General features: G+C 49.0%; 10 protein-coding genes, 1 long non-coding RNA gene and 2 pseudogenes across 26 annotated transcripts in view; 5 read left to right on the forward strand and 8 right to left on the reverse strand.

Moving 5' to 3' along the window:
* Positions 1–39432: 39432 nt before the first annotated feature.
* Positions 39433–126020, forward strand: SHISAL1 (shisa like 1). The gene is made up of 5 exons (XM_073006620.1): positions 39433–39681; positions 69230–69328; positions 73227–73440; positions 84684–85001; positions 119923–126020. Coding segments are annotated over exons 2-5 (600 nt in total). The 5' UTR covers positions 39433–39681; positions 69230–69261; the 3' UTR covers positions 119924–126020.
* A 40069-nt stretch (positions 126021–166089) lies between these two features.
* Positions 166090–191593, reverse strand: PARVG (parvin gamma). 2 transcript variants are annotated; one of them, XM_073006628.1, is made up of 14 exons: positions 191527–191593; positions 190978–191208; positions 189509–189599; positions 186636–186700; positions 184998–185100; positions 183650–183790; positions 182244–182359; positions 180819–180874; positions 179190–179212; positions 176804–176862; positions 176602–176670; positions 174303–174404; positions 166925–166997; positions 166090–166428 (listed from the first exon to the last, which is right to left on the reverse strand). In XM_073006628.1, exons 3-14 carry the CDS (start codon positions 189585–189587, stop codon positions 166319–166321), a joined length of 996 nt encoding a protein of 331 aa, XP_072862729.1. In that variant the 5' UTR covers positions 189588–189599; positions 190978–191208; positions 191527–191593; the 3' UTR covers positions 166090–166318. The 2 variants fall into 2 exon arrangements, with proteins under 2 accessions (XP_072862729.1, XP_072862728.1); XM_073006627.1 differs by lacking the exon at positions 191527–191593 and having other exon boundaries at positions 190978–191514.
* Positions 191594–205049: 13456 nt separating this feature from the next.
* PARVB (parvin beta) lies at positions 205050–362709 on the reverse strand. Of its 6 annotated transcripts, XM_073006623.1 has the most exons (14): positions 362486–362709; positions 362227–362363; positions 268681–268770; positions 263338–263408; positions 252918–253020; positions 244217–244357; positions 242829–242944; positions 237595–237653; positions 233644–233663; positions 226157–226218; positions 223246–223314; positions 216032–216133; positions 210280–210352; positions 205050–205670 (listed from the first exon to the last, which is right to left on the reverse strand). In XM_073006623.1, the coding sequence occupies exons 2-14, from the start codon at positions 362303–362305 to the stop codon at positions 205594–205596; spliced, it is 1062 nt and encodes a 353-aa protein (XP_072862724.1). In that variant the 5' UTR covers positions 362306–362363; positions 362486–362709; the 3' UTR covers positions 205050–205593. The 6 variants fall into 6 exon arrangements, with proteins under 6 accessions (XP_072862724.1, XP_072862722.1, XP_072862727.1 ...); XM_073006621.1 differs by lacking the exons at positions 362227–362363; positions 362486–362709 and adding an exon at positions 338800–338988; XM_073006626.1 differs by lacking the exons at positions 362227–362363; positions 362486–362709 and adding an exon at positions 338428–338573.
* Positions 362710–365621: 2912 nt separating this feature from the next.
* Positions 365622–407908, reverse strand: SAMM50 (SAMM50 sorting and assembly machinery component). Its single transcript, XM_038007343.2, has 15 exons — positions 407745–407908; positions 399880–399990; positions 398418–398519; positions 394580–394667; positions 389816–389922; positions 389136–389266; positions 388814–388901; positions 386223–386351; positions 385570–385641; positions 384438–384524; positions 380698–380768; positions 378142–378209; positions 372964–373110; positions 371798–371939; positions 365622–365810 (listed from the first exon to the last, which is right to left on the reverse strand). Exons 1-15 carry the CDS (start codon positions 407763–407765, stop codon positions 365765–365767), a joined length of 1410 nt encoding a protein of 469 aa, XP_037863271.1. The 5' UTR covers positions 407766–407908; the 3' UTR covers positions 365622–365764.
* On the reverse strand, positions 399999–407738 carry LOC119627301 (large ribosomal subunit protein eL33 pseudogene; annotated as a pseudogene).
* Positions 407909–413180: 5272 nt separating the features above from the next.
* On the reverse strand, positions 413181–440169 carry PNPLA3 (patatin like domain 3, 1-acylglycerol-3-phosphate O-acyltransferase). Of its 2 annotated transcripts, none has more exons than XM_007976036.3 (9): positions 439830–440167; positions 437127–437359; positions 435372–435437; positions 431638–431847; positions 430096–430156; positions 427497–427718; positions 424333–424465; positions 419222–419326; positions 413181–417876 (listed from the first exon to the last, which is right to left on the reverse strand). In XM_007976036.3, exons 1-9 carry the CDS (start codon positions 440014–440016, stop codon positions 417648–417650), a joined length of 1446 nt encoding a protein of 481 aa, XP_007974227.1. In that variant the 5' UTR covers positions 440017–440167; the 3' UTR covers positions 413181–417647. The 2 variants fall into 2 exon arrangements, with proteins under 2 accessions (XP_007974227.1, XP_072862730.1); XM_073006629.1 differs by lacking the exon at positions 413181–417876 and adding an exon at positions 420105–420202 and having other exon boundaries at positions 419226–419326; positions 439830–440169.
* Positions 440170–467428: 27259 nt separating this feature from the next.
* PNPLA5 (patatin like domain 5, triacylglycerol lipase) lies at positions 467429–481614 on the forward strand. Of its 3 annotated transcripts, none has more exons than XM_007976033.3 (9): positions 467429–467826; positions 468222–468454; positions 469520–469585; positions 469845–470054; positions 471705–471765; positions 472871–473056; positions 475001–475133; positions 477718–477834; positions 478497–481614. In XM_007976033.3, the coding sequence occupies exons 1-9, from the start codon at positions 467634–467636 to the stop codon at positions 478585–478587; spliced, it is 1290 nt and encodes a 429-aa protein (XP_007974224.2). In that variant the 5' UTR covers positions 467429–467633; the 3' UTR covers positions 478588–481614. The 3 variants fall into 3 exon arrangements, with proteins under 3 accessions (XP_007974224.2, XP_072862731.1, XP_072862732.1); XM_073006630.1 differs by having other exon boundaries at positions 478848–481614; XM_073006631.1 differs by lacking the exon at positions 467429–467826 and adding an exon at positions 467834–468039.
* Positions 481615–497410: 15796 nt separating this feature from the next.
* Positions 497411–533841, forward strand: SULT4A1 (sulfotransferase family 4A member 1). 2 transcript variants are annotated; one of them, XR_493812.3, is made up of 8 exons: positions 497490–497701; positions 517993–518123; positions 519860–519940; positions 520869–520995; positions 525067–525161; positions 529726–529864; positions 531251–531377; positions 532777–532882. XR_493812.3 is itself a non-coding variant. In XM_007976032.3 (7 exons), exons 1-7 carry the CDS (start codon positions 497533–497535, stop codon positions 532887–532889), a joined length of 855 nt encoding a protein of 284 aa, XP_007974223.1. In that variant the 5' UTR covers positions 497411–497532; the 3' UTR covers positions 532890–533841. The 2 variants fall into 2 exon arrangements, 1 of the variants encoding a protein (XP_007974223.1); XM_007976032.3 differs by lacking the exon at positions 531251–531377 and having other exon boundaries at positions 497411–497701; positions 532777–533841.
* Positions 533842–546851: 13010 nt separating this feature from the next.
* On the forward strand, positions 546852–862076 carry EFCAB6 (EF-hand calcium binding domain 6). 5 transcript variants are annotated; one of them, XM_007976025.3, is made up of 32 exons: positions 546852–546987; positions 550181–550317; positions 579034–579179; positions 588465–588676; positions 596500–596588; positions 607143–607209; positions 626664–626800; positions 630846–630958; positions 650004–650128; positions 655331–655479; positions 687593–687703; positions 691345–691453; positions 697070–697237; positions 702708–702767; positions 702880–703040; positions 705965–706138; positions 707736–707904; positions 738829–738943; positions 741979–742112; positions 747913–748145; positions 758286–758382; positions 766841–766959; positions 780134–780328; positions 790928–791083; positions 800868–801063; positions 804759–804950; positions 826219–826446; positions 844100–844330; positions 846832–847000; positions 849524–849708; positions 853470–853619; positions 855461–862075. In XM_007976025.3, the coding sequence occupies exons 3-32, from the start codon at positions 579041–579043 to the stop codon at positions 855581–855583; spliced, it is 4506 nt and encodes a 1501-aa protein (XP_007974216.3). In that variant the 5' UTR covers positions 546852–546987; positions 550181–550317; positions 579034–579040; the 3' UTR covers positions 855584–862075. The 5 variants fall into 5 exon arrangements, with proteins under 5 accessions (XP_007974216.3, XP_037863274.2, XP_072862733.1 ...); XM_038007346.2 differs by having other exon boundaries at positions 546886–546987; positions 790913–791083; positions 855461–862076; XM_073006632.1 differs by lacking the exon at positions 550181–550317 and having other exon boundaries at positions 546886–546987; positions 790913–791083; positions 855461–862076.
* On the reverse strand, positions 557711–558308 carry LOC140709170 (non-histone chromosomal protein HMG-17 pseudogene; annotated as a pseudogene).
* On the reverse strand, positions 799609–800859 carry LOC140709077 (uncharacterized). The gene is made up of 2 exons (XR_012089430.1): positions 800504–800859; positions 799609–800236 (listed from the first exon to the last, which is right to left on the reverse strand). It is a non-coding gene; the product is annotated as an uncharacterized lncRNA (long non-coding RNA).
* A 2305-nt stretch (positions 862077–864381) lies between the features above and the next one.
* MPPED1 (metallophosphoesterase domain containing 1) lies at positions 864382–961856 on the reverse strand. Its single transcript, XM_038007349.2, has 7 exons — positions 961666–961856; positions 948240–948541; positions 938370–938551; positions 898599–898824; positions 873388–873503; positions 869487–869600; positions 864382–866756 (listed from the first exon to the last, which is right to left on the reverse strand). The coding sequence occupies exons 2-7, from the start codon at positions 948461–948463 to the stop codon at positions 866638–866640; spliced, it is 981 nt and encodes a 326-aa protein (XP_037863277.1). The 5' UTR covers positions 948464–948541; positions 961666–961856; the 3' UTR covers positions 864382–866637.
* A 68049-nt stretch (positions 961857–1029905) lies between these two features.
* Positions 1029906–1036290, forward strand: part of SCUBE1 (signal peptide, CUB domain and EGF like domain containing 1) — a 143347-nt gene continuing 136962 nt past the window's right edge. For both annotated transcript variants that reach the window (XM_073006635.1, XM_073006636.1), the window contains exons 1-2: positions 1029906–1030123; positions 1033678–1033809. In XM_073006635.1, coding sequence (XP_072862736.1) covers positions 1030036–1030123; positions 1033678–1033809 — 220 coding nt within the window. In that variant the 5' untranslated portion in view covers positions 1029906–1030035. The remainder of the gene's footprint in view (positions 1030124–1033677; positions 1033810–1036290) is intronic.

Raw genomic sequence — 1036290 nt, forward strand, 5'->3', positions numbered from 1 at the left:
TCTACAAAGATCCTGTTTCCAGATGAGATTGCATGCTGGGGTTGTAGGTAGACACAGGCTTTAGGGACAGTAGTCCACCTGGTGCAGGAGCTTTGTGAGTATTTGTAACGGAGCCGACAGAAATGTGCTGCCGCATCAAAACCTACTAGAAAAATGTCGTGCCTTCTGCACGGGGTCCTACAGTGGTCCCCAAGTCTGCTGCTGTGCCCCAAGAACCTGAGCTGTGTCTCTGACCCCATCACTTCCCCAGAGGCCACCCTTGAGGCCCATGTGTGCTGCTGCCCTCACCAGGGGCATCTTCAGCCAGTTCCTGGTCACAGAGCAGCAGGAAATGGATTCCTGGTGTTCGGGGGATCAACAGGTCGTTAAGGCAGCCTGCGACATCTGGTTTGGATGCTGCAGAAATGCCCTAAGTGCTTCCACATCCGATGGGGCCTGGGCTGCCAGGAGACCAGGGCTGGTGGCCAGAGAGAGTCCCCAACGTCTAAGTCTGGGTCCTCAGACCTGGAGACATCACCCCACATAAAACCTTCAAGGGCCTCCTTTCCCTCAGGTGAAGATCAAACACCTCAGCCTGGCCCACGAGGCCCTGCAGGCTCCGGCCTAGCCCCCGATGGGCCAGCAGCTTTTCTGCTCTTGCCATGGGGCACCCTGAGCATCGGTCACTGCCTCAAATGCATGCTGAGGTCTTGCCTCAGCAGTTGAGGGTTCCTGCCCACCCTTGGTCTCAGCCCAAATGTATCCTCTGCCAGGGCCAGGCTAGGTCACCTGTGAGCCGCCCTCCAGGTACCCACTCCTCAGTTTGCAATGGCACGTTATTGGTGATGACCACATTGTAACCCCCACCCGAGGGACATCCCTGTGTGAGGGTCCCTGGTGCTGGCTGGCTTGGACCTGGTCTCCTGCCTGACTCCGCCTTGCACCTTTTCTGTGACATCAGGCAAATCTCCTTTTGTTGAGCCTCAGTTTCTCCTGCTGGCAAAATGGGGTATTAATCCTGGCCTGTCTGCCCCACCTGAAAAGATGGTGATGAGGCCCAAAGTCATCTCCTTGTACTCAAGCATTTAGCAGATAATTGTGGAGCACAATTATCCCCCTGTGAAGGGTTTGTCAGGTACCGACAAAATAGGCAAAAGTTTCTGTTCTCGTGGTTAACGTGGTTAACGTCCTGGGGAGGGAAGGACAGGCCATCAACAACCACATAAGGGGTGATGGTAAGTGCTGAGAGACGTAATAATGGTAGAGCAGGTAAGATGGCCAGGGCGGGATCGCAGGCGGCTGCTCCAGGCAGGGATTAGGGGTCTCCAGGGAAGGTACCACGTGGGTCGTCCCCTGCAGGAGGTGCTCTTGGCAGCCTGCCTGCATAACCACCTTTGGAAATAACATCAAAAGGCTGCAGGTGCAGCGCTCCAGGCAGGGGAACCAGCAAGGGCAAAGTCCTGGAGGCAGGAAGGTTGAGGCCGGCAGAGCAGGCAGACTGCTGTGGGCACAGATGCCGGGCGGGGGCTGGTGGTGAGGTACCAATGCCCTACTGAGTGCTGGCCCACTGCCTTTGCCAGACGTGAGCATCCCAACTCTGCCCGGGTGTCGCCTGCCACCAGCTTTGTGCAAGGCAGCACTGAGGAAGGCTGCTTTCTCCGCCGGCCCCAAGCCCCCTCCTGGGGAGGACAAATTCATTGTCACTACTGGCCCTAGCTGAGCAGTCAGGTCTGCCCCTCCCAGACAAATGAAAGAGCTCTGGCTGCTGCCTAGCCTCCGGGCCCCTCCAAGGCGTGGAAGAATTAATTAGGTTGGAAGCCACTGCCAAATGTACCCACGGGCTGAAAAGACCCGCCACAGTACAAACAAACCCAATCTCTTGCTCTGGGCAGGCGCAGCCTTGGAAATAAAGATGCGCTTAAACCTCGCCTCTCCCAAGAGGGCCCCCGGCCAACACCCAACTATCTTCCTACCATTAGCCAAGGAACATTTGGAGGTTGGGTTCTTACTGATACCCATGGAAGCCAGGCTGAATATAGATCCCACCCTGGAGGAGTCCCCCCACTCCCCTGCGGCTGACCAGGGTCTCCATCAAGGCGCTCACTTCCAGGCAAGAGCTCCGAGGAAGACCTGAGGGTTGGCTGTGGGGCCAGCAGAGCAAGGGTCTGTCCCTCCATCAGCAGGAAGAAGGGAAGTGGCATTGGGTCTAGTGCCTATGATGCTGGGAAAGGTCTGCAGAGTGTGCAGTCAGAGGGGCTGGCTTGGTTGGACTCCCAGGCCTGCTGTGTACCAGGTGGAGGACATTGAACAGCCCATCTCAACTTTCTGGGCTTTGGTTTCCCCATCTGTAAAATGGGCTCCCACCTGCCTCACTGCATTTCCTGGACAGTCAGATGAAACCTAGCAACCTCGTCCAGGGAAGGGACTCCACACCTTCAGGAAGATGTAACTGGTCCCCAGAGCAGGTATCTGTCTGTCACAGTGTGTGGGGACTGTCAGGACTTTATGAAGAAAATTAAAAGTGTTTTGCAGCCAGGCATGATGGCTCACACCTGTAATCCCAGCACTTTGGGAGGCTGAGGCAGGTGGATCACCTGAGATCAGGAGTTTGAGACCAGCCTGGCCAACACGGTGAAACCCTGTCTCTACTAAAAATACACAAAATTAGCTGGGCGTGGCGGCAGGCACCTGTAATTCCAGCTACTTGGGAGGCTGAGACAGGAGAATGGCTTGAACTTAGGAGGAGTGAACCGGGATCACACGATTGTACTCCAGCCCAGGCAATAAAAGTGAAACTCCATCTCAAAAAAAAAAAAAAAAAAAAGGAGAAAAAAGTGTTTTGCAGATTCTTGCTCTGGAATAATAATTATGTATATGTTTTATTAGGCCGTTAACTAAAATATCTATATAAATATCCTGTCATATGTGATGCATAGACACATACACTAAGATATAAAAATAAATTGTGGCGTTCTGGATCCCCTCTCCACCTACGGGCTGGGGAACTCCTTAGCTAAGTTTAAATTACCCCTGGGTCAAAACTGGGGCCGCATTGTTCTCTGTCCTGATCAGTTCCCTGCTGGAATCGTTGCTTCCTCTGCCAGGATCCTGGCTTTTCCTACCAGAGAATGTTGAGGTTCTCTGTCCGTTTCGTTGTGTGTCTTCACCAACCACATTTCCGGGAGACTTGCCACTCCTGAGGGAGTCTGTAAAACACCTGTCCCCAGACCTAAGTTCTTGGGAATGACCCTGTGTCTCTGCATCGGGACACCTCTGCTGCTCCATCAGCCACCCTTTGAGGCCCGTGCTAGAGCTCTGAGCGGGTTTTACAAACTTAAGCTTTTGGTGTAAAGAATAATTTCCAGGCCAGTCTGCACTGAAAGCAATTCTTCCAATGCACAGAAGTCTGGAACACTAATACCCAATACCTAATCCTCAAATCAAATGTTAGTGGCTGTATCAGTTAGTTTTTGCTGTGTGAGAAACCAGCCCAAATCTCTATGGCTTAAAATGAGGGGTTTCTTGAGCTCCTGACTCTGTGGGCTGCCTGAGCCATTTGGGGGCCTGGCTGGGCTGAACTCTTATCTACAGGGTAGTATGCTCTGTGGTCAGCTGGAAGGTTGGTTGGTGATGAAATGATCTTGGGTGGGCTCACTTGTTTGGTGCCTGGCAGATGGTGGCTTGGGGCCTCAGTTTCCCTTTGTGGCCTGTGCAGGAGACTATCTGGGGCTCACTGACTTGGCAGGCTCAATGTTCCCAGTGTACTGAGTGGATGAACCCCAACACACTGGGGCTTTCCAGGCCTCTGTCTGCATCACACCAAAGCTAGTCACATGGGCAGGCCCAGGGTCAGTGTGGGAGGGGACAGCACAGGCCAAGGAGAGGAGGGAGGGCTGTGGCCTTTTTAAGTCTGTGGATAGTATTGCTGCTTTAATGAAGATATGGTTGGGGGAGGTAGGGAAGTGGGAAGGGGACAATTATCACAAGTGGCCGTGGGCTCACTATCTTTGCTGCTTGCTGGTGTTGGGGGGCACATGCTAGCACCAGCCAAAGTGCCATGAAAATCCATCAATTCTACCTCAAGGGGTGTCCAGCACTTGGTGACAAGGCTGCACTGCACAGTGGGGGCCAAAGCAGGTGAAGAGAAGCTGAAGGAGAAATAGGAAGGAGAAGCTGGAGGGTGGGGTCCCAGAATGCCAGAGACCAGTGAGACCTTGAAACCCAGGATGCAGCCCACAGCCTCTTCACAATGGGGAGCTGAGTCACAGATGCCTTCAGGGGAAGCATCTGTGGCCCAACCAGGGCAGCCAAGGGGATGTGGGAGGGTGGGCTCTGTCCTCTGGCTGGCTTTCACTTTCTGTGACCTCAGGCAGGATCCTTGACCCCTCGGGGCTTGGTGGCCTAGTCTGTAAGGTGGGTCTGTTTGCTGTCTTTCCATCCTGGGATTGTGGGAAGATTCAATGAGATAATGTGCGTAAAACACTCAAAACCATGGGTGGCTCACAGAGTGTGCACCTGGCACACAACTGCTGTCACCGTCACAACCAAACCACAGGTTCCGTTGCTTGCCACTTGCAGAGTTCAATTAACAAGAGTGAGGTCTAATACAAAGAAAGTGACTTTTTATTCCTAAGCTAGCTTAGGGGACGAAGTGCAGGCTTCCTGCCTTAAGGGTATTGCTTTACTTTTGGAGAAAAAAGCAGATGCTTTGTAAAGGGGCCCTAACATGAGTGGCACACAGGGAGGAAGTGGGCAGGTGCCGGGGGTGGGTCCTGTGTGCTAGCTTGGTACTTTATCTACCAGGCGGTGGTAAAACTGGTGACTGCTGGCACCTTTGTGGGCAGGACTAGGTTGTAAAAGCGGCTGAAAACTCTCCAGGTGGGAGAGAGTTTTGTTGCAGATATCCTTTGGGTTGTCGATGGACTGTTATCTTTTGAGGCAACCTCTTGGTGGGTGAGAGTTCCACTCTGGAGCGTCTAAGCACATAGCTAGAGGGACTCGGCCTGTAGCAAACATCAGGTGCAGGGGAGCCAAAAGGATATCGTTGCATTTCTAAAGGGATAAGTAGGAAGTAGGGAATAAGGGGAATCAGAGAAAGAGAAAGATAATAAAAAATCACAACTCATTCTATTTTTCTTAGAAAAATGGGGATACTTGGTTAGACTGTTATTACTCATACCCAGGCCTCCCTCTCCCAGCTCCATGATTTTTCCTTGGCCCTGTGTGACAGGTTCTCTGTCTTCGGAATGTGGGGGGGTTTTCTCAGAAAATCTCTCCCACATCTTTCTTGGGATTCTGAAGTTTCAGTGTTTGAGACGAATTCCTTTGAGATCAAAGTTGTCTCCATCTGCAAATGGGGATTCCACCCAATGAATGTGAGGCCTGCAAAGTGCTGCGGGGCTCCTAGCAAGCGCTCCATCCATGCCTGCGGGCTCCTAGCAAGCGCTCCATCCACGCCTATGGGTTCCTAGCAAGCGCTCCATCCACGCCTATGGGTTCCTAGCAAGCGCTCCATCCACGCCTATGGGTTCCTAGCAAGCGCTCCATCCACGCCTATGGGTTCCTAGCAAGCGCTCCATCCACGCCTGCGGGCTCCTAGCAAGCGCTCCATTCACGCCGGCGGGCTCCTAGCAAGCGCTCCATCCACGCCTAGCAAGCGCTCCATCCATGCCGCTGGCATTAGCATCACAGTGGGGTTGGGGGAAATCAACAGACATGCAAGGGTGTCTGCCAGGAAGCAGCACCACAGGCCAGGAAGGGGACCCTCTGGGGCCAGCCTGCCCCATCCAATTCCAGCTCTGCTGTGTGCCTGCTGTGTGACCCTGGGGCATCCTTTAGTCTCTCTGTGCCTTAGTGGCTCCCTCTGGAAAGCGAGCATGATAACAGGCTCCCCTCAAAGGGTGCCTGTGACGATTAAACAAGTTTAACAACCAAACAGCACTTTATTCATTCTTTCTCAATTCCCTACTTCACTCCTGCCTGGCAGACTCACTCTCACCCCTTGCAAGGAACTGCAGCTATTTCACGTCATTTTCCAGGCACTTTGGGTAATGCAAAGTCCAGGCGAGTCTTGTATTAAATTTGAGACTCTTAGAATTTGGAGCTCCCTCCTTCGCCAGCTCAGCTCAGCTCAGCTCCGTGTAGTCCAGGAGTCAGGGGAGGAGGGGTGCATCCAGTTTCTCCTCTGTCCCCTCCCTCTTGCTGGGTGTTGCTCTTGCCCCTCCAGGGCTGGGCCTGCCCAGGGAAGCAAGGAAGGTTTTTTTTGGCAGGGGAGGTGGGGCGCCGGGTCTCCCTGGATAGACAGGGCTGTGAGCTGAGGTTGGGCCTCTTGGGTGGTCCTGGAGACCCTCCCCCATGGGCTCCTGATTGGCGATGCCGCCTCTGCTCCAGCTTCCAGGATCCACCCTTTCTTCTGGGTCCAATTTGGCTGAAAGAACAAGTCCTTTTGTCCCACAGTTCCTAGAATAACCCAGAGCTTGTTCCCAAACCTTAGCGTAAACCCCAAGATGTCCCCAGGGGATACTTGTCAAGCTCTTGGTTGGCTTGCTGACACCCCTCACCCTTCTCCTTAAGCAGCAACCAACTCATGTTGCACCCTTGTACCAATTACAGTCAGGCGCCTTCCTCCAGGCTGACCTCTTAGCTTGGCTTGAGTACGACTGAGCCGTCCCCCCATTTACACCCCAGCCAAGGCTCCACTGACAACCACAGGGGCCGCTGCCTGTGGGGGCTTCTGCTTGAACCCCAGCAGCCATAGGCCCTGGGTTGGCTTCTCCAGCTGACTCAGCAGCCTATCCCCAGTGCCTCCATCCCTGTGCTCCGTCCTCCCACTGTGCTCCCCTCATTTCGGCATTTACCACTCTGAGCTGGAGGTCACTCTTCCCATGCATGTCTTCAAAGGCAGAAACCGTGTCCTGGGCAGGCTCTGGCACAGAGTGGCGGCTCCATAAATAACCAGATGAAGCCTCTGTCCCCCGGGGATGGGGGTGTGTGAACTGGGACATGGCAGTCCCAGGGCCTCTTCCCTGTGCCTGAGGCCCAGCCCCTCCTTCCTCAGGCCAGGGTGAGCCCCCCCAGGAGGAGGTGGGGTCTGGATGGTCCCACCACTGCCATCATAAACACGGCAGGATGGGGTGAGCAGGGGCTGAGGGGAGCCGCTCTGATGATTGACAGGAAGTATCCAGGGTGGACAGGATACCCTGCCTCTGGACCTCGGTATCCTCATCTGTGAAACGGGGGCAGTGAGCCAGGCCGGTTTAAGTCAGGGGACTCTGGGCTCCCTCACACACCCAGCGCTCCTGTGACGAAGTGCGGCCTGTCTCTTGGCCAGCCTGGAGCGGGCGTCTGGCTCGAGTGCTGACTCAAAGTGCATCAGACAAGGATCCAGAGCGGGATTCCCGGAACGCCCTGGAAAAATGCTGGGTACCGTCCAGGCGCCGCCGCCAACCATGTGGAGTCTCTCTCATTCCACAGGGAACCCTTATTACCCTCCGGACTGGTGTTCCTGATCCAGCTGGGCTGGCTCTTCCAGAGGGCTGGGCGCCATCAGGGCTGAGGCTGTGGTGAGCAGAGGGGTGTGCCGGGTGCTCATCGTGGCCTCACGTCCTGGCTGTGAGTCTGGGCTGGTCCGAGAGTACCTGGGGCTCGCCCACACAGGCTGCTGAGCTGGGGGCTCCTCAGCCAGGGACACAGGGCCACAGAGGAAGGAAGGAGCCAGGGTGAGTCACCATGCCCTGAGGGCCCCAAGTCCTAGGGTCAGGTCCTTCATCAGACACTCGTAGCCAGGCACCAGGGGTTGCAGATGGGCCCATGGTCCCCGCCCTCTCTGTCCCCACAAAGCCGGCAGTCCACACAACTGGAAGCCGAGTCTCTGGAATCAGGTCACATCTCTCTCACAGCAACACAAGGCAGCTCCTGGTGGGGAGGGGGGAAGCCCCTTTTACAGATGAGGACACTGGGGCTTGGCAGATCTAGGGGACTGACTGCAGACCCCTCAGCCGGGAAGTAGCAGGGCCACTCGCTCATTCAGTCCTTCAACTACCATGGGCTGAGAGGCAGGACAGCCAGCGGCTGCACACTTGAGCTAGGAACCCAGCAGTGCCAGGGGGTGATTCCTGGCATCCACACGTTCTAGGTGTTTACCTTGGACAAGTCACAGCCCCTCTGGGCTTCAGATTCTTTATCTGTGAAATGGGTCTGACACAGTATTTGCCATGGGCATTGAGCATGGTATAAGCCAGCCCACGTCAAGGGTTCAGGGTGTGGCCAGCACACAGCCAGCAGGTGCCCATGTTTACTGCTACGGTCAACTGGCTGGAGGCTTATGCTGGGTGCTGGGTGCTGGGAAAGGAAGTGAGGGAGACACAAGTCCCTGCCTTTGAGATATTCTTTCACCTTGTCTAAAATATCTAGCTTCTTTAGGAAGAAAAATAAACCAGATCACTTACAGAAAGCATTTCTTGGAGCCAGGCGCTGCTTGGAGGGCCATTCAATAGGCATCAGTCGCCTTCTGCATTTCCCTGGGTGTAGCTTTCAGACCAACTGGGTGTAAGCTACTTTGGACTCCACTGAATGGACCTACCAGGGCTCACTCAACTGCTTGTTCCTCTAAATGGTTTTTCAACCAGGATGGTAGGGCCAAAAGCATCTTCGGAGCTAGAGCGTCCCTAGGAATGGTCCCTAGAGGCAGATGCTGGGCCCTGGCTGTAATTAACCCCTGGCTGTAACTAACCCCAGGCTTAACTAACCCCTGGCTTGACCTCTGGCTGTAACTACCCTCTGGCTGTAACTAACCTCCGACTGTAACTAACCCCCGGATTAACTAACCCCCGGCCGTAAATAACCTCCAGCTGTAACTAACCCCCAGCTGTAAATAACCTCTGGCTGTAACTAACCCCAGGCTGTTACTAACCCCTGGCTGTAACTAACCCCCGGCTTAACTAACCCCAGGCTGTAACCAACCCCTGACTTAACTAACCCCTGGCTGTAAATAACCTCCGGCTGTAAATAACCCCAGGCTGTAACTAACCCCGGCTGTAAATAACCTCCAGCTGTAAATAACCCCAGGCTGTAACTAACCCCTGGCTGTCACTAACTCCCGGCTGTAACTAACCACCGGCTGTAACTAACCCCCGGCTGTAACTAACCACCGGCTGTAACCCCCGGCTGTGCTCCATCAGGGATGGTGGGAGGCATTTTCTTTGAGAGAAACGTTTGGGATCCTCTGGGTGGAGAATCGTCTTTGATGGGCTTGGGGCTGGGAGCCCTGCCTCCTCTAGAACTGAACCCCAGCAGAAGTGCCAGCCAGGGGCCCACGGCGGGTACAGTGCAGGGGGACTCCAGCCTGAGAGGGTCTGCAGTGCAGCTTGTGTTTTGCTCGAGTTGCCATATGCCAAGGCAGCACCGACGGACGGGGCGGCTTCAACAACATAGTCATCTTCTCACCACTCAGGAGGCCAAGGTCCCAGCCGGCTGCTTTCTCCTGAGGCCTCTCTTCCTTGGTGCGTACATGCCAGCTTCTCCCAGTGTCTTTGGCCACCTGATTGTCCCTCTGTGGGTGTCTGTGTCCTAATCTCCTCTTCTTGTAAGGACACCAGTCCTACTGGATTAGGGCCCGCCCCAGTGACCACGTTCTAACTTGATCACCTCTTTAAAGACCCTGTCTCCAGGTCCAGCCACATGTGGAGGTATGGGAGTTGGGATTTCAACACATGAATGTTGGGGATCATAACCGAGCCCATAGCATGGGTGATTCATCACAGTACTAGGATTTAAAGAGCCCGAGTTATTTGAGACTCCAGGATCACTACCCCAGTAACCGCTGTGACAGCACCCTTAGCCGTGCCCTCCTCGGGGGAAGCCAGGTCTGGGGGAGACAGTGACTTGTCCAGGCTCTCACAGTCAGGGCTGAGGCAGGACTGAACCCAGGTCTGGCTCATTCCAGAGCCTGCCGGTGCCAGCCAGGAGCCCAGTGCTGGAAGAAGCTGGGAGGAGACGGAACTTGAGACCTATTTACCTTGGCACCCGCAGTGCCCGCTTGGGCTTGGCACACAGCTGCTGTTCGGAAGTTGTTGGATGAATTCGACAATGACACATTTTGGCACAGTCCTTGCCCTGGGGGCACGCACACCCGTGATGAGAAGGCAGGCTCGCCAGCACACACCCGAACACCAAGGTCACCGAGGCCAGAGCCAGGCCACTTTTCCTTTCTGGTTTGGGCCCTGCCAGCCTCCACACTAGACCAGTGTGGAGCTGACCTTTCCACATCTGCTCTGCAAAGCCAAAGCCAATTCCTAAGCCCTCAGCTGTCCCAGAACTGAGTCATGACAGAAGCTGGTGGGATTCCTCGGGGGACAGATCTGGCCCCCACATGTCCTTGCGTGCCTCCATCCATGCCATCCAGCTCCAGCCCATACCACATCACCCAGAACAACGTAGCCAGCACACGTTTCCACTGGAATGAAGCACTGCCCTGGCCCCGACAACGAATTCCTCACCACTCACGGTCTCCAGCCGGCCTCCAGCTGTAACAGCCTGAGATGGCCCGCAGGGCAGGGAGCTGCAGTAGCAAAGAACATTTGTCTTTATCCGGTTGGAATTTTCTCTCCGAATTACACAGGCTGCCGTGGGCCTACTGTGCGAAGCTCCATTTACAGAAACCCCAGGCCACAGTCTGGGCATGACCTGCTCTCCCCCGGGGATGCCTCTCCCAGCTCAGCACTGTGCTGCCCAACATTCACGCGCCCTGGGTTTCCAGGCCCCTTCCTGCCTCTGAGCCTTTGCCTAAGCTGTTCTCAGTCTCGGAAATCCCTTCCCAGCCCACCCTGCTGCAGTCCCGGCTAGGGCAGGGCAAGGCCCACACGTGAGTCTCCATTGTACTCCTTGCCGGCTGCAAGGCTTCGGTGGGCTGCTGTACCTCTCTGAGCCTCACTTTCTTGGTTTCTTCATCTGTAGAATGGGAATAGGCTTGGGGGAAGCCTGTGTCCTGCGGGCAGTAAGGGGATTGGTAGGAGCCAAGGTGAGAGAGCTTTTGCAAAGCAGGATAGCTTTTTTTATTTTTTATTTTTTGAGGTGGAGTCTCGTTCTGTCGCCAGGCTGGAGTGCAGTGGCACGATCTCGGCTCACTGCAACCTCTGCCTCCTGGATTCAAGAGATTCTCCTGCCTCAGCTTCCCAAGTAGCTGGGACTACAGGCTTGCACCACCACGCCCAGCTAATTTTTATATTTTTAGTAGACACGGGGTTTCACCATGTTGGCCAGGATGGTCTCGATCTCTTGACCTTGTGATCCGCCCACCTCAGCTTCCCAAAGTTCTGGGATTACAGGTGTGAGCCACTGCAACCAGCCAGCAGGATAGCTTTGCAGGTTGCCTCAGCCAGCCTGCCCCTGGCACTTTGCACACATGGCCTTGCAGCCCCGTGGGGAGGATGGTTCCTCTCCGGCTAGCCCTTCAGCATGCCATGGCCAATCCCATGGGATAGAGGTGGGGGTCCTAACTCCTCACCATCATCATCATCCTTGCTAACCCCATGGGCTGGGCTTGGGCCCATGAAACCCTCATGACTCTCCCCAGGGAGTAAGTGTCCTCATTACCTGTTTTCAGGATTAGGAAGCTGAGGTGAGCGAGGGCTGAGTTCACCCCGCCAGGAAGCAGCTGAACTGGGACTCAGCTCTGCAGCTGGGGACTCCCAAGCACCAACCTCACCAAAGTCTGCTGGATCACAGGTGGGGGCCCAGGCAGCACGCATGTCCCCACATGTGTGGTCTACCCCTCATCCAGGGTGCTCATCTTGGGGTCCCTCTGGGCCCAGGCACATTGCTGCCTAATGAAATCTGTGTTCTGTTGGCAAGAAATTGGGGAGATGGCTCCCATTAAGGTGCACACAGTGACAGCGGAGGGTTGGCACTGTCCCTGATGGACGCCCAGAGGATGCCCTCTGGATACCAAGGGGGCCTGAGCCACGCACCCAGCAACACCCAGCCCTGAGCCCTTTGCTGCCCTCACCCTGCCAACCTAATTCAGCATCTCTTTCCTCCCCTGCTGACCCCGAACTTCGGCTGAGAAACTCAGGTCTGTCATACACACTGGGGTCCCCAGACCTCTGGGTCCAGTACCTGCTGGATCCTCAGCGTGCCCCCGTCACCTCCCCCTGGCTCTGGGCATTTGTCCTGGCCCCTCACCACCTCCTGGGAGCTCTGCCACATCCCTGAGAAAACATGGACGTTCACACCGTGACCCACAACCTCCTGCTCCTAAGTGTCTCCCTCTCCACGTGACAGAGCGCCCTCCTTGACCAAACTTTAGCCAGGTGCCTCTGAGCCCCCTTCTGGCACAGGCCTTGACCTTGGCTGGCAAAGAATCCCGCTAAGTCCGTTCAGGGAGAGAATCCCTCACCCTTGATCTCAGACCAAGTTCCTCTCTCCCACTCTTGATAGTTAAGTCTTTGTCCCTTTAGCAAGAATCCCAGTGGGCCCATGTAGCAGGAAGTCCTCTACCCTTGATGTCTAATCCAGTTCTTCTGAGTAATTTTCCATCCACTGACCCCCTCACTCTGCTCCTTGGCCATAAATCTCCAGCTGTCCTTCCTGTCTTCAAGGTTGAGTTCAAACTCTGTCCCCTGTTACAAACATCTTTAGTAAAGTCTTCTTTGTCAGTTTTAAACACAGGTCAGGTGCAATTTTTCTCTTTAACACACACCCCTTAGCCCTCCACCAGCTTAACCATCCCCCTGAAACCACTCAGCCCTGAAATCTCAGTCTATGTCCTGGTTTAGAGCAAGCTTGACATTCAAAGTGATAATTTCACCTCCCCAAGGCGGCTCTCTCAGCTCCCTGCCTCTTCGTTTCTTATCTGTAAAATAGGTACAGAGGATTAAAAGGATGTCAGGCGCCGCACAGAGCCTGGCTCAGAACAGGCACACAGCAAAAGTGTGTTTCTCCCTCCTTCTTTGGCTCTTTTTACAAGAGGCCTTAAACCTGCCAGCAAAGAAGGATTGCACATTGCTGGGATATTCTGTCTTCCAACGGGGAAAACAAAATCCCAGGTGGTGAGCGAGCGGCAACTCTCAGAAACTGTGACATCTGCCCAGCTCCAGCCTCCCCATTTATCCCTCGAGTTCAGTGCTCAAAAGGACAGGCAGGTGGCCAACTGCAGAGACTAAATTGAATGAAAAGAACCAGGATGCCATTGGATGGTCCAGGCTCGGCCGCGGCAGGGTGTGGGCCATCAGCGAGACTGGCTCGGCGTTCTGTTTTCTCTCCAACTGGAACAGCGGGGCAGGGAGCCGTGAAATGTTTCAGATGTTTGTTGGAGTTTCTTTTCTTATCCTCATGCATGTAGCTTTGGGAGCTGGTTGGAATGGAAGCATGACCCGCCTGACTCCCTTGCAGGGGAACCAGTGTCTTTACTTCAGCTGGCTTTGACAGCACAGTCTGGGGACCCTGAGGCTCAACCGATGTGACAACTCTGAGCCTTTCCTGGGGGCAGGCCTCGGTGGCCGGTGAACTCTTGCTCCTTGTTTTTCACTTAAGGAGGCTCAGAGAAGGCAAGGGGCTGGCCCGAGGTCACACAGCAAATAAGCTGGGAGCCCAGAAGCTTGGATTCTCTTCCTTTTATGTTTATTTCAAAAGCCACGTGCTCCAGGAAGCCTTCCTGCACATGCCATCTTATCCCAGGCTGGGCCAGGTGCCCTCTGGACCCCCGAAGTCCCTCAGTTCAGAGCCCTGATCATGCAACATTGCAATTGCTTTAGATGTAGCTGTGTCCTTGGGGCAGACATAGCACTGTGTGGGCACAGAGGCAGCAACAAGTGGTAAATGAATGAATGTCTGCACAAGGCATGCATATCTTTCCCTTATCCTCAAGGTGGCCTCCACCCCTGCACATGGTGGTGAGCAGAGCCCCTGACCACGAGGCTCTTTTATCTCCAGGATGGCCAGCTCAGACCTGGAAACTGACAGCTAATTAAAATAACATGATTCATAATAACAACAATAAAAATAACTATCACATTACTGCCACCACCAGTTATTGAGCATCGCTACAAACCAGGTGCATTTTCTGTCATATTTTATTGAAGGAACGTGACAGCCGTGGGAGGTGGGTATTATTATCCTAATTTTTCAAGTGATCAATTAGAGACTCAGAAGCGACTCCTTATTTGAGGAATGAAGGCTCCACTGGCAAATGAGACAGGTCAGAACAGGGGACGGCACAGGGTGAAGGCTGGAGACTGGCCAGTTTGAGCTTGGCAGTGACATTAGGGCTGTCCTAACAAAGTATTGCAGACCGGGTGGCTTAAGTGATGTAAATGGGCCGAGCACGGTGGCTCACGCCTGGAATCCCAGCACTTTGGGAGGCTGAGGCAGGTGGATCACCTGAGGTCAGGAGCTCGAGACCAGCCTGGCCAACATGGTGAAACCCTGTCTCTACTAAAAATACAAAAAAAGTAGCCAGGTGTGGTGGTGCATGCCTGTCGTCCCAGCTACTTGGGAGGGTGAGGCAGGAGAATCACTTGAACCTGGGAGGCGGAGGTTGCAGTGAGTCAAGATCATGCCACTGCTGCACTCCAGCCTGGGTGATGGAGTGAGATTCCGTCTCAAAAACAAAAAACAAACAAAAAAAATCAATGGAAATGTATTCCTTCACAGTTCTGGAGGCTGGAAGTCCAAGACCAAGGTGTCAGCAGGTTAGTTTTTCTGAGGACTCCAAGGGAAAGGTCTGTTCCAGGCCTCTCTCCTGGTTTCTGGGGTTTGGCTGACAATCTTTGGCATTCTGTGGCTTGTAGATGCATCACCCCAATCTTTGCCTCCCCTTCTTCATGTGGTGTTTTTCTTGTCTTCAAGGTCTGCCCGCCCCACTCTCTTTTCTTTCTTTCCTTCCTTCCTTCTTTTTTTTTTTTTTTTTTTTTTTTTTGACAGGGCCTTGCTCTGTTGCCCCAGCTGGAGTGGAGTGCAGTGGCTGGATCAAGGCTCAATGAAGCCTCAACCTCTTCGGCTCAAGTCATCCTCCCACCTCAGCCTCCCCAGTAGCTGGAACTACAGGCATGCACCACCATGCCCAGCTAATATTTTTACTCTGACTTTTGTAGAGACGAGGGTCTCACTATATTACCCAGGCCGGTCTCAAACTCCTGGACTCAAGTTATCCTCCTGCCTTGGCCTCACGAAGTGCTGAAATTGCAGGCATGATCCATTGCGCCCGGACTCAAATTTCCCCTTTTTATAAGTCATACTGAATTAGGGCACACTCCAGTACGACCTTATCTGAACTAATTATGGCTGCAACAATCCTGTTTCCAAATAAAGTCACATTCTGAGGGTCGGGGGTTTAGGACATCAACATATGAAGGGTGGGGTCACAATTCAGCCCCTAATAGTAAGTTCAAGGCAGTATCCAGGGGGCTACAAGTGAGCTGAACCAGCCACGGAGTCAGCGGGGCCCGGCTAAGCACTACTTGGTACTGGCAATGGGTTCGCTGCTACACAGGGTGCCGATGGGGCCCACTGTGGGCAGCAATGCAAGTGGGGAGGCCAGAAGCTTCTCCGGGAAGTGTTGTCTCAGTGCCCCATTGGAGCAAATGGTTCCACCCCCAGCTAGATCCTCACATCAGAAACCCAGGATGTCCTTGCCCCTCTGCCTTCCTTGGCCCCCAGATTCGAGCCTCCCTCCCCATCTTCTAAAGAACAGAAGCCGTTCACTCCTTGCACATAAGCAAGCACGTGTATAATCTAGCCAATGGCAATGAATGCCTCGGGGTAGAGCCGAGAAGGGGAGTGGGAAGTATCAGGAGGTGAGGGGTGCTTGGAAAACGACCTGTCAGCAGAGGCATGGAGGAAGGCGAGGCAACTCCGGGCATCTCTGGGGACAGCAGAACTCTGGGAGTGACAGCGGCCGGTGCAAAGGCCCCAAAGCAGGAGTGTGTTTGATGTGGCCCCAGAGCAGCAAGGAGGCCAGCGTCCCTCGGGGGAGGAAGACGTGGAGGGAGAACTCGGGAAAGGAGTTCAGAAGCAGGTGGATCATCCCATGCACCTCCTGAGCCAGAACTTGGTCTCTGGTCCAGCTTGTTTCTCATCACTTCCCCATCTGGTGCCAGGAGAAGCCTCCATGTCCAAACGCCAATCCTAGATCACATCCAGGTCCCCAGGCTGGTCCTCCCTGTGCAGTGAGCCTTGCTCCGAAGCCAGCAAGAACAAACAAGCATGATCTTCATTATTGAAGTCACCGTGTAATGCTGTCATAAAACCCGCCTGTAATCCCAGCACTTTGGGAGGCCACGGCAGGTGGATTATGAGGTCAGGAGTTTGAGGCCAGCCTGGCCAACATAGTGAAACCCTGTCTCTACTAAAAATACAAAAAAATTAGCTGGGCATGGTGGCACGCGCCTGTAATCCCAGCTACTTGGGAGGCTGAGGCAGGAGAATTGCTTGAACCCAGGAGGCGGAGGTTGCAATGAACTGAGATCGCACCACTGCACTCCAGCCTGGGTGATAGAGCAAGACTCTCTCTCTCTCTCTCTCTCTCTCTCTCTCTCTCTCTCTCTCTCTCTCTCTCTCTCTCAATCTCTCTCTCTCTCTCACTCTCACACACACACACAAAGTACAGCCATGAAGAAAATCCCCAGAAATAATGAAATAAAAACCATAAGCTCACTACCAAAAGAAAGGCAATTCGCAAAAACTGCAAAGGGGAATCACAGTCTTTCTGAATCTTCCCCTGGCTTCGGCTGAATTGTCACAAAACTTCCTTCTTCCTTAGGCTTTAATGGGCCCATGTAGACCTGTCACTGCGCTTGGCACAGGCTTGGTTTCTGATGGATGAAACAAAGATATAGGCCACCTGCTCATTGGGAGCAGAACCCAACTCCCCACCCGGGATCTGCCCAGTGTTCCCACAGCGTCCTGGGCAGCTGTTGCTCCCGCAGGTGCTGCCCTAACAGCCCATTCATTCATTCATTCATTCATTCATTCATTCATTCAGCAGACTGGTACTGAGGTTCTGGAGGTGCCCAGCCCTGGGACGTAGTAGAGGGTGAGGCAGATGCAGACCCAGCCCTCGTGTTGCTGAAGCTCCAGATCAAAGGGGCATCGGTGACAATGTGGTTGATAGTAAATTGCCCAGATGTTTGGGAGGTGAGGAGCCGTGGCGGGAACAAAACCAAAAAGACCAGGGAAAGGAGAATCAGGATAGGGAGAAAGTGGGGAGGGCAGGTAGAGATCTTGAACCGTGAGGTGGCCAAGGCCTTATAGAAAATTGGTGCTTTAGGAAAGATGTGACGTGGCCGGGCACGGTGGCTCACACCTGTAATCCCAGCACTTTGGGAGGCCAAGTGGGTGGATCACCTGAGGTCAGGAGTTTGAGACCAGCCTGGCCAACATGGTGAAACCCTGTCTCTGCTAAAAATACAAAAATTAGCCAGGCGTGGTGGCAGGCACCTGTAGTCCCAGCTACTCAGGAGGCTGAGGCAGGAGAATTGCTTCAACCCAGGAGGTGGAGGTTGCAGTGAGCTGAGATCATGCCATTGCACTCCAGCCTGGGCCACAGAGCAAGACTCTGAATCAAAAAAACAAAAAATGTAACGGAAGCAAGCCCATTAGCCCAGTGGGTATCTCAGGGCAAGTGTGTTCCAGAAAAAGGGTGAGGAGTGACTTTGGTGAGGTGGGGACTGCAGAGGGGTTGAGCAATGAGCAGGGTCGTGGTTTCCGCGCTTTCAGAAGGGTCCCTTGTGGTGCTTGCTAAGAATAGAGAGGGGGTGGGGAGGTTTTACCCACAGCTCCTCCACACACGTCTTGGCTGTGTGCTTCTGCCATCACCAGATGACCTGAAAGCTTCCCCATGGTTGGGAAGACAGTGCTGGAATAAGGCTTGGAAAGTGTGGGTGCTCTCGCCAGCTCTGCTGCTGACCCACTGGGTGTCCTCGGCCAAGTCCCTCAGCCCCCTGAAGGCTTATACAAATTGTCGGCTGAAATCGCCACCTGGCCAGGCTGTTGTGGGGTCTAGGCGGGAGAGTGCACGGGTGTTTGCTGTAAAATCACAGGTGCTCCCTGAGGTCTAAGGAGCCTTGGGATGAGCCGGCTTGACTCAGAGCGAACTCTCAAAAGGGGACAGATATGCACAGAGCACCTGCCACATGCCACCTGTTAGGAGGCGCAGAAAGTGGGGGCGATTGGGGGCCACCCGGGTTCTCCAAACACAGGAATTTACCTGCAAGCAATAGGTCCCTCGAGCAGCTCCTTCCTCGGGGCTCCTGGCTTGCATCCTTCTCCTCACCCCCCATCCCCTCAATAGCACCCTGGGGCTGGGAAGAGGCACTGCCTAGAAACCTCCACGCTCAACTCATCCTTCCAGAGGCTGCTAGAACACAGGGGTCTCCAGGTCCCTGAGCCTCAGAGCCTGGGGCAGGCAGGAGGAAGGCCGTGGGGCCCACACATCTCACCCCAGTGGACCCAGCAGCAAGCCCCACTGGCCTGGCAGAGACAGAGAAAACTGGGAGCCCTGAAGAGTCACAGGGCTGTGTTGTGTTTCCTCTTCTGCAAGAAAGGAGGGGGTGGGCCAGCTGACCATCAAGGGGAAACTGAGGAAGGGGATGAGGACAGTGAGGGGAGCTGTGTCAGTGCAGTGGATGCAGTGGCCAAAGCAGTCCTCTCTTCAGGCTCAAGTACCCAGGGCACCCAGGCCACGGGTAGTGTGACCAATGAGGACCAAGCCCAGTGGGAGTCCCCTCCCCTCCACTGTGGTCTCCACTAACTGTGACTGGGTGTGGGGCCATCGTGAGGGGGTGCCAGCCCTGGGCCTACTCTTGAAAACCCCAGGAGAGGGGCAGCGGGGACAGATGTCCCTGACACCTCCCTCACTGCCACCCCAGCCTGCCAGACCTGCTTCCTGAAGGAAGCTATGGGAATGGTTCAACTGGAAGCAAATTGGCCACATTGTAAGTCAAGCCAGGCTGTCCAGGGCTTTTCCTGCTTGTAAAATGAACAAGACCTGCAGATCTTGGTCTCTGGGAATCACAAACCTCTCTGAGCTTTGAAAGAACCTAGAATCCTCTCTGCCAAGAGACGCACACACGTGAATGCATGCACATAGTCACACAGAGTGAGTCTTCCTGACCAGAGGGCCTCTGGGGCCCCTTCCGGCTGGGACTCAGTTTCCACTGAGGTTTGTCCTTACCCAATCAGAAACAGAACCACAGGGAGGTGAGGGTGAAGTTGAGCAGTCAGGAACACCTGTCACCAAAATTCCCAGAATTCACCCAAAATGCCATGTCAGCGGGTTCCCGTATGCAGGCAACTAACCCATCATTAAATTCCCCAAGTCTCCGTCAGCCACAGGCTCTCAATGGCCCTCAATGGCCCTCAACCAGTCCTTCAAATTCTTCCCCCGTGATGCGAGCAAAGCCACGTTTGCACTGCGGCCCTGCCATTGGTTTCGCCATCCGGTTCCCCCATCAGGCAGTGACTGCTTCCACCTGCCGTGTTCATTGCCTATTTAACGTCAGTGAGGTGACGGGGGCTGGGGTGTCGACGCTGTGCCTGAGACAAGGTTAAACTGATCACATACATGATGGCACCCCCCACCCCAAGATGAGTCATTGTTTCAGGGGGAGGTTCAGGGCATTTGTGGGACCTGGTGTTTTGTTTTTGAGATGGAGTCTCGCTCTTGTCACCCAGGCTAGAATGCAATGGTGCAATCTCGGCTCACTGCAACCTCCGTCTCCCGGTTTCAAGCGATTCTCCTGTCTCAGCCTCCTGAGTAGCTGGGATTACAGGTGCCCGCCACCACGCCTGGCTAATTTTTTTTTTTTTTTTTGAGATGGAGTCTCGCTCTGTCGCCCAGGCTGGAGTGCAGTGGCGTGATCTCGGCTCACTGCAAGCTCCACCTCCTGGGTTCACACCATTCTCCTGCCTCAGCCTCCTGAGTAGCTGGGACTACAGGTGCCCGCCACCACGTCCAGCGTCCCTTGCCTACTGGGGCAATGGGAGCACAGAAGGGTCCGTGGCAGGAGCCTGGCAGGGTCAGACCTGATTTTCACCTAAAGTCTATATAGAGTATTTCTACTGACAATGATCTAGATAAACAACAGCATCATGAAATCTCAGGGAAAATACTGACCCACGTATATGTGAATCACTGGAATGCATCCAGATTATATTTTATTACCCCTAGGAATGGGGAGCTCCCTACCTGAATGGACAGCCAATTTAGACTGTTTCTCCCAGCTCTGAGAGTTGGGGCCCTTCCAATCCACCCCAAAGATCTGACTGCTGGTCCCAGCCTTGACTGTCAGAGATGCAGAGAACTTGGCCATTTTCTCTCCTCCCCAGCTTGGCTCTGCAGAGGGAATCTATTGTACAAGTCACCACAGCAGCCCATCCCAGGGGGAAGCATAACAGCAACATCAAACACTTCCTGTGTGCTTCAGAAGCTCTCACTATGTGCCATTGACATGCATGTCTCACCCCACGGCACCGTGCCCCAAGGATGGACCATCGTCCCCATTTTACACAGGGGGAAGCAGGCAGAGAGGCAAAGGACTCGACTGGGGTCATAGGCTGGGAGTGCCTGATGGCATTTGTCCTCAGGCTGGCATACTTCAGAGCAGTGCTATGAGCTCTCAGCCACTCCTGCCTCCTCATATGGAAACAGGGGGTGCCAGGGGGAGAGCATGTGCTTGGCAAAGCTGAAGATGAAGACAGGGGCCTGGGGCAAGGGCTGCCATCCTTCAGTCCCCTGGCAGGGGTCAGGATTAGAGTGGGGGCCAGGAGGCAGCCCACATTCTGAAGCAAGAGCCCTGACACTTTCCTCTCTGGGAAACAGAGAAGCAAGGACGAGCAGCTGGCTCAAAGTCACTTGCTAGTAACTGGCAGAGCCAGAGTTCACACGCCTTCCCCTACTCCAGGTGAGACCGCAAGGACGGCAGCCCAGAGTGCCGGCTCAGCACATTTGGAGAGGAAAACTCTCTCCGCCTCTGGCTCCCCTACTCTCCCCAACAGCTGCCAGGGCTCAGCCATGTCCCCACAGATGCCACCAGCAGCTGGCTGCACTGTGGGGGGTGGGGTCCGTTCACTATTCTTAGCTCCTCGGGGCCCAGGTTCTGGGAGACACAAGGTCACCCTCCTGTCCCTGAGAGAGAAGTGGCTTAGACTCAGCTATGCAGATGGAGGACCTGGGCAGCCAGTCTGCCCTGCTCCGAAAGGTGAGGACCCCTCGAGGTCCAGGGAGCAGGCCAGCAGGCAGCTGGTAGGAACTCAGCCCCCAAGGTCCTTTGGCTTGTCCTGTTTGCTGTCATTTAGGCAGATACATGATGCCACCATTTGGTCACCACTCTTCTATGTCACCTGGGGCCGAGCCTGGGGATCCTCTGTGCACTAGCGTGTCCCCGGCACCCAGGCACTGCCCTGCATGGAGGAAGGGCCTCCATAAATATCTGTTGAAAGAAATGATTCATCCATGAAGAAGCCCCAGTCTTATCTTTGAGAAATTCATTGCCTGGTGGGGAAGGCAGACACTGTATTAATCACAATCATAGCCGGGTATTTGTGAAGCGCTCTCTACCTGTCAGCTGTGTTGTCAGCACTTTTCACACCTCATTGAGTCCTCATGACAAGACAACCAGGGGAGGATGAGAACAAGTCTCACCCTCATTTCACAGGTGAGGAGGCTGGGCCAGAGAAGCTAAAGTTTGAACACAGCAGCGGCTCCAGACCTCGGGCTGGAAACCTCCGCGCAGACTCTGGGATGGTGGCTGTGACAGGGGCTGCAGAGGATATGAGGTTTCCCTCGACCCGAGGTGAATGGGCCGAGATGGGGGCTGGCATTTGGGAAGAGGCACCTCGTAGTCATGACCTGGAAGGCTGAAAGAACCTGTTGTTGGGGGAAAACCAGGGCCTCAGGTGTGTCTGCAGCTGCTGGTCATGGGACACACGGCAGACTAGGGCTGGCTGTCCGTGGGGGCTGGGAGCCACAGAAGAGCTTGGGCAGGGAGGTGGCAGGATTAGGTTGCATTTTGGGGCCTAACACAGCGGCTCATGTCTGTAATCCCAGCACTTTGGGAAGCTGAGGCGGGTGGATCACAAGGTCAGGAGATTGAGACCAGCCTGGCCAACATGGTGAAACCCTGTCTCTACTGAAAATACAAAAATTAGCCAGGCGTGGTGGTGCGTGCCTGTAGTCCCAGCTACTTGGAAGGCTGGGGGAGGAGAATCGCTTGAACCTGGGAGGCAGAGGTTGCAGTGAGCTCTGCCTGAGTGACAGAGCAAGACTCCATCTCGCATTTTGGCCAGATCCCTCTGGCTTCCATGTGTAGGGGACAGGGGAGTGGGCTGGGGCAGCTGAGGGGGCCTATGAGGCAAAATCCAGCAGGAGTCAGTGGGATCTGGAATGGATGGTGTTAGACGGCTAGAGCCCTAAGGGGTGGTAGGATGAGGGACCGAGGCAGAGATGGCCATCAAAGGGGGACACCAACTTCCTGGTGTGGGTGTCCAGTGGATGGAAATGTCCCTCCCTGAGGTACAGACAAATAAAACATACTCAGCTCTTATGTCAGCCTCTCACCTGCCCCTCAGGACCTCTCGTCATCCTGTTCCCCGCACGCCTCCCCTCCCAGCCTGCCCAGCTCCCCATCTGTTTCATCATGCATCTGCCCCCATCACAAAATGCACATCCAGCTGTCTGCCTGACTGCCTGCCCATCCACAACACAGACGCCCAAGCTGCCCCCTCTCAATCTACCATGCATCCTCCCATGGAAGGGTTACAAGCATTAAATGGGCTAATTAATAAAGCAAAAGGCTTGGAACAGTGCCTGGTACCTCAGTAAACATTAGCTAGACATAAATTATTACTGCCGTTATTGTTATTGTCTGTTGAAGACCCACCACCCATCGTTCACCCAGTAACCCCCCAAGCCACGCACCCCTTGCCCATCCATCTCACACTCACCACCTTACCCATCTACCCATCTACCCATCAACCCAGCCCGTCCTTCAGTTCTGCACGTAGCCCTCCATCTACCCAACCACTCATTTGTGTAGTCATCCTGCCATAAACTTGTTCACCCATCATCCACCTGCCCATCATCCACCCGCCCATCATCTACTCACCCATCCAGCAGCCCACCCATTTATTTATCCAACCCTCTATCTACCCATTATCTACCCATCTAGCCATCCCACCCATTGACTCACCCACCCACTCACCCATCCATCCATCCACCAATTACCTACCCATCCATCCATCCATCCATCCATCCATCCATCCATCCATCCATTTATCCACCCATCCACCCATCTATCCATTGACCTATTCCCTACCCATCTATCCATCCATCCCCCGGCATCTACCGTCTGTTCACTCATGCCGCATCCATCTACCCATCCACACGTACCCATCTACTGGATGCAAAGTCCTCTGCTCACCCCCTAGGATACAAAGACATGGAAACTTGAATCTGATGCAGGGATTCCTAGTGTCATTGGGAAGGCCAAACCAACACCAAGCAATCACCTATTAAAACGGGCCTCTGCTCTAAAGGCCAGAGGGAAACAGAAAAGCGAGAGGCCAATCTGAGCAGACAAATCAGAGGAGGCTTCCTGAAGGAGGGAGAGCTTTCTAAAGCTCTGATTTCCCAGGGCTTTCCTCAACCTCAGTTCACTCCCCAGGCTTGCAGAAACCAGGTTCCAGCGTGGCTGCACTCCACTCACTGCTCCTCCTCTGCCTCGGTCCTCTCTGCAAAAATTATCCCATTATATTTTCTAAGGACAAGCCGAACTGTTGAGGCAGTGAGCTCATGTGTGGCTTCGTAACAATAATAAACCAGCGCTGCATGCTGAAGGCCTGGAGTCCACCTGTTGGCTCAGGGGAGGGAGGGGGAGAACTGGAAGGGGCCTGGGAGGTGGGAAGAGATGATCCTAATTACACAGTGGAATTAATCACAATACCTTCACCGAAAGGACTTCGCACATCATTATCTGCTGTGGGAAGAGCAGCTTCATTGGGGTGTCAGGAGAATTAATTAAAGTTGGGGATGCATTCAGAGGGTTGGGGATGAAAGGTGCAAGGCAAGTGCCAAATATGCTTATTAATCAAACATCAGTGCCAAGTTGCAGACGTGGCCAGACTGCCCCGGCTGTCCCAGGGGAGCGCAAGGGGCACCAGCCGCTGCCTGCCTCCCAGGCTGGCTCTCCAAGCCCAGGCTTGTTGGAACCACGTATGCAACTTCAGGCATGGAGACCCCCTCTGGGCTGGACCCTGTGGTGGTTTACGCTGGCAACATTGACCCAAGGCAGACCCAAACCTGACTCTCTGGGAGCTCCTGGCAGTGACAGAGGCACAGACAGTGTCACTCCAGCGGGACCAGGGCTGTGATGGGCAGGAAGCACAAAGGAAGCAGGGACCAAGACTGGGGCTCAGAGAAGGCTTCCGCGAAGAGGAGACAAATGTCCTTGGTCCTCAGAGAGAAAAAGGAGCAAGAGAGACGTCCAGGAAAAGGAAACAGAGAGTATAACGGTACCTTCAGAAAAGGTGAGAGGCTATGAAACCTAGGGTGGCCTTTGGCAGAGATGGGGTAAGATGGCAGGTGGAATCCAGACTGTATCCTGAAAGTAGTAAATAGGGAGCCATAGAAGGGTCTTGAGCAGGAGGGTGATGCTGTTGGATGTGGATTTCACACCGATCCTGTGGCTCCATGTGAAGGATGGCTCAGTGGGCCAGAGAATGGAGTCAGAGAGATTGTTGGCTACTGCCTAAGCCCAGGCAGGAGACAGTGAGTCTTGGACCAGATGGCACCAGTGGGTACTGAGAGGGGGTACTAGGAAGAATGACTGAGTATCTAGAGCTAGAGGGCCAAGGGACTCTGCCCAGTGAAGCCAGCTCACCTAGGGACTATGAGCCCCCATTGTCAAGGGCAGAGTCCCATGCAGACCGGTCCCTATGTCTGTGGCACAGACCCATCCTGCTCTGACCACCATACTCCAGGGTCCAGGGCGGGGCCTTGGCCAAGACAGTTTGTGGGTCCTCAGCCCTGTCGACTCCACCCTGGGAGGCACCTGGCAGCCTGCAGCTTCCCATTTTTGCCCACCTACACCCACCCCCCTAGCCCACCTTCCTCACGGCTCCCTCCCTCCTCTCCTGACAGGCCAGGCTCTGCCCCAGGGTCCCCATACTGGCTCAGGAGGACGGGACCTCAGCACTACTGACCAAAGGTGCTAGCCTTTTGTCTTGGGCAAGTCACTTTGCAGCCTAAGTTTCTTTGTTTGTGAGACGGATGTGGTGATGATAGCGCCCACATTACAGCCATTGAGATGTTTCTGAAAGGCACAGAATTGCGCCCAGCACGCGGCTGTGGTTACTGTCATGGATGATGACACCAAGTGCCTAGCAGAGTGCCTTGCACACAGCAGGTGCTTAAGATACAGCAGCAGTGATTGTGGTAAGTGAAATATCAAACTATAGGTACTGACCGCTAGTGGGGGCAGGCGGTAAGGACTGCAAAGCAGAGGCCCTACTGTGTGCCAGGCTTTGTGGTAAGTCAGTTAGTTATATGGCCTCCACTGACCAACTGTCCCAGGTACCTAAAAGGGAGGAACTGTGGGCCCCCTTTCAAAGATGAGGAAATTGAGACTTACAAAAGGAAAGCGTTTTGTCCAAGGGGGCGCAGACAGGAGGCAGACCTGAGTCTGACTGCAAATCTGTAATTTTTGTTGCATTGAAATGAAACATGAAGGTGGCAAGGAGGTTCACTGCACAGGGGCCTTGGACCCTCCATTTTCTCATCAGTAATTGGGGCTCATGCTGCTGGTCCTAGAAGGTTGCTCTAGCAATCCAGGGTTCTGGGGTTCCATCTTTGCAAGTGGTGCTCCCAGATACTCCCATGGTGCCCTGGGGCAGAAGGCAGCCCCTCCTCTCTCTTGGCCTGGGCTCCAGTACCCGGCATCACATTCTGGGGGACCTAGAGCAGGATGTCAGCAAACCTGACCACAGAGGGCCTGGTCCCTCATGGGGCCTGATCCAGGATGGAGAGACTGAGGCAGAGGCAGCTCCTGGACACCAAGATGAAACTTTGCTTTCTCCAACTGAGAAACAATGTTGGCATAAATGATTCTGAACCTGGAAATCCAATCCAGCACAGGCAACGTCTTCCACTGACCAACTGTGTGGCCCTGGACAGGGTACTTAACCTCTCTGATCCTTCCTATCCTCAGCTGTAACAGTGCAAAAATAATCGTGCCTTGCTCATGGTGGGCTGGTAGCACTCATGAGGAAATGTTTGTAAAGGCCCAGGCCTGGCAGGAGGTTTATGAATCCAGGCTCTGGAAGCTGGAGTTTCCTTTCTCCTCTTCCAAAGGAATCAGGGCTTGGCTGGTCCCAATTTGCCTGGGAGCCCTTGGACAGGGTCTGTGGAGTGTCCCAGGCCTGTGACCATGGGAACATCTCCCCTGGCTTCCTCACCCCAGTCTCACCCTCTCTGGCCCTTGGGCATCTCTGTGGATGGTTCTGGTTCATCTCGGATGTTGACTGGTGACCAGGCTGTGGCTGGCAGGTGCCCACACAGGCTTGGGCCAACTGGCCAGGGCCACGGCCCCCACCCTACCGCTCAGCCCCCGGCCGGCCTCCCCACAGCTGGGAGCCTCACAAGAACAGAATTCAGACAGGCGCTGGAACCTGCCGCCAAAGCCTCTTCTTTCCCTGGGCTTTACGGAAACATGAGATTTTGCAATAACAAAGGTTGCTCCATGAGGCCAAGCCAAACAATTTACAAGATTGGGAGAGGCTGCTCAGTGAAATCAAAGAGGCCTGGAATTCCAGCCTGGGCCATGGGGGCCTGAGCTGTTGAATCCCAGATAACCTGCCTCTCGGCGCCTGGACTAAACCAGCCAGAAGCCAGTGCTGTAGGGAGCCTACCAGAGCCTCCCACTGCGAGCTGGAGGGACCGGACCAGCAATGAGCACGGGGCAGGGGCGGAAACCAAGGCCTAGAGAGGCAGGCCCAGGATCAGCTCCCACCCCAGAGCTCTCGACTCTGTTCTTTGTTGCACTGAGGTCAAGAGTAGAGGCTTAGGGCAGGGGCTAGGGAGGGAGAGATCCAAGTTCAAATCTCAGCTGTGCCACTGCCAGCTGTGTGCCCCTGGGCAAGTCCCCTAACCTCTCTGGGCCTGTTTGATTTTGTAATCTGTTAATAGGAAATGCATAGAAGTGACTCCTAGGATGGTTGTGAAGATTCAGGCAAACCATCCGAGTGACAGTGTGAGGCACAGAACCCCCGGTAAGTGGGGGCCCTCGTTCGGCTTCAGTTAAACAGAGTGTTCTGCCAATACTCTGTGCCTAGCCCAGGAAGAGTGACGAGAGAAGGTGCACTCCCTGTCCTCAAGGAGCTGGCAACCTGGTCAGAGAAAAAAGGCAGCTGTTAATCTCAGAGGGGCCATGTGACTCGTGCAGGGCACACAGCTACAAAGTTGAGGCTCCTGTCCGGCCTGGGCTGCCTTGCTCCACCTCGGGGATGTAAAATGACTGGTCTACAGAGCAGAGCCCTCACCCTAGTGCCCCAAGACACAGGCTCTGAGAAGGAGCTTCCCAGCAGTAGCACGAGCATCTGCATCAGGGTCCTCAGATTTCTGCCCAGCTCTGCCCCTCATGAGCTGTGTGACCTCCGGCCCATGACACAACCTCTCTGAGAAGAGGGTAGCACCTGCCTGTACTCCCTGCATGGATACAAGGCATGAGCAGGTGTGGAGGGTGCTCGGGGACTCCCGCACACACCAAAGATCCTGCCTGTCGTCATTGTTGTTATTACTGCATTATTCCGGGGCCTGCTGCAGGGTAGCTGGGGCTCTGTGCAAGTGAGGCTCATCGCTGGGTGCTCAGCTCCACCTGCCAATTGGCACCATCTAAATTCTCGCCGTCCCAGGCTGGGTTTCAGATGGCTGGCGGTAGGATGCAGCGAGCTGTGACAGCCGCCAGCTGCACAGATGCCAAGCCCAGGTTAGACGCACAGCGCTGGGGAACAGGAGTGGATTCTGCCATTCCCCCTGATGAACCTGATGCCACAGAGCTGGGGGGCAGGGCTGAGCATCTGAGCTACGGTGGGGACCTCTCACTTCCCCCTGGACAGAACCTCTGCCTCCTGTGAGCCAGCCCTGGGTTGAGGTCAGCCATCACTGTCCCTGATTTGCAGAGGAGGACACAGGGCAGCAGGAGGTAACCAGTCCACCTGGTCCAGGTCCCCAGCTGCTGTGTGGAGTGCCAGGAGGCAAGCCCAGGACATAGCCACAAAGCCAGAGCCAGGGCCCACATTCACCGGCCCCTCCCTCTGCCCGAGAGCCACTGTTCTAGCCTCACCTCTATCCGCAGCTCCTTGCCTGGGAAACTGTTGACAGCACTGACAAATAGCACCTACTCCATCTTACGATGTAATGTGCATCACGCGCTGAGAACAGCCCGGTGCTACCCGAGCGGGGCTTATCATCAGTGATCGTCTACAGATAAGGAAACAGAGGCCAGGTACAGCCTGCATCCCTGGGGTCTCTTGTGTTTCAGCTTCAGGAAGTGAAGTTGGTGCTCCCCAATCCCCCAGCCCTTCTGGCTCCGCGTCACCCCCTCGCAGCCAATGTCTTCCCGCTGTGCCTGGGCTGCCCGGTGTTCCCTGACCCAGGGGCATCTCCATGCGCCCTGAGCCCTAGGACTCTGGGGGGCAGACAGGTCTGCACAGCTGCCTCTGGAGTCCAGGCATTTCCCTGGGAGCTTGGTCCATTGTGAGACTCAGCTGCCCCTAGCACATAGCAGGGTCCCCGCGGCCAACCTTCTCTAAACTGATGGGGACGATGTCTTTTCTTTCCCACGTTGAATGCCAAACCGCAGGGAGCTCAGACTTCATCCTGAAGGCTACCCATGGAGGGTCTGTAAGCAGAGGAGTGGCAATGTCACAGGCTGCCGCCTGGGGGAACAGTGGAGGATGGGCTGTAAGACTGCACCCCGTTAAAAAGGCGTTAGCACAAGTGGTTGCTGAGGACGTGGGTTTTTCTATTGCTGCAAAACATAACAAACTGCCACAAACTTGGCCTCTTAAAACACCACCCACCTGCTGTTTCATAGTCCTGGAGGCCAGAAGTCTGCGCAGGCTCAGTGGGTTCTCCACTTACGGTCTCACGAGGCTGACCTCAAGGTATCAGCCAGGCCGGGCCCTCGCCTGGAGGCTCCCGGGCTCCTCCGGAGGTGTCGGCAGAATCCAGCTCCTTGTGGCTGTGGGACTGCGGTCCTGTGTCCTTGCTGCTGTTGGCTGGGGGCTCTCAGCTCCTCACCGCCTTGCCCCAAGACCCCTGCGCCCCACTGCCTCATGCCCACGCCTTTCACCCCAGGTCTCTTGGGCCCCAGCTGCTGTCACCAGTCAGAGAAAATGCTCTGCTTTTAAAGGACTCATGTGACGAGGTCAGCCAAGCCAGATCATCTCCTCTTAAGGTCTGATTAGTCACCTTCATGACACCTGCAAAGTTCCTTTCTCAGTGCAATGTAATCACAGGGGAACACTAGGGAGGAGGGTGTGGCTTAGAGCCGGGCCTGCTGCATACACTTTGTTTGCAGACAGAAGCCCCCTCTTGCCTCCTGCCAGGCCTGGAAGAGAAACTTGTGTTTACACTTGTGACCAACAGGGAGGTGGGCAGGCCAGAGAGGAGGAGCTGGCAGACTGTGGAACCCCCAGGAATGAGATGATGGCCTTTGGCAAACCCCACTGCTGGCATCTGTATAGTGCATCTGACCTGCGAGCTTCCCGGACCCTGGCACCCAGCTCACCACTCCTTCCAAATCTGTGGGACCACAGTCAGCTGCGGCAGTGATGCCTGCACACAGAGCAACTACTATGTGCTCAGCCCCAAGCAGTCAAGACTCACGATACAGCAGCCACCAAGATTCAGATTCAGCTCTCGCCCCACAGCCAGCACCCTAACCAGTGGGCAGCCCTGCCTCCCTGTGACCTGTTCCTATAGCCACAGGGAAGCCATGGCTTTGCTGTGACACGAGGCTCCCGTGGTCAGTTAGGAGAGCAGGGAGCAGGGACAGGCAGCCAGCCAGCCCCACCCACTGGCAAAGGCACAAGGGCAGCAGTGACCGAGCCAGCCTCACATCTCAGAGGAGGCCAGGGCTGGGAGGCAGAGGCCTGGCTGTTGGCCAGCTCCTCTTTCCCTCCCAGGGTCCTGGACTGAGTCTCCCCACCTCATGGCCTCCACCTCCTCCCAGGTAAACAGGTGGAGTGAACACAGTGCCCTCCAGGACCCACCAAAGTGCTTCCTCCTGCCTGGAATTGATCGATAAATAACGAAACAGAAGCTCAAAGAGGCAACATCTTGCCCCTGCCTTGTCCACCCTACCCAAGGATCAGAGCAACCACCCAGTCCAGGGCACTGCCCAGCCTGGCCACACCCTTGCTGGAGGACTTTGAGGGGGTAGGGTGCCTCTAAATCTCTCTGAGCCCTCGATTTTGAATTTAGGAAATGGGGGCTGGGGGATTGGAACCCCTTGGAGGAGGAAGGGGCTGGGGGTGGTCCTTGGGAGGGTGGGGGGCTGCTCCCCAAGGAAGTGGGGGAAGGTGAGGGAACATGTTGAGACCAGGGACCAGCTGGTTCCGCCACACCGGAGCCCCCTCCCCCTGCCTGCCGCAGGGTCTTGGCCTCCAAGCACCACCCTCTCAGAAGGGAAAGAGGGCACGATGCCTCGTGTCCCCGACTCCCGATTAAATGGCTGCAATTTTGATGTGGCAGGTGATCTTCTCGGGAAGCCTGGCTTTAAATTTAGCTCCCTCCCCAGCCAGCCCTTTGAAAAGGCTGCTCTCCACTGAGGGAGAGAGCATGAGTCATCGCCAGGCCGCCCGTGAGCAGTCGAGTTTGCGGGGGAGCAGGCCTCCCGAAGGCAGAGAAATAGTAAATAGGGATGGAGGATGAAGCCACGACAGATGTGGGGCGTCGGGTGCGGCCCGGCATGCAGTAGGTGCCCAGAAATGGGGCGGGGGAATGTCTCCCAGGGCAGTCTGCATAGTCACCTGCCCGTGCCTCCTCCAGTGCAGCCGGGAGCAGAGAGGCAGCAGTATTGGTTGAATGGTCGGTGGATGACAGCTTACTTACTTACATGCTCCGTCTCACTGGACTCACACAATAGCCCCGAGCCTATGCCCTCACCTGCCTCAGCAGGCGCCCAGAGGGCAGAAGGCTGAAGAGTGCTCCCCTGCCCGCAAAGATATCTGCATCCTAATCCCTGGAACCTGCCAGTGCTACCGTATAAACGGCAAGCAGGGAATAAAGGACTTTGCAGATGGGGTTGAGCGGAGGATTTTGAGATGGGGGGATTATCCGGGATGATCCGGGTGGGCCCTAATGCAATCACAGGCATCCTTATAACAGGGAGGCAGAGGGAGCCTCTGCCCCGAGGCTGTGGGAAGAGGAGCGCAGGGAGATATAAAGATGCTGCCCTCCAAGACCAGGTGATGTCGCCGCAAGCTGAGGGTGCCACCAGAGGCTGGAAGGGGCCAGGAGGGTCCTCCCCTGGAGCCTCCAGAAAGTGTGGCCCCGCCCACCCCAGGATTTTGGCCCAGGGATACCCATTTGGTTTCAGACTCTGGAAATGTAAAGTTGGTGGTCATCTGACGGGGGCAGCACAGGACACGAGAGAAGTGAATAACATTAGTCATGGTCATACAGCTGGTGAGTGGCCAAGCAGAGATCCAAACCCAAATCCATTCAGTTCCAAAGTCCACACTTTTTCCTGCTCACCCCTCGGCCTCCTGGAAAAGAAGAAGAGACGTTGATGAGACCAAGTACCCATGAAGTGCCAAGCATTGATTTATTTTGGGTTAATCGACAGGACTATTGCCTGTTATGATCTTGTCTCTTGTCTAATCCTCACATTGATGCTTTGAGGTCATTCCCATTATGCAGATGAGAAAACTGAGGCTCAGGGAGGCAAAGTAGTTTCGTCCAAGGTAGGGGAGCCTGTGCTAGAGAGAGAAGGTGAAGGTGCAGGGCTCTGGAAGCACTGCGGAAGGCAGCCCAGCCCAGCACATAGTGGGCCTGTCATGGGGTTTTGAGGAGGCCATGGAGTGACCACCCAGGACAGCCACCGCGGCTTGCAGGTTTGACATGGCTGGAGCTCCGGCACCTGACTGCAGAGGAGGCTGGGCAGGTGCGCTGGGCCACAGGCACAGGAAGAGGGGATGGAGTTTCATCCTGTAGGAGATGGAGTGATGGAGCCTTAACATTTGTGCTGTCACCAACCTGACTTTAAGCTTTAGGGCAGGGACCTTTTCTGGTCTCTGGGTGTCCAGCACTGACCTGGGACAGGCACAGAGCCCCGCCCACTGGCAGGTGAAGGGTGGTAGGGAGGGACAATGAGGGGGAGGGGCTCCACTAAATGATGACGCTTTCCATATGCCCTGAACACACCACACACACACATACACCACACACAAACACTACACACACACCACACATATACACAGAAACACACATTACACACCACACAGACATACACCACACATACACACCACACACAAACACCACACACACTATGCATACACACAGAAACACACACCAAACATACCACACACAGATATACCACACATACACACAGATACACAGACACCACACTTACCATACACACACACCACAAATACACATATACACAAACATCACACATGCACACACACACCACCACCACACATACACGTGGAAAACATGCAGGAACACACTCACCATATGGAGATTCCAGACATGCGCACCCAAAAAAGGGAGATGCCTCATTCCACCACCCCCGCATGCCAACAGCCATCGCACACCCCAGCACACACAGCACACACACCACTCATTCACACCATCCACTCACACCTCACACACACACCATTCACTCACACCCTTACACACACACCCTCACCACTCACATCTCACACACACCCTTACCACTCACATCTCACACACACACACCACTCACACACACAATCACACACACCACTCACATCCTTACACATACATAGACAGCACACAACCCATACACCACACACTACTCACACCTCACACACACACATACACTTGCACCCCCCACACCACTCACACTCTCACCCACTCATATACACACCTACACACATGCCACACCCCCACACTGCTTACACCCTCACAGACACACCACAAACCCCACACACAGCACACACACCCTCACACACACCAACTCATACACACACATCCCCACACTGCTTACGCCCTCACAGACACACCACAGACCCCACACACAGCACACACAGCACTCACACACACCAACTCATGCACACACACCACACCCCCACACTGCTTACACCCTCACAGACACACCACAAACCGCACACACAGCACTCACACCCTCACACACACCAACTCATGCACACACACCACACCCCCACACTGCTTACACCCTCACAGACACACCACAAACCGCACACACAGCACACACACAGCACTCACACCCTCACACACACCAACTCATACACACACACCACATCCCCACACTGCTTACACCCTCACAGACACACCACAGACCCCACACACAGCACACACACCCTCACACACACCAACTCATACACATACACCACACCCCCACACTGCTTACACCCTCACAGACACACCACAGACCCCACACACAGCACACACAGCACTCACACCCTCACACACACCAACTCATACACACACACCACATCCCCACACTGCTTACACCCTCACAGACACACCACAGACCCCACACACAGCACTCACACCCTCACACACACCAACTCATACACACACACCACATCCCCACACTGCTTACACCCTCACAGACACACCACAGACCCCACACACAGCACTCACACCCTCACACACACCAACTCATACACACACATCCCCACACTGCTTACACCCTCACAGACACACCACAGACCCCACACACAGCACGCACAGCACTCACACCCTCACACACACCAACTCATACACACACATCCCCACACTGCTTACACCCTCACAGACACACCACAAACTGCACACACAGCACTCACACCCTCACACACACCAACTCATGCACATACACCACACCCCCACACTGCTTACACCCTCACAGACACACCACAAACCGCACACACAGCACTCACACCCTCACACACACCAACTCATACACACACCACATCCCCACACTGCTTACACCCTCACAGACACACCACAAACCCCACACACAGCACACACAGCACTCACACCCTCACACACACCAACTCATACACACACACCACATCCCCACACTGCTTACACCCTCACAGACACACCACAAACCCCACACACAGCACACACAGCACTCACACCCTCACACACACCAACTCATGCACACACACCACATCCCCACACTGCTTACACCCTCACAGACACACCACAAACCGCACACACACAGCACTCACACCCTCACACCAACTCATACACACACATCCCCACACTGCTTACACCCTCACAGACACACCACAAACCGCACACACAGCACTCACACCCTCACACACACCAACTCATGCACATACACCACACCCCCACACTGCTTACACCCTCACAGACACACCACAAACCCCACACACAGCACACACAGCACTCACACCCTCACACACACCAACTCATACACACACACCACATCCCCACACTGCTTACACCCTCACAGACACACCACAGACCCCACACACAGCACTCACACCCTCACACCAACTCATACACACACATCCCCACACTGCTTACACCCTCACAGACACACCACAAACCGCACACACAGCACTCACACCCTCACACACACCAACTCATGCACATACACCACACCCCCACACTGCTTACACCCTCACAGACACACCACAAACCCCACACACAGCACACACAGCACTCACACCCTCACACACACCAACTCATACACACACACCACATCCCCACACTGCTTACACCCTCACAGACACACCACAAACCCCACACACAGCACACACAGCACTCACACCCTCACACACACCAACTCATGCACATACACCACACCCCCACACTGCTTACACCCTCACAGACACACCACAAACCGCACACACAGCACACACACAGCACTCACACCCTCACACACACCAACTCATACACACACACCACATCCCCACACTGCTTACACCCTCACAGACACACCACAGACCCCACACACAGCACACACAGCACTCACACCCTCACACACACCAACTCATACACACACACCACATCCCCACACTGCTTACACCCTCACAGACACACCACAAACCCCACACACAGCACACACAGCACTCACACCCTCACACACACCAACTCATACACACACACCACATCCCCACACTGCTTACACCCTCACAGACACACCACAGACCCCACACACAGCACTCACACCCTCACACACACCAACTCATACACACACATCCCCACACTGCTTACACCCTCACAGACACACCACAGACCCCACACACAGCACTCACACCCTCACACACACCAACTCATACACACACATCCCCACACTGCTTACACCCTCACAGACACACCACAAACCACACACACAGCACTCACACCCTCACACACACCAACTCATGCACATACACCACACCCCCACACTGCTTACACCCTCACAGACACACCACAAACCGCACACACAGCACTCACACCCTCACACACACCAACTCATGCACATACACCACACCCCCACACTGCTTACACCCTCACAGACACACCACAAACCGCACACACAGCACTCACACCCTCACACACACCAACTCATACACATACACACCACATCCCCACACTGCTTACACCCTCACAGACACACCACAGACCCCACACACAGCACACACACAGCACTCACACCCTCACACACACCAACTCATACACATACACCACACCCCCACACTGCTTACACCCTCACAGACACACCACAGACCCCACACACAGCACACACACCCTCACACACACCAACTCATACACATACACCACACCCCCACACTGCTTACACCCTCACAGACACACCACAGACCCCACACACAGCACACACACAGCACTCACACCCTCACACACACCAACTCATATACACACACACACCACATCCCCACACTGCTTACACCCTCACAGACACACCACAGACCCTACACACAGCACACACACAGCACTCACACCCTCACACACCCTACACACACCACACACCATTCACTCGCACCTTCACACACCCCACACACACCATGAACCACCACAAACACCACTCACACCCTCACATACACAGACACCACACACACACACCACTCATACCCTGAGACACACACATTGACACACATCACTCACATATATATATCATACTCACATATCTTCACACATACACACAACACACCCCACTCACACTTTCATACACATACACATACATAGACATTCACAAACACACCACACACACCACAGACCACAGACTAACCATACCACATACACACAATGCACACGTACAGCACACACAACACAATTTATACTCACATACCACACGACACACAACACATATAACACAACGCTCTTATACACACATACACACACATAGAACACACACACAGCACACACTCTCAACAGTCCTATGTATACTCATAGACATACACATCTCACACATACCACACACACCACACACTATAAACACACATCACACACCTCATATACAGTACCACACAGACACACAACACACACAAGACACATACACCACTCACACACTCATATGCACACACATACAAAACACACACCACTCACACTTATATACACACAGCACACAAAACACCACTCAGATTATTTCATACACACATACATACTCACACATATACCATACACACACCCCACTCATTTAATATGCATTCACAGAGCACACACAGTACATGCACACACCAAACACCACGTACAAATCACACATACAACACACACACCACTCACACAACAAACAGAACACACAACACACACACAGACACCACACACACAACACACCCCATCCCAGCAACACAGGCGGCCTGCTGTGACGCCCGGACACCTCCTCCCCTCGCTCAGCCCGCATCCCTTAAAGCTGAGTGTCCCTGGCGTTGAGAGCCTAAGACACAGTCCCTGCTAGATGACAGGCACCTCTCCAGCGTGACAGCCAAAATCAGATGGGACAGTCTGGTAGGCACCTCCCAGCCCCACCACCACCAGCACCCAGCACTTCCACCTGTTCCATGGCCTCTCTGGGCCTCAGTTTCCTCTGTCCCCCTCTTGGGATATTTGCCAGGTGCCAGGAGAAGTACCTCATGGGCCTAGTCTAATTTAGTCCTTGAGACACCCTGTGCGGGAGGTAGTGCTGTGACCTCTTCAGAAAAGAGAACTGGCGTTCAGGGAGCTTCTGTGCTGTGCCTAAGGCCACCTGGCCAATTAGGGACAAAGTGCTACAAATCCCATGAGCCTTCCCACTGGGCAACAGTGCCTGCCCCTGTGGCCAAGCAGGTGCTGCCTCCCTGAGCCCTTGCTGTGGCCCTGACCTCCCCCTGTTGGGGCATTCATGGGGGCCCCTCTGTCACTCCCATGAGCAGGGCCCACATCAGCTCCTTTGGGGGAGATTCAGTGTCCTGCCTGGGCAGCTGCTCAAGCCAGGTCCACTGAGGACAGGAAGGCATGGACATCTGTGAGACAGGTGGGGAAATCGAGGCACTCCAACAGCACAGGCTTCCTAGCGTGGGCGCCCCGGCACCGTTCCCACTGTCCTGCTGGGTGCCTCGGGCACGAGGCTGAGCCTCCCTCTTATCCTTGAAAGGGGCCCAGGATGTGGCATCAGAAATGCCATCGGGACTCCCAGCCCCATCAACGGGTCATGTACAAGCTGTTGCCAGGCACCTGCCGCTGTCTCTGGTTCCTCCTCAGTAAGGAGAGGGTGCAGTGCTTGCCTTCGGTGCCTTCTCTTGATGTTCACCCAGGTACCTGTGAGGGGCCAAGGCTGAGGGACTGGGCCTGCAGGGTCAGACAGACCTGGGCTTGAGCCCCGATTCTGCCCCGAGCTGACTGTGTGGCTCAGAGCAGGTGTCCTAACCTGAGTCCCAGTGCCTCTGCTGTGAAGTGGGGAGGACGCTGCTCAGCACTGTGGTGAGGAACAAATAAAGCATAAAGAAGACACCAAGTATAAAGGGCTCAGCCCAGTTTCTGGTGCGGTTCCATCAATGTTTAGAAAAGTGAAATGAGGGCCACCATCTCAGGAGACCCAGCTGGGAGAATCTTGGGGCCAGTCCTCCAGAGGCTCCCTTCTTCCTCCTAAAATCAAGAATTGATAAAAGATCTTCGTCTCCATTCTCTCTTGGGGCCCTTGACGAGGCTGCAACCTTCTCCCCACAAGACCTCTTTACAACCGCAGGTCTCCCGGCCAGGGACAGAGGAAGGTGGGGAAACGGGGGCTCACTGGCTTTGAGGCCACAGAAGGGCAAGTACAGCCTTGTCCACAGGTGAGGGGTGAAATGGGGGGCAGACTGGAGCTGGGGGGCTGCTGGGTGGAGCGGGGAGCAGGAGCCGAGGAGGGGACCCCCATGCAGTGGCCCAGGAGGGTCAGGAAGTGGGGCCTTTCCCACAGGAAACCCTGGCAGAGGAGCCTGTCTTATGCGAAGGGTTCTTGGCCCAAGCTGACCGTGACCCTGATCCCCCTGGCCAGGGTGTGGCTGGCGGGAATAACGTGTTCCCCAGACAAAGCAGGTGTGTGTTAGAAGGAGAGGGGAGGACTGAAGAGTAGGAAACTGGGGTGGGAAGAGAAGAGGAAAAGGGAGTGGGAAGGAAGGAGGGAAGGAGGAGGAAGGAACAAAGAAGAGAGGAAGAACGGAGAGGAAGGAAGGAAGAAGGGAGGGAGGGAGGGAGGAAGGAAACCGGGCAGGAAAGCGGGAAGAGGAAAGGGAAAAGTAGAAGGAAGGAAAAGGAGGAGGAAGGCGTGAAAGAACGACGGAAAGGAAGTAAAAAGAGAGAAAGTGAGAAGCCACCGCAAACAGCAGGAGGGGAGAAAGAGCCAGAGGGGGAGAAAAGAGACCGCGAAAGAAAAAAAAATGAGAAGAGGACGCAGAGACAGGGAGAGAGAGAGAGGGAGAGAGAGAGAGAGGAAGGGAGGAGAGAGGAAGGGAGAGAGAGGAGAGCGCAGGACGCGGCGGGTAGGGCGGCGGGAGCTCGGCGAGCCCGGGCGAGGGGGCAGCAGAGGGCGCGGCGCGGAGCGAGCGCCAAAGAGTGAAGTGGGCAGCGGCGGCAGCGGCGGCGGCGGCGGCGGCGGCGAGCGCGGGGCCCGGCGAGCATGAGCGCGGCGGCGGCGGCGGCGGGCGCGGCGCGGGGCTCGGGGCCGGCGGGCGGCCGGGCGGCGCGGGCCGCCGAGTAGCCGCGGGCGGCGACGGGGCATGCGGCCGGCCGCCGGACCCCGAGCCGTACGCGGAGCCGGAGCTCCAGCCCCGGTACCAGCCCCAGCCCCAGCCCCAGCCCCAGCTCCGCGCCGCGCCCGGCGCGCCTAGAAGCGGGCGCCTTCCGAGCGCCGATCCAGGAGCCCGGAGTCCCCGCGTCCCCGCAGCCCCCAGAAGCCGGACAACTGTTGCGGCGGCGGCGGGGGCATCGCGGGGGCGTGGGCAGCCCCCGCACCCCAGCAGGCGGCTCCCGCGGGCGCCGGCTCCCGGCTACGGAGCGAGGAACGAGCGGGCGGCGGGCACGAGGTGAGCTGCGCCCCGGGGCGGGCAGGGCGGGGGCCGCGCGGGGGAGGGGCGCGCGCGGGCCGGGGTCCGAGCGCGGCGTGGAAAGGGGCCGGGGCGGAGCTCTTGGCGGAGGAGAGTCTGGGCGAGTGGGGGGCGGGGTCTGCGGCGCGGGGCTCCGGAGAAGGGGTGATGGGTGGGCGCACTGGAAGAGGCGGGTAAGGGTCATATGACTGGGGTCCGGGGCTCTTTAGAAAGGGGCTGGGGGCGACCGGGGAAGGGTCTGGGGGCAGGAGCCCTACGGGACAGCCGGTGTTCGGCACTGGGGTCCGCGCCGGCGCTCACCAAGGTCGGGGTCGCTGAACCTTGGAGAAGAAGGGGCCAGGTTTCGAAGAGCAGTCCGGGGCGCACCGTGCCGGGACGCGGCGGCCGGGACCGGAATCCGCGTCCGAGGTGGGGACTAGCTTCCGAGAACCGAGTCGGGGAGCGCAGTGAGCTGGGAGCCCCGTGCGGGCTGCACAGGGACTGAGGGCAACGCTGCGGACCCAGAGGGACCTGGGGGTCCCAGCTGGGCAGCTCTGGGGACGGGGAGAAGGACCCCGCCCAAGTGCCTGCTCCTCGGTCCTGGTCCGCCGCGTGGCCCCCGAGGAACCGCTGTTGCCTCCAGGGGCCGAATCAACATTGATCCCGCGCCCAGGTCTGGGGTGGCCCCGGGGCGGCCTCAGAGGCTCATTAGCGCCCGCGGTTGCCATGGCAACGAGACCCCAAGCGTCTCGAGGTTATATTTATTCTAATTATTATTATCATTATTAGTATTAGTATTTGTTACTCAGCCAGAGGGAAAAAGAAAGGAAAAAGCCAGCGCGTCCTGGCACCTACAACTGTTACCTCTTTGGAAAGAGTCAAGAGGATATGGGCGAACAAGGCCGGGTCCATTTCCCCGCTGGGTGCCCCCCACTCTTGCTAGCTGCCCCAGCCTCCCCCCTGGGGCCATCGGACAGGGAAGGGGAGTTATGTAATCTGCGGGAGAGCACCTCTGGGGATGCCTCTTTGTATCTCCCCTACCTCTCTGGGCCTCCTGAGCCTGTTTTAAGTGACTGCACCTGTCACTTAAGGAATCCCAGCCTAGGATGGGAAGAACACAAAGTGCCCCACACAGGGACTCTCTGGGGGTGGCCTCCAGTCCCCTCTCCAGGGCTGTATGACCTTGACCAAGGCTCCTGACGCCTCCCAGCCTGTTTCCTCATCTGGAAGACAGAATGGCAGCCATACCCACCACCAAAGGCTGCTGTGAGCTCACTGTGAGAAGCCCTTGTCGGTTCCCACTAAGCGTTGGTGGCTGTGTGACCCCAGGCAGCTGTCCACATGCCTCTGGACCTCAGCTTCCTAGACTATAAGATGAGGGCCCTGCTGTAGGCATTGTCTAAGGTGTTTTCGGTCAGTAATATCCTGTGCATCTCGCTGCTGGATGGCTGTGCCTGAAATACCATCAAGTTCAGCTCTGTTCAGACCCAGACTGATGAGAATTCCCTCCCTACATCACCCTTTGTTTCCTTGCCTGAGTCTGATTGTCCAAATCTCTCTGGGAATCAGATGGTCCAGGGGTAATCGTTGGGACTTTTCACCTACCGGTAGGCTTCAGCTTCGGTGAGAAATGTCATTCGAAAGCAGAATTCAAATAACCTTCAGGTCCCAGCATCAACCAGGACAATCCCTATGCCGGTCATGGTTGCCTAGAACTGGGGGGTCGCTCCCCATCCCCTGAATCTGTGACTGCTCAGCGCAGAACACCTCTCTGCAAGCACCCCGTCTCTCCAGAGAGGCTGTCTACTGTGCCTGTTCTGGCAAGAGATGACCAGGAAGTTCTGCAACCAGGCAGCCCTGGCCCCTCTTGTGGCTGAAGCTGAAAGCCCCAGGCAAGGGTTCCTGACAGTTTCTTTCTTTAATGTCATCTTCACGCTGCATTCCTGGCTCTGTCTCAGGCATCTGGGAGGTATGGACTGATGAAGAGGAGTGAGGGGAGCAGTTTGGCTTGGAGCTGTGTACACACGCGCACGTGCACGTGTGTGTGTGTGTGTGTCCCATTCTTGCTCTCCTGAGCCACCCAGCCTGGAGCTTATCAGGGCAGGTGGACCAGATGAGAAGGGTAGGGGGCAGGGCCAGTGCTGCTCAGTCAGACCTTTGTAAGTGACAACGAAAGCAAGTGGGACCTGCCCAGGGTGAGACCAGCTGACGGCCACTCCCAGTTACCAGTCATCCATCCATCCATCCCTTCCCTCCCCTTCTTAAGCCAGCTCCCCTAGCCCCCATGCCTGTGCTGAAGGGCCTCGGCTCACCCTTGGCAGCTCTTGAGGAAGCAGAGGAGGAAGTGACCCTGGACAAGCCAGCAGAGCTGGAGGCATGCCTAGGTCAGGTCATGAGGCAGTGGGGAGCTCCTGGGGATCGGGAAGTGCACATGTGGGAGGCACTTGTCCTTTGGAACCTGGGAGGGGTTAGGGCCAGGGGAGCTTGGTCCAGAATGACAGGCATGAATCAGCCAGAGGAAGGGGGAGGAGATGTTCTGGGCAGGGACCCTCTGTGGGCAGAGCTGCAGACACAACAGGGTGGCTGAAGCCTTCTGGACCTGCGGGGCTGGGAGGTGGCTGCAGGCCTGGAGGGCTGGGGGATGGAGCTACCCTGGAGCAGGGCCAGGGCAGGAGACACCACCACCCCCAGCTTGAGTGAGGGTTTGAATAGCAGAGTGGGGCAGGGAGGAGGGAGGGAGGCCAGGTTTGGGCTTAGACAGCTTCTGGGTGGGCTGCCCATGGTTGAGTTGGGCAGAGGGAGAGGCAGTTTTGGCCAAGAAGGTGAATCTGATTTCCAGTTTCCTAGGACAATTGGCCAAGCCCTCTCCAGCCCCACCCCAAAGGCCACACTGCAGGAGGGTTGCCTCATGCCCAGGCCCTTGGCTTCTGGGGTGGGTGGGGGGCGGTGGCATGTGGACACCAGGTCTGGCCACTTCAGCTGTCTGTGTCCACAATACAGGACTTCACCGAACAGGCTCACAGTTGCACCCCGCACAGCACTAGGATTGCACTTGGCAGTGACAGCCCAAAGGCCTGCTCCACGCCAGGTACCATGCTGAGTGCACTCGGAACCCAGCTTCCCACTTAATCCTCATGCCAACCTTGTCAATGGCAACTGTAGGTTCTGTTGTATAGATGAGGAAACTGACCCAGAGAGGCTAATAATACATAACCCCACCAGGACCAGGCTCCCAACCACTACACTATATCGCCCAGTGCGGGGTGGGGATGTAGAGGCTCCTAAGACACAGCACCAGGAGCCATGACGGGGTTGGGGCCCCATAGTCTCACTTCCTACTCATTATCCTGTTTACTTTCCAGTGTTACTGACCCAGAGCCTGGCCCACCTTATGATTAGATGAAAGCTATCACCTCCCTTCTTAGGGATGCTCTGCCTCTATTAACCCAGTCTCAGCTGCTTTAGCTTCTCCCCAGTTGACGCGTATAACAGATTCATAGGATCTTAGAGTGAACTGAGAGCCCCTTCCCCTGCTCCCCCAAAAGGGGCTTCTCTCAGCCCAGCTGCTCTTTCAGAAGTTACTGAAACAATCGTCAACACCTAAGAATAGTGGGACCTCGTTTCCTAAACACTAAACAGGCCGGGTTCTGGACATCTGAGCCAGGATGAGTGAGGAGTGTGACCCGAGGCCCTGTCCATGCTGGTTATGCCCTCCTGGGGCCAGTAGGGGACACCCACTCTGTAGACGCTGGTCTCACTCTGCACAGGGCCTGGCAGGGGGGTGGCCCCATCTTTTCCTCCCTCCCTTTTTGTACCCCTTCCCTCCTTCTTGCCTTCCTCCAGGGTACACATTCCTTGACCCCTAAGCATGAACCCCCTGGGGAGGTGGAGGAGACCCCAAGGTCGTTGAGACCCATCCCCGGGCAGCTTCCAGCCAACCTGTTTAATGAATGACTCTATGAATAAATCATTCTCTAGCCGGGGCTGTGGATGTCCTGCTGGCCCTACTGATGTGCCTTCTGTCCCCCCACTCCAGTTATCATGAGCCCCTCCCTCCTTTTCTTCTTAGCTGTGGCCAGGTCAGAAACATTCATCCTGACTTCCCCAGTCACTGGCTGTCCCCACTCCCCACAAGCCCAGGATTTCTTGTTCAGCACCTCAGGACACAGTACCTCTGAAAGTGCCAGACCAGGCCTAGGCAGGGTCTCTGGCGTATGTGCACGTGTGTGTGTGTGTGTGCGCGCGCGCACCCCACTCTCCACAGCCCTCAAGGGGGTGGGCAGGGCGGTAGACAAAGACAGTGCCAGCAGCAGGCCTGAGCCTCGTGTGCTGTGCTGTGATGGGGAGAGGCCCCAGGAGCTGCTGGTGGAGGGGGTTGAAGCCGATCTGCTTCCCCATATTCAGATGGGGACACTGAGGCTGAGAGAAGGCTGGGACTGCATTCAAGGTCACACAGTGAACTGGGGGTTCTTGAGGGCCAAGGATGTTCAAGCCTATACTGCAGACACGGTGGACATTGTCCAGAGGCCTCGAGGAGCTTTGGGGAGTCGTGGCAGTGTGGGGCAGTACAAACATTCACTAGATGATGAAATTTGCCCTGAAACTCCCCAAGGCACTCCTTTTAGGAAAAGGCTTCAGGATCTTCCCTGCCTGGCCATCCACAGAAGCAGAAGCTGAGATGAAATGTAAATGCCTCTAGTCCTATATTTTCCGACGTCAACCTGAATGGGGCATTTACATTGACAGCCCATGCCCCCCAGCCTGCTCTCCCTCCCCTCGCACCTGGGACACATGCTCCAGTCACCACCCATCTGCCCGCACGCACACCTACCCCAACAGATGTGTGCAAATGCTCCTTCCAGAAATTAAGAAATAATGCATGAGTTTCCCAAATTACACCCATTTAACACTGAATTAAGTTCTGGAAGCTCTTAACAGAGCCCTGGGAGGGAAAAAATTTTTCGTTCACACTTCCCTGGAAAATGAGACAAACCGTGATCTTTGAAAACCTAGCTACATAATCTGATTATTCCTCCCTGGCAAGCCTCAGAGAGGTGCCCAGCAGAGGGAGGGGACGGCCGGCTCTGCCGCGGCGGAGAGATTTGCATTGGGAAATTGGGCTGGGAAAGTTTGTCTCCTGTGCCAGATTCCAAAGCTCCTCGTTGTTGCCTGATGGGCTCAAAATAAAGTGCCGTTTTCTTAGATATTGGCACAAATTAAAAATAAAGGCAAATTCCTTCCATAATCCAGCGCGAGAATTTCCTCTGAGGCTCCCGGAGCTTGTCACGGAAACGATGGTGATTTGCTTTCACTTTGGGTTCCTTTCCTTTGTCGGGAGAATTGTACGTGAGCAGCTGGATTTACAGACCAAAAGAGATGCATTTAGCGTTCATTCATTCCACATTTCTGGAGCGCCTACCGAGTTCTGGACGGGGTGCCAGGCCCAGGGGGCGAGGAGGGGCGATTTGAAACAGGGTCCTTCCCTGGTGAGTTTCGCAGTGTGTCTGTCTCGGGGAGGGGCAGGAGAACTATAGAAAAACCAGCCTCTGAGAGGGGTCAGGGGAGGGCTTCCTGGTAGAAGTAACTTTCAGCTTGGGTCTTGAAAGGTGCGTAGGAGAAGGCAGAGGGGCATTTCAGGAGGAGGAGCGGCTTGAGGAAGGTCTCGGTGTGGGTCTCACATGGATGTGGCTTCTCGTTATGAAGGTTCCTTTTCGACAACCTGACTGGACATGTGGCTTTTTACAAAGCCCTTTCATATCCATTATTTTCCACTGCCCTCGGGTAGCCCAAGGCAGGCCAAGTTTCCCTAAAGGAGAGAGCTGAGCCCAGAGACGGGAAGCAAGGTGGCCAGAGTCACAGCCAGGCGGGGCTCTGAAACCCAAGGCCCTGGATCTCATGGGCTGTGTGCGGGTGGAGAGCAAATAGAGTAAGTTATTCTATAGAAATTCTAAAACTTAGAGAACCACATACATGAATTCCAAAGTCTAGAAAGGCCCCTTTCTCCCTCCACGGGAGCCGAACTCCCTGGCTGCAAGAGGGGCTGGGCTTCAGGACCTGGGTCCCGGCGATGCCCGTGCTGGGGCTGCCGGCTCTGAGCCTCAGTCTCTGCGTCCAGAAAATGTGCTGATGGAGCCTCTCTCTGCCCATTTGCAGGAAGTCTGGCATCGTCCCAAGCCCCAGAAGGCCCAGGTTCAGCCTTCAGCTCAGGGAGAGTCTAGCAGGGTCTTTTTTTCTTTGGAAACGGAGTCTCTCTCTGTCACCCAGGTTGGAGTGCAGTTGCTCCATCTTGGCTCACTGCAACCTCCACCTCCTGGGTTCAAGTGATTCTCTTGCTTCAGCCTCCCCAGTAGTAGCTGGGATTACAGGCGCGCACCACCATGCCCAGCTAATTTTTGTCTTTTTAGTAGAGATGGGGTTTCGCCATGTTGGCCAGGCTGATCTTGAACTCCTGACCTCAGACGACCCACCCACCTTGGCCTCCCAAAGTGCTGGAATTACAGACATGAGCCACTGTGCCCAGCCCTCCAGCAGGGCCTTTGCTGTTTAAATTGTTCAGGCTTCTGGGAGCCAGGCTGGGGTGTGGCAGTGTAGCACCAGCTGGGTGCAACTGCTTGGAATCGGATCCCTAGGACAGAAAGTCCTCTGGGGAATGAGCCATGAAGCTGAGATGAGCCCCATCGTCAGGACAACGGGCCAGAGGGAGGCTCCGGGTGCTGATCCCTGGCAGGCTGCCTGCTTCCCCAAGAGCAGCCTGGAATTCCCGAGGCTATGCGGGGGTTCTGCCCAGACACGTCTCCTCGCTGCTTGCTCCTCACTTTGTGACCTTGGGCAAGTTATATAACCCCTGGAGCCTCAGTTCCCTTACCTGCAAAATGGGTTATTGTGAGACCAGAGAAGATAAACTCATACAAAGGGCTTAATTAGCACAGTGTAAATTCAATACCTTGCCCGCCTCTGTATTCTCACTTTGATACTGTTACCAACTTTGTGTTACTGTGTTAACATTGTTGCAGCCCTTCCATGAAGCAGGCAGGCAGGAACCAAGTCTGCTCATCCCCAGACCCCTAGAGTAGGGACTGCCATGCCTGTGGTTGTTGAATGAATGAGGAAATGAAGCAGGTGAGCAGTTAGACCAGTGGCGGTGTTTCCTACCCAGCACCATGGCAACCGCAGACCATGCAGGTGGGAGCCAGCTTTGGAGCCTGGGTTCCAATCTAGCCCCATCTCTTACCAGTGACCAGTGGGGGCTGCATATTTCCCTCTGAGCCTCAGCATCCTCATTTTCAACATAGGGCTAATAATGATGATAATAACCTGAGTGACTTGAGAGGCTTTGAGGCAGAGATTGTAACATTTGGGACAGCTGGGTTAGTTACATCGATAACCGTTACGTTTTGTAGCTCTGGAGGGACAGTAAGAGTTCAAATCCCAGTCTCCACTCCTCCTGTCTGTGTGGCCTTGGACAGATTACATCACCGCTCAGCCTGTTTTCTCATCTAAAAATTGAGATGGTATCCACCTCTTCAGGATTTAAATGAGTTACTGCAAGGAATGTGGTGCAGACGGGCATATAGTAAGTGCTCAGTAAATATAACTGGTATTATTATCACCACTGCTACATTTAAAAACAGAAACACCCAGGAGGCACAGAAGCGGTGAAGGGTCAGAGAACCTCTCTCTGGAAGGGTGGAGGCCACCTTGTTCCTAGTTTAGCTTGATAGTATCAAGCCCAGGTTTGGCATGCTTTGAACAGGTTTCTGGGAATGAAGTGATGATGGATGGATGGATGGATGGATGGTGGGTAGATGAATGCATAGATGGATGAATGGGTGGATAGATAGATGAATGGGTAGAGGGATGGATGAATGGGTGGGTGAGGTGGGTGGATGGATGGATGGATGGTGGGTGGATGGATGCATGGATGAATGAATGGGTGGATGGATGGATGAATGGGTGGGTGAGGTGGATGGATGGATGGATGGGTGGGTGGATGGATGGATGGATGGATGAATGGGTGGGTGAGGTGGGTGGGTGGATGGATGGATGGATGGATGGTGGGTGGATGGATGCATGGATGAATGAATGGGTGGATGGATGGATGAATGGGTGGGTGAGGTTGATGGATGGATGAGTGGATGGATGGATGGATGGATGAATGGGTGGGTGAGGTGGATGGATGGATGGATGGATGGACGGATGGGTGGATGGACGGATGGACAAATAAATGAATTAGTGAATGAACAAAACTAAGATTAGGGCAACCAAGGAAGAGGCTGAAGTTTGGGGGCAGAGGCTTCCCTTTGAGGATGCGAGCAACAAAGTGGGATACATTGTGTAGCTGGACATGATCTCTCTCTTTGCTGCATGAATCTTTGTTGACTAGGGATGGTGGCCTGAGTCTGGGAGCCCAGGCTGCCTGGTATCCCTCACAATTTGGTTCTGAAGCTGGACAGAGCTGAGTTCAGGCTGTGACTCCGTCAGCTTCAGCATAGGCAAGTTCCTGCCGCTCGGAACCTCTGTTTCCCCCTCCATAATGCGGGGAGAGGACTGGCTTGCAAAGATAACACACTTGAAGGTGGTTTGCAACCTGTAAAGTCAAACTGAAAGTCAAGGGAGGTGTTTGGGCTCCACGCAGTGGGTGACAGGGAGCAGAGGGTGGATTTGGAGCTGGCGGAGCTCATGAAACATCAGCCTGGGCACTCTCTCGTCCCCTCCTGAGGAGACCTGAGGTACAGGGTCGGGGAAGGGGTAGAGGAGGCACTTGGGGCAGTGAGGCAGCACCTCCAACTCATGGACAGATGCAGGCCCAGGGATGGGAGTGCTCTGCCCAAGGCCCTTGGAGCCCCAACCTGATGGGGAGACCCTAACCTGCTCACCACAACCCTATCCTGGGCACTTTGCCAACATCACCTTGTTTAATTCTCGTAACTTTCCGTGAGCAGGGACAGGTTGTTATTCTCACTAGGGGCTCAGAGAGGCAAAGTGAGTTCCCCAAGGGCACAGAGCCACTATGTTGCAAAGCCAGGATTTGGACCTGGTGGCTTCTGTTCTTTCTACTGGGGAGGCTGAATGCTCTTTGTGGTCAGGAGGGGTACTGGTGTGGGAGCTCAGGGTCACCACACTCCTGTGCCCACCCCTCACCATAGTGTGGCTTTGCCCAGCCTCCTGCCTGCCTCGGTTTCCTTCTCTGTAAAATGTGTTCACAGCAGGCCCTCCTGCAGGAGTCTGAACCCAGGAGGGACCGTGCAGAGTGCCCTGATGGGCCCACCCTCTCCACTCCTTAGCTGTTCTTTGACTCCTCTTTGGGGAGGAGAGACACCCAGGGAAGGTGTGGGGCCTGCAGGAGCCACAGAGGAGCCTCACTGGGGTTGCTCCCGCTTCCCTGCATCTTAACAACCAGGGGCTGGTTTCCGCTGCCTGCTGCTTCCTCAGAAGGGGGTGGCTGCAGGCAGGCATGGGCAGGCCACTTGTCCAGTGCATGTCATGGGTTTATTCACTCCTGAGATAGTACGTAGGGCCTGTCCTCACAGGCTCACAGTCTGCAGGGACTCGTGGACACAGTCACCTGTTCTGGTTCCAGACTCAAGCCCTTTGTAAAATAATGCACAGGTGTGGGTGATGACAGAGGATGGGGAGCAATTCTGCTGGTAGGAAAGGGGCTGAGCATCAAGAGGGCCAGGAGGCGACATCCAAGGAGATGGAGTCTAAGATGACCAGGTTGACGAGCAAGGGGAACAGGGACATTTGAGGCAGAGGGAACCATGCATCTAGAGCCTAGAAAATGAGTCTGGGAGACTTCTGGGAGCTCTGAGTGGCTGTTCCGTGGCACTTGTGGAAAGCTGAGCAGAAGCCAAGGCTGGAGGACTCTGGTCGCAGGGGGGTGGGTGGCTGCATGGATGGATGCATGGGTGGATGGATGGATGAATGGGTGGGTGAGGTGTGTGGATGGATGGGAGGGTGGATGGATGGATGGATGAATGGGTGGGTGGGTGGGTGGGTGGATGGATGGATGGATGGATGGATGGATGGATGAATGGGTGGGTGAGGTGGGTGGATGGATGAATGGGTGGATGGATGGGTGGGTGGGTGGATGGATGGATGGGTGGGTGGATGGATGGATGGATGGTTGGATGATGGATGCATGGATGAATGGGTGGATGGACGGGTGGATGGGTGGGTGGATGGATGGATGGATGGATGGATGAATGGGTGGATGAATGGGTAGGTGAAGTGGGTGGATGGATGAATGGGTGGACAGATGGGTGGGTGGGTGGATGGATGGATGGATGGGTGGGTGGATGGATGGATAGATGGATGAATGGGTGAGTGAGGTGGGTGGATGGATGAATGGGTGGATGGACGGGTGGATGGGTAGGTGGATGGATGGATGGATGGATGAATGGGTGGGTGAGGTGTGTGGATGGATGAATGGGTGGATGGATGGGTGGGTAGGTGGATGGATGAATGGATGGATGGATGGATGGATGGGTGAGGTGGGTAGATGGATGAATAGGTGGATGGACAGGTGGATGGGTGGGTGGATGTATGGATGGGTGGATGGATGAATGGGTAGGTGAGGTGGGTGGATGGATGAATGGGAGGATGGACGGGTGGATGGGTAGGTGGATGGATGGATGGATGGATGAATGGGTGGGTGAGGTGTGTGGATGGATGAATGGGTGGATGGATGGGTGGGTAGGTGGATGGATGAATGGATGGATGGATGGATGGATGGATGGATGGGTGAGGTGGGTAGATGGATGAATAGGTGGATGGACAGGTGGATGGGTGGGTGGATGTATGGATGGGTGGATGGATGAATGGGTAGGTGAGGTGGGTGGATGGATGAATGGGTGGATGAATGGGTTGATGGATGAATGAATGGGTGGGTGAAGTGGGTGGATGGGTGGATGGATGGATGGATGGATGGATGGATGGATGGATGGATGAATGGGTGGGTGAGGTGGGTGGATGGATGAATGGGTGGATGGATGGGTGGATGGGCGGGTGGGTGGATGGATGAATGGGTGGATGGGTGGATGGGTGGATGGATGGATGGATGGATGAATGGGTAGGTGAGGTGGATGGATGGATGGATGGATGGATGGATGGATGGATGGATGGATTGATGGGTGGGTGAGGTGGGTGGATGGGTGGGTGAGGTGGGTGGATGGGTGGATGGGTGGGTGGGTGGATGGATGGATGGATGGATGGATGGATGGATGAATGGGTAGGTGAGGTGGGTGGATGAATGGGTGGATGGATGGATGGGTGGGTGGATGGGTGGGTGGGTGGATGGATGGATGGATGGATGGATGGATGGGTGAGTGGGTTAGGTGGCAGGGGCGTTAGTTACTGGATTGCTGGCGAGTTACTGGATTTGGATGTTACCCTGTGGACCTGGATGGCAACTGTGTGACTGGAACACTGCCACTCTCACTGCTGTGCCTGGGGCAGACATTGCTACCGTTAGACATTGCTAATCCACCATCGTGGCAGGACCCTGGATGCCTGAAGTCCCCCGGCAGCCCCAGGCCCATCAGTGTCCAAGATGACACCTGTTTGTCTTGCTGCTGGGAACCACGGGGACGATGATACCCCTTCCCAGTTGCTTGTGTCTTGATTAAGCCCCAAACCCAAAGCACTTTCCCTGTGGGAGAAGAGGGTGGGCTGTGGCCGGCCTCTGGTGGGACTCCACTGCCCCACAGTGCTGGCTAGTTCAGCTCTTCCTGCAAAAGCAAAGCCTTCCCCTCCAGGGATAAGCTCTACCAGGGCCTCCCTAGGCATGAGCACCACCTGGAAGTGCAGCCCTTCCTCCATCGCCTGTAGGTCCACAGGCCAGGGGTCGAGCCCCAGACAGCCTGGACATCAGCTGGAGCCGGGCCAAAGAGGGGGTCACAGGGGAGGGCGGGGTCCTGGCAGAATCTTAGGCAGGACTAGGAGAAGATCAGGAGACGTCTCTCCTGAAATTCAAACAATTGGACAATCTGTTCTGGATTGATTTAGAAGCACTGGAGTGGAAAAAAATTAGAAAATATAGTGTGAAAGCTATTTTCTCTCCCTCTAAGCTCACTTGGGTAGAGGAATGAGCTGGAGTTTATTTGTGGACTGTCCAAGGCCCTGACCAGGGCCTTGCACCTCCTCCCTGCCCCCTGCTCCACTGCCTGGCCCACTTATCCCCAATGCCTGCTGCCTCCTCCTCCATGCCCAGTTCTGGGCTGGCAATAGGGGGTCTCAGAGGGGCAGCATCCCTGTTGGTTCCAGGAACCAACAGCATATAGGAACTCAGACATGGATATGGCTAAGATCGGATGTTTGTGTTCAACAGGCACCCTGAGGGAGGTCCTTCTGTCCCCCTCTCCCACACTGCCAGACAAGGCCTCTCCATGCCAAGGCTGAGGCGTCTCTGCCTAGTTCATTCCTATAACCCCAGGGTCCAGGCCATAGAATCAGGGCTGGCACATAGTAGGTGCTCAGTAAAAGTTTCTTGCCTAAATGATGGAAGGAAGGAAGGGAGGGGGGAAAGAAGGAAGAAAGGAAACTGAGGCTTTAAATGAAGTCACATAGTCTGTTAGAGATGGAGGTGGGATTGGAATCAGATCCATCACCCTCCAGACCCGATTTCCCCCCACCCCCGCTGCCCATCACTGGGGCCAGGAGCTAGGTCTGAGACATTTAGGGGCCTCCCACACCGACGACCCCTTTCTTTCCCCGGCACAGTGCATCTCACTCCTCCTAACACAACTCCTACATTTAATCTTTCACGACTTGAGCCAAATGCTGATTGTTTTAAAATAAGCATGTTCAGTGTGAGGCCAGACCGGAGTGGTGGGAAGGGCAGGAGAGCCGAAAGCCAGAGCCTTCCTTCCACATGGTCTGAATTGTCCCCGAAGGGAGCAGCTCCCCCTCCACTGTGATGTGGGGAGTTTCTGAGGCTGGAGGAGTTCGCCCAGGGGTAGGGTCTGCCAGGACATTGTAAGTGTGGGGACATCTGGCACTGGTGGGAAATGGGACCAGTGGATCCCAGAATGGTCTCTTCTGTTTTTCCCCTATCACTGGGAGAGGGGGCTGTTCCCAGTAATGGGGAAGTGGTTTCATTTTAGGGACTTGCAGCTCCCTTCTCTTTCCCCTTCATTCCCAAGGGCCAGGGCCAAGAGCCCGAGTCCTACAAAGAACTTGGGCTTGAAAACTCAACCAGCTCAGGTCCAAGTCCCAGAATCTCAGCAGCTGTGTGATCTTCAGCAGGTAACGCAACCCTCCGAGGCTCAGTTTTCTCACCTGCAGGCTTGGGCAGTAGCCCCTCCTTTTCTGAACATTGGAGGAGACGATACTTGGGAAACACCCAGGATAGTGCTGAATACATTGGAGGTGCTCAAGGAATGGCCTTTTCCTCCTGTCTCCACCTCATGGGAGGCCAGGGCTTATACACGGTTTCACTCTTACTTTGGTTCTGCCTCCGTGGCCTGGAGTCTTCGTGGGCTACTGCCCTGGGCAGGTTCCCTGGCTGACAATGAGAGGTGAAGCCACAGTACAAGGGGACCCTTTCAGCCCCAAGTGTCTGAGCTTCCATCCTTAGCCACGCTGGGGACTTGTGGGTGGTGCCAGGTATGGCCAGCACTGCAGCCTGGAGGGAGCCCCATGTTGGGATGTCAGAGATCTGGGTGCCAGTTCCAAGTCTGGCACATATGAGCTGTGTGACCCTCTGGGAGTGACAGCCTCTCCGAGTCTCTGTGTCCTCACCTGAGTCATGAACAGCCCTTACCTGCTTCTCAGGGTCACCATGCTGCTCACCTAAAAGAACCTATGTGACAGCATTGAGCAGGCCCCGAGCCTGAGGAGAGGATGGGAGGGCAAAGGGCAGCCCTGGTGACGGACCCCTCCTAACCACCTAGCATGGGCTCCGAGTTTCACATATGTCATCTCATTTAATCCTCACACCACCCAAGTAAAGGGGGTTAGCACCCTACTTCACAGGTAAAGAGAGAGCCTGAGTCATATGTCCAGGATCACAGGGCCAGCTGGGTTCCCTCCCCGAGGCCAGCCTGCATGTTCTGTCCTCTCTCTGGCCATGGCTTTGGCCACCGTCTGCCAGGCCTGAGCCCAGCACCCGCCTGCCCCTGGAATTCTGCACTTGCCATCCCGGTCCTGATTGCTTTCCTGCTGACAAAGCGCTGTCATAAATACTTTTTGATGTTACCTCTCCATTCCCCAGAAATTTTTGAGCTAACACTCCCCCAAAGCAGCAGCACACTAATGAGACTTCCATAATACCGTTTACCCAGATGTCGACCGATGCTACGTAATTTAGCAGTTTTCTCCCCGTTATAAGGGACGTTCCTTTTTGGAAAGCAGGAGGCTTTCTCTTGGAGGCTGGGGCATAGCATCGGGCCTGAAGCGAGGACTCTTCGGGTAGAGGCTTGTCTGCCCTGGACTTCACCGCCCCCCACGGTGAGCTCCTGGAAGGGCTGGACTGGGTTGGGGGGCAGCCAGCCTGAGTGTGGGGCCTTCTCCTGGAGGGACGTTGCTCTGCCCCACAGTCCCTGCTGCCTGTCAAGCCCCTTGGTGTCAGGAGGCTGCAGTGGCAGAGCCCAGCTAGGGGAGGTCAGAGGGTCCCGTGCTCAGCAGACAGGGCAGACACGTTCATTAGCCATCCTGTTGTTTCCAAAGTGCAAACTCAGTATCAGGACGGATCTCTAGTTTGGGGACGACTAAGCAGAGGATTCAGCTGAGGAAGTGGAGCCTGGTGCTCACTCTGCTGTGGGGGGTGACGGAGAGGGCTTGGGGAGTCTGTGTCTGAAGCGGGTACAGTTCTGGGTTCTAAGTCTGGTGTCTGGGGGTCTGCCCTCCTTGCCTCCCCCAACAATGCACCATCCAGTGGTTTATTCTTCCTGGGGATTTGGCCCCCGTGGGAACAGCCCACAGAGCAGGACAGCAAACCTGAGACCAGAGACCACAGGGCCAGGGCAGCTGAGAGGTCCACCTGGCGGCACAGCAGGTTTGGGGTGTCAGGGGCCACAGGTGTGGAGGCAGATGAGGTGGGAGGAGGCTGTTGTCTGTTCACATCTGGGCCTAGGAAAGCTGGAGGGGCCAGAAAGGGTTTGCAAAGGCTCGGCAAGGCGACCGAGAGCCGCTTCCTACCACCTTTGAAAACACCTGTTTCCCTCAATGTCCAGCCATTGCCGCCAGGGAGTCCTCCTGGGCGTGGACTGCCCCGAGTAAGGACAGGCCTGGCTCGGTGCGGGTCGGTGTGGCTGACCGGGCCCTGCTTGTCAGTGCAGCAGCTGATCCATTCGAGAGGTACATCCTTCCATCCTAGCCCGGCTTTTGGAGCTGGATCGCACCCACCCGGCAGCTTCCATGCCAATTACACAGTGTGGGTGGGAGGCTCATTAACCTCCAGAAGTGGAACTGGTCCAGGGAGTGGTGAGGGTGGACAGGGGCCCTCCAGCCGACGATGGGGGGTTAAGTGTGCCAGGTCAGGGGTGGGGGAGCTGGCTCAGCACCATCCCTGTGGTCTCCGCTGCAGCTCTATTTGCATAATTTTGAAGTTGATTGGCCTAAAGGCAACTTTGCTTAATCACAGCTGACAAGTCTCTGGTTGAAACAGCAGCTGCTGCCAATTAGCCGCGTTGGTGCCTTGGTTTGTTATAACTCTCTAGGCAGCAACCCCCAGCTCCCCCTCCTGCCCGCCCCCTAATCTGCTTCAGAAGGAACCGGCGGGACCAGGTAGCTGCCCAGAGAACCTGCTATAGGCTCCAGCCCGGGTCGTCTCAGACTTGCAGGTGCTGGGGAATGGGTTAGCGCACAGCCTCTGATTCAGCCGGAAGGGTGGCGCGAGAGCCTGCATTTCCAACAGCTCCCGGGAGATGCCAGGGTTGCTGGTTTGTGGGCTGTGCTTGGGGTAGCAATGATCTCACCCAGAAGTTTGCAAACTGGGGCTGCCTGTTTGTGTGAATAAAGTTTTATTGGAACACACCATCACTGATTCATGTAGGATTCTCTACAGCTGTTTTTTGTCTACAACTGCAGAGTGAACAAAGACTGGGAGGCTTGCAAAGCTGGCCCAGCAGCTCTTCCTTGAGTGGGCATCAGAACGTCCTGGAAAGCCAGGACAGATGCAGATCCCTTGGCCCCCACCCTGCTTCTGATCCTACAGGTCTGTGCAGCCCTGGTGCAGCCACTTCCGGGGATCTCTTTGTTCGTCTTGGCCTACCCTGGGTACCATCCCCATTAGATAGCTGGGGAAACTGAGGCTCAGAGCGGTCTCTCACTTGTCTGAGGTCCCAAGCTAGTAAGCTCTGGCCAATTCCCAACGCATCCTGCGTCGTTGACCGAAGTCCCTCTCCCCAGGGTGCACCACGTCCCAGCTGGGTTCCCTGGCTTGGTCTGCTCCAAATCTGGATTCCACGTCAGGGCCTGCTATTTGTAACCTTGGGCAAGTCACAGAATGACGTGTCCTGTTGCAGGAGCATGATGTGTGGGAGACCAGGTCTGTCAAGGGCACTGCAGAGAGCACTTGGCCCCTGGGGGTTATTATTGCCCTACTCCACATCGATATGGGTGGTTTACACTGTGTGATGTCTCTCCCTCCCTGCCCCAGACTGCAAATCCTTTGAGGGCCAAGATAGAGACCCATCCTGCCATTGTGGAATCACCTGAGGTCAGGGAACTGCTGCCTGTGAGCCTGTGAAGGAGGCAGCAATTCCCCAGCAGTGGCTCAGGCAGAGCCCTACGTGTTCTTCGTCTCAAGTCATCCTCCCCATGACCTGGAGGGGCCAGGATGGAGGCATGGCACCATCCACAAAGGAAGAAACCAAGCCTCCTCGAGGCAGGTGACCCGCCAGGCAGGTAATGACAGCATAAGAAGCAGCATTGTGATTCTGTGGCCCAGGTGATGTGGGGCCACCAACTCAGTTCAAAACATGGAAATATAGGAGGATATTATATGGCCCGGTATCCTCAGTTTACAGATGGGGAAACTGAAGCACAGAGCATTTATGACTGGTAGGGTCTCAAAGGGACGAGGTGTCTATGGGCTTAATAGGAGGAGGCTGGGAATTCATACCGATTCCCTACTGGAATTGGACAATTCTGGCACCACGCCCAGCAACCTGGGACTGTGAACTGGAAAAAAACGCTGCTGTCTCAGGGACCCCCAGCCAGGACAAAGCAGCTTCTGCAGTCTCCACCCAGGCCCCCGTGTGAGTCTCAGCTGCCCAGAGAGGTGGGCCTCTGTGCAGTGGATGGGGCTGGGGGATACTGTAATCATTGTTTTCCTTTACATATATTTTGAACCTTGATTTTCTATTTTATTTTCTGGACTCCGGGCCGTGGACTCAGGCCCATCTCTCTCCCTGCTTCCTGGTATTCTCCCTCAGTGGTCCTTGCCAAGACGACTTCATTTACTTGTTTGTTTGTTAATAGTATAAGAAACATCCTTGACCCATCCCCCAGCATGAGGGCAGGAGTGTCAGCCTGTGCACCCCCCAGCAGGGCCCACTTCACCCCACATCCCCCTGTATGCCTCGCTATAGCCAGATGTGCTCTCAAAACGTACATTTTATTTACAGTTCTTTTTAGCTTCCTAGAAAGGGTACTATACTGAACTTCCTCTTTGGAGACTTTACTTTCTCTCTAGCCTCGTAGCGCTGAGATGCCCTGTGACGTTCTGTGCAGCCGCAGTGCATTTGGGTAGCTGAAGAGTGTTCTGGTGTTTGGCCATAACATCATGCATTTTCCTATTCATCCACTGGGCCGTCTCCAGGGCTGTCTCCAGGGTTTTCCATAGCGCTGCTGTGAGCTTTCTAGAAGCTGGTCCTCTCAGCCGAGAGGGAATGTTGGTGCTGTTCCTCCCCCACAGTCGCTGAGGCAAGGACCCACCGTGCAAGAGGATGTGGTCACAGTGGCCTCCCTGAGCCTGCACTGGGATTACCCTCCCTCCAGGTGGCCCTCAGCCCAGTCTGCCAGGCAGGCTGGCCTTTGTGCTTCTAACCTCCGTCAAAGGTGAACTTTTAAAATTCCTGCCTCGTAGGGTGATTGCAAGGAGTAAGTGTCATTGGCGGACCCCTGCTTTGCTATGTCATAGGTGTTCCAGATCTGGTGCACAGGAGGTCTGCTTTGAACCATAACAAAATCCACAGGGAAGCCCAGGCTCAGAGAGACAGAGAAATGTGCCCAGGATCACACAGCTGAGAAGTGGCAAGGCCGGGACTTGAACCCATGTTCAGACCCCAAGCTCAGAGCCCTTTTGTTTCTCTGCTGCTATGCTGAGCTCCAGACAAGAGGCAGGAGGGACTTTGTGTGCCTTGTCCCCTTCTGACAGGAACACTCCCCCATCCCCACCCCCACCCCGCTGCCCGACTCATCCTTCAGGTGTCCACGCCAGACCCCCTGGTCTGACTCCCTAGCCAGGCGGCCCAGGGCGAGTTACTGAAACTCTGCACCTCAGTTTCCGCATCTGTAAATTGGGGATAATCGGAGTACCTCCTAATCATGAAGATTAAATAAATACCACCCCCACCCCCGACCCCTACCCCATCAGGCTGCATCAGGCACTCTGGGTGCCCACAGCCCCCTGGTTTCCCATTGTGGCACCCGTCGCTCTGGGCTGCCATTGTCGGGACTGTGGCTAGATAAGGGACACCCAGACCAGTCTGAACTCGCTCTCTGTCCACCGAAAGGAATGGAAAAAAGGAGGTTTATTTCTGGCCTGGCTCAGGATGGGCAGGCTTCCAGGGATGGGTGGGAGGCAGAGGAGGGCTGGCCTCCTTTATGGCTGTGTTTAAATGCCACCCAGAAGCCAGCCAAGGGCGCCGCCGAGGTACCACGATGCATGAAGGCCTGGGGGTGGGAGACGGCCTTGGGCTGGGGGAGTGCCTGGCAGCCAGGAAATGTGGCTGCAGAGGCCAGCCAGGCCCCTGAGCTGAGTCCAGGCAGTCATGGAAGCCACTGATGTGTTTCAAACAGTGGCAGGTGTGGGCACCCCCCGCCCCATTCCTGCCCCATTCTCACCCCATTCCTACTGGCAGGGAGGACCCTCTGCTGCTGGGTGGGGACAGGCCAGGGGTAGGGGGGCAACAGCAGGAAGGTCAGCCAAGCTTGGAGTCAGGCGGGCGCCACACACCCACTGTGAGCTGGTGTGGGGACCGTTTATTTTACCCACACCCCTTGCCGGGCAGTGCTGGCCAGAGGGGCTTGTGCAGTGGTGTCACTAACCTCCGTTGCCCAACAGAGACTGAGGGCCACGGGAAGGAACCCACATGTAGTGTGCCAAGCATCTGCCGAGGTGTGCACCTGGAGCCCCGTGGCCTCGGTGTGAGCCCCAGCTCTGCTGCTTCTAGCTGTGGGATCTCACAGGGAGTGTCTCCAGTTTACTCACCTGTAAAGTGGGGCTCTTGCTGGTGCTCTGAGGATGCACAAGGCAGTGAGACCAGAGCCTGGAGTGCGTGGGGACTGCGGGAGCAGCCGCTGCCATCCTGGGCCTGGGAGGTGGCGGCCCTAGGCCGAGGCGGGAGCTGGACTCCTACAGGGCTGACTCAGCGCCCTGACCCCACTCCCCGCCCCGAGGAGCACACTGAATTCTTGTCAGCACACACACGCCAGCCTGCGCTGGAAAACAGTCTTTTGCCTATACAAGGCCCGACCAAGTTGCTCTCCTTTTATTGGGGTTTAGGGTTGGTGGCAACCAGGAGCCAGGGAAGAGGCCAGCAGCTGCAGGGAGACCGCAGCCAGCGGGGAAGGCTTCTGGTCCCTCAGTCACAGGGCTCGGCAGGTAAGGAGCAGCCTGTGGAGGTTTCCAGGTCCTCGCTGTGCAGGGGCACCTCTGTTCCTTCACGCTGGGCCTGGGGTCCCTGCCCTGGCTAAGCACTCCATCTAAGGGAGAAGCCAGGCAAGGCTGCTAAGTGACTCCCAGTCACCGAAGAATGGGCGGGGCCAAGGTGACAGCTATGCCAGTGGGGTAAGAGGGGAAGCAGGCTCTGATCGAGAGGGGCGGGAGCCCTGCGGGGGTACACAGATGCTGGCGCTGCTACCTACCTGCTGTGTGACTTTGAGCAAGTTGCTGGCTGACTCTGCACCTCAGTGTCCTTGTGTCAAGAGCCTTGCACAGAGAGGGGTTGGAGAGAAGGCCAAAGGCTCGGGGCAGGGTCCAGCATGGCTTGAGAGCTGCAGAAGGCCTAGGGAGTGCTCTCAGGACGCCCTAGTCATGGCCTGGAGGGCGTTTAGTTGGCTTCATGGGGGTGAGGTGGGTCTGTTCCGCCCACTTCGGAGTCCGCAGCCCCAGTCCAGCGTCACACTGGTATGAAATAAGTGAATAGATGAATGAATGAATGAATGAATGAATGAATGCACTGGCCCCTCCCAATACCGCTTCAAGGTGGGTATGTTGTCCCCATTTACAGATTGGGAAACTGAGGCTCAGGGCTTTGGCTTTTCTTCACTCCAGTGAGGAAGGGGTTCTAGGGACCAGGGAGGCGGAGGGAGCTGAAGAGAAACCCAGGGCCACCCCGCCCCCGCCCACCGAGGCAAGCGCCGTGCCTGTCTTTCCTCTTCCTGCCCTGACACTTTAAGTGATTCATTCTTCATGTGATATTTTTGTGTTTCTCCAGTGGGAAAAAAAATGCCTCTGGGATTTCCAGGGGTTGTTTTATCTCCATGGTGCAACCAAATAATTCAGGAGGACAGAGAGAAACAAAGGGTTGTTGAGTTGCAGAAGGCCCACGATTGTCTCAGCCAAGCTGTCCCCTTAATAGGGGAGGAAACTGAGTCTGGCCTGGAGCCCCTCGCCCTGTGACCCAGTGTGGCCCCGAGGAGGACAGTGGGGCATCTAGGGCCCCAGCAGGGTTGGGGTTTCCAGCTAAGCCCCTTTCAGCTGTGTGTTCTTGCTCAAGTCCCCTCTTCGCCAGGCCTCAGCTTCCTCATCTGTAAAATGGGATCACAGCAGTGCCTACTTCCAACATTCAAGAGAGTAGCACACCCAGAGAACTTGATGGGTGCAGAACTGGTCCAGGCCAGGGGCTCAAAAGGGGAAAACATTGGAACAGCTGAGTCTGTAACTTGGACCCAGAGCCCAGCTGGCTGGGGCATGGTGGAGTCAGCGGGGAAAGGTGTCAGTGAGGGACAAGAGCCTTATTGGGGATACACTGTAATGTTTATCCACTGAGGGAAGGATCTGGGGAGATAGGAGAGGTTTCCAGGTTGGTGGTCACCTTTATGCCTTCCCAATTCCAGCACCCAGGCCAGCACCCTTCATGGCAGCGTGCTTCTCCTTGTGGCCCTGACCCTGAGAGTAGCCCCATGGAGCAAGTGGTATACCCGCCTGGTCGGGGCACAGTGGGGGCCCGGGGGGTGTGAGCTGACCCACCTCGGCTGCCTCGGACTCAGGGCGGCCTGTCCCACCAGAGCCCTGGAGTTGGGTTCTAGGCTAAAGTAAGGGGCTTCCACCCAGGGCTGATGGCCCACGGTCACTCCTGGTGGTGGCCGTAAAAGTTGAGGCCCTGTCTCAGCTGAAGGAGATCTCCTGCCTGCATCTCTGCTGTTCCCATCTGGAAGTTTGCTCTTTGCAATAAAACAAACCAGGCCAACGAGTGCTAATGGAGTTCCTACTCTATGGCCAGCAGACATTTATTCAGCACCTACTGTGTGCAAAGCATGGTGGGGCAATGCAGAGGCACAAAATTTCCCACCCTTGAAGAACTCGTACCAGGCAGGGAAGCAATAAACCAACAGATAAGGCAGAGGGAAATCAGGGCCAACTAAAGGAACAGGCAAAGCATGGAAAGAGGAACTGGGGAAATCAGACGTAGACATGGAGTTCAAACACACTTTCATTTGCCAAGGGGCACAGGACCCTCTCTGGTACCTAAACCATCAGCTTTGGGAACAGTGGAGTGGGTAACATCAGATAAGAGCCCCCTTTATGGATCAACTGCTAATGTTCTGGGTGCCTGGTCCTTTCTATCTTTGGTATACCTGCAAGGTGTGGAGCATGGCTCCCGTTTCACAGATGAGGAAACGGAAATCAGTGAAGTAATGTGGCCTAGATCACCCAGCTAGTTAGTGATAAAACTCTGACCCAAGGCCGGGGAGACTCGCTGCAAAGCCTATGTGGTCGCCCCCGGCACCCTGTTTGGAGTTGAGCAGACCTGGGTTCAGATTGCAACCCTGCCACCCTCCAGCTCTGGGCAATCACTTAGTGTCTCTGATCTGTGGTTTGTTTATCTCAGAAATGGAGATGATCATTGCCTATGTTCATTCAACCAGTTAACATGTGTTTATAAAGGGCCTACTATGTGCCAGGCCTGTGCTGCCCACAGAGATGAGCAAAAACGAAATGGTCTCAGCAGGGCTGGGTTCGGGGATGTGACCGCTGCAGGGTTAGCCGTTGGGTCGGCAGGGCTCAGGTCACATTGGCCGTTACTAGGGTGTGAGGTGCTGGCCCTTCTCACTCGCTGTCAGCCGTGGAGCCCAGCACCCCAGCTGCAGGTGAACGGCTGCCTGTCTGTCCTTCTCCAGCCATATACTCCGGCTGCCTCAGTCCTGGCCGGCACAGCGAGGAAGGATGTCCTAGTTCCCTCCTGCTGCTTCCTCCCGCAGGTACGAAGGGGTCACGACGACGCGCTTTGATCTCACTTCATACGCAGGCATGGAGCCTCGCGAAGTGTTTATTCCTGGACTTCGCGTTTCGGAGTGAGATTTCATAACCTCTAAGTGGATGTCCTGAAAACAAAAGTTCACAAAGTCAGGCTTAGGTCTGCACTACCGAGGAAAGACCCTGGAGACTGGGAAGCCTGCGGAGGTGAAACATCCCTGGTGACATATGTGTGCACACGTGTGTGTGTGTGTGTGTGTGTGTGTGTGTGTGTGTGCTGTGTGTGCGTGTGTGTGTGTGTGTGTGTGTGCTGTGTGTGTGCTGTGTGTGTGTGTGTGTGTGTGTGTGTGCTGTGTGTGCTGTGTGTGTGTGTGTGTGTGTGCTGTGTGTGTGTGTGTGTGTGTGTGTGTGCTGTGTGTGCGGTGTGTGCGGTGTGTGTGTGCTGTGTGTGTGTGCTGTGTGTGTGTGTGTGTGTGTGTGCTGTGTGTGTGTGTGTGTGTGTGTGTGTGTGCTGTGTGTGCTGTGTGTGCTGTGTGGAGAGAGGCATGCACACAAGTGCTGCCTGTGGGGGTAAACACTCTTATGAGTCGTGGAGACAGGACACAGGAGCAGACCCCGGGGTTTGAGTCCCCTCTCTGAGGCCCGCATTCTCCATCTGCGTGACAGGGAGACTGAGGGTGCGGCATGGGGCTGGGTGGGAAGGGAACAGATGAGGAACGGGGAGCATTGTGCGCCGTGCTCCGCCCGGGGCTTGGGTGCTCTGCAGCTGCTAGCCCCGTCTCCTTGTCTGTACTTGCTGCCCTTCTGCTGGGCCGCTGCCTACCTGCAGGACTGTTGGTGAGGCCCCAGAGAGCCGTGCCCTGTTGAATTGCTAATCTGTGCTAATGCTACCACTGCTAATCATCATGCCTACATAGAATTACGGATCATTATGTAATCTGTTGTCTGTGACCGCCTCCCCCCAGGCGGTAAGGCTCATGGCAGCAGGAATCCCCCATGCCCAACACTGCTGGTCCACAGTAGAGACTCAGGTGATCCCTGAGTGGCGACCAGGAGAGAAACCACTCCCTGAACAGTGGGGTCAGGAGGGAGGGTAACCGGGGCTGCTTGTGGACGAGGTGGCACTTGAGCCAGGTCCCGTGGGCAGGTTCAGTTTAGACATACAAGGTGGGGGGAAAGGGATGTCCAGGGGCAGGATCATCTGGGCAAAGGCCTGGACTCCTGAGTGCCGCCACCAGCCGCTTCATGCCCAGAATGCTGGGCAAGACCCATCCTCACCACAAGGTCAACCTCCCGCCCCGCACGACAGTAGAGTAGGTGGGACGTGTTTAGGGAACCCGCCATGTGTCCTTTGTTCTCCATCCTGTGGGGTTCAGGCCCGAGCGTCGTCCTCGTTTAAGGAGGGCCGTTCCTGGGGCAGAGGTCCCGGTTCTGCCACCCTCAGCTGCCCATGCTCCGTTCTCCCAGCTCTCTCTCGAGTTAGGACACAAACCGGGCAGGCTTCACAGAGTGCTGCTGCCCCGGGTGAACCCCACCCAGCCCCTGCCCTAGCCTCAAGACAGGCCGAGACCACCCTGGGGAGGGGGGAAGTCAGAGTGTCAGAAGCTCACCTGGGGAGTGGGAGAATCACAGCAGGAGAGCTGCCCTGAGAGATGACCGCCCCAGATGAGCCTCCAGGCTGCGGATTTGGAGAGGGGAAGGGTGCTCCTAGCATAGGGGAACGGCATGAGTAAAGGCCCAGAGGCACCACAGACCCAGAGGGCTGAAGCTCCAGGAACAGGGAGGGCAACAGGGCCACAGGGCCAGGCCACAAGGGGCCTCAGGTGAAAGCGCAGCCTTGAACCCAAGAAGTCAGGTAGGTGATTAGGTGGGTACTTGGGAAAGCTGACTCTAGGGGACATAGGGCTTGGGTTGGTGAAAGAGGCAGAGTCAGAGACCGAAGCAGCAAGAAGCACGTGGCCAGGCCTGTCCAAGGCTTTGATGCCTCTCTTCCTTTAGTTGGTGAATTAGTTGCCGGTGTTCATCCCCATTCTAGGGCTGAGGACACTGAGGCTCAGGTGTCACCCCAGGTCACATGGGATGTGGATACAGAAGGTGGAGCCAGGACTTAGCCCCAGGCAGAGGCCTCGAACCCCAAGTCCTGCTGCCATAGACCCAGGCCTGCAATGGGCTGGAGGTGTGCTTGGTCGTGCCCAAAAGTGGGGTGTGGTGAGCTGAGGAGGGGCTGGTGGGAAGCCCCCAATGCTGTGGGGGGTCTCCAGGCGTCAGGCCAGCGTCCAGGCCTGTGGGAGCCTGAGGTCCCAGCCCCGCCCCTCAGGCCCTCTTGCGTCCCGCCCTGCCGAGCCTGGCTGACACAAAAACAGATCCGTTGCTGTTCCTGGTGGGGTTTAATTCATCTTCCCAGCTCTGTTTCTCTTCACGTGCCCTCCTTCCTTTCCTTCCCCAGCCTCACCAAGTTCGGTGTTTAAAAATAATCCTCAAATCTCCGAACAGCAGTCCCAGGCTGACCCAAGGGGTGGCCCGCAGAGATGCATGCCTGACTCGTGATTCTGGCCGTGGTCAAACGAGCGTTCAGGAACGTCCCACTCTGCCAGTATGTTCTTCCAATTGTGTCAGTTTTGTTGTTGGCCACGGACTACCATCTTAGGCAGTTTACCAATTTTCAGAGAAATAGAACCCGGGAGGATAAGTCTAATCTCTGTGGTAAATGTGCTTTCTCGGGGTCCTCGGGAGGCCTCAGAAGCTTTTTCAGTGCCAGGAGGTAGAGTGAACTTTGCTACTGAGTGGCTGTGTGACCTTGGGCAAGTCACTTCACCTCTCTGAGCCTCAGCTTCCCCCTTCTGAGATGGGAGCTTGGTGATCCACCTCCTCAGGCTGACGTGGGGGTCACCTGAGACAGTGCGGTAAATACCAGGGTTCAGCCTGGCGCACCATGAACTCTGCCAGTGTGAGCCAGCCCAGGTTAGCAGCCCCAGGTTACAGGCAGTGCAGGGCCCCACAGGAGGATAGAGGATGGCGGACGCCCTTCCAGGCCTGTTCTTGGGCTGCCGGAGTGATGTCCCACAGACCTCATTTGTGGGGCCTCTCAGGTGATGGTGCCCAGTGGTGTAACATGCCATCATCATCAGAGCTCACTGAGCTCAGGTCCCCTCCGCACACGCCATCATCATCAGAGCTCCCAGATCCTAGTTCCCTCCACACACACCTTCGTCATCACAGCTCTCCGAGCCCTGGTCCCCTCCGCACACCCATCATCATCACAGCTTTCCGAGCCCAGGTCCCCTCCACACACCCATCGTCATCACAGCTCTCCGAGCCCTGGTCCCCTCCACACAGGTCCCCTCCGCACACCCATCACAGCTCTCCGAGCCCAGGTCCCCTCCACACACCCATCGTCATCACAGCTCCCCGAGCTCAGTTCCCCCTCTGCACACCCCACGGAGGGACCCAAGGTGATGGCTTTGGCCTTGTGAACATCGTGCTATTGAACTCGTGGTCCTGAGGCTGGCTGCCTTGTGGAAGCCTGACTGGGATCACAGCAGCTGGCTGGTCCCCAAGGCCCGGAGAGGTTTCCAAAGTAGCTTTCTGACCTAGCTTGGAATGGGGAGGTTGGCTTCTAAGCTTTGCTGTCTCAGATCATTAGAAATGGAATTTTTACTTAGGTAACTTCTCGTGACGCACAGTGGGTTGTTCTTTCTACTGAGGATTCAGCTTTCAGCTCTGGCCCTGAGCTGCCTCGGGGGCCTGGGGAGTAAGGGCAGCCCCTGCCTCCTCATGCAGAAGCCCCTGACCCCTTCATCCAGAGCTCCCCACACGCCCCTAGGGCTTTTGTCTAGCATACAGACTGCAGCTTTGATTGCACATTGACCCATCTCAGGCCAGACAGGGGGGTTGGGGGCACAGCCAGGCCATGGATGCTGAACAGACCCCCAAGGAAAGCCCAGGCTGGATGTGGGACCAGTGCAACCACAGTGTGCTGTGGCAGGGACACCTGCAGTGTGCAAACCCACATGACCACGGGGTGTGCCTCAGCGCCCAAGGCTGGTGTCCCGCAGGGCTGGAATTCCCACCCCGTCCATGGAACTCCTAAGTCCCAGCCCCCGGCTTCAGGCTGCACACCGTCCTTTCCTAGAACCACATTGTCTCACAGCACATCTGTGTAGTGTGCGTTCATCTCTGGAACCATCCCCCAGGAGCATAAAGGCCTCTCCAGCTGTGGACCCTGGGTCTGGGAAGGCAGAGGTGGGGGTCTGCTCAGCAGATCGGGGGCTGAGGGCCAACCCTGGCCAGGACCCTCATGACCTAGTAGAAGAGGTTCTGGGAAGAATCGCATAACAGGAAACTGCTGGGCACCCTTGCCTGTGCTCCCTGAGGGCAGGGACTCACCTTTTCTGTGTTCCTAGAGCCCATCCCAGGGTCTGACCCCGAGTGCAGGTCAGCAAGTGGGTGTTGAGAGAATGAGTGAATGAATAAATGAATTAACACATGAATGAAGGAAGAGGTGGAAAACTCTAGGCCTCAGCAGCGGAGGGGCAAACTTTTTCCAGCTGATAGAATCATGGCAGGCTTCCTGGAGGAGGTCATACTGGAGCAGCTTTTAAAGTGGTGCAGGATTTGGACTCCTAGGGGTGAAGGGAGGGTACCCCCCAGTGGTGAGCAGCAGCCCCCCAACATCAGCCAGTACACTCAGGGCTTTGTAGGGAGTTGGAGCAGCAGGAGCAGGGGCCAGGCCTGTGGCTGAGGCAGATCCTCCTCATTCACTCAACAAACCTACCAGCTCTTAGAGCTGAGCCCCAGCCACAGAAGTGGGGCAGCCCCACCCTACGAGGGCCAGAGGAGCTGGAGTCTGGGGACCTGTTTCAACTCTCATTGGGCCTTGGCATCCCCATCTGTAGAATGGAGCATGGGAGAGGCATCTCAGAGGTCCCATCACTCTCCACTCCCGCGGCTCATTTTCCAGGGCTGATCCATAGGACTCCACAGGAGAAATCCATTCCTGAGCACTCCCGGATGCTTGACCCGGGCTCATCCTCCCAGGGGGGCCTGAAGGAGGCTGGGAGGAGGCCCAGGCTCAGAGCCATTAAGCAGCTTACAGCCCCCGGGGATGAGCAGAGCAGTGGTGGGAGCAGAGAGACCTGTGGGTAGATGGGAGGGGCCCCTCCCCAGAGGAAGAGATGAGTAAGCTTGAGTAAGCTTAGTGTTAGGGGCCTGCGTTCTAGTGGCATTTTACAATCCTGACAGTCCCTTCCCTTGTTCTGGCAAACCAGACTTCACAAGGTCAGCACCTGACGTCCCAGCTCCCACCACGATGCCCATGCTACAGGGGAGGACACCAAGGCTGCAGAAGCAGGACCCGGGCCAGGACCAGGCCATGAGCACTGTGCGTTTGGCCTTAAGTTTTGTCCCGTCTCCTCACTCCGAAGTCTCCAACCTCTGGGAGGCCTGAGTGGCTTTCCCTTCTGCCTGCCCTGAGCCCTAACTCTGCCCCAAGTAAAGCAGCATTCGGAGCTGCCCTGGGACCCAGGTTGGTGTCCCCTCTGCTCTCCCTGACCAGGCTGTGAGCTCTGGAGGGCAAGGCAGCCGCCGGCTGGCTCCTGGGGCCCAGAGCAGGTGCCAGGACAGTCTGGGCAAGCAGAGGGGCTTGTTTCTTTGGGCTGCGCATTGTCTTCCACCATCTCGTCTTTCAGAAATGTGTGGTCTGATAACAGATCCCTGCACTGTGTATTCAACTCTGAAACCATCCTCCCGGGGGATGGAGGGAGGGCCTCACCTGGCGTGGACAGAATGGAGCGGGCAGGGAGTCTGCTCTGCAGATGGCGGAGGTGGGGCTGGGGGATGGGAGGGTGGCTCAGCCAGGCCAGGAGGTCCTCAGGGTCTCCCACCTGGGTGGGATTCAGGGCTCTCCAGGCCCACCATCCTCACATCAGACCCCGCCCCCAGGTATGCAGGTGAGCTTCCTCGTGTGGACCCAACCCAGCCTTTCCTGGGAGCAGGCTGCACGTGAGAGGCTGTACCCATGAAACACTCACTCCTCATCCCCCTCCCCTGAGCCCCTGGCACCTTCCATTCTGCTTTTGACCCGATGACAAATCCCCTGTGAGTGGGACTCCTCTAGGGACCCTGTGTAGGTGGAATCTTGTGGTCTGTGTTCTTCTGTGCCTCGCCGAGTTCATGAGCATAATTCCCTCTGGGACGCCCCTGCTGTAGCATGTGTCGTAGTTTCCCTCCTTTTTTGGGGAGTAATGTGCATTGTGTGACGGGCCACCCATCCGTCCCCCGATGGGCACATGGGTTGCCTCCACCTTTTGACTAAGGATGCTGCTGGGAACATGGGTGTGTGTATGTATCTGTTCGAGTCCCTGTTTTCTGCGCCTCAGGATATGTACTCAGAAGCTCAGAGCGTTTTAAACATTCATTTGTTTGCGTGTTGTCAGCCTTCCTGAGTAGAACACAGGGGCTCCAGGGAGGAACTGTTTCTATTTCATGCAGTGCTGTGTGCCTCGTGCCTGAGAAGCTGCCTGGCTCCGTGCATACTTGTGGAGGGGTTCATGGAAGTCACCATTAACCCCTCCACCTTAGCGACACAGTGGGGGACCTGGGTCCTGTAAGCTCCTCGAGGTGGCCGAGCCAGGCTGGGCATCCTCAGTCCTGCAACTCTGGCACCTGCCCACCAGCATCTGCCTGCCGGTCATTTCCACCACCTGAGCCATCCGTCCTCCTTTGATTAAGTCTCATTTTGCCATGAAAAGAAAAGGAGGTGACAGTTGGCTTGTGGGGGAAGGTCATTCATTCCAGAAAGGAAATTGGATAGCGGCGTCTCCATCGTCCACACACGGCCTCTACTCCCGACAAACTCGCTCTCCTGCCCACTGCCCGCCTGCCCGTCCCCCGCCGTGGGCAGCAAAGCTGGTGTCAGGCAAGACAGCCTACACCCAGCCTCTCCTGGCTCTCATTAAACAGGCAGCTCTGGACGGATCAATGCAAGCCAAACGATGACCAGTTGTGGCCAGCAGTCCTTGAACGTGCTCGCCGTCCTCTTCTCGTTGCTGTTTTCTGCAGGTAAAACCTCCATGGATGCTGGGGGTGGGGGCGGCATGAGGGGGTGTGGTCTCTTCCTGAGGTTCGTGCTGGCCCATCTGGGGTTCTGGGGACACACAGGGGCTTGCCATTTGTCCTTCACCTTACTGGCACCCCTCTGGCGAGCAGCTAATGTTGGTTGCTGTGTGGCTGGTCTCTGTCTGTCTCTGTCTCTCTGTCTCTGTCTTTCTCTCTGCTCTGCACCGCAGCCCTGGGACTTCCCATGGGAGCTCAGGTGGCTGCCAGCAGCCCTGGGAGAAACCCTGACTCGCATTCTGTCCTTCTCCCCTGCAAGACAAAGTTAGGCAGTGTCCCAGCCATCCCATCTTACAGATGAGGAAACTGAGGCTTGGAGAGGGACCTGACTCACCTGGGACAAGGCAGTTAGCAGATTCCAGCCCAACCAGCCTCCTGGGCTGTCCCTGGGAGCCCAGCTTAGGTCACAGGTGGGCTCCTGCTCTCCCAAGTTCAAGGATGGGCACAAACTAAGTCCTCTGCTCCTCCCAGCTAGAGCTGAGAGCCCCGGTTCAAGGGCAGCCCTGCTCCCCAGCCCAGGCCTGCTCCCAGCAAGGAGCCCCGCCCTGGCTCTCCGGCTTCCTCTCCCTGGGTCTTTCTGTGTCTCTGGGACTCTGTCTCTTGGTGTCTCCTTGTCTATCTCTCTGTCTGTCTCTGTCTCTCTGTGTCTCTGTCTGTCTCTATCTCTCTGTCTCTATCTCTCTCTGTCTCTGTGTGTCTGTCTCTGTATCTCTGTATCTCTCTCTCTCTGTTTCTCTCTGCCTTTGTCTCTGTCTGTCTCTGTCTTTCTGTGTCTCTGTGTGTGTCTCTATCTCTCTGTCTTTGTCTCTGTCTCTCTGTGTCTCTGTGTCTGTCTCTGTCTGCCTCTGTCTTTTTCTGTCTCTTTCTGTCTCTGTCTTTGTGTCTCTGTCTGTCTCTGTCTCTCTGTCTTTCTCTGACTCTGTCTTTCTCTGACTCTGTCTTTCTGTCTCTGTTTCTATCTCTCTGTCTCTGTCACTGTGTCTCTCTCTACCTCCTCATGCCTGCATGCTCTCACAGGGTCACTGACACCGGCCTGGTGGTTTTCAGCCCCTGCCCCTTTGCGGGGGGCAGCTCAGAGGGAGGCTATGAAGGTGTCTGGGGGTGCTTGGCAGGGCTCCCCAAACAGCAAAGCCAAAGCCACACTCAGGCCAGGGGTCTGGGGGCCCCCCAGCTGCTCTCCCCACCCTAGATGCTTTCCCTGCTTTGGCTCACCTGGTCCTCACCGCCCCTGGAGGATGGACCCACTCTGCCCATTTTACAAATGAGGAAGGTGAGATGCTCAGAAGGAAGGTGGCCTCCCTGAGGTCACCCCTTCAGGGGAGGGGCCAGCCGGTGAATGAAGGCGAAGGGGAGGGGCCAGCCGGTGAATGAGGGTGAAGGGGAGGGGCCAGCCGGTGAGTGAGGGCCATCCAGATGCAGGAGTTACGTGGAGCGGTGCACACAGGGGTGCATTCATGGTTGAGGCTTGGGGGCCCAAAATGCAGCTCTCTCCAGGTTCGCTCATGGTTGAGGCTTGGAGGTCCGAAATGCAGCTCTCTCCTTCACATCCCTGCTCTGCTGGGGCCTCCTAACAGGGTGTCCTTCGGCCTGCAGTCACACCGTGCCCCAGAGCAGAAGCCCAAGGATGCTGCCCTTTACTGCCCCTAGTGCCCCTAGTGCACGCACAGCCTCTTTCTCTAGGTGGGGGCTGCGCCTTGCTGTTTATGCTCCCAGGAGCCCCCAACCCCCCTTGGAGACCATGAGTCTTTCATCAGTGAGGGGAGGAGGTGAGAGAGTTCACGATGGCCCAGGCAGCCTCATGCCAGGACTCCCACCCGTTCGTCCTGGCTCCCAGCCCAGGGCTCTGTTGGCTCTGGGGAGGCCTCATCATTACCAAATAACCAAAGCCTGTGGCGCTGACTGCCCAGCCGTGGCCGGGTGAGCTGGGTGCTGGTAATGGGCAGGACCCTTCCACATCCCCTAATCTCACTGAGCCTGCCCTCCCCAGCCCCCCATCTCTGCATATCAGGCTCCTCCCAGTTCCTAGAGGCCCAGCTCAAAGGCCACCTCCTCCATGCTGCCCTACCACTCTCTCCCTTCCCTCCCTGAGTCCTGTGGTAGCCTCACAGGCTGGTCCCACCTGAGCTAGACTTTCTGACCAGCAGCATGAGTGTTCTGGTCCCTCCCCAGATGCCCACACACTGAGCGTGAGCAGGGCCTCCTCACTGACCTGGGCAGTGACCCAGACAGTGTCCGGAACTGGCCAGCTGCCTCTGCCCCTTGCTTCTAGGCCACTGGGTCCCAAACCCAAGGCCATCAGCATCCCCTGGAGGGCTTGCCAGGACAGATGGCGGGGCCTACCCCAGAACTTCTGATGCAGAAGCCCAGGGGCCTGAGAATCTGCATTTCTGACAGTCCCTCCAGGGATGCCCTCGAGGCCAATCAGGGGCCACACTTTGGGAACTGCTGCTCTGAGGCACAGTTTTCTCCTCTGTACGATGGAAATAAATGAGATGGAGTGAGACAGTTGTCTAGTTGGGGCTCCCTTAATAACCTCCACATCCCAGAGGGGGTCTTGTTCTTTCTTAAGGTTGAGGATGAGAAGGGGGCCTGGAGAGCTCCCCTGGCTCCCAAAAAGCTGAGACCTTTCTCTCACAGTGGTCTTGCCCATCTCCACAGAAGAGGGTGCTGTCTTTGGGGGAAGGGGCATGGAATTTCATGTCCCCCACCCCCAGGCAGCCTCAGCACCCCGGTGCATGAAGGCCGCCTGCCCACCTGCCAGCCCAGCCCCGCTGGGACTCCCCTGCAGCAGCCCTGGGTGGGCAGGCGGGGAGCTGTGTGGGCTGCAGTCTAATAACCTCTCAGCAGACACAGAGCTTTCAATGAGCTGGAGGAGCTCCTGCAAAACCACTGCCTTTGTGGTTGAAGGAATGTATTCAGTCAGCAAAGCCCCTTTCAGTGATACAAATTAGATACAACGATCTCTTTTATGAAGATACTAATTAAGCCTGAGACAGTGGGCTCTAGGTTTTTTCCATTGTTATATTTGTTCAGACTTTCAATCCTGTTTATCACCATCGGCAAGACTCGTAAATACCATCCTGGGTTTGCAGTAGCATTGGTGGCTGAGCAGAGGGGTGGGAGGGTTCCAGGCCAGGGCGAAGCTACCACCATGAGGTGGGGGTGACTGAGGCAGGCCCTTGGGGACCTTGGGACCTAGGGTACTAGTTTAGTAGAAACCAAGGAACAGAGGGCCCGCTGTTTTTGACACAAGAGGCACCCAAGAGGTCCTTGCACCTATGCCAGCCACCACCCAGGCCAGCCTGGGCTTAGCAACAGGTCCACCATGGCCCACCTGGGAACAAAGAGCTAGCGATACAAGACTGGAGAGGGCCCCAGACTTTGAATCCAGGTCTGAGTTCCATTCCTGCCCCTCCAACACTTTTCAGCTCGGGCAAGTCACCTATGGTCTCTGAGCCTCAGTTTCTCCATCTGTAAAGTGGGATCTCAAACTGGCTTGGCTGTGTGAGTTAAATGAGATGGGTCTGTGAAGCACACAGTAGTTGCTCAGTTAAGGCTGATTTTCTAATTGAGTGGCTGCTGCATGTCAAGCATGTTCACCAAGGCAGGAGAGCCAGCCCTGCCTTCCAGGACCCCCCCAGTCTGGGTGACACAGAGAGTGTAACCAGGGCTGGGAGGCTGGGGGTAATGGGGACCCGTAGGTGAGGTTCACAGTGGACCACAAAGGCGTCCAGGGAAGGGAAGAAGCAAGCAGGACCCGAGAAGAGGCCAGCCAGTTCCCCTACCTCTTGGCACCCATGGACTGGCAAGGGACCCCTCTGAGCCTGGTGACTCTGTCTTCCAGTCTTGTCTGCACATTTCCGGGTCTGTGAACCGTACACAGACCACAAAGGCCGCTACCACTTCGGCTTCCACTGCCCCCGGCTCTCGGACAACAAGACCTTCATCCTCTGTTGTCACCATAACAACACGGTCTTCAAATACTGCTGCAACGAGACGGAGTTCCAGGCGGTGATGCAGGCAAACCTCACGGCCAGCTCTGAGGGTTACATGCACAAGTGAGTACCACACTGGGGGTGCAACCCCACTGCCTCAGGCTCCAGGCAAGGCAACCTGCCTCCCAAAATCCTGTCCCCTGGGGAGGCAGTCGGGTAACCACTATAAGGTTGGGTGAGCCTGGAAGGAGTCTGGGAGAGTCTTTGAATGACCAGGGCTTTTGGCCCATTGTGCCTTCTAAGCTTCAGCCTTCTCATCTGAGAAATGGACACAGAGGCTGGGCGCAGTGGCTCACACCTATAATCCCAGCACTTTGGGAGAATGAGGTGGGTGGATCACCTGAGGTCAGGAGTTTGAGACCAGCCTGGCCAACATGGTGAAACCCCATCTCTACTAAAAATACAAAAATTAGCTGGGTGTGGTAGCAGGTGCCTGCAATCCCAGCTACTCAGGAGGCTGAGGCAGGAGAATCACTTGAATCCAGGAGGCGGAGGTTGCAGTGAGCAGAGATGGTGCCATTGTACTCCAGCCTGGGTGACAAGAAAAAGAAAAGAAAAGAAAGAGGGAGGGAAGGAGGGAGGGAGGGAGGGAGGGACAGAGAATATTCACTTTGCAGGGTTATCACATAAGCTAAGTGAGGTTAAGGATGTGGAAAGCTTTCAGGTGTAGAAGGCGCCTGGGCCTGTAATCCACTGGGTTCCTTCCTTCATTTTTCATTAATTTAACAAATACTGATTGACACCATTGACCCAGAGATTAATCCCATGCAGTTCTTTTCCTTAAGGTGATTAAAATATGTTTGGATCAGGGGTCTGATGGAGGGGAGCACAGGAGTGGAGAAAGAGAGAGTTTGCTGGTAGAAAAGCAATGAGAACATGCTACGTAGAGTCAAGTAGTTTCAAAACAGCATGCATTTCTCTATTTTGAGTGAAGCTGGCCATCTTTTCACATGCCTGAGAGACATTTGTATTTCTCTTACTGTGAGCTAGCCGTTTATGTCTTTTGTCATTCTTCTATTGAATTTTTGGTCTTTTTCTTATTTATGGGTGCTTTTCACATATGAAAGAAATATGAGTTGCAAACATCTTCCCATCTTCTCTTTGTTGAATGTTTCCATACAAATGTTTCTTCAGTGTGACTTTGACTTTATAATGCTTTTCCTCATGCTTAGTTTTTGTTATGTAATCATATTTTATCATTTTTTTTTCTTTTATGGCTTCTGGCTTTTGCATCATGTTAAGAAAGACTTTTCCTGCTCTGAGGTCATTAAAAATGCCACCATGTTTTCTCCTAATTATTTTACTTTTTAATATTTTGTCTTTAAGTAGTTGAACTATCTAGAATTCACTCTGATGAAAGTGTTAAAGTAGAAATTAAACTTTATTATTCTTTTTTCAAAATGGGTAGCTGGTTATTCCAACACCATTTATTAAATTGGCCATCTCTTTTCCCCCGATATGAAATGCAAACTTACTAAATACCTTAATATACTAAATCTGAGTATTGAGGTAGGGTGTGATATGCACTGGGCTTCTGTTGTTGTGGTTATACACTAGTACCTCACTGTGTTAACCACTGTGACTTTTAATATATTTTAATGTCTTAGTGGGCTCCTGCTGGAACTTCTGTCATACAAACTTTAGAATTAGCTATGTAGTAACCTTACCTCCCCCCCAAAAAATCCAGTTAGTATATTTTATTGAGATTGTATTGAATTTGTAGGTTAATCCAAGGATTGACTTTTTATGATGTTGAACATTTCCATACAAATGTCTTTCCATTTGTTCAAATTTTCTTTCATAGCATTTTAGAGTTTTCTTCATATAGATATTAGACATATTTTGCATTTATTTTGAGTTATTTCTTTTTATGTTGCTATTGGGTCTTTCCTTCCAGTATATCCTCTGAGTATTGTTAAAAGCAATGATTTTGAGATAGGAATTTTGATAAAAGCAATGATTTTGAGATAGGAATTTTGCATTCAGCCACCTTACTGAAATTTCTTATTTTTTTTTTCAGTTGTTTCTCTTAGGTTTCCAATTATTCCACTTGTAAACAATGATAATTTTATTGCCCTACCTTGCCATTTTTGTGCCTCACTTCTTTTTCTTGTCCAATTGTGTTGGCTAGTGCCTCTAAAAGAGTCTTTAGAATTGTCAGGCTTCTTATCTTCTTCTGATTTTAATGTGATGCTTCAAATTATTTTCCCAATAAGCATGAGGCTGAGTTTGGGGGAAGATGTCTTTTTTCATGATAAGGAAAAATCTTTTTGAAAGGGGCGTTTGTTGAAGGGAGGGGGTGGGTTGCGAGTGTGAGCTTCGATCTCTGTCTGATGTTGGGGCTGAAGGACTTTGCCACCGTGCTGCATTCACTCAGGGGGAAGCCGCCTGTTCCAAATCTCCCCACCTCCCACCTAGGCCAGCTCCCCAGCCTTTTCCTTCCTCAAACGCACGGGTGCTTCCCCTGAATCTCTCGCCATCTGCTCAGCCCTTAGAATAATTCTGTGTGTGAAGTCACTCAGCAAGCCCTGTCCATCATATCAGGGCTGGAATCAGGTCTGGGATTTGACCCAAGCCTTGTATAAGACAAGGAACGGATTCCCTGAGAGAGGAGGGTAGTGCCAGGACTGGGGTGAGGACCCTGTCATGCTGCAAGTTCTGGCTGAATGCCAGACAAGGCTTGGCAACACATCCAGACTTCTCCAAGGTCTGGTGACTGGTGTCTGGGATCCTCATTTTGAAGCCCACAAGTTTCTATAATCTGCATATTTGCACAGGATTTCACACGGAACACTCCACTCCAGCAGCGCAGGGGGTCCTGGCGGCTGCTGACGAAGAGTTGGGCTGCAGAATGAAGGCCTTCCCCTGGGGAGAATGGGAGTATTGCGGCTCAGAATTTTAACTTATGTTTTTAATCTTTAGCCCTAGAAAGTGTTTATGGAGCACATAATGTAGCTGAGTCTCTGTGCTCAACCTCATGCCACTGCAGCTACCTGGCAGCCCATCCTCAGCCCATTTTACAGATCAGGAAGGGGAGGCACAGAGTAGTTGAGTCACTTGCCTGATGAAGGCAGTGGTTAGTGGTGGAGCAAGCAGCCAACCCAGATGGTCTGGAATCACTTTAGTCATTCTGGAGCTTCTACCCACAGAGGCAGATCCTACTGAGGAGAGACCACCTGAGCAGGGATCCCAGCACCACTGGCATTTGGGGCCAGGTCATCCTCCATGGGTGGCCCACTCTGTGCATTGTGGGATGTTTAGTAGCATCCCAATGGCCTCCACTGAACCAGTGCACCTCCTCCCCACCACCCCAGTGATAACCGGCAGTGACTCCTGATAGTGCCAAATGTGGGGGCACAGAATCATCTCCAGTTAAGCTGCTGCCCTGGGGAGATCCCAGCCCTTGTCATTCTCCAGCGATCTTCTCGTCACCTTCCCTCTCCATAGCTGTGAGTGTGGAGCCCACACAGAGGAGGACGCAGCTCCTGCTCCTCCCCCAGGCCTCTCCTGTCATAGATGTTCCTGCAGAGGGAGGCGTGGTACTTGATTCTTGAGATCTGACAGTGTTTAAGAAGGTGGGAGCCCCACAGCCTGGAGGAAGGAGCACTTTTGGGCAGAATTCTCTATAGCCCAGTGGAAGAGCAAGGGGAACCAGGGGAGAAACAGCTGGTGAGGGCAGAGGGTCCTGTCTAGCCTGGGGGGTACAGTACATAGACTTTCTTCTGAGGCCATCAAGGGCCCCTGGAGGGTTTTATCTGGCTTTGTGCTGCATGGGCCGTGCCTGAGATAAGGCCCCAGAGGACCTAGGGTGTCTGCAGGAGCAGGACCCATGAGGGTGGCCTAGGCCAGACCTGGACCCCACTGAGGGGAGATCAAGAACTCGGGTGGGCCATGGAAGCCTCTTCCCAGCTGCCCAGTTTCAAGAACCTTGGGGAGAGGACCCAAGCCCAGGGAGCTGAAGTAGGGCCTGGTGTCCAGGTGGGGCTGGACTGGTGGCAGAGGATGACCTGAGGATGAGCGTTGGGGCGCAGGATGCAGGGCTGAAGTCCCGGGTCATTGAATGGGTAGGAGGGGGCCTATGTGTGCAAGGGGACCCAGATAGAGTCCACCTCTGTGCCTGCCCTGTGCTTTGGGGCTCTGGCTACACGATATCACAGGCTCCTCTAGGCAAGACACATATGGTGCCCATTAATCCTCACCATGGGAGGAAGAAGGGGCTGGGGCCCAGGCTGGGGAAGTCACCTGTCCCAGACCACATGGGTGATAACAACTGGTGTCAAGATCTGAGGGGCTCTTGAGCCCTGGTTCTGCCACCCCTTGGTGCATCTAGAAGGCCAGGACTTGTGTGTCATTGGGGACTGCACCAGATCCCAGCTAAGAGGCTGTATGTTCCAGTATCCTAGACAGATTAGCACTCCCCAGCAGCCAGTCTAGATGGACCAGGCCAATGTGACTCCCGGGAGGGGCTTTATGCAGATGTGAGAGCTCCTGGCCCTCCCCCATCGCCCCTCCTCCCCCACCCCCGCCCCTCCACAGCCCTCCCTGCTGGCGAATCAGCCAGAAGGCGGGGCTGGTGACAGGGAAAAGGAGAGCGCTTCTGATGACTTATTTATTTGTATTTTTCTGGAGGAACAGAATGGTTTGTTTTGGTTCTGGCTGCCTGGCAGGAAGGCAGAGCGAGAGGAAGCAGCTTCGCCAAGCCCACCACCACGGCGAGATGCCCGCTTCCAGCCACGTGGGCCATAGAGAGACTGCAGAGAGAGGGGTGGGGCAGAGGCCCGGACATGGTGAGACGCGTACTGCACTCCTTCCCGTGCCAGGGCACCGCCAGACACCAGCAGTGGCGACTCAGGCCCAGGTCCCTGAACGATCTGTGGAAGCCTCTGTGTGGGGGTCGTGGTGGGCCAGGGCGTGCAGGGGATGTGGTCAGTTCTCTCTGGGGACAGGGAAAGTCTATCTGGAGGAGGTGGCTGGGAGTGGCATCTCCCACAATGCATGGGTGTTCCTTCACCAGGCAGGTGGGCCGCAGCGGGTGGGAGGTGGGGAGGGACTCTAGGAAGACAGAACAGTGCACCCAAAGGCCTCAGCATGTGCAGGCATGGACTGTTGTCCCTCCCTTGTCCATGTGTGAAACCTCTGACCCCCAAAGCTTTGCCCTTCCCCAGGGGAAGGAAGTGAATGAACACTTACGAGGACTTCCTCCAACACAAGGGGCCTGACTCACGCTGACACCCTCGATCTGTTATCTGTGAAGGACCTTCCATTAGCCCCGTTCACTAGAGCTGAGGCTCAGAGAGGGTGAAGGTCTGCCTGCAGCCACACAGCACACAGGGGACACAGCAGGGTTTGAGTGAGCCGTATCGGTCATCCTGGGCTTAGTTATGCCGAGGGGAGGAGCACCCTCAAAGGCCCCGGGAGCTTGAGAAGCAAAGGCTTCCTTTTGGCTCATACTCTGGGTCCTTCTTGGGCTCTTGTGGTTCTCTGCGTAAAGCATTCTGTGACAAGGCCAGAGAAGCAGCCCCCATCCGGGGCAGGATGGCCCTGCCGTCGAGGGAGATGGCAGTGGTGAAGCCACACACGTCGTGTCGCTAAGCTTCTGTTCAGAAGTGGCCATAGCATTTTTGCTCATGTTTCATTGGCCAAAGCACGTCAGTTGTCCAAGCCTGTTACCAGTGGGGTGAGGAGAGACAGAGGGATCGACCGTATTGGGAACACCCTCAGCCAGGTGCAGTGGTGTTTTGGTAGTAACAGACTCTGCTTCACCAGGTATATCCGGGCCCAAAGCCCACACACCGCCACTGCACTAGACAACCTCGATCCTGCTGTGTGACCTTGGGCAAGGCACTTTGCCTCTCTAGACCTAGACCTATTAAGCACTCTCTCTGTGTCTTAATCACACGAGTCAGCGTTCCTGGGGTCTGTCTCTCTCCAGGCCCTCGTGTTATCTCAGAGCCTCACAGTGACACCAGGAAGTAGGGGGTCTAGGTATCCCCATTTCGCAGACATTTCAAACTGAGCTTCAGTTTCCCAAAATAACAGAGAGAGAATTTTGCCGAGCTGGGATGTGAATTCACACAGCCTTGACTTCTTGTGCCCACACCTTAGTCGCCAGAGTCATCCACCTTGTCTCATGGACCCGAGGCCACTCCTGCCAATGGGTTCCATACTCCCTTTTTTTTTTTTTTTTTTTTTTTGAGATGGAGTTTCCCTCTTGTTCCCCAGGCTGGAGTGCAATGGCACAATCTCGGCTCACTGCAACCTCCACCTCCCGGGTTCAAGCGAGTGCCCTGCCTCAGCCTCCCAAGTAACTGGGATTACAGGCATGCACCACCACGCCTGGCTAATTTTGTGTTTTTAGTAGAGACGGGGTTTCTCCATATTAGTCAGGCTGGTCTCGAACTCCTGACCTCAGGTGATCCACCTTCCTCGGCCTCCCAAAGTGCTGAGATTACAGGCATGAGCCACTGCACCCAGCAGGCCACACTCCCATTTTTTAGATGAGGCTGGCAGAGGGGCCATCGGCCATCTTCCAGCTGTGCCGACATCTCGTTCTGGCCTGCTGGCCTCAGGAACTCTCCTCCTCCACCCTCAAGTGTGACTGCCTGGTGGGGTGGTGACGGGGACTTCCATCCCCACACTGGCTGCAGCTGCTCTTCCTGCTGACGGATCTGCTCCTGTGCCCCGGGAAGACGTTCAGTGAGATTCCTCCATCAGAGAAGGTTTTGTTTACTGCTTGGGAAACACCAAAAGAATTTGAATCAGTAAATATCCCAAAATACACTGAAAAAATTGCGATCTGCGGCTTTGGCTGCCTTCACATCTTGCTCCATAAAACAGCCTTTGGTTTTTTATCTTCTGCCATTTACAAAACACACACCCACATAACAAAGACCCCTGCATCTGGATGGAATTAATTTCCAGGTCACATATTTTTCATTACATTTATGAAAGTTTTGTAAAGCCCTGAATCTTCCCAGCTGGCTGACCATGGGGAGGGCCAGCCGTGGCAGGCCGGGGGAGTGGTTTCAGCATGGTGCCCATGGCCCGGGTGTCCCCACCTGCCACCTCCAGGGTAGTCACCTCACAAGGGAGGGCGAGTCAGCAAAGGCAACACCTCCTGCAGGCAGTCCCCTCCCTTCCCTGACAGCGAGGATGAGCTGGGAGGGCCGGAGGTCGTGTCATGTGTCAATTCCAGCGAGCTGGCTGCAGAGTCCGGAAGCCCGGCGGTACACACACACACCACACACACACACACGATGACAATGACACACTGATCTGCAGGATGCCCCGAGGAGGGAGGATGGGGACTTGCTCTCAGTTCCTGGTAGAGGGTGGGCCAGGACAAGCGGGCACACCACGCAGGTGCAGGGGACCCCTCTCTGGACATCTGTCCTGGATTCGACCGTGGAATTCCCCCAAGATCAGCTTACTTGAAGTCAGAGGATCCTGGGTCCAGCTCCCAGCGCTGCCACGCACCAGCTGTGTGGCCTTTGGCAAGTGACTTTGCCTCTCTGGGTCTCATTTACTCATGTGTGACGTGGGGATACTAGCTCCTCCCTCATGGCACCATTGCACGGATTCAGAAGCAAAGGGCACTGGTGCATGACAATGGCCAGTGTTTCTGTTAGCTGCCGGCGCACTGACATGCAGCCTATAAACTCCAGGGAAGTTAGTATCAAAGCGGCCACTGTCACCAGCCCATCCTCAGCTCTCAATACGTGTTGGTGTCAGTATTCGCAGCCTAAGGCTGAGTGCTGGGCTCATAAAGACGATTTGAACCCTAACCCCGCCCTCAGGGCCCTCCCAATCTCCAGGGGCAGACAGTCCTACAAAACAACAAAGACAACAGTGTGTTCTGGGAAATCCAGTGGCTTTGAGAATGCAGGGTAGGGGTTGGACTGACACAGGGCATCAAGGAAGGCTTCCTGGAGGAGGTGATATCTGGGCTAAGACAGTGCCAGGGCCAGCTGGGTGTGCAGGAAGTAGGCAGGGGTTCTGGACAGAGGTGCAGCATGGACAAAGGCCTCCAGGCAGGAGTGCTGTTGGGCTGGAGCAGCTTTTCTTTCTTTTTTTTTTTTTTTTTGAGATGGAGTCTCGCTCTGTCACCCAGGCTGGGGTGCAGTGGCGCAATCTCAGCTCACTGCAGGCTCTGCCTCTGGGATTCATGACATTCTCCTGCCTCAGCCTCCCAAGTAACTGGGATTACAGGTGCCCGCCACCATGCCTGGCTACTTTTTTTTGGTATTTTTAGTAGAGATGGGGGTTCACCATGTTAGCCAGGATGGTCTCGATCGCCTGACCTTGTGATCCACCCGCCTCGGCGGTGGGGAAGGACCACCGTTTTAAATGGAAGATTCTCGACTATCAAAAAGCTTGGTTCTTAAAGACATTTTCCAGTGCCTCCCGAGCTGTGGTATCTACAGGCATCACCCTCAGAGAGGCCTGGTCAGTAGGCTCTGGGTCTTCAGTTTGGCAAACCCTCGAGATGTGTCTGTTGCAAGGGGTCCACATTTCAGAACAGCCCACTATTGGGTCCTGCCAACAGATATTTTATTGTCTGTAGCTCTCTGGAGCCCCCACTGCTCAAGGGTGGAGGCTGGCTGAGTGCAAGCTGTCCTGAGTGCAAGCTCAGGAAGGTGTTCCCATCACCAAATCCCAAAGTGCTGGGATTACAGGTGTGAGCCACCGTGCCCGGCCCCTGGAGCAGCTTTTGTACCTGAGAACCTGGGTGGCTGCAGTCAAGGCAGTGCGTTGTAGTGGTTAGGAGCGCAACTCTAGAGCTCAGCTGCTGAGTTCAAATTCTGGTTCTGCCCCTTAATGGCTGTGAGCTGTTAGGCAAGTCTCTTAATTCCACTGAGCCTCAGTTTTCCATCTGTAAAGCAGGGATGACAACGATGAAAAAAACTCCTTCCTCCTGTGGTTGCGTGAGCATTAAAAGGGCTAACGTGGGAAGCAGGTGGGGGAACAAGTGTCCACTGCCACTTCTGGTACTATTATTTCTTGGCCTGGTGGTTCGAGGCCCAGCCTGTGGCCCAGCCACACCCCCAGCTGGTATCCTGGACCCCTTCTGTGGACAGCATCTGCACACAGCTGCCCTGCCTCCCCTTTCCCCGTCTCCTCCCTCAGCCCCCGTGGCTGCTGCCATGGGAACCACTGAAGAAAAAGCTGGCAGTGAGAGCAGTTCTGTGGGGGCTGCAGGAGGGAGGCTGCTGGGGAAAGCAGGAGGGCCTGGGGACTGGAACCAGGCCTACCTCCTCAGACCACGGTCTGCAGGGACATCTACCCTGGGCATGCCTGCGCCAGCATGCTGGATGGGGCCACAGGCCTCTTTTTCCTGGAATTCCTGGAAGGAATTCCATATCCAGATGCCTCCAGGAAAAGCTAGACTCTCTTTAACAGACTCCCTTTAACATAAGGCTGGTGGGGCCTGGCTGTCAGTCATTTACACCTTAGCATGACCGAGCCCATCAGTCTGATGCAGGTTTCATGGCGGTGGGGGCTGGGGGGGGGGCAGGGAGGCAGCAAGGACCCACAGTGATCGGGAGATGTGGGATTACAGCGACAAAGCCCAAGCACCAGCCTGCGGTTGCTCATGGGAAGTGCTCAGGACAGGCAGATGCCTCCCATCCAGAGGTTCCCAGGCACCCGAGCAGCATCTTCAGGCCAAGAGCTTGGCCAAGTGAGGGGAGAGAAGGATTCCAGGCAGAGAGTGAAAGCGAGTTCCCCAGCCCTGGACTCAGCCCTGGTCGGGGCCAGAGGAGTCCAAGGGAAGCAGCCCCCATCTTCCTACAGAGGCCGCTGCTGGCACCCGGGACTGACCTAAGCCTGGGGAGATCTGGAGCCTGGAAGGTGAGACTGGGAGAGGCCTAATGCTCATCTCCTCCAGGCCCAGAGACAGGCAAGGGTTTTCCCACACCACACAGCAAACCAGGCAGAGGAAGAATTAGAACCAGGCCTCTAGGCTCCGGGTTGGCCCATTCCCCCAGCCTCAAACAGGATCTTAAAGGATCTGCTGCCCCCAAGACCCCCATCTGGGTGGGAGCCAGGTGAGTCTCTCCCTAGGGATGTGCAGCGGCGGCGTGTGCAGGCTGGACACTGGCTCCGTTCATACCTCCTCGACACCAGAAGCGCACACCCACCCAAACACATGCCTGCAGCAGGGAGCAGATGGAGGCGGCACCGGAGTGATTAATGGATCGGTGACTTCAGGCAGTCACAGCCCCTGGCACACACTGTTAGGGCTCAGCAGCCCCAGCTGTAGCAGCAAGCCCAGGACACCATCGACCCTGGGCACACAGTGGGGGAGACTCGGACCCCGGCCCTGGGGAAGGGTGTGGAAGACAGATGTGGCTCTGGGTGACAGGACCTGGGTTTGAGGGGAACTCAGGGCTGTGGACCAGAAGACAGGCTTGACCTAGCCGTGTAGGAGGGTCAGGGTGTCCGGAAGACTCCCTGGAGGAAGTGATCTTCGACAAAGGGCCGGTGGGAGGTAGGCAGGGGAGGAAAGGGGCAGGGAAAGAAGGCACAGCCTGTACAAAGGTCGGTTGCTGGGAGTGCAGACCCTCTCTGCGGTGGAGTCAGTGGATGCCGGGAGAGCCAGGCTTCACAGCGGGCTTCCAAACCCAACGGTAACATTGGCCACCTCTGCCTGAGGAAGGCAGAGCAGCCCTCGGTGGGGAAATGTTGGGCAAATGAATAAGAGAAGTGAGGTCATGGGGCCCGGACACCCCCGGCCATGCACAGCCTGGTCGTGTGGAGTGAAGGGAACCCCTGGGGGAGGCTGGGAGGGGGTCTGGAGGGCAGAACCTGATGCCTCTGCCCTTGGTCCAGCAGGATGGGGAGGACCTCCATCCTCACAGCAGGGGTGAGGCAGTGAGAGCATCCCGGGTGTCAGGAACAACGTAGACACAGGTGGGGTGGGGGGCGGTGAGCAGGGGCACCCGCCGGAAGGAGGGAGACGGCAGGCCAAAACAGCACCACGTAAAGGAAGAGGCTATCATGTCCCGGGAGCCCCAGATGCCGGCTCAGAATTCCCCCCAAAGTACCTGATTCTGTGGGACCCAGAGGGATCCCAGCCCAAGGGATGCTCAGGTAGGGACCAGGCAGTGGATTCCAGGGAAGGAGGCGAACAGGGCAGGCAGAGGAGAGGGAGCCAAGGCCTTGCCCTCCAGAGGGGCTCAGTACCCTCCTCCCTGGGACCACAACATAGCCCCCAGGCCACGTTCTCTAATCAGCCCCACTGATGAAGCTGGACCGAGCTGGGCTGCTCCCCTCTCCTCACTCCCTCCCTCTCTGTTTGTTCACAGCAATTACACCGCCTTGTTGGGAGTGTGGATCTATGGCTTTTTCGTGTTGATGCTGCTGGTTCTGGACCTTTTGTATTACTCGGCAATGAACTACGACATCTGCAAGGTCTACCTGGCACGGTGGGGCATCCAGGGACGATGGATGAAACAGGACCCCCGGCGGTGGGGGAACCCTGCTCGGGCCCCTCGGCCAGGGCAGCGGGCCCCACAGCCGCAGCCTCCCCCAGGCCCACTGCCGCAAGCCCCCCAGGCCGTGCACACACTGCGGGGAGATGCTCACAGCCCACCGCTGATGACCTTCCAGAGTTCGTCTGCCTGGTGAGTGGCTGCAATAGAGACCCAGACTGATTTGGGTGATTGTCTTTGGAGCGCTTGGAGAATATGCCGTCATTCTCGCCATAGTGTTTGGCTCATTAGGTACCCGATTGTTTGCTTATCTTGCTGTTTGCCAAGAAAAATTTCAAACTGTCATGGGTAGCCTACAACACATGCCTGGACAGGAGAGTCAAAATGAGAGGTGGAAACAGAGCTTAGAAGCAAAGCTTGCAAGCTCGTTGCGCTTAGAGCCCAGTGTGAGAGATGGAAACACTAAACATTGAGTGGAGTTTTGCGTGTTTCCTAGTTGTCAAGGCAAAGGGGAAAACCGGATGCCTTTCTGAGTTGTAAATCTGGCCAAAGGAAGCAAATCAGTCTGTCCAGGCAGATTTTTCAGCATGAGGTTAGAAAATACAAATGTTACTTGGTTCCTTATACGTACATGCCTTGTGTGGCATGAGGGGTACTAGCGCTGACTCAGGCAGGCTGTTCAGGAAGGAAGGAAGGAAGGAAGGAAGCCAGGGAGGGAGGTGGCGTCTCCAGGGCTGGTCTTGTGGGGTGGCTGTTCCAGGGTTGTGTTCAGATCTGAGCTTGTCCACAGCAATTCCCATTTCCGCCCAGTTCCAGTATGGTGGGAATGGGCCTGACCTAACCCCAGGCGGCCCTGGGTAGTGCAGCATCTAGAGTTGGAAGGGGAGAGGCAGGGTCTGTGTGTTTGGAGCAGGAACTCCCTGGGAGGCTGGCTAGCACCAAGGGCAGGAGCCAGACGGAGGGTCGATTCCCAGGTCAAGGGGTATAGTGAGAGGTTCAGATGCTCTGTGAGGGCTGAGCTGCAGCCATAGGCACACAGGGCTCAGGGCACATCATCCAGGGACATCGTGATACCAAACCCGGGTTGTAAGATCCATCCCAGAATCCCCCTGCTGGAGGGGTGCAGGAGTTTGCCAGACAGTGACCCCTGGGTTCATGTCCAGGAGCTCTGCAGGCAATCTGACCTGGGTCTGAGTCCTGGCTCCGCCATTTACCTGCTCCTTGACTTCAGGCACGAATTTCACCCTCTTAACCTTCCAATCCTCGTGAAGGAGGAGTGGGTAAGACTGCCCCCTCCCAAGGGTTAACTGTGCCCTTACCTGGCACATAGTAGGTCCTCAGTTAACCCTTGCTGCCTCCTCTTTGGAGGCAGCAACGGAGCGAGTTAGTGATCGGTCACATAGCTAGCAGGTAGTGACCTTTTCAATAATGAGTGCCTTAAATAATTAATAAGATATGCATAAATCAGCTTGTGCTTATCGATCGAATAATGACGCCATCCATCATACAGGAGACAAAGACACAGCCCTGTGTGGCTCCGTTTGACAAATGCTGGCTGAGTCCTGGGGCAGGGGTCTGTGCCAGGCTCTGAGGAATGTGGAGGTGATGGGTAGAGAAGCAGCCAACCTCCACCCTTGAGCAGTGGGGACTCCAGGCAGGACGCAACAGTGGGGTGTTCTGAAATGTGAACCCCTTGCAACAGACACATCTTGAGGGTTTGCCAAACTGAAGACCCAGAGCCTACTGACCAGGCCTCTCTGAGGGTGATGCTTGTAGATACCACAGCTTGGGAGGCACTGGAAAGTGTCTATAAGAGCCAAGCTTTTTGATAGCTGAGAATCTTCCGTTTAAAACGGTGGTCCTCCCCCACTCCCACACCTTTTGCGTGCACGTGCATTTGGAATACATAGCTCACACCTCCCCGAACACTTGCCAAGAGGATGGTGGATGTCGTGAGCGCCCTGCACTCAGCACCTGGGGGCTGTTTTCCTGCCTCGGCCTCAGGGCCCTCCGTTTCCTGTGTCACCGTGCTTGCTGCTAACAGCTCCCCCATCTCATACTGCCCAGAACACTTTTGCCTGTCTCAGCAGCGGTTCCCACCCTACCCCTGTTCCATATTGCTTGTCACCAACAAGCGCACATTGTGCACCTGCTGTGTGCCAGGCACTGTGCTATGCCATCAGGATGCAGAGAGCTTGCCAAGCCTGCAGGGATTGCACGGAGCCTGAGTGGGCGGCTGAGCTCCAAGTCCAGGTGGGACACATTTCCTTTGGGAGCTCAGAGGCTCCTCATCTTTCCTGACTGTCCTGAGTGCAAGCTCAGGCAGGTGTTCCCATCACCTTGTGAGTGTGAAAAAGGGTTGTCAGAACCCACAGGGGTGTGGTGCAGGACACGGGACTAACCAGTCCCTGGCTGGCTTCACGGGCGCCGTCCCACTCCTGCTGTGCTCTTTGACCCGCAGCGTGACTCTGCGTGAGGAGCTTCCTTTTTGGGCTTCAGTTTTACCAACTGAGGAACCAAAGCGAGAGGGGATTTGATCTGGAGATCAGGGAGGAGCCTCCTTTTCTGCCACTCCAGGGTCCTCCCGGCTGTGTGACCCAGGACATCTCCAGCATTATAGCTCTGACTGTAACCGGACTAGGTCCCTGGCCCCAGGCGGCCCAGCCTCCATGTGGTGTCCCAGTCAGTGGAACACTGCTTGGCACCCAAACAGGCATTACAAGCGCTCTCTGCAGCTCTTCTCAGTCACATTGGAGAATGTCCACGCAAGGAGTGTGGGCCAGGGAGGTTCTTGAATGCTCATCAGCCCCTGGAAAGGCTTCTCTTCCCCTCACAGCCCTCTCAGGAGCCTCCTGCTGAATGCCGCTGCTCCCCCAAATCTCTCTTCGCTTCTGCTTTCACCTCCAGATGTCTCCTGTGAGCCCAGCCTCTGTGGCTTCTCTCTTTTTCTCCCCTGCCCACCCCAGCTCTTTCTCCTGCGAATGACTCCAGCTTCTCCAGCTCCTCGGGGCCCGCCGTGCAGGGGCGGCAGGAGGAAGACAGCTGCAGACACACCCTCATCCCCTGAGCTCCTGGAGTCTCCTAATGAGGCTCAGCCACTTCTGGGGAGGCTTAGTAGGACCCAAGCAGTGGGTCAAGGACCACCTCAGGGGGGACAGAGGCAGGAGGTCAAGGCAATGCCAGGACAGGGCAGGCAGGCGATGCCAGGGGAGGTGGAGGCAAGGGGCCGCTGTGCTGGGAGCCAGGACTGAGTCAGTGCCCAGGAGTTCCCTGTTCCTGGCTCCCACCCTGGCTGCCGCAGCGGTTCTGATGGGTGCTCTGCAGCGGGAGGGCCCGTGGTTGGCGGGGAGCAGATCCCAGAGCTGGGGCAGAGGAGTAAGCTGGGCGACTGCTGGGTCCAGCCTAAAGGCCCTTGGCTCCCCAGATGAGGCCAGCGCAGTCTCCCCTCTCAGAAACCCCTTGGGTTTGGTGGGTGGGGGGCTCGAGGCAGCCCCCAGGCCACCGCACAGCAGTATTGAAGGGTCTGACGGCAGTGGCTCAGCCCCACGCAGTCCCCACATCTTGGTCCCCACAGACACGCACTCTATCAATCGCTAGAAATGTGATTTTCCTGCCAGCTGGCCGAGCAAACGCCAGGTGCTGCCGAATCGCATGGCCAGGCAGGTGGGGTGTTGTGCCATTCCCCGCCTGTGGGATTTATAACTGAGTTAGGAGCCAGCAGGGGCGTCGAGAGGGGTGCAATGGTCACAAAGCTCAGCCGCCGTCGTTTAATTTCTCGGAGAAGCGGGGCTTTCCTTCCACTTAGTAGATAATGAACTCAGACTGTGAAGTTTCTTGCTCAGATTCTCTGGACTGTCTTCTCCAGTGACCCCAAGACTCTGCCCGTCATTTCCTCCTGAAAGTAGTCAGGACAACCGCTGAGGGCCCAGAGCCCAGTATGACCCAGCAGGCACCCCAGGGACACAGCACCTGCGACAAGGTGCCTTCTTCATCTAACAGTGTCTCCTTCGCACCGCGGAAGTCCCAGGTTTTCCTCCCAGGCGTAGAGAGCCTCTCTAAGCACCTTGGCCCTCCTTGCACAATTGCACACTCAGTTCACAGTGCAGGAGGCAGCACTACCCCCTACACACACACACACACACACTCACACACACTCACACACTCCCGCCTGTATTCAGCCCGGCCTGGCCCTCCCACCAATCCCTGACCTGACCTCACTCTCTGGACTTTCATCCACCTGCCAGACTCCCCGCCCTTGTCAGTTGTGCAATGGTGTGCAGCTCCCACGGCCAGAACTGCAGCCCGACTCAGGGCCCCAGCACATGTTAGCTGCTCAGCAAATCCCGTGCAAGGGATGCAGCAGGAGCATCAGCACTGGGGGTCCGGGACAGGGTCTGGGCTGAGCCCTCTCTCTCCTCAGGTGGTGGGCGCTGGTCCCCTCACACTGACAGCCCAGGTCTCACTTCTGCACTGCCAGGACCCCCCTCAGGCTAAAGGAGCAAGCAGTAGACGGGCCAACGAGAGGAGCTGCTATGCCCCCGGGGTTAAGCCGGGCCCAAGAACGTCGCCACATTCCTGCCACATGCTGTGCTGTCTTCATCACTGCGGCTGTGGCCGGGGTCCTGGGAGGTGCCGCTATCATGGTCGTGATGGTCATTATTGTTGCTGTCTCAAATCCAGGGCACAGGCAGCAGCTCCCAGTCAGACACACCCACCTGGCCCCACCAGCACCACACAACCTGCCTGCCCCAAGCCTCCTCAGCCGGAGCCTCAGTGTCCCCATCTGTAAATTGGGCAAGGCTGGCCTCGCAGTGTAGTTGTGAGGACCTGATGAGGGGCCGACACCCTCCTAGGACCCCCAGCTCCACTCCCCATTGTCCTCACCTTCCTCCCTCCCCCATCCATCCACATTCCCATCTCTGAGAGAGGGCCTCGGCTGCCTCCGAGCCTGCTCCCCAGCCCTTGGTGGCCTGACCCTGCCTCCCCACCTGAGCGGCCCCCTCCTGAAGCCTCAGGCTGCTGTTCACCACCCTGGAAGACCTGCAGGGCCCAGAAGAGAGTGCTGGGAACCATGCTTAGTGCTTGACTTTAGACACTGCCCCCCTTGGTATTTCCATGGACTCTTGTAACTCCCACCCTGAGGATTGGGCTCAGCAGGATGCATCATCACCTTGTATGGATGAGTGAACTTGAGCCCAGGGAGGGTCAGTGACTTGCTCAAGGCCACACAGTAGATCCATGGGTTTCATCCAGGGTTTCCCCAGCCCATGTCAGATCCTGAGCCAACTGCCACCTGGCCCCTGCCTATCTCAGAGCCTGCGCCCACACTGCCCATGCCTTCCAACCCAGCCTCGACCCCTCAAATCCCTCACTGATTCATACCTCCTTGCTTTTGACTCAATTCTCTTCACAGTGTGCTCTGTCCCACACCTCCCTGGGGAACTTCTATTCATCTTCAAAACCCACCCTGAGGTCTAGGGGCTTGGGTGGAGATGGGGGATGGGGAGTGACCTGAGGAGAGGAGGCTGCCCAGCCCCAGCCCTCCCAGCCCCGAAGCCCTTCCAGGCTGTCAGAGTTCAGGGAAAAATTCCCAACTTGGCTCAAGGGGATCATGTGTGCATCTCAGATCTTAAGAGGCATCCAAATCCCCTAGGTCTTGTTGGGTTTGCAAAATCTGATGCCTAATGATGGGGTAGGCCTGGGATTCTGTATTTATAGCAAGTTCCTGGGAGATGCTGATGCTGCCTGTGGGGCATGCAGGGACAGGGCAGAGTGGTCATTAGAGCCTGAGTGCCTCTACAGCATTGGCTCCATCTCCCTGGGCCCTGGGGACCTCAGGCCACCTGGAGAGAAGGGAGCCCAGCAGGGATGGGGAGATGTCCAGAGTTCCTCTCCATCCATTGGCCTCTGCCCACCAGCAAAGCCCCAGTACCACCTTTTCTCACCTCACTCTGCCTGCTCCTAGAACCCCTCAAGCTCTTTGCAAAACTCATTCATCCTCCCCGTGAGGTCCTAGAGTTCACCCAACCCCAGAACCTTCTCCTGCTGAAACTCAAGCATCGTGTTCTTCCCAGCTCTGCACAGAGTCCTTGGTGTGTGGTTTCTGCAGGGAGGGTGCCAGCCAACAGCAAGAAATTCCAGAAAATGAGGAGACTGAAAAGGGAGATGACCAAATATCTTCTTTCCTTGGTGTAACGTCGAATACCAAGGAGGCTTCCGTGATTGGAATTCAGAAGACAGTTGATGTCCTGAGTGGGGATGGAGTTGCAGCTCCTTGGGGGTTCCAGCTGGATCAGGAAACTGGGCTGTTCCCTCCAGTTCCTGTCTTTTCCCAACTGGGGCCCGAGAGGGCGCGTGTTCCCTCCTTTACTGGCTCTCTAGGCTGCTTTCCATTTGTTTGGACAGCTTGGCTGAAACCCTGGAGGATGTCCATTCATCAGTGTCACTCCGCGGCGGTGGGTACCATGGGCAGCAGGCGGGGGGTGACAGAAAGGCTCAGAACCAGTGACTCCACCTGCTGTGTGTCCTCGGACAAGTTGCCGGCCCTCCCTGAGTCTCAGTGCCTGCCCTGGACAGTGATGGTGATGAGAGTACTGAGGGAACACAGTGGGACTGCAGGGAATCTCCTCCTCCTGCCCACGCCCTGGTGCCCAACTGTGCAGACTCCCCGGAGTGCAGGCTACAGTCCCAGACGCTAGGAACCCTCCTTAAGCCGAGGCCTATGCTGCTCCTCCCGCCGCATCCTAGACGTGGCTGACTGTGGCCCAGCTGGGATCCACATCACCACGACCCATGGAGGCCCCTGAGGTGCACCAGGACCCCTGTGGCAGCTGCAGTTTCTCCTCACCTCTTCTCCTGGGGAACACAACTGCTTGACCCCTTTCTGCACCCCCAAAGGTTTGGGGGGCATTAAAATCCATGGAGAGGCCCGGCCGCCCTGAGCCAGTGCACAGGCTGTCCCTGGGGCCTGCGGTCCTGTGGCTTTTCTTTATTTCCCTGCCTTATTACCTACCTCCTCCTCCTCAGCACTCCCCCAAGGGACAGTCACAGTTTCCTCTGTTTTTCTGCTTCATTTTCCACCATAAAGGTGCCCCTGCTTGCTGGAGGACTGTATTAATCAGGGTTCTCTAGAGGCACCGAACTAATAGGAGCTATGGAAACGGGAGTTTATTAAGTAGTAGTAACTCACACGATCACAAAGTCCCACAGTAGGCTGTCTGCGGGCTGAGCAGGAAGGAAGCCAGTCTGAGTCCTAAAGCTGAAGAACTTGGTTGGAGTCTGATGTTCGAGGGCAGGAAGCATCCAGCACAGGAGAAAGATGGAGGCTGGGAGGCTAGGCCAGTCTCACCTTTTCACATTTTTCTGCCTGCTTTATATTCAGGCCACGCCGGCAGCTGATTAGATGGTGTCCACCCAGATGAAGGGTGGGTCTGCCTTCCCCAGCCCACTGACTCAGATGTGAACCCCATTTGACAACACCTCACAGACACACCCAGGATCAATACTTTGCATCTTTCAATCCAATCAAGTTGACACTCGGTATTAACCATCGCAAGGACACTGCCAGTGTGGGAACCAAGTGACCTCACCACCATCCGCAGGGCTCCGCGTCCTCCAGCCTGGCCGGTCATCAGAGCAGTGTTGTCATCCTGCACATAAAATGGTGTGTCTTGGGTTTTTAATTCAACATTATGTCCCATCGAGCCTCCCGTGTGGTGGAAAAGTGTTCATAACCACCACTGCAATGGCTGTGCTAATTGTCCAAGGAAACAATGGCCCATAATTCAGTGACTCACTTCTGCCTCAGGCCATGGGGATTTCTAATTTTCTACCCTGAAATGGTTCTCCTTTAGCCTCTGTGAGCACGCCTCTGTCTCATGCTCAGGGTCCTTCAGCCTCCAGGAAGAGAGGGTTTCCAGCTCTCCAGCACTCCCTGGAACCTGCCATAGGGATTCCCTCCACATCCCTGCCTAGGAGGTGTGGCCCAATGATCCCACACTCACTCACCCTCTAGGAAGCTGGCCTCTGAATAGCCCCACCTGCCATGAAGCTGTTTTGATTTGTTTTGTTTGGAGGCAGAGTAGTTGAGTTAGGAGCAAAGGCTCTTGGAGGCAAACAGAACTGGGTTCAAATCCCAGCTCCCCTGTTTTGAGGTACCTAGAGGGCCTCCAGCAGGTAGCTTACCCCTCCTTACCAGGACAGTGGGTGACAGAACTGGCCTCTCAGGTTTTGTCTGCTTAAATGAGAGGAAACACGGAAAGGCCCTGGCATGGAGCAGCTGCTCTGCAAATGCTCGGGTCCTTTCCCAGGAGCCTTCCCCACTGTTCACGGCTGTGTCCAAGACAGTGCTCAGATGTCCCAGGATTCGCAGTCCACCAGACTAAGCACTGGTCAGCCAGGGGGAGGAGCAGCTAACACAAAGAAAGGGTTTCAGTGGATGAATAGGAGTTCACCAAAGTGGGGAAAGGGGATCCCAGCAGAGAGAGCAGTATAGGCATAGCCTCGGAGGAGGGAGAGACTGAGGGGAACTGGGGAGCCCCAGGTCCTCTGCACTGCAGGGTCCTGGATCCTGGCCCCTCATGGCTGCCCTTCTTGCTCCTCTTTGCAGCTCCAACCTTATCTCCCCGATCTTAGATACAAGGGCTCCTCCCTTTAACTTCTCTCTCATCTCCACCCATCCCCTGGGGACCCCACCCGGACCCACAGCTCCAATCCTGTCCACCTTCCAGTCTTTCTCCCTGGTCTCTCTCCCCTGAATCCAGATCTGCTGTCATTGCACAGCCTGAGTCCTCAAGGGCAGCTCTTGGATGTCCCATAGACGTTGGGGGGGACCAGCACATCCATGTCCCCGCTGCCTCCCAGCATCTCCTTGGCTCCTCCCTTTCTTTCCCGCTTCACGTGTTCCATCAGCAATACCTTGAAAATGAAGCCAGAATCTGCCCCACACCCACCCCTCCACTGAGATCAGCCCTCCTTGTCCGTCTTCTCTGGCCAGGATGGAGGCAGCCACCTCCGCATGTCTCCCTGATACCAGCCTTTGTCCCCGACAGCAGCAGGGTGATCTTTTAAAAACATTAAGTCAAGACCCACTGATGGCCTCCTTCACACTTAGGAATCAAAATGCTTTCCTTGGCCAACAACGTGATCTGACCCCACCCCACCCCACTGTCCCTCAGTCCTCATCTCCCCACACTGGCACTTGCTGTAGCCACACCTGCTGTTCCCTCCACCCAGACCTCTCCCCTCCCAGACACCAGCAGGGCTCACTCCTCCCTTCCACAGCCCCTGCTCAGAGTCACCCGATCAGAGGGGCCTTCCCTGGCCAAGGTTTACAAAATAGAAGCAGCCACCTCCGCCAATCACTCTGTCCCTTTGTCCTCCTTTACGGTCTCATCATGTGCATTGCCGCCTGACATCACGTTGGCTTTGTGGCTTTGTGCCTGTCTCCTCCGCTGGATGGAAAACCCAGGAGAGTTGGGACTGGTGTTTCTTGTGCTCAGCTGTGACCCCAACACATAGAACAGGGCCTGGCACATAGTAGGTGCTCAATACATCCATGTTGCATGAATGAATCTTCCTGCCCCGTGCCTTGTGCACAGAAGGCACCTAGACAGTGTCAAATCAGTGAACTGCTTTATTACTGTTAGTAACCGTAGCTCCCATGTATTGAGGACTTACTGAGCTAAGCAGCTGCAACCAATTGTGCCATTTAGCCTCCCCAGCTGCACTGCAGCTTGGCCATCCCGAGCCTCATTTTATGAAGGAGACACCAAGGCTCGGAGAGAGATTCCTGGGAACTGCACGGCAGCTGAGCCAGAATTGGAACCCAGGTCTGGTGGACTCCAAAGCCCACATCCTTGTACTGGGAAGAGCAACGTCTCTGCCTTTGCGTCACTCCCTGTGAGAGCTAACACTGAGATGACGCCACCCCGTGCTGGCTGCCTAGCTGCTCTGTGGTTGTGGGTTCTCTGTGCAAGGCAGGTCTCACCCATCCCCGGGGCAGGACCTCAGGGATCCCCCAAAGCACCTGAGATCTGGCCTGCAGGTGTCAGTGAAACAAATCCTGTCTGCTGTGGGCCCAGGAGCCTCCCGAAACTCAGCCTGGCTTCTGATCCGCCATCGGCCCCTTCGCGGGCTGCCAGGCAGGGGTTTAAACGAGGCAATGGTGCCAGCTTGGTGTGTGCTCTGTTGGGGTGCGTGGTTGGTTTTGTTTGCTTTCGGGGTTCGTCTTTTCCCCTGCACCATTTGTGAAGGTCTTTCCCAGCCCTGGGAATCTTTCCGGAGGCGGCAGGTGTGCTCATCTTTTCCACCTGGCAGCTCCCCACCCTCCTCTGCAAACCACTCCCCACCAGAGGAGGGCCCGGCGCAACAGAAGGTAAAGACGCCACACCCACGCTTAGTTCTAATACAAGTTGACTTCGAAAACCTCCTAGCTGTGCTCTGGCAAACCCGCAGAGGGGTGAGCTGCGTAGTCTTCGAATCAGAGCTGAGTTCAGATCCTGTCTACGGGCCAGTGGGCAACTGCAGGTAAGCCACTAGCTCCCCTGAGCCTCAGTGTTCCCATCAGTACAATGGACACAAGTGACCTTAGGTTTCGAGATGATTGTTAGGACTGGAACAGAGCCTGGTCTGTGGCATGTGCCTCAGGAAATGCTAACTGTGATTCATGTTGCAACTATTATTTGAAGAGTAAAAAAAATAGGGGGGAAAAAAGGCGCTCGGGTTCCCACTCACTCACAGCTATAACTGCTTTGCATTTTCCTCCCTTCTAATGCACACCTACTTTTGCGCGTCTCTAATAATGGTGTGCCTTCTGATTTTATTCTCCTGTTGAATCAGCAATGACCCTGTGATTTTACCTGACCTTTCTAAATACCATTTGAGCGGCCACACAGTTGTTCGGATTCCACGTGTGGGATTCATGCAGTCATTTCCCTACCGTGGGGCGTTTATACAGCGTATAAGGTTTTTATTAATACGATGACAAATAACACCAATCCCAGCTCTCCTGGGGGCGGGAGGAGGAGACATACTCCAGAAAACAGCAGACACCTTTGTGAGTTTGTGGCTTTTCCCTTTCTGGAATGATTTCCTCCAGATAGATGCCAGGCAGGGAGATTCCTGAGTCCAGGGGGGTGACAGTTTTATGGGTCTCTATTCCAGCGCCAGCCTCATTCCCAAAGGGCTGGTGCAGCGAGGCAGCTTTTGAGGTTATTGGATTCGGGGCTCCCTCTCCAGCATGGGGTGCCCTCATTTTTATACAGTTTGCATTTCTTGAGATGGAGTCTCATTCTATCGCCCAGGCTGGAGTGCAGTGGCGTGATCTTGACTCACTGCAGCCTCCTTCCGCCTCCCAGGTTCAAGTGATTTTCCTGCCTTGGCTTCCCGAGTAGCTGGGATTACAGACACCCACCACCATGCCCGGCTAATTTTTGTGTTTTTAGTGGAGACAGGGTGGGTGGCGGCGGCAGAGGGGAGGTTCACTGTGCCAGCCAGGCTGGTCTCGAACTCCTGACCTCAAGCGATCCATCTGCCCCAGCCTCCCGAAGTGCTGGGACTACAGGTATAAACCACCGCGCCCAGCCTGTTTGCATTTCTTTGGTGGTTTTTGAGATAAAACACCTTTCCTTTCATTTGTTAATTAATTGTATTTCCTCTCTTGTGAGTTGCCCATTTGTTTTACTGCACCCCCAAGACAGTTGAGGTTAAACCATTTTCATAAAGCAACATTTATCCCCCACGTTTCAGTTCCTTGGTGTTCTTGGCCTGTGTACATCCCTCATTCTGTTTACTTAATACATTTTTAATTGACTTGAAATCAAGTCGTATTTGTAGAAAACTCAGATTTGCTCTAAGCAATACCGTCGCTGGTTTAAGAGTTGTATTTTTCCTAATTCTCATTAAAACAAGCAAGTAAACATATCCAGTATGAGATGGGGCTACATCACACTGGCTCAAGAGTGTTCAGGTTGTAGGAATTATGGTAGCCTGTTGTTAAACACAACCACTATTGCAAGTTATATAAACATGCAATTAAATACATTGTGTTAAACACACAGGTAATACATACTCAAAATGTATCACTTCCTAGTTCTTTTGCTACATTTACAGTCATCTGTGCTGGCGAGGTTATTTGCATCTGTTGTGTCTGTATGGTGGAAATCTATCAAGTGGTGGCTACTTGTATCTCTTCCTGTCTTTGATTCAGTGACAGCGCTGGTATTTACACTCGGGAAATTGACAGCATGTGTTACAAATCAGGGTTTTTCTTTCTCTGGAGAATAGGTTGTTAAATGTTTACCAGCTTGCCCCTGCGCATAACGGTTCAAATGCTGGTATATTTACCTCCTCACATAATCTCGCTTGCTCCGGTGGTATGTGAACATTGCTGTGGGAAGCCAATGTCTTTTTTTTTTTTTTTGGAGACAGAGTCTTGCTCTGTTGCCCAGGCTGGAGTACAGTGGTGCTATCTCAGCTCACTGCAACCTCCGCCTCCAGGGTTCAAGCAATTCTCCTGAATTAGCCTCCTGAGTAGCTGGGACTGCGGGCATGTGCCACCACGCCCAGCTAACTTTCTGTATTTTTAGTAGAGACAGAGTTTTGCCACATTGTTCAAGCTGGTCTTGAACTCCTAAGCCCAGGCAATCCGCCTGCCTTGGCCTCCCAAAGTTCTGGGTTTACAGCCAATGTGTTTCTTAAGTGCACATGAAAACAGTGACCTACTGTTTCCAGGGACACCCACAGACAGGCACCCAGGGCAATGATAGCCAGGGCAAGAGGCAAGCTGGTTCTGGGAGGCCAATTCATCGGCCCTTTGCAGCTCCTGGCCCTTCCCCAGGAAAAGGAAGCAGGGCAGATGAGGAGGCAGAAAGACTGGTCTGACCTCTGTGCCACACATCTGGGTCTTTAGTGCCACCAAGGAAATGTCTTGGGCATCCTCTTTGCAAAGCCTGCAACCCTCTCCTTCTCTTTCTCTGGAACAATCCGTGTTCGTTGTATGGATACAGCCCAGACGAGATTAATTTACTCATGTATTCAGCAAGCATTTATTGAGGGTTGGCCGCAGGCCATGCCCCGTGTTAAGTGCTGGGAACAGAAAGACAAAAAAAGCCGGGCCCCTGCCCTTAAAGAACTCTGTCCAGTGATGTGTGGAAAATCCATTCTGACCCTGCCCTGGCTTTGCTTGGAAAAAATCAATGTCTTCAGCCAAAGGGTGAATATTCCTTAGGGAAGGTTTTTGGAAAAGTCATTTTGAAGACGCACTTCTAGAATGCACTAGACCTAACACAGCTCTTTGGAGTTCAGATGGAGATTTTGTGCAGCTGTTGGGAGAAAGGAAACTGCTCCCATTAGGAGCTTGGCAACATGGCACACCTGTTTCTGAGGATGTGCTGCCTGCAGCGGGCATCTTACAAGCCCCCTCCTCGGAGGTGGCTCCTATAATCCTGCCCCGGGAGAGACCCGCACGACTCTAGCCAGCCAGTTTGGAATCTTTAGTTTGGAAGCTTAATTAAAATGCCCTAACGCAGTAACTACTGTGCAAACAAAGATGCCAGCTTGCGTGAGTAATTAACAAAAAGACACTTCCACAAAGGCCCAGGCAGATCTGGGGGCTCGTGAATACGCCTCCAGCTCGGAGGATACTCCTTTATGTTGATTTGACAGGAATTCCACATAATCACCCTCCCGGCTGCAGCAAGAGTAATGTGGAAGGAGCGAGATCGCCCTGCAGAGAGACGTGTGGTTGGGCCAGTGGCAGTAATGTTCCCAAAAAAGCAATTTAGTTCAGGGGCCTTTAATAGGGCTGGCTCCCAGAATAGGCGCTGCAGGGCAGGGCAAGTGGAGAAGGAATTTATCTCCATTGGCCTGGGTCAGGGAGAACCATGGATTCTAGTTTATTTCCCCTGCTATTAAAACCCTGGTCTTAACTGCTAAAATATTTCCTTCCAAGGATAGATGCTTGTTGGCACTGCAAATGTCTCCCAACATGGGCATTTCGGCTCCTGTCAAAATGATGGAAACCAAGGCCCGCCCCTGGGCTGGAGGATGCTTGCTCCCTGCTCCTCCTAAGCACCCTCCAGCTCGGACTTCCTGTAGCTTCTAAGGTGCCCCAGAGGGTGCTGGGGGAGAGGGGGGACTTGTCACCTGATCGCTTCAGCTGTGAGCTCTGGGAGTGAGTCTATCACACCCTGTGTGCTGGGGCCTATGGCTTCAGGAATAGCTGGGTGCTGCAGGTGAGGGCAGGCGGGAACAATGGGCTCTGGGGCTGCCCGGGCTGAGCTTAGACCAGACTCTGTGCTGCCCAGCTGTGTGTCCTTAGGCAAGTTGCATCACCTCTCTGGGCTGTCATGTGGATGTAGGCACAGGGAGTAAATGAGCTCCATCTGGCAAGGGGATCATAGGGATGAAATCAGAGGGGATGTGGGGAGGGCCTAACTCAGCACCCTGCTCATAGGAAGAACCCCCAAAGTCTATCCTCTTTATCTACTCTGAGTGGGGAAAGAGGTCCCTGCTAAGTGTGCCTCCTTCGCCTACCCCTCGTTTGAGGTTGCTCAGGGCTTATTCACAGCTTCTGTAGCCAGACAAGGAAAAGGAGCTACTGTGCTAGGTTGTTCTGTTGCCAGCCTGGTTGCTCTGGGGTCTTTGTGTCTGCTTCCCGGTGGGCTGGCTTGAGCTATCTGAGACTTGGGAGATGGAAGCTGCAGTCACTGGTACTGGTGGTCTCACTGGGCAGAGCCAGGGAAGCACAGCTGTGGGGCTGCCCCGGGGCCCCCAGTGTCCTCACGTTTCCTGTCTGTCTGGCTCTCCTTCCCGACCACCAACCCCAGACTGGCAGACCCTGTGACCCTCCTTGTGGTCTCACGGAGGCAGGATGGGCCTGGCTTCAGCATCCCCGCGAGCTGACCCTGTTCTCTCCCTGCCCAGCACTGCTGAGCGTCCCTTCTCTAAGCCTCCAAGGTCCCTCCTGTTCACTGCCCAGCTCATCCCACAAGTGTGGAAACTCAAGTCCCTATCATAAATGCCCTACTCCATGACAGCCACGGCTGCTGTGTCCCTGCCTGGACTCTGACTGGTACTGTTGTCACTTATGTTTCTAAGGGACATGTCCTTGTCACCCTGCAGGGCCTCAAGCCCAGATGTGTCCCCCGATCAATGTGTACACTTACTGGAGTGTCGCTTACCTCCTTCCCAAAGCCATGATTCAATCCATGGGACATCTCACCACTGATGGCATCCAAGAGGGAGGGAGATTTGGGACTCAAGTCTGCAGGGTGGTTAAGATGGAGACAGTGGTTCCATTTGTTTAAGGGAAACATGGAGCCAGTGAAGTGCGAGGACTTGGTCTGGTGGGGGTTTTGGCGAGAGGCCACTGCCACACAGCTGACAGCAGCCAACCAGCAGGAATGGAGGCAGGGAGGCCTGGGGGGAGGCCATCACTGTGCCTCAGGCAGTGGTTGGGGGGACACACGGCAGTATTTTGGAGGTAGTACAGGCAGGACCCACAAAGGAATTGGATGTTGGAGGGGCACGCTAAGGATGAGGACAACTCAAGGGTCTGATCCAAGAGACGTGTGATGTTGCTGCTGACCAGGAAGGACAGCACTGGAGGGGCAGGGCTGGGCACAGGGGCGTGCATTGTTACCACCATGGGACGCCAGCACCAGGGGAGAGGCGGAGAGGGCAGAGGTGGGTCCTGAGGGGCTAGGACAGGTCACAGGTGAGTAGGAGTCTGTGTGGCATGGGGAGTGTGTGTGTGTGTGTGTTGTGAGTGTCTCTGTGGCTTAGTGTGTGTATATATATTGTGTGTGTCTATGTGACGTGTGTGGTGTCTGTGGCATGGTGTGTATATTGTGGGTCTGTGTGGCATGGTGTGTGAGTATGTGTACACTGCATCTGTGTGACATGGTATATGTGTGTATATATTGTGGATGTCTGTGCGGCATCGTGTGTGGCATGGGGTGTGTGTATGTGTATTGTGAGTGGCTGTGTGGTGTAGTGTGTATATGTTGTGAGGGTCTGTGTGGCATGGTGTGTATGTGATATTGTGTGGGTCTGTGCGGCATCGTGTGTGGCATGGGGTGTGTGTGTATGTGTATTGTGAGTGGCTGTGTGGTGTGGTGTGTATATGTTGTGAGGGTCTGTGTGGCATGGTGTGTATGTGATATTGTGTGGGTCTGTGTGGCATGCTGTATGTATATATTGTGGATGTCTGTGCGGCATCGTGTGTGGCATGGGGTGTGTGTGTATGTGTATTGTGAGGGTCTGTGTGGCATGGTGTGCATGGAGCTGACTGGAGCGTGGAGCTGACTGGGGTATGTTTACTGTCCTGGGCAGTAGAAAGGACGTCAGGGAAGCAGCCCCAGCACCAGGGATGGGCCAGGAGTGCAGAATGCACAGAAGCTGGTCAGGTCAGAGCCCGGGCTGAAGGAAGCACGGAGACGCAAGGGCACCAGGGCCTGTGGGACCAGGAGCCGATGATCAAGGCCACAGTGCACACAGCTCTGGAGGCAAAGGACACATTCATTTCACAAGGATTAAAAAGCATGGGCCAAGTCTGGGACCCAGTCCAGGACTGGGGATACAGAGTGGATCAGTCCCCATCCCTGCCCCCAGGTGCTTACCCACACCCATTCGCCTCACTGGTTTCCCCACCCCAGCCCCTTGGCCAGCTCCTACTCATTCCTCAAAACCTCGCTGAGGTCACGCTCCTTCCTGAGGCCTCTCACCATCCTCGAAAAGACCACTCTCCCTGCTGCCCACTTTCAGCACAGTCAGAGAGCCCCGTGGCCTGTTTCCACTGGACTGGGTGAGGGCAGGACTGGTCTGAGTCTTCTGGGGGGTGCCAGTGCCAGAGCAGAGCCCTGGGCTGGGAGTCCCAGCATCTCGTTCCACTCCCTCACCCACAGACTTGCTGTTTAGCCTCGGGCAGGCCATGGCCCTCCTTGGCCTCGCTTTCCCCTTGTATAAGATGAGGGAAGGGACTGAGGCTTCTAAGCCATCTTTCAGCTGAAAACCTCTTTGACCTTCTATCTGGCTAATGGAAGCGCTGATCGGGGCAAGAATGGATTTGAAAAATGCTTTGAAAAATTCATAGCAGGAGGCAAAGAAGAAAGTCTTTATTTTCATAGAACGGGAGGCAGGAGGAGCTATGGACAGAGGTTGCCGATGAAAAGGACAGCATCTCAGAGCACTTTGTGGCATTTAATGTCTAATGCATCCTCCCATTAAAGCAGTGGCATCAAATATTTACCAAAGCAGCATTAAAAATTAACCTTTACCATGGGGATATATAAAGGCCCTAAGTTCCCCGAGAAGTGTCCGAACGTCAGGAGGGTAAACTGACAGAATGGAAGGCTACAAGTGGGGCGTGAATAATGGAAGCCCCCAAAACTGACACAGCTGCCTGTTGACCCCACTCCCAAAGCCAGGGCAGCCTCCGGTCCTGTCTCTGCAGAGGCTCCCAGCCCTTTGGAGACTCCCACAGGGTCCTGCAGGATAAGGACAGTCCCTCAGCTGGGCATCCACAGCCTTCTATGGCCTGGCCCTGCCTCTCTGGGCAGCTGGGATCTGTAGGATGGAAAGGAATGAGCCTGTCAGAGTTGGAAGACACTAGGGGAGGAAGTGGGGAGTGGTCCAGGCACTGGAAATAGCATGTGTAGAGGCCCTGAGGCAGAGACAGCCGTGCATCCATCCATCAGAAGGGCAGTCAGGTGGCACGAGTGTGGGGGAGGAAAGAATGTGGGAGAAGCCAGGAGGTCTGACTGTGCAGGGCCCTGGTGAGGTGTGGGCTTCTTGGTCCGGGGACGGGGTGTCCTCGAGGAGAGTGGCAGGCTGCATTTGCCTTTGGGAAGGGAGCTGGGAGTCCGCCAGAGAGGTTGCCACTGTCCCACGAACTGCAGCCATGTCTGTGGCTTGGCCGAGGGTCATGGTGGGGAGGGGCCAGCACCAGGGAGTGGAGTCCGTGGGATTGGCCAGGGTCTGCGGTGGGGGGCTGAGAAGGAGGTGGGGGTCCAAGGAAGATGTCTGGGACCCTGGGCTGAGCAGCCTGGGAGATTTTCCAAGACGGGGACCTTGGGGCAGACATGGCTTTGGGCTCAGCAGCATGGAGTGTCTTGAGTTTGAGATGCCCCGAGAGACCACTGCAATGGGCCTGGGGAGGAGCAGCCCCCACCCATGGCAGGAGGAACCCCAGGGCGAATGGGGTCTGGAAGCTGCAAGAGGATCAGGGAAGGCGAGGGGCGTGGGACCTGGCCTCGGATGTGGGCTGCGTGCCCTGCCCTCTGCCTGTCGCTCCTGCGATATCCCCTGCCTGCCATGCCCACATCCCCATCCCAGGTACAATCCGTGGGCTCCAACAACACACCGGGCACCGTCCTGTCTGCCAGGAGCCACTGGGCATAGCTGGCATCAAATAGCTTTGTCATCCCCACCCCACCGCCTGCCTTTTACATAGCTGGGATGCCCGCCAGCTTCTTCCTGAAGGAAGGAAAGTTTCCATGTTTCATTGTTTAGATTATGTGGCGCCCTATAAAGCACAAAATAATTCTCATTGTCTTCAAGCAGGATCTTTATTTTGGTTTTTCCTGGAGACCGGGGGAGCTGACTGGGGTGCAAGGGAGTTTGCAGAGGACGGCCATTTCCCCCGTGCCGCCACCTCGCCAGTGGTATTTTTCTTGCCATTTTGCTGGAAACCTGGGCTCAGAGAGGCCATAGTACCTGTCCAAAGTCAAACAGCCAGGCACAGGCTCTCCCAGAGCACCTACAATGTGCCCTGGCCTCCCAACACACACACACCCCCCAGAGCCCCCAACACACAGCCCCCCAACACACACACCCCACTGCCTCATCCACTCCCCATCCCCATCCATCTGGATGGCCCATCAAGATATTTTGCTGAAGACAAAAATTCCCTCAAGCATCTCCGTGGCCGCACTTTGAATATGTTTTCTCCCGATTCAACAGAACATATATTTCTTGAGTGGTTTCTGTGTGTCAAGCGTTGTTACATGCACTATCTCATGTCCTCACAGAAATCTCCATGTAGCAGACGAATAAACTGAGGCAGGTGGAGATGGTGACTTCGAGCTAAGGCTGAGTGAAGACTGGTGCATCCTGGGGTCCTCTGCCAGGTGCACACTGAAGGGCAAGGCCAGGCCTGAGCCCTCACTTGCCTCCTAATAACTCTCCCCTGAAGCAGAGAAGGGAATGAAGCTGTGATGCAGAGAAGCCTGATCCAGACACCAGCTCACTCTGGGGGAACCCACACATCCCTGAAGGATGGGGCTGGTGCCGGGGAACCCCCAGAGCCACGCTGGCACCAGTAGGAAGAGGAAGCAGGAGGCAGAGGGATGACCTTCCCAGGCAGCCTGGCTCTACAGCAGATTTGCTGGCCTCGGTAAGCAGGGAGCTCCCCATCTTTGGGGTGTGCAAACAGAGGTCAGAGGCTCCTTCTCTGAGGATAGAGTAGAGGGATGTCCAGATGCACAATCTCTAAGATCCTCCCTCTCTCCAAATCTCTAGCTCTGCCCTGAGGCCTTGTATTAGCCAGCTGGTGCTGTGTAACAAGTTACCCCGCAAGCCAGCAGCTTGAAACAGCAAGCATTTAGCCCTTTCTGTGAATCAGAAAGGTGTAAGTCAGGGTGTGGCTTCGCTGGGTCTCCTGGCTTGGGGTCTCTCAGGAGGCTGCAGTCAAAGCGTGGGCTGAGACTGTGGTCATCTCAAGGCTCTGCTGGAGAGGATACACCTCCTAGCTCACGCAGGTGGCTGGTAGCGGGGTCAGGTGTTGGCTGGGGATGTCAGTTGCTCACCAGGTGGGCCTCTCCACAGGGTAGCTCGTGGCATGACAGCTGACCACCCAAAAAGAGGGCTCTGGGAGAGAGACTTCAAGGTGCAGAGCCTGGTGTAACCCACAGTCTTTTTGGAGCCTAACCTTGGAAGGGATATCCCATCCCTGTCACTTCTACTCTATTTGTTACAAGCAAGCCACTTGGCTCCGCCCCCATCCTTTGGTCTCCCTTGGTACCAGAGGAGGGTGTGAGTAGCTGGAGGTGGATTATTTGGAGGCCGTCTTGGGGCTGTGTAGCACAGGCCTTAATGTAGAATCAGAGCAGGGGGCTGTGAGCAGCAGCATTTTACAGACGGGACTGAGGGCAGAAGGGAAAAGTCAACACTGGTGTGTGTGTGTTAAGGTCTCTGGTGTGTGTGTGTGTTAAGGTCTCTGGTGTGTGTGTTGGGGGCTCTGGTGTGTGTGTGTGTTAAGGTCTCGTGTGTCTGTGTGTTGGGGGCTCTGGTGTGTGTGTGTGTGTTAAGGTCTCTGGTGTGTGTGTTGGGGGCTCTGGTGTGTGTGTGTGTTAAGGTCTCTGTGTGTGTGTTGGGGGGCTCTGGTGAGTGTTTTGGGGGCTTTGGTGTGTGTGTGCATGTTGGGGTCTCTGTGTGTTGGGGGATCTGGTGTTTTGGGGGCTCTGGTGTGTGTGTTGGGGTTTCTGGTGTGTGTGTGTTGGGGTCTCTGGTGTGTGTTAAGGTCTCTGGTGTGTGTGTTGGGGACCTCATCCAAGGTCACACAACTTGTGAATTTCTGGGTCCAGTTCAGGTTGGGGCCTGTAGAACTCTGGTTAAACATCTTGGGCCACATTAGAGGCCTCCCATCCCTTGCCCAAGGTGCCCCATCCTGGCAGAGAGCATCCGTCAGAGCGCGGAGGGTGAGCAGGGAGGCAGGCAGGGCTCCAGGGACTTTGCTGCATCTGCATCCACGGACTGACATCCCCTGAGAGTGACCACATCCGTCAGGACACCCCAACTGTGCCCCAAATCCCTGCACATTGGACCCAGCCAGGAAGACAGGTCTGCAGGGGACGAGAAGGTGTGTCCAGCCACCAGAGCTCACACCACACCTGCTCTCTGTCATTTGCTCAGCAAACTCCCACAAAGCTCTCCCATGTGCCAGGCTCTGCCCTGGGCTTGGAGAGAGGCTGCGAAAAGGAACCACCATTGAGAAGATCTGGTACCCAGCAGGCCTCGGGTCTCTTCAGCTCCTCCCTGGGCAGCATGGCCCTGAGCCTCACTTTATCCAACTGTAAAATGGAGTCATCGTCTCTGTTTTCCTCTCAGTGAAGATGCAAGAACTGGGCAATCCCTCGGGTCCACCAGGGCGTTGACAAGGCAGGTGCTGGGGCAGAGCACTCCGCCCAGGAGGCAGAAGATGAAGGTTCCTATCTTGGCCCCAGCCTGGATCTGTGCCCATTGCATTGTGTGGATGCACCACGCTGTGTTTCTCCATCACCTTTCCAGGAAACTTGGGCTGTTTCCACCTTCCAGCCGTTATCAGTAAAGCTGCGTGAACCTTCGCATCCACATCTCCTGGTGAACACACACACCTCTCTTGGGTATTGTGTGACTGTACCGTAGCTGCTGTGATAAACTATCACAAATGCAGTGGCTTAAAACAACACAGATTTAGTCTTGTACAGATCCGGAGGACAGCAGCTGGAAAGGAGACTCACAAACACTGCATGGCAAGGCATCAGCAGCACAGGGCCCTGCTGGAGGCTGCAGGGGTGGATCCATTTCCTTGCCTGCTCCAGTTCCCAGAGGCGCCCACATTCCTCGGCTTGTGGCCCCTTCCAGATGCAAGGACATCTCTCCGACCTCTGCTCCCGTGGCCACATCCCTTCTGCTGACTGAGCCTCCTGCCTTCCTCACTTTGGATCCTGTGATGGTATCAGGCCCAGCCAGTTAATCCAGGCTCATCTCCCTCTCCCAAAACCCTCAACTCTGTCGTGTCAGCAGAGTCTGTTTCTCCATGTTGAGGCAGCGTTCCTTGGGATGGCCATCATGCCTTGAATAAGCTCCTTGATGTCCCTGTACTGTCTGCAGGGACACATTTACAAAGTAGGGTTAATAGCGTCTCCCCATTTCAGGTCCCTGTGGGACTCCCTTAGAAAAATATGTGAAGGCGGCCAGGTGCAGTGGCTCACGCCTGTAATCCCAAGAGGCTGAGGTGAGTGGATCACCTGAGGTCAGGAGTTTGAGACTAGCTTGACCAACATAGTGAAACCCCATCTCTACTAAAAATACAAAAATTAGCCGGGTATCTTGGTGGGCACCTGTAATCCCAACTACTCCGGAGGCTGAGGCAGGAGAATTGTTTGAACTCGGGAGGCGGAGGTTGCAGTGAGCCGAGATCACGCCATTGACTGGAAGACAGAGACTGTCTCAAAAAAAAAAAAAAAGGAAAAGCAAAATACATGAAGGCTCCCAGCCCCACACCCCACGTGCATACAGTCAGCGCCAACTAACAGAAGCTGTTGCCGCTGCTGGAGAACACACTGTTTCCAGTTCACCTGCAGTGAGGCGTGTTGTGCCTCATGACTCCTCTGCTTTTGTCGGCAGGAAGGGTTATTGTCACAGACGTTCGCGTTCTGGAAGCTTTCATTGTTATTCAAATTGCCAGGTGCTCTGTTATCTTCCCACTTAGGTTGCAGGCGCCAGCCCGCCAGCGAGGCCTGCCAGCTGCAGACGCTTCTCACCCCGTGGGCCCTGTTCCCGGTTCCAGGCTCAACTCCTCTCTCAGCAGGGCTACTAGGGTCGGCTCGGCAGCCTGCTGCTCCCCAGCCTGCCCAGGCCACTGCCCTGGATGAGAGGGGCTGGCTTTGTGACCTGTGGTCAGCAGCACAGGCCAAGCTCCACTGCTAGCTAGATATGCAGTCCTGGGCTAGTGACATTGTCTCTCTGAGCCTCAGTTTCCTCATCAGCAAGTTGCAGGGACTAGTGGTCCCCACCCCGGAGGCTGCTGAGAGAACTGAGGCTACACGTGCATGGGAAGTGCTTGGCACACTGCCTGGCGCAGAGGAGATAACAGTACCCTGCAGCCCTAATCTTGCCGCTATGAGAATTAGGAATGATCTTCCATGTCGACTCCCCACAGCCTGGGGATCAGGTCCAGACACCTTCCCCTGGCAGATGAAGGCCTTGTGGCTGCCGCCTCTCCAGACTCAACCCTGCCAGGAGCATCTTGTGCTGCAACAGCCATGCTCCTTGTGATCCCCTGAATGGCCTTGGCTGAGGCTGTTCCCTCCGCCCGGAGTGCCCTGCCCGTTGTCCCAACAAACCTTGTCCAGGGCCCAGCTCTGTGGCTGCTCCCAAGAACGTTTCCCCCAATCCGCACCCTGGCCAGGGCCCCAAGACTGCCAGACACTCGCCCCTGACACAGCATGGGTCTGCTGCTCTTATTTCGGGGTGCTGGTGTGGCTCCCCCACCGGCTTGGAGCTCTCAAGGGCAGGGCCCACACCTGACTCAGTTCTGAGCCCCCAGCACCCAGCACCCAGCCCAGGCCTGGCCAAAGGTGCCACAGTCCCGGCTTATGGAAGGCCTAGTGCGAGGGACCACAAGTTGACACTGAGTGAGGGGAGCGCTGGTGGGCCTGGGGTTCACGGGACTGGCAATGAGGGGCGCGGTGACCTGCAGAGTGCCTAGGAGGACACGGTGAATACCTAAGGCCCAGAGAGGTTAATGACTTACCCAGGGTCACACAGCTTGTGAGGGGCAGAGCTGGGACCTGAACCCAGGCTTGTCTGATGTGAGGCCAGGGTCATCTCTGCCATGGGACTCTACAGTACCGTGTGGTACAGGGTCTTACAAAGGCCTGTGGGAGTCAGACAAGCTGCACAGAAGGTGTGCCCAGTGAGTGAGGTCTTGAAGGACATATAGGAATTTTCGAGGTGGAGATAGGGGAGGGTGTTCCCAGTAGTGTGAAGAGCACACTGGGGCTTTCTGGAAAGAGTCCTCTGGAGTGGAGACCACAAAACTGAAAGCTGTAACAGTTCTGTTGGTAAGAGGCCCTGAGGCCCAGCTAAGCCATCAAAGCTTTACCCTCTAAGAAACTATAAGTAGAATTTTTTTTAAGTCATTGATTTTGAAGTATTTCATTTTCTGCAAGAGAATCCATACAGTGTGTGTATATATATATTTTTTATACCTCATGTATATATATATATGAAGTATAAAAAGTAATGAAGCAAACACCACGTCCTCACCAATGGCATGAGAAATGGGGCCGCGTCCATGCCATAGCAGCCCTCAGCATGCCCCGGTACACCCCTTCCCTCCCGGGTCCACCCGCCTGAGTTTTGTGCTTGTCATCCCCAAACAGAGATGTGTCCCCGGGGAGTGACCGAAGCCACTTTGCCCTCTAGGGAAACCGCTCTGGGGAATGCAAAGACTGCCATGCAGGGGTAACCATCGGGAGGCCTCGGCCAAAGTCAGGGGTGACGCTGCCCGCACCCCAGAGTGGACAACCTCTTTTCCACGTCAGCCTGCAGCAGCAAAAAGGAGTGAGGAGGGGCATGGCTGTTGCCACCCTTATCCCAGAAGGGCCACCACGGGCCAGGAAGGCCAGACTGTGGCCCACAGGCAAGCGTTTGGCTCTGCGTTGTAAAAGTTTTCCAGGTAACTGAGCAGCTTAAAAGGGAATGGCCTGTAAAGGAGTGAGCTTACCGTTCCTGCAGAAACCAAGCAAAGGCCTCGACCATCACCTGGACCTCCTCTCCAAGCCTCCTCTGACTTTCTGTCCCTCTTCCCTCAGTCCCTGGGCTCCCTCCGTCCCAACCTTTACCAGCCTAATGGCACTGTCCATACCTGCAGACAGAGTCTCCAAGGCCAGAGACTGAATTGTCACCAGGTCCTGGGCTGAGAATGAGTCCGTGTCACATTCTTACCTTCCTGTGCAGCATGGAGGTTGGAGATGGGCTCTCAAGTGAGGCCATAACCGAACACATGTCCAGCCTCTTGCAGAATCCGAATGAACAGAGAGGGGTCTGGTAGAAAGTGACTTTATTCCAGAGCTCGGTTAAGCGGAAACAGTACAGGCTCCTGACTTAAGGGAATCGCTTCAGCTTTTGGGGAGGAAAGTGGGGTCTTTAAAGGGGAACTTGGTGTGAAAGGCATGCAGGGGAGGGGGGTGAGGAGGCGCAGGGTCCACCTGACTTGCTTTATGTCTTCTCAGTCGGGTTGTCTGGAGGGCGCCATGGTGGACAGAGCTAGGCTATAAACTGACTGTCGTCTTGAGGCAATCTCCTGGTGGGGGAGGATCCCAGAGGGTGCCTGGTTTGGTTCAACATTTTGTCCTGAGAATTTCTAAGCAAATCGAACTGTAGTTAGATATGCTTGCAGTGCAGGGAGCGCCTGGTGGAGGAGAGGTAAATGTTATAATTGCATTCCTGAAGAGCTAAGAGGTGAACACACAGGGAAAAAGAAGAAAAGTAAAGATAAACTCTAGGAAAATTGGACACTAGGTTTCAAGCCCCCCTAAGCTGAAATTCTGACATTGTGGTCCAGCCACCACAAAGATCAGCAGAACCTTGGGTCATCTCCCCTATTTTGGCACATATACTTCTATTAATGCAACCCAAAGTCCTTTTCCATCTCAGCTCCCCTTGGCATGTGAGAATGTCTGTCCGTCCCCACACACAGCCATGCCGTGCACAAGCCCAGGGGCAGGAAGTGCTTCTTGGAACTCTTTTGTACAACCGAGGGCTCCACCCAGGAAGCAGCCCCTACCCTGCTGTTTCCCAGCTCCCCTGGGCCTCTGGCTGTTTCTTTTCTTTTTAAATAATTTTTATTTTAATTTTTTAAATTTATTATTTTTCTGAAATGGAATCTTGCTCTGTTGCCCATGCTGGAGTGCAGTGGCACAATCTCAACTCATTGCAACCTCCTCCTCCCAGGTTCAAGTGATTCTCCTGCCTCAGCCTCCTGAGTAGCGGGATTATAGGTATGTGCCACTGCACCCGGCTAATTTTTTGTATTTTTAGTAGAGACAGGGTTTCACCATGTTCAAGCTGGTCTCGAACTCTTGACCTCGTGATCTGCCCGCCTCAGCCTCCCAAAGTGCTGGGATTACAGGCGTGAGTCACCGCACCTGGCCTGCTTCTGGCCGTTTCTACCATGTGGCCACCCTGTTGCAACTTTCCACCTAAGAACGTAGTGGGGCAGGTGAGGACACACTTCCCTTTTTCACGAGCCTTGTGTGATGTTCTCAGCTTTTCAGCCTCGTAGTCGAGTCAGCCAGGCTTCATCCTGGTTTCCAAACCTTGGGTCCAGAATGTTGAGCTGGTCACACCTCCTGGTCCATAGCTCCCACATCAGTGGCTGTGATGGGCCCCTTACTGTACCTACCCCCCGTCCCCCGACCCTCTATGCCTACTCCATCCACCCCACTCTTTTGTCTTAATTGAGTGTGATGCCCAAGTTATGCACAATGCTGGGAACATGTGTTTTCACTTTTCATGTATAGTATTTCTTACCTTTGACCCAACATTTTGTGTGCAAGACCTATGCATTCTGTCACAGGGGCTCTTGCATCCTCACTTCTGAGAACTGTATGGAAGACTGTGTAGACACCATGGGATACTATGCAGCCATAAAAAAGAACAAGATCATGTCCTTTGCAGGGACATGTATGGAGCTGGAAGCCATTACTCTTAGCAAACTAACCCAGGAACAGAAAACCCAATACCACATGCTGTCACTTATAAGTGGGAGCTAAATGATGAGAACACCTGGATAGATAGAGGGGAATGACACACACTGGGGCCCACTGGAGGGCAGAAGGTGGGAAGAGGGAGAGGACCAGGAAAAATAACTAATGGGTACTAGGTTTCATGTCTGGGTGATGAAATAATCTGTACAACAAACCCCCAGGACACACATGTAGTGTCACAAACCTGCACGTCCTGCACGTATACCCCTGAACTTAAAAGATTTTTGTTTTTGAGATGGTCTCGCTCTGCCACCCAGACTGGAGTGCAGTGGCACGATCTCAGCTCATTGCAACCTCTACCCCCAGGACTCGAGTGATTCTCCTGCCTCAGCCTCCCAAGTAGCTGGGACTACAGGTGCCCATCACCATGCCTGGCTAAGTTTTGTATTTATTTATTTACAGAGTTTCATTCTTGTTGCCCAGGCTGGAGTGCAATGGCATGATCTCAGCTCACTGCAACCTCTACCTCCTGGGTTCAAGCAATTCTCCTGCCTCAGCCTCCCGAGTAGGTGGGATTACAGGTGCATGCCACCACGCCCGGCTTATTTTTGTGTTTTTGGTAGAGATGGGATTTCACCATGTTGGTCAGGGTGGTTTCGAACTCCTGACCTGTTGATCCGCCTGCCTCGGCCTCCCAAAATGCTGGGATTATAGGTGTGAGCCACTGTGCCCGGCCTTAAACGTGTTTTAAGAAGCAGCTCATGCTAATGCAGTTCCCTAGGAAGGTGACGGGTAGACCCTGAAGACCAGCTCCAGAACTTCTTGGGGAAGTACATGCAGAGAGAGGTTGCCGGATCATCTGCAGAGCACGGTGGCGAGTCCCCTTCGTGGGCGTTCACTTACCTTTCAAATCATCTGATCTCCTAAGTTTGGCTGATTTGGTGGATTTAAAGTGACATCTCACTATCTTACAAATTTTGTTATCTAGGTAATGAATATATATTTTTTAAAGCAGTTTTAGATTTATGGAAAAATTGAGTGGAAAGTACAGAAATTGCCCAGGGGAGGAAGGTGGGAATTCGAGACTAAAGTTCAGGGCAGAGGGCTCAGCGTGTAAGTGGCATTAATGCCACAAATCATGAATCTCGATGACCAACGCCCAGGGAAGCAGAGCAGAGCATGGGAGGTGGCTGAGGACAGCTGCCCGAGCCTTCCTGGTCTCTGCGTGGCTCTCCATTGTGCGGGAGCTGTTGGTTTTGACCTGGCATCCTGCTGATGGACACTTCACTGATCCTAATCTGCTGCTGTGACCCACCTTTCTGTGATGAATGTGCTTGTACCTATGTTGCCCTTGTGTGCACGTCTGTAGGATAATCGTTACGTGAGACCTGCTGGCTCAGAGGACGTGGGCACCTGTACTACAGGCATCTGTCAAATTGCCTTCCACAGAAATGACCCCAGCGTCCCCCCGACCAGCAGTGAAGCAGAAACTCAAACCAACACACGCGCCGGGTGCTCAGCACTTTTGATCTGTGTCAGGGTGGCAAGTGAAGGAATGTGGATGTTCCCTTTTGTCTGCACTTTGAAATCCTCTCTCATTATGGCTTTAATTTGCATTTCTCTTATTTTAGACTTTGGATTTGCTATTTGACAGTTTCTCTCTTTCTTCTTGGCAATTGGTCTGTTTAGATTCTCCCTTCCCGGATCCTTTGGGTAATTTCTCTTTTCTTGGAAATTGATCCATTTCTTGGAGGCTTCCTGATTTCTGTCGAGTTGAGCAGGCAGTCGCCTTTGTTCTTCTGTTTGTTCAGTTCATCTTAATTGAGTGCCGACCCTGTGCCAGGCATCGTTATTGGCCTGGGGGATACAGTTATGGGCCAAAAGCAGCAAAAAGCCTGCTTTTATGGAGACTGCAGACAATTTTTAAAATGTGTATGTGAGATGTATGAACTTTTAGACAGTGATAATGCGTTTGAGATAGAGGATAATTTTAAACAGATGGCCAAGGGGCTCACTAAAAAGGTGACTTAAAGGAGATCAGGGATTAGCTTTATCTGGGAGAAGAGACAGGAGCATGCTGGTACAGATGGTGTATTAGTCAGTGTGCTCCAGAGAAACAGAACTAATCACATATAGACACACGTGAAGACACGTGCTGTAGGGAATTGGCTCCTGCAGCTATGCAGGTTGAGGATTCCAAAGGTCTGCAATTAGCAAGTTGGAGACCCAGAAGAACTCATGATGTGAGTTCCAGTGTGAGTTGAGGATCTGAGACCCAGGAGAGCCAATGGTGTGAGTTCCAGTTTGATTTGAGGGTCTGAGACCCAGGAGAGCCGATGGTGTGAGTTCCAGTGTGAGTTGAGGGTCTGAGACCCAGGAGAGCCAATGGTGTGAGTTCCAGTGTGAGTTGAGGGTCTGAGACCCAGGAGAGCCAATGGTGTGAGTTGAGGGCCTGAGACCCAGGAGAGCCAATGGTGTGAATTTCAGTCCCAGCCTGAGTCTAAAGGAGTTGTTGGTTCTGTTAGGCCTCCAGTGGGTTGAATGAGGCCACCTACACAGAGAAGGACACTGTCTTCCTTCATCTGCCAGGTCACATGTTCATCTCATCATGAAACACCTTCACGACACACCCAGAAAAATGTCTCACCAAATATCAGGGCACCCTGTGGCCCAGTCAAATTGACACAAAACAAACCATTACCATTGGAATGGAGAGAGTGCAAAGGAAAAGAGTGAGGAATAGGACAGGGAGGTCATGGAGTGGGAAGGGCTTTAGCTTCTGCTCTGAGTGAATCTGGGGAACCACTGAGGGTTTTGAGGAAAGGGGTGGGGTAATTGGACTTTGGTTTTCACAGGGCTCCTCTGGCTGCTGTGTTGAGAGCAGATGGAAGGCGCTGACCAGCGCAGAGACCACTGCAAGAATCCTGCCAGCGTGGACCACAGTAGGAGTGGTGGAGGCAGGAGGAAGTGAAAGGAAGGGCCAACGGGATTTGCTCCTGGGTTAGATATGGAGTGTGAGAGGAAGAGAGGGGTCAAAGATGACTCCAGCCCTCTGATGAGAGCAACTGGCAGGATGGAGTTGTATTTCCTGAGGTCAGGAAAATTGTGGGAAAAGCTGGATGGGGGAGGAAGGTTGGGATTTTAGTTTGGGGAATATTAAGTTTGAAGTGTCTATTAAATATCCATTTGGTGACACTGATTAGACATGTTGGCCATCAGAATGGAGTTTAGGTGAGAGTTTGAGGCTCTAAAGTCATCATCATATTTCCAGGCTGGGTTATAGTGTGAGACTCTGACTCTGTCTCAGAAAAAAAAAAAAAAAAAAAAATAGGCATCAACATATAGTGTTTAAATCCTTGAGAGGAGGTGAGATCCATGAGTGAGTAGAAAGAGTGGAGAAGAGGAGGTTGGGAAGATGTGGGTGAACCAACAGTGGGAGGAGGAGGAGGACCAGGAGAAGGGGACTGCAGTGTCCTGGAAGCAGGTGGAGTGATCACTTGAGTCAGTGCTGCTGGGAGGATTAGTGAAAGGGGGACTGATAATTGACCACTGGGTTTATTAACATGGAGGTCTTTGGTGACCTTGACAAGGGCAAATTCTGCAGAGAAGTTGGAAGAAAAGCCTGTTGGGAGGGTTAAGGGATGGTGAGAAGTGAAGCTGAAGAGCAAAAGTGCAGAGAATCCTTCCAAGCAGTCACCTCCACCTTCTGTGTATTATATCTCCTGCTTCATTAGATTCCCCAGCAGTGAACATGTCTGTTTTTCAAAAAACAAGTAGTTGGGGCCAGAGATGGTTACTCATGCCTGTAATTCTAGCATTTTGGGAGGCCAAGGCAGGAGGATTGCTTGAGGCCAGGAGATCAAGATCAGCCTGGGCAACACAGCAAGATGCCATCCCTAAAAAATATTTTTTTAAATTAGCTGAGTGTAGTGGTGCACACGTGTAGTCTTAGCTACACAGGAGGCTGGTGCAGGGGGATCGCTTGAGCCCAGGAGTTTGAGGTTGCAGTGAACTATGATTGCATCATTGTACTCCAGCTAGGGTGACAGAGCAAGAGCCTGTCTCTAAATTTTTTTTTTTTTTAATTTAAAAAAAAATGGAGTTATTTGAGTTCCTTTCTTTTGCTGTTAACTCCATTTCTGTTTTCATTTATTTATTGTATGTCTTTCTTAGGTTTATTTTTTCTAACTTTTTGAGTTGGGCAATTCATGCTTTCTCATTTATTAATAAGATCAGTGTTTTAAGGCTATATATGTTCCTCTTAACATTGGCTTTGGCTGCATCCCACAGGTCCATAAATATATTTTTTTGTTATTGTCTAGATATTCTGCAGTTTTTGTTTTTTGTTCTTTTTAACTCAAGGTTACTTTTAAGTGTTTATAGACCTCTTGGTGGCAAAGTTTGGTTTGGTCTGTGGTTTCATTAGTATTTTCGAATTCTAGTATATTGTTATCAGAGAACGTTGTCTTCTATTTTTTGGAATTTACTTTCTTTGTGGCCTGATAGTCACTTTTTGTGTATGCACTTTCAAGAGCATTTGAATAGAATGAAGGTAGACTGTGTTTTACACACACACACACAGTTATTAGATTATTTGGCTCCCTCTCTCCTTACTTTTGTTTTTGCCAACTGCATATGGAATGGTTTGAGACAGGTGAATTAAAATGCACTAGGCCAGGCGTGGTGGCTCATGCCTGTAATCCCAGCACTTTGGGGGGCCGAAGTGGGTGGATCACCCAAGGTCAGGAGTTCGAGACCAGACTGGCCAACATGGTGAAATCCCATTTCTACTAAAAATACAAAAAAAAAAAAAAAAAAAAAAATTAGCCAAGCATAGTGGTGAGCACCTGTTATCCCAGCTACTCAGGAGGCTGAGGCAGGAGAATCGCTTGAACCCAAGAGGCGGAGGTTGTACTGAGCTGAGATCATACCATTGCACTCCAGCCTGGGCAACAGTGAGACTCTGTCTCAACAAAAAAAAGGTGCTAATGCTAGCATACTCTGCTTTTTCTCCCTAAATTTCCAGTTTTGCTCTGTGAATATTGAGGCTATGCTATTTGGTACATGAACATTCATTACTATTAGATCTTCATGATGACTGTCATTCTTCACCCTCACACAGTGCCCTTCTTTTTTCTCATTCAATTTTTTTTTGCCCTGACTTCAGCTTTGTCTGATATTATGACCCCTGATTTATCTTCATTTGCATTTGTGTGTTATGCTTCTACTCATCCTGTTTTAAAATTATGGTAAAATGCACGTAACATTTATCATTTTAACCTTTTTTAAAGTATACAGTTCAGGGGTATTAAGTACTTCTCACTGTAGTACAACCATCTGCAGAACTTTGTAAAAATTATCTGCCCATCTTTTTTTTTTTTTTTTTTTTGAGATGGAATCTGTCTGTCACTCAGGCTGGAGTGCAATGGCATAATCTTGGCTCACTGCAACTTCCGCCTCACGGGTTTAAGCGATTCTCCTGCCTCAGCCTCCTGAGTAGCTGGGACTGCAGGCACCCACCACCACACCTGGCTAATTTTTTTGTATTTTTAGTAGAGATGGGATTTCATCATGTTGGCCAGGCTGGTCTTGAACTCCTGACCTCATGATCTATCTGCCTCCCAAAGTGCTGAGATTACAGATGTAAGCCACTATGCCCGGTCCTGCCCATCCTTTTTGATGAAACCTTGCTGAATCATTCTACCTTCAGTACCCTTGTTTGTGATCCAGTCTTTTTTATTTTTTACCAAGTGTGTATGGCTCATTAACATTTACTGATATGGCAGATGCATTTGGTCTTAGTTCTGTCATCATTGTTTGATAGGCTTTCTGCTTTTATAGTTTTGTGGGGGTTGTCAGTTTTCTCCATATGGTCTCTGTTGTCTTTGTTTTATTTTCTGTGTGTATGTCTTCTGATAATTTGGAAAGCTGCATTTTTGATCCCATGGTTATATTCAATCCTTTTATTTCTCTAGACAACATTTATTTTCTCCCTACTGTAAACAATATCAAAATTAGAATATTTCTACTTTCCTTCCTCTTGTCTCCCTTCCATGAAGTTATTTTAGTTGATTATATTTTTTTCTGTTTACCTCGATGCCTCTAATTTTAAACTTCTAAGCAATTCTTTAGACTCCCAACTATATATGAATATGACATAGTTTACTTATATTACCTCCATCCCTCCTACTTTTTGTTAATTTCTCTGTTTTGTTTCATTCTTCTCTGTGATGGTCATAATCTTTAGATTGGCTGCAATAGTCCTGCAGTTATACAAATTCCACGCTCATTGCTGGCCCTCTTGGCAGTGCTCCATTTATACCTTGACCCTGATTTCTCTTCATTGACCTTTGTTATGCTTCTGCTCATCCTTTTTATGAATTCTGGTAAAATACACATAACGTTTACCATTTTAACCATTTTTAAGTCTACAGTTCAGGGGCATTAAGTACCTTCTCACTGTAGGGCAACTGATATGGTTTGGCTGTGTCCCCACCCAAATCTCATCTTGAATTGTAAATCCCACAATTCCCATGTGTCACAGGAGGAACCCGGTGGGAGGTAATTGAATCATGGGGGCAGGTCTTTCCTGTGCTGTTCTCATGATAGTGAATAAATCTCATGAGATCTGATGGCTTTACACATGGGAATTTTCCTGCACAAGCTCGCTGTCTCTCCCGTTGCCTGCCACCATCCACTAAAGGTGTGACTTGCTCCTCCTTGCCTTTTGCCATGATTGTGAGGCCTCCCCAGCCATGTGGAACTGTAAGTCCAGTTAAACCTCTTTCTTTTGTAAATTGCCCAATCTCGGGTATGTCTTTATCAGCAGCATGAAAATGGATTAATACAGCAGCCATCACCGCCATCCATTCACAGAACTTTTAAAAATCATCTGCCCATCCTTTTATGTTAAACCTTTCTGAATCATTCTTGATTTGCCTAAGGGTGTCCTTAACTTTTTAAAGAAAGGGTCATGGAAACTAGAATTCAAAAATATGTCCAACACGTTTTTCTGTTGACTTTATACTTGAAAGATGGTTCATTGGGCTTTAAATTATTGGTTCATTCATTTATTTGATAAATATTTATTAAGCCCCCTACAGTATGCCAGTTACTGTTCTAGACCCTGGCAATGCAGTGATGTGTAAAACACACAATCACCTTAACCCTCTTGTAGCTAACTTTCTATTTGGGGAAGACAAACAATAAGCTATTCAAGTAAGTACAACAGGTGGTATGTTGGATAGAGGTGTGTGCTGTGGAGAAAAACAAAGTGGGTGATGGAGAGTACCTGACTTTGTTCTGTGAAGCAGAGGAGATGACCCCACGGAATATCTCACCCTTAGCCCCTGTGCACATTCCCACTGATGTGTAAAGAGTGGAGAGTACGTTCTGCCTCTTGGTGTATCACTCACTCTGGGGAAGTGGGCTTTCCTGGCTTTGTCAGAGTCACTCCCTTGACTTCTCTGTTTGCCCAAAAACCATGTACTTAAGAACTGTCACCAGATGCAATTTATGCAAGTAAAAGAAATTCAACTGCAGCGGTGTGGAGGGGGCAGTCCAGGGTTTCCACCAGAACCAAGTTTCTCCCTGCTTTCTACCCCACCTGTGTTAGTGAGCATCCTTTATTCTCATGCATGCAAGATAGTTCATCTTCCCATAGATTCATGTCCCCTTCCCAATAGACTCCCACTTACACAGCATTGGCCAGACTGGGTCATGTGACCACCCCTGCTTGCAAGGGAGTCTGGAAAGGTAAGTATCTGTGGCTGGGAAATTGGTCTTACAACAGACACAGGGCAGTGGTGTTCATGCTGCCTGCCATAGATGGAGTTTGCATTTCTTTTCCTTGTTGTCTGGTTTGCAACTTGACTCTGCCAGTCAAAGCTGTAAGTGCCCTGCAGACCTGTTTCCACACTGTAGATCTTGTTCCACTGGTCTCCTGGCTCTTCCCTATTCCAGGAGCACCTTGGTCTCTTCTCTATAGCTTTGTATGACATGGTCATATATTAGTGTCATTCCAAAATACATATATGAATGGAATCTGTATCTGTGTTTAATATTTAGTTTGTTATAGCAAGGGTGACCATATAATTTATCATCCAAATCAGAATACTTTTGAGGGTAAAAGGGGAACAACATTAAAAATTGTGTCAGAATAAGTGTTAACTGAGACTGTCCCAAGCCATGACATATAATTACCCTAGTAATTGCTGAGGTCAATGCACATTGTTCCATTTTATAAATTGATTTGATGTCTTATAGGTTATTATACCTCTATGTCTGCACTCTCCATTCTACTAATTAACTTGTTGATTCTGTTACATTTTCTAGTAAGTTATCCACAGTTAACTGTAATTTTGGTTCTTCTATTCCAGTCCTATTCTATGCTTATTTTTCTTGTCTTATTGCATGGGCCAGAGCTCTAGTACTATATGGAGCTATAATGATAGCAGATGTTTTTTTTTCTTGCTTCCAATCTTAAAGTCACATGGTTCACAATGTTCAGAAGACAAAACCCACGTGCTCAGAGGAAACCTGGCTTCTTCTGGCACTGAGACCATAGAGAAATGTCCCCAGTGAGTCCCCATGGAGGAGACACCATGTGATACTTTTTTTCCTTGTATTTCTTCCAGAAAACCCTTTTGCTGTGCCTCAGGATGGGGGAGATGAGATCTGAAGCACCCAGTGCAGCCTCCGAGAAGAACAACTTCTACAGAGATGCCAGGGACAGCCGAGGTAGCGGCGGTGGCAGAGGAAGAAATGCTGCCTGTGCCCAAAACCCTCTTCCGTGGACTTCTAAGATTAGGAGCAAACTCAGGGGTAGGGGCTGGGGGTGCCGGGGAAGGGATTCTGAGCCACCTGTCCGCAAGCAATAGTCCCATTTTGGGCTGGTGGCTTCTGAGAGGTGACTCATTGTGGACTCAGGATGACCAAGACAAAGCAACTCTGGCTGATTCCAGCCGGGAGGATTGAGGTCTGTGAGTTATACCCATGGTTGAAAACCGAAGCTTCCCTTGCCCCTGCTCCCTCCAAATAGCGGCCCCTTGGGGCTATTTGTGTCAGAATATTGGATGTGCGCGTGTGTGTGTGCGCGTGTGTGATTTGGGATGTTCTTTTTGTTTGCTTGGTTGGTTTTTATTGGGGCTTCCCCCTCAAGTTCTCTGATGGGCACGGGTCACCCTCTAGCTGGGGGGTTCTGGTCAGTGTCAATGTCCAGGCCGCAAGCTTCTTGCTACAGCACAGGGTACAGCCCCTCTGTGTCTCGGGGGGCACTGGGGATTTGAAAATGCCAGTAGGGTTGGTTCTTACAGAATTCATTCCTGTAACAATAGTAATACTAAGGGACGCATCTCAGGCTGACCACAGGTCAGGTACCAAGTTGAGTGTTTTCATGCACTCTCTCTCTTACCACCTGGGAGGCAGGTATGATTAACCCCTTGCAGAAAAAGCTCACAGTGGAGAAGGGGTGCCCAGGGCCATGTGGCCAGGAGGAGACCAACCCCTCGTTTGGTCTCAGGGGTGCAGGAACCCAAAGTCCAGGCTCCAACTCCCTGGACATGACGTGCTCCCCAGCCAGGGCACACCCTGCACAATGCCAGGAGCATCTCCTTGATGCCTCCACAGGCCATCTCCCTGAGTTCTCCGCCATCACCGCCTGGAGCGCTGATCCGCTCAGCACATTCTGGCTAAGCACCTGCTGTGTGCCAGGTCCCGTGCTGGGCAGTGATGGGGACGAAAGATGAGTCAGACCTTATCTCTGCCCCTGGGGAGCCTCCCATCTGGTGGGAGAGACAGACACAGGGATCTTTGCTGGACAGGGTAACGAGGCTACAGAAACCCAAAGAGGAGGGTTCTAGAAATCCATCCACTTTCAAGTGGGACTTCCACGTAAACCTAGATGCCCAAAATATCCACCCACAGAGCTAATCACCTCCACTCCTGCCCCGTTGCACCTATGAGATGGCATCACCTAAATGATCACAAACATCTCCAAAGGCCACGCTGCCAGTGTAGATACACACATTCCATGGGCGTTAGTGGTCCCAGACCTCCCTCAGATCTTAGCTCGGGAGGCCCTGCTCAATAAACATGTGTGTCCTCTGATCCAGTTTCCTCATTTCATCAGACCTAGTGTTCTCACACTGACCACCCATCCATTCACCAGACACGACAGTGAACAAGGCAGGTCCCTGCTCACTGTGCTTGCTTTCTAGCTGGGGCAAGACAGCGAAGAAGGAAGGTGGCAAGGGCAGTGAGTGCTCTGCTGGGAACTCAGTTCGAGGGACACGTGAGTGAGACACTTGCGGACTTGGGGTGGTCTGGAAAGACCTTCTTGAGCAGATGATTGAAGCCCGGATTTGAATGACACACAGGAGCCAGTAATGGGCATTAAAGATAGGAAAAGAGCATTTCAGACAGAAGGAATGGCTAGTTCAAAGGCCCTGAAGCAGCCATAGTCTTGGTGGTTTCAAGGAAGCATAAGAAAGCCAGGTGGCTGGGACCCAGAGGAGATGAGGGCGGGCGAGCATGCCCAACTCTGGGCTCCGCTATGAGTCAAGCTGTGCAAACAATGCCCTGCCTTTGGAAAAGCAGAACAAGCTTGCTAGGGCATAAAGCATCCCCCATTCTGCCTGGCTCTCCATCCTCTCAACAGCCCCGTGAAGAAGGGGCTCTCCCCATTTTATGGATGAGAAGACAGACTAAGCCAGGTCAAGTGGCTTGCCCAGGGTCACACAGGTCCGCTGTGGAAGACCCAGGCCCCTGGCTTCAGTCTTTGGGTTCACCTGTCTCCTCCAGGCAGTGCTGGCAGCGGTATGCCAGGCCTACAGCTTGGCAGAGGCAAAGTGCGAGAACCTCTGCTTGGGGTCTCAATTGGAGAAAGGCATGGCTTCCTCTCCCCTGATGTGAGCCATCCCAGGGCCATGTTGCCATAAGGGGGTGCACAGCCTGTCCCATGTGCAGTGCCTCGGAAGGCAGAGGAAGCTTTGGGGTGAGGGGCCCAAGACCCAGATTCTGACATCAGCTCTGCCACTGCGAACAAACAGCGTGACCTCAGGCAAGGTCTGTTACCTCAGTTTCCCCATCGGTAAGAGGAAGGAGTCAGATGGGTATTTAAGGGGTTTGCAGCCCTCGTGTCCTGCTGTCCTGGATGATGCTCTACAGGTGCTTCCTCCGCCAAAAAGGAACTGGTGGCCTTGCCTCCCTCTCCTAGACACCTGGGGTCAGAGGTCACTGCCAAATAGCTAGAGCTGGGGTTCACCTAAGCATCCCTTGAGATTTACAACCTTCTAGGAGGACATTCCTCCTGAAAGAGGTCTTTTCAGGAATAACTGAAAAACTCATGGGGTTTGTGGTCCTACTGCTCTGCCAAGTCCCTCTTGGGCAGCTGGGCTGAGGACTGGAACATTCTGTGGCAAGCAGGAGGTCTCAGCAGAGATCACCACGACTCAGCACACCTGGTATAGATAGCCTGCGGCAAAGGCAGGTACAGACAGCCACAGCACCCTCCTTCCCACAGGTCACCCCCACGAGTCACTTAACCTCTCAGAGCCTCTGCTTCTTACCTGTCAAGTGTGTGAGATGGGGTGCCAGGGGGTCACGGTACTTGCTGTCTCACGGAGGAGGTGAGAACGGTGTGCACGCGGGTATGAACACTCGGTGTAGAAAGCAGGTGTGGGTATTCAATCCCCCAGTGGTGTCAAGGGCTCCTCAAAACACTGTGGGTCCCCAGGTCATTGTGATAAACACTGTCCCCATCCTACTGTGCTTGTGGCTGGCAGGTCCTTCAATGAGTAGAGTGTCCCTGAGAACAAGATGGATGCAGGGTAGTGACAAGTTCAAGCATAGATTTCTAGAGTTATCGTTTTGTAGCAACTCCTCAACCTGAATTTTTAAGCTGCCTACTTTTACTTTTTACTGTGAGCTTCTGTCCATAACCATGTAATTTGTAATAATAATACATAAAGAAAAACACGAGAGAAAGGAGGACAAGATGTCCACAGAGGAATCTGCATTCGAGGCTGCTTTGCAGAAATACCGCATTTGTAAGGACTGTTTCCCACTGGGAACTGTGTGATTCATGAGCAGTTTTATGCTTTCCCCCTCGTCTGTGTACGGTGTGATTGTTGTGTGTTTCGGAATCTCTATTCAGAACCAATAGCTGGTAGCGCCTGCTGCCTCGCTGCCCTCACATTAGCCTCTGAACATGCCCTGCACCTAGAGAAGCAGCCTGCTCACCTGCCTCGCCTGGCCCCTCCAGTTGCCAGGTCAGCACCTGACCATGACCATTGCTGATGTGCAACGGGCCTTAATTGAAAACACACACACACAAGTACACAATGCACACATGCATACATGCACATGAATACATGTGTGCACAACCAGCTGTGCATGCACACACATGCATGGACACGTGCACATGCACACACACAGGTGATTTCACAGGTAGATCTGGTCCCTCTTGCTGTCTCCAGTGTTCTAGAAAGCAGCTAGTAGGCAGCTGACAGTGTTCCCAGGGTGGGTGGCATCTCCCCTCATCATCACAAAGATTCAGTCAAATTTGGCCCAGAGCTGAAGAGAAGGACTTGGGACTGTCCGAGAAAACACAACCAGGAATTGGGGTTAACAGGATTCTTTGGCCAGGAGATGGTTCGCAGTTCACCATCAACCCAAAAGCTCTCTTCAGGTCATGTCAAACAGACCCGGGCTGTGGGTGTGGCTGAGCCTGGCACTGACTCGCCCACAGGCCACTGTCCAGGTGAGGTCAGGATTCTAGCCTGGTGTGGCCACACCCTTTACATCCCTCCAGCCGCTGTCCCCACCCAGGCCCCTCCGATGGCTTGGCTGCCTTCACAATCACCATGTCTATTAGAGACTCTGCCATTATTTTAATTTTTCAACTTGGCTGAACTGGTCCCCATCAACAGGAAGAGCCTTCAGAAGTGAATTTACAGATTTCCCACATGTTTGAAATTAACATAACAGGAACTCAGGAGGCAGAGCTTGCAGAGAGTTGAGATCGCACCAGTCCACTCCAGCCTGGGCATGAGTGAGACTCTGTCTAGGTAGGTAGGTAGGTAAGAAGGAAGGAAGGAATAACAGACCTGGATGGAGTTATTGCGAACATGTCTTATCAATGTTGAAGGGCCACCCATCCCTATAGGGACACATCCACGTGGGTGGTTTTGTCTGCTGTGAAAATCTAGGGTTAGAATCATGGAAGCAAACTGCAGGGATTCTTAATCATCCTGCTCACGTGGTGGGCATCAGAGGGTGTCTGCCTGGCCCCCATAGCATCAGGACAGTCGGACAGGCCATGAGTGGATGGCACTCTGATCACTGCCCTTTGCAGTCCAGGAATATATCACTGGGCTGGGGCCATGCCCTGTGCCCTCCGGAAGACAAACCTGTGCACTTTCTATGTGCCAGATGCCATGCATAGTGCCCTAGTTCCTGTAGCACCAACACATCCCACACTGGTGCTTAAGTGCATGCAAACAACTTTGGGGGTTGTGGCCCGAAAAGCTCAAATGTTAAAGTTAAGCAATCAGGCGAACTAGAAGAGGTCAGGACCCTCCTAGAAAACCCATTCGATGACACGCATCTCCCTCACCTATTCAGCAGATACTTGCCGAGCGCCTGCCGCTTGCCTGGCCCCAGACCCAGGGCCCATCTGGGAGCCATTCCTGCTATAGCTGGGACCACCTGTGAAATGACTAGTTGTGCCTAACAGACATGCTTAGATTCACAAAATGAAATCAGAACACTTACCTGTCCTACCCATGAAAGTGACCTTGGAGGTATCATTGCCCCCACCACCCCAGTTTCTAGTCCAAGCTCCTGGCCAACAGCTGGTGCTAGATAGGTGCTTGATGAATGAGTAGGTTTGACTATTAGTTACTCTGTACCTAAAACTCCTATCTTCACATCAAAGCCCTGGCAGATTTGCCCTTGACAGACTGAAATCCAGGGCTGCTGCAGGGTTCACCTCCAGGAGGCACCATTCATGATACCGTCCCATAAATGGTAATGGGCTCCCAGGGATGCTGTTTATATAGACTGCACTGAGAATGGTGACCCTTGGGTTTGTACAATGAGGCACCCTGTTGAATGACCCTAAACCAGCCTCCAAAATGTGCAGGATCCCACATTGGTCAGCACCAACCCTGAGCACAAGATCAAAAACTGTAGATGACATGGCCACCCTGGCCACAACTGGGACCAAGCTGGTGGCCCGAGAGAGCCTCTTTTTGGAATTGCACATCAGTTTCTCATACCCAGTTTCTTCCTATTTTTCCCCATTTCCCATTTTAAAGCTAGTGGCATACATCACAGTCAAATAACCAAGTGTCAGTGTCTGGACGATGTGCAGTAACGAGGTGGGGGCTGCAAGGGTGAGGGGCTCAGTCACCTTAACAAGGCAGGAAACCTCCCACAAAAGGCAGATGTGTCCTCCCCAGGGCCAGCCGGACAAGGGCATGCAGCGGCAGGGGTGGGGGATGGAAATATTTTCTCTCCTGTAAACTGACTTCATGTGAGCAGGCATGGGGTCTCTCTGAGAGCTGATAACTGGGAAAACCAAAAACCAATAATATTCCTAATAATAATACTAGAATGTAACAATAATAATGTGTTTTTCACTGACCGCTGTTGCTCTGCTTTTGTCTTTATATACAGTAGTTTTTATAACAATGTCCCTAGGTTTTAATAAAGGAGTGTCATGTCAACTGTTCCCTAGATTGATGTTTCTTTCGGTGTTTCAAAATGCACTCAAGGGAACCTGTGCCCACATAATTTGTCACTCTGTTGGGGAGGGTGGAGGACCAGGAGCTGGGGTCCCAGCCAAGGTGGGGAGCTGGGCACGCGAGTCCATCCTGAACACTCAATGCCAATGGCAGGTGGACACCACCTCCAAAGGGGCAAGGGCAAGGTCAGAGAGGAGTGCCAGGGCCCTGAATCTGGCACTAGCACCCAACAAGACAGAGCTGAAAGCACACTGGGGATCAGGGGGCAAGGCTGATCACTGCAGACGGCATGCCATCAGTGGCCCCTGGTGTGACATGCCAGGTGCCTCTTGTTGGTCATCTCATTGGCAAGGGGACAGAGTAACCTCCTTTATTGAGCACCGTGCCCTGAAAAGCCACCATCCCTCACGCTGGGACCGTGTGTCCCTCACACTGGACACGGAGTCGATTCTGGCCCCACTCGCCAGCAGGAGTGAGGACGCAGGAGAAGGGACAGGCTGCACCATGGAGAAAAGCGGCACCAGGCCTTGCAGCCCAGTCCTACTTCACCTGGGGCCCAGAGGCCCCCAACACCTGAAATCCAATGATGAGGATGCCAGACTGCTGGCACCCCCAGACAATGGAGGGTGGCAAATACTATTTTCTTACAGAGAGGTCTCATCAGATGCTTCAAAATACTTCTGCCAACAGTTTATCAAATATATCTTTCCTGGCACACAATCAGAGGTCACCAGGTACACAAGGCAGCAACGTAAAGAAGCAATGGAGGCACAGGGATTAGGAGCCAGGCAGAGAGGCTACTACAAGCCCGGGAGCAGTCAGACGCATGTCTTCACACAGCCGTACTTACTGAGCTCCAAATACATAAAATCACATCTGAAACCCACAAAAAAAGATACAGGACATTTTTCAAAGAGCCGATTAGAAACTGTAGAAATTTTTTAAAAAGTACATAATAACCCAAATTAAGGTCTCAGTAAATGAGTTGAAAAGCAGATTACGTAAGACAGTGTGGTATTGGCAAAAGAACAGACAATGAACAGAATAGACAGCCCAGAAATAGACCCACATAAAATAGTCAACTGATCTTTGACAAAGGCGCAAAAGCGATAGAATGGAGGAAAAAAATAGTCTTTTCAACAAATGGTGCTGGAACAACTGGACATTCACGTGGAAAAGTACAAATCTGGACACAGACTTTACACTCCACAAAATTAACTCAAAATGGAGCATAGACCTAAGTGAAACAAACAAAAACAAACAAACAAAAAACAACTGTAGAACTCCTAGAAGATAATGTAGGAGAAAATCTAGATGACCTTGGTTTGGCAATGACTTTTTAGATGCAACACCAAAGACACGATCTATGAAAGAATTGACAAGTTGGACTTCATTAAAATTAAACCTTTCTGCTCTGTGAAATACTATCAAGAGAATGAAAAGCCAAGCCAAAGAACGAGAGAAAAATATTTGCAAAAAGACATCCGATAAAGGATCGTTAGCCAAAATATACAAAGAATTCTTAAAACGCAACCATAAGACAACAGAGCCAGGCACAGTGGCTTGCACCTGTCATTCCAGCTATTTGGGAGGCTGAGGCGGGAGGGTCACTTCAGCCCAGAAGTTCAAGACCAGCCTGGTAGCTACAGTGAGACCCTGTCTCAAAAAAGAAAAAGAAAACAAGCCGGGCACAGTGGCTCACGCCTGTAATCCCAGTACTTTGGGAAGCTGAGGCGGGTGGATCACCTGAGGCCAGGAGTTCGAGACCAGTCTGACCAACATGGTGAAACCCCATCTCTACTGAGAAAAAAAAAAAAAAAAAAAAAATTAGCCAGGCATGGTGGTGCATGCCTGCACTACCAGCTACTTGGGAGGCTGAGGCAGGAGAATCACCTGAACCCAGGAGACAGAGGTTGCAGTATGCCGAGATTGTGCCACTGCACTCCAGCCTGGGTGACAGAGCGAGACTCTGTCTCAAAAAAAAAAAAAGAAAAAGAAAAAAGAAAAGGAAAGCAGAGGAAAGGAAAGGAGAGGAAAGGAAAAGAAAGGAAAAAGAAAAAAGGAAAGGAAAGGAAAAAGGAAAGGAAAGGAAAAAGGAAAAAGGAAAGGAAAACAAACAACGTGATTAAGAAATGAGCCAAAGACCTTAAGAGGCGCCTCACCAAAGAAGATACACAGGCAGAAAATAAGCATCTGAAAAGATACTCCACCTCATACGTCATCAGAAATGCAAATTAAAACAATGAGATACTATGACATACCTATTAGAATGGCCAAACTCCGGCACACCAACACCACCAAATGCTGATGAGAACGTGGAGAAACAGGAGCTCTCATTCACTGCTGTAGGAATGCTTTGGAAGACGGTTTGGCAGTTTCTCACAAAACAAAACGTATTTTTACCATCCGACCCGGCATTCACACTTCCTGGTATTTACCCAAAGGAGTTGACAACTTATGTCCACACAAAACCTGCACACGGGTGTTTATAGCTTTATTCATAATTGCTGAAACTTGGAAGAAACCAAGATGTCCGTCCGTGGGTGGATAAACTGTGGTACATCCAGACAATACAAGATTATGCAATGAAGAAATGAGGGATCAAGCCATTAAAAGACATGGAGGAAACACAGATGCATATTACTAAGTGAAAGAAGCCAATCTGAAATTGTGATTTTCCCACAAGGAAATTCCTTGTGGACGAAGGACAGACAGAACTCAAAGTCCTCCTTCTGCACACATGAGACAAATGCATGTCTGATTTGCTTCCTCTGACCTAGTGTTTCACTAAGCCAAACTAAGGCAGAAGTGGCTACTACTCTACGCCATCCCACTTGCAGATTGTGTTTTTGGTGAAAGGCTGGCTGATCAGAGACTCAAAAGAATGCAAACATTTGTCTCTTACCTACCTATGACCCAGAAGTCCTTTCCCCCACTTTGAGTTGTCCCGCCTTTCTGGGCCGAACCAATGTACACCTTACACATACTGATTGTAATGTCTCATGTCTCCCTAAAATGTATAAAACCAAGCTGTGCCCCAGCCACCTTGGATACATGTTGTGAGGATCTCCTGAAGTTGTGTCATGGATGTGTCCTTAATCTTGGCAAAATGATCTTTCTAAATTGATGGAGATCTGTCTCAGACACTTTTGGGTTCACACCAGTATGCTGAAAACTACAGAACGCTGCTTAAAAAAAGGAAAAAAAAAAACAATAAATAAGTAAACAAATTATTTTTTTAAAGAGAAAACACTGAAGGAAACCAAAGGAAATCTAAATAAATGAAGAGATTGACATATTCATAGATTGAAACACTCAACAAAGTAAAGATGTCAATTCTCCTCAAATCAGATTGATGTCAATTATCTCCAATTCCTGCCAAAATCCCAGGAAGAATTTTTTGCAGACGGACAAAATGATTCTAAAATTTATACAGAAATGCAAAGGACAAGTAAGATAATTTTGAAACAGAATAAAGTGGGAGAAATGGGAGTGATCACTCAACCCAATTTTACTACTTACGTAGCTATAGCAGCCAAGACTGCGTGGTTTTGGTTAGAAGGACAGACACACAGATGAATGGAATAGAATAGAGAACTTAAACAGACCCACACATATTTGCCAAATTGGTTTTTGACTAAGGTGCAAAAGCAGTTTGATAAGGGAAAGATAGGCTTTCCAACAAATGGTGCTGGAGCAATTGGACATTCATAGGAAAAAGATAAAAGAAAATAGACCCTTGAGGTAAGTACCTAAGTCTTATATACTAAGTAAAAATAATATTAAAGTACAATATAAATTTGAATGTTAAAAATGTAAAACTATAAAACTTTGGGAAAATATTCTTTAAAATAAAAATTGATTAATTGGACTTAATCACAGTTAAAATATTTTGCTCTGTGAGAGACCCTGTTAAAGGGAGGAACAGACAAGCTACAGACTAAAAAAAAAAAATCTCAAACCACATATCCAACAAAGGACTAGTAGCTAGACACACAAAAAAAAACACTCAAAAGTAAACAGTAAAAGACAAAAACAATCAAAGTAGACACAAAGAGACATTTTACTAAAGAGGACATACAAAGGGCAAATAATTTTGATGAAGTCCAATTTATCTATTTTTTATATTGTTGCTTGTGCCTTTGGTTTCATATCTAAGAAACCATTGCCTAATCCAGTCATGAAGAATTACCCATATGTTCTCTTCTTAGAACATTATAGTTTTAGTTCTTACATTTAGGTCTTTGATCCACTTTGAGTTAATTTTGTATATGGTGAGGTAGAGGTCCAACTTCATTCTTTTTCATGTGGATATCCAATTGTCTCAGTACAATTTGTAATTGTTCTGGCACCACTATCAAAACCAACTGATTATAAATGTGAGGGTTATTTTTGTACTCTAAATTCTGTTCCTTTGATCAATATGCCTATTCTTATGCCAGTACCATTCTCTTTATTAGCATAGCTTTGTTGTAAGTTTTAAAACTGGGGAGTATGAGTCTTCAAACTTTGTTCTTCTTTTTCAAGAATATTTTGGCTAATATGGGTCTCTTGCATTTCCATAGGAATGTTAGGATCAGCTTGTCAATTTTTGACAATAAGGTAGATAGGATTTCGAGAGGGACTTTGTTGAATTTATAGATCAATTTGGTGAGCACTGTCACATTAATATTAGGTATTCCAATCCATGAACATAAGATGTCTTTTTATTTATTTAGACCTTTTAAAATTTCTTTCAAGAATGTTTTGCAGTTTTCAGGATATAAGTTTTATACTTTTTTGTTAAATAGAGACAGCAAATAAGTACATAAAACAATATTTAACATCATTAATCATTAGGCAGATGAATATTAAAACCACAAGGTAGTATCACTACACACCTGTCAGAATAGCAAACATAAAAAAGCTTACTGGTGGGAGTATAAAATGTTACAGCCACTCTAAAAAACAGTTTAGTAGTTTCTTTAAAAACTGAACATGCAACTACCATCTAACCCAACAACAGCACTCTTGCACATTTCTTCCATTTAAATTAAACTGATATTCATACAAAAACCTGTAAATAACTGTTTATAGCAACTTTATTTATGACAGAGATAAAATGATGAAAAACATGTGGGAAAAATCCACATGTACTTCAACTGGAGAATGGTTCAACAAATGGTAGTATATTCATAACATGGACTACTATGCAACAATAAAAAGTGACTATTGATACATGCAAAAATCTGGATGAAGCTCTAGATATTATGCTATGTGAAAAAGCCAAACACCAAAAGTGACATATGGTATTTATATAATACTCTTAAAATGATGCAATTATAAAAATGCATAACATATTAATATTAATGATTTTCAGGGATTAAGGAGGGGGTGGAGCAGGAGAGAAGTGGGTGTGGCTATCAAAGAGCCACAGGAGGGATCCTTGTGATGGAAATGCTCTGTGTCTTCAGTGTATTGATGTCAACATTCTGGTTGTGATATTGTAATGTAGTTTTGCAAGATGCTGCCATTGGAGGAAACCAAGTAAAAAAATGTCTCTGTACTACTTCATAAAATTGCATGTGTATATGCAATTATCTCAGAATAAAAAGGTTCAATTTTAAAAATCAGATTAGATGCAACTGGAGAGAGAATTAATCAACCCGAAGATATGTCACAAGAAAACATCCAGAATGAAGAGCAGGGAGATAAAAGGATGAAAAACACAGGAAAGTACTTAGCAGCCATAGGAGATATGTAACTGAAAAATAATTGTTCCAGTAGGCAAGGTGAAAGGGATTGGAGAGAAATACTATTTGAAGAGATAAAAGGCTAAGAATTTTCTACAACTACTGAAAGACATCAAGCCACAAGTTCAAGAAGTTCTACTAAACTGAAGTTCTACTAAACTGAAGACAAACAGAAAACCTTAAAAGCAGTCAGAAAAAGGGTGAGGGTGGAGATTAACTTCAATGAAGCACAATTAGACTTGCAAACTACAATAGAAGTACTGGAAACTAGAGGACAATATAATATTATTTTATACTATTATATCAAACAGTATATATGTTAAAAGAAACTGCCAAACTAGAATTCTAAAACTAACAAAAATATCTTTCGAGAGTGAAGGTAAAATAAGATTTCTTAGAAAAGATTAAAACTTTTAAAATATATAACTAACAACGAATAGACCCCAACTTTAAAAAATATAACAAAGTGTCTTCTTTAGGCAGTAAAACAAATGATCTCAGGCAGAGGTTGATGATACAGAAAGGAATAAAGAGCAACAGGTAGGATATATCTGGGCAAATCTAAATAAAGAATGGCTGATTTGATGGTTGTAATAATATCTCGTGGATTTTAAAATATACAGAAATAAAATACATGACGACTGCAGAGAACACAGGAGGGGTATAAATTAAGCTAAAGTATTGTTAGGTCCTTGGATTGTCCAGGAATACCAAACAATATTTATAATATTTTGTTAAGGATGCACTTTGTAATCTCTAGGGTAACCGTTGCAATAACAGTAAAAGAAAATATAACTTCCAAGCTAATATAAAGGAAAACATGGAATGACAAAATGCACTTATCCAAAAGAAAACAAAAATTGAGAAGAATATAAAACAGGTGGGACCAGAAAAAAATCACATAACTAAAATATTTAAAACTAAATATTTTAGTAATTACATCAAATATAGGTGAATGAAATGCACCACTTAAAACACAAAGATTATCAGATTGGATTTTAGAAAAAACCAAAAACGCCAACTAGATGTTATTTATAAAAGACATTTACAACCTTAGGACATAGAAAATAAGTGCAAGTAAAAGGATGGGAAAAGATACACTATGCAAGCACTAACTTAAACAATAAACAGAAAAACTGGTGTATCTGTAATAATATTAAAGATGAGAAGTATTAGCAAAGATATAGAATAACATTTCATAATGATAAAAGCCAATACTACAAGAAAATATAACTATCTTAAATTGGTAAGCACCTACTGACACAAAACCTCAAAATATATATAGCAAAACTGATAGAACTATCAGTAGCAGACAAAATCAAAATTATACTGGGAAATTTTAACATACCTCTCTCTATAACAGGTCAATCAGACGAAAAATAAGTAAGAATATGAAGAACTGAATGTGATTAAGAAACCTTACCTAATGGAGATATCTAGAGCAATGCATTCAACACATACAAATACACATTTTCCTCATGCAGACACAGAAATTTTACAAAAAGTTACCATATACTGTATAATTAAGCAAGTATCAGTGAACTTCAAAGGACTTCATTTGACCACAATGCCATTAAGATAGAAATCTATTTTATATATATATATGAATTTTCTAGTATATTTCTCACAGTTCTGAAGGCTGGGAAGTCCAAGATCAAGGCACTGGCAGATGTGGAGTCTGGGGAAGACTCACTGTCTCCAAGATAGCGCCTTGCTGCTGTGTTCTCTGGGGATGAATGCTGTTTTCCAAACATATGGGGATTTTCTAGCATACACACACACACACACATTAGAAAAAATATACATATCTAGTGTGTGTGTATATATTAGAAAATTCCTATAGTTCCATATATATACTAGAAAAAATATATATTATACATAAAATCTCTAGTATATATATTATATATACTAGATATATATCATATATATTATGTATATATATATCATTCTATTACAGCAGCCCAAAAGGACTAAAAAGGAAATTGTTATGAAAAAATCATATCCAAAGCATTTGAAAATATATATGTTATATATACTAGATATAGTATATATTATATATGTACTAGAGATTTTATGTATATATATACATATACACACTAATACCCCGTCTGTACTAAAAATATATTTAAAAAGCCGGGCATAGTGGTGTAATTTCGGTTTCTCAGGAGGCTGAGGCATGAGACTCACTTGAACCTGGGAAGCAAAGGTGGCAGTGGGCCAAGATTGTGCCATTGCACTCCAGCCTGGGTGACAGAACGAGACTCTGTCTCAAAGAAAAAATAATAATAATAAAATAATAAATTTTAAAAAAAAATATATATATATATATAAATATAAAACACATAAAAATTCCCATACATTTGAAAAACAAGAAATATAAATAGGCTAAGGTCAAAGAACTAATCATAATGAAAATCAGAATACATGTGAGTATAAGGGAATTGTTACATATTAAAACTTATATGATTCAGATAAATAAGTCCTTAAAAGAAAATTCAAGTTTAAGAGCATATCTTGGTAAAGAAATCAAAGAACATCTAAATTAATGAAGAGACGTACCATGTTCATGAGTTGGAAGACAACACAGTAAATGTGTCAGTTTTCCCCAAGTTGATACACAAGTTTAACTGACTGAAAACTAATGTCAGTCATACTCTTCACCAATTAAAAATAGAACAGTCGGCTGGGCATGGTGGCTCATGCCTATAATCCCAGCACTTTGGGAGGCCGAGGTGGACGTATCATGAGGTCAGGAGTTCAAGACCAGCCTGACAAATATGGTGAAACCCCGTCTCTACAAAAAATACAAAAAATTGGCTGGGTGTAGTGGCACACAACTGTAATCCCAGCTACTTGGGAGGCTGAGGCAAGAGAATCGCTTGAACCCAAGAGAAAACACCACATGTCCTTACTCATAAATGGGAGTTGAACAATGAGAACACATAGACACAGGCAGGGGAACATCACACACCAGGGCCTGTCGTGGGATGGGGGGCAAGGGGAGGGATAGCATTAGGACAAATACCTAATGCATGCAGGGCTTTAAAACCTAGATGACAGGTTGATGGGTGCAACAAACCACCATGGCACACGTATACCTATGTAACAAACCTGCACGTTCTGTACGTGTATCCCAGAACTTAAAATAAAAGTAAAAAGAAAAAAAGAAAACCCCAGGTCCTACAAATTCAACCAAACATTTAAGGAAGAGATCATGCCAATCATAAGGTCTTCTAGAAACCATGCCAATCATATACAAGCTCTTCCAGAGAATAGAAAAGGAATAGAAAATGAATATTAAAGAGCATAACATGGCCTCAATTCATTTTGAGACTAGAATTACCCTGATACTAAAACCTGACAAAGTCAGTCTCACTTATCAGCATAGACGCAAAAATACCAATTAAAAGACAATAAACAGAATTCAGCATGACCTAACCATGAACAGAAATGTCAGTGCATTAGTACATTCTCACACTACTATAAGACATACTTAAGACTGGGTAACTTATAAAGAAAAGAGGTTTAATGACTCACTGGTCCGCATGACTGGTGAGACCTCAGAAAACTTACAATCATGGCAGAAGGCACCTCTTCACAGGGTGGCACATGGTGGCACATACCCATAATCCCAGCTACTCAGGAGGCTGAGGCAGGAGAATTGCTTGAACCCAGTAGCAGAGGTTGCAGTGAACCACATTGCCCTCCAGCCTGGGCAACAAGAGCGAAACTCGGTCTCAACTGAGAGCAGAAAAGAAAGCAGCATAATGGAGGCAGCCCCTTATAAAACCATCAGATCTCCTGAGAACTCACCCACTCTCACGAGAACAGCATGGGGAAACCACCCCAGTGATTCAATGATCTCCACCTGGTCCCACCCTTGACACCTGGGGATTATTACAATTCAAGGTGAGATTTGGGTGAGGACACAGCGCCAAACTATATCAATCAGGTTGCTTTGACACCAGAAAACAATAAATATAATTAGGAGAATTAGCATTTGTTCTTTAATAGAAAAATATGTGATCATTTCAAGAGATACAAAAAAATTGTAAAGTTCAACAACCATTCAAGATAAAAACACCTAGGCAAGCTAGGAGTCCAAGGTGTGGGGAAAAGAAAGAGAGACCAGCCTGTTACTGTGTCTATATAGAAAGAAGTAGACATAAGAGACTCCATTTTGTTCTGTATTTGAGATGCTGTTAATCTGTGACCCTACCCCCAACCTTGTCCTTGCAAGAGACATGTGCTGTGGTGACTCAAGGTTTAATGTTTTGGGCTGTGCAGGATGTGTCTTTGTTAAACAAGTGCCTGAAGGCAGCTTGCTGGTTAAAAGTCATCACCATTCTCTTAATTTCAACTACCCAGGGACATGTACACGGCCAAAGGTGGCAGGGACCTCTGCCTAGGAAAGCTAGGTATTGTCCAAGGTTTCTCCCCATGTGATAGGCTGAAACAATGCTGCTAAAAGGTTTATGGAGATGTTTGCATATGCATCTCAAGGCACAGCATTTTCCTTTAAACTTATTCATGTCACAGAGGTTTTTGTTCATATGTCTTACTACTGATTTCCTCCCTACAATGATCCTATTGTCCTGCCACTCCCTTATCTTTAAGATGGTAAAGATAATGATCAATAAATACTAAGGGAACTCAGAGACCGGTGCTGGGTCCTCTGTATGCTGAGTGCCGGTCCCCTGGGCCCACTTTTCCTTTCTCTATACTTTGTCTCTGTGTCTCATTTCTTTTCTCAAGTCTCTCGTTCCACCTAACGAGAAACACCCACAGGTGTGGAGGGGCAGGCCACCCCTTCACAAGGGAACTTTCTTTTAACAGACACTAGATAGCCACAAAAAATTACAGAAAACATCTTACTTGCCTCAGTTCTCCAAATATGGAAAGCTTTTCTTTCCTGTAAAAAGCAAGCCCATGGTCCCAGCTGTCATCCCTGCTACCCAACATTGACTGTGAAGTCCCAAGTAGTACAGCAAGACACAGACAAGAAACAAAAGGTGTAAGGATCAAAAAGGAAGAAATACTCAAACATCACCTTTCACAGATGATATGATTGTATAGGTAAAAAAACTAAAATAATCTAATATAAATTATTCCCAGTAGCTAAACATTAAGAAATATGTAATCTCAGCAGTTTGGAAGGCTGAGGCAGGCGGATCACCTGAGGTCATGAGTTTGAGACCAGCCTGACCAACATGGAGAAACCCTATCTCTACTAAAAATACAAAATTAGCCAGGCGTGGTGGTGCGTGCCTGTAATCCCAGCTACTCGGGAGGCTGAGGCAGGAGAATCACTTGAACCTGGGAGGCAGAGGTTGCGGTGAGGCACATTGCACTTCAGCCTGGGGAACAATAGTGAAGCTCCAGCTCAAAAAATATAAAATAAAATTAAATTAAATTAAAGAGAGAGAGAGAGAGAGAAAGCAGTATGTTATCTCATTCATGCAAAATCTAATGTGGGTTGGTGAAAACCCCTTTAGTTCTAGGCATCCTTCATGCTGTCCACCATCACCTCACTGGTGGCCTCCAAGGTCACCACGACGAAAGACAGAGTGTTAGGGAAACATATCAACTTTTAAACTTTGGCCCAGAAGTGATACATGACACTTCCACTCACATTTCATTCGCTAGAGCTAGGCACGTGGCCCCACCTAACTACCAGGAAGTAGGAAGTGTAATCTTCCTGCATGCCCCTCTGGTTATTGTTTTTCCCATATGTAGAACATACTCTCACTTTCTCAAGACAGAAAACCCCACTTGAAATTGTCAGCAAATCCAGCTTGAAAGTGAGGGTCTTCTTAGGCTAGGCACAGCAGCTCACATCTGTAATCCCAACACTTTGGGAGACCAAGGTGGGTGGATCACCTGAGGTCAGGAATTTGAGACCAGCCTGACCAGTATGGTGAAACCCCATCTCTTAAAAAAAATAATAAATAATAATAATAATAATAAAACAGAAAGAAATTGAGGGTCTTCAAGTGAACTGCCTAGTGCTCTCCAACAGGTCTATACCTGCTTCTTCTTGGTGTGGAGATTTCTAAACTAGAAGAGACACACTCCTTTCCTCCTATACAGACCCAATATTCAATGATGGAGTAGGGTTAGGACAACTGCAATAAACACTTTTACTTTTAAATGGAGAGAAAGACGACAGGTAGGGGTAACAATTCTGAAATCCTTCTGAGTAGACATTGTCAAAGCTCCTACCCTCGTTAGAGAAGGTTTCTTCATTAAGCTTCTCTAGGAAGAAGTCCCTTGTTCCTTGTTCTCCCTGGCCCTTTTGTCATTCCATCACCCTCCTTGGCCACATCTCAAATGGACATGGAAGAATATGCTGTGTTTGGACTGTGAAACTCAGCTGCTGTTGGCCCATGGAAAACTGGGGAGCCATAGCTTGTTTTAAGTCACGAATAGTCTGAGACTTTTTTAGTTCAAACTGTGGGTTTCTTTTGTAATACAACATCCTTAAAATCTTAGTCTGCTTTTGATTTGTTTCCAAAGAGTTCCCTGTAACATAATTCACCCGAAAGTTATTTTTGAGATGTATATCTCAACTTATTTACCTTTTTTGCTCCCCCATCTCTCTCACACACAATATCATGGCACTTACCTTGAGTCTATCTGGATCTTTTTAATCTGCCTTTTGCCCGGAGGTAGTTTGGGCCTTTGTGGCTCAGTGGTGTTGTCAATCCTGTATCAAATTAGTTGGCATCTGGAAGCAGTCGGCTTTTTGATTTTGCTAAGCCCTAATTTTGTGGAATTTCTCTATTTCCTTTTTTGCTGCTCACAAACTAGCCACTTATTTCTTGTAAGACTTTGTTGAATAAAGTCAACAGCCAAGATATGCTTGCAATAGACTTCCTTCTTAGCCTTCTTAATGCAAGTATGCCATTTAACAAGTGTGTTACCATGAATAGTACAGATTGCCATGCCCCAGCCTCCAGTATCAGTGTCCTTGGCACACACCACCAGGCACCAAGCTAATGCTGTATATTTTGGCTTTTTGATACAGCAGCACCAATGATTAGTCAGGACAGAATAGGCTACGCTGAGGTAAAAAACAAAGGGTTGTTTATCGTTCACACAAAGATGATGCAATCAGGCAAAGCTCCAGGGAAGAAACTCTCCTCCATAAAGTGACGCAGGGATCCAACTGCTTTCATCTTGTGTCTCCATAATTTCAACACAGAGCCTCCCTGCAGTGAATGTCATGGAAAGGGAAACAGAATAAAGGAGGCACTCTTCATGACTTCATTCCAGAAATAGTGTTATATATTAACTTCCTAAAATCCCCCAAATTAAAACATACTACAAAAACACTATGACCAAATCAATATGTCATTGGCACAAGAATGACAGATTAGAATATAAAATATATGTGAGTACATATAATAATTTAATATAACAGAAGTAGCATTTCAATACAGTGGGGAATTATTATTTAATACATAATTATTTTGTTTTTCACTAAACCACAAATATTTAACTGTCATAACAGGCTACTTATCCAGAAAAAAATAAAATTGGACTCCTGTTTTAGCCATATATGAAAATAAGATTTATGTTAAAGGCTTAAATAGAACAATAAAAATTCAGCAAGAAATTCTGAAGGGTTATATTAACACTCTCAACAAAGGGACAGTTTCCTAACCAAGACCAGATACCTGGAAGCTATAGAAGAAATGATAAACATTTGGTAATGCAAAAATTAATTTTTATATGACAAAAGATGATGTAAAGTCAATATATAATTGAGATTTGGAACACAGAGCCACTTGTAAGGCTGAAATTTAATATACAGAGAACATGCACAAATTGACAGGAAGGGAATAAACAACCCAACAGAAAAAGAAAACCAAGAGGCAAGTCACAGAAGGAAGCCAAATGTCACCCAATATATGAAAAGACTTTCAGACTTACGGGGATGCAGAGGGGAGCCAGCTGAAATAATGAGATACCACTTTACGCCTATCAGACAGGCAAAAAACAAACCCACAAATCTATTGTTGGCAGCTGTGTGAGAAAAGGGTAGTCTTATGCACTGCTGCTAGAAATAAGAATTTTAACTTCTGTTGAAAGCAATCTGAAAATATCTATTAAAATTAAAAATGCACATACCCTTGGAACCCAGCATGAGTAAAATGGAATTCCATGGTAGAATAGAAACAAAATGATGCTTATCAACAGAGGAAGACTTGGAGGCGTGCTACAGGGGAAAAATGCATATACACACATATATCATATATACACATATATCTATCATATATATACACACGTCTACTTTTATTATAAAATTTATTAACACTAAAAGATTTGTGACACAAAGTTTACAAATAATAAGATATATGATACTGTTTTATAAAATGTATATATTCAACTGATTCTCACAGAATGTTTTCTGATTTTTGCCAAAGTCTTGTGTCTGCAGCCAACTGAGAGTTGCAACCAATACACAAATATAACATAATGTTACCCACAGACAACTCAGTCAACCTGGAAGAAAACCTTCCAGGGGGTTGTCACTGAGGGTTTCACTGGGTCCTCATCCCAGGGTAGTGAAGATTTTGTGCCACATGATCAAGGGCTTGGATCATTGTGGTCTTTTGTGTTTCCAAAGACAATTACCACAGTATTTCCCTTACCACATGCACTGTTGTGATATTATCTTGCCACTTCCATCGAAAGGTGAATGTTGTATCTCCTCCCCGTGAATCTGAGCTGACCCTGTCATCATTGTGATCAATAGAATATGGCAGAAATGACGCAGCTCCAGCCTTTGCCTCTTGGAGTGCTTCTTCTTAGAACTCAGTCACCATGCTGTGAGGAAGCCCAAGTAGCCACGTGGAGAGGTCAACATAGAGGAGAGTTCAGGTCCCCTCCTGATAGGCCCAGCTGAGCTCCCAGCTTGCAGCCAGCATCAACCCCCAGCCATGTGAGGGAGGTCATGTTGAACCCTGCAGCCATCCCAGTATCCCAACACCATGTGAAGCAGAAACACCACAAGTGCAACCCACAGCCTTGTCATAATAAATGGTTGTTGGTAACTCGAACTAAGTTTTAGAGTGGTTTGTTATACGGCAATAGATAACCTGAACAACTGTCCAAATGAGGACTTGGTTTAAAAATGTATTTTAATGATATGAACAAATACATACATATATTATGCTTAAATGCCAAAATGTGTTACCATCTGTATAGTTTGCTTTTCCTGGCAGTCTTTTTGGTTCTGTTTTCCTATTTTGCTTGGTTTCCTTTTCTCCTTCCCACACATCACATCCTATGCCCCCAAATCAAGTTGATTCTGGATACTTATGCAAGTATTTATTAATGTGTACAGACACATATAAAGAGGGTTTTATTGGGAGGGGGGATCACTGTGTTATAAAAACGACTCCGTGGTTCTATATTTTGCTTTCTTATTTGACGATTCTTTGTGAAAATTCCTCCAAATCCCCTATGGAGTTCCAATTCATTCTTTTAAATAGTTGCATAAAATTCCACAGCATGGCCATTCCATATTAATCAACCATTCTCAGGGGTGTGCTGGAGCCAGCACATACTGGCTGGTGAAAGCCTACTGTTAATTTTTCAGGAATTTTGTGAGTCAGTTGTTAAATGCAGTCAATAAAAAAATTAAATTACACAAACTTCCAATTAAGTACATTTTATTAAAAACAAAGGTAATGCATATTCAGAGTAATCACGTCCTAATTATCTTACCTCATTTTGCTATTATTGATGCTCCTAGGGTGACTTACATTTATTACAAAATACTATATAATGGCATGCTTCTGTGCATCTCTCTCCAAGACTGCTCAGGGGCGTCATATAGGTAGTTTAAAATTGGCCTTGATGGAACTACATACATCATGGGAATTGGCAAACAATGCACATCAGGGCCAAATTGATTGTTGTGTTGATTGTCTAGACTTAAGCAAGTGATGGAGAAAATGTTAATGATGCAAATTCAGCTTTAAAGTGTGTCACGTCTGTAGCTATTGTATTGTGGAGCAAGGACAGGTGAGGAGTTTGAATTTTTAAATAAGTTGGTTGACAGGGGTTGCATGGAGAAGGCAAGCACAGCGGTAAAGGAGGTGAGGGAGTGAGCCCAGCAAATATCTGAGACAAGAGCATCTGAGCAGAAGGAACTGTAAGTGCAAAGGCCCTGAGGCAGGTGTGTGCCTGGCAGGTTGGAGGAATGGGAAGGGGGACAGTGTGGCTGGAGCCCAGTGAACAGGAGAAAGTGAAGAGGTGGTGGAATGCAGAAGGAGCAATAGGAGGGGATGTTAGAGAAGGTCCAGGGAGCCAGTCAAATTATCTGGGGCTTTGCAGAATCTGGGAAGGATGCTGGCTTGCATTTCAGGTGAAAAGGAGAAGCCTTGGCAAGGTTTGAGCAGAGGAGCAGCATAATCTGGCTACCCTGTAAAGGCTTCTTCTGACTGCAGTGCTGAGAACAGATTTACAGAGGCAAGGATGAAAGTGGCTTGCACTAGGATGGAAAAGGAGTGGGGTGGAGAGAAGTCATCAGATCCCGGATGCACTGGGGCCATGGAATGACAATTTCCTGACAGATTGGATGTAGAGTGCAGGAGAAAAAGGAAGCATGGATAAACACAGGCTCCTGGCCCAAGTCACGGGGAAGACAGGGCAGCCACCAACCCAGACAGGGAGGTGGGAGGAGATGAGGAGTTCAGCGTTGGACGTGTTAAATGTGAGCAGAAGTGTCTTTGACATCCACACTGAAAACCTAGTTGGAGGTCAGGAGTCAGGACAGAGGTCCAGGCTGGAGGTGTACATGGGAGTCATTGGCATCTGGAGGGCGTTTAAAACCCCGAGGCAGGATGAGATTAGTAAGGGAATGAGACGGTAATAAAATAAGACACAGTAAGGACTGAGCTCCAGAACTCCCCAACACGTTCAAGGTCAAGGACACAAAATAGAGCCAGCAAGGGAGTGAGGAGGAACTACCAGAGACGTGGGAGCGAGGCTGACAGCAGCAGAATCCTGGCAGCCAGGTGAGGAGAGGGCAGCAAGGAGGAGAGAGACCAGCCAGCAGAGTCAGACTGAGTGGGTGGCTCAGGCAGCCAACATCTGCCAGCCGACCCTGGGTTTTGGGTTGGGGGTCACTGCTGACTTCATTAAAGCCTCAGGGAATCCACAGGGTCAAGAGTGTGCTGGAGGGGGGTGTTCAAGAAAGATGGGAGGAGTTTCGTTCCTTCAAAGAGCTTTGCTATCCAGAGGGGGAAAGAAACATGGAAGTGGCTAGGTGCCGTGGCTCACGCCTGTAATCCCAACACAGGCAGATCACCTGAGGTCAGGAGTTTGAGAGCAGCCTGGACAACATGGTGAAACCCCATCTCTACTAAAAATACAAAAATAGCCGGGCGTGGTGGCACATGCCTGTAATTCCAGCTACTCGGGAGGCTGGGGCAGGAGAATCGCTTGAACCCAGGAGGCTGAAGTTGCAGTGAGCTGAGATCGTGCCACTGCACTCCCGCCTGGGCTACAGAGCGAGACTCCATTTAAAAAAAAAACAAAAACAAAACAAAACCAAAAAAACATGAAAGTGGAGGGCAGGAGTAGAGATCAAGACTGTTTTTGAAGACGGAGGAACAATCAGGGTACAGTGACTCTCGCCTGTAAACCTAGCACTTTGGGAGGCTGAGGCGTGAAGGATTGCTTGAGACCAGGAGTTTGAGACCAGTCTGGTCAACCTAAGGAGACCCCAGTTTCTACAAAAATTGTAAAAATTAGCCAGTGTGGTGTTGCATGCCTGTAGTCCCAGGAATTCCAGGCAGTGGTGAGCTGTGATCGGACCACTGTACTCCAGCCTGGGCAACAAAGTGAGACCCCATCTCAAAAAATAAAATAAAATAAAAAGATGGAGAAACAGCGGATGCATGAATGCTGATGCTAGGATTGGAGCACCTGTGGCAGGGCACAAAACAGACGGACTGCTCCCTGGGGAAGCCCGGGCTTTGATGGGGCCCCTTCCAGTCCATGGCACATGTTTAGCTCTTCCCCCCCGCCTCCCCGCACACCCATCCCCAGAGGAGAGCGAGCCCTGTGCCTGGCTCAGATGTGGCCCCGTTGGGAGCGGCACATGTTCTTTTAAAAGAACATCCCAACTGCAGTTGGACGTCCCACTTTCCCATGAATCACCCCAGAAAATAACTGAGCAGCTGGCAAATATTCAAGCCAAACCCCCAGTGCGGGAGGCAGCAAGACGTGACATGAACAAGGAGTGTGAAGGATGAGCCTGAGAGGCAGGGACAGACGGGCTCTTGTTAGAAATATCTATTTGTGGCTCCCCAGTCTAATTTCTGAATATGATAACGAATAAATATTGGCCTTTCCTTCCAAAGTCTTTTCTATCTGGGTGGCTCAGCCAAATAGATGCTGCCACCTTTTGTTTTCTAGAACTGTTGAGAGACTGGGGCTCAGAGAGAAGAAAGGCATCCCCCAGGGTCTCAGGGCAAGATGGTAGCAGGGAAGGGGACACTGAATGGTCAGAGACCCTGAGAAGGATCTGTGTTTGCCCTAAGCTTGAACAATACCTCCTGTGTTTGTCTCTCTAATGCACCCTCTGAGTGTCATCCAACTACTGCTTAAATACCACCAATGACAGGGAACTCACTACCACCAAGTGGTCCATGCCATCGTTAGTCGCTTCAGAATGTCAGAAAGTTCCTTTATTTGACAAACTTCTTTCTTGAATTCCTGTAATGTGTTGAGCACTTTTCTAGACATGGGATGTCGTGAACTGGTCCCTTCAGGGTCCCTGCCGTCAGTGGAGAAACAAACAGGAACCTACACCCAGCAGCGCAGGGAAGAGGGGGAGGAGATTCCAGCTCCTGCTTATGCAGTGCGGAGGACACAAGGCCACAGGAGAGGGCGATGGGGCTTTTCGCATTAGTTGACATTGAATAGTGTCAACTAAGCTGACAGCTGGGTGACAGGAAGGAGCTCTATGTGTGGGTACAAGTGACAGCAGCATTCTTAACAGAGGGACGGGACTCGGGAGGGAATTCCCAGAGGTGGGCAGGCACCTTTGACATTCTCGCTGGGGAAGAGTCAGTCCCAGGATCAAAAACTGGAGGGCCGGACACGGCGGCTCATGCCTGTAATCCCAGCACGTTGGGAGGCCAAAGCGGGTGGGTGGATCACTTGGGGTCAGGAGTTCAAGACAAGCCTGGTCAATATAGGGAAACCCCGTCTCTACTAAAAACACAAAAATTAGCCAGGCATGGTGGCGCATGCCTGTAATCCCAGCTACTCGGAAGGCTGAGGCACAAGAATTGCTTGAACCTGGGAGGTGGAGGTTGCAGTGAATGGAGATCATGCCATTGCACTCCAGCCTGGGCAACACAGTGAGACTCCGTCTAAAACAACAAACAAAAACAAACAAAAAAACTGGAATAAGGCAACTGGGCACTTGGTCGCAGGGTACAGGCCACCTGTCTAGGTGTGCATCACCCTTGAGCAGCCTCTCCCCCAGGTCACCTCCCCACCTTCCCCACCCCCACCGACTGTAGGTCTTGTGGCCTTCCCGTCTGCTCTGAGTGGTGCCGGGAGGAGAGTCTGGGTGGGCTTGGGATCAAAGAGGGCAGAAACGTTGAGGACGCTTTTGAGGTCACAGTGCCCCACTACTATGGTTTGAATATTGGTGCCCTTCAAAACTTATGTAAAACGTAATTGCCAATTTGGCAGTGTTGAGAAGTGGAGCCTTTAGAGGTGATTGGATCATGAGGGTTCTGCCTTTGTGAATGAAAGGTTAATCCATTCACAGATTAGTAGTTTAGTAGATTAATGGGCTAACGGATTAATGGGTTATGACAAGAGTGGCATTAGTGGCTTTACACAAGAAGGGAGAGAGATCTGAGCCAGCACGCTGAGCCCCTCACCATGTTGATGCCCTGTGCCACCTTGGGACTCTTGCAGAGAGTCCCCACCAGCAAGAAGGTCCTCACCAGATGCGGTGCCTTGACCTTGGACTTTTCACCCTCCGTACCTGTAAGAAGTAATTTGCTTTTCCTTATAAAAAACCCAGTTTCAGGTATTATAAGCAACAAAAAATGGACTAAGACACCCACAGAGAAGGGGCTGTGTTGGGGCACCGGGTCTGGCTGCTCCCACACCTGTGGAGGCCCTGAGGCCCCAGGCTTATTGTGCTTGCCAGACTATGAGGCAGCTCGTCCTGGGACCAAGGCCCCTCTGGCTCCCTCCCCTCAGCCATTGGCCCCCCTCTGCTGGGGACCTGTGCCAGCTTTCCTCACCCGGGGGGCAGCCCTGCAGAGACCTCATGAAGGAAAACTCTATCCCTCCTGGGCCTTCTCTGAGGTTGCAGTGAGCTGCACAGTGTTCCCAAAATGACGCGTCTGCATCCTAACCCCAGGAGCTGTGAACGTGACCTTATTCGGATATGGGGCTTTTGCAGATGTGATTAAGACAAAGCTCGACCTAAATCTACTGACTGGCATCCTCATGAGAGAAAAGAGAGGGAGGTTTGAGACACTCAGACACAGAAGGCACCCAGAGGGAAGGCCACGTGACATTGCAGGCAGAGAGGGGAGGGATGCGGCCACAAGCCAAGGAATGCACAGAGCTTCCAGGACCCACTGGAGGCTGGGCAAGAGGGGCGTGGAGCAGACTCACCCTCAGAGCCTCCAGAAGGAACCAACCCTGCCGACACCTAGATTTCGGATGCTGGGCTCCAGAACTGTGAGAGAAGACATTGCTGTTGATTTAGGCCACTCAGTTTGTGGTCATGTTATGGTAACCCTGAGCTAACTCACAGAAGGATCAAAACCACTCAGGTGAGGGGCACTCCATAAATATGAGTGGGATGCACAGATGAGAGGCTGGTCCTGGAGTGGGGTACCCCCACCTCATACTTTCTTTCCTTTAACACTGCAAGGTCACGGCCACTCTCAGCATCTGGCTCCAGTTCCTGAATCCCGCCCTGGCCCCGGGGCATCCCATTGAACTCCCCCCTCCCCGCCCCACACCGCCTCCACCCCGCCCCGCTCAGCCAGGCTGTGGCTGTGAGCTGGTGGCTCTGGGCTCCTGAATGAGTGTGCAGGAACTCAAATAATACTTGCAAACTGCCAGGAGCGGCCTTGATGCAAACGCATCGGTGCGCCTCCACCTCCACAGCAAGTGACCCCAGTGAGATGTGTCCTCGAATGGAGGGTAGTTTTGCTTGAAGCTAATGTTTCTTATATGTAATTTTATTCTTATCGATAGAAGCAGCTTGTAAAATGTGTAGCTACGTGTGTTTAAAGGCTTTTACACTGTGTAAAATTTTTCCTAAAATTAGATTCACAAATCAGGGGGTGGGGGAAGTCTTTTGTGAGACGCGTCCCCGCTCCAGCTGGTCACGGTGCCTGCCGCTCCGGCCTCTCCCCATGCCTGCCAGGGTGGAGCTCCCTGCTGGCGCCTGGAAGAGAAAAGGCCCAGGACCTTCCCAGTGCCCCCCTCCCGGCTCCCTCCGGACAGGCCACATTGTCCTAGGAGTTGCTCTGAGACAGAAGCTGTGCCCTTAGGAAAGCTGCATTCGAAACATGTTCTGTCTTCACTCAAGAGAGGATCTGAGCTGCCTGCCCAGCAGGGAACAGCTCTGCACAGCCAGCTGCTCACACAGCCTGCATGAGGTCCCATCCCCTGCTGGGTCATCCATCATTTGCTTTCCACGGCCCCCTCTCCTTGGTGGTCCTCGGCTCTCACATCTCAAACCCCACAAGGCTCTTGAGGCCACAGTGGCCCACTGATCCCCTTAAAAACTCATGTGAAACTTAATCGCCAATTTGGCAGTGTTGAGAGGTGGAGCCTTTTTTTCTTTTCTTTTCTTTTTTTTTTTTTTTTTTTTGAGATGGAGTTTCGCTCTTGTTGCCCAGGCTGGAGTGCAGTGGCGCCATCTTGGCTCACCAAAACTTCTGCCTCCCAGGTTCAAGCAATTCTCCTGTTTCAGCCTCCTGAGTAGCTGGGATTACAGGTGTGCGCCACCATGCCTGGCTAATTTTGTATATTTTTAGTAGAGGCGGAGTTTCTCCGTGTTGGTCAGGCTGGTCTCAAACTCCCCAACCTCAGGTGATCCGTGCCCGGCCAAGAGAAGTGGAGCCTTTAACAGGTGATTGGGGCCGGGTGCAGTGGCGCATGCCTGTAATCCTTGCACTCTGGGAGGCCAAGGCGGTGGATCACTTGAGGATAGAAGTTCAAAGCCAGCCTGGCCAACATGGCGAAACTCCGTCTCTACTAAAAATACAAAACAATTAGCCAGGTGTGGTGGCAGACGCCTGTAATCCCAGCTAGTTGGAGGCCGAAGCAGGAGAATTGCTTAAACCAGGGAAGCGGAGGTTGCAGTGAGCTGAGATCACGCCATTGCACTCCAGCCTGGGTGACAGAGCAAGACTACATCTCAAAAAAAAAAAAAAAAAAAGAAGTGATTGGATCACGAGGGTTCTGCCCTCGTAAATGGGTTAATCCATTCACAGATTAGAAGCTTAATAGATGAATGGGCTAATGAATTAATGGGTTATGACAAGAGTGGCACTAGTGGCTTTATACAAGAAGGAAGAGAGCCCCTCACCATGCGATGCCCTGTACCACCTCGGGACTCTGCAGAGGCGAAGGCAGCTGTGACTGCCTCCATCACAAAGCACGGTGAGGCCAGGGAGTATGACCACTCCTGGGACACTCAGAGCCTGGCTCTCACACCCTGAGAAGCCCAAGGCACACAGGGAGGCCACTTGTGCCCCCTTGCTCCATTGGCAGCGCCAGCCAAGTCCACCTGGGACCCGAGGTGGGAGTGAACCACTGCCCCAGGATGAGTGCAGCCCCAGAATCCAGTCACCTCCTGCCTGTCCAGCCTTCCCACCTGAGATCCCAGAAACGGGAGGGGAGCTGAGACCCCCGCCAGCCCCTGGCCAGATTCCTCAACCACAGAGGCCAGGAACATAGCAAGACCCAAAACCATGGTTCTCTCATGCATGGAGGTTTATCAGGCAGCTGGAGGAAACTGGAAGGCAGGAAAGACGGGAAGCTGTTATGGTTGGCATCAGAATCCTCACCCCCACAATGAGGAAGCCTCCCTGGTACAGTGGCCACGCAGGGAAAGCATGAGCAGGGGTTTGAACACGGCCGTCCGCGCGCAGCTGCTACCTTGCTAGAGGGCAGCTTGGGTGATTAGACCTGCAGGATCCCCCAACTGTGGGAAGGCAGGTCAGGTCTGGAGCAGGAACTTGGGGGGCTCCACTGGAAAGAAGTTGCCGAGTGTCCCAGCCCTGGGGGTCTCAGAGCACAGCTTTTCTGGAGCAACCCCATTTCAATAGCTCCGGGTCCAGGTCCAGGCATTACAGGGTGCAAAACTTCTACCATTTGTCATTTTAACTAAAGAAACACAAAGATATTTTCCTCTTACCAGGTGTATAGAAACTACACCATGTGGGCCAGGCGCGGTGGCTCACACCTGTAATCCCAGCACTTTGGGAGGCCGAGGCAGGCGGATCACCTGAGGTCAGGAATTCAAGCCCAGCCTGGCCAACATGGTGAAACCCCATCTCCACTAAAAATACAAAAATTAGCCAGGTGTAATTTTTTAGCGGCGGGAAAAAATTAGCAGCGGGAGCTTGTAATCCCAGCTACACAGGAGGCTGAGGCAGGAGAATCGCTTGAACCCAGGAGGCGAAGGTCACAGTGATTCGAGACCAGGCCACTGCACGTGCATGACTGGGGCCCTCCCAGTACCTTGGAACCTGCCGTGTGAGGGAGGGAGGAGCTCTGAGGTTTCCCCAGCTCCTAGGAAGTCCACTCTGCTCTTTAGGGATCCTGCCCCTTGCTCCGGAAACCATCACCACATCACACCTGGCCCACTGTCACAGCACCACAGAACCCTGTTGTCAGCTGCTGCTCCCAGGGAAATGCAGCCAGAGATGTGTGTGTGTTGCGGGTGGTCGGGGGGACGGTTGCTTCTGAGAAGCCCAGAACAGGGAGGGTGATGCCCTGGAATCTCCAGGTCGGAGCCTCCTGCCCTAAAAGGAAGGGGGAGAACGAAGCTGTGAGTGGGGAAAGGCCTTGCCCCCTCAGAGTCAGTCTGCCTGTACTCCCCAGATGAGTTAGACGTGTGATTAGGTTTGAGCGGCATCATGAGCATAGCATGATCAACGCTTTCTATGCGACCCAGGGACTCTGGTCTTACCCTTGGTCCCGATGACATCCTACCTGTCCCCAGGAGCTCCTAAATGGTGAATGGACATCAGCTGATGGGCCCTGTCTGACCACCACAGCCCAGATTTTGACAACCAGAGCAGACAGGACAGGGCATAGGGTCTGTGCCCAAGGTGGCCTGAACAAGGCACCTGGCCCAGGATGCGGAACCCAACCCATTAGGAGCACCCCATTCTCCCCTGCACATTGGAGGCCGGAACCCTGTGCAGACTCCCCAGAAGGTGGTTCCTCCCTCTGCTGACACCCCTCTCTATGGGGATTCACTGCCTCTAAGGCCATGGATGCCATTCTTGCCCATTAGAAAGCTCTGTCTGGCCAGGCACAGTAGTTCACACCTGTAGTCCCAGCACTTCAGGAGGCTGAGGCAGGAGGATCACTTGAGGCCAGGGGTTCGAGACCAACCTGGACAACATAGTATATCCCCACCTCTAAAAAAATAAAAAAATTAGCTGGGCATGGTAGCACATGCCTGTTGTCCCAGCTACTCGGGAGGCGGCGGTGAGAGGATTGCTTGAGCCCAGGAGGTTGAGGCTGCAGTGAACCATGATCTCACCACTGCACTCCAGCCTGAAAAACAGAGCAAGACCCTGTCAAAAAAAAAAAAAAAAAAAAAATCCACTCTGCCTGATGCTAATGTAGAACCTGCCTGCTGCGTCGGGTCAGCTGGGGCCTCTGCCTCCCGCAGGTGAGCCCACAGGGAAGCTGAGTCTCTGTCTCAGGCTGTGGGCTCCCTCACACCCGTTTCTTGCCTCCCTCAGCCCCTGGGGCTCAGGCCGTTTCCTTCTTCCAGAACAGCTACCCCAGCCCACTCTGCCCTCCAGCAGAGTCAGGACCAGCTCTTCCAGAAGATTCCATCTCCCAGTACACCCCACACTAATTGTGTCCTTGAGAAGAAAGCACCAAAGCCTTTTCTGGCTGGTGTATACAGTTGTCCCTCAGTATCCTGGGGATTGGTTCCAGGACCCCCCGAGGATACTAAAATCCACAAATGCTCAAGTCGTTGATATAAAATGACCTAGTATTTGCATATAACCTACATACATCCTCCCGTGTACTTATACATCATCTCTAGATTACTTATAATCCTGATACAATGTAAATGCTATGTAAACAGTATACTGTATTTTTAAATTTGTATTATTATTATTTTTTGTGTGTGTGGAGACAGAGTCTCACTCTGTCACCAGGCTGGAGTGCAGTGGCATGATCTTGGCTCACTGCAACCTCCGCCTCCTGAGTTCAAGTGATTCTCCTGCCTCAGCCTCCCAAGTAGCTGGAATTACAGGCATGCCGCACCATACCCGGCTAATTTTTGTATTTTTAGTAGAGACAGGGTTTCATCATGTTGGCCAGGTTGGTCTCAAACTCCTGACCTCAAGTGATCCACCTGCCTCGGCTTCCCCAAATGCTGGGATTACAGGCATGAGCCACCGCGCCCTGCCTTTCTTCTGAATATTCTTGATCCAAGGTTGTTGAATCTGAAGATGTGGAACCCGCAGATATTGAAGGCTGACTGTACCAACGTGATGGAGACTATCTATAGATAAATTCAACCCCTCCCCCACTGTCTGGCTGGTTCAGGGGCGGGGCTGGGCTGGGAGACAGAGTGAGGCACGGGGAGGGCTTTCCTGAATGGAGGAGGATGGTGGAAGAGCAGATGCCTCCATATGGGGACTGGAAATGGAGAGGGAGGATTTTAAAGATACTTTTTGCTGCTTATTAAAAATCTACTATATGCTACCAGAGAATGCTTCTATTTTCCACAGTATGGCAGACTTAATCGCTGAACAAGAGTCCCACTGCAAAGCAACGGAAAATATAATGTATATGTATATATGTATATGAATGCATTTTATATGTGCATATATACAGAGAGATCTATAATGTATGTGTTAAAATGCACTACACTGAGCAAGAACAAGGAAAACACAAACCAGAGAACTACAAGTGAAAGTGAAATCCCAAGAGGTGAGCAGTTGCCAAAGCTGGCTTTGCCTGGGGGACCTCGGCCACGCCTGGTTACCTGATCTTCCTTTGTCGTGACCACATATGGCCCTGGGCATGGGAGGAAAGCCAGGGTCCACCCAGCAAGGGAAATCAGGAAACCCGGCGGGGTACAGTGGCTCACACCTGTAATCCCAGCACTTTGGGAGGCCAAGGTAGGCAGATCACTTGAGGTCAGGAGTTCGAATCCAGCCTGACCAACATGGTGAAACTCATCTCTACTAAAACACAACAATTAGCTGGGCGTGGTGGTGGGCGCCTGTAGTCCCAGCTACTCAGGAGGCTGAGGCAGGAAAGTCACTTGAACCCAGGAGGTGGAAGTTGCAGTGAGCCGAGATCGCACCACTGCACTCCAGCCTGGGCGACAGAGTGAGACTCTGTCTCAAAAAACGATCAGGAAACCCCACATAAAGCTGGTATCCCCCAAAGGACTGTGCTGTCACTATTGGAATAAGATGGGGAAGGAGGGGCTGAAGAAAGGGAAAGCAAGGATACTGGTCTATATCAATCTTGGACATGAGTAAAAAATGAATAAAAACCTCCCCTAAAGAGTCACAACCACAAGCCAGATGGGCTCAGCCAGGGCTCATAACCACAGCCGTAATATGGGTTTTATACTAGCTGTGTGGACCCCAAATCCTTAGGCTAGGATTTTCATATAAAAGAGCCAAATCGGAGTGACCCTACACACCCGGCAGAAGCAGATATGAATAATCTCTGGTGGTTCCCATTTTCAACCTACGCCTTGAAGAATTCTCCACAATTAATTTGAAAGGACCACAATCAAAACCCACAAAGACCCACAAGGGAAAAAGCACCATGAGCAAGCATCAAGGTAAACAACAGACAGCACAGTGAAGCTGCAAAGATTTGGATATTAGCGTCATCAGACACAGAACAGAACATAAAGATAATCCATAGAAAGAATTAAAGGAAGGGTTCAAAAATACAAATAATATGAATAAAGAACAGACTACAAAAAGGCCAAGATATTTTGAAAAAGAAGCAAATAAAACTTCTAGAAAGGAAAAAAGAAATCTAATTGAAATAAAATGAACGATTAAATAGAGTTGATGCAGCTGTTTTAGTCAAGTGCTATAGTGTTTGTACACTGCTGCTGTAACAAACACCAAATGAGTAGGAGTTCAAATATTTCTTTCTCATATACAGTTCAGAATGAGTGTTCCTGACTGGCACGCAGCTCTCCTCCCAGGGTGACTCTGTCTGTGGCTCCAGCATCTCAGCACATGGCTTCCAATCTCACCAGGCTTGTCAGCATCACCAGAGCATCAGGGAATATCAGAGTATCAGGTCATGCAGGGGACCGGGTTTGAGGACCAGGCTCAGTAATGTTGTGTTTCACTTGATTCACATTTTATTGACTAGAACTCATTTATATGACCACGCTGGATTGCAAATAAGGCGGGGCATGCAGTCCAGCTGCATGCCCAGCAGGAAGAGGACATGGGCTTGGTGAGTGGCCAGGCCATCTGGGCCATGGCTGCTGAAGAAAGGTAGAGACTCCAGTCAGTGCTAGCCATGGCCATTGTTTAGCTGATAGCACTTTTCAAAACCCTGCCCACCATTATTGCAGTTCATCCTTAAGATGGATTCCCATCCTGGAGGTTGAACTAAGCAGGCAGGATCGTTCCATTTTACAGATGAGGAAACTCAGGCTCAAAAGGGGCAGGGACCAGTCCAAAACTACACAGCTGCTAAGGGGCCCAGTAAGACTGGACTTCCCATATCACACTCCTGCCTCTTACTCCAGACAGCTGGAGAAAGGAGACAGATCATGGAGCCATAGGTTCTCCATTTGCCCCTGTGTTTTCAGCTGAGCTGGTGAGCCTACCAGCCCAGCACAGGGGCCGAGAAGATGGGCTCAAGTCAGAGCTGAGCCCAGCTTGAACACTGGTATCCTGGGGTGCTGGGGTGGCCAGCTGGGTGGGCTGCAAGTTGAAGCAGCAGGTCTAGATCTGACTCACCCAGGAGAGTTAAGAGGTCATGTTAGTGGGTCAGTCCATGAGTATTTACCCAGGGCTAGGTGCTGCTGTGGGTCTCCAACAAGCAAAGCCTAGAAGCTAAGACACAAAATCCAGGTGAGACTCACCTGATGAGCTGGTCTTTTAGTGCCTAACTCTGAGTGCCAGAGGCGTGCCAGGCCTCTAACCTCACGTACCTCATGTCACTGCATCCTCACCCGGACCTATGGAGGAGGGACTTCCAGCACTGTTTCTGTGCCTGTAGGGATGATGACTGTGATGGTGATGATGATGGTAGTGATGATGATGATGATGTGATGGTGATGATAGTGACAATAGTGGTGATGGTGACAAAGATGATGGTAGTGATAGTGATGATGCAGTGGTTATGATGGTGATGGTGTAATGGTGGTGATGATGGTGATGATGATGTGATGGTGATGACAGTGACAATGATGATAATGATGGAGGTGATGACAATGTGATGGTGATGATGGTGACAGTGGAGGTGATGATGAGGATGATGACGGTGATGATGAGATGTAATGGTGATGATGGTGACAGTGGTAGTGATGGTGATGATGTAATGGTGATGGTGACAGTGGAGGTGATGATGGTGATAATGATGGAGGTGATGACAATGTGATGGTGATGATGGTGACAGTGGAGGTGATGATGAGGATGATGGTGACGACGGTGACGGTGGTGATGGTGATGTAATGGTGATGATGATGACAGTGGAGCTGATGATGAGGATGATGACGACGATGATGATGATGATGATGTGATGGTGATGATGGTGATAATGATGGAGGTGATGGAGGTGATGATGATGTGATGGTGATAATGATGAAGGTGATGAAGGTGATGGAGGTGATGACAATGTGATGGTGATGATGGTGACAGTGGAGGTGATGATGAGGATGATGGTGACGATGGTGACGGTGGTGATGGTGATGATGTAATGGTGATGATGACAGTGGAGCTGATGATGATGATGATGATGTGATGGTGATGATGGTGACAGTGGAGGTGATGATGGTGATAATGATGGAGGTGATGATGATGTGACGGTGATAATGATGAAGGTGATGAAGGTGATAATGTGATGGTGATGATGGTGACAGTGGAGGTGATGATGAGGATGATGACGGTGATGATGAGATGTAATGGTGATGATGGTGACAGTGGAGGTGATGATGGTGATAACGATGGAGGTGATGATGATGTGATAGTGATGATGGTGACAGTGGTGGTGATGGTGGTGATGACACCGATGATGTCATGACATTTATTGAATGTTATGTGTCCAGCAAACTTCAAGCTCTCCAGATACTCAACTTTTTTAATAGCCTTATAAAGAATAGGTTCCTTTTGCCTCCATTTGACATAGAAGGAAACTGAGGCTTAGGGAGGTAAGTGATTGCCTGGGGTCACAGAGTGAGGTGAGGATGTGCCCAGGATTCACACCCCAGGGTCTAATTCAAGCATCACACTCTAAGCACTGCACCACCCAGCCCCTTCCACCCTGGGCCACACCTCTCCTGGGACAGAGCCTCGGTCTGAGCACTCTCTTTATACCCAGCTCTGTGCCCTGGGCCTGCACACAGTAGGTGGAGAAGTTCTCTTACAAATGATGTGTGCACTGTGATTTTGCACATTTGTAAAAACCCACCTACATATTAATGCATCACCTTTCTAGGTAATAATAAACAAACCCATATGAAATGCTTGTGGATAAATAAATGACTTCATGCAATTGTTGGCCAACCCAGCTCCATTGGCTGACTCTTCTTGGAAGAATCATTTCTGGGACATCTTCATCATCTACTTTCTTACCAGCCAGGCTCCTCAGCCCAGTCCCCCATTGACCTAGGGGCCCAGGACATTCCCTGGGCTACACCCCCAGGGGGTGGGGACCCCATGTGTCTCTAGGTCCAGGATGCCCCTCTGCTCACCACTGCCCAAGTCTTACAAGGAAAGAAGGCTGGTGGGGCAGGGATGGGGGTTGGGATGGCATTGGCAGCTTTGATCCATTGCCAGAAGATATGGGGGCAGGAACACACTTTTCTCTAGACAAGCTGTTCGCTTACCAGCTGACTTTGGTAAAAAGAAAAAAAAAATTCCTAGCTCCATCTGTTCCCAGAGAGGAGCTGGTGTGAGTCCTGGGGCTTCCTGCAGCTCAGGCGGCCAGACCCAGTTTCAGACTCCAAGACAGCTGCCCTCTGGATTATTTTGGGAAGCAGCTCAACTCCGAGGCACCCCAGCCTTCGAGGCATTTCCCTTCACTTCGAAGCTGTTTGCACACCCAGCCCAAGCTGCCAGCTCCTTCTCTGGCCCTGGACGCCTTCCTGTTCAGCTTGCTATAATTATCCTGCTTCCAACTTCTGCTGCAACTTCGACTGGAGTCAGATTTCTTGGGATGGAGGAAGAGAGAAAAAGAGTGAAGGCCATGGATAGTGAAATAACGGGAGGAAAGGGTTCCCTGCTCCTGCCTCGTCTCAGTCTTCTTTGTGGGAACCACTTCTTCCACCCACCCACAGGCACCTGGGACCCCCAGGCATCCACCTTGTCCCACGGTGCACCCTCTTCCCCACTCTCTTCTCAAATAACGTCCCCACTCCATTTCTGAATGACAACTTCCTGGGGCAGGCGGGATGAGGGCATCTTGGGCAGAGAGAACAGCATCAGAAAGACTTGGAAAGATCACAGAGGTGTCAGGGATATAACTGGAAGCAGTGTGGAAAGGTTGAGGCAGGGAAGGAGACAGAACACAGTGAGCAGGAGGACCACAAAGCCAGCAGCACCAGAGCACCCAGAGTTCAGAAGCTGCCTGGAGGCTGGGACCTGGGAAGGTTAGAGCAGGATGGTAGTGAGACTGGGTTCCCAGGACAAAAACACTCTGGCTGCTGGTGCAGAAGTGAACTCAGAGGGACAAGAAAAGGAGGCCAGCTGGAAAGTTCCAGAGTGAGGATTAGGGAATGGGGCAAGTTCTGACTTGGATGAGGTGAGCTTGGGGTGAGTACCCCAGGCAGAGCTATGCCCTGGGAAGTTCAAAATGTGGATTAGGTCAGAAAGTAGAACAGTGGTTGTCCGGGGCTGGGGGAGGAGGATAGGGGTAGTTATTGTTTAATGGATGCAGAGTTTCAGTGTTGCAAGATGAAAAGAGTCTTGTGGATGGAGGGTGGTGACAGTTGCATAATAATAGGAATGTACTTAATACTGCTGAATATGCTTAAAAATGGTAAGATGGTACATTTTGTGTTATGTGTATTTTACCACACACAAAAAATAAAAGAAAAAAGAAAGAAATGTGGGTCTGGAGCTCAGGGCTAGCGCTGCAGTGGAGACTGGAGAGTGACCCTTAGGGAGAAGGGACAGGAATTTTAGAAGCAGAAGGCATCGCCAGGAAAGCTGTTCGGAGTGGGAAGGACCAATACTGAATTTATTTCTGTAGGTACACAAGCTCACTAACATATAACCAACACTACACAAAATGATCAAGAAAGTCTTTTAGGCAGGAAGAAAATAATACCAAATGGAAAACGAAACAATGAGCGCCAGGAATAATAAGTATGTGGGTAAATATAAAAGACTTTCTTCTCAATTAAAAAAAACACTCTTTAAAAGGCAATCGATGTGGTTGGACACCATGGCTCACTGGGAGGCCAAGGCAAATGGATCACTTGAGGCCAGGAGGTGGAGACCAGCCTGGACAACATAGGAGACCCCATCTCTACAAAAAAAAAAAAAAAGTCCAAAAAAGTTAACCAAGTGTGGTGGTGCATGCCTGTAGCCCCAGTAACTCAGGAGGCTGAGGTGGGAGAATCAGTTGAGCCTGGGAGGTTGAGGCTGCAGTGAGTACTGCAGTCTGGGTGACAGAGGGAGACCCTATCTCAAAAGGAGACAATTGACATTTTTAAGCAAAAGTAATATATTGTGAAATTTATTCTACAGAAATGAGACACATGATAATAGGACACAGAAGAGTGAAGTGGAAAAAATATTACTTAAAGGTAGACTGTAATAAGTTAAGACGTTATAATAGATTAAAAGGTGGCCTCCAAAAAGATGTGTCCACATGCTAATGCCCAGAACCTGTGAATGTTAGCTTCTTTGGAAAAAAGGTTTTTGCAGATATAATTAAATTAAGGATCTTGAGATTAGATAATCGTGGATTATCTGGTTGGGTCCTAAATCCCATGACAAGTGCCCTTATAAGAGATACACAGAGGAGGGATAGAGAGAAAAAGGAGAAAGAAGCAAAGTGACTGTGGAGGTAGATATTAAAGCGATGCACCCACAAGCCCAGAGATGCTGGTAGCCACCAGAAGCTTGAAGAGGCAAGGAACAGCTTTCTCTCTAGAGCCTCCAGAGGGAATGTGGCCCTTCCAACACCTTAATTTCAGACATCTGGCCTCCAGAATTGTGGGAGAATAAATTTCTACTGTTTTAAGCCAAGAAGTTTGTGGTAATTCGTTATAGCAACCACAGGACATGAATGCAGATGTGTAAAGTCTAGAGCAACCACTAGGAAAAGAAAGTAAATACAGCTGGTAAGCCAATAATGAAAATAAATTCACACAGCTAAAAAGTTCTCAATCCAAAAGAAATAAAACATATGAACAAGGCAAATAGTAAGATAGCATTAATAATTCCATTAAATGTAAATAGGACTAGAGGTACCTTGAATAGTCAAATTCACAGAGACAGAAAGTAGAATAGTGGTTACCATGGACTGAGGGAGGGGAGAATGGAGAATTAGTATTTCCTGGGTGCAGAGTCTCAGTTTGGGTTGATGAAAAAGTTCTGGAGATGAACCTACAAAGAACTCAAACAAATTTACAAGAAAAAAACAAACAACCCCATCAAAAAGTGGACAAAGGATATGAACAGACATTTCTCAAAAGAAGACATTCATACAGCCAACAGACACATGAAAAAATGCTCATCATCACTGGCCATCAGAGAAATGCAAATCAAAACCACAATGAGATACCATCTCACACCAGTTAGAATGGCAATCATTAAAAAGTCAGGAAACAACAGGTGCTGGATAGGATGTGGGGAAATACGAACACTTTTACACTGTTGGGGGATTGTAAACTAGTTCAACCATTGTGGAAAACAGTATGGCAATTCCTCAAGGATCCAGAACTAGAAATACCATATGACCCAGCCATCCCATTACTGCATATATATCCAAAGGATTACAAATCATGCTGCTATAAAGACACATGCACACATATGTTTATTGCAGCACTATTCACAATAGCAAAGACTTGGAATCAACCCAAATGTTCATCAGTGACAGACTGGATTAAGAAAATGTGGCACATATACACCATGGAATACTATGCAGCCATAAAAAAGGATGAGTTCGTGTCCTTTGTAGGGACATGGATGCAGCTGGAAACCATCATTCTCAGCAAACTATCGCAAGAACAGAAAAACCAAACACCACATGTTCTCACTCATAGGTGGGAATTGAACAATGAGACCACTTGGACACGGGAAGGGGAACATCACACACCAGGGTCTATTATGGGGAGGGGTAGCAGGGAGGGATTGCACTGGGAGTTATACCTCATGTAAATGACGAGTTGATGGGTGCTGACGAGTTGATGGGTGCAGCACACCAACACGGCACATGTATACATATGTAACAAACCTGCACGTTGTGCACATGTACCCTAGAACTTAAAGTATAATAAAAAATTAAATAAATAAAAATAAAACTGGTTCAATCAGAACTGCAAGGGAGGAAAAAAAATTAAAAGTTCTAGAGATGGATGGAGGTGATGGTTGCACAACAGTATGAATGTACTTAATGCCACTGAATTGTACACTTAAAATGACTAAAATGGTTAACATTATGCTAGGTATATTTTGCCACAATAAAAAATGTAAACCCTCTAATTAAAAGGCAGAGGTTTTGTATAAAAAGACACAGTTATTTGTGTCTATAAGAAACCTACTTTAAATAGACTCGGTTTAAAAGCATAGAAAAAGATATACCATGCTAATACTAACAGATTGAGTGGCTATATTAATATCAGACAAAGCAGATTTCAGAGTAAGAGATATTACAAGGGATAAAGGAGACAAAAGGACACTATAATCTTATATGAGTTATGAAACAAAAATTGATGGCATTGAAAGGGGAAATAGAGAAATATACAGTTACAGTTGAAGATTTTAACACTTCTCTCTTAGTAATTGATAGAAGTAGTAGAGAGAAAATTAGTAAGGATATAAAAGATCTGAAGAACATAATCAACCAACTGACATTTACGAAACATTTTGTCCAACAACAGCAGAGCACACATTCTTTTTCAAGTGCATACAGAATATTTACCAAGATAGACCATAATCCAGTACATAAAACAAGTCATAATACATTTTAAATTATTTAAATCATACAAAGTATGTTCTCTGACCACAACAAAACCTAGTGCCAAAAGATAGCTGGAAAAAAAATTCCAAAATATTTGGAAATTATACACTTCTAAATAACCCATGAGTGAAAGAAGAAGTCACATTTGAAATTAGAAGATATTCTGAACTTCATGAAGGTGAAAACACAACATATTAGTATTTGTGGGATGCAGCTAAAGCTGTTCTTAGAACAAAAATTCCAGCATTAAATGTTTATATAAAAGAAGAATGTTCTCAAATCAATGATCTTAGCTCCCCAATATATTTAAGATGTCAGTTTTCCCCAATTTGATCTAAAGAACACAATTCCAGTCAAAATTTCAGCAGGCTTTTGTGCAGAAAATGACAAACTGACTCTAAATTTTATGTAGAAACCAAAAGAATTAAAAAGACCTAGAAGAACCAAAATAATTTTTGAAATGAACAAAATTGGAGGACTTATTTTTGTATTTTTAGTAGAGACATAGTTTCACCATGTTGGCCAGGCTGGTCTCAAACTCCTGACCTCAGGTGATCCACCTGGATTGAGTGAAACTCCATCTCAAAAAAAAAAAAAAAAAAAAATTGGAGGACTTATACTACCTGCTTTCAAGACTTGTTATAAACCTCCAGTAATCACGACACTATAGTATTGGCATAAAAATACACATATCTACATAAAGATGTAGATTGTGTAGATCAACAGAACAGAATAACACATAATAGAGAGTCCAGAAATTGACCTAAATATATATGGCAAATTGATTTTCTACAAAAGTGCCAATGTGATTTGATGGGGAAAGGAAAATCTTTACATGAATAGTACTGGAACAATTATGCATTTATATATATACACATATATGTATATATGTATACACATACACAGGCAAGAAAAGAAAATTTTAAAAATGACCTATTACCTCACCCCATATACAAAGATTAACTCAAGATGGATCATAGACCTGAATATAGGAGCTCAAATTATAAAACTTCTAGATTAAAAAAAAAAGGCAAATGATTTGAACAGACACTTTACCAAAGATATACAGATGGAAACATACATGAAAAGACATTGTTATGGACTAAATGTCTGTGTACCCCCAAAATTTACATGTTGAACCTCTAACTCCCAGTGTAGTAGTATTTGGAGGTGGGGCCTCTGGGAAGTGATTAGGGTCAGATCAGATCACGAGGATGGAGCCTCATGATGGGATTCACTTTCTTACAAGAGGAAGAAACACCAGAGCACTCTGATGCTCTTGTTCTTTTCTCTCTCCTCTTCTCTCTCTCTCTCCCCTTCTCTCTCTCTCTCTCTCTTCCCTTGACCTTGTAAGGACGGAGAGAAGGAAGTCATCTGTGTGCCAGGAAGAGAGCCTCACCAGGAGCCAAATCTGCCAGCACCTTGATCTTGAACTTACCAGCCTTCAGAACTGTGAGGAATACATCTCTATGGTATTCTTCAGCCCAAGTTGACTAACACACATACTCAGTACTATTAATCATTAGGGAAATAAATTTAAAACTACAATGTGATACCATTGTACCCTCCAGAATGGCTAAAATGGAAAAGATGGACAGTACCAAGTGTTGGCGAGGATGTGGAGCAACTAGAACTCTCATACATTGCTGGTGGAAATGTGAATGGCACATTTACTTTGGAAAACAGTTGGCAGTCTTTTGTTTTTTTTTTTTTTGAAGCAAAGTCTTGCTCTGTTGCCCAGGCTTAAGTGCAGTGCTGCTATCTCAGCTCATTGCAACTTTACCTCACAGGTTCAAGAGTTTTTATCTGCCTCAGCCTCCCAAGTAGCTGGGATTACAGGTGTGCACATCTGGCTAATTTTTGTATTTTTAGTAGAGATGGTGTTTCACCATGTTGGCCAGGCGGGTCTTGAATTCCTGACCTTAGGTGATCTGCCCACCTCAGCCTCCCAAAGTGCTGGGATTATAGACATGCACCACCCCACTCAGCCTAGTTGGCAGTTTCTTATACAGTAAAATATACACTAATATGACCCAGCCACATCAGTCTTAGGTACTTACTTGGGAAAAATGAAAACATAGGTCCTACGCCGAGACTTAAACATGAATACCAATGCCACTCATAAAAACTAAAACCCCAAAAGAACCCCAAAGGGCCATCAACTGGCAAATGCATACACAAATTGCTGTGTACCCATATAATGGTGCTGTACTAGGGACATGGGTGGTTGATAAAAGAAACAATGGAGATCCTCTCAATAGCATTATGCTAAGTGAAAGAAATCAGACACAAAAAGCAACACACCATAGGATACAGTTTATAAGAAATTCTAGACAAGGCTAAATGATGGTGACAGAAAACAGATGAGTGGTCCCCAGGGCCAGGGGCTGGGAGAAGGGGACTGGCTGCAGACAGGTGCAGAAACTTGCGTGGTGATGGGAATGTCCCACGTCTGGATAACGATGGTGGCGGTTACATTGACTGCATGCATTTGTGAAAACTCATCAAACTGCACACTTCAAACGGGGAAGTTATTCCTCAATAAAGCTACAGAAATTAAATAAGTCACTTTTTTTTTTTTTTTAATTGCTGTCAAATAGAACAAGAGTGAGGACGTAGAACAGCCAGGCAGAGCCAGCCTGCAGCGGGTAGGGCCCGAGCAAGTGAGAACGCAAAGACCCCAAGAAGTGGGGCTGGATTTCAGGCTTTCGGGATGAAGCCAGCTATGAGAGGTTGAGCCTGTGTCCCCAGAAGCTCAAGGAGAGGACCTGAGGTGCTGGAGGGGGCATCTCAATGGAGGGGGCACCGGAGCAGGTGGAAGGAGCTGGGCTCCAGGTACCTGGTGTGGGAGGATGCACGTTTCCCAGAGGCAGCTGGGGTAGGGTGGGTATCCATGAAGGGGTGCATCTGAGTGCTCGCATGGAACCCGCTTATGGGCTTGGGTTTGCCCTGTGAACTGGGAGCTGAGAGGGGCAGGCAGATGGGAGGCTAGGTGAAGGGAAGACCCCTCAAGGCCTCCTCACACCCAGACACCAGCTCTCAGTGACCTGGCGCCACATCCCTGGCTCCCATCTTGCTCTCCCGAAGGACATCTGCCCAGGTGCCCCCAGTGGGTGTCAGTGATGACCTATCCCCTAACCCCCCTCTAAAGCCCCTCCCCAAGGCCACAGCTGTCAAACTGTGAAAACCCCAGACCCAAAGGCCTCTTCAGGCTCCAAGACGGAGCAGCAGCCTGGGGCAGTGGTTGCCCTCCCCACCAGCCTCACCCCTCCCTGCCAGTCCCACCCCTCCCCACCAACCTCACTCCTCCCCACCAGCCGCACCCCTCCCTGCCAGTCCCACCCCTCCCCACCAACCTCACCCCTCCCCACCAGCCTCACCCCTCCCTGCCAGTCCCACCCCTCCCCACCAACCTCACTCCTCCCCACCAGCCTCAGCCCCCTTGCCAGCTTCACCCCTCCCCACCAACCTCACTCCTCCCCACCAGCCTCAGCCCCCCTGCCAGCTTCACCCCTCCCTGGCAGCCTCACCCCTCCCCACCAGCCCACCCCTCCCCACCAGCCTCACCCCTCCCCACCAGCCTCACCCCTCCCCACCAGCCTCACCCCTCCCCTCCAGTCCCAGCCCTCCCCACCAATCTCACTCCTCCCCACCAGCCTCAGCCCCCCTGCCAGGCCACCCCTCCCCACCAACCTCACTCCTCCCCACCAGCCTCACCCCTCCCTGCCAGTCCCACCCCTCCCCACCAACCTCACTCCTCCCCACCAGCCTCAGCCCCCCTGCCAGCCTCACCCCTCCCTGGCAGCCTCACCCCTCCCCACCAGCCCACCCCTCCCCACCAGCCTCACCCCTCCCCACCAGCCCACCCCTCCCCGCCAGTCCCACCCCTCCCCACCAACCTCACTCCTCCCCACCAGCCTCAGCCCCCCTGCCAGCTTCACCCCTCCCCACCAACCTCACTCCTCCCCACCAGCCTCAGCCCCCCTGCCAGCTTCACCCCTCCCTGGCAGCCTCACCCCTCCCCACCAGCCCACCCCTCCCCACCAGCCTCACCCCTCCCCACCAGCCTCACCCCTCCCCTCCAGTCCCAGCCCTCCCCACCAATCTCACTCCTCCCCACCAGCCTCAGCCCCCCTGCCAGGCCACCCCTCCCCACCAACCTCACTCCTCCCCACCAGCCTCACCCCTCCCTGCCAGTCCCACCCCTCCCCACCAACCTCACTCCTCCCCACCAGCCTCAGCCCCCCTGCCAGCCTCACCCCTCCCTGGCAGCCTCACCCCTCCCCACCAGCCCACCCCTCCCCACCAGCCTCACCCCTCCCCACCAGCCTCACCCCTCCCCGCCAGCCCACCCCTCCCCGCCAGTCCCACCCCTCCCCACCAACCTCACTCCTCCCCACCAGCCTCACCCCTCCCTGCCAGTCCCACCCCTCCCCACCAACCTCACTCCTCCCCACCAGCCTCACCCCTCCCCGGCAGCCTCACCCCTCCCCACCAGCCTCACCCCTCCCCTCCAGTCCCAGCCCTCCCCACCAATCTCACTCCTCCCCACCAGCCTCAGCCCCCCTGCCAGCCCACCCCTCCCCACCAACCTCACTCCTCCCCACCAGCCTCACCCCTCCCTGCCAGTCCCACCCCTCCCCACCAACCTCACTCCTCCCCACCAGCCTCAGCCCCCCTGCCAGCCTCACCCCTCCCTGGCAGCCTCACCCCTCCCCACCAGCCCCACCCCTCCCCACCAGCCTCACCCCTCCCTACCAGCCCACCCCTCCCCACCAGCCTCACTCCTCCCCACCAGCCCACCCCTCCCCACCAGCCTCACCCCTCCCCACCAGCCTCACCCCTCCCCACCAGCCCACCCCTCCCTGCCAATCCCACCCCTCCCCACCAACCTCACTCCTCCCCACCAGCCTCAGCCCCCCTGCCAGCCTCACCCCTCCCTGGCAGCCTCACCCCTCCTCACCAGCCCACCCCTCCCAACCAGCCTCACCCCTCCCCTCCAGTCCCAGCCCTCCCCACCAGCCTCACCCCTCCCCACCAGCCCACCCCTCCCCACCAGCCTCACCCCTCCCCTCCAGCCTCAGCCCTCCCCGCCAGCCTCAGTCCTCCCCGCCAGCCTCAGCCCCCCCCGCCAGCCTCCTCCCCTGCTCCCATCAGCCATCAGCTCAGCCCCACTCCGGAAGCCCTGGACCAACTATGTGCAATTCTCCCACGCAACTCTTATGTGCAGAAAACGCCAAGTCTCACTGGAGCGAGTGGGAAACCACAGCTCCCGAGGATAGACTGGAGACAACCTGAACCCACCAACCAACCGCGAAGATCGTTTCTTTGTGACTTTTGGGCAAAACCCACGAGAGCAGCTGCAGGGCTCAGCCCGGCCTGTGCTGCTTTAACAGTCACTGAATCCACTTCTCCTGGTGGGTGGGAGCGCGGCTATGGAACCATGCGGGCTCCTGCCTTGGAGGGTGACTCTGGGGCCCATCATCCCAAGTGAGAAGCAGGCCAGTGTGGGGACCTGGGCTGGAAAGGCTAGGGTCTGGGGCTGTGGGCCCTGTCCCTGCGAGCCTCCAGCCCTGAGTGATGCCACCTCTCTGGGCTGTCACTAGCCTGGGCCCAGAGGCTGATGTGACCCACACTCACCCCACGGGAGGGAGGCTGTGGGTTTAAGGGCCCTCCGCAGGGCCCTGGCAAGTTCCCAGAATCCTTCCCAGAAATACTTTTATTAAAATAAACTGAGCAAGGCCAGGCAGCTCAAGATGATCTACACAAGGGGGTTCAGAGATAACCTGATGATGGAGACAGGAGACAGGGTGGGAGGGAAGCGGGTCACGAATGCACAGGAAACAGCGGGACTGTGGGAGGACCCCCTGCGGCCTCGGGCCCTCCAGCCGAGCTGACAGGCAGGCTCTGGGCTTTGGGGGCAGTGAGGGTCAATTCAGGGCTCCACGGGGCGTACTGTCCCTGTGTGCTTTCTGCGCGTGCTTGCAGAACAGGCCATAGAGCACCCGCAGTGTGCTCTTGGCATCCTTGTTCACGATGTCTGTGGACCAAAGGAGGGCAGGGCAGCCGGTCAGGCCTGGGTGGCAGTGACCGACCATCTCAGTGTGCCCTGCACTGAGGGCTTTCCTGGCATTCAGGATTTCAGTACTAACACCAGGAGAATCCCTGGAAACCAGGACAGCTGGTTGCCCCAGGCCTGAGTCCCATGCCCGCTGCGTGACCTGCCTCCTCCTCCTGGCCAGTCCTCCCCTGAACCTTCCCATGGTGCCTCCAACACAGCAACTCCTCAAGGTCTGGCTTCTCTGGACAGCCTGTCCCCAGAGACTTTGGTCTCCCCCACGCCAGGACCTCCCCCCCTGGGGCTGCAGGACCCCCTCCCAGGAAACCTTGGCAAGCACCCGTTCTCCACCCCTGCCAGGCAAGAGGACTCTGACAACGCATGCTCATCCCCCAACGCCCTGCACCCTGTTCTGTGGCTTTCGCATGAGGCGGCCACCCAAGGCTGGCCACCATGTGGGCATCTGCCATGCACTCACCTTCAGGGCTGACGGGACAGCTGAGCAGGCCCTCATCCTTCAGCAGCTCCAGCGCCAGGGTGACGTTGTGCAGCTATGATGACAAGGCCCTGTCAGATGTGGGCACAAGCAGCAGCCCCAGGCCAGGCCCTGGGTCCCAAGTGCCAAGCCCTTCCTGTTGTCTACGATGTCCATCATGAGCCCAAATTCCCTACAGCCCCCAAGGATGGGGAGCTCACTCCGTCACACAAACAATCCATGCCTCATTCCTCAGCCACTCACAGTCCCCACTCTGAGCAGGTGCTATACCACACTAGGAACACACATGCATCTAGGGGCCACTGCCATTGAAAAAGACAATCACCAAAGAGGATACCCAGTAGGGATCAGAGAAGGCTTCCTGGTGGAGGTGATGCCTGGTTGTGAGTCCTGCCAGGCAGGGAGAACTACCCAGGGAAAGGAGCAAGGGCCTGGGGTGGCAGAGCCCCTTTGAGAACAGCTGTTTCCCAGGGCAAAGCACAGTGAAGAAATCGGAGGAACCAAGGGGCTCACTGGAGCTCACGAGACAGAAAGTGCTCAAACCAGGTGTGTCCACTCCAATGCCCACAGGAAGCAGACTGGAGACTGGAGTGGTTCCCACCCAGGTGGCTGTCCTTTCCGCCACCGCTTGCCTGGGGTGCAGTCTCAGAGATGGCCCCCTTTAGAGGTAGAGGGTGCCTGAGCATCAGTCAGGTCCCCCAGGGGTTCATTGCTCAGTTTGGTCCCTACCTGGGGCCTCCTTTTGCTCATCTGCAAAGTAGGCTTACCACAGTTCCCCTGTGCCTTGCTGTAGAATATGGTGAGAGCGCAGGAACCCTGCCGGCCCTCCTGCAGTGGGTCCCCTCCCTTCCCATTCTAGCTTCTCCCTTGGGCCTCATCTACAACCAGAGTAGGTCCCAGCCGTTTGCCTTAGGGCAGCAGCCTGGTGTGGGTGAAGGGGGACGAACTCCTGGTTCACTGTGACCTCAAACAGGTCCTCCCTTCTGCCTTAGCCACCAGTAGATCCACTAGAGGGGCTAGACATCCCAGCCCACGGGTCAGCCGTGCCTGGTCCCGTTCCCTCCCTATCTGCCTGGCCACAGCAGTCCCACCAGAGCAGGGCAGTTCCTATGACAACCCAGCCAGGGGCCAAGAAGCCAGGTTGGCTGAGCGTTGGATGAGCAAGGCCAGGCAAGACTCATCCAGAATGCCAGCCTGGCCCAGGCCACCCTCAGCCATCTCCTGGAGGGCCCGAGCAAGAGGACTCTTGGGATCTAGCTTGGATGTCTGTGCACTGCCACCCACCCCTGCCACTAAGTGTCTGACCTCAGACAAGTCACACATCCTGGCTGGGCCTCAGCTGCCTCATCTGTGCCATGCGGATGATGCATCTGTCTGCCTGCCTCTCCAAGGCTGCCATGTGCGTTCAATGTGATGACGGACACAGAATTGAAGCCATAAAGCAAGATTTGAAGGGGAGGATGATGAAGGCACAGGAGCCGGAAGTGGGTTAGCAGAGTCCTTCTCCACTTGGGGACACAAAGATGGAGGGCGGGTCCCAGATAGAAAGGAGTGTATGAGGAGGGTGCCCAGCAGCAGCAGCAAGCCCGCTCCTCTACAGTCAGCCAACAAGAAGAAACGGGCCAGGCACGGTGGCTCATTCCTGTAATCCCAGCACTTTGAGGCCAAAGTGGGCAGATCACCTGAGGTCAGGAGTTCAAGACCAGCCTGGCCAACATGGTGAAACCCTGTCTCTACTAAAAAATACAAAAATTAGCTGGGTGTGGTGGCACATGCCTATAATCCCAGCTACTTGGGAGGCTGAGGCAGGAGAATTGCTTGAACCCAGGAGGTGGAGGTTGCAGTGAGCCGAGATTGCACCATCGCACTCCAGCCTGGGAGACAGAGTGAAACAAAGGCTATCACACGGAGCCAATGCTGCAGCACGCTGCAGGTGCCAATGCGGGGTGAAGCTCTGAGGCTGTCCAGACCAAGATGGACGGGAAGCTCTGAGTGGACAGACCAGAGCATCACCGGAAGTTCCCATCACTGTGTCCCCAGTTCTTCCTCCTAGCCTGGAATATTCTGGGAAACTAGGGTTGCAATTGTTGCTATTGCTCACATTCTCATTATGAATATTATTTGCAGTTACATGGAGAGTACATGTCGGAGGGAGAACAAGACCCTGAGGAACCTGAGGTTCTAGATTCCACACTGTGCTCTCCTGCCTCAAAGTCCCGCCTTTGATATACTCAGTGAGTCAGAATCTCCCAAACTGTAATCTAGGATGGACAGGAAACGGGATATCTGTGGCCAAACATTTTTAGAAACTGATGGATTAAATAAAATAATATGGAAGTCCTTCACTGCAGGACTTATCAGAACCTTGAACGTGTTAGTGGGTCTCATGAACCTTCAAGACTAGACATGTTTCCCCAAGTTATTTATTCACAGAACCCATTTGTCACAGAGCACCTCCTGGGACCAATGCTTTCGAATCACTTTGTTCATTCACTTATTTAAAAAATACTTGTCATCTACTATGTACTAGCCACGCAACTAGTGCCCAAAACAGACCAGACCCCCGCCCTCATGGAGCTTATGCTTTGGGAGCTGCTGTCAACACTGAAAATTATGACATCTGCTTCTGTTTGTCACATTCCTCCTCAATGACACTGAATCCGAACAAAAGATCATCTCCCAGAAGAGCCGACCCTGACTGCAGGGCTATCTCCCGATGCTCTGTCCGGAGATTTTTCTTCCATGTGCGGTTTGAGATGAAGATAAAACCACCACCTTCCACAGAGCCGAGAGAAGGTTACAACCCGGGAGGATGCATGCAAATCCTCCTGGGGAAGAATAATTTAATGTGGAAGGACGCCAAGGATTCCTGGCTCCAGGGATTTGATTTCTGGGAGCAAATGATCCTCTCTCCCCCCGTCCTTAACTTCCGTGCCCATAACCAATGACTGTCTCACATAAACACCATCCGCAAAGAGGGTCTGAGAATGAGAAATCCAATCTCAGGAGGCTACTCTGCCAAGATAACAACTCCACAGGGGCCCACCTTCAGCAAGGGCTGTGTTCCCGCCCTCCGCAGCTGACGACCTCTCCGCACTTCGATTACACATTCCTGCAGCAGAGATTGCCCACAATATGCTGTAAAAATTCATTCTTGGGGTCTGAGCTAAGAGGCTGCTGCTCTTCCCCCACATCTAATCTGACTCATATTCAGAAGTAGGTTCTGAAATCAGTGGATTCAGCAAAGCGGCTGCACACAGCAACATGGAAGTCTGCACATTTGTTCCCGTCTTGTAACTGGGGCTTGGATGGTGCAACAGATTGAGCAGAGGCCTTGCAGCCCAGGGGTGCCCCAGAGCGGCTCCGAGCTGGGTTCCGAGCCCCAGGCCCTCAGCCCACAGGTGGTCCCGCCTGCCCCCTTCCTCCACCTTCTCTCCTCACTGCTCACATTTCAGTGCCTTGCCTTCCCGAGGCAGGCTCAGAACCCAGTCTCAGCCTTGGCTTCAACCCCACTGAGCCCTGGCACCTTCCATCTCCCAGGGGCTCACGCTGGCTTCACAGGAGGGAAACAGGGAGGTCCCTAACTCACTGTGTGCTCTGGGCCAGGCTTCTGTGCCTCTCTGAACTGTTTCCTCTGTGGAAATGGGGATGGGAAGAGTTCCTAACTCCAAGACCCAACATGAGGACTTGCTAGCACATTTGTCCACACTGCCTGTGGGAGATCCCACCATCGGCCCAATTCTGTGCCCACACACTTTAGCAGGGCTGTCCCACGTCACTGCCAAGGCCACAGGGCCTGCTCCAATGGAAGTGGCAGCCTGCCCATTCCAAGCCAGGGCCTCATGCCTTCTGTCTGGTCTCTCGTGTGTCTGCCATTGCCAGGAGGAAAGCGTGCCCGGGCCAGCTGCTGGTCCCAGGAGGAACATGGCAGGCTGTGGCACAGAGCCGAGCCACCCAGCCACGGCAGCCTGATCCCCATCCAGTCCTCAGAGGAGTGACAAAGTCTAACTGAGCCTCCAGCAGCTAAACTCAGTCGACCTGCCGGTCCGTGGGAAGAAATGAGCGTGGTTTTCAGCCCCTAGGTTTTCGGGTGGTTTGTTAAGCAGCACATCTGTGGCAACGGCTGGCCGATGCGGCTCCTCCGAATGGAAGAACCTAGGAAGCAGTGGCCACTCTGCCTGCCATGACCACCAGGACCATAGACACTGGCTGCCCCGGCCTCGCTGCTCTGACCCAGCATCCAGCTCTTGGGAACCACGTCCAGAGCACCTGGCCTCCAGGGAAGATGGAGGCCACACCCACTCAAGATGCATCCCCGTGGGGGCGAGGGACATGGCAGGCTGTGGGCGGTAGGCTGTCCTGGCATGAGGCTGCTGCTGAGCAGCTGGGTAGTCCTGGGTAAGCCTCTCGGGCTCTGGGCTCCTCTCTGTAAAATGGAGATGTAACTCTGCCCCGCCCTCACAGGGGCATGGAGGTAGGATGGGGGAGAGGGCCAGGAGAGGCAAAGTGCAGGGAGCCAACCCCAAGGGAGTGTGGACTATGGTTCAGGGCCCCACAGAGCACTGAGGGACTGCAGAGGAGCTGAGAAGGTGGGCAGAGCTGGCCGCCCGCCCGGGGAAGCAGGTGGGAAGCAAAGCCGGGGTAGGCTGGGCTGAGAGCACAGGCTGTGTGGATGCGAGGGAATGGGGGAGGCCCAGGCCCTGGAGAGCTGGAAGCGGGCCAGAGGTCATGTGGCTGTAGCTGGGAGTCGGCAGGAAGGGAGGAGGGGACGTGGCCGGGGAGGCAGATGGGGCTTGGCAGTTGGGTGGTCCACTTAAAGCAGGGGAGAGGCATAGGGTGGGTGTCCAGGAAGGGTTGAGGGGAGGGGCCCAGAAGAAGAGTCCAGGTAGAGAGGGAGTCTGGTAGGGGCCCAGGGGGGAGCTCACCTGCTACTGGGCCCCAGATAGGCCAAGAGGCCTGATCCAGTGCCAGGGACGCCCTGGGCATGTGAAAGGGATGGAAGCCTTTGTCTCTCTCAGAAACAGCCCCAAAGGCTGGCCCTGGGACTGGGCATGTGGCCCTGCCTCCTGCTTCATCTCTTCAGAAAAAGCTACTGCTGCAGAGAGATAAAGAGGTCCTCCTGCCCCGGGCCACGGGAACCCCAGCATGGATGGAGGTAAGCTGGCTGCCCAGGATCCTGGGCATGCCACCAGCCACCAACACTCCAGCCTGTCCACTGGGATGCACGCCTCCAATGTCACCTCCTGTGAGAGGCAAGGCTGGGGATACTAGGGACCACATGTCCCTCAATGCTTACTCCTCGATGGTTCTCCAAACTCTTTCTTACTACCTGTGTGGCCTGAGTGGGGGGCAGGCATTGTCAGCCCATTTTCAGAGACAGAAAACCTGAGGTCCAGGCAGGCAGGGAGCTGGTGGTGAAAAACACAAGACTCAGGCCTCTTGCCTGGCAGTGACCCAGGGTAAGCCTTGGCCCCCCGTGGACCTCTGTTTCCTTATTTGGAAAGTAGTAAAATCCCTTCTCATGGGCCAGGCCTACCGGGTAGGAAGGGCGCTCCTGACAGGGGAGCAGCCTGTGCCAAAGCCCAGAGGTGGGAGAGCCCAGGGAGCTCGAGGAAGTGGCAGCACACACAACAGGGGCCTGGTGGGGGCGGAGGCAGGACTAGCCAGCGGGCACTGAAGGCTGTACCTGGGGAAGAGGTGGTGGGAGCTGCATCTTCACAGGCTCACCTGCCCTCCCACCTCACCTCCATCACTCTCTCCGTCCCTCTTCCTCAGGTCAAGCCGCAGCCCTCGTGCCTGGATGCAGGCAGCCAGCTCCCAACCAGTCCACCAGCCTCTAGGGTCCACGTGGGAACTGCTGAGCCCCGCAGGTCAGGCCCCACCCTTCCAGCCCCTCTAGCCAGAGTGAAGCACCGACACCTCCCTGACCCATTCCTGTTCTTGCCCCACTCTGAGCCTTTGTTGACACTATTCCCTCCCCTCTGCGAGCCCTTCCTCGGTAACTGTGCAAACCAATCCCCAACCAACCTCCCAGCTCACATCTGATGCAATGCCCTTCTTGACTCCTTGGGATTATTCTAACCCCTCATTGTTCCAGGTCCCTCCTCTGACCCAGGCATCTGAACCAACACATTTTGCTGTGGCCCTGCAAGACCACATGTCACTAGGAGAACAGTGGGCATAGACTGAGAGGTCCCTGAAAGCAGGAGCTCTGCTGGATCATCTTAACATCCCATACAGCTCAGGGCCTGGCACTAAACAGGCCCTCAGGGAATGAGGGAACAGACATGTGGGTAGGGGATGGGTGCGTGAGCAGGTAGGTGGGTGGATGGGCAGGCAGGTGTACGGGTAGATTGGGTGGACCAATAAACAGAACAGGAAGATGGACTGAAGGACAGACAGATGGATGCATGAAAGGACAAGCAGGTAAATGGACAGGTAGGCAAGTGGATGGATGAATGTATGGATGGTCAGACAGACATATAGATAAACTTCCTATGGGTGGGTAGACAGGCAGGCAGGTGGGTGGACGGATGGATGGATGGACTAGGTAGATGAATAAACAGGAAGATAGGTGCATGGACAAGCAGGTGGGTGGATGGATAGGTGGGCAGTTAAATGGATGTGTGCATAGATGGTGGGTGGCTCAGTAGGTGAACAGAAGGGCTAATAGGTGGACGGGTAGGTGGATAATAGGTAGATGGGGATAGATAGATAGGTAGATGATGGATAGAGAGATGGATGGGTGGGTGGGTGGGTGGGTGGATGGATGGATGAGTGGGTGGGTGGGTGAATGGATGGATGGATGGGTGGGTGGGTGGATAGATGGGTGGGTGGGTGGGTAGACGGGTGGATAGATGGGTGGGTAGGTGGATGAATGGATGGTTGGTTGGTTGGGTGGGTGGGTGGGTGGATAGATGGGTGGGTGGGTGGATGGATGGATGGATGAATGGATGGATGGATGGATGGATGAATGGATTGATGGATGGATGGATGGATGGATGGATGGATGAATGGATGGTTGGTTGGTTGGTTGGTTGGGTGCGTGGGTGGGTGGGTGGGTGGATGGATGGATGGATGAATGGATGGATGGATGGATGGATGGATGGATGGATGGATGGATGGATGGATAGGAGAATGGATGAATGGATGGATGGATGGATGGATGAATGGATTGATGGATGGATGGATGGATGGATGGATGGATGGATGGATGGATGGGCGGGCAGACAGAGAGACAAACAAACTTCCCCTACACCCTTCACTTCACCTGGAAGTGAATGAACAGACTGGTCATGTCAATCCTGTATATCTCTTCACCCAGAGGTAGACCATCAAGAAAAATCTTTGGAAAACTTACCATTTCCGCAGGAGAGCTGGGAGTGAGGTAGAATTCCTTTAAGTGCAGGAAGAAGCCTTCAAGTTGTCCAATCAGCAGGAGTAAGATGACCCCATCTGCAAACTACAAAGGTAGGAACTGAAGACTGTCATATGGAAGAAGTCTGGGGAAGCCCACTCTTGTCTTTTACAGGCTGTGTGGCCCTAAGGAAGTCGTACAAGTTCTCTGAGCCTCTGGTTCCTTGGTGAGAAGTGGGGAAGACATTCCTGACCTCACAGGGTTGCAGGTAAAAAGCAGTTTCAGGCTGCCTGGTACACAGTACCTGCTCAGTGAAAAGAGTGCTTTCTAAACTTACTGCAGAATAGCTCATGTCAGTTTTTAAACAGCACACTGTTTCACAAGCTACAGAAACACAGGGGAAAACAGAGTTAAGTGTAAAATTATTCCATCAGAAAAGGCAAAGAGCAGCACACCGGGCTCATCTCGCCGGCTGCCACATTAATATTTCTGCCTGTTCTGTCTGTATGTTCAGAGATAAAGCTGTCGTCCCTGCCACCAGCATATCATATGTTAATATAATCGTATTGAGTCTCTTCAAAGATACAAAACACAGGATGGGATATTGGAAGAAACTGCCATTTGAAGCCCTTAATGGAATTTCCTCATATTAAGCCTGTTTCGATGTTATTAGTTTGGGCCTGAAATCTTTTCTGCCGCTATTCCTTGGTAATACAACTGGAATGCAAGGGACTTCCTTACCCCGTTTTATTGAACAGTCTCTAAATACCACCTTTGCACATGCCATGAGTCTCTAAAACCCATTATTTTACCAAGGGAGAGATAAAGATGGAACAGGTAGAATGTAAATCTCAGAAATCATAATCATCCTGTTTATACCCACATGAAATATAATAAAACTACAAATCTCTCATTTATTTCATACCGGCAGCATGCCAGGTAATATATCAAACATGTGGGGCTCACCAGCTCACGTATCACTCACAACTCTACCAAGTTGCTGTCTTGTACCCACTTTATAAGAAGAGCCTGAGGTTCAGAGAAGTCCAGTAACTCACCCAAGGTCACACAGCAAATGTGGAGGGGTCTCTGCAGAGCCCAGGGCCCATAAGTGGTGAAGGCAGGAGGGAAATGTGTGTCTGGCTGCAGAGCCTGGTACTTCCACCCTGCCATGCTGCCACACCATATCACACACACACTTCTCACGTGGCCACTGTATGAGGTGGTTATAAGCACAAACTCTGGCCCCAGCTGCCTGGGTTCAAATCCCAGGTCCACTACTTATCACTGTGTGACCTTAGACAAGTTAATTAACCTCTCTGTGCCTTAACATCCTCCTCTGTAAGTGGGGTAGTATCGTTCCCACTTTAGAGGATTATGGGGAGGATTCAATGAGCTAACATGGAAAGCATTTTGCCTGCGGACTGGCACATAGTGAGGGCTTTATTGGTTTTAGGGACTAGGCATGGGAGTACATTAACCCCTCCCTCCCCAGCCAATGCCCATCCACAGTCTCTCTGAGAGATCAGCAGCTCTGGCTACCAGCTTCATGAGCCAACTGGTCCATCTGGGACCAGACTCCCTCCCCACCCCAGACCCCAGCACAACCCAGGTGGCCAGATGCCTATGTCATGTCCCATTGAGGCCACTGGCATCCAGCAGACTCCATGCCCACTCTGCAGGCCCTGGGGTTGGCAGCTGCTCTGCTCCTCTGTACCCCCTGCTCCCCCCTGCAGTGTGGGAAGCCTACGGGGACACAGCTTCACTGTGGAAAGCCACAGCCCGCGGTGGGTGCTGACCCCCGGAGATTCCGCTCCTGCTCCTGGGAAAATTCGGCTTCAGTCAGCTGGGGGGGGCTGGGCTCCTCAGGGTGCCTGTGAGAGACACGGAGCCTGCAGACGGCGGGGCTGCGCTGTCACCTACGCCTGGCACATGGCGCAAATCTAATAAATTCTGTTTGGGCGAACACAACCACGCAGGGAAGACTCATGTGCTTCAAGTCTTGGCATCAGCTAGTCTAAGATTAATTATAAAATAAAATTATAACAATGAGAAGCAGTGACGGCCGAGGTGACTCCAGCTTTGTGAAGTGTTCCCACACCCCCAACCCCGGGATCCTACCGTGTCCCTGGTGGCCAGTGCTGCCTGCCAGCAACAGTCCCACTGGGGAGGGAGACCTTAAGCCTCCAAGAGGTGACACGACCCCCACCACACAGCAGGTTCCCAAGGCCTTCAGAACCCTCTGTCCTTCCTACAGCCAGTGGCCCTGCCCTGCCTGGGGACGCCGCAGTTCAGTCCCTACCTGGGTGTCCAGATTCTGCACAGACAGGCCCAGGCGGTCCAGCTTCTGGTTGACAAAGTTCACGATGGCCTAACCAGGGAAGAACACGGGCCTAGCACGCAGCAGGTGTGATGCAAGGACCCGTGATTCCCTCCTACAGCGCAGGTGGGCGGTGGGTGGGGTGGGCGGCCCGAGAGCTGCTGAGAGCTTTGATCTCTCCTACCTCTTTCACTGCGTTCACTTTCTCCGGAGCCAGCTTAAATAATTCATCAAAGACGTCCTCTGCAGACACAGATCCAATAAACACCTCATTACGATGCTATTATCTTTGTGCCAAACAGGGAATTTTTTTTCACAAAAGTTTCTTAGAATAACCAGTCCAGAGGGAGCTGTCGTTTTAGATCATGGTTCTCAAATAAAATAAACCTGGATTTGAGTCACTGCTCTCCTGGCCGTGTGGCCCAGGGGGAGTCACCTTCTCTCTCTGTGCCTCCCTAGCTGGGGTTGTTGCAGAGAGGGAATTCGATAGCAGATAACACACCTGGCCCCGCGGCATAGTGACCGGGCACACAGTAGGACTTCATAAACAGCTGCTCTTCCTGCAGCCGACACCTGTTACTGCGTCGGCACAGCTGCAGCCCTTTATCTACCAGCTGGCCCTCCCTCCTCCCAGGGCCCTGCTCCACTCCCCAGGGCCACGGGAGCTGCTACAGGTGGGTGATCAGGGTCCATGAGTCTCCTCCCCTTGGTTTTAAATTGGCTGAGTGAGGGCTCCTCCCTGCTGCCTCCCCCCACCCCCAAGAGTGTCTGAACCCGCTGCCTGCAAAAGGCCAGCTCTTGCAGCAACTCATTCACTCCCTTGGGGTCTGGGAACAGCGGCTCAGGCCCTGGGGTCCAGTCTCGGGCGCCTCATGTCCTCAGGCTAATGCCCTTTGTGCACAAGCTGGATTCCTGCTATTTGCAGCTAACACACCTCCCATGGGGACACTGGTCCTTGGGCACCAAATACACAGACTGGCCTGAGTTTGCTGTGGCTTCTGCCACTCAGCAGCTGTGTGACTCTAAGCAAGTCACAGCACCCCTCTCTGTTTCAGTTCCCTTGTTAGTGAAGGGGGGAAAGTGGCACCAAATAGCATCATGCACGTTAAAATGCCCTCTGAAATCAATAAACATGGTGGAAACATCAGTGGTCAGGGAAATTGGGTTTCTTCACCCTGTGACACCCACTTCTCGTGCTGCCCCATGCCCAAAATACTGCTCCCTGGGCAACCCCTCACGTCCTCAGGCTGCCCCTCCTGCTACATACACAGATCCCCAGCCAGCCCTCCTTGCCCCTCCCTTCTCCTTTCTCCCCAAACTCAGCCTCCCTCAGCCCCCAATCTCAGAAGCTCCTGGCAGGTTATTATCTCTACCTCTGCAGGTGAAGTGCCCTTCATAGCATCCCTGCCCACATAGCTATGTGTCTAAGTGGGGAGGGTACAGGGAGGAAAAATAGTGTTAGGATGGATGGATATGGGTGAATAGATAGGTGGTTGGATGGGTACATAGATGAATGGATGGATGAATAGGTGGATAAGTGGATAGATGAATGGATGGATGGATAGGTGCATGGGTGGGTGGGTGGGTGGATGGATGGATAGGTGCATGGGTGGGTGGGTGGGTGGATGGATGGATAGGTGCATGGGTGGGTGGGTGGGTGGATGGATGGATAGGTGCATGGGTGGGTGGGTGGGTGGATGGATGGATAGGTGCATGGGTGGGTGGGTGGGTGGATGGATGGATAGGTGCATGGGTGGATAGATGATGGATGGGTAGATGGATGGATGAATGGAAGCATGAATGGATGGATGGAGGGATGGATAAATGGATGGGTGGGTAAGTGGATAGATGAATGGAAGAATGGGCTGATGGATGCATGGATGGATGAATGGATGGATGGATAGGTGAGTAGGTGGATAGGTGGGTGAGTATATAGATGAATAGAAGAAAGGATGGATCCTTAGATGGATAAATGGATGAATGGATGAGTGGGTGAAGAGCTGGTCAGACCACTGACAAAGGAATGGATGCATGAAAGAAGTAGCAACTAGATCAATCCACTGATTGGTGAACAGCTCCGTCAGAAGAGTAGATGCCACATTATTGCCCACTCACTATTGAGCACTGCCCACATGCTGAACACACTCACAAATTATCTCCTTTAACCCTCACTGCCAGTTTAAACGGTGAGTGCCCTTTTATAGATGAGGAAACTGAGGCATGGACAAGTTAAGGTACTTGCCCAAACTTAAGTGGCTAATGAGTGGGAAAACTGGTGTTTGAGCACAGACCACTGACTCCAGAGCCCACACATTTAACAGACTCCACCATCACCGCCTATGTGAATTATAAATCTCTCTCCCCACAGGAATGGTATAATGAGAAAGAGCAGCCAGCTCCGTGATGGACAGACAGAAAGAGGGACAAATGAATAAGAATGAGGCTTGAGATACAAACAGCACGCGACGGGCAAATGAGAGAATGCTCAGCAATTAACCCTCCATCAAGACTCGTCTGCTTTAACAGGTATCAGATAGGAACAGATTTTCAAAAATGAAGAAAGTACTCACTCGGAGGCTGGTCCTTGTCTGTGCTGTGCAGGGGGTGGAAAAAGCAAACAAATGGTTAAAAAAAACCCTGCAAACCTACAATGTCTCAATATGACAAGCATCAGTGCTGGCAAGCTTGCAAAGAAACCGGCATGCTGTGGTTTTCCCGGCAGCTTTGTAGGTAGGGCAGATAGCAGAGAAGGTCTCTGTGGGAAGCAAAGGACAGAAACAGGTTCGTGCCCTTCCCTGAGGCCTCCACACCTATAGCGACATTAGGATTTTGCTGGTTTTGTGGTTCCTGTTTTGTTCTGAGGGAGACACATCACACATGTCTTTAAGTGCACAAGTCGTAAGATTACAGCTTGTGCGTTTCACACACACACACTTGTGTGATCATCCCCACTTACATGCTGCAGACCCTCCCAGCACCCCCCGCCCCCCCACCGTGTTCTCCCTTTCATCCCCTCCCCCCCTACACTGACCACAGCTGCGATTTCTCTTGCCATCTATTGGTTTTGCCTGTCCTGGAAGTTCATGAAAATGAAACCATACCATGTGTTCTCTTTTGGGTCTGGCTTCTTTCACCCCATTTTTATTGTTTTTGAACAATTTTTCTTTGTTTTTTTTTTTTTTTTTTTTTTTTGGTCAGGTTTTTAGATCCACCCCTACCCCATAGAAGAGAAGTTCTGTAGGTCCAGGGCAGGCCAAGTCTCTCTAACCACAGCCCTCCAGAAGAGAGCTGGGCCCCTCGGGGCAGAGCCCAGCAGCCTGGGACAGAGACCTGGGCTCAGCACAGAGGCCAAGGCTGCCAGGAGGGACAGACGCCGTGTGCTGTCCACACAGCTCCAGCAGCAGTCAAGCCTTCAGAGGATGGCAGCCCCCCCTGGCCAGCAACTTGGCTGCATCCCTGGGAGAGATCGTGAGTCAGCGTCACATGGAAGCCAGCAAAGGTGGACCTGCTGGCAGCTGTGCAGCCCCTAGGGCCCAGCCCTCTCCAGGCCCCACCTGTTCTGCTCCACGGGGAAGAGGATGGCCAGCCCCAGGGGGCAGGGAGCAGGATGGCCACACCCCTGGTGGACAGGGAACAGGATGGCCACACCCCTGGTGGACAGGGAACAGGATGGCCACACCCTTGGTGGACAGGGAGCAGGATGGCCAGCCCCAGGGGGCAGGGAGCGGGATGGCCAGCCCCAGTGGATAGTGAACAAGATGGTCATGTCCCAGTAGGTGGGGAGCAGGTGGCCATGCCCCAGTGAGCAGGGAGCAGGATGGCCACACCCCCCAGCGGGTGGGGAGTAAGACGGCCAGCCCCTGGCCATTCAGGGGCCTCTAAGACTCTTACAGCTTTGCAGGGAAAGAGGAACATCCTGCTCACACTAGAGAGACAGATTCACTGGCCCCTGTGCCCCAAACCCAGGGCCCCCCACCCTAGAGAACAAAGCAGGGTGGCTGGGAGGGGCCAGGCAGGGACCTGATTGGAGGCTGGAATGAAAGGGGTCCTGTGTGCTACCGTGGAACACAGGTAGAGAAAAAGCCACAGAGTGTGAGGGCCCTTCCCACAAAGGTTGGGCAGATCTGCCCGGGCCCCGCCCTGCCCCCGTCCACTGCTGTGAGCCCCAGCCCCATCCATGGGCCCTCGTCCTCCCTCACCTGTATTCAGTGAGCTGTTCCACCGACTTCTCTGACTTCAGACCACTCTTGGTGCTCTAAGAAAAATAAAGGGGAAGGAAATTAAATAATCTGGAAAACTCTGGGGCCCAAAGCAGCCCCAGTGTCCCGTTTGCTCTGCATCATCTCTCCTCAGGACAGCCTCCTGGCTTAATTGTCTTTCTTCCCCAGGAGTCTTGAGGTTGGGGATGTGTCTGCCTCACTCCCCGAGGCATCCCCAGAGTCTCACGGCGGGAGGAGGGCCGTATCAGAGCATGTGGCTATGAACAAATGAATGGTGAAGGAGTGAATCAATAAAGTCACCTCTGATTTATGTTGGCAGTATAGACCAAGCCACACAACTGCTTGGTAGGGAATTATAATCAATGGTTTTTAAAAACAGTAGAAGGCCAGGTGTGGTGGCTCATGCCTGTAACCCCAGCACTTTAGGAGATGAAGACAGGTGGATGGCTTGAGCTCAGGAGTTCGAGACCAGCCTGGGTAAAAGGGTGAAACCCCATCTCTACCAAAAATACAAAAAATTAGCCAGGCACAGTGTCTCACACCTGTAGTCCCAGCTACTTGGGAGGCTGAGGTGGGAGGATCACTTGAGCCAGGGAGGTGGAGGTTGCAGTGACCCGAGATTATGCCACTGCACTCCAGCCTAAGCAATAGAGCAAGACGTCATCTCAAAAAAAAAAAAAAAGTAGAAATGACTCTGACTAGGTTTAGCCAAACTTGGCTTATTCTCTTGGGGCAAGTCAGAGGTAAGCCCTCAGACACGAAGCCCCTCTGCATGAGGAACCCAAGGCTGGGGTGGGGCAGGGGAGTCATGGGAAGCAAAGAGCAGGTGGGGCCCCCTATTATGATTCTCAGAGTCTGTCTGGAGAGGGAAGCGTGGATTCTTGAGTATTAACTGCAGCACAGGCAAGCCACACGCTAGACAGAACATCTGAGGGTGGGGAAACCTGGGAAGGCTTCCTGAAAGAGAACGGGACACTGTCACATTCATCAGTGGTCTAACAAGAGACAGCACCCTCATGGTGAGAGTAGTAGTTTTGCCTCAGGGGTGTGAAGGCTCCCTGTGGCTATGAACAGACGGCCACACATGGCTCAGGGATATGGCCTGACAACCCCTGGCCTTAGCCTCTGCCAACCAGATGCCCTCTGCTGAGGTCAAGTGAAGCTGGCCGGCCATGGACCTCCTCATGTCCCCAGGCCTCTGCCAGCCCCACTGGACTCTTACCAGCCTGTCCCCAGCTCCAGACAGCACCCCTTGGCCGTCCTGGCCGGATTCTATTTCACAGGGTTCCCTGAAACTCACCCTGGGTGAGCCCCGCCCCAGCCAACTCCACCCACGCAGGGTAGGCAATGGCGACCCAAAACGTTCAACTTCTGCTTACAAATCCCTGGGGGCCCAGCTGCTACCTCAATGGTGATGACCTCCACCTGGACGTTGGTTGGGAGGGACAGGTTGGGCTGGAAGCGCTTGGCCAGGGCCACAAGGAGGTGCAGGGTGGACAGCAGGTCCTTGTTGAAGATGGCTGGGAAGAGAGTGGAGATAGGTCAGAGCCCAGGGGGCCGCCAAAACGTGCAGCCAAATGCAGCCTTCCTCATTGTCAGAACAACCATCTGCAGATGAAGGAGGTGTGTCCAGCCTTCTGCAGAGCAGAGATCTGGAGATACATGTTCAGAACCTAAAAATCATCACACTTCACCCCGTCATCCCTCTTCTTAGAATATAGCCCAGGAGTATGATCTACCTTGTGGAAGGAGCTCTAGACACAAAGATGTTCACTGCAGCACCGTTTACAATTGGAAACAACCAAGTGACCTCTGGGAAGGCACTGGCTGAACGATCATTAGGTTTCAGCTCAATGTGACTTAATTCAAGGTTGATTTCATCAACATCAGTTACTGATTGTGAGACCTCACAGGTTGCGAATGCAGGCGCACGTGACCCAACAAAACCTGGGTTTGAAAACTGACTCTGTTAAACCCTCACCGCCCAACCTTGGAGAAGCTGCTTAACTTCTTTCAGCCTCAGTTTCCTCACCTGGGATGGGGGTTGAGGGGATAGAGAGAATTGAAGGGGAAGAAATCTATACCAAACTGTGAACCAGGTGGGGTAGGGAATTTTAGGTGCTTGGCACACTCTTTTGTTTTTTGGTGTTTTTTTGATACGGAGTCTTCCTCTTATAGCCCAGGCTGGAGTGCAATGGTGCTATCTCAGCTCACTGCAACCTCCGCCTCCCAGGTTCAAGCAATTCTCCTGCCTCAGCCTCCTGAGTAGCTGGGATTACAGGCACCTGCCACCACGCCCAGTTAATTTTTATTTTTAGTAGAGATGGGGTTTCATCATGTTGACCAGGCTGATCTCGAACTCCTGAGACCTAAGGTGATCCGCCCACCTCGGCCTCCCAAAGTGCTGGGATTACAGGCGTTAGCCACCGTGCCCAGCCAGGCACACTCGTTTTTTGTACAAGCAGGACCTGCAGATATTCCAATACTTTAACGAAATGAGAGTGAGGATGGGCTGACCACGGTGCTTGGAACTCAGCAGTGACTGTCATTCTCCATGAGACCGTTTGCCATCCTTGGGCTGCACTTTGCTGCAGCAACACCCTCCAGGGCACAGACACGTGCTGGGCTGTTGGCTGCTCTGCCAGATGCCTGACTGTGGCTGCCCGAGGCTTCTACCTCCTTCCTGACTCCCAGTTGTACCCCTGCTGGGAGGAGGATGAGCACGCTTTCCTGGTGGGTGAGAAGCCTGGAGCAGAAGGACCCCAGCGGCCCCACACTCCCCCGGGGTGGCCAGGTTGCAGCCCACATACTCTCCACGCTCCACTTGGCTTGCCGCTCCTCCAGCTGCAGACTCCGGTTCACGGCCTCCAGCACCACTGTGAGCTTGTGCTTCTGGCTTGCGGCTGTCAGGGCGATGTCCTCTGCTTCCAGCTTGAGTGCCGCCAGCCTCTCTGGAGGCAGGAGAGGGTGGTGAGGGCCCCTGGCTGGGGGCAGCTCAGAGAGCACCTGGGGACCCTTCAGGAGGCTGAGCCTGCCTGGTGCTTCAGAGAACATGGGTCTGGAGAGCTCATTCTTGGTGTTGGACCCTGGGCCACACCTACAGCCTCAACCAGGTATGCCCTCCAGCTCTCAGGAATTGGTGGGGTATGCAGGCCACATGATGTGAGCAAGTCTCAGCCCCCTGAGCTGGTCGAGACAGCCCACCTCACCTTGATCAGCCTGTGCCTGCAGCCCTTGCTCTTCTGCACAGCTGTGTCTACTTCATCTCTGCAGGGCAGTGTGGCCTTGTGGTTAAAGCCTACACTCCTAGGCTTCTATCCTGAACCCCCTGCTTCTCTAACTGTGAGACCTTGGACAAATTATGAGCGTTTCAGAGGCTCCCTTTCGTCATCTGTTAAATGGGGATAGTAACAGCACAGGGCTGTTCTGACGATGAACTGCGCCTGCTACGTGGGACATGCCGGGAAGTGCTAGCCACATGAGTGGCATTGTGCAGCCCATCTCCAAAGAGCTCGGCGAACAATGCGGAGGCTGGCCCCAGGCGAAGTGCTGAGGACATGGAATCGGGCCTATCCGTGGCCTCCAAGACCACAGTTGTGTGCAGAAGAGATGCGTAGACCAGACATGACCACACAAGGGCAAAGGGAGAGGGTAACTCTGGGGCTTGTGGGGACACTTGCCCGGGGCCAGGAGGAGGCCCTGAGAATGCACACCCCCAGCAAAGCCCCTTGGAGCTTTCCAGACTGAGGAGGAACATGGAGGCAGGAGCCCAGTCCTGTCCCCAGCCACCCAGGACTGCCCGTTTTCTCTCCAGCAGCCTGGGACAGCCCGAGGGCAGGGACCATGGGTTCTTTTACCTCCCAGCACCTCAAAACAGTAGGCACTCAATAAGTGTTGGAGAGGCAGTGTGGTGTGGTGGAAAGGTCACCAACCCAGGTGTCAGAGCCCCAGCCTGAGCCCCAGCTCGGCCCCCTCACTCATGGGCCATGGACAGCGCCTCCATCTCCCCAGCCCAGGCCCACCTAGAAAGTGAGACAGGTGTGCCTAAACCCGGGGTCATTGCGGGGACAGAGGGAGAGAGCCCAGCTGTAGGGCCTGGAGGGGCCAGGTCAGGAGGATGGGGCCAAGGCCCAGGCAGCCCCAGAAACAGCCACTTACGGAATAGGTGGTGCAGGATGAGCCCGTCGAACATGTCCTCCTCCAGGCTGCGGACCACAATGTGCTCGGGGAGGAGAGTGGTGTTGATCCACTCCATCAGCACCTGCAGGCCCCAAGGGGACAACTTTTGGGGGGATGGGGGCTTCTCACCTGGCCCTACACTTGGCTTGGAACGCCTGCCAACTCCTACCCATCTTTCAAGACCTGGTCAAATGTCACCTCCACTGGGAAGCCCTCCTTGATCTCCCAGGCTCAGTTAGGGGCCTGCTCTGGGTTACTGCAGACTCCCTGCTTCTCTTCATCACAAACCTGAGCAGCGTGGGGCTGTCATTATCATGTGTGAGGTTTTAGTACCAGGAAGTGGGGTACTACCATAGCAAATACCTGGAAATGGGGAAATGGCTTGGGGAATGGAAAGAATTGGACAATGAACACTCGATAGAAAAAGCCTAGATTGCCCTGAAGAGACGGTCAGTAGAAACATGGATTTTTTTTTTTTTTTTTTTTTTTTTTTTTTTTTTTTTGAGACAGTGTCTCGCTCTGTCGCCCAGGCTGGAGTGCAGTGGCCGATCTCAGCTCACTGCAAGCTCCGCCTCCCGGGTTCAGCCATTCTCCTGCCTCAGCCTCCCGAGTAGCTGGGACTACAGGCGCCGCCACCTCGCCCGGCTAGTTTTTTTGTATTTTTAGTAGAGACGGGGTTTCACCGTGTTAGCCAGGATGGTCTCGATCTCCTGATCTCCTGATCCAACTGCCTCGGCCTCCCAAAGTGCTGGGATTACAGGCGTGAGCCACCGCGCCCGGCCTGCAGAAATACGGATGTTAAAGGTGCTCCATCCCAGCCTGAGCTGGGATGACGTGTCAGCACCCCTCCAGGTCTTCCATGCAAAACCACGGATGGTGTCCCCAGTGCCAGGCACAGGGCTGGGCCAGGTGTGCTGGTCAAAGTTGGGAAAGGTGGATGGATGGAGGGAATAGGAAGGATGATGGAAAATGGCCCAGAAAGCCTCTGGGTAGGGAAGATGGTGTAGGCCAGGAGGCTTCCCTGGAGGAGGCAACAGAGAGGCCATGTGGAGACTGAAGACATAGAGGCTGAGGGAAACAGAGGCCTGGAGCCCACCTGTGCCCAGCTGGTCCAGTGGCCATAGCAGCAGACCCATGACCAAGGAGAGAACTGAGCACGGGTGACCCAGGCCCACCGCCACCACCTCACCAGTTCTCCTACACCTTGGGCAGCCAAGCTGGGGAGGAACACCGGCTTAGGGGCTGGCAGCTCGTGTCAAACCACAGCTCCGTAATGGGCAGCTGCATGCCCCTGACAGATCAGGTCACCTGTCTAAGCCTCGTTGTCTGTCCTGTCCCCAGGATATAGGGGACAATAGATTCCCCTCAAATCCCATGAGGTTGCTGGGATGGTGTCTGTGAAGGCACACAGTTGGTGCTCAATAGATGTTTGTTCATGCAGGCTCTGTGGGTGACTTGCTCCATTCAACAGGCCTCCCAGGGGTCTTCGGGGGTTGCCACACCCCAGCCTGAGGTCAAGGAATGGGGGCGGCCTGCTGTCCCCGCCCCGTGGAGGCCGTTGCCTGGTCTGCCAAGAAGAGGCACCCAGGGAAGTCAGGGCTGTGGACGCTGCTGTACCTTCTGCAGTTCTTCAAATTTAGGGTCCTTCCGGGAAGTGGGTGGCAGGTATCTCTTCTTTCCTCCTGGAAGCAGAGTGGGTATGACAAGCGCGTGGGGACCCTGTGGGGTGCTTGGCCACGCTCCCTGCAGGTCACCCACAGAGTCTGGCACCACGGCCCCAGGGGCACTGGCCTTGCCACTTCCGCCCCAGTGTGCTTTCCCTCATTTCCCTCACAAACACCAGCTCATCCTCAGACACTGCGGCATTTATACTTTGAGACATAAACTCGGAAGTTATTTCTTGATTACTTGACATTCAAAGTTAACTGGGCATACTATGTTTTATCTGGCAACCCTACCTATTTAGGTCAAGTGAAACCCCAGCCAGAGAGGGGAGGAGGTGCCCAGGCTCACCAGGCTCTAAGGGGCAAAGGTGGGACTTACCCCAGGTCTGCCAGGCCCCTCCACGGCCCCTCTCGTAGTCAGACTCCCTGGGGCAGCCCTTAGAGGCCCAGCAGCTCCTCTTCCCCAAGGCCATGGCCAGCATCTGCCCATATTTTAGACTCACAGAACCCACAAAATGTCAGGGCCGAGAAGGACCTCTGAGACCAACTAGTTCCAACGTACATGGGGGGAAACTGAGTCAGCAGTGGGGACTGTCTTGCCTAAATTCACAAAATGCATTGTCTCTCATGTGACTCCAATAAAGGCTTTTCCTAGACATTCGGAAAATCTTCAAGTACTACCCAACCCCGTGTCTTCTGATGAATGGGAAGGCAACAGCATCATGGGTTGATGTGCCCAGCACAGGGCAGGCTCTCAGCAAATGCTTGGGCGAGTGAGCAGGTGAGTGAATGAACAAATGAATGAATGAATGAATATGGTGCTGTCCCTTCCTGGAGCAGACTTCCTGCCACTTGAATCGTCTAATATCCCAGCTCTGCTTGACAGAACTTTAAGTATCTTAAATCAATTGTAAAACAAAAAATTCATTTTTTTTTTTTTTTATAGTAACTAAGTCCTACTATCCTAACTCAGCAACTTTCCTCAGGACACTTTTTTTTTTTTGAGATGGAGTCTTGCTCTGTCGCCCAGGCTGGAGTACAATGGCCGGATCTCAGCTCACTGCAAGCTCTGCCTCCCGGGTTCACGCCATTCTCCTGCTTCAGCCTCCCGAGTAGCTGGCACTACAGGCGCCCGCCAAGTTTTTTGTATTTTTTAGTAGGACGGGGTTTCACCATGTTAGCCAGGATGGTCTTGATCTCCTGACCTCGTGATCCACCCATCTCGGCCTCCCAAAGTGCTGGGATTACAGGCTTGAGCCACCGCGCCCAGTCTCCTCAGGACACTTTCTAATCTTCAATGGTTTAAACACAGAATACCAGACGGTGAAGAAGCCAGCCAGGTGACTCTGGACCAAGCTTGTCCCCTCTGGGGTCTCACCTGCCGCACCAGGGACCCTATTGGCCCTGGAGTTCTCGCTCCATAACACCTATTTAAAAGGTGGCATTCAGGCCGGGCGCGGCGGCTCATGCCTGTAATCCCAGCACTTTTGAGAGGTCGAAGCAGGTGGATCACTTGAGGTCAGGAGTTTGAGGCCAGCATGGTAAAACCCCATCACTACTAAAAATACAAAAATTAGCCAGGTGTGGTGGCAGGTGCCTATAATCCCAGCTACTTGGGAGGCTGAGGCAGGAGAATCTCTTGAACCTGGGAGGTGGAGGCTGCAGTGAGCCAAGATCGTGGCACTGCACTCCAACCTGGGCAACACAACGAGATTTCTGTCTCAAGAAAAAAATAAATAAAAATTAAAAGGCGGTATTCACAGGAGCTGGAGAAAGCTGCATTCTGTTCCCTTCCCTTAAATTATTTCACACATTTTCTTTGTCAGCACATTTATGTTTTTGTGGTTACATGAATTCCAATGAGTTCACCTAAAGCCCTTCCCCCTGGGCCATCTGGTTGCTTCCTGCTGCGCTGTTGTTCGTTTCTTTCAGAGAACACAGGGAGGGTGACAGCTCTGGGCACCTGCACCTGTCCTTCTTTTGAGCCATCTCCTAGAAAGGAGGTTTCAGGGACTGTGGCCAACCCCCCAAAGAGCTCATGACACAGAGCTTTGCTGAAAGGGTGACCCACACTTGTTGAATTGCTCCATCCTATGCTCACCCCACTTTTGAAAGAGACCCACACGTGTGAGGGGAGCACATCAGGAGCCCCACACTCTGCAAAGCATCGCTGCCTGGTGGGCATCGCTGTGGGGTGGGCATCGCTGCCTGGTGGGCATCGCTGTGGGGTGGGCATCGCTGCCTGGTGGGCATCGCTTGGGGTGGGCATCGCTGCCTGGTGGGCATCGCTTGGGGTGGGCATCGCTGCCTGGTGGGCATCGCTGTGGGGTGGGCATCGCTGCCTGGTGGGCATCGCTGTGTGGTGCATGTGGAACCCCAGTTCTGGGACCACCCTCCTTGGGCTCAGAACCCAGCTCCACCACTTGCTAAGAGGTTCCTGTTGCTGTGGCACGTTATCCCTTGTGCCTCAGTTTCCTCATCTGTATAAAGTAGGCAATGACGCCCACCCTTGGGAATAAACGAGTTGCTATAGGTAAGAGGTGCTGGTGTAGCAGAGGCACACAGAAGGCTCCCAGGACAAGAGCAATTGGTATTCACCATCGTAATCCACACCGTCTCTCACCTGGAGAGAAGAGGTTCTAGCTCTGCAGAAGGTTCCAGGAGGAGGAGTTGGGTCAACCATAAAGCAGAAGGCGGAGGCAGGGGTGAGCAGAATTGGGCACTCAGCTGACAGCTGGGAAGGCACTGCATGTCCCAGGCATGGCCAGGCTCGCTCTTGCCATGCAGACCCTCACCCTCCGCCCTCAGACCCACGTGGGCACACACCTTGTGAGAGCATCTCCTCCGCTGGGGGCTCCACCCCTTTGGGGAGCTGCAGCAGGTCGTACAAGGACTCCAGCTCCATCACCTCCCAATCCTGTACAGAGGAGGCGGGAGAGGACGTCATGGTCTGAGAAACCCCAAATTCACTGAGCCCCTCATTTCCTCTAGACCTGGAGGCAGAGAAGGAGGGTAGGAGCCGGGCTCCAGGGGCACATCATCATGCCAGCCTAGGCGGGGGGTACGGGCCCTGTGAGAAAGAGCCCTTGAACCAACCCTTGCGGGGTGACGGGGTAGAAAAAGGCCCAGAAGCTGAGGGCGGACACAGCCAAGCAGACTTGGTGGGGAAGTGGTCCTTCCTCAGGCAGGTGCAGAGCGGCTGCTCACCACGCTCTTGCAGCCCCCAGCCCTCTACCCAGTGACCCCCACCGCACCCCAGTCAGGACAAAGCAGGTACAGCTCGCTCCTCAGAGCTTGTCAGCTTGAGCTCAAGGGAAACCTCCCCGGTCGGCCTGTGTGGGGCTGGCTGAGGTGGATGTGTGGAATGGTGACATCTCCCATCCCATAAACCGGAAGGGCCAGGGTTGACAGAGGCACTGTTCATCTTCCTCGTCCTCATTACGGGCAGAAGACTGGGCTCGCCACATGCCTGGGACAGGGGCAGACCCAGAGGCCAGCCCAGCCCTCCTTCCGGTTCCCCTGGCTCACTTCCTCTCCCGCAAAGGCTTCGCCAGCTCAGCTGGCGCCTTTTGGCCTCCCTCCTCCTCCCTCTTCAGCCCCTGGGTCTTCTCAGTGTTTTCAAACTCAATCAGACATTGGGGTGGGGGATCACACGGCAGAAGTTGGTGGCCAGAGCAGGGAGCCCCCAGAGCTGTGGGAGACGGAGGCATTCATTCGACCGGACAGCCAGCCTGGGGTGGGGGATGCCAGACTCCATCCTGCCCTGTACCGTGGAGGTGGTGGGGAACCCAACTGACTCCCAGCCGCTTAATCCCCAAGCTGAGGGCCATGGTCAGAGAAGACGAAAGCACCCGGCCTGGGTATCAGGAAGCCTGTGTCCCAGGCCAGCTCCTCCTCACTTGGGCTGTGTGACGTTGGGCAAACCCCCTGCCCTCTCTGGTCCTGGATGCAAGCTTACAAGGAGGGCCTGGACTCAATGCTGCCCAAAGGGATCAGCAGCCTGGGCAAGCCCCTTCCTGGCCCCAGGGCCTCAGTTTCTTCACCTGGAGACGGAGTGGTTGGCTGAAGTTCAGGGACAGTAACTCCTCCGTAGAACAGGGCGGGAGGACTCCGAGCAGCCTCCGAGCAGGGGCAGCGGGAGGGGCCGTGGGGACTCAAGGTCCCGCTTTACCGAGTCCCTTCCCCAGGTGGCCTCGGCTGGGACTGCACTCTGGGATCCTTCCCAGGTGGTGTCTGGGCCCCTCCCTCCATGACCCCCAGCACCCAAGTGTGGTGGCCCCGATGTCAGAACTCACCCAACCGCTTTCTCCACGAAGGAGAACGAAGGCCTACTGGGTGCAAAGTGTGGTCCCTGGGTTCCGAATGAAAGCAGGTTCCGGGTTCTTCTGGGGGCTTTGGGGACCAGGCCAGGAGGCAGGAGCCCCGCCGTTCACTTCCTCCAGGGCCCGCTCAGCCGGCAGGAGCTTCCTCCTCTCTGAAGTAGGGCCCAAAGGGGCGGATGCCGTGAAAGTGAAGCTGCCACAAACCTACAGAAAGTTCTGCCCGGAGTCCCAGCGCTCGCCGTGCCGCCTGGGCCCCAGGGGTTCTGCAGGCCACTTAAACTCAATGCTTCTATTTCTCTCCCTCTCCACGCCTTCCCTAAATCACGGCAGTTTCCCCGCAGGCTGTTCACCTCCAAAATGGCAGCTACTTAGGCCAGAGCCTGGGGTCGACCGCCACAACCCACCACCAGCACCCTGTCAGCCTGGCCACCACGCTCCATCCCGCACCGCCGTCCTGCCACCTCCACACCCCGCCCTGGGCCAGGTGTGTTCCTTTCCGGGGACCACACAGGAGCCTCCTACCTGGACTCTGAGCTGCAGCCTTCCCCACGCCCCCTGCCTGCCCCTGAGCTGAGTCTCCCACAAGCCCTCGGAGGAGTGAGTCACTTCCTGTCCCCACTCACTCAAACCCACCAACGGTGCCCAATAGCTCTTAAAATAAAATCCAGGCTGTGCAGCCCAGCCCATGAGCCCCAGCATGAGTAAGCTGCCAGCCACACCTGCGTCTTCATCCCCCAACCTCTCTCCTGGCTACAGCGACCACCTGCCTCCCTGCCTTGGTATCTTCACATGTCCTGTTCCCTCCACCTAGAAGCCCCTGCCCCAGTTTTCACGTGGCTGAGTCTCTATCCTTCACACCTGCTTAAATGCCTCCTCCTCTGGGAAGCCTTCCCTGACTGCCCTTCCTGAAGTAGGTCCTCCCTATAATTCTTTACCATGGGCCCTGGAGCTTTCCTTCACGGCACTTAAACCCATAGCATTATTGGCTCAGCTGGTCGGTCAGCTGGTGTGTGACGCCCGCCTCCCCACCAGACCTCTGCTCCTCAGGAGCTGCTATGGTCTCTCTCAATCACGGTTACATACCCGTGTCTAGAACAATGCTTGGCACGAAGCGGGCTCAGCGAATAAATATTGATGGTTGTTGTTGCCGAGGGGATCCGGAAGGCTTTCCAGAGGAGAATGGGGCCTTGACGGTTGCATAGGAGTTTGCAGCAAAAGAAGGGGTGAGAACGTGGCAGGTGGAGAAAACAGCGTATGCAAAGGCGTAGAAGGGTTCGAGAAGGAGAGGTCTCAGCACAGCAGATAGTCAGAGAAACACTTCAGACCCGAGCTGGTCTCTCAAGCTGGAATCTTCACCATCTGGGCTGAAATGGTGTTTCCCTAGCAACAGGTGACTGGGAAGCTATCCACCCTTTCTGACAGGTTAGGCAGAAAGTGGCTAAATGAGGTGGGCTGCAGGTGTAAGGAGTGTGTGAGAGCAGGAAAGTAGGGTTGTTTACGAGAAGTTAATATAAAAATGACAAAACTTAGTACTGGTATTGTTGCTAATATTTATGGAGTCATTGCTGATGAACCAAACATAATTTTAAGGGCTCTCATTTTACTGGAAACTTCCTTGTGAGGTGAGTACAATCATCACCCCCATATTACAGAGGAAGAAACTGAGGTACATGCTTCAGTCCCTGCCATTCTGATGTGCCCGTGCTAGACTGGGGCTTGTGGCAGGTGGGGCGAGGAGCCACCATGCAGGACCTATTTTGCTGGGGTGTGTGTAGCAGGCTCAGCCCAGCTCTGGACCCAGTGGTTCTGGTGGTGGCTTCTGACTCTGGATCACAGCCATGTAGGTGTAGCAGCCCCAGTCCCAGCAGCAAAGAGACGGTGCTTTCCCATGTGCTAACGGAAGACTGTTTAATAAAGGGACAGCTGGGGCAGGGTTAAAGGAACCCAGAAGAAACGGTGCTGCAACCCAGGCTAGCAATATGGGGGAGCTGTTACTTCTTTAAAACCTAGACGGCAAAGGAGGGAGTGGGTGGCAGAGTCCAGGAACAGAATCACTAAAGCTCTAAGAGGGGCCTCAGGATAGGAGCTGTGGCCTTTGGTAGAGGGACACAGCCAGCTCATGGTGACCCAGCAGAAGGGCACAGCTGGGCGAATCAATGACCAGGCCTCACTCTCCTCCCTCTTGCCACGGCCTCCCCTGGCCACATCCAGCCAGAAGCCAGAGAAAAGAAGTCCCCTGCTGTGGTCCATAGATGTCAGGAAAGAAAATGGTGGGGAGTGGATCTGCAGAGGTGAACCTAAAGCATTCAACCCAGAAAGCATGCTTCTAGGGCCAGCCTCACTCGGCAGCTTCCTGCAGGAGCCAGCTCTGCAGTATTCTTCCACGAGTCCTTGCTGGAGGCGCTGCCTCCAGCCTTCCAATGGCTTAAGAATCACACAGTTTCCTGTATTAGATTCCTTTCTCCTCCAAACAACTGAAGAGGCCCTAATCATCGGCAACGGAATCCCAATTAACCTGGGATTTGTTACCAGAAACAACTGCAGGCAACACGACCTCCAGGATGGGAACTGGGATTGGTTACTTGTTCTGGCTGATTTAAAGGCAGTGAGGACCTAGTAACTGTTAGAGAATGGAGTTCTAATAGATCGTAGCCTGTGATGGCAAAATAATTACCTGTCATCACTCAGAACTAAGTACCTATTAAATTGCGGCTTTGGCAGAGTTGTGGCTTCCATATGCAATACAAGCACAGGTTATCTAAGGACTGTGGGTTGAGCTTGTTATCATCACACCAAAGACTTTAAAGCAAGAAAAGGACAGTCCCAGGGCTTTACATTCTCAGCTCAAGGTATGTTCAGAATACAGGGAGTTCTCTGATAGCCCTCAAAGCATCTCTTATCTCTTGGGGCTGCAGCGCTGATGTAAAAATCGATGCGGAATCTAATCCTGTATAGGGTAGAGTTACAACATACTAAATCCACAACTCACCGAGCCTCCTGTGTGTACAGTGTTGTTTAGGGGAAGAGAGGGACTCTAAGAATTGGAAGAGTAACATGGAGATAAGTCCAAGCACCCCAAACCCCAATTAAGAGAAAGGCATGGATAGAAGGGAATTATTCCAGTCTTTTTTATTTCAGAGACACAGTATGAAATATACCTGTGTGTATATACCTAACACTACTGAACTGTATACTTAAAAATAGTTAAGACAGTAAATTTTATGTTACATGTATTTTTAACCACAATGAAAACTTTCAAAAAATTAATAAAATAAAAATAAATAAATTGCAGGGATCATATCACTTTAGGGATGATATCTTGAAATACTTCAGAAGGCTTCTCCAAAAACAAATACATTCACCTGCACAACACAGCACCATTATGACGCCTAAGAAAATTAGCATTGATAGATGGTTTTCTAATATTTCATCCACATTCAAATTTCACCAAGGCTTCAAAAAATGTCTATTACAGCTGTATTTTTTTTTTTTTTTTTTTTTTTACTCCAAGATCCATTCAGGGATCACATATCACATGTGGTCGCATTTGGTTTTCATGTCTCTTTAGAGCCCTTCAATCTAGAACAATCTTCCACGACACTAACATTTTTTAAACATCAGGTCAGTTGTCCTGTAGAATCTCCCACCTCTGTCATTTGCTGGACTGCTTCTGTGGACTGATTTTCCTCCCAATTGTGGGTCACATTTTCCTGCTTCTTTATATGTATAAAAGTGTTTTATTGAATGCTAGACATTAAATGTTTATGTTGTTGGGTGCTGAATTTTGTTGTATTTCTTTAAGAAGTGTTGGAATTTTTCTGGCAGAAATATTCTTTTGATGTCTGGTTTTTAATAAGCGTCATCTCCTCAAGCTCTGATCTTTGTCTCCTTGAATCAGTGAGACCGGGCACTTACTGGGTCCCCCTGACTATGGCACAGTCCAGGAATTATGTCCAAGCAGAAAGCCAAGGCCAGGGTAGGGCTCACCTCATTCGCCACCCTTTTCTTGGGGATCACAGATCTGACTCGCCTCTTTTTTTTTCTTTTCTTTTTGAGACAGAGTCTTGCTGTGCCGCCCAGGCTGGAGTGCAGTGGCGCGATCTCCGCTCACTGCAAGCTCCACCTCCCGGGTTCATGCCATTCTCCTGCCTCAGCCTCCCGAGTAGCTGGGACTACAGGCACCCGCCACCGCGCCCGGCTAATTTTTTTGTATTTTTAGTAGAGACGGGGTTTCACTATGTTAGCCAGGATGGTCTCGATCTCCTGACCTCGTGATCCGCCCACCTCGGCCTCCCAAAGTGCTGGGATTACAGGCGACTTGCCTCTTAATATTTTACTTTTATATAGTTTCAAACTCACAGAAAAGCTGCAGGAAAGTACAAAGAGTTCCTATGTCTCTTAGTCCGTTTTCATGCTGCTAAAACAGACACACCCAAGACTGGGTAATTTATAAAGAAAGGTAGTTTAATGGACTCACAGTTCCACCATGGCTGGGGAGGCCTCACAATCATGGTGGAAGTTGAAGGGGGAGTAAAGGCATGTCCAATGTCTGAAGTAACTGTTTCCTACGTTTTGTGGAGGTTTCTAGTTATTCCTGACGGAAAGGTAGCTCCAAAAGTGAAAATTCTTTCCTCATAAACATTGATTGATTACAAAGAAGAATTACATTTTTTAGTGTACAAACTTGATAAACACTATATTAACTAATATATATTTTTTAAAAATAGAAACAGTGTTTCACTCTGTCACCCAGACTGGAGTACAGTGGTGTCATCAAGACTCGCTGCAGCTTTGAACTCCTGGGCTTAAGTGATCCTCCCCACTCAGCCTCCCGGGTAGCTGGGACCACAGACGTGTGCTCACATGCTAAGTAATCAAAATTAACATCATAAGAAATTAGACCAATGGAATACTATGCAGCCATAAAAAAGGATGAGTTCATGTCCTTTGTAGGGACGTGGATGAAGCTGGAAACCATCATTCTGAGCAAACTATCGCAAGGACAGAAAACCAAACACCCCCTGTTCTCACTCATAGGTGGGAATTGAACAATGAGAACACATAGACACAGGAAGGGGAACATCACACACTGGGGTCTGTCATGGGGTGTAGGGAGGGGGGAGGGATAGCATTAGGAGATATACCTAATGTAAATGATGAGTTGATGGGTGCAGCACACCAACATGGCACATGTATACATATGTAACAAACCTGCATATTGTACACATGTACCCTAGAACTTAAATTTAAAAAAAAAAGAAAGAAATTAGACCAATCAACATGACATGTCTCCTGGTAACGATGCACTGAGAAGAACACATCACTTCTGCCAAAAATGCATAACCTGGATTTAATCACAAGGAAAATACTAGACCAACCCAAGCTGCAACACATTCTGGAACATAACTGGCTTGCATTCTCCAGAGTCAAGGTTATGAAACATAAGGAAAGACCGAAGGGCCAATCCAGACTACAGGAGGCTGGAGAGATAGGACAACTCACTCAATGCCATGTCCTGCCTCTTATTTTGGTATAAAGGACATCATTGAGACAATTGGGAAAAAACATAATTAAGGCTTGTAGATTAGACAATGCCATTGTATCAATGTTATTTCCTGATTATGACACATACTGAGATTATGGAAGAGAATGACTTTACTTTTAGGAAGCATACACTGATGTATTTAGAGGTGAAGAGGATATAGTGCCTACAACTTACCCTCAAAGATTCAGAAAATGTATCTATCACCAGGTAAATGTGTGTGTCTAAAGAAATATATATATATCATTATTATTATATCAAGAGAGAGGCAGACAGACAGGCAAGGATAGGCAGAGAGTAAAGAGGATAAAGTAAAAATGTTAACATTCATGAGTCTCCAGGTAAACATAGTGATATGGCTTGGCTGTGTCCCCACCCAAATCTCATCTTGAATTGCAGCTCCCATAATCCCCACGTGTCATGGGAGGGACCTGGTGGGAGATAATTGACTCATGGGGGTGGGGTTTTCCATGCTGTTCTCATGATGATGAATAAGTCTCATGAGATCTGATGGTTTTATAAAGGACAGTTCCCCTAAACACACTGTCTTGCCTGCCGCCATGTAAGACATGCCTTTGCTCCTCCTTCGCCTTCCGCCATCATTGTGAGGCCTCTCCAGCCATGTGGAATGGTGAGTCCATTAAACCTTTTTCCTTTAAAACTACCCAGTCTTGGGTATCTCTCTTTTGGCAGCGTGAGAATGGATTAATACACATAGGAAGTCTTTGTAGTATTCCTGCAACTTTTCTGCAAGTTTGAAACTATCTAAAAGGAAAATGTTAAAAGAAAAAAAAGCCTTTGCTCTCATCCTAGTTTAATATCACTCTAAGTGCATGAATTAAAAAACAGTCCAATGTGTTATACTCCACATTGCTCCTTCAGATGCTTGAAGTATCCAAAATGTGGATGCTGTTTGTGCCTCTGTCCTTTTGACACGTCCCCATCATTCCTTGAGTACCGTTGGCCCTTCCATGTCCTTGGTTGCACATTCATGGATTTAACCAACCATGAATTAAAAATATCAAGAAACAATGGCATCTGTACCAGACACATGCAGATTTTTTCTCCTTGTCATTATTCCCTAAGTGATACAGTGTAACAACTATTTACATAGCATTTACATTGTATTAGGTATCAAAAGTAATTTAGAGCTGGTTTAAAGTATGCAGGAGGATGTGCATAGGTTATATGCAAATACTGTGCCGTTTGATATCAGGGACTTGAGTATCTTCAGATTTTGGTATCCTCCAGGGTCCCGGATTCACTCCACAGAGGACACCAGGGATAACTGTGCTTCCCTGCTTTCTGAAACAGTGTTTCAGGCTCACCTTGGCAATACTTTTTTTAAGAATGGGATTGTGGAAGGAAATCTAGCACTACATTCCGAAGCCATCTAGAACATCAGAACCCTGTGTGGATGTTTTGAAAACACACCAAACATCCACAAAGGTGTTGGATACTTTAAGGTGACGGTCTGTCTTAAGAAGTGACAAAAGCTGTCCGGTGTGACCATGAACCAGCTGTTGGGACCAGCCACATAACCACCTAAATCCGAGGGGCTGGGGACTGGAAGAATATGGGGCCTTTGCCCCAATTCCCTGGTGTCAGAGACCTCCCTACCCGCCTCTATGCATACATGCAGTCCTCTGCTGCGTCTTCATCCCAGACCTGCCCCCAGCTGCATTTCCTCATCGGCCTCGATGTGTTGTCCCCCTGCTGCTCCACTCTCTCCCGGTCCTTGTGCCCTAGCACACCCCCACCGCCCCATGCCCAACACCTCAGCGACACACAGCAGGCTCCCAAAACGCACTGACCAAATGAACGTTCCAGGGTCCTACTGTGTTGGACACAGGGATTCTCTGCCCCCTGCCCCAGGGCAAAGCCTCACCCTGGTGAAGATGATGATGATGTATTAAATCAAATTTAAACCCCAAAGAGCAGGTTTCCACCGAAAACCTCACTAATTCCGAGCTGCCCAACCCCAGGGCACTGTCCTTGCAGAAGGAACAGAGATTCCCGTGCCTGCAGTGGCTGGGAGTTCCTGCCTGGGTAAGGATGAACAGAGGTGACCTCAGAAGGTCCCTTCCTTCTCGAGATTCTCAGATTCTGCCAGTTCTGCCACATCTGAGGGCAAGTGGCAGTGGAATGTCAGTTCCCCAGAGACTGGCCACCAGGAAAGGAGGGGCCCTGACCTAAGCAGAGAGCCCCTTCCCCACCACAGCCCCCTGGGGAGGTGACAACTGAATTGGGGTATCTTTCTGGGGGCATGCAGCTCATGCCAGTGCATCAGCCTGACAGAATGGGACAGAAGCAATTTTTGTTTTGTTTTGTTTTGTTTTTGAGACTGAGTTTCCCTCTTGTTGCCTAGGCTGGAGTGCAACGGCACAATCTCAGCTCACTGCAACCTCCGCCTCCTGGGTTCAAGCGATTCTCTTGCCTCAGCCTCCCTAGTAGCTGGGATTACAGGCACCTGCCACCACGCCTGGCGAATTTTTTAATTTTTAGTAGAGATGGGGTTTCACCATGTTAGCCAGGCTGGTCTTGAACTTCGGACCTCAGGCGATTCGCCTGCCTCAGTCTCCCAAAGTACTGGGGTTTCAGGCATGAGCCACTGTGCCCAGACTGCAGTTATATTTGAGAACAACAAGTGAGAAAGGTGGGAGCATCAGGTCAGTCTAAGAGCATCTTCAGAATCGTCCTATGTCACCTACACTTTTCTTTTTTGTTTTTGAGGCAGAGTCTCACTCTGTTACCCAGGCTGGAGTGCAGTGGGGTGACCTCGGCTCACTGCAACCTCCGCCTCCCGGGTTCAAGCGATTCTCATGCATTAGACTCCCGAGTAGCTGGGATTACAGGTGTGTGCCACCATGCCCAGCTAATTTTTATTTTTTTGTGGGTTTGTTTGTTTTTAGTGGAGACAAGGTTTTGTCATGTTGGCCAGGCTGGTCTTGAACTCCTAGCCTCAAGTGATCCACCCCAAAGTGCTGGGAGTACAGGCATGAGTCAGAGCCCACCACGCTCAGCCCAAAACCAATTTTTGTAATAGACAAAGAATTAAAGCCACCTGGGTTAGTCCCTACTCCAGCCCACCTGAAGCACCCAGGTCCTGTTCCTTCTCAAAGACTGGCTTCCACCGCACCGTCTCCAGGCTTCGGCTGTCCCTCTCCAGGCAGGTAACCACTCCCCTGCCCCACCCGCACCCCTCCTTTCTGGGCGTTGCCTCTCACTCCACCGGCTCAAGGACAGGGGACACTCTTCTCACTGGCCACTTGCCCCAGCTTTGGACAAACCAGACCCTTAGTAAATGACGGCTGAACAGAACCAATTGGAAGATCTCCAAAAGGTTCTGCACCATTGCTGGCCTCAAAGACTCGGCATCTCAGTGGACAATATTTTATCCCCATCAATAGTAACAGTTGAGTCCTACCCAATAAAAGCACAGGTGAAGACAGGCCGGCTCAAGGACCTGGCACTCTGCTGCAGGGCTTCCCAACCTCAGTACAGTGCACATGGGGGCCAGGTGACTCTTTGCTGGGGAGAAGGGAGCCTGTCCCGTGCACTGCGGGACGTTAAGCAGTAACCTGGACCCCACCAGCTACCTGCCCAGAACGCCTCCTCCCGAGCTGTGACAACCCAAACTATCTCCAGACATTGCCAAAGATCCCCCAAGGGGCAGAACCTCCCTCTCCGCTGAGGATAGCTGACTTTGAAGGAAGGAGGTTGACTTTGTCCTTCAGAACCCTCAGCTGGAAGGTGTGGGCTACTTTGCTCCCTGCAGTCACGGTCACACAGGGACAAAGGTGGACACAAACCCAGGCACTTCTCCAAAGCCCAGATTCCTTCCATCTATAGTTTATAATTGTTAGTTTTTTCTTTTTTTTTTTTTTAATAGTATGGCTGCCTTTGTCTCCAGGCTACCCATCCTGGAATAGTCACAATTTTATCATCATTTCATAAAGTTTGACACGCCTAGGCCGGGCGCGGTGGCTCAAGCCTGTAATCCCAGCACTTTGGGAGGCCGAGACGGGCGGATCACGAGGTCAGGAGATCGAGACCATCCTGGCTAACACGGTGAAACCCCGTCTCTACTAAAAAATACAAAAAACTAGCCGGGCGTGGTGGCGGCGCCTGTAGTCCCAGCTACTCGGGAGGCTGAGGCAGGAGAATGGCGTGAACCCGGGAGGCGGAGCTTGCAGTGAGCTGAGATCCGGCCACTGCACTCCAGCCTGGGCGACAGAGCCAGACTCCGTCTCAAAAAAAAAAAAAAAAAAAAAAAAAAAAAAAAAAAAAAAATTTGACACGCCTGAAGCCTGGTATGACCTGTGCCGAGGAGGGTTTACGGCAGGGCCAGCACGGAGGGCAGGCCACCATCTCTGTCACACAGGGGTCCTTTGCCTTGCAGAGTCAAGAGCGGTCAATTACTGGTCAGCATGCAAGGCCCTGTGACGTCACAGCATGAAGAGTAAGGAGACCACCTCCCCGTGTTCATGCAGCCTGTGCCCCTGGCCGCTAGCTTTGTGCGTGTATGGTCTGGACCCAGGCAGAGGGGCAGATGAGCCTCTGTTACTCACCTGTAGCTGTGACTCTGCTGCCCTTTTCTCCTTGTGGTGCCAGCAGAAGCTTGGGGTTCCCAAAGTCCCATCCCCCACAAAGGGCTGTGAACCGGCTCTTCCCCCAGCTCCTGTTCAACTGGAAGGCCCCGGGAAGCAGGGCTGGGTGGAGTCACAAGGCCCTGGCACCTGTTACTTGGCTGGCACCACCCATGAATGCTAAATGCATGAAAGATAAAAACAGCAGCCAAACAAAGACGGTGGACAGGCCCATGCTCATGAGTTCTTTATTGGAATAAATAAGAGCATACTGTGACGCCACGTGGCATTGTCCTAACCGCATCTCCGGCTTAAGAAGTGTTTGCCTAGTGTTGCAGCAAGCTCCCAAAAAGCACTTGCTTCCTGCGGTCAGCCAGGTGGGCCTGACCAACAGCATGGCCAGGGTTTTCGTGGGTTTTATTTAATGTCCAGGAATCTAAAGTAAACATTGCTTAAAACAATTAAGAAGACAGTAAAATACTGGCACACAAAACAGGGGGAAAGGATTCAGTCGCTTTAAAATAAAATTGCTCTTTGTCACCTCCAATTAGGACACCACGGCCCAGCGGGGCTCTGGGCTCAGTGCTTGCATAACACTGTGTGGGTGTCAAAGGGGAACTGAAGCTGCGGGAGGCTCCCCTAGCTGGTGTGGGTTGAGAGACACGTCACGCGGAGAAGGAGAATCAGCAAATACCTTCCTGCCCTTGTCCGAGCGTCCACTCGGGCCTTGCAGACCTGAGACCCCCTTGTACTGGGATGTTTGTCCCTATGGGTGGACATACACGGCCTTGCTTTCACTTAGTTCCTATGGACCAGGGTTCCTCTTCAAAGAACCATTCACTGAAAAGGTGGTGCTGGGAGGAGGAAGGGTCCCAGAACTTCTCTGAACTAAGAACCAAGAGCAGCAGCAGACAGGGCATCTCACACCCAAGCCTCATGTCCCAGCAGCCATTCATCCCGAGCCTAGAGGAATCGAGTTCACCCTAAATTCTGCCTTGGAACCAGCCCCTTGAGGCATCTGTCCAGGCCATGCTATGATTTCAGACTCAAACTGATGGTGAATGGAGAAAAATGAGAGGAGTCAAGCCTAATGGGACCCTCCCCAGGTATGCAAAAGGCACACCTACACCTTTGAACCAACTGGAAAAGAGTGTGGACAAAAGATCACATCCAAGTCGGGTGTCGTGGCGTGCACCTGCGGTTCCAGGGACTCGGGATGCAGAAGCAGGGGATCACCTGAGCCCAGGAGTTCAAGGCTGTAGTCTGCTACATGTGTGTCTGTGAATGACCACTGCACTCCAGCCTGGGCAACGCAGCAAGCCCTTATCTCAAAATTAAAAAAAAATCCCATCCTTTGCTGGAATCATGGCCTTTAAGGGTACCTGTTGTGAAACATGAGGCCTGTGTAGCTTCCCTACAGATCTTATGATTCCTTTTACTGTTCAACTTGAAACCCAGAAGAGTGTGACATGGACACAAGGATGGGCATGTGTTTACCAGATGGGGGCTGCCAGGACCTCCCCGGGAAGGTGAAGCCCCCTCCCAGAGTAACTGGCCTCTCCCCTCTGATGACACAGAATGGGCTGGGATTGCTCATTTTGGCTGAAAATTGTAGCTCTGTTTTTTTTGTTTTGTTTTGTTTTGTTTTTTTGAGACGGACTCTCACTCTGTCACCCAGGCTGGAGTGCAGTGGCATGATCTCAGCTCACTGCAACCTCTGCCTCCCGGCTTCATTCCATTCTCCTGCCTCAGCCTCCCGAGTAGCTGGGACTACAGGCATGCACCACCACGCCCAGCTAATTTTTGTATTTTAATAGACACGGGGTTTCACCATGTTGGCCAGGCTGGTCTCAAACTTCTGACCCCAAGTGATCCACCTGCCTCAGCCTTCCAAAGTGCTAGGATTACAGGCGTGAGCCACTGCGCCTGGCCAAGCTCTGTTCTTTTCAAATCTCAAACCCCAGGAAGGCACAACGCCCTCTCCAGGCCCACGTGGGAGCAGGGCAAGGCCGGGCCGCTCCACCCGCTCCAGGGGGCCGTGATCCTGTCCGTGCCACGCAGGCAGCACAGAATGTTCCAGTCCCAGGTTTTTGTCAGTGTGGCTCTTTAATGTCACTGCATCCCGCAGGAGACACCGTAATGCTGTTTTAATTATTTCTTTCCCCCACTGGGAAATCACCTCCATCAAAATGGCTATTCTGAAACCATCCCCAGCCTAGCAACAGCCGGAACTGAGGGGGAATATTAAACTGTTTTCTAAAACTTCAGTGTTGGCATTCGATTTCATATTAAAACTTACTCCACAGCTCTGATCTGCGGCAGGAAGACAAAAAGCTAACAGGATCAGAAAGGCCAGGCTCACTACAGAGAATGCTGAGAGATGCCAAGGAAGGCGGCCGCTTTGCTGCAGGTGCACCCCAGGGGGTCAGTGGGTCATAACCCTGGGAAGGAGCTGGGGAGGGGGGCGCCACAGCGAGGGAGCCACTGCGACCAGAGGCCAGCCCAGAAAGCATGGCCGATGGGATCCCCAATTCTCTGCAGAGCTGGGGTGAGCGAGGGGGTGAACAGCTCATAACTGAGTGAGCAGCGACTCTTTTTATAGGATACTCTAAAGGGAGATGCTCTCAGGGCTACAGGGAGAGTGAGATGAACACTTCATATCCTCCCGTTACAAGGGGAATTATGTCCCCCGCCTCCAAATCCACATGCTGAAGTCCTAACCCCAGTCCCTCTGATGTGATGGTATTTGGAGATAGGGTCTTTATGGAGGTAATCAAGATAAATGAGGTCATATAAGTGCGCCCTAATCCAATCGGACCGCAGCCCTTCTAAGAAGAGGGGGTCGGGCTGGGCATGGCCACTAGTGCCTATAATCCCAGCACTTTGGGAGGCTGAGGTGGGTGGGTCGCTCAAACCCAGGAGTTTGAGACCAGCCTGGGCTGTCTCTACAAAAAATACAAAAATTAGATGGGCCTAGTGGTATGCACTTGTAGTCCCAGCTACTTGGGAGGCTGAGGTGGGAGGATCAATTAAGCCTGGGAGATCAAGGCTGCTGCAGTGAGCTGAGGTGGCACCACTTTACTCCTGGGTGACAGACTGAGACCTTATCTCCAAAAACAATAAAAATAAAAATAAAACGCTGGGCATGGGCACGGTGGCTCACACCTGTAATCCCAGCACTTTGGGAGGCTGAAGTGGGCGAATCACAAGGTCAGGAGATTGAGACCAGCCTGGCCAACATGGTGAAACCCCATCTCTACCAAAAATACAAAAATTAGATGGGCCTAGCGGTATGCACTTGTGGTCCCAGCTACTTGGGAGGCGGAGGCAGGAGAATGGCTTGAATCTGGGAGGCAGAGGTTGCAGTGAGCCAAGATCACGCCACTGCACTCCAGCCTGGTGACAGAGCAAGACTCCGTCTCAAAACTAAATAAATAAATAAAATAAAAGAGGCAGTGAGGACACAGACACACAGAGGGGAGGCCATGTGAAGACACTGGGGGAAGCCGGCACCTACAAGCCAAGGCAAAAGGCCCGAGGATGTAACTCTCTGATGTCTCAGCCACTCACCTGCGGCACTTTACTACACAGAGCCAGCGAACCAATGCACCCCCTCATTTTAAAGTTTCCGAAGACACATTCGTTCCCAAAAAGGGCCTCTGAAGGGGAAAGCTGGGGTGCAAGCTGTCTCAAGCAGCACAATTAGAGCCATCTCCAGACCCAGCCCCTCAACCACAGCAAGAAATTAAGAAATCCCCAGCTAACAGCTCCTTTCAATGCCTGTGGGAGCCGGGCCATCCTGAGTCTTAGATGTTCATGCGAAAGCTACCTTAAAACAACAACGAGTGGCCAAGAAGCCATAGGAATGTGGGTGGAGGACACTCATATCACATCTAAGCTTCTGGGACTTTAAAGTTTTTCAAACTGCAAAATCCTTTTATTAAATAGGCATCACTTCGAAGGAGAGCCCAGCCCAGGAGATCCCCGGTGAATCGTCAAGCCCGGGTCCTCGGGGAGCTGGCGTTCCTGCTGAGCTGATGTTGTACTTCTGAAGGCCTGTGACCGCTAATTGCACCATCAGGTGGAACGCAGGGTGCTCTCAACTAGCTGTGGGTTGGGCTTCAGGCTTTTTTCCATCTTTCGGCCAAGGCAGACAATAACGGACTCATCATCCCACGCAACTGAGTGACGCGAGGCCTCAAACGCAAGCACGGGTGTTTAGAATCCTGCATTTTCAAAGGCTCTTGCCCACTGGGAATTACATGGAAAGAAGATTAAGAACAACCAGCAAAAGAGGCAGGGGGTGGTGCGGGCGTGAGGTAGGGGTGGGGTGGAGACGACAGTCAACACAGTTTGGACCAGAAGCCCATGGCACCTGGCTCCCTGGAAAGGCACAGGGCACAGATAGATGTTGCCTTTCTTGCTGGGATACTCCTGCCACCGTCCACAGCTCCCCCGTCACTCCACGTTCTTGTACTTGGTGAAGAGGTTATAAAGAACCCTCAGGGTGGATTTGAGGTCCAAGTTCACCACGTCTGCAGAAGAAAACAGAGAAACCTCAGAGGCCCTGCCATCCTCCTGTCATTGCAGTAGGTACTCTCAGAAGCCATGTCTCCAGCATGACACCAGCTGCCGCGTCCACATAGAGTGCTTCCCCTTAAAGACCTGCCACCACCACATCCAGGACGCTCTGAGCAGCGCCTCCCCAGACACACCGGTTGTGTGAGAGCTCTGGGGTGACAAGAACAGAGACACTTCCACAGCCCATCCTGGATCGGCATCAGGACGTGTCTAAGGACCGGTTGGGGGACATGGCTAATGACACTTACTGGGACCAAAAAGCCCAGTAACACTTAATGGACCTGACGGCTCCCTCTGGGGTCCTGGAAGTCTTGGGCCACTTTCTTTGGGTGGACAAGAACCTTCCTGGGAATCAGACACCTTGTTCATTTCACTTGCTCTGTGACCTCTAAGTGACTTCCGTGATTTGGGGCTCAGACTCTCCATCTGTAAAATGGGCCTGAATCAGATAATGCTCGAGGCCCTTTGAGTCCTGACTCCCTGTGATCCAAAAGCAGCCACAGGATGACCTTGTGCTTTAGCCCTGATCACAAGAGCAAGAAACAACATGTTACTGAGAGAGCAGGTGGGATGGATGCTAAGAATCAGCAACTGTCCTTGTCACCAGGCGTGGAGTTTCTCAACTTGCACACCCTCATCAGAGCCCGCACAGCCTCCTTTCCTTCCCTCTCATTTTACAAACAGGACCAAGACTCACTGTGGAGAAATGAGTTGCCCACAAGTGTGCTGTCAGAGCAAAAGCAGGGCTGAACTCGGCTCGGTGGGCTTGGGAACACACCCAGGGCTCTGTCGGGGATCCCAGGGTCTCCCCCTGGCCTGAAGGGTCCACCCCAGCTCCCAACAGCCCAGTGGAGGCAGGGGAGGGAGGATGGCAGCCACAGAGTTGGAGGTGGCCAAGGCGAGGGGGGCAGCAGGGACAGAGCAGCTCCCAGGGGTGGGGACCGTCACTCCCTGGCCCCCTGAGTCCACTCCCATGGTGGACTCACAGGGAGACCAGAGCAGCAGCCTGGCACCGATGCCCCCACTCAACAGCCCCCAGGTCTGAGCTCTGAGAACTTCGAGACAGCCTCGCTGGACAAACAGAACTCAACCCTCACACCCCTGCCAGACCCTGCTAACCATGGCCACCCCTTAGCACCTGTGCCCAGGGATAGGCATCCCCTTCTGTGACCCGTGAACCTCAGTCCCTCTGTGCTCCCCAAACACCCACCCCACCATCCAGCTCCGGCACTCAGCTCTGTGAATTTCGAGCAAGCCACAAGCCTTTCTCCCAGGCAAGGGGCCTCCTTAAGGGCAGGGTCGGGGACCCCACTGGCATCTCCGCCAGGTCCCCGCAAGGGGGTAGGGGGCCAGGATGCACATCGGAGCTGGGGCCCTGGGGAACCAGGTGTGGGCCTGGCTCTTCAGACCCGCCCACATGCAGAGGGCATGAGACTGCTCTGCTTCCTCCCACTGGGGACCAACAGGGCAGTCTCAGGCCCGCAGGGGAGGAGGTCACAGCCACTGCCTCCCTCTCCACCAGCCCTGGGTACCCAGGTAAGTCTGCCTAGCTTGGAGGAGGGCGTCAGGGAGACCACAGCCACTGTGCTGCAGTCTCCATGTCATTCTCATCTCTGTTACCTCCTGATTCTTGCTCCCCAGATGGTTTTGAATGAAGAAGGAAAAATCTCTCATCCATTGCATCAGCCACAAAATAAAGAGGCCCAGGGACCCCGTCTCATGAATCTCTGCGGCTTGGCCCCTGCCCAGTGCTGGCCCAGTGAAGGTGCTAATGAGCACTGCAGACCAGCTCTGTCCCCTGCCTGGGCTGGACAGAGGCCCTGGGACACCTGAGGGACCCTGCCTGGGAGGCTGCAGAACCTGCTATTTGCCCCGGGCCGGTGGCACCTCTGCCTCTGGCCTGGTTTCCACGTGTCCGTGGTGGGTTCCCTGACGTGCTGTCCAGCGGCAGATGAGTAGGAAACACATCCAGGCTCGGGGCAAACCCCCTGCTCGGAGACCGGCCTGTCAGAGGATATCCCGGCCTCTGGACGGGCTCCTGCCTCACTCCTCAAAAAGGGGACAAAGGGCTGGGCGCGATGGCTCACACCTGTAATCCCAGCACTTTGCGAGGCCGAGGCAGGTGGATCACCTGAGGTCGGGAGTTCAAGACCAGCCTGGCCAACATGGTGAAACACCATTTCTACTAAAAATACAAAAATTAGCCAGGCATGGTGGTGGGTGCCTGTAATCCCAGCTACTCGGGAAGCTGAGGCAAGAGAATTGCTTGAACCCGGGAGGAGGAGATTGCAGTGAGCTGGGATCGTGCTATTGCACTCCAGCCTGGGTAACAAAGCAAGACTGTCCCAGAAAAAAAAAAAAAAGGTCGGAGGTTTGGGGAGGACAAAGAACCAGGGCTTTCTCAGCAGCTTGGAGGCCAAGGGCCACCAGGGGTTCTTCTGAGGGTATGGGGGAGCAGCCCATGCTGCAGATAGGGCCCAGGCTTTAGGCTATAGGAAACCAAAGGAAGCCCCAGCCAAGCCCACAGCGGACATGAGCAAGGATTTCTTCTCCCTGACAGTGTGCAACCCACCAGACACTAACGCTGAGCTAGCAGCCACCATCAGCAGGGACCTGGCGTGTTCTGTGGGCAGGACCCTCTTCCACTGCTCAGAGGAGCAGCTCACTTGAGCCAAATAGGTGCTCAGGGGCAGTCAGGCTCAGCAGCACGTGGGTGGCACTGCCCGGGAGCCCTGCTGGAAAGTTACAGAGCAGAGTTGAACACTGAAGGCTCTGACAAGTCCTGTGTGATGCACGCCCCCAGCGACCCCATGAGACGCATGGAGGCAGGTGCCGTCGTCACTCCCCTGCACAGATGAGGAGGCGGCCCTGGCACAGAAAGGCAAAGTAACCTGTCTGAAGACGCACAGCTGGGGAGAGGCAAAGCAGCATCCCTCGGGCCCCTGGCCGCTCCCTCATGCCCCTGCCTCGCAGCAACAAAAGGGCTGAGGGGCAGCAGCAACAAGGAGTCCCAGAGACCCAGGCCGGGCTGGCCTCTACAGGCAGCAGCTTGCCACACTCCCTGCTGGACGCGTTCTTGGATCCAGTGCTGTCGAGCAGTTTCCAGGCCAGGCACTGTTCTCAGCACCGGCATGCAGCGGACAAAGCCCTGCTCTCTTGAGGCTTCCATTCTAGTGGGGAGGGAGGGACAATAAAGAATAAACAAGGCCAGGCACGGGGCTTGTGCCTGTAATGGGAGGCAGGCGAATCGCTTGAGCCCAGAAGTTCGAGACCAGTCTGGGCAACATCGTGAGACCTTGTCTTTACAAAAAAGAAAAGTTAAAAAATTAGCCGGGCATGGTGGTATGCACCTTAGTCCCAGCTACTCGAGAGGCTGAGGTGGGAGGATGGTATGAACCCCAGAGGCAGAGGTTGCAGTGAGCTGTGATCACACCACTGCACTCCAGCCTGGGTGACAGAGTGAGACCCTGTCTCAAAACAAAAAAAGAATAAACAGCCACACACAATGAGACAGGAGGGTGTGAAACTGTCCTGTGAAACCCTGAGAGGAGGATGAACAGGCAGGAAGGGACCGGCCAGGAGCCTTCTGCGTGGACTGGCAGGAGGCAGAGGCTGCGGTGGGTGGATGGAAGGGACAAGATCCATTTTCTGGCTATTCTGGAAACTCTACAAAGCCCGCCATTGAGCAGATGCTGGCAAGAGGTGCAGGAAGCATCGCAGACCCCCAACTCATACACCGCCATGGGGGACTCAGGAGAGGGAGCAGGGCTAGGTAGGGGGCCATGGTCAAAGGGGGGCCCACGGGCACTAACCCACAGTGTCTGAGTTCTGTGGGCTTCTCCTGCATGGCAAAGGTTTTGATGGAGGCAAAGAGATGTCTTCATACAGGACTTGTCACAGCCTTTAATATTCAACTCTGCCCTGTAGCTTTCCAGCAGGGTTCACAGGGAGTGCCACCCACGTTCTGCGGAGCCTGGCTGTCCCCAAGCACCTATGAAGAAGCCTTCCCAGGAATTCTGATGCTCACTCAGGTGAGAGGGTGCTCTTATAGGTAACGTGGCACAGGAGCCAGGTGGGGGCAGGGAAGTGACCGCCACCCCCAGCTCTGCTAGCCTTCTGCCTCCAGCTCCAACCCACGCAGAGCAGGAGCGTGCCAAGTCTCTGCTCCCAGGCACTGCCTTCGGCTGAGCGTCAGGGGACCTCCACCCCAACAGTCATTAAATTTGAGTAAGCCTTTAATATCTTCTCAGGGCACAAAGCTGCATTTCCAGCCTGAGTGGCCAGCCAGAGACACACTTAATCCTGAGGTCCGTGGGCAGAGGCCACGCCCTTCAAAGTCAAGTGGTTATTAAAGGACCGGTGCTGCCAGCTCTACCAGCGAGGCCCTCCTGGTTCCCAAAATGAGGAGATTGAGGAGTTGAGGTTGGTAGACCCTTGCCCCAGAGCCGGAGACGTGGGGCCCATCTGAGGAACAACACGCCAGCCTTCCAGCCACTTCTAGGACCCGCTTTTCTTCCCCTCCATGTGCAGCCCTCCCAGGGGAACCTGAGCCAGGGGCATTACCTTCAGGACGAGCCTTGGGTTTCTTGAGGCCTCCGTCCAGCATCAGCTCAAAGGCGAAGGACACATTATGGACCTGCCAAGGAAGCGGGTGGGTCAGCGTTGGGATCCAACAGTCGTTCCCACCCACTGCCCACTGCTGGAGGACAGCCAGCATGGACAGGACCAAGCCTCTGCAACACTGACGTCCACAAGGACCCAGTGAGCCTGGGGCAGGCCACAGGGTGGGCAGAGACGGGTGAGCAAGTCTGCAGAGGGCCACATGCACTCACTAGGCGGTTCTCACCCCTCACACTGGTGATCTGGGCTGAGAGATGGAAGGATGAGGTGCCCGGCCTGCTCTCGAGGGCTCACGGCCACCAAGAGCCTGCTCTGCCCCAGATGCCAGCCACAGTGACCCCATTTTATCTATTTATTTACTTACTTTTTTTGAGACAGGGTCTAGAGCACAGGCTAGTGCACAGTGGCGAGATCTCGGCTCACTGTAATCTCTGCCTCCCAGGCTCAAGCCATCTTCCCGCCTCAGCTTCCCCAGTAGTTGGGACTATAAGCACGCATCACTGTGCCCAGCTAATTTTTGCATTATTTTTACTTTTTTTAGAGACAGGTTTTGTCATGTTGGCCAGGCTAGTCTCTAACTCTTGGACTCAAGTGATCCATCCGCCTCAGCCTCCCAAAGTGCTGGGATTACAGGCGTGAGCCACCGCGCCTGGCCCACAGTGACCCCATTTTACAGACAGGGAAACCGAGGCCCAGAGAGGATGAGTCCCGTGCAGAGGCACGCAGGCCTGGGCACTGCCACAGGAAGGGCTGTAAAGACCTGCACGTGAGGTTGTGTCTCTCTGCAGGATGAGGTGCCTTCACGGGAGGGAGGCCCCAGCACTGAGTAGGGACAGCGGGCCGGTCAGAACGGAAGTCAGATCGATGGTGGCTGCAAGCATCAGCCTGCGGGACCTTGGTCCTGTTAGAGCTACAGAAAGGCGGCCCCCTCCCCCTGACCATGACTTCCCCTGAAATTAAAGGGTCTATTACTCCTCAGCCCCCAAGTGTACTTGAAGCTTTTATTCTCCTAATGATGGCTGAATAGGTTTAAAATAAGAGCCTTCTGGGCTGTGTTTAAAGACCACTCAGAGGGATGTAGGCGATGAACTAGGTTATATCCAGCCACCCACCTGCCGCAAGACAAGGCTGATGGGAGGAGGGGACATCAAACCATCAAACAGCAAACACACACAGATGTCATAGTGCAAGGGACTTCAGGGCTCTTAGTAATCAAATATCCTGGCTGGGCACGGTGGCTCACACCTGTAGTCCCAGCACTTTGGGAGGCCGAGGCAGGTGGATCAGTTGAGGTCAGGCATTCGAGACCAGCCTGATCAATGTGGTGAAACTCCGTCTCTACTAAAAATACAAAAATTAGCCAGGCTTGGTGGTGCGCACCTGTAATCCCAGCTATTTGGGTGGCTGAGGCACGAGAATTGCTTGAACCCGGGAGGCAGAGGTTGCAGTGAGCTGAGATCGCGCCACTGCATTCCAGCATGGGCGACAGAGCAAGACTCTGTCTCAAAACCAGACAAAAAATTCTTTCAACAATCATATTTTCATGATTTTGAGGTCAATGAATCAGAAACATGAACAATTTTACTTGCAATGTAATTTAATGATTAACCTGGAAAAAGAGGCTTCCCTAGGTTAATCAAATGCACAGCACTGGAAAACAGCTTTGGAAAAGCTTCCACAGCACACGCAGCCTGTGCTCGGGAAGCAGAGGGGCGAATGATGTGCCAGCGCCAACCGCAAGACGGTCTGGCTAGTCACGGGGTCAGTGGGGAAGACACAGCCTAGCAGGAGGGCAGGTCATGTCCACCCATGGGCGGGGGCGCAGCAGACTGAGACCCTGCTCCAGAGGCCAGCTCAGAAACTGCCAATGGGAACACCGGGCAACATGGCAGACACCCCAACCCTGCAGGACAGCCTGCCTGGAGATGGGGGAGTGCTGCACCAGGGCTGAGCCTGAGGATGGCCAAACACTGGCAACAGGGGAGGAGTGTGAATGGCCCGTGTGGAAGGTGCAGAACACAGCTTCCCTAAGGAGAGAGCAGGGAGCGACCTGCGGGTGCTGGGCACCCACCATGGGGTCGGTGTATTTGGTACAGGCTCCCTTTCCCCTCCCGGCCCTGTGCGAGGTGGGTATCATCTTCTTTCACAGAGGAGGGCTTTGGGCTGAGATGGGCTAGGACATCGGTGCCCTAAAAAGGCACGGGGTGGCCAGATGCAATGGCTCATGCCTGTAATCCCAGCACCTTGGGAGGCTGAGGCGGGTGGATCACGAGGTCTGGAGTTCAAGACCAGCCTGGCCAACATGGTAAAACCCTGTCTCTATTAAAAGTACAACAATTAGCCAGGCATGGTGGTGTGTGCCTGTAATCCCAGCTACTCAGGAGGCTGAGGCAGAAGAACCGCTTGAACCCAGGAGGTGGGGGTGGCAGTGAGCTGAGATCGTACCACTGCACTCCACTCTGGACAGAGTCCAGAGTGAGACCCTGTCTCAAAAAAAAAAAAAAGGCACAGGGCTCAAAGGCATGGAACCAGGACTGAAACAGAATCTATGCCTGTTCTCCAAGAGCCTCCCACCTCCACTCCCCTAGCAACACAGGTTCCTGTAGCTGACCACTGTCCATATCATCAAATGAGCTCACACACACATATCCACATGCACACATGCACACTCAAACACACAACAGGCTTGACCCCAAATTGAGATGGAGACAGGATAGCAAAGAGGGAGAACAGTGAGAAAAGATTTTTCTTTTAAGAAAAGATTCTTCTCCATTGTAAAAGTCAGCACCAATTTGGACTGGTCTTTTTATATGTCTCTCCCGTGCACCTCTTAAGCCTGAGGAATCCTCTTCCGCGCAGAGGGAGTGGATGCTTAGGAGGAGCTGGGGATGAGATGCGTGACACGCAGAGACACTCAGAGACAGCTGGACAGGGTGATCGGGTGATGAGGTGGTCACCGCTGCCCCATGAGAGAACAGTTTAAGGGGAAAGCAAAGTCCCTTCCAAGCCTCACTGCTCTGCAGCCACTCGGCCCCACAGTGACTGGTTTCGAAGTAAGATTTTCCTTCTGCTTTCTTCTCAGGCTGAGGAAATGCCAGGCAGGAAATTGCCACCTTCCCATGCCTGTTATCTCTCAGGGCCATGCCTCCGCCCCCAGCCCTCTTTCATGCCCGGCAGAGAAGTGTGAGCCCAGGCCCCTGGATACCCAGCATGCAGCTCCTGGTGAGGCCTGGGGACCGCTCACCCCAGCCGTGACTGCAGTGGGAGCCCCCAAGGCCCAGCGGAGACCAGGCCATATACACACCTGATTTGAGCCAGCCACATGGGCAGAAATCCTTTCTCTCTGTAATTCAAAAGGTTTTAGTCAACCTGGCCAGGTGAGGAAAGAATAGAGCGTTCTGGAATAGGAGTCGACCCTCCTGGCTCTGCCCTTGCTGGCCGTGCAACCCTGGGCTGGTCTCTAAGCCTTCCCGAGATTCCCTGTCCTCGTCCAGTAATGCTGACGGGGAAGCAACTCGTGTCTTCTAGGAGCGATCTCCAAGTCTTCAGGATACACCTCACTCCACAGAGACAGGGAACCTGCAGAGTCTCCCAAAATGATGACTGATGGGTGCAAGGTGCTCAGCATGTGGCCACTGCAGAGTAAGACTCAAACAGTGGCTTTGCAACAAAAAACCGAAGGCCACACTCATGCGTCTGAGGTAGCTCACGGGCCATGAGCGTACAGGCCCTGAGCTGTCCAGTGTGGTATTTTTTAAATCCAATGCAATTGTTTAAAACCATAAGTCATCACTACCCTCAGGGACAGCGGCTCACAATGCATCTCTGGTTTTGCTCACTGAACCTCAGTCTCTCCTCCAAAAATATGGAGCAGCTGTAAGGATTCCCAGAGCCAGAGCAAACGCACCTTGGGGTCTCAGCTCACAGGAGACATTAGCAGGGGATGTCACCAACGTCCCATCTGCAAGCAGTTTTGAGCACACGGGTGCTGGGCCCAGCCTGAAGTGGGTGAGTCCTCCACAGCAGGGGTTGTGAGGACTACAAGGTAGATAATAAATACTATGGGCTCACGAAGACTTGGCCAGCAGCTGCCAGGAGGAGAAAGGGAGAAAAGGCTGGGGCTGGAGGAGGAACTACTGACATCCTCCCATCCTCCGAAGGAGAGTGCTCCAGCCGCCTGCAGAGCCAGGCCACCACCCCAGGCTCCCTTTCTCCTGAGTGAACAGGATGAACGGTGTGCTGCGTGCTATACCTGAAAATAGCCTTCCCTTCCTCGCTCCGATTCAGAGGGGAAGGCGGATGACTCAAGCCTCCTCAAGCCTCGCAGGCCAGGACAGCAATTGTCAAAGACTTTCATCCCAGTTTCAAAGGGAAGAAGGCCAGAGCCCAGGAGATGATGCCTCTGACATTTGTACAAAGCCTTGTCTTGGAAAGAAACCAGCTCTAGGTCTCCTGGCTAAACTCACTGTTCTCGCCAGTGTTCTTATTAATTTGAACAAAGAAAAAAGATCTCTCCAAAACAACGTGTCTGCAACCAGCCACGTCGGGGCCTGGAAACGCATGCGCTTCTTCGCTGGATGGTCTGCCCTTTCATTTCCAGGATGACAGCACAGGCACCCACGTTTCCTGGTGAGTTCTGCACAACTCTGCTCATTCCCTCTGCACTCCTTCTTGCTCTCTCGCTCTCTCTCTCTCTCTCACTCTCTCTCTCTCGATTCAACATGGACTCCATGTGCCAAGACCTCTCTAATCTGTCCTGATTCCATCTCAGCATGCAAGGCAGGAACAACATTTGGCCACAAGCAAACAGACTGCAATGTGCCAGAAGTGGGCAGATTGATAAACACTGGCCCCATTTCTGCTATTTCTCTGGCTGCCGCCACCAGCTTACATTGTCTGCCTCCCTGACTCATGGGTCTAACACTTCGGGAAAATAAAATGACAGATGCCCATGAATCCAAAGCAACATAGACCATCCATGGCCAAGTTTTTAAAGGCAATGCACTAAACACTGCTGTGAGAGGCTTGACTGCGGGAAGCCCTGGACAGAGGGCAGACAGCAGGGAGGGGCCCGCGCACAAGGGCAGGGACAGCAGGACCGGGTGGCATGGGCCAGCCCAGATTGAAAGGAATGACCCAAATGACCCTATTAGAGAAATTTTTCTAAGAAAACAATCCACAGGAATGGAAAAAAAAATCTATATCAAAAAGATGCTCTGTTGTTTCTGTAGGGAAAAAAAATAGAAACACGTTCAAGTTGACTGCCCAAGAATGGGGAACGGGAAGACGCTGGTAACAGAGCCATCCTTGGAACTTTGCGCTACCACGGGAGATGGTATTTGGGAAGCTTGGGAAGCAGCAGAGAAAACCACAGGTGCCGGAGCTGCGGCAGAACGGGGGAAGGGCTTACAACTCTACCGAGATGTGATCATTTTTTAATTATTAAAAAATACACGGTCCCATGAAAAAGACTCCAAAGAAAATGTGGCAAACAAAACTCGGATGCATTGTGGATGGCTGATGGGCTTCTTGTTTCTTTTGCTGAGCGTTACACCTAATTGCAATATCACTTGTGCAATCTTTACTTTTTGAAGAATGCAGCCAGGCTGCAGAAAGAGCTGCTGGGATAGTCCATGCTCTGTATTTCAATGAGCATTTCTTGAACTACTACCAGGGACGGAGACCAGGCACATACCTTCTGATCGAAGCTTTCCGGAGTCAGGTAGAAGTTGTGGAGAGGAACAAAATAGTCTTCCAGAAGGCCCATGAGCAGAACCAGGTACACGCCGTCTGCAAACTGCAGAGAACGACTCGTGATGTTTCCGGGCAGGGTGAGGAGTTGGCAAATGCTTTGCACGAACTCAAGGAGGGCATATTTTTTTCTCCTGAGACAGGGTCTCACTCTGTCGCCCAGGCTGCAGTGCACTGATGCAATCAAGGCTCCCTGCAGCCTCGACCTCCCAGGCTCGGGTGATCCTCCCTGAGGCGATTCTCCCACCTCAGCCTCCCAAGTAGCTGGGACTACAGGCACACACCATCGCACCCAGTTAATTTTTGTATTTTTTGTAGAGACAGGGTTTCGCCATGTTGCCCAGGTTGGTCTCCAATTCCTGGGCTCAAGTGATCTGCTGGCCTCCGCCTCCCAAAGTACTGGGATTACAGGTGCGAGCCACTGCACCCAGCTGGAAATATTTTCTAGTAAAGCAATTCATCCCTCCTCTCACTTTAGGCAGGAGAATCTGGAATCAAGTGAAGGCCTGAATGTGAAGTCTTTTGAGACCTGGCTCCTAATCTAGAAAAAAGCAAAAGGAGAGGGGGGCTCTCACACATGGGGCACTGCAAAGACCAAAAATGACGAGTGTGTGGAGCTGAGTGCAGCTGCCTGGCTAGGACCGTGCCTCTGGAACCGTCCCCCACTGCTGACCCCAGGGATAGTACTGACTCCCATCACTCAGGGCTGTTGTGAAGACACAGCGAGATAGCAGGCAGGGAGCACCAGGCACACGTGAGTGCTCCATCAGCATCAGCTGCTGGAAAGATTCATTCAAATCTGGAGGGTGCAGAGCCGGGACCTGGTGGCCCTCACCACTCTGTCTTGCGGCAAAGACCACAGTGAGTGCGGCCCCAGCCTCCAGGGATCTAGAGCTGCTTTCAACATGGTAGCCAATGGCCTCATGCCGCTATTTAAATTAAAATGTTTTTGTCTGAATGTTGCTTTTTTTTTTTTGAGATGGAGTCTCACTCTGTCGCCCAGGCTTCAGTGCAGTGGCGTGATCTCGGCTCACTGCAAGCTCCGCCTCCCGGGTTTATGCCATTCTCCTGCCTCAGCCTCCCTCCCGAGTAGCTGGGATTACAGGCGCCCACCATCACGCCCGGCTAATTTTTTTGTATTTTTAGTAGAGACGGGGTTTCACCGTGTTAGCCAGGATGGTCTCGATCTCCTGACCTTGAGATCCGCCCACCTTGGCCTCCCAAAGTGCTGGGATTACAGGTGTGAGCCACCGCGCCCAGCCGCTAACTTATTTTTTATTGTGATAAAATATACATAAGCTGAAACGTACCATCTTAACAATGTGTGAGTGCACAGGTCAGTAGCATTAAGTACATCCTCACTGTTGGACCACCCTCACCACTGCCCATCTCCAGAACTTCTTCATGTTCCCAAAGTGAGATGCTGTCCCCCAATTCTCTATTCTACCCTCCCCCAGCCCCTGAGAACCACCAATCCATCTGCTCTCCGTCTCTATGAATTTGACTCCTCTGGGTATCTCACGTAAGTGGAAGCACATATCCATTTGTCTTCTCATGTCTCGCTTATGCTGACCTTTCTCTTTAATTTAAATTGTGGTAAAATATACCATAACATTTACCATCTCAACTACTTTTAAGTGTCCAGTTCAATCATGTTAGGTGCATTCACATTATTGTATAAACAATCTCCAGAATTCTTAAATTTGAATTTTTAAAACAATTAATTAAAATTAAAAATTTTGGCCGGGCGCGGTGGCTCAAGCCTGTAATCCCAGCACTTTGGGAGGCCGAGATGGGCGGATCACGAGGTCAGGAGATCGAGACCATCCTGGCTAACACGGTGAAACCCCGTCTCTACTAAAAATACAAAAAACTAGCCGGGCGAGGTGGCGGGCGCCTGTAGTCCCAGCTACTCCGGAGGCTGAGGCAGGAGAATGGCGAGAACCCAGGAGGCGGAGCTTGCAGTGAGCTGAGATCCGGCCACTGCACTCCAGTCCGGGCTACAGAGCAAGACTCCGTCTCAAATAAATAAATAAATAAATAAATAAATAAATAAATAAATAAAATTAAAAATTTCCAGGCGAGGTGGCTCACGCCTATAATCCTAGCACTTTGGGTGGCTGAGGTGGGTGGATCATGAGGTCAGGAATTCAAGACCAGCCTGACCAACATGGTGAAACCCTGTCTCTACTAAAATACAAAAATTAGCAGGTGTGGTGGCGCATGTCTGTAATCCCAGTTACTCGGGAGGTTGAGGCAGGAGAATCGCTTGAACCTGGGAGGTGGAGGCTGCAGTGAGCCAAGATCGTGCCATTGCACTCCAGCCTGGGCAACAGGAGCAAAATTTCATCTCAAAAAATAAATAAAAATAAATAAATAAATAAAATAAAATAAAGATGAGAAGTCAAAATCACAAACATCCAATATCAGAAGCCCTGACCTTTAGCAGGGGGAGCTGCAGCTAGAGCTGTAAAGCATAAAGCAAGTGCCAGCAGGCAACAGTCCCTCAAGGGACTCAGGACAGGGTCTGGGCCCTGAATTCAACGCACTGTCAGTTGATGGGTAAATGGTACTTGGCCTCCATGTCACACGCCCTCGGCCTTCCACACCACGAAGCAGCCAGCCACTCCTCTCATTAAGGAGATCAGATGGGCTTGAATAATTCTTTTAAGTGTGTCTCCACACGGAAGCTTCATGCCCACAGCACCCTGGTCAAGTGTGCTGGCATTTTCCCAGCAGAACAACACTGAGCCGGGATGCCCGCATCTCCGTGGACTCACTTCCAGGGAACGGAAGCTGCCGCGTGAATGAAGGCACCAACTCACACCTCTCCCCAGGAGGTCTGGGGTGGCCACGCCGCTGTACCCACAGGCCCTGAGCCTGCTGAGTCTTTTCTTCTTTCCGTGGTGTCTCCTCACTGTCCCAGCACACGGGGTCACAGGAAGGAGGGAGGACGGCCACACAGAGAGGGCAGGGCCAGGGGGCCCAGCTGCGAGCGGTGACCCTCCACTTTCACAAGCGCCCAGGGCAGTGCCCTCACTCAGCAACCTGCTGTGTAGCTCAGCAGGGAGCAGAATCCCCCACGGAGGCCCCGAGGCCCCGCCACCACCTCCTCATCCGCAGTGCTAAGCCCTGCCGAGCCCTGCCCACTGGATCTCAGCGCGCTGTCTCACCCGATCCTCACACTGCCCATCGCCTCCAGTTTAATCCTGTGGACAGAAGCTCAGGGAGGCTGAGGAGCTCACTCACCACCACAACGCTGTCCACAACAGAAGAATGGTTTGGAAAAGGAGGGAAAACACACACACACACCACACACACACACCACACACACACACACACACCACACACACACACCACACACACACACCACACACACACACCACACACACTACATAAACCTCACACACACACACACCACACAGACTACATAAACCACACACACACACATCACACCAAACTCTGTAAACCACACACATACACACACACACACAGACTGCATAAACCACACACACCACACACAGACTACGTAACCACACACACACACATCACACCAGACTACGTAAACCACACACACACACAGACTGCATAAACCACACACACACCAGACTACATAAACCACACACACACACCAGACTATGTAAAACACACATATACACACACACCACACAAACTACATAAACCACACATACACACACACATCACACCAAACTCTGTAAACCACACACATACACACACACACACAGACTGCATAAACCACACACACCACACACAGACTACGTAACCACACACACACATCACACCAGACTACGTAAACCACACACACACACCCCACACAGACTACATAAACCACACACACACACACACACACCACACCAAACTCTGTAAACCACACATATACACACACACACACATCACACCAAACTCTGTAAACCACACACATACACACACACACACAGACTGCATAAACCACACACACCACACACAGACTACATAACCACACACACACACATCACACCAGACTACGTAAACCACACACATAACACACACATACAGACTGCATAAACCACACACACACCAGACTACATAAACCACACACACACATACCATACAGACTACAAAAACCACACACACACACACCAGACTATGTAAAACACACATATACACACACACCACACAGACTACATAAACCACACACACCAGACTACATAAACCACACACACACACCAGACTACATAAACCACACACGCACACACACACACCACACAGACTACATAAACCTCACACACACACACACCCACACACAAACAGAAATTGAAGAAATTAAACCAGGGCCTCTTCGACTCCCAGGGCATCAAGACGTTAATGATTTACAGTCTTCATAAATGATATACGGTATTTATAAAAATACCCAAAATCGTTTGCAACAAAACAAAACAAAACAAAAATCCCTGCATTTCTGTGGCCAGTGTCCTTTTCTGGTGGGCCAGTGGTTAAATGTACTTTTAAGACTCTATATGGTGTGATTAATAGGGGAAAAAATGAAGATATTGAGTAAATAAAAATAAATACAAATTTAATTTTAAAGTCTCAATGTAAGAGGCTCAGCTGCTAATACTGATGTGCAGACACCCCTGAGAAGGGCTGTGGGGACAGCCAGTATGGATGTGGAGGAGCAGTGCCCTTCACACGCCCCGTGCTAGTACCAGGGGCCCCCACACAGCAAATCTTCCTGGGCCTTCAAAGGGTGCGGTACAGGCTTCGTTCTAATGACTCCACTTCTAGGCTTTTATCCCAAGGAAGCAGGCACGAGCACAGACAGCCTGCACAAAGATGCTCTCTGCACTGCTATTTACAGGAGCAGAAAAACATCCAGTCGTGAGGCACTGGTTTAATGAGGTGCAGTGCAGCCTTCCCGCTGATGAGATACACTTCCCATTAAAAGTGACAAAATATAGATAAACCAATAGATTGAGCAAGGGAAAAAGGATCAGACAGAAACACACACACACACACACACACACACACACACACACTCTCTCTCTCTCTCTCTCTCTCTTACACCAAAAGATGCCCACAATGTATTTAGTGACACAAAACACATTACAGAACAGTGGACAGTAAGATCCACATTATTTAGAAAAATACATTTGTGCATAGAAAATGTGGCTCACCCCTGTAATCCCAACACTTTGGGAGGCCGAGGCAGGCAGATCACTAGGTCAGGAGTGTGAGACCAGCCTGACCAACATAGTGAAACCCGTTTGTACTAAAAAATACAAAAAAATTAGCCGGGCACGGTGGTGCACACCCGTAGTCCCAGCTACTCAGGAGGCTGAGGCAGGAGAACTGCTTGAACCCAGGAGGTGGAGGTTGCAGTGAACTGAGATTGTGCCACTGCACTCCAGCCTGGGCAACAGAGCGAGACTCTGTCTCAAAAGAAAGAAAGAAAAAGAAAATATCTAGAAAAATACACATCCAACCATGAACTGCAGTTAGCTGCCCCTGGAGAGTCTGAAGGGGGAGGTCCCAGAAAAGGAAAAAGGAGGATTTTTACTTTTTACCTCAGCTGGTTCTGGGGTGCTAACATTTCAAACAGAAAATAATCTGAGGCTAAATGTGCAACATTTGCAAAGTGCCGAAAATAATAAATGTGTTGGCCAATGACACACAAATAAATATACACATTAAAAACAGACCATGATGCCTTTACATACAGACCCACGCTGTCCATGCCTCCCTGTACGTGTTAAGAAAAGGCCCGAACAAAACCCTCTGTGCAGTCATCTCCAGGTGACGGGATTACACGTGATTTTTATTTGTTTTGCTTATCTGCGTTTTCAGACATTTCTACAATGAACCTGAATTACTTTTTTAATTAGAAAAGCAAATGAAAAAAGTTAAAGAAAGAGAAGGGAATGAATGCATTCGCCCTGGGGTTTAAGAAGGATCAGCTGTGCATTAGGGATGTCTGTACCAAGAGCTCAAAAACCTCCACATTCAAGCACCCCACTAATCCTGGGAAAATTATATTTTGTCTTTAATGCTCGCGGAGTGCCCAAAAACATAATTTAACGATGCTCCTTTAGCTTTGAGTGGTGGTTGGGGCTGGGGGAGTAGACTTGATATACTTATTGCAGAAGAAATGTGTTGTACATATTACCAGGGGGACATTTGCTAGGTCCTGGCCACAGTGTGACAGCAGCACTGAGCAGAGGATAAAGGCGCCAGCACGTTCTAGATGGAGGAACTGAGTGTGCAAAGGCCCTGTGGTGGGCTGGGGTAGAGCCCTGGAGGGTGTTACGGGTTGAGTAACACCATCCAGGTGTTTTGGGGTTTTGCGTCTCCCAAAACAAGATACAGTGGTTGGGAGGCTGAGGCAGGTAGATCACGAGGTCAAGAGATCGAGACCATCCTGGCCAATGTGGTGAAACCCCGTCTCTACTAAAAATACAAAAATTAGCTGGGCACGATGGGATGCACCGGTATTCCCAGCTACTCGGGAGGCTGAGGCAGGAAAATCGCTGGAACCCGGGAGGTGGAGGTTGCAGTGGGCCAAGATCACACCAGTGCACTCCAGCCTGGGTGACAGAGCAAGACTCTGTCTCAAAAAAATACAGTAGAACCCTAATCACCAGGACCTCTGAGTGTGACCATATCTGGAAACAGGGTTTACACAGATGTGGTCAGGGTGGGATGAAGTCATGGGCGGGCTCTAATCCAGCATGACCACGTCCTGATAAAAGGGGGACATTTGGACACAGAGACACACGCACAAGGACAACACCACGTGAAGATGAAGGCAGAGAAGGGAGTGATGTATGTACAAGCCAAGGAATGCTAAAGATCCCAGCAAAACCCCAGAAGCTGGGAGGGAGGCCAGGAACAGCTCCTCCTCACAGCCGTGGAGGGAATCCACCCAGGCCCCACCTTGATTTCAGCCGCTTGGTTTGTAGCGCTGTGTGGCGGCAGCCCCAGGAAAGGAAGACAGAGGGGCCGAGAAGGCTACGGTGGTTATTTCTGCCGGCACCATTGGGGGGAATTCCTTGTGAGAGGAACAAAATGGCGCCAGCTTTGTTCACGCGCCCCACCTGGGATCAAAACGCTGACTGAAAACGGCGGCGGACAAAGGATCCTTCAAGCCAAAGCAGCGCATACCTGGGTCTCCAGTTCCGTCACCTCCAAATTCAGCTTGTTCAGGTGCTTGTTCACAAAAGTGATGAGAGACTGCCAAGAACAAAAGAGACACAGGAGCCGTGAACGGCCCGCGTGCAGGTCCCATCTGGAGGGGCAGGCTTGACATTTGCCAGCCCCGGCTCTGGGAAATGCTTTCATCATCTCCTGTTTGCTAAAATAAAAAGCCCATGTTTCAAACGCAACATCCCGACAATAGCCCCGAGTTTTCATGGCATAATGCCCACATCTATCCTGGCTACGCATGTCTCTGTTCACCAACCCATGCACACATAAGCCAATCTGTGCACGTGTGCCATATTTAACAATCACACTGGAGAGCACTCCCTGCTCTTAAGAAAGATGAAACTGCCAGGGGAGGAGCATTACATTTGCAAATGTATCTTAGATGTGACCTGGAATGGTAAACGGCACTCAGAAGACTGAGCGGAAGTGCTGCCTCCAGCCACACCTACTGAATTTCTTTTTTTTTTTTTGAGACAGAGTTTCGCTCTTGTTGCCCAGGCTGGAGTGCAATGACGCAATCTCAGCTCACTGCAACCTTCTCCTCCCCGGTTCAAGTGATTCTCTTGCCTCAGCCTCCCAAGTAGCTGGGATTACAGGCCCTTGTCACCAAGCCCGGCTAATTTTGTATATTTAGTAGAAATGGGGTTTCTCCATGCTGGTCAGGCTAGTCTTGAACTCTAGACCTCAGGTGATCTGCCCACCTTGGCCTCCCAAAGTGCTGAAATTACAAGCGTAAGCCACCGCACCCAGCCCGCCTATCAATTTGCAATACATGGGGAGATCCACCCAGGGTGATCTCTCTGGGCTGTGGGAATTTTCTGAGCCCTATTATGTAGGTACCAAGGGGCACTGGCTTCTCTCTGGCACAGGCTTAAAAACTGTCACCTGTAATTCCTCAGTGACCAAACCCAACTTTGATGGAAAGTCAATACTACCCACCACTGCTCATGATATGATTTCTTACCCATTCTGCTCAAATTTACTGAGCAGCTACTATGTGCCCGGCATGCTGCTTGGTACTAAGGACACAAACACAGTCAGACAGCTCCACCCCCGGCCCCCGCCAAAGGGCCTGTAATTCTCCATATGCATGTCGTGGTGGGATGGAGACATCAAGAGATACGGTACTGCAGGGAAACACGAAATGCAGGGGAGATTTCATGAGCCACAGAGGAGATGTGTGCGGACCCCCGTTAAGACCATGGAGAGGGAGCATTGGAGCTGGACCTGAGGGTGGGCCAGTGAAAGGTGAGAGTGAGCCGAGTGGGTACCCAGGCACATCTGCAAACCCTTTGGGGTCTTCAGGCTGTGGCTGGATGTGGGTGGGATGGGAAGGAGTAGGAGGGGACGACCCAGGGAGAAACCTGCAGAGGTGGGCAGGGACTCCTGACTTCATTCTGGGGCACAGAGAGCCACAAACACCTAAACTTGCAATGTGGAGGTGAGGAAAGCTATCAGGCAAGTCAAAGGATTCTGTCTTCCTCCTTGCTGGTGGCTCCAGTGCCGAAAATGTGTCTTTCTCAGAATGAATTAACACGGTATCCACTGACAGATGAAAGCAACCTCAGGCCACACCATTCTCAATGCTACCAGTGACCATACGCTGCAGGCTAAGCCCATGCACAGACAGAATCCCAGTTTATCCTCACAGGGACCTGAGAGGTGGGTAACATCTCTGTCCCCACTTGCAAGATGGGGAAACTGAGGCTGGGGGGCATAATTTTGCCCCTCACCAGAGGTCACACAGCTGATAAGTCGGGAGCTGGATTTGATTCACTCCCTGAACCGGTCGTGTCAGGATCCTTGGGGGCCACATGTGATGGGGTGGAGATGGGGGACTCTGAGGCTCCTAGCATATCCCTCACCACCCAAGAGTGCTAAGAAGGCTTCGTCCCAGAACAACCGTTAGCACGGTTCCAACAGCCTTTTGCAAAATGCTTCCAAGAACGAATGATCTCGTGATCCAACCCCAGGCCAACATTTTCCAAAAGAGGGTTCCACAGAAATACAAGGCATCCTACCCCAAAACTGATAGATAAATAAAGCCCACTCTCAACAAACAATTTTGGAAAATGCTTCCTACCAAGCTCCCTCTTGGAGAAGTACAGTATACGTCAGCCTATGAAAGGTTCTGACAAGTCCTGCACTAAGAAAGCCATTTGGGTGAGGTGTCCTAGACAAAGGAGAACTCTCTCGCCTGCACCATGGGTAGAAATGAGCGCTCCTCCGACGTCATGGGAAGGAGGGAAGCAGCCTCCTGAATGGGATGCCTGTAGGCACTCGGATAAGTTAATGAGCAGCCAGTGGGCCCCAGTTCCTTTTGAGGGGAACAAGCCTCCCTGGCAGATCCCCCAGAAACTGATCACTCCCACCCCCAACTCCAGAGCCTTGGAGATTTTTCCACCCACAGATTGACCAGCAGGCTGCCTGGGCTAGTGAGGGCCCGTTCTCTGTCTGGAGGGAAACGGGCCAAATCCATGAATGGCACGGCTCAGCCGCACAGGCCTGCGTGTTTACTGGGCAGGCTGTGGATGGTAACGAGGCCAGCAAGAGCAGCAGGCTGACATGCTTAAAAACATTTCCACATTGAAGAAAGGCCTCGAGTCAGAAAGAACTGCTGGCTGGGTAATTCACTTAACAGAACTGGAGAGGGCGGGCAGGAAGATACCCAGGGAGCAGCGATGTTGAGTTAAAAGGCGCTAATTTTATGCACTGTGGTTACGTTTTTGACTGTAATTACATTTCAATCCATGTGGCAAACATTTCTGAGATTCCAAACATTTTCCCACCTTCTTCCCAGCAGGCATTTGTGCTGTCAAAAAGCTGTGAGCCATGGGAGAGCACATCCAACATCCCACCAATAGCTCACCTTCTTCACCACGCTGAGCTTATCCGGGGCGTGGTCGAACAGCGTGTCGAAGGCATCCCGCTCTGAGGACATGCAAAGAGAGACACGAAGGAGTGTTTATGGAAACCCGCGGTGCTGCCCTAATCCCGGGCCATCCGGGGACCTGCCAGCTTCTGATCCCTCAGGGGGTTCAGTCTCAACTCCCACACCTGCCTAGAATTCTTCCAATCCCTACCAGAACGAAAGGGCTGACCCTGATGATCTGTCCCGGCCAAACCAAGGCCAGCAAGCGTGCTTCGGAACAACCAGAGCAGCGTGGACTAGAGGCTGCAGAGGGTCCCTTCCACCCGCTTTTTACCTTTTCATATGAAACACATAGACGGCACCTGGCATCTGCACCCGCCACGTCCCAGGACTTGAGGTGTTCTGAATTCTCCCTGTTCCCTTGTCTACTGGCAAATGTCGCCTGTGAATCCGATCACTTTCCCCGTGACGCCTCACTGCCCCTCGCCTGGGAGCAGCTGCAGCCTCCTACTCCACTCCTGGCCCCTGAGCCCTTCTCCCCAGCAGGCAGAGTGAACCCTTCCAAGTGCAAACAGGATCATTTGGTTCCCCCTCCATTCCCACCACAACTAAACCTCTCCAACTGCTTCTTAGCATGCTTAGAATAAAATCCATCCTCTCTCCTGCGAGCCATGGGACACTCTGATAAAATCCATCCTTTCTCCCACGGGCCATGGGACACTCAGGCTCAGCATCATCCTCCTACACACACCCTCCCTGACTTCACCTCACCAACCAGCCTCCCAGCTGCTCCTGCTGACACTGGTGCACACCTGCCTCAGAGCCTTTGCACCTGCTGCTGTGGAGGGAGGGTCCCACGGGGGCATATGGGACAGAGACTTGGACCCCAAGCAGAAGGCTGAGGCCTCCAGGTAGACACAGAGCTGTGGGGCATCACTGCTGGGGCAGAAGAGATGGGGAGGAGGGCATTTGGAAGTGACTCGGGGCCCCCTAACTTCCATCCTTCAGGTTCCCGGAGGCAGAGCATGTTCAGAGGACCAAGCCCGGCAGAGAGACCCTCTGTCACCAGCCAGGCTGGTAACTTTCATCCTCCAGGTTCCCGGGGGCAGAGCATGCTCAGAAGCCCGAGCCCATAGGAAGGACCCTCTGTTACCAGCCAGGCTGGGGCCCCAACCCAAGGAGCAGCGCTGGGGAGCTGCAGAGCCCAGCTTGACAGGAAGAGGGTGGGGTAGGAAGCTCCTCCTGCCCATCTAGGGGGTGGCCTAGGGGGACCTCCTCAGGGACTGCCCTGGCCTAGGAGAGAGACAAAGAGAGCCCAGAAAGAGAAGAAAGGGGTTAGGCCCAAGTAAGCCAGAGGCCGGGGGAGAGAAGCCGGCCAGGCCTCCTCGCAGAGGAAGCATGCTGACCCTTCCTCCCAGGCTGGGCCCAGGAGGCAGCTCACACCCCCCTGCCCAGCCCAGCCCAGGTAGCCTCTGCCTTGGCCTTCTGGAGGTGGTGAGAAATGAAGTGGAAAGGAGAGAAGGAAAGCGTATGTGTACACATGCGTGTACATGTGTGTGCATGTGTGTACATGTGTGAGCATGAGTGTGCATGTGCGTGTTTGGGGGGAGGGGAGGGAAGTTTTCTTCACCGAAAGACCGACACTGACCAAAACGCCCCTGCCTCTGGACACACGCCAGCTTCCTAGTGCAGCAGCTGTAAATTATTTTCATAATCATCTAAGTCAGAGTACACTCAGTAAGACAGTCTGCTAAGGAGCAAAAAAAAAAAAAGTGAAATCTTTACAAAGCAGTACGCAAACTATAAATGCAGCTTAAGAAAAACCCCAGGAGCAGAAGAGTGCCTGACGTCAGCCGGGGTATATTTAGCTGGGCCACCGCTGGGCTGGCAGAGTCAAGCCACTTAGGGAGGCATCGGTGCTGCAGAGGCCTCTCCGCCGGCTGCTGCGCCCCTGGACCCGGGGGACTGGCATCACGTCACACGGTCCACATGGCAGGGAGGGGCCGGGGGCTCTGAAAATGGGCACTGGGGACCCAGGGCACAGGACCCAGGGCATTTGGAAGGGACCTAGGGTCCCCAACTTCCATCCTCCAGGTTCCTGGGGGCAGAGCATGCTCAGAAGCTCGAGTCCAGCGGAGGGACCCTCTGTTACCAGCCAGGCTGGGACCCCAACCCAAGCAGCAGCCCCAGGAGCTGCGGGGCCCAGCTTGACAGGAAGAGGGTGGGGTAGGAAGCTCCTCCCACTTGTCTAGGGGTACCCAGGGGCCTCCCCAGGGACCACCCTGACCTGGGAGAGAGAGAGAGACAGAGAAAGCATACTGCACTGCTGTGATGTGCTTGGCCTTGGGAACGAAAATAGATCCTATTTTGTTCTAGCTGCCCGACTTCACACCCCATGCCTTTGGGCAAATCCTTCCCTCTCCAAGCCCATTTCTTTGTCTGTAAAGGCGGCATTGTGACAGCCCCTGCCTCGCCCTTGGTGTGGAACTAAGTGGGGCAGTGAGTAGAGGCAGGAGCACGGAGCCTGGCAGGAGCATTGTCGGCCCTCAGTCCTTACAGCTCCCTCTTGTCCTGCCCCCCAGAGCTTCCGCAGGCTCTGGGGACATCACAGGGATAAACAAGGAGGGGCCCCGCTCTTGGAAGAGGCACAGACTCGGGGGAGGGCCGGGAGAGAGAGTAAACTATGGTAGTGCAACCCTGTTAGGGTCAGAAAAGAGGAATCCAGACGGGGTCAACCAACCTGAGCATGCCAGGGCTGCCCAGGTTCAACCTGCAGGAATGCTCAGCTTGGTCCCTGTAATGTTTTCATTTGAGTCAACAGTTTTTATTTGTTTTGTTTGTTTTGGTCTTGGTTTTTGCTCTTTGAGACAGAGTCTCACTCTGTCACCCAGGCTGGAGTGCACTGGCACGATCTTGGCTCACTGCAATCTCCACCTCCCGGGTTCAAGCAATTCTCTTGCCTCAACCTCCTGAATAGCTGGGACTACAGGCATGCATAAAAATTTTTGTTTTTAGTAGAGACGGGGTTTTGCCATGTTGGTAAGGCTGGTCTTGAACTCCTGACCACAAGTTATCCACCTGCCTCAGCCTCCCAAAGTGCTGGGACTACAGGTGTGAGCCATGGTCCCTGGCCAGAGTCAACAGTTCTTAAATGGGAAGGTCTGTGCAAAAGTTCTGAACTTCTGGCTTCTCTTGAAGAACTGGAGTCTGTGACAACAGGGAACCTGCACTCCCACCTGGCAGCAATGAGCTGCCCCTGGGGATGGGGGTGTGGACTCTCTAGTTTGCCCCAGACCCCACCACTCCCCACTGCCACCCCAGGGTGAAGGGGCAGCTGATGCTATCATTGTATAATCTAGCTACTCTCCTCTTTTATATTATCAACCTGGTCCCTGGAGGCACCCGAGTCTGGGACCCACGAACCAAGGGCTGGGGGACCTGAGGAAGGCTTCACAAAGCAGCCTGGGTCCAAACCAGGCTTGCTGGGGCAAGAGGAGGAGGAAAGGCGTTTCACCAAGGGAGCAGCAGGCACAAGGAGACATGCCAGAAAGCCCAGAGCAGGATCAAGAGCCAGGTGGCCTGTGAGAGGGGTTAACAGGGGCTGTGGCCTGCAATGTGGGAGTTGTGGAGGGCACAGTCAGGAGCCAGGGCTGATGGGACGGAGCCAGAGTTTTTGGAACAAGCCCTGTTAGCAGAAATGGGAGAGATTTGAAGGGGTATTACTAGGAATTATATAATGAGGGGGAAGAGGGTGAGGAAGGAACATCCCCCTCTTTCCCCTCATGCCTCAGGTAGGGCCTCCAGCCCAGGGCAGACCCAGAAGGGGGAAGGGCAGACCCTGGAAGGGGAAGGGCGTCCATGGAGAAGCTGCACCAGCTCACCTGTTGCCATGGAGACCAGGCCGCAACCTCCCCAGCTCCCCCTGGGACTCGTTTCTGTGGAGAGAAGCCTCCTCACCCACCTCGGCCAGGACAGTGATGCTGTCAGGAAGCAGCAAGGACCCGTAGAGCCACCTCCCTCGCTGGAATGATGGGGAGTGGGCAGAACGGAGCCCCCATCCCTCCCTGGCTCAGGGTGCTCATGGGGAAACTGAGGCCCAGAAGACCGCTCCTGGCAAAGCCCAGCCTTCCAGAAGCTCCTAGAACATCTGGCACCTGCTGTGTGCAGACTGTGGCCAGGGCTGGCTGCTCTGGTCAGGGGTGGGGTGCACCCTGAGGAAAGGTCAGCTCTGGCCCACAGAGCACCTCTCGGTTAAGGAGCCATGTGTGAAAGGAGAAAGGCAGGGGCTGTGGGCGCCCCTGAAAGTTTGCCGGCACCAGTATCTGCCAGACACCTGTAGGCTTCGTTGTGTAAACAGTGGCGCAGGGCAGAGGAGCCAGGCCTTCCCCATGAGCAGAGTCTCGCTGCTTGGTGCATCACATGAGAACAGAAAGAACTAAGGCAGGGGTCGGGAGGAGAGCCAGTGGAGGCCAGTTTGGGGCAGTGGAGTCAGAGAGGGCCTGCCTGATTAGTGACATTTGAACCAAGAGTTGACAGAACTGCAAGAGTGAGCCATGGGGTAATCTAGAAGGAGAGCATTCAGGCAAAGGTTGCTGGGGGAGAGAGCGCCCTGGGGTGCTCTCAGGGGCTGAAGGAGGTGAGTGGCATAGCAGGGAAGCCAAGACAAGGCGTGCTGCTGCCCCCACAGGAGCGGGTGCCAGGCCAGATGCCCTGCTGTGCCTGAGGGTGCCAGGCTGGGTAACCAGGAGACTTCAGAACCTGCGTCAGCAGAAGCAGCAAGGCCGGGGGTGGAACTAATTGCCTGTCACTGACTAATAGCCTGTTTGCATTTTCTCAAGCACAGCTTCACAAAGCCTACAAAGTAACAAGAACAACTCCATCGGCCTCTTGCACAAATTGGTCTTGCGATTCCACAGTCCTCCCATCCCTGGAGTGGCAGCTGGGTGCACTTTTCACACGTGACACCTGGCTCTTACCGAGGGAGCCACTGCCCTGCACACCAGACCTGAAAGCTCATTCCTGGGGCGGCAGGGGCTTTGGGGCCAGGATTCTGGGCCCTCAGGCCACAGGGTGCTACACACAGCCTGAGGCCCATGTGCTCCCAACTGAACTGACCAGACTGTCTTTTCCCTAAACCTCCAACGAGGCCCGAACCAAGCACAAAAGTGACAGCGCCACAAAAACCAAAAAGGCTCAAAAATGCTTGAGGGACCCAGTCTCTTCTTTTTTTTTTTTTTAGACGGAGTCTCGCTTTATCACTCAGGCTGGAGTGCAGTGGCGTGATCCAGGCTCACTGCGACCTCCACCTCCTGGGTTCAAGCGATTGTCTTGCCTCAGCCTCCACAGTAACTGGGACTACAGGTGCCCGCCACCATGCCCAGCTAATTTTTTTGTATTTTTAGTAGAGATGGGGTTTCACCATGTTAGCCAGGATGGTCTCGATCTCCTGACCGCATGATCCATCCACCTGGGCTTCCCAAAGTGCTGAGATTACAGGCATGAGCCACCACACCCGGCCCTCTCCTCATCTTTAGGCCTCTACAATTCCAAAGGGGTTCTGAGCCTCGTCCAGGAAGAAAGGGTGGAGAGGAGGTGACAGAATGGGGCACTGCGCCCCCAAAGTGCACCTCTACCTAGATGCAGGATGGGGAGATGCCTCGTCCTGGCCCCATGAGCTGTGACCCCACTGTGGTTTCGCCTCCCTCAGCAACTATATACAGGACCACAGGACATTTCTCTTTCTCTTTCTGCATTTGTTTTTTAATAATAGGGACATTTTTAAAGAGCTGGAATTATCCTTTTAAAAAAAACAAAAAACAAACAAACAAAAAACAGTGAAGGCCTGTGAATGTTCTCAGCACAGCTTAAGGTCTAGCAAAGAAAGCCGAGGGGACACACACTGGCTGCCTCTTCTCAATTCGAGCCCCGCAGGATCTGAGCCCCTTCCTCTCTCCATAGGCGTGATGGTTAATACTGAGCGTCAACTGGATTGGACTGAAGGATGCAAGGTGTGGTCCCTCGGTGTGTCTGAGAGGGTATTGCCAAAGGAGATTAACATTTGAGTCAGTGGACTGGGAAAGGCAGACCCACCCTTAATCTAGGTGGGCACCATCTAATCGGCTGCCAGCACAGCCAGAATAAAAAGCAGGCAGAAGAACGTGAAAAGACTAGACTGGCTTAGCCTCCCAGCCTCCATCTTTCTCCCATGCTGGACGTTTCCTGCCCTCAAACATCAAACTCTAAGTTCTTCAGCTTTGGGACTCAGACTGGCTTCCCTGCTCCTCAGCTTGCAGAAGGCCTATTGTGGGACCTTGTGATCGTGTGAGTTAATACCTTTAGTAAACTCCCCTTTGTATATATCTATCCTATTAGTTCTGTCCCTCTAGAGAATCTTAATACAACAGATAAGCAGCAATGGCATCCTAGCTGGTCCCCATAACTTTGAGGTTACAGAGCCCTATGACCGAGCTGGCCCAGCCCTCGTTCTATAGAACTCAGGGGGTGACACTCCCACCCCAAGGGTCCCAAAAAGACAGACATCAGCTCCGGGCTGGCAGGCTGGAGAGGCAGGTGGGAAACTTCTGTTTGGTTTCCATTTTTCCTTGTAAGAGCTGTTCTCCCCTCCCTGCTCACTGGAGAACATGGTATTTGGGGGTCAAGAGGTTTCTCTTTTTGAAATGCTTCCCAAAGCACTGAGCCTGGCCAGGCTGAGGGCCGGGGTATCCTAGCTCTGAGGGTTGAAACATTGCCATCCCTCACTGAGATAACGATGAGGTCTCAGGCTTTAACGGGGGAAGGCAGAGTAATTGCCTCTCTCTTTGGGAATAGCCACTGAAAACCAACACTAATAAAACTACCCCACATAAAGGGCTGTCCCCTGGCCAAGCAGGGCACTCACCTGTGATCTCACCCAATCCTCACAGCAGCTCCTGCCTGGGGAGAGCCTTTCATACTCCCATTTCTCAGATGAGGAGCAGAGAGGAAGGGACAGGCCACAGGCCACCAGCCAGGACTGAGCCCCAGCTGCCCGACTCTAAGGAAGTCTTCTAAACCAGTGGTTTCCAGGAGGAAATAACACATATGGAAGGACATCCACAGAGCTGAGCCATTCTCTTCCAACCAGCTAATGACGCTGTGCTGGCCGCCTCTCCTCCCTCCCTTTTACCCTCAACCACTCTTGCACTAGCCCCTGACAGTTCCAGCCAGTGTTACATCCCAGGCCCCTCCCGCTCCCCTAGCTGGTCACCCAGCCTTCCACCCCACTCCTCCTAGCACCACCCAGCCACTCTCAGCTCTGAGAAACAAGCCCGTTATACGGAAAGGCGGCAGAGGGCTGTGAACTTTCCCTAGGATTCCAGAACTATGGGGGCAGTAAGACCCACCCAGTTTCCCACTCCCCCCAGATGACCACGTATACTCTCTGGAAGCTTCCTGGGGCAGCCCTAACACGCCTCCGTCTCCCCACTTTCCCTAGGGTTACTTACCGAACCGGCCCATCATCATCCTGCAAACAAGAACACAGAGAGAGCCGTGAGACGGGTCACTCAGAACGCAGTTTCACAACCAGCACATGGAGGATGAGGGACAGAGCCAGCCAGAAAGCTGGGCCCTCGGCCGGGCGCGGTGGCTCAAGCCTGTAATCCCAGCACTTTGGGAGGCCGAGACGGGTGGATCACGAGGTCAGGAGATCGAGACCATCCTGGCTGACACGGTGAAACCCCGTCTCTACTAAAAAATACAAAAAACTAGCTGGGCGAGGTGGCGGGCGCCTGTAGTCCCAGCTACTCGGGAGGCTGAGGCAGGAGAATGGCGTGAACCCGGTTGGCGGAGCTTGCAGTGAGCTGAGATCTGGCCACTGCACTCCAGCCTGGGCCTCAGAGCGAGACTCCGTCTCAAAAAAAAAAAAAAAAAAAAAAAAAAAAAAGAAAGCTGGGCCCTCACTGCCCAGGTAAAGGCCTACTGATAAGAATGCAAGTCACATTGTGCTACGTTCCAGCCCACTCTAATGATAAACGAGAGGTGCTTGTGTGGATTATTAACGTTTGTACAAAATCAGCAGCCAATCACCATCTCTATTTGCACATTGACCACTCTATTAATGTTGTTTGGAGGGGAGGTACTTAAATCAGACAGTGGTTAATACGAAGATTTCAGCAGACAACAAGTCTTCCAGCAGCCATGGAATGCTCAAAACACAGGCTGGGCCAGGCACAGTGGCTCACGCCTGTAATCCCAGCACTCTGGGAGACAGAAGTGGGTCGATCACTTGAGGTCAAGAGTTCGAGACCAGCCTGGCCAAAATGGCGAAACCCCATCTCTGCTAAAAATGCAAAAATTAGCCGGGCGTGGTGGCAGGCAGCTGTAATCCCAGCTACTTGGGAGGCTGAGTCAGGAGAATCACTTGAACCCAGGAGGTAGAGGTTGCAGTGAGCAGAGATTGCGCAAGTGCACTCCAGCCTGGGCAACAAGAGTGAAACTCTGTCTCAAAAAACAAACAGACAAAACAACAACAAAAAAATGCAAGACTGGAGACCAGCCTGGCCAAAGTGGCAAAACCTCCTCTAAGAAAAATACAAATAAATTAGCTGGGTGTCATGGCATGCGCTGTAGTCCCAGCTATTTGGGTGCTAAGGTGAGAGGATCGCTAGAGCCTGGGAGGTCAAGGCTGTACTGAGCTGGGATCGCATCACTGCACTCCAGCCTGGGCAATGGAGCAAGACCCTGTCTCAAATAAACAAACAAACAAACACACAAGGTTGCAGGTTACTCATGTTTCCAGGAGTAAACACAATGTACTTGCAGGACTTTTGGAACTAAAGGATCCTGGGGAACCATAAGGCCGGGCCCTGATCTCAGGCAGGCGGCAGTGGAAGCAATGAGGGAGACGGGAGTGGTGAGCAGCTTCTCCTCAAAGATTCCCAGTGAGTGAGTGCACAGATCCTTTCCATGCACTCCTTCCCGAGAGGGAAGAAAGTCTTTATTTTGTTCTCAAATTTCTCTAGGCTCAAGTCCTTTGGCTCCATCTTATATAATAAGCACTTACTTGAGCACCTACCATGTGCAGGCTGTGCAGATACAGTAATTAATATCCCCTGGAGATAAACACTATGTGGCCCTGCCCTCAAGATGCCTGGGAGTGAAAGACCTGGTAAGCCAATATTTCAATGTTGGTCACATGTGTCCAGAGGCAACGGGAACTAACAGGAAGTCAAGCACTCCTGCTTGGCAGACAGGAGGGCTTCCTGGAAGGGGTGACCTCATAGCCACCTCTTGAAAGAGAAAGGGGAACACTGAGACTGGATGGGAGATGGCAATGCTGCCTTAGGAAACTGAAAGTGGATCTTTGGGCTGCTGGTTTTCAGCAGACATTCGATGATTCAAATGTTCCGTCAGAGCCTCTGCAGCCATGGGGAGGGGAAGGAACAGGAGACCAGGATGGGATAACCAGCCCTGAGGAAAACCCACCTGGGGCATCAGCCTGGAGAGGTGACCCAGCCTCTCCTCTATCCCGGCCCTGGCTGGCAGAGGGATGCTGACTCAGGCTAGAAAATCCCAACTCCCTTCCTTACTGCTCAGTGCTGTCTGGTATCTGATTGAGGTGGCTTCCACTGGAATCTCCCCTGCCCTGACTTTGGGGTGCTCCCCTCCTCCTGGAAATTCCCTTAGGGTCCTAAGGCACGTCCCCTGTGTTGGACTGTGCATGCCTGTGTTGGACTGTGCATGCCTGTGGATGCATCCTTTCTCATCAGCAGGATGGGTCACCCTGGAGGAGAGAAACTGCACTCAGCCTACCTCTCAGTGTTTCTGTTGACCCAGCAGGGAGGCGGGCATGCAGCGGGCCCTCGGTGCCACTTACCACTGGTGAATAGCTGAGGCCATTCTCCCACCCACTTGCTCATTCTCTGTCTCTGGACCATTCTAGTTTTATGGCAGGGGCCCCAGCTCCTCTGTGCTATCCTCATATGGGACCCCCTCACCTAGAGGGGGACTCCTATCACAGCATGCCCACCACCCAACAATGTGCACAGGCCATTCCTGCACAAGGAGGCAGAGTCTGTTTCCTGCAGCTTGATCCAGGATGACCCGTGACTCACTTTGACTCACAGAATTGAGGATATAGGTATGGAGGTCCAAGACAAGGCCTCAAAGGGCCTGCAGCTGCATTCTCACTCTCTCAGGACTCTGAGGGCACCCTGGGAAGATGCCCAGCTCTGTGAGGAGGAAAGAGACCCAGGGGAGGCCAACACCAACCACCAGAGGTAGGGGGAGCCCATCTTGCCTCCCCAGCCCCCAACCAGCCTTCAGGTGTCTGCATCATATCAGCAACCCCAGGCGAGACTAGCTGAACAACCACCCAGCTGAGCCCAGCCTACATTGCTGACCCACAGAATTGTGAGCAGCAAATGAAACAGATGTTGTTTTAAGCCACTCGGCTTTGGGGGTGACTTGTTACACAACAATAAACAACTAAGACACCAGCCCAATCCCAGTTCCTCGTGAGCAGCCCTTCTCCTACTGCTGAATAGGCAGAGCTGCTGCCAAAGGCCTACTGTGCTGGGCACAGAACCACATTCTCATCCTCCCCTCCTCCAGCTCTCCCTGTTCCCTTCACGGGCCTGGGGCAGACTTGGAGGCCTCTTCATGGGCCTCTGCACATGCGTCAGCCTGCACTCCACTGTCCTATCATCTTGCCTGACAGCTTGCAAGCCACGAGTGGTTTCCTGTGTCAGTTACGATTTTTGAAATACCATCCATGAATTCACAACACAGTAATTAATCACTCTGTGAACTTAGCTGATGGATTAGCTGAGACAATCAATTTTTAAATGTTCTCTTTCATCTGAAACAGGTTTAGTCAAGAGGCACAAATGCAGTGAATTCTAAAGATTCTTAGCAGGTTATCACAAGGAGTCCTTAAAACCACATACCACAGATACTGTTTGATTTGCTATTTTCAATAGATTTGAAGACTTTTAGACTTCTGAACACCTGCCCTCTGGCTTTCTCTAGGAGATAAGAGATGGCTTAGTAGTGTCTGTCAAAGGAAAGTTCTGGTTTAAACATGCAACTCTTGCCTCTGACGGCGCTAATGTAGATGGATAAATGAACCGAGACAATGGGTCTCTCTAATCATCCTGAACTCTCTCTGCCTGCCCCACCTTGCAATGTTCTTAAAGCTCACCTTTTAAGATAAGGAATGAAAAAATTCAAAGGTTGTGGAAGGTAACTCAGTTCTAATGTTAAAAACTCTGAAGAAAGTGTGCAGAGGGAGGAGAGCTGGGGTGGGAACCAGCATGAGAATCACATGCTACAGTGAAGGGGCGTGGAGTGGAAGCAGCCCCACATGTGCCGGCGTCCCTGGCTGAAGTGGCAGCCTGGGGCCCTGCTCACTCGGGGCAGCAGGGCCTGGAAGGGCAAGGCAGGGGTCCACTTACTCTGTGGTTGTGGTCAGCTCCTCCGAGATGTGGCTGGAATGCAGCAGGCCTTCCCGCTTCTGAAAACCCCAAAATAAACACACAAAATCAGGCAGTGGAGAGATGAGGAAGGACGCACTGACAGGGCAGATGAAGCTGCGGTGTCAGAGATCATCTTAGAAAACAGCAACAGGAGAAGGAGGGGTGGTATTGAACATGCATGCCAGGCCTGGGTGAGTGCACAGCAGTGGACCCTGCGCAGGGTGCCTTTCAGCAGCCACAACCTGTCCCCCTCCTCCTCCCACCCTCTGGTCTCCACATGGCCCTGAGGGTTGGCATTTGTGTGGGTCTCAGGAGAAACACCCCAGGTCAGGTTTCCCCAAAGGGATTCTCTATGCTTTGCAGCCAGGAGAGGTGAGGCATGCAACTGGAAGGAACATAATTAACAGGGAACATCCCCTGCAATCATGTGTGTACACAGGACTGAAGAGGGTGCCCCAAAGTTTGTATCTACCACAAATTTCAGAATGTGATCTCACTTGGAAATAAGGGTCTTTGCAGATACTGGCTCAGATGAGGTCATCATGGATTATAGTGAGTCCCATCTTAATCCAATATGGCTCACATTCTTATTAGAAGAGGAAATATACACAGAAACAGACAGAGCGAAGAGGCCGTATGATGACAGAGGCAGAGACTAGAGAGAAATGTGGCCACAAGCCAAGAACACCAAGGACTGATGGCCACCACCAGAAGCTGGAGGAGGCAGGAAGATCCCTCCCCAGAGGAGAAGATGTGAAGGACATCCTACCCTGACAACGTCTTGATTTCAGACTTCTGGCCTCCATAATTGCGAGAGAATAAATGGCTGCTGTTTTAAGCCACCTGGTTTGTGGTACTTTTCTGCCCTAGGAAACTGATACAGTATATGTCACACTTTTCCCAGAGCGTGGCAGGTATCAAAAAGCAATGATGGCCAGAGCAGTGGCTCACGGCTGTAATCCCAGCACTTTGGGAGGCCGAGGCAGGCAGATCACAAGGTCAAGAGATCGAGACCATCCTGGCCAACACGCTGAAACCCCGTTTCTACTAAAAATACAAAAATTAGCTGGGCGTGGTGGTGCGCGCCTGTAATCCCAGCTACTTGGGAGACTGAGGCAGGAGAATCGCTTGAACCCAGGAGGCGGAGGTTGCAGTGAGCTGAGATTGTGCCACTGCATCCAACTTGGGTGACAGAGTGAGATTCTGTCTCAAAAAAAAAAAAAGGAAAAGAAGTGATGGTAGTGAGGGAGGCATGGCAGTGGTGATGGTAGGGGTGGCAGCCCACCTGTCACGGGAGCTCCAGGTGGAGTCTGGGTGGCTGATGCAACCACCACTGAATCCCTCAAGGGACCGGGAACTCACTTCCCACTGGGCCAGCCCACAGGGGACACCATCAAGATCTGAGCTTCCATCCCTTTCCTGAGTTTGACCCCCAGGGAATACTCAGGGTTGGTGCTTGTAATTGAACAACAGTGTGGGTGACGCTTATCCCGATTCTCAGGAGTGCCTGCCAAGGAAGGTCCAGAGACACTGTGTTCACCTAGTCACGGATCAAACGGCCTGAGGCACCCACCGGGTGCTGGGCCCAGGTCTAGGATTGGAGACATGAAGTTGGATGTTTCACAGGTTTGTAGTAAAATCTCGGTTTTATGGGGGAAACATTGCAGCTCAGCAAAGGCAAGTGATCAGCCTAAAGCCACGTGGCCAGGCAGTAAATAAGGTCCTTTGCCTCCTTCCTTCCAGCCTGGAAATGCCACATCCCTTACACCAACCACTCCATCTGGGGTTAGATAAGGGGTCGGCTGAGCAAGCTCAGAGGCCACAACCACTCCATCTGGGGTTAGATAAGGGGTCCGCTGAGCAAGCTCAGAGGCCACAACCACTCCATCTGGGGTTAGATAAGGGGTCGGCTGAGCAAGCTCAGAGACCACAACCACTCCATCTGGGGTTAGATAAGGGGTCGGCTGAGCAAGCTCAGAGGCCACAACCACTCCATCTGGGGTTAGATAAGGGGTCCGCTGAGCAAGCTCAGAGGCCACAACCACTCCATCTGGGGTTGGATAAGGGGTCCGCTGAGCAAGCTCAGAGGCCACAACCACTCCATCTGGGGTTAGATAAGGGGTCGGCTGAGCAAGCTCAGAGGCCACAACCACTCCATCTGGGGTTAGATAAGGGGTCCGCTGAGCAAGCTCAGAGGCCACAACCACTCCATCTGGGGTTAGATAAGGGGTCGGCTGAGCAAGCTCAGAGGCCACAACCACTCCATCTGGGGTTAGATAAGGGGTCGGCTGAGCAAGCTCAGAGGCCACAACCACTCCATCTGGGGTTGGATAAGGGGTCCGCTGAGCAAGCTCAGAGGCCACAACCACTCCATCTGGGGTTAGATAAGGGGTCGGCTGAGCAAGCTCAGAGGCCACAACCACTCCATCTGGGGTTAGATAAGGGGTCCGCTGAGCAAGCTCAGAGGCCACAACCGCTCCATCTGGGGTTAGATAAGGGGTCCGCTGAGCAAGCTCAGAGGCCACAACCACTCCATCTGGGGTTAGATAAGGGGTCGGCTGAGCAAGCTCAGAGGCCACAACCACTCCATCTGGGGTTAGATAAGGGGTCCGCTGAGCAAGCTCAGAGGCCACAACCACTCCATCTGGGGTTAGATAAGGGGTCCGCTGAGCAAGCTCAGAGGCCACAACCGCTCCATCTGGGGTTAGATAAGGGGTCCGCTGAGCAAGCTCAGAGGCCACAACCGCTCCATCTGGGGTTAGATAAGGGGTCGGCTGAGCAAGCTCAGAGGCCACAACCGCTCCATCTGGGGTTAGATAAGGGGTCCGCTGAGCAAGCTCAGAGGCCACAACCGCTCCATCTGGGGTTAGATAAGGGGTCGGCTGAGCAAGCTCAGAGGCCACAACCGCTCCATCTGGGGTTAGATAAGGGGTCCGCTGAGCAAGCTCAGAGGCCACAACCACTCCATCTGGGGTTAGATAAGGGGTCCGCTGAGCAAGCTCAGAGGCCACAACCACTCCATCTGGGGTTAGATAAGGGGTCGGCTGAGCAAGCTCAGAGGCCACAACCACTCCATCTGGGGTTAGATAAGGGGTCCGCTGAGCAAGCTCAGAGGCCACAACCACTCCATCTGGGGTTAGATAAGGGGTCCGCTGAGCAAGCTCAGAGGCCACAACCACTCCATCTGGGGTTAGATAAGGGGTCGGCTGAGCAAGCTCAGAGGCCACAACCACTCCATCTGGGGTTAGATAAGGGGTCCGCTGAGCAAGCTCAGAGGCCACAACCACTCCATCTGGGGTTAGATAAGGGGTCCGCTGAGCAAGCTCAGAGGCCACAACCACTCCATCTGGGGTTAGATAAGGGGTCGGCTGAGCAAGCTCAGAGGCCACAACCACTCCATCTGGGGTTAGATAAGGGGTCCGCTGAGCAAGCTCAGAGGCCACAACCACTCCATCTGGGGTTAGATAAGGGGTCGGCTGAGCAAGCTCAGAGGCCACAACCACTCCATCTGGGGTTAGATAAGGGGTCCGCTGAGCAAGCTCAGAGGCCAGGGGGCTGCAGAGAAGAAAGAAGGCGGCTCTAAGGTCTGGGGAGTAATGGCGCCCAGTTCACAGGACCCCCTGCTCCCGTTTCATTCTCCTTTGGTCATGGTCCAAACAACACTTCTCTAACCCGTTATGGCAGGAAGCACCAGCAAGTGCTTGCCTGGTTCAAACTTTCTGCAAACCCCAAAGATTATCTTGGACTCAGGTGCAAGCCTGAAAGGAAATACTCCGGTTTCTGAGCCTGCACAGGGCTCCTGGGGCCCCGAGCTGACGTAGGTGGGCTCGGGAACCATATCCACATGTGTCCTAGGGAAGCCTTTTCAGGCCGGCTGCCTGCGAACCAGTGGCCAAGACAAGGGGCCATAGGAATGGCCCCCCAGGTCCCGAGTCACCACCACCAGCCACAAACATCCTCCTTAGGAAGGAAACATGGAGACATGGCAGGTGGCCCTCGCCTGATGCCAGAGAGGAGCATTCCCGTCCAGTCAAGACTGAGCTCCCAGGGTAACGGAGGGGTCAGAATGGGTTCAGAAAACACAGTGGCAGCCAGGTCCTCCCGGACCACAGAGACCACAGGACCGAGAAGTTTAAAAACCAGAGGAAAGTGGAGCCGGATGTCTCAAGTTAAATAAACACGGAGGCATCCAAGGTTCTGAGTGCAACCTTAATTCTGGCAGCAGTGGTCGCCCCCGCAGACCCCAGGCGTGTGTTCCTCCTTTAGTGGCTCGGCAGCCTATGTTGAGTGCTTAGAGGATAGTAGGCGCTCCGTGCACGTTTACTGAGGGAAACTGCACACACGAACCCTAGACAGCGACTGTCCACTTAAATGTAAGGGAAACAAAGCCAGGCATGGCTGCTCCCACCTATACCAGCACTTTGGGAGGCTGAGATGGGAGGATCACTTGAGCCCAGGACTTCGAGACCAGCCTGGGCAACACAGTGAGTCCCTGTCTCTACAAAAATTTAAAATTAGTCAGGCATGGTGGCATGTGCCTGTAGTCCTAGCTACCTGAGAGGCTGAGATGGGAGGATCACTTGAACCCAAGAGGCTGAGGCTGCAGTGAACCGTGACTGCACCACGGTACTCCAGCCTGGGCAACAGAGTGAAACCCTTTCTCCAAACATAAAATAAAATAAAAAATAAATGTGAGGGAAACAGCAAGAGAAAGGTAACTCTACTTCACCCTCTGTAAGAAGGACCTGGGTTCTGGTTCCATTTCTCCAAGTGAATCAAGAGAAATGAACCCAAAAAAAGAGATGACGGGGCATGATGAATAATCCACGGCGAATGCAAAGCGGCTTTAATTTGGGTGTCTGTTTCATCCTGCGGGGCCAACCTCCTCCAATGAGTAATAAGCACATTCAAGGGGATTGAATTCCAACCAGTTGGCTTTGGAGAGAAATGAATGTTCTTTTCAAAAATGTGGAAAATTAAACCTCAACACCCTCCTGCCTCTGCTTCTGCCTCTCATCAAATCAATGCCATTGTTCCCGTTCCAATCATTTATCTCGGAGCCAGGGTGAGACACACATTTTGTCAAAAGGGAAAAATAGAAGGTAGCCTCCTGGGGGGAAAAAAGGAGGGGGAGGGCAGGAAAACTGCAGGAGGAAGAAGACGTTGCCTCTCTGGCGGAGTTACGGGCAGGCCGACCGCTCGGTTATACTCACCCGCACGACCACCACCTGCACCGTTACATGCTCAGGAAGGCGGATGGGGGCCCTGAAGTGCATGGCCAGAGAGACCAGCAGGTGGAGGATGGCCACCAGGTTCTTCCCATGAATTGCTGCGGGAGGGAGGAGGAAAGGAGATGCTTTAGATCGGGTGACACAGGAACCCGAGCCCACGTGCAGAAGGCAACAGAGACACAGCATCTAAATGAGACCCCAGCAAGGCAAGGACGGAGCGAAGTGTGGACAAGTAAAGAGAGTTGATGAGCAACCTGGTGAAGTCATTTCTGGTTTCAATGTCTCCTCTCCTGTTGGCCTAAGGTGACTTGTGCAGACACTTTTAGAAGCACAATGGTTTTAAAAGCAATAAATTGGGCAGTGACGAGGGGAAGGAACACGATAGTAAAATTAGCACAGAAGGGAAAAGATAATGGAAAGCAGGTCACGGCCACTTAACCATCACAAGGATGTGCGTTATCATCTCTGGCACTAAAAAAGGGCTCCCTCTACACAACGAACCATCCCAACAAGGGTAGGCTGCCAAGGGCAGAGGCTGCTCTGGGGACATTAGCCATTCGCCCCCGCCTTGCCTGAGTCTGTCCCCTCTCCCCCTCGGCATGCAGACTCAGGTTTGGTCACCATCACCACTTCTCCTCCACAGGGTTTTACAGTTTACGAGGCACCTGATTCCCCACCCACGGACCCAGCAACCCACGAGACAGCCTGGGTCTGCCCAAGGTCTCGATGCGAAGAAACCAGGTGCAGGGCCAGGCTCCAGGGTCTCCTGCCCACCGCTGAGAGCCCAGCTCACCAAAACACAGAGACCTCTGGCCCTGCACAGAGAGCCCTGAAGCCACACCCTGACAGCCTTGCTTCAAGGGGAAGGAGGTGGGGAAGGAGTGGGCAGCACCAAGGAGAACTTTCTCCTGGTTTAGTCTTTCACCTTCTGGGTTCATGTCTTGGCTGAAAATACCATGATGTCACATCTCCTAATGCCAGGGTCATAGGCAAACAGCCCACTAGGTGTTGCTGCCACCGGTATTTGGGGTTAAGTCCCAACAAGAACCCCCCAAGGCTGCTTCTCTCTCAAAGTCCCTCTGAGTCACCCGTCCATAAACATTGCCTCTCTCCTCTGCAGTGTGGGGAGGATGGAGAATCGTGGCCTGACCAGGTACCTTTTCTAGGAGCTCCCTAACCCTTCTCCTGTTCTTCTCCCCTGCAATGCCCTACCTCTTAAGGCGCAGGGAGATGAACCCAATTCTAAGATGCAAGGCCAGATGGGATGATGATGAATGTGGATGACAAATGTGGATGACAAATGTGGATGACGAATGTCGAGAGGACGGGCTCCCTCCAGACACTCCCTCCCCCCGCGGTGTGGAACTCACAGTCCACGCTCCACCGGAGCGCCCAGCCGCGGGGCCGCAGCAGGTCATGTACTGCTTCCAACACCGTCTGCAGCTTCTGTTTCTGCCCTATTTCGGACTGTGTCACCTCAGCCACATTCAGCTTGCATCCTGCCAGTTTTTCTGCAATGAGAAGGACAAGAGGAGAGGGTCAGAAAAAGCTGGAAGGGCCAGGCATGGTGGCTCATGCCTGTAATCCCAGCACTTTGAGAGGCCGAGGTGGGTGAATCACTTCAGGCCAGGAGTTTGAGACCAGCCTGGCCAATATGGTGAAATCCCGTCTCTGCTAAAAATACAAAAATTAGCCAGGCATGGTGGTACATGCCTATAATCCCAGCTACTCAGGAGGCTGAGGCAGAAGAAGTGCTTGAGCCCGGGAGGTGGAGGTTGCAGTGAGCCAAGATCACATCATTGCACCCAAGCCTGGGCAACCTGAGTGAGACCCTGCCTCAGAAAGAGAGAGAGAGAGAGAGAGGGAGGAAGGAGAGAGAGAGGAAGGAAGAAAGGAAGGTAGGAAGGAAGGGAGGGAGGGAGGGAGGGAGGGAGGGAGGGAGGGGAGAGAGAAAGAGAGAGAGAGAGAAAGGAAGGAAGGGAGGAAGGAAGAAAGGAAGGAAGGGAGGGAGGGAGGGAGGGAGGGAGGGAGGGAGGAAGGAAGGAAGGAAGGAAGGAAGGAGAGAAAGAGAAGAAAGAGAAGACAAAGAAGAAAAAGAAGAGAACAAAGAGAAGAAAGAAAGAGAGAAAGAGGAAGGAAGGAAGGAAGGAAGGAAGGAAGGCAGGCAAAGTGAAAAGAGAGAGATGCTGAAGGAACTCAGAACCACCAGGACTGACCCTGGCCTCAAGGAGGTCCCCGAAGTGGGACAAGTTACCACGTGGCCAAGGGGGCATCTTGAGATGTTGAACCATGGAACTCTGAGCTTTCAGGTCACTAATCTTCCTTAGAGAATGACTCCAGATTGAAAAGGGAAGAAGAGTTAAGGATAAAACTGTGGGTGTTACACTAGGGAACATTCTATGCATACAAAATGGAAAAAACATAATTCAAGATGCAATTGAGAGGCAAAGAGTTTACCTAGGAAGAACGAGAGAGGGGGTCAGGAGGTGAGAAGACCGTCCGTGTGGGTCCCAGAAGGGAGAGGACTGATAAAGATAATTTTTTAAAAGGTCTTAGAAGCTGCCTCTGCCTCCCCACACACCTGAGGCTCCCATTCTTGTTTCTCTAACATTCTGACACCACAATAGGAAGTTAGATTAGATATTCACAGAACTGGCGATGATTTTATTACCGAGAATGAACAGGAAGCAATCTGGAGGAGCACAGACAAGAACTGTCACATTTCGTCAAGATTCAATTACTGAGGCTGAGTTCCAGCCGAGCCTGCACCTCCTTCAATTTCCCTTTTGTTAGCAGTAGGTACTGGCAGGTGCCGGCCACCAGCGCCCCACCCCATGCCTGCTACAGGGTTACACGGCAGGAAGGACCCCCAGTTTCCCTGCTAGTCTTCAATTCTAAGACTCCAGTGTTTACCGACAGATCCCCTCTGCAAAACAACAAAAGCGACGTCACAGAGCATCGTGAGATGGTTCACTGGGAGGGTGACAGCAAGCAGCACAGAGCCTTCAATACACAGCTGCTGTTGGTGACGCAGGCATTGACGGGCGATCATGAAAGCAATCAAGTCCAGGCTGGTCACAAATGGGGTTTCTGTTTTGCAGGTGATTCCCAGCACAAAGTTCTGTTGAAAGCATTTTAGCCAGAGGCCCCTATATCTTCAGTGTTATCTCCCCAGCAGCCTCCCCTCCCTCAATTAGAAAACAAACCGCTATGGTATCCTTTTCAGGATAATAAAATTCTAGAGCAAGGCCTGCTGGGCTCGGAAAACCCCTTCAATCCTTCGTTTGTTGGCTCACAGATAGGGACTGAACACCTACTATGGGACAGGCACTATCCTAGGTGCTGGATATGGCACAGATAACAGAGGTTCCTAGTGGGGAGATAGATACTTGTAAATAACATCAGATTGAGCGGCAGTGACTGCAAGAGAAAAAACAAAGCAGCCCAACAAAACGCATCCTGCAGGGGAGTGGAAATGATTCCCGCTTATTCATCTTATTTCCCTCCATCTGGATCTCACAGTTCCTCGCTGAGTCATCCACAGCTGTCTGTCTGAATTTGCGCCCTGGAAGTAGACAGCAAGTAGGTCCCACAGGTGTTCAACAACCACAGACAGGGCAGAGCAGGGCAGCTTGGAGAAGGAAGGAGAGAGGATTATACGGAACTGGGTAGTCCGAGAGTCTCACCCACCAGGGAGATGGGGAGCCTGACGCGCCCCCGTTGCACCTGCCACCATCCGGCCCCGCAGACTGAGCATGGCCACGTCACCCAGGGTGGAGAAAGAGGAGTCGGCAGAGGAGCGGAGGACACTGGATTCATTTGCCTGGGCTGCTGCAACGAAGCATGCCACAGACCATGCGGCTTAAACAACGGAGATTTATGTCACAGCTCTGGAGGCCAGAAGTCCAAGATCGAGGCACCGGTAGGGTGGACCCATCTGAGGCCCCTCTCCCGGCTTGTAGACAGCTGCCGTCTTCTTCCTGTGTCCTCACTCGGTCTCCCTCTGTGCACGTCTGTGTCCCAATCTCCTCTTTTTATAGGAACCCTAGACATATTGGATTAGGGCCCACCCACTCGTATAGCCTCATTTTACCTTCATCACTTTTTTTTGTTTTTTGAGATGGAGTTTCACTCTCGTCACCCAGGCTGGAGTGCAACGGCACCATCTCAGCGCATTGCAACCTCCGCCTCCCAGGTTCAAGCGATTCTCCTGCCTCAGCCTCCCAAGTAGCTGGGATTACAGGTGTGTGCCACCACACCCAGGTAATTTTCGTATTTTTAGTAGAGGCGGGGTTTTGCCATGTTGATCAGGCTGGTCTCGAATTACTGACCTCAAGTGATCCACCCACCTCAGCCTCCCAAAGTGCTGGGATTACAGGTGTGAGTCACCATGCCTATCCTATTACCTCTATAAATACAGTCACGTTCCGAAGTTCAACCTGTAGGTCTGGCTGGTAGCAGGGACAGCGGGGGCCTGCCAGGCTACCCATCTCTCCTAGTGAGCGAAGCTCTCATACCTTGCAATGTGCCTGTATTTAAAGAGGCAATTAAGGTAAAATGAGGTCACATGGGTGGGCCCCGCATGTAGGACTTGAACATAGGAATTTGGCGGTGGAAACAGCAGGCAACAGAGACCAAAGAGACTGGCCATGCCTGGGTGCTGCCTTAGGCTGGGTCTTGGGTGACTCCTGTGCAGCAGAGAATATGGCACATGATCACCTGCATCATCAGACATCACTGTGCCCACTGGCAGGGGCTGCAGGAGCAGCTCAGGGCTCCATCGTGGCCAGGACTCCTATCTTCCTAGCACAGAAAGAGAGAAACTTGGGGAGGATTCTCCCACATAGCAGGTGACCCAGAGTGATGGCCACATGTGGGGTTGAGTACACATGTGAGGAAGAACCTCACCTTCACAAGGAGAGGGTGTGCCTATGAGTGAGCAGCAGGATGACAGTCAGGAGCTCCCGCAGCACGGGCACCTCACTCTGACCATATGCAGTCTACTTTGAGGGCTGCACTGCAAACACAGGGGAGCTACACCCCCAGAAACCTGGCATGTGGCAGAGTACCCAGGAGTTGCTTTCAGAATCTTCTCTCAAGAAGAGGGACTCAGCTGGGTGTAGTGGCTCATGCCTGTGATCCCTACACTTTGGGAGGCCAAGGTGGGAGGATCGTTTGAACCCAGTTCAAGACTAGCCTGGGCAACATGGCAAAACCCTAGCTCTACAGAAAATACAAAAATTATCTGGGCATGGTGGTATGCATCTGTGGTCCCATCTACCTGGGGAAGCTGAGGTGGGAAGATCATCCAAGCCTAGGGGGTCAAGGCTGCAGTGAGCTGTGATCACACCACTGCACTCCAGCCTGGGCAACAGAGTGAGACACTATCTGAAGAGAAAAAAAAAAAAAAGAAGAGGGACTCCTCTGGGGTCCTGCTGGTTCACTCTGGGTAATTTCTACACAGCCAAACTAGAGGTCTGTTCTCTTTCCTCCTCTCACTCCCTCTCACCTCCTAGAAACACCTCCTTTACCCCTCCCAAATGCAACACTCCTCTGGCTCCCCCTCCCTTGTGACTGACCCCTGTCAGACTCCTTTGCCAGAACTTCCTCTTCCTGACCACTAATGGCTGACAGCCCAGGCCCAGTCCTCAGACCTCTTCTCTACTCCAGATGCACAGAAGTTGGCTTTGACCTTGGTATTTAGCTAAAATCTCCTATTTGGTTTGGGCTTCTGCCCTTGGAAAGCCAAAGAGCTGAATGCCTACATCGGTGTCATTCCTGGCATCCTGGAGCTCAAGGATCAGGTGATCACATCAGTAGTATCACATCAAGAGTATATCACATCAATAGTATATTATGTTTTTTCAGTGTAACAACATTCACAAAACCAGACAAGACATTCTGACGCTCTGTTACTATCTGAATATTCTCGTCCATTGTTCTTTTTTCATTAAAAAAAAGTGCTATTAATATGTCAAACCACTTGACACTCAGAGATTTTAGAATTGCCTTCTCAAGTGCTTATGCCATTATTCAAACAAGATGGAACAGCAGCTACTCCACAAGAAAAAGGCTGCTTGAACCAAAGGAAGCCTCATGTTATACTTTATGGATAACACAACCGAGGTAGCAGGACTCATGGACAATCACAGCAACTCCAGAGTAAGTGCTGCATTTGCCAGTGCTAACTGAAGAGGGAACCAAAAGGATGTGTCTTGAGAGGGGAGGATGCGGCTTTAAAGATGCCCCTGTAATTCTACTCCATAGAAGGCACTGGCATGGTTTACAGGCAACCATGGCTGAGATGCAGATGCAAATTCAGAGCCTGTCCTGAGATTCTGAGGGCCAGTTCCATAGCCAGGCTGCCAGACACAAGGCTTGCGGACATACTGTTTCAACTCATCGGGTGGGAGAAGCCACAGGTGCAGGCAAAAGAATCAGAAATGAAAAATGAAAGTGAACACAACATTCAAGTTTGCTTCTGAAAATACTAGAAAGTATCTGCTTCAGGCAGGGAGCAAAGTACCAATTGGAGGGACTGCTTCAACAGAGGGCCAACACCAGCAACAGCCAAATCTTCACATCCAAGATCTCCAGGATGGTCCACGGGGAGACCCTTCCACCAGGATGGGGCTTGTCTGTGGGAGTGACCCTCCAGGACGGCCCACGGGAGACACTTCCACCAGGATGGGGCTTGTCTGTGGGAGTGACCCTCCAGGATGGCCCATGGGGTGACCCTTCCACCAGGATGGGGCTTGTCTGTGCAGTCCATCAAAGCAGGGAGGTTGAGCAGAAAAGTAAAACCCCAGACAGAGGATCTGCTGACCCCACCAATGCTGGGGATGACATGGGTGGAATCTCTTGCTGACCTTGAAGAGGTATGCTATCCCACGTACACGGGGATACTGAGTTCTTGAGGCCACTGTCATAGGCATTTGGGGACCCTGAAAACATATCAGAGCTCTATGAGAACCGAAAGACTGTTCAGCAAATAGCTGATCCCTTCCAGAGTTTGTGGATGGCACTGAGGACCAAAAATCCAAACAATACTCATTTATCTGTCCCCGTTTCATTTCCCACAAGAGGATCCCACAATCTTTATAGGTAATGAAACTGCAGGAATTTTTTCATTGACTTAATCAACAAATGTTTATCATGCGTCAGTCACCCAGGGGACTTGGGGTGGATGGGGTACCCAGCAGGGAGTCAGACACTCCTTATTTCTGCTCTTGGCATTTATTTATCTGTTTAAAAAACAACAGTAATAACAACTCCCGCTTATTGATGACAGACCTGTGCCAGGCACTGTGCCAGGGGCTCCACACATGTAATTTCAGCAGGCAGCTTGGATGGTTTCCAGTGGACAGACATGAAAAGGAGCTACTATGGCCAGGCACAGTGGCTCATGCCTGTAAACCCCACACTTTGGGAGGCCGAGGTGAGTGGACTGCTTGAGCTCAGGAGTTCAAGACCAGCCTGGGCAACATGGCAAAGCCTCATACCTATAAAAAATACAAAAAATTAGTCAGGCATGGCGGCATGCACCTGTACTCCCAGCTACTCAGGCGGCTAAGGTGGAAGAATCACCTGAGCCTGGGAAGTGGATGCTGCAGTGAGCCATGATTGTACCACCGCACTCCAGGTCAGCCAATGGAGTGAGACTCTGTCTCAAAAAGAAAAGGAGCTGCAGCAACCACAGCCTCACTCCCTTCCTCTCTCTCCCTCTCAAAATTATGCATCTCAAAGGCATAGTTCTCTGTCCCTGAACCCTTCCTGAACAGGATGTTACCCCCACCACTGTGCTAAAACGGCTCTCATCTGGGCCACCAATGACCCATCAGGTGCCAAATCTAATGGTCAATACATTTGAGTGATGCAGAGAAATTGGAGTGTTGCAGGAGCAAGGGAGCCATTTTTTAATGGAAATATTACATCACGTCTGCACACTGAACAGTCCAGGGAAGACAGAAAGTGGCTACAGGAAAGATCAACCAAGGCACAACAGACCTGGGAAGCCCAGAGGTGAGAGGTGAAGCCTCTCCGAATTTGGTAAATCCTTCCTCTACAGTGGTCAGCTCAAGGAAGCAACTCATTACACTTGAGGCCAACAATTCTAGTTTCTTCAACATCTGAACGAGGATATTCCCACAATATTATTGGTGAAAGAAAAATACTAGAAATGACAAAAATGCCCCACATAGGAGACTGGGTGAGTAAACTAAGGAACATCCACACAGTGGAGTACAATGCAGCCATAAAGAAAAAGAAAGGTGGTCTCCACATGGAAGGCTTCCTAGAACACATCACTAAGTGAAACAAGCAAGGTGTGTAAAAGAATGTATAAAATACACCACCTTTTATGCCAGGAACAAAAGGGAAATGAGTAGTTGTGTGTATAGACATTTTTGTAAAGAAACATATGAAGGATAAAATCAGAATCCATTGAAAATTGTTACCTGGGAGTGTATAGTGGAGTGTATAGTGGAAGAGAAAGCAGTGAGATCTCTCTCTCTCTCTCTGTCTCTCTCTCGAGACAGGGTCTCACGCTGTTGCCTAGGCTGGAATGCAGTGGTATAATCATGGCTCACTGCAGCTTCAACTTCCCAGGCTCAAGTGATCCTCCTGCCTCAGCCTCCTGAGCAGTTGGGAATACAGGTGCACATCACTACGTCTGGTAATTTGTAGAGACGAGGTCCTACTGTGTTGTCCAGGCTTGTCTCAAACTCTTGGGCTCAAGTGATCCTCCTGGCTCAGCCCCTCAAGGTGCTGGGATGATAGGCTGAGCCACCACACCTGGCTAGGACCTTTCAAGGTATGTCATTTTCATAGTTTTTTGTTTTTTTTTTTTTTTTTTTTTTTTTTTTTTTTTGAGACGGAGTCTCGCTCTGCCGCCCAGGCTGGAGTGCAGTGGCCGGATCTCAGCTCACTGCAAGCTCCGCCTCCCGGGTTCACGCCATTCTCCTGCCTCAGCCTCCCGAGGAGCTGGGACTACAGGCGCCGCCACCTCACCCGGCTAGTTTTTTGTATTTTTTAGTAGAGACGGGGTTTCACCGTGTTAGCCAGGATGGTCTCGATCTCCTGACCTCGTGATCCACCCGTCTCGGCCTCCCAAAGTGCTGGGATTACAGGCTTGAGCCACCGCATAGTTTTGACTTGTGAAGCATGTAAATGCTTTACATTTTTAAAAGTAATATTAATAAAATTAAGTGTAAACATATGCCAGGCACCGTGAGAACCCACTATGAGTCTGAGAATTCCTCTCATTCATCATCTGCGAACTCTGCTCTTCCGTTCTTTGCCTAGAAACTCCTGCTTGTTCTCCTGCGTGAGCTGCAAGGCTGCCCCGCCCCCAGGCCAGGCCAGGGTCCTCTCCTCAGAACCTGCGGCATCTCCGAAGGCCCTCATCACAACCAACCTGAACAGTAACTATTTGAAAATATTTGTCTTTTCAGACAGACTGTAAGATCCTGAGGATAGGGACCACGTCTGTTTCAAAGATCACTGTATCCGTGGCACCCAGCACTCGGGACTCATCGAATATCTGATGAATAAATAACCGCTTTGTCTGGCCATCAATCCATGTGTCAGTCAGTCCCGGGAAGATCACTAACCTGCCCTCGCCCAGCAAACGCAGACACTAGAGCCCGCCCCTGGTGAGGGAACGTGAGCTATCGCGTATTTGGCGACACATTCACTCACAGAATATCGCTGGGGACCCGCTTCCCTCCCGCTACCTCCCATCCTGAGCTGAAGGAGCTCAAGATGAAAGCGGGTAGCAGGGACACAAAGTGGGTCTGAGCCCCAACAGAATGGGAGCCGCAGGCAGTTCTGGAAGCTGTCCCCAACCTGCTGCCGCCCCATGGCTGGGTGTTCTGTAGAAACGGCAAGGAGAGAGAGGACCCTGAAGCCACAGTCCAGGGCCCGAGGGCACCACCTGGGAAGGGCACACTGCAGCTTCTGGTGTCCTCCTAGGACCTGTGGACCATGTCACTACGCAGAGAATCCTGGCCCAGCCCAGGGCTGCTACAGGGAGATGGGGGTGGGACAGAGTTGTCCCTGCTGTGGACTCACCCAAGAGCTTCTGCAGCACCTGGCCGTCGTACAGGTCTTCCTCCAGCTGCTTCACAATGATCCTCTCCTCCACCAGCACGTCATTAATCCAGTCGAGGAGGACCTGCAGGAGACGCAGGCGTTACGGCCTCACTCCGCCAGTGCTACGGGGATGAGGCAGTGACCAGGGAAAGTGCAGACACAGAGACTGCACAGATCTGCAGCCACCAACAGGACCAGAACAAGCACAGGAACAGAGCGTGTCCAGCTCTGGGACCACCACCAGGACCAGAGCAAGCCCAGGGACAGAGCGTGTCCAGCTCTGGGACCACCACCAGGACCAGAGCAAGCTCAGGGACAGAGGGTGCCCAGCTCTGGGACGACCACCAGGACCAGAGCAAGCCCAGGGACAGAGGGTGCCCAGCACTGCAGCTGCCAGAAGCAGAGCAAGTGGAGGGACAGAGGTTGCACGGTTCTGTGGCCACCAGGACCAGAGCAAACACAGAGACAGAGGTTACACAGCTCTGGGGCCACCACCAGTACCAGAGCAAGCACAGGGACAGAGGCTGCACCACTCTGTAGCTACCACAAGGACCAGAGCAAGCTCAGGGACAGAGGGTGCCCAGCTCTGGGGCCAGGCTGCGCAACTCTGCAGCCACCACAAGGACCAGAACAAGCACAGGGACAGAGGCTGCACAGCACTGCAGCTGCCAGAACCAGAGCAAGTGCAGGGACAGAGGTTGCACAGTTCTGTGGCCACCAGGACCAGAGCAAACGCAGAGACAGGCTGCACAGCTCTGGGGCCGCCACCAAGTCGAGTTAGCACAAGGACAGAGGCTGCACAACTCTGCAGCCACTAGGACCAGAGCATCTGGCGTTCACCTTGGTATGGGTGGGGGACCAAATGATTCAGTATTGGTAATACTGCACTCTCCTCACCCCAAGAGAGTCAAGGTGACCTACAAGATGTCCATTCCTCCCTGGTCACCCTAAGCCTCAACCCACCCTAACCCAGAACAGCAAAGGGGATTTATGCATCATTACTGACAGGCTTGGTGTGCCCACCCTCAGCTGCATTTTGTATACATCCTTATTGAGATAGAATTCTCACTCCACACAATTCATCCTTTAAAAGTGTGTGATTCGATGGCTTCTAGGATATTCACAAAATTGTGCAACCATCACTACGATCCATTTTAGAACATTTTCAACCCTCCAAAGAAACCGAGGCCCATTAGCAGCCACTCTCCCCGTCTCCCTCCCACACCCCCTCATAGCCATGAATCCACTTCCCCTCTCCATGGATTTGGCTTTCTGGACATTTCATATAAACAGGAGCAGATGATGTGTGCCCTTTCGTGTCTGGCTTCTATCACTGAGTGTGTTTTCGAGGTTCATCCATGTTACAGCATGTTTCCGTCCTTCTTTCATATTCCATCTCATTGGAGACCACATTTTGTTTCTCCATCCCTTGGTTGACGGTTATTTTGGTTATCACCCCTTTTTAGGTACCGTGAGTGGTGCTGACATGAACGTTCAGGTACAAATCTCTTTGTGGATGTGAGTTTCATTTTTCCAGGCCAGCCTTCCTCTTAAACCTTTTTGCAACAGATTTTCTATTCAGTTCACTGGGTGATACGCTTTAGAAGAAGATTGCTTCCATTGTGAAAGTACCTATGGAAAGATAGGACTCCCGCCGAACACAATTCCACCTGGCCAGTCCTGCTTCCGACACGTCTATTCCACAAAATAAAATGGACTCGATCGATGGCACGGAGTGCGTGATTTTCCTGTGCAAGGGAAACTAACGCAAAGATCTAATTGGTCCCAGTAACCTCTCGGAAATGGGAGTTTATGGCCCCTCTCAGAGATGAACAAAAGGACACAAGTCCAAAATATACCGTCCCCTGTCACTCAGAAACAGCTGCAACCTGCGACATTGGCCATAAGGCAAATTTCTGTGAAGCACACTCTATTTTCCCAGTAACACAAAAATATCAAACCTGACACACAAGCCCACAAGGAACAGAGGTAAAAATAAATTAAAGGGCGGTTTGCAGGGAGAGGTGCATGGCCCTGTGGCATTCTGGTCTTGTCAACGCCACCTCTGAAGGTCAGGGGCACAGCACCAGACACCCTGCTTCCACCCTGGGCCATCTCTGCGAGGCGGCTGGCAGGGCAACGGAGAGCACTGGCCTGGGACTCCCAGGGATGCACCTGAACCCCCTCAGTTCCCATGGCCTCCCCCGACCCCCCATGGCCCACAGACCCCCACACTCACTGGCTTCCTGCCCTCCTCTTTCACCCTCTGCAGCCTCCCTTGGGGGATCCTCCCTGACTCCCCCAACCCTCACATGGCACGTTCCTGAGGGCCCTGAACAGTTCCCCTTCTCCCTCCCCACTCTCTTCTGAGGCCAGTTTATGCCCTCCTGCAACTTCCAGTGCTGTCCCTAACCCAGGACCCCCTAAGCACAGGGCCCACCTCCCCATGCTCCTCCCACGGGAGGGTGGGGGGGTTCCGTGAGCGTCTCTAACAAGACTCTAACAGGACCACACCCCAGGCGTGCTCCTTTCCAGGGAAGGCAGGCAGGAAAGCAGGAAGGCAGGCAGGCAGGCAGGCAGGACACCTGAGGAAAGAGCACTGGAGGCAGAGGGGACAGCCAGGAGGAGCCCTGCCAGTGAGCTGAGCACAGGGAACTAACAGTGACAGGGATGGGGGGAGGGGGACAGGGCCGACCTTGGACTCTCCCCCAGGCTGTAAGCCGGGGGAGGGGGGCGTGAAACCGCTTGGGTCAGGGTATTCCCCCCAGACCAAGAGACCTGGAGTGCCACCCAGGGTGGCTCTTGAAGACTGACCCAGCCACTGACCCCGAGCCAACTCCCCCAGCCACAGAATCCAGGCCCCTGCGTCTATGCCCCGCGCCCGGGAACCTGCTCTGGCCATTTAGTGAGATTTTATGGGTTTGTTTTTTGTTTTGTTGTTTGTTTGTTTGTTTTCAAAGTGTGTCATTTAAATTTGAGAGGGAACACTAAGTTTACAGACACACGGAGCAGCAATCCTAACTACGCTTTTTGGTCTTCGAAGCCCTCCTCTGCCTGTTTCCACTCTCTCACCACCCTGATTTCCACCATGGGTTCCCCATGATCCTCCCAGCTCCCCGGCTGACCTCCTTCCCACCTGCAGCCTCCCAGGCCATAGACCTCTTCCCTCCACCAACCACCCAGCCCTTGACAGCCAGGTAAGGCCAGTGACAGTGCCTCTTCCACCTCCTCAGACCACCCAGCAAAGCCTAAGCCCGAGAGATGCCGTAAATACTAGATAAGTGACTACTCGTCATATTCTGCGTGTCTTTTATAATTTTTGGCTAATGGCTTTAAAATGGGTTTGCCTGGTACAGAGGCTCACACCTGCAATCCTAGCACTTTGGGAGGCTGAAGCGGGAGGATTGTTTGAGCCCAGGAGTTTGAGACTACCCCGGGCAACAAAGTGAGACTCCGTCTTTACAAAAAAAAAATATTTAAATTAGCCAGGTGTGGCAGTGCACACCTGTTGTCCCAGCTACTCGGGGGTCTGAGGCAGAAGGATTGCTTGAGCCTGGGAGGAAGCTGCAGTGAGCTGTGATGGGGACGCTGCACTCCAGCCCGGGTGACAGAGCAAGACCCTGTCTCAAAAAAAAAAAAAAAAAAAAAAGAAAGTTTTACAGGCAGAATTTTAAAACACCCCCTAAAATCCCGACCCACTGGTGCACACGCCTGTGTAAATACAGCATGGCATGAATACGTAGGGTCTGCATTAAGACCCAGCTCCACCAGCGTTTTAACTGTGTGACCTTGAGTCACTCACTTAACCTCTCTGGACCTCAGAGTCTTCATTCAGAAAGGAAAATAAGTCAACCCCTAGCCCTGTGCACACTATATGACCCAGTAACTCCAGCTTTAATTTCTCCGAAGGTACTAAGCCAAATGTGGCCCCAGACGCTTACTAGCTCTGGAATGATTCCACATTTGTATAAGAAAAATGAAAAACACAGAGAAGTCTGAAGAGACATATATGAAAAAAAAAAACAGCCCTGCCTTCTGGTGGATTTTTCCGTCTTCCAGGTTTTCAGCAGCATATATTACTTTGGCAGTTCAAAAAGATAATAAGTATCATTTTTACAAATTAATCACTCTCCAGATGGCTTCTCAAGAACTTGACAAGCAGGTCTCAAATGCATATAGAGGCTGGGTGCGGTGGCTCACGCCTGTAATCCCAGCACTTTGGGATGCCGAGGCTGGTGGATCACTTGAGGTCTGGAGATTGAGACTAGCCTGGCCCACACGGTGAAACCCTGTCTCTACTAAAAACATAAAAATCAGCCAGGCATGGTGGTGTGTGCAATTCCAGCTACTCTAGAGGCTGAGGCAGGAGAATCGCTGGAACCTGGGAGGCAGAGGTTGCAGTGAGTTGAGATTGCACCACTGCACTCCAGCCTGAGCAACAGAGCAAGACTCCATCTAAAAATAATAATAATAATGATAATAATAATAATAATAAAATGCACATGTAAATTCAAGGGACTCTGGGATTGCCAAAACAATCTGTAAAAGATGAACAAAACTGGAGGACCCCACTCCACCGTTTCAAACCTGACTACAAAGCTCCAGTCATCAAAACTGTGGGACTGACATCGAGGTAGACACAGACCCATGGAACAGAAAGAGGCGTCCAAGATAAATCTCACATCACAGTCAACTGATATTAACAAGGATACCAGGACAATTCAGTGGGGAGAAGCTAGTCCTGTTTCCTGCCTTAGCCTTCTTCGGAGCATGCAGGCCACGTGATCTCATTTTCACTCATCAGGTCTGTCTTCCCAGCTGGCCTGGCAGCTCCTCCCAGGCGGCGCCTGTGTTTTGTTCAATGCCATATTCCCCGTGGCTAAAGCAGGCACAGACCCACAGAAGGGGCTCAAACCGCAGAACCATCTATGGACTTTCTAGAAAGGTCTCCTAGGCATGCAGACATTTGGTTCCACAGGCTGCTGTACTCAGAGCTCAGTCTGGTTAGGAAACACACAAGAGACAATGTAGCTGCTCTACAGAAAACTGAAAAAAGAAAAAAAAAAATCACATCTGGATCTCGAACCCAGTCCAAGACTAAACCTAAAAATAACAAACAGAAAGATTAAAATCAAATTCCACGCAGCAGGCCACGGCAGTCCGCTCTGGGAAGCAAAAACCATTCACAGCCCAATTCCATCGCCACCCCGAGGAGGTACAACTTATTCCTGGATACCACAGCTCATGCTGCTGCTGTACTTCCCAGGCCATCCATCTTAATCCGCTGTGTCACAAAAGACTTTTTAAAGATAGCACTAGTCATTATTTTTAGGGACGCACTCATTTGCCAACCCTGCATCCTGCGGGCAGATGTCTAGGATGTGCATTAATTGTGCTCGTGCACACCACTCCATCACGCACGTCTTATGAGATTTTGCTTTAACCAGAATTAAAAAAAAAAAAAAATACTTTTCCTTTAGATCCTTCTGAATTATAATCAGGATCTGCAGCCTGTCTCCCCCAGAGCTATGACAGTTACGTTTTAATTACTTCCAAAAGGAGTCGGACGAGGGCTGATTTCAACAGGCAGGGGGAGACGCGGCCTGGTGGGGGCCGGGGGCACAGGAGGGCACCTCTGTGTGGCTCCAACAGCACTAATTTCTGCCCAGAGGATGGTTTTCATGCAGTTGATTTTCTTCACAGAGACAAAGGGAGGAAGAAAACAGAACTTAAAGACCAGGAAGGGTCTTGTCCAATCAACCGGGGAATGAGATGTGAAATCTGCTCTTGCGGGGAGACACACCCCCAGATGAGATGTAGTCGGCCTGCTTTCAACCAGTCTGCTTAAGGAGTTCTGTGTGGTTTTTTCCTGACATCCAACATGTCATTCCAACAGTAACTCTCCGCTTATCTGATACCAACAGGGTGTCCTACAATTCAGTCTGATTCTAACACTAACTACCTGGAGTTGACCCCACAGGCTAAGAGCTCAGTCCCACCAAACGGACTTCATTTCAGACACCAGCTGCAGATGGGGCTACCAGGCTCCTCTTCCCGCTGATTACAAATCAGGGCTCCTTACCTCAGGTTCAGTGATTTGCCAGAATGCACAGAGCTCAGAAAAGCATTTTACTTAGGATTACCAACTTACTATAAAGGTTAGAACTCAGGCACAGCAGGCCCAGCGCGGTGGCTCATGCCTGTAATCCCAGTATTTTGGGAGGCTGAGGCGGGCAGATTGCCTGAGCTCAGGAGTTCGCAACCATCCAGGGCAATACGGTGAAACCCCATCTCTACTAAAATACAAAAAACTAGCCGGGCGTGGTGGCGGGCACCTGTAATCCCACCTACTTGGGAGGCTGAGGCAGGAGAATCACTTGAACCTGGGAGGCAGAGGTTGCAGTGAACTGAGATCGCACCGCTGCACTGTAGCCTGGCCGACAGTGTGAGACTCCGTCTCAAAAAAAAAAAAAAGAACTCAGGGACAGCGTAATTAATAGGAAACGCTTCATGGGACAGCGTTTTTGGGGAGGGGAGGGGCTTCCATGCCCTCTCCCTGCGTGTCCCCCTCCCAGCACCTCCATGTGTGTTCCCCAGCTCTGAAGCTCTCTGAATCCCACTGTTGATGGGTTTTGTGGAGGATTCATTATGTAGGCGACTGATTACATCATTGGCTACTGGCGATTTGATTCACTCTCCAGCCCCTCTCCACCCCTCCCAGAGGCTGGGGGTGGGTAGGACTGACAGCCCCACCCCTCTAATCCTGTGCTTGGTTACTCTGGGGCCAGCCCCCACCCTGAGTCACCTCATTAGCATAAACCCAGGTCTCATTATGAAAAACAAAAGACGTTTCTATCACTCAGGAAATCGCAAAGGTTTTAGGTGCTGCGTGCTAGGAATCTGCATCAGGACCCGGAGGCTAAGGCCAGGTCTAGGTTTCTCTTTATACCGCAACTGTATAGGGTTCCCTTGTCTATTCATTCTGGAAAGCATAAGAATAGCCACTCCCCGCCTTTTTTTTTTTTTGAGACGGAGTCTCGCTCTGTCGCCCAGGCTGGAGTGCAGCAGTGCAATCTCCGCTCACTGCAAGCTCGGCCTCCCGGGTTTACGTCATTCTCCTGCCTCAGCCTTCCGAGTAGCTGAGACTACAGGTGCCTGCCACCATGCCTGGCTAATTTTTTGTATTTTTAGTAGAGATGGGGTTTCACTGTGTTAGCCAGGATGGTCTCGATCTCCTGACCTCGTGATCTGCCCGCCTCAGCCTCCCAAAGTGCTGGGATTACAGGCATGAGCCACCGCGCCCTGCCGCCCCTCCCTCTTTTAAGAATCACTAAAAATTTAAAGTATCTCATCTATAAACCTCTAGTTGCCTGGGCAGCAGTCACCGTTCACCCATAAGAAATTCAGGTCGCTGCTGGAGAAGGTTAGAGAAAATACACAAGAAGAAACACCAGCAAAGAAGGCTTTCGGGTAAGTCTTCCAGGCTCCTGCACCCACTTCCAAACCGGCACTGCCCGTCTGTCCATTCACCTCCCTCCCGGGCTGCCCTGTTAACACTCATGTTCCTGGCACTGCCCTGACAGTGCTAACGGGCGATCAACTGTATGATCTAACATTATCCTGACAATGACACTTTGAGGTTGTCAGGTTGGTGCTATTAGCCTCCCACTTTAATCTGAGTTGGGATTTGAATCCAGGAAGCTGACCCCAGAGCCGACCTTCACCCCTTAACAGTAAAATACATGAGTATAATCAAGGCTCAGAGACAATTTCTGAATGACTGGCCTCATTCTCAGTGCCTGGCTTAGTCAGAGCTAAGGACTTTTTTAAACAGGAGCAGAGGGCAGCTCACAATATTTTATACTGCGACAGTCCCAAGGCAGCAGAGGTCAGAGTGGGTATCTACAGGAGAAGACAGGACAGGCAATCAAGACAAGTGGAAAAAAAGTGCAGATGACAGAGAACAGAGAAAGAGAAAACGAGAGGGCCAGCCAGGTGTCCTTGGAAATGTCCCCCGTTTCCAAGAGGGACATTCAAGACTGCAATGTGGCCACAAGCAATGGCCACACCACCATATCCAGTGGGTCAGAATGTCGGCCAGACCTGTTTGTTCCCTGACCTGCTCAGGCCTGCATACGGTCCGTGCTTTGCACTAACAACGTCTGCTTCAGGACCGAATGCCTCCGAGGAACCATTGGGAGGTGGCCTCTACTAAGGCCTACTTAGATGTAATCCACTAGCATTAGATCATCACAGTCCACAGCACACAAAGGATGCTCTGGAATGCAGAGAGAATCACGCAGGTAATGTGGATGGAGGTATTCTGTCTGCACCATCCAGAATGGCCATCTCCTCCCAAGGCGAGCACCTGGGACCACCTACATCAGCATCCAATCCACAGGTTGACCCCAACCCTCACCTCCTCTTCCCAGAGCCTCCTCCCTGCCATCTCACAGGTTTGGGGTGGAGCAAAAAACAGCCACAACTGGCTGGGCACAGTGGTTCACGCCTGTAATCCCAGCATTTTGGGAGGCCACGGCAGGCAGTTCACTTGAGGTCAGGAGTTTGAGACCAGCCTGGCCAACATGGTGAAGCCCTTTCTCTACTAAAAATACAAAAAATTAGCTGGGCGTCGTGGTGCATGCGTATAATCCCATCTACTTGGGAGGCTGAGGCAGGAGACTCACTTTAGCCTGGGAGGCAGAGGTTGCAATAAGCTGAGATCGTGCCACTGCACTCCAGCCTAGGTGATAGAGTAACAGAGTAAGACCCTATCTCAAAACACCACCACAAAACAACAGCAACAACAACAAAAAGCAACCACGTCTGTCTTGTCTCTAAGCCGCAGGCCATCTTGGGAGATCCTGGTGTGAACCTCATGTTGGTGTTGCTGACACAAACCCCCATCGGTTCTCTCACTGTCCATCAAGGATGAACTTCGTCGACATTCTTCTGTTCAAAATAACAAAGTGGGTATTCAGAGGGAAAAAATAAAACAAATTAAGTAATTTATTAAGAGCCAACACCTTTGGGTGGACCCTAAAACTGACATTTGGAATGGTTTATTTTTGGTTTTTTGTTTTGTTTCGTTTTGTTTTTTTGTGAGACGGAGTTTTGCTCTTGGTGCCCAGGCTGTAGGGCAGTGGCAAGATGTCAGCTCACTGCAACCTCTGCCTCTCAGGTTCAAGCCATTCTCCTGCCTCAGTCTCCAGAGTAGCTGGGATTACAGGTGCCCGCCACCACGCCCGGCGCATTTTTTGTATTTTTAGTAGAGACAGGGTTTCACCATGTTGACCAGGCTGGTCTCGAACTCCTCACCTCAGGTGATCCACCCACCTTGGCCTCCCAAAGTGCTGGGATTACAGGCATGAGCCACTGTGCCTGGCCTCAACGTAAATTTTAAAAGAATATAACTTGCAAGCCATTTTACTTATTCTGAATGAGCCCTCATGAAAACGCAGCTGTACAGCCCAGTGTCAGGTCCATTGCGGTGGTGAAGGTGGAGTAGCTTTTTAAAAAGCACTTTTAATAGAAAAATGTCTGTTTCTGGCAGACACTGTCACCATCTGCATTTTCAAGAATCCCGGGGTGCCCAAGCTGGCCGTGGGCTGTGGAAGTCAAGTGTCTGGGTCTGCCACAGCCGTCTGCCCAAGAGCCCACCCTGGGTTCACCAGGGTCAGGCGGAGCCCACAGCCTCTCCTCTTCAGGAGATTCCCTCTCAAGCCCTACTATGGTTTAGATCAGAGCAACCAAAACTGCAATCTGTACTTGGACCCACACAAGCACTGCCTCACGGCAAGCAGGAGCCACGCTGGAGAAGGACAGCCGCTGCCCCAGAAGGCCAGCGCCACGGGCCCCTTCCCTCACTGTTCCCTGACCTCTGGGAGCGGGGCAGCCGGGTTCCCTGCCCAGCTGGGATTCACGCCTCTAGACATGGTGGAAACTGACCGTCCACTCAGCGCAGGCATCGACATCAGATGGCTCCTCGGCAGGAGTGGCCAGAGGGGTCACCCTCCTGCTTTTCAGGGTTAAATCTGAATCTAGACCCCACCAGGCTCCAGACAGAGTTCCAACTCCATCTGTAAGGTACGACACTAGCTCTCGCCAGCACTCACTCCTAATCCTAAAATCCCCTCCTGTCAGGCTCTGTCCAGCCAAGAGTTCACAAGCCTGGTTGTTAGAGCCCCAGCCCAGCAGAGCACATGGGAGGCGCTCGGCACTGCAGGCTGGATCCCCCCTGCCATCCTCTTCTGCCAACACGTCTGCCCACCTTCTCACGCAGCACCAACGTCCCTTTCAGGAGCCCCGGGTTTAGCTCCCTTTGTCCACGAGAGCCCTGAACCCCAAAGCCAAGGCCTCACCCTAAGAGGAAGATTCCAACCAAGATGGAGCTTCTTACCTTGACCAGTTCCTTGAACTTGGGGTCTTCCTTGGACGTGGGGTCGATCATCGTGCGCTCCTCGTTCTCCTCTGCCAGGGACAAAAGGAAGTCACGGTCAGCGATTGTGGGGGTAGCAGGGACATGGGGAGCCGGGGGAGGCCGACTCATCTCTGACAAATGGAGAAGCAGAGAACCCAGCACTAGGGGAGGGTGACTGTGAGGAACTGCCTTCTGGAAGGTGGATGGGGCCTCCTCCTGCCTTCCCCTCTTCCGGAAGGGGATGAAGTCAAACTCCATTGTTCTGCCTGACCTCGCCCCTCCCAGACTCCACCAGCAGCCGGTCCAAACCATTTCCACGTTTCAGGAGAAATAAGGAAAGAGCGGCATTTACAGGGCATGAGATGCATCCCCCAGCCGGGATCCAGTATGTGAGACAGCTTCAGGCACCAGGTAGTTCCCTGTGGCCACTAATTATAAATACATAGGAAGAGTTGGGATGGTTATAATGAGATGGAAAATGTTTGGTACATTCAGTGGAAAACAATCAATATGCAATGTTGTATGAAAATAACATGCAGAAAAAATACTGAGAAATAAATAGCAAAAAAAAGGGGTGGTGGATGAGGTTTAACAGTGAAATGTGCTCATCCTCATCCTCTTTCTATTTCTCTACCTGTTTGCTTTCCCTCCATGTTTCAGCCTGGATCCCACAGACACCAGGCAGCTAGCCCAGCCCGTCATGGAGGACAGTGCCGTGGAGATGGTGCAGAGGCGGGACTGTGGAGGAGGCACCCACAGAAGCCAGGCGTGCTCCATAGCAGAAATGCCCAGCGCCACATAGAAGCCAGCGGGCGCCAAGCATCTCTGAACACACTCAGGGAAGGGCAAGGGGGTCTCAGGCTGCCCACACTGTCCAGCTCCGGGACCTGCACAGAGCATGGGGCGGGTGAGGCCCAGGGTCCACTCACCGGGAGGCTCCACACCACGCCTCTCTCTTAAAGAGGAAAAAAGGCACAAGAGAGGCTTCAGGCAGAAGCCAGGTACCCCCCAGGACATATAAGTGGAGACGGCCAGGACACAGTAGAGACCAGGGTCCCAGAGCCCAGACAGGCTCCCATGGGGCTGGGGACACTGACCATGTCGGTCAGAATGAAAACAGCTTTGAAGCTGGGCATAGTGGCTCACACCTGTAATCCCAGCACTTTGGGAGGTTGAGGAGGGAGGATGGTTTGAGCCCAGGAGTTCCAGACCAACCTGAGCTACATAGTGAAATCTCTGTCTCTATTTTTAAAAATATATAAAATAAAATAAAATAAAATAAAATAAAATAAAATAAAATACGAAAGAAAGAAAGAAAATGGCTTTGAGTGAAACTTTGCTGCTGATACAGATGTGATGCAGCTTCCCGGCAGCAGAGTGTAAACTGACAACGTGGAGAAACTATTTTTGAAGTCATACAGATCTGATGCCTGAGAAGGACACTCCAGGTAATGTGCAGGGAGCACTCGGGAGTCCTGACGATGTCTTCTGCGAAGGCCTCCACAGCCTCCCACTCCTGCTGGGATCAAGGCCAGCGTCCTCCATGCGGCCTCCAGGGCCCCTCTCCAGCCTCATTTCCTGCCCTCCTGGTGCAATCTGCTCCAGCCCGTCTGGCCTTCCTCCTTGAAGCCTCACTGCCGCCTGTCCTGAGCCGTGGCACCTGCTCCCGCTGTCCGACACTCTCTCCCTGACCCGTTTCCTTCACCCTTCAGATCTCAGCTCCCCAGCTCAGATCCTTCAGCCCAAACGCCAAATCTTCCAAGCTCTCCTGTCCCAAAGGACTTGGTGTGCCTGTGTGACCCACGTCTGAGACCCCCTTTGGGCCACCTATCTCAGGTGGGCAAGGAGGAGGACCAGGCCGTGCATCCACACGTGTATGGGAGGGGGTGCAGGACGGAGAGCAAGCAGGTCACTACCCAATCCCAGCCTTCAGAGAGGCCATTTCTGGGAACAGCCCCTTTAACCCACACTAAAAATCTAAGCATTGCCCTATCTAGCGTGTCCTCACACCTAGCTCTCGCTGAACTGAGAAGCAAGATTTGGGCCCGCCCAGCTCATGTGGCCCCCACAGGGAACTCGCAGCAAGTGCTGCCCAGCCCAGGGGGTGCCAGGGGGTCAGACGTGGGCTCAGAATCTTCAGCAGGTCCGGGTCCACACAGGCTGGGTGGGCCTGGATCGGGCTTCTCTCCACTTCAGTCAGAGGAGAAGCAGCGCCCAGAGGCTGGGCGGGGATGGTATCTCTGTGCCAGTGTTTTGTGGCAACCAAGCCCCTGCCCTCCCCACCTTGTGCATCACAGCAGAGCATCCATCAGCTGCAATAAAATGTGCCCAAGGACGGAGACCTGTCCTGCTCACCTCTGATGAGGGCCACCATCTTCACTGAGAGGGTCTAGAGCAGGGGGAGCAGCCCAGCTCTGGGGGCAAAACGCCCGGGGTTCAAAACTTTGGCACTTACTAGTGATCTCTGATAGTAGATCTGTGCCTCAGTTTCCCCATCTGTACAATGGGGATAATGATACAGCCCACCTCACAGGGTCACTGAAGGGACTCAGGAGCAGAAGCATTCACAGTGGACCCCCAATATTCGCTACAATGATGACATCTATGAGCCCAAAGGATATGAAATACACAAAGACGACTTCAGAAAGAGTCAGGTGCTGTGCAAATATTCAGTGAGTGAGTTCAGTTATTATTATTTTTTGAGACAGGGTCTAACTCTGTTGCCCAGGCTAGAGTGCAGTGATATGATCTTGGCTCACTGTAGCCTCAACCTCTTCAGACTCAGGCAATCCTCCCACCTCAGCCTCCTGAGTAGCTGGGACTATAGGTGTGTGCCACCAAGCCTGGCTAATTATTTATTTATTTTATTTTTTGAGATGGAATTTCACTCTTGTTGCCCAGGCTGGAGTGCAATGGTGGGACCTCGGCTCACTACAACCTCCGCCTCCCGGGTTCAAGCAATTCTCCTGCCTTAGCCTCCCAAGTAGCTAGGATTTTAGGCATTTGCCACCACACTCAGCTAATTTTTGTATTTTTAGTAGACAGGGTTTCACCATGTTGGCCAGTCTGGTCTCGAACTCCTGAGCTCAGGTGATCCATCTGCCTCAGCCTCCCAAAGTGCTGGGATTACCGGCGTGAGCCACTACACCCAATTTTTGCATTTTTTAGTAGAGACAGGGTTTTGCCATGTTGGCCAGGCTGGTCTCGAACTCCTGAGCTCAGGTGATCCACCCGCCATGGCCTCCCAAAGTGCTGAGATTACAGGCCTGAGCCACTGCGCCTGATGGGGCTGCTGTCTTCTAACTGGAGGGAGAGGAAGCCCAGTGGACCCCAGTGTGACCTCAGGTAGCATCACCAGCTCTGGCTTCGGGTCGGCTGGCGGCTGAACTTGCATTGGCATTTCTTCTCCATAAGCTCTTGCTGGCCTGGCCTTGTCACAGAAACCACAAAAAAGGGATGAACTGGGACTTCCCTTTGAACCAGGGTTTGGAAATAAGCGGAATGTTCCACAATCGTCTTCCAGATCAGCTGGATCCCAAAACACACTTTAAGGAAAATGTGTCTTAGCTGTTACCCATTACATCAGGCGGTGAGCGCAGGGGCCTGGGCCACTTGGCACGGCCCACCCTGTAAGCCCAGGCTGCGGGCAGCTGTGGCTGGCCCAAAGGGAGGAAGCATATTAATCATGTTTTGCAACTTCTTTTTTTCTTTTTTTTCACTGAGTTGTCTTGCTTTGTCACCCAGGTTGGAGTGCAGTGGTACAATCTCAGCTCACTGCAACATCCCCCTCCCGGGTTCAAGCGATTCTCCTGCCTCAGCCTCCAGAGTAGCTGGGACTACAGGCTAACCACACCCGGCTAATTTTTGTATTCTTAGGAGAGACGTGGTTTCGCCATGTTGGCCAGGCTGATCTCAAACTCCTGACCTCAAGTGATCCGCTCACTGTGGCCTTCCAAAGTGCTGGGATTGCAGGCGTGAGCCTCAGCGCCCGGCCTGTTTTCTGTATTTTCTGGTGTGTGGCATCTTGGGGCCGTGCTGACTGGAGAGACTGCACCTCCAGGGCGAGCTAATTCCTAGAGATGGTAACCCACCCTCTCGGAGCACACCTTTCACATGTAAACCTGCTCAGAGCCTGAGCCCCAGAGCCCAGAGCCCCCAGCCATCTCTTTTCTTGGGCTCTCACAGGGCTCCTACACTCCCAGTCAATATCCTCACCCTAATCTCCCCTGGCTCTGGGGACATGCCACGCCATGCCATACCACGCCACGCCACGCCACGTGGTGTGGAAGAAGGAGAGTCTTCTTCCTGAGAAGACTCAGGACAGCTCCTGCACCCCAAAGCCCACCGGTATAACTCCAACAAGCCAGGTCTAGGCCCGTTCACCCAGCCCTGCCCACTGCTTCAGAGAAAACCACAGTAAGGGTATCGGGGCCGGACACAGTGGCTCATACCTATAGTCCCTGCACTTTGGGAAACCGAGACAGGAGGATTGCTTGAGCCCAGGAGTTGGAGACCAGCCTGAGCAACATGGCAAGACCCCATCTCTACAAAAAATTTAAAAAGTTAGGTGGGCATGGTGGCACACACCTGTAGTCGCAGCTACTCAGGAGGCTAAGGCAGGAGGATCACTTGAACCTGGAAGGTCAAGGCTGCCATGAGCTGTGATCATATCACTGCACTCCAGCTTGGGCGACAGAGTGAGACTCTATCTCAAAAAATACACACATAAAATATAAAATAAAGGATTGGCCCTGCTCCTTCTGCCTCTGCCTGACACTGGTGCTTTCCATGTGGCCTTCCATGGCGTGGTATGGTGTGGTGTGGTGTGGTATGGCGTGTTGTGGTATGGTGTGGCACGGTGTGGCATGGTGTGGTGTGGCATGGTGTGGTGTGGCGTAGCATGGTATGGCATGGCGTGGCATGGTATGGCATGGCGTGGCATGGCGTGGCATGGCGTGGCGTGGCGTGGCATGGCAAGGTGTGGCATGGTGTGGCCCTGAGTGGCCTGCTACACCTCCTTTCAGAACTATGAGTTTAACAAACTATCTTTTCAACTCAGTCTTCTCCTGATCTGCTGGCTTCACCACCTGAATAATAAAACTTACGTTTTAAGACTGGGGCAGAAACCCTCAAAGAAGGACTTGCTTTTCCCAATGGACTTTTCTAAACATGACCTTGAGCTAAGAACTTAGACTCCCAAATGCCCCCAGCATCTGATCAAGAGGCCAGATCTATCAGGCTCCTCATTGGCCTCCCCAAGACCAACTTAGTGCCACAGAAGCTCAATTGTCTCAGGGCAGGGAGCGGAGGAACGCCCCGTACCGAGCTGGGTGTCTTCAGGGTGAACATCTGCCAGGGCGGGGGACATCGGTGAGTTGATGGCATTCTTGCCTTCTTCCTGCAGGTCACTCACTGTTGGGCAAAAGGAAAGAAAAATCAGGTTAGTATACACGGAGTGCCGTGGCCTCACATGTTGGCTGTGGACGCAGAGAGAAATCAATTCCTGTTTTTTCAGAATTTAACAAACATTCCTAAAAGGCCTGTTGTCCAGAAAGAGTCGGAGGGAAAAATGCTCCGAACCAAGAATACATTCTGAAGTTCCTCCCCACCCCAAGTATTTCCCAGGTCTCGCTGAGCTCTGCCAGTCTGTTTTCACTGCTCTTTGAAACTCATAACTAGGACACCAAAGCTTCCAGATGTTTCCAGATCTGACCAAGGCCGCTGAGGCAGACAAAGCATGGACCACAGCGATGGGGCATGAACGTTCCACCAACTGCCCTTCCTCTGCTGGGGGGCTGCATCCTGAACCATGGACTCAAGATGCTAATCCCCTCCGGTCATGCATACAGGTGAATCTGGAGTTTAAAGTGGGGTCACTGGTGATGGCCACGTTCACAGGGACAGAAATATGATGGAACATCCAGGTCAGGACTGCTGGAACATGCAACAGAATCTAATAAAGAGAGCCAGAGGCTCCAAGTCAGAAACACCATGGCCTCCCGTCTCAAGGGAGTGCTGAACAGTTACAGGGTCTGGAACGCCCAGTGATTAGGGACAACCCCAGAACCAGAAACGATGCCTCATCGCCCTGCACCAGGGACACCCTCCAGGCCTTTCAGCCGTATCCACCAGGGAGGAACACCCACCCACACAGACGCCAGGCACCAAAACCCTTGCTTCTGTGATGTCACACTTTTTCCACAGTCACAGCCTCAGCTCCAACTGCATGTGGGACTCCAGGTTCCAGCCCCAAGATGCGTCCATGGTGCCGGGTGGAGGTAGGGCCCTGGCCGCTTTCATGGCTCTGGTGGAGGGCCGCTGGGGAGCAGTCCCTGATCACATGCCGCAAAAGTACCCAGGCCAGTGTGCCCAGAGCTGTACCTCCTTCTCCATGAAACGGGTTCAGAAGTAAAACCGTATTTCCTCTTTTAACACCAGAGTCACCTCGAACCTTGAACACCTCCAGCTCTGGACACCCAGCCTACACAGTGGCAGGCAACGGAGCAGCAAGTGGTGTGGCATGATGGCTCTGGAGCAGCAGGCCAGCGGGGCCCCACCCGTGCTGGCCGTGAGACCCCAGGTACATCCCACTCACCTCTCTGCACATCTCTCCATGTGGCATTTATAGGTAATACTGCAAAAATGCCAGGGCCTTTGGAAGGGCTGAACGTAACCATAAATGTCAAGCGTCCAGCCCAGAGCATGGCACGCAATGGGCTCTCAGGACACACCTGTGGACCCAGCTTTCAGGATGACACAACCTCCATCCTCATAAGGACAATGGCAGCGGGGCCCCAGGATACCAGCTCCTCTCATGTCAGCAAAGGTCCTGATACTCAGCTTCTGAAAAAGCGGACCCTCTTTTACTCCGTGTCCATAGCTGCGCTACTCAAAATAGCCCCAAAGTGGAAATAACCCAGGCCGGGTGCGGAGGCTCACACTTGTAATCCCAGCACTTTGGGAGGCTGAGGCGGGCGGATCACGAGGTCAAAGAGATTGATATCATCCTGGCCAACATGGTGATACCTTGTCTCTACTAAAAATACAAAAATTAGCTGGGCGTGGTGGCGCACACCTGTAGTCCCAGCTACTCAGGAGGCTGTGGTGGGAGAATTGCTTGAACCTGGGAGGCAGAGGTTACAGTGAGCCAAGATCACACCACTGCACTTCAGCCTGGTGACAGAGCGAAACTCTCTATCAAAAAAAAAAAAAAAAAAAAAAAAAAAGTGGAAATTAACCCATGTTTCCGCACATGGAATTTATAGGTAACACTGCAAAAATGCCAGGGTCTTTGGAAGGGCTAAATGTAACCAAACCATGAACGTCGAGTCCCCAGCCCAGAGCGTGGCACCTGATGGTCTCTCGGGATGCGGCCGTAGACCCAGCTTCTAGGACAACACAACCTCCCTCCCTCATAAAGACAATGGCAGCGGGGCCCCAGGATGCCAGTTACCCACTCCCCCCAAAGTAATATTTTGCATTTTAAACAGGTAACTTATCCTGGAGGACTGCCTGATGCAGGAGTGTCAGAGCCTAGGTACAGGTTGGGGTTAGGAAGTGTTTTGATTAGAGGGAGGTTTCGGGCACGGCTGCAGTCACTGAGTCTTGGCATTTGAGAATACCAGACGAATGAGTAAGCAAAACGTGGTCCGTGTATACCACGGAATATTATCCAGCCTTAAAAAGGAAGGATGTTCGAACCAGGCTACTGCATGGGTGAACCTTGAGAATGTTATGCTCAGTGAAATAAGCCAGACACAGAAAGTCAAACACCGTACAATTCCATCCATAGGAGGTCCCTCAAGTAGGTAAATGCACAGAGGAGAAAGCAGTCTGGTGGCTGCTGGGGGTAGGGGGAGGTGGCAAATAGAGAGGGAGTGTTGAATGACAGCAGAGTTTCAGTTTGGAAAGATGAAAGAGTTCTGTGGGTGGGTGGTGATGGCTGCACGATGAGAACGCACTTAATACCAGTGAACTCTGCTCTTGAAAACGGCTAAGATGGTAAAGTTTATGTTATGTCTATTTTACAACAAATTTTTTAAATAGCAAAAAAAAAAAAAAAAAAAAAAAAGGCAGGCCCTCTCCAGGTAACCCACATTCCAGCCACAAGCCAGCCTGGCTGCTGGCACACACTGTCCTCCACCCACAGCCAGCATCCTAAGGGAAGACCCGGGCACCACTCATCGCTGAAGTTCCAAAATCCTTAGCATAACTCTGCACCAGCAGTGGACAAATGTTAAATACCTTCACGGGGAAATGATACAGGCACAGAGCTTTGAGATTCCCTCTGCCCCCCTTCCCTGAAAATACTCCAGAAGATCCCCCACAGGTCACCCAGATCAGCTGAGAAAACAGGGACCAAATTTCAGCAATTATTTGTACCATGTGACTAGTTACAAGCAGAGTTGTAACCAGCAGAGTCTTAAAAGGCAGAAAGGAAACACGGAAAAGTGATTTTTCACAGGAATCCTTGGGAATATGATAGCCCTGGAGTACAGGGGGTCCGGCTGGAAGTTCCATGTCCTGGCTGGCATCACAGGAAGACACGACAGGTGCAGGGAGGTCCCGTCCAGCACAGCTGCCTGCAGTGCTCACGCTGATGGTAGAGGAAGAACAAAAGACCCAGTTTCCCTACGTGTGGAGGATCATACAGGTGGTCTACGCCCATGAGTCCTCTTGGCAAGGCCCGAGAGCTGGCACTGCACCCACGTGCCTGAGCCTGAGGGGTGGGGAGGGAGACCTCGGGGCAAGTGGTCAACGCTTCCAGGCAGCCCTGCTCACCTGATTTCAAAAACACAGAGAGGGAGGAGGAGAGGAGCCGCATTTTGAAAGCCTAGAAATTGGGTCACATGAAAACAGAGATTTCCACGCCGCCCTTGAACATCAAAGATGACATTAAACAGGGCCAGGGATTTTGTGACCTTAATAAATGAGAAACGCGCTCACAAACACTGCCCAGGGCCTGTTCAGCAGCGCATTCTGAAGGGGCTGGTTATGCACGATGGCCTGAGGGAAGCAAAGGCTTCGGGGGCCAGAAGGAGGGGGCACAGGCTGGCAGAGCCCTCGGTTGGCAGAAGGAGCCCAAGCCTGTGGCCATAGAGCCCCAGTCCAAATCTCGCATTGCCACTTGCTGGTGTGTGGTCTTGGGGAAGTCCCCTCACCTCACTAAGCCTCAGTTTCCCCATCTGTAACATGGGGTGGTGGGAGTACCGGCCTCACAGGAAATTCCTCACATTTCCTGAGGAATTAGGGGAATCGTGAGCACCCACACATGGCCCACAAACCACTTCCCGCAAGTGGGAGAGGCAGCTGTGGATGTACAGGGTTTCTGTGATTAGGCTCCAAGAGAGGCACAAACTGGGGGAAGAGTGACCACAAGGCAGGCAAGGTCCCCCATTCCACAGAGAAGCATGGAGGGATCCCTGGAGGAGGCAGCAATTGAACTGGCCTTGAAAGATGGCCAGGCTAAGGAAAGGGCCTTCTGAGCTCTGTGCAGAGTGCAGTGGGGACAAACCAGAGCCAGCATGTCCAAAGCTGAACCCCATGAAGGTTTGAGGGATGCCCTTCTGGGCCTTGCTACATTTTGCAGCCTGGGTCCCCTGAAGGACACAGCTCCTTTGCAGAGGAGCTTTCAGCCTGGATCTGATCATCATCTTCAGAAGATCGGTCTGATTTTTGGAAGGAGGGGCTGCTCTCACACTCTTGGCTTCCCCCGCCCCCAACCCTTGCCGCCTGAACGGTGCCAGTTTAGTGGCTTTCAGTGAATCTCAGGAATGTTTTGGTTTTTAAAGTACCGTCCACTTGCCAGAAAGACAAACCCTTCAAAGATATGAAGTGCCGGCTGTCTTCAGTCACAGAGAAAGGTCTGCTGGCCTGGGTGTGCTGGCACAGGCACGCTGGCACAGGCATGCTGGCATGCATTCTCTCAGTGTCTGGAGGGTGTGGAGGGTGTGGGCTTCCAAGGGACTGGGGCTTGATTTCATGAGATGGGTGATTAAGGAAAAAAGACCGTCTTGTGCTTGTTTTCCTAAGTGTCTGCACTGTTCTGAGAAGAATGTCTCTGTCCCCACGAATCCAGCAGCCAGCCACGAGGGAGCCGCTGCCAACTCCTTCCCACTGCAACAGAGTTCACCTGCAGCACCGCGCTCTGTGGCCTGCACGGGCAGCCAGGTAGGAAGAGAGAGACAGGAGAGCATTTGACAGGATGAGGGCCCCCTGGCACACTGTCTCTGGAGACGGGCACTCCTCGCTCAGCCTGGGATGGCAGAGTGGGAAGTGCGGGCTGCAGTCACCAGATCTGAGTTTTCAAGAAAAGCTGGAAATACGGGGTTTGGTGTGGAATCTCCCCATTTATAAATGTGAGTCATTAATTCAAATTCTGTGGGCCAGCCAGAGGGCAAACCACCTCGGATTACAGGACACACACGTCCAACCCATATTGCTGACTGTCCATGGGAAAGGGGAGGGCACCACTAATGTTTCCTGAACACCTACTATGTGCAGGCTACCTTCCATGCCAGCCATCCACTTTGTCTGTAAGGGAAGCCGGGTGCGGTGGCTCACGTCTGTAATTCCAGCACTCTGGGAGGCCGAGGTGGGTGAATTACCTGAGGTCAGGAGTTTGAGACCAGCCTGGCCAACATGATGAAACGCTGTCTCTACCAAAAATACAAAAGTTAGCCAGGCGTGGCGGCGGGCGCCTGCAATCCCAGCTACTTGGGCAGCTGAGGCACGAGAATCGCTTGAACCTGGGAGGTGGAGGTTGCAGTGAGCCGAGGCTGTGCCACTTCACTACAGCCTGGCAACAGAGCAAGACTCCGACTGTCTCAAAAATAATAATAATAATAATAATAATAATAAATAAACGAGTCTGTGAGGGAGTGGCTGGTCCTGTGCTGTTAGATGTGAAGCCCCAGAGTCAGGACTAAAGCCAGTTCTACCTGATCTTGCACCTCACTGTGCCCTACTAAATCCTACCTATCTTCAACCTCATCTTACTGGCCACCTCCTCCAAGAAGCCCTCCTGGGTGTTCCCCTCTCCCCAGCTCAAGCCACACAGCCATGTAACTATCTCCTTCCTGAATTTCCCTTCCTGCCAGTGCCAACCCAGTTCCTGCACATAGTAGGCCTTTTAATATATTCAAGGAGCAGCACAACAGAGGGCTTAGAACCCCAGAGCCAGGCTGCTGGTTTTGGAGCCCAGCTTGACCACTGACAAGGTGTGTGATCTTGGGCAAGCTACTTGACAGCTCTGTATGCCTCAGTTTCCATCTGTGAAGTGGGGCCTAACACACCTCAGAGAGATCACAAAGATTCAAGGAGACACGCACTCGGCACAGTCACTGGCACGCAGCAACCCCTCGGGAGGCATCAGCTTTGAGTGGCTGTAATGGTGGAGAATGTGCTGCTTCCAAAGCCTCCACCCAAAGATTGGGCAAGGTTTAAAAAAAAAACACCATCGCTCCTGATTTGGAATTATAAGAACATAAAAGGAAAGAAAGAGAATCAAACACTAAAAGCATGTCATAAAAACCCTGCCATTTATACCTCAGGCCAAACGCGAAGGTTCCATCTTTGATTTTTTTTTTTTAATCTTCTTCTTTGTATGGTTGTATTTATTTATGCCCAGGCTCTTTCCCAAAAAAAAAAAAAAAAAAAAAAAGGATTTTCAGGCAGCTTTTTTCCCCCTTTTGATATTATTAGGAAAACAACTTTGAAAGCAGGCTGGTTTAAAGAACAAGGTTACCTTAACGGAGAGAAGAAATCTGAAAACGCCAAGGCTGATCAGCTTCGTGCTCCACCAGGGGAACCAGGGCAGGACACGGGGGGATGGCGAGGCACCCCTGCAACGATGGGCCCAACAGCCTCACCAGGGGCTTGCCTGGAGGGTCTGGCCCAGACACAAAGGCCCAAGGGAGGCTAAGCCACAGGCCCTGGGGGGCCGGAGCAATGGCATCTCCATTTTCTGACACTTTTCTAAGCATGTCATTTCAACACAGCAGAGCTGCTTTGCCACCTATGGGGATTTTCTACACCATCCATGCAATTCCTGGTTTTCACAGAGCACAAAAGATCAGGGGGAGAAATTTCAGAGGGCCCCGTCTGAACCAGGATCAAAGAGAAAACCCCAACAAAAACAGCCATTCTCCATCCCTGCATATCTAAAAGAACTTGAAAATGGCAGGAAAGCCGCTTCAATTTTAAAACACTTAACCAGCCCCTTTCAAGCCCTACCCACTTCTAGTTACAACTGATCCTGCTCAAAGAAGCAGAGTGGTCTGTGGAGCTCGCGGGAGGATACAGGAGGAGAAAGAAAGGTGCGGCTCCGTGCCAATTCACGCCACTGGCTCCTCTTCCCGGCAGGGGAGGGGGCACTGGGATCCTTCGCTCGTGCTTAAGAGGAACCCAAAGACATCTCTGTTAAATGAGGTTTCCCAGGCCTCCGCCAGGAGATGACAGCTTTCTATGAATTTTCCAACTTCCATCTGTACTCAGAGGGGTGTGGTTCCTTCGCAGAAGCTGTAATTTATCAGAATAATTAAATTCATCAGGCACGAAGGTCTTCTTAACAGAGCAGTTCTTCTAAAAATAAGTCCAGTTGTACTTCGGTGAAGATCTCACAGCTCAGTGGAGTTAAAATAAGACCTAAGTAAAATCTAAATAAGAATAAAAATATCATCGGCCTCGGCAGCTGGGAGGAGGTGCTATTGGGCAGTCTTTTCTGACATCCAGAAAGAAGGTGAGTGGAAGGAGCCGTGGATCATAATTCAAAGGGCTGAGCTGTTGCTGGCATATCACACGTGCAAAGGCCTTGAAATGTGAGGCCTGGCCCTCCCCAGGAGGTTACGAACTCCAAGTCTAATCTCCAACTGTTTTGGGATTACAAATCAGAGGAATAACAAAATGTCTTGCCTAGGGTAAAAGCAGCAGAGGCTAACGGTGCCAGAGCGCAGCTGCTCCTCCTGGCCCGGATATGGAAAGAGGAAAAGGACTTCCAGTGATCCATGGAGCACAACGTACATGAAAGTGCTTCTTGACCTTTCAAGTGGCAGATGTAGTTTGTTTTCACTGAGAAATGGATGTGGGCCTTGTCATGCGGGACGCCGGCCCAGAATAATGAGCTCGGTGTATTTACGTACATTTAACTCACTGTCATCTCCAAGTCAAGGATGAGTTTCTGAACGGTGCTGACAAGACCAGAGGAGTAAGAAGGCCCCAACTGTGGCCAAAACCAGAAGGATCGCTCAGCTTGAACGTCTGATTTATGGGACTTGTTCTGCTGGAGCCAAAGGTTCCAGCCCATTTCTCAAGATGAAATAAGTTCAGAAGCTAAAAGAAATGTGTGAACATTTCAATCAGGTAAAAAGCCAAAGAGGGTCAACAGGTGGTGCAGATTCCATATCAAGAGCACACAGCTGAAGCCCTGTCCTATTCAGGTGGCAGCAATCCTTGGGCATGACAGCCTGCTGATCTAGCAAATACTGGTGGCTCGATGCCAAAGGGCTGGCCACGGGGCTGGGCAGGCCCTGCCCTTGCCCTGTGGAGAGTCTGCATGTAGCCGAGGGAAGATGTATCCTGGTCACTTCCACCCAGCAGCCGACCTTGCACCTGGCACAGAAGGCTCGCGAAGGATTCAATGCACAATTAATTAAGTGCAATACACAGCACGGTGTTGAGATTTTTTAAAAAAGCAAAAGCAGGCTGGGTCAGGTGCAGTGACTCACACCTATAATCCCAGCACTCTGGGGGGCTGAGGTGGGTGGATGGCTTGAGCTCCGGAGTTCGAGACCAGCCTGGGCAACAAGGCAAAACCACATCTCTACACAAAATACAAAAATTAGCCAGGAGTGGTGGCATGAATCTGTAGTCCCAGCTACCCAGGAGGCTGGGAAGAGAGCTTGAAGCCAAGAAGTGGAAGTTGCAGTGAGCCAAGATCACACCACTGCACTCCAGCCTGGGTGACAGAGCCAGATCCTGTCTCAAAAAATTAAAAAAAAAAAAAAAAAAACCATATTGCAGAACAATACGGCAAAGGCTGGGTGTGGTGGTGCACATCTGTGGTCCCAGCTACTTGGAGCTGGGGTGGGAGGATCACTCGAGCCCAGGGGTTCGAGTCTGGCCTGGGCAACATGGTGAGACACTTCAAAATAGATACAGCATGATATTTATGTAAAAAATACAACTAGAAAACTCAGCACTATGTATTTCTATGTGTATGTATCAAAATTCACAGAAAAAGGAATGAAAGGACACGCTCCAGAATGACAAGAGCAGAATTACTGCTACAAGGGCCCAGTGGCTGAAAGTAAGGAGGAAACAGAGGGAGCCTTTGCCACCAGACTGTGTTCTTGTGCTCCTTTTGAAATAAAAATAAAGCTACAAGAATGGAAAATAAACAGATGCCCTGGCAGGGTTATGTACAGGGTGCAGTGGGGGCCCTAAAGGAAGTGGCAGCCAATTCTACAGGGAAGGACACAAACTGGGTTCAACCAAAGAAATGGCTCTGAGACCCAGAAGGAGCCTCGGGTCTTTCCTGGCAGCACTGGCAGCCTCAGGGGACACAGTGAGCTACTATGAGGGAGGGAGGAAGCTGGGGAGGGAAAGCCCTGCACGGTCTCACCCCTACAGATGACTACGGAATAATAACCGGACTCTGAGACTACGGGTGATAGCAAAGACCCTGGCATGAGTGTCTGTGCCAAGAACACAGAGGAAAGAATCAAGATGCCAGACCTAGGGGCACCCTTGGCAGACTCATGCCCTATTCTTGGGATGGTCAGTGGGGCTCTCTCACCAGGACGGCCACCTTGGCCCCTGCAGGCCCTGCCCGAAACTCTTCCCACCCCAGCCCAGCCTCTCCCCTTCTAGAGGTGACTGTTCTGGACACCATTGCTTTTCTTCCCCAGCATCCATTGATCCCTTCAGGCAAACAAGACTCAGCCTCCCTCAGAGAGAGCTGCCCCTCCTGCCACTATGCTCGGGCCTTGTAGTTCAGCTCTGGGGTGGAGCAGGCATCCCAGGACAAAGCCGGCAGGCACACTGGCCTCCCAGGAACACAGTCAGGGATGGGCATGGCCCAGTTAGAGCTAATGAGCTGCACTGATTCTTTACCAGGAATAGAGAATGAGACAGGCACTCTTTCCCACTGGCCTTGACCCAGAAAGGATGCGGGTTGAAGCCATCCCATCATCTTACCACCATACAGAGCCTGGAGATGAAGGCACCAGATTGAAAGAGCTCAGGGAAGGAGAGAACAGAATCTAGGATCTAGCAACACCTTCTATGTGCTGGATCAAGCCTTACCTGAGGCCATCCAACCCCATGGACCATTCTATCAAATGCAACAGTGAATTCTGTTTTGCTTTCAAGCCATTTTGAGTTGGGCTTTCTGTCCTTTGCGAACTGAGAGAGTCCTGTCTGATGCAGAAATCCTTCCAATACATAAAGCTGGCATGGGTCACACTCAGTTGCGGTACACCCCACAGCTCCCACCAGCTCGAGGGTAAAACGTAAACCCTTCATACTGGTGCCCAGTGACTCTTAATGAGTGGACCTCTCCTCTCATCAATCCAGTTGCAGCTCCCATGCTTCCACCCTCATCGTCTGATGAGGCTATTCCAGGCTACTTCTGTAGGTCATATCTCTGCCCTTCTGCCTCGACTGTCCTCATAACCTAAAATATCCTTCACTTTAGATCAGCTGGCTCCACCCATTTCCCAGCTGTCTGGAAAGCACTCTCTGCACATCCCCTATCCCTGGGTGCAGTTCGAACCCCTCCCCTGGGTTCCCACAGCTCCCATGCACATGACAAGGACAAACCCTATTCCCCGATCATATGATTGTGGGTGTGCTCACCTCCCTGCACACCCCCGACCTTGCAAGGAGTGCACAGGGGCCAGGTCCCATTTCATGACCATGGCCTCGCATCCTGCATAAAACCTGGCACGTGGATAACGGCTCTGTCAATATCTGTGGAGTGAATGAATGAATGAATGAACACAAATGCTAAGCTTATGTAGGCCAAATGGAGCTACATAGATAATTGCTGCAAGAGAAAGTCAGGGAACTGAAACGGACGGCTCTCGCACAGCATCCCACCTCCAGCCACTTAATTGGGTGGAAAAAGAGGGTTTCCATTAAGGTTTCCATTAGCCTGGCAGTCATGGGTCACCAGGAACCCAACTGCCCTGATGTGGCCACGCAGAGGCTGATGGGCTCAGGAGGAAGGAGTGCACCCGCAATTAGGGACTTGCTAGTACAAGCGGCCCCGGAGCTGACATCCCCCCAACCTCACCTCCTGGGGTGTGCATTTCGACCAGCCACCTGCTGCAGGAATCCAAAATACAGACCACCGAGATGGAAGGAGCCCATCTGGCTCAGGGAAACTAGGTCTTCTGAATACCAAAAGTTGCTTACATAGAAATGTAAAAAAAAAGCTCCGAAGCCCATGTTAAACAGATGATTCCCTTGGCCCAGAAACACAGTCGTCCCTTCCCCTTTGTCCCTGGGGTGATCAGGAAACTGTCAGAACCACAGAAAAATACACTGTCTGTGGGAAGGAGAATAGGAAGAAAGACTTCTAGGTGCATGATAAAATGTCAGCTTTACCATCTAACCCACCCGGGCAAGAAACTGGGGCACAGAGGGGCTGGTGGGCTTCTCGTCTATAAAGGAGGGCACAGGCTTTAGAGACAAGTGACAATCTGATTGGTTTCTCAGACTGAAAGCCACGTGGGTCAGCTTCTTCAATTTCCCCCTCCAGTTATATCAGGTGGAATCCTCAGAGGCCGCCACAGGGGCTAGACCTATGAGAGCCGGATCCTCAGAGGCCGCCACAGGGGCTAGACCTATGAGAGCCGGAGCATCTGCACCAGCTTCTGCCGGGTCTCAGGGCTCCTGACCTTTGCCCTTTCCCAGCCCACCCCACAGTGTCTCGAGACTTCGCTCCCAGAACACAGCCTCGTCAAGTCACTCCTCTGCTCACAGACCACTCCAGTCTTCCCCTGACTCCAAAAATACAAGTGCAACCCCTCCCCCACACATCACATGTTGTCTGCCCCCTGGCCTGGCTGACCTTTCTAGCACCTTCTTCTGCTCCTTCCAACTTAACCCTGCCTCCTGCCTTCCCCAGAACAGCTAGGGGCCACCCTGCCTTCGCTCACACTGTGACCTCCTCCCTAGCAGCACATTCTGCAACCTCTGCAAGAGGAACCAACACCTGGTACCTTCAGGGTCCGCCACAAACATCCCCTCTACCATGCCCCTTCCAGAAGCCACCTGCCCCTCCTCCAGACCCCCCAGCCCAGGGTCAGCACTGCTCCAGATAGAAGATCAGAGGGAATAGAGGCTTTGGAGGTTCCCAGCAGAAAGGCCACGTGACCTTGGCCACGCACTTCAACTCCTGAAATCCTTTACAGTCTTTTCAGCAGAGGGTCAGTGACCGGCCCCGATCATAAGGCTGTCGTGACAATGAACTTAATAAGGTGGTGAGTGCTGAGAAGTCGTTAACTGGTAAACATCAGGCCTCTCTTCTCTCTTTGTCCCCATCCTCAGCACCTGTGCTGGATTCCAGTGTGGTGTGATTTAGGGTCATCCACTCAACAAGGGCTGGCCTGAGTGGAACCGAGGCCAGCATGAGTCCCGCGTTATCCGCCAGTGTGTTTATCTGCCAATGTGGAGCCCTGGGCAGCCTCGCTGAGCCTCGGCTGGGCCATGTTGGGGGCCACATGCCCCCAGGTCAGCAACTGTCTGAGAATCTAGAGATGAAACCCACCTCACCACAACCCGGGCAGGATGTGATCTCGATGAACCTGAACTGACAGCTCAGGCATCACCACAAACGGTTGTGTACGGTCCATGGGCATTTAAAGCTGACACTAATTAGGCTGAATGATTATGTAACAGAATCCAACTCCACACAAACATCAGATGGCTGCGGGACGGTGTGGGTGGCACAGCCTGACCCCCTGGCGCCGATTCCAAACAGTGCAAAGGGCTCCCAAAGTCCACAGGCACGAGCCAGGGTCAGAACCAGGAAAACCACACCAACGACGGGCCACCCAGGGGGTGGAAGCCGCGGAGCCTGCAGGGGACTCAGAAGCGACCCGCTAGGGACTCGAGTGACACTGGAATGCAGCCGTGTGGCAGAGGGCAGGACGCAGAGCAGGCCTAGCTCAGGCCATCGGGCTGCTCCCTGGGGACCTTGGCAGCAGGCTCAGGGCACCATCCCTTAGACCTGAAGTCACTTCTCCCCAGGTGGCTTCTCAGAATGGCTTAGCACAGCGGCCACTGGCTCGAGGGCTGTGTGAAGGGGTCAGAACCCCCACCCTCTGTCTTCCTCAGCCTGGTGATTTAAGGTGCTCACGGAAAGTAGCCAGGGATGTGTTAATTGCTTGACCATTTTGGAAACAGCTGTGTCCCATAAGCCTCCTCCCTCCTTGAGTCTCTGTGTCTCCTCTTTATCCCAAAGAACACCTGAAAAGGTGACTTCTTGATCCTGCCACTGCCCCTAAAATACAAAAAGTTGCTTAAGTATAAACACAAAAAAAGTTCCGAAGCCCATGTTAAACAGATGATTCCCTTGGCCCAGAAACACGGTCTTTTCTTCGCCTTTGTCCCCGGGGTGATCAGAAAAGTGTTAGAACCACAGAAAAATGAATCCTCTGTGGGAAGGAGAATAGGAAGAAAGACTTCAAGGTGCACAGCAAAATGTCAGGTTGACCATCTAACCCACCTGGGCGAGAAACCGGGGCATGGAGGGAACGGTAAGCTTCTCATCTACAAAGGAGGATACATGCTTTAGAGACAAGTGATGATCTGACTGGTTTCTCAGACTGAAAGCCACGTGAGTCAGCTTTTTGTTGTTGTTGTTGACGATGATGATGATGATGAGACAGAGTCTTGCTCTGTCGCCCAGAGTGCAGTGGCTCCACCTTGGCTCACTGCAACCTCCACCCACCTCCCAGATTCAAGTGATTCTCCTGCCTCAGCCTCCTGAGTAGTGGGGATTACAAGCGTACACGGTCACACCCGGCTAATTTTTGTATTTTTAGTAGAGACGAGGTTTCACCATGTTGGCCAGGCTGATCTTGATCTCCTGATTTCAAGTGATCCACCTGCCTTGGCCTCCTAAAGTGCTGGGATTACAGGCACCAGCCACCGCACCCGGCCAACTTAATTCCTCCCTTCAATTGCCACCCTTCAGTAGCACTGGAACCTACCACCCAACGCCCCCATCTTACAGTGAACAAATAGTAGGACACACATCCCCAAAGCCAGCTTCCCCCGCCCCCTAAAAGAGCTATCCCGTTTGCCCACCATTTTCTTGGCCCCTCACCCTCAACTCCAGTGCCCAGCAGCCACCACCTCCTGACCATTCTCAACCTAATCCCTTAGCAAGTCCTCTGCCTCTGTGATTTTCAGAGGCTGCGTCTGTCACATTTCTGCCAACCCGTCATGCTGGCTTTCAGGGGGTACTTCCAAATGATTTCAGTCACTGGTCATGAAATCTGTCACTAGTTAATAATAAGGAGAAAAGAGCCTCGAGGCAGTAGAAGGTGGGGGCGGGGTGTGAAGCCCAAAAGAAACAATTCTCAGAAGACGATGCCAACCCTTCCCCTGGCGTGTGCCACTGTCACCACCCCTCCGAGCCCAGCCATTTGCCAGCAAGCTGCACAGCGAGCCCCACCGAGCGGGGGACAATGGAACCCGCTGCTCGCTTCCAGCAGCAGACGAGCCTCATGAGACTGCCAGGCTCTTAGAGAAATGCACTTCATAAAGGGAACAGAAACAGCCATGCAGAAGCTAAGTCTGGGGAAGCACATTCACTGATTCCCGAGTTGTGAAACTCGTATTCATTAATCTGATTGGTAATGTCCCAATGTATCCAGGGAAGTCCAAAGCATTGTCTGCTGAGAAAATAAGAAGATTAAATCATTAAGTCATTAGAAAAAAAAAATAGGCTCTACTGTGCACCTGCCGTAGAAACGGGGACGTGGGAAAGGCCAGAAGGACGGTGCCCTCTAGCGGCTGTCTCCCCTGCAGAAGCGAAACAGACCTGGCCATGAAAGCTTCCCCCAACAGGAGGACCCGGCCTGCTTCGGAGACAGGCCCCTTCTAAAAGCAGGTGGCTTTGGGGAGTGCTGGAAGCCATCGCCCTCTGGTTCTGGCAGCTCAGTTCCCCCCCGAGATACTCAAAGAACCACAGTGGCACTGCCTTGGGCCCCAGTGGACACAGACAGCTCTACCCATCAGGAACAGATGCAATGCCCACAGCAGCAAAGGAGAAAGGTCTCCACAGCCCATAGGGGTCCCCACACCCCTGCTGGAGACTGAGCCTTTGGAGGAACAGCCGCAAACGAGGGCCAGAGGGCTGACGGCAGGTGGAGAGTCCCTCCGTGACCCCACAAAGCAGGTCAGGTTCCCCACCCCCCACACCCATTCCCAATCCTCTCCTTTTGAGGCACTATTGGTCTAAGGCACATCTGTGCATCTGTGCTACAGGATTTGCATCTACAGCGCTCTGAAAGGACAGATGCGTGGCCTGCTCTGTCTCCCCCGCTCCCAACATGATGCCTGGACTGAGGCAGGTGCTCTGTGAACACTCAGTGAATTCATGAACGAATGAATCAGGGTTTTGGGACTCTACCATTCTCTCTACTGCAGTGTCTCTTATAAAAACTCAAAGGACATACTTTCCACTCCATCTGTCACCACCTCTATGGAAGGCTGGATCGTGGTCCCTGCAAAGGTGTCCACATCCAGTGACAGGAACCTGTGACTTGACGTGGCAAGAGGGGGCCTTTGCAGATGTGATTAGATAAGGACCTTGGGGCGGGAGATTAGCTTGGATTATGCAGGGGGCCCAATGTGATTGACAGGGTCCTTACAAGAGGAAGCAGGAGGGCCAGAGCTAGAGGAGGCGTGATAAAGGGAGGCAGAGAAAGATCAGGAGATGCTATGCCGACGGCTTTGAAGACAGAGGAAGAGGCCACGCACTAAGGAACACAGGTGCCTCTTCAAGTTGGAAAGGCAAGCAACGGGGTTCTCCCCTGGAGCCTCTGGAAGGAACCGGCCCTGCTGCCACCTTGATGTTAGGACTCCTGACCTCCAGAGCTGTAAAATAATAGATTTGTGTTGGTTTAAGCTACTGGATTTGTGGTATTTGGTCACAACAGCCCTAAATAAATTAACAGCCTCAAGAGAGCCCCAGCAACTCCGCGTCATTTCAAAAGGCCTGGAACATTCTCTGCACCAGTTTTACCGAGCCCTGCTCCACACCGGGTGCTTCATGGCACAAGGGTTACTGAAACTGACATGGCTTTGTTCACACAAGCAGAATGAATATTGAACAAGCACAGAGAATGCATCTAACCAACACTGTGGATAAAATCACAACTGGCCCCAAGGCTGCTGCAGGCCACTCTCCTGTGACACCAAGGTCTGAGGAGGTTGGTTCCTTATTAGCAAATCTGGAACAATGTTTGTTTGTTTGTTTGTTTGTTTGTTTGTTTTGAGAAGGACTCTCGCTCTGTCCCCCAGGTTGGAGTGCGGTGGCATAATCTCAGCTCACTTCAACCGCCACATCCTGGTTTCAAGCAATCCTCCTGCCTCAGCCTCCCAAGTAGCTGTGATTACAGGTGCCCACCACCACACCTGGCTAATTTTTGTATCTTTAGTAAAGACAGAGTTACACCATGTTGACCAGGCTGGTCTCGAACTCATGACCTCAAGTGATCCACCCACCTCGGCCTCCCAAAGTGCAATGTATTGTTTTCAATGTGCAAAAACAATTGGACGGCCACAGTCAGCAAGACCTGAAGTCAGTTCTCCACGGGCGGCTTCTCAGAATGGCTTAGCACAGCAGCCACTGGCTAAAGGGCTGAGTGTGGAGTCAGATCCCCTCACCCTTTGTCCTCCTCAGCCTGCGGATTTAATGGGTTCACAGGAAGTAGCTAGGGATGTGCTAACTGCTTGACCTTTTTGGACACAGCTATGTCCCACAAGCCTCACTGCTCCTTGAGCCTGTGTCTCCTCTTTGTCCCCAAGGACATGTGACACAGATGGCTTCTCGATCCTGCTACTGTCCCTCCAAGTACTGGCCTACCAGGTTCTCAGGCAGGAGCCTGGGCATTTTCAAATACAAGCATGGTGCACTAGCTCTTCTGCATGGACGTCATTCGAGTCACTAAAAACAGTAAGTATCAGCCGAGAGGTCAGCACCATCAGCCTCCTGGACCAAGCACACCCACCTGTGGCGGACCAAGCACCAGGAGCACACCAGCAGGCTGGCAAAGAAGAGGACACATGTCGCAGGAATAGTGAGCGCTCGGTGAATTCATGAACGACTGAATCAGGGTTTGAGGACTCTACCATTCTCTCTACTGCAGTGTCTCTTGTAAAAACTCACAGGGGCCAGGCACAGTGGCTCACGCCTGTTATGCCAGCACTTTGGGAGGCGTGCCATCGCCCTTCAAAATGCCCTTCAAAATGCACCACACACACAGCTGCACGTGGCCTTGAAGAGCTGTGCATTTGTGGAAACCTTCCTGCTGTGTGCGGGCTGGGCTCTGTACCTCACCAGAACCCCTGGACTGCAGCCTCCAGAGGGAAGAGCCTGTCTCTAGGCCAGACAGAGGAGAGGAGAATGGGCTTGTGGCAGGGGAGACTGGGGCCACTGGGGGGACCGGGCTTACAAGACAGAGGACTGGAAAGAGGACACAGGATGTGTCCTGTGGCTGCCTTTTTACCATTCCTGGAGGTGACGGTCTCTACAAGGACAGGCATCCGCCAACCCAGCTGCCGTGGAGTCCCGGACTCAGCTGTCATGGGGCCCCCAACCCAGCTGCTATGGAGCCACTCTTTCCAAGAGGGCCACCTCATGCAGAAACTCACAACAGGCCCAGCGTTGAGGGGCTGAGCGCTCTGGCCTCCGCAGACCAGCCCTGGGTTGAGGCAGGCGGTCCTCCTTCCGGACACTCCCAAGTCCCGGCCCCACCCGCCCCCTTCGGCATCCTCTCCTGCTTTGTGCTCCAGGTCCCCTGCCCCATGGCCATCCGTGTAGACAATGCACAGGCCTAGGCTGGGTGCAGTCAGAGTGCTCCAACCTCAGAGCAGAGACCTGGGCTCTGATCCCAGCTCGACTGCTACATCCCAACTCCACAGCGCCTGGACTGTGCATCTGCAGCAAAGAGCAGCGGATCCTCTGGGAGGCAAACAGGCAACAAACAGATCCATCCAGACAATGGAGAAAGAGCCACTCAGAACTAAGAAGAAACGCACCGTCAACTGTGAAAAGGCGTGGAGGAAACTTAAATGCATCTCACTGAGTGAAAAACCAGTCGGAAAAGGCTACAGACAGTGTGATCCCAACTACACGACCCTGTGGGGCCGGCAAAACTACGGAGACAGTGAAAGGAGCGGAGGCTGCCAGGAGAGACAGGGAGACCGGGATGAGCAGGTGGGGCATGGGATCTCAGGGCAGTAACACTGCCCTGGATGATGCTACCATGGGGGTTCCTGCCCTTACACAATGTCCAACGCCAAGAGGGGCCCCTCATGGAAACTGGGGACTCTGGGTGGTCCCGATGTGGCCATGCGGGTCTATCAGGTGCCACAGATGCACCCTCTTGTGCAGACGTTGATAGACGGGGAGGGTGTGCGTGGTGGGGCTATGCAGTCATGGGAAATCTCTTCACCTTCCACTCAATTCTGCTGTGAATTTAAAAGTGCTCTTAAAATAGTCTAGTTAAAAGATTGTTTAAAAGAGCAGCAGGGGTGTCCCTTCAGGGTCATGGTGCATCCATACGTGAACATGTGTGCATATGAGTGAGTGTAGGCAAGCATGCATGCGTGTGCGTGTTTCTATGTGTTCCAGGCAGGCATCCATGTCCCCAGGGCCCAGAGCCTTCCCTTCCTTCACCCGCTGCTTCCGGGGAGCCTCTCAGCTCAGCAGATCTCAGCTGGGGACGATTCCTCCACCCCCACACTGGGAGGGTATGTAGCAGCGTCTCCAGACACGCTGGGTCGTCACAACTGACATCTCGTGTGTAGAGGCCAGGGACGCCCCTAGACACCCCGCAATGCCCAGGGGAGCTCCACAGCCAAGAATCCTCAGTGCTGAGGTTGGGAAGCCCTATCCCCACCGACTCAGGAGTCTCAGGAGCTCCCGGAGTCCGCCAGGCTCCTCCATCCTCTGCTTCCTCACCTAGTGCAGACATGAGATGGGGTGGAGGGAAGGGCCCAAGGGCAGGGGGCGACTCCATTGTCCTGGCTGTTGCACTGCATGCCGGCATACCACACAGCCAGGCTCTAACTCCCCCCCACGCCCACACTGGCCTGGCCTGGGACTGCCGTGGGCAGCTGGGAGGCTGGGGGAAGGCAGTGAGCATTGTCTAATGTTCCCCACCCCATTCCCCTCCTCTCCTCAGGGATGGTGGGGATCCTCTTCGGCTAATTCTGCCCCACAGCCCAGGCTCAGCCTGCCCTGGTCCTCACTCCCAGGGCTGTGAAAAGCTCAGCAGCTTGCCCGAGGCCCTGGCCTCCCCCCTAGGGTTGCCATGGAAACAGGGCACCCTCCCTCCCCAAGGAAGCATCCGAGGATGGCAGGCAGGGAAGCCACTGGGCTCTGGCCGGGTGCGATCTCCAGATACCAGTGACAGCGGGGCCATGCAGGGATGGCCAGACCAGTCAAGCATGTAGCCAGCATCCTGTGTGGCCTGGATAGCTGCTGCCAGGAGGCGTCACTAGCCAGAGCCCAGGGGACATAGTGCTAAGGCAAGGGTCTCCTGTCAGCATTGCTCACCCAGCCCATCGTGCAGGCAACAGAACCTAGCAGGGGCTCAGAAATGCCAGGGCTCACTGGCATGGCAGGCTTCTGCCCATGCCCCCATCTCTCTGCTGGGAGCCTCGGTCAGCCTCAGAGAACTACTCCTCTGGCTTCCAGAGACCCCTTCCAGGACCCCCACTCACACACCCCTGGCTCCTGCCCTGGACTCTGTTATCTTATGTTTTCATAAACTGTCTTCAACCTGAACAGAGGCTCCCAAGTAAGAGTCCTCGTCTCCATCCTCAGAGCCTGGCCGGCAGCCTGCCCCACGGCGGGTCCTCTGTAGGTGTCCACCAAATGGCTGCACAAAATACACACCATAATCACACCTCCTCCAGCACTGCAGACTAAAGGAGGGAGTGTAAAAATGCCAACCATGATCGCTCATCCGTTTTGAGGATCTCCTGTGTACAGGCCAGCCGCCGAGTCCGCCGGAGACCCAGCTGGGAAAAGCAGGTGGCCCCAGAGCTGGTCCCAGAACTGCTGCTTGGTCTACCTGCTTCTCCCTTTCTGAGGGAAATGCTTCTGGGGTCTCCTCTGCTTTCTCCAAGCAATGAATGCTTCTGCTCAAGTACACCTCAAAATTCAAAGGGGGGCAAGCAGGCCCTTCCTCCTCAGCTACACAGAAATTTCTGCATCTGAAGAAAATCAGGACAGTGACATCTTTCATCTCTCGGTTCCCTTTATTTGCCATTGGTATTTGAGAGCTTTAAGAGCCAGGAGCTACAAAAGCAGGTAGGGACATATTCACTCACTTCTTTTTTTTTTGAGACTGACTCTCACTCTGTCGCCCAGGCTGGAGTGCAATGGCGTGACCTCCACTCACTGCAACCTCCGCCTCTTGGGTTCAAGTGATTCTCCTGCCTTAGCCTCCCAAGGAGCTGGGATTACAGGCATGTGCCGCCACACCCAGCTAATTTTTGTATTTTTAATAGAGACGGGTTTCGCCATGTTGGCCAGGCTGGCTGGTCTTGAACCCCTGATCTCAGGTGATCCGCCCACCTCAGCCTCCCAAAGTGCTAGCGTTATAGGTGTGAGCCATTGTGCCCAGCCCACTTCTAACTTTAAATTTCCTCCACTTAAAGAAGTCTGGCTTTTTATACAATTACTCTAGTATAATTTGATAAGATTGGGCCTAGTTTGCATCTGTTTATTCACTTATTCAACAACTGCTTAGTGACATCCACTGTGGTCAGGCCTGGCACGGGGCACTGGGTAGGCCACAGGGGGACTCAGACACAGGCCCTGCTCTGAGGGCTCCAGCACCCAGGAGACAAATAAGGGAGGTATGTGAGAAGGCTGGGGGCTCAGGAGGGAGTGTGGTAGTCCAGGGAGGCTTCCTGGAGGAGGTAGTCTTGGAGCTGAGTCTTGAAGGAGTTTGCCCTGTAGGGTGAAGAGAGAGAGGTCCAGTCCTTTATCCCCACACCCCAAGTAGACAGGGGACTTATTCATGACAGAAGCTTGTCCCATTGCTCTGGGCTGTCCTATAGCAGGAAGATGTGTAATAAGGCACAAAAATAAAGGGTGACTCTGGGCTGGGCGCGGTGGCTCATGCCTGCAATCCCAGCACTTTGGGAAGCTGAGGAGGGTGAATCACTTGAGGTCAGGAGTTCGAGACTAGCCTGGCCAACATGGTGAAACCTCCATCTCTATTAAAAATACAAAAATTAGCCAGGCATGGTGGTGTGCACTTGTAATCGCAGCTACTCATGAGGCTGAGGCACGAGAATCACTTGAACTCAGGAGGTGGAGGTTGTGGTGAGCCGCGATCATGCCACTACACTCCAGCCTGGGCGACAGGGCGAGACTCTATCTGAAAAAAATCAAACAAACGAAAAAGAGTGACTCTGAAGTCCTGAGGGCAAACTGTGGGCTCTTCCTTCTCCAGTCCCCTTCCCTTGTCCTATCTGATGCCCAACTTGAAATTCACCAACCCAAAAGGGTGGTGAGAGAGGACCTGGGAGGTGGGGACAGAGACTCGGGGACTGAGCTCCACAGGGCACGGAAGCTATCTTTCGGGGGCCTCATGATGAGCTCGCTCAACCTCCCAACAGCCCAGAAAGGGGGACAGGGGAAGGAAAGTTCTACAGATCAGGGAACTGTGGCTCAGGCAGCAAGGACTTGCCAAGGAAAAGCAGCTCCACATGACATTCACATTGCAACTGACTCCGTTCAATTACAAAGTCCTTTCCACCAAACAACAGACATGGGACAGTCACAGGCATTTGAGAAACCTTCAAAGGTTCTCATGGTCTTAGATCCCGTTGGTAGAGAGCGAGTGAGGGAGGGAGGGAGGGAGGGAAGGAGGGCGTTAGAATCCAAGCCAGCGACTGGCAGAGATGCAGAAGAGGCCGCCCAGCTGCATCTCCCTTCCTGGGTCCTGGCTTTGGGCCGGGCGTGGACGCCTGCAGGGGTCCTCAGCGATCAGGGATATGGGTTACCCTGATTATCGCCATTTTACTGACAAGGAAAATAGAGCTTGGGAAAGTCAAGGTCCCACAACTAGTAAAACATAGAGCTAGGATGTGATTCCTCCCTGTCTTAGTTAAGAATTCAATATAAACATCCACCACTAATGAGCCCAGTCATGACTTCCAGGTCCTCAACTGCAACAGAGGACACAAAGTTTGGAGGGAGGTGACAAACTCACTGGGTGAGGACAGGGATTCCAGTTAGGGCCTCCAGGAGCATAGGTGGTGGTTGGGAGGTTATCAATAGGCCACGGGGAGCAGGGTGGAGGATGGGCGGCCCACAATGGAGGTGGTGATCCCAATGAGGTCCTCAAGCATTCAGAGCCTGGGGACCCCTTTTCTAGAAGAAAACTTAGCAGACCTCCTCCTCTCATGGGTGGCTGTACTTTCAGACAGAGAAAACATATTCAGCATAGCTCTTCTAGCTTTTTAATTCATTTGCATTTTAGGAAGCCCAGTGGAACCTGAGCAAAGGAACCTGAAGAAGCAGAGGATATATGAGCAGGACACCTATTTGGCCTTCATCAGTATCTCCCAAAGTGAGTCCCGCAGTGTAGACGCTCACAGGTCTCACATGAATCAAGCAAAAGTCAAGGAGGTGGAGTCGTGAGGTGAAGGGAAGCTAAGCTGTTGTCTTTTCCTGCCGGACTTCTCAGAGCCTTGACTATGCTAATGTACTGTGAGATTCTCCAAGGGGAGGGGACAGAGCGCTCAGTATCTGCTCCCCCACACCCCACGCTGGCCCCAGGATGCTCTCTGGTAAATGTTGCTGGAGTGATCCTGGGCTCCAAGACCCCTTTCACAGTGACTCCTGCTCCACGAGGCCAAGGTTTCGGGGCGGGGGGTTCCTGGTCTAGGGTCTAGGGCAGGGGGCCTGTGACTACTAGCAGCCACTGACTTCGAATAAGCCTGGCAAGGCTCTAGCCTCAAGGGTTAAAATCTGACATACCCGAGTGAAGAGAATCTGGCACCTTGGTTAGAAACAGCAAGGTGAGCAAAGTCCCGCACAGGCCCCAGGAGGCGCGGGCAGGGTCTGCGCTCCTCCAGCCATCAAGCCCCATTGTTCCCATCCCACCGGGCACCGTGCAGGAAGAGGCACTCTGTGCGCAATCGCCTTTTTGCCTTTTATTGCAAGGTCTATTGTCCCTGGAGAGCCTCAGATAATGTGAGCTAAGAGATGCCCAGCATTCGATTTCCTTATGCCCCTCCTTCCACCTCTGGTTTCTCCTCTAGAAATATCCCCGCACATCTACAGAAAGCCTATGAAAAAGATGCAGAAGATCAAAGGCAAAAGTCAGCATGGGAGCTCCTCCAGGAAACAGCTCCTATCGTCTTCATCTGCGTCCCGGGCACAGCGTCCCTCTCCTTAAGGATACCCAGGCAGAGCTCAGAAAAAAATGTGCATTATTTATTCCACCAGAGGGGGAAGCAGCATTTACCGGGAGTTCGCTTGGTATCAGAAACACAGGAGAATGTGAATAACCATCATCTTACTGGGTCCCCCAGCAGGGCCCAGGGAGGCAGCCTTCAAGCAGAGGTTGAGAGCACTGACTAGGCAGCCAGTTGGTTACACTCCTGACTCCCGTTCCAATCTGCTGTGTGACCTTGGGCAGGTTACTTAACCTCTCTGGGCTTCAGATTACTCAACTGTAAAAGAAAAGTTTTTAGGAGGATAGCACCGAGCAAAGCACGTTAAGGAGCCGGGATAGTCCCTAGGACACAGAAAGCGCAGGACACATCAGCTCTACTGTTGTTCCCATTTTACAGGAGAAAAATCGAACTGGGGCAGCTGGGCCGACCGTCACGATGGGCGCTAATAACAGCAGAGCTGGGCTCACTCCCAGGCATGCCCAATGCAAAGCACCTTCTACTGCCTCTGCCTCCCAAAGACAAGACAGAATATCCGGTGGTGACCGGGAGAAAGCCAGACACTGGCCACGATCGGCCACTGAGAGGGGAAACACAGAACCGAAGACACCTAAAGAGAAACCCATGGTCAGGCATGGTGGCTCACGCCTGTAATCCCAGCATTTTGGGGGGCCGAGGTGGGTGGATCACCTGAGGTCAGAAGTTCAAGACCAGCCTGGCCAATATGACGAAACCCCATCTCTCCTAAAAATACAAAAATTAGCCAGGCGTGGTGGCGGGCACCTGTAATCTCAGCTACTCGGGAGGCTGAGGCAGGAGGATCGCTTGAACTCAGGAGGCAGAGGTTGCAGTGAGCCAAGATTGTGCCATTGCACTCCAGCCTAGGTGACAAGAGCGAGACTCCATCTCAGAAAAAAGAGAGAGAGAGACCCACAGTATCAGGTACCCCTACAAAAAAGAAAATCTTAATTGCAACATGTCCCTGAGAATGTTCCAAATCCCATTCTTCTGGGCCCAAAGATCTACTCGCCCCAGCGGAGTGCTGGAAGCTTCACTCCATAAGTCAGACCCTCATCCCTCTGGGGCCGCAGTGAGACAACCTGGACCCCGTTCCCCATCGTCCTAACACCAACGTCCCCATCACCCTCCTGGGAAAAGTCAAGCGGCCACCTAGGGTCCGTTCTTGCAAAACAAAATTCTGCCATAAAGCAGAAAAGAAAAGAAGGGCTGGCCTGGGTTTAGCTCCTGCTGAAAACGATAAGAAAGCAAACAGAACTTACTGGCGAGGAGGGTGCAGCTGGCGGCGGCTCTGCAGACCAGCACAACCGGCGGGCGTCGGAGGGCAGGCAGGGCACACACCTCGTTCATATAGGGATGTGGCAGGGGCACCACTATGACTTGCACTTCAAGGGAAAGCCTCTTCAGGGAGCCTTTGAGGAAGGTCACAGAGGGTCAGGCTGTGGGAGGACCGGGCTGTTTCCAGCGATAGCTCCTTGCTGACCACAGACCACTATTTCTGTCTTGACTCCCAACGGCCTCATGGGCCACAGCGACTGCTCCCCAGGAAAATCCCCACACACAAAGAAGGAAGGAAGGGCACGCCCAGGCCCCTGGGGTGACTGAAGACGCAGATGGCTCAGAGGAAAACTGAACGACAGACCTTGGCCTCCCATCGCCTTTGCTCTCTGGCCCCTGAGACAGGAGAGGTGATCGGAGGTCTGCAAGCTAGCACAGAGCTGGGTCTCCTCTGCCTGACCCCCAGCAAGAGGTGGCACCACCGTGGGCACGTGCCACCCCGGCTGCATCTCCCGTGTGCCGACTATGCCGGGAGGACCACACGCTAACACACGGAACACTTGCCACCCCGTTTCCACGACAACAGAAATCAAATATCGGACACAGAAAGCAGAAGCTGAGGCCGCCCCAACACGGAAGCGGCAGGCGGCTTTCGGGAGCGCTCACTTCCCCAAAGGAAAGTCCTCGAATGAGGGGAGAAGCAGGACTCGCATGATACCCACCTTGCCTGGCAACTTGCTCCCCCTTTCCTCGGCCTGCACCCTCTCCTGGTTTATAACACCAGGCCCAGCCCCTCCCTACCAGGTGACACAGGCGGGCTCCCCGTCTGGCCTGGGTTCCTCGCCGGTAAAAAGGGGTTATTAACAATGAGTAGCTTCACCCGCTACTGTGGGAATCCATGAATTTCAGTGGTTCCTGGCATCCAGGAAGCACGATTAGCTTTTATTTATTCCAATTACCAGTCCCCCAACTCCCCGTGGAAGCTCCTTCCCGAGGCTGGCTTCCTGGAGATGTTGCTCAATGAACTGACAATTCCCAGCTCTGCTGAAGCAGGAAGCGGTGAGGCCCACAGGAGGCCCATGTCCCGACCTAGCAGGTGCTCCAGGCGGGGGCTCTGGGGCAGGCAGCGGACTGGCACATGCATGGCCCACTACCAGGAGCACTAGTGCCCCTCTCCCATTCGAGGCCAGGATCAGCAGTGAGGGCTCACCCGCCGGTCACCCCCATCCCCCACCACTCCACTCCCATGGCACAAACCAGGCTTTATCCAGAGTCAAAACCAGGACTTGAGGCAGCAAGAAAAAGACACCCAATGCTGATGCGAGTCCCCAACACTGATGCGGGTCCCCAACACTGATCCAAGTCCCCAACGCTGATGCGGTCCCCAACACTGATGCGGTCCCCAACACTGATCCAAGTCCCCAACGCTGATGTGAGTCCCCAACACCGATGCGGGTCCCCAACACTGATCCAAGTCCCCAATGCTGATGCGATCCCCAACACTGATGCGGTCCTCAACAATGATGCGAGTCCCCAACACCAATGCAGGTCCCCAACGCTGATCCAAGTCCCCAGTGCTGATACGGTCCCCAACTCTGATGCAACTCTGGTTGCAAACCCCAACTCTGGTTTTGGTTTAACAGTTTTCCTGCTGGGAGACTTGATGCAAGGCCAGGACAACAAACAGCACTTCGTGGCCCAGGAGATGCCGCGACAGCCAAGTGAGGACATCATGAGGGCACAGACAGGAAGGCCCTCGCCAGCCCAGTGCTCCATGGAAAGGGCCTTTCCAGCTGCCCAGTGTCCAGTGCCACCCACAAAGGAAGGCTGGGGCAAGAGAGGGTCTTCCCTACATGTGTGTATCTAGTGAGCTGGCCAAGGAGATGCCTGGGACTGGTGCTCAACCCCTTGGGGGAGGAAGCAGAAATAACAGAGGGTCAGTTAGGAAAGGAAATGTGACTAGCTTTTGAAAGGAAAATAACTATGCACTTGAAAAATCATAAAAGGATCAGCAGCCTAGTATCACATCTTAGAGTCAGGTTTAGACCACTTCAGTGTAATGCAACTAACTAACATTTCATCCATTCACCATGTATGCATCGATTGCCTCCTACCTGCCAGGCAAGGGGATTTCACAAGGTGAGCAAGGCAGCCAAGACCCAGCTCCTGACATGCCATTTTCAGAATAAATTAAGGGGACCTGGCACAGTAGCTCATACCTGTAATCCCAGCACTTTGGGAAGCCAAGGCAGGAGGACTGCTTGAGCCCAGGAGTTGGAGACCAGCCTAAGCAACATAGTGAGACCCTGTCTCTACAAAAACTTAGCCAGATACAATGACACACACCTGTAGTTCCAGTTACTCAGGAGGCTGAGGCAGGAGGACACTTGAGCCTAGGATCATTCCACTGCACTCTAGCCTGGGCAACAGAGTGAGACCCGGTCTAAGAAGAAGAAAAAGAAAGAAGAAGAAAGATGAAAGATGAAAGACGGAAGAAGAGGAAGAGGAGGAGGAGGAGAAATAATTAAGGGACTGATGTCATCATTTCATTTGATTCTCATCAAGGCCCCATAAGGCAAGCAAGGAAGAATCCTTATGATCATCCCTATCTAACAGATGAGGAAACAGAGGCGGTGAGGGGTCAACAGGCGGCCGAAGGTCATATACAGGGTGTATATCAGGATCTCAACTCAGATGTGTGTCGTGCACCTACTGTGTGCCAGGCATCACTCAAGCCTGGGGTGCCAAGGTGAGAAAGACTACGGCCCTGCCTTCAAGGTAGCAAAGTGAGATAAAAGTCAATACATGCATAAATACAAGGTATGGGGATAATGGGTGGGGAGGCACCCCTTGTTAAGTTAATTAAGACTGAGCCAAATGTAAGTTACAACTTTATAGGCAGGTTAGATCCTTTTCAATATAACCCATTAAAAGCCAGAAAAGTACAGATTTGACCTTTTTGCTAAAATATTTCTGCCTGAGCTCCAAGGGGCTCACAGGGAGACAGGCCCTTCAGTAGCCCCTCTACTCTGCTTCTGTTTGAATCCATCTGGGGCCCTTCACTGGCTGTCACAAACATGCTACACTCTAAAATCAAAGCATTCAGTTGAAAGACAAAGTATTTCAGAAAAAGAATAACTTGGATGGTGACTTTTAAGATGTGGTAGATTCCGCCATAGCCACCTGCCTGGTACACAGTAGGCGCTCATAGATGTTTGCTGTAGCGCCATTCTCATTTCTTTTGGGCAGTTTTAAGAAAGAGCAAGGCTTCCTTTAAAAAGAAGTAGGAGACTACTGGATATCTACCCAAGGGAAAAGAAGTCATCAGACAAAAAAGATACTTCACACGCATGTTTACAGCAGCACAATTCACAATTGCAAATACGTGAAACCAATCAAATGCCCATCAGTCAATGAGTGGATAAATTATATTTATATTTTATACTCACACACACACACACACACACACACACACACACCCTGGAATACTACTCAGCCATAAAAAGAAACAAAATAATGGTATTTGCAGTAACCAGGATGGAACTGGAGACCATTATTCTAAGTGAAGTAACTCAAGGATGTTCTCACTCATAAGTGGGAGCTAAGCTAAGAGGATATAAAGGCAGAAGAATGATACAATGGACTTTGGGGACTCAGGGAAAGGGTAGGAGGAGGGTGAGGGATAAAAGACTACACATTGGGTACAGTGTACACTGCTCGGGTGATGGGTGCACCAAAATCTCAGAAATCACCACTAAAGAGTTTATTCATGTAACCAAACACCACCTGTTCCCCCAAAAACCTATTGAAATAAGCCATAAATAAATAAGAAAGAGGTAGGAGGCTGGGCGTAGTGGCTTACACCTGCATCTCAGCACTTTGGGAGGCCAAGGTAGGAGGATCGCCTGAGCCCAGGAGTTTGAGACCAGCTTGGGCAACATAGAGAGACCCAGTCTCTTAAAAAACAGAAAATAAATAAGATGAGGGAGAAGGTAATAAAATATAATCTTCCCGGACAGACTTCTCCTTCTGAGAACCCCCACCCAGGAGCAGCCCTCAGCAACACTATGGCACCACCCTGATCCATCTGGGAAGATGAAGCAGATAAATGAAGGGTCCTCACAAAACCCCACAACTAGTCAGTGGGCACTAGGGGCCCAGTGGGAGAAAGCCCAGGTTCCAGGGTCTCAGTGGGGCACACGGGGCAGGCTGGGCTGGCCCCACATAGGCTCTGAATGGCCCAACGCCATTCAAAGTAAAACCCAAAGAAATGACATTTTCCTTTCTCCACAAAAACCCTGTATATTTCCTCTTGGTTTCATACAATCAACCAAACCTGGGGATCAATGGAAAGAACTTGCAAAGGCCCATCTAGCTCTGAGAACCCTCATCCTAGAACTATCTGGATTAATGTTCTGTTGTTGTTGTTAGACAGGGTCTCACTCTGTCACCGAGGCTGAAGTGCATTAGTGCTATCACAGCTCACTGTGGCCTCGACCTCCCGGGCTCAAGTGATCCTCCCACCTCAGCCTCCTGAGTAGCTGAGACAACAGGTGCATGCCATTATATCCAACTATTTTTTGTTTGTTTGTTTGTTTGTATGGTTGGTCGGTTGGAGTTTTTTGTTTTTGTTTTTGTTTTTTGCTTTTTGTTTTGAGAGACAGGGGTATCACTTTGTTGCCCAGGTGATCTCCATATCCTGGGCTCAAGCAATCCTCCAGCCTCTGCCTTCCAAAGTGCTGGGATTATAGGTATGGACCACGTATAATTACCTGGAGTAATGTCATAAAGCCAACGACCTCTCCTAGGCCCACAGGTGAGAACTGCCCTTTCTTCAAGGTCACGTCCTCTGGCCTCCAAGGGCCTCCCGGTCTGAAGCATCAGAACTTGAACACTGACCCCAGCCTCTGGGGAACTCGGCCAGGCCCTTCAACAAACACGAGTCCACACACATTCCCTGCTCTGACCTCCTTTCTGCTTTCCCAACATTGCCTCCACCTGGGCATGGCGCATGCCTGTGTTATTCCTCTCCACAAAACACGTGGAAAGGAAAAGGGATCCAAGGCCCCACAGCCACACTTCCACACAGCTGGGTTTCGGTGTGACTATAACCAGGCGATACGGCTGGCTGCACCGAGGGCTGGTGGTCTCAGCAGGAAGGAAGACTGGCTGGCGTGGCCAGCGTCACACATGGGGTCCCTGGGCATCTTAACGGAGAGGGATATTCCACTCCCCAGTCCCCAGCACCACCCCAACACCAGTCCTCTGCCCTTGCATGGCAGGGCATGAGAGGGGTGAGGGAGCCACTGCCCACACAGAAACCGAGGAGGAAAGTGATCCCAGGCCTCTGGTATCAAAGGCAGCACCGCACCCCATCCACGGAACACCTGGCCCCGAGAATGGGAAGCCGGGGAGGCCTGTGACACGGAATGTGGCAACAGAGAGCACATCGGCTCGGCTGGGGATCCCAGCTGGCCTGGTCACTGAGAGCTTCTCACATGCCCTGGAGGAGGTCACCTCCTGACTCATCTGTACCAGGAGCAGCTGCCTGATCCCCTGGAGCACAGACCATGCCCTCTGTGAGTGCGGACCCCCAGCACTGAGCCAGCCACGAGGAGTGAATGAACTGGACAACCACACACACCCTGGGGATCACTGTGCCCGAGAAATCACTCCCCAACCCCACTAACCCCACACCCTCCCTGTGAGGTACCCTCTAAACCACACGCTGAGGACAGAGACCACAGGACACACGGCAAGTGCTTGTGAAATAATAAGAAATATTCATATTGGGCCAGGCGCAGTGACTCACGCCTGTAATCCCAGCACTTTGGGAGGCCGAGGCACTCGAGGTCAGGAGTTTGAGACCAGCCTGGCCAACATAGTGAAACCCCATCTCTAATAAAAATACAAAAATTAGCCCAACATGACGGTGCACGCCTGTAGTCCCAGCTACTAAGGAGGCTGAGGCAGGAGAATCGCTTGAACCCGGGAGGTGGAGGCTGTAGTGAGCTGAGATCATGCCACTGCACTCCAGCCTGGGTGATAGACCGAGACTCCATCTCAAAAAAAAAAAAAAAGAAATATTCAGATTGATCTCTGCCACCAGTCCCTGGCACACAGCTCCTAAGAACCTTATCATTTCCAGCTGCCAGGAGAATCTTTTGTTCGAATATTTGGTCTTTGACCCTGGTTCCTGACACAAAGCTCCTAATCCCTTGGAATTTCCGGGAAGATAAAAGGATCTTTTATTCTAATGAGGTGACTCTTGGAGGCTCCTGGGTGGGGGCTAAGCACCAGAAACACCCAGACACGATTAGAAGCCTGGAGCTTTCAGCTCCACCCCCCACCCCACCCTCCAGAAAGGGGAGAGGGGCTGGAGATCGACCTAATAATCAGACATGCCTACATGATGAAGCCTCCGTAAAAATCCCTGAACTACAGGGTACAGAGAGCTTCCGGGTGGGTGAACACCTCCAGGTGCCAAGAGGGTGACGCACCCCAACTCCAGGGCAACAGAAGCTCCTGCACTCGGGGCCCTCTGAGGCCTCATCCTGTGTGCCTCCTCCTCTGCTGCTCACCTGCACCCTTACCATCTCCTTTATAACGGACCAGGGAGCACAAGTGCAGTGTTTCCCTGAGTTCTTTTTTTTTTTTTTTTTTTTTTTTTTCCAGACAGAGTTTTGCTCTTGTTGCTCAGGCTGGAGTGCAGTGGTGCGATCTCAGCTCACTGCAACCACCGCCTCCCAGGTTCAAGCAATTCTCCTGCCTCAGCCTCCCGAGTAGCTGGGATTACAGGTGCCCACCACCACGCCCAACCAATTTTTGTGTTTTTAGTAGAGACAGGGTTTCACCATGTTGGCCAGGTTGGTCTTGAACTCCTGACCTCAAGTAATCCGTCTGCCTTGGCGTCCCAAAGTGCTGGGGTTACAGGCGTGAGCCACCGCGCCTGGTCCATTTCCGAGTTCTGAGTCCCAGCAAATTAATCAAAACCGAGCAAGCAGTCATGGGGACCCTGCTTTAGGGCTCAGTCTTGTGGGGCTGAGCCCTCACCTGTGGGGTCTGAGGCTCTCCCCAGGTCGATGGTGTCAGAATTGAACTGAACTGCAGGATACCCAGCTGGTGTCTGCTGCAGAACTGCCAGGTGCGGCAGGGGCATCCCTGCACCTCTGGTGTCAGAAGTCTTATCCTGGGCAGTATGTGAGCAGAGGGAAGGAACAGTTTGTGGGTTCCTCCTACAGGGCTTGACAAATGTCAAAGTACAGTCAGTCACCTTGATTCATGGATTCTGTATGTGTAAATGTACCTACTCACTAAAATTTGTAACCCCAGAATCAATACCGTTGGCCTACATTCATTCACGGACACACACACAGAAGCAAAGAATCTGGCCGGGCACAGTGGCTCACACCTGTAACTTTAGCACTTTGGGAGGCTGAGGCGGGTGAATCGCCTGAGGTCAGGAGTTCGAGACCAGCCTGACCAATGTGGTGAAACCCCGTCTCTACTAAAGGTACAAAACTTAGCAGGGCATGGTGGCGTGCACCTGTAGTCTCAGCTACTCGGGAGGCTGAGGCTGGAGAATTGCTTGAACCCAGGAGGCAGAGGTTGCAGTGAGCCAAGATTGTACCACTGCACTCCAGCCTGGGTAACAGAGTGACACTCCACTCAAAAAAAAAAAAAAAAAGAATCTGAGTTGCCAGATGTGTCCCCACCTGAGGTCAAACACAGGGCACCCTGCCTTCTTGTCTGAGCTCTCGCATCATAAACAAGTGTCCATTTCATGGTCTATTTAACGCCATGGTTTTCACATGTTTCTGCTTTTTGTTGGTGACTTCACTGTTTTGTTTTGTTTTTGAGATGAAGTCTTGCTCTGTTGCCCAGGCTGGAGTGCAGTGACGCGACTTTGGCTCACTGCAACCTCTGCCTCCCGGGTTCAAGCAATTTTCCAGCCTCAACCTCCTGGATAGCTGGGATTACAGGTGCACATCACCACACCTGGCTGATTTTTTTGTATTTCTAGTAGAGACTGGGTTTCCTCACATTAGCCAGGCTGGTCTCGAACTCTGGACCTCAGGTGATCTGCCTGCCTCAGCCTCCCAAAGTGCTGGGATTACAGGCATGAGTCACCGTCCCGGCCAACTACGCTGTTTAAAATGGGTCCCCACACGTGGTGAGGAGTACTCCTAGCGTTCCCAAGTGCAAGAAGGCTGAGGTGTGCCTTGCAGAGAACGCACACGTCAGAGAAGCTCCGTTCAGGCTGGAATTATACTGCTATTGGCAGTGAGCTTGATGTTAATCAATCAACAATATATTTTAAATAATGTGTCTTTAAAAAGAAACATATATAAGAAAAAGTTATGTAATGATCTGTTGCTGAAAATGTGATCAGAGGCTCACAGGAACCTAGCCCTGTACTGTCCTAGGAGCGATGGCTTAGTATTAGCTAACTCAGTGTTTGTGGCAACTTTATAGACCAAAACCACCATGAATAACGAGAACTGGCTGAGTTTAAGAAGGAATGAACTGAACGCAACACCCCACTCCAGCCGACTGATTAAACCTCTTTCCATCCCGCTTATTTCCCTTCTTGAGCAACATCAAACTATGAGACATCTTCTTGGCCAGTACCCAAAGAACCCAGGTGTATTCCACCTTTTCCCCAGATATTAATGCCTAATGTAGCTGGGTTACTAGATAACATTTATCCCGTTAAGTCCCACCAGGTGTAACTCACCCTAAGCTCTGGTTGCCCCACTACCTGAACTGACACACCAGGATTTTTAGAACCTCAAAGCTCCCAGCTTCCAGCATCTTTCCACTAGCAAGTTCTTCTGGCTCAGTCTCCCTTTCTGCTGCTCAAACATTTAAAAGTTTCCTGTTGAAAATGGTTCCCTTGCCTCAGATCTTGGGACTAAAGATGGTCCTGTGACAATCAGTCATGAAATTTCCTTTTTTTTTTTTTTTTTTTTTTTGAGAAGGAGTCTCTCTGTTGCCCAGACTGGAGTGCAGTGGCACCATCTCGGCTCATTGCAACCTCCACCTCCTGGGTTCAAGGTTCAAGTGATTCTCCTGCCTCAGCCTCCCAAGTAGCTGGGATTACAGGCAGCTGCCACCACACCTGGCTAATGTTTTGTACGTTTAGTAGAGATGGGGTTTTGCCATGTTGGCCAGGCTGGTCTCAAACTCCTGACCTCAGGTGATCTGCCTGCCTTGGCCTTCCAAAGCGCTAGGATGACAGACACGAGCCCCCATGCCTGGCCTCAGCCATAAAATTCTGATACAAAAAGTCACCTTGCATTACGGAGTGCCCTTTCCACCTTCCCACAACAAAGGAAAGAACATTTCTCCCGATAGCAAGCAGAGAAAGCATCATGGTAGAGAAACTGCCGCCTGGGTACCTCACATCCCCTTTCCATGATGCAAACACGCCCCACCACAGATGACAAGTGCTGTTTAAAACCAAATGACAGCAGGCTTTGCAAGTGTTTAATAACACATCTTCTGTGCCTGTCAAACAAGCCAAGTGAGACTTTTTAAAGGAAAAGGTGTACAGCATCTTTTTCATTAAGCGGAGACAATCTACACCACGTACGTGACACCCGAATGGACACCCAACATTCACGTTTTGTGGCAACAGGCATCTCTTCTCCCCTGTGAATGAGCTCGGGATACCACACTGGCGCCTTCTACTTCCCGAGGCTGACAGAGTAGGATTTATTCAAAAGGAGTATATGTCAGAAAAAGTGCTGTTTACCTTACGGCTGACAAATGGAACAGGATGAAATGACTCAGCAGAAGTCAACCTAAAAGGGCTCGTCAGTGTAAGCTGTGGGCACTGTGCAAACACAAGCCTCATGGTATTTTATTAATCCAAAGAGAAGAACAAGTCCTCCTCCCCTTTCCCTAGAACAGTGTAATAATCAGCCACGGGGCCGGGCACGGATGCTCATGCCTGTAACCCCAGCACTTCGGGAGGCCAAGGTGGGTGGATCATTTGATGCCAGGAGTTCGAGACCAGCCTGGCCAACATGGTGAAACCCCATCTCTACTAAACATACAAGAATTAGACGGGCGTGGTGGCAGATGTCTGTAATGCCAGCTACTCGGGAGGCTGAGGCAGGAGAATCGCTTAAATGTGAGAGGCGGAGGTTGTAGTGCACCGAGATCGTGCCACTGCACTCCAGCCTGGGCAACAGACCAAGACTCCCTCTCAAAAAAAAAAAAAAAAAAAAAAAAAGGCCACAGGGTGTGCAGAGCTGAGAGGATACAATCAACTCTGCTTCTATTTCCCCCCCCCCATCACACCCTCATCTATGAAAGTAATAACAAGAAGAACGACTGAGTGACCAAAACTAGTGGGTTTTAGTCACTGAGTACCAGGTACTGTGGGTTAAACGGTGTCCCATCCAAAATCCACATCCGATGGGCACAGTGGCTCATGCCTGTAATCCCAGCACTTTGGGAGGCCGAGGCGGGTGGATCACTTGAGGCCAGGAGTTCAAGACCAGCCTGGCCAATATGGTGAAACCCTGTCTCTACTAAACACACAAAAATTAGCTGGGCGTGGTGGCAGATGTCGGTAATGCTGAGGCAGGAGAATCGCTTAAACCTGGGAGGTGGAGGTTGTAGTGAGCTGAGATTGTGCCATGCACTCCAGCCTGAGTGACAGAGCAAGACTCCGGCTCAAAAAAAAAAAAAAAAAAGCCATGGGGTGTGCAGAATTGAGATGATATAATCAGCTGTGCTTCTATTTCCCCCTCATCACACCCTTATCTGTGGAAGTAAAAACAAGAAGAGTGACCATAACTAGTGGGTTTTAGTCACTAACTGAGCACCAGGTACTGTGGGTTGAATGGTGTCCCATCCAAAACCCACGTCCGATGGGCACAGTGGCTCACGCCGGTATCCCAACACTTTGGGAGGCCTAGGCAGGTGGATTGCCTGAGCTCAGGGGTTCAAGACTACCCTGGGCAACATGGTGAAACCCCATCTTTAAGAAAAATATAAAAATTAGCTGGGCTTGGTGATGGGCACCTGTAATCCCAGCTACTCGGGAGGCTGAGGCAAGAGAATCGCTTGAACCTTGGAGGTGGAGGTTGCAGTGAGCCAAGATCGTGCCATTGCACTCCAGCCTGGGCTACAGAGTGAGACTCCATCTCAAAAAAAAAAAAAAAATCCACATCCACCTGGAACTGGACAACTACAGAATGTGCCTTATTTGGAAACAGGGTCTTTGCAGATGTAAATCAAGTTCAGATGAGGTCATACTGGACTGCAGTGGGCCCAGCTGGTGTCCATATGGGAGAGAGAAATTTGGATGTTGGCATGCAGAGAGAAGACCAGAGGAAGACACAGAGGGGCATGCAGGGAGGACGCCTGTGACAACGGAGGCTGACTGGAGTGACACAGCCACAAATGAGGATATGCCAGGACTGCCCACCATCCCCAGAAGCCAGGAGAGTCAGGAAGGATCCCTCCCTGGAGCCTTCAGATGGAGCGAGGTCTCGTCGACACCTTGATCTTGGACTTCTGGCCTCCAGAGCTCAGAGAGAATAAACTGCTCTGTCAGCCAGCCAGTGTGGGGTACTCTGTCATGTCAGGCCTAGGAAACTAATGCAGATTTTGTATCATCTCATTTATTATTTTCAAGAGCCCAGTTAGGCAGATACCTTCCTTTCCTCCACTGGACAGGGGAGGCGATCAAGGTTCAGGGAGGTTATGTCCCTTCCCAGGGTACACCCCAGACAGGAAAGCAGGCAGGAGGATGAAGCCAGGTCTAGCGGCTCTCAGCCCCACCCCTCTCAAAGAGCCCAGGCTTCCAGCAAAGTTCATGCCACATTGCGAGGCTCCTGGTCCCTGTTCAAGCTGTCCAACCTCCCCTCAAGGCAAGCATGAACCCATAGGGCTTCCCAGGACCTAAGCTGTGGGATTGGGGCTCCAGCTCCCTCTCTATCCTCTCCCTCCTCTCCCACTCCCCTCCCCCACCAAGCGGAGGTCTGGTGCTAGACTGACTCCTCTCTCAGTCCCACAGGTGCCAAGTGCTGAGACACCGGGCCCCCTGCACGTCGGGCATGACATAAACCGCGAACTGCAAGTGGACATCCTGCTGTATCCACTGGTCTCCTAAGGCGAGCTAAGGCAGGCCTCCCCCGAGACCCAGTCCACCCACAGTGCTGACAAACTCAGGCTTCAAAGTCACCCCTGCCAAGTCACAAGGGCCCCCTTGGACAGCTCCTGGGACACCGCGTCCCAGCTCTTCTCGGGCCTTGCTCTTGGGTGAAATCCAGCATGAGCCTCTTCCCCCATTTTTGGATTTTTTGCAAGCACGGAGATGCTTTTTAGAAGCTTTATTGCTCTACTGTCACTTCGTTAGTTCCAGAACCAAATAATCCCATTATATATGACTTGATTGGTTCATAAAATTATCATTCATTCTAACAAATATTTATGGAGCGTGCCACGTGTGCTATGCTTGGTACATTACATTTAAAAAAAAATAATTTACTTAACTAATGATCACAAGTCCCCTAATTTAATTTACTCTTAAATGTGTTTAATTTTCCCACAAATGGAACAACACGCTTCTAAACGGAGCATTTTTGTCAGGTTGAGACAAGCAGCAAAAAAAAAAAAAAAAAAAAAAAAATGAGAAAAGGAGAAACTATCAGCAGGAAAGCCATAGAACAAGAACATCCCGGTTTGGCCCCCAGCTCGGCCCCGAGCCTCGAACCCCCGGGCACGGAGCAAGTGCCATTTCCGGATGTTTCATACAGTCACCCTCACCACCTATCATCATTACCTGATCGAGAAAACTGGGGCACAAAGGCCAGATGAGGTGGCTCACACTTAATCTCAGCACTTTGGGAAGCTGAGGCAGGAGGATCACTTGAGCCCAGGAGTTCGAGGCCACCCTGGGCAACACAGTGAAACCCCATCTCAACAAATAATTTAAAAATTAGCCAGGTGAGGCTGTGCACACCTGTCGTCCCAGCTACTCAGGAGGCTGAGGTGGGAGGCTTGCTTAAGCCCACAGGGTGAAGGCTGTAGTGAGCCACGATTGCACCACTGTACTCCAGCCTGGGTGACAGAGGGAGACCCTGTCTCAAAAACAGAGACAAAACGAAAACAAAACAAACAAACGAACAACCATCTGTGGCACAGAGAGGTAGAGTAACTTGTCTGATCAGGTTCAGCAGGTAGGAAATGGCGCAGGCAGAATTCGAACCCAGGCAACGCTGCATCTGCGTGTGTGCCCTTCACCCGCCTGCTCTCTGCCTCTTAATTAAAATTCAGCAGGAGGAAATCCACATGCAACTCAGGCATGAAATCACCCCTCCTAGGTGACAAAGGGACGGTGCTCCCCGCAGCCACACAGCGGAGGCAGCGGTGCCCCGAGTAAATGGGGCTGTGCCCCAAAGCTGGGTTACTGCGTAAACTCGAGTCACAGGAGAGCACGCACAGCGGGGCTCTGGTCACGTCGGTCAAAGTCAGGCAAAACTGAAGAATGTGAAGGACAGAGGTGCACGCGTGTGCAAAACACAAGGAAAGACAAGTAAGTGGGGCAGGGCCTGCTGACAAGCTGCCAGGACTGGGCAAGGAGCTGCCTGGTACTTGGCTAACCATTATTCTGGGAGTGCCTGTAAAGATGAGGTTAGCATTCGAATCAGTAGACTGGGTACAATGGATGGCTCTCCCCGGTGTGGATAGGCCTCGGCCAATCCATTTGAGACCTGAATAGACCAAAAGGCAGGGTAAGGGGATTCACTCAGCTGGGACGTGGGTCTCCTCCCGCACTTGGGCTGACACACTGGCCCTCCTGGGTCTCCAAATTGAAGATCTTGGGATTTCTCAGCCTTGTAACCACATGAGCCAATAACTTAGAATCAATCAATCTCTTCAAATATATACATATATGTGTATGTATATATATATATATATATATATAGAGAGAGAGAGAGAGAGAGAGAGAGAGAGATGGATAGAGACAGACAGACAGGCTGGGAGCAGTGGCTCATGCCTGCAATCCCAGCACTTTGGGACGCCGGGGCAGGCAGATCACAAGGTCAGGAGATCGGGACCATCCTGGCCAATATGATGAAACCCTGTCTCTAATAAAAACACAAAAATTAGCTGGGAATGGAGGCCAGTGCCTGTAATCTCAGCTACTCAGGAGGCTCAGGCAGGAGAATCGGTTGAACCAAGGAGTCAGAGGTTGCAGTGAGCCGAGATCACGCCACTCCAGCCTGGCAACAGAGCGAGAGTCTGTCTCAAAAAAAAAAAAAAAAAAAAAAAAGACAGAGAGAGCTACATATCCCCCATCGGTTCTGTTTCTCCAGAGAACTCTGACTCATACACATGCTAAAGGCAACATTCAGGACGGCACTAGTCACCTCTGGTGGGGAGAGAGGGACACAGGAGGTACGGGGCATACGGTTCAAGGAACAAGCAATGTTATTTCTTAAGCTGGATAGCAGAACCATGAGTACTTCTTTAAAATTAGTCTGTAAACTATACATATGTATACTTTTTTGTATGTGTAATGTATTTCCCAGTATCTTTTTTTTTCATTCTTTTAATTGTAGTAAGGTACATTTAACATAAAATTTCTCACTTTAACCTTTTTTTTTTTTTAAAAAAAGAGATGGAGTTTCACTCTTGTCGCCCAGGCTGGAGTGCAATGGCGCGACCTCGGCTCACGGCAACTCTGCCTCCTGGGTTCAAGTGATTCTCCTGCCTCAGCCTCCCAAGCAGCTGAGATTACAGGCACCCACCACCACACCCAGCTAATTTTTGTAGTTTTAGTAGAGATGGGATTTCGCCAGGCTGGTCTCAAACTCCTGACCTCAGGTGATCTGCCCACCTTGGCCTCCCAAAGTGCTGGGATGACAGGTGTGAGCCACCACACCTGGCTCCTTTAACCATTTTTAAGTGTACGGTTCAGTGGGACTAAGGACGTTCACTGGTATGCCACCATCACTGTTATCATCCGCCAAACTCTTTTCTTCTTGCAAGGTAGAAACACTAACTCCCAGTTCCCTCCCCGCCCAGCCCGCTCCCCCCACCCCCAGCCTCACCGCTCCTGACAACTGCCACTCCACTTCCTGTCTCCATGAGTTTAACTCCTCTAGCTGAGGAGCCCACGCCGTAATCTGAGCACTGTGGGAGGCCGAGGTGGGAGGACTGCTTGAGGCCAGGAGTTCGAGACCAGTCTGGGCAACAGAGCAAGACCTTGTGTTTACAAAAGAATTTAAAAATTAGCCAAGCATTGTGGTGCACAGCTGTAGTGCCTGCTACTAGGGAGGCTGAGGTGGGAGGATCTCTTGAGCCCGAGAGGTGAGGTTGCAGTGAGCCAAGATGGCATCACTGTACTCCAGCCCCATCTCAAAAATAATAATAATAAAAAAAGATGTTGGGGCACTTTAGGCCTCAGAAAACAGAATCTCTCTAACCTTCTTCTGCCCTCTTTTCACCTGCCCAAGGCAGGACTCTCATCAGCTTGTAATGAGATCCTCCCTCCAGACAGGGGCCTGCCCCACCCCTTGGAGGAAGGAAGGCTGCACAGACAGGTCTTGTGGGCCTCCCCAGTCCATGTGTTAGTGTTAGATCACACCCGTGCTGTCCAACCCCATTTCTACATGGCTGTCAATCATGTGCACCAATGAGGCTCCATGAAAGGCCCAGGAGGGCAGGAATCAGGAAGCTTCCGGAGAGCGGACACTTGGTTTTCGGAAAGTGGCACCCCCGGAGAGGGCATGGAAGCTCCGTGCCCCTTCCCCTACACCTCACCCTATGCACCTCTTCATCTGTATCCTTTGTAACATCCTTCACAATAAACCAGGAAACATAAGGAAATGTGTCCCTGAGTTCTGTGAGTCACCCTAGCAAATTAACTGAATCCAAAGATGGGGCTGTGGGAACCCTGACTTGCAGCTGACTGTTCAGAGTCTTGGGGGACTGAGCCCTCACCCTGGGGGATCTGATGTCATCTCCAGGTAGGTGGAGCCAGAACTGAACTGAATTGAATTGGAACACACCCAGCTGGTGTCCGCCACTTGGTGCAGGAAAAACCCACACATTTGGTCACTAGAGTCTGTTAATTGTTGCTGTGTCGCTGTGAGCAGAGGACAAACGGTCTGGGCTTTCCCAGGCATCCCCACTGCCCGCACGGTGCCCTAACACCCATTCAGGGCAGCGCTGTGAAAGTCACAGGGAACAGCAACTAAATCCTTTAAACGGCCATCACTGAGAACTTCTAGAAAATGTAACATCAGGCCAGGTGCGGTGGCTCACACCTGTAATCCCAGCACTTTGGGAGGCCAAGGCAGGCAGATCACGAGGGCAGGAGTTCGAGACCATTCTTGGCCAACATGGTAAAATGCTGTCTCCACTAAAAATATAAAAAAATTAGCTGGGCGTGGTGGTGCACACCTGTAGTCTCAGCTGCTTGGGAGGCTGAGGCAGGAGAATTGCTTGAACCCAGGATGCAGAGGATGCTGTGAGCCGAGATGGCATCACTGCACTCTAGCCTGGGAGACAGAGCAAGACTCCATCTCAAAAAAAAAGTGTAACATCATACAAAGATGTGTGTGTGTCATTTAAATTGTTGGTTTAAACCAGGGAATGGCAAACTGTAGCCAGTGAGCAAACCTGGCCCGCCACCTGTCTTTTTGGGATTTTTGGGTTTTTGGGGGTTTTGTTGTTGTTGTTGTTTGTTTGTTTTCGAGATAGGATCTTGCTCTGTCTCCCAGGCTGGGGTGCAGTGGCACAACATGGTTCACTGTAGCCTCGACCTCCTGAGCTCAAGGGATCTTCCCACCTCAGCCTCCCAAGTAGCTGAGACTACAGGTGCGCACCACCACACCCAACTAATTTTTGTATTTGTTGTAGAGATAGGGTCTCGCCATGCTGCTCAGGCTGGTCTTGAACTCCCGGGCTCAAGCAATCCGCCTGCCGCAGCCTCCCAAAGTGCTGGGATTACAGGCATGAACCACCACACCTGGCCCACCACCTACTTTTGTAGCTTGGCGGGGACGCAGCCACGGCTATGTTAATGAATTGTCTTTTGTAGCTTCCCGGGGACGCAGCCACACTATGTTAATGAACTGTCTATAGGGGCTTTCATGCTTCCATGGCAGAGTTGATTCATTCCTACAGAGGCAGGTGGCTCACAGAGCTGGAAATATTCTTTGGATCTTTACAGAAAGGATCACAATTGCTCAGCGAAGAGCATTCAGATACAATGTTTTGACATTTCCAGTGGGTGGGAAGTTAGCATTGGGGTGATATCAGGAACACAAGTATGTTCAGCATTCCCAGAATCAGGTGAGGAAAGCAGACCTGGGCTTGCTTTCTCCCGGTGCTGTCCAGCCACAATTTATGCAGGTCCAGCCCTGCCTGCCTGTGTTTGGCATTCACACTGCCTCTCAGGGTGACGGACTCTCATGTTGCACTTCTAGTTTAATTCTTTTAACTTGATTTCCAACTGTGACCTTCAAGTTTCACTCACAGCCCTTACTGGCAGGAGAACCGCCAAGGCAATTAGAGTATCAAAGGCCAGATGGTGACTGTATTCGCGTCCTGTGGCCACCGTGACAAAGTACCGCAAACCGGCAGCTTAAAACAACAGACATCGATTCTCTCCCAATTCTGGAGGCCAGAAGTCTGAGATCAAGGTGTCTGCAAGGCCGTGCTCTCACTGAAGCCTCCAAGGGAGGATCCGTCCTGGCCTCTTCCCAGTTTCTGGTGGTGGCCGTCGGTCCTCGGTGCATCTTGGCTTGTGGCAGTATCTCTCCAGTCTCTGTCCAGTCTCTGCATCCCGTGCCTGTCTCTGTGTCCTGCCGCCTCTTCCCGTAAGGGTCCCAGTCACTTTGAATTAGGGGCCCACCCTACTTCAGAAGGGCCTTATCTTAAGCGCATCCACAAAGACCCTATTTCCAAATGAGGTGACGGTCCCAAGAGCTGGGGACTAGGACTTGGACATACCTTTTAGGGGAACACAAACCCCTAACAGAGACCTTCACTCAGTCTCCTCCTGTGGTCCCTTCCTGCACTTCCGCACAATCCTCTCCCCTGATTGACACAAACCAAGTGCTTTCTGGCACCCGCCTCACTGGTTACGTGCAGTGCCGACGACAGGAAGGGCTCCTTCCAGCAGAAGGGATGGGGTGGTTATCCCCGTCCTTGTCCTGCTGTTGCTAAGCGGGTCACCAGCACAGCCTTGCCCACCCAACACTATCACCTGCTTGTCTCTCCACAGAGACATGGTCAGAGCTGGGACTGAAGGGCTTCACTGAGGCCAGCCAGGTGCCAGCCACAGAGTCACAGGCTACCTACAGCGGCAGCGTGGCCAGCCGAACAGTCCCCACCTCGTTATCAATCCCTCCGCGCCTACAAACAGATGGGGTGACATGACAGCTCTGCAGGGCTCCCCCTCTCCCTTCATAAGAATTACTGATATTTTTCAGCTGGGAATTTGCAGCTGCAGAGCACAGGTCTTTGATGGCATGGCACCTGTCAAATGAGACCTTTTCCAGGAGCTGGCGGTAGGATTTTTACGGCTGCCTAGCTACGCTGTCACGGGAGATCTCTGCTTCTTCCCCCGCGGCTGTTACTCAGCACAGATGCTGCTCTGCAGCCCGCAGTAGTGAGGGAGTCTCAGGCCGCCTGGGACTCTCTTAGGAGATGAGACAACAGGAATCAGGCGCCCAGTGCCTGAAAGGGGTGTCCCTGTGGCACAGACAGAAATACACACCCAGCTCAGCCCCAGACTCCGGCTTCCGTGCTCACATCCCCACCCACTCTTCTCCTCCTTCAAGCCCCTGGTGACGGGCTGTGTGCCCTAACTTCATACCTGCACTTTCTCCTGGGTTATTGTATTTAATTCCTCAAATAATACTGCAAGACAGGTAAGGGAGGCGTTGCCATAGGCCCCATGGTTCAGAGACAATGTGGCTGGGCTGAGCTCAAGGTCGCTGAGCTAACAGGGGACAAGTGACCCCAGTCCTGTCTCTCTAACCGATATTGCTACCCCACCAGTCTGCAACACACAGAACCTTGAAGAGTGCAGGACTGGCCGGGCGCGGTGGCTCACACCTGTAATCGCAGCACTTTGGGAGGCTGAGGCAGGAGCATCACCTGAAGTCAGGAATTTGAGACCAGCCTGACCAACATGGAGAAACCCCATCTCTACCCAAAATACAAAATTAGCCGGGCGTGGTGGCACAGGTCTGTAATCCCAGCTACTCGGGAGACTGAGGCAGGAAAATTGCTTGAACCCAGGGGGCAGAGGTTGCAGTGAGCCGAGATTGCACCATTGCACTCCAGCCTGGGCAACAAGAGCAAAACTCGAACTCAAAAAAAAAAAAAAAAAAAAAGGCACAGGACATGGCCGGAAGGGGTCACCTGTTGGAATGTCTTGTTTACGAACAGTTTAAGAGGGAAAGAGGACTGCAAACATACCTCAAACCTGTGGTGTAGAATCTCTGTCACAGATCAGCGGCAGGCAAACTACAGCTTGGGAAGCTGAATCCGGCCTATGGCCTGTTTCTGTAAATAAAGCTTTATTGGAACACAGCCACACCCATTTGTGTGTGTGCGTGTGTGTGTGTGTGTGTGTGTTTGTGTATGTGTATATATATGTTTTTTTGGTTTTTTTTTTTTTTTGAGACAGAATCTCGCTCTGTCTCCCAGGCTGGAGTCCAGTGGCATGATCTCAGTTCACTGCAACCTCCACCTCTAGGGTTTAAGCGATTCTCCTGCCTCAGCTTCCCAAGTAGCTGGGACTATAGGCACCTGCCCTGCCACCACACCCAGCTAATTTTTGTATTTTTAGAAGAGATGGGGTCCCACCATGTTGGCCAGGCTGGTCTCAAACTCCTGACCTCAAGTGATCCGCCCGCCTCAGGCTCCCAAAGTGCTGGGATTACAAGCATGAGCCACTGCGCCCGGTCCGGGTATGTATTTTCTGTGGCCGTGTGCACGCTATACCAGCAGAGCTGAGTAACTGCAACAGAGACTGTATGTCCCACAAAGGCTCAAACGTTTCCTATCTGGCCCTTTGCAGTAAAAGTTTGCCCACCCTTGCTGTAGATAACCACTGAGAAACAAACAAAGGAATGCGCACCTTAAGATAGCCACGTATCTGAAGAAGTGTGAAGGCAGCGGCAGCGGGACGGGAGAGCCACCAATGAGACTCCATCCTCCTGATTAGGAGCCGGGAGAGGAGGCTGTTTCATCTGATGGCAGGAAGAACTAAGTACGGCTGGGGAAACCCTCCCTGGACTGTGTCACCAGAAGCCAGTGAGTGACAGCGAATCCAGGTGCAAGCACATTTCCGCGGCCTTCCGTGCCCACAGTATGGAAGTGTAGGTAAAACAGAAACCCCAAACTCAAGTAGGCACGGGGCTTACTCATGGTGCAACATGAAGACACTCCCCACCGGAACCACACAGAGCCTGAGGCCCAGGCCGGGACTGCTTTGGCGATAAAACTTACTCACTCCATGTCCTGGATGGCTGAGCCCCCACACGGCCCGTTCTCGGGCAGAGGTCTCCTGCTTTAACAGGAAGAAAGCCCCAGTTTGAGTTTGATTTCCAGCCAGCATCTCCAGGGCTGTTGCAGCCTCTAGGGTTCCTTGCAACATGCTCAGAAACAGGGCTTCAAAATGGATCACTCCAGCAACAGAGGAAAATAAAAACCAATCAATGGGGCCGCGCTGGCGGTGGGGGCCGCTTCCTCCGTGGGCCTTTTATCGCTGGAGGAATCCGATCGACCTCGAGCCGCAGCCTGCACGCACTGCATCCTCCGCACACATTTTCACTCCGCAGATATTTTTATGCCCGTGAAAAAGAGTGGAGCAAATCCAAATTTAATCAGACAGGAGCTAAACTTGAGAAACGGACCTCCGATTCTTGTCTAGGGTCTGAAGTGAGAAAGCGGGCGGGGAGGAGAAAATGGGTCCCTAGCTTTGCCGATTGTCTGTCCCGTGCACAATGGATATTGTTCATTCTGATACCAGCACACACAGCAGCTCGAAGAAGGCTTGTGCCCAGAGGTGTCTTCAGTGAGAGGTGCACTCAGCCAGAGACCCGGTTTCTCACCCCCTCTCAGGGCCTCAGTTTCCTCATCTGTAAAATGAGACTCCTTTTCATCTCATTTTACAGGGGAAGTGGCACAGGACAGGGGGCACCAGCCCTGGAGCCGGAAAGCCTGGACCTGCAGCCTGGATCCGAGGCCATGTGGTTGGAAGGACTCCATGCTTCTGTTCCTTCCCCTGCAAAATGGAGTGAAATAGGCCAGGCATGGTGGCTCACACCTGTAATCCCAGAACTTTAAGAGGCCAAGGCAGACAAATCATCTGAGATCAGTAATTTGAGACCAGCCTGGCCAACATGGTGAAATTCCACCTGTACTAAAAATATAAAAATTAGCCAGGCATGGTGGCAGGCGCCTGTAATCCCAGCTATTCAGGAGGTTGAGGCAGAAGAATCACTGGAACCCGAGAGGTGGAGGTTGCAGTGAGCCGAGATTGCGCTACTGCACTCCAGCCTAGGCGACCGAGCGAGACTCCATCTCAAAAGAAACAAAAATTAGAGTGAAATTATTACTCTCAGATGGTTCATGGTCCCCAAAAAGATGTGTCCATGTAGTCATGAGTGCTCTCCAAACAATTAATGCCAGGAATTATTTCAATTACAGAAATAACAAAGCTGAATGATTTGCTCAACGAGACAAGTGCTTTCAGTCTCATTCTGTACCAGGCTTTCAGGCCCCAGTGAAAAAGTATCGAGAAGATGTCAGTCTCACCTCTCCCACGGGCCTTCCGGGAAGCTCAGCTCCACATTCTGCACGCTCCTCTGTGTCTGCACATCTGTTCTGCCTGCCTAAACACCCCATCCTCTCCAACCGCAAAGCTGTCCCATCTCACCCACTGGTCCTCTGGGGAGTGGCCAAGCACACCTTACTGATGGCTGGAGACAGGATGGGGCTGGGGGTTCCCACACCATCCAGCCCCACAATCGGTCTTCCCTGGGGCTGACTCAGGGGAGTGGGAGGGGAGGCACCCTCAACCCCCAAGACGCTGAAGGGATGTGAGGCCAATCCCCTTCGTCCACCAATACACACACACAAGTAGCCCTGGGTCAGGGCTCCCTGAGATTACGGGTTCTTCTATGGGGAATGATGTCCCTCTTTCCCCCCAAAAAAGATATGTTGGAGTTCTAACCCCTAGAAGCTCCTGGCCTCCATAACTGTGAGAGAATCCCTTTCTGCCTTTTTTCTTTTTTTTTTTTTTTGAGATGGAGTCTGGCTCAGTTGCCCAGGCTAGAGTGCAGTCGTACAATTTCAGCTCACAGCAACCTCCGCCTCCCAGGTTCAAGCGATTCTCCTTCCTCAGCCTCCCAAATAGGTGGGATGACAGGCGCCTGCCACCATGCCTGGCTAATTTTTGTATTTTTAGTAGAGATGGGGTTTCGCCATGTTGACCAGGCTGGCCTCGAACTCCTGACCTCAAGTGATCTGCCTGCCTCGGCCTCCCAAAGAGCCACCCAGCATTTGGTGTCTTCGTGCAACAGCCCTGGGAGACGAACATGGCGACCTAAGCCAATACGTGTTTTGCTTAAAATAATGCAGCTGAGTTTCCATTTTCTTAGAAAAAAGCCTGGCACCTCCTTCCTCTCCCTTTCTTGCTCCCTCTTCACCTTCCACTATGAGGAGAAGCCCCTGCGGCCTCCCCAGAACCAGATACCAGTGCCATGTACAGCCTGCAGAAACAGGAGCCAAACAAACGTCTTTTCTTTAGGAGTTACCCAGCCTGGGGTTCCTTTATAGCAACACAAAACAGACTCAGATGGGGCACAGGCTGCCTGTGGATCCCTGCTCCCCCATCGATAGGCCTGGTGGCCCCAGGACAAAACACCTCTCTTCACCTCTGCCAGTGGGAGAAGGAAGACAAACTGTAGCTCCAGCCCCCGGGTCATCCCCACCCCCTGCACACCCACCCAGCCAGTTCTCAACTCTTCATGCACGCCCCCGCTTAATCCTCTAAACCATCTTGAGATTAGGCTGCTGCTCTCCCGGCACTGATAAGGACCTCGGCAGAGGCTCCAGTCAGCCGACTCTGGCCTCAGCCTCCAAGTTCCCATCTCCCGCCACCCCACGCTGTGCTGAACCTTGAACACAAAGACACTGGTAAGAACACCCCAAGGTCTGGGATTCTGCCAGAACCTCTTCTGGAGTGACCACATCACTCCAGTCAACACTATGAAAGTAATCAGCCCCTTGAATCAAGTATGTCCAGGGCCTGCGTGGGGAGATAATGCGTCATCCAGGCCGGTCTGCCAAGGCTTAACGATTGTCAACGGGCAGTGTTCTCTGTGCCAGACCCAGACCTCTATCAGACATGCCAAGTAACCACAGGAGAGCCAACTGTAGGCCCCCTCAGGGAACATGGGCTCTTTCCTGCTCCTGCAGTCAGCTCCTACCTCGTAGGCCAAGCCCAGCAGAGGTGCATCTCTCTGTCAGAGACTGGTGGTCAGTGATATCCCACGATAAGGGTGAGGTGCCAGGTCCTCTGACATGGATGGCCAACCTCAGGACACACCTCCTAGCAGCAAGGAGCAGCTCTGTTGTGCTAAGGGCCCTACTCCAGATCAGCACACTCCTGACCTCCTGCAAGAAAAGTGGCCAGAACTAGGCAAGTGGGTGACACAGACACCCTGCAGTGCAAGACAAGGCTGCAGCCGGGCTCAGCGACCACTGGCAAGGACAACAATCCTACTGACAACAGCATCCAAAAGCATAAACCACCCAGGGGTAAATCTGCCCAGAGAGGTAAGAGACATGTACCCTGAAAATCACAAAACATTGCTCAAGGAAATTAAAGAAAACATAAGGAAGTGGAAAGACATCCTATGTTCATGGACTGGAAGACTTCGTGTTGTTAAAGATGCTACCCAAAGCAATTCTCAAATTCAGTACAATTCCTCCCAAAATTCCAATGGTGGCTTGTTGCAGAAACAGAAAAGCATACCCTAAAACTCACAGGGAATCTCAAGGGATCCCAAATAGCCAACAGAAGGCTGAAGAACAAAGTAGAAAGTGTCATATGTTTGCCAATTTTAAAACATACTGCAAAGCTACAGTGATAGAGACAGTGTGGTATTAGCACAAAGACAGACCTGTTGATCAACAGAATAGAATTGAAAGCCCAGACATAAATCTGTTGATGATCAACTGATTTTCAGCAAAGGTGCCAAGATCGTTCAGTGGAGCATCAACAGTGCACAACAAGATGGAGACAAGAGTGATGGGAGGGTCCCAGCCCACTAGTGCCAGGCGGGCAAGGCCAGTCTCTCAAGCAGGACCACTCCCTGGATCTCCAACCCCCAGCCCCATACCTACTCTCAAGGGGAGCTCAATAATCACCTTGAATGAATGACTGCATGCCTGGAAGACTGGGCGATCAATGAATAACTGAATGAGTAAACAGGAGTTGAAGCCCCAGGGTAACACATGAGATACCAGATTAAACATGATTCCTCAAAAGAAGCTGGGCTCCTCAACACTCACCAACGCATTTTCCTCCTTACATCTCTCTTAGCAACATTTTAAAACTATCATCTTGACTCCGTGGGTCATAAAATTCATTTAGGAAGCTGTGACTACCACATTTCTTTCTTTCCTTTTCTTTTTTTTTTTTTTTTTTTTTTGTTAGACAGAGAGTCTCTCTTTGTCACCCAGGCTGGAGTGCAGTGGTGCAATCATAGCTCACTGCAGCCACAAACTCCTGGGCTCAAGCGATCCTCCCACCTCAAACACCCCTGCCCCTGCCCCAAGTGGCTGGGACCACAGGCAACACAACGCCAGGCTAATTTTATTTTTCGTAGAGATAGGGTCTTGCTATGTTGACCAGGCTGGTCTCAAACCACTGGGCTCAAGCAATCCCCCTGCCTCGGCCTCCCAAAGTACTGAGATTGCCTGGACAGCACGTTTCTTTAATGAAATGAAAGAACAGTAGAGTAGCAAACATCAGCATGCTTATAGGAAGATACCATTTCATGAAACTTTTATTTATGGATATAGGTAAATGCATGTTTGAACTGGAGTTTTTATGAAAATATATTTCTTACCATGGATCCAAAATAAAAAGAGAGTTTAAAAGCTGCTGTCTCAGGCCAGGCACAGTGGCTCATGCCTGTAATCCCAGCACTTTGGGAGGCCAAGGCGGGCGGATCACTTGAGGTCAGGAGTTTGAGACCCACCTGGCCAACACGGTGAAACTCCGTCTCTACTAAAAATACAAAAATTGGCCGGGCGTGGTGGCATATGCCTGTAGTCCAAGCTACTCTGGAGGCTGAGGCATGAAAATCACTTGAACCCAGGAGGCAGAGGTTGCAGTGAGCCAAGGATCGCTCCATTGCACTCCAGCCTGGGCGACAGAGCGAGGCTCCATCTTAAAAATACAAAACAACACAAAAATTGCTGCTGTCTCAGTTCAGAGGTTTTTGACCATTTGTTGGCCCCCTAAGAATCTGATCAAAGTCTCCTACCAAAGTAGTAAGATCAGGCAAAACAGTGCACACAATTTCTGGGGTTCCCTATTCTCACTTGCCCAATGAGGACATATTATCATACCTACCTCAAAAGCATCATAGCCTTGATAAGACAATCTGCATACAGCACCAAGCCCAGCCCCTGGCCAGTGTGAGATCTTGATATGTGACAGCTGCCACCACTGCAGGGGAAATGAACAGGGAGATGAAGAGGAGGAAGAAGACTGAAAATTCCATGTCTGTCCTGGATCCACCCACCCTCACCCCAAGTTGAAAGATCCCACCTTGGAAACACTCAAGGAATCCCGACTGGAGAAAAACATCTCACCAGCTCTGAGCACTGCCTTTCAGTACCCCGCTATTTTTTTTTTTTTTTTTACCAGTTTTATTGAGACAGAATTCACATTCCATACAATTTGCCCTTTTAAAGTGTACAATTCGGCCGGCTGCGGTGGCTCACACCTGTAATCCCAGCACTTTGGGAGGCCAAGGCGGGCGGATCACTGGGTCAGGAGATCGAGACCATCCTGGCCAACATGGTGAAATCCCATCTCTACTAAAAATACAAAAAATTAGCCAGGCGTGGTGGCGGGCGCCTGTAGTCCCAGCTACTCAGGAGGCTGAGCAGGAGGATGGCGTGAACCCAGGAGGCGGAGCTTGCAGTGAGCTGAGATGGCACCACTATACTCCAGCCTGGGTGACGGAGCGAGACTCCGTCTCAAAAATAAAAATAAAGTATACAATTCAATGACTGTTAGTATATTCACAGAGTTGTGTAACCATCACCATTGTCAATGTAAGAACATTTTCATCACCCCCAAAAGAATCCCTGTACCCATGAGGGGTCACGGTACCTTCCCCAGGCTTTGGGAACCACTAATCTTACTCTCTGTCTCTATCAATTTGCCTGTTCTAGATATTCAAATAAATGGATTCACACAGTATTTATCCTTTTGCAAATGGTTTCTGTCACTGAGCTTGTTTTCCAGGCTCATCCACGTTGTAGGAGGGATCCATCTGTCATTCCTTTTCGTTGCTGAATAGTATTCTATTGTACGCATGGAGCATATTTCGCTTATCCACTCATCCGTTAATGGACATCTGGGTTGGGTCCACTCCATGGCAACCACAGAGTGCTCCGGTAAACCTTAAACAGATACACGTCTCCTTCAGTAACAACACTCGTTCTCTGGTTCTGACCAAGCCAGCTAAGTATTTACACAAAGGATACTTTTTTTTTTTCCCAGCAGATCTTCTACATGAGAAAATCAAGAGCTATAACAAAGCAGGGCTCTAGGAAAGAAAAACTAAATAATAATTGTAGAAACATGTTCTTGCAATGAGGCCCAAGCAAAGAAACAAAATAAAATAGAAACAATGCCCAGCGGCACCCAGTAAGATTGAAATTCTCCGTGCGCTGCTCCAACAAAATTTCAACTCATTAAAATCTCATTATACTAATAATATGTTTTCCAGATAAATTTAACTAAAACACTCCCTTCCCCTAACAAAGTGCAGACATTCTCAGCAGCAGCAGTGTAGGACGTGTGAAGATGTGGGCCAGTTCCCAGGGTAGCGTGTCTTCTCGTCCCATCTCTGCAAATGACTACGGCCAGGACCGCATCACAAGTGACAGCTTACTGGGGAGATGAGCCTCTACAGTTCTGAAGCCCCAGACCCTTCATTTTGGAGTCTCGCTCTATTGTCCAGGCTGGAGTGAAGTGGCTCAATCTCCGCTCACCGCAACCTCCGCCCCGCCCCCAGTTCAAGCGATTCTCCTGCCTCAGTCTCCTGAGCAGCTGGGATTACAGGTACCCACCATGATGCCCAGTTAATTTTTGTATTTTCAGTAGAGACAGGGTTTCGCTCTGTTGGCCAGGCTGGTCTTGAACTCCTGACCTCAGGCAATCCATCCACCTCGGCCTCCCAAAGTGCTGGGATTACAGACGTGAGACACTGTGCCCGGCCTAGATTTTCTTAAATGAAAGCAATTCTCCCAATATGTCATATGGCTTCACTGTATGTTTATTATTTTGTCTGCTCACCACCAACCCAGTCCCTGGTCTCTTCTCTTCCCAGACCTCTTCTCCACCTGATGGATAAAGTGGGGGAGTAGCCGTGGTGGCAATAAGAATGAAGATGAGATGCCAGTGAGAACAAAGGATGACACCTATGTAGGGTATTTATTTATTAATTTATTTATTTATTTTTCCAGGCAGGGTCTCGCTCTGTCACCCAGACTGGAATGCAGTGATGTAATCTCGACTCACTGCAGTATTAACCTTCCATGCTCAAGCCATCCTCCCCCTCAGCCTCCCTGAGACCACAGGCATGGGCCACCATGTCTGGCTATTTTTTTCTATTTTTTGGTAGAGATGGGGTCTCACTATGTAGCCTAGGCTGGTCTCAGACTCCTGGGCTCAAGCAATCCTCCTGCCTTAGCCTCCCAAAGTGCTGAGATTACAGGCGTGAACCACTGTGCCTGGCCTGTAGGGCTTCCACTATGTATCAGGGCCAGTCATTTCCTCCAGTACTTCATTATTAAACGTTTCAAACACATAGAAACATGTAAAGAACTTTATTTTATTTTATTTTTTGAGAGGGAGTCTTGCTCTGTCACCCAAGCTGGAGTGCAGTGGCGTGATCCTGGCTCACTGAAACCTCCACCTCCCGGGTTCAAGCGATTCTCCTGCCTTAGCCTCCCGAGTAGCTGGGACTATAGGCACATGTCACTGTGCTCAGCTAATTTTTTGTATTTTTGTAGAGATGGAGTTTCACCATGTTGGCCAGATTGGTCTCGAACTCCCGACCTCAAGTGATGCACCCGCCTCGGCCTCCCAAAGTGCTGGGATTACAAGTGTGGGCCCCCACTCCCAGCCAAGTAAAGTTTAAAGTGAACACCTGTATACCCACAGTCTACAGTCCACCACTCACCTTTTTCTATACTTGTTTGATTCCACATCCATCCATCCCTCTCTCTATCCTGAAATCCATCAGCATTCATTTCCAGTTGCTGCTGGAAATAATTCCCACAAACTTTGGGACTTCAAATGACACAAATTTCTATCTTGTGGTTCCAGATGTCAGGAGTCCAAAATGGGTCTCACTGGCTAAAATCAAGGTGTCAGCAGGGCTGCATTCCTTCTAGAAGCTCCAGGAGAAAATTAATTTCCTGGCTTTTCCGGCTTTTAGAGGCTGCCCACATTCCTTGGCTGCTGGCCCCACATCACTGCAACTTCCACCTCCATCATCACTTGTCTCTGACTCTGACCCTCCTGCCTCCCTCTCATAAGGGCCCTGGTAATCACACTGGGCCCACTCAAATAATCCAGGCTAATCCCATCTAAAGGTTCTTAACTCAATCACACCTGCAAATTCCCTTTGATCACATAAGAGAACATATTCTCAGGTTCCAGGTATTGGCATATAGACATTTTTGGGACTATTACTCCGTCTACCATACCATCTCTTTTAAACGCATTTCAAAGTAACTTGCAGACATCAGTACTTTTCCCTCCAAGCACACACATCACTAACTAGAGTTCAGTATTTATCTATAGTTCTTTCATTTCTTTGGAGTTAAAATGTATATGCCATGAAATGCACAAATTTAAAGGCACACTCAAAAAGTTTTGATAAATGCTGCACCTGTGTATCACAAACCACTCTCACCGTAAAGAATATTTTCATAACAACAGAAAATTCCCTCCTGCTCCTCCCCAAGCAACTCCTGCCCACAGCCCCAGGGGCAACCACCATAGATTAGCTTTGTCTGTTGTAGAACATCGTAAAAATGAAATTAGCTGGGCGTAGTGGTACACACCTGTGGTCCTAGCTACTCGGGAGGCTGAGGCAGAAGGATCACTCGAGGCCAGGAGTTCGAGGCTGCGGTGAGCTATGATTGCACCACTGCACTTCAGCCTGAACATCAGAGTGAGGGCTCATCTTTGAAAAAAAAATGAAATGAAATGAAATCACAGTGTATACTCTTTTGGTCTGTCTTGGTTGCTCAGCATAGTGGTTTTCAGAGTCTCAGGTGATTTCCTGTACCGGCACCTTGTTCCTTGACACTGCCCAGGAGCATTCCATCCTGTCAATTACTGCTGTCTGTGTATCCATTCACCTACTGATGGCCCCCAAGCTGTTTCCAAGGGCCAGCTGCTATGAATGAAGCTGCTATGAACATTCCTGTACAAGCCGTCTTCTTATAGATTCCTACTTTTTTTTTTTTTTTTTTAACATTCTTGTACAGTCTTCTTATAAATTCCTTGTTTTTTTTTTTTTTTTTTTGACAGAGTCTCGCTCTGTTGCTTAGGCTGGAGTGCAGTGGCATGATCTCGGCTCCCACTGCAACCTCCACCTCACCAGGTTCAAGCAATTCTCCTGCCTCAGCCTCCTGAGTGGCTGGGATTACAGGCATGCACCACCATGCCCAGCTAATTTTTATATTTTTAGGTTTCGCCATGTTGGCCAGACTGGTTTGGAACTCCTGACCTCACGTGATCCGCCTGCCTTGGCCTCTCAGAGTGCTGGGATTACAGGAGTGAGCCACTGTGTCTGGCCATAGATTCCTACTTCTGTTGAGCAAATCCATCTAAGATTTACTGGAATTGCTGGGTCACAGGAAGGATGGTTATTTGGTTGTAAAAGAAACTACCAAGCTGATTTCCTCAGTGGCCACACCACTGCACATCCCTCCAGCTTGTGTGAGTAGCAACTGTCCTATTTTCACCACGTCTTCCAGCCTTTCCCATGGGTCTGCAGGGCCTTCCCCATGCTTCTCATGTGCATTTCCCAGGTGGCTGGTGACGGGGAACACTTTTCCAGATGCATACTGGCTATTTGTCAATCTTCTTTGGTGACATGTCTGTTCAAACCTTTTATCTATCTAGTCTTTTACTGCGTCGACTGTGGGTTTTTCTTTGTTTGTTTGTTTGTTTGAGATGGAGTCTCGCTCTGTCACCCAGGCTGGAGTGCAGTGGCGTAATCTTGGCTCACTGCAAGCTCTGCCTCCCGGGTTCGCACCATTCTCCTGCCTCAGCCTCTGAGTAGCTGGGACTACAGTGCGGGCGCCAGCCACCACGCCCGGCTAATTTTTTTGTATATTTAGTAGAGATGGGGTTTCACCGTGTTAGCCAAGATGGTCTTGATCTCCTGACCTCGTGATCCGCCCGCCTCGGCCTCCCAAAGTGCTGGGTTGACAGGCATAAGCCACTGCATCCAGTCGGCTGTGTTTTTAATCTTGAGTTGTAGGAGTTCTTTCCGTCTCCTGGACCCCAGTCTTTTAGCAAACATATGTTTTGCAAACATTTCCTCCCACTCAATGGCTTGACCAGGTCCAGCCTTTTTGTTTTTTATTTTTTGGTTTTTGAGATGGAGTCTCACTCTGTCACCCAGACTAGAGTGCAGGGGTGCGATCTCAGCTCACTGCAACCTCCGCCTCTCGGGTTCAAGAGATTCTCCTGCCTCAGCCTCCTGAGTAGCTAGGATTACAGGAGCGCTCCATCACGACCAGCTAATTTTTGTATTTTTTAGTAGAGGTGGGGTTTTGCCATGTTGGCCAAACTGGTCTCGAACTCCTGACTTCAAGTGATTCACCAGCCTCGGCCTTCCAAAGTGCTGGGATTACAGGTGTGAGCCACCGTGCCCAGCCCCAGGTCCAGTTTTAAGTACATTTCCTTTAATAACTCACTCAATTGTCTAATGACCCTATGAGTTAAGTACGCTTTACAGAAGAAGAAACTGAGGCACAGGGTGGGGAAGTACCTTCCCCATGGTCACAGCTCCAGGGCCCAGAAAGATCAGTTCAAGCCCATGCAGTCTGGCCTCAAGAGCAGTCACCCTAACCACTACACCAGACTGCCTCTTGCTTGCTGGGCAAATACACAAAGATCACTGTAAATGGTCATCACTATCTCCCAGCGAAAAGGGAATACACCACACCCCAGGAAGACAGGAACCACGCCAACAATCCGAAACGGAATGTAGGGACGTGATGGTGCCAGTGGGCAAAGAGGGGCCCCCACCCTACTGGAGGCGCGACATTTAAGTCAACAGGGCAGAGAGTTGCCAGAGCAGAGAGAACAGCGGGCATGAGGGCTTTGAGCCAAGGAAGATCATGGGACCTACAGAAAGTGAACGAAGACCCCGTGGCCAGGCCAAGGGAGAAGAGCTGGGAGCTGGAGCTGTGCCGGGCTGGGCTGGACTGGACAGGCGCTGGGTGGCTGGCGAGTATCTGGACTTGGTCCTGGAGCAGCATGAAGCCACTAGAGTTCTGTCTTCTTTCTATAAACACCAACAAGTTCATTCAGCACAAAAAGGATCTAATTTGTCTCCTCTGGTGCATCTTCCTAACGCTGGGGCTGAGTGCAGCCTAAATGCCAGGAATGATATCAGCTTACTAGGAGCCAGCTGGGAAGATGACTCCCCTCTGAATCATTCTTCCAGTTCAGCAGGGTCAGTGGCAATGAAGAGCCACACCACCTGGAGTTAAATCTCACCTGCTGGCAGGATGACCTCGAGCCTCTCTGAGCCTGTGTTTGCCCACCTACAAAATGGGAATAACCACATAATACCGACTTCCCAGCTTGGTGTGAGGAGTAAACAAGGGAATAATGCAGGAAGCGTCTAGCACAGCGCCTGGGACATCAGCAGGACCCGAGTCTTAGCGACAGTGTGATCATTATAGACTCCATTCTGATCTGTTTTCGTTTTTTCGGGACAGGGTCTCAGTCCATCACCCAGGCTGGAGTGCAGTGGTGCCATCTCAGCTCACCACAACCTCCACCTCCCAGGCTCAAGCAATCCTCCCACCTCAGCCTCCCGAGTAGCTGGGACTACAGGCACAAGCCACCATGCCTGGCTAATTTTTGTATTTTTGGTAGAGACAAGGTTTCACCATGTTGGCCAGGCTGGGACTACAGGCAGGTGCCACCATGCTCAGCTGTTTTTTCTTTTTTTGTTGTTGTTGTTGTTTTGTTTTGTAGAGACAAGGTCTCACTATATTGCCCAGGCTAGTCTCAAACTCCTGGGTTCAAGCGATCCTCCTGCCTTGGCCTCCCAAAGTACTGGGATTATAAGCATTTGTTTTTGTTTTTAATCTTCTTTTAACTTTTACCCTCACTTCTCAGATTATCTTTATTATTATTTTGATACAGGGACTCACTCTGTCACACAGCTGGAGTGCAATGGCGCAATCATGGTTCACTGCAGCCTTGATCTCCTGAGCTCAAGCGAGCCTCCCACCTCAGCCTCCCAAGTAGCTGGGACCACAAATGTGCGCCACCATGCCCGATTTTTTTTTTAATTTTTAATAAAAATGGGTTATCTCTATGTTGCCCAGGCTGGTCTTGAACTCCTGAGCTCAAGTGATCCTCCCATCTCAGCCTCCCAGAGTACCGGGATTATGGGCATGAGCCACCACACTCCTTCTATTAAACTTATATATACCAAGAATAAACTCATTTAGATTTTACTTTGAAAGACATTACAGTTGACTCTTGAAAAACACAGGTTTGAATTATATGAGTCCACTTATATACAGATTTTTTCCAATAAACAGGCAGGAAAATTTTTTGGAGATTTGTGACAATTTGAAAAAACCACAAACCACGTAGCCCAGAAATATTTTTAAAAATTAAGAAAAAGTTAGATACATGACAAATGCATAAAATATATGTAGATACTAGTCTATTTTATTTGCCACCATATAATACATATAAATCTCTATAAAAAGTTAAAATGTATCAAAACTTACACACACAAACACAGACTGTGTTCACAGTTGAGAGAAAGGTAAACAAATGTAAAGATGCAGTACCTATGTATTTATTTTATTGTATTTATTTTTCTTTTTTTCTTTTTTGTTTTTTTGAGACAGAGTCTCATTCTGTCACCCAGGCTGGAGTGCAGTGGCGTGATTTTGGCTCACTGCAACCTCTGCCTCCTGGGTTCACGTGATTCTCCTGCCTCAGCCTCCCAAGTAGCTGCAACTACAGGTGCCCACCACCATATCTTTAGTAGAGGCAAGGTTTCATCATGTGGGCCGCGCTGGTGTCGAACTCCTGACCTTAAGTGATCCACCCGCCTCGGCCTCCCAAAGTGCTGGGATTACAGGTGTGAGGCACCGCGCCCGGCCAAGATGCAGTATTTAACAATAACTGCATACAATTAACTGCAGTCCATACCACACCACTGTAATAGTAGCCACCTCCTATTGCTATTGCATTGCTTAAAACATTGCATTGCTTAGAATATTACTTGATGTTAATTATCTCCACTTGAGCAGTTCACCGCTCCAGTAAATTGCATATCATAGTAAAAAAAAAAAAAAAAAAAAAAAGTGATCTCTTTGGGTTCTCACATATTTTTCATCATGTTTAGTGCAATACCGTAAACCTGGAATAACACCATGGGACCCACACAGAGAGCCACTTGTGATGCTGGAAATGCTCCCAAGAAGCAGAGAAAAGCCTTGGCGGCCGGGCACAGTAACTCACACTTGTAATCCCAGCACTTTGGGAGGCCGAGGCGGGTGGATCACAAGGTCAGGAGATTGAGACCATCCTGGCTAATATGGTGAAACCCCATTTCTACTAAAAATACAAAAAAATTAGTCGGGCATGGTGGCACACGCCCGTAATCCCAGCTACTCGGGAGGCTGAGGCAGGAGAATCGCTTGAACCCGGGAGGTGGAGGCTGCAGTGAGCCGAGATCGCACCACTGCACTCCAGCCTGGGCAACACAGCCAGGCTCCATCTCAAATTAAAAAAGAAAAAGAAAAGAAAAAAAGAAAAGCCTGACATTCCAAGAAGCTGAATAGCCTGAGATGTTGTATGATAGGGTGAGGTCTGCAGCTGCAGTTGCTGGCCATTTCAGAGCATTCATCTTGTAAACACACATTGTAAACGTGCGGCATCAATAAACACAGCACAGGACTACAAATGCATTTTCTCTTCCTTATGATTTTCTTAATAACATTTTCTTTCCTCAGGCTCACTTTATAGTAAGAATACAGTACATAATGCATAGAACATACAAAATGTTGTTAATTGTTTACGTTATCAGCAAGGCTTCCAGTCAACAGCAGGCTATCAGCAGTTAAGTTTTGTGGGAGTCAAAAGTTACACATGGTGGCCGGGCGCAGTGGCTCAGGCCTGTAACCCCAGCACTTTGGGAGGCCGAGGCGGGAGGATCACCTGAGGTCAGGAGTTTGAGACCAGCCTGGCCAACATGGTGAAACCCTGTCTCTACTAATAATGCAAAAATTAGCTGGGCGTGGTGGTGCATGCCTGTAATCCCACATACTCAGGAAGCTGAGGCAGGAGAATCACTTGAACCTGGGAGGCAGTGGTTGCAGCGAGCCGAGATCGCACCACTGCACTCCAGCCTAGGTGACAAGAGCGAAACTCCGTCTCAAAACACAAAAAAACGTTACACGTGGATTTCCGACTGCATGGGGGGTCAGTGCCTCTTAACCCTGTGCTGCTCAAGGGTCAATTCTATTAATTTTGAAACAAAAAGAAAAAAGACAGGGATGAAGACACTTCAAATTAAGCTTTGGGCCAGATGTTTCTTAAGAGCTGGCCATGGTGGTGTGCACCTGTTGTCTCAGCTACTCGGGAGGCTAAGGCAGAAGGATCCCTTGAGGCCAGGAGTTCAAGGCTACAGTGTCTGATGATCTGGCCTGTGAACAGCCACTGCACTCCAGCCTGGGCAACACAGTAAGACCCCCATCTCAAACATATATATATGTACAAAGACCCTCATCTCAAACATATATATATGTATAAAGACCCCCATCTCAAATATATATATGTATAAAGATCCCCATCTCAAACATCTATATATGTATAAAGACCACCATCTCAAACATATATATGTATAAAGACCCCATCTCAAATATATATTCATAAAGAATATATGTATAAAGAATATATATTCATAAAGAATATATGTATAAAGAATATATATTCTTTATAATTATAACTGCGGTTTCAGTAAAAGAATGCAGACACAATGCAATCAATTCTAGAAGTATTCTTTATATTCTTTATATATTCTTTATACATATATTCTTTATTTTTATTTGTATATTCATATATATATACATTCCATTTATAGCAAAAATAAATTCTGAACACCATATGTGCATGAGGCCCCACCCCAGACCTCCCCCTTTCTCCAGCCTTGTCAGGGGCACTCTATCCACATGTGTTAAGTGGGGCCTGGTCACTTCTAGTTCCCTGGAGTCTGGAGTAACTTGAGAAGCAGAAAACAACAAGGGCAGACAGGGCTCTGCTGAGACAGCTGCTTCCGGGAGTGTCTGGATTTGAGCAAGCAACGTACGCAGGCCCTAGGAATGCTAAAATTTTCACCCCCTCTTTAACTTTTTAATAGCTTAACATTCAAGGCTAGATTCTGTGAAATTGTAACTTTTCAAATGAAAACAAGTATAATAATGCATGACTTTGTAAGAGAACGAGCAAAGAAATTCCTAAGAGGGCGTTGCTTGGGGAAATCAACATTACCGACCGCCTGTGGGTAGCCGGCAGGGAAAGGTTCAAAGGCCAAAACCAAGCTCATCATTTCAAATGGCAAAGCTTAAAGGAGCATGCCTCCAACTACTAACAGGCAAGCATAAAGAACTCCCACTCAGAGTCTACCAAATGTTCTCTGATACCATAGGCTGGTGAGGAAGCAAGAATGCCTCCTGGTGCCCATCTGAGTTGCCCTCACATTCTGGGTACAAGGAATTCCAGCTCGGAAACACCTGCTTCTCCGCACACGCAAAGCGGGTTACTCAGCCAAGTATACCTCAAAAGAGTATTGGGGGCTGGGAGTGGTGGCTCATGCCTGTAATCCCGGCACTTTGGGAGGCCGAGGCGGGCGGGTCAGTTGAGGTCAGGAGTTTGAGACCAGCCTGGCCAACATGATGAAATCCTGTCTTTACTAAAAATATAAAAAATTGGCTGGATGTGCTCACTTGAACCCAGAAGGTAGAGGTTGCAGTGAGCCGAGATCATGCCACTGCAGTCCAGCCTAGGCAACAGAGCAGGACTCTGTCTCAAAAAAAAAAAAAAAAAATCTAGTATTGGGGATGCTTCCTAGTCATAGATGGCAAGGGGAAGAGTTAAGATACCAACATTCTCCTTGCAATATCTTAAAGGATTTGCACAACTTTTGTTACCAACAGCCAACTAGCTGTTGCGTGACACTCAATGGGAACAAAGCAGCCAGTGCTGCTGAAATGAGCCAGCATTAGAGCTGGAAAAGGCTTCATTTCTGGGGATGAGGGATGATAGACACACAGCAACTAACCCTCCAAACACACTGCTAGTCTGGCTGGCTGGTCCCAGCATTCTTTTTCCCTAAGCCCAGACTCAGCCGAAGAATCCTTCTCGGCCCGGCGCGGTGGCTCACACCTGTAATCCCAGCACTTTGGGAGGCAGAGGCGGGCGGATCACCAAGGTCAGGAGATCGAGACCATGGTGAAACCCCGTCTCTACTAAAAATAGAAAAAATTAGCCGGGCGCAGTGGCGGGCGCCTGTAGTCCCAGCTACTCGGGAGGCTGAGGCAGGAGAATGGCATGAACCCGGGAGGCGGAGCTTGCAGTGAGCCGAGATTGTGCCACTGCACTCCAGCCTGGGTGACAGAGCGAGACTCCGTCTCAAAAAAAAAAAAAAAAGAATCCTTCTCAACACAGGGTTAGGCAGTCATCCTAAACTGAGCTGACCTGCCACTTCTGCTTTACCACATCCCAGCTCTGGAGTCTGGAGTCTGTGTCAATGCCTCCAGTCATCCACATTCATCCATAACAAATTCTGATTGAGCGCTCACTCAATTGCTGATAAGGCTTCACTTCCTCACACGGCAAGTGCTGCTTTGCTCCACAAGGGACCATAAGGAAGACAGGCTTAGAGAGAAGCAGCAACAGATCTGGCACAAGGAGGCGGGCTGCGCCACCCCGCCGGGCATTCTCTGAACCAGGGCAAGCTCAGCAGCTCAGAAACACAGAGCTGGGATCTGCCCACACTTTCCCATATTAGAAATGTTGACATGGGCCCCCAAGCGTTAACACACATAGCCTCAAAGGGTGTGTTCAGTCCCCACAGCCCAGACACTCTTAGTCAGAACGTCAGAGGAGGTAAAAGACTCCGCTGGTTTCCCAGGGCTGATCAAGTTACTCCCCAGATGCTGGGAGCCCTCGAGACTGGACAAGACCAAAACTGCCACTCATTCCATCTTTTCTTGTAACCAGGGGGAAGGCTCTCATTTGAATATGTCAGCCTGAGGTATCACAATGATGCAAAGCCACAGAACACTTCTAGGATTGATTGCACTGTGTCTGCATTCTTTTATCAAGAGAGCAATTAGTATGGAGAAGCAGATTACCACCACTGAGCCAACATATGCTTACAATGTCCTCCAAAGCTTATTAATCTGCTTTGCAGCCTCTACATGATGTAATAAATAGCAAATATATTAGGAGATAAACCAATTTGTCACCTGAAACCTAAAGTGTAACATGTACAGCTAAGGCAGAGCATTTTCATAGGGTATATCTTTTATGTGATGGAACCATGTATTTGAAAAGAAGAAAATGGCTAGGTAAAGGTGCCTGCCCTGTGCCAACCACGGCAGTGAGGAATCAGTCCAACGGAGCACTTAAAATCCATATTCGCAGCAGGGATGAACCCACTTACATCCAATAAACACCCCTTAATTATTCTGATGACTGGACAGGGAGCGCGAGGGTAAGCAACTTCAGGATGTGCAATCAATATTAAATCCACAGCGGTGGGGCAGGAATCAAGGCAGAGCCCCTTTGATGAGTGTGGGGTTGCCAAGGTGATCTGACTCTGCAGGAGGTTTATAACCAACGTGCTGGGAGAATCACTGAGAACCTGCCCTTCCTCCCCAAGCCCTGAAAGGCAGGGAAGAGTCATCACTTGTGGCCAAGCAGTGCCTTTACCTTTTCTACAGAAGCAGAGTTTCCGAGAGCTCTTAATAGGCCTTCAAGGAAAAAAAAAAAAAAAAAAAAAACCCACATGGTGCAGGTCGACTTTGCTGCCCCAGACAACAGAATGCATGGGCAGAACATACAATGAGAAATGTAGGGTTTGAAGATTAGAGTCAGAATAATAATCAAAGGAAATGTAGCTGAGCCACCCACTTCCTCTCAGCTCAAGAGAAAAGAGGCCCTCACTGGAAAATGGTCTCCAGGGAGTTCCACCCACCTCCCCGAGGAGTGTCTCCTGTGCAGGCGCTGGGCAGCGTCACGGTGACCTCACTGTGCCTTTCCTTCTCAGACCAACAGCTGTCCATCCCCAAACGGTGGCAGCCTCTGCTCGAAGGAGGTCTGCATTTAGAGAAAGGGGTGTGGAACTGTCTTTCTCTTCGTTGGCAGGGTCTGTAAAGAGCCTCACGACACAACAGCTCTAAATAGGACCTCCACCATCCCCCCTTCCCCATAGAAACCACGGTGACCATGGCCCTGGTCCCTCACCTGCCAAATCCCCCAACTTCGGACCAGCCACTCCCCCTTTGCGTTGGCTAGGAGGCCCGCTGGCCTTCCCGACACGCCACAGCCACCGTTCTACCAGCCCTGACACCATCAGAGGGGTCACGTGAGCACAGAGGGCCTAGAAATGAGAAGTCTGAAAAATCGTCCAAAAGAAACCACACTCCCTGCAAATCCTTTCCCACCCCTCCCACAAACAAGGATCTGGGTCCTCTTTCATTTGTGAAGGTCAGCATCGGAGGGGCTGGAGTCGGCTAGAAAACAGTGTGGAAATCACAGACACGCCTGCATCCACCCACGCCACCTCCTCAGGGCATGGCCTCTGTACCACGCCACATTCCTGCCTGTCTGCCTGCCTCCCCGCCGTTCCCCCATTCTGTCCATTCCCCACTCCCTGAAGCCCCACTGAAATCGGCCACCCCTGCCAAACCCCAGCACGGGTTCCAAGCTCCCGTGCTTGCAGGACACCAGGGCTGCTGCTTACCTCTCAGGTCCCCAATCAGGGTTGGCCACAGCCCACAAGCTACACCGTGGCTCAGCCACTGGGAGCCTTCCTGGGGGTCTCCTTAGGGGCCCCTTCCCCGTCGCTGGGCTGATTTCCAGCCATCCTAGACACTCAGCCAGGACCACTTCCTCCAGGGAGGCCCAAAACCCCAAGTCTGGGTGGTAAGACTCCCGTGGATCAGTCCCCGCATATGCCTGCCCCTCAAACCATCCTGAGTGGGGCCTGAGCCACAGCTCACCTCCCTTCACTGGTGCATCTTAGTGTTTGGGGTCAACCCAACGTCTACATAACTGATGGCTCTGTGTAAAAGATGGATACCCTGAAGGAAATTATCAGTTGCTGGTTTAGGGCCTTGAGATTTCTCTCCTAAAGGTTATTTAAAGTCCACAAAGAAACTTAATACTTTCAACCTTCAGTTCAATGTCGCAGCCACCTAGTGATTTCTATCTTTCTTTTTTCTCTCTCTCTCTTTTTGAGATGGAGTCTCACTCTGTCGCCCAGGCTGGAGTGCAACGGCATGATCTCAGCTCACTCCTCCCGGGTTCAAGTGATTCTCCTGCCTCAGCCTCCTGAGTAGCTGGGATTACAGGCGTGCACCACCATGCCCGGCTAATTTTTGCATTTTTAGTAGAGATGGGGTTTCACCACGTTGGCCAGGCTGGTCTCAAACTCCTGACCTCAGGTGATCTGCCCACTTCAGCATCCCAAAGTGCTGGAATTACAGGCATGAGACACAGCGCCCGGCTAATTTTTGTATTTTTAGTAGAGACAGGGTTTCCCCATGTTGGCCAGGCCAGTCTCAAACTCCTAACCTCAGGTGATCCACCTGCCTCAGCCTCCCAAAGTGCTGGGATTATGTGTCTGGCCTAGTGATTTCTTTAGATCTAGTTGATGAGGTGTCAATATCTTGCTCATTAATCACTATTTCTACATCAAATGCTTAGAAGATATCAGGATCAAGAGAAGGGAAAGACAAGCCGCTGGCTGGGAGAGAAAATATTTGCAAAACACATGACTTGTATCCAAAATATATGAAGAACTCTTCCAACTCAACAGTAAGGAAACAAACAAGCAGATTTAAAAATAGGCCAAGGCCGGGCACTGTGGCTCACGCATGTAATCCCAGCACTTTGGGAGGCCGAGGCAGGTGGATCTCCTGAGCCCAGGAGTTTGAGACCAGCCTGGGCAACATAGTAAGACCTCATCTCTACAAAAAATACAAAAATTAGCTGGGCATGGTGGTATGTGCCTGTAGTCCCAACTACTCCAGAGGCTGAGGCATGAGGATCACTTGAGCCCCAGAAGGTTGAGACTGCAGTGAGCCAGGATTGTGCCACTGCACTCCAGCCTGGGCTACAGTGAGACCCTGTCTCAAAAATAAAATAAAAATAAAAATAAATAAAATACAAACGAGCCAATGACCTTAACAGACACTTCACCGAAAAAGATACACAGATGGCAAATAAACATCTGAAGAGATGCTCCACTTCATACATCATCAGGGAAATGCAAATTGAAACAGCAACGAGACACCACGATACACCTGTCAGAACTCCAAAATCCAGAACACTGACACCGCCAAATGCTGGCGAGGGTGCGGAGCGGCAGGAACTCTCGTTCGCCGCCGGCGAATAAAAGTGGCACAGCCACCTTGGAAGACAGTTTGGTGGTTTCTTCCCAAACGAGACACGCTCTTACCATACGATCCAGCCATCGAGCTCAAATGAAGTAAAACCTTAGCTACACACAAAAACCCACACGCGGAGGTACACAGCAGCTTTATTCATAACTGCCAGAACTTGGGAGCAACCAAGATGTCCTCCAGCAGGTGAATGGATCAACCAACTGGCACATTCAGACAACAGATTATTATTCAGTCTAAAAAGGAATGAGCCACCAAGCCATGAGACGACATGGAAGGGCCCTCAATGTACATGACTGAGTGGAAGAAGCCAATCTGGAAGCGCTACTGTATGCTGTATGATCACAACCATATGACAATCTAGAAAAGGCAAAAATATGGATATAGTAAAAAAAACAAACAGACAAAAAAAATGATCCGTGGTTGCCAGGGGTTTGGGGAAGTGGAGGGACACACAGGCAACAGAGAGAGGATTCTGGGGTCAGTGACACTCCTCCAGAGGCGACTGTAATGGTGGGTCCATGTCACTCTACATCCATCCAGAAACACAGAATGTCCAACGGCAAGAGCGATCCCTAATGTAAACTATGAGCTTGCGGAAACAATGATGCCTCCATGTTGGCTCATGACTCTACCACACAGCCTGGGGGCACTGATGGAGGTGAGAAGGGATAGGTGGGGACACTTTGTATTCTTTGCTGGATTTCACTGTAAACCTGAAACTGCTTTAAAAATATACGTAAATATATATGTGAATATATATATACATACACACACACACATATATATATTTGATACAGAGTCTCGCTCTGTTGCCCAGGCTGCAGTGCAGTGACGCAATCTCGGTTCACTGCAACCTCCGCCTCCCAGGTTCAAGCGATTCTCCTGCCTCAGCCTCCCATGTAGCTGGGATTACAGGTGCGTGCCACCACGCCTGGCTAATTTTTGGAATTTTAGTAGACATGGGGTTTCACCATGTTGACCAGGCTGGTCTCGAACTCCCGACCTCAGGTGATCCACCCACCTCGGCCTCCCAGAGTGCTGGGATTACAGGCATGAGCCACCTCGCCTGGCCCACACATATTTTTTTAAGGTAATCAGGGGATAGAAACTTCCTGAATGTGTTGCTCATAAAAGAGGGACAGAACCTCCAGACTGGCTGCTCTGGCCCCGCTGGCTTCAGCTCTCTCTGAGAAACCTGACCCTGGCCACTGGGCAGTGGCACTTGAGGTCCAGGGCCTAGCACAGCACGGAACAGGCCTCTTGTGGCAAATGTGTGGAGCACTCCACCCGACGTCTTCCATGTAGGGCCTCACTGGCCGGGGCGGGCCATCCGCCTCTGAGGATTTCCAGCAGCAGCTGGGCTGTCCCTGACCCCCGTCCTGGCCCTGCGGAGCCTCCCATCCCATGGTCACAGTGGGGAACCCTGTGTGCTGTTGGGGGCTCTTCCCTCCACACAGGCTCCTCTAAGCCCCAGGAAAGCTGAACCCAGGTTTGAAACACGCTGTCCTTTCATGTCCCCAGAGCTTCTGTGGGGAGCCCTGGGGGTTTCCGGCGTTCCTCTCCATTTTGCGAATGCCTACAGTTAATCACAGTTCCCTTTTTTGACCCGGGACACACCTCCCATGGCGCATCAGCCTTATTAATCACACCCGCTGTGAAGCTCATTCTCAGACACTTCCTGCACGGCTTCCTCCAAACCCCAGGGCCCCACATTTCCTAACCCCCTCTCCTCTGGAACAAGCCAGGTCACTCATCCCAACCATCCCTCTCAAAAGTCCCTCTGTGCCTTGTCACACCCCTGCCTGAAGCTGGAACCTCACTGATGAACCCGCCCCCTCCCCCAGCTTCTCCCTCCTCCCTTAGAGTCTTCAACTCAGGAACACAACGGAGCCACATCCGCTCTCCCGAATCCAGCCTCAACTTTCTAACAAAGGAGGAAATGAAGCCGATGGTGCAGCAGGCAGGGTCGTGGAAACCTCCCAAGCACCCAGGCACTCTCTGGTAGGCAACCAAGCATAGCTCTGATGGCCTAAAGTCAGGGTCAGGGGCTTCTCTCACCCTGGAGTGGCCAGAAGCACATGTTGCCAAGGCAAACGGGCTTGCAGAATTACCGGCAACTCTCAATTATTCAAGGCCTCATTATTCGGTCTTCCTGGCTCCTCCACTTCCCAGGAGACCACACAGAAGCCGCTAACCCCTTCCCAATCCAGCCTGTCCCTCAATTCCTGCGCCTGGATCCAAGGAGGGTTTGTGGCCCTCTGTTTGCCAGGCACCCCAACCCTGAGAACCGAGGCAGGGCGCCCAGCTCACCCCCAGCAAAAGCAGCATCAGCAGTGCCTGGTGTCCTGCTCCTCCTCCTGCCTCCACGCCCGTTCTACTCAGCACAAGATGCTTCCTGCTACTGGAATTCTTGGTGCATTTGAATTAAACCAGGCTGGGCCTGAATTTTCTAGGCACACATCAATTCATACAGGCAAGGAGGAGAAGCACTGTGTACTCTGGAATTTGGGCCCCGTCCACTACTTTGGGTGTGTGTTCTTCCTATTCCGAGAGCGTAAACGGCACCTAAAAAAAGCTGTAATAGCCCAGAACATTCCGGTTCCTTGCCGTTCTATGAAAGACTTTCCTCTGGTTCCTTCTGGCCTCCACTCAAGTGTCCCCTCCTCAGAGGCCTCCCCTGGCTCCGATCGCCCTGTTCTATGTGCTCTGGGGCATGTCATCACAGCACTACTTGTCTTATTCATTCCTTGTTCCACGAAAGCAAGCACCCCGCCCCCACTCTTTTCTTCCTAGGGTCCCAGCAGCACCTGGCCCGTGGCAGGCGCACCCCAGGCTGTGGGCTGAACTGTGAGGGGAGTGTCACTTGCGTCTATAATTGTTGCAAGCCATAAAGAGGAACCGAAATGATTTCTGGTGAGGGTGCTGATGACTGCATGGAAGAACAGCAGGGATGACAGACAGAAGGGTGACAGTCACTAATCATGTCATTTAGAAGAGGTGACAAACACCGACTAATACAAGCCACAGTGGGTCGTCCAGTGTAAGGCTTGAGAGAAGAGTGGCCTCTCCACCAGGAGACCCACTGAAGGGGACAAGACCCTGCCCTCCTGGAACAGGATCACGGGTGGGAAGACACGCATCCCCTGGGGGCGCAGGCGTCCCTGGCAGAAAATGGCTGGGGAACCAAGCGTTCCCTGCACCGTACACAAAACCTGGGGAGCAGGTGCATGGGGGCACACACAGGCCTAGAGGCAAATCTGTCACATGTGTTCCCAGAGCACACACACCCCTAGGAATACAAGAGTCCCAGGGAAGAAATGAATGGGGGACCTGCATCCCGGGGTACACTAATCCCTGGAGGCACAGGAAGAGTTCCCAGGGATATGTCAGGCCCAGGTGGTTTAAGAAAACCGTACTGCATACCCACTAAGGGAGGGCTCCTTCCCGGGTACCCACCTGAGGCCGGCCTTTCTCCATCTGCCTTTCCACAGCAGCTCCTCACCTCCATTCTTTGTAAGCTCCCCGCACCTCTCACCAATCTGAAATCTCACTCTGGGGCACGGTCCCAGAGGCAGAACCTCCCCACCCAAGCAGAAAATTCAAGAATGTATCTCCCAGGAGGCCCTGGGCAAGCGGTACACTTAAAGACATCAGACTATACCCTGCAACTCTCAAATTCTTTAAAACGTACGAGGTTGCTAGTGTTTCGTGAGCACATGCCATAAAAACTTTAAAAAAATTTTTTTTGTTTAATGCGATCTCTGCAACCCTTGCTCGCAGGCCTCCCAGGCCTCAGACCTGCACGCCCCGAATCCCGCACCCTGCAGGGCGCCCGCGCAACAACCAGTAGCGGGTCCCCCAGGCCGTGCCTGCCCAGCGTACCCTGCACACGTGAGTGTCACTGCTCATGGAATGAACGGTCACACCGCGCGACTGGCATGCCGCTGGCCCAGGGAAGAGCTAAACACCCGGCGGCCGGAGCAGGCGCGGGCCCTGCACGGTGGCCCGAGGTCCCCGCCGCGCAGGCGCCCGCACGCGCGTTTGGCAGACTCCTGAAGCCACCGCGGCCCCATGCGCCAGGTCCCGGCCGGTGCTTACAGGTCTTGGGTCAAAGGCTTGGCCTATCCCGAAGGTCGCGCAGCCGCGGGGGCGGGCAGGGGGCGGGCGGGGGCTGCCCCGTAGGGCGCTGGGGGCCCAGGGCGGGCGCGGCCCGGCAGGTCCCCAGGGGGTCGGCGGGCGCGGGCGCGCACTCACCCTCGCGCGCCCTCCGCTTCCTGGCCAGGGTGCCGCCCAGCTTGCCCAGGAACGACTCGTCCTTCTTCATCCTGCGGGGCCGCGGGGTGGGCGAGCGCGGCACGGAGGACATGGGCCGCGCGTGGGGCCGGCGGCTGGCGCAGCGCGTGTGGAGCCGCCCGGTCGCCCCGGGGAGTGGCCGAGGGCGCGGCCCCACCGCGGGTCCCCGCCCCGCCCCGCCCCCGCCCCCGGCCTGGAGCGCGGCCCCGGCGGCCCGGATGCCCGAGGCCTGCTGGTCCCAGGCGGAGCCGTCCCCGTCCCGCGCCGCTGCTCACGCTCAGACAAGGGGTGTGGGGCCACCCCGGGAGCGGCGCAGCCTTTTCCCCACGCTTTGGAGCCCTGGGCTCTGCTCGGCTCCGCTAGTGGTGCGGGATCCAGGGGGCAGGGCGACAGACACCATTGCCACGTGGGTGCGTCCTCAGGACGTCCTGAAAGTCGGAGAGAATCAAGTCACACGAACGTGGCCGGTCTGTTGTAGAGCTTCTGCCAAGAGCCAGGCCCAGGGCAGGGGAAGCCCTTCTGAACTGGGAATTGTCCCTACCCACGGGAAGCTTAGAGGATGGAGGGCGATGCGGGGGACAGGTCATTGGCCTGACCTCCAAGGGGAGCTCCAGGAGTTGTTTCTGGAAGAGGCGACAGGGAGGCCCCAGGAAATGGCTTGCAGGACGGTACCATGAGGTCAGCAGAAAAGCAAGCCCTGGGGACAGTGTGGGGTGCCAGGGAGGGGGAGAGGAGGGGAGGCAGGCCTCGCAGGTGTTGGAAGCAGAGGAAAAGGCTTCATCCCGAGGGAGGCCAAGCAAGGCGGTTTTTTTTTTTTTTTTTTTAGACAAAGTCTTGCTCTGTTGCCCAGGCTGGAGTGCAGTGGCACAATCTCGGCTCGCTGCAACCTCCACCTCTTGGGTTCAGGCGATTCTCCTGTCTCAGCCTCCCGAGTAGCTGGGATTACAGGTGTAATCCCAATTTAGTAGATTACAGGTGTGAGCCACCATGCCCAGCCTAGATATCCAGGCAGGGCTTTGAGCTGTGATGTCACAGGCGTTGCCTCTGGCTGATGGCTGCTCAGCAGGTGCTGGAGATGGAGAAGGCACAGGCAGGGGGACCGTGACTTAGGAGAGAAGCAAACAGATTTCTGAGATGCTCACAGCCAGAAGCCCCAGTCTTGAAGAAGTAGGAGGAGTAGGCCAGGTGCAGTGGCTCACACCTGTAATCCCAACATTTTGGGAGGCCTAAGCAGGCAGATCACCTGAGGTCAGGAGTTCAAGACCAGCCTGGCCAACATGGTGAAACCCCATCTCTACTAAAAATACAAAAATGAGCGAGGCATGGTGGTGGGCACCTGTAATCCCTGCTACTTGGGAGGCTGAGACACGAGGATCGCTTGAACCCAGGAGGCAGAGGTTGCAGTGGGCAGAGATCATGCCACTGCACTCCAGCCTGGGCGACAGAGCGAGACTCTGTCTCAAACAAAATAAAAAATGAAGAAGGAGGAGTGAAGGTTGGGTGTCCTGCCAGGCCGTTGTGGGTCACTCAGCAGAGACAGGTGCTAGCAGAGGGCGGCGCCTGTGGAGAAGAGGGTTCAGCTCTGGGTGTGTGGGTTGAGATGGTTTTTCTGTCTCCCTTTGTGCTGGCTGGCCCCCAGTCCCCCCAATGCAGTAAATGCTTCTGTTGGCCGAGTTGGTGCCAGGCCCAGTCCTCAGTCAGGGGCGTGAAGACCAAGGGCACAGAGTTTTGTCCTCCAGGAGTTTGTGGTCAAGAAGAACATGGTCACAGGACACAGTGGCCATGTAGTGTGGCCAGCATGGGGGAGGGACAGGGACCGTGTGGATGGGGTGGGGGGAAAAGTGCTGTGGGTGGGCAGAGGCGGCTTGCAGGGTAGGGACATTGGACCTGGAACAAGGATCAAATGCCCTTTTCCTTTCAATAAAGGAAGAGAAGACCCACCAGGCAGAAGAGACAGGGAGAGGACACTGCGGTGTCCTGGGGCTGCCAGCACAAAGTTCCACAAGCTGGAGGGCTCAGAACAACAGAAATGTCTTCTCTCACTGTTATTTCTGGAGAGAAATAACAAGGTCGTTGCGAATTATGAGCCAGGCACGATGGAGGAAAACCGATTGATAAATATCATCATCTCATAAGGGTCTTTGCGGATGATCAAGTGAAGATGAATCACCAGAGCGGGCTGCAATCCAAGATGACCATGTCCTTGTAACACCCCTGTGTACTGAGGATTAGGATTTCATCAGGAGGCCAGAAACCCAAATCAAGGTATAGGCCGGGTTCATTTCTGTTTGGAGTCTGCGCGGGCAAATCTGTTCCCTGCGTCTCTCCGGGCTCCTGGGGTTTGCCAGCAAATCTTCCGTGTTCCTCGGCCTGTAGAAGCGTTGCCCCGTCTCTGCCTCCATCTCTACTAGGCTGCGTGTGTGTGTGTGTGAGTCCAGACTTCACAAGGACACAGTTATGTTGGATTAGAGCCCATCCTGGTGATTCATCTTCACTTGATCATCTGCAAAGACCCTTGTGAGATGATGATATTTATATATTGGTTTTCCTCCACCATGCCTGGTTCATAATTCCCATCACCCTGGTGATTTCCTCAGTGACTAAAACAATGAGCATATCTTTTGTTACAGTATTTGGCCTTTCTTCCTTGGTTCCTGAAGCAGTGTGGAAACAGCTTCAGAGCAATAAAGGGGAAAGACAGTCCTGTGTTACCATGCTGGGGCCTTGGAAGCAGGCTTCAGGTGCAGCTTCTCTCTCCTTTCTGACCTTCTTTCTCCTTCCCTCCTTTCACCTGCTCCATTTTCTTCCCAAGGCAGGCCATAGAAAATGAAAATATAGGCCAGGCACGGTGGCTCATGCCTGTAATCCCAGCACTTTCGGAGGCCGAGGTGGGTGGATCAAGAAGTCAGGAGATCGAGACCATCCTGGCTTAACACGGTGAAACCCCGTCTCTACTAAAAAATACAAGAAAAAATTAGCCGGGCATGATGGTGGGCGCCTGTAGTCCCAGCTACTCAGGAGGCCGAAGCAGGAGAATGGCATGAACCTGGGAGGAGGAGCTTGCAGTGAGCTGAGTTCACGCCACTGCACTCCAGCCTGGGCAACAGAGCAAGACTCTGTCTCAATCAATCAATCAATCAATAAAATTTAAAAAAGAAAATGAAAATATACTCGAATCCAGCCGGGCGCGGTGGCTCAAGCCTGTAATCCCGGCACTTTGGGAGGCCGAGATGGGCGGATCACAAGGTCAGGAAATCAAGACCATCCTGGCTAACATGGTGAAACCCCGTCTCTACTGAAAAATACAAAAAACTAGCCGGGCGTGGTGGCGGGCGCCTGTAGTCCCAGCTACTCGGGAGGCTGAGGCAGGAGAATGGTGTGAACCCGGGAGGCGGAGCTTACAGTGAGCCGAGATCGCACCACTGCACTCCAGCCTGAGCGACAGAGTGAGACTCGGTCTCAAAAAGAAAAAAAAAAAAAAAAAAAAAAAAAAAAAAGGACAGAGTTGGAGAAGCTTCCAAATAGCTAAACACATGGAGGTTCCTGAGGGTGGTACACCAAGGGAGGGCAAGGAAGCTCGATGCCCCTCCTCCATCCTTGCCCTGCAAGTCTTTTCCTCTGGTGTTCATCAGAAGACTTTGTAACACTCTTTGTAATCATCCAGGAAACGTCAGTGTTGCCCTGAGTTCTGTGAGCCGCTCCAGCTAATCAAACCTGAGGCGCATGAGAACCCCAGTCAGAAGCACAGGTAGAAAAACCTGGGGCTTGTGATTGGCATCAGAAGTGGGGACAGGTGGCTGGATACAATGGCTCGGGCCTGAGAGCCCAGCACTTTGGGAGGCTGAGGCCGGAGAATCACCTGAAGCTAAGAATTTGAAACCAGCCTGGGCAATATGGCAAGACCCCCTCGGTACAAAATAAAACATTAGCTGGGTGTGATGGCACGTGCTTGTGGTCCCAGCTACTCAGGAGGCTGAGGTAGGAGGATCACTTGAGCCCAGGAGGTCGAGGTTGCAGTGAGCCATAATCATGCCACTGTACTTCAGCCCGGGCAACAGAACCAGACCCTGCCTCAAAAAAAAAAAAAAAAAAAAAAGAGTGATAGTCTTGTGGGACTGAGCCCTCACCCTGTGGGATCTTGTGCTGTCTGCAGATGGACAGTGCTGGAATTGAACTGGACTGGGGGACACCCAGCTGGCGCCGCTGCAGAACTGAGTTCCCACTTGCTGGCGGGGAGAAATCCTCAGCCTGTTCATCACAGGAGTCCTCTGTGTTGACTCTTGCGGTGTGAGAGAAGAGGAAAGGCAGTTTGACTTTTCCATACAACCCTATCTCCAAATAATGTCCTGGTCACAGTACTGGGGATTAGGAGTTCAGCATCTTTTTGGGGGTGCTATGCATTGGATATTTGACTCCCCCAAACCCCATACTGAAATTCAATCCTGTGTTGGAGGGAGGGCCTGGGGGGGTGTGTGGGTCCTGGGGGGGATCCCTCATGGATGATTTTGTGCCATCCTCATAATAACGAGTGAGTTTTCGCTCTGTTAGCTCCCTTGAGAGCTGGTCATCCCCCTCCTTTCTTGCTTCCTCTCTTGCCCTGTAATCTCTGCATGTGGCTCCACCACTCCTTCTGCCAGGAGGAGAAGCAGCCTGCGGCCCTCACCAGTGCAATGCTGTGCCATGCTGCTTGTGCCGCCTCCAGAGCCGTAGGCAAGGAAACCTCCTTTCTTTATTAATTACCAGCTTCGGCCAGGCGCGGTGGCTCATGCCTATAATCCCAGCACTTTGAGAGGCCGAGGCCGGCAGTTCACCTGAGGTCAGGGGTTTGAGGCTAGACTGGCCAGCATGGTGAAACCCTGTCTCTACTAAAACTACAAAAATTAGCTGGGTGTCATGATGCATGCCTGTAATCCCAGCTACTCGGGAGGCTGAGGCAGGAGAATTGCCTGAACCCAGCAGGTGGAGGTTGCAGTGAGCCGAGATCACGCCATTGCATTCCAGCCTGGGCAACAGAGCGAGACTCCATCTCAAAAATAAAAAATAAAAATAGGCCAGTCACGGTGGCTCATGCCTGTAATCCCAGCACTTTGGGAGGCCAAGGAGGGCAGATCATCTGAGGTCAGGAGTTCAAGACCAGCCTGGCCAACATGGTGAAACCCTGTTTCTACTAAAACTACAAAAATTAGCCAGGTGTGGTGCCTGTAATCCCAGCTACAGGGGAGGCTGAGGCAGGAGAATCGCTTGAACCCGGGAGGCGGAGGTTGCAGTGAGCCGAGATCATGCCATTGCACTCTAGCCTGGGGGACAAGAGTGAGACTTTGTCTCTAAATAAATAAATGATAAAAATAAAAAATTACCAGCTCCAGGCATTCCTTTATAGCAACGCAAACGGACTAAGATGGGGCAGCGCACACGTCAACCCATCACTGTGGCAAGCCTGTCTATGTGGCCTGAGCGCCTGGGTGAGGAGAATGGGGAGAATGGGGGTGATGGAAAGGACGGCCCTCCAGCACCCAGATCAGGAGTCAGCACTTAGTCTTGTGCAAGGAAGGAGGTGGCCATTGAGAGAGTTGACCCAGTGTGGAGGATGGAGCGAGGAAACCCCAGAGCCAGAGACCAGTTCGACAAAAGGGGTGCTGAGGCTACACCCAGGCAGCGGCACAGGGAAGGAGGGGGATAGAGAGGAATGAACATTTGGAGTTGGGAGCCCCAAGACCTGGAGAATGACTGGATTCCACGTTAGGGAAGTAAAAGGTGGAAGATCTCACAGGGTTCTTACTCATGTGGCCTGCCTTGGATGTCACTAACCAGCAGGGAAGACACAGAAACATCGAGCATGTGGTTAGTTTTTTGTTTGTTTGTTTGTTTGAGACGGAGTCTAGCTCTGTCGCTCAGGCTGGAGTGCAATGGCAGGATCTCTGCTCACTGCAACCTCTGCCTCCCGGGTTCAAGCGATTCTCCTGCCTCAGCCTCCTGAGTAGCTGGGATTACAGGCACGCACCATCATGCCCAGCTAATTTTTGTATTTTTAGTGGAGACAGGGTTTCACCATGTTGGCCAGGCTGGTCTCAAACTCCTGACCTCAGGTGATCTCAGCCTCCCAAAGCGCTGGGATTATAGGTGTGAGCCACTGCGCCCAGCCGAGAATGTGGTTGTTGACAGCTCAGTGGGATTGTGACACAGCAGGGCTGAGCAGAGATCCGGGTGCTCTCTGGATCCTGGGGTGAGACTGTCATCTAGGGCAGGGGTCTCTGGCCTCTTTGAGAATCTGGTGCATGGGACGGACCCTCTAGTCTGGAGAAGCACAAACAATGTCACGTGTGACATGTGACATGCAACATCATTCTGAAACAATAGCCTGCTTCGGAAGGCCCCCTGACACCCCCACTGCCCTTGGCACCCCACGAACCCCCAGTGAAGAGCCTCTAACCAGGAGAGAGCACGGGGAGAAGAAACACCAACTGGGAGAGAAAATGGACAAGAGCCATCCTCATGGGGGATGTGAACGGGCAAAAGCCGAGGTCCAGAGGCTGAAGACACAGAGATGCATCTGTGGGGGGTCTGGTGAGTGCCCAGGAAATAAAGGATTTTTGAAGCTTTCATCAGTGGTTCCAGCTTGCCAGTGAACACAAAGAATTTACAATTTTCATTTGGTTATTGCTAATTTGAACATGGCAGAGACAGTTTGAATGTGCCGTTACAGCGTGAAAGAACAGTGGCCCCATATTTCAAGCAGAACGACGACCAAGTGGTGCTTAGTTGTAAGAGGAATTGGCCTGGGCTTTGCACTGCTGGAGGGTTCCTGGCATTTTATAGACCTAATTTGTATACAAATGGAATCCTATGTTAAATGCAAGTGGGGTACTCACTACTAAGAAATCCCATGTAAATAGTGCCTTCTTGGTAAAGTTTATCATTGTTCCCTTCCCCGGGATGAGTGATGCCTTTCGCATTCTCAGACCAAAAGCACTGCATTCATTAACTCAATTTTCCTTGCACCTCTTTGTCTAGAGACTAAGTTCTGATTTATTTTTTATTGAACACTACTATGAAAAATTAATTTATGGTTAGGGTGGATTACCTCTCACGTCTCAAACGGGGAAGTTGACCGGGCACGGTGGCTCACACCTGTAATCCCAGCACTTTGGGAGGCTGAGGTGGGCGGATTACCAGAGGTCAGGAGTTTGAGACCAGCGGGGCCAACATGGAGAAACCCCATCTCTACTAAAAATACAAAATTAGCTGGACATGGTGGTGCACACCTGTAATCCTAGCAACTTGGGAAGCTGAGGCAGGAAAATCACTTGAACCCAGGAGGCAGAGGCTGCAGTGAGCTAAGATCATGCCATTGCACTCCAGCCTGGGCAATAAGAGTGAAACTCCATCTCAAAAAAAAAAAAAAAAAAGAAAGAAATTAAATGGGGAAGTAAAAACAGCCACAGGTTGAATATCCCTAATGAAATGCTTTTCAGGCTGCTCTTTATTAGAAAAAAATAATTTTGAGGACTGCTTTTTGTTAGAAGAGAGACCTTGTCAAGGACTCTTTTACCCTCACTATCTGTCTAAATAATTTCTTTCTATCTCCTGTATCATTATTAAATGCAGGTTAGAACTTTTTTTTTTTTTTAATTATTGTGTCTAGGCCAGGCGCAGTGGCTCACGCCTGTAATCCCAGCAGTTTGGGAGGCCAAGGCGGGCCGATCATTTGAGGCCAGGAATTTGAAGCCAGCCTGGCCAACATGGCGAAACCCCGTCTCTACTAAAAATACAAAAATTAGCCGGGCATAGTGGTGAGCGCCTATAAGCCCAGCTACTCAGAATGCTGAGGGAGGAGAGTTGCTTGAACCCAGAGGGTGGAGGTTGCAGTGAGCCGAGATTGCACCACTTCACTCCAGCCTGGGCAACAGAGTGAGACTCAGTCTCAAAAAAAAAAAAAAAAAAAAAATTGTTGTGTCTGTCGTAATGGGTTTTTTGTCTTGTGTGTGCTACAGACGACAATCAAGGACTGGCTCGATGGCTGTGGACTAAGCTGTATTTCTTTTCAAGGTGAGAAGAAGGAAGGACAATGATCAAACCCCCAAAACTTTCCTCCTTCCTGACCTGGCTCCTGTGGAATTTACATAACTGGCTTTCTCTCTGGGGTAATCTCACTAAAACTACTTTCCAAATTGCTTTGCAGAGCAGCAAACATAAATATTAACTTCAAGGTTGGAAAGTGCTGCTTTTTAATAAAAAGAGAGAATTTAACAAGATGCAGAAATATGAACGTAACTCCTTCTCCATCAATGCCGTCTTTGCTTCTTAATATGCTCCCCACATACACCTCGTGCCAGGGCTCTGCATACATTGTACATTTGGAGAATAATTATGAAAATCAGATTACACACAGCTGCCCCTATTAAAGAAAACCATTTGGTTTGCTTTGAACTGTGGCTTCTGAAGAGGCCAGTTCCGTATAATCTTAATTAAGCACAAGGAGCAAACATTTCCTGAGCTCATACGGTTCGCACTCTGTGCCCCGTGCTGGGGCCTGCACTGTGTGGTCTCGGTCAACCTCTGTTACCTACACTCTTGCCATGGAGAGTCTGGGTCTGTAGAAAGAGGGACCGGAGTCCAGTGTGTTTGAACAAACACAAATGTTGTTTCTCTGTGTATAGTATCCAAACACACGACCCTTGAACAACACAGGTTGGAATTGTGCGAGTCCACTTACATGTGGATCTTTTTCTTTTCTTTTCTTTTTCAAATAGAGATGGAGGTCTTGCTATGTTGCCCAGGTTGGTCTTAAGCTGCTGGCCTCAAGCTATCCACCCACATCGGCCTCCCAGAGTGCTGGGAAAATCTTTTTCAATAGAAGTTACACCGAGCTAGGCATGGTGGCTTACACCTGTAATCCCAGCACGTTGGGAGGCCGAGGTGGACAGATCACATGAGGTCAGGAGTTCGAGACCAGCCTGGCCAACATGGCAAAACCCCATCCCCACTAAAAAAAAAAAAAAGTAGCCAGGCATGGTGGTGCACGCCTCAGGAGGCTGAGGCAGAAGAATTGCTTGAGCCCAGGAGGCAGAGGTTGCAGCAAACCAAAATCACACCACTGCACTCCAGCCTGGGTGACAGAGTGAGACTCCGCCTCAAAACAAAACAAAACACACAAAAAAGTTACACCTAGTGTCTGCCTCTCCTACCTCCCCTTCCACCTCCTCTATCTCTTTCACCTCTGCTGCCCCTGAGACCAACCCCTCCTCTTCCTCCTCCTCCTCAGCCTACTCAATATGAAGATGAGGATGAAGACCTTGATGATGATCCACCTTCCCTTAATGAAGAGTAAAATACATGTTCTCTTCCTGATGATTTTCTTGGAACATTTTCTTTCCTCTAGCTGGCTGTATATCATAAGAATATAATGTGTTCATCGACCATTTGTCCTTGGTAAGGCTTCCAGCCAACAGTAGGCTATTAGTAGTTAAGTTCTGGAGGAATCAAAAGTTATACATGGCCAGATGCGGTGGCTCACACCTGTAATCCCAGTGCTCTGGGAGGCCGAGGCAGGAGGATTGTTTGAGGCCAGGAGTTTGAGGCCAGCCTAGGCAACATGGTAAGACCTCGTCTCTACAAAACAGTAAGAAAAATTAGCCAGTGATGCTGGTGCACACCTGTACAGTCCCAGTTACTCAGGAGGCTGAGGCAGGAAGATCAATTGAGCCCAGGAGTTCAAGGCTACAGTGAGCTGTGATCGCACCACTGCTCTCCAGCCTGGATGATGAGCAAAACCTTGTCTCTAAAAAAAAAAGAAAAAGAGGCCGGGCGCGGTGGCTCACGCCTGTAATCCCAGCAGTTTGGGAGGCCAAGGCGGGCGGATCACGAGGTCAGGAGATCGAGACCATCTTGGCTAACACGGTGAAACCCCGTCTCTACTAAAAATACAAAAAATTAGCCGGGAATGGTGGCGGGTGCCTGTAATTCCAGCTACTCGGGAGGCTGAGGCAGGAGAATGGCATGAACCCGGGAGGCAGAGCTTGCAGTGAACCAAGATCGTGCCACTGCACTCTAGCTTGGGCGACAGAGGGAGACTCCATCTCAAAAAAAAAAGAAAAAAAAAAAAAAAAGAAGTTATGTGTGAATTTTTGACTATGTGAGGGGTTGGCACCCCTAACCCCTGCATGGCTCAAGGGTCCAATCTATAGAAACTCTATTAAAATAGAAAATTCAGTATGGTAGCCTGAAAAGCATGAGGAACTTTTACTTGACTCTCGCCTGTTGGTAATGTCATAACAACTTCAGCACAGGCAAACCAAACAGGCTTAAAAGCAAGGAGGCAGGAAAATGGATAGACCAAGTGGAAGATGCACACAGTAGAATAGAACTGGACCTGGCGCGGTAGCTCACGCCTGTAATCCCAGCACTTCGGGAGGCCAAAGCGGGCAGATCACTTGAGGTCAGGAGTTCAAGACCAGCCTGGCCAACATGGCGAAACCCCATCTCTACCAAAAATACAAAAATTAGCTGGGCGTGGTGGTGGACGCCTGTAATCTCAGCTACTCGGGAGGCTGAGGCAGAAGAATCGCTTGAACCTGGGAGGCGGAGGTTGCAGTGAGCCAAGATCATGCCACTGTACTCCAGCCTGGACAACAGAGTGAGACTCCATACAAAAAAAAAACAACAATATAATGTATCTCCAAAACATTAATGTTGAATGAAAGAGGCCAGACAGATGCAAAAGAGCACAGACTGTGTGAATCCACTTATTTGAAGTTGAAGCGCAGGCAACCTCTCTTCTGTGTTGACAGTGGCTTTGCCGGGGTGGTGAGGGGCACGGAGAATTTCCCCTGCATATGGGTACCAGCAGGCTGGCTGGGTGATGTGCAGCCTGATCTGGTGGTAGTCACACAGTGTGCACAAACGTGAAAAGTCATCAGACTGTACACTGAAACGTGTGCATTTCCCTCTATTTAAATTAGACTTCAATAAAGTCTCGGGGAAAAGAAAGTCAATATGTGATACCCCTGGATGGGATAATTTGAATTCTTTATGTGTGTGAGTTTCCTTCTGGATAACATGACAACACTCTAAGTGCTTAAAGAAGGTCTTAAAAGCTGCAAGCGGCCAGGCACGGTGGCTCACACGTGTAATCCCAGTGCTTTGGGAGGCCGAGGCAGGCGGATCACCTGAAGTCAGGAGTTTGAGATCAGCCTGGCCAACATGGCGAAAACCTGTATCTACTAAAACTACTAAAAAATTAACCAGACATGTGGCAGGTGCCTGTAGTCTCAGCTACTTGGGAGGCTGAGGCACGAGAATCGCCTGAACCCGGGAGGTGGAGGTTGCAGTGAGATGACATCACGCAACTGCACTCCAGCCTGGGTGACAGAGCAAGACTCCATCTCAAAAAAATTAAAAAAAAAATTTTAAATAAATAAAGCTGCAAGCTTTCTTTCACTTCTCTTTAATAGAACTAAAAAGAAGTTGATATTTCTCAAAATAAATAAATAAATAAAAACCGCCTGTAGCTCTTTGGGAGAGAAAAGGGAGCCCATTCCAGGGAATACTAAGACTGTGAAACGTCGTCTTGTGTTGCTCATTTTCAAACCTCCAAGCAATTTTAGGCGAATTAGAAGTGTGTAGGGAAGTGATGGAAACATTTAATTGATGCATGATGGAGAAAATGCCTTATTTCCCCCAGGTTATACTTTTGAGGCAATCTTACTGCACTTTGGGGTAGGATTTCCAAGCACGCTGTAACTATAATATCTGAACTAGCGTTTTGAAACGGTGTTATTTAATCAGTCTGCTAATTTAGTGATCTGGCAAGAGAGTAACCTGCGATGTTCACAGTCAATGCTAAGAGCATGAGGAGATGACCAAACTTGCCTGGAATTTTAAAACTGTGATGGAAACACTTCTGCCCATCCCACATGTGAGCAGAACATGAATCACCGACTGCACTGATCAACGGTCTTTCACTCAAATGATTTTGGAAGCATCAGCAAACTCTGAGACAAGGGAAGTTGGATTTTCATTTATTAGCAGCTCCTCTGAGTTCTCTTTTTGCATACCAGGCAAAGTAAACCACATATGCGCTTTGTTCCCCTAAACATTTTATAGATGAGGAAGGAATAAATAGCATGGTACCAAGTTACTGGTTCTAGTCTTCCACGGGGCAAAACTGGGAAAGTCCCCCAAAGATTATGCCCCCTTTAAAAAAGACTCCCCTCTGACCAGCTATGAGAAAATGGGGGATGAGGAAGCTCCTTGAAACATGCCAGGACCTCTTAGGTGGGTGGGAGAACAAAGGCCAGGCCTATTAGACATTCACACCTTGGTCAGAATTTCTTTTGCCATTTATTTGCCATCCAGGTATCACCTGCTTGCAAAATGAAAGGTTTCTATTTTCTCCTCGCACCCAATCTGAGAGCAGTGAGGGGATGAGAGCAGTGTTTTGGGTGAAGGAGACAATGACGATGGGGGTAGGGGGAACTGAAATGTAGGGCTTTGGGGGAGGGAGCTTGCCCCAGGATGCTGGAGCTAAGGATATGGCGGCCGCAGAACATCATGAGAACATCGCTGTGGCCAGGAAGGACACAGTGGTCTAGGGTAGGGTGGGGTGTGTGAGGGGCTAGACAAGACTCTGTCGCAAGGATTTTTTTTTTTTTTTTTGAGACAGCATCTCACTCTGTCGCCCAGGCTGGAGTGCAGTGGTGTGATCTTGGCTCACTACAACCTCTGCTTCCCAGGTTCAAGCACTAGCAGGGTTGCAGTTTTCTTGCCTCAGCCTCCCGAGTACCTGGGATTACAGGCACGCACCACCACGCCTGGCTAGCTTTTGTATTTTTAGTAGAAACAGGGTTTCACCAGGTTGGCCAGGCTGGTCTCAAACTCCTGACCTCAAGTGATCCACCTGCCTCAGCCTCCCAAAGCGCTGGGATTACAGGCGTGGGCCGCCGCGCCCAGCTACAAGGACTCCATTTTGCTACTGTAGCTTGAAAGCAGCCACGGATGATGTGTAAGCAGGTCACGTGCGTGTGGCACCCACCTTCATCCCAGTGCTTAGGGAGGCTGAAGCAGGAGGATCACTCAAGCCCTGGAGTTCGAGAACAACCTGGGCAACACAGCAAGACTTCATCTCTATGAAAAATATTTTTAAAAAATTAGTCGCAGGCATGGTGTCTAATTCCAATACAACTTTTTTTTTTTTTTAGAACACAGAAATGTGACATAATTTTCATGTCGTAAAACTTCTTGATTTTTTTGGTCCCAAACATTTAAAATGTAAACTCATCCTTCACTCGCAGGCCATACAAAATCAGACGCTAGGCAGATTTGGGAGCAGAGAGCAGCCAAAAGTCAATTTTATTTACTGCACGTTTTTACCTGAAAGTCCTAAGAGTGGTGATGCTGATGGTACCATTAAAAACCAATGTTTGAAAACAACAGTGATTCAGAATCTGTTGCTCTGAACTCGAAGGGAGCTTCATTAGAAATACATCAGCATGCTGGGCGTGGTGGGTCACGCTTGTAATCCCAGCACTTTGGGAGGCTGAGGCGGGCGGATCACAAGGTCAGGAGATCGAGACCATCCTGGTTAACACAGTGAAACCTCGTCTCTACTAAAAATACAAAAAATTAGCCGGGCGTGGTGGGGGGCACCTGTAGTCCCAGCTACTCAGGAGGCTGAGGCAGGAGAATGGCGTGAACCCAGGAGGCAGAGCTTGCAGTGAGCTGAGATCCCACCACTGCACTCCAGCCTGGGCGACAGAGCGAGACTCTGTCTCAAAAAAAAAAAAAAAAAAAGGGGGGAAATACATCAGCACAGTACTTCCAAAAGTGGGTCGGTAGCAGCTCCACTTCTCATCATTTATTCCATGAAAGTTTCTGCACAGTTATACAAAGGCATGAGCACACTGCGGGACTGCTTGTCGTACGGGGGAATGGGGACCACCGAAATGTGCCTGTTTGATTAGACAAATTACAGGAGAGTGCAGCCCCACCATGGAACATTGTGAGACACCCTGGCAAGGGAAAGGGCAGAGTGATCTTAGTGGGACGTGGTGCCATTCATCCCATGGTGTTAAGCAGAAAAGCAACTTGTGCTTTCTGCTTTGCACACTCAGGGATTCATTCATTCCACAAACACTGAATGCCAGTTTATGCATTAGGGGTGATTCCAGGCCAGGGGGTGCACTCATGAACAAGATGAACAAGACCTCCTCTGTGGAGAGCTTACATTCTAATGTCGAGGGCATTACATTTGCAATTTTAAAGATTCATATGGGGATGGGTGCAGTGGTCATGCCTGTAATCCCAGCACGTTAGGAGGCTAAGGCGGGTGGATCACGAGGTCAGAAGTTCAAGATCAGCCTGGCCAAGATGGTGAAACCTTGTCTCTACTAAAAATACAAAAAATTAGCCTGTCGTGGAGGTGGGCGCCTATAATCCCAGCTACTCGGGAGGCTGAGGCAGAGAACTGCTTGAACCCAGGAGGCGGAGGTTGCAGTGAGCTGAGATCACACCGCTGCACTCCAGCCTGGGCAACAGAGCAAGACTCTATCTCAAAAAAAAAAAAAAAGACTCACATGCACACATATGTATGCATATATGAGCATGTATGTGTGTATATATAGGTTTTTACATATGTAATGTTTATTATATATATATAAGAGGGTTTTTAAAGGGTTAAATAATGGTTTATATATTAACAAGACAGTTTATATAATAGGTTTTAAAACCCATTTTATATATATATGTAATATACATTACATATATCATGTATATTATATATTACATACATATGTGTGTATATATAGGTTTTTACATATACATATATAAAGCTTTACAGCTAACTGCCACTTTACCTTAATACTTTGTCAATAGGGAATTGCTGATTTGAACTCTGTATCTGTCAGTACAAAAAAATAACCAGTTGATGTTATTTAGAGCAAACAGAACTGATTTCAAAACTGATTAGAACACATTTTGATTGAGAAAATGAATACTCAGACAGGCACTATCATCAGTTAAAAGCTCAATCTGACATAAAAGGGATAGAAATTTTCATTACTTGGGTGTGGAGAGGTGGGGTTTTCCTTTTGATTCAGCTCAAGGAAATCAGTGCAAATCAGCCTTAGGTACCCTGCCTCCAGAACCCATTCTCCTGCCTCAGCACCACTGCACTCCAGCCTGGGTGACACAGCAAGACCTTGTCTCTGAAAAAAATTAAAGAAAAGAAAGAGAAAAGCATGTAACAGGAACTACAGTATGCTATCATTTGTGTAAAAAGAAAAAAAAAAATAGCCAGGCACGGTACCTCACACGTGTAATCTCAACACTTTGGGAGTCCAAGACAGTAGGATTGCTTGAGCCCAGGAGTTTGAGAACAGCCTAGGCAATATAGCAACACCCTGTCTCTACAAAAAAAAAAAAAAAAAAAAGAAAGAAAGAAAAAATTAGCTGGCCATGGTGGCACACACCTATAGTCCCAGTTACTTGGGAGGCTGAAGCAGGAGGATTGCTTAAGTCCAAGAGGTTGAAGCTGCAGTGAGCTGTGATTGCACCACTGCACTCCAGCCTGGGCGACAGAGTGAAACCCTGTCTCAAAAGTAAATAAATAAAACTATAAAATAAAAAAGTTTTTTTAAAATCATTGATTTTTAAAGAGCTGTTGTATTTTTCCCACCTTTATTGCAAAATAAAGATTTTCTGTTTTCAAAGCTCATAAGAAGGTTGGTCAGGAGTCTGTTGAGTACACAGCACCGTCCCTGAGAACCTTTGAAATCAATCATCCATTTTTAGAATCTTTTTGGAACAAGGGCTCCTAATTCTCCTTAAAATGTACTTCAGGTACATTAACCCTATTACCTGTTCTGGCTTAGCCCAGAACACAAAAGCAGTGCATGCTCACAAAGGGGACGTTGTGTTGCGGGACAATCAAAGACTGGAGAGACTGAAAAGGTTCAGGAGAGTTGATTAAATGAAGGTGATCAGCAGCTCAGCCGGACATACGTCCAGAAAGTTTGAGCCCCGAACAAAGGGCTTTTTCTACTTTTAAACATCTGAAGGCAGGAACTACGTGAGGCGGGAAGCGAGTTACAGAAGCAAGAAACAAAGACAGCATCACAACATTTCTTATATCTCGAGAGACACATGTCTTGCAACCTAGACTTATCGGTTTTGTGACCCTGCAGCCATGCTAGGGAGGTAAGCAGGAACTCGCTGGGCCTGTAATAAACCTTGAGGAATGTGGAGTTGGGGAGTATAGATAAGGTCCACTGTCCAGAGAGAAGACAGGCTGTTAATATTCTCTTTTAACTTGAGTGTAAGGGGGGGTCACACTTTGCAGTAACTTTAACAGGATTTTAAAATTTCTATTACTACTACTGTTAGGTTATAGTTGATTTTATTAATTCCTTCTTCAGTTGCAGGGAGCCCAAAAGGGTCCTCACTGACTTCGTGCGCCACCTGGAGCGCCTGCTCCCGCCCCAGCACCTCTGCTGGCAGGGGGTACCCAGGCTCCCTTTTCTGTGCCCATGGCTCCCTTTTCTGTGCCCTTTTCTTCTACTTCGTGTCTGCTGTGATGTCTTTGGCAAACATCTAGTTTGATTGTTTTTTTCTTACTCAAGCTCAGAAAAGGTGGAACTTATTTTCTCTGACCAGAGAATGACATGCAGACGGATACACCCCTCTCCATCCTGTTCTAGAGGCTTCCACTCCAAGAGTGGGGAAGGGCCAGCACCTGGCAAAGTTCTCCAAACAGAACCAGGGGCTCCCTGGAGAAGGGGGGTGGCCAGCCCTGCAGAAGCCAGGCCCAGCAGTGGCGACTACAGGTCATTTGGAATGACTGCAGGGAAGGGGACATCGGGGGCAAGGGATGGGCAGACACAGGAGGCTGCGGGGCCTCTGGGGCTAAAGAGGAGGGTAAACCTGACTGCAGTTGCCAGAAGAGCCACCCGTACCACAGCCTGCACCTGGCCCAACGTCCGTGCTGGAGGAACGAATAAGCAAACAAAGGAAGTGAGAATCCAAAGCCGGCTCCGACTCCTTTCCACCCCAAGACAGGGTTTCCTGCTCCCCAGCCCCGGAAGAGTGGTTTTCAGACAGACAGGAAAGGCTAGGACCCCTGGCTGGGAGTGTGGGAATGGAAAGAAAGGGTCAGATTCCAGGGAGTCCAGTCCTGGCGTGGCTGCCGCAGCTCGTTGTAACAGGGCTTAACCTCTCTGGGTTAACGTTTGGTGATGAATCCTACTTAGCCTTTACCAGATACAGAACATCCCAGGAAATTCCATCGCACTTGATTTCTGCAGTTCCTCCCAATGAGAGTAGCATGTCACCTTTCATCCCCAAGGCTGCACCACAGTCTCTTTATGATGTATTTCCAGCAGTAGCTCTGCCCGCTCAGTATTTCAGGGAAATTACGTTTAGATGAGCAGTAATTTCTGGCTATGATAATAAGATCAAAGCAATTGTATTTGGGTCTCTGACTCAATACGGGAAGGTCACCTTCTATTTCACAGTGACGGATGGATCCAGGCTGGCTATTATCTCAACCCTGCGAAGTCAGAATATTTTAATTGACCGACACATCTATCTAGTGACAAATGTAGGGAATGCTTCATCCATTAGAAACTGATTGATTGAAAAGCACGGGGGAAGTACAGGGAAGAAAGACTGTAATTTTCACAGTTGGTCAAACTTCATAGCATGTCCTTGCTTTTCAAAACTGATGACTATTTTTCTAACAAGATAATGCTGAATCTCCTTTTGCATGAACGTTTGTTGCTCTTAAAAGTTATCTAATGATTTGGCAAAGGAATCCAGTAATTTACTTGTCAGGAAGACGCCACGTATAAAGCTACGACTCTGGCACCGAGACAAGTGTGTCCGTGATTACCATTCGCCCCACTTTCCGGCAAAGCATTGTTCCTTCTTGAAAACAGGCCAGCTGGTTTGACCCCAGGAAGGCACGACTGAGACAGCCTCCCACGGTTCACTACTCAAACTGAAATCTGTATGTGTCAATGTAAAAACGGGCGTCACGTTTAATGCAGAATTTAATGCCAGTCTTTGCTCTTTACAGCGTTCTCCTGTGTTCAGTCACACAGGAAAGATATGCATTTCTCCCTCCTACTAGAACCCACCAGGATGGGCAGATTCTTACCCAACCCACGGAGGGCAGAGACCACGTACCCACCTCTGCCCCTCCACCAACACCCACTGCCCCCTCCTGCCACTTCTGAGTTCCTAGCATGTGCCAGGCACTTCGCTTTTGTTTCTCTCGATACTGATAGGCTCGACGACCCCATTTCACAAAGGATCTGTGGCAGGGAGGTGAAGGAGAGTGCTTAAGTCCCAGCTTAGCCCTTATGGATATTCTCACAATTACTCTATTGCAAATCACAGAATACTACCTGGGGAGGACCCCGAGAGCTGAAAAAATTAGCTTTGGATAATGATAGATCAGTGGTTCCCAAAGTGTGGTCTGCAGCCCCCTAGAGATCCTGAGACTCCTCCAGGGAGTCCATCAGGCTAAAACTATATTTATAATAATGCAAAGACGTTACTTAGTTACTTGGTTCACTGGGTTGACATTTGCACTCACGATGTAAAAGCAGCTGTGGGTGAAAGTGCCTGCACCCTGGCAGAGAATGGCAGAGGCAACAAACCCCTATGGTCATTGTATCCTTCACCACTGCGCTTGGGGAGGGAAACACAAATGCCAGTTTCACTCATGAATGAAGCAGCAAAATGCTCCATGTCGTTACATCTCAGCCCTTTTACCCTGTGTTCAAACGTCCTAAGCAGAGAGCACTTTTGCTGCTCGCAGGGGCTCGTATGTCTCAAGGAAAGCCCTGGGTGGTTGGGTCCAGGCCTGAATTGCCGCTGTGTTCATGGAACATTGTTTTTGCCTGGAAGAGCGACTAACAAACTATGGTGATTCAGACTTGGGTATCTGGCAGGTACTTCCTTGGAAATGGACGAAGTGAGCTTCAAAGAAGACAATTGAGTGTTTGCTGCCAGTGGTAAAATGCAGGCTTCAAGGGAAAACTGAAATTTTTGGAAACTTGGATCCACCATCATTAGCTTGGCAGCTTCCCAATACAGAGTCCCTAATTTCTTCTTTTTTTTTTTTTTGAGATGGAGTCTTGCCCTGTCGCCCAGGCTGGAGTGCAGTGGTGCGATCTGGGCTCAATGCAAGCTCCGCCTCCTGGGTTCACGCCATTCTCCTGCCTCAGCCTCCCGAGTAGCTGGGACTACAGGTGCCCACCACCACGCCTGGCTAATTTTTTGTATTTTTAGTAGAGACGAGGTTTCACTGTGTTAGTCAGGATAGTCTCGATCTCCTGATGTCGTGATTCGCCAGCCTCAGCCTCCCAAAGTGCTGGAATTACAGGCGTGAGCCACCGCGCCTGGCCAGAGTCCCTAACTTCTAATGGTCCCACTTACGATGTATTGACTTTACAACAGTGTGAAATGGTGGCAATTTCTACATCACGTACAGTATTCAACAAACTGCACAAGATCTTCAACACTTTCTTATAAAATAAGCTTTGTTTTAGATGCTTTTTCACAACTGTAGGCTAATGTAAGTGTTCTGAGCATGTTCCAGGGAGGCTGGGCTAAGCCATGATGTCCAGTAGGTAGGTGTACTTAATGCATTTTCAGTTTACAATATTTTTGAATTACAACGGGTTTATCAAATGTAAGTCAAGGAGCATCTGTACTTAGATTTTCCCGATCCAATGGGTGCTGATATTAATGAATGTGATCTTTTATTTTGCATAATGAAGACATGTTGACATTTGGAAGATTTGCATAATTCAGGGAACCAGTATTTTGCAAATGACTAGAGTATGATGTTACAAAAGCATGCCTGGGTAAAGGATCCAATCACAGTGCCAGGTAGACCAGGGGATCTTAATGGAACAGAGTGTGAAAAAGCCATAGACGAGGTTTCAGATTCCACACTGCAACTAACCTTTCAAAACCGTTCATTAGTTGAGTTTTGGTGAAGTATCAAAGAATGTTCACAGTTATCTGAAAAGGCTACTAAAATACTCTCTTTTCCAAATACGTATCTATGTGAAGACAGATTTTCTTTATATGCGTCAATCAAACAACTTCAAATGCAATAAACTGAACGCAGAAGCACATGCAAGAATCCCTCTGGTTTTGAAGACAGATATTAAAAGACCTGCAAAACTGCAAACTAAACCCATTTTTCTCGCTCAATTTTTTATTGGGGAAATACGTTTTTCATAAGATGTTATTTAAGTTAGCATGCGGTGAGTTTGGTTTTTGTTTGTTTGTTTTTTGAGACAGAGTTTTGCTCTTGTTGCCCAGGCTGGAGTGCAATGGCACGATCTCAGCTCACTGCAACTTCCGCCTCCCACATTCAAGTGATTCTCTTGCCTCAGCCTCCTGAGTAGCTGGGATTACAGCCGTGCACCACCAGGCCCAGCTAATTTTTTGTATTTTTAGTAGAGATGGGGTTTCACCATGTTGGCCAGGCTAGTCTCGAACTCCTGACCTCAGGTGATCCGCCCACCTCGGCTTCCCAAAGTGATAGGATTATAGGCATGAGCCACAGCGTCAAGCCGAGCCTGTTTATTTTTAAATAAAGTTTAAATTTCTCAGCTTTAATTTCTAATATGGTGAGGATTCATATCACCTTTATAAACAAAGCTCCTTGGGGGTCCCTCAATATTTTTGACAGTGCTAAGAGTTCTGGGGCCAGCTAGTTTGAGAACTGCTGTTATACATACGCATCTGATGAGTCAGTAAAAACATTAAAAAGGAGGCAAAGGAATTATATCTATTATATATCATATATGATATAATGATATATATATTAATATATTACATAATATACTATATAGTATATATTACATATTATATATAGTATATTATTAGTATATTAATATATACTATACTATATATACTATATATACTATAATATATAATATATACTATACTATATAAAGTATATTAATGTACTTTATATAATTAATATACTTTATATAATATATACTTTATATAAAATATACTATGTATAGTTATATACTATATAGTATATTATATAATATAGTATATATTATATAATACATATTATATAATATAGTATATATTATATAATACATATTATATATTATATAATATACATAGTATTTTATATATACATAGTATATATAATATTAATATATACATAGTATATAATATATTATATATTATATAATATACATTATATAATATATAATACATATATAATATATATAATATAGATAGTATATCTATTAATAATACTATATATTATATTATATATTATATTTTTTGTGTGTTCTTTTTTGAGATGGAGTCTCGCTCTGTTGCCCAGGCTGGAGTGCAGTGGTGTGATCTTGGCTCACTGCAAGCTCCGCCTCCTGGGTTCATGCCATTCTCCTGCCTCTGCCTCCCAAGTAGCTGGGACTACAGGTGCCTACCACCATGCCCAGCTAATTTTTTGTATTTTTAGTAGAAATGGGGTTTCATCATGTTAGCCAGGATGGTCTCGATCTCCCGACCTTGTGATCTGCCCACCTCAGCCTCCCAAAGTGCTGGTATTACAGGTGTGAGCCACCGCACCCAGCCAGGAATTATTTATATGTAGTTTTTATTACTGAGTTTTGAATGTTGGGTGCTGAAGACAAGCTTTAAAAAGCCGTCCCTATCCCAGCACTTTGGGAGGCCGAGGTGGGAGGATCACCTGAGATCAGGATTTTGAGACAGCCTGACCAACATGGAAAAACCCAGTCTCTATTAAAAAAATACAAAATTAGCTGGGCATGGTGGTGCATGCCTGTAATGCCAGCTACTTGGGAGGCTGAAGCAGGAGAATCGCTTAAACCTGGGAGGCGGAGGTTGCGGTGAACTGAGATTGTGCTATTACACTCCAGCATAGGCAGTAAGAGTGAATCTCCGTCTCAAAAAAAAAAAAAAAAAAAAGCCATTGTTGTGAAGGTCATCGGCTATCTTCATATTTGTAAATGGGCACTGATGGCTCAAGAGAAAATTTCAGAGACAGCATCATAACTGGTTTCAAAACATGCCACATCTCAAACCACTCAGGCAGAAGAGAAGATGCCTGCTCTCTGAGTAACTGCTGAGGACTCTTAATTAAAAGTGGCTCTAGGCTGGGCACGGTGGCACACGCCTGTAATCCCAGCACTTTGGGAGGCTGAGGCAAGTGGATCACTTGAGGTCAGGAGTTCAAAACCAGCCTGGCCAACATGGTGAAACCCCGTCTCTACTAAAAATACAAAAATTAGCCTGGCATGGTGGTGCATGCCTGTAATCCCAGCTACTGGGGAGGCTGAGGCAGGAGAATCACTTAAATCCAGGAGGTGGAGGTTGCAGTGAGACAAGATCGAGCCACTGCACTCCAGCCTGGGCGACAGAGCGAGACTCTGTCTCAAAAATAAAAAAATAGTTCTAATGATGACAACCTGAAAATCCAAGTGAACAATTAGGATACAATAAAAATGGCATAAACCAATCTTTCCAAAATCATATTATTTTATACAGCTGCTGTTAAACATGTGATGCTTAATAAATAAGACATTAGTCTATTCCATCTATATTTCCAAAGGTTATTTACTCAGGTTGGCCACTCTCCTCCACCTGGCTTTTCTTCATTGGGACCACAGGGGATTTTGCCTCATATTCACAGTGGCCCAGGATTTGAACCCACATGAGAATTTGCTCAAGGTCATACAGCTGGTCAACCACAGGGCTGGGATTCACCTCCAGTCTGAATCACCACCAAGGAACCACTGTTCAACTCCTTGTACATGTCCCCAGACAGGCAAAACAACCAATCTCTGGTGTTAGAAATCATCTAGCCTTTATTTTGGGGGTAGAAAGCCCTAGAAAGCTCATGAGTGCCATCATCTATTGCTGAATACACCAAAATCTTCTCCTTTGATAGAAGAAAAACCTGAGGAAAGTAGTGACTGGATTTGGTAAATAGCCCCAACAGGGAAAGAGCCAGGGCCCCTGACCTGGGGCTCACTGCTAGTCCCTACCTTCTTTCTTTTTTTTTTTGAGAGAGGGTCTTGCTCTGTCGCCCTGGCTGGAGTGCAGTGGTGCAATCACGGCTCACTGCAGCCTTAGTCTCCTGGGCTCAAGTGGTCCTCCCACCTAAGTCTCCCGAGTAGCTGGGACCACAGGTGCACGCCACCATGCCCAGTTGTTCTTTTTTTTCTGTAGAGATGGGGTTTCACTACGTTGTGCAGAGTAGTCTCAAATTCCTGGGCTCAAGCAACAGTCCTCCCTCCTTAGCCTCCCAAAGTGCTAGGATTACAGGCATGAACCACTGCACCCAGCCCTCATCCACTTTCTGACAGTTTTCCCCCGAAAACTTACCTCCTCCTTGAACACATTCAGATGTTTCCACTCCTGATCTGTCTGAACCAGGGAGAAGTGAACCAGCCAGAGATGCCATGAGTGCCTGGGAGCACAGCCCTCAGCTGCAGGGATGCCCACGTCTCAGCTCCAGCCTCCTGCCGCAGGTAGGAATGAACATTTTTTGTTCGTCAGATCCAGTTTCTCAAGAAGTCTCAATTTGGACTTCTGAATACAACCTGATTTTAACAATGCTCGTTTTATTTAAATCACAGCTCACCAGTTTTTGTTCTCCAGACTAAGGAATCCCCTTTTCTCTCCTCTTTGGTGATCTTTAAACATATGGTGCATTTGTGCACATCTGACTGTCCCAGAGGTAAATTTATCTGGTCTTTAAAACGGGAGAATTCAGAAATTAAAGTGAGTTCTTAGCCTAAGGAGCTGCAGGAGACGGGGGGGACATCTAAGTGTAGGGCCTTTGCGGGAGTCAGCCTCCGTGAAAATGTGGCCTGATGGCAGCTCCTCACCAGGTGACTGTCCTTTGTCCTAGTAACGCTGGCATTTGGCAGAACAGTCTGCTCCCTCACTGGGTCATAAGACTTGTAAACAGCAGCCAGGTACACAAGAGCCTTGTGGCCCCGTGTGACAGGCCACACCACGAATTAAACCGTTTGTAAAAGGTCATAGTGTGTGTACCGAGAGCACCCCAAATTCATGATAACAGAGGAGTGATCCATCACAGCTGTTCTTCCAGAAGCATCGTGAAGATTAGGTTCACTAAAATCGATCTCCTTGTTACAAATGGAAGACGACCGAGCCAGGAGGCTTCCAGCACGGACCCAGCGGCGTCCTCCAGCAGAAGCAGCCAGCTGGTTTCATGGCCCGTCCCTTGCGAGTAAAGCAAGAGGTTAATTAAACAAATACCCAGCTCTCTTCCAGTCCAGAGCATTGAGGTATTTAGAGAAGAAATGGAGTAACATTAAGATACAAAGAATCACCGAGCCAAGGGAGGATTTCATGGGGATTTTGTGAGGCTTTCCATCTCTCTGCTCTGAGCTCTCTAAAATAGCAGCTATAAAATTTCTTCCCACAATGAACGTGCCTTATTTTTGGTCTTTCGTGGAAAGCACTTTACAAAGTGCCTTTGGCTTCACGCTCTAGTCTACCCACTTACCACCCTCTGAGGATGAACAGAACCTGCATTTTCACCCAGGACCTCCCCTGTTTTCACTTCACCTGTGGAGGAGCAGCCCACGGACAGAGTCCACCTGCCAATTAAACACGCTGCAGCCGCACGGGAGACAGCTGGCCCTGGTGAGCTTTAATTAAGGAGCTGGCTGCAGCGACCTGGGGTACCCCGGACTTGCTTGATTAAACAGGTACCTTTTCACCGGCGACCCTTTCACTGGGTTCTCCACCGACGTAGTAGACGATTTCTCGAAGATCATAGTGCTGAGTCTGTATTATTCAGATTTCACTGGTCTAAGTTGATGGTCTGAACATGACAGTGTTGAAACATGGGTTTCTGATTTTGTCAAACACATAAACGTGAAACTGTAAAGAATAAATCATTTAAGGGGAAAAAAGTATATTTTCCCATGTTCCTATTACGTTTTTTTTTGAGACAGAGTCTCGCTCTGTCGCCCAGGTTGGAGTGCAGCGGCGCGATCTCGGCTCACTGCAACCTCCGCCTCTTGGGTTCAAGTGATTCTCCTGCCTCAGCCTCCCAAGGAGCTGGGACTACAGGCACCTGCCACCACGCCCAGCTAATTTTTCTATTTTTAGTAGAAGTAGGGTTTCACCATGTTGGCCAAGCTTGTCTTGAACTACTGGCCTCAAATGATCTACCCACCTCGGCCTCCCAAAGTGCTGTGATTCCAGGCGCGAGCCACCATGCCCAGGCAAAACTGTTTCTTTTTATATATTCTCTGCAAAATCCCTGCAGCTTCTGCAGGCAGTGAGGGCGAGACAGTCTTGGGACATCTGAGAGTGTGGCCCAGAATAACATGGGTCCTCGGACTGAGGCCCAAATCTTCAGGTCACTTGACAAACACATAAACAAGTTACAGGGAGGACTGAAAGTGCCAGGGACTCAGCCCCAGCTCAGAGAGACAAAAAATCAGAAAGCAAAGCACGTGAGAAGGCCTGCAGGGCATCACCTGCAACACTAGACGTTTCCACATGGCACGGTTTCAGTTCAAACAAGGTTTAACTTTCTTCAAAAACTTTATGTGTGACCAATTTATTTATTTATTTATTTATTTTTGAGATGGCGTCTCACTCTGTGGCCAGGCTGGAGTGCAGTGGCGCCATCTCGGCTCATTGCAACCTCTGGCTCCCTGGTTCAAGCGATTCTCCTGCCTCGGCCTCCTGAGTAGCTGGGATTACACCACGCCCAGCTAATTTCTGTATTTTTTAGTAGAGATGGGGTTTCACCATGTTGGCCAGGATGGTCTTGATCTCCTGACCTCGTGATCCGCCCACCTCGGCCTCCCAAAGTGCCGGGATTACAGGCGTGAGCCACCGCGCCCGGCTATGTGTGACCAATTTAAGACTATCCCCCAAATATTAGAGAGATACTAGTTGTGTAAGGCAGAAGAACGTCCCACATCCCTACCCAGCCGAAGATGCACACTTCCTCATCCCTGGATCATGTGAACGTGACGGTAATGTGAGAAGGGGGAGCTAAGGCTGCAGATGGAATTAAGGATGTTCATCTGCTGACCTAGAAATAAGAACCCTGGATTCCCCGGGCGGGTCCAAGGTCACCACAAGGGTCCTTCAAAGACAGCAGGGATGCAGAGGTAAGAGGGAGAGATGGGGGATGCCACGTGGCTGGCTTTAAAGATGGAGGTGACGTTGGCCAAGGAATGCAGTGCCTCTAACTGCTGGCGAAGGAGGGGGATTCCCCCTTAGCACCTCCAGGAGGATGCAGCCCAGCAAGACCCATTCTGGGCTCTGATCTCCAGACTACAAGAGGATTGATGTGTGTTGTTTTAAGTCCCCAGGTTTGTGGTAACTTAGAGCAGCCCCAGAAAACGCACGCACACTCATTCATGCTGCCATTCATCTGCAGACACCAGGTTCCCTCTTTGCCTCAGTGTCCCTAATGTTACACTGTTCAGATAGTTCTCCCTTGCCACTCACACATTCAAATGGCTCGAGCACTGTGGCTCCAAGCACCTGCTGCCGTGGGCCTCTTCTGACACCAGCTGGTGCCCTGAGGGGAGTGCGCCCTCCCCGTAACAGCAGGGCCAAGTTTCCTCTGGGGCCAAGCTCCCTCCTGCTGCCTGGCTCTGAACACATCACATCTGGTACATGGGAACCAAACACAGAGACTCGCAGACACTGGGCAGGTGTGTGTGAGAACACGGGTGGTCCCGGGGAAAGCAAACCACATCCATGCTTCCTCGAAGTGTGTCTTTAACATTTATTGACAGGGTTTCCCACAGGGTCTGCAGTCAAAGAATCGCTGAGCCACGTTTCCTCGAGAGACGGTGCGTGGCATGGGCGCCTTGCTGCTGCCCCGGTCCCAAAGCTTCTCCTGTAGGGTTGTCGGCTACAGGAACCTTATCCCAGCTCCAAACTGGACGCCATCACATATCCTAAAAAAAAAAAAAAAAAGGGGGGGGAGAGATCAGATGCGGTGGCCGCTCCGCCAGCCCTGCCATCTTCACGACTCAGTGAGCATGCGCCCCTCAGAAGGCGCCACCTCCGCTTCCTCCTCCTCCTGCCGCCTTCCTGCCTGGCTGCCGGCCTCACCCTCACCGGCCCCGGCTGCTTCCTCCTTTGCTGGTTAAGAACCTTCACCAGCTGGTTAAGCCCTTGGAGAATGGAAAAGGAAAAGAAGGAGAGACCCAAATCCTCCTGCACTGCTCCCTCCTCACCTCCTTCACGTTCCCCTCTCCTGACGGGAGGACAGAGGGCCAATGAGAGGAGGAGCAGGGAGGGAAGGAGCAGGAAGGACAAGGTGGGTAGAGTGAGAATGGGGGAGAGGCAGGTAGACAGAACTTAAGGTCTGCCCAGCCCCCAGAAGGTCCTGGGGCTTAGGAAGCCAGCAGTACCCACAGCCCTACAGGGGTTTAGCCTGACCACCTCTTAGACCTGCTCCTGAGCCCAGGAAGGAAGGATGCGAAGGTCACATTGGTTGCCATATCTGTTATGAGCTGACCCTTTGCAGGTGTGGCTCCACTCCTTCTTACGGTGGTAAGAACCTGCTGACAAACCACCAGGCCCATTTTCAGAGAGGAGCAAATAGGCTCGTCACACAGCTGAGAAGTGGCAGGGCAGGACTCCGGACCCAGCTCAGGGGCGCACCCACAGGCCTCGCTCCTTCCAACACACGGCCTGCCTCAGCCTGGCTGAGGACGCACAGCTGGGGGGCAGTCTGTCACTCTGACAGCACGCCTGCAGCAGCTCTGTCCGCCTGGAGCCTGTGCACGGGGCAAGGCCAATGATGCCCATTTGGGACAAGGTGGGCCTAACTTAGGGACCTCAACTTCCAGGGAAAATGATATTCAGAATCCCACACAGCTGCTGCCAGGGCCAGGGAACACAGCCTTTTTGCAAGCTGTGGGCGATTTCTAGAAAAGACTGGCCAACAATAACGGCTCCTTTATTCACATTCCCGTGCCCTCGCCCAAGCTGAGGATTTGCAGCACGTGAGCACTGGCAGCGAGTCTTCCTTTTTCAACCTGACTCTGAGCAAGAAGACACAATATCTGATCCGTGAAGAGATTCAACACAGATACTCATGAATGTTGCACTGGCCTCCTGCAGGATGAAGGGTGCTTAATAACCAACCCCAGCAGTGCAGTCCTCTCACCAGAAGCCAGGCCTGCGGCCCCTTTGTGATTACAGTAAGCCACACCCATGGCCTTAAACCACCACAATACACATCAAAGCCTGGGCTGCATTTGTACCATTTAGTTGTGTTCAGATCTGTTTTTATATTGTACACTCTTGGCTCCTTCAAACTAGTCTATACCTACATTTGCTACTGACAAAAATGTCTGAACATAAGCTATGAGCTAAAAAGGAAGTCAAGCTCTTGGCATATACAATTCAGAAAACAAGCAAGCATTCCAATAAAGGCCCGTTCACTCTAAATACAAACAGATTCAACAACTTCACAAGCATCGGTTTATGCTCAGAGACCACATAAACATGTCACAGAACAAAACACCCACTGCGAACATGCAAAGCAGTGCTGCGAAGTTCCACGAGACCAGGGCAAGCCAGCCTTGCCATCCTCCAGAGACAGCCACAAACATCCACCTTCTGCTGGGCGTCCTCTCCCTCCCCTATGGCCGCTGTCTTGGTGCAGGGCTCCCAGTCATCTCCCACCTTCTTCTCACTCAGAACTGCCGGTGCCAGCACGGGGTCTTGGAGTCTGATGTTCAAAGGTTTCTGAAGAACTTGGAATCTGAGGCTGAAGGCCAGGAAGCACCCAGCACGGGGTCTTTAGGAAGGTCATGCCAACAGCACCCTCAGCACCTTGCACCCCATCTCCCACCACATGGCAGGAGCCTCTCCACCGGGCTCTCACTTCCAACACCAGGTGCTGCTCTAGTCATGGGGACCTTGGCAGTGAACAAGACAGATGAAGTCCTGAGCTCAAAGACCCTGGCACGTACCCAAGGGGGTAAAGGCCAGTGGGGCTGGAAGGCAGAGGCGTGAGAGCTCAGGGCCTGGGCCTCCCCACACCCCTTTCTGTTCCCATAGGATGCGGTTCTGCCCGGCGCCCGCTGACACTGCACACCTGCACAGCTTTGCTCCTGCCTTTGTTAGCCGGGAGCACTGTCCCAGCGTGTCTTCTGCAAGCACCTGGCTGGCTGTCCTCCAAGAAGATTCAGCTCAGGTATCCGCTCCAGGGGGCCCTCTCGGTGCCCTCCCCAACAACCGAGATGATCCACTTTCTTGTCTTCGCGCTGCTAACTGTGAGCTGCTCTCCTAGGCGAGCCTGCCTGATTCAGCCCTGCATCTCCAGAGACTGAACGCCTAAGACACGCACTGACAAACGCTGTTAGATCCCAGGCACAGTGGGGCCACAAATCACTTGTGGCATAACATTTAGCAAACATCTCAAAACTGTTTCCTTCTTTATGAATGTCTGAAGTCCTATTTACAGTGTGCCCGCCTCAGTTATGCGAGAAACCTGTGGATAATTTCTACACACACGATGCCCCACCTGCCAGCTACCTAATTTTAGAAATGAAGATCAAACCTGGCAACCTCACTCCAACTTTACGAGATTCCAATATTGATGACCGACTTCAAACGGGGCCTCACACCGAGCGAAAATGTCTTCCACACTCGGGGTGCCGGGCTGACCCGTTCGGAGCTCACTGTCCTTAATAAACATCTGCTGAACAGCTGCCACCTGGCCTGGGGGCAGAGGCGCTTCCTTACAGCCTGGTCTTTACATGTCACATGCTTAGTATGCTACTTCCTCCCAGAAGAAACTGTATTTTGAAATTAATCTCTGAAACGTATTTTTTAGATTTAACCTGAAGAGACAGAAGTAAAGCTGAAAGGTAAATGTAACCACTTTATATGAAAATTATTCCAGAAAGGGTCAATTCAGCAGAGCGCCTAAAAGCCGCGTTGACTTCTCAGGGCACACTGACCCCCAGTGGCTACAAAGAGCACTGCAATGGTGGTGACGGCAGCGCGCTGCTCAGACCCTCCCTGCCGGAGACGTGCACAGTGGCGGAGACGTGCACAGTGGCGGGTCCCAGAGCAGGAGGGCGTGTGTCAGAGAGCGGTATTGAAAGCTTCCCTGGCTCCAACGCCCCTCGAGCCCCGGGCCTGCAAAGTCAACCACTCAAAACCACCCACTTAAGCCAGGTGTTGGCGCAGCAGCGTCACAGTGCCTCTGGGGCTACCTGCAAGGATGCAAATGAGCAAGCCCAACACTCCGTGGGCACAGGGAATAAGGGCTTCGTAGAAAGAAACCTGCAAAACCAGCCTGGTCTGCTGAAGACGGTAACGGCCTGGAGTTACCTAATAACGCAGAGTCTTGCTCTAGAAAAAGGTGCCCATTTTTTCACTTTATTATCTCCAAAATCAGGGTACATCATCCCATCTACAGCTTGTCACAAACTGCCTGTCAGGTGGTGGCTGCACCGAGATGATGTGGAGCGGGAGGGGCAACACCTCCCACAGGAACCCTTATGTGAGGCGCTGGCCACGCCGGGTGTATCAGCAGCAGAGCAGCCCAGGAAAAATCACCACTTCCCAACCACAGGCCAGGCGGTGCGCCTGCAGTAACTCACCGAGTTCTCCAAACTGCAACAGTCACCATCATTATTGTCCATCCTCTGGGCATGACAATGGACACCCAGAGAGGTTTCGTGACTCATCCCGGGCCGCACAGCCACACAGAGTGGCCAAGCTGGGCCCCAAGCCGGGGTACCTGGGCTCCCAGGCACACACGCATGCAGCCTGTGTGACTACACCCTTTCCAGCTCGGGCTCTGTGTGGAGAACAGGTGAGGCGTGGAGGAGAGTGGGAGCAGCCACCGCCATCTCTGAAGGCACTGGAAGGCCTTGTCATCACTAGGGAGCCGCAGCAGCCTGGCAGCCCCTGCCGTGTCCCCAGATGCAGAGCAGATGCTGAACAGCCTTCTGGCAAGAGCGTAAAGAGCAGATTCCACTAAAGCAATAACCGTAAAGGACCTGAATGACAGATGCAGACTGCACCTGAGAGGCGATGCTCAGAAACACTTGCGAATGCGGCTCCCCTTTACAAAGCACCACCCCCTAGGTGCTGGTGCGGAAGACAGGGCGAGTAAAAATGATACAGCATTTCCTTCAACTAGCACAAACTACATTTAAAACTGAGTTAAGGCTCCAACAGCACCACCATTTGGTGGCAACATAAAGGTAGACACGAGAATGAAGAGAAAAAACAGAGGCTGGGGTGCTGTGAATGCATAAACAAAAATAAGAGGCAGTATGAACACTGTTGTGGACTGAACGTTCACGTCCCCCCAAGATTCACATGCTGAAGTCCTAACGCCGACAGGATGGTGTTGATACCCAGAGGCAGGCCTGTGGGAGGTGCTGAGGTGCAGACGAGGCCATGAAGATGAGGCCCTCGTGCTGGAATTAGCGGCAGCATAAGAAGAGGCATCGGGGCACTGGCCTGCACTCTTCCTCCTCTGAGTGCGGACACAGTGGCAAGGCTGCCATCTGCGAGCCGGGAAGAAAGCCCACCAGCAACCAATCTGCCAGCACCCTGATCCTGGACTTCCCAACCTCCAGAACGGGCAGAATATGAACATCTGTTGTTTAAGTCACCCGTAAATACTCCATGGTATTTTGCGATGGCAGCCTGAGCTGACTGCCATACACTCTAATGAAAGCACATCTGGATCTCTTAAAATGTACACAAAGCAGCTGCGTGCGGCGGCTCATACCTGTAATCCCAGGACTTTGGGAGGCCAATGCAGGCAGATGGCTTGAGCCCAGGAATTCGAGACCAGCCTGGGCGGGCAATGTGGTAAAACCCTATCTCTACAAAAAATACAAAAATTAGCCTGGCGTGTAGTCCCAGCTACTTGGGAGGCTTAGGCAGGAGGATCCCAAGTGACCTGCACTTGAGCCCAGGAGGTCAAGGCTGCAGCGAGCCATGATCAGGCCACTGCACTCCAGCCTGGGTGACAGAGAAAGACCCAGTCTCAAAACAAACAAACAAACAAACAAACAAACAAACAAAAAACATGCCGGGCTTGGTGCCTCACGCCTGTAATCCCAGCACTTTGGGAGGCCGAGGCAGGCAGATCACGAGGTCAGAAGTCTGACATCATGCTGACCAACATGGTGAAACCCCGTCTCTACTAAAAATACAAAAACTTAGCCGGGCGTGGTGGTGCATGTCTCTAATCTCAACTACGCAGGAGGCTGAGGCGGGAGAATCACTTGAACCTGGGAGGCAGAGGCTGCAGTGAGCCAAGATCATGCCATTGCACTCCAGCCTGGGTGACAGAACGAGAGTCCGTCTCAAAAAAAAAAAAAACTTTTTACACAATGCATGTAAGAAATAGAATGTGTTTCTATAACTGTTTAAATAGCCCTATACCATATTCACCCATGGAACATTTAGTGAATCTTTCCTCAATAAAATAAGGGGTGGAGAAAAGCCAAGAAGGTGGGTTCCTCCACTGCAGAGAGGGGTTCTCAAGATTGACTCCTCTGTGGTCAGGAACAAAGCTTCACTCACCCTAACTTTCCTAGAGTCCCTGGCCTGCAAAGTCAACCATTCAGAACACTGCCTTCTGTTTTCAGCACACAGGAACCGTGTCACCTGCCAATCCCTCCAGCCGGACCCTCGCAGGGGCTCCCCCTCCCCCGGAACAACAAGCTCAAAGCGCCTGAGGGGGCGGGTGGGAGCGCTTCACACTTGCTCCTCCAAACTGGATGAAGAAAAACCCACTGGGGGAAAATACATGTGTTTTCATTATTTTGCTATTTCATTTCTCTTAAAATCTTGAAGCTTAAAAGTCACTGATGAAATTAACCATGTCCAAAACAAAATAAAATTACTGGAGAGTGGGATGTGATTGTGGAAAATAATTCCCAACACGTACCTGTCGCCCGTCTGTACTCCCATGGGGATGCAGTAATTAAGTTCCAACCGAGCGATGTTGCCAAGCCTGAGGACGATCCCAGCCCCGTACGACCAGCGGATGCACTCAGCCAGCTTACGAATGTGAGCTTTGGGGCCCTCCCCTGACAAAAGAAAGCCATGTGAGCAACAGTGCATGCCCGTCCTTCCAAGCTCTCCCAGCTCTCCCACACAAACCCTGGCTCCCCACTGCTGGGCCCTGCCGTTGTTTTTAAAGCCAGGCCTACAGATTAAGGAGGATGCATGAAGTGAGATTAGGACCCACGGCAAGAGAGGACTTGGAACCATACTTACTCACAGCCAGAACAAGCCACGCCCTCTCAATTCTTTGGGCCTGGCATATTCTGCTGCCTCTGCTTAGAACGACTCTTCCCCATCCCCTGACCACCTGGGAAGCCCCACTCTGAGTCTCAGCTTGGAGACTTCCATGCCTTCTAGGAAGCTTTCCAGGCACCCCTAGCACCCAGGCATCTGCTGGGAGTCTCTTCTGGACCTGAGCTGCCGGAGGAAGGCACCCAATCCTACTCAGCTCTGTGGCCATCATGACTTGTGTATTAAATAAACAGATTTTTTTTCATAAGGGCATTAGATGATTATTTTTCTTGTATGCTTCATTCGCTCAACCAACCATTTAATGCTGGGCACTATATTAGGTGTTGTAAGAATTTGTTTCAAGTATGGCACAGTCTCTAGCCTTAATGACTATGTAATCTAAAAAGACAGACACGGCCTGGTGCGGTGGCTCACGCCTGTAATCCCAACACTTTGGGAATCCAAGGCGGGGTGGATCACGAGGTCAAGAGATCGAGACCATCCTGGCCAACATGGTGAAACCTCGTCTCTACTAAATACAAAAAATTAGCCGGGCATGGTGGCACGTGCCTGTAGTCCCAGCTACTCGGGAGGCTGAGGCAAGAGAATCACTTGAACCCAGAAGGTGGAGGTTGCAGTGAGCCGAGATTGCGCCATTGCACTCCAGCCTGGCCACAGAGCAAGACTCCACCTCAAAAAAAAAAAAAAAAAAAAAAAGACAGACACCTCTTTGTAGACAGACACCTCTTTGTATACTGTGCCTTTAAACATGAAAACAACTGTACTACAATGGTTCCTGAATAGCCCAAGTTTTACCATAGTTGAGGTTGCAGAGGTTTCCTGCGTTGAGAAAGAAGTGTGTTCGGAAAAGTTCTCCAAAACCGCCCTGGCCTGGCCGGAACGGTAACGGGGTGTAGAGGTGCAGGCCGCCAGCCCAGTACGCTTCTCCACCTAGGTAGTCTCCTAAGCAAGGGAGGGGTGCAGAACAAAAACAAGGTCCGGCAAGGTTAAAATCGCGTGAACTTCCCACAGTTTACAGAAGCAAGATTTCTGTCCCGTACACAACGCCACACAGTGCTTGAGTCTGCAAGCAGCTGTTCTTCTCATTCCTGCTACTGATGGCCTCATTTTAAATAAACTTTCTTTTTCTCCTGGTTTGTTTCGGACCTTGATTTAACTGAGGAGGCAAACAAAGCCAATGTCGTTGTGGAAGGAATGCGCTCTGTCATTCATCGGATCTGTGAAATGCTTTGAAGAAGTGAGTTTCATGACAATGACTTTATCCACAAATGTAGGTGACCAAATCGCTTCCACTTGCAAATGAAATGCATTATTTTGCCAAATTTTCGAGACCGCAATATAGACACAAAATGCAGAAAGTGCCTCTGCAGTGTGTGGAGACAGCTGCACACAATTAATCAAAAGGCAGAGACTGCCTGCCGCCCACTGCACAGCGAGACCGGCTCTGGCTCCAGGTCTCCAGAGAAGAGATGATTCTCAACGGTTCATGACCACTGGGATTTACGTTACTTTGGCCAAAATTTAAGCCTATCCACTGAGAGCATGTATTTGCATATTTCTAAACATGCTCCTGTCCATTCCCTTTTAAACTATAAAGCAACAGAAAACCTCCAACACAAAGGTTTATACTTTGTTGCAAAATACGATTTATAAAAGTGTCTTAGTCTCCTGCAATACAAAATGACAGACCATGAAATGGGAAAATACTGAGGTCTTCAAGATTAACTTCAAGGAATGAACTGTTGATTCATTTAAAGACTTCAGTTCCTCACAATCCAGAGGAAGAAGGAAAAAAAAGATACCAACATCTCCTTAATCCCTTTCAAGACTAGAGCTCTGAAGAGAACAAAGAATGAACAAATTACAGGAGAACAACCTTGTTTTATTGTTTCCCAGAAACCGCTCCTTCTCTCTTTTCTCAAATAACTGATTTTATTCTGATCATAAAAATTAAATATACTCGTTGTAGAACATCTGATCAACATAAAGAGAAAAAAATGAAAGTATTTTAATTTCTACCATTCAGAGATAAACAGCTAACATCCTAATGTCCTTTCTTCCAGTGGATTATAATGTAAATGTAAAATCAAATAAGCCAGCCAATAAAATGTGGCTCATTTTATACATATATATATACACGCACAGTTTCTAGTCCTACTTTTTTTCAGTTTTAATATATTGTAAACACTTTCTCCTAATGCTTTCTCTTCCTTGAAAATAGGATCTTTATGCCTGAATAACAACATAGATGGACCAATATTTAATGATCTATTTCTCTTCTATTGTCATACTGGTTGCTAACTCCTTTATCATGGACGTTAACCTATGACGAGTTTCCTGGCATACACACGTATTTTGTTAAGCTTTTATTGTGTATACATATAGCAAAGTATACACATCCTCAGTGTACAGCTCAATGAATTTCTGTATGTGAGACACACCTGCCCAGCGAGCACCAGGACCAAGAAACCAAGCACACCCCACACGCAGGCCTTGCCCTCCGTGCTAACCACCACCTGCCACCTGCGCCACATGCAGCCACTGCCCCATCCTCTCACAGCAAAGGCCACCTCACTTGCCTCCAAGCTTCATACACGGGATCTTCCAGGAGGCATTCCTCTGGATCCAGCCTTTCCCCCCAACATGTTTCTGAGACTTGCTCATTCCATCATTCAGTTGGTGGCTATAACTTGTTCTTCCTCATTACAGTGGAAGATACCACTAACTATCTGACTGTTTCCTACTGTGGATGGGCATTTCAGTTTCCAGTTCCCAGCTGGGGCTACCATGAATAGTATTATTAACAATTCTAGCACATACATATTTTAGGGCTCTTGATACATCAAACTGCTTTCAGAAAAAAATTATAGCAATTTACATCCTTGCCCACAGAGTGTGGCCAACCACACGGAGGTGGTGAGTGGAACACCAGCGTGCTTTACTTCTCAGGTAGGTAAAGGCTCAGCTCTCATAGACTCGGTATATCACACTTGCTTATAATAAACAAATGAAATAAAACCATCAAAAACTTCCGTTCCTTTTCTTAAAAATTACACTCTAATGAAGCACTCTAAATACAAGTGAAAAGAAATAATCTATACTTTGGACAAAAATGCATGCTGAGTGCAGTCGTTGCATATAATGACATAAAAATGGAAGCAACAAAGGTGTTGAAAATTTTAACAAATCCTAGGCGCAGTGGTTCAGGTCTCTAATCCCAGCATTTTGGGAGGCCGAGGCGGGCAGATCACCTGAGGTCAGGAGTTCAAGACCAGCCTGGCCAACATGGTGAAACCCCGTCTCTATTCAAAAATACAAAAATTAGCCAGTCGTGGTGGCTGGTTAATTTAGCTACTTGGAAGGTTGAGGCAGGCGGAATCGCTTGAACCTGGGAGGTAGAGGTTGCAGTCAGCTGAGATTGCACCACTGCATTCCAGCCTGGGCGATAGGGCGAGACTCCCTCTCAAAAAAAAAAAAATTTAAGAAAATCAGGGGAGAATGTTTAAGTGTGGAATGGTGTTTTAAAGTTTCCATAGCATGTGGAGATACCTCGATGGATGTTGCATGTCAGAGACAGTTCCAGGGCTGTAAATGAGACAACCTTCCCAGAAAGCACAATAAAGCCCTAAAAACACTAAAAATCCTTGGATCTGGCAACTTCACATCTAGAATTTCATATTAATGTAAAACTTGGCCACGTATGGTGGCTCACGCCTGTAATCCCAGCACTTTGGCAGGCCAAGATGGGCAAATTACGAGGTCAGGAGTTTGAGACCAGCCTGGCCAACATGGTGAAACCCCGTTTCTACTAAAAAAATACAAAAAAATTAGCCGGGCGTGGTGGCAGGCACCTGTAATCACAGCTACTCAGGAGGCTGAAGCAGGAGAATTGCTTGAACCTGGGAGGCAGAGCTTGCAGTGAGCCGAGATCGCGCCACTGAACTCTAGCCTGGGCGACAAAGTGAGACTCCATCTCAAAAAAAAAAGAAAGAAAAAAACACACAAACTCAATGTCCAAAGCTTGGGATTTGGTCTTTAAAAAGATAATAGTGTGTCATAAGACAAAACACGCCTCCATTAAGATGATAAACTTTCTCTCTCTCATTCCTCACGGGGGAAATGCAAAAGGGCTCGGCCACTCTGGAAGCTCGCCTGGCAGCTCCTTACGAAGGAAAGGCATGCTCTTAACATGTGACTGAACAACTGCACTCCCCGGCATTTACCCAGCTGATGTGACACCTTTTGTCCGGAGAAGCTGTCCACAATAACCTGCACACACACGTTTATAGAAGCTTTACTCATCACTGCCAAACACTAGAAGCAACCAAGCTGTCCTTCAGCAGCTGCATGGATAAACAAATTGTGATACCTCCAGACAAAGGAATATTATTCAGCAATAAGAAGAAACAAGCTATCGGGTCCCAGAAAGACATGGAGGGACCTTAAGTGCATATTACTACAGAAAAGAAGACAACTTGAAAAGGCTACAAACTGTATGATCCCAACTCCCAAACTGTCTGCAAAGGGCAAAACTCCATGGACGGTTCAAAGACCTGTCGGTTCCAGGGGTCTGGTGGGAGGGATGAAGGGAGCCCAGGATTTTTAGGGCGGTGAAGCCACTTTGTGTGATCCCGGAATGGTGAACGCAGGACATCATGCATTTGTCAAAGCCTACAGAAGGTACAACACTAAGAGTGAACCCTCATGTAAACTGCGGCCTTGAGTTAATAAGGTATCATATTGCTTCACCAATCCTAACCAGTGAAGCATCCTAACACAAGGTGCTAATCAGAAAGGAAGCTATGCGGGTTACACAGGAACACTGTACTTTTTGCCCAACTTTTCTGTAAACCTAAAACTGCTCTAAGAAATTAAGCCTATTAACTAAAATGTAATTATAATATGTCAATAATATGAAATATGTAGCTGTTAAAAATGGCATTTACTCTCATAAAAATATACTGTTATATTGTTATGAGAGGTGGTGAGAAAATGAGTTTAAAAATAATACATAGGGGCCGGGCGCAGTGGCTCACTCCTGTAATCCCAACACTTTGGGAGGCCAAGGCAGGCGGATCACGAGGTCAGGAGTTCAAGATGAGTCTGGCCAACACAGTGAAACCCCGTCTCGACTAAAAAATACACAAAAAGTTAGCTGGGCATGGTGGTGGGCACCTGTAATCGCAGTTACTTAGGGGGCTGAGGCAGGAGAATTGCATGAACCTAGAAGGCAGAGGTTGCAGGGAGCCAAGATTGTGCCACTGCACTCCAGCCTGGGTGACAGAGCGAGACTCCATCTCAAAATAATAATAATAACAACAATAATAATAATAATAATATGTAGGGGCCAGGCACGGTGGCTCATTCCTATAATCCCAGTACTTTGGGAGGCTGAGGCAGGTGGATCACAAGGTCAGGAGTTTGAGACCAGCCTGGCCAATATGGTAAAACCCCATCTCTACTAAAAATACAAAAATTAGCTGGACGTGGTGGTGGGCACCTGTAATCCCAGCTACTTGGGAGGCTGAGGCCAGAGAATCGTTTGAACCCAGGAGGTGGAGCTTGCAGTGAGCCGAGATCACGCCATTGCACTCCAGCCTGGGCAACAGAGCGAGACTCCATCTCTAAAATAAAATAATAATAATAATAATTTGTAAACAAAACAAAAGGAAGAGTAGGAAGCACATGTCAAACCTGCAGGGAACAGACAACAACATGTTTATCCATGTTCTCTCTGGGCAGGATTGCGGGTCATCTTCATAGAGTTTTTGCTTCGATATATTTTCTCATTTTCCTACAATTATCTCAATAAATGTTCTACACCTGCTACATGATAAATTCTGTGGTAGGTGCTAATTCCACCACCGTGAAAGAGGAACGTCTATTATTGCCAGAAGCTAATAACAGGTACATGGTTTCCGAGGTGAGATGTGAGCCCTTCTAGCCTTGGCACCACGACGGGCAAGGACAGACCTTCACTCTGTGGCCCGATGCTGTGCATGCTGAATCCGCGGACGCTGGTTGGTCCCCCGAGGTAAAACCTAGGACAAAACGGCACAGGTCAGAGGAAAGTCATGAGGTGAGAAACGACATGACACACGGAATGCGCAGTGCAGGAAGCACACGTCTGACTCACATGTGGTACTGGATTATTGACAGCATTTTCACAGGCAAACCCTTTGAGAAAGACCAGGAGGTGTACACTACAGGAGAATTTCATAAAAATCTCAACCCCTAAGGAGACGCTGCAAACTTTGGAGATGCAGGTGAGACACAAGACGCAAAGAAAGACACTAGGAAAGAGGGGCAGGGCAAACAGTCCGTCACAAAGGAACCATCGCTGTCTGTGAGGATTCATGGCGCAGTTCCTTTTCACGGCAGGCCTCCTACTGGCTCTCAGTGTGATATTAAGCGAAGAAGAGCAGGATACAAATTATTTAATAGTATAATCCCAATATTACAAAAAGGGGGGCTATAATACTAGAAACAGACCAAAAAAGAATTCTTGTTAGGTTTATAATTTTTAAATATGAGCTTCTCTTGTTCCCTAACGAACTGGATTAACACACTCTCACCAACCATATCTGAATAATATGAAAAGCATGAATTAAAAATTAATTACACAAAAACCCATCCACTTTCTGAAAAATTGAACAGCATATTAGAACCCGATTTTAGATCATGATAATTACTAAAAAATGAATTTAAATGACAACAGAAATTCTGTGTAATCTTTCCAGCCAAGAGGCAGCCAAGGACACAACCCCAGCAGGTGCCCTCAGAGCCCTCTGACCCTTGAGGCCGCGGGAGGCTAAGAACACCCCGCAGGTCTGAAACAGCACAAAGGGAACAGGACGGGGCTTTTTCTGGTTTTCCTACCACATAAAAGCCTTTATGAATTTTTTCATCTTAATTTGAGTTTTAAAACCTATAAATGTGTTTTTACTACTTGGGATTTATAAGCAAGGCTTTTCTGAATACCCCATCAATATGAATTGCAAAAACAAACAGCAAGCTTCATTTTTAAAGAAATGATAAATCAGGCCAGGCGTGGTGGCTCGCGCCTGTAATCCCAGCATTTTGGGAGGCTGAGGTGGGCAGATCACCTGAGGTCAGGGGTTAGAGACCAGCCTAGCCAATATGGTAAAACCTCGTCTCTACTAAAAATACAAAAATTAGCTGGGTGTGGCGCTGGGTGCCTATAGTTCCAGCTACTTGGGAGGCTGCGGCAGGAGAATAGCTTGAACCCAGGAGGCGGAGGTTGTAGTAAGTCGAGATCGTGCCACTGACTCCCGCCTGGGCGACAGAGCAAGACTCTGTCTCAAAAAAAATACATAAATAAAATAAAAAAGAAATGATAAATCACACATTTGAATTCAAATGATCCACGATGCACATAACATAACGAGTGAAACGGTTCTGCCTGCTGCATCCCGGGCTCCAGGGTGCCCCAAGCTCCGGGGTGCCCACTGTCACTGTTTTGGTGGCTGGCTTCCCAGGCCCTTGGTGCTACACCTGCATGCATCCTGCAAAGGGATCCACTAAACATATTCATGCGCAAAATGTCAACTTATGAACACATATCTCCTTATTTTTAATAACTACATAGATCTGGAATGGTTGTGCTAGAATGTCATCATTTCCCTACTGGGGAACTTACATAAGGCAGTTTCAAATTCTTTGCTACTTATCAGCAACGCTACAGTGGACATCCTTCTACACATAAATCTTTACACACTTAGAAAAGTACTTTGTCAATTAGATTCATGGAGTTTTGTGAAACTGTTAGGATCCGGAGTTTATAAATCTAAAATTGTTCTACCTCCAAACCACCATCCAAAAAGGCTGTACCAGTACATTTTAACTAATGCAGGGTTGAAAAAAAAGGTTTTCGCCCTAGAGGACAATGATTAGTATTTCGAAGCAACAAGTACAAGTTCATACCCTGCTGGCAGGGGTATAAATTGCTGTAAGCTTCCTAAAAGCAGTACCCAGCAATACTACGAGTTCTACTTTGAGGGAGTAATTCCACAGAAAATAAAATAAACAACAAATTATCTTAAAAGCTATTATTCAGTGTTATTTATAAAAATCACAAATTAAAAACAAATGAAATATCAAAAAATACACGGTAGGCTAAAAAGTTATGGTATATGCAAATAATGAAACATATGCCACTACAATGCTGCTTATAAAGAATTTCTCATCACTTGGTGAGTGATTTCTCTAACTTCTTTAAGTGTTTCCCCATTTTTGCATTTCTGCAATGGGTATAAACTGTGTTCCTTCATAATCAAAAAGGAACAATACATTTTTTAATATAACAAAGTAACTTCCCCAACAAAAGCAAAAAGTATTAAGTATGAGGTATACCTGATACTTTGAAATTAGCTTAAATATAAATACTAAAGTAAAATTTGAAATACTATGCTCTCCTAAATAAACTTCTCTAAAATCTCTTATAAAAAACAACCGAAAAGATCCAAAGGAAAATATGTGCAAATTATCCATTCATTGATGAGTACTCACCTATCAGCAATACTTGATGGCTTATCACCAATGGGCACCAACATTCCACCCCAGAGAGACGCTGAAAAAACCTGTTCAAATAGAGACAAACAGCTGTTTTCTCCCAGCATTCCTTTCACTCCAGGGAACTAGCAAACTGGCCGCACACTGAACGCCCGTGGCGTGCAGAGCTCCGTGCCAGGGTGCAAGGGCCGCAGGAGAACACCTGGCTTGTTCTGTTGCAGAGCTACACTTCGAAGGGCCATGTGGATTCTATCAAAACATGTAATTCCAAAGTCCAAATCAAGACACACCAAAGGCGAGCAGGGCCTGGCTTCCATTCGGACACAGGGCAGGCCCCTGCTCTTCGACGAGAAGTGACGCCCAGAAGCATGAGCCAAGGCCTCACAGAGGACGGAGCGAGGCCCCCTGCACCTGCTCAGGCCTCTTTGCTGTGGCCTCAAAATGTGACAGGATTCAAGGTACACAGCATTTTAGGCTGAAAGAAGGTACTGGCAGCAAGGCTCCCCCAATGCAGAGACGCGCTCCCAGCCCCGCTCTCAGGGACAGAGCTCTGTCTCTCACAGGGCAGGAGGCAGTAGCCAGTCTCATCTTCACGCCACAAAACCTTCTCAACAATGTCCTCAACCAGGTGGAGGCTCTCCTGCTCCCCTGCACCCTATGTTTTCAGGTGGCTGGCCAAGCCTCATGTGCTGTCTGCATTGCAAACGCCTACATCCCTCCAAGCTGCTCAGAAATGGCTTTCTCAAAAGCTTCTGTAGGAAGGACAAGCTTCTGTCCCCACAGCAGCTGGCATTTTCTTCTCAGCCCGGTGTCCAGACTCTGCTCAGAAGGCTCCAGGCCTTCCCTCTCATGTAGAGTGGAAGCAAGAGCCCACACCCGGCCTCCAAGGCCCTCCTGCTGCTACTGCTCTTGGAATTCGTGCTCCTGCCCCAAGTGTCCCACTGTCCCACACTTGCTCCCTCACCGTGCTCTGGGCTGTGCTCAGGGGTTGCCTTACTAGCCACCCTCCCTGACCATCCTGACTAGACGGCATCCCCTTCTGGTCACTTTCTACCGCTTAATTCTGCCTTATTTTTCTTCACAACACTTGTCACCACCTCCTCAATTATATACAAAGATATTAGCTTATAGGTTTCTCTGCTCAAGAATGGAAGTTCCTTGAGAGCAGGAATTGGGTTTTGTTCACTGATATATTCTTAGTGTCTGGGCAGTGCCTGGCAGCCAGCATACATGTGTTGGACGGGTGGGTGGGTGGGTGGGTGAATGGATGGATGGATGAATGGATGGATAGATGGACGGATGAGTGGATGGATGGATGGATGGATGGATGGATGGATGGATGGATGGATGGGTGGATGGGTGGGTGGGTGGATGGATGAGTGGATGGGTGGGTGGGTGGATGGATGGATGGATGGATGGATGGATGGATGAGTGGATGGGTGGGTGGGTGGGTGGATGGATGAGTGGATGGGTGGGTGGGTGGGTGGGTGGATGGATGGATGGATGGACAAATGGATGGACAGATGGATGGATGAGTGGATGGGTGGGTGGGTGGATGAGTGGATGGATGGATGGATGGATGGATGGATGGATGGATGGATGGATGGATAAATGGGTGGGTGGATGGATGGATGGATAGGTGGGTGGGTGAGTGGATGGATGGATGGATGGATGGACGGATGGACGGATGGGTAAATGGGTGGGTGGATGGATGGGCACTACCACAGGATAAGCACAGGAGCTACGGGCATAGTGGAGGAGCCCCCACTTCCATCTGGGAGGTTGACGAAGGCTTGCAAGAGACACAGCTATACCAAAGTCTTAAAGGCAGGGAGTGGGAGGCCAAGGGAACATCTGAATAAAAGAGAGTTACGGCCAGCGGCAGACAGAGTAAATACAAGTGCCTGGGAGTCAGAGCAAGCCAAGGCCTTCTGGGAAACAAAAAGTATTTCGACAGAGTGGAAGCATAAGACACGCACAGTGATGAAGGATCAAGGGCTACAGGCACCTTAACAGCATAAGCCATTTGTGTAGGAAAGCGATATAGTAAGGCTTGTGTTTCAGAAACACTAACACGTCCACAGTGTGCAGAAGGGGAAGGGGAAGGCAGGGAGTGGGACAGGAGCAGAGACGACTCAGAACGTGACCTCGGTTCAGCGCGGATGGGCAGTGCTGAGGGGAGGAGAGGCAGGGCCCAGTGGGTGGCAGGTGGCTGAGGGGAGGACTGAGAGCAGATAGGGAGTTAAGTTCAAGGGCAGCCAGGTGCACTGTGCGGGTCAGTGGATGGAGAGCCCAGGCGTGGGTACAGATCTGGGGGGAAGGCAATGAGCTCTGTTGATGTGAGGTGTCTGTAAGGCAGGGGTTGAGACAGCCAGGACCACTTGAGTCTGGGCCCAGGAAGGAGAGCAGGAGAACCAGAGTTGCTGCGCACAGGCAGCAGCTGCAGCCACAGAGCTGGAGGAGACCATCCTGGAGAGGAGCAGGGTGGGGAGCTGGCTACAGGGATCTAGGGGCAAACCATGCCTATGAGGCAGAAAGGGCCCTGAGAAGAGAAAACTGGGGAGCGGGAGAGCACGGCAATGATGAGTCAAGAAAACAAGAGAGAGAAAGTGAGAACAGGCGAGCAGGCGACAGCATCCAGTGCCGCAGAAGGGATCAACATGGGCTCACCGCGCCGGACCATAAGGAGGCCTGTGGTGGCCTCTGAAGTGGCAGGGGCAGAGGAAGGCAGGAGCCAAGCTCAAAGTGCACAGTCAAGGGCTAAACCGGGGCAGTGACAAATTATTTTATAATGAGCTCTCTAGAAACAGTCACATGCACCATTTCATTAAAACTCAATCCTTGCCCCCAAGTTTTAAGGAAGATTAGGACCCAGGCAGCAACGGCAGGGCAGAGCTGCCCCCAGCCACTGGGTACTGGGAAGACGTGAGAAACATGCCAGGTGTCCTCCCAGCCTGGGGCTCCTCTGGCGAGACCAGAATCCAGTCACTTACTCCTAACTCCTGAGTGAATCAGGAGAAAGTGACCCAATAGGACTCAAGATTTAAAAAAAAAAAAATTTCTGAAAGCACCCAGAGCCCTGTAGACCCAGCAAAGTGAAGACTCAGAAGGTCCAGGGAACAGCATTTCAAGGGCAAGAGACACTCCTCTGTCCTCCAGTCACCCCTCCTCCGAGGCCCTGAGATGATAAATGGTGAAGGGCTCTCTCAAGGTCCTATGTGTAACGATTAGCAGAGGTTCCTTTTTTTTTTTTTGAGAAGGAGTCTTGCTCTGCCACCCAGTCTAGAGTGTAGTGGCGCGATCTTGGCTCACTGCAAGCTCCACCTCCGGGGTTCACGCCATTCTCCTGCCTCAGCCTCCCAAGCAGCTGGGGATACAGGTGACCGCCACCACGCCCAGTTAATTTTTTGTATTTTTAGTAGAGACGGGTTTCACCATGTTAGCCAGGACGGTCTCGATCTCCTGACCTCGTGATCTGCCCGCCTCAGCCTCCCAAAGTGCTGGGATCACAGGCGTGAGCCACCGCACCTGGCCATCAGAGGTTACTTTTAAAAGAAAATAATTATCGCTTCTCCCCAGACTGCCTGCAAATCTGGCTAAACTGGAAACATCAAAGGTTAGGCATCACCGCTTAGGCTTCCACTCTGTGCTTTAGATATTCAGGAGCTAAGATTCTGCGGTAAGATCCCCAAAGTAAGGGCTGACAGTGCAGGTGCCAGCACCCATTAGATACTCACCGAATCAAATATGAGTTGCTTGTTCAACTGAAGTTCAAAATCTTCTTTGATGAAGCTCACATCCCCGCCAGTGTAGCCTGCCAGTTCCTGCAGGGAAAGAGCGCTCAGGTCGAAGGCAGCGAACGGACTTATTACAGGAGCTACAGAACCATGTTTTTGCATCAGGATTTAATTTTGCTGTTTTGTATTTTTTTAAAAGGCAATAGAAAGTTCTGTCCCCCAGAAGCCACATCCTAATTGCGGCAGACAGCAACAGTGGACGGACTGGGATGGAGGATCCGCAGATCCAAGCAGTGCCGAGGCCACTCCCTGGCTGTGTGCGGGGGGCACTGGCAACCCAAGTGTCTGAACACAGAGCTCAGCACAGGCTGCTTGGCTCGCTGGCTTCATCAGCGTTTGGGGAAAAACTCAGCTGACCTTTCGCAATGTGAGCTATTTTGTATAAAAACCTGATTTCTAGTTGCTCCTCTGAAACTGAAGGTCAGGCACCCCTGGGCTTTTGCCCTGCTTGACAACACCTAACTACCACTGGCCAGAGTGAGGGTAGCTGCTCGGGGAAGCCTCAAGGTTCAGTGCAGCCCCCGCTGCCCTCACTCTCAAGCCACCAAGGTGGGCTCTTCACTGTGCCTGCACCTTGTAGGTACCTTATGTAAAGAACTATGCCCCCGCCTCCAACAAGAGGGCAACCCAAAGACGGACTAACAGCTTGCCTCCAACACCAGCAGAGAAGAACACTCCTCTAAGGTGGTGAAGACCATTCCTCCAGCACCTCCTGCTGCCATGATGCACCTGCTCTGCAGCCGTTGAGGGATGATCCCTGCCTTCGGGCACTCTCTCCCGGGTAACACCAAGCCACAGCCCTCCTCCTGGCCTATTACAGGCCCTCATCAAGAATGCCACAGCCTTACCCCTACCTTGGGTTCTGTGAAGGCACAAGACTGAACTGCAGGGGATAGGGAACAATTCCCGGGGTCGAAGCCCTGAGAGTGGAGCTGGCGACCCTCACAAGCGATACTGCATGTGCGATTACTCTGTGGGACCGCCCACCCCCAGGGCCACCCAGTCCACCAGGACTTTAGTGTCCAAAGCTGGCTCCCCTCCCACTGCGGGGTCACAGGTGAAACAACACTACCTGGTTAACTTTCAGCAAAGCACCTCTTCTTGGTAAGATGGAAGAATTCCGAGAATCGATGACCATGGCGTGCTGAAAGAAATTTGAAGTGGGGTATTTTCACTTCCAGCAGTTCTATCAGACAACCATGAGCACTCACAGCACGCGGGCCACCACGCTAGCACTCTACAACTATCACGCCATTCCATGTTCACAGAGCCCTTGGAGGAAGTGAGGGTGACCGTCCCTATCTTACATAGGAGGGCACCGAGACGTCCACACTGAGACTTGAGCTTCAACTGAATAAACGACTCCTGCTCACTACGTGGAGATGAACACCCGCCACTGGGTTCATTGAACACCTGCCACTGGGTTCATTCTCTCAAGGAGCTCAACGCCCTGGCCTCAGTCAGCTCAACCAGGTTCCTCCTTTTTGAAAGCTGAAATTCCACAGTCAGCTCTGAAGCACACCTCTTCCTGTTACCACTGACATTGTTTGGAAAGGACAACACGAGGCAGGACACCACAAGCCCTCGGGAAGCAGGGGCCGCCACTGTGGACACCCCACCTGGGCGACGCTTCTCAATCAGCCCTGATATTGGCAAAGACTTTTTCCAATGCATAGCATGGTTCCATCAACAAAATTATTTACTCCAACTAAGAGACACTGTTACCGAAAGAGATGATTTCAGTGAATGTCCGCTTTCTTTTCGAACAGCAAATGACGCCGTCCTGGAGAGGCAGCCCAGTTCTCGCCACACGCCTTCCCACTTGACGGTGTGGCTGGTCTTCCATATGGGAAACTGCAACACAGAAATTAGACATCTTTCTGGACCACATGTACTTAGAAAGTTGTTGCAAATCATTTTTTGGAATGAGGCATCATGAAACAATGAACTAAATACCTAAAATAATTTTTTTTAAATGATGAGAGAGGGAGAAGGGGAAGAAGAGAAGAGGAAGAGAAAACCAGAGGGAAGAAGGGCAAAGGAAGAAAGGGGGAAAGTTGTGAACGGAACCAAAGGCAGTACGGCTCTAAGTAGCAGGACTGTACCCCAGGTGGGGGACAGGGCTGGTCTGAGGGCTGCAGGCAGCTGTTTCATCGACAGGCACCATCTCTTTCCCACTTCTTTGTAAGGAGTAAGACATCTAAGACAATCTGATGGCACACATCCCACCTGGTCCACCTGAACCTGTCTGAAGCCAGGGCTCGCCACCCCACACTCCCCAGGGGGCGTCCCATGCTGGGCACTCTCTAGCCCTCAGGCTTGCAATTGAACTCCAGGCCACTGGGTGAGTGGGGCCTCCATCCCACCCTCATGGTGAGAGGCACCCACCTCAGCACCCACAGGACACCGTGCCACGCACTGGGGACCTGGTACAGGAGGGGCAGCCTGCACAGCTGCCATCTCTACACTTAGGGCCACCTAGGATTCAGGCACTTTCCCAAATGCCTGTGGGAGGTGTAGAGCTTCCTAAATCATTTCTTCATTCCTTAGAAGGCCTGACATGGGCTCCAAGGATACTACTCAGTATGATCTGGTCTGTACCTCCAGGAGCTCAGTTTCAGGGCTGTCTGTGACAAGGTCTCTGCCCTCCCCTTTCCTCCTCCACTCTACCTGCACCCACCCCAGGGCTGAGACTACACTTTGGTGTCTTTCATCTCTGCTATTCCTTGTGAAAAAATAAGGTATTTCTACTCTAAAAATCTGCTCTTTAAAAAGGCTTAGAAAGAGATGAAGCACGACACCAGGGAGAAGGGTGGCTAAGCTCCCAGGAGCCTGAGCACTGCGGGCACACACAGGCACCTGGAGACCTGCTGGAGCACAGCGGGCTGCAGAGAGCAGCGTGTGCCCCGGACGTCCCCTCCACGGCCCCACCAGAGGGCATCTAACGACGGTATCGAAACAGAAGGGTGTCGAGGGCTGTTCCCTTCCAGACAAGAAAATCTGGAGAGAAGGAAATGAAACTGCAAATGTGCCCAGATTCTCCCGTCTCCATCTCGAACCTGGAGTCTACCTGGCCCGCCTCTGCATGCTCCAAGTTCTCATGGCCTTGGTCTGCAAGGACCAGAGGCGCAGGGCACTAACGCACCTCAAGCACCTACACTGCGCCACTGGCCGCATCAGGAGCTTTACCACGCCGCTGGTACAAGCCTCACAATGGCCTAGGGCCGCGCACTCCTGTCCTTCATTTCACAGACAGTCATTTGCCTGAGGTCGCACAGCCCTAAGGCAGACCGGGGAGTCCAAGCTCCGGCGATCGCCCCCAGGGCTTCTGTTTGGGTTCTTGGAAGGAGAGCAGGCTCAAAGCTTCCCGGGCCCCACACCCTGTGAGTCGGACTTGGCAGCTCAAGGTGGGACCCATGAATGTGCATTTCTAGCAAGCCCACGGCTGAGGCCGATGCTGCTGGTCTGAAGACCACACGTGGGGACTGACTCTTACGTAGTATTCTATCTCAGGGCTCTCCGCATGAACCAAAGCCCAGAACAAAAGGAGTCAGGAACAGTGGAAAAAGGAAGGGAAAAAAAGAGCAGGTTATCATAAAGCCCCAAAAAGGCCAAATGGTATGAACTCCAATGGTGGTATTTAATCATACCTTTCTAGGTGTAAACTTAGGTGTGAACCAAAAATGAAACCTTCCAGACCAGGAGCAGTGACTCACGCCTGTAATCCCAGCACTTTGGGAGGCTGAGATGGGCAGATCACTTGAGGTCGGGAGTTCGAGACCAGCCTGGCTAACATAATGAAACCTGCATCTCTACTAAACATACAAAAATTAGCAGGACATAGTGGTGCACACCTGTAGTCCCAGCTACTTGGGAGGCGGAGGCAGGAGAATCACTTGAACCCGGGAGGTAGAGGTTGCAATGAGCTGAGATCGTGCCATTGTACTCCAGCCTGGACAAGAGCAGTAAACCTCTGTCTCCAAAAAAAAAAAAAAAAAAAAGACACCTTCCAGTGATCTGACCAACTCTGCTGACTATGAGAAACTTTCGGTCTCCACACATATGGGGAAGGACAACCAATGGTGGCTCAGGTAGTCAGAACCAGGTTAAGGAGCTGCTAACATTGGCATCAGCCACTCTTGGGCTCCTGGCAGCCTGTACTCGGCTAGAGAAGAGGCACCTGGCCAGGAGATAGCTGGTGCGGAAGGCAGAGGGCCTGTGCTCTCCACGCTGCCCTCTTGCTGCCTTTGGGAATCAATGAAAAAGGCACCCTGTTTCCCCCCAAGCCCAGAGGGAAGGACTGAAATGCTACTCACACTGTACTCAGCTGACATTCCTCTGTCCGTCTCCCGCAGTGAGCTCCAAGGGAACTGTCCAGTAACTTTATATAAGTTTACAGAGAAACTAGGAGACAATGGGATAGAGCTTTAAAAACTGAAACAGTGATTAGAACTTGCACACATTTAAATCAACAGATTTAACACTACGCCCATGGGGCTCATCTTCAAGAGGAAATCTACAGCATGTGGTCACTGCAGAAGTGGCAGCTGATTCTGTCACGGTTCTTTTCACAAATAAGCCATCTATTTGAACTTTCCTATCAGGCCAGTGTACTCAATGATCTGTTGGGCTTCCTACTTTCTTTCGAAGTTTCCGGGCCGGGGTTTGAAGAAGGACAGGCCATAGGAAGTTTCTTTTGTTCCATAGGAAAACTGAAAGGTCACCTTCTCTGCACGACCAAGAAGATTAGGGAGCTTGAGGCCAAGTACCTAGGAGGAAAAAAAAAAAAAAGAAAAGAAAAAAACAAAACATAGTAGTGGTCTAAATTGAAGGAATGAGAACTTTGGATAAAGACTATGCTAGCAAAGGGACTTTTGTAAAAACAGAAGGAAAATGCCAACTACAGATCTAGTCTTTCATTTGTAATCACTTTCATTCTTTAAAACATGCCGCTGCTGAGTGCTCACATCCTGCATTCAAACCTGATTAATGCGAGGGACAAGCTAACCTTGCCACCTGTGAAGCTCAAGAATGTTAAGTTCTACAGATTTACAGTTTAAAGGAATTTGAACGAGAGACGATTAACATGAACATTCTCCAAATCATTCCTAATTACTGACGTTAACGTTGTTATCAAACAACGCAAAACATATTAGCACCAATTCTAGGGTGACTAAAGAGAAACCACAAATAACAACAGATTAAGGTAAATGAGATGACAGAATTTTGAAACGATTATCAGCTTTTAGAATGCAGTCATAGTGTCAAAGTTCCCAATCAAAGTTCCAACATAAGAAAATAAAAAGCCTGCAGCATACCATACTGCCTTCATTGTTTCCAACCATGGTGTTATAGCTGCCGGTTAATCTCCTTAATTCAGTTACCTCAAAGGTAACGTCTAACCCATTTGGAAGTGCATCATCACCTAAATAAAAAATATTAAACAATAAGACAGCCAGGATGTTATCTTACTTTGGGTTCCCATTGCTAAAAAAGACAAAAAGCTATCTGAAGGTTCATTCTATTTTACAATCTTCTTTGGAAAATAGTATCATCATGAGAATGTTTAAAAGAAAGCTCCCACACAAAATCAAAATATTGCACACCTCTACACCAAAAAATAATGTTTCTAGTTTCTCTGGTAGAATATATCAAAAAACAGGGCTGTGCATGGCAACTCAGGCCTGTAATCACAGTGCTTTGGGAGGATGAGGTGAGAGGATCACTTTCAGGCCAGGAGTTCAAGACCAGCCCCAGCAACATACCAAGACCCTGTCTCTAAAAAAATGTTAAAAAATTAGCCAGATGTGGCGGCGAGCACCTGTAGTCTCAACTATTTGGGAGGCTGAGGTGAGAAGATCACTTGAGCTCAGCAGTTGGAGGCTGCAGTGAGCTATGACTGCTACTGCACTCTAGCCCAGATGACAGGGCGAGAACCTGTCTCTAAAAAAAAAAAAAATCTACCTTTGCTACAAGGAGATAACTATAAGTAGCATTATTCACTTAAGCACACTTAAGCAAACAATATTTGCTAAAGGAATCTGTTCTGCCATTACAGAGGTCCTTGAAAATATTTGGGGTCTCACTCCAACTGACATGAAAATGTGGAACTCGCATGACAATAGGGATGTCAGTAACCTTCAAAGATAAACGTGAGATTGTTTACTGTGTTACTGTGTGTAAGAGGCACGTCTGTCCTCCCCCGCACCAGGTGTGATTTGGGTCTGAGCTGGAAGCAAGCACCTCATGGCCCACCATGGCACTGGGGTGCCTTGTGCGGAGCGGGCTGGGCGCCGTAGGAGTGCGTGGCCTCTCACAGGAGGGAAAGGTGACTCTTGCCTTTCACACAGTAGGGGTGCTCAGCCCTGGCTGGACATCTAGATGCATCTGGGCAACTGTCAAAATATGAAGATGCCCAGGCACCGCTCTAAGAAGTCAGGTCCAACAGGTCTACGACGGAGCCTCAGTACCGTCTTTTCCTTTTTTTTGAGATGCAGCTTCGTTCCATCACCCAGGATGGAGTACAGAGGGCTGATCTCAGCTCACCGCAACCTCTACCTCCCGGCCTCAAGCAATTCTCCTGCCTCAGCCTCCCGAGTAGCTGGATGACAGGCACCTGCTGCCACACCCGGCTAATATTTTTTGTTTGTTTAGTAGAGACGGGGTTTCGCCATGTTGGCCAGGCTGGTCTCGAACTCCTGACCTTGTGATCTGCCCGCCTTGGCCTCTGAAAGTGCTGGGATCACAGGCATGAGCCCCTGCGCCTGGCACCATCTTTTCTTTCTTTCTCTCTTTTTTTTTTTTAAATTTTTTATTTAGTGGACTTTATTTCTTAGAGCAGCTCTAGGCGCACAGAAAGATAAAGAATTGGGGCCAGCAACGGTGGGTTGGGGGGAAAAAAAGATAAAGCAAAAAGCACAGAGTTTCCGTGAACCTCTCCTTACTCTGACACACACTAACACCTCGCATGTGTGGTTGTCACAAATGATAAACCAATACTCACACCAGTTATTGACTCAAGTCCAGAGCTGACATTAGGGGTCACACGTGCTGCTGCCTGTTACAGTGGCACGGACCCACCATCACAGTCCACACGGAGGAGCTTCCCTGCCTTAAGCCATCTAAGCTCCTGCATGTTATCCTAACATGCAGCCTAAGTGGAGAGCCTCCGCAGAGGTGGACCAGCTGACCACCTACAAGGGCATGTTTACAACAGGGACAGGAGAGAGCGAAAAACAAATGCCTCCAACAAAACTCGTCCCTGGAAAAGCATCCGAGGTAGTGGGTCGGGTCTTGGGCACCGGAAGTGTCTCACTCACTTGTTTGCCCTGGGCAAGTTACTTAAGCTTCTCTGAGCCTTGGTTTCACTAGCTGGAAAATACAGGTTGAGTATTCCAAATCCAAAACTTTTTGAGCACTGACATGACACTTAAAGGAAATGCTCACTGGGGCATTTTGGATTTCGGATTTAGCGGTTGGGAATGTTCACAGGTACAATGCAAATATTCCAAAATCCAAAAAAATCCAAAATGCAAAACACTTCTGGTCCCAAACATTTCAGATAAGGGATACTCAAGCTGTATTTTTTTTTAAAATCATAATGACACTTCACCAGGGTTCTGTGAGGATCTAATGGTTACATGCATATAACCGCTTCCTGCAGGGCCGCGCGAGTACTACTGTTAGTACTCCAGGACTCTGAGGTGCGAAGAGGTTGTCTCCCGCTATCTCTTCCCTTTCACTAGTCCAGTAGTTCCCCAGCTTGAGCACACATCGGAACCACACAGCTGGCTCATTTGCCACAGGCCGCTGGCCTCACCCTCATCCCCACCCCCAGAGTTCCTTCTTCGGTGGCATCACATTTCCAACAGGTGACAGTAGCACAGCTGGTCCAGGCCCACACTCTGAGAACCCCTGGTTTTTGTTTGTTTTTGTTTTGAGACAGAGTCTCGCTGTGTCACCAGGCTGGAGTGCAGTGGCGCAATCTCAGCTCACTGCAACCTCTGCCTCCCGAGTGCAAGTGATTTTCCTGCCTCAGCCTCCCGAGTAGCTGGGATTACAGGCGCGCGCCACTACGCCCAGCTAATTTTTGTATTTTTAGTAGAGACAGGGTTTCCGTATCTTGGCCAGGCTGGTCTTGAACTCCTGACCTCGTGATCTACTTGCCTCGGCCTCCAGAAGTGCTGGAATTACAGGCATGAGCCACACGCCTGGCCTGAGAACCCCTGTTTTAATGGTAATTGAATCCTTGATTTTTAGCAGAGTACCTAGCCACCCAGGCTTTACTTCCCAGCCTCCCTTGCACCTAGGTGTGGCCAAGTGATTAAGTCCTGGCCAATGGGATGAGAGCAGTGCCGTGTACAACACCTAGGACGGGTGCTTAAAGGGAGGGATAAGCCCTTTCAACCTCCTGTGCTCCTCCCCGATGCTGGAATGAGGACACGGTGCTCAGCCACCAGAGGGACTCAGGGACCCTAGGGATGACAAAGCAACAAGATACCATGGGAGAAACTACACCAGCCCAGGGTGACCTCAGGGAATGAAGGACCACACCAGCCCAAAGAGACCTCAGGAAACCACACTAGCCCAAGGTGACTTCAGAGAGCAAGGCACCACACTGGCCCAAGTGACCCTAGGGAACCACGGGAAACCACGCCAGCCCAAGGTGACCTCAGGGAACGTAGCATCACACCAGCCCTTGGCAGTCTCCCAGCTGTGTGGAGAGATGGAGACTTCTCTTTTTTCTAAGCCACTGTTCTTTGAGGTCTCTGTTAGTGTTGGCTGAAACTATATTCCAAATAATGAAAATGTCCTTAGTTTATCTAGCACCTTATCTTCTGCAAGCATGTTCCTATATTGTCTTATCTAGGCCTTCTCAAAATTACCCCCCATTCAATTCTGAAGAGTTTACTTATTCACAGATTCATTCCAAATATTTATTTTTCAACAATGTCTGCTGAATTCAGACTAAAGTGGGAACTCTACCGTGCCGTGTTAGGCTCACCATGGTCTGGGCTCCTGACGGCTTTTCTTCCTCGTCTTCTGGCACTCCATTCCCCTGACCTGCACTCCAGCTCTTCCTACACTTGTGGTCCACCCAGTGAGCCACTCTCCCTCTGGTGTGGGCCTGGTAAATGCCACCCCTGTCCCCAGAACCCTCTTCACTCCACCTCACTACCAGTCCTTCTCCCCAGACTCACTCAGCCCTTCTCCCCATACTCGCTTAGATGCATCTTCTAGGTCTCAGCTCAGACATCGCCCCTTTGGGGACAACCTCTCTGATCCCCTTCTAATGCCCTGGCCAGGTGAAGCTGTTTCCTCCTTCAGCCTCTTACAGCACAGCATAGCGACTGTGCTGCCATCACTTACTGGTCTGCCCCCAACCTAGCCCCACTGACCGAAGCCCCTTCAGGAGACCATGCCCTGTGTGCTGCTATGACCGAAGCCCGGCAGGAGGAGACCATGCCCCGCGTGCTGCTGTGTCTCGCTCTGGGGCCTGCACAGGGCCGGCCTCCACGCAGGTGCTCACTAGCCAAAGAAGAAATGTTGAGAAACATGCCCAGTATCACACAGCAACAAGAAAATGACCAAAAACTAAAATGGAAATTGGATTCCCTCCTCTTTTTTAAAGCACATGCCGAGATGAAGTCTGCACAGTGCTGTGCTGCGCTATATGAACAAAGCCTGGCACCCTGCTTCAGAGTCACTCTCAGGCCCCCGGGCAGTACAGGGGTTTACAGAACAGTATCCTCAAAGTTCACCATTCCTCCCCGGCCTCATACAAAAATCCAGGCCCGCACCTGTAATCCCAGCTACTCAGGAGGCTGAGGCAGGAAGATCACTTGAATACAAGAGATCCAGACCAGCCTGGGCAATAGAGCAAGACCCCTCCCCAAAAACAAACAAAAAATCCAGCCCCTTCACTGAGACTGCTAACTCAAGGACTACCTGTTTGATCAGCTTTCAGGTTGTACACAGCAGGGAGGGGTGCTCTGCTGCCCAGATCTGCATCTGGCCACAGAAACAGCTTTTCTGTGATGGACAGAAAGGGAATTATAAAGATACTACACCACAATTTGTACCTTGACATGTGTCAATCAAAACATCCACTTGTCTAAAAATTCCAAGACGAAGCAATTTTTCACGGGCTTCGTGAGATTTCCGCATTACCTATAAAATGCAGAAAAAAGCAGGTAATATATTCTTCTAAGACACAGAAACAGAAAACGGCAGCCACATGGCGAGGCTGGTAGTTTACCATTTGGTGCTAAGTCAGATCACTGAGCAGAGAGTACCACCAAGACCCGCCACACGACAGAAGGGAAAAGCCCCCCAGGGGCAACAAAAATGCCCATTCACAAGTGCAAAACCAAGCCTCGGCCTCAGGAGTGTGCATCGCATAATCCCCTTCATATAAACCACAAAATTAATGCAGAAGAAAGACACGTGTGTGTGCATGCCTTTTCATTTCTTTTTTTCAGATCTCCCTTTGAGGAAGAAATGCACACTTTTTTGTGGTGTTTCAATTTTCTATTCATTTCTTTATTTTCTTTTTTTTTCTTTTTTCCTGTTTTTCTTTTTTTTGAGATGGAGTTTCGCTCTGCCGCCCAGGCTGTAGTACAAAGGTGCGATCTCAGCTCACTGCAAGCTCTGCCTCCCAGGTTCAAGCCATTCTCCTGCCTCAACCTTCTGAGTAGCTGGGATTGCAGGCACATACTACCACACCAAGCTAATATTTTTTGTATGTTTAGTAGACACAGGATTTCACCACGTTGGCCAGGCAGGTCTCGAACTCCTGACCTCAGGTGATCCACCTGCCTCGGCCTCCCAAAGTGCTGGGATTACAGGCGTGAGCCACCATGCCCGGCCTTTCTAACCATCTCTGACCGCTGTTAGAAATGTTCAACTTTGCGTCCTTTCTTCATCGTGAACAGCAGTTCCTTCCAATGCACAGAGCCCATTCTTGTTGGAAGGACAGGTAGAAGGAAGGTAAGGCAGGCGAGTGCTGAGGACGCAGGGAAGGAAAGACCCTCATGTGATAAGGAAAGATGAGACTCCACCCTGCAGGTGAAAGGGAGTCACCATAGAACTGTCAGCAGGAGACAGAAGGGATCACATTTCCTGGTGAGAAAGAAAGGATCACACGGACGAATTCGGAATTCTGCCCCGATGGGAGAAGCCTGACGGATGCAGGGGGTGCTCTGGCAGCAGCTTCAGGGGCTGGGGTGAAGGCAGGCCCAGTGTGGGCCATGGCACTGGAGGGGAGGACAGACCCCGGAGACATTTCATAGGCAGGGGCCAGAGGACACCGCCACTGCCTAGGTAGAGCACATGAGAAGAACAAAGAGGCTACTAAAACTGCAGCTCGAGGCTTAGCACTGGGCTAAGGCTGAACACCATTAGAGAAGTCAGGAATAGAGATAGGAAGACAGTCAGGGCAGACAGATGGAAAAGAGACAACTTCAGATCTCAGCCCCATGGAGCTGGAGACAGCTGTGGCAATGCCATGAGGAAATGTTTAGTCGGCAGTTGCATAGTCAGGGCTACAGCTCAACACAGAGGAGCTAGCTAGAAATAGAGCACGGGGAGCCCTCTACATTCAGGCTGTAACTGAAACTTGGGATGTGGATGAGATCATACAGGAGACTGATCCTTGTGGAAAAGCAACACTTAAGGAAGCTCACAGGGAAAAGAAGCCGACAATGGAGCCTGCGAATGACTGTGATGAGATGGAAAGCAACCTGGGAAAATGGTCACCAAAGCCCGGGGAAGAGCAAAGCGCAAGGAAGATGAGGGACAGACACATTCAAAAGGCAAATAACAAAGCAGGACAGACACATTCAGCAGAGGCTACAAAGCAATCATTTCTTCAATATGCAAAGAGCTCTCACAAATAAACAAAAGCCGAGCAATCCAGTGGAAGACAGAAGATGCCAGGTTAATTCACGAGAGAGATATGAATGACCAATAAAGAGAAAAAAAAAATGCTGAGTCTCATTCATAATTAAACAAATGCAATTTAAAACAATGAGATGGTATTTTTCTTCTAACAAGATGGCAAGAATTTAAAAATTGCGATAACACCCAATTTTGGGAAAGAGACGGTCTCACGGACTACTGTAAGAGAGCAGACTTGTGCAGCCTCTTTGCAGAGCCATATGGCTACATCAGGGAACACTGCAGAGTGCACACACTTTGACCCAGGAATCCCACTTCTAGGAATTTATCCTAAAACACACTGTCAATATACACAAAGACACACTAAGATGTTTAGTACAGCATTGTTTGTAAGACTGAAAATTAATTTAAATGCCCATCAATGGAAAACTATTTATAATAAAATATAGAGGGCCAGGTGAGGTGGCTTATGCTGTAATCCCAGCACTTTGGAAGGCCAAGTTGGGAGGACCACTTGTGCCAGGAGTTCGAGATCAGCCTGGACAACATGGCAAAACCCTGTCTCTACAAAAAAATTTTTTAAATTAGCTAGGCATGGTGATGTGTGCCTGCAGTCCTGGCTACTCAGGAGGCTGAGGTGGGAGGATTGCTTGAATCCAAGAGGTTGAGGCTGCAGCCAGCTGTATTCACACCACTGGACTCCAGCCTGAGCAAGACTTGTACCAGAGCAAGACCCCTGTCTCAGAAAAAAAAAGTTAGAAAGTGTGTACAACGAGGCACCACACGGCCAACAGATTGGTATGTACTGATGTGAAAAGATCTCCATAATTTATGTCAGAAAAGAAAAAAATGTAGAGAATGGCATTACCGTTTAAGGAACACACATGTTTATACACTTGTACAATATATCTAAGAAACTGTTAGCCACATTACCTCTGGAGAGGGGACTGGGATTGGCCAGGGTAGGGAAATGTGTCCTTTTCATTTCAATACCCTTCTGTACCATTTGATTTTCTATGCTTCCTTCTTACTGTGCTTACATGTTACTTTAATTTTTTAAAAATATAAATCTGGCCAGGCACGGTAGCTCACGCCTGTAATCCCAGTATTTTGGCAGGCCGAGGCAGGTGGATCACTTGAGGCCAGGAGTTGAAGACCAGCCTGGCCAACATGGCAAAACTCCATCTCTACTGAAAATACAACAAAATTAGCCAGGTGTGGTGGCGTGGACCTGTAATCCCAGCTACTTGGAAGACTGAGGTGCAAGAATCCTTTGAACCTGGGAGGCAGAGGTTTCAGTGAGCTGAGATCGTGCCACTGCACTCCAGCCTGGGCAACAGAGCAAGACTCTATCTCAAAAAAAAAAAAAAAAAAAAAAAAAGTTTCTTTTTTTTTTCTTAAGTGGGAGTGGTCCACAGTGCCAAACACTGCTGAAAGGCCAAGTAAAGTGAAGACTGAAAGGAGCCAGCTGGACCTGGCCACAAAGAAGTTGCTGGTGACCTCTGTCCGGGCATGTTCAATGCGGTCCCAAGGGCAGAAAGGCAGAGGGAACCCACAGTGGAGATGAGAAAGGGGCTACAGTGCAGGAAGGAGAGTGCTCCACAGACAGAGCCAGGGCCCTGAGGAGACAGGGAGTGTGTCCCAGATGAGCGCCCACCCCACAAGGTCAGCAAGGGAGAGTGCGCTCTCAGGAACTCAGCACGGTGCCTGGGAACGGCTGTGCACAAACCCCATCGGCTCCCATCACGGCGCTGGGAGAGCTGCGAGGAACGCAAGAGGACAGACACTTCCTTCTCCAGGATAAGAGCCAGGAGGAAACGGCAAATGCAAACACTTGGAGTCTGTAGGAGGCAACGCAGGAACTCAGGGGGTTCAGCTTGGGGGTGCCAAGGCTCCCTGTGGAGTAAGAGGCAGATCGGCACAGAGGCCGGGGGCAGAGGGTGCTCTGTGGTTTCACATAGGGAGGTTTATAAGTTCCTCAGAAGAGACTGGGAAAGCACACCACGTAGAGACCACACCTACCTCAATTAGGTTTTTGGCCTTGAAAACATCTCCAATTTCACAAATGATGATATCATCTTTAGTCCTTCCAAGTCCATCAAAATGAACATGCTGAACAACCACCTAAAAGTCACACAGGGACAGTATTAGGTATGACACAAGGCAAAGAGATTAGGTGTCAAGACTAAAGACAATGTCAAGGTTTAATTAACGTCAAGGTTTTCTTCAAGTTTAATAACCCACACTTCTTACTTCTGGACTTTACCATCTTTCACATCTTTTCAAAAAACTGGTCACTGTGACTTCCCCTTTGCTGGGTCTGTACTTTCTGTGAACAAGAGCTACAAATTCTCTCAGCCAGATGACCCAGGACCAGGTGAGCCCTAAACCCAGGCAGGCCACAGACAACCCCTCTGTCCTTCCCCACACACACCCTGAGCACTGGCCTGTGAATGAATGCTGGTTGTGACCCCTGACTTAATAACTGTGCACGGAAAAATTAGCCAGGTGTGGTGGCGCACACCTGTAGTCCCAGCTACTTGGGAGGCTGAGGCAGGAGAACAGTTGAACCCAAGGGGCAGAGGTTGCAATGAGCCAGGATTGCACCACTGCACTCCAGCCTGGGTGACAGAGTGAGACTTCATCTCAAAAAATATTAAAAAATTTAAAAAAAAAAAAACAAGGCTGGGCGCGGTGGCTCAGGCCTGTAATCCCAGCACTTTGGGAGGCCGAGACGGGCAGATCACGAGGTCAGATTATCGAGACCATCCTGGCTAACACGGTAAAACCCCGTCTCTACTAAAAAATACAAAAAACTAGCCGGGCGAGGTGGCGGGTGCCTGTAGTCCCAGCTACTCGGGAGGCTGAGGCAGGAGAATGGCGTGAACCCAGGAAGCGGAGCTTGCAGTGAGCTGAGATCACGCCACTGCACTCCAGCCTGGGCAACAGAACGAGACTCCGTCTCAAAAAAAAAAAAAAAACAAAACAAAACTGTATGCATCTTCTAAAGACCCTGCAGGGATTTCAGAAAGGCACAATAAATGCTGACTCAAATTGGCCCTCGCCTCTCAGTCTCACTAGAGAGCAAACTCTTCAAGAACTGGAAAAGTGTATTTAAATTTCAAAGTTAAAAAACTTAGGAAAAGCTTCATTTGAGACCCACAGTCTTTTTTCTGGGAGTAGGGAATGGAAATATAAATTTAAGTATAGCTTGAGTTTGTCCTTGAAATATTTTTGTTTTTTTCCATAAACACAAAAGTATGTTTGTCTAAACCTCCCACATAAAAATCACCAAGGAAAAGCTACTTCTTTAAAAATAGGAACTGTTTTTCTAAGAGTCATCAGTCTTTCTAGCTGTAGGTGGTACAAACTCTTCTTTGATAAAGGCACGGAAACAGGTTAATTCCTTTGCATCTCCCTAGTGGTTTATGGAAGTGAATGTTTCTACTAACAATTACATCAAGACCTTCAACAGAAAACTCACATCTTTGTTTTCAAGAATTTCCTGTTTAGCTTCAGGTTCAACTTCAACAAATTCAGCTTCTTCTCCTAATCCTCCAAAATCAGGTCCACTTGATGGAAGAGGCTCCAAACTCTGACAGACAGGGAGACGCCACAGATAAATGACTCTGTCACATATACACACACTTACCTTTGAGTTGTGTCTTTAGACACAATTTTTGTGTCCAGAATTTGTGTCCAGAAAATTCAGTAGTTGTTTCCTTCAAGTAGAGGCAGGGGCAGGATAGGGACCAGGGAGGACAAAGGTGCTGTCAGCTATTGCTAATGAGCAAGTTCTTGGCTTGGTGGTTAACTCACTGGTGGTCACTAAATAAAAGATAGAAACTAACTAACAGGAAAGGGCAGGGGTAGTGCGGTGGCTCATGCCTGTAATCCCAGCACTCTGGAGGCCAAGGAGAAAGGATCACTTGAGGCTAGGAGTTTGAGACCAGCCTGGGCAACACAGCAAGACCCCATCTCTGAAAAAAAAAAAAATAACCAAAAGGGTCATGCACAAATCCATGATGACATGTCATGAACGAAGGATTATGATCAACCTAATTCTGGACACCTGAGGCCCAGTGGAAGTTTAAAAATCATTAAAAAATAAAATGCCACAAAGACATTTACCAGGGGGAAAAAAAAAAAGGAAAATAATTTGCTCTCCTGTTGTTATAGAAAGCACCCTAATTTTTGTGATTAAAATTGTATAGATTTTAGGATCGCTATATTGACAAACCAAATCACTAAGAAAACATTTTATGTAGACCCTGCCAGGTTTTTTCATTTTGGAAAGTCTCATTCACATTAAAGGGAACTGCATATGCTCATAAATTGGACTCGAAAGCAGTCTCTTTCTACAATCTAAATTGATATTACCTCAAAATATTAAAGCAACTTCTGAATAAGCATTCCATAGGCTGTGTCTCGTCTAATATTTCCAGGAAGACATTATATCTATCTATCTATCTATCTATCTAGACAGTCTCCGACTTACAATGCTTCAACTTACAGTTTTTTGCCTTTACAATGATGTGAAAGCCGCATGCATTCAGTAGGAACTGCACTCCGAGCACCTACACAGCCATTCTGATTTTCACTTATAGTACTCACGAAACCCCATGAGACCTTCAATACTTTATTAGAAAATAAGGCTTTGTGTTAGACGATTTTACCCAACTGTAGGCTAATGTAAGTGTTCTGAGCACGTTTAAAGTAGGCTAGGCTAAGCTATGATGTTCTGTAGGATATGTGTATTAGATGCGTTTTCAACTTACATTTCAACTTACGATGGGTTTACTGGGGTGTAGTTGAGAAACATCTACATAAACATAATATTACACACACACACACACACACACACACGTAATCACTTCAGCCTAGGAGTTTGAGACCAACCTGGGCAACATAGGACACTTCATCTCTACTAAAAATAGTAATAATAGTAAAAATAAGAAATAAAGAAAGGTCAAGTATGGTGGCTCACACCTGTAATCCCAGCACTTTGAGAGGCCCAGACAGGAGGACTGTTTGAGCCCAAGAGTTCAAGATCACCCTGGGCAACACAATGAAGTCTCATCTCCATTTTAAAATAACAGGCCGGGCACAGTGGCTCACACCTGTAATCCCAGAACTTTGGGAGGCTGAGGCGGACAGATCACCTGAGGTCAGGAGTTCGAGACCAGCCTGGCCAACACAGTGAAACTCCATCTCTACTAAAAAAATACAAAACTTAGCCAGGTGTGGTGGTGTGTGCCTGTAATCCCAACTACTTGGAAGGGTGAGGCAGGAGAATCGCTTGAACCCAGGAGGCAGAGGTTGCAGTGAGCTAAGATCACTCCACTGTACTCTAGCCTAGGCGACAGAGCAAGACTCCGTCTCAAAAATAAAAATACTTATGTATACACTGTATTAACATATACTTACGGCCGGGCGCGGTGGCTCAAGCCTGTAATCCCAGCACTTTGGGAGGCTGAGACGGGCGGATCACGAGGTCAGGAGATCGAGACCATCCTGGCTAACACGGTGAAACCCCGTCTCTACTAAAAATACAAAAAACTAGCCGGGCGAGGTGGCGGGCGCCTGTAGTCCCAGCTACTCCGGAGGCTGAGGCAGGAGAATGGCGTAAACCCGGAAGGCGGAGCTTGCAGTGAGCTGAGATCCGGCCACTGCAGTCCAGCCCAGGCTACAGAGCAAGACTCCGTCTCAAAAAAAAAAAAAAAAAAAACACAAAAAACATATACTTACATATTTAACATACACTATTTATTCAATTCTTATTTGTTCCTATGTTTGCTTGACTATAAGTCTCTGGGACGCTTGCTTAACCCCACGGGGATTCCCAGTCACCTCTTACAGATGGACACAGGTCTAGTGTGGCACCAGGCGATTGTTACAAATAGGCAAGTTTGGAGAAAACTACGTGAACCAATATCTATTTCCTTGCTCCAAGAATTCTCTACAATTAGGCACTTTTAAAGTGTGTGTTTAACATCTGCAAATGTGGAGCGGTGGGGCCTCTGGGCCACTATCCACTTTTCCTTGGAAAGGTAACTGACCTGCCAGTATCATATTCCCTTTCCCATCCCTGCCATAAAAGCCTCTGATGGTCCTCAAAAGTACCTAGAGGAACAGCATCCAACTAGATTCCTTAGCAGGGCACAAGGAACTCCGCCATAAGGCCTGCATCTGCTACTCCGGTTTCCATCTCCACCACCTGCTCCACCCACACATTGAGGCTTTTGCATATCTTGCCCCCCTTCCAGAATAAGTTGCCCCTATGAAGCTTCAAGATCCACCTTAATGTCATCTTCTGTAAGCCATTCCTGGCTTCTTGAGGAAGAATCGTCCCTCTCTCACAGGGACACCTCTTGATATTTGAAGTCTGTGACAGGTACCCTTTCTGTTTCTTTTTTTCTTTTGAGACAGAGTCTTGCTCTGTGGCCCAGGCTGGAGCGCAATGGCGCGATCTCGGCTCACTGCAACCTCCACCTCCCGTGTTCAAGCCATTCTCCTGTCTCAGTCTCCCAGCTAGCTGGGATTACAGGTGCGTCCCTCTACACCTGGCTAATTTTTGTATTTTTAGTAGAAACAGGGTTTCACCATGTTGGCCAGGCTGGTCTTGAACTCCTAACCTCAGGGTGATCCACTCCCCTCGGCCTCCCAAAGTGCTGGGATTACAGGTGTGAACCACTGCACCCGGCCTTTTCTTATTTTCACCTGTCCTGGCACCTCGGAAGTACTCAATAAATATTTGTGGAATGGGGAATGAACGACTTTTCCATTCTTTCATTTAACAAGTAAGTACTGAAAGCCCACTGTGTGCTGGGTGCTGGGTTCACAGCAGTGACCAAGACCAGGTCCTTGTGGGTGAGGAAGATAATGTTAGGCAAAGAACGGATAATTTCCTATCATTATCTTCATTTTTGTTGTGCAATATTTTCAAACTGGAATTATATTTCTCAAAAATATGAACAAAGTAGATTATGTGTACATACTCATCTGAATCTGAACGCTTAGCAAAAATGCTTTATCTGGGCAAAGGTTTATATCCCATTACGCTGAAAAAATTCCACTGCACTTCCTAAAATCTCCAAGCACGAAACAAGGTTCACCGAAGATCTGCCAGGCCCATCTGTATCCTTTAATCTAAAATCCAGACTTTAAGAGATGACGTCTTTGAGGTTTCAGTTACAACCTCTTACACCTATTCATACATCTTAAGTCTATTTTTCTATTATCTCTAAACGCTAAAGTCATTATAGGATTAATACCCTGTAAATATACTTTAATCAAAATATTAGTAGCTATGTTACTAATAGAGATTCATTCGTTTCCCAAATATTAAGATCCCACTATGTAACAAGCACTTATAAGAACCTCATCCTCATAGAATTTACATCCCATAAATTCTATGCCTAGAAGAATAGGCACAGGGTGAGTGTTTGGTAAAATGCACTAAAATAAATATTTGGGCCAGGCACAGTAGCTCATGTCTGTAATCCTAGCACTTGCACTCTGGGAGGCCCAGGTGGGAGGATCACTTGAGCCCAGGAGTTTGAGACCAGCCTGGGCAACATAGGGAGACCCTGCTTCTATTGAAAAGTGTGTATGTGTGTACGTGTGTGTGTGTGTGTAATATAAAAAAATAAAATAAATATTTGGATGTAGCCTTTAACCTTGAAGCAGATCAGTCTACCAGTCAGTCAGTAAGTTGTATTGAGCACGATGTACAAAGCAGTGGGTATGGGACATGAAATAAATTGAATGAGTTATGAACAGCATCTTTAAAGCGAGATAGACTAGAATCCAATAGAAAATATAACAACAGGCTGGGTGCAGTGGCTCACGCCTGAAATCCCAGCTCTTTGGACGGCTGAGGCGGGCAGATCACCTGAGGTCAGGAGTCCAGGACCAGCCTGGCCAACATGGCGAAACCCCATCTCAAGTAAAAATTAAAAAACTAGCTGGGTGTGGTGGCACGTGCCCGTAATCCTAGCTACTTGCTGGGGGCTGAGGTAGGAGAATCACTGGAACCCAGGAGGTAGAGGTTGCAGTGAGTCAAGATCGCGCCACTGCACTCCATCCTGGGACACAGAGCAAGACTCCATCTCAAAAAAAAAGAAAAAGAAAAGAAAAGAAAGAAAGAAAACGGAAACTATAACAATACATAACACATATTAATAAGTATGATTGCACAAAATTTTGTTTGATATAAGCATGAGTACTAGGTGGTAAATGGCAAATGCTTTCTTACTGTGAGTCTTGATCAAAAAGTTTGAAAGACACTGGCTAGTGGGATGAAAAGGTCAAATAAAAAAACTGAAAACATTTTTTCTCAATACACTCATCAAAGGAACACCAATTTTAATGTAAAAAGAGCTCCATAGGCCCAGTGCAGTGGCTCATGCCTATAATCCTAGCACTTTGGGAGGCCAAGGAGGGTGGATCACGAGGTCAGGAGATTGAGACCATCCTGGCCAACATGGCAAAACCCCGTCTCTACTAAAAATACAATTAGCTGAGTGTGGTGGCACACGCCTGTAGTCCCAGTTACTCGGGAGGCTGAGGCAGGAGAATCACTTGAACCTGGGAGGCAGAGGTTGCAGTGAGCCGAGATGATGCCACTGTACTCCAGGCTGGGCGACAGAGCAAGACTCCATCTCAAAAAAAAAAAAAAAAAAAAGAGCTCCATAAAGGCAGATACTTTTTTCCCTGTATCCCTAGCACCTATCATAGTACTAGGCACATAGCAGGCCATCAATAAATATGAGCTGAATAAATAATGAGTGATTACTTTGCTCAAGATGCCACAGGGGATGCAAGCCAAGAAGATGCAGTTCCTACCATCACATCTAGAAATTTAGGATTGAAAGATAAGACGAAAATGCAAACAAACCCAAAAGAAGGCAAAATGTAAATGGCACCAAAGGAAATGGCATGGAAAGGTAGAAGCCCATCCAAATGCATGAGAGATAAAGAGCTTTCAGAACGGAGTTCTAAAAGATGGGAATATTTTGATGCTGAATATGGGTGACGGGAAGGGGAGCGGAATGCAATAGTGTGGTCCAAATGAAGCCATTCTTACAGGGCTAACAAGAATTCTGGACAGAAATGTAGTTATAATTGACTGGGTGCAGCGGCTCACGCCTGTAATCTCAGCACTTTGGGAGGCCGAGGCAGGTGGATCACCAAAGGTCGGGAGTTCGAGACCAGCCTAGCCAACATGGTGAAACCCCCTCTCTATTAAAAATACAAAAATTAGCCAGGTGTGGTGGCAGGCGCCTATAATCCCAGCTACATGGAAGGCTGAGGCAGGCGAATCACTTGAACCTGGGAGGCAGAGGTTGCAGTGAGCGGAGATCACACCATTGCACTCCAGCCTGGGCAACACAGTGAGACTGCATCTCAAAAAAAATGTAGTTATAATTAACCATTAATCAGGTTGCCTTTTTTTTTTTTCAAGAGCACAAATCCACATTGATTTACTGACATTTCATTAGTTTAAATCCTTGAGGGGTACAGCATTACTCAGATTCTGTGTCCAATAGCCTTAGCAGGAAGATTGCTTCAGAATTTGGCACGGATCATGCCCCTGTTTCCGTGGGCCCAAGTTACCTTTTCCCAGATTACTCTGGCTTTGTTTGGTTTGCTGCCAGGAGTCACTATGTTGCTCTTTGCTTTGCATACATGAGCATATCTCTTGCCCACATAGAATCCTGTTTCATCTCAGGCATAAATACCTGCAATTTTAAGAAGAGCTATGTGCTCCCTTTGGTTCCAGAGACTCTGCTTATAGCCAGCAAAAATGGCCTTGGACCACAGCCTTCCAGACATATTTCCTTTCAGAAGTCCTGTTCCCAGCAGGCCTCCACAGGAGCCAAGATGGCAGGAAGAGTTCAGGTTGCACTTTGACCTACTTCCTTGTAACCAAAAATCACAGACACTATTTGCATCCCCATTGATTTTAGATAGGATTTCTAAAATCAGAATTATAAGGCTTTTGCTTAAGAGTTGCTTTACATGTTTTTCAGATCTTGAATTCCAGCAAAACTGATGCTGCCAACCAGTTTGAAGACTCCTCCCCGCAAAAGAGGAATAGAATCAGCATGAGAAGTTTCCTCATCTCCCTGTCCCATAACTTCACCCTGCACTCTTCCATCAATCAAGGATCTCCACACTTCAGCAAAAACACTAGGTCCAACCTCCTGAAGGAGATGGATTCGAGGTTTCCTCTGTTTTCCCATCTCCTCGTTCAGCGGCCCTGCAACTGAAACTCTCTGCTGCAACCCAGTGTCTCAGTGTATTGACGCACCCAGCACACTGAGCAACAGACCTATTACAGTTACACAAAGAGATGTCAGAAGAGAAATGGTGTTTGATCTGAATGGAAGACATATAAAGGGAAATTAAGTCCAATTGTGGATGCCAGGCTGCGACTTCTGTGCTAAATTTTTTTGGAAGTTAATGGGGAACTACTAAAAACATCCATGTAGGTCAAGTCAAACAATCCAAGCTGTAGTCGAAAAGTAGTGTTGGGGCTGAGACTCAGGAAATCTGAGGTTTTAGGCCATTTGGAAGCAGTAACTATGTGACCTTGGAGAAGTTAAGTCATTATCTGGCCCTTATTTAAGATTAGAATAAACGAGAGGAGTTTCGCAACCAGTACAGTTAGGCAGGCGCCAGGCACCCAAGTACTCACATGCATTGGCTTTTAATTCACTCTAAAGCCAGGCGAGGCAGGTATTATTACTACCTCCACTTCAAAACAGGAAGCAAGTATTCACATGCATTGTCTTTTAATTCACTCTTAAAGCCAGGCGAGGTAGGTATTATTACTACCTCCACTTCAAAACAGGAAGCAAGGCAGGGAGCGGTTCCGTCTTTTGCACGTTAAACAGGAGAAAAGAGGACCCCTAGCGAGGTTTGAGTTAGAAGACTTCAAAGGATTCTTGTTGCTGTAGGAGTCTACAACGGCTCCAGCAGCGGCTGAGCGGGGAAAAGCTGGAAGTGACCAGTAAAAACAGAAAACTTAAAATCATGCAAAGAAAGAGCACATTCACTGCGGTCTAAGACATCACAGAAAGTTCGCAAGTCCTTTGGGCCACCGACTCGCTGAGTGACCTTGAGCAAGTCTCGTCCCTCCTGAGTATCAGGTTCCCGCTCGAAGGTCTGAGAGACTCGCTGGCCCGAGGCGAGATCTTTTCGGCCTCCTCCACCCAGCCCGGAACCCTCGGCGCCCTCTCTCCCGGGGAACCCTGGGCGCAGCCACGACAGCGTCTCCCAGCGGCGCCCGTCTGCCCTGCTGGCCCAGAGGCCTCGCAGTCCGCGGGTTGCTGGGCCTCTTACCCGGGCGTGCACAGTCCCCATGGTTCCCTCTCCAGCCGCCGCCTTGCAGAGCTGCCCGGGCGGGACCGACCGTCTGCTGCTGAGGGCAGAAGGCGCGTCCGCGGTGGCGGAGCTGCAGGTCAAGGCAACTCCCACAAGCCCCCGGACGCGGAGCACTGGGGACGGCCATGATGTCCCGCCTTCTCCCCGCCCCCTAGCTAGCGGTTCCTTCGCTCATTGGTCCTTATGAGCCTGTGACCCGGATGTTCACACGGACGCGGAGGACGTCTTGACTGCGCAAACGAAGAGCGTTCACTGACATCCGCGAAGCTGCTGTCGCTTGGAGTGTGCGGGAAGGGCACGTGGAGGGTGCGTGGAGGGTTCGGGGAGGACGCGTGGAGGGCGCGGTGAATGTGGGTCTGCGAGAGGGTCCGCTGGGAGGCTGGCGTCTGGCGTTGGCGCCTGAAAGAGATCAGGCCAGCTGTTGGGTGTCACGGGAGTTCTGCTGCTGTTAGCCCTCCTGGCACCCCGACCCGAGGGTGCTGCGCTTGTCCCCACGCGCCGGTGAAGCCCCGAGGCTCAGCGGGGAGACCCCGGGTCCGGCCACCCCCAGCCTGCAGTAGTCGGGTCTCACCGGCATCTGCTACACAAACCCGGATTGGTTCCCTGGCTCCTTTCCTTCAAGTCATTGGAACCCCCACTCAGAATCGTCAAAATGAAGACGATGGTCGTGTTTCCTTCTCGGGGTTCCTTAAAAGGGCCTACTGTGAGAGACGGAAAGCAAAGCTCCCGGCACAGGGTCGGGCACACGGTGGGCACTAGATCATGACCGTTATTCATTCACCTGCAGCCAGTAATTATGGGCGAGGGTCCTCTGGGTGCTTACATGATAACCAGTCATATCGGTGAAGAAGACGGCCATGGGCTTAGGTTTTGGTGGCAAAACAGCTCCCCTGCCCCCAAAAAGAAAAGAGAATAGAAAAGAAAAAGGTATAATAAATATCAGCCACACGTTGTGATAAGTATATTGAAAGAAACAAATAAGAGACAGAATAGGAAAAGAGGAAGCTTCAGTATCATGTCATGTTGCCACTCCCTCCTGATAACAGAAGCATCTTTTCTTCTCTCCCCTTACTCCCTCCCAGAAACCCTGACACCCTTTCCATTTAAATAGCAGCACCCTAGGCCTCCAACATCCCTGAGATAAATATTCGAGTCCACATGCCCCTTCTTGCCTGAAAAGAGACAGAACCTAGCACCAGCCAGGCCCCTGCCCTTCCCTCATTCTGCCAGTTCCCTGATCCTCAATTTCCTTATCTGTAAAATGGGAATGATAGCCTAAGGCATAAGGTCCGAGGACTTCATGAGATCAAAGGTGGGACCTGGCACACTGTAAACATCGAATCAACCAGATTTTCTTTGCCCAAACAACCCTCTTTTCTTACACTTTCTTCCTCGTTACTCTTCTGAGTATGCCACTTGTAAAGGATAAGCCATGAAGTTGCCCTACAGAGTGCAAGATAGTTGCAGTATTTGAGAGCCTATTGTGTGTGAGGCCCTGGAGGATGGCAGAGGGCACAGGAGGAAAACAAAGTCGCATGCTTTACCCTCAAACAAAGGGCTGTCTGTGATAGTTACAATGTATATATTAAAGGCTATCTGTGATAGTTACAATGTATATATTAAAGGCTACCTGTGATAGTTACAATGTAGATGTTAAAGGCTACCTGTGATAGTTACAATGTAGATGTTAAAGGCTACCTGTGATAGTTACAATGTAGATGTCAAAGGCTACCTGTGGTAGTTACAATGTAGATGTTAAAGGCTATCTGTGGTAGTTACAATGTATATAATATATTAAAGGCTGTCTGTGGTATTACAATGTATATATTAAAGGCTGTGATAGTTACAATGTATATATTAAAGGATGTGGTAGTTACAATGTATGTGTTAAAGGCTGTGAGAGTTACAATGGATATATTAAAGGCGTGGTAGTTACAATGTACAAATATGTTAAAGGCTACCTGTGGTAGTTACAATGTATATGTTAAAGGCTACCTGTGATAGTTACAATGTATATGTTAAAAGCTATCTGTGGTAGTTACAATGTATATGTTAAAGGCTACCTGTGATAGTTGCACTGTATATGTTAAAGTCTATCTGTGATAGTTACAATGTATATAATATATTAAAGGCTGTCTGTGGTAGTTACAATGTATATATTAAAGGCTATCTGTGATAGTTACAACGTATATAATATATTAAAGGATGTGGGAGTTACAATGTACATAATATGTTAAAGGCTGTGGTAGTTACAATGTACATAATATATTAAAGTCTGTGATGTTATAATGTATATATTAAAGGCTGTCTGTAATGGTTATAATGTATATAATATATTGAAGGCTGTGATGGTTATAATGTATATATTAAAGGCTGTCTGTGATAGTTATAATGTATATATTAAAGGCTGTGGTAGTTACAATGTATATAATATATGAAAAGCTGTGATAGTTACAATGTATATAATATATGAAAGGCTGTGGTAGTTACAATGTATATTAAAGGTTGTAGTAGTTACAATGTATATAATATATGAAAGGCTGTGGTAGTTACAATGTATATTAAAGGCTGTGATGGTTACAATGTATATATGAAAGGCTGTGGTAGTTACAATGTATATTAAAGGCTGTGATAGTTACAATGTATATATGAAAGGCTGTGGTAGTTACAATGTATAATATAGTAAAGGCTGTGATGGTTACAATGTATATATTAAAGACTGATGGTTACAAGGTATATATTAAAGGCTGTGATAGTTACAATGTATATAATATATTAAAAGCTAAAAGCTGTGGTAGTTATAATGTATATAATACAGTAAAGGCTGTCTGTGATGGTTATAATATATATAATATATTGAAGACTGTGATAGTTAAAAACGTGTATATTAAAGGCTGTCTGTGATGGTTACAATGCATACAATATATTAAAGACTGAGAAGTCCGACAGTGCATATACTGGTTTCCTTCTCTTTAACCCAGTCTTTATTGAATTTATTGGGTCATATAGATTTTTGGCTTTGGAGATTTTTCTGTGGCCTTTGGCAGTGCTATTCAACAGTATTTCTTGCGCTCCTCTTTTGGGCACAAGAGGATTGCATCTCCCTGCTCCCATCCATGTGACTTGCTTTGGTCAACATATTGTGAGCAGAAGAGCTATGTGTCACTCTGGATGAGAACCTTTAAGAACCATATTTCTCTCACCATGCCATGGCAATCAGAGATCCCCCAATGGTGGGGCAGCTACAGCCTGGGTCTGGGAGTGAAGCTCAGCCACGTCTCCTGGACATACAGCACGAATGAGAAATAAACCTTTTGGGTTTTGCTCATTAATGCAGCATAACCCAGCCTATCCTATATGATAATACCAGCTAGAAACATCTTCAAGGAACCCAGCATCCCAGAAAACCTGGTTTACAAAGTGCTAATGTCATCCAATCAGAAGTAGAAGCACAGTTTAGTGACTAAGCTAGTTTCCTTAATAATAGTTTTCCTGGCTGAGTGCAATGGCTCATACTTATAATCTCAGCACTTTGGGAGGCCGAGGCAGGAGGATTGCTTGAACCCAGGAGTTCAACATCCGCTTAGGAAACAGACTGCATTGCTACAAAAAAAAATTTACAAAAAAAAAAAAGCTGGCCGGGCGCGGTGGCTCAAGCCTGTAATCCCAGCACTTTGGGAGGCCGAGACGGGCGGATCACGAGGTCAGGAGATCGAGACCATCCTGGCTAACCCGGTGAAACCCCGTCTCTACTAAAAAAATACAAAAAACTAGCCGGGCGAGGTGGCGGGCGCCTGTAGTCCCAGCTACTCGGGAGGCTGAGGCAGGAGAATGGCGTGAACCCGGGAGGCGGAGCTTGCAGTGAGCAGAGATCCGGCCACTGCACTCCAGCCTGGGCGACAGAGCGAGACTCCATCTCAAAAAAAAAAAAAAAAAAAAAAAAAGCTGGGCATAGTAGCATGCACCTGTAGTCCCAGCTACTCCAGAGGCTGAAGCAAGAGGATTGCCTGAGTCCAGGAGTTCAAAATCAGCCTGGAAAATAGTGATACCCCATCTCTACCCCCCAAAAAAATTAATTAATTAATTAGCTTTTCATTTATTTAATTAAAACCTCCTCAGGAAGCTGAAGCAGGAGGATTGCTTGAGCCCAGGAGGCAAAGGCTGCAGTGAGCTGTGATTGTGCCACTGCACTGCAGCCTGAGCAACAAAGCAAGACCTTGCCTCGAAAAACAATAAATAAAAACCACCCCAAATTTAATCGGCCTTGGGGAGGGAAGACTGGATCTTCCCACTGGAGTCATCCACCTATTAGTTTGGGACACCCGTTGGGGTGCCCTTGTTCGTCACCTTCCCAGGGGCTGAGCGCCCTGAGGTGAGGGGCTCATCTCATTGCCTCTATCACCCAGCACCGGACCTCTGAGGAGTGAAGGTGAATCAGTGAGAGGAGCCTGGAAGGGCATTCCCCGGGTGGAGGTCCCCTCAGGGAGCAGGGTGACTCGGGGAAGAAGCTCTGAGCTGCTGGTGGGACTGCAGGAGCTAGAGAGGGTGTGCTGGGAGGGAGTCTGGAGGCAGAGGAAGGCGCTGGGTTTGTGGCGGGGCCTCAGCTTGCCCAGCAGCAACGTGGGTCCACCCAGGAAGCAGGATGACTCCGGGGAGAGGCTCTGAGCTGCTGGCAGGGCTTGGAGGCACAGGAAGGTGCTGGGGGTGTGGCGGGGCCTCAGCTTGCCCAGCAGGAACCTGGAGAGCAGATGAGCCCAAGGCTGAAAACAGACCTCGGCCCCCAGAGGGAAGCTGTTGCAGCAACCCAGGTAGAAAGTACCAGGGCTGACCCTGGCAGCAGTGGGCTGGGGACAAGAGACCAGATTCCAGAGATGACAGCGGAGGCAGCACTGGGACCAGCTGGAGTTGGGGTGAGGGGGTCTCCCAGAGTCCCCAGCTCCAGGCTTGGGTGGCTTGGGAGCTGCAGAGCTGAGGTGCTGTGAGCTGGAGGGCTTGATGTTGAGGGGTTGCTGGTGTTGAGTGGAGCCAGAAGGTGGGTAGGTGGCCCTGAATCCCATCAGAGTCAGAGACTGAGGACCCAGGTCCTCAGGGGGAGCACAGCCTTCCCAGAGATGGCTGTGCACATTCAGCACAGTGGCTGTGGCTGGGCCTTGGTGACAAGTGACAAGCTCGGTGTCCAGGATGGAGACGGGGTGCCTGAGAGTCTGGGTTTGAGGAAGCAGGGGGATTCTAGGAGGGTTTGGTCCACAGTGCCCTGGAAAGAGCCCCTGGACTGCGACAGGGCCGTCCAAGGAGTGAGGCCGTAACCCCCTAGGGAGGACTGTCCTAGAGGAGCTTGGCTGTGAGGGAGGCAGCGCATATGGGGGCTCCTTGGAAAGGACAGAGACGGGGAGAGTCCTTTAAGAATCACATTTATTAGGAGTTATTTTCTCATGCTGAAAGTAATGCATACTGTTCACCATAGAAACTTGGGCAACACACACAAGCACGACAAATAAAATAGAATTACAAATAACAGCCTAATGATAACTGCCATAAGGGTTTTGATATATATCTTTATAGTCTTTTTTTTTTTTTTTTTTTTTTGAGATGGAACCTCACTGCATCTCGGGTCGCTGCAACCTCCGCCTCCCAGGTTTAAGTGATTCTCCCGCCTTAGCCTCCCTAATTGCTGGGATTACAGGTGCCCACCACCATGCCCAGCTCATTTTTGTATTTTTTAGTAGAGATGGGGTTTCACCCAGGCTAGTCTCGAACTCCTGACTTCAAGTGATCCGCACCCCTCAGCCTCCCAAAGTGCTGGGACTACAGGCATGAGCTACCGTGCCCAGCCCTCTTTCAGTTTTTTTATATACACACACAGATACATATATACACCTACACACTTTTTTTTTAAACAAAATCAGACTCATACTCTGCAGTTAAGTTTTGCTGTTTACAAAATGAAGAATGTTGGACCAGGCACGGCAGCTCACACCTGTAATCCTAGCACTTTGGGAGGCCAAGGCAGGAGGATCACTTGAGCCCAGGAATTGGAGACCAGTCTGGGCAACATGGCAAGACCCTGTCTCTACAAAAAAAAACTAGCTGGGTGTGGTAGCGTACACCTGTGGCTCCAGCTACTTGGGAGACTGAGGTGGGAAGATGGCTTGACCCCAGGAAGTTGAGGCTGCAGTGAGCTATGATTGCACCATTGCACTCTAGCCTGGATGACAGAGCGAGACCCTGCCTCAAAAAAAAAAAAGAAAAAAGAAAAGAAAAAAGAATGTTGCTCCCTGACATGTAATATACTACATACTGATTAGTCCTGAGGGTGGATTCCAAAGCATAGTTGTGCCATAAATTAGAGGGAAGGCTTTATTTGATAAGAATAAATAAGAATGCATTCGTAGGCTGATAAGAAATTTCCAGGCCGGGCGCGGTGGCTCAAGCCTGTAATCCCAGCACTTTGGGAGGCCGAGGCGGGTGGATCACGAGGTCAGGAGATCGAGACCATCCTGGCTAACATGGTGAAACCCCGTCTCTACTAAAAATACAAAAAACTAGCCGGGCGTGGTGGCGGGCGCCTGTAGTCCCAGCTACTCGGAGGCTGAGGCGGGAGAATGGCGTGAACCCGGGAGGCGGAGCTTGCAGTGAGCCGAGATTGCGCCACTGCACTCCAGCCTGGGCGACACAGCGAGACTCCGTCTAAAAAAAAAAAAAAAAAAAAAAAATTTCCAGAGGTGGTTCAGGAAGAGAGGGAGGCCTAAGCAAAGGGTACCCTCTGGAGGGGCAGAGAAGGCGGGATTGGGTAGCATCTAGGCACAGGTGGGGCGGAAGACCTTGGCCATTTCTATAAGAGTATTACACTTCCTGATTTCCTTATCTTGGTACACATTTGGAAAAAAACAAATGCTCATTTTAAGAAGGCGGGGGTCCAGGCATGGTGGTTCACACCTGTAATCCCAGCACTTTGGGAGGCTAAGGCAGGAAGATTGCTTAAGCCGATGAGTTCAAGATCAGCATGGGTAACATAGCAAGGCCCTGTTTCTACTAAAAATAATTTTAGTAATAAAAAAATAAGAAAGAAGATTGCATTTTTTTTTTTTTTTTTGGAGACAGAATCTCACTTTGTCACCCAGGCTGGAGTGCAGTGGCACGATCTTGGCTCACTGCAACCACCGCCTCCCGGGTTCAAGCGATTCTCCTGCCTCAGCCAACCCAGTAGCTGGGATTACAGGCACCTGGCACCATGCCTGGCGAATTTTTGTGTTTTTAGTAGAGATGGAGTTTCACCATGTTGGCCAGGCTGGTCCCGAACTCCTGACCTCAGGTGATCTGCCCACCTCGGTCTCTCAAAGTGCTGGGATTACTGGCATGAGCCACTGTGCCCAGCCTGAATAATTTTTAAAAGCAGAAAGAAAATAAGTCCCATGGTATCCCATCAGCCATTTTTTTTTCCTGATAACAATCACAACACCCACGTATACACTTGTGCATACGGAAATATATTGGTTATTAGAAAATACTGTTGGCTGGGCGTGGAGATCGCGCCACTGCATTCCAGCCTGGGCCACAAGAGTGAAACTCCATCTCAAAAAAAAAAAGAAAAGAAAAGAAAATACTGTTAAGTTTAGTTACATCTGCTAATGACTGAAGATGTGGTGCTAACAGAACACCACCTATTGGGAAACTTGGGAAAAGAAACTTGTAACTTTTTTTTTTGAGACGGAGTCGCTGTCGCCCAGGCTGGAGTGCAGTGGCACGATCTCGGCTCACTGCAAGCTCCGCCTCCCGGCTTCATGCCATTCTCCTGCCTCAGCCTCCCAAGTAGCTGGGACTACAGGTACCCACCATCCCACCCAGCTAATTTTTTGTATTTTTAGTAGAGACGGGGTTTAACTGTGTTAGTCAGGATGGTCTCGATCTCCTGACCTCGTGATCCGCCCACCTCAGCCTCCCAAAGTGCTGGGATTACAGGCGTGAGCCACCGCGCCTGGTCAGAAACTTGTAACTTTCTTTTCCAACATTACAAGTGTGGGTCCATCACAAGGAGGCCATGAGGATGCCAGGTGCAGGCTCCTCCACCCCATTCCAGCTCCACAGGGGACAGTGTCTTGCTCTGACACCCAGTGGGGTTGGGGGTGGAAGACCCCAGCACTCACCAGACCTGAGCTCACTGATGGAGCAAGCACTGAACAGAGACCCTGGGAACTCACTCAGCCCTCAAGATGTAAGAAGGCAGGTTCAAATCCCGGAACTCCTGCCCCGAAGGGGGCTTCTATGCACTAGGCAACACGTCATTATTTTCACAAGTAGCCTCTTTTCTCAAAGAATTCACAATCTCATTAAGAGAACATGCCCACATAGAGTTTGTCCCTAGAACCCGTTTCCTGTAAAGGGTCTGTCTTCTCAGTCAAGTGCTTTTGTCTGAACTTGCTGGTTCTTCCCCTCCAGGGCACTTCCTTACACAATACGGGTGAGGGTTGTAACTTTCTTTTCCAACATTTAACAGTTTCAGCATACCATTATTTTTCTTGTATGAACTATACTCAAATGCATAAACAGAAAAATATACACACGTTTCACCTTCAGTCATATTACACGGAGCTTGCTAATCAATTATCACACCTGGGGAATAGGTGAGTTCTGGTCTCAAGGGCTTGTCTCCATCAAGGTTGGCAGAGTAGGGAGGACAGAGAGAGGTTGGGGTGATGAGAGAATGAGAAGATGCGAAGAGAAAAAAGAACATAGATCAGAAGCGTGTGGAAAATCAGCCAGGTTCAAGTTGTGGGCTGCGGTGGAGAGGAGGCAGAAGCTCCTGCTGTGTTTGGCTCCTGCCTGGGGGGCTGAGGTGACCATCCTGCACACCAGATTTTTGGGTTTTTTCAATTTTTATTTCTTGAGTCAGAGTTTCGCTCGTGTTGCCCAGGCTGGAGTGCAATGGCTCAATCTCGGTTCACTGCAACCTCCGCCTTCTGGGTTCAAGCGATTCTCCTGCCTCAGCCTCCCGAATAGCTGGGATTATGGGCACACACCACCAGGCCCAGCTAATTTTTAGTAGAGACGGGGTTTTGCCACGTTGGCCAGACTGGTCCTGAACTCCTGACGTCAGGTGATCTGCCCACCTTGGCCTCCCAAAGTGCTGGGATTGCAGGCGTGTGTCACAGCGCCCGGCTGAATTTCTTTTTCTTTTTTAAGGCTTATTCTATTAACATCTCACTGATTCATATAATACAAAATTCAACAGATAACAACTCTTCCTTACATTTTTATATAAAGCTCTTTAAACATTATTTTAGTTAGGTGAAAAAGATGCTCTAAAATGTAAATCGGTTATCATCTTGGTACCCCCCACCCCCATGGAGAGGTTTTTAGTTGTCAAGGTTATTCTATTTGCAGGCCACCTGACAGGCAGTATCCTCCTTGGGAACCAAGTGCACCCCTTCCCACGGCGTGGGGAGGTGGGATCCTGCTATTCTCTTCCTTCCACCCCACAAGATCACACATAGGCCAGCCCACCCCCCACCACAATGCCCCCACCCATCCAAACACTAGTCATTCTAAGAACCTCACACTGGAACAGTCTGACCATTAATAGGACCATGAAACAGTCAGTAAGGGACCCTCTGCGCTAGGCTTCCTGGTGTCATTTCCCAACCAGCTGAACTAACGCATGCTGACAAATTAGACTTAAGTGCTGGAATGCTGCACAGACCAAAGATTGCTTCCTAGCTTTTCATAAAACCAACTCAGCTCAGAGGCTGGGATCCTCCACGTCACAGGCAGGGGTCACTACACGGCAATGCGGAGGTAGCTGCACAAAGATGGGAAGCTTTAGCACCTCTGAAAGAATCTCCTAGACTCGCCTCCTCAAATGACTCACAAACTCTTCTCCAGTGAAAAACTGGGAAAGGTGGAGAGCCCCTCAGCACCAGCAGGTACTTTATTGCCCCAGAAGAAGTTCAGGCTGGACCTGAGCACAGACCGTGGGGTGGCCTCTGCTTTGCCCTCTGCAGGACAGTCCTCGGGGGAGCAGGGAGTCCAGCAGTCCCAGTCCTGCTCCAGTTTGCATGGGGAGGCCTGTTCGCTGTTCACTGGCATTTGGGACCTGAAACACATGGAGAAAGTTGGCTTAGCGGCCATTCCCACTGCTATTGTGTGCAGTCTGGGCTACGATGGACCCACACTGCCGGCCAGTCGAGGCACCATCACACACACTCTGGGAATGCAGCCACAGCCAGAGACACAGCTTCTTCCAGTCCTCAGTGATGGGCTGATGTCACCATCTAGGTCTTCCAAGCCTGTGGCCCTCCCAGCTACCTGGACCCCTCCCACTGGTGGACCCCTCCCATAGGTGTTGCCCACCAGTGAATCCCTGAAGGGGCCTATCGGTTTCCTCCACACAAACCTGCTTGCCCCCCAGGGTGTCCTACCATCCCCTGGCACCACTGACCACCAGTCACCAGGGCTGCCCCTACTCCTCGGGCTTGGAACCAACACCTCCTCCTGTCCGAGAGCCTAAGAAAGCCTCTCAGTCTACAGATCATCCCTGCCTGGGCCCTGCTGCCTGCTGCCAGCCGGGGCCCAGGATCCGTCCTCTACTTGGCCACTACTGCCCTCTTCCCTAGCCAATCAGATCTTCGCATTCCCCTACTTTTAAATCCTTCTGTGTCTACCAATAACAACAATAGCAAAAGAGGCCATACCTCCTGATGCCCAGCATGTGCCAAATACCATGCTATGGGCTCTCAGAAGCTCATGGAAACCCAGTGAGGGAACAGCGATTGCCCCTGTTGGCCAAGTGAGGAAACTAAGGCCTATGATTTTCAGGATAACGCCCAACCCTGGTAACAGGAGCCAGGCCCTGAGCTCCCGCTCGGTTTTCAGAGTTCAGGAAGTAGCGGCATCCCCTGGGGCCTGTCGATGCAGACTGCTGGGCTTCACCCCAGAGACTGTGACTCAGTACAACAGAGGGTGGAGGACAGGCAGCTTGCATTCCCAGGCACCCAGCCACATGCTCCAAGGAGCTCTGCTAGCCCTGCCCCTTCAGGGCCCCACCTCCTTCCTGTGCCATGGGCACCAGAGCTCCTTCCCGCAGGCACCACAGTGCCATCTGACACTCCCAGGCCCTCACCCTGGCCACTATGTCTGAAGCACCTTTCCCTACTTATCTTCAGCCTCTCTGCTCCTCCACCATCAATGTTGCACTCAAAGAGACTCATCCGACGGGAAGGCTTCCCAGGCCCCGGTGCAGGTTGGCCTGGGTGACAGCTCTCAGCAGGTGCACTGGGACCTCTGACTGATTCAGCCGCCCCCCATGAGACAGTGTCCCCAAACCCAAGGGCAAGCTCCTTGCTTGACGTTCAGCCAGCTATTTCCAGAATGTCATGTGAGGCCTCATCAGATGAGAGAGGTGCCCGCCTGGCCCACACACCCACAGCCAAAGTATTTACCTGGAGGCGGGAAGCAGACACATCAGCGCTCGAGTGAAGACCTGTGAGGTCACCCACTGCAGCCACTGGACATCGTCGGGCATATCCGGAAGCCATGTCACCAGTCTGCAGAGATAAGACCAAGTACACAAACACACACATAGGCAGACAGAACAGCTTACAACACCACCCTTTGTTTACAAAAGCCGCCAACATCATCTCCAATCTGATGACTTCCCAGCAGGTGAATCTGGGATGAGAGGACAAGGATGAGCCCATCTGAAATCTCTAAAGCAAAATGAGGCCACTTCTGGTTCAAGAAAGCTCAAAGGACTTACACTGAAATAAAGGAAAACAAACAAACAAACAAACAAAAAAACACCTTGGCTTTTCAGGGCTCTTCCCAGCTTGGAGAGGAGCTGAGGCCCATGGCAGCTGCTGCAAGGGCTCTCATGGTCAAGACCGTCCCCTGCCTCACGGTTTGCTGTGCTTGGTCACATGTGAGCCCAGCAGGGGCACCATGGAGAGGTGTGGTCACTACCTCCTCTAGACTTTGCATCCCCCAGACACACAAAGGACCCCCACCTCAGGGTCTCTGATAAATGCCTGAACACAGACATCCCCCTGCCAGCAGTAGTGGGGTGGGGAGGAGGAGGCTGATCCTGGGGAGTGGAGAAGGAATCTAGGAAGGCCAGTGGGAAAATGGAGCTGGCTTTTGAAGGAGGGACTGGGCATTAAAAGATTAATCAGGGCCAGGCGTGGTGGCTCACACCTGTAATCCCAGCACTTTGGGAGGCCAAGGCAGGCAGATCATGAGGTCAGAAGTTCAAGATCAGCCTGGCCAACATGCCAAACCCCACCTCTATTAAAATTAGAAAAACGAGCCAGGTGTGGTGGCACACACCTGTAATCCCAGCTACTCCAGAGACTGAGGCAGGAGAATCTCTTGAGCCCAGGAGGTGGAGGTTGCAGTGAGCTGAGATCGCGACATCGCACTCCAGCCTGGAGGACACAGCAAGACTTCGTCTCAAAAAAAAAAAAAAAAAAAAAAGGCTGTACGCGGTAGCTCACGCCTGTAATCCCAGCACTTTGAGAGGCCAAGATGGGCAGATCATGAGGTCGGGAGATCGAGACTATCCTGGCTAACACGGTGAAACCCCGTCTCTACTAACAAATACAAAAAAATTCACTGGGTGTGGTGGCAGGCGCCCATAGTCCCAGCTACTCGGGAGGCTAAGGCAGGAGAATGGCGTGAACCCGGGAGACAGAGCTTGCAGTGAGCCAAGATTGCGCCATTGCACTCCAGCCTGGACAACAGAGTGAGACTCAGTCTAAAAAAAAAAAAAAAGGATCAAAGGACATGCCAGACTAATTTGCTAAAAACAAAGTAAACACCCACACAAATCTACGTGTAAGGACATGAGTGAAATAAATGCTCAGGACGTCAGCATGCAACCACCTCGTGTTTCCCATGGTGTGGCACAAAGAAAATCCCCGAGAACAAGCGCGGCCTTACAAGAAGTAATAAATCTGCAAGAGCAATGAGGAAGGAGCAGGGGCTCACCAATGAGCAAGATATTTCAACAGGTTACTGGACTCCAGGCAGAAGGGGAGGGGGCTGGCGATGAAACAGGCCGAGCACGGGGAGCCAGTGTTTACCACCAGGGCAAAATCCGACAGCTCAACCACCTCCAGGGAAAGGAAGGGCTTCTAGGAAAGCAGTAGCATCCCCAGATAGACATCCTTCCAGCAGCCTGCCTGTCACTGTCTGGGAGCTCTGCCAGGTGATGCACCTACCCTTTTCACCCTGAGCTCCAAGTCCTCTGTTGCTATATGGGAAAAACCCCAACAAGCACATGCTGAGAATAAGTAGCATAAAAAAGATGAAGAAACAGAAAAACTAGCCCAAGAAGAAATGGAGAAGGGATGATCCGGAGAACAGCAAATATTCCAAGAGAATGTTACATCCATAAAACAAGAACAGAATGCTAAGTAAAAAGAACAAGCAGAGAACAAGAGAGTACTCTTGGAGATTAAATTATATTTGCTGTAAGTAAAAACTGTAGGATAGGACTAGAAGACAAAATTTGAGGAAATCTGTCAGAGCAGAGGCAAAAAGACAAAGAGTGATAAAAAATATGGCAAAGAGAGAAAGTCAGACACGGAGACAGGAATCCAACCCAGGAAGTCAAACATCTTCCTAATAAGAGCCCTAGGAAGAGGAAGAAAAAGTCTGGGCAACATAGTAAGATCCTGTCTTACAAAATTTTTTTAAAAAATTTGTTGGGTGTGGTGACGTGTGCTTATTTATAGTCCCAGCTACTTATGACGTTGAGGCGGGAAGATCACTTGAGCCTGGGAGGTTCAGGCTGCAGTGAACCATGATCATGTCACTGCATTCCAGCCTGGGCACCAGAGTAAGACCCTGTCTCAAAAGAAAAAAAAAAAAAAAAGGAAAAGAAAAGAAAAGAAAAGGAAAAAAGCAAATGGAAGGTAAGGAAAAACAGAAATAAGAATAGAAGATAATTTCGCAGAGCTGGAGAAGGCTTTGACTGAAGGGGTCCCCAGTACTTGTCCAGCTGAATAAATGAAATAAGGACTTATACCAAGACATATGACATTTCAGATTATAAGGGATAGAAAGTCCTAAGAGCACCTACCTGCGAAGAAGTGAGAATGTGACTGTCTCAGTCCCAGGCTTCTCACTAACCAATATTCTGAGAGGAAATGATTTTCAACCTGCAATTCTAGACATGGCCAACCTATCACTGAGATGGGATAGAAAAAAAGCACGTTTACCAACATACACAAAGTCAAATGTTTACTGCCCTGGGAGTTTACTAGAGGCTCTGCTCCAGAATAACCAGGGAAAAGCCAAGAAAAATGAAGCTATGGATCCATGGATGGCACAGTGGCCCCAAGAGGGGAGATGGCAGGATACAACTGTGTGGTGGACAGCCTAGGACACACCCAGATGGAGGTGGGGCACGGAAGACCTAGGAGTGGTCCAGGGACAAACGGCAAGAACGGAACTTCCCAATGATCTTAAAAAGAAACTGGGGATGGGCTGGCTCATTGCCTCCCTTTCAGAAGCATTTCGGCAGGAATCAGAATCCTAACCCTTGAAGAACACAGAATCTGAGGTTATTTTAACAGCTCAGGTGTTAAACTGCCAAGTCCAGGGCCACGTCCACAGGAGACTCAGCAGCCTCTTCGTAGTAGACAGGTCAGCACTCACACCTCCTCACACCTTCAGGCTCTTTGTTCCCCCTTCCCTGGACTCCCTGCAGGCGCATACAGCCCCATTCCTGATGCCTATATTAGCTCAATTTTTTTCTTTCAGTCAGATCAGGGTAATTTTTTTTCAATCAAGTGCCCTCCATTGTCAGACAACCCACCGAGGTCGGTTTTCCTATCCATATATTGCAGATGAAACCACTGAGTCTCAGAGAAATCAAGTAACTTGCTTGAGGTCACACAGCTTAGAAATTGCAGTGCCCTGGTCTAAAGCCCATACCTTTTATCTGTCTCTAATTTTACTATCATCATTATTACCTGAAAATAGAAATCAACGTCACTAGCTGGATGCTTACTATGGGATGGGTACTCCTGCACTGTGACTCAGTAACGAGACTGAGTCACCCGACCACCCTCTGCTCCAGGTGATCTCTCTAGATGGGAAGCTGAAGTGCAGAGAGGTGGCTTCAGTCGTCCGGAGTCACACAGCTGTGGTAAACAGTGCAGCCAGAATTTGAAGAAGGGCAGTCTGACTGCTGAGCCAAGCTCCGACCATTCTGCTCTCCCCCCTTTCAGAGGAAGCCCAATCAGAGGAAACCCAATCAGAGAAAGCCCAATCAGAGGAAGCCCAATCAGAGGAAACCCAATCAGAGGAAACCCAATCAGAGGAAGCCCAGTCAGAGGAAGCCCAGTCAGAGGAAGCCCAGTCAGAGGAAGCCCAATCAGAGGAAGCCCAATCAATAAGTTCTAGGAGCATCACACTGTGTTCTCCTAACTGCTGGCTCTGAATCATATATGCCTAGAACGAAAGATGGAATAATTCCCTATGTTCTCCTACTTTCATGTGATTTGATTTTTTTTTTTTTTTTTTTTTTTTTTGAGTCAGAGTCTTGCTCTGTAGACCAGGCTGGAGTGTAGTGGCATGATCTCAGCTCACTGCAACCTCCGCCTCCCAGGTCCCAGTTCAAGCAATCTCCTGCCTTAGCCTCCCGAGTAGCTGGGATTACAGGCACACACCACCATGCCCAGCTAATTTTTGTATTTTTAGTAGAGACGAGGTTTCACCATGTTAGCCAGGCTGGTCTTGAACTCCTGACCTCATTATCCACCCACCTCAGCCTCCCAAAGTGCTGGGATTACAGGTGTGAGCCACCGCGCCCGGCCATGACTTGATTTGTTATTTTATTCATTTCATTACATTTCATTTTATTTTGAGATAGGGTTTCTCTCCTGTCACCCAGGCTGCAGTGCAGTGGTACAGTCTTGTCTCATTACAACCTCTGCCTCCCAGGCTCAAGCGATTCTCCTGCCTCAGTCTCCCAAGTAGCTGGGAGTACAGGCACGTGCCACCATGCTCTGCTAATTTTTGTATTTTTAGGAGAGATGGCGTTTCACCATGTTGGCCCAGCTGGTCTCAAACTCCTGACCTCATGTGATCCACCCATCTTGGCCTCCCAAAATGCTGGGATTACTGCCGTGAGCCACCACGCCAGCCTTCATGTGATTTTAAATGGAAATAGCTCAGAGAGGCAGCAAGGATCCTGCTTCCAGGTCTGACCCTTCTACTAGGCATCTCTGTGACCTCAGAGCGGTGACCCCAAGCCCTCCGGGCCCGTTTCCTCAGGCAATCACAGGAGACTGGACCAGCTGCTATGTGAGGCCACTGACAACTCCAGGAGTTCCCACAGGGAGTTTCTGGGCTTGCACTGAGTTACAGGTGCATGTGTGACTTGAGGGCAGGCAGGCAACGTTCAGGGGCATTGCATATAGACTGTGAGCTGTGATCTGCTGCACGACAATCCAGGCCCCAGACTACGTGCCACCATCATCTGTCATCCTGTTTCATCCTCATATCAACCCTGTGAGGAAGACACAGGGCCACCTAAAATGCTCACCTCTGGACAATCGCAATGGCAGACTCCACAGGCAGGGTACAGGGCAGCATCACATAAGACATTATCCTAATGGGTAGCAAGTTGCAAATCTTGCTTATGTATCCACCTTTGTCTTTCATTGCTTTGCTCACTGCTGAAAAAGACAATTTGGAGCTATTATCTCCCACCAGTGTGAAAAACCAAACCACTTTACTCTGTTGGTGCTTAGCATTTCCATGAAATACGCCCGTCCTGGCAGCCAAAGGGTCGGAGGCACTCACAGAAGAGACGGGGTGGGGTTTGCCAGGCTGCTCTTTTCTTTTTCTTTTTTAGACAGAGCCTTGCTCTTGTTGTCCCGGCTGGAGTGCAGTGGCGTGATCTCGGCTCACCACAACCTCTGCCTCCAGGGTTCAAGCGATTCTTCTGCCTCAGTCTCCCAAGTAGCTGAGATTACAGGCGCCTGCCATCATGCCCAGCTAATTTTTTGTGTTTTTAGTAGAGATGGGGTTTCACCATGTTGGCCAGGCTGGTCTCGAACTCCTGACCTCAGGTGATCCACCCACCTCAGCCTCCCAAAGTGCTAGGATTACAGGTGTGAGCCACTGCGCCCGACCCAGGCTGCTCCCTTCACAGCAAGGGCAGTGTGAAGCTGAAGCAGGGCACACAGCTCAGAACAGCCCTGAGAGTGCTTACAGGACATAGGGTCCCCACTCCCAGCTCCTTTAAATTGACAAATATGTTTGAAAGTCACCATTCCAGAAAGCCTGCTTTTATTTTCCTTGAAAAGACATGTCCATTTCCAATATCATAGCTGAAATTATATAGAAAATGGTGTGTAAGTCATGAGGCAAAGCATCATCTTGTATTAAGAAATCTGAATATACCCCACAGCAAATAATCTGCACAGAAAGAGCTACAGCAGGCTGGGCCTGGTGGCTCATGCCTGTAATCCCAGCACTTTGGGAGGCCAAAGTCAGTGGATCACTTGAGGTCAGGAGTTTGAGACCAGCCTGGCCAACATGGCGAAACTCTGTCTCTACTAAAAACACAAAAATTAGCCAGGCCTGGTGGTGTATGCCTGTAATCCCAGCAACTCAGGTAGCTGAGGCATGAGGATCATTTGAACCTGGGAGGTAGAGGCTCCGGTGAGCCAAGATCACACGACTGCATACTCCAGCCTGGGCGACAGAGCAAGACTCTGTCTCAAAAAACAAAACCAAACAAAAAACAGCTACATCAAACGTCACAGCATCTGTGTTCTCCTAGGAACTTCTCAGGCACCACCAGCTTTACAAGCTGGTCCTTGACCCTCTGCTGGATTCCAGAGCTTTCTTCCTGGAGCCTCAGTCTTTTATTCCCTCTCTTTAATGACCTCGTGGTGCCTCAAATCATATTAATCTGGTGATATGGTTTGGATCTGTGTCCCTGCCCACACCTCATGTGGAACTGTACTTCCCAGTGTTGGAGGCGGGGCCTGGTGGGAGGTAATTGGATTGTGGGGACCGATTTCCCCACTGGTGCTGTTCTCTTGATAGTGAGTGCGTTCTCGTGAGATCTGGTTTTTAAAAGCATATGGCACCTTCTCTCTATTTCCCTCTCTCTCTCACTCCTGCTCCAGCCATGGGATGTGCATGTTTCCCCTTTGCCTTCTGCCATGATTGTTAAGTTTCCTGCGGCCTTCTCAGAAGCTGAGCAGATGCCAGCACCATGCTTCCTGTCAAGCCTGTGCAACTGTGAGCCAATTCAACCTCCTTCTTTATGAGTTACCCAGTCTCGGGGATTTCTTTATAGCAATGCGAGAACAACCTAACGCACCTGGGCAGCTGCTGTCTCCCATCTCCTAGGGTGTTGGTACCTCAAGAACCAGGAGCTATGTCTGACTCATTTTTTAATTTCTCCAAATGCCTGACTCCATAGCTGGTTTGTGGGTTCCTCTGTCTTACTTAGTCCGTGTTCAGGCTACTCTAACAAAATGCCACCAACTGAGTGGCTTATAAAACAACAAACATCGATTTTTCAGAGTTCTAGAGGCTGCGAGGTCCCAGATCAAGGGGCAGCAGACGTGTTGGTGTCTGGTGAGGGTCTGCTTCTTCATAGTCACCACCTTCTGTGTCCTCATATGGTAGAAGGGACAGGGACGTCTCTTGGGTCTCTTCAATAAGGGCAACAATCCCATTCATGACAGCCCTTTCCTCATGACTAGTTTCCTCCCAAAGGCCCCACCTCTTAAGACCATCATCTTGGGGGTTAGGATTTCAACAGATAAATTCTGCGGGGGACACAATCATTTGGACCATAGCACTGTCTGTCCATTCAATATTTGATGACATTATAAAATACAGCACCATTCTATGGAGGTTCAAAATTGTGGGTTTAGGGGAAGGGAGAAATTAAGAGCAGCCTCAAGAAAGGAGCCTTGAGACGGCCGGGTGCGGTGGCTCAAGCCTGTAATCCCAGCACTTTGGGAGGCCGAGACGGGCGGATCACGAGGTCAGGAGATCGTGACCATCCTGGCTAACCCGGTGAAACCCCGTCTCTACTAAAAAATACAAAAAAAACTAGCCGGGCGTGGTGGCGGGCGCCTGTAGTCCCAGCTACTCGGAAGGCTGAGGCAGGAGAATGGCGTGAACCCGGGAGGCAGAGCTTGCAGTGAGCCAAGATCGCGCCACTGCACTCCAGCCTGGGCGACAGAGCGAGACTCCGTCTCAAAAAAAAAAAAAAAAAAAGAAAGGAGCCTTGAGATGGCTGGACAGGTGGAGGGTGGCAACCGGAAAGGAGCTCCAAGTAATGGGCCAAGTCCCAGAGGCAGGACACCCATCCTTGGGGCTCATGAAATCCAGGTTGGCAGGAGCTCAGGTGCCATGTTGGAGAGATAGGGTTGGGAAGCGGTAGAGAGGGCCCAGCTGTTGCAGGAGGAGCCTGTATGGAGAACCCCAAGGGGCTCAGCTGGAGCTTGTTTTCCTCCTGGTCATGACCCCATGGGGAGACTTGGCAAGGTGCCAGGATTGGGGGGCTGTGCTGGGAGTGATAGCAGCAGACCAGGCTGTACACATGGAAGGAGATGTTCCCGACAGCCTGTCCTGGTCACCTCGCCCTATCGCTCCCATGTGGCAGGACCATCTTCCTCCATAACACGCAAGAAAGAAAACAAGGTGCTGCCCGTGCCCAGCCTGATGAGGGGGTACCTGTAGCGAGCTCAGGCGAGAGGGTGTCCAGGATGCTCTCATCCCAGGGCAGGATGCTGAGACGCAGGTGGTCTAGCAGCTCGTCTCCGTCCAGCCTCATAGCCAAGGCAGCCGGCTCCGGGGAAGAATCCAGACTTGTGTTTTCCCAGCCGGGCGCAGCGACCTCAGAATCCATCCCTTCTGAGGATGACTTCAGACCCCGCTGGGGCCTGTTGCAGATGCCTGTGAAGGGCAGGGAAAACAAGCCCATCAGGTGAATGTGGGGAGTGGTGATCATTACCCACCCGTCCACCGAACTGCAGGGAGGCAGGCAGCTGGCCTGTTATTAGCCAAATGCAAGGGGAAGAGGAGAAGTGAGGAGAATGAGCGCAGGTGTTTGTCGCCCGGAGAAAGGAGTGTAGGGCTTTAAAGCAGGACACATGTGAGCTTGGCTCCTGCTAGCTGTGTGGGCTCCATCTCCACGTCTGGATTCATGAGGTGCAAAGGCGAGGGTTACTGTTCATTTATAACAACTGAACCACTGGTTACACCTGCCTCCCAGGCCCTGAGCTAGGTGCTTCACTATCAGACCTTACATCAACCATTACCATCATCTCCATTTTTCAGCTGAGAAATCAGGAGCACAGAGGTTAAGAGACTTGTCTAAAGCCACGCAGCCAGTACATAGCAGAGCCGGGATTTGAAGCCGGGCCTGACGTCAAAGAGGGTACTCTTCCATCACACGGCCTCGGAAGAAGCACCCAGCAAGCGAGGATTGGGCACCAGTATGTGCCAGGCCCTGTCCTGGGTGCTGGAACTCAGCCACCAGCACCAGTGAGTGGCCCCTGCTCTTACAGCTTTGGCACACTGGGCCGGGGGAGAGGAGCTTCAGACAACCACAGCTGCACCTGGCCCAATTCTGGCTTCCAACCTCAGGTTGAAAAGACCAGGGGCTGCTCCTCAATGCCTAAGCCTTGCTCCCCAAGATAACCTCACATTCATGCTTGCCCTGGCTCTTTCCAGGCCCTATCAGATGCCCTCCTTACCCTCTGAGATATCATTTTATCTTAGGAATGTTGCCAGGTTCTCAGGGAGATGTTGCTTCCAGCATCTCTGGCACACCAGCTTGTCCTGCCAAACTGGTTCCCTCCTAATGTCTCAACCCTCAACCCATGGGCGCAGCTCCTCATCTCCCCTTTGCGCAACTGCTAAGCCAGAAGCCAGGACTACGCTCTTTTGTCTTCTTCTCCCCAAATGTCCCATCGGTCAGTTCCAAGTCCTAGTCCCCTGGACTGCTTCAAATTGGTTTCCTCCTCATGACCGTCACAGCCCTGATCCTGGTGGAGCCTCCGGCTGCCTCACTGGCCTCCTAGATGCTGGTCTCTCCCTTCCTGTCCCGCAGCCAGGGGGCTTCCGAAGCCCTCCTCTGATCCTCTCACTCCCACTGCAGCAGCCCTTAATGGCTCCCTACGGCTGTGGGATGCAATCCCCTGTATCCAAAAGGCTCAGCCTGCCCTCCTGTCCCATTTTTCACCATTCCTGACCCCCTCTTCTCCAGCCATCTCTTAGTGTCCCCACCCCCACTCCTCCAGCCATCTCTTAGTGTCCCCATCCCCACCCCTCCAGCTGCACAGGCCTTCATGCCATCCTCTCTGTGTCCTGCAGGCCTCACATTCATGGCCGCCGGGCCTAAGGCTCTCCTCCTTATCCCCAAAGTCTTCATGTGGATTCATGCCCTCCGAGAGGTCCTTCTTCCCTTGGGCCTTGGAGATCCATCCTGCATGAGCCTCCAGCATCCTGTGTCTTCTCCTTGACACCTGTGCCTTGTCGTTGGCACCTGTACTTTCCCACTGACACAGCATCACCCTTCTGCTTACTTATCTGCTCACTTCTCTCACAAGGCTGGCAAGGGCCACACCTCTGTGTTCACTGCAGTATCCCTAGCGCACAGCAATGAACACTTTCTGAGCAGATAAATACACGTGTGTCCTTACAAATGCAGTCACCTTGGTCTTGGCCAATGACAAATTCACAAGAACAATGTATCAGCCAACTCTTAGTATTAAAGAAAAACAGCTCCCAACACATCTTTTTGCTTCCACTCTAATATTTCTAGAGCAGAGCTCCCCCAGCCCCGACAAGCCAGGATGACTTGAAGGCAGAAATTCGCTCTGGGAAGAACAAACTGGTCTAGTGGGCTTGGACCCACACCTGACTGGAGATGAGAAATCTGATTGCTTCATTTGGGGTCCAGGCGCAGAACTCTTTAACTTCAGAAACTAAAGGATCACAAGAGGTCGAGCTGGAAAGAAAAACTGCCTTCAGATAAGGGGACCCTGTGGAGGGAGAGGGCCCTGGAGTCATGATATCCCAGTTCAGATCTCGGCTCTGCCCCTCAGGGAGGGGTGAGTGCTGCTTGGCTCTCCTCTCCAAGCTTCTGTTTGCCCATCTGTAAAATGGGACCAAGATTTCCTATCTCCCGGGCTCATGAGTAGGTTGCACAACACAGGGAAGGCGCTGGGCACTAAGTGTTAGAACTAAGGCAAATCTCAGTCTTTACCAAGACTGCTAGTAAATACTCGTCAAAAGGGCACGTCTGATCCTCCCAGCCCATACATACCCTTCTCTTCCAAGAACCTGAATGCGTCCAAATATCCTCGAAGGCATATCTCTCCCAGCACCTGTAAGCAAAGCAAGCAAGGGGACTACAGCGGGGAGACACCAAGCACCATTTATTTAAGCATCACTGGACGACCGCAGAGGGCACTAAAGAATCGTGCAAGCTCTGAGTCTGCTGGCTGGGGGGACTGAGCCACCTGGAGGCTGAGCAAAGGGCTCTGTGCTCCCAGGAGACAGTTCCCTGCAGGTCTTGGCTGGAATGTCACCCCTCCACAGAGACTTTGCAGGCATCCCAGCAGGCAGGAGCTTTTTTTTTTTTGAGACGGAGTCTTGCTGTTGCCCAGGCGCTGGAGTACAGTGGCGCGATCTCACTGCAACCTCCGCTTCCGAGGTTCAAGCCATTTTCCTCCCTCAGCCTCCCTAGTAGCTGGGATTACAGGTGCCCGCCACCATGCCCGGTTAATTTTTGTATTTTTCATAGAGACGGGGTTTCACCATGTTGGCCAGGCTGGTCTCAAACTCCTGACCTCAAGTGATCCGCCTGCCTCAGCCTCCCAAAGTGCTGAGATTACAGGTGTGAGCCACTGCACCAGGCAGGAGCTTGTTTCTTGGGCTTCCTTGGTCCCGGAATAAGCCTCCACCCTAACAAATTTTGCAGCCTGTCCCAATTGTCACTAGGACAATAACAGCTATCTCCTCTACTCATCTGCTTATAAAGCACACAGGAAAACCAATCCTGTTAGACAACCTTCCCCTCTCCCTTGGACTATGGGCATGCATTGCATTGCATAGCCTTCCTTCTTTCTCTCCAGGAGCACCAAAGGTTGCTGTACATGGTCTGCAAATTTCTTACTATGGTAGAGTGGTAAGGCAAACTAAAACAACCACAATCAAAAAAGGTTAAACTACCGAATGCAGTTGTTCTTGACCATGTTTCCAAATAAGAATCATCTTAGTGGCTGGGTACAGTGGCTCATACCTGTAATCCCAATACTTTGGGAGGCTGGGGTGGGAGGATCGCTTGAGGCCAGGAGTGTGAGACCAGCCTGGGCAACACGCTACAAAAATTTTAAAACTTAGCCAGCTGTGGTGGTACATGCCTGTGGGTCCTAGCTACTCAGGAGGCTGAGGTGGGAGGATGGCTTGAACCCAGGAGTTTGAGGCTTCAGTGAGCTATGATTGCACCACTGCACTCCAGCCTGAGTGACAGAGCAAAACTTTGTCTTAAAAAGAAAAAAAAAAAATCTTTATAACTAAAGAAATAAAAAATCCTAATGCCTGTGCTGCACCCCCCTGACTATATAACCACAGCCTGGGAAGTGGATCTGAGTTTTAGGGCTGGGTATATGTTCCCAGGTGAATCCCATAATCGGGGTGGTGCCTCACCTGAGCTTCTGGGACACGTGCCTTTTATTTCCATTAACCATCAATGACAAGGTCTATTTCTGTTTGATTGTGCAGAGAGCAACTGGCTGCTCCTGGCAATCAGGGAGGCAAAGAAGAAGAGCCCCCCAGAACACCTGCCCCCTCACTGCCAACTCACCTTGAGATCCGGGGGGACAAACGCTCTCGAGAGAAGGTAGAGGTTCCCTGTGCAGAGGCGTAGGCTGAGCTTGGTGATGTCCACGTGAAGAAAGTTCGTGGACTTGACTTTAGGGCAGATGTCGTACTCCCCATAGAAGGGCGACACGGTGATGGTTGTTTTGGCATCAATGAAGGGTACGTTGTCACTCGCTCCTCCATCCACATATCGCTTTTAAAGAAGGGAAAAAAGGACTGGCACTGTCTGATGCTCTGGGTTAGTGCTTAACTGCTTAACAAGCTTTCACATGTGGGCAGAGCTTCTCAGAGCCACAAACAGGGTGACATGGAGGGAGGACATTGGCTTTGGAATCACTCCTGTGACAAATCCTTACTGAGCATTCCTGTGCTGGGACAGGCTCTACTCTGGCTCTCAGGGTTGCTGTCTACTGTTGTACAGTGTGTGCACTGCACAAAAGTGCCTGGCAAAGAGGCAGATGGAGACTGGAGTCCATGTTGTGTTGGCCAAGTCCTAGGGCCAGATGGGCACCTATAGGAGTGCCCATGTAATGTACCTAAGGGGGCCATATGAACGAGGGGGTGCTCTGCACTGGGGGCAGAGTGTGATAGAAACCCAAAGGGGAAAGATGGTCATGGATTCAAATCCAGCCCCCTTTGCTGCTTGCAAGGAGGATACACAAATCTGGGACAAGACCTTTAACCCATAAGCCTGTCTCCCTCCACGTTTGACAATTAGAACCAAGACCTGGAGGGACTTTTGAGACACACATGAAACAATGAACCTGGGACCTCAGAAAATGTCCTCTAAGCCATAACACAGCAGCATTTTGGATAAATCATTCTAAGGGTGAGTTTTCCTTCATCTATATCCTTAAACCACCTTATTGCCCATAGCTCACCTGGGGCAGGCAGCTTTTGCTACAATTTGGATAGAGCCTGCACCTGTGAAACTTGTGTCTCCAATGATTTCCAGCCGCAGCTGTCACAGCCAGACACCAGAGCCAGCCATCAGATGCCCAGAGAAAGGCCTCCAAAAGATTCCAGCCGGGAGGCTCTCCCCAGCCCGCCCTTCCACACCGAGGAATTTCAGAGCAGAGTTTGGCCTAAAACAGGTCCAGGAGGGAATCAGACATGTTCAGCCACACCTTCGCCATCAAGATTCTTGCCTGGAGTCCAGAAATGATCAGGAGTTTGCACAGCAACATTTCCAAAATCGTAGCCACACAACATCTAGGGCAGATGTAGCAAGGCATCAAAAACCTCACTAGCAGCCAGGCATGGTGGCTCACACCTGTAATCCCAGCACTTTGGAAGGCTGAGGCACGTGGATCACTTGAGGTCAGGAGTTCGAGAACAGCCTGGGCAACATGGTGAAACCCCATCTCTACTAAAAATACAAAAATTAGGTGGGCATGGGGGTGCCTGCTTGTAATCTCAGCTGCTCAGGAGGCTGAGGCATGAGAATCGCTTGAACCCAGGAGCCGAGGGTTGCAGTGAGCTGAGATCACACCACTGCGCTCCAGGCCTACACGATAGAGTGAGACTCTGTCTAAAACACAAACAAAAACCTCACTAGCATAAAGGTACACAGAATGAAATGCCAGGAATCTGGAGTGAAGGCCAAGGAGGAAGGCAACTGGTGGATCATTTTCATTCAAGGGGTAGTCTGAAGCCCAAATATTCTCCTGCCATGTAGAACTTTTCCATGCATTTTGAACTTTATAGTAATGTTTTGAATTCAGGAGCTCCAGCGGTGCGATTGATTAGCACGTGGTATGTACACAGTAATGTTTTGAATTTGCTTGCATTGCATTTCAAGAATAATGGGTTCTAATTGTCAGCAGGATTCCTATGAGCGCACTCAACGGGTGATGATGCAGCATCCCGGGCCTCTATGCACCAGATGCCAGTGGCACTCCCCCAGTTTTGACAACCCAAACTGTCTTCTGATGTGGCCAGACATCCCCAGTGGGGGTTTGGGCAGGATGCAAGACTAGCAAGTGAGCTGGCACAGACCCAGTGCCTAGTCCAGAGCCTGCAGAACAAACACTCCCGCTTTGGCTTCTCCATCCCCCTGGCATGGCTCAGAAACTGGCATGGCCAATGCACATATTCACTGAACTCAGCCAAATCTGAACACTGCCAGCAGCTTCTGACCAAAGCCATGGGCTGAAAAGGACAGAGTAGGATCCAGAGGGCTTGAAACTCTCCACCAGGAAGGAAAGCCAGAACCGTGCACTAGGGAGCCAGAGGGCATCACTACGATGCTGCTGGGTGTGCTCCTACTGAGTTCTGGGAAAGACGAAATACCCACATAAAGCCACAGCAAAACAAGGGGTTGGGGTCCTGCTGATGCCCAACCACGTTGTGGCAACGTCGGAAATCCAAAACGTGCTTTGGTCACTCAGTGGCGGGGCACTCCAGTGGCTCTGTGGACCACTATCCCGGACCCCAAACTACAGAGAATGAGAAGAGCCGCCCTGCAGTGAACCAAGACATGCCCTGTTCTGATGGAGGAGCAGAGAGTGACCTGGGCGCAAGCTCCCTGGCCGTGCTCCTTGGGCAAGTATGACTCTCAAGTTCCCCACAGCCACGTGGGATGAATAATCACATCTCCCCTCAGTTGTGGGGACCCTATAAGATAGCGCACAGGAGCACGTGGCCTGCAATGGGAGGCTCCCAATGGAAGTCCCTCTGCCTCGTGGCTCTGCCGGTGCTAACATACAGGACTGCATCAGAGGTTCTGCTGCTGCTCTTGTGGGTTCAAAACTGACCCTAAAGGGCTAGTATTTTATAGCCTAAACTTCCTCCTGTGCATCACAAAGTGGCCAAACAAAACAAAGCACAAATCTAGGTTAGACCAGGCTTACAGATTTTTGTTGCTGTTTAGAACATATATGACTGTTGGCCGGGCGCGGTGGCTCACGCCTGTAATCTCAGCACTTTGGGGGGCCGAGGCGGGCAGATCACCTGAGGTCAAGAGTTGGAGACCAGCCTGGCCAATATGATGAAACCCTGTCTCTGCTAAAAACAAAAAAATTAGCTGGGCGTGATGGCAGGCACCTGTAATCCCAGCTACTCGGGAGGCTGAGGCAGGAGAATTGCTTGAACCTGGGAGGTGGAGGTTGCAATGAGCCAAGATCGCACCACTGCACTCCAGCCTAGGCGATAGAGCCAGACTCCATTTCAAAAAACAGAAATATATATATATTTTTTTATATAAAAAAATTTTATTTAAAAAATTATTTTTTGTTTATTTTTTACATAAAAAATACATATATATATGACTGTTATAGTTCCCCCTAAAAGTAAAGCTCCACCTTCCAGGGGTAACAGATTGTTCAACGTCATATACTTTTATTTATTTATTTATTTTCTTTGAGATGGAAGTGCTGGGATTACAGACATGAGCCACCGTGCCCGGCCAACATCACATAGTTTAACTAGGTCACAGAGAAGCTACCTGATGCTTACGGTGCAGATTAAGTGAACCAGCCAGTTTACCTTACAGATAGCCAGACAATTAATTACACATGAAGTAAGTTTTGTTGCCCAGGTAGCCTGGAAGTAGGGTCAGCTGTGGCTACTCTGGCTGAAAGGCAGCGAGGCACGGGGCTCCACCACCAGACAGATCCTGAGGTGCCTGACACTAGCGCCTTGCAGGCGGGAGATGTGTGAGCACGCTTTAGAGAGAAAGCCCCCAGGACTCAGCACTAGCAGAGAAAGCTGACTTACCACGCCTCTGAAGGAAGGAGGGATAAGGCCACTGTAGAAAGGGATAAAGCAGGAACATATCAAGGCCTGTGAAAGCAAAGGAGAGAGAAGTTATAGGCAAGAGAACCCTTTTAATTTTCGTGATCCTTCATAAGCCTTCTCCAAGTGAGCAGGGCAACAAACCTGAAAAAGCCCTTTGCACAGAGTAGGTTAATCCATGGATTGAAAGAACGGGGAACCAACATACACCCTCGGACTTCAGGCCTGTGGGTCTCATCTGTTGCATAAGCCCCTTAACAACACTGTCAGTGAACTTTAACTTCCTCTCCTTGCTCCCCACGGGAGTCACACTGGGTCACCACAGACACCACCAAGGGTTGTTGACTCACAGACTGAAAGTCATTTGATCAGTGCTGTTCAAATGCCGGTATTCATTAGAACCACCCGAGAGTTTGTGGAACCAGAGATTCTGTTTCCCTCCCCAGAATTCGCAAGCAGCAGGTCCGGGGCGGGGCCTGAGGATCTGCCATTCCAATGAGCTCCCAGGAGCTGCTGCTCTACTGGTCTCAGGATCACACTTTGCGAAGCACCATGCTACAGAGCAGTCAGCAGGCACGACGCTGATTCACTGGGAGAACAGACCCACGTGGGAATAGACAAGTGCTGGCTGTTTAGAGAAAGCTCCTGCAAACAAGGTTAAACAGAGGATGAAACTGGCTGCTGGTTAGATGCGCCAGGCTGCTGTCTTCCACAGACCTGTTAAGTAAAATGGAGTCCTTCATCCAAGGAGCACTTATGAAAGCATCAGCCAAATTTAATGGTGTTTTGGTATTGCAAATTATCTTCTCTCTGCTAGACCCTGAGGATACAGGCAAATAAGGCACGTTCCCACACTCGTGGGGTTTCCATTGAGAAAGCATCTTCATTATGGAAGATGCATAGAGAAAGCTCGGGAGAGGCACGCCTGCAGGACAGGTTCCTTGGACTGGGAGGTCATGAGCCAAGTGTTGAAGGAAAGAGAGGAATTATTTGAAATTGTAATTGCCAGGCTGAGGTGGGCAGATTACTTGGGTGCAGGAGTTTGGGACCAGCCTGGCAACAGGGCAAAACCCTGTCTCTACAAAAAGTACAAACATTAGCAGGGTGTGGTGGCCTGTGCCTGTAGTCCCAGCTACTCGAGAGGTTGTGATTGCGCCACTGCACTCCGACCTGGGAGACAGAGCAAGACCCTGCACCGTGCCCGCACCCCCTGCCCCCACAAAAAAAGAGAAAAAAAGTGAAGAAAAGAAACTGCCCTGGAACATTCAGGGTTGACAAATATTATGGACCAAATCACTGGAGACATACAGAGTTTATATCATTCCAGCACAGGGGGCCTACAACTGCCTGTGTTGCTTCCAAAACAAAAGTCTTTTTTTTTTTTTTTTTTTTTTTTTTTTTTTTTTTTTTTTTGAGACAGCATCTCACTGTCACCTGGGCTGGAGTACAGTGGCATGATCATGACTTACTGCAACCTCCACCTCCCAGACTCAAGCAATTCTCCTGCCTCAGCCTCCCTAGCAGCTGGGACTACGGGCCCACACCACCATGCCCAGCTAATTTTTCTGTATTTTTTGTAGAGATTGGGTTTCATCATGTTGGTCTCAAACTGCTGGGCTCAAGCAACCCACCCGCTTCGGCCTCCCAAAGCGCTGGGATGACAGGCATGAGCCACCGCACCCATCTGAAAACGGCTTTTCTCACTTGACATAACATCCAGATAAGCAAACTGCTTACATCCACGACTTCATCTTTGGACTGAAAGTCAGACACCAGAACGTTTTCCCCATCAGACACTCTGGTGAGTGAGACGCATATTTTGCCAGAGATGAGCTGGTGGACATTGGCCGGGAGGTATTTGTAGAGATCCTGTCGGAGGAACTTGCCTATGTTGAAGGATGGATGGAAGATACCAATGTTGCGACTCCTGGCCTTCCGGACAAGATCTGAGAGGACCTGCAGAGTCTGCTCTGGGGACAGGAGACAAATACATAAGAGAACGTACCACACTGGGATGGCAATACTTTTGGCAAGGCCAGAAACCAGACAGCAAGGATGCCACCAACCTTTGTCTAGACCAGTACTGTCTACTATGGTAGCCACGTGTGGCTATCACGCCCTTGAAATGTGGCTCATCCGAACTGAGATGTGTAAGATACAAGCTGGATTTCAGCGGCTTAGTATGAAGTATCTCATTAGTACATTTTTATATTGAACAGATGTGAAAATGATATTATTTTGGATATATTGGGCTCGGTGAAATTAATTCTACCTGTGTCTTTTACTTTATTCAACATGGCTTCCAGTATATTCCTACCAGACAGTGCTGCTGTAGGCCTCAGCCACAGGAATGAATCTCTCACTTCCAGAAGCCCAGGTGAGCAGGCCTCACCTCAATGCCCCACGAAGTCAGAGGCCAGGAACATATCAGCATCAGAGCTTTGGCGTAGATGGCCTTAATGCTGTTAGGTGCAGGAGATGTGACCTCACTTACTGGCTACTCTCCTGGCATGCAAGACCACCCCCCCCAGCCCGATCCCTGGCCAGCCATAAATCTTGGGAAGCACAGGGACAGGCATGCTCCAGCCTGTCCTGACCCAAATCTGATCTTGATTCACAGCTCTCCTTCCCTGAGCTGATTCTCCAAGCATGGCCAGAGGGGTGGAATTGCACGTGGCTGGGCAGGTTCTGCCTGTCCCTTCTGCCAAGTTAGCCTCAGCTCAGATGCACTGAGGAGCTGTGTCCAGGATGCAGCCTTTGGGACATGCTTAGCAGTCCCCAAGTGCACAGCCCCCTGTGAGACAGGGTTAAAGCGGGAACCTGGAACCCTGGAACACAGGGAGTGGCTCCTGCCAACATCTCCAGATCCACCTTCCAGGGACTTGGTGGTTCCTGAGCCTCCCTGTGTCCTGCCAGGGAAAGCCCCAGGCTGCGCCTGTCCTCTGCCCAGGAAGGAATCCCTTCTATACCAGAGTGAGTGTATTTTAGGCTCCTGGGATCACTGCATTTGAATTCTGTCCCAGTGTAAACATTTGTCCATGTGGGTGTCCACAGGCCACCTTGGGATACAAAAGCTGACTTTTATTGTTGCTAAACCCCAGGGTGTGCAAATGGTCATGTGGCCAGTCTAATCCTCCTGGAGGCCACACTTCCTGCCCTTTGCTCCTCTCCCCATGGCTTAGGGGAAGGCAGACAGTCAGGACTGTCTAATCCCTAATCCCCACCTCCCAGTCAGCCCAGGGGCTGCTCACTGCTCTTACCCAATGGCAGGGCTTCCTCTACCAGCACGGGCTTGCTCACCACTGAACAGTCACTCCCTGCTGGCTCTGGCAGGCAGGGCAAAGAGTCCATTGTTAAGGAAGCCCAAATAAAACGGGGCTGATGGGGGCATGATCTCCTGCCTGGAGACCTCTGGTGTCAACAGCTCCACAATGCTACTTGCCCCAGCCCCTGCCCACTGGCTCACAACCCCCTCCCCACCTCCAGGACTGTGGCAGGCAAATTCCCGGGAAGGATACCACACCCTAGTAGTTCAGGCTACTGAGAAACAAACCCTCCGTCTGCACCCCCACCACACACACACACACAGGTACCCACATGGACAAATGTTTCATTAGGACAAGATTCAAATGCACAGGATCTCACTTCCAGGAGTACTGAGCTGGAGAGGGGAGGGTGGGCCTAGGTCAGTGGAGACTAGAGAAGAGGATGGGATTGGGCGGTGTCCAGGGATGCACTCCAGCCCCCAGGAAGGGTCCCAAACACTGGAGGAGGTGGAAACAACTTTCCTCTTTCAAGGTACCCCCCTCACCAGACTCCAGTTAGCCTGTCCTGGAGGATGCCCAGGGTCGCCCTTCTGGGAGGCTGCCCAGTCCCTAGAAGGCTGGGCTGTGACCTAAAGAGAGCGCAGGCGCGGGGTGTCTTGAGTCCCTCAATCCCCGGAGGGAAGGAACCCACCCTGGGGCACCGGCCAAAGCCCCACTCTTGGTCCGGCCCAGGGAAAATCGGCCCCCCAGCAGCTCAGCCCGCCCAGCACCTCCCGAGAGGACACCGGGGACCTGGAGTCCGCAGGGGCCAGCACGACCCTCCGCCCCAGGTCCTGCTCCCTACTCCCCGTCACTCCGAGACGTCCCGACTCTCAATCCGGAGGCAAGGGGCTCCCTTCATGCACTGGCTCCTGATGCGGGTACGGGTAGGGACGCGCGAGAGCCCCAGGCTTCGGCCCGGACCTCTCGGGGTTCCAACGCCCCCTTCCCGCGCCCAGGGAACAGCGCCACCGCAGGAAGCTTCTGCCCCAGAGGGGACCCTCGGGATGCACCCTGCCGTGTCCGCGTCTGGTGCCCGCTCCTCTTGGCGCCCCGCGACCCCTGGGGACCCCCTGCGGGTTCTTAGGGGGCACCCCCTCCGCACGCCGAGCCCAGGTGGCGGCCCCAGACGCACCCAGCGGGATCCCGGAGAGGACGCCGACGCAGTGCAACGCCCCGGCCGAGGCGCCGAACAACATGCGCGCGTCGCGGAGGAGGTGCGGGGCGTGCTCGCTCAGGCAGCGGGTCGCCCCGACGTGATAGAAGCCCAGGAAGCCGCAGCCTGCGAAGGACAAGCTCCAGCCGCGCTCGGCGTCGTACATGGCGGGGCGGGGGCGGGAGCGCGGATGCGGATCGGGGTCGGGATCGGGGATCGGCTCGGGTCCTGATCCGCAGCAGCTCCGCCGGGCGCCCGCAAGCGCTCGTGACCCGGCCGCCGCGTCTCCGCCCGGGCGTTCCACGCGCGACGTCCGCCCCGCCTCCCTCGGACCATGCAAATAAGCCGGAGGGAGGCCCAATGAGCGGGCAGGACGCCCTCCCGGGCGGGGCTTGGAGGGGGAAGGGGGCGGGGACAGGGTCTGGGAGGGGGATGGGGGCGGGGACGGGGTCTGGGAGGGGGATGGGGGCGGGGACGGAGTCTTGGAGGGGAATGCAGCGGGGACGGGGGGCTGGGAAGGGGGATTGGGTACGGAGGCTGGGAGGGCGATGGGGGAGGATCTGTGCGGGGGTCCAGCCTGGGAGCTCCCCCCAGCGACTCGAGAGAAAGCATTTTTCCAAAATTCTAAGACACTGCATGTCCTGGAGAGAAACGGCTTCCTACTGTTTTCTTTGTCATACATTAAGTCGGCGGGGGCGGTGAGAGGGGAGTCACAGTTGGTGCCCACTTGATCCTTAACATCCCTTTGACACTTTATCACGTCCCTTTTGACCCGGGGAGAGCCAGCCTAAAGCAGGCACCACCACCTGAAGTCTACTGACTGCGTTGCTGCAGTCTTTCTGTATGAGTGCCTTCAAGTGCTGGGGATTTTTTTATTGAATGACAGTAACAGGAAGTGTCCATTTCAAAGTTTCCTTTGTAAGTAAAAAATGTGAATGACGGGTTCTGGGTCGGGGCCCTGTAGGAACTGGGCAGTGGGGAGTGGTTTGGGAAACTGAGGCCTAGATGATTCCTGGTGCTCTATCTTAGTCCATTCAAATGCGAAAACGAAATACTGTAATCGGAGGGGCTTACAAACAAGAGATTTATTTCTCTCTTTGTTTTTCCTGCCATGCTGGAGTGCAATGGCAGGATCTTGGCCCACTGCAGCCTCTGCCTCCCAGGTTCAAGCAATTCTCCTGCCTCAGCCTCCCGAGTAGCTGGGATTACAAGCATGCGCCACCACGCCTGACTAGTTTTTTGTGTTTTTAGTAGAGATGGGGTTTCACCATGTTGGCCAGGCTAGTCTAGAACTCCTGACCTCAAGTGATCGCCCACCTCAGCCTCCCAAAATGCTGGGATTACAGGGGTGAGCCACTTCACCTGGCATATTTCTGTCTTACAGTTCTGGAGGCTGGAAAGCCCAAGTTCAAGATGCCAGCAGATTCGGTCCCTGGTGAGAGGCATGGCTCATAGAAGGTGCCATCTTGCCACATCCTCACCTCTGGGCCTCTTTGATAAGGGCACCAATCCCATTCATGAGGGTGCCACCTTCTCATCAAATCACCTTCCAAAGGCCCCCGCCTCCAAAGACCATCACCTTAAGGGGTAGGACTTCAACAGATGACCTTTAGTGGGGACACAAACATTTGGATAGTAGCATGCCCTTAAGAGATGCCTAGGAGGCCCCTTGACCTTGAGCTACCCCTGGCACTGGGTGGAGCAAGCCCACAGCAGTCCATGGGGAGAAGTTAGACCTTGGTCTAGAGCTCCTCACTGGAGGACCCAGGTCTGCCAGGCCATACTGACCCCAACTGGAGTGGACTAGGAAGCCCTCCCCCTCTCCCTGAGACCTGGAGGAATGCTGAGAGCTTTGGGGTCAGGCCTCCGCCCTCTCTGTGGCTCAGTGTCCTCAATGGCAGAGTGACTGGTAGTGACATTGCTGTTAGGATTCCAAATGTCACCTGAGAAGCACCTGGACTGGTTGGGTGGTTCATGTTCACCTGAGCTTCCCCAGTCTGCTGCATTCCTTGCTTTTGCCATGCCTGGAGGGGTAGGAGAGCTGGGAGCAGGGCTGCCTCCTGTCTCTGGGCAGGAATTCCAGGGCATGGGAGCTTCAGGTCATAGTGAATACCTGGGCTGACTGCCTCATCACATAGACACTTTGTAGATGGAGGCCCAGAGCAAGGCAGGGTCAGGTCATAAGTCCTGGGGAAAGTCGGGAGAGCTGGGAACCAGACAGGGGTCCTACCCGTTCCTGACATGTTGGCTTTGCTGGAGGGGGGCATTACCTACAGTCCTGCCCTAACTGCCCTCCAACTCCACCTCACACTCCGGGCTGCAGCAGAACTGAGGCTTCTGGGTTGAAGAACTGAGACTTCTGGCTGGGACAGCTGGGGTCAGAATCTCTAGCCTCCTGTACCCACCCATCCCTCCTGCATTGCATGACCAGACTTAGGACTAATGACAGGAAGGCCAGGCCCTGGCACAGGAATTTGAGACTGTGACTGAAGGCCCGAAATTTAGTCACCCTGCCACCAGCCACAGGCATTTGTATCCTGTCCACTGGCACTCATTCTTGGCCAGTCACACTGGACATCTGTCATCCCCAGTGTGACCCAGATGTGGGCAGGACAGGAGCAGGGCTGAGGACTCACCCCCTCTTTATCACTGCATGTAGACAGCAGCTGGGGGCCCTCCCCACTTTCCAGAGAAAAAGAGAGAACCCGGCTGGGCAAGGGTTTCATGGTCCAACTCTCTGAGCCCCTTATCCAGCCTCCAGTGGGACAGGCACATGATATCATGGTTGAGACTGCAAATTTTGGCATCAGACAGCCAATGCACAAGCCTTGCAAGCATCATTTCATCTCTCAGAGCTTCAGTTTTTATATCTGTACCATGGGGGAGAAAGCAGTTGTGTGAGGGGCGTTGTGAAGTTAAATGTGATGAACAGAAAGCACCCAGCACAGTGCCTGGCAGTGCTGCCTTTATCCCTGATCCCATCTGTCTCTCTCTCTCTCTCTCTCTCAGTCCCTGTCTCTGTGTCTCCCACTCTCACTGCTACACATAGCCCCATCTGCAATCGGGATCCAGCTCTTGACTGCCAGCGCAGAGTTACAAACATTGCTTATCTTGAACTCAGTGTTCAGGCCCCAGGGAGACTTCTTTATATCTCTTGAACTATTCCCTCAGAAGAAAAGTGACTGCCTTGCCCATGGTACAAAGAGTTATGGCTGTGCTCTGCTCACATCAGACATAGACACTACTTGGAAGAATGGAGAGGACTGGTGGCTGAGGCACTTTGGAAGTAGGAAAAGTGAATTCATGTGTCAAATCATCGTCAGATGGCATGGATGCTTGCATAAGGAAGTGCTATTTTCCAGGAGTTGTAAATGTCCATTTCCTTGTGGTCTTCAAATTCCAGTTCCCGGTACTCGTGATATGATGTGGGATTGATTGGCAACATCTATAAGTGAACACTAAGAACCATTTTCCTTTTTTTTTTTTTTTTTTTTTGAGACAGAGTCTCACTCTGTCGCCCAGGCTGGAGTGCAGTGGCACGATCTCGGCTCACTGCAACCCCCGTCTCCTGGGTTCAAGCGATTCTCCTGCCTCAGCCTCCCCAGCAGCTGGGATTACAGGCATGTGCCACCATGTCTGGCTAATTTTGTATTTTTAGTAGAGATGGGGTTTCACCATGTTGGCCAGGCTGGTCTTGAACCCCTGACCTCAGGTGATCCTCCTGCCTCGGCCTCCAAAGTGTTAGGATTACAGGCGTGAACCACTGCACCCATCCAGTACCACTTTTTAATATCAGACTTTGGGAGACCCTGTCTCAGATAAAAACAAAAAATTCATGCATTAGAGAAGCTCCTTCAGGCATGAGTTCTAGTGCTGTTTGCTGTGGGTTCAAGGTTAATGAATCAACAATATACAGGTTATCGGCCGGGCAGAGTAGCTCACGCCTGGAATCCCAGCACGTTGGGAGGCCAAGGCGGATGGATCACCTGAGACCAGGAGGAGTTCGAGACCAGCCTGGCCAACATGGTGAAACCCTATCTCTACAAAATAACAAAAACTGGCTGGGCATGATGCCTGTAATCCCCGCTACTTGGGAGGCTGGGGCGAGAGAACCACTTGAACCCAGGAGGCAGAGTTTGCGGTGAGCAGAGATCACACCATTGTACTCCAGCCTGGCCGACAGTTACACTCTGTCTCAAACAAACAAGCAAACAAAAAACAAAACAGGTTATCAATGAAGGTGTCTTTAACCAGGAACACACATAAAACAAGGTTATGTATCCATCAGTTGACAAAAATGTGCCCAGAGCCTGAATGGAACCTAACCCCATCCGTCCCCTAGGAGCAATGACTCAGTCTTGGCTGATCCAGTGTCTGTGGAGACTTTATAAATGTAACCACCATGAATCACAAGAATTGATGGTACGTCACCCCAACATTCACGAAGGGGAGCAAGGAGGTGCTTGAACTCTAGTGTCTATTTCCTCTCTAAAGCTGACAATACAGATCATTGCCACCCCGACCATGCCAGCTCTGTGTGGGCACACTGCGTCCAGACAGTGTCAGCCTGACCTCTTCTCCCTGCACCGCTGGCAAAATGAGAGCTGGCCTCCCTCACCCAGTTACCAAACCCAGCACCATGAGGACTGACTCTGTGGGAGGTTTCAGCTTCTCTGCCAAACTGCCAGACACCTCGATCCATTCACAGAGACATTTCTGCCAATGGGAGAACTGGCTAATTCCAGCCATGGGCAAAAAGGGGATAGAAACCAGATTCAGGGTAGGGGACAGAACGTATGTGAGAGCAGCCCTTTGCCTGCTGCTGTCCTCCTCCCCGTGCCCCAGGCTGCACCTGGACCTTTCACCTCCACACACCTTGCCCAACATTTCCCAGCCCACGCTGGCAGCAACAGGCGGGGAACACTGATGGGCCCAGCGCCCGCCTTGCCTCACCTCTGCACCTCCATCCTTGGCCCGGTGTCCTGGCTCTGGCTGCAATGCACTCTCTTTTTTCCTTTTAAAATTGTGGTAAAATATATATGACATAAAATTTGCCATTTTAACCATTTTAAATGTATAGTTCAGTTGCATTAAGTACATTCGCATCGTGTGCAAACATCAGCAGCATCCATCCCTACAACTTTCTTATCTTTCCAAACTGCAACAACCCCTGTTAAACACTAACTCCCCATGCCCCTTCGCCTAGCGCCTGGCAACCACCGTCCCATCTCTATGAATCTGACTACTGTAGGGGCCCCCATGAGTGGAATCATACAGCATTTGTCCTTTTGTGTCTGGTTTACTTCTCGGAGCATCATGTCCTCAAGGTTCACCCATGTTTTATCAGGGGTCAGAATTTCCTTCCTTTTTAGGGTTGAATAATATTCTGCTGTATGTATGGACCTTGTTGGGTCCATCCATTCATGTGGTTCCTTCTTGCATCTGTGAACGAATTCTCCCCCAGCTCAATCCAGGCCTCAGGTCCCCACTCACTGGCACTGGTCCTTGTGGCTGGGATGCTTCTCAGATTGGCTGTGTCCACAGAATAAAACCCAGGGAGTCTCCTGTCCTACACACCTTCCCTCCAACTGTCCTGGTTCTGGGGGAAGAGAATTGCTCACATTAGCAGGGCATGGTGAAGTCAGATGGATACTCCCTGACACACACCAGAGGTCACATTGCTAGGGCCCAGCATCCTCCCGTCTGTCAATGATGATGGACTCTCCCCTGCCCAGGCGGCATGGTCCCCAGTAGGCACTGCCTTTTTCATCCCCCACAGGATACTCCACACAGACATTGTCCTTTAGCTAGCCCGGGTGATGGAGTCAGTACTGGCCAATGCCTGGACTCCATGCCTTCCATCCACCATGGGATGAGGGCCATCTCTAGGTCCAGAGCATCTGTGGCCACAGAGCTGGGTTTAGCAGCCACAGTGGCTGTGCCTGGCCAGCACTTCTGCTGAGTCCTTCCCATGGTTTACTCTAATAGAGTCTGCTGCCCCTGGCTGTCTTCCTGGATGTGCTGTGGTCACGACCAGGTTAACACAGCCAGAACCAAACTCAGTATCTTACAACCTCCCGGACAACTTGCTCCTGCTTTTTCTGGAATATCTGGAGCCTCCCTACCCCACTTTAGCAGCCTTGCTCAAAAGTCTTGAGTCTGAGTTCACCCATGTGGAGTGAGTGGAGATGGGTTTGGGGGAAGAGGGACAAGGGAGGAGGCTATGGAGATGGCGCCCATGGGACCAGCAAGTCGTCACAGGGGGAAAGGCCCTACAGGGGCCATGTTGGGGCTGTAAGATCCTCTGGATGTCTCCTGAGCAGAGTGGATCACGGAGTCAAGGAAACTGAGGGTCAGCAGGGCAGCTGACCACAGGGCCAAACATGGCAGGAAGCTGGAAGTCTCTCTGACACCCGCTGAAACCCGGTAGTGCTGGGCACGTGGATGACTGAGAGGGGAGAGGGAGAGCATCAACTTCCTTTTTTTTGAGAAGAAATCTCGCTGTGTCGCCCAGGCTGGAGTACAGTGGCACAATCTTGGCTCACTGCAACCTCTGCCTCACCAGGTTCAAGCAATTCTCCTGTCTCAACCTTCCAAGTAGCTGGGATTACAGGTATGCACCACCCACCTGGCTAATTTTTGTATTTTTTGTAGAGATGCGGTTTCATTGTGTTGACCAGGTTGGTCTCGAACTCCTGATCTGCCTGCGTCCTCGGCCTCCCAGAGAGCTGGGATTACAGGCGTGAGCCACCACACCCAGCTAGGAGAGCATCACTTTCTTTCTCCAACCTTCAACTCTGCCATTTTCCCCATCTTAGTGACCCCTCCCCATGTCCTTAAGTCAGTAACCTAAGCACCCTCTTTGGTCCACCTCATTCTCTCCCACCCCACATCCAACCTGACATCAGGCCATAGTGACCAACCTCCTAAAGACCCTCCAAACATTTGCTTCTCTCCGCCTCCTCTGCCACTATCCTCATCTGGATCGGGCCTCCAGGAATTTTGCTCCTGGCCCCCAAAACCTCTGGAAAAAAACAGTGTATTCCTTTGTGCATTTAAAAATCAACATTACAGGGGAGCAGGTCAGGCGCAGTGGCTCATGCCTATCATCCCAGCACTTTGGGAAGCCAATGTGGGTGGATTGCTTGAGGTCAGGAGTTTGAGACCAACTTGGCCAACATGGTGAAACCCATTCTGTACTAAAAATACAAAAAGTAGCTGGGTGTGGTGGCATGCGCCTGCAGTCACAGCTACTGGGGAGGTTGAGACAGGAGAATGACTTGAACCCAGGAGGCAGAGGTTGCAGTGAGCTGAGATTATACCACTGCACTCCAGCCTGGGTGGCAGAGCAAGACTACCATCTCCAAAAAATTAAATAAATAAATATACAAAACTTTCATTGGCAGGGTGTGGTGGCTCATGCCTGTAATCCCAGAACTTTGGGAGGCCAAAGTGGGTGAATCACTTGAGGTCAGGAGTTTGAGACCAGCCTGGCCAATACGGTGAAACCCTATCTCTACTAAAAACACAAAAATTAGCCAAGCATGGTGGCCACAGCTGTAATCCTAGCTACTTGGGAGGTTGAGGCAGGAGGATCGTTTGAACCTGGGAGGCAGAGGTTGCAGTGAGCTGAGATTGTGCCACTACATTTCAACCTGGGCTACACAGTGAGACTCTATCTCAAAAAAAAAAAAAAAAAAAAAAAAAAATAGGGGAGGAAAAAGATAATTTTCTTCTATGCATCTATCTTTGTCCATTGTGTGCTGCTGTAATTTATGAAGAATTGGGTAATTTATAAAGAACAAAAATGTGTTTCTCACAGTCTGGATGCTGGAAAGTCTGGGATCAAGGCACTAGCATCTGGTGCCTGGTGAAGGCCCTCTTGCTGTGTCCTCACACGGACCAAGGCACCAGCATCTGGTGTCTGGCAAGGGCCCTCTTGCTGTGTCCTCACACGGACCAAGGCACCAGCATCTGGTGTCTGGTGAGGGCCTTCTTGCTGTGTCCTCACACGGACCAAGGCACCAGCATCTGGTGTCTGGCGAGGGCCCTCTTGCTGTGTCCTCACACGGACCAAGGCACCAGCATCTGGTGTCTGGTGAGGGCCTTCTTGCTGTGTCCTCACACTGCAGAAGATGGAAGTGGGAAGGGGGAGTGGGAGGAACACTGTATCCTCACACGGTGTAAGATTGAAAGTGAACAAACCACTCCCTCGACCTCTTTTTATAGCAACACTAATCCATCCATGAGGCTCCACCCTCAAGACCTAAACACCCCTATTAGGCCCCACCTCCCAATACCATTGCTTTGGGGATTAAGTTTCCACATGAGTTTTGGAGGGACCAAAACCATTCGAACCATAGCACTATCTTAGGTTCCTTGGCTGGGGCCCTGTAGTTTGGACTGATGAAATTTAGATTCACAAGAGAAAAACATACCAGTTTATTTACTGTAAGTTTTCCATGAGTCGGGAGCCTTCATAAGGAAATAAAGACCCAAAGACACACATAAGCTGAGTGTTCTGATGCCAGGTTTGATGTAGGTTGGAGAGGCGTGGGAAACTCAGTGGACAAAGGGGTCTGAGCCAAGGGTGGGAAATGGGAAAGCTTAGCAAGACTGTTGGTTTGATTCCTTTGACATCATTCCATCTTCAGAGGTGAGGGTGCCCCTTCCCTCTGGGCATAGGAAAGGCCCCTCTCACTGGAGGATCTATGGCTTCAGGGGAGAAGGAGGAAGTCAGGGAGTTCTTCCTGCACCTGCTGTTTCTCAAATTCCTTCAGCTCAACATATTCAACATGCCCAGGTGCTATATTTTGGGGTTGTGTTTTCTGAACACTGTCAATATCTCATTTTTTTTCTTTTCTTTTCTTTTTTATTAGAGATGAGGTCTCACTATGTTGCCTAATCTGGTCTTGAACTCCCGGGCTCAAGTGATCCTTTCACCTCAGCCTCCCAAAGCATTGGGATTACAGGCATGAGCCACTGCCTCCAACCTAAAATTTTTCTTTGTGAGTGTAAGTGTAAATAGTTGCAAAGAATGCAGGTTCGTGTGTGTGTGTGTGTATATGTGTAAACTCAATCGCTCTTTTAAATATATTATATGTTAAATATTCCCCAGTAATTTGAAACTTACTGTATACATTTAAAAATATACAAGCTCATCTTCAACAGTAAAAATGTTCTCATCACTCTTTTTTTTTTTTGTCCTTGAACTCATTTTGCCATCCACTTCTATTACAGAATTTTATAAATTTTTTATGCTTGAAAGGCTTTTAGAGATCGTGGCCCTATAACAAAACTAAATAGAAAAATTTAAATGTTTCTGTGATCAAAAGGTTCTGTTAAAACATTTATTCCTGCTGGACTGAGTTATCATCACAAATATTCTCAATACACAAACATTACTTATTTACTAGAATGAAACAGAACTCGGTATTAATTCTATTTATAACTTTTTTTTTTTGAGACGGAGTCTGGCTCTGCCACCCAGGCTGGAGTGCAGTGCAGTGGCATGATCTCGGCTCACTGCAAGCTCCGCCTCCCGGGTTCACGCTTATAACTTAATTTTTATAAGGCAAATGCTAAGAAGCCACTCACATGAAAAAAAAAAAAAAAAAGAGTGGGAATGATAGTTTGTCATAGCAGGGTCACTCCTTTATCCAAAAACGACATAGAAATCTGTCTAGAAAAATTATGATGATGATGATTTACTTATTTATTTAGACAAGATCTCACTCTGTTGCCCAGGCTGGACTGCAGTGCTGTGATCCCAGCTCACGTCAGCCTCAACCTCCTGGGCTCAAGAGATCCTCCCACCCCAGCATCCCAAGTAGCTGGGACCACAGGTGCGTGCCACCATCCCTGACTAATTTTTAAACATTTTGTAGTGACAGGATCTTGCCATGTTGCCCAGGCTGGTCTTGAACTCCTGGGCTCAAGTGATACTCAAATGGCCAGATTTTTAATGATTTATCAGCTGCAAACTCATTTAGGGTCTCACTCAGCTTTGTGGAAGGTAAAGCATTAGAAGTCCCTTAAGTTGCAAAAGGATTTGTTATTCAGGCAACAGAGTCCAACACAACTCCGGTGCCTCCATTGTCCTTTTGTTTTGCACCTAAATGGCCACTTCCCTAGCCCATCCCAGCCCCACATTCCCCTGGCAAGGCCTTTCTTCTGAGTGGTGGAGAAAAGGGACAATGTTGAAGGATGGGGAGAAAGAGAACAGACCGCGGGTCTCCTACAGACGCAGGGTCTCAGGGGGACGGTTTTAGGAAAGAACTCGGGAAACAACTCCCTTAACATTACCTGTGCCTCTGCACCCCTTGGAAAATCCTACATAAACCCAGAGGCATGTGTTCCTCTGCTGCAAGGCCACTGTCCCTGGCAGGTGTCATTTCTTACAGGTTACTACAGTAACCTCTTAATGAGTTTCCTTGCCTCGAGCTTGCCCACCTCCAACCTGGCCCCTGTGTAATTGATTACCATGCAAGGCGCAAGGCGAATATTGTCCCTCCCTACTCCTTTTTCCTCTCAAGGTGAAAAGGTCTTTGAGGCCCCTAAGCCCTGCCCGCACCTGAGACCCAGGTTCCCCCATTTCTGGGTTCTGTAACTTCCCAGGGCCTCAGGTTGTCACCAAATTGCCATTTCTTCAGGGAAGATACCCTGCTGGCTCAGTTCCAATTAAAACTCTTTTGGTCCCTGAACTTTTCTTTCACGGCACTCATTCATTGGATTCAGATAAAATATGTGAGTAATTGCTTTCTCTGGCTGACTCTCTGCCTGGCTGTAAGCTCCAGGAGAGTGAAGACCATGTCTGTCTTGCTCAGTACAGAGTCCTCAACTTCTATCCCTGAATCTAGTCCACAGTAGCTCTCAACAGGCGATGAATGAATGAGTGAACACTAAAGTGATACCCTTTCCAGGTCAGGTGTGGTGGCTCACGCCTGTCATCCCAGCACTTTGGGAGGTCGAGGTAGGTGGATCACAAGGTCAGGAGATCGAGACCATCCTGGTCAACATAGTGAAACTCCGTCTCTACTAAAAATACAAAAATTAGCTGGGCGTGGTGGCATGCGCCTGTAGTCCCAGCTACTCGGGAGGCTGAGACAGGAGAATCGCTTGAACCAGGGAGTCGGAGGTTGCAGTGAGCCGAGATCATACCACTGCACTCCAGCCTGGTGACAGAGAGAGACTGTCTTAAAAAATATATATATATATATATGTGTGTGTGTGTGTGTGTGTGTGTATGTATGTGTGTGTGTGTGTGTGTGTGTGTATATATATATATATGGATTGTGGGAAAAAAATAAAAGACAACAAATGAACAAAATAGTTCTCCAGAGAATTTTGCAAGGTTCCATGGCATTGCTCATGCGAATAAGTGAAGAGTGAAGAAGCTGGGCTTGTGGGTTGTGAAGAAGGGGCTCTGGAGGTGGAACTGGTAGCAGGAGGACCACATAGCGGGTACTGCAGGAGCCCAGAGAGGTGGCAGCTTGGACTAGTGGGGCAGAGCTGGAGATGGGGAGAAGTGGATGGAGTTGAGGCTGTGTTATGCCATTTGCAAGCCCGTAAAAAAATACCTGAGATTTGGCCGGGCACAGTGACTCACGCCTGTGATCCCAGCACTTTGGGAGACCAAGGCAGTGGATCACCTGAGGTCAGGAGTTGGAGACCAGCCTGGCCAACATGGAGAAACCCTGTCTCTACTAAAGACTGTCAGGGCATTGGCTCTGTTTCCTGTGAAGGGGAGGAGGGAGAGGAGCAGAAGTTTGAGGGAGAGATGGGGTCATTAGAGGGATTTTTAAAAGGTGGAGGCATTAAAGTGGGTTTGTATGCAGATGGGGAGACCAGGGAGGAATGGGGAGAGCTAGGAGGGACCAGGAGACCAGAGAGAGATGAAGAGCTGGATTACGCAAAAGATAAACAGCTCTTGCTGGCTCCAGTCTTTAGGGAAGAGGAGCACAGTGGGAGGAGGAACGTGCCCAAGGGCTAGCACGGAGGCCAGGAAGCAATCATCCATTGTGACTGAGAGGGCTGAGGCCTGGGTATAAACACAGAGGCCTGTTTTAAACAAGAGATGAGATTGTATCTGTTTTCTCTGTAAAGCATGGCATAAGGTCACCAGGTCAGCAGATGAAGAGGAGGGTGCTGGCGACATAGGGAGGGTGGAGAAGGTGAAAGGAGAAAGGGCAGATTTACCCAAGAAGTGTGGTGGGGTTGTCCACCAGCGCTGAGGGGCCCCATGAGATCAGTGGTCACACACTGAAGGAGAGCCCACAGGGTTGTGTTATTTTCTTCAGCAGCTTCCACCTGTTCTCAAGACAGCATGGGATACTTGGAAGGGGCTAGGATTTTTTGCAGGTAGCATGACTGAGGGAAAGAGGGATGGAAGAGTTGAAGGTGTTTGCAGGGGAAAGGGTGTCATGGGGGGCTATGAATGTAAGCTGAGGAAGGAGGGAGGGGAGGCTTTTGGGGGCTGTGAGTTGTAGGAGTCCTGTAAGGCCAGTGACTTGGGGTGTCAGAGAGGCTGGAGCATCTGTGGTGAAGGGCTCACAGTTTGGGTATAAAGATGATTTTAAAGTGAAAACATTTGAAATCTTACCAGAACATGGAACCTTCCATATTTCCTCACTGAAGTTCCAAACTTCTCCCAGCCCTGCCATGCTTTGTTAAGCTGGTATATAAATCTTAACCTGTGGGTGTTCACTACCGAGTAACTCCTTTGTGCATATGTAGATAAACTTTGTCTTTTCTCCTGCTCATCTGTCTATTGTCAGTTAATTTGTAGACCCTTGATTATAGAACCTAAATGGATAGGGGAAAAGTTTTCCTGTAGAGGAAGAGCTGGGGGTCCTTGGAGGGAGGATGGTAATGAGATCCTGGGGGCAGAGGAGTTACTGGTGGTGACCAAGTGAAGGTATGGGTGGGAGTGGGTGGGTTGGAGGGCAAGGTCATCTAAGAACTCAAGGCCTGAGGGGCTGGGATGTGGATGCTGAGGTCTCCATGAATGGGGACAGGAAAGGGATGGAAAGAAAGGCAAGGAACCAGGGGATGAGGTCACCAAAGGATGTTGTCAACCACAGGGACAGGTGTGGATGGTGCGGTGGGCATGTGACTCAAAGCAGGGGGTGGGTTGCAGGAGGAGGGAAGGGGGCAGTCTGGAAGCAGAGGAGAGGGGCAAGGAGGACGCCTACAGGAGAGATCCCAGTGGTGAAGCAGCTTCCTGGCAGAAGGGCTGCAGAAGCAGAGATTGTGGGGCAGGGGGTTGTTAATGATGCTGGTGGGAGAGTCAGGGCTGGAGGGGGCTCAGCAGGCGTAGAGGATTGGCAGGGGCATGGGGGCAGGGGCACCATGCTCCTCAGACTTGCCAGGAAGGGGATGGGACGATGGCTCTTTTGCAGGTTTTCTAGAGGCCAAAGGGAGGGAGTCCTTGGTCTGGGGCTGGGCTTCTCTTGAAGGAGCAGGAGCATCTGCTGAGGGGAGGGGCCTGGAGCACTACTGACCATCCATTGAAGGCCACCACTCAACCCTCTCCCTTCCCTTCCTTTCCCTTCCCTTCTCTTCCTCTTCCTTCCTTCCTCCCTCCCTCCCTCCCTCTTTTTCCCTTTCCCTTCCTTCCTCCCTCCCTTCCTCCCTCCATTCCTTCCTTCCCTCCCTCCCTCTCTCCCTCCCTTCCTCCCTCTCTCCTTCCTTCTTTCCTTCCTTCCTTCCTTCCTTCCCTCTTCCTCTCTTTATTTCTAATGGAGATGAAGCCTCACCATCTTTCCCAGGCTGGTCTTGAACTCCTGGGCTCAAATAATCCTCCCACCTTGGCCTCCCAAAGTGCTGGGATTACATGTGTGAGCCACTGCGCCTGGCCCACACATCTGTCTGTCAAGGTGCTCCTTGGAAGCACCAGCCAACCTCAGGTTGGCAGTGTTTTGAGGCCAGGCTTCTCACGGGAAGCCTGTGAGTGCTGCATGGTCAGCTGGCAGCAACGGGGTGGGACTTGTCCTTCTGAGAGGCGTAAACACATCAAGGGACTGAAGTGACAAGAGGAGTCAACTAGTGCATCTCCATCTTTTCCCCAAGAAGGAAGGGACACTTCACTATGTTTCTGATGTCAGGGGCTTGGTGGAGAGGCAGGTGTGTGACTGAAGGTCCCTGTCACCTTCGGGGGAGGATGCAGGTTTGGAGCAATGTGGGGATGATGGTCCCCAGATAATCCACTGGGGAAATGGGGGAGAGACGGAGGTGGTCCAGCTGGAAGACTACAACACCAGCAGGCACTCACGGCGAGAGGGAGGGTGGCTGGACCGTGGAGCAAAGACCGATTCAGGATTGAGGAGGGAGAATTGGTGGGAGGTGGCCACCAGCCAAGGGTGAGTGAGAAGGCATCAAGAGCCTCTCTCAACCAGGCACAGTGGTTCACACCTGGAATCTCAGCACTTTGGGAGGTGGAGGCAGGTGGATCACTGGAGATCAGGAGTTCGAGACCAGCCTGTCCAACATGGTGAAATCCCATCTGTACCAAAAATACAAAAGTTAGCCAGGCCTGGTGACAGGTGCTTGTAATCACTGCTACTTGGGAGGTTGAGGCAGGAGAATCACTTGAACCCTGGAGGTGGAGGTTGCAGTGAGCTGAAACCGTGCTACTGCACTCCAGCCTGGGTGACAGAACAAGACTGTGTCACAAAAAAAAAAAAAAAAAAGGCCCCTCTCAGGTGTCTGTCCTGGCAGGGTGACAGGTCCTCGTGGGCTTGATGACAAGGTGATGGCAGGGTGACAAGGCCCTGGTTCCTGCTCCCACTCCTTAGCTGTCCTTATCTGTCCTGTGGCCTCCTCTACCTGCTCACTGGGCCACCAGGCCACACTATGGCTTTTCCAGCACCCTGGCCAATGCCAGGCTTGGCACCCCCCCCCCCCACCACCACCTGGAAGCCCTGTCTCTTGGCAACCCAGGCTCCAGGGGTGGTCTGTCCATACAGCCCTTGGCCGGTTACCTGGAGTGCCCCCCACCCAGCCCACCCCTACCCATGATGGGTACCCAGAGGGTGCTGGAGGCAACACTCCCAGGCAACCTTCTCCCCGGCTTGTTGCTGTCTCTGGGCCCTGAGAGGGCTCTGCGCTCAGTCCCTGTCCCCTCCTCCTTGTCTTCCAAGCCAGGAAGCTTTATTTTCCCCCTCCAGGAGGATGGAGTCCAGGCTTCGTGAGGTGCTCCTATCTGAGCCCAGGTTCCCTGAGGGGCCTAGTGGCTTCCAGGCCCCTGTGCAGGGGAGTATGGCGGCACACAGAAAGGAAAGTGCGATTCTGGAACCACAGGGTAAGTGTGACTGGAGTGTTTCTGAGCCCCCTGTTCTGATCCTGACACTGACATTTCCTGGCTGCTGGGCCCTGGGTTATTTACGCAAACGTTCTGAGTCTCAGCTCCCTGTTAAGCGGGTGTGAAATGCCTGCCACTCAGCAGGGGTGTCGAGGGTTAAGCGCTCTCTGGGGCCGAGTCCTCAGAAGGCACCAGGAGTTGGTGGCTTGGTTATTGTCATGACTGGCAGCCGGAGGTAGAGCAGCCTGCTGTGGAAAACAGACAGTCACCATCCCCACGTCCTGGGTTGTGATGGCCACCGCTGTGCCCAGCACCCTTGGCACATCCCTCATCTCGTCCTCACAATTGCTCAAAGAGAAGTGGCCCTGAACACCTCCGTTTCACGGATGGGGAGACTGCAGTGCTGTCTTAGTCGGTCTGCTGCTGCTATCACAGAAAACCTGAGATCGAATCATTTATAAAGAAAAGGGATTTATTTAGCTTACGGTTCTGGAGGCTGGCAAGTTCAAGATTGAGGGGCCACATCAAGTGAGGGATGTCTGGCTGTGTCGTAACATGGCACAGGGAGAGGAAGGGAGAGCGAGACAGGTCGGACCCTCAGGATAATGGCTGGAGTGCAATGGCGCCATCTCAGCTTGCTGCAACCTCCACCTTCCAGGTTCAAGTGATTCTTCTGCCTCAGCCTCCTAAGTAGCTGGGATTACAGGCACCTGCTGCCATGCCTGGCTAATTCTATTGTATTTGTAGTTGGGTCAGGGTTTTGCCATGTCAGCCAGACTGGTCTCAAACTCCTGACCTCAGGTGATTCGCCCAGCTTGGCCTCCCAAAGTGCTAGGATTACAGGTGTGAGCCACCACGCCCAGTCCTCATTATCTCTTAAAGGATCCATGTCTTAATACTGACACAATGGCAATTCAATTTCAACCTGAGCTTTGGAGGGGACACGGTAGGCACAGGCACGGCCGGGTCAAGGGACTTGCTCAAGGTCTCTGACCTTGTCAGTGACCGAACTGAGATTAGAAACACGTCTGTCAGTTTGCAAAGCCCATGCTGACTGCCTGGCAACACGGTCACCCAAGACAGGCAAGGAGAGGGCTTCTGGGGCCAGGGGAGGGAGACAGCCCACCCAGAGCCCTTGTGCAATGCTGTCCAGCACAACAGGACCTCCCGAAAAGGACACGTGGCAGCCTGGGGCACAGACTGAGCCACTCTGCCTGCCAGTTCCCAGCTGGGTTAACTTGGGCAAGTTGCTTCACCTCCCTGGGCCTCAGTATGAAATGCAGATTAACCCAAAAGCACCTCCCCTCCTGAGCTGTCAGGAGATAATCAGCTAAGATCAGAAAGTTACTTCACCTCTGCCGGGCGCCGTGGCTCATGCCTGTAATCCCAGCACTTTGGGAGGTCAAGGTGGGCAGATCATGAGGTCAGGAGATAGAGACCATCCTGGCCAGCATAGTGAAACCCCATCTCTACTAAACACACACACACACACACACACACACACACACACACACAAATTAGCCAGGCATGGTGGTGGGTGCCTGTGGTCCCAGCTACTTGGGAGGTTGAGGCAGGAGAATCGCTTGAACCCGGGAGGCGGAGGTTGCAGTGAGCCGAGATCGCACCACTGCACTCTAGCCTGGTGACAGAGCAAGACTCTGTCTCAAAAAAAAAAAAAAAGAAAAAAAGAGTTACTTCATCTCACGGTGCCTCTATTTCCCAATCTGTAAAGCAGGGCTGACGGCATTGGTTTGCTGCAAGGACTGAAGAAATTAACCCGGGTAAAGTGCTTCCAGGGGTTCCTGGGACATTACGCACTCAATCTGCATCAGCCATCACCTCTCCAGCCTGGCCCCCTCCTCCTTATCACTCCCCCACACCAGGTCCTGCTTCCTTGAACAGCCAATCTGCTCTAACATCTTTGTTTCTGCTGCTTCTGCTGCCTGGCAGAGGCCCTAGCCCCAGATCTCCTATTTGTCATTTAGGTCCCAGCTTCAAACACACCACCTCCAAGAAGCCTTCTTCACCATGAAATACAGAGTAGCTCCCTCTCCATGACTCCTCTGCTACAGATTTTCTCACCAGCTGACCCATCTCTTGCCGACTTTTATTTAATTCTCTTCTTTTCATTTCATTTTGTTCGGTTTCCCATGAGAGCAGTGGTCAGTCTGGATCTCAGTTGCATTCCCAGAACCCAGAATGACCCTGAGCAGCTCTCCCAGGCCACGTAAGTCCTCAGTTCGCCAAAAGGCCAGCTCCCAGCTTCACACCCATCAGTGGGCTGGCAACAGCTTCCCAGGGCTGTGGGAAGCCGCCCTCAACCCCGATCACAAGGAGAGCCTCTGACCTGAGGCAGTGGTTGCTCCCGGCTTTGTGGCCTGGCTGGCTGGTGTCCTGGCATTTAGAGCACCATGGGCTGGAGGAACGGCTCTCAGACTTGGCAGCATCCTGGAACTGGCTGCCTGCAGTCCTGGACTGGTCAGAGGAGGAGGCTGGCAGAAGTTCAAAGAGGTCAGGAGACATTTGGACTTGAATGTGGGGAAAGGGGTTTGGGTGCCCAGGTCCTGGAGTGAGTGGGGTGGGAGCCATGACTCAGAGCAAGTGCTGTGCAAGGTTCTGTGGCATCAGCTCCTGCGAGGGTGCAGGGCTGGATCAATACCAACCTGTCAAGGTGAGCTGCATCAGGCCCTGGGACTTTGCTGCCTCTGTCTACAATGTCACAGACGCCTCGCCTAGTCCGTAGCTTGCTCTAGGGCTGGCCCAGCCACCTGGCCCTATGCCCTCGGGCATCAGGGAAAACCTGCATGGTGGACAGGGCACAGGGGAGATGAGGTCCTACCACTCCTGGGGATGGAGGCAGTGAGAGGAGGAGGAGGAACTGGGAGTCTCCATGTTACCTCAGCTGAGCAGTTTCCCTGCACCTCAGTTTCCCCACCTGTTAGCTGGTGGCTGATCTGGGGCCTCCTGGGCACACCCGGCCCCACCCTTCACTCCTTGTCCTTATCTCATGAAGTTGACGGCAGTGCCCAGCTCCAGCATCCAGGGCCTTTGGTGCTCGCCCACGCCTGTGGCTGTTCTGCGCCCGCCCCCAGCACTGCACTTACCACCCGGCTCCTGCAGTACCGTCCACCCCACAGTTCCTGCCTTGCCCATCTCTGCTGGAACCCACTTAAAAATTATTTTTGATATTAAACAAACCTATTTTAAAATGTTAATATCAGGACCAGGCACGGTGGCTCACACCTGTAATCCCAGCACTTTGGAAGGCCAAGGCAGGCCGATCACCTGAGGTCAGGAGTTCAAGACCAGCCTGGCCAACATGGCGAAACCCCCTCTCTACTAAAAATACAAAAATTAGCTAGGCGTGGTGGCACACGCCTGTAGTCCCAGCTACTTGGGAGGCTAAGGCAGAAGAATCGCTTGAATCCAGGTGGCAGAGGCTGCAGTGAGCTGAGATTGTGCCACTGCACTCCAGCCTGGGTGACAGAGCAAGACTCTGTCCCCTGCTGACCTCGCCAAAAAAAAAAAAAAAAAATTAGCCAGGCATGGTGGTGCGAGCCTGCAACCCCAGCTGAGCAAAGAGAATGACTTGAATCCGGGAGGTGGAGGTTGCAGTGAGCCAAGATCACGCCACTGCACTCCAGCCTGGGTGACAGAGTGAGACTCCATTTCAAAAAAAAAAAAAAAAAAAAAAATTAAAATTAACATTAAAAATAAATAAATAAATAAAAATGCTAATATCAGGAAATCTTGGCAAAGGGTAGCCATGAACTCTGTACTATTCTCACAACTTTGCTGAAAATGGGAGATTATATCAAAATGAAAAGCACCCGGGCAGGTGCTCTACCTGGGAAGAAAATGGCGTGGGTAGAAGGACTCTCAAAAAAGAAAAGGTGGAGTCCAGGAGTTTAGGAGGCAGAGGAGAGGCTTGGAGAGAATGAACTAGAGCCACGTGGCTGGTGAGAGGCAGGGTCTCGCTCCCTTGCCCAGGCTGGAGTCCCAGGAGTGGCCCTTCCCCACCTGGCTGTGGCCCCTCATCCTTGTGCCTCTGCTGTCCGGGGAACAGGCCACGATGCACATGACCCCTAGTGCCTCCTGGAGGCCACCATGCAAGCATCAGCCCTCAGTCCCTATCACCAAACCATGGATGCCTGGTCACCCTTCCCTGCTTGGTGGTACCGAGCACCCGCCTTCCCAGACCTGCCCTCAGAAAACCCTGGGTTAGTGGAGGTTGGGTAGTGCCCTGGGCCTCAGTCAGGAGCCAGCGCTGCCCTATGTCCCTCCCCCAACAGGGGCCATTTCAACCTCCACACCCTCCCCTCACTCTCCAGGGTTGCAGGGCAAACACGTGCGTGCCCATTGTCTGACTGGGCAGAGCAGCAGGCCCTGAGGCCCCTGGTTGATTTTGTGCACCAGTCAAACTGGCGATTAGCACCTGTTTCCCAGATTGGAGGAGGGAGCTTTTCTGGGGCTGGGACTGAATCCACTTACCTAAAATTCCCCAGACTTTAGCCAGGCTCCACATTGTGACAAGAATTTAAAAAGATTAAGTGGTAATTAGCACGTACCAGGGACCCTGCTCAGTGTCTTACAGACACCAGTCATCCTTTTCAATCCGAAAGATTGATGAGGGCCGTCCTGCCACGTCTCCACTTGCAGAGGGGAAACTGAGGCGTGTGACACCCAGAGGTCTGTGAGTGATCAGTGAGCGTGGCCAGGCCCCAAACATGACGTGCTCAGACTGCTGTTCTACTGAGTGGAGTAATGGGGCGCTGAGGCAGGTGCTCTACCTGGGGAGAAAACGTCGGGGCAGAGCGACTCACGGAAAGGAAAAGGTGGAGTCCAGGAGGCAGGGGAGGGGGCTTGGAGGGGACAAGCTAGAACCATGTGACTGGTGGGGAGGGGCTTTTTTTTGTTGTTGTTGTTGTTTCCAAGATGGAGTCTTGCTTTGTTGCCCAGGTAGGAGTGCAGGATTGCAATCACGGCTCACTGCAGCCTCGAACTCCTGGGACCAGGCAATCCTTCCGCCTCAGCCTTTCAAGCAGCTGGGACCACAGGTGTGCACCTGGTTAATTTTTACTTTTGTAGAGATGGGGTCTCGCTTTATTGCCCAGACTGGTCTGGAACTCCTATTCTTGAGAATTTTCCCTATATTCATAAGGAATATTGGTTTTTAACTTTCTTTTTTTCTAATATCTTTGTCTGGTTTTGGTATTAGAGTAATACTGGCCTCATACGATGTGTTGGGAAATGTTCCTTCTTGCTCTATTTTTCATAAGAGTTTATGAAGGATTCATTGAATTTTTCTTTCTTTTTCTTTCTCTGGGGAGCGGTATGGTCTCGCTCTGTCACCCAGGCTGAAGAGCAGTGGTGAGATCTCAGCTCACTGCGACCTCTGCTTCCTGGTTCAAATGATTCTCCTGCCTCAGCCTCCTGAGTAGCTGGGATTACAGGTGCGCAACACCATGCCTGGCTAATTTTTGTATTTTTAGTAGAGATGAGGTTTCGCCATGTTGGCCGGCTGGTCTTGAACTCCTGACCTCAGATGATCCGCCCACCTCGGCCTCCCAAAGGGAAGGGAGTATAGACATGAGCCACCATGCCCAGCCCAAGGCTTATTTTTTAAGCTTTAAAAAATTGTTATGACATTCACCTGGTCAAGTACATTGATGGTGAATGCAATCACTTTCACATAGGGAAGATTTTTTGCGAGTGAACAACCATGTAATCAGATCAACCTACAAGCATTTCCAGCATCCAGGAAGCCCCCAGGCCCCTCCCAGTCACCTCTCCCTGTAGCAGGGAGTTTGGGAGACCGAGAATGTCAGTGCAGGGCCCTAGGATGGACCCACCTGCTGCCTCCTATTGCCTTGAAGAACCTGCAAGGGGCCTCCAGTGCTCTGTGGAGGCAAACCCCACTTCCTTTTGGAGACACTTCTGTGCAAGGCTGGCTTCAGCGTGGCCCAGTACGTTTGGTTATGTTTGCTTTGGATTTAGGGAGGTGTCATAGAATTAGCATTGTTTCCACGAATGAGAAGCCCAGAGGACTGGATAATATGACAAAGGACCAGGTGGACCAGGTGCATCTTCCTTGACACCAGCTCGCCCACAACTGTCCTGTGGATGGCCAGGTCAGGCAGACGCAGAGAGGGTAGGAGACTTGCTGAGGGTCACACAGCCAGCAAGCCTGAACTCCTGACATCTTCCCTTGCAGGCTCCTGCCCTTTCTTCTACCTTCCAAGCCACCCCAGAAGGGAGCCCGCCTTGGCCAGGCTGGTGGTTCCGGGGCAGCTGCCCTGAGAAGATGCTGCTGCTGGGGAAGGCCGTGCTTCCAGACTCTTTCTGCTACACTTGCCACCAGCCCCATCATTCTGGTGATGCCACCAGCCAGGATCGTATTCCCATTTGATGTTGACTAGTCATCTTCCCTGAGCTCTGTGTTGCCTGCTGTCTCCGGGGGGCCTCAGACACCCCACGCCAAAATGCAAGACCCGATTCCTGAAGTACCAAGTACACAGAAACCCAGCCTGGCTCCAGGCCTTATGCTTCCTCCCGCAGCCCCGCACCACCTGCCCTCACTGCCATGCCTGCTCCCTCCTGCTGGCTGGCTTCTCACGCCTCCCTACTCCTCCCTGCCTGGTGCCTTTGCTCAGACTCTTCCCTCTGTGCCCATCCCCCTTTCTCCCTGTGGTGAACCTTTGATCAACCTCCAAGGCCCTGCTCAAATCCTACTTTTTCTCCAAAACCTCTGGAACACGTCCCCACTGAACTCCCAGCCCCTGAACTCCTCCCTCCCTGAACTCACACTGGTGGTCCTCTGCTCCAGGGAGCCTCAGCCTGCCTCCGGCACAGTCACATCTATGGGTGAAGTGTTCCCGGCTGTGCCTGCTGTGACCTGGTTCCCTCCTGGAGCAGAGTCAGCCATGGTTTCTAATCGCCCCCTGCAGCTGGGGCTGGGTCCTGCCCACAATGGAGACAGCCTGGGGTACCTGCCCCCAGGTGAGTGAGTCTGTGCAGGCCCACGATCTCTGAGGCAAGGATGCTGCCCCCGGTGTGGGATCAGCAAGGCCCGGTACCACCCACCTCTGTGGGAAGGGAGGCTGGGCTGGTCTGTCCCAGGAGTGCCTTCTGCACCCAGTGCCTACGGGTAAGCTGTCCTTCACTCCCGGGTCAAGGAAGGGGTGGGTGTGAAGCTAAGAGAAGCAGATCTCCCACCTTTTCCTCCGAAAATGACCCACCCAGGCCGTGGGCTGGGCATTCAGTCCACAAACATTGTGCTACGCTTCTTCCAGGCACATTTGGAGGACCTGGCCCTCAAGGAGCTCACATGAGAAAGCATTGATACATGCCATGTGATTAAAACAGTAACACAGGGGCGGGCGCAGTGGCTCATGCCGGTAATCCCAGCACTTTGGGAGGCAGAGGTGGGCAGATCACCTGAGGCCAGGAGTTCGAGACCAGCCTGAGCAACATGGTGAAACTCCATCTCTACCAAAAATACAACAATTAACCAGGCGTGGTGGTGTGTGCGTGTAGTCCCAGCTACTTGGGAGGCTGAGGCAGGATAATTGCTTGAACCTGGGAGGTGGTGGTTGCAGTGAGCCGAGATTGTGCCACTGCACTCCAGCCTGGGTGACAGAGTGAGACTCTGTCTCAAAATTAAATAAATAAATAACATAGTGGTTGCCATTGATTGTGTGCCACTTGATTACAACAATCACAGTAGTAGCCATTGTTTGTGTGCTTATCCAGGGCCGGGCGCTATTCCAAACACGTTACTTGCATTAGCTCTAATCCTTACGGGTCTTATGGAGTAAGTAGTGTTATTATCTCCACTTGATGGATGAGAAAACTGAGGCAAAGATCAGTTAAATTAGCCAGAGTCACCAGCCAAGACATGCTGGAGCCAGAATTGGATCCCAGACAGCCCTAATCACTACAAACCCAAGTGCTTGGGGCTCCATGGTTTTAAAAACACTTTCCAATTGATTGGTCAGGGGAGGGGGGAGGAGGTGGGATGTTCGAGCAGAGGCTGTAGTGGTAGGTGAGGCTTGGAGAGCGGGTGAGCCAGGGCAAGGCGCAGTGCTGCTGGCTGGAGCGTGGGGATGGTTGCTACAGGTGAGGGAATGTTCCAGGTGGGAGCTTCCATGGCAAGGCTGAAGGTATGTAGTCATGGGGCAGAGGCATGGGGAGACGCGTTGGGGCCTTCGGGAAGGCTTAGGAGCAGCCTCATCCAGGGAGAGAGGTGGAGAGAAGACTTGAGTGACAGCACGGGGTCAGGACGAGGACGTGCCCAACCTCGGTGGCTTCCCTTTTCCTGGGTCCTAGGTTGCCCCCATGCCCAGATCTGCCTGCAGCGTATTCAGTGGGAACTGAGTGGGCACCTGCCTGCATGGGACCAGTCACCCGGCAGGGCACAGAGATAGACACTGTCTATCACACTTGCGCCCTCCAGGGCTTTCCCAGGGCTCTATACTGCCCCTCATCTGGAATCCCCCTCCTCTGCAGACTCCATGCTAATCCCATGGGTCCCCTATAGAATCCTGGGCATGCCTGGCACATTCCCACCTCTATGCCTTGGCTTTCAAATACCCTCCTCCAATCTCTGCCTCCTCAATTCCTCCCTTCAAGGCGCTGCCTAAACTCCTCCTCCAGGCCACTTTCCCTGACCTGCCTCCAGTGATCACCCTCAGAATTCCTGCAGCCTGGGTGCCCTTTCAGGGATGAGGGCAGTGAGGGAAGGTCTGGGGTCCCACTCAAGGGGGCATAATGTAGGGAACAGACTGGCTCCAGGGCCAGCGTGGGCTTCCCCCAGAGACTGGCAGGACCCTGAATGGCAGCTCAATGTCACAGCCCACAAGGCTCCAGCTGAATGTCTCTCCCTCCAAGGGAGGGACCCGCTTGTCCCTCAAACTCCATTTGTCAAGAATAAGTCCACTCTGGCTGTCTCACGGGCAAAGCCTCTGAGCCAGCGGTCCCAGCCTTTTGATCAACATTCCACAGGAAATTTTTCTCCTTGGCTAATGGGGGTGGGTCTTGGGTGTGCTCCAATTCCAGTGCCTACCTCCTATGGAGATGAATCAGCAGGCAGGCACCCCTCCACCTCCAAAGACCCACAGCCTGCCTGCTTCCTCTTGTGTTAATCTGGACAATTTACTCCTTTCACAAACCCTATGGTGCACCAGGCTCCGTACTGGGCACCGGCTATGCAGAGGAGAGTCTGCGTTCTAGGTCAACAGAATGCTTTGTGCACACAGGGGTAAATTTTTTTTTCTAGTACTTGTGACCGATCAATTGCTTACCATTTCCCAAGTGTTCCTGAATTCACAGCAGCTCTCAGTCAGAAGTTTCTCAGTCAATGGATGTCAACATGACAACTGTCAAATGGCACCCCTGGGGCATTCTTGAAACGGTTGGTATGGGCTGATGTAGTTCAATTTCCCTGACTTACAGGTGGGGGAACCAGAACCCAGACCAAGGTAGTGACTTGCCCCAGGCCTCCTGGCAGAGTCCAGGATCCACGTACTCTGGAGTCTGGGGTCCAGGGTGGAGATTAAATCCTGGTGCGTTAGAAGCCAGGTGCAGCCACCAGGATACAGAGAGGAGCTATAGGTAAATAGGGAGCAGGTTTGCCTGCTACCAAGGTCTAGGCTATGCCAACCACCTCTTCCTTCTCCTCCTTTTCCTCTCCTTCCTCTTTCTTCTCTGAAGGCCATGTCACTTGTTGACCTCCTTATGTGTTTAAACCACAGCGTCTCCCCAGAAACAAAGATTTCCAGATAACTGTCCTCCGCTGCTCCCCACCACACTGGTGGTCCTCCTCGCTGATGGCCAAGACAACCTGGCCTGCTGGGCTCTTAAAGATTCTGGCCCCAGGCCAGGCGCAGTGACTCACGCCTATAATCCCAGCACTTTGGGAGGCTGAGGCAGGTGGATCACCTGAGGTCAGGAGTTCAAGACCAGCCTGGCCAACATGGTGAAATCCTGTCTCTACTGAAAATACAAAATTAGCCGGACATGGTGGTGTGCGCCTGTGGTCCCAGCTACTCAGGAGGCTTAGGCAGGAGAATCGCTTGAACCCGGGAGGCGGAGGTTGCAGTGAACTGAGATCACGCGATTGTACTCCAGCCTGGGCAACAAAGCAAGACTCCATCTCAAAAATAAAAAATAAAAAATAAAAAGATCTGGGTTCCAGCTTCAGTAGGGTTCCTCTTCTCTCCCCTCCTGCTCTGGTTTTTCCTCTGACATCTCGTATCACCACCGATGGATCCTGTTTCAGCATCTCCTTCTTTTCCTATCTGTCAATGTGGGTCAGTCAGATTTTCCCAGGGGTCGGTCCTGCCCTTTCTTTCCCTTTTTCTCTTTCATTTGGATATAATTTCACGCTTGCTGAGAAGTTGCAAGAATGGTGCAAAACAAACAAACAAACAAACAAACAAACAGATACTCATAATCCCTTTGCCCACATTCTCCAATCATTACCATTTTGCCATATTTGCTTTCTCCCTGTGGATATACACATATAGATAGCTATAGATACAAAGAGATTTTTTTTTCTTAATTATTTGTGACGAGTTTGTAGATATCATGCCTCTTCGCTCCTCAATGGATCAGTGTATTTCCTAAGAGTGAGGGCTTTTCTTACATAATCACAGTACTTTTTCTTTTTTTTTTTTGAGACAGAGTCTCACTGCATGGCTCAGGCTGGTCTTGAACTCCTGGCCTCAAGTGATCTGCCTGCCTTGGACTCCCAAAGTGCTGGGATTACAAGTGTGAGCCACCACGTCTGGCCGGATGCAGCACTATAATTTAATTCACAGCTCATATTTCAATGTTGCCAATTGTCCCAATAATGTTATTTGTGGCTTGTTCTCTTCACCACCCCTGCCATCCCCAGCTGGGGTTGAACATAGCACGTGTATTCTGTTACGTTGTGGTGTCTCTTCAGTCTCCTTTAATCTGCCTTACTTTGTCTTTCGTGATCTTAACTTTTTATTTTTTCGAGAGTACAGACAGGCAAGTTACTGGGTAGAATGTCCCCTAATTTACATTTATATTCCCTCATAATTATATTTGGTTATGCATGTTTGTCAAGAATACTACAGAGGTCGTGTTTATTAATTCCATATTGCTGCGGTAACAAATTACCACAAATTTAGTGGCTTAGAACAACACACATTTGTTATCTTACAGTTTGGGAGGTCAGAAGCCCAAAATGGGTTTCACTGGGCTAAAATCAGCAGAACTGCGTTCCTTCTGGAGGCTCAGGGGGAGAACCCATTTCCTCGCCTTTTAGAGACATTTCGTGTTCCCTGGTATGTGGCCCCTTCTCCGTCTCCAAAGACAGCACAGTAACATCTCTAATCTTTCTCCAAGTCCCAGACCCTCTGACAGTCTGTGGAAGGCCCCACTGTGTTTCCCTCACCCATTCCCCTCGCGGGGGTCGTCTATGACCACCACCCTGGCAATATCACCAACAGCCGTGTCTTCTGGGTCACCCTTGTGGATCTGTTGGAGGGTTTCTCGTGGGTACTTAATTTCATCTGCTGCCCCGCTTGATTTCCAGAACAACTGTCCAGGTGACAGAGTTGTGGGTGAGTTCTCTCAGAGACTCTTCCTGGCTGCAGGAGTGCCTTGGCCTCTCCAGCATTCAGAATCCACCCCCTGCCACAGGCCAGTACACTGGTCCCTACTCACACACTTGGGGGGCTGGGGGCTGCTGCCAGCCAGGGTCCCACTGTCTCGGCTGGAGGGCCCACCCTAGGGCTGGACAGTTGCTGGTGACTCTGTGTTTGAGGTTTGGAGGTGCAGGGTTCCATGAGAGCAGAAAGGCCTCTGTAGGTCCTCACATCCAGGTCTCCTCACATTGGGCTGAAAAAGTGCTGCCCGGAGAGAGCCAGGAGGCTGGGAAAACCCACATCGATGGAAGCTGGGGCTGGCCCCAAGACCTCCCTTTCCCCTAGGTCCCTCCCTGGAACCAGCACAGCTGCAGACTTAAGCCTGGTTTGACCCCAAAGACCAGATGTCCTGAGTCCGACTCTGCCACTTCCTGGCTGTCACCATCCTGGGCTGCGCCTCAGTTGCCTCATTTGCCTAATGAGGACTGGAATAACATCTGCCCAGACTACCAGAGACCAGGCAAGATTTGGCCCCACTCCCCTGCCGCGTCACTCAGAAATCTACGACCCGATGCGGATCCGGGGCGGGCGCCTGGGGGCAGCGCCAGCGTATACACAGCGCGCGGGCACTTCTGGGGCACAACTGGCGCACACCTGGATTGGGGGCTGATCGCCACCCGGGGACTTCATTGGCTGGGGCTCAGGTGACGCAACCCGGAGGTGGCGCAGGGAGCACCAGCCCCAGCCTGCCTCCCTCCAGAGCCCACATTTGGGCCCAGCCCCGTCTAGGGCTGCATCCCGACCCCATCCCCGGTCACGGAGTGACCCTTCCTCGTCCGGATTATCCCGCCCGGTCCACCCGCCATGGGCTTCTTAGAGGAGGAGGGCAGCTGGAACCTGTCCTTCGCGGGCGCCGGCTACCTGGGTCTCTACCACGTGGGCGCCACCGAGTGCCTGCGCCAGCGCGCCCCGCGCCTCCTCCAGGGCGCCCGCCGCATCTACGGTTCCTCGTCTGGGGCGCTCAACGCAGTCAGCCTGGTCTGCGGCAAGTCGGTCGGTGAGTCCCGGACTGCGGGGGCGAAAAGGGGCGGGGACACCTTAACGGAAGGGAATTGAGCCCAGAGACGCCGGCGCCTGGCGCTGTGCTCTGCGCCCTCTACCCTCGGCACGGCCCCATTTAATCCCATGAGAACCCCTAGGGCTGGGGACTAGGTGACCCCCATTTGCAGAAGAGGGATCGTGGCTCTGAGCCAGAAACTCTGTTTTCCAGGTAGGCTGGGGCAAAAAGTGAAAAGGTGAACGGATCATTTGAATCCGGGGCCGAGCCCAGAAATTCTGAGCTGGAATGGGGAGAACCCCGCTCCCATTGCACCTAGAAGGGGCTGTGGGGCTGTGGAGGGGCTCGCAGGACCCCTGGGCGCTGAGGTCTCCGTTTCCCTGCACCCCCTGCAGACTTCTGCTGCTCCCACCTCCTGGGCATGGTTAAGCAGGTGGAGCGGCTGAGCCTAAGCATCCTGCACCCGGCCTACGCGCCCATCGAGCACATCAAGCGGCAGCTGCAGGACACTCTGCCCCCCGACGCCCACGTCCTGGCCTCCCAGCGTCTGGGCATCTCGCTCACCCGCTGGCCCGACGGCCGCAACTTCCTGGCCACTGACTTCGCCACCCGTGATGAGCTCATCCAGGTGGGCTGGGCGGGACCCAAGGCCTGGCTGGTGGGCGGCAGGCGGGCGGGCTCCATCTAGTCCAGAGTGACATCCAGGTACTTCCCCGGCAGACGTTTCTGCAGGGGCGGAAGGAGGGAGGGAGGGCGGACCTGTTGGTAGCTGAGGAAACTGAGGCTCAGAGAGGGTCGGCAGGGTGGGTCTGGAGACCTCCCAGGTTGCTGCACACAGAAGAGTCTGGCTGGGGCCAGTCACTGTTCTAGGCACTGTGACTGTAACAGGGAGCAAAACAGACAGAAACTCTTGCCTCCCTGGGGCTTCTATGCGCATTGGTGGGGTGGGGGGCAGGTGGTATCAATAATGAACTCATCTCCAAGTAAGGAGGTCAGGAACAATCCAGTATTGAAATGGAATAGGATGAATAGGATGTCTAAAAAGGAGGCTTCACATAGACCCTGACACTATTGACATTTGCCAAAAGTGTGCATGCTCAAGTGCAGGCACAGTGTGGCAACCAAAAGTGTCTCTGACATTGTTAGTGTCCTGTGGGGGAGAAAGTCACTCCTAGTTGAGAACCACCAACCTAGAGCTTACAAACTTTTGAATATAGGACTTTGTCTCATGGAAGCCTTGGAAGCATCCCAACTCTGTCTGGGAGGTGCAGAACCCATCCTGGCTTTGACCAGATGGAGAGGCAGGTGACAGTTTTGTTCCACAGATTGATAACAGTGAGGGCAGCTGATGTGTACTGAGCACCTACTATGTGCCAGGTCCCATCCCAACTGCTACACAGGCAAGGATTCTGGGCCACTCTTTGGGGTCCCCATCTGGCTTCCTCAGGAGCTTGCACCTGACCTCCTTCCCTGCACACCCACAGAAAGAGGAGGTGGGTGTCGAGACAGAGGTGCTCCAATCCCTGCTTCCCTTGGAGAGGTTAGTGGGAGGTGATGCCTCAGCTCCTTCATCTGGACATGGGACTGATGACACCTCCTTTGCAGGCTGTTGGGATTAGAAACCGTGCACAGGGGAGGTTCTGAATACAAGGAGCAGGTACAGTTGTATTCCCGCTGACTCTTCTCTTCCTAGGCCTTGGTCTGCACCTTATACTTGCCTTTCTACTGCGGGCTGATCCCCCCCGAGTTCAGAGGGGAGGTGAGTGCACTTTGGAACCCTGCTCTGTGCTCTGGGCAGCCTGGGGTGCACACTGTGGAGAGGTGCTCGGGTGGAGGCAACCAGCACTCCCTGAGCACTTACTGTGTGCCAGGCCCTCCCCCTGCTCCTAGGGGGCATTCAGCCTCCTGGGCTGGAGTGGTCCTGTGACTCAGGGACAGCTGGAGGGTCACTGGCTGCAGCCAGTGTGGGAGGCCCTCTGAGAGGGCAGCACCACCCACCTGCCCCCCACAAATTGCAGCGCTACATCGATGGGGCTCTGAGCAACAACTTGCCCTTTGCGGACTGCCCCTCCACCATCACGGTGTCCCCCTTCCATGGGACAGTGGACATCTGCCCCCAGAGCACCTCCCCCAACCTGCATGAGCTGAACGCCTTCAACGCCAGCTTCCAAATCTCCACCGAGAACTTCTTCCTGGGGTTCATAAGCCTCATACCCCCCAGCCTCGAGGTAGGTCTGGCCCCGTGATGGTGTTAGAGGCTTGGCCATGGTCAAGGGTCCCGTGAGTCAGACTTTGTGTGCTCCTAACCCACACTGCCCCCTGGGCCTCAAGGCAGTTACAACTTATGTCCCCAGTCTCAAAGCCAAACACCTGAATCCTAATGGGGTTCAGTTGTGTCTACTGTTCTTGCTGCACTGAGCCAGTGATGAGTGAGGACTGGCACCAGGTCATTGGGACACACTCACGCCAACTCTGCTCAGCTGGCCTTTGAGCAGGGCCTTTGCCTGTGCTCCTCTGGGCCAGGGTCTGTAGGCAGGTATCGCTATCATTTCCATTTCTCAGGGGAGGATACTATGGCTGAGAGAGGTTAAGCAACTTGTTCAAAGTCACACAGCCTGGAAGCAGCAAAACCAGGATTCGACCTTCAGTTGGCTCAGGCCCATGCTCTTGACCACTGTCCTTGACTGTGGCCAAATTGACCAACCGCTGTGGAGGCAAGGCACAAATGCAAAGAAAAAAACAAAGGAAGGGATTTTTACCCCTTGGTATTCCTGGAAAATAGATAATTTGACAACTATTGAAATACACTCCTCCTGGCCGGGCGCGGTGGCTCAACGCCTATAATCCCAGCACTTTGGGAGGCCGAGGCTGGCAGATCACTTAAGGTCAAGAGTTTGAGACCAGCCTGGCCAACATGGTGAAACTCCATCTCTACTAAAAATACAAAAATTAGCTGGACATGGTGTCACATGCCTGTAATTCCAGGTACTTAGGAAGCTGAAGCAGCACAATTGCTTGAACCTGGGAGGTGGAGGTTGCAGTGAGCCGAGATCGTGCCATTACACTATAGCCTGGGTGACAGAGTGAGACTCCATCTCAAAAACAAAAAGGAAAAAAAGAAAAAGAAAGAAAGAAACACACACACACACACACACACACACACACACACACACTCCTCTGCCCCAACCACATCCTGGCTCTTCCCTGTCCCTTCTACCTCTCAGGTTTGTGTAGTGCTTTCTAAGTCACGAGACAAGGTCATGTTCATTTACTCTGGTACTCCCCACACCCCTGGGTGGGCAGGAAACCCCAGCCGCATTTTCTAGATAAGGAAGCTGAGGCACTCAGAGAGTTGGCACTGCCATGCTGAAATCTCACAGCAAGGGTGTGAGGGAGACAGCACCCTTTGCCACTAGTGGGGCTTTAATCAGACAGGCAGGTGGGGCTCCTGGTTCCTCAGCCCACCTCAGTCTTGTCCTGGGGGTGAACATCAAAGGGGCAAAGGGAACCCCCATCCACTGCCCTACAAGGGGCCAAAGTCCCAGCCATCCCAGGCCTTGTTATCCCATTTTCCAGAGGCAGAAACTGAGGCAAGAGAGGGGAAAGGCTGGGGCAAGAGCAGCCAGGGTGTCTCAGAGGGGAGATGCAATGGGCCTGCAGGGACAGAACTAGCCAAGCAGATCTACCTGCAGGCCTCTGGCCCCTCCTGCCCAGTGCTAAGGTCCACAGGGGTCCCTGAGCCCAGCCGAATGATCACTTGGGGAGAATAGGCTGGGTTGGGACTATCTCCAGTTAAAGATAAGTCTCTGGCCTGTGACATCTGCTCAATGGGCAGGTCCAGGCCTTGCCCATCCCACCCTTGCCCTGTGTGTTGGCAGGTAGTGGCTGACAACTGCAGACAAGGCTACCTGGATGCTCTGAGGTTCCTGGAGAGACGTGGTAGGCGGCAGTCCCACAGTGGCTGGGGATCGTGTCCCACATGGTGCCAGGTGGACCCTGCCTCTTGGGCCTTTGAGCTGCTAGGGACCTGGACTCACTCACTCTTGTCCTCAGCATCTGCTCTGTGCTGGACCTGAGCTGAGTACTGGGGACTCAGAGAAGAATCACATACAAGTTCCACTGTTGAGCAGCCCGCAGCCTGGTGCGGGGCGACAGACCCAGAGAGAGACAACCCAGGGAGATGGGTGCAGGGATGGTGGGATGCTCAAGGCTGTGGCAGTCCAGAGGAGGCATTGGACTCAGCCTGGGGTTGAGGGTAGGTAAGGAGGGCTTCCTGGAGGCAGTGACAGATAAGCTGGGTTTTGACTAGTTCATTATGAAGACACCGGCAAAGATGAAGATTCCAGCAAAAGAAGAGGGCATTCTAGGCAGAGGGAAAAACAAGAGAGAAGGGACAGAGGCAGGCACCTTGAGGGCACATAACTCAATATGGCAGGAGGTGTGTGTGTGTGTGTGTGTGTGTGTGTTCATGGGGCAGTGGGTGTGCCAGAGAGGTCTGGGCTGGAAAGTCTGAACATCATCCACAGGACAGTGCTCTTCAAACTAGTGGAGTAGACATTCAGATGCAGGCCACCTGGCTCCCGAACTCATGTGCTCAAGTCCTACGTTGCAACCAAAAACACAATCAGGAGGCATTTGCGGAGCGCGTTATATGTGCCCAGATGTGAGCTTAAGCTTTATGTATTTATCTTGTTTAATTCTCAGAGCAACCATATAAGGCAGGTCTTCTTTTCCTTTTTTACAGAGAGGAAAACTGAGGCAAAGGGCATTGGGTCACATAGCTTGCAGGTGGTGGAGCCAGAACTGGAACTCTGGATTGTGTCTTTGGGGTCTGGGCTCTGATGAGCCACTTGAAAGTGGGCAGGCAGTAGGGCAGAGCAGGGCCAGGGGAAGGCAGAAGGGAGTCATCCGGAATAAGCCATGCATCCATCCCCCAGCACAGTGGATCCCCAGAACGGGGTTTGGGCACTGAGGGATATGGGCAGCATGGGGCGCCTTGGGGAGGCTCAGATGCCTGACTTATCCTCTCCCTTCCCTGATCCAGGACTCACCAAGGAGCCGGTGCTATGGACACTGGTGTCTAAGGAACCCCCAGCCCCGGCTGATGGAAACTGGGATGCTGGCTGTGACCAATGCCGGAAGAGGGGCCTGTCTCTCAACTGGAAAGTGCCCCACGTGCAAGTCAAGGACATACCCAACTTTGAGCAGCTCTCGCCAGAGCTGGAGGCTGGTAGGGACTCTTCCTGCATTTGCTCACCTATCAGGGCCCTGCACTCAGGGGATCGGGTTCAGGGACCCTGCCTTGAAGGCACTCGTGGTCTGGAAGAGGACAGGACTCATTTACTGAGCACCTACTAAATGCCCAGTGTGGTACTATGGGCTTTTTACATGTGGCATCATTCATTCCTCCCCACAACCCTGGGCCTAAGCATTATTCGTACCCACTTCACTGATGAGGAAACCAAACCTCAGAGAAAGGAAGGGACTCATCAAGGGCTCAGAGCCTGCAGCTAGGGGATTTGAACCCAAGCCTGTGCCTGCAAAAGCCAGGTCTATGCCCACAGTCCCAGAAAGGGCAGGAGTGTTGACAGACATAGGAGAGGCACACACAGAGGGTTCTGGATTCCCCAGATGAAAATGAACTCATTTCATCCTTCCAACAACCATCTGAGGATAGTACAGAATTGTTCTCATTGTAAAGATGAGGAAACCATAGCACAGAGAAGTTAAGCGACTTGCCCAAGGTCACACAGTACCAAATGACAGAACCAGGGGTTCTACTCAGAACCACTTAGTCTGCTCTCCTGCTCTGTGACTAAATGTCACAACTGCAACAACAGGAAAGTAGAGGGTCCTACAGGCACATGTAATGATGGCGGGGGTGAGTTTGAGCAGCATCTGAGTGAAACTGGAAAGGAGATGTTGGCCAGGCCAAGAGGCAAAAGAGCATTGGGGAGAGGGCCTGGCACACGCAAAGGTCCTGGGGTTGGTGAGGGAGAGCCAAGAGGTCCCTGTGGCTGCAGCATGAGGGGCAGGCAGCAGAGGTGAGCTTGGGAGGCTGGCAGGGTGGGCAAGTGTCCTCGAAAGCTGTGGGAGAAGGGAGTGAGGTGGATGGGAGGGGGTGGTGGACCCAAAGAGGCTGAAGGTGTGGGAGGCTTGGAGGAGAGTGATGGTGGTCGAGGCCAGATCAGGGAGAGTGGGGTGGGCAAGGGGACGAGGAGAGGGCCCCTTTTCATGCCGGGAGATCACACGAGGATATGCAGCAAAGGGCGTGGACCTGTGCCCAGCCCCTAAGGTCCAAGCTTGGGATTCTGGAACCCAGCAGTGTTCCTGCAGCCACACGGGGGCACCAGAGAGCTGCCTTGGGTGGAGCACCAACTCCCAGGTGCTGCGCCCTCCCCAGCTCGGGAGGGAATTGTGAATCTCATCTCTAATCCTCACCTGCCTGCCCAGGGAGGAACGTCCTGCCGGGATCCCCAGTTTACAGAGAAGGAAGCTAGGACTCGTCCTCGGACACTCGGCAGGTGGATGTGGAGCAGGGTGTCTGGCCTGTGCTACCTGTGAATCTTCAAATGCCCCGTCTCCAGAGGGCAGCGGCCAGAGTGGACGTGGTGGCCAGAGCTGTGGCCTGGGCTATGTCTGGAAGCTGGGGTTTGGGCTCTGGCTCCGTTCCAGCCCAGATGCTGGTCCCTTCCACTCTGGTCAGGTCAGTGAATAGAGGACCCAAGAAACGGCTGCTGCGGTCACAGCTGTGGCTGTGGTTATTAATAACACTGTCGTGTTACTGTTATTGAGAGAGTATGGTGAGAGCATCTGTCCCAGCCTGGCAGGCCACAGACTTTCCAGAGGGGCAGGAGAGGTAGAAAGAGCTCAGGAGCCTGAGAGTCCTCAAGTCCATCCTGGCCCTGCCACTTCCTGTTGATGGTCCTTAGGCAAGTCACTTCTCCACTCTGAACCTCAGTCTCTTCATCTATGAGAGGGCATACACCACTTGTCTCATGACAATGAAAGTGCATAGCTACCTGCTGGCCCGTGGTGGGGGGTGGCTCCGTGTTGTTTCTTCATCTGCAGAAGGTGGAGGGGGTGCAGTCTCTTACTGTGTGAGATGGGGGCGCTCAGGCTGCCGGTCCACAGACGCCAGGTGGGCAGGGCCATGCCGGGGCTTCTCTTGCAGCACTGAAGAAAGCATGTACGAGGGACCCCAGCCCGTGGGCCCGCTTCTGGCGCTCGGGGCCTGGACAGGTGCTGACATACATGTTGCTACCCTGCACGCTGCCCTTTGAGTACGTCTACTTCCGCAGCAGAAGGTAAGGCTCAGCCAGGGGGCCTGGGAAGGACCTGGCTTGTGGCGGAGACTGGTGCCCATGGCAGGAGGGGCAGCTGGCACACTGGGTGGGCAGGGCTGGGGGGGAGCCCGGCTGCTGTCTCCACACTGTGTGGTGTTGGCTGCATGACTCACAGCCTCGGTGATCTCCTCTGCAAAACGAGACTGGTGGGGAAGGGGCGTGGTGGGTACGACTGGAAGCTGGAGTCCTCCTGGTCTTCCCCCTGGACCCTACACTGTCTCCGTGACCTTTGCCCATTGCTCCGCCCATCAGAATCTCAGGGTGGCTATGTGGCTGGGGCTGGGTCTCTTCAGTCCAGGCTGGTTGTGTGGCTGGGCCCGAGCCTCTTGACCTTTCTGGGCTACAGATTTCTCTTCTCTTCTCTTCTCATTTTTCTTTTCTTTCTTTCTTTCTTTCTTTTTTTTTTTTTTTGACGGAATCTTACTCTATTGCCCAGGCTGGAGTGCAGTGGTGTGATCTCGGCTCACTGCAACCTCTGCCTCCCGGGTTCAAGCAGTTCTCCTGCCTCAGCCTCCTAAGTAGCTGGGCCCGCAGGCGCACACCGCCACACTCAGCTAATTTTTTCATATTTTAGTAGAGACAGGATTTCAGCTTGTTGCGCGGGCTGGTCACGAACTCCTGAGCTCAGGCAATCTGCCCGCCTCGGCCTCCCAGAGTGCTGGGACGACAGGCATGAGCCCACCACTACAGGTTCCTTTTCTGTAAAACAAGCCCCTTCCAAGTCAGGCCGGCTGTGGTTAGGCCCTCAGTAACGTTCTAACTTGCTGGTTAATGTGTCCCTCTGTGTCAGTTGTTCATTCATTCCACTAGCAGTTGCTGAGGATCTCTCAGGGGCCAAGGCCTGGCTGTGGGCCATGGAAGCAGCCTTGACCCAGACCCAGCTCCCGACCTACAAATTATCACACACTCCCCTGTAACTACAGCTCCACCTAGAGGTTTCCTGGGAGAGGCCTACACTAGCTTCAGCTGCACAGCTCAATCTAAGGACTCTCTGGCCAGGGAAGGCTGCCCGGAGGAGATGACTCAGGCTATAATCTGAAGGATGAGTCAGCGTCCACCAGGCAAAGAGGACAAGGAGAATGTTCTAGGCAGATGGAACAGCATGTGCAAAGGTCCAGAGGCAGGAGGTAGAAAGGCCTGTTCGAGGAGCAGGAAGGAAGGCCAGTAAAACTGGAGCCTCAGCTTTACTGCTGTAGAAGACGAGGCAGAGGAGGCTGGTGGGGCAGGTGCACAGAGCTCTGCAGCCGGCTTAGCTAGTCTTTGTCCAGAGAGTGGTGGAAAGGCTGGGAAGGGTTTGAGCAGGGAGGTGGCATGGGGAGATGTGTATTGTTTAAAATTCTCTCTTCTCCGGAAGAAGGTCTGTGACGGTGAGCCACAGGTCTCTGTTGAGTTAATGCATGGGTCAGTCCTGCTGTTTAAATTGCCAGTGGCCCAAAGCCAGGAGAGAGCTTTCTACCAACAGATTCTCCTCACGCTGAGCTGTTTACAGAAACCACGAGTTGAAATCCAAAAGTATAAATGTAAAGTCCAACCTTTTCAGTTAAAAACAAATTCATTGTGTGAGCCCCAAAGGGGAGCCTGCCCAGACCACAGGGAAGTTCACTCTTGGTATTTTTCACAATACATATGTTCAACAACGTAGGTGGCATTAATAGAGGCAGGTGGTCCAGAACAAGGGAGGTGACAGTCCAGCTTATGTCTTGCCATCACACCACACTCTCTGGACTGCATGCTTAGTTTGAACTCTGGTGTAGGGGCCCCTCCAAGGGTGCTGTGGTGCAGGTTGAGGCCCTGCAGTGGCCAGTGTCTGAGGTGCCTGGCCAGAGCTTTCTCAGGCCTGGCCCTATAGGACTGTGGCCTGCAGACAGACTCATGCTGTCTCTCCTCTGTGCTGGGATAAGATGCAGTTCCGAGGACCCTGAATCTGGGGCTGGCTCCATTATGGAGGCAGTGGGGATCCACGGGGACATCTTGAGCAAAAGGGGGCTCTGTCAGCTGTGTTTTTGGAGGGCCAGCAGCTTCTGAGAGGAGAGTGGACGAAGGGGCGTGGGGTGGGAAGGGCAGGGGCTGGCCTGGAGAGAAGAGAGAGAAATGGATGGAGATAAGGAGGACATTAGGAACTACGGGTGAGGTGACTGTCCTAATTTGAGAGGTGAAGAAACGGAGGCCCAGACAGGTTCCCTGACCTGTGCAGGTCACCCAGCTGATGGGCAGGGAAGCGGGGCTGTACCCTCAAGCCAGCCTGACCCCAAAGGCCCACTCTCTCCCTCCCTGCACTTCCCACTTGTTTCCTCGGGAGTCAAGGACCCTAAGGCCTGGCCACCTCTGCCAAGTTCAGAGTCCATTTCGGATCCTTCCAACCCTGCAGGTGCCCCTGTGGCTCTGAGTCACTCTGCAACAGTGGTCGACACTGCTGACACTTCTTCCCCCAACCTGGGCAGCCCTCAGGTGCAGGGGCCCCTGGCTCTGGTCTGTGGGGAGGGTGGGCTCAGTGGGGCCACACCCCAGGCTCACCTGGGCAAAGCGGACCTGCCCCTTCCTCCAGGTTGGTGGCGTGGCTGCCCGATGTGCCAGCGGACTTGTGGTGGATGCAGGACCTGCTGAGGAGCATGGCCCTCGAGGTTTTCTCCAGGACCAAGGCCCAGGTCCTTGGGCCCATCAGGTGAGGTGGGCAGAGGGCGGGGACGGAGAGGGGGTGGCTGTGCTGGGGGGAACGCACCAGCTGCTTCCCTGGACCCTGGGCAGGCTGTCCATGCCATCTGCCTGCCCACCTGCTTACCCGCATCCCTCTGGCCTACTCATGCAGCCACTGGCACATGTGTTGGTCACTGCTGTGCACCCAACCTGTGCTAGACACTCTATGACAGTCACCTTGGTCAGTCCGCATGACCTGCTGGGGGCAGTCACTGGGCCGCCCATGGGACAGGTGCCTCTTGCAGCTTCACCAGTTCCCTGCCAGTCCTCCTGCCATTGTTCCAGACGTCCCCATGTGACCTCAAACGAGGCTGGCCTTGTGTGTGGTCTGGCCTGGTCCCTCTCCTCTCACCGGCCCTCCAGACTTGGGGGGGTCCCCTGCGGCCCTCCCCTATGCACTTGACAGCTATCTGTTTAGCAGGACATCAGTGCAGTTCTCTGGGGAGTGGCCATCCCAAGACCTCCCTGACACTTCCAGCTCAGCCACGTTGAGGGCCACAGGTCCTCCTTCAGAGCAGGGTCTGGGGGAAGAGTGACCTGGGCTCACCATGGCTGCGCCTGCACCCACATGGTTTCACCTACCCTTCCCAAGCCCCAGGCACTTACCCGTGGCTTCTGCTCCCTCCACAGCCCTCCGGACACTGGCGTCCTGGAAACAAGCCCCCTCCAATCCCAGATAGCTCCTTATATGGAGGAGCTCAGGCTCACCCATCAGGCCTGAGGGGGCTGAGCTGGGCCAGCCCAGTGATTGGTGTCCCTTGATTCCTGCTCTGGCCTTTGTCCTGTGTGCCCACATCTGCCCCAGCGGGAAGAGGCCCTGCCAATCTCCATGGAGACCCTGCAGCGTGGAGCCAGTTCCCTGGGGCGCAGCCTGTCAGCATGTCCCCGGTCACTGTGTACCCAGGTCACCTGCCCTACCTCTTGCCCCGTCTCATCAGGGAGAGAAAGGAGGACAGCCGCAGAGACATGTCTTATTTTCAGAATTTCCATGGAGGGCTAGGAGGACAGCATTGCTGCGGAGACGGGCTCCTGTTCTGCCGTGGAGTTGCCCACGGAGCACCTCACAAAAGACGGGGAAAGTGCCTGATGCCCACGTCAGAGACCAGAGGAGCCAATCGAGATGATGGGGTGGGGGTGCTCCCCCCCAGACTCTTTCTCAGTCCTGTAGTGGCCCTTGGGGGTGACCCCCGGGATCTACCCCACTCAGGAAACCTTGACTTCTGACTTCCTATCAGGTCCAGAGGGTGGCAGGCCCTGGCAGGAAGCAGGAGGAGGAGGAGAGGGGGGTCCGGGTCATTTCAGGATCCCAGCGGTGTGTGCTTCTGTTGGGCCCAGTGGCCCTTGCTGCCCCTACAGCCTCATTCCTGCAGGTTTGTGACGTAGCTGTGCCTCTACTTCAGGCAAAGAGGATGCCAAGGACACCAGGCCTCTGGCCTCTCCATGAGTCACTGCTCTCCCCATTGGCAGAGCGGGACCCATGATGTGCCCCTGGCCAGGCCCTACGGAAATGCTCAGTGTCAGTGGAGATGGGGAGGTTGGAGACATGGAGGCGTGAGTGAGAACAGGAAGCAAAGGAATACACGTGGGAACTAAAGAGAAAATGACCAGCCTGGGCAGCATAGTGAGACCCCGTCTCTAAAAAAAAATAATACAAACTTAGCTGGGAATGGTGGTGCATGCCTGTAGTCCTGGCTACTTGGGAGGCTGAGGTTGGAGGATCATTTGAGCCCAGGAGGTCAAGGCTGCAGTGAACCATGATCACGCCACTGCACCCCAGCCCAGGCAACAAAGGGAGCCCCTGTCTCTAAATAAATAAACAAATAAAGAGACAATGAGCCACTCATTCATTCTTTCATTCATTTATTCAGCTTATGCTTAGTGAGCTATAGGCCCTGGGGACATAGCCTTGAAGAAACCTTACATTCTGGTGGGAGTGCGGGAGCCGACACTGAACAGCAAACGGGAAAATGTAAATATGAGATTTTTCTAGGAGCGGTGGGGCCATGAAGAAAACAAAATTGGGTGAGAGTGGGGCAGGGTGGGGGTGAAAGCAACATTGGCCCGGGTGGCCCAGAAAGGCCTTCCTGAGGAGGTGACAGCTGAGCTGAGACTGAGAATGAGAGGCTGGGTTTTGCAGGTGGAGGCAACGGCAGGTGCGAAGGCTCTGGGGTGAGACTGAAGGAGAGAAGGGCCCGCAGTGAGTGGGTGTGGAGGGAGTGGGGCAGGCAGGGGCTAGGTCAGGAGGGCACTGTCGTGGCATGGCGAGGGGTATGGATTTGGGGAGCAAATGTGAGAGAAGGGAGCGAGTGGAGGAAAGGAGGGCCTAGGGCTGCAGTGGGATTGGAAAAGGAGGAGGAAGGGGCAGACGGTGAGCATGCAGGAGGCTGTCCCCTTCCCTCCAGGACCCCCTGGGTCTGAGCAGGCCTCTGCCCCTCTGGTTGTCTCCTGGGTGGGGGCAGGCACGGACGCTGTCCTTGCCTCAGAAAAAGGCTGTCCCACTTGGAGCCAGGTGATCCATGGCTCGCACAACACTGTCTGCAGAGCTGGGATGCTCTATGCACTGTCTCCACCCTCAGAAGCTGGGTTTGGGATTTCCTCCCCTGGTGGAGAGGGGAGACCTGGCCACCTGGGTCACCAGGTGAAGGATTTAGAGGACTTTAGGAATATTCTTGCTCCCTGCCCTTTGTCCGTTGTCACAGACACAGGCCTCCATGTTCACAGGAACTCAGCCTCCCTTGATTACCCCTCCCTTGTCAGTTCCTTACATAGTGGGGACTTTGACCTGTGCTTTGTCTCCATTGCTTTCCTTTGTGACTTAGACCAGGGAAAGATAGTTGGCCCCTCCCACCTTACTCTCCATCACCCTCCGTTGCCAAGCAGGGTGCGGGGAAATGTTTCTGGCTCAGATGGTTGAATATCTCAATTGCTTACAACATTCTGCTCTGAAAACGTCTCTTTGATCTCTATTATTTGTGGTTCATGCGTCAAAGTTATCTGCTGGCAACTTGACAATGGCAGAGACCATTCACCAGCATCCCTGGCAGGACTTCATTGTTTTTAAGCACTTCCCTGGTTTCTATCTTATTTAACTCTTGGATATTTGCTCATGTGGTGTTAAAATCCAACTGCCTGCGGCTTCCCCATGGATCCCAGCTCTGCACCCTGGATCCACAGACTCTGCCTGCCTGGAGAGAGGGGCTAAAGGGTATTGATCTTCTGAGGCCACTCTTCTCCACAGTGAACAGCTCACACCTTACAACCACTCCTCAGGGACATCGCCAATCCAGTGATGCTGTTCAGGGAGCTCCAGTCCCACACCCTGAGTTTGTTCACAACCTTCTGGGAGCATGGAGTCCAGCAGTGCCCCGGAGGTGATATGGCCAGTACTGTTTCTAAATTGTCTTTCAGCTCCCACCTCCTGACCACTGCCTCTATTAATGTAGCCTCAGAATGAATGAGCTTGACCTTGCTTATAGAGCCATCATCTACCATTGGTGTCATGCCCTTCCTGGAGCCTAGAGGTGGCCCAGCTGACAGCCTAGGAACTGACTCAGGTCAGAATCCCCAACTTGTTCCTGACACAGCCCCACATTATGGAGCGGAAAAGGGATCCTGAGCTCTGAATTCAGGCTGACCTGGGTTCGAGTCCCATCTCTACAAGTCAGCATTGATGTGACGCAGGGAAATTCCTCACCTCTCAAGGCCTCAGTCCACTCTTGGATAGAATGGAGATGATAACACATGCCTTATGGAATATTTACTTGATAAAATTAAGTGCTCATGGTCGGGCACAGTGGCTCACGCCTGTAATCCCAGCACTTTGGGAAGCCAAGGCAGGCAGACCACTTGAGGTCAGGAGTACAAGACCAGCTTGGCCAACACAGTGAAACCCCGTCTCTACTAAAACTATAAAAACTAGCCAGGCATGGTGGCGGGTGCCTGTAGTCCCAGCTACTCAGGAGGCTGAGGCACAAGAATTTCTTGAACCCGGGAGGTGGAGGTTGCAGCGGGCTGAGATCGCACCACTGCACTCTAGCCTGGGCAACAGAGTGAGACTCCGTCTAAATAATAAATAAATAAATAAATAAATAAATAAATAAATAAAGTGCTTACTGCAGACTATATCAAATGACCTTGATGACTGCTCAGAAAGGGGCAGTGGGGAGTGAAGGTGTGTTAATTACATTTTACAGCGTGCTGGGCACCAGACTGGGTGTGTCACCCACCAGGGGCCTCCTGTGAGCCTCACATCAGCCCCTGGGTGGTGAGTAGTCCAGGCAAAACACAGAAGAGTTGCCACTGGAGTCCAGACTTGTGCGATGTCAGTGCTCTCTCTGGCCCCTGTATCATGGTCTCCCATCAAGTCTGCTGAAGTTCTGGGTCTTCCACACTCTTCTTTCCCCTGGTATCCCAGCCAGAAACCTCTCTGAGCCCTGGAGCCTTGGCGCAGCTATGGCTCCCATTTGTGGGCCACAATCCTGGGCCAGCTACAAGCCTCTCTGCCTGGCTTTCCGAGCACCAGTTGTGTGCTGGGTGTTTTCTGATGCCTGAGGCAGATCCCTTCCCCAAGGAGCTCCCATGCCTCTAATGCTATCTCCATGGAGATAACAGGTAATGCAACCCTCAAAAGCACACATCACCTTGCAGTTTACAAAGCCCATCATCTAAATCTCACTGCAACCCTGAGAGATAGGCATTATCCTCCCCATTTTATGGGTGAGGAAACTGAAGCTCAGAGACGCAAGTGGCTGATCTGGAAATGCCCAAGTCTGTGCTCCAGGCAGCGGAAAGATCCCGGACGATCACAGCTTCCTTGTGCACCTGCTCTAGGATGCTGAGCAAGTCTTTGCCTCGATCAGCTCCTTAATTTCTTGTCTTGAAAGTCTGGGTTGGACTAGCTGGTTTCTAAAGAGCCCCCAGCTCCTCTCCGAGCCCATAACACATGTAATAAATGCCACCATGTCAGAGGAAGGAGAAATGATTTCAGGAGGGATTAGCCACAGAGGAACTGGTTTCTGAACTGGGTCTTTACAGATACTAGAATTTGGGTTGGTAGGGAGTCATTCTGAAAGGGAAAGTGCAAATGCAAATGTAGGACGGGGGTGACCCATAGTAAATTAAACTGATAAGGAATCTGAGGCTAAGAGAACTGAGGTTCCTTGTCTCCGGTCATATATGCAATGGTGAAGTTTGCATTCAAGCCAACGGCAGGCTGTGCTCCCACTATCTGGATACTAGAATTCTGGGTCAAAATACTGATGCTCAGGACTCTTCTGTAGAGATTCTAATGTAATTAATCTTGACCTAGAACTGTCTTGGCAGAAGTATGCTTGGAGCCTGTGGTTCCTGAGCACTGGTGTCCTTGGGTACCACCCCATTGGTGTGACCACCTGCCTGAGCCAGTGCCCTGCGCTTCAGACTTGCTCCATGTCATCTGTGGGAAGACAGCTGCTATATGCCCATCTGTAGCTGGAATAATGTGATGCTAGGAAGGCGGCCTCTGCCTCAGCCCCACGTCCTGGTGTGCTGCTCTGTTCTCACGCTGCTACGAAGAACTATCTGAGACTGGGTAATTTATAAAGGAAAGACGTTGGCCGGGCGCGGTGGCTCAAGCTTGTAGTCCCAGCACTTTGGGAGGCCGAGACGGGTGGATCACAAGGTCAGGAGATCGAGACCATCCTGGCTAACGCGGTAAAACCCCGTCTCTACTAAAAAAATACAAAAAACTAGCCGGGCGCGGTGGCGGGCACCTGCAGTCCTAGCTACTTGGGAGGCTGAGGCAGGAGAATGGCGTGAACCTGGGAGGCGGAGCTTGCAGTGAGCTGAGATCCGGCCACTGCACTCCAGCCTGGGCGACAGAGTGAGACTCCATCTCAGGAAAAAAAAAAAAAAAAAAGGAAAGAGGTTGGCTGGTTGTGGTGGCTCACACCTATAATCCTGGCACTTTGGGAGACTGAGGGGGGTGGATCACCTGAGGTGAGGAGTTCAAGACCAGCCTGGCCAACATGATGAAATCCTGTCTCTACTTAAAATATAAAAATTAGCTCGGCATGGTGGTGGGCACCTGTAATCCCAGCTACTTGGGAGGCAGAGGCAGGAGACTTGCTTGAACCTGGGAGGCGGAGGTTGCAGTGAGCCGAGATCGCGCCACTGCACCACTCCAGCCTGGGTGACAGAGCAAGTCTCAGTCTAAAAAAAAAAATAGGAAAGATGTTTAATTGACTCACAGTTCTGACAATTCTACAGGGCTGGGGAGCCCTCAAGAAACTTATTACAATCATGGCGGCAGGGGAAGCAAGCATGTCCTTCTTCACACAGCTTCAGGAAGGAGAAGTGTTGAGCAAAAGGGGGAAAAGCCCCTCAGAGAACCATTAGATCTCATGAGAACTCACTCACTATCATGAGACAGCATGGAGGTAACCACTCCCATGATTCAATTACCTCCCACCAGGTACCTCCTATGACATGCGTGGATTATGGGAACTACAAACCAAGTTGAGATTTGGGTGGGGACACAGCCAAACCATATTATTCCACCCCGACCCCTCCCAAATCTCATGTCCTCACATTTCAAAACACAATAATGCCCTCCAAACAGTCCCCCAAAGTCTTAATTCATTCCAATATTAACCCAAAATTCCAAGTGCAAAGCCTTATCTGAGACAGGGCAAGTCTCTTCCGCCTATGAGCCTGTAAAATCAAAATCAAGTTAGTTACTTCCTAGATACAATGGGAGTATAGGCATTGGGTAAATACATGCATTCCAAATGGGAGAAATTGGCCAAAAAAAGGGGGCTCCAGGCCCCATGCAAGTCCAAAATCCAACAGGGCAGTCATTAATCCTTAAAATTCCAAAATGATCTTCTTTGACTCTATGTCTCACATCCAGGGCACACTGATGCAAGAGGTGGCAGCTTTGCATCCCATGGCCTTGGGCAGCTCCACCCCTGTGGCTTTGCAAGGTACAGCCCTGCTCCTTGCTACTTTCATAGGCTGGTGTTGTCTGTGGCTTTTCCAGGCGCACAGTGCAAGCTATAGGTGGATCTACCATACTGGGGTCTGGAGGATGGCGGCCCTCTTCCTACAGCTCCACTAGATAGTGCCCCAGTGGAGATTCTGTGTGGGGGCTCTGACCCCACATTTCCCTACTGTGCTGCCCTAGCAGAGGTTCTCCATGAGGGTTCCACCCCTGCAACAGACTTCTACCTCGACATCCAGGCCTTTCAATACATCCTCTGAAATCTAGGTGGAGGTTCTCAAACCTTAATTCTTAACTTCTGTGCACCAGCAGGCCCAACACCATGTGGAAGCTGCCAAGGTTTGGGGCTTGCACTCTCTGAAGCAATGGCCTGAGCTGTACATTGGCCCCCTTTAGCCACAGCTGGAGTGGCTAGGACTCAGGGCACCAAGTCCCAAGGCTGCACACAGCAGGAGGGCCCTGAACCTGGCCCAGGAAACCATTTTTCCCTCCTAGGCCTCCAGGCCTGTGATGGGAGGGACTGCCACGAAGTTTCCCCATTGTCTTGATGACTAATATTTGGCTCCTCGTTACTTCTGCAAATTTCTGTAGCCAGCTTGAATTTCTCCCCAGAAAATGAGGTTTTTCTATCACATCATCAGGCTGCAAATTTTCTAAACGTTCATGCTCTGCATCCTCTTGAACACTTTGCCGTTTAGAAATTTCTTTCACCAGATACCTTAAATAATCTCTCTCAAGTTCAAAATTCCATAGATCTCTAGGGGAGGGGCAAAATGCCACTATTCTCTTTGCTAAAGCATGGCAAAAGTCACCTTTGCTCCAGTTCCCATGAAGTTTTTCATCTCCATCTGAGACCACTTTAGCATGGATTTCATTGTCCATATCACTATCAGCATTTTGGCCAAAACCATCCAACAAGTCTCTAGGAAGTTTCAAACTTTCCTACATCTTCCTGTCTTCTTCTGGGCTCTCCAAACTTCCAACCTCTGCCTATTACCCAGTTCCAATGCCACTTCCACATTTTTGGGTATCTTTATGGCAGCACCCCACTCTCTGTGGTACCAATTTACTGTATTAGTCTGTTTTCACACTGCTATAAAGAACTGCTCGAGACTGAGCAATTTATAAAGGAAAGAGGTTTAGTTGACTCAATTCTGCAAGGCTGGGGAGGCTTCAGGAAACTTACAACCATGGCAGAAAGGGAAGCAAACACATCCTTCTTTACATGGCAGCAGGAAGGACAAGTGTGGAGCAAAATGGGGAAAACCCCTTATAAAACCATCAGATCTCGTGAAAACTCACTCACTATCATGAGAAGAGCAGTATGGGAGTAACTGCCCCCATGACTCAATTACCTCCCACTGGGTCCCTCCCACGACACTTGGGGATTATGGAAGCTACAATTCAAGATTTGGGTGAGGACATAGCCAAACCTTATCATCTGGTTATACTAGTCATTCCCAGGGAGAGGCCTCAACCCCTCTGAGCATAGCATCCCACCCATAAATCTAATCATGTACACTAACTGGATGTTTGGTGATGTTAGGGAATAACTGTTATTTCTTAGATGTGTTAATGTATTGGGAATATGTTTTCAAAGAGCTCTTATCCCTTGGAGATCCATACTGAAGTATTTATGAATGAAATTATATAATACATGGAGTTTGCTTCAAAACAGTCTGGATATGTGGGAGATGATAAAACATGAAGTGATAATAGTTGACACTGGGTGATGAGTATATAGAAATTCATTGTCATTTGAATGATGTGTAAAAAAACAGAAGTTCATTATACCATTCCCTCTAATTTTGGATATGTTTGACATTTCTATAATCAACAAGTTCTTAATTCTAAAAATTTGATAGTACATACAGATATTTGTTGATGAAGACTCAAACTCTGTAAAATATTTGAGGAGATTTATTCTGTGCCAAATATGAGTGACCAATAGGCTGTGATGCAGCTCTTAGGAGATGCTAAGAACATGTGCCCAATGTGGTTGGGCCACAAGTTGGTTTTATACGTTTTAGTGAGACATAAGGCATTAATCAAGACATGTAAGATGTATATTGGTCAGGAGAGGCAAGACAACTGGAAGCAGCTGGGTGGGGGCTTCCAAGTGAGAGGGTGGATTCAAAGATTTTCTGACTGGCAATTGGTTGAAAGAGTTATTATCAATAAAAAGGAATCTTTTCTTTTTATTATATTTTATAATAGAAGGGATTATCTTGGTTATGGTAAAGGGTTGTGGAGACCAATGTTTTATCATGCAGATGAAGCTTCCAGATAGCAGGCTTCAGAGAGAATAGATTGTAAATGTTTCTTATCAGATTTAAAGAAGCTTTTCTTCCTTCTGAGAACTGGAACAAGACAAGAATGCCCACTCTTACTACTTATCTTCAACATAGTACTGGAAGTCCTAGTCACAGCAATCAGACAAGATAAAGAAATAAAAGGCATCCAAATCAGTAAAGAGGAAGTCAAACTGTTGCTCTTTGCTGATGTTATGATTGTATACCTAGAAAGCCCTAAAGACTCCTCCAAAAATCTCCTAGAACCGATAAAAGAATTCAGCAAAGTTTCCAGATACAAAATTAATCTACACAAATCAGTAGCTCTCCTATACACCAACAGCGAAAAGCTGAGAATCAAATCAATACAATAGCTGCAAAAAAACAAACAAAACAAAACAAAAACAAAACAAAAACAAACTTAGGAATATACCTAACCAAGGAGGTGGAAGACCTCTACAAGGAAAACTACAAAACAATGCTGAAAGGAATCATAGACCACACACGCAAATGGAAACGCATCCCATGCTCGTGGATGGGTAGACTCAATATTGTGAAAATGACCACACTGCCAAAAACCATCCACAAATGCAATGTAATTCCCATCAAAATACCACCATACTTCTTCACAGAACTAGAAAAAACAATTCTAAAATTCATATGGCAACAAAAAAGAGCCCACATAGTCAAATCAAGACTAAGCAAAAAGAACAAATCCGGAGGCATCAGATTATCTGATTTCAAAGTATACTATAAGGCCACAGTCACCCAAACAGCATGGTGCTGGTATAAAAATAGACACATAGACCAGAAGTAAACCCAAATACTTACAGCCAACTGATTTTTGACAAAGCAAACAAAAACGTAAGGTGAGGAAAGGACACCCTATCCAACAATGGTGCTGGGATAATTGGCAAGACACATGTAGGAGAATGAAACCGAATCTCTCACCTTATACAAAAATCAACTCAAGATGGATCAAAGACTTAAATCTAAGACCTGAAACTATAAAAATTCTAGAATGTAACATCAGAGAAACCCTTCTAGATATTGGCTTAGGCAAGGGTTTCATGACTAAGAACCTAAAAACAAATGCAATAAAAACAAAGATAAATAGCTGGGACTTAAACTAAAGAGCTTTTGCATGGCAAAAGGAACAGTGAGCAGAGTAAACAGACAACCTACAGAGTGGGAGAAAATCTTCCCAATCTATTCATCTGACAAAGGAATAACATCCAGAATCTACAATGAACTCAAACAAATTAGCAAGAAAAAAAATCTCATCAAAAAGTGGGCTAAGGACATGAATAGACAAATCTCAAAAGAAGATATACAATGGCAAACAAACATATGAAAAAATGCTCAACATCACTAATGATCAGGGAAATGCAAATCAAAACTGCAATGCAATAGCACCTTACTCCTGCAAGAATGGCCATAATCAAAAAATCAAAAACTAATAGATGTTGGCATGGATGCGGTGAACAGGGAATCCTTCTACACTGCTGGTGGGAATGTGAACTAGCACAACCACTATGGAAAACAGTGTGGAGATTCCTTGAAGAACTAAAAGTAGAACTACCATTTGATCTAGCAATCCCACTACTGGGCGTCTACCCAGAGGAAAAGAAGTCATTATATGAAAAAGATATTTCACATGCATGTTTATAGCAGCACAATTATCAATTGCAAAAATGTGGAACCAACCCAAATGTCCATCAATCAATGAGTGGAACCACTGTGGTGTATATATATGACGGAATGCTACTCAGCCATAAAAATAAATGAATTAATGGTATTTGCAGCAATCTGGATAAAATTGGAGGCTATATTCTAAGATTGGAGGCTATACTCTAAGATTGGAGGCTATATTCAGAAATGGAAAACCAAACATTGTATGTTCTCATTCATAAGTGAGAACTAAGCTATAAGGATGCAAAGGCATAAGAATGAAATAATGGACTTTGGAGACTCAGGGGGAAAGGGTGGGTAGGAGGTGAGGGATAAAATACTACAAATTGGGTGCCGTGTATACAGCTCGGGTGATGAGTGCACCAAAATCTCACAAATCACCACTAAAGAACTTACTCATGTAACCAAACACCACCTGTTCCCCAGCTACCTATGGAAATAAAACATTTTTAACAAACTATAGTCCAATATCACAACCAAGATACTGGCATTGATAGAGCACTTCCATGTGATCTATCAAAAAGGGTCCCTCATGTGTCCTTTTATAGGCACACTCATTTCCCTTCTGCTCCCACCCTCTCCTTAACCCATAACAACCACTCATCTATTCTCCATTTTTGTAATTTTGTTATTTCAAGAATACTGTATAAATGGAAATAATACAGCATGTAACCTTTGGGGCTTATCTTTTTACATTCAGCATGATTCTCTGGAGATTCATCCAGGTTGTTGCATTTATCAATCGTTCATTCCTTCTTTACTGATAAATAGTATTCCATAGTATGGATGTACCATAGTTTGTTTAACCATTCGCTCAGTGAAGGAATATATTAATTCTTTGTTTACAGTTTTTGCTGTTATGAATGAATAAAGCTACTATAAACATTAAAAAAGAATATTTTCTATCAGTGATTCCAAAAGGGAGGAGGATATAATGAGGCATGTCTGATCAGCACTTCCCATCATAGCCTGAAATAGCTTTTTTTTTTTTTTGAGATGGAGTCTCGCTCTGTCGCCTAGGCTGGAGTGCAGTGGCGCAATCTTGGCTCACTGCAAGCTCCACCTCCCGGGTTCACGCCATTCTCCTGTCTCAGCCTCCCAAGTAGCTGGGACCACAGGCGCCCACCGCCACACCCGGCTAATTTTTTGTATTCTTAGTAGAGACGGGGTTTCACTGTGTGAGCCGGGATGGTCTCAATCTCCTGACCTCGTGATCTGCCCGCCTTGGCCTCCAAAAGTGCTGGGATTACAGGCGTTAGCCACCGCACCCGGCCGAAATAGCTTTTCAGGTTAGCTTTGGAATGCCCTTGACCAAGAGGAGGGGGTCTGTTCAGGTGGTTTGGGGGATGGGGGGCTTAGAATTTTATTTTCGGTTTACATACTCTAAAGAAAAAAAAAACTAGTCTAGAAACTGACTGCACCAAAGTTAACCTTTGTTTTTCTTCTGTTTCTGCAGTGTAAACCAAAAATAAAATTCGAAGTTCCCCATCATCTGAACAGGCTCCTTCCTCTCGGCCAACGGCACCCCAAAGCTAAACTGAAAAACTAGTTCAAGCCATGATGGGTAGTGGGTGTCAGACATGACTCATTATGCCCTGCTCCCTTTTGGAATTCAGGAAAAGCCAACCAGCATTTAACATCAATAGAGACCTTAAGTCTGATAAGAAACATTTACAATCTATATTCTTGAAAGCCTGTAATATGGAGTCTTCATCTGCATGATAAAACATTGGTCTCCACAACCCCTTATTGTAACCCAGACATTTTTTTCTATTGATTCCAGGGCTTTAGATCATAACTCTTTCAACCAACTGCCAATCAGAAAATCTTTAAACCTACCTAAGACCTGGAAGCCCTGACCCACCTGCCCATTTCAAGCTGTCCCACCTTTCTAGTTAAAACCAATGTACATCTTACATGTATTGATTGATGCCTATGTCTCCCTAACATGTATAAAAGCAAGCTGTACCATGACCACCTTGGGCACATGTCCTCAGGATCTCTTGAGGCTGTGTCATGGATGTGTCCTTAACCTTGGCAAAATAAACTTTCTAAATTGATTAAGACTTGTCTCGGATTCTTTAGGTTCACAATAGAAATGTCTCTTATTAGAATTCTGATTGCTGGCCAGGTGCAGTGGCTCACATCTGTAATCCCAGCACTTTGGGAGGCTGAGCAGGAGAATCACTTGAGTACAGGAGTTCAAGACCAGCCTGGGTCTTGAACATAGTGAGACCCCTATGAAAAAAAAAAAAAAAAAGAAAGAAAGAAAGAAAGAAAGAAAATTAGCTGCATGTACTGGCATATACCTGTAGTCCCAGCTACTCAGAAGGCTGTGGTGGGATGCCTGCTTGAGTCCAGGAGGGTGAGGCTGCAGTGAGCTATGATTGTGCCATTGCACTTCAGCCTGGGTGACAGAGCGAGACCTTGTTTCAAAATAAAAAGAAAGAAATCTGACTGCCTACATCACAGGTAGAGGACTAGTCCATCTTTAATGCCACCTCCTGGAATGAGACATGGCTGTTTAACTGAACTGATCTATTCTCAGGACTAAAGGCTCACAACAGAAGATTTTAGACCATATAGAGTAACTTCCTCATGTTGCCATGGCATCTCTGAGCATGTTAATGCACTATAATTAGTGTACAGTGAGCAATGAGGATGACCAGAGGTCACTTTCACCACCATCTTTTGTTTTGGTGGGTTTGGGCCAGCTTTTTTTTTTTTTTTTTTGAGACAGAGTCTCGCTCTGTTGCCCAGGCTGGAGTGCAGTGGCACGATCTCGGCTCACTGCAACCTCTGCCTCTTGGGTTCAAGCAATTCTCCTGCCTCGGCCTCCTGAGTAGCTGGGATTACAGGCACACACCATCACATCTGGCTAATTTTTGTATTTTTAGTAGAGACGGGGTTTTACCATGTTGGTCAGACTTGTCTCAAACTCCTGACCTCAGATGATCCACCCTCCTTGGACTCCCAAAGTGCTGGGATTACAGGCATGAGCCACTGGGCCCAGCCCTTTTTTTTTTTTTTTTAATTTTTTAAAATTGAGATGGAATCTCACTCTGCTGCCCAGGCTGGAGTGCAGTGGCGTGACCTTGGCCCACTGTAACCTCTGCCTCCCAGGTTCAAGCAATTCTTGTGCCTCAGCCTCCTATGTAGTTGGGATTACAGGTGTGTGCCACCACATGTGGCTAAGTTTTTATATTTTTAGTAGAGTCGGGGTTTCACCATGTTGGCCAGGCTGGTCTCAGATTCCTGACCTCAAGTGATCCGCCTGCCTTGGCCTCTCAAAGTGCTGGGATTACAGGCATGAGCCACTGTGCCCAGCCTCAAGGACCAGCTTCTTTACTGCATCCTGTTTCATCAGCAAGGTCTTTGTAACTTGCACCTTGTTCTGACCTATTATCTCATTCTGTGACGAAGAATGCCTCGCCCCCTGGGAATGTAGCCCAGTAGGTCTCAGCATTATTTTACCCAGCCCCTATTCAAAAAGTAGCCACGCTGGTTTGAATGCCTCTGACAATATGGGATGATATATTTCAATTTGCACCTATTTATCCAATTTGTCTTTCCCCCTGCTTTCTCTATCTCGATCTAACAGACTCTAACCCAAATCTCTCCAAAGCTATCAGCTTGGCTTCTTTTTTTTTTTTTTTTTTCTGTCACCCAGGCTGGAGTGCAGTGGCAGGATCTTGGCTCACTACAGCTTTGACCTCCCAGGCTCAAACAATCCTCCTGTCTTTGCCTCCTGAGTAGCTGGGCATGTGTGCGCCACCACATCTGGCCAATTTTTCTATTTTGAAAAATATGAGGTTTTGCTATGTTGCCCAGGCTGGTCTCGAACTCCTGGGCCCAAGTGAGCCTCCCACCTCGGCCTCCCAAAGTGCTGTGATTACAGGTTCAAGCCACTGCAACCATCCTAGCTTGGCTTTTGATATGTGAAACTTGTTTGAAGTTTCAAAGTGGGGATTGAATGAAATTAAAATATTTTACCTCAAAGTATATTTCTTTGACATATTTTGAAATGGCTGCCACTTGGTCATCTTGACAGAACTGGCCTTGCAAAGCTACGTTAAGTGGGGAAATTTGTATCTGTAGAGAATTTCCATGAATGCTGCCATATTCCTCCCCTCCTCCAACCTTTCTATTCTTTCCCCAGATCCAAGAGCGATTGGGACTCTCCCACCCTTTACCATCTATTCTCTCCAAGGGAGGCTTCATCCACATAACAAGGACACCTTTGCTAGTCAAGTTTCTTTCCCCCTCTCATAACCTGTTTTACCAGAATCTAAGCCCCTGTTCTTTCTGTAAGCTCAAAATGGTATGTAAGTTTCTGTAACTCATGGGAAGCTGGGTCTTCATTCTGAAGGCTCCCATGCATGCACATTAAATTTGTATGCCTTTTCTCCTATTAAGAAAAAGATAGCATATAGAAACAGGAAAAGATGCCTCAAGATAGAACATAACAAAAGAAAATCAGGGTCATCAGGAGTTGTGGTTACCCAGCGTGCCAGGATGGAAGGGCAGGAGGATGAGTGGGAAGCTGTACGTTCAGCACCGCGGACAGCGACCTCGCTTCCCCGCTGCCTCAGCAGCCTTGGGGATGGATCTCAGAGGGCTGAGATTTGGAGATCTACTGGATGAACCTTACTTAAGAAGAGTCTCTTTAGGATAAAGAGCTATCCAGCCCCCTCTTATGCCCCTTATGCAGCAGTGAGGTTTTCTCTATTCAAAGGCTCAGGCCTTGATGGACATTTTCGGCTCATGAGAAGTTACTGCTTTCTACTTTTTAAGGATATTTTTGTCAAAAAACAATTGGTCATAGATGTTTGGGTATATTTTTGAGCTTTCTATTATATTCCATCTATTTACATTTTATGCTTATGTCAGTTATATATTGTTTTGATTTACAGTGTTAAAGTAACTAGCTTTATAATAAGTCTTGAAATCGGGTAGTGTGAGCCCTCAAACTTTGCTATTCTTTTTCAAAATTCTTTTGCCTATTCTAGATTCTTTATTTTTCTTATTATTTATTTATTTATTTATTTTGAGACAGAGTCTCACTCTGTCTTCCATGCTGGAGAGCAGTGGCACAATCTCGGCTCACTGCAAGCTCCGCCTCCCGGCTTCATGCCATTCTTCTATCTCAGCTTCCCGAGTAGCTGGGACTACAGGTGCCCGCCACCGCGCCTGGATAATTTTTTGTATTTTTAGTAGAGATGGCGTTTCACCGTGTTAGCCAGGATGGTCTCGATCTCCTGACCTCGTGATCCGCCTGCCTCGGCCTCCCAACGTGCTGGGATTACAGGCATTGGTAACGTTTATTTTGATTACCTGGTGGAGGTGGTGTCTTAGGGTTCTCTGGAGAAACAGGACAAATGTATATATGTATATACACACACACACACAAACACACTTACATATATGACCACTAGTTTCATATATGTATATAGAAGGATATATATTATAAGGTATTGGCTCACATGATTGTGGAGACTGAGAATGATTTACCCTCTGCAAGCTGGAGACCCAGGAAAGCTGGTGGTGTAGCATGAAGGCCTGAGAGTAGGAGATCTGCTGCTATAGATGTGATCCAGTTCTGATGGCCTGAGAACCAGGAGCACTGGGGGCAGGAGAAGATTGATGTTCCTGTTGAAGTAGGCAGAGAGCAAATTCAACTTTCCTTTACCTTTTTGTTCCATACAAGCCCTCAACAAATTAACTGCTGCCCACTCATATGGGAAGAACAATTTGCTTTTTTTTTTTAGATAGAGTCTTGTTCTGTCACCCAGGCTGGAGTGCAGTGGCGCGATCTCTGCTCACTGCAACTTCCATCTCCCAGCTTCAAGCGAACCTCCTGCTTCAGCCTTCTGAGTAGCTGGGATTACAGGTGCGCATCATTACTCCCAGTTAACTTTGACCAGACCTCACTTACAAAACAAACTCAAAGATAAATGCAACAATTTCAAGATGGTGACCACAGAGCATGGAATTCCAAAGTGTGGGGCCCTTCTGAGCACAGAACCCTGTGTGGCTCCCCTGGTTGCATATCTGTGAAGCAGGGCCTACATCTATGTCCATGTCTGTACTTCTATCTGTGTCTACATCTTCATGTAACTGCCACTAAGAGCAAGCTATGATGTTTCCGACACTATGGAGGGTAGGTACCCTTGAGTCCGCTCCCAGTCAACCCTCTTTCCATGCCCCAGGTTAAGACTATTCTCACCTCTATCACTATAGATCAGTTTTGCTGGCTTTGACTGTAAATAAATAGAATCATACAACATACCATTTTTTGTGCTTGTCTTAATTTTGTTCATCATTTTGACTATGACATTCTTAGTTACATTCCTTTTTTAAAAAGTTACTGAGTATTCCCTTGTATGGATATATCACGATTTATCTATTCTACTGTCCGGTATGTGGGTTGTTTCCCATTCTTGTCTAACAGGCTCAAACTGTTTCCGATTTGACCTATGGTAATACTTTCACGTGACACCCAGTGTCCTTCCGACCTATTCCCAACATTTTTGAACTTGCAGGAGTTCAAGACTCAACAAAACGTTTTAGGCTCATCTTGTACTTTCCTTGCCCTGGAGTTGGCTTTTTCTCCAAGAAACCCCAGGTTCATTTGGTGAGGGAAGTACTTAGCAAAGATCTGGGCAGGGGGTATGCCTGGTATTATTGAGATATCATTGCCTAAAGGCTTTTTCAGCAAATATAAGAAGTAGGAATGTAAAAGTATCATAAACTCATGTCGATACCTCCGGTTCCAATCCAATACCATAGAATTCTTCCCGGCCTCCTCCCATTCCCCATTTACATCTTCCTTCTCCCACAGTGAGAACCCTCACCTGAAACACCAGGATGTTCATTCATTCGCTCAATCCCTCTAGCTTTTGGCTAGATGCCCTTTCGCCATTGGCCTAATTATTTTGAATAAAGCCTGGGTGCTCGGAATGTCCTCTTTCTTTTTGGAAAGACATCCATAAGCTTCCCAAGTCAGGATTAATTGCTGTTTCCTCTCTCTGTCTGCTGTGTGCACATGGCCTGCACCTCTCAGCCCATGTGTGTGTCTTTGGCGTCAGAATGCAAGTGTCTCACTCTATAGTAAGAAGGAGAGAGTAGGAATAGGTCCTGTCCATCCACTCTGCTCCAGATTCTTGTTGGTGTAAACTCCTTCCATCCTCCTGGCTACAGTACTTAGAGGTAGGACTTATGCTTTTCCTTTACACAGCTGATGATGCTCAGCTGCAGACAATGAGAGCACGACTGTGTTGTTTTCATCTTTGTGCTTCCCCAGTCCCAGGCATGTTAGTAGGTGCTTCATACATGTCTGTTGAGTGCATGACTGGCAAGGGGTTGCACCGAGATCTCTAGAACTCGGTTGCTCTCAAATTATAGTTTACACAAGAAGTGCCTTACTAAATGTATATTTTTGTAATTTTTCTCCATAGGTCTGGGGTCCTGGAATTTACAATCCAACACTCCCCTCCCCTACTCGTGGGATATTAAGAAGCACTTTTTGGCAGGGTGAGGTGGCTCACACCTGTAATCCCAGCACTTTGGGAGGTTGAGGCAGGCGGATCACGAGGTCAGGAGATTGAGACATCCTGGCTAACACGGTGAAACCCCATCTCTACTACTAAAAAAAAAAAAAAAAGAGTCGGGCGTGGTGGTGGGCGCCTGTAGTCCCAGCTATTAGGGAGGCTAAGGCAGGAGAATGGCGTGAACCTAGGAGGTGGAGCTTGCAGTGAGTCGAGATCACACCACTGCACTCCAGCCTGGGCGACAGAGCGAGACTCTGTCTCAAACAAACAAACAAACAAAAAAACCACTTTTTTATTTTTTATTTTTGGCTGGGCAAGGTGGCCCTTTTTTTTTAAAACAAACAAACAAACAAATAAACAAACAAGATCTTGTCCTGTTGCCGACTGGAGTGCAGTGGTACAAGTTCACAGCTCACTGCTTTTTTTGTTTTTGTTTTTTTTTGGTACGTTTGTAGAGATGCGGTTTCACCATTTATCCAGGTTGGTCTCGAACTCTTGACTTCAAGAGATCCGCCAACCTCGGCCTCTCAAAGTGCTGGGATTACAGGCTTGATCCACCGCGACTGGCCAAGAGGCATATTTTTAATACCACTTAACATTTACCTGAAATTATCTTGGTTATTTACCAATGTAAGCTCCAACAGGGCCAGGCTTCTGCTTGCTTCTACCCTGACGCGTGTCGCGGGCCTGGCCCAGTGCCTGGCACAGATCGGGAGCGCGCTAAGCACGTGTTGAATGGACCACTGCCTTCCAGAGCGGGTATCTCATGCGTCTGTGTTGAGCGCTTTCTGAGTGACAGAAGCCATGAGGGCAATGAACGCACACGAGCCTGAGAAGGCTGCGGACCGCGGACCGGGGTCTCTGTCAGCCACGGGAGCGGGTGGGTGACCACGGCCGGGGCGGGGCGGGAGGGCGCTGCTCCGCGGCGCCATGACGTCACGCCCGTGGAGCCCCGCGGCCGCGTGCCGGGCGGCGCCATGACGTCATACCTGCGGAGGGGAGCCTCCGGCGCGCGTCGGGCGGCGCCATGACGTCACGCCTGCGGAGCGGCCGCCGCGCGCCGGTGGGGCGCGGGCGTGTGCGGGGCGCGGGCGCGGGAGCGGGCGCGGGCGCGTGCGGGCTGCGGGCCGGGAGGCGGCGGCGACGGCGGCGGCATGGCGGAGAGCGAGGCCGAGACCCCCAGCACCCCGGGGGAGTTCGAGAGCAAGTACTTCGAGTTCCATGGCGTGCGGCTGCCGCCGTTCTGCCGCGGGAAGATGGAGGAGATCGCCAACTTCCCGGTGCGGCCCAGCGACGTGTGGATCGTCACCTACCCCAAGTCCGGTGAGCCCCGCGCCGACCGCGCCCGCTACACCGTGCCCCGGCCCTGCAGCGCGGCCGCGTAGACGCCGCGCCGCGCCCAAGGCTTCTGCCGGGCCGGGTGGTCGCCCTCGCCCTCGCCCTCGCCGCCGCCGCCGCCGCCCTGCCGGTGCTCAGATCCCTGCGGGCCGTGTGGGGTGGAGTGGGAAGGGGATTGGTTCGCACCTGGGGAAACCAAGGTCAGAGACCTTCGGGGGCGGCCAGTTCCGTGGAGATGGAGCCTATTTGGCCGGCGCTGCAGGAGGATGGGTCCAGGGCCGCCACCCATCCCTCCTGCTCCCTTTACCTGGCTGGCTGTGTGACCTTGGACAGGTCACTGAACCTCTCTGTTCCTGAATCCTGGCCAACCTTTGATGAGTGCAAAGTCCTGGTGTTCACCTGGGAAGGGAGATAACACGGGCGTCAGGGCTTTCAACGTGGAAACGTAACGTCCCTCCTTTCCAGTGTGAGCTCCGGGTGGGGGATGGGACCCGCCCCCGCCTAGAGTGCCTTGCTTGTACATTCTCTTGTTTCAGGGCTGCCTCCATCACCGAGGCAGGACCTGGGGCATTCACATTTACCAGCATTAACTGACGTCACATTCACAGTAACAGCTGTGTGAGCTGGTGGTGGTCATTCCCACTTTACAGTCTAGGCACAGAGGCTCAGAGAGGGGAGAAGGCTGGGCCAAGGTCACCCAGCTGGTGAGTGGCTGACCTGGGAATTAAAGCTAGGCTGGTCTGTCTCCAGACCTGAGGTAGGAGATTGTAAAGTACCCCATATGAGGTTTGTAGGGAAAGGAGGTAGCAGCTTTCCTGTGCTCTAAACATGCCCTAGGGATTCCCTGTTGCCACTGTATTTGAGGCAGACATAGCGTGGTTTACAAGGTGTCTGGCTCTAAGGTCATGCCGGACCAGCAGTCGGGCGGTTTCGGGAAAAGCTGTAGGCTTGGCTGTTGTAGCTGTATGGAGTTCCAGACACCTGAGGGCAGGTCCCTGACATTCTTCTGAGGAAGATTGGAGTAGGGGCTCTCAGTGGAGGATGTTGGTTGGAGAACAGAGCGTTCGAGGGGCTGCTATCTTGAGCACATGCCAGTTGCCGCATGGGGTGGGACCTGGAATGCTTTTGGAATGGCTAAGCATGTCGTTGGCTTCTGTGGCCACTCATTGAGTCCTGTGTGCCAAGGGCTCTACCGCTGTTAATCTGCGAGGGGTTCTCATAGCTTTTTTTCAGAGGCTCAGAGAACGCACAAATGGCTCGGAGTCACGCAGTTGCTGAGGGACAGAGGTCAGGTCTAGCTAGGTCTCCTGGTCCACGGCCAGCCTCTCCCCTGCCCTATGGGTGCTCCGTTGCCCTTGGAAAATCATGAGGGCCCAAGAAGGAGGGCGACCCAGCCTTCTTTCTAGTAGGCTTTAAAATGCTGGAAGTCTCAGCCACTTAGGGATTTTGAGGTTTGTGTCACTTCTCTGAGGCCCCTCCAAGTGGACTTCAGGTAGCCCAGTTCATATTTTCTTTCCCTTTCCTTCCCTCTGCTACTGGGGATGGATTTGTAGCAGGCATCAGTGCTTACACATTAAGAACCTGGCTTCGGAGTTGGAAGTCCTGGGTTTGAATGCAGTTTTGCTGCTTACCAGCAGGGTGACCCTGGGCAGATCATAGAACCCCATTGAGCTGTGGTCTCTAAGGAGGGAGGAGAGACCACCTCGGCCCACTCATGTGTGGCTGTGAGGATGAGCAAAATGGCCGGTGAGAGCCTTTAGCCTAGGTCCAGACACACGCCGGAAAGGCTCATGGTTAATGCTGACTTTTACGCCCTGAACACCTGTTGTGCCCAGATGCTTTGCTAGGTGCTGGGGAGACCGAGAGAGGCCCCATCTATCTGGTGCCTGTCCTTAGTGAGCTCTCAGTCTAATGGGGGAGACATGGTTGGTGCTGGGGTTGGGGCAAGTAGCCAGGACTAACAGCTGCCCCCTTTACCTGCCGTGGCAGGGAACCCACGGGGCTCCTTGGATTTCCAGTGCCCAAGTCTAGGAGATCCTAATGAACTTGCAGGTGGTCAGAGCCGGAAGGGCCTGGTCCCTTGTCAACCCTTTCCCACCCTCTGCTGATGGAGAAACTGGGGTTCACAGGGGTGGTGAGGGCTTTCTGGTGGCTAAGGCAATGATAATGAGATCCTGGCCTTCGATTCCTGTCCAGTATTTTTTCCCACAACCCCGTGCTGCTTGCTGGGATTCTTTTTGTGCTTGTGACATTCTAGCTTACATGGCGGGTTAGCACTGTGCTCTCCAGCGTAGGAGCCTCTGCCCACAGGCGGCTGCTTACATTTAATGAATTAAAATGAAATAAAAGTGGAAATTCATTTCCTCAGTAGCATCACCGTGTTCCAGGTGCTTGGTAGCCACATGGGGCTAGCAGCTGCCGTATTGGGCGGTACAGATATGGAGTGTTTCCATCACAGCTGAAAGTTGTGCTGGACAGCGCCAGGTAAAACCGTGATCCAGGCAGCAGGAGCCCATGGTGTTTTCTGAGAAGGGCCTTTCTGTCGATCACTGACTTTGTCCGTATTCATTCGTACAGCGTATTTGGTCCTGGGATGGTGGCTGTATTAAATCCGATTGTGTCTGTGAAAACATTTTTTCCCTGTGTGGTGTTGGTTTGATGCAATCACTGCCATTGGTTTTGTCCACAGGTTGACTTTAATCAGGTGCTCGTCCCTGAGGAGGCACAGCCCCAAAGTCACAGAGCTTGGGCTTTGAAATACTGTCCCTGGCTCAGCCAGAGCACCCACTGCCCTGATTTTATTTTCCCCCTGGTTCCGGCCAGTCCTGAGGTGTGTGCGCATTCTCACTGATGCAGAGGGAAGCTCCTGGGCCTGGGCTTGGGTGAGCCACCTGGTTTCTTTGAACCTCAGTTTGCTCATTAAAAATGAGAGGATTTGACCAGATTGATTCATTTAAGTCTTACATTTTCAGACAACTCAGGGGTTGAAGCTGAGGGGAGCTGAAGCTGAGGGGAGACTTGGTGTGCAGGTCCCAGGCCAGACGGACGTCCTGGTTTTCTTGGTGTGTGTGTGTCACTGTGCCTGGGAGAGGCAGGCTTAGAAGGGCTGTGCATGAGGTAATGGTGACCTTGTGGCACTTGTGGTGACATGGGGGGAAAGCCAGAATCCTAACACTGAAAAGTTAACTGACGAGCCAGGGTGGCTGTTCTCAGGGCCAGGTAAATGGCTTGGGAATGAGGGTTCTGAAGAGGAGGATCTCAGGAGACTGCATGGAGGAGGAGGCAGGTTGGGTGGATTACCCATTGCAGATGCTGTTTTGCCCTCTACCCCCTGTGATCCTCAGGACAGCCCTGTGCTCTTGTGATTGTTTCCTTTTTACAGATGTGAAAATGAGGGCCCAGGGAGGGCAAAGGGCTGGGGTAGTGTCAGCGCCGAGTGTAGACCCTGGAGAGAAACCACCCACAGGACAGGGTAAGAGAGGCGTGGGGGTGGAAGCTAGCACCTGCCAGTGCTTCCTGGGTTACCAATTTGTTCTGAGATCAGGGAGCATGCGGAGCCCTTTGAGCTTTACCACACAGGGCAGCAAAGTGTTTCACAGCAGTGTGGTGAATTACCTGTGTCCTACGAGGGAATGCAGAGGCCCGAAGAACGGAACGTGTGGTTTTGTACCAGAAGAACCGAGAAGTTCCTCTTTCCCCATCCTTCTCCTCTTGCCCCCTCATCCCTTCCCCTTTGTCTTCCAGCTGTTACACATAATCAGGGGGCTTGACCTGGGGAAGGGGGTGGCAAAGTAAGTGTCGTGGGTCTGCCCAGGGCCTGCCAGAAACTGCCAGGGCCACGTTTCTCCCCATCACTCAACTGGGCTGGGAGGCAAAAGCCTGCAGAATGGCTCTCAGGGTTTGGGAGGAAGAAGGAGATGGGGCTGCTGGGGGCACCACCTCCTGAGTAGTTGGCCCTGCTGGAACAGGAAGAGACCCTGAGTCTGCTTGTCTGAGCTCCAGGGCTCTTGGGATTCCTCCTGTCTCATTCTTCCCAGACAGCAATGACTCCTCCTGCCCCATGCCCTTGTTACTTGCTTCTACAAGGGGGTTCATCTGCCCCCTAAGCAGCTCTCAGATCTTTTGGCTCCCTCAGCACCTGCCACAGTCTTAGGATTCTTCCCCTCTGACCTGCAGTGTTGCAGTGGCCTCTTCCTGAGCCCCGCTTCAGTTCATCCTTCACTCCATAGCTAGAGTGATCTCCTGGAAATACCAGTCTAACTTGGGTACTCCCCACTTAGAGTTCTTTACTGGCTCCCATTGCTGCCAGGCAGCAGTCACCGCCTTAGCCTGCCCTTCTGTGACCTGGACTCCACCTGTTCCACCTCCTTGCTTGCCCCCCACGGGGAACTGTCTGCTCCTCTTGTCTAGTATTTTGCTCCCCTCCCCTCATGTCTCCTTTCCCCCATGTTGCCCTCTGATTACCTGATGACTTCCTATCTTCAAGTCCACTTGTCTGTTAAATGAGGGGCTAAACATTCTTCCTAGGCCTCCCCTGTAGTATCTTTCAGAACTCGAGAGATGATCCTCCTGTGTCTTCTGGCTTGCATAGTTTCTTTTACTTATTTATCTTTACTTTTACTTTTTTGGAGACAGGGTCTGGCTCTGTCACCCAGGCTGGAGTGTTCACTGCAGCCTCAACCCCCTGGGCTCAAGCAGTCCTCCCGCCTCAGCCTCCTGAGTAGCTGGGACCACAGGCATGAGCCACGATTCCCGGCTAATTTTTAAATTTTTTTGTAGGGATGGTGGTCTTGCCATATTGACCAGGTTGGTCTTGAACTCCTGGGCTTTAATAATCCTCCTGCCTTGGCCTCCCAAAGTCTGGGGATTGTGGGTGTGAGCCACCATGCCTGGCCATAGTTCCTTTTGCCTTGGCCTCCCAAAGTGCTGGGATTACAGGTGTGAGTCACTGTGCCTGGCCATAGTTTCTTTTCCTTCCTTCCTTCCTTCCTCCCTCCCTCCCTCCCTCCCTCCCTCCCCCACTCCCCCCTCCCCCCCTTCCTTCCCTCCCTCCCTCCCTCCTTCGAAGGGTCTTACTCTATTGCCCAGGCTAGAGTGCAGTGATGCAGTCATGGCTTACTGCAGCCTCGACCTCCTGGGGTCAAGCAATCCTCCTGCCTCAGCTTCCCAAGTAGCTAGGACTATAGGTGTGCGCTACCACACCTGGCTAATTTTTGTATTTTTGTAGAGATAGGGTCTCACCATGTTGCCTAGGCTGATCTTGGACTCATGGGCTCAAATGATCCTCTTAGCTCAGCCTCCCAAAGTGCTGAGATTACAGGCGTGAGCTGCCGTGCCAGGCCTTGGCTTGTTTAGCTTCTGCTGAAATGTTGGCTTGTTCTTTTTTCCACTGGGTAATGTGCCTGTTTTCCTCTGGCTGCCTTCAATGTTTTCTCTTTGTCTTTGATTTTCAGCACTTTGAATATGATATGTCTAGGGTTTTTGTATGTGTGTGTTAATTCTTCTACTTGGGATTCCTCTAAGCCTCTTGGATCTGTGGTTTGATGCTTTTCATTATTTGGGAAAAATTCTCAGCCATTATCTTAAGAAATACTTCTTTTACCTCATTCTTTCTTCCTTTGAGATTCTAGTTACATATATGTTAGATTGTTTGATGTTGTCCTCCAGCTCTTGGATGTTCTATTCTGTTTTCTTCCCTCTTTTTACTTTCCTTTTTTTTTTTAATTTTTATTTTTTGAGACAAGATCTCACTGTGCTGCTCAGACTGGCCTAGAATTCCTGGGCTTAAGCAGTCCTCCTTCCTCAGCCTCCTGAGTAGCTGCAGGCATGCTACTGCACCTGGCTTCTTTCTTTTTCTCTTTTTGTTCCAGTTTGGGTAACCTCTGTGGACCAATCTGTGGCTAACTGCTTCTTTCTTCTGCTGTGTCAAGTCTGCTGATGAGCTGTCAAAAGCATTCAGTGTTTTTGTTATGTTTTTTCCCTCTACCATTTCCACTTAGAGTTTCCATTTCTCTGCTGAAATAATCCTATCTGTTCCTGGGTGTTGTCCATCTTTTCCTTGGGAACCTTTGACATGTTAATCAGACTTCTCATCAATTCCATGAGTCTGATTCTGTTGATTGCTTTGTCTCTTGACAGGTGTTTTTTTTTTTGTTTTTTGTTTTTTGTTTTTTTGGAATAGTACCTTTTGACTGCTCAACACAGTATATTAGACAGTAGAGACTAAAGTCAGTCATATTTATGCTTGGAAATGAGGCTGGCTTTTAAACTGCTAGGCCGTTAGTATAAGGAATTGAGTTAACCCTGCCTCAACCCTGCCTCGTTGGTCTGGTTTGGGTTTGGGTGTTGATCTGATTACCTTGAGCAATCATTGGTTTCATATTATTGTAGTGTTAGCTTGTGTTCAGTGGAGGGGCTGAGTTTCCAGAGGGTTTTTCTCAGTGTTCCTGCTCCACCTCCAGCTTTTGGTCTTCCTCGTAGGTCTGAACTGTGGAGGAGTTTTGTCTGCACACTCTCACCCCTGTGCCAGTAATAGACTCTGCTGTCATCTGTTACTTTGGTTTAGTAGCTTGGCAGGGAGGGTTTGGGGTTCTCTGGTGTGTGGTCTAGCTGCAGTCTTCTGCAGGATCCATGTTGCTGGGTCTGGGTGCGGCTTTTTCATTGATCCTGTCCTCCTCTGAGTGGCAGCCAAACTCTGCCTGGATGGTAACTCTTGTGCAGGAGTTTCATGTCCTTTCTGTAGTGTTGAGGATCTCTAGTAGTCAGGGCCCAGGTACAGTTTCCTGCCTCTCCCCAAAGGGCAGAGTCTTGGTTTTTCCTTTTGCCTGTCTCCAGCCACATTGGGTCTTCACCAGTGCCCTGGGAGGTGACACAGTTTTCTGCCCCTCTCTCCGTGGCTTAAAGCCTTTTTTCTGTAAGGGAGAAGGGTGCAAGTAGGATGTTTTTCTTTTCCCACAGCCATGGCACTGAGGAACGCTCTCCCCAAAGCATGCTGCCTCCCACTCTTTCTCCTGAGCACCCGGCCCAGGTCTGGAGAAGACCCTGTGTTTGGGTGCCAGCTCTCTGCTCAGTGTAAGATTCTCTGGGTTCTCTGGCTTCAGAGGTTCTGTGCTGTCACATGGGCTCACCTTTGGCTTTTACCAGCGTGGAAACATTTTGCCTGAATTCCTCTTGCCACCTGCATGGGCTGGCTTCCCTTCCTCCAGGGCCCTGTCTCAGGTGAGCTGGTGCTTGCCTCCTGCCGCTCTGAGGAAGGGCCCATCTTGGTTGAGTGAAGCTGGGATCTTGAATTTTATCTGACCTCTCCCTGTTCGTGTGGGGCGGCTCTTTCCAGCATCCTGCATCTAGGGGGAAGGGGCCCTAGTGGTCCCTCCTAGTCTCCGACCACTAGATCGGATAGGTGGGCGTGTGTGTAGCTCCTGGGATGTGGGACAGGATGTTGTACAGTGTGACTGTGTTGTGGTTAGCAGGGAGCGGAGTCCTAGCGTGGGCTTCAGGAGTGAGTGAGAGGAGAATGGAGGGCCCATTGAGAGGTGGAAGCCTCCCTAAAGCATGCTTTGGAGACTTGCTGGCATTTTCGGAAGCTAAACCAGTCATTTTATGGGGGCTGGTGAGCCAGAGGCCCTGGCTTGGGCTTCAGGACTTGGCTTAGCTTGAAATGAGCCAGGCTGTCCTGGGACCTGTTGACCCCACCAGCGGCAGGGGCATTGGACTAGGTGGTTGGCATTCATCCTGCTCAAGCCTCAGAACGACCAGGGAGGAGAGCGGGTTTCCTGTCTTTGTGCCAAGTACTTTGTTTTATCCTCCCCATCCTCACAACTTTGCCATGAAATAGGCCATTTTTTGGGTAAGGAACCAAGGCCCTGAGAAGAAACTGGCCCAGGCCAGCCTGACTCTGTGGGTGGCATCTCCCTGCACTGCCACCTCCTTCCAGTGGGCCTGGCTTTGGGTGGTGCCAGCCCCAGGGTCATGAGTGGGGTCAGTGCTTCGTCTGCTGTCACTGTCCGCACAATTGTCGCTGCTGATGATGCCTGGAGGGTGCTCTGTGGGGAATGACATTGAGTTCATCACTGTCCTCGCCTTCCAGATGAAGAACTCACGTAGAGGGGCAGATCTTGTCCAGTGTCCTGTTGTCTGGAGGCAGCAGATCTGGTTTCCAAATCAGGACTCTCGGATCCAGAGCCCTCATGACTGTCGCCTCTCTTAGGGCTGAGAGCCCAGGCGTGTGAGTGGGTGTGCTTTCGTACTAGAGAGTGGGCCTCTGCTAGTCAGGTGGGAGGTGGTCTCAGAAGGCAAAGGGGGAAGAAGCCAGGGAAGGAGTGACTCTGCGGGAACCTGGGGCTCAGCCTGCCAGGATCCCTTGAGAGACGATGTGAACACAGCTAGGAGTCTTCTCTGGCGTGTGGGGGGCAGGTGCCAACTCTTGTCCCTCGGTGGTTGGGGGTGGCTTAGGGCGTCGGCTCCCTGCACTTCTGGGCCTGCTTCTCTGCGGCCAGGTGGGAAGCAGGCACAGGTGCTTGAAGTCAGAAGCTGTCACCAGCGCTGCAGGTGACCTCTAGGGCAGCTGAGGGGTATGGGTGGGCACTGGTAGGCTCTGCTGGAGGAGGGGACCAGTTATAAAGACTTAGGTCTGAATTTTGATTTTGGGCAAGGCCCTGATTCTTTCCCAGCTGGTCTTGGCCAGACTGTCCCCCGTGTGTGCAGATTGACTGGGGCCCTGCTTCGGGCTGGGCTTGGCGGGGGCAGCTCTGCTCCAGGCACCTCTTTTTCTCCTGGGACTAGCAGGCTAGCCTGGGCCAATGGCCTTCTCTTGGCAGCAGTGGAAGTGCAGAAGAATAAGCAGAGACGTGCAGCGTCTCTGTTGGCCAAGTCGTATGGTCGTGCCCAGAGTCACAGAGCAGGACCTTTATGAGGGGCCGTGAAGTCACACAGCAAAGATGCGCCTGGGGCATGTGTTGTGGTCATTGCCCTGTCTGCCATTGTTGTCCGCACCATCCTCACCACCACTGATGTCTTGAGATGCTGCATGAGGGCAAGCTGGGGCCCTTAATGCCACACGCCAGAGCCTCCTTTCCCCAAAGCTTCTTACAACTGGTTTCTCCCCTCGTCCTGAAGGTCCCATTGCAAAGGCTGTTTTTTTACAAAAGCCTTCCCTGACTTTCTCTCATACAAAGGTGGAGCCTCTTCCCCTTGAGGCAGAGCTTCTGCCTCCTGGGGCGGAGCGTTTCCCCCTGGGGCGGAGCGTTCTCCCCCTGGGCGGAGCGTTTTCCCCCTGGGGCGGAGCTACGCTCTGCGTGCTGTGCCAGCTCTGTCTGAAGGTGCCGCAGTCTCCTGGTAGCCTCTTGGTAGCCTCGGGGTTGTATACCCAGAACAGAAGAGCTAAAGGCCTAGAAGAAGTTCACTTTGAGGAAACTGAGGCCCAGAGGAGCAGTGACTTTCAGGCCTCCCAGAGTTGCTGGCAGAGCTAGGCTGGGAATCTGGGCTCCAGGTTTTCAGAGTCTCATGAGACAGAGGCTGGGGCCAACCCAGGGTTGCCGGAGCTTCCTGGACCAGGCAGGCCTGGCTGTGGAGCCCAGCATGCGGCAGCTGCCTGGCATCACCCCAGCAGGAGGACGGAGTCACGGCCAGGGACTGTGCCTGTTTCTCCTCTGCATCCAGCAGGGGTCTGGCTGTGGACGTGGTCCAGAGTGGGCAGGGGTGGGGTGGGGATGGCTGTAACTCGTTTCCCAGGGTCCCAGGCCTAGAATTGAGCTGCCACTGTCATGGGTGGGGGTCAGTCCCAGCAACTGCCCTGTCTGCCTCACCCTTGCTTGATCGTAGCTAGGAAACGGTCAGAGATTTATCCCGCAAATGAGTACACATGGGACTTGACCCTGTTTTGCTGCTCTCTTGCTGTGTGAGCCTTGGTGCGGTGTGTGTCTAGTGTGTATGGGTGTATGTGTGTGGTGTGTGTGCATGTGATGTGTGTGTGTGGTGTTTGTGGCGCGAGTGTGAGTGCACATGTGCTGTGTCTGGTGTGTATGTGCGTGCTGTGTTTGAAGGAGTGTGTGTGGTATGTGTGTTATGTATGTGGTGTGCGTGAGTATACATATGTGTGTCTGTGTGTCTGATGTGTGTGTAAAGCACTCTGGTTCTGGAGCGAAAGTTTCAGGTGCTGAGTTCACTGCCCACTGGCCTCTGTGGGCCTGGACAGTTCATCCCTGAGCCTGTGTGGTCCTGTGTGAAGCTAGATGGTAATAGCAGCTCCAGTGAGGTATGTGAGACTCAAGGGGGACGTTGTAGTGAGCTCCTGGGTCTCGGTCAGCGTGTCCTCAGCTAGTGCTGTGAGCTGGGCTCCGGAAGTCTTGGCTCCCCATCCAGTTGCCAGCCGTGTGACCAGGAACTCTACTTTTCCTCTTAGAGCTTCCCGTCCTGCTCTGTGTCAAGGGCATTGTCTTGAGAGCTGAGAGACAGTGTGCGGAAGCACAGGGACAAGGACTGACTGCGGCAGGTACTTAACAGACGTCCTTCACCTTTTCCTTTTGGAGGTGGGGAGCATTCTCAGTGTCTGTTGGGGGACAGTTCCCACCCGGATGGGGGCAGGAGCCCCTAGGCCCTCGACTGTTGCCCGGCCCTGATGAGTTGCCCCTTTAAAAGTTCCGCTGTGGGCCGGGCATGGTGGCTCACATTTGTAATCCCAGCACTTTGGGTGGCTGAGGCAGGAGAATTGCTTGAGCCCAGGAGTTCAAGACCGTCTGGGCAACATAGGGAGATCCCCTTCTCTACAAAAACCAACCAACCAACCACACAAACAAAAACTAGTCAGGTGTGGTGGTGTGTGCCTGTGGTTCCAACTACTTAGGAGGCTGAGATGGGAGGATCCCTTGGACCCAGGAGGGTGAGGCTGCAGTGAGCCATGATTGCGCCACTGCACTCCAGCCTGAGCCACAGAGTGAGATCCTGTCTCAAAAAAAAAAAAAAAAAAAAAAAAAAACTCCAGCTGTTGCTGTTTCTCAGGGAGCCGGGGGATTCTGGCATGGCATCCCTGTGGATGTCCTGGGACTCCAGAACCCTGTAGGAGGCTGTGTTTCAGTGGGGCAGACTGAACACACACGCTGGTGTCTGTTTCCTCTTCAAACCTCACTAAAGTGACAGTAAAGGGACAGAACGCTCTGAACTCCCAGAGCAGGAGAGGAGGGTGTGGTGATTGGAAACCCAGAAGATCACAGGCGGGGCTGAGTGCTGGCTCACTGGGCAGGCAGGGAACCTGAATGCTGCAGTTGGGAGGGCGGCCAGGTGGGAACCCATTCCAGCAGCCCAGCCCAGGAAGCCCCTGATGTGGTGTCCATGACACTGGGGATGGAAACCAGAGGCTGTCACTGAGACAGTTTTCCTTTGGGGACCGTAGAGGCTGTGATGTGAGGGTCCTGTGCACAGCTGAAGGCTGGGACACAGGGCATGTGGGAAGTAGGGTCACACACAGGCTGCACACTTGGAGGGTGGGATTACCAGCCCCTCCTCTCCTCAGCTCTTAGGATGCCTGTGACCTGGTTCCAGTCTCCAGGCTGGGGTTGGAGGCACCCTCTTGAGAAATTGACCCCAAAGCAGAGCCCTATACCTATTCATGGAATCTCCCACCGAAGTGACAGGTCCTCAGCTGTGAAAGCACCGAGGCTGCTTCCCCACGCATGTGTGGTCCCCAGGGCTGCCCCCCCCCCGGTCTCTCCCTCACCTGTGAGTGGACTCAAGATCACCAGGTAGCAAGGCTCCAACAGGAAGGATAGAGACCTGCAGAGACAAAACACAAAGCAGAAAAAAGGACTCTGAGAAAGCAAAGACCATGTGAGGAGCAGAAGAAAACCTAAAAACCCAGAATAACGCCACCTCCACTCATAAGTCTTTGCAGTATCCTTTGAGAGTCAAGACATGTGTTGCTTTCACTAAAGGAAGCAGCAGTGAAGACAGGAATAACGAGAGATCATCAAAGACTCCTGGAGATGAAAAGTGTGATGGTGGAGGTTTTAAATGCACAGTTGTGAGGTTTGGGTGGTCAGGCTGAGAAAATAGCCCAGGAAGTAGAATAAAAATTTTTGGGCCGGGCGCGGTGGCTCAAGCCTGTAATCCCAGCACTTTGGGAGGCCGAGACGGGCGGATCACGAGGTCAGGAGATCGAGACCATCCTGGCTAACACGGTGAAACCCCGTCTCTACTAAAAAATACAAAAAACTAGCCGGGCGAGGTGGCGGGCGCCTGTAGTCCCAGCTACTCGGGAGGCTGAGGCCGGAGAATGGCGTGAACCCGGGAGGCGGAGCTTGCAGTGAGCTGAGATCCGGCCACTGCACTCCAGCCTGGGCGACAGAGCTACACTCCGCCTCAAAAAAAAAAAAAAAAAAAAAAAAAAAATTTGCAAAATGGTGACAAACAGGAGCAAAAAGATAAGAAAAATGAAAGTTTAATCTTGGAGTTCCAGAAAGGGAACAGAGTACGGTAGAGAAAATTATTGAAGCCAGAGTTTTCAGAATGTTCAGAGCTCAATAAAAGACACCCCAAGCCCTGCCAACTGGCTGGCCTAGTGAACGAGTAAACTGGGGCGAAGAGAAGATCTCAGAGCTCCCACAGAGAGGAAAATAGGCCCCCAGGATCTCAGCGGCACCACTGGCAGCGAGAAGACTGAACGACGGAAAGCGATCTCCAGCCTGGGCTTCTGTGCACGACCAGACTATCCCTCACGTGGGAGGTGAATATGGATGTTTGCAGTTACCTCAGTCTCACACGCCCGGGAAGCAGCCAGGGCACCTGCAGTTGGGGGCTGTGGAGAAAGGACCAGTGCACCCAAGGTGGGGGGAGGTCTAGGAAGGTCCCATGCAGCCATGCCAGGCCGCTCACTCAGATGAGGAGGGAGAGGCACGGGGCATGTCCCCAAGCAGCAAATGGGATTGAGCGAACACCCCCCCGTGTCTCTGGCCGTGTTGAGGCTTGGAGGCTTGCTAGAGTTGTGGAAAGAGTTATTAATAGCAATACAGAAAATGAAATAAGCAAACTAAGACAGTTACCTACTCTGGGAAAAGTGAAATAGTATACAAAAGAGGAAATGTAATCACTACATGGTGTACTTTGCATTAAACACCAAATTAAGCCTTGAATTAAATCCAAAATCGTGCTGCGACTGAATCGGCAGGAGGGAAGCTTGTGTGTTCGGGAACTTGGCTAAGTCCTCATCTTTCACAGTCAAAACTCATTAGCCCATCTAATATGTACAGATCATAAAATAATATCAGTACACTTTTTGAAAATTTGAGGGTAAAAGGAATCTACCAAAGGTCTCCTTCTGGGGAGTGGGATTAGAGGGGGAGAGAACTGTAGATCTTTGTGCCTTACAGGACTGACTTTTTCAACTAGGTACAAGTGAAGCTGGACATTTCCTGACTCCTTCGCAGGCGGGAGCTGGAGTACACGAGTGCTGGAGTCAGCTGGCTGCTCTGGCGCTGGCAGGGGCGGACTCCACTCACTCAAACCTCCTTCGTTTCACCCTCAAGGGAGGGAGCACGCAGGTGAGCGGGTGCAGGAACAAACTTTGTACCAGCCCCGCAGCGGCCCCTGGGGTTCAGAGGAAGTGTTCCAGTGCTCTTCTAACCCGGCCGTCTGTGGACGGCTGAAGTATTACCAGCTCAGTGGGCCCTCTGCCTTTTCATGTGAGGCAGCTGCCTTCTGCCAGCGAGGGCTAAGGGTCAGTGTGACAGCCTTTTGCGCCCGCACTCGTGGCACCCGAGTTCTTGTCTGGCATCCAGGAGGAATGAGGCTGCATGAACGAATTGAAGATGGTAAATGTGGGGGATTTTATTGCTGATGAAAGTGGCTCTCAGCAGGAAGGGGAGCTGAAAATGGGACGGAGTGGGAAGGTTATCTTCCCCTGGAGTCTGGCCATTCCTGGCCAGACACTCTGAAGCTACACCATCAACCTGTTCCTCTGAAGTCACGCTGTTTCTGTCTGATGTCCAACCGTAGTCTCTGACGTCCAGTTACTTTTTCTCTCTCTGCTGGCTGAGTTCTGGGGTTTTTATAAGCACAGGATTGGGGGTAGGGCGTGGTTTTGGAAAAGATAACATTTGAGCGGGAAAACGGGGATGTAAGTTCTCACTTCAGGCCTTGGTATCAGGCCTTTTGGCTTGAGGGTGGGGCCCCCGCTGGGGACCCGCCCTCTTCTGCCCCATATTTCCCTGCCTCCTGTCCCTGTCAGAGGTGCGACTGGTGAATCCTGTGAGTGAAAATCAAAGGGTTTCAGCCACAGGGTCCTAGTGGTTTCCAGGCCGTTCTGATCAGTTCTGATGCCTTCTGTGATGAGTTCCGGTGGGAATTTTTGATGGGCTCTGTGCCCAGTGTTAAGACAGGCTATTCTCTAGAGTCCTGGGGAGTTCCACCCCAGAACAGCAGTGGCCTCCTGCAGGCCTCGACCCAAGTCCAGGTGTCAGTGTGCACTGCACGCTGCTGCAGGGGGTATTGATCGGTTTGCCACTCAGAAGTGATTGCAGTGGTGTCAGCAGAGGCACTTCTGTGAATTACTGCTTCTAGCCAACTTGCGAAGAGCTGCTGGAGAGCGCGTGTGGCTCGAGTTACTGGCCAACTGGTGGCCCTGCCCTGTTGGCTCCCCTGGTTTCTGTTTGAAAGCTTGACTCTTCCCCGCTCAGGGTGGATCTGCTGGGGCCTGGGCTGGCTTCCAGCTGCCCAGCTGTGATGAGGAAGATTGGTGCCCTCCTGGGTCCCCACCTTGGCAGTGGCGTGTTTGCCCTCACTGCTCTTCAGGGGCCCCAGCGTGGCCACAGCCCCATGCCCCCGTTTGTCCCGCAGCAACATGACTGGCCTCACTAGGACTCCTCCACCTCTCACTCCTGCCTCGGCCCCACCTGGCCCTGTTGGGAAGTGGCTCCAGCTCCAGGCGGGCCCCCACTGCCCAGTGCCTTGTTTCCCTGTCAGTAAAGGTAGTGCTCATGGACCCTCCTGCTCGAGGCCGGTAGAGGGCGCCACTAGAGGGCGCCACTAGAGGGCGCCACAGGGTTGGCTGTGGGCGTTGCTTTGTCTGCTCCAGGTGTGTGGCTTCATCGGTGGGTACCAGGAGGTTCCTGTCCTGTGCTGTGATGAGGGTTGCCAGGTTTGCTGTGAGACTGTGGCGTGTCCTTGCAAGTGAGCAGGTCCTGTTGGTGGTGCCCCATCTTGATTTCAGTTGCTGAGTTGACGTTGGTTTATATTGATTCTCTTTGGGCCTGAGCAGGCCTGATTCTCTTTGTGGCCCTTCTGCACGTCATCTCCTTTGACCCCAGCAGCCCTGTGAAGAAGAGAGGGGCATCACCACCTCCATTTTCTGGAAGGTGGCAGGGATGGTGTCATTCCTGGGACTCCTGGGCCAACCTGGAGCCTGGCACATAGTGAGCCCTCTGCTGAGTGAATAAAAGGCTCGCTGGGTGGGTGGGGGTACCTGCGCTGGGGTCGGAGTGCCAGGCAGGAAGGAGGAGGGCGGTGGCAAGGTGGGTGGAGGGGAGAGCAGCAGAAGAGGATTCTCCCTCAGTCTCCAGAAAGGGGCGCAGCCCTGCCCACACCTCCACTTTGGGACTTCTGGCCTCCAAAAGTGTGCGCTGCGAGAGAACACATTTCTCTTGTTTCAAGCCACCAAGTTTTGGGTGATCTCTGGCAGCACCCTGGGAAACTAAAACAGTGACTAAGACCAGTTCCTTGCCCTCACAGGGCTTGCCCCAGCCAGGCACAGTGTGACAGTGTGCTAGGACAGTGTCCAGGGCTCTGTGGGACCAGGGAAGGGCACCTGATCGAGAGGTGTGTTGTCAGGGAAGGCTTCCTGGGAGCAGCGACCCACAGAGCAAGCCCGAGCTGGCCAGGCAGAGGGCAGCCTGTTGAAGGCCTTGGGCCACTGGGGTGCTGCGCTTGGAAGGGGGTGGGAGGCTGGCCAGAGCAGAGGGGGTCGGTGGAGGGCTGGCAGGGCTCATGCCCATGCCCAAGGGCACCACCAGGAGCATGGAGAGAGACCAGTGGGAGGAGTGCTGGGTGCCACAGCTTGGCATCTGGCAGAGGGCCTTGCAGAGCTAGGACTGTCTGACTCTGAAGCTGGGTTTGATCTTGGGTTCAAAGTGCTTAGAAGTGTGCCTGGAATGAGGTAAGTGACCAGATAGTATAATGACCATTTTTCTTTGATCATGTTATCGCATCTTGCCAGCTGGCTTTATGCCCTAGGATGGCCGGGACCTGTTCCCTGCGTGTTTCCTGGTGTGTTCTCGCTGCCCCTCTCTCCCTGATGCCCGTGTTGACCTCCTGTTGAATTCTCCTGGAAGCGGGAGAAGGTAAGGTTAGGAGGTGTTCAACCAGGAAATGGACGTGGCAGGCTGGAGAGACGGGCCACGGGGACAGGGCCAGGTGGACCTGATGGGTCAAGAGCTTCCTTTGGCTGATCTTCTGGCATAAATATTTAATGGGGGTGAGGATGGGACGTGTGGAACTGAAGTGGCCGATACTGATGTCAGAAGACTTCAATGTGCAGAGAATGTCTGTCTGGGTTGTTGGCCTGTGGGGCTGCAGGGGTGGGGAACGTGAAGAATAGGTGATGAAGATGTCACTGGGAGAGGCCCCTTTCAGGGATGCTGCCCGCAGTCTGATTTCTAAGGACAAAGACCCCCTCACTGCGGCTGTCCTGAGCTGCTGGCTGGATGGTCCTCACGAGGAGGAACAGGCAAGTCAGCCACACTCTGGTTCTGTAACCCTTGGCACATTTTGGCCTTAGGAGCCTCGTCTGCCATGAGGATGGTTGTATTTCCTACTCAGGTTGGTGGGAGAGTCCATGTGCTGAGTTCTTTCTGTGTATTGAAGAGAGCTTGTTTTCCATCACCAAGCCACACTACTTCCTTCCTTCAGTGCCTTTGCCCCAAAGCTCCCTCCTCCAGGAAGTCTTCCTTGATCAACACATCCCCTTCTGATTACTCAGAGTCTATGCAGCACCCAGCGTTTGTTGGTCCACTCAGGAAATATGAGTTGAGCATGGCCACATGCTGGCTCTCCGGGTGCAGCAAAGAACAAGACAAAATAGCCCCTGTCCTTAAGGTGGAGAGGGGAGAGAGCACGCAAAGGAATTTGCAGGCTGTTCCTGGGCAGGTAGATAGCACAGAGGGACCACATGACAGGGCGAGGGGCAGGAGTTAGACCCATAGCTGGTGAGGGAGTCCGTGCTGACTGAGCGGCATCTGAGCAGGCGCAGGGAGGAGTCAGGGAGTGAGGAGGCTCCAGGTAGGGGCACCAATGCCAGCAGCCTGGGGAAGGGCTGGTTGGGCTCAGAGGCAGGAGGGAGGGAGCTCAAGGGAGAGCCAGGTGGTGAGGGAGTGGAACACGGTGAAGGCCTTGCGTTGACTCTGCGGGAGGCAGAGCTGCTCCAGACGGCGGCAGTGGACAGTGGTGGGGTCTGACTTCCATGTTAAAGCCACAGTTTTGGTTACTGGGTTGAAAACAGAGGTAGAATAGTGGTCCTCAACCTTTGTGGCACCAGGGACTGGTTTTGCAGAAGACAGTTTTTCCATGAACCCAGGTGGTGGGGTAATGGGGATGGTTTCATGATGAAACTGCTCCACCTCAGATCGTCGGGATTTAAGTAGATTCTCATGAGGACCACATAGCCCAGATCCCTCGCAGGTGCAGTTCACAATAGAGTTCGTGCTCCTGTGAGAATCTCGTGTTCCCGCTGATCTGACAGGAGGCAGAGCTCAGGCTGTAATGCCTGCCCCCGCACCGCTCGCCTCCTCCTGTGCGTCCCGGTTCCCAACAGGCAGAGTGAGCTGGGTGGCAGCAGAGAGCCAGGGAGGAGCCCTCATGGGAAGCAGCTCAGGTGTGAGGACGCGGTGTCGCAGGGGGAGGGTCAGCTCTGGACACACCAGATGGCAGGGCTGGCGGGGCTAGCTGAGGCAAGGAGAGAGGAGAGGAGCCGGGTGAGCCACAGTGAGGCCACCATGCAGCCCGAGCCCCTGTCAGCTGGAGAGGCTGCTTGCTGAGACAGGCTGCAGGGGCTGCGGAGGAGACAGCCTCAGAAGTTCCCCCCAGAGCTGGCTGGGTCCCGCTGAGGTGCTGGGCAGCGGGTGAGCTGCTGGAGTTCATGGGCATGTGCCCCGGAGGCTGATGTGTGGAGGGGTGGACCTGGGTGTGACCTGGGGGGAGGGGCTGGGGCTGCACTCCGGGCTGTCACCGTGTTCAGGGTGGGAAGATGAGGAGCCAGTGGCAGAAACTGGAGCCGCTGATGTGAAGGGACCACGGTGGGTTAAGCTGTGCCCATTTCCTCTGGGAGGTCAGACAAGGTGATGACTGAGGATCACTGGGGACCTGGAGCTGTTTTGGGGCCTGGGGACAGAGGCTGGAGAAAGCGCAGAGGACCGCCTTTCTCCCCGGGGAGTTACCTTTGGTCCCAGCACACTTCTGGCTGGGTGTCCTGCCTGGCCCTAGGGTCCTCGAATGGGACTCTGCACTCAAGGCACCAGTGCATGCAGTCAGCCCCATGTGTGGTCCAGGCAGGGCCCCGCTTCCTCCTGCCTGCACCAGGTGTGGGGCCGGTCACAGTGCCTGCTGCCCCTGGGCCGTAGCAGGGAAGAGAGGGCCTGTCCCATGTGTCCCAGGGTGCGCACTGCAGGTGATCCTGGCCATCAGAAAAGGCCGACTCGAAGGGGCGGGGGCTCTGAGACAGCTCTGCCTAGGCTGAGGCTGGGAGGAGCATACAGGCCGAGCAGATAGTGCTGTGGTTGGCCCCACCCAGGAGGGTACAGCCTGGACCCCGTGCCAGGTGTGGAGAGCTCATACCTGGGCCTGAGTTTGTGAACAGTGGGAAGCTACGGAAGGGTTTTGGGCTGGAAGCCGTCGAACCTGAGTGTGAAAGGTGCTGTTTGTCCCAGAGGGACAGTTCCCAGACCCAGGCGGGAGGCCTACTAAGCCAGGTGGCTGATTTGTGAGGAGGGAGAATTGGGCAGCATGTCTGTAGTCCAGTGGGCAGGTATGGTCCTGTGAGCGAGTGCCAGGGTATCCTCAGCACACACGAGCTCCTTGTTCCCTGCAGGCCTCTCCTTGCCTTTAATGGCGTGGCACGCTGTGCTTGCCCAGGCTTTTCCCGTTGGCTGCATCTCCCCACAGTCTTAGGAGAGCAGGTTATGCTGACTAGGCCACTGGCAGGTGGAGGTGATTTTTCTCTTTTTAATTGAATTATATCTTACACGTGCACATGAGTTGGAGGAAGGCAGAGAGAGGGAGAGAGGAGGAGAGAGAAGGGGGGGGGAGGGAGAGAGAGAGAGAGACTGAGACTGTATACTAAGGCCTGCTTCTGAGGCTCGGAGTGGTCCAGTCCCCTCACGGGGCTGAGGGGCCATAATGAGCCAGGACCATAGATGAAAACCTGCATGTATGATAATATTGTAGCATATTGTAGCGTGCTTCTATGTAATTCCCACCAGACCTAGTTAATAGCTCTAGACCCTGGAATCGCCTTTGTGCCTTCTCTGAATCAATAACCAACCCAAAATATAACCACTGTTCTCACTTCTGTCACTGTAGTTTAGTTTTGCCCATTCTTGAACCTCATGCCAATGGGACATACAGGATTGTACCCCAGAGTGCCTTGGGGTGGGAGGACTCCATCACATCCTGTCTGTGGGGCTTGGCTGTGCTGTGTCTGCAGTTCATTCTTTTTCATTGCTGTCTAGTATCCCATGGTGATTGTCACAACTTACTCATTCTATTGCTGATGGATATTTGTGTTTCCAAGTGACTTTATGAATGATGTGGCCAAGATTGTTCTAGAACCTGTGTACAGATCGACAAGCACTGGCTTCCCTTGGGTCTCCCCAGGATAGTTCCTGGATCATGGGCTATATATATATAGCTTCAGTAGATACTGGGCAGATGTCATTTCCTCATCTTGGCTAGTGGGTCATTCCCCTGGCCCATCATTCCTGTGTAAACTGCCAAGTTCAGCCTCTGGAGGCCTTGGGCCAAGTCACCCACCCGTACAGCCCCTGAGCCACTTCTGTAACAGGGGTTGGGTTCTATTCTGTTCTGTTCTCCTAACAGCCCTGTGAAGCATCCTGGCCCCTCTGAGAATCAGAGCCGATTGGCCCATGACCCAGCACAGGGGATTTAGGCTGAGACCGTGCGGGGCCCACTCCTCTTCCCCCAGACTCAAGTCGCCCTTCTTGGGCAGCAGGTGTTGACCTGAGCACAGGACCGAGCGCTTGGGCTTCCTCTGAGCACCCCATGCTGGGGCTTCTCCCCTCCAGGCACCAGCTTGCTGCAGGAGGTGGTCTACTTGGTGAGCCAGGGTGCTGACCCCGATGAGATCGGCTTGATGAACATCGACGAGCAGCTCCCAGTCCTGGAGTATCCGCAGCCGGGCCTGGACATCATCAAGGTACCCAGGCCAGTGGCACCTGTCCCAGCACCTCTTTAGGGTATTTCTGCAGTTATACCCTGATGATTGACAGTTGCTCCTGAGGGCTCTGTGGGTTAGGGGAGAGCAGATAGCCCCAGATAGCCGGAGGAGAACCTGGCAGGCCTGAGCTGGCAGTGACCTGGAACCTGATGAGGGTGTGGGTGACACATCAGCGTCTCAAGGAGTCTGGGAGGTGGAAAGGAAGTCAGTGCCTGGGGGTCACGGGGCTGAGGGGCCATTCCGGGGGAGCAGGCCCTGGGCCTCCCCCTTGCTTTCCCCTGGGGACCCTCCTCTGAGGGAGCTGGGTAGGATGCGTTTGCATCAAATATTTTGTATCAAGAATGAAATAAATGTTACTCCAGAGCCCTGGCCCCGTCACCCCTCAGACACACCCAGAGACCCCCCACTCCATCCGCTGCACCTCTTTAGTTCCAGCCTCACACCTGAATGGGCCAGAACTGCAGCCTCCACCATGCCTGCCCCCCTCCCTCTGGAGTAGCATTCTGAAACCCAGCTCTGAGAGTGCCGTCCCGCCCCGTGGCATGGCACAAGACCCCTGTGACCCTCCAGGGCCCCTGTCTGCACCCCAGCCCCTCGGGCCTGAGCAGTCACCTTGTTCTCCTTGTCCGTGCAGAACCATCTGGGTGTCGTTCGGTACTGCTGTGCTGAGGGCCACCGCGTTCAAGACACCGCTCTTGGCCTTGGGGGTGGCAGTGACTGACAGCATCAGGCCTGGCCTCTCAGCCCAGGAAGCCATAGTAGCTAGACAGCGATCAGTGCTGGGAGAGGAGCAGATCAGGAGGGGACCGGCCATCTCCCTTGGGGATGTCTGAGGCAGGTCCTGAAAGAGGAGAGGAGCATAGGGACCGGTGAACAGAGACTGCACAGCATGAGGGGCCTGGCCCTCCAGAGCAATAGGCAAGTCTTGGGGTTTCAGGCAATGGTCCTGGGCTCTTTGGCTTCATGAGGGCTGGGCCCATTCCTAGGGCAACTGGGAAGATTGGCTCTGAGCAGAGGAAGATGGTGCTGACTGGTTTACAGGACCACCCTAGCTGCTGATGGGAAGGCCTGAGGGGCAGGTGGAAGCAGCGAGCGCATCAGGCCAGGTTGCTATGTGGTCTAGCGCCAGCCTGGCAGCACCCACTGGGCCTGGTGCCTCCTGCTGCCTCTGCTGCCCTCTGATACCACTCCAAGCCAGGGCAGTAGCTCCCAGGCCCCCTGAGTGGACCCTGTGGCTGTGGCTATGGTAGGTGGACTCCCCCGGCCGAGGTCAGGGACCCTTGTCTCTACTGCCAGATAGAGACACCCGGCCGAGGTGTGCTCATGTCTCAAACATTTGTCTCAGTTGACAAGGGAGGCTGTCCTGGCTGGGTCCGAGACTGTCTCCGGGAGAGGAGACCAGGGAATGACAGCCTTGCCTCCTGCTCTGACCTCTCCCCGCTCCTGGCCTCGCCTTTCCCTCTGATTCCTATCCTTCTTCCCTGGCCCCCACCCCTTCCCTTGTCCTCTGGTCCCTCTCCCCTTGACCTCACCCCTCCCCCTGGCCTCACTCCTCCCTCTTACCCTGCTGCTCTCCTGGCCCCTCCACTACCCTGTCGTTCCCTCTGATAACCCCACTTACCCTGAACCCCACCCTTTCCTTCCTCCTCTGGCCCCGCTCCTCCCCTTGGTCTCACCCCTTCCTCTGACCTGCCTCTCCCTCTCACTCCTCGTAGGAACTGACCTCCCCCCGCCTCATCAAGAGCCACCTGCCCTACCGCTTTCTGCCCTCCGACCTCCACAATGGGGACTCCAAGGTAAGCTGGCACCCCCTCTGCCTCCCGAGATGAGTCCCCACCAAGAGGAGCCCAAGGCCCCTGCGCAACACACATGCAGGTCCCTGGCACTTACCTGACCTCGGGGGCTGTCTTCCCAAGGACCCCACAGGTGAAGGTCCCTTCTGAGGCCGTCTTGGGTCATGCATCTCTAGCATTTTACCCAAGTTTTTAATGTTGGGTTGGTTTTTACCTCACAATCGAACATGGCTGTGGCCAGCCTAATCCTAGCGTGTGTCTGCTTTGAGCCGAATTCTGTTTGTTTTTCAATTGCATCAAATGCCGAGGCCTGTGGGTTGTTGTGTGTGTGTGTGTGTGTGTGTGGTTTTTTTTTTTTTTTTTTTTTGAGACAGAGCCTTACTCTGTTGCCCAGGCTGGCGTGCAATGACACGATCTTGGCTCACTGCAACCTCTGCCTCCCTGGTTCAAGTGATTCTCCTGCCTCAGCCTCCTGAGTAAGCTGGGATTACCGGCACGCGCCACCACACCCGGCTAATTTTTATATTTTTAGTAGAGACAGGGTTTCACCATGTTGGCCAGGCTGGTCTTGAACTATTGACTTCAGGTGATCTACCTGACTCAGCCCCCCAAAGTGCTGGGATTACAGATGTGAGTCACTGCACCCAGCCGGAGACCGGGATCAGGGTTGCAAGTTTTCTGTCTTCTAGAGGACAAAAATTAAATACTCAAGTAATTATCCTGGCCAGCACTACTGCATGGACAGGGCCCCTTTCTGCTGAAACAGTGAAGCAGCAGCACCAGCGGCTGTGCACATGGGCCCCAACTGGATGTTGGAAGCGAGTGTTGGTTTGTGAGGTGCACCAGCAGGTTCGGGGGGCTGGCCTGTGTTGGGGCAGCCCTGCCTGGGAAGGAAGGAGACATGGACTCACCTCGCTCCTGTCGCCCACAGGTCATCTATATGGCTCGCAACCCCAAGGACCTGGTGGTGTCTTATTATCAGTTCCACCGCTCTCTGCGGACCATGAGCTACCGAGGCACCTTCCAAGAATTCTGCCGGAGGTTTATGAATGATAAGCGTGAGTGTTGCAGCCTGGCGGCATGTTAGAACGGGAGCCGTCTGTTGTCGTGGATGACCTGGCAGGTGCTAGGTGCTTCCCCGGCACGGTCTCCAGTTCTGACAGGGACCACGTAGGTCAGGTCTGCGGTCCACTTTACAGATGAAGACACTGAGGCTGAGGGCGTCATGAACGTGGCTGAGACCGTAGAGCTGGTGTGTGTCAGAGCAGGTCCATCTGACCCCGGAGCCCTTCTCTTATACCACACTGTTGGGGTGTCTGAGAAGTTCCCCAGTTAAAACATCCCTCCTTCCTACCTGGGTTTCAAACAGGGAGAGAATGAAAACAGTAAAAATGGAGGCCCAGGTATCATTGCTGTTAGTGACAGAGACTGGAGTGGAGACTGTAGCTAAGTGTGACAGGCATGGGCCTTTGGCTGGACCTCAGGCACAGGCAAGCCACTGGGGCAGGGGACACTTGTGCCTGCTGGGAGGAGGACAACCGGGCTGAACCTCAGGCACAGGCAAGCCACCGGGACAAGGTTCACTTGTGCCCGCAGGGAGGCAGGGAGGAGGACAGCCGGGCCGAGAGTGCCGGGTGCTGTTCTCTGGCTTCCGTTCCAGCCTCTGCAGAGGAGCGAGGCTGGGTTCCACCCTGCCCTGCACTCAAGGAAGGCAGGACCAGGCCCCTTGTCTCGGTCCCACTCGCTCCCAGTCCTTATTCTCTTGCCCTGCTGGGCCGCCTGTCTCTTGGGAGTGGTGGCAGGAGCTCCTCAGTGCAGTTCTGCTCCTGCCTTCCATGGGGGCCATGGCTCCCCATGGCCAGCCATGGCTTTTGGGGGTCCTGGGACAGAAGTGAGCAGTGTAGGGTGTGCAGGCAGAGGAGCTTTGAAATGTGTCATAAAAGCTGCACTTTAATTAAATCTACACTGAGACTCATCCCTACCCAAGGCTGAAAATACACTTTCTATTTTATTTCCCAACTGAAGTGATGCTGAGCCGCATTGTTCAGTGTGGCTTATCAGGGATTCTATAGGGGGATTGTGTGACAAGATTAGGATGAATCATGTAGCAGAGATCCTGGAACGTAATGCCCCTGAGTTTAAGTGGAACTTAGGGAGTGGACCTGGAGCTGCCGCCAGGCCTGGTGGAAGGGGGCCTCTTGGTGGGGCGGTGCAGGGTGCCACAGGCCAACTCTGTTGCTTGCAGTTTAAAAACCCACGAGGGCCTCAAAACCCTGGAATGATTCTGTTTCCAGCCCTTGAACCTCTGCTTCCACTGTGCCTGCTGAGAAGTGGCCCTGCCTGCAAGGGGCAGGAGAGCCCAGACCTGCACCCCGAAGCCCCCGAGCCTGTTCCAGACCTTCTGTCCAGCTTCTCTTCCCATGGCCTCCCCGCCCTGGCACCTGCCCTTGTGGTCCAGCAGGCATTTGGAGCCACACACTCTTGGACTTCTGAAGCTGTTTCCTAGGGTCCAGCATGGACTCTCCTCTCTGCAGAGCATGGGGACCATGCCCACATTCAGACCAGCACGTGGAAGAGGCTATGGAAGAGGTTACAAACATCTTGCTCAGGCCAGAGCAGTTAACAGTTCTCTTAATATAGGCCTCTCCATGTCGCCACAGTCACAGACCTGTCCTCCACTGGGTGCAAGGTCCCACACACGTGCCTTGGTCCCAGCAAACCCTGTAGACAGGCCCACTCAGCACCCCCGTACTCCACCATCATTGTCAGTCAGTGGGCATGCACATACTGAGGCCTGCTGGACTCCCCTGCCTGATGTCTTGAAGACGTTGGAAACTAATATGCGTGGGAACCCTGAAAGCACACCATGTCTAGACAGGCTGGGCTCAGAGACCGCAGCACAAGGCGATGGCAGGAGGGACCTGCGTAAACAACCGTGCCTGAGGATGGCGACCAACTCCGCAAGGCTGGAGGGCAAAGGGCCCTGGAGGCAGGTGACACCTGCAGTGGGAGGATGCCCCGTGACAGGCACCCTATGACACCTGCAGTGTGAGGACGCTGTGTAGACAGAGTCTCTGTAACGCCTGCAGTGTGAGGACGCTGTGTAGACAGGGTCCCTGTGGCGCCTGCAGTGTGAGGACGCTGTGTAGACAAGGTCCCTCTGGCGCCTGCAGTGAGGACGCTGTGTAGACAGGGTGCCTGTGGCGCCTGCAGTGTGAGGACGCTGTGTAGACAGAGTCTCTGTAACGCCTGCAGTGTGAGGACGCTGTGTAGACAGGGTCCCTGTGATGCCTGCCGTGTGAGGACGCTGTGTAGACAGGGTCCCTGTGATGCCTGCCGTGTGAGGACGCTGTGTAGACAGGGTCCCTCTGGCGCCTGCAGTGTGAGGACGCTGTGTAGACAGGGTGCCTGTGATGCCTGCCGTGTGAGGACGCTGTGTAGACAGGGTCCCTCTGGCGCCTGCAGTGTGAGGACGCTGTGTAGACAGGGTCCCTGTGATGCCTGCCGTGTGAGGACGCTGTGTAGACAGGGTCCCTCTGGCGCCTGCAGTGTGAGGACGCTGTGTAGACAGGGTCCCTGTGATGCCTGCCGTGTGAGGACGCTGTGTAGACAGGGTCCCTCTGGCGCCTGCAGTGTGGCACACGCAGCCTCTGTGTCCATGTCTTCTCTGGGGTGGACAGGGAGGTTTTGTTATTCTTCCTTAATATTCCAGATGGGTGGTTCCCTTCCCTTTCACAAAGCAGCGTGGAGCCCAGGGAAGAGTGTGGAGGGGCCCGGCGTCCTCCCTCCTCTCAGGCATTCTGGCGGGAAGGCCTCTACCCAGCAACCTGCAGCTGGTTCCCGTCCCCACTCCTGCGCCGGGGCCCGGTGCACTTGCTGCTCGCATCAGTGCAGGACCACGTGTGCAGTCCTTCATGCCTTGCTTCTTCCAGGGTCCTCACATTTTCCCCATGCATCTCCATGTCGTGAGGATGTCTGTTTTTGACATCTTGGTGCATTCTTCCTTGGAATGAAGTGGGGTTTGTCTTTACCTTCCATGTTCACCAGGCCATTCGACTCTTCCTTCTGCCCCAGGGGCTCATCTGCTTGGACTTAGCTCCCCTTGACGGGCCTGCAGTCAGGTGGCTTGGGCTGCCCTGTCTGGGCCCCCATGATTACTGACCTGTTGGTGACGTGGGGAAGTCTTCTCTTCTCTGGGACTCAGCTTTATTCCACAGAAAGTGGAGGTTTTGGTGGGGTGTGGGTGCAGCTCCTCCTGGGAATCCTGCAGGCGGCCTGGGGGCAGGGCCCAGCAGAAGAGTTTCTACAGCCAGCGCCCTTCATCCAGCTGGGCTGCTTCCCGCTGCTCAGCGCAGTCAGCCCCCACTGCCCGGTGATCCTTAACTGACGCCTTGCTCTCTGTCATATGGAGGTCCCTTTGGAGGAAACCCTTACAGTGGTGGTCACCGCATGTGGCAGGCAGAGGAAGACCCATAGCTTTTATAAAGAACACTGCAGAGCAGACTGGAGACCCCATGAGCTGGTCCCCGGCTGTGTGCCCCACCGCACACCAGGGGCTCTGAGGCAGCGCGGGCTGCGCAGGAAGTGCAGGGCCAAGGTGTGGGTGCAGGAGTGCTGGCTTCTTGGAGGTCAGGACAGGACTCCCTGCCCGTCTTCAGCTTTCAGTTCCCATGGAGAGTTCCTCGATTTACTGAGGCTACTGCCTGTGGCCCTCTTGCCCAGCAGAGCCCCATGTTCTGGATCTGTCCTACAACTTCCTACACCCCACCCTGTCCCCAGTAGCAAACCCTAGTGGCCCTGTCCCAGTTCCTCTGGACTTTGTTCCAGGCTTCCTGGTGACCACTTGTTAAGGGGATAAAGTAATGGGCACTGTTGCAATCCACTGCCCGGTACCACAGAGACCACCTCAGAGGCTGTCACCCCCACGGTCAGGTCTTCAAGGTGGGAGGGCTGGGATGGCTCAGGACGTGAGTGCTTCGGGGGCCTTTGCCGGACGTGTCTTCAGGGATCACGATGTCCTCATCACGGCTGCTGGGCGGCAGGAGGGCAGCCCTGTGGGGTGGGGACGGCCCTATGTGCATGCTTCTCCTGCCCAGCTGTGTGGCTCACCCTGTCCCCTGTCTCCGCAGTGGGCTATGGCTCCTGGTTTGAGCACGTGCAGGAGTTCTGGGAGCACCGCATGGACTCGAACGTGCTTTTTCTCAAGTATGAAGACATGCATCGGGTGAGTGCTGCCGGAGCAGCTGTCCTTGGGGTGCCTGGCCCTCGCGAGGCTGGCAGCTCCTGATCCGGGGAGCCCTTTACAATACGCATGTGGGAGGAGGAGGAGGCAGCGTCTGAGGAGGGACAGAGGAAGGGGCGGGACGGTTTGTGGACTGGAACGGGGGTTGGGGGTGTGGGGAGCAGCCTGTCAAAGCCTGAGGTGGGGTGCGAGGTTGAGGGACCCAGGAAGGCGGGCGTGGGGAGGGGACTGGGGCTTGGCTTCTCAGGGGGCCTTTGGAGTGCTGTACAGTGGTGGTTGATGGGACATTGAGGAGAGGCCAGTGTCTGCAGTGAGACACGAGGTAGCTAGTAGCTTGGGGAGCCTGGGTCACCACAGGAGAGGCTGGGCATTTTCTAGGTGTTGCGGAGGAGGCAGGCGCTGGGGGAGGGGTTGAAAAGAACTAATGGGACAAGGTCTTAGTCCAGGCAGGGGCAGGAGGGCTTGGGGCTGGAGCCTGGGCAGAGGGGCTTCCAGTGGCAGGACAGGCAGGAGACACCTGTGGCCTGGCCCATGGGAAAGAGGAAAGAGGATGGGGTGCAGGTGTGGACCGTGAGGTTGCTGGAAACCATGTTGGTGTAGGGGACAGACGAGGCCTGGCTGTGGGGCTGCTGGTGCCAATGGCTGACAGACAAGCAGGTTTAGGTTGAGTAGCAGCGGGTGGGAGCTGGGATAGGGAGGAGGTTGGCCGGAGGACAGAGAGGAGAGCTGGGTGTGGGGGAGGGTGAGCCAGTGCTGGGGTTGGAGGTCAGAAGCCCAGGGGCGGGAAGGCCGGCCTTGTGCTTCCCCCACACCTGCAGGAAGACTCCAGACCTGGCTGTGAACAGAGCCACACGCAGTCCCCTGTGGCGCTGGGGCGGGGTGTGTGCCTTGTGACTCTGGGGCAGGGGGTGTGTGCGTTGTGGCCCTGGGGCGGGGTGTGTGCGTTGTGGCCCTGGGGCTGGGTGTGTGCGTTGTGGCCCTGGGGCTGGGTGTGTGCGTTGTGGCCCTGGGGCGGGGTGTGTGCGTTGTGGCTCCGGCGGGGGGTGTTTGCGTTGTGGCCCTGGGGCAGGGTGTGTGCGTTGTGGCTCGGGCGGGGTGTGTGCGTTGTGGTTCTGGGGCAGGGGGTGTGTGTTGTGGTTCTGGGGCAGGGGGGTGTGCGTTGCATTTACTGCAGTTACTCTTGGGTTCCTTTGTGCTCTGGCACCGGGGCCTGTGGTCAGCATGGGCCAGGTCAGCCTTTGCAGGAGCGTGGCCTTTCAGGGCTTGCTCGGTGTGCAGGAGGGACCCCGTCTGCGGGTCTGCTGCTGGCTGGCGCGTGCTGTCGGTTCCCCAAATGGGTCCTCACCGTAGCTCTGTGTCATGGTGAGGAAACAGCGAGGTCATGCGGTGGTCCAAGGTCACACGCACCACGGAGCCGACTGCTGGGTAAGCCTGTCTGACGCTCTGTGGGCCTCCCACCTGTCTGCCTCTTGTCCACACAATTTGACACAGAGCCACATTTAGGGTCCCTGTTCATGCCCAGAGGACGGTGTAGTAGAGAGGAGGATGTGGCCCCAAGCAGGTCGGAACCCTGGTCCTGCCGCTGACCTCTATGAAGCCGTTGGCTGTGGTTTTTTCCTGTGGTGCTGGAGAACAACACGGGTTCTGGACACTGGCTGCTCAGGCCAAAGTCCTGACCCCCCCCCCCCCCCAAGCCTCTGTAAAGTGGGGAGGTGACAGCACCCCCTGTCACTGCATGGCTGGGAGGACTGTGTGAGAATCACCTACGTGTAGGCCTGTCACAGGCCTGCCTTGTGTGTGCCTTTTTGTGGAGGTGTCGTGCACAGTGAGGTGTACTCGGCACACGTGTGGGACTTGACAGCCTTTTACCTGTCACATTCGGGCAGCCACCTTCCAGATCCAGAACATTCCAGCTTCTTGCAGTTGACAGCCCTGCTTCGCAGAGGCCACTGCGCTCTGATCTCCCTCGCCGGAGCTTGGCGTTGCCTCTTCGGAAGCTGTCGCGTGTGAGACTCTCATGTGTTTTGCTCTCTGGCTTCTGTGTAGACGGCGAGGCTCTTCCACCCGCGTGGCGTGGAGCTCCGTTCTTTCCTGTGCTGTGGTCGGTGCTCCATTGCAGCACGAATATGCCACCACTGCTTCACCCATCCAGTGTTGCCGGGCGTGGAGGCCGTTTTCATTTTGGGGTGGTCATGAATAAAGCCTCCGTGGATGTTCTGGAGTCCTAGTGGACGTTGGTGTTTGTGCTTATTGGGCCCATACCCAGGAGTGGAATTTCTGGGGCCCTGGGTGTGCATTTGTCAGCTGGTCACTATTTTGCCACAGTGACATGGCATTGGACATGCACTGCCCAGGGCCAGTGAGGCCCCAACATGAGAAGGTGAATGGGGAAGGTGCCCGCCTGGCCAGCTGCCCACACATCTGAGGGGCGGCTGCTGGGTCAGCAGTTTCTTCCTGGGGCATCATTGTCCTCAGCGATGACGGGCTGAAGTTTTAAGGTCTAAACACACACCTTATTCCAAGCCCTTAAAGGGAGGGTCATCCTTCTCTGCCTTCCAGGCTCCGCAGTGAAAGTGGTGAGACCTGTTGCTTTCAGTCCATCAGGGTCAAGGCCACCAGTCCTACCTGGACCTTTAAGAGCTGCCGGGGTCAGTGCTGGGACTTCATTTTCTACCACAGCCGGTCTGAGTGACGCAGTGGCATCCCTGGGACAGTCAGCATTTTGCCTTCTAATTGGCATGGGTTTATTCTTTTTTTAGGAACCTTGGTAATGGATTGCTTTAATAGAGGTTAAGTCACATTTTTAGGAATTAGTATTGTTTCCATCTTACTCCAGAAGACTACCCCTGAGTGAGCGTGGTTGTCTCCAGGGTGTGAGTCTGTGAGTTCTCACCCTGGGGTTGAGAGGGAGTGCTTCCTGCCAGAGCCCTCACCGCCTGTGCTCCACTGAACCGCAATTCCAGGGGACTTTTCCCACGAGCCGGGGGTGTGGGTCTGTGTGTTCTCACCCCCGGGTTGAGAGGGAGTGCTTCCTGCTGGAGCCCTCACCGCCTGTGCTCCACTGAACCACAATTCCAGGGTGCTTTTCCCACGAGCCGCGCACTGTGCCAGGCACCCCGGGTATATCCCCACTTCATCCTCACAGTCACCTCGACCCAGACACGCTGGCTCTGTGCCATGGTGTGCAGCCTCTTGCTGCGGCCCCGTCGCTAGTTCCAGATGGAGAATGTGCAACTCAGAGTGGTGCAGTGGGCCAGGTCAGTGCCAGCTGACCTGGGCGGTCTGCCTGATTCCCGCCGGGTTTCATAACCAGCAAGTGTCCCGTGACACGTTGCTGGACGTGGCCTGGCAGAAACGCCCCTTCCTCTGAGATGGACGTCACGCCGGCGATGAGCTGCCCCAGGAGGATTCTGCTGACTGCTCCGGCAGGCTGACTTTAAGCTGGCAGTGTCCTTCTTGCAGCGTCTCTTCTGAGAGCCAGGTTTCTTCAGTCTCTCTCCATGGCTACCCTTTTTCTTTGAAATGGAGTTCTTGGCGGCAGGGCAAGGGACAGGGAGCTCTTTATGCCTTGGCTCATTCTCTAATGACTGTTCCTCCGACTCTCAGTGAAGCCCCGCGCCGCGGGTGCACCACACCCTCCCCATGGGTGGTAGCGCGAGGCCGGAATCAGACCCACATTGCTGCTGCAGGGGTCCCCGCACTGTGGGGCCCAGGGAGGAGCTGATGCCCACACCAGTGGTCAGAGAACATTTTCTTTCAAGGTTTCTGAAGTGCTGCATTAAAGAAATTAAATCATCTTTTCACTGTAGGACTTTTCAGAGGCTCTAATGTGGGAATTTGCTCTACAAACCTCCGGAGAGGAAACGGCCTGCAGCGTTTTCCTGATGAGGACCAAGGCACCTCTAGGCGACAGCTCAGGGCTCTGATTGAGGAGGAGCCTCCTTATCGTCTGGGGAGAAAGTGGCAGGGGTGGGGGGCTGGGGAATGGCCCCTCAAGACGTTAGCCACATCAGTGACATGCCGCTGTCAGGTGTGGTAAAATAATGGGGCAGGGTACGGCAGGCATGACGGAATCTCGCCTCTGATGAAGTGGGCTTCCTGCCCAGTGCAGGGCTGTCTGGAGACCAGAAGGGCCTCCCTGCGCTCCCAAGGGCCAGCCCAGAGGCCAGCTGACGGGCAGCAGGAAGGGAAACAGGAGCCCATTAGGCCTTGCTCCTCACAAGAACGATGTTCTGAAATACGTGTTTTACTTCTTGCTGCTGTTAAAAATTAACCACAGCCTCTATGAAGACCTCACGTCTGCATCCCAGTTCCCTGGAGGAGCAGGGTTTGAATTCAGGATCTCCACTTGAGAGCTGAGCACGCTTGGGCAATTCCTTAACCTCTTAGTGTTATTTCCAGACAAGGCTGATGTCAGCCTTGTCATGAGCATTAAGTAAGGAAGGCCACGTGTAAAAAGTCCCCAGTGTGTGCCCAGCTTGGAGTCATGTCCAGTAAAAGGCCCCGCCTCTGATGGGCTGCTCTGCTCTCTGCACTTGTCTTCCAGGACCTGGTGACGATGGTGGAGCAGCTGGCCAGATTCCTGGGGGTGTCCTGTGACAAGACCCAGCTGGAAGCCCTGACAGAGCACTGCCACCAGCTGGTGGACCAGTGCTGCAACGCTGAGGCCCTGCCCGTGGGCCGGGGTATGTGCCCCACCCCGCCTCCCGCCCAGGCGCTCCCCGCCCCAGCCAGGCTGCTTTCTCTGCCTGCTTAGAGAGCCAGGTCTAGCTTGTTGCCCTCCGTGCTCTCCTTTTCCAGCAGTCCGTAGCTGGCCATGGTCTGTGCTCTGTCGGCTGGTGCCTATGGATGGCACAGAGCTCATGGAGTGACGGAGTGCCCTGCCCGCTGGTGTTTGCATTGCCTCCAAGCAAACAGTGTGTGAATGCGAAGAAGTGCGTTTCAGGTTTTGTGGGTGGGATGTTTCTGAGTGGGGGGGTCTACTCCGATGGCCTGAGATCAAACGCCTCACAGAGCAGATCCAGGAGATGGGTTTGGTGCGATGACATTTCAGAGCACAAAGTGTACTAACAGGTTTCTCAGTCTCTAACTGACTCATGGGAGAGTTCAGTGAAGTGAGCGGGAAGTTAGGAGACACCGTTTTTCCTCCTTCACTGAGTGGACGCTGACCGAGCATCTTCTGGGTGCAGGCAGCACACACGGGGCCTAGCTCCACCTCGGGGCGGTGAGCTTAAGCAGACAGTACCAAGCTACGCCGCTGCACAGAGGGAGGCCAGTTCCTGCTCTTGGTGGCAGGTGACAGTGGGCATGAGGCAGCTGGAGATGGGGACAGTGTTCCTGACAGGAATCCTCCCCAGATCCACCTGGGTTGCTCCCCCTGTCCTTAAGGGTGTGTGGCATTTGACCCTGATGGTGGAGAGCCCAGGCTCTTAAATCCCAGGGTGCTGGCCTTGGCCATAGGAGGCCTCCTCTTGGTGAGTATGAACCTTACGGACACTTGGTGTGTTGGGCACTTCCTGGGTTGAGGAGAATGTTTGAGGGGAGGGCCCAGAAATGTGGATGGGTCTTCAGCAGCAGCCCCCATAAAATGGAGTGGGAGATGCCTGGGACGGATGAGAGAAGTGGTGGGCTGCAGCTCAGCTCTGCTGCCCTCTGGGAACGCAACTTAGGTCAGGCCTTGAGCTTCTGCGGCTTTTTGTTCTCTGAAAAGGGGCTGATCATGGCTCAGGGTGGTTCTGAAGGTCAAGCGCAAAGCGCTGTCTCTAAAGGCAGAGCAGTGGACTCCTCAGGAGGAAGTTAACTGAACCACAGTCCCTCTCAACTTCTTTCCTGGCTACATCTTCATAAATATTTATTATTTAACATTTATTTGCTCTTTTTTAGTTTTGCTTTTGCTGTGTGTTGTTATCCTTGGATGTGACCTTCTCCAAAATACCCCTTTTGGTTCATGTGTGTGGCGAAGCAGCGTCGAGAACATACTGTGTGCCCATATGCTCCTTCCCTTGGGTTTGCTTTATCATAGTTTACCTTGGTTTTGCTTTATTTCAGTTCTTTGATTTGTTTTCTTTTAGCACATTGCCTCTTTGCTCGGAAGATCTTCTTGAGTTGGTGAGAATGCAGGGCCGAGTAGCCAGCTGCATTGCTTAGATTTGATTCATGTCACAGCATAAATTGTCTTGATTCCAAATCCTAAACCAGGTGGGTGACTCCTCTGACGAGCTCTCAGCTGTCTCAGCTGAGAAAAATAATCATGGGAAAATATAGTTTGGTTGCTCTAGTAGCTTCTAATTCTGTCCCTTAGGTATCTTCAAAGGGTTACAAGAACAGTTTTTCTTGTTTTTTTTTCCCTCTCCAACACTGATAGATAATTTTTTGTTACCAAAGAGAAAGTCCATGTTACGGTGGGTATTTGAGCTCAGCATTTGCAGTGTTGCAGTTTCACACCTGAGGTCCTGCCTGGACAAGGACCACCGTTAATAACAGAGCTAGTGAAGGACGTTTGCTAGAGACAGAGCTCTGATCTCAGAGATGCTGACAACAGAAAGAATTCTAAACGAGCAGTTCTTTGAAAGCAGGGAGCCAGTACTCGGGTGATGCGCTCACAGTCCCATAACTGGGAAGTTCGGAATCCCCGCTCCAGACATCTTCATAGCCACCGTTGCTATTGGACTAGACCAACCTAAGATTTTATGTTAACAAAGACAGTGGGAGCAACGACTTCTCTTGTCATGTTGAGCTCTCTGTCTTTTGTTTTTCCAAAGCCTTCATAGTGCCTGCAGTTGAGCCCACAGCTCAGCCCTCCATTGTGGCTGCCAGGAAGAGGCCTGGGTTTCTGACCAAGCCTAGGCTCGAGTGGCTGGGGGCTGTGCCCAGACTCATTTTATTGTTGACTCAGGGAATTCTCACTGCAGTGCGTATTTTGCCTCTAGTCTCTAAAGCTAGCTAATACTACCACTATTTTATTCACCTTAAATTTCTCCCCAGGGTTGGCCAGGGCAGGCTCCTTGAAATCTGCATCTTTGGCGCAGCCAAGAGGGCTTCCTACTTGCTGTAAAATTTTCTGCACTGTGGATGGTTTTTTTTCCCTTTCAAATGCTCCCGAAGCCAGTGACGCCTTGGTGGCGCTGTTGAGCTGCGAGTGGATAATGCCGTGGGGAGTGCCAGAGCTGCCTGCGATGCCCAGAGCAGTATACTCCCGCGGCAGATCATACTCACTCCTGGGATGTTTATTAAACACCTGCCACGTGCCAGGTGCCGTTCTAGGTGCTGGGGACTCAGCACCGAACAGGAGTAGAGTCTCTCTGGCGGGCCGCAGCAGGGGGTGCGGAATGGCACCAGGAGGTGGCTGTGGCTCACTGCGCTACAGCCTCAGAGGGAAGCTGCTTCAGGTCACGTTCTGCTGCATCCAATAGTTTCACAAATGTTAGGGGACCCACCTGGTTTGTAGCTCAGACGGCCCTTCCTGCCCCCATAGGCCAAGTTCAAAGGGACCCAGGAATAGATCTGGAATGTTCCAGATCCATTTCCAAGGCTTCCTTTAGTTCAGTAGCTGGCCCGACAGCAAGTGGCCCCAGCAGTTCTCTTGTTTGCATTTCAGGAAGAGTTGGGCTGTGGAAGGACATCTTCACCGTCTCCATGAACGAGAAGTTTGACTTGGTGTATAAACAGAAGATGGGAAAGTGTGACCTCACGTTTGACTTTTATTTATAATAACAGAAGCAACAACCTGCATGCTCACAATACCCAGACACTCTACTAGCCAAAAGCCCTGTATGCATTCATTTATTCCTTGCTGGACAAACTCTGGAAGCAGCGTGTGAAACAGCGGGGGAAGGGAAGAGCGGCGTGAGCGGAGGCAGTGTGATGATTCCCAACCCAAAGCAGCTGTCTCGCCTTCAGAACGTGCAGCCTCTCCATGTCTGATTACAGTCAGTCTCCACATTGCAGTTCCAATGGCCTGGACCATAAGGATAAAGCCTGTAATATATGCAACTAGAATGTCTGCCTTTTCAACCCCGTATTAGTTATTGTATTTTATAGAGCTTTTCACTGGAAATCTACATAAATGTCAGTAAACCAAATAAAAGTTCATTTCCAAGGGGAATCAGGAGCGAGCCACACCCGAATGGTAGAAAGATCTCAGGGTTAACTCTTTATTTTTGTAGTTTTATTATCTAAGGCACAGCCATTCTGTTCTCACTTGGTTCTGAGATAATGGTGAGAACAGAGGATGAGTTGGGTCTGTCGGGGGGAATCTGGACACTTGTTTATTCTGACGGAGTTCACTTCTTCAGAACCTTCCTGAAATAAAGCAGAAACCGGTCACTAGGTCTTCAGAAAGGATGTCCCTCTGCCAGAGACTTCCAGCGGGTGGCTCTAGAGGCCCTATAGAGAGGAGCCCGCGGGGCGTGTGCTGATGGAAGTCTGCTTGGTGAGGCAGGCAGGTGGGAGTCTAACGCAGTCAGGAGCATTTGCATGCAGTGGGTGGAGAGTCGGCCACAAAGGGACCAGTTGCGCTCAGAATTTGAGCTGAATTCCGCAGCCTTACTTTGTTTCCTGAAGTGATAGCCTACTTATGCTCCCAAGCAGATGCTTAATAGTAAATTTCTAAAACCCCCGGGTCTTTATCGTTCAGTTTGTTCTGTGCACCTGAGGCGCTCAGCCGTGGGAGGACCATTTTGCGAGTGTAGCCCTGTTTCACTCGGATCAGGTTGGCACGGCCGCCTGCATGTCTGTCCACCTCGTCCCTCCGTGTATCTGAGGGAGTAAAGGTGAGGTCTTTACTGCTTCACTGCCTAATTTTCTTGCCCAAATTCGCTGAAGCGATGGAGAGACGGGGGCCAGTAGCCAGCCAACCCCGTGGGGACCGGGGTTGTCTGTCATTTATGTGGCTGGGAAGCACCCAAAGTGGTGGTCAGGAGGGTCGCCGCTGTGGAAGGGGTCTCCGTTCTTGGTGCTGCATTTGAAACGGGTGTAGAGAGAAGCTTGTGTTTTCATTTGTAAAGGGGAGAAGCGTGGCCAGGCAGGTGGCACGTGGCATTGCACGGTGGGCTCGGCAGCACCTTGCCTGTGTTTCTGAGGGAGGCTGCTTTCTGTGAAATTTCATTTCTATTTTTCTATTTTTAGTACTGTATGGATGTTACTGAGCACTACACATGATCCTTCTGTGCTTGCTTGCATCTTTAATAAAGACACGTTCCCGGAATTGCGTCAAGCATTTGTGCTTGTCGGGGTAGAGGGGGTCCCTGCAGCGGTGCCTTCGGTGCTTGGGACAATATGACTGTGGGCCCCACTGACACCCCATTCCCTGGGGTTGACAGCAGAGGGAAACAAGTCCCTGTTGCGCTTTGATGAAGCAGAATTCAGACTTTCCAGGGTTCACTTCTCCCCATTATTTCACTCAAATTCAGACTTTCCAGGGGGTCAGTTCCCCCACCATTTCCTCATTCACCTCTGATCACTTCTATAAACGGGGGTGGAGGAGAAAGGGGAAAAGCATGGGAGGATGTGGGTGCACCTGTGGGCCCAGGTGTTGGGACCTCCCAGTCTTTGCCTGGGAGCCTTGTGTTCAGCATTGCACACTGTGGTGCCCGAGGCCGGCCCCTCCAACTGCGCTTCCCCACTGGGAATTCCAAAGTCTGTCTTCCTGATTTCTTGTGGAAGGAAAGTCCAGGGCATTGCTTTCCTTGAGAAAGCTCGAGCCTTCTGGGAAATCATGTTTATTTTCAAATGAACTACCTCTAGGTCTCAGGTGAAATCCTAGAAATTATTTTGGCACCTGGAATTAACACAGACACTGGGTTAATCAAGTATCCAGTCTGCTGTGCCCTAGAGGGCTTGCCCTCTAGTCATTTATTAACCACATCAGTCAAGCAGCCAGGATGCAGTCAGTGCGCCTGGAGTCCAGGCAGCGCCCATTTACCCATGTCCACTCTTCCCTGTGTGGTGGGTGATTCACCTCACTTCATGGTGTCAGTCATTGGGCTGCACCTGCTCCATGCCAGGCACTGTTCCCGGCACTGTGGATGCGGCAGGGGGCAGAGAAAGCCCTGCTTCTGTGGAGTTTGCATTCCAGTGGGGGAGACAGGCGACAGAACCCAAGGTGAGTTCAGGCCCAAGCGTGCTCTAAGGGGATAGGGAACATGCCCGTGGAAGAATGGGGGGGCCTCTGAGGAGATGGTGCTGAGCAGTGGGGGCCTGGCTGCAGCTGGGTGGGCAGTGTGCTGGCAAGCACTCGGTTTTGGAGGGGTGGCCACGAGCCAGCTGGAGGGTCTCACAGGTCATGAGATTTCAGCTTTTGTACTAAGATAGGGAGCCATGGGAGGGCTTACTCAGGAGAACGCCACCTGCTTTGCATTTTTAAAAGCTCTCCTGGCTGCTGTGTGGGTAGACTGCAGGGACAAGAGCGAGGGGACCTTTGTCCCCGGCTGTGAGTTACTCCATCCGCAAAGTGGGGTGGGGACTGTGAGAGCATCTGCAAGGTTCCTTAGGGGTCTGCAGTCACAGGCCTTCATGTGCTGGTTTCTGAGCGTGGTTCCAGCTGTGCTCACCTGGAGCTAAGGCGGGAAAAACAAGCCAAGGCAGAAGGTGCCGTGAGGACTGCCAGGGAGCCAGGGTGAGGAGGAGGGAGCCATCGGGCTGGCAGTTGCCTGGGAGTGCGGGTGGGATTTGAGCTGCGTTCTGAGGGTGAGGGTCACCTGGACAGGCAGGGAACAGGAGAGAGCCCTGGGCAGCCCCCAGCCTAGTCCTTATTTTACACAACAATCCACCAGAGCATTCCTGAATGTCAGAGCCCTCTAAGCGTAAGCCAGTGGTTGCCTGGCATTTTGATTTCACAGACCAATTGAGATTCCAAAAAGTATTTTGGGGACCAACATAGCATTGCCACACACACACACACACACACACACTCTTCTTGCCAAGCAAGACCCTGAGCTCTGAAACGGTAGCCTTCAGCTGCTGCCCGTGCCTGGGCTGGGCACGCCTTGCTGTCCTCCTGGCTCTGACACCAAGTCATTTGGAGTTCACTTGTTTTCACTCCACCCCCCAGCTCTTCATCTGAAAAGGGATCAGCACAGATTCCACGGCTCTCTGACCTGAAGCAGGTATGTCAGTTCCTCCGGTCCAGTGTCACGATTTACACAGTGGTGATCGTCATTGTCCTGCTCACGTCAGAGGATGGTTCTAACAACAGTGACGCTCCTTTGTGAGCATAAATAAAACGAACCTGTGCTGGCCCTGCCCCCGTGCCGGCCAGCCAGGGCTCCAGGGTGGCCAAACTGCAGTTGCCAGCGGATGGTGGGGAGGTGCGTGAGCCCTGCTAGGTGGGCATCCACAATGTCCCCAGCACTGCGGAGAGACCCCCTCAGGGACAGGGGCTGCCACGTGCAGGCCCTGTCGTGGGAGATCTCAGTGGAGGTCGGTTTTTCCCACCTCTCTAGGCCGCGGGGCAGTGGCGTTTGTGGTGGAAGGAGGTAGGCCCTGTCCTGGGAGATCTCAGTGGAGATCGGTTTTTCCCACCTCTCTAGGCCGCGGGGCAGTGGCGTTTGTGGTGGAAGGAGGCAGCCTCAGGTGTCTGGTGGCTCTGCCTGGCCAGCTCTGTTCTCCCATAGAGTTTGGCTCCATTCCTGCTCATTAACAGCCTCTTCCGCTCTTTACTGGACAATGTGCATTTTAAGACAGGGACGGCCCCTGGGTCAGGTGGCCCAGCATGATCCAGCTGAGGAACAGCCTCTGTGACATCCCTGGCAAGGGACATCTTGTCCCTGGTAAGCTCACCAGCTCCTGGGACAGCCCCTCCACTCTGAGCCGCCCTCTGCAGCTGTCACCCCAGCTAGGGCTCTCGGAACCATCACTTCCCTCACTTGAGCCGCCCAGCCCTGCCTCCTGTGCTGGGCGAGTGAGTCCCTCACGCTCCCCAGCGATCCCTGCTTTCCTCACCGCCCCACCTCAGTGTTGTGTGGCTGTCTCCCTTGGAGACAGGGACGTCCTGAGAGTGGGGGCTGTACCATCAGTCTTTTCCTACTGTTCCTGCTTGGCCCATGGAGGCTGCGTCTTCCCAAACAAGACCCAGGCTGGGTTCCTGTCTCCTCACTCTGGCCCCCACTTCCTGCCATTGCCCCCACTTCCTTAGTGACGTTTCTTTACTGCCAGTGGATCAGGTCCCGGTCCTTCCTACAAGTGCAGTCTTGCTCATGGTCTTCCCTATGTCCGGAACATCCTTTTCGAGGTCACTGGCTTTCCAAATCTAGGCGTAGCTGTGTTTCCAGTGCCCTTCCTTCTGCCCTCCTTTCTCTGTCCCATGCCCAGAAATGTGCCCATAGAGCTACTGAGACCCTTCCTTGGTACCCCCATCTCTCCCTCTCTTCCTGCGTCTCTTGGGCATTTAGAAGCACCTGCTCTGCAAGGCCCTGTGCTGAGTCCTGGTGACCTGGCCTTGGTATTCTCCCCCTTCTCATCGAGTTCTCCTCCATTCCATTTCCTCGGGGCTCTGCTCTCGGCAATTGCTCACGTCCTTAAGAAAGGAGGCCTGGCAGGGAGCAGAGGACCTGGGCTCCAAAGTCCCGGCTTTGTCCCTGGCTGACTGCATAACATGGGAACGTCCCCTGCCTTCTCTCAGCCTGTCTCCATATCTGTCATGTGGCCTCCCAGGTTTCCTCTAGTTGTCAGAGTCTCCAGTGGATGGCTAAGTGAGCTTTCCTGGTGTCCCTGGCAGCATGCTGCTTTGCCCGTTTAAACACACACCTCCATAACAAATGGACAAACAAAAGGGGCGGAGCAGACAGTAAGCACCGCAGAGATTCCAAGCGGGGGCTTCAGGGAGACTGCTTAGTGTGAGAAGTAGGCATGAGCCGGGTCTGGAAACGGGGCAGGAGTCAGGGAGGGCACACACCAGGTGGGCAGAAACAGAATACGCCCAAATGAGGACAGAACCCTTCCCTGCCAGGAGTCGGGCGCCAGCTCCAGTGCCGCTCTGCCCCTATTTGTGGGACTGTAGGGAAGTTCCCTTTCATCTCATGATGAAGAGGTCACAGACCAGGTATCCTAAAATTCCACCCAGCAGGAGCATGCTGTGCCTCTTAAGTGTGGTCACATTGTCCAGCAACTCAGCTCCAGAGAGGAGCTGATGGATGTGGGAGATGCCGGCTTTTCAGTCGATGACAGGCCCGGCCGGCAGGAGCAGAGACAGCCCAAGGCAGAAGCACCTGCCACCCAGCGTGGGCCACGGGCACCATCTCCAAAGCGTGCTGAGCCTTTGCCAAATCCACACATCAAACGACAATTTGATTCTCACACTTGGATCCCTGAATGCTAGCTGGCACTGACTGTCTGAGCTGCAGCCCTTAAATCTGTCTCCTCACCACTGAGGAAAGGAGTCTGTGCTCTATTAAAAGCATTTTTTAAAAATCAGAGAATGCTAAATGTGTTTGAAAAATAAAAATCGACCAAAAAATACATTTTATCCCTCTTTAGAGTTGTTATCTTTACATATATTCATGGTGCTGGGCACCAGCTGGGAATGCAAGTCTGAAGATTGCGTGAGCAAGGCCCCTTCTGCAGAAGCAGAGACTGCATCGGAGCCAGCCGGAGACTCTTCCCCAGTCCATGCATCCCCAGACACTGAAGTGAAGGGTTAGGGGCCTTTTCCCTGGGTCTTTCTGTCTCTCAGGTTGACCCTTTACAATCCGTAGTACATGCAGTTCCCAGATGGGTAAAGAATCTCTCAGACCCAGTTGGTGGCCTAGCACCCATCTCACTGCCCGAGAACCACAGCTGTCTGTGCCCTCCATGTCCCAGATATGCACTTCCCGCTGCCTGGGTTGCCATTCCCCGACTTGACCCGGCTTACAGTGATTCAGTGCGGTCGGCACGATCTACTCCAAGACGCCCCTGGGCAGGGTCCAGGCACGATCTACTCCAAGACGCTCCTGGGCAGGGTCCAGACACGATCTACTCCAAGAAGCCCTCTGCCAAGGGTAGGAACTCGGAGCTCCACTTTTGGTTAATATTACACCTCCCTTAACATATCCTGGATACACAGCCATCTGCCCGGAAAGCTTCTTGAGGCTAGGGCCATGTCTCTCTCACTTTCCTTGGCATCAGGAACTTAGCACAGAAGCAGTGCTCCGTGAAGCCTGATGGCTGGAGAATTCCCAGAGTCTGAGGGATCCAGCCTTGCCTTGTCACGTCAGCTGTGTCCAGCTGCCTCCACTGTCTATGCACTTGGAAGGCCCTCTCTGGCCCAGCCACACTGCTCACTCTGAGACCTTGACCTGCACTTCCAACATTCGCTTCCCTAACTGCTAGGGACCATTCGGCCCCTTGGAAAGCCTTCCCCGTAAGTGCTTACTCAGGAAAGAAAACTTGAAAGCAGTTAGCGAATGCAAACCGATATACCATTACGGGGAATCATCACTCTTTCCCAATTCAAGGCTCTAACTCCTGGCACACTTCTAAAGAAAAGAGATACGTGTTTCTGCGTCCCGTCTCGTGATGGGAGTGAGGATATGCCAGTCAGTCCTCCTGTGGGCTAAGGAACTGTCTGGCCTTCTCTTCCTCCACAGAGTCCGGTGTGATAGAGACACAGGATAGAGGCAGCCACCACCCATTGAAAACCAGCCTGTCTGCCGGATCTGGCGACCCCCCTAAGGTCTTTGGTAAAAACTGAGGCCTAGTCGTGTCCAGGATGGCGGTGAGCTGGGATTCATTCACAGCCCAAGGCATGTGGTGGACATGGATTGGCAGCACTTACAGTTTTTACCAAAGACCTCAGGGGGCTCGCCAGATCCGGCGACAGGCTGGTTTTCAATGGGTGGTGGCTGCCTCCATCCTGTGTCTCTATCACACCGGACTCTGCGGAGGAAGAGAAGGCCAGACAGTTCCTTAGCCCACAGGAGGACTGACTGGCATATCCTCACTCCCATCATGAGACGGGACGCAGAAACACGTATCTCTTTTCCTTAGAAGTGTGCCAGGAGTTAGAGCCTTGAATTGGGAAAGAGTGATGATTCCCCGTAATGGTATATCGGTTTCCATTTGCTAACTGCTTTCAAGTTTTCTTTCCTGAGTAGATATTTCTAGCCCCAAGTAGGCCGTGAGCAGAGCCTGTGCCTCATTCATCCCTCTATTCCCATACTGTGCATTCGTTCCTAACAGGTAATCCATAAATGCTTGTTACCTAACTAAAGGCAAATTAAATGCTAAACAGCACTAATGACAAGCTGTTGCAAGATCCCGGCTCTCAGCAAAGAGAATTACTTGTGGTTGTCAGGGGCCTGCCTGTTGCCCAGGTGTAGGGAACATGCAACTATTCCTTCCCAACTGCTTCTCTATTCCAGAGGTGGGGCATTCTTCTAAGATTGCTGCAAAATAATGTTTGGGAGGCAGGTTTCATTAAAATTCTTTTTTGAGACAGAGTCCCACTCTGTCACCCAGGCTGGAGTGCAGTGGCGCAATCTCAGCTCTCTTTAACCTCCACCTCCCAGGTTCAAGCGATTCTCCTGCCTCAGCCTCCTGAGTAGCTGGGATTACAGGCGCCCGCCACCAAGCCTGGCTAATTTTTGTATCTTTAGTCAAGACAGGGTTTCACCATGTTGACCAGGCTGATCTCGAACTCCTGACCTCAGGTGATCTGCCCACCTCGGTCTCCAAAGTGCCGGGATTATAGGCGTGAGCCACCGTACCCAGCCAGGGTTCATTAAAATTCTAAATACCAGTGTTCAACACCACGGAATCTTGTTCAGGAGCAACATAAGTGGATTTTATTCTTGTTTCCATGAAAGGAAACAACCAGTAGCCATTAAAGGAAATTAAGAGCTTAATAGTATATCAGTCCCTTAAAGGGGAATGAGAACATGCCTAGGTGCTTTGCTGAGCCTGTGGAGAGCCACTCTCGGTGGAGCATCCTCAAATAGATCCTCAAATGGCCCCCTGTTTACAAGTCATCATCAATTATTTGTAGTGACAATGTTTAACATGTGCAATTTAGTTTCTGGCTGATTGAACTAAAACGAGCAGCTGCGTCATCTGTCAAGGTAAATATTCGAGAGAGAGAAAGCAGCTATTTTAGTAAAGAAAAAATAACCACAGTAGCTTTTCCAAAAGAGCTACTTATACCTCATTTATTTTTATGTCATATATTTTTTTTTTCCTCCTCAGGACAGCTGAGGAGAGTCCTGTCTCCATTTTATAAGGCTACCAAAAGGACAGCAGTCAGGGAAGCAGATTTTTGAGAGGGAGAGACTCTCCGTTTCCATGTGGACGCGCTACGCATCCCTGCCACGCGCTTGCTCTTCCTCCCTTCTTTATTAATAGACATGGTGGAAAACAGTACTTAACTTCTTCGGGGCTAATCAGCCCCTGCTGTTTCTTTCTCCACATGAAGGCATAAGCTGCATTCATAACATCATCACTGACGCCTGTGAGATAATTACAGGCTTGATCTTACGGCCCAGTCTCTGAGGTGTATAGAATTGTGGTGAAAACCAGCTCCAAGCCCCCAAAACCTGCAAGGTGGGCAGAGGGTGATTGCCACACAGCTCTCCACGATCCCAGAGCTGCTTCTTGAATACTGAGGGACTGAGCCATCTGTTGCAAATAAGTGTAAACATATACTCTCCAACTATTCATGGTTTTCTTTTTCAAGATTCTCATCAAAGGTCTTGAGCAGCAGACTCATGCCATGGGTGTAAATAGTAGAGATGGTAACGGTTCCTTGGGAGGTGAGTTTACTGGCTTCAGTGATGCTGAATGGTATCGAGGAGAAGGTAGGAACCTCACCCCCCAAATCCAGGCTTGAACCTGTTGGAAGTGGACCCACTGCAGGGCACCTATGGGTACCATCAATGTCTTCTGGAAAGTTTTTTTTTTTTTTTTTTTTTCCAGAAAAGAACAACAATCTCCTCCTACAAACTGTTCCTTGGGGCCACTGCCACATTATACAACTCTGGTCTATTCCATCAAAGATCAAACCTTATTGAATAGATTTTAGGGGTTCATCTAGATAATAAACGAGGGAAATTTCAGTTTCTGTAAAAATTAAATCTTCACATGGAGGTGAAACATTTCCTGGAACAAGGGAAACCCTTTGGATTGAAGATGATCTTTAAGGAGAAAAAAAAGAATCACAAAACTTCATGACGGACTGATCTAATCAGTCATTTCAACACATGGAAAAATTGTCCTTCGGTTCAAGGAAATAAGCAAGGGTTTTGAGTTTCTGGGTTCTTGGCTACATTGATCCAGTTGTACACCACTTATGAGTGTGTCACTGGTTTTTTTTTTTTTTTTTTTTTTGAGACAGAGTCTTGCTCTGTTGCCCAGGCTGGAGTGCAGTGGCACAATCTTGGCTCACTGTAACCTCTGCCTCCCTGGTTCAAGCAATTCTCCTGCCTCAGCCTCCGAAGTAACGGAGATTACAGGTGCCCACTACCACACCTAATTTTTGTAGTTTTAGTAGAGATGGGATTTCACTATGTTGGCCAGGCTGATCTCGAACTCCTGACCTCAGATGATTCTCCTGCCACAGCCTCCCTCCCAAAGTGCTGGGATTACAGGCATGAGCCACCGTGCCTGGCCTGCTTCACTGTTGAGAGCAGGCCAGTGCAAAACACATTAAGGTATTCCCCACTAGAATTCCATGTTTGCCCACGCAGTCAGACATTGGCCAGGGTTTATCACCTAAAATTATCCCTCAGGCTCTTTCGAATTGAAGATGCTTCCAGGACTGAGACAATACATTTCTGTTGTCCAAGCCACCTAGTCTGTGGAAATTTGTTACCACAGTCCTATCTAATACAACTCCCTTTCTCAGATTCACTTACTGTGCACGTTTTGCCCCAATTGCTTTATTATTTGCTATCTATCAATACATAATTTTTTCAGAAGCATTTGAAAGTAAGTTACAGGATGTGCATAGTGGCTCATGCCTGTAATCCCAGCACTTTGGGAGGCTAAGGTGGGCAGATCACTTGACATCAGGAGTTCAAGACCAGTCTGGCCAACATGGTGAAACCCTGACTACACTAAAAATAGAAAAATTAGCTGGTCGTGGTGATATGTGCCTATAATCTCACCTCCTCGGGAGGCTGAGGCAGCAGCATCGCTTGAACCCAGGAGGTGGAGGGTACAGTGAGCTGAGATCGCATCACTACTCTCCAGCCTGGGCAACACGGTGAGACTCTGTCTCAAACAAACAAACAAAACAACACCAAAAACCATTAAAAAATGGAATTATCTTTATTTATTTATTTTTTCTAATGTCTTCTTACGATACGATTAGGTGATGCATTCCAGATGAGAATACTACAGAAGTTGCCCTTTTCAACGGAGGTTGTCCTTTACATCTGAGCTACACAATGTCCATGCTCCTTGTTGGCAGTGTTAATTTTTATTATGGTGTCCAAGCATTGTCCATTTTTCTTTTGTTTTATGACTACTTTTTCCCTTGTAAGTAATAAGTGATCTGTGGGACTATCCTTTAAAACAATGCAAATATCCTACTCTGCATCCAAACAACCCTGAGATGAAACACCCATGAATGATCCTCACCTGAATCAATCTTTACTCAGTGGTTGCAACATGATGGTTTTTCAGCTCTAGTCCTCCTGCATGACCCTAGGCCTGCTACTGTCAGCACGTGCCCTCCCTTGTCCTGCATTTATTCTATCTGTCCATCCCTCCTTGGCCTGGACTCATGACTCCTATTGCTTTTACTGTCCTTCATTACTCTGGCCAGCAGGACCCCCATTCAGGCTGGCTTCTGGGCTTTGTGACCACAGTGATCCTAGGGGGAGAAGGAGGTTATAGGATGGTCCCAGTGGCCTTGCAAGCTGTTTTAAACATTTTTATTTTTAGCATAAGAAGGCTTTTAAGGCAAGGTAGCGCAGGGGAACTTGGGAGAGAATTGATGAGATTGCTACCAGGTACATATTCTGGCGTTAGAACCCACAGGACTTGCTGAAGCACTAGATGTCTGGAATGAGGTAGTGATCATTGAGGGATAACAACGAGCCTTCCCAGTTTGAGCGCTGCCTTCAAATAGGTGAGGGCAGGTGCAGTAGCTCACGCCTGTAATCCCAGCACTTTGGGAGGCCGAGGCGGGCAGATCATGAGGTCAGGAGTTCAAGACCAGCCTGGCCAACATGGTGAAACCCCGTCTCTACTAAAAATACAAAAATTAGCTGGGCGTGGTGACTCATGCCTGTAATCCCAGCTACTCGGGAGGCTGAGGCACAGAATTGCTTAAACCCGGGAGGCAGAGGTTGCAGTGAGCCGAGATCGCACCACTGCACTCCAGCCTGGGCGACAGAGCGAGATTCTGTCTCAAAAAAAAAAAAAAAAAAAGAAATAGGTAAGTGAGGGAGGTGAGTGGATCAAGGGTGATGTGGATGGCTTAAGTCTGAATGGTCTCCAGTACATTCCAGTAAAGGGGTCAAGGCTGGTGAGAAGTGTAACAGCAGGACCTACGACAGTGTCAGAGGGGCCCTAACATCCAAAAGCCACACAGAGGAGGGAAGTCACCAGTGGGACCCAAGAATTGAGTAGTTGGTGTGGCATTAGAGAAGCCTGAAGTATTTCAGGCAGAAAGGAGTGATCAGCTGGGCTGAATGCTACTGAGAGGTCAAGTAATGTACGGCCAAGTATAGAAGAAATGTTTGTGAGAACGCCAGTTATCAGGCAATGAGAGTCACGCTTCTGTGAAATTTGGTAACTGAAAGACAGCATGTATAGACAGCTCTACTGAGAAGCAGGTTGAAGAGGAGCAGAGAAATGGGGTGGAAACCAGAAGATCATCTATTTTTTTTAAGATGTGAGATACTAAAGCATGTTCCAAGAAGGAGGGAAAGAGAAAGAGAAAGAATGAGACTCTTGGCTATCAAGAGAGAGGGAATAACCGAAGCCTTTTTGATCTCAGGACCAAACTTTTTGGCCTCAGGATCCATTCACACTCTTAAAAAGTATTGAGGATCCCAAAAAACTTTGATTTATGTTTATATCTATCAATATTTACCATGTTAGAAAATACAATCAATAAAAAATTTATTAACTCATTAAAAATAATAAACCCATTACATGTTACCGTTCTCTAATGAAAAACTATACTTTCCAAAAAAGTGAAAAGAGGGGCAGTTTTCTATTTCTGCAGATCTCTTTAACATCTGGCTTAGTACAAGACCGCTGGATCTCATCTTCTTTTGCGTTCAATTTGTTGCAATAGCACACATCATGTAGCTTCTGGAAAATCCCATATACTTATGAGAGAATAACAATGAAGAAGCAAGGAAAGTCTTAGTGTTATGAAAGTATTTTTTGGCCCCATGGACAGTCTGAAAGGGTCTCAGGATCCCCAGGGATTCCCAGACCACACTTACAGCACTGCCTATAATAAGGAAGGCAAATGGGGAGGGATCCAGGACACAGTTAGAGGGACTGGCCTCTGGGAGAGACCCTCTTTTGGGGCAAGAGCAAAAGAGGGGATGAATGCCAAAGTGATTGTGAAGGAGTATATTCCATTCTTACACATTCCATTTTCTCAATGGGATAAGACCCATGGTCACTGAGTGGGGTGAGGACATAGTGGGTGCGGGAGGTCTGAGACAAGCCATGGGAAAGAATTCTCTTGGTGAACAGGAAAACTAGCTGGCCAGTGAAGTATAGTCAGACTACCCAGCAGGGACCGCATAGTATCCATCTTTGCGGCACACATCAGGGCACCCAGTCTAACTGACCTGCCGCAGCCATGTGTGCAGGGAATTCCAAACTGCACGTCTGCCTGGCTGCTTCTCTCCCACAGTGAGCAGCGCGGCAGGGTGCCTAAAAGCAAGCTCCCTGGGTTCTTACTCTGCTCCTACCCCTGACTGGCAGTGTGTCCTTGAACAAAATGCCCTGTGTGCCTCAGTTTCCTATCCGTAAAATGGGAATAACCACAGCACCTGCCTCACTGGGCTGTTGTGAAGACAAATGAAGATGACAATTACATGTAAAGTACATACCTAGGATGGGTGAGTGCTTGGCATGGAAAGTGCTTCACAGGGTCAGCGACAACAATTACTATCACTCACGCGATTTATGGCGCTTCCACTCGGCCCTCTGTCTTAGTAGTAATTCACTCACTTAGCGAATATTAATGGAATGGATGCCTCCTGTGGGCATGGGCGGAGGCTGAGGCTACAGCCTGAGCAAAGCAGGCGAGCCCCGTCCTCCGGGGCTGTCTCCTCGAGCACACAAACGGACCCAGTGGGACCCGCTACCTGGTGGCACAACAGGAGTCCCCATCAGTGCTCACCCTAACGAAGGCGCAGGATGCGATAGGAGCTTTGCCAACTTTACACCAGCCAATCCTGACCACAGGCCCCAGTGGGCACGCTTAGCCTTTTACAGATGGAGAGTCTGCTTCTCAGAGCAGGGGGCTGACTTCCCCCGGCCACACGGCCCTATGCAGTTCGGTGGGACCGGGCCGACCGCCCAGCTCGCGCTAAAGCCCACGTAACAGAAACCCGCTCCCGTGACGCGAGTCGCCAGGGTTCCCGCTCCTCAGAGAACGGGACTTCCGGCGGAAATTTCTTCCGGTAGCGCAGTCGCGGTACCAACCTGGCCCCGCCCCTTCCCGTTTATCTCGAATTGACCAATCATAGCTCCGCTTCTTGCCAGGCGTGTAGGCTTATTCTCCAATCAGCGACTGCCGTCATCTCTCGGGCAACAGCGTCCTAGAGACGCCGAACGGGCGGCCCCTCTGAAACCCCGCGGCTTGGGGTCCGCGCACGCGGTTGCCGGCCCAGCTAGGCGGAGAATCGAGGAGGGGGCCCCGGTAAGGCTGCATTCGGGGTGGCCACGCGCGTGCGACAGGCCGAGGAGGGGCTGGGCGGGCGGGCAGCTCCGTGGGTCTCACTGCCCCGAGAAGGCCGGCGCTGCTGCCCACTCCCAGGCATGAAGGGGTGGTGATTTGTTTATTCACCCAGCAGGTGTTCAGAGCGCGTCTGCTTGTGCCAGGCACGTTGTAGGCCCTGGGGCCCTGTGGGAAATAGTAGGGCCCCTGTTCCCGGAGCTTACCTGATATGTGGAGAAGAACGATAAACAGCGCTGATGGTGGTGACGTCTTCTTCCCTGCATCTCTGTGAGAATCAACTGGGAAATGTGTGTGGAAATGCCCTAAATCTCACCAGTTTACAACATGACTCGTGCTTCTGATTTCATTTGTGCCCACAGCACTCTTGTGAATATCGTGATTGACTCCCTCCTGTAGACAGACGAGGACTTGAAACCTATGGGGTGAAGGGACTTTTCCAAAGTCACACAACTATCATAGGAAGTTTCTGAGCCACAATTCAAACTCATTTCTGTCTCACGGCAAAATCTCTGCTCTTTTACACTCTTCTCCCTTAGCTTGCACATAATTACCCCTGCCTCCCTCAGAAATTTTGTTTGGAAACACTTTGTGAGGTACACATCTGTATAGGGCTTACTTGAAGGTTGTCCAAATTACCCCTCTCTCTACTCCCTTCCTTTCTCTCCAAATCTTTGCCTTTCAGGATGTCTTGCCCCTGTTAACAGGACTCTTTCTTTTCTTTTCTCTTTTCTTCTTCTTCTCTCTTTCTTTCTCTCTCCTTCCTTCCTTCCTTCCTTCCTTCCTTCCTTCCTTCCTTCCTTCCTTCCTCCCTCCCTCCCTCCCTCCCCTCCCCTCCCCTCCCCTCTCCTCCCCTCTCTTCCCCTCTCCTCTACTCTTTCTTTCCTTCTTCCCCTCCCCTCCCCTCTCCTCTCCTCCCCTCTCCTCTACTCTCCTCCTCCTTTCCTTCCTCCTCTCCCCTCCCCTCTCCTTCCCATCCCCTCCCCTTCCCCTCTGCTCCCCTCCCCTCTCCTCTCCTTTTCTTTCCTGATGGAGTCTTGCTCTGTCACCCAGGCTGGAGTGCAGTGACACGATCCCATCTCACTGCAACCTCCGCCTCCTGAGTTCAAGCGATTATTCTCGTGCCTCGGCTCCCCAAGTAGTTGGGATTTACAGGCTCCTGCCACCACGCCCAGCTAATTTTTGTATTTTTAGTAGAGATGGGGTTTCACCATGTTGGCCAGGTTGGTTTCAAACTCCTGACCTCAAGTGATCTGCTCGCCTTGGCCTAATTTAATATGTGCTCCTAAATGAGTGGACTTAACAGAAATGCTGTAAATAAATTCTACTTTCATACACTACAGTTCATGTCTTTTATCCATTGCCTTCAATTCAGCGAATGTTTACTTGGCTAAGTTCTGGGGATATGAAAATGAGTCAGAAATGCCCTCTTTGAATTTATGCAAAGATATTTGCCTCCTACCCAGTCTTATTGAAAGATCTTTTGAGGATGAGGATTTTATTTTAGTTATCTGTGCTTTCCCTTTTTCCTCTGCTCATTTTAATGCTTGGTTCATGATAGGTGATCATAGATATTTATCAAGAAGTGCTTACCTGAGACTGTAAATTTCGCTCTCCAGGGAAAAACTGCCCTGTTCCAGCTATCCACTTCTTCCCCTTATGCAGAGATCTCTATAGCACCCATGCTGTGATCCCTGCAGCTGATTGGCACCTGGAGACAGAACCAGCTCCATGAGGATGTTTCGTAGCCTGGTGCCTGACCAGATCAGGAATCCAGTGGGAGGCTGCTGGATGTTAACAAGGCAGTTGTTAACAACTGCAACAGGTTTAAGAAAACTGAATAGAGATAACATGAGTATGATACCCTTTCAATACTAAAAGCTTCATTTTCTACTTTTGGTTTTGATCTTTCACTGCTTATTTTGTTTACTTTGTTTCAGATACCATTTGTTACTTTTTCTTTCCATCTATTTGTCCACAGTTTTACTACTTCTATTTCTACTACAACAACTACTAATACTACTACTGGCAATACTAATTGAACACTTACTATGTGCCAAGCACAGTTTGGTGCCTCATACATTTTACATTTAGTCTTCACAAGTTGGCTATGAAAAAGTACAAGTTGGGTGCGGTGGCTTATGCCTGTAATCCTACCACTTTGGGAGGCTGAGGCAAGAGGATTGCTTGAGGCCAGGAGTTTGAGACCAGCCCAGTCAACAAATTGAGACCCCCATCTCTATGGTGGCATTTGCCTGTACTTCCAGCTACTTGGTAGCCAAAGGTGGGAGGATCACTTGAGCCCAAGAGTTTTAGGTTGCAGTGAGCCATGATCATGCCACTGCACTCCAGCCTGGGCGACAGAGTGAGACCCTGTCTCAAAAAACAAAACAGCCTGGGCGCAGTGGCTCCCGCCTGTAATCCCAGCACTTTGGGAGGCTGAGGTGGGTGGATCACCTGAGGTCAGGAGTTCAAGACCAGCCTGGCCAACATTGTGAAACCCCATCTCTACTAATACAAAAAATTAGCCAGGTATGGTGGCAGGCACCTGTAATCCCAGATACTCCAGAAAATGAGGCAGGAGAATCGCTTGAACCTGGGAGGCAGAGGTTGCAGTGAGCTGAGATTGTGCCATTGCACTCCAACCTGGGCAATAAGAGTAAAACTCCATCTCAAAACAGACAAACCAAAACCAAACAAAACAAAAGGCAAGAGGAACACAGAGAGGTTAAGGGACTTAACAAAGCTGATAAATGGTACTGAGTATGCCTCCAACTCCAGGACTGCCTGATAATCACTTGTGTTCTTGATGAGAAAGCTATCACTCTCAAATATTTATATACTGTACAAGTCCTGCCAAGGCTTTGAGATGACTTGCAAGAATAACTACAATGCAGTAAAATAGAAACATGTAAATCAGAATCATTAAAAATATAGACAGAATAGGAAGGTATCAGAAAGAAGGAATACTCAGATCATCTATAATGGTTAATAAAGTTGGGCTGGAGATTTAGCTGGGAGCTTCTTGTCAACTCATGGAAAAATAAAAGTAAAAAAATAGAAGGTAGTAAAATTTATTTTTTTTCCAGGCAAATAAGGCCTTTTGATTCATCTGGAAAAATAGGTCTAACCTATTTCTAAAATAAATTTCTCACAGGGCTCATCACAGAGGATTGGAAGGGCCTAGATTACTGCTCAATGACAAAAGTGTGGGCTTAATGTCCTCACTCTTCAGGGAGAGAATGTGGACTCTAGCATTTGAATTGAATATTTGAAATTGAAGATTTCTGAATAGTAAGTTTTCAATAACACCTTCTGAATGTAGTTTTTCCCCTGGGACGTTGTAAATGGTGTTATCCTGCATCCTGGGTTGGTTTCAGTCATTTGTTTGTTCGTTTACTTAGCAGTTATTCACTGAGCGCCTGCCATATGCCATCCCCTGCCTAAGCACTGGGTATCCCCGGGCGGTGGTCATCTCACTGCTTTGGCACTCCTGGTGTTTCCATCCTGCCAGTTCTTCCTGCTGGGTTTTATTCTGGACTCACTTTTTGTTTTTTCTCTGTTATTTTATTCTGATATTCTGAGGTGACACCTATAACCGTATGCTTTTTTTTTTTTTTTTCTTCCCCCAGTGCTCTGATTTATCTTTCTGTATATCCTCGGGACCTAAAAATAACAGCTACCAAATAGCTAAAGCTCACTGTGTGCCAAGCACTTCACGAATATCACCTGTGATCCAGCCACAGCCTTTAGAGCGGTGGCATTTACCTGCCTTTTACCACAGCCTTTAGAGCAGTGGCATTGGGGTCACCTGCCTTTTGAGAAGTGCTCTAGAAAAATCGTCTGACACACAGTTTTGCATCTCAGCGAGTCTGTAGGGCTACAAAAGCACACACATGGACCGTGATTCCATGTTAAGAATACTTGCTTAAAGGAGAGGTATTCCAGCTGTCCCTCAGTATCTGTGGGAGATTCATTTCAGCAGCCACTCGAAGATACCTAGATTCATGGATGTTCAAGTCCCTTATATAAAATGGTGTAGTATTTGCATATAACCTACACAATCCTCCCATATGCTTTGAATTATCTTTAGATTACTTACAATACCTAATACAATGTAAACACAATACCTAAATACAATGTAAATGGAAATCGTTATACCATATCATTGAGACAAGGGAAAAACTCCATACATGTTCAATACAGACACCAACATCCCTATTTTTCCTGAATGTTTTCCATCCACGGTTGAATCCGTGGATGTGGAATCCATGGATATGGAAGGCAACTGTATCTCCCTTTTTCAAATGAGGAAACTGAGTCAGGAGGAGGTTAATTAACTTGCAAGTTCTTGTGGTAGATAGTGGAGCCAGTTTGACCCTATGCCTGTTGGATGCCAAAGCTTTTGATTTTTCCAGTGTCCAAGAATGTAGATGCTCAGTAAATGGCCGATGTATATATGGAAGTGTGTGGAAGGCTATAAAGGGAACTTGATAGTTGATGTGTCCCAAAATATAACAGAACATCCATTTGATATCAGTATAGACAAGAAGATTTTTCTCAAGTGTTTGGATTTAACTGCCAAAACCTTTTGTGTTGCTTACAATTTTTTTCCAATTTAGTCGAGTGATAATTTCCACACCCCCCTCCATGATACAGTTCCAGCAATTTTTGCTTCTGGTGCCATTTCTGTTTGGCTGTGCACACTTTTTACTCTTGTGTTGAATTATGTTTTCTCTGGATGCCAAGGCAGATGGATGGCACTTTTGTTATGATTCTGATATAAATAGCATGTGTTTAAAACTGGACATCAATACTTCTCTGGCAAATAAACAAATATATCAGTGAGATAGCCTTCTAATTGTGTTTTTCCCCTTGGTTAAGAAGTGTATTTGATGGTCTGTGACTTGATGCTTATTTTGGGGGTATTAGTTTTTATGATCCTTGCCAATTTCTACCTCACCAAGTTCTGAAGTAATCACATTCGTGAATGTCTCAAAATTCTCTTTATTTTGAAAACCTCAGCTGAGGATAGTGTAAAGTCAGGGGTGAGCTACAGAACTCCTTACAGTGCCTTGGTCTTACTCAGAACCTTGTTTAGCTTTCAAAATCAAGGGTAAAATTAGCCTAAGCTTCTATCCCTTGCAGTCGTAATGTTGATAACTGTGGTCCATCAAGAGCAAAGATTAATGGGGTGCTTATCGCATGCTATGCCATGCTGAGTGTAAAAAGGTAAGTGGAGTCCACTGGAGGGACTTGTTGTCTAGCAGGGGCCAACAGAAAGGTCTGGAAGCAGAGAATCAAAGTGAAAATTGAGGTAGGACTAGAGGAATAGATGGGAAAATATTAGAACTTTTACTTCATGTTTTACCCACCACATCTGTAGCCCTACAGCAAAGTGATGTAAGTATGAGTGGCTTTTATCTTTTGGTTCTTTTCTTTATTAAATGAAACAATTAGCAAAGCATACCTATAAGACTTAAGTTCTTTGTAAAAGCATGATTAATTTTGGACAATAGGAAAGTCTCCTGAAGGAAGGGGATATACCCTCAGTCTTGAAAGAGTAATTGAAGTGTGCCAGGTGCAAAAGAATGAAGGAAATTCTAGCACAGGCATGAACCAAAACTCAGAAGTGAGGAACTACGTGGTGTATTGGGAGCACTGGGTGAGAACGTAGCATGCCTGGAGGTAATGGCGTCTGGAAGAGTCACCTGAAGCCAGGTGGTTAATTATGTGAATGACCTTCTACCCCACAATTAAGAGTTTGAATTTCAGGCCTCGTGCGGTGGCTCATGCTTGTAATCCCAACACTTAAGGAGGCTGAGGTGGGAGGGTCACTTGAGCCCGGAAGTTCGAGACCAGCCTGGGTAACATGGCGAAACCCTGCCTCTACAAAAATTAGCCAGATGTAGTGGCACGCACCTGTAGTCCCAGTTATTCAGGAAGCTGAGGCTAAGGTGCAAGGATCACTTGAGCCCTGAAGGTGAGGTTGCAGTGAGCCGAGATTGCACCACTGCATTCCAGCCTAAGACCTCCTCTCAAAAAAAAAAAAAAATTGAATTTCAGTCTCTATGTCCTGGAAAAGCATTACTTCTTTTCTTTTTTCTCTTCTCTTCTCTTCTCTTCTTTTCTTCTTCTTCTCTTCTTTTCTCTTTTCTTTTGAGATAGTCTCACTTGGTCACCCAGGCTGGAGTGCAGCGGTGTGATCTCAGCTCACTGCAACCTTCGCCTCCAAGGTTCAAGTGATTCTTGTACCTCAGCTTCCCCAGTAGCTGGGATTACAGGCACCCACCACCACGCCCAGCTAAATTTTTGTATTTTTAGTAAAGTCAGGATTTTGCCATGTTGGCCAGGCTAGTCTCGAACTCCTGGCCTCAAGTGATCTGCCCACCTTGGCCTCCCAAAGTGTTGGGATTACAGGCATGAGCCACCGCTCCCAGCCCTATTTTTTCTTTCTTAAAAAAAATTTTATTTATTTTTATTGATGCATAATCCATGTACATAGTTCAGGGTACATGGGATAATTTAATACATTCATATAATTTGTAAAGATCAAATCAGTATACTTGGGATATCCATCACCTTAAATATTTGTCTTTTCTTTATGTTAGAACCATTCAAATTCTTCTCTTCTAGCTATTTTGAAATGTACAATAGGTTATTGTAATCTATAGTCACCTTACTGATCTATCTAACACTAGGTGTTATTTCTTCTGTCAGACCATATATTTGTACCCGTTAATCAACCTCTCTTCACCCTCTCCTCCCCTCTACCTTTCCTGGCCTGTGCTAACCACCAATTTACTCTATCTTTGTGAGATCCAATTTTTCAGCTCTTCCATACGAGTGAGAACAGGCAACATTCTTCTTTTCTGTGCTTGGCTTATCTCACTTTTTAATCAGAATGTCACATAATGACCTCCAGTTCTATCCATGTTGCTACAAATGGCAGAATTTTATTCTTTTTTATGACTGGATAATATTCCACTGGGTATATGTACCACATTTTCTTCATCCATTCATCCAGTGATGGTCACTTAGGTTGATTCTATTTTGGCTATTGTGAATTGCGCTGCAATGAACATGGATAGATGTCTTTTTGATATATTGATTTCCTGTTTTGGAGATACACACCCAGTAGTGGAATTGCTGCATCATTTGGTGGTTCTATTTTCAGTTTTTTGAGGAAAGTCCGACTATTCTCCATAGTGGCTGTGCTCATTTACATTCCCATCAGCAGCGTACAAGGGTTCCCCTTTCCCTGCATGCTTGCCAGCATCTGTTACTGCCTGTCCTTTGGATAAAATCCATTTTATCCAAAATGGGGTGAGATGATATCTCATTGTGCTTTTGATTTGCATTTCTCTGATGATTAGTAATGTTAAGCATTTTTTCATATACCTGTTGGCCGTTTGGATGTCTGCTTTTGAGAAATGCCTATTCAGATCTTTTGCCCACATATAAATCAGATTGTTTACTTGCTGTGAGCTGTTTGAACTCCTTATATATGTATTCTAGTTGTTAATCCTTTGTCAGACGAGTAGTTTGCAAATATTTTCTCCCATTTTGTGAGTTGTCTTTTCACTTTACTGCTTGTTTCCTTTGCTGTGCAGAAGATTTTAGCTTAATGTAATCCCATTTGTCTTCTTTGGCTTTGGTTGCCTGTGGTTTTGAAGTCTTACACAAAATATCTTTGCTTACACCAGTGTCATGAGGCAATTCCCCAATGCTTTCTTCTAGTAGTTTCAGGGTTTTGGGTCTTAGATTTAAGTCTTTCATCCATTTTGATTTTATTTTGTGTATGGTGAGAAACAGGGCTCTAGTGCCATTCTTCTACATACAGTTATCCAGTTTTCCCAGCACTATTCATTGAAGAGACTGTCTTTTGCCATTGTGTGTTCTTGGCATCTTTGTCAAAGATGAGTTGGCTGTAAACGTGTGGATTTGTATCTGGGTTTTCTATTCTGTTCCATTGTTCTCTGTGTCTGTTTTTATGCCAGTGACATGCTGATTTGATAGCAATAGCTTTGTAGTAAATTTTGAAGTTATGTAGTGTGATGCCTTCCACCTTGTTCTTTTTGCTCAGGATTGCTTTGTCTACTAGGGATCTTTTGTGGTTCCATGTAAATTTTAGGATTTTTTTTTCTATTTCTATGAAGAATGCCATTGGTATTTTGGTAGGGATTGCACTGAATCTGTAAATGGGTAGTATTGCCATTTTAACAACATTAATTCTTTCAATCCATGAACATGAAATACCTTTCCATTTGCTGGTGTCCTCTTCAATTTCTTTCATCAGTGTTTTATAGTTTTCCTTGTATCGGTTTTTCACTTCGTTGGTTAAATTGATTCTTAGGTATTTTATATTCTCTGTAGCTATTGTAAATAGGTTTATTTCCTTGCTTTCTTTTTTAGTTTGTTTGCTGTGGGTGTGTATAAATGCCACCAATTTTTGTATGTTGACTTTGCATCTTGCAACTTTATTGAATTTATCAGTTCTAACAGGTTTTTGGTGGAGTGTTTGGTTTTTCTTCTAAATATAAGATCACATCATCTGTGAACAAGGCTAATTTGACTTCTTCCTTTCCAACTTGGGTCTTCTTTTTTTTTTCTTAGTCTAGCTAAAGGTTTGTTGACTTTATCTTTTCAAAAAACCAACTCATGTTTCATTGATTTTCTGTATTTTTTTCTTGTCTCAATTGTGTTTATTTATCCTCTGATTTTTTTTTTTTTTCTGAGACAGGGCTCTGTTGCCCAGGCTGAAGTGCAGTAGCAGGATCATAGCTCACTGCAGCCTCAAACAGCTGAGCTCAAGCAATCCTGCCTCAGCTTCCTGAGTAGCTAGGACTACAGGTGCTTGCCACCACCATTCCCAGCTAATTTTTTAAAAAAAGTTTTTGTAGAGGTGGGGGTCTTGCTATATTGCCCAGGCTGGTCTTGAACTCCTGGCCTCAAGCAATCCTCCACTTCATCCTCCCAAAGTGCTGGGATTGCAGGTGTGAGCCACCGTGTCCAGCCTCTGATCTTTATAATATCTTTCTTTCTACTACTTTTGGGTTTGGTTTGTTCTTGCTTTTCTAGTTCCTTGAAGTGCATCATTAGGTTGTTTCTTTGAAGTCTATTTTTTTTGACATAGGCATTTATTATTATAAACTTCCTTCTTAGTACTGCTTTTGCTGTAGCACATAGACTTTGGTGTGTTGGATTTTCGTTTCATTTATTTTAAGAAATTTTAAAATGTCCTTCTTAATTTCGTCATTGATTCATTGGTCATTCAGGAGTATGTTGTTTAATTTCCATGTGTTTGTGAGTTTCTGAGGTACCTTTTGTTATTGATTTATAGTTTTATTCCATTGTGATCAGAAAAGATACTTGATATGATTTCTACTTTTTTGAATTTGTTGAGACTTGTTTTGTGGCCTAAGATGTGGTCTATTCTGGAGAATATTCCATGTGCTAATGAAAAGAATATGTATTCTAGCTGGGTACAGTGGTGTGTGTCTATAATCCTAAATACTTGGGAGTCTGAGGGGAGGATCACTTGAGCCCAGGAGTTTTGAGTCCAGTCTGGGCAATATAGCAAGACCCCATCTCTAAAGAAAGAAAAAGAAAATGAAATGTGTATTCTGAAGCAGCGAGTGAAATGTTCTGTAAGTATCAGTTAGCCTTATTAGGTGTAGTCTGTAGTTTAATGGCAATGTTTCTTTGCTGACTTTCTATGTGGATGATCTATTTATAATCGAGAGTAAAGTGTTTTGAAGTACCCTAATATTATTGTATTGCCATCTGTCTCTCCTTTTAGATCTAGTAATATTTAACTTTAGGTCCTTGTGAGCTCTGGCATGACTTGCATATATATTCATAATTGTTATATCTTCTTGCTGAATTGATCCCTTTATATAGTGACCTTCTTTTTGTTTTTTGATAGGCTTTGATTTTACCCAGCTTTATTAAAGATACTTTCCATAACCGATCATGGTATTTAAGCAGGACATGGGCAGACAATCGTTAACAGTATTTAACAACTTTCAAACTCCCTTCTTCAATGGACTACCAAAAATCAGAAAGCCATTATCAAACCCTATGAAGTCTTCATTTGATGCTCTGTACAGGGAAAGTTTAGAGTGAGGGTTGAAGAACTTTTCATGAGCCAGCCATGACTTTCAGGAAGTGAAATGAAAATGGGAGAATTTATCTAAAGATCCACAACCTAGAAAGAGAACCGCTGCTCTTTTGAGGAGCACCATCTCAGTGGCCTCACTGGAAAGTCCAGATTGCCTGACACACTGATAACCAATTATTGAGGGTCAGGTCCCAACAGGTATCTCGGTTTAAGGGAGTTAAGTCTATGCTAAAGGTGGAAAGAGAAAAGAGGAGGACATAAAAATGAATTTGTTTTCCCCTCCTTCAGGCTTTTGTGCTAAAGTGGCTATGTTGTCAAAGCCAGGAAATCCCTCCTTGTGGGAGCCAAGAGGAAGTCTCTCAAAACTGGAAACGAAAGGTGTTTTTTCCACATCAGTTTAGTTTTGAAGACATTCTATTAGTGACATATGCTCCTTCCCCAAAAGGCAACAATGAAGTGTTCTGGTGCTAATAATATAGCTTCTCCATTTTTATAAAACTTGATTAAAATAGTATTTCAAACTGTACAGTCATCAGAGGTACACAGTTATTAAAAATATACACTTCACTTGGCATCTCCAACACCTTCAGCTTTCTGTGCCTGGTCTGTTTTGGCATCTCCATGTTGTGCAAGGTTATTCTCCTCCTTGCCAATATCAGCTTTACCCTTTTTCCCTTTTTCCCTTTGGGTACCTTCTCTGTCTTCTTTGTAGGGGCCCTTTTAGTCTTGGGCTCTGGCTTTGGAGGAGCAGGTTTAGCAGACAAGCTTGCAGATCTCTGTGATTTGTCCTTCATCTTGGTTTTATCTTTTGTTTGTTTGTTTGTTTTGAGACAGAGTCTTGCTCTGTTGCCCAGGCTGGAGTGCAGTGGCGTGACCATGGCTCACTGCAACCTCTGCCTCCTGGGTTCAAGTGATTCTCCTGCTTCAGCCTCACCAAGTAGCTGGGATTATGGGCGCTCCCCACCATGCCCAGCTAATTTTTCATATTTTTAGCAGAGATAGGGTTTTGCCATGTTGGCCAGGCTGGTCTCGAACTCCTGACCTCAGGTGATCCACCCACCTCGGCCTCCAAAGTGCTGGGATTACAGGTGTGAGCCACCCGGCTGGTTTTATCTTCTTTCATGTCCTATTCAGCCTTTCTCTTGGGTATGGTGATGATGGCAGTGGGATGTCAGTACTGGGTGCAGGATGTAGCACTACATGACCTCTTGTCAGTTCAGGGGACATCTCACCTCTTCTTCACACTACTTGATAATCTTTGATTTATAGTCTATTTTATCTGATACAAGCAAAGCTATTCCTGCTCTTATTTTGGTTTTCATTTGCATGGAATATCCTTTCCATCACTTCACTTTCAGTCTGTGTGTGTTTTTATAGGTGAAGTGGGTTTCTTGTAGGCAGCATATTGTTGGGTGTTGTTTCTTAATCTATTCAGCCACTCTGTGCCTTTTAATTGGAGACCTGAGTCAATTAACATTGAGTGTTATTACTGATGAGTAAGAACTTACTGTTGCCATTTTGTTGCTTTTTTCTGTTTGTTATTTATAAGTCTTCCCTTCCTTCCTTTCTTACTGTCTTCCCTTGTGGTTAAGTGATTTTCTCTGGTAGTATGTTTTAATTCATTGCTTTTTAGGTTTCTGCATTATAGTTACTATGAGGCTTACAGAAACATCTTATAGATGTAAGAAATTATTTTAAAAAGATGACAGCTCATCTTAAGTTACAAAAAAGAATATAAACAAACAAAAAAATGAAAAAAAACTCTACACTAATTCTATCTGCCCCACATTTTGACTTTTAGTTGTCTCAGTTTACATACTTTTATATTACTCATCTCAACAGGTTGCAGTAGCTATTACTGTTTTTTTTTTGTGTGTGTGTGTGTGTGTGTTTTTTGTTTTTTTTTTTTTTGAGATGGAGTCTTGCTCTGTCACCCAGGCTGGAGTACAGTGGTGCTATCTCGGCTCACTGCAAGCTCTGCCTCCCTCCCAGGTTCACGCCATTCTCCAGCCTCAGCCTACTGAGTAGCTGGGACTACAGGCACCCGCCGCCACGCCCTGCTAATTTTTTGTATTTTTTTAGTAGAGACGGGGTTTCACTGTGTTAGCCAGGATGGTATGGATCTCCTGACCTCGTGATCCACCTGCCTTGGCCTCCCAAAGTGCTGGGATTACAGGCGTGAGCCACCACACCCGGCCTCTATTATTGTTTTTAAGAAATTTCTCTTTTGGGCTTCATGCTAGAGTTATGAATAGATTGCACACCACAATTCCAGTATTAAGAGTATCCCAAGTTTGTCTGTGTACTTAATTTTACCAGCATGTTTTATATCTTTAGTTTTGTTTTTTCTGAATGTTAGTGTTTTCTTTCTTTCAGATCGAATTCCTTTGGCATTTCTTGTAAGACAGGTCTGGTGGTGGTGAATTCTCTCAACTTTTGTTTGTCTGGGAAATACTTTATCTCTCCTCCATAGTTGATAGGATAACTTTGCTGGATATAATATTCTTGGATGACAGATTTTTTCTGTTCTTTTAGAACTTTGAAATTTTGTTCCCTTCCCTCTTGGCTGTATGATTTCTGTATGATTTCTGTTAAGAAGTCTGTTGCAAGATGAATGGGAGCTCCTTTATATATTACTTGCTTTTTTTCCCTCTTGCTGTTTTTAGGATTCTCTCTTGTTCTTGACTTGACAGTTTATTATTTGCCTTGGAATAGTCTTATTTGGGTCAAATCTGTTTGTTGTTTTCTGACCTTCCTGTACCTGGATATTTATATCTTTCTCAAGTTTTGGAAGGTTTTCTGTTATTATTTCTTTGAATAAGCTTTGTACCCCTTGCTCTTGCTCAATTCCCTTGAATACCAATGATTTTTTAAAATTTCATCTTTTGAGGAAAATTTCTGTATCTTATAGGTGATCTTCATTGCTTCTTGTTCTTTTTTTCATTTTTCTCCTCTGAGTGTATTTTCAAATAGCCTGTCTTCAAGCTAACTGATTCTTTCCTCTTCTGGATCCATTCTGCTGTTGGTAGCCTTTAATGATTTTTTCAGTTCAGCAAATGTATTTCTCAGTTCCAAGATTTCCACTTGATTTTTTAAAAAATTATTTCAATCTCTGCTAAATTTCTCTGATAAAGTTCTGAATCGATTTTCTGTGTTATCTTGGAAATCACAGAGTTTCCTTAAAATTGCTATTTTGAATTCTTGGACAGATAGCTCAAATACCACTGTTTCATTAGGACCAGTTACCGATTCCTTGCTTTGATTGCTCAGAGAAATCATGATTCCCTGTTTGCTGCTGTTTTTTGTGGACGTACATCTGTGTTTTTGCACTGAAGGATAGTTATATATTCCAGTTTTCTCTAGATTTTTTTGTTTTGTTTTGTTTTCATTGGATATATTTTCTTAGAGGTTCTTTACTGCTAGCTTGCTGTCTCCTTTTCTGCTGTAGTTGTTAGAACCTTGAGCTCAGGTTCACCTTGTCTCTAGTAACTGCTTGGAATGCTGCCCTTCCTGAATGGGTGGGGGGTGTCCTAAAGGGGATGTCCCAGCAGTGTGGGAAGACTGGCTAGGGTTTGTGTCCAGGGGACCAGCATGTACGTGCTGAAAAGCCACTCTGATTTGGTGTTCCTTTTGTTGAGTTATAGAGCAGAGTTTTAAGAGCTGGAGATGGTAGTCCCACCTCCCCCTCTTTACCTCTTTACCTCTTTCTGTCCTCCGGGATGTTTCTCCCTTCAGGCACTTGTGATGGATTAAGGCAGGTACAGGTCTCCTGCCAGGGAACCCAAGATGGTGGAAAAGCTGGTTGTCCACCTCAGCCTCACTTTTCTCAGTGTAGAAACAGTGAATTGGGGGAAAATTTCTTTGCAGGCTTGGTGCCAGGCAGAATGGGGGGAGGGGTGTTATGGATGTGGAAGTTGAGTTCTCTTACTGTTCCCTCAGAGCTGTGGCCCCAAGATCTGTTTCATCTTCATATGAGAATTCTGGAATATTCCTGGTGATAATGTTGGCCCTGTATATTTACTTTTGGTTTTCAGGTGGGAGTGAAGCCAGTTCCAAAATGCTGCCATTTTGGAACTGGATTATTGCATGTTTTTAAAAAACTTTATTTTGAAATAATTTTAGATTCACATAAAAGTTATAAAATTACTACTGTGTTCCTGTGTACTTCTGGCATCTCCCAGTGATAATATCTTACAGAATAACTGTAGTATAATTATTGAAACTGGGAAATTGACACTGGTTCAACACCAATTTAATTAAAGTCAATACTAACTAAAGACTTTACTTACATTTCGCTAGTTTTTACCAGTGTGCCTATCTTTTTCCTTGGTGACTAGTCCTATGAAATTTTAACACATGTATAATTTGATGTCGTACGTGTGTGTGTGTGTGTGTGTGTGTGTGTGTGTGTGAAGACAGGTTCTCATTCTGTTACCCAGGCTGGAGTGCAGCAGTGTGATCATAGCTCACTGCAACCTTGAACTACTGGACTCAAGTGATCCTCCTATCTCAGCCTCCTGAGCAGCCGGGACTATAGGCATACCACCCTACCTGGGTAATTAAAAAAAATTTTTTTTTTTGTAGAGATGCAGTCTCACTATGTTGCCCATACTAGTCTTGAACTTTGGGCCTGAAGCAATTGATCCTCCAGCCTTGGCCTCCCAAAGTGCTGGGGTTACAGGTGTGAGCCACTGCTCCCAGCTGCATTGTGTATTTATTTATTTATTTAGTTTTTGAGACGGAATCTTGCTCTGTTGCCCAGGCTGGAGTGCGGTGGTGCGATCTCGGCTCACTGCAAGCTCCGCCTCCCAGGTTCATGCCATTCTCCGGCCTCAGCCTCCTGAGTAGCTGGGACTACAGGTGCCCGTCACCATGCCTGGCTAATTTTTTGTATTTTTAGTGGAGGCGGGGTTTCACCAGGTTAGCCAGGATGGTCTCGATCTCCTGACCTCATGACCCATCTGCCTCAGCCTCCCAAAGTGCTGGGATTACAAGTGTGAGCCACCGCGCCCGGCTGCATTGTGTATTTTCAAGCAAGGGAGTACCATAATTATGCCTGTGCTGTAGAAAGGTAAATCCTGGCAACAGAGGAGGATGAATCAGAGGTGAAGCTGGAGACCTAGAAGTGATCTGAAGCCATTTCTGTAATCTCAGTGAGTGCACATGAACTGGACAGTGACCTCAGGGATGCAGAGAGGCAGAAGATAGATTTAAGAGGTGTTCTCCCAGTAAAATTGATATCACTCGCTGACTGATTAGAGAGAGGACTCCAGGCAGGAGGCCACAGGCAGGTGTTGTCTACCTTGTGTTGTCAAGCTTCAGCAGCTGAAGCAAATCCACTCATGCGTTCATTTTTAATACCTCTGAACACCAGTCACTGGCCTCGGGTCTGGAGATGTAGTGATGATGTCAATTACTTTGCCTCTAGTCTTTATGGAACTCAAAGTCTAGTGGGAGACAAGCCTTAATCAAAGACTCATCCCAATAGCTACATCATTACAAATTGGACTAAGGCTATGAAGGACAACAGAGGTTGTTGTGAAAGCATGTAAGGGAAGCCAGCCTAGTGTGCGGTGTCAAGGAAGGCTCCCTGAAGAAGTGGCATTTGAACTGAAATTTAGGACCTGAATTCTCAGAGAGTGATGTCCCGCCCAGCAGTACCAGCATCTCCTGGGAACTGGTCAGCAATGCAAATTCTCTCTCTCTGTTTTTTTTTTTCTTTTTTGAGACGGAGTATTGCTCTGTTGCCCAGGCTGGAGTGCAGGGGCACAATCTCAGCTCACTGCAAGCTCCGCCTCCCGGGTTCACGCCATTCTCCTGCCTCAGCTTCCTGAGTAGCTGGGACTACAGGTGCCTGCCACCACACCTGGCTAATTTTTTTGTATTTTTAGTAGAGACAGGTGTTTTGGTGTATTAGCCAGGATGGTCTCAATGTCCTGACCTCATGATCCGCCTACCTCGGCCTCCTAAAGTGGTGGGATTATAGGCATGAGCCACCACTCCCAGCCTTTCTTTTCTTTTCTTTCTTTCTTTTTTTGAGACAGAGTCTCACTGCATTGCCCAGGCTAGAGTGCAGTGGCACAATCTTGGCTCACTGCAACCTCCGCCTCCTGGGTTCAAGCAGTTCTCTGCCTCAGCCTCCGAAGTAACTGGGATTACGCACTCTGCTACCATGGCTGTCTAATTTTCGTATTTTTAGTAGTGATGGGGTTTCACCATCTTGGCCAAGCTGGTCTTAAACTCCTGACCTCGTGATTCACCTGCCTCAGCCTCCCAAAGTGCTGGGATTATAGGCGTGAGCCACTGCGCCTGGCCAGCAATGCAAATTCTTAGGCCTCACCCCGACCCAGGACTGCAATGGGAATCTGGAGTGGGCCCTGCAGTCTGTTTCTAACAAGCCCTCCAGGTGATCCTGATGTCCACTCAAGTGTGGGAACTCTTGATTGTTAGGACAAGGAGGTGCTCATTAGTCAGAGGGGCGAGGGATAGGTGGTCTAGGTAGAGGTTACAGCAGGTGAAGAGAAAAAAACCCTTGCTTGGGAATGAGCACATTTGAGGGACTGCCGGTGTGGTTGAGGCAGAGGGAGCTGGGGGAGGGTGGCAGCAGAGAAGCAGGGGAGGGCCCGTGCTGCAGCCACATAGACACCAAGGACTTTGGGCTTGGTTCTAAGAGCACTAGGAGGCAATTGGAGTGTTCTAAGCAAGGAAGTAACACAAAGAGATCAGCATTTGAAATGATTATGCTGGTTGTTGTGAGGAAGACAGAAGGGACCACAGTAGGGGTGTGTGTGTGTGTGTGTGTGCGCGTGCACATTGGATTGAGACATGGAAAGAGAAGTGGTGCTCATACAGTGGTCACATAAAATCCCTCCACCCGGGAATCCTACAATTTAGTGTGAAATTCATGTGATTTGCCTAAGGTTTTCTACACAGTTCTCCAGTAGCTTGCAAATCACTGGATTGTTTGACAAACCCAAAGGCTCCATTCTTGTAGCTTGCATAGGCCCAATAAGAAAATCTGTCAGCCAATCTGTGCTAACCCCATTGCTCTCTTATTTTTCAGAATTCCCAAAGTCAGAAATACTTTATCTTGAAGGGAATGAAACAAAATAGCACCAAAACAAATGCTCCCAAAGGCAACAGCACCCTCTCAGGCAGTACCAAAGCCGGGTGAGGTGCTCCTCCTCCCTGAGCGTCTGTGCTCACTGATGTAGCTTTTGCACAGTAGACAGTCAGGTCATTGTGCGTGGCTTCCGGTCTCAAGAGAAAGGTGCTTTAAAAGTTGATCGTGTTACCATTGCCACTTCTATCTGGTTTGTGTCCGTCATCCAGGCAACAAGCATTTACTAAGTGCTGACTCCTGTGCCAAAATGTTGTAAGCATTCTCATATATATCACATCAGCAAGCACTGGCTTATACGTTTTAACAGTGGATGACCTTAATTTGGTGCTCAGCATGAATGGAAATACTAGACAACTGCAGTGAGTTCAGAGAAGGATTCCACCCATGTCACTGTGGGACAGCAGGGCCCACTTGGCAATCCAGCTTTTCTTAAACCTAGATTCACATTTCCTGCAATAGGTGGCAGCAGCAGCAAGACTTCTAGTTCCTGAACCCTGAAACTGGGAAACTTGCAACTTTGCAGGAGCTGAGGTCTTGCTTAGACTTGGCTTGACTATAAATAGGATGTGCTCAGCACTCCTTGTCTGCTTATAGGAGCAGGGAGAGAGCGTAATTGTCGCCAGCTCTTACACTTTAAAAGGCTTCGAGTGAAACCGTTTTGAGATGTTTGACAGCACACTTGTGGTCAGTGTTTCTGACATGACTTGTTTTTTCTCAGTTGCCGTATCTGTGTCTGTCATCACATCAGGTGTGGTGGGTCTGACGATATTCATGAGGTAATAGTGAATTTCTGAGATAGCTCCTGAAATTAGACTTTTATATGCATGATAAAGAGTATTACAAACAAAACAATATAAGCTTTTTTCTATAGGCTCTGTATTTGGGGCAGCAAGACATTCATGCTAGTGTGAACTAATACAAAACACAATTACTTAATTTGGTTCAACGTAACATTCATCAGTTTTTGGAGGATGACGCGCTGGGCACACGATGAAACCCGACCCTGGCTCCCACGGCGTCAATGATCTGACAGGGAAGACAGACACTGAACAGTCATGGGGTTGAGGGTGCTCATTAAGGAAACCTGGCTGACCCTGGCCACCAGTTCTCAGTAGGAGGTTGAGTGAGGAATCATGGATGGCATGGAAACTTTTACCTTGAATGGTGGGAAGAAGAGAGACTCTTCAATAAAATACAGGAGTAGAAGGACATGTGGTGTGCATGTGTGCTATTCTGTGTGTGTGGTATGTGTGTCTGTGGGGGGTAAGTGGTCTGTGGTATGTGTGTGTTTGGCGTGTATGTTTCTGTGGGGGGCGAATTGTGTGTGATGTATGTGTTCTTATGGGGGGGTGAGTTGTATGTGGTACATGTGTGTGATGAAGGTGGTGTGCGTGTGTGTGTGTGGTGTATGTGTGGTGAGTGTAGTGTATGTTGGGAGGCGAGTGCTGTCTGAATGGCAGGGCTGTGGAAACCATTTATTTGTCAGTAATTTGGAGCAGCAGTTACGTGCCAAGTACTCTGGGGCTGGGGGTAGAGTGGTGTAAACACACCCTTTTATTTCGTAGAGCTTACCATGGAGTTAATTTCCCAACTAAAAGTATAACGCCAAGTTGGGGTATGTGCAGTGCTGGGGAAGTGGAGGCTGTGTGAGAGACTCTGCAGGGAGGATGCTGGGTGTTCAGAGAAATCTCTCCAGAAGGTGACGTTCCAGGAGGTCTCAAGGCAGAGGAATCGGCCAGGGTGGAACAGGGCCGAGTGACCCACGGGACCATGACAGGGGAGACGTGGGCAGGAGCCAGCTCCTGTCCTGCCTAGTGGGCACTGGTAGGCATGATGTCTAGAACATGCCATGACACACTTATTAAAGAACATTTAACATAAAAAGATCAATGTCTCCATCATCCCCAGGTAGCAATTTTTGTCATATATTCTAGTCCCTGTCCATTCGTGACAATACATTTTTATATCATTGTGTTCATAGTGTATGCCCCACTGTACTTGTTCTCTTGACATTGTCCTAAATGTGTTTTGATGTTTCTACATATTTTCTAGTTACCAGTTATAGCAGTGATATCCTACTCCATTAAAATATATTAACTTTGCGCGATTTGTTACATTTTTCGTTTGATTTCTAGGTTTGTAGGGGTGGGTGTTACAGTGTGTGAGGGTAGACTGTCTGTGACAATGAGGTTCAGGCAGGGCAAGGGGCTGTACAGGGCCTGGGGAGCCACTTGGTGGAAGGAGGCTGCATCCCAAATGTGTGGCCATAGTGTTGCCTAGCTGTGGAGGCAGGTCAGTTTATAAGCTCAGATTTTTCTGCTAAATTGAATTCAGATGACTGGCTAAATTGTTTTTTGTGATACCCTATCATTTGGAATATATTTGTAAATCAACTTGCATTCTTATAATTCCTATGTTTAGAACAATAGACTAGGGGTTGCCAGTAGAGTCTGTCAAAGATATTAAGGCAGTATGAGACTGGAATGGGGGAGGCGGGACTGGTCTTCAAATGTTGGTGGCATGAACGCTGGAATCCTCATATTTGATTAGAAATGTATGTAGATGACTTGCTTTTAATTTCCTACACATTCTCTTGTGTAGGTTGTGGAATTGTTAAACCATTTTGCAAACTCAAGTTATCCATTCTTATGGATTGATACACGGATTTTCTTATTGCCATATCAAATATATGAAAACTTCATTGCTCTTATCTGTTTACATAAGAATACATACAAATCACTCACATGCATGTAGGCAAATACATACACACACATACACGCTGGCACAATTGGACAAAAAGCCAAGGATTAAATTCAGCGGAGTTTGGGTCTTGGCTTCACTGTCACTGAGTACATTTGGCATTTTCTCTCTGGCGTTTAATTTTTCCACCTCTAAAAATATGGATAATAGTGTCTAACTCACAAGGTTGTCATCTGGGTGATGATTAAATGAGATAACACCCAGTGCCCAGCAAAATAGATGCTCGTTTATTGCTAGTTGAAGCACCTAAACGTAATGTCTGCAGTTGGCTTTTAACTTCATTTTGATATAAAGGAGGAAACTTTATATATTAACCTCTTTAAGGGCAAAAACTATAAACTCATACTTATCAATCAACTTCAAGTTCTTCTAAAGCACTGATCTCAAGCTTATTAAATACAGATGGCTGGGCCCCACCCCCAGAGAGTCAGTTTGTCTGGGTGGAGCCTGGAAATGTACATTTCTGAAAAAAGATCTCAAAGTGCTGGTTCAGGCACCACACTTTGAGAACCACTATTTTAAAGCTACATGCTTGCTTTCACGGCCCTTTGAAAAGGCATTTTTAAAAATGGAAAATAAATGCATTTAAAAACAGTGGTATTAATAACAATAAAAAATCATGTTATTTCTGCTTGAGGAATCTACAAATGGAATAGCTCTTTCTCCCCTTCAGATGAACTGATGGATGGTGTCTGCTGGGAAAAGTCTTTAATCTGACCCTGGAGATAGAGTGATAGAGTTCACACTCTCACCCACTCTAGCCAGACAGGTACCCCACAGAGCAATGCTGAATTTCTCCAGGCTACAGTAGTATTAGTTGCAGATGCTGCGGGGATGCCTTGTTCTTTCCTTTTTGCAACATATTGCCATTTTCTTTAACATTCTGAATTAAATGGTGAGTGACTAGAGGGTCAGGGTGGGTTGTGTTTCTCTTTCTCTTCCTAGACCCTAGCCAATGCGTGGCCTACAGTGTTTGCTGAAGAATGGATGGTTGAGAGAATGGTTGCTTAGAAAATGCTTATACCAAGAATGTTTAGGTAGAACACACAATAGGCTCCATTTTCAGAACTATCCAGATTTGGCCCTTTGGAATCTTCATATTGTAATTGAAGTCTCACTAGCTTTTATGATCCCGCAACTGGTAGAAATTAGAACTAGAGGAGACCCAACAGGTCACCCAGACCATTCTCCCGCTGGAAGAGGATTATTCCCTGCAGTGTACTCTGTGGCATTAGGAGGAATTACTTTTCATATGATTATTTTTTTTTTCATGCTGTCTTCAACTAAGTGTTTCTTGAATTGAATCACTTTGTATTCAAGCAATAAAATGCACAACAGGCAGTGCATTTCCGGGTGATTATCTTACTCCTCAGGTGGTGTAATAAGGCATGAGGCCAAAGCCCTGGCATGCCTTATTGTTATTAGGAAGTGAATTTATGGGTAAAATAAAGAGAATGGTTTTGTGCATCAGCAATCACTGCAACAAGGAATGCAGTAACAGTGGATGTTCCCCACGTGCTTAGAGAGCCGGGTAATGCACGATACTGAGTGTCCCCATCACACAACCCTGGGCAGCCATTGACTTTTGGCTGCTCTTAAGGAGCATGTTATTAATTTTGTAAAAAGAGACAGGAAAGCTTTGGTCATTGACAACCATGTGAACTTGATATCCGGGAAGAGCACGTCTCCTGGTTCCAGAAGAGAGAGGCTTAGTCTCTAGCCTTGGGACTCCGCAGTCATGTATCCCAGGGCAAGTCACTGGCCTGCTCTGAACATCGATTTCCTCACCTATGATATGGGAAGAAGAATAACTGGGTGTGAGAAGAGTTAAATGATAACTATAAGTTTCATAAATATTAAGCACATTTCTTGACTCTGCGAGTCCCCAATAAATAATTGAGTTAGATAATGTATTTGCCTTCTCAAAATTCCTCATCAGGCTGAGTTTCTTGTCTCTTAATTTCTTCAATCTTGTTTTATTATTTCAGCTACACAGATAATTCCTGTCACTCTTGGTGCTCCTTCCTGGCCGAAATGTGCACATCTCTACTTCCCTTGCACGTACCCTTGACTTGTGGTATCACACTTGCTTGTCAAGACCCTGGTCCAAATTAAACCCAACTTTGTGCCTACCCGTGCTGCTGAGCATGGCTGGAGAAAAACACACAACCACAGGTTCGTGTCCATAAACCTCAGATGGCTCTTACAGTTCCCTGGCTGTCACTTCACTTCTCCCACTCCCCGACTTGCCTTCTCTTCTAGACAATGTTTCATTCTGTGTCCTGTGATCTCAATCCTAAGATACTTCTCCCCAGCCTCACTCACTGCTGATGACCTGACTTCCTAGTTCAAGGAGAAAACAGAATCAGAAGGGAGCTGCCACAAGCTCCCATCACCACACCCGAGTCCACGTTCTCCAGCTTTTCTTTTGTCACCATGAAGGCTCATCCTGCTGCTTGTCCATGAGATCCCATCTCCATTGGCCAACCGTGGGAACCAGCAAAGCTCTTCTTTCTCTCCTGCTGCGTTTCTCTTTGCTCTGCTACTAGGTTGCCGTCACGAGTGTTCAAACATGCTGCTGATTCTCCTGTCTTGAAGAAATGTCTCCCGAGACGTCATCACACTGTCTCTCAGCTCTATTGTTTCTCTCCGTTACAGCAGAGTTCTTTCCAACTGCTGTCTCTATTTACTGTCGCTCGTTCTCCTCTTCACTGTTCAGGAACTCACTTAGACAAATTCCCCCAACACTGTTACTATCAGGGTCCTCGGTGGTGCCTATAGGGCTCACTCAAACCAAAGCCCTTACTACTGTGGCATTTGACACTCACCATCAACCCTCCCCCTTAGAACTTATTCTTCTCATGGTTTCTAGGACTGTGGCCTCTGGTCTTTCTCAGTCTCCTTTGCTGGTTCTTCTTCATCTCCTTCAACGGTGAATGTTGGGGGACCCCAAGTCTCAGCCCTTTGACATTTTCTTTTTTTATACCTACTTTCTTGATGGGATTATCTCATATCATGCCTTTGTATCATGATATTTTGGCAATTCCGAAACTTTTTTTTTTTTGAGACAGAGTCTCACTTCTATCACCCAGGCTGAAGTGCCGTGGTATGATCTTGGCTCACTGCAACCTCCACCTGCTGTGTTTAAGCGATCCTCCCACCTCAGCTTCCTGCGTAGGTGGGACTATAGGTGTGCACTACCACACCTGGCTCATTTTTGTATTTTTGTAGTGACGGGGTTTTGCCATATTGCCCAGGCTGGTCTTGAACTCCTGAGCTCAAGCAGTCTGCCCACCGTGGCCTCCCAAAGTGCTGGGATTCTCAAACTTTTATCTTCAGCCCCAATCTGTCCCCTGAACTCAAACTCACGTATTCAGTGACCTATTCAGTATATCTACCTGGATACCCAACAGGCATCTTAAACTTGAATGTCCAAAATGAAAGTCTTGATCTTCTATAAACCTGTTCTACCTGCAGTCTTTCCCATCTCAGGTAATGGCCATTCCATCCAACCTTTCCTTTGCATGCTGAATCAAATCTACCAGAGTATGATGGACTCCTCCTTCAGAATATGGCTGGAATCTGATCACTTCTCAATACTTTTACAAAAACGTCATGGTATGAGCCACTGTCTTCTCTTGCATGGATTATTGCCGTAGACTTTTAATTGTCTTCATTTCTTCCCTTGCACCTGTAAGCCTATTCGTGACATACGGCCAGAGGTATTCCTTTAACCCAGAGGCCAGATCATCTCCTCTGTACTAACCCCCTAAAGGCTTCACATGTCAGATATCACAGTAAGAGCCAAGCCTCACACTGGCCTGCAAGGCTGTCCTTCATCTGGCCGCCTGTTGCTTCCTTGTCCTCCTAACTGCATGGTTCCCCTCTTGGTCTCCTTTAGATCTTTGCTTAATGTCTTCTATTCTTCTCTGCTCCACTGGTCTCCATAGACCTGATTCACTTGTATGATTAATTTGTTTATTGTCTGCCTTCCATTTCTACAGTATAAGATCCACAAGGTCCAAGAGTTTACCTATTTTGTTCATTGATATCTGGACTCCTAGAAAGGAACTAAATAAATATGTGTTGACTGTGTAAACACATACCAAACTATGTTTTTCACTGTAATTCTGGAAGTTTACCTCTGTAATGATTCAATTCAGTTAAATTAATCCAGCCCAAGAAAGATGTGTGTGGGATTGCTGAGGCTCTAAGGCTCCTATGGTATAAGCCGTGGGGTGGTACTTACCTACAGGACCTGCCACCCAACTGTGGCAAATAAGACAGGTCTCTAGACTATACAGTGCAAGGCAGAGTGGGTGCCTGTCCAGAAAGGGAAAGCAAAGTACTAGCCAATGTGGATTTCTTGCACATTAAAAAAAATTATTCTTCATTTCTTCAACCCTATAAACTTTGAGATTCTTCAAATTGAGGACTTCAGAAGCATCATCTAGTCTGATTCTGTATACTCGTAGAGTGCCATCCACATCCATCTATTTTTGAATATTAAATAACTTTGCGCTTGCATTTAATACATGGAACCTGGTAGGAAAACTGTGTGCGTGTGTGTGTGTGTGCGTGTGTGTGTGAAGGTTAGCTAACTTAGGAGCCTCAGACAATTATGCTGTAAACTTCCTTGTAGAACTGGAACTTGGCCTTCTTGATTCATTCTTATGTTGAGAGTAGCCAAAAAGGAATGAATCAGACTAAACTTCCCCTTATTTTATGAAACACTAATAAGCCAAACTCCTCATTGCCACAGATTGGCAGTATCTATGAGTTAAAAATCACGAAGGCATGTAACAGTGTGGTGACTGCTGAGCATTAGGCCTGCTGCAGTAGGAGCACAGCCAAGTTAGCTCTGACAGTGGGGGCTTGGGCCTGGCTGATGGTAAGTAGGACATGGCTGTGACTCTCACTGGGATACATCTGGATGTCTTGCTTTTGCCCTGCTTCCTCTAAGGTCTTTGAGTCATAATCTAAATAACTGTCAAGTAACCATATTGCCTTAGAAATTATTGAAAGGGAACCACCTTTGCCAAAGGTGCCCATGGGAGCAACGTCTCCCTTGGCTCACCCAGTGCTTGCTGCTGCATCTCTGTCTTCCCCTTCCTCCTCCACCTTCTCCGTCTCTTCCTCCTTTTTTCTAATTGTGATATAATTCATATACCATAAAATTTGCTTCCTTTTAAAGTATATAATTCGGTATTCTTTTAGTATATTTACTAAATTGTGCAACTATCACCACTATCTAATCCCAGAACATTTTGTCACCTCTAAAAGAAATTCTGTATCTATCAGCAGTCCCATTCCTCCCTTCTTCCAGCTCCTGGCAACCACCAATCTACTTCCTTTTTTTTTTTTTTTTTTTTTTTGCCCCTGCTTCCCCTTCCCCGCTGCCCACTAACCTACTTTCTGTCTCTAGATTTGCCTATTATGGACATTTTATATAAATGGAATGATATAGTATGTGGTTTTGGGGGTTTGCCTTATCATAATGTTTTCAAGGTTGATCCATGTTACTGCATGAATCCAGACTTCATTCCTTTTTATGGCTGAATAATAGTTCACTGAACAGATCTACCACTTTTTGTTTATCCACTGACCCATTGATGGAAGTTTGGGTTGTTTCCACTTCTTGTCTATTGTGAATTATGCTGCTATGAATATGTAAGTACAACTTTTTTTGGTGGACATGTGTTTTCAGTTCCTTTGGGTATATACCTGGAAGTGAAATTGCTTGGCCATATGGCAACTCTATGTTTAACTTTTTGAGAAATTCTCAAACTCTTTTCCAAAGCATCTGTACCATTTTACATTCCCACCAGTAATATGAGAATTCCAATATCTCTGCAATCTTGCCAATACTTGTTATTCTTTGTTTCTTTTATTATAGCCTTGCTAATGAATGTAAAGTGGTATCTGATTGTGGTTTTGATCTGCATTTCTCTATAACTGGTGATGTTGAGTAGCTTTCCATGTACTTACTGGTCATTTGTATATTTTCTTTGAAGAAATGTCTATTCAAATCCCTTGCCCATTTTTCTATTGGGTTATTTGTCCCTTATTGTTGAGCTGTAAGTGTTCTTAATATATTCTGCATACTAAATCCTTATAAGATATATGATTGGCAAATAATTTATTCCATTCTGTGGGGTGTCTTATTGCTTTCTTGACAGTATCCTTTGAAGCACAAAAGTTTTAAAGTTTGATGAAGTCCAATTAATCTATTTCTTCTTTAGTTGCCTGTGTTTTTGGTATTGTATCTAACATGTCATTGTCTAATCCAAAGTCACAAAGATTTATACCTATGCTTTCTTCTAGGAATTCTGTAGTTTTAGTTCTTACATTTAGGGCTTTGATCTATTTTGAGTTAATTTTTGTGTATGGTGTGAGGTAGGGGCCCAACTTCACTTTTTTTGTGCCATTTGTTGAAAAGACTACTTTTTTTTTTTCCCATTGGATGGTCTTGGCACTCTTGACAAGTATCAATTAATGAAAATGTAAAAGTTTATTTCTGGTCTCTTAATTCTATTCCATTGATCTGTATATGCATACTTATACCAGAACCACACTGTCTTCATTACTGTTGCTTTCTATTAAGTTTTGAAATCAGGAAGTGTAAATCCTCCAACTTTGTTTTTATTTTTCATGATTGTTGTGGCTATTCTGGGTCCCTTGCATTTGTATATGAATTTCAATATCAACTTGTCAATTTCTTCAAGAAAGGCAGTTGGAATTTTGGTAAACATTGGGTTGAAACTATAGATCAGTTTGGAGAGTATTGCCATCTTATTATCCATGAACGTGGGATATCTTTCCATTTATTCAGGTCTACTTCTTTCAACAATATTGTGTAGTTTTTAGTGCACAAATATTGTACTTTTTGTTTAATTTATTTCTAAATATTTTATCCTTTTGATGATATTGTAAATAGAATTGTTTCCTTAATTGTATTTTCAGATTGTTCATTGTAGGTATATAGAGATTTAACTGAGTTTCGTATATTGATCTTGTATCCTACAACCTTATTGAACTTGTTTATTAGTTCTAATAGTGTGTGTGTGTGTGTGCGCGCGCGCATGTGTGTGTATCTGTCTGCCTGCCTGTATTCTATATATACAACAATGTCATTTGCAAATAGAGGTAGGTTTACATCTTAGTCTCCAATATGGATACCTTTTATTTGTTTTTCTTGCCTAACTGCTCTGGCTAGAACCTTCAGTATAATGTTTAATAGGAGTAGTGAGAAGAGACATTCTTGTCTTCTTTTTGATCTTATGGTGAAAGCTTTTGGTCATTCACCATTAAATATGACATTACCTGTGAGTGTTTTTTGGATGCCCTTTATTAAGTCAAGGAAGTTCCCTTCCATTCCTAATTTGTTGAGTGTTTTTTTTTAATCATTAAAGGATGTAGGATTTTATGAAATACTTTTTCTGCACTTAGTGAGATTATCATGTTTTTTTTTCTTGATTAATAATATGGTCTATTACATTAATTGATTTTTGTTTGGTCAACCTCCCTTGCATTCCTAGCATAAATTTTGCTTGACCATGCTGTCTGATTTTTAAAACTATGTTGCTGGATTCAGTTTACTAACCTATTTTTGAGAATTTTCCCTATACTCATAAGGAATATTGGTTTTTAGCTTTTTTTTTTTTTTTTTTTTTTTTTTGATGGAAGCTCACTCTGTGGCCCAGGCTGGAATGCAGTGGCGCAATCTCGGCTCACTGCAAGCTCCGCCTCCTGGGTTTATGCCATTCTCCTGCCTCAGCCTCCCGAGTAGCTGGGACTACAGGCGCCTGCCACCGCGCCTGGCTAATTTTTTTGTATTTTTGGTAGGGACGGGGTTTCACCATGTTAGCCAGGATGGTCTCGATCTCCTGACCTCATGATCTGCCCGTCTTGGCCTCCCAGAGTGCTGAGATTACAGGCGTGAGCCACCATGCCCGGCTACTTTCTTTTTTTCTAATGTCTTTTCTGGTTTTGGTATCAGGGTAATACTGGCTTCGTAGGGTGTGTTGAGAAATGTTTCTTCTTCTCTTTTTCATAAGAATTTGTGAAGCATTCGTTGAATTGTTATTTTCCTTTTCTTTCTTTCTTCCTTCCTTTCTTTTTTTCTTTTTCTTTTTTTTTTTGAGATGGAGTCCTACTCTCTCACCCAGACTGGAGTGCAGTGGTGAGATCTCAGCACTCTTTAATATCCACCTCCCAGGTTCAAGCGATTCTTCTGCCTCAGCCTCCTGAGTAGCTAGGATTACAAGCATGCGCCACCATGCCTGGCTAATTTTTGTATTTTTAGTAGAAACGGGGTTTTGCCATGTTGGCTAGGCTGGTCTCGATATCTTGACATCAGGTGATCCACCCACCTTGGCCTCTGAAAGTGCTGGGATGACAGGTGTGAGCCACCATGCCCAGCCTTGAATTTTTCTTTAAATGTTTGGTAGAATTTGCTGGTGAACTCATCTGGTCCTGGTTCTGGATTTCTTTTGCAGGAAGTTTTTTGGTTATTAATTCAATCTTTTTGTCATAATTCTATCTAGATTTCTGTTTTTTCTTTAGTTAGTTTTAGTATCTTGCGTCTTCCTAAGAATATTTCCATTGTATCTAGGTTACCTAATTTGTTAGCACACAATTGTGTATAGTATTCCGTTATAATCATTTTTATTTCTGTATGGTTAATAGTAATGTCTCCTTTCATCACTGATTTTAATAATTTGAGTGTTTTCTCATTGTTTTTGGCCAGTCTAGCTAAAAATTTGTCAATTTTGATAATCTTTTAAAGTAACTAACTTTGGTTAGTTTTGTTTGATTTTCTATTCTTGATTTCATTTACTTCTGCTCTAATCTTTATTGTTTTCTTCATTCTACTAACTTTGGCTTTAGTTTACTCTTGTTTTTCTAGTTTCTTAAGGAATAAACTTAGGTTAGTAATTTGAGATTTTCTACTTTTTAAAATATAGGCATTAGCATCTATAAATTTTCATCTAAGCACTGTTTTAGCTGCATCCTATAAGTTTTTATATATTTTGCCTTCATTTTCATCCATCTAAAAGTATTTGCTAATTTCTATTTTGATCTTTTTTGACTCATTGGTTATTTAGGAGTATGTCGTTTAATTTCCACATATTTGTGAATTATTCAATTTCTATTTTCATTCTGTATAGTTGGAGATTATACTCTGATAATTTCAATCCTTTTAAATGTATTGAGGCTTGTTTTATGCTCTAACATGTGGTTTATACTGGAGAATGATCCATGTGTGCTGAGAAGAATGATATTCTACTCTTGTTGGTTGGATGTGTTCTTTAGTTGTCTGTGAGGTCTAGTTGGTTTGTGGTGGTATTCAGATCTTCTATGTCTTTGTTGATCTTCTGTCTGGTTATTCTACCCATTATTAAATGTGGATATTGAGGTTTCTAACTATAATTATTGAAGTATCTATTTTCCAATTTAGTTAGTTTTTGCTTCACGTATATTGGGGCTCTTGTTAGGTGCATATATGTTTATTTTTCCTTCACTTGCTCTTTCTCAAATGCTCTTCCTTTTTTTTTTTTAATATAGATCTGAGTTTCTGACATGTATCTTTCTTTCATTTTCTTTTATTTGTTTCTTTTTAAAAAAATTTATTTAGAGACAGGGTCTCAGTCTGTCACCCAGGCTAGAGTACAGTGGCATGATAATAGCTCACTGTAACCCCAAATGCCTGGGCTCAGTGATTCTCCCATGTGAGCCTCCCAAGTAGCTAGGACTACAGGTGCATGCCACCATGCCTGGCATATATATATTTTTTTTCTTTTCTTTTTTTTTTTTTTTTGGTAGAGACAGGGTCTTGCTGTGTTGTCCGGGGTGGTCTTGATCTCCTGACCTCAAGCAATTCTCCTGCCTCAGCCTCTCAAAGCACTGAGATTACAGGCATGAGCCACTGCACCTGGCCTCTCCTTCTTTCTGAAGAATTCCTTTTAACATTTCTTGGAAGTAAATCTGCTGGCAACAAATTCTCTCAATTTTTGTTTGCTCAAGAAAGTCTTTATTTCTCATTCACTTTTGAAGAGTAATTTCATTGAGTTTGGAATTCTAGGTTGGTGGGGTTTTTATTTCAATAGATTAAATATTTCACTCTACTCTTTTTTTCCTTGCATAGTTTCTGAAAATAAGTATGGACCACACTTTCTCGTTTCTTTGCACGTCTCATAAATGTTTGTTGAAAACTGGACATTTTATTTATTTATTTATTTATTTATTTATTTATTTATTTATTATTTTGAGACAGAGTCTTGCTCTGTTGCCCAGGCTGGAGTGCAGTGGTGTAATCACAGCTCACTGCAGCCTCAACCTCTCAGGCTAAACTGCTCTTCCCATCTCAGCCTCCTGGTGGCTGAGACCATGGGTGCATGCCAGCATGCCTGGTCAATTTTCTTTATTTTTATTTTTTTTGTAGAGACAGAGTCTCAGTATGTTGCCCAGGCTGGTCTTGAACTTCTGGGCTCGAGTCTTGAACTTCCTGCCTCAGCCGTCCAAAATGCTGGGATTACAGGGACGAGCCATCATGCTAGGCCCATGACATTTTAAATAATATAATGTAGCAGTTGTGGAAATCATATTCTCATCCGTTTCCATGTTTTGTTGTTGTTACTGCTTGTTGTTCATTTGTTTATTGAGTTTTCTAAACTTTATAAAGTCTGTATTCTTTGTTATATATGGCCACTAGAGTCTGATTGGTTAGCTTAGTGGTCAGCTCATAGTTGGATAGAAATTTCCTTAAATGCCTGGAAACAGTAACTCCCAATTTTTGCTGAGGGGCTTTTTGTATTGGAGCATTCCTTCAACACTTAGCTAGGCCATTTATAACTTTGTCTCAGCCTTCATTTCCTGCTTGTGCAGAGCTTGAAGGTCAGTTGGAGGTGAGAGGTTAGGTCCTTCTCAGGTCTCTCCTGAGCATGCAGCTCTCCCTGGGAATGGTTATAGCTCTGTGCACTGAGTGACTTCCTAGATTCCCAAGAATATGTGGGCGCTTTTTCAAGTCCCTATTGATATCTCATTCCCCAGCTTTTCTCTTGAAGTTTTTCGGTTGTCTGTTATTTGCCCCATTACCCACCTATTCAGGTTGCCATGATTTTAAACAACAATTGCCTCTGATTTCTTCTAACAAATGCCTCTTCATGATAGGCTGTGTTCACTGAGTGAGCTCTGAGTTCAGATAAAGACAGCCTTGGGAGTAGGATCTTTCAGGGAAACATCAGGTCAAATAATGATAATTTCCCGGTAAGGAGGCTTTGACAGAGCTCCTGCCCTGTTCTGTCCACTCCGGTGACTGGCAGCCTGCTGGATTTTCCCTGTGATTGCAGGCTCATGGTTTTCAAGGCTACATCAGAGCTGGTGGGGTGGGAGAAGGCAGGTGAGGGGGAATGGGAATGAGGCAAGTTAAAATGCCACAAGGCATGTTCTTCATATTGAGATTCAGTCATTTTGGGAGAATAAATGCTCCCCAGATTGCTGTAAGCCTTTGTTAATTTATGGAGTTCTGAAAAGATTGATTTCGACAATTTTTCCCGGTGTCCTCATTGATTTAATGGAGGAGAGGATTTTCAGAGGTCCTTACTCCACCAGTTTCGCTCCTGTCATCCCAGCTTTGCCTCTGACTGCATGTTGAATTTATACTGGGGCACTTCAAAAAAGCTCAGAAAATCCAAACTTTCTTCCCCTTACTGCCTACCAAAGAAGTGAGTCAGTGATAGTCAAGATGTAGGTGGATTTTTCTATCCAAAAGTCTCTTTATTTTGCCGTTTTGAAGTTTACTGGATATGCTAAAAACAAGGAGTCCACAATGATGATTTTTATGTTCACTTTAAGAATAGTCTGAAACATCGGCAGAGCAGATTATGACTAGATCATTTTAACACTCTCCAGCTGTCCTTTCAGAAAAGGAATAGATAGGAAATTGGCCACATTTGGAATGGATGCTTTAAGGTAACGTAATCTGTTTTCTTTTATATCACAGGGATTTAATGTGCAAAATGGCGATTATACCGGACTGGCTTAGGTCGCATCCTCACATGCGAAAATTTACACATTCAAGACCCCATTCTTCACCATGTAGAGTATATTCAAGGAATGGTTCCCCAGATATGTTCAGATCTTCTTCAAGTGAGTATTCATGAGCACATGAGAACACGAGCTGTAGACATCACTTATGTGTATTTAATATGTACCAAGCTTAGTTCAAAGGATTCACAAGACATTTAATCCTCACAATAACTCTGTCAATTAGGCTCTATTTTTATCCCTATTTTCTATATGGGGAAATTGGGACACAGATTGATTAAGCTATTTGCCTAAAAGTTACAAGTTTTTAAGTGGTATGTGAGGATTTGAACCCAGGGCATGTGATTCCAGAATTCAGTGGCTTATATATGTAAAAATTCACTCAGTAAATTAGTAGACTTAATTTTTTTTTTTTAGCAGTTTTAGGTGTACAGAAAAATTGAGTAGAAAACACAGGAAGTTCCCATACACCCCCTCACTCCTACCCCCAGTTTCCCCATAATTAACATCTCATATTAGTGTGGTACATTTGTTACAACTGATGAACCCATACTGATAACATTATTATTGCCTAAAGTTCAGAGTTTACCTGAGGGGTCACTCTTGATGCTGTAGATTGTACTAGTTTTAGACAAATGTATAAAATGCTATGTATTGACCAGGCACGGTGGCTCATGCCTATTAATCCCAGCACTTCGGGAGGTTGAGGCAGGAGGATTGCTTGAGCCCAGGGGTTCCAGACCAAACTGGGTAACATAGTAAGACCTTGTCTCTACTAGAAATAAATACAAACAATTAGCCAGGCATAGTGGTACATGCCTAGAGTCCTAGCTACTTGGGAGGCTGAGGTGGGAGGATGGCTTGAGCCCTGGAGGTCAAGGCTTCAGTGAGTCATGATTGTGCCATAGCATTCCAGCCTGGGTGACAGAGTGAGACCCTGTCTCAATAAATAAATAAATAAATAAATAAATAAATAAACAGACATCTTGGTTGCCTCCTTGTTTGGCAATTATAAGTGAAGCTGCCGTAAGCATTTGTGTACTGGTTTTTATATGGACATAGGTTTTCAACTCATCTGGAGTTCTTACTAATTTTAAAGGCAACAGAATTTGACGTTATTATTTTCCAAAAACATATGTCCTTTAATTTCATGTATTAGTTCCTTCATTTACTCATTCATTTATTCACAAACATTTTCTGAGCCATAATATGTGACAGGCACTGTAATAGGTGCTGAGAATAAAGAGATGGACCTGAGAGAAGGCCTGCCCTAGACAAGCTCACAGTCTAGACAGGGAGATAAAGAATTCAAGTAGCATGAGCCAAATATCATAAGATGCACTTACAAAGCGCTGCGTGAACACAGCCTGAGGAATCAGCGGGGCTCAGAGGGGCCGCTGGGAAAGAAGTTGGGTTTATGAAAGAAGTTAGGGTTCGCCTTGTAATTGGGCGAAGCCATCCTAGTCATGCTGGACACTCCGGCTTCCTTGCAACTGGCAGGACCTGAACCACCCGGTCCCATGTATCTGCCAGGGAGCCTGCGAAATAGACTTCGTTTCCAACAACCATGTGTCTACCCAAACTCAGGGGTCTATTTCTAAGGAGAAAGAGGAGAGTGGATATCGGGGATTCGTTTAGCAGTTTTTGACATCAAAATACATCATCAGCAATAAATGCATTCCAGTTCAACAGCTTCATGTCTACAACATAATTCAGATATATATTTATTTAACTAACCTTCTGATCATACAAAGAAGACTAGAGTGAGGTGAGATGACTGGGTTAAAAGCTTTTCCTACTCTTTTTTTTTTTTCCCTGAGACAGAGTCTTACTCTGTCATCCAGGCTGGAGTACAAGGGCATGATCTTGGCTCACTGCAACCTCTGCCTCTCGGGTTCAAGTGATTCTCATGCCTCAGCCTCCTGAGTAGCTGGGATCACAGGCACGCACCACCATACCTGGCTGAGTTTTGTATTTTTAGTAGAGACAGGATTTTACCATGTTGGTCAGACTGGTCTCAAACTCCTGGCCTCAAGTGATCCATCCCCCTCGGCCTCCCAAAATGCCAGGATTATAGACATGAGCCAGCGCATCCAGGCTGTTCCTACTCTTAAGCTTCCTAACGAGTACCACCAGGTTACCTTTCAGGAAGCTTGCACCGTAGCACATTCCCACTCATGACCCTTATAAGTGCTCATTTCTAAGTATCCTAACACAGATGATCTTTTAAGATCTTGCCCATTAGATATGGAAAAATAACAACGTTCCATTGTGAATTTGATATGCATTTCCTCAATAGTAAGGTAAACTTTTATTCTCAAGTTTACCAGGCTTCTGCCTTTTGCTTTTGTGAGTTGCCTGTTCATATCCTTTGCCTGTTTACCTAGTTTGGGTTGGTCTTTTTTAGTGACTAGTATGAGCTCTCTTTGTATTAAAAATGTGAACCTTCTATCTGCCTTAGTGCCACAGGTATTTTTCTTTTTTGTCATTTGCTTTTTATTTCTATTGGTGGTACTTTTTAGCACACTGGAGTGTTTTTTTTTTTGTTTTTTGTTTTTTTACCTTTTTTTCTTGTTTTTTTGAGACAGAGTCTCGCCCTGTTGCCCAGGCTGGAGTGCAGTGGTGCGATCTCGGCTCGCTGCAACTTCTGCCTCCTGGGTTCAAATGATTCTCCTGCCTCAGCCTCCTGAGTAAGTGGGACTACAGGCACGCGCCACCATGCCCAGCTAATTTTTGTATTTTTAGTAGAGATGGTGTTTCACCATGTTGGCCAGGATGGTCCCGATCTCTTGACCTTGTGATCCGCCCACCTTGGCCTCCCAAAGTGCTGGGATTACAGGTGTGAGCCACCATGCCTGGCGTTGTTTTACTTTTTAAAAATTAAAGATATATTTGCCTCCCAGCACCACTTTCCTCTACAAGAGGGTGTCATCAGCAGTTGAGCTGGTCTCTTTTTCATGCATGCACAACATATAACTGTAAATATATACTTGTATAACTCATACATCAAATAAGCAAATAAATATTAGACACCCTGTTTCCTTTTTAAGTGTTTTTATCTTTGTGTTTCAGGTTGAATCATTTCTATAGACCTGAGTTCATATTCACGAGTTCTTTTTTCTAGCATGTACACTCTGCTACTAAGCAAAACAAGTGAATTCTTAACTTCTGATATCATATTTTTAAATTTTAGTTTTTTTCATGTGCTCTTTAAAAATACTTTCCATTTCTCTGCTGAAATTCCCTATATGTTCACTATGTTCTCAGCTTTTCCCTTTCATCTTGCTAACATGTTTCCCATTCTCAGTTTGAAAACCTGGTCATTTCTGCATTTGTTCTCTCTGTGAGTATTCTTCTGATGACTGTTTTTGCCTTGATTAGGTTACTTTTCTTCTTCACTTGTCTTGCAATTAAAAAAAAAATGTAATGCCAGATATTTGTGTTAAAAGCAGTAGAGTCAGAAGTCAGTAATATTTACCACCAGAAAAGACAAGCCTCTTCTCTCTCAGGCTTCTGGCGAGGTGAGCTCAGTGTAATCTCTCAGGTGAGCTGTGTCTTGACTTTGTTGCAGTTTTAGTTAAGTTTGGGTTTCCCGTGGTTTCGTATGCTTGCCTTCAACAGGCCTTTGAGGTGTGAGTACTGGTGAGACTCCAAGGATCTCTCTGCTTTATAGCCCAGCCACCAGCTTTGCACGTGGCGGGAAGATCTCTCTCTGCTTTAACACCTACCTGCCATTTTGGGGAGATTTCTTGGGAGGTCTCTTTGTTCCCTAGCTCTGCCATGGCTTTCTGCACCTGGGAACATCTCTGTCCACCCTGTGGCCCTGACTTTAACCTGCAGTGGGCCACTGACACTTAGTGAAGGGCCCATATGCTTCGGAGGGTTCACCTGAGTTCTTGTTCCCTGTATTCAGACTTTGGTAAACAGCTGCCCTGGACTTGTGCAAAACCCTGTGTGCCATGCTAGGGTGGATCACTCAGCTCTCCTGTAGCCCCAGCCTTTGGTGCAGTGCTACTTACGTGCACTGGGGGAAGGCCCAAGAGGGTGAGCGCAGACCTGCTCTGTGACCAAGGCCCATGGGAATCTCATCCGTCAGCCTCATGTGGCTGCTAATTACTGGTTTGTTTTTTTCCTCCCCTGTCTGTAACGAATTTGCGTTTTACCCACTGTGCCACAGGGCTGGAAGGAGTTATTCTTTTTTCTCTGACAAGTGGCTTGTCCTTTCCTGAATTGTAGTTTCTTTCCATCCTCAGATCTCTGGTGGGTTTTAAAACTATATATATATATTTTAGCTTATCCTACTTGTTCTCATTGTTAGGGTGACAGTGACAGTCTGTTGTGACTTTCTATATCCTAAGCGGATATAGAAAATTTTGTCAAATTGCCCTCCAGAAAGATTATATCAATTTGTACTCCCACCAGCAGGTTATGCAAGCTTGGTTACTGCTTTCATTTTCATCCTCAGACGTTGCATTAGGCACATGGAATAAAAAGTTTTCCTTCACGTATTTTAAAATAGTCTCAAATCAATATTTTCTGATTCTTTTAAATTACAATTATTGATTGCAATGGTGGGGCTTCTAAGAAAGCAACTAAAAATATATATGAGAAGTCCAACAGAGGATTTCAAGATGGAGGCGTACATTAACAAGAGGGATCCCCCTCTGACACTGGGGGCAGGAGGAGGATGTTCGGGCTGGTGGGCAGAGGGAGAAAGAGTGCTCACCGGCTGATTCTGAATTACACAGCTGCTGTGTGTGAATCAGCTGCTTCTGAGATTCTGAGTGACAGCCAGAAATGGAAGGGAAGCCCGAGTGCTTCCTGCATTTCTGAGTGTTCTTGGAACTCTTGTGGGAGGGTTAAGTTCCTTCTTCCCCCTCAGGGCTCTATGCTCATTCCTCTGTTCCTTGTCTGCCCTCTCTTCTGTGACTCATCTGGCTCCATGTCCTGAAATGCCACCTGTAACCAAAATGATAGCGCCATCCTCACTTCCCCACTAAGCTCCCAATCGTATATCCAGTTGCCTCGCTGAGCTTTCTGCGTGCACTGCATCTAAGGGGCATCTCAGACCTGAACCGGCTAAATGGGTCTCTCGACTCCCCTGTGTTCTCCATCTCAGCAATGACACTGTCATTTATCTCGTTCCTCATGTCCAGCACCAAGGGATTATCCTTGATTTCTCTCTTTTCTTTAACAGCCCCCACGCACCTCCTCAGCCAATCCATCAGCAAAACCTTGTCAGCTACAGAACTGATAGATCATGTCTCCTATCTGTCTACTTTTTGTCTACCTTCAGGGCTACCACCTGGTTCAGGCTGCAGTTACCTCCTAGACCTTGGAGCAGCCTCCTCTCTGGTCTCCCTTCCTCATTTTTTGCCTCCTGTAATCCATTCTTTACATAGCAGCCAGAAGACATTTTTAAAACCCCACACAGGCTGTATTAGATAGCATTGCTTCCCTGCCTAAACTCTCCTGAGCCTTTCCATTGCACTTTGAAGAAAACACCATCCTTTCTGCAGGTGCCTGAAGCCTGTGTGGACTGGCGCTCTCCTCCTCTGGCCTGAGCTCTCACTGTTCTCCATCCTACCTGCTATGTGCCACACTCTGTCCACTCCGGCCTTTGTCTTTCCTGGACATATCAAGCTCCTTCTTGCTCAGGGGTTCTTTACTGGTTGCTATGGTTTCCCTGTTGAAGACATTCTTACTTCAGCTTCTTGACTGGCTGGCTCATTTTTATCCTTCTGGGTTTCAGCTCCCAAACCCACTTTGGAGCGGACTTCCTTGACCATCCTCTCTAAAGCAGCCCCCAGCTGTACTCTGCCTCACTGTTTTGTCTTTCCGTCTTCATTGCACGCGTCACTGTGCAATGACCCTATCGTTTGTTTATTTATTTATTGGCTTCTTGTCTGTTGTCTCACCAAGAGATTGTAAGCTGTACCTGTCTTACTCACTGCAGTACCCTCAGGGCTGAAAACAGTGGTTGAAATACGATAGTTGTTGAAATATGACATTTTTTGAATGGATGAATTCCACTTCCTTACAAGTCAGTGTTTCCCACAGCCCCTTTTCCTCTTTCCATTGGGCCTGTTTCCCTGTGGCCTCCATGCAGGTGATTCCCACACTTCCATCTCCACTCCAGCCTCTCTGATCTCCAGAGTATGTATTCAACTTTCAGATGGACATCCCGCTTACATATCCCAGGCTGAACTCATTTGCTTTCCATAAGCGTTTTCCCCTTCTGCTCAAGGTATCTATTGCTGTGTGCAAATGCCCTAAACATTGTGACTCGAAATAGCGAGAGTCATTTATTTTGCTCACAGATCCGCAGTTTGGGCAGGTCAACTTGTCTCTGATCCATGCAGTCCAGCCAGGGAGGTGCAGAGGCTGGGCTGACTTCACATTGGGGGCCAGAGTCCTCAAATGGCTAGCAGTTGACACAGCTGTTGCCTGGAACCTCAGCTAAGGCTGTTTCCCAGAACTCCTATATGTGGCCTATCAGGGTGGCTCCTTGGCCTCCTCACAGCCAAGTGGTGGCTGTGTGTGAGCATCTAAAGAGGACCAGGCATGGCCGGGCATGGTAACTCACACCTATAATCCTAGCACTTTGGGAAGTCAAGGCAGGTGGATCACCTGAGGTCAGAGACCAGCCTGGCCAACATGGTGAAACCCCATCTCTACTAAAAAATACAAAAATTATCCAGGCATGGTGGCAGGTGCCTGTAGTCCCAGCTACTTGGGAGGCTGAGGCAGGAGAACTGCCTGGACCCAGGAGGCGGAGCTTGCAGTGAGCCAAGATTGCGCCACTGCACTCCAGCCTGGGAGACAGCAAGACTCCATCTCAGTAAATAAATAAATAGTACCAGGCAGAGGCTGTAGCAACTTGCGTGACCTCATCTTGGAGATCACGCATGTCATGTATCGTACTAATGGATGTCCATTCTACCATAGTCACGGGCCCACCAGATTCAAGCGGGGAGTGTATGCCCACTTTTGCAGGGAGGAGTGTTAACATGACATTGTGTTGGGAGATCTTGCCGTTCCCATCTTGGAAAATACCATCTGTTGCATCTTCCCTCTTCCTTTTCTAAGTGAAGTGTGCTGCCCCTGCCTAGCCACCCAGGCCAGATGCAGGTGTTCCATCCTCTCTGTCCCTCACCTGGCCAATCAGAGGAGTCTGTAGACCTCCCCGCTTGACCTTTCTTTCATTCATGCGAACTTTTTTTGCTCTGTGACCATCACGCCAGTACAGAGCTGTGTCACTCCTCTCCTGAGCAGCTGTAGTCTCCCAGCCTGTCTCCACCCCATCGCTCTCCTTCCCTTTCAGTTCCTCCTCCACGTGGTACCAGGGGGAAGGTGAAGAATGAAAATAGGGTTATGTTGTTCTTTTGATGACAGTCCCACTGTGCCATCTCATAACCCCAGAACACGAAGCCCAAGGACAGGCCCTGCTGACTTTTCCCGTCCCATCTCTTGACTGATGTGCCTCTGCTTGTCCCCACCCCCATCCTCCTTTTGCCCAGGCTGGCCATGCCCCACAGCAGCCCCACTTCCAGCTCTGTTCCCTCAGGATCACCAAGTTGCCTTCCACTGAGAAGGCTTTCCTGTCACCTTCCATCCTGTCACCCGAAACCAGCCATCTTCTGTTTAGGTCTCCCGTGCTCCTTGCAGATACCTAATACCTGCCTCCACACCGGACCACCGCATCCCAGTTACAGAATCACCTCCCTCCTGGAGACTGTGGGCATTAGGAGCGAGAGTCATCCCCAGCCCCTGGCACAGGCCCTGTGTGCGCTGGGCCCTCAGTGGGGGTCAGGGGAGAATCTCCCATGGCAGCGCAGTCCCTCTGTGGGGTGGAAGTGCCCCCCAGAGCCCGCCGTGCTGTGGCTCCTGGGTTAGGGCCTGCAGTCGATCTCCATGGCAGTGTCGCTCTGGGGTGCCTGCACGTTCTCTCTTATATCCCCTCAAGCAGAAGACAGCCCAGCCCACCCTACAGCTCTGAGGAAATCCCCGCCTCTGCCCTCTGGGTGGGTTCAAGTTGGTGTACTGAGATCTCTGGAGTCTTTCACCTGCCCAGGTCACCCCAAGACTAAAGCTATCACTGTCCTTATGCCAGAAATGTGCAATAGCTTGATAAGAAGTTTTCATTCAAAGGGAAAGAAGTAGCATCCTCCCTCCCTAGCTACTGCTTGTGAATATTATTATAAAGGATGAGGCAATGTTAAAGCCTTTTAACATACATCTGGGATTTACTATGTAAGAAATAGCTCCTAAATAAACTGTGGCTACCAAGTTTATCTCATAAATAAGTAGGAGGGTTTTACCAACTACCATTATTCTTGGTCTCCTCTTTCCCTAGTCAGTTATAAAATATCAAATTGAACAACTATGCCTTCATGCATATGGTATGGATTAGAACCATAAGTTGGTTTGTACTCACTGTATTTACTTAAGTAATTTCCTACCTATTGTTCCTCTGGTTGTTCTTGTCTTGGAGCAGGGAAGGAGGCCTCTGGTGTATCACCTCTCCTTTGCTGACACAGGGGGCTCTGGGACCTAAAACATTGTCAAGACATTATTCCTTTCCTTCCAAAAAGTTCAAACCCCAAAAGCTTAGTTAGACCATTTGGAACATTTTTCTTTTTTTTTTTCTGAGACAGAGTTTCACTCTTCTTGCCCAGGTTGGAGTGCAATGGAGCAATCCCAGCTCACTGTAACCTCCGCCTCCCAGGTTCAAGCCATTCTCCTCCCTCAGCCTCCCGAGTAGCTGGGATTACAGGCATGCACCACCACGCCCAGCTAATTTTGTATTTTTAGTAGAGACGGGGTTTTACCACGTTGGCCAGGCTGGTCTCAAACTCCCAACCTCAGGTGATCCGCCCGCCTTGCCTCCCAAAGTGCTGAGATTACAGTTGTGAGCCACCGTGCCCAGCCCTCAAAACATTTTTATATCTACATTTTAGCATCCATCTCTTCTTCGTCTTTGAAAGGGAAATGGTCTGGGTTTAAGAATACGTTTTCCCTTCAAAAATTGGCAAGAGGATGAAAGGTGAATATGATATTTTAAAGATTTATTTGAATGATATTAACTAAATTTTCTTTCAATATCCATGTTTTTCACTTGTACTGACCTATGTCCTCTATAGGGAAGATTCTCCTTTTTTTTCTTACTAATATCATTACTATTATTCGATATTGACCAAATTTCAGAATTGAAAGATGATTGTAGATTTTTCACTACAAGACATCTAATGGTGATGCATGTAAACCCAGATATGGTGGGAGAAATACCATCTAACAAGTTTGCTTGGTTCTTTCAACAGTTCAAGAGTTTTTGTTTAGTATCTTGGCTTTAAACATGTTTAATAAATAGCTGTATCTCTTTTATAGCCACAGCTGTTGCAAATCCAACACTGTCCTCCTTAGATGTTAAACGGATTTTATTTCAAAAAATTACCGACAGAGGGGATGAGTTGCAAAAAGCCTTTCAGCTGCTGGATACTGGTCAGAACCTGACTGTGTCAAAAAGTGAACTGAGAAGAATCATCACAGACTTCCTGATGCCGCTCACGCGAGAACAGTTTCAGGATGTGTTGGCTCAGGTGCTGTATGTTGTACCTACTTAGAATCACTCAATTCCAGACAAGCTGAGGTAGATTAGGGGAGCAGGTAACCTATCCTGCCTTTCCCCCCACTGTTACCACTGAGCAGTTGAAGTTTTGTTTATTTTTCATAATTCACTTATTAAGGCTGATGTAGATGATCACGATCGACAGATACTCAGTCATGTTTCGCATGTCGCGCTGCTCCAGCCAGTTTCTTTTCATTTCTTTTCTTTTCTTTTCTTTTCTTTTTTTTGGAACAGTTTCACTCTTGTTGCCCAGGCTGGAGTGCAATGGCGCTGACTCACCGTAACCCACGCCTCCCAGGTTCAAGCAATTCTCCTGCCTCAGCCTCCCGAGTTGCTGGAATTACAGGCGTGGCCACCATGCCTGGCTCATTATGTATTTTTAGTAGAGATGGGGTTTCACCATGTTGCCAGGCTGGTCTCTAACTCCTGACCTCAGGTGATCTGCCCGCCTTGGCCTCCCAAAGTGCTGGGATTACAGGCGTGAGCCACTGCACCCGGCCTTCTTTTCATTTCTTTTAAGGGTCCATATACATATTTTGGGTCAACTTCTATTTTGGAACTTAGTATTTTGGCAATTTTTCCCTTCATCAAATAGTTACGGAGCATTGGCTATATGCTAGAGCCAATGCTAGACACTGCGGTGCAGATAAATCAGACTCAGGCCCTGCCCTTGAGGAGCTCCCAGCCCAGTGAGACACTTACGGAGTGTTGGCAAGTGCTGGGAGAGGGGCCACAACAGGGTGGCTGGGAGTTACAGGAGGGAGAGCTATCTGAAAATGAGGAGAGGAAGTCCAGGAGGCTTTCTGGAGGAGGGGTATTTAACTTAGTTTTGACCGAGGAGTGGGTATTCTCGAGAAGAGAGGGGAAGGAAAGTCATTATAGCAGAGGGGACAGCCTGTGTGAAAGCTCAGATGCCCGCATCCGCCTGCCAGGCTTACTCAGGGACCTGGGAAGTTCTGTGATTTCTATCGGAAGTGAAGGGATATGGGTCATGTTGTGGCCAGAGGGGCCAATTCGGAAAAGTACTTAGTAAAACAGTTCGATCTTTATCCTAGAGGCTGTAGGGAGCCGGTGAAGGGTTTGCAGCAGGGGTCATGCAGTTACGTGGGGAGGGAAGCGGAGGATGAAGGCCTTTGGCCACCTGGTGGTGTGCCACACCAGGGGGATGAAAGGAGTAAAAATTTGTGGACTGTATCCTTGGGGCCCTTAAAAATAATACAAAATGCAGTAGGACTCAAACCCTTTCAAAATAAGTCTGTAATGATCAAAAGTAGAAAATTTGGGCTAGAATATCATTAGTATTACATTTAATCCAATAACTAAATTTGTACACATACACGCATGCATGCACACACACATACAAGTATATATATATATATATATATTTACTCATTCATTAGTTTATTTTTGATTTTTTGATTTTTTGACGGAGTCTCACTCTGTCATCCAGGCTAGAGTGCAGTGGCGCTATCTTGGCTTACTGCAACTTCCGCCTCCCGAGTTCAAGTGATTCTCATGCCTCAGCCTCCCAAGTAGTGGGATTACAGGCATGTGCCACCATGCCCAGCTAATTTTTTAATTTTTAGTAGAGACGGGGTTTCTCTATGTTGGCCAGGCTGGTCTCGAACTCCTGACCTCAAGTCATCAGCCTACCTTGGCCTCCCAAAGTGCCAGGATTACAGGTGTGAGCCACCACGCCTGGCCTCATTCATTAGTCCTTTATCAGAGTCTGACTTCATGCTACCTCCTAGTAATTTAAAAACTTACTTCTTTTAGAATTTGCTATATACTACAACCAACCCACTGTGTATACTTCCAACACAGGGGAATAATGTGTTATCAAAACAAATAGCTCAATGAAGTTTGGGCATTCCCAAATTCCAGTCTTAACTTCAAGGACTGACTCTCTCTCTCTCTCTTTTTTTTCTGACTTAAAATTTTAAAAAAAGTATAGTTCTATTTGTTTCTTTTTATGTATACAACGTTCTGTTTCAAAGTTTTCTCTTCCCTTTAATTCTTTTTTTTGAATTTGTGAAGTTTTGAGCCATAATTTTTTCATATATTTTTTTCTGTCCCATTCTTTCCTCTCTTAAACATTTTGATATTGTCCCACTGGCCTCTGAGGCTCAGTTCATTAAAAAAAGTTTTATTCTATCATTCAGATTGGATAATGTCTATTGATCTGTCTTTAAGTTCACCGACTCTTATCATCTTCATTCTGCTATTAACCTCATCCCTTGAATTTTTACTTGTAGACATTGTATATTACAGTTGTAGAATTTCCATTTAATTCCTCTTTATGATCTCTTTACCTGCTTAAATTTTCTGTTTTTCTGCAGTTATAAGCATATATCTTTCAACTCATTGAACATAGTTAAAATAGCTGCTTTAAAGTTCTTGTCTAATAATTTTCACATGTTGGTCATCTCAAGGTTGACCTACTTTGATTGTCTTTTCCATTGAGAAGGGTCTTATTTCCTTGGCTGTTCATATTTGAGTATGTTTGGATAATATTTCAGAAAAGAGCTATCCAATGGAAACATACTGTGAGTAGGTCAGGTGTGGTGGTTCGTGCCTGTAATCCCAATGCTTTGGAGGCTGAGGTGGGATTATCACTTGAGCCAAGGAGTTCAAGACCAGCCTGGGCAATATAGGGAGACCCCATCTCTACAGAAAATTTAAAAATTAGCTGACCTTGGCTGGGCACGGTGGCTCACGCCTGTAATCCCAGCACTTTGGGAATCCGAAGCGGGTGGATCACCTGAGGTCTGGAGTTTGAGACCAGCCTGACCAACGTGGAGAAACCCCATCTCTACTAAAAATACAAAAATATTAGCCGGGCGTGGTGGCACATGCCTGTAATCCCAGCTACTTGGAAGACTGAGGTGGGAGAATTGCTTGAATCCGGGAGGCGGAGGTTGTGGTGAGCTGAGATCGTGCCGATGCACTCCAGCCTGGGCAACAAGAGCAAAACTCCATCTGAAAAAAAAAAAAAAAAGATTAGCTGACCTTGAGCCCAAGGTGTTGGAGGTTGCAGTGAGCCAAGATCATGCTAATGCACTCTAGCACCCTCACAGGCACCGACACCCCCCTGATGATGACATCCTCACCCCATGTTCTCCTCGGGGCTTTGATGGCTCCTCCAACACTGCGACTTCATTTTCCTCTGTCCCATCTAATGACGTTAGGACTGAATTGCTAGAAAAGATAGAAAAGGAGGAGGAAGACAGAACTTTTCTCTTCCCTTAAACAAAAAATTCCCCTTTATTTACTTCTATAATAATGGATAAAAAGTACATTTGATTTTTTCCACATCACCCTTTATTGCTGTCTACATTTTTAATAGCAGCTTTATTATATAATTTACATATCATAAAATTCACCCTTTAAACATGTATAAATTAGTGTTTTTCATGTATTCACAGAGTTTCGCAGTCATCACCACTATCTGACTGGAAACCATTTTCATCATTCCAAAAAGAAACTGTCCTCCTTAGCAGTTACTCCCCATTTCCCTTCCGCTTTTATCTGAAAATAGTAATGTACTTTCTGTCACCACAGATTTGTCACTGTAGATTCTGGATATTTCATATCAATGGAATCATACAATGTATGATCTTTTGTGTCCAGCGCATGTTTTTTTTTTTTTTTTTTTTTTTTTTTTGAGGCGGAGTTTCGCTCTGTCGCCCAGGCTGGAGTGCAGTGGCCGGATCTCAGCTCACTGCAAGCTCCGCCTCCCGGGTTCACGCCATTCTCCTGCCTCAGCCTCCCGAGTAGCTGGGACTACAGGCGCCCGCCACCTCGCCCGGCTAGTTTTTTGTGTTTTTAGTAGAGACGGGGTTTCACTGTGTTAGCCAGGATGGTCTCGATCTCCTGACCTCGTGATCCGCCCGTCTCGGCCTCCCAAAGTGCTGGGATTACAGGCTTGAGCCACCGCGCCCGGCCTCCAGCGCATGTTTTTAAGGCTCACCTGTGTTACAGCATGAATTAGTACCTCATTCCTTTTTATGGCTGAGTAATAATCCATTGTATGGATAGGCCACATTTTATTTACCCTTTGATCGGCTGATGGACCTTTGAGTTGTTTCCACGTTTTGACTTTTGTGACTAGCACTGCTGTGAACATTCATGTGAAAAGTTTTCGTGTGGACATATGTTTTCAGTTCTCTCGGGTACATACCTGGGGGAGAACTGCCATGTCTTATGGTAATGTTCTTTTGCTTTTAAAGAACATTCATCCTTGTAAACATTGTATCAGTTTCCTCATAAACTTGATTTAACCGATACTTTATGCCAAATGGAGAGTTAAAATATTATTTCCTGCTATGTGTCCTTATAGTCATGATCTAATGTTAATTTAAAATTTTGACAGTCTTCCCAAGCTAATCAGTTATGCAGGAAGAGCAAAAGTACAGAAAATATGAAATGTGTATCTGTTTTTAAGAGCTACATCTGTTTTTAAAAGAAGCCACTGAGAACTGTAGAACTTCAAAGACTTTTTTAAAAAACAGGTCTTGATAGTCAGTCCTAAATGACAAGCAAGATTTCCAGAACCTTAAGCTCCTGTGACCTGTGTGTCAATCAAGGAGGCTGGAGTGTGGCGCATTGCGGGAGGCCAAGGTCATTGGGAATGAAGGGCAGGGCTTCCCTTCTCCATCCGCAGACTTCCCAGCATCTGTGGCTTTTCTAGATGGTCCTACGATGAATCCATTTGGTGATACATGCTCTTTCTTTTTTAGTAGTTAATGTAAGCCTAAGTGGACACTTATAAAATGAATAAAAGATTTCATGGTAATTTCCCCTTAAAGTTAGGAAAGAATTTTCCAGTTATAGTCTGAATTTACTTCAGCTTCAGTTTCATTTGAAGACCTGTGTCAGGAATGTTTGAGGGTCAGGGTGTTTTAATGACTGACCAGGGCAAGAAGTATGAGGAGGTTTGGCTTGTAATCTGCTCCGTACCTTTGTTTCCATTAAGAGTGATGCAAACTCGGTGTTTTTTAAAAATGTGGCCTCAGTCCCGGAATATTAATGGAGACCATTTTAAAAGAAGTTGAATTGGTAAATTGATTCCAGAGAAGGAAAACAAAGTTCTGTTTTCATCTCAGTGGTTGTGCCGGGTTGGAGAAAATGTCTTCTTGCAAGATACTTATCACAATGATGGATACGGATTTAAAAACTAGCCTCCCCCAGCCCTGCTCTAAGAATTCGCTTTCAGCAATTCGTCCATGGATGGTTTTGATTCTTAAACATTTTTGCCAGAATTGTAAACACCGAAAGGCAAGTACTGAGCAGAGCCTCTCCTTTTGGAGTAGATTCTTTACTTGTCTAAGGGGCTTAGCTTTGGAGACTGATCATGGCAAGAATTTCTTTACCACATTAGAATTTGTGTTAGACTATAAGCAGCAATATGAAATGCGATGAGAGCTTGAATAATTTGATGGACTCTCTTTTTCTTTCTGGGCAGGGTGGTTAGTGCAGTGGGATGGACTTGCGCTCTGGATTCACAGAGATCGCTGGCACTCATGGCAGTGCCGGGCAGGGAGGCCATAGCACTGCTTTGTGAGTTGTAGAAAGTGACACCACCTCTGAGGGTGGTTTTAGTGCCACTCATGCAAAACACTGAGAATAGTGCCTGCATCCACTCACTTAGTGTGAGCTCTGCAGATGTAAGTTTCTTCTCTTCCTCGTTTCCTCTTATCACTACCAAAACCAAGAGGGCACCCAACCTTGAACTACATGTTTAATCTGCTCTTGCCCTTCTTCTGCAAGGCTAGGGAAACTGAAATGCTTGCTCAAAGTTATATCTACTTAAAAAAATGCACTATCAGAAAAGTCACGGGCATTCTTTCCAGGAAAAGGCTTTACAAAGGCCCACCCTGTGAGCCCCTCTCCCCCGGTCTCATTTCCTAGTTAAACACGTTTTAAATAGTAAAGAGCAATCCATCCTTTGGGGAAGACTGCGATAACCACACCAAGCTTTGAGGCCAGCATTTTAAGGGCTTAGTAAATAACAAATTTGATTGTGTAGAGTTGGGAGCCATTCAGCTGTACGGGAAATGGTACTTTTTGTATTTGTATGAAGCTTGATGAAATAGATTTATATTGATTGTATGTTTATTTAATGTTTATCTAAATTTTAGATTCGTAATGCTTGTTTGGAAATATTTTATTAAGTAAAATTTAACTTTTTGCTTAGAAATAACCTCAAACTGAATTGCTTGAACCCGGGAGGCAGAGGTTGTAGTGAGCCGAGATCGTGCCACTGCACTCCAGCCTGGGCAACAGAGTGAGACTCCGTCTCAAAAAAAAGGAATAATCTCAAATCTCTAGAAAAGTTGCAAGAATAGGCCAGACACATTGGCTCACGCCTGTAATCCTAGCACTTTGGGAGGCCAAGGTGGGTGGATCACTTGAGGTCATGAGTTGGAAACCAGCCTGGTCAACTTGATGAAACCCCGTCTCTACTAAAAATACAAAAATCAGCTGGGTGTGGTGGTGGACACCTGTAGTCCCAGGTTTTTGGGAGGCTGAGGCAGGAGAATTGCTTGAACCCAGGAGGCAGAGGTTGCAGTGAGCTGAGATCCTGCCAATTTACTCCAGCCTGGGTGACAGAATGAGACCCTGTCTCCAAAAAAAAAGAAAGAAAAGAAAAGAAAAGTTGCAAGAATAAGAAAAGTACAAATAGCACTCATATGGTACAAATAATGCCTATATACCCTCATTGAGATTGACCTTTTGTGAACATTTTACCTCATTTGTTTCTCCTGTGATCTCTCATTATCTGTGTGTATGTGTATGCAAACAACATACACAAACAATGTACACACACACGCACGTATATATATTTAAAAACACTTGGGGGAGGCCAGGTGTGGTGGCTCATGCCTGTAATCCCAACACTTTGGGAGGCCGAGGCGGGCATATCATTTGAGGTCAGGAGTTCAAGACCAGCCTGGCCAGCCTGGGGAAACCCCATCTCTACTAAAAATACAAAAATTAGCTGGGTGTGGTGCACGCCTGTAGTCCCAGCTACTCCAGAAGCTGAGGCAGGAGAATCGCATGAACCAGGGAGGCAAAGGTTGCAGTGAGCCAAGATTCCATCACTGCCCTCCAGCCTGCGTGACAGAGCAAGACTCCATCTCAAAAAAATAAAAACAAAAACAAACAAACAAAAAAACACGTTCCTTACCTCAAAAAACATCAGCATACATTTCCTAAGAGCTATTCTTTTACATAATCACAGTGTAGCTATCAACGTCAGCAAATTAAACATTGAGGTAATACTTTTATTTAAATCTGCAGTCTGTATTGACCCACATGACCCAATGATATCCTTTGTGGAATTTTTAATTTAAAAATGGATTTTTTTCTACCTTAAAACTATATATACAAAGTCGTGTACGAAGTTCACGTGACACTCAGTATACAATTGTGCTATGGCCTCAGCTTCTAATATGTATTATATGTATAACACATATTAGAGTATATATAGAGTATATTTTTGCTAATTTTATTTTTTAGATGATTTTAAATAATTTTGTAGATAACTCATTGACTTTCAGTTGAGCACAGACTAGCATTCTAGGGTACTATTTACACTTCATTTGCTGAGAATGCATGTTCACCCTGACACCTGGGTTAAGCAGTTTGTATTTAAATGTTTGATGGAATGCTCTTCCCATTAATAGTGTTCTCTATTACATCCTGAAAACTGTGATTTAGAAATCTGCTTCACTGTCTATTGCTTGGATCTTAATTCTCTAACATGTTGTCATTCTTCTCCTTTGACTGTAGATCCCCCTTAGCACCTCTGGTACTGTACCATACCTTGCCTTTCTGTCCAGGTTTGGTGGAATTGACCTATATATAAATGGTATAAAGAGGTAAGTGTTTGGTTTGCTCATGTGAAAATGTGAAATTTGAAATGATGAGTAAGAGCTATGACGTGAAGTCATTGGAACTAATCATATCAACAGCTATATATGGAAGATGGGTTTGTAGAGCTTGTCCATATGGAATTTAATGGAATTAATCCAGTCAAGTTTTATTCAGGGAAGATTTTAGCATCTATATAGGATGTATTTCAGAACAAGAGGAATGATACTGTAATAAAATGTAAACAGCAAATTAAAACCAGACAAAAATAGTTTACTTGCAATATATTTAAAATTGGAATTAATGGAATTTAATTTTGAAGTAAAATATTAAATTGCCAAATTTAAAATTTGTAGGTTTTTATACATTTTTAGTGTTGTTCATTGGAAAGTGATGATGTTTTCATGGCTAGAAATTTAAAAAAAAGATCTTTGTATGAGCTACTTGAGTATTTCATAGTTTTTGCATAAAGCACGGGACTGGTTTGTTTTTTTTTTTTTGCAACATGAGCAGGTTGGAGTTTGACCTTCAATGTCTCCATCAGCAGTAAAATTATTTATTCTAGTATATGATTTAGGAAATACTGTTTTAGTAATAAAAATATTTACTTATATCTGACTTTAAATGAATAAGCCTCATTTCCTCAGGAGTTGTGTAACTAATTATATTTAAGAATTAAATGTGTAGTTCAGCCACTATGAGAAGCAGTTGGAGATTTCTCAAAGAACTTGGAACTAGCATTGAACCCAGCAATCCCATTACTAGGTATATAGCCCAAGGAATGCAAATCATTCTACCAAAAGACACATGCACTCATATGTTCATCACAGCACTAGTCACAGTAGCAAAGACATGGAATTAACCAACCAAGGTGCCTACCAATAGTGGATTAAATTTTAAAATGTGGTACATATACACCATGGAATATTATGCAGCCATAAAAAAGAATGAAATCATGTCCTTTGCAGCTGGAGGCCATTATCCTAAGCAAATTAATGCAGGAACAGAAAACCAATACCATATATTCTCACTTACAAGTGGGGAGCTACACATTGTACATGTGGACATAAAGATGGGAACAGCAGACACGGCAGATGACTAGAGGGTGAGGCCGGGCGCGGTGGCTCAAGCCTGTAATCCCAGCACTTTGGGAGGCCGAGACGGGCAGATCACGAGGTCAGGAGATCGAGACCATCCTGGCTAACCCGGTGAAACCCCGTCTCTACTAAAAAAATACAAAAAACTAGCCGGGCGAGATGGCGGGCGCCTGTAGTCCCAGCTACTTGGGAGGCTGAGGCAGGAGAATGGCGTAAACCCAGGAGGCGGAGCTTGCAGTGAGCTGAGATCCGGCCACTGCACTCCAGCCTGGGCGACAGAGCGAGACTCCGTCTCAAAAAAAAAAAAACCAATAAAACAAAAAAAACAAAACTAGAGAGTGAAGGGATGGGGGCAAGGGCTGAAAAACTATTAGGTACTATGCCCACTACCTGATGACAGGATTATTTGTACCCCAAACCTCAGCATCAGGCAATATACCCATGTATATAACCTGCACATGTACTCCTTAATCTAAAATAAAACTTGAGGCTGTGTGGTGTTTTCACACCTGTGGTGGCTCACACCTGTAATCCCAGCACTTTGGGAAGCTGAGGTGAGAGGGTCACTGGAGCCCAGGAGTTTGAGACCAGCTTGGATGATATAGTGAAATCTCATCTCTACAAAAAATTTGAAAATTAGCTGAGCATGGTGGCATGCCGCAGGTACTCGGGAAGCTAAGGTGGGAGGATCACCTGAGCCCGGGAGGTGGAGGCTGCAGTGACCTGAGATTGTGTACTCCAGCCTGGGTGACAAAGTGAGACTGTGTCTCAAAAAAAAAAAACCGAATAAAAAATAAAAGTTAAAATTATAAATACACTATCTAGTTCACTGAAAAAAACCCCACAAAAGCCAATTAACATCAATTGATAAGAGAAAACTATATTTAATATGAACAAAAGATGGACAAAATCATAGAATGAAGAACTGACCTTCCTAAGGGGATAAAAAAATTAAATTTGATCCTGAAATATTAGAAAATTCTGGTATCATGGCTTTTATGATGGATGCATCACTGATACAGTTTAGGTGTAAGAATTTGTGTCGTGAGGAGGGGGAGATAGGGAATTTCTATACATGGGTGTAGAGTTTTGATTTTGCAAGATGAAAATGTTCTAGAGATCTTTTGCACAACAATGTGAATATACTTAACACTACTGAACTACACAGTTAAAAGTAGTTATGTTTTTTGTGCGTGTTTATCACAATTAAAAAAAATAAAGATGGCCGGGCGCGGTGGCTCATGCCTGTAATCCCAGCACTTTGGGAGGCTGAAGTGGGCGGATCACCTGAGGTCAGGAGTTCGAGACTAGCCTAGCCAACATTGCAAAACCCCATCTCTACTAAAAATACAAAAATTAGCCGGATGTGGTGGTGTGTGCCTGTAATCCCAGCGACTCGGGAGGCTGAGGCAAGAGTACCACTTGAACTCAGGAGGCAGAGGTTGTAGTGAGCCCAGATTGCACCACTGCACTCCAGCCTGGGTGACAGAGTGACACTTGGTCTCAAAAAAAAGGAATGAGTGCAGCAGCTCCAGCAAGAGTGACACGGTATCATCCCCTCCACGTTTTGGAACTTCTCTGTGCTCTCTTTAGTTGGTGCTAAGTGGGAACTAAGATGATTTCCAGGCTCTTTCAAAAGAATGACAGTTTGTCTTATAGGCTGCATATTCTTGTTCTTGACATAAAACCATCCCAATTTTATGAATAATGTTCTTGGGTGGACAGTAAACTAGTATGAATATTCTTTGTTGGGAAAGCTAAAACTGTAAAAACTGAAAGCAGGAGAGCCTTTTCTTCCTTATTGTGAAACTTGTCTAATAAATTTGAGATGAAAGGGATCATGAGTTACTCTCTTAAACATAAAAGGCCAAACATTTAAACTAAATTTGAAAGATTTCTGATTTACTCGTGAAGCAGAATTATCTTCATTGTTGGAGACAATACATTATAGGGAAGAGAGACTTATTTTTCTAGCAATACGGTAGGCTATGTACCATGAACAACACTTCTACTGAAAATAATTAAAATGCTGGATAAAAGGCAAAATATATACATACATTTTAATGCATTGCTGAGCTGGCAAGAAAGTAAGGAATCTTCAGAGGCCAAACATAGAGTAAAACTTGGGATCTAGAGAAGGGAGCACTCTGTAAAGTCAGCTTCTGCCCTGAGGGTATTGGCCACATCCTGGTGAATTTGTGTATTCAGTTTTGCCATTTGGACTATGTATACAAGAGAAAAAGCCTAGAAGGCCTTCCCAAGGTGGAAGGCCCTAACAAAGGGCCGTTGCCTACAAAGTAAGGACCCTACACCCTCAGCGATTACAAATACAAACCTTCATCACAAAAGGGCACAATGAGGAAAACTACCTATTTCAACACTGGTGCTGAGTGAATAAGGGGAAAATTGTAATTACAAGTTGATTTACATGAGGGTCTATGCTTGAGTTCATGCTATGTGGTCAGAAAAGTTTCAGGCAAGGAACTTATTTGAGTAGTCCTGGGCGGGGTGTGCCCTTCTGTGAAAGAATGCATCTTCAACCTATCCCTTGAAGAAATTCCACAGATAAAGTGCCAAGTAACATCAGGTCACACACAAAAAATCTTAAAAAACATATGAAGAGACAAAGAATGAGAACTGCAAACTAATAGATGTAATATCCAATAGAATCAGGTCTCCAAACACTCAAAACATTGGAACTATCAAAGAATGAGAACTGCAAACAAATAGATGTAATACCCAATAGAATCAGATCTCCAAACACTCAAAACATTGAAACTGTCAAAGAATGAGAACTGCAAACCAATAGATATCATATCGAATAGAATCAGATCTCCAAACACTCGAAACATTGGAACTATCAAAGAATGAGAACTGCAAACAAATAGATATAATACCCAATAGAATCAGATCCCCAAACACTCGAAACATTGGAACTATCAAAGAATGAGGACTGCAAACCAATAGATGTCGTATCCAATAGAATCAGGTCTCCAAACACTTGAAATATTGGAACTATCATATATGTAATCTAAAACTAGTGTTTTAATATGTTTAAAGAAATGAAAGAATAGATTCAAAATGTGAATGCAAAACAGGCAATAAAATGACTATTTGAAGAAGTATAAAATAGAACTGAAAAATCTGATTGTAGATCTAAAATACAGTGGATGGGTAAAAATAGTGGATTAAACACAGCTGAAAAGAACATTTGTGGAATGAGAGAGAGCTCTGAAGAAATTACCTAGAATGCAGGACAAAAAGACAAAAAATACAAAATTAGGAGGACAGGCGTAAGAGACATGGAAGACAGGAAGAGGAGGCCTACCATACTTCTAATTGGATTTCCAAAAAGATACCTGTCTTAGTCTGTTCTGTGCTGCTTTAACAGAATACCTGAGACTGGGTACTATAGTTTGTAAGAAAAGAAATTTATTTCTCATAGTTTTTGAAGCTGGGCAGTCCAAGATCAAGGCAGCAGTGTGTGGTGAGGGCCTCTTTACTGCATCCTCACATAGTGGAAGGAGGAAGGGCAAGAGAATATTGGCGCCCTCCGACAAGCCCTTTTATAAGGGCATCTGAGGCTGGGCGCAGTGGCTCACGCCTGTAATCCCAGGCTCCTGTGACCTGTGTGCCAATCAAGAAGGCGATCTTTTGTGTCTAGCACATGTTTTTAAGGCTCACCCATGTTACAGCGTAAATTAGTACCTCATTCCTTTTTATGAATGAGCTCAAAATGCTTGGGAGGCCAAGGTGGGTGGATCACTTGAGGTTAGGAGCTGAAGACCAGCCTGGCCAACATGGTGAAATCCCGTCTCTGCTAAAAATACAAAAATTAGCTGGGTGTGGTGGTGCATGCCTGTGGTCCTAGCTACTTGCTTGGAAGGCTGAGGCAGGAGAATCGCTTGAACCCAGGAGCCGAAGGTTGCAGTGAGCTGAGATCATGCCACTGCACTCCAGCCTGGGCAACAGAGTGAGACTCCCATCTCAGGAAAAAAAAAAAAAAAAAAAAAGCAACTAATTCCATTCAGGAGGGCAGAACCTTCAGGCCTAACCAACTCTTAATCCTCTCACAGTGGCAACACCTAAATTTTGGAGGAGCACCTTCAACCCATAGCAATATAAGAGAAAGAACGGGGCAGAGATCATACTTGAAAAGATAATGGCTGAGAAACTCAAGCCAGATAAATAAAAAGAAATGCCTATCTAGACATTATCACAGTGAAACTGCAGACATCAAAACCAAAGAGAAAATGTTATAGGCAGTGAGAAGAAAAACAGAATTGACTTCAGAGGAGTGACAGTTAGACTGACACCAACTTCTCAACAGTGACAGTGAAGGCTATAAGATAATGAAATAATCTTTTCAGTGTCCTGATATAAAATATTTGTCATCCCAGAACTCTATACTATATACTATATTTCTTTTCTTTCTTTCTTTTTTTTTTTTTTTTTTTTGAGACAGAGTCTTGCTGTCACCCAAGCTGGAGTGCAGTGGTGCGATCTTGGCTCACTGCAACCTCTGCCTCCTGGATTCAAGTGGTTCTCCTGTCTCAACCTCCCAAGTAGCTGTGATTACAGGTGTGTTCCACCATGTCCGGCTAATTTTTGTACTTTTAGTAGAGATGCAGTTTTGCCATGTTGGCCAGGCTGGTCTCAAACTCCTGACCTCAGGTGATCCACCCGCCTCGGCCTCCCAAAGTGCTGGGATTATAGGCGTGAGCCACCGCACCCAGCCTCTATACTGTATTTCTAAGAATAAGAGTAAGTTTTTTCTGTGGTAGCCCGTGGGACCCTCATCTAGTGATACCGGAGTACTTGGAAAAAGTAAAAACATCTGGCACCTCTGCCTACTGTGTTCAAACAAGAACTGTTTCAACCAGAGCTCGTATAATTTCTTCACATCAACTTTCATAAAAATAAGAGGTAGTGATTGCATTATCAGGTCGTTACACTGGGGCTGGATTTTGGGACATAGATGGAGGCGCAGCTCAAATTCCCTGAATTTGTGGTGGTGGAATTTCATATTCTGGTCACAGCAATTCCCTTCTGGAAATATGTTTGGGGATATCACTTTTTTTTTTTTTTTTTTTGAGATGGAGTTTTGCTCTTGTTGCCCAGGCTGGGGTGCAAGGGTGCAGCCTCGGTTCACTGCAACCTCTGCCTCCTGGGTTCAAGTGATTCCCCTGTCTCAGCCTCCCAAGTAGCTGGGATTACAGGCGCCCACCACCACATCCAGGTAATTTTGGTATTTTCACTAGAGATGGGGTTTCACCATATTGGCCAGGCTGGTCTCGAACTCCTGACCTCAGGGGATCCACCTGCCTCAGCCCCAGAAGTGCTGGGATTACAGGCATGAGCCACCGTGCCTGGCCGCGATATCACATTTTATACCAGCCAAAACTCAATGCCACTGATAACATACAGTGAACATAACACAGACAGAGTATGCCATTTCTTCTGTCCTGGCCTTACCAGAACTTGTCATGTATGAAAATCACCATATTGTGGAAGTTCCTGAATATCCGATAGTAGTTGGTTAAGTTGGAAGCAGCGTGAAGATTAAAAAGGTATGACCTGGAATGATATTTTAAAAGTCTCTATCTCTGAGTATATGAGAGGTGGTAAGGGCAAAATGTGGAACTATTGTATCGAGTATAGAGGACCTTGAATCATCTATAATAACAGTAGAAACGTCATCATCATGTCTTCAGAAACACCCAATGAATGATTTTGCTTAAAATGATCAGGCTGAACCTTTTGAGATTTGCTTCAGATGGAAGTGTAGGACATTTCTACATATGGACGGAGAGCGCCTTTGCATATTAGATAATCCACGTGGCGCTTGGTACAATGCTGCTTCCATGAAGAATAACTACAATCGTTTGTGTATTAAACAATCATTATAAATCTTAGCAGAAGTGTTTCAAAGCTTTCTGAGCACCACACAAGAAGACTTACTGAGAGTTCTGAAGAAAAACCTCCTAAAGAACCTGAGAATTCTGTTGAAGGTGAATTTATTCACCAATACTGTGTATTGCAAGATTCCTTTGGCAGTCTGGGTATGAGAGATTCAGATGGATAAAGGAAACAGCGTCAGCGGAGCATTGGTTCACAGAGTATATGTGAAGCTGACTTTAGTCAGGTCTAGCTGACTCTAGCCTGTGGAAGAGAAGAAAGAATTAAGAAAGGCTTTTGGCCAGGTGTGCGCCACCACGCCTGGCTAATTTTTGTATTTTTAGTAGAGACAGGGTTTCACTATGCTGGTCAGGCTGGTGTCAAACTCCTGACCTCAGGTGATCCGCCAGCCTCAGCCTCCCAAAGTGCTGGGATTATAGGCATCAGCCACCGCGTCCAGCCAGAACCTATATTTTTTTAAAAACCTGTTGTAAAACATTTTGAATTTGTATGCCTCTAAAGGTCAGTTCGATTTGGACAGCTTATTTTGAATTTTTGAATATTATAGACATAAAAGTCAGTGAGAAAACATTAAAAAAAATAAAGACTGAGGGTTAAAGACATTTTTCAGACAAAAACTGAGACATTTAATCTCCTGCAGATCTTGACTGAAAGATCTTGATTCTGCTAGAAGCAGAAGGAAAGTAATCCTAGATGAAAGGTCTGAGAATTTAAGAGTGAAAAGCAAAGAAAGTGGCAAAATATGGGTAAATAGAAATGATTTTTGGCTCTATAAGGTGGTTACAAAAATGTCTGTGTGTGTTAAATAAAAAGTTCAGAGTTAAAACATTAGACAACGATCAGCTGAGTGTGGATAAATTGAGTTAAAGTTTTCTAAGATCTATTTGATAGCCAGCAGGAGGATAAATATATTGATTAATTTTATACGTTGAAATGTTATATATGCACATTGTGATTTTTAGGGTAACTGCTAAAGAATAGAAACAAAGTATTTAACTCCCAACATTTGGAAGAAAAAATGAAATGATTTTAAAATACTCAATCCAAAAGAAGGTAAGAAAGGGGACAAAAATCTACAACAGATACTACAAATAGAGAACATAAATTTATAGACCTACCCCCATCTGTATATAACTACATTAAATGCAAAGGATCAAATATTTCAGTTAAAAGACAGAGATTATCGGACTAGATAAAAATTCCAGTTATTGACTTTTTGAAAACAGAAAGGATTAAAAAGACTAAAAGAAAAAGGATAGAAATAAGTATGCAATAGAAAAAATAAAAGAAAGTGTAACTACATTAATTTCTGGCAAAATAAATTTTAAGACTTACACATTCAATTATCATGTAGACCACTTAAAAGACAAAGATTGTCTGTCTAGATAACAAATAGTAAAATCCACTAAGAGAAAAACCTAAACCCAAACATAAAGAAAGGTTAAAAGTGAAAAGATTTAAAAAGACATACCATTCAATATTAATCTAAAGAAAGCTGGTGTCACTAAGTTAGTACCTGACAATAAATAGTCATAGGCTGGCTTCTCCTGAAGCAGACACTGAGATGGAGTTTGGGGAGCAAGATGTAGACGAGGGAAAACACCTGTAAAGGGAAGCAGGCTGAAGCAGGATTGATTAGAGGGAGAGGCTGAACTGCAGTGCGGACCTGACAAAGCCTTGACCAACTTGGCTAGAACTAGGCAGGAGGATGTGATTGGGAAGGGAGGGCTTCCTGGACTTCCAAGGCACTGGTAGTGTTGCATTGCTTCAGTTGGATGGAGGCTGGGGTTGAGTAAACAAGCATTTGTTTAATTTTTATTCTTTAATTCCTTTTTTTTTGTTTGTTTGAGATGGAGTTTCGCAGTTGTCACCCAGGCTGGAGTGCAATGGTGTGATCTTGGCTCACTGCAACCTCTGCCTCCCGGGTTCAAGTGATGCTCCTGCCTCAGCCTCCTGAGTAGTTGGGATTACAGGCATGCCCCACCACGCCCGGCTAATTCTGTATTTTTAGTAGAGATGGGGTTGCTCCATGTTGGTCAGGCTGGTCTCCAACTCCCGACCTCAGGTAATCTGCCCGTCTCAGTCTCCCAAAATGCTGGGATTACAGGCGTGAGCCACCACGCCCGGTTTATTCTTTAATTCCTAAATATTTTACAAATAGTGTTTTGTATCTATTGAATATATTATTAAACAGCATTTAAAAGATTACATTTAACGTAGCATTATAGATTTGAATTCCTGATCGGGTCCTATCTTTAACTTGGGAACAGAACCCCTCTGAGACTCAGTTTCCTCCTATGTAAGGAATTTAATCTCTGCTAAGCACTCCAGTGTCTTCCCCTTACCCTTTGAAGTCTAGACTCCTTATCATGGCCCACAAACTCATGAGCCTGGCATCTGCCTCTATCTGAACATAGCCTGCACACCTTCTCATTGCCCATCCAGCTCTGGTCTCCTTGGCCTCCTTCCTACTGACCCTGGGATCTGCTGAGCTCCTGCCAGTCAAGGGCTTCATGCCAGCTGCTTGTTCCCTTTGCTTTGCCTAGAAGGCTTCATGGCCCTTTCACCTTGTGGGCCTCTATCCAAAAGACACTTGGCCAGAGAGACCTGCTACCCACTCCATCCAAAGAGTCATCCCATCTTCCCCCATCTCCAATTTATCTCCCTGCCCATCTTTATTGTCTTCATGGCACCTGTTATTATTTCAGCTCACATTACTTGTTTGCTTATTTCCCATCCGTCACTGTCACCAGTACAGACGGTGTCTTGCTTAGCACCACGGCCCCAGACCTGGCAGGTAGGAGGCATGGATAGACATTGTAAAGTGGGGTCACCAGCTCTGCCTCCTCGTGTTCTCTTCCCACCCTCACCCTACCAGTTTGTCCCAAGGAGGGGCTCTGCAGTGGTTTGTAGATACACAGATAATGCAAAATAAAAACCAGTGAATAGGGACAAGCAGATGGAACCCAGGTACAGACACATTGAACCTTCACTGAGCAGCTGAAAGTGAGCTATTGAGGGGACGTAGAGCCCCACAGTGGTCAGATCAAAGTGCTGCAGCCACAGCAGAGAGGTTAGGAACTGGATGTGAACCCAGAGCACCTGGGTCTGACACTGGCGCCTGCACTTCCTCACATGTGACCTTCATTTTCCTCATCTATTACGATCCCTGTCAGTCTCCTCCGTAAAGCAGGGATGATAATGGTCCCAAATCCATAGAGCTGTTGAGAGGCTTAAATGAGATGAGGCTTGTTAAGGCTTGGGACACAGTAAGTGCTCATTAAGTGTCAGCTGTAATTATTTAATTTGCACGTACCTTAGGAGGAGTAAATGCTACTGTATTTCATTTTACGGATAAGAAAACAGGCTGGGGGAAACAAAGTAATTTGCCCAAGTTCATGATCCTGGCAGACAGCAGCTTGTAAGAAATACCTTGCATTTTAAAATAGATTATTTGGAAATCCTTGTAATTTTGATCTCTGCGTATCCTATGTAAACACTTATTTGGTTAAAATGTTTTAATAAAGTTTTTTTTTTGTTTCTAAGGGAAGGTGGGAATGAAATGAATTGCTGCCGCACGTTAAGAGAACTTGAAATCCAAGTGGGAGAAAAGGTAATAGAGATTTTAAAGGCACGATTTCCCCCCACCCCGCCCATCGTCAGCAGTAATTGTTAGCAGAGGTAGATGGTAGAAAATGAGCCACACCTCATCATCCGAGTTCTCATATCAACATTGTCCGACTAAATAGATCTTCTGATAACAAGCCAGGGCGAAAGCTTGCGTTCCGACTACTTTGGCTGTCTTGGATGGCATCTCTTTTGATGAGTGACACCAGCAGAAGTCCTGGAATATTAATTGCTTTTGTATTAACTTTAGATCATTATTAGTAGGGCTGCCTTTTCTGTCTTTGTCTAAGACTGAGCAGGTTTTTCTTTAGAAAGGGAAAACGGCTGCTTTGCAGCAGTCAATGCCAATCAAGAGCTGCATAGTAAAAATAACCAGTCAAACTCAAAGTGATATATACTTAAGTACTGAGTAATTTAGCCATGAAAGCTACTATGTGTTTAGAAAAAGAGCATATAGCATCATTCCTATTTGCTGATTGTGGTTAGATCTCACAGCACACAGCTAAGGAGGGGAGGAGATGATAATGTCATTCAGGGGCTGGAATCAGACTCCTTTTTAAAATGCATTTGGGCCTGTCAGTTGCATGAGCAGTTTGAGAATCATGGTTTAATTTATTTGATTCAATATGTTGGTTTGAAATGTGACAAATTTCCTTTCTTTTTTGCACTCTTGTGAGACTCATATATTTCATACTCAAAAATAGCCAGAGATGCACAAAATGTTTGTCTCAATTTCCCTGTCTGATACCATTAACACCAGAAAATTCATCTCAATATGATAGTTTCTTAGCATTATGTGTTTCTAAAAACCTGTTTCACTATAGTTGATATTAGTAGGAACCCAGGTCTGCTGCTTTTGCTGTGACCCATTTGTTATTCTGCAAGAAATTTGTCGTGCAATTGATATTACTTAGGGATAGTATATGTCTTTTCTCTCTTTAAACTGTGTTCATCATGATATGCTTCTGAAAAAGTCCACTGTTTATGACAATTATTACAGCAGCAGAAACATTGTTAAGGATCAATAATGCAACATGACCTTGAGTGTGGAGATGCAGACAAAGGCCAGGGTTGTAAATGGCCCAAAATAAGGCTGTGGTGAGCAAATCTCAAATGGAACTCCATCGCTGTCCATCCTTTCAGTTAATTTTTATCCCATCATCCTCCCCATGGAACACCCTGCTGAGAGTGCAAACCCGGGTAGTTTTCATGCAATTGCTCATGAGAACAAACAGGTGAAGGGAAAAGGTAACGCTTAGTACCAGAGTACTGGAGGGTTTTTTCTGCTGTGTGTTCCAGCCAGCACAGACTGTAACCCAAATTCTACCTACGACCCCAACCCTGAGCAGGCAGGGGAGGTTGGAGGAGACTAACCCCAGGACCCGGGCAGACCTGAGTTTCCATCCTGGGGCTCTGCCGTTTACCAGCCACGTGGTCTCAGGCAAGCCCTCATCGCTGAGTTTCTTCACCTGTCAGTGGGGATAACAGCCACCACCTTGACGTGCTGCTGTGTGGCTTAAAGAGATCCAGAATAAAGCACCTGCAACACTTAATAAATGCCAGCTGCTACTATTATGCTTATCCCTACAGTTTCCTTTGAAGTACAGGTAGGAACACAAATGAATCTCATTCCTTTCCAGCCCCTCCACCTCCAAATAAAGAGAACAAATCAGTACACCCCTCAACTGTGTGCTGGGTGCCGTAGCATGCTTCTAATGAAGACTCTGACCCTTCTAAAGGTCACACACTAATGTTGGAGACTGAGAGGAAGACTTAGGAATGATCTAAGTAAGCCTCTCTTCATACACATGTCATTGCTGGGTGATGGTTACAGTTTGGGAATGAAAGAATGCTAATTATTTTATTTTAAATATGAGTCCACGTGGCTTACTGGAGCCAAGAATGCATGCAGATGTCTCTGAATTTTTGGAGCCCGGCTCTGCTGATCCATGTGCAGACTGGCCTTCCTACAACAGCAAATAATTAGCAGTGGGAACCCCAAACCTTCCTACAACAGCAAATAATCAGCAGTGGGAAAACAAAACCTAATTGTTTTCTTCTGCAGTGAGCTTGGTCTAATGGCTGGTTTGTGAGCATCTCTCTTCACGGGCCCTCAGACCCTCCAGCAGATGCTCACATTCACGCTCATTATCCAGTTGAACCCTTTGGCTCTCTGAACGTCATTGTCTCTCTAAGCCAAGGGAGAAGGCCAGACTGGATGATCTCTGGGTCTCGTCTCTCCGTCTTTGGTGACTGTGCCCCATGGCTTCATGGGAAGAGGCGCTCTGTTTGGTGGAGGAGGCTCTGTAAGCCCAGGGTGGTTCTCATCGTGTCCTCTTCAGGATCCACCTGGTCCTGGCTCTGGTTTAATCTGCTCTCAGGTTCCACTCAACAACCACGCTAAGTCCTGGTGCGTTCCTCACTTGCTGTCACTCTCCTGGCCCTTGCTTTTCATTTTGGCCACAACCATGATCCTCTGCATTCATGTGGCCCCCGCTGTGTCCTTGCCTGAGCATCTCCTGGACTGGCTCTTGAGTCCTCTGGTCTTCAGCTTCTTTGTCTTCAGAGTCTCCTAGGAGCCAGAGGGATTTGTGGAGAATCAGGTACTCCTGGGCTGAAATGCTGCCTCTGCTGCTGCTGGTGGTGGGGTGCCTTGGATGGTTTCTCATTTGTTCTGAGTTTCCTCATCTCTAAAGTGGAGACAACAAAACCTACCTTTCAGGGTACTGACAAGAATGAATGTAAGCAAAGCCCCTGCATACAGCAGATATTCAGTAAATGTGAGTCCCTTCCCCCACTGATGGGTGACGCTTGTTCTCCTTGCCGAACACCACTAAAACCCTTGCTGTGGCCATTTTTATCTGCCACCAGGTGGCAGCCCCTTGGCCACAGAGATGTTTGGTTTTTTCCCTTATGAGAAACCGAAGGCTCCAACTTAACTATCTTAGAAAATAAGGAGCTTCTTATGTCACCCAAGAAGTCAGGAGGGAGTGGAGGCTAGGGTTGACTAACCTACCTACCTCTCTTTCTGGTCACCAGGAGGTTGCCACCACTTCAGGCAGATATTTTGATGTCAATTTTTTTTCAATGGGCCTTTTTTCTAATATGACTGTAAAAATAAGAGAAAGTCCCTCCCTGTGTCCCACAGCCTGGAATTATGCCCCACTCCTAAAGCAATCATGGGCAAGGGAATTGGTTCCTGCTAGCAGCCAGGAGCAACCTTGATCACCACCTGGTGTGGCCACTGGGTTCCCTCCTATGAAGCACATGGCCACCCAAGGAGGGAGGGCGGATGTCTGAACAAAATGGAAAATAGAGGGTTTTGTTAGAAAGGAGAAGTGGGCAGCCAGGCACGGTGGCACACGCCTGTAATCTCAGCACTTTGGGAGGCCAAAGCGGGCAGATCACCTGAGGTCAGGAGTTCAAGACCAGCCTGGTCAACATGGTGAAATGTTGTCTCTACTAAAAATACAAAAATTAACTAGGCATGGTGGTGCACGCCAGTAGTCCCAGCTACTTGGGAGGCTGAGGCAGGAGGATCACTTGAATCCGGAAGGCAGAGGTTGCAGTGAGCTGAGATCGTGCCACTGTACTCCAGCCTGGGTGACAGAGCAAGACTCCATCTCAGAGTAAAAGAAAAAGTAAAGGAGAGAAGTGAGTAGAGGTGAATGGATTTGGGAAGGCAACCGATGCATCTGCTACAGCTACCTACAGAAGGGACCCCTCTTGGCGGGTGGGGCCTTAATCTTATGGACACTAATGTAATTTTTCAGATTTTGCCAACTCTAGTAATAATAGCTAGCACTGAGCACTTACTAGGAGCTTTTCTAAGTGCTTTATCGTATTAAGTCATTTCATTCCCAGGTGAATCCCATGAGGCAGGTACCGTTGTTATCCCATATTGATATGGAGGGAAGCTGAGAACAGAGGTTAAGCAGGCATATGTTGATGCTTACTTTGCATTCAGCAAATGTGACAACTTGTTATGCCTGTAGTTAGACCCAGTCCATCACAGAGAGAAGTCTTTCTGTTCATCATCACCACAGAAGTCAATGGAGCCTTGTGTTCTAACCACAGAGTTGCCTTTCTGTCCACGGAGCAGAAAGGCATTTGGGCATTTGGGAATTTTCTTCCCTTTTCTCTCTGGTGTCCTGCCTTTCACATTCCTTCCACCTTGTCAGTCTTTCATGCACCATCTCTGCCTGCGGGGTCCCAGTTCCATCCTGTAGCGGTGGCAGTGCCCGAGACCTCAGACAGCTTCCTCACATTCTTCAGGTGAGGACTGCCAGGAGAGAAGGAACTTGAACAAAGATGCAGTGTGTTGCCAGGCTAACCAAGTGTCAGGTTTTTTACTCCATCTGTCATTTGTAACTCCTGACAAGAGGTGAAGATAGGAGTGGCTAAGACAGGAAGAAAATCCCATCTTACCATCTAAGGTGGGGTGAGGGCTCATTGTAAGCCCTGTTGAGGGAAGTACTGAGAAACAGGAAGCTATTCTGACCTGTGTGGGAATACAGTGTATGTTCAGAAGGTTGTGACTCTCCCCCTCAAAAAAAAAATATTCTTCACTGAAGACTGGAATTAAAGAATATATATTCAGTTAAAGAAGTATGAAAGGAAAAAGAAAGCATCCAAAGCCCGAGGCTGTTTCCTCTTGTACCATGTCACTACCCGAGTCAGGGAGCTCTCAAAAGAAAAAAAATGCTTGAAGGTTCAGGCACCATGATGCCAGAACATCTGGTCTACCCAGTCGGCTGTGACAAGCGTGTCTGTTGGACACCGAGTGATTTGACACCGGTTTTTATGGGATTACCCTGGTGCCTTGGAGGTGTGTGGAGATAGTCATTTCAGAAGCAATTAGTAAATAATTATAATTACTGAGCTGCTGGCTTGCTCTGTAATATCCTCATGAAGAAGAGAGAAAAGTGGTGGGGAGATTCATTCTCTTAAAGAGGTGAATTTTCTTTAAAAAGACACTTAAAAATTAAATATTCAAGGGCTAAAGAATCAGTTGTTAGAATCGCCACCATTTCATAAACACACCTTAATTTTATAACACTACATTAGTATGAATGAATAGACTAGAATGCAGTCTGTTTGCCTGACAGAAAGGCTGTGTCAAGCTCAAAATGAGGCCATTTACTAAAACATGCAAGCTCTTGGTTAATTCCTAATATTCCCCCAATCCTACTTTCATCAGCTCTACTTTGGTGCACTTGGTATTAATTGCCTATTGTAGCAGGTATTTGAACACATCTCCTCTTTCATCTGAAGAAAATATTAGCATATCGTAGAGCTGTTGGGACAGATTGTATCTGAGGCACTTTTTCCTCCCCGCAGAAAAGCCTATCAATCATAACTGAATATAGTGATTAATAATGTCACAGCTTTTATTCTTGTGTCTACGTGCATCTAAATGAAGAGTAGCACTTATATTTTGATCTAGAGAATCTCACACCACAAAATAATCCGTTGGCATTTTATTTAAAAATTATATTGAGAATACTTCTGCCCCAGGACCTATTTTTGGTTGCTCTATCATTAATTTATGAAAGCCTTCGTGAAGAAACTACAGCAAAGATTCTACAATATCAGAATTTGCAATTATTTCAGACTCAGTTTTTTTTTTGTCTTTCTGTGTGTTACAAATTAATAGTGCAAACACAAGATTGTAGGGGTAAATGTTTAAAGCAGCAGGGTGTGGGGGTACAGTCTGGAGCTCTGGCCTTAGCAAACCCGAGCGTGCATTTGAACACCAACAGAGACTCTCTGAGTGATCCTCAGCAAGCTAGTCTTGCCTCTTTCGAGACTTTCCCCATCTGTGAACTGGGTGAACAATATTGCAAGGTTTTCCTGGTGTTGTTGGCATTCTGTGTGAGAATAAATATAAAATGAACTCACCATAGTGCTGGGCCCATAGAAGTTACTCAACAAAATTAGGAGTTTGTATTTAGAGGACATAAAGCATACGAGTTCTTAGGTGGAAAGTTAAAAGATGGCTTGCAATCATCTAGGGCGGCAGTCCCCATCCCCCAGGCTGCAGACCTGTACTGGTTGGTGGCCTGTCGGGAACCAGACTGCACAGCAGAAGGTGAGTGGTGGGCAAATGAGCATCACTGCCTGAGCTCCGCCTCCTGTCAGATCAGCAGTGGCATTAGATTCTCACAGGAGCGCGAACCCTGTTGTGAACTGTGCATGCGAGGATGTATGTTGCATGCTCCTTATGAGAATCATCTAACTAGTGTCTGACGACTGGAGGTGGAACAGTTTCATCCTGAAACCATACCCCCTCTCCCCTGGTCCATGGAAAAGTTGTCTTCCACAAAACTGGTCCCCGGTGCCAAGAACGTTAGGGACCGCTGCTCTAGGATTGAAAGCTACCCAGGGAAGGATAAGAGGGCTATATGCTGAGGGTGCCCACATTTACATCTCCTTGTGAGGTCCCAGACTCACCAGTGTCCGCAGACAAAAACGTAACTCTTGACTGTCCTCCTGCCCCACCTGGAGAAGCCTTCCTCCCAGGTCAGTAAATGGTTCTACCACTCATCATTCATTCAAGCAGAAACCAAGGACTGGTCTTGATCACCTCTCCCTCACCAGTGCCCCTCCCATATCCAGGCCATCAGCAAGTTCTGTCTGCTCTATCCTGAACTAGATCCCACACCTGGACACTTCTGATCCATCCCCACTGCCATCATTATAGCCTAAACCACCATCGTCGCTGGCCTGTGCTTTGTCAGTGACCCCTTAGCTGGGTTTCCCATTGCCTCTCTTGCCCCTTACAATCTGCATTCCACATGACAGCCAGAGTTATCTGTTCAAAACATAAGCCAGAGCCTTCTCTGGTGAACATGCCCATGTATTTTGCTTGTGCATCGAGTAAACTTCAGTTAAACGCCCCAGCTTTCAGAGCTCTGCACTAGACAGCTCTCCAGTGAGATGTTTTTGACTACCTATCTAAAACTACATTTTCCATAACACGTAGAACATTCTGAAATGTTGTTTGTTTACTTGTTTATGACTGGGATCTGTGTTCTGTGGGAGCAGGCACCTTTTCTCTCCTGTTCACTGCTGTAACTTTGGTGCCTTGAACAGTTCCTGGCACCTGATATGCACTCAGTAAATAATTATTGTATGAATAAAGAAAGTTTTGTAGAAAAGTTCATATTCCTTGGAATAGCCAGGAACAATTGGGTGAGGAAGGTGATACTGGAGCTTGGATTTGGACCATAGATAGACTTGCAATGCACGTTGAGGATGGGGTGGGGGAAGAGATGTGGGGTAGTTTTCAGAATTGCAACCTGGCAAAGGAAAAGGACGTGGGGAGAGGGAAATGTGGATGTGGCCAGAGCACCACAAGGAGACAAGCCCTGCGGCTATTCTGTAGAGTTATGTTTCTCAAGGCAAGTTGGGACAGACGAGTTTCAAAAGGTAGACTGGAGGAAAAGACGCATGTGACGGCCAGGTTTTAACCCTTAGGCATGGGTCAGGAGGAGGATGATTGAAGGTTTCTGATGAGTGGGTTTTGATGTATTTAGGAGAGTGCTGTCAGCAGCGCCGTGGGTACATTTGCTGGGAATGCAACTGGAGTCGGGGTACCTGTTATCAGGCTTGGAAGTCATCGGTCACCCTCTTACCATCATGTGCATTTGTTGAGCACCTACTGGTGTTATGGGGACACCATGTGGTTATTGGGGATACAGAGAAGACTAAAGCCTGATTCTTGTCCTCTGGAGACTTAAAATCACCTTGGGAACACAAGCATAAGCAACACGTTATGATGGTTTAAAAGTGTGTTTATTGGGTGGTATAGCACCTAGATCAAGAGGAGTCAGGGAATAAGGCAATATAAGTTGCTCGTACCGACAACTGAAAGACATGGACAGTAAATTCTCCAAGACTTCGTAAGAGGAAGTCACCCGTACTGGCTACTGGGGAAGTACCCAGGGAGGGTGATTGATCTGAACTAGACCTTAGAGGAAGGGTGGTGTGTACATACCAGGGGCTCATTAAGTTAGGAATTCATGAATGAACAGAAGAAGGCAGGCAGGAGGGCACAGGGTGGGTGTTCTCCCAACAACTGGATCAATTTGCCAGGAGGAAAGATGTCTGCGGGGGTGAACGGGGAGGACGCAGGCATTCCCAGCTGAGTGTGCACTGAGTTAACTAACAGTCTTCCTTCCCAAACCTGCAACATATTCCACATTCTGGATCTCATCCACTCGAGTCACCAAGGCAGAAACTGGCCGCCACTTGGACTTTCCTTTCCCTCAGCCTCTACGTGCAGTTAACCACTAGGTCCTGTTGACTTGGTCCCTTAGAGCTGGCCCCAGCTTCTCCAGTGCTGTTCCCCTAGTCCTTGAGGATTCACAATGTACGTTAGCACAGTGAAGTCTCAGAGGAGGCCGCCGTATAGAAATCTGTTGAATGTTGCTGCAGTCGGCCTTTCTGTGCATTTATTTGTTTAGCTGTAGATCCAGAAGTTGCACTTGGAGGAATGCCATTTTGGGAAATGCTGAGGGAGATGACAGACAAGGTCTTTTTCTACTCTAAAATGTGATTCTGATCTAGTTCTTAGGTGAGGTGGTCTGTGGCTGGCTAGGCTCTTGGCAAAGTGCTATAGCCATGTGGCAGTACCCAGGATTGGCCCAACCTGGGAAGCTTTCCATGTAACCCAAACAGTCTTCTTTGGTTTGTCTTTCTCAAAGCAGCATCCTCTCCCATGAGGTCCAGACAAGCAGCAGGATGCTGGGTCAGGGTGGTGGCTCCTGATCTTCCAGGCTTGCCCCTGCTGGTGTGCAGCTCTGTCCTATGAGTGAGCTGAGGCCGGCCGGGGCTCTTAGGGGCCCCAAGATTCTTGGCCTGTAGCAGTTGAGGTGGAACACCCATCCCATGAGTGTGGGCTGGGTAAGAAAGAAATGAAAGAAAGGAAACATTTCTTAGAGATCAGCAATGCTTTTTTAAATTTAAAATTTTAATTTTTTATAGAGATGGGATCTTACTACATTGCCCAGACTAGTCTTGAACTCCTAGCCTTAAGCAATCCTCCTGCCTCAGCCTCCCACAATGCTGGGGCTATAGGCATGAGCCACCACACCCAGCCTGGCACTCTCAGAAGTCCCTCGGTATATAGATGGGGCACCTTTTATAGCTGTGTCATAAGTTCAATGCATAGCTAGAGTTTCTTAATAGAAGTCTGTAAGCTATACATTACAGGTAAGCATTTTAAAAATGAAAAACCGAATGTGGGGAAAGGTTCACGTGGCCTGTCGACTTTATATAAGCACAAGTTTCCCTCTTCACCTTGGCTGCAAGGAGACCCCAAACCAGAGTTTTGCTTCATTGTGTCAACTATGACATTTAGGTTTCTTTAGCTCATTTTTTCGGGGTCAGTTTTCTTTTCTCCATTTTTGTGGGTCTTATTTGGGTATCTTTTTAGGTAAGCTTGTTCGTTTTTTGGGTAAAGGCAGGGTATGCATATGTTCAGTAAAGAAATTCATAGTCCTTGGCCTATGAGGGCAACTGCCAGAGCAGTGAGAGCATCAGCCCAGAGGTAGGGAGGCGAGGCTTTTGTGAAAGGTGAGCGATGCCCGACCCCCCCTTCCCGCTAGTCCCTGGATTGGACGTTTGTGTTTATGAGGTTCTGAATGCAGTCTAATTTTTTCCTATCTGGTTTGGCGCATCTCTACCAGCTGGTAAATAGGAAATGTTCACGGTAGGAAGCCAATACTCTGCAGAGTGTAAACAGATGGAATCGATATAAAGTGACAAGTTAGACTGTGCTATTGAGAATACAGAGCCAAAACTAAGAACATAACAGTCAAGCTACTTATTTCGTTCCAGTTCATTTAGTCCTGAATAGTGCTTCATATCTGCACAGCTGTGTTGTTCTTTTTCCCTTCCTTTCTTCTGGGTTGATAATGACAATTTCAAAGAAAAACTTTAATTAAAGATTTTATACAAAATAGCCAAAAGTAGAATAATAAGGAAAATGAGCATTGATGTGTTTATTGTAAGAGAAATCCTTTTTCATGGTTTCATTTCAAATCTGTACTTCTTAAATTTAAAATGAATTTAGTGGTGGAGACAGAAAGGTGCCAGACTGACAGCCGTGGGTGCTGAACTCTTCCGCTTGCTGCCGAGCCAAGACGTGGGGGTGCCCGAAGCCCCCTCCCCTTGGGGCTCAGTCTACAGGCAGGCGGGTGGGATGCGGTTCCTGACCCATTCTCTTAGAAGCCAGGCAAGAAAAAGTGGCTCCGAGTGAGGAGCTGCACAGAAAACAGCTACATGGAAGCCAATAAGAATGAAATTGTAGAAGGCTTAAGTTCCTCTGCAGGTTATACTGTGGCCTGAAGAAGCCTGGCCTGCCTCCGGGAAGGGCCACATCAGCGCCAGGCCTCCAGAGGGATTGTTTTCCAGGCAGAGTGGGAATTCTGGGCTTCAGAGAGGAAATATTCGGCCTTTTCTCATCTTCTTTAAAGCCTGGGTGGTCAGATTTATTTGAGTTCACAGTTTTCCTTCCTGGAGCTCAAAGTGCTATAAAAAGAATTTTAAACAAAGAACTCTGGAGTAATAATAGCATCCATGGTTAGCAGTTTATGGAACCATCTGAACTCAGTGGGGTACAAATATGAAGCAGTTTGATTTCTTAGCTCTCAGTTTTCTCCAACAGACACTGCTGAATCTCCTTCTCTCATCCCATAGGAGTATCTTCGGCAGATCTGGTGGCTCTCTGGTCACATTTAGGTCTAAACCGGTCCAGTGCAAGCGAGTTCAGTTTAAACCTCAAGTGTGGGGCTGGTTCAGCATGCCCTTCTCGGGTCCTCCCAACCTGAGGGCCCTGGAGTGGATAGGGCCTGCTCACTGGCTGTACCTCCCTCCCTCTTTCTGCTTCCTGTCTTCCCCAGATCATGGGGTCTGTGATGAGGGCTGGGGAAGGAGAGCATGTCTTTCTCCCCCTTACCTGGGTCCTCTCTGGGAAGCTCTCCTATAGGGCCCATGGGGAGTAATTAGGACGGTGCTTTGGGGGCCTCTGAACTTCCTGTTGAGGAAGATCAGCCCTGACTTAGCCCCCTCTGGACCACTTCAGCTCCCACTCCTGGTGGTCCAGCTCATTTCCTTTGGTTGCTTGGGTCCCCTTCCCTGATGAGCAGTCCATTGGGAACAGGACAGCTCAAGCTTTCTACGTTTCGTGGTGTCCTCTTAACCTATGGGAAATTCACAAGTTCCGTCCATACCAACAACAGGTGTTCAGGCTGCTTTCATCTGCTGCTTCTGCCCTGCTCTGCTGTCTCTGTCTGAGTCTCAGCTCCTCTTCCCAGGTAGGTGCAGAGCAGATCACTGAATCCACTGGGAAATGAGATGCCTGTCTACCCTTTTTGCAGGTTCCTGTCCTGTCTCTACAAGGATTGTCTTGGCTTGTAGTCTCCCCACCTACCCACCCACTCATCCATCTACCCATCTATCCGTCATCATCCATCTACCCATCCATCCACCCATCCAACTGTCCATAGCCCTTCCATCCATTCATTCATCATCCATTCATTCATCCATCTACCCATCTGTCCATCATCCACCCACCCATCCATCTGTCCTTAACCCATCCATCTATTCATTCATCATGTGTCCATTCATCCATCCATCCATAACCCTTCCATTCATTCATTCATCATTTATCCCTTCATCCATTCATCCATTTACCTATCTACCCATCATCCACCCACCCATCCATTCACCCATCTGTCCCATCCATTCGTCATCCATCCATTCATCCACCCACCCACCCATCCATCCATCCATCCACTTAATAGTTATTCACTGATCCAGGCCCTGGTCTTGGCTCTGGACTCCTGCCTATTCAAGACCTTCCTCCATCTCTAGGCTTCTGTTATCTTAGTCTGGGCAATGGTGCTGTGGAGGGTGAGGGGTGAAGGAGGGACTAGGGTTGGGGAGAGTAATGCTGGTTCAGCCACTTAATATTCCCCAACATGGGTGTGTGGTTATTTGGAACTCTACCCTCGGCCTTTGATGCCAGTCAGCAATTCTCATTTCACCACCATCTATTGAACGTGTTCCATGTGTGAAGCACCTGCACACATGAACTTCTTTCATCTTAAGCACACACCACATACCTATATCCTTATTCGTTCTCATTTCACAGGCAATGAAGCTGAAGTTAGAGGAATCAGGCCGCTTTCCCTAGGTTACCTGAATAACAGGTGCAGAGCTGGGATTCGAAGCCTCATTTCAGAGCCTGTGACTAGTCACTACATCATTCTGCCCTTCAGGTCGCTTGTGGAGAGGAAGGAGGCAAAGAGGCGATTTGATACACTGGGATTGTCCAGTGAGGGTCGCTCCAGCCCAGAGCAGTTATGTGCCTTTCAGTGGGGCAAACCACCCTGCCTGAGAGAGGGTTTATTTTCCCCACTCCCTGGCTTTCATCTTAAAGGTCAGACAGTCTCTGCTACTTGTAGTAACATTTATAATTCCGTCCTTCATCAGTTCACCTAAATCTTTTTAATTGAATATTTTAAGTCTTGCTATTACTTTTTACAAAAATTTATTATTTTTATTTTTAGTGATCACTTCCTCCTTTTACTTCACTCCTATGTGACTTGGGGCTTCATTTCCTTGCTTTAAATGTTAGGTAACGGGTTTGGCTTATGCAGCCGCACTTTGGAAATTCAGAGCTTTCTCTCTTGCCTTCCCTAGCCTTGCTCTCCAGGCAGAAGAGCCCGGTGGGTTTAGTCTCATGGTCCTCCCCTAGATCACTTGCTTCAGCCATCATGCCAAGGTCTGAGCAGCTACCCAGACCTGGCTCTAAGGACACCTAGAGGGTCAGATACTATCCTGCTCCCAGGCTCTGCAGTGCTGCAGTGGGGGCCGGGGCACAGTGGAGGGGCCGGGGTGCAGTGGGGGTGCCAAGAGGGCAGCACCTGCTCAGGCACAAGGCTAGCATGTGGCCCCTAGCAGGGCTCAGGGAGCCAGGCTGGAATCAGCGCCAGGCTCGGCGGGGCAGCGCAGGGTGGGGCTGGGACCAGGTCTCTGTCCAGGAGAGGGGCAAGAGGGTTGAGACGAGACTCTCTGGGACCACACGGGCCCATTTCCTGGCTCTGAGCCTTTAATTTAAGGCATAGTTAGCTGTTGCTTTGGTTTCCTTTTAAAATCTTCAGTGCTCTTCCTCATGTTTGTGCACAAAGAACTCCCCTGAAACTTCCTCACCCACTCAGATGTAAGTAAGTGAGGGTGGTGTGTAGGGTGGGGGAGTGGAATATGGGTCACTGAACTTTTTCCATAAAGGGCTCAGGAGTATATATCTTCCCAGCTATTCCACTCAGCCCTTGGAGGGGAAAGCAGTCCCTAGATGATATGTAAATGAGTGGGTGTGGCTGTGTGCCAATACAATTTATTTGTGGATGCTGAAATTTGAAATTCACATAACTTTCGCATGTCATGAAATATTAGCCGCCTTTTGATTTTTTTTCCAACCATTTAAAAATGTTAAAACCATTCTTAGCTTGCAGGTGTACGAAATCAGGTGGTGGGCAGTAGTTTGCCGCACCTGGAATGAAGGTAGTTAGGTCTCCATGGGTAATGACGTCAGGTGATACTTGGGGCAAGATGTTCTTTTCTGAGAGGCATGCTGGTTCGGAGGGAGGCTGCAAGAAGCAGGGACCTTTCCCCTTTTGTTATCGGTGCAGCGGTTTTTCCCTCTCTTGGTGGATTTGGCTCTCTGAGCACTCCTCCCGCCAGGCGCTGGGGATTTTAAGTGTAGAATGGAATGACAGGTGAGCAGGGGCCAGGCCTCCCTGCCCCCAGGGGAAGGAGCTAGTTACCTAGTGCAGGCAGAAATAAACCAAGATGGCAGGGTGGAAGTCAGGGTTCCACCCCTGGCTGGATGGAGGGATAATTAGGAAAGCCAGAAGAGAAGATACCGAATCCCACCCCAGAGTGGACAGTGGCAGGGCAGGGAAAGGCCACAGACATGGCACGCAAATCCACTCTGCACACGTACTTATGGGCATCCGCTGCATCCGGGCACTATTCCGAGCCCTGAAGATATGGCAGCAAACAAAACCAACTTCCTGCTTTGTGGAATTTACATTTCAATGGAGGAAGAAAGACAATAAACAGCTACAGAAATAAATAGGAAATAGTCCAGGTGTTGATGAATGCTAAGAAGAAAAATGAAGCAAGTGGTCAGCAGAGGATGAAGGTGCGCTTTCGAATAGGCGAGTGAGGAAGGCCTCAGTGGCAGCGTGGGATGGAGACCTGAACGAAGTCAGAGAGGGAGGCGTGAGCAAACTTGGTGCATGTAAGAAAGAAGGAAGAGGCCCCATAGCTGAGGCAGAGTGAGAAGGGGCGGATAAAGCAGGGGTCAGACCGTCTATAAATAGGAGCTCACAGCGGGTGAGAAGAGCCCTAATACCCTTGCGAATTCAAAGTCGTTCATGGCTGGAGCCCGGAGACCGTGGTTGGGCGGGTGGCGGGGCCGGGGGCGCACAGTCACTATTGTCGGGGGCCTTAGCTTAGCCATTTTATTCCTCCTCCTTACTTTTTTCTTCTCTCCTCCCCTGTGTGGGACAAGTCTTGGACACCACGGCCCTAACTTTGTTGCCTTTGATAAGCCTTACCATCTGCAGCTCAATTCTTCAGCCCTTGCCAAACTTCAGTCTGACAAATGATAAGATCCTTGGAGACGTCCCTCTGGTGGGTGTGAGCTCGCTGCCAGGTTGCCGCTTCCCGGTGCTCACGCTGGAGATCCATATGGGTTGCTCTGGGGTTTTAAAAAAGCGCATCGCCTCATGTCCTCCATTTTACCAAAGGAGGTGAATCTGGCTTTGGCAGCAGACAAAGTGCTGAGATTTTTATCTGACCATGAGAGCAGGAGCTGTCAGTGGCTGAGGCTCCCTCTTTTAGGCAGAGCAGTGGAGTGGAGGACAGAGGCACCAGAGCTGGTTTTGCTTCTGCCGGTGCCTTTCCCTCTCAACTGCCTGTGCCTTTCCCTCTAGGCTGCACTCAGTATTCCCGGTTTTGGATACTGAGGCCATGTTAGCCAATGTTCTTTGGTTGTAAGCTGTTCTCTAGTCAGGAGGCTGGTATAGAGTTAAGCACGAGGCTCTGCACATAACAGACATCCGTTCAGTTCGTGTTTGTGCGAAGATCATGTTATTGTAATCATGACATTGAATGTCGTCATGACTGCACTCAGGATTGGTCCTGAATGCTTGGGCCAGTCGACTGAGGAGGCAGTTGCAGACATAACACAAGGCTTCCGCAGAGCGTGGCTCTTTTCCAGGCAGGTGAAGAGGAGACAGATTCATTCATTCCGACAGATACTCACTGAGTGTCCACACTGTGCCAGGTGCTGTCCTAGAGCTGGGGACATGAACAACCCTTGCTCTCAGAGGGGGAGACGGACCATAAAGACAAAAGGAGGTGATGCCAGTTGAAGAGGGGTTTGGAGAAAAGATAAGAGGATTGGGGGTGAGGAGTCCTAATTTGCATGGTGATTAGGGAGGGCCTTTCTGGGCCAAGATCTGAATGAAGCCAGGGAGTGAGCCAGTGAGTATCCGGGAAGAATGTTCCAGGCACAAGGAGCAGCAAGCGCCAGCGCCTTGAGGCAGGAGGGGCCAAGCAGTCATGGGGAGCAGCAGAGTCTGGTGCGGCCAGAAAGCAGCAGGCGGGGGACAGGTGGAGGGAGACACAGCCAGAGGGTGGCCAGGAGCCAGTCGAGTGTGGCCTGGTGGGTCACAGCGAGTGGAGTGGGATCCCTGGGGGGCTTTGGCCATGGAGGGTATGCTCAGACTCACATTTAAATATAAACTCCTTGGCTGCTTCGTGGAGTCAAGTGTGGAGGCTGGAGGACCAAGCAGGAGGCTTGCACTAGCCTGGGGTGTGGGGGGAAGCAGGCTGGGGGTGGTAAGACATGATTGAATTCTGGAAATGGTCTGGAGGGAGGGGCTGATGGGCTCTCCTGGTAGACTGGATATGGGATGTGAGCAAAAAGGAACCCAGTAGAATGGATTTGCCATTTATTGGGATAGGAGAGTGCGGGTAGAGCAGCTTGGGTTTGGTAAACCTGGGATGTCTGTTAGAGTCTCAAGGTGGACATCAAATGGGCAGTTGGATATTCTAAGCTGGGCTCTGAGAAGAGTCCAGGGCTCAAGACAGACACGTGGGAGTCATCAGTGGGACATTGAAGCCACAGGAGTGAACCATCAAGAAGTTATTGTGGTCAGAGAAGCAGAGAGGGCTGAGGACTGAGTACTAAAATGCTGCAGGCTTGGAGATGGGAAGAGCAGAAGGAGCTAGCAAGGGAGACTGAGAAGGAGAATCCAAGAAGGCTGGAGGAGAAGGAGAGAGAGCATTGGCTCTAGAAGCTAAGCAGCAAAAGTGCCTCAAGGAAGAAGGGCCAAGCAGCTGTTTGACACAGGCGGCTGCTGGGACAGCAAGATGAGGACTGAGAAGTGGCCCTTGGGTTTGACAAGGTGGAAGTCTTTGATCACACTGACAAGAACAGTGTTTGTGCAGTAGTGTGGACAAAAGTGACTGGAGAGGTTTTAAGAGAGGGGGATACATTGGAGATAATCTTGAGGGGATTTTAGTACAAGGGAATGGGTGACTGGAGGAAGAGGTGAGGCAAGGAGGGAGGTTCTGTTTGTGAAACCGCTCATCTTCATGGGGTGACCTGAGAGGGAGTAGGACAGGCAGGAGCACTTCCTCGCCTGGGGACAGGGTCAGGGTCATGTGCGTCACGTGGCCCTGCCTGGCCATAGGTAGGATCACGGAGGTTCATCCCTTGATCCCTTACAACAGGACAGGAGGCACCTGTCTCATCTGGGGATGGAGCAGGCCAGCTGCAAGTGGGTGCGGGGAATGGGAATGCTGTCCTTTAGTTGTTTCTGTTTTCTCTGTTAAATAAGAGGTAAGGTTGTCAGTAAAGCAGGAGGCGGGAGGAGAAGTTGGAGGTTAGGAGAGTGTAGAAGGTGGGAATGGCTGTGTGGATGGAGTGTGTGTGTGTGTGTGAGTGATGGTGTGTATGACAGTATATGCAAGTGTGAGTATATGTGCAAGAGAACATGTGTGTGTGTAACTGTGTGAATGATGGTGTGTGTGTGATTATATGTACAAGTGTGTGTGCATGTGAGCATATGCACAGGTGTGTGTGAATATATGAGAATGGTGGTGTGTGTGTGAGTATATGTGTGTGTGATGGTGTATGTATGTGTGTGATTATATGTGCATATGTGTGTGAATGTGTGTGTGAGTGATGTGTGTGTGAGTATATGCAGGTGTGTGCATATGAGTACATGCATGTGTGTGTGAATATATGTGTATGTGATTGGTGGTGTGAGTGTGTGAGTATATGCAGGTGTGTGTGAATATATGTGTGTGAGTGATGGTGTGAGTGTGAGTATATGCAGGTGTGTGTGTATATGTGCATGTGTGAGTGAATATATGTGTGTGAGTGATGGTGTGAGTGCATCAGTATATGCATGTGTGTGTGTGTGAGAGAGTATATGCAGGTGTGTGTGATATATGTGTGTGAGTGACGGTGTGAGTGCATCAGTATATGCCTGTGTGTGTATGTGAGAGAGTATATGCAGGTGTATGTGATATATGTGTGTGAGTGATGGTGTGAGTGTGAATATATGCACAGGTGTGTGAATATATGTGTGTGTGAGCGATGGTGTGTACGCATGTGAGTATCTGCATGTATGAGTGTGTGTGAATATATTTGTGTGAGTGATGGTGTGAATATGTGAGTATATGCAGGTGTATGCGTGTGAATGTGCATGTGTGTGTGAATATATGTGCGAATATATGTGTGTGAGTGATGGTGTGAGTGTGTGTGAGTATATGCACAGGTGTGTGTGTGTGTATGAATATATGTGTGTGTGAGTGATGTGTGTGCCTGTATCTGTGTGTGTGTGCGAGAATATGTGTGAGTGATGGTGTGTGAGTATATGCACAGGTGTGTGTGTGTATGAATATATGTGTGTATGAGTGATACTGTGCATGTATCAGTGCATATATGTGTGTGTGAATATATGTGTATGAGTGATGGTGTGTGTGAGTATGTGCACAGGCATGTATGTGTATGAATATATGTGTGTGATGGTGTGTGTGCATGTGAGTATCTGTGTGAATATATGTGTGTGAGTGATGGTGTGTATGTGAGTATATGCACAGGTGTATGTGTGTGTATGAATATGTGTGTGTGTGAGTGATGGTGTGTGTGCATGTATCTGTGGATGTGTGTGTGAGAGTGATGATGTATGGGGTGGATTACCACACAGCACCCGTCCTGGTGGGATTACCACGCAGCACTCGTTCTGGTGGAGTTAATGGTCTCAAGTTAGGAGGGCCAGGGAGGTGCTCGTGGTGTGTTTCTCTCCAGCCATGTCAGGCCATTTGGATGGGTCTGGAAGAGGTGGCGAGTTGGGTTTACCCCTGGTTAGGGTCTCACCAAGAGAGTAGGAGGGGGCAGAGGGGAGGAGGGAGTCAAGCATATATGCCAAGCGGCGAAGGTGTTGATGGGAGGGTTAGGAAGGAAGTGAGGCTGAGAGGCGTGGAGGAGTGTGGAGGGAGGCAGGAGCCCAGGGGAGGGCCCAGTGGGTCAAGGCTGTGAGCTCTGGGCGCCCAAGGGAGTGAGCTGGAAAGATGGGGGGTGGGCGGCTGCAGCGTGGGGCTGGATTGTGTAGAGTCAGCAGTCCTTGGTAATAACAAGATGTGGAGTGTGAGCAGGGAGCAGTCAGTTTCCATATCTAACGTTGGGGAAATGGTACCTCCTTCAGAGGGGTTGAAAGGCTTCCATCACACAGCTCTGTGCTGCTTTCCTTTGAATATAAGTAGTTTAAGGCCAAGAGCACAACTGGATGTTCCCTGCAGATCCACAGGGTCTATCCTAATGCCATGTGCATCTGTGTACCCACTAAATACCATTTGCTGAGTTTGGAGAAGTCTCTACAAAACTTTTCTGTGATATCTTTAAAAAATTTAGAGGGGTTGAAATATACAGTCATATTTTCCAGCTCCTAGTAAAAATAGTTTGCATATGGCTGTGAAAAATAAAAATTGTACAAGTCCAGCCATGCCAGAACTGTAGTTTTTAAGTATCAATTAACAAAAAAGATTTTTTCATACGGCCTTAAAAGGGAATGAATTGTGTATGAGACTTATTGCTTTACATCAGAAAGAGATTTTTTTTTTTAAATTACTAAGACCATTTACAGAGCAAATTGCCTTGAAAACATTCAATAAATACAAAGTGTTCTTTTTTCCGTAGACATGTCATTTTTGCAGTGCCCACCGCTGTGAGTCTTTGAAAACATTTTATTTTATAAAAAGTATTAAAAAAACCTTTCACATTTTTATTACCATTTGGTTTCTAACACTAGATCTTTTGACTTTTCCTGAATCACTTTTTATACATAGGTTTTCAAAAACATTAAGACTGTTCTGAAAGCCTTTAAGCTCATTGATGTTGACAAGACTGGACTGGTTCAACCGCAGGAGCTAAGAAGAGTTCTGGAGACCTTCTGTTTGAAGTTAAGAGACGAGGAATACGAAAAGTAAGCAAATGAGGGCACGGTGAGAGATTGCTCAGTAGAACTTTTAACCAATTTCAAAATGAGACCTGTTGGTTTCATTGGCTCCATCCATCTCTCGTCCCCCCCCCCAACCTCACACACACACCTTATTTCTCAAAGAGACACTCACTGGACATTCTCTCATGTTCCTAAAGCTCCCCATGCATTCTCAAAAATGAGAGCTAATGGTTCTCATTCCTGAAGCACCCTCGGGTCCGTCCTCTGGCCCACAGCTTTGAACACATCCAGGTTATTGGAGTAATCCATCACCAATTGTCTCTTTCCCCACTTGGCACTGTGCCCGCCCCCCATCCCACGTATTTCTAGTTCACTGTTGATTTTTACTCAAAGCCTGGGGTTAGGAGAAGAATGACAAATTTCAGGATTCACGCGTTGTTGCTGTGCTCCCCGTTGGCTCTGCATCCTGATACAATAACGGAGACTTAATTTTCCTTTGAGGACTGTTGTTGCTGAGGTGCAGGGGTGTGGGGCAGGAGGATGATGAACAGCAGAACATTTAGCTGCTTCATGGCGTTTGAATGCCACCACCACCTGCTCCCGACTCCAAGGGCAGCACACACAAGCCTGCACGGGCATTTCTTTGAGCCGTCTATAAACTCCAGATCATTCAGAAGAAGCCAAATGTTTGGCTTCTGTGGCTATTTGAGTTTTGAGTGAAAGCCACTGGAAGATGGGCCCATGTCTAGCTTAATTTCTACAGTACCCAGCCAAGAGGTCCTTTCCCTCTTCGTGCCTTTTCCCAAACACTTTTCTAAATACCCACCAGACCATTAACAAAAGCACCAAGCCTCATTTCACCCGGAGCCCAAGCTTTTCGCATTGCACTGGTGTTCTAAGTTGCTATGAAAATGGGTCCCGGTAGCTCCTTGTATCTCATACAGACAGTGTGGCTGCTGCTAGAAGCAGAGTGGAAGAATTTGCCCCTGAGGCAAGGAAGTCTAGAGGGCATGTGACATGTTACTGGTGCTGCAGGGCCTGAAAAGCAGGCAGACTTTAAAAAATGGCATCTCCTACTCTTTTGAATGTCTTTTTCTTTTTTTTCTCTTTATAACCCACCTCAGAATATAAAAGATATAATAGATGTTTTAATTTTTACATCTTTTCCGGCTGGGAAAGTGTCCAGAATAAGATCCAAACAAAACAAATTAAATAATTTTGTGCACGCAATTATAGAACAGAGGCAGCGCTCTTCTAAAACAGGCAATCAAAAAACAAAACAGTGTTTTATTTGACAATAAACCTTGTGTTTGGCACTGCAGTCTCCAACCTAGTAAATCTATAAAAAATGTTACTGTCTGTTTCCCCATCTCATAAGTATTGAATAATAAAGAACTCCACAAATTTTTATTTGAGATTTTTTTAAGCCTCAGAAACAATGCTATTTTCATGATAAGGCTTGAGAAACTGAACATAATAGAATTGCTTTCCTTTAGACTCAGAAACACAGAAGATCAAAAGTAGACCATTTCTTCAATTGCTTTAATGCTTTTCTTATTGAAGCTCAAGAATATACTCTTTCCTGGAGAAGCTGCTTCAGTATTAACTTTGTCTTTTTTATTTTTGAGCAGGAAACACAATGCATTTTTGAATCCTTTCTTTTATCTAACAGCTTTCTATTTAATTTCAACATTCGGCTCTTGGTGTGGTACAAATGGCCCAGGCTTTGAAGTCAGGCTGCTGGAGGTGAAGTTTGTGCTCTCTCCTCCCTTGTTCTAGGGCCTCAGGGTAGCTCCTGGGCCTTGTCGACTCAGTTGTTCTCTTAAAGAAATGGGGACTGGCCGGGTGCGGTGGCTCACGCTTATAATCCGTGCACTTTGGGATGCTGAGGCAGGTGGATCACGAGGTCAAGAGATTGAGACCATCCTGGCCAACATGGTGAAACCCTGTCTCTACTAAAAGTACAAAAATTAGCCAGGCGTGGTGGTGCACACCTGTAGTCCCAGTTACTCGGGAGGCTGAGGCAGGAGAATCGCTTGAACCTGGGAGGCAGAGGTTGCAGTGAGCTGAGATCACACCACTGCACTCCAGGCTGGCGACAGAGTGAGACCCAATCTAAAAAAAAAAAAAATGAGGACTGAGCAGGCCACCTCTCAGGGCTGGGGTGAAGACTCAACGTAATGTACATGACATGCCTGTGACACGCTTGCACATAGTAGGGCTGATTTCACAGTGACCATCTCATCATCATAAAGACTCCATGAATGCCCTTTACCCTGTGATGACCTGTTCCATTTAGGCAGCAGACTACTGTCCAACCTACATAAAACAAGAGGCCAGAGATACAGTTACCACCAAGCCCTCTATTTAATCAGGATATCCCCAAACCCATTGAGTTTTGTGTTTCCCATCTCCCTCCAGCCTACTCTCCACTGCCCTGGAGGCCAGTGTGTTTGAAATAGGTGAAATCATTTATGAGCAGCCTTGTAAAACCAGCAAACAAATCACTACAGTTCAGCCTGTTGCCTGAGCAGATGAATGAAACCCAGTTACAGGTGGTGACGCTGGAGAGGTTTATGAGCTGATTGGAGTCATACCCTTCTCCCCTCAATTAGGCCTTCTGGTTTCTCAAACTTACTACCTCATTTTCACAAGACGGAGACCATGGATGAAAGATGAAGCTGTTTAGGGAGTTTCACTGCTAACATCTGGCAGCTATCACACCTAGAGATCATTTATCTTATTAAAACAATAGGCAAGAGTCATCAAAGTGGAAAAGAAAGGTATGCATTGAAATAACTACATGACATTACTCTTTGTTAAATTTGGAAAACAGAAAAATAACAAATACTTTAAGTGATAATTACTAAATTTTTAGCAAGCAGTATGAGATCAGATAATTATAGAAATCAACACATATGGAGATAATATAACCAAACACTTAAAACCCATCAATTTTTAGAAATGTAATAACACAGAAATGATCTAGAAAACCATTTATCAGGTGGAAGACTTGAATAATAGAAAATTTATTTTAAAAATTCAAACATCCTATTTATCTTAACTTTAAAAAAAGTTTATCTCGGCTGGGCACAGTGGCTCATGCCTATAATTCTAGCACTTTGGGAAGCTGAGGTGAGCAGATCACTTGAGGCCAGGGGTTTGAGACCAGCCTGGCCAACATGGCAAAACCCCATCTCTACTAAAAATACAAAAATTAGCCATGCGTGGTGGTGCATGGCTGTAATCCCAGCTACTCAGGAGTCTGAGGCACGAGAATCACTTGAACAGGGAGGTGGAGGTTACAGTGAGCTGAGATTGCAGCACCACACTCTAGCCTGGGCAACAGAGCGAGATTCTGTCTAAAACAAAACAAAAACAAACATACATACATATATATATATATCTGTACATCAGTGTATTTCAGGGATAGACAGTGGTTCGTTGTTTTAAAAAGTCTTATTTTATATGTTACATATAAAAATCCCAGAATGCTTCAAGAGAAACTTTGCCCCCTCTACCACCCCCTGTTTTGAAACCATATGCCATCTGTGGGCCTCAGTTTCTCTCTAGAGAAAGGATATACTCAGTCGAGATCATCTCTGCTGGCTCCTCCACCCAGCTCTCCATTCCCCTGCTTATGGAAATTTTGTGCTGGCTGACTCATTTCCCTCCAATTATTAAAGGCAAGTGGGACCTGCTTCTGCTGTTGGAGTGGAGAGGCGGGTGCCGTGCAAACTGCGCCCCAGCTCCCCTCCCGCCAGAGCAAGGAAAAACTCCTTAGCTGCTGTCTAGGTCTGGCCATTTCTCAACAGGTCCAGCAACGTTTGCTGTCTCACTGTAATCTCGATGCATCCATCTGTAGGCTAAAGAAGTGATCTCGAAGTGGATGCATTAAAAAAAAAAAATCTGACAGTAACATTTTCTGGGGTTTACTTTTCAATTCCGTCTGTAGCTAGAAACAGACATTAAAATTAATGCCAGCCCGAGTGTAAAGGATACCTTAGTAATACACTTGCTTCATTTTAGATTCATAATTTCTCATTGCTAAAGAACATTTGTATTTTAGGTTTTTGAAACACTACAACATCCACAACGATACTGCAGTAGATTACAATGTGTTTTTGAAGAATCTCAGCATAAATAATGACTTGAACCTTAGATATTGTGTTGGAAATCAAGGTAAGTATTTTTAAAGTATATAGCTGAAGATTTCAATATCTTTTGGCATGGTAATTCCTCTTCTTTGAATCTTTCCTGAGGAAATACTTTCAAATATAGAAAATACATTATCTACAAAGCTAGCCATGGTATCATTATTTATAAGAATAACGTCAATGCCTAAGAATAGGAAAAGGCTAAATGAGTCACAATATAGCCACGTGATTAAAATCTATAGCCAGGAACAAGGATATCCATGAAGAGTTAATAATAACGCAGAAGATGTGTATGGAATATCTGTAGCGGATTGGAAAATATTCCAAAATACTCAGGTTGTCCTTAAGTGAGATGTCCCCGGGCGTGATTTTGTTCTTTCTGCTGCTTCTGTATTTTCAATTTTTTTTTTCTTTAATGATGGGAAAAATCTTAACAGAAAAGGGCAAATAGCTGAGTAATTTCCAGTTATGTTAGACATGCAAACCCAGGTTATTAGACATAACCTTGAGACAGAACACGTTTCCTCGTGTGAACAGTCTTTATCCCAGCCTCCTCCATACGACACCCAGGGTTGTCGGCCTGTTGGGTAGCTTTGGAGAGAGGCAGGATCCAGTTCTTTAAGGATCAATGTATGGCTCATGCAATTGGATCCTCCCCCTTCCCAGCCTTTGGTCATTTTCCTCGCCTTAAATAAGATTTCCCCTCAGTGCTCTGGTGCTTCAGGAGTGACTGCCTGTGAATGGTTTGCTCAAAATTATTTTACAGAATCTCTCTATAAGAACGTGAACTCAGTAAAACAAGAGTTGAATGGCAGATCATAAACCAACAAAATAAGATGGAAAATAATATTGTAGACCTAAAGAAACAACATTAGAGGTTGTCGCTGTCTGGTTTCAGCTTAATTCAGAGCAGCAGATATTCATGGAGCACCTTCTATGATTCTCAGATCCGTCTCACTAGCAAGCTGAAAAATGACAGATTCCCAGGTTTCAGCCTGGTTCCACTAACCAAGCTTGCTTATAGCAGACTCCAGTGTTCTAGTTTTCAAAGCCTCCCGTGCCAGGCGCCGTGCAAAGCATGTTCCTGCGTCGCCTCTATATCCCCCACAGCCGCGTGAGGCAGGTGCCAATGCGACGAGGAAGAGATTGAAGTAAACAATCTAACCAAGCCCACTACCCGGAAATAACTACTGTCCACAGGGTTCCTGGCATCTCTCCATGGTGCATATATGGAAAGGAGCTAGGCAGAAAGAAATACATTTGTAAAAATGGGTTTATATAGATGCTGTTCTCTGTAAGAATTTACTTTTCCTTGAGTATATCAGAAGAATAGACATTTAAATGACACTCAAGAAAATGATGACTACATCCTGGCTCTATATCTTGGATATAATGTCCACAGGTCACATCTTCCCCCTTCAGTATGTTGTAGACTTTGGTCCATTGCCCTCTGGTACTGAGTTTGTGGAAAAGTCTGAGGCCTGCTTCTTTTTCTCTCTTATGAATGATTTGCTTTCTCTGGCTGATTGCCCTAAGAGTCATTTATCCTGGAACTCCCTGCTTCCCTCCCTCCCTTCCCTCTCCTCTCCTCTCTTCTCCTCTTTCTGATTTCTGACAAGGTCTCACTCACTCTGTTGCCCAGGCTTGAGTGCAGTGGCACAGTCATAGCTCACTGCAGTCTCATCCTCTTGAGCAATTCCAGCACTTTAGGCTCAAGTGATCCTCTGGCCTCAGCCTCCCAAGTAACTGGGGCCATAGGCACACACCATCATGCCTGGCTAACTTTAAAAAAAATTGTAGAGACAGGGTCTCGCTATGTTGCCAGGCTGATCTCAAACTCCTGGGCTCAAGTGATCCTCTTGTCTATACACAGTCCCAAAGAGCTGGGATTACAGGCGTATGCCACTGCGCCCAGCCCGTCCCTGAATGTCAGTGGCATAACTGGTATATATCTCAGTGTTGTACCTTCTGCATCTGTTTTTCAGATCATAGTATATTTTCAATCTGCAAACTCAGTTCTCTCTTTATCCCAAGAATGTTTAGTGACATAGATCTTTGAACACAGCTTTCATTTTCCAGACTGTTAACTTCAGGGAAGCAGATTGTCCTTATGTTGGATGGTCGTTGTCTTTCCTCTCTATGAAATTCTCTCTCTGCACTTCATTCTCTTTGTCTTTTTCCTCTGTATTCACAGTGATCATCTTAGATCTTTTATCTATACCTCTAATTTGATTTTCACCAAGGTCTATCCTATTCTTAGCTGATTCTAATTTATTTACTGGATCTCTAATGTTGTTTCTTTAGGTCTACAATATTATTTTCCATCTTATTTTGTTGGTTTATGATCTGCCATTCAACTCTTGTTTTACTGAGTTCACGTTCTTATAGAGAGATTCTGTAAAATAATTTTGTATCTGAAGTGATGTTTTCTTCCACAGTGGGATCTCTGCCTTGTGTGCATTATGTTCCTCTCCTTCCTTCACTATCCACTCCTGGAGAGTTTGCATACTTCCATGAAATTTGGAAAGACTGAGTGTTTTGTATTCCATTTTACTTCTATTGACTTTTTATTTATTATCAAACTTTTTGGTGCTTGTTCTAGGGTGATATGGTTTGGATATTTGTCTCTTCCAAATCTCATGTTGAAATGTGATCCCCAGGCCAGGCATGGTGGCTCACGCCTGTAATCCCAGCACTTGGGAGGCTGAGGCAGGAGGATCACTTGAGGCCAGGAGTCCAAGGACCAGCTTAGGCAACATTAGCGAGACCCTGTCTCTATTTAAAAAAGGAAAGAAATGTGATCCCCAGTGTTGGAGGTTGGACCCAGTGGGAGGTATTTGTGTCATTGGGGTAGATTCCTCATGAATAGCTTAGTGCCCTCCCCACGGTGATGAGTGAGTTCTTGCTCTGTTAGTTCACACAGGAACTGGTATTTAAAGGAGACAGGCACCTCCCCCTCTGCCTTGCTCCCTCTCTCACCGCGTGATGTGCTTGCTCCCTGTTCACCTTCCACCACCAGTGAAAAACTTCTTGAAAGAAAACTTAGGCAATACCATTCAGGACATAGGCATGGGCAAAGACTTCATGACTAAAACACCAAATGCAATTGCAACAACAGCCAAAATTGACAAATGGAATCTAATTAAACTAAAGAGCTTCTGCACAGCAAAAGAAACTATCATCAGAGTGAATAGGCAGCCTACAGAATGGGAGAACAATTTTGCAATCTATCCATCTGACAAAGGCCTAATATCCAGAATCTACAAGGAACTTAAACAAATTTACAAAAAAAACCAACCCCATCAAAAAGTGGGTGAAGGATATGAACAGACACTTCTCAAAAGAAGACATTTATGCAGCCAACAAACATGAAAAAAGCTCAACATCTCTGGTCATTAGAGAAATGCAAATCAAAACCACATTGAGATACCATCTCATGCCAGTTAGAATGGCAATCATTAAAAAGTCAGGAAACAATAGATGCTGGAGAGGACGTGGAGAAATAGGAACACTTTTCCCTGTTGGTGGGAGTGTAAATTAGTTCAGCTATTGTGGAAGACAGTGTGGCAATTTCTCAAGGATCTAGAACCAGAAATACCATTTGACTCAGCAATCCCATTAATGGGTATATACCCAAAGGATTATAAATCATTATAAAGACACATGCACACATATGTTTATTGCAGCACTATTTGCAATAGCAAAGACTTGGAACTAATCTAAATGCCCATCAATGATAGACTGGATAAAGAAAATGTGGCACATATACACCATGGAGTACTATGCAGCCATAAAAAAGAATGAATTCATGTCTTTTGCAGGGACATGGATGAAGTTGGAAACCATGATTCTCAGCAAACTAACACAGGAACAGAAAACCTAACACCACATGTTCTCATTCATAGTGGGAGTTGAACAATGAGAATACATGGACATAGGGAGGGGAACATCATACACTAGGGCCTGTCATGGGGTGGGGGGCAAGGGGAGGGATAGCATTAGGAGAAATACCTAATGCGTATGGGGCTTAAAACCTAGATGATGGGTTGATGGGTGCACCAAACCACCTGGCACATGTATACCTATGTAACAAACCTGCGTGTTCTGCACATGTATCCCAGAACTTAAAGTATAATTTAAAAAGAAAAAAAAAAACTTCTTGAAGCCGAGCAGATGCTGGTGCCATGCCTGCACAGTCTGCAGAACCATAAGCCAAATGAGCCTCTTTTCTTTATAAATTATCTAGTCTCAGGTATTCCTTGATAGCAATGCAAAGCAGACTAATAAGGTTTATAATATACATCTTTGATTAATCAGAACCTACCTCTAAGTACTATTATAGTGATTCATGTGCAGTTTATGGACCTTACAACAGTGTTTTCCCAATTCTTCTCTCCTATCCTTTGTTATATTGCTGCCCTACATTGTACTTTTACGTACACCATAAACACGTAATACATTGCTACAGCTCCTGTTGTTCCACTGAGATTTCCTATCTGTTCACTCAGTATAAATATGTTTTCTTTTGCATTCTCAAACACTGTTATTTTACAGTTTTAAGAACTTTTAAATGCTTAATTTTTTTTTCTTTTTGGGACAGGGTCTTGCTGTGTTGCCCAGGCTGGAGTGCAGTGTTACAATCATAGCTCATTGCAACCTCAAACCCCAGGGCTCAAGTAATCTTCCCACCTCAGCCTCATGAGCAGCTAGGACCACAGGCATGCCACTATGCCTGGCTAATTTTTAAAATTATTTTTTGTAGAGATGGCATCTCACTATCATGCCCAGGCTGGTCTCAAACTCCTAGCATCAAGTGATCCTCCTGCCTCACTCAGCCTCCCCAAATGCTGGGATTACAGGCATGAGCCACTGCACTTGGCTGCTTTAAACTTTTTATCTGCTAATTCCAACATCTAGCTTATCTCAGGGTTTGGGTTTTAAAACTTTTTTTTCAACATTATACCATAAGAAGTAAGGGGTTGGTCTTTATTGATGACCTTTTTTCTTGAATGTGAATCACAGTTTCCTGAGGTTTTTTTTCTGTCTCATAATTTTGAAATTTATTCTGGATATAGTAAATTTATATAATTTTACATTATAGAAACTATGGATTCTATTATGTTCTGAAGATTTGTTTGTTTTAGCAGCCAGTTTACTTGACTGTATTCAAACTCTAAACTTTGTCCTCCTGGAGGTGGGAAATCTTTGTTTTATTATTTTCCCCCTAGAGGGGCAGCTTGGTGTCTTCTCTGCACATCTATAGTTCAGGAGTTGGCCAGAGATTTGGGCCAAGTTTACTCACAGATATTGGAGACCCCCCTTTATGCCTCTCTTCTTTTTAGGTTTTCCCTCTGTGCCTTCTGGCCACCGTGGGAGGCCTGAACTCTGTTTTCCAATTCCTAAAACTGGTAAGAGCCTGCATTTATATCCAAATTCTAGCCACTTAGCATGATTCCAGCTGGGGCCTGCCCTCAGGCAAAAAGCCAAATCACAAGAAACTCACTGAGTAAGATTTCATTTTTCCAAGTGCCAGCTTCAGTTTATATCTGCTTTCAGTTGCTCCCCAGGGCCTCCAGATAGTGTTCTGTTTATATTTTGCCCAGAGTTTTAAATGTTATCTGCTGGGAGGGTTGTATGAGCTAATCCACCAAAATTGGAAGCAAAACTTTCTGTCTACTCATAGTCAGTTTCTTTTTGCTTCAATTTATGCTGGCTTTTTTTTTCTTGTTGAATTTTTACATTTTTTCGTTTGCTTTATTTCTTTAGATATTATAAGAAGGTAAGTTCTAGAATGCAATTTCGGTTTTGCTGTGGACATCTCTTTTTGTTTTTGCATTTTATCAATAATTGGCAGCAGATTTTTAATAATGCGTTATTTTATGTATTCCCAACACATAAATGAAAGGCATCTTTGATTTGATCCAATGTAAGCTATATATCCAGTCATTCTGTATATTCCTGTTTCCGCAGCATTAGCTTACATTCTCATTGCTGCCTCCTAACTGGTACCACAGTCTAAAGCCTATTGGCCCATCCCGGTTGTCTTCTATCCTCTATTCATTGTAAAATAAAATCTTAGTTCCATCCTGTTTTTCCCATTGAATACTTATCCTATAACTTTTATCATTGAAATTCAAATTCTCCAGTTAGGAGGCAAAACCATTTTGTGGATGTTCCAAATTAAAGATGTGGTAGTTTGGGGTTATGGGGCATATAATATTAAATCTGTACCTTGAGGCTGTCAAGACAGAGGCCTGTTTATTGGTGTGTAGTAGGAAAGGCTGAATTGCTGACACTAGCTGCTCATCTTCCCCGCTGCCATCCTACCAGTTCAAAACCTTTAGCCCTAGTGTGTCAATCTCATGGTGTCAGCATATTCTTTCTGGGTTGGTGTAGTGGTTTGAATGTTAGCCCCCTCCAAAACTCACGTTGAAACTTAATCCCCACTGTAACAGTATTAAGAGGTGGGGTCTTTAAGAGGTGATCGAGTCATGAGGGCTCTGCCCTCGTGAATGGATTAATGGGTTATCATAACAGTGAGTCTGTTATAAAAGTCAGTTTGGGCCAGGCGCAGTGGCTCAGCCCTGTAATCCCAGCACTTTGGGAGGCCAAGGCGGGTAGATCTCCGGGAGTTCAAGACCAGCCTGACCAACATGGAGAAACCCCGTCTCTACTAAAAATACAAAATTAGCCGGGCGTGGTGGCACATGCCTGTAATCCCAGCTATGCAGGAGGCTAAGGCAGGAGAATCACTTGAACCCAGTAGACGGAGGTTGTGGTGAGCCAAGATTGCACCATTGCACTCCAGCTTGGGCAACAAGAGTGAAACTCTGTCTCAAAAAAACAAAAAACAAAAAAAGCCAGGTGCGGTGGCTCATGCCTGTAATCCCAGCACTTTGGGAGGCTGAGACGGGCGGATCACGAGGTCAGGAGATCGAAACCATCCTGGCTAACACGGTGAAACCCCGTCTCTACTAAAAGTACAAAAAAATTAGCTGGGCGTGGTGGTGGGCGCCTGTAGTCCTGGCTACTTGGGAGGCTGAGGCAGGAGAATGGCGTGAACCCAGGAGGCGGGGCTTGCAGTAAACTGAGATCGCGCCACTGCACTCCAGCCTGAGTGACAGAGCAAGACTGTGTCTCAAAAAAGAAAAAAAAAAAAGCCAGTTTGGCTCTCAACGTGCCTCTCTCTTGCCCTGTGATGCTTTCTTCCATGTTACAACACAGCATGAGGACTTCAGAAGCCAGCCAGGTGCGGTCCATTGACCTTGGACTTTCCAACTTCCAGAACTGTAAGAAATAGATTTGTTTTCTTTGTAAATTACTGAGTCTCAGGTATGTAGTTATAGCCACAAAAAGGACTAAGATAGAAAATTGATACAGAGAAGTGGGGTTGTTGCCATACAGATAACTGGAAATGTGGAAGCAACTTTGGAACTAGGTAATTGGCAAAGGCTGGAAGTATTTGGAGGAACAGGCTAGAAAAAGCCTAGATTACCTTGAGCAAAGCATTATGGGTGATTCTGGTGAGGCTTAGAAGAAGTGAAGACAAGAGAAAGTCTAGAGCTTTTAAGAGATTACTTAAGTGGTTGTGACCAGAATGTTGATAGAAATATGGATGGTAGGCGGGGCACGGTGGCTCATGCCTGTAATCCCAGCACTTTGGGAGGCCAAGGCAGGCAGATCATTTGAGGTCAGGAGTTTGACCTTGCCAACATGGTGAAACCCCTTCTCTACTAAAAATACAAAAAGAATTAGCCATGCGTGGTGGCGTGTGCCTGTAATCCCAGCTACTTGGGAAGCTGAGGCAGGAGAATCACTCTAACCCAGGAGGCAGAGGTTGCAGTGAGCCAAGATCGTGTTACTGCATTCCAGCCTGGGAGACAGAGCGAGACTCCCTCTCAAAAAAAAAAAAAAAGGAAAAAAATAAAAAAGAAATATGGACAGTAAAGACCATTCTGACAAGGTCTGAGATGGAAATGAGGGGCAAAGTACTGGAAACTAAAGTAAAGGCCATCCTCGTTATACAGTTGCAAACTTGACTGCATTGTATCTATGCCATAGGGTGCTGTGATAGGCTGAGCTTGAGAGTGCTGAACTAGGATATCTGGTGAAAGAAATTTCTAAGCAGCAAAGTGTTCAAGGTGCTGCTGCATGGTCACTTCTGGCCACTTGCAGTGAGATTTGGAAGCAAAGGGATGACAAAGATAAAACTTAAATCCTGAAGGAAGTGCAGCCTGGCCACATGCAGGATAAAAAGCATGTTGATGAGAACAGAATGAGGATGTGGCTGAGTGACTCACTGTTAAACAGATTAGCATGAATAGAAAGGACCCTCCCATCACAGACCCAAAGCTGTAGGAAGGCAGAATGTTTCTTGACAATTACCCTAAAAAGCCTACTCGATGGGCTTGCTGCCCAGGGCCACCTCTGAACTCTGCCCCCCGCATTCTGGTGCAGGGCTCCTTGGCCCCAGCTGTGGGTTAGGTGCTTCTGAAAAGTACAAGCTGTAAAGCTTGGTGGCAGCACACTGTGGCTCAAGTGGGCCCAGATATGGCTTATGCCATAGCTCTGGAAGGTGCAAGCAGTAAGCCTTGACACTATCTATGAGGCGCCAATCCTGCAGGTGTGCCGAATGTAAGAGCTGTAGCAGCATAGTGGGCTCCACCTTTCGGATAGATCTTAGAGGATGTACCAGAAAGGCTGAGGACACAGGTGGACGGTTGTTGCAGGAGTGAAGTCACTGCTGAGAGCCCCTACTAGGGCAATGCTGAGTGGAGATGGGGAGTCAGAGCTAGAGCAAGCCTCAAGACTCCAGAATTCTGTAGCCACTAGCAGCATGCAATGTCCATGTGGAAAAGCTGTAGACAACAGTGTGCAGCTCCAGCCCATTAGAGTGGAGTCATAGGCTAAGCTTAGCAACGCCACAGAGCAGGGTTGCCCATCGCCTTTGGGGACTGTTCCTGTTCTTTTTCTCCACCATGTTTTGACACAGCACAAGGTCCTTATCAGAAGTCACCACATGTGGCTGTCCAATCTTGAACTGGAACCATGAGCTAAATAAACCTCTTTTCTTGTAAGAGAGATTCTGTAAGAGATATTCCTTGTATCAGATATTCTGTTACCGCAACGCAAAATGGGCTAAGACAGTTGGATTGTGATGGAAATAGTTTTATTTGAACCAGGGATTGGCTACTTTGAATTCCCCCCTTACTAACTTGTTTAGAAAAAGCCAAAAAGCCAATGAATCCAGACAGGCCCCAGGGTATCAATCAAAGAAGAAAATACAGGCATATCTGTGTGTGTGCTGACTGCTCCACCAACTGGCCATTCCCCAGCTCTCTCATTCCCCTCAGGTCTCCCTATTCCCTGCTACTCAACAGTATTAAAAGTATGCCAATTAACAGCCCTACAATTGTCTGTAAGTGTTCGAGTGACAGGAACTCAGTTTAAGTCAAAAGCTGGAAATGACTAAGCTTGGTAAGGAAGGAATGACGAAAGCCAAGATAGGTCAAAAGCTAGGCTTCTTGTGCCAAACAATCAGCCAAGTTGTAGATGCAAATTAAAAGTTCTTGAAGGAAATTTAAAGTGCTACTCCAGTGAACACGTGACTATTAAGAAAGTGAAACAGCCTTATTGCTGATATGGAGAAGGTATGAGTGGTCTGTATTGAAGACCAAAGCAGCCACAACATTCCCTTACACCAATGCCTAATCTGGAGCAAGGCCCTAGCTCTCTTTAATTCTATGAAGGCTGAGAGAGATGAGGAAGCTGTAGAAGAAAAGTTGGAATCTAACAGAGGTTGGTTCATGAGGTTGAAGGAAAGAAGCCATCTCCATAACATAAAAGTCCAAGATGAAGCAGCAAGTGCTGATGGAGAAGCTGCAGCAAGTTATCCAGAAGACTTAGTTGAGATCACTGGTGAAGGTGGTGGCTGTGCTAAACAGCAGATTTTAAACAAAATAGCTTTATATTGGAAGAAGATGCTAGTTAGGACTTTCTTGAGCTAGAGAGTAGTCAATGCCTGGCTTCAAAGCCTCAAAGAACAGGATGACCCTCTTGGGAGGGGCTAATGCAGCTACTGACTTTAGGTTGAAGCCAATGCTCATTTACCATTCTGAAAATTCTAGGGCTGTTAGGAATGATGCTGATTTTACTCTACCTGTGCTCTGTAAATGGAACAACAAAGCCTAGATGGCAGCACATCTGCTTACTGCATGATTTACTGAATATTTTAAGCTCACTGTTGAGACCTACTGCTCAAAAAAGATTCCTTTCAAAGTATTACTGTTCATTAATAATGCACCTTGTCACCCAAGAGATCCGATGGAGATGTACAAGGAGATTAATGTTGTTTACATGCCTGCTAACACAATATCCATTCTGCAGCCCATGGATCAAGGAGTAGTTTCAACTTTCAAGTCCTATTATTTAAGAAATGCATTTTGTAAGTCTACAGCTGCTATAAATAGTGATTCCTCTGATGAATCTAAGAAGAATATTGAAAACCTTTTGGAAGGGGTTCACCATTTTAGATACCATTAGAACATTTCTGATTCATAGGATGAGGTCAAAATATCAACATGAATAGGAATTTGGACGAGGTTTATTCCAACTCTAATGGATGACTTTAAGGGGTTCAGGACTTCAGTGGAGGAAGTCACTGCATATGTAGTGGAAATAGCAAGAGAACTAGAATTAAAAGTGAAGCCTGAAGATGTGACTATATTGATGTAATCTTTTGATCAAACTTTAAGGGACGAGTTGTTTCTTATGGATGAGCAAAATAAGTGGTTTCTTGAGATGAAATCAACTCCTGGTAAAGATGCTGTGAACATTGTTAAAATGACAACAAAAGGTTTAGAATATTAGATGATCTTAGTTGATAAAGCAGCAGCAGAGTTTGAGAGGATTGACTCCAATTTTGAAAGAAATTCTATTGTGACTAAAATGCTATCAAACAGCATCACTTGCTACAGAGAAACCTTTCATGAAAGAAAGAGTCTATTGATGCGGCAAACTTTACTGTTCTCTTATTTTTTAAAATGTCCAGTGGCTCATGCCTATAATCCCAGTACTTTGGAAGGGTGAGGTGGGAGGATTGCTTGAGGTCAGGAGTTTGAGACCAGCCTGGGCAACATAGCAAGACCCTGTATCCACAAAAAATAACAACAACAAAAAAATTAGTTGGGCATGGTGGTTCATGCCTGCAGTCCCAGCTACTCAGGAGGCAGAGGCAGGAAGATCACTTGAGCCCAAGGGTTCGAGGCTGCAGTGAGCTGTGATGGCACCACTGCACTCCAGCCTGGGTGACAGAGCAAGAGCCTGTCTCTAAAAACAAACAAACAAAAAATCTCAAAAAACTGCCACAGCCACCCCATCTTCAACAACCATCACCCTGATCAGTCAGCAGCCACTAATATCAAGACAAGACCCTCTGCCAAGAAAAAGATTATGACTCACTGAAGGCTCAGATGATGATCAGCATTTTTTCACCATATTTTAAAATTAAGGCATGTACATTGTTTTTTTCAGACATAAGATATTACACTTAATAGACAGTACAGTATCATGTAAACATAACTTTTATTTGCATTGGGAAGCCAGAACATTCACACTACTTTTTTGTTTTATTCACTTGACCATGGTGCTCTAGAACAGAACTCACAGTATCTCCAAAGGTTGCCTGTAGTGCTGTCCAGAGCAGTGCAATGGTCATTTCTAGGTTTTGATTTATCTTCTAATTCCTTCTTAAGTCATGAAGAAGTTGATCCTTCTATCTCACTGACCCAGCTTCCTTGATCATATTTGTTCAGTTGCTTCTCTCGCTCTTACGTTTGTCTTTCCAGTCATTTTGGTTATTTGAATCATATTTTCTAGTAGATTCCTCAGTAAATCACCATGGAAATGATATTCTTTGATTTCTTACATAATCGTGTTTGTCTGTGGCCTTAATACTTGAAAAATCCAGGCCAAGTGCAGTGGATCATACCTGTAATCCCAGCATTGTGGGAGGCCAAAGTGGCCAGATGGCTTGAGCCCAGGAGTTTGAAACCTGCCTGGGCAACATGGCGAAACCCCGTCTCTACTGAAAATACAAAAATTAGCCAGGCGTGGTGGTGCATGCCTGTAACTCAGGAGGCTGAGGCAGGAGAATCTCTTGAACCCAGGAGGTGGAGGTTGCCGTGAGCCCAGATCATGCCACTTCACTCCAGCCTGGGAGACAGAACAAGACTCTGTCTCAAAAAACAAACAAACAAACAAACTTATTTTTCTGGATGTAAGATCCTTACCTCAAATTGTCTTTCCTTAAGTATCTTAGAAATCCTTATCCATTATCTGATGATACAAACTTTTGTGGAGGAAGAGTTTGATGACAATCAGGTTTTGTTTTCCTTATTCATAATTTGATCTTTTTGTCTGGATGCCCTGATAATTTTAAAAAATGTAAAATCCAATACATTTTGCTAGACTATGTCATGATATTAGGCACTTATGGTTGATTGATTCCCTGAGTACATTGTGTACTATTTAGGTTTTCATCTGAGTCTCTTTTTTAAAAAAAAAATTCAACTTTTAGATACAGGGGTACGTGTACAGGCTTGTTACACAGGTATATGGCACCCAAGTAGTGAGCATAGCACCCAATAGGTAGTTTTTCAATCCACATCCTCTCCGTTTCTCCTCCTCCAGTAGACCCTGCTGTCTGTTATTCCCATGCTTATATCCATGTGTATTCAATGTTTAGCTCCCACTTATAAGTGAGAACACGCAGTGTTTAGTTTTCTGTTCATGTGTTAGTTTGCTTAGAATTGTGGCCTTCAACTCCATGCATGTTGCTGCAAAGGACATGGTTTTATTCTTTTTTATGGCTGTGTAGTATTTTGTGGTATATCCATATCACATTTTCTTTATCCAATCCACCACTGATGGGCGCCTATGTTGATTCCATGTCTTTGCTCTGGTGAATGAACAATGAACATATGAGTGCATGTGTCTTGTTGGCATAATAATCTATCTTCCTCTAGATATATATGCCCAGTAATTGGATTGCTGGGTTGAATAGTAGCTCTGTTTTAAATTCTTTGAGAAATCTCCAAACTGCTTTCCACAGTAGCTGAACTGATTTACATTCCCACCAACAATGCCTAAGTGTTCCCTTTTCTCTGCAGCCTTGCCAGCATCTGTTGTTTTTTGACTTTTTTTTTTTTTGAGACAGAGTCTCGTCAGGCTGGAGTGCAGTGGCGCGATCCCGGCTCACTGCAACCTCTGCCTCCCGGGTTCAAGTGATTCTCCTGCCTTATCCTCCCAAGTAGCTGGGGCTACAGGTGCACGCCACCACGCCTAGCTAATTTTAGTTTGTTTTTTTTTTTTAAGTAGAGATGGGGTTTCACCATGTTGACCAGGATGGTCTCAATCTCTTGACCTCATGATCTGCCCCCCTCGGCCTCCCAAAGTGCTGGGATTACAGGCATGAGCCACCACGCCCCACCTTTTTGACTTTTTAATAATAGCCAATCTGATTGGTGTGAGATGATATCTCATTGTGGCTTCAATTTGCATTTCTCTGATGATTAGTGATTATAAGCATTTTTTCATATGTTTGTTTGCCATGTGCATGTCTTCTTCTTTTGAGAAGTGTCTGTTCATGTCCTCTGCCCATTTTTCAATGGGGCTATTTGTTTTCTGCTTGTTGATATTGTGTTTAAATTCCTTATAGATTTTAGATATTAGGACTTTGTCAGATGCATACTTTTCAAATATTTTCTCCCATTCTGTAGGTTGTCTATTTATTGATAAGTTTCTTTTGCTGTGCAGAAAAGTTCTTTAGTTTAAGAAGGTCCCGCTTATCAATTTTTATTTTTGTTGCAATTGCTTTTGGGGACTTAGCCAAAAATTGTTTGCCAGGGTTGATGTTGAGAAGGGTATTTCCCAGTTTTTCTTCTAGATTTTTATAGTTTGAGGTCTTCCATTTAATTCTTTCATCCATCTTGAGTTAATTTTTATCTATGGTGAAAGGTAAGGGTCCAGATTCATTCTTCTGCATCTGGATAGCCTGTTATCCCAGTACTATTTATTTAATAGGGAGAACTTTCTCCATTGCTTATTTTTGTCTGCCTTGTCAAAGATCAGATGTTTTAAGTGGGTGACTTTATTTCTGAATTTCCTATTCTGTTCCATTTGCCTATGTGCCTATTTTTGTACCAGTATAATGCTGTTTTGGTTTCTATAGTCTTATAGTGTAGTTTGAAGTTGGGTAGAGTGATGCCTTCAGCTTTGTTCTTTTTGCTTAGGATTGCTTTGGCTATTTGAGCTTTGGGTTTTGTTTTGTTTTGTTTTGTTTGTTGTCCCATATGAATTTTAGGATAGCTTTTTCTAATTCTTGAAGAGTGACGTTGGTAGCTAGATTGGAATTGCATGGAATCTGTTAATTGCTTTGGGCAGTATGGCCATTTTAATGATACTGATTCTTTCTTTTTTTTTTTTTTTTAATTTATTTATTATTATTAAACTTCAAGTTGTAGGGTACATGTGCACAACGTGCAGGTTTGCTACATATGTATACTTGTGCCATGTTGGTGTGCTGCACCCATCAACTCGTCATTTACATCAGGTATAACTCCCAATGCAATCCCTCCCCCCTCCCCCCTCCCCATGATAGGCCCCGGTGTGTGATGTTCCCCTTCCCGAGTCCAAGTGATCCACAAGAACAGAAAACCAAACACCGCATGTTCTCACTCGTAGGTGGGATACTGATTCTTTCAATCCATAAGCATAGAATATTTTTCCACTTATTTGTGTCATCCCTAATGTCTTTCAGCAGTGTTTTGTACTTCTCCTTGTAGAGATCTTTCACCTCTTTGGTTAGCTGTATTCTCAGGTATTTTATTTTCTTTGTGGCTATTGTACATGGGATTGTATTCTTGATTTGACTCTCAGTCTGGACATTATTGATGTATAGAAATGCGACTGATTTTTGTACATTGATTTTGTGTGCTGAAACCTTGCTAAAATGATTGATCAGTTCCAGTAGACTTTTGGCAGAGTCTTTAGGGTTTTCTAGATATAGAATCATATTGTCAGCAAAGAGAGATAGTTTGACTTCTTTTTATCCTATGTGGGTGCCTTTTCTTTCTTTCTCTTGCCTGATTCCTCTGGCTAGGACTTCCTCTTCAATTTCCTGAATTGTGATTTTTAGCATTTTTTCCATTCCATTGTTTGGTTTTCTTCTCAGTGATTCATATCATGTGTATTGGATCTTTTGGATCCCCCATCCAAAAGATAGGATCTTTTTTCCCCCCTCTCTTCTCTTCTATACCATAACTTCCTCACAAGTCCTTCTTCCTCCCTTTTTTCTTACTTTCTTCCTCCCTCCTTTCCTCTCTCTTTTCCTCCCCCTCTCCCTTCTTTGTTTACTTCCATGATATAACTTTTATTTCACCTTCTATTACTATTGTGTTTATTTGCTCTTGTGTTTCTTTTAGTTTAGTCTTCATTTCTTACTTTATTTTATTTTTAGAGACAAGGTCTTGCTCTGTCACCCAGGCTGGAGTACAATGGTATGATCATAGCTCACTGCAGCTTTGAACACCTGGGCTCAAGCAGTTCTCCTGCCTCAGCCTCCCTAGTAGCTTGGACCACAGGTACATGCTACTGTGCCTGGCTAATTTTTTTTTAAATCTTCTGTAGAGACAGATTCTGCTTTGTTGCCCATGCTGGTCTTGAACTCCTGGCTTCCTGCCTCGGTCTCTCAAAGTGCTGGGATTACATGTGTAAGCCACTGTGCCTAGCTTAGTCTCCTTTCCTTTCCTTTTTCCTTTCCTTTCCTTCATCCCAGCCTAATCTTCATTTCTGAAATGATTTTTTTCAGCTTTATTGAGATATAATTGACGAGTTAAAATTGTATATATTTAAGATATACAATGTGATGATTTGATGTTCATATACATTGTGAAATGTTTATTATAATAAATTAGTTAACACCTCCATCACCTCACATGGATACCATTTTTGTGTGTGGTGAGAACACTTAACATCTATTCTATTCTCTTAGCAAATTTCATGGTGACTATTAGTTAATAATACAACGTTTTATACCTGACATAATGTTTTTTGTAATATGCTCCTGATTTCTGTCATCTAAGTTCTGAGTTTTCTGACTCTGATTGATACTGCTCTTCCATGACTCCTATCATTGAAACAGTATTATGAATCAATATGTAGCTAATACATACTGAATGTCTACCAAGTGCCAGGCATGTACCTCTATCAGCTCATCTAATCCAGGTAGCAATTCCGTGACAAAGGTACTGTTTTCTATCTCTTGTTGCAAATAAGGAAACAAAAGCACACCATTGCATAGCTAGTAAGTGGCAGAGCCAGTCAGCAAATTTTTGGGGGGGAAATATGTTACATAAGAACAAATTACCAAGAGCTGGCTAGAGGTTTGATGCTGTTTTCACCTCTATAAGAGAGTTGCTAGTTCATATATTTGCAGCAACCTTTTATCTCTGGCTTTTCTAAATATGGAACAATGTACTCTATTAATTTTGCGAACTTCTGTTTTGGTTCCATTTGTGTTCTCAATAAGCCACCACTATCTTGCTTATGAAAAGCACCATCTATTTGGTCATGTGAAGAAAGATGCTGGGGAGCAGATTCCCTTTCGCCTGCGGTGAGCGTAAACCACACTGTAAGCTTTGGATTTCTTCTCTACCCAGTTTCACATCAGGTAGCATCATCCTTCAGAGGAAATTTTGAGAAAATCAGAAGGTTGCAGGCATTATCAAGCTGCCTTGGAGAATGAAAGCTGGTAGAATTGTGGTGAGAGAGGTGTCACTGAATACACCGTACTGAGTGCTGTCACTCAGTGCTGTCAGCCCATGAGAGCAGCCACAGGGCATGTGCACAGACCCGCGGGCCAGGAGCTCCCCAGGGCAGGCCTCATACCCTAACCCCTTCTCCACCCTTCTGATCCAGACATGTTGTTTAAACAGAGCCCCAGTGGGCTTCCCGAGATGTGCCATGAGAGCACCAGTGTTACAGGTGGACTAAAAACAGGATGTGTCCAAGAGGGGCTGGAGGCCTCTGTGTGCTGGACCACTTCAGGTCCCGCTTCTGTGACATGGCTTCCTCATCTTTCAGCGAGGGCCCTCGCAGCTTGAATGTCCTGAGACCCCAGGTTTCAAATGCCCAAGCCCACTGTGGCTGTAGAATTCCAGACCAAGACCAAATTTGTTGTTATTAAATTATTATTATTATTGCTATTATTTGAGATGGAGCCTCTCTCTGTCACCAGGCTAGAGTGCAGTGGCATGATCTCAGCTCACTGCAACCTCCGCCTTCCAGGTTCAAGCAGTCCTCCTGACTCAGCCTCCCGAGTAGCTGGGACTATAGGAGTGTGCTGCTATGCCCAGCTCATTTTTGTATTTTCAGTAGAAATGGGGTTTCACCATGTTGGCCAGGTTGGTCTCAAACTCCTGACCTCAGGTGATCTGCCGGGCTTGGCCTCCCAAAGTGCTGAGATTACAGGCATAAGCCACTATGCCTGGCCATGACCAAGTTCTAAAGACCAGCTTTGTCTTTCATTGTATAGAGGGATCTTTTTTTTCTCCCCTTTCTCTTTTTTGGAGCTAGGAAATGGAATTCCAGATGACTGGCAGTTTGTTAACTGCAGCTGAATTAAGTGTGCTTAATTTGGCTGAAGCGTATTTGCAGACATTTTAGGAAATAAATCTGGGAAACCGTTTGTGATTCTTTGCAGTCAACTTTGAGAAAGAAAATGGCTATATTTTAGATTTATTTCATTCTCTTTTGTTATAAAAATAATACATGCTTGTTGCTTGTTTCAAAAAAGCCAGAAAACAAAAACACTAAACAACAATCCCATATAATTCTACTACCTGAATCCTACCACTGTATTCTTTTTCATGTAGTATCCTCTCAGATTTTGTTTCTGATGCTTACATGGATGGATGGATGGATGGATAGATGGATGGATGGATGGATGGATGGAAAGATATACAACATAAGTGTTAAAATGAAATTATGCTAATTATTCCTTTAAAATCATGAGGCAATATATAGCAAAGAACATTTCCCACATCTGTTAATTTAGACATGTATCTTTGTTTTTAAAATCTGTAGAGTATTTCATAGGCTTGATGAACCATTCATTTATAAAATTCGTCTTCTATGAATGGGCATTTAGATTGTTTCATTTTTTTCTCTTATAAAGAAAAGTGCAGAAAATATCCTTATCCATGTGAATTCGGTGAGTGCCCCTATTATTCTATGAGTACAAAGCTCTAGAAAAGGATTTAAGCATATTCAAGTACCAAGTTTTTATACACAAGCCAGAACTGGTTCCTATTATTCCCTTTACTCCTTGCCTATTTGACAAGTAGAAAAAAAAATGTTAGCTTGTTTTAATTAGACTTTAAAAATTATCAGTGAGCTTGAGTAGTCCATATATTTATTGGATGCTTTAAAATTCTTTTTATGTGAATTATCTGTCTATAACCTTAGTCTACTGTTCTATTGGATGTTTATTTTATTGATTCATAAGAGCCACTCATATATTATGAAAATTAACCTGTATTTCTCATGGATATTAACAATAGTTCTTCTCGGCTCATTATTTTTTCACGTTAACTTGTGGCTTCTTTTTTAACCAAATAAAAATCAAGTATTTATGTTGTCAGACTTAGCCTTTATTTAAATAAATTCTGGCTTTAGTGTTTTCCTTGGCAAGGCTTTCTCACACAGAGATTATGTAGTATGTAATAGTCATCTTAATTTTCTTCTATTTTTATGGTTTTATTATTCTATTTAGTGTACATTTCACTCTCTCTAGTGTTTATCCTAGAGTAAGATAGTGAGTAGATGATTACTTCCATTTTTTCCAAAATGTTTAGCCAGTTATTTCAACACCATTAATCAGATGGTTCATCATTTTCTTGGTTTATTCAAGCCTTAGTTTTTTACCAAACAGATAATGATTAAAATGTAACACTATTTAAATGTTTAACCTTTGATAGTGTTGATAAGCTAAAGCTATTTTGTTTCAATAGAGGTCTCATTGGAGAATCAACAAGCCAAAAATTCCAAAAAGGAGCGTTTGCTCAGTTCTGCATCATCTGAAGATACCTGGAGAAACTACTCCTTGGATGAAATTGAGAGGAACTTTTGTCTAGAAGTAAGATGTTTTCCTAAGCCACAGTTACCTACAGAGTAAACACAGCAAAGTAGACAATATGGAAAACTATTAGGTTTACACATTATTTCTAAAATTTGTTTCGATCCCAATACTGAGACCCCTCCTACCTCCCAATAACAGCAATACATTGATCATCGATAATAGTGATGGTGATGTGAAATTAATTTTTAAGTACATCCTTTGTGCTACTCATATACTAACTCTAATAAGACATATAAAGAAATAATGCAACTTTATTGAGTAACATAAAGGAAAACATGAATAAGTGAAGAGGTATTTTCTGATTCTTGGATTGGAAGATTTAGTATTAATGCCCGTTCTTTCTATATTAGGATATATATTTTTTCTTTTGAAAAATTATAATAGAGGACTTATTCTACACATATAAATTATTTTATTAAGGCATAATAATTAAGACAATATGGCATTGGTGCAGCAATGGACATTCAAATGGATTTAAAAGGATAGTTGGCTAATGAACCACTCTTTATATGTGAACTTAGCCTGTGATGTGAAGCATTTCAATAAAGTGTAGTGAGAGAGGCTTATTTGGTAATTATTATTGAGATAATTTGCTATCCAGCCATTTTGAGGAACGAATCTTATAACCTTCCACTCTTCACCAAAAATAAATTCTATCCTCATCAACGATTTAAATTTAAGTAATGCGGGTAAACATTTGTTAATCTTGAAATTTAGAATCTCTTGTAAGCATGAAGTAAAGCCCAAAAGCCTTAAAGAAAAAGACTGATAAAATTTAACTTCAGAAAAATGAAAAATCCTTTACACAGCAAAACTTTGTATAAACATATGATAAACTTGGCACAATATGTGCAACATAAATGACAGATGAATAATTCCCAACATTCATAAAACTTTTACATATTATTGATATAAATGTTCAATAGATGGATGTCAATGCAGGAAGAATTCACAAGGCCAGTGTCCATAAGATTGTTGGAGAAGTGAGCACTGTCGTATTTGTGGGTAATTTGGTTAAATTTGTTTTCTCTAGTTGTTGTTAATGACTTTCTTGTTTTCATAAAAACATGACCATTGCAAAAAAAAATGTAAGCAATTCTAAAAAGTACAAAGAAGAAAGTAATAAACTATTCACAATCCACCACCCAGAAAGAATCAAAGGCAACATTTGGTGAACATAATTCTGGACCTCTCTTTATTCGTGTATGGAAGGACGGCTGCATCAGTGGGTAGGTGGAGACATAGATAGAAATAATTTTATAAGAAGAGGATCATACTCCTTTTTAAAAATAAAACGTATTTAATTTAAATTTCCCAGAAGAAAAGGAAATGTGACCGTCACCATCATAATTAACTCTTTTCTGGGATGTTGCCTGTGCTTTCCTGGTGGTCTGTTCAGTCTTCACAGCAGCCCCATGAGCAACGAGTGTACTGTGATCATCCCAGCTGAGGACGCTGAGGCATGAATAGGTTAAATGAGTCCAGCTGAGTCCTGGGGCTGCGTGTAAACAGCCCACGCAGTGCAGGCATATCCAGTCCCTGCCCTTAACCCTGCAACACTGTCCTCAAGGGAAAGCGGAGACACTTCTGAACTCTGGGTGAACATTTCTTTCCCACAAGACATATGAAGTCCCCAAAGGGACTTTGAGGCGAGGTCCCCAAAGGGACTTTGAGGCGAGAAAAGAGATTTAAAAAGCTATGAAGAGCTGGAGAAACTATGTTTTTGAAGGATGTTTCCATTTCAGACAGTATGGGCTGGCTTTCTGCTATGAAACTCGAAGTGACGGGCACTGGTTTCTTCCTACGCCTCCCTCCCACCCCACCATTTTTGCTCTTTATAGTTTGTCCTTAGCTGAGTTTATAATATTTATATTCTGTTCCGTTGCCATCATTCCCCCTGTTGTTTTGACTTTGTTTGATATTTGCATGAATTTAATGTGCATCACGACTTTGCAGCACTGATCACAGTTTATCCCTCTCAGAGTCCTTTATTTTGATTTATTTTTTGGTTGGCTGGATTTCATTGTCAAGTAATTTCCTTAAGAAAGGCCCATGGGTGCCTTATTCCCTTTGTTTTTTTCATAGTCGAAACTATGTGCCTTTTGCTTTTATACTTGAACAGCAAGTTGGCTGGCTATAATCCTTCCATCATGCTTTCTTTTCCTTGTAATGTTGTAAATATTTTTTCCATTGTCTTCCAGCATTAGTTGTTGCTGTGAAAATAACCTGGGGTCAACCAGATTTCTTTCCCCCTTGTAGGTGGTTTCTTTTTTTACCTGGATTCCTGAAGCTTTTTTTTTTTTTTTTTTCCTTGATCCTTGAAATTTACAAAGCAAAACGAAGCTATATCTTGGCGTGGAGCATTTTGACAAAGTTTCCTGGAATACAGTGTGATGTACAGATTCAGTTCTTCCTTTGTTTCAGGAAAATCAATGTGGCAGCAAGCAATGGATACTGTGCCATAGTACTAAAATCATCTCCCCTCTCTCCCTTCCTCCTTCTTCCTTCCTTCCACAGTAGTCCCTGTTATCCTTACATTGGATCATCTTTGCCTCTCCTTGATAGCTGTCATCTTCTCTCAAGTTGATTTAATTCTTTTGTCCCTTTCCTCTGCTTCATTGAGATTCTTCCACGGCACTCCTTTAATACTAATTTAAATCTTATCCTTGCCTCTTATTCTTGCTGTGTCTAATTTATTAGTTCCTGTAATGGTGCTATTTTTGTTTTCTATTTTCTTAGCTTAGAAATATTCCTTCTCTTCTCAATGAAAATTTCTAAAAAGTTATTTTATCATTTTCAAGATTTTCTTTTAATTAATTGATTTTCTAATTTAGTTTCTTTTTGTGACATGAAATTTTTGCAGGGGATGTGTTCATATTCTTTCATATTCTGTCTTCTGCCATTCTGGGTTCTTTGTCTTTGCCTGACCCTTCTTTCTCTTTTTCCTGTCATATGTTGGCATAGTTGCAAAACCATTTATTTTCATCCTGTTTGTTCACTCATATTATGGGTATAGATTCACTCATATTATGGGTATAGCCGTGTTATCATTTTCACTGCTGTACAGTTTCCCTTATCTAAATATTTTATAAGTCATACATTCTCCCTATGGATGGATATTTGGATTGCTTCCTGTTGTATGCCAATCCAAACAGTGCCACCATAAGTGGTCGTAAGCTTAGCTTCTGGTCCACAGGTGCCAAGGCTTCTCTGGGAATTACACCTAGGAGTGGAGTTGTGAGCTGGATTGTAGAGAACACGCCCCTCAGGCTCAATGTACGGTAGCCTATTGCTTGCCACCATATTGATTTACATTCCCACCAGAAGCACGTGAGCACTCCTGCCATTCCACGTTCCCCCAGCACTTGATACTGCTAAGCTTGTACATTTCTGCCAGTCTGATGCAGATGAAATGCTATCTCAGCTATAATTTTTATTTCACTTTTTACTAATGTGTTGAACAGCTTTTTATATTTTATAACTTTTTATAACTTTTTGATAAAAATATATCCACTTTTAATAAATATTTATTGAGTGCCGACCGCATGCCAATAATGTGCTTCATTCTAGATAATTATTTGTGAACAAAACAGATACGATCTCTGCTTGTATAGAGATCACATTACCTTGTATCAGGGAGAGAGTTATTAAACAAGTAAAAAGTCATGAATACAATTTTTTTTAGTGGAATGATGAAAAAGACCAGGGTGTTATGAGAGAGAATAACAATAGGGACCTCATTTAGATTTAAGATCAAGGAAACATTTGTAAAAACTAAACTTATGAAGATGGAAATTGGATGTACCCTTGGCTTTTCCATCAAGAATATGATGGTATGTGAAGATGAGACTACCAGGTATTTTTATTTCCTCCTTTGTACTTTGCTGAATTGCTTGCATTTTTTAAACAAAGGCTTGTACTTTCTATATAAACAGTAACAATGCAAATTTCTAAAAAGTTGTATTTGTCACAAAGACAGTATTTCGGTTTCATACCTTACCCTTTTTCTAAAAGCTCTCGATCATCGCAGAAACACTCTCCTGAAGAAAAAAAAAAGTATGCAAAACCAAATGTCATTAAGACATTAAAAATGGGTTTTTATCAATCCAGTAACTGCACTGAGCCCCCGCTCCACACCAGGCTTTTGCCTCTTGCTTCTCTCTGCAAGTCTTCCCCAGGCAGTGTATGAGATGCAGCCCACCTCCCTGAAAGAGAAATGGACAAAGTTAGCTGCATGTTGGGTGTATTTTATGCAACTTTCTAAGAAGCTTAGGTCCTTTCTAATAAACTTAGATCTCTAAATATTTTTATTAAAGATGTTTCCCTTTAGATACCAATATTCCTATAGTGATTCTGCTGCTGATTCCTTTAGTGGATCGAGATTCTTGTCCATACATTTCCATGTTGCAGCAGCTCGTTAAGAAAGTGACCTTTTGTGCCAAGTTGTCGGTGATTTTGTTTATCTTCTTATCCCAGTTAGCAGGAAAAAACTGAATTCAGACAAAGTGGGATGGTTGAAGATACTGGAGAATATTGTTATTAATCAATAATAAACAGCAGGAAAACCTTTGGAAATAAAACCAATCTTCACAGTATTTTTTTGAGTTATATAAAAATCAGTGGTTAACCTACGTTACTGCATTTTAGAAGCCCCATAAGCAAGCTCGTTCACCCAGGTTCTTTGTAATTCCTCATTTAAAAAAAGAATGATTAAAGAAATGTCCAATGTATATTCTGTTTATGCAGTCCTTATATTAATAATTTTCCTTACTGTAAAAGCTACTTGTATTTTTAATAAAATATTACCAGCTTTTTTGTTTGATTGGCCTGACTTAATCAGGAGAAGCATAGCGTGGGCTCACAGTAGGGAAAAGCTTGAAAGGATATTAAGGAAGATGTATCAAACCGGCAGATCCAGCAAGTATTTTTAGCTCTGAAATTTGAGGTGGAGCTCTTCTATGTGCTGTTTTTCCCTAGGAAACGTGTCTGCCTTGTCACTTGAGTAGCTGTGACTGGGAATACTGTTTTGTAGTGAGCTCATCAATTAAACATTTGAAGTTCAGTACATGCCATAGTAACCTTTTTGATCAGTTTTTGGAGAGAAAAATGTGAAGAGGTTTTTGGTAAAAATAAAATGGTTGAATAGCTCCATGAAGTTGATATTTATGAATGCCACACTCTAATTTCAATTTATTACAGCTTTCAAAGTCCTATGAAAAGATTGAAAAGGCCCTCAGTGCAGGGGACCCCTGTAAAGGTGGCTACGTGTCTTTTAATTATCTAAAGATTGTCCTGGACACCTTTATATACCAAATACCAAGAAGAATTTTTATCCAGTTAATGAAAAGGTAAGAGTCTCATTGTTTCCTTGACATTTTTTCCCCAAACGTCAACCGTAAGAATAAGGCACAGCTTTATTTTTTATTAATGTTTTAGACTTTTTATTACTGAAAATTTAAAACGTATACAGAAGTAAAGAGAATAATATAGTGAATCCATGAATGTACCCACTACCCAGCTTCAACAGTGATCAAATCTTGGCCAATTATTTCATTTGTATTCCTGCTCATTTTCTTCAACCCCAGATATTTCTGAAATAAATACCAGATAGCATATTTCCCTCTCTCTCTAAAAAATAAGAACTCTTTTTAGAAACAAGGTGAAAATACAGTTTTCACATCTAATAGACTTATCAATCATATTAATAAATATCCAGTCAAGGTTCAAATCTAACTGCTTGCCTGATGTTTTCTAATTTAAATTTATTTAAGTCAGGATCCAAATTAAGTCTGCAGTTACAACTGGTTGATTTATCACAATTCTTTTTAGAACTATAGCCCTCCTCTCCATTTCTTAATTTTAGAAGTAATCTGGATTGTTCGTTATGGGGACTTTCTTACAATCTGGATTTGACTGCTTGTAACCCACAGTGACATTTAACATGTTCCCTGTCTCCCTCCCCTAACTCCCTACCCTAAATTGATAGTTAGATATAGACGTACAGACCCATGTTCATTGTGTGTGTGTGTGGTGGGGGAAGTACTTCATAGGTGGTGGCAAACATATATAGACTCTCTCTCTTTTCGTGATCTTATCAATCATTGTTGATCATACCTAGATCCATTCATTCACTGGAGATCGTAAAATGATGACATTCTGTGTCTATCGTTTCTTCTTCTCTTACTAGTTGGAGGACTTCTGTAATAACAACTTCCCCTCTCCAACTATTTGGTAACAACAAGACACAGTTAGTATAAGAAAGGCAAGATATCCTTGACTCTTTCTCTGCATTTCCTACTTTCCAAAATAATAAACTGGTTCCCTAGCATCCTCCAAAAGTGAACAATGAGTGGTTTTTTTTTAAATTATTTTTTCTTAATACTGATTATGGACTCATGACTTTAAACATATTTGTGTCTCAATTCATTACAGCTGTTATATTGATACTCAATTTGTTCCAGCTTGGCCAGTGGGAGCATTTTCATGTTGGTTCCAACATCCTGTTGATGTGACCGGATAGTCTTTGACAACTTCCTTGCTTTCCTGTATGACAAACGTTCCAGGCTCTTCTTGTACATCCCTTGCCTGGGACCTGGCATGAGCCATTTCTCCAAGGATCCCTGTTCTATTCAATTTGAAATGGTATATGTAGACCACAATCTAGGTTAGGAATATTCTCTTCACCTGGTTTTCTGTCCAGGTAAGACAGAGAACCTTTTCTAGGGGGAAGTAGAGTAGAAGCTAATGGAAAGATTGTCCTGTCAAACTCTGGGTAATTGATAGGTGCCTTGCAGGTTTCCTAGAAAGGAGAGGCATGAGAAAAGGGGATGGAAAATGCAGCATGAAGCTACAGCAGCTGGATCCATTCCCCGCAGCACCCTACTTTCCTTGCCAGCTCCCTGTATGTCCAGAGAGAATCACCATGTATGAATACTGTGGCTTTTAGAGTGAAAGCAGAGTTTGGCCCTAGGAGTAAATATTTCCATGGCTCAGAAAACAGCTCTTTTGTTCTGTCTACACATGGTGACATTTTTCAGGAATTACTTTCTTGGATCACTAAAATTTATGCGACCATTTCTTCTTATCTCATTTTCAAAATTATGCAAATAATAATTTAATAGCAATAATAAAAATTAAAAGCAGATAGTCACCATCCACCTTACCTAACAAATTTACTATTTTCATTGTTCCACATTCTCTTCCATTTTTGTATTCACACACAAATATAATCTTTACATATTTGTAATCAGAGTGCATCACAGTTTTATATTGTGTTTTTTAAAATAGAAATACATATTGTAGACATTTTTCATATTGGCTTCATAGTCTTCAAAATTATAATTGTAATGAATGCATACAATGTCATTTAGCTAACATTTGTTGAGTGCCTTTCTGTATCAGACATGGTGGTAGATGCTAAAAATGAAGAAATAAGGTTGGGCACAGTGGCTTATACATGTAATCCCAGCATTTTGGGAGGCCGAGGCAGGCAGATGACCTGAGGTCAGGAGTTCGAGACCAGCCTGGCCAACAAGGTGAAACTCCATCTCTACTAAAAATACAAAAATTAGCCAGGCATGGTGGCGGGCACCTATAATCCCAGCTACTTGGGAGGCTGAGGCAGGAGAATCACTTGAACCCAGGAGGCAGAGGTTGCAGTGAGCTAAAGTCACACCATTGCACCCCAGCCTGGGCAACAGAGCGAGACTCTGTCTCAAAAAATGAAGAAATACATAACAAATCATCCCAAGCCAGAAAGACTTGCCAGAGTGATGATATCTATGAAGAATATGATGGGTGCATAGAATGCGTGTTTTGGGGGTTGATGGTGGCCAGGGCTGAGGTGTTCTTATAACTTGTTCTATCCAGGGACCTAGGGATTTCTGAGTCTCTTTTTTGCATTCACCCTGAATTCCCAGTGGAATAGGTTACTGGAAACCATAGCAGAGTGAACACTCAAGTGCTAATATCATGAATGCTGTATTGTATACTGTTCTCCTGGTACACATATCTGGAAGTACAGATTTGTCATATCTTCCTGGTCAACTGTTCCCTTTACTATTGTATCATAGCCCTTTTATGCCTATGAATGCCTTTTGTGGTCTATCTTATCTGCTATTGAATTATAACAGTTTTAATTAGTATTTGTCAGGTATATCTTTTTCCAACTTTTTACTCTTTTATTGTGATATTTTAGGCATTTCTTATTAAATAGCATATATCTATTTTTTTTTAAATTCCAAAGTTAGCATCTTTGCTTTTTTAACTGTCAAGTTTAGTCTGTTTTCATTTATTGTGGTTAATATGTTTGGATTCTTCCCCCTACCTCTTATTTTGTACTATTATTTCTTCTGCTCTTTCTTCTTTTTTCTTTATTCCTTGTCTTTCTTGTTTGGTATTGGCTAAGTTTTCCTTTTTTTTGAGACAGAGTCTCACTCCGTCACCCAACTGGAATGCAGTGGCGTGATCTCAGCTCACTACAGCCTCCGCCTCCTGGGTTCAAGCGATTCTCCTGCCTCAGCCTACCGGGTAGCTGGGATTACAGGCGTGTACCACCATGCCCAGCTAATTTTTGATTTTCAGTAGAGACAGGGTTTCGCCATGTTGGCCAGGCTTATCTCAAACTCCTGACCTCAGGTGATCTGCCCACCTCAGCCTCCCAAAGTGCTGGGATTACAGGCGTGAGCCACTGTGCCTGGCCAACGTTCTTTTTTTTTTTTTTTAGTTTTCTTTATCACTCTTTTTTTTTTTTTTTCCTTCCACCATTTTAAGACTTAAATATCTTATTTCTATTTCTTATAGTGGTTTTCCTTAGAATTTTCTTGTGTTCTAAACTTACAAAGTCTAAAGTTAATCAGCATTTCTACTGTCTTGAATGAAAAAGCACCTTCACCTTCCGTTTTGTCATTGACGTGGGCTTTGCTTCTGCCTGGTTTTGATGGGACCTGCGTTCATTACTATTGTTTTTTTGACTCATGCCTGTTTAGGTTTCCCCATGATTACCGTTTGTTTGCTCATCACTGCCTCACAAACCTCACTCCTTTCTTCTGGAGTCAGTTTCCTGAGGTGTATCCTTTGGTAATCCTTTTGGCAAGGTCCTGTGAGTGTTTAGTTCAGTCTTTGTTTTCAGAAATATCTTCATTTTGCCCTACTCTTTAATGAAAATGTAGCAGGGAACAGAATTCTTGTTTGAGAATTATCTCCTCTTAGTACCACGAAAGTGCTCTTCACGGTCTTCTGGCCTCTGCTGTTGCTATGAGGTTCTGCTGTTTGTCTGTCATTCCTTTATAGGTGATTTCTTATTTAAGATTTTGTTTCTTTTGGTTACTTTACAGTTTCCCTACCATGTATCTTGGTATAGATGTCTATTTAACCTTCCCACACTCCTGCTATTGCAATCTGAGAATTTGTATTTTTCAGAGTTTTTGAACGTTCTCAGCTATGATTCTTTGAATATTGTCTCCACCCCATTCTCACTGGTCTTTTCTTCTGGAACTCCTATTACATTACGTAAATATTGGGTCTTCCCATTTCATTCTTCATGTCTCTTAAACTGTCTTTTATATTTTTCTTGTCTTTATCTCTTGGCTGCATTTTGGCTATTTTTCTAGGATTGATTTTGGTTCACTGCTATGCCAAATCTACTCCCAGTCTTACACAATCACAAGTTTTCTAACCCCAAATGGGCATTAAAACCATATTCCCTTTGAGCCTCCACTAGATTTCAGGGTTGCTGTTAACACATATGGTTCTGTCTGGGCTTGATAAAGCCTTGGGCTCTTGTTGCAACAGCTCACGTTCTTACTGTCCTCGACTTGGGTCCTTCCTTGCTCCTAATATGCATGGATTTCCCTTTCTTGGTTTCCACTTCAGCTCTGAATTTAAAATCATTTTGTTGATAGATTTATTCCAGTCTTTTTACTTATTTATTTATTCCACAGACTGGAGGGAGGTCCAGTGTTGCCAAAGGCCTCCTTTAATGTGTTCATGCTGGCTGGGAAGTTAGCAATGCCTCTTATAGTAAACAGAACTGAGATGAACCTTCGAGGGCTAAATAGGAGTTTCTGACACGGACACATTGGAAAAAGGTATTCCATCTAGAGAAAGCAAACAGCACTTTCAAAAGAGCTGGTTTGATTGGATCATGATCAATTGTTTGGGCACTTTATACATCAGACTATTTAACTGTTTGACTGCCAACTGGGCCTTTAGGTTCTTTATAATTTTGCATATGTTTGCCCAGTCAGTCAATAAATAATTCTTGAGCAATTATTATATACCAGGCACTGTGCTAGACACCAAAGATTCATTGGAGAATAAGAAAGACATGATAGCTGCCCTCAAAGAACTGTGCCTGCTGGTGGGGGAGACCAGTACAAAGCAAACCTATGAATAATGAGCTAGAATATGCAATGTGATTCGTACTGGAAGGAATCAGCAGGGGACTACAATGGAGAATAACAAAGAGGAACTACTTCTAATTCAGTGTTCTGGAAAGGCTTCTATGAAAAGGTGAGAGGCAGGAGGAGCAGCCACAGGAAGAACTGTGGGAGGAACCTCCCAGGAGCAAGCCCCTGGATCCAAGGACTGCCCCAGGTGGTGTGTTCTGGGGCTTGGCAGAAGCCAGTGTTCCTGGAGCCAAGTTGGCAATTAAAAAATATTTTCTATTTCTTCATGATTCAGTCTCGAAAGGTTGTATATGTCTAGTTTTTTTCATTTATTCTAGGTTATTCAATTTTTTGGCATATAATTGTTCATAATAGTCTCATATGATCCTTTGTATTTCTGTGGTATCAGTTATAATATCTCTTCTTTCATTTCCTTTTATCTTAGTCTAGGTAAAGATTTGTTTATTTTGTTTATCTTTTCAAAAAACCAACCCTTACCTTTGTTGGTCTTTTGTTTTTCTAGTCTCTAGGTATCTTATTTCTGCTTTGATCTTTATTATTTCTTTCCTTCACTGGCTTAGTTTGCTCTTTTTTTCTATTTCCTTGAGGCATAAGTTTCAGTTGTTTATTTGGGATCTTCTTGTTTGGTGTAGGCATTTATTGGTATAAACTTTCCTCCTAGAAATGCTTTTGTTGCATCCCACGTATTTTAGTATATTGTGCTTCCACTTTCGTTTGTCTTAAGATATTTTAAAATTTCCACTGTAATTTCTTTTTGTTTGTTTGTTTTTTGATTATACTTTAAGTTCTAGGGTACATGTGCACGACGTGCAGGTTTGTTACATATGTATACATGTGCCATGTTGGTGTGCTGCACCCATTAACTCGTCATTTACATTAGGTGTATCTCCTAATGCTATCCCTCCCCCCCTCCCCACAATAGGACCCGGTGTGTGATGTTCCCCTTCCTGTGTCCAAGTGATCTCATTGTTCAATTCCCACCTATAAGTGAGAACATGCGATATTTGGTTTTCTGTTCTTGCAATAGTTTGCTGAGAATGATGGTTTCCAGCTGCATCCATGTCCCTACAAAGGACACGAACTAATCCTTTTTTATGGCTGCATAGTATTCCATGGCGTATATGTGCCACATTTTCTTAATCCAGTCTGTCACCGATGGACATTTGGGTTGATTCCAAGTCTTTGCTATTGTGAATAGTGCCGCAATAAACATACGTGTGCATGTGTCTTTTTTTTTTTTTTTTTTTTTTTTTTTTTTTTTTTTTTTTTTTTTTTTTTTTTTGAGACGGAGTCTCGCTCTGTCTCCCAGGCTGGAGTGCAGTGGCCGGATCTCTGCTCACTGCAAGCTCCGCCTCCCGGGTTCACGCCATTCTCCTGCCTCAGCCTCCCGAGTAGCTGGGACTACAGGCGCCCGCCACCTCGCCCGGCTAGTTTTTTTTTTTGTATTTTTTTAGTAGAGACGGGGTTTCACCGTGTTAGCCAGGATGGTCTCGATCTCCTGACCTCGTGATCCGCCCGTCTCGGCCTCCCAAAGTGCTGGGATTACAGGCTTGAGCCACCGCGCCCGGCCGCATGTGTCTTTATAGCAGCATGACTGACAATCCTTTGGGTGTATCCCCAGTAATGGGATGGCTGGGTCAAATGGTATTTCTAGTTCTAGATCCTTGAGGAATCGCCACACTGTTTTCCACAATGGTTGAACTAGTTTACAATCCCACCAACAGTGTAAAAGTGTTCCTATTTCTCCACATCTTCTCAAGCACCTGTTGTTTCCTGATTTTTTAATGATTGCCATTCTAACGGTGTGAGATGGTATCTCATTGTGATTTTGATTTGCATTTCTCTGATGGCAAGTGATGATGAGCATTTTTTCATGTGTCTGTTGGCTGTATGAATGTCTTCTTTTGAGAAGTGTCTTTTCATATCCTTTGCCCACTTTTTGATGGGGTTGTTTGTTTTTTTTCTTGTAAATTTGATTGAGTTCTTTATAGGTTCTGGATATTAGCCCTTTGTCAGATGAGTAGATTGCAAAACTTTTCTCCCATTCTGTCGGTTGCCTGTTCACTCTGATGGTAGTTTCTTTTGCTGTGCAGAAGCTCTTTAGTTTAATTAGATCCCATTTGTCAATTTTGGCTTTTGTTGCCATTGCTTTTGGTGTTTTATACGTGAGTCCTTGCCCTTGCCTATGTCCTGAATGGTATTACCTAGGTCTTCTTCTAGGGTTTTTACGGTTTTAGGTCTAACATTTAAGTCTCTAATCCATCTTGAATTAATTTTCATATAAGGAGTAAGGAAAGGATCCAGTTTCAGCTTTCTACTTATGGCTAGCCAATTTTTCCAGCACCATTTATTAAATAGGGAATCCTTTCCCCATTTCTTGTTTTTGTCAGGTTTGTCAAAGATCAGATGGCTGCAGATGTATGGTATTATTTCTGAGGGCTCTGTTGTGTTCCATTGATCTATATCTCTGTTTTGGTACCAGTACCATGCTGTTTTGGTTACTGTAGCCTTGTAGTATAGTTTGAAGTCAGGTAGCATGATGCCTCCAGCTTTGTTCTTTTGGCTTAGGATTGTCTTAGCAATGCGGGGTCTTTTTTGGTTCCACATGAACTTTAAAGCAGTTTTTTCTAATTCTGTGAAGAAAGTCATTGGTAGCTTAATGGGGATGGTATTGAATCTTGGGCAGTATGGCCATTTTCACAATATTGATTCTTCCTATCCATGAGCATGGTATGTTCTTCCATTTGTTTGTGTCCTCTTTTATTTCACTGAGCAGTGATTTGTAGTTCTCCTTGAAGAGGTCCTTTACATCCCTTGTAAGTTGGATTCCTAGGTATTTTATTCTCTTTGAAGCTATTGTGAATGGGAGTTCATTCATGATTTGGCTCTCTGTTTGTCTGTTACTGGTATATAAGAATGCTTGTGATTTTTGCACACTGATTTTGTATCCTGAGACTTTGCTGAAGTTGCTTATCAGCTTAAGGAGATTTTGGGCTAAGACAGTGGGTTTTTCTAAATATACAATCATGTTCTGCAAGCAGGGACAATTTGACTTCTTCTTTTCCTAACTGAATACCCTTTATTTCTTTCGCTTGCCTGATTGCCCTAGCCAGAACTTCCAACACTATGTTGAATAGGAGTGGTGAGAGAGGGCATCCCTGTCTTGTGCCAGTTTTCAAAGGGAATGCATCCAGTTTTTGCCCATTCAGTATGATATTGGCTGTGGGTTTGTCATAAATAGCTCTTATTATTTTGAGATACGTTCCATCAATACTGAATTTATTGAGAGTTTTTAGCATGAAGGGCTGTTGAATTTTGTCAAAGGCCTTTTCTGCATCTATTGAGATAATCATGTGGTTTTTATCTTTGGTTCTGTTTATATGCTGGATTACATTTATTGATTTGCGTATGTTGAACCAGCCTTGCATCCCAGGGATGAAGCCCACTTGATCATGGTGGATAAGCTTTTTGATGTGCTGCTGGATTCAGTTTGCCAGTATTTTATTGAGGATTTTTGCATTGATGTTCATCAGGGATATTGGTCTAAAATTCTCTTTTTTTGTTGTATCTCTGTCAGGCTTTGGTATCAGGATGATGTTGGCCTCATAAAATGAGTTAGGCAGGATTCCCTCTTTTTCTATTGATTGGAATAGTTTCAGAAGGAATGGTACCAACTCCTCCTTGTACCTCTGGTAGAATTCGGCTGTGAATCCGTCTGGTCCTGGACTTTTTTTGGTTGGTAGGCTATTAATTATTGCCTCAATTTCAGAGTCTGCTATTGGTCTATTCAGGGATTCAACTTCTTCCTGGTTTAGTCTTGGGAGAGTTCAAGTGTCCAGGAAATTATCCATTTCTTCTAGGTTTTCTAGTTTATTTGTGTAGAGGTTTTTATAGTATTCTCTGATGGTAGTTTGTATTTCTGTGGGGTCGGTGGTGATATCCCCTTTATCATTTTTTATTGCGTCTGTTTGATTCTTCTCTCTTCTTTATTAGTCTTGCTAGCGGTCTATCAGTTTTGTTGATCTTTTCAAAAAACCAGCTCCTGGATTCATTGATTTTTTTGGAGGGTTTTTTGTGTCTCTATCTCCTTCAGTTCTGCTCTGATCTTAGTTATTTCTTGCCTTCTGCTAGCTTTTGAATGTGTTTGCTCTTGCTTCTCTAGTTCTTTTAATTGTGATGTTAGGGTGTCAATTTTAGATCTTTCTGGCTTTCTCTTGTGGGCATTTAGTGCTATAAATTTCCCTCTACACACTGCTTTAAATGTGTCCCAGAGATTCTGGTATGTTGTATCTTTGCTCTCATTGGTTTCAAAGAACATCTTTATTTCTGCCTTCATTTCGTGATGTACCCAGTCATCATTCAGGAGCAGGTTGTTCAGTTTCCATGTAGTTGAGCGGTTTTGATTGAGTTTCTTAGTCCTGAGTTCTAGTGTGATTGCACTGTGGTCTGAGAGACAGTTTGTTATAATTTCTGTTCTTTTACATTTGCTGAGGAGTGTTTTACTTCCAACTATGTGGTCAATTTTGGAATAAGTGCGATGTGGTGCTGAGAAGAATGTATATTCTGTTGATTTGGGGTGGAGAGTTCTGTAGATTTCTATTAGGTCTGCTTGGTGCAGAGTTGAGTTCAATTCCTGGATATCCTTGCTAACTTTCTGTCTCATTGATCTATCTAATGTTGACAGTGGGGTGTTAAAGTCTCCCATTATTATTGTATGGGAGTCTAAGTCTCTTTGTAAGTCTCTAAGGACTTGCTTTATGAATCTGGGTGCTCCTGTATTGGGTGCATATATATTTAGGATAGTTAGCTCTTCCTAATGAGTTGATCCCTTTACCATTATATAATGGCCTTCTTTGTCTCTTTTGATCTTTGATGGTTTAAAGTCTGTTTTATCAGAGACTAGGATTGCAACCCCTGCTTTTTTTATTTTCCATTTGCTTGGTAGATCTTCCTCCATCCCTTTATTTTGAGCCTATGTGTGTCTCTGCATGTGAGATGGGTCTCCTGAATACAGCAAACTGATGGATCTTGACTCTTTATCCAGTTTGCCAGTCTGTGTCTTTTAACTGGACCATTTAGTCCATTTACATTTAAGGTTAATATTGTTACATGTGAACTTGATCCTGTCATTATGATATTAGCTGGTTATTTTGCTCACTAGTTGATGCAGTTTCTTCCTAGCATCGATGGACTTTAGATTTTGACATGTTTTTGCAATGGCTGGTACCTGTTGTTCCTTTCCATGTTTAGTGCTTCCTTCAGGATCTCTTGTAGGGCAGGCCTGGTGGTGACAAAATCTCTAAGCATTTGCTTGTCTGTAAAGGATTTTATTTCTCCTTCACTTATGAAACTTAGTTTGGCTGGATATGAAATTCTGGGTTGAAAATTCTTTTCTTTAAGAATGTTGAATATTGGCCCCCACTCTCTTCTGACTTGGAGAGTTTCTGCCAAGAGATCTGCTGTTAGTCTGATGGGCTTCCCTTTGTGTGTAACCCGACCTTTCTCTCTGGCTGCCCTTAACATTTTTTCCTTCATTTCAACTTTGGTGAATCTGACAATTATGTGTCTTGGAGTTGCTCTTCTCGAGGAGTATATTTGTGGTATTCTCTGTATTTCCTGAATTTGAATGTTGGCCTGCCTTACTAGGTTGGGGAAGTTCTCCTGGATGATATCCTGCAGAGTGTTTTCCAACTTGGTTCCCTTTCCCCCGTCACTTTCAAGCACACCAATCAGATGTAGATTTGGTCTTTTCACATAATCCCATATTTCTTGGAGGCTTTGTTCATTTCTTTTCACTTTTTTCTCTACACTTCTCTTCTCGCTTCATTTCATTCATTTGATCTTCAATCGCTGATACTCTTTCTTCCAGTTGATTGAGTCACTTACTGAAGCTTGTGCATTTGTCACGTAGTTCTTGTGTTATGGCTTTCATCTCTATCAGTTCTTTTAAGGTCTTCTCTGCATTGATTATTCTAGTTATCCATTCATCCATTCTTTTTTCAAGGTTTTTAGTTTCTTTGCACTGGTTACATAGTTCCTCCTTTAGCTCTGAGAAGTTTGATCAACTGAAGCCTTCTTCTCTCAACTCGTCAAAGTCATTCTCCGTCCAGCTTTGTTCCATTGCTGGTGATGAGCTGTGTTCCTTTGGAGGGGGAGATGCGCTCTGATTTTTTGAATTTCCAGCTTTTCTGCCCTGCTTTTTCCCCATCTTTGTGGTTTTATCTGCCTTTGGTCTTTGATGATGGTGACGTACTGATGGGGTTTTGGTGTGGGTGTCCTTTCTGTTTGTTAGTGTTCCTTCAACAGTCAGGACCCTCAGCTGTAGGTCTGTTGGAGTTTGCTTGAGGTCCACTCCAGACCCTATTTGCCTAGCTATCAGCAGCGGAGGCTGCAGAAGATAGAATATTGCTGAACAGTGAGTGTTGCTGTCTGATTCTTGCTCTGGAAGCTTCGTCTCAGGGGTGTACCCTGCCATGTGAGGTGTGAGGTGTCAGTCTGCACCTAGTGGGGGATGTCTCCCAGTTAGGCTACTCAGGGGTCAGAGACCCACTTGAGCAGGCAGTCTGTCCGTTCTCAGATCTCAACCTCCATGCTGGGAGATCCACTGCTCCCTTCAAAGCTGTCAGACAGGGCATTTACCTCTGCCGAGGTTTCTGCTGCTTTTTGTTTAGCTCTGCCCTGTCCCCAGAGGAGGAGTCTACAGAGACAGGCCGGCCTCCTTGAGCTGTGGTGGGCTCCACCCAATTCGAGCTTCCCAGTGGCTTTGTTTGCCTACTTAAGCCTCAGCAATGGAGGGTACCCCTCCCCCAGCCTCACTGCTACCTTGCAGTTAGATCTCAGACTGCTGTGCTAGCAATGAGGGAGGCTCTGTGGGCGTGGAACCCTCTGGGCCAGGTGTGGGATATAATCTCCTAGTGTGCCGTTTGCTAAGACCCTTGGTAAAGCGCTGTATTAGGGTGGGAGTTACCCAATTTTCCAGATGTTGTGTGTCTCAATTTCCTTTGGCTAGGAAAAGGAATTCCCTTCCCCCTTGTGCTTCCCAGGTGAGGTGATGCCTCACCCTGCTTCAGCTCTCGCTGGTCGGGCTGCACCCACGGACCAGCGCCAACTGTCTGACATGCCCCAGTCAGATGAACCTGGTACCTCAGTTGAAAATGCAGAAATCACCCGTCTTCTGTGTCACTCACACTGGGAGCTGGAGGCTGGAGCTGTTCCTATTCGGCCATCTTCCACTGTAATTTCTTTATTGTTTGTTGTTATTTATTATCTATTGGTTGTCCAGGAGCATATTGTTTACTATCCATGTATTTGTGATTTTTCTTTCAAAATTCCCCGTTATTGGTTTCTAATTTTATATCATTGTGGTCAGAAAAGGTATGTAGTATGATTTCAGTCTTCTTAAATGTGCTAAGACTTGTCTTGTGGCCTACTATCTGATCTATCTGGAGAATGTTCTGTGTGCGCTTAAGATGAATGTATATTCTGTTGCTGTGAGATAGAATGTTCTGTATATTTATTAAATCTCCTTAGTCTAAAGTGTTGTTCAAGTCCAGTGTTTCCTTATTAATTTTCTATCCGGATGATCTGTCCATTATTGAAAGTGGGGTATTTAAATCCCCTACTATTATTATATTGCAATCTGTCCCTCCCTTCAGATCCTGTAATATTTGCTTTATATATTTAGGTGCTCTGATGTTAAGTGCATATAAATTTGTAATTATTAAAGCATCTTGATGCAGTGACCCCTGTATCATTATTTAATGTCCTTTGTTTCTTTTTACAATTTTTGACTTAAAGTCTATTTTGTCTGATGTAAGTATAGCTATCCTTTCTCTTTCGGTTTCCATTTGCATGAAATATCTTTTTTCATCCCTTTACTTTTAGTCTATGTATGTCCTTAAAAGTGAGGCAAGTCTCCTGTGGGCAGCATAGAGCTGGTCACTCTATGTCTTTTTATTGGAGAATGTAATCCATTTACATCCATAGTAATTATGGATAGGGAAGAACTTACTACTACCATTTTGTTAATTGTTTTCTGGTTGTTTTGTAGGTACTTTATTTCTTTCTTCCTCTCTTGGTATGTTCTTTTGTGGTTTAATGGTTTTCTGTAATGGTATGCTTTCTATTTTTGTTTTGTGCATCTACTATAGATTTTTGTTTTGTTGTTACCATGAGGCTTGCATAGAAATTTTATACTTGCATAGTCCATTTCATGCTGATAACAACTTAACTTTGATTGCATACAGCACATCTACACTTTTATCCCCCTCATTTTATGTTTTTTATTTCAAAATTTACATAATCCTATATATTTCTTGACAATTTATTCTAATTATAGTTGTTATTAATAGTTCTGTCTTTTAAATTCCTTTTAAAATTTGTACTAAAGATACGATCACTTTACACATCACCATTTCAGCCTCTTTAGCAATTCCTGTGAGGCAGGCTAGTAGTGATGAATTCCCTTAGCTGTTGTATGTCTGGGAAAGTTTTTACTTCTCAGTCATCTCTGAAAAACAGCTTTTCTGGGTGAAGTATTCTTGATTGTCAGGGTTTTTTTCCCCATTTACCATCTGAATGTATTATCCCACTCTCTCCTGTTTCTGTGGAGAAATCTGCTGATAGTCATGTTGGTACCTCTTTGTATGTGATATTGTTTTTTTAATCTCTTGCTACTCTCAGGATTTTTTCTTTGTATTTGATTTTTGATAGTTTGATTATTATGTTGTCTTGGCGACCTCTTCTTTGGGTTGAATTTCATTAGAGACCTCTGTGCTTCCTGTAACTTGGGAATACTGGTATCTATTCCCAAATTAGGGAAGTTTTCAGTCATTATTTCTTTAAATATGCTTTCTAGGCTTTTTTTCTTCTGCTTCTTGAATTTCTATTATGTATATATTAGGTCCTTTGATGGTGTCCCATAATTCCCATAGGTTTTTTTCATCCCTTTTTATTCTTTTTTTCCTTTTCTTCCTCTGATTGGATAATTTCAAATATTGTCTTCAAGCCCATTGATTCCTTCTTCAGCCTGAATGAGCATGCTGTTGAAGCTTTTGGTTGCATTTTTTTTTTCAGTTCAGTTATTGTATTCTTCATCTCTAGGATTTCTATTTAGGTTTTAAAAGTTGTTTCTATTTCTTTCTCAAACCTTTAATTTTGTTCGTGTATTGCTTTCCAAGTTTTATTTTATTCTTTAGTCTTTGTATTCTTGTGTAGCTCACTGAACTTTAAGAGGATTATTCTGAATTCCTTGTCTATCATTTAATACATCATTCTTTCTTTAGGGTGCATTGTTTGAGCTTTGTTAGTTTATTTTGAAAGTGTCAAGATTTTTTGAGTCTGTTATCTTCTGTCATTGTGTTGGTATCCACGCATTCGAAGAGACAACCACCTTTTTTGGCTTTTACTGGTGTTCTTTGGCAGAAATAGACATTCATTATTCAGTCTAGCTTGTGATTCTGTATGGGACAGCTGGTAATGACCATGGGCAGACAGAGCTTGCTTTTGGGTGTTCTAGATGGCTGGGCTACTGTGTTGGCTCTGAGTTCAGGTGGGGCAGCCAAGCTGGGCTCAGTAATCAGGCTGAGCTGCTGGATGGACATTACAATTGCCTCAGATTGGGCTGGGCCACAGGGTAGATTTCCTGGCCACGTGATACTGCTATTTCAGTTCAACAGTTGGACAGGGTTGCAGGAAGGGTCCCAGGGTTAGATGAAATTGCTGGTAGGGATGGATGGGAGCTGACACTTTAATAGAAATGCACAGTTCACGTTTGCCTTCCTGCCTATGTGGGTCCTTGGGGTGGGCTTTAAGGCTGGGCTGAACATTGTTTAAAGTACTGGGTATGGCATATCTAGCCTCTGCTCTTTGCTGAAATTCAATGTGGTAGTAATTTTCCTGCCTGGATAGGGTCTAAAAGCCCCAGGGTAGGGTCTAAGGCTGGTTTTGGAGGCTGGCCATCTATGGATTCAAGCCAAGTAGAACTTCTTTTTACTTCTGGGAGTTATCAGTTCAGCTTTTCAGGTGTGATATGCACTTAGATGGTACCTCTGATTGGGCACCACTGTTGGCAGATACACAGAGCTCCCACTTTGTCTCCTTGCTTTGTTTCTACCTGACTCCAGATGGTCTAGCTATGCCATTTCCCTGTGTTGCCTTTGAGGTGAGATGGGAATGGGCTTCCTGGGAAGCATCTTGGAATGTCAGGAAACTGGGCGTCCACCTCCAGCTGTCTTTTCCCTCTGTAGAAACTGCTGTTCCTGGGAAACACTTTCTGTGTGGTACTTTATCGACTTAGGGGAATGCGGTTAAAACGAGACCATTTCTTCTACGTTTTTTATGTGCTTTTTGTTCTGTGAACCACACAGGTGATTCAGGCCTATTTCCAATTTGGGGTGTTTCCACCAAGGTGTTCCTGTCTGTGAATGGTTGCTAGTTGAACTTTCTGTGAGGGAGTAGTGTAGCCTGGGACCGACAATTCTGTCATCTTGCTGACTTCACCTCTCCCTTTTATTATATTTTATAAGGACTGCCAAATTGTTCTCTCAAAAGAGTAGTGATTCACATTGCCATCAACATTATGTGAATGTTCTACTTTCATATTCTTCCCAGCATTGAATATTAACATTGTTTTAAAATATTGATAACTCATGAGGTGTAAAGTAATGCCTTGTGATTGTTTTAATTTCTATTTCTCATAGTGTCTGAGGCTGGACCTTCCCATGTACCTGGGAACTGACTGGGTCTCCTCTTCTTTTCACGTCCTAATTGATTAGTGGGACCCCCTCGTTGGTTAAGTTAATTTTGTCACCTTTTTGTTTAGTATTTTAAAATAATTAGATAATTATTAAAAGGTAACCCTTTTCTGTCATAAGTACTGCAGCTACTTTTCTTAGCCTGTTGTTTTCCTTTCTTTATATGATACCTCACTGTTTTGAAGTTTACATTTTAACATAATCAAATACATGCATCTTCTTCTGAATGTCTTTTATTGCTTAAGATCTGTAAATTCATCATTCTTACCCAGGTTTGATAAGAAATCTGTGACTCTCCTTGTTTTTCTTATTGTTTAAAACAAAACAAAACACTTTATCCTAATATGAGGCAGGTGTCCAAATTAAAAAAATTTTTTTTCCAAATAGATAATCTATTTTCCCACCATCATTTATTAAATAACATGTTATTTCCCTTATTGTTTTTAGTGTCTGTTTTGCCGTATATTCTTATAAATAATTTGGTCCAATTTGTATTTTTTTATTCAGTTTCATCAATCTAAATTTCTGTTGTACATGGGCATTTCTATACAATGCCCTGTCTACAATGGTCCATCCAATTGCCTTTTTATTTTCTTTTATATTTTTACAGAGAACATTGAGTTCCTCATACGTTCAGAGTTATTTGTTTTTAACCTATTTCTTGAGTCTAGGTGGTGATTGTTGAGAGCTTATGACTAATAATGTCATCTCCTAAGAAAGCAGAATCTGCTGAATTCTGCCATGAAATATTGGACTAAGAACAATGAATTAGAGGAGGGGAATAGTGCTGTGCAGTGAGTGGTACTGGGGGTTGCCCTGGCCCACTGGGTAGCACTGTGTTTCTCTTTCTTTTGCTACCCTCTCAAGCCCCAGGGAGAAAGTGGTGGAGTCAGAACACCTGGTATTACCAGAAGACAGCAAATCTACCTTTGCACTCAGAGGATCACAAAAAACATTCATCCATCTTCCAGATTTAGGTTTCATATTTTGTTGATTTGCCAGGATGAGGCTATCTTTTATTGAAATAGACTCTTTTATTTATCTTATATTAAATTTCATATGTTTTGTATTTTAAAAATATTTAAGAGTTCATTTAAAAACCCGTGCACAAATATTTATAGTAGCTCTATTCATGATCACTTGAAACTGGAAAAAAAACAAACGTAACTCAGCAGATGAATTAATAAACAAACCGGTAAAGCTATGCAATGAAATATTTCTCATCAATAAAAAGGAATAAGCCATGTTGATATGCACAACATGGATGAATCTCATCAAAGACATTATGCTAAGTGAAAGAAACCAGTCTCAAGGTGGCTACAGTAAGATTCTATTTACAAGACATTCCGGAAAAGGCAAAACAATAAGGATGGAGAAGAAGCCAGTGATTTGCCAGGGTTGGAGGTGAGGGAAGGTTGAGTCTCCACAGGTGCAGCACTAGGGGACTGTTCTGTCGTTCTGTCTCCTGAGTGTAGGAATCTGCATGAATCTATGCATGTGTTAAACTCATACAACTGTACACCAAGAGAAAAAGTCAGGCTTACTGCATTTTAACTTAAGAAGTACAATTTAAATATATGCTATGGGTTTTTTTTTCTGAAGGCAAATAATACAAGAAAGAGTAAAGAAGGAAGTAAAATAAAATCTAAAATCTTATGCCTAACAAAGAGATTTGAGAGTGCCTATTCTTACCGTCCAATTTAAGAATGGATTGTACAAAAAACAGATATCTTTTTGAGCTTGATATTTTTAAAATATACAACATCTAGGGCTTAAATTTTAAACCCTAACAGCTTGGTAATGAGACATAAAAATCTAGATCGAAATAATATTTTAGACTTTAAAAGCTGTTTTCTCTGTGTGTATATGAGCATGTGGGTAGTGTTTTCTTAATAAAAGGGTAGACGTTAATTGAACTGCTAACTTGACCCTTTGACTAACATGCTGTGCTTTTCAATGTTGTCTAGTTTTTCATATAAAATAGTTCTGTCAAAAATAAAACCTGTGTTTAAATATGATGAGGTTTAAGGAAGAGTTGAGATGATGAAATAAATGAATGCTATAACTTGTAACTTGCATATTCACCGGAGACCACACATCGTCATTCCATCATGTGAGCCGGTCTTCACTCACATTCTCCTGTTAAGAATATTCCCATTCACGCTGGTAACAATAGTAGCATGGCGGAAACCATGCAAACAGAAAAAATAAGCCATTTAGTCTAAATTATATGAAGTGTAGAAGCAAAACTCTGGGATGTATTTTCAATTATTACTGAAACCTTGGTAACCCACATGTTTAGGATCTCTTCTATTTATATGACATTTTGGAAAAGGAGAAAATATCAGTGGTTAACAGGGCTATGGGTTAGGCGAGGGTGTGACTCCAAAGGAGAAACATGGGGAAGTCTTGGGGGTGATGGAATCATTCTGTATCCTTATCATGGTCTTCTTAATTTGGACATTACATTGGTCAGAGTCCAGGCAGCAAACAGATGGCACACTAAAAAGAGTGACTGATGTGAGTTTATTAAAGGATCTTTTACCCAAGCGAAGACAGGTTCAAGTAAGGTCAGTAGTTGAGGAAGCATCTCAGGGATACGAACCGGGGGAAGCCAGGATCCCTCCCAGGCCTGAAGGGGCAAGAGAGGGAGCAGTTACTGAAATGAATGAGGACAGGGTTGCCCTCAGGGGATGAGGTCTTAGGGAGAAGAACATGACCATTGCCAAGCTGCTGCCCAGCAGGGCAGGAACTGGGGGAATAAGTAGTTCACCTTCTTTCTCCTCTCACCTTCCAACCTCCTGCTGGTGCCTCACACCGGCCAAAACCAACCGAAAGCCGAGAGTCCAGTTAAAGCAACCCACCCATGTGTCGTGCAGAGTAGATAACAGCAGAAAGTGGATCCAGATGAACGGACAAAGAATATCCAGTGCAGTCAACCCCTCCTAGCCTCAGCATCCTTTTAGGGATGAAAACCTTGTATTCTCCAAAGAGGAGCTACTCAAAGCCCTGCTGGCTGCCCTATTATTCCAGGGAGATGTCAATCCTGTTATGCCTCCACCCAGAATCTAAAATGTTCTTTTAACCAGTGCTTTTTGTGTACGGCAGTGGAGGGAATAGGAAAACAGAAGCCACATTCAATTGAGCTGCTAAAACTCACATAATTGTAGCTGGTCATGAGATCTAGGTTGATAATTGTAACGCCCTTCCTCCACTTCCCATTCTATGTCTCCCTTTCTCTGTCAGCATCTTTGCTGGGCAGCATTGTTCACCTAGTGAGTTACCCACCTTTCCTTGGGGAACTCAGTCCTTGGGGTTCTCTTTATTGAGCTGCCACAGCTGGGTTAAGGCATATAATGCATCCTGAAGCACAGCACCCTAACTTCACAGGACATTTCCTCTTAGCCAATTCTGTAACTGAGTCATCAGCAAAGTATTCAACCATTCTATGATGTCACCTATGCTGGGTGATATGGGGTATGTGGTAAGACAATTAAATTTTGTGGGTCTTAGACCATTGCCATACCTTCTTCACCCAACAAATTAGCTCCTTGGGTAAAGGCTGTATTGCATGGGATATCTTGGTGATGGATACAGCATCCTGAGGCTTCACAAATGACAGTAATGGGCAGAAGCATTTGGAATAAGGAAGCCCGATTTGAGTCTGGGATGTGTATGTACACAAATCCCCACAAATCTTGGATTTTACTCTTGCCCCCTCCGTGATGGCAGGGATCCAGTGTAATCTTTACCAGCTGTCTGCAAAGTCCACCCAGAGAAAGGGACTGGGCTGAGGGCTCAGTGTTGGCCTCTGCTATTGACAGGTTGGACACTTGGCAGAGCAGTGCCAGCTCAGCTTTAGTGACAGGAAGTTCATGTTTTCAAACCAACACACTGTCTCCATTTCTGCCACCATGAAAGCCCATGAACAAGCAGCAGTTTTCTGGGGAAGCTGACTCAGCATGTACCTATGGCTATACTGCAGGGTGTTCTTCAAAGGTATCCAAACTCCCCCTCAGTTAAGGGGCTCTGGGTCTATGACCTGGGCAAAAGACCATGAATTCCCATGGGTCCCTGTGACCAATGTGATCAGTCTCTCTGCCTCTGTCACCCTTTGCTGCCTCTTCTGACACTATCCGTCTGTCGAATGGATTAGAGGCTCTTTGGGAACAGTGTGACAAGTCTGTATGTTTCTTCTGCCCTCTCCGTACATGAAGTCACATGCTGCGATGTCTCTACTTGGATTCATAGGATAGGAAAGATGGACTGGGAATGATACTTGGTTCCCAATGTCAGAATCCAGAGGGATAGCTGCTTGCTGCCTGAGACAATAAAAGGAGCCCCTGGGACACTTTTAGGAGCAAAATAATCAGCTGTTTTCTTTGTGGCTTTGGTTAAGGATGGTTATTCATGTGATTTTTAGCAAAATTACCTGCTGATTTTTTTATTTTCGAAAATTGTGTTTATTCATGCTGATTATAAAAGCCATGGAAACTGGACAATAAAGGAAACTATAAAGGAAAAAAATGAACTACCATAATTATAATAGCCAGAGATAGCTACTATTAATATTGTGATATATTTCCTTCCAGAATTTCTTTTGTGCATGTATGTACATACACTTATGTACATACTTAACATAGTTGAGACCATATGAGGTATAAATTACATTCTGTTTTCTCATAGAATATTACATCAGGAACATTTTTCATGTCATTAAAGAAACCTTTGAAATTAATTTTAAATGGCTCCATGATGTTTTATTAACCCTTGAGTCAAAGGGTTTGAACATTTTTAAGGTTTACATTACATAATGCTAAATTAACACTCAGAAAGGTGTTATTCTTACGCCGGAAATTCACAGGGATGCTTCTTGCCAGCACTGAACACTGCCATTTAAACACCCTGGCTGATTTGGTAGGCGAAAGCACAGCTTCTCATTGTGTTTTGATTTACATGTCCTTGATTTATATTGAGGTTGCATATTTTTGCATTTCAAAGTTTTCTGTACTTCCTCTGTAAACAATTGTTTATGTCATTTGTCCATTTTCTATGTCTAAAAATTTTGGTCCTAGCTTTATGGAGGTATGAATTATAAATTCATTCTTAAGCGTATAGATTAATGGGCTTTTGCAATTGTTTATGTAACCACTACTGCAGTCAAGATTTAGAACACTTCATAGCCCTAAAATTTTACATTTGCCCTGTGTAATTAATCCCTTCCTGTGACCCCCTCCTCCAGCAACCATTGACTTGCTCTCTGTCACTGTCACTATAGTTTTACCTTTTCTAAGAGTTCTCATAAATGGAGTCATACAGTGGTAGTCTTTTGTGTTTGACCACTTTGACTTAACATGTTTTAAAGATTGATCCATGTTTTTGCATATCTCAACATCCCATTAATTTTTATTGCTGAGTCGTATTCCTTAGTATTGATATACCACAATTTGTTTATACACTCACCAGTTGATAGACACATGCATGGGTTATTTTCAGTTTGGGGTCATTATAGAAGATACTGCTATGACCATTCATATACAAGTCTTTGTGTGGATGTGTTTTCATTTCTTGTGAGTACATGTCTAGTAGTAAAATTGCTGGATTGCATGGTAAGTGTATGTTTAAATTTATGATACTATGTCACTGTTTTTTGAAGTGACTACCATCTTGCAATTCCACCAGCAATGTGTAACAATTCCAGATGTGGCACATTCTCACCAACACTTGCTATTGCCAGTCTTTTATTTTAGCCATTCTAGAGGTGTGTAGAGGTTTCTCAGTCTGTTTTAAACTTGCATTTTCCTGATGACTAATGATATTGATCCTCTTTTTATGTGATTATTGCCATTAATATATCTTCTTTTGTTAAGTAATGGTACAAATCATTTGTCCATTTTTATCGGGTTATTTTCCTATTGCTGATTTATAAGAGTTCTTTATATACACTGGGTATAGGCATTTTATCAGATATATGTTTTCAAATATTTTCCCTCAGTGTGGCTTGCTCTCTCATTTTCTTAACTCTTTCTTTTGAAATATAAACACTTTTAATTTTGAGAAAGTCCATTTACAAAATTTTATGGGTAATATTTTGGTGGTGTCTATTCCCAGAAATCTTGCCTAACCTAATATCACAAAGATTTAATCCTATGTTTACCACTAGAAGTTTAGTAATTTTAGCTTTTGCATTTGGGTTCATTTCTAGTTTTTGTATATGGTATGAGGTAAGGGTCAAGGTTAATTCTGTTTCCATACAGATACCCAATTGTTCCAGCACCATTTGTTGAAAAGGCATCCCTTTCTCCAGTGAATTACTTTGCACTATTGTTGAAAATTAACTAACCATATAAGTGTGAGTATATTTCTGGATTCCTTAGTCTCTGTAGGTCTATTCTTGCATTAGTACTACGCTTTCTTGATTACTGTAGCTAAAGAGTTAAGTCTTGAAATTAGATTATGTAAGTCCTCCAAACTTGTTTTTCTATTTCAAAATCATTTGACTATTCTAGGTTCTTTGCCTTTCTATATAGTCATGTTAAAATCAGTTTGTCAGTATATTTTTTTGAAAGCCTTCCAGGATTTAGATTATAAATACATTAAAAAGTATTACCATTTAACACTTTAACAATATTAAGTTTTCCACTCCATAAACATGCTACATCTTTTCACTTATTTAGTTGTCTTTAATTTTCCTAGTCAAAGGTTTATTGTTTATGATGTTCAGATCTTGCATATAATATCTAAAATGTATTCTTAAGTGTTTTTATTTTTTGATGCAACTGTACATGGAATTTTAAAAAATTTCACTTTCCAACTATTTATGGCTATTAATCAGAAATACAATGGATGTTTGCATATTGACTTTGAATATCATGACTTTATTAAACTCACTGGTTAATTAGTTCTAGTCCTCTTATTGTAGATTTCATAGTATTTTCTAAATACAGTCAGTCATCTAAAAATAAAAGCAAGCTTGCATCTTTCTTCCCCATCTGTATACCTCTTATTTGGTTTTCTAGCCTTATTTTACTGGCTATGACAATTTTACTATCTAGGCAGTTTTACTGGCCAGGATTGGCTAGAGTATTAAGTATAATGTTGAATGGAAATGGTGATATTAGACGTTCCTGCTTTATTCCTGATCTTAGGTAGAAAGCATTCCATTTTACACCATTGAGTGTGATATTAGCCATGGATTTTTTTTGTTGTTGCTGTTGTTGATGTCCTTTATTATTTTAAGGAATTTTCTATTACTTGTTTGCTGAAAGTGTTAATCAAGTATGTTGAATTCTGTCAAGTGGTTTTTCTGTGTCTGTTCTAATGAGCATGTAGTTTTTCTCCATTATTCTATTAACATGGTAAATTACATTGCTTGATTTTCAAATGTTAAGCCAACCTTGCATCCTGGGAGTAAACCTCACTTAGTGATAACATATTATTATCCTTTTCATATATTACTTGAGTCTATTTGTTAAATTAAGAATTTTTTTCATCTTTTTAAATGAGTGATGTTTGTCTAACATTGCCCTTTCTTATAAAATCTTTGTCTGAGTTTGAGATCAGAGTAACACTGACACGTGCTGGGAAATGTTTCCTTCCCAAACTCTGCTTTGTGCCTGGCATTATTTATATTCTTTAAATGTTTGATAGAATTCACCTGAGAAGCCATTTATGCCTGGAGTTAGTTTTGGGGAATATTTTAAATCATAAATTGAGAGAGTTAATATAGAATTATTTGAGTTTTCTCTTTCTTCTTGGTTCATTTCGGTAATTTGTGTTTTTCAACAAAAGTTTTTCCCATTCTTTCTCTCCTCTCTTTCTGTGACTCCAAGTACATATATAGCAGACCATCTAGTATTAAATAACATGTTTTTACGTCTATTCATTTTATAAATATATGTATATTCTATATTCTTAAATTCATATTGGTTGGGTTCAGTTGATCTATATTTAATTCACTCACTCTTTTCTCTGTCCTCTCCATTCTTTTGTTAAGCCTATTCAGTAAATTTTTTATTTCAGATAGTATATTTTTGTCTTCTAGAATTTCCATTTAGTTGTTTTTATTGTGTCCATTTTCTCTACTGAGATTTCCTTTCTTTTGGTTTATTGTGTGCCCACATATTTTTATTCATTTCATTGAGGATAGTTATAATCATTGCTTTTAAAATCCTGTGTGTTGATCCAGTATTTGAGTTATCTGTTTCATCTTAATTGTCAAATGTATTGGCATAATGCTATTTATAATATTCCTTCATTATCCTTTTTTAAAATAACTTTTTTATTTTAGGACAGTTTTACGTGTAAAGAACTATTGTAAAGACAGTACAGAGAATTTCAGTATACTCCACCCCAGTTTTCCTATTATTTATCTTTCATTAGTATGGTACCTTTTTCAAAATTAATGAACTAATATTGATACATTATTATTAACGTCTATAATTGATTTATACTTCCTCAGTTTTCCCCTGATTTTTATTTTCTATTCCAGGATATCATCTAGGATGCCCCATAGCACTTAGTAATCATCATGTGTCCTTAGTGTTCTCTTGAGTATGACAGTTACTTAAGATTTCTTTGTTTTTTGATGACCTTGTAAGTTTTGAGGATTACTGGTTAAATATTTTAAAGAATGTTCCTCAGTTGGGATTTGGCTGATTAGACTGCAGTAGTGTGTTCTAGGGAAAAAAACCACTGAAGTAAAGTGGCATTCTTATCACAGCATATTGAAGGTACATAGAGTCAATATGACTTGTCACTGTTGATGCTGACCTTGATCACATGGCTCCAGGTAGCGTCCTTTTACTTTCAACCTATCTGGGTCTTTACATTCAATGTGTCTCTCTTGTGACTGCATAAATTTAGATCTTGTTTTATAAAGAAATCTATTCTGATAATCTCTACCTTTTAATAAAATATTTACTCCTTTAGTAGTTAATTATTGATACGTTTGGGTTTGAGTCTCCCTTTTATCCCCTTGCCCCCTATTTTTGTTTTGTTTCTGTTTGATTATTTGTTCATTTTCTCTTGCCTTCTTTTTAGATTATTTGAATATTTTTTAGAATTCCTTTTTAATTTTCTTATAGTCTTTTTAGCTATACTTCTTTGCATAATTTTTTTTTTTTTTTTTTTTTTTTTTTTTTTTTTTTTTTTTTTTTTTTTTTTGAGACAGAGTCTTGCTCTGTCGCCCAGGTTGGAGTGCAGTGGCACGATCTCAGCTCACTGCAAGCTCCGCCTCCTGGGTTTACGCCATTCTCCTGCCTCAGCCTCCCGAGTAGCTGGGACTACAGGCGCCTGCCACCTCGCCCGGCTAGTGTTTTTTTTGTACTTTTTAGTAGAGACGGGGTTTCACCGTGTTAGCCAGGATGGTCTCGATTTCCTGACCTCATGATCCGCCCATCTCGGCCTCCCAAAGTGTTGGGATTATAGGCGTGAGCCACCGCACCTGGCCTTAATGCCTTTTTTTAACTAAACACTTACCACATACTGTGTCATAACTTTTGCGGTTTGAGGTGTGACCACTAAATTAGCATGAATTTCTTATTTCTCCTTCATAATTTTATGGAAGGAAGATTCATTCTTACTGTTGAATATAACCTCAGCATACAACATTTTTTCTTTCTTAGTAGGCCAAGAACTTTCACTTTTACCCTTAAAGGAAGCACTTTACAGCCTCTTTGGCATATACAAATTGCCAGTATCACTACTCTTGGCATACAAGGTTTTTTTCTTTCTTATTAGGTCAAGAACTTTCACCTTTTCCCTTAAAGGAAGCACTTTACAGCTTCTTTGGCATGTACAAATTGCCAGCATCATTACTCTTTGCTTTGGAGTCATTATTAAGTAAACAAGGGTTGCCTGAACACAAGCACTGCAGTATTACAACAGTTAACCTGACAACCCAGACGGTTACTGAATGACTAACAGGTGTGTGGCGTACACAGTGTGGACACACTAAACAAAGGAATGATTCACATCCCAGGCAGAATGGAGCAGAACCCTGGGATTTCATCACACTACTCAGAATGACGTACAATTTAAAACTTATGAATTGTTTATTTCTGGAACTTTCCATGTAATATTTTTGGACCTTGGTTGACTATGGGTAGCTGAAACCATGGAAGGCAGAACTGTGGATGAAGTGGGACTACTATGAATACTAGATACTGACCTGTGTTACGTATCTCATAAGATGGTGTTATTATTTTTTCCTTTAAATATCTATAAAGAGATTAGGAAGAAGAAAGACTTTTGTATTTTTTTTTTTTCTGAAATTTACCATTTCTGACACTGTTTTCATTCCTTTCCGAGGAGTCCAGGTCTTCATCTGCTAGCGTCTTCCTTCAGCCTGAAGAAGTTACTTTATTGAGGTACATAGATGTGCTAATGATGGATTCCCTTAGTTTTATCTTCTTTAGAAATATCTTTATTTCTCCTTCATTTTTAAAGGAAGTTCTCTTTGATGAAAACTCTTCGAGTGACTTTTTGCTTTCTTTTCGCACTTTATGACATTTTTCCACATCTTTCCACTTCTGTTGTTTTGAAAGAAATGTCATCTGTTAAATTGGCATCTTCCTGTATCTAATGAGTCACTTTTTTCTTGTTGCATTCGAGACTTACCCTTTGAATTAGACTTTCAGCTTTGTAGCTATGTTGTACCTAGACATGGCCTTTTTCATGTATATCATGCTTGATGTTTGTTGTGTATCTTATATCTGTAAATGTATATCTTTAATCAAACTTGGGAAAATTTTGGCCTTTATTTCTTCAAATATTTTTTTCTGTCCCATTCTCTCTCCTCTCCTTCTGTGATTCCACGTACATGTATGTCAGACCATCGAGTATTACATAACATGTTTTTAAGTCTGTTCATTTGATAAATATATGTGTATTCTGTATTCTTCATACTGGTTGGGTTTAGTTGATCTGTATTTAAGTTCACTCACTCTTTTCTATCTTCTCTATTCTTTTGTTAAGTCTATTCAGTAAATTTTTTATTTCAGATAGTATATTTTTCTTTTCTAGAATTTCCATTTAGTTATTTTTATTGTATCTATTTCTCTGCTGAGATGTCCTGTCCTTTATTGTGGGCATATTTTTATTTATTTTACTGAAGATAGTTATAATCATTGCTTTTTAAATCCTGCATGTTAATGCCTATATTTGGGTTGTCTCAGTTGATTTTCACTTCTCCTTAGTATGAGTTCCATTTTTTCTGGTTGCTCTTGTGTGCTATATTTTTTGTAGTGTATCCTGGACATTTGGAATGCTAAATTGTGGAGACTCTAAATTCAGTTATTTTTTTCTAATGAATGTTCCTTCTGTTATTTTAGTAGTCAATTATCTTGTTGGACTCAAACTGTATACTCTGTTTCTTGGGTGGCAGCTCTGATCTCAGTTCAGATCTTTTGTGTTTAGCTAAGCTATTTTGAGTATATATTCTGAGCAGGTGAGGTTCAGCAGCCAGTAAGAATTATGGTGAGTTAGATAGAATTTGAGGATCCCTCTCTGGCTGTTTCTCTTCCAGGATTTATTCTTTCTCTCTTGTGGCTAGGATTAGTCTTCTCGTTTTCCAGGCCATAAAGGCTACTTATGTATTTATTTTTTTAACTGATGTTCCGGTCACTCGTCATACTGCAGTGCCTCATCTGAGGCTAAAAGCATTGAAAATACCACACCCCCACAGTTCTCCTCTTAGCATGGATTCCCCACAAGACTTTGCCTGCTCTGATCACAGTACTTTCAAATAGCTGCTTTTGATAATTATGTCCAGATTTTATTGTGATTATCTGGAGGAGGTTGGGCCAGTAGGATCTTATTGTACCATTATTGGAAGAATTCAAGTTTTAGTATTTTCTTATTAATTTGTATAAGCACTTTATGCTTTAAGAATTTTAACAATTTATTGTATATATTTATAATTTTGTTAATCTGTTGTTCAGCTTTTAAATTTTGTTTTGTATTTATGGTATACAAAAATCTTATATTTTGATGTAATTAAATAGGTAAGTTTGAGATTTTTTAAGTTTTGCTTAAAAATTCATTCTTATTAAAGTATCAGATAAGCACATGCCTAGATTTTTTTCTACTTTTTTTGTAGTTATAGTTTTTACATTTAACTTTTTAATCTCTTTTACATTTATTTTAGTATGTAATAGTAAGTGAAGATCTCCTTTGATATTTTCCCCAAAGAGCAAGGTGATTTCCTAAACATAATATATAGAGGCTGATTTTATTTTTCATAGCAGCTGCAGTTTCCATTATAAAAAGTTAATTTTCAATTTGTTGAAATTTAAGATGAACATATATAATATTGACAAACTATATCAAAGTAATTGGCAAATTTTGGTGAAGAAAGACTCAAATTTGAGTCAGAAAAATGAAAAAAGAAATTTTTATGTGAATAGTAGTACATGAAGCCAAAGTCATGTTCTACTTGTTTACATGTGGCCATGTGTGCCTAACAAAATCAATTAATCAGTCTCCATCTCTCTTATGATCATGTCCCCAGTGCTAGCAGCAGAAGTAGAAAGAGCCATTTATCAAGTATTAGCTGCCATAATCATAATCATAGCAAAAGTGCTATAGAAGTATTAGATGCTGTAATAATAATAATATTTAAATAATAAGTGCAATAATGGAAGGATACATAGTGTAATGAGAGTCTAATAGGGAAAACAGCACTGGCTGTGGAAATCAGGGAAGGCTTCCTTGAGGAAACAGTGACTGCATTGAGACCTGAAAGAGGAGTAGAATTAACTAGGAAAGTATGGGAAGTAGGTAATGATGGGCGACATGTCAGTTGGCAAAGGAAGCAACAAGCAGAAGGGACCGAGGACAGGGAAGAATACAGCTCTTTGGAAGAGCAGACAGACCAATGTGGCTGGTGCTAAGAGAGCCCGGGGAGCATGCCATGGGGCGAGGCTAAGGAGGTGAGCAGGGCCACACCATGCAGGCTTGTATATTTCAGTAGTGCCATTTTTATCCTAAGAGCAGTGGGAAGTCATGGAAAGATTTTAAGCAAGACAGTAATCTGGTCGGATTTGCATTTTGTTTTTTTTTTTTTAGACGGAGTCTCCCTCTGTTGCCCAGGCTGGAGTGCAGTGGCGCAATCTCGGCTCACTGCAAGCTCTGCCTCCCGGGTTCATGCCATTCTCCTGCCTCAGCCTCCCAAGTAGCTGGGACTACAGGCGCCCGCCACCACGTTCAGCTAATTTTTTTTTGTATTTTTAGTAGAGACAGGGTTTCACCATGTTAGCCAGAATGATCTTGATCTCCTGACCTCATGATCCACCCGCCTCGGCCTCCTAAAGTGCTGGGATTACAGGCGTGAACCACCACGCCCGGCCCGAATTTGCATTTTTATTATTTATTTTTATTTTATTATTATTATTTTTTTGAGATGGAGTCTCGCTCTGTCACCCAGGCTGGAGTGCAGTGGCGGGATCTCAGCTCACTGCAAACTCTACCTTCTGGGTTCACGCCATTCTCCTGCCTCAGCTTCCCAAGTTTCTGGGACCACAGGTGCCCCCTACCACGCCCGGCTAATTTTTTGTATTTTTAGTAGAGACAGGGTTTCACCATGACAGCCAGGATGGTCTCGATCTCCTGACCTCGTGATCCTCTCGCCTCAGCCTCCCAAAGTGCTGGGATTACAGGCAAGAGCCACCACGCCCAGCTGGATTTGCATTTTTAAAACGTCAGGCTGGTAGAAGTATGGAAATATATTGGAGCAAGTCAAGAGTAGGCACAAGAAGACCCATTAGGAGATTATTGCAATAATTTAAGTGAAGCTTGGTATATATGTGGATGTATGAATGGATGGATATCTGGCTGAGTGGATCTGTAACCTAAGTTGAACTAGGCAGACTCATGGACTGTCATCTTACAGCTACTTAATTTTGTTTCCCACTGCCCCTTTAAATTTACTCAATTGGATTAGTTATTTTGCCCCTAGATAAAAACATGAGCAGATCTTGCTTCCAGGTTTGTCCTGGATCGTAGAAAGAGCCTCAGTTTAGTCATGCAACTGCCAATCTCACACAGCCGTCAAAAATGTAAGCTTGATTCAAACATGAATTGCATTTCCTCCCTGTTAGGGCCTGTTACAGGCACGAGTAAAGGCGGCATGATGGCAGCTTCACCCTTTCCCCACTTTGCACTTCTCTTCTTTCTCATTTTGTAAACTAAGTTTCTGCATGCTCTAGGAGTTGAAATGCACAGAGGAAGGAGAGGAGCAAAAGGGGAGGCTGAAAGTTCTCATTTGACTGGCACTGCTGTGAGCTTGAAGCTGTGTTCTCGGGGCTGATCAAGTGTTCAAGGTGTTTGCCATCATGAGCGCTGGTTGATGGGTTTTGGAGTTCACATTTGATGAAGGCAGATGCATCTCTAGCCCCGCTGATTGCCTATTTCCTTCTCAGCCTCTGGGAATCTGGGAAGAGAGAAAGCAAGCCTTCTCTATTAAGGCGTGTTCATTTCTCCAGGTGGCTTTCTTGGGCAAGGACGAAGATGCCGCTGTGTGTTTGTGCATGCACGTGCTCTCCCTCACGTGGCCCACTCTCCCTCACGTGGCCCACGTCTGATGCCCATGAAACTCTCAGCAGTTACTTTCCTGATGACTCTGACAGAGCAAGCCAACCAACCACCCGCCCCCACCCGCCAAAACTTTTTGTTCCCAATGGCTAGCCAGCTCATCCCTCACCTGCTAGGTTTCTAGCTGGGAGTCAGACACCAATACGTCCCACCTGCAATTGCAGGGGACAGGAGTCAAGCTCCCTGAGTGGAACCAGCTCTTTTGACAAGGCTTCAGGTGAGGAGTAGGCATCCTTCACTCTCTCTTTTGTGCTGGGATTGGGACTCAAGTACACCAAAAGATTTTCTCCCAAAATTCACTCTTTTATCCTCTGTTATCTGGATTTTTTAATACCCCAGATATAGACAAAGAATTTGTTTGTCTAACCAGTTTGCTCTCAGCCATTAATTTTTAGCAATCAAAACAGGGCAGTCTGTTTCATGCCCACTTTGAGATCTCATATTGATTATCTAAGGAACTCTGCCCACACTACTTTTTGCCATCCTGTTAGGGAAGGATAGGTATGGTTTAGTGTGTAAATCACAGAAGGTGTATGTGACACAGGTCAGTGTATGTGATGGGACGCTTGCTGGTTTTCCAGCCTGTAACCGAGGCTTTTTGACCTGTTAGCTTTAATCCTTATCACAACCCTCCCAGTAGGTGGTGTTATTCTCATGTTCCAGATGAGAGGAATACAGAATCAGCACAGTGAGCGGCGTGTCTGAGGTCACATCAGTAGGGAGTGCAGGGGCAGGTACTCTGGTCTTTCTGAAACCCATGCTCACATCAGGTTGCTCCCACAGACATCTTGTAACTCTGAAATTATTGGACTCTGAGTCATGGGACCATATTTACTTTGGAAATGTGTTTTTGAACAATTTTCCAATTAATTATTCTTGCTAAGACTTTAAATCTGTACTGACTTTCTATTGCTGCCATAACAAAGTACACAAGCCTAGTGGCTTATAACAACACGTATTATCTTCATGTTTGATAGGTTGAAGCCCAACATGGGTCTCACTGGGCTAGAATCAAGGAATCAGTGGGGCTTTTTTCCTTCTGGGGAATCTGGGGGCAAATTCATTTCTTGCTTTTTCCAGCTTCTAAAAGCCACCTGCATTTGTTGGTTCACAGCCCCTTCCTCTGTCTTTCAAAGCCACCAGCTTCACACCTCTGCCCTTCTGTCCTCACGTCTTCTGATGGCTGCAGCTAGGAAAAGCTCTCCAATTTTAAGAATGTATGGGATTAGAGTGGGCCCACCTGGATAAACCAGAAGAGTTGCTCCATCTCCAGATCTACCCTCCATCATATCTACCATGTTCCTTTGCTGGGGCAAGAACGTAGTCACAGAGGCTCAGGATTGGAGGGTGGACCCCATGGTAGCCATTGTCCTCCCCGCCCCAACATAGAGGCTCTTGAAATGATGAATTTGAAAGAATTATTTTATGGACATTATTATTTTAATCAAATCCCTTAGATTCTTCCTTCAGTGTATGCTACCATTAACAATATAGAGACATGTAGATCTAATATCAGTTTGATTTTTCCTTGCTTTAAAAAAATCAATTCCTAGTACTATTTTACTAAGTGATTTTGTTTACATTAGATTTGAAACTTCGTATAAATGCATTGCTGCCATTTTCAATTCAACATTAAGTACCTAATCCATGCAGTGTTATAGAAAAAATGTTTAAAGTAATGTTTTTGCTCTTATTTTTAAATACAGATTTGGACTTAAAGCCACCACTAAAATCAACTGGAAGAAATTTCTAACATTATTTCATGAGCCTCGGGGGTTGGAAATTACCAGTAAAGGTCCCCTGACAAAAAGAAATAGGTATGTAAAAAAAAAAAAAAAAAGGAACAAATTTTAGTTACACATATTATATTATGTAAAAGATCAGAGAATATCTGTGTTCCTTTTTTTGCATTGATTGAATAATCAATTAGTCTCCATTGAATAATTGCCAACTTTTATGCAGTAATTTACCGTTTACAAATTTTTCATATTTAAGGCTGCCTTAAACTATAAGGTTGGTATGATTATTATTTCAATTTCTAGATGAGAAGCATAAGATGATACAATCTTAACTCGATCACCTGCTCAGAGTGTGGTGGAGGCAGCTGTGGACCACAAAGGTTCTAGGCACACAGGCCGCCATGGCAAGCACTACCCCCCGCTCTAAGCATATCCTTGTAACATTGTATATACACGTGTACTTGTTAGGTGTTACATGGAAAGGAACAATATATGTTCATTTGTTTTCCAGCCACTGTCTGCGTGGCCCAGATATCAGGGGTCATGGAGATTGTTTGTCTGTCATTATTTCTGTTTTCATTTTAATATCTATTATAACCTCAGATTTGCAATATCACATCTATTGTGGTGGGGGCCCAAAAATGTTTCTAACGATGTTTAATAATATGAAATGTTAGAATTCAGCCTTTTGCTCTGAGAAGTATTTTATGTTGATGCGTATCCTGTATTCATTGCCCTATATGAATCTTTAAGAAAAAAACAGGCTTTATAATATTGGCACATTCATTGAAAGTGCTGTGCTCTACTGTAAAGTAAAATATACCATGGAGTTAATTCCTATTTCGTGTGTCCCGTCCCTGTCTCGGGGATTTATGAATATTTAATGAACTGCCCCTGTTAGCAGCCTTGCAGGTAATCAGAGCCTCCCTCTCTGCTCCAGAGCTGCAGCCTCTGAGTTCATCCCTTACATGAAGTTACTTCTGTTTCTTTATGATTTTCTTGTCTGATAGCACGTTGTCTAGAGGGGCTGTCAGAATTAAACTTAAAGTTTTATTTACTTTAAAACAGTGGTTCTCAAACGGGGACTATTTTTCCTCCCAGGAGATATCTGGCAATGTCACGGATATTTTTGGTTGTCACACTGAGGGTGGGGAAGCTACTAATGGGAGCTGATCATAACCCCAAAAGACACAAATGCCATCATCCTTAAGGTTGAAGCCTCAGAACATCAAAATCATGAAAATATAATTCTGGAAAAAATAATTTAAAAATTATTTAGGCTGGCATGGTGGCTCATGCCTATAATCCCAGCATGTTGGGAGGCCAAGGTGGGTGGATCACCTGAGGTCAGGAATTCGAGATCAGCCTGACCAACATGGAGAAACCCCATCTCTACTAAAATACAAAATTAGCCGGGTGTGGTGGTGCATGCCTGTAATCCCAGCTACTCAGGAGACTGAGGCAGGAGAATCGCTTGAACCTGGGATGCAGAGGTTTGCAATGAGCCAAGATCTCACCATTGCACTCCAGCCTGGGCAACAAGAGCAAAACTTCATCTCAAAAAAAAAAAAAAAAATTGTTTTAAAGGTATTTATTTACATTTTTAAAAGGGGACTTACTTGAGAAACATAAAAACACAATAGAACACTTCAGAGACCACTTTACACAAAAAATAGACAATAATGACACCTATTTTTCAAGCATAAACACTCAGATATACTAGTGACCATCACATAGGTGTGACACTTATGAGCAGATTAACCATGAACCATATTCCTAAAGAAATAGGTCAAAAAGTGAAATATATAAATGCATATCACTATGGTGGGTAATTGCATGCACCCAGTTTCATAACTGCAGTCATTCAGTATACCATGACAGACAACCTAAGTGTTTTGCAAGATCAATCAAAATCCGCGTGGGTCACCACTGCCTGTGCAGTCGTCCGAAGAGCCAAGATCTTGAAGAATTTTATCTTTTAAAAACGCAGTGAACAAAATGACATCTCTTCATATATTGGGCGAGTTTCAGTGTTTTTACGTAACACATACAATGCTCACACACAAAGGCAACATTGTGATAATGCACTTTTGTGGAGTCAAATTTCCAATGTCCAAGGCCGCGGCAGAGAATGTCCCATTTCTGAGAGAGAGAGAGAGCTGTGTTCTCTCTGGGCTCCCAGCTGATTGGATGGTGCTCGCCAACACTGAGGGCACATCTTCCCCCCGCACCCTCCCTGCCCACTGAGACCCACACACTAATCTCCAGAAACACCCTTGCAGGCACACCCAACACAGTGCTTTACCAGGTTTCTAGGTATGCCTTCATCCAGTCAAGTTGACACCTGAAATTAAGTTCACAAATCTACTCTTTGCAGCTTGGTACCCATAGGCATCTCCTTAAACCATACTTAATTTCCAAATAACAACAATAGCAAGGTCATAGTTCCACCTAACATGATGCAACTATGCTGTGTACAACTGAAAACACACAAATCCCTTGCCTAGAATTTGGCTTTTGGGATTGTAATCTTTTGGGATTGTGATTTTTGCGATCTTAGGCATTAGGGGCTTTAGAATTTAGAGATTTTGATCTTTTGGGATTTCAACATTTGGGATTATGGCATTTGGGATTGCATCTTTCAGGATTAAGATCCAAACCTGCACTGATATCTAGTGGGTAGAGGCCAGGCATACTGCTCAACACTGCAGTGGGTCCTCACAACAAAGAGCTCTCCAGCCCGTATGTCAGGGATATCCGGTGGACAAAATCTGCTGTAGAAAGCGTCTGTTCATGCCGGTGCTGGTGGTCTGTAGAAAAACGAGGTTCCAACAAGTCATGTGAAGAACTTAGACTCAGGAAGCCAGCATATGTTTCTGAAAAGTGGTGGTAGGCATAGGCTTATTGTTTCTGCACTAACAGAAGAAGCTCAGATGGCTGTATAAATGCAGCAACAAAAACTCCCAAACAAATCTGAGAATGGTTTCACAGGTAAACTGACTGTCATTCATTGTTTCGCAGGAAAGGTACGATGGTCTAGTAGAACATCAGGAAAGAGAAGCACCCAATGGTATATTGTGATGAGATTCTGACAGTCTCCCTTTCTGAGCAAAGTCCACATTGAACTTGGTTTTGGTCTCCAGAGGGGCTAGTCATGGCCTTCAGAGCACACATGTACACTGATGGGCCCCAAGCTCATGGATGAAAGAGGCCGTAGAGGGAAAGGGGGCTCTGACAGTATAGAGAGTCGTGGTCATTGTCAATGGAAAGGGAGAAGCTGAGAAGGCTGCTGTCCTTGCAGTTCTAAACACAGAATTTGTGCCCTCAGTTATCATGTGCATGAGACAGCTGCAATGTGCTGCCCACACAGGAGAGAGGGCTTCCAGCTTCCCAGCCACTGAGGGCTCAGCACTGGTCCACAGTCCCTTTACTGATCTTGTTTGAGACCAAAACCACAGGTGTGCAAGATGGCTGATTAGTTGGTCTCGTGGGGAGAGGAGATGGTCCAGCAAGGCTCGCCCTGCAATTCGTGGCGTCTCTCTGCTCACAGTAACTTAGGTTCAGATGAGCCCCACAAATGCAGCACACTGTCAGGATAAAGAGCCACCCACAAATAAAGCACTATTGTATTGTGGTGAGGGTGCTCGTTTCTTGCATTAAGAAAGAACAAAGTTCAAGAATATAATCTTATTCCTGCTTTTCTCCTAATCATGTTATAGCATCAACTCTAGAAATGAATCTCACAAGGAAAACATCATCACAAAGTTATTCAGACACACTGAAGACCGCTTTACATCACTGAAGAAAGCATTACTGATAATCAACACCGTAAGATTTTGAAAGCCTTCTCTTGTGAAATTGTTTCTAAGAATGCAAACACTCAGAACGAGACCAATAACAACTCCATATTGGTTCATTTATCCATCCAACAAACACTTCTTGAGCCCCAGTTACATGCTGGGAATTGTTCTGAGCACTTAGGGGTAGAAGCCCCAACCTCAAGAGTTGAGTCTAGTTGGGAGGACAGCCGATGGAAAATTAATCGCAATACTGTAAGATAAGTGCCAATTGTGATGGGAACAATGTGTGGCAAGATCGTAATGGTTGTAGTGACTCATCATCATTCACTGTTTAATAAACAATCCAGACCTGGTGACCCTTCCCCACCCTAACCCAGAGTTGATCAGTTCATAACCAACTTATGACCCAAAACAGCATTTTCTTAGTGCCAAAATAGCCTACTTAATTTTTTTAAATTGTACTATAAAGAGAGGCTAATTCATGAATTTGCCACCTGCTTTTTCTCACGTTCACCATTAGCTCCTGTCTCACTTTAATATCGTTTTAGAAAGCAGCATTTGGATCCTTTTGATACGCAACATTTACTAAGCACATTCGGTAATTGAAGCTCTAGTAAACAGTGAGGAGTAGAGTGAATTACTGTTTCGGAGGCTCACACAGGACTGTGTACAAATGATTTCAGAGGCCAAAGGTGTCCCTAGCTCAGCATCACCCTCCTAGAACCTGCCGTGGAGGGAGCGTCTTGGAGCGTGAGGGTGGTGCCCCAGGGAGAAGCCAGCACTGCCTGGGGGTGGCCCCCAGGTTTGCGGGTTGCCGTCTGTGGAGACACCAGCGCCTGTGTCCGCCACACTGGAATATGCCATTGCATGGGGTTTCCAAGCACAGTGTGGATTCAGGAACATGGGGTTCTTCGAATGAATCTTTAGGCCTATGTGACTTGGTCTCTCTGAATGAGCAATAATGTTGAGTGCTTACTTTGTGCCAGGCACAGTCTTAAGTGATTCAGGAGTATATACACTCACTAAATCCACTTCACACCTCAGTGAGGCAAACATGATTATTATCTCCATCTGACAGATGAGGAAAGGAGGCCTGTGTGCTAAGTAACCCATTTGAGGCTACCCAGATAGTGGTGTTGGAGGCCGCCAGGCCCTAGAGCAGCCACACTCCAGCAATGGGCATGGCTGCCCTGGACCCTGCCAGCTGAGCCACCTGGAAAAAGATAAAGGAGGCCTTTGTGTGTTGCCCGCCCCCCCCCCCCACTCAGGTTCTAATGGTATACTGAAGAAGTAATTTAATTAAAAATAGGGAAACCTTCATTTCCTTTAACGGAGGACTATACAATAATGCTAATCACTCCAACTATTGAACTATTTAAAAGTCATTGTTGTGGTATTCAACTTGAGATCAATAGACAGTGTAGCTTAAGAATTGAGTACATAGTCCATGCCGGGCCCCCATGCTGGGCACTTAGGCTAAGCGCACAGATGATTAATGCTAAGTCCTTGCTGATGAGTTCACACTCTGGGGTATCACATCATGGCATTAACAATCAGATGCCTGACAGTTACATAGTGCATGGTTTCAGAGTGAGATTCCCCTCCCCTCCCATCCCGCCACCATGCACCCCACCACGGAGGGGACTGGGTAAGAAGGAGAACAAGGGTGGGAGCCAGGAGTGGGCAGGGCTGGGCATTTTGCCTGGCTGCTCAGGGTAGTCGTGGGAAACAGATCTCTCTACTGCTATAGAGAGGGATGCAAAATGTTTAGAAGAGAGATTGCTTTAGATCCACGCCCAGGCATGCATCCCATTTGCTATGTGTGCTGCCTCCAAATGCTGCCACCAGCTCTGCAAGTGGACCCAGCTGCTGTGATCACTTACATTTAAATCAGGTGTGGCTCACTTTGTATCAATCATCCAGAAGTAATTTGCATCCTGCCTTTTTACCTAGTCTTGAAGTTATTATTTGTAGCTGACATGATTTTGTTAATAGGAAGTCCAATAGAATCCTCCCAGACATTAGAATTAATAATAGAATTTAGAAAGTCAGTGGATACAAGGTCAATACACAAAGACCAACAATATTTCATAGAATGTAGAAAGTCAGTGGATACAAGGTCAATACACAAAGACCAACAATATTTCAATAAACTGCAATAAACAATTAGAAAAAGATGATTTTTTAAAATATTATTTCTAATAACATTTTTAAAAAAATCAAGTACCTAGAAATATGTCTTACAAAAATGTGCAAATTCTCCACATTGAAGACTACAATGATTGCTTACAAAAATCATGCCATTCCTTCACAAACTTTCAGAAAATACAGGAGGAAGGAACACTTCCAGAATCATTCTCTGAGGCCAGTATTACCCTGATACCAAAACCAAGCAAAGGCATCACAAGAAAAGAACCACAGACCAATATCCTTTGTGAGTATAGTTACAAAAATTCTCAACAAAATATTAGCAAATCGAAATCATCAATACATAAAAAGGCTTAAGTGCTGTGACCACTTGGGATTTATCCCAGGATTGCAAAGTTGGTTTAACTTCCCCCAAAATCAATCAATATCATATGCAACATTAATAGAGTGAGGAACAAAACTACATGATTGTCTCAATAGATGCAAAAACAGTATTTGAAAAATCTAACACCTGTTTGTGATAATAACTTACCACAAATTAGAGCAGAAGAGAAATACCTTCACCTGGTAAAGGGAATTTACAACAAACCCATAGCCAGCAGCATAGTTAATGGTAAAAGTCTGAACGCCTTCCTGCTAAGATCAGGAACAGCACAAGAATGTCAGCTCTTGCTACTTCTAGTCAACACTGTGCTAGAGTTCTGGACAGTCCAATCAGGAAAGAAAAAGAAATAAAAGGCATCAAGATTGAAAAGGAAGAAGTAAAACTGTCTTTGTTCACAGACGATATGATCTTATGTGCGGAAAATTCTAAGGAATTTGTGCATGTGTGCGTACACATATTGCTAGAACTAATAAATGAATTTATAAGGTTGCAGAAATATAAGATTAACATATAAAAATCAGTTATATTTCTATAAACTACCTGTGAACATTCTGAAAAGGAACTTCTGAAAGCAATTCCATTCACAATAGCATCAAAAAGAATACAATAGCTAGGAATAAATTTATCAAAAGAAGTGCCAGATTTGTATATTGAAAATTACAAAATATTGTTAAAGGAAAGTAAAGAATATGTAAATAAATAAAAATACATTCCATATTTATAGATTGGAGACAATATTATTAAGATGACAGTTTTCTGCAAATTGCTTTGTAGATTCTGTGCAAACCCTATCAACATCCCAGCTGGCTTTTTTTTTTTTTTTTTTTCTTTTGAAAAACTATCTGAAAATTTGTATGGAAATGCAAGGTGGAAGAACAGCCAAAATGGTCTTGGAAAAGAAGAACAGAGTTAGAATACTTATAGTTCCAGAGTTCGAATCTTAGTGCAAAGCTTTAGTAGTGAAGACTGTGTGATACTGGTTTGAAGACCAACATATAGATCAATGGAACAGAGTTGAGAGTTCATAAATAAACCCTTACATTTATGGTCCATTTATTTTTGACAAATTCAGTGGGGGAAAGGAAAACATGTGTTACAATGTTAAGAGGTCAATTGGATATCCATAAGCAAAAAGATGAATTCAGTCCCTTACACCATACACAAGTAGATCTAAATATAAAAGGTAAACTGATAAAACTCTTAGAAAAAAATACATAAATCTTTGTGACCTTGTGTTAGGCAAACATTTCTTAATGACACCAAAGTATAACCCATAAAAGAAACAAATCGATGCATTGGACTTTATCAAAATTAAATTTCATGCTTCAAAAGATACCTCTGAGAAAGTGAGAAGACAAGCCACAGACTGGGAGAAGATATATGCAAATCATATATCTGGTAAAGGACTTGTATCTAGAATATACAAGTACTTTTAGAACTCAATAAGAAGACAACCTAATTTTTTAAATGGGTAAAATAATAGGCATTTTACCCAAGAGGATCTATGAACAACCAGTAAAATCTTTTATGAACCCATGAAAAGATACTTGACAGCGTGGTTACTAGGGAAGCTCAAAGCCACAAGATACCACTTCTCACCCTCTAGGATGGCTATAATGAAAAAGACAGACAATAATAAGTGTTGACAAGGATGTGTGGAGATACTGGAACTCTCATATACTGCTTGTGAAAATGCGAAATGTCACAGCCACTGTGGAAAACAGCATGGCAGTTTCTGTAAAAATTAAATGTGACTTATATAACCCAGCAATTCCACTCCTAGGTATCTGCCCAAGAGAATGAAAGTGTGTCCACACAAAGACTCGTGTACAAACGTTCATAACAACATTATTTACAATTTCCAAACCAGAAACAATTCAAATGTCTATCAACTTGTGACAAGATAAACAAAATCTGGCAATGTAATGCTCAGTCAGGAATAAAAAGGAGCAACATACTGATACATGCTACAACATGGATGATCCTCAAAAACACTATGTTAGGAGAAAGAAGCCAGATGCAGGAAACCATGCATTTATGATTCTATTTACATGAAATATCCAGAAAAAGGCAAATATCTAGAGACAGAAAATGAAGTCATTGCCTTAGGTTGGGGCTGGACATGGGGAGTGACTGCAAATGTGCATGAGGTTTATTTTGGGGGTGCTGAAAATATTCTAGATTTAGTGGTGATGGTTACACAGTGCTGTAAATTTATTAAAGTCACTTAAAAAATTAGCTGTCAGTAATTTCTATTTAGGTATTAAAGAATTGATTATGACTCTCAAACCAAATGGTAAGCATGCATATATCCCCTAAAGTACTTAGGTTACCCCTCAAGAGAACCTTATATCCTTTTCAGATTTTGGACCCCCAAATAATAGTTGACATTTGCACACTGCTTTATTGCTTACTTAATAAATCCTTTTGTCACGTTAATATTCACTATGTCTCCATGTGAGGTGAGGGTTCTTTATTTACCCTGTCTTTCTAGTAAACAATATCTCTCAATTTTGGAATTCAGTCTACTTATTGATAAATTTTCTGGGGGAAGAAATTTTTTTCTCACTATTTTGCTCATAATATGTTTTGTTTATGCAGCATGGCTGAAATTTTTCTAGCAAAGTAATTGTCCATTTATGTAATGGATGAGACTTGGTGGAGAAACAAGTACAATTTATTCTTACTAAATTGGCGAACTGTAATTGAACTGCTGGGAAGTGTTGTGCCCCATGCGGTTGAACCCCCAGCTCTCAGGTGGGATAGGAGCTGTTCAAGCCATTCAAGCCTCTGGGGAAGGCAGTCAGCCTGAGCGTGAGAAATGGGCCTCATTGCTCACCCAAAGCCATGTCCTGATAGAGAACATTGTAGGAACTGCACCTGGAAAGTTCTAGCATTCCCCCTACACACACACACACAAACACACACACACACACACACACACACACTGCTCATGTTATATAAGGATCATCAATCGATGTATTTGCGTTTCCAATCATAATTCTATATGGCCAAAGCTCGCTCTTTATTAAATGATGCTAAACATACATAATACTTTTTCTTCCTTTTTTCTTTTTTCAAAAATTCTGTTATATATACTCTGATGCTCAGAAACCCAATGGACCGATAACAAGGGAAGAATTTCGACATATTCTAGATTGCGTGGCTGTAAAACTAAGCGATTCGGAATTCAAAGAACTAATGCAAACGCTTGACCCTGGGAACACTGGAGTGGTCAACATCAGCGTGTTTATTGATCTGGTTGAAAAGAACTCTAGGGTGAGTTTTGTAACAATTTCCTGTTTGGTTTTCTCTTTCTGCCGGGAAATGTCAGTATTCCTAATAAGAGATGCAGGTGAAATATGATTTAAATAAATTAACGACTTCCCAGTTTTCAACTCAGTCATTTCAAGTAAGGGTCCAGTGTTCAAGCATTGTTTGATTTTAACTTTTAGTTTCTGAATCTTAAAAAGGATGGTAATTGACATTTCTGAAAACCCATCCCTGAACAAGAGCCCTTTATATACAGGATGTAACTGGTACCACCTCGACAGCACTCCTCTTGCAGCCATGTCTTATTTATTTAGTGTTGTTCTTGTTTTTTTCTTGAGATGGAATCTTTCTCTGTTGCCCAGGCTGGAGTGCAGTGGCATGATCTCGGCTCACTGCAGCCTCCGCCTCCCAGGTTCAAGCAATTCTCCTGCCTCAGCCTCCTGAGTAGCTGGGACTACAGGCACGTGCCGCCACGCCCGGGTAATTTTTGTATTTTTAGTAGAGACAGGGTTTCACCGTGTTGGCCAGGCTGGCCTTTATCTCCTGACCTCGTGATCCACCTGCCTCAGCCTCCCAAAGTGCGGGGATTACAGGCGTGAGCCATCGCACCTGGCCACAGCCATGTCTTTAAAAGGAGTATTTGTGAGTGACTACTGTGGTTCTCATTCATATTTTTAGAGTTTTGTACCCTACATTGGTTCAACTTTAAAAAAATAACTGCTTATTGCCTTTAGTGACTAGCATTTGCCTTTAGCATTTGTTTCTTTTGACTGAAAAGTTGACAGTTTTATTATTAGAAATGCTTCTATAACTTTAATAGCTATTAGCATTAAAACAGTTTTAAGAACTTTATCAGATTCATTTCAGATAGTGCATGCAATAGGCTTTAACAGATTCTTGTTGAAATGTTTTTTAAAAAGCTTCCTTTAACAGGTACAAATTAGCTTTTAATTTTAGATTTTCGAAGTTGGCATCCCTATGAATCAAATTCAAACCAGTAATATCACGAGACGCACTGTTTCCCTAAAGGTGACGTTTCTACTGAATGGATCTGAATGGGGTGCCTGGCTTTGGGGAAAGCTTTAAGATGGTTTAGCTGAAGCCAGCTGCATTCTGTTCTGATGGTTTCTGTGCAAAGTGCAATTTATTCATCATCAATAAATCCTTTCCATCTGTCTTGGTTTTGCATCAAGGTCTTGGGAAGATATTATGGCATACTTCTTGGTTTAAAATGGGACAGTTTATTGGAGCGAAAGTGTCATATTTAAATTACCTCCTCTTGGTACATGTAGACATTTTCTACCAACATTTTGGAGGTAATTTTAATAGGCCATAATACATAACTTATTTAAATGTTTTGTGATTACACAAGTAACAGAAATTCTTTGTAGATTAGAATATATCCCAAACTACAAAGGTGAAAATAATGATAAAAATCCCAAATCCCAATACTCAGAGATAGTTACACAGTTAAAATTGTGATAAATTTTCTTCTGCTCTTTGTGTGTGGGTGGGCACATTTTTTGTTTACATGGTTGAACTCTTTGTATGACTTTGTATATTCCATTTTTTCAGCTTCACATTATATGATGAGCCTTTCCCCCTCACCCCACATCATTAAAAACTCATCATAAACAAGATTGTCAATGGTATCTTAGAGTGTTCTGTGCACGTCCTTGTCACTGGGGCCGCTGGGCTGTTTCTCTTCTTCCTTTCGTTACGCTGGACATCTTCGTGCACAGATCTCCATTCATATCTAAATATTTCCTTAGAATAGATTTGAGAAGTGGAAATACTGGCCCAAAAGGTGTGGGCATTCTTATGTTGCTGGATACATATATCCAGACATATTGTATATCCAGTTATATATTATAATATAATTACATCATATATTACATATTATTATAGTTTTACAATTATTATATTAATTAATTACATCTTGGTACCTGCTTTTTTGTATCACTTTATGATTATTGCTTTAGTATATATTTCTAGAAACGGAATTATTGTATATATTATACTTTAGCAATAATTGAATTATGTATAATATATATCCAGATATATAATATAATTATATAAATATACTGTATCTGGATATATATAGACATTTGTACACTGCTTTATTGCTTACTTAATAAATCCTATATTATAATTATATTATACTATATTATTATATAGTTATGCTATATAATTATATTATAGCATAATATGTTATGTACACATATTATATATAATAACAGTTATATATACATAGTTACATGATATATAGTATATTACAAATTAGCTATATTATATATCAACTATATTACTATATTATATGCTATAATATAGTATAATGTATATAAAATTCCTTTATGCATAAAAGGCCTTGTGATCTGTTTTGCTAGACAGGGGGTCGGAATAGGCTGACCGTTGGTGTTGGCTGTACCCCATACCTGTGCTGCATAAGTGACAGATGTGTGTGTGAACCTGCACCCATGCCATGCATGTGGCGTGTGGATGCCTGAGCATGTGCCTTGACTCAGTTTACTGCCAGTGCTTCAGAGTCAGATCAAGCCTGGTGGCCAGGGAATAGAGGCAGCCGGCCAGGGTAGGAGTATGTGCACCTGCGTTCGACTCCCTGCCTCCACCTCTTATTAGCTGTGACCTGGGGCAAATAATTTACCTCTCTAAGACTCATTTCTTTACCTGTAAAACCAGGTTGATTATGGTACCACCTTGTAAGGTTGTTGGGAATTTAACAGGATAATGCGCATAAAATGTTAAGAATCTGTTTTCTTTAAAAACAAAATATAGACACGTAAGCAATCCCTTCTCCACGTGGCAAGTGGTGTGATCTTTGTTTAGTATAAAATAGATCATGTCTGTCTTCACGCCTTCACCTTTCCAATGGCTTTCTGGGAAGACCTCTTCATCCAGTTCCTCAGGCTCCCCGGCTGCCCTTCTCAGGCCTTGGCGTGCGCCGCATCTGCTACCTGGGATTCCTTCCAGCTCCTTGTGACCTATGTTACCATCTCCAGAGCTCAGCACCCCCAGAGCCTGCACAGGGACCCTCCCAGCCTCAGAGTCACATTTGTGGTCTGATGTGTTCCTGTCTCCACAAAGGCAGAGACCTTTCTGTTATCACTGCCCATTGTACTATAGGGGATAGGCAGTGTCAGGCACACTCACACAATCTATTGAATGAATGAATGAATGAATGAATGAATTATGAATGAAGGAATTGGAAAAATTAGAAAACATAGATGTGCAATAGGCAAAAATAAAAATCACCACAATTCTAACACCAAAGCATTGTTATTTACTGTTATACTTTGCTGTATATTCTTCCAAATCCACATACATGCACACCCATACTTCTGTTTTTTAAAAACAGCTTTATTGAAGTGTAATTGATATTCAAAAACTGTACATATTTAATGTATGCAATTTGATGAGTTTGGACACACATTTCTCTAGATTGTAGCTGTTTTGTTTAAAAGCAAGACAAGGCCGGGCGCGGTGGCTCAAGCCTGTAATCCCAGCACTTTGGGAGGCCGAGACGGGTGGATCACGAGGTCAGGAGATCGAGACCATCCTGGCTAACATGGTGAAACCCCGTCTCTACTAAAAAATACAAAAAACTAGCCGGGCGAGGTGTCGGGCGCCTGTAGTCCCAGCTACTCGGGAGGCTGAGGCGGGAGAATGGCGTGAACCCGCGAGGCGGAGCTTGCAGTGAGCTGAGATCCGGCCACTGCACTCCAGCCTGGGCAACAGAGCGAGACTCTGTCTCAAAAAAAAAAAAAAAAAAAAAAAAAAAGCAAGACAATATAATGGTTTTTTTTTTTTGAGACGGAGTCTCACTCTGTCACCCAGGCTGGAGTGCAGTGGTGTGATCTTGGCTCACTGCAAGCTCCGCCTCCTGGGTTCACGCCACATATAATGACGTTTTAGTCTATATTGTCGCTTATTAACATACTGTTAACACTTAATGTCAATGAAAAGTTCTGCTCTCTAATTTTATTTTATTTATTTTAGAGACAGAGTCTCACTCTGTTGCCCAGGCTGGAGTGCAGTGACATGACCTTGGCTCACTGCAACCTCTGCCTCCTGGGTTCAAACGATTCTCCAGCGACAGCCTCCCGAGTAGCTGGGATTACAGGGGCACACCACCACGCCCAGCTAATTTTTGTGTTTTTAGTAGAGATGGGGTTTCACCATGTTGGCCAGGGTAGTCTCGAACTCCTGACCTCAGGTGATCTGCCCACCTTGGCCTCCCAAAGTGCTGGATTACAGGCTTGAGTCACTGTGCCCGGCCTGCTATCTAATTTTAAAAGATACTAAATAACTGTTATAATTTGGATGTTCATTTATTTTTTATTTTTAAAATTTTGCTGCAGTGAACATCTTGGCACTTGCTTTTTTGTATCACTCTATGATTATTTCTTCAGTTATAAATTTTAAGAAATGGAATTATTGGGTCAAAGAATATGTTTTATTCTATTAATATTTTAATATTTTTTAAAGAGGATGATATGTATAAAGTACAGAATGCAAAGAACACAAGAGGGGATGCAGTGAAAGGAAGTTTTCTTTTCTCTGCCAACCCCTAGCTACCGGTTCTCTTCCCCAGCGGCAGCCTTCCTTGTCGCCGTAGAGTCTAAATTATCATATTGTCAAATAGTATCCAAACGTATCTTGAGACAAAAATACCTTCCAGAAAGTTAGATCAATTTACACTCCCACCATTTCTGAAACCCCCACTTGTGCAGGCAGTTTGCTTACTTTTGCGTTTTCACCATTCTGGTAGGCAAAAATGCCATCTCGTTATTCTACTTTGCATTTATTTCATTTCTAGGTGATGGGTTTTTTCGTGTTTATTGTACTTTTCTTTAAGGGAAATTAAATGCTATTTTTTTAACTTTTATTTTAAGTTCAGGGGTACAAGTGCGGGTTTGTTACACAGGTAAACTTGTGTCATGGGGGTTTATTGTACAGATTATTTCATCACCCAGGTTTTAAGCCTAGTATTCATTAGTTATTATATTTTTCCTGATCCTCTCTCTCCTCCCAACCTCCATCCTCATTCTCCTGAGGGTGAAAATTCTCTTATTCTCCAATAGGCCCCAGCATGCATTGTTCTCCTCTATGTGTCCATGTGTTCTCATCATTTAGCTCCCACTTATAAGTGAGAACATGTGGTATTTGGTTTTCTCTTGCTGTGTTAGCTTGCTAAGGATAATGGCCTCCACTCCATCTATGTCCCTGCAAAAGACTTGATCTCATTCTTTTTTATGGCTGCATAGTATTTCAAGTTAAGTGTTATAGTCTTTACTTTCAGATGGGTATTAGAGTGCAAGCTCCATTGTTCAAGGTCTCAACACTAATGGCTAATTAGGGACAGAGCTAGGATTCAAGTCCAGGTCCATCTGCCTCCAGTGCTCCTAATGACTTTCATGAGTGGTATTTATTTATATATCTTCTCTTTCCCAATTAGATGAGAAAAGCATCTCCCTGTACAGATACTAAGACACCTTTCCTTCTGGCCTGGGATTCAGTAAGTAACACGTGCCTTCTTTGTGCAGATGCCTTCCTATGTGGTTTGAGGTTACTGTTACAAAAGGTTACAGATGTACAGCTTAGGAAATGTGTTTGTTCTTTAATGTTAGGTGGAAGAAATTGTTCATGATACAATTACTAGGAACCTACATGCTTTTTATAATATGCTACGGGCATATGACCTTGGAGACACAGGGCTCATTGGCCGAAATAATTTCAAGAAAATCTTGCACGTCTTCTGCCCATTTTTAACGAATGCACATTTCATAAAGTAAGTTTTTGGTAACAAAATTAATTCGTGTCATGTTTTTCATAAGGCCTGTTCCATAATTCTAAACCTTTTCTGTGTGTTTTTGAAATATTAATAGGTAATATTGATAATAACTGCTATTTACTGAATCCTTGCTAAGCACTGGACATCACTTAAGAGTTTGATATGCATTATATGATATAGTCCTTATCACAGCCACGTAAGGTAGCTAACATTATTCCTTTCTACGGAGAAAGAAACTGAGGTCTGGAGAAGTTAAATACTCACTCCAACTTGCACAGCTGGTGAGTTGTGAGGCCTGGGTTCCCTCCTGGGGCTCTATGATTCCTGAGCTCTCTTTGTTCTTCTTTTCTTGCAAGCAAATATCTTTCCTTTATTTTTTAGTAATATCTTGTAAAGTGTTGTTCAAGATGCAAAGATTTCATCTCAGCTCTTGTGGAATGGAGACATTGTGTGTGTGCGAGTTGCAACAGTGAAATATGCTGCCTTCTGATAGAGCAAGAGCTTCGTGTACTTTTAAAACCACAATGATCAAATATTGATAACCGAGCAATATAATGATACATAGTCAACTCATGGAGAAACCCCGTCTCTACCAAAAATACAAATTTAAGCTGGGTGTGGTGGCACATGCCTGTAATCCCAGCTACTTGGGAGGCTGAGGCAGGAGAATCGCTTGAACCCAGGAGGCAGAGGTTGCAGTGAGCCGAGATTGCTCCATTGCACTCCAGCCTGGGCAGCTGGAGCAAAACTCCGTCTCAAAAAAAAAAAAAAAAAAAAAAAAAAAGTCAACCAACCAAACAAACAAAAAACCATTTTGCAGTCCCATTACCATCTACATGGTTCCCAGGCCCTCCATGAGCCTCTCACCTCTCAGGGGCTGAGGCTGTGCAGCCAGGTTGCCTAGGTTGAATTAGTTCCAAACCTGGGCGAGTGACTTAACCTCTTCAAGTCTCTGTTTCTTCATCCAGATATTTCTTACTAGAGTTGTGATAAGGATCAAATGAGATCTTACACACAAAGCCTTACTACCTCAGGGCCAAGCATATAGTGAGGCCTCAGCCAGTGTTTGCTGCTGCCGCTGATGTTGGTCTCAGCTCCAGCTATGCTGACCTGCTTTCCACTCCTTGAAAACTCTGGGCCCTGGAGTTTTGGCCCAAAGTCTTGCCTCTGGACTTTTAGACCGTCTTTCCCTCTGTTCCAAATGAACAGTCTCTCCCAGCTGACCGAAGTTCAGTAAGGTAGGCGTTGTTCTGGTTTGTTCACAGTTGTGGCAACAGTAGTTAGCACAGTGCTTCTTACATAGCCACATGAATATTTATGGGAGCGATTATGATACTAGTGAGCACTTATTGAGCAAAGTGTGGCTTCAGAGCTCATGCTCAGCCTCCAGCTGTATGTAGATCATCATAAGGATACCATAGTACTGTTATTACAGCTGCGATTTTTTAAGCACGTATACATAGAGCATATCAGCGCCAGCGCTAACGGCTTTATGTGGATTGTCCCATTGGTCATTGCAGCAGTCCTTGGTACTTTTATTATCTGCATTTCACAGATAAGGAAACTGAGGCACAGCAAGGGTAGGGAATGTGCCCCAGGTCAGTGGTTCTCAGCACTTTTGGTCTCGGGACACTTTTATACTCTGAAGAATTATCAAGGACCTCAAAGGCTGTTTCTCATATGGAGTATGTCCTTATATACCGTATCAGAAATTAAAACTGAGACATTTTTAAAGTGTCATTGCAGAAAGAAGTGTACTTCCTTGCTGTGCTTTCATATAGGCTCAGGGAAAACTTTGGAATTTCGAAATAGTGGTTTGTTGGACAATAATGAGGTTACAGCAGTTATAGCAAGTGTAACTGAAGGTCTCTAGTAGAGAGCCTGGTAGAAAGGCTATAAAGAAACTGAGTTAATCACTGAAAACCTACTCCTAGTTCCTCATTTACACCCTAAGCCTACAACCTTAAAAATGTTAGAAAACACAGCCTCCACAAGAATACATTTTATTTGTGGTCAGAGTGAGGACATGATCACACATGTTGCCTCTGATGGACTTGACTCTATATGCATAGAAGAATTGAGTGAAAAAGGCAAATCACACCTCAGTGTTAACAGAAAAATAGTTCTAGCCTCACTGATGCTCTGGAAGTGTCCTCAGACCACACTTTGTGAGCCCCTGCCTTCAGTCATATAATTTTTTATAATTCTTTTTTTACATTTACTACATCGGCATTGCAGTATCCTTTATATACAATATGCTGCACACATTTAAATGATACAATGTGATGAAATTCATCATGTGTCAATATCCATAAAATCATCGCAAGATGTCAATCACCATATCAAATATTTTCACCCCAAAAATCTTCTATATGCCCTTTAGCAATTCCTCATCACTCCCTCCTCCCACCTCCATGAAAACACTGATCTGCTGTCTTTCATGATAGACTACTTCGTGTTTTCTAGGACTTTATGTAAATGGAAGCACACAAGATATTCTCTTTTGTGTCTGGCTTTATTCACTAAGCATAGCAATTTTGTGATTCATTCATTTCATATATACCAACAGTTCTTTCCTTTTCACTGCTGAGTAGTATTCCATTGAATGGGTTTACCATAGTTTGTGTATACATTCATCTCTTGATAGGTATATGGTTTGTTTCTAGTTTCTGACTGTTACCAATAAAGCTGTATATGTACTGTTTGGTTGTTACAAATAAAGCTGTATATATTTGTGTAGACACACATTTTCATTTCTCTTTGGTAAATGCCTAAGAATAGAGTGGTTGTACCGTTTTGCATTCCCACCAGCAGTGGATGAAAGTTGTAGCTACTTGCATCTTCACCAACACTTGGCAGGGTCATTCTTTTCCATTTTAGTTACTCTACTGAGTGTGTTTTAATGATTTTTTAAAATTCAGACTCTGCAGTAAGATCCAGGACATTGGTTCAGGAAGAATCCTTTACAAGAAACTTTTGGCGCACATGGGAATGGATGGCCCACCCACTGTCTCTCCAGTTCATGTTCCCAAGGATCAGCTGTTAAGTGGACATTTACGGAAAGATGAACAGCAGCAGCCAGATCTTTCTGAGAGGTAAAATTAAGCAAAATGAATGCACATATCAAAACCACAGTGTCTGTCATGGAATAGGTATTTAGTAACTATTTGTTGACTGAGTATTTTAATATTTCATCTTATAAATAAGAAAGATGGCACACTAGAAAGACAGTGATTCGAGTCAGGGAATTTTAGAGCAAGCAGAGATCTTAGGAATTATTGAATTTACCTTTTAAATTTAGAAATGAAAACACTGATGTCTGAGAGGTTTGGGGACTTGGCTCACAAACTTAGTGACTGGCCTGGATCAAGAATCCGGGACTCCTGACTCCCAGAGACAGTCTGTAGCTTCTCTATTACATACCTGCATTCACATTTACTCTCTTCCAGAAGCTTAGATTCCTTACCACCATTTAATATTTATTACAACACACATCCATTAAACCAGTTAACATTTTTTAATATGAATGATAGAATGATTAAAATGATTTCCAAATTGAATTGTAACAATAAAACATACTTAGTAAATCTATAAAAAATTAGCCTGATGAATATTCTAACTCTTCTTCTTTTTAAAAATATAGGTTTAGTTTAATGAAAAGACATTATTTTAACTTGCTCATTCATAGCGTATAACAAATTCATAATGAAAGGTAAAATGTAGAACTATTCAGCAGACTTCACTTTGTCATAGCCCTTTTAAAAAGTTCTGAAGTAAAGAGCAATGGGAGTATTTTAATGATATGCTAATTATATTTGAATACCTGGGCTTTTCAGTAGTAGCAGCTTTATAAATGGGCATAAAGATGGTATTTTAAGAGACAGGTTAAATATTCCATGATAAGATATGTCTGCTTCCTAAAACTGGTGAAAGAAGCAATGGCAATGAAACATTTCATAAAATGTAGCTTTCCCGGAGAGCTCTTAAAAATCAAGAGACGCAGCAGGAAAGGAATAGAAGTCCATTCTCCATGACTGTCTCAGAGCTTTTTTTTTCCCCAAAAATGTGGGACCCAAGAGACTTCCAGAGAGCTGAGGAAATCACTGTCCTACAAACACCCACGCCCACACGCTCAGACACATCCACTCTGACACTCACAGAACAGCACATTCAATTTGTATTTTATAAATCAAATTGACTTATGGAGTAACTGTGGACTTCATTTCCATGGATGTTTGATGACTTTCTTGATCTAGTTACCACAAAACGGCCTATTTCTTTCATTTAAAGCTTTCTAATGGGCTCTGACTTTAAATTTTTCCACTTCAGAAACAATATCCTTTTTCAACCGTGTGTGCCCAGTCACATGCCACCTTTGGCCAGCTCAAAGCATAATTGAAAATCTCTAGGACAATAATATTGTCTCCCTTCAAGTCCCCTTGCCCCCAGCCTGCCACTGTATATGGGCTTTCACTTGGACACTGTGCTGGGGACCTCCAGTTCTGGCCCTGGAACCTACCAGCCAGGGGAGGGTAAGAAGCCCCTGAGTCACTCCACCCTTCCCAGCTAGTGAACTGAGAATGGGAAACCTTCTTACTGTCACGGGTTACATGGAAATGGGTGAAGTCTGGAGGAAGCACCCTGCCTGTGTCCGTTGGGACACCAGGTCTAAATGCCTGCTTGTGATTTTAGAACCAAGCCCACGGAGAATAAAACCACCCAGATCAAGAAGATGACCACAGAAGAAGTGATTGAAAAATTCAAAAACTGTATACAGCAGCAGAACCCAGAATTCAAAAAACGATTTCTTGACTTCAGCAAGGAGCCTAACGGAAAAATTAACGTGCATGACTTTAAGAAGGTAGGAGAATGGATTTCTCTTCGTTTCCTTCCTGCAAAAGTTCAGTTGTTTTCTTATACTAACATACTTGAAAGGACAATGGCTTATCCCAGGATGCAGCAGATCCATTTCTAGGCATCTTTCAACAATTTAAAAGGATTTTTTTTTTTTTTTGGCCAAAAAATTGTCATTGGCACATTTCTTAGAGAATACTTTCAATATGGATGTGGCCAGCCTTTGATATTTACACTTGTACATATCGGAAGCATTTATTGACGTGGTTTGGCTCTCTGCTCCATGCCTGGCACTGGGCATCATGGGGCAGCCTGCGGGTGGGAGTACAAAGCCACTCTGGCCCCCGCCTGCCAGTGGAGAGTTCCCAATCACAGAGCTGTGGTTTGTTCTTCTAGAATGAAAAAAAAAAAAAAAAAAAACAATCTGGCAGTGAAATATGGGAAACTCAGAGTGCTGATTTGCATGTGCTTATGGGAACTGGTGAGTTTCTGCCAGAAAGGGCTCAGCTTGAAGGGTTCTGCATAGACTTCTCAGGAATTAATTTAAATGATTGCTTAAAATTCCTATTACGATCCCTCTAGCTAATCATCCTCAGCTATTTTTAAGGAAAGCATTTCAGTTAATATGTAGCAGTGTCCATGTGAACAAATTTAGAAGAAGGCAATGAAATATATTTCTAAGAAGAGAATAATTACATTAGTGGCCCCTTTATCCGGTGCCTGCCCCACTGCCGGGCATAGGAATGGGCTCTTTATGGATCTTATTTCTAAGCCTCCAAAATGCAGCATCACGGAGGAGCATGGACTGGAGGAGGGAGCAGGGCTACAGGCACAGAAATGGCATAGGTAGCTATTGAAATAGTCTCGACCCTCTCCCCTCCTTAGCCAGAACAAGACAAGACGTGGAGGATCTTTTGTTGTCTGAGCATATGGGAAGAGCCAGGAGAATAGATTCAAGAAAGACTCAGGAATAAGGGGTTGAGGATAGGAAATGAGGGATATGGCATAAGACATAAGGGAATAGGCCAGGTGCGGTGGCTCACGCCTGTAATCCCAGAATTTTGGGAGGCCGAGGCAGGTGGATCACTTGAGGTCAGTAGTTTAAGACCAGTCTGGTCAACTTGGCAAAACCCAATCTCTACTAAAAATACAAAAATTAGCCGGATATGGTGGTGCGTGCCTGTAATCCCAGCTACTCGGGAGGCTGAGGCAGAAGAATTGCTGGAACCCAGGAGGTGGAAGTTGCGTTGAGCTGAGATCATGCCATAGGTGACAGAGCAGGACTACTCAATCTCAAAAAAAAAAAAAAAAAAAAAAAAAAGAAGGGAATAAGGGAGAGGAAATGTTTAAAGACATTCCCAGATTTCTGGCTTGGGGACCAGGTGGCCGGTAACCAGTCATTGATGATTTTGGTGAGAGCAGTTTTGATGGAGTGAGTGGTAGCCGTGGAGCTGAATTTCAGGGCCTGAAAACTGAATGAGGGCCAGTCTGACTCCCTCCATCCCTGCCTATGTGGGGCCCTTTGTCCTCGACTGTATTTCACCCTGAGCTATGTGGCACGGGTCCTTGCCCATAATGCATAATGATCTTGAACTCTCACAATGCTCTGCATTCTTGATTCTTAAACTCAGTTCACAAATTCACGGGAAACTAAGAATCCCTAGTCTGCCCCTGGTTTTTCAGAGTGGAAAGTGACCATCTTAGAGAAGTGTCAGTAGATGGTGGGAAGGCAGGGACTAACACCCATGACCTGAGTCCAAGAGCAGCTTCTTACCTGGCCTATCCTCCTGTCACCTGAGAACAACTTTGGGTCATCAGCTCAGTTGCAGGTTCTTCCGGCTTCCGGTTGTACCTGCCGTTAATAAACCAGCATCTCCTGAGTTCATGTCCCAGAGCAACTCCTGAATGTCAGTCTCATGCACCTACCTGCCTACCTGCCTTCTCCATGTGGGCACAGCCAAAGAGGGGCTGCTCTGCCTACATCCTTCCTGCTCTCAGTCAAAGACAACAACCTTTTTTTCCCCAGTTGCTCAGACCTAAAATCTAGTCGTCTTTACTGAGCCTCTTCTTTCTCTTGTATCCACATCCAGTTCACCAACAAAGCCTGTTGGCTCCCTTCCAGATAGTTCCAGAATAGATGAGCCCACTCCACTTCTTCCCCCAACATCTCCCTTGTGATTATCACAGCAGCCCCTTCACTGCCTCCCTGCTTCCACCCTGGCCATGCCACAGTTCATTATCAACCCAGCAGCCAGAGCAACCCCTCACTGGAGCCCACCGAGGGCTCCTCAAACACAAACCAGGGCCCGAGACTGGCCTAGGAAACCCTGCATGGTCCAACTGTCTCCCTGACCTCAGCTCTGGTCACCCTCCCCTTGCTCAAGAAACTCCAGCCACATCAGCCTCCTCTCCCTTCAGACATAGGCTGGCTCTTCCTCGGCACTGGCCATGCCCTTTACCAGGATCCTGGCTCCTTGGGTAACTGCATGGCTCTCCCCTCGCCTCCTTCAAGTCTCTGTTCAACTGCTCTTCCTCCACCAAGGTGACCCTGACATTCCCATTGCAAATACAGCCCACACTCCTCGCCTTCACCTCCTCCATCCTGCTTCCTGTCCACAGCACCTGTGTTGTGTGTTGCACGGCACTCACCACGTCTTTCATTTGTTTCTGCATTCTGTCTGTTTGCTTGCCCTCCCCTGTTATAAAATATCCTCCAAAGGTCGACATTTGATCTCTTTTGTGTAGTGATGCTCCCCATGTGCTTTGCGCCTAGTAGGGCCCAGCGAGCATGTATTGATGAATGAATGTGAAGAGTACCTGGCATCCCCAGTGCAGTCCTAAATGAATGCCACCCTGAGGACTGATGGATGTGGGCATTCCCGGATGTGAAGCTGGTTCCTACACCTGTCTGGGCCAGTGCCCTCCAACCCCCATGCTCTTCTCTGCCCCGTGAATTACTCTGGGTGCTAGCCGACCCCAAAGGTCAACTCACTGAACAGCTGCCCTGCTGCGGGCTCTATGGCGGCAACCAGCATGTTCCTACCCCTTCCTCTTGCCTATCTGCAGGCTTCTCAGAGACCTCCCTGCTGCCTGAAGACATGTCCACAGGGAAGAGAAAGGAAAAGTAGGAACCCAACAAGGACTTTGCCGTAGTCAGTTCGGGCAGCTTTAACAAAGTACCCTGGACTCAGTGGCTTGCAGATAATGGAAATTTCTCTCTCACAATTCCGGAGGCTGGAAGTCCAGGCTCAGGTGCCAGCATGCTGGGGCTTTGGCAACGGCCCTCTTCTGGGTGGTACACTGCAGACTTCTCACGGCAGCAAGAGGGCAAGAGAGCTCTCTGGGATCTCTTTGATATGGGCTCTAATCCCATTCACGTTGGAAGTTAGCGTCTAAACATATGAATCCGGGGGAGACACAAACATTCAGTCCATAACAAACTGCTATGTTGTGTTTTATCATGAAAAGTAACAATCAATTTGCTGTGAACACAGCGAGATCAGTTTGCACTGGTTTTCCTCCTAGCGATTTGTTTGGTTTAACCTTTGGGAAAGTCCTCTTGTGACCATCTTTAAAGATCAAGAACGGTGGGGTGATTTTCAACAGTCAGACTTCTGTGGACCTGGGTTTGAACTTCATAAGCTATAAAGCATTATGTAAATATAAATGGTCATGATTACTGGCAGAGATTGTTTATAGATCAGGGTAAACGGCTTTCTTCTATTACTGATGAAATCAAAGCTAGAAATATCATGGGCTTATACAGTAGAAAGAAAGGATTTAGGTTAGACCGGAGGTAAGGCTTCCAGATGACAAAGGCTTGGGAATGTTGAATTTCAGTGGTGTGGAAGCCTTTGAACTTGACTTCTCAAGAGAGCTTTAAGTATAATGGACAATAGTAATTTTGTAATGGCAATAATAGCAATAGTAATTACGATGATGACGATCGTCACTGCTGGAATAATAATGATGATGGTGATGTGATAGCTGCACCTACCATGGGCTGAGCCCCTCCAATATTCAGGCATGTGGAATTTGCTTTACTTATGTTATTTCTTCTCCTCACAGGAAGCCTGTAGGCATAGAGTATACACATTTCACAAACAAGGAGACCAAAGCTTAGGACCTGTGATACTGGCTCAGTGTTGTTCAGGTGTTAAGCTGTTCAAGAACTTGGACTTGAATTCTTGTCTGTCTGTGTCAGACTCAGACCCTTGCTGGGTGTAATGTGGGCCTGGCAGGTGTGAGATAGGCTTGCTGGATGTGAACAGGCTTGCAGGATGTACCGCAGGCTTGCTGCATGTAGTAGAGGCTTACCGGGTGTAATTCTGGCATAATTCTGGCTTGCTGGGTAGACTGGGTTTGCTGAGTAATTGATGGCCATGTGTTTCAAGGTAGTATCTGGCCTCAGAGTTTAGTGAGATGGGCATTACTTTCAATAACAATGCTTTTTAATTCTTCCTGTCCTTTTGGTCACGGATATACAGTATTCTTGCCTTCCTCTTCCCCCACATCTTGTGTGTAACCCCAGTTAGTATACCAAATGGTTGTGAAGGTTTGTCCCTGGGGAAGCGGGAGTGAAGGTCTGTGTCACAAACTTTAGGTTTCCTGACTGAGCGTGCGTGTTGTTGTTCATCATTTAAACAGAGGCTGCATTTAGATGTGGGCTGGTGACCTCATACTGTAAATCAGAAGTGCTAATTGTTTATTCCCACCAACCATCTCCTTCCCTGTGCCATGGCAGAGGGTGGCTGCCTACCCCAGATCAATGAGGGAGAATGGCAGAAATAGAGTCTGCAGGTGGATGGGGCCCTGTGGGTCCCCAGATCCAAGTCCCTGCATTGTTGCTGCTGAGATCACTGTCATAAGTCCTTACCACTGTGGCCAGAAATATTTTGTCTACTCTATAAATTATTATTATTATTATTAGTAGTAGTAGTAGTAGTAGTAGTAGTAGTAGTAGTAGTAGTATTTTGAGATGGAGTCTCACTCTGTCACCCAGACTGGAGTGCAGTGGCGCGATCTCGGCTCACTGCAACCTCTGCCTCCAGGGTTCAAGCAATTCTTCTATCTCAGCCTCCTGAATAGCTGGGGCTACAGGCACCTGGCTAATTTTTATATTTTTAGTAGAGACAGGTTTTCACCATATTGGCTAACCACGCCTGGCTAATTTTTGTATTTTTAGTAGAGACTGGCTTTCACCATATTGGTCAGGCTGGTCTTGAACTCCTGACCTCAGGTGATCCACCTGCCGTGGCCTCCCAGAGTGCTGGGATTACAGGCATGCCACCGTGCCCAGCCAACTCTATCAACTATATTTATTAACTATCAATAAGAATTTGTCTTCTCCCCTCTTTCCTGTTTAATATAAGACATAGCAGAGCTTCTGATTCATGTGAATTACCAGGACAGCATGCTGAATGGATGCATGCCTCCTGGCAGAGGCAGAACTCACTCAGGGTGAATGAATGCCATTCATTGGTATGAATGGCATTTTTCCATGGTTGGATGTGTGATGTCTACTGTGAGGAGGGGAAGGAGAAGGGCGCTATTCTTTCTGGAATTGTCTAGACCTGTTCTGGGTAGTTGGAAGCATTTCTCACAGCAACCCTGTGATGCAGATTCCCTCTCCCAGGAAATCCTGCCTCCGTTTGTTGCTCTGACCATTCAACTCGTGGTCTGTCCTTTGACACTTAACATAACAATGTTCTGAACTCCACCAGAGAAAATGGCCCTCTTTGACTTTTGCATTTTATTTATTTATTTATTTAGAGGCAGGATCTCACTTTGTCACCCAGGCTGGAGTGCAATGGTGTGACCATGCTTATGGCAGCCTCAATCTCCTAGGCTGAAGTGATCCTCCCACTTCAGCCTCCCAAGTAGCTGGAACGACAGGTGCACGCCACCAGGCCTGAATAATTTTTTAAAAATTTATTGTAAAGATGAGGTCTCACTATGTTGCCCCAGCCACTCTTGAATTCCTGGGCTCAAGAGATCCTCCTATATTGGCTTCCCGAAGTGCTGGGGTTACAGATGTGAGCCACTGTGCCCAGCGGACTCTTGTAGATTTTTAAGTGTCATTTTATGTAAATATCAAGTCAAGAACTGGTGAAGTCAGCAAAAAACTTTAGGGTGATCTGGAGCCTTTATATTCTTTCTCTGAATTGTTTCTCTTCCCCTCTCCCTTTTCTTCATATGCTGAATTAGCAGAAAGCCCACAAAACAGTGGTTTAAATAAGGGAGGTGGTTATTTTTGTCTCTGAGAGCAGGAGTCCAGATATTGCTGCTACAGGGCCAGTGCAGCATGTCATCAGACACCCTGGTTGCTTTTAGCTTTCCACAGCTCCAGGTACATCTTCATGCATGCAGGCTAGCTGCCAGAGCACCAGCCACTCCAGATGTTTCGGGCACAAAGATGGGGAGGTGTGAAGGGCAAGGCGCTTGAGGCAGCCAGCTCTTTCTTTTTTAAAAGTTCGTTCTTAGATACTCCTCCCAGAAGTTTCCACTCACATTTTATTGACCAAGACTGTGTTATGTGGCCATACCGATCTATAAGGGGGGTTGGAAAATATATATATATATAAAATTATAAATATATAATTTTATAAATACATAAATATGTATACTTATTTTGTATCTATATACAAAAATTGGGAGCTGGGTGTATTAGTATGGAAAAAGCAAGGTTGTGTTCCTATGGGAGAAGGAAGAAATATATATCAGGTAGGCAAATGTGACTGTCTGCCACGCTTTCTCTCAGTAGGCAGTTTTAGGGTGCCTGTTGTACACTTAGCGTGGCACCAGGCACATGGGGAATGGGGATGTAGCGGAAGGTGCAATTTCTGACACCAGAGGAAATGATTTTGTTGCTTTGGGCCAGTGGCCCACGGGGAACATAAGATGACAAAATACCCAAGGACACATGAGCTAAGATTAGTCTAATTGAGTCATTAGACTAATTGAGCTATACAATCTATCAGGAATTTGAGGGCAGCTTTATCATCCCAGCTTCTTGTAATTGGCTGTGTCTGATTTCTTCATTCTCTGTGAACATATTGGACATTGTTCAGCTCACTGTTGTTCTTAGTACCACCTCTGGAGACCCCGCCTCGGCCTCTGGAGACAGATGTGGAGCTGCAGAGCTCATCAGCAAGCTGGCTTAGGGCTCCTGAGACATGCAGTAGGGAGCCGGAGTCTGGAACAGCCCAACCCTGTGTCCCAGATTTCAGCTCCTTTCTCCTGTGCCTGCTCTAAGGCAGGGACATCTCACCCGGCTTAGCCTGTGATGTACTTTCCTTCCTCTGTGCAGAGCACTTCCTCCCTTCGGCTGCTGTTGAAACTCACACTTCCAGAGAATTTGCCTGCTTTTCACCCACTACCATGAATTCCCCACACATATTCTTTCCCACCTCCGGGACACAGACCCTAATCTAAAACAAGCCCCATGAACACTGTTGGTCATCTCATAGCTCTCAGTGGGACAAGCAGACTAAATGATTATGGTTATGGAGTGAATTAGATTGATTGATTGATTGATTGATTGATTGATTGATTTTCGAGACAGAGTATCACCCTGTCACCCAGGCTGGAATGCACTGGCGTGATCAGGGCTCACTGCAGCCTTGACCTTCCAGGCTCAAGCAATCCTGCCACCTCAGCCTCCTGAAGAGCTGGGACCACAGGCATGCACCACCACACCTGGATAATTTTTACATTTATTTGTAGTGATGAGGTCTCACTATATTGACCAGGCTGGTCACAAACACCTGGGCCCAAGTGATCCACCCACCTCAGCCTCCGAAAGTGCTGGGATTACAGGGGTGAGCCACCATGCTCGGCTGAATTAGATTTTTTTTAAAGTCAAATATTAAATATTTGTTTTCCTCTGGTTGTAAGTCTTTTATTAGGAACATACAACTCTGGTAAATGAAACAGAAACAGCTATTTTAAAAGCTCTTTGTTATGTATCACATCAGTTATGTGAGGGTAAAAAACACAAAAATAAGGGAATAATAAGAGGGAGAAACAGTAAGAGTCACAGATACACCCACACAGCGCCAGAGACCCAGAGAGAGCGCACAAGAAATCCTTATGGAGTTTTCTCCCGTGTGTGCTGGATTAGGGGCACCGCAGGCAAAGGCCTCTGACATCACGGCATTTTGGCTGCTGTCGGCCCAGCAGGAGTTCCTGAGGCTTGCTGTGAGGCCTAATCAGATTCAGCACACGGAGCAAAGGTTCTCCATCCTCGTTCAGGGGCTTAGGAAACACCTAGAGAAACCAGTGGCAGCCTTACATTACCAAGGGCAGATGGTGTGTGTGTGGGGAGGAGTGAATGGGTTTAGTTCTTGAGCTTCCTGTTCCAAACAGCCTCCTAATTCTGTGGATATTTTAAGGGGACGACCAGCTTTGTGTTGGAGGTCCCTCATATCTTCAGTTTCGTCAGTCCAAGCCCCACACAACCTTCAGAAGTCATTACTTATTCCTCCATCCTTTGGTAATGCCCTTCCGCCGAGGCCACAGCCAGATTCTCCTGGCATCCAGCTATGCCCCGATGGGCTTTTCTGGTTGTTTTACTTGGGAATGTTTGCTTGCTATAAACTGTGCTATCCTATCCAGAGGCAGATGTCGAGGTCTGTCAGTTTTGTTAGTCTTTTCAAAATCACAACTTTGTGTTGTTATTTTTTTCTGTTGTATATGCATTTTACATTTCATTTATTTTGCTGTTATATTGATTATTTTCTTCCGTCTACTTAATTTGAATTTAGCTTGCTGTTCTTTTTCTAATTTCTTGAAAATTAGAAATTTAGACCATTGATTTTCAGCCTTTATTTCTCTAGTATATGAAGTCGTGGCTCTCTATTTCCCTGTAAGTGCTTGAACAGGTTTAGCCACATTAATATAGGTTTTGGTATACTGTCTTTTCAATATCATTTCATTCAAAATGTTTTATAATTGTTCTTGTGATTGTTTTCTTTTTCCAATGGTTTATTTTTAAAATGTATTTAATTTCCAAAACAGTTGAGATTTTATAGTTTTTTTTAACGATTGATTTTATTTTATTTTATTTTATTTTATTTTATTTTATTTTATTTTTTTTTTTTGAGACGGAGTCTGGCTCTGTCGCCCAGGCTGGAGTGCAGTGGCCGGATCTCAGCTCACTGCAAGCTCCGCCTCCCGGGTTTACGCCATTCTCCTGCCTCAGCCTCCAGAGTAGCTGGGACTACAGGCGCCCGCCACCTCGCCCGGCTAGTTTTTTGTATTTTTAGTAGAGACGGGGTTTCACCGTGTTCGCCAGGATGGTCTCGATCTCCTGACCTCGTGATCTGCCCGTCTCGGCCTCCCAAAGTGCTGGAATTACAGGCTTGAGCCACCGCGCCCGGCCTAACGATTGATTTTAAAGTTGATTCCATTGTGATCAGAGAATAGATTCTAAAGTCTAAATGACTTCAGTCTATCCTTTGAAATATGCTAAGGTGTGGGTTATGACCTAACATGTATAATCATTTTGGGGGATGGGAGGACAGGGTCTCTCTCTCTGTCGTCTAGACTGGAGTGCAGCGGTGCCATCACAAGTCACTACAGCCTCCACCTCTGGGGCTCAAGCGCTCCTCCCACCTCAGCTGCCTGAGTAGCTGAGACTGCAGGTGCATACCACCACACCTGGTTCATTTTTGTGTTTTTTTTTGTAGAAACAGGGTTTCCCCATGTTGCCCAGGCTGGTCTTGAACTCCTGGGCTCAAGAGATCCACCTGCCTCCTCCTCCCGAAGTACCAGGATTACAGGTGTGAGCCACCGCGCCTAGCCATCAATTTTGAGAAATGTTTCATAAACATTGGAAAAGAATGTATGTTCTCTGCCACTGGAGGCTCAGTTTCCTGCATTCAATCATATGCAGCTTAATGACAGGGATACATTCTGAAAAACACAATGTTAGGTGATTTGGTTGTTGTGCAGATATCCTAGAGTGTAGTTACAACAAACCTAGGTGGTATAACCTCCTACACACCTAAGCTGTGTGGTATAACCTATTGCTCTCAGGCTGCAAATCTGTACAGCATGGTATTGTACTGCACAGTGTAGGCCATTGCAATACAATAAGTATTTGTGTATCTAAACATAGAAAAGGTACAGAACAAATATGATATAATCTTATGGCATCACTGTAGTATATGGTCCACTGCTGACCAAAATGCCATTATGTGGTCCATAACAGTATGTCAATTGGGTTCATTTTATTAATTGTGTTCTTCAGAACTTCTGTATCATTACCATGTTTTTTAAAAATTTTCTTTTCTTTTTTTTTTCAGACGGAGTTTTGCTCTTGTTGCCCAGGCTGGAGTGCAATGGCCGCGATCTCGGCTAACTACAAACTTCCGCCTCCTGGGTTCAAGTAATTCTCCTGCCTCAGCCTCCGAGTAGCTGGGATTACAGGCATGCGCCACCAAGCGCAGCTAATTTTGTGTTTTTGTAGAGACGGGGTTTCACCATGTTGGTCAGGCCGGTATCAAACTCCTGACCTCAGGTGATCCACCCGCCTCGGCCTCCCAAAGTGCTGGGATTATAGGAGTGCACCACCACACCCAGCCCCTTACCACATTTTTGTGGGCTCACTCTATTAACTGATGAGTGAAGTGTGTTGAGGTCTTCCATCTGATTGTAGGTTTGTCTAGTGAGATCTTTTATTTATTTCTTCATTCTGTTGACTGTTGAATTATTCACTTAGAAGCTAATTACTGGGTACAAATAAATTTAGAATTGCTAAAACTTCCCATGAATTGTTTCCTTTATCATTATGCCATTTACCTTCAGGCCTATGCTGTCTGGTAATAATGTAGTCACTTTGGCTTTCTTTCAATGAGTGTTCACATGGCATATCCTTTTCTATCCTTTTGCTTTCAAACTATCTGGTTACTTATTGAGAATAAGTCTCTTGTGGGCAGCATATAGCCAGTGAAAAAAAATACAGTGTGATAGTCTGAGTCTTCCACTTGAAGTTTTCAGTCCATTCTACACGTATTTAATTATCTATATAGTTGGCTTTATATCTATCATTGTAATGTTTTAAGATTTTTTCTATTTGACCTGGCTGTCTCATGTTTCTTTTTCTGTCCTTTATTGCCTTCTTTTAGGATTATCCAACCTTTTTTTTTTTTTTTTTTTTGAGACAGGGTCTCACTCTGTTGCGTTATTTCATTTTCCTCTGTATTGTTTTATGAGTTGTTTCATTCTTATATTAGTCTCACAGAAGCTGCATGAGAGACTGTGACACGCAGCCTATGTTACTGTCATCAAATATAAATCCTTGTTCGCCACTTCCCTAACAATGCTAGATTTTTAACATACTCCCTTTAGCCCCTCTTCTCTTTTGTGTGATAGTTGTTTTGCATTTTAATTTTACATGTATTTTATTTATTTATTTACTTTTGAGACAGAGTCTTGCTCTGTTGCCCGGGCTGGAGTGCAGCGGTGCAATCTCAGCTCACTGCAACCTCTGCCGCCCAGGTTCAAGTGATTCTCCTGCCTCAGCCTCCCAAGTAACTGGGATTCCAGGTGCCCACCACCATGCCTGGCTAATTTTTTGTATTTTTGTATTTTTAGTAGAGTTTCACTGTGTTGGCCAGGCTGATCTCGAACTCCTGATCTCAGGCGATCCGCCCGGCTCAGCCTCCTGAAGTGCTGAGATTACAGGTGTGAGCCACCACACCTGGCCTTATATGTATTTTAAATCCCATGAGGCATTATTATTATTTCATATGGTAAATAATTTGTCAAACGAATCTATATATTTACTCTTGCTGCTCTTCTTTCCATCTCATATTTTGTGTTTGCACCTGGACTCATTTTTACATTCTGCCTAAAGACCTCCCTTTTGTACTTTTAATGCAAATGTACTGGCAACTAACTCTCCAAGTGTCCCTGGTTTCTTCATGTTTCCTTACCTCTTCCCCTCATGTCCTTTTCCTGTCTAAGACCGTATCTAGGGCATCACATTCTATTGAGTCTTCACGTCTCCTGAGGCTCCCCTTGGCTGTGAGAGTTTCCTAGACTTGCCTTGTTTTTGATGGCCTCGACAGTTTGAGGATTACTGGTCAGATATTTTGTAGAGCATCCCTCAGTTGGGATTTGTGTGATATTTTTCTCATGATTAAACTGGGTAATGTGTTTTTGGAAGGAAGACCACAGAGGCGGGGTGCCCTTCTCATCACATCTTGTCAAGGGCTCCTGCTATTAATACGACTCATCACTGTTGGCGCTGACCCTGTCACTGGCTGAGGTGTGTCACCTGACTTTGTCACCTGGCAGAGGTTTCACTACTGTCAAGTTACTCTTTTTCCCCCCTCTCTCTTCTATATTGGTTAAAGACTTTCTTCTTTGGAGAAACCCATGATGCACAGCCCTCAGGGAAGGAGTGGGGTGTTATGATGATCCAGGTCTTTCAAGCCACAACAACAGGTGTTCTTTGGAATCCTTTTGCATGGGAGATTTGTCTCTTTTCTTCCACTTACTAACTTATTCAACCATTTGTTCATATTAGTATGGACTCATGCCTCATTATCCTTTAAGATCCTTAATGATTTTTCCCTTTCCCACCTCTGATTGGTAATTTTAAAATATTTTCTCTTTGTTTCTTGACTTGTCTAGCTAGAGGTTTATTACTTTGATTTATCTTTTTCTTTTTTCTTTTTTTTTTTTTTTTTTGAGACGGAGTCTCGCTCTGTCTCCCAGGCTGGAGTGCAGTGGCCGGATCTCAGCTCACTGCAAGCTCCGCCTCCCGGGTTTACGCCATTCTCCTGCCTCAGCCTCCCGAGTAGCTGGGACTACAGGCGCCCGCCACCTCGCCCGGCTAATTTTTTGTATTTTTAGTAGAGACGGGGTTTCACCGTGTTCGCCAGGATGGTCTCGATCTCCTGACCTCGTGATCCGCCCGTCTCGGCCTCCCAAAGTGCTGGGATTACAGGCTTGAGCCACCGCGCCCGGCTGATTTATCTTTTTCTAAAACAAGCTCTGGTGTCGTTGATTTCCTCCGTTGTTTGCCTATATTCTACTTCACTGATTTTTACTCTTATCTTTATTATTTCTGTATTTCTACTTACTTCTACATATTTTGGCTTTAATTTGCCTGAGTTTGAAACACAAGGGGATTTTTGGGGGATATTTGCCTTGAGAATCTGGTGGGACTCCTGGCATGAAAGTTCATGAAAGTGTGCCCTCCCCTTGCCCCCTTCTCCAAAGACAAGGCTGCTAGAAATCTCCCCCTCTCAAGCGACCTCACGCTCAGCCTCCAGCAGTTTGTCAAAATTACCACTTAGGTATCCCCACCAGTTTCTAGTCTCAGTGGCTTCTGCTCCAGGTAAGCTGATCATGGCTGTGATTCCCTGTCTTCATTTCTCTCTTCAGATTTTATGTTTCTCTGATGGTTCTATGAAATGTCATTAATTTGCAGTTTGTCTTTTTTCTTGTTTTAAGGATGGGAGTGATGACTTCCAAGCTGTTTACATGTCAGAGCTGAAAGCAAAAGTCCACCCTTATTTTAAAAAGTATTTTAGCTGGGAAAAACATTCTAGATTGGCAATCATTTTCTTCTGTCACTTTAAAGATACCATTCCACGGTCTATGTCTTCTATCAGTTTTGTTGATAAATCAACCATATATCTTATTGGGTATAATGTGTCTTTTTTTTTCTCTAGCAGCTCTTAAGATTTTCCTGTGTCTTTGGATTTCAGCAGTTGTATTAGGATGAGTCTCAGTGCAGCTTTCTTTGTGTGAATCCTGCTGGAGTTTGAGGTTGTTCTTGTATCTGTAGGTTAATGTGTTTTTTTAGTTGTGAAACATTCTCAGCCATTGCCTCCTCTTCTGTTGCTTATGCCCATTCACTCCTCCCTCCCTGGAGTCCAGTCGTTTATGTCAGACCTTTCCAGGATCCCACATGCCTCTCTCACTCTTTTGTGTAGTTTCCATCCTTTTTCTTTCAGTGCTTCCGTCCCAGTATTTCCCATTGATCTGCCTTCCAGTTTGTTAATCCCATGTTCTACATTTTTCAGTCTGTGGTTAATTGTACTCATAGAGTTCTTAATTTTAGTATTATATTTTTCAGTGGTGGGATGGATATTCATTAAGTTATTTTTAACATATTTCATATCTGTGTTTTTTCTTTTTTGTCTCAATATACTCCTATATTCTCTTAAACATAGTCATAGCCTTTTTTTCCAGTATTTCCAATATCTGGATCACATGTAGATCTGTTTCTATTGTCTGTTTTTTTCTTTCTGGATATTGGGTCATATGGTTCTGTCTCTTGGAATGCCAGGTAGGTTTTTATTGAATATTAGATAGTATTTATTAAGAAAATTAAGAGGCTCTGGATAATAGGTCACCCTCTGCTTTGCTAGGCAGATAGAGTGGGGACTGATAACCTTTGTCCAGTAAGGGACTGGTGGATTTGAGGCTGGATTGAATTTTGGCAAGACTGTTAGCATTTGTTTTTTTAACTACTCCTGCTCCTAGGGCATAAAACTTCAAAAGTTCTAACTCAGAGCCTGGGTGTATTAGTCCATTTTCATGCTGCTGATGAAGACATACCCGAGACTGAACAATTTACAAAAGAAAGAGGCTTAATTGGACTTACAGTTTCACGTGGCTGGGGAAGCCTCACAATCATGGCGGAAGGCAAGGAGGAAGAAGTCACATCTTACGTGGATGGTGGCAGGCAAAAAATGAGAGAGCTTGTGCAGGAGAATGCCTCCTTTTAAAACCATCAGATCTCATGTGACTTATTCACTGTCAAGAGAACAGCACAGGAAAGACTTGCACCCGTGATTCAATTACCTCCCACCAGGTCCCTCCCAAAACAGGGTGGGGACACAGCCAAACCATATCATTCTGCCTCTGGCCCCTTCCAAATCTCATGTCCTCACATTTCCAAACCAATCATGCCTTCCCAACAGTCCCCCAAAGTCTTAACTCATTTCAGCATTAACCCAAAAGTCCATAGTCCAAAGTCTCATCCAAGACAAGGCAAGTCCCTTCTACCTATGAGCCTGTAAAATCAAAAGCAAGTTAGTTACTTCCTAGATACAATGGGGTACAGGCATTGGCTAAACACAGCCCAGCCATTCAAAATGGGAGAAATTGGCCAAAACAAACGGGCTACAGGCCCCATGAGAGTCTGAAATCCAGTGGGGCAGTCAAATCTTAAAGCTCCAAAATGATCTCCTTTGACTCCATGTCTCACATCCAGGTCACACTGATGTGTGAATTCCCATGGAAGAGGGGGGTTCCCATGGTCTTGGGCAGCTCTGTCCCTGTGGCTCTGCAGGATACAGCCTCCCTCCAGGCTGCTTTCATGGGCTGACATTGAGTGTCTGCAGCTTTTCCAGGAGCATGGTGCAAGCTTTCAGTGGATCTACCATTCTGGGGTCTAGAGGACTGTGGCCCTCTTCTCACAGCTCCACTAGGCAGTGCCACAGTAGGGACTCTGTGTAGGGGCAGAGCAGAGGTTCTCCATGAGAGCCCCACTCCTGCAGCAAACTTCTGCCTAGACATCCAGGTGTTTCCATAGATCTTCTGAAATCTAGGCAGAGGTTCCCAAACCTCAATTCTTCTGTACACTCACAGGCTCAACACCATGTGGAAACTGCCAAGGCTTGAGGCTTTGACCCTCTGAAGCTATGGCCCAAGCTCGAAATTGGCCCCTTTCAGCCATGACTAGAACTGCTGGGATGCAGGGCACCAAGTCCCTAGGCTGCACACAGCACAGGGACCCTGGGCCCAGCCCATGAAACCACTTTTTCCTCCTAGACCTCCAGGCCTGTGATGGGAGGGGCTGCTGTGAAGGCCTCTGATATGCCCTGGAGACATTTTCCCCATTGTCTTGGGGATTAATATTCACTTCCTTGTTACTTCTGCAAATTTCTGCCACTGGCTTGAACTTCTGCTCAGAAAATGGGATTTTCCTTTCTATTGCATGTCAGGCTGCAAATTTTCTGAAGTTTTATTCTCTGCTTCCCTTATGAAACTGAATTATTTTAACAGCACCCAAGTCACCTCTTGAATGCTTTGCTGCATAGAAATTTCTTCTGACAGATACCCTACATCATCACTCTCAAGTTCAAACTTCCACAAATCTCGAGGGCAGAGGCAAAATGCCACCAGTCTTTTTGCTAAAATGTAACAAGAGTCACCCTTGCTCCAGTTCCCAGCAAGTTTCTCATCTCCATCTGAGACCACCCCAACCTGGACCTTATTTTTCATATCACTATTAGCATTTTTGTCAAAGCCATTCAACAAGTCTCTAGGAATTTCCAAATTTTCCTACATAGGAATTTCCAAATTTTCCTACATTTTTCTGTCTTCTTCTGAGCCCTCCAAACTATTTCAACCTCTGCCTGTTACCCAGTTCCAAAGTTGCTTGCACATTTTCAGGTATCTTTTCAGCAATGCCTCACTCTACTCGTACCAATTTTACTTTATTAGTCCATTTTCATGCTGCTGATAAAAACATACCTAAGACTGAGTAATTTACAAAACAAAGAAGTTTAACTGAACTTATAGTTACACGTGGCTAGTAAAGCCACACAATCATGGCGGAAGGCCAGGAGGAGCAAGTCACATCTTACATGGATGGTGGCAAGCAAAAAATGAGAGAGCTTGTGCAGGGGAATGCCTCTTTTTAAAACCATCAGATCTCTTGAGACCTATTCACTATCACGAGAACAGCATGGGAAAGACTTGCCCCCATGATTTAATTACCTCCCACCAGGTGCCTCCCAAAACACGTGGGAATTCAAGATGAGATTTGGGTGGGGACATGGCCAAACCATATCACTGGGTTATTCTCTGAGCCCTGCCCCTTCCCCTCTAGGAGGTCCTGAACTCCAGTCCTTGTTTCCTCAGGACCACAAGGTGACCAAAAAATCCCTTTTGCTTCTCAGAGGCTTCCTGCCTTCTTAGTCTTCTGCCCAACACAGCTTAAGAACTCAGCAAATACTTTGAGAGGAAAAGGGGTAGAGTATTGGGCATGTTTCTTCTTTTTCGTTCTTGCTAGGAATCCAGTCATTTGGGTCTCTCATTTTATTCTCTGCAGTTTCATGAGCTCCTCATATACCTTACTTGTTTCTCTGTCTGCCTGGGCCATCTGCCCCAGTCCTGAGCTCCTTGCCTGGCTCCCAGAATGAGCAAATGGCTCACTCTCCTCCAGCTTCCCCCTTCTCTCAGGTTTTTGTTCCTTTGGGTCCTGGTTGCCTCAGCAGCTCTCTTATGCTTCAAACAGATGTTTTGATGCATTTTTTTTTTTTTACATCTTTTTCATTTGTTCTTAGTGGAAGCATAAATCTGCAAGATATTCCAACAAGCAGAACATTAGCCATTCTTTTTTTGATGGGCATTCATTTCTTTTATTTTTAATATTTTTTCCTCTTTAAACAATCTTTCTTTATGTGTCCTTACCTACTGATGCTTTTATTTGTATGGAATGGATGCCAAGAGTAGGACCAAAAAAATCTTGGTTTAAGATTTTTTTTTAACATTTTTAAACATGCTTTCTATTTGTTTTTGTAAAAACCCTGTAACGTTTCACATTTCTAGTGGCTGTGTATGACAGTATCTTTTTCTCTGGACCTTTATAAGCAATAGGCATTATAGCTTTTTAAATTTTTGCTGATCTGATGGTTTTAAAATGGTAACTCATTTAAACTTTAATTTGCTTTTATTTTCCTGACTAGCAAATTTATTATTATTATTATTTGTCACTGTGATTTGTTCTTCTTTGAGTTGCCTATTTACATCCTTTGCCCTCTTGTCAACTTATGAAAGCTATTTGTTTTTAATGGACATCATTATTTATCTATGCTCTCACAAGAATCCCAGGACTCCCAGTTCCTCCCTCACCTTCTGGGTTCTCAGCCTGGGGACTTTTTTTTCCGCCTGGGGCTCTGTATCCCTCTTAATCTGACCCCGACTTCTATTCTCCCAGCTCCCAAAGCTCTTCTCGGGGCATTGGCTCGTTGGCACCAACTCAAGCCTGGTTCTCTCCTGAGGACACTCTTTCCCCTGTAGTCACAAGTCACTCCTCACTAACATGTAAGCTTGGCGGGGATGGGGAGCTTTGTCTTTCTCATCCTCTGCCCTATCTCTAGCATCTAAATCAGTGCCTACCGCATCATAAGTGCTCAATAAGTATTTTTCAAATGCATGAATCTATTTGATAAAGTATCACATTATGGCTAAAAATGTTGACTCTGGAGCCAGGCTGCCAGGGTTCAAATCTCAGCTCTGATTCTTCTTCCTTATTATTATTATTTATAATACTTTCAACATTTAAATTTAGATTCAAGGAATACACGTGCTGGTTTGTTACATGGGTATTTTTCAGAATGCTGAAGTTTGGGGCATGAATAATCCCACCAGCCAAGTAGTGAGCATAGTACCCAGCAGGTGGTTTTTCAGCCCACACCCCACTTTCTCCCTCCCCACTTTAGTAGTCCGCATTATCTGCTATTCCCATCACTATGTCTGTGTACTCAATACTTAGCTCCCACTTACCAGTGAGAACATACAGTATTTGGTTTTCTGTTCCTGTATCAATTCTCTTAGGATAATGGCCTCCAGCTGCATTCATGTTGTGCAAAGGACATGATTTCATTCTTTTTTATGGCTGTGTAGTATTCCACAATGTGTATGTACCACATTTTCTTAATCCAGTCCACCACTGATGGGCACCTAGGTTGATTCCACACCTTTGCTATTGTGAATAGCTCAGCTCTGCTTCTTAATAACTGTGTGCCTGTGGGCACACCCCTCAGCCTCGGCTTCCTTATTCCTAAAATGGAAATAATACTAGTAGCTATATCATTGGATTGTTAGAAGGATTAAATGAGGAGATACATACATATATATCTATCTATATATGGATATATACACACACATATGATGTATTATATATTTATATTTGTTTATATATATATATATTTATTACAACATATATTTGTTACGACAGTCTTAGGAAGCTAATAGTTTCCTAATAGGGTTAGGGTTACGGTTAGGGAAACTAATAGTTTCCTAGGGCAGTTGTAACAAATTACCATACACTGGGTAGCTTAAAATAGTAAAAATGTAGTCTTTCACAGCTCTCGAAGCCAGAAGTTTGGAATCAAGGTGTCAGCAGAGCCATGCTCTCATCCACTGGCTCTGGGGAGCATCCTTCATTGTTTCTCCCAGCTCCCAGTGGCTGCCTGCCATCCGGCATCCCTCGGCTTGTAGCTGCATTACTCCAGCCTCTGCCTCTGGCTCCACATGGCCTCTTTGATCTCTTTCTTCTTTGTCTGCATGTCTTCACATCATGTTCTCTCTGTTTGCCTCTGTCCAAATTTCCCTCTTGTTCTGAGGACACCAGTCATTGGGTGAGGAACTATTCTCATCCAGCACAATTTCATCTTAACTTGATTCCATCTGAAAAGACCCCAGCTCCATTAAAGGTTACATTCACTGGAACCAGGATTGAGACCTTATTTTATCTTTTGGGGTATACAGTTCAACTGACAACAATGTATAACCCTCAAAATAGGGCTTGGCACCTGAGGGCTAGGACTTGGCTGTTTTGTTCACTGTTGTATTCCTAGTTCCTGGACAGTACCTATCATAGAGATGCTCAAAACATCTGCAGAATTAATTAATAATTTATCAGCTCTTTGTCTTCTGCAATACAAACATATTTTCCAAATATATCATTTGTCTTTTTGTTTTGTTGTAGTTCCATATTTTGCCATTAAAATGTTTTAAGTTTTTATACAACCAAATATATCTATTGTCTTTTTTTTCCTGAATAAATTCTAGGTTTGTAGCTGTGGTTAATAAGGTGTAATTCCTTCATCCCCCACCCCCACCCCCACCTCAGTCTCCTAGACTTTCTTACAAGAATTTTGTTTGGTTTTTTATAGAATGTTTTTAGAGCAGTTTTAGGTTTATAGCGAGATTTAGTGGAAACTGCAAAGTTCCCATATACCCTTGTCCCCACCTGCACAGCCTCCCCCACTAACAACACCTCTCACCAGAGTGGTACATTTGTTACAATTGATGAACATGTATTGAAATTATTGTAATTTCTTGCTTATAGAATAAGTGAAATTTCTAGGTCAAAAGAATATGCACAGTTAAATGTTTAATGCATATTGCCATATTACATTTCCAATGATTCTATCAAATTCATTCCTACCACAAGCGTTTGGTAGTTACTAATTTCCAAATGTTTGCCAACTTTGGGTATAATAAAAATGTTTAATATATGCTAACATACCAGTCAGAATTATAGTCATTATTTGAATTTGCATGTCTTTGATTTTAGTTAGCCTGAGCTCCTCTTTCCCATTGTTTTATCGTGATAATTTATTTTTATTTTTAAATGTAGATGCTTAATCCATGTGGAATTAATTTTTATGTATGACGTAAGATGAGGCTCTTCTGTATTTTCTTACTGAATTAGACTATTACGTTTGTCATTTATGACATTCTCATTATACTAGGGTCTACATCCGAAAATTTTCATCCCACTGATTTATACATCTCTTTCTATGTAAGTGCAATATGGTTCTTTAATTTAGTAAAACAGTTCTTTTCTCAATGTTCTTCCTTTTTGTATTTTCTTGGCTATTCTCAGGCTAGGTTTATATGTTACTGTATAGACTTTAAAATCGTTTTATTCAGTTACCCCCCAGATGCATTATTGGAATCATAACTGGACTTACATTACATTTATATGTTAGAAATGTATCTGCTCTTGAAATCAGCAAGAGAGAACATAAAGGTGTGCAGAGGCTGAGTGACAGAGAGCCCTGGGATTCCACAGGGGAGGTGGCTGCTGAGCATCGGCTTTTCCTGTTGTGCCCGTTTGTCCTGAGCTTTGAGCTTCTTCCCACTTGCCCTTTGAATGACAGATCTGATCTCCAGGACCTGAGAACAGCCTCCTCTGAAGTTGAAGTAGGAATGACTTGTCTGCTTTTACCTGCCATGTTCAAAATCTGTCAGTGAAGTACCGAACTGCCAAAATCTGTCAGTGAAGTTCTGCCCGCAGAACATGCTGAGATTTTATATGTGTATGTAGACCCGAGCTGGGTTCTGGATCTTTGCTTCTAAAATGGACATGTCTAGTCAATGCATTAGTTATGCCTGGAATTCCCCTTGACATTGAAAGGCGGTCATGTCGCCTCATCTTTCAGTCTCAGTTTTTGAAGCTTGCACTTAGGTTCAGCATTATGTCATTCTGTGCCATTTAAACACAATTCTAGTCTTGTAGTTTTCATGGGGTTAATATATTTAAAAAACAAAAACAAACCAAACCAATTTATCATCGTCATCATTTTCATTGTCATGATCATGCCAGCAGCAAAGAAGAAAAGAAAACATGAACATTTTTCGACTTTGTGATTGTCGTTAGCAAACCATCAGTCTGTGCTGAAGGCCTAGAGTCAGGCACTAAGGTTGGAGGAAGGATTGTTTTTGGAAGTGTGGTGCAGTCCCATCCACTATGGATCAAATAGAATTAATGTGGGGACCAGATAGAAGATTTAGTCTAGGGACTAGAAATGTCTAGATTTATGGGAGTGATTTAAATTGTGATCATGGCATGTTTCTAACGGTCATAGCATTTTACCAAAGTAAACAGAATCCCATAGATCAGAGCTGGAAAGGCACAGAGCTCATCTTACCACTGTTACCCCCTCCCTCCCTGTTCCCCATCATTTACCCCTCAGTGGATGGCGTGTGCTTCCCTCACCACTAATATATGGCTTTCCTTGACCTGGAACATGCTAAGCCTGTGCACCCATCATCTGCTGCTCGAAGAGCTTGCCTAGGGCAGCTCTGTCCCTTCCGTTTGGTCCCCAGAATGAATCTACATAAAGCAGGTCCAAATCCAGCCTGCATTTGGGAGCCAAGCCCAGTCAACCCGCACGCAGCCATGCGTGTAATCACAGCAATTTGGGAGGCCGAGGCAGGTGGATCACTTGAGGTCAGGAGTTCAAGACCAGCCTGACCAACATGGTAAAGCCCTGTCTTTACTAAAAATGCAAAAATTAGCCGGATGTGGTGGCGGGCACCTGTACTTCCAGCTGCTCAAGAGGGTTAGGCAGGAGAATTGCTTGAGCCTGGGAGGCGGAGGTTGCAGTGAGCTGAGATCACACCACTGCACTCCTGCCTGGGCAACAGAGCAAGACTCTGTCTCAAAAAAAAAAAAAGAAAGAAAAGAAAAGAAAAGAAAGCAAAAAGAAACACCCAGCCACACCGATCTCACATCAGCCAACCCACACTTGACCTGCGGACCTGCAAGGACAAGAACAAATGCTTATTTTGTTGTAAGCCACTGAATTTCAGCTTGTTTGTTGTGTAGTTGCTGACTCATAGACACCCTATCCCTGCTGTAGACCTGTTTCAAACACATGGCACATAACAGTTGGTGAAGAAACAAACCTAGTGTGTCCTCTGTGGACGGTGCCAGGCTGGTCATCTGATGCGGAGCAACACGTCTCCCAGGGTGAGGATCCCGTGCAAAAGGAAGCAGCGTCATATGCTGTTTGTACAGCCAGAGCCTCAGCTGCACTTCAGCCTTGGCTGTCAGAGCCGGGTTGCAGTCCTTGGCTCCCAGGCTTCCCTGGGCAGCAGCACACCCAGCAGAGTCACGTGAGTGGCTCCTTACTGCTCACACATGAACATGAGGCAGGAGCTTGCATCTCTGAGCTTTGGGTTTCTCATCAGTAAAGGACAAGGTTGAACCTGACACTCTCTTGTCTTGTCCAGTGCTGAGTCTACAAGACAATGTTGTCCCGTGGAGTCCGACCGACTTGTGTTCAAATCTTTGCTCTACTTCTTACCACTTGTGTCTTCTAGAAAGCAGTTGGCTTATTTCGCCTTCTTAAACTTTGATCTCCTCATTTAGGACATGGAGTTGGTCATACTTCTGTTGAGGCATTGTTGCAAGGTTTAAATGAGGGATGGAAGTCATTCGGTCCTGTGGTGGCCCCTGGTAGCTCCTCAATCGTGGCTCTTTCATGGCGATCCTTGGGAAGCTTCCGTTCCTATCTGGAGCCAGGAAGGAGGGTTTGTGGCTCAGAAGCCAGCTCTGGCTTTTGGCACTATGCTGTTGATGGTGGGCTCTGTGCTTGAGAGTGTACCTGTAATCAGGCACACCATGGCTGTTGGTGTTTTCCTGCAAGGGGTTTCTTATCTGAGATGCCCTGCGCCCTGTGACCATTCATGGCATTCTTCACAGTATTCCTGTTGGTGAAGACTTGAAAAGGAAATGCCATTATTTATCTGCACTCATACCTGGCAACAGCATCCTGAGCCCAATATCCTGCAGCCTGTGCACATGACCATGACATCACAATTGCCTGTGACCCCAGTTTGCATCAGCTTTGAAGATTCTGTCTTGCTGGGGCCACATGGACAGTCAGACATGTGTCTGATGATGGTAGGAAGCATTTGCCAAAAGAATTTGAATTTTCCGTTCAAATACAAATTAGACCTATTTTGAAAATGTCATATTCTTTTTCAGCCATAGTACTCTTCTCCTTAGTACCTGCTTTGCAGGTGATCAGATAACCTCCATGACCGGCACTCTCAGATCATGCCTGCATTCTGGATGACACAGCTCTGTGGTGGCAGGTGCTTCATAGGTAGGGGAGGAACTGGAAGATGAGGTATCCGTGGGATGGGGGAGGTGGGGAGACAGAGCATGTCTGAAATTCTAGAGAAGGCAGACTTTTTTTTTTTTTTTTTTTTTTTGGTACCTATTTCATGTTATCTGTGAATGGGTATGTAAAGAAATAGAAATAATATTACTATTAAAAATAAAACCCATAACTCTCTTTAGTTTTATCACAAAAGAATTTAGGCCACAGGATTTCCAGGCATGGAGGGATGGCTAAAAAGCCTGTCTCAGCCAGGCATGGTGGCTCACGCCTGTAATCCCAGCACTTTGGGAGGGCGAGGCCGGTGGATCACCTGAGGTCAGTAGTTTGAGACCAGCCTGACCAACATGGTGAAACCCCATCTCTACTAAAAATACAAAATTAGCCGGATGTGGTGTCGCATGCCTGTAATCTCAGCTACTCGGGGAGGCTGAGGCAGGAGAATCGCTTGAGCCCAGGAGGTGGAGGTTGCGGTGAGCCGAGATTGCACCATTGCACTTCATACTGGGTAACAAGAGTGAAACTCTATCTCGGGAAAAAAAAAAAAAAAGGCCAGTCTCCAAATTTTGTGCCCCTGAATCTCCTCAGGGTGCATCCTTTAAATCTCTGGCTTAAATGCAAACAGGAATCTCTCCCTTGGCTCCCCTTAACTGATATTTTCAGAAGATAACTTTGCTAAGTGTAGTATTAGGGGAAGACTGATGAGGATCCCACGGCTGGTCCAGCACACACACTGAGATACCCACACTGAAGTCTGTACCACCCGCTGAGGAGCTGGCACCTCCCAGTCCCTGTACTGTCTCCCTTTTCTCCTGGGCCCTTTTGTGTGTCTCACAAGGAAAGTATCATTTTGTCTGGCCTCATAGTATTTTTTTTTCTGTGATGGAGTTTCGCTTTTGTTGCCCAGGCTGGAGTGTAAAGGCACAATCTTAGCTCACTGCAGCCTCTGCCTCCCAGATTCAAGCGATCCTCCTGCCTCAGCCTCCTGAGTAGCAGGGATTACAGGCACCTGCCATCATGCTCAGCTAATTTATGTATTTTCAGTAGAGATGGGGTCTCACCATGTTGGCCAGACTGGTCTTGAACTCCTGACCTCAGGCAATCCACCCGCCTCAGCCTCCCAAAGTGCTGAGATTACAGGTGTGAGCCACTGTGCCTGGTCCACAGTATTCTTAATATTCCCACTCCTTCCTCACCATAGCTGAATGACCACCTGGTACTCATATCTGCATAGGCGTGGGCTTTCTTAGTCAGACTCAGGATTCAACCAGATGCAATAGCAAGAGTCTGTGAGTGTTGCTAGCTGTTCCTTATGTTGACATCCCATTCTCTCCTTCTCATGCAACTTTTAGTGAACACTTACTATGTGCTCTTGGCATATACAAGTGAAAAGGAAGTGCTGGTAATTCTCTACACAATAGCAATTTGTTGAGTGCCTGCCATGTGTTAGGTTCTGTGCAAGGGACTATCTATGATGGAAGTAAACAGACGGGGTATGGAAGCTCAAGATTTTTTTTTGGTCGCCCAGGCTGGGGAGGACCGAGAAAGCTCTCCCTGAGCTGGTGATACCTGTATCTTAAGAATGTGCTTGCTGTAGCACCCAGCAAATATTCCTGGGAGTTTTGCTTCCAGTTTGGCTAAGTAAGCTTCTACTGGACCAGCGAAGAGATACCAAGTATAAACACTGGACAATGTTAAGTAAGTCAGTAAGTCAGTAATTTATTAAATAACCAAATGCCTGAAGGTCCTGGAAAATGAAACTAGACTAGGCAAGAACATTCAGGAGGGTGTCAACTCTTAAAGAGGGGAATAGCATGAGTGAGTTCTCATTTTCTACAGCTGTTCACCTGAGGAACTAATAGCCTTTCTGGCTTGAAGAACCAGAGGGAAGAGGTCTGGGTAACTAATGCTACCTGAAAGTAAAGATGGGGATGGAGAAAGGGGGCATTTTGAAAAGGAGAGAGCCAGAGAGAGTAGATGTTCCCGCTTTTGCATATAGATTCTTCCTCAATCTCTGGCTGACTCTAAACCACATATGAGCAGAGCAGATTGCAAGTAACCTAGCTAAGGATACAAGAACTGAACTGAAATTGAAGCTGCAGCCCAACACACTCAAACTTTTTCAGTTTGACTCCAACCAAGCCTACTGCCTGCTCAAACACATGAACCAAATATATATAGATTTGTATAAAATACATAGATATATAGATTTATAACATATGTAGACATAAAAAATGTCACTCCTTGGAGAACTACAACAGAATCCAGAGGCCCCACACCATAACCGCCACGATGTCCAGGATATAACCCCAAATTATTCAACATTTGGAGAGACAGAAAAAATGTGATCTTTCTCAAAAGACTCTAAGATTACCAGATGTTAGAATTAACACTCAAAGACTTTAAAGTAATCATTATAAAAATGCTCAGTGATACAAAGGAAAATATACTCATAATGAATGAAAATATATGAAATCTCAACAGAGAAATAGAAATTATAAGAAGAACCACATGGAAATTCTGGAACTGAAAAATAAGATATCTGAAACAAAAAATTCACCAGATAGCTCAACCACAGAATGAAGATGACAGAAGTCAATGAGCCTAAGGATAGATTAATAGTTATACAAACTGAAGAAGAGAGAGAAAAGTTTTTTAAAAAGAGAGAGAAAGAGAGAATAGTGTTTCACAATCATATGAGCAATATCAAAAGGTCTAACATAGGTGTAATTGGAATCACAAAAGGAAAAAAGACGGGTTAGGGAAGAGGACATATGTGAAGAAATAATGGCTAAAATTTGCCAATTTTGGTGAAAGGCCCTAATATAGATTCCAGAAGCTCAGAAAACCCCAAGTAGGATATTGCAAAGAAAATAACAGACAAACTGCTGAAAAGCAAAATCAAAGAGAGAAATCTTAAAAGCAGCATGAGAAAAATGACACATTACAAACAGGAAAACAACATTTTAAATTACCATTGGCCTTGCACCAGAAACAATGGAGGAGGTGAGAAGATAGTGGAACAGTAACATATGGGAAGGAAAAAAGCAAAAGCAAAACCAAACGTATACCTCCCAACCCAGAATTTTATACCCAGCCAAAGTCTCCTTCAAGAATGAAGGTGATTATTTCAAACTGAATAAAACAGAAGCTAAGATAATTCATTGCAAGTGGATCTTCACTATAAGCAAGGCTAAAGGAATTTCTCAGGATGAAGGAATTTGACACTAGGAAGACTTGGCTGTCCACAACAAAACAAAGAACATTAGAAATGGCAATTTGCTGATTAAATATAGAAGGCTATTATTTTTCTTCATTTAAAAACCACATAGGAATATTCAAAGCAAAAATCATGGCATTGTCTTGTGGGATTTATAACATACGTAGATGTGAAACAAATGTCAACTATACCATAAGAACAGGGTACAGAACAATCCTAGCACTTTGGGAGGCTGAGGTGGGCAGATCACTTGAGGTCAGGAGTTCGAGACCAGCCTGATCAACATGGAGAAACCCTGTCTCTACTAAAAATACAAAATTAGCCAAGCATGGTGGTGCATGGCACATGTCTGTAATGCCAGCTACTCGGGAGGCTGAGGCAGGAGAATCACTTGAACCCGGGAGGCGGAGATTGCGGTGAGCCAAGATTGCGCCATTGCCCTCCAGCCTGGGCAACAACAGTGAAACTCCATCTGAAAAACAACAACAACAACAACGAAAAACAGGGTGCAGGAGACCTCTTTGAAGTTGCAAGGTTTCTACAGTCTATGTGAAGTGGCATAACATTAGGTCTAAACAGACTGTGAAAAGTTAAGAATATGTAGTGTAATCACATAGAAACCGCCAAAAAAGTGCTGCAAAGAGACATAGCAAACAAGTGTCACACACAGAAACTGGTGGCTGCTTCTCTCACAGAATGTTGTGCAGGGGCTGCATTTAGAAAAGGCTGAGTCCTCACTTTCATCATTGGGCACGTTCTCAGGGTGGAGAGGTCCCAGCAACAGTTTCCTGAAATGTTGTGGCCTCCTGGGGAAGAGTCAGTCTACAATCTAAGGGACACCCCAGGGATGGCAGGAGTGACGACTCTCTGGTGAATCAACACATGCCAGACCATAGTTTGTCAGTCTTTGAGCAACTTTCTTAGGGGAATGCCTCCTAGAAAAGACCAAAGGAAATGACTTGAATGGTTAAACATTTAAATCTGTTTTATAAACCTTGCTGGTGCGCCTTCCTTCGTATTGTATGTCGCCTCCAATGGTCATGATAAATCTGGTTGATTTGCTGCTGTGTTAATCTTAGAAATGAAAGTGGTGCAAGGGGAGCCTCAGAAGATGCATTAGAGGCCTTTGCATCTGGGGCCTGCCCTGAGCCTCTTCTGGGAATAGCACTTGCAGCATTTGTGTTCTCTGCGGCGCTCCGTGCCCCTGGGGATTACACTCCTGCGACTGCTGGACAGGCTGCTGAGGACCTGGGGGATGGTAGGAATCTCCCTGGCACCTCACAGCCCTCCAGGCTGGGGAACATTTGCCTGCAGACATTTCCTTATGATCCAGTACATATGGTTTTGTGAAAGAACTGAGCAAGAAGAATTTGCCATGAATAATTCATGTGCAATTGTTTTCAAAATATTAAGTTTTTTTCAAAGCAAGCAACCAATCAGAGGTTCACCGTGGCTGTGGGTACTTCTGTGGGGGCCACGGCTTTCTACCTGAACACCAGGGCTATCCTGTGCTGGGACAGGCAGAGCTAGGCCGGGGACCATGTGCAGATGGCACAGAACTGTCAGCATTCCTAGTCACATGCTTCCTGCCCAATTCCACAGGCAGGCCCTGGTGATAGCCTTGTACTCCTGCGTTGCCACTCCCCTGAATCCCCCTGGGCAGCACTGCAACGCCTCCATCCCTTCCCTTTTCTCTCAGCTTCCAGCCCTGCACCAGCCACATCACGGCCTGTGTACCTCCACACAGAGGAAGCTAAGGCCAGGCTTGACTGATTGGACCAGTGAAGATACAATGCGCCGCTTTCATGATCAGACTGTTATTTACATAGACAGCGAAAGGGAGAATAAGCCACAAGGGCCAGCTCTCTGGTCCTCTTCCCAAATATCAAAAAGGATGACGCCTAAACGAAAGAAGCTGATGACTGCACCCGCAAGGTGTGGAGTGCCCTGTTGCCGAGAGCCACGTCCAGACTGCAGCCAAGAGGCTTCCCTTCTGCAGCTTTAGTGTGAGGGGCCGGGGCAGAAAGCCCCTCACCCTGTCAGAATCTGGAGGCAGGAGAAACTGTCTCCTGACAGCCTTCCTGGGGAGATAGGGAGGCAGGTGGGAGGTGGGCTCTGGCCAGCTCCTTAGAGGCCTCCCGTCCTTTCAGGCTCCACCAAGGCTCAGGCTAGTCTTTGCCTATGTGGCTTCTTTGGATACATGAAGGACACCAGGGCTCCATGGCAGAGCTTCTCGCTCCCACTGGGCCGTTTCCTGTCCATTTTCATCTCTTCTCTTCTTTGTCCAGGCCCCTGTGACCTTACAGTAGATCTCATCACAGTGGTTAATAAGAACCGGGTTTGAGGCCGGGCGTGGTGACTCCTGCCTCAGCACTTTGGGAGGCCGAGGCAGGTGGATCACCTGAGGTCAGGAGTTTGAGACCAGCCTGGCCAACATGGTGAAACCCCATCTCTACTAAAAACACAAAAATTAGCCGGGTGTGGTGGCATGTGCCTGTAATCCCAGCTACTCGGGAAGCTGAGGCAGGAGGATCACTTGAGCCACGGAGGCAAAGGTTACAATGCACCTAGGTGGCACCATTGTACTCCAGCCTGGGTGACAGAGCAAGACTCTGTCTCAAAAAAGAAAAAAAAAAAAAGAAGAAGAAGAAAAGAAGAATTGGATTTGAACCCCAGGTCTGTTGCTTCCTATGCATGTGTTTAAGAAAAGTGACCCAAACTCCCTAAGACTCAGTTTCCATGGTGTTAAAATGAGGTTAGAAAGAGTGCCTTTCTCGAGGCTTCTGCTGAGGATTAAATGAGATCCGCGTGGAGCCTGTACAGAGCCCCCCACCGTGCCTGGTACACACGGGCACTAAGAGGTGCTGCTCAATGACCATGATGAGGGCAACACTGCCTCACCCGGTCCCTCTGTTCCCTCCCTAGCCGCCTCTTCTGCTGAATGCACTGAGCGCCACTGCACTCCTCCACCTGGAACTTACTCTGACTTCTGGTGATGTCTGCTGACTTTGTTGACGATAACCTGTGTATTCCTCACCCCCCAACACACACTTTCTTCACAACCCATCAGCAAACCCAGTTCTCCTAGAAAGCATTCCATCCCCTGTTCCCGGTGGGGTTGGTCATCCCGGACGTCTTTGGCCTCTTGGTCCATAGGTGCATTTAGAAGTGTGACTCCGCGTTTTTTCCTGGAGGAAAACCCGTGTTTTCCCATGTGGATTGTGAATACACTGAGATCAGCAGAGGTGGTGCCTTCCATCTGCCTCCATCCACCCAGCACGCCTTCTGTGGGTGGCTCACATTCGCGCAGCCAGCTCTGTCTGGGTTTTTGGCCAAAGGGCATCATCTTTTCTGTAATTCCTAGGGAGATGTCATCGAGACAATTCCACTTCAGTATTTGCAAGGCAGATAAGAGTATTTTCTTGGGTGCTCCCTCTGCCCCCAGTATACCCAAAACTGAAACAGTAGGTCATGTGTTTTGGAGGGAAGGAATCAGGAATAACTTTCTGTGAGTGGACTAGCATATGGAGAAGAAAAAATAGCGTTCATGGATGCCCCCCCCATTAAAAAAAAAAACAGCCGCTTTTCATGTAAACTGGGATCATAATGAAACTTGAATGAAAACTTCAGTTTTCCCTCCTCAAACTACCTTGCTTGCTTTATTTTGTTTTCTTGAATATATGTGAACATAAACCTGATGTATGAGACTCTAAAGCCACGGCAGTAACAAGTGTGGCTTTGGGTATCTTGGATGGCACAGCTTAGAAAAGTCTGCAGTAGAGCCTGTGGGCCCGAGCACCATGCTGACTGCGCCACTTGTCCCTTTGTTCACTTACCCAACAAACACAAGCCTTGTGCAAGGCCCAGGGACACAGCAGACTCAGTCCTACCCTCTGGCAGCCTGTGGGTGGGGTCAGGTAAGTAACCATCATGGGCCCTGCTGTGAGCCGGCGCAGGGGCAGGAGGTGCTCGGGGAGTAGTGACCCGCGGAACCACCTAACGCCTCTCCACCCTCCCCTCTCTCCCTCGTCAGGTACTGGAAGACACTGGGATGCCCATGGACGATGAGCAGTATGCCCTGCTGACCACTAAAATAGGCTTTGAGAAGGAAGGGATGAGCTATCGTGATTTTGCGGCAGGATTTGAAGGTAGCTAACGGCCAGGTCCATACCCTGTGGGATGCGTCCTGGGTGACACCGCACGTCTTTGGTAGCAGTGCCACCAGGTCACTTGGGTTGAAGTAGCGTAAGCTGTGATGTTGAAACGAGGTGTCTTCCGGGGCTGCAAACAACCGTTTTTGTTTAATTTTATCTGACCATGTTCAGAACTGTGAGTGCAGAACTGTGCCTGAAAGAGTCTTCTACAAACTCAGAGCACAAATGGTTCAGAAAGTTTGTGCCCCAAAGCCTGTTTCTGGAATCACACCTCACAGCCTTTAATATTTTCCCCTAATGTAGTTGCTGGTTATCTGTAATTAACAATACCACATACAGGCACGACAAATATTATTCCTCCCTGTGGACAAAGAATGATGCAGAGGCTGTAAAAGGCCACCCAGCCACGCCGCCAGCCTCACCCTCCACCAGTTGTTAGGAACCCATCTTTGTGCCGTATGCTGGGGCCGCCTCTCCACTCACTAATGCTGCTTTCTCACACACCAAATATATTTTGGTAGACAAACAAGCCCTCTAGAGAAGCTGCAGAAATCGCACAGATATCTCAGTGGAATACTCTTCTCTTTTGCTGCAAATACCCTGCAGGCTGGCCAGGCGAAATGCAGGAGCCCCGCGCATTTTCCATTTTCCCGGCCTTGGGTCTGCAGGTGACTGTGTAAGGTGGTGAGTTTCCCAGAGACTCAGGCTGGATCCTCACCAAGGTCCCCCAGCCTTGCCAGACTGTCATTTGCCACCTTTAAACAGAGAGTTCTCACACCCCTGAAAAATGGCATCATGAGAAGCCAGAGCATTTTAGAATTTCACCACTGTCCCTGGCTAGGTGTTTTGATATTTTTTAAGGAAAATAAGAAGGAGAAGGAACTCACCTGTATTTAAATGACTGCGTCCCACCTGCCAGGTGCATTCATTTTTCAGGTGAGGAAATTGGGGCCCAGAGCACATAGTGCTGGCAAAGCCGTCACAGCTGGAACTGGACACTGTCTCCATCACCTGCTTCCGGCTTCCTGGCTGCCCATGTTCTCCTCTTCCTCTCCTCCTCTCCCTGCCTGTCTCCTCCCTGCCCCTGTAAGCTGCTTTCTCACACGTAAAGAATTCTAGCATGGTGGGGAGTGAGGCCCTGTGTGGCCCCTGCTAGGGGTCGGGGGATGTGGCAGAGGGGTCAGGCGGTGGGGTGGGGTGTGTGTGGCCCCTGCTAGGGGTCAGGGGTTGTGGCAGAGGGGTCAGGTGGTGGGGTGGGGTGTGTGTGGCCCCTGCTAGGGGTCAGGGGTTGTGGCAGAGGGGTCAGGTGGTGGGGTGGGGTGTGTGTGGCCCCTGCTAGGGGTCAGGGGTTGTGGCAGAGGGGTCAGGCGGTGGGGTGGGGGTGTTCTCTGCCGGGCAGTAAGGAACCGGAGGGAGGCCACTTGCAGCCTCTGCAGTGAGGCAGATGAGGCAGAAGCCAGGCTCAAGAGGGGCAGAGGATGCCCATAAGCTTGGGGTACCCTCTCCCCCATCCATCTGCCCACCACACCAGGGGGAGGGTGCAGGAGCAACAGGTGCAGAGAACCACGTCTGGAACCAAGTCCCTGGTGTGTAGCCTGGCTTTGACACAAGGTCACACTCAGATGACCCCAGCCAAATGGAAACGGGGTAGACATGGAAGGTTTTTTGTTTGTTTGTTTTTGTTTCTGTTTTTGTTTTTTTGAGACAGTCTCACTCTGTCACCAGGCTGGAGTGCAGTGGCATGACTTCAGCTTACTGCAACCTCGGCCTCCTGGGTTCAAGCGATTCTCCTGCCTCAGCCTCCCAAGTAGCTGGGGCTACAGGCATGCACCACCACGCCCAGCTATTTTTTGTATTTTTAGTAGAGGCGGGGTTTCACCATGTTGGCCAGGATGGTCTCGATCTCTTGACCTCATGATCTGCCCGCCTTGGCCTCCCAAAGTGTTGGGATTACAGGCGTGAGCCACCGCGCCTGGCCGACATGGAGTTTTTAAGGAGAGGTTACACTTCCTTCTTTAATTTTAGGGGAGAGAGAGGGCATAGGTAGTAGGGAACCAACTGAGTCTTAGTATCAGAGGACCTGAATTCAGCTGTGCTGTCCACAAGCTCCACCTCCCAGGTGAGCTGGGGACCCCCGAGCCTCACCGCCCTGTAGGTAAAGTGCAAGGGATGATAGGTTTTCTTGTGTGTAAACAAACATGAGGACCTTCTCCTGAGCATTGCTGGAAGGACCAAGAAACAGATGAAGGCCTCAGCATGTTACTTAACAGATACATGGTCAGGAAATAGCTGCTGAACTAATGAATGTTGAATGAATTCTATATTCTTGTCTTTAGGACATGATTCCAGGAAACAAAAAAGAGGCAGGAATTCTCATTCTCCTCCTCTGGGAATTGGGAGATGAACAAGAGACGCAGGACAAGTAAACATGCCAGGGTGCCAAGTGTGGTCTGTGAGGGTGAAAGGAGGCCCCACAGTCTGGAGCATGGTTCCTCCTGGAAGAGGAGGAAAGTGTCTGAGAATTGAAGGAAAAGAAACTAGATAGTAAGAAGGTCAATGCTGTGTTCAACTCACAGGAGGATACTGTATGGGGCTTTAACAGGATTTGGGACAGGCAGAGATAAAATGTTGGTGTAGAAATGAAGCTGGTGGGCCGGGCATGGTGACTCACACCTGTAATCCCAGCACTTTGGGAGGCTGAGGCAGGCAGGTCACCTGAAGTCAGGAGTTTGGCCAACATGGTAAAACCCTGGCCAGCCTGGCCAACATGGTGAAACCCTGTCTGAACTGAAAGTACAAAAATTAGCCAGGCGCGATGGCGGATGCCTGTAATCCCAGCTACTCAGGAGGCTGAGGCACGAGAATCTCTTGAACCCAGTAAGCAGAGGTTGCAGTGAGCTGAGATTGCACCACTGTACTCCAGCCTGGGCAACAAGAACAAGACTGTCTCAAAAAAAAAAAAAAAAAAAAAAAAAAAGAATGAAGCTGATGGGCCCTAGTGGAAACCCTGATCTTTGTCACTGTTCCAGATCCTCCAATGAGAGGGCCGGAAACCACTCCACCGCAGCCTCCAACTCCTTCGAAAAGTTACGTGAACAGCCACTTCATCACCGCAGAAGAATGCCTGAAGCTTTTCCCCAGGAGGTTGAAGGAGTCATTCCGGGTAAACTGTGATTGTCTGGCACTGGGCTTCTCTAGGCTTCTCCTGCTCCCAACCATGCAGCCCAAGTGGGTGTGAGTCCTGGTGCAGGTCATGTCCCGGTCAGCCCGAGGGACACAGAGCATTTCCTTCTGCAGACCCAGCATTGGTCAGAGAGAGGTGTGCGGGGAGGAAGGGGCTTCTTCCCTCCCTGAGGGACCCCTATGAATGCTTTGCTGGCAGAAGGGTAAGGAGACCCTTTTCATAAGAGGTGGGTGTTGGTGGGGAAGAAGCATGACAACCCATGGTACAGTGACTTTGAAACCCGTTCATCCATTCCCTCATTGATTCCCTCATCCATTCACCCACCAAACAAGTGTTATACACTTACTATGTGCTAGAATCTGTGCTAAATGCTGTGGATGAAAGCTACCAGCCCCGCCCCAGGGAGCTCCGTCTAATCCCAGACACAGATGGTAAACAGACAAGTCATATTCATAGTAACTGGCTGTCGTCGAAGGAACTGGAGCATCCTCTGGGGACACAGGGAAAAGAGCCCTTTAAGGAAGATTTCCCTGGAGGAGGTGTCTCCCACACTGAATCGTAACACCTAAGCATGGGCTGGCTAGGAAAGGAGGGAGCAAGCCTTAGATGAGGCAGCCTGAGCCAGGCCAGGACAGACAAGGCATGGGCTCTAGGGAAAAGCATACGGCTTGTCGTGGTGGAGGTGTGCATGGTGCATGCAAGTTGTAACAGACAAAACAGAAGTAGACAGCAGCCGTTCAAACATAGAGGCCAGTATAGGATGATCTGAGCTCTTTTTGTGATGAAAAGTAAAAGAGGGTGAATAAAGTTAGGGAGACCAATTCAATAAGCCAAACCTCGAGACAGGGCCAAGGGTACTGGGGAGTTAGACTGCGTCCCCACCCTGTGGGTGGAGGGAGCCCATCCGGAGGGAGCACATCTGGAGGCAGAATGGAGATGGGTGAAATCCAGAAGGGAAGGGGTGGGCGAGACACTGGGTATCAGAGCAGCCTCAGGGGCTGTGGGGAGGGCAGCACCCCATTTCCTGTGCTCTGAGGCATCCTCCCCAGACTGATCACCCCTGGAGATTCATTTTGGTTACCAGGCTCCCATTTCAACATGCATGCATTTATGATGGCAGCCCAGCTCAGACTTTCCAGCAGGGCTCAGACTTTGAACATTCTATCCAGTTTTCAGAGCATGCATTCTGATTTTTGGTTTGAGCAAATATGATTGCCATATGCATACATGGAGAAGGATTGATCCTTATGATCTCATCCAGGCTAATGGCCAGCCAAGAGAAGTACTCTGGGAACCACTGGCCTGTGGGCTCCAGCGTGGAAGAGGAAGGGGTCATTTAGGTGGGGAGTGCCTGGTCCTCCAAAGGAAAGCCAGGCTGGGTGGGAGGCAGCGGCCATTGCAGGGAGAGAGGGCAGAGGGTAGGCAAAGGCTCCAGGAGCACACACCCCTCTGTGCTGGCTGGCAGGGCCCCCATGGGCACCCTAACTGCAGAGGTCTGGCAGCTGCCTCACTGCACTTCGCCCAGCGCATTGCAGCCCCCACGCTGTCCCCTCTCTCAGGCTCTCTCCTCTCTCCCTCGCACACTCCTCGCGTCTCTCAGTGGGGGCCGTGGGAAGCCCAGCTCCACGCCACACCATTGCTTTCCTATCTTTACGAGCAGTGAAGCTTGGCTACAGCGAACATATATCCTGTGTTTTCCAAAATGATCTTTATTTTAGATAATTAAATAATGAATTCATTCAACAGACCGTCACCGACACCCACTCTATCCCACTAGAGAATTTGTAAGCTAGTGGGTGAAACAGAGGAGTGAACCCCTAATTGCCAGTTTTTATGCGAGACAGGCTGGATGTGGGTTATGTCTGGGGCTCATGAGGACTTGGCTTGTGTCCTTGCAGGTATATGCAAAGTGAACAAAGCATGGGTCTCAATTTTTAAATGGGATAGTACAGTCACTTTTTTTGAATTTTTTTGGTAGAGATGAAGTCTTGCCATGTTGCCCAGGCTAGTCTCAAACTCCTGGGCTCCAGTGATCCTCCCACCTCAGCCTCCCAAAGTGCTGGGATTACAGGTGTGAGCCACGGTCCCTGGCTTCATATATCTTTTAGAAACAAAAAGGATAAACCTATCAACCCACAAATAGGGTCACAGTACACTCAGTTCTCTGCAACTTCACTTTCCACTTCACAATTCGCCTTGGACCCCTGGTCCTCGCAGGACGGTCTCATTCATGTGCATCTCTGACCAGAGCACCCACTGTGCTGTCAGGATATGCCCTGCTCCCACCTGGCCTGCCCACAGGATCTCTCGCCTCCTCACCCTTTCCTGCCTCTCAGCCTTCGCACATTCTGTTCCTTTGCTTGGATGGCGCCTCCCCTTTCATCAGCGAACTCCTCCCCAAGCTTCTGGTCCTTCTTGAGCCCTTCACATCAGCTGAGAGGTCGGCCACTGCACATTCCCCTCTCTCCTCACATCCCTCCCAGCACGCAGCCCACAGGCTGCTGCAGCTAGATTCAACAGTGAGCCCCAAGCCATCTCTACATCATCCACCACAGTAACCCAAGGGGCTGCCACAGTGCCTGCCACACTGCACATGACCAATTTGTATTTGCTGACTGAGCACACCACATCTGATGCCAGGCAGCGAACTGGAGGACCACACACAGGGCCTCATGTATTCTGATACCCGCACCCACCCTGTCAAATAGGTTTAGTGTTCCCTTGTTACAGCTGGAGACACTGAGGGTCAGAGACAGGGAGAAAGTGACCCAAAGCCACCTCTCTAGTACATGGCGCCGTCAGGAGCTGAAATAACACCAGCTTGATTCCAAAGCCTCTGTACCACCCACTAACATTGGGGAAGCTGAAGACTGAGATTTGAGGAGTGATTAGTTTATAACCTTGTGAAGATCAGCCATGTATGACCTCATAGCATCTAGATTGTCCCTGGAGTCCAGAATCCAGGCTGGCCCCACGCAGCCTTTACACTGTGTCCCTGCAGTAATCACACTGGATTGCCGCGATTTGCTTCCTGTCTTGCTTCCCTAGTAGACAGTGAGGACCTGGGTGTCAGGGGCCATGTTGCAGCTGTGGTGTCGTCTCTGTACCCAGCAGAGTGCTCAGTGCCTAGGAAATGCTGCTCCTTCATGTCTGGAAACCCCCTCTCACAGACGTTGTGGTGAGCATGGCTTGGGGAGCTGGGGCTGCAACAGGGAACAGATCAGAGCCCAGCCTCGCGCTTATGTTCTAGGGGGAAGTGCAGTGGACACAGAAACCTCTACTAGAGCCGGGTGCGGTGGCTCAAGCCTGTAATCTCAGCACTTTGGGAGGCCGAGATGGGCGGATCACGAGGTCAGGAGATCGAGACCATCCTGGCTAACGTGGTGAAACGCCGTCTCTACTAAAAAATACAAAAAACTAGCCGGGCAAGGTGGCGGGCGCCTGTAATCCCAGCTACTCGGGAGGGTGCGGCAGGAGAATGGTGTGAACCCGGGAGGCGGAGCTTGCAGTGAGCCGAGATCCGGCCACTGCACTCCAGCCTGGGCGACAGAGTGAGACTCCGTCTCAAAAAAAAAAAAAAAAAGAGAAAAGAAAAAAGAAACCTCTACTAGGTCAGGTGGTGACATGTGCCAAAGAGAAAAGTAGAGGATCATGGGAGGCCATAAACCTATCAAGACTGGTGCCACAGTACAGAAGAGTCAGGAAGTGCCTCTCTGGAGAGGGAACACTCGGACAGAGTCATGAAGGAGCCAGAGCCCTGCGGACACTGGAGAGGGCTCCCTGAAACACCCTGAAGCAGGCTTGGCCTGTTCAAAGAACAGCAAGGGGATGGGTGGGATGGGGGTGTAGACGGGTTTTTGGACCACAGCCAGGCCTTGGCCTTAGACTCTGAGTGAGATGGAGAGTCAAGGGGGGTGAGCAGAGGTGCCTCATGCGTGACGTCGGCTGTAAGGGATTGCTTGGGGATGATTGCACAGAGCAGAGGCCACGGAGCCGATGATGGCAGCTGGGAGCCGTCGTAAGGTTCCCATAGGAGTCCAGCAGCCTTGGGTGCGGGCCGAGGCGGTGGGCCTGGGAGAAAGGGTCCAGTGCTAATGCACTCTGAAGGGAGAGCCAGCGGGATGTGTGGGCAGGCTGGATGTGGGGGTGAGAGGAAGCCAGGGCTCAGAAGGGCTCCCAGGTTTGTGTCTGAGCAACTGGGAGGAAAGAGCTCCACTTACTGGGACGGGAAGACTTGGGAGGAGCAGGGTGGGCACAGGGGGTGGATGTCAAGAGTTTGATTTGGGCCATGTTCAGTTTGACATCCCAGAGAAAATGCCCCCAAACCACTGGAGATGTGAGGCTGTGGGTGGGGGGTCTTGGGGCTGGCAGTGTAGAGGAAATCATCAAGAAACAGATGGGCCTGCGCCCCGGGAGCCTCCCTCCAGCAGAGTTAGACATCAGCCTCCCTACCACACTGTATTGTCTCCCAGAGGCAGGGGCGGCATCTTTTCAATTGATTTCCACAGTATTCAGCATGGCAATTGCACGAATTAGGTGCTGAATAATTTTTGGTGAATGAATACATGAGTGAATACAGAGAGAGCTTTCCACAAAATCCCTACACATTTGCATGAGACACCTGGGGTCACAGCAGGTCTTGCCTGATATCCTAAGTAACCTCTGTGGGAGAAGGCTGTAATAAGAGGGGACAAGAGCAGTGCCGCCAGAACAGCCAGGTAACTCCCAAGTGAGGGGCTGCGTCAGGTGCTGATGGAATGAGGTGGGTTGGGGCCACATCAGCAACTTTTCAGGCCTGAGACCGGGGAAGCAGGTGCATGCGGGAAACAGGCATCGGCCCCGGGCAGAGCCTTGCACTTGCTCTATGATCTTAGGCAAATGGCAAGCGCAACAAACAGCATTTTAGAGTGCCAAGAAAGCCAGTCTCATTCTAAGCGCTTTGCATCGTTAGCAAATTCACTCCTCACAAACATCCCAAGGAAGCAGGGACTATCATGGTCCCCATTTTACAGACGAGAAAACAGAAGCACCGCAAGGTTAACTATCTCACCCACGGTCGCGTTGCTAGTAAGTGGCAGAGCTGGGGTTTGCAACTGAGCCACCTGCCTGCAGAGTGCATGCTCTGTCATGCAGCAGGGTCTCTAGTCATGGGTTCCCTGGGAACCCTGAGCCTCTGTTTCCTCATCTGCAAAATAGGAATCCCTGTGCCCTCCAACTAGCGCGATGGGCTGAGCGGAAGTCCTTCGGATGTGGCAGGCTTGTGGATCCCAGACATGGCTGATCTCTATCACGGTCATCGAAACAGAGGCCTGGCCTTCGGGTGGCTCCTTGCCTGAGATTCAGTGCGGTATTTGTTTGCCTGTAGACAGAAGCAGCCAAACATGATGAAAGTGATATAAAAAATTGCGAGCAGGATGTTCATACACATCAGAAACCTCCAGCACTTTCTCCTTCCCTTCCTTCCTGGACTAGAAGTATAAGCTCCACAAACCGAGAGTGTGGAAGGAAAAGAAAAGCAGTCTGTTCCTTTCCCTGAACTCCTAGCATTCAAAGAGGATCGTTTATATCCCCTGGCTAGCTGGAGAGCTTTATAATTTCTTGGGAAAAGCAAAGCATGGTGCGGATATTCCTGGAACAGCCGAGTCTCTAAAAGCAGTAGTCAGGGCCCAGCCAAGCTGCCCCTCCTTGTGTGGAGATGAGGCTGTACATGTCGAGGTATGCATGTGTTGCCGTCCAGGGCTCACGGAGAAGGGCTTTGACTTGTGTGTTTTGTTTTTAGGACCCCTACTCTGCCTTCTTTAAAATAGACACTGACAGGGATGGCGTAATCAACATGCATGACCTTCACAGATTGCTCGTGCACCTACTGTTTAATCTCAAAGATGACGAATTTGAGCACTTCCTTGGCCTTCTTGGCTTGAGACTTAGTGTCACTTTAAATTTTCGGGAATTTCGAAATTTGTGTGAGAAGAGATCACTGAAAACAGATGAAGCACCTCAAAGACTCATTAGGTAAGAAGGAAGCACGGTTCCGTGTCTTTGATATATGCCGGCCCGTGCCACTGTGATGTCTGGTATCTCCATGGTGTCCGCAAAGGGATGCCAAGAATGGAGTGATTGTTTTTTTCTTTTTCTTGGTTCAGAAAAAGTCATACAAGGAATATGCATTCAGTATAGAACAACTAGAAAATACAGCCCTGGTCTTACCACCTGTGAGCATCATTTTATATTTTGCTGGGTATCATTTCAGTCTTTTTTCATATGCATATACTTACATATGTGTGTGTGACACGCTTATATAAATATATACATATATATGCATGTGTCTTTTTCATATGCATATGCATATACTTATATATTCATATGTATACGAAAAATATATATACACACATACATATACTTATTTTTCTATGTATTAATCTGGGTTCAAAAATATATGCTTTTTGCTCAGTCCTTTAAAATTGACACTTAGGAGACCTATGAGCACAGCCTGTCCTCTGTCCAAGGCTGGGCCCGTCCTCTGCAGGGGCAGGCGGAGGGCTGTGCATGAACTCCACGCAGATAAATCTTTGTCAAGTGAACACAGTAACCTTCTTCGGGAACTGATGCCTCCTACCTCCTCTTCACCTCCAGATGTTAATCTAGGTGATGGGTGTGAATTTGGGGAACACAGACCGTCTCGTAATAATTGACGGGCACTGAGAAGCTGTCTGTGCCAACTGCCTCAGGGGACGCAAGCACCTCCTCCAGACCCTCCCCCGGGCAGTGCTGCCCCCTAGGCCCCTGCCCAGCCTATATGGCCTCACTCCCAGCCAGGAGAATCTCAGTGTTCAGCTGAGCTCCAACTCAATGTTGTCTCCCAGGGAACACGTACACTCCTTGAAGGCACAGTGGGGCTACCATCCAACCCCATCCAACAGTGGCAGCAGGGGATCGCCTGTCCCCATTGGCTCCCTGCTGAGATCTGCTGAGAGCCGACATGCATGAATGAAGTAGCTAGTCAGGTCCTCCTTAACCAATTATTACACGAGTAATTCTGAAATGCTGTGTGCTATGCTAGTACCGAGGTGTGTCTTCTGATGTGATGATACAGCATCATAGTGACACTCACTATGCTGTTTTGCCCTTGAGGCACTCACAGTCCCCAGGGGTTCTAGACAGGTATTGCTTCTACTTAGGCAAGGGCAGCTCACTGAGAGTGGAGCCCTGGAAGCCACAGCCACTGTGCCAGACTGTTGTGACACTTGGCTAGGCTGCAGAAGGCCCTCTGATCTTGCATGCCGATTCTTCCCCCTGAATTCATAGGTTTTATTTTGTCTACGCTAAAAAAAAATAAATAAAAAAGCAAGCAAGAAAGAAAATGATGATAGCAAAAAGATCATCTAACACGTAAGTTGGACACCTGCTTCCAACGGCTCAGATTCTCAGGAGCTTTAATATGAGACTTCATTGCCTCACATTTAAACAAACACACACAATTCTTCCCGAAAAATTCTCTGGAGAAAGTTCATTTTCCATTCTCTGCAGAACGAACATGGAAAATTTCAACCACAAAGTGCAGTTTTCCCATTCAGACGACTCAACCTTATTACTTGTATGTATACACTCATTCATCAAATATTTACTAAGGGCCTAGTATATGCTAGACATTGTCACAGAATTAGATAGTACAACAATGAATAAGACCCAGATGCTCCTTTGGAGGGGCTCAGGGTCGAGTATAAGACAGGTACAAAATAGAGGATGACTAAGTGCCACAGTAGCAGGAGGCACCTGCGAGTTGCTCAGGAAAAGGAGGGACATTTGAGCTGGATCTTGAAGTTTGAGTAAGAGTTTGCCAGGTGCAGGCTAGAGGAAGGGTCATTCCAGGTCAGGGAAGAACATTTGCGAGATCACAGAGGCAGGCGGGGGTGTTGAGCACATTCGGGAAACGGGGAGAGGATGCATGTGTGGGATCCACCTGCATGGTGGGCCTGGTTGGGGAGAAGGCCAGGAGGGCAGGAGGGTGGGCTGTGAAGGACATCACCTTCTATCAGTAGGCAGGGGAGGCCATATGCTATGGAGTGAGGGAGTCACACTGTGCTTTAGAAAGATCCTTCTGTGCCCCAGAGTGGAGTGTGGACACAAAGGAGGAGAGACTGCAGCCCAGTGAGACCTGGCTTGGTCCCCGGGGTCTGGTGGACCCAAACCAAGGCACTGCTTCAGAAAGCTAAGCCCACCCTGGCCAGGCCCTGTGCTGTGTTTCCTGAAGACATGTCCTTTAATACCCCAGCAGCTCTGAAAGAAGGCATTCCAAGCTGGCTTCACAGATGAAGGAGTGGGGGCTCAGAGAACAGTTGAAGATGTGTCCACAAGGACACAGATAATGAGCAGTGGGGCAGGCATTTGAGCCCAGGAGCTTGTTGGGAGGGGCTACCTCCTCTGCCTGGAAAGCCTGCCCTATTCCACCTCCACCACCACGCAGACCTGGATACCACCCCTTTCTAGAAGCCTTCCTGCCCTCTTGGTTGGGCCCCTCTGCTCTCTGGGTCTTCACTTTCCACCCACATCATAAAAACACAATACTTTGGAAAACATTGAGAGTTCATAACCTTGCTGAAAAGAGGACACTATCTTGTTAGCTTCATAACTGCAAAACATTTTCATTTTAAGATATATAAATACAAAGTAGAATGATTGGTCCAACGACTTATTCCTTTTTTTCTACTTCTTCGATTCCCTTCCAGTCCTTATTTAAAACACACTTGCCTTGACCATTTATTCACTTACAGCCTGCATGGAGTACATTTTGATGCACAAACATTCTAAAAGATGAAAGAAAATTCTCATGTGTCCTTTTAGCAAAATTAGATAGTCCATTGCCAAATACCGCATGATCAGCTCCTTCGTGTTGGATGACTAACTGAATGAAAATACCAAATTTCCTTTTCTATCCTTAGAAATATATCATTCAGTCATCAAGCGCTTTGGCTGATGTGATCAATGTCACCATCATCTTTGGAATCTAGAGTGCTGTTCTGTCTCTATATGCCTTTCTCTTCTGAATCATCTCATAATTGTGAAATCTCTTCCTATCTCAGATTTTCTTCCCTTAGCCATTTGGGCATAAAGAAGGAATTCTGAATTTCCAGCTGCATCCAGTGAAATCTAATACAACACCCCAAGCATGGTGTCATTGTCTTCTTTTATACACTCTTGAGAAATACTGTAGAACTTTGGGCACTGCAGCAAGAACACTGAAGGGTGATGTCCTAGTGGTGGTTCATTTCAACAGATGATTCTATCATTTTGGTTTTGTTGTTCTCTCTCTCTCTCTTTTTAGTAAAGCTGGGAGCAGTTGAAGAGTAGTAATGAAATATTTAGGATAATATAGTATATTATTTAGGTTAGATATAGTAAGATTAAAATCAACATCACTAAGACCACATAACTTGTCATAGATATATAAGAGGGTTTAATGGATTCAGATGATGATTGCAAAATAGAATGAATTGTTTGTTTGTTTTGAGACAGAGTTTCGCTCTTGTCACCCAGGCTGGAGTGCAATGGCGCCATCTCGGCTTACTGCAACCCTCGCCTCCTAGGTTCAAGCGGTTCTCCTGCCTCAGCCTCCTGAGTAGCTGGAACTACAGGTGCACACCACCACGCCCGGCTAATTTTTTGTGTTTTTAGTAGAGACGGGGTTTCACCATGTTGGCCAGGCTGGTCTCAAACTCCTGACCTCACGTGGTCTACCTGCCTTGGCCTCCCAGAGTGCTGGAATTACAAGCATGAGTCACTGCACCTGGCCAGAATGAGCTTTATGTTATTTAAAAAATAATAATAATAAATAAAATAAGTGATTTATTTTGGAAGACATCTAAGAATAATAAAAGTCATTAATACCAATCCTGATTTTGGTAACATGGCACTGTTAACCTCATAAAATGACTTGGGAATATTCCTTTCTCTTCCATTTTCTGTATTGCGTAGAATTGTTATTCTTTCTTAGACATTTGATTGAATTAACCTGTGAAGTCATCAAGTCCTGGAATGTCCTTTGTTGGAAGGTTTGTAACTATAAATCCAGTTAATTTAATAGCTATTGGATTATTCAGAGTTTCTATTTCGTCTCAAGTGAGTTTTGCTAATTTGCGTCTTTCAAGATGTTGGTCATCAGAGTTGTCAAATTCATGGAATTAATATGGTTCATAATGTTCTTTTACTTTTTTTAAGTATCTCTGAAGTATTTAGTGAGATTCCTTATTTCATTTATGACTTTCATAGTTGATCTCTTTTCTCCTTTCTTCTTCTTCAGCTCAACTAAGTCTTCTCACTTTCATAGATCTTTTAAAAGAACTAGCTTTTGTTTTATTGATTTTTCTCTATTTTTCTGATTTCAATTTTATTGATTTTTGGTCTTTATTATTTCCTTCTTTCTGCTTGTTTTGGATTCAGTTTCTCTTTTATATTTCTTAAATTGGAAACCCATAGTTTTTATTTGAGTCCTTTTTTCTCTCATATAAGCCATTAATGTAATGTATTTCCCTGTAGGCACTAATGTAGCTGCATTTCACAAATTTGGATATGTTGTAGTTTTTATTTCTATTCATTTCAAATTATTTTCTAATTTCCCTTAAGACTTCCTCTTGGATCCATGGATTGTTTAGAAGTGTGTTGTTTAATTTCAAAATATTTGCATAGTGTTCAGGCCAGATGTGGTGGCTCATGCCTGTAATCCCAGCACTTTGGGAGGCTGAGGTGGGCAGATCCCTTAAGATCAGGAGTTCAAGACCAGTCTAGTCAGCATGGCAAAACCCCATCTCTACTAAAGAGACAATAAATAAATAAATAAGCCAGCCAGGCATGGTGGTGGGTGCCTATAATTTCAGCTACTCGGGAGGCTGAGACAGAAGAATTGCTTGAACCTGGGAGGTGGAGGTTGCAGTGAGCCGAGGTTGCACCACTGCACTCCAGCCTGGGTGACAGAGTGAGACTCTGTCTCAAAAAAAAAAAATTGCATAGTGTTTAAATATTGTTCTGTTATTGATTATAATTTAATTCTGTTGTGGTCAGAGAACATATCTTGTGTGATATTAATTCTTTTTAATTAGTCAAGATTTGTTTTATGACCCTGGATATGGTCTGTCTTGGTAAATATTCTGTGTATACTTGAAAATAATGTGTATTCTGGTGCTGTTGGGTGGAGTGTTCTGTAAATGTCAGATCAAGTTGGTTATTAGTGTTGTTCAGGTCTTCTATATTCTTGATTATTTTCTGTCTCCTTATTCTATCAATTACTAAGAGAAGAGTGTTGAAGTCTCCAGCAATACTTTTGAGTTTGTCTATTTCTTTTTCTAGTACTATTAATTTATGCTTCATGTATTTTAAACTCTGAGAAAAAAATGTGAATTTCCTAGGTATTTACCACTTCTGTTACTATTCTTCTCTTTCTGAAGTTCTAAGTTTCTCTCAGCTATCATTCTTCTTCCCCTAAATAACTTCCTATAGGACATCTTTTAGAGCAGGTCTGTTGGAGACAAATTGTCTTAGTTTTGTTCAATTTATAATATCTTTAATTACTCTTTATTCTTGAAAGATATTTTTGCTGGATATAGAGTTTGGGGTTGACAATTCTTTTGTTCCAGCACTTTAAAAATGTTGTTCCATGGTCTTATGGCCTCCATAATCTGTGGCAAGAAGTATGCAAATATTCCATTTTCTCATTTTTAATATGCCATTTTCCCCAGGCTTCTTTTCTTCTCTTCTCTTTTCTTCTCTTTTCTTTTTTTTAACTAGGTCTCTCACTCTGTCACCTAGACTGGAGTGCAGCGGTGCGATCACAGCTCACTGCAACCTTGACCTCCCAGGTCCAAGTGATCCACCTCAGCCTCCCAAGTAGCTGCAATCACAGGTGAGCACCATCATGCCTACATTTTGTATTTTTTCTAGAGACAGGATCTTGCCATGTTGCCCATGCTGGTCTCGAACTCCTGAGTTCAAGCAATCCTCCCATCTCAGGCTCCCAAAGTGCTTGGATCACAGGCATGAGCCACTGTACCAGGCCATTCACACTACTTTAGATATATTTTTTTTAATCTTTAGTTTTCCAGACAATTGAGTATAAATCAAATTGAGATTTGATTTGTTTGACCATGGGTTTTTTGGTGGTTTTTGTTTGTTCCTTTTTTATTATTATTATTTATCTCTTTTTGGATTTACTGAGCTTCTTAAATCTGTAAATTTATGTTTTGTGCCAAATTTGTGGTGTTTTCAGCTATTATTTTTAAAAATACTTTTTCTGTACCCATCTTTTTCTTCTCCTTTTGATACCTCAATGACATGAAGCTTAGACCTTTTGGTTTTGTATCACAGGTTTTGTATCTCTGAGACTATGTTATTTTTATTTTCTCTTTTGTTCAGTTTGAGAGATTTCTATTTCTGAGTTTTCAAGTTTGCTGACTCCTCTGTCATTCCATTCTGCCGCTGAGTCAATCCAGTGAATGTCGTTTCAGTTACTGTATTTTGGTTATTTCCTTTTTCCTTCTTCTTTCTTTCAAGTATGTTTGCTCTTACTCCATGAATATAATAGCTGCTTTACAATCTGATAATTTCAACGTCTAGTTCATCTTGCAGTTGATGTCAGTTGTCTTTTACCTTGAGCATTATTGAGATTTTTCTGGTTTTTTATATCACTTTGGACTGTATCCTAGATATTTTAACTGTTTTGTTATGACACTCTGGTTCTGTTAAAATCCTCTGTAGTGTGTTGGGTTTTTTTGTGGTCATTCTTTTAGCAGGCAATCAGTCTAGTTGGTTTTAGACTGCAAGTCCTAACATGTCTTCTGTGGTTTTAATGTCAATTTTGTTTCCAAAGTCATCACAGCACTCTTCAGGGAAACCCACGTGTGCACCAGCCAGAGGTCAGTCTTAACTACACAGTAATCATGTTCTCAAAGCCTGTTGCTATGCTGCTTGGGGTCAGTTCCACACCTGCACACATCAGAGGTGAACCTGGAACTTCCTGCACAGATGTCCCTTCCTCTAGCTCACTCTTCTCTATGATCTCTCCCACACTCTGTAGCCTCCAAGGGCTACTTTTCTGCATCTTCTGGCTAGAAAATCTTAGGTTTTAGCCTATCTGTGTTGCTATGCATGTCTCATGATGAGGGTCACCTTCAGGGCCCTAGTGAGAGGGAAAAAAAAAAGAGAGAGAGAGAAAATTAACATGGATTTCCCAACATTCCTTGAATCACAGGGACCCTTTTTCTCATTTTTTCTAGTTAGAGAAAATTTTAACGTTTTGGCCACTGCTATCATGAGCACCACTACAAAAGTGCAATCTCAGAATTGGGCTGGGAGAGTAAACAGAGACAAAAACGGGAATTCCTGCCACTGTCTCCTGAAGAGGCCCTCCATCCTGTCCTAGCTCTTTGGTCAGAAAGTCAGCCTTTCTTTTGGACCTTTTTCTGTTCACATCTGCTGCACAGTTCCAGAGTTAGGACTGCTCTTGACTCTTAAGCTGGGAACATGGGAGGAAAGCCCCATGAAACTCATAACTTTGTCATTCTTCAAGTTTTTATTTCTCTTTCCATCAGCCTCTTATTATTTACCTTTTAGTGTCCTCAGATAGTTGCATTTTGTATTCTGTGTAGGATGTTGGGTTGTCGTAAGAAGGAGAGAAAGGGTGAAGTGTGCCTACTCCATCCTAACTGGGACCGGAAGCACCTCCCAAGACCCTGGTACTGCCTGGAGTGTGTTCCCTGAGGTCTTCACGCAGCTGTCGAAGAGCCGCTCCCTGGTCTTCCTGACGAAATCATCCCCGCCCCATCATTCTGGGTCCCATGCAGTATCTGAAGTTATCTGAGTCTCTTTCTTTTCTTTTCTTTTCTTTTCTTTTCTTTTCTTTTCTTCTTTTCTTGTCTTTTCTTTTCTTTTCTTTCTCTTCTCTTCTCTTCTCTTTTCTCTCTCTCTCTCTCTCCTTTCTTTTTTTTGAGATGGAGTCTCACTCTGTCACCCAGACTGGAGTACAGTGGCATGATCTCAGCTCACTGCAAACTTCGCCTCCCAGATTCCAGTGATTCTTCTGTCTCAACCTCCCAAGTAGCTGGGATTATAGGCCTGCACCACCACGCCCAGCTAATTTTTGTATTTTTAGTAGAGACGGGGTTTCACCATGTTGGCCAGTCTGGTCTCGAACTCCTGACCTCGTGATTTGCCCACCTCAGCCTCTCAAAGTGCTGGGATTACAGGCATGAGCCACTGCGCCCGGCCGAGTTACTTATTTTTCTTATGTGTTTGTTGTAAGTTTCTGCATCACAGTGTAAGCTCCTTGGGAATGTGGACTCTGTCCGCGTTGCTAGTCATTGTGTCTGTAGGGCCTAGAGCAGCACATAGCGACTGTTCCTATGAATCTGTGACTGAGGAGCTGGCTGATAGGCAGGAAGGCTGGATCTGACTGATTGTCAAGATTTAACAAGCTGGGCAATAGGAAAGGAATTAAGTAACCACCGGAAAACCTCCTGATCTCTCGAGAGGGACAAGTATGTGAAATGAGAAAGGGGAAAATAGATGGAAAAGCAGTAGGATTCATTGGTTTGCTCATGGATAATTAAGGAAATAATCAAGCCTTATAACCTGGAAAAGAAATCAGGGTGTGGAAAGCAGGGGGCCTAGGGCTGTTTGGGTATGCGTTTCGACAGTGAAATCAACTGGGATCCGCTGACTTTGCTGAGATAGCACATGCCCCTCGTAGGCTCTCTGACAGCACTTTGGGGAGGCTCAGGTGAGTCCTCTGGTGCAGGTGGGATTTAGGAGGAGTCTAAACGTGAAGGCAGGGCAATAGACATCATTAGGACTTACGGTCCTTTTAAGCAAAAATTGTAAAAATGCAACATAATTCCATCAATCTTCCAAAGCCTTACGTGGTCAAGTAGTGAGAGGGGATTGGCTGGTTGAGTTTGGATCCCTTTCCACCCTCGAAATTCCATGATTCTGCAGAGTCCGGTAGGCAGTTGGAGAAAGATGGCACAGAAAAGCAGGTGAGGGTGTAGTACTGGTGGCGCAGACTCATAGGCAAGCAGCGTCAAGGCTGTAGTTGGGGACATCGGAAGAGATGACCTCTCAAAAGAGAGTGGGGAGAGACAGCACTGTCAAGGGCAGGGAGAGTCAGGTGGAGAAGGAAAATCACAGTGACTGCAGTTTACACTGGCCAGGCGCCAGGGCGGGTGTGCACACGGGCTTTACACATTTTCCTCCATTCCTAATTTGTTCTAGTGCGTGGAAAGATCCAGGGCATCCCAGCCCCTCCAGCCTCAGCCTTTATTGTGCTTTACTGTGGCCTAGCAGGGATCTGTGAGCACAGGGTCTTTTTTTAAGTGTCCATCCTGTGAGTAAATATGACAGAATTTTGATCCTTTTTATTTATTTTTATTTTTGAGATGGAGTCTCGCACTCTTCCCCAGACTGCAGTGCAATGGCACAATCTCAGCTCACTGCCAACTCCACCTCCCAGGTTCAAGCAGTGCTCCTGCCTCAGCCTCTCGAGTAGCTGGGATTACAGGCATGTTTCTACCATGTCCAGCTCATTTTTGTCTTTTTAGTAGAGGCGGGGTTTCACCATGTTGGTCAGGCTGATCTCGAACTCTTGACCTCAAGTCATCCACCCGCCTTGACCTCCCAAAGTGCTGGGATTACAGGCGTGAGCCAGCACGCCCAGCCCTATCTTTAAATCCTACAAGCCTCACCTTGGAAAATGAGCTGAGAAGTTCCCCCAGTGTTTCTCAACCATTTCCTGTAGTCTCCATTATCTCTCCAACTTGCAAATTCAGAAATAAAAGTTTTTAGCTGTTTTCCTCCCAAGACACTTAATGTTATATTGTGTTTTCCCCCTTCTGAGAATAAATGAGCCCTGTTTGTTTTGTGTGCTGAAAAAAAAAAGTTGAATAGCATTTATCTGAAAATAAACAAGGACTTACACAATTTAAGAAGACTTCCCTGACATGCAGCTGGAGAAATAAGACTGTATTTTAAGAATTAAGTTAAACCAGATGTGAAATAACAGACTTTAATGGTATCCTTGAAACAAACAGGGGAGGTAGGGAAACCCCTTGGGAGATTAATGAACCCATTAAATTTAAACACAGTTATTTATTATTTTTTTTTTCTTTTAAGACCAAAACAGAAGGTCGCGGATTCAGAACTAGCTTGTGAACAGGCTCATCAGTATCTTGTTACCAAAGCAAAAAACAGATGGTCAGACTTGTCTAAGGTAAGAAAATGATTATTTCCTTAAAAGGAAAGAAAAATCTATTTCAATGTTTCAAGATCACTGGGATGATGAAGCTGTTCAGATCCAGCTGCTAAGATGGGAAAACAACTCTGTATACCCAGTGTGGGGACTCCTGCTATTCTTAAAAGATTTTTTCAAACTAAATTCTCACATTCAAGGTCAAGTGAGGTTTAGAAAGATAAGGAATTGTTGGAGTTACATGAGCAGAAATTCCTGGCGTTACTTCAGGCTTGATATGAGTTAAAAATGTATTCGGCTGGTGCAAAAGTCATCACGGTTTTGGCCATTACTTTAACGGAAAAACCACAATTTCTTTTCACCAACCTAATATGTGAAAAGTATAAGATGCTGTTGTACTTAATTTTATACAACATAAACATAAATTTTAAAGAGCTGTTTCTTCCTGTCTTGCCAAAATTATAGAAGCACATGTACAAGGCAGATACCCTCCATGTGTAATCATGTAAACTGTGATGATGGTATTGAGATGGGGCTGTCTAATCCAACAGGGCCAATGACAGCCAGACCTACAGGATAATAGAACTGCACGTGCAAAACCGAGTTTGTCCTGAAATCTAGGCTGTGAGATCACCACTTTATAATGCAACAAGAAGGCAATAGCTTCCCTCTAATAAGTATTTTTTAAACTGCATTATGGAAATATTTTCATATTATTTTGAAAAATATCTCCACTTCGTTTCATTTGGTCATTTTCTTTCTGTGTTTGCTCTTTCTTGGCCTATGCCCAAAACGAAGGTTTGTCTTTGAAGTGCTGCTGACCTCTTGGGACTGTCTCTACCCAGCCTCCTGTCCCGCTCAGAGTGGACTGTCAGTGCCGCGGGCTCCACAGAGTGGACTGTCAGTGCCGCGGGCTCCACAGAGTGGACTGTCTGTGCTGTGGCTCTATAGAGTGGACTGTCTGTGCCACGGGCTCCACAGAGTGGACTGTCTGTGCTGTGGCTCTATAGAGTGGACTGTCAGTGCCGCGGGCTCCACAGAGTGGACTGTCTGTGCCGCGGGCTCCACAGAGTGGACTGTCTGTGCCGCGGGCTCCACAGAGTGGACTGTCAGTGCCGCGGGCTCCACAGAGTGGACTGTCAGTGCCGCGGGCTCCACAGAGTGGACTGTCAGTGCCGCGGGCTCCACAGAGTGGACTGTCTGTGCTGTGGCTCTATAGAGTGGACTGTCTGTGCCGCGGGCTCCACAGAGTGGACTGTCTGTGCCGCGGGCGCCACAGAGTGGACTGTCTGTGCTGTGGGCTCCATAGAGTCGACTGTCTCTATTGTGCCCTCTATGGAGTGAACTGTCTGCGCTGGCCCACGCCAACCAATCACACAAACTGGAGCTCTGTGTGGCCCACTTTCAGAGCGGCCCTCCAAGTTCAGGGGTTCAGGGCAGGGTCTGCACTAGAAACTGCACCTGACCCAGTGAACACCAGCTGAGAAGAAAGCAGGGTGCACTATTTGGCATCATCCTCCACACCTTTTCTACCAACTTCTCTTTAACCTTCCTCTCACTTGGGTCTGACTTAAAAAGAGATGAGACCCTTTACTCTCCAGCCAGCCTTGTCTCTCAGCTGACCCTAGACTCTCTCTTCCCTCCTCCACACTCCCAGTTGCCAATCTTCTCCTGGTCTCTTTCTCCTCCCGTCCTGCAGTCTGCCCTCTCAGGACGGTCAGACCAGCCTCCTGGCCCTCATCTGCTGCTGCTGCTCTCTGTGGACCCCAGGGACTCCTGAGGGCCAATTCCAGGGCCCTTTCCAGCTTCATCCTTCCCTGCTTGGATTTATTCAGCACGTATTGTGCACCAGTAATGCACTGGGATGTAGTGGTAACCACGGTCAGTCTGATCCCATCTCATGGAGATCACACACCAGTGGAGGTGACAGTCAATGAGCAACAAAGCAGATCAGTGCTGTGAAAAAAATAGTGATAAACACTGTTGGAGAGTGAGTGACAGGTGGGTTGGCAAGGCCTTGGTTTCTGCGGTCAAGCCGTGGAATGAGAGTTCCTGTTGCTCCACATCCTCACTAGCATTTAGTGTTGTCAGTGTTCTAGATTTTGGCCATTCTAATAGGGGTGTAGTGGTATCTCATTGCTGTTTAATTTGCATGTTTCTGATGATATATGATATGGAGCATCTTTTCTTATGCTTATTTGCCATCTTTCCGTATATACTTTAGTGATGTATCTGTTAAGTTTTGGGCCCATTTTTTAATTGGACTGTTTCTTTTCTTCTTCTTCTTGGGTTTTGAGAGTCCTTTATCAGATATATCTTTCGTGCATATTTTCTCCCAGTCTGTGGCTTGTCTTTCATTTTCATGACAGTGTCTTTTGCAGAGCAGATATTTTTAATTTTAATGAAGCCCAGCTCATGAATTCTTTCTTTCTTGGATTATATCTAACAAGTCACTGCCAAACTCACGGTCATCTAAATTTTCTCCTATGTTGTCTTACAAGAGTTTTATAGTTTTGTATCTTACAGTTAGGTTTGTAATCCATTTGAGTTAATTTTTGTGAAGGGTATAAGGTCTGTGTCTAGATTCATTTATTTGAAGGTGGATGTCCAATTGTTCCTGCACCGTTTGTTGAAAAGACTGCCTTTGCTCTGTTGAATTGCTTTTGCCCCTTTGTCACGGATATGTTGATTATGTGGGTCTGTTTCTGGACTCTCTATTGTGTTCCCCTGCTCTACTTGTCTTTTCTTTAACCAATATCACTGTCATGATTACTGTAGCTTTATAGTAAATCTTGACATCAGGTAGTGTCAGTTCTCCAAGTTTTTTTTTTTTTTTTTTTTTTTTTTTTTTTGCAGTATTGTGTTGGCTATTCTAAGTTTTTGCATCTCCATATAAACCAGAGTAAGTTTATGGATCTCTACAAAACAATCTGCTGGGATTTTGATTGGGATTTAATTGAACCTATATTTGATGCTATTGAGCCTTCCTATCCATAAACATGGAATATCTCTATTTAGGTTTTGCAAACATAAAACATTTCTCATCAGAGTTTTGTAGTTTTCATTATATAGCTCTTGCATATAAGAGCTCTTGTAAATAAGACCAGGCCGGTTTGGAATTCCTGGCCTCAAGTGGTCCTGCTACCTCAGCCTCCCAAGTAGCTGGGATAACAGGTGCACACCACCATTCCTGGCTAATGTTTTATTGGATTTATACCTAAGTATTTCATTTTGGGGGGTGCTAATGTAAATGGTATTGTAGTTTTCTTTAACTTTTATTTTAGGTTCAGGGATACGTGTGCAGGTTTGTTATATAAGTAAATTCATGCCATGAGGGTTTGTCATACAGATTATTTTGTCACCCAGGTACTAAGCTTAATACTCAATAGTTATCTTTCCAAATCTTCCCTCTCTTCTCCCCCTCCACCCTTAAGTAGGTCTCAGTGCCTATTGTTCCCTTCTTTGTGTCAATATGTTCTCACCATTTAGCTCCCAGTTGTAAGTGAGAACATGCGGTATTTGGTTTTCTGTTCCTGCATTAGTTTTCAAAGAATGTTAGCCTCCAGCTCCATTCATGTTCCTACAGAGGACATGATCTCATTCTTTTGTATGACTTTGTAGTATTCCATGATGTATATATTCCACAGTTTCTTTATCCAGTCTACCGTTCATGGGCATTTAGGTTGATTCCATGTCTTTGCTATCATGAATATTACTGCAGTGAACATACCTGTCATGTATCTTTATATTTGCCTTATATAAATATATGATATTAATATCATATATTTGTTATCTAATAAGTCTAATAAATGTATCCTATATTTGTTATCTAAATATATATTAATATCATATATTTAAGTTACATAAATAAATGATATTGATATAAAATATTTATGTTATATAAATATATGATATAAAATATTTATATATGATAGTAATATATTTATGTTATATAAATATATTTATATTTACATATTTAGAATGATTTCTCTTTCTTTGGGTAATATACCCAGTAATGGGATCGCAGGGTTGAATGGTAGCTCTTTGAGGAATCGCCACACTGTTTTCCACAATGGCTGGACTAATTTACACTGCCACCGACAGTGGCATACAACAGTGTATAAGCATTCCCTTTTCTCTGCGACTTTGCCAGCATCTGTTATTCTTTTACTTTTTTAAAAAAATTGAGATTGAGTCTCGCTCTGTCACCCAGGCTGGAGTGCAGTGGTGTGATGTAGGCTCAATGCAACCTCCGCTGCCCGGGTTCAAGTGATCCTCATGCTTCAGCCTCCCGAGTAGCTGAGACTACAGGTGCATGCCACCACACCCGGGTAATTTTTTTGTGTTTCTAGTAGAGATGGGGTTTCACCATGTTGGCCAGGCTGGTCTCAAACTCCTGACCTCAGGTGATCCACCTGCCTCTGCCTCCCAAAGTGCTGAGATTACAGGTGTGACCCACTATGCCCGGCTGACTTTTTAGTAGTAGCCATTCTGACTGGTATGAGATGGTATCTCATTGTGGTTTTGATTTGCATTTCTGTAGTGACCGCTGATGAGCTTTTTTTCATGTGCTTGTTGGCCACATATATTTCTTCTTTTGAAAAGTATCTGGCATGTTCTTTGCCCACTTTTCAATGGGGTTGTTTAAGTTCCTTATAGATGCTGGATGTTAGACCTTTGTTAGATGCATAGTTTGCAAATTTTCCTCACATTCTGTAGGTTGTCTCTTTATTGATAGTTTTGCTGTGCAGAAGCTGTCAAATCTAATTAGATCCCATTTGTCAATTTTGCTTTCGTCATAAAATCTTTGTTGGTTCCTATGTCCAGAATGGTATTGCTTAGGTTGTCTTTCAGGGTTTTCATAGTTTTGAGTTTGAGATTTAAATCTTTTATCCATCTTGAGTTTATTTTCTATTATGAGGAAGGGGTATTTGTTATAAGGAAGGGGCCCAGTTTCAATCTTCTGCATTTGGCTAACCAGTTATCCCAGCACCATTTATTGAATAGGGAGTCCTTTCTCCATTACTGGTTTTTGTCAGCTTTGTTGAAGATCAGATGGTTGTAGGTGTGCAGTCTTATTTCTGGACTCTCTATTCTGTTCCACTGTTCTATGTGTCTGTTTTTGTACCAGTACCATACTGTTTGGTTACTGTAGTCCTATAGTATAGTTTAATTGGGTAACTTGATGCCTCCAGCTTTATTCATTTTGCTTAGGATTGCCTTGGCTATTTAGACTCTTTTTTGGTTCCATATGAATTTTATTTTATTTTATTTTATTTTGAGACAGAGTCTCACTCTGTCACCCAGACTGGAGTGCAGTGGCGTGATCTTGGCTCACTGTAACCTCTGCCTACCAGGCTCAAGCCATCCTTCCACCTTAGCCTCCCAAATAGTTGGGACCACAGACATGTGCCACCACACTCAGCTAATTTTTTGTAATTTTCATAGAGACAGGGTTTTGCCATGTTGCCCAGACTTGTCTTGAACTCCTAGGCTCAAGCGATCTGCCTGCCTCAGCCTCCCAAGGTTCTGGGATTATAGGCATGAGCCACCACGCCTAGTCCCATATGAATTTTAAAATAGCTTTTTCTAGTTCTATAAAGAATGTCATTGGTAGTTCGACAGGAATAGCCTTGAATCTGTAAATTGCTTTGTACAGTATGGTCATTTTAATGATATTGATTCTTCTAATCCATGAGCATGGAATGTTTTTCCATTTGTTTGTGTCATCACTTCTTTGAGCAGTGTTTTGTAATTCTTATTGTAGAGAACTTTCACTTCCATGATTAGCTATATTCCAAGGTATTTTGTTCTTTTTGTAGCAATTGTGAATGGGATTATATTCCTAATTTTGCTCTCAGCTTGAGACCATACTGTCCAAAGCAATTTACAGATTCAATGCTATTCCTGTTGAACTATCAATGACATTATCTCTCATGAGAGATAATGGTGTGCAGTTTTCCTTACTTGTAATATCTTTGTCTGGTTTTGGTATTAGGGCAATACTGGTCTCATAGAATGAGTTAGGAATTATTCCCTTCACTTCTATCTTTCTGGCATAAGTTCCTGTAAAGTTTTCTGCTTATGGGTGTCTGTCCCAGTAAGTTATGATTCTCTGTATTCACCTGTCTGTCTCTCCAGTTTTAGGGACAGTGATTTGGCCTGTAACTTCACTTCTCTTATGATTTAAGAAGAGTGGTTGATTTTCCAATTTGGCCATATTTTTACTTGTTGTTGGGACAGAGTGGTAACTTCCAAGTTTCTTACATGCCAGACCTGCTATGTGTTTTTAAAGGGACTCTGAAATCCTACAGACTCAATTGTTTTTAAAGCATAGTTGTTTTTTTTTAAAGTTATGACTCTACTATGAAGTATATAAAATGCCTATGTATAGTTTAAATAAGTTTAAAGTAGTCACCATGTAACCACCATTCAGGTGAAGGAAAAGAATATTGCCAATATCTTAGACTAGGAGCCAGCACACTTTTTCTGTAAAGACCCAGATAGTAAATATCTTTGACTTTGTCAAAACCGCTCAACCCTGTAGCACTTGATACCATCAGACTTCCTAGTTCTTTCTGCTCTAGTGGATATGTAATAGAATCTCATTGCAGATTTGATTGGCATTTTGTTAGTTATTAGTGAGATTGAGTATCTTCACTTGGTCATTCATTGGTCAGGTTTCCTCGATTGTGAAGTGCTTGCTTGAGATTTTAAGTCTACATGCTGGTTTGTCTTTTTCTTATCGGTCAGCAGAAACTGTGACTGTGGTCATAGTGTACACTGCTCTGTGGATCCTGCTCTTTTGTAAGTGACATGTGGTGCAACTATTATCTCTCAGTGTGTATTCTGTGTTCTTACCTTTTTTATATGGTGTCTTTTGATAAATATAAGTTCTTTTTAATGTAGTCAAATTTACTAACATCTCTCTTTGGGTCTTATTTAAGAATTCTACCCGGGAGTCATGAAGATATTCTCTCACACTCTCTTATAGGAGCTTGACAGTTTCAACTTTCACATTCAGGTCTTGAAATCCGGACTAGATGTTTCCCAAGTGTTGAGAGGCAGGGACCCCATCTCATTTCCTCCATATGGAAGTCCCGCTGTCCCAGCACTGGTCATTGCGAAGTTCCCTTTCCCCTGGCCGATCTGAGAATCACCACTGCCTACATCATGGCCCGCGGGTGCTGCTGACCTCCTCATTCTGTTCCACTGATAAATTTGTCTGTGCTAGCACCTACATCACATCTTGGTCGTCGCTATAACTTAATGATACATCTTAATTAATTGGTAGGCAACTCCCTCTACCTTGTTCTTCAAGAGTTTTGAATCGCTTTGTCAAGTTCCACAAAGAAAATGACACCTTTACTATTATATTTGAGTTTTCTAATTCATGAACATAGTGTCTCTCCATTTATTTTGATCTTCTTCAATATCTTTCAGTAAAGTTTTATACTTTTCTGTATAAAGGCATTTCTCAGATATCACAGATTTATTCCTAGGCCTTTGGATTTTTGATGCCTTTTGTAAATGTTATCTTTTAAAATTTCACTTTCCGTGTCTGATATATAAAAACTGTGATTGATTTTGCCTGTTGATATAGAATCCAGACTGCTTGCTAAATTCACCTCTTATAATAATTTATTTGTGGATTCTTTGTATTCCTATGTATACAATCATGTCAGTGAATAATAATAATTGTATTTCTTCCTGTCCTATCATTACACCTTTCATCCTTTTTCTTGTCCAAATAAACGGGCTGAGATCCTGCAGTATAATGTTGAATAGCAGGTGATGGAGATATTCTCACTTTGTTCCTGATCTTAAGGGGAATGTTTTGTTCTTTCACTATTAAGTATCATGCTTGCAGAGAGTTCTGTAGATGTACCCATTATATCTACCTCATTGTGTTGTTGTGAAGAAGATTAAATGAGCTATTACTTGGAAACAACTGAAGACATTGCTGAGAACCACATGTGTTAGCTGTTATTTAAGTCTGTGGTCCTTTTACGTGCCTGACAATACCTTCTGTACCCCTCAGGGCCATAAAAATGGTATCATATAATCTTGTCATAATAGCTGGAGTCTAATGTCCCTCATTTCCCCTCTTACAGCCAGAGGGCTAAAACCAAACCATCATTGAGATGAGGATCCTCCATCTCATTTCCTGGGCTCTGGTTGGCCCTTATTTCTAATCATTTGTGAACCCAAGTTGTTGATCAGGAGAAGAATCCAGGTCAAACCCCTGAGGCAACTCAGAAACCACCCGCTTCCAACACCTAATTCTTGTTTCCATTTTGCTCTATCACTTTCTTTCCAGGAATGATGAGGATACCTGGAACTTAGATTAAAAAGTGATTAAGGAGGTGGACGGGGATACAAATGCTTTGGATTGTCCCAGATATTGACTATTGAACATCTTTTCTGCTGTCGTACATACATTTCACATATTCCTAAATACCGTCTTCCTTTGTTGTAGAATTTTCTAGAAACCGATAATGAGGGCAATGGCATTCTTCGACGCCAGGACATAAAGAATGCACTGTACGGTTTTGATATTCCCCTCACACCAAGAGAGTTTGAAAAGCTTTGGGCAAGGTAAGTGGCACATGAGACTGGCTGGTTTCTGTTCTTAAGGACTAGGGTTGCTTGCTGCAGCAAATTCAGTCTAACCTTTCCTACTTCAGGGTAACTGGGGGCTGGGAGTATTTTCTCTTGGTTGTATCTGTCTCATCTCCTGCATCTTTCCTTGTTCCTTGCTCCTTCGTGCTCATAGCAAGCAGCCTTGGTGGTTGCCTTGGTCTTCAGCAACACGGAGAACCAGGGTAAATGCTCGTCATCCATACCAGACTTGAGAGGTTTCTATTTCCAAGGACCTGGGAGCTCAAGCCCAAACTTATACTGTTTTAAGAAAACAAGTCACTCTCCAAGGACTTAACTCTAATACACCTCACTCAGCAGACATGCAATGGATAAAGGGAAAAGCAGTTTCTCCCCATTACCTATAGATGGAAATTAATGTTGCACAACTGTTTTATAGATAAGTAATCTGTGGGAAGAAAAACCAAACTTTTAGCAACTTGGAGTAGCTTCCCGAGAGTCTCTTAAACTGAAAATTATATCCGATGTTGGTTCCATTTGTCAAATGTATTTTCAATTTAGCTGTTTTGGAATTGGGCCCCCAGTTACGGTCTTCCCTGGATAGATGTCTAAGTTTCATAGTCCACTAACAATGTGATCTATTTCCAAGTCCCAGACCCAACTTCAAATTACCTCTTTCTTCATTATATGTCCGTAGCCACCTGCATTCCCCCAGGATGGTATACCAACATCGTGTGTCCACTCAGGGGGCAAACTCATGAAACAGTTCATACCATTTCCCAGCTTTTCATCTGTTCAAAGTGGAAAGCTGAAATGTTGGCCAAGTTTAGAATTAGGTGGGTTGTTTTGTGTCTAATTTAGAAAAGCAACTGGAAGTTCTTACAAAATCCTTATTTTTTAAAGATTGGTTCCAACACAGGGTCCAGTTAGACTCCCTGCCCATTTCTGTTTGAGCAGCTTACATTAGTAGTCTCAGCTGGGTGACAGGCAGATCTTTATAGAGTAGGCAAATGCATAGCCCTCCCTCTCAGTTGACCTTTGGGATGATCCAAAGATGATGACATGGTCCGTGTCTTTGGGAAGCTGTCAGGGCACAGAATGCACTCACACAGGTAACTATGGTACAGCAACAACTGTGCAAAACCCCCGGGCAGAGAGCAAGTCAAGTGGCCTGGGCGGTGAGGCAGGAGCATGGGGCCAGGGAGGGCTGGAAGCTGTCATGGGTCCAGATGGAGAAGGCGACATTCTTGGTCAGCAGGCCGCCTGTCTGCAAGGAGGCAGGTGTTCTATCAGAAGTAGCATGGGGCTCCCAGGGTCCGAAAGGAAGGGTAGGGCCAATCCCTTACTTACTAGGTCCTTGCTTTCAGGTGTTATTGACCAGGCAGTGAGGAACAGTGGAATTTGAGTGTGGTTGTGGGGCGAACAGAGCTGTGGTTTAGGAAGATGAGTCAGGACACAGTTCAGGGCAGAGGCTGGCTGGAGGTGCTGGTCTTGGGAGACCACCGCCTCACCGGGGGGAAGCCCTGAGTGGGGGCTGGCCATGGGGATGAGAGGCATTGGAGTCATGTCCCCCACAAGGGTTCCCATGTGGGAAATGAGAGTGGACAGAGCCTTTTTCTGATGGTGGGACAGAACTTATTTCCATTTCCACTGGAGGTGGACACTCACTGTTGGCTTGTGGCTAAAGTTTCTTCATACGCTTATGAACATAATTATGAAATGTACAGATTTTTGCCCTGTGTTGACAACTGCTTGCAGTCAGAATTTTGTCCACTATTGTTTAGTTGAGCTCATGCCACAGATGGTAAGTGGTTAAGAGCAACAACACTGCAGCCAGATGCGTGGGCGTGACTACTGCTTGCTTCCTGCTGTGTGGCCTCCATCAAGTTACTTAGCTTCTCTGTGCCGTACACGCCTCATCATCTGCAAAGCAGCACCCATGTTCCCTGTCGCCCAGGGCCGCTGTGAGGCCTGGGTAAGGGGTCATATTAAGCGCTAGCCCAGGGCCTGGTGCGCAGTAACCACTCAGTAAATTTAACACACCCTCTTCATCTGTTCGCCCAGCAAACGCTTCTTAAACACTGACTCTGCACTTTTGCAGGGCTGAGAATGACCAAGATAAACGAATAATCCAGAGCTCATCGCCTAAGATACTCAAATGCTCTTAAGGAGAGAAAATCTTGGTAATTAAGTGCTGTGTCCCTGCCAGGACCTCTGAAGGCTCAGAAATCGAGGACTAATAAACTGAGCTTTTAAGCTGAGTTATTTCACATGCAAGATTAATTTATGAGGAAGTGGAAGAGCGATGGTGAATCTGGTTTGCTAGAGAGAGAATACGTTTGGAGGCCATAGAAAAGTCCAGTTATTGGGCTGATAATTCCTCTATTCCCTCCCTTCAGTGAATCCCTTTTTCCCTCCGGAATTGCCTTTGGGTCAGCACACACATTCACCTGGTGGCCCTTCTTGTGTCCGTGTTTTTCATTCTCCCTTAGGTCAATCGTGCAGTTCCTACGACGCTTTGCAAATTATAGCACCTGCCATTTTTGTTTCACTTCATTAGATGAACTTTCCTGGAAAGTATTTCATGCAATATCTACATTTTCAAAATCAAATCAAGTTTTTATTGATGCAAGATTTTCTTCACTGCTGTTGTGTTTGTTCTCCACTTTTTTACTGTGTCAAAATACACATAGCACAGTTTACCATCTTCACCAATTTTAAGCACACAGCTCATCGGTATTCAATACATTCATCACGTTGTGCAGCCGTCACCACCATCCAGCTCCAGAACTCTTTACTCTTTTCGTCTTGCGAAACTGAGATTTTTTTGTTTTTGTTTTTGGTTTTTTGACAGAGTCTTACTCTGTCATCCAGCTGGAGGGCAGTGGTGCGATCTCGGCTCATTGCAACCTCCACCTCCAAGGTTCAAGAGATTCTCCTGCCTGGGCCTCCTGAGTAGCTGGGATTACAGGCACCCACCACCATCCCCAGCTAATTTTTTTGTATTTTTAGTAGGGACGGGATTTCACCATGTTGGCCAGGCTGGTCTTGAACTCCTGACCTCTTGAGATGGAGTCCCTCTCTGTTTTCCCGGCTGGAGTGCACTGGCGCAACCTCAGCTCACTGCAACCTCTGCCTCCCAGGTTCAAACGATTCTCCTGCCTCAGCCTCCCGAGTAGCTGGGATTACAGGTGCACACCACCACACCTGGCTAATTTTTTATATTTTTAGTAGAGATGGGGTTTCACCATGTTGGCCAGGCTGGTCTCGAACTCCTGACCTCAAGCAGTCTGCTTGCTTCAGCTTCCCAAAGTGCTGGGATCACAGGCGTGAGCCATGGCACCAGGCCTGAGATTTTTATTATTATTTTTTTAACTTTTAAGTTGAGGGTATATGTGTAGGTTTGTTATATTGGTAAGCCCATGTTGTGGGGGTTTATTTTACAGATTATTTCATCACCCAGGTGTTAAGCCTAGTACCCAATAGTTATTTTCCTGATCCTCTCCTTCCTCTCACCCTCCACCCTCCTAAAGGCCCCAGGGATGAACGGGATGGTCACGCAACTAAACAAGCCTAGTACGTCCAGAGCACCGGGTGTATGTGAGCATGAGTGTTAGTGGCAAAATGACAATATAGCTTTGAAAAGATCTTATGGTCGTCATATTAATGCACACGCATTTTAGAAGACTTAGAAAATCCGTAAAACAACAACAGATCAGCCCTAATGCACTCAGCAGAAGTGATGATCCATGGGAACTTGATATTGTGGTTTTTTTCTTGCTTTTTCTACTTGTTGATGTGACATCAGTTCATCATGCTCAGCTTTCCACCCTCCTGGCGTGTTCTCTTCCTCCCCCAGTGTTTGCTGTTAGTGACGATTCACCTCTCCACCACAGCAGCAGGGGGCACCGCGAGCCAAGACGGGGATCAGTGGCCGCCATGGGTTGTCCAGGCACCAAGGAGCCTCCTTCAGTTGCCCTAACAACAGGAAGGAGCCTGGGCCCTGAAACAGCAGCAGAAACGGGCCTCCTCCCCATGGGGCTGTCCCACGGTGTTAGTGAAGCACCCTCACCACGATGTTCCTGATGACCAGAGGCTATGGCGAACTTGGGGAGCGGCAGGGGCCTGCAGGACACATCCCATCAGCTCTGGCAGTCTGAGCAGGTCCAAGTTGACTGTCAGGAGAGGACAGCCCCCAGAAACTGGGCAGGCAGAAGCAAATAGGAAAATACCATCATGCTTTTCTGAAAGCACAGAAGTAAAAAATATGACAGACTATAGACAAGGAAAAAAGTGTTCAACATCCATTATTCAGTCAACATTTATTCAAGCACCTATGAAGTGCACTATTTTAGAATTTCAGATCAGTCCAGAGGGCCTGGTTTATGCTACTGAAGTAAATTAATTGATTGACCCCCAGATCTCTGTGGCTTAGCACGTCTGTGTTTTGTTCTCATTCACCCAAAGCCTGCTGTGTGTCTGGTGGCTCCTGCTTCCAAGCAGTGACTCAGGGACCTGGCTGGCTTTCAGCTTGTGGTGTTATCCTCTTAGTGGAGGACTCCACCCACCCAGGTGGGACTGCAGAGCTGCAGGATTGCACGCAGATTTTCAGGGACGAGTGCCACACTTCTGCTCAGAGCCCACCCCCCAGGGGCCCCAGCAAACTGCGCAGAGGCCAGGGAGGCACAGGGATGCCAAGGGGGATGCAGATGTCACAGGCTGGCCTGTGGAGGGTTAAAGGGGTAAAGCATTGCAAGCCTGGAGGAGGCCGTTGTGAAAGGAACCCTGCTCACTGAAGCCAGGTTAGAAGCTCTACGCACGAGATTTCAGGAGGAATAATTTTGGTTTGACTTTGGAGAGACTGCTAAGGATGCTGCAAGAGGGAAGTGCATGCAGCCACTCACTCATCTGACCAACCATTTAGCAGTCATTTCTTTGGATCTTTCTTTGTGCCAGGCCTTGTGCTAGATTCAAAGTTTCCAGAGATGAAAGACAGCCCCTGCCCACAGGTTGCTCAGTGACAACAGCCACATGCCAGGAGGGAGCAGTGGAGGCAGCCACCACAGGAGCTCAAGGAGAAACTCCCAAACACAACACCTGAGTTGAGTCCTAATACATAGTCATTAGCTGAGAGAGGTAGCCAGAGGTGGGGGACAGGTATCCGTGAGCAGAGGCCCAGAGCCTGAGGAGGGTGGGAAGTCCTGGGACAGAGAGGAAAGAGCTGTGCAGAGGACAGGATGCTGCTTATGTCAGAACTGGAGTCTGACGGCCTGTCCTGGTCAGGGTGTAACTGCCCAACAGGTTCTTCTTACCTGCTGCACAGATAAAGCCAATTCCCTGAAACAGAAGTGCTGCAGAGAAGAAAAAGTTTAATAACCCACAGGGCCAGCCAAGTGGAAGGATAGGAGGTATTTCTCAAATCCACTTCCCCAAGAATTCAGAGGCTAGGGGTTTTCGAGACTAGTTTGATGGGCAAGGGGCTAGGGAGTGGGGAGTGCTGATTTGTTGGGCCGGGGGTGAAATCACAGGGAGTCAAAGCTTGTCTTCTTGCACTGAGTCAGTTCCTAGGTGGGGGTCACAAGTCCAGATGATCTGGTTTCTTGGTATGGGCTACCAGTCCAGGTGGCACCAACTAGCCCATTAAAATGCAAGCTCTGAAGGTGCTTCAAACAGCAGTCTTAGATTTCACAATAGTGATGTTATCTATAGGAGCCATTGAGGAGGTTACAAATCTTGTGACCTCCAGCCACATGACTACTGAACCATAATTCTAACCTTGTGGAGTTTTTTGTTTGTTTTGAGACAACGTCTCACTCTGTTGCCAGGCTGGAGTGCAGTGGCACTGTAGCAGGGTTTTAAAGGAATCAGAGAGGCCAATTGTTTCTTGCACAATTCAGAAGCAAGAAACAAAGACAGTTACTCAATTGAGACATGCATCACATCATTTCTTACTTTTCAATGAAAAACATGTTTTACGACTTGAGTTTATCTGCCTAGTGACCTTGCAGCTGCACAGCTAGAGAAACAGGGTCTTCACAATGCCTGGGAAAGGAGGTGAGATAAGGCTCACTAGCCACAGAAAAGCAGGCAGTTAATTTTTAAAGGACTCCAGCTCTTTCTCTTTCTCAGGGAGAATTGGGTTTTCTTACATACAACTGAATTTCTGGTTACACATTCTTTAATTTCTTCTAATTCCTGTTCCATTCTCCCCTTTGGTGCTTCTTATAATAAAGGTGTTAATAGAAAGCACCACTATTTGCCACCTCTTTGCGGAGCTGAGCTGCTTCTACTGGCAGTGGCTGATATTTGGTTAATGCCACAACCACGCGGTAGTGTGTCAGGCTACTATTGCCTCTATAGTTGACTGAATACTCCTAATAAACTGGGGTAAAAGGCAAGGGAGGATGAGGCAGATGCCAAGAATAAGCAAGAACTCACCAATGAGGGTTTTGAATCCTTCAAAGGTTGAGAGCCATCCTTCAAACAAGGAATCCGGGGACCACCCGGACCAAGTCTGAACTGGAACATGGGCCAACTTGCACATTCTAGCTGTGATTTCCATGACAGCTCGGCCATTATCATCAATTTCTAGGCAACAGTTGGTTAAATTAAATTTCCCACATACTCCTCCCTCTGAGGCTAAGAGGTAATCTAAAGCCAATCTATTTTGATATATAGCATTTCTCATTTGTGTTGCTTGTATTGCCAATAAATCTAGTGCCCTTGATGTTTCATTGGTTATAATTTCAAGGACTGCCTGCAACCTTATGATGCGGTTGAGCATATAGATTGGGGTGTGGTAACCCCATGACCCATCTTGTGCCCAGGTAGCTGGCCCGTAATATTTAATGATTCTTTCAGGAGGCCATTCATTATCTTTCCAGTTTCCTATGTCCACATCCTTTTTGATATTTGTGTCTATTTTTGTGATTATGCTTCTAGTTCTTTTATTTTCATGATAAACTGGATATCCTAAGAGTTCCCCTTGCTTTAGAGGAATCAGAAAGATGGATGGCTTGATTGTTCCTAACACACATGCCCCTGTCCGTTTAGCTGGCAGTTGCCGATATGTCCATGCTTCACAGATCCAATATAGGCCAGGGGGAGTCTTCCAAGCATTTGGAGCCTCTAGCTGATGCCAAGTGTGGCTTAGAGTAGAGAATCGAGAGAAGGGGTTTGGATCTCGTAAGTAGGAGTCATTCTGGGTGTTTCTCCATAGAGTTTTGCTTTTAGTCTTATCATAATACTGTTGCCCTACGCAGGCTGTTTCTCCTACTGCCTCTGTGAAAGCCTTTCCCCATCGAGTGATACAGTACTTTCCAATTATGAAGGTTTTTAACAACTGAACACTTGCTGAGGCCGTTGGTTCACTGGCAGGGGTAGGCGAAGTGAAGTTATCTTGTGGCATTAATTCCTTTGCTTCCCATGGCCACTGGTCCCCCATATTAGTTCCTCCACATACATAGCATGAGAAAATTCCTAAGCTGCCAGCTGTGTTTTCAGCTGGTTGAGCAAGTAAGTTTTTGATTGATGGAGGAAGCTTGGGCACTGGCTGATCAAACTGCTGATAGAATGACTTATGGACCTGGAATTGCAGGGTTGGATGCATTTGAGTCCTTCTAGTCTTTTTGACAATTAGTAGTGGAACTCCAAGCCCTGCTCCTTAGGATGCAGTTGAGCATATAGATTGGGGTATGGTAACCCCATGACCCATCTCACGCCCAGGTAACTGGCCCATAATAGCATGATCTTGGCTCACTGCAACCTCCGCCTCCCGGGTTCAAGCTGTTCTCCTGCCTCAGCCTCCTGAGTAGCTGGGATTACAGGCATGCACCACCATGCCCAACTAATTTTTGTGTTTTTAGTACAGACGAGGTTTCACCATGTTGGCCAGGATGGTCTCAATCTCTTGACCTTGTGGTCTGCCCACCTTAACCTCCCAAAGTGCTGGGATTACAGGCATGAGCCACTGTGCCCAGCCCCTTGTGGAGTTTTACAAAGGTGGTTTCAGTCCCTGAGCAAGGAAGCGGTTAGTTTTGCAAAAGGACCGTTATCATCTTTGCTTTAAAGTTAAATTACAGATTAAATTCTTCCCATAGTTAGCTTCTTGGCCTATGCCCAGGAAGGAGCAACGACAGTTCGTGTGGTTAGAAGCAGGATAGAGTCGGCGACGTCAGATTTCTCTCAGTGTCATACTTTTTGTAAAGGTGGTTTCAGTTGGAAGGCCAGGCACAGGGTGTCGCTCAGTGTTGACCCTGGGCATGGGAGGCACCTCCTTGGGGAGGGCTTGGCATTCCGAGCATCTTCTGTAGCCTCCTTTAATCAGGTAATATTCAACTATTTAAATCTAAAACAAACTTTGCTAGAAAACTCTGAAGAGGGAGAGGGTGTACTCTAAAAATGCACCAAAGGGATGACCTGAGTAGGAAAGCAGCAGGCTCAGAAATATCCGTGGGGATTGTTGGTTGTGTGAAACTAGCTAGCCAAGCAGACCTGCCAGAAAGTTTGGGAGATAATTAATGCCCAATTTATGCACATTTCTTGACATGGCAGGTGAGTTATATATCAGTATTCAAATATAAACAGAAGAGACTATGAAAAAGCAGCTGTACTGTGTACAGCAACTCATGTGGACAAAAAAAAAAAAACCTATGGTTTTCAGTTCGCAAAAAGTGAGGCCATTTCAATTAGCTCAAGCAAAGCAATGCCCAGAGAGAACCTACTCGGTGCCTGGCTGGTGGAACCTCTGAACAGGGAGCCTCAAGAAGGGAAAGGGTTTTAAAAGGTTGAATGATCAAGATTATTAGCTCAGAAATGGGAAGATTCAGTGGGATGTGATGTCAGAGGTTGACTTTTAGAAGCACTGAATACAAAGAAGTTGGACTTGGAAATGTGCTAGGCAGGTGGACTCTAAGCTCAACATGAAGACCTTTCCGTGATTAAAGCCATCTGGGACCCCGGCAGGCAGTCCTTGAAGGAAGTGTGGTTCTCATGTCTGGCATGTCTTTGTCTAAGGCTAGACAAAGCTCTAGAAGTAAAGAAGACATCTAGACAAAGTAAAGAAGGCTAGCCTCCTTCTTACTGGGGAGTGTAATGGGTGGATTTTGGCTCTTGATGGGTACTGGGGCAGATAGTGTCTGATCTTCTGCGATTCCACCAGAACTTACTGAACATGCCCCTTAAGCATGTTCAGCTCCAGCAATTGGACACTGTATTAGTCTAGTCTCACGCTGCTGTAAAGAAATACCTGAGACTGGGTAATGTATAAAGAAAAGAGGTTTAATCGGCTCACTGTTCCACAGGTTGTACAGGAAGCATGATGCTGGCGTCTGCTCAGCTTCTGGGGAGGCCTCAGGAAACTTACAATCATGGTGGAATGAGAAAAAGGGAGCCAGCGCTTCATGTAGCCAGAGCAGGATGAAGGTGGTGGGGGGTGCCACACACTTTCAAACATTCAGATCTCATGAGAACTCACTATCACGAGAACAGCACAATGAGGATGGTGCTAAACCACTCATGAAGGATCCAGTCACCTCCCACTAGGCCCCATCTCCAGCACTGGGGATTACAATTTGACATGAGATTTGGGTGGGGACACAAATCCAAACCATATCAGGCACTTTCATTTCTAAAGAGCAGTTATTTGAGTCATCAGACCTCCCTCCAAGATGGTACCTGAGAGAATTCCTTGTGTCCCCATCTGCATGAGGTGCTGTGTCTGCCTCTGCTGCCTGGCCTAGGCCATAAACAGGGCTTCCACCACACCTCCTCATTCTGCCCTATAACTCTAGGGACAGTGGCATGTGAAGATACTTCTGAAATGTATGTGAGAATTAAGTGCCTAAACTGAGCATAAAGGACTAAGACATTCTCAGCAAAGCAGACCAATCAATGTGAACATACTCAAATTATGTGTACAATTGAATTGCTGTGTGTACAATAAATGGGCAGAGTAATGTGATTGTATCATAAATGCGTGGCCATCACCATCCACAAATGTGAGTTTTTGTGGGTCCTCTGTTTATATGCACATTTTTACCTGGCACATCTGTTGCTGAACCATTTGAAAATTTAACCTTTATAGGCAAGTTGGTTTTTTAAAATGTTACACAAAGGATTATACAATGAACGGTGAGGTTATGTAAGCTGAATTAGCTTGCTTATTAATCACATTCACAACAATATTTTAGTTGCAGTTGTGCAATCTAGTCTTCTGTTCATTTGGCTGAGAATAGAATGTTTCTGATCTTTATTAATGAAGTAATTAAGAATGCCTTTTCATTCAGTTCCAGTGTCATGATGGAAAGTTTGTTGTTGGTAAGCCCTTGAGCACAGCACACCAGGAGGGCAGTCCTTCCTTAGAAATGCACTCCCTTCACTTTTCTTAGCTCAGCAGCCATGAATGGATAACATAGCTCATGCAAAGTGTGTTGCTGGTTGCTGTGAGTTTGTAAAAAATGAATAAACCATAGTTTCTCCTCAAGAAACCTGCCGTCTAGTAGGCAGATATGACATGGACCTAGGAACTGGATGGAGGCAGGATGTGGGAGAAATTTTGAGTGGCACAGAGCAGTTGCAAATGCCAACATGCACTCCCCATGTATCCGCATGTGCACTAACCCGTCCAGTCCTCACCGCGCCTTGAGGAGCTCAGAGGAAGGCACGGTCATGGTTCTTTTGACTTAGGAGGAGAAAGAGGTTTCCAAAAGAGGTGCACTGCTCTCTGGGGGCTGCTTGTCAGGTGGGTAGGCTGTGAACCATTCTGTTAAGAACCCTCCTGTCAGAATGAGGAACCCCTGGGAGCTTTATTCAGAGGGCATCTTGACCAGATTTGTATTATTACATTGCCCTGGTGCCACAAGGCAAGTTAGAGTCCTGATGTAGTTCAAGGAGAGAGGCATGGCCCTGGGATCACTCTAGAAGCTCAAGAAACGGCGGCCCTTCTGCCTCCTAGGTATGTCCATGTGAAATTCAGCTTCCTCCCTGCAGCCATCTTAGCATCGCCAGCAACAGGGAGGCCCCTCCTGGAGGCGCTTGCCCCTGATGGTGCTGCTGAGACCACAGCTCTTCCACAGCCACAGGAGAAACCTCGGGAACTGCAGAGCCCACAGGTCTCTTTCTGAGGGTGTGTTGTCTTGTTGGGTTTTAAAAACAAAATTCACTGAATAAAGGTGGAAGCGTACTTTTCTGGGTTGCAAAATTAAGGTCATCCTCATAACAGACACCTGAAAAGGTCTGCAGGGGATAAGGAGCTGATGGTCTCAGCAGGAGCTGGGCGGGGCACTGTCCTGAGACCTCAGGTCTAGGACTGCCCGTGAGGGCTCCCAGCTGAGGAACTGATCCCGGGAGCAGGAAAGGGCCTTGCCAGGTGAAGAGCTGGTGAGCTGGTGTTTACCTAGAGCCCGCTTTCTGCACGCTGCCTGCAAAGTAGTGGAGGAAGTCATCCAAGGAGGCTTTCCTTACCTTGTCAGGCGGAGTCTGTGTGGAGAATGGGGCGAATACTATGTTGAGGCAGCAGGTGCATGGCAGACACATGGCAGAGGAAAAGGGATCTGCAGGGCACAGAAGGCAAGGGAACCTGGAGAGAGCCCTCACGGGCACCTGTGGGGACAGGCCCACATGGCCTTTGGGAAGGGTGGTGGTCTTCTAACTCCTGAGAGCCTCTGCAAGTTTTAACACAAGTGAATGAAGCAACATTTACCCAAACATCTATCTGCTTTCTCTCCTACCCACCACCCCTTCCCCTTGAGGACAAGAATGTGGTCAATAAGGACATTTTCTTTATTGTTAACTCAGCTCAAGCAGTTGCACAGGGCTTAGTGTGTCACAGGCAACTGTGGGTTCCATAGATCCTCCAGGATCTCATCAGTTAACGAGCAGAGCAAAAGGGAGCTCTACCTCTCAAAGGAAAACCGATTGTATTTCTACTCCATCAGACAAATGCCCAAGCAACATCCTGATGGGAGAATTATGCTGGCAACATTGTTTAAATATAGTCTCATTCCTTGTAACTCTGAGTTCATCTGGGGAAAATCACATCTGCGAATGCCATTTTTATCGATTAGATGAGGACCAAGATCTTTCTGTAAAAATAAATGCTTTCTTTCTGTAAAGAAAATTGGCAATTTGCCTTAAAATTTTTATTGAAGTAATTCTATTCTATTTAAACAACGTTGGGAGATAAAAACCCTCCATTATGCCTTTTTTAATGAGTTCTAATTCAGAAAAATCTCAATAATAGAAAATGACATAAAAGGTGCATAGCATAATTCTTATCTTGTTTTCCTCACTGGCCTCTCTCATTGGCTGTCCATAATTGGCATCTCTTCAAAGACAAAATGGGGAATTTTACCATCTTTGAATCAAGTGACATTCACTCATTCTAGTTTTAAGATTGAATATGCTTTTTGAAGAATTTTCTTCTAAACCTTAGCATAGTTCCTCTCACAGGTAAGTATTCAATTTAAAAAACTGCTGAACGGGCGAGGTGCAGCAGCTCGCGCCTGTAATCCCAGCACTTTGGGAGGCTGAAGCGGGCGGATCACCTGAGGTCAGGAGTTTGAGGTCAGCTTGGCCAACATGGTGAAACCCGTCTCTACTGAAAATGGAAAAATTAGACGGGCGTGGTGGCCGGCACTGTAATCCCAGCTACTCGGGAGGCCGAGGCAGGAGAATCACTTGAGCCCCGGAGACAGAGGTTGTAGTGAGCCCAGCTTGCAACACCGTACTCCAGCCCGGGCCACAGAGTGAGACTCTGTCTCAAAAACAAAACAAAACAAAAAAAACACCAAAAACACCTGCTAAACATATGGAGGGGTTGACTTTAATTTTCTGTAGTCACAACTGTGTTTGTAATAGAATGACAGGTGAGTGACTTTGGTTGCTCTCTCTCCGGGCAGGCCATGTGTGCATGTGTGGCGTGACCGTCCTCAATGCTGATGTCCTCGTGAGTCACCTGGGGCCCTTGTTAACATGAGGATGCCAATCGGATCAGGAGTGAAGCCTGAACTGCATTTCCAGCTCTGCCAGGCAGGGTCCACAGGTCGGGTTCTGAGTGGTGAGGGATGGAAGATGATCTCCTCATGGATGGTGCAGGCATTTTCCAACCCCTGAGCACCAGCACCTTAGTGGCTACTGAGAAGTGCTTTCTGTTTGTTTTTGCCTTTTTAAGCTACGACACCGAGGGAAAAGGGCATATTACTTACCAGGAATTTTTACAGAAGTTGGGTGTTAACTATTCACCTGCTGTCCATCGGCCCTGCGCAGAGGATTATTTCAACTTCATGGGGCATTTTACGAAGCCACAGCAGCTACAGGAAGAGATGAAGGAGCTGCAGCAGAGCACAGAGAAGGCCGTGGCAGCCAGGTGAGTGAGGAAGGACCACAGGGCCATCATCTAGAAGTCCCCTTTTACATCTGGCCTCACAGCACAGGTTATTTTAAAATGGTATCTTCCCATGCTGGCAAAGTTACAGGGCAATGATCATGCTTGTTCACTGCTGTCGATTCTAGAAATTGGTGCAAAGTCAAAGAGGAGTTGAAAAGCTATAGCCCATTCCATCTTACCAGTCACAGTCTGATATCATCCATCATATTTATGGGTCACCCTTGAAAATGATCCTTTTAAGCTGTGGATGGCGTATTGCCTGGCCACTCCCTTGGCCCAACTAGAATGCAGGCTCCATAGGAATGTCTGTCACTTTACCTGGTGTCTGGCACCAAACAGGCACCCAGTAATATCTGTTGAAGGAATAAAGGGAAGAACCAGACATATCCTTTAACTCACACTTCTACTTTCAGGACTTTATCCCCAAGAAATAATTCAGAATAAGCCAACAGCTTAGCAACTGGAAGGGGTGACCTGCAGTGTGTCTTTTTTTTTTTTTTTTTTTTGAGATGGAATCTTGCTCTGTCTCCCAGGCTAGAGTGCAATGGCACTATCTCAGCTCACTGCAACCTCCACCTCCAGGGTTCAAGCGATTCTCCTGACTCAGGCTCCTGAGTAGATGGGAATACAGGCACATACCATCACGACCAGCTAATTTTTGTATTTTTAGTAGAGGTGAGGTTTCGCCATGTTGGCCAGGCTGGTCTTGAACTCCTGACCTCAAGTGATCCATCTGCCTCGGCCTCCCAAAGACACACTCGGCAGTGTGTCTTTAACAGCAAAACGACAACAAAGGGAATACCTTCCAATCCCAAATTAGTGCACTGGCTTAGCAAAGAGCACCCTGAAAGAGCATGAAATTGCCCATGCCTGCTGCGGCCACTGTGGAAGAACACAGAAACGTTTGTGTAAAGGGCTAACAGGCAGTTAGGTTTTGGGCAGTATGTGTACCGTGAATGGAACAATATCAAATGTAGGAGCAGGTGCACGGGACCAGAAGATGCTGTGCAGAAGGTACCCCACTGGATTTGGATGGTGGGAGCGTACATGATTCTTTTCCATTTTTTAAAACTGATATTTAATAGTTGTGCATATTTGGAGTGTATGTGTGATAATTTGATACTTGTATACAATGTGTAATGATCAAATCAGGGGTAATTGGGATATCCATCTCAGACCTTTATCTTTCTACAAATTCTACAAATCTTCTCTTCTAGCTATATTTTTTTAAATTTTGTGGGTACATAATAGGATCATATATTTATGGTTACATGAGATATCCTGACACAGGCATGCAATGTGTAATAATCACTTCAGGGTAAATGGGCAACCCATCACCTCAAGCATTTATCATTTGTGCTACAAACAATCTAATTATACTCTTTTAGATATTTTTAAATCTAGCTACTTTGAAGTATACAATAAAATTTTTATGTATTTCAATATAACATTTTATTGTTATATAATTGTATATAACAATAAAATTATTGTTAACTATAATTTCCCTACTGTACTATCAAATACTAGAATTTATTTTTTCTATTAAATTGTATTTTTGTACCCCTTACCCAGCTTCTCTTATCTTTCCCTTCCCGACCCTTCCCTTCCCAGCCTCTGATAACCTCTGGTAAATCAGCCTCTGGTAATTTACTCTCTACCTGCATGAGATCAACCATTTTTTGTTTTGCTTTGTTTTGTTTTTTTTAAGACAGTGTCTCACTTTCATCACCCAGGCTGGAGTGCAGTGGCTTCATCATGGCTCACTGCAGCCTCAACTTTCCAGGCTCATATTGTGATCCTCCCACCTCAGCCTCCTGAGTAGTTGGGACTACCAGTGCACACCACCACGCCTAGCGCATTTTTGTATTTTTAGTAGAGATGGGGCTTCACCATGTTGCCCAGGCTGGTCTCAAACTCCTAAGCTCACCCACCCACCTCAGCCTCCCAAAGGGCTGGTATGACAGGTGTTAGCCACTGCGCCTGGCTGAGATCAACTTTTTAAACTCCCACATAAGAGTGAGAATGTGTGATATTTGTCTTTCTGTGCCTGGCTTATTTCACTTCACATAATGATGTCTGGTTCCGTCCATGTTGCTGTGAATGACAATTTTCTGCCTTTTTATGGCTAAATCATGTTCCATTGAGTATGTGTGCCACATTTTCTTCATTCATCTGGTGATGGACACTTGGGTTGATTTCAGATCTTGGCTATTGTGAGCAGCGCTGCAATAAACATGGAAATGCCGACATCTCTTTGATATACTGATTTCCTTTCTTTTGGAGATATACTCAGCAGTATTCTAGAATTTCTGGATCATATGGTAGTTGTGTTTTTAGTTTTCTGGGTAATCTCCGTACTGTGTTTCATAGTATTATGCATTGCCACCAACAGTGGATGAGTGTTCCACTTTCTCTGCATCTTCACCAGCACTTCTTAGTCCCTCTTAGCCCTGCTTTTGCTGTATCCCATAGATTTTTGGTATGTTGTATTTCCATTTTCATTTGTTTCAATAAATTTTTAATCTTCTTTATTTCTTCATTGACCATTGGTCATTCAGGAGCATGTTGTTTAACTTCTATGTATTTGTACAGTTTCCAAAGTTCCTCTTTTTATTGGTTTCTAGTTTTATTCCATTTCAGAATAAATAAAGTTTTGTCTTTTTGATGATAGATATTCTAACTGGGATGAGATCATATCTCATTGTGGTTTTAACTTGCATTTCCCTGATGATCAGTGACCTTGAGAATTTTTCTCATATGTCTTAGCCACTTTATATGTCCTCTTTTGAGAAATGTCTATTCAGGTATTTTGGCCATTTTCGAATCAGGTTATTTCTTTTCATGTTGTTGAGTTGTTGGAGTTCCTTATATATTCTGGTTATTAATCCCTTGTCAGATGGGGAGTTTGTAAATATCTTCTCTGACTCAGTAGGTTGCCTCTTCACTTTGTTCCCTTCATGGTGCTGGAGCTTTTCAGCTTGATGTAATCCCATTTGTTTGTTTCTCCTTTTGTTGCCTGTGCTTTTGAGGTCTTATCCAAAAAATATTTGCCCTGACCAATGTCCTGTAGCATTTCCCCCAATGTTTTATTCTAGTAGTTTCATAGTTTATGGTCTTACATTTAAGTTTTTAATCCATTTTGAGTTGATTTTTGTCTATGTTGTAAGATGATGATCTAGTTTCATTCCTCTGCATGTGGATATTCATTTTTCCCAGCACCATTTATTAAAGAGACTTTTCTTTCCCCAAAGTGTGTTCTCAGTGCCTTTGACAAAAATGAATTTGCTGTAAGTGCATGGATTTACTTCTGGGTTCTCTACTCTGTTCCATTGTTCTATGCATCTGCTTTTATGCCAGTACAATGCTATTTTAGTAAATATAACTTTGTAGTATAATTTGAAATCAGGTAGCATGATGCCTCTAGCTTTGTTCTTTTTGCTTAGGATTGCTTTAGCTAATTGGGGTCTTTTGTGGTTCCATATGAATTTTAGGATTGTTTTTTCTATTTCTGTGAAGAATGTCATTTGATACTTTGGTAGGGATTGCTTGAATTAGTAGATTGCTTTGGATAGTATAGACATTTTAACAATATTAATTCTTTCAATCCATGAGCAAGGAATATCATTTCATTTTTACTTGTGTCCTCCTCAATTTCTTTCATCAGCATTTCACAGTTTTCTCTGTATAGATCTTTCATTTCTTTGGTTCAGCTGATTTCTAGGTATTTTGTATTCTTTGTAGATGTTGTAAATGGGATTGCTTTATTTATTTCTTTTTTGGATTGATCACTGTTAACATATAGAAATGCTACTGATTTTTGTGTACTGATTTTGTATCCTGCAACTTTACTGAATTTGTTTATCAGTGCTAGGAATTTTTTGGTGGAGTCTTTAGGGTTTTTTAAAATATAAGATCATGTCATCTGCAAGCAAAGCTATTTTGACTTCTTCCTTTCCAATTTGGATGCCCTTTATTTCTTTCTCTTGCCTAATTGCTCAGGTTAGGACTTCCAGTACTATGTTGAATAGAAGTGGTAAAAGTGGGCATCCTGTCTTATTCCAGATCTCAGTGTAAAGACGTTCAGCTTTTCCCTGGTTAGTATCATATTAGCTTTGAGTTTGTCAAATATGGCCTGTATAGTGTTGAGGTATTTTGCTTCTATATTCATTGTGAGGAGAGTTTTTATCATGAAAGGACGTTGAATTTTATAAAGTGCTTTTTCAGCATCTGTTGAAATTATCATGTAATTTTGTCCTTTATTCTGTTGATGTGAAGTATCACATTTATTAATTTGTATATGTTGAACCATCCTTGCATCCCTGGGATGAATTCCACTTGGTCATGGTGAATGATCCTTTTAATGTGTTGTTGAATTTGGTTTGCTAGTATTTTGTTGAGGATTTTTACATGTATGTTCATCAGGAATTTTGGCCTGTAGTTTTCTTTTTGGGTAGTGTTCTTGTTTGCTTAGGGTATCAGGATATTACTGGCCTTATAGAATGAGTTTGCAAGTATTCGCTACTCTTCAATTTTTTGAAAAAGTTTGGGTAGAGCTGGTATTAGTTCTTCTCTAAATGTTTGGAAGATTTTAGCAGTGAAGCCATCAAGTCCTAGGCTTCTCTTTGATGGGAGACTTTTTATTACTGCTTTGATGTTGTTACTCATTTTTGGTCTGTTCAGATTTTCTACTTTTTCATAGTTCAATCTTGATAGAAATTTATCCACTTCTAGGTTTTCCCATTTGTCAGCATATAGTGTTTCATAGCAGTCTCTAATGATACTTTCTATTTCTGTCATCTCTAACCTTGTAATACTTCCTTTTTTATCTCTGATTTAATTCTTTTGGACTTTCTTTTTTTCATAATCTAGCTAAAAGTTTGTCAATTTTATTTATCTTTTCAAAAACCAACTTTTAATTTTGTTGATCTTTTGTATTGTTTGAGTCTCAATTTCATTTATTTATGCTCTGATTTTATTTCTTCCTTTCTACTAATTTAGATTTGGATTTTTCTTGCTCTTCTAGTTTCTTGAGGTGCATTGTTAGATTGTTTATGCAAAGTCATTCTATTTTTTTTAATGTAGGCATTTATTGCTATACATGTCCCTCTTAGCCCTGCTTTTGCTGTATCCCATAGATTTTTGGTATGTTGTATTTCCATTTTCATTTGTTTCAATAAATTTTTAATCTTCTTTATTTCTTCATTGACCATTGGTCATTCAGGAGCATGTTGTTTAACTTCTATGTATTTGTACAGTTTCCAAAGTTCCTCTTTTTATTGGTTTCTAGTTTTATTCCATTTCAGAAAAGATACTTGATATTATGTTGACTTTTCCAAATAGGCTGAGACATATTTTGTGGCCTAACATATGATGTATCCTAGAGAATGATCCATGTGCTGATTAAAAGAATCTATATTCTGCAGCAGCTGGATGACAGGTCCTGTAAATGTCTGTTAGGTCCATTAGACCTAGACCATAGTTTAACTTCATGTTTCTTTGTTGATTTCCTGTCTGGATGATCTGCCCATTGCTGAAAGTGGAGTGTTGTCTGCTACTATTATTGTATTGCAATCTAGCTCTCCTTTTAGATATATTAACATTTGCTTTATATATTTGGGTGCTCTGGTGTTGGGTGAACATATATTTACTATTGTTATATCCTGTTGCTGAGTTGATCCCTTTATATTAATAATGACCTTCAGGTCTTTTTAGTTTTTGACTAAAAGTCTATTTTATCTGATATAAGTATAGCTACTCCTGCTCTTCCTTGGTTTCCATTTGCATTGAATATCTTTTTCCATTTCTTTACTTTTAATGTATATGTGTCTTTATAGGTGAAGTGAGTTTCTTATAGGCAGCATATAGTTGCGTCTTGTTTTTTAATCCATCCAGCAACTCTTTGTCTACTTTCAAATTTATTTTTTATTTTTTATTTTTATTTTTATTTTATTTTTTTGAGACAGAGTCTTGCTTTGTCACCCAGGCTGGAGTGTAGTGGCATGATCTCAGCTCACTGCAGGCTCCACCTCCCAGGTTCATGCCATTCTCCTGCCTCAGCCTCCCGAGTAGCTGGGACTACAGGCACCTGCCACCATGCCTGGCTAATTTTTTAGTATTTTTAGTAGAGATGGGGTTTCACCGTGTTAGCCAGGATGGTCTCCATCTCCTGACCTCGTGATCCTCCCGCCTCAGCCTCCCAAAGTGCTGGGATTACAGGCATGAGCCACCATATCCAGCCTACTTTCAAATTTTTTGAGACAGAATTTTGCTCTTGTTTCCCAGGCTGGAGTGCCATGGTACAATCTCAGCTCTCTGCAACCTCTGCCTCCCAGGTTTAAGCAATTCTCCTGCCTCAGCCTCCCGAGTAGCTGGGATTAAGGCACGTACCACCACGCCCGGTTACTTTTTGTATTTTTAGCAGAGACGGGGTTTCTCCATTTTGGTCAGGCTGGTCTTGAACTCCCGACCTCAGGTGATCCTCCTGCCTCGGCCTCTCAAAGTGCTGGGATTGCAGGCATGAGCCACTGCGCCCAGCTACTCATGTCGTATGTTTAACATTTATAACAGAGAAAAAAATTGGGCTGCATATGATGTGACTACAGCAATGAGACAGATTTTCTTGGCATGATCTCAATCCTTGGTCTCCCATCCACACCCCCTACACATGTGGCTCTTACCTGCTGCTGTATAGCTCTGCCTTAGCTCCATCTTGCCCTTACATGTTTGTGAGTGTGTCTCCTGTCTGTCATTTCAAAAGGCAAGATTCACTCTGTGTCCCACCACCTCCCATAGCACCTGAATGAATGAATGAATGAATCTCCAGAGGAACTGAGAATGCCAAGGACACAGGATGAAATGTAATAGCTAAACAGGGTTTAAGAGAAGAGCAGTTTGAGCACACCCCTGAATTACGTCTAAGTTACTGAGTTATGAAGCCTGAAAGCAGAGAATTGAGTTTGTGAAATTCAAAGTAAAATATGCACAAGATTGGTATAAATCAAATATGCCATAAAGCTAATGAAAAAGTGGAATTTATCTTTACTAGACAGGGTTGGCCTCATTACCCGCTCGTGTCTTCTCTTCTCGTCTTTCCTGCCACTTGTGAGTAATGAGGCTCTAGGAGAGAAACCGTGCATCCTGGGCGCTCCCAGTACACTCTTTCTCTGCCTGTACCTCTCTTCCACACGGAGCATGGGCGTGCAGCTAAAAGAACTGCGAGCTGCAAGACAATGCATTTCAGATTATCGAGTTAAGTTAACTAATTCACTCTCACCCACTCCCCCTTGCCACACCCATGCTGTCTTAGTAAAGAAGACAAATGCATGACCAATTTCGGTTTCCTCGAAACTATCGGCCTGTAAAAATTCCCAAATAACCTTGTCCTTTAGGATGGCCTGTTTTTAAATGTTGCTGTCAGTGGGTCTTTTCAATGAAGATTCAATGTTTCCAGGATTTTTTTTTTTTTTTTTTTTACCTCCTCATCTATACTGACACTCTGATCAGATTGACAGATGTAAGTCATGTTCCATTAAAGTGACCACAATTTTGTATTTGCCTCTGAAATCTAAGGGAATTCATTTTGTTTGGAGTACCCTAAAATACATTTTGAAGATTAAGAAAAATCTTTTTTTCTTTTTGCATTTATTTTCCATGCCTTGCTCTTTTTGCTTGAGTCTGAGTTGAAGATTCAGAATCAGAATAGCAGCAGTAAATGAGCCGCATAACACAGGCTCGTTGGAAAATGCAGATGGAGAGGTGTGCAATTTTTCAGCAGCACCAGAGTGGGGAGGCCTGTGGCTGAGGCCTGTGTGTGAGGGGCTCTGTGGCTGTCCATTGGCCATAACAGTGCCCCCTTCTGGCCTCTGTCTTGTTGCCCAGACCAGGAATTGGACACAGACCCAGTGCAGCTTTGTCGCTGAGTGTCGGCTGACACCGTTTCTGTTTGGCACTGTGCTATGATCTGTGCTCTAAACCCTCATTTACTCTGTGCACATATTTACTCAGCAAGGGAAATAATTACCGCCTGGAAACCAGTCCAAGAAACGCTGAATGCTTCAATTTTCTAAAAATATGTATCTCAAAAAAATGTTTGGATTTTTTTTTCTACCTTCATTTGCTTTCATTTTGAAGAATTAAGTGGAATATAATAGTTGTGATGACGAGTAATCATTCTGCAACATGGGACTGAATTCAATGTACACCTGTAGGGGAATCCAAAATGTTGCTGCTGTTGGTATACACGCACAGAGCAGTTCCTGCAGTCATTTGTATTAAGTACTCAAATGTCATGGGAGCCCATTCCAAGCTGGAGGCCAGCAAGACAAGGGAGTTGATCACCCTAGTGGCTTCAAAGTAAATGCTGCTCTCCACCACCACCCTGAATATTCCCACGGAATCTCGCCACTCCCAGAGTCCTGATGTTTCTGTTCCTATGGATTATTTTTTCTAGGCATCCTCTCCCACAAATGCATACCTGAAGTGGTAGACAATTACCACCAAAGATTTCGTCTCTAGAATTTATAGCACATTCTTTCCCCTGAGGAATTCACGTCTCAGCCCATCAGACAGGCATATTACTCAGTTGGTAAGGAAGACATTTTCAGGGACCTGGGTGAGTTGAAATTATTGAATTTACAACCAATCCACCATAGATCAAGTGCAAGATTGTTTCTTCTTGAAGATTTCTGCACTTTTTGAGTTCCTTATCTGCAACTTTTTCAAGTTAGGAGAGAATTTTCCCAGACTGAAAATTCAGTGTCTCTGAATCACAGAGACTTGAGATCACACATCCTGCAAGAAAATCAGCCCTGAAGCTGGGAGCGACAGAAAGATGCTGTCTCTGTCTCCCTCACTGTGAGTGAAAGGCCCGGTCTTGTCCTGATTCCGCCCTGGGCTCTCATGCTGTCCTGTTCCTGGCCTAGAAAGTAGGGCTGATGACACCGCCTTGCAGGGCTGAGAGGTCACATGTGAGTGCATACTTGAGATGGCAGCACGGCCCTTGATTTTTCCATGGATTCACACCATGTGGTGGCTGTTTTTCTTTTTCTTTCTTTTTTTTTTTTTTTTCTTTTTAGACAGAGTCTTGCTCTGTTGCCCAGTCTGGAGTACAGTGGCATGATCTCGGCTCACTGCAAACTCTGCCTCCCAGGTTGAAGCGATTCTCCTGCCTCAGCATCTCTAGTAGCTGGGATTACAGATGCCCACAACCATGCCCGGCTAATTTTTGTGTATTTTTAGGAGAGATGGGGTTTCACCATGTTGGCCAGGCTGGTCCCAAACTTCTGACCTCGTGATCCACCCACCACGGCCTCCCAAAGTGTTGGGATTACAGGTGTGAGTCACCACGCCTGGTCAGTGGCTGTTTCTTAATAATAAAAAGCCTAGTTTAAAAAAAAAAAAAAAAACAAAAACAAAAAAACGGGGTTGCCTGGATGTGGTGGCTCAAGCCTATAATCCCAGCACTTTGGGAGGCCGAGGCGAGAGGATCACGAGGTCAGGAGATCGAGACCATCCTGGCTAACATAGTGAAACCCCGTCTCTACTAAAAATACATAAAATTACCCGGGCGTGGTAGTGGGCATCTGTAGTCCCAACTACTAGGGAGACTAAGGCAGGAGAATGGCATGAACCCAGGAGGCGGAGGTTGCAGTGAGCCGAGATCGCGTCACTGCACTCCAGCCTGGGTAACAGAGCAAGACTCCATCTCAAAACAAAAACAAAACAAAATACCAGGGGGTCTTTGACACTACATGGCCCTTGATTTGCCCATTGATGCACACCACATGATGACTGTTTCTTAATAATAAAAATGCTGGTTAAAAAAAAAAAAAAAAAAAAAAACAGGGTCTCTGGCACTTCCTTGCCCTAGCACCGACAAGGCCCCGTCCATCTCCACACTCTTCTCTCGCTGCCCTTCTCCACTCCTCCTTAGGGCCTTGGCGCTAGCTGTTCTCCAGTCCCTGGCTGACTCTTTTGCATCCCAGTCTTTGCTGAAGAAAAAGAGCCTACAGCCAAAGTGCCTGTAAGCCTACAAATCTACAAACCTACTGTCTTTTTTTTTTTTTTTTGCCTGTAAACCTACTGTCCCACCGTGCTGTACTTCTATCTTCTGTTTATTGTCTGTCTCCCCACTACTGGAATGGAAATCCTTCTAGGGATGCCCCTTTGATTCACTAGACATGTCCCAACACCTACAGGAGCATCTGGCACGTCATGGGTGCTCAGTTGGTGTTTATTGAGAAAGAGGGCGTATTTCACATGTCTGTATGTAAAATCACTGGCTTTTTCAATTCTTGGTTCCATTTTTAAAGTATCAATTCTAGTACAAAGACAAAGCTGTACTTTCTCTAGCGTGGTTTTGCTAATGATGGTAATAACAAAATGATAATGATACGGACTTACAATTTTTCCGGGATATCTTTTAATGTCAGTGTTACGCTGAGGCTGTAAAACATCTTCAAAATTAGTTCTTAGATGAGCCATCGGCTCATTGCATTAGAATAATCATGAAATGTTTGCTTTAAAGGAGTTATTTGTTTTCCTGATTTTAGGGCATATCTGCAGTGTACTTTCTTTCAGGGATAAGCTTGTGGACTGCTATCAAGATATCAGCAAAGCATTCACCAAAATCGATAAATCCAAAACCAACTACATATCCATATGCAAGATGCAGAAGGTGCTGGAAGAATGTGGCTGTTCTCTTACGGAAGGGGAGCTGACCAATCTGCTAAACAGGTCTTTTTTGCCTAGGTTAAATATGTTTCTCACAGCCCTGAAAAACATACTGGAGAATTGCCTTTGTTTCTTCTGTATGTCCTCCCAAACAGCCTTCTGAGATGAAAATATCCTCCATGTCTTCCTGTTGGCTGGGTTACACTAGAATGGGTTTGAGTCCACCCAAAGCAATAAAAGAAAGCACTCTGACAAATGCATAACTTTTCCTGATGTGTCTTAGCAGCAGTGCCACCATTTCTTAACATTAGTGGTTTTTTTTGTTTGTTTGTTTGTTTGTTTATTTGTTTTGTTTTTTGGAGATGGAGTCTCGCTCTGTCACCCAGGCTGGAGTGCAGTGGCACGATCTCAGCTCACTGCAATCTCCACCTCCCGGGTTCATGACATTCTCCTGCCTCAGCCTCCACAGTAGCTGGGGCTACAGGTGCCCACCAGCACGCCCGGGTAGTTTTTTGTATTTTTAGTAGAGATGGGGTTTCACCGTGTTAGCCAGGATGCTCTCGATCTCCTGACCTCATGATCCGCCCGCCTTGGCCTCCCAAAGTACTGGGATTACAGGTGTGAGCCACCATGCCCAGCTGGATGTCCCTACTTCTAAGTGACAGGTATATATTGCGACTTCTTGATTTTTCACTTTTAAGCAGTTTATATTGACTTACTACCAAGAAAATGTAGGTTTAACTATTGTCCACTCATCCCATGCCACCAACCGTCTCACCCCCTTCAGCCTCCATTACCCCATGGAGACACACGAAAGCTTACCTCCACATACCACATGCCTGTCGTATTGCTGTGTCAGTTTTGCTTCGCTCCACATCCTAGATCTACATTGCTATGACTAGCTCATCACTTTTCTTTTCTACATAGCACTTTTTCCCTGAAGTCAAATTATCCTGTTTCTTCTGTTCATTTAGTTTCCTATGTACTTATTCTCCTACTAATTAAATCCCCAACTTAATCTCTTTCCAATCCATGGAGACATATCAGCTAATCTGTCAGCTTCATCTTCTTGAAGATTGCCCTTTTCATGTTCTTCAATTCTTAGGAAGTTTCTTGACTTATTTTATTAATAAATTCCTCCCCTGTTCTCTTCTTTCTGAAACTCCTATTGTTATTGAATGTTGAACTGCCTGGACTGTTCTCTTACTTATTTTAAATCTTTTTTTCTCCTTTCTCTTTTTCTTTCTGCTTTACCTTCTGGGAGATTTCCTCAATTTTAGCTCCCAGTCCTTCTTTGAGATTTTTGTTTCTGCTGCCATACTTATATTTCTAATTACTAGAGCTCATTTTAGTTCTCTGTGTGTTCCTTTTTTATAACATCCTGCTCTTGTTTCATGGATGCACTGTCTCATTTCTCTGAAGGTATTAACAATAGGCTTTTTTAAAAAGTTTTCTTTAGCAAGTAAGTGTCTCCTCAGTGTTGCTTTTTAAATCTATTATTCATGTTGGATATTTTCTTCAAAAATATGTCCATACTAAGAGTGGAGGACAGGGTACTGAGTTGCAGATTAGAAGTTCTACCCAGATAGGTGGAGCTTGCTGACTTTGAATTGAACTGTATGGTAATCTGACTTGAAGTTTTCTTGAGGGGCCCCCAGTGTCAGTATCTTTAAAACTTTTTGTTTGGCCTTTTCAGATTTGCCAGAGAATAGACTTGCCAGATAAAATATAAGATGGTCAGTTAAATTAGGACTTCAGATAGGCAATAATTTTTAAATATAAGTATGTCTCATGTAATATTTGAGTTATACTAAAAATTTTGTTGTTTATCTGAAATTCTAATTCAACTATGTATCCCTGTAGATTTGGTGTGATGATTTGTTTATTTGTTTGCTAATTGGGCAACCCAATGAGAGAAGACTCTTTGGTCTTCTGATGTCAACACTAGGAACTGACTGGGCACAGAAGGCTGGATATTTCAGCAGTCACTGTGGTAAGCTGAATCATGCCTCCCAGAGATATACAGGTCCCGATTTCTGGAATCTGTGGACATTACCTTATTCGGAAAAAGGATCTTTATAGATGCAACTAAGCTAAGGACCTGGAGAAGGGAAGATGAGCCTGGGTTATCTGGATGGGCCCTCAATGCCATCACAGGTGTGCTTGTAAGAGGGAGGCAGAGGGAGATTTGAAACAGACAAAGAGAAGGACATGTGACCAGGGAGGCAAAGAGTGGAGTGATGTGGCCGCAAGCCAGGGGCTGCCAACTGCCCCCAGAAGCTGGAAGAGGCAAAGAACAGATTCTCTCCTGGAATCTCCAGGGAGAGTACAGTCCTGCCGACAACAGGGAACTCATTTTAGATTCTGGTGTCCAGAACTGTAGGAGAATCAATGTGCATTCCTTTAAGCCACCAGATATGTACTATTTTGTTACAAAGCCATAGGAAACTAACAGTCAGTATATATACTTTTATTTATATTATATATTAACAGTCAGTGTATATACTTTTTATTAATCCTCCCCTTTTCATTAAGAACCCTCCCTACCTTGGACTCAGACAGATGCCCTCCTGCTCAGAAACAGCATCTCCAGAGAATATACCTCTAGGTATATTCTCCCATTAGGGTTGGGAGGGACAGGCACCCAGACACGTGAAGTCTGACGAGAGGTCTGGGGTCTGCTTGCTTCCCAGTCTTTTAATCAACCCTATTTTAACTCTTCCTTGAGCTCCACTTCTAGATATACCTGATATCATCAGTTCCAGAGCCTCTGAGGGTATTTGCAGGGCATATCAGATCTTCTCTCTTCCACATTCCCTCTGTTTGTTTTATAAAGTAATTTCTTGGATTCTGATACATCTATTCCCATTACCTGTAGATTCTCCAGCAGCTGTTTTCTTCTTCCACATACTCCTAGTCCTTAGGAGTTTATGCCAGCAAACTCCAAGCATCGGAATCATTGCAAGGGCTCGTTAAAACTCAAGATTGTTGGGCCCCTCCCCCAAAGTTTCTGATTCAGTGGGGCCTGGGAATGTACATTCATAACAAGGGCTCAGGCGATGCTGATGCTGCTGGACTCTTGCACCCCACCCTGAAAACCACTGTTTTATACCTTTTAAAACTCCCTTTTCTGTCGTTTTAGAAGAGTTTTGAGTGGTAACAGAACTAGATATGTGTGTTCAAGCCACTGTATTTGACTGGAAGTCTTATTCTCGTGCACTTTTACCCTGAAACAACTTGAGCCACTTGCCTCCTCTGACTCCTATTTCTGTCTATATAATTTTGCTGCGCTGACAGAATGCATGACTTTTATGTCCCTTACTGTGTAAGGGGAAGAATGTTAGCACCCCGTTCCTCTTTTTTTTTTTTTTTTTTTTTTTTTTTGAGATGGAATCTCACTCTGTGGCCCAGGTTGGAGTGCAGTGGCGCGATCTCGGCTCACTGCGAACTCCGCCTCCCAGGTTCATGCCATTTTCCTGCCTCAGCCTCCCGAGTAGCTGGGACTACAGGCAGCCGCCACCACACCCAGCTAATTTTTTGTATTTTTAGTAGAGACGGGGTTTCACCGTGTTAGCCAAGATGGTCTCAATCTCCTGACCTCGTGATCCGCCCACCTCGGCCTCCCAAAGTGCTGGGATTACAGGCGTGAGCCACCGCGTCCGGCCCCTTTCCTCTTTAAAACATTTTTTATCCCTTGAGCCCAGGAATTCAAGGCTGCAGTGAGCTACGATTGCACCATTGTACTCCAGCCTGGGCAAAAAAAGCAAGACCATGTCACAAAAAAAAAAAAAAAAAAAAAAAAAAATTCAGTGTTTGCTCAAGAGTTTGCAGTATACATTTAGAGCTAGCCTAAGCCCACCTTTAAGTAACACAATACAACTTAGTGGGAAGTACAGAAAACTTATAAAAGGGTATTTCCAGTTTCTCCCTTCTGTGCCTGATAACGTGGCTGGCATTCATTTACCTGTGTGCTTCAATCACCCAACACATGGTGGTTATTATTACTCCACTGATCAACTCAGAGTGAGAAAATAAAAGATGTTATTTTACCGTCACTTATTCCTTCTCTGACACCCTTCTTTTCTTGATGTAGATCTGTATGATTTTCCTTCTGTCTGAAGAATGGCTTTTTACATTTCTTGAAGGGTAGGGCTGCTGGTCATGAAGTCTCTCAGTTTTGTTTGTCTGAGAAAGGCTTTATTTCTCCTTTATTTCTGACAGAGAATACTGGATTTAGCATTCTAGGTTTAAGCTGTTGAAATATTTCAACACTTCAAACATTTCAGTCCACTCTCCTCTTGCTTGCATGATTTCTGGCAAGAAGCCTGATGTATTATAATTCATTATCTTTGTTCCTTTATAGATAAGGGTATTTTCCTAAGATTTTCTGGCTTCTTTCAAGATTTTCTCTTTGTCTTTAGTTTTCTCCAGTTTGAATATAGTATATTTAGGGCCGGGCACGGTGGCTCACGCCTGTAATCCCAGCACTTTGGGAGGCCGAGGTGGGCGGATCACGAGTTCGGGAGATCGAGACCATCCTGGCTAACACGGTGAAACCCCGTCTCTACTAAAAATACAAAAAATTAGCCAGGCGAGGTGGCTGGCGCCTGTAGTCCCAGCTACTCGGAGGCTGAGGCAGGAGAATGGCGTGAACCTGGGAGGCGGAGCTTGCAGTGAGCCGAGATTGTGCCACTGCACTCCAGCCTGGGCGACAAAGTGAGACTCCGTCTCAAAAAAAAAAAAAAAAAAAAAAAAAAAAGAATATAGTATATTTAGGTATAGATTTGGGGGGATTTGTCCTGCTTGGTGTTCTCTGAGCTTCCTGGATCTGTGATTTGCTGTCTGTCATTAATTTGGGGAATGTTTCTACCATTATTAATTAAAGTGGGTTTTTGTTTTTGTTTTGTTTTTGCTTTTGTTTGTTCTTTTGTTTTGTTTCTTTGCTTATTTCTCTTTCTCTTTCTGGTATTCCAATGATGCAAGTGTTACACATTTTGAAATTTTACCCCAGTCTTTGGATATATTGTCCTGTCCACCCCTTCCCTTTCTTTTTTTCTTTGCATTTCATTTTGAGAGGTTTCTACTGACATACTTCAAACTCACTAATTCTCTTCTCAAACATGTCCAGTCTACTGATGAGCCCATCAAAGCCATTCTTCGTTTCTGTTACAGTGGTTTTTTTTTTTTTTTTTTAAATTTCTGGCATTTTCTTTTAATTCTTTCTTAGAGTTTCCATCTCTGATTACATTGCCCACTTGTTCTTGCATGTTGTTTACTTTTTCCATAAGAACACTTTACATATTAACCATAGTTATTTTAAATTCCCTGTCTGATAATTTCAAAATATGTGTCATATATGAGTCTGCTTTTGCAGCTTGCTTGGTTTCTTCATACTGTGCCTTTTCTTTATATGCATTGTAATTTTTGTTGTTGTTAAAAGCCAGACAGGAACTGAGGTATATAGGCCTTTAGAGATTTTATGTGCATTTGGCTGGGAGTTAGGATGTGTTTAATGTTTGCTGTAGCTATTGGTGCAAAGGCTGCAATTTCCTCCAGCATCCTTGTTTATTCCTCTCCTGTTTTCATGGGTTTCCTTAGGAGCTCCTTCTTAAATAGACTAGGTGTTTTGCAGTTCTTTCCGTTGTAATCCATTATTATTTCACTAGAGCTGGGTTGATGTGGTGGTAAAATATTGGGGAGGGGAAACATTCTATAGTTTTATGATTACATTTCTGTCTTTTAGTGGGCTGAGTCCATGGGCTGCAACCTTTAGAAATATTTATTGAGTTTTTTCTGCTTAGGTGAAACAGGAATGCTAGAGGGGGCTGGAGTTGGCTGATTGTCCTTCCCCCAAAGCTAAGATAAGGCTCTCAAAAAGTCTTTTCCCTTGGAAAGTAGTTATAGAGAAGGCTCAGGACATATTTCACCAGGATTGCTCTTCCCCTTCCCCTACCAGAACCCTGAGGGGATCTTTCTCAGATCTTCACTCAGAAGCTAGTGAGACTCCTGAAGCTAGTGAGACTCCTGAAGTTAAAGCCCATGAAAGTGGTGGTGGGGGTGGGGAGGTACCTAAGACTGGGCCCCCAGAATTTCTTACTCTTACACTAGTCCACACTCAGTTTCTACCAATTTGCCACGATTACCATGTAAGTATTCCTGCCAGCCTGTGACTCCAAAGGCTTTTGCTCCAGGAAAACAGGCCCCAGCTGTGATTCTCTGCATGTGCCTGTGTCTCCAGGTTTCAGGGTGACATTTTGCCCCATGACCTCAATTCTTCTCCTCCTCTCTCTGCCACTTTCCCCACTCCTTCCACGTCCACCTTTTGGCAGCTACACTTTGATTTTTCCTTTGGTTAGGTAGTTAGATTTAACCTTCTGTCCCGCAGCCACAACTAGTTCCTCCCTGCTTGGTTCATAGGTTGATTCTAAAACTTGAAAACTATTAAATACCATTTTATTATAACTATGTAAATATTGTTCAGTGTCAGGTAATGAAAGAAAACTAGCTTGTTTTCCAGTTGTACGATCCCTGAGCCTCTAGCCTTAGTATCAAATAGATTCTCTTGTAGATCACACCAATTGCTGAAAATCATTTCACATTTGTCTCAGTCCCTTTAGGCTGCCATAAAAAAATATAAATTGGGTGGCTTATAAACAACAGAAATTCATTTCTCACAGTTCTGGAGGCTAGGAAGTCCAGTATCGAGGTACCAGCGGATTTAGTGTCTGCTGAAAATGTCCTGGATCATAGATGTCTGTCTTTTCACTGTAACCTCATGTGGCAGCAGGGACAAAGGTCTCTCTGGGGCCTCTTTCATAAAAGGCACTAATCTCATTCATGAGGGCTCTGTTTTCATGAACTAATCACCTCCCAAAGGACTCACCTGCTAAAAGGTCATTACCTTAGGAGTTAATATTTTAACATATGAATTTTGGGGGGACACAAATAGACCATAGCAATATTTTAAATTTGTTTCATATCTATACTATGATTTTATTGGATAGGTTATTTCCTGGAGTTTAATTTATTCTTTATTTTCTTTATGATATTTGCCTTTGTTTTATCTTGTCAAGTAAAGACAAATCCATACTTAGGTAAAAGAGATTTTATCTGAAAAGACTATTGCAGCAGGGAGAGGAAGATTATTACAATAGAGAGAATGCCCCAACCATGAAATCTGTAAGCATCTCAAAGAGCAAGCAGAAGAGGGCTTTTGTTTAATAGGGAAGAGTAAACAAGGATAGAAAGAACCAAGCATGGGGAGTAAGATGAATAGATGGTGTGACCAGACAGCTGAGCAAGAAACATCTTTCCTGTGGTCAGAGTCCCTGAGGAGCTATTAGGGAGGGGCTATTCCACATTCTGTTGCTGGCTTAGGCTGAGGTGGGTCCAAGTTCAAGGTTCTGGAGGAAGGAGAGTAGCTTAACTAAACTGTGGTCAGTTAGCAGATATTTTGTCCAGACTAGTCAGTGGGAACAAACAGTTCAGCTAATAATTTATGAGACTGAGACTGGGAATTTGGAGGGTCTATGTCCTTGCTATCAGAGGTAAGCCTTGGGGCGTCTATGAATCTTTTCTAAGTCATATAGGGAAAAGGTAGTTCTTTGCAGTAGACTTATCTAGGGACATTAAGGTTGGGGTGATTTATTTAACCATCACTTTTTTATAGAACAGGGCTCAGATAAAGTTCATTATTTTTGACCTTCAGGTTTCCCCAGCATTCTATTCCACTTTCTCCTCTCTTGAGTTTTTTTCCCCTGGCATCTCTATTTGAGAACCTACCCCCGCCCCCCACCATTTTCCTGCTCTAGTTCTGTGATCCAAAGAGCATCCTGTGCTGCCTCCACTATTGTCTAGGTTGGATCCCCTGTCTCCTATATCCCACATCTCTTTATTTCTTGATTTACATTCTTCTTTTGCTGGAGTACTTCCTGAAGTAATCTCATAAGAAAGGGTGGACAGGAAGTAAATTTTCTGAGTTCTTATTAAACTGAACTTTTTAAATTCTTCTTCGCACACATTGCTGGATTGTCTGAGCATAGAATCTTAAGAAGAAAATTATTCCCTTAAAAGTTTGAAAACATTGATCCATTGTGTTTGAACTATGAGAAGTCCGATGCCTGTGTGTATGTATGTGTGTGTGTGTCTGTGTGTGTGTGTGTGTGTGTGTGTGTGTGTGTGTATAGAAAGGAAGGACCATTTCATCCTCAAATGCTTATATGTTTTTTTCTTCCTTAAACAGGATCTCCTCTCGCTGAATCTATTTCCAGCTGAACAAGAATTCATATGCATTCAATGAATAAATCATGGAAAAATAGCAGATAACTAAATGATTATAAGAGATTCTTGTTAAAACATAGGCTTGATACTTTTATAAACAACAACAAAAGGACTGTGGGATATCTGAAGCCCACCTTTCAATGGGGGTGATCAACTTTTTCATGCGTTGAAACCTTAATAAGGATCCATTGCACAGTTGCTTATTTCTTCTCAAAGACCTCTTGATGATAAACATCTCTGTTATTTGTAATTATATGTAGATTATTCTTTTCTAGATCCAAAATAGACTTTTCTAAATACTACTGAGATTAGCATATGCATATGATTTTATTACTACATTTTAATACCACGTTGGCAATTTCTCCCGCTGATGAAATAGTGTTGATTGTCCTTTTCCTTGATGTCGCCATCATGCAAGCCGACCCAATGCAGGGCCTGTGCAAGGCGGCTCTGCAGCTGTGGGTTGGAAAAGCTCAGCTCTTGGCTCGTCTTCTTTAGAAGCAGATATCTGATCACTGGAAACTTCTCTCTCCAGCTTACCAGCATTCCAAGCTCTTCTACGTTGACACTTGAGCCCAGTCCTGCTGAGAGAAAGTTTAGGTGTTTAAGTGCCAGCAATTCCCCAGGAATTTAAGTTGCAGAAATGTGAACTTTGAATGCAATTAAACTTTACTTTGAATTATTTTGCATCTTTAATAGATATACTATATGTTCCCTGAGACTTTTGGATTTTACCTCACAATTTAGTCTTCCAGAACTTAGGTAATTTCTTCTGTGTCAGAGTCAAGGGGATGAAGGAGCCTCTGTTTCCACAGGGATGTCCTTGCTGAGCCATCGATGCAGGTGGAATTTTTATTTGAGAAAATCCTCAGCTAGATAGGTTTTGCAAAATACCTTTTGACTGCTTTCAGCTTGACAACTTCATTTCAACCACTCCTGAAAGAGAATTTAATATATTTCTTACTCATTTCCTCTTCTTCTTTTCACTGTCTTTGACATGTTTCCTCTCTTTCAAATCCCACTGCCATTTCTAAGTCCAGGCCCTTCTTAGTTAAGGCCTCCATGACCCCAGGAGCCTCCCATCCAGACTGCTACTCTCCCGCCACTGCCACCACCCCACAGTCTCACTTCCAGACTGTCTTTGAGGTGCTGTCAGATTTATCTTCCCGTGATACTGCTCTGCGAATGTCATATCCAACATACTTTCATGTGCCCCCATCATAGGGCCGGATTCTCAGCAGACATCTCCCTTCGTCTTCTGCGAAGCCACCAACCTTGCTATCCCTTCATGCCTCAGGTCTTCAGGCCAGGCAGCTGTGGCCCCCGGCCGTCAGTGAACTGCACTGTCACCTCTTATCACCCTGAGTCCTTGTATTGCAGAATGTGTGTGCCTGCCTGATAGCAGAGCTAACTACCATGTCTGCACCTACAGGGCGGGGAATGGTGTCTTAAAATTATTCATTTTCCCCACGCCATGTTGCTCTGTGCTCAGCAACTGTTTGTTGAATGAATAAGCAGTAGGATGGCTTTTAAAATGAATATGTTCTTTTCTTCCTTTTGGGACAAGCTGGGGAGTCAGCCGGCATGATAATTCCATCAATTACCTCGACTTCCTGAGAGCAGTGGAGAACAGCAAGTCAACAGGAGCTCAGCCCAAGGAAAAGGAAGAGAGCATGCCAATCAATTTTGCAACGCTGAATCCACAGGAGGTTGTGAGGAAGATCCAGGAAGTAGTTGAGTCCTCCCAGCTGGCTTTGTCCACGGTATGACAGGCTGAAAGTGCTTTATTGTGAAAACTCATCCTGATTCATGAAAACACCTCTCAGCCCCACCCTGAAACCCCTCCCATCTCTGTTCATTCTCCTTGGGGTGTCTAGTTAACCACGAGCAGAGCTTTTATGTGAGTAAATGTGTATCCACTCTTCCACCCCAGCATGTGCTCTCCAAGTTGGGAGCGCTCAGCATTTAGAAATGCTGACTCTGGGGTGAGGTCATGGGACTCTGGGCAAAAAAGATAGAAAATAGAGGCCCTTGGGCAAGAGCGGGCTCAGCACATCCTGGGAGCTCTCAGTGCAGCCAAGCACTGGGCCCACAGAGATGAAGGACTCAAGGTGGCCTTGAAGAGGTTGAACTGGGCCGGGCTGTGGCACAGAGACTTCATTGTGAAGTCCTCCGGGAGCAACCTGAGTAGGCTGACATTCTGCAGCTTCCATCTGCATGGTGCTTTAGACAGTGTACACAATGATTCCTGCATGTAGGGAATGATGCCTGTGTGTGTGGAATGATGCCTGCATGTAGGGAATGATGCTTGTGTGTGTGGAATGATGCTTGCATGTAGGGAATGATGCCTGCATGTAGGGAATGATGCCTGCATGAATGGAGTGATGCCTGCATGAACAGAATGATGCCTGCGTGTAAGGAATGATGCCTGTGTGTGTGGAATGATGCTTGTGTGTGTGGAATGATGCTTGTGTGTGTGTAATGATGCTTGCATGTAGGGAATGATGCCTGCATGAACGGAATGATGCCTGCGTGTAAGGAATGATGCCTGTGTGTGTGGAATGATGCCTGTGTGTGTGGAATGATGCTTGTGTGTGTGGAATGATGCTTGTGTGTGTGGAATGATGCTTGCATGTAGGGAATGATGCCTGCATGAACAGAATGATGCCTGCGTGTAAGGAATGATGCCTGTGTGTGTGGAATGATGCCTGTGTGTGTGGAATGATGCCTGTGTGTGTGGAATGATGCCTGTGTGTGTGGAATGATGTCTGCATGTAGGGAATGATGCTTGTGTGTGTGGAATGATGCCTGCATGTAGGGAATGATGCCTGCATGAACAGAATGATGCCTGCGTGTAAGGAATGATGCCTGTGTGTGTGGAATGATGCCTGTGTGTGTGGAATGATGCCTGTGTGTGTGGAATGATGCCTGTGTGTGTGGAATGATGTCTGCATGTAGGGAATGATGCCTGTGTGTGTGGAATGATGCCTGTGTGTGTGGAATGATGTCTGCATGTAGGGAATGATGCCTGCATGAATGGAGTGATGCCTGCATGTAGGGAATGATGCCTGCATGAATGGAATGATGCCTGTGTGTGTGGAGTGATGCCTGTGTGTGTGGAATGATGCCTGTGTGTGTGGAATGATGCCTGTGTGTGTGGAATGATGCTTGCATGTAGGGAATGATGCTTGCATGTAGGGAATGATGCCTGTGTGTGTGGAATGATGCCTGCATGTAGGGAATGATGCCTGTGTGTGTGGAATGATGCCTGCATGTAGGGAATGATGCCTGCGTGTAAGGAATGATGCCTGCATGTAGGGAATGATGCCTGCGTGTAGGGAATGATGCCTACATGTATGGAATGATGGTTGTGTGTGGAGTAATGATGCTGTGGACTGTGCTGGTGTCCTTGGATATTGTGTTTGGAACCAGCCTCCTGGTGAGGTAGTGCTCCCAGGTGAGTTTCCCCATGTGTCAGCATCAAGAAGGGAAGTTGCTGTCTGCAGAGGGCAGGCATCGGAGATGAACAAGGCAGCACATTGGAACCATCCTGTGGGAAGCCAGCACCCAGAGCCCAAACAGCCACAGCATCCCAGACTGCAAGATCCAGTCAACACCTCTCAATCCCCACAGTGAACATCCCTTCTAACATCACAGAGTCCTGGCTCCACACATTCTAGAGGGCTTCCCGGGGCGCTGGGGGCCACAAGCCCTAATGAGAGTTCATGAGTCTTTTTCTCTTTGATCATAACCTTGCAAGGTGGGGCTCGTGATTCCACTCTATAGGAGGGGAAGCTGAGGTTCAGCATGAATAAACCTGCCCAGGGTCACACAGGGACTATGGAGCAGAGCCCGGAACATGAGAAGGAAGGGGAAATGGATTTGTCACAGCCCTTTTCCAAATCCCGGTGGTTTGAAGAATTAAAGTCCTGAAGATCTTTACTTGAGATGTGCTGTCTACTGCCCATGACTTCTTTTGAGGATTGACCTTGGTGTCTTGACTTTTGAAGAAATCAAGGCTAGTGACCCTTTTAGGGTATCAGACTCTTGGAGGTGGGAATCACTCACTCTCCATTCCTGAGATCTATTTTAAGCTTTTTTTTTTTTTTTGTAAATCACATCCCAATTTCCTTGGTGTAGGGAAGCAAGGTGGGCTCCGGAGTCCCGGTGTGAGGGATTAGTGGGGAGGGAAGGGGTGAGGAGGGGCGGCCCAGCCAGCTGAGCGACACACAAGGCTCCTCTTCACTCTCGAGCCTGCCGCTGTCGCTGCCCCTGCGGCACAATTGGCTGTGTTCATTCTTGTGATCGTTCTCCTTAACATTTGAGATCCCCAGGGGCCAGGTACCTGGATGGGGGCATTTTCCAGTAAACTTAGGAAAATTTACACCTGCCCTCTGAGTTAAGTCCATCTTTACAGTGAAGAAGCTAAAGTTTAGAGAGGTTCAGGACTTACGGTGGGCAGCAGAGCCCAGGTTTCCAGAACAACTCCTGGCTAGGGGACTTCCCACTGTACACAGCTACCTCGTGTTACCACGGACTACATGAAAATGTGAAGCTATCTGACATTTTAAGGTTAATTTGATTACACATATGCCATCACCCTGTTAGGCCAATGGGGTGTGCCTAATTAGCCCCGAATGAGAATTAATCAGAAGGGTGTGGGGTTTGCAGGCACTCTAAATTCTTCCTTTAAAAAAGATTTTAATCTACCCCTGGATGCAGATTTCCCGGTGCAATAAAAATGAATGATTTGATTTCGACAGATGGAAAAAAAAAAAGTGCTTTCTTTTTATAGCACATTTTTGCACTTTTTCAGTTTAACTCCTCTACTGTAGGATTTGCAATGTGTGCCCCCTCTGCTCCAGTGCAGGCCTGGGGTAGCTTCTCATGATGCGAGGCCACTCGGGTCTGGCCGAGACTCAGGAAAGGACAGCAGCCGTGCACAAGCCTTGCTGTGAAGGACAGTGGTGAGGTCAGGGTAGTCCCCTGATCCCTCCTCCCAGCTGCTCCCACAGTCAGACTACTGCCTTGAGAGACCTGTTACAACTAATTAATACTTAAAGGAAGTAGAATGTAAGGGCCAAGAGAGCTTGAACAAGTTACTCTCTGCTCTGTTCTGTAAAACAGGGATCCTGGGAGCAGGGGTGAGGCTTCCATCAGGACGGTTATGGGTGCTTTGGGCCAGGATTCCTCTTTATTCTCCTTCCTCCTCACATCCAAATAGGAGCAAGTAAGGCGAATTTCCTCTAGAACTCATAAGCTCCCGTACTGCGTTCATATCGTACTTGTCTCAGTCCTTCAATAATGGTGCATTTATTTAGTAATTTAGAATTTACAAGGTGCTTTTATACACTAGGCTTCCTTTGCATTCAGCAGAAACGGTACTTAAGGAAAGTGTTTTAGAAGTATTCATTTGACAGTAGCATTTGCCATCTTTTTTTCTTTTCTTTCTTTTTAGGCATTTTCTGCATTGGATAAAGAGGATACAGGATTTGTAAAGTCTACAGAATTTGGACAAGTTCTTAAGGATTTCTGTCACAAACTAACGGACAATCAGTATCATTATTTGTTGAGGAAACTAAGAATTCATCTAACCCCCTATATAAATTGGAAATATTTTCTCCAGAACTTTAGCTGTTTCCTTGAGGAGGTAAGAACGTCTGCAGCACATAAGCATCTCTTTGAAAATGAGCTAAAAGTAGTTTTTACAAAATGGATAATTGATTAGAACCATGTCAGATAAATTGGCAATCACCTCATGTAAATTAGCTCATTCTAAATGAAACACTGGTATAAATTCTACAGACTATTAGAAGGTGAATATGCATCCTTTACTTTGTTGGAAATTTTTATTATTTTATTTTATTTTATTTTTCAAAGAAGTTTGGGAGCTTGTTTTCTCTGGTTGTTTTAGAGTTCTAAGGAGTCTTAGATCCCAGAAGATGGTCTGGGGAATGAGATTACTAAAGCAAAGAGCATGAACATTTTTCAGGTTTGAGGTGAATCCTAGCAGCAAACACTATAGCATGTCTTCTGTGTACCTGCCACTATTTCTGGTCCTTTGTATATATATTAACATGTATAATCATAATCATGTTGAGGTCACTGTGAGATACAAGCTATTAATATCCCCAGCTGAGAGACAAGGCCTTAGCACAGAGACATAAGGTATTATCCACAGTCACCCAGCTAGTGAGTGGTGGGGCTGATTTGTAAGCCTGACTCCAGGTGCCTAAACACTGTGGTTTTTGTGATTTTTTTCATTTTTGCCATTTAGATGGATGTTTCTGAACAAAATACACTATTGTGTTGCATATTTTTAAGCTTTATATAAGTGATATGATATTGAATATTGTATCTGCACTTATTTTTTCTTGCTTATAGTAATGTATTTAAGATTTATCCATGTTAATATATTGGCTTTAGTTGATGCATTTAAGCTGCTATAAAAAGTCGGTGGCTCATGCCTGTAATCCCAGTACTTTGGGAGGCCGAGGTGGGCAGGTCACCTGAGGTCAGGAGTTTGAAACCAGCCTGGCCACATGGTGAAACCCTGTCTCTACTGAAAATACAAAAAAAAAAAAAAAAAAAAAATAGCTGGGTGTGGTGGCGGGTACCTGTAATCCCAGCTACTCAGGAGGCAGAGACTGGAGAATCACTTGAACCCAGGAGGCGGAGGTTGCAGTGAGCCAAGATTGCACCACTGCACTCCAGCCTGGGCAACAGGGCAAGACTCTGCCTCAAAACAAAAAAACAAAAAACAAAAAAAACAAAACAAAAATCCAGTCTATTAACTGAATATATGATTGTGCCATTCGGTCGTCACCCTCCAGTTAACGAACATGCAGCTTGTTCTCAGTTTCCTTCGTTACAAGAAAAGCACCAGTCCCCCTTCCGTGCCTATCTCCTTGTGTGCACACACTGGAGCTCCTCTGCCTGGAACTGCTGATGGGAGGGCGGGTCCACGTTCAACTTCCCAGAAACGGCCACCGTTCTTCTAAGTGACTGTGCCAGTGTACAGCCTTACCCATGGTACAGGAGAGTTCCTGACACTACACATCCCTGCTGTCCCTTGGTTTTGTTAAATGTTTTAACTTCTGCCATCTGATCATTAGTCAGGTCAAACACTTCCATGGGTTGTCAGCTATTCAGGTCTCGTCGTCTACAAATGACCTGAAAGGCTTTCAGCCCTTGGTTGGCATGTGGGTTGCAAATACCTTCTGCTGGTCTGTGGCTTGTCTTTGCTCTTGTTTTATAGTGACCCTCGCTATTTTTATGATTGTGTGTGTGTGTGTATGTGTGTGTGTGTTTTGTCATTTTAAAAGGAATACATATTCACGAGAGACATCGGGGACAATGCAAAAAATATATGTAAAAAAGGATAGCAAGGCCGGGCGCGGTGGCTCAAGCCTGTAATCCCAGCACTTTGGGAGGCCGAGACGGGCGGATCACGAGGTCAGGAGATCGAGACCATCCTGGCTAACACGGTGAAACCCCGTCTCTACTAAAAATACAAAAAACTAGCCGAGCGAGGTGGCGGGCGCCTGTAGTCCCAGCTACTCCGGAGGCTGAGGCAGGAGAATGGCGTAAACCCGGGAGGCGGAGCTTGCAGTGAGCTGAGATCCGGCCACTGCAGTCCAGCCCGGGCTACAGAGCCAGACTCCGTCTCAAAAAAAAAAAAAAAAAAAAAAGGATAGCAGTAATCTAGACCCCATGATGATGGGGATGATGACAGGGACAACCTTGGCCACCGTTTAGTGAGCACCTACTAAGCTCTGGGCCCTTCACATGCACTTTCTCATCTCACTGTCTTGCCCGTTGGGGAAGGCGGAGTAGACATGCTCTCGGAAATCAAATAGCCACCTGCGCTCAGCAAAGTGGCAAGCCAGAGGATTCACCTTCAGAGCTGGTGTTCTTTCTAAGCACCATCCTGCCTTAGAGATCTTTTTTTCTTTTTTCCTATTTCTAATGCATTTTTTTTAACAGAGTGGAGATGACAGCGTATGAATATATATATATATGTGTGTGTATATATATACACACACACACTCATGTATCCTGCTTTTTTTCACTTAATGTTAAATTGTACCATGTCACTTAAAGGTTTCCCAAACATCAGCTAAAAGGTCTATATCACATTCCACCCACGCCCTTATTTTTAAGCATTTAGGATGTTTTCCTCCAGCTTTTGCCTCTCTTATTTACAGTGAACACTTTGTATGTAAATCTGTATCCACATTTTGGATTCGTTCCTTAGGAAAGATCCAAGAAATAAAATAACTGGAGTCAAGGGGTAGGGGTCGTTTTATTGACCTTAAAAGCAGCCCCTTATATATTTTTTAAATAATTCTGTTCTATTGGGTTGGATTATATGAAATTACCATTTTTAAAGTCATAAATGGTTGAATGTTGACAATTTCATATGATTTAAGCTAACATTCATAGAAATTGTTTATGTCCATTATATACTGTTTGGAATATGCTGATACAGTTGAAGAAAATAATTAAAATCACCCCTTGGGACAACTACTGTTAATACTTTGGCATGTTTGCACCCAGCCCTTTTTTTTTTTCTTTTTTGAGACAGACTCTCACTCTTGCTACCCAGACTGGAGAGCAATGGCGCGATCTTGGCTCACCACAACCTCCGCCTCCCGGGTTCAAGCGATTCTCCTGCCTCAGCCACCTGTGTAGCTGGGATTACAGGCATGTACCACCATGCCTGGCTAATTTTTGTATTTTCAGTAGAGATGGAGTTTCTCCATGTTGGTCAGGCTGGTCTTAAACTCCTGACCTCAGGTGATCCACCAGCCTCGGCCTCCCAAAGTGCTGGGATTACAGGCGTGAGCCACTGCACTTGGCCCCTTTTTAGTATACAAACGTCCTTTAGGAGTAGGGTTGAGGACAGACCATGTATGCTGCTGAGTTTGGGGGTTGTGTTCTGAAGTCTTGCAAGTCTTTTTTTTTTAACAAACATTTTTCATTTGTATCAAAGTAACATATGCCCATATAGAAATAAAATTGAATTGTTGCAAAACACTTAAAAACAGAGATCACTTGACTTACCCATGTAACTTCCAGTCCTGCTCCTCAAGAGCAATCACTTTTATTTTTATTTTGGTTTTTTGCTGTTTCTTCAGCTGCATATGTTCCCGTCTCTCAGTAATATTCTTACGCTGCCATTTCCTAAATGAGCAGTCTCAGGCATTATTCACTGATGTGCTGATGTGACAGATCAGGGATCCTGCTCTCCTCTTCCAGCTCTGCTGGCCTCTCCTCCAGGGTCCCCTGGCCTGTTCTTTTCTGCCTTTTCGCCTCCTGTGGTAGCACTGGCGTTCTCTGGGGTCTTCATTTTCCTCTAAAGCATGGATTCCATCTAGCATGCGCCATTCCATCGTGTGGGTTCATTCACTCTCTCATGACACGTGTTTCCTATGGCCAATGTGTACCAGGCACTGAGCTGGGTGCCAGGTTTAGCAGCAAACTAAACAGATGCAGTCCCTGCCTCCAGAAGCCCCATTCTAGTGAGGGAGACAGAGCAGGAGTGAGTGACTCAGTCACATGTCAGGTTCCAGCAGCAGCTGGGAGAAAAATGGAGCAGAGCAGAAGGGAAGGCCTGACGAGGGGTGACATTCAAGCAATGGGGAGGGGAGGGAGTGAGCAGTGACATCGGGCAAGGGACTGGCCAGCACCGCTAATGCGATGGCACCCGCAGGAAGGGGCCAACTGGTTTGGGGGCAGATGAAGGAAAGGTCTAAGGAGATGGGGCCAGGGAACGAAGGAGCCAGGTGGCCGTAGGCTTGGAGTCCTTGTAAAGACTTTGGCTTTGACTCTGAGTGACACGGGGACTGTCTTAGGCTGCTCAGGAGCTATAACAAAATACCCCTAAAGGACCTGCAAGTGGAGAAGACCGGGCTTGAAGCTCCACGTCTGCTGTCCCCCCTCAGCGTGGCCTGAGTGTCCTCATGCACAAGTCGCAAGGAGCCTCTGCTGATCCTGGAATTGCCGGACCAAGGAGAGAACATTCCTAAAGCTTTATGTACTGTCAGCTTGCCTCCCCCAACGTTGGTTAGTTCTGCCCAGTTCTCTTGGCAAAGAGTCGCCTTCACCTCCAGAAGCACCTGCTCAACATCCTAATGAGAAAATTGCAGCAAGAGGGAAGAGGAGAAATGTGCTTGGAGACAGGAAATGATCACGGTGGGCTGGGAACCGTGGATGCAGAGGTGGCACTGTCCCTGCAGCATGCGTCCCTGCACCGGCCACCTCCTGCCCTGTCCCATCAGTGTGTGATCTGTTTTCTGGGAATTCAATGGGATCAACCCCCTAAATTGGCCTAGGATGATGCACCTGGCCGAGAAGCTAACACCTGAGCTCAGACAAATCGGAAAAGCGTGCATTTACCAGGAGGATGAGTAAATCCTTGAGCAAACGATTTCTGGGCTGGAAGGGCAGCACAAAACTGCAAGGAACATGACGTGGCAGGAGGAGGGGGGTGACCACAGAGCAAGCAGTTCCGTTCGTAGTGAATGACAGAGTAGGTGTGAGTTTTCTTTTGTCCTGTTTAGTTGCAGGGAGCAGGAGATGGTGGCAGAGACAGACCACCTGGGTCCTGCAACCTTGCTTGCAGAGTTTAGGTCCCTTTGTCTGAATAAAGAAGAATCGCTGAGGACTCTTGAGCGAGGGAGTCGGCCAGCCTCCTCCGGGGCGGCTGCCGGGGAAGGCAGCTGGGGAGGAACCCCCGACCGCATTCATCATGAACTTCTCCAGTTTAACCCCGGGTTGCTGTGTTTTTCTAATAGAAGGGAAAAGAAGTAACAAATAATAGGAGTAGTTAATGCATCATCCTTAAGCTCATTAAATATGATACCACCCATCCTTTTCCTCTGGGGGATGCACAGGAGGTAAGTAATTAAAAGGAGATTACCAAAATGTAATTAAGACAGTCGGCAACTCTCCTCGCAAAGCAAGTTCACCGCGAGTAATCCCTAGCCAAAGCAATCCATTCTCAGAGAGAGAAAAACTGGAATTGTAGTTAAGACATTGCCTAAGACCTTGGGTAGACTGAAAGCACACAGAGAGTAAAGATGACAATTTTACACCTACTCATAATCCATTTCTTCTATTGGGTATGCCATCAAATCTGTCTTCCAAAACTCTATTATTCTTATGCCTCCTCTGCCTGTCACAGCAGCACGTGAAAATGATCTGAGCTCTTCTCACAGCAAGGGCCGCGGGCTTCCTGCCCCTGCTGTGTGGCTTGACCATGAGTCCTCCCCCGTCCTTGCTCCTTCCTTATACTGCTTTGTTAAGCACCACTCAAATCAGACAGCGCTTCTTAAAGTGTGGGTCCCAGGCTGCTGCTATGCAGACCAGCCCACCCCAGGGCTCCATGGTGGGGAAGCCCAGGAGTCTTGCTGTGCAGCAGGCCTGGAGGTCATCCTCTTGGCACCGTCGTGGGCTTGAGAACCAGCCCAGGAGGCACAGAGGCCTGCAAGCTTCCGGAAAGGGAAGGCGACGTGTGTCTTTTCAGACGGGAGCAAGGAGTTGGTCCCATGCACCTGGAAGCCATCACACCCCCTTTCAAGATGAGAAGCGCTGGCCTAGATGACATAAAAGAGGAACAAGGCATCGAAGCAAAAAATGCTACCCAGTGGGTTGGTGAAAAAGCAAAACAGGAAAAAAAAGAGAGAGAGAGAGAGAGAGAGAGAGAAGACCTAAACGGCAGCACACGCACCTTCTCATGAGATTCCCACAAACTGGAAAAACATCATCTGGATTTCTCTTCCCAGCAAATACCCCTTCTTCACTTCTAGAAAAACATTTTACATTCAAAGTACCATGTGCAAAGTGTAGAGTATCACCTTGTTTTTAGAAAATCGTTCCCGTTTAACATTTCCCTTAAATCTTAAAGTGCAATTTCAGTTTCTTCAGTGAGTATAAAAATAACGCTCAGTGCAGAAATAGAATTTTTAAAAGACATAGTAGAAACCCATATAAAATCTTTCTACTTTATTACCATAGAAATAATGGAATTTTTTTTAACAAAACACACCCTTATTCAATACAGAGTAATTATTTTGTCGCATTCTAGCAATCAGAGAGCCAATGAAATCTTTCCTCACTTTGTGTGGAAATATATGATCTCAAAAGTCATTCAGTTATATGTTAAATAACTTGAAGATGGTTTTTGTTCCAATAGAGAATTGAAGAATGTAGTTTTCAACCAAAGGGACTTACAGCAAAGTACATCAAAATGTTTGTAATCTTTTATGAACATCATATTTATATTCACTGCCAACAGTGTTACTTCAATTTATCTTGCTTTTTATTGTAAATATAACGGTGTCCATGTATTTTTAATAAATATGATAAAGAATGGGGAAGTTTCCTTTTCAGGAAAGGGCTCCAAGATAATTGTAAATAAATTAAGTAAATTATTAAGATATTAGCATTACTGTTATTTACCCTTGCTCTTGATGGCAAGAAAAGCTAAGTCTTCTTGATGGAATTTCAGCGATTTTAACTATTTCCCTTGAATTTCACTCACTCTCTACTTGCCAATGCAAAATTCACTACCTGCTGTCCTGTAGGTGGGTGGCACTGTGGCAAGTCGTGAGGGGTAACGACTTTCGGGGGGCCTTGGTGACAGGCCAGGGGGTAGGGGCTGCTGGGCCCCCTGTGCCATGCTGAGGCAGAAAGAGTATTATTCCAGGCCACCCAGCAGGGCCTACAGGCATCGTCACGTGGTGATCCATCAGGAACCAGGCAGACCTGACGCATCCACTTCTCCTCAGCCTTTGAACTTGGTGAGCTGGCTGCCCTCCTGGGGGAAGCCTGGGGTCCTTGGCATGGGTGGTGGCTCCTTCCTGTAGAGCATCTGTGTCTACACAGGTCCTAGCACTGCCCCAGTATCTGCACTAATATGGATCGCCTCCTTAAAGCCAGCTATAGTGATAAAAGCAACAGAATGAAAGTCACATCATCACAGAAGGTCGGCAGTGAGGTTGCACAGGCTGCTAAGATTGGCCCTCACTGAGCATGCTACAGGGTTATTCTTTTGCTGTTCGAACTTTCTCCCAAGTCCTGATTGGCTGTGGCAACACTGCAACTCCTCCACACATGTGTCCTGGGTCCGGCCTGGCTCTGAAGCCTCCATTTAGGAAGGAGTATGAGTCCCCCCCAACCCCAGTTCCCGGTGGCATGGACAGGGTAGGAACTCGGCACCTGCCAGGCAAGCTCTGCTGGAAGTAGCACAGGGCCAGCCGCCAAAGGGAGAGAGGCAGTTTCTGATGCCTCTTGCAGGAATGTGAGGGGGCCACACCAGGCTTTCCCCACCTGGGCCCCATGAAGGGTGGTCACATGGGCCCCCTTCCCCAACAGAGAGGCCCCCTTTCAAACACAGCTGTGTCAGGCAGAAGACAAGGCTATCATGAACCTGTTGGTGAGGTTGGAAGAAGCACATCAGACAGAATTTCTGGTAGTCTTTTTAATTTGTGTGGTTGAATTTTCTCACACCCGGGAGTCCCATGTCCCCAAGGGCAGGGATGAGGTCTCATTCTCCCTTGTGCCCCAGCCCTATGCAGTGCACCCTGTGACAGGACCTCAGCCAGGCCCCACGGAAATGCATGGTGCGGGGGGCCCTGCTCACCTCCAGCACCTGCCTTATGTTAATCACTCACTCCGGCATCCTCAGAGCACTCCCGCCTCATTCCCCTGAATCCGGATCAGGATTCTTCTTGATTCCTAGCCTCCACGGGAAGCCCTCTGTATGTTCAAACGAAATGGACAATGGTGCCACCAGCCCAGGCAGGCTCCCCATTCATTTGGTCCCTCCAGAGCCACGACAACCATTTGTGGATCAATTAAGTAAGCATCAGAGTTGAGCGGCACCAGTGATTCTACGAGGTCATGATCCCATCAGGAAGCCAGACACCAATCCAAGAATGTATTGTCCTGAGTAAGTCTTGCAGAGAAAATCCAAAATACAGATGTTACCAGCATCTTAACTATCATCACACTCCCAGGAAGGTAACTTGCAGTGTGGCTGCTTATGTTCTGGCTCAGGATGCTGCCCTGGACTGGACGAATCTCAACACTCCACACTCAGCAAGTGAGAATGAGAATGTGTGCCTGGCTCTCGGCCAGGTCCTGGGGTTCAGGCTAGTGGCAGGGACAAGGAGCCTCATTTGCAGAGGAGGAAACTGGGTGGACATCTCAAAGCATCAGCTTCTCCAGGGGTAGGGGTTTTGGTTCACTGCTCTGTCACTCCTGCCTGGGAGTGTGCCTGGCATGTCATGAGCCTTGGTCAGTGTTGCTGAGTTCGGATTTTCAGGAGGCTTCTGTGTTCTTGCACACGTGGTAGGTGGTTGGACTTGTGCTGAAATCAGAGGAGCGTGGCTTTGGAGTCAAACAATCTCCATCTCCAGCACTGGCTGGCAGGAGCTTGGAACCGAGCCCCACTTACTTTGTCTACACAGCAGGGAGAGCCCTGGCTGCCTCGCAGGGTGATGTGAGGACCAGGGAAGATTCCCTGTTGCCCAGCTCAGTGCCTGTGTAAAGGAGACGCAGGAAGGAAGGCCACTGGTACTCTGGGGTACCAGAGGAGGAAACAGAGAGGTAGAAGCATTTGTTCCCAGTCACACCGTTAGAAATGCTAGTGCTGGGATTCAAATGCCAGCCATTTCCAAGGTCCATGCTCCCTGCTCCCTTCCTGAGCAATGAGAACTGTCTGGTGTGTGCCTCCTAGGCTTATTGTTGGGATTAAGCAAGTGAATGCAGAAAGAGCTTTGCCCGGTACCTAACACAGCAAACACCAAACATTTGCATTCCTTATTATTTTTGTATTCTATCCTATTCCAGTGAGTGCATGTTTAATGTTCAGTAATGATGTGATTAGGTGGCATAGAATTTATTTGGGTGGAATAATTTAGTTTAATAGTTTTTATAAATGACTTCACCCATGAATTTATTGAATCATTAAAGGGTCGAAGGGCGGCTTAGATGTTTCCCTTTTATTTCTTTGCATTGTATGGCAATTCGATACAACTGGAGGATTTGTGAATCGGTGTTTGCAAAGGCCTCAGCATAGATCCTTTGTGAACGTCAAGCTGTATGACTGAGGTAAGCACAGAGAGCTGGGAGGAGGAGCGGGAGGACGAGGAGGATGATGAGGAGGATGACAAGGAGGAGGAGGATCTAACTCTGTGAGTGGGGGAAGGATGGGCAGAAACAGCTTTCTGATGAGCTTGCTCCGAGTCTAGAAGCTTGAGTTGAGGAGCCAGCCCAGGTGGATCCCAGGAGATGGGGCTTCCTGGGAGGAGAGTTAGTGCTTGCAGAGCCTGGGGGTTGGGAGGGCACCACATTTTGGGCATGGCCACGGCAGGGCAGTGGGGGAGGCCCATGGCAAAGGATTCTGTGAGGAGAGCCAAGGGGCCGAGCTAGTAGGGTGGTCCTCTCCACCCTTGCTTGCCTCCCTGGGTGGGTGTCTCAAAACATCAGCTTCTCCAGGGGTAGGGGTTTTGGTTCACTGTTCTGTCACTCCTGTCTGGGAGTGTGCCTGGCATGTCATGAGCCTTGGTCAGTGTTGCTGAGTTCGGATTTTCAGGAGGCTTCTGCGTTCTTGCACACGTGGTAGGTGGTTGGACTTGTGCTGAAATCAGAGGAGCGTGGCTTTGGAGTCAAACAATCTCCATCTCCAGCACTGGCTGGCAGGAGCTTGGAACCGAGCCCCACTTACTTTGTCTACACAGCAGGGAGAGCTGTGGCTGCCTCTCAGGGTGATGTGAGGACCAGAGAAGATTCCATGTTGCCCAGCCCAGTGCCAGGGTAAAGGAGACACAGGAAGGAAGGCCACTGGTACTCTGGGGTCAGTTTTCAGTAAGCACTGGTTGAATTCGCTTGAAGCTTGACTTGACTGATTGCCTTTGCAAAGGAAGTTCTGGAATCTTCAGATTAGCTATTGTTCATTGCCCAGAAGGAATCCTTGTGTGGTAAGAGATCCCAGGCCTGGGCAGCAGTTATGCCACCAGAAAGTCTGGAACTGTGCCTGGAATTCTGATGAAACTGCCTCACTTGTGCAAACACTGTGCTGGAGTATCTGCTCCCATCGGGCAGTCACCTGGGCCCGACCTCCTGACACACCAGAGGCTCCCCTCAGGCATGTGCGGAGCCCTTCGGAGGCCAGCGTCAGTTTCTTGATCCGGCAGCGAGGTCTGTAGCAGGCAGCTTCCTCAGAGCTTCTGCTTTATTTTCATCTGGATTTTTTAATGTTTTATCTTTTTTTTTTTTTGACAGGCAGTTTTCCTGCTGTTGTTATTTTTAGCATTCATTTATTCACTGTAAATACAAATGAAGATACAGTACAATTAATTTCTTTGCTAATCAAAATATTTGATCAAATGAAGCAATTTTTCAATTCTTAAAAGTAATTACACCATTCTTTAAAAGGAAGTGAGGAATTCTTTACTGAGTGTTTCTAATTAGGAGTTTTTGCTACCTGCTGAGTTCTTATTCTGTGTGAAGTTCCAGGACTGTTTTTTTCCTCCTATAAAGAATCATAGAAAAAAAACTATATAAATGTCTCTGCAAGTATTCAGAACAAAACTTAGTATGTGAATCATACAGTCAGTGAGCTAATCATAACCTTCATAATTACATTAATATGCAGTTATATTTCTAGTCTTGCAGCTAGACGGACCTTGCTAACCACTTTGTCACAACCTGTTGCTCTCGGGTGGTGACCGCCATCTTGGATACCCACCGAGGGCCGAAGAGCCCCTTTGCAATACGTCTAGTTCGTGGAAGGCTGACGACTAAAACGCCATCTGTGCTCAACAGCTTATCTGTCCTCTCTGTATTCTAAGCTCATCCCTTTTTACTTCTTACTGCAGCAGTCAGCTATCACTACGTAACAAGCAACCATAAACCCTCAGCGCCCCAAAACAATAACACCCGTTCAGTTTTCACCGCTGTGGGGGCTGATCTAGGCTGGACTAAGCTCTGCCGTCTTGGCTGGGATGACTCTGCCCTTCACCTCTCTCATCCTCCTCCTTGGTCCTGTGTGACGGCCACAGCCTGTCTTCTAAGGCAACGGCATAGGTGCAAGAGGGCTTGCCCAGTTATGCAAATGCTCCTTCATCCTTCCGTCACGTTGTAATTACCCACATTCCACTGGCCAAAGCATGACATATGGCGGAATCCAAAGCCAAGGGGTGGGGAAATACTCTCAGCTTCTGTAGTGGGAGCCGCCACAAAACCCCCCGCCAAGGGCATGTGCACAGGGTGAACAGAAGCAGGGGGGCCGTGGAGGCGACAGACCCCAAGAAAGCAGACAGATGTGCACCACTGCCTCTCCAGCTCTGTGACTTTATTTGATAAGTCTACCACCCCCTTCTATAAAGTTCTGTCTTCCCAGTCGTCCATAGAAGTCGTTCAGGATACAGGTTGGTGGAAAACTGATTTTAAAGCCAGCCTAGAACAAGGCTGGACGTACTGACAGGACATTAGAGGGCTCTTTACTGCGGCCACCTCATACAGCTGCTGAAACAGGAGGATAGTAAAACCAAACGTGAACTAACAACATTTCAGGTTCACTTGACCCTTAGGGCACCTGTCCTCCCCTCTCTAGCCGGTTCTTGCACTGGGCTTGACTGTCACCTCGGGGCTGGCTCCTGCCCCTGGCTTGGGTTGAGTAAGGAAACCTCTCCCTTAGAGCTTTCCCCGCCAACAGGTGAGTTCCTTGCAGGACAAAAGTTAATTTGCCTTTGTCTCAGATGCCAGGGAGATCAGAACCTTCTTTTTTTTTTTGAAACAGTTTTGCTCTGAACCCAGGCTGGAGTTGGAGTACAGTGGCACGGTCTCGGCTCACTGCAAACTCCACCTCCCAGGTTGAAGCAATTCTCATGCCTCAGCCTGCCAAGTAGCTGAGATTACAGGTGTCGGCCAGCACACCCTGCTGATTTTTGCATTTTTAGTAGAGACGGAGTTTCATCATGTTGGCCAGGCTGGTCTTGGGCTCCTGACCTCAAGTGATCCACCCATCTTGGCCTCCCAAAGTGCTGGGATTACAGGCGTGAGCTACTGCGCCTGGTCAGCAGCTCCTTCCTGAAGTGCATGGGGGATGTCCTGGAAGATGTCTGTCTTTTCCCGGAGTGACTCTGGCAGGGTAGTTCTCTCTAACTTTTGTGGTTATCCCCATTTCTCAGATGGAGGACGGAAGCCAAGAGGTGAAGTGATTGCCTTAGTGAGTTGCAGCTAGAGGACGGTGGCACTGGGCCCTCGGCTCAGTTCGAGCCTGTGATTTGACCCCCACAGCCCTGCTGCCCAGAGCTCACGGCAGCCAGTCAAGAGACACAGTTCTGTGGCATGGCCACTGTGTGCCTGGGTTCCTATGACCAAGTCTCAGACCTGGCTTCTGCCTTCTAAGTGCCTCCAACTCCTTGGCTGGGTGGTTTGAGCTGCAGGCAGTCATGGGCACCAGGATGCGCCATCCTCTGATCATTCATGATAGCCTGGTGTTAGCCAGGAAGAGGGCTCGACCCACATCTGTCTGAGTTCCCAGCTCCTGCAGAAATATCTGTAATCACCAGCACCAGCAGCAGCAGCAGCAGCAGCAGCGTGGCAGGCTCTGGGCCACACACTTTGAGGGTTTGTGTTGGTGAAATCCCAGCCCTGCTCTTGAGCTGGCTGGTTTGTTTTTGGTTTTGGTTTTGCTTTGAGACAGGGTCTTGCTCTGTCATCAAGGCTGGAATGCAGTGGCAAGATCAGGCCTCACCGTGTCGTCAGCCTCCCAAGCTCAAGTGATCCTCTCACCTCAGCCTCCCAAGTAGCTAAGACCACAGGTGCCTGCCATGCCCAGCTAATTTTTGTAATTTTTGTAGAGATGTGGTTTTGTCATGTTGCCCAGACTAGTCTCAAGCTGCTGAGCTCAAGCAGTCCTCCACTCTTGAACTTTCCAAAGAGGTGGCTGTTTTTATTTCCACTTCACCCCAGTGAGGACAGGGAGGCCAGTTTAGGGGTGCATCTTACCCAAGGTCACAAGATAGGGGCAGCCTGAGCCCTGGGTTTATGATGGGCTGTCCCCACTCTTCAGGCCCAAGCCCCTCTCCTCCAGCCTAGGCTGGCCCTGGCCGCATTCCTTCTGCCCTGGCAGGCGGCGCCTGGGTTACTGGTGCTGCCTCCTGCTCAGGAGCACACCCTGTGAGGTGCTGAATGAGGGCAGGTCTGGCCCTGGTGCAGGAGGCCAGGACCCGGGCTGGAAATCCCAGCACTGTGCCTCCCTGAAGGGCTCTTCCCAGATAGCCACAGGGGCCATGCTGTGCCTACCTGGAGAGACCCTGAGCAGAGGCAAGGACTACGAGACAGACAGCAGGCCACGCCCCACTGGGCTGCTGCCCTCCCCCACTGACCTGGGCTGCCTCCCTCTGGCCCCTAACCAGGCTGCCTCCCTCCCACCCCCAACCAGGGCCGCCTCCCTCCCACCCCCCACCTGGGCCGCTTCCCTCCCGCCCCCCCACCCAGAACTTGTGGCTGTTGGGGCAGCCTCTTGGGTGATTCCCATGTCATGGCAGGATTTTAGAACCAGGGGTTTAGATTCTGAAGCTGTGACTTGCTTTTTACTAGCGAGATACGTAGATACATTTGAAACTGAGAAGCACCCCATCAAAGTGCGGTGTTAGTAGCCTCTTTGGTGACTGTATACTTCATGTATTGGGACATTATTTCTTTTCTGTATGTTGTCAGCATTGTGGTGTAGTCACAAAGAAAGGGGCCAAGAATTTTTCTTCTGGCAGTGGTGGGCTGTGTTTGCCACATCTAGAAGGGCAATTGTTCGCTCAAACAAGGTCCCGTGAATACCCTCGAATACATGAAATAAAACCCCTTCAAAACATGTAAATGGTCCTCTGATGAGGTCAGACCTAGAGTGCATATGATTGCATTCCATTTTGTTTGTTCGTTTGCTTGTTGAACTTTAAAAGTCATCAGAAGCAGCCAGGAGCTTATCTTTGCCAGATAAGCTGGGGAGCGTGAGGTGTTCGGGCCCAGCACAGACAGGGCCCAGCCGAGCCCCTGCCTTCCCTGTAGCTCTGCTCTTCCTGTTGCAGCTGTGATTTCTGTCCTGAGGGGGCCTTTGATGTAAAGCACAGTTAATATTGGAACGTGTCATTTGCATCTGAAGATAGTGGTGTCTTTTTTGATTAGGAGAAACATTTCTTCTAGTTATAGAAAAAGCATTATTTTTTCCCCCATTCAGATATAATGATCACGTGAGAAGTGCCAGGGACACAGAAGCGCCAGACCAAGAGCCATCTGTTCCTCCCTGGCGTCTCCAGTCACTCGAGCGAGGCTGGCGGCGGCTGAGCAGCTTTGCTAAAAAGCGAAATGGGAACCAGAATACGGCGCCTAACAGATTCTCAGCCAAAATGCCCTTGATGGAAAACCCAGGCGCTCTCCCGCCAGCAGTTGGGGTTGTGGGGGCAGGGCGGTGCGGTTCTCTGGGCGGTGGCATCCCTGGGGCCTGCGGACCTGGGTCGGTGGTTTCTCCCTTGTGCTCTGAGGCGATGACTGAGGCAGGCGGGGTTTTCAGTAATCATTTTTCCTTTGTGCCTTTTTGTAGTTTCTAAGTTTTCTTTCTTTTTTTTTTTTTTTTTGAGACAGAGTCTCGCTCCGTTGCCCAAGCTGGCGTGCAGTAGCACGATCTCGGCTCACTGCAGCCTCTACCTCCCGGGTTCAAGCAATTCTTCTACCTCAGCCCCCTGAGTAGCTGGGACTACAGGCTCCCACCACCACGCCCAGCTAATTTTTGCATTTTTGGTAGAGACTGGGTTTCACTATATTGGCCAGACTGGTCTCGAACTCCTGACCTTGTGATCCGCCCACCTCAGCCTCCCAAAGTGCTGGGATTACAGGCGTGAGCCACCGCGCCTGGCCTATAGTTTCTAAGTTTTCTGTAGTGAACATGCAATCATTCCTTTTGCAAGCAGGAAAAGAGTATTTGCACGGGGCGGCCAGCTACCTCCATGCAATGGAGGCTGATAGGTGCCCAGCACCTTCCCCTCTCCGCCACGCAGTTGGGCTGCTTCTGCCTCTCCGTGGCAGCACCCGTGTCCGTCCCCTACCTCCCAGGTGAGGGCAGGGACCCATCACCATGACCCAGACCCTGGCTGCAGCTCTCGGCACATCTAGGGAAGCGTGTGTTTGCAGGCCAGGAGCCTGCGTAGAATCTGGGTGCCACTCTGTTGGTTCTGTGACTTCAGGCATTTCTCGGCCTCCCGGACCTTCACATCCATGCTTGTTGAGGAGGATAATGTTACCTCCCGTGCTGGGTTTTTAATCTCTTTCCTCCTGCACTCCCCGTGGCACCCACCTCAGCCATTTCCTCCTCAAGGAGGCCCGCAGTGGCCACCCCAACCAGGGCCATGTCCCAGCAAGTTGCATCTGTGGCACGGTGTCCCCTCCTGAGAGTACGGCTGCCCCTACCCAAGGTTACCTTTACGTTGGCCACACTGTTCTCTAACACTTTTATAATGCTGTAACAAACAGGCCTTATGATGTAAGGACCCAGCCACAGTAGACTTAGTTCTCACTCACTGCCAGAGTAGTTGCACACTGATAGATTTGTGTATTTCTGAACCTAGCTCTATTACTCTGATTATATCAAATTCATGGCAAGTTTAATATCTGGTGAGTCAAAAACTTCATTCCTATCCTTTTCCAAAAATTTCATGGTAATTCTCATATGTTATTTTTTAATATCAATGTTAATATCAGTATGTCTAATGATTCTCCCAAATATCCGTTGAGATTTTTATTAGAATTTGATTAAGCTTATTTATAACTTGAGAAAGGCTTTCTCTTTTGAAAGTGAGTCTTTATATCCAGGAACATAATATGTCTATTTATTCCAATCTTGCTTTAGTAACTTTAATATAAGGTGTATATTCTTTATACACATTCTTTATACAGGCATTTTTTTAAAATTTTACTTTCAGTTCTGAGATACATGTACAGAATGTACAGGTTTGTTACGTAGGTATACATGTGCCATGGTGGTTTGCTGTACTTATCAACCCACCATCTAGGTTTTAAGCCCCACACACATTAGGTATTTGTCCTAATGCTGTCCCTCCCCGTGCCCCCCGGCCAACAACAGCCCCAGTGTGTGATGTTCCCCTCCCTGTGTTCATGTGTTCTCATTGTTCAATTCCCACTTATGAGTGAGAACATTTGGTGTTTCATTTTCTGTTCCTATGTTAGTTTGCTGAGAATTATAGCTTCCAGCTTCATCCATATCCCTGCAAAGGACATGAGCTCATTCTTTTTCATGACTGTGTAGTATTCCATGGTGTATATGTGCCACATTTTCTTTATCCAGTCTAGCATTGATGGGCATTTGGGTTGGTTTCAAGTCTTTGCTATTGTAAAGAGTGCTGCACTAAACATACATGTATATGTGTCTTTATAGTAGAATAAGTTATGTATAATCCTTTGGGTCTATATCCAGTAATGGGATTCCTGGGTCAAATGATATTTCTGGTTCCAGATCCTTGAGGAATCACCACAGTGTCTTCCACAATGGTTGAACTAATTTATACTCTCACCATCAGTGTAAAAGCGTTCCTGTTTCTCCACAGCTTCGCCAGCATCTGTTGTTTCCTGACTTTTTAATAATCATCATTCTAACTGGCCTGAGATGGTATCTTATTGTGGTTTTGATTTGTATTTCTCTAATGATCAGTGATGATGAGCTTTTTTTCATATGTTTGCTGGCCACATAAATGTCTTCTTTTAAGAAGTGTCTGTTCATATCCTTTGCCCACTTTTTCATGGGATTTTTTTCTCTCGTAAATTGTTTAAGTTCCTTATAGATTCTGGATATTAGCCCTGTGTCAGATGGGTAGATTGCAAAAATTTCCTCCCATTCTGTAGGTTGCCTGTTCACTCTGATGATAGTTTCTTTTGCTGTGCAGAAGCTCTTTACTTTGATTAGATCCCATTTGTCAATTTTGGCTTTTGTTGCAATTGCTTTTGGTGTTTTAGTCATGAAGCCCTTGCCCATGTATATGGCATTTCTTTACACAGGCATACCTTGGAGACTTTGCAGGTTTGGTTCCAGACTGTAGCAAAGCAAATACTGCAATAAAATGAGTCAATGAATTTTTTGATTTACTGGTGCATATAAAAGTTGTGTTTACACTATACTATAGTGTGCAATAGCATTAAGTGCGCAATAACATTGTGTCTAAAAAATTACATAGCTTAATAAAATACTTTATTACTAAAATATGCTGGTGATCTTCTGAGCCTTCAGCAAGTAATCTTGTAATCTTTTTGCTGGAGGAGGGTCCTACCTCAATGTCGATGGCTGCTGAAGGCTGGGGTGGCAATGGCAATTCCTTAAAATAAGACAATGAAGTTTGCCACATCGATTGACTGACACTTTCATGAACGATTTCTCTGTGACATGGAGACATGATATGAGCACATATTGTTGGAAAAATGACGCTGATAGACTTGCTTGACACAGGGTTGCCACAATCCTTCAATTTATAAAAAACACAGTATCTGCCAAGCACAATAAAGCAAAGTGCAAAAAAAATGAGATATGCCTGTGTCAGTCTTGAACCTTTCATATGGCATTTATCCAGAGGTATTCAATTGCTTTGTCGTTAATGCAAATGTGAATTTTTGTCACATCTCAATCCTGAACTACTTATAGTGACCATAAAAGAATGGCACTGCTTTTTTGTATTTTTAGCTTGAATCCAGCCACCTTTCTAAATGCCATTGAGATTTTATACCTGTACAGTCATATCCACAAATAATGATCCCAGTTTTCAACATTTACATGTTGATTTTATTTTGTTGTCTTATTTCAAAAGCTGGAACCTCTAAAAATGTGAATAGAAGAAGTGAAAGCATGCTTATTTTGTTCCTGATTTTAATGCTTTAGTAGTTCATCCATTTAATATAATCTTTACAGATAATTTTTGATTAATACTTGTGTTTACAATGTTTTATTTCTATATAGTTTATCCATCCCATTCTATTTCTATTTTATACTGTTTTATCAGGAATAGCTGCTGAATTTTGTCAAATGCCTCTGCTATCTGTTGACATGTGGCCTTCACTAAAGTAAGGGATTGAAAGATTTGCCAATTCTTGCATTCTTATCCATGGAATAAACCATAGTGGATCTTGGTGTGTCATTTTTAAATATGGTGCTAAATATTTCTAATATTTTATTTTAGAATTTTTGCACTAATGGCCATAACTAGATTGGCTTTTATTTTTTCTTTTGACATGTTTTCTTTATCATATTTTGGTATTTGTATAATATACAATAATTGGAATATGACTCTTTCTATGTTCTGGAATATTTTGACTAATTATCTATCCCTTAAGGGTTCCATACAGCTTGCCTTCAAAATCATCTGGGTTTGACACCTTTTTAATGATAGATGGTAGATCTTTTAACAGCCTTTTTCATTTCTTTTGTGGTTGCCTATCTATTCAGGCTTTTCTAATACTTTAAATACTTTCTTTTCTAATTCAATTTAAATTGAATCTTTATTTGTTAATTCAATTAAATTGAGTTTTGCTAGAAAACTGTTCAATTTCCTCTGAAGTTTAGAGCATATTAACCTAAGGTTGCACATAATACTTAGAATTCTTCCGTATGTGTTTTTAGACTCATTTCTATATATGTTCTCTTCCATATGTGTTGTTAGTATTTCCAGTTAGTTTCATGCTTTAATACTCTCAGAGAACATTCATATACATCATCACAGGTGAGCCCTTGTTCCTCCTGGATAGATGAGGAAACTGAGGCAAAAAGTGGGTAAGCAACTTATTGGAGGGGCACACAGGTGGGTAGAAGCAGAGTCTAGACTCAGACCCAGGACTCCCATCTTCCCATGCTGGGCTCCATCCACCTGTGTTCTTTCCAGTAATGTTTACATGAGGCCCCGTCCTCCTCAGGCCCTGAAGGTCTGAAACCGTAACGATGGACTGAGAGGTATAGCTGTATGTCCAGGAGAGGCTCCTCTACTCTATTGATGCCAACATCCCTTAGAGAAATGCTCATGTATTTGGATCTGGGAAGTGCCTTTGCAACTGTTTGAATCCTAAAGATACTCAAAATGCATCAGCAATGTCACTTTTATTTTCTAAAATAAAAAAAGACATTCATTTACTTTGCAAATGGCTCCAAATGAAGATGTATAAAAGCTCCGTTAGCCTTTGCATGGTGGAGGATGTGGTGGGCTTTGGCTTGAGTGTACATGTGTAGCTTCAGATTTCTGAGGACATTCCCAGCAGCATCCTGTGTTTGGTACGATTTCATAAAGTAAGAAAGACTTTATACATTATGCAGACTTCTCTGTTGTAAAGCACAGTAACATCTAATATATACATTGCTGTGGAGTTGCTTAAAATAAAACATGACCAAGTATTAGTGGGAGTTGGAGGACTGTAAGTGATACTCTGGTGAAACCCTTTGCATGGCACTGAGGTACTTGGTAGGAGCTGGTATCAACACTAACAGCTGTGGTGGGTTTTGATGTGGGGAAACCGAGTATATCTCAGAATACACCCAGGTACAGGAACAGCTTTCCTGTGTGGTCACCTTGGGAATCTTACCTGTTCCGGACTCCCATGCATATATTCTAGCCCCTCCCCTTCCAGGTCAGCATACTCCACAAGCTGCCCTGTTGATGCAGCAGCCACAGGCCTGGCTTTGGGAGCCTTTCTCTAATTGCAGCAAGTAGATGCATGTCAGAGCTGCTTCCCAGGCCCCGCCCATTTCCCCGCCACCCCGACCCCTGCCTCTTTGCAGGAGGCTCAAGACTCTGTTGCCCCACTCACTTCATCCCCTGGGCCCCAGTTTCCCAAGCCTGACTTCAACGTGGGGCCAAGTCTCCCCAGTGCCTCCTCCTGACTGGCCCCAGGATAAGTCCCTTTGCAATTGTCATCATCCACTGCTGCTCACTGAGTAACTTCCCTTGCTGGCTCTTCCCTCTGTCATGTGTGTCTGCCACAGTGAGCATCCACAGATGATGAAGGTGGGATGCCACCCTCCGCGGGCCCCTCTCTGCTCACCTGGCCACAAGCCCTCTTGCCAGCACATCAGTAAAAGAATCCTTCTGCTGTCCCTCTTTCTCCACGGCTAATTCCTCCTCCTCCCAGGAAGTCTCCCAGCCCTGGCTAGGTGCACATCCCTCCTCCGGACTCCTTAGCACCATGGACAGTGTCATGAGGACCTGAACCACGCCCCAACCCCCAGACTTCCAGTGCCCAAGGAGTGGGGAAGAGCGCTAACCCAGGCCTGGGACCTGCCCACTGTGGGAAGGTCGCCCTTAGCAGATGCCATTGCACTTAATTCCCCTGTGGGTCTCACAAAGTTTCAGACTTCAAGGAACATTTAGCTGCAGCCTAATGGCACAACAGTCATCAAAACCCCCCTTTCAAATTTTGACCACGGTGAGTAATCAACTAAACTGTCATCCTGAAATGAAAGCATGTGGGTGCTAATCCCTGTTCTTTCCCTGGCCTCTCAGGGAAGGCTTACACTGTGTGTGTTAATCGAACCCAAAGACAGACTGAAGGCGTGAATAGATGAGAGTAAACAGTGTACCCTCCCCAGGGCTGGGCTCCATGCTGGCCACCCAACCTTCAGGGCCACTGCTCTGCCCCATGGGGAACTCACTGGATCCTTCATAGCAGGAAACCCAGGCTTCTGCTCAGTGGGGCCTGACTTGGGGCTGGAGGCTGCCTGAACCCACCTCCAGGCTGCAGCTGTCTTCTGGCCCCTCCTCCCCACCACACTGGGTCTCCCTGGGACTTGCCCTGGGTGAGGAGCCCAGAGCAAGAGGTGGTTGATTATTTCTCACACGGGTCAATTTCCACTCTATTTTGTCCAGACAGCTGAGGAGTGGGCTGAGAAAATGCCCAAAGGCCCACCGCCTACCTCTCCCAAGGCCATGGCCAGCAGAGACATCCTGGCTCGCCTCCACAAAGCAGTGACTTCCCATTACCATGCCATCACCCAGGAGTTTGAGAATTTTGACACCATGAAAACGAACACCATCTCCAGAGAGGAGTTTAGGGCCGTTTGTAATCGCAACGTCCAAATCCTGACAGACGAACAGGTAAGAAACGCAAGCTAGTCCTCACCCTGCGCACCGTCGGCTGAGCGTCAGCCCGGTCCCTGGCCAGAATGTACAGAGTTTAAGACTGTTCTCTGTTTTTTAAATGCTTGCAGTTTTATTATTTTGTTTTTCAATCTTCCTGAAGATTCACAGGAGCCTTCTGTTTATGTAACAACTATGAATTACACCATTTTCATCAGGGTACAAATGATGTCACTGTTACTTTTAAAATCAAACTAAACTCTGCTTCAGCTCCCACACTCTTTCTCCCTTCCTTGGAGCATCCCAGAGGTAATGTGGTCTGGGTCTGTTATGGGCAGCAACTATCTGGGGCCAGTGTTGCACAGGCAGTAAAAAGAATGTATCAAGACAGTTGTAGGTAAAAAAGGCAGATGTATTGGAAAAAGTATGAAAATATGTTGCAAGGGTGCAAGGGGCAAGTCAGCAAGAGAAAAGCTGACTGCAAAAAGAGAAAGGTTTGCTGGGGATTTTATAGGATGGTGCTCGTGCTTGGTGCTGAAGAAGGCTTTGTAAAGGACTGAAAACACCAGGGTTGCAGTGAGCTACCTTGCGTTTTTCTATAAGCCAAGGGTCTGGTGATAGCTGGGCACAGGAAGACTGTTGAGTTATCTGCGCAGGAGGGCTGCATGTTCTGGACTGTGAAGAAAGGCAGACTTAGAGCTTACCTGCTTTTTCATTTTGCTTTCCCCTGCTCCCACCAGTCTGATTCCTTTTCCCTAATTAAGACTCCACACGGTCCAAAGAGGGTGGGCAGTCTGTCCCCATGCCTGGAGGGTCACAGACCCTGGCGGGAGGCTGGTGCTCCTCCCGTGACCCCAACCTGCCTTCTCCTTGCTACGACCTGGTGCTGCCACTGGTAGTGTGGGATGCTCCGGGCTGCTGCTCTAAGCATGCTGGGTACATGCCACCCCCGGCGGGCCTCTCTGCTATGCACAGGCTGGACAGGCCCTGCCTCTCTAAGATCCTCCTCCCTATCACAGAATCCCCAGTAGGAAGTTCTTGCCAGCTTCCTCCCCTAAGGACTGGACTGAGCTCTTCTTTGACTGAAAGGCTCTGACAACCTGCTCCCCTGTGCCTCTTTAGCTCTTCATGGCCTTCCAAGGCCAAGAGCACCTCCCAGTGGGATGGCATCCTCAGAGTCTGCCTTGCCATGGCAGCTGTGGGAGGGAAGAGAGCACCTGCCCAGCCTGCCCCCCATCCATAGTCACATTGAACACCGGCACCAGGGGAGCAGTGCCCCAGGTTGCTTTGTTCCTCATTGTGCCCTAAATGCCAAAGCAGTGCAGGGCACTGAGTGGGTGCTCAGTACGTGCTGGTGAATGGACAGCGTCCATACTCCCCGGCCCTTCACCGTTCTCGGAAGCCATTCTCAGCTGATCAGCCAAGTAACACAGAGCACCACTGATCTAGTTACAGAAGTAGATTTCCCTTCACTCAGAAAATGCACAGCTACAGGCCCTCTCTAGTTCTCAAATGCATCAATGTCCCATTCCCAGAGAATAATTCAGATTAAAACATAACATCCCCAAACACTTACAAAGTAACTCTGCCTCCCTCCTTCCTCCTGGTTCTGCTCAGTCTCAGCCCAGGGAGTTCCCTGCAGACACTGCATGGAAATGTCACTCTTTTGCCTCCAAAACTGGACCATTCCAACCTCTTGTCTCATTTTATCAGAGTTGCAGGGTAAGGTCTTGGAAGTATTCACAGGGAAGCGTGATCATCGCAGTCACCCCCGGCCCTACTCTCGGCTCTGAACTCACTGCCCCAAGAATGCATTCCGTAAAGACATTAAGAATGTGACTATCAGGTTTAACATTCCTAAAATATCACCTTTCTCAGGCATTTTGGTGTGATCATTTTTACTAAGCAAAATTCAAGGCTGTTTCCAAATGATCCTGCCCCACTGCACATCAAAGCCGAGCAAGATCTGTATTTGCAAATACTTCTCTCAGCATAAATGAAATAAGCCTTGGAAATTAATACAGTTGCATTGATTATTCTATGGGGCCAAGTAATCAAGGTTTTACTAATAAAGGTTTTTTTATTTCATCCAAATGAGTAAAATTTTACTCTAATTATAGATTGAAATTAATGACACGCTGACATATCTAGCATTCATCACAGAGAATTTGATTTTAATAGTCCACTAAGAAAACTTCACCATCCTCAGCACATCAAGCCCCTTCCCCAACCAAATTAAGCACTTATTTTTAAACTCGGCTTTCTAAAAATAAGCTGACATGTCTCTTACATGCAGCCAACAAACATATGAAAAAAAGCTCAACATCACTGAGCATTAGAGAAATGCAAATTAAAACCACAATGAGATACCATCTCACACAGTCAGAATGGCTATTATTTAAAAGTCAAAAAACAACAGATGCTGGTGAGGTTACAGAGAAAAGGGAATGCTTCTACACTGTTGGTAGAAGTTGGGAGTGTCAGTTCATTTAGCCATTGTGGAAGACATTTTGGTGATTTCTCAAAAACCTAGAGGCAGTAATACCGTATGACCAAGCAATCCCATTACTGGGTATATACCCCAAGGAATATAAATCATTCCATTATAAAGATACACACACATATGTACATTGCAGCACTTTTCACAATAGCAAAGACAAAGAAAAAACTAAATGCCCATCAGTGATAGGCTGGATAATGAAAATGTGGTACATCTATACCATGGAATACTATGCAGCCACAAAAAGGAATAAGAGGCCCGGCACAGCGGTTCATACCTGTAATCCCAGCATTTTGGGAGGCTGAGGTGGGTAGATCATGAGGTCAGGAGTTCGAGACCAGCCTGGCCAATATGGTGAAACCCCGTCTCTACTAAAAATACAAAAAAAATTAGCTGGGCATGGTGGCACGCATCTGTAGTCCCAGCTGCTCAGGAGGCTGAGGCAGGAGAATCATGTGAACCTGGGAGGCAGAGGTTGCAGTGAGCCAAGATCACGCCACTGCACTCCAACCTGGGCAAAAGAGCAAGACTCTGTCTCAAAAAAAAAAAAAAGGGAAACAGATCATGTCCTTTGTAGGGACATGGATGGAGTTAGAAGCCATTATCCTCAGCAAACTAACATAGGAACAGAAAACCAAACACTGCATGTTCTCACTTGTAAGTGGGAGCTTAATGATGAGAACACATGAACACATAGGGGAATAACACACACTGGAGCCTGTTGAGGTCCAGGAGGAGGGAGACCATCAGGAAGAATAGCTCATGGGTGCTGGGCTTCACACCTAGGTGATGGGATGGTCTGTGCAGCAAACCACCGTGCCACACTTTTACCTATGTAACAAACCTGCACGTGTACCCTTGAAACTGAAATAAAAGTTGAAGGGAAAAAATTTTTTTTAAATAAAAATAAGCTGACATATCTCCAATACAGTCCTCATCAAGAACCCCAAACTCTGGCACAAATATTAGGTTGGTGCAAAAGTAATTGCGGTCCTTGCCATTGAAAGTAAAGACCGCAATTACTTTTGCACCAATCTAATACGTTGAGGGATGATTAGCAGAGATTGTGCTATACTTGGGGCAAATGCGCCTGGATGGGCTGATCAACAGCAAAAGCCCAGAGGTCCATGCGTTTCCTCCTTGCATGAGTTACTTTGCTGGGGACCTTCTTGGTCAAAGGCGAGGTTCCTGGTCAAGTGTGACATGGGGGTCATTTGTACTCTTAACATGTCTAGACCCATTATTTGAAAGAGCTCGCAGAAGACGCTGGGACAGTTCAATCGTATTAAATTACAGTTAACTCCGTATTTCATGACTTGGTTTATCTACATTAAAAAATCCAACAGTCACGAACGTGAGGGGCCAGCTCTCTTGACTTATTGAGCTCCGTAAGTGAGGGAAGTGACACATCTTTTGAAACCCTTTGGTGCAATTAACCTTTCGGGAAAGGAGAGCAACTTGCAGAGCAGATGAGTTGGAAACGGACGGGTCTTCGTGGCTCTGCAGAAAGCGTGTGATAAAAGGCGGTGGGAACTGGGTCTGCTCGGGTGTTACTTAAGACAATAGACCTACAGCAAGGGCCTCTTTTTGCAAAGCAATTTAGATCAGCCCACAGTGATTGCTTGAGGACTTTTAATATGCAGATGTATCAGGGAGAGGAACCGTTAAACATTTCTGATTTTTTTTTTTTTTGAGATGGAGTCTCACTCTGTCCTGCAGGTTGGAGTGCATTGGTGCAAACTTGACTCACTGCAACCTCTGCCTCTCGGGTTCAAGCAATTCTCCTATCTCAGCCTCTTGAGTAACTGGGACTACAGGTGCCCGCCACCATGCCCAACTAATTTTTGTAGTTTTTGTAGAGACAGGGTTTCACCATATTGGTTAGGCTGGTCTTGAACTCCTGACCTCAGGTGATCCACCCACATCGGCCTCCCAATGTGTGGGGATGACAGGCCTGAGCCCCCGTGCCCGGCCTTCTGAACATTTTAGACGTGGTATTTCTGAAACAGACACCCCTAGGGAGTGAGAATGATGCTCACGGAAGACAAAACCCTTCCGGCAGGTGGACTTAGGTTTCAGTCCTGCTTCTGCTCTCATCCAGCTGTGTGACCCTGGACAAGGTGCTCAGCGTCCCTGAGCTTGTGTCCCCTCTGTGAAGTGGGGGTGCACAGTACCCCCCAGGCTCCTCCAGGTACCCTCCGCTCCACCCAGGCTGAACTTCAGCCTTCCCCACCTCAGCTTGCTGCTGCCTCTGCCGGCCCCTGCCCCTGTGTCTTTCAACACCTACTCCTCCTTCCTGACTCCGTACAGAGCAAAGACTTTCCTGACCACACCCCCCATGTTGCCACTCTCACCCCCTCACTCCTTGACCCCCTGACCTTGAGGCTCCATCATCCAGCCAAGCCCCCGGGACACTCGTGCACGTTCTTAGGCGCATGGCCGTCTGTCTTGCTGAGGCACACAGTGCACAAAGGCAGCGTGCATCCAGGTTTAGAAGGCCCATGGCACACAGGGTGGTGATGCTGGGCCCTGGGGCACCGTGGCGGGTTTGCTCCCTGCCTCCTTTGAGTTCACAGCCAGGGAGAAGGAGACACACCAAATGGCAGGTGTGCGTTCCTGAGGTCCTGACACGCTGCTCCCTGCTCTGAAGGGGCATGCAGTAGACTGAGAGGGCGTAGCAGGGGCTTGGCCCAGACTGAAGGGTCGGGTGGGTTTCCCTGAGGACAGGGGATTGGGTTTGTGGGAGTTGCCTCTAAGAGGAGACAGGAGAGAGCAGCACAGGCAGAGGGAACACGGGAAACAGGAGGCGTGCGGGTGCTGGTTCGAGCTGCTGCCAGCTGCAGATGGACAAACCTTTTCCTTGTGGAGCCTCTATTCTTGCAGGGATATTCAGACAGGGAACAAAATAGTGAAATGCCTGGCGTGTTTAGTGTGATAAATGCCACAGGGGCAATAAACCAGGAAAGAAGGAGGGGATAGCGAGCTGAGGAGGGGTGCACTTGTGAGTATGTTCGTCAGGGAAGATGCCCTGGGAAGGTGACACGCAGGGGTAGAGACCTGGCGGCCAGGTAGGGGGAATCTGGGAGCAGAGGTTCCTGGGCAGAAGGGTTGTGCATGGCCAGGTGATGTGGAAGGAGTCTAAGGAGTAAGAAGCCAGCACTGTGGAGGGGGCAGGCGGTGTGGGCTGGGGTCAGAGCAGGGAGCTGGACCAGGTAGGCTGTGAGCCCGAGGGGGTTACTGTCTTTTACTCACAATGACAAGAGGGGCCTGGAGCCCTGAGCATAGGGTCTGTCTGTCAGGGCAATTGACTTCAGCTCTAAACAGCATTACTCTGGCTGCCATGTGGACTGTGGCCTGGAGGTCAGACGAGGGCAGAGTGGGCGGGGAGAGCAGACCCAAGGGGTTGACTGGGCTGTGATCCCGGGCAAGGGAGGTGATCAGGAGAGATGGAATCATGAATGTCTCAGAGTTGGAGCCCACAGAATGTGCTTGTGGTGTGGGATGTGGAAGAGAAAGGGGGAGCAAAGATGAGAAACTGGCCAGAGAGAGGAGGCAGCGTGCTATGGGAGAAGCGAGGATGGAATTGGCGTCAGGCCTGATGGATTGAGAATGCCACAGCTGGATGTGCAAGGGACAATGTGGAATGGGAGATGGGTGGCCAGGGCTGGAGCCCAGAGGAGAGGCCCCTGGAGGTCCCATGCATGGAGAGTGGCCTGAACTGGCAGGGGTGCAGCTGGGAGAGGGCTGAGTTCTGGGTCTTCCTGGTGTTGGGAAGTCAAGGAGATGAGGAGAAACCATAAAAAAGCAACTGGGCAGCCACTGATCACGTGGGAGGAGAACCTGGAGCCATCTGAGGCCTGGATCCTTTGTCACTGTGTATGTGCATCCTTTGATGAAAGAAGAAAACCACATTGGTTGAATTCATGTAACTAAATGTATCCACCTTTTTATCGCCAGTTTCCACTTTGTGCTCTGGTTAAGAGATCCTTACCTATCCCACGGTAACAAAAATATTAACCTGACCGGGCACGGTGGCTCACACCTGTAATCCCAGCATTTTGGAAGGCTGGGGCGGGCAGATCACCTGAGGTCAGGAGTTCAAGACCAGCCTCGTCAACATGGCAAAACCCTATCGTAGACTAAAAATCCAAAAATTAGCCAGGCATGGTGGCAGGGTGACTGTAGTCCTAGCTACTCTGGAGGCTGAGGCAGGAGAATCGCTTGAACCAGGGAGGCAGAGGCTGCAGTGAGCTGAGATTGGACCACTGCACTCCAGCCTGATTGGCAGAGCGAGACTCCATCTCAAAGAAAAAAAAATTAACCTATATCCTCTACTACAGGTTTTTAAGTTTTCACTTTATGTTTTAATACAACTGAGATAATTTTTTTTCATTTATAGAAAGCACAGATCCACAATTGTTTTTGTATGAACGAACAGTTTTCCCAACACCATGTTTTGAATTCTGTGAGTTCCTCACTGACCTGCAACACCCAGGCTGTTGGGTATGCGCTGTTCCCACACAGACGTGGGGCTGTTTCTGGCCTCCATTCTGTTCCATCGGTCTTTCCTTTTTCCCCATCCTTGAATTGATACCTCCGTATGTAAGTTACTTTAGCTTTAAGTGTCTTGATGTTGGTCAGGGCAAGCCCTCCCACCTGGTTCCTCTTCCTCAGGGGTGTCTGCCTTCATCTTAGCCCTGGCTTACCAAGGAGATGTTAGCATCGTCTGGTGAATTTCCACAAAGAACTCTGCTGAAATTTGTATTGGAATTGCATTAAATCATTATATCTCTATGGGGAGGAATAACAGCTTCTCAATATTGAGCCTCCCAAAGTACCGACGTATTCTGTCTGTCTCTCAAAGTAGATTTTCTTTACTGTCTTTAATTTAGTTCTATAATTTTCTGCCTAGAGGTCTTTTGTATCCTTAAGTTCTTTATATTTTTATTATGATAAAATGTTTCCAGTGGTATTTTCCTAAGTTACACTTTCTGTTTATTGCTAGTGTAGCTACCTTGCTAAATTCTCTTATTAATTCTAATAATGTGTCAGATTCTTTTGAGTGTAAATAATACACTCAAATAATATCTGTGAATTATGGCAGTCAGAGTTTCCTTTCTGATCTCCATACTTCCATTTCTTTTTCTTGCCTTATAGCAATGTCTAGAACCTACAGTTCCACATTGAAGAGAAACTGTAATAGATAGCTAAAAGATGTTTTGTCCTTGATTTTAACAGAAATGTTTCAAAAATGTCAAGCTTCGATATGTTTTCTCAAGCCACTTTTGTAGATATTGTTTATTAAGTATAGAAGTTCCCTTTTATTCCTATTTGGCTAAGAACTGTTTACCATGAACAGATGTTGAATTTTATCCAGTGCTTTTCCTGTATCTATTGAGATTACACGTGTAGTTTTTTGGGTTCAATTTCTCAATATAGTGAATTACATTAACGGACTTTCTAATGTTAAACTAAACTTGAATTCCTGGTATATGCCAAACTTGCTCATGAGGTGTGGAAAGTGATTTTACAGTACAGGATTCAGTTTGCAAGTTTTTATTGTATAATTTGCATTCATGAATTTTCTTTTCTCTTACTGTCTGTGTCTGGCTTTGGTGTCAATATTAACCAGCTTTGGAGATGGCATTTTTAGTTAATCCCCATTTTCTGTTTTTCCAGAATAATTTGGGTAAGATTGGAGCTACCCATTTATTGAACATTGAGTAGAAATGCTTATAAAGCCACCAAGGCCCAGCATTTGCTTTATGGGAAGATTTTTTTAACTGCTAAATTTCTTTCAGGATTATAGAGCCATTCAGGCTTTCTTCATTTTGTCAGTTTGGGTGGCTTATCTTTTCTACAGAAATCTGTCCATTTTTCTCCAAGTTTTCAAATTTATTAGCATAAAATCATTGACAGTGTCCTCTTATCTTTTTAATGTCTGCTGAATCTATAGCTATACCTTATTTTTTCTTTCTAATATTATGTTTCTCCTGGCTTAATCTTGCCAGAATTTGCCTATTTTGTTAGTCTCTTCAAATTATCAACTTTTCATTTAGTTGATATTAAATTTCTATTAATTTCTGCTCTTTATTATTCCTTCGGCTTTAGTATAAGTTAGACAAAGCTTTCTCATTTCAGCTGTTCTTCTTTTCTTAATGAGCATTTAAAAGTATATATTTCCTTCTAATTACCACTTTAGCTGCATCCAAGTTTTGATATGTAGTTTTAAATTATAATTCAGTTCTCCATAGTTTTTATTTCCATTTTGATTCCTTCCTTGATCCATAAAACATTTAAAAGTGCTTTCTTTTGTTTCCAAATACATGGATTTTTAAAGTTATTAATTTGCCAGTTAACTCCATTTTAATCAGAAAATATAATCTGAATGACATCAGTTCTTGGAAATATTTTGAGAACTGATGTTTGGTCATTTTTTTATGAATGTTCCCTTTGTGGGTGGATAGTATGCACAGCCTCCAGTGGCTGAACGAAGGGTTCCACATATGCTGAATAAAAGCTCGTTATATATGCCCTTCAAAAACTCATCATCCTTTTTGTCTCTTTGGCCCATCCATCACTAAGCGGTATGTTGAAATCACTCACTATAGTAATAGATGTATCCATTTCTTATTCTGTCCATTTTTATTACCACGTATATATGTGCACTCATGGTTAGTTCTTCTTTAAATTAAATGTGTGCAGATTCAGAACTCATATCCTCCTAGTGAGTTGACTTTTTTTTTTTTGGAGATGGAGTCTCGCTCTGTCACCCAGGCTGGAGTGCAGTGGCTTGATCTCGGCTCACTGCAGCCTCCACCTCCTGGGTTCAAGCAATTCTCCTGCCTCAGGCTCCCAAGTAGCTGGGTTTACAGGCACACACCACCACGCCCAGATAATTTTTGTATTTTTAGTAGAGGCGAGGCTTCACCATGTTGGCCAGGCTGGTCTCAAACTCCTGACCTCAAGTGATCTGCCTGCCTCAGCCTCCCAAAGTGCTGGGATTACAGGTATGAGCCACCATGCCTGGCCTTGAATTGACCCTTTAATCATTACATAATAGCCCTCTTTATGCCTGGAAAATAATTTGTGGCCTAAAGTCTATCTTATGTGATATTAGTATAACTACCCCAGTTTTTGTAAATTTAATATTTGCTTGGTATATCTACTTCCAACTTTTTAAAACACTATTTGGCCCTTCTGTAGCTTGTGTTTTATATGCATTTATTACAAATGTCAATGGTCTCAGCTCACTGCAACCTCCACCTCCCAGTTCAAGCGATTCTTCTGCCTCAGCCTCCGGAGTAGCTGGGATTATAGATGAGCACCACCATGCCCGCCTAATTTTTGTATTTTTAGTAGAAACGGGGTTTCACCATGTTGGCCAGGCTTGTCTCAAACTCCTGACCTGAAGTGATCTACCTGCTTCAGCCTAATCCCAAAGGACTGGGATTACAGACATGAACCACCTTGCCTAGCCGGATTTTTAAAAATTATAATCTAATAATCTCATTTATTTATGTGGATGTTTGATCCATTTACATTTGCTGTGATTACTGATATTTCTGAATGGATTTCTGTCATCAAATGTGCTTTCCATTTAATGCTCATCTCTTTTATATTGTTTTCTTTATTTTATTTTAATTAATTATTTATTTAATTTTTTTTTTTTTTTTTTTTTTTTTTTTTTTTTTTTTTGAGACAGAGTCTCGCTCTGTCACCCAGGCTGGAGTGCAGTGGCATGATCATGGCTCACTGAAAACTCTGCCTCCTGGGTTCACGCCATTCTCCCACCTCAGCCTCCAGAGTAGCCAGGACTACAGGCGCCCGCTACCATGCCCGGCTAATTTTGTGTTTGTATTTTCAGTAGAGACAAGGTTTCACCATGTTAGCCAGGATGGTCTCGGTCTCCTGACCTTGTGATCCATCCGCCTCAGCCTCCCAAAGTGCTGGGATTACACACGTAAGCCACCGCGTCTGGCCTTTTATATTGTTTTTTAAACTCTTATTATCTTATTTTGGATTACGCTTTTTTTTTTTTTTCCTTTTTTTTCTCCAGGCTTGAGTGCAGTGGCATGATCACGGCACACTGCAACCTCAACTTCTCTGGCTCGAACTGTCCTCCCACCTTAGCCTCCCAAGTAGCTGGGACTACAGATGCACGCCAACACCTTCAGCTTATTTTTATGGTTTGTTGGTTGGTTTTTTGTAGAGACTGGGTTTTGCCATGTTGCCCAGGCTGGTCTCAAACTCCTGAGCTCAAGTGATTCACCTGCCTCAGCCTCCCAAAGTGCTGAGATGACAGGCGTGAGCCACTGCACCTGGCCAGACTGAGATTTTTAAAATTCCTTTTTTCCCACTATTGGTTTGGAAATTATATATCTATTTCTGTTATTTTAACCAAAAGGTGGTTATTGCCCTTGAAATTTTATCATATGTAACAAAACAAAGTCAAAAGTTCATCAGCCTTTTCATTGTTCTCTTTTGCCAATTGGCTTTCAAGGTTTTGTTCACCTGCCTGTAGGGTTAGCAGCTTTCCTGGCCCTCGTGGTTTCCTGTACTTCCTCGTGAGCTCTACAGGGCACATGATATTGAGTTGCCATAACTCCGATTTTCCCCTAGGTTTCATTTCATTACTATTTGTTGTTTTAGATCTATCTTGTTTTTTCCTCCACAGATTAATCATTAGACTGTTTCATATAGTGGGCATTTATTTGGTGTCCCCTTCTTCACTCTTCACCCCTTAGACCTTTCTTCTGAGATCATTTTCTTTCTCCATAAAGTATTTCCTTTAGTTAAGATCTTAAAGTTGCTCAGTTTTTATCTGAAAATATCTTTTTTGCCCATATTTTTGAAAGGTAACTTTTCTGCATAGAGAATTTTATTTTACTTTATTTATTATCTTTTTTTTTTTTTTCTTTGAGATGGAATCTCACTCTGTTACCCAGGCTGGAGTGCAATGGCGTGATCTCAGCTCACCACAACCTCTGCCTCCTGGGTTCAACTGATTCTCCTGCCTCAGCCAAATAGCTGGGATTACAGGCACGCACCTTCACACCTGGCTAATTTTTTGTATTTTTAGTAGAGACAGGTGTTTCGCCATGTTGGCCAAGCTGGTCTCGAACTCCTGACCTCAGGTGATCAGCCCGCCTCAGCCTTCCAAAGTACTGGGATTACAGGCATGAGCCACCACACCTGGCCTGAAATTATCTTTATTTGACCATATTTTCTAAAGGTAACTTTTCTGGGTAGAGAATTTAAATTGACAATGATTTCCTCTCAATTTTTAAAAAATATCATTCCACCATCTTCTGGCTCCCGCTGATACTGCTTTTCAGGTCGCACCTTTGTGTTCTGCTAAACATGTCCACGGCATCTGAAACTGTGTGTAGGACCCACCAAACCACGTGTTAGCAAGCCCTCCAGGTGGTTCTGATGTGCTTAGGTTTGACAAGGACTGTTGTACTCTACCTTCAGGTTCATTCTCTCTCTCCTAACCTGTGTCTCATCTGTTGCTTAATCTATACATTGTATGTTTTAAAATTTATCAGTGGGCCGGGCGCGGTGGCTCACACCTGTAATCCCAGCACTTTGGGAGACCAAGGCGGGCGGATCACGAGGTCAGGAGATCAAGATCATCCTGGCTAACATGGTGAAACCCTATCTCTACTAGAAATACAAAAAATTAGCCTGGAGATTTTTCTAGGCCTGGAGATCTTGGCATAATGAGCCAGGTTACCTGATGGGCTGTATCTTCAGCACAAGGCTGGATGAGGAAAACCCGCAAGGCTCTGAGCTCGGACTGGGCACAGACCTGGAGCTCATGGCCTGGAGTCTGTGAAACCATTTTGGTTTCTCCATCATGGAACCCCAAGGTGGAGGAACTGAAGCAACGTTGGGCTGGCAGCATCCTTGGCACTTGGAAGAAGCAAACCCTAATCATCTGCGTAGAAAATCATACTCAGTCCAGGCCCCTCGGGATTTCCCCCAGATTAAATTCAGCCAAATATAAGCTCTTTCATGAAATAAAAATCACTAAACACATGAAGAGGCAAGTCACCATAAACATGAGTTGGCAAAAACAAGCTAAGACAGATTTAGACTTCAGATATTTGATATTAGCTAGAGAATTTAACAGGATTATATGTAAAATAGTTAAAGAAGTAGACATGTGTATTAAAATGGATGAAAAGCAATGTATAAAATAGCTAAAGGAGTAAACACTGGTATTAAAAATCAGCAAGGAGCAAGATAATATCAGAACTGACAAGTCAGACTTTTTTCATTTAAACAGACACATAGACTTCCTTGAAATTAAAAATATAATCATTAATAATTTTTTTTTTCTTTTTTTTTTTTTTGAGACAGAGTCTCACTCTATCGCCCAGGCTGGAGCACAGTGGCACAATTTCGGCTCACTGCAAGCTCCGCCTCCCGGTTTCACACCATTCTCCTGCCTCAGCCTCCTGAATAGCCAGGACTGCGGGTGCCCGCCACCATGCCCGGCTAATTTTTTAAAATTTTTATATTTATTTTTAGTAGAGACGGGGTTTCACCATGTTGGCCAGGATGGTCTCGATCTCCTGACCTCATGATCTGCCCGCCTCAGCCTCCCAAAGTGCTGAGATTACAGGCGTGAGCCACTGCACCCGGCCCTGAATATCTTTTTTATCTGATTTATCTGCAGACTTTTTTGTTGCTTTGTGTATTGTTCAGGGTTCTTAGTTGCAGATTGCAGTATCCACACAGGCAAGTTTAAGCAGAAAGAGGTTTTTTTGAAGGGTATTAGGATCTTGCAGAAGCTCTGGAAGGGCTGGAGAACCAGGGAGGATGTCCCCACATCCAAGAACGTGGCAGCCAAGAGAAACCCAGCCCAACCAGGAGGCTCTTCCAGAAGAAACCCACTGCCACTGCCTCCCAGTAGAGCTCAGCAGCTGTGGTGCTAAGGGGATGGGACCAAACCCCTCTGCCACCAGCGGACCAGAAGAGCTGATCACCAGCCGGGCTCATTGCTTCCTTCCACCTTGCAGGCAGTTGTGTCTGTTGTATCTGCTACAGAGAAAAATGGGCACAGGAGCTTTTAGCTGCCCAGCCTCTGTAGTTCAAGAAGGCAGACCACATCCAGAGACATGAGGAGGGGTGGCCTGGCTAGGAGCCGAGAACTCCTCCTGTAGCTATGGGGCAGGAGCATAGGTGCAGTCAATTTGATGTAATGTGTGTTTTCTCTATGAAATATGGGATAAGATTAACAGGTGAGAGTGAGGGGACCATAGTGGATATTTAAGAAGAGGAAATGGTGTGGAGGGGTTGCCACAGAGAGCAGCAAGGGACATTTACTGGGGAAGGGTTGTGGGCGTGTCTGGTAGTTACAGCAGGAGCTTCCCCAGTAAGCTCAGGGGGAGGCTGGGGAGGGAGGAGTGAGAGTGAGGAAGCAGCTGTGTGGGGTCCAAGCTTTGTTCAGGAGGGAGGTGAGGGCTGGGCAGGATGAAGGATAGGGTAAAACAAAGTGGTGGGTGGACGCAGAGCTGGTCTCAAGGAGGAGGGTGAAGACACGGAGGTGAAGGTTGGAGAGAGAAATGTCTAAACGAGGAGAGGCCAGAAGAGAGGCCTGTGGGCTTGGTGCGGGATGGGGGCTGCCAGAGGGTCTTCTCAGCATTCCTGCACCACCCTCAGCTCACATCAGTGCCTGCCTGGGAGGGGTCCCTTTCCCTCTCTTGCTGCCTTTGCTGGTGCTGGGCTCCTGATGGGGTAGGGGCATCCTGGACCTTGGGTGAAGCTTCCTCACTGCTCCAGCCCCTTCCAGCCCACTCTGCCTCTTGTCTCTGGCGGCTATTGGGCTCATCCCCTCAGACCTCTGCTTTATAGATCCTGGGCCCAAGGGGTTGCTTTCCATTCTGCAAGGATGTTGATCCTTCCCCTCCCCCAGAGCCTGGGTGGGGTTCCCAGTGGAGGAAGGAGGGGTTCCTACCCCTGTCCTAGAGGCAGAGAGTTGAGTGTGTTTCCACAGCAGCTTAAGGCTTCTACATCCTATAGGGGGTAGAAGTGGCCCCACACACACACACTCTCTCACCTCGGGCTTGCAGGTGGATCCAGAGCACCAGCAGAGGCGTGAGAAGGGGGGGGGGGCAGAGGCGTGAGAAGGGCGGGGGACAGAGGCGTGAGAAGGGCGGGGGGCAGGTGTGAGTCGCCCTGGTTCTTAGGTCCCCCAGCTGTCCTAGACTGACATGGCAGACTGCACGTAGCCTTCAGAATTTGTTCCAAGATGAACTGACTTCTTCTCCCCTCTTTGGTGACTGCCACCACTTCCTCCCACACCTTGCCAGGGGTGAGAGCCAGTGGCATGTCTGGCTGTCCTTGGAGACTGGAGCTCTGGAGTTCCATCCCTCCCTTGGTTCCCTGTGAGCCCACACTCATGGGCTCGGGAAGTACTGCGGCTGCAGGTTGCCTGAGTTGTCCCTGTGGATGGCAAGTAGCCCTCTCTTGCTGCTTTTCTGCATCATAAGCAGAGTCAGGACCCATGGTGGTGTCTTTCTCAGGGTTCAGCTGGTGGCTTAAGGAGATGGGACAATTGAGCAGGCACGGACCTCACCACGCTAATGAAACTCACTTGCTTTTGACGCTTTCATAGTCCAGTAGCACCTTGCCCACGTTTCATGTCAAGCTCACTGGCTGGCAGTTTTTCAGAATCCAGGCTCCCCGGTGTCTGTCCGGCCTCGTGGTGTCCGTCAGCCCCCATCCTGGCACCGTGAGGCCCACTGGTGTTCTAGGTGCCTCCGTGGAGACTGGAGGCCACGTGCGGCCCAGGGCTATTTCCTCCGGTGATGCCTCCTCCACCCTCCCATTCTGAGGCCCTTCAATTAAAATAGGATGAAAATAGGATTCCTGTGATCCCTCAAGGCCTCCTCTGCACCACAGAATTTTTTTTTTTTTTTTTTTTTTTTTTTTTTTTTGAGATGGAGTCTCACTCTGTCACCCAGGCTGGAGTACAATGGCGTGATCTTGGCTTACTGCAGCCTCCACCTCCCAGGTTCAAGAGCTTCTCCTGTCTCAGCCTCCTGAGTAGCTGGACTTACAGTCTCCCACCACCATGCCCAGCTAATTTTTGTATTTTTAGTAGAGATAGGGTTTCACCCTGTTGGCCAGGCTGGTCTCAAATGCCTGACCTCAGGTGATCCTCCTGCCTCAGCCACCCAAAGTGGCGGGATTACAGGCGTGAGCCACCGCACCCAGCCTGCACCACAGAATTTAATTAGGGAGTTGGCCAGCCCCAGCCACCCTGTTAGAAGAGGAGGTCCTTAGGTGGGAGCCCTGGGATTGTCTCCCGCCAAGCTTCATTTTCACGGCATTTGTCAGCACACACACCGACCTCCCTTGGTGTTTATCCTTCACAGCATGATCTTCCGCCTCCTCAGCTCCGAGTCCAGCTCAAACAGGAGGGCTCAAGGCTGCCGGGTCCTCCCTTGCGGGGCTTGTCCTCTTCTGCTCCGAGAGAGGGCCTCAGGAGAAGGGGTCAGAACAGGGTTCCGCCCCTTCCATCGCTCTCACCTTGAAGCATCCTTCCCCTGGGTCTGACCAGTCTGACCATGTGAGTCTCTTAGGAACTTCAGCCAGTGAGCAAACATGTATCACGTATTGAGCACCTGCTGTATACCCCTTTGCCAGATGTTTGACACTTAAAGTTGATTCTCAGAGGACCCTGCAGGGAGCTTCCAGGCTGGGAGCGGTAGGGGGAGACACTACCTGCAGAGGCGGTTTCGGCACCACGAGGGAAGGTGTCAGGGGGCTGTCTGCCCAGTGGTTTTGGTCCATGGTCCTGGAGTTCACAGAGGTGGCGGAGCTGATTCCTGTCTGGCGGGTTACTGCACTTGGCGCTGGTGAGGTCTGAGATGCCGAAGTCACATCCTCAAGGTCCCCTCACTTCTCCACTGAATGGTTTTTTCTCGTTGGTCAGAGTGCAATCAGCATGAATCTACATGTGTAGTAAAATGATGTCAGACTGCACCTGCACTGCGCCCACACCCACCTCCTGGTTCTGCTGTTTTCACTTAAGACGGAGCCTTGGGAGCAACTGCAGGAAGGGTGCAGGGACCTCACTGTACTGTCCTTGTCACCTCCTGCAAGTCTCTAGTTATTTCTAAATAAAAAGTAAAAAGATAAATTGAGAACCTTGTCCCAAACTAAACCTTTCTGACTTTGCACCCCTCCAACCCCAACTTCCGTACCCCTCCCTGCTTCTTCTGAGGATTCAAATCAAGCCCAAGACAGTCACTCTAATTTGCTTTGGAAAACCCCAGTGGAGACCCAGAAGCAGCTTTGTTTCTGGCAGAGCCCGGGCTTCCAGGGGAAAGTGCAGGATGGGAAGGAAGGAACCAGGGTTTGAGCCTCCCCTCACCTCTCTGGAGACTGCCTCTCTGTCAGCTATGCTGGAGGCTGGGGCTCCGTCTGGCTTTCGGGGCTGTACAAAAATCAAGTAGGAAGGAGCTGCCTTTCTTCTCGGCTCCCTGAAAGCCCTCCAGTCACCAAAAGTGGCCCGTTTAGGATGAATTCAGTCATTTTGTTCTATCTGCACGGTGTGTGGTTTTGATACAGTCTGTGGCATCAGACAGCAAAAATACAAAGCCATAAACTGCTCCCTGGTTTTCCACATGCCTCCCTTTTCATCTTGTGTGAAGACATTTTTTGCCCTTAGGGTGAAATAAATCGTGGATGCAAATGCAGGGGCTGAGGGCTGCGTCACCTGGTGAGCTGTTTGCAGAACTCAGGTGTACCTGGAAGGGTGAGAAATGAGTCTGACTGGGCTTCCCTGGGACGAAGGTGGGTGGGGGCTCTGATTTGCATTTTCTCGCAAATGTTCGAATACACTGCAGCTCAGGCACTGTGACTAATCACAAGATTTAATGGCCTTAAAGTGCTCACTGAAGGCCCAATTCAATTAAAAAATGTCCTGCAGAAGCCATGAATAATCCTCTTGTCTTTGCTTTTCCAGAGTCTTCCTGAGGCCTCCTCCGAGCGAAGGCCAAATGGGCATTTATTTTTTTAATTTTCTTCTTCACCAGTCACGTGAGCGCCCACCTCCTGCGAGGCCGGCCCGTCCCACTTCTCTCTGGCACAGGTGCGACGCTGCCTGTGTTTGCACTGACACCTGAGAAATGACTTCTGCTCCTTCTCCAGTTTGACAGACTCTGGAACGAGATGCCAGTCAATGCCAAGGGGAGGCTGAAATACCCGGACTTCCTGAGCAGGTTCAGTTCCGAGAGAGCAGCCACACCAACAGCCACTGGTGACTCAGCCGCGTCCCAGAGAGGGAGCAGTGTCCCCAACATCTCGGAAGGCATCAGATCTGCCCTCTCATTGCCCAATCAGGAGCTGAGACCAGGGTCAAAGTCGCAGAGTCACCCCTGTGTGAGTTCTCCTTCCTGCCCGCTGTCCCAGGCCGCCTCATGCCACATCCACAAATCCCACTGGGACAGGGACTTCGGGGGCCCTGGTGTGGCCTGGGGTTGAGTGGCGGGTACTTACCATCCAATCCCTGGGAGGGGGCAGACGTGGGGATAGGAACGGTGGAGGAGTGGGATGGAAAGGAGGCAAGAGTGGGTGCAAGGTGGGAAAGGGAGCGAGAGGCAGGGCGGGAGGCATCTGGCGGCAGTGCAGTGGTGCTGCCGGCACCTCCGCGCAGAAGGCAAGGCCCTGTGGTCATCTGCGGGCCGCCATCCCTTGAGGCAAGTTATACCCGTTTTCCAGTTGAACAAAGTGAGGCTCTAAGAGGCATTCTCGTGTGATCTTGGTCCCTCGGACGTGAAGCGACCTGATTTTAAGCCCAGGCCTGTCAAATTACACCGCCTGGAGCCCTGGCTGAGCCACCCCAGGCCTGGGATGGAGGAAGGTGCCTAGGCTCGCCAAGGCTCTTTTCTTGTCTGCAGGAAGGGATGGCAACGTCTCAGGACAGGGTGGTTGAGAGAATGCACATGAAGCTACCATCCTTGTGCGTGACCTTGACCTTGGCTAGTCCATTCTCATTAACTCCATGCAAGTTTGTTGCACACCTACTGTGTGCTGGGTATTTTCTATAGCTGAGAATGAACTAAGCTTCCTGCTATTGTGGAGTTTGTGTTCTTTTAGGGGATAATAAGCAAGAAAAGCAGTATGCATAAGTGTTTATTACATTAAAAGGCGGTAGGTAGAGCAGAAGGAAGGGGGTCAGGAGCACCCCAAAGATGCCTGTGTCCTAATCCTTGAAAGTTGTGACTATGTTGTCTTACATGGCCAGGGAAGTTAAGGTTGCAAACAGAACTGAAGTTGTTAATCAGCTGGCTTTGGGGAGATTATCCTGGAGTATGCAGGTGGGCTCAGGGTAATTACATGGGTCTTTAACTGGGAATCCAGAGGCAGAAGGCTCAGGGTTAGAGAGATGCAATCTGAGAAAGATTCCACTTAACGCTGCTGGCTTTGGAGAGAGAGGAAGGGGCCACAAGCCAAAGAGTGTGGGAAGCCTCTGGACACCTTGATTTTAGTTTGGTGAGACCCAATTCAGACTTCTGACCTCCAGAACTGTAAAGATAATAAGTTGGTGTTGTTTTAAGCCGCTAAATTCATGGAAATCTGTTACAGCAACAGTAGGAGGCTGGAGGCCTGGAGGCTATGATGAGGACTTTGGCATTCACTTGAGGGATATGGAGCCTTTGCTTGTTTTTAAGCAGCAAAGTGACATAATCTGAGGGACTCTTTAAAGAACACTCTGGGGCTGGACGCAGTGGCTCACATCTGTAATCCCAGCACTTTGGGAAGCTGAGGCGAGTGGATCATGAGGTCAAGAGATCAATACCATCCTGACCAACATGGTGAAACCCCATCTCTACTAAAAATACATAAATTAGTCGGACATGGTGGTGGGTGTCTGTAGTCCCAGCTACTCGGGAGGCCAGGCAGGAGAATGTTGTGAACCCAGGAGGCGGAGGGTGCAGTGAGCCGAGATTGCGCCACTGCACTCCAGCCTGGGTGACAGAGTGAGACTCCATCTCAAAAAAAAAAAAAAAAAAAAAAAAGACTCTGGATGCTGGGTGTGTGGGTCGGTGAGGAGGTCTCACAGAGGCGATGGTGGCTTGGGATGGGGTGCTGGTGAGACTCTGGATGTATCTTCAAGGTAGAGCCAACAGGATTTCCTGAGGGATCAGATGTGGGATGGAGAGGGTGAGGGAGAGTCAAGGAAGACTTCTAAGGGTTCAGGTTGAGCAACTGGAATAAGGACCTAATTATCAACTGAGATGCAGGAGGCTTGGGGATTTGGGAGAAAAACCAGGAATACAATTGAATTGCATAAGTTACTAATTTAGATAACCGCTTGTCAAGGGGGCCTTCAGGAGAAAAACCTGGGCTAGAGTAGATCCACTCGCTTGTTTTTAAATAGAAAATACAATAAAGCAAAGAACGACCTCGTACTCGGTCCACATAATGTCAAAATAACAGATATTCTGGGAATGTTTATGGATTGGATATCTCGTGCCCATGACAAGTAAATCCCTTTTTTGGATAAGACTCTTCCACTAGTGAAAAATATGCCATTGTCACTTCTCTCTCTCTCTCTCTCTCTCACACACACACACACACACACACACACACACACCAGGAATATGTTTACATCATATCTCTGTAGATTTGAACCTTGGCTATATGGTTATTTCCAAAATTATTTTGCTTATTATGGCTTGGCACAAGTACATATAACCCACCAATGGAAATAAAAGCTACATTGTAAAATCATCATCTATGTTTTATTCTTCGTTTTATTTCTGGGCTAATTCTGCCTCTAAAATTGTGAACCTCAAAACCAGAGGTAGTGAGGTATTTTTGATGACTTCCGTTTTAAATCTTAAGTGAAAAGAGCCTTTTCTTTTCTTCCCTGCTAGACTCCAGCGAGCACCACTACGATCCCGGGCACTCCGCCCTTGCAGAACTGTGATCCCATAGAGAGCAGGCTCCGGAAGAGAATCCAGGGCTGCTGGCGCCAGCTCCTGAAAGAATGCAAGGAGAAGGACGTGGCCAGACAGGGGGACATCAGCGCCTCCGAGTTCCTGGGTTTGTTTTGATTCTATCCCCTTGGTGATATGTCGTCAGCCCCTGTGGCAAGAGGCTGTTCCCACTGGGCACAAAGCCACACCCGGGTGGAGACCAGGGAGCAGCAGAACAGGAAACCGGTGGGAACTTCTGGGTGGGTTGCGCAGTTTACTAAACAAAGGTGCCCAGGGAGGAGGATTCTGACCACCCGGCCCTCCCAGCAGGGGGCCCATCTGCATGGTAAAGTCAGCGCTGCACGAACTCTGAGCTTTGGAAATCACAGTGGTTGCCACCCTGGGCAGAGTGTGAATGTTCACAGACTCTGACTGCAGAAGGAAATGGAAAAGGTGGAGGAGGGCGGGATGAAGGGGACACTCCTGGGGCTCCATTCCCATCAACATCCACTTTTTGATGTTGTTTTGTTTTTCAGCATGTATCCTTTCATAAACTTTGAAAATTAAACCAGTGGGATTTATACTTCCAGTAAATGTTGCATCTTGGTTTTTTTGTTTTTTGTTGTTTTATTGTTTTGGGGGTTTTTTTGTTGTTTATTTGTTTGTTTTATAAACAGGGTCTCACTGTCACACAGGCTGGAGTACAGTGGTATGATCTCAGCTCACTGCAACCTCTGTCTTCTGGGTTCAAGTGATTCTCCCACTTCAGCCTCCCAAGTAGCTGGGATTACAGGTGTACATCACCATGCCTGACTGTCTTTGTATTTTTCGGTAGAGACTGGGTTTCACCATGTTGGCCAGGCTGGTCTCAAACTCCTGACCTCAAGTGATCTACCCACTTCAGCCTCCCAAAGTGCTAGGATCAGGTGTGACCCAACGCACCTGGCTCAGTTACATCTTGTTTATGCAACATTTACATTATGGGAAAATACATCTGACCATGTCACTCCTTGGCTTTTTAGCTCCCCCCCATACATGACTAATATACAGACTCCTTTTAAAGGAAAATGTTTTCTTTGAGAGCTTCCAATATTAATATAAATTACATTTATCATAATCATGGCTTTAAAATGCACAAATGAAACCAAGTGTAAACTCTTTAAGTTAGAGCCTATTTTAAAAAACACTTGGAAATTAAGTATAAAAAATCTGAAATCAGTAATATTCAAATGTTGTTCCACTGATTTAATGTAACATGTTTTGCTGAAGCCAAAACACGCATGTTGGTTGTTGTATGCATTGGAGTTCCCCCCTTTTTTTTAGTTAATTCTTTGATTTTGAGAGTGATAAGCCTTCACTGTGTCACTGTCCTTATTGCTATTGCTGGTTTTTTCTTTTCAACCGTGAACTCATTTCAGCCCCCACTCAGTTATTATCATAGGCTTGTCAGACGTTAGTCACACATCCAAAATTCAATACCGTCAAAAAAAGCCGACTGCTTTCCAAAGGTCATTCTGTATGGTCTCCTCACTGCTGATGGCCTTCTGTGAGTCGGAGCATCAGAGGCATGTATGGGCCAGTTCCTTGGGGTTCCGTGGGCCCCCGCTGTGTCCCGGAGGGCACCATGACCTGCTGCCACTTCCCTCTGTGCTAGGGCAAAGAAACCTCTGCTTCTAGAACATGCAGCAGCCTCTCTTGGCCTGGCTTGGCATGCAGGTGTCATTTGCCTGGAGTCGGCTTCCGCGGGCCTTCCTCATTTGCCTCAACAACTCACACGGCATTCCATTCCCTGACACTCTGTTCTTTCAGGATGTCAAAGCAAAGTCTAGTCTATGAAACTTAAACTCAAATCTTATCTTACATAAGCCTCCTTCAGTTATGAGTTGTCACTCCCAGAGAAGTGTTGTCTTTACAACTGGCAGGAGAATGCGGCACAAGGATGAGTGCCAAGCATGGGGCGTGAGCCTTGCTGTTCAGAGGTTCCGGTGGGCCAGCCTCCGGCAACCCACAACACTCCCCATGGAGCATCCACATGCACCCGGTCAGAAAGCCGGACTCAGCCCCTGAGGCTGCACAGCTGTTATCTCCTAAAGGTGGTCCCTGTATCCAGAATAAGTTTTATGTATTTTTAGATCATCATTGGAATGGAAACTTAAAGCGGGAATTCGCCTGGCATAACAGACACTAGAGAGCCTGTCTCCGGTGCTGTTAGGAAATGCTTGGTCATAGGGCCGAGTTAGAATTCCCTCCCCACAGTCCAGCCCTGGCCATGCTCACTAAGAGCTCAGGGAACCTTCCCCTGCTCCTCACACACCTGGCTCTGCCCTGAGTCGGTGGAGAACGGCCCCTCACCTACCTCTCTGTGCTTTGGTCGTAGCTCCCGTAGTCTGTGTCCATAAGCTATGACCATGCAAACACAGGACAGTGTGGGCCAGTGGGACTCAGGGCCCCCCTCCCTGCAGCACTTAGTTTGTTGCATGTCTGTCTCCACGTATGTCCAGCCACCAACCGGGAGTTCTTTGATGTGAGGACCAAGCCAGGACCTGAAGCAGAGAAGGTGCCTCAGCAAGTGTTGAATGAATGAGTGAAGAATGAATGAATGAATGAATGAATGAATCGCCACCAGTTAAACTGCCATTTTTGTCTGTAGCTCTTGTGGAGAAATTCAACCTGGACATAAGCAAAGAGGAGTGTCAGCAGCTCATTATAAAATACGACTTAAAGAACAACGGGAAATTTGCATACTGCGACTTCATTCAGAGCTGTGTCCTCCTGCTGAAAGCAAAGGAAAGCTCGCTGATGCAGAGGATGAAGATCCAGAACGCACACAAAATGGTATGTTGCCCACCCACGGGAAATGTGGGGCCAGGAGGAAAGGGGCGCTTTCATTTTTATTTTTTTATTTTTATTTTTTTCAAGATAGGGTCTTACTCTATTGCCCAGGCTGGAGAACAGTGGTTCACAGTTCACTGCAGCCTCGAACTCCCAGCTTAGGTGGTCCTCCTGCTTCAGCATCCCAACTAACTAGGACCACAGGCACAAGCCACCACAATCAGCTAATTTTTATATTTTTGTGGAGATGGGATGTGTTCGTCCATTTTCACACTGCTGTAAAGATACTACCTGAGACTGGGTAATTTATAAAAGAAAGAGGTTTAATTGACTCACAGGTCCACATGGCTGGGGAGGCCTCAGGAAACTTACAACCATAGCAGAAGGTGAAGGGGAGGGAAGCATGTCCTACATGGTGTCAGGTGAGAGAGAGAGTGAAGTGGGAACTGCCAAATACTTTTAAAACCATCAGCTCTCATGAGAACTCCCTCACTCTCACAAGAACAGCAAGGGGGAACCTCCCCCGTGATCCAATCCCACCAGGTCCCTCCCTTGACAACTGGTGATTACAATTTGAGATGAGATTTGGGTGGGGACACAGAGTCAAGCCATATCACAGAGTTGTGCCATGTTACCCAGGCTGGTCTCAAACTCCTGGGCTTAAGCAGTCTACCCACCTCAGCTTCCCAAAGTGCTGAGATTACAGACGTGAGCCACCACACCCAGCCCCATTTTTGGTAATTCGTTGCACTTGCGGATCACCTAGCTTCACAGAAAAGGTGGACTCAAGAGACTCTAGGAGGCTAGAGCCCAGTCCAGCCCAGCCCTGCTTCCAGCCAGGACTCATCTGTGAAATGTCCCTGGCCCTGCTGCCACCTGCCCATAGACCCTACTCAGATGATCTCTATATGCATGTGATACATGAGCAATACTTAGTCACCCCATGTCCTCCGTCACTTAAAGAGGGTCAGGCAGTTGTCAGGTCAGCTTGGGACAGCCAGGGTCTGTGGAAGGGGGCCCAAGGCCCAAAGCCTGTGTGCTGGGGGCTCGCACCTGGGAGGCAAGGGCTGTGCTAAAGACAAGGCCTCTACCAGGCTTTGGGGATACTGAAAACAGCTCAGAAATGTACCTTCTTGGAAGTAGTTTAAGATTTTCTTCCTCTCCTTTTAGAATCCTGTAAGGGTCTGGAGGGCCCAGAATGGGAACCAGCAGCTTAGACCCCAGGTTTTCCAGCTGTCCAGGTGGCAGACACCTGGCTATGGGGGCTCTTCCCAGAGGCATCTGTGTGACCAAGGTCTCATACAGCGCCCTGGAGGCAGTGCCTGGTCAGTTAACCCAAAAGACAAAGTGAGGGGTGGGGTGGGTCACAGCACTGGTCAACATTGGAACTAAAAGGGTCTTCATCCACCAGCCATTTGAGATGGGGCCAGACCCTCTCCTCTGAGTGTGTGTGGTGGATGGCGTCTATCGTCATCATTTTCGGTGGAAACCACATCCACCATGCATCCTCTACAGTTTCCTCTTTCTGTTTCTTTGAAGAGGAATGAAAACCTAAAGCCACTTAAAGGGCAGCTGTAGGGTTCACAGTTCTTCTAGATTTTTACCTTTGATTCTCAGCCACTTACAATTTCACAATTGAAACCCACACCCAGTGCCATCACGGCATCAGCTCCAGCCCTTCCAAAACACGAAGCCAAAACTTGTTTTTAGTACTGAATTAACACTGAATTGAGTTACGTTGAATTAAATAACAAGTACAAGTACATCTGGTGCTGTTGATTTGAGGAACAAACACAGCTAATTCCGACCACCTTATGACCCAGCTGGAGGGACCAGAAGTGTGGGGCTGACAGCCCTGGCCTTGCCCCCACCTGCCCCGCTCCCCACCTGCCCCGCTCCCACTCACCCCACCCAAGGGCCACGCCTGCCTGGGCCACAGTGGTGGGACTCTATGGAATGGAGAGTGGGTTAACCCAGCCAGAGTTAAGTAGAAGCCATGCAGAAAGTTTCTTCACAGCTAGACTTGCAATTTTGTGCAAAATCAGGTTCCATCTTAGCCTAGCTTCTAGTTTAGACAAACAGGAGCTAGTATCAAAAGGTAAGACCAAGTTTACAAAAAAAAAAGATGACTTAAGACAGTTCTGCCTGCTCAATTCTTCTGTGCACAGAGAAAAGACCGTCCCCATTCCATTCTCACGGGAGTCAAGAATGTGGAGAATATGGAGATGCATGGCCTGCAAGGCCTCCATCAATTCCAGCCTTCCTCCACCTCTCTGGGCCTCAGTTTCTCCTTCTGGAGATGTGTGGGGCTCTAAGGGCTCATTAGGAGGCGCATGGGCTTCTGTGGAAGAGCACACCAGTGCCCCCTTCTGAACCCTCCCCAGTGAAAGGGGCCACCCAGCCCCCGGCTTTCAGCTGCACTGTCCGTCCTCAGCAACCCTGCAAGGCTGGGGTCCGAGTGGGGTCGTTTTAGGTGCTGCGGGTCAACCCACAGAGACTGCAGCACTCTCCCCCCACCCCCCAAGACACCACTCTGTGGTTCAGAAGAGTTCTCCCACCCCGCCCCCCTCCTCAAATCCCTGCACCAGGCTGGCGTGGATTGAGAAGTGTGGATTGAGATTGAATGCTTTCCAGGAGAGAGTAGGCCCCGACATGGTCCTGGTCACAGCCCTCGTCCCCTCTGGCAGCTGCCAAGGCCGCCACCATGTAAGTGTGGAGGTCAGGTCAAATGTCTCCCTGCAGAGAAATTAAAAAGCTGACTTCATTTTCTGGTGATTTGGGAGCTTTCTGCACCCCACTAGGCAGCCGAATGTCCTCGGGGGAAGGCAGCTTGAGCGCTGCCCCTCCCTACAAGGTGGGTCAAAGGTGGGGGTTCTGGCCAGGCTGGTGGTCCTGCTCTGTGATCACTGTGATGAAAACTAGGTGTAGAAGGTCATGTGAGTCCCACACCCTCTCTTCCCCACCTGTGGATCAGGGCACATTGGCAGCTCATGAAACTGTGGGTACCTGGGGAGCTCACATCATAGGTGCCAAATGATGTAAAAAAATGAAAGCAGCTTAACCCCGTGCTCATCCGGCTTACGTAGTGTTGTGTTAAAATTCAACTTTCCCAAGATGTGTTACGCATTGTTGCCTACTGTTCACCTCTGTGATATTCAAACACATTGGGGCTAAATCATGTTCAAATATCTTGTTTTCAATCTAATAGCACCTAAATGAAGTAATCACAGTGTAGTGTTCTAATTACTAGATATAATTACAACCTTGTGAATTTTTTTTAACACTGTTCATTATAATAACCTACTAGAAACCCCAGACTGAAATCTCTTTTTTTCCTCAAACTATTTTCAAATTGGCCCGTATCTGCCCAGCCATCTCCTTGCTTTGTCTGGGAGGTGGTGTGGCCTGAAGTGTGTTGGGGTCAAAGCCCAAGTCACTTTACCTCCCGAGTCTCCATTTCTCAGTCTGTAAAGTGGGGATAGAGACCTGCCTTCTTTCCAGGTTGCCGGTGGGGAGGTGTAAATGAGATGGCTGATTTAATACATGTTTTTGAACAGCCCACACATCGACGCGTAATGGTCAGGGGGCTGGTGCACATCTTTGTAATGAGTTCTGCTGGCAGGCTCCCTCCTAGATTGAGAGCCAGTGGAGCAGGTGGGGAGGTGAAGACAGAGCAGGGCTGGGTGAGGCAGAGACGAGGAGGAGCCCATCCCGACCCTCCCATTCGAAAGCTCCCTCCTCACCCCTTCTTGTTTTGTGTTTAGAAAGACGCTGGCGCTGAGACGTCATCTTTTTACTCTGCTCTGCTGCGTATTCAGCCCAAAATTGTGCACTGCTGGAGGCCGATGCGTCGCACGTTCAAAAGCTATGATGAGGCTGGAACGGGGCTGCTAAGCGTGGCAGATTTCAGGACGGTGAGCACAGCTCTACGCTCAGTGCCTCTGCAGGGAGCAGCTGCCAAATGCCAGTGGCCAGAAACTTCTAATGGGGAACCCTCCAACCTCTGTCGAAGGCCCGGTGTGACCTGGCTGTTTCAGATCTCACTTCCCTGGGACCCCCAAGTTATCCAGGCCTGAGTCCACTTGCCTCTCACCTTCAGACCTCGGGTTCTCCTTCCTGAAGGTTTCTGGAGCCCTGCATGGATGCCCCATACCTCCATGGCCAGCTCCTCAGGATCAGTGCCTGAGCCCAGGTTCCTTAAGGAACCATCACTGCTGCTGCTACTGCTCCGAGCCCTCACTCCACATCTGGGCTCTCCTGTAGGCTCTGAAGAGCATCTCTGACCTATGTTGGACCTCCCAAGGGGCCTGCAAAGTGAGCCCCACCCCTGCAGGGCACAGTGGGGCTCCACGATTGGGCATCTGTCTCGATGTCCCTGGGTGCCCTCCATGTCCCACCCCCCTAGCCTAACAAACGCCCTGCAGTAGTTTTCCAATCCACATTCATGTTGCTCTTTCCTTCGGGGTTAAGTATAAATGTCAGTCAGGGATCCTCCCTATGCCCCATGCAAAGAAAGGAAGGAAGGAGGGCAGGTTCTGTTATTCCCTTCTGGCAACTTCCCAGGAATTCGGGTGTGGTGCTGGGAAGGGGGCAAAAGAAACCTTGCGCTCCACAGAGTCGCAGATCAGATGGTGTAATTGAGGGGCTGTCTCAGACACCAGGCTCAGCTTCCTTTTCTGCCTTCATCCCATGGGGCCCAACAGCCAGGCCCGCTGACCTCAGCCCCATGGGACCTCTGGGCCATTTAGCCCATTTTCCAGTCTCCTCCTGGAAACAAGTTATAACGCAAATATGGATAGGAAATGTATGACTTCATCTTTATATATTATAAGGGTCTGTCAGGATTTGTTTCAGCTTCACATAATGGGGCAAAAGATAGCAGCTTAAGGTGAAAGTTTATTTCACTCCCACATAAAAGAAGTCCAGAGGTAGGAAAGTCAGAACTGGTGTGGTGGCTGGACAATCATCAGGGACCACATTTTTGCTCTGCTGTTCTCAACTCCTGGCTTCCTTCCTCTAGGCCACCTCATGGTCCAAGGTGGCTGCAGGAGCCCCGGCATCACAGCCATATTCCAGGCAGTCTGCAGAAAAGCAGGAGAGAAAAAGGGCATGCCCCTCTCCTTTAAAGGAGGCTTCCTGGGTGTTCTACATAACATTCTTACTTGGCTTCTCAGGCCAGAACATACCTAGATGCAAGAGAGGCTGAGACATGTTCCTGGTTAGCTGGACACACAGGAGCCTGGGAGAAAGGCAGGCTCTGTAACTGAAGAGGAAGAAGCAGTCAGTATTGGTTTTACCACCAGCAGGCTCTGCTCCAGGCTGTGTTACGGTCTCATCACAGCAACTCTGTGCACTCAGCACCCACTGACCCTGCCCTTCGCTGCCTGGGCGCACCCTGAGGCCCCGCCCCAAGTTAGAGCCGCATGGCCGGGTCTCCCCTTGAGCCCCCACCTCTCTGACCATCAACCTTGTCTGAACATGTTGAACAGCCTTCAGCCCGTCAGGGAGGCAAAGGTTTAATCACCTCCCATCTCCTCCCGTTTCACTCTCAGATGCACACGGGGCTGCCCTCGGGGGCTGCTTCCTGTTTGGGCAGAGGTTGAGAGGGCATAGAGAGAGTGCACAGATGGGAGGGTGACATCGGAAGTGGGGTTGGTGACCAGGTGGACGTGTCCCCCAGCCCCTTCCTGGCAACCTGCCTCCTTAACCTAGGGCCTCAAACAAGCCTCAGAGGCCCCTTTTCTCTGTCTTCCAGGTCCTGAGACAGTACAGCATCAACCTCTCTGAGGAAGAGTTCTTCCATATTCTGGAGTATTACGATAAGACACTGTCTTCAAAAATTTCCTACAATGACTTCCTCCGGGCGTTCCTCCAGTAGACACCCCTGCCATGCACGCAGCGGGACGACAGCCACAGGGCCTGTGTCAAGACTAATAAAATCCTATAATTTGGGGATTTCATGAATTTTCAAAAAAGCAAAGCCCACGCCCAGCCCGCCTCTCTCTGGGTCGGGGGTAGGCACGGCTGCCCTGGGTTCTGACACAGGAAACTTGCTCTCCAGGCACCAGGTGCTACCACTATGTCTTGGGCACTCTCACTTGTTAGTCTGAACAAATAGTCTTTGCAAGAATGATTCTTGACACTATAAAAGAATTACTAATGCTAACTTTTTTTTTTTTTTTTTTTTTTTACACGGAGTTTGGCTCTTTTGCCCAGGCTGGAGTGAAGTGATGCTATTGGCTCGCTGCAACCTCCGCCCCCTGGGTTCAAGCAATTCTCCTGCCTCAGCCTCCTGAGTAGCTAATTGTCGAATTTTTAGTAGAGACAGAGTTTCGCCATGTTGGCCAGGCTGGTCTCGAACTCCAGACCTCAGTTGACGCACCCACCTCGGCTTCCCAAAGTTCTGGGATTGCAGGCGTGAGCCACCTCGCCCGGCCAATGCTAACATTCTTAAAAACTTGGACTTTCTGGAGGTTTTGTTCATGGCCCCTGCCGGGTGCCTCCCCCAGTCCAGGGCAGTTGGGGCCCTGCACCCCATTACCCGAGGGCTGCTGCCTCCTTTGACCCGCAGCTTCCTGGGTCCTGGGTCCGAGGACGTCTGAGCACCCTGCTGCAGTCAGGGTGGCCGTGTCTCTGCTCCTAGGGGCACAGGCACAGACCACCCCATCCCTGTCCTGCTCAGGGCCGCTGGCCAGCCTGACTCCACGAAGAACAACTCACGCCTGAGTAAGGCCCCGTGGAGCTCTGGGCCTCCCTCCGCTTTCCTGAGCCCAAGCCTAGTGGCCACTGGCCGTAACCACCACCGGGGACGGTTCTGAGAGGCCCCTTCCTTGGAACTGACAGATTTGACAAGAGAAGTTTGAAAATAGTCGCTCTGCTTTCACGGACTGTGACGCAGCTGAGAGACACAGGCAGTGTTTGCCGCCTTCTGGAAGGTTCTCCAAGGAACTGAGGAGCTGCAGGCAGGAGAGGGGTGCAGGGGGGAGCACCTCCCCTCTGCCCGGGCCCCAGGCCTTGCCCACCAAAGCCCCCTTCTCTGCCCCTGCACAGGGTCCAAATGAGGCCACACCCTGAGGTGGGCAGAGCTCTCCCTGCGTGGCAGAGCTGCGCACTGGATGGGTGTGGTTGGGAGGAGAGGCAACCGCCCAGCCCATGCAGGCCTTCTATTTCCAGGAAAATGTTTCCTGGGGTCACCTTTGTTTCCATCTGCCCTTAGTTCCCTCCTCATTTCAGACTGAACTGCTGCAGGAGGAATGGGGTGCTCAGGCAGCCCCAAGTTCAGGGAAAGGGAAGGGGACCCTGAGTAGGCATACCAACAGGGCCATGCAGTGCTATGGGGCAGAGACGCCCTGGACCCCAGCTGCTCCTCCGTGTGACTTCGTACCAGGCCCCATCCCTTCAGCGTCCTCATCTATAGAAATGGTGGGACCACACGTGTCACCGTTGCTGTGGGACCTGGGCATGTGGGCAGCAGATGTTCCCATGAGAGAGGCTTCAGTCCAGAATAAGGAAGGCCTGTGAGGGCCGGGGGCACCAGCCTGAGACTCAGGCCAGAGGCAGGGCAGTGTCAGCTCTCAGTGAACACAGGCGTGCCAGACTCAGGCTGAGGACAGGCCAGTATCAGCACCCAGTGAGTACAGGTGTGTGGGACTCAGGCCGGGACAGGGAAGTGCCAGCATCCAGTGAGTACAGGTGTGTGGGACTCAGGATGAAGAAAAGGGCAGTGCCAGCGCTCAGTGAGCACAGGTGTGCGGGACTCAGGCCGGGACAGGGCAGTGCCAGTGCTCAGCACAGGTGTGTGGGACTCAGGCTGGGACAGGGCAGTGCCAGCATCTGGTGAGCACAGGTGTGTGGGACTCAAGCTGGGACAGGGCAGTACCAGCATCTGGTGAGCACAGGTGTGTGGGACTCAGGCTGGGACAGGGCAATGCCAGCATCCGGTGAGCACAGGTGCACAGGACTCAGGATAAGGAACAGGACAGTGTCAGTGACCAGTGACTATAGATGTGCAGGACTTGGGCTGAGTGGTGAGGGGCAGATGGATGCCCTGCCCATATGCCCTGCCTCAGCATTGGAGGCCCCAACTGCGTGCCCAGATCCCATCCTGTGTGCTGGACTTCAGCTTCCCCATGCTGGCTCTTACATATCTTCACACTTGGCACCAGCAGATTCTTCCACATACTCCTCAGGAAATGCTGAATATTCCTTCAAAACTCTCAAAGCCACCTCTTCCACGAAGCTTTCCTGACTTCCTGAGGCTAAGTCAGTACAATTAGTCTGAACCTGTTCAGCAGCCTTGTGGGTCCATCATTTTTAAGGGTTGAAGAAGGAGGAGGAGAAAGAGGAAGAATGAGAATAAGGAAGAAAAGAACAAGAAGTGCAACTGACTGCATGTATGTGGACCTCAAAGACTGAAATATTTACCATCTGATCCTCCACAGAGCAAGTTTTCTGGGTCCTGCTATACAGATGTCTGGCTTTCAACAAAAAATTTTGAGGTATACCAAGGGCAATTATAAAAACACAGTTTGAGAAGACAAAGCAATCGTAAGAATCAGACTCAGACATGACAGATTTTGGAACCACTAGAAAAATGTTTAAATAACGGTTTACGTGTTAGAGTTCTAATGGACAAGAAACACAACACACGACCAATTTCAGCAGAGAGATGAAAACTGTAAGAACCAGAAAGGCTAGAAATAAAAAAAAAACACACACACACAGTAATAAAGATGAAGATTGCCTTTGACAGGCTTGTCAGTAGATTCTACATAATCAAGGAAAGAATGAGTGAGCTTGAAGATAGGTCAATAGCATGTATCTAAACCTAAATGAAGAGAGAAAAAGAGTGAGGAAAAATTGCAGAATATATAAGAGCTGTGGGACAGTATAAAATGGTCTAATATGGGGCTGGGCACAGTGGCTCATGCCTGTAATCCCAACACTTTGGGAGGCCTAGGTGGGCAGATCATGAGGTCAGGAGTTCAAGACCAGCCTGACCAACATGGTGAAACCTCATGTCTACTGAAAATACAAAAATCAGTGGGGTGTAGTGGTGCGTGCCTGTAATCCCAGCTACTCAGGAGACTGAGGCAGGAGAATTGCTTGAACCAGGGAGGCAGAGGTTACAGTGAGCCGAGATCGCACCACTGCACTCCAACCTGGGTGACAGAGCGATGAGATCTGTGTCAAAAAAAAAAAAAAAAGTCTAATATGTACATAATTCAGGAGGAAAAGAAAGAGAACGTGGAGCAGAAGAAATATTTGAATAAATAATGGCAGAGGATTTTCCAAAATTAGTTACAAACATTAAACTACAGAGAACAGAAGCATATAGAACCTAGGAGGACACACACACACACTATGCATGCACCCCTAGGAATATCATATTCAAATTACTGCAAAAAAGAGACAGAGGAAATTTTGAAGGCAGTTAGAGAAAAAAGATACATGACCTACAGAGGAACAAGGATAAGAATTACAGCATGCTTTTCCTCGAAACCGTGCTAGCCAACAGACAATGGAATAACATTTTCAGAGTGCTGAAAGAAAATCATCAAGCTCAAATTTTGTAACCAGCAACATACTTTTAAAAAATAAAGAGAAACATTGGATTTTCTAGGCACACAAAAACTGAAGGAACTCACTGATGACATACTTACCATAAAAGAAATTTTAGGCCGGGCACAGTGGCTCACACCTGTAATCCCAGCACTTTGGGAGGCCAAGGTGGGTGGATCACTTGAGGTCAGGAGTTTGAGACCAGCCTGGGCAACATGGCAAAACCCAGTCTCTACAAAAAATACAATACAGGGGGATTTTTAGGGTGATGGAAGAACTGTCCTCCATGATCGTATAATGGATACCAGACTGTATGCATTGTCAAAACCCATATGACAGTACACAATGAAGAATGAACGTTACTTTATGCAAATAAGTAATCAGCCAGGAGATCGGGGATCCCAGGATGGAATGCAGACCAGGGACAAAGTAATGTAACTATATTACAAACAGATGACATAGCCATACAGAAAGGCAGTGGGGGAGGAACTGACCACTATAACTTCATAAAGCTGAAGATGAAAAGCCTGCACGTGGACACTGCACTCTGGTTGGAAACTGCTTCTCACAAGGGTAAGATGAGCAATAGACTGTAGGTATGTTAGGAATGGACAAATCCACAAGTAAATTGTAATTGTGGTAGCCAGGCTTCTCGCCATCCACTGTCAAAGAAAAAAGTTACAAATTAGCAACAGGGCACAGTGGCTCACGCCTGTAATCCCAGCACTTTAGGAGGCCGAGGCAGACGGATCTCTTGAGCCCAGGAGTTTGAGACCAGCCTGGACAACATGGCGGAATCCCATCTCTACAAAAAATACAAAAATTAGCCAGGTGTGGTGGTGTGCATAGGTAGTCCCAGCTACTTGGGAGGCTGAGGCAGGAGGATCACCTGAGCCCAGGAGGTGGAGGTTGTGGTGAGCTGAGATCACACCACTGCACTCCAGTCTGGGTGACAGAGTGAGACCCTGTCTCGAATAAGAAGAAGAAGGAGAAGGAGAAGGAGAAGGAGGAGAAGAAGAAGAAGTAGTAGTAGTTACAGATGAACAAGGTAGAAAGGCAAGAATCAGTTGCATTGCTGAGATTGCATTGTTGGGTCAGGACGGGAGGTGGGGCTATCAGTAGGAATTAATGTCTATTGATAGGGAGGCAGGGATGGAGAGATGGGGTAGATGATTGATAGATGATAGTAGGTTGACAGAGAGATGGGTGGGTGGTTGGATAGAGGTAGAGATAGATAAATATGTGTGCATAAATGGGTTAGTACACTAAATATATTTCCTAGCTCTGTCTCTGAGAAGGCCTAGAAGCAGTGATGCCACAAGTTGCAACCAGCACACCTAGCACCCAGATCTTTTTTTTTTTTTTTTTTTTTTTGAGATGGAGTCTCACTCTAGCACCCAACCTGGAGTGCAGTGACACAATCTTGGCTCACTGCAACTTCTGCCTCCCAGGTTCAAGCAATTCTCTCCTGACTCAGCCTCTCGAGTAGCTGGGACTACAGGCATGTGCCACCATACCTGGCTAATTTTTTTGTATTTTTAGTAGAGATGGGGTTTCAACATATTGGCCAGGCTGGTCTTGAACTCCTGACCTCAAGAGATCCGCCCACTTGGACTCCCAAAGTGGTGGGATTACAGGCGTGAGCCACCACACCTGGCCCTAGATCTTAATTTCTAAGTAAAAGGAGCTAGGGCTCTCTGGACAAATGACTGATTCCAAGGCCAGGGCAAGGTAAATACAAGAGGAGCTTAGAACATCTTCTAGTGCCTGAAAGTAAGGAAGTAAAATTAATAAGCAAAAGGAATCAGGAACCAACTTACCAGAGCTTCCAGCGGACAAAGCTACAACCATTGAAGCAACAAAACAGATAATGATAGAATCAGTTTATAACCTAAAGAATGAAATAATGAGTTCAGAGTGAGATTAGTGCATAAACAGCAGAAAGAGGGCAAAACTTCCTTACAGAAGATTTCCAAAGGATAAATACAGAAGGAATGAGGAAACGGAAAGTCACCATGTGAGTACCACAGTGGCAATTGCTGAAGCCAAGATCGACCGGCAGCTGCTAAAATGAGTGGGCAAAACTTGAAGGAGAAATGGGATATTGGCGTGGCCTGACAACATCTCCCCGAAATATTGATTAATTACCATGCCGGTTCTAACAGATGCCCACAAATCCTTTGATGTTCCTCCCTCCAGGAGGAGAGGCTTAACTCCTCTCTCCTTGAGTGGAGCTGGACCTAGTGGCTCGCTCCTAACAAACTGAATGTGGCTAAAGAAGAATAAAATCTTTACAGTGGAGAAACCCACAGACATCACTTTAACCAAGGGATCAAGATGCATATCACCAGGAATGCATCCTGCTCCTCTCGCGTCACCCTAGATGGATGGCTTGAGACGGCACCTTCCTCTCCATGGGATTTTTCTTGAAAATGCATAACCCCAGACTAATTATGAGAAAATGGCAGACAAACACAAACTGAAGGACAGTCTGCAAAATACTCATCCAGCACTCCTCAAAACTTCCAAGGTCAGAAAAAGCAAGGAAATATGGATAAACTGTCTTAGACTGAAAGACAGTTGGGAGCCATGATGACTAAATGCAGCTTGGGATCATGGATTGGATTCTGGAACAGAAAAAGGACACTAGTCAAAATTGTTGACATCCAAATAAAGGCTGTATTTAACAGTGTTGTACTGGTGTTGATTTCTTAGTTTGGATAAATGTATCATGAATATACAGGGGAAACTGGCTGAAGGGTGTGGAGGAACTCCCTTTATTAGCCTTACAACTCTTCCTCAAAACTAGAAGTATTTCAAAATAAAAAACGTTTTGTTTGTTTGTTTGTTTGTTTGAGACGGAGTCTCCCTCTGTTTCCCAGGCTGGCGTGCACTGGCATGATCCCAGCTCACTGCAGCCTCAACCTCTCAGGCTCAAGCAATCCTCCCACCTCAGCCTCTCAAGTACCTAGGACTACAGGCACATGACACCATGCCCTGCTAATTTCATTTATTTTTTTGTAGAGGCAGGATTTTGCTATGTTGCCCAGGGTGGTATCAAACCCCTGAGCTCAAGCAACCCTCCTGACTCAGCTTCCCAAAGTGTTGGGATTACGGGCGTGAGTCACCCTGCCCCTGCTCAGGAGCCCTGCTGAGATGCATGCTGGTCAAGAGCAGCAGCCGGGGTCCCTCAAACTGAGTGGTTCCTTGTGGCCTGTGGATGGGGAGCCAGGGCCTGGGATGGCTGTTGTACACCCCTGTGAGACCCTGGTGGAGGGGACTCTGGAGGGGCAGGTGACAGGTGGGGTCAGTCTGAGAGCAGAAGAGCACCATGAAGAGGTGACACATTGTGGTCTTCCCCAGTCTGTCCCCTGCCCTGCACAACTCCCTTGGAGGTCTCCCCTGCCCCACATCTTTGCTTATGATCCACATCTGGCTCCAGAGACACTGTTTCTCCTGCAGGCCTGTTTATCCACTAAACACCTCCCCCGTGTAGCCCAAAGATTCCCCCCACTCATGAGTCCCAAACAGAATGCCACGTCCCTCCTCAGCCCTGTTCTTCCTGCTCCTATGCCCCTTCTCCATGACAGCACCCGACTTCCCCTGCCATCCTTGGCTGTCCCTCCCCCATGCCCCACATCCATTCCTCACTGCCATCCTACCTCCTAAATCTATCGCTGCTGCCACCACTTCCCTAGCCCAAGCAAGACCCATGGGAGGTACTCAGTGGTGTTTGTAGATTGGATGGATGGATGAGAGGGAAGGAAGGATGAAGGATGGACGGATGGAAAGAGGGAGGAAAGGAAGGAGGAAGGGATGGATGGTAGGTGAATGGAGGGATGGAGGGATGGATGGGGGTAAGTGGAAGGATGAATGGAGGGATGGAGGGATGAATGAAGGGAGGGATGGATGAATGGAAGGATAGATGGGGAATGAAGGGAGGGATGGATGAATGGAAGGATGGGGAATGGATGGAAGGATGGATGGATGGGGGATGGATGGATGAATGGGGGTGAATGGAGGGATGGATGGATGGGAGGATGAATGAAGGGATGGAGGGATGGATGGATGAGGGATGGATGAATGGATGGGGGTTGAATGGAGGGATGGAAGGATGGATGGATGAGGGATGGATGAATGGATGGGGGTTGAATGGAGGGATGGAAGGATGAATGAGGGATGGATAAATGGGTGGATGGGGGATGGATGGATTCATGATAGAGGAGGGATGGATGGATGGATGGATGGAGGGAGGGAGGGATGGATGGGGGATGGATGGATGGATGGATGAATGGATGGATGATGGATGGATGGAGGGAGGGATGGGTGGATGATGGATGGATGGAGGGAGGGATAGATGGATGGGGATGGATGGAGGGAGGGATGGATGGATGGGGGATGGATGGATGGAGGGAGGGAGGGATGGATGGATGGATGGATGGGGGATGGATAGATGGAGGGATGGGGAATGGATGGATGGATGGATGGATAGATGGGGGATGGATAGATGGAGGGATAGGGGATGGATGGACAAATGGATAGATGGGGGATGGATGGAGGGAGGGATGGATGGATAGAGGGATGGATGGATGGAAGGAGGGATGGATAGATGGGGGATGGATAGATGGAGGGATGGGGAATGGATGGCTGGGGGATGGTGGAAGGAGGGGTAGATGATATATAGAGGGATGGATGGACAGATGGATAAAAATGACAGAATTTTTGCAGCTTGGGGACTTTGAGACTAGGCTCATTGTACCTAACAGTGTTTCTCTGGGGCAGTGTCTGGACCCTGCGTTTCACAGGGGCTGGGCTGAACATGCCACTTCCAGAAGAGTCCAGCACTAAGGCCTCTGGAGGCGTTCTATTTTGGGAGACCAAGCAGCCAAGTATTTGAACACAAGAGGACCCAGAACTGCCCACACCACCACATCTGGGATCCCCCCACCCCAGGGGAGGCTAAAGCAAGCAGAGGGACACCGACCACTGCCACACAGGAGGTCTTCGGACTCCAAGCTCTGTCCAGGCCTCAGCATTCTGCAAGAGAACACCACACTGCCCCCACGTGTCCCAGGCAACACCCAGAGATGTGGAAGGAAGAGACGCTGCACGGACTTCTCTTTTTACAAAGACTTTATTGTCTGACATGCTTGACAAAAAAAAAAAAAAAAAAATTACAGCCACAATCAAGTTATGCCAAAATGATTGAGAAGCACGCCGTCATCTTCATATCTCGAGGACTTTTAATGAATTTTCTCTTAAAGTAACAGCTGCCTTCATAACTTTTCTTTTCCACATAAAAATACACCATATTCTGAAGATACCTTAGGAAAAAATTTTTTTAAGTTTATAGTTCTTGGTCCACACAGAAATTGAGTGGAGCTGGCACTGAAAGGGCTTGCTTTTCTCCACAGCACACATGTCCCGCGCCTGGGGCATCAGAAAGACCTCGTAAACATCCCCGGCTACAGGAACCCCTTCAGCCAAATGGGATTCCTGGAGCCCTACACCCCACAGCGCTCAGCTTCAGCCAATCGGACACAGTGCTGCTGCCAGGCTTCCAGGGACAGCAGCCCCAGCCCTCGAGAAGCCCAGCTCAGCGCGGGCAGAAAAGGACTCCCAGCATGCTAGGATGCTGCACCCAGGGTTCAGGACTCCTCAGAGCTCAGACCAGTTTTGAACAGGACCCTTAAAAACAAAATTACAATCAAAAGAGCCTTGGACCATGCATTGCTTTGTAGGGACATAACTTCAGGTCATGGCAAAGTGAGGGCAGTGAGGTCAGAGAACAAGGGTCAGATCCTGCCTCTGCTCCTTTTGTGCTGTGAGCCCCCAGGCAAGTTGCCACACCCCTCTGGCCTCAATCGTCTCATCTTTAAAATGGGGAATAAAGTACCTACCTTGAAGGACCATCTGAGGATGAAATGAGACTATATCTGCAAAGGGGCTCATGGTAGGCTGGTTCCCAGGGCTGGGACCTGGGCGAGGGAGTGGCACCCTCCTCTCAGAGGAACAACGTAAAGGGGGTGCAAAAAAAAAATCACCAATCAGGACAAATAATACTACTTTAACACAATGTTAAAAATAAAAATAAATGCAAAAAAAGTCCATGATGAACAAAATATTAAATAAAGACAGAATCTGACCCTGAACTTGCCATTTCTGCCTAACTGCCTGCCCCTCATCTAAGCCCTACCAGTTCCCACCACCATCCTGCCCCCACTCCCTCCAGTCCTAATTCAAAGAAGAAGAAGCTATCCAAAGTGGGGCTGCTGAAGCCTGAGGCCTGCTCTGTCCCTGTGCCACCCTCCCGTTCACAGGGCTGGCTGGTCCTGGGATGAGGATTTTGAGCCCTTTCAGCTTCCTCAGCTGCAGGCATGCCAGACAGAATCCTAACGGTGCAAGGGAAGCCACACCAAGGAACAAAACCTCACTGCGGGGCAGAAAAGAGAAACACAGGACCCGCTTGGTTCAGTTAAGAGGGGTGCGTGCGTACATGTGTGTCAGTGCGTGCCGGGACAATGGGTTCACACCCATGGTAGGCCTGCTGCAGCCTAAGCCTGCAGACCCTCCATCCAGGCTACCGAGTTCTGCAGAGCAGCGTGTTCCCCGTGGGACCAAGGGTCATCCCCCCACGACTGGGAACCCTCTAGCTGGTCCTGGGCACGCACGCCAGCGGCTCATTCTGCAGAACCAGCCCCCATCATCCAGGCGCCGAGTGAATGCCTAGAACACTCAGGCCATTGTTCACGTCAACAAAAATGCCTACAGGAAGAAGAAGAGGGGAATAATGCCAGGCAAACTGCTGTGGGCCTGGCCAGGTGTGGTCTGAATTCCTGAGATGTCCCTAAATGCTCCCTCGGAGGGCCTCCTTCTTGGGCCTGTCTCCTCCCTCACTTGGGAGGAGAGCAAGGACTGTCTATGTGCAGCCCACGAATCCTCCCACCCACCCCTAACACAGGGGCATGCCACCACACAGACCCATGGTCAGACGGAGATTTTGTATAACTTCCAAAACCCATTGAAGAGCAGCAGCTTCCCAAACCAGGAGGGCGTCCAAGGGAGAAGAATGAAGATTCAGTCATTTCCCAAACATGACAGGGCCATGAGCTTAGTAGGTCCTTTAACGAGGTACACGCAGGATGTACACGCAGAAAAAGTAAATGAGCACAGAACCCCTAATGGGGATGCGCAGGGTCCCAACTCCAGGTGACAGAAGGCTGAAGAGTTGTTCCAAGGCCCTGACCTGCCTGCTAGGCCAGTCCCCGCAGCCAGGTGGGTCGTCCAGGCAACTCAGTATGGAAGGAATGGTGGCCGGACTAGGCCTATGGAGCTGGCACGAGCGGGCAGGACTGGGGCAGTGGGGAGCAGTCAGGAGTTCCGGGGTGTGGGGAGGTCGATGACTATGGGCGGGTTCACGGGCTGGTAGTTCACAGTGCATACGGACGCGTTCACATAGGTGGTCGTCCCATCTGCCATGACACCATACCCTGGAAAGTAAGCACACGCCCATCAGGTCAGCAACCAGAGCAGTGAGGATGGTCAGGCGGATGTGGCAGTCACAGGGCACTCAGCCCCCATGGGCTGAATGTCTTTGGGGCAAGCTAGTAAACTCTCAAGGTCAATCCCTTCATCGGTAAAATGGAGACGACAATGATACATGCCACTTCCAAGCTTGCTGTGAGGATTATATGAGAAAATTATCTATGTACTGTGCTCGGCCCAGTGCCTGGCACATGAGAAGCACACAGTGAGTCATCATCATCGACATCATCTTCACCACCCTCATCACCATCACCACCACCACTGCATCACCATCATCACCATCAACATCATCACCACCACGCTTATCGTGATCATCACTATTTTCACCACCACTACCATAATCATCAACACTAAGGCCATCGTCATCACTATCATGATCAACATCATCATCACCAATGCCCTTATCATCTTCACCATTACCGCCGCCACCATTACTGTCACCATCATCATCACTAGTGCCATCATCATCACTATCACCATGAACATCACTACACTTATCACCATTATCACCACCACCACCGCCATCACCAACATCATCAAAAATGCCATCATCATATCACCATCAACATCATCATAACCACCCTTATCATCATCACCACCACCATCATCATCTTCACTAATGCCATCATCACTACAATCACCACCGCCATCATCCCCATCACCACCACCATCAACATCATCATAACCAATGCCATCATCATCACTATCACAATCAACATCATTACTACCGCTCCTATCATATCATCATCATCACCACCACCATCACCATCATTATCACCAATGCTATCATCACTGCTCTTATCATTATTGACATCACCATTATCACCACCACCATCATCACCACCATCACTAGTGCCATCAACATCACCAACATACCACCACCATCACCATCATCATCACCAATGCCATCATCGTCACTATCACCATCAACAATATCACCACCACCACCATCACCAAGAATGCTGTCATCACCAATGCCACCATTATCATCATCACTACCCTTATCATTATCATCATCACCATTATCGCCACCATACCACCATCATCACTACCATCATTGTCAGTATTGATGATGTCATCACTGATGCCATCATGATCATCACCACTAACACCACTGTCATTATCACCCTCATTATTGTATCAGCACTATCATCATCACCACAATCACCATGATCATCACCATTGTCATCATCATCACCACCATTGCATTTATCATTATCATCATCACCACTGTCACCACTACCACCATCATCATCAGTATGGTCATCATCATTGACATGATTACTATCACCATCATCACTACCAATACCACTGTGATCATGGTCATCATCTGTCATTATTGCCACCACCATCATCTACTATCACTACCATCCTCTCACCATCATCACTATCATTATCATCATTGTCATGTACTTTCTCTGCCTCCACCATACCCTCTTCCCACCATCTTTATTTGTTAGAATCCCCCTCATCCTTCAGCTCAGGTCATCTCCAAGATAGAAGGAACATTTCCCCTTCCCTGTGTGGTGCTGGGGGAGGAAGGGAGTGGTGAGTGGGTAGGTGAGGACCTTTTCTTTGGAGTCCAATTGTGCCTGTCCAATTGTGTGGGGGTGTGGTTTGGGTCACAGGCAACTTTGGATCTGATGGAGCTACATGCCCATAGTAGGGCCGTAGAAAATGACAGCCATTATTATTATCCCACAGCACGTGAGCTGCCCATCTCTCCCAGGACCTCACACATCTGGCTTTGATGACTCGTCTGTGCCCAGGGCTCCTCCAGGAGCTACTCCCAAGCCAGGCGAGGTCTGCTCACTCCTGCCCCTTGAAAATGAGCTGCAGAGGCCCTCAGGGAATGAATGGTTTGAGGCTTGCTTGCTTTTGAACTGAGAAACGATCTGATGTGGACCAGACAATGTGGACACCTGAGGTCCCTGGTCCAACCAGATAGAGGTTCAGGTGGCCAGGAGATGCCTCTGGGAGAAACCACGTCAGTCCAGACATCCCACAGCAGCCAATATGCTTCCTGGCAGGGATGTGACAGAGAGGCCTTGGGCAGGTGGGATAAATATCCAAAAGAGGGAAAAGAGGCATCTGTGCTAAACTGGTGAAATGAGGCTCAGGTGAGGATGGCTGAGGTCTACTAGGGAACACCTGCACACAGCAACAGGCCAGGGCGTGACCGTGTGGATGATAGACCTGGAGCTGACATCACCCTCACCATCACACGTAGTCCCTCCACACTTATTAAGCACCTATTGTATGCCAGGCCCAGGGGACAGAAGCAGCAAGACAGAGCCACCAGTTTTAAGGGATTCATAATGTGCTCACCAAATATAATTCATCCTCCATGTCGTGGCCCAAACGCCCCCTCCTCTGAAAACCCCCTGCTCCCCTCCCGATGACTTCCCAGGCTGGAGGCACAGCAGAGTTGCAGGGCTCCCCGGAAGCAAAATTTACTCCCTAAGTCATGCAGGATTTTGTGATCATCTTCCTATTATTAAACATTTAGCAATAGCTCATCGACAGCCAGGGTGTGTATGGCAGTTAGCAGTTACAAAGCGAACAGCAGGAATGGACTATTTACCTCCCTTCTGGCTGAACGGAGGGGAGGCCCCGCTGGAGGGTCCATTAGGAACCCCTAGCCCGTGACGTCCCCATCTCCACCACGTACTGACCTTCGTGGATGTGGCCAAAGACGTGTAGCCGCGGTTGGACGCGCCTCTGCACCGTGTTCAGCAGCTCCACGCAACCCACCCGCTGCATCTTCTTGGGGACCCAGTCCAGGAAGCCTGGTGTGGGGGAGACAACAGGAGGCCATGACGGCGTCTGTCCCAGGCCCTCACTGCCCCATGCCCGGCAGCAGCTTCTGCAGCCTGGAAGAGGCATGGGGCTCCTGGACGACGGCTTTGCACTATTCTCCCTGAGCAAGCTCCCCGCCGGAACCCTGCCTGCCTCAGCCTTCAGGGACGGAAACCATCCAGGACCTTGCAGCCTCAGCCTCCTCCTCCATAGGGCTTAGTGTGGGCCGGGCACTTGGGGCGGGTACTCAGTAGCTGCTAGCACCCCCCTCCCCCAACCATCTGTGCTCGAGTGACCTCGAGGGTGGCATCTGCCCACTGCAGAGATCAGCAAACGGAGGCCAGAGAGGGACGGGTGAGTCCCAAGGGCAGGCACCCTGGTGGTCAGTGGCAGAGCGGGGCGTCCTGACACACAGCCCAGGAGTGAGATTTCCATGTCAGAAACTTCCTAAAAAGCACAGACTCATGAGCAGAAACTTCCTCCGTGGGTGCAGCATCGCTCACGTGGCTGCGCCTGCGCCTGCCCCCGCTGCCAGCCTCCTGGAGCCGCCCAGATGGTGGCTGCTTATTATCCGCACATGGCTACACAAACGGAGAATAACTGATTACTCCAGGCGAACAGTTCGGGTTCGCGGCGGCCCCTCTGTCTGGGTGAGCAGAACAGGTTTCCGCAACTGCCAGAAAGGGAACAGGGGAGCCTCCACTCAAAGGCCCAAGTGAGCGGCAACAGGCGTCAAGAGAAGACAGAGAGAGAGACAAAGATGAGGGAGGAGGAGGAGGAGGAGAAATAGGGGAAAGCAGAGAAAAGAGGCGGGGAATGCGTTGGGCACAGGCTGGGGGTAAACACTGGGGTGAAGTCCCAGGCTCTGCTGCCTACTGGCTGTGTGACCTTGGACAAGTCACTTAACCTCTCTGTACCTCCATATCATCCAACAGAGTGCTTGGACCGGGCACTGGGATCCCACCATGCATGAGGCCAGACCCTTCCTCAGTTCTGGAGTGTGTGTCGTGGGGAGGGTCTCCAGCACCTCGGCGCCCTGGCATGCACAGTCTGGAGACAATGCAAGGGCAGCACCAGCTGGAGCGCCTGGCACACGGGCAGCCCTGAGACAGGAGCCGGGAGGTGTGTGAAGGGCCTGGGTGGGGCGTCCAGAGAGCAGGAAGCCAAATGACACCATGTTTGGAGAGATGGATGAATGGAAAGGAGAGAGGGAGAGAAAGAAGGAAGAGGGAGGAGGTGAGGAAAGAAGGAAGAGGGGAGAAGAAAAAGGAAGAAAAAAAGGAGATGGGAAAGGAGGGAGAAGGGGAGCAAGGGAACGAAAAGAGAAGGAACAGAATAAGACATCTTTGCTGCTCAGCCTCACTGTCAGTGACCGATGACACTGAATGTTGACCAGAACCGTCCCAAGGCTCAGGTGGCTTCCGGTGGGGGTGATACAAACCCGGCTACAACCTCACTGTGCTGCTTAAATCACACCAGGGCCCAGGCCTCCGCTTCCACCTGTGAGGGTGAGGCTGACAAAACCTTCCTTTCCTGGACTTTGTGAGGAGGCAGAGGGGCCGTGGGGCACTGGCTGGGGCGGGGCACAAAGTGGTATCAGGAGTTTCTTCCTGAACTGGTGAGCCAGTGACACTCAAGCTGTCCTGTGCCTCACCCCACAGCCTCTCTCCCCCATGGCCTCTGCCCGGGACACCCTTCCCTCCTCTTCTCTACCTCCCCAGACCCAATTCTGGGATCACAGCTTGTGCAAGCTCCCCAGGCAGCCTAGCAGCAGTCATCTCTCCTGACTCCTCCAGCTTCCCTCACCCCTGAATGTGTCCCACGGGGCTTGGCTATTCTAAACCCTCCACCCTGCAGCCTGGGGGCCCCCTCAACCCAGGCACACACTGAAGGGGTTACCCTGGACCAGTGTCGCCCAGCACAGGGGCTGGTCCCAAGCACTGAGGGAGTGATGGTGGGTTTCTGGAGGTGGTGGTGGGAGCAAGACACTGATATGGGCCGAACTGCTGGGCGATTGAACTTCATTCAGCGGCCTGAGGGAGCCAGAGAGGGCCACAGAGGGATGGCATGGCATACATAAGGATACAGAGAACTCCCTCCTGCCGATGTAAAGTGAGTGGACTGGAAGGGACAAGAGCTTCACCTCCACCACTTTCATTACCACCTCCATCACCACCTCCATCACCACCTCCACCACCACCTCCACCACCACCACCTCCTTCACCACCACCACCATCTCCATCACCACCTCCATCACCACCACCACCTCCACCACTACCATCACCACCACCACCACCTCCATCACCACCTCCATTGCCACCTCCATCACCACCACCACCCCATCACCACCACCACCACCTCCACCACCACCTCCATCACCACCACCACCACCTCCATCACCACCACCACCACCTCCACCACCACCTCCATCACCACCACCACCACCTCCATCACCACCACCACCACCTCCATCACCACCTCCACCACTACCATCACCACCACCTCCTCCATCAGCACCACCACCACCTCCATCACCACCACCACCTCCATCACCACCTCCATCACCACCACCACCTCCATCACCACCACCACCGCCTCCATCACCACCTCCACCACTACCATCACCACCACCACCTCCATCACCACCACCACCACCTCCATCACCACCACCTCCACAACCATCACCACTCCCATCACCACCACTACCACCATCACCATCATCACATCCCACCACCACCTCCACCTCCCACCATCACCACCACCTCCATCACCACCAACACCTCCATCACCACCACCACCCCATCCCCACTGCCACCACCTCCATCACCATTACTACCTCCCACCACCACCTCCCCCACCTCCCCATCACCCCCACCACCCACCATCACCACCCATCCCCACTGCCACCACCTCCATCACCATCACTACCTCCCATCACCACCACCACCTCCACCTCCCACCATCACCTCTGTCACCACCATCACTTTCATCACTACCACCTTCATCACCTCTACCACCATCACACTTCCACCACCACCAACTCCGCCATCACCACCTCCATCACCACTACCTCCATCACCACCACCTCCACCATGACCATGGGAATGAGAGAGAGAAGACATTGTCCTGGACTGAGGCGGGGTCAGCAGTATGGAGAAAAGGGGGTGTGGGAGGCAGTTTGGAGGCAGAATGGGAGGGATGTGGTGATGGCCAGGCTGTGGGAATGAGGAAAGGAAGGGAACTGAGAAAGCCCCCACATGGGACAGTGGGGGTGGGGGAGGTGGTATGCAGATGAAGGATGACCTCAGTGTGGATTGGGTCGTGGGGTGGGGGCAGAGAGGAGAGATGGGAGGTGGTTCCCAGGCCATGGGGACGTTGGGCTGGGTGGGGGTGAGGGAGCGGGGACCCTGGATTTCTGAGGGAGTGAGGGCTGCCCGGACGAAGCTCTGTGCAGGGCTCTGGTGATTTTCAGCACCCAGGACTGGGGTCTGCAGAGACATGAGCCAAAGCTCCAGGGTCCTGCATGTCAAATGGACAGGTGGCCTCCCGTGCTGTTGTGAGGAGCTCACAAGGTAATAAGTCAAGCCTCCAGCTCTCAGTGGGCACTCAGGAAATAAGAGGGACCATGGGGTGACGTGTCCTCAGTGCCCCAGCAGGTGGGACTCAGAGCCCCTCCAGGGCTCCCCTACACAGGCCAGGCCCAGCCAGCCCCCCATCCCAGAGCCCACCCACCAGCCCAGGTGGGCGAGCTGGAGGGCCAGGCCAGCAGAGCCTTACCTAGTGGCGGTCCATGGGTTATCAGGATATCTACGCCTTCGGGAATGAGGTTCCATTTCTCCAGAAGGGCTTGGCCTCGCGGGAGGTTGAAGCCCCAGCCATAGAACCAGGGCTGCCTGCAGAAGAAGTGCAGGTGGTTGAGGGAGGGCGGGTGAAGGTACGGGGAGGTCACACAGAAGGCAGAACTCCCCGCAGGCCAGGTGGTCTTCAGGACCAACTTGCTACCTGAAAAGTCAGGGAAGGTCTCCACCCAGGGAAGGCAGGGACTCACCAGGACTCTGACCCACTGGCGGGCTGTGGGTCCCCGGGCAATTCTCTTTCCTGTCTCCTTCTGCTTACCTGTAGTTTCTGTTTTTCCATAAGTATTATTTACATAACCAAAAAAAAAGAAAGCTAAATACATACATACATATATATACACACACACATGCACACACACACATATACACATATATACATATATATACATATACATGCAAGACCAGCCTGGGCAACACAGTAAGACGCTGTCTCTAAAAAATATTTTTAAATGCATATATGGGTGTGTGTGTGTGTGTATATATGTATATGTATATGTATATGTGTGTGTGTGTGTTTGTGTGTGTATATATATATATATCAGCTTCTTCCTAAAACCTTTCCTGCTCCAAGCCTTTCCAAGAAAATCCACAGGGAACATTCTACATTCTCTACTACCCTCACCCCCACCCCCAGGAAGATGCCCCTCCAATCTCCCTCCCCCAGGCAGAGTGTGTGAACCCCCAATCAAAAGAGAGCAGATTCCAGGTGTGGGCTGCTCATTCTTGCTTATACTGGAAGCTCTGGCCAGGGAGTCCAGGTAGAGTTGACCCACCCCCAGCTGGGAGGGTGGGGCCAGGTGGACCTAGACCATTAAATGCAATACCATTAAATGCAATACCAGCCTGGTAGCCTGCTTCGCAGCCAAGACCTGGACCCATCAGTGCCAGATATTCCTCCTAGTCAGTTCAATGGTGAACACATCACCTGGATTCTTCCAGTTGCAGGGAGTCTCAGATTCTTTCAAGGAGAAGAAAAGTGGATACTGTCATCCCTGTGTATAAACAGTGAGCTTCTAGCCTTGGGAGCTGTCGGCAGCTGCTAAGCTACCCAAGAAACAGCTGGATCAAACTGGACCAGACAGCCACCCTATCTCAGCACTTCCCAATTATATGGGCCAACACAAAGCCATTTGAACTGGGTTTTCTGTCATTTGCAACAAAAGCATCAGAATCATCCCTCAGGTTTCACCCATAGATGATTCCACAAGAATAGGTCCTTTATGTCGATGAAGTAGCCAGCATCACCACCTCCACCACCACCTCCATCACCACCACTACCTCTACCACAATCACTTCCATCACCACTACCTCTACCATCACCAGCACTTCCACCACCACCTCCACTACCACCACTTCCACTACCACCACCTCCACCACCACTACCTCCACCACTACCATCTCCATCACCACCAGCACTTCCACCACCACCACCACTACCTCTACCACCACCACCTCCACCACCACTACCTCTACCACCACCACCACCTCCATCACCACCACCACCACTACCTCTACCACCTCCACTACTACCACCTCCACCACCACTACCTCCACCATCACCACCACCTCCATCACCACCACCACCACCATCACCACCACCTCCATCACCACCACCACCACTTCCACCATCACCAGCACTTCCACCACCACCTCCATTACTAGTACCTCCTCCTTCACCACCAACTCCATCACTACCACCACCAGCTCTATCACCACCTCCATCACCACCACCACTACCACCACCACTACCTCCACTTGCATCACCACTTCCATCACCACCACCTCCATCACACCTGTCACCACCACCATCATCACCATCACCATCACCACTACCTCCATCAGCACCAGTGCTTCCACTACCACCACCAGCACCTCCATCACCACCACCACCACCTCCTACCACCTCCATCACCACCACTACCTCAACCATTGCTATGATCTAAATGTTTGCATCCCCCCACAATTAATATTTTGAAATCTAATCCCCAAGGTGCTAGTACTAGGAGGTGGAGCCTCTGGGAGGTGAAGAGGTCATGAGAGTGGAGCCCTCTCAAATGGGATCAGTGCCCTTATAAGGAGAGGCATGAGACATCCCTTGCTCCTTCCACTATGTAAGGAAACAGCAAGGAGGTGCCATCTATGAACCAGGAAGTGGGTCCTCACCAGACATGGAATCTGCCAGCACCTTGATCTTGGAATTCTAGCCTCCAGACTATGAGAAACACGCTTCTGTTGTTTAGAAACCACCCAGTCTATGACATTTTCTTGTAGCAGCCCAAATGGTCTAAGACAGCCACCATCACCATCATTACCATCACCACTACCACCACCACCACTGCTGTGAATCAAATTGTGTCCCCCAAAAAGACATGCTGCCAACCCCCAGGACCTGTGAATATGACCTTATTTAGAAAGAGGTTCTTTGTAGATGAAATCAAGCTAAGATGGGGTCATACTGGATTCGTGTAGGTCTTACATCCAGTGATGGGACAGTGGGGGTGGGGGAGGCGGTATGCAGATGAGGGATGACCTCAGTGTGGATTGGGTGGTGGGGTGGGGGCAGAGAGGAGAGATGGGAGGTGGTTCACAGGCTGTGGGGATGTTGGGCTGGGTGGGGATGAGGGAGCGGGGACCCCAGGTTTCTGAGGGAGTGAGGGCTTAAAAAGAGGCCCTTAAAAGAGGGCCGTGTGGTAACATAGAGACACCGGCAGAGGGAACAATGGAGGTAGAGACTGAAGTGACACTTCCACAAGCCAAAGAATGACCAGGATCACCAGCAACCATCAGAAACCACGAGAGTGTGGCCAAGCATGGTGGCTCACACCTGTAAACCCAGTGCTTTGGGAGGCTGAGGCAGGAGGACTGCTTGAGCCCTCGAGTGCAAGACCAGCCTGGGCAACACAGTAAGACACTATCTCTATAAAAATATTTTTTAAAAGTTAGTCGGTCATGATGGTGCCACCTGTAATCCCAGCTACTCAGGAGGATGGGGTGGGAGAGGACTGCTTGAGCCCAGGAGGTCAAGACTGCAGTGAGCTAAGATTGTGCCACTGCACTCCAGCCTGGGCAACAGAGCAAGACCCTGTCTCAAAATAAAGCAGCAGCTAGAAGAGTGACCTGGAACAGTTTTCCCTCAGAGCCTCCCAAAAGAGACCAATCTTGCAGTGGCCTCTCCAGGCTTCTGGCCTCCAGAACCGTGAGGGAGTGAATTTCTGTTGTTTTACGCCACTGGGTTTGATCCTCAGTTACACAGCCCGACACACTAATGCAATTGCCATCCCCACATCACCTCCCCGCCCGCTGCCCTGGGACGACCTTTACCCCTGCAGCACAGTTGGCCAGACAAGTCTCCTTCTACATGTTTTGTAGATGAGAAAATTGAGGACCAGAAGTTGGAAAATAAAAACAGCCACCAGCATTTCCTGTGCACCTACTGCTCTGCCAGGCCCCCAGTACGTACATTGCTGGGATGGGCTCAGCTGTTATAAGAACCCCGTGAAAGAGGGACTAGCATTATCCCCCTTTTACAAATGAGGACACTGAGGCTCCCAGTGGTGAGATGGTACAGGACTTGGGTCCTGGCGTGCTGGCCCAGACAGGGCGCCTCACTACCACTCTCCCGCCACCACACGCTGTGAGACTCGGTGAGGCTGGGGGAGGGGTGGGCTTTGCCATTGTCCCTTCTGTGCCCAAGGCTGCCACTTAAATCCCTCCCTAGGTCATGCACTGTTCCGTGGGGTGACTGACACCCCTGGCTGTTAACACAACATACTACCCTGTTGGCAGGCGCCCAGTGCACCTCCTTGGAACCCTGGGGGTTCCATGGAACACCATTTGAAAACCCCAACTTAGTCCTATGCTGGCAGGTCCTGGACTAGAAGACGGAGGTTTGGCGAGGGAACGGAAGGTGCCCAGGTTCACACAGTGGGTCAGTGGAGAAGTCATTCTCAAACCCATATCTGATGTTCTCTCCCCACCGACCCACCCTGCCTTCAAGCCTACAGAGGCATCTCCCGGGACACGGGCTTGTGACGGAGGAGGATGGGTGACCACACTGGTTATTTGGGATCAAAGGCCTTTTCATTGTTTCAGACACCAGCCCAGGAGACACGAAAATCTATGTTTAACGAATGGTGGTGGGTGAGAGGGGACTGAATTAATGAATAAATTGTTAACAGGATGTTGAGCAGGACTTTACCTGCTCTTGGGATTGCAGCCAAAACGCCAAAGCTGCAACCAATCCCCCTCATTAGAAAGAGAAGCCCTAGAATCCCCAGGGGAATGTACTAAAAGCAGGCAGAACACACCAGACCACCACTTCCCCAGTCCCCTACCAGCCGAGTTCTGGACCTTGAAGAAGAGGGCTCTCCCTCCTGCCTGGTTCTTGGGGGAGAAGAAAAAAGGGGGTCCCCTACACCCAGCCATGAGCAGGGTCCAGGAGAGCCCCTTGCACAGGCGGGGGCCTGGGGAATGAGACTGGTTGTGCTTTCTGGGCTGTGCCTGGGGATCCGCCGCCAGGCCTGAGAGAGGAAAAATTAAGTGTGAGGGATAGGCCACAGAAGAGCTACCTACACCCCCAGTATGGGCTCTCCCAGGGACCCCCACCCACAGGCAGTGCCCACCAATTGAGGAAACCAGGCAGCTGCAGCCGAGGAACAGCCTCTGGGTGGGCAGCACCAAGGACAGTGACTAATCCCATTAGGGGGCACTGCCTTCCTCAGACACATCCACACAGGCCTGCAGGAAGCCAAGGTTCTCTCCGCAGAAATATGTATCACCCCCTAACATGCACACACACAATTTTACACCCAACTGCGAGAGCATCTTGGAGTTAGACCTGGGTTACAATGGTCCACCTCTTACCAGCTGTGTGACCTTGAACAAAGAACTTAATTTCTATGCCCCAATTTCCCATCTGTAAAGTGGGGATAATACTATATGTCTCAATAGGGCTGTTGAAATTATTAAATCAGTTAATCCATGTAAAGTACCTAAAACAGGGCCTGGTTCACAGTAAGTGTTCAATATATTGCAAGTTCATCATCCCCATCACCTCCATCATCCCTATAATCACCCCCAGCACCACTTCCATCACCACCTCCATCATCACCAACATCATCACCACCACCACCTCCATCACCACCAGCTCCATCACCACCACCTCCATCACCACCACCACCTCCATCACCACCAGCATCACCTCCACCACCATCACCACCACCTCCATCACCACCAACACCACCACCACCACCACCTCCATCACCACCAGCTCCATCACCACCAGCATCACCTCAATCACCACCATCATCACCACCACCACCTCCATCACCACCATCACCACCACCACCATCACCTCCATCACCACCACCTCCATCACCACCAACATCACCACCACCACCACCTCCATCACCACCACCTCCATCACCACCAACATCATCACCACCACCACCTCCATTGCCACCACCTGCACCACCTCCATCATCACCACCATCATCACCACCACCGCCTCCATCACCACCACCTCCACCACCTCCATCATCACCAACATCATCACCACCACCACCTCCATCACCACCACTCTCACCATTACCACCACCATCTCCATCACCAGTACCTCAATCATTACCACTACCTCCATCATCACCACCATCACCACCGCCACCTCAATCATTACCACTACCTCCATCACACTTCCATCGCCACCACCTCCATCACCATCACTACCATCTCCATCCCCACCACCACTACCACCATCACCACCACCTCTATAATCACCAACACCACCACCACCTCCATCACCTCCACCACCACCTCCATCACCACCATCACTACCAACACCTCCATAACCACTACCTCCCTAACCACCACCTCCATCATCACTACCTCCATCACCACCACTGCCTACACTACCACCACCATCATCTCCATCACCACCACCATCATCACCACCACCATTATCAACATCAACATCACCATCATCACTCCCATCACCACCATCACCATTACCATCATCATCACCATCATCCACCACCATTATCAATATGACCACAATCACCATCACCTCATATACCACCACTACCACCACCATTGCTACCACCATTATTATCATGGAGCCCTCCTGAGACTCACCCATGGAGCCTGAATGAAAAACCTTTGGCCTACAGCAGGGTCTTTCAAATTACATTTTGATGAATGGCAATAGCATTTTTTTTAAAAAAAGAATAGAAAACATCAGCTCCCCAAGATTTGAGAGTCCATCAAGCCAGGAAAGGGATACTTCAGTTGAATATATTTCTATTTAAATAGCCACCCACATCCACACGGACTGAGTCACAGAGTAAAATGCTTTCCTGCCACAGTTCCTGGTGGAGAAGAGCCGACAGTGCCTCACTGGCAGCTCCCAAGGCTGCCCCAGTTCTAACCTGCTGAGCTCACAGCTGGAATTTTCTGATGCCGTGGTCCTAGACACATGCAGAGCCCCACCAGGCAGGTCGGGAGTGGGTAAGGTGCTTCTGGGAAGGACTCAGCAGCTTAGAAGCCACTTGGGGTCCTCCCCGGAGCCCCAGCCCCATCAGCCAACAGAAAATGAAGCAACACATTTGGGGTGCTGCCTTCCAAACACAGCCTCCATTTTTCAAAAATCTGATCAAATATCGACAAGGCAGGAGGAAGCCTCATCAGCAGGGAGAGAACACGTCTGTTGGTTCCCAAGAGCCACGGCAGGGGGCGGTTATTTGAAGGAAACACTCGGAAACACATCAGAGGCCCTGAGCACCCCCAGAGCTGGCCCCTGGTAGAGCCGCTGCCTGTCCCACCTTCCCTCACCCAGCACCAAGGACCCTTCCTCTAGGGGTGACAGTTTCCTGCCAGCTTCTTGGAAACACATGACCTCAAATCTCAGGGAGCCGGAATCTGCCCTGTTCCCCCACCCCAATGCCCAGAGAGGTTGCTCCACTTCCCACGGCCACACAGGGAGGCCCAGGCAGAGCCGGATGAAGAACCAGATCTCAACAGGGTAGCGGGTCTGGAATTTGTTCCTTTTTCCCTCCCCATCACACCCTTGCCCATCTTGGGGGCCATGAGAACGTCTCCAAATGCACAGAAGGACCAGCCTTGCCTGCAGGATCTGGGGACACGGGGACAGCTGACACCACAGCATTGGGTCCAGGGGCCAGAGGCTGCCTCGTTCTCCTCTACTAGGTAGAAAGGGCACTGAAGTGGGCACTGGACACCCCAGTTCTGCCCTTGGCTGGTCACTGCACCTCTTCCAGCCTCAGTTTCCTCCTGTGTAAATATGGGGTTAATGATGCCTCTGTCCCCAGTCCTCTTGTTCTCCTCTATGTCCCACTGCCTGATGCAGGGGAGGAAAGGAGGGAGGAGAGGAGTTAGGAGGATGAGACTGCACCACCACTGTGAAAATGCCTTCCAAATACCCAGGAGCTCCATCAATGGGAAGAGGTGATGTTCCAGTTTTTATTAGAATGTCAGAGGACAGGGGCCGGGTGCGGTGGCTCACGCCTGTAACCTCAGCACTTTGGACGCCCGAGGCGGGTGGATCACCTGAGGTCAGGAGTTTGAGACCAGCCTGGCCAATGTGTTGAAACCCCGTCTCTATTAAAAATACAAAAATTAGCTGGGCATAGTGGCGCACGCTTGTAATCCCAGCTACTCAGGAGGCTGAGGCAGGAAAATCACTTGAACTGGGGGGTGGAGGTTGTAGTGAGCGAGATCATGCCACTGCACTCCAGCCTGGGTGACAGAGCAAGACTCCATCTCAAAAAAAAAAAAAAAAAAAAAAAAGGATGTCGGGGGACAGGAGGAGTCAAGTCAAGCCCCATGCCCAAGACATCCAGAAGAGACACTTCCCAGGACGGACTGCTCGATGGTGAGCACCATCCCCAGGCTGGGAAAGGGGGACTTCTCAAAGGCAGGCAGGAGCAGGTGGGTCGGCACAACTGAGTAGACCCCTCAGGGTGACCTCACTCCCAGAGGTCTCTGAGCCTCACACGAGGCCTGGACAGCCCCCGGCCTCCTGTACAACCTTCATGGAAACCACCATCAGGTTCTGCCCTGGGCAGAGGAGACAAAAGGAGCGGTGCCTCCTGGAGGCAAAGTGCACAGAGGTCGTCCCTGCGTGCTGTGTGTGGGGATGAAATGACCCTCTCCATGTCCAGTGAGACCTGGCAGGTGGGATCAACCACTGTGACCGGCAGGCCCCAAGCCTGTGGGGCCCTGGTGTTTCAGAGGTCAGGGCAGACAAGGGCTCCAGGGGCCCAGTCAGCCCTGATCCAGCCCACCCCTCACTGCCCACACTGCCGTCATGGTCTGAGACTCACGAATGCCCGAGATGCGATGCTGAGGTGCCCCAAGAGCCATTGTACTGGTTGCCAACGCAACCCAGTGCCTGGACCCAACCTCACCACCCTGAGGGTCCACGAGCCCCAATGCCAGCCTCACTGTCCGGGTCACATCACAGCCCCGGAGGAGGGCGGACGGATGCGAATTCCCACTAAGCCATAGGAGGCGGCTTTATGTCCTGAATTTCTGTCTTTCTGTTCTAAAGTAACCATTGGAATAATTTTCTTACAGAATGATAGTTGCCATGACAACCAGAGCAAATTTTCCTTTTCTGAAACAGATGTCTCATTTAGTTGAAAATTAGAATGTGAACAAACCCATGGGAAAAATTAATTCAAACTTTAACAGAGCGCTGAATACAATGTAATCTCTCAGAGGTTAACCCCTTAACAGCTTTTTTGTGCTCTTATGGTAACCTTCGAGTCCCATCTAATTAAGCCCGCTTAGCCAATATAAATGACCTCCTCGTGGCCAATCATTAAACAGTCTCCCGCTGAAGCATGAATTCCAGGTTCCGCTGCAGCAAACAGGGAAGCGGGGAGACACTCGTCTACAGGAAGTGGCAGAAGCCGAGCCTGCCCTGCTCAGGTTCTCTGCCTCCCCAGGAAGGTACACGGCTGCTGGGCAGGTCGTGTCCCCAGGAGTCACTGTAGTACCCTGGAGTACAGCCATCCCTGACTGTACCCTATTTCCTGGAGTGCTGGGGCCTTGTGGGGCCCTGGGTCATGCTGAGCCCACAGGCACACCTGGGCCCGGGGCCGATGCTGAGGGCGGCGTAGGGGCCGCCCTCAACGGGACACTGAGCGGCACCCACACAGATGCAGTGCCCACGGCCTCTCCAGGAACAGCCAGACTCAATCCTCACACCCCCCAGAGAGGCAGCTGCCCCCACGGCCTCCACTCTACAGAGGCAGAAACTGAGATGGGGAGAGGTTCCCGAGTGACATGGTCAGAGCTCAAGCCCCGAATGCTAGTTCCAGGGCCTACACTCTATATATCCATCCCATAATGATGAAAATGTGACCAGGAATCACTCTTGTGCCACCCCACCTCCCCTGCCACCGCCCTGCCCACAGCAAATCCCCTTTAGCAGTTGCTATCATGTCTAGCAGCTCAGTTCATCCTCAGGGCAAAACTGTGGGGAGGCCCCCATTTTAGAGACAAAGAAACGGAAGCACAGAGAAGTCAAGCAGTGTGTCCGAGGACACGTAGGAAGCCAGAGGGGCGCGGGCCAGGGCTCGGGGCTCCTGCGTCCTGTACCCAAGCTGGCAACTGACACACAGACGATTCCTGGGGTGCCAGGCCACAGGCTCACCCTCTCCCAAGACAACTTCCTGCCTGCTCCTCTGAGCTCCCTGACCCCTTGCCAGGTCCCCTCTTAACCCCGACTGGACAGAGGGGAAGAGGCCTGCACCCCTGGCTCCTGGGACCCCACCCACATGTCCCCTGCACGTGACTCCTCCACTCCTGCGCCTCCCATGGCTCCCTGCTGCCTCCAGGAAAAGCCCAGCCCTCATCCTGGCACACCGGGCTTTAGGATCTGCCCCGCCCACCTTCCAGGCCATTCTGCTCAGGCTCCCCACAGAGCTCACCGCCCATGTCAACCTTAACCATCCATTTCCTGCCATTCTGGCCTTTCTGTACCTCCAGGTTTTTGCTCGTGCTTGTTCAGAAATCTGAAATGCCCTTCGTAGCCTCTCCCGTCATCCACGACCCGTATTTTATTAAGGCCTGGCTCAAAGGCCACCTCTTCCAGGAGTTTCTCCTGATCACCTGCCTCCCCCCGCACAGGCGTGCCCTCTCCACCCTGACTGAGGTCCATCCCTGAACCCCTCCTGCCCAGGTCGGCTTCAGGGAGCGGTTGCTCAAGACGGCATGAATGAATAGATGAAGAATGAAATGAACAAGCAGGTGCTCTACCCGACAGGCAGGTGGGAGGAACTACATGCTTGCCCTCTTCACTCTGCACCCTCCTGCCAGGAGCCCCACTTCAGAGCCCCTGACAGTCAGGAAGCCCCAAGACCTATATCAGCAATGAAAACAGTCACAAGAACTCTCCGAGCCCTCTGCCATCTGCTGAGTGTCCCATTTTCTCTCCCTCTCCCATGAACCTGCGCTGGGGACTTACGTGTCCATTTTACAGATGAAGCCTCAGAGGCGAACCTAGATCCAGGATGCTCACACCCCTCTGATGCATCTGGACCCCCAGGAAGGCTCGCCTCCCCTGGGGGCCCCTCCCTGCCTCCCCAGGGCCCCCATTTCCTAGGGTACGGGCTGAGTGCTGGCAACCCTGCTGCCTGCTGGGGTGGCCACCGCCATGAAAGCCCTGTGGAGGAAGCAAGGCCTTTTACAGGACCTGCCAGCGGCCAGGTATTCCTATAATTCCTCCTCTTGACAATCCTCTGAGGGCAGCTTTGCTGTCTCTACTCTACAGGAGCTGCAGCTCCAAGCAGGGGTGTGACATGTTCCAGCCATGTGGCTACTGCAACGGCCCCTGAGCTCTCAGAGGAGCCTGTCCAGGTCCAGGTCCAATCTCCCTCCCCCAAGGCCAAGCACTCTCTGTCCTGATCCCTTTGTTTGTTCTTCCCACCCCAATACCTACCCTCCCCAAAGAGGTCGGGCTTTCCAGGGAGCCAGCCATGGCCACAGCCAATATTAAAAGTGTCTCTGATGAGGATGACATCTGTCATTGGCCTCAAGTCCTTCCCCAGACACTCCCAGCACCCCAGTGAGGCTGTATTCCCATTCTGCAACAGGGGAAGCTGAGGCTCAGAGATGTCAGAGACGTGCCTGGCTCCCAAGTGAGGGCATGCCTGCATGGAGAGCAGACCGGTGTGTTGACTCCTCACCCCACAAGTGGTGGCTATCTCCTGGGGATGTCCCACTCTCCGAACTTCCTCTGTCGTCTACCCAGCCCTGGTGACAGGGGTTTGCCCCGACCCCTCCCTCTGCATCTCCTAGGCCAGTGGGCCCAGGCAAAGGCTGGGGGAGATGGACAGCAGGGGTCCAGATCCAACGCCCTTGGGGCCCGATGGCTGCCCAAGAGGGGGCAGGGCAGTGCGGAGCTGGCAAGGCGTCCCCAAAGCCCGTCAATCACACACCTGGTCGGGGCACACAACAGCGTACGGCAAGTCAGCAGCAAGATAAGTGGAACCGAAGAATGGGGTCCTTTGTCATTCCTAATTAATTTCCCCACCCTTCCCATGCACAGAATCATCCATCTTTTGTTTCGCTGGGACTTTGCGGCGGGAAGGAGGCAGACGATTCGTTTCAAACATTAATCTCATGTGGAGTAGTGTGCACACATGTGTTGAGGGGCCTTCTAGAAAGGAAAACAGCCACGTGAAATCAATTTTATCTGGACAAGCAAATGGAAGATGAAGATAGGAAGGGGGCAAAAGAGAAATCGTGGCGGTGTCTGTGTGTGACTGTGTGAGTGTGAATGTGTGTGTGTGAATGTGTATGACGTGTGTACCCATGTGTATGTGTGTGACTGTGTGTGTATGTGTGTATTTGTAACTATTAGTGTGTGAATGTGTGTATGAATACGTGTGAGTGCACATATGCGAATATACGTGTATGGGTGAATTCATGTGTGTATGAATGTGTGTGTGAATGTGTGTGTCCATGTGTATGTGTCTATGAATATGTGTGGGTGTGTGAATGCACGTGTGTATGAGCATGTGTGTGTGTGTGTGTGAATGCATGTGTGTATGAGGGTGTGGGTGTGTGTGAACGCATGTGTGTATGAGTGTGTGTGTGTGTATGCATGTGTGTGAACACGTGTGTATGAGCGTGTGGGTGTGTGTATGTATGTGTGTATGAGCATGTGTGTGTGCGTGCATGTGTGTATGAGGGTGTGGGGTGTGTGTGAATGCATGTGTGTATGAGCGTGTGGGTGTGTGAATGCATGTGTGTATGAGGGTGTGGGGTGTGTGTGCGTGCATGTGTGTATGAGCGTGTGGGTGTGTGAATGCATGTGTGTATGAGCGTGTGGGTGTGTGTGAACACGTGCATATGAGGGTGTGCGTGTATGTGAACGCATGTGTGTATGAGGGTGTGTGTGTGAATGCATATGTGTATGAGGGTGTGGGTGTGTGTACACGTGTGTATGAAGGTGTGTGTGTACATATATGTGTATGAGCATGCAGGTGTGTGAACGCATGTGTGTATGAGGGTGTGGGTGTGGGTGTGAACGCATGTGTGTATGAGGGTGTGGGTGTGGGTGTGAACGCATGTGTGTATGAGCGCGTGTGTGTGAATGCATGTGTGTATGAGCGTGTGTGGGTGTGAACGCATGTGTGTATGAGCGAGCGGGTGTGGGTGTGGATGCATGTATGAGCGTGTGGGTGTGTGAACGTATGTGTGTATGAGCGTGTGGGTGTGTGAATGTATGTGTGTATGAGCGTGTGGGGGTGTGTGAATGCATGTGTTCAATGAGCATGTGTGTGAGCGTGTGGGTGTGTGAACGCATGTGTGTATGAGCATGTGGGGGTGTGTGAATGCATGTGTGTATGAGCATGTGGGTGTGGGTGTGAACGCATGTGTGTATGAGTGTATGGATGTGTATGTGAGTATGCATGCGTGTGTATGTGTATAGGTGTGTGTGTGAGAATTATGTGTGTATATGTGAATGTTGTATGTGAATGTTTCTGTGTGTATGTGATTGTGTGTGTATATGTGTGAATGTGCATGTGAGTGTGTATGGTATGGGAATGTCTGTGCATGTACACGAATGTGTGTGTGTGAATAGGTGTGTGAGTGTGTGTCTGTGTGGTTGTAGAAGCAGCACAGCAAGCTACCAGAGACTGAAAAATTTCTTTCCCTCCATCGGAATTCAACTCATACAGCGCATCGGGCTCAGAATTCTAAGAAGCCAGCGCAGGAAGGAGAAGGAGGTGGGCGGCCGTGGGATCACTCTCGGTGGACACTGCTGGCTGCCTTGGGCCCCCTCACCCATGGCACGTGCCAGCTGGCTCCCAAGCCCCTCAAGCAGCCATCACAGAATGCCCCATTTCCCTGAGAGGCTCAGGCGGGGCTCACACCTGCCCTAGACGACAGGCTCTACAGCCACCCCTAAGCAGATGGGGCAATTCCTGACTCAATCTGGGCTCAAGGCAGGTAGGTCTCCACAATGCCCCAGCCACATGGCTCTGCGGCCCTCACCCTGTTTCACCATCCAGGACCCCGCGAGGGGAGAGGGAGAATCCTCTTCACAGATGCAGGACCCAGTGCTCAGGAGGAATCTGTCACAGAAGGGGACAGGGATCCAGGAGCCCAAAGCTCAGTAGGGACTGCCAGAGGCTGGGCCCAGGGGAAGCCAGGCAGCAGCTGCCAAAGCAAACCGCCCACTGGACGGCCAAGGCCAGGAGCTGCCGAAGTCTACACGCCTGAGCCAGACCCGGGGTTGCCTCTTCCTAGGGCTGAGATCTTGAGCCAGGTGCTAGACCTAGTCGAGCCTTACCTGACCCGTCTGTAAGATGGGAATGGAGATCATCCTGCCTTGCCCGTTGCTAGGCAGATTACACGGGACAATACACGGCCGAATGCAGATCTCGGGTATGAAGCAGCGGGGAAAGTCTTTGCCTCACCTGCCCAAACAAACTGGGGAAGGCCAGCCTTGTGCTGGAACCACCCAGAAATACAAGGCAACACGCAAGCGGCACTGCCCCAGGTGCATGGGGACTGCTGGCCCCTGGAACCAGAGGACATAGCCCTAAGAGGCTGCAAGAAGGGAGGCCTCAGCCACTTAAAAGGGAAGTTGGACTCACCCTCCATTCTCAGTACGCTGGGCCCCAGAGGGCTTCAGGAAAACAGCAGAACAGAAAAGGCCCCCACTGGCCACAGGAAGCAGGAGCTGGAACCCCAAGGCTGTCCTCAGGCCCGCAGACCTGTGTGGTCCAGGAAGCCCCAAGCCAAGAAACTCACGTAAAGTGGCCCCTGCCGGATGTGCCCACAGACTGAGGCAGACACAGTCCCCTCAGGGAGCACCCCCAAACTGGGCTACACCCCCTAAACCAGCCACACCCCAAACCAGCCTGCCCAGGACTCCCCCAGATTGCACCTCGCTGGCCAAGAGCCTGCCATCTAAAATGACAACACCCCCAACACCTCAGAGGGAATTACTGGAGACTAAAACGTAAATGTTTTACAAAAGATTTAAAAGGTTCTTAAGAGAAAGGGCAAAGGATTCCAGGTCAGGAACTTGGCACCGAGTGCCAGGCCCACCTGTGTCTCACCCAGAGACAGGAGGGGACACCGAGGGCGTGGCATGCTGCAGAGAAGCTGGCAGTCCAAACCAACCCCCGCGGGGCTCCCTGGGAAGCGTGGCATCACCGGCCGCCTTGAATCCTGGGTGGAGCACGCCATGGGGCAGGGTGGAGAGGGGAGAAAGAGCCTCACCACTGTCAGCCATCAGCAGTGACAGCTGAGGGAGTGGGGCTGCCTCAGGGCCAGCCAGGAATGCTGCCACCCTGCCCTCCACTTCCAGGACTCGACTCCATTCTGGTGGGAGACAAGGAGGAAGCTATGGGGCCAGGAGATCATCCTGTCTCGTTTTTTCTCTAAAATATACATTTATAAAGTTAGAAAGAAGCATTCTGGCAGCTCGCTGTGCACACTGGGTGGGGCCTCCATCCTCCCTGCCGTGCAGACCCAGCTTGTTCAGTTCCTGCAGGACCTCTCACAAGCCACTTCCCTGCTGGTGTCTCAGACCCCTCAGCTATAAAATGGGGACAAGAGTCTATGCCTCCCTGACTGTTTCAGAGGACAGGGCCTCTGGGCCAGCATAAGACAGGGACTGTCACTATAATCACATCAACCCCTGGCCCCGGGCTCTTTCAGGGTACAGATTTCAAGTTCCAGGCTGCTCCGTTCTGGCTCCATCCACCCCGCAGGCCTGCTAAGTGCACAAAGGGAAGGGAAGGGAAGGAACAAACATCAAAGGCCAGTGCCACAACCCACCCCAGCCTCGTCCCAGGGGCCACCTGGCTGCAGCTCTGTCCCATGGCTGTGGGCGGTAGACAAACCACCTGTATCACCCCCATCCCCTAGCCTGGGCAGTCATAAACGTTGAGCAGCAGGCGTGTGCATGCCCACCATGTGCCAATCAGTGCACACACAGGACCTCCTTCAATCCTGAGGGCAGTTCTGCAAAGGGACTATCCCTCTTGGCATTTCACAGAAAGCCAAGATTCTGACCCAAGGTTAAATAGCTGGGAGCCACGTACCAGGACATGTATTCCAGAATGGTCTGGAGCAGCCCTGGCTGTTTGAAGAGGGCTGACACCCAAGGCCGCTGGCTCCCACAGAGAGGTGCAGGGCATCCTGGCACCCCTGCCTGGCCTTGAGGTCCAGCCCTGCCGGGAGACAGTGAAACCCCTGAGCCGAGAATCAGGACCCGAGCGCAGATGCCCAGTAACGGGCCCGGCAGCCACTTCTCAAAGTTTAATGTCTCAGCAGGTTTGGATCCCTTCTTTCAAAATACCAGAAGTAATTAGACCAGATGGACTCGCTGCGTGCCAATTTCACTCTCTCCCTCACTCTTTTTTTTTTAAATCAAGGCCGTTTTCAGTTAAATGAGAACAAAAAATGCATCCAAAACCCATAAATGAATACGGTATGTATACGGGATTTTTTTTAACACTTAGGATTTTGTACCAGCTGAGTTCTTCCTCTTCTCCTGCAGTTGGTTCCCGCCCCCTTCCGCTAAGCTGCTCTCGGCGAAGGCCCGACGCCGTCTGCACCTGAGAGTCCACAAACGGCCTCCCTGAGCCCTGGAACATCACGGTGCCCTGGGAGGGGGCAGCACAAACACACCACCCTAATGAGACTTTCATCCCTTCTTGCCCAGACAGACTGAAAGACTTGGTAAGTGCAGGGTGCAGCAGTGGTTATGGCCCTTCCCCTGGTAGTGATGATACTGTGATGGAGACCTTCTTCGGAGGGCAGGGCCCAGGATCCAGGGGACACAAAAGGGGGCATCTGGCCTTCAGCTTGAGGGTTAAGGGGGTGGTATCAAGGGGGCAACATGGCAAGCCAGCAGGGGGCACAGTCAGGCCTTGCTTTAGAGAGAGCAGCATAGAAGAGGAAGAAGGAACCAGAGGGGAGGGAGCTGGTGACAGGTCTGGGAGGAGACCCCAGAAAGGTTCAATCACAGGAGAATAAACCAGGCTTGGATTTTAACTGAGTCCCCACAGCTTGCCATCCATCCATCTGGTCACTCATTCACTCATTCATTCACCCAACAAATACTTATTATGAGGAGCCAGACTCTGTACTGAGCACTGGAGTTAGGTACATGAGAAAGGGAGATCTGGGTCACTGCCCCCATGAAGCCTCAAATGCTCTAGTAGGATAAAGAGACCATAAATCAACTGCCAGAGTAATAAAGACAGGGTGGTCCTACACTGAATGGCACAATGGAGTGGGAGAGAGAAGCCAGACACAGACCTCATGTGTCAGAAAACGGTGGTAGGAGTAAAGAGGACAGGCTTTCTATGCATGGTGCTGGGCCAGGAGGGTGTCCACATGGAAAAACCCTGAACAAGATCCCTACCTCACACCATCAACACAATCATTTCCAGTGGATCCAACACCTGAACGTAAGAGGCAAAACAACAAAAGTTCTGGAAAACAATATAGAAACAAGGCCAGGCGAGGTGACTCATGCCTGTAATCCCAGCACTCTGAGAGGCCTAGGCAGGTGGATCACTTGAGGTCAGGAGTTTAAGACCAGCCTGGCCAACATGGTGAAACCCTGTCTCTACAAAAATACAAAAATTAGCTGGGCATGATGGCAGCTACCTGTAATCCCAGCTACTCAGGAGGCTGAGGAGGGAGAATCACTTGAACCCAGGAGGCAGAGGTTGCAGTGAGCCGAGATCATGCCATTGCACCCTAGCCTAGGAGACAGAGTGAGACTCCATCTCAAAAACACAAAAGAAACAAGTCTTCATGATTTCAGAGAACAGAAGATCTCTGCAATAAGGTACCAAAAGCATTTATCACAAAGAAAAACACGAAGATATTTGACTACACCAAAATTTAAAACTTCTGTTCACCCAAAGGCTCTGCTAAGACAGGGGAAAGATAGGTCACAGAGGGGGGAAAGCTATTGGTAACATCACAACTGAGAAAAGGCTCATACTCATAATCAGAATACATGAAGAATCTCCATGAACCAGTAAGAAAAAGACAAACAACCCAATTATTGTTTTTAATGGACAAAAGACTTGAGCACTTCCCAAAAGAGGAAATCTAAGTGGCCAATCAACGTGGGAAAATATTCTCGGCCTCACTGGTCATTAGGGGAATGCAAATGAAAACCACCCAGAGACACTGAACCAGCACACGCCCATGAGAATCAACCCACTGCAAGGACTGAACGAGAACATGTGAGCAAGCACTGAGCAGGGGATCTGGCTTGTGCAAAGGCTGGGTAAGCAGAGGATTCCAACAGTCACAGGCCCCTGCCCTCAATAGTTATAGGCCCTTGTCAAACCTGAGCTCCTGGGAGGCAGGCTTGATCCATTTCAGGGTCTCCCAAGCCCTGCATAGAGCCAGGCACATGACAAACCACAATGGGCCTCAGAATGTGTGACTCAACAAGCAAGGAAGTCAAAACCATTACGATCTAGCCACTGAGGACTGCCTGAGCCCAGGAGTTTGAAATCAGTCTGGGCAACATCATGAGACCCCATCTCTACAAATAGTTTTAAAAATCATCCGGGGGTGGTGGTATGTACCTGTGGTCCCAGCTACTTGGGAGGCTGAGGTGGGGGGATCACTTGAGCTCAGGCAGTCGAGGCTGCAGTGAGCTGTGACTGTACCACTGTACTCCAGCTAGGGCGACAGAGCAAGACCCCATCTCCAGGGAAAAAGAAAATCTGACCTACCAATCTCCCAAACAGAGTATCTCTTAGTGGTAGCAGAAGAAAAGCCAGTTGCTATAACCATATGTTTGCTTTTTGCTTCCCCTTCTTAGCTTGCTATGTAAAGCCCTCAATATCAAGGCTAGCCTCCAAGTCTAGCAGAGAGAGGACCTCCCAGGAATGGGCCCGTGCATCCCTCTGCTTAAGGGGGAATTGACAGCCACAGACAGAGGAACTGTGCCCTGTAAGGGGGAAGAGGCTGGAAGGACACTAGGCCCACCCACAGCAGACCCCCTGCTTGCATGCCCCTTGTGATAGGCAGCTCACTACTTGGTAAGGCCACATCACCTCTTCCCTGGACTCCTGCCTATGGAGGAGTCTTCCCGCACTGGTGAGACTGCCTCCTGTCACTTGCCTCTGTCCCCTGCTCTGCCGTCTACCTCCTAGGGCCACATGGTGAACACATCTGCCCCTCAACCCGGTCGGCCCTGCCCACATGTCCAGCTGCAGCAGCTATTAGGTCACTCGTTGCTAGTGTTTATTCCATCCCTGCTCCCTGCCTGCTGGTCTAACTGTGCTTCTAAAGCTGGAGGGAATGCCTCCTATAGTCCACGTGGTAGCCAATATGTTGGGGGCAGAGGGGAAAGAAAAGGAAAATCTGGAACATCTGAACTTCCCAATGATCACAAGCAGCTCCGTCACCTGCACCCCTTGAAAGAGCCACCATATGCCCAGGCGGCCGGTGCCAGGGGAGCGGAGTGCCCCAGCCAGAACTTCGACAGGCAGCTAGGGAGGGGGGGCACAACCCCCCACACCCCACTCGACACCAGGCAGGATTGGCAGCCAGGCTGGGGGGTTCTTCAGCCGTGAATACTTTTTTAGGGGCTGGTTAATGCCACTTCCAATTGTGTCGCTTCTAGCATCACCTGGGGATACCAGCAACTGAGTGTCCCTCTCCGCTGAGAGACTCTCTCGGGGTAGTGTCCTGCGCTCCCCAGATCACGTCATGTCACTTTCCCAGTTGCTTGGAAGCCCAGGGCTCAGAGAGGCTACCTGACACCCTCAAGGGAGAAGGCCGACCTGCAAAGTCCTGGCTACCAGCAGGTGGGTGGACGGGGCTATGGCCAGGGACCTGGATTCTGGCGGCACCAGCACGATCTGGCTGCCCAGCCGCTGCTCTCTTGCTATCATCCACCCAGACCCCTGGAAGCCACACTCAGCTCTGCGGTCCCCAAAATGCCCCAGGCCCTCAAGCCTCCTGGCCTTTGCCCAGGCTGCTTCCTCTGTCTGTCACACCGTTTCACCTGCACTTAGCTGCCTGTATCTATTTAGCCTCTGGCTCTTCCCACGGGAGGCCTCCCCTGAACCCAGCACCCAAGGCCCCTCCTTCATGGCTCCAACTGATGATGGAATTAGCTGTTGACAGTCTCCCATGAGAACGTAAATCCCATGAAGGCAGCAGTGGCGTCTGTCTGTCCACACCATGTCCCCAGGGTCTCCCTGGCACTCCGTACAACCTTGATGAATGAATTAACAAGTTTATTCCTGAGGGCAGGAGGACATCGGCTCGATCCCCAGGCCTCAGTCTCCTCAGGGGGCCGAAAGGACCCGTGTGCACCCAAAGGCTGTTCTGAGGACGGAGACCTGCCACACGAGAGGCATTCAGAAAGGCCACTGAATGGCCTCCGCCCTGGAGCAGGAAGAGCTAGGACCGGGAGCCTGAAGGGTCACCCCCCAGGTGCCCTGGGCAAGCCACATCCCTGCCTGGACCTCTACCTGCCCTTCTGTAAAATAGGGTAATTGCAGGCCTAGCCCTGCCTTGGAGTTTGTGGAATAAAACTAAATGGTTATTCTCTTCCTGGCTCCCCAAGGAGCACCCCAGTAATAATAAATGACCGCAGCCACTCTCCAGGCCCTTCCTTTGAGCCAGGCCTTCACCTGGATGGGCCCATGCAGACCTCACAACCCCCCCAACAAGGCAGGTACTGTCGTTTCCCCACTACACAGAAAGACCAGAGAAGCTGAGCCACCTGCCCAAAGTCACACAGCTGAAAAGTGGTGATTTCCCAATTTGAACAGCCTCCAGTACTCAAAGGCCCTTGTCTGGGACCTCACTGGTTGCAGGGAAGGTTCATTGAGACTGTATACATCACGAGGCCCAGGGAGATGACAGCAGGCACCTGCCGAGGACAGGGAAGATGGGACAGTCCTGCACCTCCCCACCTTCCCCTCTGCTCCATGAGGAGGCTGTGGCAAGATGAGACCAGGTCCTAAATCTACCCACAGCCTCCAACCACCAGGTGGTCACCATGTGGCACCAACCAGGGCAGCCCAGGGGTTTCCCACACACTCTCTGCTGGGGCGTGGTGGCAGGACCCAGCCTCCCAGGGGAGGGTAGAGGCCCCAGCGGCTCGGCGTCCGCTCTGTGGCACCACAGCGGCAGACGCAGGCAATCTGCTCACACCAGTTGGAAACTGAGTGAAACTTGCCCAGCAAACGAGCCCAGACCTCACCTCCACCACCTGCTCCCAGCCCCAGACAGGGCCTGAGAGGAACAGGAGGAGCACCAGCTCACAGCCTCCCTTGTGGGACACAGAGGAGGGGGCGTTCAGCCCTCGGTGTTAAGGGTTGTCAAGCGACACGACCCAAGAGCCTGGCACAGAGCCTGGCACAGAGCCTGACACGTAACAGAGGTTCAGAAATGTGGGTCTTCCCCTGCCTCCTCTGCCTGTGGAAATCTCATGCCTCTTTTGGCCCCAGTTCAAATGCCCTCTCCAACAAGGAGCCCTCCTGGATCTCACCAAACCCTTTCTGGGGCAGGGTCACATGGCCCCTGAACCCATCTCCTGGGCTCGAGTTCCCTTGTCTGTCCTTCGGCTTCTCCCACTCCCTAGCATGGCACAGGCTGTGTGTGTGCACCCAGCGGGTAGGGGGTCAGGGAGAAAGAAATGCCACTGCTTGCTTGTGCTCAGACCCTGGGGGTAACCAGGAATGAGGGAGCCCAGAACTGCTCACACTGGAAGACACAGAAGCAAAACTGGGAGCCACTGGTGGCTGGAACTCAGAGCAGCTGGACCACAGCAGGACCACAGGCCGGTCTCACTTGGTCCTCAGGCCCACAACCACAGCAGTGCTAGGACTTGGCCTCCACTGGCAGACAGCCAAGGGCAGGGCCCACTCCTGGCCTTTAGTTCGCTCCTGAGCCCAGGGAGCCAGTGGTCAAAGGGGCTCTTCGGAGCCCAGCTGTGGGGTGCACAGAGCTGCGCTGTGTGGGGGAGTGGGCAAAACCCTGAGTGATGCCTGGCAGCCCTCCTCCCCCACCATCCTCCACCCAACACACTGGGTGCTGGGCAAAGCTGTGCTGGAAGAGTAAGCTCTGCAGCAAACACAAGAATGAGGTCTCTGTAGTGGCACCAGGCTCAGCCGAACCCTCCTGGCAGCCTTACAACCACCCTCCGGAGGAGCCACACTCTCACTCCCATTTTGCAGAGGAGAAAACTGAGGCACAGAGAGGTTAAGTGACTCACCCAGCATCACACAACTAGTAAAAGATGAGTCTGGCTAGGCACAAAGGCTCACACCTGTAATCCCAGCACTTTGGGAGGCCAAGGTGGGTGGATCACCTGAGGTCAGGAGTTCGAAACCAGCCTGGCCAACATGGTGAAAACCCATCTCTACTAAAAATACAAAAATTAGCCAGTCATGGTGGCAGGCTCCTGTAATCCCAGCTACTCGAGAGGCTAAGGCAGAGAATTGCTTGAACCCAGGAGGTGGAGGTTGCAGTGAACCAAGATCACGCCACTGCACTCCAGCCTGGGCGACAGAGCGAGACTCCATCTCAAAAAAAAAAAAAAGGTGAGGCCAAGATTTGAGCCCAAACAGTTGGGCTCCAGAGCCATGCTCTTAACCTCTACAAAATCTAACTTAACCAAAAAAGCAGTTTGCTGAGGAGACGGGTAAAAACCACTGGGCAAAGAGATCAGTCCAGATTCCCAGGGACTGCGGGCCTCTGCCTCTCACCATGCTGACCCCTACCTGCCCACCTGCCCGCACACACCTGACACTCCAGACTTTCCATCGTGCCTGGCTCACCCCCAGGCTATTGCTTGCCGGTCCTCCTCCTAGACTGCCCTCCTGGTCTTCAGCCTATCAGACTTCTCCAGATCTGAGCTCTAGTGGCCTGTCAGGCAGACTCAACCATCTCCCCTCCTCTCCTTGTCCTTGGCACTGACCTCATCACATCCTTGAGTGCCCAAAGGTCCTTGTCTGGGACCTCACTGTCTGCAGGGAGGATTCACCAAGAACCTGTACATCGTAAGGTCCAAGGAGATGACAGCAAGCACCTGCCAAGGCCAGGGAAGAGGAAACAGCCCTGAACCTCCCAGCCCTCCCCTCTGCTCCATGAGAAGGCCATGGCAAGATGAGACCAGGTCCTAAATCTGCCTACAGCCTCCAGCCACCAACCAGGGCAGCCCAGGGGTTTCCCAGATGCTCTGTGCTGGCAGTAGCTCTCTCTGAAGTCTCTCCACCCAGGCAGGCCCTTTGTGCCTCTAAAGGGCTCGTTAGCCTCACTGACTGTGCTGCTTCCTGATAGTGCAGACTCAGACCACGTTACTCCCCCTGCCTGTGAATGCCTTTCTCTTCCCTCAAGGCTCAGGTCACTCCACACCCTCCAGGGAGCATTCCAGGATCAAGCCACACTTTTAAGCATATATGATCTTGCCCTTCCATGTATGAAGCCCATCTCACCCTGCCAGCACTGGACACCCTGTGGCCGATCATTCTGTCCACCTATAGAATAGGGATAATAAATCAATCCTCACAGGGCTGAGTCAGGATTAGAGATAAGGTTTATGGAGCCTTTAGCCTAGGGCATAGATTACTGTAATTGCTCGGAAATTATTTCCTGCCATCACCATTATCATCATCACCATTGCCTTCTCCTTCATCATCATTGTCACCACCATCATCATCACCATCACCATCACGATACCATCATCACCAACACCACCATTATCACCATCATCACCATCACCACCCTCACCATCATCACACCACCATCATCATCATCACCATCACCATCACCATACCATCATCATCACCAACACCACCATTATCACCATCATCACCATCACCACCCTCACCATCATCATCACACCACCATCATCATCATCACCATCACCATCACCATACCATCATCATCACCAACACCACCATTATCACCATCATCACCATCACCACCCTCACCATCATCATCACACCACCATCATCATCATCACCATCACCATCACGATACCATCATCATCACCAACACCACCATTATCACCATCATCACCATCACCACCCCCACCATCATCATCACACCACCATCATCATCACCACCATTACCATTATCACCATCACTACCCTCACCATCATCATCACACCAGCATCATCACCATCATCATTATCACCATCACTACCCTCACCATTATGATTACACCAGCATCATCACCATCATCATCACCATCATCATTCTCACCACCATCATCATTGCCACCATCATCACCATCACCACCATCATCCTCCTCATTACCATCATCACATCATCACCATACCATCATCACCACCATCACCACCATCAGCATCAGCATCACCATCATCATCATCATCACCATCATCATCACACCATCACCACCACCACCACCATCAACACCATCATCACCATCATCACCACCATCATCACCATCAGCATCACCATCATCACCATCATCATCACCATCACCACCATCAGCATCAGCATCACCATCATCATCATCATCACCATCACCATCAACACCATCATCACCATCATCACCACCATCATCACCATCAGCATCAGCATCACCATCATCATCATCACCACCACCACCATCAACACCATCATCACCATCATCACCACCATCATCACCATCAGCATCAGCATCACCATCATCATCATCACCATCACCACCACCATCAACACCACCATCATCATCACCATCATCACCATCACAACCATCATCACCATCACCACACTCACTATTATGATCACACCACCATCACCATCATCATCATCACAATCATCATTCTCACCACCATCATCACCACCATCATTACCATCATCACCATTACCATTATCACTACCATCACCATCCGTCACCATCACATTACTACCATCATCACCATCAGCATCATCATGATCATTATACCACCATCATCATCACCACCACCATCATCACCATTACCATGATCGCATCATCACCATACTATCATCACCATCACCATCACCACCATCATCACCACCATCATCATCACCGTCACCACCATCCCCATGATTATCACCATCATCATCACCATACTATCAGCATCACCATCATCACCATCACCACCAGTATCATCATTATTGCCATCATCATCTTTCCCAGCCCCTGACATATGCATCTTTTTTGTGTGGAGCAGGAAGATAGCATTAGGGAAAGATTCCTAGCAGTACAGAATATTCATTAAAGGCAGGGGTTCTGGAACCAAATCGCTCGGGTTTAATCCCTGCTCTGCCCCTTCCTAGCTGTGTGACCTTCGGCAAGGTCCTCGCCCACTCTGGGCCTCAGTTTTCTCACCTGTGAAATGCAGATAATAGTACCTGCCTGTAAGTGAGCTAGTATCGCGCACAGCATAACACAGGGTACAGCTGATCATACTATTTTCAGTGAGATATGGGGGAAGAGAGGCCCAGAGAGCAGCAGTCACCTGCCTAGGTTCACACAGAGGGTGAGAGGGCAAGATTCAGTCCTGAGCCTCGCATCCGGAGCTCCCTGCTGCTTCTCCCATCCCCTACACCCCCTGCACTCAGCCTCAGCTCTGGTCTCGCCAGCAGGCAGGACCAGTGCCCAGGCCCACTCACCATGGGGAGCCGTAGATCCGGAAGCCCCGCACGGTGACCTCCGAGTCCTGAAGGTAGATGCAGTTGGTCAGCAGCGACTGCACGTTCTCATAGTTCTCCGGCTTCAGCTTCGACACAGATGGGAAGTAGTAAAAGTCCTGCTTGATGAGGTCGGCCATGAACTCCTGGTCAAAGGTCAGCTCGTGGTTGCCTGCGATCACGATCTTGTACTCGTAGGGCAGGCTGCCTGCAGGGGTGGACACAGATAGACACGCAGCACACAGCTGTCAGCTTTTCCAGAAGCCACAGCACAGCTGAGAGAGGGGCGGCCAGGAGGAAGCTGCTGGAATCGCTGACGGAGTACCTGCTGCCAGGCCCCCAACAGGTGTCTTCATCAGATCAGAGGAGGCAGCAGAGGATCACTCAGATCCTCAGACAGAGGATCACTGTCCCCATGGTCCTGCCTGCCCAGGCCTCCACTGGCCATTGGCCCCTGAGATCATCAGGAGGAGGCTGGACAGGTTCCTCCCAGGCCGCTAAGCTGCAGAGTGCCTGGCCTTATCCTGGGACTTCTCTGCCTCCATTTCTTCTTTCTGGACTAGTTGTCTACTGGAAGAAGACCCCTCACCCCACACCCCCATCCTAGCTGTCACCGGCCTCATGGTCCCAGGCCCCTACCCCCTGGGTATCTGGGACTCTTTATCCTCCACTTTCCGAAAGGAATCACAAGGTCTTTGCAGAACCCAGTTCAAACGTTTGGAGACCCCACACTCAGGAAACATTATAGGGCCGACCCCTACTGCCATGGAAATTCAAAGCCAAAACGCACTCTAGATGGAATCAAAACAAAAATGTCTATGTATACAGCCACCGAATTACAACAGTGTCATTCTAGCTTTGCCGTGTGAGAACTTTTGGGTAGTTCCTCCAAGGTACACATCTTTCTCTGGGGTCCAGTTTTACGGATGCCCTAGGCAGGAGTGTGCCACTCAGGAGACTGGCTGGGGCTGGTTTCTGGACAGCTGCCTGGCAGGCTTCACCCACCCGACTGGCTCTATACAGGAACAAGACCACCACGGCTCTTCCGTCTCAGTAAATGCCACTCGCCCCTGTGCCCCCTACTCCATCTGAGAGCCAGCCTGACCCCAGGCTCGGGCCCCTGACTCCCCAGTCCCCACCAGCCTCAGCTGCTGGGCTCTCATGGGCCTGGAGAGTCAAGATGGTACCTGTAAGCCCTGATTTGGATAAAAAATGAAATGTTGAAAGTGCACTTGGAGACCCAAGCCTTTCTCCCAGCCCCTTCTGGGCGGAGAGTGCCCTGGTGGGTCAGGCAAGTAGTGTGTGAAGGCACCAGCACAGCACAGGGGCCTCAGGGAGATGGGGGCCCAGACAGGAAAATGGTAACATTCCATAACCAGTTCACAAAGCAGTAACTGTGGCTAACAGACCGACACCTCGTGAGGCATCCCCTCTATCCCTGGGAGACCGTGACCTTCATCTGCTAAGTCACACACAAGGCAAGGTGCTGGAATACTCCTCTGGCCGTCAGGCTCCACTGAGCCCCTTCCCTGACACCCCCTTCACTCCTCACCCTCCCGGGCAATGCCCAGCAGCACGGGCACCGTGCTCTGTCCTCTGGGACAACACAGCAGCCCAGGAACAGCAGAGCCTTTTCCACCAGGACCAAAACCTCTACCTCTCCCGCTGTGTGAGCATTCCATGGGGAACCGAACTCCAGAAATGCCTCTGCTCCAAATACTAAGGATTGTTTTTCTTACTGGAAACGGATGCTCGCAATATGGGCTGAGACTCAGAAGATGTGCCATCACACTCAGCTCTCAGGAAGACTCTAGGAAGAGCTCGCCTCCCCATCCCTTATGTGAGCTCCCGGGAAGGGCAGAGTGAGGTTTACGGCAGTGCATGTCCTATAACTACAGCCATTATTATATCCTAATTGCAATGAAATAGAAGAGTCCAGAGCCCCTTTATAAGCTTCTTCTCCACTCCCAGCTAGATAAGACCTATGCCGTCTGTCTAACCACATGCCCTATGGCCACGGCAAATGACCAGTTCCCAGCCTGGCCAGGGAGGGTGGGCCAGGGCAGTGAGAAAGGGAACCCTGAGGTGAGATAGAAGTTTTCTGCAAAACAGGAAGAAAATCCCAATCTACTCATAGCTGACTCACCGACCACCCCAGACTGCTTTACAGGTTTGAGAACGCACACTGCTCTTTCTTCTTCAGGATTTATCAACTCCAGGGCGGGGGGCCACTGGTACATAGCAGGCCACAGAATCTCAGCTCCAGCAGCCTAGATCCCAGACCCACTGTGCCACCAACAAGCTGTATGACTTAGCTTCCCTGTGCCTCAGTTTCCTCACCTGTAAAATGAGAAAAGTAACGGCTACCTTGCAGAACTGTTCTGATATTATAGAAGATAATCAATGTACAAAACCTTTGATGTTCAAAAAAACCAAAGAGCTTCCCTGGGCCGGAGTTTGCAAACTAGAAGCAGGCAGGCCAGACCCACTCACAGACATATTTTGTTTGGCACAACTTTTTTTTAAAAACTTGAACTTGTTGCCAACATCAAAAATCTGAGACGTTCCTAATAACACTTCATTACTTGTTTTCTAAAAATAAAGAAATAAGTACAATTTAACCTCTGGCCATCCCGGTCCAGTCAGGAAGTGCTGAGTGTCTGTGTCCCCTTGGACAGGATGAATGCCTCCAGCTGGCCCCAGTCCCCACCTGTCCCTACCGTCTCACACCTAGTCTGCTTCATTCATTTGAAGGTACTGCCCACTCCTAACAGGCATTTGGGTTTCTGTGCCTGGGGACGTGAAGGGAGCAGCCTGGCCCTGGTCTGAGGTTCTTCCAATCAGGCTGCTGGGATGAGATTCTCCAAGCCCCTTCCACCTCCCCGACCTTCCTCTTGTTCATCAGAGCCCACCCTGGCCCAGTAGTGCTGGGAACTCTGCTTGCTGTGCTCTTGGGAGAGCTCCAAGACCATGGAGGCAGGCGGGTTTGCTTCCCCCAGCTCTGTCCCTAGCAGGCCCCAGCAGGAGTCTGGCGAATGAAGCCGCCCACAGCCCCACAGTGCAACCAGGCATGGTATGGAGAAGCCCTCTCCAGTGAGGCTCAGGCTGCGGAGAGGAGGGAAGAGGACTGTGTGGGCCTGAGCAGCTGGCGGTGGGCCGGGGAGGACACAGCAGGAAAGAGGGCCACTTCCGGACCGCTGGTGGAGAGCTGAGATCTCATTTCCCTAGAGCACCCCCAAGGTACTTGGTTCTATTATCTCCTCTTTGCAGCTGAGCAGAATGAGATGCAAAGGCTGGGAAACCCACCCAGGCCCCAGCGCTGTGGAGGGGGACGCTGGTCCAGCTGACCCCATACCTCTGGACGGGTGCCTCAGACTCCTCCAAGGCCAGCAGACCCAGAGTCAGTGTGCAACCCCTCACCGAGCCCCTCCCCAAACACACTGCAGCAGGGAGGCAGCCTGAACCCCCAGCTCAGGTCGGGGGTGGCCACCATCACTGCCTTCAGCTCTGATTCACCGCATTTCCACTTCAGATCACCCATCCATCCTGCCGCCCAAGCTGAGGATGTGGAGCCCGCGCTCAGGTATTTATGTCATGTCTTTGACTGGGGGTGTTACTTAAGCAAATTAGCAAATTACTCCAACTGTACAGTTCCATTTATTTCTGCAACTCCCGACTACTGGGGATTGGGAGGGGCGCAGAAGCTGTCAGCTCTCCCCTCTTCTTCTCACCTCAGCAGCGGATGACTGAGACTTCTTCCCTCCCAGAAAAGGGTGGATGGGGCACAAGGCCGAACTCCTGTACATAAAGCTGGGCAGCAGGGCAGGAGCCACCACCTGCTGGGGTGACACTCTCAAACACTCTCTGTTCCATGGCTTGGAGGCAAAGGGACATCCACTTATGAACACAGAAACTGTCCAGCACCACATCCCTCTGAGTCCAAAGTCACGAGTATGCCTGTGGATGTCCACCTGGACTTGGCAATTCATCAGCTGTGCATAACCTTCACAGACACTTAAGTGTTACTATCCCCAGGTTACAGCTGAGAAAACTGAGGCCCAGGGAGAGGTTGCATACGATCACACAAATCAATAGCAAAATGACTGACAATTACAGAGGACAATGGACATTTGGTAGACCCTATGGCAGTATCCTGAGGTGCACTCTGCACCGTCATGCTACCCTGCCTCTCAGTGGATGGATGGATGGATGGATGGATGGATGGATGCATGCATGCATGGATGGATGAATGGTTTATAGATATGGATGCACACATGGATAGACAGATGCATGCATGGATGGATGAATGGATGGTTTATAGATGGATGGATATATAGATGCACACATGGATGGATGGTTTATAGATGGATGGATGGATGGATGGATGGATGGATGGATGCATGGTTTATAGATAGACGGATGGATGAGTGGATGAATGGGTCCTTTGTAGGTGGATAGATGGATGAATGGTTTATAGATATGGCTGCACACATGGATAGATGGATGCATGCATGGATGAATGAATGGATGGTTTATAGATGGATGAATACATAGATGCATACATGGATGAACGGTTTATAGATGGATGGATGAATGGATGGTTTATAGATAGATGGATGGATGAGCGGATGAATGGGTGCTTTGTAGATGGATGGATATATAGATGCATACATGGATTGATGAATGGATAGATGGATGGCTTATGGGTGGATGGATGGATGGATGCTTTATAGATGTATATAGAGATGGATGAATGGATGGATGAATGAATGGATGGATGGTTTATGGATGAATGGATGGGTGGGTGGATGGATGCTTTATATATGTATGGATATATGGATGCACATATAGATGGATGGATGGATGGGTGGATGGATGGATGGTTTATAGATGGGTGGGTGGGTGGGTGGATGGATGGATGGTTTAATGGATGGATGGGTGGGTGGATGGATGGATGTTTTATATATGTATGAATATATAGATGCATATATAGATGGATGGATGGATAGATGGTTTATAGATAGATGGATACATAGATGCATACACAGATGGGTGGATAGATGAACTGACAGATGGGTGGATGGATGCATTTATCAATCAATCCATCCTTAGCTGGGTCTGACTGTCTCCTTTACACCAACTGACCTCCGTGTCGTCCCTTTTCCTCAAACGTTTCCTCCAACTGTCCCTGGCAGGACATTTTTTTCAGACCCACCCTCCTTACCCACAATCTTGATTGTCCATCTCTGAATCTTCCCCAATTAAACCTGCTCTCTTGCAGGTGGGTACGGGGGACAAAGAACAGAAGTTCCGGCATAGCCTGACCATCACAGAGTGGGGAGGAGGAATCTCCTCCTCTGTTCTAGGGCTGCTACCTCTATTGTTAGAGCCTAAGGCTGCATTAGTTTTCCAGTGTTCACATCACCCTGCAGTTCTTACCAACCCGAACATAGATAAAATTTCCAGTGACCAATCATTAGAGGCTCTCCTGCTTAGTTTCATCACAACCCTCCATCTAAACAGTGAATGAGGGGAGTGTTTCGGGGACCTCAGCCAACTAATTTATTTGCAGGGACTTTATGGGGAAAAATTAGATGAATACAAACTCTTCCGCCTAATGCCTGCACTGAACACAGAGGAAATGGATGTTGTTCTCTTTGCCCTTTCCTGCTGCTGTTCCTCCCTGCAGCAGATATGACACACAGGGAAGCTTCCCGTGGCCCTGATGACAGCTGCCTGAGAAGCCACCAGAAGCACCTGAACCTTGAGAAAGCAACTGTTCTCCAAGCAGATGTGGAAAGAGATTAGGCAGCACCAACCCTGGAGACCAGAACATAACGTGACCCCCTGAACCAAAGATGGATACAACATGGGGAAGCCGAAAGAAAAAGCCTCTCCACACAGCACCCTGGGCTGGGCACGGTGGACAGCAGTGCGGGTGCTGGGGGCTGTGCTTGCCTTGGTAAGACTCAGCAAGGGCACAGATGGGTCCAAATGCCTTTTCTTATCCACTTCCCCTCATCAACCCAACGGAAGCTAAGAATCCACTGAGCCTATCCTGAGTGCCCCTTAGGCTGAATGCCTACTTTCTTCCCTGAAGTTGGATCCACTGCAAAGCCCCCAGCCCTGGTCAGCTCTCCATGAGCCCTGATTAAACATGAGCCCAATGTCCCCATGTTTCAGACCCCGGCGAGACTCCGCTGGGGACACAGTCACGAACCAGACACCACCAAGAGGCCCGCAGATCTCCTAATCCACACCGCTCACTGGACAGGAGGAAACTGGAGCTCAGAAAGGGGAAGAGACTTGTCCAAGGTCAAACAGCGAGACAGTGTAGGGCTAGGACTTGAACCCTGGCCTCCTGCCTCTGAGATGCCTGAACAATGACCAGCCTCTGGTAGGACATGCCTGATGAGTAGACAGTTTAGGGGACTGGAAGGGTATGAGAGCATCTCGGAAGAGCGGAGCAGGGACTTGTGGCACTGGTCGGACCCTGAAACTGGAGACACGCCAGTCGGGCTCTGCTAGGTGGGCGAGGATGCTGATCTCCCTGCCTCTGCCACAAGCACCAGGTCCTTGACGCCAAAACCAGTCCTACCTCCCCTTGCTTTTGAGAGCTGGGGAGCAACGCTGCACGTCTGTATTCTCCATGAAAATATTCAGACCATCTTCCCCAAATGCCTCCTTTTTCCCCCAGCCAGATCATTCAAGATCCTGGCATTTGCTAGCCATGGATTTCTTGGTGAAAAGATGTTTAAGTATTAACCAGGAGAGTACTAGAGGATAACCCTATTGTTTTAACTTTTCATTTGCCACATACGTGTATTCAAATAGCTTTGCATCCACACACAGATTCCACACCGCAGCAAGCGCGGCTGCCACACGGGGCAGAGGGGGACACGCATGGAAGTCTCTGCTTTTTGTGCTTCCAAGATTAATCTCCCTCCAAAAGGTTACAATTCTTTATCGCTAACACTTACCCATCCCATTTAACAGAAAGTGCTGCCTCCAAACTGCATAATCTGTTAAATTCAACAAGATATGTGCAAGCTTCTCCACCATCGATGCCATTCCCGGAGCGAAGTATTGAGCCCGGCGGAGTTTTAGTGTTCTCTAAATGCAGTGACAATCAGGAAAATGCCCACTTATGGCTTCTTCCGCCCATTCCCATCTCGCAGAACACAGCAGAGGGGGATGGAATAAAGAGACGGCATAACGATCTCTGATTGCATTTTTAGTACGTCTTTGACAGTTCTGTGTTTAAACACTTGCCGATGTCTAGGAGATTCACATTAGCAGACTTCCTGGTATGGCGCATGGTCTAGAAACACACGGGGATGGAGCAAACTGCGAGAGTCAGCTGTGAGCCACCGCGGGGTCTTGGTGCAGTTCGGTGCATGAACGCCAGGAATAGCATCACACGGCCAAGCACACACAGAGGACCGTGGCTGACCATGCAGAGAAAGGGAATTCTGTGTGTAACCTGAACAGGCGGGAGAGCTCTAGAGTCAAGATGTCTGGGCCAACAGCCAAGGCTGAGTTCAGGGGAACACAGTGCAGGGCTGCACCTGCCGCCTGCAGAAGGTGAATTCTGCTACCCTGCACTGAGCGCCCAGTCCAGGCACTGCGACCAGCAACATGCATTCGATGCTTCCAGACACCCCTAGCAGACACGGGCCATTTTCCCCGTGACAGAGATGTGCAGCAGAGTGGGTAAGGGTGCAGGCTGGGTAGCCTGACTCCCATCTCTACCTCCCACTGGCTCTCTGGCCAGAATGAGAACCCTCACTTCCCTGAGCTTCAGTGTCCCCGTTTGTAAACATGTTTATGCTTCCCCACAGAGTACTTGCAATGATCAAGCTGGTGAAGACACGTGAGCCCCACGCTGTACCTCTACTTCTGCAGGGATTTGTTTTTAAGCAGGTTCGATAAGACACATGGACACAGAAATGACTGTCACAAAGGAGGCTTACACTCACAGTTCTCTAAAAACGCGAGTCACGCTCCACCATGCCTGGTCAGACAGGGAAGCACCAGGGACAGTGAGGAGGTAGCGGGTGAGGGGAAAACATGGGCAGCAGCCTGTTTTGTGTTTTCCAAAGGAAGGGTCGGGCAAGGCAACGGAAAGAGACTTAGGACTGTCTAGTTCGAATAATTCTGGCAGGTTCTGGGACACAGGGGCTGTCCCTAACTGTCTGGCACTGCCCCTGGGGTGATCAGGGCAGGTGGATAGTGGCCCTATCCACTTCACCATGGACTGTGGAGCGGTTGGGCTTGTGTAGTTATTTGCTGTATCTGAGAACTGATTAACCCTGGGAGGGACAATCCCCTTGGCTCAGCAAGGCCCGCAGATGTCAAAGCATCAGAATACAGAAAATAAAAGGCAAGGTTAATATAACCTGGATGTTAGCCATTTTCATTGCATTTTGGGGCTATTCAGGAAGATTAATGCTGCAATGTACGGCACAGCCCAGAAATGTGAGCTGCGAAGCTGGAGATGAGAACAGAGATTCTAGAAAGTCAGGTCACCTGCCTGGGGCCACACAGCAGCTCCGGGAGCCAGGTCTGCCTGCCCAGAGCTCAGTGCCACAACACCCCAGATAGAACAGATATCCTGGGATAGCAGACCCCAATGAGCTGCAGACCCCCGGCCTCATCCAGCCTCCACGGCTCCTGCACGGGAGGTTGCTGGATTCGAGACTCAGCTCTGGTGCCTGGATTTAAAAGGCAAATGTGATTTTTCTTCTGTTCCATCTTAATAGCCAAAATGTTTAACTTTCAAACATTTGTTTTTCCTGGGAAATGTTTTAAAAACAGGAACATTCAGTCCTAATCATCTTCAACTGCTTGTTTCCACTGCTACTGCAAAGCACATATGACTTCAGGCTGAAAGTTTTCTGTTTTTCCCCCAAAACCAAGGCTGCCTGTAGCTAGCAGGACTTTGTGGGAACCTCCTCAGAAGTCACAGTCCGGAAGAACACACGTGCCCAGAGCTGTGCGCAAAAGGCCCCTGGGGGCCCCTAGCTTCCCCAGCCAGGGGCTACCACACTTCCTGCAGTGCTCTGACCTCAGCCCTCCTCTTCCGACCCTGTACCCCTCTGGGTGCTTACGGCCTCCTGACATCTACATCTGCTGTTCCACACCCCGGGATCCTCTTCCCGCCCTGCTTTCTGAGTCAACTCCAATTCTACTTGCTCTTTATCAGCCAACCCAATGGCCGCTTCCTCCAGGACACCTTCCCAGAGCCCCTTCTCTTCACTCAACCCTAGTAGGATGATGGATGCCCCCCAACAAGCACCCGTGGACGTGCCTCTCACGGCCCTGACCAGGCTGTGCTATCACTGTGGATTGATTTGTCTGCTTCCCCAGCAGCCTAAGAGCCCCTTCAAGGCCCCCCGCCTGGTTCAGCACTCTACTCCCAGCACGGGGCTTGGTGACAAGTAGACACTCAACACACAGCCACTGAATCCCTGCGGTTCCATCATCCGTTACGACACAGGCAAGGGCCAGGGAGGTCACATGACTCCACAAAGGTCTCCTAAGTGATCAGCTACAGGATGTCCCCAGAGGCCAAACAGATGGCCCACGGATGGTAACCAACACTGTTAGGATGAGGTGAGCCCGTCAGGTGGCAGCATCCAAACTGTCATGGTCTCTGCTCACTCGGCAGACATCAAGAGTCCATGACATCAAGGCCCATGCCACGGAGCTGCCCCACGAGGCTGTGGGAGAGCCCTGGCCCAGGAGTTGGCTCAGCTCTCTACTATCTCACCATGCGACCTGGGGTGGTGAGGCCCTTCCCCGCCTCGTGCCCCAGTTTCCCTATCTGTTCCATGAAGACGTGACATAAAGGTCCTGACCTCCGAGAGCCCTTTCAATTCTCTGAGACTCTCCAGGCAGGTGTGTATGTGGTGCTGGGGTGGGGTGCCCACGGAGGGTGTTAACAGGGTCAGATGGTGGGACCCAAAAGGCCCTTGTGTAGGATGCGATTCTGAATGCCCATGTTTGTCTCCACTTGTGGCTGACATCCCATGAAATTGGCAATAAAGGAAGGAAAAGGCATGGCCTGCCAAGGACAGGTTTGGAAGCCGGAAAGAAATGGATGGGTGGACTGGCTTAGCTGAGCAAAGACAACTAAAACCAAAGTCATGGAAGTGGGTAAGAGGAATGTGGAGCTACAAGAAGCAAGGTGCGCTGTGGCCAGATCCCAAGGGGGTCTCAGGGACTAGGAGCCCAAGAGCTGCAGTCTGACTTAGACCCTGTATGAGAAGCAGGTGGGACCCGGGCCCCTCCCACCTTGCACCCATCCAGCAGCCATGCCCTTTGCCTCTCATCCCCACAGAAGTGGGGAGCACCCCCAGGGGCACACAAAAACTCCATAGAGCCCCATTTAGGGAACACTGAGGCCAGGGGATGAACCCTGGGGTCCCAACCTCCAGACCCACTTAGCTATCAAATCTGGAAGCCAGACTTGGAAAGGGAAAACTGGGGAGAAAAACAGATCCAGGAGGAAAAACCCACAGATATCCATATAGGGGTTGCCCAAAGACATGGCCAGGGCCCCATGATCACATCCCCCTACCCCCACCACACACACACACACACACACATGCACACACACACGCACACACACACACGCACACAGAACTAACCAACAGCTTTCAGATGTTCAATTCATATACACAAATGCAGTGTCATCAGGCTTCTGGGAAAAACCCCACAGTGAAGGCTAGGCGCAGTGGCTCACACGTGTAATCCCAGCACTTTGGGAGGCTGAGGCAGGTGAATCACCTGAGATCAGGAATTCAAGACCAGCCTGGCCAACATGGCAAAATGCTGTCTCTACTAAAAATACAAAAATTAGCCAGGCATGGTGGCAGGTGCCCATAATCTCAGCTACTCAGGAGACTGAGGCAGGAGAATCACTTGAACCTGGGAGGCAGAGGTTGTAGTCAGTCGAGATCACGCCACTGTACTCCAGTCTGGGCAATAGAGCAAGACTCTGTCTCAAAAAAGAAAGAAGAAAGAAAGAAAAGAAAGAAAGAAAGAAAGAAAGAAAGAAAGAAAGAAAGAAAGAAAGAAAGAAAGAAAGAAAGAAAGAAAGAAAGAAAGAAAGAAAGAAAGAAAGAAAGAAAGAAAGAAAGAAAGAAAGAAAGAAAGAAAGAAAGAAAGAAAGAAAGAAAGAAAGAAAGGAAGGAAAGAAAGAAAGAAAAGAAAGAAAAGAAAGAAAAGAAAGAAAAGAAAGAAAAGAAAGAAAAGAAAGAAAGAAAGAAAGAAAGAAAGAAAGAAAGATCCCCCACAGTGAAAATAGAGTCAGAGGCCAAATCAAACAAGGAAAGGAAATCAGAGGAAAGACGGCTGAGGCAGGAAAATGCTTGTTTTTAACCATATCATTGACATCTTTGTTGAGATAATAAAATATTGCACCCATGAAATTTTAGCAGGTTGCTTTTACAAAAGAAATAAAAACATAGCAGGATATTTTTTAATTTGGCCAAAAGTAGGAAGATGAAGTCAAGGAAACCTCCCAGAGACTAAAATAAAAAAGACAATGAAGTAAATAACAGGTGAGAAAAGATTTAAAAATCAGGCTGGCTGCAGTGGCTCCCATCTGTAATCCCAACACTTTGAGAGGCTGAGGTGGGAGGACAGCTTGAGCCCAGGAATTCAAATATTCAGTGACCTATGGCTGCACCACTGCACTCCGGCCTGGGTGACAGAGCAAGATCCTGTCTCTTTAAAAACAAACAAACAAACAAACAAAAAAAAAAAAACATAAGCCCAACATGTGAGTACTACAAGTTGCAGAAAGAGAAATCAGAGAAAGAGATGGAAGAAAAAACTGAAAATGAGAAAAGTTCCTAAATTAAAGGACAAAATTTTTCCATTAAGAGAGTGCTCAGAAAAAAATAAATGGAAAAAAAAGACCCACATTAAGCACATTCTCCAGAAACCCAACAGGTTATATATAAAGGATGAAAAATCCCAACAGCGGTGGAACTGAAAAAACAAAAACGGAAAAATGCCTTCCAAATTCTAGGGGAAAATGATTTGCAACCCAGAATTCTTTACCTAGATAAACTATTAGTTAAGACAAGACAGAATAAAGATCTTTTCTAACATGCAAGTCTGCCAGAGATTTATCTCTTGTGCACTTTCTCAGAGAGCTATTGGAGGGTGTGCTCCACCAAAACGAGGGAATAAACCAAGACCCAAAGCCTCCAAGAAAAACAAGAGGACAGATGACCTAGCACATCTCACCACACTACAGAGGGGCATTTAAAGCTCTGCAGAAGGCGTGACGATGAGCTATGATGGGCACATGAAAATATAAGCAAACAAAATAATTAACTACTTTAAAAAATAATGTCAGCCAGGCGCGGTGGCTCACGCCTGTAATCCCAGCACTTTGGGAGGCCGAGGAGGGCGGATCACAAGGTCAGAAGATCGAGACCATCCTGGCTAACATTGTGAAACCCCGTCTCTACTAAAAATACAAAAAAATTAGCCGGGCATGGTGGCGGGCGCCTGTAGTCCCAGCTACTCGGGAGGCTGAGGCAGGAGAATGGCGTGAACCTGGGAGGCAGAGCTTGCAGTGAGCCAAGATCGTGCCACTGCACTCCAGCCTGGGCAACAGAACAAGACTCTGTCTCAAAAAAAATAATAATAATAAAAATAAATGTCATATAATGAATATTCAACCAAAAATTGTGATAGGAATACTAACAGGTGAAAAGATGCACATGTCAGTGGGGAAGCTAAACCTCTAAATCTTCAGTTCCCATTGTAAGAAATCTAAAAGTAATGTCTAAATTAAAAAATCAAAACATAGCAATCCCAGGTTGTTCCTTTGAGAAACAAGGGAAGCAGCTCTAGAGCTGCACTGGGAGTGGGAACCAGGCCTCGGGAGGCGGCTGCTATCTTGAACATAAGCCTTGTAGCACTCTGTGACTCACAGTGCACATATTACCTGAATGTAAATAAAATGTTGATTAAATAAAAAGAAGCATCTGCAAAGCCAGGTGCTTCTCATCTACTTCCCAACTCTGTCCAGGGCCACCCTGACCTCTCACTTGCTCTGCCTGTTGCTCAAAACCTACAACCAAAGCAAACTGGGCCACGATTAAGATTGATGGAAAGACAGAGCAAGTGGAAAATCAAAGCTGGCTGATTCATCCGAGACTCAGAGGGTCTGAGTGTTGGAATGACGCTGGCACCAGGTTCAAAGGCAGGCGATCCAGCTGAGCACCTCACCTGGACAGGTCAAGCAACTGCTAATGACATCACTGTTACCACCTGCTGAGAATCTCAGCCACCTCCCTCGTGCTCTATTTCTTACCCTCGCAACAGTCCCACAAAACAGGCAATATTACTATTTGGCAGATGAAGAAATCAAGGCTCATAAAGTTAAGGAACTCCACAACTGATCGGCGAAGAAGTGGGAATTTGAACCTGGGTGCATCTGAAGCTGAAGCCCATGATTTTCCCCTCAGTCACAACCACTTAGACATATATTCTTAGGTTTTTTCATTAAATATTTCTCAAAAAAACAAAAGTAAAGAGTGTTGCCATACATTTGAGTCTTTATGATATCTCTCCTGTTATGAGCAGCTCTCAATGACTTTATTTTAAGCAATGTAATACTCTGAGCAAGACTTTGTGGCTGTTATAAACAAAGAAGCAATACAGAGAAGCACTTTGAGGATGAGGATTAAGGATCTTTGAGCACATGCTCCTCCGCAAAGTCAACAACAACACTGGCAAAAGTTGTCAAAATCTACTTTTTTAAAATTCTGGAAATTAACCAACAATCCGAGGAGCATATATGCAAGAAAAAGAGCTGAGTTGTGCAGCACTCTAACTTGGCCTCTTCTCAGCCTCCTCTTCGCAAGCCTGTAGCAGCCTGAAAATCAGCAGTCTCAGAACAATTGCAGCTGTGAAAATTACCAGCCTAGCAGTCACTGGAGGGGGAAAAATAGCTTTGAGACTCCCAAGAAAGCCCCTTTCACTATTTGGCATATAAAGCCTCATTTGTAGAACTTGTCTTTTTTAGAGATGAGGTCTCACTATATTGCCCAGGCTGGTCTCAAACTCCTGGCCTCAAATGATCTTCCCATCTCAGCCTACCAAAGTGCTAGGATTACAGGTGTGTGCCACTGTACCCAGCCAGGACTTGTCTTTATTTGACCTGACTCAGAGCTTGCTCAATAAGGAAAGTCCTATCCCCAAAATATTTGTTAAAAACAATCAGCAGCAGTTGTCTAACATCACAGCTTCCCAAGGAGGTCATACCAGTTAGGGCAAACAAGAGGCCAGTCAAGAAACTTAAAATGAAAATCTGGAGAATGAGGCATCCACACGGCACCTAGAGGATCATGCTCATGTGCAGGGCTGTGCATGTGCCCGGGAAAGGGGCCCTCGTCATTCACCTCAGAATGACCCTGAGGCTCTGCACATGCAAGAAGCTAAGGTTTTTGTAAAATGCTAGGGTGTTGAGGATGTGCCCCAAAACAGTGGTTGGGAGCCCCTCAGCAAATGATGAGAGACTTATCAGCTCAAGGCATGTAAGGAAATCTCTGACCAGTCATCAGCTGACAACTAAGCTAACCAAGCAGAGACTTTAGTAGCCACACGTGATGGAGAATACAAACACCAGAGTTTCCAGGACATTCACCAAACAAACAACAACAAACCTTGGTGCCAGGCGGGGATCTGATGCCCACAGTCAGCAAATTATGTTATTTAAAACAGCCACAGTCTTAAGTGTGGTGGTGCTCGCCTGTGGTCTTAGCTACTCAGGAGGCTGAGGCAGGAGCATCACTTGAACCCAGGAGATGGATATTGCTGTGAGCCAAGATCGTGCCACTGCACTCCAACCTGGATGCAGTGAGACAGAGTGAGACCCTGTCTCAAAAAAACAACAAACAAACAAAAATCCATTTTTTGTTTTGGTTTGTTTTTGTTTTTTGGGTTTTTTTTTTTTTTTTTAGATGGAGTCTCACTTTGTCGCCAGGCTAGAGAGCAGTGGCACGATCTCGGCTCACTGCAACCTCTGCCGCCCAGGTTCAAGCGATACTCCTGCCTCAGCCTCCTGAGTAGCTGGGACTACAGGCACATGCCACCACACCCGGCTAATTTTTGTATTTTTAGTAGAGTCGGGGTTTCACCATGTTGGCCAGGATGGTCTTGATCTCTTGACCTTGTGATCCACTTGCCTCAGCCTTCCAAAGTGCTGGGATTACAGGCGTGAGCCACCACGCCTGTCCACAACAACATCTAGTATTTTTTTAAATGAAACACAAAGAAACAAGAATGTATCGTCCTTAGACAAGGAAAAGAGCAGTCAATAGAAATTGTCCTTGAGGAAACCCAGATGGTGGACATAACTAAATAAAGGCTTTAAATCAGCTATTAGAAATATGTTCAAAGAACTAGACTGTCTAAAGAATTCAAGAACATTATGAGAATGATGTGTTCACAAATAAAGAATATCAATAAGGAGATATAACTGTAAAAAAGAATCCAGTTCTGGAGTTGAAAAGTAAAATACCTGAAATGACATTTTCATTAGAGGGTATCAACAGCAGTTTCAAGCTGGCAGAAGAAAGAATGAGCAAACCTGAAGACAGATCTGTTGAAATCATCCAGTTTGAGGAACAGAAAGGAAAAAATGAGGAAAAATGAACAGAGTCTCAGAGACCTGTGGGACACCATTGGGTGCATTAATGTGTGTGAAAAGAGGAGCCACAGAAGGAAAAGTGAGAGGGGACAGAAAGAGTAATTAAAGAAACAATAGCTGTATTTCCAAACAATAGCTCACGCCTGTAATCCCAGCACTTTGGGAAACTGAGGTGGGTGGATTACTCGAGGCCAGGAGTTCAAGACCAGCCTGGCAACACCCCATCATGGCAAAACCCCATCTCTACTAAAAACACAAAAATTAGCTGGGTGTCGTGGTGTGCACTGTGCACCTGTAGTCCCAGCTACTTGGGAGGCTGAGGCACAAGAATTGCTTGAACCTGGGAGGCAGAGGTTGCAATGAGCCAAGATTGTGCCACTGCACTCCAGCCTGGTGACAGATGGAGACTCTGTCTCAAAAAAAAAAAAAAAAAAAAAAAAGAAAGAAAAGAAAAGAAAAAAAAAAGAAACAATAGCAAAACCTACCCAAACTTGATGAAAAACATTAATCTACACATCCAAGAAGTTCAAGTAACTGCAAACATGATAAACTCAAAGAGGTCCACACCGAAACACATCATAATCAAACTGTCAGAAAGCAGACAATCACTCATCACACACAAATAATCCTCAATAACAGCTGACTTCTCATCAGGAACCATGATAACCAGAAGGCAGTGGGATACACAAATGCTGGGAAGAACTGTCAACCAGCAATTCTACATCCAACAAAACTATCCTTTAAAAATGGAGAAATTAAGTCATTCCCAGATAAACAAAAACAAACTGAATCTATCACTAGCAGACACTCTCTACAAAAAATACTGAATAGACTCTTTCAGACTGAAATGAAAGGGCACCAGACGGCAACTCAAATCCATATGAAGAAATCGCACTGGTAAAGGTAACTACACAGGTAAATATAAAAGACAGTACAGGCCAGGCGCGGTGGCTCATGCCTGTAATTCCAGCACTTTGGGAGGCTGAGGCAGGCAGATCACGAGGTCAGGAGATTGAGACCAGCCTGGCCAACATGGTGAACCCCCATCTCTACTAAAAATATAAAAATTAGCTGGGTGTGGTGGCACGTGCCCGTAATCTCAGCTACTCGGGAGGCTGAGGCAGGAGAATTGCTTGAACCAGGGAGTCGGAGGCTGCAGTGAGTCAAGACAGAGCGAGACCCTGTCTCAAAAAAAAGAAAGAAAGAGTACAATTGTATTTCTGTTTGTAACTCTTTTGTTCTCCTATCCAGTTTAAAAGACAACTACACTAAGGAACACAGTCATGGACTGTTAATGACAGAGAGGTATTCTGAGAAATGCACTGTTAGGTGATTTTGATATTGTACAAACAGCATAGAGTGTACTTATGCAAACCTAGATCGTACAGCCTACTACATACCAAAGCTATACGGTACAGCCCATCACTCGCAGGCTACAAACCTGTACAGCACGTTATTGTACTGAATACTTCAGGCAATCGTAACACAATGGTAAGTATTAGTGTATCTAAACATAGAAAAGTAAGTACAATTACAGTGTTGTAATCTTATGGGACCACTGTAGTATATATGGTCTGTCATTGACAGAAACATCATTACACACAGCACATGACTGTAGTTATAAAACTGTGTTAATGAGCTTATAATGCACAAAGATGTAATTTGTATGACAATAATAGCATCAAGGAGGGGGAGGGCATGGAATTCTACATTAGAGCACAGTTTTTGTATATTTATGAAATTAGGTTGCTATTAATCAAAACGAGATTGTTATAAGGTAAAAAAAAAAAATTAATTATAATCCCCAGGGCAACAACTAACAAAATTTTTCAATATAGTAAAAGAAATGAAATTAAAATAGTGAACTAGAAAATATCTATTTAACACAAAAGAAGGCAATAATGGAAGAAAAGATGGACAAAAAATATATAAGATATATAGAGAACAAAAAGCAAAATGGCAGATATAAACCCTACTTTGTCAGTAGTTACATTAAATATAACATGCTTAAACACTCCAGTCAAAAGAAGGCAGAGATTAAAATTTTAATTTTTTAAAAATCCAATTATCTGTTGTTTATAAAAGACACACTTTAGATCCAAAGAAACAAGTGGGTTGAAAGTAAAAGAAGGGAAAAGATATACAAACAGTATCCAGACGCCAAAAGAGAGCTGTAGTCGCTATACCAGCATCAGAAAAAAATAGATTTGAAGACAAAAATTGTTACTAGAGGAAAGGAAGAATATTTTATAATGATAAAAAGCCCAGCAACAGATGGCTTCACTGGTGATTTGTATCAAACATTTCAAGAATTAACACCAGTCCTTGACAAACTCTTCCAAAAAGCAAAAGAAGAGAAAATACTTCCCAGCTCAGTCTAGGAGGCTTTAATATCAAAACCAGACAAAGCTATCACAAGAAAAGAAAACCACAGACCTAGATTCCTTCTGAATATAGGCGCAAAATCCTCAAAAAAATACTAGCAAGTCCAATCAAGCAATAACAAAGGATTAGACACCATATAAAAAGGGATTATACACCATCACCAAACGGGATTGAACTCAGGAATGTAAGGTTCGTTCAACAAACAACAACAATTAATGTAATATACCGTAATAAGGGGGAAAACATATGATCATCTCAACAGACACAGAAAAGCATTTGACAAAATAAAACACCCTTCCATGATTTAGATACACACACACACACACACACACACACACTCTTGGCCGGGTGCAGTGGCCCAGCACTTTGGGAGGCTGAGGTGGATGGATCATTTGAGGCCAGGAGTTTAAGACCAGCCTGGCCAACACAGCGAAAACTCTGTCTCTACTAAAAATACAAAAATAAGCCAGGCATGGTGCTGCACATCTGTAATCTCAGCTGCTTGGGAGGTTGAGTCACGAGAATCACTTGAACCTGGGAGGCAGAGGTTGCAGTGAGCCAAAATTGCACCCTCGCACTCCAGACTGGGCAACAGGGCAAGACACTGTCTCTAAACAAAACAAAAAACACAGAACAAACTGGGAAGAGAAGGGACCTTCTCAACCTGACAAGGAACATCTCTGAAGGTTCCTCAGTGAGCTAGGCATGGTGATGCACACCTGCAGCCCTAACTGTTTGGGAGGCTGAGGCGGGAGAATCACCTAAGCCCAAGCTTTCAAGGCCAGCCTAGGCAATATAATGAGACCCTGTCTCTAAATAAACAACTAAATACATACATATTACAAATCCCACAGCTAACATCATACTTAATAGTGAAGGACTGAAAGTCTTCCTCCTAAGATCAGTCAGAAAACAAGGAGGTCCACTATTACCACGTCTATTCAGCATTATGCTTGAGGTTTTAGCCGGGACAGTGAAGCATGAAAAAGAAATAAAAGCATCCAGAATGGAAGGGAAGAAATAAAACTGTCTCTATTCACAGATAAACACGATCCTGTGGCCACAAGTCAAGGAAGCCAAAAATTGCCAACAGCCACCACAAGCTACAAGAGGCAAGGAAGGATTCCCTGCTTCCTTTCCCTCTCCAGAGCCTCCAGAAGGAACACAGCCCTGCTGACACCTGAATGTCAGATTTCTGACCCCCAGAGCAGTGAAAGGATACCTTACCTTTCTGGGTTTTTTTTTTTTTTTTTTTTTGAAGATGGAGTCTCACTCTGTCGCCCAGGCTGGAGTGCAGTGGCACAATCTTGGCTCACTGCAAGCTCTGCCTCCCGGGTTCACGCCATTCTCCTGCCTCAGCCTCCCAAGTAGCTGGGACTATAGGTGCCTGCCACCATGCCGGCTAATTTTTTTGTAGAGATGGAGTTTCACCGTATTAACCAGGATGGTCTTGATCTCCTGACCTCGTGATCCACCCACCTCGGACTCCCAAAGTGCTAGGATTACAGGCGTGAGCCACCGCACCCGGCCCATTTCTGTTATCTTAAACCAAGAAGCTTGTGATAACTTGTTACTGCAGCCTATAACAGTCAAAGTGCTGGAAACCAAAGACAAGAAACTTTCAAGCAATTGCGGTGGAGGAAAGCACACGTTATCTTCAAAGAATCAACAGTAATGCTGATAGCTGATCATTCAACATGGAGCAATTACACTGAGAAGTTCTGTTGCTGAGATTATGAATGGGTTTCTAGAGCTTCCTGCAACAGATTGGAAAATGCTCTGAAAAATATGTCAGAAACAGAAAATAGCTCTAGTGATGGCAGTTTCACCTGTTATAGGCTAAAAATTGTGTCCCCCTCTGCAAAATGAACATGTTGAAGTCTTAATCCCAAGTACCTCAGAATGGGATGGCATTTGGAGACAGGACCCTTAGTGAGGTAATTCAGGTAAAATGAGGTCATATGAGTGGGCTCTAATTCAGTGACTGGTGTCCCTATAACAAGAGGACATTGGCCCGGTGCAGTGGCTCATGCCTGTAATCCCAGCACTTTGGGAGACCAAGATGGGTGGACCACCTGAGGTCAGGAGTTTGAGGCCAGCCTGGCTAACATGGTGAAACCCCATCTCTACTAAAACTACAAATAGCTGGGCATGGTAGCGGGCACCTGTAATCCCAGCTACTCTGGAGGCTGAGGCAGAAGAATCGCTTGAACCCCAGGACAGAGGTTGCTGTGGGCCGAGATCATATTACTGTGCTCCAGCCTGGGTGACAGAGTAAGACTTCATCTCAAAAAAAAAAAAAAAAAAAGGACATCACGAAGGCACAGACAGGCAGAGAAGCCCATATGAGGACACAGTGAGAAGACAGCCATCTGCAAGTCAAGGAGAGAGGCCTCAAAAGAAATCAACCTGCCAACATCTCAACCTCAGATTCTGGAACTGGGAGACAACAGGTTTCTATTGTTTGGGCCTCCCAGTCTCCGGTACTCGGTCAGGGAAGCCCTATCAAACTAACACAGTATCAATGCAGAAAATGCACTTGAAGAATCTGAATACAAACGTTCCATAAGATGCGAAAGAACAGAAATATATGTCTCAATCCCAGCACTTTGGGAAGCTGAGGCAAGTGGATCACCTGAGGTCAGGAGTTTGAGACCAGCCTAAGCAATGTGGCAAAACCCCATCTCTACTAAAAATACAAAAATTAGCTAGGTGTGATGGTGTGCACCGGTAGTCCCAGCTGCTCAGGAGGCTGAGGAGCGGAGGATCACCTGAGCCTGAAAGTTGAGGCTACAGTGAACCATGATGGAGCCCTATTCCTTAATAATACTGGTGGTTCCTTTAAGATGAAGAACTTTGGGAGGCCAAGGCGGGAGGATCCCTCGAAGCCAGGAGTTCAAGACCAGCCTGGGAAACATAGTGAGACCTTGTCTCTACAAAAATTCAAAAAATAAGCTGGATGTGGTGGCAAACACCTACAGTCCCAGCTACACAGGAGGCTGAGGTGGGAGGATTGCTTGAGCCCATGAGATCAAGGCTGCAGAACCAAGAACACCACTGCACTCCAGCCTTGGATGAGACCCTGTCTCTAAAAAGAAGAAAATTGGCTGGGAGCGGTGGTTCACGCCTGTAATCCCAGTACTTTGGGAGGCCAAGGAGGGCGGATCACCTGAGGTCAGGAGTTTGAGACTAGCCTAGCCAACATGGTGAAACCCCCTCTCTATTAAAAATACAAAAATTAGCCAGGTATGGTGGTGGGCGCCTGTAATCCCAGCTACTTGGGAGGCTGAGTCAGGAGAATTGCTTGAACCTGAGAGGCAGAGGTTGCAGTGAGCCTAGATTGTGTCACTGCACTCCAGCCTGGCTAACAGTGTGAGACTCTGTCTCAATAAAGAAATAAATAAATATTTAAATTTAAAAAAAGAAAGTAGAATGGTGGATGCCTGGGGCTGGGGAGAGGAGGGAGGAAGAAGTTATTTAATGGATCATTCCATTTGGGGAGACAAAAAATGTTCTAGAGAGGAAAGGCAATGATGTTTGTACAACAATGTGAATGGTCTTAATGCCACTGAACTATACACTTTTAAAAGGCTAAAATGATCAATGTCATGTATATTTCACCACAATTTAAATAAATAATCTGGGGAGCCTGGATCCTAGACAAGTAGAAGCGTCAGCAGGCAGAACTGTAGGCTCTTGGAGCTCTGAGAGTTCTAGCAATGCAGCTTTTCAAATCTTAGAATCCTGGGCCAGGCATGGTGGCTCACGCCTGTAATCCCAGCACTTTGGGAGGCTGAGATGGACGGATCACGAGGTCAGGAGATCGAGACCACCCTGGCTAACATGGTGAAACCCTGTCTCCACTAAAATACAAAAATAAATAAATAAATAAAATAAAATAAAATAAAACATTAGCTGGGCATGGTGGTGGGCACCTGTAGTCCCAGCTACTCGGGAGGCTGAGGCAGGAGAATCACTTGAACCCAGGAGGCGGAGCTTGTAGTGAGCCGAGACTGTGCCACTGCACTCCAGCCTGGGCAACAGAGCGAGACTACATCTCAAAAAAAAAAAAAAAAAAAAAATGAGTAAGACTAAAAGTTCCTATTTTTAAAATTTTAAAATATTTATGGCTCGGTGTGGTGGCTCACACCCTTAATCCTGGCACTTGGGGAGGTTGAAAAAGGAGGATTGCTTGAGCCCGGAAATTTGAGACCAGCCTGGGACACACAGGAAAACCTCGTCCCTACAAAAAATAAAAAAATGAGCCAGGTGCGGTGGAATGTGCCTGTGCTCCCAGCTACTTGGGAAGCTGAGGTGGGGGGTTGCTGAAGCCCAGGAAGGCGAGGCTGCAGCGAGCTGTGATCACGCCACTGCACTCCAGCCTGGGAGACAAAACAAGACTCTGTCTCAAAAAAATAACAATAAAATACTTATTCGTAAAGCCAAGTGTTTTAAGGCTAAATAAACATTTTGAATGTTAGGATACACTAAAATAAAATCATCTTGCTCCCCCTCTGTTTATTCATTTCCCCATTCCCCAGTTCTCTTTCTTGGCCCTAGTAAGTTTTGGTCGGCCCCCTCTAATCCCTTCCTCTGTGGCCGAGGGTTATGGAGGGAGACACGCTCAGGCAGCTGGGGAGCAGCAGTGGGGAGGGTATTGAGTTCTACAGAACCACAGGCAGCAGTGCTGTTTCCTTTCCCTGGCCAGGAGTATGAGAGTTTCCACAAAGTTGATAAAAGGGAGTGATTAGCTGGGCGCACTGGTTCACACCTGTAATCCCAGCACTTTGGGAGGCTAAGGCAGGTGGATCACCTAATGTCAGGAGTCCAAGACCAGCCTGGCCAATATGGTGAAACCCCACCTCTACTAAAAATACAAAAATTAGCCAAGCGTGGTGGCACATGCCTGTAATCCCAGCTACCAGGGAGGCTGAGGCAGGAGAATCGCTTGAACCTGGGAGGCAGAGGTCACAGTGAGCCGAGATTGTACCACTGCACTCCAGCCTGGGCGACAGAGAAACACTCTGTTTCAAAAAAGAAGAAAGAAAGAAAAAAAGAAAAATATGGGGAGGTGATCACAGAAACAGGTATCCACAGTGGACAGCAGCTCCCTCGGCAGACGACGGGATCGGCACTCCGGCAGGAGCAGCCCACACAAGAAAGGCACAGAGGCGGGAAAACATCCAACAATACGACAACTGCCCTGAAGCCTCAGACAGACAAAGGGGAGGGGTGGAGCCAGGCCTAGTAGGGACCATGGGGTCCCTCCCAGAAGCCTTGACCACAGGAGCAGTGCCTGGACTCACCCAGGACACAGGAGGGAACCTCTGCAGAGTTTTAAGGGGGTGCGGTGCATGGTTGAATCAATGAACAAAAAACTTCTTTCAAACACCAACATGACAAATGTTAGTTTGGAAAGTGACTATTTTGAGAGGTTGGGATGTTACCAAAGAAAGCCTCGCTTTGTCAGCTCCATGCTTCCCCTTCAGTGTCGTGGCTGTCAAACCAGCCCAGAATTAGCTCCAAACGGCCTTCCGCGAGCTCTCGGATCTTCATTTGCATCGTGCACACTCCGAAAGGTGTGAAATCCTTCTTCTTAAGAGAGATCAAAGAAACAAACCTATACACTTTTAAAAATCCGCTTTTCTTTTAAAAACAAATTTCAAAGAACTAAATTCTAACTTTTAAATGCACGATTTTAAAAAGCGGAAGTCCTCTTTGGATGATATTAATAGTAGTAATTAAAGCTATCACTGGCCGGGTGCGTGGCCCACACCTGTAATTGCAGCACTTTGGGAGGCTGAGGCGGGTGGATCACGAGGTCAAGAGATTGAGACCATCCTGGCCAACATGGTGAAACCCAGTCTCTACTAAAAATACAAAAATTAGCTGGGCATGGTGGCGCACGCCGGTAGTCCCAGCTACTCGGGAGGCTGAGGCAGGAGTACCGCTTGAACCTGGGAGGCTGAGGTTGCAGTGAACCAAGATGGCACCACTGTACTCCAGCGAGACTCCAAAAAAAAAAAAGAAAAAGAAAAAGAAAAAGAAAGTCAGGCACAGTGGCTCACGCCTATAATCCCAGCACTTTGGGAGGCCAAGGTGAGTGGATCACCTGAGGTTGGGAGTTCGAGACCAGCCTGACCAACATGGAGAAACCCCATCTCTACTAAAAATACAAAAGTAGTTGGGCATGGTGGCACATGCCTGTAATCCCAGCTACTCAAGAGGCTGAAGCACGAGAATTGCCTGAGCCCAGGAGGCAGAGGTTGTGGTGAGCCGAGATGGCACCACTGCACTCCAGCCTAGGCAACAAGAACGAAACTCTGTCTCAAAAAAAAAAAAAAAGAAAAAAGAAAAAGAAAGAAAGAAAAGAAAAGAGTCTCATCAACTGAGCCGTCTACTCTGTGCCAGGCACTTTAGATTTAATGTGTTCATAAAATCACCATCACAGCAACAGCTGCGTGTGTTATGCATTTACCCCACGCCAGGCCCTATGATGAGCCCAGATCACCCACTGCCTCACTGAACTCTCCCAATATCAGCTCCCTTTGATAGATGAGAAAACTGAGGCTCAGAGAGGAGACAGAACATGCCCAAGGCCATATGGCTGGGAAGAGCAGAGCCAGGATCCAAACTCGAGAGGTCTCTCAGGACCCACAAGCCTAAGCGGAATCCCAGCTGCAATGCCTTATTCAATCCTCACAACAGCCCTCCAAAGCAAGTGTGTGGCCCCATTTTTTAGGTGAAGACACTGAGGCACAGGGGAGTAATGACCTTCTCAGGGCTGCCCAGCAGGCATGTGGCCAGGCAGGGCTGAGAGGGGGTCTGCCCATTCCTTTCCCCTGGTGCCTGTCTCATTCAGGAATTAAACTAGGCCAGGTCCATGGACATGACCACATCATGGCTCCCTCTGAAACCCAGATAAGCCCTGCATTGGGGGAGGCTCCAAAAGCCACAGAGAACACTGAGTGGGAGGGAGGTCACTGACACCTGACCAGAACGGAGCTGGTCCCACTGAGGACAAGGGTCAGGGGGCTTACGCCCTGCATGCCTCCTCCCCAGAGTACTTGCTGGTGTCCCTGGCTCTACAAACCACCACCACCCAGCTGGGCCCGCCTATTCTGCAGCCTCATCCCTCCAACTGCCTCCACTGCGTTTCTGCTTCTAGAATGCAGTTTGCTCAGGAGGGACGGAAACAATGAAGAGTTTATGCTGCATCCACCTGAAGCCTGCACTTCACCTGCATTCTCTTGTTCAGGTCTCACCAGGGCCCTGTGAGAAACATCCCATTACTGACCCATTTTCCAAATGATAAAACTGAGGTCCAGGGAGACTAAGTCACCTGCCCAAGATCACACATTGAGGAGGCAAGGTGGCCCAGCTCTGGTTTCAGTTCAGAGTCTGAGCTCTCAGCCATGTCATCCCGACGTATGTGTGTGGCCCTCAGCATCCAACTCCCTCCCTTGCTGGGTGGTAGGTGGAAGAGTTTCAGGGCACAGGAATGGGGCCGAGCAGGGGATCGAGGCAGGCAGAGGTCTAGCATATCCACAGTCTGCCAGGGCACACACAGGGCCCACATCTGGAACTCAGTGCGGTAGGGGAAGGGGATGAGTGCATTCCTTGACTTAGCCAATAACAACACTGAGAGCCTACTGGGGGGGGTTAGCACTGTCCGTGGTGCTGAAGATATGGCAGTGTACCCAACGATCCAGATCCCTGCCCTGGAGACCTGCATGACCTCCAGAAACCACCTCTCTGCACTGGGCCTCAGTCTCCTCATCTGTCAAGTGGGGACAATATACTCATGGCCCAGGATGTTTGCTGCAAGGGATCAGTGAAAAAACAACGTGAAAGTGCCTGTAAACTGTAAACTTCTGTCCAGAAGTCATTATTGCTGTTAAGCCCCCGTGTGACTTGGATACGAGGCTTTGCAGCAAAACGTGTATTTCGAATATGAAACGCAGGATGTAAAAATTCCTGTATCCCGTCAGCAACTGACACAGGACGTTTTTTGGTTAGTCCTAAGCCTATAAAGCATTACTTCTGACCATAAATATTGAAACTGTCTTGGAAACGAAGAATTTGCTTTAAAAAAAAAAAAAAAAAAAAAGTCAGGAGCTGGCAGGGGATTTTCCAGATACGCAAGAGTAGTTCCCATATACAAAAGGTCTCCTTAGGTATTAAAAACAAATAAAAAAAATTAGGGCTGGGCATGGTGTCTCACGCCTGTAATCCCAACACTTTGGGAGCCCGAGGCGGGTGGAACATCTGAGGTCAGGAGTTCGAGACCAGCTTGGCCAACATGGTGAAACCCCATCCCTACTAAAAATACAAAAATTAGCTGGGCATGGTGGCAGGTGCCTGTAATCCCAGCTACTCGAGAGGCTGAGGCAAGAGAAACACTTGAACCCTGGAGGTGGAAGTTGCAGTGAGCTGAGATCATGCCACTGTGCTCCAGTCTGGGCGACAGAGCAAGACTCTGTGTCAATCAATCAATCAATCCATAAAGATTTTAAAAGAGCCTAGACCTTGGGTTGGAATCCTGACTCCACTTTTCTTTGCTGTATGACCTTAGGCAAGCTTTCTCTTCCCTGAGCTCAGCTTTTGCATCTGCAAAGCAGAGACAGCAACAGCAGACACCTCCAGGGATGTCTAGATGTGTGGTCCAATGCAGTAGCCATGAACTCCCTGTGGACATTTAATTTCAAATCAGCTACAATGAACCAAAAATACAAAAGTCAGTTTCTGAGTCACGCTAACTGAATTTTGAGTGCTCAATACCCACGTGTGGGCTCGCAGTTACCACACTGGACAGCACAGATATACAGCCTCTCCACTCTCTCAGGAAGTTGGACAATGCTGGTGTCGGGCCCTACTACTCAAAATGTGATCCCCAGGACGGGCGCGGTGGCTTATGACTGTAATCCCAGCACTTTGGGAGGCCAAGGCAGGTGGATTACTTGAGTTCAAGAGTTCAAGACCAGCCTGACCAATATGGTGAAACCCTGTCTCTACTAAAAATACAAAAATTGCCAGGCATGGTGGCGGGTGCCTATAATCCCAGCTACTTGTGAGGCTGAGGCAGGAGAATTGCTTGAACCCGGGAGACAGAGGTTGTAGTGAGCCGAGATTGCACCACTGCGCTCCGGCCTGGGCAACAGAGTGAGACCTTGTCTCAAAAAAAAAAAAAAAGAAAAAAATCAAAGTGTGTTCCCCAAGAGTTCTCGGGAGAACAGAGAAGGGGCATCCCCTGGGAGCTCATTAGAAATGCAGAATGTCATGCCCTCCCAAGACCTGCATAATTGCTCCTGAGCACTGAAGTGTGAGATGGGCCAGTTGTGAAGATAAACGAGAAACCAGGAGGGGAGACGCCCCTCTATATGAACAATAACAGCACCTGCTGGTTTCCACTCTCTCTAAGTGGCGATCATATTCTCCAAACGGAACCAGTCCCAGGGTTTCTGACAACGTTTACACTGAGTGCAGGTGCAGGAGGCAGGCAGGGGCAGGTTGTATAGACAGGGAAATAGTGGAAACTTCCAGACATTTCAGAAGTTTATGTGCACGCAGGGACAGAATATTTTAATTCTGTGCTGGCCAGGATTTTCTGGCTTGTTCATTATTCCTGTTCTGGAATAAAATCCTGTATGAAAATGACATTTTAAAAAAATCTACAGGCTTGTTTCATATCCAAACACCTCTCTCCATGTTTGTGAAAAGAGAGAAGAAGCATGTCAGTAAGAAAATCTTGCTTCCACCAACTTCTGATCAACCAGCCAGCAATTTCTCCCCAAAGGGTCCACAGCCTTGAATGAGCTGAAGAGAAGTGGCACAGGAAGAGGAAGACTCACACGAGGGAACCTGGCACAGCCCCAGATCGCACACTTGGCACACATCATCTCTCATCCGCAGAACCATCAGCTGGGGGGAGGAAGGCACCGCCACCCTCCATTGCACAGGAAAGTCACCTGCCCTCCGTCTCACACCTGGGAAGCAGGTGAGCTTCAAGTTAAGCCTAGATGGTCCAACTTGGTCCCACGCTACCACTTCTCCCTGTCCCATCTCCATCGTATCGTGGCATTTTCTTGTTCGTGTGGCTCTCAAGTGGAAATCTTGCCTGATTTGCTGCCCACGGTATCTCTGGCGTCTGGCACAGGGTGTAGAACAAACAAGGGCGCCACAAATGTTTGTTAAGTGAATGAATGATTGCAAACCAAAGGCAAGTAGCAGCTTCAGCCTTGAGCCCTTGGTTAGCCTCACCGCTTGAGCCAGAAGGCCTGTGCCCATACTTCATGTGTCCAAGCACTGCCCAAATGCCCAGGCTGCCTCACTTGCCACCTCCTGTGTGAAGCCCCCGGAGCTTCCCTACTGGGTCCCATCCCCCATTGGGACTCAGCTGCTTCCACTCACTCGCTCAGACTCTCCGTGGAGCTCCAGCCACATCCTGCCATGTGCCATCAACACCCCCAACTCAGAGCTGCTGCCTCTGCCCAGACATGGGCACGGCTGGCTGCCTCCATTCAGGTCTTCATGCAAACATCACCTCAGCAGAGAGTCCTGCCCTTCCCCATCCCTTCATGTCCCCTCAGCCTGAACACCCCACATCACATGACAGTTGTTTATCCACAGCTCGTCTTCTCCCCTGACTCACAAAGGCAGGAACTAGTTTCGTTCACTGCTGCATCCCCAGTGCCTAGAATCATGCCCAGTGCAGAAAAAGTGCTCGGAAACATCTGTTGAGTAAATAATCAAGTGCAACCTGGAAAACAAATACTAACAACGATGACTAGTTTGAGGCAGAGTTTAAAATGCATTAAAAGTAAGCACCAGGCTGGGTGCAGTGGCTCATGCCTGTAATCCCAGCACTTTGGGAGGCCAAGGCAGGCAGATCGCTTGAGCCCAGGAGTTCGAGACCAGCCTGGGCAACATGGCAAAACCCCACCTCTACAAAAAATAGAAAATCAGCTGGGTGTCGTGGTGCAAGCCTGTAGTCCCAGCTACTAGGGGGGCTACGGTGGGAGAATCGCCTGATCCCAGGAGGTTGAGGCTGCAGTGAGCCATGATCACACCACTGCACTCCAGCCTGGGACCTCGTGTCAAAAAAAAAATGTAAACACCAGGCTAGGCACAGTGGCTCATGCCTGTAGTCCAAGCAATTTGGGAGGGCGAGGTAGGCAGATCACCTAAGCCTAGGAGTTCAAGACCAGCCTGGGCAAAATGGTAAAACCCCATCTCTAAAAAAAAATATGAAAATTAGCCAGGCATGGAGGTGCATGCCTGTAATCCCAGCTACTCAGGGTGAGGTGAGGGACTAAGACAGGAGGCTTGCTTGAGCCCAGGAGGTCGAGGCTTCAGTGAGCAATGATTGTGCCACCACACTCTACATTGGGCAACAGAGTGAGGTCCCGTCAGCAAAAAAAAAAAAAAAAAAAGTAAACACCAGACAGCCAAGACATAGATAAAATGGCAGCAAGAGGGAGCAGGGTAGGAGTGTCCCCGAGTTCCTCAGGGAGGAATGGAGATGTTGATTAATTTTAGGCTGTGTTAAGTCTGATACACACATTAAAAATGTATGAGTAACTACTAAACAAATCAAAAAAGAATATAGAATTTCCAAACCAGTAGAGGCGAAAAAAAGAAACTTCAATCAATCCAAAAGAAAGCAGAAGTGGGGGGGATAGAAAGCACAAAATGAATGACAGAAATGGGCATGTTTTATATACCAAGAAACTAGATAAATATTTGTTGTTATTATCCAAATACAAAAGCCTTTACCAAGGTCTTTCCACACAGAAATGAGGAGGACACAGGAATAGGCCTTCAAGCTACTCCCAGTGGAATGAGATGGATGCCAAATACACTACAGAGGACCAATCAGAGGAGCTGGCACATATCCCACTAATTAGGGCCATTAGTCAAATTACCTTCTTCACTTTGGCCCCCAGGAAGCTCAGACCCTAGTTTCCCACTTAGAGCCCACATAGCACTGGGTGCTGGAATTCTAGGCCCTCTGTCTGAGCTACTCTAACTTTTTTTCAACCCCGGCTTTTAATTTATCATCAATATTCTACCCAATTTACTATTTTTGTCATTTTTATAAGCTATCTCCAACTCTTTGACACAAAATGAGATATAAACAAGCAAACAAAAAACCTAAATGAATAACAAATTACACAAAACAAAGCCACACAAGAACTTTCAGAGAGCCCAGTCCCTTCAGAGAAATGAATCTCTCTACCCTGCTTATATTTTTTTTAAGTTTTTAATTTTAAGGCAGAGATACTTAGGATGATGGTCTTCAAAAAAAATAAAGAAAGGGCCAGGCACAATGGCTCATGCCTATAATCCCAGCACTTTGGTAGGGCAAGGCAGGTGGACCACCTGAGGTCAGGAGTTCGAGACCAGCGTGGCCAATATGGTGAAACCCCGTCTCCACAAAAAATACAAAAATTAGTCAGGCGTGGTGGCTGGCACCTGTAATCCCAGTTACTCAGGAGGCTGAAGCAGGAGAATTGCTTGAACCTGGGAGGGGGAGGTTACAGTGAGCTGAGATCGCGCCATTGCACTTTAGCCTGGGTGACAGGGTGAGACTCCATCTCAAAAAAAAAAAGAAAGAAAGAAAAAAAACCACTGCATAACATATTTGATACACACACACACAAACACACACACACACACACACACACACACAATGGGTCTCATTTCATTTCCAAAGCCATTTTGTTGTAAATAGATAATTATCACTTAAGCACACCTTTCAAGAGGTTTATACATTAACATGAAAATGCTGTAATTATGGCTGGCCAAAATCACTTGACTACAACTTAGAATTCTAGATTTTTCATCTTTCTTAGAAGTTAATTTTCTCCCTTTTAGCCTCTAACACACAGCGTGGCTTGTGAGGAGTTTTTTTGATGAAGAATATAGAAAATTAATTTTTTAAATGAAGACCAAACTTCTGCTGCACAAGCCATCCATTTTTCATCTGAGCATTGATCTGTCTCCCCAGGTGGTCACTCTGTTTATCAATCACGCTGGCCATGTGACTACGCCACCAAAATCCCTGGACACCAACCAGCTTCCCACCAGAGAGTGCCGGAGGTGACAAGAGGCTCTAGAGTTTAAAAGTAAAATTACTTTTTAAATATTCAATCTCAAGTCTGAGAGAATAACAATGTGTGTCTGGAAATGTCTGAATCAAGCCGTTGTACCAGAATCCATTTTAAGTCTGCTGTACACTTTCAGAGAGAATTCTTGTTAGCTCTTTTAAAAAAAAAAAAAAAAAAAAAAAAAAAAAGTTGGCTGGATGTTTTTTATCAAAGTGACCACATCACAAAATTTGTCTTTTCTTTTCTCATTCCTTTAACAACTATTTGTTAAATGCCCACCTCATGCTAGGCTGCCAGGCCCTAAGGATACCAGGTCAGCCATCTCCCTCACCCCTAACTCCATACCCCACCAGCAAATCCTGCTGATTTCACTTCCAAACCAGAGCCAAGCCCATACTGCACTCTTTCTGGGCCACCTCCAGGTCCAGTCTGAGCTACCCTGGCCTCTCACTGACACCTGCGTCAACCTCCCCTGGTACCCTGGTGTCCTCTCCTGCCTGCCACAGTCAGGTTCCACCCAGAAGGGTCCTTCAGAACCCCGAATCGGACCTTGTCCTCCCCTGTCTAAGACTCCCAGTGGCCTCTAGAATAAAATTCATGCCTTTGCCCCAGCTGGTCAGCGGCCCAGGATCACCAGGATCAGGCTCACAGGCCTCCATCGTGCAGCATGAATTCACAGCTGGGTCCTTCTCAGTGCACGACTCTCCCAGAGGGATCTTCCCCAACCATCTGATGTCAAGGAGTTTCCCACCCCAGTCACCACCAGCCTACCCCGCGCATTGATCAATTCTCTTCACTCTGCTTGCTGTGTACCACCTATGACTTCATTCACCCTCAGGCCACGCGGGCAGGGGCACTTCTGTGCCGTCCATCACTGAATCTCCGGCACCAAAGCAGTGAACACAGGAGGCCCTCACGCTGTGTTGACTGAGATGCGTGTAGACCCCTGCCCTGGCCCCCAGCAGTCACAGCCCCGTGGGAGAGGCACGAGCTCTACTAACCCACGCTGGGGGCTCTGACGCTGGGAGGCACATGAACTGGCAGGGCCCTAAGTGCCAGGAGGGGCTAAGTTCACACGGGGTGCACAGACCGTCTCATCTGATTGAGGCGGACACTCCATGAGGGAGAAGGGAGGCCAGCAGCTGGCTAACGAGGACAGAGCCAGAAGTGGCCCCACGTCCCTGACCTCCAGTGCTTGGTGCCCTGCCCGGGGGAGAGGCTGCAAGTCCCGACAGAGCCAGCATGAGGCCTGATGGCCCTTGGCACCCCGTTCCCAGGAAGACTCCAGTCCCACCCGACTGCACCCTCCACGCATAGAGCAGGACGGCTCCACCTCCCAGAGGCAGGAGCAGCCCCGCACAGGGGCGGGCGCCCAGGTACCAGCTCTAGGTCCTGATCTATGATGGGGGGTGCCCGCCCAGCACACTCTGCAGCAGTCAGAAGCGGCAGCCACGGGGCAGGATCTTGCAGTGCTCAAGTCAGGAAAGGGCGGAAGAGCAAGGTGCACCCCAGCAGGAAGGAGCACGGGAGAGAAGGAGGGAGCTCGTGCATGCTGTTCATTGGGTGGGGAGGTGGGAAGAAGGCAGGGAAAAAATAAAGAAATGAGACAAGAGCAGGGACTCACACAAGCTGCAGGGGACAGAGAGCCATGAACTCTGAGCTGGGGACCTTCCCCATCCGCATCCAAGGTCGGTCTCTCCTCCAAGGAGAAGAGAGGAGGCCAGAGAGTAGACTGAAAGGAACAGACCAATTTTGAGGGGGGCGTGGAGGGGGTCAACCACCAGCTTGCACCAGAAAGTACTTGTTTCCCACACATGATCCTAATTCCTGTGCCTGTGAGCTGCCTCCTGCTCCTGCAAGGGGAGGGTGAGGTCCCACCTGCTCCTTTCTGAAGCCCCCGACCTCCACTTGGAGCCTTGAACACAGAAGGTGCCCATTCCGCCGGGCCGGCACCCTGGGATTAAATCACAAAGAGGCAAAACGATTGTGTGTGGCCCATTTCCACGCAAACCCCCTGCAGCCTCGGGCCTTCCACGCAGTGGCAAATGAGGCAAGAACCAAAGAAACAGTCTTGACGTGAATTCTCCATTTCCCTTTCTCTCCCTTCCTCCCTCACGGATTTTAATTAAGGGTTTACTTGCAAAAGACCTAGTTCTATTTCACTAAATGCTTGGACCCCTTTTATATTGTCTCATATATCGTGTTATGTTCAGGCGCCAGTACAAAGTTAATTATAACTTCTAAACACTCCATTACCAGGCCTCATCTTCCTCCCCTGCCTGAGTCTGCTAAGGGTAGTGCTACTTAATTAACGGGCCCATCATGTGCTTTACAGACCACACTTTTTCAACAAACACCCCTGGGCACCTCGTTGCCAGGCTGGGCTGGACTCTGAGGACCTGTGCTGACCAGGGCATGGCCTCAGCCCTGGAGAGGCTGATAGAAGCTGCAGGAGGAAGGGGGCCAGGAGGCTGGCACACAGAGAACCCACAGCAGCTCAGCAGATGGCACAGTGGGCAGAGGGGACAGTGGGCAGGACAGACGATAGCAGTGTCAGAATCACAGCAGATGACTGCAGACGCCAGCCTCCCAGGGAAAGGAGAGGGGACACAGGAGCCCTGGCTGGGAGGGTACCAAACGCCACAGTGAAGTGCTTCATCTTACTACATAGCCTAAGGGGATGGGTCAGAGGTTTGGGAGTTCAGCTTGGGATAGAACTGGTCTAAAACCCTGGCAGACACCCAGGAGGAGGTGTTTTGTAAGACTAGACAATGCAGTGGCTGGACGAGAGAGATGGAGGCATTCTGCAGGTCTGGGTGGAGCAAGAACTGGGGAGTCTGAATGGTTAGTTAACATTTGGAAAGAAGGTAGATGAGAGGCCTAAGGATAGACCCTAGGAGGAGTCCCCTTTGGCAGGCAGGAGGGAAATGAGGAACAAAAGGAGGAGATTGGAAAGGGCCCTGGAGAGGGAGGCCACATGGAAGCTGTGGCAGAACCCACGCTAGAGGAACCTTCGTCCAGCATCAGGCACCGCAGAGCTGAGGGGAGGAGAGGCCGACCAGTGCAAAGTCATCTGTGGCCTCTGGCAGTCACTCCCGAGGGTGGCGCAGGGTCCTCAGGCTGTGGGGGCTAGGGATGCAGTGAGGGCTGTGGAGGCTGCAGGCTTCCTGTGGCTGGGGGTGGGGAGGCCAGCCTGGTACCTGCCAGTCACAGACAGGGAACTTTCTGGCATCTTGCAAATCCCAGCTCAGGAACTGACAGTTCTTGCAGACATGGCTGTCACTCAGAGATGGCAGCAGAATTGGGACCTGGCATTCTTGCCTTGGGAAAGATGTGGGCAGTGCCAGGGCCTTGGGGTCAGTGGCTGCCTCTGCAGAGCATCCTGGGAGGAGGGTGCTTCTGGGTGCTCAGCCTCCCCTCCTGCCCTCAGCACCCTGGCCTCTGGGGGACCGGCATGCTAGCACATTTCATCAGGTCCAGAGCACCTGTGGCCCCAGCTTCTAGCCTCGTCCTTGAGACCCCAACTCAACCTGTGCTCCCTGAGTCTTCCCAGATCGCTTCCCAAGTCCTGTATGGCAACACCGATGGCTCACACTGGTCTGTGTCACAGCGCTGCCCTCCTTGAAGCCCCCATTTACTGGTGGCCCACCCGGCGGCATTCAGGCACGCCCTGCCCTGCTGGGGTCACCATGGCCAGCTCACAGACAGGGCTGTGTCTGCGGGGTCAGCATACTACTCATGGCTGCACACTCCTCTCTGTCCAGGGCTCCCCTGGCTGGCGCTGGGCATGAAGCCTTGACCCTCCCCTCCAGGGGCTGGCAGTGAAGGTGGGAGACACTCCCCTTGCCACAAGGTGAGAGCCACTGCCAGAGCCCAGACTGGGAGCTCTGGGCGCATAGAGGGGGAGGGAACAGCTCTGCCCAGCAGGGTGGGGGAGGCTTCACAATGGGCAGCTCTGGAGGGGTGAGTGGAGCACGGGCCCAGGACCAGGGAGGGGAGCTTGTTCTATGAGTGAGGAGTCCAGCCGCCCGGTGTGGCTGGAGGGAAAAGGTGCTGCTGGTGTTGAAGTCAAGGAGTCTGTTTTGTGTGGGGCAAGGATGACGGAGCAGCAAGTTGTTGAGAGCCGTTTCACAATGACAGGGCTCCCGTGGTGCCCGGACTGGGCGAAGCGCTGCATGGGAATATTATTCATCAACCCTCCCCCACAGCCCTACGGCAGGAAAACAATTCTCCCTGTTCTACAGGTGAGGCACAGAGAGGTTGAGAGACTGGACTAAGGTCACACAGCAAAGAAGAGGAGGAAACAAGGGTGAAGACAGCTGGCCTGCCCTCCAGCCGCCCCACCTCCCTGCACTGGCACCGCGGACTGATCCATCCAGCTGTGAGCTCCCTGTGGCTGGTGAGGAGCAAGGAGCCACCTGCACATTCTTTGCCATTTTCAGCAAGTTTTGCTTCTGCGTTCACTCTTTATAGCTGGAGAACATGTCCTTATCAATTTTTTAGCTGCTTACTTGACATTTACAAATCAAGCTGCCGCTTCTAATTCATGAATACATTTGGGATATTAATGGCCAAAGGGAAAGAGGGACTGTTCAGAGGGACTCTTTCATCCCAACCCGGCCCCCTCCAACCAACTCAGACCCAGACAGAAGCCTGCAAACAGGCAACGCAAGGACACCAGTCACAGCCGAGCCGAGAGCAACGCACCTCACAGCAAGTTAGAGTCCGCAGGAATTTAGCCACACAGAGCCCGGTTAGGTGCCTTGTCTTGTCTTACATGGTGGGTCTTTATTAATTTTTTTAATCTCCTCCTGTTTGTCTGGAGGCGGCTCTCAGAATATGATTTTAAATGCTTTCCATGAGATCATTGAACAGGGAAGGAGCAGGTTGTGAATTTCAAATCTCTGACTTTCTCATCCAGGAGAAGGGGCTGAGCCAGCGGGTGGGCGAGGGGGGCAAGGTGATGAGGTGGGTGTGCAAAGGTCTCCCACCCTGTTGGCTGGGGAAGGGGCTCATGGAGACCCTGGAGTGGCTGGATGACGCCAGGACTGACCCAAGGCCCAGCGCTGTCCCACCCCCTCCTGGGACACACTTGGCACCAGTCGCCCAGGAGCGTTGCCTTTGTTTGAAATTACCAGAAAAACACACCCCTCCCCCACAGAAAATCAGAGAGAGAGAGAGAGAGACAGACAACCGTAAAAAAGAAGGTAAAATCCCATGACCCCACCACCCAGACATCGATTCTGGAACATTCTGGAGCTTTAGCCCTCTCCGGGCACACTCTGGTTCTACAATCCATCATGGCCTAAAGCTTCCCGAAGCTCCCCCTGCCCTTAGGATCAGCCCCTCACTCCTGTCCCTGACCCAGGAGGCCTGTGTGGACCAGTGCCTGCCCCACTGCCCTGCCTCTCCCACTTCTCAATGCTCCCAGTGCTCTCTGCTCCCACCTCAGGGCCCCTGCAGCCTCCACATCCTCTGCCTGGAACGGGTCCTGCCCAAAGCTGCACGAGGCTGCCTCATTCTCACCCTCAGGCCTGGCCCAACATCCCCTCCTCAGGGAGGCCTTCCGTGCCCACCCAGCTGAATGGCCACCACCACACGCCCCCAGGTGGGTCCCCGACAGACCCTGTAGCTCTCTCTAATGAACAGCTCCCGTGCCGCCCTCATATGTACGGAGCCACAGTCCCCCCTCATCAGGCTGAGTGGGGCCCCGCATGCTCTTGGCCTACTGTTACCCCAGGGCTTGTGACACACCTGGCACCTCGTGGGCTCTCAGTGAGGCTCAGCAATAGGATGACGGAATGTTTCCTTCCAGTCTCTTTTTCTCTGTGTCTGTTGTTGGGAGGGCTGTTGCTAGCTGAGACCACACGTCCATATCTCTCAGGAACTCCACACGCTGTAACACACGTGTTGTTCCACCGCCTTCCCTGCCAACTCAACCTCAAGGTTCAGGTCCAATGTCTTCCTCCTAACACCCCACCCCTACCCAGGGGAGCCCAGATCTGGAGATACCAGTTCATGGGGGCGATCATAACGGGTACACAGCACTTTACAGTTTACAAAGTGATTCTTTCCTCCCTTCCAACACAGCCTCAGAGCAACCCTCGGAGGGACGCGAGGCAGGGGAGCCTGACTGCCCCCATTCAAAAGGAGGCCCAGAGGGGCCACGTGACTGCTGCGGTCACCCAAGCAGAAAGCAGATCCAGACTCCAAACAGCATTGTCCACACCCTTACTTCCAATTAGGGAGGCTTCACCTCAAGAAGGAGAGGCAACACAGAGCTATACCAAGAGTTCAGCACTGGGGTCCAACTGCCCAGCTCTGCCATTTACAAGCTGTGTGACTTTGGGTAAGTGACTTCACTTCTCTGGGCCTTGGTGTTCTCCTCTGTAAAATGGGAAGGATAATAGTTCCTGCCTCATTGTCAGGAAGATTGAATGAGTTACTAATACATGCGAAGGGTATAGAACAGCACCCAGCACATTCTAAATGTTCAGTAAACTTGAGCTTTATAGAAAAATGCCCCTGTCCAAATGCATCAAATAGGCACACAGTCCATCTCTCAGCCATAATCACCAAACTCTTGGGGCCTGAACCACTGGCCAACCAAGGGGTCTTGCTTTGTGCAGTGGGTGAGTGCCCAAAATACCAGCTGCAAATGGGCTGCCATTCATGCCATCACTCGCATGCAAATGCTCCTCCTTCCTCAGTCTGAAGCCCATTCCTCCCTGAGTGAGGGCCCTGACATCTGCAAACACTTCCAGGCAGCAAAGGGGCAAGGCCCAAGGGAAAGAACCTTTTGTAAAAGGAAGACCCCTTTACAAGTTATGAGTTTACACTTTCCACCCATGATGGGGTGCACCTGGAAGGCCAGGCTGTGTGTGAGAGACAGTCCTCACCCTTCAGAACCTCCATTCTCCTCTGTCGAATAGGGACGCAAATGGTAGCCACCTCAAATAGCCGTTCCCAAATTCAACAAGGCAGAGGCGATAAGAGACTGCCACCCTGTGCCTGGCACACAGTGGGGGCTTGGCCCACAGCGACTCCAGCCTCTCTGCCTTGGAAACGGCCTCTTGACTCCACCAAGTGCAACCTCCTGTCTTTTGAAACCCACAGCAGATGGGACAAGCAGCCTCCCCCGGGGAAGGGGCCCCTCCTGAGAGGCAGCCCAGACCTGGAACCAGTGTGGGCAAGGTGAGAATCCCAGGGCAGGCCTGCAGGAGCCCTCTCCCCTGGCCTGCACTTCCTGCAGCCCAAACAGCGCCTTTGATTAGAATTTCCCATTTGAAAAATCAATATTTAAAGGCCTCTGCCTGCCAAACAGAAGGGAAGGCCTTGCTTGTAAATATTTGTCTCGCCTGGCAGAGTCGGGCCCCTGGCTCGCCGCGGCTGCCCTGCCTCGCTCCTGGCCCTCTGCTCGCGCAGTCCCAGCCAACTGCACAGCGGGACGCCCCTGAGGAGGCGGAAGGGACCGTCTGGCAGCTACGTGGGGCTGCGCAGAAAGGTGAGCGGCCCTGCACCCACGCCTCCACGGCAGCAGGCCTGGGTGCTGGGCTGCACAGGGGCCGTCCATCTGTCTTCCCCGGGTGGGGACAGAGACGCCTCACTGTGAGGTTTCTCTGGATTCCAAGGCAAGCGAGTTTTCCCAGGGGGTCCCCCAGGTTTTTTTCTTATTTTGGAAAAAAAGCACAAAGACAAAACCCAGAGGATGTGCTTATAAATCATCACCCACCATGGTGCAGTGCGTGGGAAAGGGCTCTGCTGCCGAGACCAGCAGCTGCCCACATCTGGCCCCTGGAGAAACCATCTCCATGGCAGTGGGTGGCTGAGCTAAGACGAACCAGCTGAGCACCTACCCTGGCACCACCATTCTCCATGCCATTCATTCATTCATTCACCCACTCAGCCATTCATTTATTCATTCATCAATTTCTTTTCTTTTGAGACAGAATCTCGCTCTGTTGCCCAGGCTGGAGTGCAGTGGAGTGATCTCAGCTCACTGCAACCTCCGCCTCCCGGGTTCAAGTGATTCTCCTGCCTCAGCCGCCCATGTAGCTGGAATTACAGATGCCCACCACCACACCCGGCTAATTTTTGTACTTTTAGTGGAGATGAGGTTTCATCATGTTGGCCAGGCTGGTCTCGAACTCCTGATCTCAGGTGATCCACCAGCCTTGGCCTTCCAAAATGCTGGGATTACAGGCATAAGTCACTGCACCCGGCCTCATTCATCAATTATTTATTGAGGCCCTACCTTTGCCAGGCACCGGGGCCTGGACACTCAAATGGACAAAGACATGAGCAAAGTCCCTTTTGGAGGGGGTCTTCCAGGCCAAAAAACAATTCCCACAAACAAATGGAAAGTCACAACCAAGACAGATGCTGGAGGAGGGGAGGTCCAAGGTGGATGGGAGAAAGAGGCACCTGGTCTGAGAGGTCAGGGAGGATGACCAGGCAGGCACAGGCCAAGGAGGGGGCCCGGGCAGAGCAGGAGGGAAAGTTAGGGAGGCAGCCTCGGGAGATGGCGGGAGCCCCCTTTCTGCTCAGCACAGCCGCCCACCCGGGGCAGGAGGGACCTACCCAGCCACTCGTTGAACTTCTTCACCTCGCTCGGGAGCCCCAGCTCGGTGAAGTCCCCAGCGTGGATCAGCACGTCGCCGTATGGCATCTGGATGGGGTCCGTCCTCGAGTGGGTGTCAGAGACGCAGACGAAGCGGGTGTAGCCCGGAGGCTTGGGGGCATCGTGAGGCACCGGGTCCACCCTGTGGGGAGAGATGAGACTGCGGGTCAGGAGGCCATGGAGCCATGAGCCTGCGGGTGGTGCGTCTGCAGCCTCCTCCACTACAGTTCACAGCCCCGTCAATCCTGTTCAGATCCATCAGACCAGGGACTGGCCAATCTTCCCAGGGGCCCACCGCGGCCTGAATCCTGACTTCCCTCATCTTTAGCCAGGCAAAGCATGTTTGGCCCCCGAGCCTCAGTTTCCCTGTCTGTAACATGGAAACATCAGGTTGTGGGGGCTGTAGTGAGGGTTAAAGGGAGTGGGAAGCGGGTACAGCAAGCATCTGCCCTCCGAGCTGAGGTGCTGCACAGCTACCAACCTTTTGTTCATGATCACCCCCAGAGGAGACTTAAAGATGTCTTTTATTTCCCCTACTCACCTCCCTCCCATGAAGCTTTAGCACCACTGAGATGCCCTACGTGTGTTTAGGTACCTCCTGTCCACATCTGCTTTAGACAGAAGAGCAAGACGTTTTTTTGACTCCCCAAGCACCAGATTTTACCCCCTGGGGGCACTATGGCCCCCACTGAAACCGCATGGAATAAAGCCTACGGGCGGGCGATGAGGACGACTGCCCGGCTGTGCAGGGCGCATCGGCCATTGCAGGAGAGCCGCATGGGAGGGGGAGTTTCAGGAGAAATAAAGACCCTAAAGGCAAGGTGTCCATTTTTCAAAACTGCAAGACAGTGTAATCATTTCTAGACCAAGGGCCTTCCAAGGCTGTGTCAGAAAACCCTCCTGGAGTCAGAAGACCAGGCTTTGCACAGCCTGGGTCTGCACATCTGTAAAACGAAGCTACTTCACTAAGCAAAAATAACATTTTAAAAAGCGGCATAAATGTAGATTCTCGTGCCTCAGGAGCCCATTGTGGCCCTCTCGTTTGACAGACGAGGATGCCAAGATCCAGCCAGCCTGAGCAAGCGGTCCTGGGCACCCCAGTGCAGAAATGTGAACGTGGGCTAAGACCCCGGCTCCCCGTGGGCTAAGACCGCAGCTCCCCATCCAGGGCTGTCTCCACTACACGTTGCCTCCCCAGTTGAATGGTTTTACCAGGCTCAAAACTCTTAAAAACAACGCAATGACATTTCAACAAGCAGCTCTCTCCAAATGAGTATGCCGCTCGAGGAGTTGTGTTTAAATCTAATTATGCGGCAAACCAAAAGCGGTGCCATATCAGTTACATAAATACTTTTAAAGACATCTTTCTAATTATCCTTTTTTTTTTTTTTCAGACAATATACTTCGAAGAAATTTAATTAACACCTTACGAGAGACGTGGGTTCAGCATGCTAATTTGCAGGGCGCACTAGCGCGCTCCATCCGCCGCAGCCGCAGGCGCCGAGCCAGCCTCTCCCCACCATGACGCCGCGGCGGGAGCGCGCACCCGGGGCCCCTTCCTGGGGGTTGTTAGGCCGAGGGAGAATCCCAGCAAGTCAGAGCTGGGCCAGACTGGGAGGAAAATGAAATGAATCCGATGACGACCAACTAGGGAGGTGCTAGGAGCTCTTCCTCGTGTCCTCCATTCACTCATTCACTCATTCATTGAATACAACATATCCTGAATGACTACCGTGTGCCAGCCCTGAGCTCAGCGGAGGGCCACAGGGATGAACCAGGCTGACCCCTACTCACGACGAGCCCAGGGACTGATGGCGGCAGCAGCCTTGGCCAGACGATGACAATACAGCCAGCACGTTTGACAGGGCAGCAGAGGGGACAGGGCCCAGAGAAGGCCCTAACCTGGCCTGGAGGCTCCTGGAAGCTTCCATCGGGGCAGTGTCTGAGCTGGTCTGGAAGCTGAAATCTCCTTCCCAGGAATTCCCACCACTCCTCTGTCCTCTGGGGCCCCCAATGACCCCCACTCCCCATGACAGACAGCTGATGTGACCTACACACCCTGCCGCCGCCCCCCCGACCCCCGCCACACACAGCTGAGCAGACCAAGGGCAGCCAATTGCTACTGGGCTACTGGCCTGGCACAGGAACTCAAGTGAGCCAATCAAATTCATTCATTCATATTCTTTCTCTCTCTCTCTCTCTCTCTCTCTCTCCCTCCCCCCCCTCCCTTCCTCTCTCTCCTCCCTTTCTCTCTCCTCCCTTTCTCTCTCCCCTCCCTTTCTCTCTCCTCCCTTTCTATCTCCTCACTTTCTCTCTCTCCTCCCTCTCTCTCCTCCCTTTCTCTCTCCTCCCTTTATCTTTCTCTCTTCCTTTTCTCTCTCCTTCCTTTCTCTCTCTCTCCTCCCTTTCTCTCCCTCCTCTCTCTTTCTCTCTCCTCCCTTTCTCTCTCTTTCCCTCTCTCTCCTCCCTTTCTCTCTCCTCCTTTTCTCGCTCCCCTCCCTCTCTCCTCCCTTTCTATCTCCTCACTTTCTCTCTCCTCCCTCTCTCTCTCCTCCCTTTCTCTCTCCTCCTTTTCTCGCTCCCCTCCCTCTCTCCTCCCTTTCTATCTCCTCACTTTCTCTCTCCTCCCTCTCTCTCTCCTCCCTTTCTCTCTCCTCCCTTTGTCTCTCTCTCCTCCCTTTATCTTTCTCTCTTCCCCTTCTCTCTCTCTCCTTCCTTTCTCTCTTCCTCCCTTTCTCTCTCTCCTCCCTTTCTCTCTCTTCCCTTTCTGTCTCCTCCCTTTCTATCTCCTCCCTTTCTCTCTCTTCTCCCTGTCTCTCTCTTTCCCCCCTTTGTGTGTGTGTGTGTCTCTCTCTGTGTGTCTCTGAGGTTTTGAAGATGTTATAAGGTGACAAAGACTAAGTCAAAGAGACAAAGAGGTGAAGAAAGGAGAGACAGGGAGCATAATGCCACCCCCAAGCTGCTGGGACCCTGACATTCTACCCTCCCCGGCGCCCTGCCTAGCAGAGGAGCCCTGAGTGGGCCTCAGCTCCCGCCCGCCACCAGCCAGCCAAGAGCAGTGTGGTTCTGAGGGCTCTGGTTGGGCTGGGCCTGCTACTGGAGCCAGAGCTCTTTAATTAACTCCACTCTTATTTCCCTGCACCCCGAGGCTTCTGGAGCACAGCGAAGATGCAGACCTAGTCATCCCCAGAGAAAGAAATAGACTCTCATTTCCCGGCACAGTCCCCCAGCTATTTGGATTGAAACAAATGCTCGACTTTGAAATAACAACAACAATAATGATTTCAATGATCCCCATGCATCAAGAGCTCATTATGTGCTGGGCATGTTACAGGCAGTCGCTCTCTTCACCCTCATAATGACCATCTAAACAGGGTACTATGGGTAGCCCCATTTTACAGGTAAGCAGACTGAGGCTCAGAAAAGGCTGACTTGTCCATGATTTTAGCTACAGGAGCTGGTGCAGCTGAAACTGGAAGCTGGTTTTTGGCTCCAGAACTCACACCACGCTGGACTATTACCAGGCTGGACTTCATTTCATTCAATCAACCTATGGACAAATCTTACCGAATGCCTCTAAATGCCAGGCACCTGCTTGGTGTAAGGATACATCTGTGGTCAGGACACCCACAGAGGCCACCGGTGTGAAGATCCAGAAACCCTGACTATGTTTGCAAATGAAGGAAAGAGCAAAAAGAGTCAAAATATGGAGAAGGAGGCCAGGCACAATGGCTCACGCCTGTAATCCCAGCATTTTGGGAGGCCAAGGCAGGCAGATTACTTGAGGAAAGGAGTTCAAGTAATGAACTCCTTTCAACATGGTGAAACGTTGGCCAACATGGTGAAACGTTGTCTCTACTAAAAATACAAAAATTAGCCAGCCTGGTGGTGTGCACCTGTAGTCCCAGCTACTCGGGAGGCTGAGACAGGAGAATTGCTTGAACCTGGGAGGTGGAAGTTACAGTGAGCTGAGATCACACCACTGAACTCCAGCCTGGGCAACAGAGTGAGACTGTATCAAAAAAAAAAAAAATTAACAACAACAACAAAATGTGTATATATAGAGAAAGAGAGAGAGAAAGAGACAGTGAACAAGGGGGCATCGTTTGAAGATCCAGCTATACCTGAAGCTAGACCCAAACTTGAAATTCTTAATATGGGCCAGCAGACTCCTTTTCACCCTTAAGGCAACTTCAGTTGTGTTTCTGATACTTGCAATGACAATGAAAAGTTAGTCCATGCCCAAGCTCCCAGCTACTAAGTTAAAGAGTGGAATTTGAACCCAGGACTTCACAACAGGAATCTGGGCATCTAATCTCGACACTCTGTGACCAAAAAAAAAAAAGTAGTACAAAATGGTTCTTTCTCAGTGACATTCTGCAGGGACCAGAGATAAGACGTGGAAGCAAAGGCTTCTTGTTTCTTGGAGCCAAACTCAACTTCCCCAAAGCTGCTGCCTACTAGGGTGGCTCTGAGACCTGACACCCATCTCCGATCTTCCCATGGGATTCCTGGCAGCAGGAACAATACAGAGGACAGAACACAGCCTCCGACACCAGACCCCAGGCTGGCACCCCAGCTCAGTGACCCCCTCCTCGCTGTGCCCCTGGACCCCACCAGCCTCCAGCCCTGCTCCGTAGGGTGGGGATAAGCCACTCCCTCTTTGTCATGTTGTGAGAACTTAACCGACCTTCACAGCCGGAGCCCTGATGCCAATACCCCTGCAGGGCGCTCTGCATCCTGCTCTCGGTTCCTTCTCTCCCATAAGCCACTGGTTCTGTGGAAGCGCAGTTCCTGGTGCCAAAAGCCCAGAGAGGCATCAGAAGCAGAGGCTGTTACCCCTTGTAACCCTATTCCTGCAGAAATGGGGTGCTCTGAAGGTCCAGGCAGGGACAGCTTCCAACAACTCGTCCAGCCGTGTGACTGGGCATCAGCCATGGTGTTTTAGTAGGAAAGGACCTTTAGCCCCTTCCTCTCATTTTACAAATGGGGAAACTGAGGCCTGGGGAGGAGCAATGACTGGCTGGATCAGCATCACACAACAACTGCCCCAACCCCTTGCCCAGTGGTCTTCCCACAAAGCAATGGATCCAAGGGGACCCTGGCCACAGAACCCTCCGGCGTCCCCACGCCCGTCCTTCCTTCCCACATCCTGGCCTCTGCTCTTGCTGGTCCCTTTTCCTAAAGTGGCCCACTCCACAGAGGCCACAGGGCAGCTGGTCCTCCACGCCCAGGGATTATGCCACCCCCACCCCCACAGAAAGCCCTCCGTGATCCCTGACACTCCTCCTGAGTCTTGCCACCTGTCCCGTTCTCACTCTCTTCTCTTTCCTGCTTCCTGTTCCCTGTGCTAGGCACCAGACATGCGGCCCCATGCTCGTGCAGGGGAGAGATGCTTGGGAAATCCTCCCGCAAAGAAATGTATCAGCACAGACTGAATCAGGTTCCACTAAGCGTGTGCCACCAGGCCCAGCACTGAGCACCTAGAGCTGGAGCAGGGAAGACTTCCCTGAGGTGGTGACACCTGGGTGAGATCTGAAGGAGGAGTCAGTGCTCATAGGGCAAAGAGTTGGGATCAGAGGGAACAGCATGTGCAAAGACCTGAGGCAGGAGGAAGGCTGGAATGTTTAAGAAACCGGAAGCAGCCACTGTATCTGTTGCCCAGCACGACACGGACGGAGAATGAGGCTTGAGAGCCAGGCGGTGCCGGGGTGAGTCCTCCCCATTTGCTTTGCTCCTTGTCCCCCATCCCTGCACTCCAGGCCGAGCTCCATGTCTCCAGGAGCCTCTCAGGGTGTGGATAGGCCAAGGAGCCACAAGGCACCGGGTGGGAGTCCCAGCTCCCCACGCTCACCTTCCAAAAGCCTCAGCATCCTCATCTGTAGAGAGGGGGTCCACACCATCCTGGGACAGCAGGAAAGGCCAGGAACAGGCACAAAGGGGCTGCTCCAGGCCTGGCATGCAGCTGTGGCCTCCCATCCCACTCTGCCATAGCTTCAAGGACCCGGTGCACGCCTGAGGGGCTCGAAGGGTCTTTAAGCGATGACTCAAGCCTCTACCATAACGCCTTGTAAAGGTCAGAGGGGGTTGCTGTGCCTGATGCCATGGTCCTGGGGACCTACATGAGAGCTCCAGGCTAACCCTGTCCCCCAACACTCATTCTTGCCTTCCCACTGACCACCAGGTCAGTGGTCCGCCTGCCCACCCAGGGCAGAAGGGCCGGGCCTAGAGGGGCCTCCTGAGACCCCCACAGGGTTGCTCAGTCGCCAGGGCAAGGAGTCTTCAGCCTTGCTCACAATCCAGAGGCCCAGCTCCAGAGATTCATTACCCAAGCAGAGGCGGCCTCGTCACCAGCAGGGTCTCTGGGGGCAACGGCATAAATCACAGGACTCAATCACAGGCCATGTTTGGACTGTCACTGTTGTTATTAAATATAAATTGTGGATTTATTAAATAAGGCCCCCTCGCTCCCTCACCCCGGAGACAAAGCCCAGGGTGGCGACAAATCACATGTCAGAAGGTGGCAGCCATCCCCCCACCGCCCCTGGGAGGGAGCAGCCAACTCGCCATGGAAATCCATTTAGCCACCTCCAGCAGCCCGCATGCTTCCGAGCTTGGGGTGTGGAGGCTGAATGAAGGGGCAGTGGGAGGCAGAAGCCCCCCATCTCTGTGCCCACCCTGGCTTTACCCAGCTGTGTGCAAAGTTGTGTTTCAAAGCTGGAGCTCAGAGCACGCTCTCTCCAGGGCCCCACCCAAACCCCAGCTGCCTCGGAGCCCCAGAGCCAGCAGGAGCCGGGAACTCTCCCCACTGCCGGAGGTGGTGGTGCAGAGCAGTCCAGGATGGGGCGGGGCAGGCCAGGTGTAAATCCTCACGGGGCCTGCTCCAGCTCCCCAGCTAATTCCTTCTCCGCAGCGCTTACCATCACCAGCATCACACGCTTTCATGACCATCTGCTAACTGCCTGCCATCCACTGGATGTAAGCTCAGCACAGGCAGGGGTGCCTTCGATCACTGCTGGGTCCCAAGCCTCTCACCAGGCCTGGCATGTGCTACCAATGCTGAATGCTTGCTGCCCACTGGGCCTTCTCTACCAGGATTTAACTCTTTCATCCCCAGTATTACTGTGTGCAGCATTTTTTTCACCCCCTAAGAACCAGTTTTCACCCCTTGGAGGTGCTGTTTCCTCCACTGAGAATGCGTGGACTAGCGTCACGGGTGGTGAGGACCAGCTTTCCGAGCTGTGCAGAGCACATGTGCCAACCGAGGAGGGCGGCACGGCAAGGGGAATTTCAGGGAAGCATGTGGTGCCTCCACCTGGAGTAGCCAGCTCCAGATTGGGGAAACTGAGGCACCAAGCAGCATGACCCCCATCCAAGCAGGCAAGCTCAGTGCCCAAGGTCCTAAACACTGAGAAACTCAGCAGCTCACAGACATCCCAAATGCGTGAATAAATGAATGACTCAACAAAAGAATGAATGGCCCCAGGTGGCTCAGTTAAATGGGATAGATCACCCCTTCTCATTCTGTCATTCATCACCCTCCCTCAGGACGCAGCCCAGCCTGCAGGGACCTGTGGTGTCTCCTGCTCATCCCCCACTCCCACTGCCTGCCCAGCTGGGCCTCCCTGCAGTTCTCAGAGACCCCCGTCTTCTAGCCACCTGCAGGCTCCGACCCTGCCACTGCTTCTGCCTGGTCCACTTCCTCCTCACACCCCCTCCCAACTTGCTATGTCTATTCCTCCTGCTCTGGTCTCAACCTAGAAATTATCTAGTTCTCCAGGAGGTCCAGGAGGTCCTTCCTGGATCCCTTGAAACTGGGAAGCGCCTCCTCGGCCCCCACTCCCTGTCTTCCTGTTTCCCTGGCTCTGTTCTCAGACTAGGAGCTCCCTGAGTGAGTGCCTGGCCCAAGCAGGGGCGCTGTGACTGACAGCTGTCCATGGTCCCACTGTGTGTGGTGCCGGGAACCTCACAAACCCCACCTGCCCTGGGAGGCCTTGCTGCTCTCTGCCTGCCCACTAGGCAGGAGTTCAGCCTGGCCTACGGGGACCTCAGGCTCAGTCACCTCTGACTCACCCAGTTGGAGGATGATCCTCACCAACAAAAGATAAAACACAGGCCAGGGAAGGTCCCCGTCCCTGCAGCCCCTCCCAGGCCTCAAGCCCCACAGATCTGAAACCCAGAGGCAGCAGCCCAAATAGAAATCTACCAAAAAATAAAGTAGGCAGCCACAGCCAACACCAGTCCTGCGGCCCCACACGGAGACAAGCATTTTCCTGGGCAAGTGCCACTAGAAGACTGCAATCCCCGCCTGGAGCCTGCTGCCCTGCAGAGCCCTTCCCTATACCCCCCTCTGCCCACAACGGAGGCCAGGCCTGAGGGAGGCCGCACAGGGACGGGAGGCTGCAACCTCACACACATCCCACCAGGCCAGGGTTTGGAAACCCCCTTAATTCCTTCTCCAAGTGGTCCGAGGGACAGTGGCTGGGACTCCACAAGCACCGCTGCCCCAAGATGGTGATCACAGCCCCAGAGGCGGCCCAGAGCCTAGACCCTTGTTGGGGAACCAGACCCCTGGACGATCAGGAGGACTTCCCGTAGGCCCTACAGCACTGGATCAGCCCCCGTCACAGCTCCCCCTCCCTGTGCTGTCACCTCCCTGCTCTGCAGGGGTCATCCCTGATCCACACCCAGCTTGGGCGCGGGCACCTAGAGTCAGGTGAAGGTACAACAGCCGAGGGGACAACAGCCTCCACTCTCAGGCAGAAGCGTGAACATCCACACACATCACAGCCCGAGGATGTGGGAGGCCCAGCATGGAGAGCCCCGGGCTGGACTCAGGAAGCCTGGGTTCGAGTCCAGCTCTGGCACCTGCCAGCAGGGTGGGGCACCTCATGGGCCTGGGCCCCTGGTTCCTCACCAGGTAAGCTCTGTCGTGCAGGGCTCATGGGAGAAGCAACAGGTATAAAGGAGGAGGGGAGTTCTAGGAACTCAAGGAACCACCCAGAGCAGGGTCAGGAGCTTGACCATCTCTGGAGCCACCCCCAGCCACCTACAGCTTTCCAGGACCTCAGGAAATCCAGATGGGAAAGGCTGGCCCTGCACACAGGCCTCAGGACAAGCCCTTCTGCTGCCTATGGGGGTCTTGAGTCTGTGTGCTCCCCAGGGCCTCACTGCTTGAGCACTAGGGGCACTGTCTACCCCTAGTGCCCCAAGGGGTAGACAACAGAATCCCCCAGTCCTTTTGGAAAAGCATCTCTGCTTTCACAAGAGAAGCACAGGGTCTGGACAAAAGGAAGGGCAGGGAGAGGAAACACGGAGCCCAAGACTGGGTCCTAACCTGCCATGGGGCTTGTGGCGAGCCCCTTCCCCTTTCTGGGCCTCGGTCTCCCTGTGTGTACAATGAGGAGAGTAAATCAGACAAAGGGTCGCCACCCAAATGCCAAGAAAGGGATCTGGAATGTGGCCCCCGCCAGACGCTGCCAAGAGGACATGTGGGCCTGGGGTTGCCAGGCCTTTGGGTTTTATAAAGTGAAGCCAGAAGTCTGGAGTTTTCTGTGCATCCACCTCATCTTTGAATATTTGTAAAACATGCTCCTGGCCAAGTGAAACAGGACCGCGGCCAGAATCGGCCCACAGGCCATCCATCTGCAACTTCTTGCTGGTCCCTCCCAACTCAGAGCCCCCATGATCCTAGGATTCCAGAATTGCTGCAGTCAACAAACATTCAATGCTTGTTAACGGTGCACCCAGAACCAGGAGGCACCCGAGATCATGCACCCACCCCAGGGGGCTGTCACCACCCCCACCCCCACCCCACAGGTCCCACTTACATCTGCACATGCGGTGGCTGGAAGCGGCCCTGGTTGATGTTGTAGAAGGTGAAGGCCTGGGTGGGGTTGGAGCTGTACTCGTCCACCTCGATGATGAGCCGGCTGTGCTGGTGCCGCCGAGCGGCCATCACGTGGGACTGGGAGAATGCCATGCCCAGGCCGCAGGGTAGGAGGGCCAGGGCCTCCGCCTTCAGGACGCCGGCATCCCACCTAGAGCGCCACATGGACCTCCGCTGGCCGCCCTGGCATCTCCCACCGCTGCCGCCACCGCAGCCCGGCCCCCCGCCAGACCTGGAAACAGACTGAGGAGACGGAGCAGAACCGTGCGACAGTTAATCTGTTTGGGATTTGCTTTATTTAATGTCAGATGAAGATTTAGAAAGAGGGAGAGGGCGGGGGGAGAGGAAAAAAAACACAGTCGTACAGCTCAAAAACTCATTACAAATCTTTCCAACTCAGCAGTTTGATGAATATACTTTGGTAAAAAGAAAAGGGAAGGGAGGGAGGGGACAAGAAAAAAAAGAAAAAAAAAAACACAACCCACAGCACTGTGGACGGATGCATGCATGGCCCAACGTGTTTAAATACTTCAGGCTTTTTTTTTTTTCCTTCAACAAAATCCTCCAGAGCCTACAGGGTGACAGGGAGCTGGGGTAAGACAATGGCTGGTATTTTGTAAACAGGTGAGTTAAGTTTTACTTTTCAGAATTGGGAAATAAGAAGGATTCTCCTACAACCCTCGCCCATCCCCCACAGACCCCCAAACACACCCACACGGCCCCACGCCCACACCCCTGCAAGCCCGAGCAGGTGGAGACAGCACGGGCGAAAATTCCTCCCTCAACATCAATTTCATCTAAAGATATCTTTTAGTGGTGCCCCGAGAAGGGATTTTCCCAGACATAGATGGTCACATACCCACCGGCTCAGGGGTGGTGGTGCAGGTAGGGGCAGAGATGGTGAGGGAGGAAGAACCTTTTGCAAAAACCTCCTCCAGTGCCTCACTACCTTCTCTCTCATGAGGATCTCAGGAACCCTGAGGTACCCCGTCAAGCTTTGAATTGCAGCTTGAGAATATGCAATATTTTTCAAATCTTTTTCACCGGGAAGTGCAGTTTGCACTTATATTTACTGGGCTTAAATATCCCTCCAACCGACCCCGCCTCGGGGTCAGTGTAGAACTCTGTAGAAACTTGGAAATGCAGGCCCCGGGTGAGACCCCATCCTACCCCAACACACAGCACTACGGCCGATGCCTCGTTACTTAGACCATCGAGTTGTCTCGTTCCTTTTCATAATTATTTTCTAAACTGTGTCAATGGGAAATGCCTTGAAGACTTTTTGTCGTTGTTTTCAGTTTGGGTCATTAAGACCCTCCGACGATTCCTTTTGCACTGTATTTAACCAAGGAGAAAATAACATCATTGAAACTATTCCTGGATAGGCATATCGCAAACACGCTAAATGAAGAAAAATCCTGTTTGCTTTGTGCTTGGAAGAAGAATCGACATGGTCAGAAAACAAATTAGATTAGGAAAATGACAAAAATTAGAGAATGGAGAACATTGTAATTATGTGCAAAGGAGAAATGGATTATTAATTTTTTTAAAATCTTGATCATCTCCCTAGAAGGTGAAATAAATAGCAATATCCTCCTTCTCCCACCAACCCCTAAAGACACTTCCTGATTCCCAACACATATCCCTCTTCTCCACCTGCAAAGACAAGGGGGGAAAAGTCTCCCTTTTCCTGGGGACACACTTGTGCCATTGCTTGGTCCTGTGGGTTGTTTCTAAGTGATTGTCTCTCCCTGCGGGTGCTACGCAACAGAACTGTAGGTGGGGGAGCAGGGACCTGCACCCCTCTTGTCTGTAACTGCTACCCGGCACCCAGAAGCCCCGGGAAAGGCCTCAGAGCACCAGATGCCAAGTTCCAGGACTCTGCATACTCTGAGCCAGGCCTGCCCAGATCTGGACAGGGGTCAAGTCCCAGCATGGCTGACTTGCTGTGTGACCTTAAGTCAACTTCCTAACTTCTCTGAGCCACCAGCGTCCTCTTCTAGAAGATGGATTTGAGGCCTGGTGCAGTGGCTCACACCTGTAATCCCAGCACTTCGGGAGGCTGAGGCGGGCGGATCACCTGAGGTCAAGAGTTCAAGACCAGCCTGGCCAACATGGTGAAACCCCCTCTCCACTAAAAATACAAAAATTAGCCGGGCACTGTGGTGCACACCTGTAATCCCAGCTACTTGGGAGACTGAGGCAGGAGAATCACTTGAACCCAGAAGGCGGAGGGTGCAGTGAGCCAAGATAGCACCACTGCACTCCAGCCTGGATGACAGAGTAAGACTCTGTTTAAAAAAAAAAAAAAAGAAAAAGAAAAGACAATGGATTTGATAGTAGTAATGCCATCTCCCGGGGATTGTGCAGGTTAAATGAAGAGGTAAGCAGGAATTCTGAGTACAAAGCCTGGTGGGGCCCAGAGGCCCAGCTCACCTCGGCTGTGATGGTCAAAGTCACTATTCTGTTCAATTCGATCCCTGCATATTGAGGAGCTGCTGTCAGTGGGTGCTGCCTGAGTATTGGGCACCCTTGGTACCAGGGTGTCAAGTGCGAACCAAGGGGCCAGTTCCAGGAGCTAGGGGTGCCAGACGGGCCCTGAAGAACTCAAATATTTCTCAAATGCAAGCTGACTGCATCACATCCCTACTTGAAATCCTTGTGGTGGCTTCTCTGATAAAATCCCTTGACCATAAGACCCTGCATGGTCTGGCCCTATGACTGGTCTGGCCTCTATCTGAGCCACACAGGCCAGCCCTGGTGGGCTCTTGCACCTGGAGGCCTACAGCTCACAAGGGCCATGCTCTTGTTCAGAGTCACACAATTCAAGCACTTTTCGAGAGTCTTCCTCTGCAGTGCTCACCACTAAGAGACAGATATTGATGCTCATGTCTCACGTTTGACAAATGATGAAGGGTACATCCCATAGAAGTGATGTCTCGTTGCACAGAGAGTAGGTGCCAGGGCTGAGCCCCCAGACCTAGCTGCCTGGCTTCCGGCTCTGCCCTCCTCTCCTGCTGGTTGAAGCTGACACCCTTCCTCTCAGCAATGCTGCTGTCTCCTCAGAGAAGCCTGGATCTGGGGCCTTCTTTTCAGGGTGCCAGGAAGAGCCCGGATGTCCCCTGAGGGCAGGGCTGGGCCCCCCATTTGTGTACCCCATGTGTCAGCTCCGGCCCCCAGCAGCTCTGTGACCCTGAGCAAGCGGCTGAACCTCCAGAGGCTCTGTTTCCTCTTCTACAAAATGGAAAGAAAAACAGTCCCTATCTTGTAGAGTCATGAATATTCAATGAGGTGACACATGTAAGCTGCTGATCACAGAGCCCAGCACACAGTGAGTGGTCAATAAATGTTAGCTAATATTTTTATAACATGATCACCCCACGGCCTATCACAAATACTTCATCAATAGTATTAGTGGATGGATGGAGGCAGGGAGGGAGAAACGGATGGATGGAGGGATGGATGCAGAGAACATGAGGGGACAGAAGGACATACAGAGTGTCTGGAGACTTTGCCTGGTGCCCAGCAGAGAGGCCTGGGAGAGGCTGGGTGTCAGGAGAGCACAGCTGAAGACTGAAGAGTCACTGCCCCGTCTCCATCTTACCCTCCTTGCATACCCAGCAAGGAGGCTGCCAGGCTGGCACAGCCCTTGTGAAAAGGGGTTCCAGGGGCCCCCACCCGTCTTTGCCCCAGAGGAGCAAGCGCCAGCATGCAGATAGCCTGCAGTCGAGGGAGAACCGCTCTGCACCAAAGGGACTCAGCCGGGAAAGGCGGGCGGCAAGGCTCCCGGAGGCGCTCCGCGGTGAAATGCTGCATTTCACATAAAGGGGGTTCGCAACGGGCCCTGCTCAGAGAAATCCGGGAAACTGGAAACGCAGCGCCTTCTTTTAATGCCCATTTAATATTTATGGAGCCGCAGCAGCACGTTAGCCACCGTGCGAGGAGGCGAGCATTCTCCGCCGCGCAGCCCATCCACGGAGGAGGCGCAGCAACTCCCAAACAAACAGCTCTGAGCTAGGAAGCGTTTACACCTGGTCCACAAAACAGCACAGCACGCGAGCGACGCCGTGGTGCCCCGGGACCCGCCGCAGGGAGACCGCCTGGGCTCCCAGCCTGGCTCTCCGTCCAGCGGAGTGACCTTAAGCAAGTCATGCATCCTGACGGGGCTGCAGGTGCCTCCCCCAAATGGAACGAGGCGGGAGGATGGATGGAATGAATGAATGAATGAATAAACGCACGAGTTATTCAACAACCATTAGCCACGGCCCTACATCCTCTCCCTGTTCCGGGCGCCAGGAAGGGCAATGGAAAAGCAAAGAGGCTCCTGCCCTCAAGGAATATGGGACCGGGTGGGAGGGGGGACAATAAGGTAAACAAAGAATTACACAGAAAAGACATTTCCAGCTAATAATCAGTACCTGGAAAAAGACAGAGCAGGGTGATGGGGTGATTAAATTGGGTGATCAAGAAAGGTCTATCTGTGCTGGGCACGATGACTCACACCTGTAATCCCAGCACTCTGGGAGGCCGAGGCGGGAGGATCACCTGAGGTCGGGAGTTCGAGACCAGCCTGACCAACATGGAGAAACACCGTCTCTACTAAATATAAACTTAGCCAGGTGTGGTGGCGCATGCCTGTAATCCCAGCTACTCAGGAGGGTGAGGTAGGAGAATCACTTGAACCCGGGAGGTGGAGGTTGCATTGAGCCGAGATTGGGCCACTGCACTCCAGCCTGGGTAACAGAGTGATACTCCATCTCAAAAAAAAAAAAAAAAAAAAAAAAAAAAAAAGGTTATCTGAAGGGGCCTCACCTCACATACCAATGACAACAGCGATGCCCAGACCTGGGGAATGAGAAGCCGGGCAGAGGGAGGGGAAGTGCTAGGTCCCTGAGGCCCGGGCGGCCTGGATAAATGGCCTCACTCTTTCATTGTCACTGGTCACTGGCATGCATCTGCCATGGAGGACGGCCTGGACTCTGAAGTCAGAGGAAGTGGGGTTCCCATTAAATTCCATCTCAGGCTGCTGAGCGGTGGGACGTTGGGCAAGTCACTCAACCTCTGTTTCCACTTCTTCAGTGGTCCCCTTGAGGGGTTACTGAGGGGCTGCAATGAGCCTTGGATCTGCCCATAAAGGCCCAATGAACCCAGAATGGGAGACTCCAGGTCCCCCCAGCCCAGCACTCCTTGAAAAATTCCCTCTGGTTCTAAGGGCTTGCTTTTCCAAAGTCTGATTCTCTTATCAGATGGTTTCTCTTTCCATTTTCCTCTCAGAGACATTTATTTGTTGTTCCTCGGGTACTGTGAGTTCAGTGAGGCCAGGGTGCTCCAAGGAGAACCTGGGTATTAGCCAAGACACCAAGGAGCAGGTCCCATTCGACGCCAACTGTATGGAAAGCTGGTGTCTAGGAAAGAGGTCAGACTCCAGGCCCCACCTCTCTGTGCCTCTCTCTGACCGCCCCTCCACCCCCAAACTTCTCTGGTCTCCTGGCCATATTGACCCCTCATCACCATGGCCACACCACGCCAGCCTCCAGAACGAATGTCCTAGAACTCACCTCTGCCCGTGCCGTTCCCTCTGGCACACCCAGCCCCTCCAGAGCCGCTGGCGCACTCAGGTGAAGCTCGGTGCCTCAGGTCAGCTGAGGAGGCTGCACCTGGCCCCAGTCCCACTCCCACTTCTCAGGCCTGGCTCAGTCATGCAGGCTTTCCCTGGCACAGAGGGGGTCCTGTCTTGAAGCCTCCATGAATGCTATTCCCTCTGCCCAGAAGGCCCTGCACCCAACCCCACCCCTGCGTTCACCCTCGTTTCCTGACACAGGCCCACTCAGTCTCAGGAAGGTTCAGAACCTCGAAAACACCTTCCCTGACCTCCCCTGGCTGGGTCAGGAGCCTCCACCCACAGCCCCCAAGGCTTCCTGTATCAAAACTCCCAACACACAGTCAGCTTTTTATCTGAGCTGAATGAAACGCCAAAGAATAAACTGGTATGTGAATGAATGAATGAATGAATGAACGAATGAATGAGAGAAACTACACAGGCCTTTGAGTCTGACAGCAGGACTCAAAAGCAGCTTTGCCCCCCTTAATCTTAGTTTTTCATCTACAAACATGCGGCTGCTGGACCACTGAAGGACACAGGAGATCCAAAAGCCCCCTGCCAGGGCCCGACACACAGGAGGTGCTCACTCCATGTCTCTTCTCCTCCAGTTAGAATGTTCTGAAGAACTCAGAAGCTCCCCAGGGAAATTTCAAGAATGCAGATGGGATTTTCTTTTTTTTTGTCTGAGACGGAGTCTTGCTTGTCACCCAGGCTGGAGTGCAGTGGTGCGACCTTGGCTCACTGCAAGCTCCGCCTCCTGGGTTCACGCCATTCTCCTGCCCCTCAGCCTCCCAAGTAGCTGGGACTACAGGCGTGCGCCACCATGCCCAGCTAATTTTTTTGTATTTTTAGTAGAGACGGGGTTTCACCGTGTTAGCCAGGATGGTCTCCATCTCCTAACCTCATGATCCGCCCACCTCAGCCTCCCAAAGTGCTGGGATTGCAGGTGTGAGCCACTGCGTCCAGCCACAGAAGGGATTTTCAAGCAACCCGTCCTCTCCTGCCTGAAAGCCCAGAGTGCCTGACCCCTTCCCTCTCGCCCTACTGAGTCTTTGGGGCTTTGACTTCCCAGGGAGTTGTGGCTGGACACATCCACTACGACCCGCCCTCGACTCGTTTTTCTAGGCAAATTCTTCACCACCACCCCCATCTAGACACTGCAGGGCACTGGTCAGCCCCAGCGCACCCGCTGCTGCTCCTGCTCTGGGCCAGATCCTTTTCTGGGCCAGGTCCTGTTCTGGGAGTCACAGGACCCAGACACGAAACTAGCCCTCCAAGGGCTCAGACCTGACGAAGCAGCCAGGCAGACAACAGATCTCCTCAGAACTCTGTTTTGAGGAGTTGCAGTGGAGGGGGTCTAGGGGCCCCTTACAAGGCCCCCACCAAACAGCAAGGCCAGCCAGTGTGTGCTGAAGGCCCAGGAAGGAGAGAGAGTGAGAGAGGCCTTGGCTCACACAGAGCATCTCAGCAGCAGATGGATTTTTGCAAAAGAGATTCTTGGATCATTCTGGTGGCCCCTATCTGTCCGAAGATGTGTGAGGAAGATCTTGGAGCATTACACTACCAGAGGAGCTGCTGCCCTGCAGACCAAAGATAGATTTCGCTTTACCATGTGACTTGAAGCATCGCTCCCAGCCAACACAGGCTCCTCAAAGTCAGCGCGGGCCCGGGACAGCCCCGGTTCACATCCACTGTCCCGGTGCCACCGTTACCAGCATCCTCTTCGGCTCTCGAAAGTGCTCTCGTTTGGAAGGGAAAGGTCATTCTGATCAAAGCCAGTGCCAGGCCGGTAAGGCAGCCATCCCCAGAACCCACCTGTGTTTCTCTTCCATTCTGTCAGCAGCTCTTTAACAATCACTGGGGGGCTAGGACAGTATGGTGCTGTCCTGGGTCCGAAACTCAATGACAGTCAATGAGCACACAGAAACCACTGTCTTATTAAGCATGAGAAGCTTCCAGAGAAACATCTCCCCCAACAGCCGTCCCCGCTGCGGCATTCTGAGGAACCCCACCTTGGAAAGCTTTCGCAGGATCCTAGACGCACCTTGGCTCCGTCTCCTCTTGGGGCCTTTAACTGAGAGCAGGAGCGACTGAATAGCCCCAGCCTCTCCAACGGGCCAGCCCCAAGTGCAGCTGCCTGTCTTCAGGCCGGTGGCTCAGGGCGATGCAGAGAAAAAGCCGGCTCGGCTCAGCGAAGGCAGTGCTTACTAGGGCTTTTGTCGCAATGTGGCAAAATATCACAGAGAAACCACGCTAACACTTCCTAAGTGGTCCCCCCAAGCAAAATGCAGGAGATAATATTTAACAGAAAAGTACCAAGATGTAGGGATCTGGGGAGAATTGTTTTACAAGCGACGATTCCTACACAAGCCCAAAAATCACTTTTAAAATCATATTTTCTTTCCTTGTTTTGCCTCTGCTTGAAAATATGCAATTGATGAGCTGATAGTTGAAAATGCCATAAAAGAAAAAAAAAAAAAAAAAAGCAGAGCAACTCAAAGGAAAAGAAGCAAATACCCTAATGGGAGAAAAAAAAAATCAGACCTCGTCCCACCATGTCCTAAAATGACAGACCTTTGTGTTTGATCTCCTTCCCAATCAAGTGTGGGATCCCAAGGAAAAGCAACACTGACCAGCAGCTGGTATTAGCATCTAAGTTGAATAAGCTGATGAGCTCAGTAGATGAAGGAATCCACAAATAAAGTGAAAATTAGCCCCTATTCCTTGAAAAAGGATCAACCACAGTGACTTTAAAGCATTTACCACTTAAAAACCTTTTAGCTGGGCCCATTTTGAATTATGACTACATGATTTTAAATTACACTTTCTAATTCCTCACCACCGCCACCCCCCAGCAGTCTCTGCCGCTTCATTTTCCAATTATGTACTTTTATTTCGGAATATGAAGAGTGCTACTTACTGGATCATGTCCTGTCTGCCACAAATAGCTGCTCACTTATTCCTTTAATTTTAGCTATGAATGCAGTCGGCTCGCCGGGCTTGTCTTCAGTTTCTGAATATTCTCCGTTCCCATTGCACGGAACGAGCCCCGAGACGCAAAGAAACCCACAAAGCTCGGGCAGAGAAATATGTTTGTAAACCAGTGCTCCACTCCATAAATTATTATAATTCTTGGTGCTTTCTATATCCATCTAGCAGATCAGCGATCACATAAACAATAGCAAGTGGACTGATTTTTCTTCTGCAAAGTGCTACGTCCTAGTTTTCAAAATAAAGCACTTGGAGAGTCATGTATCTATGGAGTTGCAATGGTAAGCTGTTCAGATCTGTTTCAAACATGCACACAGACATACCCACACACAAAAGGAAATAGGAGGTAAATGTGTAAAACTCAGCATTGTGTCCCCTTCCCACTTACACATCAAGTCACCCTCCACAGGAATGGGGGTAGAGCACATACATGGCTAGGGAGGGGAAGGTGCTAGAGGGCTGTGGTTGCTCAGCATTCAAATACAATTTGCAAAGAAAGTAAATGTGGATTTACAGTTCTTGTGGAAATCTATTAAACAGATGTCACTGAAGCATAATCAAATCAGCACTACGGCAATTCTACACTTAAGTCTGATATTGGGGTTTTGCCATTTTTATGATCAGTTCAAGTGTATGTTTTGTGATCATGCGGGAATTTGCAATTAAGGATTAAACATCCCAAGTATGATCGATTCACTAATGTGTCTGAATGACAAACTTAACAAAAGCAAAACTCCATTCTCACCAGCCCCTCAGCACCCGCGCTGTGCGGGGAGCCCAGGGCAGAATAAGGGTTGGGGGAGAGAACCTTTGCCTTTTCTGTGAACACTGAGACACTAAAAAGCGCTTTGTCAGGAAGAAGGGAAAGGCAGGTTGCAGGAAGGGATTACATTTCTCAGGTAGCCAATGCAATATATTTTGCAGGCTTGCAGACTGCAGTACTGTCCGTAAAATGCAAAAGAATGAAATGAAGAGGAAACGATGAGAGCATTAGAAATTGGAAGCAGGCATCATTTTCTCCTTGAAGTGATGAAATTAGCATGGGCGATGCCAAAAGTCTCTTCTTGTGCATTAGTGCTGAGCCTCACATCCTTCTTGGAAGGAGAAGACGGGAATGCGAAGGTGGGCAATAGACAAGTCACATTTAACAGAAACAAACTTTCAGGTGTAGACTGGGGTGGTGGAAAGAGGAGCCTACTCATCCCTGGCTTTGAACTGGATGCAGAGCAGAGTCAACCAGAAGGGAGAATTTTATGTGTTTTTTTTTTTCTGCAGCTGCTTCTATTTATGATGACGACCTGGTTCTGACATTAAGCTGGCCAAGTTCAGGTCCAAGAAAATCCCCCACAGAGTGATTCACAAAAAGGCCTGAAAAGGCCAATGAACACCTCAAATCACAATTTGATTTCAAAATTAATATCTATAATCTCAATTTGTTATGATTTTTTCATGGAATTGGGCTGCCCTCATTGGTCACAGATACTTTAAGTGGAAATAAAGCATAACTAAGTCTTGTCTCATTAGGGGAAAAAAGTCGAAATAAAGTAAAACATTTGTGTTGGTAGCAGACCTGTCAGGTCACCGGGGAGAGCCATGGTAAATCAAATTAACTGAGAAGCAATTTATACCTTTCCTCCAATACCGCCCCCAAAAAGGGGTCTCTTATTTTTTTCCCCTAGGGGTTTTTGTTTCTTTCAATTTTTTCTTTTTTTCTTTTTTTCTTTTTTTTTTTTTTTGCTTTTGACATTTTAGTCACCTCTTCAAACTCAAGTCAGACAACTTCAGTCTCACTACATGGGGACATCCACACAGCAGGAACGAGGGCTGCAGAGAATGGCTTTCAGAGTGCCCCAGGCTACACTAAACGGTTCTTGCTGTGGGAAACAGTCCCTTCACCCCCTCTTCTCCCTGCCACCCCCAAATGTTGGAAACTTCTGGTCCTAGAGGGTGAGGTGCCCAGGCCAGAAGGCAGGCGCCTACCTCTTATCGGAGGTGCCATTGACTTTGATCCGTGGGTATGGAGCGAGCCTGAGAAGCTATTCCCAGGCCTCTGCACCTGGGGAGCCCTTTGCCCCGGACCCTTGCTCCAGAGAGGCAGGCAGACAAAGGTACTTACTGCTGAACGGAAAGATCTCAGGGAGAAGAAGAATGGAAAGGGGGAATTCGTGAAAAGACCCTTTTTTGTTCCCGGTGAGGGAGGGGCGATGGGAGAGACATGTCACATTGTCACATTAAAGACTTTGACAGACAATTCAGGGATAACGCAGAAATTCCACCCTTAACTGCAGCTCGATGCAACTTGAAAGGCATTAACTAACCTCCACTAATTGCATGTTTTTCTGTGCATAATATTTACTTGTTAAAAGTCTTTGCCTGGCTGATTAATTTCCTCTGCCCTGGTATTCATGATCAGTTCACAGGCCTGAAATTGGGAAAATGAAGTCATTTTGATAGATTAAAAAATGATTGCACTTTGGGGAGGCTTTTCTTTTTTTTCCAGAAGTCCAAACCTGCACCCAGAATGCTGGTTTTTCTCCTTGAATGCTACCCTTCAGGGAAACCCAGCGACCACCCTAATTCCTCAAACAAGTACAGAGAGATGTGTCCTGTATAAAGTGAGCACACCAAGGCCCGTACTGCCTAGGTGGGAAGGTAGCAAGTTCAAAGAAGAACAAATGAACTTAAGCCACATTCATTGGATGAAGATTTAAGAGTCTCACGGGTGAACTGGGAATTTATTAAAAGCAGGTTTTTCAAGAACAATGATTCCCTACATCAGTCTGTGTATTCCTGACAGTTGGGGCTCAAGTAAAACACCCTAAAATTCTTATTGTTCACCTAGATCTAAACCTGTCCTGTGTGTCCACAGGCACAGCCCACAGGGCATCAGCCAGGGTGGATGTGAGTGATTCTAAGCGTACCATGGGGTGGTTACATCAGAGGTACCTCCTCGGCCATGTAGGTGACTCTCTGAACCCATCCACATCACCAATACAGGGACCTCATTCAATCCAGGTCTTCCGAAATTCCTGGGGCTGAGAAATAAACAGGAAGGCAGTCCCACGTTGAAACACTTCCGAACACACCATTAAGCCTCCGTGACTGGATTATCGCCTTTTGACTAGTCATCGCCCAATTAATGTACCTCCAACCAGCGCGCACTAGAATCAATGGAACCATTCCACCGACATCCATCTCGAGAAAAAGATTTTACAAGTGTTGTGGGGCTGCCACTCGGAAAGCCAATTTGCAAGGAGCCCAGCACGGTGAAGTGCAGTTTATCATGCATGGTTCCCACACGGTGGGCCCCTGTAGACTGTGCCTGACTCCAGAATGCCTGCCTAGCTCCACCAGCTCAAACGCCCTGAGATTCTCCCCTGCCTCGGACGGCCGAATCCATCAGCACCCTCCCCAAATAGTCTCTTGGGCTCCTGTACACCAAGACCTGGCTTCCAACTGGACGTGGCAGTCAGCTGGTGGCCTCTCCAACATCCCCTAAAGCATGGTTAGCCCTGTGCCAGGTTTCTCACCAAGTTGGTTTAATTTTTTTTTTTGAAAAGTCCAGTCAGACTATTGCCAGTGCCTGTCTGCCTGACCCGCCCCCGCCCCCCAGCGCCTCAGATCCCTGCTAACAAGTCTCCCACTGCCATTCAACTCCCGTGAGCCAGCTCCACCATTCAACAGCCAGCCCACTTTTGTTCCCCCAGTTTAATTTCATAATTGTTTGCCACTTAACGAGCTCTCCTCTGGGCCATTCAGTGGAGCCCGGGAAATGGGGAGGGGGAAGGCAAAGAAACTCCGGGAGGGGAGCTGGGAGCCAGGCCAGCCCAGCACTGGGGAAGAGACATCCCGGAGAGGTCAGCTGGACGGGGATGGGGGCCAGTTCCGGAGTGGAGCCTCCTGACACCAACTGGGCCACCCAGCTTGAGCCTGGAGAGGTGGGAGGGAAAGGAGAAGGGTGAGTCCCAAAGGTCAAGCCGGGGCCTGCCAGACTCCTGGGCACATCAGTGCTCTGAATGACACACCTCTGGCCCTACCCGGGTGAAGGGAGACTGTGCACGAATTCACGCTCCTGTAACATGTCCTAGAACAAACACACAGGAGACAGAACCGCTCCTTAGCTTGGACATTCCATGATCAACATTCCCTTTGAGGGCTGGGACCTGTCTAGGTAGCCACTGAATCCCCTGGCCGGGCACATAGCAGACAGGAATAAATATGTGTTGAGTGAGTGGATGGATGGATGGATGGAGGGGAGGGAGGGATGAATGAATGGAAGGAAATGGATGAAGTTTCCAGCAATCCCTAGCAAAAGTGGCCACTTGGCCAGCGTTAGTCCCCTCTCTCTTCCCCCCAAGTGCCAGCAGCGGCTTGGCTGAGCACACAGTAGGCTCTCCACAAGCAGAGGCTGCTATTGTTACCACCATCATCATCCCTGGCACCCCCCCCACCAGCCCGCTGTTTCCACCCGCTACTCCGCCAGCAGCCAGCAGCGACTGGCGAGCAAAGGAAAAGTTTCGCTGACCCCGCGGCCCCAGCCGGAGTCCCGCGCCCTGGCCGAGCCCCCTCCCGCCGGCGCCTGCTCGGCAGGCGGGGCAGCCGGGGTGCCCAGACCGCTTCCCGCACCCGGCAAAGGCGGCCGAAGTAACTTTGCGGGCGCCCCTGCGCAGCGCCGCGGGCGTTGCCCAGCGCCTGGAGAGGGTCCCCGGCCGCGCCCCGCGCCCGGCCCCCCGCCCGCGCCCGCCGCGCCCCGCCCCGCCGTCCCCGGTCCTACCTGGCCCCGGGCTCCTCTTCGGCGGCCGCGGCGGCCGCGAGCAGCAGCGCGCACCGAGGGAGGCAGGGGCTCCCGGGAGGGAGGCGCGCAGGGGCGGGGGCTTCTCCGGCGGCGGCCGCCTCGCCGCGCGTCCGAGGCTGCAAGTGGGAGCCAGACTCCTCCTTCGGGGGGCGGGGGGCTCCCCGCGCCCCCTCCGCCGCCCGCCCGCGCGCCGCGAGTCTCCGAGCCTCCCTGGCACCCCCCGCCCGCCGCCGCCCGCCCTCCCAGCCTCCCCGCGCCCGGCCGCCGGGAGGGGCGCGCTCGCGGCCTGGGTCCCGGCCCCTGCACCGCCGCCTGCCGGGGCCCCAGCCAGGCCCGCCAGGCCTCGGCCCTCGGCCCCCGCCCGGGCCCGGAGCCCGCATCCCGCTGCGGAGGAACAGGGAGCGCGGCCACTGGCCTGCACGCGGGAGGAGGAGCGGGGCCCGCGCTGCGGAAAAGGGAGGGGGCCGCCCCACCGCGCCCCTATCCGCGCCCGCCCCCCAGCCCCGGGCCGGGCCGCGCACGGGCTGGGTGGGGAGCGGGGCCGGGGCGCTCTCACCTCCGGATCCGCGGCCGCCGCGGTGGGCACCGCGTGCAGGGGCGTGCGCGGCTCCTTCCGGGGCGCCGCAGCCCTCACCCGAGGCCGGGACCCCCTCCTGGGGCCGCCAGGGCACCCTGCTCCGGGCCCCTCCCGCCCGGGGTCTGAAAGGTCCCCCTCCGGAGACGGAGACACTCTGACCCCAGCTCCCAGTCTGAATAGGTTGGGGTCCTCCTCCCGGGCCACCATCTCTTCCCCTGGAGAGTCCCAGGTCCCCAAACCCGGGCACAGCAGGTAGCCTGCGGTGGCCTGAGCCCCAACGGGACGGGTAAACAAGTCAGGACCTCAGAGGGCACGACACCCGTTGTAAAGAGGCCCTGCCTTGCTGGGAAGAGCGGAGAGCATCACCCTCAGTGTCAGGGGTCACCCTGGGAAGTTTGAGGCCCTGTGGCTTCCAGCCCCCCGCCGCGAGTGGGACAGGGGTCCCAGGACCTTGTATATCTAGGGTGCAGATCACTCTGGCCTGGGCCTCCCAGACCGAGAGGAAGATGAAAAGGGGCTGTGGCTCCTCAGAGGCTCAAGGCCCCTCAACAAATGCTTGTGAGTCTCCTTGGCCAACACACACATCACATCATCCCCAAGGACAGCCTCTGTGGGCCCCTCAGGCCTGTTCTGCCCTTGAGGACAGCTATCTGGTGTGGCTTCCTGGAGGTGGGGACAGCCCAGTTGAATGAGTGTATGCCAGGGGAGAAGGCCTGGAAAAGACATCCAGGCCGAGGGAATGGAGCATGCAAAGGCCTTGGCATGTGAGTTCAGTAGGGCTAGAGACAAAGGAAAAGCAAGAGGAGGGAGATGAGGTGGCAAGGTTGGGAGTGAGGGAACAGAAGCCAGATCAGGAAGAGCCTTGGACAGACTTTATCAGGGGCAGTGGGAGCCATAGAGGGTTTTTGAGCAGGGCTGTGACTTGGTCAGCTTATCTTTTTAGAGCTTGTTCTGGCACCTCTAAAGACAGAGGTAGAGAGGGAGAGGCTGGGCTATGGAGGGAGAGGATGGAGGCCTGGGGCCCTGAGGCCAGAGATGGGGGACAGGGGTTGGCCGAGGGGTCCTCAGGCAGTCACCCGCTCCTGCTTCCTTGTCTTTAGACCCTAATTCTCTCGGGGAATCCCAAACTCCACCCAGGAGCCTCTTTCTCCTCCTAGGCTGCAAGCTTCCTGAGCACAGTCACTTTGAGGGAGGTGAAGGAGAAAACTGTCATGCCTGCCTGGGAAGGCGGCTTGGACTCAGTGTCTCAGCAGACCCCACCTGCTGCCTGCCCGGGACAAAGCCACAGCTTGGCTGTGGCCTCCGGAGATTACAAAGGACAGTGACAAATGTGCCTTCCTGGTCCCTGGGTCGAGAGCAGAGGTTCCTGTGACATTTGTCCTCCAAGGCCAGCTTCCTCACCACCTCCAGTCCTACCAGAACTACCCTCAACTCCCAGAACATCATCTCCTACCTTCCCACGGTACACATTTAATGAACACCTACCGTATGCCTGGCACTCGGCACTTCCTTTGAAGCCTGGCATGAGCTCTCCACCAGAGGGGCCTGGTGCTACCTGCACCACCCAGGCCCAGGCACGGAGCTCTCAGCTTGACCCACACCGTCTCACGTAGCCCTCATGCCTCCCCTGGGTCAGGCTGCACCCCAGACGTCAGCCTCCCCGGAGCCTAGTGCTGCGTCCCACATGGCCTGGCACTCTGTAGGTTCCCAGGGAATGGTCCCTAAAAGATGAGGGAATGAGGAGTGTGGGATGGGCAGGATAGACCCACTCCTAAAAGAGCAACCATTCTGGCAAACACAGCACACATTCTGCTTTTGGAAAAATTTAATAACACAGTGGCACTTGTTCATGGAGACTAATAGAAACACCACACAATCCCACACTGCTAAACCAGCCAGGAGATGGCTCGTTCTGCTGGAAAGCATTTCCTAGGCGCCTACTACGTGCTGGAGGCCAAGGCAGAGGAGGAAGAAAAGGAAGGCACTCTGACCTGGGAGAAGCAGAAGGTCAGCAGATACTCATGACACTGGGGAGAAGAGGGCAGCCCAGGGCAAGGAGAGCAGCATATGCAGCCAGGACACTTCAGAGGAGGCAGTGTGTGTGCTGCAGAAGAATCTAGGGATCAATGGGAGAGGGGTAGCTGGGCAGAGGGACCAGCCTGTGCAAAGGCTCAGAGGCTCCAAAGTGCATGTGTGATATCCCCTGGCCAAGAAACTCACCTTCCAGAAAGGTGTCCTGAGGTAGTAGCTGCAGGTTACTTATTGCAGCCCAGAAGTGAAGGCAACCTACATGCCCAGCCAGAGGGGATACGTTTTTTAATTATGCTATGTCTGGGGAATTTCAAGTAGCCAAGTCATGTTGCTGAAATGCCGTGTGGTGGGAAAATGGGCTCCATGCTCACCACCCATCCCGTGAACGAGCGAAGCGGGTTACACCAGAGTGTGCCCGATTCCATGTTTTGAAAAATGAAAAAATAGAGGGAAAGAGGAGAAAGAAGGCCGGAAGTAAATATTGCAAAATGATGATAAGATTCTGGGCAGGGGAGGAGGGAGTCTACTTTATTTATGGGAATTTTTTGTCTCCTACTTTCCTGCGATCATCAGGATGTCACGAAGGATGGTGAGTGTGGGGCATTCAAGGAGGGGTGTGGGGTGTGTGGGGTCCTTGCAGGGCAGGGGCTGGGATGAGCTGGAGCCCTAGGCGGCTTTGTTGACAGAATGACCTAAGCTTTCATGCCTTCCTTGGGTCCTTCATGGTGACTGGCTCACAGCCAGCATGCCAGAAAGGTTATTAATCAGCAAATATCCACGTGCACTGTGTTAGACCCCAGGAATCACTCTGGCAGAGAAGGGCAGAGGACTCCGGACATGAAAGTCATCGTGGGCTGGGGTTTGGGAGAGGCTCCCAAGAGGAGGTGACTCAAGTTGGGTCTTAAAGGATGGAGCCCTAGTTTCATATCTCCACCTCGGCTCCATTAGACCCCAGCAAGGTCTCTACCTGCCAGCCAGGTCTGTGCGGATCCTGACACAGCCCAGAGCGGGGTCAATTTCAGTCCAGCTATCTGGCATGGTCCTCATCCTGGGCCTTCCTCTAGGCCTAGAGCCCAAGGTGGAAAAGCCACACCTTATCAGGGACCCTGGGCCCTGCTCACCTCCAGCAGGCTCAGGTACAGCCTGCAACGACTGCACCTACTCTTAAACCATGCCCTAAGCAAATTCTGCTTTTGCCACTTAACAGCTCGTGAGTCTGAATCTCAGTCTCTTCCTCTGTAAAGCTGATGCAATAATCCCTACCTCAAGGGCCGTGCACATGCAGAGTGTGGGGTGCACAGTAAACATTCGGCAATGGGTGGCAGCTCACACTGTCACAGTTCTAGATACCTGATTTGGGCATCTGGATTGTAAAATGCAGTTCCATTACCAACTTGCTTGGGACCTTGGGACATTCTCATGTTTCTCTAAGCCTCAGTTTCCTCAACTTGAGGAGAAAGGAGATGGGATGGCTCACTCCTGAGCTTGCTCATAGATGAAATGATAAGCTATGGAAAGACCCCAGGAGCTCCCTCCTCCTACCCCCAGCAAGAGCTCCAGTCGGACCACTGTTCACGTGACACGCCCACCCCACTCTGCAGCGCTCCCCGCCACGTGACTCCAGGCCATCACCCGGAAAGCCAGGCAGGAGCTGGATGGAGGCCAAGCCCAGGCAGAACCAGGCTCCTGTGCAGTCTGCAGGAGGCAGGAGGACATGCTCCCGAGGTGGAGGCTGCTCCTGGTGCCACTCCTGGTCCTCCGGTCACCGCTCCCGAGCCTCCCCTGTGGGTGGCCTGAGCTGACGGTACCTATGGCTCTTGGCCCCTCACATGCTGCCTGTGAGCCCTTTGCTGTTTGAGAGAACTTCTGCAGATGCCTTCTAGCTGGTTTATTTCTCACAACAGCCTGGTTGGGACCTCAGTGAGGGGCAACCCTCCCTGTGAAGGGAGATTAGAAACCCCATTTTATAGATGAAAAAACTGAGGCTCCAAGAGGTTTTGAGACCTGCCCAGCTGCTATAAAGTTGAGATGACAAGGCCCATCATCAGACTCCAAGACACCCGCTCTTCCCTCCACCCAGCTCCCCTGCCCCCCACCTGGCACCAGACCAACTCCTTCAGACCCTGCTGAGGCCCCAACACATCTCGGCTACCATCCCGGCACTGCCACGGCCAGATGGGCTCTGCTGAGCTGTCCAGGGTCCTGGCCACGCTCAGCCCTGCCCCATGGCCTTCTCTAATCCTTCCCTGGCTGCCACCTCTCTGACTTCCTGGATAGCAACAAAAAGTGGGAACATGTGGCCAGGCTTGGTGGCTCACGCTTGTAATCCCAGCACTTTGGGAGGCCGAGATCGGCGGATAACCTGAGATCTGGAGTTTGAGACCAGCCTGACCAACGTGGTGAAACCCCATCTCTACTAAAAATAGAAAAATTAGCTGGGCATGGTTGTGCATGCCCGTAGTCCCAGCTACTCAGGAGGCTGAGACGGGAGAATCGCTTGAACCCAGGAGGCAGAGGTTGCAGTGAGCTGAGATCGTGCCATTGCACTCCAGCCTGGGCAACAGAGTGAGACTCCATCTAAAAAAAAAAAAGAAAAGAAAAAAGAATGACTACACCTACTCATCACTATGTGATGCCGGGCCTGGCCCAGGGCTTCCGGTCCTACACTGCCTGTGTGCCCATGGACACCAGTTTCCCTTTCTGAAAAATGGGCGCAGTGTGGGGCAAGCCAAGAGGTGGTTCAGACTCAGCACACCTCTGCAGACGTCTCTGCCTCCTCCTCTGGGCCAAGAAAAGTCAGAGACTCAGAGGCATTCGGACCCAGCCCTGCCCTTGAGCAAGAGGTCCAGAGGCTGTGAGGCTTGAGAACACAGTGACCATGCCCTGCCAGGCTGAGGGGCACACGGGCTGGGGAGCACAGTGGGGCCTCCCATCCCTCCTGGAGGGCAGAGAGGAGAGGGGCTTGGAGAGTGCCCTTGACAAGGGCAGAGAGGGCATAATGGGCAGAGGGAGCAGAAGCAAAGGCCTAGAGGCAGGAACCAAAGGGGAGCCTGGCTCAGAGAGTGCCTGGGAAGCAGAGGTGGCCCCTCTTCCCTGCACCATCAGTGGCCACAGAGAAGAACACCAGGGAAGGTGGTTGGGGCCAGGACCCGTCCTGGGGAGATTCCTCAGGCAGTGGGCGGAGGCTGAAGACTGAAAGCCAAGTGCAAAGCAGAGGCAGCAATCCAAGGGAAAGTGCGGGGCAGGGGCAGAGGGATGGCGAAGAGGGGTCCCCAGGAGGTAGAAAGGCCAGAGCTACATGGCTTGTGGCATCAGAGTCCACAACACCAGCTGACTCTTGCTAAGCGTTTGCTCAGCCCAGGGGCTGTGCTGGGCTCCTCATTCAATCCTCACGACCACCCAACCTGTTCACTGTGGAGTGGTAGCAACGGTGGCATGAACTGGGACACTGTGAGGTCCACAGGTTTCCAGTCACCCCCTCCAGCTGAGCTTCTGATTTGTCTAACGTCCCCGAGCTCAATATCCCCACCCGGAGAGTAAGTTGCAGAGCCTGAGGCAACAGGCTCTGAAAACCAGGCCCTTATCACTGGGGACATTTTTCTCTACTGTGGGAGTTTGGGTGAGCTCACAAGCTCATGGCAGGTCCCCTGTGTCCTCTTCTCTCTGGGGCAGCCATCTCCAGAACTGCCCCCACCGCAGGCTCATTTGCCCATGCCACCCACAGAAGGCTCAGGTGCGGGGGCCAGTAGCAGGAACCCTGGGTTCAAGTCCAGCAGTCTGACCCCAGAGCCAGGTCAACAGTGGTGCCAGAGTCAAATGTGCGGAAGGAAGGAGCCAAACAGGATTTGCTCTTGGGACCCAGGAAAGGGATGATGAGGGAGGTCCTGGCTCCAACCATGAAAGCCCAGACCCAGATCTCAGCCCACCCCCAGTCCCAAACACCACACCCACCCATCCCAGACAGGTCCATGGGTGGCTTGAATAAGAAGGGGCTCGGGACATGGGCCTGAGTCTTGGCACAAGTGTCCTGGCCAGGACCAAGCAGACCCTGGAGCGAATATTCAGGGGTGCAGAGGGATGGAAGATGAGGGCAGCAAACAGCAGCTCAGAGCGGGCAGGTCCCTCCAGGGCAGTGAGACCTGAAATCTGTGCATCCTCATGCCCTGTCCCCTGTCCCTTACTCCTGCCTCAGGCAGTACCCAGGTCCTGTCCACCTGCTCCTGAATCCACCTGCAGTCCCTCTGGCCCTCCCCACCCTCAGGCCTCACTGAGCTCCCCGCTCACCTTGCCCAGCACCCTGTTTGGGGAGGGGGTCCTGCCTGTCCTGCCAAAGATACACTCACCCAGGCAACCTCCCCCTCCTGGCCCACCATGGGCTGTGACTGCTCTGTCCTCGACCTTGGCCCACAGCCGGTGGCAGGGCCTGGGCCTGTGAACCTTGGGTGGAATCAAGAACAAAGGGGGCAGCTGGATGGGCCTGAGGTCCAGCAGCACACAACTGGGGCTTCCTGCCACACAGGCGCCTTCTGGGAGCCCGTACTAGCGCCACCCAGAGCCCCGCCTCATTCCTCTCCTGCCAGAAGTCCCCCTCCCAGTACCCCTCACCTGGGAGAGGCAGCACAGTGAGCTGGGGAGAGCACGGCCTAAGGCATCAGACAGGCCTGGGCCCGCCATGTGGTTGTGGGCAGGGTGCCGGACCTGCTGCCTCACCTGTAACATGAAGGAAAAGACGCTGCCCTGGAAGGCTGTGCCAACGGCATGGAATTCGCACTGTGGACTGGTTAGTGCCAGCTCTGATTCCAGAAAGTACCAATCAGCAGTGGTCCCCGGGACAGCCAGCAGGCGCCTGCCCCAGTCTCCCCAACCACAGCAGGTCCCATGCTATACACTGCGGGACCCCCATCTCCATTCCTACTACACAGAAGACACTCAGTCAACACAGCATGCACCAGGACGCATCAGACAGAGGAACCTGGGGCCGCACCCTAAAAGGGGAGCCATTATCCAATGGTGAGAAGCGATTTCCCAAGGAGACAATGCAGGAGAGCTGGGGAAGGGCAGTCGAGGTTGGGGAGGGACAGAGAAGCTGGGGAGGGTCAGGAGAGCTGGGGGAGGGACAATTGAGGTGGGGAAAGGACAGAGAAGCTGGGGAGGGACAGAAGAAGTTGGGGAGGGACAGTAGAGCTGGGGGAGGGACAGTAGGACTGGAGGAAGGACAGGAGAGCTGGGGATGGATAGTAGAGGTGGGGAAGGGACAGAAGAGCCTGGGAGGGACGGTAGGACTGGAGGAGGGACAGAAGAGCTGGGGAGGGACAGTAGAGGTGGGGGAGGGACAGAAGAGGTGGTGGGGAGGGACAGTAGAGCTGGGTAGGAGGAGCAGTGCTGGGGAAATAGCGCCGGACAAACCTTGCAGCTGCCCTCTGCTGCCCTCAGAAAATAGGCCTCTCCCCTGCATTCCTGCAAGGGTCCACATGCTCCCTGTGCCCACCGCTTTTCCCCTACCTGGACCTGTTCTATCTTTGGCATAGAACTTCTACCTGTCAGAAGTTTCTTCTTCTGTTGAGCTTGGAACTTCTCCCTTTGCGTCTCACCCCGCCTCCAGGGCTGCACAGCACCCTCAGCTCCCTCCTGGGTTCCCCAGGGAGCCCTGGAGCCATCAGTGGAACTCCCTGAGCCTCTTCTTCCCCATGCTCCACAGCCCACCCTGCAGCTGTCTTGGCTCACCTGGCTGCACATCCCCGCCCTTCTCTGGATGAGCCCCAGTCTCTCTTTCCCCTCAAGGTGAGGAAGTCAGACCAGCTGAGGCCAAATGCAGCTCTTAGCAGGGTGTGGATGATGCAGAACCCAGCTAGGCAGCGTGATGCGTCTGCCATGGCAGTCCCTCACACCCTGCTCCAAATATTTCCAGCTCTTTTCTAACAGCATATGTGAATTAAGGTGCGGTGGCTCACGCCTGTGATCCCAGCACTTTGGGAGACTGAGGCGGGTGGATCACCTGAGGTCAGGAGTTCAAGACCAGCCTGGCCAACATGGTGAAACCCTGTCTCTACTAAAAATACAAAAATTAGCCAGGTGTGGTGGCGGACGCCTGTAATCCCAGCTACTCAGGAAGCTTAGGCACGAAAATCACTTGAACCCAGGAGGCAGAGGTTACAGTGAGCCGAGATCACATCACTGCACTCTAGCCTGAGCGACAGAGTGAGACTCTGTCTCAAAAAAAAAAAAAAAGAATCCTCAAAGTTAGTCCTGGTGGGGACCTCAGTGCCCTTCTCCAAACCCACTCTCTTCCTCCACTGTAGAAATAGGAAAACTGAGACCCATGCTGAAGAAAAAGTGTAGGAGAGGAAATACTCTCTCCTCAGATTCAAGGAAAGGATAAATGGCTCCTGAAGAGGAGGTCAAGGTGTGAGGGCAAGACTAAAAAGAAACTTTTATGTTTTCTGTCCAGGATTGTTAACGCCTATTACCTGAGGCTGCAGAGGTTGCTGATAAACTTTACTGTCTAGTTCATCAGGAAAGCATCTATTTTGCCAATGAGTCAAGGGAGGTCAGAGCCACTGAGTGACTTGGCCAAGGGTGCATTGCAACCCTGCCCAGATCTGCATGACCCCAACCTCCATATACTTCCACTCCCTAACACTGCTCTGCAGGCATCAGAGGGGAGGAGAAAGGTGTGTGCTTGCATGTGCAGTCCCCAGGCCATCACCCAATGCAATAGCACTTGGCCTCCCTCCTGACTCCCATCCCTATACTCCTCTGACCACCCTGCCTCTGCAAACCACTCACAGAGATCAAAGCTGCGATGTTTGAGCATCCCCCTTGAGCTGGTCACTCTGCACAAATTATGCATTTAATCCTCAAAAACACCAGGAAAGGTGGTAGTGTTATCTCCAGTTTACAGATGACAAAATTGCACTGGAAGAATGGACTTACCCAAGATCACACCTTGAGTCTCTGGTAGGGCTGGAGTGGCACCTAGTTCTAGCACCACTAGCAGAAGAAAGAGCCCAGGCAGGGGCAGTGCAGAAACTACTCAAGCTCTATACCTCCCAGTGTGTGTCCACAGCAGACATCACTAATCAATCACAGAACTCTTTCCTATTAAACCAGGATTCAGCAGATATCACTAATCAATCACAGAACTCTTTCCTATTAAACTAGAATCCTTGCACAGGGCTCCAGGCAGCCACTCTGAGGGCTTGGCCCTAGAAACAATATCCACTTGCTACTCCTACCTGGGCCAAGGTCCTCTTGGAGCAATCTGAACATTCCATGCCTGCCCCTGTGCTCTTATTCAGCTGTGACAGACTAGAAACTGGCCCAGAATCCCAGAGTATTAGACTGGAAGGACTTGTTGGCAATCTTTGGGCATATAAGTGAAGAAAGAGGTGAACTGACCCATGCATATAGCAAACTGGTAGAGCAGCCTCTGCACCAGGCCAGGCCTGGAGTTTCTCCTCCCTGTCCCCACCCCAGTGTCCACCACTGTTTCTCCAAAATGCAATGGAGCCCTGGGGACTGCCTGCCTTGCAGGGTGCCCCCAGAGCCTGTGCCCCACAGGCAAAATGGCAACTGGAAGGTTGGATGATTATCTCAAAGCTTGCCACAGAAGTTGGTATCTCAATGTGAAAGACCCATTGGGCTCCCAGAGGCAATTACAACCCTGAAGGGCTGGGTCTGGAGCTGACCAGGACCACACTGCGGTCCAGCAGGGCTCTGCCACTTCCACACTGCCCTCTCTCCCCAGATCTTCCTCTCCTTACAGCTCCTGGAGTCTCCAGTTCTCTGCCTTGAAGACAAGCATACTTTGTATCTCACTGAACCAAGGAAACCCTCACAGCCTAAACCCTAAGCTGCAGCCCTTCCTGAAGCTCCTCTCTCCCCTCCAGCCTCTGCCTCCCTCAACAGCCCTCTACTTGGTACCCCACTTCTCCACATCTTCAGGTACCCCGGTGCACCCGCCCCTCTCCATCTGCATTCATATTTGTTCACATCACCTGACCTAAGAAACAGGCCTCTGTCCCTCCCACTCCTGCCCCATCTCATCTACCTCCTCAACTGAGTTTCCTTAAACAGCCATCGCAGGTGTCCTCTCTGCTTCCCTGCCTCCTCAGGCCAGGCCAGGGCCACCAACATTCTCCTTAGTGTCTAGCGTGGCCTTGGTCAGACCTCATCCCGCTCACTCCTGGCATATGCGCCCCTCCCCCACTCTCAGCCTCCTGGCTGTGGCCCTCAAGTCTCCATGGTCTGGTCCAGCCTCATCCAGATGCACTGACCAACTTTCTTCTCCTGCCCTGGGACTCTATGCTGGCTCAGTCCTCTGCACCCTTGATAAACAATCACAGCAGCAATAACAAAGATATTGCTTTTCTAGAACAAACATGTGCCAATCACTGAGCCGAGCATGAATTAGCCAGTTCCATCTTCCATCAAACCTATTGATTTGTTGACTCCAGAAAAATTCATTGAATGCCTACTGTATGCCGCTCACTACTCTCAGCACTGGGGATAAAATAGTGTAATGATGGTATTGTTCCAATGGCACAACTGTAGAAACTGAGGCCCAGAGAGGCGAAGTGACCTGCCTGGGCTCACACAACCACAAGGTGGGTTCCAAATCCTACACCCACACACACACCCATGCCATGGCCTCTCTGTGGGCCACACACTCCAGAACCCTGCCCCCATCCCCCACTCCTCTGTCGCCCCTGGAGCCCAGCATCCTCAGTGCTTTGTTCTCCCCAGAAGCCCCCTCCCACCACCACCACCACCCGCCGCCAACTCGGCTGCTGCCTCCCTGGGAGCTGCTGCCAAGCCGTCAGCTCCTGTCATCGCCCCAAGGCAGCCAGAGGGAGCACCAGCAGCAGCTTTGGCACAGGCCACCTCCGGCCGCTCCACAGCCACCAGGCCAGCAGGGTGGGCGCCCCTCCCATAGCCATGCCGTGGGAGCATCAGTGCGAGGGGATCCAGACTTTCCCATTACAAACCAAGAAACTGACGCTGGAGAGGAAACTGAGGTTCAGCCATGCCTCCAGTGACAGTGGCTAAATTTGTAAAATCAACCCATGGTAGTGAGGATCCGAAGTCTCTGGAAGGCAGTCCCTCTGCTGGCATAGTCCCCTGTTCAACCTGCCACCAGTCTCTGGGAGCTCAGCGGGGTGGAGCACTTCCTCAGAGGAGGGTTCTGACCTCTGCTCAGATCAAAGCTCCCTCTCAGGTGCCCTTGGCACCCACCCCAGGGGCCCCGCCAAAAGTCAACCCTGGGGTCACCCAGCCCTGAGGTCACCCAGCCCTGAGGTCATCCAGCCCTGAGGTCACCCAGCCCTGGGATCACCCAGCCCTGAGGTCATCCAGCCCTGAGGTCACCCAGCCTGAGGTCATCCAGCCCTGGGGTCACCCAGCCTCAGCTCCCAGGTGGCCTCCGTGGAATCAGTCCTGTCTCCTCCCCTTCCTCCTGGTGAGGCAGGTGACCGCGGACGAGGTGTGGACTCTGGCCCTGTCCTTGCCCACCCTCCTGCTATCCCTCCTGGGGGAGCAAGCCCCCGGGAGGGAGGCGGGTGCCCTGCTGGGGCCACACGGGGACTGAGGAGCACACGTGGCCAGGCCCGGCCACCATGAGACTGTGAGGGGCGGCCTGGGGCTCCCCTGCAGGCAAGGAAGGCACCCCCGGCTGGGTGACTCTCTCGGCTGCCACAGGAACCTCGTCCGAGGAGTTTAAGGGAAAAGGTTGTCCTCTGAGAGGTCCGTAGGTTGAAGGAAGGGGCAGGAAGGCAGCATGTGGAGCAGAGAGGCACACAAATCGTTGCCATCTGCAGGGTCCAGGTCTCCTCCCCGGGTTCAGAATCACAGGAGAGAATCCCATTGGGTTTCACTTGGGTCACATGTCCAGCCTGGACCAATCAGCCATGGCAGGGGTGGGGCCATCCAGAGGGAGTCTGGCCAGTCCCAGAGAAGAAAGAGTCTGTGGGCGGGGCAGTCACCGACACGCAGCTTCCCATTTTTTTTTTTTTTTTTTTTTTTTTTTTTTGAGACGGAGTCTCGCTCTGTCGCCCAGGCTGGAGTGCAGTGGCGCGATCTCGGCTCACTGCAAGCTCCGCCCCCCGGGTTCACGCCATTCTCCTGCCTCAGCCTCCCGAGTAGCTGGGACTACAGGCGCCGCCACCTCGCCCGGCTAGTTTTTTGTATTTTTTAGTAGAGACGGGGTTTCACCGTGTTAGTTAGCCAGGATGGTCTCGATCTCCTGACCTCGTGATCCGCCCGTCTCGGCCTCCCAAAGTGCTGGGATTACAGGCTTGCGCCACCGCGCCCGGCGCAGCTTCCCATTTTACAGGCGGGAGGTGGATAGGCCCCCAAGGAAAGGTCCCTGGGCACTGTGTCCTTGCGTTTCTGGATCAGCCCAGACAAAGGCCCTGCAGTGGAAGAGAGCCAGGTGTGCCCTGGTGAAGAGGAGGAAGAGGTGGGGTAGGTCCTCAATGGAGGTGTGTACCAGGTGTGCCCTGGTGGAGAGGAAGGAGGAGAGGTAGGGTAATGTCCCAATGGAGAGGACCCCGAGGCGGCCAACGGACTTCAGTCCATGCAGCAAGACAGACATGAGAGGCCCCTGTTTCCAACAATGACACTGGTAATAGGAGCCCAGGAGGTGACTGGGAGGAGGGAGGGAGTGGACAGGGAGAGAGAGAGGGTGAACAGCTGGACCCAGGCCACTGAGGGCAGGTGGAGGGAGAGGAGCCGCCGGTCTGGGCTCCAGGACACCCAGTGGGGCTCGCTGGGTGAGATGGGGGGATCGAGGGCAGGAAGCCAGCTAGGGGGAGGATGAAGAGTTCAGTTGGAAACATTTCAGCATAAGGTTCTGTGGGGTACACGGGAGAGCTGGCTGGAGGGTAGGGGCCGCAGGGAGAGAGCCCCGAGCTTTGATCGGGAACTTAAGGGTGACTGGCAAGTGACACAGGTGGCCCAGGAAGCCACGGGAGTAGTCAAAATCTTATAGGAAATGGCTAGAAGAGGGGGCCAGGGCTGGGTCCTGAGGAACCCAAAATACGGGAGAAGGGTGCAGAGGAGTGCGGGGAGAGCAGAGAGGGGTCCTGTAGGAGAACTTGGACTTAGCAATGGGAGGTCATAGGGGACCTTGCGGAGAGGGTCCCCATGGGGTGGTGAGAAGGGGAGACATCCCCCCGAAAAACGAGGCATCTCTTTATGCCTCGGAGTCTCCAGCGCTCCGGAGCGAGAAGGGACCAGTGTCTGAGATGTGTTGGGATATGTCTGCACTGTGTTCCCAGGGCCACCTAGTAAAGCCAAGGTCATCCACATTTGACAGATGGAAAATGAAGGGAAGCAGCTCATCCAAGGTGCACACCCCTGGCAGAGCTGGGACCAGGATCAGGACCTTGGTGTCCAGCCTCTCTTCCTGGCCCTGACCACTTCCCAAGTGCTACTTCCAGTGAATGTCATGGCCATAGTGGGGAAGACTGGTTAGATTTCCTCTCCTCAGCCCTTGGCCCTCCTTCCAGGGTCCTGAGCCAGACCTCTGCTTGACCATGATGCCCTCTTCAGCCTGGCCTGGGGAGGCCAGGAAGAGCCCAGCCTGCAGGTGATCCAGCTCTTACATAGAGGCCTTAGGTGGGGTCAGCCCCTGCCAAGCCCCAGATGTCCTGGGCAGATGCCCACTCAGGTCACCAGCAGCAAATGAACTCCAGAGAACAGCAACCCTACTCACTAGCAAGCCGACACCAGCAAACCCACATACCAGCAACCCCACATACCAGCAACCCCGCACACCAGCAACCCCGCACACCGGCAACCCCGCACACCGGCAACCCACATACCAGCAGCCCCGCACACCGGCAACCCCGCACACCGGCAACCCCGCACACCAGCAACCCACATACCAGCAGCCCCGCACACCGGCAGCCTCGCACACCGGCAACCCCGCACACCGGCAACCCACATACCAGCAGCCCCGCACACCAGCAACCCCACACACCAGCAAACCCACACACCAGCAACCCCGCACACTGGCAGCCCCGCACACCGGCAGCCCCCCACAGCGGCAGCCCCGCACACCGGCAGCCCCGCACACCGGCGGCCCCGCACACCAGCAGCCCAGCACACCAGCAACCTCAGGAAGGAGGCAGTGGGCATTTGAGTTCTCAACGAGGGCAATTCCAGGACTATTGTGGCTTTTTGGAGCCCACAGGAGCTTTGGTGCTTGTTGGACCCAGATTCCCGTTCTGACTTTGCCACCTGCCACCTGCCCCCTGCACAACCTTGGGCAAGTCTGGACACCACGTCAGAACCTCGGTTTCCTCATCTGCAAAATGGGCTTTCTATGCCCATCTCCCAGGAAGATGAGGATTAAGGGGGACCCCTTTGGATAGTTGCCTGAAGAGCGAGGGCCCCTATTTATGTCAGGTATTGAGCTCAGCACCAGCAAAAGAGGCAGTGCAGAGCCCAGCCTCACGTCGCTCACTCCAGGGTCCTGATATTTCCTATCAGTGTGATCCAGGATTGAGTTCCTGGCTCGCTGCCTTCATCTGTGCCGTGCCCTCTGCTTACTGTTCCCACACCATGCCAGTTTTCCAGGCTGTTGCTGGCCCTTGGCCTGTTTCTGCACCCTCCGGGCTGACCTGTCCTAACGTGGTCCCAGCCTTCTCCTTCTCTTTGGCGGCAGTCATTGGTGCCACACAGACAGCCCATCTGAAGCTCACGTTCAAACAGCCAGCCACCCACGGGCTCAGGAGGCTGCAGGAGCCAAGTGGATGCCCCTCCCCTTGCACCCCTCGCAGTGAGGGAGGGCGGGCATGACTGGGCGGCCCGCACAGGAAAGGGGTGTTTACACTGCAAACAGAGGCTGAGCAGAGATTGTGCCGTGGATTCAGCATCAGGGAGGTGCAGACGCCCAGGTGCCAGGCCTGGTGTTTGCCCCCAGCCCCAGGGGCTGTTGCTGCCACCCGCAGCGCGGAGCGTTGCTCAGCTGGATTTGCCCTCGGCGCTCAGCCTGTGCTGTGTGCGGTGGCGGCAGAGTGTGCTGGCTACAGGGTAGTCGCTGGCGCCTGCTCACCCTCCGCAGGCTGCTTCCTCCTGCCTGGGATTCAGCCGCCATGGCGCCTGCTGCTGAGCAGCCTGTCTCTGAACAGAGATGCAGGACCGACTCTGCTTCCTGCCCCAGGCCCTGCCCCAGCCAAGGACCCACCACCCCCAGCCTCAGCTCCCCACTCTCTCTGGCGTCACCTCCCTGCCTTCCGCGTCACCCAGACTAATCACTGTGAGCGCCGCCCTGGCAAAGGGCATTCCAGCCCTCCCTCATCCCTTTGACAAGCAGCCCTGGTTTGGGCCTTTGTGCTCCTGCCAGTGGTGCAGGCGAAGGAGCAGCTCCTGCCCAGGGGGAGAAACAGAAGCCTGGAAGAGAGGCCAGGACCGCAGACTCTGAGCCAGGCGCCCAGCCCCACCACTCAGCGACTGGGTGCTGACCTCGGGCAATCACTGTGAGGCTCCGGGCCCCCTTTCTCCTACATCTGTGAAATGGGAAGATGCCAATCCCAGTCTCTACCTTGCAGGGCCAGCGTGAGGATTAAATAAGCCAGGGCAGTAGAGCATTTAGAAAACCACCCAGCCGGGTGCGGTGGCTCACACCTGTAGTCCCAGCACTTTGGGAGGCCGAGACGGGCGGATCACGAGGTCAGGAGATCGAGACCATCCTGGCTAACACAGTGAAACCCCGTCTCTACTAAAAATACAAAAAAAAAAAAAAAAAAAAATTAGCCGGGCGTGGTGGCGGGCGCCTGTAGTCCCAGCTACTCGGGAGGCTGAGGCAGGAGAATGGTGTGAACCAGGGAGGCAGAGCTTGCAGTGAGCCGAGATCGTGCTGCTGCACTCCGGCCTGGGCGACAGAGCAAGACTCTATCTCAAAAAAAGAAAAAAGAAAAAAAAAGAAGAAGAAGAAAGAAAGAAAGAAAAGCGCCCAGCACAGCCTGTGAGCTCCGCAGGTGACAGTTGCTGGTACCTCACGTCATCACTGTGCTGGGACTAACGGAGGTCCCAGGAACTGTGGGCTCAGAGGAGGGTGAGGGTGCCTTGCACACCTGCCTTCATCCTCACAAACCCTGAGTGATGACTGTTGCCAGACCCCTGGAATACAAGAGAAAATCTTACCTGAGCCACCAGGCCGGGTAGAGCCTGGATTTGACCCACCAAACCCAGGCGAAAGGAGGAGGGCACAGTGCTTTACTGTGGTAGGCAGGTGGCTTCCCGAGGACCTGCCCAGGGCTCACCAGCACCAATCCCAATGTCCCTGTCCTTTAGGAGGCTGGCAGCCTTGGGGTCCCATCTCAGGCAGAGCCAGGACAGCCATCCCTCCCACTGGTCCACATGTCTGGCCCAGCTGTGCCCCCACTGAGAGGCCTTTGAGTTTCCCAAGGTTCCAGCCCAATCGGACCCCCCACACTGGGCTGGAGCGATGCTGGGCAGAGCTGGAAACAGGGACATCACTCACCAGCCCTTGGCATCCAGGCCCTCCCTTCCAGACTGGTGAAATTCCATGTCTGTACCGAGGTCACCTCTACCATCCACACTGAGCAGCTAGGGTGGGAAGCAGCCACGAGGAGCCCCCGCTGCTCTCAGAGCCCCCTCCCCGCATTCTCCTGCCCAGAATTTCCCCAAGACCCACCTCTCATCTCGAATGCCTTGAGCCCCAGCACTCGGCAGGATGGCATATCTTGGAACAAGCAGAAAGAAGAAGGCAGGCGGAGAAAGCCCAAGAGCCTGCTGGCCAAGGCTGCATGCGATTCAGGAGCAGCTGGGATCCAGCCTCATTCCCTCATCTGTGTGGTGAGACCCATGGCACCTAGGGGAGGCCTGGCGTCCTCCCTGAGCTTCAGTTTCCTCATCTGTAAAGTGAGCCTGATAACATCAGGCCCTGTGCCACGGGACTGTGGAAAAAAGTACCCAAGATGGAGTTCCAAGCAGCAGCAAGCAGGTGGTAAGCGCTCAATGGAAATTAGCTGTGCCTGTATCATTGCCCCGTCCAGGTCCCCGACACCAGCTCTTACATGAGAAAGGCTTTATAGAGTGCTGTAGCCATGCAGCTGGGTTATGAAGAAGGGTGGATGTGGGGGCAAAAAGGCCTGGCAAAGTGGGAAGAGCCTGGCAAGGGGTCAGGCACACCTGAATTCAAGAGTTGACTCCCTGAGGTGAGAGCTGGGCCACCTTGGTCATGCTGTTTAACCTCTCTGGACCTCTTTGCAAGGATTAAATGGGGAAAGGTGCATGAAGGGGTCTAGGAGGTGCCAGCACACAGTAGAAGCTTCATTAATGTCAATCTCATTAGCCCTTCCCTCCTTGGATTTGTGAATAGTAGAGAAAAGATGCTCTTACACACCTGTGCATTCTCCGTCTCCCTCCATCTCACTCAAAACCCTGATTTGGCCGGGCACAGTGGCTCATGCCTACAATCCCAGAACTTTGGGAGGCCAGGGTGGGTGGATCACCTGAGGTCAGCAGTCCGAGACCAGCCAGGCCAACATGGTGAAATCCCTGTCTCTACTAAAAATATAACTATTAGCCAGCTGTGGTAGTGCATGCCTGTAATCCCAGCTACTCAGGAGGCTGAGGCAGGAGAATCACTTGAACCTAGGAGGCGGAGGTTGCAGTCAGCTGAGATCATGCCACTGCACTCCAGCCTGGGTGACAGAGCAAGACTCTGTCTCCGAAATAAATTTTTTTAAAAAACCTGATTTGTATCATCTGCCAATTTCCATGGTGTAAATACTCCCACTATGATCGATTTCAAGCTACCAACCTAAGCAGCGTTGGGAATAGCTGTGCACGGACAACTGTCATGCATGATAAGAGCCAGCTCCATGACACCACAGCTGTCCACAGCTCCCCTTCTCCATCATCCACCCCTTTTCCCAACCCACTGCTCTCCTGCCACACCCACTATGTTTCTGGTCCCACACATGCCAGGTGTTCCTGCCTCAGGGCCTTTGCACTGAACTGCTGTGTCCTCTACCCAGAACATTTCTCCCCTGGTTGTGACATGGCTGTCATGTCTTGCTTTCCAGACCTCACCTCCTCCAAGAAGCCCACCCTGATCACCTTGCTAATATTGCTTCCCCACCCCACACACACCCCTACTGCTCTGTGATCTCATGATATGTTATTTCCTCCATGGCACTCTACTTGTCTTGAAAGTCTGACACACATTTATCTGTTTTGTGTGTTTATCTGTTTACTTTCTGTCTTACCCACTATGGGGTTGGCTCCATCAGGGCAGGGCCCCATCCCCGAGGTCCCTGCTGTGTCCTTGGTGTTTTGCACAGTGCCTGACACATAGTAGGTGCTCAGGCAATATTTACGGCACAGATGAATGAACGAACAATTGAACAAGGAACGTCAGGACCCACCTGGGCTGGACTTCCCAGGCCCCGCCTGGCCCACAGCCCCTCCCCCGCCACAAACTTCCCGTGCAGCGGCTCTAATTAGCAGAGGTCCTCCCCACCCAGTGCAGCCCCTCGACTGCGGGCCCCATTGTGGACCCTATAATTGCAGTCCCCTGCCTTTTTCTCCCCCACCCCAATTCTCCCTCTTCAGCAGAAAGACGGAGGCCGGCCCCATTGTGCAGCTCCTGTTGACACAGGGATGACCTCACTGGGGGCCTCCTGAGAGGGGCCCAGCAGGGGAAAGGGGAGTGGGGAATAGAGGGGTGGCAGTGGCCCGGCCTAGGTTGGGAAAGGCCCGGAGGCTGAGGCCTGGGACAAAGGGCCACGGGGGGGTGAAGCCAAGGGTGGGAGGTACAGGAAGAAATAGAGAGAGAGAGAGAGAGAGAGAGAGAGTTTCCAGGGGTAAGACAAGGGTGCTTTTCATTAGAGGAATACTTGAGGGAGGGAAGATTTCATCCCAAGAAAGGATCCCGAGAGAAGCCTGGGCCAGACGGCCATGTACTTGAGGGGGTTTCGAAGACACAGAAAGACAGACAGACCTAGGCCTAGGACCTGCCCGTCAAGAAGGCTTGGAGCAGAGACTCCCTGAGCCTGGATCTTCGTCTGTAACATGGCAAACAATGATACCTTCCACCTGGGACTATCTTGGGGTCTCTAGTAGATCACAGAGGCCAGGGAAGGACACGGTAAAGGCTTGCTGGTCATTCCTCCCCACCCACGGACTCCGGCACACACTCACGTGCGTTCTCGTTTTCTCTCTCTCCTCCCCTTTTACAGACTTTACTCGTTCCTTGCTGCCTCAAACTGCCCACAGTTTGGCAAGGTCCCTCCCACAGTGACCTCCGGCTGAGCCTGAGCCTGAGGCCGTGCTGTCTCCTGCTCTGGACTCCTGCGCTTGCATCCTCATGTGTGAGCCCCCAGCAAGGCCACCTGTTGTCTGCGCCTGGATCTCCGCCCTACGCCCCTGGTTATTGCTCCAGCCCTGAGCACCCCACTCCCAATTCCCCTACCTGAGGGGCCTTGTGGAGAGAGCATCTGCCCCCATGATGCCCGGGGAGCCCTAGGTTTGCCATCAAGTCCCTCTCCCTGGAAAGAGGACAATCCCTAGGTCAGGGCAGCTGCCAGATCCCAGGGAGCCCCATGCACTGGAGGGAACGGAGCGGGGCTTGGTGGGAGCAGCGCGTGGGCTTGAGGAAGAGTGGGGGGCCTGGCCAGGCCTTCCTCCTTGTCAATGAATCACATTTCATTTTTTTTTTTTTTTTTTTTGAGATGGAGTCTCACTCTGTTGCCCAGGCTGGAGTGCAGTGGCGCAATCTCAGCTCACTGCAACCTCTGCCTCCTGGGTTCAAGCGATTCTCCTGCCTCAGCCTCCTGAGTAGCTGGGATTACAGGCACCCACCGCCACGCCTGCTAATTTTTGTATTTTTAGTGTAGACGAGGTTTCACTGTGTTGGCCAGTCTGGTCTTGAACTCCTGACTTCAGGTGATCCACCCACCTTGGCCTCGCAAAGTGCTGGGATTATAGGCGTGAGCCACCATGCCTGGCCACATTTAATTTTAATCAGAATTTTGTCAGCATTGTATCATTTTCATGAGCAAGTATTTTGCAGATGGAAGCTCCTTACGTGAATTTAGTTCTTTGGCTGGTCTTCTATCGAGTGTGTTTCAAACAGTTTCTAACTTATTATTTTTATGTTCATTTCCGTTTCACTGAACTTATTTTCATTGGCATCCATATTTCCCCCTGTGATGTTTCCACTGAAGATTTCATCGTCCGAACAGTTTTCAGCCACATCCCAAGTTAGCTTTTGCCACCATGGGTTTCCTTTGCTAGCCATAGTTTTCTGCCGAGGTCAGTGTTTCCGAGACAGATATCGTAAGTGCTAAATTTGGTTAGGAAGGTTTGATTCTAACAAAAATCAAGAGGTTTTCCTGGGTGCAGGTTTGGTTTAAGATGGATGATTCTCCCAGTGAGATTTCTCCTGCCCTAAAGGACCAGGAGTCCTGCTGAGTCACTGCAGCAAGGAGCATCATCACAGGCATAGAGCAACCTATCAGGGCTTGGATCAAAGTGACATCCCCAGGGTCAACGTGCCCTGAGTCTGAAGAGGGCCCAGGTCCTTGACGGCAGAATCAGGACTGGAAAAAAGTCAACAGAAACCGCCACAACCCAGTTAAGGCAGGACTAAGAGCCCAGACTCTTTAGGAATGAAGGTTTGGGTCACCCCACCTGGCAAGGAACCATGGCCGGCTCAGGTACCACCTTCTCTTCTAACAAAACTTCTGCCTTGGGCCCCTAATGATTATGGTGGTGGGCCAGGTCTAAGAGGCCCTCAGCAATCTCTGCCTCCCAGCAGTCATGCGCTTCCTCTGGAGTGAGGGCATTCGATTCTAGCCAATGGGGTAAATCAAAAGTGATGGGACAATGTCACTTCTGCAGTGAGGTGATATAAGCATATGGCCTCCATCTTGCCAGCAGTGATGAAGCAAGCTGCCATTGTGGAAAGGCCCATGGGGCCAGGAGCTGAGGTCCTCCAGTCCAACAGCCTGCAGGGAGCTGAATTCTGCCAGAACCATGTGAGTTAGGAAGCAGATCCTTCCCCAGTGGTGCTTTCAAGTGAGACTGCAGACCCCGTTCTCACACCCTGATTATAGCCTTGTCAAAGACCCTCGAGCTTGGCTGGGTGCAGCGGCTCACACCTGTAATTCCAGCACTTTGGGAGGCTGGGGTGGGCAGATCACATGAGGTCAGAAGTTCAAGACCAGCCTGGCCAACATGGTGAAACCCCATCTCTACTAAAAATACAAAAATTAGCCAGGCAAAATGGTGCACCTGTAATCCCAGCTACTCAAGAGGATGAGACAGGAGAATCGCTTGAACCCAGGAGGCGGAGGTTGCAGTGAGATGAGATCACACCACTCCACTCCAGCCTGGGTGACAGAGTGAGACTCTGTCTCAAAAAAAAGACCCCAGAGCAAAGGACGCAACAACACGGTGCAGCCTCCTGCCCCACAGAGACCAGGAGATCATAAATGTGTTTTACTGTAAGCCTCCAAGTGTTGTGCTAATTTATTTTGCACCAGTGGACAATGAATCCACCAGGCAAACAAATAGCAATAACAAGAAGAAGAATTAGTAGTGGTAGTATAGAGATATGTTTGTATATTGAACACCTACTATGTGCCAGGCACTGTGTTAAGTACTGCACAGGCTTTGTCTTATTCATTCCTCATATGAACCATGTCCATGCTATCGTCACCTTTTACAGATGAAGAAAGTGAGGCTCAGAAAGGTCAAAATGACTGGGAGGCTCCAGAGGAAAGCCCAGAGCCTGGCTCTGAGCCAAGGGCTGTTGGGAGAGGCAGGAGGTGGCCCAGGATCACCCACCCCAGTTTCTGTTTTCCAGATCCACTCTCATCCATATCGTGCTCCTCTTTGGGTGCAGACACCCTTCATCTTGTCTCACGGTGATCACATGGACACAAACACACCTGCAATATCTTTAGGCAGACAAACTTCCCAGAAACATAACATCAATTTTACCTGTACTTTTAGTAAGCATTTAATTCCTTCAATTGTCTGGTGGTCCATTTGCAGGGGAAACTGAACTACCTGATCATTTCTCACTTCACCTGCCGTACGGGAAAGAGATTCAATTAGAAAAATCTATTGCTAATTTGAAAGCTCTGATTCTATAATTTCCTACAGGGAAGACATGTAAATTGCGTGTTATTTAACACCCTTTCATGGCAGGTGAGTTCCGTGGGGGGCAATTATAATCCACTCTCCACTCTTCTTACAGATTCCTGACAAGCAGGGAGGAGGCAGGAGGGAGAAGGAGAAGGAGAAGGAGGGAGAACAAGAGAGTATTTTGAAGGCTGGTTCCAAGTGGCTTTAGGAACCCATGAATTTGAAGGGCTTAAGCAGGGTCAGCTGGTTGGTCAGCTCCCTGGGAACACAGGCCAGACCCCGCCCCCTCCAACTCTACAACTCCTCCGGCCCTCCCCCAAACATCTGGAAAATCACCATGGCAGGGGGAGGGGTCAGGATGCCCTGATCCACACTCCAGCCTCTGTCACCAGCTGTGTGGCACGTAGCTGTCCCTTAATCTCTCTGGCCCTGGTCTCCATCTGTGCAATGGGGAAATGTAACACTCCCCAGCCTGAGCTGCTGGGAGGACCAAAGCCAATTTCAAGTGTAAAACACAAAAGGGGACTTCACAAACTACAAAGCACCATCCCCTGGTGGAGGGCGCTAGCATTGGGACCCGGACCATAAAGCACTCACTCAGTGTCTCCCACCCTACACACTCCCTAGAAGGTTTTTCTCTAGAAGGACCTGAATCTTTCTGGTTAAGGGATTTTCAAGATGAAACTATTTCTTCCCACACAATTATAGCAAACGGGCTCTTTTCGGCACCCCCTGCACACATACACAGACACACACACACACACAAACGCACACACCCCTGGGTAGATGTCTCTGGAAGAATGTTTCAGAAGCCAAGGGACCTCTGGGGACCTCTGGGGTGGGGAGGTGGGAAGGGAGGGGGCAAAGAGACCTAGTTTTTACTGAATGCTTTTTGTATGGCTTAGATGTCCTTCCTCCTTCCTTCCCATCAGATGCACTCAATTACTTCTCAAAAGCATTCTTTTATACTTTTATACATTTATTCAGTTTTAACAAATGAAACATGTGACCCACGGCTTCTCCCTCCTTCCCCCAACCCTGGACCCCTGGCTTCCTGGCCTCCCCTGCCTCAGGCCATCATTCAGGCCCCCACGTTCCAGCACCTGTCCCAGCCAGACCCGGGGCTGGGCTCCAACCAGGGGCTGTCACTTCCACCTGGGCCCCCCTTGAGGCTGTCGACCTGGAGCTGGCTCTAGAGGGAAGAGCAAAAGTGTGCTGCTCCTTTCAGGGAGCTGTGAGCAGACACACCCCCAAACACGAATGCACTGGGATGGGGCGCCCTTGACAACACCCAGCGCCCTCCTGCCTAGCCGCCCTCCTGCCTAGCCGCCCTCCTTGCAGGCCCAACTGGCCGGCGGGCAGGGGCGGGCGCCACCTGCTGGACGCCAGCAGAAGTGCACGCTGGTGCCCACTCTTTTCCTTGGTCCTTCCAGACCAAGGAAAAGATTGATTGCACAGGGGTCTGCAGCCCTGGGCAATGTGTCCCGGGCTGCCGCCGGGGGCACGACATCCTCCTCCCCACAAGTTTCTCCCAACAGCTGTTTCAGGTGTTTTTCCCAGACGTGACATTTTTACATGTTGGAGGTGTGTCGGACTAAACATCTCCATTTACTCCCCAAATGTGCAGCGGGCCAGCCCAGTGACATGGTGACCAACAAAATATTCATGGTCCCTGTAGGTTCTGAGGACTGGAGACTGAGATTAAACAACTTATTACACAAAGGACCATTTAATTACAAGCACAATCACGCTTAATGGGGAAGGAGAGAACGGAGCATGGTTTAAGATGATCTCCTCACCAGTTCTGCAAGGTAGGATTAATTGCTATATTACAGAGGAGGCTCAGAGAGGTGGAATGACTTCCCTAACATCACACAGCAAGAGAAGGTAGGGCTCAGATAGGGACCCGGGTCGTCCAGGCCCCAGGAGGCTGGGAGGGTGCAGGGTCCCCGGTAGACCCACTGGCAGTTTGCAGAAACAGCCTCCAACCCCCTCCCTCACAAGGGCCCAGGGAACAGCTGTTTCCCCAGAGGCTGGTTTCAGCAGGTTGCAACCACTGCTAGGGATTACACCAGGCTCCCTGCAAGAGCTGCAGTCTGCTTTGTCTAAAAGGACAAGCAGACAGAATGGAGCCCTCAGACACTGTCCCCAAGAGACCACCTTCCTCTCCCTCTGTTCACCTCCCTTTTCAGCAAACTATCCCACCATCCTTCATGACAGAAGAGGGCCCTGCAGTAAAATGTAGCACACCTGGGTCCCCTACAAATAGCCATCTCTTCCCTGGCCTCAGTTTCCCTGCCTGTCTATAAAATGAGAGTTCAGACCAGATGGTCTAAAGGTCAAGGTTGATCTAAGCACTCTGACTCTCCCCGCCCACCACCCTTCATCAGCCAGTGCAGGGACACACACGCCCCTCCATTGTGCTAGATGTCCTCAGTTTCCTCAAAATGACCTGATTTTGGGAGACCAAGGCCAAAAGGGTTTGGCAGTGACTGTGGAGGCCAACAGGACTCCCTGGCCCCATGGTGACTCAAGGAGGCAACCTGCAGGACAGCCCTGCCTCCCCTTGGGACAGTGATGCAATCTGCGGATGGCTGGGAGGGCTCTGTCAGCCAGACCCCTGGGCAGGACCCCTCCCTGTCTGAGTTTCGGGACCTCATGGTAACCGCAGACCCTCCTTGAGCTGGAATCAAAAGTCCTTCTGTGGCTGAATCCTGCACTTCTCTAAAAGTGATGGAAACGACAGGCCAGGTTCAAGTCCAGCTCCCGACCCACCACTGCTGTTTTCAAAGCCTTGTGCCCTTGGGCAGGTCACCTCAGTCACTTCCTGCTGTCCTGCCTCGTTCCCATGTGGATGTCGATGACACCTGCCTCCCAGGTGGTGGCAGGTAAGACGAGACAATCCTGTCAGCCGAGGGCAGAGTGCCTTGAGGGCATTGGTGCTCACAGAGTTAGCCCTGATGGAGATGGCTGCCCAGGCTGGCCTGTGTCAGCCTCCCCAGATGATGGATGAATAATGGATGGGCAGGTTGGGCGTGGTGGCTCACGCCTGTAATCCCAGCACTTTGGGAGGCTGAGGCAGGTGGATCACCTGAAGTGAGGAGTTCGAGACCAGCCTGACCAACATGCTGAAACCCTGTCTCTACTAAATACAAAAAATTAGCTGGGTGTGGTGGCGTGCGCCTGTAATTCCAGCTACTTGGAAGACTGAGGCAGGAGAATCGCTTGAGCCAGGGAGGCAGAGGTTGCACTGAGCTGAGATAGTGCCATTGAACTCCAGCCTGGGCAACAAGAGCGAAACTCAAAAGAAAAAAGAAAAGAAAAGAAGGAAGGAAGGAAAGAAGGAAGGAAGGGAGGGAGGGAGGGAGGGAGGGAGAGAGAGAGAGAGAAAGAAAAGAAGGAAAAAGAAAAAGAAAGAAAAGAAAGAAAGAGAAAGAAAAGAAGAAAGAAAGAAAGAAGAAAGAAAAGAAAGAAGAAAGAGACACAAAGAAAGAAAGAAAGAAAGAAAGAAAGAAAGAAAGAAAGAAAGAAAGGAAGAAAGAAAGAAAGAAAGAAAGAAAGAAAGAAAGAAAGAAAGAGACAGACTGGATGGGCAAACTTGGATGATGCACCCACCAACGACCTTGCACAATGCTTGGTATTCTCACATCTGTGACTTCACTTAGCCCCCACAAAACCCCTGCTTCCATCATTTTCCAGCTGGGGAAACTGAGGCCCAGAAAAGGGAAAGACATTCCCAGTGTCACGCAGTGCTGGGTTCCAGCTGGGCCGTGCTAGAATCAAACCCCGGTCAACAGTCAGATGAACAGCCTGAGGCGTGTGGCCGCGTTTCGCCAGAAAATCACTCCCTTCTCATCACAACCGGCACCTCTCCACCTCGACCACACGGGGGCAGCAACGCCCCAGCCATCGCCTGGCCTCGCACTGAGGCTTCTCCCATCCCTGCTGAGAACGCCTGGCGGCTGCTGCCCACAAGACTCAGAGCAGGAAGGGGCCACGTGGGCGACCTCTAGGGTCTACCGGGGGCCAGGCTGGGTCTTGCCGCCTCCGCTGCCTTGGTGCACGGAAGACGGCCGTATTCTAGCCCCAGTCCTGTGTCTGTCTTGCTGTGTGATCCGGGCAAGTCCCTGCCCCGCTCAGGCCTCAGTTTCCCCATCAAACGTAGAGTTGGTTCGAGTCAGGGATGGTAAAATGACAGTCTGCAATTTTGTTCAACCTACACGGGGTTTTTCAAACATTATAATTGGTTGACAGCTTCTCTGGAGTGGCCTGGCCAGGCCGGTGGGCCATGTGGCCTCCTCCGCCAGCCTCCGCCTGTGCCCAGGGGCAGACTCCGTGAACTTACGCCCCCGACGTACCTGATCAAGGCCAGAGTTTGTCAAGCCACCCCGCCTTCTGGAGACACCAGGAAACAAAGCCATCAGTCCCCCGTGAACCAGGCTGGAGAAACAGCCTTCCAGGAGGGGCAGACAAGGCCCCCACCCAGCCAACCACCTGCCCGCCCTCAGGAACACCACCAGGGTCCAGGAACACCACCAGGGTCCGGGGCAGCCGTCCCCTGCCCAACCTCAGGTATGGATGACAACAGATCACTTTTGGCGGGGACCTCACTTTTTCTCTTCTGTGAAAATGGATATAACCCAGAGTGGTCGTGAAGTTTGAGACTGTGTGTGTGTGTGTGTGTGTGTGTGTGTGTGTGTGTGTGTGTGTGTATAAAATACTTGTCACAGGGCCCAGCACAAACTAATCATGTGTAATCACATCAGTAGAGTCCTCCAATCCCACCATGAGATGCCCCAGATCCCCAGACCTCCTCTCCCCGACTCTCACCTCCCCATCCAGAACCAAGCACCAAAGCGCTGGATAGACACAGACTCCGGGATTGTAGAGCAGGAGGGCATCAGGACACGCCGCATCCTCTGGTCCCTGAGTCATAGGAGGGATTCCCTTGGGTCAGTCTCAGTAGATCATAAAGCCTGGCAGGCCTGGGGCCTGTGACCCTACCCAGGCAGCCCAGGCTCCGGATAACATCGAGTGCCTCTGCCAGGCTGGGGTGTGGCGAATAGTCAAAGGGAGCATGGAACCACTGACCGGGTCCAAGTCTCCATTTCACAGAAGGGGAGGCTTCATGGTATCACTACCTCTGTGCAGATGAAAAGGAGACTCCAGAGGCTGACGCAATTTGCCTGAGGTAGACGCAGAGTGAGACTCAGAGGCCGTATTGGTTCGTCCCACTGTTTTCCAGAAACAGTAGGCTGCCTGCTGGAGCCCTGGCACACCAACGACAGCCCCCAGGATGTCCTACGGCCAGTTGCAAACTCAATTTGTCCAAAGCCATTGCCTTTCCCTCTCTGTCCCCTGCCAGTGGGTGGCACCACTGCACAGAGCCCCCCAGCCTGCAACCTGGCATCTCCCAAAACTTCTCTGAGCCCCTTAACCCCACATCCCCCATCCAATTCATCACCAAACCCTGTGGAGTCTCCCCAGGCCCATTTTTTAAGATGACAAAAATTGGCTTGAACTGCATCTGGGCTGTGCCTTCGGATTGGAGCACACACTCTTCAGTTTGCCACAAACTTCACCGCTCCCTGCTGCACCCCCAGTTCTGGGGGCTCAGGTCAGCTGCTGTCGAGTACTGGGCTTCACTGATGTGCTTTTTACAGTGAGGAAATATCTCCTTGCCCCATCAAGTGTGCAGGAAAGAAAGCTGGGCAGAGAAGTCTGCCTGTTTGAAGAAAAAAAAAATCAGAGACAGTTTTCTTCATGGGAGAGAAGGCAATTTCTAAGGATCATGCAACCAAAATGCGTTATATGTAAAGTGTGTAATATCTAATTTTTTTACACTTAGCCCATGTTATACATTTTTGCTACCCGTCTGGCCACTGTAGGCTTTGGAGGTTGCAACCCCCAGGTTAATCACAGAAGAGGCTTACAGTGAGATGGGAGTGGGTGTGGGCAGAGGGAGAGGAAGACTGAAGCCATTTAGATAACTTAGGTTTCCTCTCCAGTCTCCAAAAGGCGGGAAGGGGGTGTGTAGGTACTACCTCCTATCAGATTCACAATCATTGCCACTTCCATGCACCCCCTCTCAGCTTCCCACCCAATTCCCATAGACTGGGCCTCTCCACTATCTCCTGCCCACAGTGTAAATTGCAAAGCCTTGAGCTGTCTCCCAAGCCTCAACCAGCTGAACGATGGTGCCTGATGTCACCCAGGTCCTATTGAAATGATTATATGTTTTTTCTTTAAACTGTTAATGGAATGAATTATATTAATTAATTTCTTAATAATAAACCAACTTTGCATTCATAAGAAAAACACAACTTCATCATAATATATTGTAATTTTCTTTTTTTTTTTTTTTTTTTTTTTGAGATGGAGCCTTACTCTGTAGCCCACGCTAGAGTGCAGTGGCGTGATCTCAGCTCACTACAACCTCTGCCTCCTGGGTCCAAGCAATTCTCCTGCCTCAGCCTCCCAAGTAGCTGGGACTACAGGTGCCCACCACCATGCCCGGCTAATTTTTTGTATTTTTAATAGAGACAGGGTTTCACCGTGTTGCCCAGGGTGGTCTCAATCTCCTGAGCTCAGGCAATTCACCTGCCTCGGCCTCCTGAAGTGCTGGGATTATAGGCGTGAGCCACTGCACCCGGCCTCTACTGTATTTTTAAATTATTATTATTGCTGAATTCACTGTGCTAATAATTTTCAAGACTCCTTGGAATCTATGTTCATGGGTAAAATTGACCTGAAAGTTTTCTTTATTATATTGTCATCATCTGATTAGCAAGCTTATGCTAACCGAATAAGGTAAACTGGTAATTGTTGACTGTGTTTCTCCACTTGCGGAGTAGAAATTTGGGTAAGCTTGAACTTATTTGTTCTTTGAATGTTTAGCCAAATTAGGATTTGGTTCATCCCACCATCTTCCAGAGAGAGCTGGGCTATTAATTTGGTGAATTCCAAATTCACATATCTGGAATTGTCTTCTGGAACAGATGTTTTCTTTATAGGAAGATTTTAAACTACTAAATTAATGTATTAAGTGATTATAGGACCTTTCAGGTTTTCTGTTTTTTCTTGAGTCAACTTTAATAAATTGTATTTTTCTAAGGATTCGGCAATTTTAAGACTTCTCATGTATTGGCATACAGTCACATAATAGTCTTGTGATATTTAATATTATTCATTTACTCTGTGAAGAATCTAGAATTATGTCCCTTCTTTCATCCCTAGCATTGTTTATTTGTGCTCTCTCTTATGTCTTAAACTTGTAAGAGATTTTTATAATATTTTTAATCCTTTCAAAAAATAATCTTTTGTCTTTGATTCTTTTTCCTACTTAGGTCTGTTTTCTAATTTTTTTTTTTTTTTTTTTTTTTTTTTTTTTTGTAATGGCACCTCGCTCTGTTGCCCAAGCTGGAGTACAGTTGTGCGATCTCGGCTCACTGCAGCCTCGCAGCTCCTGGGTTCAAGTGATTCTCTGCCTCAGTCTCCTGAGTAGCTGGGACTACAGGTGCCCACCACCACGCCTGGCTAATTTTTGTGTTTTTTAGTAGAGACAGGATTTTGCCATGTTGGCCAAGCTGGTCTTGAACTCCTGGTCTCAAGTGATCCACCTGCCTCGGCCTCTCAAAGTGCTGGGATTGCAAGTGTGAGCACCATGCCCTACCATTTAGGTTTGTTTCCTACGTCATTAATTTCTGGGTTTTGTTTGTTTGGTTGGTTTTTTGTTTTTGTTTTTGTTTTGTTTTGTTTTGTTTTGTTTTGAGACGGAGTCTCACTCTGTTGCCTAGGCTGGAGTGCAGTGGCATGATCTCGACTCACAGGAAAGTTCCACCTCCCAGGTTCATGTGATTCTCCTGCCTCAGCTTCCCAAGTAGCTGGGACTACAGGTGCCCACCACCACACCCAGCTAATTTTTTTGTATTTTTAGTAGAGACGGGGTTTCACCTGTGTTAGCCAGGATGGTCTCGATCTCCTGACCTCGTGATCCTCCCTCCTCGGCCTCCCAAAGTGCTGGGTTTACAGGCGTGAGCCACTGCGCCCGGCCCTAATTTCTGTTCTTAACATTTGATTCCTTTTACTATCTTGGAGTTTATTCTGCTGTTCTTATTTTAACTTTTAAGTCAGATGCTTAGTTCATTCATTTGAAGCATTTATTTTTTCTTCTTCTTTTATTTTATTTTATTTTTGAGACAGTCGTTCTCTTTTGCCCAAGCTGGAGTGCAGTGGCACCATCTCAGTTCACTGTAACTTTTACCTCCTGGGCTCAAGCAATCCTCCTGCTTCAGCCTCCAAAATAACTGGGACTACAGGTGTGCACCACCATGCCCAGCTAATTCTTGTATTTTTTGTAGAGACACGGTTTTGCCAGGTTGCCCAGGGTGGTCTCAAACACCTGGGCTCAAGCAATCCACCCACCTCGGCCTCTGAAAGTGCTGGGATTATAGGCGTGAGCCACCACACCTGGGCCATGAAACATTTCTTATTTGCCAATACAAACATTTAAGATTATAAACACTCCTCTAAATACTGCTTTGGTTGGATCTCACAAGTCTTGATGCGAAATATTTTTGTGAATACTCAGTTCTAAGTATTTTCTAATTTGAGTTGTGATTTCGTTTTTGGACTGCGAGTTGTTTGGATGTACTGTTTTTCCTAAAGTACAGGCATTTGCTTGTTGTCTTTTTGGTTATTAACATCTAACTTGTTTAGATTGTGATCAGAGAATATAGTCTGTGTACACATTGTGGTAGAAGCTATGACTACAGCACAGCTTCCTCTTCCGGAACAAAGGACTTAGTCTTCCAGCTGCTGGGAGAGCTGCTGGAGGATGGCCCCCAGCTGTCTGCTCTCTTAGGAAGTTAAGTGGGCTGAGGAAATTGACTTGCCCAGTTAAGACCATGCCTCCTTCAATGAGCAGCCTGCATGCATTGGCTGCTCAGGGTGGGAATGTAAAGGCCTGGTTCCCTAACCAACTCAAGACCCTTCTGAAGGACCACCCAGCTCTAGCACTCTCCGCAGAGCTGGCAGAGGTTTCCGTGGGTATTGCATTGCCGCTCCACCTCTCCATCTGTGCAGACCTGCCTCATCCCATCCATTCCACAGGTGCTGGTCCCAGGAGTGTTCTCGAATAAAATTCCTGCACCCCAATCTCCATCTCAGAGCCTGACTCCCAGGAGTTCCAACATACCACCCTGATCTTGGACGTGCGTTGAGGTTAGCTTTATAGTCTATGATACTTTCAAAATGTCCCATGCATGCTTGAAAAGATTGTGTTTTACCCCATTTGGGGGTTTCATATGCTACGTGTTGATTATATGAAACTTTTCATTGTGTTCCTCAACTCTTCAGATTCTTCACCAAAATGGCCTAAAAATATCCCATCCTGAAGGTGGAGATATCTATTCTTGTCCCTTCCATTTTTGCTTTATATTTTTTGCAGCTATGATGCTATTATATATAAATTGAGAACTGGTATAGCTTCCTGGTGAATTGAGCCTTCCACCATTATCTAGTGACTCTGGATCACTGGATAATAGATTGCAATGGCACGATCTCGGCTCACTGCAACCTCCACCTCCTGGGTTCAAGCGATTCTCCTGCCTCAGCCTCCCGAGTAGCTGGGATTACAGGTGTGCGCCACCACACTTGGCTAATTTTTTATATTTTTAGTAGAGACTGAGTTTCTCCATGTTGTTCAGGCTGGTCTCAAACTCCCGACCTCAGGTGGTCTGCCTGCCTCGATCTCCCAAAATGCTGGGATTACAGGCATGAGCCACTGCGCCTGACCACATATTTTTTTCTATACTTGGACTTTCAACAGTTCTTGGTTCCTATGTTTGAGGTATGGGATTACGTTCTCTTATAAACAGAACATAATCTCTATGTTTTTAAAATTCATTCTGACAGTCATCTTTTAACTAAAGTGTTAGTGCTGTAATATGAATTACTGATAACATAAATGTAGATTAATTTCCATGGTCTCATAATGTATTTTCTATTCATTCTATTTTTCCTACCCTCAGCCCCCTTTCTAATCTTCCTTTGAATCATTTGAGATTTTTATCTGCTTTTTCTTATCCTATTTTTTCTTTCTAATCATTTAGAAGTTATAAGCTCTATGACTAGTGTTTAGTGCTTACTCTAGCTATCTTAACACTGAGCACTTAACAAAGTCTAAACTCAACATATTTGCTTTCTCCCCAAATAATGGAAAGACATTCACAACTTGAATTTTGAGCCTCCATCCCATATTATATGGTATTGTCCAATATTTTAATACTAGCCCGTTTTTCCTATCATAAATTAGGCCTTACTATTATGGAGTCCTATACTCCATTGTTGTTCAGTTTTCCACCAAATGTTTCCAACATATGTGCCTGTTGTTCCTTCTTGTGTGCCTGGCCTTTTCTCTGGAATAATTTTGATTCTGTCTGAACTACATTACATTTAAATGTGTCCTTAGTGAAGATCTTTTGGAGGTAAAATCTCACAGTTTCTATTTGAATATGTCTTCATTCCACCCTCAGTTCAGAAGGATAGTAAAGAGTTCTAAGTTGACCGTTGTTTTTTTCTCAGCACATGAAAGATATAATTCCACTGTCTTCGGGTTTCCATTGATGATAGTCACACATCGGCTATAAATGATCCTTTAGAGTTTTTGTTTTTGTTTCTGTTTTGTTGTGTTTTGTTTTTTGGTTTTTGGTTTTGGGTTTTTGTGTTTTTTTTTTTGTTTTGTTTTGTTTTTAAAGACAGAGTTTCAGCTTGGCTCGGTGGCTCAAGCCTGTAATCCCAGCACTTTGGGAGGCCGAGACGGGCGGATCAGGAGGTCAGGAGATGGAGACCATCCTGGCTAACACGGTGAAACCCCGTCTCTACTAAAAAATACAAAAAACTAGCCAGGCGAGGTGGTGGGTGCCTGTAGTCCCAGCTACTCGGGAGGCTGAGGCAGGAGAATGGCGTAAACCCGGGAGGCGGAGCTTGCAGTGAGCTGAGGTCCGGCCACTGCACTCCAGCCTGGGCCACAGAGCGAGACTCCGTCTCAAAAAAAAAAACAAGACAGAGTTTCACTCTTGTTGCCCAGGCTGGAGTGCAATGGGTTGATTTCAGCTCACTGCCACCTCCACCACCTGGGTTCAAGTGATTCTCCTGCCTCAGCCTTCCCAGTAGCTGGGATTATAAGTGCCCACCACCATGAGAGGCTAATTTTTGTATTTTTAGTAGAGATAGTGTTTCACCATGTTGGCCAGGATGGCCTTGGACTCCTGACCTCAGGTGATCCGCCCACCTTGGCCTCCCAGAGTGCTGGGATTACAGGCGTGAGCCACGGCGCCTAGCCAGGTGCTTTCAACATCTCTTTTTCTCTGACGTTCCATAGTTTTCTTGGGATGTATGTAGATGTGAATTTCTTTTTATTTATCTTGCTTGGGATTCACTGGGCTTCCTGGATCTCAGATTTGTTATGTACAACAATTTCACAAAAGTATCAGCCATTACCTCTTTGTACATTGCCTGCTCTCCTATTCTGTTAGCTTCTTCTAGAACTCTAAATACATGTACATTAGGCCCTGCCACTTAATTTTTCTGGATAATTTATTTGGTTCTATTAGTTTATTAAATCTCTCTTTGGCTGTGTGTAATCTGCTGCTCAGTCTGCTCATTTCAAATTTCAAATGTTGTATTTTTCACTTCTGTACATTTTATTTGATTCTTTTTCAAATCTGATTTTTTTGTTTTTTTTTTGTGTGTGTGTGTGTGTGTGTGTTTTGTTTTGTTTTGTTTTGTTTGATGGAGTCTTCATCTGTCGCCCAGGCTGGAGTGCAAATGGCATGATCTAGGCTTATTGCAACCTCTGCCTTCCGGGTTCAAGCCATTCTCCTGCCTCAGCCTCCCGAGTAGCTGGGATTACAGGCATATGCCACCACACCTGGCTAATTTTTGTATTTTTAGTAGAGACAGAGTTTCACCATGTTGCCCAGGCTGGTCTCAAACTCCTGAGCTCAAGTGATCCACCCACCTCAGCCTCCCGAAGTGCTGGGGTTACAGCCTTGAGCCACTGCGCTCAGCCCTGGTTGTTCCTTATACTCTCTTATTCCCTGAACTTCTCTTTCAATTCTTTGAAAGCATAAAAATAGTTATTTTAAGTGTATATTCTGCCTGTGATCATTTCAAACCTGAAAGCTCTAAGGTTCCACTTGTACTGTCTCTTGTTTCTGCTGGTTCTCTTATCTTCCTTGCGAAGTTTATTCGTTTTCACTCGGAATTGCTCATTTTCTTGGGAACTTTGTGGACATTTCTATAAGGCTGAGATTGTAGCTGAATTCCTCGAGGAAGGTTTAAGCTTTACTTCTGCGAGCTGACTGCGGGTACTATCAAACAGGGGCCAGTTTCAATTTTCAACTTGAGTTTTTTTGAACCACACAAGTAGCAGGAATTCAAACTGAAAATCACGTGAGGGCCAGCTTGTGGTTACAGATTCTCAGTGGAGATATTTTTCTCTCAACCCAATGTCAAGGTCAGGGCGGGCAGGCTTCCTTTCTGTTCTCCTCTGCGGGGTGAGATTTGCTTTTCATTCCTTCTGACACTCTAGACATAGACCTTTTGGACTCAGGCTTTGAAGAGGTCTCCTATTACAGCCCACCTTGGGGGAAGCCCAGACTTTATCTCCTGTCCCTTGCACCTCACACAGCTATGGAAACACAGGCTCCAAGTCTCCAAGGCGTCTACCTTTGCTTCATGTTGGAGATCCGTAACTTTCTTGCATTCATGCTAACTCAGCAATATGTTAAAAAAAAAAAAAATTAAAACAACATTTTATCCAGCATTTTGGTTATAATCAGGGGAGTGATTAAAGGTATCGAATCTGGCAGAGTGCCAGAAACAGAAGCTCTCTCTCTGAGAACTTTCCAGAGCGTGCCTTGGCCGTGAGCCCGTACTTTGCTTTTCTTTTACACAAGAGCATATTCACAGATGTATCGTGGGTTGCTGTTGCTGTTGTCGCAGTGTCTCCTCTTACATGGGCTTCTCAAGGGCCAGGAGGAAGGGCAAGTTCGGGGTTCTCAACCTTGATGTGGACATGAAACAATGAAGACTCTGGAGAAATGTCTGGAGAAAGCTGAATAACGGAATGATGGCTGTTATATGTGTGCAGCATATTTGCACGTCACCCGTTGTTAATCACAGCTTCCCCTCTGTACTGTGGAATGCATTTCAACCAGGATATGGTCACAGAAAGCTTCAAAACTGACCTGCAAAAAAAAAGTTTTCATGCCACAAAATGAAAATACTTTTTGCCAGTTGGAATCACACCAACCAAAGCTAGGCCTGTGGATCTTAGCAGCCCTAACCAGAAGGCCCAACCGACGGGCGTCAAGAGCCTGGCAGGGAAAGCACTGGACTGTCTGATGGAGCGTGCATGCTTCAACCCTCATCTTTCTTAAAATGGAAGCAATCCCGGTCCCTAAATATACATGGGTCTTTCAAAACCTTGCTCCTTCTCCCACCTACCTTCACACTTCTGACTCAAGGGGGAAAAATAGCCCTCGAGCAATTCATCTTCTTCACGGGCTGCCGGCAAGCTTATAATTTTTTTTCACAGCTGAGTTATTTCTGATCTATGTCCTGGCAAAAAGAAATATAGAGCAACAGTGGCTGGGAGACGTTTGGAAGCTGTGCCAAGCCAAACAGTGTCTAAAAGTCTGCATCTGAGCCGCCAACCTTGGGAAAGTGTGTTTTAACTCTACCAAAAAAAAAGAAAAGAAAAGAAAAGAAAAAAACACCAAAAACCTTAAAACACTCGTGATGTAAAACGAACTTAAAATGAGGGTCAGAAAGGAACTCTCATGAGTTATCATGGGAGGCAGCCCCCCAGCCCCGAACATGTTGCCTCACACACCCCTTCCGAGGACATCAGAAGAACCACAAAGCACTGCAGCTCAGCAGGTCCCAGAGGCCCCTGGTGACAGCGAAGTTTGGAGTTGACAGACAAGCTTGTGAGCCTCACCACACTGGAGTTAATGCCTTCTTCACCTCTTAGCTGGGTGCTCCTGGGCAATGCATTTGACCTGAACCTTCATTTGCTGAACTGTAAAACTGATGCTGATAAACCCACCTCATGAGGTCAACACAGCAATCAGATAAAATCATATAGGCAATCATATATACTTACAGTGCTTAGAGAGTGCTAGTGCCTACTAAGTGTCATGATGGCAAATGCCGCATTTTTATTGTTGTACTGATGCTTAGTAGATGATGATGATAACAATGATGAGGTTGATGATGATAAAGGAGGAGGAGTAGAAGAAATTGAATCTGAGAGAAAGAGAGAGAGACATGATTAAAGTCATTTTAGGCCAGGAAATGTGATTCATGCCTGTAATCCCAGCATTTTGGGAGGTGAGGTGGGAGGATCGCTGGAACCCAGGAGTTCAAGTCCACCCTGGGTAACACGGCAAAACCCCGTCTCTACAAAACTTACAAAAATTATCAGGGCCTGTTGGTGTACACCTGTGGTCCCAGCTACTCAGGAGGCTGAGGTGGGAGGATTGCTTGAGTCCAGGAGGTAAAGGTTGCAGTAAGCTGCGATTACACCATGTCACTCCAGCCTGGACAACACAGTGAGATCCTGTCTCCAAAAAATAAAAAATAATGTGATTTTAAAAAACAGTTGGTGGCAGACACAGGATTATAGCCTGGCTCTCCTGACTTCCAGTCCTGTATTCTTTCTACCACTACTAACATTGCAGTCATTCTTTTAGTATTACTATTAACCACCGACAGTTCTAGACGGGTCTCATGCTCACTCAGTGCTCCCATACACATCTTCTTGGCACTGTTTTATGTCAACTTTGTGAGGAAATCTGGAGACACCCATTTTGCAGATGAAGAAACTGAGACAGAGAAATAAAATGATTTGTCCAGTTCCAGTAAGCCAATAGCAGAACTGGGGTCTGAACTCGAATCTCTTGGGGGAAGGTCAACCCTGGTTTTGTCTTCTAAAACATCAAACTAGTATTGATTGAGGCTGGGTCCTCTGCTCACTCAGGGGACTTGGACAGGATTTGGAACCGTTCCTTGTCCTGAGGACGCTCACAGACTAATGGGCCAGACAGACATTAAAAGAAATAAATAGGGGCTTCCAGGTCCAGCATGGTGTCTCACACCTGTAATCGCAGCACTTTGAGAGGCCAAGGTGGGTGGATCACCTGAGGTCAGGAGTTTGAGACCAGCCCGGCCAACATGGTGAAACCCCATCTCTATTAAAAATACAACAATTAGGCCGGGCGCGGTGGCTCACGCCTGTAATCCCAGCACTTTGGGAGGCCGAGGCGGGCGGATCACAAGGTCAGGAGATCGAGACCATGGTGAAACCCCGTCTCTACTAAAAAATAGAAAAAAATTAGCCGGGCGCAGTGGCGGGCGCCTGTAGTCCCAGCTACTCGGGAGGCTGAGGCAGGAGAATGGCGTGAACCCGGGAGGCGGAGCTTGCAGTGAGCCGAGATTGCGCCACTGCACTCCAGCCTGGGCGACAGAGCGAGACTCCGTCTCAAAAAAAAAAAAAAAATACAACAATTAGCTGGGCATAGTGGCATGTGCCTGTAATCCCAGCTACTTGGGAAGTTGAGGCAGGAGAATCACTTGAACCTGGGAGGCGGAGGTTGCAGTGAGTCAAGATCACGTCACTGCACTCCAGCCTGGGTGACAGAGTAAGACTCTGTCTCAAAGAAAATAATTAAATAACCAAAATAAAAGAAAAAATAAAATAAAATAAAATGAGGGTAGAACTAATTGAACATCTCTTCAAGGATGTTAAAGCCCCAGAGTCTTCTCCCCAACTCCAGGAAGCCATACAACACACCTCTCAACCACTCCCTGGCAGGGCCTAGAGATTTATACTCTGGAAAGGGTGAGAGAGATCCTCTGGACAGGTGTATATGGAATGCTGAGAATCCTTGGACTTTCCTCCCACCCCTGTCCTAAAATACTAGCAGCCAGTTTTCACTGTCAGGCAAGAGATTGGAAGAGGTTTCTCCAGGGAATCTTACCAGCCCAGAGAAAAGGTCTTTACATAGAGACATTTCCCAAACCAATCCTCCCAATGACCTTCAGGAAAGCTCTTATCACCAAGCCCCACTCACACACTCAGAAGGACCAATCCCATGAATAGGCAACCAAGGATTGTTAGACATGGGAGGAAAGCAGCACAGAAGAAACAAATGACTCAGGTAAAAGTAACTTGGAAGAAATAGAACTATTTTAGGGGAGGAAAACTTTCTTTTTTTTTTTTTAAGAGATGGGGTCTCATTCTGTTGCCCAGGGTGGAGTATGGTGGCATGTTCATAGCTCACTGTAACCTGGAACTCCTGGGCTCAAGCAATCCTCTCGTCTCAGCCTTCCTAGAATCTAGCACAACAGGCATGCACCACCATGCCCAGCTAATTTTAAAAACAATTTTTTTGTACAGATGGAGTCTCTCCATGTTGCCCAGGCTGGTCTCGAACTCCTGGCCTCAAGCAATCTTCCTGCTTTGGCCACCCAAAGCCCTGGGATTATAGGCATGAGCCACCACATATACCCTAGGAAAAAATTTTTAAAACTGCCATTGACATTCTTAGAGAAAGAAGAGAAGATATTATACTCATGAAACAAGAACAGGGCACTGTAAAAAATGAATGTTCTGAGAGTCTAAAAAGAGCTCTTAGAAACTAAAAACAGCAGAGATTTTAAACAATTAGTAGAAGAGCTGGAATATAAATTTGAGGAAATATACCAAAAGGACAGAGATGGAAAATAGAAGGTACGATGATTAATTTTATGCATCAATTTGGCTGGATCATGGGGTGCCCAGATATTTTGCTAAACGTTATTCCAGAATGTGTCTGTCGAGGGTCCTCCCTGAGGAGATCTACATTTGACTCGGTAGCCTGAGTAAAGCAGACGGCCCTCCCCAGTGTGGGCAGGCACCACCCAAACCTTGAGGCCCTGAATAGAACAGAAAGGTGGAGGAAGGGCAAATTTGCTGTCTGCCTGACTGCTTGAGCTGAATGTTAGTCTTTTTCTGCCCTCAGACTAAGACTGATGGGAACCCCATCAGCCCTTGGGTTCTCAGAACTATACCACTGGCTTTCCTGAGTCTCCAGCTCTCAGACAGCAGATTGTGGGTCTTCTCACATTACACACACACACACACACACACACACACACACGGTTGGTTCTGTTTCTCTGGAGAGACTTCATAAAGAAGTGGGGGGAAAAAACAATGGAGCAGTTCAAGACTTTTATTTTATTTTATTTTATTTTTGTAGAAACGGGGTTTCGCCATGTTACCCAGGCTGGTCTCAAACTCCTGGGCTCAAGCAATCTGCCCACCTCAGCCTCCCAAAGTGCTAGGATTACAGGCATGAGCCACTGCACCCAGCCTACATCCAGTTAACAGAAGGTTCAGAAAAACAGACCAGAGAAAGTAGGGGAAGAGATTAATACATAATTTGGGGATTTTTTCAAAATTAAAGGGCCCAAATTTTAAAAAGTACAAGGATCCACCAAGTACTTCTTCAGGCAAGCTATAAAAAGAGAGCCCTAATATGACACATCATTATGAAACATGAGCCTCGGGGACAAAGAGAAGATCCCACAAGCTTCCAGGAAAAAGAAACGGCAGGAATAGCTCTGGACTCCTTGACAGCAACATTGACAGCCAGCAGGTGCAGGAGCAATGCTATAAAGTGCAGAAGGAAAAGTGTTTCCAACCTAGGTTTCTTTGGGTGGTGGTTGTTGTTGTTGTTGTCGTTGTTGTTTTGAGACAGAGTCTCCCTTTTGTCGCCCAGGCTGGAGTGCAGTGGTACAATCTCCAGCCCACTGCAACCTCCGCTTCATGGGTTCAAGCTATTCTCCCACCTCAGCCTCCCAAGTAGCTGGGACTACAGGCACGTGCCACCATGCCTGGCTAATTTTTTGTATTTTTAGTAGAGACAGGGTTTTACCATGTTGCCGAGGCTCGTCTCGAACTGCTAACCTCAGGCAATCTGCCCACCTCGGCCTCCCAAAGTGCTAGGATTACAGGCGTGAACCACCGTGCCGGGCCCCAACCTATATTTCTTTACTCATCCAAGCTATCAGTCAAATGAGAGGATAGAATAAAGAAAGTTTTAGACATGCAAGGTCTTGAAACACATACAATCAGTCCTCATTATTCTTGGATTCCATATTTTTGAATTCACTTAATCAATAAAATGTAAGTGTAACCCCCAAACCCGTATTCACATGGCTTTTGCAGTCATCTTCAGACATGCCTACAGCAGCAAAAATTTGAGTCACTCAATGTGCATGTTTCCAGCTAAGGTTGAACAAGGCGACCCTCTGCCTTCTTGTTTTGACTCTGATGCTGTAAACAAGTTTCCTTTTTGCAGTCTGGTTAGTGCCATGTTTTTCACATTTTTTGTGCTTTTTGTTGATGATTTCGCTGGGTTGTTTTTCATTTTGGTTTGGTTTTGCTTTTGGCTTTTTTTTTTTTTTTTTTTAAATGGAGTCTTGCTCTATCACCCAGGCTGGAGCGCAATGGCACTATCTCAGCTCGCTGCAACTTCCGCCTCCCAGGTTCAAGTGATTCTCATGCCTTAGTCTCCCGAGTAGCTGGGATTACAGACATGTTTCACCACACCCAACTAATTTTTGTATTTTTAGTAGGGATAGGGTTTCATCATGTTGGCCAGGCTGGTCTTGAACTGCTGACCTCATGTGATTCCACCTGCCTCAGCTTCCCAAAGTGCTGGGATTACAGGTGTGAGCTACTGTGCCCGGCCTGGATTTTGTTGTTGTCATTGTTGTTGTTGTTTTGTTTTGTTTTGTTTTGTTTGAGACAGCGTCTCACGCTATCACCCAGGTTGGAGTGCAGCAGCATGATCTCTACTCACTGTAACCTCCACCTGCCAGGTTCAAGCAATTCTCTTGCCTCAGCCTCCCTAGTAGCTGGAGTTACAGGCATGCGCCACCACACCTGGCTAATTTTTGTATTTTTACTAGAGATGGGGGTTTCACCATGTTGGCCAGGCTGGTCTTGAGCCACTGTGCCCAGCTGATTTCGCTGTTTTAAATGACCCCCTCCAAGCGCAGTGCTGAAGGGCTGTTGATATGGTTTGGCTGTGTCTCCACCCAAATCTCATCTTGAATCCCCACGTGTCGTGGGAGGGACCCAGTGGGAGGTAATTGAATCATGGGGGCGGTCTTTCCCGTGTTGCTCTGGTGATGGTAAGTCTCACGAGATCTAATGGTTATTATAAGGGGGAATTTTCCTTTCCTCTTTGTCTGCGACCATCCACGTAAGATGGGACTTGCTCCTCCTTGCCTTCTGCCATAATTATGAGGCCTCCCCAGCCACGTGGAACTGTAAATCCAATTAAACCTCTTTCTGTTGTAAATTGCCCGGTCTCAGGTAAGTCTTTATCAGCAGCATGAATATGGACTAATACAGCTGTCTAGTGTTCCTAAGCACAGGAAGTCTGGGGTGTGCCTTACGGGGAAAGCCCACGTTAGAGAAGCTTCGTTCAGGCAGGAGTTAGAGTGCTGTTGGCCATGAGCTCAGTGTTAATGAGTCAATATGTATTAAGTAGGGTATCTTTAAACAGAAACATATATAAAACGAAGTTATGTGTTGATCAGTTGGTGAGAACACTGTGACCCACACTCATAGGAATGGAATCCTGTATTTCTCTCTTAGAGCAATGGCTTAGTTTTGGGTAATTCAGCATTTTTTGGTGACTTTATAGACCGTAACTGGTGTGAATGAGAATAGACTGTGCTTTCCTTACACGCTTTCTTTGGAGGTTACTGGAGAAGATACTTCACTAGAATAAGGGCTAAATCAAGAAAGAGGAAAATATGGGATACGGAAAAAAGAGAAAGGCAAGGGGGATCCCAGGCTGCTGGGGGCGGGAGCCCTATAGGCCTGAGGCACCAGGCTCTGGCTTCCCTGGGCAGATGGGCATGAAGACCCCGGTGCTTCAAGAAGCCCTGCAAGGAAAGTGCAGGACCGAATTAGCAACAATTGTCTAGAGAACGATGCAAAGGAGAAACCAAGAAAACGATTTGCTGGGGTGAGGGTAGGGAGTACGACTGTGAGGGAAAGGTTGACAAAGAGGATGGCCATTTCTTTGTTGCTGGAAGCCGTTTACATGAATTGACTCATTGAAAGCAAGGCAAGGTCGAAGGCAATCAACTAAGAGGCTGAAGAATTTGTCCGGGATCACACAGCTAAGTGGCAGAAGGAGGACTAGAACCCAGGAAAGTGGCTCAGGACTCCTTGCCCTTCACCACTGACAATGTTGGTGTCCTAAGAACAGGTCTGAGGGTGGGGCTCAGGTGCGCACAGTGAGTAGGGGCCAGGAGGCAGTGATATCCTCACCTTCCAGAAAGAAAGGTCAACCGATGAGGCTGACAACTAAAAAAAACTCGAGATGGCATCTCAGAGGCCAGGCAGAGTGGCTCACGCCTGTAACCCCAGCACTTTGGGAGGCCGAGGCAGACGGATCACCTGAGGTCAGGAATTCGAGACCAGCCTGAGCAACATGGCAAAACCCCACCTGTACTAAAAATATAAAAATTAGCCAGGTGTGGTGGCAGGCATCTGTAATCCCAGCTACTCAGGAGGCTGAGGCAGGAAAATCACTTGAACCCGGGAGGCAGAGGTTACAGTAAGCTGAGCTCATGCCACTGCACTCCAGTTTGAGCAACAGAGCGAAACTCTGTCAAAAAAAAAAAAAAAGAAAGAAAGAAAGATGCAGTCTCAGAGGCAAATGACACAGGGCAAAAACAAAATACTTGGTTAAAGAAGCTGAAATAGTTGCCTCTGGGGAGGGGACGGGGTGGGGGGTGGGGTGAAGGACAGGAACAGGGAACTGCTGTTGCTGTTAACAAACCTTGTAGAACTATTTGCCTGTATAAGTTTGATAAAAATAAAAGCTAAAAATAAAGAGAAGAAATAAACACTGTTCCCTGATCCTAGACAGAGCCTGCAAGCCAGGGCTGCCAGGTGGGGCCCCAGGGCCAGGGTAGCCGTGGCTTTCCCTGTTTGCCCTGGAGACTTTGTCTTTGACCTGGGAGACAAACTCTGGCCCTCCAGCACCAAGCAGGGTTGGGGGAGGGGGGATGAGGGGGTGGGGGGAAGGTGGGGGGGGCGGGGAAGTGGGGGAAAGGTTGGGGGGTGGGGGGTGATGGTTTCCCCGTGTGAGTTATGGCCCCGGATTGGTTGACGATCCCAGCAGGGAGGGAATTGCCCACCTGTGGAAGACCCCAGCTGCACCAACCTTCCTCCTCATTCAGGGGCTCCTGGGATTGACATATCCATGTCAATTGCAAATGAGGGGTCCTCCCACAGCTGCTCAGCCGGCCCCTCATCTGAGACCCATGCTCCATAAAAGAAGCTGGGGCGGCAGAGGGCTGTCACCTCACACACTAATGACATGGGCACGGACATAAGAGACCCCCAAGAATCACACCCAGCACCTGAGGTCACAGAGACAAAGTAGAATCCACAGAGCGGTGGTGCCCCAGGGAGGCAGGAGACCCTCATCCCATCTCTAATCCCACCCTGGTCCCCACTCCCCAGTCCAGATGGGACTCCCTGCCTCTTTCCCTGATGTTCCCCCACACTGACTCACTGTGGGCGGCAGCTTTTACGTAAGAGTCCCAGGTGATGGCCCCCACAACAGATCACCTGAGGCTGAGTATTAGACGCCACTGCATACCCACCTCCCCCCTCTTTTTCTCTTCTGGTCAGACTCAATAATGGAGACAATCTCCTTCCTCTGGGAATTTCAGATGCGGACAGGCCCAGTTTTTCCTCTCATAGCTATGATAACTGTGTCGTCTCATCTGGAGGGCCAGACGTTGTCTCCCAGGTCAAAGACAAAGTCTCCAGGGCAAACAGGAAACCCCAGCACATCCAGCTAGTGGAATTAATACTTCTTGCCTACTTCTCAGGGTTCCTTCGAGGGCCAAATGAATCATGCAGGCTGGGGTATTTTGGGAAATAAAAGGGTGAGAAATCCAAAGAATATTTTGAGAAATGCGAGCAATCAGCCCTTTCAGATGTTCAAATAGATGATTAAGTCCCTGATTAAACAGCAGAGCCGGCATGAATGGAACTGACCAGAGAGGAGAGAAACGTTCTCATGTACATGAATTTAATACATGACCAAGCTGTCTTCAGTGGGCAAAGAACAATGGAAGGAGTAGCCAATACAAAAGCAGCTTGAGGGCTGGGTGCAGTGGCTCACACCTGTAAACCCAGCACTTTGGGAGGCCGAGGCAGATGGATCACCTGAGATTAGGAGTTTGAGACTAGCCTGACCGACATGGATTCTCTACAAAAAATACAAAATTAGCCAGGTGTGGTGGCGCATGCCTGTAATCCCAGCTACTAGGGAGGCTGAGGCAGGAGAATTGCTTGAACCTGGGAGGTGGAGGTTGCAGTGAGCCAGGATCATGCCACTGCATTCCAGCCTGGGCAAAAAGAGCAAAACTCCATCTCAAAAAAAAAAAAAAAAAAATAGCTTGGATGTCTTCACATCTTTCACAGATGCTGAAAAAAGGAATTATTTATCAAGCAAAGTAAACCCTAGGAGAGCTGGCCAAAAATATAAGTGAATATTGACCAGATCCCAGGAGGAATGGGAAGTCTTTGAGCTTTAAAATCATTAAGGAGATTTTTTTTAAGGGAAGGAGAAGTGATTGACGACTATATAAAAACAAAAAAACAAATCTCCCATACCACAGAAAAAAAACTAACGGGGGTAGAAGGGAACTAGATTGACAATCAAATGAATGGCAAAGGGTTAATATCAGTAATCTGTGAAAACATTACACTGGCTGGTAAGAAAAGCCTTAAACCAACAGGGTTTTTATTTTCTTTTATTTTTTGGAACTTGACAAAATGATACCAAATTTCATCTGGAAAAATAAACATGTGAGACCAGCCAGGGAAATTCTGAGGAAAAACAAAAGTAGTGGAGGAGGGCTGACTTTACCAGATGTTAAAACATCTTAGGAAAGTACAATAACTTTTAAAGTTTAGCCCTGGAAAAGAAGTAGACAGTTTCATCCAGACGCGAGTGGAAATATGTAGGATTTCAGCACGTGAATGAGAAGGAATTTCACAACAGAGGGGAGAGGTGTGTTGTTCAAAGTAAGGTATGGAGATAAGTGGGTAGTCGGCCATCTGGAAAAAATAAAACGGAATCCCTACCTCACCCCCTACATCCAGATCAGTTCCAGATGGGTCAAAAATTTAAACCAAAAAAATTGAACCATAAAAATTCTAAAAGAAACATAGGTGAACTTACAATCTTTAGAAAAGAAAGATCTTTATAAGCAGGATACAGAACCCAGAAGCCACAATAAAATTCATTTGGGGAAATCGATGGGTCAGAAGTCCCAAGAATATTTTGAAAAAGATGGGGAATAAGCCCTCTCTGATATTAAAATACATGATTAATGGAGAGATGAGAAACTGTGAAATTGGGCCATCATGAAAAGAAACATAAGTTTAAGTCCATTTTCCACATATACTAAAGAATAAATTATTTATAAAGCAAATCAAATATTAGGCTGGCCAAAACTGTAAAGGAATATTGAACAGGACTCTGAAGGAATGAGAACCTTGCAAGCTTTAAAATGATTTAGGAAATTGTAAAGGAAAAGGGGAACTGATTCAGCTATTTAGAAAAGACCTTCTATATCAAAATATCAAAGTGCAACAATTTTAACTACATAACATTTTTTCATTTCTAGGTGAACAAAAAAGGAATATACCAAGTCAAGACAGAGCTGAACAGGTACTGACATTTACAGAATTAATTGCTTTAATTTAGAACATGTTCATACAAGTAAATGAAAGAAAGAATTAAAACCTAACAGATAATTGACAAAATCTGAATATGAAAAGGCAACTCCCAGAAAAACAAATTCAAGTGAATGGTAGCCATATGAAAAATGTTCAAACTCACTCATCACCAAGAAACAATACAATGCCCTTTGGGGATAGGTTAAAAACCTATCAAATTGGCCAAGATTTTTAAGTTTGAAAATACCCTAAATATATGGAAAAATAACTGTTCTCAAACACTGTAGTGGGAGTATAAATTGGTCTTTTCCACTCCTTTTAATGGCTGTATAATACTCCATGTGTGGATGTAGCAACATTTATTCAACCAGTTCCTGTTTATGGACATTAAGGGTTTTTTTCCTTCCACTTTAGAATGAAAAGTGGCACCATGATGAACATCCTTGTACACACATCTTTGCATCCATATGTAAATACCTTTGTAGTAGAAATTCTTGACAATGGAATTTTGCAGTGAATGCTGGTTTGCTATGAAAATTTTGAAAGATGTTTCCAAACTGCCTCCTGTGAGTTTACAGTCGTTTACACTCTGACCAATTGTATGTGAGCTGTGTTCCTATACCTTCTCCAGCAGCAAAAATTATAGCATTAGTATTGTTTTGTTTTCATTGTTAAGTTTATTTTTTAAAAGGGCAGTGGGGTGGGGTGGAGTGGGGTGAGTAGGGGGATTGCCAGGAAATTGCAACTTGTGGTCCAAATGTAAGACATTTTCCTCTCTTCACCTTTGCCACTTACCTTCCATGAGCTCCTCAGCTTATCCCCTTCCCTCCCTGGGCCTCAGTTTCCCCATCTGTGAAACAGGAGAATGAAATAAATGGACATTTTTCAAACTTATTCACTAAATGACAAAGCTGAGTGAGGTGATCTCACCTCTGTGTGTCTGGGGTGCGTGGGAGGTCACCCCTGCCCACTCTTCCCTCCAACATACCAGAGAAGCAACCACACATCGGGGGCTCCAGCCTGGCCCAGCCCAAGCATTCAGGACTCCGGTCTCATTCCCAAGCTGCAGCTGAGGAAGGTTGGGAAGCCAATTCTGTTGCCAAGGTGGTTGCTTTCCTGCCATAAGTGATGTTGGACCCCAGTTCTGCCTTTCCTGTTGTCTTAGGTGTGAGCCATTCAAACACCAATCTTGCCCTGAACCATCGGTGGCTCCCCATTGCCTAGGGAATTAAGGCTGACTGGCTTCATTGATTGTGGTCTTGAGGCTCCAGATTCTGGCTCCAGCCTCTCTCTCCATGGTCTGGCCAGACACCCAGTTTCTATCTCCTGCAAACGAAGCCTTGATCACATACCTTATCCAGGGGCTCCCCTTCCTGCAGGCCTTTGTTCACCCACAAAGTCTCCCGCCCATCTCTAATGACTTCCTTTACCACCAATTGTGTGTGCCCTTGTGCGTAATCTACAGTGTGTAATGAGGTGTAGGAATCAGAGACCATAGGGTTACAACAGGGAAATCTATAAGCCTTCATCAAAGCTTTCCAGCTTGGTGAATCTTAAAGAATCTAAGAGAAAAAAAAGCAAGCATATTCAAAATAGAGCAAGTATAATTACAATTAAGTTTGGGTAGGTATGCCTGGATAAAGAAAAAGACTGGAAGGAAATATAATACACCAAAATGCCCCAGGTTTTGAGTATCTTCCAGATAATACACTGATAGGCGGGACACTGTGCCTCACCCCTATAATCCCAGGACTTTGGGAGACCGAGGCAGGTGGATCCCCTAAGGTCAGGAGTTCAAGACCGGCCTGACCAACATGGTGAAACCCCGTCTCTACTAAAAATACAAAATTAGCCAGGCATGGTGACGCATGCCTATAATCCCAGCTCCTCAGGAGGCTGAGGCAGAAGAATCGCTTGAACCTGAGAGGCGGAGGTTGCAATGAGCCAAGATTGCGCCATTGTACTCCAGCCTGGGCAATAAGAGAGAAACTCCGACTCAAAAAAACATTGATAATGGTGATGATGATAGCTTACTCATGTTAAACACATCATGCCAAGGAGAACTCCAAACATTGTATATGCTCTCTTTACCTAATTTTATATATTTCAAGCTCTCTGTAATTTACATGTTTAACTTTTGTCATAAGAAAAATGTGTTGCTTTTGAGCATATTCGAGTTAAAACGTGATGGATGGAGAATTATTTTTGTGCAATGAAAGGTGGGTTCTAGATACAGATGGCTAAGGTCAGACTCCTCCCACCTTCCAGATGAGGTTCCTAAGTTTCTTGACCCCCGTCCTCTGCTGTCCCCTTCCTACACCCCTGCAGTCTTCCTGAAATTGGGCCCAACAGCTGGCTCTCATACACATCGTCAGAAGAATGAAGCTAGAACCCCAGATCCCAGGAGTCCCCTCCCCTGACCTGTTTTAGGTGACCCAAGCTCCCACAGCCACCCGGCAGCAGGGTAGTGGTCAAGAGCCCAGACTCTAGAAGTCAGACCATCCCTGACCCTGCTGTATGCCCATGTGTGAACCTGGCCAAGTGGCCCCTTCCTCTGTGTCTCAGTTTCCCCATCTGTAAAATGGCCATCATGGCAGAAGCCACCTCCTTTGTAGACCTGGATGAGAAGGAAACAGGATGAGTTAATAAAAGGCCTGGCACATAGTAGGCCCTCAGTACCCAGGTGCTATCATCATCATCGTCATCATTTGTGGTTAATGCGTTGGAGGAAGGCTTAGAGGCAGTAGGCAGACATTCTCCCCAAAATAAGCTCTTGTGAAGAAGCCCTCTGGACGCAGGCTCGGAAAACCGGAATGTTCAAAAGATAAATAAAGGCTCTCTGTAGCTGGACGAAGTCTGGGCGGACCAGAGGGGGCAGGGGAATTCGGCTGCGGAGAAGGATTTAAGCCCTGGACAATGGGCGCCGTCTGAACTAACCGGAGCCGCTTCTTTGAGTCGTGAGAAGAGCTATTTTCTTGCTTAAAGCCTTAAAGAGCTATTAAGTTGGGCAAATCACTGGTAAAACAGCTGGAAACCTAAGTAGCAATTTAAACAGCCCATTGCCCTTCCATCCCGAGGTAGAATGCCGCCGCTCGGACAGACCATCTCCAGGTCCGACTTTGTCAGGCCTAAGAGGATTGAGTGGGGGACCCTTCCCCAAGCTCTGAATGCAGCCAGCAACTTTATTTAGCAAATCCACAGTTTCTACCCCACCCCCTCCTCTTGTTTTTTTTTTTTTTTAAGTGAGCAGACTGAACTCTAATTTTCCCTCTTTTCTCTCCCCAGTCTCCTTGAATCGGCCCATTCTTTCATTATGTGGAACTAATGAAGGCCTCGCAGAGTCCCTGCTCAGGAATAGGGCCCTTTACATGTTTCATTGATCAACTTCAAAAAGTCTTTTAGTGGGGCTGGAGGTGGGAGAGGGAGGAGGTGGTTGGGATGGAGTGGAGCGGGGGAGGGTCTCCCAGGGCACCGCTGGGGGAAGCTGAGCCTGGTGAGTGACAGCCTGGCTGGGGCAGGCGTGCATAATGTCTGTTTCTTTCCTCGTGATCCAAAATCCAAATCCACAATCCATTTGTTTGTTTTGTGGGCCGGTGATTCTGCAGGCGCCGGGACAGGCCTGCCTGAAGCCTCCCCATTCACCCACAGTGGAAGGGAAGGAGAGCTGGATTGCTTTAAATTTTTTATTTTATTTTTTCTTAATCTCCCCACAAATAAAACTTTTGGCCAGCTAAACAGTCCCCCCAGGGACATATGGCCACTGGCTTTAGGCTGCTCTAACATCCGTTCCAGCAACATCCCTCAGGCATAGTGTGAGGGGGAAGGCACCGCTGCACACAGACCGTGGGACCCCCGCCTACCATGAATATTAAGTGAGCACCTACTGTGTGCCAGGGAGCTCTACAGATTAATTTTACTTTTATGGTTTTTTAAAAAATTTGTTTGAATTGCAAAAGCAGTGAATGCCAATTACAAAGTCATTCCATGACACCATGGGGTACACAGTAAAAAGTCAAAGACCCTATTAGGGACTTTTCTTTTCCTTTTTTTTTTTTTTTTTTTTTGAGACGGAGTCTTGCTCTGTGCCCCAGGCTGGAGTGCAGTGGCACGATCTCGGCTCACTGCAAGCTCCGCCTCCCGGGTTTACGCCATTCTCCTGCCTCAGCCTCCCGAGTAGCTGGGACTACAGGCACCCGCCACCTCGCCCGGCTAATTTGTTGTATTTTTAGTAGAAACGGGGTTTCATTGTGTTGGCCATGGTTGGCCAGGCTGGTCTTGAAGTCCTGATAGATGATCCGCCCACCTCGGCCTCCCAAAATGCTGGGATGACAGGCATGAGCCACCACTCCCAGCCCCTATTAGGGATCTTAATCTCACTCCCAGGAGAAAACCACTATTAACATTCAGATGTGTCACTTTTTGAGAGTTTCTTTATAAAAATACACATATACACTCACATCAGACAAGCAGGGTTTTTGAGTTTGCTGTGTTTTTGCAAACACAGGATCACAGACAAATCCTATTTCAAAACTTGCTTTTGTCACAATGTAGCGGGACCATTTTTTCAAGACACTCTTTAATGGTTGCACATTAATATTCTATTGTGGACAGGCACGGTGGCCCAGCACTTTGGGAGGCTGAGGCCGGTAGATCACCTGAGGTCAGGAGTTCGAGACCAGCCTGGCCAACATGGTAAAACCCCGTCTGAACTAAAACTACAAAAATTAGTTGGGTGTGGTGGTGAGTGCCTGCAATCCCAGCTACTGGGGAGGCTGAGGCAGGAGAATCGCTTGAACCCGGGAGGCGGAGGTTGCAGTGAGCTGAGATCACGCCGTTGCACTACAGCCTGCGTGACAGAGCAAGACTCCATCAAAAAAAAAAAAAAAAAAATTCTGTTGTGTTTGTGCCATAATTTACTGAGCCTTTCCCCTACTGGAATATATTTAGGTTGTTTTCAAGTTCTTCTTGTTATTAGTGTTGGTGTCCTAAACACCCTTGAACAGATATCTCTGTCCATGCGTAAGTATTTCTGTAGATTTCTGGATGGGAAACTGTTGACTCAAAGGTAGCTGCATTTCGTTTCACTTTTATTTTTATATAATACATACAGTATGGTGCATTATGCACTCATCTTAAGTATTTAGCTCAATACATTTTGCACGTGGATATATCTGGGTAATCCTACCCAGACTGAGACAAAGAACACTTTCCTCAGCCCCGGAATGCTCCCTTGGGTGTCTTCCCTGACAGTCCCCCTCCCTGGAGGTAAGGAAAATGGATTTTCCATTTTGATAGATAAGCCCTCCAAAAAGGCTGCTCCATCTTAAATCCTGCCCACAGTGTCCAAGAATGCCCATCTCCCAACAGCCTCTCCAGCACTGGCTGTTACTGATATTTATCTTTTTTGCCAGCTCCGCAGGGAAATGTGTCTCATGTTGACCTAGTTGAGCCCTTGAATGAGAATAAAGCTAAACTTTTGTTTCCAGGAATACTCCACCTTTTATTAATTCCTCCTCTGCAAATTGCCAGTTCACATCCTTTGTCCATTTACTTTAGTCCCTTAAGAATTAATTATTTTGGGCCAGGCACAGTGGCTCATGCCTGTTATCCCAGTACTTTGGGAGGCCAAGTTGGACAGATCACTTGAGGTCAGGAGTTCAAGACCAGCCTGGCCAACATGGAGAAACCCTGTCTCTACTGAAAATACAAAAAATAGCCAGGCGTGGTGGTGTGCACCTGTAATCCCAGCTACTCAGGAAGCTGAGGCCAGAGAATCACTTGAAGTCAGGAGGCAGAGGTTGCAGTGAGCCAATATTCCACCACTGCACTCCAGCCTGGGCAACAGAGTAAGACTCCATCTCAAAAAAATAATTATCTTGGATTAAGTTTGGATTAATTATCTTCTTCCCTCATACTTCCAAACTCCTCACCTTGTTAGTTAAGGAAGAATTTAAAGATTCTCCTTTGTTGACTTCTGGACACCCATCTTTCTGGCCATTTTTACCCTGGAACACCTGGGACAAGTCGCTGAATGTCTCTGAGTCTCAGTTTCTGCATCTACAAAGTTGGGGGGACTCACACCTTCATGGCAAGAGTGTTTTGCAAACAAAGTGAGATTGTGAACAGCTGGCTTGTATTAAGAACTTACTTTCCCAGTCTTTTCTTGGGTTCCAAAATGAGGAGCCCCTAGAATTGGATTCCTGTTGCCAAAAGGCAAGGAAAGGTTAGGAGTTTAGAGGCTCCAGGTCCACCATGCTGAGGGTCCTAAGGTTTACATCCAAGCGGTTCTTCCCAAACCCTGGCATCTTCTCAACCTTAGATCAACAGGGTCTATACTGCCCCTCAAAGAGTGTTCCAAATAAACTAAACAGCAGCTGCATGATTGAAAGAAAGGGGGCGGCGGTGGTCAAACCAACACGGGGCACACAGGGCCACGTAGACATAGGATATCTCCGCTGCAGGATCGCCCAGAGCCCTTAGTAAGCCAACAGCCAGGGCTCTCTCCAAAAGGGCGGGGTGTACGTGGAGTAGTTCCGAAGTGGATGCGACCCTGGATTCCCAGAGCAGTGGAAGAAACAGCTTTGGTGTCTGCTCTCAGAAAGCTACCTTCAAAGAAGAGTTGGGTGGAGCTAAACAAACACCTTAACCCTATTTGCAGGATCCCCACCCAGGCCAGAAGGAATTTTTTTTTTTTGGCCACTCTGTTGGCCAGGCTGGTCTCAAACTCCTGACCTCAAGTGATCCACCCTGTTCGGCCTCCCAAAGTGCTGGGATCACAGGCGTGAGCCTAGAACACAAATCTGCTATGTCAGACCCTTGCCCCGAGCCCTCCTGTGGCTCTTCACCACTGCCAGGATAGAGTGGGAACCCCACCTCACTCCCCATCACGGCTTTGCCTCCAGGCTCAACACACTATTTGCCATTTGCTCGCTTCCCAGGATGTTTCATGTCTATTCCTCTCCTTGGAATGTTCTTAGTCTCCAAGGCACCTGTCGAACTCCTACTCATCCCACAAAATCCCCCTTAACCCTCTGGTGAAACTTTGTCTTCTAACATGTGCTCCTCCCCACCATGCCTGTCCTGCTGAGTGGACACCTCTCTCCTTTATCACAAAACAGCACATAGTATGGACTTCAAATCCAGCCCCTATGTCTCCAAGAGGTGACTATCTACTCATTTCTATCCCCTAGTAGACTCTGAGCTCCCGGAGAGCAGAAGCTGTGCCCGGAACAGTGCTTGGCATACAGTGGGTGCTTGGTTAAATGTTCATTGAATGACAAAGTGAATATTTCTCTAAAAGAATGTCACCCAAAGAAAAGCACAGAGGTTTGATGATCATTACTTTCTTTGCACTGAGTTCTGTGGAATCAAGTATCCAGGACCAGAAACCCAAAGAGAAAGTTAAAGCTTGGTCACTGGTTTGTCAAAGAAGGCATTGCCAAAAATACTGTGTCCGTTAGCTGCTGGTTAGGTGGCATCCTTCAGCAAGGCCTTCCTGGGTAGGTCATGATGGCAGAGGACAGCATCCCTTCCCCCATTCCCCATACCCTTGGGGGTGTGACATTCTCCCTGCAAGGCCCAGAGCCAATGCCACCTTCTCCAGGAAGCCCTCTAGGAGGCACACGGCAAGCTCTCAACAGGTTTCGTTTTCCTTTTTTTTTTTTTTTTTTCTTTTTGAGATGGATCTCGCTCTGTCGCCCTTGCTGGAGTGCAGTGGCACGATCTCAGCTCACTGCAACCTCCGCCTCCCAGGTTCAAGGGATTCTCCTCTGTCAGCCTCCCAAGTAGCTGGAATTACAGTCGCCTACCACCATGCCCAGCTAATTTTTATATCTTTAGCAGAGACAGAGTTTTACCATGTTGGCCAGGCTGGTCTTGAACTCTTGACCTCAGGTAATCTGCCTGCCTTGGCCTCCCAAAGTATTGAGATTATAGGTGTGAGCCACCATGCCGGGCCCCTTTTTTCTTTCTTTTTTCTGCAGAGTGGGTCCCTTCTGTACCTACAGCTTGGCCTACAATGCCCCTTCTGGCCATGGCACCTCCACAGCCTGCAGTCCAGTGGGCTCATCAGGCAAGGCCCCAAACCACCCTGGCCAAAGTGGGCCCACAGGTGTAGCTCTACCCACTAGACTCCTTCCTAGGAGCCCTCATCTTGACCCAGGGACTCACTCGAGCTGATGTACCCTGGCCCTGGAGAGCAGGGCCCCTGGTTCCTGCTGCATGAATACCTGAGCTGCCTTGAGTCTGTCCCTTCTGAGGCCCAAGCTTCATGCTGTGCTTTTTTTTTTTTTTTAAATTCTGGGACGGAGTCTTGCTCTGTCACCCAGGCTGGAGTGCAGTGGCACACTCTCAGCTCACTGCAATCTCTGCCTCCCAGGCTCAAGTGATTTTCCTGCCTCAACCTCTGGACTAGCTGGGATTACAGGCGCCCGCCATCACACTTGGCTAATTTTTGTGTTTTTAGTAGAGTCAGGCTTTCTGCAAGTTGGCCAGGCTGGTCTCGAACTCCTGACCTCAAGTGATCTGCCTGCCTTGGTCTCTCAAACAAGCTGTCCTTTAATCACTGAGGTATGTACCGCCTTCCAGCAGATTTTGTGTTGCTTCAGTTATCCAGAGTCGCAACCAACGACCTCTGAGCCACTGGCTTATGTCACCCAGGCTAGCACTCGCTACGCTCTTCCTTACATGTGTGTCTCTGTACTTACTCTATCCTGTCTAGAAAGTTTATACCAGTATTTGTTGAGTGCCAGCTGTATGCCAGCCACCATGCCAGGAACTCTGCATGTGTTATCTCATCTCTCCTTCATGAGTCCCAGTGATGAGAGTTTTTTACTATCATTTTATATATGAGGAAGCCCAAGCTCAGAGAGGCTAAGTAACTTTCCTGAGGACACACAGCTGGTTAAGTGGTTATGTCCATTCAGGTCCCAAATTAGGGCATGTGGTCAGTTGTGGGAGACTTGCAGTCTAGAAAAGAGGAACCAGGCCGGGCGCAGTGGCTCACGCCTGTAATCCCAGCACTTTGGGAGGCCAAGGCGGGAGGATCATGAGGTCAGGAGATCAAGACCATCCTGGCTAACACAGTGAAACCCTGTCTCTACTAAAAAGACAAAAAATTAGCCGGGTATGGTGGCACGCGCCTGTAGTCCCAGCTACTCAGGAGGCTGAGGGAGGGGACTCACCTGAACCCAGGACGTTGCAGTGAGCTGAGATAGCTCCACTGGACTCCAGCCTGGGTGACAGAGTGAGACTCCGTCTCCAGAAAAAAAAAAAAAGAAAGAAAGGAAAAGAAACAAAGACTGGATGTGGTGGCTCATACCTGTAATCCCAGTATTTTGGGAGGCCGAGGTGGGTGGATCACCTGAGGTCAGGAGTTCAAGACCAGCCTGACCAACATGGAGAAACCCTGTCTCTACTAAAAATACAAAATTAGCCAGGTGTGGTGGCGCATACCTGTAATCGCAGCTACTCAGGAGGCTGAGGCGGGAGAATTGTTTGAACCTGGGAGGCGGAGGTTGCAGTGAGCCAAGATCATACCATTGCACTCCAGCCTGGGCGACAAGAGTGAAACTCCATCTCAAACACAAAAAAAAAAAAACAAAAAAAACAAAAAAAACAAAAACCATGAACCAGGCCCCTCCCGCTGGAATCTTGACTGCTGCTGCAGAACTCATTGCTGGAGCGTCCTTCTCCAGCCTCAAGCTGATCATGGGCAGGGGCCAGGTCTCTTCCCGTGCCTCTAGTGTCTGCCACAGGGCCTAGAGTTTCTGCCTAGTCAATTTCTTTCTAAATGAAATGAATTCTTTTCCATTTCTGCTGGGTATTATCCAACAACTGAAGAGTTCTTTTTCTTTCTCTAACAACTTAGGTGTGACCAGCACAGCCTTGGGTGAGGGGGACTTAACTTTTCTTGGCCTCAGTTTCTCCATCTGCAAAAAAAAGGATATGAGATCTCCAACCTCACCCTTTGACTGTGAGAATCAAACAAGCTGATGGGTGTGACTGAGTCTGACAAACTGTGAAGTCCTGCATAAAGCCCATTGTTGCTGTCAGCATGACCTGCCCCAGCTACACCATAAGCACCAAGCCAGTTATCAAAGAGTATAGCTGGCCTTGGGGGCAGAAGAGCTCAAGCCTCTTGGTCAAGCTCTCCCTGGCTGGCCTTGACTCCCCCGGCATTCCTCGGAGATAAGGCTGTCAGGCAAGAGGCTTAACGGCTCACTGTGCGTGGGGTGCTGTCTGTAGGCAGCCCAGCATGGGCAGCTGTGGGGAGACTTTTATCATGGTGGTATTTGCACCCTCCTCCCCTTGTGCTGGGCACAGACTTAGAATTGAACTAGGCCTGGCCAGGCGCAGTGGCTCACGCCTATAATCCCAGCGCTATGGGAGGCTGAGGTGGGTGGATCACAAGGTCAAGAGTTCGAAACAAGCCTGGCCTACATGGTCTCTACTAAAAATACAAAAATTAGCCGGGCATGGTGGCGCATGCTTGTAGTCCCAGCTACTCGGGAGGCTGAGGCAGGAGGATCGCTTGAACCTGGGAGGCGGAAGTTGCAGTGAGCCGAGATCATGCCACTGCACTCCAGCCTGGGTGACAGAGTGAGACTCCATCTCAAACAAACAAACAATAAAAAGAATTGAACTAGACCTGACCTGGGACCAGAGAAGGGTTCGCATCTTCCATTCAAAATAGCCAACTGGGGCAAGGCCCCAGAGGATGGCAAAGCTGCAGATCGCTGGGCTGAGAGCCTTTAAGTTCTTCCTGGATCCTGGGAGACCCACCCTGGGATGTCACTGAGCAGCAGCATCGCTTCCTATTTCTGTATTGTCACTTCCACTAATTAACCTTAGGGAAACACGTTTACGGGGAATCCAGGCAAATGTCTCCTCTGCTATGCCTGTTCTCAGTACCTTCTCTGTTGGACCACTTGCTGGGCACTGGAGGAAGAAAAGGAAGGGGACTAGTGACTCCCTAATTTATTGATGCCCCCAAATTCATGAGGTCCTCTCTTTGTGCCTAGTATCAAGGCTTCTGCCCCCATCTGCAGCCTCGAAGGCCCTACCTGGCTTCGCTTCACCTCCTTGGAGGACAGTGTTGGTCTTGGGTTTAGAGAGCTGCTTGCAGCCCAGGCGGGTAGCATCCTTGGGCCGGAGCCCCAGGAAGAGTGCCAGGGAATGACTCCAAAGGGCAGAGGAAACTGAGAAGGTGGGGAGGGCTCCATGATTTGAGTGTCGCTTTAGAGGTAAAATTGACAGGACTTGATAATATCTTTTTTTTTTTTTTTTTTTTTTTTTTTTTGAGACAGAGTTTTGCTCTTGTCACCCAGGCTACAGTGCGATGGCACAATCTCGGCTCACGGCAGGCTCCGCCTCCTGGGTTCCAGTGATTCCTGTGCCTCAGCTTCCTGGGTAGCTGGGATTACAGGCACCTGCCACCACACCTGGCTAATTTTTGTATTTTTGGTAGATATGGGGTTTCACCATGTTGACCAGGCTGGTCTCGAACTCCTGACTTCAGGTGACCCACCTGCCTCGGCCTCCCAAAGTGCTGGGATTACAGGACTGTGCGACCATGCTCAGTTGGTAACATCTTTCTGAGAAGCAAGTTGACAATAGGTCCAAGGAGACTAACACCTGATTCCCTTCCACCCAGTTATTCTACCTCCACAGATTGATTTTAAAGACATAAGAGAGGTGGGCAAAGATTCAAGTACAAGGATGTACCACTCAGTGTTGCTTATAACAGCAAAAAGTTGGAATCAAACTAGACTGGTTAAGTAAATTATGGTGTAGTATCCCTACAATGGAATACTATTATAGCCTGTTTAAAATGTTTATTTTATTCTGAGACAGAGTGTCGCTCTGTTGCTGAGGCTGGAGTGTAGTGGCGTGATCACAGTTCACTGCAACCTCGACTTCCTGGGTTCATGGGATCCTCCCACTTCAGTCTCCCAGAAGCTGGGACTACAGGCACATGCCACCACGCTGATTTTTTTTATTTTGTATTTTTTTTTAGAGACAGGGTCTCACCATGTTGCCCAGGCTGATCTTCAACTCCTGGGCTCAAACAGTCTTCCTGCCTCAGCCTCCTAAAGTACTGGGATTACAGACATGAGCCGCTGTGTCTGGCCAAAAACCACATTTTAAAAGATTTTATGCTTACAATTCTGAATGACGTGAGAGAAAACAGGTTGCAGAAATGCGTCTGTTGAATGAAACTCGAAAAGCACTCTGAACAAAAGAAGCCAGGAAGAAAAGGGTGAATCACTATGTATGATTCCATTCATGCATAAAGTTCTGGAACAGGCAAAATCAATCCACACTCGAAGACATAAGATCAGTGGTTGCCTGGGTTGGAGGGATTGGGGCAATTGACTGGGAAGGGCAGGTAGAAGTTTTGGGAGTGCTGAAAATGTTTTCTATCTTGACTGTGGTGGAAATTATACAGGAGTATGCATTTGTCAAAACCTGTTGAGTGGGGCCACCACCGTGGAAGCGAGCATGGCAGTTTCTCCAAAACTTAAACATGGAATTACTACATGGCCCAGCAATTCCACTTCTAGTTATACCCAAAAGAGTTAGCGGCAGGGATTCAAATCAATATTTGTACAGCAATGTTCATAGCAGCATTATTTGCAATAGTCAACAGGTGGAACACCCCAAATGTCCATCTGCAGATAAATGGATAAGCAAAATGTGGCATAGACATATGATGGAATATGACTCAGCCTTAAAAAGAGATAAAATCCTCCAGGCGGGATGGCTCACGCCTATAATCTCAACACTTTGGGAGGCCGAGGCAGGCAGATCACGAGGTCAGGAGATCAAGACCATTCTGGCTAACACAGTGAAACCCCATCTCTACTAAAAATACAACAACAAAAAATTAGCCGGGCGTGGTGGCGGGCACCTGTAGTCCCAGCTACTCAGGAGGCCGAGGCGGGAGAATGGGGTGAACCTAGGAGGCGGAGCTTACAGTGAGCTGAGATAGCGCCACTGCACTCCAGCCTGGGTGACAGAGCAAGACACCATCTCAAAAAATAAAAATAAAAAATAGAGATAATATCAGCCAGGTGGGGTGGCTCACACCTGTAATTCCAGCACTTTGGGAGGCCAAGACAGTCGGATCACCTGAGGTCAGGAGTTCAAAACCAGCCTGGCCTGCATGGTGAAACCCCATCTTTACTAAAAATGCAAAAATTAGCCAAGCGTGGTGTGGTGTGCCTGTAGTCCCAGCTACTAGGGAAGCTGAGGCAGGAGAATCACTTGAACCTGGGAGGTGGAGGTTGCAGTGAGCCGAGATCATGACACTACACTCCAGCCTGGATGTCAGAGAGAAAGTCCATCTCAAAAAAAAAAACAAAACAAAACAGATAAAACCCTGATACATGCTACATCATGGATGGGCCTTCAAATCATTTTGCTATGTAAAATAAGCCAGATATGAGAGGACCAGTATTGCATGATTCCACTTACATGAGGTTCCAAATTCATAGATCCAAAAAGCAGAATAGTGATTACCAGGGCAGAGGGAGGGGGAATGGGAAGTGACTGTTTAATGGGCACAGAGTTTCAGTTTGGGAAGATTAAAATTCTGAAGATGAATGGTAGTAACAGTTGCACAATGCGAACATACTTAATACCACTAAACTGTACACTTAAAATGGTTAAAATGGTAAATTGTATGTTATATATATTTTACCATGATAATTTTTTTTTCAGAAACATGGTCTCTGTCACCCAGGCTGGAATGCAATGGTGCTATCATAGCTCACTGCAGCGTCAAACTGCAAAGTTCGAGATCCTCCCATCTCAGCCTCCTGTGAAACTACAGGCACACGCCACCAGGCCCAGCTAATTTTTAAATTTTTTGTAAAGACGAGAGTCTTGTTATGTTGCCCAACTGGTCTGGAACTCCTAGCCTCAAGCGATTTATCCACCTCACCCACCCAAAGCACTGGCATTATAGGCATGAGCCACCACACCGGGCATAAAAAAAGAAAAAATTGTTTTAAATCCATCAAACTATGCCTTTTTTTTTTTTTTTTTTGTGAGACAGTGTCTTGCTCTGTCACCCAGGCTGGAGTGCAGTAGCGTGATCTCAGCTTACTGCAACCTCCACCTCCCAGGTTCAAGCAATTCTCCTGTCTCAGCCTCCCAAGTAGCTGGGACTACAGGCCTGCACCACCAGGCCTGGCTAATTTTTGTATTTTTAGTAGAGACGGGGTTTCACCACGTTAGCCAGGCTGGTCACAAACTCCTGACCTCAAGTAATCAGACCTCAAGTAATCGGCCCGCCTCGGCCTCCCAAAGTGCTGGGATTACAGGCATGAGCCACCACACCCAGCCAAGTAGGAGCATTTTTATCGACTATTAAGGTTATACCTGTTGGAGTGGCAGAGAGTATGTACTCTGGAGCCATAGTACCTAAGTTTGACTCCTGGTTCTGCTGTGTGACCTTTCTGTGCCACATTCCACACCTGTAAATGGAGATAATATCACCTACCTCATCTAGTACCTGTAGGGTTGTAATATATGTAAAGTGTTTCGGACAAGGGCTGGCACGTGTGTTATTTGTCAATGGTGTCATTTCACAGAGGCACCCCCCACACCCCTGTGCAATGATTGAGCAGAACTTTTTTGGCTGCAAGAGGCAGAAACCAACATAACTGTCTTAAGAGTAGAAGAGATGACTCAACGAGGGCCTCAGACAATGTCGCATTCCTCCTTTCCCTTCCTTCTCTACTTTCTCTCTCTCCTCTTTCCCTCTCCTACTCTCCTCTCTGCTTCTCTCTGATGGTGGACACATTCCTCCAGGCAAGCTGTCCACACAATGGTAGGACCACAGTGACAGGCAGCTCTGGCCACCCGTCCCTACTGCTTCATGCCCACACAGGAATGAAGACACCCCCCACCACCCAGCTCCACCTAGAGAATCCCAGGAAAAGCATCTCACTGGTGTGGCCCCATTGTGTGTGTCCCTGTATATATGGCTGGGAGGTAGATTACAATGAATGGCTCAGCCAGTCACCTTTTCACTTCTGAGGGCTTGGGTTGCCATGTGGAAGGGATACTAGGTGGCCAGGATGTCTAACTAACCTGTACACTGGGTATACCGCAATATTTTTACCTAAGCGGGAGGACATCAACTGGCGGACAGGTTCCAGGTTTCAACACTCTCCCAGTGCTCATGGCGGAGGGGCACGCAGGGCACAAATGGGGCTCAGCACAGAGGTGGTGCCCGAAAATGGGGCCCCTGAGCTGAGCCTGAGTCTGTCTTCCAGGGGCAGTGGACGGGGAAAGGCATCGCAAGAAGAAGGAATGCAGTGAGCTGTGGCTCAGAGGTGTGGGGCAGCATAGGGTAGAGATGAAGCGTGGGAGTTTACCAGACAGCAGGTGAGGATGGAGAGGCCCACAGGGCACCATGTCCAAGGGTTTTGAGTGGATTTTGTCCTACAGGCGGCAAGGACTGGCAAGGTCAGCAAGCCCTTTGAGAGCTGCCTCTAGCTACTCTGGTGTTATGAGTTAGAGTCTCAGTGGGTGAAAGCTGGTGCCAGTGGGTGAGGGGATGGAGAGGAGAGGTTACGAACGCAGTGCTGACGGGGGGTGGGGAGTGGAGAGAGGAGATGAGAGGCATCCTCCCACCCCAGCTGGGAGTCCTGAGAGAAGCAGGCTTGGGCAGGAGGAGCTGAGGGTCCACTTGGTGGACTTTAGGTGCCGGAGGGGGCTCCAAATGGATGTGTCTGAGGGGCAGCAGATCTGTGAGGCTGGGCCTCAGTTTCCCCAGTTGTCAAATGAAGACCATAGGCTGGGCTATCTCTAAGATTCATCTGCAGCTTTTCCTGTAAACGTGTCTATGAGCTTGCAGCCATGAGGCGATGGCTGGAGGTGTGCCTGGTGCACTGCAAGGCTCCACACGGCGTGGCTACAAGGGAAAAGCAGCTAGTCCTCCAGCTCCCGCTGGAAGACTCCGGGAAGTCCTTCTTGGTGTTGTCCCATCTCTTGTGTCTCCTTAGCATGTGGGAGAGCAGTTCCAACAGATTTGGGGACTGTTAGAAAGATGAGAGAACATAAAACTCAGTCATCCCTAAAACCAACCCTGTGAGTTATTAACAGTTACAATTTGACCACTGTGTTAGTCTGTTCTTGCATTACTAGAAAGAACTACCTGAGACTGGGTAATTTATAAAGAAAAGGGGTTTAATTGACTCACAATTCTGCAGGCTGTATAGGAAGCATGGCTAGGAAGACCTCAGGAAACTTACAATCATGGCAAAAGGCGAAGGGGAAGCAGGCTCGTCTCACATGGCAGGAGCAGGAGGAAGAGTGCAAGGGGGAAGGTGCTACACACTTTTAAACAACCAGATCTCATGGTTACTCACTCACTCACTATCACAAGAACAGCAAGGGGGAAATCCGGCCCCATGATCCAATCACTTCCCATCAGGCCTTTCCTCTTCCTACATTGGGGATTACAACTGGACATGAGATTTGGGTGGTGATCTGGTTTGGCTGTGTCCCCACCCAAATCGCATCTTGAATCATACTCCCATAATTCCCACATGCTGGGGGAGGGACCCAGTGGGAGATAATTGAATCATGGGGGCAGTTCCCCCATGCTGTTCTCATGGTAGTGAATAAGTCTCACGAGATCTGATGGTTTTATCAGGGGTTTCCGCTTTTGCATCTTCCTCATCCTCTCTTTGCCTGCTGCCATCCATGTAAGACGAGACTTGCTCCTCTTTGCCTTACACCATGATTGTGAGGCTTCCCCAACCACATGGAATTGTAAGTCCAATTAAACCTCTTTCTTTTGTAAATCACCCAATCTCAGGTATGTCTTTATCAGCAGGATGAAAACAGACTAGTACAGGTGGGAACACAAATTCAAACCATATCAGCCACTATGTGAAAAACCACTTTTCTCAATATCTAAACTAAAAAAGTAAAACTTGAAGCATTACAGCCAGGAATCCCCTACCACCCCCACGCCCCTCAACCCTTTGAGTCTCTGAGTATGTTTCATTAAGGAAGAATGGTTAGGACTGTGCCGTGAGGGGTCACACAGGCCTGGGTTCAAATCCCACCTCTGCCACTTGCTAGCCCTGGGATCCTGGCCAGGCACCCTGAGTCCCCGTCTCTGCAGGTGTGAAGTGGAGATGGCTCACAGGCTTAAAAGATGTAATGCCCGGGACATCTCAGCAGAGTGCCTCGTACAGATAATGCTCAACACATGTCAACTATTGTACCCTTCCAGAAAGAGGCAGCAGTGACAGGTCAGAATATGCTGGGTGACGCAACTCAGGCGGGATGTCTCAGAATCTGGAACTTGGGTTCTTGGGAACTAAGCCCCTCACTTGACAGGTCAAGCCAAGAAATGGGCCTGTGTGGCCGAAGGTCATTTAGGGATTGCAAAAGTCTGCCCTTGAAGGTCTAAAAACGTGTGCAACCACAGGAGGCCATTATGCCATTTCACTTTTAATAATAATAAAAAAAAGGATGGCTGGGTGCAGTGGCTCATGCCTGTAATCCCAGCACTTTGGGAGGCTGAAGTGGGTGGATTGCCTGAGGTCAGGAGTTCGAGACCAGCCTGGGCAACTTGGTGAAACCCCGTCTCTACTTTAAAAAAAAAAAAAGGCCAGGCGTGGTGCCTGGTGTAATCTCAGCTACTTAGGAGGCTGAGGCAGAAAAATTACTTGAACCTGGGAGGCAGAGGTTGCAATGAGCTGAGATTGTGCCACTGCACTCCAGCCTGGGCAACAGAGTGAGATTCGGTCTCAAAAAAAAAAAAAAGAGAGAGAAAGGATGGCAAAAACATCTAAAGGAATCAAGATGGAGGCTTGACATCTATGTAATGACATTTTATGCTTGCAGATAACTTTATTTTCTGAAAGAACTTCCACAACTGTTATTAAGCAAGAGAATTCTTCATGAGGAAGTTTTTAAAATGTAAAGTGTTCCTAACTGGTTGTTTATTACTATCATCTGCTACTATTAGTAACAGTATCAGTGCTAGCAGTAGTGATAGTAGTAGTAAGAATAATCATCGCATGTCCTAAGGGCTTTATGTACAAAATCTCACTGAATCCTCCCCACGGGTGAGTGAAAAACACTAGCTACCATCACTCTCATTTTACTGACGAGAAAACTGAGGTTTGGAGAGCTTCCACATCATTTCTGCTGTGTTGTATCTTCCCGACTACTCTAAGAGGTAGGTCACCTACACAGAGGAGGAACCAGAACCCACAGAGATGTCAATAGATTTAGCCAAGGTTACAGTATGTGGTCTGGCAGCCGACCTGCCTGGTCCAGGGCCTCTGGCTTTCCCAGTGCTGAGGACTGGGGTCGGCCACCGGGGTCAGGTCTGAGAGGGTGTACCTGGAAGGAAGGAAGAGGGGAGCTCACCTCCTCTCCCTCCTCTTCCACTGAGACCTGTGTGAAGCGTCACCAGGGGGAGCCAAAGGGCCCCAGGTCAGCCACTCGGCCCCTGAGGACTGCCATCCTGCTGGCTGGACCAACTTCCCACCCACCCTGGGGCACAGAGGTGGAGGTGGACAGGACGGAGTAGGCATTTGGATTCACTCTCAAGGCCCTGTCAAATAGCCACAGATTTGGCTTAAATTCTCCATTAGCTTATTGCTCCTTTTCCCAGAGCAATAAGAATGATCAGGTTAATGATGTCTGCTTTGTTTGTTTCTTCGTTCTTTCATTCATTTAGCAATAATTTCTTATGCCCCAACTAGGAGCTGTGGTCTCAGATAAAGATCAGCTGCAAGCCCTGCCCTCAAGAACCCCCAGTCTAGGAGGAGACAGAGGTAAAACCCAGAGCGAGCTGGGCTCTGATGAAGTAACTCCAGGGGACTGTGGGAGCCCAGAGGAGGCCCCACATCCAGTTGGAGGCAGTGGTCAGGGTGTGGGCAGAAGAGGAGGGGTGGGCCCTGTGAAGAAGGGAAACCAAGGGTGCTCCTGGCAGGGGAAAGGGTGCAGGCTCTGGGGTGTTAAAAAATAGGACAGCTGTGGGGCTCCCTTTGCAGCAGTTTGGTGAGGCTGGGGACTGTTAGAAAGATGAGAGAACATAAAGCTGAGTCATCCCTTATATCCCAGAGGGGTAAGCGGTGCCTTGTTTGCCACACAGAGAGCTCATAGGTCATTTGGAGGTGACAGGAGCCATAGCGTGCTCCCCGCCAAAGTCACTGCACAGTTCAGCCTTCGGCCTCCACTATTCCAGCTTGGTGTCCGCAGGTTCCAAGTCATCCTGTGCTGGAGGCCTGGCTGTGGGTTCCCACCTGCCAGCCCACCCCAGTCCAAAACAGACTCATCCGTTTCTGCACGCAGCCCTCCAGCACATCACTATCACGTGCATACAGTGCTCTGCAGTTTTCAAGATGCTTCTAGAACATTCTCTGGCTCACTTATTCAGTCCTCACCTTCTCTCATGGACCTTGGCAGATTCTCTATTTGTTCTTCTCATCCATTAGGCAAATCTCCTCTCTTTATGTTCTGTGTCCAGCCCAGGTCACCTGCCCTAAGAGGCCTCCCTGATGGTGCCCTGCGGCAGAAGTGACCTCCTCTTTCTCTGCCCCACAGGCCACCTCCTTTCCTTCAACCTGTGAGGGGCTTACGGGTGTATCTTCTCTCCATTTCCTTCCTCTGCTCACTAACTCCTCCACACAGACGACAGCCACCTGGAAGGAACCACTTTCCCTCTGTCTGCACACCTTAGAGGGTGTTAATTCACCCGCAAACTTCACCTGAGCAATCACTTGGGGGCAGGCTGGGGACTACAACTTGGTACAAGGGAGAGCTACCTCTGGGCTGAGGGGTCGCAGCGTAACCTGCCTCCATTCCTGCCTTGATCTGTGGGGACAGAGCCTGGAAGAAGGTTCTCCTGCTGCCATCAAGCTTGAGGGGCACCTGGCCAGGGCTGGGGGGCCGTAATGACCAGGTGCGTTAAAGGGCATTGTTTCAAGTAGGTCAGAGCCCCCTGGAAGGACCTCCTCCACCACCTCACACTGCTTGCCCTGTTGCCCAATGCACAAGATAATCTGTGGTTCTGAGGGAACTCCCCACCCCCTGCAGAAACTCAAAGCTACACAGTCGACAGGGACAAAATAAAGCCTGTCAACAGCATCTCCCAAATTAAATCAGCAGCCAGGAGCTGCCATACAGACTGAAATGTCTGGAGCAATGGGGTGGGGGCTCAGAGGCGACAATGCGCAGTGCTTCCTTCTTATTTGGGCCTCTCTGGACCCCCTACACTCCCAATCCCCATATAGGAGACCCCTTGCCTCGGCCACCAGGCCCGTGCCACAAGCTGATGTGAAGTCAGATAGTGAGTGAGAGCTGGCTGGATGCAGATTTAACCTTCCAGGGCTGAGGAGCTCATCTACAGCAGGTTGGATGAGCGCGTGAAGAAGCAAGTGTGCCTGTGTGTGTGCTGGAGGGTGTGAGGGTGTGAGGCTGTATCTGAGTGATTGCATGTGAGAGCATGTGTCTGCATGTGTGACGGTGTGTGTGTGCGCGCGCGCGTGTGTGTTGAGGGCAGGAAGGGGAGCTGGTGTGGAGGGGCTCAAACTGGTGCAGGCAGAGTGGACAAAAAAAGAGAAAAGAGTTGTCTTTGAGTCGGGCCTGGAGAGCAGAAGAAAAAAGGAGCTCTTATTGGTGGTTGTCAAGGAGATGGGCCTTGGGGTTTGCTGAACTTTCTTCCCTTAAAGCGTCCTGCCTGGAGCTGAGAGGGGCCATTTATTTCCAGCCGCCCCTCCCTCCTAGGCCGGGTGGGACCAGACCCGAGGCCGACCCTCGCCAGGCGTCAGGTGTAGACCCCAGGCCAGGCCAGAGCAGTTCCCGGGTCTTCGGACCGGGATGCCCGCCCCGCCCCTCCTCCTGGCCCCGCGGGGTCTGTCACTGGGAGAGGCCCCGGCCTCGCATTCCGGTCAGCGAACTTCCCGGGCCGAGGTCAGCCCCGTGCGGGGCCTCGCGCGGCACCGACTGCCAAGGGGCATTGTCCGCCCCGGGCGCCCCGTTCCAGACGCGGGTCCTGCGGCCACCCCGTGACAAGCACACTGACGAGCCACTGTCCTTTGACGAGTGCTAAAAAGTTCGTTTGTTTTGAACGTCAATTTTCAAGCGATCTTTACGAGGTTTCCCCGCCCGGTTCGCTCGCTGCTGCCTCGCCGGCGCTCAGCCCCCAGTAGGTGCTCAGGAAACGTCCAGCGAACGGCGGCGCAGGCGAGTCTGCTCTGCGCGCTGGCGCGTTTCACTGCACACGGGTGGCGGGCGACCTCGCGGGACCCCCGGCTCGCAGGATCCCCGCCCCTGAGGCTGCCGCCGGGCCTGGAGGGACGGCGGGCTCGACGGCAGAGGCCGGGACGCCGAGGGCAGGGGAGGGCGCAGCCTCGGAGCAGCCCCAGCCTGGCCGAGACCCCGCACCCGCAGCCTAGCGAGCAGGCCGGCCAGGCCCCCACCCCCCACCTGCCGCCCGCCCCAAGGAAGGGCCCCCCCACGACGCCCGCGCCCGCCCTCCCCCGGCGGGCCGGCGGCAGGCGCCCATTGGCCGGCCGTGGGCGACGCGCCCGCCCCCCCGACGCCACGGGCCAATGAGCGCGCGCTGTCAGCTCATCAGCCGGGCCGGCTGGGCTGCTCAGGAGCCCGAGCTGTGGCGGAGCTGTGAGCAGCGAGCAGCGCCTGCGGGAGCGGCCGGTCGGTCGGGTCCCCGCGCCCCGCACGCCCGCACGCCCGCACCCCCGCACGCCCAGCGGGGCCCGCATTGAGCATGGGCGCGGCGGCCTTACGCTGGCACTTGTGCGTGCTGCTGGCCCTGGGCACGCGCGGGCGGCTGGCGGGGGGCAGCGGGCTCCCAGGTAAGCCGCCGACCGAGGTGGGAGGCGGCGGGCGCGGGGGGCGCGGGCGGCCGAGGCGCGGTCCCGGAGGGCTTCTTCCCTGCGCATCCCGAGCTCGCCCCGTGCGGCCCCCCGCCCCCCGCCTCTTTGCAAAGTAACTTCTGGGGCCGGCCCGGGGCGCCCCCTCTCGCAGCCCGGGCGGCCGGGGCTCCTGAGCCCGGAGGGGCCGCAGCAGGGGCGGGTGGGTCGGGGCCCCGGGAGGGGAAGCGCGAGCGCGGGAGCGAGGAAGAAAGGCGGCGGTTCCCGGGGGCCCCGCGTGCGGACCAGGGAGGGGCGGGACCCCGAGCGCAGAGGGCGCTTTTCCCGGGAGAGGGGACGCGGGGCGGGGCGGGCGAAGGGGGACACGCCAGGAGGTGGACGGGGAAAGGGTCGGACCGAGAGACCGGGACGGGGCGGGAGGTGCGGGACAGACGGACAGAAGAGGCTGCGCTGAGGGAGCAGACAAAAGGAAGCCCGGAGAAAAGACAGATGCGGAAGGGTAGAGAGGAGGCCCGCACGGCCCGGGGAGGGTGGAGGAGGCCCGTGGACCAGGAGGAATCAAGAGGGACGGTCCCACCGATGATAAGGGAGAGAGAAGAGGAGATGGGGACAGATGGACACTGGAGAAAAACGGGGTTGGTGGAGCGGTCAGAGGGAGACCGGGAAAGAGAGAGGGACGGAGATGCCTGGAAAGCCGCGGACTCCGAGGGACCGTCTGACAGGACGGGGAGGAGAGACAGAAGGAAGGAAGGCAGAGGAGACGCAGGGACAGACACGAGAGGAGAGTCCGGACGCCGGTGGAGCAGACCCAGGAAGGGGAGGGGGAGACCCGGAGGCCACAGGCCCAGGCCCGTAGGTTTCACGGGGACCCCCCACCCTCCTGCTCTCTGGCTGTCTTCAGGGGCTTCCCGAAAAGCTGGAGTCACATTCTCTCCCCCGCGTCATCAGAGACGCTCCTCTGGTGCTTTGCTTGGAGGGGGAGGCAGGGGAAGGGTCCTGTACGTCCTTCCCGGCTCCCTGAGGTCTGGTTTGGGTGGTGTAGGGTCTATTCCTGGTGGTCCCGCGTGCCCCGAGTGAGGATGCTGGGCCCGTGACACTCTTCCACAGCAACACCCCTCCTGGAAGCCCAACCCTGCTGCCCCATCCCCCTTGTGTCTGTGGGTGTCTCTCCCAAGCTTTGGGGTCCCTCACCTCTGAATGACTGTTCCTGGGGGTGCCTATCTCTGCCTGTGACCCTCCTCGTGTCTTTCTGTATTTGACTCTGTCTCCTCCCTGACCCTCTCCGTGGAAGCCCTGTGACTGTGAAACGCCAACAGCCTGTCCCCAGCATAAGCAAACCAGAGTCAAAGGGAGCAGCTTGTGCTGGGAGGGCTGGGTCGCCCTGCAGGGGAGTCTCCAGCCCAGACAGGAGCTGGAGCATGGCAGAGGACCGCTGGGGACAAGTGGCTTCTCACCCTCTCTTCTCAAACTCCCATGTCCTCTCCCCATACTCCACACCAAGGACACCCAAGTGTTGAAAGATGTGTTGAGAGATAGCTCCACCCACCCCTCATCAACATCCATACATTTCCATCCCAGTGAAGACACCTGTCTAGGTGGGAGTTTGGCGGTGAGGGCACAAGGGGCTCCCGCCCCTCATTCCTACACACTGGCCCCTGGGAAGTGGGAAGAGCCATACCTGTGGCCCACTGCCTCTGCTGGTCCTGTTTCAGAAGTGTCCCCAGTCCTCCCGAATAGAAGCCTGGAGATGGGCCCTCTCTGGCCCCTGGGTCCCTGCCTTAGAGGCAGTGCCAGTCCTGCACAGCGTCCCTCCGTTGCCACTTCCCCAGAAGGCCCTCATGGATGTTCCTGCTGGCCCAGCCATCCAGTTGCCGGCCCCCTCCAGTCCCTGCCTCCTGGTCCCCTTTCCACTCTTCCCCGGGGCAGCTGTCTAGGACAGGCCGCCCACCTGAGCAGATGTAGCCCCCCGAAAAGCAATGCCACCTGCCATGTGTGTGTGCACGCGTGCACGTGTGCGTGTGTGCAGGGGGGTTATGCTGTTGTGTTTCTTTTTGATGCCTCTCTTCAGGGGTGGGCAGGAGACTTGGGGGCTAGGGCAAAGAAGGAGGAGCCCTGGAGGGCATGGATCTCATAGGCCCCCACTGGCAGATTTCAAACCCAGATATTATACAGGGGAGAAATTTAGAGTGGACACTCTTGGGGACCCAGCAATCTAAGGTGAGGCCAGAGGCATGACAAGATGGGGACATTCTAAGCTTAGCCCTGGGGCGCTGCCCTCATGGCAGCTGCTGAGAGTTCTTTGTGCTGCTGCACTCCTGGGTCCTTCTGTCTGTCTGTCATCTGTCTGAATTTCATGCATTGCTAGCTAGAAGTCACATGGCACGTAGGAAAGCTCATTCTGTGTCGGAGTCCACTCTCTGTCCCAGTGAGCTACTGACCCATAGCAGATGTGACCTCACCGGGCCTCAGTTTCCTCATCTATAACCTGAGGAATTAACCTGGATTATAGCTTCAGCTCTGACTGTGCTGAACTGTGCCCAACAAGAGGCAGGTCCCCTCCCTGCCTGAACTGTGTGTGTGTGTGTGTGTGTGTGTAAAAGAGACAGGGAGAGAGGCTTGGGGTGTGTAGATGGAACGGATACGCAGAATCTATTTTGCTTGATTTGCCCCAACAGCTGTTCCAGACTGAAGGTCTATATGTGTTGGGGGCAGTAGGTGGAGAGTGTCGGGAGCCCTCAAAGCCTAGACTGAACTTGCATTTAGAAGTTGGGATATGAAAACCAGGTTCACGTGTGGGTTTCCGAGGAGGGAGGACCATGGGGGGAGTCAGAACCATGGATGGGCTCAGGTTAGCCCAGTTGAGGGTGTGGTTCTGCCACCAGACACTTTGGTGTGGGGGTGTGGAAGCCAGATGACGAATCCCATTTTTCCACAGGCTAGCGGCAGGGTGGGATCCCACGTTCAGGTGACCTGCAGGAGCCTCCTAGTATGGCCTTGGTGTCCCCATGTGGAACCCAAAGGGGCTGGATTTAAACTCCTCCAAGGACCCTTCTGGCTCTAAATTCTAGAATGAGGAGAGTGGGGGAGGATTGGAGCGATGCCTGTGGGGGGATAGAGTGAGGAGAGTGGGGGAGGGTTGGAGCGATGCCTGTGGGGGGATAGAGTGAGGAGAGTGGGGGAGGGTTGGAGCAATGCTTATTGGGGGAGTAGGACAGATGGAGGAGGAGGTTCTTCCTCACTGTCTCCTTAAGCCTCAGTTTTCTCATCTTTTTAGCGGAACGATAGCTCAATGGGATCATTGCGACAATAAATAAGGCCAAGTGTATTGATAGCATTGTCCCTGCCACAGAGTGGCTGTACAAAAGATGCTACCAGTTGCCACTTGTCACACCAGATTGTCCTGTGACAGCTGTTATTGCCAACGAGCCCACTGACCAATGGACAGGCAGAGGCAAGAGCTCCCCTGCCCCACACCATCAGCCACCTGCCGCGGGGCCACAGCTTACCTGTTGTTCCCCCTACACCCCTACCCACAGGATCAGTCGACGTGGATGAGTGCTCAGAGGGCACGGATGACTGCCACATCGATGCCATCTGTCAGAACACGCCCAAGTCCTACAAATGCCTCTGCAAGCCAGGCTACAAGGGGGAAGGCAGGCAGTGTGAAGGTGAGTCCAGCCCGGCCCTCCTGGCCAGACCCTGAGGCTGCCAGGGCTGCTGTAGGTGGCCGATGCCTGCCCCATTCATCACCACCTGGGGCTGAGCCTCCAGCACCACCGTCATGGTTGCTGACAGCACAGGCTTCTCTCAGCCTCAGGAGGGAGGCAGTGAACTTTTTGGGAATGCCGGCTGCTTCCCTGGAAGGGTGGAGTTAGAGTCATGGGGTGCCTGATTCTCAACTGGGCTTGAAACTTTTCGTTCTTTTTAAGAAATTGGCTGGGTGCGGTGGCTCAGGTGTGTAATCCCAGCACTTTGGGAGGCCGAGGCAGGCAGATTATCTGAGGTCAAGAGTTTGAGACCAGCCTGGCCAACATGGCAAAACCCCATCTCTACTAAAAATGCAACAAATACAAAAAAAGTTAGCCAGGCTGGTGGCGCGTGCCTGTAATCTCAGCTACTCATGAAGCTGAGGCAGGAGAATCACTTGAACCCGAGAGGCGGAGGTTGTAGTAAACTGAGATGGCGCCACTGCACTCCAGCTTGGGCAACAGAGAAAGACTCTGTCTCAAAAAAAAAGAAAAGAAAAGAAAAATAAATTAAGATGAAGTATTGAATGATGTATTTGTGCATCTGTCCTTGACTGGCTATACGGGGCTGGAGTGCAAAGACCTGGGCTTGTCCCCTGACCTCCAAGGTCCCTAACGTCAAGTTCAAAACCACCCTGTAGGTCTCTGTCTCGAGTTCCAGTGCTTGGACAGACAGTGGTGGATTTGTACCATCTGTCTGTCTATCCAGCCTTTCTGCCCTGCACCTGGGGTGCTGGTTAGACCTCCTGGCATTAGAAACTGCCTCTCCAGCAGGCTGAAAGAGAGAAAAGAGCAGCTCTGGCTGCGTTTGGTGCCAGGACTCTCCAAGCCCATTGGAACCTTTGGAGCTTTTGTCCATGAGGGTCTGCATGGCCGTCCTCACCCCATGGGTCTGGAGCAGGACTGGGCATCTGGGAGCTGGAAATAGCTCTCTCCAAAACAGACACACCCCCAGATGGGGTCACTGATCCCCATCTTCCCTGTCTGCACCCGTCGTATAAATGAGGAAAGCTGAGGCTCAGACAGGAGAAGCATCTTTTGCAAGATTCCCATGTTCACAGTGACATGACAAGGACTGAAATCCAGGTCTTGCAGCTCCCACTCAATGACTGTGGCAGCTAGTTTTCTTCTCCCTGGACCCTGCCAGCTGAATTTTTCCAAGTTTGATATTTGTATTAGGAAAGTGACATGTGAGCACAGTATGGGTCCCTATTCTTTCTGTATAACCGTTTACAGGGCTAGAGTTTTGTGGGCAATACAGCCACGCCTCCCTGGGATGCTGGTGGTGTTTATCCTTCGCATTTGTTGAGCATTTATTTAAGGCTGAGTGCTGGGCAGATGACATCGCCCTGGATCATGCCTGGTTGGGTCATATTCCTGGCACGCTCAGGGCCCCAGAACCCAAAGGGGAGAGCTGGCGCCTACCCACAGATCTCTGGAAGGAGGCCAGGCTGGAGGCACACAGAGGAGGCCATGAGTGAGCAGCCTGGTGGGGCGGCTGGCCCGGCTGCTGTCAGGGCCAGAGGTTAGCTCCCTGGTTCGAGTGGTACGTGTGAGGCTGTGTGTGACCGCTTTCTGATCCTCTATTCTGCCCCCCAGACCCAGTGTCCTGGCAAGGCAGGGCCATGGTTGACCCTCCATCTCTGCTGGTATAAGCCACTGACCTGGCCTCTTCGTCCCCCAGCCCAGCTCCTCCTTAGGCCCTCTCCTGCTGTCCCCTGCCCGGGAAGCCTTACCTGTTTCCCTAAAATTTTTCAGAGTTCAGCTTTAACTCCCCACTCTGCTTGACCCCTGAGTTAGGAGACAGGCTCTTGCCCCAAGCCCAGCTCTGTTGCTCACTGGCTCTGTAGGCTTCATGTTCTCACCTGCTAGAAAAGGAAATTGTTTTGTCCTGCTGGGTATGAAGATGAGACAAGAGGAGGCTTGTGAATGTGCTGCAGGAACTGCTAGGGGTCTCCCTACTTCTCTAGCCAAATTCGGGCCTCCACCCTCCACATCCTGAAACACCTCTATCCTGGCATGTGCACACACACACAGACACACACACATGCACACACACTGGGTTGCTCTACGTTTGTGAGCCCCAGCTCAGATTTCCTGCCTGCCTGGAGCTCCTTACCTTCTTTCTGCATCCTGTCTAAATCTGAAGGCTAATCATTCTTTAGATTTGCCTCCTCCAGGAAGCCTCTGATACCTCCACTTATACATGCACTTACACATGCACACACATGCATGCTAGACCGCATTAGTTACCTACGCTGCTCCCAGAGGCTTCTGGGCTTCCCTCCATCATCACACTTCTGACTCGGTCATAATTACTTGTCTTGGTTCCCCACAGAACTGTGAGCTCATTTATTGAGGGCCCACCATAAGCTTGCTGTAGGGGTCACCATACCGAAGCAG

The sequence above is a fragment of the Chlorocebus sabaeus genome, chromosome 19 (genome assembly GCF_047675955.1).
Source record: "Chlorocebus sabaeus isolate Y175 chromosome 19, mChlSab1.0.hap1, whole genome shotgun sequence".
Taxonomy (NCBI): Eukaryota; Metazoa; Chordata; class Mammalia; order Primates; family Cercopithecidae; genus Chlorocebus; species Chlorocebus sabaeus.

Coding starts and splice junctions, on each gene's coding strand:
- EFCAB6 (XM_038007346.2), top strand. CDS start 579,041: ATGTGCAAAATGGCGATTATACCGGACTGGCTTAGGTCGCATCCTCAC. Junction 691,454..697,069: donor CATTACTGATAATCAACACC/GTAAGATTTTGA, acceptor TCTGATGCTCAG/AAACCCAATGGACCGATAAC. Junction 703,041..705,964: donor ACGAATGCACATTTCATAAA/GTAAGTTTTTGG, acceptor TTTAAAATTCAG/ACTCTGCAGTAAGATCCAGG.
- PARVB (XM_073006621.1), bottom strand. CDS start 338,911: ATGTCCTCCGTGCCGCGCTCGCCCACCCCGCGGCCCCGCAGGATGAAG. Junction 253,021..263,337: donor AGTTCAAGGAACTGGTCAAG/GTAAGAAGCTCC, acceptor CGTCTCCTGCAG/GTCCTCCTCGACTGGATTAA. Junction 210,353..216,031: donor CGGAAAGCTTCGATCAGAAG/GTATGTGCCTGG, acceptor CTTCCTTGGCAG/GTCCATAATGTGTCCTTCGC.
- MPPED1 (XM_038007349.2), bottom strand. CDS start 948,463: ATGTGGCGCTCTAGGTGGGATGCCGGCGTCCTGAAGGCGGAGGCCCTG. Junction 938,552..948,239: donor CAGCCACCGCATGTGCAGAT/GTAAGTGGGACC, acceptor CTCTCCCCACAG/GGTGGACCCGGTGCCTCACG. Junction 873,504..898,598: donor CGGATCTACGGCTCCCCATG/GTGAGTGGGCCT, acceptor CTTCTTCTGCAG/GCAGCCCTGGTTCTATGGCT.
- PNPLA5 (XM_007976033.3), top strand. CDS start 467,634: ATGGGCTTCTTAGAGGAGGAGGGCAGCTGGAACCTGTCCTTCGCGGGC. Junction 467,827..468,221: donor GGTCTGCGGCAAGTCGGTCG/GTGAGTCCCGGA, acceptor CACCCCCTGCAG/ACTTCTGCTGCTCCCACCTC. Junction 473,057..475,000: donor CTCGCCAGAGCTGGAGGCTG/GTAGGGACTCTT, acceptor CTTCTCTTGCAG/CACTGAAGAAAGCATGTACG.
- PARVG (XM_073006628.1), bottom strand. CDS start 189,587: ATGGAGCTGGAGTCCTTGTACGACCTGCTGCAGCTCCCCAAAGGGGTG. Junction 176,863..179,189: donor AGACAAGGACCAGCCTCCGA/GTGAGTACTTTC, acceptor CTGTGTCTGCAG/AGGACGTCTTTGATGAATTA. Junction 166,998..174,302: donor CCAGCTCTCCTGCGGAAATG/GTAAGTTTTCCA, acceptor TTGTCATCATAG/CTGCACAACGTCACCCTGGC.
- SAMM50 (XM_038007343.2), bottom strand. CDS start 407,765: ATGGGGACTGTGCACGCCCGG. Junction 388,902..389,135: donor CCCGGAAACTTCGAAAGAAA/GTAGGAAGCCCA, acceptor ATTGTCTCCTAG/TTTCTCTGTAAACTTATATA. Junction 384,525..385,569: donor CTTTGCTGAAAGTTAACCAG/GTAGTGTTGTTT, acceptor CTTTCCCTGCAG/GAACTGGCAGGCTACACTGG.
- SHISAL1 (XM_073006620.1), top strand. CDS start 69,262: ATGACCAGTTGTGGCCAGCAGTCCTTGAACGTGCTCGCCGTCCTCTTC. Junction 69,329..73,226: donor CTCGTTGCTGTTTTCTGCAG/GTAAAACCTCCA, acceptor TCTGTCTTCCAG/TCTTGTCTGCACATTTCCGG. Junction 73,441..84,683: donor TCTGAGGGTTACATGCACAA/GTGAGTACCACA, acceptor GTTTGTTCACAG/CAATTACACCGCCTTGTTGG.
- SULT4A1 (XM_007976032.3), top strand. CDS start 497,533: ATGGCGGAGAGCGAGGCCGAGACCCCCAGCACCCCGGGGGAGTTCGAG. Junction 497,702..517,992: donor CGTCACCTACCCCAAGTCCG/GTGAGCCCCGCG, acceptor TCTCCCCTCCAG/GCACCAGCTTGCTGCAGGAG. Junction 520,996..525,066: donor GAGGTTTATGAATGATAAGC/GTGAGTGTTGCA, acceptor CTGTCTCCGCAG/TGGGCTATGGCTCCTGGTTT.
- PNPLA3 (XM_007976036.3), bottom strand. CDS start 440,016: ATGTACGACGCCGAGCGCGGCTGGAGCTTGTCCTTCGCAGGCTGCGGC. Junction 435,438..437,126: donor CCAAAGATGAAGTCGTGGAT/GTAAGCAGTTTG, acceptor TTGCTTTCACAG/GCCTTGATATGTTCCTGCTT. Junction 417,877..419,221: donor TGTCTGCTTCCCGCCTCCAG/GTAAATACTTTG, acceptor CATGTGTTTCAG/GTCCCAAATGCCAGTGAACA.